Here is a 1,153,433-nt window from a genome sequence, read left to right as displayed (position 1 = left end):
TGTTTTTGTGGATTCGAGTAGGGCGGATGGTGTTCCCCGCCGGAATTAACTCTCAAGACATCGCCAGCGCCAAGCAAGTGCCAGCGTGGTCAGAGGAGATCGTCAGCGCCGAGCAAGTGCCAGCGTGGTCAGAGGAGATCGTCTGCGCCGAGCAAGTGCCAGCGCGGTCAGATCATCATCAAGCCAAGTTCCTAGTAGGAATCAGTGTGGTCAGAGAAGTGGAGCAACTTCCAGAGAACCGCAAGTATAAAAACGGAAGAACGGGATCGTTCTTCCCTTTCAGACCCTAGAGAGTGATATTGTTTCACGGAAGTTTCCCGTTATTCTTTCTTTATTTCTAACGAGGCTCGTACTAACTCAAACCCAGTGTTATATGACATTTGCTGTATTCTCAAGCGTTATTGAGGATACCAACGAACGGAGGAAAATACTATTGCCTGCTAAGGATTACTGCGCTGTGCGTGAAAGTGACTTTCAACTTTTCACTTCAGCCCTTTGGAATAAGAGGAACCGATCGGTTCCGATTAAAGTGCGAGTGACATTAACTTTGGTAAGTGTGATTGCGCGAGGACAGGGAAGAGCAGGGAATATAGGGGAACAAGGCACTTATACCTGTCAATTGTCTTTCCCCGCTGCAGCACTTCCTTCCACGGAGGTTTCCCTGGACCCAGACTCAGAGGGCCTCATCCTTCACTCCGTTCCTTCCTGCGCATTACCCTTCCGGCTTCTCGCAATATCCATTCAGAAGGTGCTCTCTAAGACACCCCTGGGTGTGGTGTTTAGGCAAGTCGAAAGGACTTTCGTCTCATCGTCCCTGCTGACCGGATTGCTCAGGTTAGTGGTGCGCGAAGGTATTGGCGCCGCTTGCAATCGCGACACTAATACAGCCACTCACACCCCCGCTAAGGTAACCAAACACCCACTCAAACAGCCACTTACTCATCCATACAGCCACTCACACACCCACTCACACACTCTCTAACACACCCGCTCACACATTATGCAGCCACTCACTCAGCCACTAACTCACCCATGCAGCCACTCACATGCCACTCGCTCTCCAATAGAGCCACTCACTCACCCATACAGCTATTCACATACCAACTGACACATCCATTTAGCCACTCACACACCCATACAACCTCTCAGGCATCCACTCACACACTAATACAGACAGTCAGACATCCACTCAGAGGAGATATATTAGAAATAGCATGAGTAGTTACTAGTACAGAAAGAATAGTAATTTAACTTGTGCTGTAGCCTAGTATATATCTTTGAGTCCCAGAAATGTTTACAAAAAATGTACAATCACAGTATGATGTCATCAGTGATGTTATTTGAAAAGTCATAAGTGATGTCATCAGTGATGTCAATGTTCATGTCATGAATGATGTCTTGTGTGAGTTAGTAAGCACTGCATTGCGGGGTGTAAGCTGTAGTTAGCTCAGTTAGAAGACATGTTTGCAGAGTGGTGAAAAAAGGGGACATGCCCTCCGACCACCTGTCAGCAATCCCGCTGTGTGGGACTTACTGGTGGTAACAGGAGGGCTTTCTGCACCCCAAGGACCCTCAGGAGACTAGGAAATTTCATCCACCAACAAGAAGTGTGCCAGGAGGCACGTTTGCAGAGTGGTGGAGAAAGGGGGCGTTGCGTCCGAAGACCTCTCAGCAATCCCGCTGTGTGGGACGTACTGGAGGAAACAGGAGGTCTTGTTTGCCCCCAAGGACTTTCCAGAGCCAAGGGGACTTGCCTAAACAGAGGTGTGCCTGGCTGTGTTTTTGCAAAGTGGTGAAAAAAGGGGGCATGGCCTCCAAAGTCCTCTCAGCAATCCCGCTCTCTGGCACTAACTGGAGGTAACAGAAGGGGTTACTGGCCCCAAAGGAACCTCAGCATCCAAGGGGACCTCATCCCCCAATCAGTTGTGCACCAGGAGGTGCATTTGCAGAGATTTGGTGAGAGGAAGCGCAGCTTCCGGCGAATTGCAAATCTTTTTTAATTTATTCAGAGAGGGGCCCCATGTGGCCTTCCTTCACTGGGCCAATTTTGGCCCCGGGACACCATACACTGGGGCAGAACTATTTAGAATGAGGGAGGGAGGCCACGCCGCCGCCTCTCTGGGCTGATTTTGGTCCTGGGGACTCCAACACCGGAACCCGGCCTCTTTTCTACATTTGAAATAAATAAATAAATAATGGGAGGGAATGCGCAGCCATCCCCGGGGCTGATTTTGGCAATGGGAACCCCTGGCCTCTAGTGTGGGTGCCCTGGTGCCACCCAGGGCACCCATATAGAATGGTTGGAGACTGAGTGTGGAGCCTCAAGGCCCCCGCAGTCCCTGCCGGCTCTCCACCTCCTGAGGAAGCCAGTATTGCTTTTACAGAGAGTGAGCTGCATGCAGAGAGGGAGCTGCCAAAATGCTCTCACTCGCCTAAGCAGAGCACAGTTTGCTATGGCTAGGCGGGAGCAGTAAAGCTCCCACTAAGACATATCAAACAGCTATGCTCCAGGGTTGGGCTACCCGGTACATAGCAGGAGCCGGTCCTAGGAGCTGACAGTCCCCTGAGCCATGCATGGATCCAGGTCCCCCTCCTTTCTTGATTAAGGGCCTGCCCCAGGGAGGTAGCAGTCCTCTGGGATGAGAATGGCCCATGAGGTATGCCACATGGCCCCTCTCAATTCTAAAACAAAAAAGGAGTCTGGCCCAGGGGAGGTGTTGGTCACTGGGACCCAGGGGGGTCCATGGGGAACCCATTTCTGTAGCCGTAAGGAGGTGGCAGTCCCCAGGGTTGCAGGGGAGGCCATACAGGTCTCCTTCACACTAATTTCAATAAATAGCCCTAGGAAGGTGGCGGTTCCTGGGACTGCAGGGGGCCATGGAGGCCCCCACATCAGTTTACATTTGTTTGCCCTGGAGAGGTGGTGTTCCCATGGAAGTGGGGGTGCTGTATATGCACCCCTCGCATTATTATAAAAAAAACTGCTCCCAGGATTTAGCCCACCAGGGGCTTTATGAAGAAGACATGTGGTAGCCCACGTGTGTTTTTATTTATTTTTTTGCCGTGGGTCCACCAGTGAATTTGTGGAAAAATTAAATGAAAAATTGCTTTTAACCCCATGGGACCTCCCCCCACCATATCTGGATTGGTCAGAATATTCCAACACTGCCCCTTTTCTTATTCTTTTTTACATTTTTTGTGAGACTCAGCTTCAAGCCGAGTTCCAAGATGACTGGCAACACTTGATGGTAGCCAATCAAATTTCAGTAGGATCTTCAAGTCCACTGCAAGGACTTGCATCCCCAAATATCTATATTTTTAAACTTAAATATCTCTAAAACTACTGAACGGATTTACACTAAATCCCAAAAAGTACACTTTCTGTATCAACATCTAGCTTTATGCCAAATTTGGTGTAACTCTGTTTAGCGGTTCGGGCAGTAGTCGTGTTTAAAAAATGAAAAGTCCTCATAGATATAAAATGAGGAAAATGCATTTTGGGACCTCCCTTTCTTCTCAACTCACGATGACGGATCACCCTGAAACTTTCAACACAGCAGCTGAGCCAAAAAGGAGGCATTATTTTAACATTTTGTGAAGATTCATCAAGCGTTGCCAAAGTTATTGGCAAAACAAATAACGCTTCTTCTATGGATACTTTGGTCCTAACTATAATATTTATTAACTACTGGCGCTCACTGTAGCTATAGCTAGTAACTGATTTCTATTAATAAGCTGTTTTTGATGTGCCAATAACTTTGGCGTCGTTTGACAATCTTCACGAAATTATAAAAACTAATCTGACCCTCACTTCAGCTCCTGTCTTGAAAATGTTAGGGTGATCCATCAAGCGGGGCTGAGAAAAAGGGGGGTCCCAAAATAATTTTCCATGTTCATTTCCATAGTAAACTTTAGACATGGCTACAGCCTGCGTGGCCCCCACAGCCCCTGGGACCGCCACCTCATTGGCGCTAATTAATTAAATTTTGGGGGGACCGCCACCTCCCTGGGGCTTAACATCAAAAGAATGCGGGGCACACGCCCCTGCGCAGCCTCGGGACCGCCACCTCCTTGGGGCTATAGTAAATTAAAATGCACAGGTGGTTCCAGCCCCCAAGCATCCCAGTGGACTGCCACCTCCCTGGAGCTTGTAAATTGAGTTGCGGGGGCCCATGCATAATCCGTGGTGGGGCTCCAGTTCCCCCATGCAGCCTCAGGTAATGCCACCTCACTGGCGCCCAAATGAAGTAATGACAGAACCACCACCACCCCAGGGATATACACATGATGGGAGGGGGGGCAGCATGCCCCCCTCCAGCATCCCTCCATAGCCCTGGGGACCACCACCCCCAGGGCTAGCTCCAGCAATGTCCCAGGGCGCCAACCCCCAGAACATTGCAGTTTGCTATATGGCTTGGCGGGAGCACTGCTCCTTCCAAGTCATAGCAAACACTGCTCTGTTTCATGGAAGCGAGAGCAGTAAAAATGCTCTTGCTTCCATGAAGGAGTGCAGAATTGCTTTTGGACAGAGGGAGCTGCATCACCCTCTGTCCAAAAGCAATTCCAGCTTCCGCATGAGACGGGGAGCCGACAGGGACCCCGGGAGCCTTGAAGCTCCCAATCAGTTCCCAACAAGAGGCCATGCCCTGGGGGATGGGGTCCCCAGGGCAATAGTGGCCCAGGAAGTGGGGCCACACTGGCCTCTCTCCCCACTTACAAAAAAGGTGAAGGCCTGGCCCGGGGGATGGGGTCCACAGGACCAGAATAGGGCTAGGGAGGAGGGACCATGTAGCCTCCTTCCTTTATTTATTTATTTAAAGGAAAAGTCCAGGACCCGGGCGATGGGGTCCCCAGGGTTGTAATCTGCTTGTGGAGGGAGGCCGCGCAGACCCCCTTCCCAATTAAAAAATAAACGCCTGGCCCTGGGGAATGGGGTCCTCGGGCTAAAATCGGCAGAGGGAAGGGGAGATATGCAGCCCTCTTCCCAAATTGCCACGCCCCCATTACCACCACTCTACAAATGCACCTCTTGGTGCAGTGGTAGTTGGGGAATTAAATCCCCTTGAAGGCTGAGGCTCTTTGGGGGGTCAACAAGCCTTCATGTTACCACCAGTAAGTCCCAGACAGCAGGATTGCTGAGAGGACTTGAAGGCCACCCCTTCCCCCTTTCTCTACCACTGTGCAAAAGCGCCTCCTGGTGCTCTTCTGGTTGAGGGCATCAGGACTAAAGTAGACTATTTCCACCAACCAGTAGTGCACTAAGAGGCATGTTTGTAGAATGGTGGAGAAAAGGTACCTTGGCCTCCAGCCACCTGTCAGCAATCCAGCTGTGTGGGTTTCACTGGAGGTAACAGGAGAGCTAGTTGGCCCCCAAGGACCCTCAAGAGCCAAGGGGACTTCATCCCCCAACTAGTAGTGCACCAGGAGGTGTGTTTGCAGACTGGTGCACTCACCTACTCATACAGTCACTCATATACCCCTTAACTCACCTATACTGCCTTTAGCATACTCAGTAACTCATGCATACTGACACATGCACTCAATCACTGACACAGTCATACAGACACTTACTCACCCATACAGCTTCTCAGACATGCATACAGTATCCCATTCATTCAATGTCTCACCCACTCACTCATCCATACAGGCAGTCGCACACCTCCTCACCCATACACACAGACACCCAGACAACAATAGAGGTAGTTAGACCACCAATCAATCACCCATATAGCCCTTCATGTACTCACTAACACACTCATACACCCACTTAGACATCAACTGACAGACAGATACACTCATTTACACAACCAGTCACACGCCTATACATTCACTGAAAAACCTAATCATTCACATATACAGTCAGTCATGCACCCACTGAGGCATCCATACAGACACTCATACACCCACTGATTCACCAATACTCCTTAGTATATATATTTAACACTCATAAACTTTTTAAAAACAGTCACTGGATTTTGTCATCACTGACGTCATCAGTGATGTCATTCGAGATATCATCAGTGATGTCCTCAGTGATATCACTGACCATGTCATGAGTGATGTAATATATGAGGTCATATTTATAGTTAACTCAGGTAAATATAATGGCTAAATTTCTCTGGTTTGTATGAGTAAAATATGACCCTAACTATAACGTCCCTTTAACCTCTGCTTTTTTTGCGAATGTTGGACCTGGCCCTTTTTGGCAGGTTCACCCTGAAACTTTTTGCTTTTTCCTAGCCTATTTCTGTAACCTGGTGTTGGTGATTTTAGGCCTCTGCGCACTTTTTTCACTGTGGTCCAGTGTAAAGTGCGTGTGCTCTCTGTGTGTGTGGTGAGAGTGACCTGCCCTCCCATAGGAATGCATGGGGAATATGTATGACCATGGTAGTTCCTGATGTGTGGGGAGTGCAGGGTCGAGTTTGGTATGTGCGAACTCGTGAAATTGAATGCTGCGCAATGATGTGTGCGGCATGAATGTGTCTAGTGCGGAAGTGCCACTTCTAGAAGTTTTGTACAACAAAAATTGCCACCCCACTCATTCCATTAGCCCTTGATTATAGGCAACACATCAGCTTCAGTCGGATATGTTAGGTATTTTATTTACCTTTTGTTTTCAAATCTTTTCCTAGAAAATCATAACTTCTCATGGCGGAAAAGGAACACTACACGTATAACAAATAAATACATCAACAACAATACAACATTTATAAAGTGAACAAAATCACAAAGTGAATCATACAAAACAACTGTACCAATTTCAGGCTGTTCAAAAAAAGGGGCAAGATAAATATACAAGCCTCAATGATCATCAATGAACGAAGTTTTTTGAACAATATTCGACAGATTCACATTAACAAGGAGATGTCACATTACACAAATGGTGTGATTCTAAAGCTCTCAGTGATCAAGAATTACGTCTAGAAGTTGGCATGTTTCCGTAATTTGTGTCTGGCGTGTGATTGGCTGGAGCTGGCTGGTGAGCCTGGCTCCAAGAGTCTGGGTGGGTCTGCCCCGGTGGTGAATGGAGTGATTAGCATGCTGATGTGAGGGAGGGGTACACCTGGGACCTGAATAGGGCTGGGTTTTCCCTCCACAATGCTGGCTCCACCCCCTGTGGTGCATCTGATGTCCCTAGCCTGGCCAGTGACAGGAGTTCTCACATTGCCTGCACCCTGCTAGACAAAGGAATTTGGGTATAAAAAGGGTACTGTGACACTCTGAAAATGTTCTTGTTTCTGACTGAAATCAACCAGGGGGGTGCTGCTGTTGGGGCCCAGGGGAAGGCTTGCCTTCCTGGGTCCTGCCCAGACCCTGGACTTCTGATGGACCTGGATGCCTGGAGGATCTTTTCTTTCTTGGGGTCCCCTTTGCTTTACTTTGCCCCCAGGACCTTTGTTTTTGAGATCCAGGACATAGTGGGACCCTTCTAGTGGTAGGGGTCATTCCTGGGGCCTGTGGGCTTGCCTATGCCCTAGCGCCTTGAGAGCGCTTTATTCTACATTCCTGGGCAGAGCGATGTCGTTTTCCCACTGTGGGAAGTGCTCCTGCCCTTCGTATGCCCCAGGGTGCGCAGGTGCCCACCCTGCATCTTTTGCGATGTTATTATAATCTATGGGTACCACCCCCGTTTATCTGCCCCCCTCAGCGAGTGCCCACTACGATGCTACGTTTATTTGGCCTTACGAGGGAGCCTACCCCTCATTTGCCGCCAGAGAAATCGCCGTCCTAGGCCCGGAGCTGCGGCCGAAGAACTGGAGGGGCCGCGCTGAGATTGGCTAGTAGAGAGAAGCTTTCCCGAGGCGCCGCGATGTCATTGACGGGCTGCGGGAGGCTCGACCTGTAAGTCCCGGTGTGATTGGGCCGCGTTAGAGGAATTGCCACGTCGACGAGGGGCTCGTACCGGAAGCCACACTGTGATTGGCCGACTTGGGAGAAGGAGACGTCACGAGGGGTTCGTCTGTGGAGCAGCATCCGTGTTTGGAGAACACCCGACTTCGCTGAAGGAGCAGCTGTTCCGCAGGGCTCCCATGTGTCAGGGAGAGCCCTGCCTTGGCCTTGGCCCACGAGAGAAGCGCTGCTGCCGGGCGATGAGGAGAAAGAGACGCCCTGCCCCCACGTCCAGGAAGCCGGTGAGTGAAAGCCGGCTGGGGGGGAGGTGCATGTATGTGTATGTATAGGCATTTATATAGCGCACTACTTACCCGGAGGGTCCCAAGGCGCTTCGACCGCTGCGAAACCCTTCCTGGCTTCCCTGAGAGATGGTCCCTTAATGGGTATCTCCAGGGTGAGACCAGGCATCCCCGGCGCACTGGTGGGGCCGTTAGTGACGATGAGGCAAGCTAATGCCCAGAGTTGCTGAGTGTGAACGCTGATCAAAGTGGGCACCGAGGCGAGAGAATTATCGAGTCCGCTGACCCTGGTCCAGAAACCTGCCGCGCCGGGAATCGAACCCTGGTCCCGGGCCGTCCTCTGCTCTCGGGTCTGCCGCCTCTAACCAGTGAGCCACACTACTTCACTTAGGTGGTGCGAGGTCACGTACCCTGCTGGTGCCGTGATCTGAGCTGCCCCGCTCTGCAGAGGGCTGCTCTTATGTTACTGTTGGTGTCTCGGGCGGCCCCATTTGGCAGTGAGCTGCTCCCCCGTGATTTGGAGGCACTTTGTTTCAGAGCCTGAGAGGCTCAAGGAGGTACATTTGTTGTTGAGCCCTGAGAAGCCCCACCATTTGGGGGCCTGATTATTTCAGAGCGCTAGTGCGCTCCACCAGGGCATATGTAGATCCCTAGAGCCAGAGGGCTCCAACCATTTGGGCGCAGAGAATTTACAGAGCCAGATGGCTCCAACACCCCTCAGCTGTTTGAGAGCCTGTGTGGCTCCAACCCCTTTGGCGCGGTTTGGGGCCAATGAGAGCCCATGCCGCAGTTTTCCTCCCAGCTGCCCAGTAAGTAGTAGGCAGCTGCACCGTTTAGGCGCAATGAGAAAGAGAGAGTCCCTGGGAGGGACAGAGATGGCACAGAGGTGCCAGGCCTTCCACAGCTGTGCAGCACTTAGTGCCAGCTGCAGCGTTTAGGCCCTTGGGATTGTCATCAGCTGCCCAGCAATTAGTGGGCAGCTGCAACGTTTAGGTTTGCGTCGGTGGCGCACCCCTGAATGGAGCTGCATTTGCAGCGCGCCCTGACATTCTGGACACAGGGCTTTTTGAGTCCCTTTCTTGAGATGGCCAGTTGGCCAGGGGGCTGGTATGTGGGCAGGGCGCAAGGCCCTAATGTGATTTCTGATCAATGTGATTTTACTATGTTTTGAATGGTAATTGCCTAATGTGATTTTTGCGCAATGTGATGTTACTATGAATATGAGGTTATTTTACCTATGTAGGTTTATTTTAGTGAGAGTTTACTTCACTGTGAGTTACGCCCCTAAATGTGATTTATTCTTAGGAGGCAGAGTCTAATGTGTTTAGACTAGTGAGGAGATTGCATACTGTATTTTTACTGGTTAGGCCTAAATGTGATTGCTGCGTAATGTGCTTTGCCATTATGCCTGTGATACTTCTAAAGGTGCTCATGCTTAGAAGTTTGCTTTGCCTAGTATGTTATACTAGAGAGGTTATGTGTCTATGCGTGATCTAGGCCTATGGTTATTAGTTTTGCGTAGTGTGTACCTACCTGTTACCAGTGGTTACTGGTTGTGATCTATAATTGTTATTTGGTGTGACAGTTATTCTAAGTGCTAGTTCTACTAAGTGCTGATTCTGACAGTGGCCCATGTAGCCCTGTCCTGGTGTAAATAAACCCTTGTGAATATTGCCCGTGCCAGTTGGCAAAATGTATATTGTGTGATTACTATCTGATGTGTTTGACAATACAAAAGTTATTTTTATATAACCTTGTGTGGAGTTCCTTTTGTGGTGTGCCTAGGATGTTGTTGCTGTTGTGTGCGTGCGCAAATGCTTTACGCACTGCCTCCGGGATAAGCCTGTTTGCTCGTGCCAAGCTACCAAGGGGGTGAGCAGGGGTTATCTTGGCGTGTGACTCCCTTGCCCTGACTAGAATGGTGGTTTCTGCCTGGCTTTGGCGTAAGCCTTAGCCAACCAGAAATCCCAGTTCTAACAGTGAATATATATTTATATACAAGCTCCAAAGGGTCACCCAACTGCCGAACTCTAGACTGGTGCTTTACTCCGCTGAGGGTGAAATCACAGAAAGATTATCCAAAACACAAAACTGGAACGGTGCACTCTCAGGACACTGTTGGGATTTATTGTGAGCAGATGCATTTTGGCATATTGCATTCCTCAGTACTCATCAAAACAGCACCATGAATTGCACATGTTTAACCCCTTCGGTGCTCATGACGGCTCCCAGCCGTCATGAGTCACGGTGGGCGTGTGCTGATGATGGCTGGGAGCCATCATGACCACGACCACGATCGGAATGTCCAGCACCGGCGCGGAATTTCAGCCGTAGCCAAGGTGTTAAATTACATTACGCGTAATTTGGCTCTCATTTCCAAATTTGCATTATTTAAAAAAAAACAGTTCTCAGATGAACATATGCAGCATTTTGTCTTAGCATGGACAGGAAAAACAAAATTGTCTGATGTAACAATCATTGCTGAAATCATGGTACCGTTTTGATGAATACTGAGGACCCGTCCAGAGTTTGTGTCCAGAGTTCGGCAGTTGGGTGACACTTTGGAGCTTCTATGAATTACTGCCAGAAACGCCGCCCTTGGAATGTAAAGCAGCGATCCCTTGCACATGGCAGCAGTATATGTTATTGTTAGATCTGGGGTTCTCTAGTTGGCAGAGGTAGGTACCACTATCCAAATAGGGACCCTTGCTTCTAGTCAGGGCAAGGGGGATACAGTCTTTAGATAAGCCTTGCTCACCCCTTTGGTAGTGTGGCACGAGCAGACAGGCTTATCAAAGGCAATGTGTAAAGTATTTGTACCAGCACTCACAGCAACACAGTGAAAACACCACAAATGGACTCCACACCAGTAAAGTAAAATAACATACACAGTTCAAGAATAAGTCTTCAAAAGAGTTCTAGGGTTTGCATCAAAATAATCCACAGTTGCGTCACGTTTAGCCCTAAGTACCTGTAGATGCGACAAAAGTTTGAAGTGGAAGCTGTAGCGTTGAAAAACAATCGATGCGTCACTCCTGAGACCCTGGGGAGGCGATGCGGCAGCCCCGCTGCACGCAGCGGGCGTGTTGCGATGAATCCAGACAGTATGGAGAGGGAAGCGATACCTTGAATGGATTCCGGTGCGCAGGTTCGGTAGGAAGCATCTCGCACAGGAACGATGCGACGATCTTCGGGACGGCGACGATCTCCAGTGCGGTGACGATGCACGGCGCAGCGTTGCTCTTCTCCTCTTGCAGCCCCTCGATGAGTTGGCTCTGCGACGATGTTCGCAGTGAAGTGATGCGGTCCGCAAGCAAGTGGTGTGACCATTACACCCAGCGACGATAGGCTCTGCCACGATACTCGCAGCAACAGGAATCTTCCTGCACCGGGGCGATGCGCTCCGCAAGTGAACAATGCGTCGGTTCTTGCAGCGGCAACAGGCGCTGTGACGATCTTCACAGCGACGGGAATTCTCTTGCACTGTTGACGATGCGCTCCGTAAGTGAGCGATGCTTGAAAATTGCAGATCTTCTTTTCTTCTTGTCCAGCTCCCAAAACAGCAGACAACACTTCCAGAGGCCCCACAATTGGATCAAGCACTCTAGGAAGGGCAGAACTCACTTAGCAGAGTTCAGGGGGAAGCTGGGGGTGAAGTCCTTTTATTCCTGGGACTTCTTAACAGGAGGCCAGCTCTCCTCAGGCCCTTGGAGATCTCTTCAAGCAAGGGGACACAGCAACAGCAAAATCCTTCCCCTTTCCTTGGCAGCAAAGCAACTGCAGGTCAGCCTACAAACACACAGCAGGACAGTCCTTCCTCTTCAGTCTTCCAGCTTTCTCGTTGGCAGACGTTCCTTCTTGATTCCAGGATGATCTCATTTTCTGTAGTCTGGGTAGCCCTTTTTATACCAATATTCTCTTTGTAGCAGAGAGGTCTTGGCTTAGTCAGAACCAGTTCTGGTCAGTCCTGGAGCACTTTGTTTACTTGACTTCTTCTTTCTTTTGAGAGAGAGGCGCAGGGTCGTCAGCTGCCCAGCAGGAGGTGGAACCAGCATTTTGGAAGGCAGGCACAGCCCTATTCAGGCCCAGGTGCTATCTCCTCCCACCACTCAAGATGCAGATGGAGCTATTCAGCCCAGGGATGCTTCACTCAGCTCCTGTGAGCCACCCCAGCCCCCTGTCACTCACAACCCAGACAGTCAATTCACAAACAGGCCAAGGCACACAGAAAGGTCAGACAAGAAAAGAGCCACTTTCCAAAAGTGCTGTTTTCAAACACTGGATTTAAAAACCATCCTTCCTAAAAGATGTGTTATTAAATTCTGAGTTCAGGGATACCAGACTTTTATTTTCTATCTTGCTCCTATGGGAAACTATGCAGGTAAACATTATACACACCATTCCCCATTATAGCACAGGGTGCAGGGTTTTACTCACACACCCATTTCTATAAAGGAGCCGCATTATGGCCGGTTTACGGCCGTAACACAAGCTCCCGTAGAGAACAGTGGGAATCCAACGGAACAGTGTTTGGTTGAAATCGTAATTAGGCGGTCGGAACTGCCGATCTCCGGTCGGTCGTCCTGAGTCGGATACGGTGTTGGGCAGAGGCACCTCCAACCGACATCGTAATGAACCCCTAAATAATTAATATTTATATTTTTAATTAATAGTTATTTAATTGATAATTTTGCTAATTGTGTAATTACATTTTTTAAATTAAAATTGTAGGAGTGGGTTGTGGGTTTTATAGGGGTATATGGTGGGAGGAATATTAATTTTAATTAGGTAGTATTTATTTTTTAATTGATACTAAATATTAAATTGATCATTAATGTTATTAATTGTGTACAGTATTTATATTTAACTAGCAGCCCGCCCCAGCGTTGCCTGGGGCATAAGGGGGCTGGGGGCTGCATTTTTAGCCCGGGGCCAGAAGGTGGCTGGGGCAGCATGTTGTCGAGCGGTGCACCCGCCGACTCCCTCCCGCCCCCTCCGCCTCCAGCCTCCCGCCTCCCGCCTGCCTCCAGCCTCCCGCCCCCCCGCCTCCAGCCTCCCGCCCCCCGCCTCCAGCCTCTCGAGTACCGCCCCGACTCCCTCCCGCCCCTGACTATTTACTTTTCATACCTGACCCGCCGCTCCTCCTCTTCATGTCGCCACCACTGCACCGCCGCCTCTTCATGTCGTCGCCGCCGCTACTCACTGCACCACTGCACCACCGCCCCGCCGCTCCTCCATGACGCCGCCTCTCCTCCATGACGCCACCGCCCCTCCTTCGTCATGACGCACGTCGCGTCGCGGCCAGCGCTAGGTCCCGGCCGGCGCTACTTTCAGGGGACTACTTTGTTTTGTAAATTAATTTTTTTATTTTGCTTTTTTTTTTTAATTTATATAGCCTATGTCCATCTACACACCCTGACATTTTCAAAGATGTATCGGATGTGTAGATTGGCGCTGTGGTTCCCGAGATAACCTTGCCAAAAGGTGCAAGTTCTCTCTTTATAATAGTAGTATAGATTAATAATAATTAGAGATAATTAGTTTGTTGATAAATATTTATGTAGATAATGTAAATAATTTGCTTTTTAAAGTTACGTTTTATGTGCAGGTTGTGAGATTTGTGAGAAGTAACTAAATAAACATTATTTAATATAATTTTTTGTTAATTAATAATTTATAAATACAAATATTTATTATGTGTATTTAACATTATAATATGTATTTATTTAATGTAATTTTTATAGGGAAATATATTTGTATTTTTTGTAACATATTTATATTTTTATTTGTGTACTATGTTTTGGAAATTATTTTATTGTGTTGAAGAGAATTTTTTTGCTTCTATATTGCATTGACTGAAGTGGGAATAGTCAATTTTCCATCCGCACTCCAACATTTTCCCTACTGTTGAACTGAGTGGAGTGGGAGCAGTTAATTTTACCTCTCCGCAACCCAACACTTTCTCTACTGTTGCATTGATTGTAGTGGGAATTGTAAATTTTACACCTCCTGAGTACAACACTTTTTCTACTCAAGGATAAACTGTGGTGGGTACAGAATATGTATTAATTTTAATATTTGTAGTTTACTTTACATTGCTTAAATTTATATTCATATGTTTTAGTTATTTTAAATTATAATATTCATGAATTATTAATGATTTTAATATTTTATTTATTTTTAGTAAATTCCATTTTTTTCTTCTGTTTCATTTGTTATTTGTAATTAAAATGATTTCTGATATATGTATATATATTTATTTTTAGATTATTACATTTTAAAAAGTTTAAGACGTGCAACACAGGACAGCTCAGGCCTCAGCAGTGCACACAAGCAAGTGCAGAAAGGCTGCTGGCCTCTAAACTGCCATGCCCAATTATATAGTGGGGACTTAAAAGTAGTTTTAGTTCCCCACCCTATAATACACTAGGGCCTTAAAGGGGAGATCATGCCAATCATAGGGAAACACTAACCTTAGTGCACCCTAGTGCATGTAGGTGTTTTCACTGTATTCCAAGTGTCTTTTCAGCATAGCACTGGCCCTAGGCCTGGTTAGGTAAAGCCTAGGGCCAGTCAGAGTCAGTTACCACCAGTTCCAGTCAGCAAAAAACAATGGGGCGGACGCCCTGGGCACAGGATGTCTTTGCAACAGAGAGTGACAAATCCATGATTTTTTTAAATGAATGTGCATCTGCATCTCTATGTCAAACGTATCACTAAAAAGGTTCAACCTCATTTTTGATCAATAAAAGGCATCAACAACCTCGTTCATTAAGTTCATTTTAAGTCAACAGTCAAGCTCTTGTCCTGTCTGAACTGGGTTATGGAATCATCCTTCTCACTAGGTTAGTTAATCTTTGACTCGCACCCCTTCACGGCAGCCCACTAAGCTGCATCCTCCTTCATCACTGGAACTTGAAAGTTGACACTTTTATAACATCATGCCAGTAACAATCACCCTTAAAAGGCTTTTTACTGACTCTGTGAAGGAGGTGGGAACCCGTTCTCAAATGGGAAGGGGTCCACAAGGGAACCCTTCCCCTTTGTAAATTTGGGTAACAAAATTTTTTAAGAGCAGTCAGTGGTCCGATGCCTGCTCTGAAAAAATGAAAAGGTAGCTTTTCATTTTTATTTTTGGAATGCATCACATTTTCCTTTAAAGAAAACCGGCTGCATTATAACAAAAACAATTGCTTAACTTAAGAAGCAATCACAGACATGGTGGTCTGGTGACCCCAATAACACACTATATAGCCCGTAGTCTCAGAGAAAGGCAACACATGAAAAAACCAAACCAAGACTTCTCTCAAAAAAATACAACAAATTTGTATGGATTCCCATCACTCACCATTCCAGGTTACATGCTTCATCATCTGGGTCTCCTTTAACAGGGCTAACACTCCACCCTAATGATGGAGGAGCCCAAGGATGTTTTCAAAGTTCGTTAATACAGATGTGCGCCAATATTATTTATGAAGTGTATGGGAACAAACATGCAGTGCAAAAATTATATATAAAGTGAATAATAAAATTGAAGCGTTATCAGACACCTAATTTATTCTTGTCTGCAACGTACAATCATTAAAAACAGTGCAGGGGGATAGTTTTAATAAATAGCCATCCCTAGATGTATACTGGTCAACATGTTTCGGCACTAAGTGGTGAAAAGGACACCAGTGCTTTCATCAGGACCCAAGCAAGCAAATAGTGAAAAATTAAATGAATACTGTAAAAGGATACTCCGTGGAATAGACTTTCCACAGTAACAATTCCTTCAACCTCTTGGACGATCTAAAAAGAAAGTAAGAGGTATACAGTACAGAGAGCCTTGGAAGGAAAAACATAAGTGCCTTTTTTTAGGTAGTCAAAATTGACCATTTCATATACAACCTCAATACCTATTGACCATCCCATATACAACCCCAATACCTATTGAGGTTGTATATGGGATGGTCAATTTTGACTACCTAAAAAAAAGGCACTTATGTTTTTCCTTCCAAGACTCTTTGTTCTGTATACCTCTTATTTTCTTTTTAGATCGTCCAAGAGGTTGAAGGAATTGTTACTGTGGAAAGTCTATTCCACGGAGTATCCTTTTAAAGTATTCATTTAATTTTTCACTATTTGCAGTAGCAGTTTACTTATTGCTTGGGTCCTGATGAAAGCACTGGTGTCCTTTTCACCACTTAGTGCTGAAACATGTTGACCAGTATACATCTAGGGATGGCTATTTATTAAAACTATCCCCCTGCACTGTTTTTAATGATTGTACGTTGCAGACAAGAATAAATTAGGTGTCTGATAACGCTTCAATTTTATTATTTACTTTATATATAATTTTTGCACTGCATTTTTGTTCCCATACACTTCATAAACAATATCTGCGCACATCTGTATTAACAAACTTTGAAAACATCCTTGGGCTCCTCCATCATTAGGGTGGAGTGTTAGCCCTGTTAAAGAAGACCCAGATGATGAAGCATGTCACCGGGAATGGTGAGTGATGGGAATCCATACAAATTTTTTTGTATTTTTTTGAGAGAAGTCTTGTTTTTTTTTTTTCATGTGTTGCCTTTCTCTGAGATTATGGGCTATATAGTGTGTTATTGCTTTCAGTTTGTGGGGCTGCATATCCTGTTTAGTCTTTAAACTTTAGGCCTCCGACCCTAATCAAATATCTAGTGTACTCAGTCTGGTGACCCCAGCAGGCCACCATCCCTGTGACTGCAGGCCATTCCCAATGGGTCGCAAATTGTGACCTGCCTCGTGAATATTGATGAGGCAGGTCATTTGCGACCCCATTGGGAATCACTAAATGTGTCTGAGACACATTAGTACATTTCATTTTGTGAGTCTCTAATTGCGAATAGTAAAAGATTGAATTTAGCGACTTGCAAAATGAAATGATCGTACATCTGGCCCGAAGTCTATTGTTATTCTTGGCATGGGTCCTTGGTGCTTTGGCGATATCTGCATGTATCCGCTGGGATATTGACAACTGCGAGTCATAAGTGTCTTGGAACAAGCTGTCCATAGTCCTGTTCTACTTTCAATTTTGTCACTTTTTCTCCAATTAATGTTTCTCCCTAATCACGTGACTCCTGAGGGCTCATTTACTAAGGACTCTTGTGTTGTTCTTGTATGACACAAGACTTTGCAAGGTACTGCAAGTCCTTAAATGGGGTTTATAAGGTCATGTAAGGGGTTATTTGCTTTGCCTTGTGCCACTTTGCATAGAAATGTAATGCAATGTAGCAGATTGCCTTGCATTGTGTTGAGGGACATCTGAAAAGTTGTATAAGTGGAAGAGCTGCAGCAGATAGATTTTCAGTGTTACATGGGAGTATGAAATTCAAGGTAGATGTGGGGGTTTAGAGGTGAAGTATTTCAAACAAAACATTAGCTTGAGGGACCTGTAACTGGAAAATAAAGAAGATGTCTTAACTCTGCCCCCATCTAAGTTGGCAATGTAAGTATCCAGTAAAAGCACACAGTGGGGGCACTAGAACCCCGTTCTAGGTGAGAATTAATATCACTGTGCTCCAAACTGATCACTAAAAAGGTAAGTGCATTATGAAGTGTTGGAGTAGATGGAATTCACAACAGCCAATATACTGGAACCATTTTAGAAACAGCAGAGGCAAATGTAGACCTTCATCAACTATCTTGCCGCCATCCTACTTTATCACACTTTGCTAGACCTGTCTTTCTCGGTGTGGTCCTCCCCCCAAACTTTTTGCTCCACCCTACTATGTTGCTGAAATTTGTTTTTGTTGGAATTAGGACTCTGCACTTTACCACTACTAACCATTGCCAAAGTGCTTGTGCTCGCTTCTTGAATCATGGTAACATTTACTTAAAATCTCTTGCCACATGTAATATACTTGTAAGCCCCTTGTAAAGTGGTACTACATGTACCCAGGTTCTGTATATTAATTTCCACTAGTGGACCTGCAGGACTTGTTGTGCCACCCAATTAAGCAGTACTTTTAAATATGTCTCAGGCCTGCATTGCACCCGGTAGTGCAGTTTCAAACTGTCAATTCAACCAGGCAAATTAAACATTTTCCAGGCCTAAACCTTCCTTTTTGATAAATATAAGCCACCCCTAACGTAAGCCCTTCACAGACCATAGGGCAGGGTGCATTGTATTTAAAAAGTAGAATATGTGTTCTTAAAATGTGCTAACTTTCGATTGGGAACAGATTGAAATGTCAAGTTTGGTCTCAAATGAATTGTAATATATATATTTTTTTAAATATTTTTATTGAAAATTTCAAAGACATCACAACCAGGCATATAGTTGGGCAAGATAGTGATTTAACCTGTTGAATGGAGACGCCTCATTACAATCAACATCAGACAAAAAAAAAACAATACAAGGGAGTATATTCTTCATATCAAACAAATAAAAAGAGACATTAGAAAATAGCAAGCAGCAGTCTCATTAAGCACAATCAAGTCAATATTACCGGTGCAGGGGTGGAAAGTACATTAACAACCTCTAGTATGTGGGGCAGACCAGTTAGTTCATGAGAAAAGAGATGCACACCTTGTCATACAACTTAATCAATATTCTTTGACTGTAGTAGTTTATTGGCGTGCAAGAACCTGCTTCACGCTTCGTTTCAGTGCGCTGTGACGTTAACAATTTTAGGTAAAGTAAAGGAGGACCCCTTAACTGTCAACTTTGGGACAGGGGAGATAGCGTAGGAAACTTGGAAACGTCCCACAGGATTACCGTAAAATAGGTAATAAATGGAGTAGTGAACTGCAATGCGTTTTGCAATACCTCGCAATACCAGAAATATACTTCTATTATGCTTCTAGACAAAGAGTACAGCATATAATCATGAACTTCTACCTATAAATCCACCAGAAACTTTAAATATAATTGCATATATGCACACAAAGGATCAAATGTAAAAACCCATATAAAAAACAGATCAAACGATAATGTTTTAGAAAAATATGTATATATATTTATCAAATTATACACAACAAGTACATTGTCAAAATATCAAACTGGCAAATCATTTAAAAATATACATGTTACATGTTATTACATTTATTAAAACATTTTTTATATAAAAAACAACTCATAAACATTCAGGTTAAAAAGGTTCAAAAGAACAGGGGTCGACGCGGCGTTTCGGTTACAGTTAGATAGACAACCTTCTTCAGGACCAAGTTCTAAAAGGAAACATACAATTACTATTCATCTCAAGCCCAACATTTTCCAGATTCATTTTCTAAAACACATACATTTTCACTATAACATTTGATCAGGTGCTACTAGATTTTAGACAAAAAAAATTTCTTATTAAAAAAACCCATCGAAGATCGGTTTGTTAGTCAGGTATTGCTGGAGTGCATTGCGCATTGGTACTAGTACCATTTCATGTGTCACCATGTGATTAATCATAGTGAAAACAGCCCATAATGTGCGTCGAATGAGCTAATAGGGCCCGCTCTGAAGTTATTGATAGGAGTGCCAAATTACTGATGTAAGGCACTTACTAAGCTGGTATAACAGCTATTTAGTATTCAATTCGGGCTGAACTTTATCTTGCCGCTGGTGCTTTGGAAAAAGGTTAAAAATAATTGTCTGTTTTAGTATTTTTTAACCTGAATGTTTATGAGTTGTTTTTTATATAAAAAATGTTTTAATAAATGTAATAACATGTAACATGTATATTTTTAAATGATTTGCCAGTTTGATATTTTGACAATGTACTTGTTGTGTATAATTTGATAAATATATATACATATTTTTCTAAAACATTATCGTTTGATCTGTTTTTTATATGGGTTTTTACATTTGATCCTTTGTGTGCATATATGCAATTATATTTAAAGTTTCTGGTGGATTTATAGGTAGAAGTTCATGATTATATGCTGTACTCTTTGTCTAGAAGCATAATAGAAGTATATTTCTGGTATTGCGAGGTATTGCAAAACGCATTGCAGTTCACTACTCCATTTATTACCTATTTTACGGTAATCCTGTGGGACGTTTCCAAGTTTCCTACGTTAACAATTTTACCACAAGGAACCCCTTTTCTGATTCCACAGTTTAAACACTATTTATGAAACGAAATAGAGTATGTAAATGGTCTTGAAATGTGCAGCATTGTGTTAGTTGGTTTCGCAAAACGCTCTAGTTGCACTGTCAATTAAGTTCACTGTTTTGAATATGGTGTTATAATGACATATTTTTACAATTATAGATGCCCCTGATGAAAGGAAGTGATTTCCCGAAATGCATCTGGTTGTTTTATTAAAATCATGGCAAGTGGAACCCTACATGGATTTCTGTGCTTTATTGAAATAACTTTGCTCACAAAATTGAGTAAAATGAATTGATAATGAATGAAGAGTAAATGGATTAAAAAGCATGGCGAAACATGGATTAAACTAGGAGTAATTTTCAAGAAATTGATACATTGGACTCAAACTATAAGTGTGGCAGTGCAGTCTGGTGGAATCAGAAAAGGGGATCCTTGTGGTAAAATTGCAGACCAGTTACTGACATACAGATGTAAGTCAGACCCTCAGGGGTCAATGGTGTGTGACTGTATATAATTTTTCAGTGGTTGCCGAATGTTGCAAGGGCATGACGAAGCAGGTTAAAGTGTGGCATACGTATCACACATGGTGTCTCAGTATGTAAGATCTCTGATCCATCTGCTCACTAATGGGGAGTGTTGCCTGCCCCACTGCAATGATACCTGGAGTTTAGCTATCAATAAGGCCATCGCAGCAAACCTTCTAATGCTCCTCTTCAATGGTTTTACATATCCCAGAAGGGCCATCAAGGGGGAGGGGTCTATAGAATGTTTCACCATAATGGACAGTTGTTGGGAAACATCTTCCCAATATGTGTACACTGACACGAACTGCTATGCCAAATGCATGAAGTCTGCTACAAGCGCACCTCAAAGCATACACATGCTGGAGACTGTGGGGCTCATCTTCGCAAGCCGTTTGGGGGTCATAAAGGCCCTGTGGAGATATTTAAAATATAATAATTTGTGCCTGTAGTTTTCTGAAATATAGTGCAGCTAGGAACAACAATATTTCCAAATGTCGTCATTAATAATGGCACCCTGATCCTGCCCTAGATGCACGCACTTTAGAGCCCACAGAGGGCCGAAGCGTAATCGATAAATGATACAGGCATGACACCATGGGGCTCATTAGGATGGCGGACGGAAGTGCGACCGCAGTCCTGGAGTAGGCGGAAAATGCCTTTTCCGTGTCCGCCTGCCGCAGTCACTCCGTCCGCCAGATTAGGATAGTAAACACTGTCAAAAGTCTGTGCGCGACGGAAGAGCACGCACCGCCGCCGAACTACACCCGACCGCACGGCGGACGTAACCAATCCAGAGACACCGCCGTACGGACTGACGTCAATGACCGTCCCCCAAATCATGATGGCGGAAAACACACATAAAACCGCTGTGGAAAAACAACCTGCCTGAACACGGCGGATTCCCCACAGCGAAGAAACCACACATTGCAGAGATACCCACCACAAGCTGCTCGCCATCATGGACCCAGCGCTACACGCATTTCCGATACTCTTCGCGCTCCACCTGCAAGTCATGGACCATCATCGACGACGACGCAGGTACGCAACACACCATTTGCTGTCTGAAGGGGAGTACCTGCCAGGGCCGTGACGTTGTGAGGGGGAGTGTCATGTTTGAGAAACCACATTAGATCGCAAAAAGATATCCACAATTGAAGTACACAACCAGGAATGACAACGACAAACCACTACTCATGATTGACTTGCTTTATTAAACATAATAGGGGTATAATCTCTGAGTATGCAAGAGCATGGGCACTAGGTACAACAGAGCAGGTACCTCATTGGCAACACATGAGAGGGCAGAATGCAGTATCAGAACAGCAACAGGGCATTGTGGCCAACAGAGCAGGTACATCAGAGGCAGCACATGAGAGGGCAGACTGCAGTATCAGAACAGCAACAGGGCATTGTGGCCAACAGAGCAGGGACGTCAGAGGCAGCACATGAGAGGGGCACTGAACATCAACAGTCCATTGCACTGAACAGGTACATCAGAGGCAGCACATGTGAGGGCTGACTGCAGTATCAGAACAGCAACAGGGCACTGTGGCCAACAGAGCAGGGACATCAGAGGCAGCACATGAGAGGGGCACTGAGCATCAACAGTCCATTGCACTGAACAGGTACATCAGAGGCAGCACATGAGAGGACAGACTGCAGTATCAAAACAGCAACAGGGCATTGTGGCCAACAGAGCAGGGACATCAGAGGCAGCACATGAGAGGGGCTAAGTGCATCAACAGTCCATTGCACTGAACAGGTACATCAGAGGCAGCACATGAGAGGGCAGACTGCAGTATCAGAACAGCAACAGGGCATTGTGGCCAACAGAGCAGGGACATCAGAGGCAGCACATGAGAGGGCACAGAGCATCAACAGTCCATTGAACTGAACAGGTACATCAGAGGCAGCACATGAGAGGGCAGACTGCAGTATCAGAACAGCAACAGGGCATTGTGGCCAACAGAGCCGGTACATCAGAGGCAGCACATGAGAGGGGCGAAGTGCATCAACAGTCCATTGCACTGAACAGGTACATCAGAGGCAGCACATGAGAGGGGCTAAGTGCATCAACAATCCATTGCACTGAACAGGTACATCAGAGGCAGCACATGAGAGGGCAGACTGCAGTATCAGAACAGCAACAGGGCATTGTGGCCAACAGAGCAGGTACATCAGAGGCAGCACATGAGAGGGGATAAGTGCATCAACAGTCCATTGCACTGAACAGGTACATCAGAGGCAGCACATGAGAGGGGCTAAGTGCATCAACAGTCCATTGCACTGAACAGGTACATCAGAGGCAGCATATGAGAGGGCAGACTGCAGTACCAGAAAAGCAACAGGGCATTGTGGCCAACAGAGCAGGGACATCAGAGGCAGCACATGGGAGGGGCACAGAGCATCAACAGTCCATTGCACTGAACAGGTACATCAGAGGCAGAACATGAGAGAGCAGACTGCAGTATCAGAACAGCAGCAGGGCATTGTGGCCAACAGAGTAGGGACATCAGAGGCAGCACATGAGAGGGGCTAAGTTCATCAACAGTCCATGGCATCGAACAGGTACATCAGAGGCAGCACATGAGAGGGGCACAGAGCATCAACAGTCCATTGCACTGAACAGGTACATCAGAGGCTGCACATGAGAGGGCAGACTGCAGTATCAGAACAGCAACAGGGCATTGTGGCCACCAGAGCAGGGACATCAGAGGCAGCACAAGTACGTGGTTCAAGGTACCCGTCCCAAGGACAACAACAATGCAAGTCTGGTTACAATGGACAATCTACACACCAAGTCAAATGACATGGGAGTGAAAGTAAATACACACAGCTCTAGTGACTGACACATGAGCCATCGACCCAGACACACTGCCAGCACCAGACATAGGAGTGTGAGACACAGCCACAGCTCTAGTGACTGACACATGAGCCATAGACCCAGACACACTGCCAGCACCAGACATAGGAGTATGAGACACAGCCACAGCTCTAGTGACTGACACATGAGCCATAGACCCAGACACACTGTCAGCACCAGAACCAGGAGTGTGACACACAGCCACAGATGTAGTGACTGACACATGAGCCCTCGATCCAGTCACACTGCCAGCACCCGAAACAGGAGTGTGAGACACAGCCACAGCTCTAGTGACTGACACATGAGCCATCGACCCAGACACACTGCCAGCACCAGACATAGGAGTGTGTGACACAGCCACAGCTCTAGTGACTGACACATGAGCCATAGACCCAGACACACTGCCAGCACCAGACATAGGAGTGTGTGACACAGCCACAGCTCTAGTGACTGACACATGAGCCACAGACCCAGACACACTGCCAGCACCAGAACCAGGATAGGGCACAACTGAGACAGTGCCACTACATGATGCATGACAGCAAACAACAGACACAGTGCCACTATCTGACAACTGAGAGTGAACCTCTGATGCGCCACTGGGAACACCGAAATGATGAGCCACAGGGCTGTATGGGCCAGGAGGCAGGGTGTCTCTGGGAGCTGGGGATAGCTGTACTGAAGCGACATCGGGGTGGTCAGGTGTCAATGGTGTGTGTCTACGTTTCTTAGGGATATGTGAGGGCACCCTGGACATGACAGGACTGGCAAGTGGTACGGACTCAAATGAAATGTCACCCACCAAAGGTGGAGCATCTGCTGCTGGGGGTCTGCTCTCTGGGGACGTGCTGGTTCCTGCTTGTCATTTGCTGTGTGCCTGCCTTCTGGCCTCTGCATCATGTGTAATGGGGGATGCAACATCAGGGTACTCCTTCCTCTGCTTCTGATGGGCCTGGATGGGAGTGGAGGTATGGGGGAACTCCGCCGCGGAGACATCTGTTTTCCGTTCCTTCAACAACATCAGCCTCAGTGCAGCCAGGGGTGATGTATGCCTGTCCTTGATGGAGCTAGTGTCTATGTGAGAAGCCTTGTCCCTTGGATGTGCCTTGGCCGTAGGAGGAGTCTTGTCTCTGGACTTTCCCTGTTCCCTGGACGGTGCCCTGTCCCTGGCTGCAGACTTGTCCTTTGTAGTGTACCTGTTTTTAGAAGCGACCTTGTCCCTGGGTGTGTCCCTGCTCTTGGGAGATGCCCCTTCCTCTGTAGTGTGCCTGTCCCTGGGAGTGTCCCTGCTCTTGGGAGTCGCCCTTACCTTAGCATTGTCCTTGTCCTTGGGAGAGTCCCTGCTCTTTTGAGGTGCCTTTGCCTTTGTAGTGTCCTTGTCCCTGCTCTTGGGAGTCACCCCTTCCTTAGTTTTGTCCTTGTCCTTGGGAGTGTCCTTGCTCTTTTGAGGTGGCTTTGTCTTTGTAGTGTCCTTGTCCCTGCTCTTAGGAGTCGCCCCTTCCTTAGTAGTGTCCTTGTCCTTGGGAGTGTCCCTGCTCTTTTGAGGTGCCTTTGTCTTAGTAGTGTCCTTGTCCAAGGAATGTGTCCCTGGACTTGGGAGTTTCCCTTGCCTTGGGAGTACCTTTTGTGTGGGATGCCTGTGTAGCATGTGAAGCCATTTCCCCCAACACCCCTTGGGGATACTGTGTGTGAACTCCAGTGTCTCTCACGTCGTCTTTGGTAACAGATTTTCCTGTCCTAGGGGATGGTGTCTGTGCCCTCGGTGCCCTGCCGTGCTGCCTGTGGCTGCTTCTAGTGCAATAACCTGTAAAAGAGTCCTGGTCAGAATATTCACTCCCCCCTGAGACATCAAGGGGTGTAGATGGGGGAACAGAAGTAGCACCCTGTCTATGCGACTGTACCATGGCAGAAGACACAGTGTTTGCCAATGACTGAACTGTTCTGTGTAGACCAGCAACATCGCCATGCATCCCCTCCATGAATGCCACCACCTGCCCCAACTTCCTATCGTGGGCTTGGAATGCATTGATCATGTTGGTCTGCCCCACACACAGCTGTCGCAGCAGCTCAACAGCCTCAGCACAAAGGGCACTTTGGGTCACCGGGGCAGGGGCAGCGGTGCCTGCACCGAAGGCAACTCTGCTCCCCCTACTTCTGCGTGCACGAGCAGTACTTGGAGCAGTTGGCGGCAGTGTGGGCCCTGTGTGCTGTGTCCCGACCGAAGGTGTTGATTGCCCACTCCCTGTCTGTGACAACAGTGCTGACTCACCAACACTGTTGGAAGATGAGGACGATGGTGTCTCGACATGCGAGTCCTCAGGGACGGTCCTGTCCCCCTCTCCAGGGCTGCCCTCTTCTGTGTCAGTCTGCGTGTGTGTGATGTCTGATCCGGATGCATTGCCACCACTCATCTCCGTCGTCTGTGGGTCAGTGCCCTCTGCCAAAGCTGAAATAGAGAGAGAAGAGGTGTAAGTGCCACACTCACGTACTGAAGGACAACAAATCTCAAATTCCATTTCAGACAAAGAACATGTAGCCCCCATCCTGCACACGTCCCACCCCTACCAGTCATCCTTACATTAAAGAACCGGTGGTGGCCGTGAAACATGTACATCATACGAACAGGGCAAGTGCATGTAGATCTGCACACATGTCTTGCCATGGGACCACAGATCTCTACTGCATGTCCTTGAACCCTCAACTACTAAGCAAGTGGCCTGTCAACATGGCGGACATGGATGCCAAAGTACACTCCGCTAATGGCACCAACATGGTATTCCTGCAAAACATATGCACCTCGGAAGTCAATACTGTGTCAGAGCACCAATACATGCATTGCACTCCCAAGTAACATACACATACAGTCTGCTTACCGCTAGTTTGCTGTTGATCCCCACTCAGCCGGGTGGACAGGTCAAGATGCGTCACAGCAATGATACGGTGCATAAGAGGGGTCATGGTGCGTCGGGCCAGACGTGTAGATCTTGGAATCATCCCCAGTGTCATCTCCACAACATTCTTGCTAAGCCTGGATATGTTGTCCCAGCGCTTGTGGCAGTGTGTCTGTCGTCTATTGCACACCCCCACTGCCCGTACATCACGTGCTATGGTCCTCCACACGGCCTTGCGAAGGTGCAGCTTTACCTACCATGATGGGAGACAAGAGGGTAACGTAAGTGGACAGTATGACATACGCAAACTTCGTAGAAACACGTATCTACATGCAGCCATGCTCTGCACAACACATGTGAAGGTCCCACAGCACACCGCCAGGCTTGCAGTAGACAGGAGCCACTGACCACCTCATGGCCAACAACATGTACACCACTGCACTTACCACCTGTCAGGGTGCACCGTAGAGCTGTTCGTAGTGGCTGAGCACACCAGCCATAAGAACATCTAGTTCTGCTGCGGTGAAGGGACAAGACCGGATCTCTCACACTCTCTGCATGGCAAGGTCCTGGACTGTGGCACTACAGCAGCAGTTGTTGGTCAGCTCAGCAGCAGCAGGTCGAGGTGATGGTCACAGGCAGCAGTCGTTGGTCAGCTCAGCAGCAGCAGGTCGAGGTGATGGTCACAGGCAGCAGTCGTTGGTCAGCTCAGCAACAGCAGGTCGAGGTGATGGTCACAGGCAGCATTCGTTGGTCAGCTCAGCAGCAGCAGGTCGAGGTGATGGTCACAGGCAGCAGTCGTTGGTCAGCTCAGCAGCAGCAGGTTGAGGTGATGGTCACAGGCAGCACTGGATCACAGCAGTGAATGTGTGCTTGTGACAATCACACATATATAGGGCCCTGAGCCCATGTCCGTGGCACACGTCGGCTGCAATTGGTTCCCCCTGGATGCCTCTTTCAAAAAGGGCCAATGAGTGGCCCTGGTGTGGCGGTGCACGGCTTCCGCTATTTTCGATTGCGCATACGCGCCCCGCGTTACCTCTTCCCATTGGCTGCATGTGCACGGACCGTCACGGTCCCACATCGGCAACCGCATGTGCGCGCTTCCGCGACGGATGCATCTTTTGCAGCAATGTTCAATCACTGGCGCCACCATGGTGGTGCACGCATTCCGCGGGGGAGGTGCAGGCCAACACATCCTTGTGATTATGAAATTCACAATGGCAGTTCATGACCCCCCTTACAGTCACATTGCATCATCCACTGTAGACCGGCCGGCCACGGCCGGTCCACAACCGCCGTGCCAGGCCAGTCACCCACCGCCGTGCCAGCCCAGTCACCCACCGCTGGCCCAGCCCGGTCACCCACCGCCGTGCCAGGCCAGTCACCCACCGCCGTGCCAGCCCAATCACCCACCGCCGGCCCAGCCTGGTCACCCACCGCCGTACCAGGCCAGTCACCCACCGCCGGCCCAGCCCGGTCACCCACCGCCATGCCAGGCCAGTCACCCACCGCCGGCCCAGCCCGGTCACCCACCGCCGTGCCAGGCCAGTCAACACCCGGCGGTGGGTGTCTGGCCTGGCACAGTGGTGGGTGACCGGGCTGGGCCGGCGGTGGGTGACTGGCCTGGCACGGCGGTGGGTGACCAGGCTGGGCCGGCGGTGGGTGGCTGGGCTGGCACGGCGGTGGGCACGGCGGCTCCGCACATGACTCCCACATCATGCGGAGCAGCATTGTCCCCCAAGTGATGGCAAATCTGCATCCAGAACGTGCGTGGCTTGTTGGTGAGTATGCTGTGGGGACAGTTGTGTTTTCTGTGTGGCATGGGGTACCCATCAATCCTGGTTGTGATATTTGTGTCTGTCATCCCCCTACATAGGCGACTCTGCGTACCCAAACCGGCCATGGCTGCTCATACGTAATCCAACTACAGCTGGTGAAATGCGATACAATGATGCCCATGGAAGGACACGTAGAGTGGTGGAACGTACTTTTGGACTGCTTAAGTCTAGGTTTCGCTGCCTGGATAAAACCGGAGGGTCCCGGCCTTACTCACCAGGCAAAGTATGCAGGATCGTGATTGCCTGCTGCATGCTCCACAACCTGGCCTTGCGCAATGACATTGAACTGATCTTGGACCCTGAAGACCAACAAGTTCCTTGGCCTCCCATCCCACCCATGTCGACTGATGAGGATAGTGGTGAGGAAGAAGGTGTGGACCAGAGGCGTCAGCTCATTGATCGCTATTTCCCTTGAATGTGAGTAACTACCTCTTGTGCAGATTGACAATGCGTGATGTTTGTTTGCTGGTGGTGTGTGGATGTGGTGTTTCTAAGCTGGCTGTTCTGGTATGTTATGTTTGAATGTGTGTGTGGTATATTTTGTGTACATGCAAATCTCCATGATGTGTGTCCTCTCATCCACTAAATTGGTGATGAATGTGGTTTGTGGGATGTTGCAGTGCAGTGTGTTGTGATGGGTGTGAATCAGTTTCCTGACGTGTGTTTGTTGTCTCTCTTTTTCCCTAGGTCACTCGCACAGAGGCATGATTCTCACCCACATGGATCCCTGCACCTGGCAACGTCTGTTAAAGAGACAATCATGTGATTAAAACATGGATTATTACTTTTACAACAATACGGTAAAGAGGGGGGTCAAAGGGGAGTTTAAAGACCTAGCCTAGGTTATACCCCCTATTCAATAACTTTTATCACAAACAATCCTAGGGGTCTTATGCAGAGGAATATACGAAAACCTCAGTCCATATCAAACTGTCATGATCGCGGCTACGCGAACTACATTTCCCGGCATGCTCCGGGATTAAACTACGACTCCCGTGATCCTTCACGACGCGCCGCATTCTCGCGAGAAACCCATAAAGAGAATGGCGGCCGGAGGACAGGGTCGGGAATTCCGGTCCTGTTGCTCGTTTGTTGCCATTATCCTAGATCGTGTACGGTAAGGGTGCTTGCACCACTGAAGACTTGCAGCATTGTGCTGTGAGTTGCTTGGAATATCACTATAGACTTGCAGCGTTGTGCTGTGAGTTACTTGGAAATCCGATTCTGCTGAGGAAGTCGGTGGTAACGTGGGTTCGTGTTACCAGACCTTTGTTTGCTTTTGGGGACTATTTTGGGATTTGTTTTGGTTGGCATTTCGGCCAACGGTGGTGGTGTTATATGTGCTATCAGACATTGGATAGCCATTCTAGCTAAATGGTTCCATTGCTTTGTTTTGGATGACTACTTGAAATACAAGCTAAGAAGCATTAGCTGTGATTGGGAACTCTCTGAGTCCAGTGGAGTTTTGTGGATATCATTGAACTGTGTGAAAGGCTATTTTTCCTATAATTGTTTTAGGCAGTAACTGTGTACTGAATCTTCTATTAACAGGGGTACTGGAGGTGTGGCTACACTCTTCCCCTGTGACGTTTATTGGATTCATTCAGTGGGTATGTTACAGTATCATGTGTACGATGTGTTGCATGTGAACACTCTCTCTTTTTGCCAGGTATTACATATCTGTTTTGTATTTTGGCCCTTTATTTAGTTATGCCATATCGACCCATATGTAGCCTCTACACATCCACAAGACATTATTCTTCTTTTACAGGTATAGGTTGTTATCGTCACTTGCCATATATATATATATTGTGCTAGTTACAGTACAGGAACAGTACAGGACTCTGGTCTTATGCTTGTGTTTCGTTCCTGTCTTTCAGATCTCCCTCCCTGCTGTTCCCTTCCTTTCCTTCCCTGTTTTTTTTTTATAATCCCCTTGTCAACGTTCTGTGCCATCACGGCTAATCAGACATTGGCTCGATTTAGAGGTGGGCTTACCATTCGACAAACCGATCCTGAGGACTAACAACATAACAGAATTCCCGACCCACGTATTCTTGTCCTCCTGGTCGGGTTGTACCGGTATGGCCACTTTAGAGGATGTGATAGAGGCTCTGGGTGCGTTGCAGTTAGAAGTAGCTGCATCTAGGCTAGAGACAGCGGACTTAAGGGCACGTGTGGATGTTGTCCAACGCAATCCTTTTGATGCAGGGGGCTCATCACAGCCTCAGCCTGTGGTGGTAGAAATGCCAGTGTCCATGCCATTAGCTTCACCTGAGCGTTTTTCTGGGGATTCAGATAAAGTACAGGTGTTCCTCACCCAGATAGCGCTGCATTATTCATGCAAACCTAGGTCTTTCCCCACAAATCAAGCTAAGGTGGCCTTTCTGATCTCTTACCTAGTGGGCACAGCAGCACAGTGGGCGTTCCCATTAGTCAATCGCAACGATCCCTTGTTACATGATTGGGAAGCTTTTAAAACAGAATTCTTAAGGGTGTTTGACAGAAGGGCTGATTCATACACAGCGGACAGGGAATTGCTTGAATTAAGGCAAGGAAAGAAGGTTCTGGTTACCTACTTAACTGCATTCAGGCGTTTAGTCACAGAGACCACCTGGCCCGAAAACAAACAGGCTTCCATATTTCATCAAGGCTTAAGCGATGAACTTAAGGACGTAATCGCGCAAATAGATCCAAAGCCCACCACTTGCGAAGGCTTGATTAATTTGGCCCTACGTTTAGACCATCGTTTGGGTGAGCGGAAAGGGGACAATCGGAGGAAAACAGGGGTTGAGACGCATGTCACCAAGGAGGGGAATCCAGCTCCCTCATCTGAGCCTATGGAGATAGGGGCAGTGAGATCGGCATTGACGCCTGCTGAAAGAGAATCAAGGCGTAAACAGGGTCTATGTTTATATTGTGGGAAAATGGGCCACTTTGAGAGGGAATGCCCTGTGAAACCTAAAACCAACAGATTCCGGGGTAGTAGAGTGGCGGCTGCGGATGCAGAAAAGGTGTCGGAAAACTAATCGACTCTGGGAAACAGGAAGGGGTTTCTTGGAGTCCTAAATATGTCACTTCATTGAGTGGCAGAGCAAAACAGGTGACGAATCATCTATTTGTGTCCATAGTCTTAATGCTGGCAGGAGAAGCAGTAGGCACATCAGCTATGGTGGACTCAGGGGCGACGGGCATGTTCATAGATATGCAAGAGGCTCAACGCATGGGAATCACTCTGGTACGAAAAGAAAGGCCTGAAGAAGTTTATGCCGTGGATGGGAGGAAGCTTAGCATGGGTCCCATTAGTTATGAAACCGGGAAAATAGAGGTGATATTGGAAGACACACACTCTGAGTTCCTTACTTTTGGGGTTATCCAGGCTCTCCAATACGGTGTCATTTTTGGGTTACCTTGGTTAGAAAGACATAACCCTAGCATAAATTGGGACACCAGAACTGTGCAGATGGGTTCCGATTATTGTCTACAACATTGTTTTCAGGGAGCTATGAAACCTGCTCGAGCCTTATCAGGAGGGTCTTATATAGCTACAGCCGCAGAAAAATGCGTTCAACTGCCTGCGGCATATCGGTCTTTTGGCCAGGTGTTCAATGAAGAACAAGCTGAGGAGCTACCTCCGCATAGACAGTATGACTGTCAAATCGATCTGGTCCCGGGGGCAACTATTCCGTGTGGGCGGATCTATGCCTTAACAGAACCCGAAAACCAACACCTGCGAACATATCTGGACAAACTGTTAGATTTAGGCTTTATACGTCCATCCAAATCCCCAGCCGCCTTACCCCTATTTTTCATTCCAAAAGCAAACGGTGAGTTGCGGCGTGTGTTGACTTTCGCGCATTGAACGCCATTACCATTAAAAACAGGTATCCCTTACCCCTGATTAGTGTTCTATTGGAACAAGTGAAAAAGGCCACTATATTCACAAAATTAGATTTGAAGGGGGCGTAGCATCTGGTTCGTATGCGTAAAGGGGATGAATGGAAGACAGCATTCAAAACCAGATACGGACTCTTTGAGTACAGAGTGATGCCATTCGGTCTCTGCAAAGCCCCTGCGGCCTTTCAGTATTTTTTAAATGATGTGTTCCGTGACATTCTGGATCGATATGTGATTGTCTATATCGACGATATATTGGTCTACTCAGAATCGGAAGATTTACACTTTCAACATGTAGCCAACGTACTTACTATCTTGCAGGAAAACCGTCTGTACTGTAAGATCAGCAAGTGCGATTTCCATGTTCATGTTGTGGAGTTTTTGGGGGTAATGTTGAGTCCGGAGGGTCAAGAGATGGCTAGGAGGAAGGTAGCTGCAGTCAGGAATTGGCCTGTTCCGACCAACTTTCGTGATGTGCAATGCTTCATAGGCTTTGCCAATTTCTATAGGCGCTTCATTAATCAATTCTCTCGGTTGGTAGCGCCTATCACTCAACTGCTCAAGAAAGGGAAAAGTTTTGTGTGGTCTGAAGAAGCGCAATCCGCTTTCACGGCCCTCAAGGAAGCGTTTGTAACGGCTCCTGTGTTGTCCCATCCAGACCCGGAAAAGCCCTATGTCATGGAGGCGGATGCCTCGGAGGTGGCGATTGGGGCGATTCTATCTCAACGACATACGGACACGGGGAAGTTACACCCGGTGGCGTATATGTCCCATAAGCTGAATCAAGCGGAACTGAACTATCACATTGCTGAAAAGGAGCTTCTGGCTATACGCGACTCTTTTCAGGAATGGCGACACTTCCTCATGGGTGCTCGACATGTGGTCACTGTTTATTCTGATCACAGGAATCTACAGTTCATGTCTGCTGCGCGTCATCTGTCACCTAGGCAGCTCGGGTGGATGATGTTTTTCTCTGGATTCAACTTCATCATTACGTTTCGCCCTGGAGCAGACAACAGAAAGGCGGACGCTCTCACTCGCCAGTCAACATGCACTCCTTGTGTGGAGAAACCTGAGGCTAGCATCGTGGCTCTGGACAGAGTGGTGTGTGTGTTGCAGCCCGATACCTTCTTGAGAGACTTTAGGAAAGGGGTGGACTCCTTTGTCTGGAAATCCTGGCTGGGTGGTCATCCGGAATGGAGGTTGCATGGAGGCCTGCCATTGTTTCGTAACAAGTTACTTGTGCCTACCAGGGCTTTGAGAAAACAGGTTTACATATGGTGCCGTGAGTCGCCTTGTGCTGGACATCTTGGTGTGGCGAAGACTCTGGAGCGGGTATTGAGACAGTTCTGGTGGCCCTCGGTGAGGCCTGATGTTGGGAACTGGGTTACCACCTGTGATCAATGTGAGAGAATGAAATCGGACCACGGTCGTCCACAGGGGTTGTTGCAGCCTCTCCCTACTCCATCAATACCCTGGGATCGGATATCGGTGGACTTCATCGTAGGTCTTCCTGTTAACAGGGGTTGTACAGCCATTATGGTGGTGGTCGATTATCTGTCCAAAATGGGGCATTTCGTGGCCTGTAAACAAGTACCATCGGCGGGTCAATTGGCAGTATTGCTGATTGTCAATGTAGTGAGGCTACATGGTCTGCCAAGCGTCATTGTGTCCAACAGAGGATCACAGTTTACAGCCCAGTTTTTGAGGAAATGGTGTTCTTCATTGCACATAGATTCTGCCCTTTCCACCAGCTTCCACCCGCAAACAGATGGCCAGACCGAACCCTTAAATCAGACACTTAAGCAGTATTTGCGATGCTATGTGGATAATGTATGACAAGGAGAACTGGGTGGACTACTTATGGCTGGCAGAGGTGGCCTATAACAACGTCACGCATGGGTCCACCAAGAACACTCCGTTCTATTGTGTGTATGGCAGACACCCTTGTTTTCTACCTTTTGTACATCCGACAACTGACTCACTACTTCCAGGGGTGGCTCATAGGGTGGCTCATATTAAGGAGACATTGGTTAAGGCGCAGGAACAGTTACAGGCTGTGAAACTCAGGTATAAGGCTGCTGCTGACCAACACCAGAGGCAAGGTCCCTTGTATTGTGCAGGGGATGAGGTGTGGCTGTCCACTAGGAATATGCATTTCAGAAAGCACAGTGTGTTCAACCCTAGATTCATTGGGCCGTATAAGGTACTGAAACGCGTTAACCCGGTGGCTGTGAAGTTAAAACTACCTTCCCATCTCCGCATCCATCCGGTGTTTCATGTCTCTTTATTGAAGCCTTCATTTTCCAAGGGCAGCCATCGTCCTTCACCCGTGCTGGTGCAGGGTGAGATGGAGTATGTTGTTCGTTGGATTCAGGACTCCAGATATCGGAGAAGTAAGTTGTGGTATTTGGTGTCATGGAAGGGGTATGGGCCGGAAGAGAACTCTTGGGAGCCTGCTCTGGGCATTCATGCCCCCAGGTTGGTATCTGCTTTTCATCGGAGATGTCCGGCGAAGCCTGGCCCGTGGCCCCGCTGTGGGGAGAGGGATGTACTGTCATGATCGTGGCTACGCGAACTACATTTCCCGGCATGCTCCGGGATTAAACTATGACTCCCGTGATCCTTCACAACGCGCCGCATTCTCGTGAGAACCCCATAAAGAGAATGGCGGCCGGAGGATCAGCGTCGGGAATTCCGGTCCTGTTGCTCGTTTGTTGCCATTTTCCTAGATCGTGTACGATAAGGGTGCTTGCACCACTGAAGACTTTCAGCGTTGTGCTGTGAGTTGCTTGGAATATTACTATAGACTTGCAGCGTTGTGCTGTGAGTTACCTGGAAATCCGATTCTGCTGAGGAAGTCGGTGGTAACTAAGGGTGGGCGTAAAATCCGTTTCGCGGGCGAATTTGCGGATTTTCCGCGATTTCGCGATCCGCCAATCTCGCGATCCGCGAATCTCGGGAAATCGCGGTAAAATCCGCGAATCAGCGGGGACGAATTTTCAGCCAAGCAAGGGTTACAGCAGCAGGTGCAAAAGTTGAACCTAATTTCTTTGTAACCTTTCACAAAGGGTTACAAACAAATTAACTTCAACTTGGACACCTGCTGCTAATTGCTTCCTGGCGCCTCGTTGCCTACTTGCAACTATTCTCTGACCCTGCTCTGACCCTTGAAGCAGGGTCAGAGAAAAGTTACAAGTAGGCAACGAGGCACCTGTCCAAGGAATTAAACCTCATCAGGAAGCACTTACAGATATAAAAAACAGGAAGAAGGGAGAGGATGGCAAATACACCCATTTTGAGTTGTCAGGAGGGGTTAAACTAAAAGAGACCTTTACAGCACAATTTTCATATGCATTTTGCTAAAAATAAAAAGCTGTATGTTCTGTAGGGGCAACTCAGGAATCTGGCCCTTCAGAGATCCGGCCTCTCTTTCTTTCTCTCGTTCTCTCTCTCCCTCTCTCTTTCCCTCTCTATCTATCTATCTATCTATCTATCTATCTATCTATCTATCTATCTATCTATCTATCTATCTATCTATCTATCTATCTCTCTCTCCCTCTCCCATAAACGACTGCATGGATAACTTCGCTATGCAAGCGGCTCGCGAAGATGCAAAAAGCCCCGCGAACACGCAAAAAACCCAGCGAACACGCAAAAAACCCTGCAAACACGCAAAAAAACAAAAATCTGCAAATTCGCACAAATTCGTGAATTTTGCGGATTGCGAATTCGCAAATCCGCAAATTCGCGGATCGCGAATTCGCAAAATTCGCCCATGCTTAGTGGTAACGTGGGTTCGTGTTACCAGACCGTTGTTTGCTTTTGGGGTCTATTTTGGGATTTGTTTCGGTTGGCATTTCAGCCAACAGTGGTGGTGTTATATGTGCTATCAGACATTGGATAGCCATTCTAGCTAAATGGTTCCATTGCTTTGTTTTGGATGACTACTTGAAATACCAGCTAAGAAGCATTAGCTGTGATTGGGAACTCTCTGAGTCCAGTGGAGTTTTGTGGATATCATTGAACTGTGTGAAAGGCTATTTCTCCTATAATTGTTTTAGGCAGTAACTGTGTACTGAATCTTCTATTAACAGGGGTACTGGAGGTGTGGCTACATTCTTCCCCTGTGACGTTTATTGGATTCATTCAGTGGGTATGTTACAGTATCATGCGTATGATGTGTTGCATGTGAACACTCTCTCTTTTTGCCAGGAATTACATATCTGTTTTGTATTTTGTCCCTTTATTTAGTTACGCCATATCGACCCATACGTAGCCTCTACACATCCACAAGACATTATTCTTCTTTTACAGGTATAGGTTGTTATCGTCACTTGCCATATATATATATATATATTGTGCTAGTTACAGTACAGGACTCTGGTCTTATGCTTGTGTTTCGTTCCTGTCTTTCAGATCTCCCTCCCTGCTGTTCCCTACCTTTCCTTCCCTGTTTTTTTTTTATTATCCCCTCACTTAATCTTGTCAACGTTCTGTGCCATCACGGCTAATCAGACATTGGCTTGATTTAGAGGTGGGCTTACCATTCGACAAGCCGATCCTGAGGACTAACAACATAACACAAACTGAATGGATGTGACAAACATTCGGAGTGAGATAAACAAAAACTGAACAGGAGGAAGTGTTAATGGTTGTGAATAGAACCCGCTCAGTTCTTAGGATACCCATCAAACTATTGCATGATCAATTTTATCATCTGGTCATCGTACAGCGGTAATATGTCTCTAGATCATTGAGACCAAGTCTTACCCTGTTTGAGAGCGGGATCCCTGCCCACAAGCACTTAGTGACCAGTGAATATCAATATATGGGTAAAAGTCAAGTGCAACAAAAAAGTGTGGTGAGTTTAAAATAGGATAGAGGACAAAGCAGTAAGTAATTTTATTAAGAATATGCCCTCTTCCTAATTAAAAACAGATCGAACAGTGCAAGAATGCAGTATGGAACAAATCACTGCATTTATGGTCAACATGTTTCAGCCTCTATGGGGAAGACCCAAGGCTTTCTTCAGGACCTCTGTTCATAACATTGCTACTGCCAAGTGCATAAAAATCAAATAATTGAAAATTGTGATATAAATGAAAGGATACGATATATTAGTTACAGCTCCTCAGTGTAGATCCCTGGTGGCTAAAGGGAAAATGACAGCACTAAATGGAAGGTCACGAAATCTAGAAGACTCAGGAATACGTTCCTAGTTCTCCATGTGCTGCACTAGTACTACAGTCCTAAAAGAGAGGGCTATTCTGAGCCCCAAGGTGGTAGAATGTAAAAATAATAGTACCAGTTCGAACTAAAATTTATAGCACCACCTAAGGCAAAAAGGCAAAGATTACAATGTTAACACTGCCCTCTGTGTGATCGTTCTAATGAATACACGTGGTTATTTAAACATTTTCAGAAAGATGAAAGTATTGTATTCATAAGAGCACATGAGTACCCGGACACTAACAACATCTCAAAGGGTAGTCCAGGGTATTTCATCGTTGAGCCCTTGACTATCCAAACGTAAACGGTAAATCCATTTTTGTTCTTTAAGGAAAAGGAACTTTGTCAGATCCCCAACAAAATCCGGAATATATGGCTTTTCCAACACGGACCAACTGAACTCAGTCTCCTTGTGATTATGTTCAAGGAAGTGTTTTGTCAATTTGGACACACTTTTTTTGCACTTAAAAGAGCTCTTATGTTCTAACATGCGTGTCCGGACCTTCCGGGTTGTCATCCCGACGTACCTCTCATTGCATGGGCAGGTCATTATGTATATGACATTCGAACTGTTACAGTTCGAGAAGTGTTTAAGTAACCATGGGCGACCTGTCCCTATGTCAATTTGTGTAGTTTTACAAGTTAATGCACACATGGAGCATCCACCACATGGGTGATGTCCGTGTACTTGTGGTAAGTCCCATAAGGTCTCATTGGACTCTTTGGATTTCTCTTTCGGACGAGTGTGCACCAGACAACCCTTCAAGTTCCTAGAGCGCTTGAAAGCGAACAATGGTTGCTCTATTTTGTCATTAGTGCAATTGAGAATGCGCCAATGGCGTCTTACAATCTTCTGAACTAAACATGGAGGCAACACATCATTGAGTATTTAAGTGAAATTTATTTACAGGTTGTGAATTGATGCTGGTGGATATTTACAAGTAAGTGTTGGGTGGGGGAGTGTGAGTTGAAGGTCATGGTAGATGAAAAGACCGTGGTGACACCACATTGGGTGATGTCCAGCTAGTCCAGCAGACCTGTGCCAATACTTGACGTTGTGGGACAGGATAGTTTGTGGGTGGATGGCAGGCTCAGGCAACGTTAGAGTCATTAGCGGCCCCTCTTTGAGCGGGTAGATGGAGCATCCCCACTGCTCTCACCTACTTCCATCCACGGACGGCCCCCCGTCTCGGAGCCGGAACGGAGACAGCTGGGGGGGCAGGTTGGTCAGGGGCCACATCCGTGTCCATGGGCTCAGGTGGCGGTGGCGATGGTGTTGGTGACTGTGGCGGCTGGGCACTTGGGTGAGGGGGGGGTGGTGTGGTGCGGGATAACCTGTCCCTCCACAGTGCTGTTTGCTGGCCCATGAGGTCCACTATTTGCCATATGCGGCTGTCAATGGACCGCAACAGATTACTGTTCTCTACTGAGTCCTGGTGGGCACGATCAGCCTGTTCCTGCCCACGCTCATAGTAGGCCTGGACTCTGGCTAGGACTTCCAGTGTTTCTGCGCCAGGATGGGGTGGGTGTCCTTCCCCAACTCGCCGGTCAGAAGCACTCCTGCTTGTGGGATGTGCCCTCAGCTCTCTCCTTTCCCGTCCACTCTCCCTGCTTGGCTGGTATGTAGATGGCCCTGCGTCGTGCGATGGATCTGGCAGGGTGGCACAGGCAGGAGTGGTGGTACTGGTGGTGATGGAGGTGGTGGTGGTGGCTGTACAGCTCACTATGGCAGGTGTTGCTGGAGTGACACAGGCCAAGGTTGTGGAGGCAGGGATGTCCTGTGAGCCTGATGGCCCTGGGAGTCTGCTTGGGCCCGCTCCGTCCTCCGCACCGGAGCTGGCAATGGGATCGTCCCCAGAGAGTCTTGGCTGTGAGTGGGGCGACTGTTGCAGGCGGTTGCTGGTTTTGCCAGTCAAGTTGCGATCACCTGAGGAACAAGATTTTGATGATCAATGCTGTGGACATGACATGTTTTGTTTTTCCTACATTACATATCACTGACCTCTCACTCACCCCACCCACCACCACCCTCCCTGTGGACATGGGGGCCTGTTGGGAGTCGTAGTAGTGACCTCTCACTCACCCCCCACCTCTCAACACACCCCACCACCCTCCCTGTGTACATGGGGGCCTGTTGGGAGTTGTAGTGCTGGTCTCTCACACACCCCACCCATCTCTCAACATACCCCACCACCCTCCCTGTGGACATGGGGGCCTGTTGGGAGTTGTAGTGCTGGTCTCTCCCCCCCCCCACCTCTCAACACACCCTACCACCCTCCCTGTGGATATGGGGCCTGTTGGGAGTTGTAGTGCTGGTCTCTCACACACCCCACCCACCTCTCAACACACCCCACCACCCTCCCTGTGGACATGGGGGCCTGTTGGGAGTCGTAGTAGTGACCTCTCACTCATCCCCCACCTCTCAACACACCCCACCACCCTCCCAGTGGACATGGGGGCCTGTTGGGAGTTGTAGTGCTGGTCTCTCACACACCCCACCCACCTCTCAATACACCCACACCCTCCCTGTGGACATGGGGGCCTGTTGGGAGTTGTAGTGCTGGTCTCTCACACACCCCCCACCTCTCAACACACCCCACCACCCTCCCTGTGGACATGGGGGCCTGTTGGGAGTTGTAGTGCTAGTCTCTCACACACCCCACCCACCACCACCCTCCCTGTGGACATGGGGGCCTGTTGGGAGTTGTAGTGCTGGTCTCTCACACACACACCCACCTCTCAACACACCCCACCACCCTCCCTGTGGACATGGGGGCCTGTTGGGAGTTGTAATGCTAGTCTCTCACACACCCCACCCACCACCACCATCCCTGTGGACATGGGGGCCTGTTGGGAGTTGTAGTGCTAGTCTCTCACACACCCCACCCACCACCACCCTCCCTGTGGACATGGGGGCCTGTTGGGAGTTGTAGTGCTGGTCTATCACACACCCCACCCACCTCTCAACACACCCCGCCACCCTCCCTGTGGACATGGGGGCCTGTTGGGAGTTGTAGTGCTGGTCTCTCACACACCCCACCCACCTCTCAACACACCCCGCCACCCTCCCAATGGACATGGGGGCCTGTTGGGAGTTGTAGTTCTGGTCTCTCACACACCCCACCCACCTCTCAACACACCCCACCACCCTCCCTGTGGACATGGGGGCCTGTTGGGAGTCGTAGTAGTGACCTCTCACTCACCCCACCCACCTCTCAACACACCCAACCACCCTCCCTGTGGACATGGGGGCCTGTTGGGAGTTGTAGTGCTAGTCTCTCACACACCCCACCCACCTCTCAACACACCCCACCACCCTCCCCGTGGACATGGGGGCCTGTTGGGAGTCGTTCACATTTTGGTGAGTATGTGGCCCACATGCATGGTTTGGGGCCTGGGAGATATGTCATCTCAGTTGTGTAAGGCAGACCATGTCGGTATGATAGTGGTGCTTGGTTTGTACTTAACAGCCTCTTCTCCCTCGTCGATTCCTTCCAGGCTCTCTGGGTGCAGTATGCCCAGCACCTTTTCCTCCCATTCTGAATACGATAGGGGCTCCGGGGGTGTGCCGCCGCCAGTGTGGTGTGCCCGCAGGTGGTTTTTTGCACGGATGCCTTTGCCCCTGGTTTTGAGGTCGTGCCACCGCCTCTGGATCTCGTGCTTTGTACATGGCACGGTCCCAGACGCATTCACCCGACTGATTATCCTGTCCCACATGTGGTTTTTGGTTGCCATGGTGGTCTGCTGGACTAGTGTGCCAAAAATGTGGGGTTCAACAAGGATGATTTCATCCACCATGACCTTCAACTCTTTGTGAGTGAATTTAGGGGTTTTCTTTGGTGCCATGGTGTGTGCTGTTCAAGGTGTGGGTGGAGTGATTTGGGATGTGCAGGTGTGTGGTGTGTAGGAATGGTGTGGTGGGTGTTTGTGTGGTGGGTGTGTTTGTGTGATGGTTGTATGTGTGTAATTTGTGTCTGCTGTTCGTCGTATTGAGCCTCTTGCTAGCAGCTATGCTATGATGCAAAGGATTGTGGTAGTGGGTGGGAAACATTTTATACTCTGTGTCGTGGTTGTGTCCCAATGGTTGTTGCCAGTCAGGTGCTAGGTGGGTGTGTTGACTTGTGTGGATTTTTAGGTGCTTGGGGGGTGTCATTGTGGCTTGTGATTGGTGTGGGTGTTTCAGGTGGGTGGTTGTCCTGTTTAGTGTGTTTTGTATTTACTTCCGTCAGCCATTTTGAAATTGGTTTGACGGTAGGGATGGTGTTCGTGTTGGCCTTCCACTGGGAGGCTCCGTTTATCGTTGCATTGTTTCCGCTGCGGTGGTGGATGGAGGTGAGTTCCGTAGGACTGGCGGCGTTATCCTACTCGCGGGCACGGAGCCTCCGCAGGTATTGCGGTGGCTGTGCTGTTCCCGCGGTCATGTTCGTCCGCGGCGGGCGGTGTTTCTTAGGTTCCGTCCGCTTGCGGCGGTCTCAGGTGTACTCCGTCCGCCGCGGACGGAGTGTAATGTGGTCCGTCCGCCGCGGTCGGAGTTTCGTTACATTATTATCCTAATCGCAACGGCGGTTTATCTGCGGAGCGGCCGGGAGTATCTTGGCCGCTTCCTTGGCGGACGGAACCCGTTTCCGTCCGCGATCCTAATAGGCTCCCAAATGTGTACTATCAGGGGAGGTTATGAGGAGCATGAGTGGCGGAAAATCAGCTGGTTCAGCTGTGGGGTCCGGGAGGGCCTGCAAGAGTGAACTGCGTGTTCTATGGAGCAGGAAGCTATCCATGTGTGTCGCAGGGCCCCTCCTGCTCAATGTAATAGTCGAACACTGTTTAGAGTTCTGGAACAAGTCTCCCAATGTGGACAGTCTATGTGATGTTAGCGTTCTTTTGGTGAGCGCTTCAGTCGCAGGTGGTATCCACTGGTTATCTGCCAGTGGAACGTGTGGGGAGTACAATGTCATGTTCTTTAGATATTTGATTAATTTTGTCCATACCCAACATGTCGTGGGGACAGTTTGAATTTCCGTCGGGCAACATGGCATGCCCGGGGCCATAATGTAGAGAGTGATTGGGGGTGGACCTGGGAGCTATCACGTTTAAGATATTGAAGGAGGGCGTCAGGGTGAAACCAATGGTATGCGGAGAGGGCGACGAGGTCATATAAATAGAAGTCAAGGACTACAAATCCCCCCGCTCAAATGACATGGTGAAAGTGGCCCAATTCATTCGTGGCTGCTTATCCGCCCATACTAACCTTATTAAGTGGGACCGGAGCGTGGTAAAAAAGTGCAAAGTTAATGGAATTGGAATATTTAAAAAAAGATACAAAAAGCGGGGTAATACTACCATTTTAATGATAGCGATCCTTTCCGCCATGGAACGCAGGAGTTTCGTTCATTTGTTGATTTGTGTCTCGAGTCGATTGATCGCTGTTGCCTGGCAGTGTAGATAAACACCTAAATATTTAGGCGGGTAAAAGCACAACTTCAGGAGAAATTTCATGTCATGTGGGGCAGTGTTAGAGGGTCAAAGGAAATACTTCGGATTTGGTCCAGTTGTATCTAGCCCCAAATAGACGCAGAAGCGGACCACTTCTCGTAACAGAGGGGATACATTTTTGGCGGGTTTGCAGACAAATAGCATCACATCATCCGCGTAAAACGATGTAATGAGTGGGCCTGTATGCACTTGTAAACCTCAGTGTAGATGCCGTTCCTGGATGTGCCTGGCAAGATGGTCCATAGCTATTATAAAGAGCAATGGTGAGAGTCTGCACCCCTGTCTAATACCGCTAGTCAAAGGAAAGGAGAGCCTGAGCATACCATTCTCCTTCAGGTGTGCCGTAGAATGAGAATATAACAACTGGACAAGGTTTAAAAAAAACACTGGTATACCCAGCTTCAGCATGACCACAAATAGGCAGACCCATTCTAAGGAATCAAAAGTCTTCTCGGCATCCAGCATGACTGCAGTCGCCGGTAGGGTGGGTTCCAATTGGTTTATAACTGAGAAGACTGTCCGAAGGTTGAGAGTGGTTGATCGCCCAGGAATGAATTCCTCCTGAAAGGAGCATAGGATGGTATTGATCAGCAATGCCAATCTAGTAGCAAGGACCTTAGCTAGTATCTTGTAGTCATACTTAAGTAGTTGCAAAGGCCTGTAAGATTGACATTTATTGGGGGGTTTGCCTGGTTTAAGCAGAAGTGTAATAATCACTTCCCGCATTGTGGATGAAAGTGAGTCACTTTGCAGGGCTATGTCCTAAACTTCAAGGAGGTGGGGAGTAAGATTGTGTTGGTAGGCTTTATAGAAGTCCCCAGAAAGTCCGTCAGATCCTGGGGCATTACTACTGGCCAGATCCCTGATGGCCTGCTTAATTTTGTCCACATTTATAGGGGATGCAAGAAATTCCTGCTGTCCCTTTTCGATGCAAACCATGCGATTTCATGTAAATAGTCAGACAGGGCTTGGCCCGTAGGTGGGTGGCGCGATTGATATAGCGTGGTATAGTAATCGAGAAAAGCTGTAGTAACATCCGACATGCCAGTTAACGTATCGCCAGAGTCTGCGGCCAAATGGGTTATGTATGTTGATTGGTACTGTGGTCGAAGGAGACGGACAAGGGTTCTTCCAGGTCATTTCCCTTCCCTGTATACACTGGCTCGAGCATATTGGCCCAGATATTTGACCGCCCAGCAGCCACGTCGGTATATTCAGTCAGGAGCTGGGAGCGATCCCTAAGCAAAAACATGGTCAGAGAATCCTGCATGGCAGTGTCAATCCCCTTTAGTCTCTTCTCTACAGTTTCCAATTCCCCCCTAATAGATTTCAGCACCCCGCATGTTTTGAGATGCAAACACCTCGAATAAAGGCCTTAAATGCATCCCATAGTATTAGCTGGGACTGGACTGAGCCGATATTTAGGTGAAAATAGTCTGTAATAGCATCCCCAACTTCCTTGTGGAATACAGAATCTAACAAAGCATTATCCGGGAACCTCCACAGATGCCGTTGGGCCAGAATCGAGGGGAACTCTAACTCAAGCAAGACTGGGGAATGATCGGATATGGTGCGGAGTAAGTATTACAGTTTCTGTACATTCAGAAGGAGCTGAGGTGTAAGGTATCAGTGGTCAATTCTTGACCAGGTGCCATGCGGCGCCAAATAAAAAGAATAATTGCGAGAGCCAGGGTAATTAATGCACCAGGGATCACCGAGTAGCGCAGTTTGCAGAAGAGAGAGAAGGTCATTAGCAGCCTGTGGTTTTCTTATCCGGCCAGGACCGGTAGTGTCAGTAGTGGGATCCAGTGTGATATTGAAGACCCCCCACGTATTATGGTGTCGGCCTGCAATCGATCTATGTGGGAAGCTATTGTGAAAAAAAGTCAGACGTGTCAACATTCAGTCCATAGACATTGACCAATTGCACCTGTGTCCCTCCCAGAGGTCCCTGTACTAATAGAAATCTACCTTCATGGTTAGATATATCCGATATCACATTGAAGGGGAGAGAACAGTGTATTAATATGCACACCCCTTGGGAGTAGGTGCCGTAGCTAGAGAAAAAGCAATTCTGGCCCCATGATGCCGCAAAGCCTTGGAACAGTAGAGGTGCATAGTGGGTTTCTTGTAAGAAGGCAAGTTGAACAGAATGGCATGGTAAATAAGCCAGCACTTGTCTACCCTTTTTAGGGCAAGATAAACCCCGTACATTCCAAGATAAACATCGAAGGTGCATGTTCGTCTTGTGCATCAAGCTAATTCTCCTTCATACCCGTAGATATCTGTGAAGGACCTATATGTAAAGTGGGTCGCACCTTGACTTGCTGCAGGCAATGATATACTCCTAAAAAAGATGTAACTGGTATCTAACCATAAACAAAAACAAACAACCCCTGTCAAACCCCCCACCTCTCCAATCGCATACACAAATAAGTGGCACCCGGTGAATCCCCTCAAAGGTACAACAAACAACTGGGGAGGAAAAAGGGGAAGAAAGTGGAAAAAGAGGGGGGGGGACAAGAACACTTGCTGGGGGGGAAGGCAACACTCCATCGTTAGGACAGGTAGTCACTTGCAAAAAGTGTGGTAGCCCGACCTGGCAGTTACGATTGGTTGCAATTCAACATCTCCAATAAAGGAATTAGTCCCAAGTTTCCGGGACCCCATGTTAATCAAATGTTTCGAAAAGGAAAATTCACACCACAGTTCCACTGTGTCTCAGAATATCTGCAGTCAGTGCTCCAAAAGCGACCGAGTTAGGTCATCACACACAGTCTAGGTGGATATTTGCAATAAAGAAAACCCCTGTGGTGCCATCATTCCTCTTCCTGCCGCAGTGGCGGTTGTTGATGACTTTTCCAAAATTTGGCAACTGTGTCCAGAGAATAAAAAATGTTTGACTTATTTCTAATCTGTACTTTAAGTCGTGCCAGATACAGCATGGCGTACTTAACGTTCGCTTTTTTAAGCATACGTTTCACATCGTTGTATTTGTGTTTGGCTTCCTGCACTAGGAGGGTGAGGTCAGGGAAATGTATAATCCCTGATGAGAAAGTGATCCCTTCGCTCTCGAGAGCCGGAGTGCCATGTCCCTATCAGCGTAATCAAGGAGCCTGGTGACAATAATTTTAGGGGTCACCCCCGGTGGGGGAGAAGGATCCCAATGAACGGTGCGCCCACTTGACGGCAAATGAAGTTAAAAATGATTCCCTGCCAAATAGATCAGTAAGGAGGGACTCAATAAATTGGGGCATCGGGCCGGTATTGGTGGATTCCGCTATGCCTGTGATACGCAGGTTATTTCTGCGCGAACGCGCTTCCAAATCCTCAACTTTTGTCACCAGGGTGCCCTCAGCCCTGTCCAATCGCTTTTGAACCATTGGTTGACTGTCCTCAAGTTCCGAAATCCGATGCTCTTCCCCATCAAGCCTGGTGCCCTGAGCATCCAAGCGGCTAGTGATGTCATCAAGGTGGCTATTAAGGGTGTCCAAGCAGGTGTGAATGGACTGTAAGCCTGCTTTCAGTTCTGACATAATGGCTGCAGCACCCTCCATCTGGGCTTGGTCCTGGTCTGCGGCCCCTTCACTATCCTCCCTTTGCGGGGTCTTACCCGCCTCGAAATTCAGCTGGCGCTGTTTGGGGTCAGAGCGGCCCATTTTTTTGCTACTACTGATTATCAAGTAGCAGGTTGGGGGAGTATTACACTGTATGTTTGCAGGCAGTGCGCACTTAGTGCAAACAGCGAGGTAGCGTGTCAGTCCAAGGGGCTGGGTCAATCAAGTGTTGTGCCGATATCTTTGCTGGAGGGAGATGGCAACAGCTGGAACCCATCTTGTAGCTTCTACAGGTTGAGGGTTCCCTTTAGTGGGTTATAATAAACACCTAATATTCACCATTTTTAGATCACCAATAACAATGGGCGCTTTGGGATATTATGTTTTTATGCACATTGATATTCTCCTAATATTCTCGGCGACGATATAGTCTGTCTTCCACCCTACCTACTGATCCGGCCAGTCGGTGCTGGTTGCTGTGACAACCGTTGTCAGACTCAATAGGTGCGTACTCAAGCGTCCTCGCGCCTTGGAGCCGCCATAAGCATTTGTGCTGCCATGGGCCAGTCTGAAGGAGACGCGTTCATGTAAGGATCCCACACGCTAGTTTTAGGTAAGAATGGACCTTGAGGGGTGAAAAATACTCATTTAGACAATAGCTGACCCTTGAGACAATCCCCCTTAATTTCCCTTGTTTGTCTTTGGGGTTCAATTAGATAAGCTTGCTAGTGGTTTGGTATAGGTTGCCTGACGCCACTTACAAAATAACACAATATGATTTGTGCAATTCTATTGGACAGTGCTAAAAGGTAAAGGGAACCACTATTCCTCTTTAAATTGGCTACTGCCTCAAACAATTACAACACTCCCTAGCACACGTAATGTTTCAATACAGGTCATATAAACCAGTGTTTCCACCAATTGTCACAACATAGTAGATATGAATTCTCGAGCGGATTTGCTTCGAATGAACGGGGGACCTCAGACTTTAAGATACGACAGGCGAAAGCTTCATTGACTGAGTTGGAGCCATAGAAAGGCCAGAAACACTTTTAAAGATCAGACACGGACGCTTCCCGTAGAACCCATATGCGGGTTGGAATTATCACCACATTGCACAAACAAAAGAACAGACCTGGAAATAGCCTTGAAAAAGTCGTGGGTTACATTCCCATATTGAGGAAACACGTGTCGGCTGTGTGAAAGTTTCCAGAGCACAAGAATAAACCTGAAATTGAACCACAAAGAAAAGAATTCATCTCTACTATGTTGTGACAATTGGTGGAAACACTGTATTGAAACATTACATGTGCTAGGAAGTGTTATATTTGTCTTTGGGGTTCTTCTTTCTTATTTTAGCTGCGGATCGATTCCAATACTGCACAATGATACCCATTCATTCGGTCCGCATTATATCGCGAATGCAAGTTGCTGATGATAAAAATCAACTCTTGACATACCGATTCAACCGGGTTGCACCGCCTTTTCAATCGCGGGTAAGTGCCATCCTTGGATTGTGGCCTTATACTAATTACTAATGGCCTTGAATATACAGCATTTTTTTGTGCATGTTTATTTTAGATGAAGATTCTTTCACCTTCAGCCATTAATGGACTTGTTAGGAGTCATATGGGTATCTCACTGCATCTAACCAGCAGGTGAGCCCCTGCATCTTATCATTTATGATTCACTAATTCTCGACTATTAGAACATTCCCTTGATGTGCACTCACCCCAATTCTTTTCTTTCTCCTACCCAGATGATCACACTGGGAGCTATATCTACCCACATTAACATTAGGTTGGTAAGATAGCAGTCTTCCTCATTTTATTGGCAAATTTATCTTGGGACGATTTTTATTTTTGGCCCCTTTTATCCCTCAAGGTTGCTTCTCAACTCTTGTCCTGAAAAAGACCCGCAGGCTGAGGTCTAAATTTCCTCCTTGCCCACAAGTTGGGTCGAAACATCGAAGCCTACTTCCAGCAGACCTTGACCACAAGTCCCTCCTCTATTCTACTTGAGAGGATATATTTCTCTATTGTTTATGAATGATACTAAACTTATCAACTGTATAAAATACCTCTATTGGCCAGGCCTTTTGTGACTGATTGTTTTCAGTCAGAATTTTAACTGTATTTACATTGCCTTCTGATTTCATTTGGGAGCCCTTTCCCGTCCTTCAATATTGTCCACACTAGAGCACCCTTTTCCTGCATGTTCCCTAGGAGCAACCTCCCTCTCTCCTCCTTCAACTATATTAATACATAATTTGTTGGTTTATCCATTTTTGTGACTAAATAAATAAATTCTATGTTGACATTTTACTGTTTTTGCACCTCTTAATACTTGAATCTTTCTGGATCTATGTAACCGCAAGCTAACTCTATGCATGCCCAGAATCTTTATTGAATATAAATTGTCCTACAAAGTAAATTGTGTGAAAAGTAAGGGCTAGGACCATTGTTTTCTGTACTAATCTACACCCAAGTCCAAGGACCCCATTTATCATAATGGCTAACTTGTACAAAGTTGGCATTTTCTTGCCCTAACCATTTGGTGCCTGCAGCCTGCTTCCTATGTTCACAGCTTGGTATTTGAGTTTTGTGTATTCCCCCCAAACAGTGAGACACAGGGGGAATAGGTTTTAGCAGAATTGGATATTCTGCCAAGATGGTTCTGGCAGAGCTGTTACCTCTACAACTTACATTTCAAAGGGCTGCATCCAACACACAAACACACAGAGACCAAACACCATGGGCCCGATTCACAGAACTAACTTAAGACAAAATCCTAAACTTACTACCATTTTGGTATTCACAGAAGGCACTTACTCATTTTGGTATTCACAGAAGGCACTTACTCATTTCGGTATTCACAGAAGTTAGGAGTCCTAACTTTAGGACTCCTAAATAAATGCCTTCTGTGAATACCGAAAGTCTTAAAGTTAGGATTTTTCTCAGTTTAGTAGTAGTAAAGTTAGGACTCCTAACTTTAGGATGCCTAAACGCCTTCTGTAAATAGCGAAAGTCTTAAAATTGGGATTTTTCTAAATTTAGTAGTAGTAAAGTTAGGACTCCTAACTTTAAGACTCCTAAATGCCTTCTGTAAATTACAAAAGTCTTAAAATTAGGATTTTTCTCAGTTTAGTAGTAGTAAAGTTAGGACTCCTAACTTTAGGACGCCTAAATGCCTTCTGTGAATAGCGAAAGTCTTAAAATTAGGATTTTTCTCAATTTAGTAGTAGTAAAGTTAGGACTCCTAACTTTAGGACTCCTAAATGCCTTCTGTGAATACCGAAAGTCTTAAAATTAGGATTTTTCTCAGTTTAGTAGTAGTAAAATTGAGAAAAATCCTAATTTTAAGACTTTCGGTATTCACAGAAGGCATTTAGGAGTCCTAAACTTAGGAGTCTTAACTTTACTACTACTAAATTGAGAAAAATCCTAACTTTAAGACTTTCAGTATTCACAGAAGGCATTTAGGAGTCCTAAAGTTAGGACTCCTAACTTCTGTGAATACCGAAATGAGTAAGTGCATTCTGTGTATACCAAAATGAGTAAGTGCCTTCTGTGAATACCAAAATGGTAGTAAATATTTAGGAGTTTGTCTTAAGTTAGTTCTGTGAATCGGGCCCCAACTTTTTTTTAACATTCTAGACTACTTGGAGCCTTGGCAGAGGAAGAAATGAACTTTTCAGAACTAGATGTGGGGTTAGCCTAGAGGTTTCCCCACTTCAAATGCTGGCACCAGATAGAAATATTAGACCCTCAGACCAACTCAGTACACTTCTGGACCTGCGGAAAAGTTCAGAAGGACTGCCTTGTTCCTCAGAGGACTGCTCTGCTTCTACCAGAGGACTGTCCTGCTGTTTGAGGCTTGCCTTGTTCCAGAGAGAACTGCCATGTTGCTTGAGGCTTTCCTTGCATCTCAGTGGACTACCCTGTTGTTTGTGGCCTGCCTTGCTGCTTGAAGGAGAGAGGCCCATCTACTTGACCCCAGAATTCCAATGGTCAGTTGGCTGATCTCCTGTTTTGAGCTAAAGGGCTACAATAATCTCTAGAGGCCTCCCTGCAACTGCACAGTTGACTGGCTGCACTGGACCTGTCTGGGCCTAGAACTGGACCTGCCTGATCCTGGCTGTCCTCTGCTGGAGTGAGTCTGTCGTCCCAGTTGGGCCACCCCCATGGTCCTGGGCCCTTGGCTGGCATCAGCACGTTCTCCTCTTGTCACTGTTGAAGTTTATCGGAACGGACGCATCGCGGCACATCCCAAGGAAGTACTCCACATCACAGCTCCTGATCGGAAACTTTATCAGCCCTGATGCTGCACAACGCATCTCAGTGCTGGCCCTCGTCTCACAGCTCCTCGTCAGTGTATCCATCAGCACCGATGCAGTGCATCATACCTCCACTCCAGACCTCACAGCACAGCTCCTGTTCTATTGCTCCAGTGACATCAACACAGCACAGGCTGATGCAGACCTCACATTTCTACCACCAAGGACAAGAGCCACAATCTTTAGTGGACTGAGCTCGGTCCTGTATCTGGCCCGCACCCCCTCGCAGTCAGCCTGCACTTGTAACTTTGTCCCAGTCTAGCACAATCAGATAACCCGAAAACAGTTGCCAGTTGTTGTTTGTGTTTTGAATTTTGTCATCTTAGTCAAATTTTATTTTTTAAATTTACTCTATTTTTCTAAATTGGTTTGCGATTTTTCTTGTGTTGTGCTTTTACTTTGTCAATGTTTGTGTGCTGCATAAAAACTTTCCATATTGTCTCTAAGTTAATACAACAAAACTATGCGGTGAAAGTCACCTACTTAATGCACTTTGAGAGATCCAATACTTAGTACAATCAATTTGTAATTGTTATTTAGACACTCAACTTGGAATGGTCCACCGCAAAGGCCACTACAACTAGAAATTATATACAAAACCAAGGAGTATCTCGTATTAGAAACGAAATCTTTCAAAAGCCATGTGTAGACACAGTTCATCCAAAAGAGACTCTTTACAGCAGGCTTGCTTCTTCTTTTCGTTTTTTATTTTTCTTTTTCACTTCAAATATTATTTTTCAAAGATGCTTCAAAATAATTGATGATCAAATACAGCCATGAAGCAGTACTTATGGAAGCGATCGAATGGCATTTCTAGGATTATTTATGTGCAGGAAGGGACACCTTCATACACATAAACAATCCTCCCCTGCAGGCAGATACCCTTGCACTCTTGTGCAAGGGTGCCTGCGTTGGCGCTAAGTTGCTAAACTTATCGTATCGCAGGAGGAAACGCGAGGCTGCACCACATTCTGGTAAAAATGCTGCAGCCTTGCGTTTCAGAAGTGGAGGAGAGAGGCGTTAAGCCAGGAGGGCTAATTCCGTACTCCTCTTCTTCCCAGTACATATCCCCCCAAGTTTGAGCCTCAAATTCTACATAGAATATGTGACATGAATGAGCCTACAGTATATCCACAATCTGAAGAAAGTAAAAACGTTCTTGGAAGTTATCAGCATCGTTTTTACTAGCCTCTTAGAATAAGTAAATTATGTTCATACTTCTAAGTTAGCTAATAGGTCCTTAATCCGAGGGAGTTGCAGATCTTTGTGGTAAATGCATTCTGAATCAGTTCCATACGAGGCCAATTCATTTCCAGAATCCTCCATCCCCATAAAGACCGTAACACTCTCATTGCGCCTTTTGGCGGCTAAGGTAACGACTGTGCTCAGAATGTACAATTTCACACGAATTAGGCCCTGAAAATTTAACATAGTTGTCGCAAAGTAGTTATTTAAGCTCCGTGACACATTTATTGAATCAGGCTACCGAACAACATCTACAAGCAAAATTACCAAGATCCAGCTTTTTAGATACAAGGCTTCAGGGCGTCCTTTGGGACGCTACCCTGATCCTTGGCCTGCAGGAAACCTCATCCGCCCTAGGGAATCTCCAGCTGCCCTCCCCTCCCTCCGCACCACCCCACATCCCTCCGCCTCTCCCTAGGAATGACTATCCGCCCCCTAACCGGTCCCTTTCCCCCCAGGTTCCCTGCCTCCACTCACTAAAGTCCAGACTGAGTAGCGAGCAGTCAGTCCCAGAAGAACTATAACCTCCCTCTCCCCGCAGGAAGTGAGCGCACTCGTCGCATCTTACGAACTCCCCTCGAACCAGCCAGCCCAGGCCCCACTCCTGAACTCTACTCTCATCTCCTCGATCCATGTCATCACTGGAGTGGGTAGGGACCCGCCCCCCGCAGAGCCACTAGACCCCCATTGTATCTATCCTCCATACCCAGAGCAAAGCCTGACAATGTGAAATCAAAAGAAGACCCCCCCATTAACTGTATGCTTATCAACAGCCGGTCCGCAGTCAAACATGCAACCGAAATAGCTGAATCCATCCTCTCTCATGACCTGGATGTAGCCTTCATCACGGAAACGTGGCTAATCACCCTATCCCTCCCCATTCTGGACATGCTGGTGCAGCCCGGTTTCTCAATTATCCGCAAAGACAGGCCGATACACAAAGGTGGCGGCATAGCAATTATCCACAAAAGTGACCTCTCCATCTCTGAAACTCCCTCCTGCCTGTACAATTCCTTTGAATGCCTGTCGGTCACCTTCAAATCTCCCACTCATAGTTCACGTCAATGCCATCTCCTTTACCATCCACCAGGCAACTCCAACGAATTTGGAGCTCAGCTGTTGGATCTGATCACCCAATCCGCACTCAACAGCGACCACAGCTTAATTTTGGGCAACCTCAACCTAAGATGGAACGAAACTAATACCCTGCTCATTCGATCTCTCTACACCCTTCTGCAAGACAACAATATGATCCAACACTGATCAGAGGAAACGCATTACAGAGGAGAGATCCTGGATCCAATCATTGTGAACAAAAATGCAGTCTCGATTGATCACATCCTCCCGGTGGACTTGGCAGTCCACCACATTATTCTCTTTCATATCAACCATTCGGCCCTATCCCTCCCACCCACTCAAGCCTCCACTAAGTGGGTCAGGAACACATCCAGAGTCCACCGAGACAAGCTAGAAGAAGGACTCAGCTCACTCGTCCCGAACACGACGGAGTCCCTCTCAACCTCGGAACTCACCTCGCTCTATCATTCCAACTTGGAGCTCACCCTGAATCAGCTGGCACCTCTGTAACAAAAAAACCCAGAACTATCCCCTCTAGGTAGTGGTTCTCTACTGACATTAATGATGAAAGAAGACACCTCAGATCCCTGGAAAGAACTTGGAGGAACAACCCCACCTCCCTCCATCGGGATCAACTCAAGGCAGCAAGCAAAAACTACTATAATCATATCAAGAGCAAAAAGTCATCCTTCTTCTGTTCTGCGTTAGACAATGCCAAAAACCGCCCCAAGGAACTCTTCGACATCATCAGGAACTAAACCTCCATTCCAGTGGCAGCCAACTTGGCCTGTCCAAAACCCATTGCGACAACTTTGCAAGCTTTTCCAATGAAAAAATCACCAACATTGATTGTTCATTCAGCTCGAAGCCCTCATCCTGCACAGAAACCCGGAGTCCTGCAACTAACCACAACCCCCCAGTAACCTCGTCTATCCGCTGGTCATCCTTCTGGCCTGTCCAGGATGAAATGATAAGCAATCTTATCGCCTCCCCTAAACCCTTGTCTCACTCCCTCGATCAACTTCCCTCGAGACTGACCAAGGAGCGAAAGCTCACCCTAGCCCCAAAGTGGGGCAAGATCATCAACAGCTCCTTGAGCGAGGGTTCCATTCGTGACTGCCTCAAATTAGGACAAGTCACACCACTTCTAAAAATACCTGGCCTTGACCCCATGGACATGAACAACTTCAGACCGTTCTCGAACCTTCTGCTCTTATCCAAAATTCTTGAAAGATGTGTGCTCTCACAATTAACCCAACATCTAGAGAACACTAATCTACTTGACCCACACATATCAGCGTTCAGAAAGGGCTGCAGCACTGAAACCGCAATCCTAAATGTCCTAGACGATCTGCACATGTCACTCGACTCCAACCAATGTAGCCTTCTCATCCTCCTTGACCTCTGGGCTGCGTTCGACACAGTTGATCATACCCTGCTACTCAATGTCCTCCAGGAGAGAGCGGGCATTGAAAAGACGGTCTTAAAATGATTCTCCTCTTTTCTCAACAACCGCACTCAAAGAATAAAGATCAACAGCTTCGAATCAGACCCCCTCCCCATCAGCAGAGGAGTTCCTCAAGGGTCAGTACTCTCCCCGCAACTCTTCAACATCTACATGGAACCCCTCACTTCTCTTCTAAGGAACTCCAACATCCCCTTCCACCTCTACGCGGATGACATACAACTCTATTTGGAAACCACATCGATCGCAGACATTCACAGACTAAACGGTACACTCATGGAGGTCCAACACTGGCTCTCAGCCAACCACCTCAAATTTAATGAAGAAAAAACGGAAGTACTCCTCATTTCGAATAAAGATGAAAACCCCCAAATAGTGGAATGGCTCAAAGCCTTAAATGCCCTCAATGTCTCTCTAGCGCCAACGGACTCCGCAAAATCACTAGGGACCACTGTCGACCCCAAACTGGACATGAAAAAACACATCTCAAAAACCGCCAAAAGTGCGTTCCTGAACTTGAAACTTCTCTACAAAATTAAACCCTTCCTCCCCCCTAAAGATCTGAAACAGGACACTCAGGCACTGGTGCTCTCCAGAATTGACTATGGCATCGCAGTGCTGACTGGAACAGCCAAATCGCACCTGGGACCTCTCACCTCCACCCTCAACGCAGCAGCAAGAATGGTCACAGGAATAAAGAAATATGAGCACATCTCTCTGGCACTCAAGGAACTGAAGTGGCTCCCAATAGACCAACGAGCCAGCTTCCGCACAGCTTGCCTCACACATAAAGCCCTGCATACAGGCAAACCAGAATACCTGGCCACCAAACTCAAAAGGGCCGGTCAATACAGGAACCTCAGAAGCTCCAACACACTCCTACTCATCCCTCCGAAATCACAGAAACACAAAACCTCAAATAAATCCTTTGCGACTAATGCTCCCAAGATCTGGAACTCCATCCCCCCCATATCAGAATGACTGCGTCCTTCCCGCAATTCAAGACGCTACTCAAAGCCCTCTTCCTTGAGCGCTCCGGTTCATAACAAGAACCCCACGCCTGACTGTGAAAGACCGCTATCTCTTTGAACCCAGAGCCGGATAATTCGCTCCTGATCTCCATCCCGTATTGCGCTCAAGTTGTTGTTGTGCAGACTTTACTTCCTGCTTGTGTTCCTTGTTCTTGTTTCTCTGTCCTCATTTTCCTTTGTTGCATATCTGTATTTGTTGTGAAGTGTTCTGATACCCTTGGGTCCAGCCAGCGCTATACAAAACCTCAATAAATAAATACAAATGAATAAATAGACTCCTGCACTGTATTTGATATTGACAATCTCCAGTCCTGGACGTGCAAAGGGATAAAAGGACCAAGGGCTTTACTGCCCCTTCCCTCTTATTTTCTGTGCATTTGACTCTGGCCTTCCCATAGAGTCCATCAGAAATTGAGAGACGTTTAAGGATCCATGGTTGAGACAAAAGGTCACCCCATGATGTCATCAGAGGAAATAGAATGTGTTCAGTCACTTCTGCTACTCGTGTCACTTGGGTGAATTAATGTGCATGAGTAAAGGATGTGGTGTTGACAATGTGCTACTTGTAGCATAAAAGAAGGAGGCAGTTATAAATGCAGTAATGTATGTTATCTCAGAAGTAGTTCTGGATCACTTGATCTCTCCTTATGTGTCCTTTCTATTGGTTGAGCTACTGAATATCGAAGAAAGAAATATCGTCATATAAGAACCTCGTAGACAAAGTATCAAAGATCGAAATATTGAAAGGTAAATACATATAGATTATGCATAGATTTACTATGCCTAACCCTACATCTACGTTTTTGAACGTATATATTCAACACTCTACCTTCTTCTTTGCCATAGGATGACCATGGGTTGTCATACTCACACAACTACATCAGAGATCTCTTCAAATGGCAATAGCATGCAACAATGAATATGTAGTGCGTGATACTAAACTACCCATTGCTCCTTGCACCAGAACACTTCTCCGTGAGTATGTGGGGGTCACTGCACCCCCTGGCTGTGGTGGAGTTCTGGAATCTCTAGAAGCCATGGGCACAGTCACCTCCTTTGGGGAAATATGGTTGGTTATATATTTGTTGCAGAGCTGACCATATGATTGCCCTTTGCAATTTGTACTTACAAAGTAAACAGCCTTCTTCCAGTACACTATCGGCGACATAAATATGGGCAATATGTGTTACTGCTGGGTTGCATTGCAGTACTTTATTTTTGCAGCATTTGTGAATTACCCTGGTCAAATCCTTACACTGTGCTGGTTGTGTAAGGCTGGCAGAACGGACAGTGGCCATTCACAAACACTTCCAACATTCTGCCTCATCAATATTAATGAAACAGGCTCCATACTTTGAATGCTTCAAAATGCAGCTATGGAGGCCTGTAAGGGACAGCTAAAATCCATCTCTGTAATCACATTCACCAAGAACTAGTACTGTAACCTCTTATCTCCTGGAGGGACAGGGGTGCAATACTTTAAAAAAGTGTCCCATTAAGAATTGAACTGCGGGGGAGCATGAGGGGACCAGAGGACACTGTTCTGCTGCCACCATACACACAGCTACTAGTGCAATGGAAGCTGTCCCCCAGGTTAGCTCTATTTTCCGTGTACGGCCTCAATGAAGAGACCAGTTGGTAATCATGTTAGATGTGCAGTGTAGCTGTGTATTGGACGAATCACAAAAGCAAGGCGTGACACTAAATGCTAATTTAAACATTAGAAAATGTTGTTAGGATTTTAGGGTTTTCTTGTAGGGTTTTTTGTGGGATTTTGTTGAGCTTTCTCATTGAATTCCTTCTTGATAGATTGCTATATTGTTGACATAGTGGTAAAAGAACTCTTGGTCTTTGACCAGGTGAGCTGCGACGTCAGGAATTGACCTAGGAATTGCGAGCTGTCAATGGAAAACACAACCTGCTATGGTTACTCTAATCTAGTCATGACAGAGTCCAGTACAGTCAGTGAGCACACCTGCACCTGAATTTGTAGTATGTATGAAGCATTCTTGCAGTCCCAAATTACCAGATTTGCAAAATCGCGCTGTTTACAACCACACATATGTTTTCCCTGATGTACAAACACCCAGACTGCAATTCTCTTGAATCGCAGTTTGGGTGTAAAAATTGTAATTTGGGAGGGGTGTCTTTAGGGCATCTCTTCCCAAAAACTATTTTGGGCCCCATGTACAACTGTTTTTAGTGGTCGCAAACGGAGATTCGGTCCATCTTTACGACTGCTAAAAAAGGTTGTAGCATGTATCAACCCTTTTTTGCGAGCCGCTAACCTGTTACCGACTGCAAAATAGGGTTTGTGAGTCGCTATTAGGAAGGGGCGTGCCAAGGGCATCTCTCCCTAATAGCACAGGGGTATGTACAATTGTTTTGTGATCGGAATGCGGTTGCAAAACAATCACCATTTATCGCCTACTTCAAGTAGGTGGTAAGTCACTCACAAATGGGAAGGGGTCCCCAGGAGACACCTTCCCCTTTGTGACTGGCAGAAAAAACATTTTTTAGGAGCTGGTAGTGGTTGCACTGACCACGGCCTACCCTTAGCAAAAAAAACTGAAACGTTTCATTTTTGTTTTTGAACTCCAGCTTGTTTTCCTTTAAGGAAAACAGGCTGCATTTAAAAAAAAAATTAGCTTCATTTAAAAAGCAAACTCAGACATGTGGGTATGCTTTCCCCAGCGGATGTATGTCGTTACTATGCATGCTTTTACAATGCATGCCTTTACCACGCAGGTTTTACAATGCAAGTCGTTACAACGACTTGCGTTGGGGGAAGCTGGATAGTGAATACTTTAATTTACTATTCCAACTCCAGTCCCCGTGGATAGTAGGGAAGGTTTCGGATAGTAAATTAAACTATTCCCTATTCTACAGCGCCCCCCAGCGCAAGACGTTGTAACGGCTTGCGTTGTAAAAGTTGTGTGGTAAAGGTACTGCGTGGTAAAAGTTGCGTTGTAAACGTTGTTTCCCGTCCCCAGCAGGCCACCATCCCTGTGTTATTGCCCATTCCCAATGTCTCGCAAATTGCGACTTGCCTCATGAATATTGATGAGGTAGGTCATTTGCGACCCCATTGGAAACCGCAAATGTGTCTGAGAAACATTAGAACATTTACTTTTGCAACTTGCAAATTGCTAGTCGCAAAAGAAAATGGTCTTACATGCGCCCTTCCAGTGTTATGTATCAAGGGATTACAACCGAAATGTGGTCACAAAACCTTGATATTTCAACAATAATTAAAGTTGGTGTTAATGCATTTGCAGATTGGAAGGGACACTTTCCCCTTTGTGAATGCTGGAGACATTTGTTTAAGAGCAGGCAGTAGGGGTCAATGGTCCCACAGACCACTGCTTGCTCTTATAAAATTAAATAAAAATGTTTAACTTTTTATTGTTGAAATGCATATAATTTTACTTTAAGGAAAGCTAGTTACATTTCAACAACAACAAAAAAGTTATTCAAAGGCAATCACAAACATGTTGGTCTGCTGACTTCAACAGGCCAACATCCCTATGATGGCAGGCATTCCTAATGGGCCACAAACTACGATCTACCTCATTAATATTCATGAGGTAGGTCATTTGCCATCCACTAGGAATCGCAAGTATGAAATAAAATGTTTCATACATAAGGAATAGCGATTTCACGTTTCAAGTTTAAATACTTTATTCGACAACATTGTCATAAAAGCATGTATCCCTACACTATACAAATATAAATACTAATCTAAGAATAAAAGCATATTAAATTCCAAGTAATTTGTACTTTGTTGGCGAATAACACAATAAAAATAATCATTTTTAAAATAGCGACACAGCTCAAAGTTTAAAAAATAGAATTTGGTGAACAAATAGTTCATAGGAGTTTTAAAGTGCGCGTACATATTATCCATGCCCACCTCATGTATTTAGCTACAGCAATTGCAAGATTAGGGGCACAATTTGATTTCAGAATCCTTAAGGCCTCTAAATATTTCCTTGTGCCCAAATTTCTGCATGCAGGCTTCAACCATCTATTCCTTGGGGCAGCATATAAGGGGCATACAAATAGAAAATGTGGGATATCCTCTACATGTATTTTACAATAAAAACAAGTATTTACATTGGCAGGAGACCATTTAACCGTGAAAGCATTTAAAGGTAAAGAGCCAATTCTAAACTGAAAATACAGTTTCCTATCCAGAGGCTTGGAGATCAAGTCCGAGTACTGTTCAAATTTTGGGATCGTTTTAACTTCCAAAAACTGGGATGTCAGGGCAGGTTGTTGGTTAGTAGTCAATGCAGCGTTATTTATCATGTCCCAGTACAGTTTTTTCAATGTAGTCTTTGAGGGGAAATCGTCTGGGTCTACTGCAGACCATAAGTGCTCAAGGTGCAATTTTTGGAGTCATTTCCTCACTTCTTTGAGCCAAAGTACTTTATGGAAAATGTCAGATCTATCAACATCCAAAAGGGCAGCTGCGTAATGACTCAACTCAGGAGTGGTTTTTATGTGCCTCCAGTATAGGAGGGGACGCAGTCTGACCATGTCCTCGATCCTTTTCCTCCCAAGATCGTAGTGGAGGGGGGTCGTGGGGGTGCTCTGTGGGACGCCAGTTATGCGCCGCAGGAATTTATTTTCTGCAACTACTAAAGTGTTCAGGTTGGTGAAACCCCATAATTCTGATCCATAAAGACATGCACCCAGGACTTTCATACCATAAATCTCCATTATGGGCTGAATTGGTTTTGTGAATGAAGATTTGTGCTTTTGGGCTATTGCCCCTGCCAGCTGGTTAAATTTTAGCACTGTAGAGTCCATATGTGATTTCCAGTTCATTTTAGTATTTAAAGAGATGCCAAGGTAGGTAAAAGCATCCACTTCTTCCAAAAAAGCCCCATTGTAAACCATTTTCCCCTTGAATTTCTTTGTGGGATTCAAATTCATAAATTTAGTCTTTGATGAATTTATTTCCAAGCCCCGAATCCGGCAGAAGTCACCAAAAGCGTTTATTGTCTTTTGTAAACCGCTAGGGGTCCGCGAGACCAGCAAGGTGTCATCTGCAAACATTAGTACTGGAACTCGCTTCCCATCTAGTAGTGGAGCATCCGACGGAAATTGCTTCAAAAAGTCAACTATGCCATTGATGTAGAGAGAGAATAGGGTGGGGGCCAGGACACAGCCCTGTCTCACGCCTCTCTCAACAGGGAAGGATTCCGTGACGTCTCCCTGGGCTCCCCACCTAATCCGGGCATAATTGTTCTCATGCAACCTTACAAGCAAAGTTAGTAGTTCGGGGCTTATTCCTAGCTCCCTTAAGACAACCCAAAGTTTTTGCCGGGGAACTAAGTCAAAGGCTGACTTTAGGTCAACAAAAACTGCGAACAGAGGACCATTTAGCAGAGTTACATTTTTCCAGTATATAGTTAAAAAGTGGAATACCTGGTCGACAGAGCTAGTTAAGGGGCGAAAACCAGCTTGGTATGGGGAAAGGATGTCCTTGTCAACTATCCAGGCTTGCATCTTGTTTTGTACTATCCTGCCCATCAGTTTTTGAGCGCAATCAATGAGACTGATGGGTCTATAGTTACTTGGTAATGACTTATCCCCTTTTTTGTAAACTGGAATTATTTCCGCTCCTTTCCATGTTGCTGGTATCTTTGCCCCTTGTGCAATGGCATTTCCAAGCCATACAAAGTATTTGCACCAGCTGTCCCTGTCCGATAGGAAAACATCCGCCGGTATTCCATCGATTCCTGGAGCCCTACCTCTGGTCACTCCATCCATTGCCTCTTGGACATCTTTCAATGAAAATGGTTTGTTGGTATAAAATACCCATTCTAGGGGAGAATCAGTTTGTGGGCCTGACTTGTCTGCATATTGAGGTTTGAAGAAGTCCACCCAGGCCTCCTTTGCTACATGATTTTTCGGGCAGTCAGCTATACCCCCGGAACCCCACTTTAATATGGCCCAGAACTCTTTCTGGTGTTTACCAACACATGCTTTCTTCAAATCAAGCCAAAGGTTCTCATCCCACAGTTTTTTTGCCTTAATCTGGGTTTTTCTATATACATCCCTAGCATTTAAAACTCCTATTTTAGATCTTAATGCTATACTAAGATTTTGCCTCGCTATTCTACAGGATTGATCATACCATCCCCTTTTTACGGGTGGTCCAGTACCCTTCCTTTTCTTGCTTGTTTTAAAGAATAGCTTCTGTATATTAGCAAAAAACTTTGGCTGTGACTCTTCAATCCGTGACTTAAAATTTATATCATTCATAAAAACCTGTAGTCTGGATACTTCATCAACGACTAGCCCCTCAAGGGCCTGCCTATCCTCTGTATTGTCTACTAAAGTTATCCATCTAATATGACGGAGGTTATTGGATGGAACAACATCTAAGGACGTAAGGTTCCTAGCTGAAATTTCTGAAATTGCTTTTGGTTTTATATTGAATAGCATAGACAAAGGGTTGTGATCGCTCTCCAACCTGGGAATGACCTGCATATCGATCACTTTGCTCCAATCTCTAACATCTATCAAAATGTAATCTATCCTACTACTTGATCTTAGGTTATCAAAGGTATTCATGCCTGTAGGTCTGAGGGAGTGCGGCCGTTGGCTGCCCTCAGTCCTCTGGATAGGCATAAGCTTTTAACCTGTATTGCTACTTCTGTCCACTTCTTTACCAATGGTAGGTCTAGTTGGGGAATTCCCCACTTGGTATCTTCCTCTTGTGTCAGATCACTATCCTCACAACCTAAGGGTTCAAATGTCGTGTTTAAATCTCCACCCACTAAGATAGTATACTGCGTATCTAGCATCTCTAGGTCATTATCTAAAGCACCTACTATATCAGAGGATGTGCCCCCTTGAGTTCCCCTTGCATAGATATTATATATTGCCAGCTTGTAGCCGTCAGCCCACGTGAGCGCAATCGAGAGTAGGTCGCTGTTAATAGTATGTCTCTGCTTAATAGTGCATTGCAGAGATTGGCGTATCCATATAAGTAGACCCCCTGAAGGGCGTCCTTTTGTACTCTTTTTCGCGGGCACGTAAAAATTTAGAAAGCCCTGGCGAAAGACTGGTGTCACTGACCATGTTTCCTGTAGCATCACAATATCGTAACTGTCAATGAACTCACACCATTCTGGAGTCTCTATTTTATGTTGGATAACCGCTATATTCCATGAAATGAACTTAATGCTCCCTTCCCTTTCCATATTCCTCTTATTTAAGGGAATAGTCAGGTTAGGGGAGAGCACATAAGGTGGAGAACTAGCTTCAACTATGTTAGTAGTAGTATGAACAACTAGTAAGTTGTTCTGTACTGCATCTGGAATAGCGATTTCCAAATAGCCATTCTGATAAAATTGCTGTTTGGAAATGGCTATTCTCATTCTTTGTACATCTGACCACTATGGTCTCTCTTGAAGGTCTGTGCTTCCTGAAGGACCCATGGCCGCCATGTCTTCTCACTCTTCCTTTCCCTTCTTGTTTCATTTCTCTGCCAGGCTCACAAGGAGCTGCCATCATTTGGATCCAGCTGAATCTGTTGATGGTTTTAATTAGCAGTGTAATTTTGCCTGTTTTGTGGTGGTTCTGTGTTTGTAGGGTTTTCGCTGTTTCGGGTAAATGCACGGACTCTGTAAATTTTTTGTAAAATACACTTAGCATTCATTATAATCCAGTCACATACGTGTAATACTATTGTGATGTTTCCAATCATACATTCATTTGGCTAGCAACGTCGATGTTTGCACAGCCAATATGCTATTCTACTGCGTTTGCATTCAGTGACCACGCCTCGATCGCACGCTGCACTGTATTATTGACATTTTTTTTGTCACCTTTGAAATCACATTCATTTTTTTGCTACTTCTTCGGCATCTGGCCCATTTCCTGTATTCTTGGCTCAATGGCTGCATTTTGTTGTCAAACTTTCGCAGAGCCTGGCAGTCTCCGTCTTCCTGCTGCTCACCCTTGAACTCAGCAAATGAGGCCTTACTATAGAGTCTCTCCCGACTTTCCTCTTTCCTGCCGAAATATATTTGGATCCTCATTGTCTAAACTTCCGCCATAAATTACCATGTCAAGGCATTCATTTTCAAAAACGTAGGCAATTAATGTGAAGCTACCTTTGTTTTGGACTTCTGCATGTTGTCATTCCCTAATATCATCATGGGCTTTGAGCCACCAAAATGCCAGCGGTAGAGGAAGTGACACAATTTGATCTTTCACCCGTGATGACATCATATAACAGGAAAAGACATCACACTACCTATTTCCCCTTGATATCACAAACAGCGATGTCACATTAGCTTTGCCCTTGTGGGTATCACAGAAAGTGCAAGATCAATAAATTGACAAGAAAATTACGAATGCTGCTAAAAGTGTATGTTAGTTACAAAACATATCAACTAATGGGATGCCTTCATATGCCCTGATTTCAGCCATCACATAAATCAGTGCACGCTGAGCTTTGGGCAGCAGATTTGTCCCTCTGGTTTTGAATCCTTAATGTCACAAGAGTCAATTCAGTACTCGTGTCCCTGAGGTAAACAGATCTTAGAAATGTAGGTCTCAGGCAGCAGAGCTGTCTGTCAGGTAAGGCAGATGTTAAAGGCTCAAATACAGAATTTTCACAACTAGTGTATTGAGATTTTAATTTGGGAAAGTACATAGGCAATACAGTGGACAGCACAAAACTATGGCTGCAACAAGGATCAATACATCCATATTCTATAGTTGCACTCAAGTACTGCAGTGTGTACAAATAAAAAGTAAAAACAGCCATACATAACTTTAGACATAGCATAGGCAAACGCTACGCATGCATCACTACCATACACCTCTATTCTGATGTGCAGCACCCACCCACTGAACTTTCAGTAGCTGGGATACTAGCATGCAGCTGTCTTGCACTCCTCTTTTAGTGCTGGGCTGACACACACAAAGTTCTATGATACACCTCAGTCATGACACACAACAACTAACACCATTCTTCCCATGCTGAGATATAGAAGCATCTCTGCCATACATTTCAATCTAGACCTGTATCACTCTGTCTTATTTCATACACCGACATTAAAGTCATTAAAAAGTCAATTTTCACCAAATCTTGCATGAAAATGCTAAAATGTTTTTAGTTTGTGACTCATATATACTGAGACCGAGCTGAACCTGCAATGAAAGTGAAGTGAATAAAAATACCTGATACAAGGCGTTTCGGGAATGTAGTGCTACAGCAACAACAAACTGCATGTGAACGGATGCAATTAATAAAAGACCAATGTAAGCTTCCATTATGACTCACTGCAAGAATGCGTGGCATTGTGGGATGCTGTACACAAGAACAGCAAGTGTTCTTCAGCAATAGAATGCTTCAATAGCCAACCCCTTCTCATGTGCAGACCAGATTAGAAATCCACACCAAAAATGAAGGCTTTCGGGCTCAGCATGCTCATGCCTGCGGCTGGCCAGCGCCTGGGAGGCCCTGAGAATGTGCTGCTCTGAGACTCCTCGTCTAATTAGGCTGTTTTTGAAACAGTTGCAAGTTGTAACTGCACAACCTGAAAGAGTACGAGTAGCCGCCGTTTTCTGAACCTCGAGCATTTTGTACATCGAACTGTCACTGCTCCTCTGTTCCTGGAGCTGTCCTTGAGGCCCTGGTTCGCAAGGACAGTGCCAGCTTTTGCAAGAACAGTGCCAGGGGTAGCATTTGCAACCACTGGCGCCCCTAAATGACATCCTAGTCTAATATACTTCTAAACGGTTTCCAAAAGGGTGGTAAACAAATTCAGACATATGTGAGAAAGAGTGCAGTGTCTGTATTCTTTGGGTCTTTAACCTCTCTGGGTGAAATATAGGCAAATGTGATGGGCTTAAAGTTTAAGAACATTTAAAAAACTATGGGGCATATTATCAAGGGAGTTTATCTCCGCTTTTGTGGCTTTAAAAGCCAAGAAAGCAGAGATAAAATGATCTCCCTATTACCTAGCTGTCGCTAACACCAGTTAGCGACAGCTAGTAGGAGATAGCGACTATGTTGGGCCCCACTTTTGCATGTCAGTGATATTTATCACTAATGACATGCAAAGTGGGCGTGCCAAGATGTTAGCGACTGGAAACAGTCGCTAACATCGCTATCTCCTATTACCAACTTTTGGAGATATTTGCGCTAAGCACGAATATCTCCAAAAGCTAACACCTGCCCAGAGCAGTTCTTAGCCATGTTATCCAATGGGAGGTGGATAACATGGTTAAGAGCATTAGCTCGCTAATGCATGAATATCGCTGACTTTTCAGCGATATTCATGCATTGCGGCCGATTTTTATCGCATTTGCGATAAACCTTGGTAATACCAAGGTTTATCTGCGATAAAAATCGCCGCAGCTCGGCGATAATTTTTTCACACTAACCAAGCAATAGCGATAATTATCGCTATTGCTTGGTAATATGCCCCCCAGGTCTATACATTTTCTACAAAGAGTTCCAGTTAGCGCGGAAGGGATGATTTATTTCCACTATAAAACCACAGTAGGCTATCGGAAATACCAATCTGAAGTCAAGGAGCCTTTTGCTCTGCAGGTGCCTACCAATTTTCTCTTGTTAAATTGCACCTACTCGAAAGGAAGAGGAGTTTGGCAGGAAAAGTCAGCCAACTTCTCTAGTGTTTACATCCAGAGGCCAGTGACAGCAGCCATTCACATTTTAAACCTTAATTAATCCTGAGCGAGATTTAAATTACACTGGCATAATTCATGTTATTTCAGGAGTTTCACGTGACTATTTTTATGTGAACTTCCTGAAACTATGCTACTTCGAGTAATTATGCTCCATTCGCTGAAAAAATATAGTGCGAATGGCAGCATTTGCAGAAAGAAATTACAGGGACCGCACACCAACAATAGAATGCAATCAGCTGTTCGTGATTCTTTGTTTAAATTGATCCTCATGCCAAAAATTAACGTGAAAGACGCGCTTTTTGCTAAAAGAAGCAGGTAAGCATTTCACCTAATTACACATAATTTTATGTACATCTGGCAGACATAATTCAATTTTGCACTCACCTCGAATGGCAGCACACCTATCAAATAGACATTAATTGCAATGTTCACATAGAGGGCTTTGTTCTGCCCCTTTCTGCCACAGGTTTTTTTTTAGAGCTGGCTCTTTTAGCCTTTGGCTTGAGACTTATTCAATAGCATATTAGCTCATTCCATTGGAGTACTTGTAGGGAGGGGGCATTATTTCCCTGGTGTACCCTCAGATGTTTGCCCTATCTGTTTTGTGTTGGCTGTAAAGCTCTGTGCTCTTTAGCCCCTGTTTAACAGTAGTAAAGTGCCTGCACTCCATCTTTTAACATGGTTGAATTGGTATTCTCCTAATTGGCATGTTTACCTTGCCTATAAATCCCTAGAAAATGGTACAATGTGTACCTAAAGCCTGAAAGTTCAATGCCACTAGTGGACTGCAGCACCTATTGTGCCATCCACTAGCGTGGCAGTGCAAACATGGCTTCAGGCCTACCATTGTAGCCTGACTGGATCAGTTTAACAACTGAAATGTGGCTTGTCAAAATAAGCCTTTTTCACAGTTCTAACCCTTTCTTTATACATATTAATGTCAGCCCTAAATAGGCCTTGGAGCCCACATGGGAGGCTGAATGGTATTTAAAAGTAGGGGATGTTGAAAATGATTATTAGCATTTCCTTACAGTGGCGAGCAACCACAACCTGTTTTCATTGTAGGAAGACTGGTTTCCCATAGACTAACTTTAGGAAGTAGAACTAAATATTAATTCTGCTATCTCTGGGTACGAACCAGCTAGAAACATGATTAAAAAAAACTCTTTTTAATATGTGTCAATAGTCCAACTTAATAGTTGGTAGATCTGGCATCTTTGGCATGTTTTTCCCTATCTTTTTGCTTCTGATTGTCTGTTTTTATCTGTGTGCTGCATTTCTGTTCGGTTGGTTTAAAACTCTGTGCACTTTACCACTGCTATATTTACAACAAGGGGTGGTGAGGAACAGAGTCTCTGAATTAAGCAGAAAGCTCTCACCCAGTCAAGAGATCAGGGCTAGATCCAACACCGTTTTTTAGCTCACTGCACCATCCCAGTTTCAGAACCTGGCTGTATGCAAATTAGTCTGTTCCTGTCCCAGTGCATGATGGGAACAGGGCAAACCAAACTACAAAAGCCAATTCTTACACTGGGAAGGAAACAAGCTCTGTGCACTTTACCACTGCTATTCATTGCTAAAGTGCAAGTACATCCTGCGTAAAATGTGATGGTGATTGGTTATCCATGATTGGCATATTTGATTTACTGGCAAATCCCTAGTAAAGTGCACTGTATGTGCTCAGGGCCTGTAAATCAAATGCTATTAGTGGGCCTGCAACACCGATTGTGTCACATACATGAGTAGTCCTGCAAACATGTCTCAGACCTGCCACTGCTGTGTCTGAGTGCAGTTTTAAACTCATTCAACACAAATAAGGAGAGAGGGTCAATCATGTCTAAAGCTCTCACACCCCAAACCCCCTGAGTAATATTTATATACACATAGAGGGGTGGAGAGGGAAAGTAAGAAAAGAAGAAAAACCCCTCAACACTCCACAAAACACTCCACAAAACAAAAAATCCTTTGTTTTGAGAATACTGCCCTCATGTCTTTGTTGAGGGAGAGGATCAACTGGGTGTCGTCGGCGTAGGAGATGATGTTGCGGTTGTGTTGGCGTGCGATGGCCGCAAGGGGGCTCATGTAGATGTTGAACAGCGTGGGGCTGAGTGACGATCCTTGTGGTACACCTCAGATGACTTCGGTGGCTTCTGATCTGAACGGGGGGAGGTGGACTCTCTGTGTCCTTCCGGCGAGGAAGGAGACGATCTATTCCAGTGCTTTCTCTTGGATTCCGACGTTGCTGAGGCGTTGCAATAGGGTGCGGTGGCAGACAGTGTCGAACGGCGCGGAGAGGTCCAGGAGGATGAGGGCTGCTGTTTCGCCGTTGTCGAGCAGGGCTCGGATGTCGTCAGTGGCTGCGATGAGGGCGGTGTCGGTGCTGTGGTTCACCCGGAAGCCGGACTGCGAGGGGTCGAGGAATCCATTTGTCTCGAGGAAGGTGGCCAGCTGTCTGTTGACGGTCTTCTCGATGACTTTGGCAGGGAACCATCCAGTGCCTCTGCTTGCCTGTGGAATCCATGTCTGGTTTTGACTGACGGGGACTTGCTTCTGCATTCACTCTAAACAGTCATACAAAGGGAGATGAGTTGTGCCCTGCATATCCTGATGGCCCATCACCAGGCTAATGGGCCTTCCTGAGCTAGAGTGGTGAGACCAGTTGTCGCTGACACCTGAATAGGGCTGTGCCTGTCCTCCCACAATGCTGTCTCCTCCCTCCTGTAGTGTGTCTAAAGAAAGGTCACGCCAAGGCAGGATCTGTGCACTACAAAGGCTACCCTTGAACTATACCTACTTCAAAGTCCAAAAGAAGTATAAGTATTGGACCTAAAACCCCAGTCTTTTTAGAACAATTTGGGATCAAGAAGAAAGTCTCCCAAGAGGAAGAGCTGTAGAGCTGTTAGGAGGAGTATTGTTCCTTTGCTGTGTTGCTTTGCTGGGTTGGCCTGCAGTTGCTGCTTTTGTCTGAGAGAGACTAAGGACTGGACTATTGATTTGGTGGTCTGCTGGAGAAGATTATCCAAGGGCTTGTGTGTGCTTGCCTCATGTTAAGAAGTCTTCAGTCCATCAAATACTTCACCTGCAGCCTCTGAACTTCTCTGTTAGGAGTTGTGACCTGCCAAGTGGTGCCAATTCCAGTTCTGGACTCTTGGAGGTGGTTTTGCTGCTTCTAGTAATGAAAATCCATGCATCACCCATTCAGCATCGATATTTCCAGCCGCAAGCTTTCCGTGCAGTTGAAAAACCAATGAATTGCCGCAGTCCAGCCCAAAAGATCAACGCAATGCCTGTCCATGGCTGAAAGAACCGCCGCAACCAGAGTCATGTGTCTCCAACACCTAAGACACCGCTTCGACTCCGACACTGGCCCTGCTGTGTGGCTGAAGGTACCAACACATCACCTGCTTGCGGCTGGAAGAAGCAAAGTAGCACCTGTTTCGCCATTGCCGCATCAACTCCAGGGTATCTGGATTTTTCACACATCGCACATGTGCGCCAAGTCTACATCAATGCTGGGCTTCGTAAGGAACCGAGGCTGCAAGTCCGGAGAAACAATGCATCACCTTCCCACGCAGTAAGAAACTGATGCATCATGTCCTTTCACAGTAAGGAGCTGATGCTCCACTTCAGCTAAATATCAGTAAGGAACCGACGCATCACCTTCCCTGGGAGCAAGGAACTAACGCATCAAATTCGCTGAGTGTAAGGAACCGACCCACCACTTTGATTTTTGGCGCCTCACGTACCCTGTGCCTGTTTTCGTCTTGTGATTTTGATGCATCCCAGGTAGTTTGTGCTAAAAGTGACTCATCCATAGTTCTATATAGACTGAACTGATTTAAATATTTTTAAAGTGATATTTTGATTTATGTATGTTGGATTTTTGTTGTTTTGGTCTTGCTTGGTTTAGATAAAGGTTGGTTATTTTTCTAAACTCATGTGGTGCTCATTTGTAGTGTTTTCACTGTGCTGCTGTGTGTTTATGTGCAAATACTTTACACATCACCTCTGAGATAGGCCTGACTGCTTGTGCCAAGCTACCAAGGGGGTGAGCAGGGATTATTTTACCTGTGTAATCCCCTTGTCGTGACTAGAACGAAAGGTCCTACTTGGACAGGGTGCAAGCGACTGCCAACTAGAGACCCCCATTTCTAACACTAGTGCACTCTGATTTTTGATAAATATTAAAGAAAATTAACTTTTAGACGTGTTTTACTCTCTATTCCTTTATGGAAGGACAACAACAGTGTGTGGTCATAGGTTCTATCATGGGAAAGAGAGGAACACGCTGTCAGTGATGTAAGCAGTTCTCTACTCCTCTGAGGGCACCCTCGTGGTTTAAGCTGTCACAGTTTTCCTAGCTGTGGAACAAAATTGCAAGTACGGTCTTTTAAAATACAGCAGCGTAAGACCTTGTATTGCAGCAAATCAACTGTTGGCTATTTTAAACCAGTTTAATTGCTGTTTAGCATACTTGATTTAGCTGTTTTATTGAAAAATGCATCAAAATGTTGGTCTATGTAAAGTGCACAGTCATAAAATCGCCATGCCTTTTCTCAGTTACTGTCTTTGCTTCTATTACGCTATGTGACCTGCACATCTTCACGGTTGTTCCATTTAACCTATATTTAAGGTTTAAATACTGTTCCTGTGCATAACAATAAACTTGATTTCTTTCATTATAGAAATATAGGGTCAGAGGACCTTCGTGAATACTGAATTATTTTTGTCGGTGATCAACATTCATTATACTGCATTTAGAATTGATTGTTCACCGTATTTACGACTCCATATAACTAAACCATTCAGTTTATAATTTACATTTTATTTATGATCTCACGGTTTTGAAACAACACAAAATTAAAACAATTTTATATTGGCTCATTAGTCTTTACTTATCAACCGTTTTAAGCTTTTGACATTAGCAATAAAGTTCCAGGAATTTTCGCATCAGAAAATGGCCGTGTGCTCCGCTCTGGCGGTTTCGAAGTGCGAAGGTCTCCTTGATTTCTCGGACTGAAGTTGCACGGTTCATTCACTTTGAAAATGAATTTATATGCCTTCATCAATTTTTACATCCTTTCTTTCAAGAAGTGGCAATTCTCAATCCATCATGACAAAATTGCTGGTACTTTGATCTAACTTCATTACAGTTTTCAACATATTTTATGCTCCGTTATGTGATATTTCATAGTAAATGTCACATCATATCTGCTTTGGTTCTAAACAAAGGGCACATTTAAGAATTATGCCTGACTCCATCTGAGAACTCGAACTCTTCTTTATGAAAATAGCACAACTGAAGAGTGATGGATGATGTAAGGCCTAATAGCTTTCATTTATTATAAAGTAGTGTTCGTTTAAGCAGTGAGGGTATATTGTATTATTTAGTTAAATAAGTCCTAGTTAGAAATGTTAAGTACCAGGAGCTGATCACTATAGGTCAATAAATCAACAATAAAATAAAAAAAGATGCAGAGTGTTTTAGAGAAAGAAATGCAGAACGCATCTTACTGCCTTCAGAAAGGGTTGGACGCCTCTGTAGGGCAATCTGGGCTGACAGATCAGTGTGAGAGCTGTGTTTTTTAGCTGTTTGTCGGTCTGTTTTATGGTCTGCTGGCCCGGTTTTTACTATTAATTTCCCTAGTATTACCACAAACATTGCCTGCAGCAATCCCACATGCATGCAGTCTCCCATACCTTGAAAAACAGTTATACAAAGTTTATTCAGCAGTTCAAAATTTCCGATTGGCAAATGTGGTCCCTTGTTTAGCTTTCAGATTCTCTAGGGGAGGCTACTTTAATATTGGTTCCAGGGCCTATTTTCTGCCCCGGGCCAACCCTGATCTTCCTCTACAGGTTCTTTAAGGGGCTGGGTTCTGCAATTCAAAATGAATTTGTCAGTATGATCAGGTGCCTGAAATGATGGATTGGAACTTCTTCCACCATTGTGGGCTAACATTGCCCCTTGAATCATGCTGGAGTGAGTGGAAGAAAAATATGTATGACAGACTAATGAAGTATGGCTGAAACTCCCTATAATTAACTATGTTATACACACTTTTAGTAACATCAAAAGAGTTTAGTTAGCACAGACTTAAAAAAGCCTGGCATTGGCTGCTAGCCGCACCTTTGAGAAACAAGGCTAGAAACAAGAGGAGGCAGACAAAAACAGAAGAAAGGCAGACAAAAAGGAAGAAAGGGAGGGAGGGAGGCAAAAAGAGAAGGAAGTCAAAAAGGAAGAAAGGAGGAAATAAAAAAAGAAGGCAATCAAAAGGACGAAGGAGAGAAAAAGAAATAAGGTGAAAGTAGGAAAGAAAGAAAGTAGGAAAGTAAAAATGAGACAAGGAAAGAAAACAGGAAAGAGGGCAAGAAAGAAAGAAGGAAACAAAATTGAATGAAGGGAAAAGAAAGAAAGAAGGAAAGATAAAGAGGGGAAGAATGAAGGAAAGAAGGAAAAACAAAAACAAAGTAGGAAAGAAAGAAAATAGGAAAGAGGGCAAGAAGGAAGAACAAAGGAAAGAAGACAAAAGGAAAACAGAAAGAAAAAGGAAAGAAGGTGTTGGACCTCTCCCTGCCTGTAGGGTTAAGCCCCTCTGCGCACTTTACCGCTGCTAATCAGCGCTAAATGGCTTGTGCTCTCTCCTTTAAACATGGTAGAATTAACCTACACCCAATTTGGATATTCAGTTTAATTGTAAGTCCCTACTAAAATAGTGCAACATGTGCCTAGGGCCTTTACATTAAATGCTATTGTCGACCTGCTGCACTGATTGTGTCAACATCTTAAGGAGCCCTTAAAACATGTCTCAGGCCTGCCATTGGAGCCTTTGGGGTGCAGTTTTAAACTGCCATTTCAACCTGGAAAAGTAAACGTTTGCCGAGCTCAACCTTCCTTTTATACATAAAGGTAACCCTTTGGGAAGGCCCTGTATAGCCCAGGCGGCAGAGTACAATGTATTTGAAAAGTAGGGCATATACTTATACGTTTTAAATGTCCTAGTAGCGAAAAACACCTATATTTGTTTTCACTTCTGCAAGGTCTACCTCTCCCTTAAGATAACATTGTAGTTACCTTATTGCATTTAATACGATGAAACATCCAAATGGAAGCAGGTAGACAGGTTGAGTTTGATGTCTAAAGAATTGTAATTAAAAGCCCTCTTTAATGGTAAAGTCTGATTTTTTTGTCATAATTCTGAAATTGCCACTTTTATGCCATTTTCTTTTCCTAACTATTTGATGTCTGAAGCTTGCTCCTGGGCCACATGACTAGGTGTAGCTGGAGTTGGTCTTTTTGTATTGCTCCTAGACTGGGAGACAAAGGGAAAATAGGCGTTGGCAGGATGGGCCACCAGGAGTTAACGAGGGCAAGAAGCTGTCAACTACCACACTTGCACATTACAAAGTCTCTGCTTGAGCACTATCACAAAGGGTTTGACACTGGTCCCTTGTGATCACAGACAACCTGCCACCAAGAAGGAAGGAGATGCTTGACACCTCAGATGGGGGAAACATCCAGAAGCTTCTCCTACTGAAAGTGGGCATCAGGTGCAAATATTAAACCTCATATCCCATCTCTTCAGTAAACTCTGGATCTGTGGACTCTGCCAGGATGAAGGAAGGTTGTGCTGCTGAAAGGACTGCCATTCTGATAGACTTCTGCCCTGAAGGAGTGCTGCACTGCTGTGCTGACCTGCTGCCCGATGAGTGTTTGGGTGAGTAGTACCCGACCTGCATCTATTGAACCCAGGACCCCAGAGTGACTCCAAAGGTTAGTTGGCTGGCCTCATGACTAAAGCCTCAGTGACAGAAGCTGCAGATAACCTTGAACCCAGCACCTGGTCTCTGCCATCTGTGAGTACTACACTACCAGGTGATGCACCACCCCAGTCCTGGACCCTTGGAAAGAGGCAATGAAGGTGATCCGCCAGCCCATATGTGCCGTCTGTGGTTTCAGCAGAACCAAAATATCTCTTCTGCTGTACGGCACAACCCCTGATCAGAACCAGTGCATCGCCTCTGCTGTATGGAATTTCCCCTACACATGGACTTTGAATCACCGCCCGCAGCCTCCCAGAAACTGCAGCTGTGTGAAGCATTCTCCATGCAGACCTTCCCATCACAAGCACCTTGTCAACAGCATACTTGGGGCTGGTGTAGGAAGGCCATTACCGGTCGGTAACTGCCGAAATCGGCCGTTACCGACCAGTAATAGGCTTTTCCTATGTAGGGGCAAATATACCGATTCTGTAAATACCGAATCGGTATTTACCGATTCGGTATTTACCGAATCATCATTTACCGCTTCGGTATTTACCGAATCGGTAAATGAAATGTAGGAAGCACTTTGAAGAGTGCTTCTGTGCTTACAGGATTCGTTATTTACCACCAACTATTAGTTGGTGGTAAATAAAGAATACCTCTGTAAATGCAAATATGTGCATTTACACCTGTGCCATGTGACAGACATACATGCCCCTAGGGCATAAATGTGTGCCACATGTGCACACAAACACTATTCTGGAGTGCAACAGGGTGTCAAAGTGACACCCTGCCGCCCTTGAAGCTTTTCCTATTTTACTGAATCGGTAATTACCGATTCGGTAATTGACATTCATTCCTATGGGCCTCCATAGGCCCATAGGAATGAATGGGCCTATGGAGGCCCATTCGGTAATTACCGAATCTTAACGATTCGGTAATTTTTACCGACTTTTTACCTACATAGGATTTACCGATTTAAAATACAGAATCGGGAAAATTCGGTATTTTAGAATCGGTAAATCCAATTTACCTACATCTACCCCTTGATGACAACTTAGGCGTCTGCTTTGAATGCCCAGCAACTTCATCGGAACCAGCCGATGTGCAAAACATCTCAAAGAAGAAGTTTGCATTGCATGCCCCTCATCGACGGCATCCTCAATGACGATGCAGGGGCTTGCAACGCAGCTTCTCAGCTCCTAGGAATTACTACTGTGCAACGCATCCTCAACGTGGGACTCTGCAACATTCCACAACCAGGATTTAAGGTACTCTTTTTCCCTGGAGTGCTGTGCGGCCCTGTAGCCGTCCCGTACTACAGAGCACCAACCTCCACTTGTGATGTTTTCGCAGTCTAGTGTGATCAGATATTCACAGTTAGTGCTTTCTGCTTTTGGGTGCTATTTTCACTTAAATCTTTAAAATTGCATATCTCTGATTCTACTGTCTGGATTGTCGTATTTTAGTCTTGTTTTATTTATTAAAATGTACTCTATGTTTCTAAAATGGTGTGAGATTTTTCTTATGATGTGTTTTCACTTTATTACTGTTTAAAGTGCCGCATAAATACTTTACACATTGCCTGTAATTGAAGCCTGACTGCTCTGTGCTCAGCTACCATCAGGTTGAGCACAGGTTAATTTGGGGTTTGCTTGTGACTTTACCTTGACAAGGATTGTGGTTACTGCTTGAGTAGGGTTTCACCACTCTCAACCAGTAACCCAATTTCTTACATTGGTGGCAGCAGTGGGATTTGCACTTGTGTTTGTGCAGTGCCATTTAGTAATTTTGTGGTACACTGAAAATTCCAGAAAATAATCTAGAACCAATTCTAGCTTTCAATTTCTCCTTTAAATTTCTTACTACATGGATGGAGTTCGAGCTGGCCAACATAGAGGGCTACACAGTGGCCCAGCTCAAGGAGTTCCGCAAGGAGAGAGTACTTCCAGCCAAGAGCAACACAGGGAAAGAGGAGCTCCAAAAGGAGGTGAGGGCTTGGGCAGACGTCCACCAGTCACTGGTTACAGCAACAGAAGGAGATGATGATGTAGAAAGGAAAGGAGAGAACCTGGCTATCAGCCCCAAGATGCAGCAGTCAGCTAAGGGAGATTGCTTGTCTCCGGACTTGAAGCTTCCTGCAAGAGCAGATAGCAGTGTGTCTTTCAAACACCTGTCCCCTGAGGAGCAGGCGGACAGGAAGGCAGAAGCAGAGTTTAGGAAGGAGAGGGCCAAACTCAAGATGGAGGAAAAAGAAGGCTGAGAGAGCATTTGAGAAGGAAAAACTGCCCATGGTGGTGGGAAAATTGCTGTTGGTCTTAAGGAGCTGGACATCAAGGCCAGACAGGCAGAGTCCAGCAATGTTGGTGGCAGGGTACCTACAGTGCCCTCTGGAGACAGGAGGGTCCACATTCTTAAAGGTCTGGTACCTGATTTTGTTGCGGGGGACGACATTTACAAATGATTAGGAGCTGGTATATTGCAAATGCATAGGATACTTGAGGAGGATTGAAGGGCTAGCCTTTGGAAGCATATGCCTAGTGAGGGGAGGAATGACCTACTGGCCATAGAGGAGAAGGACAGGATGAGGTATCCCACATGTGAAGAAAACCCTTATCAGGAAATATGGCCTCACCCTGAAATGTATAGGCAAATGTTTAGGGACAGCCAAAAGCTGGCCCACTAGTCCTGGGTGAAATCTGTAGATTGCTTAAGAAAAGCACTGGGTGGTTGGGTGAAGGGCAGTGAAATAAATGATTACCAGGGGCTGTACAATTTGATTGCTAGAGAGCACATATGGTTACTGTGCAGGGTTTGGCGTGACAGGCTGTTGGCGCTCAAACAGGTAGCTATGAAGGGTTATTAAATACAGGAAGTGGTTAAAGGGTATGGTGCTGCCAGGAAAGGGGGAAACCCAAAACCCCTAAAAGGACAGGCGCAGGGTCCTGCACTAAACAATGAAACACAAAACCTGGGCACACATATAATTATTGACTGTCCATAAAGTAATGAATGAATGTGGTCAATACCGGATGTATATCTTGTAGCTTTAATGCGTGTAGATAAAATTAGACAAACGCCAGCCGACACGTGTTTCGTCAAAGGACAATGCCAGTGACTCTTCAGGGCTGGGAAAGGTGACATAGGGAGAACATAAGTGTTAAATTAACAATATATATATGAGTTTTCAAAAGCAAACAATCAAAACAAATAAGATGTGTCTAAAATGATAGCACCTGCACAGTGTAAAAACCCACTTTGTAGCTCAACAAGAAACCAAAATATAAAGGAACAGAGTTTACATTTTAAAAAAGGGTGCATATTATGTTAAGCAGTGAGATTCACTTGGAAGTTCTACAAGGTAGTCATTCTCAAGGAATGGGGAATGGCAAACGAACCATAAGGAACCGGGATTCACTTGAAGACCGATTGCAACAGGCGTCTTTCAAGGAATAAAGATAGCAAAGTACTATGGTATGACATCAGGAACACATTGAGTTAACATAAGTGTAGAAATAAAACAGTATTATGTGAAAAAATACGAGAAAATGTAAACTCTGTTCCTTTATATTTTGCTTTCTTGTTGAGTTACAAAGTGGGTTTAGACACATCTTATTTGTTTTGATTGTTTGCTTTTGAAAACTCATATATACATTGTTAATTTAACACTTATGTTCTGCTAGAGAGCACATGTTCAGTCTTTGTTTTACAGACCTACACCAACCTTATTTAGAGTAAGTGCCAGGGAGCTTGCTAAAAAGGTGGATCTCTGGGTCAGCACCAGAGTCTAAAGAAGGTACCTAGGAGTGACCTCAAGAAGGGAGATTCAGGTTCTCCACAGCAGAGTTAGGGGGTTCAAAGGTGACACAGACAAGTCCCAGAGTAAGGTGGGGAAAGGGTTCTCAATCCCCTTCTCAGAAATAAGGAGGAGTTTCGGGTAGGCGGGGCCCAGGGTGCCCCATTTTCACCCCCACTACTTTGAGTGTTTCCAATTAGGATATATGCAGGAGTGTCTCTGTCCTAAGAAACCACCCACTGGAGGGAATTCTAAATGAGTGGCCAAATTGTCCTTAAGGGGAAGTAGCTCCCAGGGGCTGGTCATATACCATGCCATGATCTCCCTCTGTTGGGAGGTAGACCTGTAGAGTGAGCTGGTGATCCTTGAGGGTGGGAGTCCTCACTTCCGCCAGGTTGAGTGAATGGAATCCCTCTCCCTATTCTGAGGGACACGGGGGCTCACCAGACCATGGTGGTGGAAAGAGTGGTTTCCACAGGGCAGTATACCAGCCAGGTGTGTAGGGCAGAGGTCTTCAAACTATTTCGCTCTGAGCCCCCCTAAGCAAAATGTTTTGAAGTTGGGCCCCCCTCCAAAACTATATGTCAAGGATTTGGGGAGGGATGATCACAGGGGGCAGGATCATGTCTTCATTTCAGGATTGCTTTTCTGTAGCTCGTAATCCACACTAAATGTGGGACATATAACAATGCGACAGCATCAAACAAGAATAAAATTGACCCAAAACACTACTCCCCATAATTGGGGTGCTGTGGGCCTCAATCTACTCCATCTGCTACACTAATGAGGGCTGTAGCCCTGAGAAGCAGGCATTCTCCTCTTCTTTCGCTCCTTCCCTGCCATGTCTGACTGTCACTTCAATCTCAAAACAAGCCTGGTCTCTTTCTGAAAGAAAATGAGATACTGCATGCTACCCACCTTTTTTGCTCCAAGGGCACCATCTCTCCTTATGCTAGCAAGGAAAATGAGCCACCATACACCCTTTTTATTGTAAAACATTCAAACGTGTGATGCAGTGGACCCCTGGGCAAAAGTGTCACTGCATCTGTTTTCTGCATCCCTCTCCCTCCCATCTCTCTGCATCCCTCTCATCTCTCTGATGTCCAAATCAAGGTGTCTCCTCTGCACTAGTGTTTCCTCTCCCTTAGGTTCATTGCTCCAAGGCTTCAAAGAAGCACTGGCACAGCAAGTATGCCCTGGCTCTCTAATGCAACGGCTGAACTATTAATACCTACAGCCATTACTTTTAGTCCAGAGACCTAAACAGGTTTTCTACCAATTTGTGTAAAGAACAGCAACAAAAAAGAACATTTACTCCTCCCACCTCCTCTGTTGCTTGGGCCCCGTTCTGTGGGCAAAAAAAGTGACTTGAGCCCTAATGCTAGTAAGCAAAATGCACCTGTGTTTTTTTAATTGTAAGACTGCCATAACTGGGTTCCAATACCCACTCATAGCAGGAGGAGGGGGGGGGGGGTCCGTTGCTGTGAAACAGATAGTAGAGAACTGAAGAAAAAGCATGCCCAGGTGCCAGCTACCTGAAAGAAATGGAAATGTGTGCAGTGGTTAATCATCAAATATAAAGGCTGCTTTGGAGTCAGTGTAACTTTTTATTAGAGGAGTCAATCAGCTACATGGTGACAAACATCTATTCTTTTTGAGAGGTAATATATATGTGTCCATTAAAAAGAGCACACATTTTGTAATGGACACATAAAAATAGATTTACATTTGAAATGTAGTTTGAGTGCTTATCACTGAAATTTGTTTCTTTAAAGTACTTGTTTTTCCTTAAACAGTATTTTGAAGCAGCCTGTTTCATACAGTGTAATACAATTTTAAAATAATGGCATTCATAGTGCTTTCTGTCACAGACTGGGACCTCGTAGCGCTACAAACAAATCACTATTCTCATTGCACCAATAAGGATGTTATTCTGTGTCTCTTTCTGGTCACACACTAAGCCATCAGCAGTGATCACAATAGCCAACTGAGGTTTCAGAAGGTAAAATAGCATTTTTACATTTGATTAGTTCAACTTGTATTTATTTTTTATTTGAGGTGTGTGCATAGTTTTATATACAGTTACTCAAAGGTTAACGGAAAACAATAAAATGGCTCTGAAAGTCCCGCACTAATCAATCAAAAGGAGGTCTGAGAGGCCTAAGGTGCGTCAGATGATCAACCATATATTGCCATTCATGGTTAAAGGGTTTGAAATATCAGGTTCATTTTGGTACTTTAATTGTTTGAAGTCCATGACAGCACAGGACCAACACCCAGGCATGCATCGCATATATGTACATTAGTAGAAGGGGAATATTACATTGTAGTGATTTCTAATAATAGTAACAGTGCAAGAACAGGAAATTCTACAGCCTGAATTCTGTTGAATTTCAACCCAATGTTTTCTTTCTCTCTCTCTCTTCCCCTCTCTGTAACTTCCTTGTGGTCTTGCATTTCCTCTGGATTTTTGATGCTATACTGGATCGCTCTTTCTAGGAACCTTTCCAGTCTCTCTCTCTCATTCTCATTCTCTTGTTCTCTTTCTCACCCTCTTCCTTCTGAGTTCCTCCTCTGCTCATAATCCTGCAATCACATAGCACTTCCTCTCCCTTTTCAATCCGGACTTATCCATAGGCCTATTCTCCCTTCTTTCTTTAGATCCACCACAGTCATTCCTCCTCTGACTCTTCTCATCCCATCACTCTCAAAATCCATAGCAACTTCTTCACTTTTCCTCCCTCTACCACAGTCCCTTGTACTCATTTCCCCTCTTAGTTTTCACCACCTTGCTTCCCCAGTGCAAAATTAATTTGCTCTCATCATCATATTGTGCCTCAGACCTCCACCACTTTGGCCTAGTGGGCCTTCGACAAAAAATCCTAGGAGAAGGTTCCCCCCAGGTGAGCTACAAGTGATATTTGCATAGAACAGACGTTTCACAAAGGTAACATTTTGGACAGGCCAACTTGAGTAGAAACATGTTGCCAGATGGCCACCATGCTCCCTGCCAACAGTTGGGTCTACAATCAAAGGTAGTAGTACAGCCATAATATTATGTGGTACATTACCCCTCTCCACCTTCCAAACTTGAAATGTTACTTCAAAGGCAGTCGCAGCGTTGCACCTTCCAAAAGACAAACTACACAGCCAGAGTATAAGTACCATTTATGAATGTTTTTCTCCGACACAACACATATACATCATTGGCAATATCAATAGAAGCTTTTCTCAAAGACAGTATAGGTACAGCATAAGCAGCAGAAAAAGGAACCCCGGGCCCCTGCTGACAACAACATTGTATGAAGGCTGGTGAGAGGAGCAGAGTTATGCCATGAGAATCACCCCAAACAGAAACAAGCACATTAGCCTTGGCCCTGCTTCAATAGGAAGAGTCGTGCTGAGACCCAGAGCCCTCAGCGCAAGAGCACAAACAGCCCTAAACCTATTTTGGCCGATTTGACCTGGTGATTGAGTCTTATGATGGAGTGAGCACAGGACCCAAGTCTAGGCTCTTAGAGCGTGGCACTGAAGAAAGCGCAAAAGGAATGGGTGAAAGGCTTGAAATACTCTCTACTACTGGTAACAGCTTGAGGCTACATTCAAGTACATCTATTTTTTGCTCGCCATGCCATCTCTGACAGGAACCAGCCATGCTCCAATATTTGCATCACTGTGAATAACATGTTCTAACCTTAACTCAGTGATATCCACTTTATCACCTGCGAAAAGTTGGACAGCCCTGCTAGAATTCCAAATCTCTTCAGGTTGCTCATAGATATCTGTAGATGGCAAAAAAATTGCATATATACCTACCTACATACAACCAGCTGTATATAATGAGCAGTAAGCAGGCTTATATATGGAAGGTTTATTTTTTTTTATGTCAAAACAATCTTTCTTTTGCACATTTTACTTCTAATAGTTCTGCGCAATATCACTGGCTTACCAGCACCAATAAATAAATAAAACTATAAAGATGTACCTTACATTCAATACATTGGTCTAAATGTATGGAATTTTCTGTGGAAAGCAAATTTCTTTTGGCATAGCACAACCTTTTAACTGCCATGTGAGGGGTATTTATTGTGGCTCGCATGTGAAAGTGTAAGTGTTGCTGGATACTCCTGCTATCTTACTTGTTGATGGGTGTGGGGTGTGATAATGGCATTTTTGACCCCTGCCGATTTTCACCAATCGACATTAAATATGGTAGGTCATTGTTTTGTTATGGCATTGAAACACTCATGTATATATTATGAGATGGGAAGGCAGCAGCGATTTTCGAAGGTAATAAAAAGACCTAGGGCCCGATGTAGGTGGCCGTTTTAGGCCATTTACCGACCGGTTACGGACGATTTCGGCCGTTTCCGACCGGTAAATGGCCAATAGGTATGTAGGGGCCTAAATCCAAGGCCACATGTAGGTAAATCTACATTTACAGAATCGGTAAAATTACCGATTCGGTAAAATACCGACTCAGTAATTTTACCGATTCTGTAAATTCCATATGTAGGTGGGACTCTTCTGAGTCCCAAAGGCCTTAACGAATCGGTATTTTACCATGAAATCCAACTTCATGGTAAAATACCGATTCCAGTGTGCATGCACATGTGTGCATGCACACCTATGTCATGTGACAGGCAGACCTGCCCTTAGGGCAGGTATGCCTGCCACATGGCACCTGTGCCTGTTTTGGGGGTGCCAGAGGGTGTCAAAGTGACACCCCCTGCACCCTTGTGAATTCTTTAATTACCGATTCGGTAAATACCGAATCGGTAATGCCTAATCATTCCTATGGGCTTCAAAGCCCATAGGAATGAATGGGCATTACCGATTCGGTATTTACCGAATCGGTAATTAAAGAATTGTTAAGGATTCGGTAACGAATCCAGATGTTGGGACCCACATACCATTTACCGATTTTGAAATACCGAATCGGTACAATTCGGTATTTTAAAATCGGTAAATGTTTTTTACCTACATCTGGCCTCTGGTCGCTTGTCTGGGTTCTAAACCGTAACTGTAGGGAACACTTTAGATGTAACTCAAGGTCAAGCCAGTTGCCTCAGCCCTGACAGCCCAGGTGACAGAATTTGAGGTGGGTGGGGGGGGGTGTTGCATGCCTGTCTTGGACCATGAATTCACACTACCTGACTCTGCTCCACCTGGAATTACTTTCCTGGTCCGTTTCTATGGACTTTAACTGCTGCATGTAAATGAAGACAATCTAGAAAGGCCACTTTTGCGCTTACAAGCTGTCTTCATTTACATGTAATTGCAGACCCATTTGCGCCCCCCTGGGAACACTTCTACGGACCCCCAGGGGGGCGCACCCCACAATTCGAAGAGCTTTGGTGTAGGGTAACTCAGGTCTAGGGGCAGGACTTTTTCTGCTCCACAGCCCGGCGTCGTTATGTCAGGAAAGCTGGGAGGGGTGACAGCCAAGGGTACCCTGGCAGTTCAGTTTTATGGGGGTACAGAGGCCCTGTGTCCTGTGTCAGGAAAGCTGGGAGGGGTGACAGCCCAGGGTTCCCTGACAGTTCAATTTTCTGGGAGTACAGAGGTCCAGATGGAACGGTATGAGATAGACACGGTCTGCAGTGGGAGGACTGGTGGGTCTGGTGTTGGCAGCTTTGAGAACTGAGCACGTCAAGACAGACCCTGATGAGGTCCCTTCTGATTAGGCGGTGCTTCATGCATAGTCACAAAGAGAGAGAGCAAGATACATGCACCAGGCAGACCCCTAGATGATAGAGACAGAGTGTGTCACCTTTGAGGGGGAGTGGTGGTTCACCCCGGGATGTACTGGCTCACCAGGCACCTGTTTAGCCTCAGGGTACAGACCTTGGGCTGAGTGGTCAGTCTCAGGCTACCACCTTTCGGCTGGTGGGAAGGAGAGTGGAAGCAGGGTGCCTACCAACCGGGGTCTATTGCCGCCACTTAGAAAAACCTCAGTGATCAGAGAAACCTGGACACTGACAGCTGTCAGTTGCCTCTGTTGGTTGCTGTCCTTATGGGCAGAGCTTTCCTTGGATTGAGGAAACAGTCCTGATCTAAATGTTGGAATGGGCCACATCACTTTGATGGCCATGGTAGAAATGTGTGCTACTGGGATGCATCTGTGAGCAAGTTAAGGTTAGGTGCTGCATAGATGGGGTCCACCAATGAGGAAAAGGGTTTCCCATGTGCAGCTCAGTGGCTCAAGAAAGTGTGGACAGAGGTATCCAACTGAGTACAGAGAGGCATAGAACTGACAAGTGCTCCTGCATGACAAGGCCCTCATCCATGTTCTATTGCCTAAGCAGGGATGCCCATCAAGGTATTGATTAGTCTACCCTGTCTTTTGGCTGCAGGGGGATCATGTTGTATCTATCTGCAGAGTATTCCCCAAACCTTTTGCCTTGACCCTCCTTTTATCTGAACCTTTTTCTTTTGCCTTTTAGTACTCTGCACACTTTACCGCTGATAATCAGTGCTATGGTGCTAGTGCCCTCTCCTCTAAACATGGTAGAATTGGCTCATACCCAATTGGCATATTTAATTTACCACACAAGTAGTACCACTTTACTAGGGACTTTACAAAAAGCAAACAAGAAAGAAAGAAGAAAACAAATTTGACACACGCGGCCGCCATTTTGGGAGTACACAGGATCCCCCTGTAGGTACTTAAATCCAGGCTGGCACGAGGTCACTTCCTGATGTCCTCCTGAGGCTTGAGCCATGAGTAGGCCACCGATTCGTTTTTTAATTTGTTTTAAATCTGTTTTTTTAAACTTTAAAACTTGCCTACTTTGCACAAACTCTTCTCCGTCGGATTGGGGGGAATACATTGCGCTATTGCACTGTTCAAGATTACTAGGATCCCGGGTTCCGCATTTGACATGCCCAGCCGCCATTTTGGGAGTACGCAGGGTTGCGGGCTAGTCTTCCCCCCCCCCGAAGGTACTTAAATCCAGGTTGGCGCGAGCGTACAGCGGACGTCTGCGCCCCTCCGCACCTGTCCGCGCACATCGCCAGCCACCCTGCTCATTTTGTTAAAGATAATCCTAATTTGTCGTGCTACTCTAGTAAGACTCTGCATAGCTTGAATATGACCTCAGCAAATTCTAATTGTGTATGCATTCTTCCGGATTCCGGGCACCCTCACAAACATCTGATATTCCCCGGATGCAGTATAAAACTGAAGGACATTATATCTCAACTGGTCAAAGCCCTACAAGACCAATGCAGGGATAGGAAAAGTCAGAAGGGCAACAAATATTGGAAATGTGCCCTTCTTAACACCTTAGCTGCTGTGGGTTTTCCCGCTGGGTGCTAAAATATCAAGATCCCCATTATTCATGACAAAGCCAGCTCGTCATAAGCGCAGGGCAGGTAACACCCATGACGAGCTGGCTTTGTCATTAGCGTCGAAGGGGTTAATGCAAGATCGCTGGAAAAACACAGCTTAGACTGTGCCTCTCTCATTGAGGAAGAGGAAGTTAAAATTGCTTTTATCGCCTAATCATGGACAGACGAGGCTTTCGGTCCTGATTTGGTTAAAGCCACACCACCGGAGTATCTCTGTTTTACTTTAATCAGGCTGCATGGGAGAGGGGGGGCTTAGCGGTCATATATCTTAAATCTATAAATGCTTCTTTTAACTCATCTGTCAACCCTGAATGCAAAGCACTGGGCTTCTGCTTTTTTCTTTCTCATCAACATACTTTTAGGGAGACTCTCATTTATAGACCTCCTGGCCCGAGAAGTAGGTTTGTAGCACAAGCCGGCAACATGCTGTAAACCGAGCTAAGTGCTAACTCCTACACAATGTTAGGTGATTTAAACTTTCATTTGGAGGCCTTTATGGATCCAGATACATCAGAACTGCTTGACCTAATGAATAATGTCGACTTAAAGCAACTTGTCAGTGGTGCTACCCATAGGGCAGGACACGCCTTGGATGGCATATTTTCCAGTAACCCTCAACTGGTCTTCATCGACCTTCTTCCACTAGTATGGTCATATCACAAGGCAGTGCTATTAGCTCTGACCGACACATCAAGAAACCAGTCGATAAATGAGTGGTTAGCAGAGCATGGAATAGAGTAGAAGCCAATGGATTGAGAGAACTTTTAATCTCTACTTCTATTGATCTACCAACAGATTTAGATGAAGCCACTGCTTCATACACTAACTGGTTGGAAGCGGTAGGGAACAAGCTGGCCCCCAAGAGATTCCTACGCCCTAAGAGGGCTCAACCATCTGCCCCTTGGGATACCCAAGAATTAAGGGAGCAAAAATTGGCCTGTAAACTTCAGGAAAGAATTTGGAGGAAGGAGTACAACGAGGATGAAAAAAAAATAATCTAAAATTAGCCTAGCTCAATATAAACAGCTGCTTCAGAAAAATAAACAAGATTACTATACTAAAAAATAAATACTGCTGAATTCTCGACAAAAGAATTGTTTAAAACAGTAACTGCACTACAACACCCAGCTGCGCCACCTATTCTGGCGAGCCAGGAACTGTGTGAGTATATAGCAAAATTCTTTTTAGACAAAGTTGAGGCTCTCTTTTCAACCTTTGCTGGATCAACAGTTCATAGAGTACCAGCAGACACAGCAGCTCCAAAAGTCAGGAACCAGTGCTTCACCACAATTTGATAATTTTGCCCCAGTTACAGTTACAAACACCTTGGATTTACTTATGACTACGAAATTAGGTTCTCCATATGGTCCATGTCCAACTTCAATACTACAACCTGCGCCCGAGAATGTCACTACAACTCTAACTTCAATTATAAATGCTATGTTCAGAGAAGGTTACTTCCCAAAAGTATGGAAAAAAGCATCCATTCTGCCTCTTCTCAAAAAATCTAGTCTTAACCCTAAAGACCCTAATAACTTTAGGCTCCCCTGATTGAATCCTTTGGTTTTAAGTTGACGACATACGCCGATGATACCCAAATTGTGGTCTCTGCTTTACCAGACAGGCAACAGGAAACGGCACACCAATTCCGTGATTGCATGTCAGCAGCAGGTGTCGGATGACTCAAAACTGCCTAAAACTTAATTCCAATAAAACAGAGGTGGTCCTATTCGGAAATGATCTGAACATTTGGACCCTAGCATGGTATCCGGATACTGGGCCCTTTACCTGTTCCCATTAATAAGGTAAAAAACCTGGGAGTTTACCTAGATAACAAACTTAGCTTCAGGGAGCAAGTGAATGCGGTAGTTTCATCTGTTTCATTTACTCTTAAATACTGTAAGAAAATCTTGCGGTTTCTGCCTGAAGACTGCCAACAGACAGTCATCACAGCTCTAGCCATGTCAAACCTAGAATACTGCAACAGTCTTTACCTTAGTATACGAGAAGGGCTCATGAATAAATTGCAGCTTCTGCAGAATGCAGCTGCCACACTGCTCACCGGCACTCCAAAAAATGCCTCAATCTCGCCAGAGATTAGAAGGCTTCATTGGCTGCCAGTTAAGAAACGTGTACAGTTCAAGGCGCTATGTATGGTACATAAAGCCCTTCAAGGAACTGAGCCTAATCATTTAAAAATGCTATTTCAATGGTACGCTCCCTCAAGAGCACTACGCTCGGCAAAAGCGAAATTGGTGTCGGTAACCCTGGTAAAGAAAGCCAACTGGGGCGGTAGAAGATTTGGGGTAGGTGCTGCCAAGGCATGGAATGGCCTTCTGCTGCACCTCAGATGCATTACTAACCTACTTGCATTTAGGAAAGCCTTTAAAACGTGGCTTTTTACCAGTTAATATCTATCTGTTTCTATTCACCAAGTAGGGTCTCAGTAGTACTTCAGTCAGTGTCAGGACACCTTCGGGTAAAAGTTGCACTTTAGAAGTAACAATAACGGAACATAACATAACAAAACAAAAAAGAAAAGAAAGAAGGAAAGAAACAAGGTGAAAAGGAAGTACGTTCTAAGAAAAGTAGGCAAAAAAAGAAAGAAGGAAAGAAAAGGAAAAAGGAAAGAAGGTAAATAATGAAGTTGCAAAGATGGAAAGAAAAAGGAATGGAGGGAAAAAAGAAAAGAAAATTCTATTCTTCAAGATTGATAAAGCGCATGGCTACTTGAAAACAGGCTTCCCAGAGCTGTTGAACTGGTGCACGATTCAAAAGCTGAAAAGAGTTTAGAATTTGGGGGAAAAATACATTTTACGTTTTTTTCTAAAACTAACAAAGTTGTCCTCCCTTGTAATACCATTAGGCAAGGAGTTCCAAAGCTTTGGTGCAAGATAAGTAAAAGACCTACCCCCACTTGTGGCTCTCTTAATTCTGGGGACAGAAAGCAATTCAAGATTGTTTAATCTCAGGTCCCTAGATACCTGATAGGGAAAGGCCAGTTGCTGTAGGACAAAAGGGCCAGTATTGTACTTTGTAAAATGCACCATGCCTTAAATTGTACTCTGGACGTTATGAGCAGCCAATGAAGATGCTTTTTAGAAAAAAAAACATTTAAATCCTCATATCACCAGAAAAAGCATCTGCAATACTTTAAAAGAGCAGCCCTCTCACTTTGCCACCTGCGGCCACTGCATTCGCTTCTGTCTGCAAACCTTACCAGAACAACACCTTTGTTGGTGTCATGGTGTAATGATTGGACCAACAGAAAATAATAATGATAATAATCGAGACCCAGGGCTCTACTCCATATCAAAAAATCAAGCCAGATGTTGGAGTTGTTCTCCTTTGCCACTACCTAATCTAATCGGGCAATTTTGATGGCTGACTTGAACCAATCTTCCACCATCGGGGCAGGGGGTCCTCCATTTAATGCAGATATCCCTCCGGGCTATCAAGATCAGAGAGAGCAGCAGCCCTTCATGCGTGCACATTAGCCACTTACAAATTATTCCATCTTCTCCGTATAAAACTAGAGCCCTGTTCAGGGTGATCTCTCCACCAAAGATTCCCCTGAAAGCGATCTCAATACCAACCCAATATTCTCTCAACTTTGGACATTCAAAAAAGACGTGCAAATCGTTACCTCTTATACAATCACATCTTGGGCATTTGGGGGGAGGAGTAGGGAAAAACTTTGCCATCATAGCCGAAGTTCAATATAGACGATTCATGATGAAGAAATTAATCTACTTCAGGTTAGCTGGCTTTACATATTTGTATAGAAGCCTCAGGGAGTGGTCCCAAACTGCACACAAGGGAAGCCCCGTTCCAAACCAGATGTTGTGGTAAACACTCCTTCTCATCGGCCTCCAAGAGTTTCTGATACCACTTAGAGACTTCCTTGCTCTTAAAATTAATATCTTGAAGAAATAGCTCCAATTCCCAGTCACCACAAGCTTCTTTTCCTTCAGACGTAAACCATGAGGTTAATTGCATAAACTAAAACCTGGAAAAATCATCCTCTATCTTTTCTCTCAAAAGCTCCCAAGGGTGAATGCCCCCCGGTGATATCAGATCTGACCATTTTGTGATACCTGCCCTTCTAATTGGTATACTCAGGCTGTCTTTCAGATGTAACAGGGTCCCAGGAGAATCCCAGATTGGAGCAAAATCTGAGTTATAGCCTAGACTCCACCTACTCCTAACCATATACCATAGATGTAGGGCAGACTTCAGTATTTTTAAAAATACTTTTTTAAAGTACCTGGGGGCACCACATTTGTATAAGAAACCACCCCCACCTTCCTTCCTTACCATTTCGCCCAGAAGCCTCCCCCAAGTTGAGTCATCAACCTTTCCCAGCAACATCTGGATGTTTTTGAATTGGAAGGCTGCACAATACCAATTCATATTTTGGGAGAGCCAAGCCACCTTTGGTGAGCCTACGCCTGGGTTTCTTCCATGCTAACCTTGCACCCTTATAAGCCCATATACAGCTTACGATCTTCCCCTGAGTTTTATTAATATGTTGCTTGGGAAAGCCAAGGGGGATGGCATTAAACAGGTAGGTTAATTTGGGAAGTATGACCATTTTAATCAGATTGACCCTTCTACAGATGGTTAAAGGGAGATTTTTCCACCTTGCCAACAGTCGGTCAAATTCTCTTACGAGCCTATCTAAATTGATCTGTGAGATCTTATCTATCTCCTTGATGATTATAATACCCAAATACTTAAACTCGAGGCTAACTTTCCTGTCCCAATCTGGAATATTCCAGCACATCACCTCGGTTTTTGATGAATTTACTGAGTATCCAGACAGAGAATCACATTCCTCTAAAAGATGTTCAACCCTGGAAATTGCTGTGGCTGGATCAGCTGTGTATAACAGCAGGTCATCCACATATAATGCGACCTTGCTGTTATAAAGTTGAGAGCTGAAGGGAGTTATGGAAGTGTTCGATCTTATCACCTGGGCCAATGGCTCTATATATAAATCGAATAAAAGGGATGAGAGGGGACAGCCCTGTCGTGTCCCTCTCAATATATTAAAGCTTGATGTTAGAGTCCCATTTAACCCTTTCGATGCTGATGACGAGCTCAGCTCGTCATCACCCACGGGTGTCGTGTGCTGATGACGAGCTGAGCTCGTCATGGTGCCACTAAAATGGCATTTTCCAGCACAGGGGGGGGGAAACGCCCAGCAGCCATGTGGTTAACAAGATCCTAGCTGAGGCCCCCTCGTAGCACTTTCTCAAAGTATTTACAAAAGTTGGTCCAAAGCCCATTGTTCTCAATACCTCCCACAGGTACTCCCAGCACACTCTTGTTACATTCTGTATTGATATTATTTGTTCTATATCTTTAACTAATATGAACTCATGCTTTGGATCACTTGGCATGAGCTTTGTATAATTTCTTTATGTGTTCCAGGTTCTATATAGATTGTCAGATTGTAGATTCCAGCTGGGCTGCAGTTGCACCTGGAGCCACAACTGGAGAGATGTCTTTTGCATTGCTGTAATTAATAAACCATGTATCAAGCTAAAGAAGTTTAGTGGATGTTACAACTCTATGGAAACACATTGGCTGCATCAAGGGCAACCCCGGCCAAGGGCTCAACATGTTCAGAGGCAAGATCTATAATGGCAAAGAGTTGGTGTGTCTGTTCCTGAATGTACCTCTTGGGGATAAAACCCTTCTGCTCTAAGTGTATTAGTTGCGGGTGAGCTTGGCCAATCTACCTGCCAAAAGGCTTATAAAGATCTTATAATTTGCGTTGAACAGGGAGATTGCTCTATAGGAATCTGCTCTTGAGGGGTCCTTAGAAGGTTTCAAAATTAGTACAATGGTTGCCTCTTTCCAGGACCTAGGAACTTGCCCCCCTAGTTGAAAGACCAAATTAAACAGAATTTCCAATATTGGGACTAGCTCCTCTATCAAGAGTTTGTATACTTTGTTAGGGAGTGTGTCTGTGTCTGCAGCTTTACCACTTTTACTTTTACCGAGACTCAAACGAACCTCCTCTCTAGTAATTGGAGCATCGAGGAGTTCACAGCTGTATGATGTTGAACTTGGTAAGGATATCAGGCTTTGGGAGCTTCAGGGTTCGGGAAGTTTTCTTCCTTATATAACTCCGAAAATAGTGTAACCAAACAAGTTTGCAAGTCCTCCGGTTTATTAGAGGTGTCTCCATCTTCATTTACTGTTAGTTGGGTTATATAGTTCCTTGACCAATCTACTCTAGCCTTCCAAGCCAAGAGCGGGCCCGATTTTTTACCCGTACTCAAAATTCTGCATTGATTTTGCAAACCATTGTGCTTTACACTTCTGGTCTAACTTGATCCTAAAATACTGGCGATCCTCATCTACCAGTCTCTGGGCCTGTGACTTTGCTTCCACCGCCCCAAGGATTCATCCGCGAGAGGCCGACCTCTAATAAGACTACTTTAGCCATTTTTGTTAAGATTTGGTATTCTGCTCTGTTTTTAGCACATATAAGACTGTGTAGAGTGTCCCTCATATTAGCCTTAAAAGCATCCCAATATCTAGGGATGTGGACCCCATTTTGACTACAATGTAGCCGAGACATGCACGATTCAGTGCTTCTACAATTTCTGAGTCGGTCAACATCGCTCTTTTAAGTGTTCATCTAGGTCTCGAGGATCGACTTCTTCCTACCAGAGTGATGGTAATCGCAGAGTGATCTGAAATATTCTTGAAAAGTGTCCATGTTTTTTACAGTAAATCCATTGAGATTGCCCTTCTTAGCCCTCCATACAACTAGTAGAGTTCTAGATCATGCATCATGTTGTTTAAGACGGACGGAGGAGCCCCCACATGTCGACTCTGATTCGATCTGTCAAGCAAAGTGTCAAGCAGAACATTAAAATCCCCCCTATTATCATAGGGGCAGTGACTTCCATCAAGTTTCATTGTAGGTTACGTAATTGAGTAGGGCTGTCGATATTTGGGACGTAAAATGATATGCAGGCTAATTCCGTCTCACCAAAATCTAAAAGGGTAATCAGCCACCTCCTAGTTTTATCTGTTTTAAACAATTTTATAACACAGACTGACCCTCTTTTAATCAGGATAGCAACCTCCTTGCAGTGAACTGTCTGCTCTGAGGCGCAAAAGGATTCTATCCAGGAGTACCGCGGGAAGGTAGCACGGCTCTCTGAGATATCCAGGTGGGTTTCCTGAATCATACATATTTGACATGGGCTCTGCTCTAAGTATTTCATGATAAATCTCTGCCTGCACTTACATCTAAGGAGTTTTCCATCCAGATGCCATCCTAGCCAGGGCTGTGGCTATTATAGTGATGGCATAGCTAACTTTCTGACATGATGTAGGATTGTTTTTTTTTTTTTTTTTCCCACTGCCCCCACCTCGTGCTCCCCCCTCTCCCCTCTCCCCTCCTCCCTCGATCCCCTCCCAATCCCTGTGCCCCTGTCTATCAACCCCTCCCCCCCCCGGGATACCCTCCCTACTATATTAGGCATAAAGCCTAATGGGCCTCAGTCCCCCGGGCATATTGGGATTCACTTATTTCATTCAGGGCTCCTCTGCCTCCCCAGCCCCTCTTCATCTCCCCTCTACTTTCCTGCTCCCTTCTTAATTTCTGCAATCAGATCATCCACCTCCTCCACTGAGCGATGCACATACATATGATTGTTTCACATTGTATGGAGTGAGGCTGGGAATTTTTTTACTGTGTCCTAGTGTCCAGTTTATTCAGCTCCTCCATTCACTTGCCCATTTCTCATTGCTTCTGGGCAGTAGTGTAGCACACATCTGATCTAACTGAAAAAAAAACGATCCAGACAAGAGTATGCCTTCCTCAAGTGCAATCGATAAAATGGCCTCTTTTGTGGCGTTTGTAAGAAAAATTATTAGGATTTTCCCCTGCTTCGGTCTCGCTGGGTGTCTTTTGTAACAATGAACCCTCTGTATCTCCATGGAAAGGTCTATATCTGGCCATCATTTGTTCTTTTTGCTTTTGTCAGCCTAAGTGGAAAGGGTATGCCCAGACAGGGTCCCGTGCTCACTGCACCACTGGATTCAAGCTAGCTTGGCTGAGGAGGGGTGATACCCAGAAATCGGTCCCAGGATGCTTGTTTCGGGTCACAGGAGGACCTGGTTAGTGCTTTTTCTCTCTTTGTCATCCTCCCTAGTTCCTAGCTCCTATCCACTCTCCCCTGAATCTCCCACCTTGCCTGCTAGTCTGCCTTGCCCCCTGTCCCTTGTGCTCTTTGATTAAGCACTCCTTCTCCCCTTATTGGGGAAAGATTCAATATTTATACTCTGGATTCTCGGCGTACCCGCTGAGAGAGTCCACAGCGCCAAGGGAGCCACTCACAGCTGAGGTATGGTATGGCACCCCTTGTCAAAGCACTCCCTCTCCCCTTTTTGGGGAAGGATCCAGTATGTAGGCTTTGGAGTCTCAGAGACCCCTCTGAGAGAGTCCACTGCGTAAAGGGAGCCTCCCGCAACAGAGATAGAGAAGTTATACTACTTCCCCTGGGATCACAGCTTACTGGACTTTGGACGTTGCTTTGACTCGTCTACCGGTTTGTGTCCCTGCCACCCTTCCTCTCCTCTTTCCTTGCGGTGTCCTTCACCCTCCCCTCCTCTTTCCCGCCTTTATTACATGTCTACTTCCCCAGCTCCTTCCCCCCTCGCCTAAATCTTTCCCCTTGCCTGCTTTTCCCCTTACGTATGTGTGCTTATTGTTTATCCTGACCTTACAAGTAGCTATGTTGCCATGCTCTAATAACTGTGTAACCTTTGTAACAATGTAACCTGTAACTATGATCTGATGCTCATGTAAAGTGCTCTGATACCTCAGGGTCTAGCCAGCGTTATATAAAACCTTTTAAATAAATAAATAAATAAATATCTGGGCAGTTTTTAAGAACTGTGTCTCTTAGCAGTGAAATCACAGAAGCCTTAATATCGGACTCTTCTAGAGCCTCTGGAACATAAATCAGTCTCAGATTATTCTTTCTTGAATGATTCTCAAGACACTTTAAATCATCCCACATTTCTTTATTCTGTTTCGTTAGTCTATTCACCTCTGCGGAAGTGGTATTGAGTACCTCTTTTATCCTAGGGATTTCCTGCTCCAGAGTATCAGTTCTAAGGGATACTTCTTCCAGCTTCTGTGCTAGAACTATGCAGGAGGCCTGTATCGCCACTTGGTTGTTTTCAGATGGTATACAACAGTTACCACGCATTTTTTACAACGCGGTACCGTTAGCACGCTACTTTTACCACGCAGGTCGTTACAACGAAATGCGCTGGGGGGCGCTCCAGGATAGTAAATACTTTAATTTACTATCCAACTCCTTTCCCTAGACTCCACGGGGACTGGAGTTGGAATAGTAAATTAAATAATTTACTATCCAGCACCCCTCCACGCAAGTCGTTGTAACGACTTGCGTGGTAAAAGTAGCGTGGTAACGGTACGCGTTGTAAAAGTACGCGTGGTACCGTCATACATCCTTTTCAGATACCGTAAACCTGTTCCCCATCTCCTCCTTAAGGGCTAAAAGGATATCAGCCAATGTCTCAGGGGTCGTCTGGGGAGCTTGACAAATGCTTGAAGCATGCTGCATTAATGTTGGCTGTTCATCCTGATTATCCCCTTCTCACAGCTCTAGCACAGTAAATCTATTTGAAGTGAAAATTGGGGCGTGCGTGGATATTCCAGAGCTACTGGATTTCACTGCATTCACTATAGGCAGATGTGGAGAGGCTAGGTGGGGAGTAGAGGAGGGGAAGGTTACCCCAGGTACTTCTCACGGCTGACTTGCCTCCATCCTAGATTACCCGACAATCCCAAGAGCACGTTCCTGAGCAGAAATTGAGGCTGGCGCTGCGAGAACTTTGTAATAGGATTTTAGTGAGGGTGTTATCTTCACTTGCGATACAGAAGACTTTTTCCCTTTACCCCTCCCCCTGCTCCAGGGACCCTTAACTACTGTAGGGATCACAATTCTTTCCCCCTTCTCCCCGCCTTCTTTCCTCTCTTTTCGACCCTTGGGAGACCTAGATACGTTGGTCCTACCCGTATTTTTCGCTGAGGGGGATCCTGGGTTGTTGACTCTGGAAAGGAGATGGATTGTTTGCCCCTTATACCTGCAAACTTTCCCTGCAGAAGGGTTAAATCTCGTTAGCTGGTTACTGCCCCTCTCCATAGGATATTGGACCTCCTCCTCACCTAGCTCCACCACTCGCTGAATGCCACTCAGGTTTTTTCAGAGAGACCATGGAGGTGAATGGGACAGAGCGCCATTAAATGGGGCCGAGGTCAAATACAGCAGACACCCCTCCGCAGTTCCAGCCACCTCCAGGACCGTCTTACCGCCACCTTCTTCTGAGATCCTGGGATCTGTCCTTACTGCACCTACTTCAGCCAAAACGGTCCCCGGTTTAATGCTGAAATCCCTGGCCTGCCTCTGCACGCCCTCTCTACTATCTCTGGTGCTGTCCCTGCCTCTCACAGCACGGTAGAGGCGCCACTCCTGAGCCGCGCCCTTCCACCCCGGGGCTCTGAGTTCGCAGGATTCCTCCTGCAAATCTGGAGCCATCAGGGTAGATCGGGTCAGCAGGCCGAAAACACACAACCGGGTCAACAAAAGAAGGTATTACAGGGTGAAGAGAAGGTTGCAAGGAGCGGAGAGGGAACAGGGAATGTGATGACGTGAAGGCAGGGGCACCAGGACCTACGCGGGGAGCAAGACAGAGGTGGGCAGAAAGGGAGGAGTCGAGGGACAGCTTAGGCAGTTGGAGTATGAAGTGGGAAGAGGGCAGATGCAGAAATAAAGAAGGTGCAATAGTTCCCGCCGAGCCAGTGTCGTGTGTGCCCACCCAGAAACTACAGGTGGCGACGAGGGGGCCGACGCAGAAGCTCAAGCCACACCAAGAAGAGATTGGAGCGCCAACTCAAATGCTACAGGTGCGGATATGACCTCCCTCATATGGACACGTGCCCGGCACTAGGTCAGAGGTGCCGAAAGTGTGGAAGGGACAATCATTTTGAAAGTGTGTGTGGAACTCCCCGGAAAGATGCTCAACGAGAGCACACCAGACAGTTTCGTCCCTTAAGCAGTCGCCATCATGCTACAGCGGTGCAAGATCGCCGCGATTGGTCCACTGGGTCATCACACTCCAGCTGTCACTCCCGCCGGACCTTCCAATGTCGGTGTTCCTCGTCAAGAGAGTCCAGATCGCTGTCACCCATCTCGCAGGACAGCGACAAATAAATATGCCTGGTGGCGGATCCTGACAGCTTTAAGGAATTCCTGCGGCTTGACACCAAAATTGTTTCTCACTGTGCCAAGTTCGTGTTGGATAGTGGAGCCTCTCTCAATTACATACCAGTGACTGAATATCAAAGGATGAAGACACCACCCCAGCTGAGCAATGCCCATGTGCAAGTAAACACGTGGATGTCCAAGAAGCCACTTCCCTATCTTGGGAATTTCCAACGGGCCTGAAGCTGACTGCCTCCTAAGTCTGCCTACAGCAGAATGACTAAAACTCGTGGACATACTATATTAAGTCGATGACACCCACACCATCGTGCATAAACCGGGGAAGGTGGCAAATCCTGCCTACTACATGTCGAGGCACCCAAACCTGACAAGTAAGTCCAAGCACTCGATAGCGGAGGAACAAATACATTTCGTGGTGGCTCAGGCCAGGCCACCTGCTGTCCCGCTTGAAGCAATCTGTGATGCCACTCAAGAAGATGCTACTCTGCAAGAAGTCAAACGTCGAATACAAACCAACAGCTGGAAACATAAAAGACAAGGGACAAGGTGCCCAGATTGACACCCAAGAGATGTCTGCGTTCAAGCATGACCATGACAAATTGTCGATCGCTGCCAATGGTTTAGTTCTACAAGACAGTCGAATAGTAATTCTTAAACAACTGCGGCAAGGAGTCATCCATGTGGCCCATGTAGGTCACCAAGGCATTGTAGCTACAAAAAAGGCACTGAGAGCGGGTCTGGTTTCCGACGTTGGATCCAATGGTTGAGCTAGCACTGAAGGACTGCCCGCAATGCCAACTGGTGAGCTGTCCAGCCCCTCCTGCACCACTGCAAATGTCTCCATTGCCGGATGGCATTTGGCAACAAGTTGCGGTTGACTTCTGTGGGCCGTTCAAATCTGGACAATACGTCCTAGTTATTATGGATGAGTATTCTCGATTCCCGATTGTACAACTCATCACGTCCACCAAGGCATCCAGCACCATACCGGTTCTTGATGAGGTCTTCGCCACATGGGGCATTCCCCAGGTGGTAAGATCTGACAATGGACCCCCCATTTAACAGTCAGGACTTTGCTGATTTTGCGCGACACCTAAATTTCAAGCATCGCAAAATCACGCCACTCTGGCCACCGGCCAACGGAATGGTGGAACGATTTATGGCCACAGTCAAAAATACATTCAACAAGCAGACCCCCCCAAAAAAAACACAAACAGCGCTCAACTAAATGTTACGAGCCTATCGAAATGCTCCTCACTCCACAACAGGCAAGTGTCCGGGCACCCTCATGCTGGGCAGGCCAGTGCGTACTAGATTGCCCATGATGAACTCACCCGAGGATGCTATGTATCCTGACTCCGATCATGAAGAGATTGCCGCCATGGACAGAATAAAGAAAGAAAAGATGAAGAGCTACGCAGACGACCACAGAAAAGCCACCCCTGTCTCGATCCAGGTGGGGGACTGGGTGCTGGTGCGGCAAGACCAACAGAGAAAGACTGACTGCAGCTATCACAAGACTCCGCTGAGGGTCACCAAGCAGAAAGGAACTATGATCACTGCCGAAACAAATGAGAGGAGAGTCACCAGGAACGTGATGCACTTCAGGAAGTGCAGTCCCAGTGTCAGAGGACTATTGGCTGAACCAGTCTCTGAGGATATAAGAGCTGAGGCGCCATCCGGTAGTGGTCAATCGTCACTGCTGGCCCCTGATGGATGAGAGCCCGATAACCCTGACATTCAGTTGCGTCCCAGACGGATCATTAGAAAACCATCACACCTCATTGAAGAACTGTAAGTGAGATGTCCAGTGACGTGAAAGAAGAGGAGCTGATGTATTGTTGTGTGTTTGTTTTTTTCTTTTCTTTACAGAGGGGGGAGATGTGATGATGAGAAGGCAGGGGCACCAGAACCTGCGCGGGGAGCAAGACAGAGGTGGGCGGAAAGGGAGGAGTCAAGGGACAGGCTAGGCAGTTGGAGTATGAAGTGGGAAGAGGGCAGACGCAGAAATAAAGAAGGTGCAATAGTTCCCGCCGAATCTGTGTCGTGTGTGCCCGCCCAGACACTACAGGGGAGGCTTTGGAAAAGCCTCATTGCTCGAATTATAGGGCCAGGGGAATTGACGACCCGCGGCTGCTTAGCTGTAGGCCGCCATGTTCCCCGGGCTTCAGATTCGTGAAAAAGTCACCAATGAAGATGGTTAAGCGCCTTGCCAGCTGACTGAGTTTTCTGAATGCCTAACAAAATCCAGGTGGTGGAAAAGAAAGAAAGAGAAAGAATAAAAGAAGGTAAAAAGAGGAAAAAAAAAGAAAGAAGAAAAGAAAAAGGGAAGAAAGCAAAAAAGAATAGGAAGGAAAGAAGGACGGAACAAAAGAGGGAAAGAAGGAACAAAAGAAGGAAAGAAGTAACAAAAGAAGGAAAGAAGTAAAAAAGTAGGGAAAAAGATGGCCAAAAGTAAGAAAAGGAATAAAAGGAAAAAAAAACAGAAAGAAGGAAAGAAAGAGAGTACACAGTATACAATTTTGGATAATAAAACCTAATTACATCCCATCTATGCTTCAATAAATCTGTTAGTAGTATGCTGCAAATTATAGACCAAAAAGTTAAGTTGTCTTCCTGGGCAAAGTTTATCAAAGAATCATTGTTGAAACTGAGTCTAGGAACATAATATGGTATGCTGAGAAATAGAAGCAGCCCAATTCTAAAAGAATTTACAACAGCATTGGAAGGAGATAAGAACTGATGAAGCTGCTATGTGTTCACTTTAAATGCATCCTGCTGTCATATCAGGCAATAGTGGGACTAAAAGGAACTCCTTGTGTGCGCATGTGCACCTTGTGAAAGAGCAACATATAGTCACTTAAAGTGACGGTAACCAGAGGCTTAAGTAGGCTGACCTACTGACCCAGGCTGTGTGCTGTAGTGGGCGGAAGCAAATGGGAGTGACACAACAGCAGAACAATGGGTGAAGATTGGTGGCTGAAAGCCCCTTTAAGTTAGTACATTGTACATATTTTTTTTTGTAAAATCAAAAAGTCATGGCTAAAGCCAGGACTAGAAAACAGTGCTTGCCAGGCCTAAAAAACATTGTTTGAAAAGCAAGTAGTGGAGCCAGAGATGCATTCCAGACATGGTAAGATTCAATGCTCCATGGGAGGGCCAAAATGATATTGACATGCTGGGTCACAAATAATAAGCAAACAAATTAGAGTGACAGGGAAGTCAACCAATTATAAGCAATGGGTGGGTTCCAATGACTTCTATGTTCTCGGAAAGCGACAATATGTCTCTCAACAGACTGCAGAGACAGATGTCTAATTGGCTCAAGGTAAAAGTCATAAATTGTGTTTTCCCAAATTCTAATAATGTTAGCTTTAAAAGAAAATCAATTGTGCAACATAGACCAAATTTCTTCTCTCTTTATGAAGTGCAGTACCTCTAATAAAATGAAGGGAAAGGTGCATTCTCCGGAAACAGCTCTAGAAATGATCCTACACAAACAAAATCATTAGATGTATGCATTTAAATTATCTTTGATTTGCATAACATTCAGTTACAGCCCTGAGACAGCTTTACAGTGGTGCTGTGTGACTAATAAAAATGTATCACTATCTGTAAATAACAGAAATATATTTTTAAAAATGTGGTCTTCTGAGCGCACAGGAGCTAAACAAATTTAAAAGGTCGCCAGCCATCAAGTGGGTTAAGTTTGTGTGGAGCTTGGTGGCCTTCAATAGCCTCTTTGAACAATGAGGTATTTATCTGTACTTGGAAGGAGGTTTGCAATTAAAAACATGACATCTAGCAGGCGATGAAGGGCAGTGTAAAAGGACACATTATATGGGCCAAAAGGGAGAATGACGTTTGGTAAAGTACCCAATTTTTGGGTCTGCGTATTATGAAAATGTCCATTTTTTGGTTCCACCATACTACTGACCAGCACTGAATAATGAGCAACTCAAAATGAGGTACTGATCCAGTAGAAGGCCAGGGACAAAATACTTCACAAACAAATATTTAATGGGGGCCATGCACATTTACCCAATTCTCATCCACTCTCCCTGGCAAAACCACTGGGGGTCAGGTTTTATAATCCACTTAAATTCTGATTAGTTAGTTTACTGTAATCTCAAAAATTTTAGAACAATATTTAAGACCTAACGAATTTTTCACAGATCAACACTCTTTCCTCTGGTCGATGGACCATTAGTTGAGCTAGTTGATGGTGAAATTAACAGTTATCTAACTAATTCATAGATCTCAGTGAAATAGCCACAGACTCTGGGTAAGATTCATAAGTTTTATCCAAGATTTCAGTCGTAAATTGAACGCTCATTAATACAAATTCACAGTGCAAACTCCATCATTCTTCACATGGGAGAGAAAATGTCATCACGCTGGATGGTAGGCTGGTGGTTATTGCATCCCTATACGTGCCAAATTCCGACCAGGCCATTTTTTTAATCAATGTCACACAAATTGGCCGTATGGCACTAGACCCCCATGGTGCTAGGAGGCAATTACAACAGTGTCCTAGATGTTTCACTAGAACGTAACCATCAGGAGAGGATGCTCAACTACCACGGGACACAGGGGACGCACCCTCCGCCGCTATTATGCTTATTACAGCTCCCGGATGGGATCCCTGCAGATCATTGCTCAAGCGCCGTGAGAGGAACGGCTGTCATACCTGCTCTCCTTTTCCTGCCGTGAGGGAAATGGCCTGAAGGCGAGCACGCTGGTCACACAAACGGGCCGAACTTCAACTCCCAGCAGCCCCGGGTCTGGCACAGCGGGAGCAACGTCACCAACGCGCCCGGCGGCGCATTAAGAGAAGGGCGCGCCAAGCGTTCTGTGGGGGCTCGCAGCAGATCATTGCTCAAGCGCCGTGAGGGGAACGGCTGTCATACCTGCTCTCCTTTTCCTGCCGTGAGGGAAACGGCCTGAAGGCGAGCACGCTGGTTACACAAACGGGCCAAACTACAACTCCCAGCAGCCCCGGGTCTGGCGCAGCGGGAGCAACGTCACCAACGCGGCCGGCGGCGCATTAAGAGAAGGGCGCGCCGAGCGTTCTGTGGGGGCTCGGAGCAGATCATTGTTCAAGCGCCGTGAGGGGAACGGCTGTCATACCTGCTCTCCTTTTCCTACCGTGGGGGAAACGGCCTGAAGGTGAGCACGCTGGTCACACAAACGGGCCGAACTACAACTCCCAGCAGCCCCGGGTCTGGCACAGCGGGAGCAACGTCACCTACGCGCTCGGCGGCGCATTAGGAGAAGGGCACGCACCGCGGGACGCGCGCGGGCGGCGCCCGGGAGAAGCCCGGGGCAAGGGCGGGGCAATCTGTGCAGTCCGGGCAGACCGAGGCAGGGCAGGGCCACCCCCCTGACAATTGCAACACTCGAAAAGTGAGCGTTGGACATAGTACTAATATGACTGTTTGGTACAATTTTAACCATACCCTATGTTTCACAGTTTTAGACAGGAAGTACTCGTAATGTTATAATATCTTTGTGTGCCAATCCCCAACTAGCAGTGCTTTGAAAGGTACTAGCGCCTTAGGGATTAATATCTAGTTAATATCGATGGCTAAGAGCAAAGCAACCATGGACAATTATTTAGTCAAAATGGTGAGCAAAATCAATAGTGATAGAAGAAAATCACTGGGTCGGGAAAATTTGCCAGTGGTAACTACTACTCCCCCTGGTGACATTAGTGGTTCAAATCTGGCCTCACCTCCTATTTCTGATGTTACTATTGATGTTCCTACAGTGGAAATCCCGGCTGTATTAGTGGTAAATCAGGACGTATTAGACGAGGATTTACCAGATGAATCCATGGATGCTTCAATACGGCGCTCTCCAGTTAAGAGAGCAGTAAGGAAATGTAGGAAAACATTGACTAAGCGGGGAGGAACACACCACAAGAAAATACCTGATACAGTGCACAAGAGCACTGTAGGCCACAAGGAGACCATGACTATTAATAGTGGCATCAACATGAACTCTGACCTTTTGGACCATTTTGCTAAGATGTTTGAGGCTAAATTAGAAATTACTGTTAAGCCTCTAGTGGGAAAAATAGATGCCTTGACAGCTGAAGTGTCTAGATTGGGAGGTCTTCTAACCCGGTTAACTAGTGATGAGAGTCTAAAATTGAGGGAAAGGGACGATCTCCCCGAAAATGTTGTACAGAAGCCATTGGCGGGGAGGGTAAGTACGGTTAAAGCCAGGGAGACGAGCCGACCGGACGGCCAGACTACGCAAATCAAAGTGGTCCCAGCAAGTATAGTGGGGCCATCAGTCCCACCAAGGAAAATACGCCCAACTAATCTCCCACCAGATTGTGAACCATATGTTGTCGTACTTTCCAATGTCCCACCCCTAGACTCTACAGAGCCCAATTTCCGCCAGGAATCACACGATTCACTTTAACACAAAACTGTTTCCTGGCTGAATAAGAACTGTGGGTTCCCAATAAACTATTCGGATCAGATATTAACAACTAGACGGGTACCTTGGATTGGTAATGCAAGGAAAACTAGCAGGGGCGAATGTATCATTATCAATTTTAGGCACCCTCAACATGCTGCGACTGTGCTACTTAGAGCAGCATCCCTGAAACTGGGTGAGAATAGTGTGAGTGTGCATCCCTTGGGATACTTCTGTAGCAATTTAGCCAAGGTTACCCAGAATAATACCACAACCAGACCTCCTAATTCTAGCAGATGTCCAATCTTCGAGATCCCAACGCATAATAGATATCAGGCACTAAGTACGTTGGATCACAATGATTGACTCTTGTCGGTTGGTAGCCTTGGTTTGGGGTTAACCTCAAATACTCAGGCAGAGAAGTTAAATAGGAAATATCTAGAGTCTGAACAACTACAAATAGTGGTGCCCATATTAAATTACCATGATAGCCCTATACCAGGTTTTGATTTAATGGCAGCGGTGAGTGATGAGATTACTAATTGTGCTGGGGATAGCATTGGTAGCCCAGGAGAGGTCAGTTTATGCTGTATTGATAGTACCGTGCCTGAGGGAACTATTACTGGAAATATCCCAATGGAAGAAATACGTATTAAAACTATCCCTCTTGATGGCAAACCAGAACAAGACATATTGTTGGATGCACCCTTACCCAGCCTCAAGGAAAAATTACCCGTAAGATTAATATCATGGAACATAGCAGGATTGGCTAGGAATCTTCGGGACCTAGTTTGGTGTACCTACATTGAAGATTATGATATCATCCTCCTCCAGGAGACTTGGGCTTTAGAAACCCCGCATAGGCTTGGGTATAAAACTTTTCATTGTGACGCAATTCCCTCAGTAAGAGGGAGAGCGTCGGGGCCTGGTGATCTGGGTTAGAGTCAATTTAGAAATAGAAGTCACTCTACTGTCAATTCCTTCTCCTGTTCTATTGGGATTAAAGATGGTGACAAGGGAAAAAGAATCTGTATATGTAATAAACATATATATCAGACCATAACCATCAAACAAGGAATCTAAGGTAGTAGAGTTGCTTGACTCCTTTTTAGATACACTAGGACCAAATGCCAAAGTGGTAGTAGGAGGGGACTTCAACTGTAAATACGAACCAGTGTTGGGCCTCGATAACTTACTCGAAGAACAGGACATGGCAAACGATATTCCAAATTTGGATTCCACTGGGTCAGTTAAATGTACTGTAGCAGCAACTCAAATTCTACAGCTGACCGTGGGCCATGAATTAAGGGCATGTAATGGCCGCTTACAGTCTGATAGGCCAGCAGCCCCGTCTTTTTGTAAATGCAACTGTAAGTCACAAATAGACTTTATATTGGTCTCTTTGAGCCTATGGTATTTACTCATTGATTTTAAAATAGATATTAGGACAGAGAGTGACCATCTTCCACTCCAATTATGGCTAAACCCTCAACCTTTTATATCTAAATCAGTTGAAGAGGTTGCACTAAATAGTTCTTTTGGGGAACCTCAGGTATCCAATAATAGGCGTGCTCTGAGATGGCCCTATATCCTGGCTAAAGAAGAGACAATGCAAAATATTTATAATACCTTTTCTAATACTATTGCATCTTGCCAGGAGCCCCTATTGGGCAGCCAGGGTATCCTAGACCTACACTATAAATTGGTAGATGCGCTAACTCCTTTTTTGAGTAAAAATTGCAAGAGGGATAAGAACTCAAACGAAAGTCACTTAGAGCTAGCTAACCCTTGGTACAACAAAGAATGTCGTCTAGCTAAGTCCCATTTGATTGAGCCTGTTAAAACTAAAAACTCCCAGTCTATAAAAGATAGCAGGCATGCATATATTAAAACCTTGACTCAGGCAAAAAAAACATGGGATGATGCATTATGGGATGATCTACTAACAGCAGCTAAACTGAGAGATCAGGGTACCTTTTGGAGCATAATAACAAAGGGGAACAGAAAGGGTAGATCATCTAAGGACCTTTACCTAGACAAAAAAACATGGTGTGACCATTTCGCTAAACTTTATTTGCACAATGAAGAGGGGTTGCCCATACAAAATAAAGAGAGTAATCTAGAATTGAATATTGTGGCTTTACGATTTAGCATAGAGGAGACCATGCAGGCACTACAGGCCATCGAAGCAGGTAAAGGCCTAGGACCCGATAAGATCCCCAGAGATCTATTAAAGCGTGATGTGGAAGTATGGGGGCCTTATATTAACTTTTTATGTAACTCTATAGTGGCTGGAACACCAATTCCTGATAGTTGGAAAGGGGCAGAAATTGTAACAATTTTTAAAAAAGGGGATCGCTATGATCCGGGCAATTATCGCCCAATCAGTTTAATTGATCTTTTACAGAAGGTTTGTGCCAGACTTATTTTAAATGGACTTATTGAATGGATAGAGGGGACTCAGATATTGGCTAAATACCAAGCAGGGTTTCGATCAAAAATCATTTCCTTGGATCAAGTGTTTAGGTTCACGTGCATCTGGTGGAAGTACATTAATATAAGAAAGGGCAGTTTGTACCTGGCGTTCATAGACTTGAGGGCCGCCTCCGACCTCGTTCCACACAATCTTCTGTGGATCACACTAAGAAATATGGGGGTCCCTGGCGAGCTACTCAAAGAACTTATCAGACTACACACAGGGAATTATGCTAAAGTCAGATGGGGAAGGGAGGTGAAGTTTCAAAGCCCATACCTGTGAGTCGAGGCGTGCGCCAAGGCTGTGTACTGGCGCCTACGCTCTTCTCATTATATGTTAATGATATACCTTCATACCTAAGGGACTGCGACCATGACTCCTCGAAGCTAGGAAATGAGGCAATCACGGCACTACTTTTTGCCGATGATACAATTCTCATCTCACAGAGTCCGAAGGGTCTCCAAAATCTGGTGAATTCATTTTATGGCTACTGTGTAAAGAAGGGATTAGAAATACATTCATCTAAAACAAAATATATGTCCATAAACCCACAAAAGTCCTTTAGGAAGAATTTGGCCCTAAATAATCAAAAATTGGAGTATGTGGGGAGTTTTAACTATCTAGGCATTATGTTGGATAGTAGCCTTTCATGGAAGGGGCATCTGGTAAAAAGTAGATTGTCTTTCAAACAAAATTCGATGCCCATCCTAAAAGTGCATGGAGCTAGTCCATTCTAAAGCTATCACGCCGGCACTTGAAGTATTTAAGGCAAAGGCCCAATCAGCTGCACTTTATGGTGCTGAGGTCTGGGGGCATTGTTGTAAAAGCAACTTTGAACAGGAGGAAAATCACTTTATACGTAGGTTGCTTAAATTACCAACTAGAACTCCCCTAGTCCCAGTGTTTCTGGATTTGGATCTCAAACTGACAGATTACCAGCCAATCCTAAGGCCTTTGTTGTATTGGGTAAGGCTATGGACAACCCTGGAGTTGTGTAACTATAAAAGCGGATTGATAGAAATTATTAAGATTGATGAGTATAAGAAAATCGCTTGGTTAAAACATATTTCCCTTAGGTGTATCAGGTTAGGGTTGTCCCATTTTTGGGATGAACCCCAGAATATGACACCCTTGTGTAAAAAGCGCCTAAAGTCAATTTACTGGTCTTATGTCAAGGGTGAGCTACTTCATAGTTCAACCACTGGCACACTGCCTCAGAAATTTCTGATTGTAAAGGATAATACTGCATTTGAACCATTTATGGATGAGATGGGACCTCCATTAGCAAAAACGTTGTACCTGCAATTTAGATATGGGGGGCTCCAGACGAATGCTAATACATGCAGATGGGGGGGTAAAAATGATAATGGTCTTTGTACCCTCTGCTCTCCAAAGGCAAAGGAAGACAATGTCTATTTCTTGTTTTTCTGCTCAGTCTATAAGTTACCTAGGAATCGTTGGATTAGACCTCTTTGCAAAAATATGGGCGTTAGATCATACAAAGAGGCAGAGCGTATTATCAAGTCTAATACCTCACAACTGGTAGTGTTTTGCATAAGTAGGTTTTTATTTAATGTGTCCCTCATTAGGAAACGGCTTGGCCACAAGCTGTAATGTAATGTTGGAGTCCGTAGTCTTCTCCACCCTGCATAAGTTTGTATAGATTGCACTGAGTTCACTTTATAAATGTGGTTTTTAAAGGTTTTAAACTCTGGTTTTTAATCTGGCTTTTAAATTATGGAAAATAACCTTTTTAAATTATAAATTGAGATCTAGATTTTAACGCAGTATTGCAAAATTATTGATATGGATCAATTGTCTATTTGCCCCTTTCTATTAATTGTAACCTGTTCATGTGATTATTTGTTGGTATAGGGCACTGTATATATTTGTATACATTTGTCTGTAAATGTTTTTGTTTTTTGTACTTCCTGCTTTTATGGCTATATTAGCCGAAATAAAGTTGAAACTGAACTGAACACTAGAACGTTCCTTTCCCCCCTAACCGGCACAACCACATATGTTGCAATTGAAGCGTTAAATAGCAGGGCGACGCAATCGCACCTGACAGATGCATGGAGGCATAGAAATCCACATGACAGAACTTAATCTTATTATTCAGGTGTCCAATCATCTCCATGTGCGATTAGATCGATTTATGACATCCAACGACTTGTTGCTGTACGTAACTGAGTCACACTACTTGGGTCGGACGTACTCAGATCACAATCCACATGTGCTGGATCTGGAGTGGGAAGACGACACGCCGCCAATTCCTATCTGGCGCCTACAGCCCAACACCCTACTTGACGCACCATTCCGTGACCTACTGGCCACCACCATAGCACAATACTTTGATGACAATGCAGACACGGCCTCGTCGCCACTGATAGAGTGGGACGCTTTCAAGGTAGTCATAAGAGGACACTGTCTGGGAACGAACGCATGCGTGTACAGTTAGAGAAAGATTTCACCACTGTAGAGAGAAAACTGGTACTCTGCGAGCAAGAAGCAGCCGAGGGCTCCCTGAACAGCTCACATGGAATAGAGAGGAACACACCCAATTACTAGAGCGGCTCCGATGCCTCAATTATGCAGCACACTCAGCACGGACACATTGCGTGGGGGACAAAGCAGGCAAGCTAGTAACATGGCTGATATGCCAAAATGAGACGACGTCTCTGGTGGCAGCTTTGCACACCGTGTGATGACACAGTATATACACAGCGTGACATACACTGCAAGTTCACAACACATTATACCACACTGTACAGATCCCAAATGCAGTCCACCTCAACGGATCTTCAGGCCTATCTCACAGAGATTACTCTGCCACACCCTACGTGTGATCAGAGAGCGGAACTGAACTTGTTGCCATAAGTAACTGACTCACACTACTTGGGTAGGATGGACTCAAATCACAACCCACATGTGCTGGATCTGGAGTGGGAAGGCGACATCCCTATCTGGCGCCTACAGTCCGACACCCTACTCGATGCACCATTCCATGACCTACTGGCCACCACTATAGCACAATACTTTGGCGACAATGCAGACACTGCCTTGTCGCCACTGATAGAGTGGGACGCTTTCAAGGTAGTCGTGAGGGGACACTGTCTGGGAACGCATGCATGTACCACAGTAGAGAGGATACTGGCACTCAGCGAGCGAGAAGCAGAAGAGAGCTCCCCTGAACAGCTCACATGGAATAGAGAGGAACACACCGAATTACTAGAGCAGCTCCGATGCCTCAATTACGCAGCACACTCAGCACAGACACATTACGTGGGGGACAAGGCAGGTAACCTATTAACTTGGCTGATTCGCCAAGATGAGACGACGTCTCCGGTAGTATTTTTGCGCACTGCACAATATGACAGAGTATATACACAGCACAATATACACCACAATTTCACGACACATTATACCACACTGTACAGATCACAAATGCAGGCCACCTTAACCGATCTTCAGGCCTATCTCATGGCGATTACTCTGCCACGCCCTATGCGTGATCAGAGAGCGGAACTGAATGACCCCGTCGTCCTAGAGGAAGTCAGGGAGAGCATATTCTCGCTGTCTAACAGTAAAGCGCCAGGACCAGATGGTCTACTGACACAGTTTTACAAAGCCTACGCACACATATTACCGCTGCAGTTGCTTAAAGTGTATGAAACTGCTGTAGATGACTCCACACTCACTGACACACAAAACGAGGCGTTGCTGATCTCACTCCTCAAATCCGGTAGAAACCCTGAGTCCTTAGGATCTTATCGCCCACTAGCCCTCTTAGACGCTGATTATAAAATGTTTGCGTCACAGCTAGCTAAGCGCTTAGCCCGTCTGGTAAAAACACTGGTACACCCTGAGCAGAACGGTTTTGTCCCCACCAGAAGTACCTCCCTCAACATACGTAGGTTCTTCAGGGTACAGAAGTATGCGCAGCACAATTGGCCATGATCCGGCTGCCTAGTGCTAGACTTGGAAATGGCCTTCGACTCCCTGGAATGGCCTTATTTGAAATGAAATGAAATGAAATGAAATAAAATGAAATCTGATTTGTAGAGCGCTACTAAGCTCAATGGGGGTCAAGGCGCCTAACCAAAAAATGCTAGCTGGAACAAATATAATCCAGTGGTACTGCGCAAATATGAGTTAGGGGACCACCACATGAGTATGATCTAGCTACTGTACCAAAGCCCCACCGTCAGAGTCCGGAATGAGTGGCTCATTTCAGATTCCATCCATGTGAAAAGAGGTACAGGCCAATGCTGCCCCTTATCCCCATTACTTTTCTCCCTAGCCATGGAGCCATTGGCTGGGTGATGGAATACATGATGTTTCTTTATATGCCGACGACCTGTTGTTGTAGGTACGAGACCTACACGCCATCCCCACAATGATAGCGGATATACTTAGAGACTTTGGGAAAATGTTGAGGCTCCGGGTAAACTGGGCAAAATCGGGAGTCTGCCCCTTTAGCGACAACACAGCGGTAACTAGCATGGTCATAAACGACTCAACTCTTACCTGGTAAACCGACCACGTTCAGCTATCTTGGTGTCTTCATGTATTGATCCCCTGCCAATATATTGGAAGGCAACCTAACCAGAGCCATCTCCGCTGTCAGGGCCCAAGTGCACTTTTGGAAGTCCTCCCTTAAATGTCATGAGCAGCATCACACTGATAAAGGTGATAATCCAACCAAAATTGCTATACTATTTTTCAAACCTCCCAATCTATGTCCCAGCCAAAACCTTCCGCGAACGTCTGCCCCATGACCTAATCTGAAACAAAGGCAGGCCCTGGGTCGCACTGTGGAAACTATACACCCCCACCAGTCACGGAGGGTTGGCGGTTCTAAATATGGAATTGTATTATCTGGCGGCCCAGCTACAGTGAGTGACAAAATGGCTGAGTGGCAAAGGTTTAGATGACACAGCAACCATGCAGCAGCTGTGGACTCACTCTCAAATCTATCACCTGTTCCACCCCATCGCCCGCCTTCCACGCCCATCCCAGATGCATCTGGAGCTGGCGCACAAATGCTACAAGAGAAGCCTGCATCTCACCTGAGACGTGGCCCCATATGCCCCAGTGTTGCCACTCACAGGGACACCCAGAGGAAGCACGGGTACTACAGATAGGACACTCACACACTGGCACGCGGCTGGCCTAGATATGCTAGGCGACATATATGCCGACGGATCTCTGCTCTCTTTTGAGGGACTGACAGCGGACTATGACTTACCAGCAGGACAATTTCTTTTGTACAACTCCATTACAAGATAACTATCAGTTAAGCATGGGCGGAAAATCCGTTTCGCTCGCGGATTTTGCGGATTTTCGGTAAATTCGCAATCCGCGAGATTCGCGAATCTCCCGCAAAATCCGCAAATCCGCGAGCAGCGGATTTTATGGCTTGCTCGCACTGTTCGCGTGAGTTCGCGGCTTCCCAGTACAACTTCGCGCCCCGCGAATAAGTGCTAAATTGCAGAAATACGATCTTAGCAAAACTGAAACTACTTACCAGGTTCAAAAGTTCAGGCTCATCATTAGTAGCCATTTCCTGTAGTGCTTCCTGAGGGGCCCCTCCAGAGTTCAGTTGCCTACTTGCAACTATTATGTGACCCTGCTCTGAACCTCAGAATAGTTACACATATGCCACAAAGGTCCTGAATTACAGCTAAGGGAGACAAGCAGGAGCCAGGCTGGAAGTTCAAATCCATTAATCAGCCCCTAATTCATTATTGTCAGTTGGGGCAGGGCAGGTGTTGTAACTAATTTTGCAACAATGAAAGCACTTAGCAAGTGCAAAAGATCACTAATCAGGAAGCACTAAGGAAGCAGGTGCCAGCTAAAAAAATATTCTGTGACACATTAATCAGCCCCAAATTAATTCAGGTCACTTGAGGCAGGGAAGGTGTGCTTTGCTTTGCCACAATAATGTACACTGACTGGACAACCAGAGGGTGCTGTGATGAAACAGAGGGTGGCATGGGTGGGCCAGAGGGTGGCATGAGTAGTCAGAGAGTGGCAGTGGTGACAGAGAGTGGCAGTGATGAAGAAGAGTGTCCCAAACAGGCTGGACACGTAGAAACAACAAGTTCGCAAAACTTGCGACCCAACAGGTAAGTTCGCGTTTGCGAAATTGTACAAAACCCTCGCGAACTGGCAGAAACCCGCGCGAACACAAATAAAAATCTGCAAATTCGCGAGAATTCGCGGATTTTGCGAATTGCGAGTTCGCAAATCCGCAAAATTCGCGAACGCGAGATTCGCAAAATTCGCCCATGCTTACTATCAGTAGCATGGGCGGACATAACGATTGAACCGACAACACACCTGTTGCTGCAATACTTACACATTATGGGTGCAGGCTCACACAGAGTACACTGGTTAGTGGTGGCCCTGCTCACGCATATGCTGAAACACATGTAGAGTCTCCACGCACTTTGGGAAACAGATAGAGGACAACCATGGACCGGGAAGGAATGGGATATGATCCTCCCCAGCTCCACCTAAATACCGCAAAGCTCAACATTTTTAACTCATACAAACGTACATAACACAGAGGGCATACATCTCGCCCGATAACATAAATAAATATTTCAACATCACCACTTCTGCATGCCCACGATGTCAAAAAACTAGTGCGGACCTTCTGCATAGGCACTGGTCCTGGACCTCCCTCCACGTCTACTGGCATGCAGTCACAGCAGCACTCGCCAGCTGTACTGATGTACCATTGCCGCACATGTGGGAAATCTGTATTTTTTGGCGTATTTGCCAGATCCAAGAAAAGCAGAGTCACCTCTAGATTCAGAGACCTGGGATTGATAGTGGCGAAGTGACTCATTACAAAGAGATGGAAACACATTGCCCCCCAGCAATAGCGAGTTGGGAAAAATCTCTCACGGTATGGGCGCAAGCAGAAAGTACTGCACTGCATAGGGAGGAAACTGCAGGACTACGCAAGTACCCGATAGTGCAGCACTGGGATATCATGCTTGCAGCATTTACACAGGGGTGCAGCAAAGATAGTACTAATCTCCCACAAGAGACCGATACGAGCACCAGAACCCTAGCTACATAGATACACAACATCTCATATATCAATTGAGACCAATAACGATGCGCACACACAACCCGAATCCACCGATGTAGACACACTCAGGTAGTTGGCCAGGCGCCCAGTGAGCAAAGTCCTCAATTGCACGCACGAGCCGACGAGCTACCCCGACGAGCAATCAGGGTGCATACACACAGCACGAACAGACCCCGACCCAGCAGGGATACATTCTTGATGGCAGTTTTAGATAGTTATTAGTTCAATAGATTCCAAAAATACATATTTTATTGGCATAACCCGCAGACTCCTCGGCTGCACACAAAGGCGACCATTCATGAATCACCCCCCTGTGACATACAACTGCGTGTTACACGCGGCAACTAGGCACAACCAGGCTTGGTGCGATTGTATGCCACAAGGCAGCATTACATGTGGCACAGGAAGTGGCATGGAACAAGACAGACACAGTGTACAACTGTTCACTTTAATACAACGAATGTAGTAAAAGCATTAACTTGTCTCACAGATGTAATTGTATTGTGAACCCTAACCATATGTATCGGTTATCAAAGTATGTTCATATAAGAATATGCATAATTCTGAACAACCTCTGTAAGATTGAAAAATTAAAAAATGCAATAAAGATATATGTAAAAAAATGGGAGAAAAAAATTCATTTGGCAAATACAACCAAAACAACAATCATTCATCAAATCAGTGCATAAGAGTGGAAAGATGTGGAGACAGAATGCACATACAAAAATACATTTGCAAGAGAATATGCAAATTTTGAGACAGAATAATATTTACCTATCAGAAATATTGAAAACCACCCCTCTGGCAAAAGGACTGGGGGGTCCCCTGATTTAGAACCAGGAGGTAAAGACTATAGGACAGGATCAGGACAGGACAAATACTTACTAGGCTTCTCTACAAAACCCGATGCACCAGGGCACTTCCCTCTCTTACACTCTCCCTCCTCGATGTTCTTCCGGAATCTTCTAATCTAATCAGGCTGTCATTCGGAGCTGAATCTTACCAGTCTTGTCTCTTCTTCCTTCTCTCTCTCTCTCTCTCCCTCACTCCTCGGATCGATCTGGCTTGACCCTCGATTCTCTATTGTAATATTCTAAGTCACTCTAGTTATAGTCTTCATTTCAACATGTCCCACCCTCAATAGTTGCAAATCTCAATAAAATACGGAATATGATTAGACTGGGCTAGGGGAGTTCTCATCACACTATACTGACATATTAATTTTTATTAAGGTACTATTGTCTCACAAACCCTTCCCCTTTAGCTCACTCACAATATCCTTTCCCATACATATATTGTTGCCATTTTAATACCTCTTTTAATACAAGCTCCATAGACGAGAGATGCTCGTCTTCTCTTTCCCACATCTTCTGTCCTTGGTGCCTGGCAGCCGTTCAGTTTTCCCGGGTCACATTATGAATCCACTGAGCATGCGCGACTCATTGTCATCCAGCGCCATTTTCTCCTTTTGTCATAGGCGTAACAGGCACAAATACACACTATTAATAAAAGAATCATAACCAGATGTTATTTTCTTAAACGTATAATTCATCCTGTTCACCACCCACTTTTACTGTTATTATTATTTTTCTTGCCAAGAGCATTAGCAACAGCGGCTTTTAAGTTCAAGCAAGCAGATGCCGGTAATGCAGTGCCTCAAGACCACATGTTAGTCCTTCTTGTGCATATTATCAAATGTGCGTTGCCTCTGACACCATAGATCTCGCAAATTATTTGTTTTCAGTGTCCTATTTATTGACAGTGATTGCATTTATAATTTTTGCACTTTTCTTTACGAGTATTCAATGGTACACAATTGGGTGTAAACAAATCATTTGTAATCATCTCCTTTGATAAAGCACATTCAACATATATTAAGACAAATTACTTCCTAACATCAAAGTAAATCAACATAACGCTTCACATTACTACACAAATAAACAAAAAACAATAGTGAAACTGATTAGTTAAGCTCATATGTGAACATATTCCTTCGAACTTGCTATTTTTTCAGGTTTGCAAGGGAAGGGGGTCGTACTTGGAATCAGGGAAAGATTTTGTGAATAGCTTAGGGGTATAGCTATTTTTCCCTCAAAGAGTCATTAATTGTCCTGTACAAGGCCGGAGAAAACCCCTTATTTTTGGAAAAGTTTTTGCCGTAGTGTGAGGTTCGTCTCTCACTATATGTCCTGTTGCTTTACTGGATCATAAGGCATACAGTTCTCCTGGCCTGGGTAGTGAGCCTACACGTTTCGACCTTCTTAATATTGACAGGAAAGAGTTTTGGGAAAGGTCTTCATCAGGGCTCGCTGTTGGTGCTGTAGGACATCATGCTACACCCAATATTAACGAAGGCGGTTCTGCTTATCTTGTCTGCAGATTAATCACATAACTCGGCGTAGTGGCGTTTATCTGGTTTGTCTGGCACAGTTGAGGTCTCGTCGTCCAACAGTCCGAGGTGCACTGTGGGTTGGCCGGTGGCCGTTGGCTGCTTTTCCCTATCTCGTTCAACGCGACGTCTCCTCGCGGAACTGTCTTTCCACGAAGCCGGGCACCTCTGTGATGGCTGCTTTTCCTTTTCTCGTTCAACGCGGCGTCTCCTCGCGGAACTGTCTCTTCACGAAGCCGGGCACCGCTGTGGTGAGTCCTTCTTGTACATGCATGAGGTTTTTCCCTCTCAAAGCAGCTTAATCACGTTATCTCTACGTAATTCTGGTTCGCACATGCGCAAAGCGTTTTTTCAAAATAAAGCGGTTTTAGTCCTGTTGCATTTTATTCCACATTAATTAAGCATGTGTAAAGCTTTCTCCCCATGTGTCGGTGTTTGGTGTATATTAGTTTCATCTCATTTACATTTTTAACGGTTAGTAAAAGTTAATGAAGGATTGCTCCAAGGAAGTTTTGTTTTCTTGAATCCTTGCTCCATCAGTACTATGTGAGGAGGACAAGCGGAGGAGCGGGAAAGATGGACAGATAAGGACTGGATAGAGTTGAAAAAGGTATTTGAATTTGGTATGGCATGGAGGGACATGAGTGAGGTTGTCAATAGGGAATTGCACATAGAGAGCTAGATTGAGAAGAGCTATAAAAACCTTTAGAAGGAAGGAGTACATAAAGGGAAAGAGCAGATAGATGATGCTTGGGGGTAGTGTGGACAGTTGCAGCTGGCAGGGAATTAGAGTGGGGGGAGGAGGGGTGTGGGGGGAGGGGTTCAAAACCAAAACAAAAAAACGCTTACCTCCTTGCCACGTTTCTCTCCTCAGTCGTCCCTCCTCGTCTCTCCAGCCGGAACCAGGAAGCAGACAGACTCCCTCCCCTAATCCAATCACAATGCTGAAATGCAGCATTGTGATTGCTCTGAGCACCGTGACTCTGTGCTCAGATGGGGAACAGGAGGCTGGGCATGTTCCCCACCAGGCTGTGTAATGCAGCCTGGTGGGGAACATGCAACGTGAGCAAGACTGTTTGGCTGACCTAAGAGGGCCAGCCTAGAAGTTATGCACACTTTGGAGTGCAGCAACCACTTCTCCTACCGAATGTCATGGGAGACCAGCCCCACCCCACCCAACCTTGCTGACGCTAGAAATAAAATGATAATAACAGAAGTAACTGCTGTTGTTATCATTTTATTTTTTATTTTACACTGCTCCAAGAGGAGTGGGGCCGCCACTGAGTGTGGAGATAGCCAGACCTTAGCTGCACTTTCCCTCTCCCCTCACCACTCTCCTTACGCCCCTATTCCACATAGAGTCTGTTGCGTACATTTGTCACCTGGTCACAGCAGGTGGCAAATGTATGCATTAAGCTCCACTGAACTGGATTTCCATGTGGGTTTACACCTGGTAAATCCAGGTTTCATGAGAATATTCTTCATTATGTAGGGTTTAACTTGTAGTTACAATGTACTGCTGCAGTGTTATCACACACTAATGTAAATTTGGCATGTAGAGTTTACACTCAGCCAGTAAAGTGCCACTTGTAATTAGTGACAGATGGTGGAGAGGAGAGAGTGACAAGTATTGCTACATAGGAAACTGAAGTGTTAAGGCTAAGAAGAGGCAATAGCAGTTTAGAAAAGAGAAAAGGATGGTGGAGGATGTGAGTGTACAGTAAGAGGTAGAAGTGCGGTAGTCAAAAATGGGTAAAATGGGAAGACTAAGAGAAGAACATGAATGTGTATTATGAAGGCAGTAATGGCTATATTTTGCTGATACAGGAAGTGTAGAAGAAAAATGGGTAAGTCTCCTGGATTTTTACTACAGAGTATAGTTTGACCAAAGTATAAAAGACACATTATTTAAAGTAATAAATATTGAGATTTTAAATATTGAGCTTACTTAGATTTGTTTTTGCAAAAATAATAGTGGATACAACAATGTTTACTAAAATAATGTGGTATTTAAAATTGTTTTAATTTAAAGAATGTAATCATGTATTTATTTTTGTCCTAATTTATTATCGAAAAACATTTGAGTTATTGTTTTTAGTATTATAAATATATGTGTATGGGGTATGTTTCAGGTAGTGGGGTTGATTGGGAAATTGGATGAGTGGTGTTTTAAAAAAAATACATATTAAGGGCCTTATTACTAGTTTGGTGGCCTGACCGCCCGAGAGTCGTGTCCTCCAGTAGCTCACAATGTTGGTGGTCTAAAGACACGTATTTGTGAGTTGGCGATGGTGCCGGTTGTGTGGATGCGGAGCTCTTGTGGCGGTGGTGAGTATTTCTCCAAATATATCGATGCATGTGTGTTCATTTCGCCTGCATATGTGTTAGATGCACACATATGCATTATACATGTGGTAAAATGCCATCTACCCATTGTCAGAGTTCAGCACATTTGTGGGCAGTCCTGGCAATGGGTATATGGTACAAAAAAGACTCACCTGTAGGTCATTTCAAACAGGGTTGTAATCCTCTGGGAAAAGTTCCTGCTGAGAAGGGAGGACCGAAGAAAGGGATCCACGTCAGACTGCTGGAAGAACAGTAAGGGGTGAGTGTGCACCCCAAATCCTTCCTGTCTGCCACCTTGAAGCTGGCGGTTGGACTGCCACAGTCAGCTCGTGGAAATGGAAACTCGTAATACAGACGGCGTTGCAGCTCCCCTGAGCTGCCCTCTGCAGGCTGCCTTTCCCCAACTGCAAACCCGGCGATCTGCTGGCGGTCTCGGTGGTTCAGCTGCGGTCCCTGCAAAGGCAATCCACGCAACTTAAAATATTGCAGTCAGACCGCCAAGCTCTCCACTGTGGGGCCACTGGCAAGGCAATCTATGGACCGTCAAACTCGTTATAAGGCCCTAATTGATAAATTTATTATCTAATGATAATTGTTTTAATTTCTATTATTTTTTGTATCTAATTTGTATCTCACTATCTTTTATGAAGTTCTGTGATTTTTTTGTAGGTCATTGGGTTTATTTTAGAATTGGGTGGTACTATTTTTTTCTCAAAAGATAGCTTGATATTTTATGGGGTATTATTTTTAAATATACTATTGAATAAAATATCTTTTTTTCGTCAAGGTATTTGACCATCACCACTGTATACTTGTACATGAGTGATAGTTTCCATACGAAGAGCGTTTTTGGTTTTGCTGATAACTTTGGCAGCGTTTGACATACCTTCATGAAACTTTCAAAAACTTTCAAAAAAAGTTCATCCATCTCAGCTCCTTCCTATAATGTTTTAGGTTGATCCATCAGGTAGGGATTTAGAGAAGGGGGGTCACAAAACACTTTCTTTCCCATTTTTTCAATAGAAAAATTAGACAATGAGAAAGAAAAAACAGCTGAACAGAATCACGCCAAATGTTGCAGTATAGTAGATAATAATCCGAGAGTCTGTTTTTTTAATTTGGTGTAATTCTGTTCAGCTGTTTTAGAACAATTATTGTTTGAAATGTATAGATATCTGGTGCCGCTGGAGTCCCAAGGAAAAATATGTCAAAACATGTAATCTGATTGGTCATCCCATTACATACTCTCGGGACTGTGCAATGAGACTGTAGCCTGCAACTTTGAGAAAAATGTTGCAGATGACATTTTAGGACTCTGATACCCCAGCCCCTGACTTCTCCCAAAAAAACATGACCCTAGTTGTTGTGGCCAAGGATTCCCCTAAAAAAAACCTAGGGGTTTGCTGCAGTCCCACCAGACTTCCACACGAGAAAGTGTGGACCCTGTGTGGTTCAGTAGTAATCCTGCTGGACTGTCGCAGAAATCCAGTGTGACCAATAACATTTGTACAAAAAAATAAGGGTTTGTGTGTGACTATGGATAGGTGGCACCAACCTCCTTCTGCGCATGGCCACAGTACCTGCACAGCAATAGGTTGGCTGCAAACTTATCATGATAAGATATTACTTTATGTTAATGAAATAGAAATTCACTGACTGAAAGCGAGACAGGTAGCAGAATTTTTGCTTACTTTAAAAATTCCTTAGAAATTCTCAGAAAAAGCTCTCCTCTACAAGAAGCCATAAAACCAGGAAATTCATCAGTTATTCTTAAAGGCATAAGTTTAACTAAAAGTAGTGTTTGAATATTACTTTTACATTTTATTTCTCAATTTATTTAAGGTTTTTTTATGTAGTGTATGATATTAAAAAAATAAACGCATTGGATATTTATCACATTTTTGATGCTTTCAAATAAGTATTACTTTAATTTGGAAAAGTGTGTTTGGCGCGAGCAAAATCATTTTTGACTTTCTTAATTGTAAATACTTTCTTCAATGTTTATTGTACTGGAGTTAGAATAGCAATATTGTCTTTCCATGATAAATGTGCTTTTGCAAGGCTTGTTGGACTGGAGTTAGAATAGTTAATCAACCTCCCTCCTCGCAATTAAATGAATTTTTATCAAATGTTTGTACGGCTGGAATCGCAAACCGATCCAATTATATGAACTTGCTGGGACCTGGGACTGGAGCTAGAACAGTAAATCTGATTTCCAAAATATATGCGCTACACACATTGGGGCAGATTTATGAGGCCCTTGCGCCACGTTTACGCCGCTGTTGCGTCACGCAAGGCGGCGTAAACGTGGCCATCCCTATGAACGATTTACAATGTGACGCATCTAGGCAGATGCGTCACGTTGTAAAGCCCTGCGCCGCTTATGGGCGTTCCGGCGCAGGGTGGGCGTTCCGGGGAAGGTGCGCCTCGCAAAAGTGGCTGAGTGAAATCTATGAGATTTCACTCTGTCACTTTTAAGCCAATGTTGCGTCAAAAGCCTGCGCCTGCTTGAAGCAGGCGTAGGTCTTGACGCAGCATTGTTAAAATGGGGCACCCTCGAGCCTTGCTGGAGCTGCGTCGCGCTTGCGACGCAACTCCAGCAATGCGACACATTTCCGGCACAGATGCGTCACGCATCTGTGCCGTTTTTGCACCATGGTGCGCCGCATTATAAATGCGGCGCACCATGGCTGGCGGAGCTGTGGCGCACTGTGGCGCATGTTAACTGGCGCATCCCTGGGGATACGCCAGTTAACATAAATCTGCCCCAGTGTTTTTTGGACTGGGTGAAAAAAAATAATCTCATTCCACATTAAACTATATATAATTGTTATAATGTTTGTAGATTATAACCAAAAAGTGTATTTTGACATTTTATTTTTTAAATGTGTTTATGTAATTTATTAAACATCATCATCATCAAAATCTTTATTCGGTTTTACAGTGAGAAAACCATAAAAGTCACAGTAAATATACACATTCCTTAAAATACACAATCAGATGAATGAAGTTCATATCTTTAAAACATAAAACATTAATAAAAATTATTACAGATACAATAAATACATTTCATAAATTCATATTAAAAGTCCCCCCGAAAAACATACCTAGAAATATGTGTACCTCTTCACCCTTAAAAGACTATTATTCTAAGCATGCCCTGGTTCCCATCAGTGATTTCAAATATCCAACAATAAAAATTATACAGTCAGGTTTCAACAACTGCAAATACAAAAGTGCTGAGCAAACCTGAATAAAATTCATCCTCATTAAAAGGGGGAGTAAAACATTTCTCCGAGGTACATCATAAAACTTACAGAGGAACATAAAGTAAAGCAAATCCTGTGGAGACAAATTGTCGCAGTCACTGCGTGCTAACATCTGACCTCTGCTACACCCTTTTGGCACCGCAATTAAAAGATGAAAGAAATCAAAACTGAACCTTGTCAGCGGAAACCGTTCATAGGTAGTCAACGTTCCCAGGAGATATGGCTCTGTTAGTGGGTGGATTTTTAGGGTCAGAAATTTACGAATGTATTAAACAATTTTAAAAAGGTTTTACATTTTACTTAAACGTTTTTACAATGTATGACTTTAGAGGAAGTGTTTTAAAATATATGTGTTTAATTTAACAAATTAGATTTATTAACTAATAAATGTTTCTTTTTAATTAAATAATTTTTCATGTATCTTTTTTTAATATGTTTTAATTCTGTATATTAGTTTTGAAAGTATTTTATATTATTTCTAAAGTAAAATTCAAAATGTTAAGATAAATATAAATATACATGTTTTAGAATATTTAGATTATTTATATTTATAACAGAGTTGAAACATATTTTAAATTGAATTGTTTTTAAAAAAAGTAACAAAGTAAAGGTTTTATGGTTTTCTCTTCCATTATTTAAATATATATCTATATATATAAAAACGAAAGTATGTCTGTCTGTCTGTTTGTCCTTTATGCATTACTACACCATTCATCCGATCGCAATGAAACTTTGGGAAGTTGTTGAGTACACTCCCGCAAAGGTTTCTGTCAAAATTTATTTTAAAAAATCGGCCCCCCAGAGCCCTCATAATCTTTCTAATACTGAAATAGACAGCAAATTTGCGAGCATTGTCCACAGTTATGACCCCCAAACGGAAATCGATTGGTCAATCTACATCAGAAGCATGAAAGAAAAAGGCATTACCAGCTTCAGAAACAGAGGAGCAACGGGAAAGAAAGATTAGAAGCTGTTCGAATACAAACTGCTCAAGCTCGTAATTCTCAAACGAACGAGCAACGAGAATCCAGATTGGAAGCCGATCGAGTACGCACTGCTCAAGCCCGTTCTTCTCAAACGAACAAGCAACCAGAATCAAGAGTGGTAGCCAATCGGGGACGCACTGCTCAAGCCACACTTAGAAATGTTTTCAAAAATAAAATGAATAAGTTTCAATAACAATGACACAATGTAAATTTAATGTTATCATAACGAATTTCCTTGAATTTCCTTTCTTCTGAGATTGCAGAAACGCGCGACGGGTAATCTAGTATCTTATAAATTATTTTAACAATACTTTGCAGCACTACATTTTTTTTAGATATTATTGTTAATTGTAATGCTATTTTAGACCCACTGCATTATTATAATAGATATTTCAGAAGGATATATTGTACTTTCTTTGTTATTTAGAGTTAATATTTTAATTGCAGATATTTTGGTCATTTTATTTTAAGCATAAATGTGATAATTTTGGAAATCAATAATATGACCAATATTTTGGGACATATATATTTTGGCAATAGATATTTAGGACTACATCCTGGTATGGTATGAGGAAAATAACTATCACAAAAATTGCAGCAAAGGTAATATGGAGGTGTGATTGTTTATATCATTTAAGATTATTCTTCCTGGTTAGAGATGCAATTGGCTCCACAATGATAGTGAGAAGGCTCAAATACCAATTTGCAAATTCACATAGATGGGCTTGAGTACCTGACAGACCTGCGTCTTCTCCTACCCTGCCCAGGGCATAATGACATGGAAGTGTGGAAGTGTCAGGCAGAAGAGATCAAGTTGATTGCTGAGACCACTAGTAAGAAATTAGTTAAAACTTTGGGGTGGAATGGTATCAACACGAGTAATAAAGTCACTATCTTGTTCGGCCCAGTCAAAGATTTCAGGAATTTAAACCTGAGCTCAGCCACTGGCAACTATGGCATAGTGCACACAGGCTTAATTAACTTATTGGAAATTTGTAAAGCATTGAGAAGTATCAAATAGTTAAAAAATCAAAAACACAACACAATACAAATTTCACTCCATTGTATAAAAATAGAAAAAACGTTAATAAGCATCTGGCACCAAGATGACAAAATTCCAATAAGAGGATGTGAGGGTATGGTTTTTTAAAGGTTTAATTGAAACCAGCATCAATAAAAATGCAAAGCGCCAATGGTTGTCAATGGACGCCGTATACAGGACATAGGCAAGATTTGAGGCTGACTGCAATGCGGCACGGTCGGATACATGAAGTAGATTGGCCCAGCAAGGGGCTGGAAGTAGGGAAGTTTAGAAAAAACTTTTTAAGTCACAATCTGAAAAGGGACTTTGGAGTTTTGCTGAAGGAAAACTCTTTTATTTGCGGGACAAACCTGAAATTCAGTTCTATGCTGTGGAACTACTAGTCAGATCATTTTTTGCGGTCAATCCCATGAAGCTGTGGAGCAAAGGTTTTGCAAAAGTTCCCAAACTTCTTTTGGTACCCAAATAGCCATAGGGCAATGGCAAACTCTAGTCCAGGAACAGTTGCCACTGGTAAGCTGGGATTCTTCATAGAAATGTCCTTTTCAGCTTATCCTGGGCTCACGATCTTTCAGTCCTTGGATTTCAATTGGAAGGGGTCCATCCTCCTCTAGCCCCTTTCACAGGACACAGAATCTAAATACAGCAGGGTCAGTCTACATGGTATCATTTCACAAGTCCAGCAGTGTTCTGATTAGGAATGCTGGGTGAGGGTCCAGCTTTATAGGGTTTACCAGCCTGTAGGTGGATGACACCCTAAGTCAGTACTAGTTTCTCTTTGACCAATGTATTAGGCCCTTCCCTGGCTAATATACTTTTGCTGCAATGTCTGTGTGCTTTACTGGAAACAGGGGCAAGTAGGCAATTTCAAGATGGAGAACATCTTCAGCCATGCTACACCTGGGCTCTGAGTGCTGGGGGACTATGTGTTGGAAGTGCACTACTATAATCCCAGTGTTCTCCCACTTCTAACACTAAAACTCATTTGAAGCAAGCACTGACCCAACAACAAAGCCAGAGACAGACATGTGGTAGCAGAATCCTTCGGTAGCCAAACGGGTGAAACACAAGAATTGTCCTTGCATAATGTTTGCTCCTTTTGAAGGTTGAAAAACGTTTACATCTGCTTCATTTAGACCTGTCACGCAGGATTTGACACTGAGGTATCAACAGGAGGGACACTGCCCCCACTTAGCATTTTCTGTTGAGCTCAGAGGAGTCGTCCCTACCCAGTCAGGTTAGTCTTTTTTGTGCTCCTGGGATGAATTTCACACCTCATTCACAGTTCCATCCCGGCTGAGCACTGCCTGGGAGAAGCAGGAGAGCTAATGCAAATTACCCTCTTGAGAGCAGAGGCAGATAAAGGTTAACTTTCTAAAAGTTACTTTTCTTTAATATGTATTACAAATCTGAGTTTCCCAATGAATTGCATTGTTATTAACTTTCAAAAATAGTGGTTACATATTTTTTCTAGCTCGCCCCTTTACTGTGATAGCAGTGTTAGCATTTTTGTTTAGAATTTGTACAGCCTGGTGGGCAGAAAATACGGATTTTTTTAAAGACATGTAGGCTAAGATTATGCGAATTTCCTTTTTTGCCCACTGACACAGTAACAACAATTGAAGAATACAGTACTTCAAGAATATTATAGTAAGGTATAAAGCCCATCAACGCGCAGTCCTCTTCCTTCTTCCAGCACTTCAAACAAGATAACTCCAAGAGAGAACTTAAACTTCAACAGCAAATCCTCCACAAAATAAATCCCCAGCCAGAGCATCTTGTTAATCTGAAGGACAACAAAAGATTGAGACAATATTCCTTTACTCCACTGTGGAGAGTATAAATGCAGAGGGATAATGTTAGCCTCTTTGTCATTAATAAAATCCAGATTTTCTGCCCACCAGGCTGTGAAAAATCTACATTTTATGTTAGGACACGGAAGATATCATTATACGTGTTTAAAGTGTTGTTTAAAGGGTTGTTAACACATTATCAATCACATTTGCAACAGGTTTAAGGTAGCAACTTTGGAACATATTCTCACTGGACCAGTCTGCAGCTCTAAGGATATCCTTCAAACCACCCCCCAAGATAAAAGCTTTTGAAGCTGATGCACCCCTAAGGGAGTAAGTCACAAAATGAGAGGTATTCACTACAACCTCACTCCTAGCCTAGTTCACCCATCTCGCTAAGGTGGCAGTAAGCAGACCTATGAGGCCACCTATGCGAAATAAAAAACTGCGCCACATTCTGTCTCAAACTTTCAATTCTCCTCTCTATCCTTCACCAAGTAAGGATAGAAAACAGAGGTTAACAAAGTCTTTGTTCTTCTCCAAACATAAAAACGGACTCCCTCAGGTTGATAGGGCTTGCAAGTGATATATAAAGCACTCACGTCCAAAGTCCATCTAAATGACACCAGGCAGAGTAAAACTGTAAGGGGCAGATTTACAATAACTGGCGCATCCCCAGGGATGCGCCAGTTATTGTGCGCCACAGCTCCACCACCCATGGTGCGCTGCATTTACAATGCGGCGCACCATGGGGCAAAAACGGCACAGATGCGTGACGCATCTGTGCCGTAAAGGCGGCGCATTGCTGGAGTTGCGTCGCAAGCGCAACGCAGCTCCAGCAATGCTCTGGGGGGCCCTATCTGTCCAATGCTGCATCAAGCCTTACGCTTGCTTCAAGCAGGCACAGGGTTTTGATGCAGCATTGGCCTAAAAGTGCCTGCATGAAATCTTGTAGATTTCACGCAGGCACTTTTGCGAGGCGCACCTGCCCCGGAACGCCCACCCTGTGCCGGAACGCCCACATGTGGCGCAGGGCTTTACAATGTGACGCATCTGCCTAGATGTATCACGTTGTAAATGGGTTGCAGGGATGCGCCACGTTTACGTCGCCGTTGCGTGACGCAACGGCGGCTTAAACGTGGCGCAAGTCGGACATAAATCTGCCCCTAAATTTGTAAGAGATCCCTTTAACGACAGGCTAGAGTTTTACCCCCAACCAGGAATGTACTTGTAGGACATCCCTAATGTCCCATAAGGAGGTGTGTTTTGCAGTAGGCAGGTTTAGTACCCACATAATCCCATGGTTTCCTTCATCAGTAAATTCTGGCTAACAAAATCCCCATCCACTAAAAAGTGACCCACTTCTATACCTGATCTGTAAACATTAGCTGTCCTGAAAGACAAACCTGAGGCGAACAATTCTGACAGGTAGTTAATCACATGCACTAGATGTCAAGCTATCCACGTCGTCCCTTACCTTGCCTGGATAGATGCCCTCTAGGATGACGCAGATGATTCCGCAGAGACGCAAGGGACCAACTTCCCTGATCACTAACTAAAACTTACTGGTTCTAAAAGTTACAGCAAGAATTTAACTAGAAATTAGGGAGGAGGGCCGGTACTGGACGTTGAAATTTTGAATTTTGGGTCTTGCTGTCGACCTGCGAAGCAACAAGCACAAAAGACTTTACTATTCAGATCCTAAAGATTTCTCCTAGCTACTCTGAGTCTTTGTAACTATTCTAATCTAGGCACCTAAATTCAGTCTGGGTGTTTTGATGTTCCCCTACCTGCGATCAGTAAGATGTTGACCTTCGTCCAGTATTTCTTTATAGGTAGTGATGATGAAGTCGTCAGACGTCCTCTAGGATAAGTGGTCAGCTTGTATGATCAAGTTATATTATGCTGAAAATTAAAAGGTTGGATTACTTTACATTCATTAAAAGACCTTTCGCAAAACCTTCCTAACAATTCTACCACTTACTTGCAATTAACTTCTTGCTTCATAGACTTGGGGTCCTTGTATGTTTCCTCTAGATTCAGGAAAGATAAGCTGAGACCAAAAGGCACACTAAATCCTATTACCTAACATCAAGTGCAAAACTAAATTCACAATCTAAATATAGCACAGAATATTACACTCATGAAATCAGAAACAAAAGTTCTTCACTCGAAAACTGAGATACTAAAATCAGAAATGTCCAAAATCTCTTCCTTGCATTTTCTTCTGCGAGTTAGAGTTCCAAAAATTATTGTTGACCTTTCTTGCGAAGGGCGCCTTTTAACAAAAATGAAAGTACTTAGCTTTCTATCACTTTGTCTTTCAGGGTCTTCATTACGGTTGCTGAAGAAGAAGCGCCATGAAGTGGAGCAGAGAGGAAGTCCTGCCGGTATAGAAAAGCCTTCAGGTAGGTCCCAACTCCTGACGCGACCTTCTCCGATGGAAGTCTGAAGGCAAAGCGCTTTCCAGAAGACTGGGTGCGGTTTAAGTACTGGACCGCACCCAGCCCCACCCGGTTACGCACTCATAACGTGCGCGAAGACGAGGTCTCCAGATCCCTTCCTGACGCGCACCAAAAAGGCGGGTGCGAGGGATGCGGGGAGAGAGCAACAAAACCTTCTCAGAGCTAAGGCTAAGTTCCAAGTCCTGAAATAAAACAAATTAGACCACAGAAACTTGCGCAAGGCACAGTGAAAGCATGATTGTTGTGATTACAAAAAGTTATAAGGCATGGAATAACATACACCCAAACACACTGATTCTGAAGCGTGCGGGGCGCACAGGACAGGGGCGGGTTTCAAAAAGGGAAATGCTACATGTGCCTAAAAGGCATGTGTACTGTGTACTCCTAAGGGGCATGTGTACCTTTAGGGAAGGGCATAGTGGAATCATGACAGTACTCCCTCCTCAAGATCCCCCCAAGAACAGTGGAGATGGGTTTCGGCTTATCTGGGTATCTTAAATGAAAGATTCGAACCAATCTAGGAGCATTCTTAAGATGTTCTAGGGGTTCCCATGATCTTTCCTCTGGACCATAACCCTTCCAGTCTATGAGGTAATACAGCCTTCCCCTAACTCTTTTGGAATCCAAAATTGACCTCACTTCAAACTCTGAATTGCCTTCAACAATGATAGGAGGCGGAGATTTAGAAATACGAGTTTGGGGATGGAAAGGCTTAATTAGAGAGACATGGAAAACTGGATGTATCAAATACTTGCGAGGGAGAGTCAATTTCACACAAACCGGGTTTAGTACTTTTTCAATGGAAAAGGGGCCAATAAACTTTGGATTAAATTTTCTGTTCCCTTTTCATTTCAAATTTTTTGTACTCAACCATACTTTATCCCCTACTCCATATTGAGGTTGTTCAATTCGATGTTTATCCTTGGCTTCTTTTTGGGATTCTTTTGCTTTGGCCAAGTTGAATTTAGCATCCTCCTGAATGGTGAATACCTTGGATACATAGTCATAAACTGCAGGTACGAAATCATTGATGTTGTTGTTAAAATTTTCGGAATGCTTTTTGGATGAAAACCAAAATTACAAAAGAATGGGGACATTTTTATGGAAGAATGCTCGGAGTTGTTGTAGGCGAACTCCAAAGACTTAAAAGATCGGACCATTCTTCGGAAACATTAGGTAACATACAACGAAGATATTGTTCTATAGTTTGATTAGTTCTTTCAGTTAAACCATCAGTTTGGGGATGGTAACTAGAGGATAAACGAACCTCCATATGTAACAAAGAACTCAGCTTTTGCCAAACCTTAGAAACAAACTGGGACCCCCTATCCGAAATTACAACCGAAGGAATTCCGTGTAGTCTTATCACATGGATCATGAGTAAGTGGGCAAGCTCCAACGCAGTAGGAAGCTTTTTTAAAGGAATAAAATGGGCCATTCGGGTGAACTGATCTACAACTGTCAAAATTGAATTGAATCCCTTCTTGGTTTCAGGTAGTTCGACTATAAAATCCAATGATATAGTATGCCAGGGTTAAGGAGGAATTGGTAAAGGCATTAACAACCCACTAGGAGCCTGATGAGAAGATTTGTGTTGAATACAAATGCTACAAGTTTCTACAAATTGCTGAATGTCTTTAGACATAGAAGGCCACCAAAACTTCCTCTTAATGAGTTCCATAGTTTTCAAAATACTTGGGTGGGCTAACAAAACAGTATCATGATGAAGATGAATAACGGATTTTCGAATCTTTTCATTTGGAACAAAAATCAATTCATGGACCATCATCAAATTGTCTTTCTCATATAGAAAAGGATGATCTCTTTTCCAAAGCTCAAATTCCTTTTCTTTCAGAGCTTCTTTGATGTCATTAATGATGTCACTAACAGTTAAACTTCCCTGAAAACAAGAAGTTGGGATTACAGGATGAACAACTTCAGGTTGACCTGGACCCTTCTCTCCAAGTCTAGATAAAGCATCCGCTTTTAAGTTCTCTTTTCCCGGACGATATGTGATTACAAAATTGTAGTCATTGAAAAACATAGACCAACGTAGTTGTCTAGCAGATAGAGCCTTTACTGATCTCAAAGCTTGGAGATTTCTGTGGTCTGTATAAATCGTTACAGGATGACGAGCTCCTAATAGGTAGTGACGCCATTCTTCAAACACTGCTTTTATTGCTAACAACTCCTTATCAGCAATTGCATAATTTTGTTCAGCTTCTGATAATTTTCTTGAGAAGTAAGCTATAGGGTGCATTTGGCCGGTATCAGAATTTCGTTGTGAAAGAATGCCGCCCAATGCAAATTGAGAGGCATCTGCTTCCACAATAAAGGGTTGATTGGGGTCTGGATGACATAAAATTGGAGCCATAGTAAACCTCTTCTTTAGATTCTGGAAGGCTTCATCAGCGGCTGGGGACCATAAAAATTTGACTCCTTTTCTCAATAACTTGGTAATGGGTGTTATAATCTGAGAAAAGTTCTGAATAAATCAGCGGTAAAAATTTGCAAACCCTAGAAAACTTTGGATTTGTTTCACAGAAGTGGGACTCGGCCAAGTTGTTACTGCTTCTACTTTTTTAGGGTCCATTTCTATTCCCTCTGGGCTAATAATATAGCCCAGAAAGTCCACTTTGGTAACGTGAAACAGACTCTTTTCCAATTTTACAAAGAGTGAGTTTAAAAGTAGTTTTTGAAGAATGGCGCGAACCTGTTGTACATGTTCTTCCTCAGAATCAGAATATATGAGAATATCGTCTATGTAGACTACACAACAGATGTCAATGAACTCATGTAAAACCTCATTTATAAAAAACTGGAAGGCGGCAGGAGCGTTACATAAACCAAATGGCATAACTTGGTATTCGAAGAGACAGAATTTTGTACGGAATGCTGTCTTCCATTCGTCTCCTTTCCTTACCCTAACTAAATGGTAAGCTCCTCGTAAGTCCAGTTTCGTATAAATCTTAGCCTTCTTTATTTGGTCTAAAAGTGTAGGGATCAAAGGTAAGGGGTACCTGTTCTTAATGGTCACGTTGTTTAAGGCTCTATAGTCAATACACATGCGCAGCTCCCCTCCCTTTTTTGGAATAAAAAAAAGAGCTGATGAAACTGGAGACTTAGAGTGTCTAATGAAGCCGTTAGCAAGATACTCATCTAGATATTCTCTCAGATGAGCATTTTCTGCCTCCGTAAGAGCATATATTCGACTGCAAGGCAAGGTAGCTCCAGGCATTAAATCAATCCTACAGTCAAAATCTCTATGTGGTGGAAGGGTGTTGGCCTTCTTTTTGTCAAATACGTCAGATAGGTCATTATATACCGATGGAACCCCTTCCAAGATTAGTATATTGGGTGATTCCATTCCAAAGTCAAAACCTTGAATCACATCCTTAGATCTCTTAGTAAGGAAGCAATGATCTGTGCAAGTAGGAGATTGAAAAGTAATTGACTTGGTTACCCAATCTATGGACGGGTTATGTTTTACCAACCAAGGTATTCCTAAAATCATTTTGAATTGAGGGGCATCAATAATGTCAAATTGTATTCTTTCTCTATGTATAGGAGAACAATCCATTTCCAGTATTTCGGTCTGTCTATTTACTGGACCCGAAGTCAATTCTTTGCCATCCACAGCTCTGACGGTTTCTGGATGGTCCTTTAACAAAGATTTAAAACCTAACTGAAGAAAGAAATGAGAGTCTATAAAATTGCCGGTAGCTCCAGAATCTATGATGGATTCAACCTGTCTAGAGTAAGATTCTGGAAGCAGACCTCGAAGTTCTATGAGAATTGAAAAGTGTCTACAACCGATGGGAGGAAGAGTTGAGGCCAAACTAGAGAACAAACTCGATAAACTGACCTCTCCCTTTACCGAATTTTCTAGTTTTCCGACTTTTCTTGTGTGATAGCTAAGTCAGATGATTTGATTTTAAACTTATTTGGTCGTGTGGGACATTCCTTCACAAAGTGTCCTGTCTTCCCACAATACAGACATTGATTTAAACGCTGTCTCTTTTCTTTCTCCTCCTTAGATAAGGGATCACGGATAGAACCTATCTGCATAGGTTCTACAGTATCAGACTTGGAACTAGTTTCTCGGTTAGGTGTAGGTGTAGATCTTTCCTTAAAGAAAACTAATTTATGTTCTGACTTCCCTCTTTCTCCCTTTCTTTCTGAAATACGGTGATTCAATTTAACCACTAAGTCAATGAAGGCACTTATATCTTCGGGATGGTCTAAAATCTGGGTGATCATGTCCTTTAATTCGTCCCTCAATCCTCTGTAGAAGATTGAGACTCTTTTGTCGTGAGGCCAATCTGCTTCTAATACCAAACGGTTAAAGGTAGATATATAATGTAATAAATCTGATGAGCCTTGCTTTAATCCTAAAAGCTCATTATCTGCTGACTGAACAAATAGATGTTTAGCAAACATCTTCTTTAAAGCCCTCTCAAAGTCCTTAAAGTTATACAAGATCCGATCATTATTTTCCACTAAGGGGACTGACCAAAGGGCTGCGTCTCCACCCATGTAAGATAACATGAATGCTACTCTGGAAGAATCATCAGGAAAAGCTGTAGTCTTTGCTATAAAGTGCAAATGACATTGTTGCAAGAACACAGAGAATTTATTACAATCCCCATAAAATCTCTCTGGAGGTGCTAAAGGGGTGGGTACCGGAGTCACAACTTGGATTTGCGTTTGAGAACCTGAATTGGAGGAACCCTGGAAAGTGGCTGGTTTCAAGACTGACTTCTGTTGCACAGAGTACTGGAGAGAGGATAAATCCCTTCGTTAAGCAGCGTTATCCTGTCTAAACGCGTCTAACACTGTGGCCAAACCCTGCAGGGTGATTTGATCCATTGCGTCTGGGCGAAATTATCAACGTGGGCTTTGCCTTCTGTCAAGCTATCCACGTCGTCCCTTACCTTGCCTGGATAGATGCCTTCTAGGATGACGCAGATGATTCCGCAGAGACGCAAGGGACCAACTTCCCTGATCACTAACTAAAACTTACTGGTTCTAAAAGTTACAGCAAGAATTTAACTAGAAATTAGGGAGGAGGGCCGGTACTGGACGTTGAAGTGTTGAATTTTGGGTCTTGCTGTCGACCTGCGAAGCAACAAGCACAAAAGACTTTACTATTCAGATCCTAAAGATTTCTCCTAGCTACTCTGAGTCTTTGTAACTATTCTAATCTAGGCACCTAAATTCAGTCTGGGTGTTTTGATGTTCCCCTACCTGCGATCAGTAAGATGTTGACCTTCGTCCAGTATTTCTTTATAGGTAGTGATGATGAAGTCGTCAGACGTCCTCTAGGATAAGTGGTCAGCTTGTATGATCAAGTTGTATTATGCTGAAAATTAAAAGGTTGGATTACTTTACATTCATTAAAAGACCTTTCGCAAAACCTTCCTAACAATTCTACCACTTACTTGCAATTAACTTCTTGCTTCATAGACTTGGGGTCCTTGTATGTTTCCTCTAGATTCAGGAAAGATAAGCTGAGACCAAAAGGCACACTAAATCCTATTACCTAACATCAAGTGCAAAACTAAATTCACAATCTAAATATAGCACAGAATATTACACTCATGAAATCAGAAACAAAAGTTCTTCACTCGAAAACTGAGATACTAAAATCAGAAATGTCCAAAATCTCTTCCTTGCATTTTCTTCTGCGAGTTAGAGTTCCAAAAATTATTGTTGACCTTTCTTGCGAAGGGCGCCTTTTAACAAAAATGAAAGTACTTAGCTTACTATCACTTTGTCTTTCAGGGTCTTCATTACGGTTGCTGAAGAAGAAGCGCCATGAAGTGGAGCAGAGAGGAAGTCCTGCCGGTATAGAAAAGCCTTCAGGTAGGTCCCAACTCCTGACGCGACCTTCCCCGATGGAAGTCTGAAGGCAAAGCGCCTTCCAGAAGACTGGGTGCGGTTTAAGTACTGGACCGCACCCAGCCCCACCCGGTTACGCACTCAGAACGTGCGCGAAGACGTGGTCTCCAGATCCCTTCCTGACGCGCACCAAAAAGGCGCGTGCGAGGGATGCGGGGAGAGAGCAACAAAACCTTCTCAGAGCTAAGGCTCGGTTTTCGACAGCGCTAAGTTCCAAGTCCTGAAATAAAACAAATTAGACCACAGAAACTTGCGCAAGGCAGAGTGAAAGCATGATTGTTGTGATTACAAAAAGTTATAAGGCATGGAATAACATACACCCAAACACACTGATTCTGAAGCATGCAGGGCGCACGGGACAGGGGCGGGTTTCAAAAAGGGAAATGCTACATGTGCCTAAAAGGCATGTGTACTGTGTACTCCTAAGGGGCATGTGTACCTTTAGGGAAGGGCATAGTGGAATCATGACACTAGATCAGTTGAAACTGGATTGTAACATCGTCAAACACACCAACAAACACATTTCTCCCAAGCCAGTGGATATGCTTTGCTTGTCCCGGATGCCTATGCCACAGATATGAGTCAGAAGGTGTCTGACTAAAGCCCTTGGATTTGCCACTGTCTCCTACAATCTTCCAGGCCATCAGAACTAACAGACCCTGTTCTACCAGAGGGTGTAACTCTCCTCCTGGGTCTAGGATTACTTCCCTGAAGGCTGGTACTAGGATATGGAAGTCTACAGTCCTTTCCAGCCTAATTGGAAACAAGGTTTGTGACCTCTAAAGGGGTGTTACCACAACTGTGGTTACCCTGCATATGCATACATGCAAGAAAAGTCTTGGCAGCACGGCATATGGAGGGAAAGCATAGGGCATCAAACCTTTCCAGTCCTGAATCTACCCCCAAGCCTGAGGGTTCAGCCTTCAGCTGAAGAATCTCGTCAGCTGCGTGTTCACACATTCTTGTCCAATTACTGTAATCCTTGAAATTCCAAGAAAACCAGTCCGCCATACCATTGCTTAATCCAATTGCTTGTCTCACCAGTCTTGAGAACAACATTTAACGAGGTATCTTCACATGAACTGGGGGGTCTACAAACTCGAGTTTGCGTCTTTTTAGAAATGGGGGCCTCTAGTTGGCAATGATTTACAAGCGCCCGAGTGGGGACCCTTATTCCAGTCAGGGTAAGGGGACTACACACCCAAGATAACCCCTGTTCACCCCTTTGTAGCTTCGCAAGAGCAGTCAGGCTTATCTGTGATGCAATGTTTAAAGCATTGCTACATAAACAAACAGTGACAATACAACAAAAGAACAGCACACCACTTTAGAAAAATAACCAATATTTTTCTGAGTAAAACAAAACCAAAATGACAAAAATCCAACATACACAAGCAAATATATCACTTTCAAAAGGGTTCAAAACAGTTCAGTCCATAGAAGACCATGGATGCATCACTTTTATCACAAAGTACCTGGGATGCGTCAAAATCAAAGATGAAAACAGGTGCAGGGGAGGTGAGGCACCTGAAAAGCAAATTAATGCCTTGGCTCCTTAATCTCAGGGGAGGTGATGCGTCTTTTCCTTACTGCCTGGGGAGGTGATGTGTAAGTTTCCTACTGTGAGGGGGTGATACATCGATTTCCAGACATGCAGCCTTGGTTCCTTACTGCTGGGCAACATCGATGAACAACTTGGCGCACAGGTGTAATGCGTCGAAAAATCCAGACGTGCTTGTTTGATGCAGTGGCGGCAAAACAGGTACTGCATTGATTTTCCAGCCACAAAGAAGGTGATGTGTGGATTTCTTCACCCGCACAGCAAGGCCTGCGTGGAAGCCAGAGCGGGTACCTCGGACGTCGGAGACACAGTGCTCAGGACTGGGGCTGCGGTGATCTTTTAGCCGGAACAACAGGTGCTGCATTGATTGTTCAGCTACACGGCGGGGATGTGTTCGTTTTTCAAGCGCACGTTGTTGCTGCGGTGGGCAAAACAGGCACTGATGGTCAGTGCAAGGATTTTCTTTAGCCCTTTGCAGCCAAACCACCTCCACGGGCCCAGAACTGGATTTGGCACCACTTGGCAGGTCAGAACTTCCGACAGAAGAGTTCAGGGGATGCAGGTAAAGTTCTTGATGGTCCTGAGACTTCTTAACGAGAGGCAAGCACACACAAGCCTTGGAGAACCTTGGCAATCAGGATACACATAGCAAATTCCAGCCCTTTCGCTTCCCAAGAAAGAAGCAGCAAGCAGTAAGCCAGCACAACTCCTCCCACTACTCTAGCTCAGGAAGATGCGTCAGCCTGGTGATGGGCCATCAGGATATGCAGAAAGAAAAATTGATGGACAGAATGTAGAACAATGTCAAACATTCACCCCAGTACAGAGACCTGGTCCTAATTCCATCACTTTTTTTCCCACCCGGCTATCATTTTTGTGTCTTTTGCTTACTCGCCCTAAGTGCCCAGGGAATGCCCAGATGTGGGTCCTGTGGTACAAAAGGGGGTGGTGATGGACGGAGCATCTGAATCAATAAAACACTCACACCCAGTCAAAAGATCTGAGTTTAATCCATCACCGTTCTTTAGCCCACCCTGCCACCCCAGTTCAGACATGGCTATATGCAAATCAGTCTGACCCTGTGCCTCATGGGAACAGTCCAGCCCGAACTGCCAAGCCATGTCTTCCCTGGACCGGAAACAATCTTCCGAGGACCGGTTTCTGGCATTCCAGCCGTCTTCAGCCCGGCTTGCTTGAATCCAGTGGCAAAGTGAGCAAGGGACTCACGTCTGAGCATACCCTGCCACACTCATGGCGGCCAAAACCGGTACAAAAGGGGGTGGTGATGGACGGAGCATCTGAATCAATCAAACACTCACACCCAGTCAAAAGATCTGGGTTTAATCCATCACCGTTCTTTAGCCCACTCTGCCACCCCAGTTCAGACATGGCTATATGCAAATCAGTCTGACCCTGTGCCTCATGGAAACAGTCCAGCCCGAACTGCCAAGCCATGTCTTCCCTGGACCGGAAACAAGCTTCCGAGGACCGGTTTCTGGCATTCCAGCCGTCTTCAGCCCGGCTTGCTTGAATCCAGTGGCAAAGTGAGCAAAGGACTCACGTCTGAGCATACCCTGCCACACTCATGGTGGCCAAAAGCGGTACAAAAGGGGGTGGTGATGGACGGAGCATCTGAATCAATCAAACACTCACACCCAGTCAAAAGATCTGGGTTTAATCCATCACCATTCTTTAGCCCACTCTGCCACCCCAGTTCAGACATGGCTATATGCAAATCAGTCTGATCCTGTGCCTCATGGGAACAGTCCAGCCCGAACTGCCAAGCCATGCCTTCCGTGGACCGGAAACAAGCTTCCGAGGACCGGTTTCTGGCATTCCAGCAGTCGTCAGCCCGGCTTGCTTGAATCCAGTGGCAAAGTGAGCAAGGGACTCATGTCTGAGCATACCCTGCCACACTCATGGCGGCCAAAAGCGGTACAAAAGGGGGTGGTGATGGACGGAGCATCTGAATCAATCAAACACTCACACCCAGTCAAAAGATCTGGGTTTAATCCATCACCGTTCTTTAGCCCACTCTGCCACCCCAGTTCAGACATGGGTATATGCAAATCAGTCTGTCCATGTGCCTCATGGGAACAGTCCAGCCCGAACTGCCAAGCCATGTCTTCCCTGGACCGGAAACAAGCTTCCGAGGACCGGTTTCTGGTATTCCAGCCGTCTTCAGCCCGGCTTGCTTGAATCCAGTGGCAAAGTGAGAAAGGGACGCACGTCTGAGCATACCCTGCCACACTCATGGTGGCCAAAAGCGGTACAAAAGGGGGTGGTGATGGACGGAGCATCTGAATCAAACAAACACTCCCACCCAGTCAAAAGAGCTGGGTTTAATCCATCACCGTTCTTTAGCCCACTCTGCCACCCCAGTTCAGATATGGCAATATGCAAATCAGTCTGACCCTGTGCCTCATGGGAACAGTCCAGCCTGAACTGCTAAGCCATGTTTTCCCTGGAACGGAAACAAGCTTCTGAGGACCGGTTTCTGGCATGCCAGCCGTCTTCAGCCCGGCTTGCTTGAATCCAGTGGACAGATGTGGGTCCTGGGCTCACTGTGTCACTGGATTCAAGCTAGGTTGGCTGATGAGGGGTGATGCCCCGAAACTTGTCCCAGGATGCTTGTTTCCAGTCGAGGGAGTACCTGGCTTGGCAGTTCGGGCTTGACTGTTCCCATGAGGAACAGGATCAAGACAGATTTGCAGATTGATGGGTCTAAACTGTGGTGGCATGGTGAGCAAAAGAACAATGGATTTATCCAGATCTCTTCACTGCGGGTGAATGTTTGATTTGGTCTGCATTTCATATATCATCTGTATGTCTTTTGCTTTCTCGCCCTAAGTGCGCTGGGTATGCCCAGACGTGGGTCCCGGTCTCACTGTGTCACTTGATTCAACCTAGCCTGGCTGAACAGGAGACATGCATCAAAACCGGTCCCAGGATGCTTGTTTCCAGTCAAGGTAGGACCTAGCTTCTCAGTTCGGTCTGGGCCGTTTTCATGAGGAACATGGGTCAAGACTCATTTGCATATCGCTGAGTCTAAACTAGGTTGGCATAGTGAGCAAAAGAATGATAAATGGAACCCAGTCCTCTTTTTTGGAGGTGAATGATTTGCTCTGCATTCTGTCCATTATCTGTGCATCTTTTGCCATCAGGATATGCAGGGCACACCTCAGCTCCGTTTGTGTGACTGTTGAGAGGTAATGCACAAGCAGCCCAACTATCATTCTAAACCAAACATGGATTCCACAGGCAGGCAGAATCACAGAATGACAAAGCAAGAAAATGCCCACTTTCTAAAAGTGCCATTTCAAACAAGCAAATTTAACAACCAACTTCATTCAAACATGTTTTTTTTAATTGTGAGTTCAGGGACCCCAAACTCAAAATCTCGATTTCTTCCCAATTGAAAGTTACACTTGTAAGAGGTTACAAGTCAGCTCCAATGCTAGCCCATGGGAGACATAGTCTTTGCAATAGTGGAAAATGAAATTTGCAGTATTTCACTATCAGGACATGGCTGAACACCCTGTCCTACCCCAATATGGACCTGCTGGTGCCCCCAGGTTTCTCAATTATCCACAAAGACAGACCAGAGCACAAATGTGGCGGCATAGCAATTATTCACAAAAGTGACATCTCTATCTTAGAAAGTCCCTCCTGCCTTTATAACTCTTTCAAATGCCTATCGGTCACCATCAAATCGCCCACAAATAGTTCACTACAATGCCACCTCCTATACTACCCTCCAGGCAACTCCAACAAATTTGGAGCACAGCTGTCGGACCTGATCACCCAATCCACACTCAACAACGACAACAGCATACTTCTGGGCGAACTCAACCTAAGATGGAACTAAACAAAAAACCCACTCATCCAATCTCTGAACAGCCTCCTGCTAGACAACGATATGATCCAACACTGCTCAGAGGAAACACACCATAGAGGAGCGATCCTGGATGCAATCATTGCGGACAAAAATTCAATCACTATTGACTACATCATCCCCGTGGACTGGTCCGACCACCACATCATACTTTTTCATATCAACCAACCGGCCCTACCCCAAACCCCCTATTCAGGCCTCTCCTAAATGGGTCAGGAACACAACCCGAGTCCCCCGAGACAAACTAGAAGAAGGACTTAGCATGTTCCTCCCAAACACGGCGGAGCACCTATCAACCACTGAACACACCTCACTCTACCATTCCAACTTGGCGCTCACCTTGGACCAGCTGGCGCCCTTGAAACTAAAAAAACCCAGAAGCACCCCCTCCAGGTCCTGGTTCACCACAGACATAAATGAGGAAAGAAGACACCTCAGAACCCTAGAAAGAACGTGGAGGAATAACCCCTCCTCCCTCCATCGTGATCAACTCAAGACAGCACGCAGAAACTACAATAAACATATCAAGAGCAAAAAGACAACTTTCTTCTGCTCCGCCTTCACAATGCTAAAAGCCGCCCCAAAAAACTCTTTAACATCATTAGGACCCAAACATCCAAACCAGTGACAGCCAACATGGTGGCTTCCAAAACCCACTGTGAGAACTTTACCAGCTTTTTCAATGAAAAAATCACCAAAATTGATCTATCGCTCAGCACTAAGCCCTCCACCCCCACGGAGATCCTGACACCAGCAATTCAATTCCCAGCAGTTCAATTCCCCGCTTCGGCGGGTCTTGGGCTCAAAATTCCACGGACCTGATAATTCTCGCCTCGGTGCCTATTCCAATCATGGAGTCCCACTCTGCAACTCTGGGCAATAGCTTGCTTTATCTCCACAACGGCCCCCACAACGCTTAGGATGCCTGGCCTCCACCTTGGGGGTGCCCAGGAGTGGATGCCTCACAGGGAAAGCCAGGATGGGTTCCACAGCGGTATTCGCACAAGCGCCTTGAGAACCTTTGCGGGTGAGTAGTGCGCTATACAAGTATCAATTTACTTTTTTTTTTTACTCGCTGGTCATCCTTCCGTCCCATCCAGGAAGAAGTGATAAGCAATCTGATCGCCACAGCGAAACCCTCTTCCCACTCCCTTGATCAGCTACCCACGAGACTGACAAAAGACCTGAAGCTTACACTAGCCCCAATTTGGTGCAAGATTATCAACAGCTCTCTGAGCTCGGGAACCATTCCTGACTGCCTCCAAGTAGGACAAGTCAAGCCGCTACTAAAAAAACCTGGCCTTGACCCTGAGGACATGAACAACTTCAGACCGGTATCGAACCTTCCTCTCTTATCCAAAATTCTAGAAAGATGAGTTCATCCACAGTTAACCCAACACCTAGAGAACATCAAACTACTAGATCCACACCAATCAGGATTCAGAAAGGGTTGCAGCACCAAAACCGCAATCTTAAATGTCTTAGATGATCTGCACATGTCACTTGACTCTAACCAATGTAGCCTTCTCATCCTTCTAGACCTTTCGGCCGCGTTCAACACAGCTGACCACACCCTGCTCCTCAAAGTCCTCCGGGAGAGAGCGGGTATTGAAAAGACGGTTCTAAAATGGTTCGCCTCTTTTTTCCACAACCGCACACAAAGAATACAAATCAACAGCTTTGAGTCGGACCCCCTTCCCGTTAGAAGAGGAGTTCCTCAAGGGTCAGTACTCTCCCCACAACTTTTTAACATCTACATGGAATCCTTCACCACACTTCTCAGAAACTCCAACATCCCCTTCCACATTTATGCGGACGATACACAACTTTATCTGGAAACCACCTCGATCGCAGACATACACAGACTAAATGTCACGCTCTTTGAGGTCCAACATTGGCTCTTAACCAACACCTCAAACTCAACCAAGAGAAAACAGAAGTGCTCCTCATCTCTAATAGAGACAAAAACCCTCAAATCGAAGAATGGCTCAAAGCCATAGATGCCCTCAATGGTGCCCTTGCGCCAACGGACTCGGTGAAATCCCTAGGGATTACCCTCGACCCCAAACTGGACATGAAAAAACACATCTCAAAAACTGCCAAAAGTGCGTTCCTAAATCTGAAACTGCTTTACAAAATAAAACCCTTCCTTCCCCCGAAAGATCTTAAACGGGCCACTCAGGCATTGGTGCTCTCCAGAATTTACTATGGTATTGCAGCACTGACCTGGACAGCAAAATCTCACCTAGGTCCTCTTACCACTACCCTCAATGCCGCAGATAGAATGGTCATAGGAACGAAGAAATATGAGCACATCTCACCGGCACTCAAGGAACTGAAGTGGCTCCCTATCGACCAACGAGCCAGCTTCCATACAGCTTGCCTCACGCACAAAGCCCTGCACACAGGCAAACCAGAATATCTGACCGCCAAACTCAAAAGGGCCGGTCAGTCCAGGAACCTCAAAAGTTCCAACACGCTTCTACTCATCCCACTGAAATCACGGAAACACAAAACCTCAAACAAATCCTTTGCGGGAAATGCTCCCAAGATTTAGAACTCCATCCCCCCTCACATCAGAATGACCACCTCCTTCCTGAAATTCAAGATACTACTCAAAGCCCTCTTCCTAGAGCGCTCTCGTCCGTAACGAGAAATCCACAATTGACTGGGGGAAGGACAGTTATCTCCCCTTCTCGAAACCACATAGCCTGCAGATGCGCTCTCGAACTCTGTTCCATATTGTTCTTAAGTTTGAGGATCTGCAGATTACTATTTCTCCTTTTGTTCCCTGTTCTTGTTTTCCGCCCATAATTTCTTGTTCATAACTGTACATGCTGTGAAGCGCTCTGATACCCACGAGTCCAGCTAGCGCTATACAAAACTTCAATAAAAAAATTAAATAAATGAATAAATAAAAAACTAGGGACTTAAGAGTAAATCAAATATGCCAATCATGGACAAACAAACATAATTACAATTTACACAGGGGGAACTTGCACTTATGCACTGATCAGCTTTGGTAAAGTGTCCAGAATTCTGAAACCAGCCAAAATGAAATGCAGCACGCAGTCAAAAACAGGTCAGAAGCAAAAAAGACAGGGGAAAAACGTGCCAAAGATGCCAGGTCTAACTCGTGCCCCTCCCCCAGGTAAAAGCGGGGAGTACTACCCAACCTCATGGGAGTTATCTTGACTAAGGCTAAAGAACCTGGACAGACCTTCAGCATTGGCGTGTTCTATGCCAGGACGGTGTTCCATTATAAAGTCCATTCCCTGTAGGGAGATGGACCACCTTAACAGTTTTGGGTTCAACTTCTCACCCCTCATCTGCATTACCCATCTGAGGGGCCTGCGGTCTGTCTGAACACGGAAGTGAGTCCCAAACAAGTAGTGTCTTAGGTTCTTCCATGTCCAGACTACAGCAAATGCTTCCCTTTCAATTGCACTCCACCTCTATTCCCAGGGAAGTAGCCTCCTATTAATGAAAGCTACAGGTTGATCTAGGCCCTCTTCATTCAGCTGTGAAAGCCCAGCTCCCACATCATCCACATCATGCTCTAAGGTATCAGTGGGCAACACAAACTCTTTGGAGAAGTCAGGACCCTTGAGCACAGCCGGCATGCACATGGCCTCCTTCAGGATGTCAAAAACGGTCTACTTGTCTCAGACTACATCACCCGATGTTGGTACTTCCTTAAAGTCAGCTCAGTCAAGGGGGAAACAATGGTGCCATACCCCTTGACAAACCTGCGGTAGTACCCAGTGAGACCTAAGAAAGCTCTCACTTCTGTCTGAGTCTTGGGGGGGGCAAGCCAGAATAGAGTCAATCTTGGGTAATGAGGCAACACCAGGCCACTTCCTACCTGGTGTCCCAACTACACCACAGACACCTGCCCTGTCTGGAATCTACTGGGCTTGATAGTGAGGCTTTCCTTCTGCAGCACCTTCAACACTTCCCAGAGGTGCTGCACGTGGACCTCCCAACTGAAGCTGAACACTGCAATGTCATCCAGGTAGGCAGCACTAAAATCCTCCAGCCCATCGTGGACCTGGTTGAGCAACCTCTGGAAGGTGACAGGGGCATTCTCCAACCCAAAATGCAGGACCCGGAACTGGTAGTGCCATTCTGGTGTTGAGAACATGGACGGCTCCTGTGTCCCCTTGGTCAAGGCAATCTGCCAGTACCCAGACGTTAGATCAAACATAATGAAAAACTTGGCAGTTCCCAGCCGGTAACTGAGCTCCTTAGGTCAGGGGACGGGGTGTGCATCAGTCCTAGTGACAGCATCAAGCCCACAGAAGTCCTCACAGAACCACAGTTCTGGAATAGCTCCGGGTGCAGCAGCTTTGGAAACCAAGAACACTAGGCTGGACCAAGTACTGCTGGAGGGCTCAATCACCCCTAACTCTATCATCTTGTGTACCACCTCCTTGATTCTAGCCTTCACTCTGTGTGTCAACCTGTAAATCTTGTGCTTCACAGGTGAACTGTCTCCAGTATCAATATTCTGAGTGCACCAATGGATGTCTCGTGGAGTGCGTGAGAACAGAGTGGCAAACTGCCCCAGCAACTAGTGGCAGTCATTCTGCTGCTCGAGGGTCAGTGTAGGTGAGAAGACCACACCTTCCACTGACCTATCCTTGCTTGGCAGACAAGATTTTGGGGCGAGGTGCATTATCCTATTCCACCCCATCATCAGTAAGCAAGAGCATGGTTAATTCAGAACCTCTCAAAGGGAGGTTTGAGGCGGTTCACATGCTGGATTCCAGCAATTCCTCTTTTTCATAGTGAAGAGCATAATTTTGTTAGAGAATATAATAAGAGAGAAGTAAAGGTTGTAAAATACTGGGAAGAATACAATGTTGCATTAGAACAAATGAAAGAGGAAGAGGAATTTAGATTACCAGATTTGCATCCTATATTGAGAGAGAAAAACTGAGTTGTGTATGGTAAGGCACAGTTCTTCAAAGGCAGCGTGTGTGTGATAGAACCTATGAAGTTCGTGGAAACTATTTACATGTCAGATAACCTATTTTGCGGGGAAGTTATTATGTTTGTAGGAAAACTACTTATTTCAATTTGTCAAGAAATTGGGATGCTTAACATTATTTAGCTTTAGTGTTTCCTAGAGTCTATCATATGGATGAATTAGATAATGAACATAGTTTAAAAAGAGTGATATGTAGCTTTGGAAATGTGGGTTTCGATTCAGTGCTATTAATCCTTCTATATGTGTGGGAATGAATGATGTAAGAATTAGGCGTTTGTCTACAGTGGTATATATGCTTGTTGTAGTTATAGCAAAGTCATGTAAGCCAATACATGTAGAAATGTTAGCTATTAGAGCTATGGTGATGAATAATCATCTTGCATAAGATATTCTGCTGGTGAAAGCGGGCGATTAAGGTGATTAAGGCTAAGAGGTGTCATAAATTCATACCAGACAATAGCGGAGTTATTGATTCTTTCATTACTAATATAACAAAGCTTTCGCATAAGATTAGAGACCCAATTCACAAAGGTAAAGTGGGACAAAAGTCTAACTTTATGACTTTCAGTATCAACAAAGGCCATTTACTACTCATAAATGCCCTTTGTGAAGACTGAAAGTCATTTGAAGAACGTGGCTTATGGGAAACTATACATTAATAGATTAGAGTGTTGGGTATGAGTTTGGGTAAGCTCAGTGTGTGGCTAGATAATTTAGGTGGAAATGCTTTTCAGTAGTCCTGCGTGTAAAACTCAACTCCACTCACGGAGCTTGCAGAATTGGGCATCTCCGCATTCCGCAATGAAATTGAGTTTTTTTTGGTTAGCATGCTGTAAATGTCCTTTGGTATGCGCGGGAGCGACTTGCCCGGAGCACGTAATCGCCCAAGAGATTTTAAAAGAAGTTCAGTGGTGCTGCAAGACTTTGTGGTCACCAACATGTCATTCGGGCACATCATTGAATTCCAGGAGATGTTGTTGTGACATACGAATTCCGGAACACGCAGGATCTACCGCTGCTGCAATGTGAGGAAGATTCTGTCCTTGAGAAGCATCAAAATCTTCCCAAAATGACGATTTGGAGTCAAACTCCTCAAATGCACCTTTGGTGTTGGGTTTTTTGTGCGAGAAATTCTTTTTTTTACTTTCTTTCCAACAGGAAGGAAGTTGCCCAGTTGCCTATTACTGTCCAGCAGGCTCCTTCCTGTGCTTTGTCCATCTCTTGGTCATTTTTCATTTGGATTTGGAGCTGGAAGGATCACTCTTTGTGTCTGCTGCAGATACCACTGGATTTAAGTATTTTGTATTTGAGATTTCACAACTAAGGGCCTGATTCCGATGTCTTTCAGAAGACCTCCCTATCGGATATGGCTTTCCCAGATCCGATTTGTAGCCCTTGTTTCCGACCGAATCGTACACATGTTCAGAAAGACCAAGTACAATGCGAAGATCTCATCCGTGTCAACCGAATTGTTTCTAAACCCGATCCTGTCCGTATGACTCGTTCGTAGCCGAATCATGCCTAGCAATGGAGCCAGCTTCTGAACGAGCAAGTTCGATGCACGATTCGGAGAGCCGTATCGACTCGGTCTCAGCGAGACAAAACGGCTGTGGGATTTGGACTTCGGGAGGCCGTAACAGGTCCCCCTTCACCCGGGGCCCTCAGAATTGGGCACGGGGGGTGCCGATGGATCCACCCAATCAAAGCATGCACAGTGTGGCAGGCACCATGGGATGCCTGCCACAGGGTGTACCCTTTTACCCACCCACCCCTTTTTGCTACGGGAGCCTGTGTATGCTTTCAGTATACAGGCTCCCATAGAGTTCAATGGGATTTCGAGCGAACAGAGTCTGCCAGCAGAAGGATGCATTGTACTCTCTCGATCGGACTCCAGTGCTCCGAGTCGTACAGAAAGCTTCCCGGATCCGATTCGGTCAGGATGCTTTGCTTATGAGATAGGAATCGACCCCTAAGTTGAAAACTGGTGCTGTTTGTTTGATTGGGGTCATGGACCTGGATTTATTTGTACTTGTAATAGATTTTTAAAATGTATTGCGGTGGGTGGCCTGTAATTTCAGTAGGGGCTTAGGTATTTCTTTGCAAGTAGTATCCATTAAAATCTGTAAAGGGGAATAATAACATAAAATGTAAGCTGTTTAGACGGTGGCCAGGGAAATGGTGAAGTTGCTGCGCTATTTGCACGGGCACTGGCCATGTTTTGCATACTGCCTGCTGGTTATCCAGTCATCATGTGGATACGTTTGTTTTCTAATTGGAAGGTCACTGACCAGACGCGCTTCGTTTCAGCTATTTAGCCAGAGGCTGGTTGACAATTGAAATGTCTTTTCTACTTGCCAGGATACCAGTTAAATCTTATATAATTTCTGCTATTTAGCCAGCAGCCACATAAGCAATTTAGTTTATTTGCTATCTTCAAGGCTGATGGCAAAATTGTACATATTGCCTGCTGTTTTTCGAACAGCGAGGTAATGTGTAAAGTTTATATATTTGTTTGAATGATGGCAAAAACTACATAATCTCTGCTATTTAGCCAGTGGCTGAGTAAATAGTGAAGTTTCCTTCTTATTTGCACAGCTGCTAGCCACACAGTGCAGAATCTCTACTATTTAGCCAGCAGAGGGTAAATAATAAAGTGTTTATGTCATTTGCATGGCTGCTAGCCAAATAATGCAGAATCTCTTCTATTTAGCTAGCGGCTGAGTAAATAGTGAAGGGTTTCAGCTATTTACATGATCTCTGGCGAAATAGTGTAGGATCTCTTCAGTGTAGCCAGTGGGCAGGTAACTAGTGTAGTTCTTCTGCTACTTGCACGGCAGTCAGTAAAACAGTGCAGAATCTCTAATATTTAGCCAACGACCGGTTAAATAGTGAAGTTTCTCTGCAATTTTCAGGCCTCCAGCCAAATAATAAATAATTTCTACTATTTAATCAGCAGCCAAGTAAATAGCAGAGAAAATAATTATGTATGTTGCAGTCGGCTAAACAGCCTCTACTATCTTAATTAGCTGAAGAGCTGAAGCAGGCCTATTTTACCATTGTAGACAGTTCTAAATTGTTGCTTCTAACAGGAACTTTCAAAGCATGTGCTGGTTCTTGCAGGAAATGTAGGTGTATGTGTGGGAACATCTGAGTAGACAGCAGGAAATAGGACAATAAAATACACAAAGCAGTATAACAACATAATTAAAACATAACAGGGAAAACACAAAAAACTGTCAAAATGGAACACAACAAGACAACTAAAGTCCAGAACAACTACATCAGAGTCTATAATGCCACACGAAAAACACACCAGCATAAAAAACAGCAGAGCACATCACAACCCATAGGCTCTGGAAGTAAGGTGCACCCCACAAAACATACTGGAGTTTAGCAAGTGAATGAGCAATAAAGATCCCTTTGGTGTTAGTTTTTATCTTGTCACAGAAGTCAAATGTCATCCTCTGTATTCTGACAAGTTGTTGCTTATTTTTTAACATTGAGATCAGGGTTTTATTTTATTTCTTTATTTGGAGAGTTTTCCATAGCTATGGCTAGACAGGAGTATCAGAGCGCTTTACACATTTTCAGGTAATATCAGTCAATAGCAATACTTTACAGCATTGTCAGAGGCATTCTCAGTTCATAGTGATACAGAATAATTCAAGTGATGAATGACTAGGCATTGAAGTATCCTTGGGAGATACCTGCATGGGATGAGGTAGTAATTCCGAAAGGAGTTCGTTTTTTTTCATGGATGTTTGAGGTGTTGATTGAGGAGGAGGGTGTGCAGACATAATATTGAGGTTTTTTTTATTGACTGGCAGAAATATTGAGTCATAAAAATCGCCAGTGACAAATATCGACAGCAAGAATATTGTGGACAAGAATATCGACTTAATGTAAGTAATATCGATTTCAAAAATATTGAAGTGTTTAATATTGTTTGCAAAAATATAGTTGTTAAAAATATTGATTTTTTTTATTAATGTTATGTATGTTAGGATGTTTTAAATGTATGTGATGTATTTTTTGTATAAGACTTGTTTATATTTTATTAATATATTTGTTCAAATTTTTAGTAGTCATTACATTTCTTTACTTGAATTTTGCGTTTTTCCATTCTATTGCAGTTTGTGGGTTTATAGGGGAAAAGAATGGGAAGTAATTTAATTATATTACATTAATTATTTTTTTTATTAGAAGAAATGTATTATAGTGTTAAATGTGTAACATACGTTATTATTAAGTCATTATTATTTAGGTGTTTATTAGTATTAATTATTTAATTGGTAATTAATTATGGTATTGTGTAATTAATTTTAGGTGTTTTTAGGTGTAACGGGTGGGAAGTATCTTTTTTATAGATGAATTAATAATTGGTTGTTAATTAATATTAATTAATTAATTGGTAATTAATTATAGTAATTGTGTAATTCTTTTTTGGTGTGTGTTTTGGGATTCATAAAGGTAAAAGTAGAACGTAAAAAATGTTCCTATTATTAATTATTTGTTAATTGATATTAATGTAATTAAAAATTAATTATGGTAATTTTGTAATTAATTTAGGTGTGTTCTGTGGGGTTTATAGGGTTAAAGGTTTGGGAGTAATTTGTGTTTAATTAATTAATATATAGTTGTTAACTAATGTTAATTATTTGATATTTATTTTGTGTAATTATTTATTCTTTGTTGTGTTGTTTTTACTTTTAAAGGGGTAAAGGGTGGGAATTAAATACATTTTACTTACTTTATAATTAGTTGTTTAATACAATAGTTTGTAATTTTAAAATACGTTTTAAATGTGAGGATTATAGTGTTAAAGTGTGAGTAGTTAATTAATTTTTATTCGTTTTTTATTATTAATATTTTTTTAATTGATAATTAATTATGTTACTTGTGGAGGTACATTTTAAAAAAATATTTAGACGTGACTTGTGATTTTTGTAGTGTTATAGGGTAGGTAATAACATTAATACATTTATGTATTAATTAATGTTTTTGTTAGTAAATATTTTTTAGTTTAAAAGAATAATTTTTTTAAATGTATTTATTTGCAATAAGTGTGACCTAGTAAACGCCCCAGACATACATATGTTTAAAGATGGTCCAGTCATAGCTGAATTCTGGGAGAGAGTGGGAGCAACTTTAGCTGACATCTTGGGAACCCCAGTCCAAATTTCTGTTGCCTTTATCATCTTCGGCATAGCTAGTGGAGTTACAGGCCCTGCTTGGGGGTTCTTGTTCTAAGCAATCCTGCTGGCTAGAAGAGAAATATGTAGGAGATGGGTAGAGGCTACACCCCCCCACTCATTCAGAATGGTTGTCCTCTCTATACAAGACCTCCAAGACTGACTTGGGTAGATTGCAGAATAGTAAAAAGAAAGCACTATGGGATTGTTTACTTGATTGGTCCCACTGTTAGCCTCTGGTCGAGTTTAATTTAGGGGTCTAAGTTGTTGTGTTACCATTTTAGAAAATTACTTTTGGATCCAATTATTATGCCTCCCTGGATGCTCTCTGACTGTGTTGGGCCCTTTTCTTCCCCAATTCCTACATCTCGCGGGCTAACATTTACAGTCATCGGTATCAATAAATCAGAAGAGAGTGTGAACACTCCTTTTTTTTAAAAGGGGGGTCAGCGACATTTTATAGAACTGTTGTCTACCGGTAGGCGGGCAGTATCTTTGGGTCTCATTTTGATTGCCTACATCTCCTTGAAACAGACTACGGTAATGACATCCTACTTTTTAGTCGACTAGGGTCTGAGGCGAATGAGGATAAAAAAAAGTAAAAAAGAAATTTAAAACATAAATATATTTATTATTTTATTTTGTATAATATTTGTAGGTATTTGTTATTTGTAATTAATATTAATAATATGCTTTCTTTTTATATATTTTATATATTTGTTTTTGAATTTTTAAAATATTTATATATGTATTTATTTTTATATTTGTACTTTTTATTTTTAATATTTATTTTGATTTTTTTTTAACTGACTTGAGTGTGAATAGTAAATGTTATCCCTCCTCTATTCTAACACTTTTCCTACTGTTGCATTCACTGGAGTGGGACTAATAGTTTTTACCCCTTCGCTATCCAACACTTTCCTTACTGTTGCACTCACTGGAGTGGAAATAGTACATTTTACCCCTCCCCTATCCAACACTTACGCTACTGTTGCATTCACTGGAGTGGGAATAGTAATTGTTACCCTTTTGCTGTCCAACACTTTCCCTACTGTTGTACACATTGGAGTGAGGATAGTAATTTTTACCTCTCCGCTATCCAACACTTTCCCTACTGTTGCAATCAGTGGAGTGGGAATAGTCATTTTCACCCCTCCAATATCCAACACTTTCTCTACTGTTGAATTCACTGGAGTGGGAATAGTAATTTTACCCTTCCGCTATCCAAGACTTTCCCTGCTGTTGCACTGACTGGAGTTGGAATACTAAATGTAATCCCTCTGCTATCCAACACTTACTCTACTGTTGCACTCCTTGGAGTTGAAATAGTAGCTTTTACCCTTTTGCTATCCAACACTTTCCCTACTGTTGCACTTATTGGAGTGGGAATAATAATTTTTACCTCTCCATTTTCCAACACTTTCCCTACTATTGCACTGCCTGTACAGGGAAATTTAAGTTTAAATATTTTTTGATAGTTTAATGTTTTCATTTATTATATAATTATTGTTTTCTTAGATTTTAAATTATTAATATATATATTTGTATGTTTTATTTAATCTTAAACTTTCAAAATAAATAAAATTAATAGTGTCAAAGTAAATATATATATGTATGAATAATTATGACTGCGTGTTTATCTTTTTTTAATTAAGTTTGTTATATTTTGTTAAAGTGTATATTAAATATTTTAATATTTAACATATATTATGTTATTATATATATATATATATATATATATATATATATATATATATATATATATATATATATATATATATATATATATATATATATATATATATATATTACCTACTGGCGGTCGCCAGTAGGTATATATAATTAGGATTTTTTTCCTATGGGATTTCTGAAAATTCTATGTTGAATAACTTTGGCGTTTGTGGACGGAATTGGCTGAAATTTTCAGGAAAATGGCACATTTTGTTTCTGAGAAAAGCCCCTGAAAATTTGGGGGGGTTTCGTCAAGGGGGGGCCGAGAAAAAAGGGGGTCCCAAAACGCATTTTTCCCATTCATTTTTCCATAGGGCGGTTGGAATCACTTTTAGCTTGAACGGCTGAATGGATTTATACGAAACTTGGCAAAATTGTAGATTTGGTTTGCTCGACGTGCCTTTGCTATGCCTCAATATATGTGCTCCAGTGGATTTTGAGAAATTAACATTTGAAAAAACAGATATATCTGTGACAGCGTCCCGGTTAGCGCCCCGGTTCGCGTACCTGACGCGTAACGGAACTTCGCGAGGAGAAGCGGATTGGCTCCCCGGTGACTGTCAACATTCTAAACAGTCCGGAGCGGCCGCCATCTTGTGTCTCGGTAGGATCGAGGTGGAAAAAACAAAGTGGGAAAAGAGCATAAGGGGGCAGAGTACATCCTCCCTGACCCCCTAGGTTTGATGAGGGGGCTTTAAAAGGGCCCCGCGGGGCAAAAAAAAAATGTTATTATCGTTTTTTTTTGCGGGGGGAGCGCCCGGTACGCGCACCGGGAAGCGGTCCGGGGAGCGTAATATACGGAAAAAAGAATGAAAGAATGTTCAAATATTGTATGTTTATTGATTGTTCTTTTTGTTGTATTTTTTTTTCTTTTTTTTATTTAAGTACCAACATGTAGGTACCAATGCAGAGTCTAAAAATAAATATACACTGTTTTCTTTGGAGATATCCTGCATGTTCTTTCAGAAGTTATTGTGGTATATGGAATTCATAGCATAGTCTGTGAGGAAAGCAGAAAGAACATGGAGGCAGGAGATGATAAAGAGATGTTAAATACACATTGGAGATAATATAGTGGGAGAAAGGAAGTAACTATGAGCAAACTTACTATGTAACACAAAAAAAGTTGCACAGTATATTTTAAGTCTCAGTTTATATTTTATCTTTTTGGGTACTATTTCATAATTTTCATATTAAAAAGAATAATGTCTCAAACAATTTTAACTTTTAAAATTTAAATTTATTGTTCTGATTTTTCATAATCTAAGAGAATTTGTAGCATTAAATCATCAGGAATGTCCTCCTTTTCATTCCAAGAATCACATTCACATTTTTCAGCACATTTAATTAATTCTTCGTCTAATGTGTCATCCAAAAAGTCAATTTCTTCATTTTCTTCCTTCGGATTGTTTTCAATCTTAATTTGAAAGGAAATATTATTTTCTTTCTGTTGTGCTTCCATTTTCTTGCTGTAAATTGCATAAAAAATATATCAGTGGAGATAGGGCACTGTTGGGTTTAAGTTCACACAGGTGCTTGTGAGTTTTTAATAGTGAAGTAATCTTTGGGCAGTGCATGGTTTCAGGCAGGAAGTAAAACTATTAAAAAGTGCCTGTGATGAAGCCTAAGTAAATTCATAATTATACCACAGAAACCTAACTCAAACAATAATTTAAATAATTAAGTCTTTCTCAATGACTAACTCTTATAGAGGGACAGTATGTAACTATCTGAAAACGTTTTCATTATTTAATTTAAAGTGCATAACATAGTTCTCCTTTCAAATATTTAAAATTATATCTTACCTTTGAAAAAGAAGTTAAAGTTCACAGTCAAAATGCTCTTGAAATGTACTTCAGGAAATAGTAGTCAAAATGGCTGTGTTTCTCTCTCTTTCTTTATATATATTCAGGTACATAACTAATCAAATGTCATGAAATAATAGTAGAAAATGAAAATAACATTTTAATTGGTTGTCAATTCTAACACTTCATATGTGTTTCTGTCATGTAATTTACCTCAGGATATTTAGTCAGTCCTACAGCATAATTTTCTCAATGGAATTCCATCAAATTTGGGTAAATGGTAGGGACTGCTATGTAGTAGGGCCTATTCTATATTTGATGAAAGTGTCTCCAGTGGTTTTTCTGTAAATTACTTTCCCACCTTTTTTTAGCGAGCGCTCACCGGTGCGCGCACCGGTACGCGAACCGGCAGCGTTACTGGAGTCCTCCATTTTGTGTATCGGAAGAATTGAGACACAAGATGGAGGGGAAACAATGTTCGGAATGGGTAGAAGGGGGCACGGTAGACACTTTGTGACCCTCTAGGTTTTCTGAGGGGGGCTTAGGACGCTCATATAGGCAAAAAAAAAAATAGAAAAATTTTGCGGGGGAGCGCCCGGTACGCGCACCGGTAAGCGAACCGGGGAGCGTACTTTGATGAAAGATAGTGAAAAAAGTTAGAAAAAGATTAACGTATAGAATGATCAGAGGTAGGGTAGCTCTGAAAAGAGCTATTGGGTTCTGTGGCTGATGTAGGTACCTACAAGTAGGTTCCAATGCACAGTTTTAAATTCAGGAGGAATATTCTATTCCCCTCATCTGAGAAGTGCACACCATCTCCTCTGTATATGTCTTGCATGTTGTAATGCAAGATATTGTTGTATATTGAACTCATTCTAAAGTCTCTCATGTAAGCAGAAAAAGATTTATTCACATGTTTCCGTGCTTTCTCAAATTGTGGACAAAATTGGTTGGACCAGTTCCATTTCTGTCTTTGGCATATATTGGAATATACAAAGGCAGTTTGGGGAAAAAGTGTCATCAATTGATGAAAGGTGTCCTTTAAAAGCATTTCCAGAGCAACCCAGTCATAGTGCCCAAATCATTTCCACCACAGTGCACTATTAAGAGGTTAGGGTTTGGCAGATGCATAAAACAATTATAATTAAAACATATAAAATATATTTTTCATTTAAAAGAAGAATACATTTTACAGCTTTTGATATTTGCTATTAAAAAACCATTGAAATTCACTGAAAAAACCATAGGTTATAGACCATATATAGGGGCCGATTAGGATGGAGGATTTTCCGCCTCCTCCGGGCTGGCGGAAGCCACCTCCGGCCCGGAGGAGGCGGAAAATCCTCTGCGGAGTCACCAAAGACCCACCGCCAAATTAGGATGGCTGGTGGGTCTGGAATTCCGTCCGCCGCTTTTCCGCCGCGGTCGGCTTACGACCGCGGCGGAAAAGCTATAACATGGCAGGCGGTGTCTATGAGACACCGTCCGCCATATTATGATGTTTGTGTAAAACTGCTTTTCCACGGCGGCTTTTCCGCCATGGAAAAGCATACGGACATTCACTTTGGGGGCCCGTTGCGGGCCCCCTGGGTGAATGGGGGGTGGGGGGTGCACATGGGGGGTACCTATGGTACCCCCCTGCATTTGCGTGCACAAAGCGGCAGGCACCGTGCGGTCCCTGCCGCTTTGTGCATGTAAATGTAACACATGCTATTTTAACATTGCGGCGGGTGCAGCTTGAAGCTGCACCCGCCGCAATGTTAAATATTGAGGATGTGACCGCCACCCTGGCGGTCACATCCTAATCAGGACGGAGGGAACGCCGCAGCCCCTGCGGACGTTCCCTCCTCCTCAAGGGTGGCGGACGGACGCAAGTCCGTCCGCCATCCTGATCGGCCCCATAGTTAGGAATTAGCATTTACAAAACCTTGAAAATTCACTGAAAAAACCATAGGTTATAGACCATATATAGTTAGGGATTAGCATTTACAAAACCTTATTTTACTCACACAAAACCATTGAAATTCGCATATATAGTTAGTTACACTAACTATATATCGTGCACCCGCAATCCACTGCTGATGATGTCACATATTACATCATTCATGACATGGTCAGTGACATCCCTGATGACATCACTGATGACATCTCAAATGACATCACTGATGACATCACTGATGACATCTCAAATGACATCACTGATGACATCACTGATGACATTTCATTTGAAATTACTGATCACATCACTGATGAAATCTTTTATGTGAAAATACAATGAATCTCTTCAGACTCTAATATAACCTTAGATACAATCAGTGTAAACAGACACTTACAGACTGTCTCTCATCCATGGAGTTACTCACACACCTAGTCAGTCATGCCAAGAATCAATCACACCTCCATTTCCTCAACTATACAGTTATACACACCTTACTTATTCAAACATATACTAACACATATTTACTCTCTTATACAATCCCTGATACAAGTTTACAATGAACCATACATCCACTCACACATTCACTGGCTCCTATGCACAGTTATTAATATATGTCAACTCTCACATGTACTGTGTTTTACATATGTACTTACTTTGACATGTAGCACTGAGATATCCATGCAATCACCAATACACTCATGCACACAGTCAACCACCCATACAGCTGTTTCCACATGCACTTTTGAACCAATACATCTAGTGAATCAACTGCTTACACATCTATGCACAGAGTCATACACCTCCCAGCCACCCACACACATACTCAGTCTCCCATACAAATACTCGGGCAACCAATCAATAACCCATATAGTTACTCATATAGCTACTGATTAACACATGCAGCAGTTTACAGAACAACAGACATAATGATGCACAAATTAAGACAGTTTAGTCACTAACCCATGCACTCAGTGAGACACATTTAATCACTCTCTCATACAGTCAGTCATGCACCTACTAAATCCTTCATCCAGACACTTATACATCCACTCATTCTTCAATATGTAAGACATATTTTAACTTTACAGAAACATACAGTCACTGGATGATGTCATCAGTGATGTCATCAGTGATGTCACTGACCATGTCATGAATGATGTAATATGTAACATCATCAGCAGTGGATTGCGGGTGCGCGATATATAGTTAGTGCAACTAACTATATATGCGAATTTCAATGGTTTTGTGTTAGTAAAATAAGGTTTTGTAAATGCTAATCCCTAACTATATATGGTCTATAACCTATGGTTTTTTCAGTGAATTTTCAAGGTTTTGTAAATGCTAATTCCTAACTCTATATGGTCTATAACCTATGGTTTTTTCAGTGAATATATATATATATATATATATATATATATATATATATATATATATATATATATATATATATATATATATATATATATATATATATATATATATATATATATATATATATATATATAATTGGTGCTGCACGCATTTAAAACAATGTTTCATTCTAAGCATATATGTCAATATTTGGATCCTAAATGATTGAATCCTGAAAATATACATTTATGAAATGGCTCATAAATACAGAAGAAAAAGCTGAAACCATTTCATGTCAGATTACATAACCCTGTTTGTATGTGGACAAGGTCAAATATTGTCTCTGGAAGTATTCAAAGAATTCTTGTTCTCTATGAATAGTTCTACTTTAAGCAGATTACTTTGTGTCAAAAAATGAAAAATACAAATTTGGAGGAAAAAAATAATAATCATAGGAAAAAGTTCTTTGTTTTGTAAAAACGAAGGTCAAATTCAAAGTCTCTCAGAACACTGTGTGCTGATTCAAAAGTCAGTGTTAGCGCTTGGAGAAAACATGAAATCTTCTAAGTCTGTAAAAAAGTTGTCTACCATTGTAGGTGAAAGTTAGAATACCTTGTTTATAAGATTAACCTGCACATAGATGAAAAGCATCGACTTCAGCATTGGTCGCATTAGCAATGTTCAAATTGGATGGTACCTGTGTGCCTGAAGTTTCCTCTAGTACCTCAGCATTAGCATTTTGCGTCTGTGAGATCTCAATGAATGCCATCATCAGAATTGGTAGCCGCTGGGGACAACACTGCGCATGGGCCGTTACCGGGTCCAGCAAAGTATCAACATCCGTTAGCATGACTGATGGGAGTGTTAGACAGATGTCTAGCACACATTCTTCTCCGCATAGCAGGCAGAGTAAAACAGGTAAGATGCAATCATTCCAGATTGGTCTGAATGACAGAAACCATGTGGTATTTACTTCTCTTAAATGAGTTAATCCCAAAATTTGGACGATGCGCTCACGACACTTCATCTCCAATAGAGCTGTCTCTATGGTGCCTGGAGTGGTGCTGGTGAATTGGCTTGCCATATCGTAGCAAGAGAAGCAGAAATAGTATCCCCGCACCGAGTCCCAAAAGAAGGGGCAATCCGCCAAACACAGAGTGCACGAAATTTGGAAATATTCCTAGGACTGCTTGAAAAGGTGCTAACAGTCTGGAACATACGTTCTTAAATAAATGTGCAATACCGCTCGAATCAGACATGTTTAAGATATGACTGAACATTTCCGAGAAATGTATAGGGCAGTTTGTAGTTAAGAGGGCATGTATCTCGGCAGAAGTCCTTGGGAGTTGCAGATCATAGGTCTCTTTGGCCGAGGTCAGTGGCACAGTTTTTTGCAAAAGAATGGCTTTCATTCTGCTTAAAGTATCAATTCGTATAGAAGAGATGTTCAGTGAAGGCCATGAATGCGACTCCCTGTCTATCTTGGTTTTAGGCAACAATACTTGCATACAGCAATTGACCCTGACTGACATAGTTACTAGATATGGTATGCCTGGCAACATGCCACAGGAGCTGTGATCGTTCAACATGAGGTAACTTCCATTTGAAAGTTGTCAAAAAATTGGATCAATCACCACAGCTGGTGAATCTTGCAGGTGGCAGGATAAATTGTTAGAAGAACCATCGCAGGCCCAGTGTACGTTTATACCCTGATAAAGGAGAGAACCGCTTAGTGTGTTTTCACAGTTTTTAACACTAAGAAACACTTCCCTTTCCCCTCCAACATCTGTGTGTGTGTATGGTAACTCCCAGGATGTCTTGATGTATTCTTTACCCAACCTTTCATATGTGCCTGCTGGTATGTGTTTTAGGCAATACTAAAAATGGGAAATTGTAACAGGCAGAGTGATTGTACCATGTATAATCCATTCAGCAGCTGGTTTCTCTGCTACCGTAAATGGCAATCTTTCCAGTTTTTCAATGCTCAGCACCATTTAGTCTGCTCCCCTTTGTGCTAATTTGATTTGTTTATCAGTGAGATTGAATTCTGAAAACAGTGACGTAGTATTGATTAAACGCCAAGGCATATAGCCTGAACAAAGGTTTTGTAACATCCACCTAATAGCATGATAGAACGTAATTGTGACTGACCATGTTGCAACATGACCAAGTCCTGTTCCATGATGTCTATGGAAGAAGACACTAAGCTGTCTAATGAAAATATCCTGGACTACAGAGTCGTTAACCCACTGTCGACCACAGAGAGAGTTTTCTCTAAATGAATACGATCAATTTCACGTATTCGTTCTGCAGTCTCTGCTTGCGTAATCTTCCATGCTTCATTATAACCAGCATAGATACCGGCATATATAAAACGTTTATGACGTGGTTTTCTTGGTCCTAGCTAGAATTCCCTAAGATCAGCGCCTTCTTTAAGTAAAGATAAGTGTTGCTTTACATCCTTAAGTGTAGATCTCTGTAGCCAGTCAATGCAAAGCTTCCCTACACTGTATGTTGTTACTATTCCAGGATGCTGTCTTTGAACATGTCTTGGGTCTGGCCTAGTGAATGTGAAACCCTGTGTTTTGTTCAGGAATCTATCTTGACAGTTGTTTGTGTCTGTGGGCCAGATCACCATTTATTCCAATCTGGATCTGTTCTGTTGTGAAGCAAAATAGTATGTATGTCGACCTCCCCCTCTGAAGTGTTATTGCTATCAGGTGTAGGGGTAGGTAGGGACGGATTGTTCAGGTCTTTTATCTTGGCTAACCCGAGACAAGACGTCTGTTGGACAGTGTCATTCAAAAACATAATTTGCTCAAGGATGATGATGGCTCGAAATAAAGCTTCTATCCCCTGCACTTGCCAATCTTTTGTGCCCCAGACAATTTTTGTCTCAATGTTGTTCTTTCCAAAATACTAAACCTAGTTTAGACAGTTGGGCAGAAAAGGCTGCAGAATAAATCTGTTTTGTATTGATCAACATACATTTCATTCCTGTTTTGCTTATATTTTTAAAGTAAAATGATTCAGCATTTGATACATTGAACCCTGAAAAGTATGGGAATTTCATAGTAAATGTTTTTGAGTTACCCTTTGGTGGCGTAGGACAATGTTCCCATTGGTTATACATTCATACAGTTCTAGGCATTGTTGATTTGTGCAAGAAATGGTGACCATAATGGTTATAACAATACATTTGTTCATAGTCTGATGAACCTTATAAATATTCATGATTTGTGAATACTGCAGACATTTCTAAGTCTGACATCATATTATTAACAGTCTCGAAGTCCCAATCATCAGAAAAGGTACTAAATGAAACAAAGTCGCTTAATGAAATCTTGAATAAGTGTGTAATCTTCAACAACTCCGACGGGCCAAAAATGTCATAATCAGTTTTGTCCCAAGCTATACCCCCAGGTATAGGAACGGCTGTGATGTTCACTGATGACAAGTCTCTTTTTTCACGATGAGATGATTTGTGTGGTTTGAGTAGTAATTTGATGTTCTTACTTGCTGTGTCCATTTTGACATATCTTCCATTTATCAGCATTCCGAGTGTTATTACCAGAGTTAACCAAAGTAGAAGAAAAAGCACACCCAACAAAAAACAAAATTCAATCCATGGTGAAACCAGATAAGTCTTTTCCAGGTGATGAAAAAGGTCTGTTGTTTGTTGTTTGAATGTTCTTTTTGCTGGCGTAGTTTCAGGTTCGCTGGGATCCTCAGAAAATGTATCAAAGTTAATGAAATAGCCAGAGGCAGTTCTGTTAATTGTTGGTTTGTATCACGATTCATTAAAATCGCTGGAACCACTTGATCACTTGTCACTTCGTTGTAGACATGTGTTTCTTGACGAACTGTTATTTCGGTTTCAAGAGGTACAAGTTCCATAGCTTTGTTCCTTAGTCCTTCATTTCGCACTGCAGATTCTTCAAAGGTGATGAGTGTCTCAATTTGACTCTCTTGGATAGTAGCCAGATTAGGGCGTCTGCTACTTGGTCAGAGTCCACTTGGCCTACTGCTTAGTATTGGCCACATAATGTGGTGTGACCAGGTCGATAAACACAAACCTGTTCTCCTTTTTACCAGCAAGGGGCGGCAGTAAAAGTGTTCTTGATCCATGGATTGCTAGGACAGGTACTGGTTGTCGGTAAGAAGGCCCAAATTAATTATTGTCCGCGATCTTTTCTCTGACTAGATCACCAAGCTTTGGGATACAGACAGGCCTTGCTGGGACGGTAGGTTTTTCTTCAGTGGTTGTTGGCGTTAGGAACACGTTGCTTTGTTTCGTTCTTATTTCATTTAAGTCCTGTAAAACAGCCAAACAGTCTTTGATATCAAATGGTTTTTGGTCCACCACTGAAGTCTGACAATCGAGGTCCGCTACTAACATTCTGGTCCCATAAAGGACTTCATAAGGAGTGATACCCCGTAGAGAACTTCCTGGCAGATTGTTAAGACTATGTTGGACACTTATTAGATGTTTGGCCCACCCGAGCCTAATACCCTAGCTGTTATAGATTGCTTTATGTCCGGTTCTTTCTCTCCACAACCGAATTTCCCTCAGGAAGGAATGGACTAGACTACCGCAAAGCAACGCCCAATTTGGCCATGGCCTCCTTGTAAGCTCGAGAGCTAAACACAGGACCCTGGTAAGAATGTAGCATGCCAACTGCGTATGTGCCGATAAAGACTCGCAAATCTTTCATAACAGTTCAAGCGTCAGTCAAGCACTGAGGCCACATCCAAATGAACCTTGTCTTAAAATTTGTGGGACCGCATTTGTCCACAAGGACGTTTGCGTGTAGATAGTCTAATGCTGTCTAACAATGGTGTCTGTACTGGGCTGGCTAAGCTATAGTCAGGTATCTGGTGGCTTTCTCTGCTGCGATTTCTATTGCAATCATGGCAGTTAATTGCAAATGTGTAAATGTGTGCATTCATTCCTGGCCACCAGTACATCTCTTTTAATTCTAATATAGTCTTAGAGATCCCCTGATGTATCAGACCCTCTCCCAGATGCGCTTCGTGTATCAAAGCAACCCTGCGTTTCCTGTTTGGAATTACTCTGTCCCCCACTCCAGGGATTTGAGCCAAAGGAACGCTGTTTGCATCAATTATATGTGAGTATTTGAGTGGAAAATTTTGAGGTGACGCTGCACCGCTGCCTTTGCATGTTGCATTGACAGCTAGCATTATTTCGCTGTCTATTTTCGCTTTTATATGAGTGATTGCAGCTACGGAAGCCGTTTGCACAGCTGCCTGCGCGGCTTCATTAGCCAATGAATTCCGTTCAATGTGAACGCCATCACGTTGATGACTCAGCGTATGTATCATGTGAGTGTTTTGTAGTCCTTGTTGTAACTGAACTACTTGTTCCCAAAGCAGTTTATGTTAGAGGAACAAGAGCTCATGCCATTAATAATGCACTATTTACAGGTACCAGTTAAATTGCCAATGCTTGTTTCTTAAGATTATGCTGGCTGAAAATGGCACATTGAGCACTGTAAAAGTTAGTTTGCCAATGCTTGTTTTCTACGCTACCGCCATAATGTTTGTGCCCTTATATTTGTTGGTACCAATGCTTGTGTGCTTGTGTGGTTTCCTCTGAGCGATCATTCCCCCAAGTTCTGGAACCACAACACGTGTTCAGGACTCCGCGTGAGCAATATGCTAATGCCCAAACCGTCAGCCTGCCAAGCGCATAAAAGGAGGACTCTCGTGCAAGACGGCGCTTCGTCTCTTTGCACTTCACGACAAGCGCTCCTGCCGGCAATCGAGAACCCTGTAATCTGATTTCCCTTCTGGATTCCACTGCTCTTCCTCTTCGGGAAACCTCCCGGTCCCGTCTCCTCTTCCCCTTCTGGAAACCTCCCGGTCCTGTCTCCTCATCTGAGCTCCGGCCCGAGTCCCTCCATTCCGCAGTCGACTCTTCAGAGTTTTCTGGCATCGGCGGACGTCGTCTTGGACTTCCGGGGGTTCAGTCAGCGACCACACCCACAGAAACTCAGACTTCAACTCTAAAAAGAAAGAAAGGACAGTAAGATTAACGGTTGCTATGCAACTCGGAACAATTATCAAAGCAACGTTTCTTGTTTATTTTAAAAGACTTTTAACCCGAGTGTACAAAGAACATTGTGCTAATTCAGAACTAAACGCCTAGAAAAGTAAACAACTGTATTGCAAAACAAAAAGGGCGATTCTCAAGCCAAGAAGCATTTGTGAACAAACAAGCCTAAGACAATCCAAATTAGAGTTTGTTTTTAGGTTAAGGTTTAATGACAAAATCGAGTACATAATCAGCTTATGAATCTAATAAGTTGAGCCTTAAGAAGTTCTACAATTGTAAAGATTTTAGACCAGGATGCTTGGTTGTTTCTTTTTTCTATTTATTTACAGAACCCATCTTCCAGCGTAGCATCTGGGTTTCAAGGTATGTGCATGGTGTGCAAGTTCTATTCACAACTAACCTCATTAACCAAGTTTTGAACTCATGTAAAGAATAAGACAGTAATCAAGAATCTCTTGTTCATGTCCATAAATTTTATTTTGAAAAGGTAATCAAGAGTAAAATAACCTTCGAATCTCAGAATCCAGTGAAGTGTATACAAGAGCCAGTTCTTAACACGGTTGGTTCAGTTCTTGGATATGTTCATATTTGTAGTCTAGATTTAAGGACAATTCTTGAAGGTGATTGTATGTTTGTGTAACCCCAGAGTCACGTAAAAGCTATCAAGATACCACCGGCCCTGAACACTTGAATGAGAAACTGCGACGGGACGAAGACAGACCAGTGTTGTTTTTTTTGTTTGTTTGTTTTGTTTCTCAATCCACTTCACCTTTCCCTTGGTGACTAGAGATTTAGCAAGTGTTCTATAATCCTTGCTGAGTAGCTAGTTCACGAGGGAGCTGGGAGTTAGCGGCGTCAAGAAGGAAACAACAACAGGAGCGTCTGCCGTGATTACGCAACAGTTTATGCTTGATTGTGCTACCTTTTGCATCTTTGTAAGCGTTTTGAATCCAGTTTGGCAAGTATTCATTGTAAGATTGAACACAATAATATGAATCGCACACTATGAGTGTGGGGAATTCACGATCTGTATTTTCAAGTGCCGTCTTGAAGGCTTGAAGTTCAGCTCGCTGAGCTGTACAATCTCCAAAAGATTACGTTTTTGTGACAATTGGTCGGAATTTGCCATCGCGACCTTTAACGATCACGCACGCCGCACTATAGGTTTGTTTACGATCCATAGCAGGTTGAGCCAATCGGTCAGTATAAATTATACATTCATACTGGTCAAGAGGCAGAAATTCAGTAGGCAGAGGACATTTATTTTCGTATTGTAGAAATGCTTATGTTTTCAAATAAGGATCAAAAACGTATTCAACGTCTGTTGCAGCAAGAGAATTAACCCATTGTATCCATCTCGGATGTAAAGCTTTAGCATTCAGTATGCTTGCTTTCATCACTGCTTCTAAGGCATGTACAGGAGTTACAACCATAATGCATTTTCCCTGTGCCAGGGCTCTTTCTTTTGCTACTGCAGTTTGAACAGCTGTCAGAATTTGTTCTGTTAAAGTGAATTTCAATTCTGCTTGTGTGTACAAGAGTGATTTGTAAGCTATTGGTACTTCTTCACCTTTGTTAATAGTTAGGTAGGTGAATCCACGTTGACCCGGAATGATTCGGATCACTATGTTGCGTACGTTTACGCGTGTTTGTAAATGTTTAGTTGTTTACATGTCTGTTCGCAAGGAACGAAAAATTCTGTGTGTTTTTATGTCCAATTTGCTGTTTTAAAATCAGGTTTTAATAATTTGTAGAGAGGTTTAACCCTTTTTGAGTAGTTCAGAATGTAAGTTCTTCCGAAATTTAAGAATCCTAGAATTAACTGTAGGTTTTTCAGTGTTTGTGGAGGTTGCAACCGCGCACATTTCTCTAGAAAGTTTGCTGCTAGGCTTTTGCCTTCACTTGAAAGTTCATATCCTAAAAATAGGTTGTTTAAATGAGCAATTCTAAACTTTTTTTAATTGAATTTGTAACCTTCGGAGGCGAATCCAAGTATAATGGTATTCTCCCTATTCAAGTACCTATTATCCAAGTCATCATCTGTTAGATAGATGTATTCTAGAATATGATAATGCTTCATCATCATAAATTTGTAGTAATTCTGTTACCCTTGCTGAGAATACCCCAGGACTGTTCTTCAATCCCTGTGGGAGACGAAAGAAGTGACCTTCTGGTGCACTGTTTTGACAAAAGAAACCGTTAGAAATATCTAATGTGGTTTTATATTTTTTACGCACAATGTTATTTATTAATGCTGTACTGTGGGCATTTTGCACTGCAAATGTTTTGCAACAAGAGTTTAGATGTGTGTAATCCAATACTAGACGATATGCATTGTCTGGTTTGGATACAGGAAACAAAGAATTGTTCATTGACGAGGTGCATATTTCAATCACCCCTTAATATTCAAGTTGATCTAATATCTCCCTGACCTGTTTTTTAGCTTCTTGCTTAACTGGGTACTGCCTTTGTGCAGTTGGGTGATTTTTAACTGGATTTTATGGTGAGGTGAGTCCTCATCCTATCCTACATGATTTTTGTATAATGCAGGAGCTTGGGCGACTGCCCATTTTCTGGCATATGTATACTTTAAATGAATTCGAAACCAGGGTTCGATTCCCGGCGCGGCAGGTTTCTGGACCAGGGTCAGCGGACTCGATAATTCTCTCGCCTCGGTGCCCACTCTGATCAGCGATCACACTCGGCAACTCTGGGCATTAGCTTGCCTCATCTTCACTAACGGCCCCACCAGACCGCCGGGGATGCCTGGTCTCACCCTGGAGATACCCATTAAGGGACCATCTCTCAGGGAAGCCAGGAAGGGTTTCGCAGCGGTCGAAGCGCCTTGGGACCCTCCGGGTAAGTAGTGCGCTATATAAATGCCTATACATACATACAGAAGAATGTCATAACCTCAGAGTGTTATCTCATATAACCTATGTGAATAACTAACCCTGGTATCTGCAGTTTCAACTTGAATGAACTCATTCAAGTCCCCTGTCTCCAGATGATCCTTCAATTTCTGGCGAGCTATGGTGACTTCTGCTGCGCTTTCCACCATTGTCTGAGCCCATTCTCCATTCTTGAGTTGTGTCCTCAAGATCCTCGGCATGTCTGATTTTAGACCTGCTACCTTCTTTTTGGTGAATTGAGGTTTCTTGTTTTTCTGAACGTGTTGATGGTCTTTGGACTTCGAGCGTTCTTCCTTGTTTTCTGATCGTCTTCTTTCGGATTTTTGTGATGAAGTCTGAAAGGTACGAGAGGAACGTGTATCAGTATCTTGATATCTATCAGGTTTAATCAAATTATCCCTATTCCAGAGGTTATACCGCCTTTCAGAGGGCTCCTTTTGAGGAAACCTACCTCTGGATTGAGAATGCTTCTCTTTAGAAGTTTTCCCACTTCTTTTTAGAAGGAGTAGGAGTGTTTTTATTAAAGACCTTATCAGGACTTTCAGACAGTTGGGGTTTCACTGGTTTCCCACCCGAACTGTCTCTGCCTATTTCTTCATAGGATTTTTCAATTATTCTGTTCAGTTCTTGTGGTTGCTCACTTACATCAAATTCCCTTAATTTTTGGCGGATCGCCACTGATGCTGCTTATCCTTTAATATTAGCTAATATTATTGCTGAGACCTGTTTGAAATCTTTCAGTAGTTTCATATCTAAATTTAAAGCAGGCTCTGCCCCATATTCGTTTTGAATCTGTTTCAGAATGTCGGGTATTACCGCCATGGACGGAACACCATGTGTTTTTGTGTAGGTTGCAGCGAAGAGTGTACCCCAAGTGTTGCAGTCCTCCAGATGTGGTGCGATCCCCATAGGGAAACAGATTGTTAAAATTCTGTGTTTCTCATGAGGGGTAGTATTAGGAAATACTGCTTCGATTTGAGTCATTTTTTGAGCAATCTAGAATTGAATTTGTCCGCTCTTTGCAGGTAACTTACCAATGACTGAGTGTAAAGTCTGTGGTGTCATTTTTAGTATATTCCCCTGGTGATATGTATTTTGTGGAATCACTATTGCTGGTTGGACTCTGAGAGTCCGCATGACATATTAAACCAATTGCCTATAGGTTTTGTTTAAATATTTGGGTTGAGCTAGTAATGCCACATCTGTCATATCATTAATGTCAGGATGTGATGTATAGCCAGCTAAAACCGGCCATGTGGCTCCTGGTCTACTAGTGGACCGAGCCTGGTAATGTGATTCAAATTTTTTAGGGTGCCTTTAAACCAGAGCTCATGCTCCTGGTATGTGAGTGGAATTTCTATAGCCTCGAAAGGAATGTATTCCTCTGGTGGTTCATCTTCTTTGTATTAGTGAAATAGAGAATAGAATACCTCTGTCTGGTGATATTCATGTGCCTCTATCACAAAAACTGTCCTACCACCTCTTGATGTTAGACCATGTTTTATAGGTTTTATAGTGATGGCTTTCTTTAAATTTGGAGGAATGATTATAGCATCCTCGCCGGTTTCTTGGAAACCTGTGATGTTAAAAGCTGCTACGGTTGGATCAGCCGCAGCTCCACCGGTTTCGGTTTTGTTGCCGTTAATCGACATTGTTTAATGAAAAATTGCAGAGCAAGTTTCAAAGAAACAAAGATAAGGTGCACAATATTTTAGAACACTATCCTTCAACGTTGAACAAACCAAAAACTAATACATAGGATTTTTGTCCTACTCAGCTATGGCGGATATTATCCTTTTACCCACTCCAGACGTCTATTGGAGTATTTTACGGGAAAAAGGGTCTCTGAGAAAAGCACAACTGAGTTACTTTAGTATCTAGTGTTAAATTAGTGCCTTACCAAACCGTTGGGTGCCATGTAGTGTAGTTCCTATATTCCCAATAGGCTCCGCGCATTGGAATAATATACACTATAGATTTGACATAGGACTGAGGTCAGTCACTAGAAATTTTCTTGAATGCACAAGAAGAGATTCGTTCCTGACAACCGCATAAACATGACAAATTTGTTTCCCTAGGTCTGGAACAAATATCTTCTGAGACGTGGAAACAATAGATAACTATTTTACTTAGTCAATTGTGCATGCTTCATTTCTACAGAGTTGCAGAGAAATAGTGAGACGGGCGTTTTCAATAAAAGGATTTATTGAACAGTCTTCTTTCTCATGCAATAGAGGTGAACTGCTACAATCGTTAGACAAAAGTCAAAGTATAATGCGTACAGCGAGAATAGTATTATAAAATAATACTGTAATAGCATTGTCTGTTGCTATGATATGTAAAAATACACACATAAATAACATAGGCTAAAATACTCAACTGGTGCTTCTAAAATACGCCTACCCCAATGTACCTAACATAGGTCTAGCACCAGGGAAGAAGTAGGTGTTGCTTAGCATAAGTTTTGGTTCTGCCAAGAATTGCCTAAGATTTCTCTAGGTTATAATCAGCTCCATACCTTAGAATGAAAGAGGTTGGTATCTCTGTCTCGGGACTCGATTTCCCAACACCCCGCAAGGGGAGTCAGAAACACTGGAGCTGGATTCTCGGCAGGAGAATGTCAACTTCTTTGTCAGTGCGTCAGCTGGAGAGTCAGCTTTCTTCGGCACTTGCTGTAGCGAGCTGTGTCGGGCAAGTAGGTAGTCGAACTGAACCAAACCACACCGTGCTTTGCCACAGCAAGTGAAGGTATATTTATACCTTGAAGGTATTTAGGAATGCCAGCTTTGACGTAAAGTCGGGCATATGAACGTCATGGATGAATCCCTAAGGAATAGTTGTTCATGCATAATAATGAGTTTCTTGGAGTAATCAATATCCAGGCTAGGGGAAGTCCCTTACAGCTTAAGAGTCTGGTTTTCCAAGAAAACGTTGTGACGTAGATGAACGGATGGAAGTAGCCATGCTTGTATTTGGGTAGCATGGGCTATGCCTAAATAAGGGCTTGATTTCTATGCCTATATAAGGGCAACGCAAATTATACCTATACAAGGGCATTATCGAGAAAATTCATTCGGAATCTAAAACGCCATACAACAAGTTGTGGTTGAGTCCTGAGAAAAAGTGGTAGCATGAGCAGAAGCGTAAGTCATGGGGCTATTGTGAATGTTGGAATTAGATATGCAGAGAGGGTTTCTGGCATGGTTTGTGTGCTTTTCTCCTTGCATTGAGACCTGAGAGCAGGGTTCGGTTGATGCTGGATTGCTGTGAGAATGGTTTCGGTTTTGTTGCCGTTAATCGACATTGTTTAATGAAAAATTGCAGAGCAAGTTTCAAAGAAACAAAGATAAGGTGCACAATATTTTAGAACACTATCCTTCAACGTTGAACAAACCAAAAACTAATACATAGGATTTTTGTCCTACTCAGCTATGGCGGATATTATCCTTTTACCCACTCCAGACGTCTATTGGAGTATTTTACGGGAAAAAGGGTCTCTGAGAAAAGCACAACTGAGTTACTTTAGTATCTAGTGTTAAATTAGTGCCTTACCAAACCGTTGGGTGCCATGTAGTGTAGTTCCTATATTCCCAATAGGCTCCGCGCATTGGAATAATATACACTATAGATTTGACATAGGACTGAGGTCAGTCACTAGAAATTTTCTTGAATGCACAAGAAGAGATTCGTTCCTGACAACCGCATAAACATGACAAATTTGTTTCCCTAGGTCTGGAACAAATATCTTCTGAGACGTGGAAACAATAGATAACTATTTTACTTAGTCAATTGTGCATGCTTCATTTCTACAGAGTTGCAGAGAAATAGTGAGACGGGCGTTTTCAATAAAAGGATTTATTGAACAGTCTTCTTTCTCATGCAATAGAGGTGAACTGCTACAATCGTTAGACAAAAGTCAAAGTATAATGCGTACAGCGAGAATAGTATTATAAAATAATACTGTAATAGCATTGTCTGTTGCTATGATATGTAAAAATACACACATAAATAACATAGGCTAAAATACTCAACTGGTGCTTCTAAAATACGCCTACCCCAATGTACCTAACATAGGTCTAGCACCAGGGAAGAAGTAGGTGTTGCTTAGCATAAGTTTTGGTTCTGCCAAGAATTGCCTAAGATTTCTCTAGGTTATAATCAGCTCCATACCTTAGAATGAAAGAGGTTGGTATCTCTGTCTCGGGACTCGATTTCCCAACACCCCGCAAGGGGAGTCAGAAACACTGGAGCTGGATTCTCGGCAGGAGAATGTCAACTTCTTTGTCAGTGCGTCAGCTGGAGAGTCAGCTTTCTTCGGCACTTGCTGTAGCGAGCTGTGTCGGGCAAGTAGGTAGTCGAACTGAACCAAACCACACCGTGCTTTGCCACAGCAAGTGAAGGTATATTTATACCTTGAAGGTATTTAGGAATGCCAGCTTTGACGTAAAGTCGGGCATATGAACGTCATGGATGAATCTCTAAGGAATAGTTGTTCATGCATAATAATGAGTTTCTTGGAGTAATCAATATCCAGGCTAGGGGAAGTCCCTTACAGCTTAAGAGTCTGGTTTTCCAAGAAAACGTTGTGACGTAGATGAACGGATGGAAGTAGCCATGCTTGTATTTGGGTAGCATGGGCTATGCCTAAATAAGGGCTTGATTTCTATGCCTATATAAGGGCAACGCAAATTATACCTATACAAGGGCATTATCGAGAAAATTCATTCGGAATCTAAAACGCCATACAACAAGTTGTGGTTGAGTCCTGAGAAAAAGTGGTAGCATGAGCAGAAGCGTAAGTCATGGGGCTATTGTGAATGTTGGAATTAGATATGCAGAGAGGGTTTCTGGCATGGTTTGTGTGCTTTTCTCCTTGCATTGAGACCTGAGAGCAGGGTTCGGTTGATGCTGGATTGCTGTGAGAATGGGACATAGCCTTATGTAGTATTGAGAATAGGGATTTAAATGAGCATGGGTTGGTGTCATAAACTTGGATCATGATATTTCTGTTTCTGTAAATAGTTATAGTAGCGTTGCCTTTGAAATTGAGTGAGTTGGAGATCGACAGTTTGCGGTTGTATGGGATGTTGGAGGTCTTAGTTATATGTATGCAGTTTTCTAGGTTAGATCTCCATCTCGACAGATGGGTAGTGTAAAAGATGAGAAATCGTTTTTCTCTTGTCCTTTGGATGTGTTGTAGTGAGGATCAGATATGAGTATTTCGGGGTGTTGCTTGAGCAGTCTATGTTTTACGTTTTTAGTAGCATTAGCTAAAAAGAGGTTGGGGGTAGGTGCTGGAGAAAGAATTCAGGTCATGGGATTTCAAGTAGTTTAGTTATAAATGTAATAGGGTTCTGTGGCAGTTTGCATTTTTTTGTATATAAGTTACTTGTGGGTGTGGGTGAGAGATCTACGTTATGTACAAGGAGTCACTCTAGGAGCCTCAATATCTAGAGGTAAGGGTAGTTGAGAGAGGACTGAGTGGCCATTATGATGGTGGGCGGAGGCATCACCGCGGTGCTGGCATTGGTGGAAAATGCCTTTTTCCGCACGCCAGCAGGAGTCCTCACGGCCGCCATAATAGTATGGCCAAACATAGCCCATTTCCCATCCGCATCGGTGCGACATGAACCATCGTAAAAAAGCGCTCGCCACCGCGGGGGTGGGAGCCAATAGAGACCCACTGCTGTGCGGAATGACGTCCCGACCGCTGTACAAATCAGGATGCCCCAAACAACCAGTCGCACCGCAGCGGAGAAACCGCCCAACCAGAGACGGCGGAAGCTCGACAACAGAGCATGAAACCAGAGTCCCGGGCCTCACCGCCCAGTCCTCACCGCAATGGACCCAGCTCTACACATCTTCCCGGTGCTGTACCTGATACACTACCAGCAACTCATGCTCCGTCGCGGACGCCGTGGCAGGTACGCAATAACATCACTCCACACACAACAACAACCCATATGCAGATACAGTGTTCCTGTCCACACCAGATAGGAACACATCCACAAGTGTACCCACATATAAAGTCACCAAATCACCGCTCCGCATCCAGGTCACCCATTTTCCGCGATTTTGAGGTAATGTCCCGGTCACATCACCGCAGTGGCGAAGCCACGTGAAAACATGCGCACAATGTAGTAGCCAGGGCCAGGCATGGGCAATGCACAAAGTTCACAGGGCCATACCTCCACACTCCACACACCCACCCCCCCAACATGAAGGGACATGCCATGTGCCCCTCCTGTGCTCCCCCATGCACAATGACCATCCAGGTGAACCCACACCCTGCATCGCACACCAAACAACTAGGGAGACAGCCTCAGCAGTTGTGGCTGCTGAGGAACACACAGCACAGAAGCTCAGGACCAGGGCAACCCACGTACTACAACAACACTACACTCATGGCAAGAAAACTGAGTACAACCACAAAATAAACACACAGAGATAAAAAACAAACACTCAAATGGACACCCAGCCTACCAGGTCACACAGACATACCCCACACTGACACACAGCCACATCCACAGCCACATGCCAGCAGCAATGGAGGACAACAAATAGGAAACCTAAAGTGAGGTGCACACAAATGGAAGGCCAAGGAGCTCACCACAAAGCATGTGTACATCACATGCAAGAGAGGGAACATATAACAACAGCCTCAGCCCATCAAAACACACATGGCAGGCACAGTGAGTGAAGTTAAGCTACAGTCACCTCAGTGCAACTACTTAGGGAGACAGCAAGGCAACCCATGTATAGGCACAGGGATGAAAGGAAGGATATGAAGTCAACCAGTGATCAGCCACACATCTATATCCAACTACATGAGAGGCGTATGTCAGCAGCACAACACACAGGGCCCATTGCAACACTCCATGACTGTCAAACACAAGTATGAACCTTCACACATACCCCCCTCCCACCGGCTGCTCACAATTCCAGTGTCAAACACACAGAAAGGTGCCAATAATGTCCAGTCAATACACTGGCAAACAATCACACACCCTGGGGGAATCCACAAACATCACACACACACAAAGAAGCCTCAACCAATGTGTGCACAAAAACAACAGCCAAACACATAACTCAATAAAAACACACATAGAACCACAACAAGACCAGACATGACCAGTGCAGCAAAACTGTGGAAAGGCAATGGGAGCACAGACACAACAGGAGTACACAGCCTCATCAGTCAGGAACAATGCATAGACAACGTACCACAACACAGACAAAAACAAGCGTTATCACAAAACAATCATGGACACAAACTGGGGGAAATGGGCCAACAATGACACAAATACAGACATACCACACCACCCATCAAGTCAACATGGTGTCATAGTGTACCACATGCACAATAATGACAAGAGACAGCTCAAATATGAGCGGAGGAAACACCAAGGATGCACCAAACACAACCACAGGAACTAGAATAGACCTAAGTTCATGTGACAGACACACAAGTAAAACGAGCAAGTACCAACCACACACTTTTTTCAATCCTTCTATTAAAGGAAGAAAAACAAACCAGTATTACTCTTGGGTCTGTTGGGTGTTTCTTACCCTTTTAATTTATATTTTTCAATTTTCAAGAAAAAAGATTTTTATGTGTGAAAAGGAACACAAAACATTTTAGACGTTTATACATAAATACAAAACATTATTCACATATATATACACAATATACAATATTTACTTGTTTTGATTAATGTACACAGATCCTTGTCTAAATTTGACAAAGTGATGCTCAGTATCAGTCTTGATTCAATACATATAAATATGGACAATCAAAATTTATTCAAAAAATATATAAACCATATCTAAATTCATTGGTCTATAGATCAATTGATGTCATATTTTATATGCCTACGCGTTTCGAACCAGTTGACTTGAATTCTTAGGTTATCTTCAGGGCTCTGTCTTTTAGTAAGTATCTGAAAATATGTAGAAGAATAACAGATTTTTTTAACTTCTGGTTTAATGATTTGTTGTCTCCATATGTTCAAACATGTCGCTATTTATACCTGTTTTTCCAGCAGCCGCCGGTCTACAGGTTAGACGTTTTTATCCTTTTGTCGGTCTTGGTCCTACACCCAAAGTGAAAAATAAATGTTATCACTATTTGTATGAAATATCTATGTCCAACCCTGTCAGTGCGTTTCTCCCCAGACATACCTTTTATATATTCAAATTCTCCTGGACTTTATTTAATTCTCTTCAAAGGAAGGCGCTCTTTCTGTCTTTATAAGGACGACCTGGAATTTATAGAGGTGTCTTATTATCGAGCCTTTAATGAAATGCACCATTTTATTACTTTTTATGGGGGGGAGAGAGGACTCATTGAGCATACCTGTTACAATATCACAGTATCATCAGCACGCTCCGCTTTTATATAATGGAGACGATACTCCAATGTTCTCTGGTCTTCTTTAAATCTGTAAATTACGAACAAGTCTCTGTCAAAATCAATCGGTTTGACTGTGTTTACGTCTTACTAACTTTCACACTAGAGAAGGCATACCTTTGTTGTTCAAGTGGTGCTCCACGTGTATTTTCGTTTTACCTTGCACACCAAAAGGGGAATCGCGGGGGCACTCGTGTCTTTCACCTATTTGGAAAACTGGAGTCAGTCTGTGTTTTTAAATTTAAACTAGGACTTTCGTTCACCTGGGTTGTTCTGTGTGCCCCTTACCTCTGCTTGCGGCGATCCGGCAACTGCAGAAACAATCTGTGGACGCCGTCGCCATCTTGGACTGGGTTCATATAGCAAGGGCCATGTGTTACGTGTCGGCCATTTTGGAAGGGGTAAACTTATCATGCCGATTTTTTTATAAAGCATTGTCAATGGATTTAAAGCGATTATGTGCATAAAGGCTTTATTTTTATTAGGCGATTCATTGTAAATGGAAGCCCGGATGAATGTCGCTTTTACATCATGTGTGCCCGTGAATCGGGTGTTATCGTCGGCGGCGGCCATCTTGGAATGGACTTGGTTACCACGGAAGATGTGTATTAACTACCAAATACCAACTTCATCCGCCCTTGCTGGGGTGTCCCTGAAGTAATTACAATCTTGAAACTTCAGACAATGAGTTCAGGCCTGAGAGCGCACTATTAAATTTTCGTATGAGGTACGCTTCCTTTTGCAGTAGTACCCTCTCAGGATCTACTGAAGATTTCTTGTTTTGGACACTGAACAAGACAGACCATTTAAAGTCGCTATCTCCATGGCAGTTTTCTACAAAGTGCTCCACCATTGGGGCAGTTAGGACTTTGTTTTTTATTCTTGATCTGTGTTGCGTCATGCGTGTATTTACTTGTTGAGTAGTTTTTCCAATATAGATTTTCGGACAGGGACATACAATTACATATATGACGTTTCGAGTTTTACAATTTGTAAAACTCGGATGCTTCCATTTTACATTACCATGGGCAAATTCTTCACCATCCATTGTGTTGGCACATGCCACACAGTTACCACATCTATGGTGTCCTGTTATGGGTTTTAAACCCCATTTCGTGAGTAGATCGCTTTTTGGTTTTGATATCATTATATCTGCTCGTACAACCATTTGGCCTATGCTTTTGTTTTTCTTATATGCAAAGAGTGGCCAGGGGAAGGAACACTCCAGGTTCTCTAATAGGTGCCAGTTTTTTAGCACTGCTTGTCTGAATTTAGTGGTGTCTGGACCAAAAGTGGTCACACAAACCAGTCTGTCCAATTCAGGTTTCTCAGTGGTCTGTAGAAGACATTCTCTCGGTGTGAAACGTGCCCTCTTACTTGAATGTTTTAATAATTTGCCCGGATACCCTCTGTGTTTCAATTCTTCACAGAAAGTTTCGGCATGTTGTTCGAAATCTGAAATATCCGTACAATTCCTTCGTATACGAATTAGTTGTCCGTAAGGCAAATTCGCTTTTAGATTTCTTGGGTGAGCACTTTGGTGGTGTAACATCGTGTTTTTATCCGTCTTTTTCCTATACAGGGAAGATTTGAGTCGTCCTTCTGCACATGTAATTTCGATGTCAAGAAAGGTCATTTTAGTGGCGCTGGAATCTATTGAGAACTTAATATCCTGATGTTTTGTATTCAGCCACATATGAAACTGCATCAACTCCGCGTGGCTCCCCTGCCACAGGAGCCACACGTCATCGATGTAGCGGTACCATTGTTTTATATGTGCAATGTAAGGGTTGTTGTGATCAATGTACTTCCTTTCATATTCTGCCATAAACAATACGGCCATTTGTGGCGTGTAGGGACAACCCATAGCAGTTCCTTTGGTTTGCATAAAGAACTGCTCATTGAATCTAAAATAATTCTTTCTCAGGGCTACCTCCGCTAATTGTAGAATGAATGAAGTTGGTACTTGGTGTGGTCTAGTCTGGGCCTCCAGATACAATTCCATCACTTCCAGGGCCTCGTCCTGGGGAATCTAAGTATATAAGGACGTCACGTCCATTGTCACTAGTAGTTCTGAGGTTGAATCAAACTCAGTCCCCTCAACCTTGATTAAAAAATCTGTGGTATCTTTCAGATAGGACTTTACTTCGGAAATAAAGGGTTTCAAAAAGAAATCAACATATTTGGCCAGGGGCTCTAAACATGAGTCGCACCCTGACACAATTGGGCGTCCTGGGGGTTCGTTTAGATTTTTGTGGATTTTAGGGAGAAAGTATAAAATCGGGGTTCTAGGAAATTATTTTATCAAAAAGTCACCTTCTTTGGGACCCACAAAGCCATTTTCCATCCCTAGTTTGATTATGTCTGAAATCAATCCCTGTTTATTCTTAACAGGGTCTTCCTCTAATAACCTATACCAAATTTTATCCTCCACCTGGGACCTAGCTTCTGTTATGTATTTGTCCCTTGGCCACACCACCACAGCACCACCTTTGTCGGCCTGTTTAATTACAATTGAGTTGTCGTCTTTCAGATTTTTAAGAGCTACTCTTTGGCCTTTACTTATATTTTGCTTAATATACCCTTTGTTCCTTTCTAATTTGTCTATCGAAGACAACAGGAGGATCTGCTCAAAAGCATAAATCTGCTTTGGAATTTTTTGGGTTGGTACAAAGGTAGATTTATTCCGCAATCCTGTGGTTTCCTTTTCTGCAAAAGGAGGTTGGTTAGCAAAAAAGGCTCTAAGCCTAATCTTCCGACAAAAATCTATTGCCTCAAGTTTGGTTTTTGTAAAGTCCGTATACTGGCGGGGGACGAATTTCAGTCCTAAATTTAGAACCGATTCCTCATCCCTTGTCAATATTTTCTGGGAGAGATTTACTACACTAGTACTGGTCGCTAAGATTTGTAGGTGTTTTTCCTTTTCCGCATTTCCCACGGTACCTTGTACCTTGCTTTGGATTGTTGGCCCTTGTCTAAAAAACTCACTTGTTTTTTATTATTAGGGTTGCCACGTGTATCTGAACCTGATGATTCTGAGGAGGAAGTCTCAGAGAAAGTCTTGAATCTATTGCGAGATCTTCCTTGATAGTTGTAGAAAGCCCCTCATGAATCAACCTGTGTATAGAAATCGTCTTTTAAAAAGGGTATGTCTTCTCCAGTGTGAAAGATTTAGAGTCTTTCTCATATTGTACTGTTTTGTTATTGATGGTATTATCTTTGAATGTCAAAATCTCCTTCTCTGTCTTGTCTAGGAGAGCTTTGGCATCAGACACAGTTGGACTGTTTTTATAGCTTGGGTTAAGTCGTCTATCTCTTGTAATTCCTTTGCACAGAGTCTTTGCGCCGTCTCTATCGTATGGACCATCAGGTCCCTACTACATTTTGTGTTAATGCAGCTGAATCCTTTCCTATATTCTGCGTCCTCAGTGAAAATCACTGGGATGTTCTTTACCTGTAGCCCCCAGGGGATAGTACCTCCTACTAGATGTTTCAGAAGAAAGTCGCCATGGAGCTCGGTTCGGATTTGTCTTTTGCGCAATATTATCAATTTATCAGACTCATTCTGCTGTTGGGCGGAAGTACTAAGGGCGATGTTTGAGAATGGAGCGGATGCTATTAGATTTTAAATATGACTCTCAGAAAATGATAAGGTATCCTTCTCACACGTACCTTTTGGAAGGATCTAGTCCTTCCACTAGTTATTTCTTTTGAATTGGGTGCTCGATTTAATCATGCGCCCTTCAAACTCTCACGAGGTGCAACCCCGTTCTAAGATTTATACAATAAGTGGAGTTAGGCCCTGGGACATGTGGTTGGTTGGACCATATATATCTAGGAAAACGAGCAAGTACCAACCACACACTTTTTTCAATCCTTCTATTAAAGGAAGAAAAAAATACCAATATTACTCTTGGGTCTGTTGGGTGTTTCTTACCCTTTTAATTTATATTTTTCAATTTTCAAGAAAAAAGATTTTTATGTGTGAAAAGGAACACAAAACATTTTAGACGTTTATACATAAATACAAAACATTATTCACATATATATACACACTATACAATATTTACTTGTTTTGATTAATGTACACAGATCCTTGTCTAAATTTGGCAAAGTGACGCTCAGTATCAGTCTTGATTCAATACATATAAATATGGACAATCAAAATGTATTAAAAAAATATATAAACCATATCTAAATTCATTGGTCTATAGATCAATTGATGTCATATTTTATATGCCTACGCGTTTTGAACCAGTTGACTTGAATTCTTAGGTTCTCTTCAGGGCTCTGTCTTTTAGTAAGTATCTGAAAATATGTACAAGAATAACAGATTTATTTTAACTTCTGTTTTAATGACTTGTTGTCTCCATATGTTCTAACATGTCGCTATTTATACCTGTTTTTCCAGCAGCCGCCGGTCTACAGGTTAGGCGTTTTTATCCTTTTGTCGGTCTTGGTCCTACACCCAAAGTGAAAAATAAATGTTATCACTATTTGTATGGACATAGATATTTCATACAAATAGTGATAAAATGTATTTTTCACTTTGGGTGTAGGACCAAGACCGACAAAAGGATAAAAACGCCTAACCTGTAGACCGGCGGCTGCTGGAAAAACAGGTATAAATAGCGATATGTTTGAACATATGGAGACAAGTTAAAATAAATCTGTTATTCTTGTACATATTTTCAGATACTTACTAAAAGACAGAGCTAAACTAAAAGACAAGGATCTGTGTACATTAATCAAAACAAGTAAATATTGTATAGTGTGTATATATATATGTGAATAATGTTTTGTATTTATGTATTAACGTCTAAAATGTTTTGTGTTCCTTTTCACACATAAAAATCTTTTTTCTTGAAAATTGAAAAATATAAATTAAAAGGGTAAGAAACACCCAACAGACCCAAGAGTAATATTGGTTTGTTTTTCTTCCTTTAATAGAAGGATTGAATATAGTGTATGGTTGGTACTTGCTCGTTTTTCTAGATATATATGGTCCAACCAACCACATGTCCCAGGGCCTAACTCCACTTATTGTATAAAAAAAAAGACACACAAGTAAGGCACAACACACTGGTAAGACACATCTGAATGAAACACACCAACAAAACACACACACTGACATGCAAATAGAGCACCACACACAGAGCATCTGTCAACTGCAAGAGACAACACAGACCAAACACTGCACACAGCCACATCAGACACACAACAGACGCACATGCCAATACATCACATTGCAAACACAGCAGTACATCAGGGGATACACGCCAAGCAAGGACAAGGTAACATGCACACCACACCAAGCAGTGTGTGCACAACAAACATACCAGTTCCACACAGATATGAGTGACACACCATGAACACCCACAACAACAATCAAAACAGCACACAGACAACACCACACCCAGGAAGTTAGGCAGTCCTTCAGCAAACACACATACAGCTAACCCAACACCCACATATGCACAAGTCTGGGACCCCAAAGTGGATAAAACATGAACAGAGGAAACAAGCCGTTGGCAAAGTTGAAGTGGCATATAGTGCATGTGTCACACTGAACCATACCCACACAGAAAACGTTTTATTTAGCAAGGACACTGACAAGGCAGACAACAGGGGTAACTGTTTATATTCACATATGACACAGATAGGCACCAAAAGTAGACAAGAGCAAGGCCAGTGGATAGGACTAAGTGCAGATGAGGTACATGAGATCCTGCACAGGCAAGGGACAAACAGCAGTGAACATCAAGGCCGGAGTGGCCAGCACAAAGTGCAGATGAGGCACATGAGATCCTGCACAGGCAAAGAGCAAACATCTGTTAACATCAAGGCCAGTGGCCAGCACATAGTGCAGATGAGGTACATGAGATCCTGCACAGGCAAGGGGCAAACAGCAGGGAACAACAAGGCCAGTGGCCAGTTCAAAGTGCAGAGTAGTAACATGAGATCCTGCACAGGCAAGGGGCAAACAGCAGGGAACAACAAGGGCAGTGGCCAGCACAAAGTGCAGATGAGGTACATGAGCTTCTGTACAGGCAAGGGGCAAACAGCAGTGAACATCAAGGCCAGTGGCCAGTCCAAGGTGCAGAGTAGTAACATGAGATCCTGCACCGGCAAGGGGCAAAAAGCATGGAACAACAAAGCCAGTGGCAAGCACAAAGTAAAGAGTAAGTACATGAGAAGCTGCACAGGTAAAGGGCACACATCAAGGCCAGTGGCCAGTCCAATATTCAGAGTAGCTACATGAGATCCTGCACAGGCAAGTGGCAAACAGCAGTGAACATGGTCAGCAACACAGTCAGGGCAGTAACAATGGGCAGTACAGGCACCTCTGTGGGCGAGACATTTGTGTGTGAGGGAGACTTCCACTCAGACTTGGCTGTCGGTGTGACTGGGAGGTGGCTGTGTGTCGGGGACAGTTGGAGGCTGGACCGGGGAGAGGGAGTCCCTGCTGAGGCAGAGGCATCAGTGGCCTGGGAAGCTGGAAGTTTGGTTGGACCAGGTGGTGCAGTGGCATGTGGAGGTGGGGTCATGCTGCCATGAGACACAGTGTGGGTGGGAGATTGTTGAGGGGTGCCTTTCCACTTCTTGGGGATTCAAAATGGCTTCCCTTTCTGGGGATTAATGGAAGTGATGTGGACACAACAGGCACACTCACCACCAAAGCTGCATCAGGTGCAGACGGTGGCCCTCCCTCTGGGGACATGCTGATGGATCCAGCAGGAGGCTTGGCCTGGCCTTGCCTATGCCCCTCACTCCCCTGTTTACCAGGTATACCCCCTACAGTACCCTCCTTTCCCTGCTTCACAGGGCTTTGGATGGGAGTTGAGGTCATGGGTGAATCTGCCTTGGAGCTCTTCTTATGTGTACTCTTAACAGTCACCACCTTCTCAGCGGGCACGGAAACTGTCTGCTTGTCTTTGCAAGATGCTTTTGGGACAGGAGAGTCCTGGGCTGGGGATGCCTCTGAGGCATGTGACCCTGAGGCCTACTTTTTGCCTTTGTGGCCCTTGGTGTCGCCTGACAGGCTTTTGTCTTTGCGCTCTGGGGTGGCTTTAGTTTTCTGTGGGGATGGTGTCTGTGCCCTGGACCTCTTGGGCTGCTGCTGCTGTGTGCTGCGTGTGCTGTATCTTGCCCTTGAGGTCTGTGGTGTGTGGTCAATATCGTCAGATGTAGCCACCAGCAGAGGGGTGGACAAAGGGACTGGAGCTGGACTCTGAGATTGTACCAGTAGAATAGCTGCTGTCACAGCCGAGGACAAAGACTGGACAGTCCGGTGTAGCTCACCCACGTCTAAATGAATGCCCTCCACAAAAGCAACCACCTGTGCCAACTTTTTGTCGTGGTCTACAAAGGCATTGAGGAGAGCTGCCTGGCCCACGCACAGCTGGCACAAAAGGTCCACAGACTCAGCACTGATGGCAGCAGGGTGGGCAGGAGCAGGGGCAGGGGTGCCTGGGTGAAAGACACTCTTCCCTTCCTACTGGTGCAAACACGAGAGCACTAGTGTATGTAGGTGGGAGGGTGGGCACTGTACGCTGTGTGGTGGAAGAGGAGGCAGAGTCCCCGTTCTCTGTGCCCGCCAACATAAATGAGTCACCGCTGGCGTCCGATGATGTTGAGGTCTACGTCTCTGGCTGTGATTCCTCAAGCAGACTCCTGTCCCCCTCCGAGGCGCTGGTCACATCTGTGTCACTGTGCTTGTGTGCAGCAGTTGTGCTTGAGGCCTCACCACTGGTGTCCATCCCCTGTCCTGCCGTGCCCATGGGAGATGCTGCATGAGGGAGAGAGATGTAGGGTCAGTTCATTGCCATCAACAGAACATTCATATGCAAGCAAAGCATCACTAAAGATGATGAAATATCCATGTTGCACACCACCCTGTGCAAAAAAATTGTGCAACCTCAATTTTTAACTCGATTTTTACCTGTCAACAAGCTAACGGGGCACAAGTCAGCAATGTGATGGCCACACAGCACAATATCCTTCCTGTAGCTGCATTCAACCTGACACACAAATAGTTTTGAGCACACCTTGGGCCCTGAAGGGGGCAAAGATTTACCCCGCCACATGTTTCCGCTGTCATATCCGGATGGAGCAGATTGGGACAACACAGATACAGACTACAACATAACAGTCCACAATGGGCATGTGCTTATGCCATCCACCAAGTCGTACTGTGGGGCACAACTACTGTTGCACAATTGTGTCAGATGTCTAAGCCTCACCATTCTGAGGTCAGGCAATGCACACATTGATGAAAGCACACTCAGATTATGCACACTGCCGTGCCCTTACATGGATTTCCCATACTAACCCAATTGTTATGTTATGTTATGTTAATTAAACTTCTATAGCGGGCAGCTGCCCCAGCGAAGGGGCGTCCAGGCACTTTGACCAACAGAGAAGCCAGCTACCAGCGGAAGTAAAGGGCAGCAGGGGCAGTAGCAGAAATTAGATCCTGGATGGAAAAAGGTGCGTCTTGAGCACCCTCCTAAACAAAAGAAGGTCATTTAGAGCACGGATATGGACTGGTAATGAGTTCCAGAGTTTTGCCGCTAAATAGCGGAAGGAGCGCCCTCCAGCTCTACAACGTTTAAAACGCGGTACCGTGACCAGGCCTTGTCCTTTAGACCTCAGAGAGCGTGAAGGGACATAGGGGGTCAACAGGTTCTCAAGGATTTTGGGAGTGTCCTGTTTGAAAATTTTAAAGGATAGGCACAGTGTCTTGAATTGTATCCTTTGGGCCATTGGGAGCCAGTGCAGCTTCTGGATGGTTTCTTTCGCCAAACAAAACCTAGGTAGGCCAACCAAGGCCCTGGCCGCAGCGTTCTGTATGCGCTGCATCCGGGTGATTTCCGCCTGGTTTGCCCCCAGCAGGAGAGAGCTGGCGTAGTCCAGCCGGGACAGTATGGTGGCCTGAATTATAAGTTGCCTGGTGGGAGCATCAAAAAAGGTCTGATACCACGTAGAATGCCAAAACACGTGGCTGCAACTTTTTTGGTGTGGCCAGAGAAGCTGAGGAGAGGGGTCTAGCCAGACCCCCAGATTTTTTACCTCAGTCACCGGTATGGGTGTCTTACCCAGTGTTGTAGGCCACCACTGAACGCCCCACAGATTGCTGTTCTTACCGACGATCAGGACCTCCGTTTTATTGGCATTCAGCTGGAGATAGTTAGCTGACATCCAGCCTGCCACTGCCCCCAAACCATCCCTGAACCTGGAGGCCTCGTGGTCTGAGTCCTCAGAGAGTGCCACCGCCAGCTGCGTGTCGTCAGCATATGATACCATAACCATGCCCCACTACTTGGCGACAGCAGCTAGCGGCTGCAAATAAAGGTTAAATAGCGTAGGGCTCAATGCCGACCCCTGAGGCACTCCCTGCTCAATAGGATGGACTTGGGATTGGAAAGGAGGAGTGGCTACCCAAAACGATCTTCCAGAGAGGAACGAACTGAACCATTCAAGGGCCAGGCCAGTGATCCCTGCCTCTTCCAAGCGATGGAGCAATGCCACGTGCGAGACCATGTCGAACGCGGCACTGAGATCAAGGAGAACCAGTGCCGTCGTTTGACCGGAGTAAAGCACGGATCGCAGATGTTCTTTCATCGCAAGGAGGGCGGTCTCGGTGCTATGGCCAGCCCGGAACCCATTCTGGGAGGTATCCAGAATGTTGTTAGTCTGGAGGTGTTTGGTGAGTATGCTGTTGGCATGTGCTTCGGCCACCTTAGCACCCGAGGGGAGGAGAGAGATCGGCTGGTAATTCTCAGGCTTACTCAGGTCAAATGTAGGTTTCTAAAAGATCGGGGTTACAGAAGCTTGCTTCCATTTAGTTGGTACTGTACCTGAGGCAAATGAAACATTGATAAGTTGGCGCAAAGGAGGCAGGCACAGCGCAGCAGAGTCTCTAAACTGTGCAGGCCTAAGCGGATCGGCGGGGGAACTAGATTTAACTTTAACCGCTAGTTTGTCGAATTCAACCTCCGACACCCCAGGGAGGATGGTAAGGCCGGAGTCAGTGCTGGGGCTAGGCATCGACCATACATTCGAGGAACTTGTGCTCGGAAATGAGCGATAGATGGTGCGTACCTTTTCCAATTAAAAGGCAGCAAGGTCTTCACAGTGCGATTTTGAAGAAACCTCTGAAACTGGGACTCACTTAGCGGTGAGATCTTTAATGATCTTAAAGACCAGCTTGGTCGGATTAGAATTACGAGACGAGACGTGAAGCCCACAACTCTGAATGCAATGTCAATGCCCATTACTGAAAGAACATTAGGAAGTACAGATAGGGCAAATGCATGACAGCTGCACCCAACACAGAAGCCACTTACAAGACCCTGCATCACACTACCAACATCACATAGCCCCTCGCTGGCACAGGCTGTGAACACTCACAGCAAAAGTCAACCTTCCAAGAATACTCACCCCTAGCTTGCTGCTGATGCTCCTTCAAACGTGCATCCAGCTCATTCTGTGTCATGGCCAAATGCAGGCCATTAGGGGTACCATGCTCCGCCGCGCGAACCTACCAGTCCGAGGGAGCAGCCCCAGCGTCATCTCCGCCATGTTCTTGCTCAGCCGGCAGATGTCATCCCGCCTCTTGTGACAATTGGTGCGCCGTCCATTGGAGACCCCCAGAGCCCGCACCTTGTATGCAATGGCCCTCCACAAGGCCTTACACTGGTAGACTTTGAGCTGCAGGCATGGGAGACAAGCTGGAGAAAACTCAGTGACACAGTGTTATGTACCAATATCTCTCAGTACACTAGCATGATACTAAACCATCCCAAATTCACAGATATGTCCAACAGAGACAATACAGCGTCTCACATAGTACATTAGCATGGGCGAATCACATGTAAATGCATGCAGGTATGAGGGTGGGCACAGCACCTGCCCATCTCATACACATGCAGGATGCCAGCACAGATAGCTATGTGTAGGCTGCCCACTTCTACTGTCCATTTTTAAGTTGAGCAAGACATATAGTACATATCAATATATGTTTAGAGGTTGGCTTACGGTGTTCAACACTACGCAACCCTCTATTGTCCTATCCCTGTGAATGGCTCACTGTGTCATGGATGTCACATTGAGGGGCATGATCTTACAAACCCACACCCTCCTCACAAGGGTTGTTGTGTGCAATCTACATTGCTGAGATGGCTCATTGATGAAGAGTCCCGCTAAATGCCTACATGTAACACTCTGTATATTCAGTGATGTGTGCTTGCCAGATTAGGTGGTGACTGTGCAGGCCAGGTGGGCTCACACTGAGGTCCAAAGGGGAGCAGCAGAAATGTCACATGAAGGGACGAATTGAGAGCGGAAACAGTGCCTTCACATGCTTGTAGGAATGGAGGGTGCTGCACACAATAGTACAGCAATCTGCTGTGTCATAAGTGTATGCCAACCAATAGTGTCACCCTTGGGTAATTAAGTCCTGAGCACACTGTTGAACTGGAGATGATGTACAATTAGGAGCCAGACACAATTCCATCACTGCCCTCTGTACGAAAACCCCAGCGTAGGCCACAGACTGGCCTGTGAAGGACATCAGGGACCCACACAGTCATTCACACAAGCAATCACTGTCCTTACTCCTGCATTACCCAGTTGCTGCGTCACTGTATGGATGACAAGGCAATACATGTCCCTCCAATCTTGATGTGCAGGCAGGGAGACGTGTGAAATAGGCTACACACCCCTATCCCTAGGACACAGCATGCTAGGCACTGCATGACAGAATCCCACACTCTCAGGCACATACTGCAGCAGATCAACTTCATGTGAGGGGTCTCAGGCACCAGGCTCTGGAGACAGGAGCAGCAGCAGGTGGTGGTGAGGGGTCTCAGGCACCAGGCTCTGGAGACAAGAGCAGCAGCAGGTGGTGGTGAGGGGTCACAGGCAGCAGGCTCTAAAGAGAGGAGCAGCAGCAGGTGGTGGTGAGGGGTCACAGGCAGCAGGCTCTGGAGACAAGAGCAGCAGCAGGTGATGGTGAGGCGTCCCAGGCAGCAGGCTCTGGAGACAGGAGCAGCAGCAGGAGGTGATGAGGGGTCTCAGGCAGCAGGCTCTGGAGACAGGAGCAGCAGCAGCAGCAGGTGGTGGTGAGGGGTCACAGGCAGCAGGCTCTGAAGAGAGGAGCAGCAGCAGGTGATGGTGAGGGGTCTCAGGCAGCAGGCTCTGGAGACAGAAGCAGCAGCAGGTGGTGATGAGGGGTCTTAGGCAGCAGGATCTGAAGACAGGAGCAGCAGCAGGTGGTGATGAGGGGTCTCAGGCAGCAAGCTCTGGAGACAGGAGCAGCAGCAGCAGGTAGTGGTGAGGGGTCTCAGGCAGCAGGCTCTGTGAGCTGTGGAAATGTGTGGCTCTTTCTCGCACATAAATAGCCCCCTGGAGTTGTTTCAGTGGTTCTGAGCAGCTGCAATTGGTGTTCCAGGGCAGCCTTTTTCAAATGCATCCAATGACCGGCTCCGCGGTGGCGGAGCACGCCTACCGTGATTTTCAAATCATGCATTGTGCTACCGCGATTGCAGCTCCCATTGGCTGTAAGGGCATGGTCCATGGCGGTGACACATCACAGGGGCCAGGCGGGCGCTACTGCAGTGGTGCATCTTTTAATTGCTGCCAATGACCGGCTCGGCGGTGGCAGAGCACGCCTACTGCGATTTTGAAATCTTGCATTGTGCTACAGCGTTTGTGGTTCCCATTTGCTGTAAGGGCATGGTCCATGGCGGTGACACACTGTGGGTGCCAGGCGGTAGCTACTGTGATTTGAGTGGCGGAGCATGCCAACCGCCATTTGACCATGTGTATATGCCTATCACTACTGTAAGTGTGTCTTGGGCATTGGCGGTGACACACCGCTGGTGCCAGGCGGTAGCTACTGCAACATGGGTGCCATTCATTGCTATGAATGACCGTGATTTTAGTGGCCGAGCATGCCAATCGCCATTTGACCATGTGTATATGCCTATCACTACCACAAGTGTGTTTTGGGCATTGGCGGTGCCACACCGCTGGTGCCAGGCATAGCTACCGCAATATGGCTGCCATACATTGCCATGAATGAGCGTGATTTTAGTGGCGGAGCATGCAACCACCATTTGACCATGTGCATATGCCTATCACTACCGCAAGTGTGTCTTGGGCATTTGCGGTGACACACCGCTAGTGCCAGGCAGAAGCTGCCACGATTTGGGTGCCATACATTGCCATGAATGACCGTGATTTGGGTGACGGAGAATGCCAACCGCAATTTGACCATGTGCATATGCCTATCACTACCGCAAGTGTGTCATGTGCATTGGCAGTGTCACACCGCTGATGACAGGCGGTGGCTATCGCAATATGGGTGCCATACATTGCCATGAATGACAGTGATTTTAGTGGCGGAGCATGCCAACCGCCATTTGACCATGTGCATATGCCTATCACCACCGCAAGTGTGTTTTGGGCATTTGCGGTGACACACTGCTGGTGCCAGGCAGTAGCTAACGCCATATGGGTGCCATACATTGCCATGAATGACTGTGATTTTAGTGGCGGAGCATGCCGACTGCCATTTGACCATGTGCATATGCCTATCACTACCACAAGTGTGTCTTGGGTATTGGTGGTGCCACACCGCTGGTGCCAGGCGGTAGCTACCACTATATGAGTGCCATACATTGCCATGAATGACCATGATTTTTGTGGCGAATAATGCCAACCGCCATTTGACCATGTGCATATGCCTATCACTACCTTGATTGTGACTTGGGTATTGGTGGTGCCACACCGCTTGTGCCAGGTGGTAGCTACTGCAATATGGGTGCCATACATTGCCACGAATGCCTGTGATTCGGGTGATGGAGCATGCCAACTGCCATTTGACCATGTGCATATGCCTATGACTACCAGGAGCGTGTCTTGGGCATTTGCGATGCCACACCGCTGGTGCCAGGCAGTAGCTACCGCAATATGGGTGCCATACACTGCCATGAATGACCGTGATTTTAGTGGCGGAGCATGCCAACCACCATTTGACCATGTTCATATGCCTATCACCACTGCGAGTGTGTATGGGGCATTTGCGGTGACACACCGCTGGTGCCAGGCAGTAGCTACCGCATTATGTGTGCCATACATTGCCATGAAAGACTGTGATTTTATGGGCAGACCATGCCAACCGCCATTTGACCATGTGCATATGCCTATCACTACCGCAAGTGTTTCTTGGGCATTTGTGGTGACACACAGCTGGTGCCAGGTGGTAGCTACTGCAATATGGGTGCCATGCATTGCCATGAATGACCGTGGTTTTAGTGGCGGAGCATGCCTACCGCCATTTGACCATGTGCATATGCCTCTCACTACCGCAAGTGTGTCTTGGGCATTTGCGGTGACACAGAGCTAGTGCCAGCTGGTAGCTACTGCGATTTGGGTGGCGGAGCATGCCAACCGCCATTTGACCATGTGTATATGCCTATCACTACCACAAGTGTGTCTCGGGCATTGGTGGTGCTACACCGCTGGTGCCAGGCGGTAGATGCCGCAACATGGATGCCATACATTGCCATAAATGACCGTGATTTGGGTGGCGGTGCACTTTGACAGCACCTATGGACACATATGATAAGTCAATGTGCAGTTCTCAACAGTGCACAGTGGCCACATGATCATATAGCACATGATTGTGCACACAATGTCAATGTCACATTTACCTCTCTGCTGACTACACATGCCATGTTTGTGTTTATGCATTGGAAAATTGTCATGTACTCCCTCACATGTCCCTTGTGATATTGCTGGGCATGCCCTCAGAACAGTGTTGTGATGGACCCTCCAATGGGTACACATGGCAATGTATGTAAGTGCTGAGCAACTAACAGGGATGATTGTCTTACTGAACAATGTGCTGATTTGAGTGTCTAATTTTCCTGGCTCATGTGCATACCTGTTTTTCTCGCACAGACTGCGCTCATTGTGTTGTTGATGTGTGCCCTGTTTGACTTGCGCCTGAGGGTGTGGCAGGTACTGCAGCTAGGTATGAGACAGTTGTGTTGCTGTTCCACACATATGCTGTCTGAACTACTCTCAGGGCTGTTCATGCAAGCTGTGGCTATTACCCCCGACGATTGGTTACCAGAGCCAAGAAGCGTGCCTGGTATAACCACCGAGAAAATCTACTGGTTCCCAACACCAAGAAGACGACGACTAGGATCCCGTTCATCTCAACCTTTGGTCCAGACAGTAACAAAATAAGTGCAATCATCAAAAAGAACTGGGGAGTGTTACGGTCTGATAAGCAATTCCAGGATCCTCCCCTTTTCTCATACCAGCGAGGGAATCTTCACATCGCCATTCACTTGGTACATGCCATCACATGTCCAGATACCTCCAAAGATAAACACACCATTACATCAGCTTGGGGCCTTGCACCGATTCGAGGACATTACAAATGCCAGAGTTGTAGTGTATGTGAACTTACCTTTAACACCAAAGAGTTTCTATACAATGGAAAAAGTCACGAACTAAATTGTCATACTAACTGTAAATCTACAAATGTGATCTACGCCATTCGCTGCCCCTGCGATCTGCTATACATTGGTCAAACCACCCAAATGGTGAAACAGCACATTATTCAACATAAAAGTAGAATAAATTGCCAGGTTCTTACAGCACCCCTTGTACCTCATTTCATTGAACACAGACATTGAGACATTGACCTGCGGTGGCAGGTGATTGAACATCTCAAACTCCCAATTAGAGGCGGCAGTATAACAATGCTTCTTAACCGAGCTGAGTGTAAATGGATTTCATTGGCAGACTCTGTAAACCGGGGTTTAAACACTCTGGATGAGTGGAATAGTATTGTTACCTCGTGAATGTCTGTTCCGGTACTTTCACCCTCCTCTGACCACTTTGAGCCTGATTAATGCTTATATCAATACATCATGCTTTACTAAATCTTTAATCGCAACTTATGTACCAACATCTGTGTTTTCTAAACCTTTTAATGTTGCAATTGTTATGCCATGCATTGTCTGTCTCATGCATTGTCTGTCTCATGAACTAAGCTTCATTCACTGACGCACAGTCACCCCTTCACTTTCCCTGTCCCTTCCCACTTTCCACGCCCCCTCCCACATGTCATCCGCCCCCTTCACTAGTGACTTCCTGGTTAGCTCCAGCAGTCCCGGGCCGCCACGAACCTCCGTGCAAGTCGTAGCCCGCACTCTGGATTTATTCTCCCACAGCGCCAGATTAATTCAGGTAATTCATCTCCTGAAATGGCGAGCAGCCTTAAAAATGTCCCGATGCCCGTATTGCTTGAAGTACACGCGGATTTTCCGCTACTTTTGAAACATGGTTTCTTCTTACAGACGCTGTTCCGGCATCATTTAGAGAAACCTGAACTATCCCCATGACGGGTCACGACTCATCCGTATGCTGATCCTTCTGTAAGTTGTTCTTTCGTTCCCCCCCCCCGCCCCCCCCCACGCCCCCTGCTTCCACCTCCCCCGGTTTCCTGAATCTTGCTCTCCATTTCGCAGGATCGCCTGTTTCCTAGGCTTCCTCACGACTGGCAACTACTCAGTACCAGCGTTTTCCTTCCACTCAGGTATGCCGCCATTACATGTCTGCACCTTAACCATGTAATTTCCCTCCCCCCCCAACCTTAGGCCCATGTCCTTAGCTCACGCGCTGTGCAATTGCATGAGACCAATCACCACCTTCACTACATAGGTTTGCTCCTTAATAACATGGCTCTTACGCTTGTGATTGATAGTTTCTTCACCCGGCTCACATATCCGCCCTTACAGTAAGTCCTTTCAGTCCCATTGCCCGATCTCTTAAAATGAACTTTGTCCCCTTGCAGCACTCCAACAATTGTCAACCCTGTCCTGAAGAGGATCCCAAACAACTGAGGATCGAAAAGCCGTCGACACTGCTGCGCAATTCTCTGGCGCACTACTTTTGGCTCATAACTGTGTCTTACTTGCAATTTGAAATACTTTGAACTTATTCTTGAGCCTACACTGTATGTATTTTTGTCACTCTGCGCCGCCCACGCTGTTCACCCCGTTCACTTGCGTTGTCACTTTCACTTAATTATCACCTTGTCACCAAGTGCCATTTGGGTTGTCACATGAATGTTTCCATGTACAGTGCTGCTTTACAACTGTATTCCCATATGAAAAAACGGTGAATAACAAGCCTTACACTAATGAATTGAGACTCCTTGTGGTCCTTCGTCTGTAATGCTTGGTGCATGCATATTTTAAATTGCCTTATTTACTGGTACCCATTGGGACATTGTGTTCTACATATACCTTATACCCAGTCCCAGTTTGGTTTATGGGTTTCACTCCTGTTCTTTTTCGCTATTTCCCTTAGGGCATTCTCATAGTCAGATATTGTTTTGTAGGTACTTGCTGTGTGAAAGGTGGACAAGTGTACGACTATTGTAGCTGAAGGTGTCCCTATATGTGAGGTGTGCTGTAGGCTCAACTATGATGCTAGTCATTGTTGCTGTTGTGTCAGTCAAAACATAAGATGTCAGACACATCTCGTGGTGGATTTCATTGAGAAGTGTCCTCTCTCATCCCTCCTAGGAGGAGACCGAATGGGCATCGTCCCTTCACAGTGCTGGCAGATGTGGAGTATGAGGATGTCATACGGAAATTCAGTCTGGATAGAAACACCCTCAAAGACCTATGTGCTATGTTGGAGCCCCACCTGCAGCCTCGCAGGACATACCATTGCTTTCACACCAACATCTAAGGCAATGGCAGCCCTGCATTTTTTTGCTTCTGGAGCTTTCCAGTACATGGTGTCCAGCGCAGGTGGGATGTCGAACCTATGTTCAGCATGGTGCTGCGTGATGTATTGTCCGCTATGATGATCTACAAGGACAGATATATCCATTTCCCCAGGGGGCGTGATTTGGCGGGTGTTGAGGGTGATTTTTATGCCCTTGGACACATCCCCCATGTTGTCGGTGTCATTGATTGCACACATGTGGGGCTGGTTCCACCACAGGCACGTGAGCACATCTACAGGAATTGTAAACATTTCCACTCCATAAATGTGCAAGTGGTGTGCCAGGCAGATATGATCATATTGCACGTGTGTGCCAAATTTCCAGGCTCGGCCCATGACTCATACATCATGCGTAACAGCATTGTACCACAGCTGATGGCTAATCTGCTACCTGAGCGTGCATGGATTGTGGGTGAGTATGCAGAGTCAATTAGTATGCTCTGTGTGTGACATGCTGTCCTCTGCCACAGTATCATTACAAGGTTTCTCTGTGTTTCTCACACCTAGGTGACTCTGCATATCCCAATCGACCTTGGTTGCTGAGCACACTGTAGAATCCCAGGACACCAGCTGAAATCTGCTAAAATGACACCCGTGGGAGGACACGTTGTGTGGTGGAGCGTACTTTTGGTCTCCTGAAGTCACGATTTCACTGCCTGGACAAGACCGGAGGTGCACTGATGTACTCCCCCAGGAAGTTGTGTCAGATTGTAGTTGCATTCTGCGTGCTCCACAACCTGGCCATTCGCAAGCAGATCCCCCTGCTCCTGGATGCTGATGAGCAGCCAAGGCCCCCGCCTGCAAACCAACTGATGTCCAGTGAGGGTGATAGTGGAGAGGAGGAAGGTGTCGACCTGCATCATCAGCTGATCAACCGCTAATTCACTTGAAGGGGAGTGACGTTATACAACGGACCCATTGTCTGATGATGTTGCTGTTGTTGGCAAGGTGTATAGGAGCTTTGTGACTGCAGCCGGTTGTTGACTCAGTGGTGGCTGACAATGTTTCCAGATCAGAGTGTTTTGACACATCTATGTATGTTGGCACTGTTGCTCTTTGTGATGTGTGCATGATGGAGTAGCTTTATGTTAAGTGTTGTGTGATGTCTGTGATGCCAACCCCTGACTAGTGAATCTTGTTCTGCTGTGTTTTCCTAGGTCCCTTCAGCCTCTCCTTGCCTACATACATTCCATGCTCCTGGTACATTGTAATCATGGTGAAGACTGCACATTCTGGAATAAACACGGAGCAGAAACAACGACATGTGTGTAAGGAGAATTTATTTACAATGGTGGCATGTGAGGGGGTGAACATTTACATTGAGGTGATTAGTGAAGCAGTGAGTTGACAGTTATGATAAATAAGAGATTCACGTAGTCACCACACTGATGTGGTGACCCAGTCCAACAGACAGATGCCATTCACAAGGCAGTGTGGGTAAGAACAGTCCAAAAAGTCAATGCAGTAGTGAAGAGGGTTGCCTTCATTGCTGGCTCCATGTCTGACATTTGGCAGGTGCTGTGCCATGGGATACTCTCAGGGATTTCTTAGGACGGCCCCTTTGTCGATTGGCGGGGGGCCTCTGCTGTAGGGCCAGTGGGGTCCGAGGACTCACTCCTCTCTGTGGCTGCAGGGGAGGATGGTGATCTGTCATCCTGCAGCACACCAGAGGGAGGCGGAGTTGTTGGTTGTGGCCCAGGCCTGTCCCTCAGTACCGCCACTAGCTGGCCCAAGAGGTCCACAATTTGGCCCATGCGGTGTCCATGGACCTCATCAGCAGGAGGAGCACACATGAATCTTCTTCTGACCCATTCATAGAGCCCAAGGACTCGGTTGATGTTGTCCAGGGCTTCGATCCCAGGGTCTGGTAGTCTGTGACTCACCCTTGCCCTCCCACCTGCCCTGCTGCCATGGACCTGTTGCCTCATCTCTGTGAGTCCTGCATCCTCTCCTTGCCCTCCTCAGTTGGTGGTGTGAGCTGGTCATCCTCTGGGACAGGGAGGGTGTTGCATGCCGCACTGGTGGTGGTAGAGGATGCACAGGCCATAACAGCAGGGGTCTGCAGATAGGTTGGTGTTGCTGCAGATATGGTGAGAGAGACAATGGGGTCCTGGGACCTGTTGCGCCCTGGCACACCAGATGGGCCGGCTTCGAGCTCCTCGTCCTCTGAATCCTGGAAGTCAACATCAGAGAGTCCATGTTCGGGGGGGGGGAGACTGGCTCTGCAGGTTTGCGGTGTTGTCCTCCGCAGTCATTTCTTGGTCACCTGTGGGACAGAGGGGAAATGGTCATTGTAGTGCACTCCGCAAGCTTTGTGTTAGATGTGTATTATTCACTGTTTGCAGACCACACAGTTGACTAATCATCACATTATTTGTATGCACACTACTGTGCCTCCTGACAAGATGTTGAGGTACATGCATTACTTGTCCATGGTGTGATGTGTTGAAACATACCATGCGCCACGTGCATTTTTTGTGATTACAGGGAAATGTTGCCATCTAGCAACTAGCGCAACAAAGAATTTATGTGAAGCCTCTTTGTTGATTACTCTGCCTGACAGACGATACATCTGAGCCTGAACTGACCATTGTCATCTCATGCATACCTTTGTCATGTCATGTGCAAATCTAAATTTGTACCACCAACCATGCTTTCTTTGCTTTCATATGGTCATTGATGCTCCGGTCACATGGCACTTACACATGGCATTCAGTGCTGCGCATGATTGTGCACAGACTTTCTTCTACATGTGAATTGGTGTGTCACACTTTGGTTGCTTTGACAGTTACATTTGCTTAGCTGTCTGCACACTGTGAGTGGCAATAGGATCAGTGTGTATTTTTGTGTGATGAGAGGGCTGGTGTTGTCATACGGCACCATGCTTTTTGAGAGGAATGGCTAGGTGCATGTACTGGGTACTTACCTGTTCTGTTTTCACATTTGTATTGGATTTGTGACACATCTCTGTGTGTGTGAGCTAGAGGCTTCCGTCCGGCTCAGGGGTGGGACAGGGGTGCCTTGTAGGAGTTGTAGTGCAGGCCTCCCAGCCCCAAACATCCCTCTTTGTGCTAATGGCTACCTACCTGTTAGTTTGGTTTTGTAATGCAATGGCTGGCACATGCTTCTGGGTGGGTGGGGAGTTCTCCATCTTGCGCAGTCGGGGAACAAGGAAGCATGCTGAGAGTAGTGTTGTAGGCCTCCCACCCCCAAACAGAACAACCTGGGAAGGTGGCTACCTGTCTGTTAGATGAGTAGGAACCATACAATGGCTGCCACATGCTTCTGGGTGGGTGGGGAGTGCTCCATCTTGCTCAGCTGGGGAACAAGGGCGCATGCTGGGAGTAGTATTGCAGGCCTCCCACCCCCAAACAGCACAACCATGGTGGGTGGCTACCTACCTGTGAGCTTGGTTGTTGTACTACAATGGCTGCCACATGCTTCTAGGTGGCTGGGGAGTGTTCCATTTTGCTCAGCCAGGGTATAAGGGAGCATGCTGGGAGTAGTGTTGCAGACCTCCCACCCCCAAATAGAACAACCTGGGAAGATGGCTACCTATCTGCTATGTGTGTGGGAACCATACAATGGCCGCCTCATGCTTCTGGGTGGGTGGGGAGTGATCCATCCTGCTCAGGTGTAGGACAGGGTGGACTGGTGGGAGTAGTATTGCAGGCCTCCCACCCCCAAACAGCACAGCCTGGGAAGATGGCTACCTACCTGTTAGTTTGATGAGGGAAATGCAATGGCTGCCACGTGCTTCTGGGTGGGTGGGGAGTGCTCCATCCTGCTCAGAGTTGGGACAGGGGGTCCTGGTGGGAGTTGTAGTGCAGGCCTCCCACCCCCAAACAGAACAACCTGGGAAGATGGCTACCCACCTGTTAGGTTGATGAGGGTGAACAATGCAATGGCTGCCACATGCTTCTGGGTGGGTGGGGAATGCTTCATCTTGCTCAGCAGGGAATCAAGGAAGTATGCTGGGAGTGATTCAGATGGAGTGGATGTTACATCTGTGGGACATGTGTTGGATATTGTGGTGCATTTAAATATACTTGGACCTCTGAGATGTAACTTTGTAGATGTGCTGGACAGCACATAGCAATGTGATAGTCTATATTTGTTTGTACTTACCAGCCTGCTTCCCCCCGGGTAGTCCTGTGAGACTCTCTAATGCAGTATGGCAAGCACCTTCTCCTCCCATGCAGTGAATGTTCTTGGTGGAATGGGAGGGCCACCGCCAGTCCTCTGAGCCAGCTCACAGTTCTTGTTCCTCTTTTCTTTGACAACCCTCTTCAAGTCATGCCACCGCTTCATGATTTCCTGCTTGGAACACGGGGTGGTCCCTACTGCATTGCCCTTGTCGATTATCCTTGCCCACATTTTTGCTCTTGTGGCTAATGGAGTCTGTTGGACCAGGCTACCAAACACTTGTGGTTCTACTCTGATTATCTCATCTACATGACTGTCAACTCACTCTCTGTGAATAAGGGTAATTTCTTTGGTGCCATGGTGTGTGATGTGCAGAGGGGTTAGAGGTGCTGGGGTGTAAGTGGTGGGGGTGGGGGTAATGTGTATGGTGTGTGATATGCAGAGGAGCTGGAGGTGCAGGTGTGGAAGTGGTGGTGGTGCTGTGTGTGGTGTGGGTAGTGATGGAGTGTTGATTTGCCTCTCCTTTCAGCTGTGGTGTTTGTCCCTTCACTTCTGGAATATGCAAAAGATTATGGTCAGGAAAGGGGCTGGTTTTGTACTCAGCTATGTGGGTGTGTCAATATGAGGTATTGCTATCAGTTGTATTGTGTGGGTTTTCATGGGATTTGTATTTTTGTAGTTGCAGAAAAGGTGTGCCATTGGGGTGTGTTAGGTGTTTTAGGGGGCAGTGCTAGTTTGCAATGTGCACTTTGTGGCCATGTTGTGAGTTTTTTCTGTCGACCGGCATCTTTGTCACGGAAAGTCTGCAGCGGTGGCTATGCTACAACTCTTCCGCCGGCTCTCCTATTCTTCACTGTTTGCGACCGCGCCGGTCAGAGACAGCGGAAGGTACTGCGGTCACATCGGGGTTATCCTAATTTCCTGTGCGGTCTCTTTCCTGTCCTGGCAGCGGTTTGGTGATGATTTTCCACCACGAATCCGACCACACGGAAGGATTTTGGCCTTCTCTGCCCGCTACGGGGGGTTTTTGTTGCCTCGTTCCGCCACGGTCTGATTTTTTGGACGGTTGATCCTAATTGTACCGCCGGTTTTTCCGCAGTAACGGCAGGTGGTTGATTTCCACTACCATGACAGTCGGGGTGGTTTTCCGACTGCCATCCTAATAGACCCCTAGGCGTCTGCTTGAAAGCTGCCTGGGACAGTGGGGGGGAAGCTAAGTAGCCTAAATTAGACCGTTACAGTTTTGGTTCAGAGGGGCAATTCCAGAACTGTGTGGAACTTGGAGTGCCTCAAAAAAAGTCTTAGTCAGTGAGTTCCTAAAAATCCAAGAAAATGGTGTCTTCCTAAGGAGGAGAAACATCACCTCATGTCACTCCAATAAGAATTCTTAAATGTAGATTTTTTAGTAATAAACATAAATTCATCAAATAGTAAATCCAATCTTCAATTATTTCCGTAGAATTTCATCAATAAGTATAGTGTTATCCAATCACTCTATTTGAGTCACAGCATTAGCATAGAAAATAATTATGTTTCTTGATGTTGAAATTTCAGTACAAAATCAACTACTGGCCACAAATGTGTTTGTAAAATCCATTGATAGGAATAACCTATTGCACTTTAACAGTTTTTATCAAATGGCTCTTAAAATACATTTACCATACTCCCAACTGTTAAGCCTAAAACAAATTTCTTCAAGAGAGTGTCATTACAAAAGCAGTCAAGCAAAGCTTGTTGCAAGGTTCAGACAAAGAGGATACCCAAATAAAGTCATACACGCTGCCATAGACAGGACTGAATCTAAGGATGGAACTCAACTTTTGAAAGTGGATAACCGCAAGGATAAATATAAAAGTAATGTGCTTGTATCAAAATACTCTACCAGAAGTTAGAAAATGAAAAACATCATTCTATAACATTGGCCAATGTTACAAACAGAAGCAAAATGTAAAGGTTTTTTAACCATCACCACTTTTTGCATACCAAAGATCCCAATATTTTAAGGAACTATTATCTAAACCAGACGATCACATTAGTAAAACACACAAAGGAACCATACCTTGTCTCAATTGTGCCAATTGCAACAGCATTATAAAAGGTACAATAATGATGCATCCTACAAAAGGAACCCCTATAAAACTGAAAAACAGAGCAATGTGTGACTTGACGAACATCGTCTATCTGTTTAAATGTCCATGCGGACTGGCCTACATGGGGAAGAGTGAACGAAAAATTTAAGTGAGGTTGACCGAACACCAAAGTAATATTCGCACTAGGAATTCCAAATCAACCATCACTGTACATTTTAATACTCATAACATAAGTCAGTTAAGGTTCCTAATCTTAGAAACTGTACCCATAAATGACGGTAGAAACAAGCAAAAATACATTCTCCAACGAGAGGTTTATTGGATTAAATTACTTGACTCTGTCAATCCAAAAGGATTCAATGAACGATTGGACTTTAGTTTTTACTTATAAACCTGTATATGTACATAGTATTATTCCACTGGAATCCCTTAAATGTGAATCATAGATATGAAATCATTTTACACTGTTCCTCTGCAGTCATGACTTTTTGCACTCTTATTTTATTGTTTTTTTTTTTATGACCAAAGCGCATCTTTACCATCTGGCTACACTATTGTTCAATATGGCGCCTATCCACACTCTAGGTGTAGTCTTTTCCAGAAAGACTCTTTCTACTTCTAATACCCCTTTCTATTTCTAATACTTCAATTCTCGGCTAAACTATCTACAGCCACGTGGAGCTGGCGTCTCCTATGGCGCATACCATTCTGGTGAGAACTTTCCCAATCTACTAGGGTGGTACATGATTTCTAAATCTTGACAATTATGTTTCACTAACTTTGTGTTATTCTGAGGCACTTTTTTCATAAGCACAGCTATTTAATTACAAGCTCAGTCTTTCAGTATAAACATGACCGGTAACTGTTGTCTGTACACCGGGATATTTTTTAAGCCGACACTGTCTCAAAAAATCTTGATGATCATGTTTCACTTACTTTGAATTATTCTAGGGTCATTCTTTTATAAGCACAGCTATTGGATTACGGGCTCTGTCTTTCCTTATAAGCACGAATGGCAACTGTCGCTTTTACACCGGGAAATTTTCAAGGTCGACACTTAGGTGTCTATTAAGATGGCGGTCGGATGACCACCGCCTGGCCGGCGGCGGTCATCCGCCCGCAATCGCAACCCAGCAAACCGCCGTCTCAGTAGCATGGCGGTGCAGACCGCAGCAGTGAGATTTTCCACCCGCCACTTTTCCGCCAGTAGCAGTCCTCAAGCTTGCCTGGCGGGGCGAGCTGGACCGCTAAAATGGGTCTGGTGCAGGGCCAGGCTCCGTCGGCATGCTTATGATGCATGCCGGTGTTAGCCAGCCTTTCCGCGGCGGTGGAACCGCCATGGAAAGTCATGCAGAGAATGTCTCCGGGGGCCCATTGCAGGCCCCCAATGTGTTTGGGGGGTGTGGATGTACTGGGCCATGTCCCTGTAACAAGAGGCAGGCACGGTGCAGTGCCTGCCATGCAGCGCAGGGATATGCAGGACATGCTTTTTTGGACATCGCGGAGGCGTTGCGGCAGCAGCAACTGCCGCAATGTTAAATGCCACGATTCGACCGCCCCATTTGGATTGCGACTGCAGAGCATACTAATTGGACCGGCAGTTATGCCGTGGTCCTAGCGGGTGGTGTTTTTGCTCTACCATGGCGGTTGGAGTGATTTTCCGACCGCCATCCTAATAGACCCCTTACTGTTTCGGTTGAGGTTGAAACGTTCCTACGTATCCTGTCACTTTTCCTGTTTTACCTTTTATGGCCGTATGATTCACTGTTGTGTGATATAAACTACCTTTATTTTTAACTTTCAATGACACTGTTGGATTTGGTTACCTCTTCCCGAGGTGCTTGTTGTTTCAGCCTACCTAGAATGACGGGCACTTATTTCATTCACAGAGTGATCACATTTTTTCTTTACCTTCCATTGGACATGCCCTCTCACCTCTTTTCGCCACCTCTTTTGACTACAATATCGATTGCTTAAGTGGTAGTACCCTGCTTAATTTGATTTGTTGCATTCTAGGAATTTTTCCCTGATAAAAGGCTGGTTCCGAAATGCATTGGGTTGTGTTAACATGGATATCTGATGAATAACTACTCAAATAGTGTGATTGGCTTACAGTATACTTATTGATGAAATTCTACAAAAATAAATGAAGATTGGATTTAATATTTGATGAAATTGTGTTCATTACTAAAGAATCAAAATTTAAGAATTCTTACTGGAGTGACATGTGGGGAAGTGTCTTCTCCTTAGGTAGATGCAATTTTCTTTGATATATACGCCTACTGATCAGAAGGCGTTGGCCACTTGCACCCTTCAAATTGCATACTTCTTTCTCTGACAGCCAAATGATATTATTTTGTAATCTGAACTATGTGACAATCTTCCTAAGTGTGAAAGGAAAGACTATAGGATGTTAATTCGTTTCCTAACGCACAAAACCTGCACTGTACAAGCAAATATTTCAAAATATATCAGAAGATAGGAATGCACAAATGAAGCATGTTCTATTGTAATTCTGTGTGGTGTGGTGGAAACAAATATTTTAATAGCATCAAAACTAACTCAAGTCATTTTACTTAGTGGTGCACAGTTGATAAACACTGAAAGCTGATTTTCACACACTGTAATATGTGTACAGTATCGGTTTATCAGTAAAATTACATGTCTGTGCAAATTTAGTGGGCAATGTGCTGTCTGTAAATGACAGTGCGCTACCTAACCAAGCTTTAGTAAAGTTTTTGTCACAGTGTCCTCCAAAATGCACCACTGGCTAAATACCACCGCTTACCACTACCCTGCTGAATGGGCATGGCTCATTAGATGCACTTGTTCTTTGTGTGCCTATGACTTCAGTGATATAATGCCTATGGCAGCACCCCACACTTAAAGTTGTTCCAGCACCACTGTCACCACCACATCAAAACGCCACACACAGAGGCACAAGTTCTAAAAAAAGATGTGGGGGGGACTAACCTAGGGGCCGATTATGATTGCGGTTAATCTGCATCCTCCGGGGCCGGCGGAAGCCACTGCCGGCCCGGAGGATGCGGATTAACCGCTGCGGACTGGAAAAAGACCCCCGTCAGATTAGGATGGATGGGGGATATTTTTTCCGTCCGCAGCCTTTCCGCCGCGGTCGCCTTCTGACCGCGGCGGAAAAGCTCTAACATGGCTGGCGGTGTCTATCAGACACCGCCAGGCATATTAGGATGGCGGCGGTCCAATGCCTTTCCACGGCCGCATTTCCGCCGTGGAAAGGCATACGTCTTTTCTTTGGGGGCCTGTTGCGGGCCCCCAGGGGTGAAGGGGGGGTGGGGGTGCACTTGGGGGGTTTGCGTGCATGAAGCGGCAGGCACCACGTAGTGCCTGCCGCTTCGTACATGCAATGGTAAACATGCACTTTTTAACCTTGCGGCGGGTGCTGCTCGAAGCAGCATCTGCCGCAATGTTAAATGTAGGGGATGTGACCGCCAGGGTGGCGGTCACATCCTAATTTACGTGGAGGGACCGTCGCTGCCCATGCAGACGGTCCCTCTTCCTCGGGGGTGGCGGACGGACGCAGGACCGTCCTCCATCCTAATGACGCCCCTAGTTAGGCAGTATGCAAGTGACATCACAATGCCTGACATCATGGCATGTGACATCGCATGTGGCATCATAGGAAATTACATCACAGGAAGCAGCATCACAAGCCATGACTTTACAGGAAGGGGCATCAGAAGAGAGTGACATCAGATCTTAATACCTCACATATATCTTTAGCAGTTCTATCATGAGTGCATTTGTGCTCACTTCCAGTATGCATGCAATCCCTCCTGATTTAGACAGAAAACACACACGTTGGTAAGCTACACATAAAACAATGTTGCCTTTGGTCAGCATAAGACTTCCTTTACCCAAGAATTGAACAAAATAACTCCATCGCTAGCCTACTTCACCATCAAACACAATGGGGTTAACATGTGTCCCTCATAATCGCCTACTTCACCAGGCATAATATTTCATATGCAGCATATTTCCATGTTGATGTGATTGCTTTAGCTGGCTGTGATCTCCAGAGGTGAGACCGCTCTCCCATAAGAACTATGCTTACTCAGCCCTCACATCACTTAATGTGTTTGTGGTAGGCACCTGCTCTTATATTAGGAGTTAGGGGCTAATTTTTCACCAACAGAACATGACCCAAAGCAAGATAGAACAACAGAAAGGGAAGAAGGGAGAAAAAGATATAGGAAAACAATGATGAAGACAGAAACATGGATTTAAAAAGGGCTGCCAAGAATAAGCAAGTGTAGAGTAGTGAATGACAAAAGTTATGGTAACCTTGGCTTCCAGCAACATGACCCTTTGAAAATGTTTGGGGCTCTGCATTTATGTTTTTAGAAATTACAATCTGCCACCCCCCCCCCATAATATCACCTCTACATTTAGCAGCAGACATCTCTCATGATCTTATTGTTGCCATAATTACATTTAATCCACCCTCTCATTCAACGATGCAACCTGACAGCTCACCATGGAATTAGTACCACCAGAATGTACACACCAAGAATGGACCATAACATTCAAAGTAAGAGGTATCAGCCCCACATCAAAGTAAGCGTAAGCCACACAGTATCCAAGGATGAGAAGGAAATGGTGACAAAAGTAACTCACAAGAAAAAGGCACGTGCAATTCCAGTCCCAACTAGCAGGAAATATTGCTAGTTTACATAGAAAAACTACCCAAGTGGGGAGATGTGGGAACAGCGAGAGACACCACAATCTATGACCAGTAATCAGAATCTACACTAGACTACGCTCGCTAATAATTTCTTTGCATCTCCTAGACATGTTACACTGCCAACAAGGAGCATTGGAGGCAACCTACTTGACCTATTCACTGTAACCTCATCGTGAGGAGCCAGCACTAAATAAACACACATGATCTTTCATCTCATACATAGTACAACTCTGAATTACATCAGTCTCCCAGACCTAAGAGCATCATAACAACAAATTTACAGTGTTATAGTATAGTATATTGTAAACTTTGCATTATCGCTGCAGTAGGTAGGTGTGAAAAGGTCAAACAACAAGACCACCCATACCTCAGAAGGGTTATACCATGGCAAAATTTAACACAGCCATATCCAGCACTCTTGAATTTTCAGAGCTACAATAAAAGCAACTATTATTCCTTTCAAGGAAAACATCTCTTCAACTTTTAGTGATGAGAACTAGTAAATAAAGCACATAATTTCAAATGTTGGAAATAATTTTTTGTTGTTGTGTGACAGATTTAGATACTTCTGCACAAAACTGAAATATTTGGGTCATGGAGGAGCAATGCAAGGCAGTCCTTATTTGAAGTGCAAAGTGCACAGCTGCGGTATCTGCCTGCCACCAGGGTACGCTTCAATCTCTGTTGTGAAATAGAAGAAATGGGAGAATACAGAGATGTCGATCTAATGGCTGAAATTAATATTGTGAAAGCATAAAACCTAGGATAAATCCCAGCTTCCCAGTTTGACCAAATTCTGTTTATCCTAGGCAAATCTCTCTCTTGTGTTGGATTTAATAGTCTGTAAAGTTCCACCATATATAGGAAGGATCTAGAATGCGGTGGAATGAGAAACCAAATAGATTCACGTCCGGGATGAGAAGTTTGACTACAAGGTCCACCTGCCACGTTACCCTTATCAAGTTCTAAATAGGACGCTAATAAAGAACTGAAAACATAGGGACCAAATGGGTCGGTATGTATGGCATGTACGAGTGTGTTGACCACAAGTTTCACAATTGAGTGCAGAAAAATATGATACGAACAGGATCCTTGTGAGGTCCTTATGAAGGCCAACCATCCTGGAGAGGCATTGGATGCGTTTGGCACTTGACTTTCATGTGGCTTCTGCCAGCCATCCACACACTAATCTCATTCACCAAGAATTAAAGACAAAACATTGACCTTTGATGTGAAATAGGAGAAATAAAGAAATGCTCATTTATTGGCTGAATTGCACAAAGTGTTTGCTGAAAATCTGTGTGCAGGGCCATATCCTCTGTAAGACAGGTCAGGGCTGCGTGATGAAAGAGGGCTTTCGCCCTGGTGCATTTCTCTACCAAAAAGAGGGCTGACACACTTTGCAATGCTGTGACCTGAAGGGGCGGGTTTCCTGTGTGCACTGAGATAAACCCCATTTGCCAGAAGGGGGGCCATGGTGAAGTGAGAGCAGAATCTGTGGAGGTGAAGCAAGCCAACAATCAAGGCGGACCCGAGGTCTGCCGCCGGATTGAAGGAGGCTTATCGCGTAGGCCAAAGAGCATGTGGATGCCTGCTGCCTCTACTGTAACATCAGTCTTCAACTCACCACCCGGCAGCAGACACATGCCAGGGCATTCCGAAGCTTCACTCCAGCAAGAGAGGAGAGACTGAATACTGGGCCATCAATACTTGGCTTGCTGTGATTGACACACTACAGTGCTGAGGACTTGACTTTCTAAAAGCTATCATGGAACTTCTACAAGTCAAACTCACTAGTGGGTCCTAGCTGGAATGTCATCTTCCATAAATGGGGAATAACGTATATCCTTTAACAGGGAATTGGAACTTGAGGTCAAGGAAAGCAAGTGTGCCTGCCGTAAGAAGTGTGTATATTATATGTACACAAAGTACATTGGTGGATGTACAGAAATGTCAAACCACGGGAATGCCCAAGTAACACCCATGTATTCTACTGTCTCGGGTGTTTGAGTATCAGGCACCAGACATGGAATACACAACTATTTCAAGGAATGGATGAATTAATGCGGTGCTCTTAAAGGGCGGGAAGAACACCCTGTTTTCCCTAAAGTATATCAATCACAGGATTGAAACAACAGTTTTACCATTTCCAAGGCACACAACAACACAATCAAAACTAGAGTCATAAATTATTATTTATGAGAGAAAGATGCTGGAATTCTTGTTCTTTTTCGTCATATTCTTTAATTCTTTTTAGCCATACACCAACGCGTTTCGTCACAGTGGGAAAATTCCCCTTGCGACTTCCTCGGGGCTAAAATATACCAAAAATATATCTGTTGTAATCTCCACAAGATACATGTTTTTTTCTTTTTTGTTATCTAATAGTCATCTATTTTGTTACCTATTATTATCTATTATGCACTTGCTAGAAATATCGGTGTTCTATCTAGCTCCAGCTTTGACTAAAAGTAGCATAGAGGGTTAATGGGTTTCCCTGCAAAGCACATCATGTAATATGCAGATGACAGATTTTATTTTATGTAGATAGGTAAATGGTTTACTGCTTTTTTTTAATTTTTTTTATTTTATGTTTGAAAGCTTTATTGAAGATCAATAATGATATACAACAATATGTCATTAGCAAAAGGAGATAAGGTGAATATAGCAGTACTAAAAACATAACATTGCTAATGTCAAACAAAGAAATAAAAGCATTTATGGGTTTTGTAAGGGAAGAGAGAAGGGAGGAGAGGGAAAGGGAAGTAAGAAAATGCTATAACAAGATAATGCTATAGAGAATAATGGCCAAGAAAAAAAAAAGGTACAAGCAATAATAAGAAAGTAAATAGTATACAAAAATAATGCAGTATGAAAATACTGTAAAGAATAATACATAAACAAGCGGGAGAGAGCGTAGTCCTTCAAGGATGTTTAAAATTCTCTGAACTGACATCGATAGGGTTCTTGTGAGCTAATTGATCTAGGTAATTGGTAAGAGGTAACCAGTAAAGATCTACATTATGAGCTGGCTTACAGGAAGAGGCAAAGGCTACGTCAAGTCTTTGAAAATGACATAGAGAGTTCCACCAACCTTGTATGGAGATATTCGTAAGGGATTTCCAATTGGAAGAAATGTGATGAAATGCAAGTGCAATCATTAAATCAAAAAGACCTTGTGAGTGTGGAGGTAAAAACTAAAGAGTCAGATAGAGAACCCAAAAAGAGAAGGTGGATTGAATATGGAATAGAAAGAGTGAAAATGTGAGAAATGTAAGACCAAACTTTATTCCAGAAAACAGATACAGTAGGACAGAGAAAGAACATATGCAAAAGATCAGCATTAGAGGCACCACAAGTCCAGCAATTAGAGTCAGAGGAGGATGTGAATCGAGAAAGAGAAGAAGGAGTAAAGTAGAGTCTATGATACAGAAAAAATAAAGATTGAGTAAGAGATGCAGAGCGAGAAATTTTAAAAGTTTTGGACCAGAGCTGATCCCAAAGAGCAATGGAGTAGGTGCAGTCTAGATCTTTTTCCCAAGAAAGTTCCAATTTGCTTTTGACATGATCTGGGTTAGGAGAGGTATAGAATCTGTAAATCAGAAAAGCATTAGGAAGAGTAGAGAGAATCAAAAGAAGGTGAGATGGGGGGTTAATGGAGTGGAAGAAGGAAGAGAGTAGGAGCGATCAACAATTAGTCCCATAAGTACAGAATATTTCTGTAGAAAAGAGCCCGGGCATCGGAATCGGAGTTGAAACTGGGGAAAAGAGCAAGGCGACACACCATTAAAAAGATGATTAACCCATATGATACCTTTCGATCTCCAAGACGTCCAACAAATAGGTCTGTTATTTAAAAGAAGAAGAGAATGATACCAGATGGGGGTGCGTAGAAACGAGTCTCGTGAAATGTCTAACGGAAAGACCAAAGGCTTTCAAAGAGAAGAGGTATGTTTAAACAAAGGAAGGGAGGTATAGGGAGATTTGGTGGAAAAGCGTAAAACTTCTTCAAAAGAGAAGGGTTGTAATAAGGTTTGTTCAATGCGAAGCCAAAGAGGTGAAAAGGGGGAAGAGTCTGACGAGAGCCAGCGAGCAGCTTGACGTAAAGAGAAGGATTTGTGATAAAGGCGAAAGTCCGGAAAGTTAACCCCACCATTCGATTTAGATTTACGAAGGGCTGCAAGAGAAATTCTAGATTTTTTATTTTTCCAAAGGAACTTTGAAAGGGAGGAATCAATACATTTGAAATAAAGGGCTGGAATATGTACAGGTAACATGGAGAGGAGATAGATAGGAATAGGGGCAATCATCATCTTGATAGAATCAAGACGACCCCACCAGGAGAGAAAAAGGGGATTCCAGGAAGAAAACAGCTGGTCGAAAGGAGATAGAACAGCGGACATATTTAATTTAACGGAGGAGGCAATAGAATTGGAAAACCAGATACCAAGATATTTGATCTTCGTACTATTCCAGGCAAATCCAGTTGAGGAAAAAAGATGAGGAAGACAGGATTTGGTCAAGGGGAGGATTTCAGTTTTATCGGAATTGATCTTATAGCCTGAAACAAGGGAAAATGCTGTGAATTCAGAGAGTAAAGGGGGGATAGATAATTCCGGATTTGAGATAAACAGAAGGATATTGTCCGCTTCTGCAGAAAGTTTTAATTGATGATCACTGTAGGGAAAACCAGTAATAAAAGTATTGTTGCGAGTAGAAGAAAGAAAAGGTTCAAGAGCTAAAACAAAAAGAAGCGGGGAAAGAGGGCAGCCTTGACGGACACCTCTTTGGAGAGAAAAAGAAGAGGAAAGTGGGGCATTTACAAGAACTGAGGATTTGGGTGAAGAGTATAGCAAGGATATGAGAGAAATAAAATTGGGGCCAAAGCCATCCCATTTTAGGGAAGCAAACAACAAAGACCAATCTACTCTATCAAAGGCCTTCTCCGCATCTACACAAATAGTGGCCAAAGGAGTTGAGAGAGAGGAGGCCTTATTCAAGACATTTAGAAAAAGTCGAGAATTGTCAGAGGTAAGCCTACCTTTAATAAAACCACATTGCTCTTTACCAACAAGATGAGGCATAAATGGATCCAGACGTAGAGCAAGTAATTTAGCAAAGAGTTTATAATCCACATTAACCAATGAAATTGGAAGGTAATTTTTACAGAATTTGGGATCACGACCATCTTTTGGAATAAGGCAAATTGTGGCATCTTGAAAGGTACCCTCCGACTTACCAGAAGAGTAAAATGATTGAAAAAGTGATAAAAGTTTGGGCAATAAGAGGTCAGAAAAATGTAAATAAAATTCAACTGGAAATCCATCAGGGCCAGGTGTTTTGCCTTTAGTAAGAGACGATAGGGCTGGAGAGAGTTCATGCAATGAAAGATCAAGTTCAAGATCTGGAAAGTTAAGATGAGGGATAGAGGGAGTGGGTATTTTCTCAAGATAAGATTGGATGAGAGCGGGAGTCGGAGGGGATTCTGGAGTGTATAACTGTTGATAAAACAATTGAAACTGGTCAAGTATACCTTTATCAGTATGAAGAAGGGTGTTGTCAGGGAATAGACAGATTCAATAAGGGTACGTTCTTTACGAGATTTAGTTGGCTAAAGGTTTTCCGGATTTGTTACAACCACCATAATGACGTGCACTACTACGAAGGAGTATTGAAGATGCATATTCAGTTGTAAGTTTATTGAAAGTAATTTTCGCTCGCAGGAGATCAGGTGACATACATTTATCAGAAGAGGAATATAATTGATGTTCCATATTCTTTGTACACGAGCCACAAAAGATTCAGATACATTCAATAAAGTTATATTGAAAAAACGGCTCAATACCACCAGTCCTGTAAGGCAAGCACCGCCGTACTATTGAATACACCAAGTCTAAATACCTGGAGCATCCACATACATATATATAAGGGATGTGTATTTGGATGCCATAAAGTCTTAATAGCCCCTATTCGTAGTGCAGAAAATGTATCCTTATCCAGATGCCAAATCTAGTTTGAAAAGCTCGCAACAATGTCAGTGAGTTCATTTATGTTAGACACTATTTGGTCAAGCACTTGCTATCAGAAAGTCAAAAATGGTGTACACGTTCAACACATATGTGTCTAAATGTTTTGTAAATGTTTTGTCTATGTTTAAAGTGGTTTTATCTATTTACTGCTTATATGCACACACAGTTATAATACGTATGCAGTTGTTTTATGGTTTTCCATGGTTTGTCTATGGATTCAGATTGCATATTTTAAAGATTGAAATTTGGAAAAATGTTTTAAATGTCATGTGGACTGCAATGTTTGTATTTGTATCCATATTTATGTGGTTGAGAGGGAAACTGAGGCTTCAAGCCTGAAGGAGATACTTAAGAAAAACTATGAAACATATGACAGTGTGATAGAGGCCCACCAGGTATATTTGAGGGACAAGAAACTTAGAAAAATCCACAGAGATGACAATGATTACAAAAATGGGTGTATTTACACTTTTGCCCATAAATTTAATACCGTAAAATGAACAGGGGAAGGCAAAAGATTAAGAGAGGAATCAACTGACTCTCTTTCTATCAGTATTAGCTCCATTTCATCTATTGACAGTGGCACCTCCAAGGATGGAGGCATGACACCAACCACCTCTCCTTTACAGCGTAATTGTTTATTTGAAATGGCGAGGATCAGACTAGGCAACAAACTGGTCAAAAAAGATCAAAAACAAGGAGGGGCGGAAAAAAGTGGTGGCCAAAAGGAACAAGGAAGGAAACAACTCATGCAATGGACACCAGGTCCAAGAAGGTATAGACCAAGATTCAATGGATTATGTAGAACAAAATGCTTTGACTATTGTTCATTTATCTAATTGTTTACTTACAAATGTGGAAATTGATGTTTTGCAAAGAGGATTGAGTTTTTGTCCCTCCCAATGGGGAAATCCAGTTGACATGATGGTTGATTTGTTCAAATGTGTGCGATTGTTAAAATTAAAAGATCATTTTCAAGACACTCCTGATAGCATTTATTCTAATGTACAACCTTCGTCACTGGTGACACATACTGTTTCTGATCTATTGAATATTCAGATGTTAGTGTCTATTCCAAGGGAGGAATATTTTCCTATTCAAACAATAAGGGATGATTTGCAGATCAGTGAGAATTTGGGGGTGACAAGTGGACTAAAACCAAGATCCAAATTTATTCCTAGCAATGCACATAGGAATATAGATCTGTTTAAGGAAAGAGTAACAAATTATCTATACACATTGATGGAGTAGTCCAGTAAATATACACAACACCATCAGAATCTGACTAGAAAGGAAAGACACGCTGTAGAGGATCTAAGAAAAGACAATTCAATTACTATAAAGGAAGCTGACAAGGGAGAGAACGTGGTCGTCATGATGAACACTGTTGACTACACAGCTGAAATAAAGAGACAACTTGAGGATCCTGTTTGTTATCAAAAAGTTGCAGGCAACCCAGTTCCCTCTCTTGTCAACTACATAAATGCTAAAATCTTTGATTGGGGCGAGAGCGGTTTACTTTCAGAATCTAAATGTAGATACCTTAAGGTTAACAATCCCCTCGCCCCATGTATTTAAATTCTTCAAAAAATCCATAAGGAGGGTGATTTTCCTCCAGGGCGGCTGATTATATCGGGTATTAATTCGCCCACTGAGCCACTCTCAGAATATGTGGATGGATTTCTTCATCCTTTTGTCGCCAATTTACCAGCATGTATACAGGATTCTAGGGACATTCTCGAGATATTTGATGGTCTATCATGGTCAAATGACCTGATATTTGTAACAATGGATGTTTCCGAGTTGTACACCTGTATTCACAAACATTTTAGTCTAACAGCAATACATTCTTTCCTGGCAACATGCACAGCAGATCATGCGGATCATAATGAAATACTAATCGAAATTATCAATATCATTTTGTCACAAAACTTTTTTTTACATGACGGTACCTGGTTCCACCAGATTCAGGGGACCGCAATGGGGAGCAAATTTGCTCCCTCATACGCTGGCCTCTTTATGGGCTGGTGGGAGAGGGAGCATGCCTGGGGAAGATATGCCTCCCCTGAATGGACAGTATTGTCTTCTGGGGGAGGAATATTGACAACATTATCATGCTGTGGAAAGGTACTCCTAGTCAGCTTTTGGAGTTTCATGCTTTTTTAAATGATAATCCCCACAATGTACGTCTCACCATACAATACAGTCAGAGCAGTATTGAATTCTTGGATATTTTATTCTATGTCGATAATGGCAAAATACAGAGCACTATCTTTCGTAAAAGTACATCATGCAACAGCACACTGCATGCATCAAGCTCCCATCCCAAATCAGTTATAAGAAACATTCCATTTGGAGAAATGGTACGTGTTCGACGTAACTGTAGTTCAGATGAGACTTTTGGGGTTAACATTAAGGATTTAAAAACAAGGTTCAGACAGAGAGGATATGACGAAGACACCTTGAGAAAGGCAAATTTGAGAATCAATAAAGTTTCTAGGGCAAGCACATTGCGGAATAAAATCAGGCAAAAAGAGCAAAAAGGGCCAAGGGTCGCGTTTGGCTTTTGTTACACAATACACAAACAACAGTGCTAACCTTTTTAATATACTCAAACGTCATTGGGGACTTTTATATGAGACTCCAAGCTTGAGGGAGTCAGTCACAGCAACACAAAAAGTAACATTCCGACGAGGTAAAACACTTTGCAATTTACTATGTCCAAGCTACCCCCGAAGTACGACATCGAAAACATGGCTACCCTCAACCCCTATGGGTTTTTATACCTGCTCAAGTTGTAACATATGCCCTTTTGGAGATAAAAAGATACTGAATTTCCAAATCAACACACTGAGGAGGTATGACATAAGACATTTTATAAATTGCAAAACAAACTATGTTGTATATATTATTGGATGTGAATGCAACAAGATATATGTGAGTAGCACAGTAAGAACACTAAAATCACGCATACAGGAACATGTACGTGCCTTTAAAAACTACGACTTGAAATATCCCATGACATATCACATGAGGGAACATCATAGTGATAACAACAGGATTTTTTTCCATGGTATTAACCATGTTCCCTCTCACCGTCGTGGAGGTAATAGGGAACTAACTCTGCGCAGAAAGGAAGCCATGTGGATTTATCGCCATACTTGTATAGAGACGGGGCATAATACTGATGACGAAATGCATTATGATCTATAAATTGTATACAATATAAAGGCATAGGCAGGGGTTTAGACGTGGAAAAGCCGTCTGATACCTGAAATGATCTTCCCTCGAGGAAGGATTTAATCCATGCGAGGGCTGAGTCGGTGATTCCCAGTTGGCTCAACCGGTGGACCAAGATGGAGTGGTCCACCGTGTCGAAGGCGGCACTTAGATCGAGGAGGATCACTGCCACTGATCCTCCTGCGTCTATGATGGCTCTCGCCTCTTCGACAACTGCGAGCAAGGCGGTGTCGGTGCCTTGGCCCGGTCTGAAGCCAGTCTGGGAGTCGCGCAGTAAGTGATTGGACTCCAAGAAGGAGGATAGCTGTTTGTTAGCTATTCGTTCAGCCACTTTACTAATCCCTGGAAGAAGTGAAATCGGCCTGAAGTTGGAGGGGTCTAGAGGGTCCAGGTGGGGTTTCTTTAGGAGGGCTTTGACCGTAGCCTTTTTCCAGTTGGCTGGCACGGCGCCACTCCTGAAGGAGGCGTTTATTAGATTGGTGAAGGGTTGGGCAATTGTAGGGGCGACCAGTTTCATTTTACTGATGGGAGCAGGGTCCGCTGGTGAACCACTTTTTACAGCTTTCAGGGTTTCTAAAAAAGTTTCCGTGGAGATCTGATCAAAGGTTCGCAGGCAAGGAGCCTCCGGCTGAGGGGGGGGTGCAATAGGATGGAGGGAAGCGGAGGGAGCGGGGAGTGAAGTGAGTATTTTCTCAATTTTTGCGGAGAAGAAGTTGGCCATTTGATTGCATCTCACGCCTTCAGGGTCAGGGGGGGGGGGAGGGTCCTGGATTTTGGTGAGGAGCCGAACTATGCGGTATGTTTCCTTCGCTGAGTTGGCTGCTACCGCAATCTTTCCTTCAAAGAAGGTGGCCTGGGTAGATTTAATTGCGGTTTTATAGAGCTTGATAGCGCTTCTATATTCGTTTTTGGAGTCTGTGGACCAGGTTTTCCTCCAGGCACGTTCTAGTTTTTTGCAGTTCTTTTTTAAGGAACGGAGTTCCTGGGTGTACCAGGGAGAGTTGGTCGATTTGTTCCTGCTAGGCATTGGTTTGAGTGGCAGGATGGTATCTAAGGATTGATGGATCCAATCCTGTAGCTGAGTTTCTGCTATGGAAGGGTCTTCGTCCAGGGGGGGGGGGTGGAGGATAGAGCCTGAGCCCAGGCGATTTTGTCCAGTTTTTTCCACGGGCGACCCGGGGGTTGGGGAGGGGGTTTACCCAAAGGTTCGGTGGATAGCCGTAGCTCGAATGGGACCAAGAAGTGGTCTGACCAAGGAATAGGGATAGGGGGCCTAGCTGTGAGACGGGGGAGATTGGAGAACACGGGGTCCAACAAATGACCTTTGATGTGAGTAGGGAGGTTGTTAAGTAATTTGAGGCTGAGTGAACCTAGGTCGGCTTTGAGGTCCATCGCCGGTTTGTTGGAGGGATCATCGAGATGGAGATTTAAGTCTCCCATTATCGTAAAATTCGGCGTAGTACAGGCCAGGGAAGAGACAGAGTCAATGAGTGACTCGCAAAAGTGACGAATTGGTCCGGGGGGACGATAAACTAATAGTCCCGAAAGTGTGAGCGATGGTGGACGGCTCACTGAGAAGAAAATGTTTTCGCAGTCCCGTATGGGACTATCTCTGAATTGACATGAGAGGTAGTCTCTGTAAACAACGGCGATTCCTCCGCCGATGCCTATGGGTCTGTTGTGGAATTTGATCAGGTATTCCGGTGGGAGTGACTGAACGATATCTGGCTCTGATCCTGTTGTGAGCCATGTTTCCGTCAGGAATAGGATTTCGATGTCGGAGTCTTTCAGGAGCAGATTAATTTCCGTTTGATGCTTTGGGAGGGATCTGCAGTTAAGCAGGGCCATATTGAGGGTGATGGGTTTCAACGTTGGCTCTGGGTGGAAACTATACGAGCATGAGCGACAGCAAGAGTTCCCATCAGCGATCGAGATCGAGTTGCTGCAGGGGGGGGCTGGGGGGATTCGGAGTTCCAGCAGGATGTCCCGGGAGTAAGTGGTGGCCTGGGAAGGGGGAACCAGGGGTCCGGGCTCTGGGCGCGGTCTGGCGCGGACGGGCGCAGACGGGCTTGCCTTAGGCACGCCTTCGGCGCGCAAACGGCGCTCCCGCTGCGCTCGTCCGCTGCGCTTCCTGAATAGGCACATTTTAGTAGAGTGAGGGGGTGTGGTCAGCGAAGTGGACGTGCCTGAGTGCTCGACCAGGTGGCAGCAATTAGGCAACTGACCTGACCAGTGACCACACAATAAAATGCACAATCGTTTTTGTCACTAAAGAAACCAGCCTGCATTCATAACATGGTGGTAAACACATTTGCACAAAGTACTGTCCTAACTGGTTAATAAAGACTTCAAATAACGCCAGTCAAAAATATTGTGTGATTCAGCCCTATATTTTGATAGTGTGAAAACATTTTTTTTCTTGTAGGGTTGCATTATAATCGCGAGTAGACCACATCCGCATATAATCCTTTCTTGTATTAACGTAAAGTGCTAGAATTGTGAAATGTGCTAACATGAAAATGTGATGTATTTTAGGTCATTGAAATGAAGCATGGACAACCAACAAAGAAAGTGAATGTAACTAGCGGAAAACATTAACGTGAAGCAGTTGTGATGTACAATTTACAATCATTCATGGATTTAAACTGCTTATTAATCGTGTAATTTCACGTGTAGGTAAATGCATTAATTAAAAGTGCCTTATAGTTATGCAAATTTGTCAGGCTCATATGATTCTTCTTTATGCTAGCTAAATTTCGTCGGTCTTAACCCCTTCTGTGCTCGTGTCGGAACCACTACGTCATGAGCCACGGATAAATGTGCTAATGACGGAGTGGTTCCGTCACGGTGCGGCCGCCCCGCCTCTGCGGCATCAATTTCACGCCTGCGCAGTGGTTTAATTGAGCGGGCGGGACCGTGACGGAACCACTCCATCATTAGCACAGCGCGCCCGTGGCCGTGGCTCGTGACGGAGCATGGCGGCGCTGCACGGGCCCCCCTCCACCCTAGCGCCGCGGCAGAATTACTGCTGCGTCCAAGGGGTTAAATGCAGTTCCCTGGAAAGCTCTCTCTTTAGAATTAACAGTTTGAATTTCATGTGTGCTGTGGAATTATGTTCATCTCACGTTTTAAGTTGCAGGTAAAAGAAGCACTCTCATTAGCTAGAATAAAGTGTTTGTTTTACTAGCCAGACAAGGGGAGAAAAAGTTACAATCACGCAGCTTGTGTTGATAAAGGAAGGCTGTTGTGCTTCACACAGGAGAAGGCCTAGGAACCAAGTACAGATTGTATCTAGGAAAGAACCCTGTTGTCCCATGCAAAACACCTTCAGGATTGTACCCAGAGCAGATGGCGTGACTTGCACTGAAATCTGGGAATGTTGCCTACGAACAATGTGTTGTTGGCAGAAGGGAAAGTGCCCACTTCTTCTCTCGCCTTCGGAGAAAGAACACCTTAGAGCAAGCTCTGTCTTGGTGGCATTATGCTACCTGACCCATTAATCGTGGAGAGGCTTCTTAGGAAGACTCCACATGCTGAAACCTTTTACTTCCTCATCTGAAAATGCCTATGTAGGGATGTTATCTTATTGTTAGAGTATGGATAGAGTTTATGCTTTTCACTCACCAACCCTTGATGCAGGGAATTTTGGACTCATGCTTTCTGAACCTTTGCATTTTACTTCTTGAACTAATTGGATTGCTTCTTCTGCATTGTCTAAACTGGATATGTAGGTTTGGCTGATGCTAATACCGGTGTATTTTTACACTCTTGTATTGAGGTGTCTTTATGTTCAGTCATTTGGGGCTTTGTAATAAATCTAATTAACCTTAAGCAGTTGTCAGTGGTTACTATGTGTCAAGAGAATTGTTGACTAATTGATTGGTCCCTAATGACTTTCCCCCCTTTACACTTTCATACTGCGAAAAAAAGAAGCATCAAATTGTGTCTAGAACAGGTCTAGGACTTATGGGCCCGGCCCTTTCAATTTCAAACACAGGAGTCATTTCTCTGTAGTAACTTTCAGTGTATTTCAAAAAGTGAAATCCGTCAATTGTGAGTATGTCGGATCAAGACGCTTGTGCTTGTATGGGATATACTGTTCCTGTAGTCTTTTTGCCTTTCTGGTTTTCATAACCCATTGCCTCGAAAAAATAGCCTTCTGTTTTACTGTCACAATAGTGGATTTTCATTTATAGCACTGATTATGCAAGGGTGGCACACGTGCGCCCAAGAGCCCTAAATGGCTGTCATTGTCTAGTCCCTCCTCCCCTTCCCGGATAAACAAGCAGCGGTCTGAGTCTTACAAGTGATTGCTTCTTGTGTTTTGCGTCCAGCAGTTTAGGAAGCAGTGACCTTTCGCGAGCAGACTCTCCAGTCCTCGGCAATTCCCTGGGAGAGCAGCAGGGGTCCCCCGCCCACTCCGACGGAAGGGAGGTGGTGGCTGTACCAGCAGCATCGCGGAGTTCACAAAGCACAGAGCAGGCTGCCAGCAGCAAACCTCGGCGTTATCATCACACTTCCTTCCGATTCCGAATCCCGGGCCCCTCGTGAGCGCGCGCCGTTTCCTCTCTTGCTTTATTTGGTGGCGTGTTGGGATTTTTTGATTTCCTCGTCATTCCGTTTTTTATTCGTCGCCTATCAGGAAATGAAGGGGAGCGCCTGCTGGAAGAGGACCAGGCGCGTGCTTTCTTGAGGTAAGAGGCGAGATAAGGAGGCATGTGGCTGGTTCATGTGGGATGCTCCGGGCTAAGGGAGCGGTGACACCGCAGAGCCCGGACATGCCTTCAGGGAGGGAGAGGCAGGGGCGGTGCGCAGAATGGTGCAGGTGACAGGCGTTTCCAGCTGCTAACGAGATCTGAAAGATGGGTCCAGCGGCGGCTCCGTGAGGAAACCCTGTCTGCTGTTAAGCGTGTTGTTGTCACTGGGCTGCTGCGGGAATTTCCGAGCATGAGCTAACTGTGCACTGCAGATGTTCATACTATAAGATCCACTGTCATCATCATTTTGGGCACTTGCGCCTGGATGCCCTGTGTTATTTTTTCTCAGTCATGTTCCTTCTCTGCTGCTTGTATTCTTTTCCTGTTTTCGAAACCGCTTCCCTTTTCGTTGCTTGTCATTAAAGAGTGTGCCAAAATAGAAGCAGTCGAAATTCCCTCCTCGCGGGTTTACACAGGATTTAAGAAACATGATCATAAAAAATGCATAGGTTTTGTAAAGTAATGCAGGCGCGAGAGTCCCTCGGACAAAACGTGTCCCTGTTCATATGGGGCGCGGAGTAAGGAAGACGGCTGGTCTAGGGAACACGTTTTGCCAACGCTTTATCTCTCATGGCAGGTGAAAACCCAGCATCTGTTTTCCGCTATGGTTTCTGTTTTCCTGTTTATGTGAAAGCCCTGCTGACCTGTGCTGGCCGGAATTTATTTTAGGAGAGCAGAGGGGTCTTGCCAAGACAAGCAAGTGGGCAACTGGATTTGTGATCCGTGTATTTCAATGGGATTTTCGTACATGATGGGAAAGGGGAAATGTTCTTCTCTCCACACCCCAGGAAAATGGGTATTCCCCCATATTTGTAAATGCACCCAGAAGAAGGACTTAGAAATTGCTTTTTTAGTATGTTAAGGTTTGAGTGTTCTGCAATGTAAAGTGTACTATACCGCGTGTTGCCATGGGAGTGTGCTAGGAGATGAGACTAGAAGCCCCTCACTCAATGTCTTCTGTGTTTATATTGTTGTTGTTCACACAGTTTACAAGTAAGCATAATTATGCATGTATGTATCGGATTTCTAACGAGTGAATCTAGCTAGAAAGTATCAGACTTTTGAGTATGTAAAATATTTCGTTATTTACTGCATCTCAAATGTAATCATTTGCAATTGAGAAACCAAGATTGTTTGCCGCTTGCTACACCTCCTTATCTGCACTAGTTGCCCTTTGGTGCACTTGTATGTATTCCAACAAAATCTCTAATATTCAGGAGACCATCTTGTTAAAGAGTCCAAACAGAATAGGACTTTGAAGCCTGAAATATTTATTTCTCGTAGTCTCCATAAATACATTTCTTCTTTATTTTTGTATTTTATCTATAATGTGTCATTCCTACTATTAGTTTTTGCAGCCAGCACATGTTTATATCAAATATACAGCTTTCTAGATTACAAATATCTTTTGTGCATTAAATGGTAATATTGAAGTGCAGGAACTTACTATTTAGATTACATGTTTGCTTCTGGGAAGTGGTGTACTCTTGCATTAAATGTATTACATAAGTGCTGTAAAGTGCAAGTCCCTTTCAATTTAAAGAATTGCAGGTATTCAGTACGGTGGAGGACCTGCCCATTTGAAGCACTGAACATCTCCAAACATCATCATGTATTAACAAAGTGGTTCCTTCAAATATACTGCTCTTTTCTTTTACAATACAGATCTTAACAGGATTATGCACTCACATAGTTTTGCTGTATTTGTCAATAATAACATATTATGAATATTGATTGTGATAGAACCACTCTTGTCAATCTTCCAAACAGTGACCCTCAGCTAGGTTATATCAAAAAGTCTTATCGACAGCTTGGGTGTTTAGAGTAGACACCGGCTATTAACACTAGGATATCCCATGTGACCTAATTTGCCACAGCATTACTCGATTAGAACTACCTACTTAATGACCTGCAAACAGGTAATTGTCCCGTCTTAACTTTCATAGTAGTATAGCTAAGATTAAACTGTCCTAAAGGATTTCACAGAAGTTTGGAACCAACATGATGTGTATCCTTTTCACTCTCTCACTTAGAGCCTCTCCAGCTCGTCTAATATGCTCACTATATGATATCCCCCCAATAAACAATAACATGGGAATCATAAAAAATTAAACGATATATTTTTTATTACTTTCACTAGATTCTGTTACCTAAGTTGGAAAAAAAAGTTCTCTACAATTGTCAAAAGCTAAACAACAACTAAACTCACCAGATATATGGAAGCTAAAGCACAATCACGGAGGCATTTATGCATCTCCCCATCATAAAGAGTATCTGCTAGAAAATTATAAAAGCGCCTAATTTCAGACTCATACATAATGGTTTTAGAAGTTTGTGCCAGTTTCTGAATTTAGTTAGCGACAAGTTACTATCACTCCCTTAACTCACTAGATGGAATCTTTTTCAACAGCGTGCCCATAATCTAATAACTTGTAAAGAACAGCCTCCATTTTGCCTGCCCTTTTTAAACCCTACTGATTTCCCACCAAACAGGTTATACGATAGAGCACGCATAGCTAAACCACGCGTGTCTCTACCATGCAGCCTGACCCATGAATGCGTCTTAACCACCATGCATTCCTTTACCATGCATACCTTTACCACGGATACCTTTACCACACAATTTCATGGTAAAGGCATGAATGGTAAAGGGTTATGCATGGCTAAGGTCGCGACCCCCCTTCCCTGCGCCCTAAGCTACAAACCTCCTACCTGCCCCCCAACCTGAGGTCCAAATTGCCTGACCCCTCCCACCCCCCACGCTGTCCCAACCCCTTCCACTGCCCTTGGGCCTAAAACCCTAACCCCTATTTCAAAAAACGACACTGACCTCCACCCGAGCCCTAAAAAAACGTCCCCACCCTTCCCTGAGCTCTAAAAATGACCTTGACTACCCATTCTTCTCTCCCTGCCCTGAGGTCTAAAACCCTGTCCATTAACAAACACTACCCCGACCCACTCCCACCCCACGCTGTCCCTAAAACGACCCCAACCCTTTCCACTGCCCACAGGCCTAATACCCTAACCCCTAATTTAAAACTTACCTGACCCTCCCCAGCCCTGAATACTACTCAACCCGTCCAGACCTGGAAACGACCTGAGCCCCCAGCCCTGAAAACAACCCTGACCCCTCAGCCCTGAAAACGACCCCTCAGCCCTGAAAAGACCTGGACCCCACCATCCCTGAAAACGACCGACTCCCCAGCCCTGAAACGACCCAACCCGACCCGCCAGCCCTGAAAACGACCCACCAACCCAAACAAACTAACCCGGCCCCAGCCCCACTTACCTCACCACGTCCTCTCTTCCTGATGTCTTCCTGGTTCCCAAGAGATGCAGCCAGCAGCTAGATCACTCAATACCTTAATCACGCATATGCGTGGTTAAGGCGTATACGTGGTTAAAACAAGCGTGGTAGTGCTTGCATAGTTGGAACACGTTTGGCTCTGCCCGTTTTGTTCCGATGTTTCCCCACCAAACATAATGGCTGAAAACTAGCGAGCCAGAGAGTAAGTTACTTTCTTCTGAATGTGACTAGACTGCACCATCTTGGGAGTAGCAAAATAATTCTTCTATAAAAAAGTTACTTCTTAATGAGACAAGGACCAAAAAGCAAATATTATTAAATCCCATTCAGAAATAGGATTACACTTCACAAACACATATCGGCTCAAATTGGCAAGGAGACTAATCAAATGAATTAAATAGTGGTGTGAGACCAAACATTTTTATAATCGGTATCAAACTCAGAGAAAGCAAATGGAAATAAAATTAAAAATTAAAAATAAATAGAGATGCAAAATCAAACTCCCGCCATGCCCAACCCGTCGGACCAAAGCAACGCAATAGACATAGTAGATGCTGTGAATAACAACTTACATACCTCGAAAATAAATTAAACAGTATCATGATACTCACAACAAAACATAATTTCTTGAATGATTGCCACTTAAAAAAGAACGACATAGAGACCAGATCAAATATCAAACCTGCTCAACATTTTACCTGCCACATCAATGGGGCACTACTTTATCAGAGGGCACTATGAGCAACATTTAACATACATAGACACATATGCAGGTCTTTGTAAAATTTGGTGTTATTCCATTCAGCTGTTTTTCTGTCAATGCAACAGAAATATCTTACTGATATTAACAAGAGGATTCAAAGTTCTGCCCCCCTTTTAGATCTTGGCTAGACAGCACATATGCTGTCTCGAAGAGATGTGTTGTGTTCAGTCTATGAACTTAAGCCCACCCATAGGCTTATCATTTGCTCAATCCATTGTTGCTCTGAAATCCTTTGTTCTCATTTGTCCATGGCATGCATGTGTCATGCCTCTTCTTGTGTTTGCCCCTTCCCCAGAACATGGACAAAGTACTTGTATCCATGCCCTGCTCCCGTTTTAGGAGCTACTTTTTTCTTTGTCTTTTGAGCACTCCATTCTACTGCTTGTGTTTTCATTAATTCCGTGTACTGGCAGAACCCGTCCGTCCCAAGGTCTTGTTCCCAAGCATGTTGATTAATGCGTTTTCCATACTGCTCTCTAGGTATCACCATGTGACCCCGGGCACCCTAAGGTGGTTGGCCTTGCAGCAGAAACTATCGCAACCACACTAACCACCATTTTTCAACAGATGTGTGCCACAGGTATCTTTCCCACCTGCTGTAAGAAAGATTTGGTTCTGTCGCTCATAAAAAAGTCATCTGTTGTTCCCCTGGCCACAAACAATTATTGCCCAATCTCTCGCCTCCCACTTCCATCAAAACATATTGAGAAAGTGATGAACATGCAATTAGTCACGCACAAACAGAGGAATAGCTGCCTGGACACCACACAATTTTTTTTCGGTGTTAAACACAGCACAGAAACAGCTCTTATCAAAGCCACTGTAGAAATTCAGATGACCCAGGACCAAGGAGGAAAAGCTGCTCTTGTCCTGCTTGATCTATCAGCAGCTTTTGATACAGTTAATCATGGGCTGCTGATGAATCGCTTGAGCAGGATAGGGGTGTCCGGAGTAGCCTGGGAACTCCTATGTTCCTTTCTCAGTAAACGAGATGGTCAACCTAGGTGTCATACCCTCTCCCTTGTGGAGTTCCACAAAGATCATCACTTAGTCCAACACATTTCAATGTTTATGTTACCCCTCTAACAGAGCTCATCAGATCTTTAGATTTTTCGCTCATGTCATATGCTGACGATACCCAAATCATCGTCTCTCTCTCAACCCAGGTGACTCGGGTTGTGACCAAAAATTCAATGAATGCATGCAGTGTATGGATGGGCAGAAATTGCCTTAAATGTATCTCAACTAAAACTGAGGTATTGAACTTTTGGACAAAACCATCCCTCTGATCCCCTTCCTGGTGGCCATCCGAGCGGGGTCTCCTCCCGTCCCAGTTGGGACAGCAAGGAATCTTAGGGTCATTTTTAATGATACACTAGCTTTTACGGATCAAGCTAATGCAGTCACGTCGGAGTGGGCGGGGCCGTGACGGCCAACGGTTGTTCGCAGCACCAGGGAGGGAGTGCTCCCGTCGGCCAACATGGAAGGGGTTAAAGGAAATGTTACTATTTATTCTGGCCCAGTTGCAGAAACTAGCCGTCACTGCTTTAGCAATGGCAAAGATTGACTATTGTAATGAACTATACCTTAATGCCATCAATCAGTCATTGCAGGTACTGGATAATGCAGCTGCCCGGCTTTTGTTTAAAATTCCCAAATATCAGTATATCTCTAGGTTTTTGAAAGACCTGAACTGGCTCCCAGTTAGACAGAAGATTATTTTTAAAGCACTTTGCATCACATTCAAAACGCTGCATAACCATGGACCAGTATTTCTGAGAAAAAGTTTCAACTGGTACAGGCCGGTTAGATCCCGCCGGTTAGATCCCTCCGGTCAACCACTGCCAATTTGACGACAGTATCTAGATTCCAGCGCATGTTCTGGGGAGGCAGGGGCTTTGTGCTGGGAGATTCCAAGGATTGGAATGCGCTGCCTCTATACATTAAAACCATGTCAAACCTATTGGCCTTCAGAAAGGCCTTGAAACTTGGCTGTTCTCAATACAATACCAGGTCACACGGATAGGATAACACTCTGCCAATTCCCAGCAAGCGCCAAGACGCTCTATGGGTAATCGAGCGCTATATAAAAATAATAACATAACTTAAACTGTAGCAGAAGCAGTTTGTCCCCGTTTGCTTCCTGTAGCTGGGGAAAGATGGCAGCGCGGAACAGTGATGCCAAAGAAGAAGACTTTGTTACTTATGAGAAACCTCTCTAGCCTCTACAAAACCCTGAGATGTTCATTTACTTCCTTCTGTGGGCTGTGGACATTTGTTCTAGCGAGTGCTGTGAGGCAGGCTGCGTAGCCATGACCATCTTTACATCTCACTATTCAGATTCCCTAAGGCGCTGGTATCTTAACTTGTCCAATATACCAAACTTTCTTATAGACTTTAATGGGTGCCATTCTCTGTAATAAACATCTAAAGTGGTGTTCACCACAGTGTCTGTATTCACCCTAAAGACACAAGCTTTCGCCCCTTTTGAAAACTGTGCAAGCTGGAGCAATGCTATCTGCACACATTACCGGGTGGTGAGCGGGCTAGTCGCTAGTCGCTCATGCTGCACACCCTTCATAAGGTGGGGCAGAGCGGACGCAGAGTCTAAGGCTCAAAGACTGCCGCAACTTTGCCGCTGGCATGTATGCCTATTTTTAAAAATTGTTGATTGAATTGATTGAATTGCACATATTTGGATATTTTTAAACCTGCACCTTTTAAAAGTCACTTCTCCACGCTGCACTCGCGTACCTTAGACTGCTTCACCCGAGTGCATCCCGGTCCGTCACGGCAAGTGCCGCTTGTACGGAGGGAGATTCAGTTAGTGCACACTTCTGGTAGGAGAGGCATATCTGGGTGGTGAGTGGGCTAGTTGCTCACGCTGCACACCCTTCATAAGGCGGGGACAGAGCGTACGCGGAGTCTAATGCTCAAAGACTGCTGCAGCTTTGCCCCTGACATGTATGTCTATTTTTAACAATTGTTGATTGAATTGATTGAATTGCATGTATTTGGATATTTTTAAAACTGCACATTGTAAAAGTCATAGGTAAAGTGGACAGGGTTTTCGTGGACAGTAAGTAGTGGCGCTCTGCAAGTATTGACGTAAAGTGTAAAGGTAGAAAAGATTTGGTATGGTGGTGACAGGGAAGGGGAGACCCTACAACCCCTTAATCTGTGAAAGAGAATCCAAGCACAAATACATATAGCAACAGTCCTGCGCACTCATACAGTATAGTAATACATTGTAATGTGAAAGCAAATGGAACCAAGCCAAAGTTGAAGTCCTTGATTTCTTTAATTGGTCATCACACAAAAAGACACACAGCCAGCCGACACGTGTTTCATCGGAGAAACAGTGTTCTCCGACTCCACGCTGCTCTCACGTACCTGAGACTGCTTCACCCGAGTGCATCCCGGCCCGTCACGGCAAGTGCCGCTTGTACAGAGGGTGCTGAGGGCGCTTCAGCTAGTGCACACTTCCGGTAGGAGAGGCATTTCCGGGTGGTGAGCGGGCTAGTCTCTCACACTGCACACCTTTCATAAACCAATGATAGAGCGGACGTGCAGCGGGAGCGCTGCCGGCGGGCCGGCTGCGCACCAAAGGCAAGCCCGTCTGCGCACATCTGCCCCTGGACCAGGTCTAGGGCCAGGACCCCTGCTAATTCAAAGATACATTTACTAAGGCTAGTGTACAATAGCAATGAAATGCTCAAACTCCGGACTAAATCGCACTGCCCCATATTAAATCCGCAGTCTGAAAACAAACACTGTGCCCACTGCCAGCTACCCTTCAACTACACACAGATTAAGGCGCTAACCCAGCACATCCCACAACCTATCAAGAAGAAAACTAAAGTCATTAAAGCTGCCCTAATCAATGCACGGTCCTTTGTAAAACATAACACAGAAGTGACCAACCTAATTGAAACAGATGAGCTTGACTTACTTTACGTCACAGAGACATGGGCAGACGATGCCTCTGACGCAGACATGGCACTAGCACTTCTAGGGGGCTACATGATAATTTGAGCTGACAGAAAAGGAAAGAGAGGGGAGGGTTAGCCATCATCTTCAGAGAAGAACTGCAGACAAGGGGTTCGGCAACAGGTAGCAGTCCAGATTGTGAATCGCTATTCTTCCAGATTGCCATCACTAATAACAATACATTAAAAGGCCTTCTGATCAACGGACCACCAAGGGCAAAAAAACCCTTGACACAGTTACTTAGTCCTTTCCTAGAATCCAGTGTAAAGGGTGCAGACTTTACTATACTGTGGGATTTTAGCCTACATTTAGAAAAGGACTAAAAAAAAAAGCACGGTATCAATAACCAAGACAATGGCCAGCTGCTCCCTGTCACAGATTGTCCAGCAGGACACACACACTGGACGGGATCTTTACCTCAAACACTAACATAGAAATCGGAGAAATAATACCTGTCCCCTGGTCGGACCATAAAGCAATACAATTCTCCTTGAAGTTGGAGCAGGCAAAAATAGCCACGGCTACCCAGCCCAGGCATATTTCCTATCAGGACTGGGCTAAGATTGACACACCTAGTTTACAGGAACAGCTTCTCTTTACCATTCCGGAACTCGGCCAGAATAGCAACATAGCCGGCGATCAAGTAGCCAGCTGGATCAAATCCGCGGCTACAATCACTGCCCCCATAAAAAAGACAACCTCCAGAAAGAAAAACACCTCAGAACCTTGATTTTCGGAGAGGCTGAGGTTACAAAAGCAGGCATGTAGAAGGGCAGAGAGAAAATGGAGGGCCAAATATGAGGCACAGACTAAAAAAGAATATTGAGGAACTCTGGCAATATATAAAAACTAATATTAGAAGAAAAAAGTACCTATTTTACAAGGAAAATAAACAAAGCTAAGAACTCTAGTAAAGAGCTATTTGCCACGGTCAAAAGACTAACAAATCTCACCGCAAATAAACAAATAGAAGGCAACACTGGACTATGCAATACACTGGGCCAATTCTTCGTGGATAAAGTTAAATCAGTGTATGAATCCGTGAAGATGATTAATAAACCTGACACCTGCCAATCACATGTACACCCCAACCTTAGTAGACACACTGGAAATATTAACACAGGGTTCTGCTTTTTGACCCCTTCAGTGGAACAGATACGACAGACAATAATGACAACTAAGTCCGGAGGCCTAACTGACCCTTGTCCACCCAAGGTGCTACATCTGTTCCCAGACCTACTCAGCGATATTACAGTCAAGCTGTTTTCCAGATGCTTGGAAAACTGCATCAGTCCTCCCTTTACTGAAAAAGCCCAATCTGGATCTGCAGGATCCTGCGAGCTACAGACCGATCTCAAGAATACCTTTTCCAGGTAAAGTTCTGGAAAAGCTACTGAATAAACAACTGTCAGAATTTTTATCGTCTGCTCTGGCATTAGATCCATCACAGTATGGGCTCAGCGAGGAATACGGAACAGAGGCAGCTTTGATCACGGCAGCTGAGGAACTCAGTAGTGTACTGGATACGGGTGGGAAGGCAGCCCTGATCCTTCTGGATCTCTCGGCAGCCTTCAACACTGTTAACCATGATATACTCCTGACCCATTTAGCAGAACTGGGAGCTCACGACTCAGCACTCTTGTTGTTGACCTCATACCTGACCGAGAGAACTTTCACAGTCAAACTTGGAGACTACACATCTAAACCTTTTAAGTCACCATGGGGGGCGCCTCAGGGATCTTCCCTGAGCCTACCCTTTTTAATATATATGTTGCCCCATTAGCAACCATCTTAAGGAACTGTGGGTTTCTACCCATTTCCGATGCAGATGACACCCAAATAGTGGTGTCTATCTCAAATAACGTAGCCGAAACAGCAGACAGATTTAGTAATTGCACCGAACAAGTTAATTACTGGATGCAGCTAAACTGTCTAAAACTAAACAGGGATAAACCCGAAGTCATGATACATGGGACAGATATCAATACCTGGTCGCCTAAAGGGTGGCCTGATAGCTTAGGCAATTGCCCTTCCCCAGTGGATAAAGTCAGGAACCTGGGTTTTGTATTTGATAATAAATTAACGTTCAATGCTCAGATCAACAGATAGTCCTCGTCTGTGTGGTACATTCTGAAAATGATAAAAATACTTTTGCCTTTCATTCCACAAGAAGCATGTAAAACACTGGTAACAGCACTGGCCTTATCTAGGCTGGATTACGGAAACGCCCTGTATGCGTGGCTACAAACCCAACACCTGACAAAACTTCAGTGTCTACAAAATGCAGCAGCTAGGCTGGTTCTGGACATCCCCAGATCAGAGCCGGTTGCCCACAGATTAAGAGCCCTCCACTGGTTGTCTATGGAGAAAAGGATATGGTTCAAGTCAGTGTGCCTAGCATACAAGGCCCTTCATGGGGTATGCTCCCATTTCCTAAAAACGCAATCGAAACAGTACGAACCTCCTAGGAACCTAAGATCGAATGAGGTTAAGTTGATTAAGGTTCCAAAATTCAAGCAATTAAGATGGGGAAGGAGCTTTCTACTTCAAACAGCTAAAGCTTGGAACCAACTACCACTCTCAAAAATAAATTGCTCCTCACTGCTATTATTCAGGAAGGCCGTAAAAACTTGTCTCTTTACATCCTAGTTAGACCTCATGTCACCAGTAGCTCCAGACTTTCTGCATTTACCACAGCGCCAAGATGCCCTTGGGCATTCGTGCACTTTATAAGTTACAAATCAAATCATTACCGTTTACACATGTGCCTGTAACAGGGCACAGTATAGTCACATTGCACGAGTGACCTGCACTGTGTGGTGTTGATGCACTGGGTACACATGGCTAAAACACGTTCATATTGACAACACAAGTAGTGCTCTGATTGCTGAGATCTATTGGCCCCCGCTTGATTCCTAAGAACGAGCTGAGTGGATGAATTCTTTTTTTAAAAATATGTGAAGATTTGTAAAGGGTGCCAAAGTTAATAGCGAAACAAAACATACTCTCCCTACGGAAATGCTGACCCAGCTATAACTACAGAATGCCACTATATATATATATATATATATATATATATATATATATATATATATATATATATATATATATATATATATATATATATATATATTGTCACTCCAAGGTTGTCCACCTTTGAGTAGCACACGAGCAGCAGCTTGATTTATGTGTAGGTGAGGACGGGGATCCGCTTGTAGATGCTGCTCTGTGATGGATCTGCCCGACGCGTTTCGAAGCTCCATATGCTTCTCTTCAGGGGATTTAACGGCAGCGGTGTGCGCAACCACTAACCCACTTCTCACTTCTCCATTTTCCATATGACACACCCACCAAAGGGAGGCTCAAATGAGACTGTGTATTCTGGGAAGTGTGGTGCGGAAAGCACACAATCAAGTCCTGTATAGACCCCGCAAGTGGGCCCGTCCTCGATCCCGTGTACGGCTGATGTTTCACTTCCGTGACCCCCAAGGATAACGGGGTGGTGCATACTCCGCGGCTCGACGGCCGCGTATAAATTGTCGCTCCAAGTTTGTCCACCTTTGAGTAGCACACGAGCAGCAGCTTGATTTATGTGTAGGTGAGGACGGGGATCTGCTTGTAGATGCCGCTCCGTAATGGATCTGCCCGACGCGTTTCGAAGCTCCATATGCTTCTCTTCAGGGGCTTTAACGGCAGTGGTGTGTGCAACCACTAACCCACTTCTCCATTTTCCATATGACACACCCACCAATGGGAGGCTCAAATGAGACTGTGTATTCTGGGAAGTGTGGTGCGGAAAGCACACAATCAAGTCCTGTATGGACCCCGCAAGTGGGCCCGTCCTTGATCCCGTGTACGGCTGCTGTTTCACTTCCGTGACCCCCAAGGATAACGGGGTGGTGCATACTCCACGGCTGGACGACCGCGTATAAATTGTCGCTCCAAGGTTGTCCACCTTTGAGTAGCACACGAGCAGCAGCTTGATTTATGTGTAGGTGAGGACGGGGATCCGCTTGTAGATGTCGCTCCGTAATGGATCTGTCCAACGCATTTCGGAGCTCCATATGCTTCTCTTCAGGGGCTTTAACGGCAGCGGTGTGCGCAACCACTAACCCGCTTCTCCATTTACCATATGACACACCCACCAATGGGAGGCTCTAATGATTACTCAGGAATCATTTAAGAAAATTGTTAATAAAACAACAGATCATTTATAATTGCTAAACGACAAGGCCACTTTTGCAAAAAGGAAGCACGCATGGCCCATAATAAATGGTTTTACAAAAAAGATGGCTCAGCAATACCTGGTCACTCCATGGTTGTTGAAAAATAAACAAATCTTTATTAAAGCGCGTTTTGGTGTATTGCCGGGTCTATGCCATCTACCTCCCTGGAAAAAGCACGCAACGGATACTGTATGTAGGCTGTGCAAATCTAGTGAGGAGAATATTATTCATCTCCCGTATCTCTGTTCTGAACTGAGAAATGAAAGATTAACCGTATTAAGGAGTCTATTTAATGAAAGAGGAGTGAGAACTTGCAGACAGGCACTGATCCTATGTCTTTCCTCAGACGATTTACCTTTGAACTCCGCTCTGACAAAATTTTTAACGAAAGTGTGGAAAAAAAACTAGAAATCTACGAAACATAAAATGTATAATTACTTTATACTCTGCCCTCTTAAAAAATTTTATTGATTGCTTTGTAAAGGATTTTATCAAAAATACTTATTCATATAAGATGTATTGCTTTTAAAAACGATTTGTTGCTATTTGAACTATATATAATGGATTATTGCATGATTTTGTTTTAGTGTAAGATTTTAATTAATCAAACAATAAAGGATACTTACTAACTATGTAGCACAGTGCAAAAACGCGTAGTGTAGCGGGCATATTTTGCTCGCTCGTGGTCCTCAACGTCAAGTTGGTGACCCCGAGCGAGCAAAATCAACATCTCGGAGAGACTTTTTCCTCGTTCCCGATCAGCAACATCAAGTTTCCGATCGCAAGCGTGGAAAATAAACCTCCGGGCGAGATTCTCAAAGCGGGGAGGTCAGCTTTCTCATTGCGAGTGGTCGCGTATGCTCGCGACTGCTCGTAATGAGAAACTACCGGTCCACGTCGAGAAAGTTGCTGCTCGAGTACAAATCTACTCGAGCAGCAAAAAACGACTGCTTGCACTGCGCATGATGCCCTTCGCAATGACTGCACAGTGCGGACAAGCATCCGGCACTGTGCAATCATTGCGAACAGCATTTCACTAACGCACTACGCAATTCACGTAGCTACGCATACCGTGTGTAGTGCGAAGTGCACTTCACGTAGCTACGCGTAGCGCTGCTATGCAAACTACGCCCAGGGTTGGCATTGTTACACATTTTAGGAAAAGAGCTGAACAAATGTAAGCAAAAGGTCAACGAAACATCCAGGCACAGTATTTTAGAATGATATTGCTCTGACGTTTTTGGTAGTGGAAGGTAGAGGCGTGTAATGGTATAGAGGGTGTTGTCCAAAATGTGAACCAGGACACATTTGGGTGTAATCAGGGGAGGCCGGGGCATATAGGAAAGCTAGATGGATTTTGAGGGTATTAAGCTAGGAGGTAAGGGGGCGTGGCTTGGATGCCGAGGAGGTAGGCAGCGTGAGCTCGGAGCTCCGTGCCCGATCCCGGAAAATATCCTGAAAATTCATTCGAACCCCGAGATAAAGGACACTATCCGGTACTGGACGGTACTGCGGAGGGTCCGGGACCCACGGAGGACGACAACGAGCCTTCCCACAGCAGTATCTTAACTTTGAAAGCTGAACTCGGCCGAGAAGTCGCGGACCCCAAAATGGCGGCGAGGGCATGAGATCGCTTGTGACGGAGGCATCTGCCCGGAGACCCACTGAAGACCGCTCCCGGACACGCTAGAGGTGTTGGCGGCCGCGTCGCGCCTCTCCCCAGGTGCCGGATGGACTTTGGGCGCGCCCTTGGGCGGTGGTTGAGGACCGTCTCCTGATTGGGGCGACAACGGTGCGACAGTGACCCGGAGACGAGAACCCCGGACCTCTGGCGCAACTGGCGCTGGCCGGGCCACGACCGCTCGGTGCTTCCTGCTTCCTGGTGACATTTCTGGGCCTGAGAACCCGGCCGGAGGACGGTGCCCGGCGACGCTCGGAGGGCGACCAAGAACACACTTGAGGACCACCGCCCATCCCGGCCCAGATGGGGAAGCCGAAGGGGAAGGGAGATGGCGCGACCGACACTGAGGCGGCGGAAGGTGCGGAGAGAGACCAAGCGGCGTTACAGCGGATGCAGGATCGTATCCTGGAAGCCATCGCCACCACAAAGGATGCCCTGCAGCAAGATATAGCTCAGGTGGCAACGGGCTTGGGCCTCCTGAAGGCCGACCACGACAAACTTAAGGACAGGGTGAAATCCGTGGAGACCACGGTTAAGGACTTGGCCCCGGCCCAGGCAACGGTGAAGGCCCAGATGGCCGACGTGATGGACCGTCTGAAGGTGCTGGAAAGGAGGGCCGAGGATGCAGAAAACAGGAACAGGCGCAACAACGTACGCCTAGTGGGCCTGCCGGAGAAAATTGAAGGCGACGACATGGTGGGCTACTTGGATAACTGGCTGCGGACGGAGGTGGCACCAGAAGGTCTGTCCCCCTTCTTCTCCCTGGAGCGGGCACATAGGGTTCCGGCGCGTCCGCCAGCCTTGGGCCTTCCTCCTCGCCCGGTGGTGTTCAAGTTGCTCCATTACCGGGACAGAGACTGGCTTTTGCAGAGGGCGAGAGAGGCAGGGCCCTTTCAAGTGGAAAACAACAGAGTCACCATGTTCCCGGACTACACGTTTGAGACTCAGCGACTCCGGGCAAACTTCCTGTCCCTCAAGCGGGAGCTCCGCCAGGAAGGCATCAAGTACTCCCTGTTGTTTCCTGCCAAGCTAAGAGTGGTGGTGGATGAGAAGTCTTTATTCTTCACGACTTCCGCGGATGCATGGGACTGGTGGGACACTTATAAGGCGGGAACGGACGGTGCTAAGGCCAAGGAGGAAGAGGCTAAGGTGGAAAAGCCGATCAGGCAGTCCCAACGGATCAGAAGGAACCGCAAGAGGACCGGGAAACCCTCGATGTCGCAGACGGAGGCGGAGAGGCAGGCGGCCCTACAGGCGGTGGTGGACTTATCTAGAGCCGCCAGGACTCAGTCTGGGAAGGGTACGGATTCGGAGGCCCCGGGCACGGGCTCAGAGACAGGACAATCGGAATTTGGTGGAGCCCGGGGCCCTATTGTGACGCCGCAGACCTCGGGAGAGATACTGGAGGCGTGTTGAACTGGTTTGGCGGAATGGACTCGCTGGTTGGACACCGGGGCGATGGACCCGCAGCAGTGGAAAGATATTGATTGAGGTTTTGGGGAGCTGTAATGTGGGGATTGTGGGGTGGAGCGCGCGGGGCTGATTTGTTGGAGGTCTTATAGCATTGAGCCGCGCCTTACTGGCCCCTAAGGTCATCGCAGTGGGGACTGCGAATATTACCACCTTTCCTTGAGGGGTGGTCGGGAGTGTTGGTTTGGATGGGGGTACTTCCAGTTGCGGGGGGCCTGTCCTGGGGGGGTGGGAGTTGCGAGCAGTTGGGGTTGCTCAGGGGGTTGTAGTTGTTGGAGGGGTTTGGCTTCCTGTTTGGAGAGGGTGGGGGGGGGGGCCCGTGGTCGCGGGACTTATGCGAACACTGTTCTTTGCTGTATGGTCCGGTTGTGTAGGGGGGAATGGCTAGTACCGGGGCGTTGAAATGTGTGACCTGGAATGTGCGGGGTATGCAGTCCATGACGCGCAGACATAAGGTTCAGGCGTACCTCAAGCGTAGGGGGGTTCACATAGCGTTTCTGCAGGAGACGCACCTAAATAAGCAGGAAGGGGCGGCTCTACAAAGGCGCTGGAGGGGGCAGTTATTCTACACGACATTTTCAGCATTTGCGAGGGGGACATTGATTTGGATACGGGCGGGGGTCCCCTTCCAAGTCTCGAAGTCGTCGATAGACCCAGAGGGCAGATATGTGGCGGTGGAAGGAAGGCTGAGAGGCAGGATGATATCTCTCTGTAATGTGTATGCTCCTAATGTAGACCTGCCCGCTTTCTTGTCTAACATCTCGGGCAAATTGGCGGGTTATTTGGCAGGGCCGGTCCTCTTGGGGGGGGACTTCAACTCAGTTGAGGATGTGCTACTAGATAGGTCCCATCCCCCGCTGCTCGCGTCCCCAGCACATAGGGTCGCCAAGCGTAGATTAGAATGGCAGGAGAGCTGGGCCCTCACGGATGCATGGAGGGCGTTGCACCCCACCACTAGGGACTACTCCTTTCACTCGCACCTGCATGATTTACATGTGAGGCTGGATGCATTTCTTTGTTCGGAATGTGTGCTCCCCGCGGTGGGAGGGGCGGAATACTTGGCCAGGACGATATCGGACCACAACCCCTTGTTGATGTCTCTGGAATGGATGGTGACTGTTAACTGCGTGCCAACATGGCGCCTGCAACCTGACACCCTGGACGACTTGTTGTTCAGGGAGGCCCTGAGTGAACGTATTGAGAGGTATTTTGAGGAGAACAGTGGATCGGCTTCCACGAGGGCGGTTGAATGGGATGCTTTCAAGGTGGTGGTGCGGGGACACTGTATTGGGCACACGGCAGGGGCGCGGAAGACTCTGTTGGATGACTTAGATAAGGCTGAGACACGGCTGAGGGATCTTGAGAAGAGGCGCCCGAATCACCCTGAACTGCAGGAGGGGCTTAGCGGGGCGCGGGAGGAGCTGGCGGTAGAGCTAGAGCGGCTGCGTAGCTTCGACCACAAGACGTACGTGACGAGGGCGCATGCGGAAGGTGATAAGGCGGGGGCGATGTTGGCTTGGCTTGCTAACCCTATCCGAGGGGGAGGGCCGATCATGAGGATCCAGGAGCCAGGGGAGGAGCCTTGCCACTCCCAACCCGGGATCCTGAACAAGTTCCGAGCTTATTTTGAAGGGCTCTATCTGAGTGGAGATACGGGAGGGACGGAGGAGCTCGAGGGGTTCTTGGACGGGCTAGAGTTGCCGCGAGTGGAGGACTCGGAGGCAGAAGAGTTAGGGCGGCCCATCTCCCTCGGAGAAATAGGTTGTGCTGTAAAACAGATGGCTAGAAACAAGACCCCGGGCCTTGACGGTCTACCGATCGAATTTTATGGCAAATACCTAGAGCATCTTGCTCCGCGGCTGCGCGAGGTATACAATGAGGCGCAGGAGAAGGGCCGACTCCCGGGCTCTATGTGCGAGGCCCTTATGATCCCACTCTTGAAGCCGGGCAGAGAGGGTGCGGCGCTGTCCTCGTATCGTCCGTTGTCTATGTTGACGACGGACTACAAGATCCTCAGTAAAATTCTGGCCAACAGATTGCTAGTGCACATGACGGGCCTGGTTCATGGTGACCAGTGCGGTTTCATACCGACACGCAATACCACTCATAACATCCATAGACTCACGAGACTGATGGGTGCGGACTGGCCAGACACCGTCTCCCCATTTGTCCTGTCCATCGACATTGAGAAGGCATTTGACAGCCTCGAATGGGGATACCTGTATGAGGTGATGCGTCGCCTCGGGTTGGGAGACGGATATATACAGTGGACCAAGGTCCTCTATACTGAGGCGGTAGCGAGGGTCCGGGTGGGTGCACTGATCTCAAGACAATACCCGATTAGGCGTGGCACTAGACAGGGTTGTTCCCTATCCCCGCTACTGTTTGCGTTGGCAATGGAACCCTTCGCCGCGGTAGCCAGACTGGGCCGCCACTACGCAGGTTTACCTTTTAGGGGGAGGCCACACCTCATCTCCTTATATGCGGATGACTTGTTGATGTTTTTGGCCGATGCCGGCGCCGAACTTCAGGGGGCGCGGAGGCTACTGGAGCAGTTCGGTAGGTTATCGGGCCTGAGGGTCAACTGGCCTAAATCCTGTCTGTTTCCCCTGAGGCCGGGAGAGCCGTGCCCACTCACTGCTCAGGAACTCCGGTGGGAGCCGCGCTGCCTACATTATCTAGGGGTTTATGTTTACCACGCCCCGTCCGACCTGCTGGATGGCAACATAACTCGCTGTATTAACTCCCTGCGTGGATCTATGGACTTCTGGGCGACTCTACCGCTCTCCCTGGCTGGTAGAATTTCCCTGCTTAAAATGATAGCCCTGCCCAGGCTTTTGTATTATTTTAGGACACTGCCGGTATGGATCCCGAGTTCGGTTTTCAAACGCCTGAGGTCACAGATCATAGCGTTCCTGTGGGGCACGGGTAGGAGACGCATAGCGCTCGACACGCTGTTACGCCCCAAAGATGAGGGAGGTATGGCAGTGCCGGACTTCGAAGGATATTACCTCGCCGCGCAGCTGCAGACTTTTACTCAGGAGGTGGCGAGAGTATATAGAGGTCCCGAGGACGCGAGAGTGGAAGGCACCCCGCGACACGTTCTGGCTTATATTACGCTGCACCAGAAACTCCGAGTGGGAGACCTGACGGTCGAGGAGCAGACTTTCCGGCTATGTTGGGACCGGGCCCGTAAGCGGGCGGGTGTCCGCCTTATGTATGCCCCCGAAATACCGCTGGGAATGGTCACTGCCCTCCCACATGGAGGTGACTGGTCACGCTTGCTAGGGTGGGAGGAGGCGGGAGTACACGTGCTGGGTGACCTCTACGAAGATGGGGTGTTGCTGCCGTTTCGGGACCTGCAGGAGAGATTTGACCTACCAAGGGGTGACTACCTGCTGCACGCGGCAGTCACGGGCGCCATGCGAGCCCACTGGGGGGAAGGGCTGCAGGAACCAGGCACCTCGATGGCCTGCCAGTACGCCATGATGGCGGCGGGTACCTTTAAGGCCGTCACGTGCCTGTACTCGAGGATGCAGCGGGAGGCCTTGCAACCTTTGGCAGCCCTGAAGGCCAAGTGGGAGCTGGACCTCCAGGTGGAGATACCAGACACGACCTGGGGCCAACTGCTGAGGAGGGCGCGGAAGAGCTCGAGGAATGCCAGGTTCCAATTGATCCACTTTTATATTATCCACAGGGCATACCTCACACCCGGGAAAATCCAACAGTACTTTGGGGCGACCGACGCTGCTTGCCCCAGATGTAATACAGCAGGGGCGGATCTATGTCATATGCTGTGGGATTGCCCCTCTTTAGGCGACTATTGGCGGGAAGTTGGGCGGGCCCTTAACGGCGCGACGGACAGGGATATCCAATATACTAAAGCAGTTGGCATCCTTCACTGGTTCCCACACACACCTAGAAATACGATGTCAAGTAAATTTATAGATTTAGGGCTTATCTTGGCCAAGCGGGAGATCACACGAAATTGGAAGTCCAGAGTGGGGCCCACGTATAAAAGATGGTATGGGGAGTGTCTGAGATGATAGTACCCTACGATACCAGATGGCCTGGAGGTCGAATGACGAGAAAGCACTGGAAAGGGCGACTGCATGGGAGGTGATGGTGCAGGCGCTCAGGGATGTGGACGATGAGGGGCAGGAAGGCGAGAGCGAACTAGCTGGAGCAGACCCTAACACTATACAGGAGAACACACCTTAGCGATTGTTTGCTTCCTCCTACAACACACCGGGCACTAATACGTGGTTACTCAAGCGCAGCGCGACCACGGGGGAGGGCGGGTAGGAAGCTGGTTTGGAGGGATGTTGGGGCACCGAAATTTGGGGAGGGGGAGGGGCGTAAATCACAAAAGCATTCCAGGGTTATGTGCAAAATGAAGCGGTCAGACAATGTAAGAAGTACGAGACCAAGACGGAGATGAAGCCTCCCGCGTCAAGAGCGGGGTGATCCCCCCGGATGAAGATCGAATGTCTTCAATTGAATTGGTTCATATCGTGCTATTTTTGCTGAATATCTTGTCTGTACATTTATATTGGTGATGCAATAAAAATGATGTTAAAAAAAAAAAAAAAAAATTAAGCTAGGAGGTAACTATTTCTGAGAGAATAATCTAATTAAATGTAAAAAAGAATTCGGATCGCCAACCATGATTCATCTAGTACCCCATTTTGCTGGAAAATAATCTAGGGCAAAATTGCCTAACGTAATTTCTCTCTGTGCATGGGTATGTATCAAGGCAGTGTTTGTTGAGTGACGTTCAGTTTTATAATATGGAGAATGGATAGTACCCATTGCAATAGTGTATATGTCTCAATTAAGGCAAGCGGCATGCATGACATTTTTCTATGCCAAAGTAATGCATTGTGTTCTGACTAGTGTTAGATAGGATCAGGGGATCTGTAAATTATTTTAGAGGAGTGCTACAAGTTGGATATTTCATAATGTTGCCACATTATTAATAATCTTTGTTATAGTGTAATAACATTTCTATACATGCACTCTATGAGCAACCTGTGTGTGAGACACACATGAAACAGAAAAGAGGGATTGTTAAGCGGATGGCAGTAGCTAATCTTGTTATTAATGTTATTAACTGCTAGGTTTCAGGTGAATTGTTTGCACTATTAATCAGCAGTAGAGAAGAAACAGTTGGATACTCTAATTTGAATTAACTTTATCTTTTTCTCGTTGTATATGTATCATATATTTACAGTAGTGTGGCTAAGACATACTATCTCTTTATGTAAAATTATTCCTTATCATGGTCTTATTTTGAAAAACAATGTTGACATTTTGAAGGTTCTCCCCAATTGCAATTGATGTGTTACTGTGCCAGCACACAGCATAGATAAAATGGCGGAACAGGCACAGCTTATCTGCTAATTATTGTTCTACAAAATATAGCAATGTTGCAGCTCTCATTCATGGTAAATCACATCACCAAAGACTCCCATGCCGTAGATTGGCTTCATGAAAATTGAGTTGTTGCTCTTGCGTTGCAAATGTTTAGCAATTACAGATTATAATAACCCCCCAGAGGTCTCAAGCCGGGGTGGGCAAATATTCAAAGAAAAATTCAAGATGAACTAGAGTGTGTTGTAACTTGAATACCTATAATGCATACTTTCCCTGGTTACCCATTCCCTGCTGCTGAGCCAGTATGAATGTGATGTGTGTGCAATGTAAGAATGCTTGATGAGGTAGTGGTATGCTGGAGTGCCTGGTGTGGTTAACAGAGACACAGTTGGGAGTGTGTGGGCTGAGCAGCAAAGATGCTGCTCCTGGTGGGGCTGAACTTATTTTCCTACTTACCATCCTGTATCTAAGCATAATAAACCTCTTACCTACAACCTTTTGGACTTCTTTTGGATTGCAACAGAGTGCATCTCAGAATAAAATCTGAGCAGCAGTCATCCACAGGATATACATTCTTTCCTTGTGTAGGTGTTTTTCTTGTGTTCACAGAAAGGGAGGAGCAATGGATTGGGTCACTGTGTTCCAGTTTTTTAGAGATTCACTATGATAGAGTGAACTGCAACTAAAAGAGAGAAGTAGTGCAGCCAAATTAGCTTTCAACACTACAGTTGTGTCAAATTTTGACCTTGTTTTGTAGCAGTAGCATTGGTGTTCTTGCTGCTTGTGGCTTACAAAACAAATCTGTGAGACGCTAATAGTGGTTTTGCAGTGGATTTGCTTGTGGGATTTCTCTAAACCTTGTTCTGCCAAACCAGCTAGAAATTGTCTCTACAAAGCATCTTGCGTTATTCATATCTAGCACGCGTGTTGGACTCAAACCAAAATGTGTGCCAGCACCTTCCTTGCAAGTGGTCTGTAAACCCAAACTTCTCTTCCACTTAGTTCCTCTTGGTTGGCTGCTGCAAACGGCTGGAGCCTGCATATTTTTGTGTGGTTGTGGTGTTTTCTGTTTTAGTTGTGATGTCTCCAGAAACAGTTTAATCATTAATAACATTGAAAGACGAAAAGACACTCATATTTGGAAAATGTACAAATGAACACAGATAATAATTTCAGAGAGCCTGTACAGCCTTTTGCTGTCGTTTGACCTAGTGTGCGTGACACATATGCTGCATATATACATGCGTACACCCTAGCGCAGATATACAAAGCTTTTGCGTCGAGATTGAATTACTTTTGTAATGCAGAAAACGCTTTTTGGGATTTACACACCAACGCAAATAGGTCTTTGCGCTGGTTTGTAAGAAAAAGCTGCTTTGTGTTACTGGGAGGCAAGGGGACATCACATGGGAGGTACATGGGTGTTACCATGCAACCTCCAATGGTGTTTGATGCAAATCCCTATCTAGTAACAATAGGAGATCGTTTTTTGCACCAAAAATTAACGCCACTTGAAAGCAGGTGCTAACTGTAAAGCACACATCCATTGAGGGAAAGGTTTGTCTAAGCATACGTTTTGTGCTGGAATGGTGCCCTTCAAATACAAAATTTAAGCTAGACTCACACTGACGGCTTGATGCAAAGGTATGTGCGTGTCGCTCAACAGCCTCATTGTGCACCGGCGCTAGGGATAGAGCACGATAGTGCCATATCTCTGTAGATATGGCGCTTCCTTGCTCTCTCCCTGTCACACAACACAACACAGAAACTTTTGGTGCTGCATTGTGTGACAGGTTTGTAAATCTGGTCCCAATGCTTATATGTAAAGCTGGCAAGTCAGCACTTGTTACCTTGAAAACAACAGAGAAGTGTCACACTTGAATCTACTTCCTTATTTATGTAATTCACTGTTTGGATGACATTCCTAATAAATAATGACAAAACCAATAGGTTTCACGTTTTGAATAGTCAATGCACATAGAGGCACACAGTATTTATGTACTGATCCTCACGTTCTATGCACACATCTGTAGGCAAATACTCTCACTGGTGTCAACAGAGGTACAGGCACCGACCAGTACACATACTGACAAATATACATACACTAAGCTGCACATTGCCCTCTGCTGCAGGTCAGGAGGCATAGAGTGATATGCTCTGAAAGCTCAAGGGAATGTGATGTCTATGGCAGAGCAGCACAGAGTGAAATCTACAAGGCGACAGGGGTGGCCTTAGGCATGTGCAAGCTGTGCACCTGCACAGGTCCACGAAACCCCAGGGGCCACCACGCCAATATATATCCTTAATATAATAATCCTCTGAGGATGGATACATATTTGCGTGGTGGCCCCTGGCAGGGATTTGGCGGCCTCCGGCTCTGTTCCACTTCCAAACACCCTGACCCCCCCCCCCTCCTTCACTGGCCTCCGTGCTCTTCCCCTCCCGGACACCCTCTTTCAGGGCCCCCTACCAATGCTCCCTGCCCAGGGCCGCCATGAGCCTAGAGCCGCCCCTGAAGGCGACTACAGGAGGATGCACAATACAGGAACACTCAGGATGCACCTTAGTAGAGCACGCACATACTTCTCAGGAGCAGTGAGTGATGTGTCTCTTGATAGCACTTCATGGTGTGCCTCAGGAGAGCACTGGGTGATGAAAAGACAATGCCCTGTGTACCATCAGCTACCACTTCTAGCTTACATTTACCAGACTTGTTTTTGGTGTTGAATATTTCTCGGGGTAATCGTCATATTCTAGTAAACGAGCAGACTCGAAGAGGACGATTCCCCACGTTTTACAACACAATTTTAATAAAATTAATCAGAGTCAAACAGGTTTCAGGCTTTTCTGATGAGGAGGGGGTTGTGAAGTATTCAAATTTGTCATACAATACAGAGTAAGTTCAAGTCTTTCTCAGTTAGGTTTTAATTTGTTTCTTGAAATGAGCAGTTTGGAAGGGATTCCTTGGGAAAAGTTTGAAAACTTGGAGGCCCCTGTGTAGGGCATCGAACAAAGTCTAATACAAAAACTTTTAACAAAAAATGCAATTTGTATCATAAGGAGAGCACAGAGAAGAAAGGGCAGACCAAGAAATACAATGGCACTTGGTTGAAAGACACAGTCTCACTGTGAGGTCAGTGGATTGTAACAATGGTGGCAGTGGATGAGCAGGTCAGTAGGGAATCTAGAGTCAATTGAAACAGCTGTCCCAAAAGTTTCACAATTAAATGAAATCCAGGTATAGACAATCCAGGGGTGGGAAGCAGTCGGTCATCGGAATGTCGCTTCACAAGGCTAAGAAGATAGAGAAAGAGCTTCTAGTAAATTCTCTCTGAATCTAGTAGGTTGCTGTTAGACATTGTTATGGACTGTTCTTCTTTGCTCAATGCCTTCACTTCTGCATTTTAGTTGTCACATGAATTAAAATGTTTCACAACTCTGACATTTAGAATATCCCCAAGAGCTCACAAGAACCACAAAACAGAACTTTTAAATGCAATAAAGAAATGATTACAGATATCAACTGTGATAAATTACTACAGATGACGTTTGTTCTCATGTTGCGGGGATTCAGCAATCTGCACTGAAAAGAAGCAATACACTACAAAGAGGCGTCTTAGGTTAGATATGACACATTTTTTAAGTACAGCGACTTCTATAAATACTAAGAATACAAAGAATTAGACTATTTTTTTATTCTTATCATGACATTGGCTCATACCTGCTCATACAGGGGTTGATTCACAAAGGCCTGTAAAAGTAAAAGTACTCTTACGTATGTACGTGAATTGGCCTCAAAACATCTAAATGGTAATATTCATATACGATTAGTACTAAAAGAAAGTATCATGCCCTGTTTTCAGTTTTCCTAATAGGGAGTTAGACATTTCAAGGCTGTTTCACATACGCAAGGCAAGTAAAAGTGCATAGAAGAGTATGGCTATAGTACTGCTGTCTGTACTCATGACTGCTCTTGTGAATCCAACCCATCGAATTTGTGCTATATATGCGTATATGTAGTCATTAAGGCTTGACTTGTAGAGGTCCTCTGGGACATTCATTTTTAGAAAGCTTTATATATCATCTGCAGAGTTGTAAAAGGTGAGGTTGAACAATCTGATCAAGTGTGATAGGGCGGTTAGGTAGATGTTGATTAGAAGTAGAGAGATGATTCCTACTGAGGGTTTCACCCTCTTAGGAGTGAGTATGAAACGTGTTAGGAATACCATGCTCTGTCTGTCTTCTAGGTTTTCTCATATTCCAGGATGTTGGTGAGGGTAGTGTCTGGTGGTGGACAGTGTCAAATGCCACTGCTAGGTCCAAAAGCAGTGTAGGATTGTCACTCCGTTCTTGTCCTTTATGAGTTTTAGGTCATCCCATATAGATACGAGCATGGACTCTATGATTCTACCTGGTCTCAATCCAGACTTGTGAAGCTGAGTTCAAGTTGCTCTGTCAGTTCGTTTACCTAGGAATTGAACCATTAGAGATTGTCCTGTAGTGTGCAGGAATGGATGCCTTTAGATTCTTCTTCTTGAGAAGTCGTCTATTATAAACTATTCTCAACTTGGTTGGTTAATGTTAGAAATGGGATTTCTGGTTAGCTAATGCTTGCAACAAAGCCAGGCAGAAACCACCATTCTAGTCAGGGCAAGGGAGTTACACACCAAAGATAACCCCTGCTCACCCCCTTGGTAGCTTGGCACGAGGAGTCAGGCTTATCCCGGAAGCCATGTGTAAAGCATTTGCATCCGCACACAGCAACAACATCCCAGGCACACCACACAAGGTTATATCAAAAATAGCCTTTGTATTCTCATAACACATTAGAATAGTACTCACATAATATACATGGTGCCACCTGGCACTAGGTCATATTTACAAGGGATTATTTACACCTGGCAGGGCCCACTGGACCACTTTCAGAACCATCACAAAGTGAACTTAGTAAAAGTAAGACATCTCACAAACGTACAACCAGTAATCACTGGTAACCACTGCACTTAGCATCAGCCTGTCACATAAACCACATTATGCACAGTACATTGTACGCCAACCTCATAAGTCTAACATCTTAGACCCTAACCTCCTAAGTGTCACTCACATTAGTGGTATACTCAAAGTAGGAAATAACCTCACCAGCATAATCACATTCGGCACATGATCTCATCCCCAAATGCATTTAGAGGCATGAATCACTGTAAAGCATTACATTTCCTAACATCATGTAAATCATTAGCCCCTGGCCAACTGGCCTTCTCTAAGGGGCTCAAAGGCCCTGCGTCCAGAATGTCGGGCTGCTGCCTATGCAGCCAAGGCCAGACTGAAAACCAAAACCGGCCCTGGCAAAGTGCTCGGCTGCCCCCTGGGGGAGGGGGGTGGGGGTGCGACCGAGCTCTTTGCCGGGGCCGGTTTTCGGACGATTTTGTTACAGGGCTATGCTGCAAAAACGGCCCTGTAACAAAAACGGCCCCTAGAGCCCAAAACAGGCCCCCACCCTTGCGGCGCACCAGTGGACTGCCCGGTACCCGCAACGGCCAGTCCGGGCCTGTATACAGCTGAATCCAATGTGCGCCATTATGCTAGGGCCCAGGAGTGCATCTCACTCCTATCTCATAATGCCCCTAAAGAACTGTGGCCTAAACGTTGCAGCTGCCCCCTACTTGCTGGGCAGCTGTGAAGCAAGTGAAGGCCTTCGCACCAATGTGCCTCCTTTGCCCCTCTCAGGGTCTTCTCTAACTCATGCCCGTCTTATCGCAGCTGCCGGCGCTGGTGCGGCGCAGCTGTGGCGTTTTCATAAAAGGGGGGGCTCGGCACCTCTGTGCCCTCTGGACCCCCATGTGGCTCTCAGTACATGTCATCGTCTTTGGGGTGGCTCGCTCTCTTGTGGGACCACCCAGGCGCCGACAATGCACCTCAATCTGCCCCCGAGACTCAGGGGCCCATGGGGGCTCTCTCTCGTACCCAACAAAGAAACTGCTTCCCCAACGTTGGAGAGGCCCCCTGCCCTTCGGGGTCGCTCAGCATCTGTGCCTCTACCAGGCACTGCACGGCTCGAGCCCCCACTCACCGGGCTCACTGGCGCTGCTCGGTATCCTCTCCTCGGCAGGCGGGACCGGCAGCACTTCTCGCCCGGCGCAGGGCTTCCCTTCACTCCTGGGAGCCCCGCGCTGCCGTTGGTGTCTTTGGCCGCCTTTTTCTCTTCTCCCTGGGCCCCCTCCTGGGACCCGGGACTTTACTGCACATCAGGCGGGGCTCTCACCAGCATATGGGAGCCCTGCTCAACGTTGCCATGTTCGTGGCTCTTCCGTTTCCGTCCGTCAGGCCCCGCCCACAACCAGGCGGGCCGTGGACAGTGGCGGAGATCTTGTTCCTCTGCAGCAATGAGGGGTAGGCGCACTCTTCTTAAAATCATATAAAGTGGGGTGGGCACCCGCTAGGGCGGATAACACGGGGCGGGCACCCGCATCCATAAAAATAGAATAAATCAAATGCAGCAGAAATGCGGCATGTGCACCGAGCTCCTCTCCCCTCCAACAGGGGGAATCCCCGCGTCGGAATCTCCTCAGGGATGATTGCAGTTCAGCGCTGCGGAGCCCTCATGCTCCTTTCCTCCCAAAATCCAGCGCTCCCAAGGCGCTAGAACGGGCAAAAGGTCCTGTAGTTTCAAAGAATCAGTCCTGAGTGAAGAAGTGGCAATGCAGGGCCCAGGGAGGCAAGCCCTCCTGGCACCCCCCTGGGCTCCCGCAGCAGCACACCCTGCAGGTTCAGAATTAAAAACAGAACATTTTCAAGGGGTTACAGCCCCTATATTTCTATATTTATATCAGCATTTCCTTTTGTGTCACAGCACAGGGCTTGGGGATACCAGTCAGAACTAATTTAGGGGGGATTTGAGCAGTTTGTTTTCAAAGCTCCTCTTCCCCTTTGTCAGGTGGGGGCTCAGTGATCAGACACACCACAGCCGGCGGAGCCAGCATTGTACAGCCTGGGCACAGTCCCATTCAGAGTCAGGGGATTACCCCTCCCACTACTCTTAGCCAAGGTGTCCCATTCAGCCTAGCTGACTCACCTTTCCCCTCCTAGAGCCACCCACAATCCTCAGCTCCTGTCAATCACAAGCCAGACATGCAATTCCCATCAGGCAGGCAGACACATAGCACACAGAAATGCCAACTTCTAAAAGTGGCATTTCTCCACCAGCCAACATAAATCATCGCACACGATTGCGCAGCATTTATCCTCTTGAGTTCATACATACTAAACTCGACCCTGCACTCCTCTTATACCAGGAATTACCATGGACACACTTATCCCCCATGCATTCCTATGGGAGGACAGACCAATCTCACCACACGCACACACTTTACACTGGACCACAGTGCTAAAGTGCCCAGAGGCCTAAAACCACCAACACCAGGTTACAGAAACAAGCTAGGAGAATGCAAAAAAGTTTAGGGGTGAACCTGCTAAAAGGGCCTAGTCCAACAGTAAAGATTTAAATTCTTAAGGGTTGTTTCTTTTCATTCTAGCTTCCTCTCCTGCACAGATTGAACGAAGGATTTTTCTGAAGATTTTTGGGGGGACTGTGTCTGATGATGAGTCTGACGGCCCACTTGCCTTGATAATGTTGTAGAATTATTTTTCAGATATAACATTGAAGATATAGATGGAAGATTGGTGGTATCCATCTTAGCAGGGTTTGTGTCATGTGTAGGAGGAGCATTATTTCTTTTGACCTTATGGTAGTGTTTTATTTTTTAGTTTTGAGATCAGTTTCATTGAGTTTTTGTTGTAAAAGAATTGCAATTGAAAGGTTGTTGCATTTTGATGCTCTATGTAAATCTGCTGGGGTCATGTATTATTCCTTTGATTTGCAAACACCTTCAGTTTGGCATGTGGAGTAGTTGCCTTTTGTGCTTCTTATAGCTGCTTTTGGATGCTCTAGCAGAGGAGAAGATTCAATAAACTTAATTTGACCCAAAAATATCAAAGGAAGTGACTTCATGTAACTTTTGACTTCAAGTCTGGCCCTTATATGTTTTTTTATTAGTATGTATATTAAACACAAGATTCTACCACAATTATAAATAGTCAGTGCCAATCAATCATTGAAATCAACAACATAAATGTGTGCATAATTTAAAATGATTTGCATTTATATTAGTGAAAATAAAGGTTCGGTAGAGCGGGCAAGAAGGAATGGCAAATAATACTGCTTTCAACCCCAAAATCAGAGGTCTAGCTGCCAATGAGGCAGCAGGTGAAATGCACACTGATTAGTGTTGTATTTAACAGCCCACACAGCGTTCAGGGGGCCTATTTCCTTTGCTTGCACTAGGCCCATGACACGTTTGCTATGCCACCACCCCAACAGCACGAATGTTCAACTGAAATCCTAAATAGCTACTATGGGTATAATGAAAACATTTCAGCATTAATTTCCTTTGAATGAAATAGACCATGTGCAGAGTGAAAGTAAGTTTTAATTAACAAGTTTTCTTAAAATAACCAACCCAGTCTAGACATTGAATGGAGCTAAAAATTCCAGGATTCTGTATTGCACCTTTTTGATAAATTAAGTTTCCTAATGCCATGAAACTTTAAACTTTGTAAAAGGTGTTTCATTAGATGCTCTTTGATAATAATGATGTGTTATGTGCAATATGGTGCAAAAGGATGCAGGCATCACAGGTACAGCGATAAAGTGGCTAACCTCTTTCATGGAAGACCAACTGATGGAAGGGGAACATCTCTCAGCCACCCTCTAATTATCATACGGAGTCCCACATGCAGCCATTGGCAGAGATGGTACAAGAATTTGGCATGTCCAGAGTGTCATACGCCGATGATTTGCAACATATTCCGATGATACGCAATTAGTTCTATCAGTGACGAATGACCCCCAGTCCGTACACAATAATCTAGGTCCTTGCATGTCAAGAATAGCGGACTGGATGTGTAAATGCTCCCTGAAACTAAATGGAGATAAAACGGAGCTTATGTTCCTGGGAAACCAAACAGTACCCAGGAACATCATTAGCTGGCCAAACCAGTTAGGGGAACCCCCAAGACGGCATAAACAACTTGGCTAGATGAAACTCTTAAGTATGGAGACCCAAGCAAAGAAACTATCAGGCACATGCTTTGAAATTCTCCATATGCTCCGAAAAATTCTACCCATCCTACCTATACAATCCCACAGAACAGTGGTACAAGCTCCAGTTATGTTGCAGCTGGACTACGGGAATTCCCTATATTTTGGCGCACCAAAATATGTCTTTCATCGGCTGCAGGTAGTACAAAATGCTGCAGCAAGGACCCTGTTCCAAATTCCGAGAAAGCAATCAGCCAAGACAGCCTTGAAGACTCTACACTGGCTCCCTCAGGCAAGGATCAACTTTAAAGCAATCTGTATCGCCCACAGGACCATGAATAATAGAGGACCTGCCTTAATAAAAAAGCTGGTTGCACACTATATCCCAAGCAGGAACATAAGATCCTCTTCAGAATTTCTCATGCAGCAAGGCAGAATAAAAAGAGCTAGATGGGGAGGAAGATCCTTCCGACACCTGGTTCCCAAAATTTGGAACTCACTGCCCAAAGATGTACGCATGCTAACTGACAACCTAGCCTTCAAGAAGAGACTTAAAACACTGCTCTTTCCCTAAAAACCCTTCCTGACGATCTGACTAAACCCGCCACTGTTATTTTCTCCTAGCGCTGGGAAGCCTACGGGCAGCTACGCGCTCTATAAATCCATAAACATAAACATGGTAGTTTGTATCAAGTCTGCAGAATTAGCTAATAATTATTATTGTATATTTTGATGGTAATGATGCATTTGTTAGATTTTGTGCAATCTTACAGTTTGTTTACTTTGTGACTGCTGGTAAATTTTATTTTTTAAGAAGAAAAGCCTAAAGTGAATGCCTAAACTAATATGAAGGGTTCACTACTGGTTTGGGATATACTTTGCCCTAATAAAAGATAAATTGGATGGTTACAATTTTTGTAATTATTACATTTAAATATGTAAGTGTGTATCGTTTTCTAAATTAGGACTCTTGTATTTATATAAGAATGTGTTCTTTGAAACAAGGTATCTTACTGCTATATCCCTGTCTGTGTCTCCTATGAATGAGGTGGTACGTCATCTCAAACCTAATGCATCTTGAGTGACACCAAAGAGGTGCTGGGCTATCCAGAAGCAACATGTGCCCACGTGGTATCTTGAAGTAGAACTGAGGGAGGGAGGGAGGGAAACCATTTCCTATCATGGTTGAATCTGATTCTCCTTATTTTTAGAAAACCTGCAAGATGTATAATAAAGTGTGGTAAAAAGGATGGTGCCACTTTAGTTTAAAAGATAGGGCGCTTGAAAATGACACGAAATTGCTCATGTGGCTATTTAATTTTAATGAAATTCTTGAATGAATAATATGTTGCTTTATTGCGATATATAATAAATTCTTTTATCCCTACAAGTAGTCTTACTAACGCCAAAGAGTAAACGTAACAATGTAACTCATAGAATAAGGCACATGCATAAAAGGCTGGACAGGGACCCATATATGAATGCATTTGAATGAACTGAATTCCTATCTCCAGAAACCAGCAAAAAAGTACAATCTGGAACAACAACTACTTTATTAATCAATACCAAAAAAGAAGCGTCAGCTGCTTGGCCCATCATTCATGTAAAAGCAGTTCAGTATTTTAGTTGCTCTTATTTGCATAAAAGTAATCCATGGTATGCCCAGAATTTTGAGAAGGGTGTTTTTTAAGAACTCTGTGCCAGCTTATTGTGCTGAAACATTATTTTTTAAGGACGTGCATTTAATGGGCGGTACGAGGGTAAACAATGGAATGTTGTTCGTGGGAGTAGCAGGCCCTGAGCCCTACTTGAGTTGTGTAGGAGGTCACTGTACAATAGTGCAAACATGTTTGCAGTGACCTTTTTGTCATCATGTTTCAGGACTGCAATGTTTCCCACTTCAATGAACCAGGATTAGAGCTACTGACCTGGAAATCTTGAACCATGTTCCTGCCGAAGGGCTGTGCGTGCGTCCTTACATACAAGCCCGGTTATACTAACAGGCATCAGCTCTAATAACCCTATTTCAGAGGGGCAGCCACTGGAATAAATGTCACTGATCCATGAAGTTTGGTCACATCCCCATATGCATTAGGGGCCCGAGAAAGCAGGGTAATATTGACAACACGACTTTAATATAGCACTTCCATGCGAGGTACAAGGGAAGAAAATCGATTCTCTGTTTTCCTTGTGTCTGGAAATCTAATGCTTTTGGTGAAGAAAGTGTTTGTTTTGTAGAATAAACAATGTAAACTATAATAAAATAAAAAAATAACAGCAGCATTAATATTCCGCAAATATTTTTGAGCCCTGATTAATAGCGCAGTGAACACAACACCAGTGGTCAACAATTTAATTGGCATATGAAATGTAAAGATTTTTCATTATTTAAATAATCCTTTTTAAATTGAGCTGTAGTTTTCTTTTGAGGGAAAAATTATCTCTAGAAAGGAATGCAAGACAAATGTAAGGAAAAAGGTCCATTTAATTTTTTGATAACACCCTAAAATTCAATTTCCGGCCTTAGGTTGAGTAAGTGTGGCCTCATAATCTGTGCCTGGAGGTTCTTTTGCAATCCAATGCTGTTATAAATTGGTTGTTTAGTTGGTTGGACAGATTGTGAAATGACCATAAAAAGCAAAAGCGAAATAATAGCTATAAAACGTGCACATGGCATATTTCCTGCAGAACAATTATGCAGCGTAAAATGCGTGCTATGTTCACCTGCTGCCCAGAATCTATTTTTATATTGCATCATTTTTATTCAATTTCCCCTGCCTTTTTTTTTTAGCATACATAATATAGTTTCCTGCATGGTACACTGGAGTGCTGCTTTTTTTAGAGAGAGAAATCGAAATCTAATCCTAATCTTTCACCCAACGGCATAATGTTTAATATATGTAAGAATGCAGGCTTTATTTAATTCATCATGCCCTTGCTCAATGCATTCTGGTACAATACAGCTGCTGCCGGAGATTTTTCTCTAACAGACTCTACTGTGTCTTTAGAAGAATAGCACTTGTGTCTGAGTCGTGACCGTCAGTGCAAACTTAGTACATTCTGATTAGCACTTGTATGTGAAGAAGTTCATGTTCGAGGCAAGAAACCTTCTGCATTGTAGATTTTCAATTAAAAGCCTAGCCATTTATTTCGCGAGCTAGTCATTTTGCAGAGCCAGTGCTTAAATGAGCTAGTACTGTTTGGTACTGAGTACCAGCACTTTTTTTATTTTTAGAGTGAGAGTATCCGCACTTTTCAAGAGTGAAGTAATACTTCTGTTTGGAGAGTATGGGCACTTCTCAGAAACAAGCAGGTACACTGCACTTCTATTTTTCAGTTTCAAGTCCAGTGTACAGTTACATACAATTTGTGATTAAAATGTATCACGTGCTGTTGTTCACGCACTTTTGTGCTGCTTTTACCATTGTTAATATAGCATCCTCGTCAGTGGCTCGTGGTATGGCTGGCTCATTAATGATAGGGCTGCCAGAAGGCACCAAACTATGTCACCAGCATGTATCCCATAAAAAAACAGGCTCTTACCATAGAAATAGCTCGATATGGGTTCATAGTGTTTCTGACCAGGGATCTAGGATTTAAACACAGATGGGACAGTGGATACTCAGGGTACCGCCAAAAAATGAGAGTTAGAAAGTCGTTCATACAAAAACACAAGACAACAGTAGTTGGTTTCAAAATGACACACTGCTTATATGAATATAGAAAATAGATTAACCTGTACATACATATATACTTTTTTGTATTCACAACAACAATCCGAACTAATTAATCTAAGTGATTACATGAACCAGTTAATTCAGGGCCACATGTGCGACCTCTGGAATTTGCCACTTCCTAATTGCGACTTTTTGCAACTCGCAATTAGGAAGTCGCAAACTGTGATGTACAACTGTGTCTCAGACACTTTGCGATTCCCAATGGGTTGCACATGAATCTGCCTCATCAATATTCATGAGGCCGGTCGCAAATTGCGACCCATTGGGAATGGCCTGTAATCAGTGAGATGGTGGTTTGCTGGGGTCAGCAGATGACCATGTCTGTGATTGCTTTTTAAATAAGGCAATAAAAAATGGGATGCATTTAAAAGAGAAAAATGAAAAGATTTATTTTCATTTTTTAAGAGAACTGCCTGCTGTTGGCGGCCAGATTCGCAAAGGGGATGGGGTCCCCTGGAGACCCATTTGCAAATGTGTTACCAGCTCCTTCACAGAGTTGGTAATATCGGAATATTTGCGATCGCATTCCAGTTGCTAAATATTCATACTTCCCCCTGCGACTCGCTATTAGGCAAGGATGCCCTCAACACGTCCCTTCCTAATACCGAGTCACAAACCCTAATGTGTGAGTCAGTAATAGGTTTTCTACTCTCAAAATAGGGTTAGTACATGTGAAAAGATTATTTAGCCGTCACAAACGGCCTGATTCTCCATTTGCGACAACAAAAACCTTTTGTACATGTGGACCATAGATTGTACAAGCCCTTACCACCCTTTCCATATAGCAAGATAGGGCCAAGCATTGCACACCCCATACTCCACTTGCACTTTGAATGATTTTGATTGACTCGGTTGATTGCATGTTTGTCATTTCTAAAGAGCGAACAGCTACTTCCTGATAAGTGTCGTGGTGGAATGTTGTGTAGCATACAGAAGGAAACTATTCTTCCCACATAATGTGTGTTTTACTGAGTTTTCTTATCTTATATTCTACAGCCCACAGCCGTGTGTGTGCCTACAGACCACTGCTTGGGATTACTTACATACAATGTCTCTATTGAAACCCCTTAGGAGTCCTTGAATTTATTTGCTTCAGCTATACACAAGATTTATCTGCTTTGAAAGAACAATGTTCATATGAAACCTCCATATAAATAGGTATACAATCCAGTAGGTATTATCCTGTTAAAGAAAGATAAACTGAATTTTTAACACATTTTCTACAGCTGAAACAGGTCCACAGCAGGTCAGGCTGTTCCCTAAAAATGTCTACCCTTCTAAAATATAGTATAAACATGCACCACCTGAAGACCCCTATTTCACTCACAATTTATGATCTGCTCACTGAAATTTTTCAAGGCTCTGGTTACCCTCAGCGAAATTCATCCTGTTTGCGGCCAAGCACTCAGTCAATTTCAGGCTGTTTATTAGCTTTAGGGCAATGTCACTAAGTTCAACATGGTGGTTGAAAATTTCCGATCACCAGTCTGAAGCATTTTTTTTGCATTGAACCTTTTGGGAAACTCGTGGAATAACATTTAAGTGAACACCTCAGAACCTACAAAATGTTATTAGTGTCAACTTCTAATTATCGACTATGACATCTCCAAGCTTCATGCACAACCAATACCCACTGTGCCCGAATAGTTAGGCATGAGGGAAAAGGATATAAAGCAGAGTAGCAAAATCTGAAGCTAAAAGAGAAAGAAGATACCAACATCAAAATTCGCTGAAAACAGAAGCCGTATTTAACTGCTTAAAAAGTCATGCACAAAACCACCCACCTGAGATGCTCCAACCATGTTTCCACACAAATGTCAAAGTGCCAGGAGGTCATGCCTGAGTGGTCCTTATATATTCTAGGAAAGGGCTTACAGGTTCCTCTTGTGTAAAACTCTTTTAGTATATACCGTCTCTGGGCTTAGATCAGGGAGCACAAAGATAGATCTCTTCATATATGAGCACTTTCCTTTTAATTACCCTTTACACCTACTTCAGCCATGCCATATTTTGTTCTGCTCACACAGCTGCTCCTCACTCAGCTTGATAATTCCTTTACAAGACTCAAATTTTGAATTTGTAGTCTTCACCGGGCATTCTTAAAACCCTAGATCTGTTCTTCTAGTTTGACAGTGGTGCACACTGTATACAGTAGCAAATCCTTTGTTCTCTAAAGAAGGCCTATGCTATTCTACAAATTTATTAAATAGAGCTTACTCATTCCTCTGTTTTACTTAATTTCTCCTGAATATAAATCCCTCTACAATGCAGATTTTTCAATATTGCCTCAATAGACTTAGTAGTAGCCTGTTCTATGTTGCTTATGTTGATGTTCAAATAAGATCATAAAGAGTATAAGGTATTGCCTTAGTTAGCTCCTTCATATCCAGTGATTTGTCTGATTGAGTGCCCTTAAGGGTCCTCCATTGTGCTGTATATCAGGGATTAAAGAATACTACGGTACTCGTACCTCATCTTCTAGTTTTGTGAGTCGTCTTTCAGATCGCTACCCCTTTTTCAGGCCCAGGTGAGCTGCTTAAATGTGAGAAATCTGGCCTCATTTTGAAATTTCTTTCTGGTTGGAGGATGGGGATTTATTTGTTTTACTGCCCATGTACATTCATCCTTTGAGATCTACAGGCTCCTGAGCTGAGCACTCTCTGCTTCCAATGTCTATTGTTCTGGCAGTGTACTGCCTCTTTAATCAGTCCTGTCATGCCACCCTCACAACTGTGTAAGCTTAGTAACCCTCCTCGTGAACCTACTCCATGTCACCAAGGTTAATCCTGGGGAACATCTCGTTCGTAGACGATGGATGCCCTGCTTGGAACCCTCCATCATTAGAACTTCCATTACAGAACTGTTGTTGGAGGCGGATAGGGACACTATGATCAGCCGGCAGCAAGCATATGCCTTGCACATTTAGGAAATCTTGTGGTAACCCATGTGGTTTACTGCCTGAAGAGCAGCCCCAATTGTCTCAAAGACTGGAGCGGGAATCAATGAACTAAAACGGTTTAGCATCTCTATTTCACACGAACAGGGTTGATCCCCACTCTGGGTTTTCCCTTGCTTCTCTGCGACAGACATTTGCTGTTTATGAGAAGATCAGGAGCTATACATCACATTAATCAAAATCACAATACAATTTCTAAACTCAGTCAATAACGCGAGTTAGGTGCAAAAATTAAGGTTTTATTTTAATTCAAATGTAGTAAGTAATCGATCTTTTATTCAGTTAGTTAAAGTATCAGTAAAATGAGAAAATTGATCATAAAAATACACGGTTAGAAGGAATCATAACAAATGATGCATTCAGCGTGTTCCATGAAGGAAGAAATCCGTGTTCTAAAGAATGTGACGAAAATTGTGTTAGCATAAATCCATAAAGGGTTCAAGTGGCAAGAGTTTGTTAGTGCATACAACTCAAATTCAATCTTTCAATAATGGCTAAACTTCCCATAAAGAGAGATTCCCCACCTCAATAAGTCTTAGCAATTAAGCTAAATAAACATGCAGTAGCAACTGCATTCAGCAACCAGGTCGGAAAAGGATAGCAAATCAGCATGAAGCCATTAGCATTCAGCTTCAGTGCGGACTAGTGGTATGGGTAAGAGCACAGAGAGGAAAGTGTGTGGAAAAAACGTTAACCTACTGTAGGTACACACATTAATATAAACAATCCAAAAGGAATGTTGCAGTTGCCCTAGTATCTTCTTCTCCTGTCATCCAATGGGCTTTCGATTTTTCTCAAGAACAGATTCATCTCAACTTTTCCCAGGTCCACACACATAGAGCTTACTAAGACCTATCACGAAGTATGATGCATTTATTAAAACTATGTTTACATATGAGGCCTTCTCAATTCTTAGACCTCCTTTTCCATGAGAATGACCACAGTCTTAACCTTCTGATAAAATTAATTATATGTTAGTTAAACAATACGCTATGTGAATTAAAAACATCAGCTGCAAAAAATATTATTCAGTACTTTATTTTAAAATAAGGAAAACTAAGTTAAAGGATCATCATTTTCTATTCATGCATTGCATTTAGTGTATGAAACAATATGAAGACATTCTATTCAATGGGAAAATGTTTCTAGCAAAACATTTCAAAACGTTATTTTTAATCAAGAACATTCAGCAATATGATGTGTAGCTTTTTTATTAAAGACATGTCAGGGTAGGCTCAACTTTTAATCAATTTGTTCACATCTCAGCACATTCAGAAAAATTGCTTTGTAAAACAAGTCAAGTCAAGTCAAGTCATACCATTTATATAGCGCACTACATACCCAGAGGGTTTCAAGGCGCTTAGGAAGGGGAGGAGGATTATTTGTCAAAAATCCACGTTTTAAGCTGTTTTCTGAACGCTAGGTGATTCTGGGTGAGGCGAAGGTAAGCAGGGAGTGAGTTCCATGTTTTGGCAGCTAGGTATGAGAAGGATCTGCCACCCATGGTGGTTTTGTTGATGCGAGGTACAGTGGCTTGGCTTGGCTGGAAGAGCGAAGTTGGCGGGAGGGGGTATGAAAGGACAGTCGAGAGTTGAGGCACTCTGGTCCGATGTCGTAGAGTGATTTGTGTGCGTGGGTAAGCAGTCGGAAAGTAATCCTCTTATTGACGGGTAGCCAGTGGAGGTCTTTAAGGTGACCAGAGATGTGTTCGTTGCGTGGGATGTCTAATATGAGCCTGGCTGAGGCGTTTTGGATTCGTTGTAGTTTCTTCTGTAGTTTTGCGGTAGTACCTGCGTAGAGGGTGTTTCCGTAGTCCAGTCGGCTCGTGACCAGAGCGTGGGTGACTGTTTTCCTTGTTTCGGAGGGGATCCAGCGAAATGTTTTTCTGAGCATGCGAAGAATGTTAAAGCAGGAAGAGGATACGGCGCTGACTTGTCTGTTCATTGAGAGTGAAGAATCCAGGATGACGCCTAGGTTCCGTGCGTGGTCTGTCGGGATGGGTGCTTTTCCGAGGGCTTCCGGCCACCAAGAGTCGTCCCATGCAGAGGGGGATTTACCTAAGATGAGGACTTCTGTTTTGTCTGAGTTCAGTTTCAGTCGGCTTTGTTTCATCCATTCGGCGACTTCTTTCATTCCCTCGTGTAGGTTAGTTTTGGCGGTGCTGGGGTCCTTGGTGAGAGATAGGATCAGTTGAGTGTCATCCGCGTAGGAGATGATGTTGAGGTTGTGTTGGCGGGCGATGGCCGCGAGGGGGCTCATGTATACGTTGAAGAGGGTGGGACTGAGTGAGGATCCTTGTGGTACGCCGCAGATGATTTCAGAGGCCTCGGACTTGAATGGTGGGAGGCGGACTCTCTGGGTTCTTCCGGTGAGGAATGAGGTGATCCATTCCAGTGCTTTTCCTTGGATTCCGATGTTTCTGAGGCGTTGTAAAAGGGTGCTGTGGCAGACTGTGTCGAAGGCTGCAGAGAGGTCAAGGAGGATGAGGGCGACTGTGTCTCAATTGTCCAGTAGAGTTCGAATGTCGTCTGTAGCTGCGATGAGGGCGGTCTCAGTGCTGTGTTTGGCTCGGAAGCCAGATTGTGAGGGGTCGAGTGATTTGTTGGCTTCGAGGAAGGCGGCGAGCTGGTTGTTGACAGCTTTCTCGATGACTTTGGCCGGGAATGGAAGAAGCGAGATGGGGCGGTAGTTTTTGAGTTCGGTGGGGTCTGCTGTTGGTTTTTTCAGAAGAGCGGTGAGTTCAGCGTGTTTCCAGACTTCTGGGAAGGTAGCGGAGTTGAATGAGCAGTTGATGACGTCTCGGAGGTGCGGAGCTATGACGGAGTCTGCTTTGTTGAAGATGTGGTGAGGGCATGGGTCTGTGGGGGATCCAGAGTGGATGGAATTCATCAGGCGGATGGTGTCCTCAGTGGAGATTGGGTTCCAGGCGTTAAGGGTGTTAACGGGGGGAAGATGGTCAGCTGATGGAAGGGTGGGTAGGTTTCCGGGTTGGTTGTCGAAGCTGTTGTGGATGTCAGCAATCTTGTTGTGGAAAAAAGAGGCTAGGGAATCGCAGAGGGTTTGAGAGGGGGTGATGTCGTTGGAGTTGGCCGAGGGGTTGGAAAATTCCTTGACGATGTTGAACAGTTCCTTGCTGTTGTGGGCGTTGTTGTCAAGTCGATCTTTGAATGCTGTTTTCTTGGCTTTTCGGATCAGTTGGTGGTGAGTACGGATGGCGCTTTTGAAGGCGTCCTTCTTGCTGGTGGATGGGTCTTTTTTCCAGGCATTTTCAAGGGAGCGGCACAGTTTCTTGGACTTCTTGAGGTCGTCGTTGAACCATGAGGCCTTCTTGATGCCAAGTTTGTGTTGACGTTTTTTCAGTGGTGCTAAGTTGTCGGCGGTGTTGGATAACCAAAGGCTGAGGTTGGAGGCGGCTTCGTTGGCGTTAGAAGAGAGGGCTGGGGAGGTTTGAAGGAGCGATGTGGAGATCTGCTCTGTGGTGATTTTGTTCCAGTTTCTTTGTAGAGTTGGTTGGAGGTGGATGATGGGTTTCGGCTTGTTGTAGGTGAAGTGAACGCAGCTGTGGTCAGTCCAGAGGAGATCCGTAGTGTGGCTGAAGGAGACATGGTTGCTGGAGGTGAAGATGGGGTCGAGAGTGTGGCCTGCGATGTGGGTGGGGGAAGTGACCAGTTGTTTAAGTCCGAGGTTGGCGAGGTTGTCCAAGAGGGTGGCGGTGTTGCGGTCGTTGATCTTTTCAAGGTGGAAGTTGAGGTCTCCCAGAAGGATGTAGTCTTTGGAGGGGAGCGCGTGTGGGGTGATGAAGTCCGTGATGTCTTCACTGAATTTTGCGCGTGGTCCTGGTGGTCTGTAGAGGAGGGTGCCTCTGAGTGTGGTCTTGGGGTCGATGTGGATCTGGAAGTGAAGGTGTTCGGAGTTGGCGAGGTTGGCATCAGAGCTGGTTGAGATGCGGATTGATTTCTTATGGACGATAGCGATTCCACCTCCTGTATGGTCTGTGCGGTCCTTGCGTGTGATCTTATAGTCATCAGGGATAGCGATGGCGATGTCAGGGGCGGAGGAAGCGTTCATCCATGTTTCCGTTAGGAAGGCGATGTCCGGAGAGATGGTGTCTAGTAGGTTCCAAAGGTCAATGGCGTGTCTGTGGACCGAGCGGGTGTTGAGAAGGATGCATTCTAGGTGGTTGGGGTCGGGGATCTGTGTTGTGGTCGTAGCGGAGATGTTGTCGGTGCCGCTAAATTTGCAGGAGACGCAGGAGAACGGTCCATGGGTGCGTCCAGGAGCGGCTTGGACGCAGTTGGGGGCGCGACCGGGGTTAAGGGCTAGGAGGGCGGCGGCATCATAGGTAATGCGGGGGGGCTGGGCAGCGCGAGGGGCAGGGGGTCTGGCGCTGGGCGCGGTCCAGGCGCGGACGGGCGTAGACGGGCTTACCTTTGGCGCACCTTCGGCGCGGGTTGGGCGCGGTCGCTGCGCGTGAACGCTGCGCGCGGGAACTACTGTCATATATGGAGGGGGGAGGGGCGAGGGCGTCTTAGCTGGGAGGCGGGGCGGGCTCGGGATGACCTAAACAACAACAACAATTCTACAAAATGGAGGCGGAGGGGGGAAATGCGTGCAGACAGGAAAAGCGGCGCTTGAAATAAATGAAAAATAAGCAGTTTAGATACAGCGTCTATCAGGTACACAGCAGGCAGCAGGGAATGACCAAAAGCAAGGCAGCAACAGGAAGAGCGGCGCTTTAAATAAATGACTAAATATGTAGTCTAAATATAGCGTCTATCATGCACACAGCAGCACAGGAAAAGCGGCGCTTTAAATAAATGACAAAATATGCAGTTTAGATACAGCGTCTATCATGCACACAGCAGGCAGCAGTGAGTGGCCAAAAGCAGGGCAGCAACGATACCAGTGACGCAGCAGGACACTGGGGAGCGACCACTCAGTCCAGGAGAAACGAGCGAGTCAACAAAGCATGTTTAAACATCTTGAGTTCTAGAATTAACAGGTATGGTTAAATTCTGCATTTTGCCCATTTTACAGTTGTGTCAGGTCTAAAGCCAAGTGCATGTTAACATTGCACTTTTCTTTGACTGTGTTATTTTTCATTTTAATAAAAGCTTACTCTCACATTGCACAATTAGGACATTTTGTGGTAACCCATATGTTTTGCTACTGAAGAGCAGCCCCATGTGGTCTCAAAGATTGCAAGTGCAAGACAGTCAGGAGCGATAGTGGAGCTATTACAAGGTGCACATCAGAGTGCTGCTATCCTCACACCCCACCAATATTCCTCACTTTTCTAGCTGACAACCTTTCCTAAAAGCCTGAATTAATTCTGTAGCGGGGGAGGAATACTATTGTTCACACTTTCATTATGCAGCTTCTGAAGTGATCGATGCCGTGTCTACGGGTTATACATTTTACTTGTATTGAATGAGGCAGGGCACCAGGGCCGGACTGGGAACCGAAACTGGCCCTGGCAAAGTGCTTTGCCGGCCCCCCTGGGGGCCAGAGGGGATACGGCCGAGCTGTTTGCTACGGCCAAATTCAGCCAATTTTGTTACAGGGGCCAAAATTGCCAGCCCCCAGTAACAAAACCAGCCCTCACCCTGGCGGCCCACCGGGGAAATGCCTGGGGCCAGCTATGGCCAGTCCGGCCCTGCAGGGCACACATGTTTCTGGGAATGCAGCAATACGAATTTCCACTTGCTGGTATGGGAAGGCTAGGGGTATGTGTCGCTGCGTATGTAGCTATTGGTATTACTTTGTGCTAGGTGTCTAGAGGCTGGCATTATCTTTTACTGGGTGTGTCGATGCTTGCCATAATGTTTGCTGTGTGTGAGGTGTCTGGCTGTGCCTGTAATTGGGCAGGTAGAGGCTACACATTCCTGCTGCCTGGCTTTTGGAGGCTAGCCATACCTTTTGCCTACTCAAGGGTTTCTGTCTGTTCCTCCTGCTGGGCAGCATGAAGCTGGCCTTTCATGTTGTTTGGTATGTGGAGGCTAGAATTATTTGTTAATATTAGTGTCAAAATCTGGGGGTTTTCATAAATTGCTGAATGTGATTTAAATGTCGATTCTTACTGTTGTTCTCTGAAATGTCCATGGGACTGAAATCCCTTGAAAATCCAATCTATGTGTGTTTCAAGCATCTGTTTCAAAGAGTTTTTAAATGTGCTGTTTGGCAATATTTTCCCCAAAAATCCCTAGTAGGTAGAATTTTAAACATGTGTAAACTAATAGGATGCTTGCATTCTCCAATATATTGAACACACACAGTACATACACCAGGTGATTTTTTTCTAGATGATATTTTGACATACAGCCGTGCTATACAATGCACCATTTGATACTATGGCATAAATTTTACTTGTGACAAACGTTCTAACCTCACCCCTCTATAAAGTAACCTTTAAGTCAATTGATTTTGTTTTTTACCAGTGTTGCTGACACTCACCCTCAGTCACTATTAGATTTGGGTTGAATCCATCATTGTTCTTTAGCCCACTTCCCACCCCAGTTCAGCCCCAGTCATATGCAAATCAGTCTTGACCCTGTTCCTCATGGGGACTGTCCAGCCCAGACTGCCAATAATGACTAGGGCTGAGTGCCTAAAAAGTTTCAGTGCTCTGTCCATCATTTCCTTGTCTTTAAAATATATAAATTGTGTCCACATAGAACTCCAGTGGTTTTTCCCTCTGCTACTTGGCTTCTAAAGTCGTCTGTAGCCCCAAACCATTGAGCTCTGCTAAAAAATAAATAAATAAATTATACCTTTGCACAATTTGAATTCAAATGTATTTTTTCCATGTTTTGAGAAGGACCTCCAGCAGGCTCTTTATCGCACACCTACAGTGTGATTAACTGTGCAGGGTCAATGGACCCTGCACTGTGCATCACAGTGCGATTGGGGCAAAGGCCCGCACCTGCAGGGGGCATGAAGCAGCCAGGGCAGAAACCCCACCAAGGACCGGACAAAGGATCGCTGCCTGGAAAGGGTGCAGAAATGGTATACAGGATGTGATAGCCCCACCCCCCAGGTGAGGTGGGAGGGTGGGGGTGTGCAGGCACCAGGAACAAATGGCATGATCCCCAAACAGCCAATAGGAGGCCAAGGAATTTTTTTTAAATTGCCCCTGAGGGGGTTTGGGGTCTTTAAATGCATCTGCCATGGCCAGGCCCCCATCCATCGATTGGGGCATCCAGTTAACACATCAAACGAAGAAGAGAGGCTTAACAGAGCATCAGGCAGCAGAAGTAGACGGCCAGAGAATCCCAATGGGAGAAGGGTGATAGTGGTCGTTTTCATGGGAGACCCCCAGTAATGGAACATTCGGGGATAGAAGACTGGAGCAGCCCCCGAGGAGAACACCTGACACCCGAAGGAGTCCAGCGGCCCAAAGATCTACCTGGAATGAGGCTCGGCAGTCAGTGTACTTGCGAGGACATCTTGGATAGTGAAGCACCACCACGGCAACAGGACATTGAACAAATATTGAGGAGCCCAAGCCCAAGGCACCACAGTGGGAGGGACAGTGCCGCACAAAGTGATAGGGAACCCAGCCGAGTGGGCAAGGACAGCCGGGCTGCAGGCACATTGAAGCTAAGCCCTGCCAATGATCCCACCCAGTGAATCAATCTGAGCGCCGTTTGGCTGTTTTCTTTTCCCCTTAGTAAAGCTACAGGTCCTGATTTGGAGGGATGGGAGGAGCAGCCGCGAGTGCAGGACCAAAAGGATTAAACTCCCAGCAATTTTAAAGTTCATAAAGTAATCAGAGGGCCGGTTGGGCGGCCTATTGAAACCTACAGCCCCCAATCCTGGTCTAACAGCAAGGACAAAAGATAAACTGGAGAAACTAAATGCTTGGAAATTTAAATCGAGGACTCATAACTGCGTAAAGCCTGTCATCTCAAAGACTTGCAACATGAGGCAAGGCACACCCGGGCACACAAGTAAACAAGCAAATGACCTCAACAACGAGCAATTAAGCAGAGCACAAAACAATGCAAAGGGACAGCTGGGGACAGCCCCCAAGGGCGATGCATCAGACTGCGAAGAAGACATAGAAGAGCAGGGTGGCAGCGGGCAGCAATATGACTTGGACGAAATATTGAGAGCAGTAAGGGAAGCAGTCACCACACAAGGAATGGAATGCCTCCTGAGACAGCTGAAAGGGGATGGAGTACGGGGTGCCCTACTCCTCACACACCAGGCGAGGAAGAGGATAACGAGCAGCCCAGGGACGAGATTAATGAGTGGGGATGGCAAGCCTAATCCCATTGGCAGGGAAAGAGTGCATTTGGTGGAAGTAATTTATTCACATTTTCACTCTGTTAGAGATACAAGTGGAGGACTTGGACCTAGCCACTTGTGACAAGAAGGACGAGGAAAGGAAAAAGGGCCAAGATCAGGAAGGAAAAGAACTTCGACAACTGGCTAAACGCTTTCAGGATTATGGTTTGCATTATAGTAGAGAAGCTCCCTCCCTGCACAAAATACCTATTGTCGTATGAGTCAAAATTACATGAGGTGCTAAGGCAGTTTGCAGTCGATGCATGGCTAGATTATGACAAGAGGGTTTAGGATAAAAATGCAGGTGCACCCGAACATAGAATGGGACATGTATCTCTCTGGTTATATGCATAAAATGATGATTGCCAGCGAAGCCAGGAGCCGGTCTGGGAAGGGCAAGCAACCCTTTTGCAGGAATAATTCCAATGAAAAACAGGAGAAACGTAGGACTTTCTACAAACAGGCCCACTACACACACACTACACAAACTGGACAGAAACAGCGGCAGGGAAAGGCGCATCGTCCTTATGCTATATTTATGACAAAGACAAATGCACATGGGGACCAGCATGCAAGTTCAGGCATGTGTGTTCTATCAGCGTGGAAAAGAGAGGGGACAATCCAGCAACAGACTTCAAGAAAGGCAGGGGATCCAGCCACAAGAGAGATTAGGAGAAAAAAGAAGTAGCCCAGACAGACATGGAGCGAAAAGGTGGTGGGGGACGTTCAGGTTGGCTAAGTCCTCCTAAATAGCAGCAGACTTTGGTAGCTAGTCAAAGATTATGATAACAAAGATTCCATTTGAGGGATCCATCACCCCCAAAGAATCAAAAAACCTTTGCTCATGACTTGAGCACCTTGAGGTGGGCAGGAAAAAATTAAAAAGGAGGGATAATTGGGAAGAGTTGAAGGCCCCTTATAGAACAAGTGCCCACTTGGCCTGGTCATTTCATGACTTGGCGTAGTGCTCAAGAAAGAAATAGGCTAGTTGTCATTTCACCACTTTGCGTAGTTTCCAAGAATAAACCAGGGAAGTTCCGACTAATCCACCACCTCTCATTCCCTGAGGGGTGATCAACCCTGAAGACTGTGAGGTAGGGTAAGCTATGCATCCATCGAGAATGCCATTGAGTTAGTGCGCACGACAGGGCAGGGGGCACTGATGGCGAAGGTGGACATTGATTCAGCAATGAGATTGCTGCAGGTGCACCCAGACAGCTATCTCAAACTAAACTTTGGATAAAATTTGAAGGGCACACTTATTTTGACAAAGCTTTTGCAATGAGGTGCTCCATATCAAGTTCATACTGAGCAGTTCAGCCACTTCCTAGAGTGGATTCTACACAGGCGGCACCCAAAAGGGGGAAAATCACACTACGTGGATGATTTCCTGTTTGTGGGGCAGCCTGGGAGGACAGAGTGCAAGGACTTACTGGGAACTTTTCAGCACCTGGCAGCAGAGCTAGGCATACCCCTGGCAGCAGACAAAACAGTGGACCCTATGAGAAAGCTGGTGTTATTCAGGATCGAGTTAGATTTGATAGCAGGCACATCCTCCACGCCCGAAGACAAGGTGCAGGGTATGAGGAAGGACATCAGGTTTCTAGTTGGGAATGATAAGGCCACACTTGGGGAGCTCCAGAAGCTCATTGGGAAGATACATTCCACTGCCCTGGTTATCCCATCAGGGAGAGTGTTTGTGAAGAGGCTCACTTTTTTGACAAGGTGGTTGTTGGAAAAACCCCATTACGCAAGACTTGGGGCAGGAGTGAAACAGGACCTCAAGATGTGGCTGACCTTCCTAGAGGATTTTAACTGGATCCTCATCTGGAGAGAAGGTTGGGTGTCAGACAAGCAGATAGCACTGTACACGGATGAATTTGGATGCCTGGGCTTGGGGCTTTCCAAGGGAACAGATGATGTGCAAAGAGATGGCCCCGGGAATGGGCCAGGGCAGCCCTCATCAGGAACATTACACTCCTGGAGCTGTTTTCCATAGTGGTAGCACTAACTATGTGACAGGAGCTGCTTAAGTATATGAAGCTGATCCTTTGACAGTCAGGTGCCCCCAGGTGCTGAAGCTGCTCAAGTGCTTGGTGAGAATGCAGCTGGTTAGCAAGGTAGACAAAGGCAAGGCATGCCCCGGGGTGAATAACACTCAAGCAGAGGCACCCTCTCGTTTCCAGGTGGACAAATTAAAAAAGCTTGTGCGGGAGGCAGAGCAGAGGATTACCCCATTCCCAGACAGCTCGAGGGGCCCGGCAGATGAGACCTGTCACACCTACTGGAGCACGCAGCACCCTCAAAGACAGTGAAGCGTTATGCGGCATTCGCGGAGACAGTGACAAGGGCGACAAGGCTGGCGGCCTTTAACAATCATAAAGCAGCAGCAGAGGCAACCAGTTAAACCAGGCAACCAGTTAAAAAAAATTGGCATCTGAGCAAGGAAGTCCAAATCCTGGGCACAGGCACACCTAACAATAATTGCACATGTCACCAAACTTGCCAACGGAGACGACCCCACCAGCTCACACTACATAAGGGCAGCGATGAAACGGTGGCATAGTCTGGAAGGGCCTGCGCAGGATACAAGGCTTCCATTTGAATTCCTCATACTGACGCAGCTGGTGGGAGTACTGGATTCAGTATGCACAGACAGTTTCGAAACCACACTGTTCAAATCAGCATTCACCTCGGCGTTCTTTGGGACCTTCAGGGTCAGCGAACTAGTGGTCCCAAGAAGAGAGCGAGGCCTGCCTGTAGAACAGAGACATACAATTAAGTACAGGGCAGTTGGAGGTGCTGCTGAGGAGGTCCAAAATGGGTCAGCTGGCGAAAGGGGTGAAGGTGAGACTGCTGTGACTCTCAACCCCAACCTATGCCCAGTGTGCTGTCTCGGGAGGTAGTGGGCGCTGAGGCTCATGGGAGAGGGAGCTCTGTTCCAGCACAGCAATGGGGAGTGGCTGAGCACATTTCAGTTCAAGGTACTGAAGAAGGCTCTGACCACGGCAGGCCTGCCAGCAGCTCATTTCAGCACACATTTGTTCCAGAAGCCGACTTCTGCTGCACTGAGTGTATCAAGGCGGTGAGCAGAAGGCGCTTGAACGATACAGAAGCTAAATGAGGGTACGCCACCAAGACCCTCAAGTCTCGCCCACCACATCAGAGCAGTACACACTACGGGGGTAGGGGTGCTATGCGCGAATATGACATTGTCTGTGCTGACCTCAACAGGTACTGAGCGCAAGAAGGTATGGGTCGTAGGCCACTCTTTCATCTGTAGGATCCAGGCCTGGTGGAGGCAAGGTGGAGCAACAAAAGGCACACACCCACATCAGATGGACATCAAATGGGTTGGCCTGCCGGGAGTGTACTGGAAGAAGCTAGGGTCCACCCTCAAGGAACTGTAGGCCAGATCTGTTGATCATACACTTGGGGGGAAACAACCTGGCACAGTTAGGCAGGAAGGAACTGCTGTTTGACAAAAACGACAAAGTTGTTCAGCAGCACCCCACATGTGTGGTCTGAGATAATCCACCACAGAAGAAGTTGAATGTGACTGTTAAAAGCTTCTGCACTGTAACTAGGTGGGACAGCATCAGGTATGGCCTGATCAATCTACGACAGCCAACATACTTAAGCAGTGTCGGGGTGCACCTATCCGAAGAGGGGGCAGAGGTGTTTTGGGACAACCTATGGGCAACCATTAGTCTAGCAGGCTGCAGGTGAAATGACCGAACTATTTGGGCGGAGCTGCACTCTGATGTGAGCCTGCAGACGGCGTAGTGGTCAAAGGAGATGAGCAGTAGGTTGATGTATAGGCCACACCTGACACTTTAGGTGGCAGATCTGGCTGCTTACTTAGGAATACCTTACAGCAGGGTAAGGCAGTGTCAGATGGGGGGACACGAAGCACAGCATCTGCAACCCAGGTCCACTGAAGGGCAGGACACAACTAAGGGTCAAAGGCAGTGAGTTAAGCCCGCAAAGGGTAAAAGGAGAACTCCCCACATGCAAAAAGGGATAACCCCAGCTCAAAGACTCCATTTCCTCCCAAACCTTCAGAATGATTTATGGCATGAATATTTATGACTGCCAGGCTATATGATATGATGGAATAAAATGATTTATAGCTTGATTATGCCTTGTACAAATTACCATACGTCATCAACCGTCAGAAGTGATTTATATGCCTGCCATAATGCTATAGATATGGCCCCAATAAAACACTTGGAGGGGCTCATGCTGTAAATCAAGTGCTTAATAAATTGCGGCCAACACTTCCAACCTACACAAAAGGTCTGTGTCTCATTCATTGGGAGTGGTCCGCGTGCGCGGTTTCAAGCTGTCCAAACCCCGGGTAGTCCTGATAAAGGAAATGAGCTGCTGATGAATTATTCATCAGTGCCTCAGCTTAGAGCAACACTGATGCACAGCTGAAGAGTGGCGCGCTCACAAACTCATGCCCTCGATCCTGGCACCATGTTCCTGAGGGAAACATCGTCTACAACGCACAACGCGTGTCATTACAACAAAAGTTTTACAACGCGAAATCTATTACAACGCATGTCATTGCATCGCATAATCCATTACAACGTATTCCCCAAAGTAACGCCCTGGCGGAGTTAGAATAGTAATTGCGTTGTAATGGATTATGCGTTGTAACGACATGCGTTGTAACTACATGCGTTGTAATGGATTTTGCGATGTAAAAAGTTTGTTGTAATGACACGTGTTGTAACGCGTGCGTTTTAAAGTGTTATATTCTGTTCCTGAGTACCGGTACCCTCAATGAAGAAGTAAAAAAAGCTCCGGTATTCAAGCAGACTAAATTGAAAAGTGCCTGTACTTAGTACTGGTGAGTACCAGCCCATTTAAAGAACTGCATTAAAACATGTGTAATTTAAATCCTGTTTGGCGATGAGAGATGCATTCTACAACTTCTTTCTTTCCACTTTGGTCTGCTTCATCGCGGGAAGTAAATGCCTATCAGACCTTTCTGATACCCTAAAAGCTGCAGAATTGCTAGTTTTTAGGTGATCAGCAATTTTACATTGCATGTTCCTGGTAAGACTTTTGACACACCCATAGGCCTAGAATCACTACTATTAAGCATGTGTAAACAATGTATTTAAGGCATAAACAAACACACTTTGCACAAATACACATGTATGTGAACCTCAGTACGTCTAGTGTAGTTTTGTGAACTATATCATAAATATTCTCCATAAGACTTTTTATGATCGTAACTCAAAATTACAGATAATCAAAATGTTTGGTGAATCAGGCTGAGTTTTTAATTTGTGTCCATTTTCAAGACCTTATGGACTCACAAACATTTTCCAGGCCCATGTGGGGGCAAAAGCAAATGTTACGTATGCAGAAAAGGCGCTGCACGTGTGCAGAAAGAATAACATATTCAAAAAGAGTCATCCACAAAATGTGGGTTTGAAGTCAAGTCCAGGTATTAGGCAGGCGAACAACAGGGCAATCCCTATTTCACAAAGGGCTGATTTGGACTGTCATACCCTATTAAATACACCGTGCGAGAGTCCTTATCTTTTTGTCGGGAAGTCATTATGCAGAAAGGGCTTACATTTGTTTGCCCCCCGTTTTTAGGTTTCGCCTGTCAATGCGCATGCACATTGAGCGGAGCGAGACTATAGGGGCTTAAACAGACTTTAACTAGACTGGCGATTTGATGCTGTGCCTGTGCGCTTTTAGCTCAATGCGCAAGCGCATTGAGCTAAAATGCGCGTGCACAGCATCAAATCGCCAGCCATCTGTTCCCCAGCTTGCCGCCTCCGCTTCTGCTCACTCCTGGCTGCTCCTCCCCTAATTATTCACGTGCGGACGGCCGTACTTTCACTTTCACGGCCGGCAGGCCGTGTCTCGTTTTATTTTATTTACTCTCCGACCCACTTAAAGCACTGTCTCTCCCCTATTCATGTTTAGCACGCAGCACAACTTCCAACAATTTCTTTTATCATCGTTCAGCAATTTCTTCTCACTTGTTGTTCTTTAAACATTTTATTCACATTTAATTAGACAGTATTTTTCTTTTCAGAGAGTTTAAGTTGGTATCCCTTCTTCATGTCTCTCTAAGTAAGCATTGTGGCTGTTTCCCACGCACTGACAATGTGCTTAGTTGCTCGATATGCAGCTGGTATAGGGTGCGGCTGAATAACTTTAAATACAGCGATAACAGAAACCTTCTTTTTTCGCTTCTCTGCTGTAAATCCACCTATGTGACTGTGTCACAGTGAGAGACCATGTTTCCCACGCACTGACAATGTGCTTAGTTGCTCGATATGCAGCTGGTATAGGGTGCGGCTGAATGACATTAAATACAGCGATAACAGAAACCTTCTTTTTTTTTGCTTTTCTGCTGTAAATCCACTTATGTGACTGTCTCACAGTGAGAGACCGATCTAGGGTTGTGGGTCGAGACGTGGTGGGTGGGGCCCAGACCAGTTGGACCCGCCCATTTAAAGTCTTACTAACGAGGAAGTTGCACTTTTTGTCCTTCTGAAACTTTCATTAATATAGGTCTCTGTATTCAACTATAATGTGAAGCTTCAGGGCTCCGCGGCCTAGCATCTCCCCAGATTCCCGGGCAGCCCGTGAAAGGAGCGACCCTTCTCGTACTGCGGCACTAATTCCCTTCAGCGCAGGCCGAGGCTGGCAGAAGTGTCCGGTGCAGAGTGATATGGGGAAGTACAATCATATTAAAGGAATGCGCTGTTTTTCCAGACTTCTCCTCAAATGTTGCCACCGACAATCCACCCCGCCCCCCCTCCGTGCGTCAGTGAGGGAGGTTTGCACAGCTGCCCCATCGTTTGTAGCACCTACAGGATGTAGTTTAACGTCTTGTGAGAGAGCTTTTTCAAGCCCTGGGGAAGTAAACGCTGAAACTGCGCCTCCCAGCCCCCACCCTCTGTTATGGTTGCCTTTTGGCTTTTGCAGAAATACGGTCATTGTTATGTGGTTCAGTGCAGGGCTTGCCCTCTGTCGCTGGTTGTTTGCCTTTGCTTCTGTCACAGCTGTTAAGTGCCTGCATGGGTCGTGTTTGTGTGATATCTTTCAACGTTATCAGCGGGGGGAATGACGGAGGAGCATAAACAGCTTGGAGATGTTGATGGCTGGGATAAGCATGAGAGATAGCTCTGCAGGTCAGAAGGCCAGCTGGCATATCAAATTCCCAGGCGCTTTGCTTGCAGTGAGGAAGGTGGTGTAAGCAGTATCGATTGGGGCAGGGGTCTCGACGCAGGGCCCCCTGTGAACCATAAATCTACTCCCTGGGGCATTTAATTTCCTGAAAAGTTCGCCCACAAGTGTGAATGCTGTGGCAACCCGAGCCCAATGCCTGAGCCGAAAAGTAACCCCTCCCCCCCTGTTTGTGTACGCCCATCCATAAAGCTGCTAACTGGAGCCCCCTCTTGCTAAAGAGCTGCACAATTAGTAATATGTTTAATTGCACTGCTCGCCGAAACTCATTTTTGGGGTCACAGCATCAATCTGTGCAACCATTCAACAACTGGTTCAAATATGTTCTCTCAATGTTTCAAGCTTTATTACAAATGTAACAAAAAGATGTTAATATTTCACTTCTTTTCTTGGATTTTCGTCACAAAAAAATACACTGAACATAATCTTAACAAAAGTTATTTACTAAAGTTTAAGCTATTGTCATTAGAAATTACAATAACTTTTATTTAAGTATTAATTAATTAAAAACATTAAAAGACATTGTTATTTGTAATATCAATACATGTAAGTCACGTAAATACAACACATTGCATTACAAATGCTATTGGTGTCACATTTGCGAAAGTTATAACTATTGGCATTGTAAATGACAAAGCTATTAATTTAGCTATTTTCAAAACCAACACAAATAAAAATAATTGTCATTTACAAGACAAATAGCTCAAACTTTCCTAATGCAAGACTTATTGCATTTCCAATGCTTGTTATTACCTTTCTTTCCATGCACCAGATTTCACTTCGGTCCTGAGTGGTTATTTTTAGGATTTTATGTTTACTGCGTACTTAACAAGGAGGCATCTATTCACTTTCCTGGATGGACCAATGAAGGTGAACAGCCAACCATCCTTCCTCCCATGTGACACATAAAAGACAACAAATACAACATTCCGAAGTATACCCATGGTGATTTAGTATTCAAGGAGGGTTGAGCCAAAACAGATATGCAGATCTTGCTCCAGGACACAGGTATCCTTTGGAAATCGGGATCTGAATGCATAAAACCTATACTCACTGGATGTGGACTAGTAGCCCTGTGTCTCCAAAGTCCTAAAACAACAGCACAATCGATGCCCTTGTCAGTATTCTCGGCAGCGGGTATAAACATTAAATGGGCTAGGAATCTGGTCCATGTTTACTCACACACCAAGGTCGATTAAGCAAGAGCCTGTTTCTTACATATTGGCAAACGTGAGGGGAGAAGAGTCCATAATATACCTGGCATGTGGGTAAATATGCTCAGAACTTTGGCATCAAAGTCCAAATGTATGGAGCCATTTGTGTGTCTGAGACTTATGTGAGATAAAATATAAGACAATGTACATTTGTTAAACACCTGCCATTATTTGTATCCTCATGTGATTTAAAGCTAGTCCTTTAAGCAGTGCTTAATTTTTGTTTTTATAATTCTTTTTATTGATGACAAAAGACAGGCTACATCCGTAACATAGCGTTACACTTAGCAATGTAAGAAAGACATTCGTAGAACCAATAAACATCACATTTACAGCCGCCTGTATTCTTGTGCAAACCTTTACTTCCCCTGCACTGTGATAATAATAATAATAATAATCCACATTTGTAAAGCGCACAATCACCCGTAAGGGTCTCTAGGCGCTGGGAAGATTAAGCAAGCTATTGCCCAGAGTCACATGGTGCTGGGCTAATCTGCCACCGGTGCCGGGGATCGAACTGTGATCCCCAGATTCCGGAGTCAGTCGCCCTAGCCGCGGCACCACACCTCTTCCTACTAGTTCCTGACTATGGGATGGGTGTCGAGGACAGGTGTCATACATATGTCTCACCTGTATGAATTCCACTTGCCCCACATCTGCTCCTACTTCCTCGCACTACCCTGGCCTTCGTATACTGTTTTTTCTGATAACATGCACCAGTCCATGTCCTCTATCCAGGCTCTAAGTGTTGTCGCGTCAGGTGCACCCCACATTTTCGCTATGTTGCACTTGGCTATTATCATTTCCAGCATTACCCGGGTCCTTTCTTTACTGTTTAAGTCTGTAGCACCCCATACATTTAGGAGGCACTATTTAGACTCTGGCTCCAGTCTTATCCCTAACACATTACCCAAGCAGCGTACAATTGCCCACCAATATCTTTTAATATACATGCTTCCCAAATTATATTATAAAATATGCCCTCCTAGTTACATTGTCTCCTACAATTAGGATATGTTCTGAAACTGATATTGACAAGACTGTGGCATCAGAATACCACTCTATGCAATATCTTAAGCTGTACTAATTTGAATCTCGAGGAAATAGCCACCTCCCTGAGGGAGGCCAAAGCTTCTTGCCATTCCTCTTCGTCTACCTCCTCTATATCTTGTGTCCAATGCTCTCGGAGTTGAAGGAGAGGGTTGGGAAAGATGTTAATCAATTTTTGATAGGACAGAGAGATCGCTTTTTGGTCCATATAATCAGTAAATTCAGGGAGCTCCCCTCCCCTGGGGATGGCCGCTTGAAGAGCATGCCTAATATGTATGTATCAAACATCTCTGTGGCGGCTAGGTCATATTCTCTCTGCAATATTGCAAAGAGAACTACCCCTCCTCGTATCTCCCACACGGGAAATACTTATGAGATCAAATCTTTCAAATCCCATGACTTTCCTCAGGGTTTGCAGCTGTTGAGTATCCCATAGAGGGGTGGCCTGTGTGATCTTATTCGCGCACCCCAGGCTTTTATTTACTGCTTGCCAGAACTGAACTCCGTGTTTAGTGGGGCCCGTAAACTGTAGTTGTGTTGGTGTGGTGTCTCCGGCCAGGTAAGACCTGCTTGTCTATCCTGTAAGCTGGTTCTTCATAGGGTCGTTGTAAACATTGATGGACCATGATTAGCTGTGCTGCCCAGCAATATTTCCGTATGTCGGGGAGCCCAATACCCCCGCCATACCACCCCCTTAACAACTTCTGTTTGGCTATTCAAGGGGGCTATCCATCCCATAGGAGTTCTCTTTGCTCGCTCTCTATGGCTTTAAAATAGGATGCAGGGACTGGATGTGGTGTATTTTGCCATATATAGAAACATCTCGGGAGTGGCATCATCTTAAACAGGGCAGTGTGTCCTAATAAAAAAAGTGGAAGGGTTGTCCAGTGTTACACATCACCTTTCAAGCGTTGATTTGGAGGCAGGAGATTTCGATCATAAAACAGGGCAGGATTAGTGGTAATGTATATGCTAAGGTATCAGAACCCTTCTGTGGCCACCGTTGACTAACATCCCCTGGATAGAGAAGGAAGCTCTCCACTCAGTAAGAAGAAAGAAGACTTTGCCTAATTGATATTGTAGCCCGAGTATTTCCCAAAGTTAGCCAATATATTTAATATTCTATTTAGTGAGGATTTAGGTGATGCCAGTTATAGAGGTACATCGTCTACATAAAGGAAAATTTGATCATCCCAATCTCCTGTCCAGGGCAGGCCCCTTGTCAGCGGTTTTCTACGGATCCATGTTGCCTGGGGCTCGAGTACAAGGGCAAAGAGCAATGGTGACAGGGGGCAGCCTGCCTCGTCCCTTTCCCAAGAGGGACGGTTGGGGAAGTTTCATCATTTACTACCACCTGTTCTAGTAGGTCTCCATAAAGAATTTCTGCCAGACCTCAAATTTGGGTCCGAATCCCATCCTATCCAGTACTGCGAATAAGTAAGGTCATTCAATGGTATCGAACACCATTTTGGCATCTAGTGACATTACCACTGCGTCTTCTTTTGGCATGTCAACACGTCCCAGAACTCCATGAAGCCTGCGAAAGTTGAGTGCAGTGTTCCTTCCCGGCATGAAGCCAGACTGGTCAGGATGCACTCATTTGGAGACAATCTGTATTAAGCATGAAGCAAGTAGTTTGGCTGGTATTTTGACCCCTGCGTTAAGCAGAGAAATGGGGCGATAGGAGGAGCAGCAATTTCTTGGTTTACCTTCTTTATAAATGACAACAATTGTGGCCAGTCGCTGGTCTGTGGGGAGTTTACCTTCTTTCCAGCTCTCTACAGATATGCTTTTCAAGTAGGGAGCAATCTTATTTGTCGTCAACTTGTAGAGCTCAATTGAGAAGCCATTGGGTCCAATCGCTTTCCCTGATCTCAGTCCTCGGATAGCCTGAGCTACTTCTTTGTCTGTTATTCTCTCTCTCTCTAGCAGTGATAAATCTTCAGTGGTAAGATTACTGAGGTGCATGTCTGCTTGCTGTTCTCCGGATGCCACCCCAGTCAAAGCCTTGTTCTTGGAGTAAATCTGTTCGTAGTAAGTGGCGAACGCTTCAGCTGTCATGTGTGGATCACAAAGTATTTCACCTCCATCTGTTATAAGCTCACCCACTAATCTGCTTGCTCATTCATGTTTGCCGAGCCAGGCGAGCAGTTTCTCTGCCTTATCACCAACTTCATACAATTTTTTTGTGTGGATCTGCCTCTTGCCTTAGCTACGTCAGTGACTAGGTCTTTATATTCTTTCTTTTTTAGGCTCTAAGTATGATTGACGCTTCCTGACTTGTCCATGGCCAATTTGCCCTCTAACTGCAAAATGTCATTCTTTAGTCTGTCAAACACAGCTCGCTTCTCCTTCCTGACCCCGGTGGTCATGGAAATGGCTTCTTGGAAGTAGTGCTCTATTTCCTTCTTCATACCCTCACTATTGTTATTTTAAGGCATCACATTATAATTGGTGCTGTCGTCCCAGACTGCAGCATACCTGCTGCGTAGAGGGCCCAGACAGGGGAATGATCTGAGATGCCCCTCGCCAAATGGCGTAACTCCATAAATTGTACTACCTGATCAGCGAGAGTGAAGCAGTGCTTATTTTCAGTTGGGTGGGTGCTAGTGGTGCCCACCAGTACTCATTTTTGGAGACCGGCACTTATCTTTCTGCAGGAGGATTTAACCTAGGGAAAAACAATGAAAGACGAATGAAGAGAAAGACAGAGAAAACGTCACAAAGGGAGAAAGCAGGATTCTTCAAGAGAGAGATAAAGGACAGCAAAGTCTGGCATTGGTTTAAAGAGCCATCAACTGATTTTAAGGCTACACAAAATGCACATGAAAAAGTCAAGGAGGAGGCTGGCAGATATCTTAGATTCTGGTCTACTAAAGGAATGGAAAGGTTGCTTTTTAAGGCTTCACTTGAACTTTAGGACGTTTTTTCCGCTCATGATGGCTGCAGAAGGTAATTCTTGAGGAAGGGTCTTATATTAAGAGAACCCTGCTTCCAAATGTTTAAGCTTCAGATTAGCCATGAGATTTGCTGAGGAAAATCTCAGGTGTCTACAGCAAGTCAGGTCAGATGACCGGAAGAACAGAGTTGTGTACAATAGACAGTGTTTTGAAATTGCCACTTTCTTTCTAAGGTGCCAATGTAGCAATCTGGTGACAGGCTGTTGTAACCTTCTGCCTCGTATAATGCACCCTCCCCATTGATGTTCTCTGTCTTGCTGCTCAGCCAGCGTGTGAGGTCATTGGAGTGCGGAGTGTGTTTGTGCTTGGAGCATATGGGCTGAGCAGCGAGGAGGCTGCTCCTGGTGGAGCATTATATGGAACCTACCATCTTCCTGTAACCAAAGATATAACTTGAAGAATAAACTTACATCCTTTTTGACCATGACCTGACTACGAGCAATACTTTTAACACAGGCACGATGTGGTCTTTACACCTAAGCTGCATATGAGCCTTTACTTTTAATTCTGAACTACCAAAGTAATCGCCCAGTCTGTTTTTACTCTGCATATGTTGACCTCTAATAGAACTTAGGTCACACTGCATGTGTGGAGCCAAAATTAAACTCAGGCCTCTCCTTGTTCCACAGTCAGCAACATACCTACCAGATCCTGCTTACACACCTTCACAAAATGGGGCAACATCTGGGGGTTAAAGTTCTATCTATATCTTCTATACTAATATTATAAAGAGAGAGCCCAAACCTTTGAGGCGGGTAATCTTCTTAACCACAGCACCAATCAGCAGCAGATGGACATAGGCTATACATCTCGCCGCCATATACATTCGAAGGGTAAAAGAACCTTAGGGGCAAAGTAGGCCCTTGTGAGCATGGGCGCTCTGCTTAGGCCATTCTGCTGGGGGCGTGTGCGTGTGCGTTGTGCTGGGGGCCTGGCCATACAGCGATGGGCGCGGCATTCGCTACGTGTTAGTACTTCCTTGTGGCCGTGTGCGTTGTGCTGGGGGCGTCGCCATACACCAATGGTCGCGGCATTGAAGCGGCATTCGGAAAAATGCTGCGCGGAAATATGGTAAAACAAGCGTTCGCATTCAAGCGGCATTCAGAAAAAATGGTGTGCGGGAATCAGGTAAAGCAACCGTTTACAGGGCTCCGTTGTGGGCATGTGGGGTCTTGACCATACAGCAATCGACGCGGCATTCAACGGGCATTCGGCAAAAATGGGGCACGGAAATCCTGCAAAACAAGTGTTCACAGGACTCCGTTGTGGGCGTGTGTATACCCGGACAGCGTCGGGACGGGCTGCTAGTAAGAAATAAAGCGCATCGGAATTTGTTGCTTTTATGGAGTGGATACCAGCTGCTCCTCGAGGGGTGAATACTTTTCTTAGACTTAACATGGGAGGAGAGCATTCTCAACATTCATGTCAAATGAGACAGTACCTGTTGGTGCAATATCTTAGTTGCTCGTACATAATATCTGCATATGCCACATTACTTTTTCAAATACCGGCCTCCGGAAAGCTGTTTGTGTTTTGCCATGAGATGGTCATGCAAACCCAAGGAAAAATTTCATGTTGACCTGTATATTTTTGAAAGCACTGAGAAAGAAAGTGACTCTTTTTCTTCAAATAGAAGACATGAAAGTATTGCATTCCTACAATCAGTATCATCTAGCCTTTCAGAGACCGTGTGATATGTGGGATCTAGAGCAAATGCAAGGCCACAGAGGTCCTTGTCATCTCTACAATACCCAGCATTTCTTAACCAGCTCAGAGGAGGTGTTTGGATCCACCTCAAACGCCTGAGGTCTTCGTCTTCTATCTTTGATCAGAGACAGCACCCAGAGTGGTGCAAAAATTGCCCCAACAACCGCATTTTTCTCCTGATTTACAAAGACACAAAGTTGCTGCTCTATGGGTTTCTGAACAGCACTACTGCCCTTTCAGAAGCTCAGCTCTACCAGGGCATGATGAAAACGCATGGATTCGTGGATATTCAGCAAAACAGACGAGACTCCGGCATGGGTAAGGAGAGCCAATACACACGTAAAGGAATGAGACTGCATTATGAGCCACAGAAAGAATTTGATGAGCAACGCTGTTAGCACAAGCACCACTTTAAATATCGGGTGTTCCCACCGAGCCCAAAAGAAATGATGTTATTCTAGTCCTACATTACACATACCTGCGTGGAATCAGGGCTCCCATGGCCAGACCTCCGTTATGAACACAGGTGAGCACAAGGCAGTTCATACCAACGTCTCCTTACCTTGGCTCTCAGTGACACCCTGTTCAAATAAATTCACTGCCCGAACTCCTCGGGGTTCGCGCCTAGGAGTCTGGGAGCAGGCCTCCTCTATCTAACATCTCAGCTCTGGATCAAATACGGAAGCCGGCTACAGTGGGGGCCTGCTTTGATTTTTCATTGATGATTTGAGGATATTTGCTCCTTGAAAACGAAAGCGCCGATACACAAGAGCGAGTATCACTTCATCCTGCCTCCCTGCTGCTGTGAGAGCGACAAGGTCAGGAGGAGCAGGAGCTGCGCAGAACTTCATGAAGCGCGGGCGGCAGGAAGTCAATTAACTTCACCAGTGGGCACTGCAGTGACATCAGTTTAATTTTGGCGCCACATGTGTTAGCGTCTCACTTGATGCGTGATATGACAGGACAGACTGTATGGTCCATGGTAAACTGTCCAATGACCTCACCCATGATTATGTGACCACGTCAAGGTCAAACTCAAGCAAATCCTTATGGAAATCGGGTTTAATACCATGACCATTGTCCTTCAATTACCCAAGATGTTCCCTATCACACATTTTTAAAAGCTCCTTATAAGTATCAGGACAGCGACAAAATCAACCATGCTTCTAGAACAACCTTGAAACTTTATGGCCAAGAGGGGAAACAACCAAACAATGAACTGGCTGCAGGGACATGGATGGATAGAAGGCCTCACACACTGAAGTTAGACAAACAGCATTTTGTTTCTCTCCTGACTTCAGTTCAACTGTACTATGAGATCTTTCAATGAGGCAAAGAGACCTCTGCAGGAAAGAGAAGCCCTCTCTACCAGGGTAACTAATACCTCTCCCTTGCCTGCTAATTGCTAATGCTGATCTCTTTTTATGAGCCTAGTCTCTGGAACTTGGCAAACTCGGATTTATGGAGAAATAGGTAAGCCATGATTCGAATATCAGAGGGTATCAGAGAGTGCTTTAGCATGTAGACTTGTGGTTGCAACTCATTGACTCTACTCCTGCAGCCGAGGACTGGTGCAGGCAGCACACTCTTCCTTATGTGACCTTATAAGAAAATAGATGAATATTATTTTTGTTTAATTTGTGAAAAAGCAGTTTAGCAAGATTATCTTTGTGTAGCTTATTGTTAAAAGGAGAGAGACAGCTGCAACAGTTGTGTCATTTCAGTGTGGGTAGATCAGTGGGGATTTCCTTTGGACAGTTAGTTTAATTAAATAATCATCAGAACATGGTGGAAGCTGTTTCAATCGAATGGGTTCCCCTTCCCACCATTATCTGCAACCATGTATGATATCAATCTTCTGGATATGGCTGGAAATCTTAGTTCAACTAGTTACCTTCTCTGTGTTATGTCATGGTATGGCTGCTGCTTCCACTGATCATCTGAGACTAGGAAAGCACTCTCCAATGAACCTAAGCTGTGTGAAGAATTCAAAGCCACAACAACACATCTTCTTCTGTTCCCCAGGATCTACTCCCATCGTGGGGCTGTCAGGTGCTACTGGTCCACTAAGGCTTACCTCGCTCTACTACTTCTCATCTCAAGAGGAGATATCCAACTGTGGCTGTGATAGTGGCAGTTCTCCTGCCAAAAACCTGTGGCACTAGTAGTAGTAATTTATTCGATCAATAGAAAATCTGATCATTTACAAGCGTAAAAACCATCATAATACAGTATCAAAAACAACTAAATAAAATTTAGTAAAAACATCATGTTCCAAATAGGAACAATTACAATTTAGAAGTAATGACAATTCATTTCAGTAAATACTGTTATACATGTGCTAAAATGGCACTAATTCTGACTTCCTGGAATTCTAAGAAAGTGTTGGAACGAGGCTTTGGAGCCACTCTGACTCCAGACTTTTGTATTCCAAGGATTGTGTATATTGTCCTGAGAAAGTTGCTTAGAACATTCTCCCTGCATTGTCAAGTCCTGTTTACAGGCGAGTAGTGCTGGTCAGGGTTTTATAAAGAGTTTGTCCTCACCCATGAATTATAATGATAAAATGTCATTGAAAGTTTTTTTGCAAACTTCACTGTTCCATATCCTTTGATCCAGCGACATTCAATAATTTTAGAGAATACTATGTAATTTTATTCAAACTGATATATTTGTGTTAGATATTTTATGTTTGCACTATTAACAGTTGTTTTGTTCTAACTGACGATAAATACAGTAGTCTTCTTTCCTTCCCCCTTTTGCAACACAAACTGTTTGTCAGGTTTTCACTGTCTGCTTAATGTCTAGGTTCTTAATTGTTACTTCCTCTTTGAGAGCATACTATTAACTTCCAGGCTAGACTTCTGCAATACCGTCTCTATATTTGCAGCAAAGGACAGCTTGGATTCAGCAGATGGTTTGCAGAAGCAGAAGGAGTGATCAAATTCAGTCAACCACAGCTATGGCATCAGCCGCAGCCAGTACAGGTAAGAGTGATGGGCAGGGTGGGTGGGGATTTCGACAGACGGTAATGAGCCAAAATTAATTAATTATTTAATTTTTGCCTTGTGGTTGTCTGTCAAATCCCCACACCAACCCGGCCCCTCTGCCTCACTGCTCTTACCTGCACGGGCCGCTCCTGTATGGCATGCATTATGGGTCTGGGGTGGCGTGGACTAGATTTTCCCACAGAGACCCGACATTCTCTTCTCTTGTTGAGCTACCTCAAACAGTTGTGTAAACCCCAAAAAGATCACTGGACCATACATTGGAGCTTGCAATAACCGCATTGTCAAATATAACTTATTGAAGCCCACTATCACTGGATTAATGGATTTGCAGGTTGTTAAAAAAGAAAGAGGTTCAGACTTAGTCAAGATCGTTGCATGATTTGTAAGGAAATCATCCATTTACTTCAGATACACCGTATACACAAACAGCTTTGTGTCAGAACCTGGCAATGCTTGGTCTATTGACAAATCATAGGTATGAGCAGTAGAATGCTGTTCAGATTCGAAAGGTTGGTCAAATTATGAATGTTATGGTCTGAAATCCTTTTGTAGAGAAATTCAAAATCAGTTACATATTTAATTTCAGGGTTGATTTCTATGGTTAAAATACTTAATGCACACATTTCTAAATTTTGAAATTCATCTGAACACTGCTAAATATTTATGCACCTCTGCCGGGATGTCGAGGACCTATGAAAAAAACATGCAGGAGTAGCCAAGTGGCAGGAGAGGGCCAGACAAAACTGATATGGCAGGGAGTGAAGCGTTTGTTACAGTTAATGCAGTCCCTCTGGCTCAGGGCAAATTTAAGGAGGGTGCAGTATTTTTAAGTCTTTTGGGTACTATTGCACACTAAAAAAATTGCATGCATGTATCATTCAGCTATTTCTAGTAGTATGGTAGGCATGAGAAAGGCGCAATCGAACATGCTATATATGATCGTTCCTGACCTCAGATTATCTTTGGAATGAGATGCGAACTGATTAGTAGAAATAAAAATATGAATTAATAATAATGTTTCATTGTTGGGGAACTTTGGACATTTGGGCATGCCATTTGTTAATGTGAAATTTGTGAATACTATTCGCTCATGTAAATATCAAGGATCAAAAGTACCTCTTCCATCTAGCTTCATAGACAGTCTGATGTATAACTTTTTGGGGGGAGGTATAACTGTAAAGGTCATATTTCCACAAAAACCAGTCACCCTTCGTTAAAGAGTTGGACATTGGTCAGTTGTCCATCTGATAAATAACTTACACAAGTCTGCAAGATAATTAAATGACAGGATAGAAAATAGGTGTCCTGTGGATGTGGGAGGAATACCCACAAATTCAGGACATTTTCTACATGTTTTCAAACCATAGAAACAGAAAAAATATATTGCTACTATGGGGCAGAGTATTTATGTTTTAGATGGGTGCAGGGCATAGAGCACTCCAAAATTTAATGAAGGTGCACCAGAAGAGTCTCTCTGCATTAAAGAACATTCCCTATAATAGAAAATGTTTTTTTTTAAGTGATAAAAAACAATGCACCACTAATAAGGCAGATTGCCTACCTGCAAAAAATCCATCATTGGAACTGTTGCATTCCATGATCTTGGAAATCTACAAAGTCTATGGTTGCCAGAACATGGGGGCATATTATCAAGGGGGTTTATCTCCACTTTTTAGGCTTTAAAAGCCAAGAAAGCGGACATAAAATTATCTCCCTATTACCTAGCTGTCGCTAACACCAGTTAGTGACAGCTGGTAGGAGATAGCGACCATCTTGGGCCCCGCTTAGCATGTCAGTGAAATTTATCACTAATGACATGCAAAGCTGGCGTTCCAAGATGTTAGCGACTGGAAACAGTCGTTAACATCGCTATCTCCTATTACCAACTTTTGGAGATATTCGCGCTAAGCACGATTATCTCCAAAAGCTAACGCCTGCCCCTGAGCAGTTCTTAGCCATGTTATCCAATGGTAGGTGGATAACATGGCTAAGAGCATTAGCTCGGTAATGCATGAATATCACTGACTTTTCAGCGATATTCATGCATTTCGGCCAATTTTTATCGCTTAGGAGATAAACTTTGATAATAGCAAGGGTCCTAAGCCATAAAAATCGCCGCAGCTGGGCGATAAAAATATTGCCGCTAAGCCAACATAGCGATAATTATCGCTAGTTGCTGGTAATATGCCCCATGGTTCTTATCTGAATAAGACCCAACATTCGAAAACCCCAGGGCTGCTCTTACGATTTCCAACTGCAACTTCAATTGCCTCAATTTGAAGTCTGAAATATCTTTTGTTGAAGATAATAAATAGCTTTCTTGGTAGATAGGCAAGCGATGAAGAGTGTAAGTATGTTTACACTGGTAATCTCTGTAATATGGATCCTGAGTGAGCCGCAGTGTACCCTCATTTTTTCGTACCTTCTTATTACATGCCTTAATGGAGAGGCACATTACCTTCTGTGACTGCACAGCGCACCTCAACAGCGCACAGTGGATTCAATTTAACCGAATTAAGCACGCTCGCTTTCATTTTTCCTTTCAGCGCCATTATACCAGGTTATGTTCATCAGTATTCGGCTCCTGAGGCTGAAATAAATCACAGGTCGAGAGCAGAGACAGCATGCCACCTGCATTATGGGCAGATATAGATCACTGAACAGACGGCAAAGAAAGATAAGAGAGGCGAGCACAGCATGTGAAAATATAATCTACATTGTTATGACGAGAATGGAATTGAAAAATACTTGCAGATCTAAAGACTAGGCACTGGCAGTATGTTGCTATTGCTGTTTCAGTACAATTCAGTTTATTGCACAAAAGGTGTCTTGATGGAATTAAATTCTAGCCATTTAAAGTGATAACATAGAATTGACGTACATTTTAAACAAGCTGTGACAAAGATCGCTGAAGAGGAAGGGCATGTCCCATGAAAGCCTGGCTGGAAGGGTGGACTTTTGAACACAATCAAACGTGAATTGAACAATCCGCCTCCTACTAACAGGGCAAAACGGGTCAACACAATCTCTCTGCATTTTACTGCACAACATTCAATCAGATGCTATAAGCCGAGCCATGAACCCAGTAGAATATAGCTATAGTGGTTGCAACTCCCTGTAGATTTGGACACGTTTTTACATTTTCTCTAATGTACAAAGATTAATGTAAGTTAAAATGGAAACGTGATATTTGATATAATACATTTGTCCAGCCTGTGTTCCTGCTCCAAGTTATATAATCATCGTTAAATCTGGTATAAGTAACACCTATGATATATCGTCTTAGAAATAGCAAAAGTGCTGTAGTAGGCTTTGTATAATACAAGTTATTATTATTAGTAGTAATAGTGGTTTTATTAGTTGATTTAATATCATTGGTTACAAGATTCACGAGAAAGAATATGGTGTACCAAGGAATGTTCGTTAAACCGCTAAACGAATTATGTCAACATCACCATGTTATGTTATGTTTATTTGCTGAAATTCTGTCATTTGTATGACTTTGCAGCACCACTCAGGTTTGCAAACTTCTCACCCGGGTCTCGGGCATTCCATTGGAGACCAAAGTCTGGTGTTGTTTGTGAGATGTAATAGATAGTAGGCAATGTGAGAATATTTCAGAATTATGTTTTGATGATCTCTTTGTTTGTAATTAGGTATATAGTGGGTTTGTTTGGTGTGGCTAGACTAGTTTGATTATCTGGCATAGCACATTACCTGGCATGTTAGTGTGTAAAGAGTGCCTGTGATAACCTGCTGTTTAATCAATATTGATCCATCAGGTATGAACAAGTGGGACATAATATATATATATAACAGTGAAATAAAATTTTTTTAAAAAATAGTAATATGTTTAGCAAAATGACCCCTCTAAGCCCTGTGGTCTGTACGTCAACAATGCTTCTGCTAATTATAAGGTCACACATAAAACACCTGTGGATTTTTAAGATAGCAAGTCAAAGTTTTGCATGTGGACAATATGTTTCTTTGCTCAGTTCCCTATAGGTTCAATTACGTTTTTTTAGGTCGAGCCTGGGCAGCGCATGCGCTGTTCTGCGAGCCATGCTGTATTAGAGTATGTATTTGAAGCCCTGCCCACTCTCCGCCCATATTTGTCAGTGGCTTGTGTCATTGTCCTTTTTAAATTCTGGCTTGTGCTTCATTATTAGACTTGTTAGTCCATCCTAAGTGCCGCTTTGTCTTCATTTGTAACCCCCCACGAGGACAGGCCCTTTTACTTCGGTGGTTACACGCTACGTCTTCTTTAGTGTATTTTCTTTAATGAGTTTCTAATACTGTAGGAGTGCCTCTTATGCGCCGTTGTGACCACTTGTTTATTTAACTCTTAGCAAGCGGGGAGCTCTTCAGGGGCCACGGGAGACAGAAGGGCGCAACTCAGCGATGCCTTCAAGCATTTGGAGTGCAATAGGTCTCACATTTGCGAGAGTTTAACTATTGGCATTGTAAATGACAATGCCTTTTATTTATGTTTTAAAAACCAAAACTTAAAAATAAAAGGCATTATCAATCATTTACAAAGCCAATAGCTTAAACTCGTGTAAATGCGAGACCAATTGCATTGCAGATGCTTGTTTTCAGGTTTTACAAGGGAAAGACTGGTATTGCTGTGCAAGGGAATGTCTTTTCCGAACAATTTACTTGTGCAATTTAGAACTTCTGTGAAAAGTAACATGCTTCAAGTAGCACAGTATGTGACTGCATTAAAATATTAAAACATTATGATGTACATTGTCACAAGCTTTGGGAAAAGATGTTTAATTTATGACTGACAAGGATGGACCTCATAATAATATGTGCTAATGAGATGGTTTCGGAGTCTCTGCATTGCACACCCAGCTCTGGACAAATACATTTTTTTTTAATATTTCGAAAAAACGTATGTAAACGTTTAGGCTTATATGTTGAGTGTTGTTTCATTCTTCTGCTGGATGGTCGTGGTTTGTCAAGAGGTACCTTGTATATTCTACAGAAATCGAGAAGGTGGTCTGAAAGAACCTGATATAAAAATAAACTGCCTAGATTCTGCGATAGCATTCTGAAAAAGAGCATCAATTCTATATTTTTCTAATTATTTTCTAATTGAATTATTTTTCGTATTGCTATCACTTGCCCCATGTAAGTTCATGTTGAATCCTAGATCAGTATCTGTGCAGTAAACATTGGAACATTTACAAGACATTCCAGATGTTCTTACACCTGCACAAACATGTTTCTTCTATAAATTCACTGGTGACCACTAGTAGAAGCTGTTCCAACTAAGAACACCTAGCAATGAGCGCAGATCAATAGTCCCAAATTAACAGAAAGATAAGTAAACACAGATGCCTTCCCACCTATGTGTGCCTTATCAGTGAAGTGCACCTTGGGACTCTATGGGGCATTGAATACAGTTACAATCTCTGCATGTAAGTATTTTGCTTAGGGTGGAACATTTTAAATTAAAATGTTGGACACGGTCCTTTCTGCTGGGTCATCCCCAAACATTTTGCCTTTCTCCTCTCCTTTTTGCTGAATTGATTTTTGTTGTCTTTACCACTGCCAACCAGTGCTAAAGTGCTTGTGCTGTTTAACCTGCCACAGCGACCTTGCAAAAATAAACCTTTCGCCAGGCTCACACCTTCCTTTTTAATACATATAATTCACTCCTGGGTAGGCCTTGGACAGTCCCAAAGACAAGATACATTGTATTTAAGGAGTTAGGCATGTACTTTTAACCCCTTCCCTGCCCATCACGAGCACCACCTGGCTGGTGCTGCGAACGTCCAACGGCTGCCGCGGCCCCGCCCACTCTTTCAAACCGCCGCACTGCCTCGAAATAATGGCCGCGGCTAACAGGTTAAATTTCACATCTCCAGGAAGTGAAAAACTCTTAAATTTGTTGATAACTACTGCAACACCTGCCTCTCCTACAGGATAACATTTGGTTAACTTATTGCATTTAATAAGTGATCATTTTCAATTAGGAGCAGGTTGGTAGGTCAAGTCTGGTATCTGGTATCTAAAGAATTGTAATTTAAAGCACTTTTTAATGGTAAAGTCATATTTAAAGTCAGAATTCTGAAAAATGCCACTTTTGTCTCTGTGGCAGCAGGACAATGTGATCCAGATGGGAGTCCTAACAAGCTTTTGTAAAGGAATCACACTGGGCTCCAGAATCCACTTCTAAACAAATAAAAATTACAGACACTCACAGAACAACATGAGCAATCCAGAAAAGCCTGTCCTGCTCCTTTGATAAGGGGCACAGGTACAAATCCCTAATATCCTTGACAATTAATATGTCAGAAACAAAACCTTTTTTCGTGCCCCCTGAGAAGTCACCAAGCCCTTGTCCTGATGAGAACCCCCAGAGAAAGTGTGGGTTTGAAACGCGTAGACCGGGATCAATAGAGGATCCTAGTTCAACCAGTATCAATATAGATGTTTACATTCATTTGTCTAAAGAAACTATTGGAAGCCTATATTAGACACCTTTGGACACTTTATACGTTCCAGTACTAAGAGCACTTTCTGTGAATATAATACTCTGGTCTTGTAAAATCTTGGCTTGGTGAAGATGTCATTTTAGCCTAGTTCATGTATACATTTTGCGTTATAACAATGTATATTTCATTTATCTTTCCATAGTTCACACTTTTTTCAAATATTTTTCACTGTATATCCTTCGAGTTGAATGTGGATTGTCCTTTCTTTTAGTGAACTAAATGTGAAAGTTTAAAAAACGTTTGTGTTCTATTATTACTAAAACAAATTTGAAGCCATGATTATTGAGTAAAATGTACCTCATCCATAAGTAAAGATGTGTTTAAATCTCATAACCACCTGATGTTGTTTTCTGTATACAACTTTTAGAAAGTTGGCATTTTCTTGTACTATCCATTTGGTGCCTGCAGTCTCTACCTGGATCACATGACTGGATGAAGTTGGTCTTTGTTTATTACTACCGGGTTCAGAAAACTAGAGGATGAAGGCAAAAAGGGTGGAGATGACCCTGCAGGAAAGGCCAAGCCAGCACACCTTGTTATACATGTTATGAGAAATGAAATGGAGAGTCAGAAGTTGATGACACAATTAAAAGCCATTTACCACAGATTTCAGTGAGTTTTCTAATCGAAGCGGCAATGCTCCATTATCTTACCAAGGGTTGGATCACTGGATCGCAAAGGAGAGATCATCACAGAGACTCAAGAAGGGAATGGAGAATACTAAGATGTTAAAAGCTATACTTGTGAAGTAAAGATCTGACGTAGTTTTGGGACATGTATAGACTGCATGAGAACTGCATTCATGGCTATACTTAGAACTTTTGTAAAATGTATTGGGAGCATAACCATCAAGGACAAGCAAATACTATTCTGCTCAGGTGATTTTGTACAATGCTGATTTTGTAATCGCAGATTAATCTTGGGTAATGGCTGATATCTCAACATACATTTTAAGAACCAAAATAGCAAAGTAAATGTAACATCATTAAGCTGACTCTCCACTGCTCATTACCTAACCCTATGTTCCTAGACGACTTCACAGATGTTCCAAATGAATAATAAATGGCATGCACACATTCTAGTCAGCACGCATCCCTCTCTTTCCCTTGCAAATAATTGTCCAACAACACAAAGAGGAGTTAAAAAATATAAAACATAAAAGAGCAAAGAAGTAAGTACAAGCACTTGAAAATTGGGAAGGATGAACTGTAAGCTAGCGTTACAACGAAAAGACATAATCAGTATTTCATAATATGTAGAACTAGAAAGGACCAACATTAGCAACAACTAGTCCAAACAATTGCACAGTGGATGACACATGTGTGCAACTCAGGGTGCTGTGATTGTGGAACTCCCAAATGATTCTTAAACATCACAAGATGGAAACATATCCCAGTATTACAAATTTGAAAGTGAAGGGCCTGTTTCCGTTTTACTGAACTATGGATGAATCCTTTGAATGTTAGCCAATCTGCCACAGTGCCACCATTACCCTCCTCCAAATCTTACATTGTTGCTGTGTATTTCCTAAACAAGTACAGGATCACAAAACCTGGAGAAACTCCTTTTTAACCACTATATGTACTTTGATCCTTACCAGTTCTCCTATAGTAAAATGAGGGAAACTTGTCTTCTCATTACCTTTGCTACAATTGCCATTAACCTCCGTAGCTTTTTCCCACTCTTTGGGAAAGGTGAGTTCTTTAGCGATATAAGCATGTAATCAAATGGTATGTAAACCGGACACTGCAATTCTAACACATTTAAACTCAAAGGGTAACTTCCAAGTGAAAACCTGCGGCGTGGTTCTATATGCCCACAATAATTCAAGCACAGCCACCCTCACATATTTGTTACACCGAATAATACTTCGGACACAGTCCATCAAAGCTCAATTAAATCTCTCATCCATTTCATAGCTTTGAGTCCAGCACAGAGTCATCCTGAGATTTCTCACACAACTCTTCGCAACAAAATCACACATGCACGAGAGGTAAATTCAACACTATTGTTGCTAAGTATACAGTCTGTAACACCCTCTTCAACAATAATCTTACATAAAAAAGTAGTTACCGAATCAGTGGTGTCAATGATCAACAAGTCCAATGCATATCTCAACTGTGCTGGTAGAATCTGGAACAAGCCCAGAAAATCTAATCATACCTTTGCTAGTCCCTTACATGAGCACACACCACAGTTTCTATATGGGTCACAGTTATTAGCCACTTATAACTGGTGAAGTGCTTAGTCCATTCACCAAACTTACAAACCTCTATGCATCACTATCCACTCTATGCAGCAGTACTCTTCTTTAATGCGCCTCTTGGTCAGGATTGAACTGTGATGACCACCGTGCAGAACTTAAAAATCATTTTCCAAAATATCATTGCCGGAACTAGTTTTCCACTACGGAATAATTCCTTTTATCTCGATAATTTGTTTCATGCTTTCCAAAGGGGCTGCATGTCCTGTGAAACAGAACCTTCCCTAGGCCGGACTGTCATAATATAGTTCCGAGCAGAATCACACTATACAGCCAATTTCCTCTGTACTTCACTTTCACAGATCGCTTCATCTAACTCACAGGTAGCAATTAAACAATTTTTGATAGCAAGAGTAAATTCATAATTTTCCCCTTCAAAAGGTAGTCCGGACAAGCGATCTGCTCATACATTTTGAGAACCTGGAATATATTTGATTATAAAAGCATACTCGAGTAACTTTGTTGTGAATCGGTCTACTCTAGCTATACTGTTTTTAATTTCGATACCTGTAAGAATATCTACCAATGGTCTGTGATCCGATTTTATCCCAAAAGGTCTTCCCAATACACACAGCCTAGATTTTTCAGCAATTGACCCACATGCAGGTTTGACACCTTTGCATGATAAGACAAGACATGACCCTAATATCATCTGGGCCTGATTCAAAAAAGTAAATGTACATGTTTATGTAAGTGTACACTTTTTCAGTATTCACAAACTGCATTTTAATAATAAGTTTACAAGTGTGGAGACTCTGCAGGCAGGGCAGAGAGCTCCACACATAAAAAGATAGGCCTGCCCTATCATTTTTTATGCAGAATTCTCTGCCCTAACTGCAAAGTCTTTACACTCGTAAAGTTACTGTTAAAATCCAGTTTTGTAACCCCTGAAAAAGTTAATTTCCCTAGCCACATCTCTAGGAGTGGGTACATGAACTCTGCACAAAGAAAGAAAGATTTTCCCATCCTGGTTTTAGGTAGAGATGGGGACTGTGGGATAGTTTACAGTAATACACACAGGACATGCTGCAAAAGTGGGTAGTGTCACCCTTGGGATCTTTTTATCCCATTGGTTAGGGAGTGGCAATGATTTTTCCCCACCCACAGGCTGGCCCTGGGCATAAATGTGGTTCCTCCAGTACCCTCTGCAGAACACTGTGGGATCTGTGTAAGACAGAGAAAGGACTGCACCTGCCCTTGTGACTTGTGAGGAGATTCCTAAGTGCTAGATCTTCTCACACTTGTTACAAGAACAAAGAAGTGGACTCCAAGGGTCAGTTGGCTGAGATGTTTATCTATATGGAGGCAAAAACTGTAAGAAGCCCACTTTCTTGAAGACCCAACCTGACCAGTTTCAACTGCACCTGCCCTGGATCTTGCCGTTGGCTTTTGTTGAAGTGAGTCCTGACCACCAAGTGCTGATCCTGAGGTTCTGGACCCCTTAGTTGGTGAGTGTTCTTCTCTTTGCCAAACTACAAAAGCTGAGACTTAGAACCTTTTTGGAAACCTTTCTTCTGAAGAACCAGTGGGAGACTGGGTCCGTTGTTGACCCAAAGCCTTCGACTTTGAATCGCCAGAAGGATCAAACTTGCTGGTTTGTGCCACTTGAAGGATCTCTCATTTCCAGAAAAGTTTTTGAGTCCAAATGCAGAGGGTTTCACCAAGAGCAAAGCCGGGCAGAAGGTGATTTGAGTGGAGACCTTCCTGGGCATGGATGGCAGACTTGTTCAGAGATTTCCCACTCTTGTCAATGACCACACCAGGACCTCGCTCTTAGCAACCCATTGTTGTTGAACCCAGACTCAGATCCAGCTTGCAACGTGCCTCTCTAACGACTCGTCGGCGACCACCTTTTCTTCAGAAAAGTTTTACGTTGAAAGGTAACTCTTTGACCAGGCCTACGTGGGCCTAATATCTGACCTCGCTTCATTGCGGTTGGCTTTAAACCTCACCCATGTCTTGGTTTAGTGCGACCAGCTGCCTGCGGCTGCTGCTTTGTAGTATTTAGTGCTTTTTTATGTAAAAGTTTAAAAAATTCATATCTCCGGGTCCCCTTATTGGATTTTTAGGTTGAGCATTCAAGACCTTGTTTATATACTTTAGTATATACTTATATGTGTATGTACTTTGTGGGCTCTGGAAATCAGCCCTAGGACTTGTCTGCCTCTGCTTAGGGACTTTTTTTCTGTTCAACTGCCTCTATTTAACTGTTTTGATAGAAAATGACCAGCAGAGGTCAGTAAAATACCAGAATTGCTTTCTGCTGAGGAACTTCCTTTTTTTTTATTTTTCAGGCAAATGCCTCGATTTAACATTCTTGATAGAAAATGACCAGCAGAGGTCTGTTAAATACCAGAATCACTTTGACATGCACTAGATTCCAGTCCATAGAAATTGTCTTCCACGCGCATCTGTTTTTTCAAACCTTGTATTTTCAGTGATATGACCACCGAAGGCCCTAATTTGATATTAAAAACAGAGCTTTGAACTATACCATTTCCCGCTGAAAGGCAATATTTCTCTCCATGCGTACCTATACCTGGTGTGTCACGCAGTTTGGTGCTTATCCTCCCTCCTTGTTAAAGAAAATTAGCTGTTTCAGCACCCTGGCTAATGTGCTGCACAGCTAAATACAAATAGGGTCCCAAAGGCAAGACCAATTGCATTGCAAATGCTTGTTGTTGTCTTGGTTTCATTTTGTTCATTAAATTTTATCTTTGGTTATAAATTGGAGTGTGGCTTTTATTGTGTTCTGTTTTCAACATTTTAACTGTTTTGGTACTTCTAAATGCTTTACACATTTTCTCCAATGAAGCCTGTCTGTTCTGTGCCGTAACTACTAGGTGTTAAGCTGAGGTTTAATTTACTGAAACATTCACTGGACTTAACAAGAATAGTGACAATAATACTTGTGGTGGGCTACAATCTACCCAAACTAGTAAACCACTTTCTCACAGTGACACTTAAGGAACAGCAGGTGGCTCTAACACGGTTAACATGAAAACATCGTACAACTATGTAATTTGGTACCACTAAGTGGCGCTGCCCCTGTTTGTGACCTGAAAGGACTAATGTTGATGCTTGTATTGCTTAGTAGTCCAAGAGAAACTTTGCAGAGACTGTGGGGCATATAATCAAGGCATGCGATATTTATCGCAAATCGCTGAGCGCGATTCACTTTATCGCTGTATTACATCGCTGTGTTAGCAACGTATTATCAATGTTTTGCTAACAGGTGATGGAATACCAGCCAATAACTGAAATAGCGCAGGAAATCCAGCGCAGATTTCACAGCGCTAAGGAGAGGCTTGCTGATAGGGGAGTGTGGACCTAACATGGCGATCCACCTCCCATTATCAGTATGCCTACGTCATTTTAAAGCGTTTAAGGCGTTACATACCTGCGATAACCGCGGTTATTTTCGTCACTTCGCAGGTCTGCTGCACGGCTTGCTAATATCGCAAAGCCGTGTTAGCATGGATTTTCCATGTTGTTTAGCTAGGGAACGCCTACTTTGGATGTCATTAGCGATATTGATCGCTGACATGCAAAGTCACAAGGAAACACGCGCTAACGTTTGTTAGCGTGTCCTTGCAAATAGGGTGATAAAAAGATCGCTGCTTTTTCGAGGCTATGTGCTAAAAAAGTGGCAATGTTTCCCTTAATAATATGCCCCTGAGTGTTTTGCTGGAGATGAGTGACCAGGAAGAATCAAACGCTGCTCGAAAGGAGGATGCCCTCCCCAACTGGCAGACTCGCCAGACAAGCTGTTTCACAAGTGAGTTACAGGAGACGTTGGTGGGCCAGTGTGAGTGCTCGTGTGATGCTGCCTTGTAGATGGCAAAAGTCACATGCGAATGGCTGTAGGTTGGGTCGCATGCCCTCGCATGATTTTTAAGTAATGCATTGCGGAGTAGGCACGAGGCAAATCGAGTATCCTATCAGAGATGATACACAGGCCTCAACATTTCACAAAATGATTGCCCTCAGTGCAAACTCCAGCAGTATGATAGAGTCCTTAAATAGCACTGCAACCCATTTATCTTAAACTGCGGAAATTCTGTAGGATTCGATAAATTCTTGTTGAAATCAGGCTGGAAGTTCACCTGCTGAGAATCGAGGCCCATCGCCAAGTTTGAAATGACTGATATATGCACACATGCTTTTAGAAGTAAATTACTGCGCTAATGAGCTCAGCAAGAAAGTAGATGTAACAGCTTCAGACAGATTCCCAACTGCCCTTGCTGATCGCATAATCCCAAATGACATGATTGTAATATTGTGGGATGTAGTCTAGTGGTTGGGGGGTGGAGTTAGAGGGAGGGGCAGGAACAGGAGGAGCCGGGGAACAGGAACCAGGGTCAGTTAGAGTAGGGACATTGAGAAAGTAAGATGCATTGAATAAAGCTCCTGAAGATAAGCCCTGGTGTCTGTGGTTATTGGTAGCTGGACGCTACAACTGGCGACGAGGGTGGGATGAGCAAAACCCCACAAGCCACAGCACCTCGTGGAATCATCCTGTTCCTGCAGCGTCGAGGAACGAGCTCCGCTGCTGAAGGAAGGCGGCACCAAGGAGAAGAAACCGCCGCTGCGCGGAATTACCCCTGAGAGAAGCTTGCAGCCGGTGACCCTGTCCCTTCGGAGGCCTGGAGGGAGAAGAGAGGGAGCCGCAGTGACGAGCGTTGGAGCGCTCGAAGTCGGAGCAGTTCGCGCCAAAACGCGACATTGCTGGATGCACGTACCCCCAGCATAGGCAGATAGAACAGAGGTCGGGAGCCCACCCCGACTCTGTCCAGCGCCCAAGAAGCGGAAAAGAGTGCCCCCGGGCGAAGAGCATCGCCCCCAGAAGATTTGGCGTTAAGCGCTGTCGAGCGCGGTGGAACCGGAGCTCGAGTGGCCCTGGCGCTAGGAACCTCACGCCTGATGCGTGCGTCTTTGACGCGCTGTCGCCGCGTGGAAGCGGCCCCCCCAGCGCAGCGAAGCAGGAACTCGCTCCAACCTCACCTGTGGCTCAGCGTGGGGACCGGGAGAAGTGCTGATGTCCCTGGGACCGGCGGCCGGTGAGTCCCGAGTGTGTCTGCCGAGTCTGCATGAGCCAAGTAAATGAGCAAAGTGAAAGTCTCGTGCAAGCCGGGATTTCAGGGGCGGCGGCCATCTTAGAGTCAGGCAGCTGGAAGGACATCCCTGTGAAATCTAGCGGCGGCCATCTTTAAGTCAGGCGAACAGTGGGAATAAGCATTGGCAAAGGACAAACATTGGCAAAGACCAAACAGTCATTGGCAAAGGCAACAGACATCCAAACAAGCATTGGTACATGCAAATCAACAAGCATTGGTACATGCAAGGACAAGTGAATCAACAAGCATTGGTACATACAACTAAACAAACATTGATACATGCAAATCAGTGAGCATTGGTGCCTGCGAAGACCAGTACAAGCAGTGGTACATGCAAATAAACAAGCATTGGTACATGCAAAGACAAGTGAATCAACAAGCATTGGTACACGCAAGTAAACAAACATTGATACATGCAAATCAGCGAGCATTGGTGCCTGCGAAGACCAGTACAAGCAGTGGTACATGCAAATAAACAAGCACTGGTACATGCAAAGACAAGTGAATCAACAAGCATTGGTACACGCAAGTAAACAAACATTGATACATGTAAATCAACAAGCATTGGTACATGCAAGGACAAGTGAACCAACAAGCATTGGTACATGCAAATAAACAAACACTGATACCTGCAAATCAGCGAGCATTGGTACATGCGAAGACCAGTACAAGCAGTGGTACATGCAAATAAACAAGCATTGGTACATGCAAAGACAAGTAAATCGACGAGCATTGGTACACGCAAGTAAACAAACATTGATACATGCAAATCAACGAGCATTGGTGCATGCAAAGACAAGTAAAACAACAAGCATTGGTACATGCAAATAAGCAAACATTGTTACATGCAAATAAGTAAATAAGTGAGCAGTGACGCATGCCACTAGACAAACGCTGATACGTGCAAATCAACAAGCACTGATCCACGCAAGGAGACACAAGCATTGAGCCACGCAGATCCACAAGCATTGGACAACTCGCAGCAAAGAAAGAAAACAAGTGTTGCTGGAAAACCAAACGAGCACTGGCGAACATAACAGAATCAAGCATTAGCAAAGACCAAGCGAGCATTGGCGAAGGCCAAACAAGCATTGCTAACGTCCCAGCACATGACCAGACCGCAGGTTTCGACTAAGCACAGATCAACTACGAAGACGAGAAGACAAATGAACAGCCCGTGCTCTGTGAACATGATCCATCAAAAGCCTCCTCTTATGGCGGGAGAAGAAATCTCACGACAGTTCAATCCCTGCTTTGACGCACCACCCCCAGGGATGCAGACGGATACCTGGAGTTTGTGTCTCAAGCGGAACCAATGGCTGGCCACATTGAGTGATTTCCTGGATGCCAATGGGGAGCAAAAAGAGAGGAAATGCCTAATGCTGCTCCTCCATTTGGTAGGTCCAGAGGGTCGATGCCCAATCGAAACATTTTCCGACGAAGACACAGACATCTATAAAAGACTCCAAGAGAAGCTATGTGCCCGTCTCTCCGCACAAACGGAAGTAGATCGAGAGCGCATCGCTTTCAACACAGCTCGGCAGGAACCCGGTGAACCACTCCCAACCTTCATCACTCGGTTAACAAACCTGGTACAAGGCTGCCACTTCAACACCTTTACGAACGAGGACGCAGTTCGACTCCGGATAATTGAAGGCTGCGCAAACCCCGACACGAAGCTCAAGATCTTGCGAGGAAAGTGGTCACTGGAAGAAATCATCAGGAAGGCCGAAATTGGAATGCACGTCAAAGTAAGAGACAAATCAAAGGACCCGAATCTGACGGCAAATCACCAAGACGCCTGGACGGATAAAACTCGAAAATCAGACAAAACAAAAAATAGAGTGAGGGATGGCAGATCAATGACAAGACAATGGGAGGGACACAGTGACAAGGAATACTCCGAGTCAATCAGTCAAAGGACAACCTCAAGAAGTTCGTCACCCTCAAGATGTCATTCAAAGTCCGACAAGGAGGGAGCGTCCAGTGAGACAGAGCACACCCCTGGACAAGATAGCACCTTACACAACAAGAGAGCAAAAAGGACGAACTATAGAAGAAGAGCCCAAAATAGTCAAAGCTGGAAGTCGGCGCAGGGACACTTTTCATCAAGTTGGGAAGATGAGTCTGAAGGAACATCATCCAGCAGGAGAACACATCACACCCACATCATGGGTGTCCGAGCACCAAGTAAGTGGGAAGAAGAAATAGGCCGCATGAGACGAACTGACCCTCCCCAACAACAAACAGGAAAAGACCAACATATCAATGACACCGGAGACGACGAAGAAACTGAGAAGACGTCGTTGACATGTGAGCAAGGCAGAGATGGAAAGTTGTCGATCAACCTCTCAAATGAAACAGTGCCAAAGACAAGTCGACGAAGGCGCCCGGAGAATCACTTCAAAGACAACCCTGAGTCACCGAACAACGTGTCACGGCCCACTCATTTCAGGCATCCACTACCCGATACACCCTCCAAGGGACGCTTCAAAAGGAGTATGGCCAGCAACTCCTCCGATTCAGAGAGCGCGTCTGTCCGATCCTGGAAATCGACGAGGGACTTCTCTGACCCAGAGTGCTCATCTGTCCAATCCCGTGAGTCGACCGAGTCATGGCCCCGACAACAGTCATGGCGTCAACCACCCAAACGCACCATGGAAACAAAGGACACCCTCCACGTCAAGAGCAACACGTCACACACTCGGGACTCTGAATACTCAGTCATGTCACAAGACAGCCTGTCGCGTCAGTCACAAGTATATCTGGACACAAGTCAGACACCATCACCCCTGAAGGGCTCCGCTAGGCTGACTCAAAGGATCTACAAAAAGAAAACAGAGACACTGGACCTCAATCACCAGACGGGAAGGGACAAGCTATTCACTCCGCAAGGAAAACTGGACGTGTCAGTAGAGAGAGATCATCCGATAAGAGAGGAAAATGCCTATGCACAGATAGCTCACGAGTCCGCCAGACAACCCGAGGCTGTGAATGAGTTATCGAATCAAACCAAGATAGTCTTGTCAGATAGCACCGCACTGTCTGGTGTACATGACCCAGAATTGGAGGGCGGTGTTGCCCTCAATCGGACCTGTCGAAAGGAAGTAAAAGTAAATGCAGTGAATGAGTTACTGAACCAAGCCAAGACAGTCTCATCCGATAGCACCATACTGTCTGATATACATGACTCTGAATTGGAGGACAGTGTTGCCCTCTACCAGACAAAGCAAACAGAAGCAAAAGTAGATGCGGGTGCTTGGAAGAGGACCAGAACATTATTCACTCACGAAAGAGATCAAACATATGAACCAACAGTAGTTACACCACTGGAAGGAGACATGCTGGCTGGGGAATGTGAGAGCAGACAGTTCACACGCAACGTGATCGAGAATGCCCCGAGTAAAACAGCAGAAAGATTAACCAAAGTCAAGCCCCCCGTTGATTCGACACTACTAAGGCTTGAAAAACAGGCCGTCCGCCAACCCGTGTGGTGGATTGAAGAACTGCGAACACTGAGGACATTAAGCTCATTTTGTTAAGAAAGGGGGAGATGTAATATTGTGGGATGTAGTCTAGTGGTTGGGGGGTGGAGTTAGAGGGAGGGGCAGGAACAGGAGGAGCCGGGGAACAGGAACCAGGGTCAGTTAGAGTAGGGACATTGAGAAAGTAAGATGCATTGAATAAAGCTCCTGAAGATAAGCCCTGGTGTCTGTGGTTATTGGTAGCTGGACGCTACAATGATAACTTCACAACATTCCAACTGAAGAATGTTTGTCATTGCACACGTTCCAGCTAACACATCTTGCTTCTCTGCATCTCTCCTGGAGATGTCTGTGCCTGCTAGCCATGTTCACGGTAGGCTGATTTTTTAAAATATACTTTTCTACGGACATCCAGCAGATCCCAGGTGTAGTAAAGTACCCACTTGCATAGCAGTACCCCATCATCTTTGAAAGTGTTTTATTCCAGAAATGAGCATTCCCTGGCTATACATTTCTCATTTGAGAGCAGACACCTCAATAGTGTATTCTTTACACCTCTGTGAGGATTTTCTACAGAATTGTTTTTCTCACCATTTGGAATTATTGTAAATAATATGATTGCTATTAAAAAAGCTACACCAAATCACCCCCCTCCCCTGTGGAAGTGTGTTTGCTTTACCAAGGCTTGTGTCCTTTTGGTACCAACTCCTTTTGCTATCTTCTTTCATCCTGCTTCAGAGCTTCCCTAACTTCTGAATGGAGATGGTTGGGTGTAATTTCTGGTTTCGCTGATGATGTTGCCCTTCGAGCTAAAAGTAGTCTATCTTATTTCTGTTTTTGAGATGTATTACCTGCTCAATAAGTATTGTATCTTTTATGAGCAGCTACTATTTGCCTACTGATGGCAGAATAGTTCGTGCTCAGACGGATTGGAAGTCTAGCACTGAATCTTGGATTCAATGTTGGCAAGTAAGATAATAGCGGAGTATTGAAAATTAGTATTTCTTAATCTTAACCTTTTAGATGTCTAAAAGAGGAGATTACAAACAACATAGGAACAAAATGCATTTTTGTAGTTTGCCATCCACACACTACTCGGAAAATGGCGTCCATTGTAAAATCTGATTTAATACTGCATTTAACATTTTAAGGTGCATGCTAAATGTGTAAGTGTTGCAGAACGTGGTGCATAGCAACTTTTTGTTTTCAAAATTAGGGAAATAATTTATGACTTGAAGTTGACTAGTTGGTAAAAACCATTGTTCTGAAATGTGGCCCAGAGTTATTGAAAGTGGCTGTGACTTTCGTCAGGCATTCGTCCATCACCTCTTTGTTTTTCTTGTGTGATGCTCTTCGTGTTACTGATATGCCCAGACGTGGGCCTTGTGCTCACGGCACCACAGGACTCAGACTTTATCTCACTCAAGAGACCTAAGCAGTCTGACATGCATCTAGGATTGTTCAGGTTCTACTTCACAGAGGATCTGGCCTGGCAGTTTGGGCAGGACTGTTTCTATTGGCTCAGGACCAGGGCTGATTTGCATATGGCTGATCTGTTTGTAGTTGGTGAAAAATGAGGGACTGGTAACAACCTGAACGATTGCTAGTTGCAGAGCCATTTTATAAACATTCCATTCCATTCCTTTATATTTTCCTCAATACAAACAACTACTTTTGAGGATATGCCTGGGTGTGGGAGCCATTCTAACTGTGCAACAGGAGTCCAAGTATAACTTGTGATGTCTAAGTAGGACAAAACAGCTCTGAGGTTGCAAGGATTCTCTTTTAGCGGTATCCTTGCCTAGCAATTTATTCTGGGCTGTTCCTATTGGAGCAGGACAAATGCGATAAGACCCAAGCAATTATCAGTTGCTGATAATGCTTGCAAGCTTCCCATTCATGAACTGAGGGCCATATTTATGGCAAAGTAATGCAACGCAGCTCTGCAAGACCATGCTGCATTAAAGGGAAAGGGCAGGAATGCGCTGTATTTAAAAGAATATAAGGCATTCCTTCCCTTATCCCTGCGCTAGCACTGTTTTGGATGCCTAGCTCCAATGCAGGCACCTTTGCACCATGGTGCAAGGGGTCCTTCTTTGTGGACAGGGTTGTTTTTGCACAGGAAGGGACAACTTTCTGTACAAAAACAGTCATGAGAGGCAAATTTCTCTTTCTATGTGTCCTGCAGATTGCAGCACACATAGAAAGAGGAAGTAGCAAGGAGAAATAAAGATATTTCTTCTCTTTACACCTGACATAGGGCGGGATATCATTTAGGCACATTCTCAGGTCTATTTCCAGGAATGCCCATGCAACACCCATGGAATGCCTCCTTGGCACAGAGTAAAGCAGCACATCATTTTGCACTGCGTTGCTTTACTCAAGATTTATGAAGCCACTCAGGGCTTCGCAAAGTGGCCTTGCGTGGTTGCATAAATCTCATTTTTGATTTGCATCGCTCTTGCACCACATTGCGAGATGCAAAAGCGACACAACAGGGCTCCTAAATATGCCCCTTAGTGTTATTAGATCTCGACTAGACAGTACATGCGCTGTTTCAAAGAGACATGTTGTTTTTAAAGTGTGAGCTTCAACCCGCCTACAGGCTTCCCATGTGCTCGCACCATAATCTGTCTCATATTCGTTATCACCACTTGTCCCTGCCATGCATGGTCAAGCCTCAGCTTGTGTTTAGCCCTCCCCATATCATGGACCAAATACTTGTAAATATCCACTGCTCCTGTTTTTATGACCATTTTATTTCCTAAGTTTCTCTTTCTTTTTTGCCACCCTATACAGTGGTTATGCTTTTACTAGCTCTTTCTCCTCCGACCTGCCCTCATGCCCCATCCACAGATCACCCCCTCCCCGCCACTGCTTTTCCCTTCATTGCTGCTTTCCGTTTCCCCACATCCCCCTCCTGTCTCTGCTTGCTCCCTCACACCTCCCGGTGATTGCTCTGCCTGCAAATCACCCTCTCCTCTGACTCCGTCACTGCTTTAAACCCCCATTGTAGTCTGTTATGTTCTAGCGAGTGGTGGCGTTCTGCCTTTTTAGCAGGTGTGCTGATTGGAGCATTTGTGCACAGCTTCTGTTACTTGGCACATGTGTAGTCGCTGTTTATTTTCCACGCTTGTGGGTACTAGGTGTGTGTGCGTGTTTACACCATAAGTGGTTGTCTGGCAATGGTGTTTATAGCTGGAAAATCAGACCTCAAGTGAATCATGTATGCTTTATCACAGGGTATAGCCATGTGGGGAGCGCTTCAACAACGCTCCACTCCCAGACGCACAGCATGTTTGTGGAAATCTAATCCAACCAATTTAGCATCCTTTTACACCTTAATTATGTTCATCCTCACTTTTTTCACCATTATGTTGCCATTCTTTCTCTTTTTTTGAAACTTATCCACATATAAGACAAATTGTATTTAGGAAACTGCACGTATTCACATGTGCCCATCCAGGCCTCCTTGGAAATACGATCCAATACAAAAAATAGTTCAAAGCAGCAAATCTTTATTCCAACTCAATGCATTTCGGGCTTTTTGTAGCCCTTCGTCGGGGGTAACTGAAAGTCAATAATAGCAGAAAATTGCATTAATATATGTATGATTTCTTCATTACAATTACAATCCTTTTGATTTAAACAAACACGTGATATTTAGAATGTAATTAAACAATTCCCATTTCATTAATTCAATTATCCGATGTATTTCTAGTATTCGTCCCCTTGCATCCAAATGTATAATTTTTATAAAGACAATAAAACTGTCAAATACATCTATATCATTACATTGTTCAGCTCAAATTCCAACAGGACTCCGGCGTAAATTTGTAACACTGAGATGTTTGGTAATCGTGCGCGAGGGAAATGGCCATTGATAGATGTCCGGTAGAAGAGATGTATAAGTGAGTGGGACACGCCCGCAGGCAGAGAGACATAAATATAGCATTTAGGTGCAGACAGCAATCTAGGAACACGCAAGCTGGGCTGAGTACGAGTTGGGATACTAAATGAGAAAATAATGTGGTATCAACTGCCGGATGGAACGACTGTTAGAGGCAAAAACTGAGCTGAACAATGTATTGATATAGATGCATTTGACAGTTTTATTGCCATGTTAATCCTGTATGAAATGATTGAACTGTTCTTATCTCACCTTGTTGTTTCTCATTTCATTTGGTGAGACACTGCTTCTTCAAATTTTGCCCGTCACGTCTCTTCTTAATGTTTCCGCGCACCATTGTTGCTTAACTTGAATTCTCTTCAAAGTAGCCAGGCCAAGTCTTGATGCAATCAAGGTCTGCCTGCCCTCACTGTACATGACAAAAATTATCCTTTTAAAGTGGCTGCCAATGCAATGTATTTCCTCATGTTTACTACTGTAAACCACCCTAACGTGATTCTGTTTGGTTTTTGTGTGCAGTTTTGTGTTATGTTATGTTATGTTATGTTATGTTATGTTATGTTATGTTATGTTATGTTATGTTATGTTATGTTATGGCGTTTTTATAAAGCGCACAGCTACTCAAATAGAGTGTCCCGGCGCTAGCAGAAGCAAGACGTTTTAATGGAAAAGAAGAAACCGGCTCACTAGGGGAGAGAAATGTTACTGCTGAAACAGCCAGGTTTTGAGTTGTTTCCTAAAAAGCCAGATGTCAGACAGTTCCCTCATTGCAGTGGGGAGTTTGTTCCACAGGTGCGCTACTTGAACTTGAAAGGAACGACCACATCTACGGGAGCGTGCAAATTTAGGCACACTCATCAAATATTGATGGAATGATCTTAAAACTCTACCAGGCGAATAGAAGCTAACTCTTCTCCTAATGTAATGTGCACCGGAGCCATGCAAAGCTTTGAAGGCCAATGTCAAGTCCTTGAATTGAATTCTGCGGCGGATGGGAAGCCAGTGTAAGTTCTTAAGGTGGGGGTAAATGTGGGCTCTAGGGCCCAACATAAAAATGGCTCTAGCTGCAGCATTCTGCACCACCTGGAGTTTGCTTAGTAGACCTTCCGGGAGACCTAAATAGAGGACATTGGCGTTATCCAGCCTTGAGGTAATAAGAGCTTGGATTACCGTCCTTCTATGGGAGAGTGACAAAAGAGGTAAAAATGTACGGAGCATTTTCAAAGTTCCGTAGCAGGTTCCTGCCACTGATTGAACTTGCTTCTTCATGTCCAGAGAGTCGTCCATTTTTACCCCTAGATTTCTGGCTACTCCCATGGAGGTCTGCGGGGGGACATATCAGTCGGCCACCACTGCCTCCAAATATCCGAATCAAAAGCTCCGAAGAGAATCACTTCCGACTATGCGGAATGACACTGTAGCTGGTTGTAGCTGAACCAGAAAAAGACCTTTCTCAGAAAGTTATGGATTTTCTCAACATCAAAAACACCTCCTTTTTCACAGGTGAACAAAAGCTGTGTGTCATTAGTGTAAGATATAATTGTGCCTCCTGCCTCTTCAACCAAAGGGGCGAGGGGAACCATATATAGATTAAACAGTAGAGGACTTAAAATAGATCCTTGTAGTACACCAACCTTCATCGGTGGCATAAGGGAGGAAAAAGGCGGATTCCAAACTTCCTGCCTTCTATCCCCCAAAAAGGAGGAGAACCATTTCAACACCTTGCCCCCCACTCCGCAGTCTCTCAGTCTCTGTAGGAGTCTGTCATGGGGCACGGTATCAAAAGCGGCTGATAGATCTAACAATATTAAAGCCGCTGTCCCACCTGAATCAAGAGTCTCTTTGATGGATTCCGGGACCTCAAGAAGGGCTGTTTCCGCGCTAAAATTTGCAGGGAATCCTGATTGACTTGTGTGGAGGAGGTTGTTCGATTCAATGAATTCAGTAGTGACAAAGTTCACATATTTTTCTATTGTTTTGTCAAAAAAGGCAGGAGCGCAATGGGTCTGTAATTAGATGCTGACAGAGGATCGGCCATAGGCTTCTTCAGCAGTGGTAATATTTTAGCCCGTTTCCAGATAGATGGGACCTGGCTCAGAGACAGATTCAGCACTATATTGACCTCTATATTGATGAAATCGTCCACCTTCGCCAGTGTTTTGGCAGGGCAGGGGTCTGACACAAGCCAGATTTTAAATTCTTCTTAATCGTGAGAAATTGCTCTGAAGTGATCGGGGGAACTGCATAAAGGAGGCATTACATAATGGATTGACACCAGAGAGTTGAGGATTGATCAGTGCGCTGGGGGAGGGGTCTAAAGATGTTTGAATGTCAGCTATTTTCTTGTGAAAATAAGAAGCTAACTGGTGTGTCCAGTCCTCTGATGCATCACATTTGGAGGTGATTGCTGTGGGTGACGTAAAATGCTTTACAATTTTCCAGATTTCCTTACTCTTATTGGCCGATTCCTCAATCTTTGCTGCAAAGAACACTTTCTTTACCTCCAGAATTTTGTGGTGATACAGTTCTTTTTTATATGGTATTTTGCTATCGCTACTAAAATTTCTCCTCCACGCCCTTTCCAACTGTTTACAAGCACTTTTACATTTGCACAGGGTTTCATTGAACCAAGGAGCAGAGCGATTTGTCGTCCGTTGAGGACGTGAGGACTCAGGCGCCAAGGACTCTGCGCCTTGCTTTATCCAGTTTTCCAGATTGGCAGCATCCACCTCTAACTTGTTGCTTCTGGCGAGGGGATGCGCAGACAACACAGTGTTCAAGGCCTCAGGGGTTATTTTGTGGAAAGGTCTTGATTTGAGAGGGAGGTGTTTTTTTAAATGTGCGCTACCTTCCTAATTTTGGCCATCCTAAATGTTATCAGAAAGTGATCGGTCCAAACTAGAGGAATATGCTCCTCCGTTTGAGCAAGTGTGTTCGAAAAGACTTGGTCTAATGTGTGACCCTTCTCGTGTGTGGGCCTAGTTATGAGGGGTAGCAGTTTCAAGAACTCTAAAGCCTCGCATAGTGCAATGTCCTTCGGGCTCTCGAGATTGTCCATATGGACGTTAAAATCTCCTACGGCCAAACAGTGATTAAATCTTAGGGCAAGCGGTGCCATCGCATTAGTCATCCCCCTTCAGAAATGGTCCTGCATGTCCCGGGGGTCTATAGATAAGAGCACCGACCATTGATTAATGGGCGGATATGGTGCAATCAAATCCAAAACTATAGGGATAAATTTGGCCGAGATGTCATAATTAGTGATCATTGCAATACCATGCCTTTCCCAGTGGTGCGGTCCTTCCTCAAAATTGAGTAGGCTAGAGGTATTGCGATTGCCAGAGTAGGGTTGTAGGTTTTCGAGAGCCAAGTTTCTGTTAGGAATAAAATGTCTGGGCTTGACTCTGATATCAGATCAGAAATATGCTGGGCATTTTTAACCAATGAACGAACATTGAGCAAGAAGATTCTGATATTCTCCTGCCTCCCTGCATCCCCTTGCTTCCCATTTGTAGTGGACCTGGCCTCCCTGACTGTGTATGTGGAGCTAGTCCATTTGCAGATGCTGCACCGTAGAGTTCTGCAATCCCCATCAAGCATTATGCAGTTATGACATTTATAAAGAGGCATGTGCCTCTTAAGTTCCGCTCCATCATACCTGATCACATTATAATGATTTGGGGTAACACCAGCAGTGATTCCTGCCCTGTCCGCCTCCGGGACGCTATCGGGCACAGACGGGCTTGCCTATAGTGCGCCTGCTCGCACGTCCGCTGCGCGGTCTATTACACATCCTGTTTTATGGGGGTCAGGCCGCTAAAACGCTAACCTCCCAAACCGGATGTGAGGCCTATCCTCCCTCCACACAAACGACAAACGACGGTGTCGCGGTGGACTGGGGAGGATAGGTAAGCAGGTAAGTTAAAACAGTGTGCAAGACTGAGCAGAATTTAAAGAAATCGCAGCTGCTGTGGTAAACAGGTGCCAGCAGGTTACAAAAATAAAAGGAGTAGAAGCAGGTTCGCGCTCATGTCCTGAGCTTTAAGATTCTAGTATTTCCAAAACGTGCGTCCGCGTTATATATAGCACAACCCCCACTCGAAGGTAATAGAGCACTATGCATTAGCACCAGTTACTTTTTTGTGCACTTTCATATAGCGCCAACACCAACTGAAGATATTGAAGCATTTTACATTAGCTCCAATTCCTTTACTCAAGGACACATTAATTTTTGTAGGCACAGGGAGATTAAATGTTTTGCCCAGAATCAACTATGTTAAGCCAATGCCGAAACTCAAACCTGGTTTACCAGCTGCACAGATCCCCTCCTCCCCCTCCTCCCCCAACTCTGTGTTTCACTTTATTTGTGTATTTTTATATGGCGCCAACACAACTTGAAGGTATTGGAGCGCTTTACATTAACACCAGTTACTTTTCATGAGGCCACTGTAAACAAAAGAAAATCACTTAATCTCCCCATGACAGCCTGCATTTGATATTGGTTGCCCGTCAGTCTCTCACCCATCGCTGCTTGCCCATACTGAACTCTGTTGCACAGATCCCCTCCTCCTCCAGATCTGCTCCTCCCCCTACTCTGCATTTCTCATACTTTTTTTGTATAGATTTATATAGCGCCAACCATCACCTAAAGGTACTGGAGCACTTTGTTTTAACACAAGTTACTTTACACAGGGAATTTTTGTAGGCACTTCGAGATTGAGTGATTTGCTCAAAATCAAGGATGTTAAACCAATGCCAAAACTTGAACCCGGTTTACTAGCTCCATAGTCAGCCACATCCTCTCATGAAGGGACACCATATCATCTTCCTAGTCTCAGCGCCAGTTCCATATTTTGTGATTACGGATAAATCACTTAAACTGCCAGTTTCTAAACACAACAAGCAAAGCCAGTAGGTATTGCCTGTGCGAAATCTATTCTTTTTAGGTCTCATCTAGACAGCACATACACTGCTCGGTTAGACAGTGCATGTGCTATCTCGAAGATATGTGTTCTGTCCTATATGTGGGTTTACAGGCCTCCCATCTCCTACCATGGTAAACTACAGCGTCGCTCTCATTTTCTTGATGCTATTCATCATGGCAGGCGGGTGTCATACCTTCTTCTAGTGGTTGGCCCTCCCATAGTGCATGGCCCAAGTAGGTCTTCCTCCACTGCTCTCAGTTTGCGCAGCACTCAATAGGATTACTTTTTCTTTGTAGGCTGTCTCTCTTGTACTTATACACACATATCACAAAAATACATGCATGTGTAAATAAACTCATTTCTTTTTTTTTTTTTTCTTTGTCCTAATACGCCAATAAAGATATTTTCAGTATTGATTATACCAAGATCTTTATGGGAGCTCTTTCTGCAGACACCCAGTATAAATCTCACGGTGCCACCATGTGAACAGTCAGCTCAGTCTCTCAATTTACCAGACCCTTAGACTGATCTTTGGGTGAATCATTCTGCAAAAAGGGCTAATCATTGGACAGAGTTGTTATAGACCATCGAGCCAAATAATGCAGGGAGTCCAAAAATGCTTCCTTCTCTTCCATGCCCTACTATCCAAGCTGAGAGTATGCCTAATTGCCCTAATCCAATTTACATATGTCGGAACAATGGTGCTCACCCACAATTTACATATTTCCCTACGGGCTAAGACAATTAAATAAAAAAATAACTTATTATTATCTCGTGGTACATTCTCATAGTTAGAAGGGATTCCAAAAAAAACTTGTTGCGTACTAACCTGTATTTCATACCCAAAAAGGGCTTTCATACCTTCTTGTATTTCAAACCAAAATTCTCTAAGTGCGGGACAGGTCATGAACATATGCAGGTCGTCTGCTTTTTCCAGATTGCACTTTGGACAACAGGGAGTAGGCCCCTTTGAAAATTTGGCGAGCCTAGCTGGAGACCAGTATACTCTATGGAGAGAAAACAAGTGATTTCGCTTTAAATTGGCAGGTGAGACCGTAAGATGTAATAAGTCAAAGGATACTTGCCATAAGTTCTGCAAGTCGGCGTCCAGTACTTGATCCCTCCATAGCTGATCTGGGAGGGCGAACTCTCCATCTTCTTCCTCGAGTATTGTCCAATAAAGGACTGATGTTTTAAGTGTTCTAGGTTTCTTCATTAAAAGCTCATCCAAAACAGTCTTGACACCTTTATCCCCTGTAACAGCCTGGGTCCAGCTTTTAATTTGTAAATACTTGAATTTGGATAGGTTCTTATCTGTAAGGACAGAGATGTCTTCCCAACTCAAAAGGTTCCCTCCAGGCAATAACTGGCCCCATGTTCTGATATTTGCATTCTGCAAAGCGATAGATAGTATATCTTTAGTCCATTCAGGAGAGCCAGGAGAGTCCCATATTGGGGCGAGGCTGGAGTAATATGGAATGGTCAGCGCTCTTCTAGCTCTGGCCCACACATATGCCATATCTCTAAGAACCTTTAATCGCACTTTTTTAAAGTAACGCATGTCTCCAAACTTGAACAAAAATGCATTAGATCCTCCCTGGATCTTGCATAACATATTTTGAAACATAAAGTCTGTTTCTGTCTCCCCTAGGGTGTCAAATAACCTTACTCCTGCTTTCAAGTCAAGTCAATTAGTCTTTATTTCGAATAAAAAAAATTCATAAAAGACACAGATAAAAACAACAATTCCAAATAACAACATTATACAAAGAAGCCCCCATTACATTAAAATTAATGAATGAAGCCCCCATTACATTAAAATTAATGTAAAACATTCAAATTGATAAAACAGTTTACAGATTCTTTGCACGAATAAGCCACATCCAACCCAAAAATTTAGCTACACAAATCACAGAGCTAGCAGAGCGTAAATCTCTTAGTTTGAGAAGGGCTGTGTGGCTGTCCCCACAGTTTAAAGTTTTACAAATTGGTCTCAACCATTTTAGTCTGGGCTGTCGATATACAGGACATGCAAAAAATACATGGCCCAGACTTTCAGCATGGTCAGGGCAAAAGGGGCAATTATCGCTGGAATTCAATGCCCACTTAGCAGTAAAGGACTTGATCGGTAAGGTTCCCACTCGGAACTGATGGTACAGCTTGCGATCAAGCGTCTTACCAATCAAGTCCCAGTATGGTTCCAAAAACGGGGTTAATTTGTGCATCAGAAACTGACCTGTTAGGTTGTTGGCAGCTGAGAGGGAGACCAGAGCAGATTTTTTAACAGCCCAGTAGAGCTCTTTGAATTCAACTTTTGATGGGAAGTTTGAGCATTCTGGGTGTAGCCATAGCTCTGGGAGGCCCATCAGATACAGTATACGCTTTACCTCCCTGAGCCAAGGGATTTTTTGGGCACCCCACAATGCTCTAACTTCACCAAGCTCTTGGGCAAATAAACTAAGTTCTTCGGTCGTCCAGAGGCGACGCCAAAGAGCAACAAGACGGTACTGGGCCATCTCACCCAGCGGTTTACATCCTAAATCTAAAAGCAACGGAGTAATGGGGGAAGATTGGGGGACACCCACTAACATCCTGAGGAACTTGTTCTGAGCATTGGTAAGGGGAGACAAACCTATATACCCCCAAATATCCGCACCATACAGTGTAGCTGCATTCACTTTGGCATCGTGTATTTTTAGAGCAGGTGTAATACGCTTTGTTAGTGATTTTTTCTGTTCCTTTAACAGGCATCCAGAAAGGCGATTAAACTTAAGGGCTGTCACTTCCAGCTGGGGTTTCCAAGTGAGTTGATGGTCCAAGGTTACACCCAGATAGGACATCACTATAACTTGTTCTATCGGAACGCCCTCTAAAGAGAATGAGCTGGTGATGGGCTTGTTTTTGTTAAAAATCATAAATTTGGTTTTGTCTGTGTTAATTTGGAGGTCATTTTGTGTACAAAACTCAGAAAATCTGTTTAAGGCCGCCTGCAGGCCACTACGGGTCCTTGAGAGGAGCAGGGTGTCATCCGCAAATATTAGCAGAGGATATTTTGTGTTTCCCAGGGTGGGTGCGTCAGTGTGGATTTCGTTGAAGAAAGCAACCACCCGGTTGATGAACAAGAGGAACAATGTAGGGGCTAGCACGCAGCCCTGCCGGACTCCTCGTTCTACAGGGAAGCTCGGGGTCACCTGTCCCTGGTTGCCCCATCTTACACGCGCGAAGTTTTCCTCATGGAGGCGTTTCACCAGGTCTAAAAGGTCTGGGGGGAAATCCATGCTTATAAGGGCGTCCCAAAGTTTAGCCCTGGGAACCATATCAAATGCCGACCGAAGGTCGACAAAGGCCGCATATATGACCCCCCCGCCCAAAAAAAACACCTTCCAGTATAACATGGTTAGCCGAAAGACCTGATCTAGAGTGCTGGTGCCTGACCTAAACCCTGCCTGCAGGGGGGAGAGTATGTTGTTTTGCTCAATCCACCCCTGTATTCTAGCTAGGGCCATTCGTGCTACCACTTTTTGGATGGTGTCGATCAGGCTGATTGGACGGTAATTTTTTGGTAAGGATCGATCTCCCTTTTTAAAAACCGGTATTATTTCAGCCCCTTTCCAAGACTGCGGTATTTTTTCCCCGGCTGCTATTGAATTAGCTAAGATGGTGATGTAGGGGACCCACAGATCTAAGTTTAACTTGAAAAGGTCAGCTGGTACAGCGTCAATGCCTGGGTCTTTCCCGGACTGGATGGATCCTAAAGCGTGTTTGGTGTCAGAGCAGCTAAAGACAAGTCTATTCTCATGTAGTTCTGATTGGGGTCCTGGTGAGTGCACCTCGGCCAGCTGGGGAGCATTCTGGTTGGCAAATTGAGCAGAAAAGAATTTCACCCATTCTACGGCTGGAACATAATTTTCAGGGGATAATGTGTCCAAGCCCCTTCCTCGCCTGACTATTTCCCAGAATCTGATTTGGTTGGAGGACTCACATGCATGAAGAAGATCATGCCAATATGAGTCATCCCAGTCCCTTTTGGCTTCCCAAATGGTACGCTTATAGATCTGTCTCGCTGTTCTAATGGCCGGGGAGTTCCTAGACTTGACTGCAGCAATAAGTGTAGCATGGGCTTCCCTACAGTTTTTATTGTACCAGCCCTTGCTTTGCTTAGCTTTTAATTTCCGGCATGGTCTGGTGAGAAGATCTTTAATTGCCATAAAACATGCCTCATGAAGGTCAACATTATTTGTCGTGGGCAGGTCGCTGGGGGGGGGTGCCAACATCTTTTCTTTGGTATTAAGAACCAATTCTTCTATCTGGTTGACAAGCTCAGGGTCAGATATCACCTTGGACCATTTGACCCGTCTTCTGTTGTCACATAAGACGAGGTCAGATGTGATACAATCTGTTTCCTCCTGAGGTGGTGCTATCCCAGGGATCTTAAGTACTAGAGAGAGGGGATTATGATCACTCTCCGGCCTGCTGTCTACAATCATGTCAGCCAAGGATACCCAAGATTCGATATTAATGAGTATATAATCAATGCGACTTGCGCAAGACCCATTATCGAAAGTTGGCTTCCCCTCCTTATCAGATGAGCTGCGACCATTTACGGCTCGGAATCCCCATTCCAGACACAGCCCAAGCCAATGGAAAGCAGCCTCCGTTCCCCTGACTGCCTTAGTAATTGTTAATGGGGGAATGTTCCATGCGGAATCCTCATCTAAACCAACGTCTTCGGCAAGGTTCATGATAGGCTCGAATGAGCAGTTTAAGTCCCCTGCCACTATGGTGAGTTGGTCCCATTTGTGCTCATGCAAGAGGCCTTCCAGATCGTTAAGGATCGGTTGCTTCTTGCCTCCTTGGCAACCTCTAGCATAAATATTAATGAGGAGTATTTCTTTGCAGTTTGCCTTCCTTAATGAGATGCAAAGTATGTCGGGATTTGTCCCTGCTATTTCTCTAACATTAAAGCCCAGGCTAATTTTTATCCAAATACAGAGGCCACCCGACGCCCTACCCTTCATGCCCTGAATAGCCGGTTTATAGAAGTTTAGATAGCCTTGTCTATGGAGTGGGGCTACTGCCCAGGTTTCTTGGAACAGAACGACATCATGGGAGGAAATGTAATCGACCCAGTCATCATTGTCCAAGCGACCCCTAAGACCCGCAATATTCCAGGATATTATTTTAAGTTCGCTATCTGGGCTATCGATACAAGGGGTAACAGGGTGGGCCGGGGATTCTATATCTGCTCGATAAGAAAAATGGTCAGTGGGAACATAAATTGGATCAGGTGGAGTCGACGTTTGGCAGCCTGTACTATCCTCGCTTGTGGTGTTCGTGCTAGCAGCTGTCAGTTCCCCTTTAATGATGTCCCCCCCGAGTCAGTCGACCTCCTCCAGACAGCCAAACATATTAGACGTGGGAACATCCTGCCACCAACTACTCTGGCTGGGTCCCGCATACCTATAACCCCTATTTCCAGACTTTTGGATTGTAGACCAAGTCCCCCCTGTCCTATCCACGTTCCTAGGGGGATAGAAAAAAGTGAGGGGTCTGACGACAACTGACTGGTCAATTATGCTAGGGGACCATGAGCAGAGATGGTGTGCAGTATTGGGATCAGCAAATGTCACCACTATACAATCTCCCAAGATGGATTTGTGGCTCGGTCCAATCCATGGTACTCTTCGGACCATAAGAACCCGGCTTCTTTGGTAGCTAGGGAGCTGTCTGTTTGTATTTAGCCAGTGTATGACCTTGTTTTTGAGGGACCAATGGTCCTCTTTTGTTAGAGGGTCAAGGGTCGGTACTCCGGCTAAGACAGCAACATATGGACTAGCTTCCGGGGGTAAATCTATGTAGCCCCCACGGAAGTTTGGTCTGCTAGATTAGGCGTGGGCGGAAAATCCGTTCCGCTCGCGGATTTTGCGGATTTTCGGGAAATCCGCAATCCGCGAGATTTGCGAATTTCCCGCAAAATCCGCAAATCCGCGAGCAGCGGATTTTGCTCGCACTGCTCGCACTGTTCGCGTGAGTTCGCGCCCCGCGAATAAGTGCAAAATTGCAGAAATACGATCTTAGCAAAACTGAAAGTAACTACTTACCAGGTTCAAAAGTTCAGGCTCATCATTAGTAGCCATTTCCTGGAGTGCTTCCTGAGGGGCCCCTCCAGAGTTCAGTTGCCAGTTGAAACTAGTATGTGACCCTGCTCTGAACCTCAGAATAGTTACACATATGCCACAAAGGTCCTGAATTACAGCTAAGGGAGACAAGCAGGAGCCAGGCTGGAAGTTAAAATCCATTAATCAGCCCCTAATTCATTATTGTCAGTTGGGGCAGGGCAGGTGTTGTAACTAATTTTGCAACAATGAAAGCACTTAGCAAGTGCAAAAGATCACTAATCAGGGCGCACTAAGGAAGCAGGTGCCAGCTAAAAAAATATTCTGTGACACATGAATCAGCCCCAAATTAATTCAGGTCACTTGAGGCAGGGAAGGTGTGCTTTGCTTTGCCGAAAATAATGTACACTGGACAACCAGAGGGTGTGGTGATGAAACAGAGGGTGGCATGGGTGGGCCAGAGGGTGGCATGAGTAGTCAGAGAGTGGCAGTGGTGACAGAGAGTGGCAGTGATGAAGAAGAGTGTCCCAAACAGGCTGGAAACAACAAGTTCGCGAAACTTGCGACCCGACAGGTAAGTTCGCAATTTGCGAAAGTGTACAAAACCCTTGCGAACTGGCAGAAACACGGGCGAACACACAAAAAAAAAAAATCCGCAAATTCGCGGGAATTCGCGGATTTTGCGGATTGCGAATCCGCAAATCCGCAAAATTCGCGAACGCGAGATCCGCAAAATTCGCTCATGCTTATGCTAGATTCAAGGGGTGGCTGAGCATTTGGGGCTGGCTGAATAGTTTGCCGATCTGCTGAAGGTTTAGGTTTTGGTCCTGCAGTGTGTAATTCGGCCCCTGCTCGAGGCGCACTAGGCTTGGGTTTGGCACTAGGCTTGGGTTTGGGCGGTGCAGGGGGCACATTAGTGGAGCCTGCTTTAGCAATTGGGATATTGGGGGTACTATTCCCTATTATTGTGCGTGGTTTGGGTACAGGTTTGGGTCGTTCGTTAAGCGAAGCAGATGCATTCACTTCTGAACATTCTAATGGTGAGCCCCCCCCCCTGTGAGAATCTAGACTCCATTTGCTTGAGGCTAAGGCTAGCAAGTGTTACTATCGTCTTATCCATCTCAAGCAGGTGGTTTTCTATTCTAGTAAGTTTGAGCTCCAAGGGGGAGAGTAATTTCTTAAGAGTGACCCAGACAGTGTGTATAAATACCTCATCGTCCCCATTGTCCCTCTCCGCCCCACCCGAACTTCCCTCCCTTGACCCCTCTACGCATAATCCAGGGGAAGCCGCCACCTTGGTGACGGTCGAAGCACCATCTGGAGCATGGGTGGTGGCACAAGCAATGCTGTCAGTGTGGGTGCTATCGTTTGGTTCACCATGAGCTAAGGCAGACAAAGGGCGTCGGCAATTAAAGAACTGGGCTCTCGCAATTTTTGCCTTCTTGCGAGCAAAGGCAGATCTGGCCAAGCTCTTTTTTTGCTGCAGCGCCTTTTTGTTCGCAATGGTGTTAGCCCTTGTTGCAGCCCTAGGTGATTTGCTCTTTGCCTTTGAGCTTGTACTGGCTGCAGGTTTAACTGGCACTACATCCTCCACCGGGTTAGATGGAGGTTCCCTAACCAGATCACTTAAGGACTGAGAGGGGCTGTGATGTATATCAGCTGTGGTTAGCAAGGGGCGAGGGCCTGTTGTCCTCTCAGGGGTAAGTGCTAGGGCAAGGTTCCCAAGTGACGATTTTTTTGAGGAAGCAATTTTAAGAGACAATTTACGGGCAGCATCAAGTTCAAGAGAGACCCTGTGTTGCATTTTGTTAATTTCGTGGTCAATCGCCAAATTAGTTTTAAATAAAAAGTCATCCAAGGTCCCACTAGAGCCACCAAGACCCTTTGCGGTTTTGCTTCGTGTGGATCGTGTGCACATGATGGTTAGTGGGTGGCTTGTCGTACAATAATGGTAACAGACTCACGTGCAATGGCTGTTCGTAGGGCCAAATAACGTGGCCCAGCCCAGGCCTCTCAGGCCTAGAACGGCCTAAAACGGTCCCGCCCTTGTCCCGGGCTTCTCCCGGTCGCTCCCGCGAAGCGGAGATCCTACCCTCCTTAAAATGCTGCTGCTTTGTGTTGATTTGGTGATAGGCGGGGGGGCGTGGCCAGCGGGGAGAGCAGCCCAGGTGTTGCTGGTTGGGCGCGCAGGGGCTCCTGGTCGCTGGAGTCCCCTGCCTTGCTCGCAGCCCCGCTAGCTCACTTGCCTGACCCCGCACTCCTCCTCAGTTCCTCGAAGCAGCCCCCAGGCAGATGACGCGCTGCGGGACCCGCGAAGCGGGTCCGGCGAGTTGTGGCGCCGATTACAGGAAGAAGGGTCCGCTGGTCAGCAGGTCCGCCGTGCTCCTCTAGCAGGTAACTGTCTCAGTGCAGAGTGTCCCACAGGCGCTGGGGTTGAGGCAGCTTTAGGCTCCGTTGGCGGGGGGCGTGGCCAGCGGGGAGAGCAGCCCAGGTGTTGCTGGTTGGGCGCGCAGGGGCTCCTGGTCGCTGGAGTCCCCTGCCTTGCTCGCAGCCCCGCTAGCTCACTTGCCTGACCCCGCGCTCCTCCTCAGTTCCTCGAAGCAGCCCCCAGGCAGATGACGCGCTGCGGGACCCGCGAAGCGGGTCCGGCGAGTTGTGGCGCCGATTACAGGAAGAAGGGTCCGCTGGTCAGCAGGTCCGCCGTGATCCTATAGCAGGTAACTGTCTCAGTGCAGAGTGTCCCACAGGCGCTGGGGTTGAGGCAGCTTTAGGCTCCGTTGGCGGGGGGCGTGGCCAGCGGGGAGAGCAGCCCAGGTGTTGCTGGTTGGGCGCGCAGGGGCTCCTGGTCGCTGGAGTCCCCTGCCTTGCTCGCAGCCCCGCTAGCTCACTTGCCTGACCCCGCGCTCCTCCTCAGTTCCTCGAAGCAGCCCCCAGGCAGATGACGCGCTGCGGGACCCGCGAAGCGGGTCCGGCGAGTTGTGGCGCCGATTACAGGAAGAAGGGTCCGCTGGTCAGCAGGTCCGCCGTGCTCCTCTAGCAGGTAACTGTCTCAGTGCAGAGTGTCCCACAGGCGCTGGGGTTGAGGCAGCTTTAGGCTCCGTTGGCGGGGGGCGTGGCCAGCGGGGAGAGCAGCCCAGGTGTTGCTGGTTGGGCGCGCAGGGGCTCCTGGTCGCTGGAGTCCCCTGCCTTGCTCGCAGCCCCGCTAGCTCACTTGCCTGACCCCGCGCTCCTCCTCAGTTCCTCGAAGCAGCCCCCAGGCAGATGACGCGCTGCGGGACCCGCGAAGCGGGTCCGGCGAGTTGTGGCGCCGATTACAGGAAGAAGGGTCCGCTGGTCAGCAGGTCCGCCGTGCTCCTCTAGCAGGTAACTGTCTCAGTGCAGAGTGTACTCCTGCTTTCAATAATAGGGTCCAGGCATATACTCTCAAATCCGGTGTGCATAATCCACCCTTGCTTTTCTTCCTGCGAAGCTTTTTCCATGAGATCCTTATGCCTTTAGAGGCCCAAATAAAGGAGTTCCATTTAGCTTGAATCTTAGTTAGTCTGGCTTCTTTAAAGGTAAGTGGAATGTTCTGGAATATGTATATTAATTTAGGTAGCAGCATCATTTTTACTACATTGATTCTTCCAATTAGGGTCAGAGGAAGAAATGACCAGCTTTTTAAGGATTCCGCGATTTCTTTCTCAATTTTTAAAAGATTTTTTTCTGCAAGTTGATTTATGTCCTGCGTAATTTGAATTCCCAGATATCTAATTTGATGTTTCAAAATTGGAATGGAGTTAGCATAGGTTATATTCCATCAGAAAAGGGGAGACCTGTGGTTTTTGTGGTAGACTCTATAAAGTCAGGGATACTGACTGAAACAGACCAGTATAGGGCAAAACGTCTGGTTATAGGGTCCTTGAGTAGTTATAACACAAAAACATTGATAATCTAAATATCAAGCACTATCCCAGGCTAGACAATATTAGTTAATAAAAACATTTTTTATATATGAACAGGTAAACACACTAGTGGAATGAAAAGTGTAAACACAATTTATTAAAATACCTCCCTATAAGGGTTACAATCTAAATAAAAATCTTTAAAATAAAACAATGGTTAAACCTGTTTTTAACCATTGTTTTATTTTAAAGATTTTTATTTAGATTGTAACCCTTATAGGGAGGTATTTTAATAAATTGTGTTTACACTTTTCATTCCACTGGTGTGTTTACCTGTTCATATATAAAAAAATGTTTTTATTAACTAATATTGTCTAGCCTGGGATAGTGCTTGATATTTAGATTATCAATGTTTTTGTGTTATAACTACTCAAGGACCCTATAACCAGAAGTTTTTCCCTATACTGGTCTGTTTCAGTCAGTATCCCTGACTTTATAGAGTCTACCACAAAAACCACAGGTCTCCCCTTTTGTTGAAGCACTCTCCCTCAACCTGTGTTTAAGTAACCAGGGGAACCTTCCATAAATTTCTTTGTATATTCCATCACATACATTCTGATTTAGATTGATTAATCAGATATCCAGAAACTTGGCCAAACTTCTCTGCTGCTTTATATATGAGAGGAATTGATTTAATAGGGTCGGTAGTGTACAACATGAGATCGTCCGCATATAGAGCGACTTTTTTCACCAGTTGTTATATTCAAAGGGTAAAATATCTTGATCTTGTCTAATCTTTTCTGCAAACGATTCCATATATAGATCAAAAAGCAGGGGGGAAAGCGGACACCCCTGTCTTGTTCCTCTCTGAATTTTTATGGGAGAGGATAAGCTTCCATTTATTAGTAATCTAGCTATCGGAGCCTGGTAAAATGCTGCTATTGCCCCACAAAAGTTTCTGCCTAAATTGACTTTTTCTAATACTTTAGCCAAGAATTCCCAGTTGACGCGGTCAAAAGCCTTAGCGGCATCTAATGTAATAACCGCTAGTGGGACTTTATATTGAGAGGCAACATCTATTGCACCCACCAAAGCTTGTGTAAGATCTTGTATCGAATGGCCTCTGACAAAGCCCTTTTGGTCTAGATGCAATAGTTGGCCTGCTACCCCGTTTAGTCTCTCTGCTAATATTTTTGCCATGAGCTTATAGTCCGTATAAAGGAGGGAAATAGGCCTATATGAGTCACACTGGGATGGTCTCTTCATTGGTTTTAAAATAAGGACCACTATGGCATCATTCCAGGAAACAGGAATTTTGCCTCCTTCCTCATATATAGAGGTAAAAAGCTATTTCAGAACTGGTATTATTACAGGTGCTAGCACTTTATAGATCTCGGAGGGTAGCCCATCAGGGCCTGGAGCCTTACTTTTTTTGGCAGAATCTATTGCCAAAGCTATTTCAGTGGAGCTAATTTCTCTGTTAAGATTGTTGGAGGCCTGATCATCTAAAGCTTTAACCTGATATTGATCTAGCCATGACTGTATTAATTGCTGTTGTGGCAGGAGATCTTCTCTATATACTTCATCAAAATGATGGTAGAAAGCCTGATCAATATCTGTACTTTTATCTGAGATCACATCCATATTTGGAATCTGTACTTCCTTAATAGAGTTCTTCTTGATATCCTTTTTTGTTTTCCAGGCTAAAAGTTTTCCGCTGGCCTCACCATATTCAAAATGTGCTAATGAGCTAGCCTGCCAACGTTTCCTCAGCCTTCCGTCTAATAACTGCTCCAACTGTAATTTACATGTTAACAGATCTTTCTTATTATTCTCTTGATCTGTCAGGCTGGGATCTAGTGCATCCTGTTCAAGGACTTTAATCCTTGCTTCAATCTGTGAAATTTGTGCCTTGTATGCTGAATATTTTGCAATCTGAAATGCTAATAGGCGCCCTCTCAAAAAGGCTTTATATGTGTCCCAGACAACCGAGAGTGTAGCTGTACCTAAATTAAAAGTAAAGAACTCGTTTGATTCCTTAAGCAGCTTATCTATTACTTCTTCCTCCAACAGAATATTTCTGTCTATTGTGCATCTCTTAACCAGCTGTGGACCTGTCAATTTTAGAGTTAGAGTGACCGCTGAGTGATCAGAAATATGGCCACCAAGATGTTTTATCTCCACCACTTGCTGACTTAGGTGTTCTGCGATCAAGAAAAAGTCTAACCTAGATTTATGCCGTAATTTCTTATTGTGGAAAGTGAATTCTCTTTTTGTGCCATTTTTTTGTCGCCAGATATCTTTCCATCCAAACTGGATAATCGCATTAGATAACACAGCTCTAGTTTTAGAATTATGTGAGAACCTTACAGTGGTGGATTTATCTAGCTGTGGATCAAGTACTAAGTTAAAATCTCCTGCAAGAATCACCGGATCCTCATAATCCAAAAGTTCAACAAAGAGGTCTTTAAGAGGAAGGGTATCATCCGAATTAGGACCGTAGTATCCCACAATCGTAAATTTGTGCGCATGTTGCTTTATTTTTGCTATAACCCACCTTCCCTTTTTATCAGACTTGGATTGTAACAAAGTTATCTCTGAATTAGATTTGATCAATATAGCCACCCCTTTAGTAGCAGTTAATTGCGAGGTGGTTATCACCTGCTGAATCCATTTTTTTCCCTTAAAAATATCTCTTAATTCTTGTTCGGTAGAGTGGGTCTCTTGTAAAATAAAAATGTTTTCAGGTGCATCCTTTAAATACTGAAGAATTCTCTCTCTTCTATGCTTGACCCGTAACCCATTAACGTTCCACGAAAGAATCTTAAGGTATGATGAATGAGCTACCCTATCTTGCATTATTTCTCCTAACAAATGTGTATACAATGGAGCTTTGAATATGGCGATTTGGACATTTTTTTTTCCCCCAGATGCTCCCCACCCAGTGCCCTCCCCTCCCTTCCCCCGCATCCTAGCCCTCCCGTGCTCCCCTGGAGAACCCCCCTCCTTTTTCCTGGCCTGCTTGGGCCATTGAGACTCTTCCTCCCGGGTGTCTACTCAATATACATTGAGAGCATTGAAAATATATAGCTGAATTCTAATGATAATTGATGCATAAGCTAATTTTTTTCAGTATGTTTGTTGTCTTGCTCTCTTAGATTGTCGTCTGTAAGTAATTGCAGGTATTCTTCTGCCTCATCCAACCTTTTTAGGACTTTCATTTTATTTTTATACATCACTTTCAGTGATGCCGGAAATTTGAGCTGGGCGGTAGCGCCAAGTTGTTTAAAGGGTTCTAGCAGCTTACCAAGCTCCCACTGTCTAGACGCTGTAATGGAAGACACATCTGATCTGATCTGATAAGAAAAGCCGTCTATCAAAAGTTCGCTGGTTCTTAATGCCCTGTTAAGGATCTCTTCTTTTAGGGTATAGGTCAAAAAATGTACTAGAATCTTCCTAGGCCTGCTCTTGTTTGGATTCTGCCTGAATGGGTCTCTATGAACTCGTTGAATATCTTTTATTATTTCTTCTTCAGATATCTCAAGTTCAATTGTTTGTTTGATCAATCTGGCCACAAAAGCGTTGATATTTCCCCCTTCTGCCCCTTCTGGAACTTTTAACAGGCGCAAATTATTTCGCCTTTGTGCGTTTTCTAAGGACTCCATTTTTTCTTGGAGTCCTTGCTCCTTCAATCTTAGATCCTCAAGCTTTTTAGTATGCTGAGTGGCAAACTTTTTTAGTTCTGCTACTGAGGATTCTAGATCAGTAGTTCTAGCAGCTAAAGCATCGAATTTCTCCTTAATCTCCTGCTGGTTAATTAGTGTTGCTTCAAAACCACTTTTAACCTCATGACTCAGGGCTTTTAGCATTACTATCACCGACTGGTCCATATCTGATATATTTGTAGGAGCTGCAGATAGACTGTCCTCGCTGTTAGCATTCATTGTGTGCGTTAGAACTTCTTCTCCTGATTCAAAATCCTTATCCTCAGAACTATGTATAGTATTTTGTTTCGGAGTTTCTGCAGGGTCAGAGGCTTCCTCGAGCTCCAGGTCCATCTCTAGCCCCTCCAAAAGTTGGTATTTATTAGTAGTTTCCAAACCGCTTATAGCTACCCCACCTAAGGCCTCTTCCGACAATTTAAGTTCCAGTACTGAAGGCACGGTTTTAAAATATGCCTTCAAGGAAGGAGGTGGTTTAGTCTTTTCAGCTATTTTCTGAGCTTTAGCAGCTTTTTTTTCCAGCTTTCTTTAAAGATTTTATCTTGGATTTAGATATAGCTGGAGAGGGAGTGTCTAGAGGGACATTTAGAATAGGTTGCTTTCCCCCCTTGCTTCTAAGGGTATATCCTGAAGCCTGGGAGCCTTGAGTCTCTCTTTCTGACATATGCAAGTCTGGGGCTGATAGAACTATATCCTTGAAAGTCTCACTTGGCCCGTTGCATTGTGGATTTGGTAGTTTTAATTTCCATTTTATAGTTTCAGTGCTCCCCCCCTGGGTAACAAAAGCTATATCTATATCCAGCTCTTCTCCCCTTCTTGAGCTCGTATGCTGCTTTAAACCATCGTATTAACCCCTGTTTTGAGGCATCATATGATCCTACCTTTAAGGTGCAGGTAGCAGTGCGTGAAAGAAAAGGAGTCACGGCCCCTGCCGTGTCAGTATGAATAATCCTCTCCAGACTGCTTGTTTGTAAAGCTCCAGCATGGAGAAAACACCAAATATCGCCAAATCTGCTCTCCTTCTGTGAACAAAAAACGGCTCTATCATGCAATCCGTCCCCGCTGCCACCGCCGCTCGCTCAGCGCTCCAAAAGCCGGTGCAAGCACCCTGTGCCTCGGGCTGCGGCTCCGCCCGCTCACCTCCGCTTTCCGCGAGCCTGGATTGTTTGTTTGGTTTAGTTTGGCGGCGGCTGCTGTATTGCCGTAACAATTGCTGCTTGCACCGAGGAGACAGCAAAGGAAAGGAAAGCGCGTCGTGTCCCACAAGAAAAGGTTTAGAGCACCGTTTTGCCGTTCGCTGCTCCGCTCATACTCTGCACAGCACAGACACCCGAGGCTCCAGAGTCTCCCGACTAGCCACGCCCGCTAGCCGCCATGTTCTCCGTCATGCCCTCAATAAACTCATTTCTTAAAAAGTTGTTAAAACACAAACAGCACTTGTTTGTTTCATTTTTTGCACAATCCGATGGTATTGGAACGCTCATTCCACCCTCAGTCATGCCGTAACGTAAACGCAATCAAATTGTATTAGAACGCTTTAAGTGCTCACCAGTTACTTTCCACAATGACACACCCATTTTTGTTGCTGATCTTGCTTCAGTTAAGGTATCCTCTCCCCCTTCATTGTTGCTTCCTTCCGTTCTCGCTCATTGTTGCTTACTCATCGAACAATCCCCTCCTGCTTCTCTACTTAAACGGTCCCCAGCTCCCTCCCTCATTGCTACTGCTTTTATTTATTTAATTTGTTTGCCCCATAAAGAAGAAATTGGAGTGCTTGTTCTGTCCTCCATCTTGCCATAGTGCTAATACCAGCTGATGGTGTTGGAGCACTTTAAAGTGCTCACCAGTTAAAATACACAATGACATATTCATTGTTATATGCAGGGGACGCGTAAGCGATTTGTCCACAATCACAAACTGCTCATCCAACCCTGAGATTCGAACCTGGTTCCCCAGTTCACATATAGGTTGCTCTGGACATTACACCGCAGCATCGCTTCACTTCAAAGCTCCTCAACTGTTTCTCACTATTACTTCCACATTTGTTCAGCAAGACCCCCATCAAGACCGAACAAGAATTGACAAAGCCAATAGATCTCAGCAATGCCCGAACTATTGGCCTTGTCAATGTGAATGTATTTCAGACAGTATTTTCGTTTAGCATGACTGAAAGTCACTGAAAAAAGTGCTATGATGCGGCCAGTGCATGTGACGCCTGTAGTAAGGGGTCACAGTGAATAAACACCCAATGCTGAGAAGTACATGCTGTTACCAAATTGAAGTTTATTACCAAATCATACCCACAACCTCTGGAGCATCTGGTGAACTTGCAATCCACTGGCTACTGCAGTTACCCCTGAATCCTAGAACTCACCTTCAACTACCAAAGGTCAATACATAGAACAATTCATGAAGGTAATTACCATATGGAATGTAAAAGAGTGTAACAATTACCAAACATAGGGTAAATGCAGGTAAATGAAATACAGATACATTGAAATGGATGAAAATGAATGAGTAAACAAAGCTGCATACTAGCGCTTTTTTATGTTAGGAGGAGCAGGACAATAAATTCAACATGGGAGGTGAAGAGGTTGGCTCAATATCTTGTGATTCTGGGCTTTCAATGACTTTCAGCCATGCTGAACAGTTGATGTGGTGCTAGACAACATAGCTAAAAGACATTCACATCGACAAGACCAATAGCTCAGGCATTGTCGAGACCTATTGGCTTTGCCAATGCTTGTTCTCACATAGTAACCACGGAGATTTAATAATCAAGTTTCTGACTTTACATATACAGATCTAAAGCATCAGCACTTGAATTAATAATTCAACGGTGAATAGTTGATGGTACTCCACATAACAACACCCTCCCTGTCACAGTCCAGTAGAAAGTGCATGCTAGAGCCCTTCATACAACATGCTTTGGGCGGTTCTGTTTCCTGCAATATTTGTGCAATTATATCAAACTTTTGGTGGGCTATATCTCTTACTTTACCCTCTACTACCTGGCAAAATCGGCAAAATCTAACTCAATTAACCCGAACCAACTACCCATAAAAGCACAGAAAGGGATAACTTGTCTAGTAGCGCGTGGGTTCTAGGTGTAACAAATGTACTTTTACTTTTTAACCCCTTGGGTGCGGCCGCGATTCTGCGCCTGTGCGGCAGAATCGTGAGTGGGCGGGTTCATGATGGCCCCCCAGCCGTCATCAGCACACGAGCACCGTAATGCATGACAGCTGGGGGCCGTCATCTGCACCGAAGGGGTTAAAGTAAAAATTGTGAATTTCTACAAGGGCACACATTGTGTGTTATATGGGTAATGTAGCTTTCTGTTTGGAAGCCTGTTCTAGAAGCAGGTGTTTGTCCTTCAAAACGTTAAAATAGAGCTCTTTTGTGCCCCCACCAGGCTGAACCCATGAAGGAATGAAGCAGCTGGCGCACTGTGGATTGTTTGTTGCTAGCTAGGCAGAGGCGCTCTGCACTGACTAGTAACGATGGCCTTTCAGAGGACGCATGCATTTAGGATTTCTGTCACTGCGACACCACATTATGCTTCGGCGACTTAAGATTTTGTGGCCAAAAATACTTAATTTTTCCTTTTCATTGTACAGCTCGTTGCGTTTCAAGCAACCACGGTTAACCATGATTGTGCTATTTTTCAAATTTTGTACAAAATTGTTGCAATTGTTTACTAAAGATAGAAATTGGTCCGTAAAATGTTATGAAAGCTAAGTTTAACATTTTATGTACCAATACCAACATTTTTATAGAGAGAACAGTTATTTTATGTTTTAAATGTAATATTTATTGAATAGGTGTCCCTTTTTATCCCGCAGTTTTTTCTTTGCCTTTACACAACAGTTTTGCATATGCCTGGTTGTTGCCACTAAGTGCTGATTTATTCTATGTGCCTCTTTCGACGCTATAAGTGATTCAGTGTGATATAGTTCCATTTCAGTACTGGGGGACACAGAACTCACACATTCTTCTCTTAAACCCCAGCTTCAATATTCTGGGGGCTCCAGTAGGAAGACAGAGCCCGATTATAACGTTATCACAAGTTTATCGATGAATTCACTGAACGGAAGATGTGTAGGCCCATTGAACCACAAAGCTCTATGCATATTCATTACGTATTCACTGTATATTAATGTGGCTTGCGATGGGGATTCTTACCGGAGAGCGCAGTACGGCTCGCGTGTTATGTCCTTTCAATGCAGCAGTTTATGTGGCATGCACCATTTGAATTTCCCTCAGTATTTTGGCAAACCCTGCACAAAGTGACTTGTAATGGTATAGTCCAAAAATACAACTGCTTGAAACTGAACCAAGTCTCTGGTTAAGTGTAATTGGTACTGCGTAGTGCTTACAACTGAGTATACATATCACATACACAGACTATGGTCTAAGGATGTCCACAGATTCTTATTTTGTGAGGTTGCTCTCAAGACTTTTTAAATGATGTGTGCCAGTAACAGGCATATGCATTTTTAATAGGTGTTAGTGACATCCAATAAACTGAATACTGGGGAGGATTACTATCTTTCTTCTTTCCATGCAAGTCTGCAACATGTCCTCTTGTCTTGGGTTCTCAAACAGGGCTAGACTGGGGAACCAAAAGCAGCACTGGCACAAACACCCATACCAGCCGGGCTCCCTTCATCTCCTCACGCAATCTCTCTCTTTTCATCCATCCATTTTCTCTCTTCTCTCTCTTCTCCTTCCTTGGTCTCTTTCTCTCTATCTGCACCCTACCTTTCTCTCTTTCTCTCTCTTTTGAAACGTTCCATGACTGCTGCAAATTACCTCAGTTAGGTAGTTTGTGGTGGGAAAATCTGGCAGGAGCTTAGCACAGAGTAATATTACATGGTTCAGCAATAAGCATGGATATAGAGTCTAGTTCCAAGAGGTCAACATCATGCTGGACATTCATGAAGAGTGTTGTGTGGCATATGGTATGAAATGTTGAAATATAACCCTGCACGTTTATTTTTCAACAGGGATCAGCTAAATGATCTCCTATTTCAACTGTGTTGCAGTAGATCAATCCCACCTCAGCCCCTATAGTTTCTAGTTAAGTAGGTCAGCCTGTTTTATATATTGATACAACTGAAGGTCCACAAAGTAGTCTGTATCTCAAGTAACCAAAGCCGCTCTAAAATTGTTTGGTATTTGCATCATTGTTGCAAATCTGTTTTTGTTTGTTGGCTTTTGCCTAACAACTCCCATCTCACCCGAGGTCATTACTAACAATGTCTCTAGTCCTGACCGTTTCAACTACAAATCATGAATTTCTGTCTCTCAGTTAAGTTTATTATCAGCACAGCAAGACTGCAACACCCAGTATGCATTAGGCTATCATGCAAAAGTCCAGCACAGGAAACAGTATCTGTAATGACCTGGAGGGTGGTGGTGACCATGAACTAGGCTATGAATCATCTTATGTCTTGAATAATCAGTAGTCATGACCACATAGGAGAGTGTTTTTCGTGTGGTATAAAGCCATCGCACCATTTTGATTCTAACAGATATTTATCAAACTTTATAAGAAGCTTTTTGTGCATAGTGCTTATGATTTTGGGTAAGTGCCATTCCTTAACTCCTCACGTAGATTCTATTGTTCATTGTCCACATACTTCTTTCAAAATAGTTCCCAAAAGTGATTCTTGATGAGTCTTTTTGGCAACATTGTGAGTGTTGTTTGGCCTAGAGGCAGTGCATGTTCGCACGGCACATTTGTTACATAAAACAGACACTTACACAAATATTTTGGTGAGTCATAACAACTGAAATTATGTTAAAATTAGTTCGTTCCTGGATTAGATCACCTTGGTTGCAGTTTGGTATGTTTTGTAAAACCTTTTTTCTATTCCTGCCCATGTCTTGTATAGTTTTTATTCTCATTATACCTTACCAGTCTCTAAAAGTCTTTAGATTGTCAGATCACTCCTTCTATTTCCGCACTCTATGTGTGCCTAATACATAGACCTACAAAAGATCTCTTCCCACTTCAACATAGTTCATGTTACGGTAGATAGATAATGTTCGGGAGTGATACATTAAGCAGCAGTATGGAACCAGAGAAAACAATGGGCCAAGATCAATGTTGGAAGTCATCTTGAGAAGATATATCTGAGCTCAAGGGCCTACTGTGCACCTGTCAAAGCGGGTATTAACTGTTAGGCGTACACACAAGGGAGATCCAATATGGCCAAAGAGATTTTGAACTCTCGCATGATTGCACCGTCCAGACATGAAGACTATGCAGCATCCCCAATGGAATTTTGTAAGCATACTTTATAAACATTACCATATGATTCCTAGGCTATTGTAAGCAAGCACATATTGGATTTAATCCGTTTGTTTATCCTAAAAGAACCACATAATCAGTAGTGTAATTTAGTGACCTTCCCAATGATATGTTTCTTGTGAATACAGGTGAAGATCAAGTAGCTAAAAGGTTCACATTAATTGTATGGTCATTGCTCTTACCATATGACACTGACCCATGTGGATTAATCTTTGTATACAGGTCTAAGACATTGTTCCATATATTCGGTGAACCGTCACACCGGTCAAACAGTTTGTAGATGTTAAACACATGACAAAAGTATATCAATACCTATTAATATACTAAAGGTGAACCAGACAAGACAGATTAATTGAGCAGCACAGATTTCACAAAGAATAAGAAAAGAAAGCACATGTAGATTTAATTTATGCTAATCTGCACCTTTTGCCCTTTGGCATGGTTCACTTTGTCTTTGCAGAGTTAAGCACTGGAATAAACATTAACAGATATTTTTGTACACCTTTTGATCCAGTATGATTAACTTGCCTCTATGAGACACGGCTCAGACTGCTGTGTTGGACAATGTACGTATACCCATTGTACTGTTGATTTTCCGTTATAGTATACATTGAAGAACATATTGGTTAGTTGTGATGCAGTATGTAGGCATTTTTAAATTAATTGAGTGTCCCTAGAGACCCATTTTATATGATGAACGACATCTACTGAAGCACTGTTATAGAATTGACATACAGAAAGATACACTATAAAATCTGAACATACTATAACGGAGGGCATTTTCAGGTTTCATAAAGAGATTACAGACCATGAGTATTGTCATTTTTAAAGGTACACACATCAGAGTTTTTGACATATTTCAATACATCGCCAGCTATTGAAAGCCACCAAAATAATCTCCCAATGAAGTACTTTGATTTTCATAGGCCAGCTGTTAGAGCAAGATGGCACAAACCAAAATCATGTTGCTGATCTTCTTCAGTGGGAACAAATATATATTGTCCCTCAAATATATAATTCCTGCAAGGTCTCTCAATCTCTTGTGCGATGTTGATCTCAATATAGCTAGTTTTTTTCATACTTGTCTTCTTCCATACTCTGGAATTTCATATGGTACCTGCTGGACTTGGCCCTCTGTGCATGGTCACCCCCAAACTTTTTGCCTTCCTCCTTCTATTTTTTACTTAATTTGTTTTTGTTGACCGTAGTACTCCATGTACTTTACATTTGCTAACCAGTGCTAAAGTGCTTGTGGTCTATCCTGAAAATGTAGGAGAATTGGCTATACCCAATTGGCATATTTAATTTACTTATAAATCCCAAGTACGTTGGCACTACATGTGCCCAGGGCCCGTAAACTAAATGCTACTAGTGGGTCTGCTGCACTGATTGTGCCACCCCCTAAGTTGCCCTTTAAACTTGTCTTAGGCCTGCAATTGCAGCGTGGGTGCGCAGTTTTAAATTGCCATTTCAACCTGGCAAAATAAACCTTTTTGCCAGGCCCAAACCTTCCTTTTTAATACATATAAGTCACCAGCAGGGTAGGCCCTGAACAGCCCAGAGGGTGGGTTCATTGTATTTAAAAAGTAGGACATGTACTTTTAAGTTTTACTTATCCTAATAGTGAAAAACTCTTAAATTCGTTTTTTACTGCTGCAGTGTCTACCTCTCCCACAGGATTACACTGGAGCAATCTTGTTCCATCTTATTAGTGTAATATACAAATGAGAACAGGTAACCAGTTTATGTTTGGTATCAGTGGAATTGGGATTTAAAATCTTACCTATGGTGAAGTCGTATTTTTAAATGACAATTTTGAAAATGCCACAGACAAGGCTGAAGTACTGATCTTCAGTAACAACACCTCCCTGTGGAACGACTCCTGGTGGCATGCTGACTGGGACCTTCTCTCACCCCCCATAGACCACCCCTGGAACCTCAGCATCATTTCCAACAGCAAATTCACCATGAAGGACCAACTCAACAGTCTTCTTTGCCTGCTTCCTCACACTGAGCATGCTCCGAAAGATCTTTTTATGGCTCACAGTCTCCACCAGACACACTGTCACTCAAGTCCTCGTCACCAACAGCTTGGACTACGGCAATGCACTATACGCAGGAATTACCACACTCCTCCTGAAGAGACTACAGACCATTCAGAACTCAGTGGCCAGACTCATCTTCAACCTCCCCAGATGAACCCACATCACCCCTTCCCTGAGGAAACTCCACTGCTCCAAATCCACAAGATATGCCACTTCAAGGTTCTGACTCACGCCTACAAAGCCCTGCACAACCAAGGACCAGCATACATCAAGCACCACTTGAGTTTCCACAAACCCTCCAGACTCCTGTGATCCACATCCCGCTCCCTCTCTGACAATCCCTGCATCTGCCAAAGGAACAGTGGAGGACGCTCCTTCTCATACCATGCCATTAAGTCCTATAACAGACTGCCCGTCTTTCTCCTGACTTCACCCTCTCTTCAGGAATCCAGAAGGGGACTCAAGACCTGGCTATTCAGATGAAGCAACTAAGATCGCAATACCTAGATAGCCTTGTTGGTGATTAGCTGTGCTTGATAATTCCCTTTTAATTGATTAATTGAAATATTGGACCCCAGACACTAACTCTTAAGTACACTTATGGACTTGTGGATACTCTGCCTTGAAGAATGACTGCTGAGCTGTTGAAAGGACTGCCACTCTGCTAAACAGCTGCTCTGAAGGACAGCTGCCCTGCAGTTCTGACCTGCTGTCTGCTGCCCTCCTGCCTGGAGGAGAAGGAGTGAACCTGCACCTGTTGAATCCGGGACCACCAAAGTATATCAAAGAGCTAGTTGGCTGGCCTCCTGACTTGAGCCTCAGGGCTAGAAGGCTTCAACAACCTCAAATCCAGCATTTGGACTCTGCCATCTGTGAGTCTACCATGCTAAGTTGTGCCACCCCAGTCCTGGGTCCTTCAAAGTAGGCCTCAAGTGCTCTGTAAATCTCTGTGTTCCCATCAGAACCAACACATCTCCTTTGCTGCTTGGCGCAACCCTGAGCAGAACTGACATAATTCTGCTACTTTGTGGATTTTCCCTGCCCCAAAGATCTGCATCGCCTTTGCAGCCTCTTCGGAACTGCCACAGCATGAAGGATCCTCGGCGCAAGCCCTCATACCAACCTCATTGATGATAGCCTTGATGACGACACTGGACTCCGCATTGCAGCTTCGCAGCAGCTCGGAACTGAGACATGGCCCTGACTGCGTGACGGATCTGCAATGTTGGACTGCGCAACGCAAGCCCTTGTCAACAAGATCCTCGATGAAGCAGCAGCCTTCCCACCACAGCCTCGCTGCATCCCAGAACAGACGCATCGCTTCAGCTGCGCGACGCATATTCGATGTGGACTCTCACAACGCTCCCCAAGCCAGGATTTAGGTTACTTTTGTTCAGCAAACCTAACTGGGTCCCTGTAGTCAGCCTTTGTTCCATCACGGTCAGTCTGAACTTGTGACTTTGTCCCGGTCTTCAGTGACCAGATACCCACAGTTGGTGCTTTGTGCTTTTTGGTGCTATTTTCACTACAACCCTTAAAATTGCATATCTCTGGTGCTACTGATTGAATTTTTGTTGTTTTGATCTTGTTTAATTTAACAAAAATGATTCTATATTTCTAGCTTGGTGTGGGATCCTCTTTGTGTGTTTTTTCACTTTATTACTGCTTGAAGTGTTGCACAAATACTTTACAAATTGCCTCTAAGTTAAGCCTGACTGCTCTGTGCCAAGCTACCAGAGGGTGGAGCACAGGTTAATTTGAGTTTGCCTCACCCTGACAAGGATTGTGGTTGCTGCTTGACCAGGGCTCACACCCCAAGCATCATGCCTTCCCTGACCTGGCTCCAGATTAACTACAGGGGGTTATGCGGCCCTTTGTGTGGAGTTAATACATGGTCTATTCAAGTGTATGTGGGGCTGTGCCCAGCCACTCCCTCCCATCCTGCCAGTGATGGCAGGATGGGAGGGCACACCTAAGCTCTCTATTCTGTGTGGCTGTCTAGGAGGAATACACAAAGCCCAACTGTCAGCTACACACAGTCATGTGACCAGAGGCAGGCCACAGGCACTAAATGACTAAGGCAGGAAAATGCCAAATTTCTAAATGTTTAAATCAAAGGGAGGATAGGCCAATGGACAGTAGCCAGGTCGGGCCTGTTTATACAATAATACCAATAAGGAAATACCTGACTAGTCTTTCGTGCACCTGTATTTTATTTAAACAGGCACACCAAACAGACTCCAGCAATGTGTCTTGCATGGATCTAGTTTTTAATTACCTTTTGTTTATTTTATCAAATTTTAGCTTTGTTTAGATCTTTCAAAAGATTGCAAAATCAGGATGAACATTAAAAACAAATAACAAAACATTTCATGACCAAATCAACTGTCAAGAAAATACAAGTCATATACATAAACAAATAGAATACAAATATGATGTAAAGCACCAATTGCCACAATATGATTTCACAAAAGTTGTGAAACTTTAATTTCATTCTAATTAAACAGTTCAGTGTCTAATCAATAACACTTCTATGAATGCCAAGCACTATTCTCAAAGTGCCAACGTGTTTCGAGTTCCAATCTCACTGCAAGAACTCTCCTCAGGGCTTCTGTTATTTATAGAAGGACTGTTTTGTGTCTAAATAAAAATACAAAGAAAAATATGTGTCAAAGTGTGCAAAAAATGTAACTCCTCTCTCTATGTGCCAACGAACTCTACGTGCAAAATGTTACCTTTGGTTAGAAGCGTCAATCTAATTATGACTGGCTCTATGGGGGTACATTTCTTTCCTCCCAATTCAGAACAATGCGGGAATATTTTAGACAAATCCTACAAGTCAATGTTAGGAAAGTTAAGGATTCGATAATTGTCTAAATGTGACATTTTCAAAACTGTATTTTAAATATGACTTGACCATAAGAGAGGATTTTATATTACAATTCCAAAGACACAAAACACTAACTGTTTGCTTGCTACCATTTGAAAATTATGTTTGCTTGCTACCATTTGAAAATGATCACTAAATGTATTAAGGTAACTCCATAGATAGGTATTGCAATAGTGGAAACCAAATGTAGGAGTCTTTTTAGGTGTGGGCAGAATGTTTCATTCCGCCCGCAGAATTTGCGGACTTTGACAACTCCATGTTACTTTTGTAATGCGGAGTTCCAATCAAATTCCACCAATAGCAGAATTTTTTCCTGCGAGGCTCCAGAAAAGCGAGCAAGATTTTCCGATGCTGATGATCGTGGCTGGTTGCGAGCATTTGCAATCAGAGGGCTGCTTCTCGAGTAGCTTCCCATCCCTTACAATTGGCATCAAATTGAACCCAAAAACGTTCAGCATTCTCTTTGCTGAACAATTTCAAATCTCTTTTAAAATGCATCCCAAAATACATGAAGGCCTTGGTTTGTTATTCCACATTAATGCAGATTTCTGCTATAATGTTTTCTTCTTTCAGCAATATCAACTCAGCTTCATTCTGGTTTTGTACTCATTCAGTTGACCATTGAAGGTTGAAAAGCTGATTAGACCCACCAAATATCGAGCATGTGCCACTCACCTTATTCAAGATCTGTACAGTTCAATGAGACCCTCTATTACAGTGCCTGATAGTGTTATAAATGTGCATTAATCAGATTGGCACACATTTAATAAATTTAGTGGATTTATATAAGAACCCTGCGTGGTTGAGTACACTTGAAACATGGGTGGTTAATATGATATCGATAACGGTTACTCATGTATGTGTCAAAAATCTGAAGTCCAAGATAAAACTACACATCCTTTCTGTGGTGAATTAATTGTTTCATTGAGGAATTACTATGAATTCATCACAAGTCTACAACTGAAGGCTGGAGTCACCTACCAGTTTATCCACTGCCAGAAGAAATCTATAAGATCGCTCCTCTTGCCGGTATCGCTTTGTGCCCCTTTTTCACTATTGTCTCCCTCCCCTTACCCCCCAGTGTGTTTGTCAATGCCATTGCCTTTTAAAATCCTCCGTCATTTGCAAAGCCAATGGAGTTGCCCCCTCACCATGGCAAAGATAGTCTGATTGGTTTTGCCAATACTTGTTTGTTTAGTCAGTAGATGAGTCAGTAAACTCGAATTGTAAATTTCAAATACACTGACACATACAGAGACACAGGAAGCCAAAGAGACACACAGGACGAATGAAGGCCTTTAGAAAGGCACACAGGTAATACATACATTTACATTTACATTTATTTCACTTGTAAAGCGCGTAATTCACCCAAAGGTCTCAGAGCGCTAGGAGCAGACAAGATCCTTAGATTCAGCAGATTCAGAGGAGTGTGAGGGATGGAATACTAAAGGTTAAAGAGGCAGGTTTTGAGCAGTTTCCGAAATCTGACGTGATCTGGCTCTTCTCTCAAAGGTGTGGGGAGGGAGTTCCATGCTTCTGGGGCGGTTTTGCTGAAGGCTCGGTCCCCGTTCCTAACCGTTCGGACTCTGGGAACGGATAAGAAGGCTTTAGTAGAGGAGCGCTGTGTCCTAAGTGGGACATGGGCCTTAAGTTTCCTTTCTAGGTAAACTGGTCCATGTCCATTTACTGCCTTATGAACCAGACAGCAGAGTTTGAATTTTATGCGTTTTTTAACGGGGAGCCAGTGCAACGTTCTGAGACAAGCTGCTGACGGGGTTCGCGGAGGAAGGTCTAGTACTAGCCTTGCAGCCGTGTTTTGAAGAACCTGAAGTCGGTTTATTAGTGACTGATTGATGGCTGAGAACAGAGCGTTTCCATAGTCCATCCTGTTTATAACCAGCCCTTGAACTAGGGGCATGCGTGCTGAGAGCGGGATCCATTTAAAGATCTTCCTCAAACTGCGTATCTGGCCATAGCTACTTCCAACTATTTTTTTTATATGTTCGGACATGGTGAGCTTGTTATCTAGGATTACACCCAGGTTCCTGACGTAAGGTTTGGGGGCAGGGCACATGCCCAGGGCGTCAGGCCACCAGTCCGATGACCAGATTTGGTCAGCTTTGCCAAAGAGCATGACTTCGGTCTTCCCTGCGTTCATCATGAGGTAGTTTCTAGTCATCCACTCTTGTATATTAATCATACAATTTTTGAACCTAAATTTAGCATCGTCATTGTTTTGGCTAATGGTGACGAGAATTTGGGTATCGTCAGCATAGGATATTGTCCCAAAACCGCATTCTCTGATGATCTTGGCCAGGGGGGAAACATAAATATTGAAAAGGGTCGGGCTTAAAATAGATCCCTGTGGGACTCCTTTATCATTTTTATAGGAGATGGAGGTGTGGTCACCGATTTGGACCCTTGATCGTCTATTTTCAAGATAGCTTGATATCCATTTAAGAGCGTTTCCTTCGACACCAATCTCGACAAGGCGCTCCAACAGTATGCGATGCGAGATGGTGTCGAAGGCCGCAGATAGATTCAGTAATATCAGGATGGCTGATTTTTTTGAGTCTAGGGACAGCCTGATATTATCTACAACCTCCAGCAGGGCTGTTTCGGTGCTGTGGAATGCCCTGAAACCGGATTGGGATGGATCGAGGAGTTTATTTGATTCCAGGTGGGCAACAAGTTGTTTATTTATTAAGGTCTCCATGACTTTCCCAAAGAGTGGCAGAAGGGAGATGGGCCTATAGTTAGTAAATTGATCAGGATCAGCGTTTGGTTTCTTCAGAATGGGCCTGATTATAGCTTTTTTCCAATGGTCAGGGACAGCGCACTGTTGTATTGACTGATTAAAAATGTTTGTCAAGGTAGGGATCAAAACTGGGGAGATTTTATGTAAGACTTGTGGCGAAGCAGGGTCGCCCGGTGCTCCAGATTTCATTTTCAGCAGTGCGTGATTTACGTCCTGCTCAGTCAAGGGCAAGAACAGTTTCAACGTGTTATCATGGCTGTTATGAGAGGTTTGCCTTTCAGTGGGAGGAGTGCTGGCCTCAACCTCAGTTGTTTGCTTAGGAAATCGTTCATGAATTTCGGTTATTTTATCATGAAAGTAGGAGGCCACAGAATCGACCCATGTTTTGGAGTCAGGAAGCGCCTGTTGAGCACCTGGGGGTGTGGTAAACTCCTTCACAATATTGAATAGTTCTCGTTGCGAATTTGCTGCTAGGGCAATCCTGTTTCCCAGATAGACTTTTTTAGCCTCAGCGATGTCCTGCATATACTGTCTATGAGCTGCTTTGTATAAGTGTCTATCTTGAGCGCTTTTTGTCTGTCTCCATTTTCGCTCTGCCAGCCTAGTAGCGCATTTTCTTTGTTTGAGTTCCGGTGTAAACCATAGAGAATTATTTCTTGGAGGTTTAGAAGTGCGCATAGGCGCTATCTCATCAAGTGTAGTGGTAATGGCTGATTCAAATTCCACGGCGATTTGGCTAAGATTGGTACATTGGGCAGTAGAGGGCGGGGAAAAGGATTCGCTAAAGGCAGGTATGGTGATTTTATTCCATGGCCTGGTTTTTTTCATTTTTGTTGGGCGGGTCATCGGAATCTGAGATCCGCTTATAGCGAAATTTATGATGTAATGATCTGTCCAGAAGACTAAGTCGCTTTGAGTAATCTGCTCCAGACTCACACGCATGTACTCACGTGTGCACAACCACGCAAAAAAGCACTTAAAATCAATTTTTTGTGTCTAATTTGGTCATACCAAGATCCAAAATATTTATCTACCTGTTAAACTAGATGTAATCATTGAGCACATAACTAACTTTCTGGCAACAAAGAGCCCCTTCTCAGAATTATACAGGATTTGAAAATATAACTCATATACCCTATATACACTTTTTGGATTACTGTGGATGCTTCAGAACAAGTGGCTTCCCAATGAAAGGTATTTCGGGTGCTAAGGAATCATATAAGTGCCATGCAGATGTTGCAAGACCATTAATATGTGTAACCTAACTGAGGGTTTGGCTTGCACCCAAGATAGAAGGCCTGCTGAAGCTGCTACTCCGTGCGCTCAAGCGCTTCTTCATTCTTGTACAAGCTCAGATGCCTGTTTTTAATACATCTTGAGGTGTGAACCTGATTAGTCATCCCCACAAAACCAGTGGCGATCCACTCTTTCCTCTGAAATATCTTAGCTCTGACCGAACTGAATGCTACAGGGAACAAGGTTAGGAAATAAAGCCAGGCATATAAAATGGCTCCTGCCAATCATATTCGGCTTTATGGCTTCTTCTTAGTGCTAATGATTGCATCTTTATCACAGTGTCCAACACAAAGCTACTTTAATCTCTCTGCCGGCATCTGGAAGTTTTGGAGGACTTTTCTCATGCTGGAATTAGGTGTGAGGTGTCAGAGGAGTAAGCCGTGGGATGTAAAGAAAAAATGGCTGCAGCCACAAGACCCTTGGAATACGCTGCTGATTCCAGCTATCACTGCATATAACGCGTCGCTAGAGTCAGTCATCCTGCTTTATCCCTATTAAATTGATCCCTCGCTGACTTGGGCTCCTTTTTACTGCTGTTTGGAAGTTAACATTACCCAAACACTGAAAGTGCTCTTATGGAATACAAAGGGCTTGAACCACACAGTCAAAAGAAAATAAAAAATGTATTATTGTCTTAGATTACAAGGTGACATTATTCTCCTATAGGCGATTACAATTGGCACCAGAGCCACAATGGGTTTCAAACATAAATTTTTCAACTATTGTTTTAGCTTCGCACTCATCAAAGGAAAAATTAGGTTATTGTTTTGGTTTCTAAAAAGTCTAATATCACTGACACACTGCACCAGTGAGATAATCTAGGTAAATGGCTGGTTATATCGGCAAAGAAAGATGACACTAAATACTATTTTGTTAAATATCTATGCACAAAGAAATTATGGCCCTACATTGTTCTTTAAATGTTTGTCGGACTTATCTCAGAACATTGGTATATTGGTTATATTACTCTCACACTGGATTAGAACCTAGATAAATTGTCAAACGTGAAATTTAGACCCACCTAATAGCATGACCTACTTTTGAACCTTTGCAATAAACACAATCCGATAGATGTATGGAGAACCTATAACCTAACCAGAAGTGAGTACACCTTTTATTCACAACCTTGTGACTCTTAGTCAACAATCAATTATCTTTTAGTAGAGGATCGACTCCTTCAACAAACTGTTTCCTCCAAAATGTAACCAAAAATAATATCTGACCCTGCATGTATCTCACTACAGCTCAAACTAGCTACACCCTCACACCCTTTGATAATGGCACTAATGAGGAATTGAGACAGATGATACAGGTGAATAGCAATCATTATTTAATTGGTAATAACATATGGGATTCACTTAAAGCCACCATTAAAGGATGTATTATTAGTCTTACGGCTGCCAAAAATAAGAAAGACCAACAGCGCCTCAATGAAATAGACCTCAAGATCAAAAAGCTAGACAATTATTCACACCAAAGGCTCTGCAGCTGTCCCTTAAGTGAAACGTTTCAAATATGAATTTAACAAAATCTTATGTAAAAATGGGTTTCGGTGAGAAAAGAAGAAAAAATGGTTGAAGAAGATATCTTGCTAACTATTTAAATTTAGGAGAAGTAAACAGACCATCCACTCTATTGGAGGCCACACTGATTTAAAACGTATCTCTTCTAGTGAAAGTCAAGAGGCTTTAAAAATATTCTATGAAAACGTGTACTAACCTCATAAAGCCATTGACTTTAAAAGCTGTGAAGAATTTCTTGACAAACTGACACTCCCAAAATTGAACACGGAATCTAAAGAGTCTCAACAAACCCACCTCTCAAACTGAAATAGTAAAGGCTTCCAGATATTCAAAAATAGCAATTTGCATCCTAGACATAAAAGGCACATAGTTATTCTCCTTGCCTAATTTCGATATTCCTACTTGGGTCGCCATTGAAAGAGCCCTGCCTCCACCCCTCCCCTTATGTACACTACTCACAGTACATAACATTTTTCACCTTAATATAGGAAAATCACATGAGATTTTTGAACAAACAATCGACACTCTATGCACTCTAGACAAAAAACTACTGTGAAAAGTATCTAAACCGGAGTGTGCCTCTTTGAGGTTAAACAGACATATCAAGATTGATGGTACTTCAATTTTTGGGGAAAGTCGGGAAAAAAGAGATTAAAGGTTTGGGTACCCGACCTAATACTATCTCTTTCATTGAATTACAATTTTTTTTAAAAACTTTTCCAATTTAGACTTTTACAAATATCTCAAGATTAATGCAGAAATACGAAAACTGTGCTTTATCCATAATCAAGACCTCCCATCCTTATTAGAGAAATTCACAAAGTTAGAACATGTAGCCTAAAGAATATATAATCTCCTTTTGAAACTCAAACAACACCTAATTTGGAAGACTATTAACACAGGGAACACTTAACAGGTCCTATTCTGGGAATGATATATCACCTTCAGCCTGGCCAGATATTTGGAGCGCTCCTTTTAAAAGAACAATTACAGCTGCCATTGAGCAATTGAGACGGTGGATCCTGCACAATGTATATTAGATCCCTGTGAAGTGCCATACATTGAGTCTAGCTGATTTAAACCTCTGTTGGAATTTTAAATCGGAGTCCGGGGACATAGCACACACATTATTTAATTGTAAACATATCCTCCCGTTGTGGCATGAAAACCAACCAGTGTTACAGCATGTTTTTAAGACTTCAGTCTCCGTTGACACCACCACAGCTCTCTTAGGCATTCTCATCTACACTGACTCTGAATCTGGTAGACCTCCGATTAATGGGTCTGAAGCTGGCCATAGGAAGGAAATTCATCTTTTCGGAATGGAAAAGCTCTCAGAATATTTCATTCCATACATGGTGGGCCTGACCCTGTTTCGGTAGGAGTGCTGACAACATTTACTTCCAGAAATCACATTCACTATCTTCCTCAAGGAAACGGTGGAGTGCTCTTGATGTACCCGTACAACAGAACCAGGGCCGGACTGGGAACCAAAACCGGCCCCGGCAAAGTGCTCTGCCGGCCACCAGTGGGGAGGTTGGGGGTGCGACCAAGCTCTTTGCCAGGGCCGGTTTACGGCCGATTTTGTTACAGGGCCGATTTTGCAGCTATGCTTCATAAACGGCCCTGTAACAAAAATGGCCCCCAGGGGCCCTAAACCGGCCCCCGCCCTTGCGGCGCACCGGGGGATTGCCCCGTGCCCGCAACGGCGAGTCCAGCCCTGAACAGAACAAACCTCCATAATCAACCCAAAGACAATTGTGCTTACTTTCTTAGACTAAGAGTACCGCTCAAGATCCTCGAGTTCAATTATAATATGATATGTCTGCAATCAAGACCATCTCTTCGTCCAGGCTTTCTCCACCCCTCTTATCTCTCATTTTTACTCTTTGTTTATTGGTTTATTAATAAAACATTTTTGCAATTGCTAGACTTACATTAAAGAGCTTAATTTGATGTTAGACATTTTATTACAATCAATTAAACAATATCCTTATTACAGTTACCCTTACCACAATGTGCAATATGTATATATATTTAGCACTAATCTCTGTTGCATTATATCTCATAATCTATATATGCACTGAAATATGTACCTTTGTACGTATTACACATGTGCTTTATTTCAATAAAATCTTTCAAACAGAAAAAAGTATAACTTAACTTACGTTTATAATAAAGTCCATGATGTCACTGCAAGCACCTTGGAAGTGCCCAGTGTGGCCACTGTTTAAAAATATGGAGGTCATATTGCCATTTACTATTATAATCTACAGGAGAGAGCACATATTAATTATCAGGTTGCACTCACTTGGATGAAAATGATTGCTCGTTCTCTGCTGTGAATTTTGTCAGTGCTCTACTTTTAAATTTAACTTGATTTTAATAGGTCACCACCTGTTCACGCACATACACAGATCACTATTAATTTATTCATGATTACTTTTTCCCTCAGTGGAAATACATATTAATTGCCAGCACAGTTAATGTATTCGTTATGTCAGGAATTAATGTGTATTAATAATTGAAAAAATAATCTCGAAAAAACTGGCAGAGCTAATGGCAAATGCAAACGGCTCGCGTATCACCATGTAAGAATGTACTCATACCATAAAGTATACATCCCTAGCCTCCATAATGGGATTATTCAGTCGAAAACAGAAATTCTTAATTTTTATCTTGAGGCTTGTCCTTGTTATCTTACCCTCAGGGGTTCACCAGACTCAAAGTAGAGGTTTTTCATCTGTATCAAACTCAAGTTAACATGAATCCCCTCACCAGTGTTGTAAATATTTTATTTAATGCATTTTAAATGCACTTCGAGTCTCTAGTTCTTTCCTCATACCTTGGGCCCCTGGGTCCTAATACAAGCAAGGAAAATGGAAGCCCAAGCCGCTAACATTAGCTAGTAACAGAAAACCATAAATGGAATGAACTATGATTCTCATGAACTTGGGCCCGGTGCCTCTGCACTGATACACTATTTTTAGGATTCGCCTGCACAGCACTTGTGCTGTGCTTGAGAAATCTTTTATTTTTCACATAAACTTAAAAGAGACTTACTCCTCCTCCTCTCTTTCCTGGCTTCTCAGTGAGTCGTGTGCTTGACACTTACCTTTCCTCCATTTCTATTGGCAGTAGCATATTTTCCTGCATTTACTAATGCTCGTTCTTCGTTAGCTTTTCTTATCAGTTTCCTGCTGCCGAAATACTGGTAACATCTGCTTTGGTGAAACTACATTTTCATAAAGTTTTGCCTTTTACTGTATATTTATATAACAATTGATTTTGGCAACCTATCTCCGGAGTGGTCCCCCCTTTGGTGACCTTCATCCATGGGCCAGCCCCCAGACCCGGTCAACAAGGTGAGGAACCTGGGAGTCATGTTCGACAACCGTCTGAACTTCTTACCACACGCAAACCAGATTTCCTCCTCAGCCTTTCACAAACTAAGGCTAATTAAGAAAATTCTGCCCTTCCTACCTGAAAATGCCGGCAAAACACTGGTCTTGTCTACCCTAGACTATTGTAACGCTTTGTTTCTAGGTGCCCAGGAGAGAGTGCTATCAAAAATGCAGGCTATTCAGAACGCAGCCGCCAGGCTCCTAGGGCGAATTCCCAAATACCAACCGGTGTCACCTACCATAAGACAGCTTCACTGGCTACCGGTGAAGTCGAGGATCAAGTTCAAGTCTCTGTGCTTGGTATACAAGGCTCTACATAAGGCTGGACCCGTGTTCTTCACCCAGAACCTAATCCCTTACTGCCCTTCCAGAACACTGCGCTCCTCCAGCTCTTTTGAACTGATGGTCCCCCGAACTAAATCTGTCAACTGGGGTAACAGAAGATTTCTCGTAGCCGCACCGAAACTGTGGAACACACTGCCTCACTCAATCAAAACCAGCACCTCCCTCTGGTCCTTCCGCAAGCAACTTAAAACTTGGCTTTTTAATCAATGAACCTCAGCCTGCCTTGTGGGTTAAACACTGCAGTAACTCAGCGCCGAGATGCCCAAGGGCCTTCGATCGCGCTTTACAAATGTTGTTATAAATAAATAAATAAATCACCGGTATACATTAAGTGGTTTGCATAGAATCACTAGATGGATGTTGCTCAGCGCCATCTAGACTTGAACTGGGATCCCCAGCTCCTGAGTCAGCAGCTCTAGCCCTGCTCTATGTCTTCTCCACTCCTGTGTTAACTATTAGGGAGCTCTTTCCTTCTCCCAAACGATGATCAATGAAAACAGCTCTTTATTCATTACATAGGCGAAACCAATGCATTACCAATGACAGTAGCTCTCCTCCGCCAAGGAGAAGGAGTGTTGCTCCACTGGCAGGAGCAGCAAAGAAAGGAAAAAATTAAATGATAATGACAGAACGTTATTATTATTTCTTTTTTTTCCTCCTGCTGCAGCAGTGCATGAGGGGGTGGCACAGGGTGGGGCAGGGCTGCAAGGGAGGAGTGGTAGAGCACTCCTGTGTGCAATGACTGTTTGGTCGGCCCTCTTGGGCTGCCCAAAACAGTCATGCACACTCCCCTGTTCTCCCTGCAGGCTGCATTACATCCTAAATGGAGAACATGCCAACCCCTACAGCCCATTGGAGCGCTGAGATTGGCTTAGGGGTGGGAGGCTGCCTGCCTGCTTCCTGTTCCGACCTGGAGTAGGATACAGGCGAGCAGCAGAGAAGACGCGTGACCCGGCGGCAAGGTACGTTTTATTTTATTTTTATTAAAGCAACTCGCGAGCCCCGCCCCGCCCCACGCGCCGGCCACCCCTGACCAATAATTGTTAACTACATCCCTGCTCCCTATTTTTCTGACTTTCTTTCGCACTTTCTAATGTTGAGAAGTATAGGCAGTCCATGGGGAACAGGGTCGGACTGGCCATAGAGGCATCGGGTGCTTCCCCGAGAGGCTGGAAGGGCGGGAGCCGGTTTTGGAGCGTTAGGGCCAGTTTTGCAGAAGTGCTGCAATATCGGACCCAGAAAAAAAAATGCAGCAGTGCTGTGAACCAGAGCTGTTTTATTAACATGTGTACATGCAAATGGCATGAACTCAGAATTTCTTCGAGTTGATGCGGGAGCTTCAGAACCGACACTTCGGAAAACAGTGAGCAGTGGGTGTCTCCTTCTAAACCAGAGCTTTGCTGCCTGTAGCTAATGAACTACATTGAAGAAATTAGAAATTAATTGTATGTGCTTTACATAGCATAATGCCTAAAAAGTCCCCTGCAGGAGCGTGCGCGTTCAGAATAATTCTTTTGATCAGTAGTTGCTGCATCCAATATGTACAATGCAATTTATGTAAAAAGAACTGCATCTCAGTCATCATGATACAGCCCATGAAGATTTTGGAAGTCTGAGAATGAAATATAGGAGAACATAGAAAGTAGCAGCAGACATTATTTTGCACTCAGAGATTTATTTTCAGAGGCTGATCTGGAACACTGCTGCCCTCCAGTATGTCTGGGCTCAGACTCAATACCGTGTTCTGCACATATTTCACAGCAGTGTCTTTTAGGAGGTGAGCCCAAAGGGCACTGTCGTGTTGAAATTATGCGCTCGGCGCTGGCGGCGACATAAACAAATGGTACAATAAGGTTGACAATCGGCGCATAAACCGTTGCACATGCCGTGCCTCATTTTTTTCGTCCAAGTGCCAAATCAGGCCTTAAAACGTAACAACTACGGACCTCATTTACAAACTTTTGACACCTGGTAGCTTAGCGAGCCTTCCTGCTGCACTGCCATGCATCAAAAGAAAAGGGCTGACAAGATACGGCGCATTCCTGTCCTTCTCCCCTGCGCTGGAGCAAAAACAGCAGCCAGGCGCACCACAGACAACCTGCGTCATGTTGCAAGGGTGTCTGCATTGCAGGGATGATTGTTATTGTGCAGGAAGGGACACCTTACTGCACCCAAAAATAATTGATGGCAATTTCCTCTAACTATGCGCATAGAAATAGGAAAAAGCTAGGAGAAATAAAAGTATTTCTCCTCGTTGTGCCACTCCTATGCCTCCCTTGGGAGGGGTAGGATTCTGACGCTGGTTTACAATTCCTTGTAAATCTGAGAATGCTGCAGATTCCAGAGGCAGATTCCAGAGGCCCTTGCGCCTCTTTGCGCTGCAATTGCGTCACTTTATTTGATGCAACGGCGGCGTAAACAATGCGCCCTATTTACAACGTGACGCATCTAGGAGATGCGTCACGTTGTAAAGCCCTGCGCCATAAGGAGGCGTTCCTGCGCAGGGGGAGGGGGCGTTCCTGCGCAGGAACGCCTCCTGAAAGTAGCTGAGTGAAATCTATGAGATTTCACTCAGTCACTTTCAGGCCAATGCTGCGTCAAAACCCTGCGCCTGCTTGAAGCAGGCATAGGTCTTGACGCAGCATTGTGAAGATGGGGCACCCCTGAGGCTTGCTGGAGCTGCGTCGCGCTTGCGACGCAACTCCAGCAATGCGCCATCTTTCCGGCACAGATGCGTCACGCATCTGTGCCGTTTTTGCCCCATGGTGCGCCGCATTGTAAATGCGGCGCCCCATGGGTGGCGGAGCTGTGGCGCACTGTGGCGCACATTAACTGGCGCATTCCTGGTGATGCGCCAGTTAACATAAATATGCCCCCATGGGTGTTGCATGGGAACAGCCACAGCAACACCCTCGTAACGCCCCTTTCACACAATGTTCTGCGTGAACGGGCCACATATTTAGAAGGCCAGTAAAGTGACTTTCTGGCCTTGTAAATATGAAATTATACTGCGACACATTGTGCTATCAGTGCGTCAAAAAACTGCTGCTCCGGTGGCACGAAAGTGCCGCTAGGGCATCGTAAATGAGACCTTACATGGCGCTACCAGAAATTCAACCATGGATTTATTACTATAAATGATCCGCTCCACCCATTTGTTTATAGGGAAACTGAACCCTATGATAATTCTGAGGATGAGGAGAAATAATTCACACCATAAAGTTATAGTTGAATGAAGCTTATTTTCCTGAAAGAGTCTCTACAGGCGTTGTTCAGCTGTAGATGTTCACAGCGGATGAACTATAAAGCCTTTCTAAATCGTGTTATGCTGCTTCTTGCATGACGACGCGATGGCACGTGCACCAGCATGAAAAGCATGAAACTGATTTGTCACATTAGCGCCCCTCGGGACCATCTCAGCATGGAATCGGGGAAAAAAGGTTGAATGTAACACAACATTTATGATTTCAGAGTCAGATGCTAATAGGATCGTTTGTGTAACATCTACTGTCATAACCGTGAAAGTGCAGGCATTCCACTAAATATTAGCAATAAATATCCTAAAAAACAGAAAGTCACACCATTGAGGCCCTGGTACACTATTGTGTGTATTGCACTGGCCTTCAGGGGGCATATGCGCAATGCCTCCCAATGCAAAGCGGTGTGTAAGGCCCAGGCACATGGGAAAGTGCAAACAACTTCATTACCAAATGCGGATTCCTGTTTTATTTGTCTTTTTTTCAATTCAGAATTCACAAAATGAAAATGTACATTCATAAAACCATTTGCTCACATATACTATTACACCAGTATGGTGTAAATATTACGTGGGAGGAAATCGACCCTCATGGGAGGGACTGGAAGCTGCAGGGCAGACATTCCCTTGAAAGTGTGTGCAGACCCACACAGTTTGTGGGATTCCTGCTACTTTTCTCTCAGCCCCTTGCCAACCAAAAAATGGTTGGGATGCTCTCATGTAAAGCACAGGAAAAGTCCCCTTACTTGTGAGAATGGGTAAAGAGCACCACCAGTAGTGGTGAGGGAGTAGGAGAAGGATTACTCCTTGAGTGGAAAGTATTTCCAGAAGGAGAAGAAAGAAAAAAACGAAGGGACCTATTAATGTATGAGTATGTGAAGTAGTATTCCTGTAGTAGTACTTCACCAAGGGGCCAAGAAACCTATAAACATTGGAATATTTAGCCCTCTTTGCAATTTTACTAATAAGGCATTTGTCATTATGGGGCAATTCACAAAAGCAATCATGAATATGAGAAGTAGCACTTCTTTAATGCTACTTCATCTACTCATAAGTGCCTTACTGAAGTAGCCCCAAATGTATCAATTTCACTTTCCCTTGTCCTCAAATGTTCACATGAGTCAATATACACTTCTTCATTTGCTCATGTGAAAACCTAATTCACAAAGGTTTCCATGAATACTCCCTGGAAAACTGACATTGGTAAAACTTCATTACTCACATAAGAGGGGAGTGGGTCAAAACATTAGACTTCACCACCCCGAACCCCCTAAGACAGTATGTAAACACAAGAAGGGGTGGGGAGAACAAAAAATATATATATATGTAGTATAACAACACGAGACAGACAAAACAAATCTGTTTTGAAGACTGCCCTCACTTACACACAAAAGTGTGTGACATGCTTCATCATCGGGTCTAATTACAAAACGCCCTGGCGTAGCCATGCTCAGGGCGGAGAATAGGGGAGGGGAAAAAAACAAAAAAGACAAAACAAGACACAATTACAAGACACAACACAAATGTGACAAAAACAGTGATAGAACAGTGAATATCACCCTGTGAATGGGTATAGTGATAGAACAAAGTGCAGCATGAGAATGTGCTTTAAAACTGGCTTGTGGATACCATATGAACCTTTATTTGTAGGTTCCAGATCCAGGATTAAAAATGTGAAGGATGGGCCGTGTTAAAGGAGAATATTAAGTTCTCACAACACACCTCCTTGTACTGCTTGTGTCAACATGTTTCGACCGACTTACTGTGCCAAAGTGGTCACCCCGATCTTCTTCAGGACGTCTAGCTCTCCCAGTCCTGGTACCCACCTAACCCCAGTCCGGCCAATAGGTGGTCAAAAAGATTTCTCTAGATCATAAATCGATCAAGACGTGTGGAGGAAATACGAGTTTATCAATGTTTTAAACTCGAAATGGCGCCCGACAGGGAGGATTCCAAAGAACAAAACTGTTCCGTAGGATGTCCCCTCTAAATGTGCCTGCTCCTGGATCGCCGCGCAGGGTTGGTAAAACTTCCCCATGATGCTCCTGAAAACCTTTACAAATTACAGAATAGTCAAAAATGTATTCCATACATAGGAGAATGCCTATGGAGGTAGGTAGGTAGGTATGCTGTTATGCGGGAATAAACCTCTACATGCTCAAGTGGAAAATGCATGTGCAGTACAAAACAAAACAAAATATTCTGGGTTACAAAATGTAGGACGTGGTTGACTGTGCATGTATACACTTTACAGTGCTTGTACTTGCCACAAATTCCCATGAGCAGCAATGGTATTTGCCTCCCCATCAGATGGCCATCTCTTGAGAGGGGGTTGGTTGGGTCTCACCAAATTACAAGAGCAGGGCGCCTGTGCGCAAACTCAATCTGCACAGTCTCACTAAGCAGAGATTGTAGCCACGGGGCTATGTGATGTGGAACAACTACCTGACCCTGCTCCCTCCTAGCCCTGAGCAGAGGGTCACAGGCACCATCTTGGTCCCATCATACTGATCCACACGCGGTGTTCGACATTCGTAGACCATTCTGGTTTGCATACATTCTCTGCCTTCCTAAGAAGGTGGTTTAAACCGATACATGCTCTGAACTGGTATCAATCGCCGACAAGAATACTATCAAAAATATACATTGGATATGCCCGTATGTAAATCACAGAAAGCAAAAATGTGAATGCAGTGTCAAGCATTACAGAAAGGCCGTGCTTCCTCCTTTGTAGTACCAGACAAGAAAAGCCTAAACTACAAATAGCAGAGTGCCATTTTTGTAGGCCCACAGAATTTTGTTGAATGGGCCCTGGTCTATGAGTTTCTTAACACCACTTATGTCTTTCTTTTACTTTATTACATCAAGAGAAATGATGAATATACAAAAAAGAATGTCCAGATGTATCCCCACAGTTTTACAGCGTTGAGCAGAATAGGCAGTACCTTACTTAACAGAGAGCTTTCTGTCAAAGATTTGTACCTCTCTAAATAGCATGTTTTTTGGTTACCCAGAACGATACTTCCCTGTGATGCCACACCAGTTCTGAACCGCCTGGTACTAAGAATCCCGTCCTACCCATTGGCTCATTAAATTTAAGCATGTAAGCCAAAGGTTTCAATATACTTCGTCTGGTTTTAAAAGATAGTGGTACTGAACAAGTTATTCAGGTGAATGAATGTACTAAAAAGCAAAAACCCCAAAACATAAAATAAACTTCAGGGACATTAGTGTTGAAACAGGATGAAATTAGCACCACAAATTATAATTTCTTGCTAGAAATTCTAGGTTTGTGGAGTCCACATGGGATTCTTTCTGCAGTGACAAGAACAGCTTTGTCTTACCGTTCCTATTACCTGACAGATACAAACGTCTTTATAAGGTATAGACAAGATGATGTTCTGCAGTGGACTCAGATAACATGGAATTGCTGGAATTGTGCAAAGAAAGGTCCAAGAGGTATTTTGGGCCTCCCAAACACAGGTTAGAATATGCATTTGAGCTAGGTTGCTTAGTACCTTTCAAAAACGTTTCTGACAAAAGCTGTGTTGATGATTTATTTGGGTGCACTGTAATATGAAATGCTCCTTAACGCACCTTTTTGAAGGGGGTGGGTAAGAGGTGAATGTATTTTACTCCCCAGGTATTCTTTAAATGGAAGGAATGACTAATATTAGTAATCGTGAGGACTTGCCAAAATTTGAGACTGGATTTCAAGAATGACTGTGCATTGACACATTGTTTTGAATTAATTCCTGCTTGAGATGAGTGTCCGGAGCTGCTTTTGCTAAAAAGGAGACCCCATATGTTGTTTAAGAGCCGTGGAATATGATATGATCTGCTTGTTTGGACATCATTTGTATACTTTTGGGAATAATCTTACTTTAGAGCAGGGGTAAATCTGAAAGGATTTGATGTTATGGTGTAATGTGTAGGGTGGGGCGATCAGTCCCTTAGATTAATAAATGTCTGTTACATGTTATGACTGTATTGGCTTGAGAAAGTTGTGAATGAATTGCCGCAGAATCCAGAGAGAGGCGTCAAACGAAAGGAAAAACTTGCTTCAGTTTTAAGCCTTCTGGTATAATATCTCTTTGTAAGACCGTTAATATTAACCTACTTGCTATGGTCCTTGGTTGAATATCGCGCAGGTGAGTGATGATGATAAGGGTGAATTTGCAAACTCTTGTAATAGGCTATTTACAGTGTGGATGTGATGCCTTTAAATGAAGTATAGTGTCGTCAGCATATCTATGGCAATGCGTATCCTAAGCAAGAATGATAATAGTGGTTGTTAGAAATGGGGTCTCTAGTTGGCAGTGAATTGCACTCTGTCCAAGTAGGGTCCCTTCCTTCTAGTCAGGATAAGGGAATTATACACCTAGATAACCCCTGCTCACCCGATTGGCATGAGCAGACAGGCTTATCTCAAAGGCAATGTGTAAAGAATTTGTAAAAAAACACACACAGTAACACAGTAAAAACACTACTAATGTAAGTATCTTTATCGAAACTACAGTAGACCAAAACAACAAAAATCCAACATATACAACTAAAAATCGCACTTTTAAAAGGTTTAAAGCAATTCTGAGTTTAGAAATCTATGGATGCATGATTTTTACACAAAGTAGTCAAATGTGTAAAAATCCATAGGGAAAAACAGCTGCAAAGGAGGGAAGGATCAAAAAACACAGTGATGCGTCAGTTCCTGCGCCCTAGGGCAGGCAATGAAACAGTTCTGCAGCACCCAGGAGAAATAATGTGTCGAATCCGGTCTGGAGGGGGAAGTGATGCATCGATTTCCCAGGCGATTTTGGTCTGTGGATATTGCCTCGGAAAAACTTGCAGCACAGGTGCGAGGCATGAGAAAATTCAGTTGCTATTGCCGCGGCGTGGATTTCCATAGCAGATGACCAGTGATGTGTCAATTCTTATAGCCGCACAATGGGGCATGTGTTGGTGTCAGTGAGCAGGGGTGTTTTGGGCCACGGGCAGGCGCTGGGTCAATTTCTTCAGCCACACGAGGCTGTGCATCGGGAATTTCGGAAAAAGTTTCGTGATAAACCTGTCATAAGGGCCAGGTCCAACAGTGCTGCAAAAAATGTGTTGGAGATAATCACCATGTTAAACTTGTCTTGTACTTTTAGATATAACTTTGAAGTGGCTGAACCATTTATACTTGTTTGCACAGTCAGAAGGGAACAGATAATCAAGGAGAAGCAGAACTGAATGATGACGAAACACTTAATGTATTCTTTGAACTATGATAGAATGGCCCAAGGCCATTGTAGTCTTTGTTTTACTCAAGTCCAGTACGAGGAAGGTTTCTGCATCTCATTTAAATTTAATGCAAGAGGTTATATGTCTTAATGGCTACAGAGTGCAACCATGACTGCCTGATGACCAGTTGTTGAGTTTCTGCCAGGTATTATTTTCAATCCTGATATATTGCTAGGCACTCAAACACTTAGGGTTACTATTTATTTTAAAATGAAGAACAACTAGGGAGGGCAGATACATTTTCTTTAGATTATTTTAGAAATTTAGTGATCTTGGGCCAGATGTATAAAGCATTGTTCTGGTTACAAACGCCCTGATTCGCAGAATGCTTTTCCAAATGTACAAAATGCTACAGAATTGCATTTTGCATTTGTGATTCGGTATTTGGAAGGAGCCTTTTTAGGTCGTCCCTTCCAAATACCGAATCGGTATGGTATGTATTACTGTTTTGTGCCCGAATTCCTGCCGCAAAGCAGTATTACTTGAGAATGTAAATAATAATTTTGTATTTATTATTATAGAACATACAGTTGAGAAAGATCCATGTAATAGAACTTGCAATACAGAACACAGGGTGCAGACCATGATATATGATATGCATACAACACATCGGGTACAAGGGTTGGAGCATTGTGCTACAATCCCATATAATAATATTTTAAATGCAAACAGTGGTCCCACGGAACACTGCCTATTTAAAAAAAATGAAACTTCAAAGTTTTATTTGTTTTCTTTTTTAACACGCCCCGTTTTCCTTTACAGACATGATGATCTGATGACCTCAGCAGGCCACCAACCCTGTGATGACTGTGATCCCTAATGGGTTGCAAACTGCATTCATGAGGTAGGATGATTTGCGACCCATAAGGAATCCCTAAATGAAACTCAATGAGTTTCGTACATTTCTGACTACTGATTTCCAAATTGCAATTCAGAGATAATCGCATTTTGGAAATATGTAATCCTAATGTTTGTACATCTGGCCCTTAGTTTCTTATGAAATAACCAATGCACATACATTTACATTTACATTTACACAGTCTTAAGAAGACATAGGCATGATGGTGTTGACAACATCATGCCAGACCACAAGCAAAAGCAGCTTTTTGTGCAAAAGTAAGTTTGAGAATTACAATGCCCTTTTTGAAGTCCCTGACATTTCAACTTCAGAGAATACGAGTGAAACTTAATCATTCTATCATTTTGCTTTTGAAGTCATCATTGTATGACAGTATTTGGATGATCTTAGGTGGAAAGAACCAACCTAGATTTTGATAGAAGGTTTACAACAATTCTATTTATCACCATGTCATATGTCATTCAGACCCACTTATTAAAAGAGGGTGTTGCGCCACCGAGGCATACATTGCATTTGCACCAGGAGCCTGCAAGAATGTTTTTGACCTGGTTACTAATTGGAACAACAATTGGTAGTAACACTCACAAACTGATTTTGTACATGTTGTTGTACATAATTACATAATTGACACCATTCAACACTCACAATTATGTTCAGCAAAGAGATGGCAGTGCAGCACACTAGGGCACTTTACACTGAGGTCAAAATGGGTTAACAAATTGACACAATTACCGTTTGCAACATGTCCTCACATCTATACCAGTTTAAAGGACATGTATGTGTTAGTTATTGTATGGTTTCTGTCATGAGGCCTCTAGTTCATCAAAGAAGCTTACTCCTCTTGCCAAATGCTACAAAATATCTTATGCCAATAGCTTCTTAAATCAAGAGACCCAGAAACGTCATTGGCAAGCCAGATCCCTTCACAGGAGTGGGCAGCACCAGTCAGACACTATGAACACCGCGGTACAGATCATTGTGTTATGGTAGAGGAAAGATTGCTCTTCCAGAGACATTGGTTCCTTAGAAATTGTCTAATTAGACCTGTCAGCCATAGGGTGGTCTTCCCCTCAGCTTTTTTCCATTGACCTCTAATTTTTGCTTTTCTCATTTCTGCTGGCCTTAGGACTCTGTAGTCTTTACTACTGCTAACCAGTTGCTACATTTCATGTGCTCTCTCTCTAAACATGGTAAAATAGGCTAGACCCAATTGGCACATTTAATTAACATTAAAGCCCCTAGTAAAGTAGTACTACATGTGTCCCGGGCCTGTAAAGTAAATGCTACCAGTGGGCCTGCAGCACTGATAGCTCCACTAATTTAAGTAGCCTTTTAAACATGTCTCAGACCAGCCATTGCATCCTGTGTGGTCACTTTAAACTACCATTTTTAACCGAAATAATAAACCTTTTGCCAGGTCCAACCATTTGTTTTTAATACCTGTAAGTCAGCCCTAGGGAAGGCACTGATCAACCAAGAGGGCAGGGAGCAGTGTATTTAAAAGGCTGGACATGTACTTTTAAGTTTTACATGTCCTCCTAAATGTATTTTTCACTACTGCAAGGCCTACCTCTCACATAAAACAACATTGGGTTACCTTATTACATTTATTTAAGTGATAACTTTCAATTGGCAGCAGGTTGACAGCTCAAGTTTAGTGTCTAATGATTTGTAATTAAATACCCTCTTTAATGATTAAGTCAGATTTTTTATCATAATTGTGAAAAACCCACTTTTAGAAATTGGCATTTTTGTGTCCCAACTATTTGATGTCTGCTGCCTACATCCTGAGTCACATGGCTAGTTGTAGTTGGCAGTTGGTCTTTGTGTATTGCTCCCAGACAGTGAGACTAAGGGAAGATAGGTGTTGTCAGGAAGGCCATTCTGAGTTAACAAGGGGTTGGTATTGTCACCTACCACACTTGCACATCACAAAGGATCTACCTGACTGCTCAAAAAGGATTAGTCACTAGTCTTTTGTGAACCCAGACAAGCTGGGGCCAGGGCAGAGAAAGGGGATGACTGACACTTCAGGGGGGTGGAAACCTCATGAAGCTTCTCCTTTTGGACCTCAGACCCAACTCTTTAGATCATTTCTGGACCATTTGACTCTGCAAGGAAGAAGGCCTGCCCAGCTGTGAAGTTTGCCATGCTAGCCTGATTTACTATTCTATTGCCCTAGGACTGCTGTTGCTTCAACAGGACTCTTCTGGTGTGAGCTGCCCTGCTGAGCCCAGCTTGTCTGTGTGTCACGTCTCCAAGATCTCCAAGGGTCTGTCAGCTGACTTTATGTTCTCAAGCTACAGGGACACAACAGGCTTCTCTGTGCCACACAGGGCCGTGCATCGCCTTGATAGTTCCGCAAGCCGGATCCATTGCCTCTGAGGCTCCACCAGCCTGGCCTGGCTCAATGCATCTCAATGCGACTCACGGCCCAGCTGAACATAGCAAGGTAAATATTGATGCAAGAATTTGCAAGCCCCAGCAGCTTCACCAGCCCTGGCCCATTGCTACACACTTCGACCTCAGTACCGACACACCAATGCGCAAATCTTTGCAAGCCCCAGTAGCTTCCTCAATGACGACGGCGGACCTCGCATTGTAGCTCCCGTTGACGATCACTGACTTCGCTGCATGATATACCTTGATGCAGGATCTCGCATCACAAGCTCCAAGTCAATGGTTTCTTGACACCGGCAGTACAACTCAGCGCGAACACTTAGCATTGCTCCACAACCAGGATTAAAGGTATTCTTGTTCAGGGGGCTAAAGGTACCCCTGTAGCTCTATCACAGTTAGTCTGAACCTGTTACTTTGTCCTGGTCTGGCATGAACAGATAATCACAGTTGGCTCTATATTTACTGTATTCTTTAAAACTGCGTATCTTTTGTTTTACTGATTGTATTTTTATAGTTTTGGTCTTGATTTCTTAAAAACAATTACTCTATTGTTTCTACATTTACATGGGATTTTTCTTGTGTTGTGTTTTCACTTTATTACTGTTTAAAGTGCTGCATAAATACTTTCCACATTGCCTCTAAGTTAAGCCTGACTGCTTTTGTGCAAGCTACCAGGGGGATAAGCACAGTTAATGTGGGGTTGCTTGTTGCTTCACCCTAACAGAGGATTGTGGTTGATGCTTGAGAGGGGTCTCACACCCTCAATCAGTAACCTAATCTCTTACATGACCCATTTGAGTTGTCAGCAACTGAAAAGAATGATGGACAGAATGCTGAACATTGTCAAACATTCAACCCCAGTCACAGATCTGGGTTAGATCCATTATTTTTTTTACTCACCATGCCTCCCCAGTTTAGACCCAGCCATGGGAACAGGACAGTCTGTTTTGAGTCGATTAATCTGGGAAATCAAAACATATACCACAATAAAACTTTTCCCATTATAAAATGTGTTACAGGCTAACCGAGTAAAAAGTGCTCCAACCCTGTTTTACAGGTCACAGCATACCATTTACCCCAGGTATGAAACAATCAGTGGCCTTGTTTTGCCTGCTCTGCACCTATTCTGTTCTTTTGACTGATGACACTAGTGCACAGTCTTGAGATTTACATTTTGAATAGAAAGGTTTCTTAACGAGGCTAGGCTTTTTTTTCAAATGAAAAATTGCAATTAGGGGGTCTCAGACTCAAAATAAATTCAAATGTCTGGGCTCACTTTGGCAGTTATTTCTTAGTTACACTCATATAATATGTTTTATTGGACACAGACATATTTTGACACTTAATTTAATCTAAAAGTGACTGGAATTATTTAGTGAACTGTTGAAAATCGTCTTCTAAATACATAAACATGAATTTCTAATTTTACAGAATACTGTAAATCAGGGGTCTCCAACCGGTCGATCGCGAGCTACCGGTAGCTCGCCATCAGCCTACCAGTAGCTCGCGGTCCGATGCCCACTTTAGTACCCTATCACTGTCATTATGTCTTTTTTAGGCCTTTTTGGCCTCTTGTCTGTTCTTGTCGGTGTTTCTTCCGGAATCACGCTGCTGCTATTGGCTATTAAGTTAGCAGGGGCGGGGAGAAGTGGGTGATGTCGAGCTGGCAGAAGCAGGGTTAGTTTGCAGCTCTACAGGGACCTACAATGCACAATTTGTACATCGCTGCGGCCTTGGGGCTGGCTGCGTGATTCCAGCAATCAAATGGAGACTCACTCAGCCCTGCTGCGGCCTCCTTAATACCACGTGGCCTGTCACAGCATGAGCATCACCGAGCAGTGCCCTCATGAATCAGAGGGTCGGTTCTTTGCTTTTATTTCTGGCAAGGCGCGCCTGACCAACCCCCATGACCACGCAGAGTGTCTGTACAATGTCAATAATAGCTTAAATTTGTCATTCCTGGTGCCAGCGGCTGCTAGGCTCAAGTAGCACCTTTTAACCATGTAGGAGGCAGAGGAGGTCATGCTCTTTGGTGCCGGATGTACTAGGCATCGGAAAACCTGTGTTTTATTTCTGGGGCCACCCAAGCACTAGCAGAGAATGATTGCCGCCCAGTGAAAACAGGAGGAGCACTGACCTGAGACTTCCTGCGGGGGATGGAGGGTGCATAGGGCACACTATCGCCCAGATTGCATAGAGAGGGCCCTCTCCTGACAGGCCTGCATGTTGGAGAGGCTGGGGCACACACCTGTTGTCTAATCACGCTGTTCCCACCATCGCTGATCTGTCTTTAAAAAGACTGCTGCCGTTTAAAAAAGTCCTTTGCAGCCTCTGTAGACCAGCATTGCAGGCAGCATGCAGTCCGTGCACTCTGCTGAGCCCCAGGCCCAGTCAAGAGAGAAGTCTGCATTTTTGCCCAGCATGACGCCAGCAGCAGAGCACCAGCATTGACTGAGGCCACAGAGCGACGAGTGATGCCTGCAGCCTGCAGTGTCCTTGACATGATACCACTCCACCTGCAGGTGCATGCCCCCTTCAGAGAGAGCGCCTCTGCCCATGTTGTACGTGTGATGCCAGCAGATTAGCACCGCAAACCCCCAGCAGTAAAACCACGTTATGGTAAGTCTACTCTACATTAAATAATCATCTGGGTGCACTTTGTGGAGAGCCAAATAGATAAGTTTAAAATTCCTTGGTGCAGCCTACATGTGTTATCGTTTTTGATTTATGCTTGGCCTGGGGTCGCTGTGTAGTATTGCTTAGAGAGGCATCTGTATCTGTATAAATTAAACCACAGAGAGTAAAGTATGCATCTCGCCCTTAATTTATCCTATATTTAAAAAAATAAAATAAAATAGACAGTGACGCCTTCTACTAATGTTCACATTTTGAGTGGTTACTTTTTAAGTCTATGACCAAACTGCTTTATTTTGACAATAAATAAAACATTTGCTTTTCTCTTTAAAGGGTGAGCATATAAGTGAAGTTATTTGAAGTAATTTTTCGAGGCCTGCTTTGTTTTAAGGTCAGACACTATGGCTCATGACCTTCCATTTGAGAAGTTTTATATCTGTTTCAAAACTGTTCATGTCTCAGAAGTGGGTAATTTGTGATATTTGTTTCCATGGATATTATACTTAAATGTCATACATAAGCAACCTGAAAACTCGACAGCTGTGAAGTTGTTTCTGGCCACAAACCAGCCCCAGGAACATCATTTTACATTTCTTTTCATTAAAATGTAATGAAAGATGAGAGACAGTTTATAATAGGGACAACTTGCAAGAGGTACCTTATTTAAAAAAAATCCCTGAAAAAAACTGCTTAAATTCAATGAAATAATGGGAGAAATTTTAAATCAAGTTTAAATTTTATGGCACAATGCGCATAAGGCTCAACACCTCACTTTTTTTTAAATGTATCCCATTTGAAAAAAGTACCTAACCCCTGCAGTGGCTATATTTTTCTGAGGTCATTGAACAAGGAAAACCGAAAACCGAAACATGAATCAAGCTTAGGTGTATGACACCTTCCTTGCACTAGCACAGGTTTTAAAATATTGCAAATTAAGACACAAAAGTCATACAAAATGGTATCCATTAAAAAATGACCTTCTTTTATTTCTCTAACATGGAGAAGCATTTCAACGAGTTTTTAAACATGAAACAGTCATGGACTGCCACCGTCCCTTGTGTTATGACAATGCTATATCAATGTACTAAGCGGCAAGTCAAGTGTAACACCTTTATATCCTCTTGGGTGAGATTTTTGCACAGTGCACACCATGACCTCAAGCCTTTCAATTTACAGTTATGTGTGATAATAAAGAAAAAGAAGGCACGATGTAATAAAATAGTTGTATCGCAGCATTTATATTTAGAGCGTATTACCCCTTTGTGGGGCACTGAGGCACTTGCATACATGGCCAGCAAGCTATGCCATGAAGGGTGTGGTTGGTATGGTCTTGTGATCCTGTGTGGCAGCGTTTCCGTGTCATATGTGATGATCACCAAGGTGCCTTTACTGTGTTATTGGACGGAGCAGTATAGTGGATGACCAGGTATGAGAGACACAGACATTCAGTTTATGGCTTTCAACATGCTGGCAGCTTTACACAGCTCTGCAAGTCCCTATCATTTTATAATTGTAGTGTGCTTAGCTGGTGACTGCAGAGGCCAGGATGACATAATCTGTTGTAGAGGGAAGCTAGAATAGGTTTTCTGGTTTCATGTTGTGCATTGCATATACTAAATGGGTAGCTGTTTCTCTGTAGTGACCCTTTACTCAATGAACCTGTGCGAAGGGGGACTCTAGGAACAATTCGCGAGTTGCTCGGCCTTTAGTAGCTCACGTCAATTTTCACTGATCAGAAGTAGCTCTCACTACAGAAAAGGTTGGAGACCCCTGCTGTAAATGCATCAGAAAAGCGTGCAATATTATTCATTGTATTAGGTCGTCGCCTACCAGACAGCGCAGCTGTCTGGCTATGCGAAATACATATTGGGTACTTACAGAAAGTTGGCCTGTGAATGCATTCCGCCCGCTGTTTGCTATTAGCTTTGTGGTTTGTAACTCATGTTTTCTGCCTTTCCATTTGCTGGCTTTATTTGCTTTAGGCTGAGCAGCTTGAGTTCGTACCTCCCCATACTAAAGTTTTGTTGACAGTATTCTTCCATAAACTCATTTTCTGTAATAAACAGACCTTTAAATCTTATCTCATCACATTTGCTGGGCATTCAAAGACCGAGGTCAAATGTCAAGCTGTTTTCGTGGGAGCCTTGTGGTTTTTTTTTGCTTTTGACTGACTTCAAAGTAAGAGCATTTATATGAAAGAGTAATCAGTGTACTTTCTCCATGGAGCCTGATTGTGCCCTTTTTAGGTCTCGCACCTGGCGATTACAGCGCGAAGCGCTGTCTCGCCTGCGAGACCTATAGCCACCGGCTATGCTTTCAAGGAAACAGGAGATGGGCATGCGCAGGCCGGATCGGATCGGTGAACGCGCACGTTCACCACGTACAGTCACGCGCTGTGCCCATCGCCTGTCTCCCTTGCAAGCCTCATGCCGTTAGTTTCACTTTCCCTCCCCCTCGGCTCCTTTCCGCTATTACAGCACCAAATGCATTTTACTCGCGCGTGCACACAACCCCCTCATGCTTGTTATTTGTCTGCTCTCATTTACTGGGCGCTGCTCATAGAATCTGGACCCCCGGCTCTTGTTACGCATTACAAGCACTAAACAATCGTGACTCTTTAAAGACTGCCGGGACGCCACAGATCTCGCACAGGAAACAGAGCCTGTGCGCTCGGCCAACAGAGAAGCGTCACTGCTAGAAATTGTAGTGCACGTTACGGTTTCTGTCTACCTAGTGGAGTGGTGTGGCTCACTGGTTAGAGGCAGCAGACCCGGAAGCAGAGAACGGCCCGGGACCAGGGTTCAATTCCCGATGCGGCAGGGTCGTGGACCAGGGTCAGCGGACTCGATAATTCTCGCCTCGGTGCCTACTCTAACCAGGGATCACACTCGGCAACTCTGGGCATTAGCTTGCCTCATCTCTACAACGGCCCCCCACATTCGCCGGGGATGCCTGGTTTCACCTTGGAGATACCTAGTAGGGACCATCTCACAGGGATAGCCAGGACGGGTTCCCCAGCGGTCTACAGCGCCACGGCGCCTCAGGGCAGCAGTGCGCTTTACAAGACACATAGATTACAGCCTCCTCCGCCCAGGTCAGCAAGGCTGCGAGTCCCCTGTTTCCACACAGCCACTCAATGCCTGCTCTTTGCCGTGGGTGCGCTTTCAGGACCCGTGGGGGGCACGGACATGCAGAAAGGTCCGCACTGAAGCGGCACGCCGCCGGGGAGGGGAGTGGGAACGGCACAGCCGTCCTCGCAGTTTTACTCCGAGAAAGTCCGCCCGACTGCTCGCTTTTTAGAGCGTCTCCTTTTGCTTTCTGCAGCTCGGGCACTGCCAGACGGAAGCACTGCGCCCCTCGAGTGCCTGCAGAGGTAAAAGTGCAGCACTGAGGCGCACCGGCGAGCAGAGCAGCCCTGCGTTTGAACCTGACGCCGCTCCCGCCCTGCCCGTGTACTCACCGACGTGCGTCTCCGGTGGGAGGGAAATGGCATCCTGGGGGTCCCGGGCCTGCCACCTCGCCCCGCACGGCCTATGCGGGGGTTAGGGGGGCCCTTTGGCTCAGCAGCAGCGGGGGCATGGCGAGCTGCATCAGTGCGGTGTGACTTCCATCACGCTCCAGACTGCACGTCACCGGGAGGAGGCGCATGTTTTTGCCCTGAGCATGCATTCAACAGATGGGAGTTTGTTTGCAGGCAGTTTCCAGCAGCAATGTATTTTTAATTTGTATACTATGAAAGTCCGCCTTCACGTCGTGCTTTTGTAATGTATGCATATTTATTTTCGATTTGAAACTGTTTCTTTATTTTTATACGGAACCATGTTGGTTAATTGTTTTGCGAATTACTTTTCTGTCAGCTAGATTGTAATAGGTTAATTTTCTTTTCATTGAGCGTATGCTTTTAAAATATGGATACTTACTGTGTATTTATGTTTAAATGGATTGTGCACAAGCCCCACCTCTCCCACGCCCACAGCTGCGGACGTCAAGATCCTTTGCTTCTCACAGAGAATTGTGTGATAGGTGATAGATTTTAGAAAGTTCTATGACCCTAGTAAGGCTGCCCCATTAACGACTTGGATAGTGGATCCCTGGACACCATAATCGGTTCCTACTTTTAAAAAAAAATTATTTGTTTCACAGAGTTTTATAGAGCGCGAACTTGACCTGAATCGGGTATCAGAGCGCTTTACATAGCACCAGTTGCCTTACATGAGGACACAAGTGATATATGTGGCTTCTGCGCATGCTCGTGCTCATCTGCTGCACTCGGTAAACATGTACATGGTAAATACCCTCCGTGCTGCCTCCCACCCGCGAAAAAACCTAAGTGGTCTGGCATACCCAGCACGACTGCTTTTTATCAGCCCTTAGTGTCAGTAAATGTGAAGCATGCCCATGCTTGTTGAAGAAATTAGTACGCTTGCATGGAAATATTTTATTTAAAAATAGTCCATTATGTGGAAGCGTTTCTCATAATCGTTGGGATGTTTACAATCAAACCAAAATACTGACGCACACCACTGCTATGCAAGCAGGCTGGCATTCATTTCTGTAATCTATTTTTTAAAATAACTTTCTTAATGTGCTTACTCCCTTGGTTAAATGATATACATATGCACAAAAATGCCCTGGCGAACGTGGTCATGTGCCCACATTCACACATATAAAATATAGACTAGGTCACACAATTTAAAACAGCACCCAGCACTGTGATAAAGCCAACAGTGCGAAGCTCAATATTTTAGTCTCCGCATTTGACAAGACGGAAGTAGATAAAATGTATAGCATTCAGCAAAATAATAGCATTGCTTGCTGTACAGTGCTCTGAGGCGGCAACAATGTGGTGACAGCAAGCATTAAGAAAACAAGAAGGTGCAAATACAGTTTTAGACCTTTTTTAAACGTTACATTGATGTTAATTTCTGCAGCGTTCTCGTTCACTAACACTTCTGCCCATGTTTCTTTTGCTTGCTCACATATACACTTTTAACTGCCCGTGCATTTTTCTTCTTCTTTTTCTGCTATACTTCATTTATACGGCTATTTTCCCATTTTCTGTTTTTTTAATTCCTATACTTTTCCCCTCTTAACCTTCGGGCCTCTATCATTTTAGTTTTTTATATCTTGCAAAACAGAGAGCTCTTAGCTGTCTGTAGGGGTAAAGGCTCTATTTTTTTACATACCAATAAGTTATAGTGAACTAGGGGCCAGATGTAGGAGGCCATTTACCGACCTGTAACAGCCGATTTCGGCAGTTACCGACCGGTAAATGGCTATTTGTGATGTAGGGGGCCAATTTTACCGATTCGGTAAATTTACCAAATCGGTAAAATACAGAATCGGTATTTTTACCGATTCTTTAACTGCCAGATGTAGGTGGGACTCTTCTGAGTCCCAAAGGCCTTACAGGTTCGGTATTTTACCACCCAATCCAATTGGGTGGTAAAATACCGAATCCAGGTGTGCATGCACATGTGTGCATGCACACCTATGCCATGTGACAGACAGACATGCCCTTAGGGCATGTCTGTGTGCCACATGGCACACATGCCTGTATTTGGGGTGCTAGAGGATGTCAAAGTGACACCCCCTGCACCCTTGCAGGATTCGGTATTTACCGAATCGGTAAATACCGATTCGGTAATGCCCATTGTCAATGGGCATTACAGAATCGGTATTTACCGATTCGGTAAATACCGATTTTTACAGATTCGGTAATTCAATTACCGAATTTACCTAAATCTCCCTCCTTCTATTTTACCGATTCATAAATACCGAATCGGTAAAATTTGGTATTTATGAGTCGGTAAAATATCATTACCTACATCTGGCCCTTAGAGCCTGCCCATTGCTCACTGTTAATTGGCTTTTTTGCCACTCTCATTTGCTTGGTTCTTCTATGACTAAGCTATTGGCAATGTAAATGAAAATGAAGTTTATTTATCTTTTTTTAAAACAACACATAAATAAAAAGCATTGTCAAACTTCGGGCTGGTCTCCTGGAATCATGGATCAAGGTGGCACAGTCCCTATATCAGACGGTGTACAGCCTGTCTTAGCAAACACTGAAACTTTCTCCTGGACAACTAGAAAATGCCTCTTTGAGCTATAATGGCATACAGATCAAAATGTTGAGACCCATTTAATACCGTAAAAATTCGCACTTCAGAACCTGGAACTATTTTGCTGCCCCAAATCTCCAAGTAATATTTTGCCATCAACTTTGGAGAAAACGTATTCAACACCTTGCTTGAAACAAAATCCATGCCCCAAAAAACCAAAACAAATTCTCTGCTCCTACCAACGTTTCAAAACTTGTTTTTATCCTTTACGTTTCTGTTGTGTCAATATAGTAAGGGGTTGTGTGTTCCCAAAGGCTCTTTCTAGTATTTGAGTCAACTCGTGATCCTCTCTCTCACTCGAAATAGATAGCATTTTAAATACAATATAATTAAATTATATTTTAAATAAGATAGGATTTGCCGATGGTTTTACTGAATTTAAGGATTGTAGTGCATGTTCATACCTTTAAAGGATCGCTGAGTAAAACCGTTTGTTGTTGCTTTCTACCTAGTCTGGGAATGCTTCTGAATAGACACCTTTTTAGCTCTTGCTCCTAACGCAGCTGTCGAGTGACCTTTTGTAGTCAACGTAAAAAACTGATTTCATAACAACTATTGAGAGGGGCTTAGGCGTCACCCACATACATGTTGGTTGCCTTGAGTAGCAAGACATTGTTGCTTATGGTCTCAAGCCAGTGATCTTGGCTGTGTGCCGGATCTGTTTATGTAAAGGTACGCTAAAGGCAGTAGGCCTGAGATATTTGTTGTGAAAATGATTTTGTTTTTTTAAGATTTTCATACACATAAATTTTGCAGCCTAGTGGACGTCGGTAAACCACTGTCATTCTGGTCCTGTACAGTAAGCAAAGCAAGCTTAAGGTGCAAACTTTTCGATTTTCTAGGGGAGAAGATGTAGCCTTATGGTTAGAGCAATGCAATAGGTCTAGCATTATTAAAGTTTGAGCTATTGGCATTGTAAATGACAATGCCTTTTATTCATTTGCATCGGTGCGTAAACAAGCACTTTGTACTTATAGTCCATGGTTATGAGAAGCAAGGCTGGCAGTCTCTTTTACTGCCAGCCTTGCTCATCGTAATCAAGGACTATACGTTCAAAGTGCGTGTTTATGCACAGATTGCAGGTTTTAAAAACAAATGAATAAAAGGCATTGTCATTTACAATGCCAATAGCTCAAACTTTAATAATGCGAGACCTATTGCATTGTAAATGCTTATTTAAATTTTATTTTAGACATAGCCATCTGAAAAGGTGCATCTTTCTTTAGCTTCACAAAACATTTGTATGTCATTTGCAAACTTCCTCTTCTATGGTGAGTCCATTTAATTTGTGAAACTGCCTTTTCTAGGAACAAAGTACAGAACCGCATTTCAGTCTCAGTGTTAGCCTAACATATGTTGATCTTGGACAATTTGCACTTTTTATGGCCCATTCCCTGTCAAGCATATCATAAGATCTTTTCACAGGAAAGAACCAGCCTCATTGTTACAAAATTTAACAATGGTTGGTTTTCACTTTGGTGTGTAAAGCATATGCTTTATTTATAAGATCTGTGGCAACTTGTTTTGGAGAGTTGGATACGTTTAAAGGCACTTTTTATGAAAGCTATTGTTTTTATGTTTAGCTACACAATAATTATGTATTCCGTCTGCAACTGTGCCTTTTTCTGAACACATATATTACTGGATATAAACAATTTCCTCATTTGTTCTTGCAGGCGCTAGGGTCATGTTTTCAATGATGCAGGAGATGCAGGGGCACAGGAGACAAAAGCTTTAGGAAACCCACTGAGCACTGATTATTGGGATCTTTTTCTACTAAAGAGGCATTTTTAAGTGCAGTTACCTTGCAGACACCAGAGTAATGATTTGAATGGTGCAGCAGGTGCAGCGGCACAGGCACCAAAAGGTATAGGAAACTCACTGAACACAGATTATTACTATATTTTCCTACTAACCAAGTAGTCACAAGTGCAATTACCATGCAGACACTAGGGTCATGGTTTGAATGGTGCAGCAGGTGCAGTGGCACAGGGGCCAAAATCTCTAGGAAACCCACTAAACACCAATTATTGCTATAGGTTACTACTAAGCAAGCAGTCACAAGTGCAATTACCTTGCAGACTCCAGGGTCATGATTTGTATGGTGCAGCATGTGTAGTGGCACAGGGGCCAAAAATTCTAGGAAACCCACTGAGCATCGATTATTGCTATATTGCATTGCTATATTTTAGAACTAAACAAGCAGTCACAAGTGCAGTTACCTTGCTGGCTCTAGGGGTTAACATTTGAATGATGCAGCAGATGCAGTGGCACAGGGGACAAAAGCTCTAGGAAACCCACTGAACAACCATTATTGCTATATTTTACTTTCATTCAGAAACTCTGTCCATCACCTTTTCCAAAATTGATTTTATCCACACTAAGTGTGGGAGGGTATACTCAGACATGAGTCCCTAGCTCATTGCACCATCAGGATTCCAGCAAGCCGGGCCGATGACGGCTGAAATGCCAGAAACCGGTCCCCGGTAGCTTGTCTCCGTTCTGGTGAAGAATTGGCTAGGTAGTTTGGTCTGCCCTGTTCCCATCATGCACTGGGACAGGAACAGACTAATTTGCATGTAGCCAGGTTCTGAGCTGGGATGGTGTAGTGAGCTAAAAAACGGTGATGGATCAAGCCCTGATCTCTTGACTGGGTAGGAGTATTCTGCATCATTCAGAAACTCTGTCCATCACCTTTTCCAAAATTGATTTTATCCACACTTAGGGGTCGATTAGGATGGCGGACGGAAGAGCCACCGCGGCCCGTGAGTAGGTGGAAAAAGCCTTTTCCGTGTCCGCCTGCCGCGGATACTCCGTCCGCCATATCAGGATAGGAAAACTTGTCAAATTTCCGTCCGCGACGGAAAAGCACGCTCCGCCGGCCAACTACACACGACCACGCGGCGGACGTAACACATCCGGACGCACCGCCGTACGTACTGACGACTAAGGCCGTCCCCCCAATCAAGATGGCGGAAAACACACATAAAACCGCAGCGGAAAAACAACCTGTCTGAACACGTCGGAATCCCCACAGCGAACACAGGTGACATAGCCGAGATACCCACCGCAAGCTGACCACCACCATGGACCCTGCGCTACACGCTTTCCCGATGCTCTTCGCGATCCACCACGTCCTAGTCATGGCCTACTATGGACGGCGACGCTGGTAAGGCACAAACCATTGGCTGTCTGGAGGTGAATACCAGCAAGGGACGTGACGTAGGGAGGGGGAGTGTCATGGCACCGTAACCACTGATGAGAAGCAAATACGAATACACATTTGTAGTACGCAAGCAGGAATGACAACGAAAAACCACGAGATTTGATAGACCACCTTTATTTCACAAAATAGGGGTATAATCACAGTGTATGCGTGAGCATGGGCAAAGTGGGCACCAGAGCAGGCACATCATAGCAGGTAACGAGAGGGCAGTATGCAGTATCAGAGCATCAACAGGGCATTGTGCATAACAGAGCAGGTACAATAGAGCAAGGTAACGAGAGGGCAGTATGCACTATCAGAGCATCAACAGGGCATTGTGCATAACAGAGCAGGTACAATAGAGGCAGGTAACGAGAGGGCAGTATGCAGTATCAGAGCATCAACAGGGCATTGTGCATAACAGAGCAGGTACAATAGAGGCAGGTAACGAGAGGGCAGTATGCAGTATCAGAGCATCAACAGGGCATTGTGCATAACAGAGCAGGTACAATAGAGGCAGGTAACGAGAGGGCAGTATGCAGTATCAGAGCATCAACAGGGCATTGTGCATAACAGAGCAGGTACAATAGAGGCAGGTAACGAGAGGGCAGTATGCAGTATCAGAGCATCAACAGGGCATTGTGCATAACAGAGCAGGTACAATAGAGGCAGGTAACGAGAGGGCAGTATGCAGTATCAGAGCATCAACAGGGCATTGTGCATAACAGAGCAGGTCCATCAGAGGCAGCACATGAGAGGGGCACAGAGAATCAACAGTCCATTGCACAGAACAGGTCCATCAGAGGGAGCACATGAGAGGGGCACAGAGAATCAACAGTCCATTGCACAGAGCAGGTCCATCAGAGGCAGCACGTGAGAGGGGCCAAGTGCATGAACAGTCCATTGCACAGAACAGGTCCATCAGAGGCAGCACATGAGAGGGGCACAGAGAATCAACAGTCCATTGCACAGAACAGGTCCATCAGAGGCAGCACATGAGAGGGGCACAGAGAATCAACAGTCCATTGCACAGAGCAGGTCCATCAGAGGCAGCACGTGAGAGGGGCCAAGTGCATGAACAGTCCATTGCACAGAACAGGTCCATCAGAGGCAGCACATGAGAGGGGCACAGAGAATCAACAGTCCATTGCACAGAGCAGGTCCATCAGAGGCAGCACGTGAGAGGGGCAGTATGCAGTATCAGAGCATCAACAGGGCATAGTGCAGTACACAGCAGGTACATCAGAGGCTGCACAACTACGTGTCCCTACCAACCCGTCACAGGAACCACAAGAGTGCCACGCAGTTCCCAATGGACACACCATGTGAAGTAACATTTCAGTGAAGTGTACAGCACCTCACATCACAGAATCAGGGGGACTGCGTGAACTACCTGCCTCGGACACACTGGCAGCACCAGCAACAGGAGTGTGAGACACAGTCACAGCCTGAGTCACACACACATGGGCCACGGACCCAGACACACTGGCAGCACCAGCAACAGGAGTGTGAGACACAGTCACAGCCCGAGTCACACACACATGGGCCACGGACCCAGACACACTGGCAGCACCAGCAACAGGAGTGTGAGACACAGCCACAGATGTAGTCACTGACACGTGAGCCACTGACCCAGACAGACTGCCAGCACCAGAAACAGGAGTGTGCAACACAGCCACAGATCTCCTAACTGACACGTGAGCCATAGACCCAGATACACTGCCAGGACGTGCAACAGGAGAGGGTACTACTGACACTGTGCCACCATCTGATACATGAGAGTCAACTGCACCAGCGCCACTGGGACAACTGAAATGATGAGCCACAGGGCTGTATGGGCCAGGAGGCAGGGTGGGCCTGGGAGCTGGTGATAGGTCATCTAGAGCCAAATCGGGGTTGGCAGGTGTCAATGGTGTGTGTCTGCGTTTCTTATGGAGGTGTGAGTGCACCCTGGACAGGACTGGACTGCCAAGTGGCGGGGACTCCAAAGAATCACCACCCAGCATAGGTGGAGCAACTGCTGCCGGGGATCTGGTTTCTGGGGACGTGCTGGAGCCTGCTTGTCGTTTGCTCTGTGCCTGCCGCCTGGACTCGGAATGATGTGTAATGGGGGATGCAACAACAGGGGACACCCACCTCTGCTTCTGACTGGCCTGGATGGGAGTGGAGGTATGGGGGGACTCCGCTGCGGAGACATTAGTTTGGCGTTCAGTAGTAAACATCAGCCTCAGTGCAGCCAGGGGTGAAGTATGCCTGTCCTTGATTGCGCCATTGTCCATGCTAGATGCCTTGTCCGTAGGATGTGCCTTATCCTTAGGTGGAGTGTTGTCTCTGGATGTAGCCTGTGCCCTGCTCGCCGCCCTGTTCCTGCCAGCAGACTTGTCGTCTGTGGTGCACCTGTCTCCAGTAGACACCTGCTCTCTGTGTGTGTCCATGCCCTTGGGAGTGTCCCTTACCTCTGCTGTGGGCCTGCTCTTGGGAGTCTCCCTGCTCTTAGTAGGTGCCTTAGTCTTCTCACTGTCCTTGGGAGTGTTCCTATCGACCGCTGTGGGCCTGCTCTTGGGAGTCTCCCTGCTCTTAGTAGGTGCCTTAGTCTTCTCACTGTCCTTGGGAGTGTTCCTATCGACCGCTGTGGGCCTGCTCTTGGGAGTCTCCCTGCTCTTAGTAGGTGCCTTAGTCTTCTCACTGTCCTTGGGAGTGTTCCTATCGACCGCTGTGGGCCTGCTCTTGGGAGTCTCCCTGCTCTTAGTAGGTGCCTTAGTCTTCTCACTGTCCTTGGGAGTGTTCCTATCGACCGCTGTGGGCCTGCTCTTGGGAGTCTCCCTGCTCTTAGTAGGTGCCTTAGTCTTCTGACTGGCCTTGTCCAAGGAACAGTCCATGGACATGTGAGTATCCCATGCCTTGGGAGTACCTTTTGTGTTGAATGCCTGTGTAGCTCCTGAAGGCATGTCCTCCAACAACACTTGTGGATCCTGTGTGTGTACTCCAGTGCATCTGACGTCGTCTACGTGAACAGATGTAGGTGATCTAGGGGATGTGGTCTGTGCCCTGCGTGCCCTGACGTGCTGTCTGATGCTGCTTCTAGTGGAATAACCTTTATTTGAGTCTTGCTCACAATAATCACTACCCCCTGAGACATCCAGCGGTGTAGATGGGGAAACAGAAGTAGCACCCTGTTCATTCGACTGAACTATTGCAGACGACACACTGCTTGCCAATGACTGCACTGTCCTGTGTAGACCTGAAAGATCGCCATGCATCCCTTCCATGAATGCCACCACCTGCCCCAACTTCCTATCATGGTCCTGGAAAGCATTTGTCATATTGGTCTGCCCCACACACAGCTGTCGCAGCAGATCAACTGCCTCAGCACACAGTGCATTTTGGCTCACCGTGGCAGGGGCAGCGGTGCCTGCACCGAACGCCACTCTGCTCCCCCTACTCCTCCGGCCACGAACAGTACATGGTGCAGTTGGTGGAAGTGTGGGCCCTGTGTGCTGTCTTCCGACAGAAGGTGATGAGTGCCCACTCCCAGTCTGTGACAACAGTGCAGGCTCACCAAGAGTGTCCGACGAGGAGGACGATGGTGTCTCCACATGCGAGTCCTCAGGGACGGTCCTGTCCCCCTCTCCGGCGCTGGCCTCCTCCTCCGTGTCAGTCTGCGTGTGTGCGAAGTCTGAGCCGGACTCATTTCCTCGGCTACTCTCCACCGTCTGTGGCAGAGTGTCCTCTGTCAAAGCTGAAATGCACAGAAAAGATGTGTGAGTCATGGGCAGACTGACGTACAGAAGGAACAGGATAGCCAAATTACATAGCAGACAAAGGTTTAGGAGCCCACATCCTGCACATGGCCCACCCCTACCAGTCATCCTCACATTTCCTGCCATGGGGCCATGGACCACTAGGGGATGTGCATTAACACTCAAGTACTAAGCAAGTGGCGTGTCAACATGGCGGACCTGGCTGTCAAATGAGTACCACCCAATGGGACCAAAATGGCAGCACAGGCATACGTACGCAACACGGAACTCAATAGTGTGTCTGAGCACCAATACATGCATAGCACTCACAAGTTTCCTACACAGACAGTATGCTCACCGCTAGTTTGCTGTTGATCGGCACTCAGACGTTCGGCCAGTTCAGGATGCGTCACTGCAATGATACGGTGCATGAGAGGGGTCATGGAGCGTCGGGCCAGACGGGGCGTCCTTGGAATCAGGCCCAGTGTTACTTCAGCTACATTCTTGCTCAGCCTGGAAATGTCGTCCCAGCGTTTGTGGCAGTGTGTATGTCGTCTGTTGCACACCCCCAATGCCCGTACTTCCCGTGCTATGCTCCTCCACAGGTCCTTGCGAAGGTGCAGCTTGACCTACCATGATGAAAGACAAAAGGGTTAAAGTCAGTGGACAGGTGGCCTGTTACACACATAGGGGCAAGACGTAAATGTCAGCAGCCATGCACAATCGGGAACATATGTGTAGCCCACACTACACAGCTAAGATAGAAAATGGCAAGATCATTTTGCCCCCTCATGCACACCAACATGTCCCACACTGCACTTACCACCCGTCCTGGTGCGCCGTAGAGGCGTCCATAGTTGCGGAGTACACCGTCCACGAGGACATCAAGCTCCGCGGCGGTGAAGGGTCGAGACCGGATCTCTTTGCCTCTCGACATGGCAAGATCACGGAGTATGGCACTAGAGCAGCAGTCGGTGGTCATCTCAGCAGCAGCAGCAGGTCGAGGTGATGGTCACAGGCAGCAGTCGGTGGTCAGCTCAGCAGCAGCAGCAGGTCGAGGTGAAGGTCACAGGCAGCAGTCGGTGGTCAGCTCAGCAGCAGCAGCAGGTCGAGGTGAAAGTCACAGGCAGCAGTCGGTGGTCAGCTCAGCAGCAGCAGCAGGTCGAGGTGATGGTCACAGGCAGCACTGGTCCCCAGGGTAGGAAGCGTCGTTTTGGCCAACACACATATATAGGGCCCTCAGCACGTGTCAGTGGCATACGTCGCCAGCAATTGGTCAGCCCTGGAAGCGTGATCGTGAAATGGGCCAATGACTGGCCCTATAGTTGCGGTGCACAGCTTCCGCTACTTGCGATTGGCCATATGCGGCCAGCGTCCCTCTCCCCATTGGCTGCATGTGCATGGACCGTCACGGGCAGACATCGGCGACCGCACGTGCAAGCCTCAGGCACGGATGCTTCAGTTGCAACAATGTACTATCACTGGCGCCTCCATGGCGGTGCACGTACTCAGCGGGGGAGGTGCAGGCCTATACACCCTGTAGATGTAGTCAATGGACATGCCATTTCATGACCCCCCTTACAGTCACCTTGCATCATCCACCGTACACCGGCCGGAGCGGCCAGGCCTAGGACGACCGCCGTGCCCGGCCATGAACACAACCGCCATGGCCGGGCACGGCGGTTATTCATGGCAGGCCACGGCGGTTGTTCATGGCCGGCCACGGCGGTTGTTCATGGCCGGGCACGGCGGTTGTTCATGGCCGGGCACGGCGGTTGTTCATGGCCGGCCACGGCGGTTGTTCATGGCCGGCCACGGCGGTTGTTCATGGCCGGCCACGGCGGTTGTTCATGGCCGGGCACGGCGGTTGTTCATGGCCGGGCACGGCGGTTGTTCATGGCCGGGCACGGCGGTCGTCCTAGGCCCGGCCGCTCCGGCCGGTGTACGGTGGATGATGCAAGGTGACTGTAAGGGGGGTCATGAAATGGCATGTCCATTGACTACATCTACAGGGTGTATAGGCCTGCACCTCCCCCGCTGAGTACGTGCACCGCCATGGAGGCGCCAGTGATGGTACATTGTTGCAACTGAAGCATCCGTGCCTGAGGCTTGCACGTGCGGTCGCCGATGTCTGCCCGTGACGGTCCATGCACATGCAGCCAATGGGGAGAGGGACGCTGGCCGCATATGGCCTTTGGGAAGTAGCGGAAGTTGAGCACCGCCATGGCGGCGCCAATTATGTGATCTTGTCAGACGCTGCACCGTGATGTGTTGTGTGCAGTTGTGTCATGAGGGATGTGAGCGTGATTGGGAAAGGTCATATGTCATACAATGTAGCATGTGTGTCCATACAATGGCAATCGGTCGGCACATAATGGGCAACAGATGTGCATTTGTACTTGTTGACGTCGGGTGTGACCCTACAGACGTTGTTACATCTTCACAACTACACAGTACATCACGGCTGTGTGGCCAATTAATGCATCTGTTGTCAGTTTCTTGTTGTGTCGAGGTGACTACAGTGGTGGTGGTACACATGCATTCCGTGTAAGTGTTTTGTACGTTGTGTCACCATGCATGTCATTTCCGTATGCACATCATTATTGGTGGTGGCATTTGTGCTTGATGACATGGCGTGTGTACACTTATCGTTTGTGTGCATGCAGTAGCATGAGCGTCTGTGATGTGTCTACGAAACATTAGGGTGAAGACAGAAGACTTGTCAGTAAGGTACACATGTGATGGAGTTCTACACGTATGCGTCGTTTGTAAGTTGACCAAAGTTACATCTCTCTCCCACACAGGAGGGCTCCAAATGTGCATCGGCCATACACTGTGCTGGAGGATATGGTAGACGAGGAGGTGATTAGGAAATTTCGGCTGGATCGACGTCGGTTGCTGGAGCTTGTGGCACAATTGTCTCCTCATCTGCAGCCACGTAGAACGTATCCTGGGTCGATTACACCCACTGCAAAGGTCATGGCGGTACTACATTTCTTCGCTACTGGCACTTTTCAGTTCACAGTTGGAGTTGCCGGGGGGATGTCACAGGCCATGTTCAGCACGGTTCTTCGGGATGTGTTAACAGCTATGATGCTGTACAAGGATGAGTACATACATTTTCCACGGCCGGAAGAGTTGGCAGCTGTCAAAGCTGGTTTCTATGCACTGGGCCACATACCTCACGTTGTGGGCTCAATTGATGGCACACACATCGCTCTCATTCCACCACGGGCACGCGAACAAGTGTTCAGGAATCGCAAACACTTTCATTCGCTGAACGTGCAGGTGGTGTGCCTGGCGAACAACATCATCTCCCATGTGTGTGCCAGATTTCCTGGATCCGCACATGACGCCCACATCATGCAGAGCAGCAATGTCCCACGACTCATGGCAAATCTGCGACCCGGTCAAGCGTGGCTTGTTGGTGAGTGTGCAGTGGGTACTCTTGTGATCTCTGTGTTGCATGGGGTACCCACCATATCTTTTTCTGATGTTTGTCTCTGTCATCCCCCTACATAGGCGACTCGGCTTACCCAAACCGGCCCTGGCTCCTCAGTCCCCTACGTAATCCGAGGACGGCGGGTGACATGCGGTACAATGAGGCACATGGAAGGACACGGAGAGTCATCGAACGTACCTTTGGACTGCTAAAGTCTAGGTTTCGGTGCCTCGATAAGACCGGAGGGGCCCTGCCTTACTCACCAGGAAAAGTATGCAAGATCGTGATTGCCTGCTGCATGCTCCACAACCTGGCAGTACGCAATGACATTGAACTGCTGTTGGACCCTGAAGACGAAGGAGTGCCTCGGCCTCCCATCCCACCCATGTCGACTGATGAGGATAGTGGTGAGGAGGAAGGTGTGGACCAGAGGCGCCAGCTCATAGATCGCTACTTCCCTTGAATGTGAGTATCTACCTCTAGTGGCGGTTGACAATGCCTCATGTATGTTTGCTGGTGTTGTGTGGATATGGGGTCAATCAGCTGGGTGTTGTTTGTGATGGTTGCACATGTGTGTCTTCATGTCTTTGGACATGGAAGTGTCCATGATGTGTGTGCTCTCATCCCATGCTTGTGTGATGGTTGTCGTTTGTGTAATGTAGCTGTGCATTGTGTTGTGATGTGTGTGAATCTCTTTACTGACGTGTGTTTGCTGTCTCTGGTTTTCTCTAGGTCACTCCCGCAGCGCCATTATCATGTACGACTATGATCCCTGTACCTGTTTACGTCTGTATCTGATGGCAATCATGTGAATAAACATGGAGGCAAAACATCATTGTGTGAGTTAATGCTATTTATTTACAGGTTGTGCTTCTGTGCTGGTGAATATTTACAAGTCAGTGGGGTGGAGGGAGTTGGAGTTGAAGGTATTGGCTGATGAAATGTCCGTGCTGACACCACATTGGGGGGTGTCAGGGTAGTCCAGCAGACCAGTGGGAATGATTGTCTGTGGGACAGGCTACTTAGCTGGGTGAATGTCTGGCACAGGCAGTGACATTGTCATGGTCGTCCCCTCTTGGAGCGTGTGCCTGGCGCTCCAACACTGCTCTCAGACTCTTTCTGCCTCGGCCGGCCCCTCCGTCTCTGACCTGGAACAGAGTCAGCTGGGAGGGCAGGTTGTTGATGGGCCACATCCGTCGCCAGGGGCTCAGGTGGTGGTGGTGGCGGTGGAGGCGGAGGCGGAGGTGGCGGCGGAGGCGGAGGTAGCGGGGGAGGCGGAGGTGACGGGGGAGGCGGAGGTGACGGTGGCGCTACCACACTTGGTGGAGGGGGGGGGGTTGTTCCGGTCAACCCATTCACTCCACATCGTTGCCTGCTGCCCCATGATCAGCAACATCTGGCCAAGGATGCCAGCGATTTGGCGCTGGGTGTTGGTGTTGTCCACTGAGTCCTGGTGTGCACGATCAGCGTTTGCCTGGGACCGGTCGTATGACGCCTGGCACCTGGCAAGAGCTTGTAGGGACTGTGCCACTGGCTGGGGTAGCTGTTCCTCCTCTGCACGGCGGTGTGTGGCTCGCCTGATTGGATGTTGTCCCGTTGCCTGTGTTTGTGGCCCACTCACCCTGCTTGTGTGTGGGGCCGTTGGACCAGCGTTGCGCGGTGGGTTATGCTGGGTGGCAGCGGCAGGAGTCGTGGTGCTGGTGGTAGTGGTGGTACTGGTGGTACTGGTGGTACTGGTGGTACTGGTGGTGGTGGGGACTGTGCAGATCACAGAGACAGGTGCCGCTGGAGTCACACATGCGACGTTGTTCGGTCCCGGGAGTCCCTGTGAGCCAGATGGCCCTGGCTGCGTGCTTGGTCCCGCTCCATCCTACGCCCCGGAGCTGACTGTGTCCTCGTCACCAGAGAGTCCTGTAGATGTGGGAGGCGAGGCTGGCGGCCGGGTACTGGTTTCCGCAGTCAGTTGACGATCACCTGAGGGACAAGATCGAGCTGGTCAGTAATTTGGACATTACATGGTTATATAGATTTGTAGCCATTTCTGTTTCCTGTCGCACACACCACACCCTCCACCACCACCACCACCACCCTCCCCGTGAACATGGGGGCCAGTTGGGAGTTGTAGTTTGGGCCTCTCACACACCCCACCCTCCACCACCACCACCACCCTCCCCGTGAACATGGGGGCCAGTTGGGAGTTGTAGTTTGGGCCTCTCACACACCCCACCCTCCACCACCACCACCCTCCCCGTGAACATGGGGGCCTGTTGGGAGTTGTAGTTTGGGCCTCTCACACACCCCACCCTCCACCACCACCACCACCCTCCCCGTGAACATGGGGGCCAGTTGGGAGTTCTAGTTTAGGCCTCTCACACACCCCACCCTCCACCACCACCACCACCCTCCCCGTGAACATGGGGGCCTGTTGGGAGTTGTAGTTTGGGCCTCTCACACACCCCACCCTCCACCACCACCACCACCACCCTCCCCGTGAACATGGGGGCCTGTTGGGAGCCATGGACATGTTAGTGAGTTGGTGTCGAACGTGCATGGTTTGGGGCGTAGGGGATGTTTCTTCTCAGTTGTGTGAGCCTGACCATGTCGTGCTGATCGTGGTGCTTGGTTTGTACTCACCAGTCTCTTCTCCTTCGTCAAGTCCGTCTAGGCTCTCTCGGTGTAGTATCCCCAGCACCTTCTCCTCCCAATCGGTGTAGGGTAATGGCTCCGGGGGTGTGCCACCGCCAGTATGATTGGCTCTAGCGACGTTTTTCGCTCGGATGCCCTTGATCCTGGTCTTCAGGTCATGCCACCGCCTCTGAATGTCATGCTTCGTCCTCGGCACAGTCCCCGACGCATTCACCCGAGTGACGATCCTGTCCCACATGTGGTTCTTTTGCGCCACGGTCGTCTGCTGGACTTGGGCCCCGAAGATGTGGGGCTCAACACAGATTATTTCATCTACCATTACCCTCAACTCTGTCTCTGAGAATTTCGGTTTTTTTTTGGGTGCCATGGTGTGTGGTGCTCAGTGTGTGAGTTGAGTGAGTTGGGAGGTGCAGGTGTGTGGTGTGTGATGTGTCGGATTTGTGTGGTGGGTGTTTGTGTGGTGGGTGTGGTAGGGTGGTGGGTGGGTGTCTTCTATGTGATTTTATGTGAGTTAGCAGTTTCTCGATTTGCCCTCTTGCTGGCAGCAATGCTGTGGTGCAAAGGATTGTGGTTGTGTGTGGGTGTCATTTTGTAGTCGTGTCTCAATGGTTGTTGCGAGTCAGGTGGTAGGTGGGCGTGTTGACGTGTGTGCATTATTGGATGATTGGGACGTATCATGGTGGCTTGTGATTGGTGTTGGGGGGGGGGGCCTTGTCAATGTTCGTATGTTTGCTTAGGACTTGCGGTGCAGTTTCTGACATTTGTTCGGCGCTAGGGATGTTGTGCGTGTTGGCCTTCCGCGGTGATGCTGTGGTTCTCGTAGCATTGTTTCCGCCGCGGACGTGGATGGCTGTGCGTTCCGTGGTACGGGCGGATTTATCCTAATTGCAGCCACGGAGTATTCTCAGGTATGGCGGTACATGTTTTATTTTCCGCGGTCATTTCCGTCCGCGGCAGTGGTTGTTCATTGAACTCCGTCCGCCGCGGACGGACTTGGTTGTGTTCCGTCCACCGCGGACGGTGTTGGTTGTGAACCGTCCGCCGCGGTCGGAGTTTCGTCACATGAATATCCTAATCCCAAACGCGGTATCTCCGCGGCGCAGCCGGGAGTAAAATTTCCCCCACCATGGCGGACAGTACCCATTTCCGTCCGCCATCCTAATCGGCCCTTTAGTGTGGGAGGGTATACTCAGACGTGAGTCCCTAGCTCATTGCACCATCAGGATTCAAGTAAGCCGGGCCGATGACGGCTGAAATGCCAGAAACCGGTCCCCGGTAGCTTGTCTCCGTTCTGGTGAAGAATTGGCTTGGTAGTTTGGTCTGCCCTGTTCCCATCATGCACTGGGACAGGAACAGACTAATTTGCATGTAGCCAGGTTCTGAGCTGGGATGGTGTAGTGAGCTAAAAACGGTGATGGATCAAGCCCTGATCTCTTGACTGGGTAGGAGTATTCTGCATCATTCAGAAACTATGTCCATCACCTTTTCCAAAATTAAAATATATTTTACTACTAAACAAGCAGTCATAAGTGCAGTTATATTGCAGGCACTGGGGTCAGGATTTGGAATGATGCGGCAGGTGCAGTGGCATAGGTGCAAAAAGCTTTAGGAAACTCACTGAACACAAATTATTGCTATAGTTTACTACTAAGCAAGCAGTCACATGTGAGGAAACCTTGCAGGCACTAGTGTCATGGTTTGAATGGTGCAGCAGGTGCGGTGTCACAAGGGCCAAAAGCTCTAGGAAACCCACTGAACACTGATTATTGCTATATTTTACTACTAAACAAGCAGTCACAAGTGCAGTTACCTTGCAGGCACTAGGGTCATGATTTGAGTGGTGCAGCAGGTGCAGTGACACAGAAGCCAAAAGGTATAGGAAGCCCAGTGAACGACGATTATTGCTTTATATTACTGCTAATCAAGCAATTGCGAGTGCTTTTTTGATTCTTTTGTAGCCATTGCACCCAAAGTAACAATAGCATAAAACATCACTGTAATAAAAGTTGTAACCTATTGGACTTTTCTGTCGAACTACAACTTATGTTACATTCAGCGCATTTATATGGCACATTTTCAAGGTTGTTGTAAGTTCTTAAAATGCTTCTGTATCTGGACACACTAACACCTTGGAAAGAGCATTCTCCATTCTATAACATTAGCACTTCTGCCATTGTAAGCACTATATAAATACTTAAAACTTACTGTTGGGAAGTGGGTTATTGGTAGGGGCAAAGGTAGGTCTGCCACTGGCAATAAGTCCACTAACACATGATAGGACTCAGCATAGGTCTTAGAAAAGTATTCCTTTGCTCAACCCTTGGTAACGTGGCTGCGAGCAGACAGGCTTAACTTCAAAGACAGGTATGTAAAGCATTTAAAAACACCATTTCAGTAAATAATCAAGACACAACACAAAATAAAAATCCAACACCAATTTATAAAAATAGGTAATATATTTATCTTTTAAATGACACCAAAACGAAAATAATCCACTGTAGGGAACCAGAGATATGAATTTTTAAAGATTAGTCACTTTCTAGTGCTTAGAAACCAACAGTGCCCCTTTAAGTCATTTCGTTTTCTCTGTCAGGGACACACCTTTATAAATTGTTCTGAAGAATTCTCACCACTGTAGTGGGCCGCCTTCTTCAGCAAGCGGGGTCCAGTTAGAACACCTTCCTGGTGTTCTGCTTCCAGGTACCAAAGTATCCAACACACAATCCAAGGTTCTGGAATCTCCAAGAGGGTCCTTGAAAGTGTGAAACTTCAATTCCGCAATCCAGTCGAACAAAACCCTTACAAATCCACTGGTACTCCAGGCTTTGAATTCTTTGTGGGGCTGTTCAGGTGAGCTCTGTTAACCTGTAGCTTGCAGGGAGTTTCCACTCTTGAGTCTTTTGGCGGCAAGGTAATCCACAGGGCTGTAGTTTCAGAGGGTGCAGTCTTCATAGGTCATGCCTTAGAGTTCTTTGCACACAGCAAAATCTTCAGCAGGGCACTTCTTGCTTCATTCAGTTTCAAGCAGCAGATCTGGAGGGCTCTGCCCCTCTCAGATACTTATTCAAAATTCTCTGGGTCTAGCACCAGGTCACTGCTGACCAATGAGAGCAGGGCAACTCCTCCTAGTTATGACCATATCCGGTGGAGTGTGGCATTTAGTTTGTCCCAGAGTGCATCATCCTTCCAACTCCATAATGGCTGATTTTCCAGCAAGGAGGTAAGAGCTGGCTAAACACACCCCCTGGGATATCTCATTTCCATGGACCATCCCAGTAACATCTACAAATTCCTTTCTTAAGCCTAGTCCTGACTCTGGGTCACTACTGTCAAAGTGGACTAAAACCCAGGCCTCCCCTCTTGCCTTTGAAGAGCGTAGTTTACGACGCCACCTCCTGGCCTCGAATTCCTATAGAACAGATCACTGCCCTCCCAGCAGCCTGGCTAATCCACTTAACTCTGACCAATCAGGGCAGACCACTGAAAGGCTGAATTTGGACTTACAAACAAGAAAGTCTCATAACTTATTGTATGTACACTTTAGGGGAAATTCAACAATATAATATCGTTGGATTTAATGCGACCATTCTAGGAAGTCTTTGAATGGTCCGGTTAGTCCTCTCCTATCAATATTTATTAATCAATCACTTACTACCATGTTAACCTATGGGCCATGGGGTTTGCAATGGGGAAAATGACTTGCGGCACTTTTGTAGCACCAGGGCTTATAAAACCATATTTTATAAGTATTTCCCTAACTTCTACCGGACCCCCACCCCCTGTGCAACTAGGGGAGACTTCAGGGGTTCTGAATCTGCAGAAATATTGCAGATCACCCTTACCCAATTCTTCCAGCATCAAAGTCGAATTTGAGCACCTCTTTAAGACAATGTGGGGAGTGAAATGTAAAATGTCTCTTTACCCAGGCTTCTAAAAACTCATTTTATAAGGGAGCTGCTTATAGATAACTGACCCCCCACCCCTGGAATACTTAGGGGTGACCCTGGGGGTCCCTAATATGCAAAAACATGGTAGGTTTTTAAGTTCTAAGGGCCCCTACCCACAAAGTCGAGTTTGGGCACAATTAAAGGTTTAAAAACTGTCCTGGCCACCAGTGCAGCTTTTAAACTGACCTCAGGCTTCAGCACTGCACACATGCTGGTGCAGAGAATCTGCTGGCCTCTAAAACTGCCATGCCCCAGGATACTGGAGACTTCTAGGTAGTTTCAATCCCCTGCCCGATTACATACTAGGGGCGTAGATGGTAGGTCATGCCAACTACAGGGGTACCCCACCATACTAAAGTGTACCCTAGTGTAGGTTGGGTGTCTTAACTGTGTTCTAATGTGTTCCTTTTGGCTTGGCACTGGCCCTGGGCCTGGTTAAACAGAGCCTAGGGTCAGTCAGAGTCAGTTACCACCAGTTCCAGTCAGCAAAAAGTTGAGGGGTGCCCAGGGCACAGGATGACTTTGCAACACTTACCTTATGGCATTCCATACCAAGCTTTGGCAAAGCCAATAAGTCTCGCTGTGCGAGATCTATTCGCTTTGTCAATGTTTCTTAGCCATATTATACAGCAGTGCTAGCTTAACTGCAGCATAAATGAATTTGTTTTTAAAGCGTAATAACTCTGACGACACTGGCTATGTCATGCAGTTTTTAGGTCGAGGACCGTAGGCTGCGCTTGCGCAGTTCGGTCCGAAGATTTAATGATTTTTAGTTAGGGGGTTTGAACCTGCCCCTCTTCTCCATTGGCTGGCCTCGTACATGCTGGCCAGCCATTGGAGGAGAGGGGCGTCACTCCTTTTAAGCCCTGTCTTTTTGGGATTGGGGGGCGTTTTTTTTCGTTTCTTTCTCGCTGTGACGTCATCATGAAAAAACACGCCCCCAGTCTGAAAAAGACAGGGCTCTTTCACGATTCCTCCCCTGGTTTCCTCCTCCTTCCCCGTCTCTTCCCACCTCTTCTTTAATTAGTAATGCAATGCTAAAAAATAATGTGCTACAGTGAAAGGCTACCGCTTGGTATAGAAATACACTGTGAAGAGACGTTATCATATTTTTACCCGACGTTTTTTGCATGATTTACATGTCAAATAGTTTTAGAACTGGGCTCGTGTACGAGCTCTTATAGTCCGGCAGGCCCTGGTCCAGCTTCCCCTGTATATGTTTCGGTTCACCCACATGTACCCACAGGACTGTGCCCCTCCCCAGACTCTGAGCTCAGCAATATTCCTCTATTCAGCCAACTTCCTAACTCTGTGCCTGCCACTTGAACAGTGTACACCCTGAAGAACTCAGCCTCCTGTGAATCTCTCCCCCATCTCGGCATCACTTCCCAGCTCCGAGGCCCTCCCTAGCCCAGCACCTCACCCCTGACCACAGTGGGAAAGCTCTGCTGTCTCCCCGCACCTGAAATCTTTAGTTACCAGGTCAACAAAACCGTGCCAATGTACATAACCCTGGACTGCCAAGACAGCCGGTCTCAAATCTTGGCACATGCGCTCATTGATCCCTCATGGAGCCGTGCCAATGCCAGCTCGGTTCCTGGTGGCACTGCTGCATTGGCTGGCACCGTACCCCGACTCGCCCATCCAGGTCACATGTCCCTCAGCTGCACTCCGTGTCTCTGGAGTCATCCGACCAGGACGCACTCATCCCCGCGCCCTCCCTCGCACACAGCTCTCCGTCTCAGGCTCCCTGAAGGCTCCCTCTGGTCGCCTCCGCTTTCGCTATTCTTAGAATTCCAAAGCCCCTTCTTTCAACCCAGTGCCAAGCGCTCCCTGCTGGGTAACAATCCGCAGATAATTCACTTGGTGAATCCGGAGCCAAGACAATGTAAACAATGACGTCAGCCGGATTTACCGCACCCAATGCTTCTGTTCACCTGCCTGGCCTTGGTGAGAGAATCGGCGTAGAGCCCTGTAGCGCTGGTGCCAAGGTCTCTCCTCTAGCCCTCCCTAAAGGCACAGAAGCGAAAGCCTAACAGCCACCTCGGAGAGAGTGACAGACAGACTGCCTGCCCGCCTGCCCAGTGAGCGGGAACAGTTTATATCTGAAGGCCAGCATCACCATCGTGAGTACTGGGGGCCAGGGGGTGCGGGGTCGGCGTCACCGTTACGAGTCAGTGCTTGCGGGGGCAGTGTGTGCTTGTGTCTTCCCTCTTGGTGTCTCTGGCACTTCAGTGGGTTGGTCAGCTCTATGTCTTGTATCTCATACGCTGCTGTCTTTGCCTCAACGTCTCTGTGGCATAGACCCCTCCTGAGTCTCCCCCAGTCATGGTGTCTGTCTGTGTGTGCTCGTCTCGTACCTCTCAGTTTACTTGATGTTCTCTCATTGCTTGTGTCTTTTCTGCTTCTTTCTCTGTGGTTTGAGCCACTCACTGCGTCTCTCTCTCTCTATCCTGGAGCCTTTATGTGGTTTGATCTTGTGCATGTCTCTCCCTGTCCCATAGTCTCTCACTGTGCCTTGGGTCTCGTTTGCTTCTCTCTTACTCAGAATCTCTCTGTGGTTTGGACCCTTTGTATGTTTCTTCGCGTCTTGAAATGTCCATGGTTTAGACCACTTATGTCCTTTAACTGCTCTTTGCTCTCCCTCACACCTACCTGTTGCTATCCTGAGAAGTGTTTTCTGACAAACACCTTATTCCTCATCAAATAATAACCTTTCCTCCAGAATTTCAGATTGTCCTTTCAAATGTGTGCTTTTGTTTTCTTCTGCCTCGACATGGATAGATCCTGCCTGCCAGTGTGCATACTCCTGCTGTGACACCCCTGTTCCATTCAGATACTACTGCCATGAGCCCATATTTGCCTCGTCATCCCAGGTTTTAATCCAAGTCTTACTCCCTCCACAAAGCTCTCTAGTCTGCATCTTACTCCTGGTGTGCCCACTGCCTTTGTCTTACTCCTTCCATGAAGCTCTCTAGTCTGCTTCTTACTCCTGTTCCCTGCTTGTCATCCCGGTTTTTCTCTGCCTCTGTTCCCCCGGGTTTTTCTGTGCCTCTGTTCCCCCGGTTTTTGTGTGCCTCTGTTCCCTGCTTGTCATCCCGGTTTTTCTGTGCCTGTGTGTACGTGGCTCTGTCTGTGTGTGTGCGTGGCTCTGTGTGTGTGCGTGGCTCTGTCTGTGTGTGTGCATGGATCTGTGTGTGTGCGTGGCTCTGTCTGTGTGTGTGTGTGTGTGCGTGGCTCTGTCTATGTGTGTGTGTGGCTCTGTCTGTGTGTGTGCGTGGCTCTGTCTGTGTGTGCGTGGCTCTGTCTGTGTGTGCGTGGCTCTGTCTGTGTGTGTGTGTGGCTCTGTCTGTGTGTGTGCGTGGCTCTGTCTGTGTGTGTGTGTGGCTGTGTGTGTGTGTGTGTGTGTGTGTGTGTGTGTGCGTGCCTCTGTCTGTGTGTGTGTGCGTGGCTCTGTCTGTGTGTGTGCGTGGCTCTGTCTGTGTGTGTGTGCGTGGCTCTGTCTGTGTGTGTGTGGCTCTGTCTGTGTGTGTGTGCGTGGCTCTGTCTGTGTGTGTGTGCGCGGCTCTGTCTGTGTGTGTGTGCGCGGCTCTGTCTGTGTGTGTGTGCGCGGCTCTGACTGTGTGTGTGTGTGTGTGTGGCTCTGTATCCGCGAATACTCTCTACTACTCTCTAATGCTCACCTATTGCCATTGTAAATGACAATACCATTTATTTATGTTTTATTAAAAAAAAAGAAAAAAAATGTCATGAGCAATGCCAATAGCTCTACCTTTAATAATGCCGAGACCATTGCATTGTAAATGCTTGTTTTACATTACTTTCAGCCATTCTTAATATAGCTGAATAACATTAGCAAAGCCAATAAATCTCACATAGGCAAGGCCTATTGACTTTGCCAATACTTGTTCATGTTGAGCTCTGTTACAAGTGGTCGATTAGAAACCGCAAAAGCAAATCTTTTTCCCCATTTACTTTTGCCTGCATAAATTCACATGCTTGTTACAAGATATGAGATAAAAATGTAGGTGGAATTAACTTTAAATATAAGTGGTTGATTTCTGGTATTACAGCAGAAACTGCTATACTTATAACACAAACTTTTCTGTTAACATTTCATTGTTCTTTACCCTTCTTTTGATGCAAAATGTAGGGAAAGAGATATGTATGGCCAAAGCAAGAGGACCTAGGGCCAGATGTGTGAAGCTGAAATGGGTTCGCAAACGCCGAAATTCGTGTTTGCAAACTCATTTGAGCAAAATGGTATGTATGGAGCAAATTTTAGTGCAAAATAAGGAATCGCAAATTTGCGATTCCTTATTTTGCGATTGCATTTAAAGAATCTCAAAATTTGCGATCCCTTAATCGCAATTTACCACCAACTTCAAGTTGGTGGTAATTTGCGAATTTCTTGAAAAATGCCAATTTTTGCATTTTTCAAAGTGCCATGTGATGCACATACATGCCCTTAGGGCATGTATGTGCACCACATGTGCACCCATGCTTATATCAGAGATGCAACAGGGTGTCCTTTGGACACCCCTGTACCCTTAAAATTATTCTAAATTTGCGATTAGCAAATTGTGAATCGCAAATTGAGAATAATTTCACATTCATTCCTATGGGCCTCCTGGTCCATAGAAATGAATGGGAAATTATTCCTTAATTGCGATTAGCAATTTGCTAATCGCAATTAAGGAATTTTAAGAAATCGCAAAAAAATAGCGAATTTCTACATACATACCATTTTGCAATTCTCAAATAGCGATTCCTTAAAAATCGCTATTTGAGAATCGCAAAAGTGTATCTTGATACATCTGGCCCTAAATGTTTGCTTAAAGTTTCCCTAGGCCTACTTTTCTCCATGATAAAGCAAAACAAATAAATGAAACATTACTTTTCCTTCCTGCTGAGCGTTTTCGAACTAGAATGTCAGACGCAGCGGCCATATCTTTTTAGTCATGCAGATCCAAGGCTGCACCATCACACTGAAAGCCTAAGGCCTTGGTAAATGATAACAAAAAGCAAATTTCAGGCTCCGTCTCCCTTCACCTCATGAAGTAGATTGTACTCCTCAAATGGACACTGTGAGAAAAATAGCAATTGTGAATTTCTCGAGGCCGCTAACACTGTCAACAAAGCCTATTTAGCCTTGAGTAAACAATTCATGAAGGCTTATGTGCCAAAGCAAGGCAAGTCGGTTTTTCAAAATTAAAACGTCATCAATTCTTTGAAGAACAGTTCTATTGTCTGCTGTGACAGTTTGTCTGAAAGAGGTCATAAATAACTGATTCCAGGGAATATATATTGATCCACCATTATAAAAGACACCTCTCCTGTGTGCATGGTAGCTTGAACAAAGCAGGCAATTAAAAAAAAAAAAATAATAATCTACGCACAAATAGGTTTCTGCCGCTCTAAACAAATGGCTTAGATGCATTAAAAAAGAAAGGATGTCAATGCACTTGTCTTCTACAATGTCAGGCACGAGTAGCTAAGCTGCTACCAGTTGTATTTTTTTATTACTTTCTGCTAATCAAAACCTGAATTTACAATGGACACGTGCTAAATAATCCCAGAACACTTACAATGATATCTGACCTGGTTGAGGAGTTCACACCTGAAGTGGGCAACTTGAGGACTCTCCGACATCACCCAGCGCCCACATACTTCAAGTCAACTTGAATCCCATTTTCTTCATTACCAGTTGCCCTGTTGCACAACAGCTTGCTGGGTGCTGCACTTCACAGCATACCCCATAGTACACACGATACTATACCCCTGAACCCCTATAGCACCTTAGATGCGGCGCAAATATCCCTCCCCAGTGCTGCGCTGTCCATTGGAACTAGTGCTGAATGGACGTCCAATGGTCATGCGCAGCACTGGGGAGGTAGTGCTGCCGTCGGCCAACGCCCCGACGCAGCACTTAAGAGGTTAATGAGTTTTTGTAGATTGCTATTATTTGTGTATTATTAGTAACATGCATATTATGTATGTAAACGCCTGGTAAAGTGCCTTTACTTGGATTACGCTAACTATTCCTCAGCTAGGCATCGACACCATCTTGTTCAAAATGGATGTCTCAGCCTGCCCATTCACTTTTTAATATTTATGATGCACACAGTCAAGCACATTCATATTTGTTTACTTCTGCATGACGATGTTCCTAAAGAAGATTTTTAAACATGAGCTCAGTATTGTATCCATCTTAAGATTTCTTCTACCTGATTGCTGTATTGTATTCCTTCACAATAGTTCACTGTTGTTTTGTAACTAGATTGTTCTGCTTTCATAGCATAGTGGGGGCTAAATCAATATTCATGTGGAGCTATAGTGCTTAAGTGGAAAGCACACTAATGTTTATTGCTCTGGTTTGCTGAAATTCTATTATTTTGCTCACACCGTGATGAATATGCAGTGTTTATTCTATTCTATGAGATTTCCTATATAAACCCTCAAATTTGGAGTTGAGCCAATGACTTTTTGATGTTTCTAAAGATGCTGTCCGATTTCTTACTGATTTTGCTGCTCATTGGGACTTAAAAGGTTTAAGACAGTCTTTGATTTGTCAAATTATCTATTGCTCTATTGCTGAGAGCTCTTTGTGGCAAGGACATTATGCATGTGAACTTTACATTATGTATGTGAAGCCAGTGTTCCCAAGAGTGCATAGGGTGTGCTCCCATGGGGCACATAGCTCTCTGCTTCTTCATGAATATCATGTGTGCCCTGTGAAGCACATCACCTTGTGCCCACTATTGCCTTCCACTATACGGTGTTATGGTTTAGTGTTATTGTGGGTCTATGTACATGGGTATATGAATAGCCTATGGACTGTGTAAAAATTGGTTTCTTTTGGTTTTGCTGTTCTGTCTGCATGTGAACTTGCTTTGTGTGTGTCTGTGTTCCCATATGATGTGTCCCTCTGGTGCATGCATTATACAAAAGCTGTACTTTTGTGCTTTGTCTCTGCCTGTTTAATTTATCACCCTATTGTTTTTAGTAGGGATAAATATTTCCCTTCCTAAGTTCTAACTCTAGCAGCAAAATATCCATATTAGAAATACTGCTATGCCCATGCCACATAAGATCAATTAGACATTCCAACGGCTGCTGTCAGTTCTGACTTTTAAGAAATTAGGAGGAAAAGGGATAAAAATATTAAATTTTGGGGAACTTCTCCATTGCAATTCGGATAAAAGCACAATTTACACAGGCACTTATTCACAAGGGAAATTTGAAAGTGGAGAAAATGTGGTGCATAAATTGGGGAAAACTGCTCATGCCTCCAACTCATTTTCCTACAAATGTATTGGTCAAACATTGCAGAGTCCATATTCCACTACTCATAAAATCCATCAGCAATTGAGTAAAGAATTACAAGCCCCGCCTAAATTAAGGACAAAAGTGTAACTGTTTGTACTGACCTGTGAAGGTCCATTATGGCCCATAATGAAAATTTGCTCCAATGGACAACATAGGTTCCTGGATGAGATCTTGGCAACATGATTAGGTCTCCTGTTGCTGTAGTCACGTGACAGTTAAAAGCCAATGCACAGCAGAGGGATGTACATTGTTACAACGCATGTTTTTACCATGCATGCCTTTACAACGCAGGTTTTTCAACGCAAGTCGTTACAACGACTTGCGTTGGGGGGTGCTGGATAGTGAATAGTTTAATTTACTATTCCAACTCCAGTACCCGTGGATAGTAGGGAAGGTGTTGGATAGTAAATTAAACTATAACCCATCCTACAGCGCCCCCCAGCGCAATTCGTTGTAATGACTTGTGTTGAAAAACCTGCATTGTAAAGGCACTGCGTGGTAAAAGTTGTGTCGTAAAGGATGTTTCCCACAGCAGAGTAGTGGATCTGCGCCCACTTTCAGGGTAAACATGTTTCCCCCGAATGATAATCTATATGGAGTCGGCTCCTTGGGGGCAATTATGGGGCACCAGTTTCATGCTTTGGGCCTTCATCTACAGCAAAACATGCATGTATAGTGTAGGGAGAAGCTAAGAGCTCTGCAGTCTCCTTTTACCACCTTCGATATATATAACTGAGAGACCACTGTATTTACAGTGTGACTTCTCCATTATAAAACCTCTTTCTGCCAACTGTGTGAACGAGGTAGCGCTGCTTGCATTGCACTCATAGCGAGTGCAGTTGCGGAAACAGGCTCAAAAACACTGGGCCTCATTTATCGGATTTTGGTGCAGGACAGCGCAGTAAGGCACCTTCCTGCGCTTCCCTGAGCCAAAGTGAAAGAAATAATTGCACAATATTTAAGCAATGCGGTGCATTCCTGTCCTTTCTCCCTGCATCGGTGCCATTTAGGAAGCCTAGCACCAACATAGGCACCCTCGCACTATGGTACAAGAGGGTCTACCTTAGATGTAGGGTTGTTTTTACTGCACAAAAACAATCCTAAGAGGCGTTTTGCTCTTTCTATTTGTGCTGCAGAATGCAGCACACACAGAAAGAGAAAATAAAGAGAAATAAGCATAACTCTCCTCATAACACCTCACCTCGGGAGGCGTACATATGTGGGCTTCCCCAGGTTTACATCACTTTGTAAATCTGGGGCAGGTAGAACCATCAAAGCTTCCATGGAACACCTCCCGGGCGCAGAATACGGCTACGCATCGGTTTGTGCTGCATTGCCTTATTCATGATTTATGAGGCCACTCAAAGCCATGTCGGGTGGCTATGCGTGGCTTCATGAATCGAAATGAGAGCCCTGCGCCACGCATGTACCACTTTATCTTGTGTAAAAGCGACACAGGGCTTGCATATGAAAACCCCATTGGGTCTTAATTTTGCATTCTGACCCCCACCCACACCCTCCAAGTGAAATACACTCTTGTGTTACACTACTCTGGAAATTTACAGATGGTTTAAAACACTAACCTGCAGATGTGGCACACGAGTAGGTGAACCAATGTACAGTGAGGTATAGTTTTGTAAGGCAAAGACCAAAGTAACATTGTGAAGTGCACCTGTCTTCAATGACACAGCCTTTTTTACACATAAAGAGCGAGTTTGTTGTCTGTGCTGCGCCTCCTTTGGCCTAATCAGGGGCAGGGATCCAATTTCCTTGCTTGGGTTAGGGCCAGTGGCGCGCTTGCTTTGCCACTTGATACAGTCAGATGATAATCTCGCCTGGGATTTGCAGTCTTCAGGATGTCATGTCCTCCAGGAAAGGACATTGTTATATAAGTAGGTCAGCGGTCTAGCTGGTCCAGACAGAAGTGAGATGCCAGGAACTTCCTGGGTTGGGACAGGAAGTACTAGTTTTCCCTTTCACTACATTGATTTGCTTACCTGGCCCCCAAGCTTTGGAACTCTTTCCCTCTCCCCCTCAAAACCTCTAACTCCCTAACCCTCTTTCGCAAGTCTTTAAAAACCTGGCTCTTCCCCCAATCTGCCTAGTCTCTCTGTCTTCTGTACTCTCTACCAGCGCCAGGAAACCCATGGTGTCAGTGCGCTTTATAAGCTCCCCCTACGATTGAGGAAAGCAGAGAGAAGAGGATGTGTGGAGAGTAGCGTGACATCAGTAGGCCATGTGTAAAAGCTGAGAAATTATTAAAGATGAGTTAATGGCTTTATGCCAGGTGCTGTCTTTTGTGCAGGGTGTTATTCTTGCCAGTGCTGTGAAGAGAAACTAATCCAGAACAGGACACAGGAATGCCAGGCATGAAGGCACAATCTGTACAGATGCTGTCCTGGTGTAGGTTTGCAGTATTTTCAAGCTCTAGTGTGAACCTCATCTTATGTTTGAAAAACAAAATGTAAAGGTGTACGGAGGTTCTAAGTTTGGACCTTTATCTTACAATACGCTGTATTAACAAGATGCCAAACTGTTTTATTTGAAGTTTCTTAAGCAGAGAAATGTGCTTTATTAATCCTGCCAACATGAACATTCGAATAGGCCCAGCAAATAAGGGGAGAGTGTGACAATGTCTTGTGACTGCATCAATGAATGCCCTTGTGCCCTGGAGGATCTTGATAACCTCTTGCACCGCTTTCTTGGTTGTTAGCTTTCAACATTTATTTTTGCCCTGCGCTCAATCATTAATTTTGTGTGGTGTGAAATTAGCCTTTGACACCGTGAAATTAACTTTTATGTACTGTGAAATTGTCTTTTTCATACCATGAAAACAAACAGCCTTATCTCCGTTTGCTAGTGATTGGCTGAGTGAATTAATTCATGATGATGGAAGCGTAGCAGCACTGAGGATTTAGAACAGAGACAAACAGAATGCTGCTGAATACAACAAATGGATTTTGTTTCAAATTATTACCTTGTTCTGCATATTGCTGCTGTAGTTTCTACCATGATGTATATAATTCACAAATTTTTCAGTAAAAAAACATTAACTTCCTATCTGTACCGATTCTTCCTGTTCTACATATCATGTGGTTAAGATGATTCTTGTCTAGTTAGTATCTCAGTTTAGTCCAAGGATTTAAAAAACAAAAACAAAAATTTATATTCTTTTTGCAGCTCGTGTATAACAGTTAGATACGTTCTCTAAGTACAATTTCTTGTACACATAGGCTCAGAGTTACTGTTCTTTGATGCAAGGCAATGCTGCACCACAATTGCTGTGCTGTCTTGCGTCAAAGGGAGAGAGATAAAATGACCCATCCATACTAACATGTGGTGCATTTTTTCTCTCCGACAAAGTTGGTGTACTGTTATTAGCCATGCACCGATGCACACACCCATGCGCCATAGTTCAAGGGTGTGTGCATTCGCCGAAGCATAGACTTTGTATTGGAAAGTGTCACTTTGAGTACAAAGAATATGCTTTAAGGATTTCCTCACTTTATATCTGCGATGAACAATGCAGCACATGTGCAAAGCTGGAAAAATGAGAAGGCGTAATATTTTGGAGCGAAACTCTAGCAATGTTTGTAGATTTATATCAAAACCCATGGGTGATTACGTGCAAACGCCCCTGCACCGCTCAGGGACCGTCATCTTGACACCAAGTAATCTAAGGCAGTGTATTGCACCACTTTGCATTACTTTTTAGGTCTCGTTTAGTGTTGTAGCGCGCATGCACTGCTCGCTCTGCGAGACATATTGTGGTAGAGGAGATTTCAGAAGGGGACTTGAAGCCCCGCCCATTATTTTCATTGGCTGCCGTCATCTTTTATGGTAAACGGTGGCCACCGATTAAAAATGAGGCTTCTTTGTTACAGCCCTGTCTCCTTTTGGGACAACCCATCCGGACTGGATCGTTTGCTTGACGGCTGTCGTGAGGGTATTTCTTATCTAAAGGAGGCGTGTAGAGACGGATCATGTTTCCGGAGTTAGTCTGTGAGCTCAACTTGCTTTAATTAGTTTTTCCCACTGCAGGCATGCACAACGTGCATGGCACACTTTCACTTAACTAGCAGACCCCAATTTGTTTACGATATGCTATAGTAACTAGTCCTAGGACCTGAGCATGCTCTCCACTCTTCTGACGAGCTGCAGCCCAGCACTGCAGGACCGGCTCGCCGTCAAGCAGGAGCCTGAGTGGAGCAACAGCAAACTCTCCTCATTCCTACCCTCGTAGATCGCCGTCTGTGCCCAGATGGCGGTACATCTGCCTGGGGGCAGCCCCCTCACCCCACGCCGCCTTCCTCCCCAGAGCCCAGCTCCCCCTGCTCCAGCAGCCGCTTGCCCAGTTTGGGCGGCGTGGAGTGGCAAGGAGCAGTACAACAAGAAGAGCCTGAACCGTGGTAGACCCAAGTACCATCAGCAGTGGGAGTGCAACAACATCACCATGCTCAAGAGCTGCGACAAGGCCAAGCAGCGCAACCAGAACATGCAGCAGCGACTGCTGGAGATCTCCAGCGAGGACGAGCGGCTGGACAAGTGCATCGAGCTGCTGTCCCGGGACCTGGTCGGCCTGCAGCACTTCTTCAAGCTGCTGCTGGCAGCCGCCACACAGGCCTTTAGCCCTCTGCAGCAGCACTCCGTCAGCGCGCCCAGCGGTATCGACTGCCGTGACTGCACGCACAGTGGCACCCCAGACTCTTAGGACTATCAGCGGGCGGGCGAGAGGAGCCACCTGGTGAATGTGAGTTTTTGCTTTGCCAAGGACATATTTGAAGCTGTCTTTCATAATATATATATATATGTTTTATTAACATTGAGGTTCCTGCGTACGTTTTGCACCTTGTCGCAACCAGCCTGTTTCCTATGAACACATCTCCGTGCCTCCAGGATTTATTTAGCTAACGGGGTTTGTAGCAGAAAGTTGCCCAAAATGTCTGGGCCTCGTTGGATGCTGCCTGTGTCCTCGTGTCTCATCGCCTTGTTGACTTGGAGAGGTTTTAAATTAGAATGCACCTCCTGGACTGCCTGTACACGAATGGAGTCCGCAATTTGGGCCCAATCATCACCGACACTGGCACTTAGAGAGCGGGAGGTGGGAAACATTTGCTAAAAAGATTAGCCCATGTTGCTTAACAAAGGGAGAAATGTTTCCACCAGAGAAAAGGTTCTCACACATAGCTGGCATTTGTGTTTGCACGCATAGTGTGCAGCGTTACCAGGTCTCCAGCTCTAAAACTGAAAATAAAGCGATTTAAAGTGAGAACAAGCACCCTAAGCTGGCGCGCTTTGCTCCACTTTCTCCCCGTTGGGTTTTAACGATGCCAGATGTATTTACTCTGCTGAAAGGCATTTCTACTTTTGCCTGCATTGTAAATGACAATGCCTTCTGAATGGACTTTAGTGTGTGCATACTAAAAAGACGATAACTCTAAAAGAGCAGTTTGAAAAGAACACAATCTAGCATGCTGTGAAATAGCAGTAGTCAGATAAACAAAGGCTACTACAAAAGGAATTTACAACAAATGTATCAGAATACAGGAAACGATAAATCTGGAATGTGGTGTGTGCTCACACGAAGAGCTGATAGAAAGTGCCCTGCTATCACAAAGGCAACACTAAAATAATAATAAAGTAAAAACAAAAACATTGGCACTGAAAGGAACTACCTTCTGCGTGGATGTGGTCCTTGTGAAAGAGAAAAATGCATCACTCAACATGAAGTTAGCCAGTGGCTGAAGTAGGCTGACTCAGTGGGAGGAAGAAAACTGTGAATTAAACAACAAGAGACAAATGGATGCAGAGATCCGGCTTGAAAGTCCCTTTTATTAAGTTTATTATACATATTTAATATTAGTAAAATCAAAAGATCTTGGTGAACATCAGACCTAACAAGTGATATTTGTTACACTTCCTGCATCAGGATCTTTGATTTGCTTGTGTAAAGTGTTGAAACTGTTAGCACACATCTTTCATTGGACGTTTGCTGAAAAGGCACTATTTTTTAGTGATCAGACTCAGAGCGAATTGCGCAAAATTGAAAAATCTGGATTCGAAGAAAGAAATTGTGACTCGACTGAATTTCCTACAAACAAATCCCACAAAATAGTTAAACAACATTGACTGGTGAAAAATACATTTATAAAAAAACTTTTACAGAAAAAGCTGATTGATTCAAGACAAAACAAATGAATATATTTGTTACGAAAATGTATTGATTCATTAAAACATTTGTTTATGAAAAAGAAAAAGTGGTTGATTAATTCATTAATCTACGTTTAGCAAAACAGAAAATAATTTAATGTGTGGTGAATCAGGAGAGATCTATGCCTGTTGATTTATAACTAGTGTGACATATTCTCCTGAGGCGGAAGCCGGGAGGCGCACTCGCGCATTGCTTACTTTTTAAAATGTGTTGATTGTCACTAATTACTTGCTTTTTAAATCACTCACCAGCTAGTGAGAGCACTTCTCTGTGTCAGGACACGCACAGCGGATCTTAGCGCTGCCGCGCCACCCAACACACACGCCATTCCCGGCCACGAGAGAGGCCATGCCCCTTTTTAGGCCACGCCCATCGTCGCCTTAAATACTCGCTGATTACAAGCGACTCACTCAGACAGACTGCCATATTCTCCTGAGGCGGAAGCCAGGAGGCGCACTCGCGCATTGCTTACTTTTTAAAATGTGTTGATTGTCACTAATTACTTGCTTTTTAAATCACTCACCAGCTAGTAAGAGCACTTCTCTGAGTCAGGCACGCACAGCGGATCTTAGCGCTGCTGCGCCGCTCAACACACACGCCATTCCCGGCCACGAGAGAGGCCACGCCCCTTTTTAGGCCACGCCCTTCCACCCTCCCCCCTTTCCAGCATATATTATGTGTATCCACCGGAAGCGCAGCGGGAGCACTGTTTACACGCGCCGAAGGTGCGCCTAGGGCAAGCCCGTCTGTGCCCGTCCGCGCCAGGACGGGCCCTAGGGCACACCAGGCTGGCCAAGTCATCACGTATACAGCTCAATCCCTCAGAGACCTACAAAACACCGTCACCACCCCTTCCCCAACGACCCTTCATCGCATATCCGCTGTTGGCCTCATGCGCCCCGACCAAATCCATTCCGGCGGACGCCCTCCTTCAGCTACGCCAACTAGGAACTTCACGTCCATTAGGATCTTATATCTGAACACTCGTTCACTAGTGAAACATGCCGAGGACATCTTTGTATTGCTATCTAACTCTAACCCAGACTTGTTCCTGCTTACAGAAACCTGGCTAACTTCAGAGTTCCTTCCTGACATACTGGCTGCTCTCCCCCCAGACTAATATATCCTTCCCACCGACCGCCCTGATGGCCGGCCCGGCGGTGGGGTGGCAGCCATTATATCTAAACGCCTGATATCCATCTCCTCTCACTCTCTCCCCCTCCCTGAGGTGGAGAACCTACTCTTCAGTGTCCAAACTGACACCGGCCCTCTCACTCTCCTCCTTCTATACCGACCCCCCCACTCAAGGCCCTCTTTTTCTTCCACTATAAACGAACAACTGTCCTCTCTGGCAACAATGCACTCCTGTTTCGTTATGTTTGGCGATTTAAACTACTGGTTCAATGATACCAACGCTGGCACCCATGCCACTGAGCTCTTCGACACCCTCACTAATCTGAATCTCATTCAGCATGTCTCCCAACCCACCCATATCAAGGGACATATCTTGGACCAGATCTGGTCCTGCAACCTGGCCCTGTCCCCACCAGACATATTCCCCTTTGTCTGGTCAGACCACCATTTGGTGGACACCACCATAACAGTGGCCGGTCAGATCCCTGCCCCTCTGATGGCCGGTGGCTAGTCACGGAAATGGAGCACCTACGATGCTCAGGGCTTTCTCACTGCTCTTGCCGACTCTCACATAGGTCCTCATCCCTCCGATGATATCAACGAATTAGAACAAAACCTAGGCTCCTGGCTAGAATCGGCCAGCGATCTAGTTGCTCCCTTAGTCAAATTCCCCCGCACCAGGCACCGCAATTCTCATAGGTGGTTTTCGGATGATCTCAAAGCCCACAAATTGAAAACGCGTCAGTTGGAACGCACTTGGAGACGCAATTACTCAGACTTAGCCAGACAATCCTATCTGACTGCACGTAAAGACTACAAGGCAGCCATCAGATCGGCTAAGATAGATCACTTTTCTGAAAGGATCTCATCGGCAGTAGATAAATCCAAGGAGGTGTTCAGAGTTCTGAATGAGCTAACCACTGATGATAGAACCCTCCCGACTCAAACCCCTATTCAGGAGGCCTGCGATACTCTAAACTCGTTCTTTCTGGAAAAGATCATAAAAATTAAAATGTCCATTCCCCCCCTCCCCAGTCATCCCCACCGGATATTTCCTCTACAAACTCCCTGACCCTTTCCGCCCTTCCCGCTCTGGATTCCACCTCCCTAGCGGAACTTGCCACCTGTGTTAAATCCGGCTCCCCCAACGACTGTTGTCCACTATTCGTTCTGCGGAATGTATGTCTCAACCTACCTGACGATATTCTAAATTTACTTAACAGATCCCTGTGCAGTGGCATCTTTCCTACCTCTTTCAAGGAGGCCATCTTACTACCCCTCCTTAAAAAACCTGGCGCCGACCCTGCAGAGCCGTCGAACTATCATCCCATTTCCCTCCTTCCCTACTTTTCCAAACTTTTGGAGGCCCATGTTACTCGGTGCTTGTCAAACTTCATTGAATCCTCCTGCCATCTGGAGCCTAATCAGGCGGGCTTCCGACCTGCCCACTCTACAGAGGCTGTCATCCTGGCAGTCCTTGACACACTCAGAAGCAATGCGGACGTTGGACGCCACCAGGCCCTCATCCTGCTGGATTTGTCGGCTGCGTTCGACACGGTGGATCACAACATCCTCCTCCACTGTGTCGAGCAGGCGGGCATCCAAGGCACAGCTCATGAGTGGATCAAGTCCTTCCTTACTGGAAGAACACAGGCGGTCCGCTTGGGTCCTTACACTGCCAACAAGTCCCCCACCTCCTGTGGTGTCCCCCAGGGCTCCTCCCTCTCCCCGCTCCTTTTCAATTTATATCTTTGGCCTCTGATCCAATCTCTTCTGAAATGGGATATCACAGTCTTTAACTACGCCAACGACTTGCAACTCATCCTCCCCCTCAACTCACCTCATGCCATCAAAACGTTTCACGAAGTTATGATTCACATCCAACTCTGGATGAACCAGGATCAATTAAAACTAAACCTCGGCAAGACTGAGCTCCTCCTCCCTGGACTCAGCCATGCCCTTTGGGGCCCACAGTACTGGCCTCCAGAGCTCGGCTCTCCCCCTATTCCAGCTAAAACTGTAAAAAGTCTGGGCATAATCATTGACGCTGAACTTTCCCTCAAAGCCCAAGTTGGAGGCGTAGTATCCTCCTGCATGTACCAACTTCGGAGGATTCGCAAAGTCCGTCATCTTCTCCCCCCCGAAGCACTCACTCAAGCTGTCACTTCACTTGTGCTTTCCCGACTGGACTTTTCCAATGCAATTTATCACGGTCTCCCTCTATTTTTGATGCACCGCCTCCTAGTCGTCCAGAATCAAGCGGCCCGCCTGATTCATGGATCCCCCAGATGGCAATCAGCCAAGCCTCTGCTCCGTAGCCTTCATTGGCTCCCGATGGACCGGAGGTCCACCTTCAAGGTGGCCTGTCTCACCTTCAAAGCCCTTCACTGCCCCAGCCCTGGGTTCCTCAAATCCCTCATCCATCCTCACTGTCCGACACGCAACCTCAGATCAGCCCACCGTGATTTGCTAGTCATGCCCAAAAGCAAAACTAAAAAATTCGGCGGCCGACGTTTTTCCTACCTGGCTCCTGTGCTTTGGAACCTCCTCCCCCTCTCAATCAAATCTTCTACATCCCTTCTTAAATTCAGGAAACTGCTAAAAACTTATCTTTCCCCCCCCTCAGCTAGGCTTCCCGCTTTTTGCGCTTCCTCCTCACCCACTCTGTCTCCAGCGCCAGGAAGCTTCGGCGACAGTGCGCTTTACAAATGGCACTTAAGATAAGATAAGATAAGTACATATATAATATTAACCCATACTAAGAATAGGAAATAATTTTGTGATTAATTTTAATTGAAATGTCAGAAAAATACAAGTCTCAGTATGACTGAATTAAGTGAGTGTGTGGGTGAGTGGATAAGTGAGTTTGTGTGTGTGTGTAAATGAGTTACAAACTGTATCCTTAATTGAAGCATACACTAAGACAGTGGCAAAGGGATTGAATTAAGCTTTACCCGGGAAATGTGTTAGAAACTGATTGAAGATGAGCATAATATTCAGGAGAATTGAGTCAGTCCTCATGGCAGAAATATGAGTATAGTTCATTCTCTTAAGTGGTATACATATGAACACTAAACTAAGACTTGGATGAATGTAGCAATCTGAGAAGAATGGATATTAAATGGCATAGTTGTCAAGACTTCAAACAGGGCACGCAAATCTCATGGGCTAATGTTTAAGCAGAAAAAGGTAGGGAAAACCCCCTTCCCTCATATCTTATTAAGTTTGAAGACACAGTTCCACTTCCAAAACCACTAGTGTAAGATTAATAACAAAATCAGTAGCTCCAGGGTATTTTAATATGTTGACCAGAGCAATTACTACAGCAGGGGTTGTGCTCAGGGCTTGAAGATTCCTGTCAAGCTGATAGAGATCTTTAAATATGGTGGGCGGTCCTCTGCCAGGGTAGCAGAGGCCATAGATGACCCTGATCAGGTAGGCTGACAGGTTGGTCTAAATGGTTGGTTGGTCTAAATGCCCCATTGATTTTTTTATTGACCTCAGGAAGATAAATGGTGTAATAATCAGCTCTAGTGGGATTTGAACTTGTAATTTTGGGAGTTACAAACAGACATCAATCAAGTGCCGAGCTAAGCAATGAGCATTAGTGGCACAACGAATCACCCAAATTAGGGTAAAGGTATCTGTTGCTCACTTGAATGAAAATGGCTCAGAGTAAAACTATACATCTCCAGCTCACAAATACTATGTATACCTAACATTTCATCTTACAATTGTGGGAGTTTTCTACATTGAAAAAATGTGTATTATTAACAACATGTAGAATATGAATTTTGTGTGTACACTAATCTGATGCTATTGCATTTGAAGCAATTTTGCTATGATTTATTAAAGTGCCTTGCTTGGCTTATGCTAACTGGGTCTCAGTTAGGGCTCAATGCCATCTTGTTTAAAATTTATCTCTCCCCCGGTACACTCACTGTTTATTATTTCTGCTGCGCACAGTCAAGTAAAGTTATGTTTATTTCCAAATGACGTTGTTCTTTCTGTTCTCGCAGAAAGGTTTCCTAACATAGGCTCACTAATGTTACAACATTCAAGGTTTCTTCCAGTAGCTTGCTGATTTGCTTTACACACTATTGCTCACTGTTGCTTTGGACCTATTTTGTTCTGCCATCTCCAGATGACATTAGAATAGAGGGACTGAATCAATATTAGATGGGAAGGCAATAAGGTGTTTAATAATTCTATGCTCTTCTTTGCATGATGGGTTTGCAGTTTTAATGTATTCCTAGGAGGAAATTTCCTATTTAAACCCTCAAATTGGGGGATGAACCTGGTGACTAGTAGGGATGCTCTTCGATTTCCTATTGATTTTACTGCTCACTGGGACATGGAATATTCTTGATTTTTCCCAAATTCTTGTATTGCCCAATTACTTGGACCCTTCATGACAATGACTTTATGCATCTGCACTTTACAATTTCTGATTGCACTTTTTACATTTCTGTAATAAGTAGCTACAATGTTTCACTTTGCCTTAGAACTCACCTATTGAGCTTGTCCTTAATGAATTAACCGTATTTTTGAAATGCTGATTGGTGACTTACTGTTGGACATATTACCTCATGAGATTGAAGTTTAACACCTTCATCCATCCATGACTGTGTTATTGAGGTGACTTTTGGGTTGTAAGAATTTAGGGGTTCCCCGCGTCCACCCTATCACTCCATTAACCCTTGTTTCAAGTAACCATTGAGCTGTTGAATACAGTTGGCTAATATGGCTGATAAAACGGGTCTTATTTTAAATCTTCATTCAGGTTTGTATGCATGAAAGTTGTTGACAAGAGTTTACGTACGATCAGTTTGGTTGCATTCAGCAGAAGGGGTTGATCTTTTCACTTCGGATGCCATTAATTGACTGCCTTGCTGAGTACTAGTAACATATGGCTTGTATGAATAAGGCTGTACACTTCTTAAGCCCAAAACAACCCAGCACTTCGTCTTATCATAACAAACCAGCTGCCTCTGTTTACAGCAAACATATACTGGCACATGTCAAACACAAACTGCAATACACTGTTTTGAATTACACTAAGCCTACAGTATGTTGCTTATGCACAGAATATACCTTTTCAACTGAGAGCAAACCCACTCCATCCAATCAGTTCAGAACACACTAGCGAATAATACTCCTTCTAAATTTAACAGAATATTCACAACCATCTTAAATAGAAAGTGTATACCTTCTTATCTCAGAACAAAACTTCATTGCATTGTTTTACCAAAACCAAGCCTTTATTCCCTCATCTGCAAATTAAAATGATAGTTCACCGCCCTAAATGTTTTTTTTAAAAACTGCACCGCCACACCATAAAACGAATCATTACTGTCCGAGGTCAGGGTAGCACTATACTGCCTCTCCTCAGATTACACATATTCCCCCAGCTCACAAAACCTCTGCTAAACCATGTTCTACCTCAGGACATTGCAGCGCTTCAGCTGAGAATGCATTGATATTGCCCCTCGTTAGTACTTTCAATTAAGGAAAAAAAAAAGCTTTCTATCAGTTCAGAGGAAAGGTAGACTACTTCGGATGTATGACGCAACAACGCTAGTTATTACAACGCGTGCCGTTACATCGCAATCGTTACAACGACTGCGATGTAACCACGCCATGCCATTACAACGCAAGTCTTTACATCGACTTGCGCTAGATGGCATGCTAACATTAGAAAAGTGTAATTTACTATTCCATTTTTAGCATTTGATAACTTTATTTCAGTCAAAGACCATAAAAGTGCAAATAAAATTCATACAAGCAACAAGTATTAAAACAATAAATAGTAAGCAAATCATTTGTTGTTAAAAAATAATTAAACAATTGAGTTATCAAAGAGTAACAATAAAAGATGCCATGAATTTTACAAAGAAGTTACAAAACGTTGTCTTCTGCGCCACATACCGAATAGGTATCGAGATACGGCAAACACAATGGGGGGATTGGTATCGTAAAACAAAATCCGGCACGCCTGGGTGACACGTCGAAGCTTAAGGTTCCTGCATATTGGCATCAACCAACATCTTCTGATTACTGAATATGCAGGACAGAAAAACATTACATGAATCACATTTTCGTTTTTATAATCACATTCCGGGCGGGCTTCTTTGCTTGACTTTGACCATCTGGATGTGAAAGACCTAATCGGTAGGGTACCATGCCTTAGCTGGAGATAGAGCTTTTTCGCAAGCTGAGGTTGTATTACGTCCATAAATTCCTCAAATTTAGGTTCTACTTTAACAAGGAGGAACTCTGACGATAGCCTACCCAAAGTTGCAGACCTCTGTAATGCAAGGAAGTTCTCCATATGGATCTGAGTTTGGAGTTCTTTTTTCAATATCCCAGGACATGACATCTCGGGTGTTTCCCAGAGTTGCGGATAACCTATCCGGGTGCTAACATTCCTAATATGTAGAAGCCATGAGATCTTTTTGTTTTTAAAAAAGGTCCACACCTCAGCAAATTCTGCTCTATAGGACGCCAATTCCAATGCTGACCACAACCTCTTCCAGTATACAATGGGGCGTGCGCTTATGATCTCCTCTATTGGCTCCAACCCAAGGTCACTTCTAAGGGGAATCAGTGGTGTGCTTGGTGGTAATCCAACTAAATTCCTAACAAACCTTTATTCCACCCTACTAAGATTTGGTGCCTGTTTGTGCCCCCAGAGTTCGGCACCATAAACTGCCCCTGTTCTAGCCTGGAGACGGTATATTTCCAGAGCCGGAGATACCGGTTTGAAGGCTGACCCCTTGATCACTTTACTAATGCCCCCTGCGACCTGAGATAGCTTAAGCGCCGACTTGGTAGTTTGAATATTCCAGTCGAGGATCTCCGTAAGGGTAATTCTTAAATATACAAAGGTCTTGACCCTCTCCAGGGGGATCCCATTTAGGACCGGATTTGAGCGTGCCCGCTTTGGGGGATTGAAAATCATGAACTTGTTTTTCCCCAGGTTTATTTCCAATCCCCGCAAAGCACAAAACGCCACAAATCCATCAAGCGTTCTCTGAATGCCAGATGACGTTTTCGACAACAGCAGAGTGTTGTCTGCAAACATCAGAGCTGGCATTCTCCCGGTCACCAGTTTTGGGGCGTCATTGTCCACCACGCCATTCAAATGGTCGACAAGACCATTAATGTAAAGGCTGAATAGCGTGGGGGCCAGTACGCACCCTTGGCGCACTCCTTTCTGAACAGGAAAGCGCTCTGTGAGATCACCATACCTCCCACACCTAACTTGGGCATAGTTGTCTGTATGGAGCATAGATAATATAGCCAATAGATAGGGCGGGAGTCCCAGATCTGACAGCACCTTCCACAGTTTGATTCGAGGAACCAAATCAAATGCAGCCCGCAGGTCCACAAAACCACGGTAGAGGCTGCCACCCTCCCACTTGCTGTTTTCCAATAAAGGACCTGCAGGCGAAATATTTGGTCCAAGGTGGAAGTGCCAGCCCTGAAGCCGGCCTGGAATGGGGTTATGATTTCGTTTTCCTCTATCCACCCGAGGATCCTATCAAGAATGATCCTTCCCATTAACGTCTGACTTATTGGTCTATAGTTTGAAGGGGTAAGTGGGCAGCCTTTTTTTAAGATGGGCACAATCTCAGCCCCCAGCCAGGTTGCTGGCAGTTCTGCCCCCAACAGTATCTCATTAAATAGAACAACTAGGTAGGGAGCCCAGATTTTAAGCTGGGTACGGAACAAGTCTCCGGGTAGTTTATCGAGACCGGGGGCCTTGTTGGGAAGTAATTTTCCGATTGCCGCCTCAACCTTATTCAGCGTGATGATATCACAGTGTGAGAGGCGTAGGTCCCTCCCTACTACCAATGGGTCCCACCATGAGTGGGGGGCGGAGGCTGACACTATTTCCCTATTTTTACCATTCACTACCCCTAGTTTCCCTAGATTTTGCTGGGATTCGGTAGTTTGACAGACTGTAGCGGAACCATAGAGTGCTCCAAAGTGTAACTCCCACTCTATGGGGGCAATATTTGGGGCAGGTGCGGGGTTTGACCCATTTAAGCCTGTTGCAACAATGGTCCAGAATTTTTTAGGGTCCCGACCCCTTAGCGCGCTTCCAAGTTCCTCCCACAACTTAATCTCCCATTCCTTTTTAGCCTCATTAATTGCCTTTTTGTAGCATATGTGTTTTCCCCTAATAACTCCTGTGTCCTTTGTTTTGAGTGCAAGCAGCAGGGCGGTTTTTGCCTTTCGACAAAGGACATTATACCATGGGTGTACATTGGTCCAAAGTAAGTTTACACCGCCCACAGGACAAAAAACATCCCTTAGCTTGATGGCCATCTGGTTATGAATATCGGCAGCCCTTCCCCTCGAACCCGGGCTCCTCATATCAGAAATAAATGGGATTACAATCCTTATTATAAGTATGTAGTAATTATTAGGGGTTGGGGAACATTTGTTTGAAGAGGCGGTGAATTTATCAGACGAAAACTCCCAGCCTTAAGTGATAAGACAAGGGCATTGTGATCACTATCATGCCTAGCGTGCACCCTGAATTCAGCCACCCTATCCCAGTGCCTAGCTTCAATAAATATGTAGTCAATGACAGATTCCACCCTCTCGTTGCATGCTCTCAGAGATGTCATTAGCGCAAATGATTGTATTTGCAAAACAAGAGGGGTCCATACCTTGACCTGAGAAATCTGCGGGTCAGGAATGTGCCATAGCTGATCTACTTCGTCTAGATCACCCAAATCTGGGCTCATCAAAGGCTCGAACTGGCAATTGAAGTCTCCACCCAGCAGTAGAACGATGGAGGGGTCAATTTGCTGGATGAAGTTTTTTAGTACATCAATTGCCTCAGACTCGCGCCCCTGTTTAACTGGCCTTGAGTATACATTTATTAGGGCTACCTGTGGCATACTTTGGGGGGGTAAGTAGTACACACTGGACATCGGGTGAGTTAGTGGGAATTTGCACAGCCCTAATGCCCATATGGGTACCCACCCAGATTGAGAGCCCACCCGATGGCCTACCTCTGCCTCCGGTTGTCGCCAAAATATCAAAAGTGGCGAAACCCGACATTGTACTAACTTCAAGTGCCCAGGTTTCCTGCATTAAACACATATCGTGCAATGCCATAAAGGCACCCCACTCAGGAATGGGTAGCTTATTTTTAATCCCCACAACATTCAGGGCCGGACTGGGAACCAGAACCGGCCCTGGCAAAGTGCTCGGCCGGCCCCCCTCCCCCTCTCCGGGAGGAGAGGGGAGGGGGGAGAGGTGCGACCGCGCTCTGTGACAGGGCCGGTTTTCGGCCGTTTTTGTTACAGGGACGTTTTTTCAGCATAACGGCCCTGTAACAAAAACGGCCCCAGGGGCCCAAAACCGGCCCCCAACCATGCGGCCCTCCGGGGAATTGCCCGGTGCCCTCAACGGCCAGTCCGGGCCTGACGACATTCCAGGCCAGTGTGGAAAATTAATACGGTTTGGTAAACATTATCTGCGCCATCTTGCCTTTCCCTCGATGCCACACTTTTTCATGCACACCCGCCATCTTATGTGCCTTGGCCAGAACCACGCTCTGCGCGCCGCTGACCCCTAGCACGGCTCTTCACCCTCACAAGCACATCCCCCGCACGCTGACAGCCCCCGCTCTCACATGCCTTGGGTCATAAACCTCTCTTCCACACAGCTCTGCCTCGGAACCCCATCCTGTTCCCAGCGCAACACTTCCCTCCGTCCCTTTCATGGTCCCGGATCCCTTGATAACACCCCTCTTTCCTTTGTGCCCCAAGCCACCACCTGGCCCACGGATATTGTCATTGCCCCCTTCCTCCTGTACAGCAGGAACCCCCCCCCCCCATCAAAGGATCCTTGAGCTGAATCAAAGCGCCCACCCCATGAGATCCGATCAACCTCACACATTCCGTGAATCGGCGGAATGTCCAGCTGCGCGATAAACATCATCTGTTGTGACCGGGGTGGGGACTTCAACTGTAAATATGTGTGGGAACGGGCCTGAAGCGGGGATTCCGAGGATGTCTTTCCGTACATCAAAGAGTTAACAGAGATGTGTTTTATGCAATAAAGTAATAAACTCATGTATAAGAGGCCAGGCCTCAGAGATGCAGTTAGAGCACCTCGTGACGATACTTGCTGTCTGAACTGATGTGTTCTCCTCCGGAGAGAATAAACCCTTGTTTCCAGTCTTCCAGTCTCCAGCGCCTGCCTCTTCATTGATTAATATTTTGTGGGTTAAAGAGGCGTCACCACCGGGCAACACTTAAGGATCTTTGTTTACTGGTTGCTTCCTACCTTTTAACAACAGGATCTTTATTTGTGCATCTACTGACTCTTTCTTTACTGTTGTGTCTTCTAAGAGCACGTTAGACTCAGGAATAAGATTGGTCTCGTGCACATTTCCCTCTGTATCACTGCTTAAGACTTCTCTAGATTGAATGATATGTAAAAGATAGGAAGCAACCAATAAACAAAGATCCTTAAGTGTTGCCCGGCGGTGTCGCCTCTTTAACCCACAAAATATTAATCAATGAAGAGGCAGGCGCTGGAGACTGGAAGGCTGGAAACAAGGGTTTATTCTCTCCGGAGGAGAACACATCAGTTCAGACAGCAAGTATCGTCACGAGGTGCTCTAACCGCATCTCCGAGGCCTGGCCTCTTATACACAGATTTATTACTTTATTGCATAAAACACATCTCTGTCAACCCTTTGATGTACGGAAAGACATCCTCGGAATCCCCGCTTCAGGCCCGTTCCCACACACATTTACAGTTGAAGTCCCCACCCCGGTCACAACAGATGATGATTATCGCGCAGCTGGACATTCCGCCGATTCACGGAATGTGTGAGGTTGATCGGATCTCATGGGGTGGGGGCTTTGATCAGCTCAAGGATCCTTTGATGGGGGGGGGGGTGTTTCCTACTGTACAGGAGGAAGGGGGCAATGACAGTATCCGCGGGGCCAGGTGGCGGCTTGGGAACGAGTGAGACAAACGGGCACAAAGGAAAGAGGGGTGTTATCAAGGGATCCGGGACCATGAAAGGGATGGAGGGAGGTGTCGCGCTGGGAACAGGATGGGGTTCCGAGGCAGAGCTGCGTGGAAGAGAGGTTTATGACCCAAGGCATGTGAGAGCGGGGGCTGTCAGCATGCGGGGGATGTGCTTGTGAGGGCGAAGAGCCGTGCTAGGGGTCAGTGGCGTGCAGAGTGTGGTTCTGACCAAGGCGCCTAAAATGGCGGGTGTGCACGACAAAAAGTGTGGCATCGGGGGAAAAGGCAAGATGGCGCAGATAATGTTTACCAAACCGTATTAATTTTCCACAGTTATCCCCAGTTATAGTCCCATCTATTGCTTTCAATATGGGTACTCCAATTGCAACTTCAATAAGCGGATCTGGTTGTGGTAAAGAATTATCCCCCGATGTTAGTTGAGGGGGCTCAGAAGCCCTTATAATAGGAATAGGTGTAGCAGTAGTGACCTCATAGGTTGTGAAACGATTAGTTGGTTGGTCGTGCGTAGATTCTATTTGGGAGTCAGATAGCACCAGTCATTCATTTTCATCTAGACCAGAGAGGGGGTCAAATGGATTATATAAAGGAAGATTCCATCGCCTGCTTGAATTTGTCTGATGGTACCTGCTAACAAGAGGGAAGAAAGGCCTGTTGGAACGTTTGGGTGGGAAGAAAGGGGGAAGATTAGTAGCGCCAGGTCTTGATGCTATGATTTGGGAATTGCGACAAGGGGTTTGCGGGGGATTGAATCTATTCAGGGTTGATGGGAATTGTAAAGGGGTCATCAGAGCTTTAGGATAGAAATAGCTCAAATTGCGAGATGAAATACTGCCTTCACCTCTCCCTGGGAACCAGTCGCTAATATGAGTAATAACTCTGTGGTCACTGAAGTTAATTATCACAACATCCCCCTCAATATCTTTTGGTCGGGGACCCACCCAGTTACATTGTCTAACGGACACTATATCTCCGTTTATATGTGGTGGGAGAGGTCTATTAGTGCGTAGCCAATAAATGGCTTTGTTTTTAAGGTTATCATGGGGTTCTATACTTCCTTCTGCCAAAACTGGGACTCCGGTCAGGATGATGACGTAATTTGATGCCTCAGGGGGTAAATCTACGTAATGTCTGCTATTGTCTTGTACTGTGTGTGTTGTGGATATCTTAGTTAGTACTGTATTTTTGGCAATAGAGAACTTTGAAGAACCTATTTGGGTTTTCTCTCTGTGGTGCTGTTGAGACTGCTCCGGTCTAGAAGGAGCAGTCTGGGCGGTCCCTGGTTTGGGTGTGGGGCACTCCCCTTGGGGCCTGGTTGGTCTCTTTATAGGACACTTAGTTGGTGGACGGTTTACGTGGGAAGTAGATTGCTTTGAAGTCACATCGTTTAGTTTAGAGACTTCCAATAAGCGGTTCATTTGATCACCCAGCCTCTTAACTCTCTCTGTGAGCGGCAGCAAGAGAGATTTTAGGAGGTGTTCCATATTCCAACTCCAGTCCACTTAACAGTAGGGAAGGTGTTGGGATAGTAAACTACACTATTTGTAATGTTAGCACGCCCTCTAGCGCAAGTCAATGTAAAGACTTGCGTTGTAATGGCATAGCGTGGTTACATCGCGGTGGTTGTAACAACCGCAATGTAACAGCATTGCGGTGTAGTGACCGCGTTGTTAACGATGTTTCCCACTACCTCAAGGAGTAATATCACCTCGAGGCAATGGTGCTGCTTGACAGCGTAGGGGTAGCCTGCCCCCCTGCAGCCATTTCATACTACGACTTCATGGCCAATTGAGAACTGAATCACTAAGGTTGTATATAAGCCAGTTATTCATTCATTCATTCGTACAAAATACTTTATTTCGATCACTGTGGATCATAAAAGTACAACGTAAGACAATCACTTACAAACACAGTAAAAACACAAACATATGTAGAGCACAGACACGGTCCGTTCGAATAGCAGCACAAAGGTGCAGTAAAGGATATCAGTGACTAATTGTGGGTTCTGGAGGCAGAATGTTGCTCTCTGAAGGCCAGATGTTTGTGTCTGGAGAATGGCCAGCTGAAGGTCTTTGAGGGTGTAACGAAATTTGTAGGCCTTGGTTAAGGTGCCTAAGGGCAGACTGAGCGTCTGTAAAGGCCAGGCTGGGGGAGTGTAAGACCAACTGGAGGTGATCGAAGACAGGCTCATGTTCTCATGAGGGCATGCTACGGGTTTCTGAGGTCACAGCGAGAGTTTCCGTGTTTAAATGGTCTGCCTTAGGGTCTCTGAAAGTATTCTCATAGATTCTGAGTGTATGCTGGAGTTGTCTGAAGGCACATCAAGGGTCACTGGGTTATTTAAATACCAGCAGGTGGTGTCTGAAGGAAGGCTAACTGTTGGCTAGTGGTGTTTAAAGGCCAAATGGATGTGTCAAATGGGCATGTCAAGAGCATATGTGGAGTGTCTGAAACTAGTCACATATTTTCGAGAGTGGGCTGGGGGTGTCTGGAGGGAGAGTGGGGCGGTCTAAAAGTGCTTGGAGTTCTATGACGGCAGGCAGGGGTTGTCTAAAGGCAAGCTAAATGTTTCTGAGGGAATCTAGTGACAAGATGGGGCTCCCTCAAGGTTAGTCGGGGGCTGGCTGAGGTAGCAAATGGCTAACTAGGAGTGTCTGAAGGTTGAGGGGGCCTGGAGGTGTTTAAATGCGGACTGGGCGTGTTTAAAAAGAGACCAAATATTTCTATGGTCTGACCAAGGATCTTTGAGAGGCATACTGAAGGTTTCTAAGGGGTGTCTTTAAAGAAACTGGTAGATTTTTTTAGGCCACCAAATGTGAGATAAGAGATTCAGAGGTTGGGTTCTCACCATTCTCACTGCAAAAGATTTGTCCTTTGTTCATGTTTTTAGAATCTGGAGGGACCAGCATCTAGCATTGGAATAGGATTGCGTGGAAATCATTTGTATTAATTTTCCAAATAGTGATTACTTCTATTTGGTAATATGTTTGATGCAATGTCTTCTTTTATTTGGTGTTTTAAGTTTGCAACATTTGTATACAGCCATGTAGTTGCAATACAGGCCAGCTGGCGGACCTACTTAGAGGGCTATCTCCAGGTAGCTGACAGACATTTAAAGTATCTGAACGTCTTTGAAGGCAGACTGAGGATATTCAATGATCAGTTGTAAGTTTCTGAAGCCTTGCTCTGGGCCTTTGAGGGTCACCTCTATGTGACTGAATATCAGGTCAAGCTGTCCAATAGTAAGATTGGGCTAAGGGTCTTGTGAGATATTCTGAGAGATTTTGATGGCCTTCTGCACGAGTCTATGAGCCTAATGAGGGTTTCGAAAGATGAGTTAGAGTGTTGCAAGAACCAGTGGGGAGATGTCTAAAGGAAGGCCATTATAGTGGTAGCAGGGTCCTTTTCCCCCAAATCATCTAAGGTACTTAGGGCCTGATGTAGGTAATTCTAATTTACCACTTCTAAAATACCGAATCATACCGATTCGGTATTTAAGAAGTGGTAAATTAGAGGGGGGGAAATGTAGGTAATTCAGAATCGGTAAATACCGAATTGGTAAGATTCGGTATTTACCATTCTGTAAATACCGAATCGGTATCCCCCATTGATGCCTATGGGCCTTGAAGCCCATAGGAATCAATGTGGAATACCGAATCGGTATTTACCGATTCAGTAAATTCCGAATTTTGCAAGGGTGCCGGGGGTGTCACTTTGACACCCTCTAGCACCCAAATTCAGGACTTGTGTGACATGTGGCACACAGACATGCCCTAAGGGCATGTCTGTGTGTCACATTGCAAAGGTGTGCATGCACAGATGTGCATGCACACCTGTATTCGGTATTTTACCACCCAATAGGATTGGGTGGTAAAATACCGAATCTGACTGGCCTTTGGGACTCAGAAGAGTCCCACCTACATATGGAAGTTACCGAATCGGTAAAAATACCGATTCAGTATTTTACAGATTCGGTAAATTTACAGAATCGGTAAAATAGGCCCCCTACATCAGGAATGTCCATTTACCAGTCGGTAACGGCCGGAATCGGCCGTTACCGGTCGGTAAATGGCCACCTACATCTGGCCCTAAGTCTCGTATTAATTTCCAGATTCAGAAGGGCATCCGGAAGTTAAAAAAACATGAAAACGTCCCTTACTCCAAGCCTTGGCTTTTGCTGACATGGAATGTGCCATGAAATGAAATGTTCCTTAAAATGTACTTATGAACTGGGCTTTGCTAACACCTTGGCTCATTTAGGTTTACTTTCTATCCACAGTGCTATGTGTGAGTTATAAAAGTGAAATATTTCTGTAATGTCACGGTGAGCACATCTATAAATTAGTTGCTTTAATTTTGACTTGTGAGCAATTTCAAATGTCTCCAAGACTCCCTTGTTCTTCTGATTTTCATTAATTGGTAACAGGTCTCCTCTGTTCTATTGCCTTTTCAGGAGTTCAGTTTGATATGGCTCATACATGGCAACATTGCCAATTTAGATGGGTTCTGAGGATAAACAATTATGTTATATTTCCTTTCTTCCTCTAAAACGAGCCCCAATTCAAGCTATGGGGGAATGAAATTCTAGCACGTTTTATTCACAAAATCTTCCTCTTAAATACTTTCAAGTAACAGCATGTGTAGTAGTGTATCACTTGTGTGTTAAAGATCTGGCCTGCTTTGATTTGAGTCAACTGAGGAAAACAAAAAATAGATTGGTGGAGTAGTCCACTTAATCTCAGTCACTGGTATACTCTCAGCATCAACCCAGTACATCACGTTTTTTACCACTAAGCCACCCAGGTCAGGAACCAGCCAAATGCAAATAAGCCGTGATCCTGTTCTAATGGGAAGTCCCGTCTGCCAAAATCTGCGTGTTTTGGTATTTAATTAGCTTTTTTCAATGGAATTTATAGAGGTTTGAGCTGTCTATACTTACTTACGGAAAATTGTGGGTGATGTATTTATCACAGCTAGTAATTACCTGGTATGATAAATGGTGCATCACTAGTGATCTGGGCCTCAGTCTTTTCACTAGCAGTGTAGCGTCTTTATATTACAAATATGCAGCAGTCTTCTTGACTTTCCTCATAGTGAAAACTCTGACCTATTAAATCTTTGGCATATCTGCAAAGACCAGCCATAACAGTTGTCTTGTAGTGTTTGTGAGAGCGTAGCACTCGCAAATGCTTACACGAGACATCCGGCTAGTCATGTATTGTCAGGGGCTAAGCACGATAGAAAGGTCAATTTCTACACTGGTCACAAGAGGGGTACACACTGTAGCAGGATGCCAATACCATGCACTGTGCACACAAGCTGTCAAGGAATATTGCAGAGCACAGCACAATTGTTTTCCTTTGTTGGGAATAGACAATTGTGGCAATCAGGCAGGATTCCTTGAAGTAAGAATAGAGTTCATGGAGGTAGCTCGGTTCCCTCCACAATACTTTGTTCTCAACTGTACAACAGTCTCATAAAATGCTTAAGCAGGACTCTAGCCCCATGTCATTTAAAACAAGCTTTTGCAATGCAATAGGTTTTGCATTACTGAAAGTTTGAGGTATTGGCGTTGCAAATAATAATGCAACGCCAATAGCTCATATTTTCAGTAATGCGAGGCCTAGTGCATTGCAAATGCTTGTGTAGTGAGCCAGGATCCAGCATTGAATGTCTCAGTGCATTACCGCAAGCTGCTCCTAGAGGTTCCTCGTGAGCAAGGCACCAGCATTGCATGTTTCAGTGCAGTACCACAAGCTACTCCTAGAGGTCCCTAGTGAGCAAGTCACCAGCACTGCTTGTCTAGGTGCAATACCGCAAGCTGTTCCTAGAGGTCCCTAGTGTGCAAGGCACCAGCACTGCATGTCTAGGTGCAGTACCGCAAACTGCTCCCAGACAAGGCACCAGCACTGCTGACCTCTTTTGGTCGCATATGGTACTGCACCCTGAGGAAGATATGGTAAATCCAGCCTACCCATAATGCATTGCATGTAAGACAGTTCTATGAGTACATTCAAATAGCTATGTCCATATATACAATTAGTAGCTTTGAAATGTGACAAAAGAATTATTACATTAATTTCGGATTAGGGTGTACTCTGTGGGGAGCTGATGAAGAGATATTTATTGTTGGTCTCATAGAAATGTGAGATGTTCTAGCGAGCGAAGTTACCACTGCCAGCCTAGCTTAGGCTCAAGTGTGTGTATTACCTGAATCCTTTTAAGAAAATAGTGCCTTGAGTCTGTAATTAAAACCTAGGGAGTAACAACACATTTAACAGGGGGTGTCCTCATAGGAGGGTACAAGAAGAGACAAGGCGGTACGAAGGAGGGACTACTAATCCTATTTACCAATGAAAAGCCACCATTTACAAAGAACAGGAGCCAATGAAAAAGAAGGATGGGAAGTGGGCGGAGCTTTAGGCACATTTGCTGATTACAGCATGTCTCGAAGAGTCAGTGCAAGGGCTGCCCAGGCGAGACCTAAAAGTTCTTCTTGTCTTCTGTCAATATACATAACATGTAGGACAAGTAGTGTAGGACAGGCAAGGATCTGTGAAGCAGTGCTAATCGCAAATTTACAATCTGCATTTTAATATATACATTTCAATTCTAGGCAGCAGCCCCACACTCAAAACCTATGTTAATGGGACATTTTTCCTATAAGCCTAATATTTTGAAAATAAACAACCCTCTGTAAATGATCCTGTAAATTCTACAGTTTTTCTTCCAATGTACTGTACTTACAGAAATGTCATATGTCATTATATATGGCCCAGCTTCTCCTGATTATGCCTTCCGAGCACCGGACCACCCACACGCCCAAAAGAAATACCATATTTTCTAAAATACCCACCACATATTGTATCAAGGCCGTACAGTCCCTTTGTACAGCGGTTAAAGGCAAACCTCTCCATCAGCTTAGAACCAAGTCGAACCCTGATCATTCTTAATAACCAGACGCAATAAACATGAACAGTGAACTTTGTCATTTAATATTACATGTAGCAAAGATTAATTCATGTAAGAAGAAATCATTCTACATGTTTCACATTGTTCAGCACAATTGCTTCATCTGGGCAAACTATTAGCATTTGTCTTTCTGATCGCAACCACCTTCATCCTCATAGATATTTTCGGTAGTGGTGTCAATACCTGGAAGGAGTGATCTAAACATGTAGCAAATACAATCAGAAAAAGGCCTGCCCATCAATTTCAATCAAAGCCTCAAGAAGAGGTCATTAAATAATTACAGAAAAAGCTCCTTACAAAAGAAAAAAGAAGAATTGATAAGATTATAAAGATTTTATTACATGATATAATTATTCAGTAAATATAAATATCAATCAATATAGGAAATTTTTCTTAAAATTCAAAACATGATTAATCATAACAGTCCCACATATCAGTCTCAAACATACCTTTCATTTCAACATACATTCCATACCACATACACATAACACATCAAAGTACATTACAGCAACTGGCTGATCTATATATTACAGAATGGACATAAATTCTCGGGTAGATGGAACAAGGATCAGTCAAGGTATCCCCAAGAGAACAAACGCTGACGCGCGTTTCGGTGTGTGGCCCCAGCCAGGGCTACACCTTCATCAGGGCTCGGATGTACAGATCAATGTGGGACACAATATTCTGAAATAAAAACATATGGATATTTCTGCAAAAACACATCCTAATACATAAATAATCAAAAAAGCATACAATTGTCCAAGGAGCAGATCAATATAGAAATATAAATATTCCAAAAATATATATATATGCCAATGATATGCTGCAATACAAAACTGCATCAGGTCAATCAGAAATCCACTAGTAACATGTATTAGGGTTTAATAAGATAAGAAGAAAAGATCCAAGTATACCCAAGCGAAAAAGAAAGAAGAATGGAATTAAAAATGAAAAAGAATCAGCAGAAATATAGATGTGTGAACACACAGACCCAAAGCCCACATACTGAAAGAATCATCATTCAAAGACTGACAAGAGACATGCCTTCCCGCATGCCATATAGATGGAGTCAGCTATGGATAAGACAGCCTCAGGGGCATCATACCAGTCAGAAACGTTGGGACCCCTAGGTATTCCAAGGGTGTAAAATAATCCTCAGAGGGCCAAATAGATGTCAGGCCCCACCGCAGGTACTTCAATAGGCGGTGTCTAAAAGGAAATGACGGAAATTAAACGACAAGGCTCTATCTCGATGACCAATCGCTTATGTAATATCCCCAGTCTGATTATCAGTAGACCCAAGCATTGATACCTACCAAGAATCTTCAAAGTATGCAGCCATATAACGGGTTCATCTAAAGTCCTATCCAGGAAGTGGATGCCGTAAAGTGTTTAAGAAACTGGGGGAGGCATAACACGAGCCGACCTTCAATAGGATCCAAGAATGGAGATTCAAAATTCTAAACGGAAAGGAACAGTGCCTTAAATACATCCAACCCGGCCTAAGGCGGACGGCGCTGCAAGGCCAAGAAATAATAAAATACACTCAGCGAGACAAACATATTCGTCTTAAAAGCGGCCATTAAATAAGGAGGAATGAGGGTCCACGTGGACCCTCATTCCTCCTTTTTTAATGGCATCATTCCTCTTAAAAGTGGCCATTAAATAAGGAGGAATGAGGGTCCACGTGGACCCTCATTCCTCCTTATTTAATGGCCGCTTTTAAGACAAAGTGGTCGCCTTTCTCTTCCAAAGGATAACGTTTAGTGAGGTCATCCTGTAGAAGAGGTACTGCGAATGGATTCAAGATATCTAAAGAAAATAAATAAGTATTTCTACAGGGCAGTGTATATTTCGTCAGACCACTACCACTCCTTTTAGTGGAAGCAGGAGATCAGTGCAATAGATTCTGTAATTTCCTCTCAGGGATAAAGTGGTGTGATCGCATACCTTAGAATGACTTGTACATTTAATCAAGAGAGGTTGTTGGTTCACTGCTTCTATGTTAGGTAGTTGCTTCCCATGTGCTCCTTTTATTATCAAGGATACTAATGAGTTTAAATCTAAAAGCTATTTTGCAAGTAACAATGAGTGTAAAACAATTGCTACCATCAAACGGTATTATGTTTTCCATCCGCAGCTCATGCAAATTGATAGGAGTGAGCTATTTATACCCATTACATCAGCTCTTTTGTGCTATTTGAGAGCCGCTAGGGACCAACAGCTGCATCTTAGACAAACAAACGGAAATAGATATTTTAATATGGATGAACTCTGGCCATTTTATGAGTAGATGAAGTTATAACTGAATATTAATAGCTTTACTCTACGCTTCAGTTAACCTTCACTGTCCTGCCACGGTTCTAGTTTCTTATTCTGAGAAATCCCTCGTCCCACTCCCCCACAAAAAAGAAAGATGGTCATAAGGGACATACCTGGTAGAGTCTAATTTAAGAAAACATTATCCATACATGTTATGCTACATTCTCTGCTGTGGATAGGTTCACAGTTAGCCAAACCTGAGCAAAATGAATTAAAACCCAGTGTTGGCCCCTCCGCTAAGTTGGAGGAGCATCACCCACTGCTTTTAAGCAGTATAAATAAAGGAAAAATAAAACAATATTAACTTACAGTTATTATCATTGTATTTTTTCCTTGTTGCGGCAGGTTTATGGGCGGGGCTGCTCTGCTGACAGAGCAGGGGTGGGGAGGAGTGTGCATAAATGTTTGGCCAGCCGTCTAGGGCTGGCCAAACAGCCATGCGCACTTTACATGTCTCCACCTAGGCTGCATTACAGCCTGGGTGCAGAAAATGCCCAGGCACCCAGTCCCCGTCCGAGCACCGAACCATGGCGCTCAGACCAATTACAACGCTGCATTACAGCGCTGAGATTGGCACAGGGGAGCCTGGGTACTTCGAGGTGCTCTGTTCCTGTTCTGGAGATGATGGTGGAAAGAGCAGCAGGGGAAGTTTTTTTTCTTTACCCTCTTTCCACGCCTCGCCCTCTCACTCCTTATTTGTGCCAGCCGCCACTGTTATATCCATGTAGTGAGATACAATTTCCTCACAGAGTTGTACCTTCTCACACCGGTATCATGGGCGCTGCTGGCAGGGACTTCCTCAATTGTTAGAAGTAGGAGCCCTCTTTTATCTTACTCAGGGGAATGGCTTCTTTCCAGTAATGTATGAATGGTGATGCTATAATGTGAGCGCTCAGCATCAGTGTGAGTCTGCATGGATCCTGTTACAAAGTACTATCCTGCATCCCTCTAGTACTTAGTCGCTGTACTCAATCTGCTGGGAACAAAACTGGATAGCGCCATCTACAGTTGGGTATATTTGTCCATTTAAAGATGATGCATTCACATTCTGCTCCGTCTCTATTCAAATTAAAGAGGTATGGATCGCAAGTTATTCTTTAACAATTAGTAACAGTACCTGGATTTAGAATTTGTGTATGAACACTAGTCAAGTATCAACACCCTAGGAAAATATTAGATATTATTTAGAAACATTAAATTGACTACAGTAAAAAAAAAGATTACTACAAAAATGGCTTACTGCTATAGCCTATTCTCAGGTAAATACGAAAGACCCACTTCTCCTTTCAGATTCTACCTTATACATTAGCTTCTTTAGCTCAGAAACCTTTAGCCATTGGCTTGAGATATTGTCAATCGAAGCTTAGATCAGCCCACAGGAGTACTTTAATCTCACTGTTTTTAGGTCGAGCCAGGGCAGCGCCTGGGCAGCACATGCGATGCTCTGCGAGGCATGCTGTATTGGAGTATTGAAGCCCCACCCACTGCCCATATTTGTGATAGTCTTGTTTCATTGGCCTTCGTAAATGCTAACTTCTGATTCGTTAATAGGCTTGTTAATCCCTCCTTAGTACCGCCTTGTCTTCATTTGTAACCTCCCATGAGGAATGCCCATTTACTTTGGTTGTTATATGGTACTTCTTATTTAGTCTGTAAGCACTATTTTCTTTAATGAGTTTCTCCTACTGCAGGCAAGACATACTTTCCTGCAATATTCAGTGCGCCATGCGTGCTTCCGCTTCTTTGAAGTGAAATAGGTCCTGCATTTACAAGAGTACGAGCTATTGGCATTGTAAATGACAAGACCTTTTATTTATGTGTCAATTATCAAAAAATAAATAAAAGACATTCTCCTTTACAATGCCAATAGCTTAAACTCTCGCAAATGCGAAACCTATTGCATTGCAAATTCTTGTTCTGTTAGGTGCTTGTGCGTGTCCTTTTGGCTCGACTGGATGAATGAGGGGCCCTTTTACATCTTAAATCAGTAAGCTAGCGGCTCTGTAACACTGGGAAGCACGTGCTGACACAAACATGAAAAATGTATGTTTTCTTCATTAATAAAGCAACACTATTTCTAACTGCGGCTTCCATGTTTTTTAGATGGTTTTATGTGTGCTCTAGTACATTGGGTTTGATGTTTGTACCAAGCTAATCTGCACAGCATACAAAGGTCACACCTATTGGCTTTGCAAGTTCTTGTTCATAACTAATGTAAAGTGCTCAGCTTCATATACAAATTCAAAGGCCTGTATACTTGTCAGAATCTAAAACTAGAAAAGATTAGAAAGTGAATGAAGAAGAGTAAACAATGGGTCAGCAACTGACTAAAAAATCTTGTAGTGGTGTCGCTGGCAGACTAGCCTGGAATGATTCATCCAACATGGGTGCATGTAAGACACTATGTAAGATTATATGGCATATAATACAGGTGGACACGGTGGCCCAGAACAGTTTTTCAATAGTAATTTATATTTTTCATAGTACTGAGCCCTGTATAATGCAGTGTCGGCTCCTCCGCATGGCGGAGGACCGTCTCCCTACTGCTTTTGAGCAGTGCAAAGTAAAGGAAATATAAAATGAAAATAACTTTGAGTTATTATCATTTTATGTTTCCTTTGCGGGTGGATATGTGGGGCTGCTATGCTCTCGGAGCAGGGGAGGAGTGGTTTGCCCACTCCTAATTGCGCAATGACTGTTTGGTCAGCCATCTCGGGGCCCACAAAACAGGCGTGTGCACTTTTGCTGTTCTCCATGCAGGTTGCATTACAGCTTGCGTGAAGAACATGCCCAGGGCCCCAATCCCTGGTTGCGTGTCATACCAGGACGCTCAAAACCAATTACAATGCTGCATTGCAGCATTGTGATTGGTCAGGGGAGCCTGGGTGCTTACCAATCACAACGCTGCATTGCAGCGTTGTTATTGGTCAGGGGAGAAGGGCTGTTTTTCCTGGCTTCCTGTTCCTTCGAGTTCCACGAGGAGAGCAGGAGCAGAGACGCAAGGTATGTGTATATTTTTATGAGTTTTTTTGCATTGTGCAAGACCCCCAAACTCACCACCGCCACGCATACCCGCCCCTGCAAGTTATGCCAGCTGCCACTGGTATAATGATGCCTTCAGCTATTCCTTCCGATTTGCAAGATGGCGCCCAATTTGTCAGCTACTCCAGTAGCTCATGTTCACTACAGAGACAATATGAGACGTGTATGGGCAGAACGATTGATATTTATCATTTATTTTTAAATGTTATTTCTTGTTGAACACTCCACATACCATAACTGGCTTCTTGGTGCTGAAATTATAGGTAATAATACATGTGTTTGGACTTTGTGGGTATATCGCCAACTGATATAAATCCCTAACTTGTGATATGTTTGTTTAGAGTACAAGATTATACTTAATAGAATGGTTTGATTTTATATGATTTTTTATGTAGTGTTGTTTTTATTGATATTGTTGTTTTGTTTATCTGATGTTATATTTACTGTATCTTTCATGGTTATACTTCTTGTATACCGAATAAAGAGTTTTCAACGTAAAAAATGCGTGACGAAAAGGCGCCCCATGAACTGAAGAAACTAAGAAAGAAACTAACAAGTACAGAATCACTTCTTGATGTTGGGGGACCATGTGCTTTTGGAATATATTCAAACGAATCTTAATTTCATTTTGACCAGAGGTGAGAAAAACATCTCAAGAGACGAGTCACTCAATTTAACTCATCCTGGTTGATTGTCGGTTCGGTGCAGGCCAATAATTATGCTTATTTGTTAATCGGAAGTTGTCCCTTGGAGCTTGAGGTTAAATGAAACAATAACTGTACGAGTGCATTCTATAAAAGTATCCTGGCCTGAGCCAACACATGTATTCCTAATATGTGCGCTGTTTGGCTTTGATCCTCAGGCCAGTTGCTGTAATGGCTTTGAGTTCAGAACTTGTCCAATAACGCAATACAAGTTTTACAGAACAGAAAAGACAAACACGGGCTCTGAGGCGCATTCACTAGACAGTCCCCTAGGGAAAGTGTGACACTAAGGGCATGTGTGGAATCTACAAACAGTTGGAATGAAATAGAAATGAAATAACTCGCGGTGCTGAGCAAGAAAGCAAAGCTGCTCAGAGCAGCAGGAAACAGGTGCCATTGAGGACATAAGGCTGGAAGCCGGACTGCACAGCCAGGACTGGTCTTTTATGGCCCAGCTGCACAAAGCAGGCATGCAAGGCGGAAGCAGCAGACGGGATATTTCCTCCTCATATGTCACAGGAGGGAGGCAGTAGGCCATGGAGACGTGTGTCCGTGCAGCTGTTGTGACAGACACATTTATTCTTTCAGTGCTCTTCCACTGTGTAATCAAAGTAGGCAACAATCCATGCAAGCTCTTTACACAGTGTAATATGTTCTACATCAGGGTGTGCGTAAAATGAGCAATAGAAGCCCTGACAGTTGAGCAGTGCTAAACTTAGGCGCAATTGCAGTTTTTTCTGACATTAGCGCACAAATTTACTGTTGAATTGCCAACTGGTGTTTCATGGTGCAATATGACACAAACTCACTCAATTATCTTTCGAGCATCAGCATTTTGCGCCCAAAGTTCAGGCAGGCGAAGTGCCAAAATTCTTTATGTCACAGAGTGCAAAATTCCTCATGCATGCAAAGTGGACGTTTCGTGAAAAGAACAGTGCAAATCAGGGATTATACCAATACGAACAAACACCTGCTAAAATGAAGCAAAGTAGCACGAATTAGTGGCCGCACACCTTGCTGTGAATTATGGCTCCAAATGAAAGCAAATGGAAGTACTTCTCACTTTTGTTTAAACACGTTAAAATACATAAGAAATCGAACCTCCACAGATCCACAATGATTGTTGCAATGCTCAGGCAAATGGCTATTAGAGGGGTTACTGTTAGAAATTCCTGAAGGATGACAGGACTCAGATGATAGGTAAAGATGCTATTTATTGACCATCCACTCTCCTCACTGGAGAGCACACCAACATTCCACAGGGAGCTTCAGGGTGGGAGAAACCAACTATGGCAGAAAGGTAGGGGTGCACAGAATATACCAACAGGACTGATTGCAACACATCTCACTTCCTTATAATGTGGACAAAGGAAATCAAAGGAACGGGACACCAGGGGTGGCAATTGGCCGGCTGGAAAAACCTGCCTGCAGAACAACAGCAGTAGTTATAACAGCAAGATACATTATGTATGTACATTTACAATGTTGTCAAAACTCCACCATTGACCATTTTCAAGCTGGACAACATTCTTAAGCACTTTAACAATCTTGCTAGGAGAATGAAATTTGCTGAGAGTGGTCCCCATCTTGGTGTTCCTTCTAGCTTGCACCATGTCACCCACCTCCCACTTAGGAGCTTTAACACTATGCTTTTGGTCGTACCACTGTTTGTATTTGGTTTGGTGTTGTCTGACCTTTTCTCCTGCCTCCTCCAGATCTACTCCCCTGACACTTCTGCCACTTCACCAACTAGGATTAAACTTGGTACACGGTTCCCTTCCACGAAAGGTGAAACTCCAGTTACTCTATTAGGTGACGTATGATATGCCCACAGACATTCTCTCGGGGAGTTCTCTACGTCATGTCCATTGATGGCAGCTAACTGGATATTTTCTTTAATGATCCTGTTTGCCCTCTCCACCAGACCATTAGCCTTTGGGCAATACAAGGCTGTGGTTTCATGCTTTATGTCCAAACTTCTCAGAAATTCCTGCATTTCTTCTGAGGTGAACTGTACCCATTGTCGGTGATCGTAGTGGAGGGTATTCCTTCCTCATAGAACACCTCTTTTAAGAACTGAATCACCGATTTAGTGGTGATACTATGCACAAACTTTTGCTTGATCCAGTGTGAAGTATAATCAATCAGAACCAGCAGAAATCTCTTTTGCACACCCAGTTCCTGCATCGGCCCAATGATGTCCATTGCCAACTTGTTCCAAGGCTTGGTCGGGACACTAACTGGGGACAACGGAGACTTGTGTATCACCTTAGACTTGTCACTTCTTGCACATGCACCACAATCCTTTACGTTTTGTTCAGCCATGGCATCCATTTTTGGGAACCAGAAGTTTGTTCTTACTCTTGCCTTGGTGGCACTCCGCCCAAGGTGGCCTTCATGTGCCAAGTCAATAACTCTCTTCCTGAGTTCCCTAGGGGGTATCACTCTATTATTGTGATATACATTTCCTCCAATGACACTCAGTTCATTCCTGATTTCCCAAAATTCTTTGATCCCTGCTTCTACTTCGTTCTTCCTGTTAGGCCATCCTTGTCTAATGTGCTCTTTTAGGGTACTCAGTTCCTTATCCTCCTTCATACCATCTTCCCACTCTTTTTCCGTGATGGCGGGAAAGTCCATCATCATTATGGGACTTTTTAGAGCGTCCTCAGTGACTCCTACTTCTGGCAAAGGCGATCTTGATAGGAAATCTGCAATTCTATTTTCCTTGCCCGGCACATGCTCTATCTTGAAATGTAATGTTCGAGTCCTTGAATCCATCTGCTGATGCGCGGGGTGCAATTCTCGAGGCCTTTCACAGAGAATATAAACGTGAGAGGCTTGTGATCAGTCCGTATCGTGAACCTCAAACCCCATAGAAAAAACTTGAAATGCCTGACCGCCCAAAAGCACGCCAAGGCTTCCAGTTCAATTACGGAGTAGTTCTTCTCCAGTTTAGAGAGACTCCTGGCCACGTAGGCAATGATCTTCTCATCATTTCCATCTTTTTGGAAGAGGGTGGCACCCAACCCATTGTTTCAGGCGTCAGTTGCAAGTATGGTTTTCTTGGACGGGTTAAATGTTCCCAGGGCTGGGGAGTTGATTAGATCCTCCTTTAAGGCTTTCAGTAACAATCTCAAATCTTTGATATTGAACCCAGTTCCTTCAATTATTTCATCACATTAGAATAAAATCCTTTAGCTGGCGCCATTTTAAATCTAAAGCATTAAGCATTTAGGCTTGTCAATCAATGAATCAATCAACTCGGATTTGTATAGGATGACTAATCACCTAAGAGGGTATCCAGGTGCTGGGTTTATGCTGGGATCAGTCAAAAAAGACAGGTCTTGAGTCCCTTTCTGAATGCTGGGTCATTCTAGGATTTGGCGTTGAGGTAGGAGAAGGAGCATCCTCTGCTAGTGCTTCGGCAGATGTGAGGCATCTGAGCGAGGACGCTGGAAGCGGGGCATAGGTGTCAGGAGGGTTGGTGGAAGTTCAGGTGGTGGTCGATGTATGCTGGTCCTTGGGGGTGGAGGGCCTTGTAGGCGTGCATCAGCATCTTGAATTGGCATCTTTTCTGGATGTGGAGCCAGTAGAGGGTCCCCAGGTGGGTGGTGACACGAGTCTGTTTGAGGTGGTTGAGGATGAGTTTGAAAGACGAATTCTGTGTCATCTGTAGTCTCTTTAGGAGTTGAGTGGTGAGTCCTGTGTAGAGTGTGTTGCCATGGTCCAGCTGGCAGGTGCCTAGGGCTTTAGTGACAGCTTTCTTTGTGTGACGGGGAGCCATCTGAAGGTCTTTTGCAGCTTGTGGAGAGTGTGGAAGCAGGCAGAGGTGACTGTGTTGATCTGGCGTTTCATTGTGAGTTTACGGTCCAAGATGATGCCAAGGTTACAGGTGTGGTCTATCGGTGTGGGTCCGAGTTCGGCAGGCCACCAGGTGTCATTCGCAGGGAGGTATTGGTACCAAAAATCAGCTCCTCCATCTTGTCCGTGTTGAGCTTTAGGCATTTGGTCATCATCCAGTCGGCGGCACTCATCATGCAGTTCTGGAAGTTGTGGTAGAGGGGTGTTTTGAGGGTGAGAGAATGAGTTGGGTGTCATCTGCGTAGGATACAATACTGATGCCGTGGGTTCTGAGGATGTTGGCTTGGGACATCATGTACTTGTTGACCAGAAGGGGGCTGAGGGATGAGCCTTGAGGGACGCCACAGATGATGCTCTTGTGTTCCGAAGAGAAGGGGAGTAGTCGACCTCAGAGGAAGGATGCGATCTATTTAAAGGCGTCTCCCTGGATCCCACTGTGGGCGAGTCTCTCGATAAGGGTGTGGTGAATATGGCATCGAACGCTGCTGAGAGGTTGAGGAGGATCAGGCTGCTGTTTCTCCCCGCTCAAGAAGGGTCCTGATGTCACCATTGGCAGCGATCAGGGTGGCTCTGTGCTGTGGTTGGCGCAGAAACCGAATTGGGAGGAGTCCAGCTTGTGTTCATTTTATAACACAGACCTATAACCAAGTGACAGTCCTGGGCTACAGAGAGATTAGGTGCCTCGTTATTAGGAACTGGTGTACTCAACTGGTAAATACTGATATTACCTGGTGAGCATACATACTTTTCAGTTTCTGACCTTGGAATTAGTACGATATGGTAACTCTGCATGTTTACTTTCATTTCATGATGCACACACCTGGACTGTGTGGTGCTTGCCTGATTGAATTGTGCCAATTTTTCAAGATGAAAACTGCACGGGCAAACATCGGCAGAGTGTGCAATTACTGTTGTAATCCTGATTTGGCTGTAAACTCTCATATGGACCCAAATTAGGACCTGCCTCAAAGTTGCAGTGAAATCACAAGTAATTCTTTTTATTTACACCATATGAAAGAGGACATGAACTGAGAAAGAGGGTTTAAAGTGTAGTAATTTTGGGAAGTAGTAGAATTGTATGGCTGGCTTAAATACTTTTTTTCCTATATGCAAAGTCACCAAAAACGAGCAAGAGATGCCCACTTGGGTTGTTACTTAACATACTATCTTCGGATGCATTTGGTTTCCCTACATACAGGATAAGAGCAGCACTGGACTGTTTACATAAGGTAGAATGGGATATGAAGTGTAAGCCTTGCATACAATCTAATAATTTGCATGACTTTGAATTTTTAAACACCATACTATGTGGTGATTAAGTGTTATTCCTCTCGAATATGTTGCCACCTGTAGAATGTTGTGAAAGTCCTTTGTTGATGTTAATGACACAATGTTGTATGGGATTGGTTCAGAGTGATTTAAATGTAACCTAATGAAATTACGCCACTATTGTGAACAAGACTTTTTGCTGAAACGTGTCGATAGCCTCAGTAATTTAACACATTTCCCCATATACTGCTGCTGGAGTGTCTTTTTCTTAAATAAATTTAAACAGGTGAACGTTGCATGTTTACAACCAGGCAGGTGCATTTAACGAGTACCACTGATGGTCAGGTGCACGCTGTCTACCGCAACTCAGATTAAAGTGGAATATACATATTTACATTTACCATGATTTTCATAGTAAAAGGCATCCGTGGTAAAGGTATATCCATTGTGAAACATGTTGCTGTAAAAGGCGTTCATGGTGAAGGCTTTTTCATTGTAAAGCTTTTGTGGCAAGGGCATGTTGTTGTTTAGCCTTAGTTGCAAAGGCTGTTTCCCAACTAAAACCCGCTCATAACAAACATATGGCAATAACCACTCAGTGCTCACAGCAGTGCCCTGCCTTCTATATGCTCTACATAACAGACCATACCACTCGACACTCAGATGCTAGCCTGTCTGATATCAGTGTTTACATGGAAGGAAAATCACTTCTATACTTGTATTGGTATTGTAAAATATCCATTATTGATATATTTATAGTGAGTACTTCTGCAGCTATTCTAACTCATAATGGGAAAACGTTCACAATTGAAGAATGAAAATCAGAGCATGCAGCATTTAATCAAAAACCCAAACATTTGACCAGGAAGCCTGAGACAGAGACCTGAAACATCAAACATAGACATCCACACACTCTTCTGTAAGTCTCTTCATAGGGATATTTCAGGCGGTCTGATTTGGGGCTGAAAGTGACACAATCCTGCATAGAACAACCCATGAGGAGCATCCCAGCTTTCTCTTTGCCAGAACCTTCCCAGAATAGATCCTGTCATGCATCTCTATAGTCCTGGTTCCAGTTCAGCAAAGTGTTGAATCAACCTTGATGTGTGAATAGAAGTCTCTGAAGAGTTGCCCTTCCTCAACCAGCGACTCTCGCTGTCAGGTGGTCAAAGAGCGATACTACCACTGCAACTGGCTGGAAATTGCGCAATGACAAGGTGTGCCATTCTTTTTGTGATTCATAGTCAGTAAGACACCCAAGAAGTCAACTGTCTCCGCAAGGAATTATGCACCTCAAATCCAAATGAAGCGGCTCCCCTACTCCGCCATTCAGACACTATAAGCAAAGCGCGGTGCAACACGTCACCTTCCACTTAATACCCATCCCATGGAAATGATGGCAATGCGTGTTGTCAGGGGAGTAGAAGGGTAGACTTACTACCAATCCGTGCTCAGAAAAGGACGTGCTGATGAGGTGGACCTTGGGACACTCCAGATCTCATAATATCTTTCTCTAATAGTACGGCTTCATACACACATATTGACAATTTTGCCTTAAAACTACGCGTTTCCCTTTGGTGTTATTTTTTATATTGTACTGATTGCTGCTCTGTGTTATAGCCGTTGATCTGACACTTACCTAAATCAGTGATTTACCACCTGCTAAAAATTCCACCCAACACAAAAAATCTCCAACTACCTTTCTATTGCTTTATAGTAAAAGTAGCAAAGCCATGTTCAGGGCAATCAAGGACAACTTACTCACTGGTAACAAGTTTAATGTTTACTCATACCCACAAGAGAGGAGTGAACACTGACCCCATGCAGTACAGAGTACTGATGAAGCAGCAGAATGAAAAGCACAATAAAGTGAGGGGACACAAATGTACATGACTGCCAAACCGAAGAACATGCACACGTGAGACAGTGTGAAGGATGATAGCAGGATGTGTCAGAGGGTGTAAGTGGGAAGAGATAGGCAGAGGAGGTGACTAGAGGTCAGGAAAAAGACAGCTGATAGGAGCACATAAAGGTGTGGTGGCAATGTAGTGAGAGAGGGCGCAAACCACTGGATGAGTGAACCTAGTGGGCTGGACAGTGAAAAAAGACAGCTGGAAGGAGCCCTAGAGAAGTAACTAGGTTATTTAGGGATCTCAGTAGGAGAACTAATGATGGTGATGGGGAATAAAGAGAGGGTACAGAGGTGATTTAGAGCAGATCTGACATTAACGTAGCATGTGTATCTACTAAGCGCAGGTTCAGCCGGAGGTGTCTTGGCTCTGAATAACAGATGTTTAACCCCCTTGGTAGCTTGGCACGAGCAGTCTAGGCTAAACTCGGAGGCAATGTGTAAAGCATTTGCGTCAGCGCACAATAGCAACAACATACTAGGTACACCACAAAAGAGACTCCACACAAGGTTATTATAAAAATACCCTTTGTATTGTAAAAGCACATCAGATAAAATCACACATATACATGGTGCCAATTGGCACGGGCAATATTCACATGGGACTATTCACAAGACAGGGCCACATGGGCCACTGTCATATTCAACACTTTCCGAAATAGAAATACTTGTCAGAAATTAGAATAAGCATATAAAATCACTGTAGCACAAAGTAACAGTTATGAATCACATCCAGTAACTACTGGGAACAGGTAAGTACACACTACGTAACCCTAAACACCTTAGGAGCATGTCACGCAGGTACCCAGGACCTCACTAGGACCACCTGTACTAGAAAGAACAACCACCTAAGGATGAAATCCACTTAGGGGTATAAATCAGAACACATTACCCATGATGCATGAATATACATTCAGAGGAGTAGTAAAGAAAGAAAACACATGATGTATAGACCTACACATTCAGCGGTGTTAAGGACAGAGCACATGATGCAATCAAAATACATTCAGGGGTGCAGCGCAAGAAGACACATGATGACTAAACATTCAGAGGTGCAGCGCATGAAAAGAAAGACACATAATGCATCAAACATTCAGAGGTGTCAAGAGTAAAGCCATAGCGCAAAAATCACATGAGGCCTAAAAACCTTCAGAGGTGCAGGAATAACACATGATGCAAAAGATCACATTCAGAGGTGCAATAACCATACCATTTCGCAAACTCACATAAGCCACCACCTGTGGCAGTCCCTAGGCCAATGGCCTTGTTGGGGCTCAGACGCCCTGAGTCTCAGTGTCAGGGTGCGCTGCCATGCAGCGCCAGTCTCAAAGTTCAAAAAGCCTAAACGTGGCAGATGCCCACTAAGTGCTGGGCACCTGTGTACAAAAAGCTGTGGCAGGGCTCTCAGTAGCCCCTAGACCAAATCTGCGCCACCTGAGCCACACAGGCTCTCCAAAACAAACACTGCGCACGTTGGAGCCACACAGGCTCTGGCCAACACTGGTCAAACGTGGGAGCCACTCTGGCTCTAAAGCAACATGCCCCCTGGAGCCTCCCTGGACTCTCCAAGCGTTGGGGCGACCCACTGTCAACTGGGGCCGCCCTTGAAACCCTCCTAACGGTGGAAAACTTCTCAAAATGCCCCCCCAGAGCCTCTCAGGTCTCCAAACACAAAAATGCGGCGGGGAGCCTCTCCGGGCTTCGTGCACGTTGGGGCGACCCACTGCCCACCGGGGCCGCCCTTGAAGCCTTCATGGCTTCGCGATGGCACTAGACGCGACGTTGGGGTGGCCCACTGCCAGCTGGGGCCGCCCTATTGCTCTCGCTCCCGGTGCCGCTCTCCGGCACCAACCACAGCCGCGTCGAGCCCCCCCCTAGCCCTTCCGACTCACCGGGCTGTCTTCGGGGCGGGGCTCCTCCGGGCGGCAGCTGCACGCGAGGGCTCTCTTCTTCTGGCCAGCGCGTGGCTCCTCTTCCACCACGGAGCCCCGCCGGGCCGCTCAAACGCTCTCCTCGCGCTGCAGGGCTCCCTCGGCACACGGGAGCCCTGTTAACCGGCCGCCATCTCTCCGCGCCTTCCTCCTCTTCCTCCCGCCTCACAGGCTGCGGGGCGGGACTTCCGGCCGGCCGTGCTGGGATTGGCCGGCCGGCCAGGTACTTCCGGGTCACCGCGGGCAGCGCGGCGGCCCGTGTTCAGACAGGCAGGCGGGCAGGCAAGAAGAATATCGGCGTGGGCAGCCGAAGGTTGAATAAAATTCAAAATAAGCGAGGTGGGCACTCGCAGTTTACATAAACATGCGGGCCACCTACAGAAGCGCCTCCAGGCAGGAATCCTCAGCGCATCCAGCGCTATAAACGAGCAGGAAAAGCGCTAGACAGCAGGCAGAGCGCTAGAAAGTCCAGAGAAAGCGCTCTCAAGCGCGTGGGGGGAAATTAAGCGCCCCAGAGCTCCAGACAGCAGGCAGAGCGCTCCCAGGCGCTCAAGGGGAAGCACAGCGCCTCCAGGCACTAGAAATCCACTCCAGCGCTTTCCCCAGGAAAAGGCAGCTTCTCCATGCTGCCAAGGTCCCAGAGCTTCCCCAGGGGCACAGCCAAGTCCCCCCTTCAGCCCAGGCAGGGCAGAAGGGTCCCCCAGGAGTCCAGGAATCCAGGCACCCAGGGGCTGGGCAGCGCCCACCCCTGGTAGATCCAAGTCAGCCACAAGAGCTAGAACAAGAACAAGTTGGAGGGAGACACACTCCTTCTTATACCCAGGAATGCCTTTGAAGTACTTTGTGCAAGGGACCCCGAGTACTGGAATGTTTCTGGTTTACGTCTTTCCTGACAGCTTCAGGGCCAGAGGTGACAGTGGGCCGTCAGGATGGAGAGCTAGCAGGGTGGGCGGCAGGCACAGCCCAGCACCACCAGACGCTCTTTCCTCCCATCCCTGACAGCAGAGGGGCCTCTCATCTATGGCTGTCTCAGACCCCCCTCCTCTGGGGCCTTGCAGACCCTGCAGACCCTGTCCTACTCAAACCGGACAGTCCATCCACCGGCAGGTCCAGGCACTCCTGGGCAGACTCACCAGCCAATCACACGCTAGCACCAACTTACACAAATATACCAACTTCCAAAAGTAGTACTTCCAGACTAGGCACAAACAAGCTGCATACATCATTTTGCAGCATTCATTCTCCCGAGTTGATACATACCAAATTAGACCCTGCACTCCCCACGCATCAGGAATCTACCATGGGCATACATATTCCCCATTCATTCCTATGGGAGGGCAGGCCACTCACCACACCTATACAGAGAGCTCAAGCACTTTACACTGTACCACAGTGAAAAAAGTGCGCAGAGGCCTAAAATCACCAACACCAGGTTCCAGAAAGAGGCTAGGAAAAAGCAAAAAGTCTAGGGGTGAACCTGCCTAATGGGCCGGGTCCAACATTTATTATTACCCAAAAGTACTCATTTTATTGACCTCAGATGGATGAAAGGCTGAGTGCACCCGCTGGGATTTGAACCTGTGATCATGCGGTTAAACACAGGTCCTTGCAGAGGACCTGTGTGGCAACTGCAACGCCAAATGGCAGTGCAGCGCGCGCAATGTAATTCGTTTTGTTTATTTATTTATTTATTTGCATTACTCCGTTCGGCCGTGAGCTGGAGTTTACTACCCCCCACCCTGCCCCTCCCCCGCCCCGCCTCACCGCCCCGCAGCACTCCTTCGAGGAGCCGCCACTATCAGAGAGGGGGCCACTGAAGTGGAGTCTTGGAAGCCGCAGGTGCAGTGTGTCCTGATCTACTTAAAACACAGGATGACTGATTAAGAAAAGTCATAGCACTTTTGCTTACACCAAATGCGTTAAATGTCTTATACAGACTTGGCATTTAATGTCGAAGTCTGACACTTGAATCAATGCAGTTGTTTAACTTACTGCCGTGGGATGTCAAGTTATTTAAAGCACAAGGGGGCCTTAAATGGTTTCTGGAAGGGTGGGTTAAAGGAGAAGGCATCTGTTCAGATGAAGGGTATTCTTCGATGCATACGTCTTTGTACAATTAAATAAACATAAGCCATTGAGAGATACAAATATTAAAAATAGTATCTGGATGATTTTCAAAACTTTTTGGCAGCTAGGCACACTGCGGTTAATGGACCCGGAGTTCACCTGAGTGAAATATCAAGACAGACAACATTGAGATGAAGTGCTTTCGTGAGTAGATATAAAACGCACTTTGGATCCAATAGCTAAATGTTTTCTTGGCTGAATTCCTTAACCTTTGAAGTGGTCCATAATACGCACATCTATAGGCAGAAAGATAATAACGAGCCTAATGGATGACGTGCCAGAGCATATGCAAATGAGAAATGCAAGTTGCCTCACTAAAGATCAGGGAGTGACTTTTAACTCTGTGGTATCAAAGTAGAGGAGTTGTGGCAGTGCAGTAATCTGTGCAAATGCTCCTCTGGTGCTTTGTAAAGGTCGGTGACCTGCGTGTTGTGGGTGTCGCCCTGTGTGACGTGCATGTGACAACAACGGAAGGGTTTGGCTTGCCTTCCGCCACGCTGGTACTTTCCAGGTAGACTGCAAGCTAAGGGCCTGCTGTTTGAGCTGGATGGGCTTCCATGAGCCAATCATAAAGCCACCGATGCCTTAATTGATTCGCATCCACCTCCAGTGTGGGGCGCACTTGAACATTTTCAAATTGCTTTTTTTAGAGTTCCAGCCCAACCTTAACCAGCCACATCTTGACGGGCACAGAACAATCTGCCTGAAACTGACCTTTTTTTGACAGATTCCACGTGGGAGTTTGTGTGTGGTGTTTTCAAACATTAACAGTCCCTATCCTGTCTCCACCGTAGACCAGCCTCGTCTTTCTAGGCAAGAAAACAGTGACCCAACTTGCTCATTCCTGAACGAAACGCCCTAGATTATTAACTGAAGGGCAATGGAAAATCTACCAGAATTTACAAGTTCTAAATCAAACTGGGAAGTGTACTAATTCTAAAGCAAGTTATATTATCGAACCATTAATGGCTGGGAGAGAAAGGGCCCCTTTATTTCTGGCTATCGCTATGGGCTGAACCTGCTGAAATATTGTAGCATCAACAAGCAAACAGCTCAGACATACTAGTGTGGCAACCCAAAGATGACTTTCCAAATTTAATTCCCGACCCCTAACCCTGCACATGCTTTATGCATCCTGTTGTAATGTAGCACTTGGTCTTAGCAGTGCTTGTTGTATTACGCTACATGACATACCCAGTGTTCTATTTCTCTGTTTTGCTGCAGTTGCGGATTCCACCAACGGCAGGTAGTATTGTTGCTGGCAAAGGTGGGATCAGGCTCTGTGTGCTCTGCTTAAAGGTGAATAAAGCGACATTAAAAACTATTGAGCAGTTGAAAGTCATTTTTCACGAAGAGGGTTTTCCCCACATCCTAGTCACGGACAATGGTACTCAACTCATTTCGCATGAGATGCGGGACTTCCTAAATTATTGCGGGATTATTCACCACCGCACAGCGCTTTACAATCCTCAAGCCAATGGCATGGTGGAGCGCACTAACCGCCTGGTGAAGGGTACCATTTCCATGGCCTTGCTGAGTCAAAAGGATGTCTGTGTAATGGTTGGCGAGATGGTTTGGGCACATCGCATGACTGTCAATTGTGTAACTGGGTTTAATGCATTTCAAAAAATTGCGGATTCCACCAACTGCAGTTATTGTGGCTGGTAAAGGTGTGATCACTCTCTGTGTGCTCTGCTTAAAGGTGGATAAAGCGACGTTCAACCCTTTCCTGTCTCTGTGTCATCACCACCCATCCCTATGAGGGAAGAGTCAATCATGGGCATTCTTCATATGAAAGTGTCTTCTTCTAGCTGTGTTGTAGAGCTCGGTTTCCTATCAAGCTGTAAGTCAGATTTCCCTTATAGCGTCACTAGTCAGTTAAGCAGGTGGATCTGCATTCTCCTGACTCCATTCACTGGCAAAAACAAAAGTCATGGTAGATACTGATCTCTTAAGGTTTGGATGGTGTCTAATGTTTACCAACTATTGTCATGAATAAGTATCTGAAGGAAAATGTATATGCCGTGTAAGGTATACAGTGGAGTTGTTTCTCTTGAACCCACAAAGAACACAGTACAGGCAAAACGATTTTTTACCTTGCCATTTAATTGTGGACGATTTTTTGTCAATTGAAGATAGATAATATATCCTTAATATATAGTAAAAGGGTATAAAATGGAAAGACTGCATTCTTCACTTTGCAGGAGATATTGACTGAATTGTCTGAATTTAACTTGAGTCAAGTACTTGACACTAACATTCCATCATCAAACTTTTCCACAAGGATGTTTGAAAATATAGTGTGGCATTAATATTGTGGCTTAAATTTATTATTCACTTCAATAGTGAGATATTTTTGAAAAACGATATTTAGGGCACGGTAATTTTGTCAGAGGATTTTTAGGCCAAATTATTCTGGAAGCATACAATAAGGGGCCTGGAAAGACTCTGGGGCATGTTAGCAAGAACCTCGTTAAAATTATCGCCGTTTTAGCAGCAGGAAACTGCCGCTAAAACAGCCACAATGCGCTTAGATGTGCAGGACATCTAACTTGGGCTTCTATTCGAATTCTTTAATGCATATTAGCAAGCCCATTATGGCCGTTTTAGTTTCAGTTTCCTGCCGCTAAAACGGAGATGATTTTAACAAGGTTCTTGCTAATATGCCCCTCTGTACGGCCTCCCACTAGAATGTCAGATTAGATGAGCATGAGTTCTGCTTTGCACTCCCTTTTTAATAACTCTGTGAAGTAATTCCTACTAACAGTTTCAAAGGTCCATGAAGCCAGAGCAGGGCCTTCATCACTTTGGTGTCATTTTTCTTGAAGTATCTTTCATCTCCATCGGAAGTTTGCCCGGCCTTGAAAAGATCCTCAAAGCCAGGTTTATGGTTTTATGGTCAACTCTCTCTGGGCCATATTATCAAGAAAGGGCGATACATTATCGCCGCTTTTATCGGCAGGAAACTGAGACTAAAGCGGCGATAATGGGCTTGACAATATGCCCTTGTGAATTCCCATAGAAGCCCAGGTTAACACCAGAACCTGGGCTTCTATGGGAATTCACAAGGGCATATTGTCAAGCCCATTATCGCCGCTTTAGCAGCAGTTTCCTGACGATAAAAGCGGCGATAATGTATCGCTCTTTCTTGATAATATGTCCCTCTGTACTCTGCTTGCCTCTTGTGTTACATGACCAAAAAATCACTATTGGTAAGAATGTACTCTACATAAATAAAGAATAAAAAATAATTTGGTGCACATAGTTTGAATTGTTTAGCATTACCTATGGATTCCATTGATATATCTTAAACTGCTTAAGGTCTTAAAACACATGCAGCTTATATCTTCATTATAAACTGAGCGATAAGCACCCCTGTGACACCACTCATAGTGCACTACATTTTTATTTCGTGCGTTTTTCCACTATACCGAGCTTTATGCAATTCTTGTTTTCAATTATTAAATACTAATGATTGTTCTTTCAGTCTCCATAGAAAGACAAATGGTGATTTTTTATCACTTTAGTTGGCTTGTACTTACTTGTTTCTTCATAGTTTGTTAAGTGTTTGATTACTTTGCAGGTTGCGTGTGATAGTTTGTAATTTAGCTAGCCAAACACAAGAACATTTCATAATATGGGCTATTAGCTGTACCACAATAGATGCTATGAAGTGTTTCTAGTTGGAATCTAGCTATTATCTATATTTTAGTGTATAGGTTGCTACTTTAACTGTAAATAGAAGTCGGTTAGATTTTACTTTAAAAAGTGTTCTTTTGGCTGGTTATATCTGGCTACACAAGCCGATAATCTTAAGAATGCATCTTTTACACATACACAGTGGTTGTCTGAGTATAATGTAAATGTAAATGTGTTTCGATTTATATAGCGCGCTTTAACCCAGGGGTCCCAAGGCGCTTGCTTAGGGAACCCGTCCTGGTATTCCCCTGTGAGATATCCCGGCCAGGTATCCACAAGCCGAAAGCCAGGCATCCCGCCGCGAGGGGCCGTAGTGGAGATTAAACAAGCTATTGCCCAGAGTCGCAGAGTGTGACCCCGTGAGTAGAGTAGGCACCGGAGCGAGAATTGTCAACTCCATGGAATTTTTGAGCCCGAGACCCGCCGAGGCGGGGAATCGAACCCTGGTCCACGGCCGATCTCAGCTTCCGGGTCTGCCGCCTCTAACCACTGAGCCACGCTTAACGTCTCTACACTATATATACTCAATACTTTTTTCTCATTTTTCTAGCGTGGTTGTTAAATGTACATACTGACCTGTGAAGTGATATGGGGGCGGAGGCCTTCCCCTGCACGTAGACTCTATTGCAATGGACTAAATAAAATTACAACACTGGGTACATTTTAATTAGGGATAATGAATTTTGCTTGCTTACTTTCTTTGTAATGCTGCCATTTACTAGTTGTTTATGTCTGAAAGCCGGCAAGCGGAGAAAAAAGGCATACAGGTTTTACTCTCAGAGACTCTTCTGGCAGACTGAGAGGAGAGTGGACAATAACCTTAACCCCTTCACTGCGGCGGCTATTCCGCCGCAGTGCTAAGGGGGCGGGGCGGAAATGCGGCGGGCGCATGCTGGTGACGGAACCGCTCCGTCACCAGCGTCGGTTGCTCTGTGCTTATGACGGAGCGGTTCCGTCATGGCCCCGCCCGCTCAATAGAACGCTCCGCGCAGGAGCGTCGGGCGGGCCATGACGGAACCGCTCCGTCATCAGCACAGCGCCACCGCGGCTGATGACGGAACGGTTCCGTCATCAGCAGGGGAGGGGTTAATATCTGCTATGGTAAAGCTCCAATAACACCCTTACCGGGAAAACAACAGAGGGAAACCAAAGATTTCCATAAATTATCCTTGTCTTATCCTTACATAGCATGGGCCGAGCACAACACTTACACTTAAAGACAAGCAGCTTGTTAAAAGATCAATCATTTAAAAGCAATACAGTTGAAAGTGTAAAGAACCTAAGGGCCAGAACAAGTTGAATAAAATATGATTACATTATTACCTCAAATAGTTTGAAAAATATTGAAGAAAGAAAAGTCTGCATTGGACCGCATATATTTCAATGGCAGGCCTTCGTGCTTACGTTGTTTCTCGTCTTTTATAGAACAGAGTCAAGCAGTTGTTTTTGTCCAAGACAAAAATTCGTATGCACCCTGGTCATTGACCCTTAGGTTCCTTCTGCCATTCAACTTGCAGGAAGGTCTTTAAAATGCATGCATGACAGACATTTGAGGATGCTCAATTATTGGACCCTATAAAGTAATTCTCATATGCAATAGTTACAATGTCAAGTGCCAACATTTCATACAAGTTATTAGGATTGATGTGATCTCCCAAATATGGAATATTGTTTTAGACAGCCTTAAGTAAAGCTGGTCTAAATCCAATTCTACCACATACGTACACAACATAGGCGATTTATTTGCCATTGTTTTAACGAGAATCAAACACTCGCCGATGGATTTTCCTTAGATTTTCAGCTGGTGTACTGACTTGACAGGCAAACTCGAAAGGAGGCAGCGCTCAGCTAGATGCCATGTGCAGATTAGCTGCAAAAGCAAATCGGCAAACAGGTCAATTGTCTTATCAGCTATCAGTGGCGGCTCGTGACATTTGAAACTGGTGAGCCGCTATTTTCAAACGTCAAAACTTTTGAGTCAAATCTCAGCACTACTTCAGTATTAAATATTTTTGCTTTGTGTTTGGTGTCTCTGTGTTGTGGTTGTTGTTGTAGTTTAAAGAAAAAAATACACATATTGGCTGGAATGCTCTAAACACATTTGTAAGGCGCATGTGTTAGGAAAAGCCTCATGGCACATAGAATGGCCACAAAGCAGATTGGGGAGAATGAACCAAAGCTTTCTATCCCTGAGATAGAAACGCCTCCAACTGTTGAAGGGATGGAATTCGTATTTTCCCCTCCAATATCTGAAAGAGCCTCATTTAGAGGTAGGTGGATGTGGGAAGCCTGCCAGAAAAATGGCAGATACCGGTACACCAACCTTGCATTACCACATCGAATTTAAAGGTGGTGGAAACACAGGGTGGCTGGTGGTGAAGTCTCAGCGTGGACCCGCCATCGGAACTCTTGACCTAACAGCATGTCCAAGACAGGGCCATCAAGTCAAAGTGCCAGTCAAAGGTTTCCCCTGTTCCGGCTCTGCCACATAGGCAGTGAAAACAACTAATGCCCCACCCACTGGGAGAAAACACTCTGCATAGCAGGACCTTTGATAGTTCTCTTCCCATAAATAAATCCCCATCATTTGGGTTTGTTTTTGGAAGTAAAAATAAATGCAGAGCATGCCAAAAAAAAGTTAACGGCATCAGCTCGGTATTTAACAGTGATGAAAGGTTATTTGCAGCACCAGCGAATGTATCTCACAGAGGTTCCTACCAGGTTGGCAGACATTTCTAAACATGATTGGAAGTTTTCTGCCATGGGGGTGGCGGGCTGAACTCCTGCTGACCTGGCGGTCGCCGACCAGGGTCTGACATAGTTTCCATGAATTACAATTTTAAATTGCCACAGCTAAATTCAATCGGTGTAGGCTATCGTCATATCAATCAGCATTTTACGTCACCAAAAATGCCTTCGTTAAACATCATCACACTGCAGTATTTTAAGGGTTTTCAACAGTTTAGCTGGGCCTATTTTTTTTTACAAAACGTCCCATCTTTGCAGCAAGTAGCATCACGAGCTTGAATGCAACCTCAAGCAATACTTCTGAAGAGTAGGATATTGTTACGTGAAGCAGTTAATTTACCATCGTCTACGTTCGAAGTGCCGGCCATTACTGAGATTTGGAATGACCTGCATTGAAAGAAAAGTTAACGGTCTTCACCGCTGACAGTCTTCTGCAAGTTGGGGTTAAATAAATATAAAAAAGTAAAAACTTACCTTGGCTTCCCAAGTCCGCGCTGACTCCCGACTCGAGCCCCGAGACTGCATGCAGACTCCCGCTGTCCTGGATTTGAATGCCGCCGGCGCCGCTGCATCTGACGTGGTGTGGGCTGGGCTCTCGAAGGCTGCAGGCAGCCTCCCTCTCCTCCATGGCAGCCGGCGCTGATTGGTTCGGCCGGCTGCCCTAAATACGTAATTTCTCCGAGTCTGCATCCTGCAGAACGGAGAATGGGAGGAGGCTTGGGGGAGTGGCTTGCCCACTGTTGCTAATACTGTCTGTTTGGACTGCCTCTCAGGCTGTCCAAACAGTCCGTATTATCAACAGTGGGCAAGCCACTCCCCCAAGCCACTCCCCCCTGAGGCTCGAGTTAGTAACCAGGAAGAAGTTCTGCTGACTGCTTTCTCGGCGTGCGAGAAGGGCAGGCAGAAACAAATGGTAGTTATAAATAAATAACTACCATTTGTTTCTGCCTTCTTCTCGGACTGCGAGAAAGTAGGGGGGGCGGCGCCCAAACGCCCCCATGGTAGAGACTCGGCACGTATGCCCACATGAAATAAAACACAGGAATGCTCTCCCTTTTCACGTACACAATCCTACTTACGTCACTCACTATTTATAAAGTGCTCATCAGATTCAGCAGGAAGAGAGACATTTTATGTCGAGGAAAGATATGTGGCACCTTCAAACCCACGGGTGACAGATGTGAACCAACCCTGCCCCAACCTGTTTGTTTCCTGCGTCTGATAGTTTCCCAAATCTTGGCAACTTCTGCCACCTTGCGTTAGGGCCTGAGCCTGCATCTCAGCGCCTTATAAATCTGTAATGTCATTGTGGGTACCACTCAAGCATCCTTACTCCGATCGTGATCTGTGTGATCCTCTGCACTCCAGTCCGTCCTTTTTACAACTGCTCTAGAGTGGGTCCCATGCATGAATCCAAATGTGTGCCTTATTGTGTCTTGCTTTGCAAGGATTCATCTTTTACCGAGCTCACAGCTTGACTTTAACCCTTGCCACCTCAATTCAAGATCCACGGACTGTATGTGAGCCTCACTTTACCTCCAGTTTGATGTCTGATGTTTGGAGGTTTGTTACGCAGGCATTAGTTTTTGCACGTTTTCGACGGGAACAGACGATTGATCCCGAAGAAATGACCTGTCTTGAATGAAAGACGTTCACAGAAGGTGACAAAAGTGCTAGTATTCTTCAAGAGCAAATGTTGATTACCACATGAAAGCCAGCCGTGTTTGCTTAGCCACTGCTAGGGAAAATGTGCAGGAAGCACTCAAACGTCAAAATGCTGTTTTGTCTGGAGTGCTAGAAATCTTTGCACTTGTCCTGCGTGCATCCCTTGTAAATCAATGTACTGCTTAGAAAGTTTCTATTGAAAAAGAGTTGTGTTTAGATTATAAAAAGTGGCCCTCCTGCCCCCTTAAGGGTCTTAGTATTATCCTTATCAATCAATTAAAATGTTTATAAAGCGCACTACATACCTGCGAGGGTCTCATTGGTGGGGGGGGGTGGGGGGGGGGGGTTGTGCTGCTACTGCTTAAATAACCAGGTCTTGAGAAGTGTCCTGAAGGCCAGTAGATCCTGAGTCTGTTGCAGGTAGATGGGGAGGGTGTTCCAGGTCTTGGCGGCGTGGTGGGAGAATGATCTGCCGCCGATGGTTGTTCTTCAGATGCGGGGGATGGTGTAGAGGGCGAGGTTGGCAGAGTGGAGCTGGCGGTTCGGGGTGTAGAAGGTGAGGCGTCTGTTGAGGGATGTTGGTCCGGTGTTGCGGAGTGCGTTGTGAGCATGGGTGAGGAGTTTGAAGGTGAACCTCTTGTTGATGGGGAGCCAGTGCAGGTTATCTGAGGGCAGTGAGGCCAGGGACAGCTGCGGTCCCCGTCCAATAACAGCCTGCGCTGTCCACCTCTTTATAAGTACAGAGGAAGAAAAACACAGGAAAGCATGCATACTTTCTAAAAGAACATATACAAGTTTAGGGATCTTAGAAAAACTGGAGAGTGAAAAAGTATTTATCACATTCTTGTTCTTGGAAATGCCTTTGAAGGGGGGGATATTTTCGTGGCAGAGGAAGGGTGCTAATAATAACCATGATCACAACCATTTTTTATCTCCCACTCAAGTTATGGTTCTGCAAATTAAGGCACCTGAAATCTGAAATCAGGGCGCTCTCCATTTTAACAGGCATGCTGCATATTTTATCTGAGAGGACAGATGGCACAAACCTGGCCAGAACTGGCAGTGCCAGACCCTCCACATGCTTCTTAGCCATTGTCTTCTTCCTCAGGACCAAGGTCGCCTCATTGCTTACGGTGTCCCTCATGGTGGCCCATGTGCTGCTGGGGTGAGGAGGTGGAGGGCAGCGGTGAAGACCCTTGCCCTATGGACTCCTCCTGAAGATCACACAACTTGGTCAAGTATGGAAGCAAGGATTCTTCGCAGTTTTCCTGGATGAACATCGCAGCCATTAGAAGGGTATCACTTTGTCCTGATTTACTTCAAAGGTTCATGTTTTGTCATTAATTCTCAAAAGAGCTACATTCGTACACTGCAATTTATTGTGATTGTATTTTTATAGTGCTTACTACCCCTGAAGATGCGCTGAAGCACTTTGTCAATTGCTGATTGCACTACAGAGAAGCCCTTCCCAGTTAGCACAATGCCCCCCCCCCCCCCCCCCCCCGACGCTTCAGTATCAGCTGTCAGCCCCACAGAAGACATCAAGCCTTTAACATAATCAATCCTCGTTTACAAATACAAGTGTCTGTTGTGTTCCCACCATTCAGCAATTCAAGCAGAACATGGTGTAAGGAGCTCTTCCTTTACAGACCATGTCGATTTCATCTGCAGTTGTAAATAGCGTTAAGCGCTGGAAGTGAGCGTCTTTCCGCCTCACCCCCACTCACAGAAGCTCCCACGGAAGGAACTGCTTCAAGAGTTCTGTTATCCGTTAGAATCTATCTAAGTCCCCTTTTCTTTAAAGAAGACATAACTCTTGCAGGAAAAAATGTGCGCAGCTGATATTTCAATAGGGTTCTTGCTTGGGGGAATTTAAAACCGGGAGGGGTGGAGGGGCGCAGACCACTTTTGAAGTGAGCATTTAATGTAAATGAAGCAAAAAGAACTTTGTGGCTGCCTGCAGGGATATCTGTTTTGCATCAATTCTCATAAATAAATAATGTAATTAAGTCTAGTTGGTAATGTGCTTTATCTAGACACTCGTGGGCGTATAAAGACACACGTTCATGTAATCCTACCTGCACATGCTGAGCAACATTTCTGACTTCATGAACCTAACACGCCCAACTCGTTCCCAGTATAGTGCTTCTTCTTTTTATCTGAAACTATATGAAACCCTAATATGACTTGTGGTTTTTTGTCTTAAAACTAAACAAATGAATTAAAAGGTTGTCTGTTGAATGTGGGACATGTGTACAACATAGCGGGACATTTTGTACTTGAGCAGTGAAGCAGTCGCGGCTGGTACCTCCAGCGAGCAGTTTGGGGGATCGGGTAAAAAAATTGTTTTTAAATCACTTACTTCCCGGCCTCTCCGCCTCTTTGCATCCTCTTCCTTCTTTGGAGAAACAAGAAGCAGGAAGCACCGGGGCTCCCACGCTCTCTGCAGCCAATCACAATGCTGCAATGCAGTGTTGTGATTGGTTTGAGTCCCGCGGCACTCAGCCAGGGGCTGGAGGGGTGGGCATAAGGCTGACCAAACAGTCATTGCGCACTTAGGAGGGGTGTACCTTCCTCCCCTGCTCTTCAGCCCTGTCCCGCTCCCTCATGCCAGCTGCCGCAGCAGGATGACAAAATTAATTGGTACTAACATTACGTTATTATCATTTTATTTTTTCCTTTCCTTTGCTGCATCAAGGCAGTGGGGCGATACTCCTCCGTCTTAACGGAGGAGCTGCCACTGCAATGAAGCAATCTAAGCCCTTTTCACTCCAGCCCCAACAGGTTTGATGATGCGTTTTTTTTTTGTTTGTTTTTTTTCTTTTTCCTTTTTCTTCACCTTTTCTCTTTTTCCTCTTCCTCCACCCATGTATATGTTATGCTCCATGTAAATATATATTTTTCTACAATAAAAAATTACAGAAAAAAAGAAAGGTTAGCTGTAGGTTTAAGTAAAACAAACAGTGTCCATTAGCACCAGTCTGAGATGTATGCATACACACACACCTCTGATTGCAGCACAAAGACCCAGGAGCAACTCCACCAGTGCACCTCCCTCCTAAGCCCCCTGCATACAGAGACAGCTCCGCTGAGGTAACTCAAGTAATAATAATTCATATCACATGAACATATTACCCCATAAGGGTGTCAAGGCGCTAGGACCATCAGGAAGATTCAGCGAGCTATTGCCCAGAGTCACATGATGCTGAGCTGAGCTGCCGCCAACACCAGGGTTCGAACTGTGAGCCCCGCACTCCGGAGGCAGCCACTCTGGCCGTTGCACCACACCTCCCTCTGCACAAGTCTGCAGCACCACTTGATTTCACAGTGCTTCAATCCATTTGTGGCTCTGTAAATGAGCATGAGTCCTGTTCAGAAGCATTCCTTCACGTTCCCGTGTTTGGACGTGCACACACTCTGCCTAATGTATCTCTGTCCTATCCTGCAATTGTGCCTGCTACCACAATTCTTAAACTCACTCAAAACTCTGGCGCTATCCCTCAATCCTGCAGCAGCATCTAATATTTCAGTGCTAACACCCACACACTGCTATGCTGGCTGGCTGCTCATCACACAAGCTGCCACTGCACATACAACAGGTGATTAAATACCCTTCGTTGATACCTGGCTGCCTGAAAAATAACATCTTCTCACTTATCCAGCACTGTGACACTCCACAGAACATATTTTTTCTGCTACTGCCGTCTTGCTATCCATGGCAAACAATAATATGTTTTTCTTGCTGACTTGATAACAGCTGTTTTTTTAATTCTATGTATCTGGTGTCCACAAAGAGAAGGTTTCACGTGTTTTCTAGAGTTTATCCATATACTAGGTCCATGGGAGATGCTTACCATGGTGCTGAAGTATCCTTTGTAGACAGTCCATATGCGTTTTCTGGCAAGATTCCTCCTTTAAACTCACAGTAAAACTGTTCTCCGAATGTAGCGGAGACACCACAGACGTGCTCATGGTAGTAATGTACGTCTTTGGAAAAATGCATTCAGAGAGACTCTTTTCATACCATCTGGTCTCAAAAGCAGGTACAATGTCATTAACAGAAAAAAAAACACTATTCATATTTTTAAACAGATAACTGGTATTATGCATGCTTTTCATAATCTTTAGTACATCTCACACCATGTGCATCTCTATGCTCTGGAGCCAGGCAAACTGCTGTGCTCTAGTTTTCCCCAAAAAATAAAGGCATTGTAGGAATTGAAAAGTAACAACTCCATTCTTTCAAGGAGTGTATGTTAAAGTATGTAAACATATATGTAGATTAGTGTACCATTGGCCATCCCATACTGTTTTCTGTAGCACAACTTCCCTCTGAAGTCTAAAGTTAATGATGGGGAGGGAAGGAAAGAATGCTGGGGATACTAAGGAGCAATACATCCCTCATGACTGCCCTCACCCTATCTGTGCTGCTACCAAAGAAAACAACCACCATAAATCATTTACTTATCTAAGAGACTTGGGAAAGCTTTACAGTGTAATGTGTTTGCCCCCAAAAAGTCAAGCTCAATTTCATTGTAAGTTTCATACATTATGTGTTTTAGTGAGCTTTCTCTAAGGAGCTGGATAAACAAACCAAAAAATCACATCTGCGTGAAGGAGAAGCACTTTTAATGCGGAAGGACACAACTTCTGCCCAATCAAAACATGTTCTGCTCCTCACCAACATGTGGGCGGAGCCAAAGCCCTTCTCTTTAGTAGTCCTGAAATCTCTTTTTAGGATGATCACATAGCATAGGGTGACAGCTGCACTGTAAAGTCAGCCGGAAAAAAAAGATTGATTTTGCATGCGATGCATGCATGAGACAAATAATTCAATGTGACAAAACCTGTGATGATTGAATGTACTTTTCAAATGTAAAATAGTATATCATTCATCCCAATGAGAGCCTGTACCAAGAAGGGGAAGGATACACTCAAACAGTCAATAGCATGATTGTGAGACTAGATTTTCCAGTGGGTTCATTCAAAATGTCATTAACAGCTTCTCCATCTAACAACTGATGGGGGCTTATCCAAGCAAGCCAATGCTTTGAAGGGGACTGTCTCGAATCCTGCTTTCTTTCTATTGAATGACAGAGGTTAGCTTCATCGCACATTATTAGCACAGTATTTTTAGGATAAGTGACTCTTCCAGGCCCACCAACAGTGAAAAGATAATATAATTGTTTTTTTTTACCTAATATGAAGGTTCACTCTAAGGCTTCTGGCCAAATGATGAACACAGGACCCATAGCTAGACCCTCATTTATGTAGCACAATCGGTGAATTATGGAAGGATGGTGGTAAGTCATATCCTATTGTGGGCTCCCACAGGGATCCTCACTTAGCCCCACGCACTTCAATATTTACATCACTCCATTAGCGGATCTCATTAAGTCTTTTGGCTTTGCCACAACATCCTATGCTGGTGAGTTTTTTTTTTACCCTTTACCACACATGCCTTTACTACATACCTCGTAGTAAAGGTATGCGTGGTAAAGGCTTTCGTGGTAACCACGCATGCACTGTAATGCATGGTTGGTAAAGGTATTCGTGGAAACAGCCGCGTTGTAGTGGCCGTTTCCCGTTTGATGTGTCTGCATGGGTAGGAAGCCCAAAGCATGGCATTATTTCAGGGTAGCATGCAAAGACTTCAGATCATTGTATGCCACCGCTTGCCATAAGAACACCAACTCTGCAAAAGCAAATCCATTTGCCAATTTTCCAATACCTGCTTTAGGTATCTTGTAAAAATAGAATTATTGGACGTGCACTGCAGCTTTCATGCTTACGAGTCTGACGTGTACAACCCCCCACGTTCCCCCTAAAAATGCATGTAGAGATATTGCCTTTGAAGGTAACAGTGTGGTTGATCTCTTAAGCGTTGCTGTATGCAGTTTATCTGTCACGAGAATCTCACACATGCAAATGAAATGTGTCAGAAATGTGAGAAATGATCCCCAGCTGTATGACAGATTCTGCTTCGTTCCTCATTGCACACCCACTCATGTGCGAATTCAGCACGTTGCAACGCTTATCTATTATTTTTGTAAATTCCCGCTATCCGTTTCCCCCTTCTGTCCTTGCTGAATATTTTTGTCGATCTGGGTTCTTTAAATGTGGCTTTTGTTGTTTTCGCATCATTTTTTCCTTCATTTATATATTTCTGGGAATATTCTACCGTAAGTAGCCGAGGTTCCTGTGCTTTGTTTTTTGTGACTGACAAAAATGTCCATCAGCCCATGAATGTCATCAACTGGTAGATATACTTAATTTTTATGATGTCTACGATTTCTTATTTTCTCTGGCGATAAAGTAGTGACATTTACAATGTTTACATTAATTGTTAGGCATAGATAATTTATTCACTGACTAAACCAAAGTGGTGTTATAAATTGTGGCCAGCGCAACTCTAAATCCGCAACCTATGGAAACATGGATTGTTTTGAATGGTTTAAACGAGCCTTAAGTTATCCTTTTAGTCTCCCGTAGGATGTGTTCGTCACATTTAAGGCTATTGATGTTTTACTAGTTGCTTGCAACCAGGAATGGCTGCTTCACTTTTCCCAGTGGAAAGTTTATTTCTTGGTTTGACCTGTCAGAACTGATTTAATTTGATGATTTGACTATCTAGATATGGCATTGATGGTTTCATCTTTTTTGGAGTTTTTGCTGTTAGGTATTTTTTTCATAAATTCATCCCCAGCAAGCCTTTCACCCGTTCCTCTTTCCAGGGCTTTTAGTGTAAAGGGTTTGTTTGCTATCTCCATAGCAGGAGTTATGTTGCTTGCTTTTGCTGATGTTCCAGGTATAAGGAGGCGCTGCCAAGAAAAATGAGGTAGATTATTTTGCATCGGTGTTTATATTTAATAGATTACGTCACAAAATGCGTTTTTGTCAATCTTTCTAGAAGCTCGGATCTTTTTTGCAAGTTATTCCGAACAGAAGAGGAGCTCCACATCTATTCCTTGCTCTAAAGGATGATAATTTTCCCTGCTCTGGGGGCTTTATGCCAATTATTCTGGCATGAGCAGTGCTTTAAATGGGCCGGTACTGTCCGGTACGGAGTACCGGCACTTTTTTATTTTGGGAGGGACAGTACCGGCACTTCTCAAGAGAAATGTAATACATTTAATTGGAGAGTACCGGCACTTCTCAGAAACAAGCAGGTACTCTGGCACGGAGTACCTGCACTTCTATTTTTCCATTTCAATCACTGGGCATGAGTGATATGACGTTGTACTTGAGGGGCTTACAGCAAATGTTCCCAAAGTAGCAATAGTTTTTACTTTCCCATAGCGGCTTCCATCACCCCATGAGTCGCTAGTAGTCCACTGTGAAGAAGCAGGTTGTATTGTCTGCTGCGGAGGGATGCAGAGAAGAGATTACACACGCATTGGCTAACACGGGCAATACCCTTTGGTGGAATAGTACCAGGTTCACTCCCAGTGACACATAGGTAGCCACTGACTGTCCACTTAGGGAGCCCAGGAAAAGGGTGCCTAGGCTCTAGGAGCTGCTTTATGCTGTCTACATTGTTGTACAAAGGCAGGCCTCTAACACATCGTCACTTCTGCTTCTTCTACTTGGAGTAAAACAAGGTCTTGTGTGGCTTGGAGTCTGGCGGCCTGGGCAGGGCCGGACTGGGAACCAAACCGGCCCTGGCAAAGTATTCGGCCTCCCCACCACCCCGGGAGTTGTGGGTGCCACCGAGCTCTTTGCCAGGGCCGGTTTTCGGCTGCAAAAACAGCCCTGTAACAAAAACGGCCCCCAGGGGCCCCAAAGAGGAGCCCTGTGCCCGCTACGGCCAGTCCGGCCCTGGGCCTGGGTGATAGTCTGCGTTTTTGGGTTTTTTTCTGAGTTTTATATAGCGCAAACTTGACCCGAAGGTTTCAGGTATCAGAGCGCTTTACATGAGCACCAGTTGCGATACACAAGGACACATTCTTTTTTTGGGTTAAGCACAGGGAAATTTAGGCCTAGATGTAGGTAATTTTATTTTACCACTTCTTAAATATCACAGGATATTGAGCGACGCTGCCGAGACTGTTGTGTTAAAGAATGCCGGAACTGAGACGGAGGTACACTCCTATGATTACACCAATACACTTAGAGGCAGCCATTTCAGGCCCATCAGTAGGTCGGAGCCAAAGCTAGCACTCTGCTGGAGGCTGCCGAGACCCAGTCTGCAGTGTGCAGAGATCTTTCCTTTCCACAGCATATGAAGCGCATAGAGGGGCACACGTGTCAGACAACCTGATAGGTGTAGATTGCAAGGGCAGGGCTCAATAAGGACCTCTTGGTGGCCCACTAATCAGAGAGTACAGTAGCCAATAAGCAAAATGAACAATCGTGCTTCTTGGGCATCAACCGAAGTCAGTGCCACTGAACTTTATTCCTTTGTCAAATGTAGGCAACTTAATGAGAAAGGTCATCAGGTCACAAGGCAGCCAGAACATGTTTTATCACATTTTACTTTATCATGGCTTTGAAGAACCATTTGGAAAATGCAATGCATCCAATAAATTAAACACAGTAGATCTCCGTGTGGTGCACCTGTCATCGTACACAGCAATGGTCACATCAGCCGCTAAACACCACAAATGAACACGTTTGTAACCAATTCAAGAGGCGTGACACTTACGTTCAGAGAGAGCGTGAACTCGTGGAAAGAAGTGAAACACCTGATGAAAGTGAACCTAGAGTAAGAAACTATGGGCCAGATTCACAAAGGTGTAGTTAGATGAAAAGTCTAACTTTAAACCTGAAGTCTAAGTTTAGACCGAAAGTCTAGCAGCTGACTTCACCATGATCGCTGAGGCCGCAGCTGCTCCCGCCCACCACCAGAGGGAGCACAGCAGTCCTGCATTTGCCTAGTTCTCAACGCACAGGGTGCAGCCGGCTAGTGTTCTGGCCCGAATTACATTAGAGGCCACATCGAGGCGGTGCTGCACAAATCCGTCAAAGTAGAACCTGTCAACATCGTAGGCTGAGACGCCTGCCGAGCAAAGGAAAAACCCTGGCACACCCCAAGAACCCTTGTAGGTACTGCAGAAGAGTCGTCCTCCGCCCCACAGAATGCCTGACATGAGGGAAGACCTACATCACATGCCACATACTGCAAGCCTAACCGCTTCGCAAACGTGTGCCTTGCTACCAAGAGCCTGAAGAAAACCAATCTGAAGGCAGTCAACCAGGTCACTGAACCACAACAATTAAGCCTAGCAGAAGGAGGGTTTAACGACTCGGAAGAGGAGATGCCTGAAGGAGTAGTACAGTTCGTGGTGGCTGAGGACCAGCCTTGCCAGGTAACCAGAAGGCCTACCAAGTGCAATATCTAGGTGGGCTCCACCACAATGTCAGCCATCATCGACACCGGGGTCTCCATGAACGTCGTGGTCAGGGACAAATTTTGGAAGCTGCAACCTCAACCACCTCTAAAAACTGCGAAAGCAAGAATATAAGCATATGTCCTACATGAGTCGCTGGTGCTAAAAGGGTGATTCAAAAACCACATATCTCATAACCTGCACATGGGAATATCCACCGTCTATGAGACTCAGGAAGGGACCAGCATGCTGCTCAGCTGCCATACGGCAGAGGAGCTGCAACATTTGCAATTTGTAATGATGATGCATGCAACCAAGCTTGAAGACATCCTCAATGTCTTTGGTGACCTGTTCAAAGGCCTCTGTTGCCTGAAAAGGAAGGAAGTCAGGCTACATATCGGTAAGTTGGTGCAATCTGTATCCATAAGACACCGAAGAGTCGCATTTCACCAGCACCCGAAGGTGGAAGCCGAGTTCTGCACATTAGATGATGCCTGCAACATTGAAAGAGTCAATGACCCCACATCCTGGGTGTCACAAGTGATGGTGACCCAGAAACTGAAACAACCTGGGGAGGTTTGGCTTTGCCATGATGTGAGAATATCAGCTGCAGGCATAGCCCTAGATCGGGTGAAAGTTTGCGATGTAATGAACTGCCCTGCTCCCTCCTGCCCATCAGAGATGCACTATTTCCTTTCCATGGTAAACTACTGTGACAGATTGATAAAAAACCTCACAGCTCTCACTCCCCCATTGCATGAGCTGACCAAACCAAACACTCTGTAGGGAGGGGGAAAGCTACAGGAGGGAGTGTTTCAAGAATACGAAAGCGGCACATTCTGCTGAGACCACTTTGCTCTACTTTGATCCATGCAATGAGACAAAGCAAGCAATCAATGTCAGCCTGACGGGACTGGGGCCATTCTCTCAATGCACCAGTGAGTGGACTATTGTGGCCTATGCCAGTCGGTCGCTCACCATCATGGAGCAAAGGTACTTACAAATTGAATGGGAGGCCATAGCATTATATTGGGGATGCCACCATTTCCACCTCTATGTTTACGGACATCCCTTTGCAGCCAAAACTGATCACAAGCCATTGATCCTACTATTCCAAGGCTTGGCTTCAAAGTCGTACCCCAAGGATTGAAAAATAGGTCATCCTGCTTCAGGGATGTTCCTTTATGATGGAGTATCAAACTGGCTCCCAGAATCCCACTGGCTTTCACCCCAGGAAAACATCTTCTCTGAGGAGAAAGAAGCTCTGGAAATGGAAGAATATGTCAGATACCTGGTGGAGGGCACAGTGGCCTCGGACCCTGTCTCTGGAGGACATTGGATCAGCAACCCGCCAGGATGACTGAATTCAAATGGCCCTGCCAGCCCTGGAAACCGGAAAGTTAGAGATGCTCAAGTTACACTGTGGGCTAAGGACCAAAGAATCTTGGAATATGCTTGATGTCCATTTTAACGTGTGCTATGAAATAATAAGGTTAAGTACAATCCTACAATAGTATTATATAGACCACAATAGGCAGCTACATATTTCTCTCCCTTGTCCAGCCGGACAGGGAATTTATTAATCAAGTGAATTATTAGAGGTTAAGATACATTAATCAACAAAACATTTCATTGCAGTAAGGCACAGTCCTGTACCGTACTGAAAAAGGATACACACATTAATATACATTGATTAAATGTATGTCAATCACGGAGGAGCCAGCTAGTCACTTAATTACCGCCAGTGCACTGTACACAAACTGTTTTTTAATTATTTAATGACCACGCTGACTGGCAAACTTATCACTGCGGTTCCGAAGAATGTGTATACAATGTTAAAAAACAGATAAGCTGACCTCTCTCTATTTCCTGTGGAATTGACAAAATTCTGTTATTTCTTTTTCTTTTTCCCTGTTTTCTTCCCAACAGGCGTATGTAATTTTCAAACCAGGCAAAATAATTATTTAAGTCCTAAAGATGATCCCTTTATAACTTGCGGTACAAAAGGGGTTGGTGATGGACGGAGCATCTGAACCAATCAAACACTCACACCCAGTCAAAAGATCTGGGTTTGATCCATGACCCTGTGCCTCATGGAAACAGTCCAGCCCGAACTGCCAAGCCATGCCTTCCCTGGACCGGAAACAAGCTTCCGAGGACCGGTTTCTGGCATTCCAGCCGTCTTCAGCCCGGCTTGCTTGAATCCAGTGGAAAAGTGAGCAAGGGACTCACGTCTGAGCATACCCTGCCACACTTATGGCGGCCAAAAGCGGTACAAAAGGGGGTGGTGATGGACGAAGCATCTGAACCAATCAAACACTCACACTCAGTTAAAAGATCTGGGTTTGATCCATCACCGTTCCTTAGCCCACTCTGCCACCCCAGTTCAGACATGGCTATATGCAAATCAGTCTGACCCTGTGCCTCATGGGAACAGTCCAGCCCAAACTGCCAAGCCATGCCTTCCCTGGACCGGAAACAAGCTTCCGAGGACCGGTTTCTGGCATTCCAGCCGTCTTCAGCCCGGCTTGCTTGAATCCAGTGGCAAAGTGAGCAAGGGACTCACATCTGAGCATACCCTGCCACACTTATGGCGGCCAAAAGCGGTACAAAAAGGGGTGGTGACCCTACCATGGGAGCGCCCCAGCTTGGATTTTGGCAACCTGCTGGAAGGGCGGCTTATGCTAGTTGTTATAGACGCCTATTCAAAGTGTCCCAAAGTTGAATTGGTAGAGAGCACCTCTGTACAAGAGACAATACCCAAGCTAGAAAAAGTGATGGTGACACATGTTCTGATAAGTGAATTATGAACAGACAATGGGCCTCCGTTTCAGGAGGAGGTGGAGAGGCTTATTGGTACCCTTAAAAAAGTAATTCACATAACATAGCATGAAAACCAGCCAGTGGAGGAAGCTATATACAATGTTTCTGAAATACTGCAGGCAAACACCCCACTCCATCACTGGGATGGTGCTGAGTCTTGCTTTCTGGGGCCGAGTCACTCGCAACACAATCCCACATAACCCTGGTTGGAGTCTGGCGAGCAGCGTGGATCAGCAAGTGCTGGAAGAAGTGTGGCACAGCAGCCAGGGTGACTGACAATGGAATCTGGGGCTCACGGTTCAATCCCCGGCACCGGTTGCATGTCAGCCCAGCACCTTGTGACTCTGGGCAATCTTCCCGAGGGCCCCCAGTGCTGGGACATCACTTTGGAGGTAGCTGTGTGCTTTACAAATACTGATATTTCATTTTTCATTTCCACCCCGATGCCAGAGGAATCAGACTTTTAGCATCCATCAACGGGCCTTGATATCAACCCTTAACACTACTGACACTGTGTTAGTAAAGGAAAGGCATCACGCTAGCAAATTGAATGAATGTTGGATTTATAGAGCCCATGGTTACCCTGGAGCGTCCCAGCGCTGTACCACTGGGGAACCCGTCCTGGCTTTCCATGTGAGATGGTCCCTTTACTGGGCATCCCCAAGGTGCAGCCAGGCATCCCCGGCGGTGATGGGGCCGGAGTGGAGATTAAGCAAGCTATTGCCCAGAGTTGCAACGTGGGACCCCATGGTTAGAGTGGCACTGAGGCGAGATTTATCGGGCCCACTGACATTGGTCCTGCACCCGGCCGCGTCGGGAATTGAACCCTGGTCCCGGGCCAACCTCTGCCTCTGGGTCTGCCGCCTCTAACCATTGAGCCACACTTCTCCACTTTTCCAAATTAAGACTGCAGTTTGAGACAGAACCCTGGCTAGTAACCGGCTGCCATGGGCCCATAGCACTGTGACCAGGGGGCTAAAGCAATCAACTGGGATGTATCATTCTTCAATCGGTGTCTAGCTGGGCTGCAGCAGGGGAAGAACAACAATGCGGAGGAAGCAGATGATGATGGAAGCCGACCCCAAGAGTGGGATGGCTCAACTTGTACGAACATTCAACAGACCTCTCAGGGGGGACCACACCAGTATCCAGCAGTCAAGAGAGTTGCAGAGGAGAGGATAGCGTGCCGTTCAGCCTCTGGAGCAGTGTGTCACAGTATTGTCTGAGAGACAACCTGTTACATTGAGCAGGCAGAATTACTTTCTGATAGGACCATGAATGTCCAAGTGTACCATGAGTTTTTTTTAGTTTTGACCTGTGCTCCCTGTTCGTTTTGTTGAAGGTAGGAAGAGATGTAATACCTTGGACTCTACTCCCGAGTGAAGGGAGTGATCCACGAGGCAGGGTGATATTGGTAAACCCCTAAGACATGTTGCTAGGCTGGTTGGTCCAGGATATGAAATAGAGACCATAATGAATTACTCAGGGATGCCCTTGGACTGTCACCCAGTGTCTGAGGTTGTGGTTATTGTTACACCTGCACCAGCACTAGGGGGGACATTACTCTCCGGGGGCCCTGTGCTTTTTCATGGCCCCATACTCGTGCTGCTAATCTATTTATAGCTTTTGAAGCAAACCTGACCTGTTTATTAAAAGCAGCTAATGTTTCTTAAACTACTAGTTGGCGTTACGACGTTATTGTGACATGCCTGCCTATAAGTGACAACCTTTACACCAGTGGGTCAGTGACAATCACTCAGGCTAGATAGCTATAGCAACTCATACGATTCCCATAATTAGAAACAAAATGTATGACTTATTTACAGGAGTGGAGTGGAATAGCTGGGGGCGGCACAAATTTTGGGGGGGCGGCTTCCCCCACTATTACCTCTCGTCTCGAGGTGGCAACAGCAAGCCCCCCCCCCCCGCGACCCCTCATTGTGTTTGCCGCAGGGAGGCAGGCGGAGAATACCCACCAGCACTCCCCCACCTCACCCCCGCTCTTCACTGCGGCCGCCACTGGGCAGCCAGAGGGTTAGCTACGCCACTGGATGTCCATTTGTCTGGTTATGAATTCAATTGTGTGCTTGATGCGCTGGCAGTGTACCCTATCAGCCTTCTATTCCATCCTGCTGTTGCCACCGAATCTTAATTTACTCCAGAGTAAAACTTTGCCGCATTCTGGTTGTTTCTGTGCAGATCATATGCTGTTCACAACTTCCCCCCCTCCTGCCCGCCCCCTGTTTAGCATTGAGGTATCCAGCAATACATGACTCCCTCTTCAGAGGTCCTTAGACAAGGTCTCTGTCAATTTTTCTCTTTTTGTCTACAATCAATGAGGGAATAAGGAAAGAATATTGTTATATCCTGTTGTCTCATAGTTCATTGCTGCTCAGCCTGTGAGAATGTTATGTAATAGAATGTTCATGAGTGCCTAAGCAGCAGGATGTTGCTGCCGGTGCGGCACAATACTTACTGTCTTACTTATAACTGAATACACCTACCTATATAATCTACACTACTGGCTACTGGACTGATTACCTACAAGGACCCTACTTTGTTTACAAAAAATACACTAAAGAAATGTACACTTTATCACTGCCTAAACCTACAGTATCTGGGAAGGGACAAATCTCATCGAGTAACGCCTTAGTGGAAAGGTTGAATAACAGGGCCTTATGCCTCAGCAGACACAACACATTAAACCAGGGTTTTCCCTTATAGTCCCAGGAGGGCTGGCTCCAGGACACAGTTTCACGCTACCGACATAAGTGTACATACAATGAATGGACATGGTATTGATTCATAAAGCCAGTGCTTTTCCTGAGAAATAGGCCTGGGCACTACTTTCCTATACCTGAGTTTGACCCTCTGGCATTCAGCTGACAGTACTACTGGCTCCTACTAATGTGCTGCTCAATGTTTATTATAACTCACTGCCCCTGTGAAGTTCCTCCAAGTAAGGCTTTGGCATTCTCTGAATGTATTTGCGAGAAACTTTAAAGTTTTTATTTTTATTTTCATGAAACTACTGTGGCAAAACTTCAGCTCATACAGTAATTGGAATCCACTCAGTTGACAGTCTGTGTTGTTCAAAATAACACCTTAAATGCTGCAGATCTCTGTCATTGGCTGTGGTTAGCTCCCTCAGAATCTGAGGGATGATAGAGTACTCAATTACTTCCCAATGTGCTAGGATTTTCCTGAAAATAGCTTTACTAAGTGAATTCGCATTATTTGTTACTGTGCATTTTAAGTCCAAGTAGGATTTACTAAATGTCTGAAACAGTACTAATTTTAACAGAGTAAAGTTACATATGCATTTCAAGACCTTTAAGTAGAATGTCTTCAATAACTGCTAAAGCGCGCTGATTTTTGAAGACTTTTTAAGTGAATACAATGTGATGGCAATAAGTGGACACCTGCAATATAACTAACATGTTGTTTTGTCCTTTTCAGAGCCAATGTCCTGGATTTCTTCTGCTGGTAAGTGCCATCTTAATCTTACGTAAACTTCAGAAGGTAATAAATAGTACGTGGTGTTTAATTTTAGACCAGGGTTATTATGAAATTAGACAATAAATAGTTTGTTTTGTTGTTTTTTCCTGTACTGCTCCCCTGCCGCCCTCCAGCTGCTTTCCAAGGCCCATCCCAGTGTCTCACACACTTGCTTGTAGATGTTTCAAGGAAGGGTTCTGCTCATCAGTGACACACATTTGAAAGCCTCCAGGGAGCGCGCGGCCGATAATTGTTCCACTTGTAACTGCCCTGTAAACGGATTGCTTTTGTAAAACAGCTGAAAATGGAACTATTCTCGATCTTGATATCAGCAAAAGGCGGAGGCCTTCGTTCTGCGACCTCATTTATTTGGCGCCTGGTAGATTTCAGAGCGCTGCTCACCAGGGACTCTGCACACAGAAAAGGCCATTTGCAGCATAACTGGCCTTTTAGGTGACACAGCCATCGCCTACGCTGGAAACACCCATAATGCAACCTTGTGAAATATATAGCCCTCTCCGTGCTGACTTGCTGCAGTCAACGGAAAACGCGCATAAATATGTATTACAAGGCCAGGAACACGCCCAGGCTCATGTTATTGTACATATTTAAGTGTGGCACTTTCCCTACTTGATGAGTATATGTTTATATGATCATTTAACTTAATGCCTGTGAATCATGCCCTCTGTCACATATAACTAATTCATCAAAGACAAATGTGAACGCATAATTGAAGCAAATTAGTTTTGTTGGTATCTTGAAAGAAGACAGAAAGGAGGGTTTGCGATTTGAGCATAGAATACAGGGCATAGGGCCAGATGTATCAACATTGCATTTTGCGATTCTATAATAGCGAATTTTACCGATTCGGTATTATAGAATTGCAATATGTAATGTATGTAGGTTTCGCAAAATAAATAGCGATTTCTACATATTCCTTAATAGCGAATCGTAATTTGAGATTCACTGTTAAGGAATGCCTTCCCATTCATTCCTATGGGCCTAGAGGCCCGTAGGAATGATAGGAATGAATGGGAAAGCATTCGCAATTTAAGATTCCCAAATTGGTCATCGCAAATTGCGAATGCAATTCAAGGGTGCAAGGGGGCCAAAAGGCCACCCTGATGCACCCCCAAAAATGTCAAGTGTGCACATGTGGCGCACACACATGCCCTAAGGGCATGTGTATGCGCCACATGGCACTTGGAAAAATGCAATTTGGTGCATTCTTCTAAGGATTTGCAAATTTCCCCCAACTTGAAGTTGGTGGTAATTTGCGATTCCTTACAGCAAGGTCGCAAATTTTAAATGCTTCCTGCATTGCATTTAGGGAATCGCAAATCCCTAAATGCATTCGCAAAATAGGTAATCGCAAAAATTGCGATTCCCTATTTTGCGAATGCCTTTTGGGACGATACAACCCAAAAAGCTTTTTACTGTCTGCGAATCGGCCTGTTTGCGAATGGTAAAACTCTTGCTACATCTGGCCTATAGAGTTCGAATTTAGAGTCTCCAGCAAGTCTTCCACAGCTGAGGTGTCTATTCCATGCATTAAGGAGGATGCCATGCCTTCCTGTAGTATGTGCTTACCCCACACCTTTTGTATTCTTCACTTAGGACACGCTGCAACCCAACGTGTCCTCGTTTCAAGAGAGTTAACCTTCTACTATCACATTAGACGCAAGTCAGCTGGGTCTTGGAACCATTTCAAGTCAAAGGCTAGCAGGTAAAGAGAAAACACTAGCATTTGCCTCAAGAGTTCTCAAACAATGTGAAAAGCAAAATAGCACCATTGAGTGTGAGGCATTAGCTTGCGTATGGGCAGTTCACAAATTTAAAATGTACGTCTGAGTCCGAGAATTTGTCCTACAGACAGACCACAAGCCCCTAGTGCACATTTTTTTGACTGGAGCAAAGTTAATGAGATTGGTTGTCGGCAAGGTTAATAAGATTGGTTTTCAATTTACAAGAATTCGTATTTGACATTTGGCATGTGCCGGGGGAAAAAACGTTTGTGCCGACTGCCTTTCACGAACGGCTGTTGAGGATGTGGAAAATGATGACTTTGTGGATGATGTGGTCTGCGTGGCTTATGTGGATGCTATCAGCGTTAACCATTGTGCAGGTTTGAGTGAACCAGACTGGTTGAGTGCCTGTCAGGAGGATGAAACGTGGAGTAAAGTCTGTCAGTATGTCGTCCAAGGTTGGCCAGAGAAAATAACACTAAGTGGACCTTTAAAATCATTCGGTCAAGTATCAGATGAACTGTCTTTGGGCAATGGATTGCACATGAGGGGGGTTTAATACATATCTCCAGCGAAATTGAGGGATTCTATTATCAAACAGGCAAATCAGGGATATTTAGGGTCTACCAAAACCAACATGAAAATTAAACAGTATTACTGGGGGGCAGGTATTGATGCCCAAGTAAAGTTCTTAATTGAGAAGTACCCGGAATGTCTTATATCTGACAAAAAATGAAAAACTCAAAACCCCCCTTTGCATCCTGTTCGGTACCCTGATGCTGTATGGGAGAAGTTAGCGTTAGACTTTTCAGTGCCATTCATGTTATGGCCTAATCATATGAGGTACTTGGTGCTTTTGATAGATTAATATTCTAAATTGATGTACTTTTCACTTCTGAAATCTGCAGACTCGGAGTCAGCCATTGAATTTTTAAAGCAAGTTTTCTGTTTTGAAGGTTCACCCAAACATATAGTCACCAATACAATATAAATACACTCCTCCCTGAGCACTCTAACAGTACATGTCAATGTAGACCCTGAACCGTTTTAAACATTCAGATTGTCTTGATAGATAAAGCCAAATGATTGTCACAGTTATCCAACACAATGATCAGCAGTCAATGTCTTATAAAGTCCATAACAAATCATCCACTTCGTTCTTCAAGTAATGGTTCAACTCAAAAGTCTTGAAATATATTTATTCCAGTTCAATTGTCTCCAAGAGGAGCCAACACGTGTTTCGTCATGCACTAATCCGTGCCAAATGACTTCATCAGGGCTAATTGGCTATGTCTCCAGAATTGCCAGTATTAAGTATATTGAAAATCAAAAATTGATAGTCACTGTATTAGTAAGCCAATGCATAATTATAAATGGTGGAAGATGCGGGCACAGGTGTCTTATTCACCCCCATCCATATTTCATTCGTCACTTATTTAAATGAATACATTTTTAATCAATTCGTTAGCTCCAATAAATATGTGCCAGTCCTCTACTTCCACTTGGGAGGAGTTATAGAGGCTATATGACCTAAATTAGCTCGGCATTTGGTAATCCTAAGTGGGTGACCTATTCCGATATGCCCGTCTCTCCGAGTAAAGATTCCCGCGTACAACACCGTAAGGATTACCAAAGGGGATGATGGACGGAGCGCTTGAGCAAATCACTCACCCCCAGTCAACTGATCTGGGTTTAATCCATCATCATTCTTTAGCTCACTCCACCACCCCAGTTCAGACATGGCCATATGCAAATCAGTCTGACCCTGTGCATCATGGAAACAGACCAGCCCGTACTGCCAAGCCATGTCTTCCCTGGACCGGACACAAGCATCCTGGGACCGGTTTCAGGTTCATAATACTCATCAGCCAGGCTATCTTGAATCTAGTGGCAGAGTGAGCAAGGGACCCACGTCTGGGCATACCCTGCCAACTTAGGGTGAACAAAGCGATACCAAAGGGGATGATGGACGGAGCGCTTGAGCATTTATGAATTAAGCAACAGGGGGTGGTGATGGACATAGTTTCTGAATTAAGCAGAATACTCTCACCCAGTCAAGAGATCAGGGCTTAATCCAACACCGTTTTTTAGCTCACTGCACCATCCCAGCTCAGAACCTGGCTATATGCAAATTAGTCTGTCCCTGGCCCAGTGCATCATGGGAACAGGGCAAACCAAACTACCAACCCAATTCTTTCACTGGGAAGGAAATACGCTTCCGGGGACCAGTTTCTGGCATTTCAGCCGTCTTCGGCCCGGCTTGCCTGAATCCTGATGGTGCAATGAGCAAGTGACTCACGTCTGAGTATACCCTTCCACGCTTATGGTGGACAAAATATTTAAACAACAGGGGGTGGTGATGGACAGAGTTTCTGAATTAAGCAGAATACTCTCACCCAGTCAAGAGATCAGGGCTTAATCCAACACCGTTTTTGGGTCATGGCTTGGCAGTTCGGGCTGGACTGTTCCCATGAGGCACAGGGGTGGCAGAGTGGGCTAAAAAACGGTGATGGATTAAACCCAGATCTTTTGACTGAGTGTGAGTGTTCGATTGATTCAGATGCTCCGTCCATCACCACCCCCTTTTGTACCGCTTTTGGCCGCCATAAGTGTGGCAGGGTATGCTCAGACGTGAGTCCCTTGCTCACTTTGCCACTGGATTCAAGCAAGCCGGGCTGAAGACGGCTGGAATGCCAGAAACCGGTCCTCGGAAGCTTGTTTCCGGTCCAGGGAAGACATGGCTTGGCAGTTCGGGCTGGACTGTTCCCATGAGGCACAGGGTCAGACTGATTTGCATATAGCCATGTCTGAACTGGGGTGGCAGAGTGGGCTAAAAAACGGTGATGGATTAAACCCAGATCTTTTGACTGGGTGTGAGTGTTCATTTGATTCAGATGCTCCGTCCATCACCACCCCCTTTTGTACCGCTTTTGGCCGCCATAAGTGTGGCAGGGTATGCTCAGACGTGAGTCCCTTGCTCACTTTGCCACTGGATTCAAGCAAGCCGGGCTGAAGACGGCTGGAATGCCAGAAACCGGTCCTCTGAAGCTTGTTTCCGGTCCAGGGAAGACATGACTTGGCAGTTCGGGCTGGACTGTTCCCATGAGGCACAGGGTCAGACTGATTTGCATATAGCCATGTCTGAACTGGGGTGGCAGAGTGGGCTAAAAAACGGTGATGGATTAAACCCAGATCTTTTGACTGGGTGTGAGTGTTCGTTTGATTCAGATGCTCCGTCCATCACCACCCCCTTTTGTACCACTTTTGGCCGCCATAAGTGTGGCAGGGTATGCTCAGACGTGAGTCCCTTGCTCACTTTGCCACTGGATTCAAGCAAGCCGGGCTGAAGACGGCTGGAATGCCAGAAACCGGTCCTCTGAAGCTTGTTTCCGGTCCAGGGATGACATTGCTTGGCAGTTCGGGCTGGACTGTTCCCATGAGGCACAGGGTCAGACTGATTTGCATATAGCCATGTCTGAACTGGGGTGGCAGAGTGGGCTAAAAACGGTGATGGATTAAACCCAGATCTTTTGACTGGGTGTGAGTGTTCGATTGATTCTGATGCTCCGTCCATCACCACCCCCTTTTGTACCGCTGAGCATTTATGAAGGCCTCTTAAGAGCGGACCAATGCAACTGTCAGGTAGTGGATCCACAGTGGAATCTACTATGTATTGGCAATGCCCATTGTAAAAGAATATCACAAGAAAGCAACAGACCTTCAGGACTGAGTCACGTACATAGAATATAGAGAAAATAGTCGGTGGCGCTTCCCCGGTTATTATATTACTTCCGGACTTTGCCGATCTGGGTCCCACCGGCCACGTTCCGTCGATTACGCTCCATGGTGGTCGGATTCCTCTGGGGAACGGGCCGGCGGCGGGTGGCCCTCAATACCTTGATGAGGCCGAAAGACGAGGGGGGGCTCGCTGTGCCGGACTTCGAAAAGTATTATCTGGCGGCACAGCTCCAGACCTTCACCCAGGAGATCGCCAGGGAATTCCGGGGCCCGGAAGACGGAAGAGGGACAGGTATGGCCAGGCATGTTCTCTCCTTTATAGCGCTGCGACAACGTTTAGTCCTGAGGGACTTGTCGATGGAGGAGCGGACTGTCCGCCTGTGTTGGAATCGGGCCCACGCCCGAGGCCAACTGAGAACACCATATGCGCCTGAAATACCGTTGGGGATGCTGACGGCCCTCCCCCACGGAGGGGATTGGTCACGTTTGGCGGCCTGGGAGGATTCCGGTTTACAGCTCGTTGGTGATCTGTACGAGGACGGCGCGCTCTTGTCCTTCCAGGATCTCATTGACCGCTTCGGGATCTCCCGAGGTGACTTTCTGCTGCACTCGGCCATTGTACGAGCGATCCAGGCACACTGGAAGAACGGGCAGGAGGAACCCCAATTATCTCAGGTGTGCCAGTACGTAATGATGTCGGCGGGCACGGTGAAGGCGGTTACTTGCCTATACGGCAGGTTGATTACCGAGGGATTGGCTCCTCTCACCACTTTGAGGACCCGCTGGGAGGAGGACATTGGTAGGGAGATCCCGGAAACGACCTGGTCCCAGTTGGTGAGACGGGCCTGGAAGGGCACACGCAATGCCCGTTTCCAACTGGTCCACTATTATGTTCTCCATAGAGCGTACCTGACCCCGGTGAAAGTCAGGCGTTATTTTGCCACGGCCTCGGCGGAATGCCCTAGATGCCCGGCTCAGGAGGCGGACCTCCTACACATGTTATGGGCCTGTCCAGGACTGACATCCTTCTGGCAGGAGGTAGTGACGACCCTGGAGGAGGTGACAGGGAGACTCTTATCATTGGATGCGGCGGTGGGGCTCCTACACTGGTTTCCCCATACCCCCAGGAATAAAATTTCTAGTAAGTTTATCGACCTGGGGCTCCTCCTTGCTAAACGAGAGGTGACTAGGAACTGGAAGGCACGGGCTGGTCCGGCGGGCGGCAGATGGCACAGTGAGCTTTTGAAGTGGGCGGCGGGAGAGAGCGCACTGAGATATCAACTGGCTTGGAGGCAGGGTAATGAGAAGGCGCAGGAGGCCGCGTTGGAGTGGGAAATGTTGGTGCAGGCCCTCAGGGATTATAGTGCCCCTAGCGACTCTGAAAGCGAAGAAGCGACTCACCCCGAGTCCCGGTGAACGTTAATACTGACAGCCCTATTGCATTCCCCGTGGGTCCGATAGCAGATCCTATGTTGATAGCTCCCCGGCGCTGGTGGTGGGGGGGGGGGGGGTTTCTTAGTTAGTAGACGTTTACGGGGAGGGTGTTTATTTTGGGGGTTTTAGGCTTGTTTAGAAAAGCAGATGACGGACAGTGCATTATCCGGACCAGCTCCAGCATCCTACTGACCCCCATTGCAATTCGCCGCCCGACCCCAGGGTTGTGGGCTGGTTGGCTGTGTACAGACTTTATGGAGGGGGGCCAGAGGGCTTTATTCTGTTACTATTGCTTATGATACCATGCTGGTCGTTACTGTATTGATTTACTGATTCCTGCAATAAAAATATATTTTAAAAAATAAAAAAAAAATAAAAAAAAAATAGAGAAAATAGTCCACAAGATTATCAAGGAGAAACAATATATGCATTGCTATTTTGGCAGAAAAAAGCTATGTCCAAGCAACCCCTTCGACTCTGAGAACACCTCCTAAGCCTGTAGTAGAGCAATTATTGAACTACAGAGAATGTGACCACTTACTACAGGCAGGGGTGTGTTTGTTAGAGACTAATATGCCACAGCAACAGAGACTGTTTCAGATGAGGATAGTTCAGGTTCCCTACCATAAGCATTACCCACCAACACCAAAATGAAATTTGATGACATTAGATTAAATAATAATGGCATAATGCTCTGGTTGAATTGGTCCTGCAGGCGTCCCAACCGATCAGTAAACTATTATCAGTAAAACTGCCTCCCCCTCTTGGAAGTGATCCTAAGTCATTGTTTATAAACATGGTGTCTCACTTGAATGAAACATCAAATATTTTCCTATATCCAGAAGAGGAAATCATCATCTATTATACTGGTATACACATCCTGTGTTTGGGGCATATAGACCTGTAGTGTGGGACATCGTATACAACTCAACATCAAGGTGGGCTGAGGAAGCACTGATTTTTGGTACTGATAATCGTTAGAATTTTTATCGGCTCCGCAAAGTTTTATCCTAGCCCTTTGTGAAATATAAGGGGGCTGTTTAAAGGCAGGTGGAAGGTTAGCACACTCTAGAATGCATACATGGAACAATGGAAACCATACTAGGAAAAGCCAAAGTTATGAATAGGAGAAATAGCTCTATGCAGGGCATCTCAGATTGCTCATCAAGCCCCCTACAGGGAAGTGGCGTTAGAAATCATCTTACTAGAATACTGATGACTCAATTGACACAATATACTCTTCTCACCTGGAATATCAGCTGAACAAGCAATCTATTGATGCATCATAGAATATATTAAAACCTACACCTTATAGGAATAGATATATCCCTATATAGGAAACACGTTAACTAAGTCAGAGGAAGCCAAACCGTGAAACTCAGTAGATAAATTGATATACACTAGATTCCACTCTTTTGGTAGGGGGTCATGGACATGAGTTACCATGGGATTCCTGTAGGAAGGTGAAGTATTGTGTAGTGATGCTCGTTAGGCTTCACCATGCAATACCCTAAAGATGGTCCTTGTATTCACAATAATAAATCCTTAGCTCAGTCCTGGTAGAGTGGCAGAGCAGTCAGGTTTTACTAGAGGAATATATATTAAGCAATTAAGAGTACCAACATGGAGGATAAGTATTTGACACTATTCAATATAAATCCCATACCAATTTATTAAACAAAAACAGAGTTTTATATAAATTTAGGCATCAAAATGAAGTCAATTGGGTAAGTATAACCGGAGTTATGGGGTTTAGAAGCAAAATTAAATCAGTGTAAAACAGTACTGCAATACTTTATCACTGGGTTCAATGGGGAAAAAGCAGCACTAATGATAATCAGTTAGTTGCAGTCCGAGTTGTGTGGAACCCATGGAGGGTAAAGGTGATGCAAGGACCAGGACCAAGCCACAACAGTCAGTTTGATTTTACCTGGCTCGAGAAGCTGGGGTGCAGAGTTGCCCTGGCTGTCCTTGGTGCTGCAGGGGTGCATACAACAGTCAGTGACCTCAATGATCACTATTCTGCGACCATCTCAAACATCCTGGATGCTCTAGCCCCACTAAAACTGAAAATAACCCAAATCAAAGACCAAAACCCCTGGTTCAAAGGATCCCTTAATAATGAGAGGAGAGCCCTCCGGCAAGCTGAAAGATCCTGGAGGCAGCACCCCTCTACCGCACATCTTGCCTGGCCAGAAATGCCTACAACAGGAACATACTAAATTCAAAAAAAGACTCCTTCAGAACTGAACTAGAGAAAGCCAAGAACAGACCCCACAAGCTCATCAAACTGGTCAAATACCAATCGAATAAACTGGCCAAAACATCGAATGAAACCCCAGATCTCTTATATCCTCAGAGGAATTCTCCTCCATCTTCGCTGACAAAATCTTGACCCTTGGAAACTAACTCAGCGCCATCAAACACCCTCAACCCCTTCCTGACCCGCCTCGTCCCACTGCGACACACCCACAGGCTCCACTCAAAAATCATGCTTACTGGACTGTCTTCAAAGACTATGACAAAGACTCCATCTCTAAAATCCTTTCTACCTTAAACCCGAACAACCATTTCAATGACCCACTCCCTGCCAATTGCTTAGCTGCCGTCCCCCAATCCATTATTCCCAGCTGGACTACAATAATCATCGCCTCCCTCCAGCAGGAAATAATGCCTGACTCTCTAAAAGCCGGCCAAGTCCTCCCCATCTTGATAAAGCCGTCGCTGGATTCAGCCTCCCCCGACAACTTCAGATCCATCTCCAACATCCCCCTCTTAGCCAAAGTGCCGGAGAAATGTGTGCAATAGCAGCTAAGTCACCCCATCAATAACTTCCACCTGCTTGATGACTTCCAATCCTGATTTAGAACAAGGCACAGCACCGAAACCACCATGCTCCACATCATGGATGATGCCCTCCAAGCCCTCAACCAAGGCAAAACTTGTCTCCTAATCCTCCTGGACCTTTCCTCGGCCTTCGACACGGTCAACCATGAAAAACTATTTGAACGCCTCAAACTCAGAATGGGATTGGATGGCACTGTTCTAGATTGGTTTAGGTCCTTCCTCCACAACCGGTCACAGAGATTCCTAATCAATGGCAACCTATCATCACCATCCCTGGTCACAGTTGGAGTCCCTCAAGGATCAACCGCTTACCAAAATGTTGCACGCAGCGAGTATCTCCTACCATATGTACGCTGATGACACTCAGATCTACATAAAAAAATCTCTCAAAGACTTTCTTTTGCTGAACGAAACCCTGAAACTCACCGTCTAATGGCTCATATCCAATCAACTCAAACTCAATGCAAAGAAGACAGAATTTCTCCTGAGCTTCCCTCCCAATACCAACCTAGAGATTCAATCGTGGATTAAGGCTATCACAGCCTTAAATTGCCCAACGACCATTGTAAATGCATGCTTTTCTTTACCTCATATATCCGGCACCCCTCCCCCTTACTTCTCGAGCTGTAATTGGTCGATTCTAAGTCTGTCTGTATATTGCTTTGCTCTCCTGTAAAGCGCTCTGATACCCTAATGGGTCAAGTTTGCGCTCTATAAAACACATACAATTAAAATTAAAATAAATAAAATATAAGCAACAGTATGCATCTAAACTCTAAGCATTTAGTAGACTGAATTCCTATACCATTATACATAACTGACTTCCACAACCTCTTTCTACTTCGATGATCTGAGGAATACTCTAATTTCACTCTAGAAGTGACTGAAAGATACTTTTCACAGTATCAGATAGGTCATGTGGTCCGAATAAGACGACTCACAGAAGTGTGAAGGTCTATTAACCACATTATAGATAGTATTGTATAAACTCACCAGTAAATTAATTACATTCTAGATTAGACCATGTACTCTGCATAACGCAAACCTGGACCAAGTCATTGAAGTAGAATATTTGTGAAGAACATTACCAGACCTAATTCATTATTATTTTGCTTCGATTGTGGTAGCTGTAAGACTTGCATCCTATCATAGAAGATACAATCAGGATCACTGGAAAATGACACAATTAAGGGTAGGTTGAGGAAAGTGATTAAAACCTACTTTTTTCCTATATCTGAGCGCCAGGATACCTGTAGGGTGGCAGTAGCGCTATATAAGCACATATACAATACAATACAATACAAGGTAACACAGATATAGCAGAGAATATAATAACAGAATGAGTGGCTTTGTTTCAAAGTGATGATGCAAGCAGAATGCATTGCATTGATCTGCAGCCTCGGGAAATCCATTAACAATCATGTTATTTTCCTGGAAGAGTCCATGGTGCGACTGAAGAGAAGTAGTGGCTAAACACAAGAAAATAGGATGGAGCAGATGAGATTGTGCACAGAGGATGGAAAGGCACTAGAAAAATAAAAATGCTCAGTTTCAGAAAAGATGTATCTCACCAGCATAACATAGTCAATAGAGCTGGCTGAAGAGCAGCCTTGTTCCTTAACCGTCGGGCAGACTCCTCCAGAATCAATAATGTATTGCCAATCAGAAGTTAAAAACACACTGGAAATATATCACAAACATCTACAAGACCTCAAGCAAGTGATGGGTTGCCATATGAACTTCTGCCAGAAAGGATTTCTCAAGGTTGGATATTTTAAAATAAACAGTCCCATTATAGATTCAAATTCTTCTTAAAAAGGCTCAAAGAAGGAAAGATAACTAAGACACCTGAACATTATGCATCCATTTCGGGTAGACCTGTCAAGTATTCCTGGTCCTCAAGAAGTGGCTTTTTCCTAAGTCCAGATTTTTTCTGCAAGTTCTGGTACCATACAGAGAAGTGTGGCTCACCGGTTAGAGGCGGCAGACCCAGAAGCAGAGGTCGGGCCGGGACCAGGGTTCAATTCCCGACGCGGCAGGGTACGGAACCAATGTCAGCGGGCTCGATAAATCTCGCCTCGGTGCCTCTCTAACCATGGGTCTCATGCTGCAACTCTGGGCAATAGCTTGCTTAATCTCCACAACGGCCCCCTCGCTGCCGGGGATGCCTGGCTTCACCTTGGGGATGCCCAATAGGGACCATCTCACAGGGAAAGCCAGGACGGGTTCCCCAGCGGTACACAGCGCCAAGAAACCCCAGGGTGAATGTGCGCTCTACAAATTCATACTAACATAACATGACATACATCGTGAAGAAAGGTCTTTTCATCTTTAGGACTGGTTCCACAGACTTCAGTCTACTTTTCTCTGATGTAGGATGATTCCCACAACTCTAATTTCATGTCTCCTAAAACTGTCCAGTACTAACTGATCCACTGCCAATTTCCAAATCAACAACACCATCACAGGGCTCAGGGACCTTCTGTACCAGGCAGCCACATCGAGAAATCCATTTTCACAGTGGCAATCTTATGTGACTGGTCTTCGATCCCTTTAACCCTTGCATGCTGATGACGAACCCCAGCCGTCATGCACTACGGTGCTCGTGTGCTGATGACGGCTGGGGTTCGTCATGGCCCGCCCCTGTTCATTTGTTTACAGCACAGGGGCGGAAACGGGCCAGCAGTGAAGGGGTTAAGCTGCTGGAAACAACAGGAGACAGGGGCTACTGTCCAGGAGCAAAATGATGCAAAAGACATTTAGGACAAAGCTAGAGAGAATGCACATGAATACTGCAGCATGCAAACAGGAATTCATCAGTACAACCAGAAAGGTACCTTTCTTCACTCTTCATTCCAAGACGTTTCTCTCGTCTAAGGTTGGTTGGGTAGGATATTTTACAGCACAAACTAATCAGCTGCTGGGAATGAGCTCTATTGAATCTTAACAAAATAGCAATACTTCACACTGACTGTTTTCTGGAAAAGTGAGGTCCTGAGCAAATATCTTGTGGTAGCAAAACTAACACAGTTTCATGCTTCCCAAAAGCAAAATGGGGAATTCTTTTGTTAGTTATATAGAACTCTCTCCTGCCTCGCAAATGCACTCATGGTCTCTTCAAACACAAATGTCCATTTTGGTAGTCACACAGGCCTCGTATCTTTGATTCTGGGCCCTTTGAAGCTGATAGGCAGACTCAATAGGTTGTGAATAAGTAGGCGCTCAAAGTCAGGGAGTATGCCTATTGCAATTAACTTCTGCTGACTTAGACAGAATAAGTTTCATATTGCACAACATAATAGCTTATATTACATTATCTTCACCATTAGTCTTTTAGATCACATAACCTTTATGTTGTAAATGGGTTTCTCACACCACTATTCAAATGCAAGATTAATATTTAGGAGTATATTACATTTTATTTAATACACAAATGTCTTGCACTAACTTGGTGCAAAAATAACATTCTGTGTTTCAGTAGTATGTGGAATAAATATATCCTTCACTTCTTCCCCTTAATGTATGCTGTGCAATTGTCTAGGGGCAGGGAGGGACTGGGAACGCAAACCAGCCCTGGCAATTAAGTCAGACCAGTCTTGGTAAGAAGGGGGGGCTGTGGCAGGAGCGCTGGTGGGAAACACTACTCCTGCTTTTGTTACAAGGGGCAATATTGTAGCAGTGCTGCAAAAATAGCCCCCAGTAAAAAAAACGCCCCCACTGGTCCAAAAATAGCCCCCACCCTCCTGGCCCACAGGAAAAAATGCCCGGTGACCACTACGGCCTGTCCGGCCCTGTTTAGGGGTCCTCCACACTGACAAATACCTCAGTAGAGGAACAGGTTCAGGTCATTTCTGACATTGTTTCTTCATCATCACGGCCCTTAGCATGCAGATTCATCTGTGAATTTTGAGGCGAAGAGTTTAGATGAATAATCTTGGAACTACTTTTCCAGTAGTTACTTGTTAGTGACCCTAGCTGTAAAGGTTTGTGGTCTGTTGTTCATTGATTTGGTAGCTGCAGATATCTGCAAGTATTATTCTTGTACCTTTGTGCTGTGCCTTGGCTGCTCTGTGTATTTGTACCATGTTTTATCTAACAGTGTTTACTTTGATGTGATTTAAAGCAAGTTTTTGTATCTTTCCTGTGCCCTGATTTACTAAACCTTTGGTGGACGACCGCCCTCAGTTTTGATTGCTATCCACAACATTTTAGATATTTCTTTATTTTTCAGAAACAAATTCCCACTAAATAACTAATCACCCCAACACCGTGGGACTTTTCTTCCAGTGCATGTGGGTCATTCTTGTTTTTTTCCTGTCTCACACTGCCTAGTTTTTTCTGGCAGTGATGGACAGGAAAAAAGCCATTACACAATCAACGCTAAATGGGGCAGATGGTGTAATGTCCTTCCTTTGACAGTTCCTACTCCACTGGGCTGTCAGAGAAAGTATTCTGTCAAAAGAGCAAATAAGTACTCCTTCAACTGCATACTTAGGGGCCTATTAGGATGGCGGGCGGACGCATCCTTGCGGTGCTTGGACCGGCCGCCAGTCGGCCAGTGGTCCTGCACCGGCAATTAGGATGCCACTGTGGCATCCCCATCCACATCATTGTGACGGGCGGTGCACACAGCACCGCCTGCCACAATGCTGTGACTGCACACTGTGCATTTGCATGCACAACGTGGCAGGCACCGTGCGGTACATGCAGGGGGGTGCAAATGCAGGGGGTACCATTGGTACCCCCATGTGCCCCCCCCCTCCCAACATCCTGGGGGCCCGCAACGGGCCCCCAATTGCGAAATCCGCATCCCTTTTCCCCACGGAAAGGCTGATCCCCGTATGCATAGTAATATGGATGGCAGTGTCTAACAGACACTGCCACCATATTCAAACCTTTTCCGCCTGGTCGATCTTCCCGTCCGCCGCGGTACCCCCGCCAATATAATCAGGCGGGCGGTAAATTGCATGCGGGCGGTGGATAATGGCGGGCGGATCGCCACCGCCATACGGGCGATGGTGATCCGCCCACCATTATAATAGAACCCTTTATATCTGTCTGTCTCTAAATTAGGTGGAATTTGAATTTGAACTAAATTTATGGAGCACAACATTCACCCATAGGCATCAAAGTGCAATAGTCGTAGCAGATTGCTACAAAGCATCAGCAGCTCAATCAATTAACTGACAGTAGAGACTGGCTAAGTACTAAACAGCCAAGTCTTAAGTGCCTTTCCAAATGGTAGGTGTCCATTGATCGCAGTTAGAGACTGGGGGAGGGAATTCCATAGTCTGGCTGCAGCCACAGAGAAGGCTCTGCTTTCCCGTCTCTTCTTTCTGAATCTAGGTATGGCGACCAGATTACAAGAAGCTGACCGGAGATTTTTGCCTGGGTGTACTGGTGGAACACATACCTGACACTAGCTGGATGTCCTTGATTAATCGCTTTGTGTTCGATACAGATGACCTTAACCCTAATCCGCGTACAGATGGGAAGCCAGTGCAGCTCTCGTAACCTAGCTGCAGCTGCTTGGTGCTTTGGAATGTTCAGAATCGCTTTGCAGGAGCATGCTATGCTACCTGCAGCTTGGCCTGGGTACTAATATTTGAGGCCTGAAGTGGGACATTACAATAATCCGTGCTGGACATGACCAATGCCACGTCCATCTGTTTCGGCGATGACAAAGGGATAAATGGGAAGATTTTCCTTAACTTCTTTATGAGCCAGAAAACGGTTGCAACTGTACGATTAGCCAGTCCGTCAAGCAAGCGAGAGTTCACATCTACGATCACCCCAAGGTTTTGACCTTCTCTGCTGGAGTAGGGAGAGTACCTAGAGTGTCTGGCCACCAGTTGTCCTTCCAAATCGATGTTTGCATCCTGCAGAGTAACACCTTTATCTTTCCCAGTTCAGTTTGAGGACATTCATTTCCATCCAACTGCGACATACAGTGAGAAAATTGTCAGCAATGGCTGGCAAGTTCTTAGGGATTGGCACAATGATCATGACCATCACCGAAGACACACTCTCTGCCGCCGAACACCTACACTTCCAGATTCACACAGACCCCAAGACCACACTTAGAGGAACACTCACCTACAGACCCCCGGGCCAGCGCACGCAATTCAGTGAAACCATCGCCGACTTCATCAGCCTGCACGCCCTAGCCTCATCAGAATATATACTCCTAGGAGACCTTAACTTCCACCTGGAGAAAAACAGCGACAACAACACCACCACCCTACTCGACAACATGGCCAATCTCGGACTCCAACAACTGGTGAACACCCCAACCCACATCTCTGGCCACATGCTTGACCCCATCTTCTCCGCCAGCAACCACGTCTCCTTCAGCCACTCCTCTGGACTACACTGGACCGACCACAGTTGCATCCACTTCACCTTCAAAAAGAATACATCCCACCACCGCACGCAACAAATCCCCCGCAGACACTGGAGCAAAATCACCACAGACCAGCTCTCTCATCGCTGAGCCAGAACCCACCAACAAACACCGCTGAAACCAACGACGCAGCCCACAACCTCGCACAGTGGATCACCAACTGCGCCGACGACCTCACACCTCTGAAAACCCCCCCCCCAGACAAGACCGGCTACAGGAAAACTCTGTGGTTCACACACGGCCTCAAAAAATCAAAAAAGTACTGCCGAACCCTTGAAAAAACCTGGCGCCACGAACAAACTACAGAAAACATGACAGCCCTCAAGACCGCCACCCGCAAACACCACCAGCTGATCCGCACCACCAAAAGGACATCATTCAAAGAGCGGCTAGACAACAACACCCACAACAGCAAGGAACTCTTCAACATCGTCAAAGAACTCTCCAACCCCAGCGCCAGCAACAACGATACCACACCATCGCAAGAACTCTGCAACTCCCTCGCCACTTTCCTCCACCGAAAGATCGCAAATATACACCCAGACTCCGCCTCCAGTCACCGAACCAATGACCCCCACCACCCTCAGCACCTGGACCCCCATCAGCACTGAACAAACCACCAACGTCATGAACTCCATCCACTCCGGCTCCCCCTCGGACCCATGCCCCCATCATATCTTCAACAAAGCTGACACTATCATCGCACCCCAACTCTGGAACTACATAAACATCTCGTTCGCGTCAGCCACCTTCCCCGAGAGCTGGAAGCACGCAGAAATCAACGCCCTTCTGAAGAAACCCACAGCAGACCCCAAAGACCTCAAGAACTTCTGCCCCATCTCTCTTCTTCCCTTTCTGGCCAAGGTCATTGAGAAGACCGTCAATAAACAGCTAACTGCTTTTCTCGAGACAAACAACTTGCTCGACCCTTCCCAGTCCGGTTTTCGAGCCAACCACAGCACCGAGACTGCCCTCATCGCAGCCACTGACTACATCAGGACCCTGATGGACAACAGAGAAACAACCGCCCTCATCCTCCTGGACCTCTCGGCAGCCATCGACACTGTATGCCAACACACCCTAATAACACGCCTCTTCAACACTAGGATCCAAGGAAAGGCCCTGGACTGGATCACCTCGTTCCTCTCCGACAGAACCCAGAGAGTCCGCCTCTCTCCCTTCCGCTCGGAAGCCACCAAAATCATCTGCGGCGTACCCCAAGGATCCTTGCTCAGCCCAACGCTCTTCAATATCTACATGAGCCCCCTCGCCGCCATCGCATGCAAACACAACATCAACCTCATCTCCTACGCCGACGACACCCAGCTGATACTCTCCCTCATCAAAGGCACAGCCACCGCCAAAACCAACCTACAGGAAGGAATGAAAGACGTCGCAGAATGGATGAAGCTCAGCCGCCTGAAGCTGATCTCAGACAAGACGGAGGTCCTCATCCTCTGACAATCCCCCTCCGCCTGGGACGACTCCTGGTGGCCCTCAGCACTGGGCTCCGCACCAACACCCTCGAACCGCGCACGCAACCTGGGATTCATCCTGGACTCCATCCTCACGATGACCAAGCAAGTCAATGCCGTCTCGTCATCATGCTTCAACACCCTGCGCATGCTCCGAAAGATATTCCGGTGGATCCCCACCGAAACCAGGCCCTCATCACTAGCCGACTGGACTACGGAAACGCCCTATACGCAGGAACCACCGCCAAACTCCAGAAACGACTACAATGCATACAGAACGCCTCCGCACGACTCATCCTCGACATCCCTCGCCATAGCCACATATCCGCCCACCTGAGAAACCTGCACTGGCTCCCCGTCAACAAGAGGATCACATTCAGGCTCCTCACCCACGCACACAAAGCTCTCCACGACATGGGCCCCGAATACCTCTTCCACCCGCCGGCTCGCTCTGCCAGCCTCGCCCTCGCCATCGTCCCATGGATCTGCAGAACCACACTCGTAGGAAGATCGTTCTTCTACCTGGCCGCCAAGACATGGAACTCCCTCCCCGCACACCTACGACTGATCCATGACCATCTCACCTTCAGGAGGCACCTCAAGACCTGGCTATTCGAGCAGTAGCAGCACCCCCCCCCCCCCCTCCCTTCAGCGCCTTGAGACCCTCACGGGTGAGTGGCGAGCTCTATAAATGTTTTGATTGATTGATTGTCAGTGTATGATATTGCATGTAGCCCATGAGAGCGATTGATGGAAGTCAGTAGAGATAGGTAAAGATTAAATATCGTAGGGCTCAAAGACAAGCCCTGTGGCACTCCACATGGCAGGGAAAAAACATCAGAGTAGTACTGATTTAGCATCACCCTCTGAGAACTGTCCTTAAGGAAGGCGGATAACAGTGCCAGAGCCCCCGTCAATGCCGAGTTCTTGTAGGCATTTACTCAACCGAGAAGGAGAGATAGTATCAAAGGCCACGGACAAGTGTAACAGAATCAATGCTGGGCCTTGTCCTTTGTCCACTAACTGCCTGATACAGTCTGTGGCAGAAACCAGGGCAGTTTCAGTTCCATGATGTTTTAATAAACTGAACTCAGAGGTGTCCAGCCATCCTTGATCTTCCACAAACTCCATCAAGTATCGATTTAGATGTCTTTCAAGAATCTGAAACAGACAAAGGGCATTCACAGCTATGGTACCCCATTGCTTTTTCAATGGAGAACCCTCTCTGCCAAACTCTAAATGAGGTCCTTTGTTTCTGGTGAAATTTTCCATTTTAATTTGCATGTGATTGTTGTTTTTTTTGTACGCTGGTTAGTGGGTAGTTAAGGATTTGCCTTTCGAGTGTTGGTGTTGCTACTGCTTTTTTTCCCTTCAAGAACTTTTCAATGGCAGTCTTCACATTTATCGTTGAGTATAACTCCACAACTGTGATTGTAAACTTGGCGCCACATTTAGTGTAGTGTGATACATGTAAATATGTCAAAATGGTGCATTAATGGTACATTCTGGCATTATGAGAGTCATCACCAGTTCACAGTTTGCCAGATGACAGTGATTTATTTAATTTTACCATCTACTGCACAATGGTGTTGAGAAAACTACAAAGGGATTGGTGGGAGATCATCAACACAATTAGAATTAATTGATTTGCTACTTTACCTGGCAGACTCACTTTCAAGGAAGTTTTTCATGGAACATTGCGTACAGTCCCCTTTACATCTGGGAAACAATGTCTGGGTAGGATTCACAAAGCTATTTACAGCTGTTTTACAGTTATAAATGACTCTTTTTAAACCTGACACTATCCACAAAGGGATACTGTCAGGTGTAAATGGCTTTACTACAGTGTAATTCTCCACCACAAGTGCAAAGCATTATGCACCTTCGAACCCTAAGCAAGGGCTTAAGAGTGGAGGGAGCAACACATGGTTTTCCTTGACTATTAGTGAGTCCCCACAAATTCTTATTTGGCCCTTTTGAAATATGGACAGAGTATGAGTTTTATTCTAACAAATCCTAGAGTTCCCAATCAAGTGTAGGAAGGGGAAAGTGTCAACACTAAACTTAGTAGAAGTACAAGAGAAGGGGGTTCTCTAAAGGGAAAATGTTTTCTCTATTAATAAATAAATATACAATTGACAATGAGGCTATCTTTCACTCACTTGTGTGTAATTGTAAGCTACCAACAATTATGCTTTGGAAAGATGGCAAGTAATAAGAATGTCACATGGCATTTCCAGACTTTTAGAAATTCATCTGTTTGCCCTGTTCAGCCCCATTTTTTGCTAAATGATACTGATGTTAACTGACTCTGACTGTACCTGGGCTCTGCTGACCAGGCCCAGGGCCAGTGCTATGTGTAAAAAGGTACATGTAATAGGGTACACTTATAATTGGCAATGACAGACCCTATATGTCCCTAGTAGATAATAGGGCTAGGGGTTGCAATCTACCTATAAGTCCCTAGTATATGATAGAGCATGGAGCTTTAGAAGCTCAGCAGATTTCCTTCACTTGTATGTGTTCCTCCTGTCCTTTAAAGTCAGTCCTGCCTGCAGCCTGTCTTTAAAAGTAAATTCTCACAATTGGTATTGACAGACCCTATATAGCCCAAGTATTTAATAGGGCTCTGGTATTCAAACTACTTATAAGCCCCTAATATATAATAGGGCATGGAAGTTGCAGACTGTCTTTTAGTAAGATTGTGTGCAAACTCGACTTTGGTGGTATGGGCACTTTAAAAAGTGGTAATCTATCATATTTTGACATATTAGTCTCCCCTGGATGTCCCAGGGGTGGGAGGTCATGTAACTACAAACAGGTGCCTTATAAACACTGTTTTATATGCCTAGTGAAGGGAAAACTGCCCATTTAATTTTCCCCCCACTGTAGATACTTAGCTCCATGGACTAACTTTGCAATATTTCATTTAGTTATAAATATTCCTAGGAAATTAGTAAATATCAATCAAGGACTTAAAAGATTGGTATGATAAAGTCAACAACTTGCCACTTTTAAACTTATCATAGCTAGTACTTTGCCGGGCTGCTTTGATTGGGTAATAAGTGGCCTGGCCAGAGCAGAGGTTGTCTGATGGAATGAACTCTAAAGACATCCGAGGATGGGGCCTGCAGAGGGGGCTGGGTAAATTAAACTGAGCTCATAGAGAGACCAAATCAGGAATGCCAGGTGTACTTATCCCCAAATCCTGTGCCCAAACCAGATGGCAGGTTTAGGACAGGAATTTGCAGAGATCAGGGGGAGGGGAGCCGATGGAAATGAGCCACACTGTGGGTTGGTTTGGCTAGTTCTTAATCCCCTGTAGATAAATGATCCATGGTGGACTTTGGAAGTAGAGTGCTTTGTTGGACAATAAGATGCCATACTTTGGAGGAGGTTGTCATGCTTTGGGGTGGCACCCAGCATCTCATTGGACAGAGGTGCCCCCTGCTTCTCGCCCCAGAACACTGACTAAATATGTGGGTGCTGCATAGTCTCTCAGAGCTGCTGCTTGAAACTACAAGTGAAAAGAAGGATTGCCCTGCTGGAATCTGGATCTGCATGCAAAGACCTGCACTTTGAATGACTGCGCCTGCTGCACAGTATTACAGCCTTGGGGACTATGCCATACTTCAAGAAGGATTAAGGAGTGGACTCTCTGAAATCTACAGGTTAACATAACCCACCTGCTGCATCTCCACCATCCTGGAGTGCGTCCAGTGTACTTTTAAGGACTTGGTGAGGTGCATTGTGGGGTTTATAGTCCAGACATCCCAAGGACCATCTAAGATATTCCAGATATTTGGACTGGTGTTTTGGACACTTTGAACCTGCAAGTAGATCTTCAGGAAGCACTTCCTAAAGTTTATAGAACTTTGGACAACTTTTGTGAAAAAGCTCCAAGAGGTGACCCACCCGACCTTGAGTCAAGTCGACTACCTTCAATCACGACCTGGCCAGAATTTCATGTTCATCCTGCTGAAAGCTCCGGAGCTCCAGACTTCCAGGATTTGACCGGGGCCTTGTGGGAAGTCAAGGTGGCGAACCCTCTCCGAATCTGGCCTGCTGTGGAGGGTTGAGTAATGTCAAAAGAAAAAGCTCAAGAAACGTTTCTATGTGTGAAGATAAAATGTTGACCGAAGCCTCCGGCTTAGGTTATCCGACCAGGGCTCCATCGCGGTGGCCTATAAAACTTTGAATTTATCCCAGTCAAGCGTGACCAGATGTCTCAGAGTGGCACAATCATGAAAAAATATGGCTGGTCAACGAACTGTTAACACAGACTTAGCTGCGCACAACACTATTTGAAATGTATTGATCAAACTTCACTTTATACATTGTGTTCATATTTTTAATTCATATGTATCTTCACATTCAGTCAAATCTTTTCAAAGACATTTTATACCCATTAACTAACACAACATTTACTAAACAATATACAACATTATGTACAATAAAGAACATTAGATTCTCTTCTGTGTATCATAGTTCGCCCAATGCATTTCGGGACAAAAGTAGGGTCCCTTCGTCAGGGGCAATGCTGCAAAATAATATATACAGGCGCATAAGTTCAGTTGTATTTATATAGCAACATCACATGGTTCAATACATTTCATAAAAACACCTCCACCTAAAGAAATAACACCCATAGTGCATAAACAAACAGACCACCTATGTCCTTAAATAACCTGAAGGTACTACTCACATAAACACGAGTCAATAAGTCTTCTCTTCTCTTTTGAGCTTCCTAGGTCCAACACAACTCTAACAAAAGTGGCACAATACATTTTTAAGCACTATAATGTGGTTAATCTTTAAGAATTCATATCTCTGGTTTCCTACATTGGATTTTTGTTGTTTTGGTGTCTATTTGTTCATGAAAATATTCCCTGTTATTATAAATTGGTATGGGATTTTTTTTTGCGTGTTGCGTCTTACTTATTTGATGTATTGGAGTTTTTTAAATGCGTTAGATTCCTGTCTCCTAAGTTATGCGTGACTGTTTATTGTCAGCTACCAAGGATTGAGCAAGAGGCTAATTTACTGAGACCTTTACTGCACCATATACTGTGTTGGTGGCCTTACTACTAGTGGTAGGTAAATATTTACCCTTACTAATAACCCACTTTTCAACACAGACATACACCTGACTGGCATACCACTATGAATATAATTTTAAAATGCTCTTTTAAACAGAATGCGTTATTCACATTAATTCATACCTCATAACGCAGTGATTAAAGAAAGATGCTTTCCAAAAAAGATCATTAACACCAACTGGGCATGTCATGTAATATGGCTACTCATTTTGTGCATCATTGGGTCTCCCAATACACAATCTTTGATGCATTTTGATCCAGATTTTGCCATATCGAGTGTGTGCAGTTGAGTGATAACATAAGTGTTCTCTGAAACTGAATCAACCTAATTTGGGTACCACATAACAGCACAATGCACTGCCTGTAGGAAAATGATGCTGGCAATGTTAGCACAGCATTATGGCCGAGTGCTTGGACTAGAGACTCCCAGCAGATGCCATTCGTCTGAATTTGATTGAATTACCACTGTTGGAATGACCAACTCCATTCGAAAAAATGCCAACGGTATCTAAGCCAATGGAGAATATACTGTTTGTGCTCAAATTTCTTTTTTTTACACTTTTGCCTGCCTTTAAATCAGTCTTTGAACCTGTGGGCATTTTCTTGCAAAGTTGTATAAACCTAAAAGATATACTTGTGCCGTGTAGCAAAGCCCCGGGGAGCGCGTGTTCAGTCAGAACTTCAATATTTACAATGAAAGAAATCTCAGATTTTTTCCCAACCGTTTTTCCCTAGTCTGTAATAGGAAGTGACACATGAACACAATGTGGCGCAGCTAAATTGCTGGATGTTCTGCCTGTCCTGTGTTCACTGAAGTGTGCATTTTTGAATTGCAAATTTGAAGCTTAGCGTCTTTAAGCAGCTTGTTTGTATACCGTTTCTCCTAGACACGAATCCAAACAGATGGCTTGTGAAGGAGTTTAATATGCTAGTAATTCATGCCAGTGACTTTGAGTCCATGTTAACTCATTAGTGCAAAGCAGAATTATACTTTATTGTGAAATTTTATAAATCTATATTCCTGCCGCTTTAATTTTTCGGCACATCTAAGGAGAGAAAAAAGTTACGGCTTGTTATATATCATAGTGTGTTGTAGCCTTACAGTATGTAACCTTTACAACTTGGGACCATTTGAAAAACACATTTCATTGTGTGTGTGTTGAAATGTAATTTAAATTAAAAGAATTTATACTCATCTAATACTACCCTATGTATTTCTCTATGACTTTCTTAACTTAGACATGTCTAAGCAGTCAAGTAACTGTAAAAGCAAAAAATAAACCTTGTAGAATTGTTGAAAGGTTTAACAATTATTATTGATTATATCCATATTTATCTAAATATCCAGATTGTGTTAGAAAATAAGGACAGGAATGAGATAGGGAAATAAAGGATAATCACAGTCTGAGGTATATAGTATCAAGTAAAAAGACACATTTTATCATTGGTGGGGCGCGGCAAAGTTAGTAAAATGATTTTTTTGCCGAGGTTTTTATATTTATTCAGAGCAATTCCTTTAGAATTTCAACATTTTCGGTTTAAAACGTTAGAAGGGTTATTTGATAGGTTTCTTTGGGCACATGGAAAAACTAGGGGGGCGTTACGTTTTATGTCTCCACCACAGGAGAGGGGGTTCGATTCCTGACCTGAAAAGTTACTATTGGGCCTCTGCACTACAGTATATGGTGGTGCTTATAGGGGGAGGTCCCCCGGACGGTGAAGGGGGAAATTAACAGCCCGATGTGTATAAATTGTTACTGGGAGATAATGCGGAGAGGGTTTTTTGTAAGTTTACGGAGCATAGTTAATATAAAAGAACTAAGTTCAAGACTTTGATTGCTGCATTTAAGATCTGGGGGACCTTAAAGAAAAAGATTGGCTTGGGAAGGGTTAACTATTACACAGTGCTATATAAAAATCCAACATTTCCAGAAATTTAACAGATGAAATTATGGCAGACTGGGATGCCAAGGGTGTTACTAAGGTCGGGGATCTATTTGGAATACATGGTTTTCGCCAATTTTGCGACATACAGCTGGAGTTTTCATTGTCGAAGTATAATTTTTAAAAATGTTTACAAATCCAGAGGGTTTTTTTTTTAAATAGGCGGGGCTGTGGGTTTGATAGTAATGCTGTGGTTGATATAATGCTTGGAGGTAGCAAAGGGGGTATTAAATTGATCTATGCAAAATTAACAAAGCTAAAGCAAGATGATTTAACAAAGCAGGAGGCTAAGTGGGCTGAGCAGGTGGGAGCCGCCCCAGGTGTTTTTTTTTTTTAGATCTTTGGAGCTCGGTCAGACTAGTCTATGCTCCGCTGGGCTACAAGCGCAGCACTATAGAACTGTGTTCTCACTGTATTATACTCCAGCCAGAATTGCACAGTGGGGATAACCTGTCCAAGATGTGGGGGTTCTGATGCAGATTTAGTCCACATGTTTGCGTCTTGCCCTCGCTTACAAGGGCTATTAAATATGATTGAGGAATATCTAGATCGGTCTCTTGCGGTTAAAACTAAGCTAACTCACAAATTGATTTTGCTGGGAGTCAGCTGTGTGACCCACGAGGAGAATGTATTTCGCTTCTTATTTGTGGCCATGTCTGTTTTAAGGATTAAGATCGCTGCTGCTTGGTTAGATCCTCTACCCGCTACATTTCAACAATGGCTGGCTCGCCTACTCTCTATATACACAAATGAGAGGGCAATATATGATAGAAAGGGTAGGAAATCAAACATTCTGGGACAAAGTATCTGGGCTCCTTTAATAAAATGGAATGAAAAATGATTGATATATATAGTTTGGGGATGCAGCTATGATAAGATTTCTGTTATGAATGTTATTTTTGAATGTGTTTTTTGGGATTTTCTCTTAGTATTCTCCGACGTCCTCTTTGTCTGTCTCCCTCTTCTCCTTTTTTTAGTATATGAAATGTAATTTTGGGCTTTATGGATTAGTGTGTAATTATGTATAAGATCTAAAGCTCCCGGAGCTTAATTCTTTTTGTTTTGCTATGCTCGCTTTTGTGGAAGAATTTTTTGTGTTGATGTCTGTCACCCTAAGTTGTTTGATATATATGATTGCTGATTGCTTGAAGGGGGGGAGAAAATACAAAACTCAATAAAGATTTATTTTAAAAAAAAGACACATTTTAATTTCATAACATTGGAAAGACAGGAAAAAGTACATCATTTTGTAAGAGACAAAACATTCTCAGTGAGAAACTGCAGCCATATCAACATTCTTGCAATGTACCCATTGTGAAATTCCCGTTCACAAAGAGAATAATACAAAGACAAGCAGAGCATTTTCTCTTTGTCTTACAATACAATTCCTCCCCAGAACTGTCAAAAGGTAGTTGCAACAGCTGCCATCTTGTTTGAACAATGTGCATATTGGTGTGCTGAAACTCACGATGTTAATTAGTATGTGGATAATCATGATGTAGGCACAATTTCACTGAAATATGTTCTTCTCTGTTGCAGAATGTGGATACTATTTCAGAGGCACTCTATAAATGTATCTCTTGCACGTAATAATAATCGTCAACAAAACAGAAACATACTATAGTTATATCTCCCAAAAAATCTTAATTAAAATATAGCTCTAGTAATTTCATACTGCAATTCAAAACAACTCTAGACACAGCATCGAAAACAGTTGTAACATTTACCAAGCAAAGATGTGTATCTTGCGTTCTGATCAAAGTATGTGTCATAATTTCGAAAGGTTGACAAAAGAATCAAGAGAAATCTAGGAAGTGGATTTGTAGGGATGCTAATATGCTTAGCTAAAACACATCACCTGTCAGTCAAGGTTCTTAATGTCAGTTACAATTGATGCCAGACCATATGTTATCAACATAAAAAAGAGAGTTCAGGAGTTCTACAGGGGGGGCTATGACTCCGCCCACATGTTGGTGGACAGAAGGATATGTTTTTATTGGGCAGAAGTTGTGTGCTTTCTCAGAAGAAAAGGTGTTTCCTGTCCACACAGCTGTGATTATTTTGTTTAGCCAACTGTCTGAGCCAGCAGCAATATGGCTGTGTAGAGATAAATCACTAGCACACATAAAGTAGCAGGCTTACAATAGGATGGAGCTTGACCTACTTTCAGAGGCTCACATATGGCACTGTAATACTGTTGAAGTGTCTTAGATAAGTAGATACTTTAGTGGGCTTTTTCTCTGCCAGCAGTGCATATGGGAGGAGGACAATCGTGAAAAATGTATTGCTGTTTTCCTGTTCCAGCATGCTCCTCTTCTCTTTCCATCATTAACTTTAGACTTCAGAGTGCAGTTGGGTATTTGAGAACAGTATGGAAACATGCAGCGCTACACTAATCTACATGCATTTTTAGGTCTGACTTAACAGCACAACTGTCACAAGATCTTTTACAAACAGCAAAAAAGATCTTTCAGAGTAATACTAGGAGGAGAGGCTTAGATCCACCCACAAGATGACTCTGTATAATATCTGATAGCACCAAAGTTATGTGGTTCCACTGAAAAAGGTGCTTGTATTGGATGTTTTGGCTTTTTGAAAAAGCTTTCACTTAATATAGCAGGACTGAGTAGGATATGGTGACAAAACAATGATCATGGCTAAAGGCCTGATCTGTTTATTATTATATGTTACAATAAAGGCAGTATTCCTAACATATTTAATGTGAAAAGCATATGTTAATATAAATCCATTGAAGGGTGGATTATTATTAATCTGTTTGAAATCTTGCAGAGACGGATTTTCTTATATTTATCTCACACATTAATGAAATAGGCAAGTGTTTGTTGATTATTCCTTGCAAACAATCATGACCATAGAAGATTTGCTCTGTGAGAAGACTTCTAGGCCCTCTTAAGGAAGCCTGTATTTTGCTTTGAAAACTATACATTTGTATTGTTTTGAAATGTTATTATTGCATGCCTTATGGTTGTCATGGGGAAAGCTTACGCTCAAAGCAGTAGACCTGTGTTGGTTATTGTGACAAGCTATATAGGCCTTCCTTATTGGTGTACTGGGAAAAGGTATATCTGAAGTAAGAGGTCTGATCTGGGTATTATAACTGATGAGAAGGGCAGTAGGCATAGCTTAGTAATTGTAAAAAGCATGTATATCACCCACAAAGCAATACATTGCGCACAACCACCTTTCATCAGGAATAAAATCATCAAATACATAAAACAAAGGAACCACTGCTCCAGACTGGCAGCTCGCCTCGAAACCCCAGCATACAAGAAAAAAAACATGGTTGGTACATGTTTCTTGGTTTAAGCAGCCAAACTATGGAATTCATTACCCCCAAACATAAGATCCATAGATGACTATCATGTATTCAGAAGACTAGTCAAGAGCTTGTTTTTTCCTACTTAACCACCATACTCAAACACAAATGTTCTGCATATGTCTGCACATGTAAACATGTATATTTTAATTATATGGATGTATTTAGATATGTGCATTTCTTTGTACAAATATATATACTTATATACTACTATGGCTTAAAGAAGGAATAGATATTCTCCAGGTCTGCTTAATAAATGTATATATTACTTAAGGTCAAAAAAAGATATGTAGGTACATAATTGTATGCTTAACATATATATAGGTCACTGCATAGTTTTCCTATAAGTTGTTTGATTGGATGCTTATGGTTTTCTGTTTTATATTAATTGTCTATCACAATAGGAAAATATGATTATAACATTTTCATCTATAAGTGCTTCACTAGTGAAATATTGAGAAAAACATAAAAATAAAAAATACACATAAATACAATGTTTTTTATAAAATTGCACATATAAATTAGCTTTACGTACAGCAACACTTGAACATCTGTGTTCCTAACTATATGTCCATACATACATGCACATGCCCATATGGAGCTTTATACAAAACAACTCTATATCTTTATCTATTCATATTATTTTACTCATACATGTATACTCTTTCTATGTAGTTATGTATCTACACATGTATTACTTTACTCATACTGTCGAAACAAAAATTCTTCAACTCCTTCCAATAAACGACTCTATGTCTCATTCTATACCTCGTTCAAGATGTCATCTACTGCCATTCTCTGACTCATTCATAAAAGACTCAACTCCTGGTGAGGGAGAGAGAGGGGGTCACTGGGAGAATGTTTAAAGACCCATCCAGTTTTAATCCCCAATTCTAATCATAAACAACACGTGAAAACTGGTGGTCTGGTGAGGGAATATAAAAGATAGTCACAGAACAAGGGTAGAAGCAGGACCCAAACAAAACAAATCACTTGCTTATATGGCAACTAGTGGTAGTAGAAATTTCTGACACAAGTGCAACTCCATGACAGAAGAAACCCTGAGGAGGGGAAGAAAAAGTTAAGGATTTCCATCAACTGCCCTTCGTGGCCAGTGTCATCATCTGGAACTCCAAAGATACCCCTGTCACCTCAGCTCTTCTGGCAGCAGGCCAAAAGCTGGTGGACTAGGCGTGTTGTGAGACCAATGATACAAGAAGGAAGAATGACAGGCTGAGTATCTCAAAGGTATACTGACCAGAGGAGTCAGAGATGCAGTGCAAAGACAGAAGTGTGAGTGTAAGTGAGTTAAAAAAAGATACAGCAGTGGTCCAAAAACACATTTATTGGTGACCACTGATGAACTTATTAAAAAACACAGTGTCGGCTTTGAAATTAATCTATGGAAAAAAATGGTCTACTAGTTTCAGCCGTAGTGGGCACAAGGACCCCAGCTTTCTTCAGGAATTAGTTGTAATGGCTACTGCATTAAGTGCAATTATGAAAACAGTGAGAACAAAAAAGCAAAATAAAATAAAAATAAACTAAAGAGTCATCACCATGTTATTACATGTGAACAATCACAGTACCTCTATACAGGAGGGATGGTTATTCATACCTGTAGTTTTCATGTGTTGTTTATTCTCTGACTCATCCCAAACCTCATTCTACTAGTATGATCTCCCTAATAACTTTGTCTTGACTCTTCCCTCCTCTATCCCTACTTGATTCACCCTAAACCTCATTCTGCTACTATGATCTACCCTCCTCTATCCCTTCTTGACTCACCTCAAACCTCATTTTACTACTATGATCTTCAAAATATGACTTCCTAGATTCTTCCCTCCTGTATTTCTTTTTTGACTCATCCCAAACCTCATTTTACTACTGTGATCTCCCTGATAACCCTTTCTAAACTATTCCCTCCTTCCAGACTCTTCCATCCTCTATCCCTTATTTGGCTCATCCCAAACCCCATCTTACTACTATGATCTCTTAGATAACACTTTCTAGACACTTCCCTCCTTTATTCCTTCTTGACTCCCCCAAACCTCATTCTACTACTATGATCTTCCCTCCTCTATCCCTCCTTGACTCACCCTAAACCTCATTTTTCAACCGTGATCTCCAAAATACCACTTCCAAGACTCTTCCCTCCTCTATTCCTCCTTTATCATGTTAAGTAAAACTAACAGACTCACAGGTCCACTGGTTAAATTAACAATTTATAGTTCCCTATACTAATTAAAAACGAATCCTTTGGATTCTCGAGTAGCGTGCTACTCGCCAAAAAGCTCTTCAATGTCTTGTCAGGAGTAGTAAGAGCTATATAAATATAATTACAATCAAAATTTGATAAAAGCAGTAGGCTTTTGACAGTGGATTGTTATCACATTTTAGTACAGGCTATGGACAGATATTTTGTTATATGCAATATCACAGATTACCATAGTAGGTAAGGGGTTTGGTGTTGGGCACCCATTCTGGTAAACCAGGGGAATAGACAATTTTTATTGTGCTTATTCTGGTTAGGCCCAATTCAGAGAGTTGTATATTGGTTTGCCTACTATAATTTGTTAAATATATGTAATTTTATAACTGAATATACCATGCATGATGTTTGCCAGATTATGCGCACTTCTGTAGGCCTGTGTGGATTATAGTGTTGTATGAATGGTAAAGGCTATAAGTCTTATAGTTCGCCAGGAAAAATTATGTCTTATTCTTTAGGTGGGGGTCTATCTGTAAGGAAACTGTATTACAAGGGAAGTAGACCTGGCTTACTTATTGTGAAAATCTTGAGTCTGATTCACAAAGGTAAAATGAAATAGAAATCTAACTTTACAACTTTTGGTATTCACGAAGGGCATTTACTACTTGTAAATGCATTTACTACTTGTAAATGCCCTTTGAGAATACCAAAAGTCGTGAAGTTCAACTTTTGGTACTCACAAAAGGCATTTACGAGCCCTGTGTGAATACCAAAAATAGTAAAGTTAAACTTTTGTCTCAGTTTACTTTTGTGAATCGGGACCCTTGCTTACTATTATAGGTAAACCCTTTTAAGAGGAGATTGTTATTACGCTGCGCTAAAGCCTATAGACAGGTATTTTGTTACACCTAATCTTGCAGATTACTGTAGTAGGGAAAGGGTTTGGTTTTGATGATCCAATCGAAAAACCATCAGGTTAGAAGATTTGCACCATGGTAATCCTTATTAGACTCTACTAGGAAGGAATTGTTTTAATAACTGTCATTTTGAACATATTTGTAATTTTATTACGATTCACCTGATGTTTGTCTTGTGGGAAATTTTATCCTCAACTCAGAAGGTCTGAGCTGATCACAGTTACAACCCAATGATAAAGGTTATGAGCCTGATTCTTTGGTAAGAAAAGTTACAATAAATGCAGTAGGCCAGACATATTGATTCTGAAAAGCATATGTTATAAGCAATAGCCAATTACATGGGGATTTTTATTACTTTACATTAAAGCCTACAGATTGGTATTTTGTTACATTGAATCTCCGCAATAGACAAGGGTCTTGGTGCTAGCTACCCCCTCTGACAAATTGTAGGGTTAAAATATTTGCACTGTGAGATCCCAATTAGACCCTCTTAGAAGAGATAACATTTAGCATTTCCAATTATAATGTTATATGCTTTTGTCATTTTAAAACTGTATACCTGATGATTGCCCTCTGGTAAAGCTTAAGCAGAATTGGTTAGTCCTGAGTGGGTTATGATAACAGCTATAGGCCTCATTGGTTGATTAGGAAAGGCACTTCAAGTGCCGGAGGTCTGATCTGTTTATTTTTTAAATATTATGGCGAAGCCAGTAGGCCTGATTTGTTTACTATGTTAAAGTCAACCGGTATTTAAGGATGTGCTGTTTTTTCACTGTGTTAAAGCATGACAGGACATTATCATATGACAGAATCTGCGACCATAGCACAGATATATTTTCATGCTTGGAGAATACTCCTCTCCCAGAGTAATAGTGGCGTGCATCATCAAAGGTGCCTTCCCCTCATCCAAGTAGGTACCACTCTAATCAGCTCAACCACTAGTCAGGAGCCCCTGATGAACTTATTTTGCTGGATAAGGACAAGGATCAAGTTTCTTTTAAACAAGCATTTACAATGCAATGGTTTTGCCTTTGTTAAAGTTAGAGCGATTGGCATTGCTCTTGACATTATTTTTATTTATGTTTTTTTTAACATAAATAAATGGCATTGTCATTTACAATGCCACTAGCTTTATCTCTTGCAAATGACACACACCAACACCCACAGAGAGCCCCCCCAACACACACAAACCCCCCCCCCACACACACACCCACACAGAGCCCCCCCACACACAGCCACACAAAGCCCCCCACACACACCCACGCAGAGCCCCCCCACACACACACCCACACAGAGCCCCCCCACACACTGCGAGCCCCACCCCACACACTGTGGGCTCGCTGCGAGCCCCCCCGCAGGCAACAGAGGCACGAAAACAGGGTCACAAGCAAGCAACAGGGTCACAAGCAAGCAACAGGGTCCCAAGCAAGCAACAGGGTCACAAGCAGGCAACAGAGGCACGAAAACAGGGTCCCAAGCAGGCAACAGAGGCACGAAAACAGGGTCCCAAGCAGGCAACAGTGGCACGAAAAGAGGGTCCCAAGCAGGCAACAGAGGCACGAAAACAGGGTCACAAGCAAGCAACAGGGTCACAAGCAAGCAACAGGGTCCCAAGCAAGCAACAGGGTCCCAAGCAAGCAACAGGGGCACGTAAAGAGGGCCACAAGCAGGCAACAGAGGCACGAAAACAGGGTCCCAAGCAGGCAACAGCGGCACGAAAACAGGGTCCCAAGCAGGCAACAGAGGCACGTAAAGAGGGCCACAAGCAGGCAACAGAGGCACGTAAACAGGGCCACAAGCAGGCAACAGAGGCACGTAAACAGGGTCACAAGCAGGCAACAGAGGCACGAAAACAGGGTCACAAGCAGGCAACAGAGGCACAAAAACAGGGTCACAAGCAGGCAACAGAGGCACGAAAACAGGGTCACAAGCAGGCAACAGAGGCACGAAAACAGGGTCACAAGCAAGCAACAGGGTCACAAGCAAGCAACAGGGTCACAAGCAAGCAACAGGGTCACAAGCAGGCAACAGAGGTACGTAAAGAGGGCCACAAGCAGGCAACAAAGGCACGAAAACAGGGTCCCAAGCAGGCAACAGTGGCACGAAAACAGGGTCCCAAGCAGGCAACAGAGGCACAAGCAGGCAACAGAGGCACAAGCAGGCAACAGAGGCACGAACACAGGGTCACAAGCAGGCAACAGAGGCACGAAAACAGGGTCCCAAGCATAGGCGCTTTCTGACTCAACAGTGAGGCCCTGTTTTTTCCTCGGTGTTTAATCCAGCCTGTTGGCTTGCTTTCTCAGTTTTGCCAAACATGATACCGATTATAGTGAAAGACAGGATGATGTGCGAAAAAATACAAAATGTTGTCCTGAGCAAAGCCATAATTAAAACCCAATTTAGTGGTTTCAGCAACTTAAGCATTAAACCGCATCTCTTCCATTCGAAGTCACATACAGATCTCAGCAGCAGGTGGTTAACCCACTGTGATGTCTCGCAACGTAGTTTGAAAACTAGAATTCTAACCTTAGCTACCCCCATATGAATTAATGAACGGTGTGATCTTAGGCAAATGACAATGCGTACAGTGCGTGTGCCTCACTTATTTCTATTTACAAAACTGTTAGCTCTTAAAACATACTAAAAGCTGGCAATGTTGACTACAATAAAACCCGACATGTGCCCGACTCCCCCAGCCCCCCGTCCTCTGAAGACGACACTTCACCGCGGGTTCTCAAAGACGAGCGAGCGCTGTTGACCCAAGCCCGGCGTCGCCTGATAAATCCTCGGCGGAGGAGGGCCTGCACACAGCATTCATCTGCTGATAAGGCTTGTGTGGAGAAGAAACAAATATGCATTTCCCCTGGAACAGAAAGCTCGCGCACACTCCATTTACAAACTGAAGGACAGGCTGGCCTAAGTAAAAACCCTGCGGCGGGAGGTCAGCGCCGCACAATGAATTTCATCTAATGGGAGCGGTAGCAGAGTGCCTGGCGCAGGGCTTAAAAATAGAGCGCTGTGAAAGGTACTGGCAGCAGCCGGGCCTGCGTGACCCCGGTTCACACCTGCGCTGGATGCTGACCACGGGTGGGGGTTCAGGAGGGAGCAGCTGGGGGTGTTTTGGTGGAGGGGGGCAGGTGTGGCCACCTTTGAATCTTTTCTAATTCTTTTTTTTTTTTTTAAATAACTCAGGAAATGTAATATGAATTATCTCCATGTCTCTGTTTAGTTTACTGATTATGGAAACGAAAGATGCAGTTTCAGACTTGCAGCTCACTTTACCCGTCCCGCCGAAAACCCCTTTGACTTCTGCTGGGTCTGTCTTGCCAGTTCTGGGTGGCCCAAGCCTCGCTCCCCCCCCATGCTTTTAAGCCACCCACAAGGACATGTGCACGAGGGGATAAGGCCCCACCCCCTTCTAATGCCACCAATGACTCCACCCTAAATCTTCAAACAGTGCCCACCTCTTCCCCTCCCCCAACAAAAGCTTCAAGAGCGGCTGAAATCTGGCTGACCAGTCCACAGGGACAAACGTGTAACGTCATTGTACCTAGAAAAAACCTTTTCGTTAAACATACTTAAAGAAACACAAAAAGGTTCTACATTATCGATCTCACGGCTCCAAGGGCAACTTATCCTCCAGACGGACTGCTTGGCAGCAGGACAACGGACCACCTCTGCTTGGAGTTTGACAAGTATGTACACTACACAGGCGAGGCCTTTCCTTCTGAGCCAACCATGGCGACTAGTCACAAGCTCAGGGGGTCACACGCATGCCAGGGGCGCTTCCCCAATTACAGCGCTGACTTCCTAAAACACAGACACAACGGGCCCCATCCACACAGTGAGCGGAGCACTATGCCAAGTCACGCGGGCAGCGCCTTGAGGAGTTCCGGTTCACAGGGAGGCGCTATAAAGCAGTCTTCAGTGCCCAGGACAGCCGCACAGAACACGCCACGGGAAAGGAGGGTTTTTCACAGAGTGCAGCGGCCAGGGAGGCTGTGGGGGTATCCGATGGGCAAGGTAATATGTCCCGTAGCATACTCGGGAAGTCGAGTGGCTTAAAGAGCCAGATATTCAATAGATGGAGGACAGCGGGAGGGGGGGCGGGGTAACGGGCTCACACACAGCGGGAGGGGGGCGGGCGGGCTCACGCACAGCGGGAGGGGGGCGGGCTCACGGACAGCGGGAGGGGGCGGGCAGGCTCACGGACAGCGGGAGGGAGGCGGGCGGGCACACGGACAGTGGGAGGGGGGAGGGAACGGCAAGAAAGCCACTCACCTGGACTTCCTCCGGCGGCGGTCGGCCGCGGAATGGGCAAAACAAACCTAGACGCCAACTTCTTCCCCCGGGCTGCGGGGGGCGGGCACTTCCGGCCGGCCGCGCTAGGATTGGCCGGCCGGCCAGTCACGGGGCGGGAAACGGGGGAGAAGAGACGCAGTAGTGCCGGCAATGCCGGACCAGACACGGGGGCGTTCCCGGCGTCCCGTGACGTCGGCAAAAGCCAAAGAATGTCGGGAACGCCCCCGTGTCTGGTCCGGCATTGACGGACAGGCCCCTCGTCCAATGGCAAGGCTCCGTTTACGGAGCCAGCCAATCAATGACGAGGGCCGAACCAAGCCACACTACAGTTCTCATCAGGTTTTCGCCTGCGCCGAAAAGATGCGCAGAGCGCATCTTTGGCGAGGCAAAACCTAAAAATGAGCACGGGCATTCCCTTAAGATATCTCATTTTATTCTATGGGCACCCACGCGATGATTAAAACAAAATGAAACCTGGGTATTATGAAAAGGCAATGTTTCATACATCCAAGAGATTTACACCTTTTAGAAAAAAAACTGGATCCATGCATTTATCCAACAATAAAGGGATTTGGGCAAGAAGAAAATTCTTCCACTGACAAGGAGATTGACATGTTGAATGTTCAAAGAAATGATCAAATGTTTACAATTGTACATAGAAATCTCTAAATTAAGCAACGGGAATTCTACAACACAAGGGCCCCTTTCAACTTTTAAAAAATAGAAATTATGGATACATTTCATAGGAATATGCATTCTTTTCAGTCAAATAACTCACTGACTATTATTATAGCTTTCTGCATAACTTGCTGGGTAAAATAATTCACCTTTTCACTTTGACACACTAGATAGCCCCTTCCTCAGTCCGCAGCGTTGCTTCTGAAAGTTATTTTAGCTAAGACAAGCAGGTCAAATGTTTACACGTTTCCTCTTTGCGGCGTCATCATCATCATCAATAAACTTTATTCTGCTTTAAGGATAAAACCATAAAAGTCAAGCAACTACAACAAAATATCATCATACAGTACAAATTCACAGATGTACCAAAGATCCAGATAATCAAGACATAAGCAGAATACATGATATACAAAACAGATATTAGTCGAGTCTTTTCCTAAGTCTAATGGCATCCCATAAAAAACTGAGGTTGTGTAAAACAGTGTGCGGAGTCACGTTAATTCAATGATAAAGCCTGACCCCTTATGGAAATTCCAAAGAGAAGGCCACTGTTGAATCTGACCTGTCTGTTCTACAGTTGCTTCATTAATAACTCTTTTTCGAAATCACCAGTATCACCTCAAATTCAGTCAAGTTATTGTAAAGACTGTCCTTGCTCAGTAAAATAGGACAAACAGCAAACGTTCTCTTTGCAAGGGCCCCTTCACTCCAGTGTCAACTCTGCTGTGAGATATTTTTGATTATCATACTAAAATCCCATCATTAGGCCATACTCCCCAGATAAAACTAGCTTACCAATCGCCCATCTCTGTCAGTTACAAAGCCACTGCAGGCATCTTCTCAAGCTCTATTAATGAAGACTTCATGCAGTTACTTCTGGGCAAAGGTTGGGGTATTATCTGAGCATGGAAGTCAATTCAGAAAAATGCTAGGGGTAGCAGAAGTGACACCACATGCCCCTGGTCTACCCAGATGACATCACAGGAAGTGATGTCATATAACCTTTGACCTTGGTGATATCATAGGAAGTCACATCAAGTGATCTTTTAACCGTTGGCATTACAAGAAGTAATATTAATGAAGTTATAAAACCTGCAGGAACTTAGAAGTGATAATGGACAAAATATACTAAAGGATCTAATTGTGCATTTTAGATCCCATCGATATACTGTCTAGGCGGCTGTTATAACATGCTAGTGATATACTCACAAAAAGTCAGCACAGCCATCATAGACAAAGAGAAAATACATAATAGGCCATCTTCAATCATTTAACCTTAAACATAGCTTCAGATACGTAGGCGCACCGTAGAGTACTCAGGCACAGCCATCATTTAGTAACCATAAACATCAGATTCCTAGATACAACAATGATATTCTTAGAAAATAGACTCAAATGCACAAATATATTTCAAATGCCCGGGTAGAATGTCTAACTGCAAAGGCAAATCCAATATATGCTCAGGCTTAATATGAAACGAATCATTAAACAGAGGGTAGACCAGGGCAGAACACAAGTAAACCCACCTATCACAACAAGTTTATAAGGGAGACCCCACAGTCCCAAGCAAAAATGACTCAACAAATATTCACATACTCATCTCATACACGATTTCCGGTTCTTTCGCCAAAACTACCTGCGTGCACTGCAAATCTGGATGCCTTTTCTGAGAGGAGAATGTTTAGCTTATTAACGAATTTGTGAGGCAAAACAAACAGGTCTAGGAGTTTGGGATCTTTGCCAGATTTTCAGAATAACCAGTCGTTTTATTTGGATTAATTCCATGTAAACATATTTTATGTGGCTATAATAAAAATCTGGTATGGATCTGCTATGGGTTCAGCATGCCTTGATCTTGGTTGATCACTTTATTCCAATTATTTTAGCCATATATGTAGCACCGAGCAACGTCTTGCATGTGTGAACCACCTCCACACCTAAAACTATCTGTCCCCCCTGTGTGCACATATACACCCCTCCCTATGTATACACATAGCTTTTATTTAACCTATGTTTACTAAGCCACATCTCACATGTGTACATGTGCTGCCCTTATGTGTGTGCCTGTAGGCCAGTCTCTCAACTTTGGGCACATAGTTACATCGCACCTGTGTGCACCTAGCTCCCGCTCACTTGTGTACACCTTGCAGTTCCTCATATCACCTACATCCAGCAAACATTGCTCACCTCTGTGAACATAGAAATCCCTCACCTATATGCATCTTGCCCTCACCAGTGCATAGTGCTTTTCAAAAGTTTCAATCATTATGGGAAAGAATGCTAAACATTACAAACCATGTACATGTTTTTTTTCTCAAATGAATTATATTACTAGGCATAACGAGTTAAATTCGTAGACTGAATTAACCCATGTATGTAGTCAAAATGAGTAATATGCTGACCACAATGAATTATTCTTTGTCATGTAATCTCAACAGTGACAGAAGCGGTAGAAATTAAAGGAGAGATAGGGAGACACTTAAGGAAGAGGGGGGAGAGTAAAAAGGAGACAATGACTGGGAGGAAGGGACAATGATGGAAACGAGATAGAACGGAAAGAGAGAGAGGCAAACAGATGAGAGAGGGGTGAAGAATAAGAGAGACTGGATGAAGCAAAAGGAGATGCCTGGAATTTGAGGAAGGAGGAGAAACAAGGGACACAGAACCAAAGGAAAGACATTAGGCTGCCTTAGCAGTTTGAAGAGAATAATAAAGGAAGTAGAATAACACGCAAAGGGTCTGATTTACAATTTGACATATAGTACTCAGTCATCAGGTTATCAGATGGCATTACGCTGCCATCCTGATAGACTACTGTCCATTACATGTAGAAATGACAGCTGGTCCAGCGGTTATCTCTCTGCATTGAAAGTGACCACCATAAATGCTGTTCATTACTTTGTACAAAGGTTTGTTGGACAGATGCTGTCAGGTTTTTTACAGCCATCCACCAAACCTTCAAAAATGTTTTGTTTTTCAGCAGGAGTTAATTTCTGAAAAATAAAACATAAACTGCCCTGGCAGCGACGGTCAAGACAAAATAAGACAATAAACCCTAAATGGGGTAATAACTTTCCCCAACAGCCCCTACTTTGTTTGGTTCATTGGCGAAAATGTAAGGTCCGCCATTCTCCAAATAAGACAGGCCGGCCTAGGGTGTGGGGGATAGGATACTTTGTCATTGCAATGGATTACCCTGTCCGCCAGACTCTAAATTTGACCCCAAATGTAGAGGATTGTGGGTGAGGGGAGGAGAAGGAAATTTAAAAGCAGGGCATAGGGGGAGAATTGGAACAAGTGAGAGAAAAGAAGAAAGGAGAGCTGGAAGAGGATAGAAGAAAGACAAAAGGGCATGGGGAAGGCCAGTAGGAGGGAAAGAAGAGAGAGAAGCCAGAGTGGGGGGGACTACTTAAACAGGTGCAGAGAGGAGGGAAAGAAAAGGGGTTGATTTAGGAAATAATGGAAAGAGAAGTCGGTGGCAAAAAAAGGAAAGATGGAGTGAGTGAAGAGAGGGGATAATGAAAGATAGGAAGAGAGAGGGTTAAGTGAGGAAGGTGGGAAGTGAAATTTGAAGAAAGAGAGACGACAAGATCAGCAAGGGAACAGTGTGTAGCAAAGTTAAGGATGTGAAGGCAAAAGGTAGGATAGTGGGTGTTAGATAATTTCTTCGTTAATAACAAGGGATGTATGGCTAGGGCCTCACAAGCAGTATTCTGTTAATGTACTTTTACAGAGTCTCATACCATGCTGAGATATCGCCATGGTCACTTTTGAGGACTTTCTAAGTTCTCTTGGGGTCCAGCAGCCTAGATTGTAGTAGGAAGGCAGTGGAAAATGCTCAGGCTCCTGGTGAAGGTGTGAGATATGAGGATCAACTGGTCACATGTTTAATTAACTTAGGGACACCAAGGTGGGCAAGGGTGCGCTTGGGAGGATGTGATGCTCTTCTTTTCTTCCCACTTCCTCTAGGGGTGAGAGTTTTCTGGGGTGGTTCAGGTCCAAATCAGGCCCTAGGTCAGCCCGGTGTGAGAAGTAAAACAAGGTCTACTCGCTGTCCAAGCTTGACTGTGTGTATCTCTTAAGGTGATCACAACACAAGGGCACAGGGGCACTGCAAATCTATGGGGAATGGTGACATCTACAAATGTGGAGGTGCATGTTTATTTTGGACAGCGTATGACTGATACACTTCTGGTCCAAAGCATTCTACCAACAGAGGGCACAGAGGTACATAGTGGGAAGAACATTGAGGTAGTAAACTGCCAGGTGCCCAGTGTTATGTTTCGAAAGTGATAGAGTTAGTAACCTTGTAAAAAAACGTCAAAGGCATTGCAGATGGTTTAAGGTAATTTCTAGACAATAACAGTCCATAAAAGAGGTAATTTCTGCTATTTATCTATTTACCATGTACTGTAAAGCACTGAAAATGTGCACATAAATACAGTGAAAATATGTCAATGTTACATGTGAGTGAACTAAAAACTTTCAGCTGAGTCATCTGATGTCCATTCTTTACCTGTGGCAGTCACTTACCCTTTTATAGCAGCTCACCCACCCTGAGAAGGCGGGAAAGAAGTGAATTTGGAGGCCCCTAGCAGGGCCCTCTTCCCCACTGGCCCTCTGCTATGGGGCCTGGGGCATCCCTGCACCATGTAGGAGGCACCGCATGGTGCCTGCCACATAGTGCAGTGATGTTTTAAATGTGTATAATTTGTATTGTGGCGTGTGCTGCAGCCCGCAGCACACCACAATGCAAAATATACACGTTGCAACCGCTGTGACGGTGATCATATCGTAATGCAGGTAGTGGGACCGCCGACTTCTAGTCGGACGGTCCTGCTTTCGCCACGGTGCCAGTCGGATGACAGTCCGAACAGTATCGTGAATGTTTTTAATATGTTTTTCAATAATATAGTGGTTAAAAATATCATTTTGTAATTATTTAAATGTGTTTTAGTTGTTTTGGGCCACATGCATCATTGTTTGATTTTGCAATTCCTAATTTGCGATTTTTAGGGAATCGCAAATTAGGAATTGCAAAATGGGATGCATGATTTTTTTCCCATAATATTTGAGAATCGGTAAAAATCGCAATTTTTACCGAATCGCAAATATTATGGGAATACTAAATTGCGAATTTGCAATTCCCATTGATTCCTATGGGCCAAAAGGCCCATAGGAATCAATGGGAAGGCATTTTCACATTGCGATTTTCTTTTTTAGAATCGCAATTTGTTCATGCATTACATGGGTGCAGGGGGGGGTCCAAAGGACCCCCCCCTGCACCCCTGTAATGTATTTTTAAGTGCATGTTTCACACACACATGTTCTAAGGACATGTGTGTCTGTAACATTACACTTTAAAAAATGCATTTTTGTGCATATTTAAACATTTTCGCAAATTACCACAAGGTTCAACCTCGTGGTAATTTGCACCCCCTATTTTGAAATCCGCAAATTTCAAAACAATGATGCATTGCTTTTAAGGAATCGCAAAATTGCGATTCCTTAAAAGCAATCGCATTTTTGGAAATCGCTAAAAATAGCGATTTTCACAAAAATGCATGATGCATCTCAAAAACGTATTTAGGAAGTGCAAACGGCCGAATTTACCGATTCGCACCGTTTGCACTTCCTAAATAGGTTGATGCATGTGCCCCTATATTCGTTTTATGTGGTATTATTGTTTATAAAAAGGGTATTTGTTTTAAATTATAGATTGAAATTTTAATTGATTTCGAATTTTTTATAAAAAATTTTATAATACCTTATAGGCCCTCATTATGATGTTGGTTGGAACGCAACCTACGGCCTGTCGGTTGTGGTCCGACCGTCATCTGCTGCGGCAGTCTGACTGCCGCATTAAGAGGTGCAGGGGTTGGAGGCATGGCGGAGGGAGCGACCGACCGTTCCGATGGGTTTAAGGAGCCCGTCCAACTATTCCCTTCAATAACGGAAGAGCCTGCTGACGCACCGCCATAGGGATTACGATGTCTTTTTCAGACAGCCTTTCAACGGCAGTCCAACGGCCATTAAAAGTCTGTTGGAAACGGATTTTGAGGGCCCCTTGCAGGGCCCTCATCCCTCCGCAGCCTCAGCTATGAGGCCTGTGTAGCACCTGTGGTGCCCCCTCCAAACATCCATGCACCGTGTGGCAGGCACCACTATGGTGCCTGCCACCCAGTGCATGGATGTTTGTAAACATACCCTTTACTATCGTGGGATGCACCGCTGCCCTTTTCCGACCACCAGCACATGCCACAATAGTACTGGGTATGTTTCTGATTCCGTGCTGATGGTCATATCTTAATACGGTAGGTGGGACCTCCAAATCCTTGGCAGTTGATTTCATTGCCCGCTTCAATGTAAGTCGGACCAGCATCCTTAGTGTTGCAGTGGGCTGTTGGGTTTATAGGGGGATAGGGTGGCAAGTTAATTAGGTATTAATCATTATGAATTATTTAATTATTTTTATTTAATTATATGATTGATATTTATTATGCAAATCATGCCATATGGAATTATTTTCATTATATGTTATTGGTGGGCTGTTTGTAGGGGTATAGGTTGGGAAGTTAATTAACTGATAATTATTTAACAATTAGGATTGTTCATTCATCATTAAGTTGATTTTATTTATTTAAATTATGGAATACTTATTAATTTTAGTTATATTTTAGTTGTGTGCTGCTAAGATTCAATTTTTTTGGGTGTTTTATGTAGCGCAAACTAGACTCGAAGATATCAGGTATCAGAGTGCTTCACATGAGCACCAGTTTCTTTACATAAGGACACATTCATTTCTTTAGGCACAGAGATTAAGTTATTTGCCCAGAATCACAGAATGTTGAGCGTTGTCACCGAAAATCGAACCTGGTTCCCCAGGTTTGAGGTTGACCGCTCTAAACGTAAGGCTACATCCTCTCCCCCAATTAATTTTTTATTTCATTTTGTATTATGTAAAATATGGAATGTTGATTTATTGTACTATCATTTTAGCTGCCGGATGCTAGGTTTGCTGGGGTATAGGGTGGGAAATTAATACATTAATATTTAATTTATTATTAATAAATTAATTATTTAATTGAATCTGAAATATTTAAATTATGGAATATTTTAATTACATTTTGTAGGCTGCTAGGTTTGTAGGGTATTGGCTGGGAAGTTAATTTAATAATAATTCATTAACAATTTAGGGCCTGATTCCGATCTTGCGCGGAAGGGCATCGAACCCGATCCGGCCGGAAAAAGTACGAGCTGTACGTGTGTTTTTCGCCTGACTCGTACAGCTGTACGAGCGAGCAAGTACGATGCGAGCAATGCGAAATTCATTGACCGAATCGTTTCCGGGTCCGAACCGCTCCATACGTCTCGTCCGTAAGCAAACCGTGCCGTGCAATGGATGCGATTTACGACCGAGCCGGTATGATGCACACGTCGGACAGCCGGTGCGAGACAAAGTTTCCGGCTCCCAAAACGTACAGGAAGTTGCCTTTGGGGGTCGGCGTCGGACACCCTGTCACCCACAGGCTTATGACTTGGACACAGGGGGAGACCCAAGGGTCTCCCCAACACAGGCATGCACGGTGTGGATGGCACCGATGCGTGCCCACTGTAGGGGTGCCTTTTGTGTGAGACGTACCCATTCAGTTAATGGGAGCCCATGTACGCGTCCTACGACCGGCTCCCACTGACTTCTATGGGAGTCCGATGGAACTGAGTCTGGCAGCATGCAGCCGCATCGTACTCGCTCGGTCGGACTGCAGGAGTCCGGCTCGGTTGAAAAACACACCGGATCTGGCTTGGTCGTAGAGCTTTCCAACCCAGATCGCAATAGGGCCCTAAGTGTTAATTAATTCATTGGATTTTAAATATGTAAACTATGGAATAGGTATTTTTGAAGTTATATTTTAGGTGCCGGCTAGTTAGGTTTGTAAGGGTATAGGGGGGATGTTAATCAATTCTTAACTGAATAATATGTATTTATTAATTGATAATTCACTATTGTATTGAACAGAAATTATGTGATTTTATATTTTTTTATTAAATATATACATAGGTTTATTCATAATTTTTATATTACGAGTTTAATATTTATTCAACATTCTCGGTGTTACATATATATGTACTGTGTTTGAAGTGAAATATTTTCTCTACTCTTGTTTAGACTGCAATCGGAATAGTAAAAGTAACCTTTTTGTAATTTAACTCTTTCCCTACTGTTGACCTGAGTGGAGTAGGAATAGTAAATTTCACCCCTCTGAAATCCAACACTTTTCCTACTGTTGCACAGCTCTTAAGTCCAATATTTTCCATACGGTGCCCTGATGTAGTGAAAATAATAAATGGAATCCCTCTGAAGTCCAGCACTTTCCCTACTATTGCGCTGTTTGGAGTGGGAATAGTAAATTTTACCCCTCTGAAATCCATCGCTTTCACTACTGTTACAAAGACTGGAGTGGGAATATTACATTTTAGCCCTCCAAGATCCAAAGCTTTCCTTACAGTTGTGCTGTCTGAAGTGGAAATAGTCAATTTCACATCTCCGAAGTCCAACACTTTTTCTAATGTTGCACAGGCTGGGGTGGGAATTGTGAAATTTGCCCCTCCAAAATCCAACACTTTCCCTGCTGTTGCACTGACTGGAATGGAAATAGTAAATTTCACCCCCTCCGCAGTCCAGCGCTTTCCCTACTGTTGAACAGACTGGAGTGGGAATAGTAAATTTTACCCCTCCAAAGTCCAACACTTTCCCTTTTGTTGCAGAGACTGGAGTGGGCATAGTAAATGTTATCCCTCTGAAATCCAACACTTTTCATACTGTACCAGCAACTAGAGAGGGACTAGTATATTTAATAATATCAAATAGTTTTCATAATGTGGGTAAATCGAGTTCATTGCATTAAATGTTGTATATTTTAATATTTTACATTATTTGGTGTAATTTTTATAATTATTTTAGTGTTTATAGTGTTTTTTGTAAATTTGTTTTTGTATTTTTCAATCTCTTAGATTTTATGAATTGTCTATATTAATTTTTATAATTTTTTCATTACATATATAGTATATATATATATATATAAATAATTGTGAAATAGACAGAAAATATAGTGTAAAATAAATATATTATGGAATATGTATTCGTAGTAATGCAAATCAACATATATATTACTTTGGTTACAATATATGTATATGTATGTCGGTAGATTATTTTACATAAATATAAACACACACATATATATATATGTGTTTGTGTATTTATTTAAGTATATAGTTATGTATGGTATTACATATGAGTGGAATATATTTTATTTACATTATATTAAAATTATATATTAATATATGTAAAATGTGATACTTTAATCTGTATTTATATTAACAAAGTAGATATTTGTATCTATCATTGGACAATGTTAGCGTCAACCATAATTGTTTTTTGATATTTTAGTACTTACCATTATAAGTATAGGATCACGATATTGAGGTAAACAATATTTTTGGCACAATATTTTTGTCAACAGTATTCTTTACCACAATCTTGTGTCAGTGATCCGTCAATGAGTAGCCCTGTATTAACCATCAAAGATGAGTTGTTAAGATGCAGCACAAGATAATGACAACTATAACATTATATTTTTGCAAATGCATTGTCGTTGGAAAATGATATATTTGATTTAAACTGTGTTTATTTTTCAATGAGCCCTTTGGACATTTTTGTCTCTGACTTCAGTGGTAATTGTGCAGACATTATGTGGTGTATAGTTTCACCCAAAGAGATGAATGCAAAATGTTTGTAAACTTCACACTGATGTATACATTTAGATACATATACTTATAGAACCTTAGATTATTGCACGCACGAGGCTCCTGTTTGTGTAGTGCCAGAAAAGCCTTTTGCTTTAAAACAAACCTGTAAACGGATACACATTTACTAAGGTTGGAAATTGGTGGATAGAACATGAGAATTTATACGGAGACTTACTTCCGCTGCAGCATAGTAGCTAAAATTAGAAAAGAATTTGATTCTAAAAACTGTTTTACAGATGTAGAGCATACATTTGGAACATCAGATCATGTGAAACAGTTCGGATGAAAAGGGTCTTCAGTCAAAGAAGTTTTTATTTTAGTGTAAAGTCAATAACTTTATTTCATTTACCAGGGTAACCATAAAAGTACATAAAAAAACGCATTGTTAAAACAGCTCAGTCAGCTCATAGTACATAGATAAGAATGACAACAAATACAAAACACTGGTTCCGACCTGAGAGAGCAAAAAAAGAGGCCTCAAAGAACCTCGATCATGACATGTGGGGGCTATATATTAAGGATATGTCATGTAGAAGTCATACATTGTTCCACATACTAATTTTTCTAAGGTCAAACGACCCATTTATAGGCCTTCGCAACTCTGGATCCTTACTAGTATATTTATTCCATAATGTGCTGTACATTATAGAAGAAATGCCATTTTTAGTATACATGTCCCTATTTGGTGTCCCCTCTGGGGGAGCCGGCGGATTCTATTCAAGTTCCATACTGGTACCTCCAAGAAAGCAACACATTCTACGAAGTGTGCTAAGAACAGGCATGCCAAGAATATTACAGTATATGTAATATTATACGCAAAGTGGCACTTAACAAAATGTATGCCGTTCAAGTTTTAAAAAAGTTAGAGAAAAATCTCCTCATTACCTGTCTATATAAATAGCAATTCATATATATCCAAGCAAGTTCCAAGATATTGGCCAATTATATACAAGAAGTGTTGCATCAAACGACCTTACCAAGCAAGAGTCTCCAGATTCCAAGTGCCAAGTTCTGAATCAACCAAATGGTCTCTGCCGGCGAACACCAGAAGGGATCTCTGTCGAGGACCTGCACCACCCGGAGCGCCAGGTTGCGAGAAGTAGAAAAACACCTTGGCTGCCAAGACACGGGCCTCCTCAGGCAGTGATCATCCGCAGTTAGATTCCAATCTTCTGTTGAAACCCCTCCGTCGGGCATCCAAGTCGCCGATGAGTCCCACTTGGTTGGGTGCCAATTTGTAGAAGTAGATCTCAGCAAGGCCTACCGGTGCTAGGGGTTCGCCCTTCTCTGCACACAAGTCCTCAGACCAGCCAATAGAAGTTGGCACAGAAGCTGAAATAGCAAAAAGATATTTTATTAAACCTCATGAGGTGGAACTACATTCACACAACACCCTTCGGTAGTGTATGAAGTAGCACAAGGAGTAGAAGAACCATGGGTCTTTTATACCAGCAGCTCAAAAGAAGGCGGTACAAGCACACATAGGAAGAGTTACATACATAGATAGTCATACAGAGAATGGCCAGTCAACAGTAAGGGAAGAGCTAACAGTTGCTGACTTTAGTAAAGACATCCTGACAGTGACAAACCCAAGCAGGTGCATTGGCAGCTACAGTCTCTTCTGAGCATGTGCAGAGTAGCAGGGGCTAAGTATAGTCAGTTCTTGAGCACAGCACAAGGGCAAGCGACAGCGAAGAAGGAAAAAGCACATGGTGAGCACATGGTTAGACAAGATGTCTGCTGAAAACAAGATGGCTTCAGCTAAATGCTAACAGTGTTCTCTGCCAAATTTCCACAGTCAGACCTTTTGTAGTGCAGTTTTCTCTTCAATATGATAATAGCAGATGAAGTACAAGTGTCAAATAGTAAAAGATTGCATATTTTTAAAATAACTGTTGCCACAAGGTGTAAGAAATACATGGGTAAAAAGCAAGGCACCATTGCAAATGTTTTTTTTAAAGCTACACAGTCCGCCCAGAAGAAAAATATACTTCATTTAAAACAGAATTGATTTCCTTCTGTTAACAGCACTTTTTAAAAAAGAACAAAAATTTAAACATTTAGATGGGGAATCAAGCTACTGCAGGTAGGCCATGGCTACCCCAGTTCTTCTCATGCCCCTCGTCCCGATCACTGGAATTAAAAACCTTTTGGTAAAATCAAGATAAAATTGCCAAAAAAAGGTAAAAAGTAGCAAACTCTGAGGGGAGGACCCGTCATATGGACATAACAGTATTTTAGATGGGTCATACTGACCAAGAGTAAACCCAGGTGCCATCTCACAAAGCCCAGTCTATCACAGGTGAGTAGCATTCTGTCCCATGTACAATCAATCTATTCCAAGTACGGTCCCAGGACTATTGCGCTGCGCAGTGCAACGTACTCCCTTACAGAGGGGTTAATGAGTTCTGGATCCTCTCTGAGACAGCACTTATTTGATTTGAAGGTTGCTTTTGCCCAGGCCTTCTCGGAATTGGTCATAGTAAAAGGCTCAGAGAAGAGGTGCGGCCTACCCAAGTCGTAAGCTCAGTCTAAATATAATTAAACCAAGGGATATTCAGGGCTCTCTCATATAAAAGGCAGTCCTTGACGATCTCCCTGTTAAAAGAGTCATGTGGATGTATCCAAATCGAGCACCACAAGAGCAGTTTATTAAAATCTTCTGCATAATACACCCTGAGCTCTTAGTGCAGAGAGAATGTAGAACCCACAGGTGGGACACCCAGTAGTCTCCTCAGCACCATGTTTTTTTCTCCCTGGGAAGGGTTTGTGTTGGAGTATCCCCACATGCCTGTTCCATACGTTAGAATATGAAGACTCTTTCTTCTGTAAATGTCTAGCAAAGGGTCCACTGGTTTTGTACCAATGCAGTTGGCAAAGTTAAAAACGTACCTAACCAACCTAACACATTTCTGGCTGTACATGGACCCCAGTTACCCCTTGCATCAAAGACAACACCCAGGTATGAGAAATCCTGGGTGAGAGCAACAGGGTGACCTTGTTACAAAATACCCTGCTTCATAGTTTTCCTAAGATTGTAGGCCATATTAAAGGTTTTGGTTTGGTTAATGACAAGACCCAATGACCCCATAAAAGTGACACATTCTTGAAATAAGATGTTAAGGCCATTGTGGGTCGAAAGTAAGGCTACATCATCTCCGTAAAGTAAAACAGGGACCTTTTTCCTGCCAATGGATGGAGAGTCAGAAACGTTATTAGACAGGGCGGCACCTAAGCTGTTAATGTATCATAAAAACAACAATGGAGCTAGGACATCCCCCTAGCGCACCCTTCACCCCAGCTTAAAGCAATCTGTCCACTCGCCTGAGGGATCAAACCTGATAAACCAGATAGATCATAGTGCAAGGCTGGCAAGAACTGGACCAAGTCACCATCCACCTCTAAATGAATCAGGATATCCTAAAGTTTGGACCTCACCGCACTGTGGAAGGTGCAGGGGAGGTCCCTGGAGGCCAGGCAAATGGAGCCCTGCTTAATAACAGTATATTTGGTCATAAGCAGGTGCAAATTGAGGCATTGCTCCCTACTGAGCCCTCATGGAACTCATACTGCACCTCTGAAAGTATGTCAGACTCTCTGGCCCAGGCTAGGAGGCATTCCAGAACCACTCTCCCCACCAGCTTAACAGCGGAATCCAGCAAGGATACCAGTCGCTATTACTCTAGAGAATGAGGGTTGCCCTTTTTGAAAATTGGCACAATGACAGCTTTTCACCATGATTGAAAGGGGCCCGTATTGCTGATGGCATTGAAACAATTACACAATAGGGGAGCTCACAGATCCTCGGATGATCTATACAAATCCATAAGCACCCATAACTGGCCCTGGGACCTTTGTTAAGTGGCTTTTAGTGATCGCTTCCCTTATCTCATCTAAGGTAAATCCCAAAGCTGAGCGGACGGCCACCACCTCCTCAGCGTGCTGGGCTAAGATCTTGGACCCGTAGACTACTTTAACATAATTTACCCAGTCTTCTTGGCAGATGGAGGCACTTTCAGTATTAGGACTTGTCCCACAGATGTAATATTTGTCACCACCACCCATAAAGATCTTGTATCTTCCATCCTATAGGCCATACCCAGCGCTCCCCAGGATTTGTTTTGAAGTTCTTTAGGTCTGGACCATTGAAAAGCCTTATAGTCTGCTATATTGTTGGGCTTTCTTAATATCCCTCATGTAAATTCACCAAGGCCTTTCTAAAGGATTGGTCAAACCATTTATCCTTAAGGGTCTCTGAACTGTTCAAAAGCAGGGTACTTACCACTGAGCTTAGCTTGCCAAATTGGTCAGTCACAGTCCAGTAATCATCAGTAGAGTCAGACATTTGAGTACCACAGGGAGTAATTCGAGCAAAGTTTTAGCAAGAGAGTGCTCAAGTCAACATTTCTCCAAGCCAGGGCAAACCTTGGGTCTTAACTACTAATGCTTGAGAGGCTACACTCTTATCGCCTCCCCCTTCTAGAAATGTATAAAACAAGGCTTAAGTGGTTATAGTCACTGCATCGGCTTTCATTGATAGCATCCCTAGAAACCCTGGCGAGTAAGTCATGGGTAAAAAAAATTTTGTCAATAATGGAGGACCACTCCCCCGTCTCAAAAGTAGCTTTGGCAAGATAAGATGGGTCAAAAAGTTAATTGATGTTAAGAAGGTCAAACGTTTTAATAATTTAAGAAAGGACATGGCCCCTTTATCCCAAGGATGCTTATCACTCCCTATACTGAGACAATCAAAAATAGTACATTCGTTTTCCAGCTGGTTTGACACTAGTTTAAAATTAAAATCCCCACCTAGGATAATTTGAAATACCTTGTGCTAAGAGACAAGTTGCACTTCGAGTCCAAAGATAAAATCAGTCAAAACATTAGGATTAACAAAAGGGTCAGATTTAAAGTACCAATTAGAAAAGGTAATTAGAGAAATGTTCAATCCATTGGGCCACGTAGATTAAAACACTTGGAATAAATTACTTCTGGAAGGGAATGGAGTGATACTCCATTCCAAGGTAACTTTAAACCAGGTCATAAATCCAGACCTGGACCTACCCGGCAGAGGGGGTAATTCTGATGGCAGTCCAACTGCCATCTGCTGCTGCGGTCTGACTGACGCATTAAAATACGTGCAGTTGGCGGCAGCAGGCGGAGGGACAGTCCAAGGCTCTGTGAGGACTCAAGGAGCCCGTCCGACCATTGGAGGGTCAGTAATCCCTACGATAGGGATGAGTCTTGCTAAGGCACAGCCACTGGAATTACAATGTCCCTTTTCGCCAGCCCATTCATAGCGGTTCGCCCGCTATGAATAGGCAGGTGTAAAGTGACTTTGGGTGTCCCCAGTGGAGCCCACTTCCCACCTGGCCCTCCACTATAGGGCATGCCTCTATACATCCCTGCACCGTGTATCAGGCACCACATGGTGCCTGCCACACGGTGCAGGGATGTTTTTAAAGTGTACATTTTATATTGCAGCTTGTGCTGCAGCACAAGCCGCAATTGAAAATGTACACTTTACAACCGCCATGAAGGTGGTGACATTGTAATAAGGGTAGCGGGTCTGCCGACTCCTTGTCGGGCGGTGCCGCTTCCACTACGGTGCCAGTCGGGCGAGAGCCTGACCGGCATTGTATTGATACCCAGAGATGGGGCTGCAGAGACCATGTGGGAATAATAGTCATTCTTGCTGACTAACTCTGTTGCCCAGGTTTCTTGAAAGAAAATAATATCATACTTGCATATAGAGTGAACCCATTCTTCACAATCCATTTTGCTGGTGAGGCCACAGAACTCCAGAAAAGGATATTAACTTCATGGGCAGGGTTTGTGGGGTGGTTACATTTGCCACACTAGATGACAGAGATAACTGTTTACATTCGATATCAATCAAGGTAACCAAGTCATGAGGTGCGCAGAACCAGAAGGTTGAGGGACCCAGTCCACAGCTCACCTCCTGAACAGAGGTTGCCCTAATCACATTATGGATGCTGCGTCAATGATTTTATGACAAGTCGCTCAGATGGGAGAAGTGAATGTAAACAGGAATATTGAAGGGAGATAGTGGTGTGGCATTGGATGGTGAAAGCATTCATGGTTATAGGGTATTTTGCCAGATCTCTATAAAAGAAGCTAAGGGGCAGTATGTTGATGTTACTGCTTTAGAGATGGTTTCGCTGAGAGGGCCAAATTAGGTCACCAGCGACCATAGGGCTCCTGAAAGTGACTACAACACATAAAATACTTTGTGCATCTCCCCGATTCATCCCACCCTTCTAGAAATTAGAACCTCAGTAAATAAGCTACTGTGGAGCCTTCAGTTCCCCTTGATTCAGAGTATTACTTTATTAATAGGTTCTACAGTAGACTCACTCGCTTTAGATGGAAGTATCGGGACATTTGTCATGACTACAAAATAGGTGCATGCATCTGGTGGGAAATCACATCTTGTGGCACATCCAAGGGTCGGTTCTATATGTTTAGAGGTTAAAATACAGTTTCCCATTGAGCAATGGCCCCCAGATTGAGTACTGGCATTTCAGTGTCCTTTGGGCAGGGGGGGTGGATATGGCTAAACCAGGCACAGGAGATGCACCATATATACGAGTAGAAATCTGCTCCCTCCTGCCAATGCTGATGCTCCTGAGCTGGGCTTGAGGGCCTCTACCTGGTGATACTGTCACCCCTCCCGCTACACCATGAGCCAACCTGGAGTCCAATTCACTTATTTTAGCCTCAGTGCACCCCAGGCATTAATATAACCCTGATAGCTTAGAGTCAAGAAGGCCAACAACCTCCTTGCCAAATTGCTCAAATAGACCCTCAATAAACTGTTTACAATCAAGGAAGTCATATAGGCATTGGGGTCCCAGGGGAGGCATGCATGGCTAAAGTAGTTGTATATTTGTAAGTGTGCCCTGTTTTTCATTTGTTGTGTGTTGGCAGGGTTTGATTAAAAGCCTGAATATGGGGGTGAAGCACATATATCAGGATGGTCTCTACCCACCCTTTCCTGGCCAGTTATGCTGGTAGAAGCACCACAATCAATGGGTATAGAGGCTAATGAAAGATGTTTACAGAAAAAAGATTTTATTTACCTACTAGCAGCCCGTCCCGACGTTGTCCGGGAGCAAAAGGCTGCTTCTGGGCCCCCGCCCGCCCCGACGTTGAGGCTGCTTCAGGGCCCTACCAGCCCCGACGTCAAGGCTTCTTCAGGGCCCCTAAGCAGTGGGAGTCTTTCTTACCTGCTCCTGAGTTCGCCGGTCGTCACCGCTCCTCGCCGGTTGTCCGCCACTCCTCTCCGCTCCTCCCCGTGCTCACGTCCCCGCTCTTCCTCTTGCTCCTGTACGCCGCTCCTCCCCGTGCTCGTGATGTCATCTCGCACGTCGCGGACGGCGCTTCTTCCTAGGGACTACTTTTTTTATATTAAATTTATTAAAGAACGTTTTTTTTTTAATATAGCCTATGTCCATCTGCTTGCCCTGACGTTTTCAAAGATGTTTTGGGTGGTTGTATTGGTGGTGTAGGTTTCGAGTTTACCTGGCTCAAAGGACACACTTCTCTCTTTATAATAGTAGTATAGATGGCCCCACTGACTTTCCAATGTACCCATCCGTGACTGATTTCTTGGCAGCTAGCCCCTTCAGTACTGGTGTCTAGCTTACGATTGGCATCCTAGGGAATTGCAGGACACGCAATAGTCAACAGCGAGAACATATAAGCGTACAGACTGAACCTGTGCAAGACAAAAATTAGAGTCCAGGGAGGTACTTGAAGAACAGTCACAATAAAGATGCACAGTACCTTTGAAATCTAAATTCAATGGGGGTGGCCAAGCCCTGCCTCCTCCGGGTTCTGACGGGAGTGGACGCAACTGCCCTTGGTCCATGTTTTGGTTGTGCGTGTCCCGCACGACAGGAGAAACAATGGCGTTATATATCGCAAGGGGGCTTCTTCCCCTGAACTCCAATGCAGCGCCTTCTGGTGCAGTGGTTCATGGGGCTTGGAGTCCCCAAACCAGCAGCATGGCAGATTCCACGCAGCGGGATAAACAATGGTGCTACATAGCGCAAGGGGGCTCCTCCCCCATAGCCTCAAGCAAAGGCGCCTCCTGGCACAGTGGTTCCTGGGGCCTGGTGTCCCTACACAAGCAGCATGGCTAGTCCCAATTTAGAGGCAATTACAATGTCGGTTGGAAAGCATTCCGACCGACACGGTCTCGGAATCGTTTCCGACCGAATCGGATTCGGTGAGTCTGACAGACCGATTTCGATGCTTACGAACACCTTTCAGTCAGACTCCCATTGAATTCAACGGGAGCCCGCATTCCGAACGAATACACAGGCTCCCATTGAAGAAAAGAGTGGTGGGGAAAATCGTGCAAAATGTTGCAGGCACCCCATGGTACCTGCCACACTGTGCATGCTCTGAAAGAGAGGACCCATGGGTACCCCCACGGGCCCCATTCAAAGGCCCTCGGGTGAAAGGGGCCTGCTATGGACCCCCAAAGTCAGATTCCAACAGCCGATCCATGCTGAACAACCAATTTGAAAAGGCTGTCCAAATCCGACATTGTAATCGCTTGGTGAGAAATGCGGTCTGTACACGTACGAGTCGACTGTGACCAACTCGGTTCCTCAGAATGCTGTTCGTACAGAGTCAGAAATTCTGAATGGTTTCCGACCATCGTAATCGGTCTGTTGGAAATGTGTCTGAGTCAGTCGGAATGGCGGGTTCTGAATCGGTTTTGGACTAAGCGAATGCCATTCGAAGCCTTTCCGACCGACATCATAATCAGCTCCTAAGTGTCAAATGTATTTGTCTGGCAAATTGATTGCGAACTTTAAAATCACAGTACATTTATTTTAACATCGCCGCATATTGTTCTTTTAGTGTGCAGCGAATGTCAACACGTTCTAGTTAATGTGTGCTGCTGATAACAGTTGAGTTAAATTAAAAGTATAAAATTCATGATATCTTATCTAAATGAACTAGCTAGTTATGGTTTGCTTCTACCACTTCTGGATCTTACAACGTTTTACCAACATGTAAAGCAAGCCTACTTCATGACATAGAAAGTCCAGATTAGCCATTAAGAAGCAAATTCAATTTTTGTTTTTTTATTAGGGTCTAATATGATAGAAATAGAAATTTCTGTTGTGCATAAACTGCCATTAAACATGTTTTTGATATTTGCCAATTTTCTATTTCAACTCGCTTTGTAATTGTTGTATGACGCTCAGTTTCCCAGCTGTCTTTCATTTTATTTAGAAAACATATTTTTTTCAACAATAAAATAAGTGCCCCTAGAGGAAGCAGTAAAGGTTTTCTCAGATGTTTTGGCGTAGATTTCACAGGCCATACTAAATAAAAGATGGTAGCCTACCACAAGGCGCTAACCACTTATGGCATGTCATTTGATACCGTCCACTGTACAACTGAGTGGGTGGTAATATCTGGCACACTGAGAAAAAAACTGCTGTCAAAAATGCCCCATACAAACAAATGATATCCCTTTCTACCTCCAGTGGTGTGAGCTTTCACAATAAGGAATTCCTAAAATAAGATTTTCCTTCTGCTGGTATTATTGCTACTGAAATGCAATGGAAGGATCTACTCTGCTAACAGATTGATGGGTTTCTTGAGACCTCGCCATGCCCTGAAGAAGGGGCCTGAAAGGTCACCATTCTGAATGGGCAGCACCATTCCATCCAGTGTGGTGACCACAATTCCTCCCAACACCCCTTTCCCCCTTTAACTACCAGCACAGTGAAAGAGTCTCCATATTTGATCGCTCTCGCTCGCTCTCTTTCCTTTCTGTTGGAAAGCAGAGGGGTAAAACTTACTATTTCCACTCCACTGAGTGCAACAGTAGGGAAAATGTTGGATAGCGGAGGGGTAAAAAGTACTATTCCCACTCCAGTGAGTACTACAGTAGGGAAAGTGTTGGATAGCGAAGGGGTAAAAATAACTATTCCCACTCCAGTGAGTGCAACAGTAGGGAAAGTATTGGATAGCAAAGGGGTAACATTTAATATTCCCATTTGAGTCAGTTCAAAATGTAAAAAAAACAAAATATCAACTACAACCAAAAAGCTATAAAAAAAAGCATATATAAAACTATAAAAAATGTACAGAACATAAAAGCATGCTATAATGTTAAAAAGATCTAACAAATACCTAGATTTTTCTTTTTCATTTAAAAATTATTTACAAACAAATAACTACTTTTAATAGAAATTATTTATATATTTAATTATCTCATAAATGTATTATATTTTTTTTCCTACCCTATAACACCACACAATTCATAACACACATCTAAATTTTAAAAAATGTACCTCCATAATTCACATAATTAATTATCAATTAAAGAAATATAATTAATTAAAAACCAACTTAAAACAGATACAAAATAATTTAGTCCACAAACATTACCCCTAGAAAACCGAAACCCACACACAAAATAAAAATAAACAATTGCCATATTGTTTTATTAATTGATGAATTAATATTAATGATCAACTAATTATTAATGAATTAAACATAAATAACTTTCCACCCTCAACCCTAATAAACACCACAACCCACCTCAAAAAAATCATTGCACAATTTCCATAACTAATTTTAAATTAATAAATTAATAGCAATTAACAACTTATTAATTTACCCCCTGGCTGTGGCCGGAATTCCACGCCTGTGCTCCGATCGTGGGCGTGGTCATGACGGCTCTCAGCCGTCATCAGCACACGAGCACCGTGACTCATGAGGGCTGGGGCCGTCATCAGCACCAAAAGGGTTAATTTAAAAGATATTACTTCCCACCCTTTACCACTATAAACCCCCCTAAAATGAATTACCCAATTGCCATATTTACATTTTAATTAGTTAGCATTAATTAACAGATAATTACTAATTCATTCAAAATAAATACCTTCCCAACCTATTCCCCTATAAACCCCACCACCCGCTCCTAACAAACTAACACTATTAACATAATTAATTACCAATTAATTAATGAATAATAATTATCAAGCAATTAATACATATTTAATAAAGAATTAATTCCCACAATTAACACTATAAAATATAAATTAAATCAATATTAATAAAAAAATATTAATAAAGTACTTCCCACCCTATTTCCCATAAAAACCACAACCTGCTCCTAAAAATATGACACAATTAACATTATTAACAATTAATTAATTAATGATAATTAACAACCCATTAATAAAAATTAAGAATACATTAATTTCCACAATGAACACTATAAAATGTAAATTAAATAAATATTAATATAATTATAATTAAATTATTACCCACCCTATTCCCCTATAAACCGACAACCCGCTCCTAAACAAATGACACAATTAACATAATTGTCAAATAATTAATTATTAATAATTAAGAACCAAATAATAATACACTAATTCCCACAATAAACACTATAAAATGTAAATTAAATAAATACTAATAGATAAAAATAATAATTAATTTCTTATTATTAAATTACTTCCCACCCTATTGCCCTATAAACCCACAACCCACTACAGAACTAAAAAACGCAATATTGAAGTAAAATAAAATGTATAACTACTAAAAATTGTAACCCATATATTAGCAAACAAAAGCAATACTTATACAAAAAATAGTTCACATACTTTTAAAATACATACTAAAATACATAACACTAAATAAAACATCAATATTTTAAACAACTATATTTTTGCAAACCATATTAATGACTTTGATATTTTCAAAAACGATATTTCTTACCTCCAAAACAATATTCTTGACCACGATATTCTTGCTGTCGATATTTCTGCATTACGATATTTCCAACTCAGTGTTAATGTATGTTGATATTTAAAACTTGATATTCTGTCTTTGCACCGAATCCTACCTTGTTGCACTCATCATCTTATGTGACATTTCCTATACGTTGGTGTTCACACTTGCATTATTCATTGTCTTTGAATAAAATAAAAACGTGTGTGTGATATAAAGTGCTCTGACACCCAACAGTGGGATGAGTAGCACTATTAATGAAAATAAATAAATGTTAAAGAGGAGCTATGGAGAGATGAGGGGTATTACTGGAGGGTGGCAGTGAAAGAATCTGTGGAGAAGAAGGTATTTGGGGGTGCACCAACAAATATTGTCACACCAGGCTCCACCGCCGCTAAAGCCGGTTCTGACTGGGTGAACGAGAGGGGGCTCTAATGAACAACATAGTAGATAGTGGGATTTAGTCTGTTCCTGTTTCTCTCCATCGTACTGAGAATAGACAGGAATGGAGGTGGTATTTGCAAGAATACCCAGCACATAGTTGGTCAGCGGCAATGTAGACGATCTCCACGTGTGCAGGACAAGTACTCGGGGAAAATGAAGGGATCGAAGCATCACTTTCACGTTAGAGGAGGCTTTTCCCCTCACGTTTAGATAAACTGCCTTCTGGTAGGACGGTTACATAACACTGCATAATTATTTCCCTCTGTTCGAGGTATGCTGTGCTAGCATCATGAGTCTCACGCCTTCTGCTCCCTCATGAATGTGTCTTTCATAATTCAACATTTTGCAGTTATTTAAAAAAAAAAAAAAAAAACAGAAGCGGCAATGCAATTACTGTGCACATCTTGCTGGGACCACGCGGGTGTATATGCTTGTACAAGTTTGGCCGGATCACACGCGGCAACATTTATGCGGGGATGGGGGGGGGGGGGGGGGGACAGCATGATTCTAATTTATGAAGCCTGGGATGGGGAAAACGTGCGGCAATGCAGTGTTATCGTCCATTTGAGCACGTGGAAGCATAATATGGAGCTAATACCGCACCTGAGAAAAAAGCTCCATGCGGGATTGCTATTTCCAAATACTAGCCAGAGTTGGGATGAGGACTTTAGATGTAATATAAATGTATATTGGTGCTACAGTCTTCATAGGTAGGTTGCTTATCATTTTTAATGCCTCCTTTAAACAAAAGATTTTTTTTTTTTTGCACGGGTGGAAGAAAATGCTGTAAAGTACCTTGCCTTAATATTCTGCCCACGTCAGCATTCCTTGATTTATTTCATACCCGTATGTATACTCCATTCTCCTTGATCTAAATTGATTTGACCCCTGTTTTTAAATTGCACATTAAAGGGTAACCGGACTCTTCGCCACGGCTTTCAGCTCTGCTGTTTTCACTTGTTCACATTTGTATTCAGTCTTTAAAACTAAGTGCTGGAGCTGGTTATTACCATCAGATTGGAGAAATTAAATTGTATCCGCAGCAATTTGAACAAGATGCTCATAATGACACATTCAAATACTCAAGTTTTAATGTTATGGCAATCTCCCCAGAAGCATTGTTACAGAATTTAACAGCTTTTAATTAACAGGAAATGTGGACATTCGAGTCGTGTTATTTGCAGAAGTGCTGAGAGTGTTTGAAAAGTGTACAGAAAAAAACACAATAAAGTCCTAATTGCTCATCTCTGGTCAGTTTGCCGATGCCCGACACAGTGACACAAGTGCTTTTAATTGCAAATTTGAGCATCACATTCAATGGAAATCCCCATTTAAGTGGGATAAATTATATAGTTGCTTTCCCCAACTCTTAGGACGTTATTTCTTCTACACAAGGCTGTATCATGGGTAGAGAAATGCACAATACGTATACTATTTACAACTCCCTTTACTATGAGTACGTACGTGGATGTATGAATGGATGGATGGATGGGGCAGATGAGTGGTCGGGCAGACAGCTCGATGGACAGAAAGACAAGGGAGCAAGGTGGATGAACAACAGCCAGACTAGGAGACCTGGAAGATATAAGGGGAAATGTATTGAAAAATTGTGCAACGCACCATAGGGCAAAGGTGTGTGCATGATGTGTGTGATCAGTCCAAAATCCTATGCTTGGATAAACTTTATAACAAATCACCCATTTGATGTGTGCTGTAAAGTGCAGCACACAGACACACATGGAATGTGTGAAAAATATTGGAGAAATATATAAATTTCTCCTAATGCTTGTCTAAAGGAGACATTATTTTTTGATGCAAAATCAGGTTAGGCAATCTTTGTAGATCTGGCTTTGATTAAAAAACCCTGAATTGTAGTGTCGGTATACCCAAGAGGCATCCATGGAATGCCCCCTTGATGCAGAGTAGCATAAAGCAGCTACAATTGCTATATGTGCAACACTGAAAAAGTAATGAACTGTAAAGTAAATACTATTAAGACTTTGGAGTGCTTTGCGTCAGTTTACATAGCTGTGCAGTATAGCAAAGTTTTGATAAAACTACACTATTTTATCAATGTAAATCCTGAAATATTTCCACCTAAGTCATGAAACAATTATTGTAGCAGCACGTTCATACCCTTTGGCACCAAGAAAACGGTGACATTATACTTTGTACATAACAATAAGAAAAATCAGACAGGCATATATCAACTCAAGTTTTCATAGACCAATGACTAATTTTAATCAGTGTTTCAATTAGCCTGCTCTGATTCTCTAAGTGATCTGCAGTTCTTACAATATCACTACCGTCCGAATGGCTCTTTAAGATGCTGTATTGCCACCTCGTGGGTACGATAGGCTGATTCCATCATGTATCAATGCTCGGTGGTATGGAGCTAATCCACACCTGGGCAACCCGCAATCTGGCTGTAACTTAAGTATTATAGACAATGGAGCGTTCTTCCACAGCATTAGCTCGTCTATGCAAATAATAATACTTTGTCCAGTCAAACTTACATTGGCTTTTAAAATTCATACATTACTTTGTGACACGAACTGGAATTTCTTCAGCTGTGTACATTCAGCAAACGTATGACGTTGGTGTCTACATGTCCACACCAAGGACCTTTAGAATTCATATAAATGATCTCAGTTGTGCATAATATACATATTTATAATTTTAAACTTTTGCAGTCGCAAGTTAGCAACTCTAAAAATGTTATATCCCATTTTGATTGCATTCATTATCAGCTTTTTGCCGATATCCTTGTCTGATTTCGCAGGCAGGTTAGGTTATCCATTGTCTAAGGTGTTATTGAAATGTTTGTACAACTTTCAAATTCAATTTTTGTGTCTGATCAATAAAATATTTTAGTTCTAATTTTCTATCTTCAAATTTATCATATGCATTAAAAACTAGCATCTGTAAGTATTTTTAAAAAAACAGCTAGTGGTAGGCTATATCCTGTTTATATTTCGGTAATGATTTTTAGTATTCAATTCTTCAACAGCTACTCAAGAATACTTTGACCCGACGCTCAGCTTTTAGTAATAACTTTCTGAAATATGATTGGAAGAGATAAATTACCCCAGAGAAGAGTATAACAGTTAATTGGGGAAATATTGAACACTCTGACACATTTGTTCCTGATATTTTTAAGGTACTGATGACCTTGAAGCAATTATCTTGAAGTAGTTGGGATACGAATATTTCTATGAAAAGCAGCTGGCTTCAGGACCAAGATTCAATAGATACATCTTAGAGAAACGATCTCGGAGATCTTCAGCAGTTAAACATCTAAATCTTTGAACATATTTTTTGTCAGAAAATGGTGATTTTGCTCCTATGTTGGTGGCAATGCAATTGCTATTTCAATAGCCGTCCAGGCTTTTTATGAACCACTGCTCAATATTTGTACCTTTGCTGATTTTTGGCCATGTTGCCAGTCATCTAGCCTGCGCTGGCCCTTCTCTAGGCTTGCTTAATGTGCTTGGTTTGTGTTAACTTTTTATGGTACAAATGATTCTAGAACAGACTTAACAGTCATTCATAGGCTCTGCCTCTTCCAACACCCCATTGATGTTAGGTTCATTGACTGATTTATTTACTTCATCTTTGATGTTAATCATGTTTTGAGCCCTGACTTTTTGGTGGTGATCAGGTACACCGATTGCCCTAGCGATCCCGGGGGCTTGTAGTGCCCGGACAGACTCCCTCCCAGACTGTAGGCCTGCACACCTGGGTGGTAGCTCCCTGAGCCATTGCACTACCTTGGTCCTGCCTGCTAAGGGGAAGGACAAATCTCAGCGCCAGGCCCAGGGCAACACCATCACACAGTATACCACCACCCGCCAGCCGCCACATAGGATTAAACTGCAGGGTTGGGCATTCTCGCCAGATCAGTCCCTTCAGAGGGAGGCGGAACCATCCAGAGCAGCTTTACAAGTGGCCATTAAGGGGCCCAGGGAAACACTAGAGGGACAAATTGAAGGCGTCTCCATCGAAGTTTATCTTCTATGTGCGGACTTAAGCAAAGTAACCAACAAGATAGACAATGCTCAATCCAACATTAGTACCTTGCATTTGGAGGTTCACCAACTAAAGCAACAGGTTTTCCAAATGTGGGTGGTCATGAATACGCTGTAGAACTGAGTTGAGGATGCCAAAGAGCACTTACGCTGAAACAATGTGCATCTTCTGGGATTTCCAGAATGGGTGGAAGGCCAGTCAGTGTAGACCTGTCTCTAGGACTGGGTGCGGAAAACCTTGTGCCCTCTGGGCCTCTCAGAGTTCTTTGTTATGGAAAGAACACATTAGTCCCTTTTCTGCTGGTGGGTGCCCACCCAGTTCTATCATTGCCAGGATTATGAAGTACCATGACAGGGACGTTATCCTAAGGGCTGTCAGGAAACATTTGGTCCTGCAATTCGAAAAACCCAACATGGCCATCTACCCGGACTGCACTCATAAGGTACAGGAGCAGTGCAAGTTCTTCATTGCTTTGAAAAAGCAGCTTCACAAGATGAACCTCAAATACATGTTGTTCTATTCTGCAAAGCTCCGAATTCTGCCAAATGCGAAATCACATTTCTTTGAGCTCCGGTGAGGAGGTATGGTACTGGCTAGACTTATCTCCCTAAGTCTCAGCACATCCATTGATTACTGGGGACCCCGTTCATGATCGCACAATGAGAGGCTCAAATGGCCACCCTCTGGGTTGAGATGGCTGCTACAGGGAGCAGCGGGCGCTCACACGCATTGAGGTCAGAGAGGATGCCACCATAGACTCCGCCACAGAATAACCCTCCCTGGTGCCTGAGACTTTGATCACCGTGACCACCCCTGAAGGGGGAATCCTGGAATGTCCCCCACAGACCGCTGACATCGTGCTTGACACCGTGACATCCCGATTGAGGAGCTCTTCCTGTTTTCATTAATCAACAAAGTTGCCGGTCCTACACCTCAGCCTTGATCAGCTTCCTCCCACCTCTGGTGTTATGATTACATCAGGGACAAAACTGGTTGCAAGATTGCTCCCTGACTCTTCCATGTCCTTGCTCCAAAACACAGAATTGCTTCACTTTTCTGTGATGTAAAGTTCTTTTTGAAAAACAGCAAACGTCCTTTCACCCTGTTTTCCTACACTTTTACCAATGAAATCAGTTCCTTACACATGCGGTGAGCCCAACATAATGGAAAGGAACAGGTCAAAACTGTTAAACTGTGAAGCCGATGTACTCTCAATGTGGTCTTCAGGTGATAAAAGTTTTGGCCTATTCCATTTACATGCAGAATACCCACCAACACATACAGGTTACCTTTTTATCAGGTGAGGTGTGGGAATATTGGAGTGGGTTTTTAGTAATTTTACAGAACTTACGTAGTTTTCTGTTACCAAAAAATGAACAAATTAAATGTTTTTTTTACTCTTTTTATTTGCAACAAGAAATAAAGTGGTGGTCAGCACAAGCAGGGAATACATTAGCCACATACCTACCATAGGAAAACACAGTATACACATACCTTTTCAATACAGGACGTTTCATAGCAGTACAATCCTAATAGCAGTTCACAATGCAATCAGCTCGTCAATGGGTGTGATTCGGGGGGGCTCACATATGGTACCTCGATAGTCATTCCAATTGGACCACACCGCCACCCATTTCTGGGGGCAACCCAGTGCCACGTATACTGTCTTTTCCTGGATCATGCACCAGTCGATGTCCGTCTTCCAGGAACTGCGTGTCTGAGGCGCTACTGCCCCCCACAGCCTAGTAATATTTCGCTTCACGATCAAATTCTAATTTGTAACCATACTTTGACATTTACAGGATATTCTGTGTTTCCTGGGTTATTTACCTTTTAGAAATGTGTAGGTTTTGTTGGTGGCTCTTGATGTTGCCCCAACACAGGTCCAAATACTAGACCTCTTGTAAGGAATCTTTCCCTTTAAAAACATTTCCTGGTGTCTACTGTGTGGATCTCTGCTCAGACCCACTGAAATCTGAAACATCTCTGGTACCACCACATTCAAGAAACCAGGAGGGACGCAGATCTGGCACAAGCCTTGGTAGACCTATTTTCTAACTTTTATTTTATTTTATTTGTTTTTTATTTGAAAAGTTTTATGTAGCGCTGGCTAGACCTGGAGGTATCAGAGCGCTTTACATGAGGATCAGCGAGTTACAGGTAACAAAATTAGATCGGTTACAGGAGCCAAGTATAGACATAGGAGGAAAACATTAGATTACCCAGAAATGTGAGTTAATAGCGCGTAGCATAGCCAAGACAAACATCTTGTGGGGAGTGACATGTAGAGGGGGAAGTTTAAACAGGGGTAGGGGATGCAGGTAGGAAACAAAATGGGGAGGGGAGGAAAACAATGTCCCATGTCCGGCTGGGTAGGTGTCAGCCAAGGGGTGAACCAGAGCCAAACTCCTCTATAGCTGCATAGGACTGCTCCACTGGGCATCAGCCAAGGTTGCTCAGGTAAAACAGGGGTAAGGAGTGCAGATAGGAAATTCAACAGGGAGACAAGGAAAAACAATGTCCGATGTCCGGCTGGGTAGGTGACGGTCGAGGGGTGAACCAGAGCCAAACTCCTTTATAGCTGCATAGGGCAGCTCCACAGGGCATCGGCCAACGTTGCTCGGGCACCGAGGTGAGTATATTTGAAAAGTATTAAATAGCGCTGGCTAGACCCAGAGGTATCAGATCGCTTAACAGGAGGAAGGCGTTCGGAGGGTTACAGGGTTACATAAGTTACTGGAGCATAAACATAGCATAGAGAAGAATCGTGATTTAAAAATTACATCAGTTACTAGTACATTAAATAACAACAGAGAACATGTTCAATGGAGAATGGAGGGAGGTGGGGGAAAAGTAAAGGGGATTCGAAAGCAGATCAGTTCTGGCAGACCTGCCATGGAGGAAAGTAATTCACGAGACTAAAGGAAATTACCATATTTTGGGAAAGAGATTTGCTAAATATCTGATAAATGTAATGTTCAACTTGTTGTCCTGATCAACTAATCGGGGTGAGGGCAATCTGTAACCCAGCAATAGAAAATTTAGGTTGTGTAGATGGTAAAATATTTGGCTGTTGTGTGCTACAATATAGTCCAGGGGTGAGAGGTGATACATGTACCTAAACTGGCATTTCACTTTCAGTTGATTTCCAAGTTTCCCAAATTCACTGTACCCTAAACCTATAATTCATATGGGCACCCATAACATATAAAAACACACATACATGCCTGGTTCTCCCGTGCTCAGGAGGCCTGGAGGAATAAGGTTGGTGTGCAAGCCTTGACAGGGATATGTTCCTGCATTAGGGAAACTAGAAGAAATACCGTCCAGAACTGAATGTCGGGACACGGAGGGGCTTGCTGAGTGGCATCAGACAGGAGTGGTGGGCAGAGGGCTGGGCGTGCACTGTTTAAAGCACGCATGTCTCTGGACGACCACCTTGCATTGGCCAGCCAGACATGCACACCCAGCTGTGCCCCGCCCGACATCATAATAAGCCCCTAAATATGGTGTTTCCACACACATGCATAATGGCTTTGCAACACATTATCCATTAAAAACTTTGGTGATAACCTACATGATCTATAGCAGCTATATATAGTCATAAACATACAACCTTGTAAGTAGAAACATCCTTCAGTTTGAATTACAGTGTCTGGAGTACAACTGCACACTATACAATACGTACAATGATCTAGATTCTTTATTTCCTAGTTGAGGAAAAGTGGCAACATTTGTCTGTGGAACTGGCGCCAGAATCCCGCTGTGCATGTTCTGCTAATGCTTGCATGACATAATTAAGACAGATGATATATTGTGTGCAGAGTTCAAGCAAGCTGGTCATACAATCTGAGCTGCATGCCCCAAGCTGTTTGCAAAGTTACAGATTGTTCATTTGAATCTCAGCAGCCTGGGAGTAATGCTACCTGACACTGCGGCTCCAAAACAATCCCGTGCTTCTGCATGCGTTTGCTGTCGTAATAGATTGTGATTAAGTAGCTGTGATTGCAGACTGAATGCAATAGTGTTGCATTACCTGTGGTATTTAAGTGGATTTGCATGCTGTAGGGTTTGCTTTTGGTATCCTGTTTCTTCAAGACTGGCGTCTTTTATTTTTCAGTTATTGGAAAGTAGATTTGCAGGAATGGTTCATTGTCATGTCTCATATTTATCTCCTTACCAAAGGAAGTGAGAGGTTTTGCAGTTCACAATTAGACCTATTTCATACACTGCTGGGTGCAGAATACTCTAATTACTTAAAGGTAATCGTTATTACGCTTACTTGTACTCTTTTTTTTTCTCACAATCTTTATATCATGATAAAGAGTAATTATATATGTCGCTCGGAAATAGGACTATGGTACATCAATAATTTTGTGAGACTCCAGCCCCTCCTGCTATGGTTGAGAACTTGGACGAAGGAGGAGACCACATTAAACCCCACAATCATGGCCGACAGACACTGGCAAAGAACTCCAAAATACATTGGCTGTCATATATTTCCAAGACCTGTAACTGGTTGGATTTAGGCGAGCAGTTTTCAGCCCCAGTAACTCTCATGGGTCAACAATTCACATCATAGGTTTAAGTTAGGAAGACAACGCCTTAATACTGTTCAATATTTCATTGCAAACCCTAGACAAGGCACTTTCTCAGCGAATCTCCGTATCTGTCCTTGTGACGGATTGTCCGTACAGAGCACCCTGCACTTTATCCTCTTCTACAAACACTGTTCTACATTGAGATTGGTGTGAGGCAATGTTACTCAAATTAGTTTTTATACAGTGGGCGGTACGTCTACGCTCGAAACTTACCGCAATTGCGCAATTTCTGCACACATCCCATGCCCCTGTTCCAAACCCCTTCTGATTTTATATGATAATGGGTTTTAATGTTTGATTTATACTTGTTTGCTATTACTGTTTTTTGTTTTTATACTTATTGGCTCTTTGGACATTGAATAATGAGAGAATGTCAAGCAAGGTTTTAGAGACAACAGCACTTTTTCATTCTTGCTCTTTATGGCGTGTTTTTATGTTTGATCGCTCATACAGGGTTCATTATCACATTCTGCATTTTTGTAAACAGCGAGCATAGTTGTATTATTACACTGTACTGCTACTCTCTCCTTTGCACAAAATATTTTAAGACTCATTTACAAAGTCATTCTATGGATTATGCTTTTACAGGTAGATTTTACATATGATGTATTTCTTTTTATCTGTACTTTTATGATTCTTATTTAAAATCGAATGAAGGATTGATTGAATGATTGAAAAAAAGTGTTCAGATATGGAGGAAAAGCCACACACCATAGCCCTTAAATATAACATGTCAGCTCCTTTCCCCAGACAAGTGTATGCCTGTCCTTTCACCCTTAAGTCTTGTTTGCCAGTTTTCCAAAGTTTCAGGTATCTCACTGGAGGCTGCCACTGCGTTTCTGCATCTAGCTTTTTTCATCTGTGTCTAGAATTTTCAATAATTGATGCATCTTGTGCTCACTCTACTGTGAAAAGGTAGAGTTCCTGCATGCTGCTCATCATCACACGCCAATATTTGGTCATTATCTGTCTATCTATCTATCTATCTATCTATCTATCTATCTATCTATCTATCTATCTATCTATCTATCTATCTATTACACCGTGCCAGTCCCCACTGCTTACTTATTGTTATGTCAGAGTTTTCATTGCATAGCAACAGCATTGTTTGTTTTGCTAATAAATTTGGTGCCATTTAATAAATCTACATGTAACTTTCTGAAAAAAGTGATTATAGTGGTAAATTAAAAACACAAAAAGATAATATAATGTAATATATATATATTTTCAATAATAGTGGTATTCTATATATATGTATATATAAACATACGCACATGATTTTAATGTGTTAATAAGTATATATCTATTCTTAATATTAAATGTTACATTTATTTACTATACATTATATTAATACATTATGTTAATGTTATGTATTAAAATGTTTAAGATTACTGTAAATTTATTGAAAAACTATATTTTTGTCTTATTGTTTACGATATAGGTGTGAAACAATATTTATGCTTTGATATTTTTGTACTTACGTTTAGAAGGGAAATGATATTTGTGTCAACCATATTTTTGACATTAAATATGTGTGTCTCGATATTTTTGGTATCGATGTTATGGCAGTGATCGACACCCCTCACTACAGATTTGGGTTTGCGATTAGGAATTGGACACCTATAAGTAGGTTTACCCATCAGCATATCAAGTCTGTTGCACAATGAAAGAAGCAAATGTCCTAGCAGTTCATATATTTAAATTTTTTTAGAGGTTATATGTCAGTAAAATCATCTACAGAAATATCATTTGACATAAATACTGTGCACTAAATATCAATTACAAAAATATTTTCCAGTGGTTGTAGATGATCTTCTATCAACTGCATTGGGGCAATATTTTTGTAAATGAATTTTAAGACACAATATTTAGGTCAGATGAAATTCTAAGAACAATATTCTGGTACCATACCTTGCTGAGAACCCCTCTTGGGTAAAAGAAAGAAGGTGATCGGGATTACGGACTGGAAAAATGATGTCAAAAGTCATTATGTCACTATATGTTCAACTGGAAACCACCTATGATTAGATGTGTGAATTAATGTGAAGTTCTCCCTGGAGAGTCATCACTGAAATACAGTCATCAAAAAGCTTGACCTCAAAATCCTTTGCTTTAGTGTACTCGCTACCCTGTTCTTTTCTGAAAATATTCATTTGATTTGCCATCTCCTCCAAATAAGCTCTTCATTTAGAGAAGGATTTGACCCATTTAAGAATAATGTTATCCTCTTATGTGTTTTCAATATAACTGTGCTTTGTTTATTATTTTAAGCCTGATGTACTTTTTCTTTTTTACCATGTTTCTTTTAAGTCATAACGTCTGTCTTTACCCTTTTTCTTAGATACTTTATCAAATTTGCATATATTGTACAGTTGCATAAATTTAGCGTACAACATATTGTTGTAATGTTTGTCATAGTTTCATTCAGTAAACAGTGTAAACGAGTTCTGTGTGGGGCCGCTTATGAGGACTGGTAAATGTGTTCTAGCATTTCACGATACATGCTATTCTGTTTACTGGCCCATACCAAAGTAACACTGGCGTAATAGAGCCACAAGGATAGAGGGCCATAGTTTCCCGCTCTTGAGTGCTACAAGTAATCAAGTACATACCCCAGTGTTCAGCACATGAAAGAATAAAAACAGTGAAAGAATGACCTGCACTGCTCAATTGAGTCCAAGATGGAGTGTAGATCACAAGTAGTTATCTGCTGTCCCAGTTCTGGTGCAGGCATTGAACAGAAGAAGTCACTACTCCACATGTCCTTCACAGGTCCCAGCTTTCCACAGATGCCCTCACTGTGTAATGAAGCTGTGTCAACTGGGAGCTAAGGCCTTCTATAGGCAATGCTCCTATGAAGTCTCAAGGTATTAGTGACTAAAGGAAATTCCTGTGGGAGTTCCCACAAACATAGAAAGTCCCATGAGAGAACTTGTGTGTGGGTGGAACTTGAAGTCCTGCAATCAGTGATCAACTAACAGCTCTACACTCTCCCTCACCTAAGAAGATAGGTCAATGCCCACATGGACGCTACAATCAAAATGTTACTAGCTGCACCGACGCTCCAAGTAGAAACCCCTGCAGCAAACCCATCATCTTCTCAAAGGAGTACCTACTTCCCCGGTGAACTCCTCAGTGACCTCAGACTGAATGCCTTCGATCCTTGAGCTCACAGTGATATTATTTGTACATTTATGTTATTTGAATTAAACTCATTTTCAGCATCTGGCTACAGGCAGCTTTAGCTGTCTGTTGTGACTGCTAATGTGATCAGCACAGTTCTAGGATGTTTCCTAGATGGTTACTGTGTGTCGCTGATTTTGAACTATGTCTTTGGTCATGTGGTAAAGTAGTTCTTAAATGCATACAGAGCCAGCTCTGATCCGTTGTCTTTTGCAGTCCTGTCAGGGCATTTATTTGGAGTATTGTAGCCCACTGTTTGCACTCTCTCAGCTCCCTCTTGCTGAAGACAGCTCTCACCTGGTAACTCTTAGCAGAGCTTTACATATATGGCAATGCAAACGTGCTGTTAAGTCAATGCTTGTTTTCTTTGCTTTTTTATATGAACTACAATGCACTAAATTTAGGGTTTAAATAGATCAGAAATCCCATGTTGCGTAATTCTATATGAGCAGATTTTGTTAGTCACAGAAGTAGTACAGCTACTAATTAAATAGTTTTTTTTGCTAAACACAATTGTAATAACTTGAAAGTACAGTAAAAGTTTATTATTTAGCATATTTGCGTGGAAATTAAAGGGGACTAAGCAAACTGTAGACATCAAGTAAACGCAGTCATGCAATGACAAGTGCCAACTTTAAATCCTGGCATACCCACTGACAATTACGTAAAATTCTAAAATAAATATTACAGAGTAAATGACATTCTTTGTTCACTCTGCTGTCACCTACATTCCAAATCATCTGAGTAAAGGTACACAACACACAACTCCTGCCAAAAAAACAGCACAATACAAACACAAATGTATCCTCAAAAAATGAAAGTATCCATCTGGCACAAATCTAAAGCATCCCTGGCATACAGATGCAAATATAACCACCTTCACTGAGACCGTTTGTATGCAGAGTGAGAAAATTATGCATGTGCTCTTTTTGTTAACACCTTACACGTATGCCTGCTAACTTACACATGGGTAAATTACTTCTGCATACAATAGAACCTTTTGTAAAGTAGACGAACAATGCATACATTACAAGCAAGCTGTTGAACAGACAATAAGGGAACCTTTCAAGCAAGTAAATGCATTTATTGTGGAACATGAAGTCTCTTGCTTAATGTTTATTTTTAGATATTAAGTGAATCATCTTCTATAAACAAGTCCCACGGTACATCCTTATTTATATGCAGCGATTGGTGATAATTGTCCAATGGGCTTCTTTTTCCTTTCCCAGTGTTCTAACAAATGCATATTAGGGATGTGCTACTGTTTATCTCATCTAAAGCCTCGTTCCCTGGGGATCCATGTTAATTCCTCTGCATACATAACTTTCTCTAATCGCAAAATAAAGATGGAAACGAGATGCGTTTGTTCTTCATTATGTCTTAAGTGTATTTATTAGTTCTCTGTCGGAAATATTTCAGAACATGCGGTAATTTACACATTTTGCAAATATCTGAAAAGGCAGTTAAGCTGTCTTTTTTGTTTGTATCTTGGAAATTTACAATTTTCATTCTCAGCAACATAACATTCTAGTTTATAAAACAGTGAATCCTTTACAGACTGAATTCCTGAAGAATGTTTTTGAATTCATTTGAAACCGGCAGTTTTTCATGAGAGACTGGAGTTGTGAAGGTATTTTTAAATAAAGTGATAGGTTTCATTACAGGGTAGGTTGAACATGTTTGTTAGATGCAACCACAAAAAAAATAGTAGCTGAAAAATAGTAGCTGCAGGTTCCTTGCTTGTTGGGGGGGGGAGCAGAAAGACTGTGGCAATTTCTTTTCTTTGGGGGTGTGAGGGCATTGGCATCCCCATTATGGGCAGCTTCCTCCTCTGTTATTACAAACAGAAAATCATGGTGTCTAGAGGGCTTTTTGCCCCCCCCCCGACAGATCTGGGGTAATAACCCCCTTCTGCCCTCTAGGGTGGAAAGACTGTCCTTTTTTGTTTGGGGTGATTTTGGGCAGCCCCCACCCTTACATATTCAACACCAAAAATTCCTGGTGCCTACTGGTCTTTCTGCCCCTGCCCCCGCCCAGGGCAGATTGGGGATAATAACACCCATCTGCCCCCAGGGGGGACAGAAAGACTGCCCTTTTTGTTTTGGGAGGTGGGGGCACTAGCACACTCATTCTTGGTATCCCCCACCCCTCTTTTAGGAAGAAACAAAATCCCTGGTGTCTAGTGGGCTTTCTGCCCCCTAGGGGGCAGATTGTGGGTAATAACCCTGGGAGGCCAGAAAAGACTGTTCCTTGTATGTTGGGGGGCATTGTGGTCGGCCCCCACCCCTCTTTTATAAGAAACATATCAATTATTCCTAGTGCCTAGAGGGCTTTCTACCCCTCGCCAGTGGGCGGACTTGAGGCTATTGCCCACATCTGCACCCTAGTGAGTGCAGAAATACTGTGCCAATTTTGAGGAGGGGCGGAGGCTTTAAAATGCCCATTTAGGCAGCCTCTGCCCCTAAGTCCTCACACAAAAAATATCCCTGGTGTCTAGTGTGCTTTCTGCCCCCCCCCCCCCCCCACACACACCACCGGCAGATATGAGGCTACGGCCCCCATCTGCCCCCCAGGGGGCAGAAAGACTGAAAATAGTCTATTTTATATGGGGGGGGGGGGAATGCCCTTGCTCAAGGGGCCGCCCCTATGCCTAGTGGGTGGATCCCTGCTTGGGGATCACCCTCCTGTGGCGATCCCAAAGCAGGGATCCCTTAGGGAAGGGTACCAGTAGAAAGGGGGAGATTATCCCCTTTACAATGGTACCTCTCCCATCTGCCTACCTGTTCAAGGGCTGAGATAGCCCCAGGAGCACGTAGGCAGTGAAAGTGAAATGAGCTGATCAGCTCATTTCACTTCCAGTTTCAGTGTAATGACATCAGCATGACATGCGCACCGATTGTCACTAAACTGAAAAAAAATGCCTCAGGCAGCTGGGGATGATCTTCCCCAGCTTCTGAGGCTGAAAAAAAAAATAGCTCTGCAGAGGACGTAACTATTATGGGGTAAACTGCTGCTTTATTTATGTTCTGTGGGCTGATCTGCCCTTCTCAACTGGCTTCCCTCAGAACCCAACTGTAAAAAGTTATTTCAATTGAGTTCTAACCTAATCTGCAACTGGGGACATCACAAGTCACTGATTATAAAGACATTAGAGACAGGGTCTTATATAAGGATGAAAGAATCTGATGGATTATAAGGAAATTAGAGATGGACTTGTTGTATGGGAATTGTGGGCTCTCGTGTTATACAGAATAACAATGAATAAAGTGTGGAAGTTCAAAGATCTGAAAGGTAATGAAAACACCATATTTTAGTGTCTAATTAATCAGTATGCATCACAAAAACGCTTTAGATCTGCCAATTATATCATAAATTGGACTCATTTGTGAGTCTGAAATTGTGTGAGTTGCATCTGAAAAAATTAAGATATTCACACCAAAAAGCAATGATAATTCAGATTAATTTTACCTTAAGTATATTACAGAACAGAAAACCATAAGTGGTTACTCTCATTACAATTTAGTGTTAAAAGTCGATGTACCTCAATTCTATTTCCAAAGTGACACACATATTTACTTGTGAAAAGTAGCTACAAAGCATTATTTAAGTGACCATGCTCTGCTCCAGGAGGTTGGCTAGGCAGGAAAGGGAGAATGTAGAACGTTATCGCTCAGACAAAAACGATTAAAAAACCTGCTCAATAATATAATGTTGCAATACAAATACAACCCTTCTTGAGGCAGCTGATGATATGGCCTTTTCACAATGCTGGTCGGACCGCTTTCCACAGCCTCATTGGCATCGGTCAGACTTCCACGGTCTCTGGGAAGCAAATGGACCAACAGCAGAACTACGATGCATGCTAGATGCAGTCCGACCGACCACTGGTAGCCTGCCAACAGCTTTTCTCCAACCGCTAAGATGGCGGTCAGACAAAAGCAGCAACCTTACAGCTGTACAGGGGGTTCAGACCACCGTCCGGATGACTAAGTGCATTTCTAACAAGCTGACTGTGGCGGTCTGACCAGCTGCCTCAAATCATCAGAAATTAAGGGTTTGGGTGCAAAGTCAACTAAATCCGCTTCTCCCATAAGTCTCTGGTGTCGATCCCTTTCACCAGGTGCCCCCTACACCGCGCCAGTTGAACCCGAAGATTACCAGCCTGTGGACACCAGGATGCATGTAAGTCCATAGGTGGTATGTATCCCCATTGACTGGACTGTGCACAGATTGCCACACTCCAGCAATGGGGTACATGCAGCACAAGGCATATCCCCACATATGTCATGCATGTGTGTACAAATCACATATTTCCTGTGAACTTGTACGCACTTGCAGCGACATGTTCAGGGATATGAGCACCGCCATGGATGAGACTGCCGCTGTAGTAGCAGTTGCATCGGTTGCATCGTGAAACTGTGGGGGGACCTTTCCCAGCCTTGGCGGTCAGAATCGGATCGCAGCTGTCGGGCAGGCCTATAGTTTCTTTTGCATAAAAGGACAGGGACCATGATTTGAAATGGAATTTCCATCATTTTCTGAAAGCAAAATAAACACGAGGGAGTCTAGCTCATGCAGAACAGATAAACATGCACTTTTCTGCAATGTGGCAAGCACTCTTGTTAATGCAGCCTATGTATGCTTACTAAACCAAACCTATATTAGGTACTGTTGTTAAAATAAATACGCCACGTCTTTATAATCATTGAAATAGCAGCAGCCTTTTACAGTCTCATGGACCAAGAAAGTTATAAAAGTCCTTTTCAGATAAGTGGAAACATAGATCTGCTTGATAAACAAAAAAAAAAGTCATTTGTAAGATTATGTTTTTGACGTTTGATAGGCCTTGAGCACACGCTAAATGTTCTTAAACAAAAACACGTTTCCATATGCCTCATTATTGCCCATTGCCTTGCTGAACTCTCTCAATGATATCAGGGTTACTACAGTTCATGACACACCTACTAAGTCCAGCACCATGAAAAGGTTTTGCTACTGAATAAACTGCGATGAAGAATGTAGACCCATGCAATGCAGGGTCAATTGGTCTGCCAGTCATACCTTCCACAATTCCCGTGAAAACCTTTGAGTTTATGTTATAGACTGCCAAATCCTATGCATCGGTTGTCTTTTGCAGCAGAATTCTTCATAATGGCAAATTATGTTAGCCAATCACATTTAACAGAAATATGCAATGAGACACACTGAAATCATCTTAACGGAACTAAAGAGCAAAAGCTCAGTTTGTCGTCCCCCTTTTCACTTTTTTTGCTCGTTTTTTTTCTCTCTCAACCTCTATTGGTCAAAATCTTCATTATCGTTTTTTCCCCCCAAACTTATTTGTTTGTGTTCTTCTGAAAAATGGGAATATGCGGCTGGTGACCACGGGCGTCCGCAGAAATGTTTCCAGGGGGGACATATTTTTTACTTCATCACTATCCTCCGACATTATTGAGCACAAGTATTAAATACATTTAAAAAAAATCTAATAAGACAAAGAGCTTAATTAAACAAAGAAACCCATAGGGGGGAGAGAAAAATCTTGTGAGGCACCACAGCAGACGACCTGGCAACTACAATGAAACAGAGTGAAAAACAAAAAATGGCTGGCAAAAACACAAAAATATTCTAAATCAGGTTGATGTGGTTCTAGAGAGATCCACATCAGCAAACCTTTCAATGATGGTACAGTGGACGATTGTCTGAAATCTACCCCTCCCCTGCCTCTCTCTCCCAGCCTAGTACCCGATCTTGGTTGTGTTGCCTGTTACATTTAACACTCAGCATTCCCTCTCCATGACACTCAAGTTATCCTAATGGTTACGCTTCTCTTATATCTATCTACCTCTCCTATTCAAGCACTGTCTTTCACCTTTCATCTTTCTCTCCAGCATTAACTTTATTCACTGATTCTGCCCCCTTCATGTCCACCTCTCCCCTCCATTCTCAACTCTTCATATTTCATCTCTCTCGCCTCTTATCTCCATTTGCTGTTTCTGCCATTTTGGAGCTTCCTCTTCCTCCTACATGCGCTGCTATTCACCACTTTTCTCCCCGGCCTCTTACCTTGCTTCACCTCTTGTGCCAGGACGCAATACAGGCCCCTGCACCACAGATGGGCCCACAACACTTCAGAGGGCCCCAACCCATCAGGGGGATTCCATTCAGCCCAGGGCCAATGAATATCTGTGAGATGTGGGAGACTCAGAGGCCCATTATCACATTCTGCCGAGAGAGACCCCATCATTTTGAGTTACACCACTGCTCTTATGTAAGTTACAACATTTTCTCCTCTTCCACCCTCTCACTCTCCCCAAGCCGGTTACATTTCTTTTTTTTTGCATGCTATTCCTTTTGCCTAACCAACATCCTTCCCTTCTTTCATTGATTCTGCCATTATATACACATCACTCCTTCCCCATCTCCCTTTCCTTAAGCGTATTGTTCTATATAGCTGTTTTGCCCCTTATGTTCAGCTCCCTGCTGTACTCTGTCATCTCCCCCAGCTTTTACTTTCTTTTGTATGTCTAACCCCTTTTAGATGTGCCTCTCCCTCAATACTCCCATTAAAACTTAAAAGGAACACCACACCTCCTTAGATGTACCCAGGAACACAGAAATTAAGATTTCAGGTGTAATCAAACATGATGCCGGGGAGTAGTGCTACCTTTTCAGATGTGCAAAACAAGGAATGGTGTGTGGTTTGATGGGTTAAATAGCTAGGGTGTATCTTAGACTGTTCTTTTTACTCACCTCAGCGTGGTAAGGATTGATGTGGGGTCACCCCTCCTACCAAATTAATGTTGTCATCCCTACTATTCTTTTACAGACCCAATTGTTCAATATTCCTTTGTTTCATGTAAATTGCATGAAAATAAAAAACAGTAAGCGATTATACTCGACTTCAGTTACTATTTATGTTTGACTCTGCTCAACATAACAGAACTGTAAGAAAAAAAATAATAATAACCTCCTCTCTCTTTCCGTTTTCTGCTCTTCAACCCCTTTCCCTTCTTTGTAAGTGAGCAGAGCCCATTGGTATGTGAGGTCACTCTGTTTAGGTTGAGCCTAGAGCAGCGCATGCGCAGCAGCTCGACTTTTAGTAAGGGGCTTTTCAAAGTGCTACCCACAAGCTTTTCCTGGCCTAAAGCTTGCGTGCATGTGCGCGTGAACGCGCGCTGCCATTATCTGCCTTTCTTATCTCATTAAGCCTTGTTCTAATGGCTCCTCTGCTCACACTCCCCCCTCCCTTTTCCCCCTCTCTCCTTGTCAGCTTTATTCAGGCTCCTCTGCTTGCTCTACCCCCGCTCTTCTCGTCACCTCTGCTTGCACTACCCCCCTCACTACCCCCTCCTTTCTCCCCCGCCCTTCTTGTCAGCTTTTTAGGTCTTGCCTACTGTTCTCTCTTACTCGGTCCCCATGGAACTGCTGACTTTTTTTGTGCTCAAACCTTCCCAGCTATATGGAAGGAAGTGTTCCTCGCTTATAGCTCTTTACAGCACTGATGTACTTCCCCCGTTGTCCCTCTATCAAGCCACTTGTCTGAATATTCTCACACGTAAAGTGGAACAACGATCCGTTCCCTACCCAAAAGTTAACTATATTTAAGTTTATGGAGCTTGGACTCTGCCTTGGATTCCCTCTTGTCATTTTTCTTCCATAACTGCCCTTCCCTTCTCCACTTTCTATTTCCGGTTTTCTCCTCTCCCTCCCCATTGGCCGAGCAAGCATACCTTTACTTCCAAACCTCCCACATACCTTTCATTCCACCCCTTTCGCCGGCCTGCCTAGCTTTAATTTCCAATAGAGAATGCTCTAGCAACTGAGGAGCCTGCCAGGGGTCACTCACTCCACCTCCAGCCAGTGGTTCACGTCCTCCCTGGACTCGCTTTCTCTCTGTGTCAGCCTGGGCCGCTCCCTCCCTATAGCCTCCTCCCCCTTCATCTCGCCGTGCTTTTTTTCCCCCTTTTCTGAATAAAGGGAAATTCAAGGGATGCGCTAGTTGCGTGCACAAGTCTGTGAAACTTTGGTGGAGATTAATTTAAAAACTGAATGGAGATTGGGTGGGGGGGAGGAGTGGGTTTATTTACTGAACTGACGTGAAACCGAGGTCGGTTATGGGCGACTTGCTGTGTGTCACTACCAGCGCCACAGGCGCCTTGATTGTTGAACGAAACAGGTGGGAGCCGTATGAATTCTGTCTCCTCAAACTGTCCGCCTCTCAAACAATTATTCGGAGGCGACTGTTCGACCTGAAGGTGAAAAGATGACGTATGCCACACACAGGAGTCGTTCCCGATTTGTATTGTCAGACTGAAAAGGAACACGAACACGCAACAATTTCTCCTTCTCCTAAGCAGCCGGTGCTTCCTGAAGCTTCTGCATGCTGGTCTTGGCAAGGTGAAGAGGAAACATGGACAGATTACGTTTGGTAGGAATGCGCTATACTTATTTGTTAAAAAGTGATTTTCTTTTAATACACATCAGGCCTAAGCAGTAGTTGTTTGTATAGAGGTCCGTAAAAACTGATGACAGGCCTGGTGCTGCTAGATAATCCTCATGCTCTGCCTTGCACCCTTCTCGCCTTCCACCATGCAACCTTCTCCCCCTCTGCCTTGCACCCTTCTCCCCTTCTGCCTTGCACCCTTCTCCCCTTCCACCTTGTACCCTTTTCCACCTTGAAGCCATATCCTCCTTTGCCTTGCACCCTTCTCTGCCTTGCACCCTTCTCCCCCTCCCCCTTGCACCCTTCTCCCCTCTGCCTGGCACCCTTCTCACCCTCCCCCTTGCACCCTTCTCCCCCTCCCCCTTTTACCCTTCTTCACCTCCTCCTTGCACCCTTTTCTACCTTGCACCATTCTCCCCTCTGCCTTGTATCATTCTCCCCTCTTCCTTGCATCCTTCTCCCCTATGCCATGCACCCTTCTCCCCTCTGCCTTGCACCCTTCACCCCTATGCATTGCACCCTTCTCCCCTTTGCCTTGCACCCTTCTCCTCTCTACCTTGCACCTTTCTCCCCCTCTGCCTTGCACCCTTCTCCCCCTCCACCTTGTACCCTTCTCCCCTTCTGCCTTGTACCCTTCTCCCCTTCCACCTTGCACCCTTCTCCGCCTTGCACCTTTCACCCCCTCTGCCTTGCACCCTTCTCCCCTCTGCCTTGCACCCTTCTCCCCTCCGCCTTGCACACTTCTGACCCTCCGCATTGCTCCTTCTTCACCTTGAACCCATAGCCCCCTTTGCCTTGCACCCTTCTCTGCCTTGCACCCTTCTCCCCTCTACCATGCATCCTTCTTGCCCTCCCCCTTGCACCCTTCTCCCCTCCCCCTTGTACCCTTCTCCACCTCCATCTTACACCCTTTTTTACCTTGCACCATTCTCCCCACTGCCCTGCACCCTTCTCCCCTATGCCTTGCACCCATTCTCTCCTCTGCCTTGCACCCTTCTCCCCCTCCGTCTTGCACCCTTCTCCCCCTCCGCCTTAAACCCTTCTCCACCTTGAACCCATATCCCCTTTGCCTTGCACCCTTCTCCGATCTCCACCTTGAACAGATATCCCCCTTTGCCTTGCACTCTTCTCTGCCTTGCACCCTTCTCCCCCTCCCCCTTGCACCCTTCTCCCCTCTGCCTTCCACCCTTCTCGCCCTCCCCCTTGCACCCTTCTCTCCCTCCCCATTGTACCCTTCTCCACATCAGCCTTGTACCCTTTTTTACCTTGCACCATTCTCCCCTCTTCCCTTTACCCTTCTCCCCTACGCCTTGCACCCATTCTCCCCTCTGCCTTGCACTCTTCTCCCCCTCCGTCTTGCACCCTTCTCCCCCTCTGCCTTGCACCCTTCTCCACCTTGAACTCATATTCCCCTTCGCCTTGCACCCTTCTCTGCCTTGCACCCTTCTCCCCCCCGCCTTGCACCCATCTCAACCTTGAAACCATACCCCCCTTTGCCTTGCACCCTTCTCTGCCTTGCACCCTTCTCCCCCTCCCCCTTGCACCCTTCTCCCCTCTGCCTTGCACCCTTCTCACCCTCCCCCTTGCACCCTTCTCACCCTCCCCCTTGCACCCATTTCCCCCTCCCCCTTGTACCCTTCTCCACATCCACCTTGCACCCTTTTCTACCTTGCACCCTTCTCCCCTCTGCCTTGCACCCTTCTCCCCTCTGCCTTGCACCCTTCTCCCTTCCGTCTTGCATTCAAGCATTGGCATAGCCAATAGGTCACGCCTTTGGGATCTTATAAGTGTTTAGCCATGCAACAGTTGATGTTGTTGCACCAAAGATATTGTGCTGTATAACTAAATACTTTTAAGGTCCCAAAAGTAAGACCTATTGGCTATGCCAATGCTTGTTTTTTGTTGTAAGCCCTGCAGGATGCTCTGCGTTTCATTCATGCCGGGGCAGGGCTTACTTAACACATCACACCAATTCAAGTATCTGCCTAAAGCTGTTATCATGCAGATGCAGCGATTACGCTAAGAGAAAGAGATGCAGGGAAAGCTAATCACTGCCACAAATCCTTCCCTGTCCAGTTTGCAGCGCCTCAAAGGGATGCGGTGCCATGTTGCCATTTCAGCCCATGAAAGCTAATCACTGCCACAAACCCTGACCTGCCCAGTTTGCAGCACCTCAAAGGGATGGGGTGCCATGTTGCCATTTCAGCCCATGGCAGCGGGGCCCAGGAGAGACCTCCCCTTGTGTCTTTCACAGTTCACCAAGTCTGCGAACCCAAATGGAGGGGGCTGCCACCTGGAACAATGGCACCATTTCAAAAGCAAGATGGGCTAGGGCCGGCCCTGCAGACTGTGCCCACACGGACGCACTGGAGGGAGTTGGGGGGTTGGGGGGGGAGGAGTGCGCCCCCCTGCGGTCACCCATGGGCTGGTCACATAGCCGTGAAGACTCACTTTGCTCCATTCCTGTGTTCCTTGAAAACTTCACTCTTTCAAGCGAATGATGAACGCACGTACAATGTTTATCCGAAGCTGAGCATCTCACGCTCCATCTTCCTGAACTGCCAGCCTGGCGTGAGCGCTTTCCACACAGTACCACTTTCCTCTTTAATAATGCCAAATGGCTGCCGTCTTTCTTTGTCATGCACTGCTGGAATTTGCAAGTAGTAGGTTGAACCCTCTGACTCTGAGAACACCAGGCCGAGTCAATTGCTTCCTGTTCTGCTGCGCGCTGTTTGCCTTTTGCCTATTGTAAGGTATTATCTTGTTGGAAGCTAAATACATTTCAGGGGGATTACTGCCAAAAATGCAGACAAGCCTTGGGTGACGTTTCAGCCAAGAGCTTGGGGCGGACGGGGCTGAAAATAAATATGCATATCCCGGTTTAAATGGCTCACAAGCTGTTTGGTGTAATGCGCTGAACATTAATGAGCAAGCGTTTCATTCCGCTAAATGACTTGCCTTTTATTGTTCTTTGTTTAGCTTCTTCTTTTTTTTTTTTTTTTACAAATTCCTTTGAGTTGGGCGCATTCTTGTACATTTGCCTTTGAGGAAAATGCAGCTATCACAAGATTGCTGCAAATCAGCAAGTACACTTCCCATCCACTCTATTCCATCAGAGACTCTGCAGTGAGGGCGCAGAGCTTTAACGCCCTCCCCTTGGAGGCCACTGAAGGCAGGCCGTGTCGGGATTCCATAGGCTCAGCTCCGATATTGATTTGTGTTCATTTATTAAATATCCTGCATGGCGGCTGAGAGTTATAGATCTGAAGAGCAAATCGGAATTAAAGTGCTTTTGGCCGGCGCAATCTAGGCTCGTGTTAATATATGGCTATTTGTCGTCGGATTATAGTCATTAATTCACATTAGATCGCAGCGCACTAATTTAAGGTTACAATTACTTACTGTGAGAATAATGGGCTTGGTGATATAAAAAATGAATATAATAAAAAAATCGATTCTGGCATAAGGAGCTTTCAGCCATATTCATCAACAAGAATTGCGCTCGCAAATGGCCAGATTCTGAGAATCTGGCCGTTTGCGAGTGCGATTTTTGCATTTGGGATTCATCATCCCAAATGCAAAAATCCCTATTACCGAAATCGCATATTTGCGAGGAATTGGATTTAAGGAATCTCTAATAGAGATTCCTTAAATCCAATTCATCACCCTATTTGAAATTGCGAATTCGCAATATTTGGTCGCAATTTACCACGAAATCTGACTTCGTGGTAAATTGCGAAAAACGAGTAAAAAGCACTTAAGTGCATTTTTTACTTTTGCATGTTACACACACACATGTCCTCTGGACATGTGTGTGCGCAACACCTGTTCAAATGTGCATTTGAGGGGTGCTGCAGGGTGTCCTTTGGACACCCCTGGCACCCTTTAAATCGCAATCTTATTTGCGAATAGCAAATTGCTGATCGCAAATAAGGAATACTCCCCATTAATTCCTATGGGCCTTTTGGCCCACAGGAATGAATGGGGAGTTTTTCCTTATTTGCGATTAGCAATTTGCTAATCGCAAATAAGGAATCAGTAGGAATCGCAATAAATTTTGCTAATCCTACATGAATCCCGTTTTGCGAGTCCTTAATAGCGAATCGCTATAATTCGCTATTAGGGCCTCGCAAAACGGGAGATTGATGAATCTGGCTGTTTGTGGGCACGTACGCTACTGTTTTGCAGAAATGTTGTGAGGACTGTACCCATTATTCGCCTATGCAATGTAACATCACATTTTTCAGTAAATTATTGAGCAGTCATGCACGACCTCTTCATCTTTACCACCTCCAGGCACGACCGGTACAGTTAAGAGCGGTGGGGTGGGGTCAGGGGTCTACATACGACGGAATAAATAAAATAAAACAAATAAATAAATGAAGCCACTTACCTTGTGCTCGCCGCATTGCTGACTCAGTGATGCAGCGTTCGCAAGGTAAGTGGTTTCATTTATTTCTTTTACTTTCCCAATCTTGTTGTGTGTCGACTTCCCCCAATCCTCCTCACCCCACCGCTCTTACCTGTACCGACTGCACCTGACCACCTCTATGTTACAGACACTCCCGGAAGCTGCTGTTATGTTTGCTTTGTACTATAATGGTAAAATGCATTATGTTTCTTTTATTGCTGAAGGGGATAGTAGCAGCTCCTGGAGGGAGTGTTGTGGGGCGGTGGGGCTGGGTGTGGGAGGGGCATGGTGGGGGGTAGTAAACTCTGGCATACGGCCAAACAGAGGTAAGTACATAAATAAATAAATAAAATGAATTACATTGCCCACGCCGCATCCCCATTTGGCGTTGCAGCGTGTGCAATGTAATTTGTTTTATTTATTCATGTACTTACCTCCATTCGGCCGTACGCCGGAGTTCAAACCGCAGCGATACGCCGTATTTGCAAGAATGCGCTCACCCCTACTTTTCCCCTAACAGTGGTGTTAAAGAAGCTTCCTAGCGCCGGTGCAGGCCCTTTGCACCATGTTGTACGGGTGCCTGCGCTGCAGGGGTGATTGTTTATGTGCAGGAAGGATTTGCTTTTACTATATGTGCTGCAGAATGCAGCACACATGGAAAGAGAAAAATACGAGATGAATTAAATATTTCTCGCCATATCGCCTGTTTAAGACCAGGTAAACCCTGGCGATTTTATGGCGCTGCCACTTACCTTGTAAATATGGGACAGCGTAAAAAATCAATGGGTGTTGCGGTGGAAAGCCCACTGCAACACCCATTGCACGCCCATTTGACGCTAAGTGCTGCGTGAATAGGGGCATTATTTACAAGGAGGCATTAAGCCATGTTAAGTGGCTTAACGCTGCCTTGTAAATAAGGAGAAGGGCCTAACGCCACCAGACGTTGGAAAAAGTGACGTTCTGGTGGCATTAACTTTTTGTAAATATGCCCCTTAGTTTATCCATAAAACCTTACTTTGGGTCAGCATCTCCCTGTCTTAACGATAAACTTCTCAAAGGGGAAAGAAGTTCATTCTTAAGGATCATTTGTAGCACTATCCGTGACCACCATTTTTGTACATTATCTTAGAAGCTGAAAGGCAGCTGGAGAGCTCGAGTGAAATGGTGTTTTGCGCTCTTCATTGGTCTCCCTTTTCCATGGGAAACAGCCTTTACAACAAGGTTTTTACCATGTTGTGAGTTTACTTTGCATTTTTTACAAAGCATGATTTTACAACGTTTATGCCTTTACAACGCATGCCTGTATCACGCATTTAAGGTAAGTTCAGGTTGTGGGGTTTCTCCACCCACACATACATTGTTTATATATATAAATATATATATAAACAATACGTGGTAAAGGCACACATTGTAAAAGCATATGCGTTCTAAAATAATGCTGGGTAGAAAATGCATTGTTAAGGTTATGCAAAGTATTTCCCTGCCTTGTTCCGTCATAAAACCGTCTCCCTCTCTGCTTGTCTCTATCTTTTTACTGTATTGATTTTGACAATGGGAATGGATTATAACAACACAAGACAAAATACACTGTTTTAAAAATCTGCCTCTTTCAGTTGTCTTCTCCTTCTATCTTGAAAATTCAGAGAATTACATTAAGTCATGAATAATGACTTCTGCAAATGTGATAAATGGGAATTTGCATCATGACTAGGTCTGGGTAAAATTATTTTTTTACATTCCACCATAAGCGCGAGCAAATTGCTTCTTGAATCTACTAAATTTTTAGAAACGTTTCCTCAAGGCAAAGAGGAACACGCATGGGCAAAGCCAATAGGTCTCAGCAAACCGAGAGCTATTAGCATAGTCAATGCCTTTTAGCCATGTGTTATGGAGTGGATGTATGTGTTATATAGTTGAAATATGTGTAATGTAAATATGTGGCATGGCGCAGAATGTTATTTTGTGGAGTGGAATTATGTTGTATGGTGTGGATTAACGTGGATTTCCATTGTGTGGAGTGGCATGGAGTGAGTGCAATTATGTGTCATGATGTTGAATTATATTGTGAGGATTGCAATTATGTGGTGTGGAGTAGAATTATGTGGGTTGGAGTGGAACTGTGTGGTGAGGAACTGTGTGGTGTGGAATTGTGTGACGTTGAGTGAAGTTATATAAAAAATTATGGGGGAAGCAATTATGTGGTATAGAGTGTAGTAGAATTATGTTGAGTGGGATGTTGTGCCATGGAGTGCTATTGTGTAGCATGGGGTGGAATTGTGTGTTGTGGTGTTGAATTATGTGGCATGATGTGGTATTCTGTGATGTAGATTGGATGTATGTGGTGTGTAGTGGAATTATTTATTGTGGAGTGGAATTATGTGGTGTGGAGTGGAATTGTGTGGAGTAGAATTTTGTGGTGTGGAATTCTGTGGTGCTGATACGACTTATGTTGAGGAGAATTATGTGGCATGGTGTGGAGTGTATGTATATGGAGTGTTGCTATGTGGGGTGGAGTGGATTTATGTGAGTTGAATTATGTGGTATGGAGTAGTATTATGTAGATTTGAATTATGTTGAGTGGTGTGAAATTGTGTGATGTTGAATTGTGTGGTATTGTGTGGAATTATGTGGCATAGTGTAGAGCTGAATTATGTGAATAGTAATTGTGTGTTATGGTGCGCAGTTGAATTTTGTGGAATGTAATTTTGTGTTTTGCAGCTGAGTGCATATATGTGAAGTGTAATTATGCAGCATCAAGTGGCATTATGTGTAATGAAATTTTCTGGAGTTGTATTGTGTTGTGTGGAGTAGAATTATGTGGCTTGGAGTGGAGTGGAATTATGTCTAATGGAGTGGTATTATCTGAAGTAGAATTATGTGTTTTTTATGGAGTGGAAATATGTGGAGTTGAATCGGTTGGATTGTAATCATGGCATGGAGTAGAATGATGTGGAATGGAATTGTGTGTAGCAGATTTGTGTGGCCTGGAATTGTGAGATGTTGAAATGTGTTGTGTGTAGTGGAATTAGGAGTCCCTACACAATGCTCTAAAATGCCCACTGCGTATGTTTAGCAGTACTTGCTAAATGGCAGCTGTCATTAATCCACTCGTGAACCCCCTGTTGAACTGTTCTCTTGCACAGGGTGTGGTTCCCCAGTCCTGGAAGCAGGCAATGATTATTCCCCTGCTCAAAAAGCCTGGTCTGGATGTGGAGGTGTTAGCGAATTACAGACCTATCTCGCTCCTGACGGCTTTTGCGAAGGTCATTGAAAAGCACGTGCATAAGGTGCTTGCCGATTACCTGGAGTCCCACGACCTACTGCACCCTACCCAGTCGGGTTTCCGCGCCAATCTTAGCACCGAAACAGCTCTCCTGGAAGTCTCGGAGGCGATAAAGGAGGTGCTGGATTCGGGTGGGAGAGCGATGCTGGTGATGTTAGATCTGTCGGCGGCCTTTGACACCGTCCCTCATGAGGGTCTGCTTGCTAGACTCTCAGAGATTGGTCTTCGAGGGACGGTGCTCCAGTGGTTTCGATCTTTCCTGGCAGGCCGTCGACAAACGGTCTGGGCTTCTGGTTGCTCCGCCGAGATGTCGCCATTGGGTGTCGGAGTTCCTCAGGGCTCTGTTCTGAGCCCAACTCTTTTTAACATCTTCATGACCCCTCTGGCGGCACTGGCGGAGTCCTTCGGGGCCCAGATCGTTTCCTACGCCGATGACACCCAGCTCCTCTTCACCTGTGAGAGGGGTGCGGACTTCGATGGAGGTAGGATCCAGGGTTGCCTTGAGGCTGTGTTTCAGTGGTTCCATCATAACAGCCTCAAGTGCAACTCGGATAAATCCGAGGTCCTCTTTTTTGGGTGCAGTTCGGACCCGGACTGGAAAGTGTGGTGGCCTGAGAACATGTTTCCACCAGCAAGTTCGTCCCAGGTGGCTAAAAACCTCGGGATTAAGATCGACAATGGCCTCACACTACGCTCGCAGGTAATCGGTCTCACTGGCACCTGCTTTGGCCTACTCCGGATGCTTCGCAAGTTCCTTCCCCTGCTATCGGAGGAACACAGGAAGATCACGGTGCAGGCGATTATAGGCTCGAGAATAGACTATTCCAACGTCCTCTATCTCGGCCTGCCAGAATACCTGCTCCAACGGTTACAGGTTGTCCAGAATTCGGCGGCACGTGCCATCTTTGGACTATCTCGCCGTGCCAGAGCCTCAGGCCTCCTGGAGGCTTTGCACTGGCTACCTGTCCGGAAGCGGATAATTTTTAAGACTCTTACCCTGGCACACAAAGCCTTGCACGCCTCCGGAGCTAGATATCTTCAGAAAAGGCTGTCCTTCTACCTTCCTGCTAGGTCGCTCAGGTCTGAAGCCTTGTCTCTTGCTGCAGTGCCCCGCATGAAGAGAGCTCGCATCGGTGGCCGCTCTTTTAAATTACTAGCGCCTCAGTTGTGGAACAAACTGCCTGTGTCCCTGCGCAGCACTCCTAACTTGTTGGCCTTCAGGAAGGGGCTTAAAACCTGGCTTTTCACCTCTTAGTTTTGGGCCCTATTAGGTTTCCTTTTCTTCTGTTTTTGTTTACTTTCCCTGTTGTGTTATGAGATTAGTGTGCAATTCAAAGCGTCGGGACACTCTTCTGAGTAGCCGCACGCTATATAAAACCTTTGTATAACATAACATAACATACTTGGTCATTGCGCTCAGAGAGCGCTTAAGTCGGTAAGAGGCATGACACATGCATGCCATGGACCAATGAGGAGAAGGAATAACGGAGCACCATGGGAGCCAGCAAATGCTAAGCCTATAGGCGGGCTGAAGCCCACAACTGGCCTCAGCTTGTCTAGGGGCAAAACAGACTAGTGTAAAACCCTTTGTGAGTGTACTGAGGCAGAGTCTTTGTGATGTGCACACGTGGTAGGTGCAGCTTCGCACCCTATCAAGTTAGAGATGTCCCATCCTGTCAACACCCATTCCCCTTTGCTTCACTGTCTACGAGCAATACACAAATACCAACGGCCAGCTTCACCTAGTCATGTGGCTCAGGATACAGGCTGCAGACACAAAATGGTTGGGAAAAGGAATTGCCAACCATTTCAAAGTAGCACAAACACAAAATGCCAAAACTGACTGCTCCTTTTCAACCTAAATTCCTTTGTGACGACTATATTGTATAAAAGTGATCACCATTTATTTTTTGAACATCATAAAAAATACTTTTGATTTTTTATCACACACAGAAAAGGACCAATGCACAACCAACCATAAAAGTTTTTCCTCCCACCAACATGAATGAATAAACAACAGGGGATACAAACTGGTGAATACTCAAACAAATGCGACCTACAATACACAAAAACTGAAATATTATACATTATACATTAGTTGGAAGGATATTTTGAATGTGGCACATGTGTGTGTTGTCATCAGACTTTAGAAGGTACGGTGTTTCAGCACAATAATGTTCAATGGACCCATAAAACATGTTCAAATTGCACGACTAAACATGTCATAAATGCAGTAAGTGTCCTTGTGAACAATTGTATATTGGAAAAACCAATTAAGAGATTTGTCAAAGGATTACTCAACACAAATCGCATATAGGGTGCAACGTGTTAACTGCCCCCCTTGGATTGATAACCACCACACTGAAGCAGATTTGCGATGGACGGTATTAGCAATATTAAATCCGGACCCTAGAAGAGGTGATATTGACGCAAAACTGAATCGACAAGTGGCTTACCTGATGCTATATTTTAATACTGTGTCTAATTGACTCAACGGAATGTCTGAGATCAAAAACTTACCAGGTTAATGTGGAGTTTATAGGTTAATTTGAAGTTGCAGCACTGTTTATTGAGTTGTGATTACAGTGAATTTTACATCATATATCTCAGGATTCCTCATATTATATTTGAATACTGTGCCCAACAACTTGCTAGTTTTAATTACCCCGGAGCTTCGTCAGTGCCCGTTCTGTGGTAATTACGAGTGATTGTAAACTATATATCCCAGGATTCCATTTTTTCAGAGACCATAATCATAGGAGATGACCCAATTGGAAGTTGTCTTAAATAGACCGAATCGCTGCACTTCTGTGGTTCCTTGGGACCCCTTTCCGTTTGCGAATGGGTTACCACTAACTTGAAGTTGATGGTAACTGCCAATGTTTTGCGACCATATTTCTGATCACAAAACATTCATACATACCAGTGCCATTTGGTATAAGGAAGGGACGCCCTAAACACACCCCTTCCTAATACCGAATCGCAAAATCAAAATGCTATTCGGTAACAAGTTACTGAGTCGCATTTTGCCCTCTGTACATGGCAAAATATACTTTACCGGTCGCAAACGTTCCAATGGGTTTGTTTGCCACATGTACAATGCTACCTACATCGAACCCAATATTCTTCCACAAGTATCTCTGTCGGCAGGTACTTCGGACATTTCTTTATCTGTAGTTTTCACCGAGTATCTTTCATCACGCAGCCTGCCCCCATCATAGCCTTTGCCCTGGCTACTTCAATCCAATCTTTGTCACCACCTTTTTTTGTTAAACAATATAACTGTTTATTCTTATCCGATCTATGCTGTCATGTAGCTCTATAAATGCATGCAGCTGTTTTGCTAAATTCTGTAACTGGGAAATCCAAAACTCTGCGCAGGGCTTGATTACACTTACAATTAAATTCCTAAATACACAGCTATCACTATCACTAAAAGGCTGCATTGTTTCTCAAAAGGTTTTCTGTCAGAGATTTTTTTTAAAATAATGTATCACCATCTTTTTCAAAATTGTGGTACATTTATTGTGTGGCAAAACGTATAGGAAACTAGTATGAAAGTACATTCTAATACTGCGTACATATTTGTTGCCTTTCAGTACAATACATTTCAAAGACAATGCTAAATAAATGGACAAGATTTATTCCAGAAGTATACAATTTTTACATTGCTCATTAAAATAAATAGGCTAATAAAAAGAGTAGCCATGGTAAATGTAGAGTTTCATCTGAGAAGCCAATAACTAACAATGAAGGAAGTGATGCAAGGAAAGAGCTGTCGGGTATTCAGTGGTGCCATTTCTGATGGCCTTGTCCATGACGTAACTTGCCTTAATGATGATGCGGGTTCGGGCAGGGATCCATTGTAGTTCCTTCAGTGTTGGGGTGATGTGGTTGAACTTCATCATGAGAGTTATTACATGTGCCACAGCAAGTGTGATGCCTTTCATTGGAGTGAGGGAGGTGAAAAAGAGGCAGTTGAGGAGAGCTTTGTCTCCAGGCCTGTGAACGAGGACCAAGGCAAGCAACTGTAAAAACTGCGACCTTTGCCTCTGATGTCCTGGTCCCCTGCATGGCAGAACCTCAAACTGGGAATGAAGCACCCCTTTTTAGCATTTAATTCTCGGTGTAGTGAAACAGAGCAGTCCAAAGTTTACTCTGGTGAGGTATGGTGGACTAAAGACTTAGGGGCAGATTTATGAAGGCCTTGCGCCGCCGGTGCATCACTTTTTCCCACGTTAAAAATGACGCACCGGCGGCGCAAGGCCTTCATAAATCTGCCCCTTAGAACTCAGAAATGCAACAAATACAACAAAATACATTTCAGGAATTTCTGTCCAGCCAGTGTTGTTTTATCAGGGGCGGCCTTAGGCATGTGCAAGCTGTGCACCTGCACAAGGCCACCAAACCCCAGGGGCCACCACACCAATATATATCCTTAATATAATATTCCTCTGAGGATGAACACATATTCGCGTGGGGGCCCCTGGCAGGAATTTGGCGGCCTCCGGCTCCGTTCCACTTCCAAACACCCTGACCCCCCTCTTCACTGACCTCCGCGCTCTGCCCTGCCTGGAACCCCTCTTCCGGGGCCCCCTACCTACGCACTCTGCCCAGGGCCACCATGAGCCTAGAGGGCCCGCGGGTTTTACATAAAAAGACCTTTAATGAGCACAAAAATAAATACTATGCACTCAGCAGTCATCATGCTGCAACCACAGATTTATCACGGAAATAAGGATTATTGTTATACGATGAATGAAAAAGCTGAAATGTCCACAGTTAACCACTGTACTGATAGTTTGCGTCGTTTTTGGGGGAATTTTTACATAGGTGAACTACACCCGAAGGTATCGGAGCATTTTACTTGAGCAGCCTCAGTTGCATTACAGGCGGACAAATGTATTTTTGCTAGGCAGAGGTAGATTAAGTCATTTGCCCAGAACCACAGGATGTTGAACGTCACTGCCGAGATTCAAACCCCGTTTCCCCTGTACCGAAGTCGCCCGCCCTAGCCGTTAGGCTACACCCTCTCCTTCGACAGCTCTGCCATATTCTTTCATTGTGCCCGTGTGAGAGAGTAGAGCAGACGCTCAGTAGTAAAGTATTTGCATACCAGTTACCTCCGAATCACACTTGGCAATAGGCTTTTGACTTCTTCCATTTTTGACATTTAATTGAGACTGTGTTTTAAAATACATAGAAAATGAGTTATAACGGTGACTCCCTAATAAATGTCTCTAATGATAGACTCCGTAATCTACACAGAGACACTCAAACACCTGGACTGATAAATGACAATGAGTTGGGAGGTCGCCCACAGCCACAATACATTTAGTGCAATACTTTATTTGATCAAAGTCATGTAAAGGCAGACTGACTAGTTTTTGTCGCTCAGCATGATACGCTGGGCAGTGAGGACTATTCACTGGCTGCCTGTCAGGGATTCTAGGTTAAATCTCTCACTGAGAATCCTCAGAGGCAGATCAAATACACACATTCAGCACATTCACTGGTTACAGCTCTAATTGCCCATGGGACCTGCCATCCATCACATTAATGAATGGTCAGCAATAAAGCTTGCAAAGACTGGGGTCTGCCTTCCTTGGAGCCCAACTACGAAAACACACTGAGAACCTGCGCACGCCATAAAGACATATCCACTTCCCTGAAGGCCTCAAAACCATATTATTTTTCTAATTCGTGGGTTCCTTAACAAACTCCCTTACTCTGATCTAAGGCTATCGACACCAGAACACCATTCATTTTGCGGTGTGCAACCTAACAAGACCCAATTTAGTTCACACAACACAAAATAAATGAGTGAACCCAAAACATAACAGAGACTCTTTAAATTGCTGCCATCTGACTGACAACGGGACCATCAATAAACTGAAACAAATGTTACACAGAACAACATTAGGAGAAACAAGAAGTAAGAAGAAGAAGGCCTTTAAAAAACCTGATGAAACACAAATCGACTGATTGAGGTCAATCATATGTGAATGCAATGTGAGATGACTCAATGTCTATAAAAACATCTCCACACATATAGTACCAGCTGTCAAGTCCCGAATGCAAAGACGTGTGGAGTACTGCTGTGCATTATATGACATGTATGTATGTATGTATAGGCATTTATATAGCGCACTACTTACCCTGAGGGTCCCAAGGTGCTTCGACCGCTGCGAAACCCTTCCTGGCTTCCCTGAGAGATGGTCCCTTAATGGGTATCTCCAGGGTGAGACCAGGCATCCCCAGCAGTCTGGTGGGGCCATTAGTGAAGATGAGGCAAGCTAATGCCCAGAGTTGCTGAGTGTGAACGCTGATCAGAGTGGGCACCGAGGCGAGAGAATTATCGAGTCCGCTGACCCTGGTCCAGAAACCTGCCGCGCCGGGAATCGAACCCTGGTCCCGGGCCGTCCTCTGCTCTCGGGTCTGCCGCCTCTAACCAGTGAGCCACACTACTTCACTTAGTGATTGGCCTTCAGTAGTTCCCAAATGTCAACCAAGTTCTCAGATGAAAATTCTTTAAAGGATGTCAGCCTAATTTTGGGCACAGCATCCGTATGTTGCCTCTGTAGTCTGAGTCAATGGCATTTTTTAATTGCTGAAGAGGAATGCATGCAGGTTGGAAAATGAGTTGTCTTTTTCCCATATGCCTGGCCACTTCAGACTGGTGCTCCATAAGGCAAGACGCAAATCCCTCCTATAGGCAGAGGGTGCTGACACTCGCTCACCTGTGCAGGCGGCCTCTTTTGTAAGATCCAGGGAGCGGATCAGTTACTCTTACCCTCCACAATCCAGTGGTTGCTAGGGAGACCAGCCAGTACCTCGGCATACACAACTCACATTTGACCACCCAGAAGCTCATCTAAATGTGGGAGATGTATGCCCTCACAATACTGACTCCACTGACTTGACTATAAAAACTTGGCATATGTTGATATATGCAGCCAAGATATTGAGGTGAGGAAGAGCCTGGTTTCCCTGGCAGCATCCCATGCATATGAGACCCGACCGTCTAACTCATTTGCCTTCCCATGATGGTCTAGCCTGGCAGTCTGTGCTCTTTCGCGTGCAGACAGCATTGGGGACACACATCACTGGGCTAAAGCGCTCTATCCTTAATATGGTTCAGCAAAGACAAAACATTTCTTTTCTTTTAGAAACTAATTTGCCATAGAAGTCCTCCAACACGTTGCAAATATCTGTTGGTAAATGAGTATGAATGAGGTTGAAGTGGTCCTCTACTTTAGTGGCATGTTGCACATTAGAATCAATGAAATGGGTGCACGTATTTTTCAGCATAGCAGGTAGGAAGTTTAATATATACTGCTCTAAATAACATTGGCAGGGTAGATAACCAAATCACAATAGTTTCCTCTTGATGATTTCATTGCGTATCTAAAAATGTTAAATCCTGCCCATCCTTTATCACATTTGTTTCCTGTAAGATAATATCTTAATACATTTTAATAAGCACACAAACTATGCTGACCCTATGCCCTTCATAATTCTCCAGATAAGGTCCCCGTGCCCCTTTTAATACTCCAGATCGGAGGCTTGTCACCAAGAATTATATTTCATTCATTTCTCTCTAGAAAGAAAATGTAGTCTAAATGGATAAAATAACTATTTTTTTTAAAGTTTGAGTTTATTAAAATATAAAGAAGCAAAAACAGAAATACAGAAAATGAAGAAACAATCATAAGTTACAACAGTATGAAAAATCGCATTGAAAAGGGATCAAAATAAAATTATCGTTAAGCAGCAAGAAAAATCACAAGGCAAAGTCAATCAATTAATACAAAGAGAGTAAACATTGTAAGCATAACAACAGAAATCAAATACTAAATAAAACAATTAATGGAATTAATAAAAGGCATTGGGAAGGGATCACTGTGGTTTTTGAACTCATCAGTTTCAATTTGGGAAGAAGATGTGGAGGAAGCGACCAAGGAAAAATAATTGGTTAGAGGGAGCCATAGAAGATCTCATTTGATTGCTAGGGAAATGGGAAAGACAAAGTTAGTGTCAAGTCGATGGTGAAAACAGACCACATTCCACAAAGCACGAAAAGGGACATCATTGGCCTGTTTCCAATTGAATGTAATGAGATGAAAAGCAATAGCTATTAAGAGGTCTAATAGCGTGTAGTGATGTGTGGATTGAGGGTAATTACGAGAAAGGGAATTTAGAAAAATGTTGGTAAAGGAGAAGTGGGAATTGAAATTAAAAAATTTGGGGGGATTTGAGTCCAAACCAGCTTCCAAAACTGAGAAATGGGTCGGCATTCAAACAACATATGTTTTAAATCAGCAGAGGGGCATGAGCAAGACCAACAAGTGGAAGGAGTATCTGATGAAAAGGTCGATAAGATAAGTGGGGTAAATAAAATACGATTATAAATGAAAAATAGGGTTTGAGTGGTGTTAGCAGCTCTAGAGGTTTTATGAATTTTCGTCCAACTTTTATCCCATAAGGGGATTGACCAATCCTGTGAAAAATCTTTTTCCTAGGCCAACTCAACTTTGGATTTAACTCTATCCACTACATAGTGAAATGACTTATAGAGAAAAGAGGCAGTTGGGGAGTGGTCCAGTGCAGAAGATATAGGATTAAATGAAGTAGGAATATCATTGGCGTTAGGTAGCGATTGAAGATACTGTGTAAGAATAGGGGAAAGGGAATATATATTGTGAACAAGAAGAGGAAGGTAACGAAAATTGTGTTTGAAGTTCAAGGAAAGAGGAGGTTGATTAAGAGAGATGAGTTGGGAGATCCATTTCAAACCATGAGAGTACCAAGACTTCCAGAAAATGGAACGATTCCGAATTTTAAGGTGTTTATTATTCCAAATAGGTTGCAAATGAGTAGAATGAATAGGTGGGTAAGAGGGGGACAGATAAGGAATAAGAAGTTTTCGAGAGTGAGAGATAATGGGGTTACGAAGGGAAGCCATGTTAGACTTAAAGGATAATATTTCACAAATTCAAAAGGAGTAATAAGGGAAGATTCTAGTTTAAGCCAGAGGGGGGGATAAAAAGGAAGGTCAGAAGAAAGCCATTGTGTTGCCTGTTTCAATGAGAAGGCTCTATGATAAGTCTTTTAAAATCTGGAAATTTAAGTCCTCCATTGGATTTATCTTTCTTCAAAGTAGCGATAGCAATACGAGAGCCCTTACCTTTCAATAGAAATTTGAGTAAAATAGAATCAATTTTCTGAAAATAATGAGTACAAATATGAATAGGGATCATGGAAATAGTATATAATATAAGAGGAGCCAGCATCATTTTAATAGAGTCGAGACAACCCCACCAAGAAAGGAAAAGAGGATTCCAACGTGTAATGGCGGCATTCAATTTTTTAGAAATATGTTCAAGGGTATCAGATAAAAGAGGGGCAAACAAATTCCTAAGTACTTGATCGTTGAAAGTTGCCAAGAAAAAGCAGAATGCTCAAAAAGGTGTTTTTGACAAAGAGAGTTTAAGGGTAAAATGTCACATTTATCGACATAAAGACGATATCCAGAAACCTTGGAAAAGGAGGAGACCTGTTGTAGAAAGAAAGGAAGAGTAGATGGGGGATCAGAGCAATACAAAAGAATGTCATCAGCATAGACCGAGAGTTTAACTTGATGAGAACCAAACTGAAAACCAGAAATGTTATCATCTTGCCTAATTTTAGCGAGAAAGGGTTCCAAAGCTAAAACAAACAATAAAGGGGATAACGGGCACACTTGCCTAACACCTCTTTGTAAAGGAAAATAATCCGAAACCATACCATTTGCAAAAATTGATGCCTGAGGACTCGAATAAAGTAAAGAAATAAAAGAGAAAAACTTAGGTGGAAAGCCTGCCCATTTGAGAGCATGAAACATAAAGTCCCAACCTATCCTATCAAAAGCCTTCTCAGCATCTAAGGAGATGGCAGCCAAAGGGTGGGACAACGAAGGAGCCTTACTTAAGATATTGAAAAAGACACGTGAATTATCTGATGGAAGACGGCCTTTAACGATACCTGACTGTTCTGGGCCAATTAAATCTGGCAATAGAGGATCCATTCTAAGGGCGAGAAGTTTGGCAAAAATGTTATTGTCGGTGTTTACTAATGAGATAGGTTGATAATTTTTGATTAAAGTATGATCCTTATCTTCCCTAGGAATCAAACAAATCAAAGCTTCTTGAAAGGTCCCGCGAGATGAGCCTGAATCAGAAAAGGATTGAAATAACATTAGTAGTTTTGGTAAAAGAAGAGAAGCAAAGTGACTATAAAATTTAATAGTAAAGCCATCGGGGCCAGGAGCCTTGCCATGTCTTAACAGTGAGACGGCATGTGAGATTTCTGCAATAGAGATATTAGAATCCAGGGAACGAAAATCTACATGAGCAGAAGGAGGTGAAGGAATGTTTTGAAAATAGGAAAGAAGATCAGCCGAGTCAGTGCAGGTTTCAGGAGTATAAAGAGTTTTATAGAAGGAAACAAATTTGTTTAGAATATCTTTATCCTTAAACAAAGATATACCAGCAGGGCTTTTAATAGATTACATTTTCGTTCTTTCTTTCCGTATTTTAAGGTAATTGGCTAATAATTTCTCCATTTTATTTTGACAGCCATAATAACGAGAATTACATTTCAATAAAGAATTTGAAGCAGCGGCCGTGGTAGATTTATTAAAAGCAAATTTAGCGTCAATGAGATCTTGAAGAGAGGATTCAGCATTAGATTGATAATATATATATTCAAGCTTTTTGATTTTATTCAAAAGTTGAGTGGATTGGATTTCTAACTGCTTTTTCTTTTGAGAAACAAAATTAATAATAAAACCTCTAGCAGTCGCTTTAAAAGAATCCCACACCATCACAAAAGAAGATTCAGGCGTGTGATTGAATTAAAAAAATTCAGTTGTAAAAGTATTAAATTTAGAACAGAAAGAAGGGTCAAGAAGAAGAGAGTTATTAAACCTCCATCATCCAGGATGAGGGAAAAAGGGGATGAGGTCAATATCAACAAAAACAGGTGCGTGGTCAGAAATCAAAATAGATCCAATGACCGAATGAAGAGTAAGTTGAGCTAGGGATTTGCTGAGAAAAAGATAATCAATACGGGATTGTGAATGATGGGAGAGGGAATAAAAACTATATTCTCTAAGGTCAGGGTTACAAAGTCTCCAAATGTCAACTAGTGCATTGTTACAAATAGCAGTAGTAAGTTGAGAATACATTTAGGAGGTTGAGAATTTAACTTTGGAATTTCTATCTAAAATAGGATCTAAAATTTGGTTGCAATCCCCGCCAAAAATAATATAATCATCAGTAATTGTAACCGACTTTTCTGAAATAGCAGGCCAAAACAATTTATCAATACCAGTAGGTGTGTAAACATTAAAAACAACTACAGGAATCTTATCTATATTTAACTTAATAAGCACCCACCGACCATCAACATCGCATTCTTGGGAAACAATAGAAACATTTAACTTTTTATGACATAGTATTACACCACCATTTTTCTTACCTATAGCAGGTGAATGGAAGACATGGCCTACCCAGTATTGCTTGAGTTTTAAGGCTTCAGATTCTGAGAGGTTTGACTCTTGGAGAAGGGCCACATCAGCTTTAAGCCGAGCTAAATGGGATAAAACCAGCTGCCTTTTAATAGTGTTATTTAAACCTTTAACGTTCCATGTAACAACCCGGAATTTGAAACAAAGAAATAATATAAGGAAAAATTACGGGGTGAAGAAAGAGAAAAGTGTTAAGAACAAATAGGAGCAGAAAAGGTAAGAGCAAAGGCGTAGAAAAAAGAAAAGTGGTAAAAGTGAGCAAAGCCGAAAGAAGAAGAAGAGAAAATGAAAAAGAGAAAGTGAAGAGGAAAGTAAGAAATTGAGAAACAGTAGACAGTACAGAACAAAAAGAAACAATTAAAAACATACCTACAGACACAGAACGAAGGACGGGGACGACGACGCCAGAAGATGACGACATATACAACGAGAACAAACGTCATCGAACATCAGAAGTAACACAGCATAATACATGACTTATGAGCCACATCGGGGAGAAGAGGAAAAGAGTACACCTGTGAAGAAAAATTAAAAGAAACACAGAATTATCAAGAGAACAAAGCTTGTCTATGAAGTATCATTACAAGGGCGTAGACATGAGTACAAAAGCACAAAAGAGTGAACACGTAAGGAAGGAAATGCGACAAAAAACAGTTGAGGAAGCAATAATTAAGGATAACAGTTAAACAACTCTTGAAGTGTCCATGACATCAGCTGCTTGTCATTGAAGAAATTCTTGCAAAGCAGAAGGGTCCTCAAAGGTCGTGGTCTTGTCTTTATAGGTAACCTTGAAAAGGCAGGGATGAAGTAGGCCAAATCTTGCATTAAGAACACGCAACTGTGGGCGCATATCCAAAAACTTCTTGCGTCGACCCGCTGTTACCTTAGCCACAGCTTGAGATAAATACAGGTGATGACCTTCCCAAACAATCTGTTTTTTAGATTTACCTGCAGATAGAACCTGGAGGAGGTCAGTATACTGTAGGAACAACATGATGACGCTTCGAGGTTTAGAAGAAATGTTTGGGCCCAGTCTATGTGCTCGTTGAATGTCGAAAACAGAAGAAGTAGGAAGGTCCAGGATTTTTAGCAAAAAAAGATTGAAAAACTCGGTTGGGTTTGAACCTTCTGTGTGTTCCGGAATTCCATAAATTCAGAGATTATTTCTGTGGTTTCGATTTTCCAAATCTTCCGCCTGCCTCTTGAGGAGTGAAATGTCCTTTTCCAGAGTTGTAATTCGAGAACACGAAGATTGAAGAGATTCCGTTTATCATGTAAAAAATTGTAAAGTTTTTGTGGTTTCAGTCATAAATGGTTTCAGCGCACGAATCTCCTCCAGAATAAGGTCCATGGAAGCAGAATTTGCGGAAACAGAATTTGCGGAAACACTTGGGGACAGAGGGTCTTTCTTCAGCCGCTTTGTTGACACAGGTTGTAGTCGTTTAATTGAAGACTGCGTTTTTGGAATTGCCCCAGGCGTCAAATCAGGCTTCTGTGACGCCCTTTCTTCCATGTCTGGGGGAATTGAGTCGGAGTCTGAACAGGTGCGAGACTGGACAGAGGCAGAAAGTTTAAGGTTGCGCAGTTTCCCCATATAGGACGTGGAAAGCTAATAAGAAAGCAACAAGCCTCTTAAAAACATCCAGAACCTGAGATATAGTAGACAATAAGAATGACCAAAATAGGTTGAAGACATAAAAACATCAAATGTGCATTATAAATCCATATAAAGGACAACATGAAGAGTGAGAGTTCTTTTCCTTCTCCATTGACAAAATGGCGGCACTGAAAATCATGAATAGAGGCACAGTTCACTGAAAATATCAGGCAACATCAAAAGTAAAAGTTCCATGAAGAGTATGAAGACACTAGCAATATTGTAGCCATAAAAACGTATTCTGGTGCATTACGCTGGCAAAAATCGGCAATAGCGCGATGAGGGTGAAAACAAAATGGCGGCTGCGATCAAAACCGGCCGATTTGCGGTAAAATTCTGTGCAGAATGGCGATGTAGGGGGTGATAGAGCAGCTACCTGAGCTCACCTCATGTTCCCACAGTTATAGCAGCGCCGTAGGGAGCCTGCAGCCGATGTAGCCGAATAAAACGATCCGGTTTTGGAGATCGGCTGACGGAGCTCCGCAGTCAAGCCACCATCTTGTGCTGCGTTCAAGCCACGCCCCTCTGGATAAAATAACACTAATTGGGTAAAATACGCTCTTTCTCTGAGTTCACATGCATTATCGGGTATAACACTGCAGCCCACATTTTTTGCCCAAAGCAGTAGCATACTGCGAAGTGGTGAGGCAGAGGTAGGGGGAACTAAGAAAAAAAAAAAAAAAAGGCAATAAAACTTACCTGCTCTAACGGCCGTCACCTCGCTCCCGATCCTCGCGTCCTAGTCAGGACCCTGCTGCACACTTTGCATGCTCCCAGCTCCCAATCCCAGCGCTGCTCATATACTGAGAATGCTATTCTCAGCATGTGAGCAGTGCTGGGATTGGACTTCCCCATCTCGGTTCGGTGCTCAGACATAGACTGGGAGCCTCTGTTGGTTCTCTCACCCAGCTGTACAAGACAGCTCGGTGGAGAAAGGTTTATTGCGCATGCCGGTTTTGCCTGCCCCAAAGGGCCGGCCAAACTTTCATGAGCGCTTGGCAGTCTCCACCACTCCCCTCTCCTCCCTGGTTCTGCACCGTCAGGATGGGAGGTCACGCCTCTCACTCAGCTCGCAGTCTGCAGGGCTAAAAATAAAATGATAATTAAAATGTCTTATTATCATTTGATTTTTGTCCTTTGCCTCTACTGGCTTTCAACAGGTGGGGTGGGGGGGGGGGGGGGGGGGTGTTTGATGGTGCTCCTCTGCCATAACATAGGAGCCGCCCTTGGCCCAAAGTGACACAAACCTGGTGCAAAGTGTTGTGAGATTTACATTAGAATTTTTGCCCAAAGTAACACAAAGTAAGGCTGTGCGCTGTTTGCTACTTTGCAACTTTGCAGCAAGGGGGCATATCATCAGTGGTGTACAGGCATTCCTATGCAACCACTGCTTGGTTTCGATACACATTTCTAGTTATACCAATATTGTTAGACAGGGATTTGAACCAATGTTCTTCCTTTGCATTTTTGCTGTACTCTACAACACACATACAAAGTGGAGAAAATATTAAAGATTGGTTTCACTACAGTGCCTATACTTGACAGAACACACACACACTTCCACTATGGCGCATGAGTGCATGAGTGGGCGCATGGCATCCTAAACTGCACTGAGGGAAGTATAAACTGCGCCATAATTTAGTATAAATAGAGCTGGTTTTCTCTTATTGTTTGATGCAATGAAGCGCAGCATGTTTGGTTGCTGCGCTGTATTGCGTCAAAACGTAGTAAATCTGGCCCCTAAACTTAACCTCACAGTTTCTTTTTATGATCTGGGATAGAATGTGCTAAGCCATCCCTCTGACGCCTTGGCCTCTTCTATCCCTTTTTGGTGAGACTAGAGAGGATTTATAGATCCTGCTCTAATTAATTTCCATGGATACCAAACATTTTTTTGGGAAATATTTATAAATGTACATTCAACAGATTCAAAGGCTGTACACTGTTATATCCTCTATATTGTATTTACATGTAAATAAGCCTAGGTCTTTCCAGCTGCTCAGCCAGAGTGTGAGTTGGTTATTTGAAATGGTGGTGTGCCTGTGATGCGTGGAATACCTGGGTGCCTGAGTTTATGAGAGTTGGCAGTTAGAGATGGGCTGAGCAGCTAGGCAGGCTGCTCCTGGAGGGGCTGGTACTTGACCAGAGCTGGCTGAACTAAGAAAAATTGGGAAGAACATGTGAAGTCCCATTCCAGTCATGTAAAATAAAGTATACATTCAGCCAGAGACTTTTGGAAGCAGGTATACTTTTCATATTAGGTTCTGGAGGCAGTGGCTTCTCCTTTTATTGACTATACTTACTGTTGTGATGAAGGTTGCCATTTATTCACATTTGGTTTCATTTTTGCAGGTGCCGTGGCTGACAGCTAAGATGAAGTTATTTAAAGCCTCCTAATGTCTCTACAGTTCTCACAGGAGGGTTTGTGGCTCAATATCCGATGAGTGGGTTGCCACATTGGAGCAGTTCAGACTAGAGAGCTACACATAACATGCAGGTAAGCCTAATCATCCTGTTTGAATCTGAAAAAAAAAACAAAAAGAGATCTTGAAACTATTGTGTCAACACTGGGTATTTTTATGCTTTTTCAAGATATATATTCCATCTGCTAATTTGATTACATCACTATTCACCCCTTTTAGAACTTTAATTTCCCTAAAGGACCTACCTGCTGCCATCCGACAGGGTCCTTTTTCAAAGCATGGGGTCCTTGTATTCATGCTGGTATCCTGTTAGTAGAACGTTATGCAGAACAGGAATCTGTTGATCAAATATCAAATTAGTCTCTGATTGTTGCGGAAATAGCTTTTTGCAAATGTTACAACTGTACATATTCTGATAATTAGTATCTCACCTGTGCATTGCAATACCCACCTGCATGGTGCGTGTGGTCATGTGAATCCTTGCTGTAATATCCCCTTCCTCCTGTCTCCTTTTTTCTTATAGAGCATTGATTCATAATGATCTAGTGCTGATTTGAAGACCTTTATCTCGCATTTAGGGGCATATTATCAAGAACGGCATTAAAATTATCGCCCCTTTCGCGGCAGGAAACTCCAGCTAAAGCGGCTATAGTAGGCTTGAAAATATGCCCTTGAGAATTCCAATAGAAGCCCATGTTCACACCAGAACATGGGCTTCTATGGGAATTCACAAGGGCATATTATCAAGCCCATTATAGCCGCTTTAGCAGCAGTTTCCTGCCGCTAATTCGGCGATAATTTTAACGCCGTTTCTTGATAATATGCCCCTTAATTCTTTCTCCATATTTCTTTTTGACACGTTTGGTGACAAAGCTCATCCTCTGACACAAATGCTAGTTAAAAAAATTGTGAAGATTTAAATTCAGTCTGGTGGCCCATGGGCTATATGAGCAGCAACACTGGTGTAACATTAGATCCTGCAGCCCCTGCGGTGCAGGGGCCCCAGGCTCCAGCGGGCCCCCTCCGGCACTGTGCACAGGCAGCGGGCATCTAACCTGAGAGATTCTGACTGGGCCCTGGGGGCCTTCCATGTGCTTTGCAGGGGGTCGCTCCAGTTTCATTACGCCACTGAGCAGCAGAACCTGCTTATTAGTTCTATGACGCTTAACCTACACTCAGACATCCACAATAAATGCACTGAAGGAAGACATTTCTGCTCTCGAGCCGGTGTGGTGCAGATACAAGTTTCCACCTCCACCTGACAGTTTTTAAAGAGTGAATCTCTCCAGGACATGGGTTAAATAAGAAGTACACCCTCCAGCTCAACAAAGGCCACCTCCCAGGAGAACCATTCAAATTGACAAAGTACAAGGCTCTGTGCATGGTAGATGGGAGCGCAAACACTCCAGTTTTGACAGAACCTGATGGAGTATCAAGATTGATTAATAGGATACCTGTCCAGGTGGAGCTAAAAGTGCAAATATTCCTAATTTCCTTGAGCTTGGAAAGCCCCTCAGAATGGTGATCGATGTTACTACACACTTTGCACAGTACAGTCATACCACTTCACCATTACCCCCAAAAGAATCCCCATAGATTGGTAATGTGGGAAAATAAAACCTAGTAAATTCCTCCTGACGATTAGGCCATGTGCTATATGCATTCCGGAGATGCATAGCCTTTAGGGGATGCTCACCAAGGCCGTCAATCAGTACAGTTAGTCTTAAGTTGACTCATACAGGTCTGAAGGGCACCTTTGTCACTGTATGATTTACCTGTCATCAATTCTTCCTGTCTTGAAATGTACACTTCGATCTGGGTAGATTATTATCTTGATATGTGTTATACAACCGTTCAATCACTCAACTGCAGACCCGAAGGGAATGCTCATCTGCAGTTATGCAAAATTATTTAATCCTGGGAGTGATATTTCTGTACATACTCAGTGTTAATTGTGACTTAAAATCAATGTTCAAAGGGCAATCGGCCAGAATACATGTCATTCAGTACCCAGAGTCCTTCGTTGCGAAAGGGCCACCGCGCTCCGGTGTTATATTATTTTTCAAAATTGCAGTGGAATGCCTCTGCTTTCTGTACAATAGAGCTGCCATCAAAATGTCTCAATCCTTTGAATATATTTCCAGAACAGCCACAGTTACAATGGAAAATCTCTTTGGGTACAATTCGATGGGATATTCTTTTGAACAGAGCATCACATGGATACCCTGGGCACTGTGGCTCCAAGAGTAGTGTCTGTGATCTGGCAGGGAGCAAGTTAACAAAAAAACATTGATGTTTGTCCTGCTGCCTTTCTAACTAGGTCATCTGTTGTACACTTCATTTATATAGGCACCTGTTGATAACATTATAAGCTCTTTATAGAATTATTGCTTTTCTTGAAAAGCCACTTCATTGTCTGGCTTTTTGTAAATGTTGGGCTAAAAATCCCTGGCCCAGTGTTGATGTGACCTCCTGCTGCTCATTTCACACTCTCACCGACCTTTAAGTGTATCGAGATTTCTTTTTTGAATTCATTCTCTGAAAAGTAAGACCAACTAAGGATAGTTTGAATCACATTAAATGTCACAGGAGCCAATTTATCAATACAACTGGTGATGACACATATTCTATTTTCTAAAATATACATTTTCAAACGTAAACTGCACTGATAGGTATCACACAAAGTAGTTGTAGTGGTAGCAGAGATCTAGCAGTGGCGTAGTAAGTTTAAAAGTAGTATACCTTTGTGTTTAGAAGGCTTTAAGGGAGTTGGTGGCTGTGACAAAGAAATCTGTAGTAGCAGCCGTGAGCATTCCAGAGAGGAGAGATGCTGGGTGAGAGTGGGCACATTTTACAGTTCACAGTCTGTTGGAAGGTGGTTTATTAGTAGGGGTCAGTAGGTACCTACCACTAGTAATTAGGCCACAATCACAATGTAAGGCCCAGTTCAGGTTTCAATAAATTATTCCAGTGCTCAACCCTTAGTAGTTGGCTGTGAGCAGGCAGGCTTTTCTTAGGAGACAGGTGTGTAAAGCATTTAAAAACACAATACATTAAACAAGTAAGACACAACACATAGTAAAAATCCAATACCAATTTTAAAAAATGTGAAATATTTGCAAGATTAAAAGGACACCAAAATGACAAAAATCCAATTTAGGGAACCGGGGATATGAATTTGTATAGAATAAACACGTTCTAGTGCCTAAAAGCCATCATCATTTTTTAGTGACCCCCCGAAGAAGGGCGCTGGGTCGCCCAAAATGCATTGGGTTTTTATGGAATAAACACTGCTTGAGATGAGCCTGGCATTAATTATATTTATTGAAGAGGTCCGGATGGGCACAGAATAAATATAAGAAACTTGAAAAAGGCTGAAATATTTCAGACGTGGATTTCTAAGATGGAACATGAATAACTTGGTAAAAGTGGAGAAATAAATAATGATTAAAAATGAAGATTTGGAGTAAAATGGTTGAAGTTTTGAATGCCGCAAGGGCGGCGGAATGCTGTGCATTTGGCCGGGGCATGAACATGTCCCATTTGTATTTATAAAAGCCAAAAGCGCCACTTTGGGACACCTGGTCGAGCTTGACGGGGAAAGTCAATGTTTCAGGCCAACTGTGATGGAGCGTGGGTGGATATACTTAGCGGTAGGGCCCGATCAAGTTTTTACCTTCTGACTTAGTCACGTTTTGGAGCTTTTTCTCTTGACGTCGAGCAAGTCCCCTATTCAGGCCGGGTTTTGAGTTGATGATGGCGGCTTGGTTCAGTTCGAGGCCTCAGTGAAATCCTGGAAATCTTGTGATCCGGAACTTCCAGTGGCACGAACCTGAAATCCAGGCCGGGATGCGGTTCGAAGACGGGACGGTCAACTTATGGAGCCAGTGACAAAAATTCTCCAAACTTATAGCTCTTCTTCCAGAAGGTCCTTCTGGGGTTCCAAAGTGTCCACAACACTAATTTAGGGTCCCAGAACCTGTGAGCTGCTCTTTGGGATGTTGGGAATACGTCTCCCACAATGCACCTGCCCATATCCTTAATAGTCCCTGGATGCTGTCCAGCGGGGTACTTCTTGATGGAGGTGATGCAGGTGGAGCTCTTTTAAACAGTTTCTTTCAGATAGTCCACTCCTTCAACCTTCAAATCCAGGTAAAGTCCTTTTTGAGCTGAAGACCAAAGTGTGCCACAGGTGCAGTCCTTATGAATGCAGTCCTCTCTTGGGCAGTCCAAGGAGCCAACAGGGAAGTCCTTCTTCTTCTTGTAGTTTCAGCAGGGACCTGAGTTGCTGTACAGCTCTCTTATATGTATCTAGTGTTTCTAGGTGACAAGCAGGGGGGCACCCCTGACCAATGGGGTACAGGGTGCCACCTAGAAATATGACAGCTTCTACCAAATTGTGGCATATTCCTGCTCCAGAAAGCACTATTCCTTTAAAATCCAAAATGATAAACTCTCTCCTGGAGGTTAGGCCAAGCCACTGGCATAAGTTTTCCTAACACTCCCCTTCCAGCCTCTATGCTGAACCTATTACTGGGGCTCCTATCTGGCTGTGGTGCAGGAAGTGGGGCTGAGCCTGTATCTTGTCTGTCATTCCCTACTTAAAGACCAGTTTGGCTACCCAACCCTACCTTTTGCTCTGCAGCTTGTAGTCCTCATGACACCAGATGTACTTTGTCTCTATGCAGGCCACTTCACACCTAATCATAGCAGTTTGGCTCAGCCTGCCAAAGGCTGGCCAATCAGGAGAGGCTGCTGGAAGACTGAATCTCAATTCATCATAAAATAAAGTTCTATACCTTCTTTTCTGTGATAGTTATCGTAAATCTAACTTTGGCGAGTTGTTGGATACTTTGACGTGTATTTTTAGCCAGCTCCGGTCAATGTTTATACTTTACCACAGTATTCCCATGTTAGCCTCAGGAGACAATGTGCTAATATGAGGAAAAACAAAAGTGGCAGTTTTTCCCTCATCAGGGCATATAAAACATATTTTATGATGTCCCTGCTTAAAGTTGCAAGGCACCTTACCCCTGGGGCACCTAGGAGAGACATTATGTAAAAATAAGGTAGTTTAAGATTTTGAAAATATCTTTTAATTCCAAATTCGACTTTGCATATCATTTAATTTTAAATCTTTAAAATGAAAGCAGACTACACAGCAGTGCACACTTAAGTGCATTGAAATCTACTAGGCCTCTAAACCTACATGCCCTACCATATACTTGGGGCTTACAGGTAGGTTGTCATATTAATTGTAATTATACCCCATTACCATATACCTTTTACACAGAGCACAGGCCCTGAGTCTGGGTAGCAGAACGCAGGGCACATTCAGAGTCAAGTACCACCTTTATGAGGTACTGGCACTCTTCTTGATAAAGGACCTACTGGCCCAGAAGTGGAAATCAGACGCTCAACCAGCCTTAAAACAATATAAATGGGACTAAATAAATGGGTGAATCCTGATAACCAAGCACAGTAGTACTGGATCAATTTTCAGAGTGGGGGTGCTGCCATCTACTTTACAACACTATAGTCATAGGGATTGTGAAAAATCAAAGTGTTTCACAAAGAACAAGTGTAGCAATTAAGCCACGTTCTTAGTAGTAAAGGTATAGTCTGTAGCTCATAGTACACTGTTGCAAATATAATAATAAAGCATGATGTAGTAGTGCATGGTTATTTAAAGACTGCACATTATCCATTGGAATGGCTGTTACATTTGCAAAGACAAAAATTAGATTAGCATGAATGGAGGTGGAAGGTAAAGCGTTTGGCAGAAGACCACCATAAAGCTGACAGGTCTAACAGTGCACAAACAATATGTCAGGTTTTAGCAAATATTTATCATTTGGCCAGCACCAAGAAGAGTGTCTTGGATTGTTTTGATCCTATTAAAATCTTTGTTGCCTTAACAATTCAGAAATGCAAGGAATATATGCCTTGAGTGTTTTTCTAATGGTTGATACATTTTGACATATGTGTACAGTTAATTTACAGGCATTTATATGTGTTAGAATTTTTTTTAAATGCTATAGGCTTTCCTATTGCACATCAAATTCTTTTGACAAGACTAGCCAACATTAGGGTGGGGGACAGACTTGCAATGGATTCAATTCTTTCTGTCAGACAGGACGCAAGCTGGCAGGTTAGAGTCTTTTCTCACCCCTGCCCAATCCCTTAAGACTGGATTTCCACAGGGCTCATCCCTGAGTCACACTCTATTTAAAATATATATATGTCACCTCTGAACTCCATCATTGAATCCTTTGATATTCAGGCTATCTCCTATGTGGATGACACCCAACTTATATCTTCTCCAGCGGACAGACCAGCCATAGGACAGGAGACTTTTAAGGTCTGTATACTGAAGGTGATGGCACGAATGAACCATACAGTCTGTGCTGCAATTTTTCTACAACGGAGATCTTACTCTCAGTCATAAGGCCACTGGTTGGTCCAATGGGAGATACCACTGAAGTCCAAACACAAGCATCAGTGGTAAAAAATCTTGGGGTAAAATTTGATGAAGGGATTACCTTTCTTGCCCACATCACTGTGTGTGCTGAGAAGGACATTAGACTTTGTTCTGGTGAAGAAACCGAAAGCCATTGTTCACTCCACTATTACCTCTAGATTGAATTATGCAAATTCTTTATTTTTCGGTGTTCTGTCCTATTTGATGAAACATTTGCACCTTGTTCAAAATGCCTGAGAGTCACAAAACACCACTTAATATCAGGTAGTTTTAAAGAATTTCATTGGCTCCCTATTTAGAAGCGGATCATCTTTATTGCATTAGTGGTTGCTTTTCACTCCATTATTGGGGTGGCGCCAAAGTATCTTTGTAGAAGGCTCTGTCCGAATATCCCTGTTTGCCCCCTCAGATCGAAAGAGGCATTGTTACTGACAACCCCAGGAGTTCACCTGCAATCTAAGGGTGGTCACGTGCTAGAGATGGGGTTTCTGGTTGGCTAAGGTATGCAACCAAGCCAGGTGGAACCCACCACTTCGTAAGTTATGCAGATTTTTAGGGGAAATCACATAAATTGCAGTATGTAACAATAGGGCACAGAAGCCCCTGCACTCCTACTGGACTTGTCATGGTAATTTCTGAGAAATCCCAACAAAAGCACTCACATAAGGCAGCTTAGTCTTTGGAGATGGTCCGACGCCTCTCTCATGGTCATCCACTGAGGTTTCACCCTAAAATGTAGAATTAACAATGCCCCCAATTACTAGCAGGTCCAGGGCCCTTTGGGTCAACCGGGTCGCAACTTCTCTGTCACCAAATTGATCCACTTGTGAAGGTGCACAGGACTGCTTCATCCAGTGTAGAAATGACCCCGGGGCTCCCACATCACAGAACAAGGGTTCAGTGCAGCTCCCCTGGGACCAGACAAGCTAAGACGGCTTTGCCACACACAAGAACGCAGGATGGCGAACGGGACCTCATAGGTTCAATACCAGTATTGTAGTACCTTTTGGCCAGAGCAGCAGGGAAGCAGGTGCGCCACACTGGGCTGTCCTCCCATAGCTGAGGCAGCCTGGTGCCCAACACAAGGTTCTTAAGGATGATAGTCGCTCCCGGATGGCTCCTCAGCTCAGCGGAAACATGGTGCTGGTTTCCCCCTGTCAACGGTGATTCTGGCATGATGGGTGTAGTTTGCATTGCTCAAGCAATGCGTTCATTATGAATATGCCTTGCTCAAACACAGCTCGATGCGGCGCTTTTAGGGACAATCTTTGCACCACAGTGCTGGCATGTAGGCGAGTAAAGTGCTAGTTTTAGACAAAGTGAAGCACTAATTCCTGTTGGTCTCCACTGCTGGACTCACGGGGTCTTGAGTCCCACAGCAGTGATAAAAGGGAGGGATCTTTGATGGCCTTGAAAATCCAAAAGAGCAGGGGACAATCCAACAACCTCTTGAAGAACACTTGTGGGGGCACAAAAGAAGATAGCAGACAGAAGTCCAGCTCATCAAGGCAAGTTGCAGAGTGGCAGTATCTCCTTCAGCCCAGCACGTAGCAGGCAGCAGACCAACGTAGCAAAGCTGTTCAAAAAGTGGTAGTTCCTCCTGGCAGCACCGCTGTCCTGCTGACAATGTACAGATGTGGAGCCAGTAGGGTCTGGTTACAAGTCCCATGCAGTGTCTGATTAGATGGCCCCAGTACTTATACCCAACAATGCTGTTGATGTAGGGATGACTTCAAAGGAGCCCCTTGAATTGCACAAAGACCCCTTTCAGCCCAGCCCTGGCTCCATACTATCAGTAGGGGTTAATCAGGACTTTGTGTGAGGGCAGGACACAACCTATTCTGATGTAAGGGTGGGCCACCTCTTCCTCTTCCTGCCCAGGAAGACTATCTAGTAATGTGAAATCCAACTTCACCAATAACTACCATTTTGAATATACCCAAAATGGCAAAGCTACTCCTTTCTTATCATGAATGACCCCTTAAAAGTTTTTAAGGAAATTCCAAATGCTAGCCTATGAGCGAAGTAGGCCTCATTGCAGTGAAAATGAAATAGGCTGTTTGCACTACCAGGACATGCAAAACATAAAGGTGCATGTCCTACCTTTTACTTACACAGCACCCTGACCATGGGGCTCCCTAGGGCCTACCTTAGGGATGACCTATGTGTAATAAAAGTGGGGTTAAGGCTTGGTAAGTAGTTATAAATACTAACTTGGCATGGCAGTAAACTGCACAAACAGGCCTTGCAATGACAGGCTTGAGACAAGTTTGAGAGGCTACTTCTGTGGATGGCACAATCAGTACTGCAGGTCCACTACTAGCATTTCATTTACAGGCCCTGGGTATATGGTATACCACTTTACAAGGGAGTTACAAGTAAATCAAATATGCCAAACGGTAAACAGACATAATATCGATTCCAAAATATCGATAGGACAAAATATCGAGTAAAAAATATAGACTGGACAAAATATAGACTAGACAAAATATAGACAACAAAAATATCGAGTAATATCGACTAGAATAGCAAAAATATCGAATCAAAAATATAGACTAGACATAATATAGACTAGATAAAATATAGACAACAAAAATATCGAAAATAAGGTAAGTTATTAATATTTAATAATATTTGTGTAATATAAATCTGTAGCGGGTTGTGGGTTTATAGGGGAATAGGGTGGGTAGTAATTTAATTATAAATAATAATTATGTAAATTTAATATAATTGTTACTTAAATAATAATTGGTAATTAATTAAAATATAATTGGTAATTAATTAAAAATGATTAATTGATAAATAATTAATTTTTAGTAATTTATTTTCTGTAGCGGGGTGTGTGTTTATAGGTGAATAGGGTGGGAAGTAATTTAATTATGATTAATTAATTATGTAAATTTAATCTAATTGTTAACTAAATAATAATTGGTAAATAATAAAAATATATAATTGATAAATAAATAATTTTTAGTAAGTTATTGTCTGTAGCGGGTTGTGTGTTTATAGGGAAATAGGGTTGGAAGTAATTTAATTTTAATTAAATAATTATGTAAATTAATTATATTAATAAATTAATTATTAATTGGTAAATAAATAAAATATAATTGGTAATTAATTTAAAATAATTAATTGGGAATAGTAATTTCCACCCCTACGCTATCCAACGCTTTTCCTACTGTTGCACCCACTGGAGTGGGAATAGTAATTTTTACCCCTACGCTATCCAACGCTTTCCCTACTGTTGCACCCACAGGAGTTGGAATAGTAATTTTTACCCCTACGCTATCCAACGCTTTCCTTACTGTTGCACCCACTGGAGTTGGAATAGTAATTTTTATCCCTACGCTATCCAACGCTTTCCCTACTGTTGCACACACTGGAGTGGGAATAGTAATTTTTACCCCTACGCTATCCAACGCTTTCCCTACTGTAGCACCCACTGGAGTGGGAATAGTAAATTTTACCCCTACGCTATCCAACGCTTTCCCTACTCTTGTACCCACTGAAGTGGGAGTAGTAATTTTTACCCCTACGCTATCCAACGATCTCTTTAATGTAGCACCCACTGGAGTGGTTACATTAAATTTAAACCTTTTGCTATGCTATGGTAAATATATTCTATATGTTTTATTAATAACATGTATTTATATATATATGTATTATTATTATTAATTTTTAAAGTAACATTAATTATGTAATAATGTTACATTTATTTAATAATTTTAACAATGTTTATATTAAATATATTTAATATTATAATAGTTTTAACTTATTTTAAAGACATAAAAAAATCGATATTTTGACAGTCTATATTTTTAACACTCGATATTTTAAACTCAATATTTTTGTACTTACCTTAATGAAGATAGAAAGTTGATATTATGTCCCTCGATATTTTATCATCGATATTATGGGAACTCGATATTTTGGTAGTAGATAATATTTCAGTGATCCATGCCAAACAGGTGTAAACCAATTATAACATGTTCAGGGGCATGAGTATGTGCACTCAGTGAAGTAGTGTGGCTCACTGGTTAGAGGCGGCAGACCCGAGAGCAGAGGACGGCCCGGGACCAGGGTTCGATTCCCGGCGCGGCAGGTTTCTGGACCAGGGTCAGCGGACTCGATAATTCTCTCGCCTCGGTGCCCACTCTGATCAGTGTTCACACTCGGCAACTCTGGGCATTAGCTTGCCTCATCTTCACTAACGGCCCCACCAGACCCATGGGGATGCCTGGTCTCACCCTGGAGATACCCATTAAGGGACCATCTCTCAGGGAAGCCAGGAAGGGTTTCGCAGCGGTCGAAGCGCCTTGGGACCCTACGGGTAAGTAGTGCGCTATATAAATGCCTATACATTTACATTTACACCTTAGCACTAATTAGCAGTGGTAAAGGCCCCAAGTCCTACTGCCAACAAAAAGAAAGTCAGAAAAGAGGGAGGAGGAAGTCAAAAAAGTTGGGGAATAACCCTGCAGAAAGGCCAGGTCCAACATCACTCCTTTACATATTTGGCCTCCAAGGACTGGAATGATTTGCCTTTGTTTCTGTGTAGAGCCCCTACTGGAGTTCAGTTTAGGAAACAACTTAAGACTGGGTTTTTTGTCACTATGGTTCCGGATACAGTTTACTGATAGCTGGGACACCTGATCCCAGCAAACCCAGCTGTTTGCTTTTCAAACATTTTTGTATTTTTGGGGCTATTATTGAATAATGGAAATTTTTCCGATTCCTAGTGAAAATGATACATCCATAGCAGTATTCACCAGAGGAATTCCCCTGATCATAGGCATAACATACTGAAGGATAGTTTACTGGTGGATTCTCCTCCACATTTAGTATTTGCTCTAGATATTAGAGCATTTTCCATTACCACTCAAATCTGAATCGGCTGTGCTGCCTTACGAATGGTATATGTTTGTTGTTCATGAGGAAAAATCCTCAAAAGTCTTTGTAATATGGTCAACCCTGAAAGGGGGAGGGAGAAAATGGCAGCAAAAAGCATTAAATCGATCTCTTGATTCTGCCACTTTCTATTCTAGCCAAGAATCAGTATTCATAGTTGGGAATTTACCATGATTCCCAGAAAGTAATAATGTGAGGAAATCTACAGCCTTCTGTTGCCTCGATGGCAAAAAACTGCCCAGAGGTGTATTATTACATATCTCTTGCTCCTGATGTCATCTGCCATGCTCACTCTAAAAAATGACTTGCTTGTAAAATAGTATGCACAGTGTAGTAGTGCACCACAGTGTAACACTGATTTTTTTTTATCTAAGCACACATTCAGAATGGAATCTCTGTACAAGCAACTGCCAAGGGCAAATTCCATACCACACAACGTACCTTCTGCCCATTGTTTACACATGTATTTAGTTGGCGCTAGGATTTCATGCAAAGCCGGGTGGTGCTACCTTGGCAACTTAACTTGTTCTGCATTACATAGAATATGGGGGGTTTCACACTATGTGACGCAATACTGCGTCAGCACTGTGCCTGCATCCACTTCCAGTGCCAAAGTCTTTGTGCACTAGAAAGTTGATCCACACTGTTGTTTGCACCACTCTGCATCAGGTATCACCCGTTCCAAAGCACGAGAGTCAGAGCTAAAGTGTATTAAATCTGCATTTAAAAGTAAATATATAGTACTAATTGGCACAAGACTGTGGCACAGACTTCCATACATACAAAAAGTTTGCATGCTGTAGATTCACAAGTGAATCCTACACATTTTGCGGGGACATCTACTATGCCGCAGGGATGCAATAAAAAAACACACCAGATAGACCCCAAAATGTGGTGATTGCTCCCTGACATTCTGACATCTCCCAGCCCGTGAACCCTATTTAATCTTCGGCTAGGTGGGAGTCCCAGCACATAAACTCTTGTGTACTGCAGGGTCTGCCGTGCACCATGCTATTTTCTTGCAGGTGTACCCCAAAATGAAGGCTCCTGAATATACAAGCGTTCGCACAGGCTGCCGGTTATAGGAGTGCGTTTGTCCTATGGCTTTAATTAGAATTAGCATCTGGCACAGGCCAAATAGTGAGAGGCTTGAAGGGGTCTCTAACATTATATGTTGCAAACTGAAGAATGACTAAACACCAATGTTCAGCCCTGCTTATAAAAGTACGGTATCGTTGAGAAATGGCTTGTATAGTGTACTGAATAAAAAGGAAATGAATACCAACAGTATCTTTCCATCTGTTAATGTTGAGTTTGTGGATCAAGGCACCGAGGCCTTCATAGTCATTCCCGAGCCTGGGTATTGCCTTTAGACTTCTGTTTGAATCTGCCTGTTTGAAGCCCTCAGGAGTGGCCCATGCAGGTAAGAGAGCCCAACCCCTCTTACCTGCATGGGCCGCTCCTGAATGTCCTGTGCCTTTTTGTCTTTGAGGACCGAAATCCTGAGAGGATTATCGAGAAGTAATTTCCAAAACTCTACTCCTGCCAGTCGGACTCCATGAATTCACTGTGATCTCCCCGAGGAGAGAGCAGGCGTGGATGCTAGTATCCCATAAGCAGCATGTATAGTCGAGGTGAATTCTTCTTTTGAATCCGTTACCAGCCCATCATACAGTGGGGTGCGCCTCAGGGTTTGGAATAATGCCCGGTTGTACCTCACACCATCTCCTACTTTACTCCATAGTATGGATTTGAATACTGTACTCATAGCAACAATATTCAGCCTCATCTAAGTATCGGACATAACGGTGGACCTTGCTAGGTTGATGTCAGCAATGTACTATCCAACATTTGTTGCAGACTCTGGCAAATATTCTGAAACTTGACACCATAAATTCATAGATTTTCTTTAATCAGTCTATGATATTGTTTTACCATCCTAAATTGTGCCTCATCCATGGCGTAGCCACCTAGCCAATTCACGTTGAACTAGGCAAATATGGTATGGAAAATGTAACTCTATTAGTGACCAACCTTTCTCTGAGACCTCAAATCACATCCACTTGAAGGAGCTGCTTCTTCCACTCTTCCTTCTGAAGCAGGTCAAGCCTAGACTTTCATTTCTGGGTTTCCCTCACGAAGTCACCATAGCAAATCATTTTTTTACACTTGGCTTGACTATTTAATGGGCATTTATTTGAGACTTAATATCAGTACAACTAGGTAACTCAAAATAGTCAAAATAGGGCAAGAAAATAGCAGGGGCTAAAGAAAGTTTGACCACTTGTCTCCAATGCTTTGCTCTCTTCATCGGTTACTCATCTGTAAAAAGGATCTTCTTGGAGACCTTTGATGGTGTACTGGATATTTCAAAATATTGATCCAGTGTTTGTGAGACAGAAGTGCATTAATAATCTTCCTATGCAAAACCTATTTTACTCACCGACTTTAGTGCATACATCATCATCCAGTCTCTTATACATAGAACATCATTCAGAGACAAGGCCGATAAACATGGTACCTCTCTTCCAAGCAAGGCCTACCTCTTCACATGAACATAAGGCCTTAAAGCCTGACTTTTTTAATTTAACATTTATCGATGTTTTCTGCTAGACAACTGCTTGGTCTCAACAGTTTCCCTTGTGTGTGTTAGTGTAAGACCATTATACCTCTTTTTGATGGTGCCCTCTGTAAGACATATTACTATAACAACATAAAATCCCTGTGCACCATAGGCACAAGGATACTAGAGACGTCAGTGCCTGCAGCTTTTACCATCACCGTACCAAGATAATTCAGGACAGGTAGGTGTCAATCAATAATGAGTTAAAGTCCTCAGATTCTGCATTGGAACCTGCCTTCACTCTAGAGGAAGCGTCTCTCAAAGGCATATATACAGTTCAAGATAGTCCCACAGACTGAAAAGGTCATACACTCTACACTTGCTACCAAGCTGTTCCAAGAAAAACTGGAGAATTACTTTCTATCCCTCACCTCACCTGGGATAATCAGTTTCTTATTCTGCTAAAGTTGTAAATAGAGACAATAACACATCTGAATCTGAGCTTGGGGAGGCTGGCACTGGTGGAAATCCAATTGTACCATTAGAAAATATGAAACTATGTACGCTTGAAAAACTGCCCTATCAGGGACCAGTCTCCCTTGGTGGTCCAATCCTAATCCACAATACCTTGCATGCCATCCATGACATGCAAGGTACCTGAACTGACAAGGTATCTTCTGAAGACCACCAACAAACTCCAGTCCTAGAGAATAACTTTGACATCAGCTTGAGCACTGAGACAATTCAAACCTTCAACCAGATTGGGTATTGTCGCTATTCTTGAAGCATGGGTTCGTTTTGGTGGTTAGAGGGAAGTCAGGGGGTGTGATAACCTCATGTGCCCATGCAATCCACATGCCAGACTTTACATTGGAAATTTCAGAAGGAGGAACCTAAGCCAAAGAACCCCTAAATATGCCAATTTCTGCTTTGAATTCTACCTGGTGTTTATTTAACCTGTTCACTGCGCGTGTCGGCCAACGGCCGTCGCAAGCAATACCGAGGTAGTGCTGCGCACGTCGTTGGCCGACGCGGCCCGCACACTCTTTCAAACCTCCTAACAGCGGCAGAATTCGTGCCACGGTTAAGTTGTGATGTTTGGAAGGGGTCATCTTTCAACCTATTATTATTTTATTCGCCATTACATCTGATTACCCGATCCAGCCAATTCACCCAAACAGACAACTGTAGACTAAAGGCAGACAATAATGTGCATATCAGCATGGCCGAGTATAAGGGTGTGATTCCTACTAATGCTGCTAGTGAGGGTGAGCATGGGTAGAAATGGTGCCAGCCACAGCCACGCCTTCTGACAGCTGGCCATGGAGACCTGAATATTAACACTGTGGTAACAGCTTCTGTGAATCCATCCGTCTGGTGAAAAGTTGAATGGGAAGACATATGAACTTACAGTATTGCTAGCGATTGACAGTGGTTGCCTTATGCCAATAACAGACCCCTGGATTGTCTATGAATGTTAATATTTTGGGCTAGAGGGTGGCTTTGAGAGACAGGTCGGGCAATGTGTTGAGCATGGAAAAGACTACAAAGCCATTTACTTAGGGCAGGACTCCTGCCACCAGTTTGTTGTTCCACGCCTGGGCTGCGAGCAAGCAGTGTCCAGTGAGACCAAGCCCTAAGGAAGTTCATTTACTGCTTATCTGCTATACTGTTCTGAAACAGAAAGAGGGATTAAATGTTGGGCCTTGACTATTTATTTATTTATTTATTTAAACTTTTACCGCGCACAGCTACCCACAGTGGGTTTTCCGGTGCTAGGGATAGACGAGAAGAAGATATCAGAGAGCCAGCATGCAGGTAACCAACTGCTTATGTGAACAACAGCGTTTTCAGTGCTCTGCGAAAACGAAGAAGACTGGTCTCTAATTTAAGGGCTGTGGGACTAGAACGAGGTTGAAGAACTGTAGAAGATGGAATGCAGATAGTGGCTCAGGATACCTGTTTTTTGTTAATAAAGTGGAAAACTAAGAAAGTGAACTCTAGAATACCAGGATGTTAAAAAAGGAGTATAATATTTGGTGAATCTGAGTAAAACTGTACCCAAAAGCGCCTGGTTGCTGTAGTATAGAGGTCTTTTTATGCTGTCATTTTGTACGTAAGCAATATCGCATAAATTGTCTCCTTTATTGTTGTGTAGTTATGACAAATAGCATTTCATCTTTCGCTGCGAAAGAAATGAAAAGTTGTGAATGATGTAAGTTGAGAGTTTTGTTGAAAATCATTTTGCAAAGTTACACATGGAATTAATATTGTGTGAATGTTGGGCTCCTAATTATAGAATATCATGACAAAGCAGAAAGAGACTGATTCACAAAGGCAAACTTACACTTATATGTAAATCTACTCTTTTTCGTCATTCACAAACTATGATTTAATTGTAACATTACGACTGCAGAGACTCCGAAATCAGGGTCGAGAACTCTGCTCATAAAAAGATCGGACAGGCCTATCTTTTCATGCGTGCATTCTCAGCCTTCATGCAGAGTCCCTGCAGTTGTAAAGTTACTATTAACCCCTTCACTGCGGCGGCAATTCCGCCGCAGTGCTAGGGGGAGGAGGGCCGCGCGGCGCTTCCATGCTGATGACGGAACCGCTGCGTCACCAGCCTCGGGCGCGCTGTGCTTGTGAAGGAGCGGTTCCGTCACGGCCCCGTCCGCTCAATGGAACGCTCAGCGCAGGCGCGGATTCGCGTAGGCGTGCCGTGACGGAACCGCTCCGTCACCAGCACAGCGCGACCGAGGCTGGTGACGGAGCGGTTCCGTCACCAGCATGGGAGGAGTTAAATCATAGTTTGTGAATAACGAAAAAGAGTAAACTTACAAAAAAGTTTAAGTTCACCTTTGTGAATCTGGCCCTGAGCGTATTCCTAAGGAGAGCTAGACAGGAGTAAGGAATAATTACCCAGACAAAGGACCTCTGGAAAGCTTCTGAAACAGCACAATCTGCTCTTGGTTCTTCTGTTCATTACTTAGCTCCCTCTAGAGACCTCAAGCTAGTGATGTTCCCTAGAAAATAATCTTCTAAACAAATTATCAAAGTAACAAAAAATACAAACAGACTGGCTAATCACAAAGTTACCAGGAAACAAATCTTCAAAGTACAGCATTATTTGTTATTGTGAATCGTGTCCCAAGACAAAAATGAACTAAATTACTCATTTAGGCAATCACCAGAAAATTGAGTTTGATCGTTTTCTAATTCTTTTGGAGAGACTTCTAAGTGTTAATGGAGTCACACTGGGAAATGTGCTGCTAAAAACAGTAGCTGGCTTTTTGATTGGGTTTCATCCATAGCGCAGCTATATAATTGAACTACGGAATCTGGCATTACAGTTATATTCGAGTGTTCGATCTAATCTCTTTTGAGAGAATTGAACTCAAGATTTAGTACCATATACCATGTAAATGTGTTTCCAATAATATATTTGGCTTGTCTGTGCACATTACTTTACTGAACCAATGCAAAAAAATGGTGGGAAAGGACACATCTGCCTCCTACACTGCTTTTATTCCGCCTCTCTTCACTGCCATGGACATGACAGCTCTACAGGGAGCAACTGTTTCTGAGCTCATTAAGGGGCATATTTACAACAGAATGGCGAAGCATGGCATTAAGCAAAAATTGCTAACGCCACACTTCGCTATTCTGAAAACGCAGGGATGTGCAGTATTCACAAGAAGTATAGGAACCCCTGTGTTTCCCCTCGTGCTGGCACTAAATCTAGCTGCCTTCGCCAACTCAGGCAGCCTTGAACCATAGTGCAGGGGTTTCTGCATTGAGGGAAATTATTGTTTATGTGCAGGAAGGTGTCACAGAATGCTGATTTGAAACTCCTATGTGTGTTGCATTGTGCAGCACACATAGAAGATGCAAATCGCCATTTGTTTAATGATTGTTTATGTGCAGGAAAGGACACCTTCCTGCACAGACACAATCATTCATGGCAATTTGCACAGTGCAGCACCCACAGAAATAGCAAAAACGAGGAGAAATTAACCATTTCCCCCCATTTCGCCATTTTAAGACCAGGTTTTCCCTGGTCCTAATTTTGGCACTGCCTGTTATTTACGCCACACTTATAAATAGGGGGCATCGTAAATCGCCCATTGCCTACCCTGTTCACGCTAAGTGTAGCATATAAGGAGGCCTTATTTACAATTCAGCAGGGTTAAGCCATGACAAGTGGCTTAATGCTGCCTTATAAATAGGGCAAAGGGATAATCACCATAGGAACTTCTCAAAAACTGACGTTCCTGTTGCGGTAGGGGCTTGTAAATATGCCCCGAAGTTGCTTCGTCAGTAGGATGTGGCATAAGGGAAAGAGCTGCAGACTTTGGAGCTGGGCAGGATCGAGTCTCGGCGTCGGCTCAACATTCTGTGATTCTGAGAAAATCACTTAATTTCCCCTTGCCTACCAAAAATTAATGTGTTCTTCTGTAATGTAACTAATGCTCATGTAAAGTGCTTCAATACCTTCGGATCGCACTATGTAAAACTGCAAAAAAAGAGAAAAAAGCAACTCTTCATCCCTGGTAAGAGGGGGCCGCAAATCATGGGTAACATTGCACAATCATTAATTACTGTTTGCGAGGGATGCAATAATTTGCAGGTGTGCCATTTCAACTCAATTCCAAATTGAGCACCTCGGACTCTGGAATGATGGCCATATTGAGCATTCATTCATCCACGCTGAGGTGTGCAAATCCGGATTGCACGCAATTAGCATCTACAAGTTGCAGAGGTAAATTCCTGCATCCGTTGCAATATGCTCCAAATAACAATATAAAAAATACCTTATCATTTTCAAAATATGATAGAATCCAGTATCACTTTGAAGTGTAATTATTATTCACTCATATATATGACCCACCGGTGTGAGACTGTGCCTCTCTTTAACTACGGGGGGCTCCAGGAATCTGTCAAACTCTATTTACTGACAGAGTGAAACAAAACATGCGTTATGAACATTAATACAATAGGCAATTTTTCAGGCTGGAAACGGCCTTCGTTGAGCACACTGTCTATCAAGCAGGTTTTGCTGATGTTGTTGATACACTGCAGGATGCCTGGGCTGTGTCATCCAAAAGGCGTCTCCAAGTGTTCTTTTAGAACAATGTCTCTTTGTCTAGCTTGAAACACTCCCACTGTGATTATTTGGCAGTGGGACTGGCATGCTGAGCAGAGAGTGAGACGAACTGCTTTGAAATTCGGTACAAAGTTTATGCAACATAATATCTAAAGCACTTGGGCAGTGGGAAGCTATGCGCTCAAATTCCACTTGAAATGCAAGCAGGCCATGGAATCATAAGCACAGGGCAAGAAACCCAGACTCTGTTATATGTACTGAGAGAACTGTCACTTGAGATGCTTTTTTGCACCCCTTACATCTATTTCAAGAAGCTGCCACTAAGAAGCACCATGATTTTTTTTCATGGATAACCTCTATAAAGTTGTTTTGTTGCTGAAGTCTGACTGTTTCCGTTTGCAAAATTCGTACTTCTGCATTTAAGCATCAAGAGGCACATGCATCATTGCACCCATTTGCGATTCCTAAATTGCGAAAATTAAGGAATCGCAATTTAGAAATCGCAAACGGCAATGCATGATTATTTCGCAAATATTTTTGCGAGTTCTTAATTTTCCTTAATTGCGATTCACATTTTGCGAATCGCAATTAAGGAAAACCTACCCATTGATTGCTATGGGCCAAAAGGCCCATAGGAATCAATGGGAATTGCGAATTCGCAAATTGGAATTCGCAAAATGTTAATGCATTCCATGGGTGCAGGGGGGGTCCAAAGGATCCCCCCCCTGCACCCCTGAAATGTATTTTTAAATGGATGTTTCACACACACATGTCCTAAGGACATGTGTGTCTGTAACATGAGAGTGTTTTAAATGCTAATTTGAGCATTTTAAACCTTTTTCGCAAATTACCACGAGGTTCACCCTCGTGGTAATTTGCCCCCCCTAATTGCGAATTCGCAATTTTAAAATTAATCATGCATTGCTTTTAAGGAATCGCAAATTTGCGATTCCTTAAGAGCAATCGCATTTTTGGAATTCGCTAAAAATAGCGATTTTTCCAAAAATGCATGATGCATACTAAAAAGGTATTTAGGAATCGCAAACGGCCGATTTTACCGAATCGCACCGTTTGCGATTCCTAAATACCTTGATGCATGTGGCCCCAAATGTATGAGGAATCGATTTGCAAAAGGTGGTCGCAAATCGTGCTTCCGTATTTAGCTAATCGATTTAGCAAACCAGCCTAAAATAGGTCGGTTTGCAAAATCATCATCGGAGTGTGCTGCAATTTCACCTACCTTATCAATCTCTGTGAGGCAGGTCGCAAACTGTGACTCACTCCGATTGGATGCCATCACAGGAATGTTAGCTTGCTGAAGTGAGCAGGTCAACATGTCTGTGATCGTATTTTAATAAACAATATGTTTTTTAAGCGCAGCCCATTTATCTTAATGCATACCCACCGCTCTTACCTGCACGGGCCGCGACTGAATATTTTTAAGAGTGAAAAATCACCCCCTGGGCCACTGCTCACTCAAATAAAAAAAATGTTGATTCACAAAAATGATTGGGTTTCAAGGAGACCCCTTTGCCTTCGTGAAAGGGTTACAATATTCCCTGAGGAGTCAGTAACCTATCAATGGTTTACCACTGAAATTGCGGTTACAAACAATTGGTTCATAGCATCTTAAATCGCCGTTTAGAAGGGATGCCCTAAACTTGCCGCTTCCAAATTGCATTTATGAAATGATTTTTAAATCCATTTTTGGAATTCAGAAGCCTGTTACTGAATCGCAAATTGGGATTAGTACATTTTAAAAAGTCATTTAGAGGTCACAAACACTGTGATTTAGCAACCCCCAAGCTTTGCAACCGCCAAAGGGCTTTGTACATCTGGCCCACAGCTTTGCCCACAGCTTTGCATTGCTACAAAACTTAAGGGTCCAAAGTGCTATTCTCGGGTCCAAAAGGTGGTATTTTTCAACAGCGACTGGGTTGGAACTTGGGAATATTTTTGCAGTGACAGTTGTACTAATTTATGTGCAAAAAGTAACATTCAGTATAAATTCTGATCCTACCAAGTGGTTCTAAATGCAAAAATAGAGGTCTGAGAGATACAGAACACCTCCATTCCTGCTAGTCTTTTGTGGATGCAAAAATTGCAGCCTCTACCCCTGAAATAGATAGGGGTTGAAACTGAAAAATAAATGGCAGTATTGGAATTTCTTTGGGGGAGCAGGCAGAAGTGCCTGGGCTGCTCTTTGTTCCCTACAATTCCCACATTAACAAAATGAAAGCTATCCTTAACATTTAATGAATGGATGCCTCCTCTTTTGAGAGTTGTGTTCCAATCTCTGGTGGCAACTGCGCAGTGACACAGCCTGGATACATTTCCATGCATATTACTAGCGGGGGACACTTGTTTTTCTCCCCATTTTCCTATCTTAGTTATTTTTAAGCAGAAGCAATTTGTACGCTAAATCTTGCAAAGCCACTCAATACCCATAATGCACCTTTCATATTTCGCAATTCATGTGTTAGCAGTTGCAAAGCCTTTAATTTTGTGAATCACATGCTTTCTATGACAAAAGCTTGTGATGCAGGTGTTTAATATCTAAAGAGGCATACTTTGAAAGTGTGTAATTTGTTTACAGCATCTGATTTGAAACAGTCAGTCCTTGGCTACAAAGCGAACTTTAGAAAGCTGCTGATGGACCTGATATGGCTGGACCACTAAGCACTGACAAACATGCACACATGCTGCAATGATTGCTCCACCAAATATTTGAAATCAGAATGCAATCCAGCCCCAGAAGACGCAATCACGAGTAGCAGGCAGTATTTTATGAAAATCCAAAAACATTATTGGTATATGTACACCAGAGGCAAGCTAGTGATTGGTAGGATCAGAGATAAAAGGCAACTGGCCTCCAAGCCCCTGAAAACCATGTTGTTGAATTTGCCAAAAGGGGTATGATCATTTTAATTTGCAATAATGTAGGGTGAAATGCCATTTTACTCTTCGTACAAGTAGATTTACCTCTTGTTGGGACAGAATAGTCACTTGCATGGAGATGGTCATGCCCTGCCCGAGAACCCAACTGTAATGATGTCTCGATCCCTAATGCTGAATTTGTTGTCATGGGCGAATATGGATCATGTGTGTACACCATGACAAGGCCTGTCTCACAGATTACAGTCTTTTTGGACCAGGAGGGGCACCCAAAGCGCCGCCCTCATAGTGGTGAAAGGCTTCTGGCTTTACCCAGAGTTAAGCAGCACCAGCACGGTGGTACCAGCATACTGTGTACCGATCAGTAGCAATGAACAGTCCTTTTTACCTGTGTCATTAAAGTACAGCTACTGTGTGCTTAACTCAACCTTGGCCTACATCGGTTTGGTGAGTTGTGCTGTGCAATGTATGTGTGCTATACATGTGCTCAGCGTATATGTGCCTGTGAATGGTACAAGATAGGGATAATGCAGTGGTGTGCAGTGCAGGTATATTATATGCATATACTGGGCATATATGTGCCTGTGAATGGTAGAAGACATAAAGGATGTAGTGCTGTGCAGAGCTATGTTGGGTTTATGTGTGCCTGCGAATGGTACAATACATGGGTTTAATTTTGGAAGACGAGGGGGTGACTGGAGGAACATGAGAAGAGGAGGTAAAGGAATCCCCCGCCAGACAGAATTGTGTATTGCTGCATTCCTGTAAGCTGAGAGCTAGGCTCTTCTATACACTTCAAAGGTTGATCTTTGATTCAGAATGAGGTCACTGGGAAGGGGCCTGGGCATACCTCACGGAGTTTGTGTGGCTGATAAGAGAATCATGAAGAGTAGGGATAAGGCCCTGGCGTAACCTTTTGATACACATATCACTATGGCTGACATCCAGGTGTGAACTGCCGTGGCCTGTGTTGTTCAGCTATCAGAAATAGAGTCTCTCCTGCTCTGATAGACTGCTTTGTGGAAGAAGAGGGAACAGAGGAGAGGGTATTTCAAAAGGAAGCAAATCCCCAACATAAACCTCAAAGACTCAGACTCTAAATCACATCTGGTGACCCCAAATATTGTTATCTATCCAGCAGCCATTCAGGCGGTGCGAGAATGAAATGCTCTTCAGGACTTCTGCCTGTGACCAAGACTGGGGGTCAAGGCCTGCTAATTTCCCAGTTGGTTGAGGGGACATCCCTTAGGAAATCCAAGACCACATTCCATGGAACCTGGAGCACCAGTACTTGCTTGCTTGCTAAGGCCAGTGTACCCTATGAAGAAGAGGAGAGCGCTAGTGGGAGCAAGTTCCAGTGGGGGATTCCAGGTGAGTGGATCCTCATTGCAAGGTGTGAGGAGATCAGATCATTGGCCGTGTGCAGAGAAAAGTCAACTCCCCCCATATTCAGAGGAGGCCTGTTGTGAAGTGATCCATGGCCATAGCTGAACCGAACAGGTCATCGCCCGAGTGCAGTGTCAAATCGGTGTTCCAGTATGCCAGATGGGCCCGCCTTGGAGATTGCTGCTGTGCCAATCGGGCCGTAGCCCATGTTCGGTATCAAGTCAGAGAGCCTGTATACCAATTTCGGCTGGCATGAAGATTTCTGGTATGCCAATCAGGCCGTAGACCATGTGCAGTTTCACATCAGAGATACTATATGCCAGGTGAGACCACTGTGAAGATTGCTGCTTTACCAATCGGGCCGGAGTCCATGCGCAGAGGAGCAACAGCGATGCTATATGGCCGTGACTTAGGGCCAGTAGCAGGACTGTCGAACCCTTCCCCGACTGTGAGAGTAACTAGGGAGCTAACCTAGCACTGGAGGAGCCCTGAGATCCCCCTAGTCTCTGCAGGACTAGTTGTGAGGAACTGAAGGACAGCCAACTGCAGCCTGCCTTTTCCGAGTGTGACAGATTTACTGGAGGCAGCCGCTAAAAGAGGATGGGCTTGGATACTCCAGTCGCTTGGATCCTGCTGATGTTGGTAGGTCTAAATTCCGGACAGACAGCTCGAGGGAACTTACTTTCCACATAGCGCTTTGGTGCAGGATCACTTTGACTTTAAAACAGAGTTGAAGTGGGGCTTCTGAGACTCAGACTATTAGTGGGGCTTAACTTGAATGTCACCTAAAGTGAATGAGGAATAGTCACAACTGCTAGTTTGAGGGGAGTGGAACGCAGGGATCCGTCTACGAAACACTAGAGCCCTGACCTCCAGGAACTGTGTGTATTTTTTATGAATGTTGTATTTTACTTGATGGTCCTAAATAAATACACTTTTTTCATAAAAACAAGTACTTCACTGGACAATTGTTTATTGCTGCATACATTTTGGGTTGAGAGTCTGTGTTCACTTCCACAAATTTAACTCCCCCACCCCGAGATGCCTTGAACTGCTCGATCCCTGCAACCACTGAGAGTCAAGTGCTAGGTTGGTACTTGATTCAGAAAAGGGGGTGGTGATGAACAGAGTGTCTGAATTAAGCAGACCACTCTTACCCAGTCCAAAGATCAGGGCTTGATCCATCACCGTTATTTAGCTCACTGCACCATCCCAACTCAGAACCTGGCTATATGCAAATTAGTCTGTCCCTGGCCCAGTGCATCATGGGAACAGGGCAGACCAAACTACCAAGCCAATTCTTCACCAGAAACGAGATAAGCTTCCGGGGACCGGTTTCTGGCATTTCAGCCGTCGTCGGCCTGGCTTGCTTGAATCCTGATGGTGCAGTGAGCAAGGGACTCATGTCTGACTATACCCTGCCACACCTATAGTGGCCAAAAACGATTCAGAAAAGGGGGTGGTGATGAACAGAGTGCCTGAATTAAGCAGACCACTCTTACCCAGTCCAAAGATCAGGGCTTGATCCATCACCGTTATTTAGCTCACTGCACCATCCCAGCTCAGAACCTGGCTATATGCAAATTAGTCTGACCCTGGCCCAGTGCATCATGGGAACAGGGCAGACCAAACTACCAAGCCAATTCTTCACCATCCCAGCTCAGAACCTGGCTATATGCAAATTAGTCTGTCCCTGGCCCAGTGCATCATGGGAACAGGGCAGACCAAACTACCAAGCCAATTCTTCACCCATCCCAGCTCAGAACCTGGCTATATGCAAATTAGTCTGTCCCTGGCCAGTGCATCATGGGAACAGGGCAGACCAAACTACCAAGCCAATTCTTCACCAATCCCAGCTCAGAACCTGGCTATATGCAAATTAGTCTGTCCCTGGCCCAGTGCATCATGGGAACAGGGCAGACCAAACTACCAAGCCAATTCTTCACCAATCCCAGCTCAGAACCTGGCTATATGCAAATTAGTCTGTCCCTGGCCCAGTGCATCATGGGAACAGGGCTGACCAAACTACCAAGCCAATTCTTCACCTCCAGCTCAGAACCTGGCTATATGCAAATTAGTCTGTCCCTGGCCCAGTGCATCATGGGAACAGGGCAGACCAAACTACCAAGCCAATTCTTCACCACCAGCTCAGAACCTGGCTATATGCAAATTAGTCTGTCCCGGGCCCAGTGCATCATGGGAACAGGGCAGACCAAACTACCAAGCCAATTCTTCACCTCCAGCTCAGAACCTGGCTATATGCAAATTAGTCTGTCCCTGGCCCAGTGCTTCATGGAACAGGGCAGACCAAACTACCAAGCCAATTCTTCACCCCCAGCTCAGAACCTGGCTATATGCAAATTAGTCTGTCCCTGGCCCAGTGCATCATGGGAACAGGGCAGACCAAACTACTAAGCCAATTCTTCACCTCCAGCTCAGAACCTGGCTATATGCAAATTAGTCTGTCCCTGGCCCAGTGCATCATGGGAACAGGGCAGACCAAACTACCAAGCCAATTCTTCACCTCCAGCTCAGAACCTGGCTATATGGCCAGTTGCTCGGGATCCATTGAAGGTCGCCCAAGGAGAAATGGTCTCAACCCCCATAGTTGGACCCAGTAACCCCTGCTTGCCCCATGGCCCACTGAATGGGGTTCTGACACCTCTTGTACATCACCCAGCGTAATTCATTATTTATATTTATGAGTGCCTGCATTTGAACAGTTCTTTGCTGTGCATGTCTGCTACAAGACAATCTTTGGCAAGGCAGATTAGAGTAAAAGTCCATGAGCTCAATTCCAAAGTGTGTGTTCCTTGAAAGTAGTTTGAGCACAGTTACAGGGATATTTCAAGCCTACTTTTCCTTTGCAGTGGCATGAATATAGGTTTGTGTAATCGCTCCTTAATGAGAGCCTCAAAATAAATGAAAATATCCCCTCTCAGGCTTGGCCAAATCCTGTAGAGTTGTGCAGTCAAGGGATGGTTAGGGTGACGACTTCACTCTGTCATTAAGGACACATGGCCCTATTTAGGCCATGGCTGCTAACTGTTCCACCAAGGGAGAAGTCATGACCCCCACCACCCTGGCAAAGCGCTGCTCACTATATCTAAAGATCCCTGCCAGCCTGGAAGGGATCGCTCTGCAGTGAAGGGAGCAGCAGTGAAGTCTGCTGAGTAGGCACTATGTTTAAAGCACCCACTTGGCAAACTTATTTTTGTTCAGGGGAAACCAACTCCTTACTCTTCTGTCTGACTATTTGGGGAAGAGTAGCATGTAGTTTGGCACAAATCTTTAGCTTGTGGGCAGTCCATGAACGGAACGCTTTCTTTCTGGCTCCGGCTGCCAACCTCCCTTTTGTGATGCATCTATGTTGTTTTTATGGGGGTAGGGAGTTAACCCCTGGAGACCTTTCATTTTTTCCATGGCGGTTCACCCAATACCCAGTACCTCCATTTTGTTTCACTTTTTCCTTACTTGCATCTGTCACAACATCTAATCCACCAGTGAGGTGCATGCAGAACACTGACCAGCATATACGTATGCACAGCAACAAGCCCGCATACCATCCACATGAAATCGTGGCTGCCGTGTTTTCTTTTTTTTGATTGGATTGAGACCCAAACACCATATTTAGTGGGGGAAATTCTTCAAACATATAGGGCAACCCAGTATACCTCAGGGCAAATATAAATTACAAAGCAAGATAAAAATGTCCCAATGGAATCGTCTATTGCCGGATTTACAATAGTTAATTTTTCCATTCATTCCTCATCAGTAAAATGTTTTTTTCAACGATTTAAATTATGCAACAGCATCGCCATTCACAGGCTGATCTGTGCATAATTTAGTGGAGTTTACTGCATTTCATTGTGTATAAATCATCATTTGCAAGGAAAGATGACATAATATATGCAGTGAGCGGCAGAGGTGCAATGAACATGCGATGTAGATGGTGATATGGAAAGGAATATAATAATAACGATTACAAAACCCTTAATGACCCCTTCCTCCAGGTCATTAGAGATACTGTTTCTATTCCTGAACTTTATGTCATAGCCTAATGAATTCTGGGTGTTGAGGTCTGATTTTCCACTATTAATCTAATTAAACGAATGCCCCTAAAATCAATGGTTGTGGCTCAAAAGTTCAGGACTGGCGACTGTCTATGGAGCTGGAGTGAGGTGGTCTACCCATGTTAGTACTCAATAGTGCAAGGGGACAACAATAGAACAAGCACTGAAATCCGCATAGAAAATATAAGTTTCGTGTAATCTGTTTGCGTAGGAGTGTTGACACTTACACCCCAAAGTCGACAATTGGAGAGGGTCATCATCAAAACAGGTAGGATGAATTATGGGTCGGCATTCATAGAAGCGTTGTGAAAGAAACATCTCTGACAGAAACATGGGGGAAGTTGAGTGTTCATACGAATCACCTCACATTTTGTTCAATGGCTGTGCATACTAGTTTCAACCAGTCAGATCAAAGCACAAAATGTCTGCTGCTGGTGGTTTTAGTCCATTTCAGGCCAGTCTGTGTCCCTTATGTCACAGTAGTTCAAGTTCAGGACTTTTCCAATTATCGTCCCATTTCCCTGCTCCCCGGCATTAGTAAACTCGCAGAGAAATGGGTAAACAAACAACTAGCATCCTTTCTGGAGACCCATAACCTGCTCCATCCAACCCAAACTGGGTTTCGGAAAGGACAGGGTACGGAGATGGCACTGCTGAGGGTGGTAGAGGATTCCAGGAGGATTCTGGACGCAGGTGGCAGCGCGGCCATTATCCTCCTGGACCTCAGTGCCGCCTTCGACACGGTGAACCACCGTGTCCTCCTGTCTCGTCTCAAAAAACTGGGCGTCAAAGACAGGGCACTCATGTGGCTGGAGTCCTTCCTTGGTGACAGATCCTTCAAGGTCTTTACAGTAAATAGCTGCTCTCCATCAATGCCATTACAGTGTGGGGTGCCACAGGGCTCCTCCCTTAGCCCCACACTGTTTAATGTTTATATGGCGCCCCTGGCAGAAGTAGTTGCCCCCTTTGGGATCCAACTGGTAAGCTATGCTGACGACACCCAGCTAGTTGTTTCTCTTAATCAGTTGGAATCCTCCCCCTCCAGGCTCTGTCATTGCCTGGAGGCAGTAGCAAACTGGATGGACCTGTCCCACCTGAAATTGAATGGAGGTAAAACGGAGCTGATGCTTCTAGGAAAACGAGCCACATTTGACAACTCGATACACTGGCCCTCCTGTATGGGTCCAGGACCCACTCCAAAGACCGAGATAAAGAGTCTCGGCTTCTGGTTGGACGCAGAGTTGTCATTTAAGACCCAGGCAAGGAAAACAGTAGCCACCTGCTTCGGACTGCTGAAAACAATCCGGAAAATCCTTCCTCAGTTACCCGAGGCAGCAAAGAAAACCATCGTCCAGTCCCTTGTCCTATCCCGGTTGGATTATGGAAATGCGCTCTATCTTGGAGCCCCCTTGTCGGTTATCCGGCAACTTCAGGTTGTCCAGAATTCCGCAGCACGGCTACTCACGGGCACGAGCCATCGTACATCAGCCAGGCCCGCACTCTGCACCTTGCATTGGCTCCCCATAAAGGAGCGAATCTATTTTAAGACCCTCTGCACGGTCCATAAAACACTCTATGGGAGTGGCCATCCCATTCTAGAGGATATGATCAGACCTTACAACCCTACCAGGAATCTTCGCTCGAACCAACAAAATTTGCTGACAGTGCCTAGGATCAGGAGATCCCGCACATGAGGTCGCCTGTTCTCGCACAACGCGGCTGGGCTGTGGAATGCTCTTCCTCCACCTCTTCGCCAAGAGCCTAACCTCCTTGTTTTTCGGAAAAAGTTAAAAACTCTTCTGTTTCCAAAAAACTAGTTAAAATAGTTCTCTATTTTTAATCCATCTCTGCTTGGTTAGTCTTAAGCGCTGGGATGCTCCCGAGTGGCCATGCGCTATAGAAGAGCCTTTTAATAATAATAATAATAATAACACGATCCACCATCTTAGAGTAATTTGGGCAGATGTACAAGAAGGTGCCCTAGCGTGGCACCGCAAGCCCTTTGGCTCCGCTTCGCTGCAGCACTTTCAGAGCACATGAATGGGACATATTTACAATAATATGTCGCATTCCAGTGCTCTCCCCTGCTCTGGCGCACAAACAGCTGTCATGCACCAGCGCAAGCACCCTTGCACCATGGTGCAAGGATGCCTGCGTCATGGGGAGATTGTTTTTGTGCAGGAAGGGGTTCCTTCCTGCACAAAAACAATCAGTACAGGCTTTTTCCTCTTTCAATGCGTGCTGTAGAATGCTATTTTTAGTGGGTAAATGAGCCTGCAAGGGATTTATTGAATTAGAAATGTGTATATTTACTGCAACCAATGACAACAAACTCTGTCAAAATAGTGTGCAATACACAATTTCAAAACCAAATTACAATTATTTACATATAATCAAATAATCAAAGAAAAATGTATCACACAGGTGAATATATTCAAAGAGTTGAATGTTATATTCTTAACATTTCATGAATTAAAAAAGGGTACAAAATCATACAAAACACAAAGCAACCAGAAGTTACAATGATATATATCCTTCTTTGTTACAATTATGTGCACTGTTTTCAGATAATTCCAAGGCATTGTAACTAAATGTAAATGTAAATGTACATGTATTTATATAGCGCAAATCGCCCACATCGCAGGCATCTATGCGCTTGCTTAGGGAACCCGTCCTGGTATTCCCCTGTGAGATACCCCGGCAGGGTATCCACAAGGTGAAAGCCAGGCATCCCGCCGCAAGGGGCCGTTGTGGAGATTAAGCAAGCTATTGCCCAGAGTCGCAGAGTGTGAACCCGTGAGTCGAGTAGGCACCGGAGTGAGAATTATCGAGTCCGTGGAATTATTGAGCCCAACCCCCGTCGGGCGGGGAATTGAACCCTGGTCCAGGGCCGATCTCAGCTTCCGGGTCTGCCGCCTCTAACCCCTGAGCCACACACTAAATTCTGCAAACAACTTTGCCTTTGATACAATGATCTATGAAATCAGGGTGATTGTCGAACTTTCGGTCTACAACTATTTGCATCCACTAGACCATCTTCAGGACTTTTAAAAAAATACAAATTAATGACCCCTGTATAAAAACGGAAAAAACAATAGTTACTGTGTAATCTTAAAACATATTTTTATTACGAAACTCACCTGTGTGAAAAGAAATAGAAATGAAATGTGTTTAGAAAGACAGATAAAAATATCCATAGGTAAGAGTCTACCCTTCTTGTGAGGAAATCATTTCACAAAACTATGTGAAAGGAGCAGGTCATAAGTGGTTTAAACTTGTCCTCGCCATCTAAAAACTTGGTTTGATAGAGGGCGGGTATACACCTGGAGACAGGGATGCACTTCTAAATCTAAGTGATGGCCATGGGGGAGTGATAAGTGATTTAAAAACCATTATATTAGTCCATGTGCTATGTTTATTCAAATGGGAAATGTATGGTGGTTAAAAACTAAGTGGACGGTGGTATGGGATATTATTCTCCCTTCACCGTATTAAATGCGGTCGACATGTTTCTGCTAAGGTGTCCCCAAAGGGTACGTACAATTCTTCAGGACCTAAAAAAAAGATGGGAGGTGGAAGGGGGTGTATACCCTCTGTGTCCACTTCCTTTTAACTAGTGAAAATGGAAGGAAAATCCTGTCGCTAGATCAGGAGTGGCGGTTTGTGGTTAAAAACACTATGTAAATGAATATTTCCCTCTTGGTGTAGTACCACTAAGAGTAACTCCTGTATTTCTACTCTAAACGCTCCATGGGAGGGCTGAGATGGAAGGACGTACTTAGACTTTTGTCTAGTTTCAGTGCTTCCAGCCATTCTTCCCGGAGGTGTCCACGGCCATCACTTAGATTTAGAAGTGCATCCCTGTCTCCAGGTGTATGCCCGCCCTCTAACAAACCAAGTTTTTAGAGGGCGAGGACAGCCGATGATGAAGCATGACACCGGGCGGTGTGTGAGGCAAGTCTGTAACTTTTTATGAGATGGCCCCACTGGTAGTGCATCTCTATAGAACTCTGTAGATACACATAGGAATTGATTCAAGGGGCAGCCCACTTTTGTGTATTCATGAGATGTGGAGGCTGTCTCGCCCTTTGGCCCCACGCCTCTGGTTCCCACCCTCAGCAACATTAATGGGGTTAGTGTGTGTGATCACTCATGACATCTCAAATGGCATACTTGATGCCATCACTAATTAGATTATCCATTGTGACAGTTTTCTATACACTTATAACATGGAAAGGTATTTAGTAAGGTACATCTGGAGTACATTTTCTATACCTTTTGTACTGGTAATGAGTTTACCCGTAGCAACATGCTTGGCCTCCTTATCAGACATTGGGTTTCTGGAGAGAGTGGGCTCCCCGTAAAGACTTTTGTACAAGGTGATGGCTGTGCATAGAGGGACTCGGTGGGTAGTGAAGCTTCCGTTTTTAGAGGGAGTGGGCTCTTGGTGAAGAGTTCTGTATAGAGTGAATGCTGTGTATAGTTGACGTCTGGCCATATAATGGGGTTTTATTATCCGAAGAGAGTCAGCTGTTGGTGAAGAGATGTGTGGAGGGTGAAGGCTGTGCATTGTAGGAACTTGAGCACATAAGATGACTTGGACATCTGGAGGGAGTGGGCTCTCCATGAAAAATTGGGCATAGGTTGAAGGCAGTGTATAGTAGAGGTTTGGCCTCCTTTAGGGACTTGTGTATCTAGAGAGAGTAGGCTCTTCATTAAGAGATTTACACAGGGTGACTGGTGTGTAAAGTACGGGCACGGCAAGCTAATAAGATTTGAGTGTCTGGAGGGAGTGGGCTCGCCATGAACAGTTGAGCACAGAGCGAAGACTGTGCATAGTAGGGGCTCGACCTCTTGATGAGGCTTGACTTTCTTGAGGAGTGGGCTCTCCATGAAGAATTGTGCTCAGAGTGAAGGCAGTGCATATTAGGGGCTTAGCCACCTATAGGTACTTGTGTGTCCCGATTCAGTGGTCTACAGTCTAATTATTTTATATTAGAACGCATAATTATGCAATTCATGCTTTCCATTATTCTGTGCCATTTAGTACACACAGATTTTTGTGACAGAAGAACCCAACCTTGTAAGGGGTGCACATTCAAATGTTGGGGTTGCTTCATTTTCTCGGTGGTAGCCCCCGACATATGAGGGAAGCCATTTGTCCATGTGCTTATTCTTATTAACTAAACATGCTCACACACAAAAAGGCCTCACAGGGATGTTCTGAATGTGCCCTTCCTCAAAGGTGGCAAACATTCAATTCAGCCCCTAAAATGCTCTATTGGAGAAGGCACTACATTTTACAGGGACCATCTTAGGTTCCACACTCACAACAGGGAGCAGCACTGCGACCGACCCCTCTCCACTCTCCTTAGCCTGGTGGAGACCATAACTTCCTTCGAAATGGTGGCCTGTGTTGCACAAGCATAAACACTGGCAGTTACTATACACACCCACCCTGATTCAGGACCTGAGACCCCATCAAATGATTGGGAAGGCATCTGCTTTTCTTAAGCATGTGTTTACAAGAGTAATGAGGTACAAGGTTCCTAAGGGCACATTATGCACCAATGCAGATGTGTAAATTGGTCTATGTCAGAATATCGTGCACAAAATAACGTGGTACCTAAATATCGTAGCCAGAATACCTATACACCTTGAAGATATATTTGCATCTGCACGATGGTGTATTAAATAAACACTTTTTGGTTTTATAAGCAACTTACTTGTGGATTCTGCTCCTTTGGTGCAGTGGAAACGCTGTCTCCGTGTTGAGGTGTGGAGCCTGCTGAAACACACATATATATATATATATATATATATATATATATATATATATATATATATATATATATATATATATAGTAATTTTTGTGTATACTGACTACGATGTTTGGTTCAGTGCATGATAATGGAGTCCAGTGCTGGTTACAAACAATCATTATGAATTTTCTTCTGCCTATTTCTTCCTACTTAATTTAAGGCTATTCAAACATTGATTTAATACATAGCGAAAATGCCCAGCCTGCTCACTGACACCCCACTTACTGTGAATAACTACAGAGCTGGTCTTTCTAATGCAAGTCACTTGAAATGGGCTAATTTAAAGATCAATCAACAGCTGCTCTGGCATTTCTGTAGTCAAGTGAGTAGAGTTGTAAAGCGCGACTCCTGGAAAGTGAAATTAAAGTCACTCACTATTGTTTATTGCAATACATTTCGGTTTTTCTTCCATGGTGTAATCGTATTTTTTGCTCGTGTTGCGAGCAATGGGATGATATGTTATTTCAGTGCCTTTTATGGGACTAGAGTGAGATTTGCATGCAGTGGTTCACCGTCTTCAAAAGCCCGCATCCCTTGAGACAACAACAAAGAAAACCGCTTATAAATTGAATACACTGTTTCGGTTGCTAATCCTGGGCAGATTCATTTTTGTAATTATATATTTTTCTTTCCGTAAGCACAGAGAACGCTAGGATAATAACCCGCTCGACTTGCCAAGCTGCTTACTATCTAAAACTGAACATAATAGGATTGCTTATGTTTAGAAATAAGTCATGCTGCTCAATTATTTTGTGATTGCTCTTTTTTCTTTAATTGACTTTCAAATCGAGTAAGATGTATAATCACAAACTTGATGTTACTTTATAAAATTTTGTTATAAACGAATTAAATAAATATACAGAAGAAACAGCATGTTTGATTTTTCTTCTGAAGTATCCATTTTGCCCCTTACCGCCCAAAACAAGGCATTTTTTTAAACTTCATAATCTCTTTAAGTCGTTTGTGGTTTGTGTCACATGCTTTGCTTGAGACCATTCTGTGCTGACTTCCTTCAGTCAACAATTTGCATCATCCAAGAAACTGTTGCTGTTGTTGCCAGTTGGTTATTTTGAGGCTATGGGACATATTTTGGGGCGCTGTACTTGGAACAAGTTTGAATTTATTACCCATTTTCTGCTCATTCAAGCCTGCATTATTCCAAACAATACAGAATTATACTTTAAACTGTCAAAGACGAGGGCACACAGAAACAGCCAAAGGCTTTAGCTGCCATGCATCTACTGATCAAATAATAATAACAGACATTTTGAAAAAGCATTGATGAAGCTGATTTTTTCATTGTTGTGTAGAATTTTTTTGTCTAAGAAATAGCGCTAAATCAGCAGAACATGAATGGCGAGAACTAGCAGCTGCTCGCTCTTAATAAATGTGCACTTGGAGTAGGATTTCCCCCAAAATCAGTCCAGCCTTTTGTGCTTGTTTCTTAGAGCAAAATACACTCTCCTGTCCAAAATGAACATGAGGATGCATTTTGTGTTAACAAAATAGCACTAAATGCAATTGAATATAAGCAGCAACGAAAAATGGCGCTCACACTCACTAAATATGTTCTTGCAGCAGGCTTTTTTCCATCAATTACTCTTAATTATGTGAGCAGGCATAATTGCATTATTTTTAGTAATTGTGCTTCAAAGTGTAACACGAAATTACCAAAATTACTCTGAGTACTCTGACATGATTGACATTCCGCCCCGGTTTGTTGTAAGAGGCTGCAAGCTCTGATTGGTGGGGGTGAAGTCATGTAAGACTACACCTAAGTATAATTCTACTCTTGATAATGGCGAACAGTGTACATAGCAAAATATTGTTATGTTACGCCTAGTAGTAAATATAGAGCCGGGTAAATCTATACATGTATATTTTCGTCTGTGAATTGGGCTCGTTATTTCTAGAGAACTTAATTTGCTTGTAATTTCCAGAGAAAATTTAATTGCCAAAAAGAAAATAGAGAACAGAAGAGAAATAGCAGAATCTGTCCCTTTGTTGTTCCTTATACATTTCTATTTCCACAATTTTAAAAATTCAGTCTACTAATGCCCTTTTAATATATTGACACCTAGCAATTCTACTTTTTGTAATAATATATTTATTGTCTGCTTGATTTACCACTCTAAAAAAGGTAAAACATTACATTTACTTATAGAGAAAAATGAATAATGTTCAAAAGCATTGCATCTATGCTGGTGAACAGAATGAAGAAGCCACAAAGTTATTTGGACTAATTTGCTTTTACATGCCAAACAAGCATTAAGCACCTGCTCCAGAATTATGGGCCTAAGCCACAAATGATTAAATTCTGCGCCGGTGTGCAAGAGTCTAACGCATGATAATGAGCGATGTTCCGATGTCAAATGGACCACTGAGTGGCATGTTTATCAAACATTATGGGTGCCACAGCACATGGAGAGAAACACCCTTGAAAATAATGTGGTTTGAGAGTAGCTGCATATACCACAGATAGGAACACAATTACATGGTGGAGAAACGTGTGATAAGATAGGTTTCTGGAGATTGTCTGAACCTCGGGGGGAGGGATAAAGGGGATTCATTCTAATTGGCTTACAGACATAACCTCATGCAGCATCTAATGTATCTCTACATACCTCTGGTTTCAAAGAATCTCACTGGCATTGGCAGGCTCAATATAACTTAGATAACTCTACCTCCCTCCCATATGAACTACATTAGTTTCATATCATCTCGCAGTGGGTTATGCAAGAAGAGTGGGTTTAACCTATAGTTACACATACAATAAGGCCTTAGCAGACACCAGTTTTTATCAATCAATGCCCATATTTTCCATTCACTACCCTTTAATTCATTTTTTGCCAAAAATAAGTGAGTAACTAGTTATTGAGCACCATATATTTCGAAATATGTTCTTTTCCGTTTATTTATTTTTCTTTTCCTTTGCTCTTATATAATACTGAAAAAGTCCACAGTGAAAGCTGACGGGGCCCTAACATTCTGAAGTAATAGGCACCTTTAATCATTTGCATGTCTATATCACTTGAATTTGCGGATCAGGCCCTACATCACTCAAGCCAAGTCCTGTGCTCTGCCTAACAAACTCCTTCACGAGCCACCAAAGATAAATCCTCTCACATTCAATACCACTTTTAACATGGTGAACAAACCCTCCCATGTGGATGCACAACTTCAATAGCATTTTTGTGGTAACGAGATCTCATGATCAAAATCATGATCATAATCATGATCAATAGTAAACAGTCCAGAAAATGTATCTCATGGAACCTACTTGTATGATAATCAAGTCTGACAATTATTTAAAAAATAGTTTAACTGGATATCGATGACAAGTAATAAGGATTATTCCTAATCAATACTAAATGAGTAAGCTTTGAGACAAGCACAGAACACCGACAAATAAAATAAATAATTTTACGTGAAGATAAAACTTGTGGCACTCTTTTTCTACCCAAGGAAAATGCCCTTTCTATGGTGTGAGGAGTAAGGACCACATTTAGAGTTTGTCAGCTACAGTAAAGGTAATCAGGGCGGCGGAGGATTTATGTCCGCCACCCTGCCATTATTTCAACCCCCAGATACAAATTTCACCACTGTCCTGCATTGAACTATATGGGTTTGTCTGCACCGCTGTCACAGTAGTTCATACAATGCCATTTAGTACATCATTCCATCCAACTTTTAAACGTTTTTACTTTGCCAAAAACAAACTCCCAAAGTGAGTGAAATTGGCAAAACTCTGAGACACAGTTCTTTAAGTGAACTCCCCACCCTGTAAAAGCTATTTTTGGATCAAATCTTTTGATTATCTTCCAAGTCAATCTTTTGTGCACACCATTATGGGCCAGCCATGTAATATGCAGGATGATACAAAGACAGTGGTAACATAGCAAGTCACCTACAACAACCCTATTGTTCCAGCCACTCAGACATGCCAGTGGCAAATGACGATGATACATCATAGGGACTGATTTTCAGCTAAGAAATAAAAACCAAGGAGAAACAAATATATGAGATTACGAAAGAACAAATCTCCTGCCCACCACCCACCTCCATATCTGATGCAGTGTGTGCGCACTACACTCAATCCCTTATGGAGCTCCCCAGTTAGTTTGCCAATTAACCTTCAAGTATCTCTGGGCCATGAGGGTCTGGGATCAGCTTTAAAATATGTAAGTATGTTGGGCATGTTAACTCCCTGAATTCTGTAGAGAGAATTGAGATAATGGGGCCCTGAGCTTGGCATAGGAAGTGTTGTTGGATGTAGTGGCCATGGATGGGAAACATCCTTTACGACGCAACTTTTACCCCGCAGTGCCTTTACAACGCAGGTTTTTCAACGCAATTCATTACAACAAATTGCGCTGGGGGCGCTGTAGGATAGGTAATAGTTTAATTTACTATCCAACACCTTCCCTACTATCCACGGGGACTCGAGTTGGAATAGTAAATTAAACTATTCACTATCCAGCGCCACCCAACACAAGTCGTTGTAACGACTTGCGTTGAAAAACCTGCGTTGTAAAGGCATGCGTGGTAAAAGCATGCGTTGTAAAAACATACATCACCATGGATAGATGTTCCATGCCGAGTAGGAGCCACAGTTGATGCAATCACTGCCTGTGGTCAGGGAGCCTTTCTGTGCCCCAAGATGACAACATAACCAGTAAGCTGCATTCAGTGGAAGGGTTATCTGTCTCCCCCGCTTGGAGTGAAGTGGAAATGCGAGGGCATTTGTAAGCCCTAGAATTGTGTAATTGGGAATTGGGGAAAGTAGTGTTAAAAGGCAGTCTCAATGTCATCCAGGACTTGGTCCAATATCTAGGTAGTTTTGGGCAGTGCCAAAGGAGGTGGAGCAAGGTCCCAGGGTTACCGCACCCCCTCCCCACCCCCCCCCCAGCAATCCCCAGTGCATCCATTTCCGCATGCGATCTGGTGTATTACAAGTACAAGATGATCTTATAGGCTGTTTCCGTGTGCCCCATGGTGTGTGCCGTGTGGTGAATTCTATGGAAGATATCCTCCCAGTCTTTGTCCGTCAAAGATATGCCTAATTCCGCCTCCCATAGATTCTGCCCAGGTGTTCTACGATGTATTTCTTTCTTAGTCAAGTGGACATATACCTCGGAGATTAGCCTCTTGTCATCTGCTTTTAGGAACAGCTATTTCCTAAATGGGTCATCGGTCAGCTGGCTCCTATGTGTACTTCAGGATCAAGCACCCAATTCCGCAGTTGTGCATATGAGAACCGATCTATTTCTAGCAGGGAACAGTCAATTTTGAGTTGGTCAAATGCAAATGACCTTCTTGATAAAAGAGACAGCCCATACGCTTAAAACGCTGTCTGACCAGCGGCAAAAGGTTAGTCAGAGTTAGCGAATAGAGGGGTCATGGGTGATGGAAACGTAGATAAGCCTGAAGTAGTCGCCACACTTTAAGAGTTGTACACGTAAGGGGTTAGGAGTAAAGGCCCGAGGCCTTGTGACGGCATAGAAGCCAAGCAAACCTCCATATATGGGAGCCCGCTACAGTCTGATCCATAATTACCCAGTGTTCCTCGGCAAGCGGACAGTTCCACTCCATGAGATACCGTATGTTAGGATATCCAGCAGGGACTTACTCAGTAAACAAACTTCGTGTTTGTCCCTGTGACAATATATCTATTCAATCTAACTTATATTTGCTATTTTTCTGTACATTATATTCATGTATTCGGAAAAAGTATATTCCCCCTTTACTGTTAAAAGTTAACTATGTCCAGTGCCGCCTTGCCCTGTTTTTCCTCCAAACGCTCCCTAATCCATATATCAACTATTGTGTAGCATCATAGTTAAGTTTGGCTCTATCAAAAAGGAGGTTAGTGAGGCATTAGAATGTTTAAAGAAAAAAAGCATTTGCTAATATTTTATAATAACTGATTGGGAGGAGAGTAATTTGATAACTATTTTAAAATGTCTTTTATAACTCATATATTCACCATTACAATGTATTTTACTAATTTAATTGGTATTGTTTACAAAGGGCACAGTTAGCACTTTAATTACTATGCACTTTATGAGCTACTAATAAGCTAGTCTGAATAACTTAATGAACGGTATTACTATCCTAATTGGTTCTTGGCTTTATATTTAAGTGATGTTTTAATTATATACTGTTTATGATGTATCTTTTTTTTAAATAATGTATGATCTGTATACTTTCATGACCTTATCAATTAAGATCAAATAAAGTTACTAACCAACCAACCACTCCACGAGATACCGAAGTTGGGCCACTTGGTAGGACTTCAAAAGCATGGGAACCGCCAGGCTCCCATACTGTTTAGTACGATGCAGAAGTTGAATCTGTAAGTTTTAAATGTCTCTTTGTAGTGTGCGGACCGACCCGGGAGGTGAGGACAGGGAGAGTGTCTGAAATAGGTAGAGTGCACAAGGCAAATGTTCATTTTTACAGCCGCAATGCGGCAAAGCCACAAAAGTGAGAACCTTTGTCATTGTGCCAAATCCTTGCGGGACCCTTACTGGGTAATCAGCGATGTATAGTTCACAGCTGCAGTTTTGGGGAGGCTACATGCCAGGGCGACTTCAAGATATTGAAGGCCCTCAGTTACCCAATGGAAGTCAAACTACAACTTCAGTGTACGTTTGGTATCTGGGTCCACGTGAGATTTAAAATGTGGGATTTTTACGCACATTGATGCGAAAGCCCGGGATCACTTTGAAGTCCTTCAGCTCTGTAATTGTAGGTGGGAGGCAGGTCATGGGTTGTATCAACGAAGAGATTACATTGTCCGCGTATAAACAGATCAAATACTGGTCAGCTCCAAATGGGATGCCCATCCCTTAGGGTTGTCCCTGTCCCTTAGTCTCGATGCCAGAGGCTCCATGTAGAGCACAAAAAGAAGCGGGGAAAGTTGGCAGCCCTGTTGTGTGCCCCGGTGGATTGAAAACACGCTAGAGCAATTTACTCTAACCGCCGCATGGGGAGCACTGTAAATGCTCTGTATCCATTGCCTATAATGCTCTCCAATGCAAACCGTCGCAGGATTTACTTGGTAGAACACCTTTTCTGCATCAATAGCTAACAACAAGGCCTCTGTGCATGACCAGTGTACTTTGTCTGTGAGATGGCAGATGCATTTCATATTGTCACTGCACTGGCATGCGGGAATAAACCCGGCTACCTCTAGGTCAATAAGCCCTGGCATAAGGGGATTAAGATGCTCACAAGCAGTTGCATTGCTTGGGGTATTTCCCTTGTTTGGGTATGACTGAAATGGAGGGTTCCAGCATAGTTTCCGATAGGGAGCCTGAGTCAGCAAAATAATTAAAAAGTAATGTGAATAGGGAGGCTAGTTCCGGGCAGAAGGTCTTATAAAATGCAGCACTAAAGCCATCAGGCCTGGGGGATTTTAGGGGTTTCAGCCGGACTATGGCAGAAATCACTTCCTCGATGCAGATGGGTGATCTAAAGCCTCATCTTCTGTAGGTGGGAGAGGAGTAACTGCTGCACTATTAAGATAGGCTCAGTAGTCAGCTGGAATATTTTTCTGCAGAATAAAGTTTCATGTAGAACATCTGAAAGATGCCAGCTTTACTGTTGGTGTCTTTCACCTCAATCCTGGGGGAGACCAGGAATTGATCGAGCCGGGCATAGTTAGAGGAATAAAAGGTGTAGTCTCTGTCTATAGGGTGGTGAGCATGCCACACATCACGTAGGCTGGACTCATTGAGCCACGCAAAGCCTTCAGGTAATAGTGCCCCAGTTTGTCCGTATCTGTGTCCCGAGTGATCAAGTTCTGCATTCATCACAATATTAAAGTCACCCCCTATGATTACAGCCGAATCTGAGGACTGAAGTTCCCTGGCCAGGGAAGGGTTCTTGGCATTCGTTCAGGGTTTAAATTGATACAAGTGTAAAGTGAAATGAGCCTATTTGCAGGTGGAGAGCTAGGAGACACCCTTTGAGTTCCACTACCGCACCCTGCACGGTACCTGAGAAGCGTTTAGAGATAATAATGGCTACCCTACCCTTTTTCCCAACCACTGATGACCAATATTGCTGTGGGAATCACTTGGTTTGCATCCTATATATTTCTCTGGTGAGCAGATGTGTTTCTTGCAATAGACATATGACCTCATGCGAATTTTAAAGCAAGGAAAGTACAGCTGATCTCTTAGTTGGATTATTAAGGCCTTGAATATTGTGGCTCCCTAACTTAATCACCAAATGATACAAGACAGATCGCGTTCCCCCCACTGTGGCTTATGTGAGTGAGAAGGTGTGCTGGAAGGAAATCCCCTTAAACCGAGCCCCAAGCCAACAATAAGGAATAAACAAAGTACAGTCGAAAAGTAGGCAATAGTAGAGGGTCCAATGAGATATGGAACATGGAAGTAGGGGAGCAAGCCTTGACCAAATTCACTATCATTTGTGTGCAAAACTTCCATGCCTGCCCCTGCCCTCTACATACCAGCTACCTAGGTAGGAAGTCCCAGAGCTACTTCAGGAGGAAGGGCCCCATGTGACCATCCCGTCGCTAGAAAGGGAACGAAGAACAGCTGACCTTTCCTTTGCGATGGTGTGGGGCAATGACTTTCAGGAACAGACTTATGATGTGCCCTGGGCCGATATTTTCCTCTGGGTCTGTCCCTTGTGGGGGCAGGGTGAGAATCCTGCTCCGACAGGTCCTGGTTTAATACATTGCAGGCTTCTGTCAGGGATCAGACTGGTGGGTCCTGCCATCCAAGCAGAAGATGAGGTGGAAAGGGTGACCCCATGAGTGCCATGCACTTATCTTGATAAGATGACTCGGGACTGGGCGGAATTCCTTTCGTTCATGTAGCGTGATGGCTGCTGGGTCTTGAAAGAGCTACAGAGAATGGCACTGGAACTCTCGTGACTTCTTAAGGATTGCCTCCTTAGTTTTAAAGTCATGCAGGCAGGCCAAAATGTCTGCTGGGGGCCACGTCACATTTCGAGGTGGGCCCATACGGTAGCATCTGTAAAGTTTGATGTTGTTCTCCATTGTGGAGCCCAGGACCGAGCGAAACAAGACCTGCACATATTCCTCTAGATATGAGCCTTCTCCCGCAGTTGGGGCCCCTCTGATACGGATGTTATTTCTTCTTGACCTGTTTTCAAGGTCTTCAGCTTGAAGGTCAATTTGTTGTTCTTGGAGCTGGATTATTTCCTGTTGTAAGTTCTCAAGATATCCGTCTCGCACAATGTTACCTTCCTCCATGGCAGCCACTTTTTCCCCGACTTTGTTAATGTCTCGGCGAGCCTCCCTTAGCTTGAGGGCAAGATCATTCTTCACCATCTGCAAGTCCTCACGGAGGGAGGCAAAGAGAGATTCTAGGAACTCTCGTGTCACAGGACCCTCAGAGTTCTCTCCACTGCCCCCGCCTTTGACTCCCCCACACTAATCTTCTCTCCGTGTGCCACTCCAGAGGTCTTAAGGAGGTTGTCCCAGACGGTTTGCTACTTTGATTTAACAGAGGCCATGAGGGCGTGGCTGATCCCAGGCAGGCCAAGTCCTCCAAGCAGACGGTCTAAAGCAGAGGGAATGAACCTGGCGCGCAAATGGGGTCTGATTGTTATTCCGATTGGAGGGTTATGATGAGGAAGACGGGGAGGGATCCCCCTCCAAGAGGCACTCCACGATTACCGGCTCTAGCCTAGTCCATGGGCTGGCCCACTGTCTGCCACATGCCACTGTGTTTCGGCAGGAGGGTCAGTTTGTCCCAGCTCCTATTACCTTGGGCCCTTGTTACTACACTTCAGGCTCAGCGTAGGCAGGTCGTGCCCCGTGGATCTCGGGGCAAGACACAAGTGAGTCAGGCCGATGTAGGGGAGCTTCAAAGCCTCCCTCTAAGTGTCCATTGCGAAGCCACCAAGGGGGAAGGAGATGCCCAGGTGGAGTCCTGCCCTGGCATAGAGCGGGCTGTATCTTGTCTGCCCCCTTCCTTGCAGGTCTCCACATGGTGGGCGCACTCTGCCCCCCAGGGGTCCGATGAGCTTTAGGGAGGAACCTCTTTTAGTCACCTGGTCGTTCTTCTATCGAGCTCCCCTCTCTGTCACCTTCCAGTGTGCAGTTTGTCGACCTGGGACTGGTAGCCACTAGGCCCAAGGTGCGTTGCAACAGCCTTCCAGCACGCAGTCAGGCCTCTACGATCTTATGTTTTCCGCCTCATACCAAGGAGGCTCCCTGCCACAGTCTCTTAAACCCTGGTTGGTGCTTCCAATCCTATGAAGCTAGGCTCCCCCAGCCAGAACACAGTGAGGGGGGGATGCGCCCTCTCTGTGATGTGTAGGTTGCAGTCTGTCCCAATGCAGCCACAGTCATTCAAATCACGGGAGGATGCCCATCCAGACTTAGACACCGGTCCTGAGATCCTCCACCATGCCTCACAAGGGCCTGGCCTCCGCTTCAAGTGCCACCGCCCTGACCTCGCCCAGGCTGGGTGCAGTGTCGACGTCCGCAGCTCCGGGGGGGGGGGGGGAAGGGGGGGGGGGGCATGAGTGCTGCCTTACACGCATCCGCTGCCTCACCCGCTCCCGCTGTGGAATCGAAGTCACAGCACCTGCTCCAGCAGGCAGCGCAAGCTCACGCCTTCTGCTTTGCAGGTGCTGCAGTCAAGGCCGGTACAGCTGCTGTGAACTCGGGGTACAGCTAGTTTGGTGGATGGGGCATAAGATAAAATCAGTACTACTGGTAGGGCGAGGACGGAGCGCCTGGGATGTGCATCCATTCAAGTCGCCATTTTGGCCACACCCCATAAAGACTATTTTAGAATGAGGTCTCGCTGACTTGAGTATTCAGTCTCTAAAGCCGAGAAATAGGGAGAAATCCAGTGAATTAATTTCCAATAATCTATTTAAGGTCTGTTATAAAATATAATTCATGAATTGAATTAAATTGACCCTTTACTATCTTAGTATGGAGGAATAATAGGAGAATCCAACAACGTGACCCTTTCTTCTGCAATTTTTGAGATACAATGGAAGTTAACTTATTGTTTGTTTCAAGATTCACTTTATTATCCTGACATAAAGTGATTATTACTTCACCTTTGATAGGTTTAGGTTCCAGCCCTTTTCTGCTCCTCTAATTAAGCAGTTGTATCTTCTTTTTTTTTTACATGACTGACAATGTTGCCTTCTATCAGCTTTTCAGCTGGCTAGCGAACTTATTGTGGGTCGATTCACAGACTTAAAAGTTTACGAAATTCACAACACTTTAAATATTTTTGTTTGCACATTTGCACCAGTTGCTGCATTCCAGGTATAATCTTCTAAAATTCATTAAAATTCCATTTCCTCAAGAAAACAGAAGCCTGCACATATTTTCACTTGAGGAGAAAGAAGAAAGAGAAGGGTCACTTACTAGCCTTTTTCTTTTCTAACAGGTAAAATATTTTATGCCCATGGAGACTCTTTTTCCCCTGCATCCCTATCAATTATGAGGTGTTTGCATTTTCTCTCTAGTCTCCCTCTGCCATTAAAAATGTTATCCTCCTGCCATGAGACCGTTTTCATAGTAGGAAAGGCTTTGAGAAGAATTCGTAAATACTGAAATGTGCAAGAGTGCAAGTGTTCAAATGGTGACCCTTACATTCCCAACCTGCACCTTCCACTCCCCGCCTATATAGGGGTGATTTACTCACATGAAACCTTTCATATGAGTGCAAAAAAACTTTTGTGAGTTGCAAAAGTTATTTTGCAATTGCAAATGAAGGCATTTGTGCCTAAATCTCAAACTTACACAAACTGATATCTTTGTGAACCTGTTCAATTTAGTATGATCCAGCAATATTGGAACAAGCGCACGACAATATTTTTCATGTTACGAGAAATTATATATCTCCTACAGTACAACAACAGTTACATAGAAGCACAAATAACAGAATATATGTGCAAGCGTAGATAGAAATTCAAAAGGAACATATTACATTTTAAGACAAGTCTAACGGCCTGTTTACGAGTTTGGTGGTCTTGGAGCGGGCAGCCACGCCAGCGACAGCTATAAGACTGCCAAATCTGAAGTCAGTCCACCCGCTTGATTACGGGTTGTTATCCTGGTGGGCGGTTCTGCAGCAGAGGTGCTACAGCAGTGCTTTTCTAAGCCTCATAGGAATGTCTTAGAAAGGCACCACCCTAGGAGCACCGCAGCCCGTTCCTCCACAGACAGAAATGCACAGTGTTGTGTATTGCTGTCCATGCAAGAACCAGAGGTGCAAAAATTCAGGGGGGCATAGCAAGCACCCCATGCAAAGGGGCAACAGGAGGTCCTGTATTGCCTCCTTAGTTTCCTCACCGCCACCCATTTCATGGCTGGCTTACTGCCATGAAGAGGGTCACAGTGAGGAAACTTGTAATATGTTTGGCGGTGCCGCAGATGCATTGTTAGCATAATACAGCCTCACACCGCTAAGCCACTGCTGCGGGATCAGGGAACCAGGCGGTTGTGGAGGTCCTTTTGTGGTCCTGCAGCCGTAGTTGCAATACAGCGGGTGGACCGCAGTCTTGCAGTCAAGAGACCGCCACCACAAGTTTGTAAGTCCCATGGACCACAGAGCTCGTAATTAGGCCCTAAGTAATGTTTCACAAGAGTTTTATATATTTTCTCTACTTCTAATAACACCCATTTAAAATCTCTTCAATATCTAAAGAAATATAATGTACAGCCAAGACAGACAACAAATACACATACAACCTTACAGAGTCCAAATGAACTTAAATAATTAGTGAAATTATACAGCTTCTCACAATCCCACAGCATGTGGAAGAGGGAATCTGTTTCATTCTTGCATCTCAATAAGGTATCATCTTCAGAGAGGCAGTTCATACTTAGCAGCTCTTTCTAAAGATTGATTTCTGTTGGGTCAAAACTTAAAACTAACAAAACTAAAAAGTTCAAAAAGTTCACAAAAGTTGTAATGTAAAATGTAATCAGAACCGACGCCCTCTAGATCTCCAGATGAATAATCAAATTCTCTGTCCAGGCATCTTGTAAAGAAAGGTGTGATATTCATACGCAGTTATACGGTTCCCAACAATAGTTTAAACTATGAAGCCTACATTTCCTCCTTTTGAGGAAGAAAGGAGATGGTGACATCGCATATCTTCCATCGTCGGGCTTCAAAATCCCTAGAGCAGTTTCGGTAGTTCTAAGTAACTTAAACCTACAAGATTCCATTTAATTAAGATAGAATTTGTTAGTGGCAGAGTGAAATGGGAAAAGACACCATCCGGATACACTTGTTGCACCAGAGACAAACCCCATATTACCTAAAGGTTTCAATATTTAAACATCTCAGTCCGTACATAAGTTATGATTCATCCAAAAATATGACAATGAATTAAAAGTTACATCCTATAACATGATAATCACACCTTGGCGCAGGATCTACTCAACATTGTGCCTGACCCTAAGCGGGCCGCCCTGGCAACATGTGGCTGCTACTAGAAATCTTCCAGCTTTAATACACTCGCTGCCAGTAAGATAGTAGCACAGGAACTCCATGCACTCCCTGCTTAATAAGCAGCGACTTACCAGCTACCTACAGCTACCAACTACCTACCAGCTCACTATCTGCCAGCTACTAGCTACCTACCTAACAGCTCTGTGCACATTGCTGAATCATTGGGAACCTTGGGACATTCTGCCCCTTTATGACATCATGCAACTGTAGGCGCCAATGTGAGCCACCCTGGGACCACATACCATTATTGGGTCACCCATCACCAGTGCCCACACTCCGCCCCGGTCTACCTAGATGTCCACGCAGCTAAACAAACCTCAAGCTAATCAAGCGTCAATAAGTGGGTAGTTGCCCTCAAAATACTCCACCTAGGAGGATTACCCGACCAACATGGCTTATAATTATTCATATGATGCAAATGGGAGTGATAAGGACATTAAACCAGCGCAAAAAAAGATCCAAGCAGGAGCCTTCCACCCCAGGTACCCCCATAAAATCTAAAATGGACAAAAGTGCAACACCGGAACTAATTATTCAAAAACATGGCACTCTCCACACCCTCGCACAGTCCACAAAGAACACCACAGAATCAATGCAACCTGATCTAACCTCCCAGAAGCAAGACATGCTATTGCTAGGAGGCAGAGTTAATGAAGCAGAAACACTCATAAGTCACCTGGAGGACCACAAACTCAACACTGCTAAGGCAATTACAACTACTACTGTGAGAAGAATTTCATGGAACTAGAAGACAGAATCAGAAGAGGTAACCTGCACGTTTTTGGGCTCCTGGAAGGAGCAGAGAATCGGGCCTCATCCTGCACTGCATTAATAGAAAAGTGGATCGCTCAAGTCCTAGGAATAAACTTTGCTAAAGACTTTGACCTCATATGTGCTCATAGAGTACCCACCTACTTCCCCAAAAATTCTCATGCACATAGGGCCCTCATCTTCAGACCCCCTCCATTACTTGCACACCAAGGCTATCCTCACCCAGATAAAGAAAACTCAGAGGATCGAATGGAACAGCTCCTCCAATGGGATCTCACAACACTATTCAAAAGACACTGTCAAAAAAAGGAAAGCATTCCTGTCCCAACATAAGGCTATAAAGGACGTAACAATACAGGTCTCCTTTATTGGACCAGGGTGACTTAAGACAACTACAATGGAAAGATGACCATCTTCGAGGATCCCAGGGATTTGGACATCCTCTATTTATGCTGTTAATCATAAACCCCTTCAGCTCACATTTTTTGGATACTGAGTTATCTAACCCCTTTGTAGGTATTTCCTCCACTAAAGTCCACCCTTACCATAAACCCTTAATCTTTGCTATCCCCGATGTAGAGCTATCCAACGTGGTATACTGTGCTATAACAAATCTCAATGTTTGTATAACGGTTAGAACAGTATGCTAGGACATCTTAATAGTCTGCTTAATCATTTTTGGGTTCCGGTTTCCTATTATGCACTACTGACAGTTTGTCCAGGCATTAAGGTACTTTTTACAATGACATAACTGTGACCTTCTTAGGTATATACAGATACATGTCTAGGTGGATTGAGTTACAGTTCTATGTTTGCATCTCAATTACAAAATGCATGTTTGCATATTTACAAACTTAAAAATGTACAATTTTTAGCATTATCAATTGATGTATTGAAACCCGGATACTCACTCACCTCTACCTGATTCCCACCAAATAACACTAATGCATTTAAGGGCAATATGATTTTGATGCTAGAGATTCACCAAACCCATCTTGGCCTGTCCAACACTTCACTATGATCCTTCATTATCCAACGCAGCCCCTCACTTTTGCTTAAATATCATACACAGTATCATACGCAAATATCATACACATATTGCCTTGTGGGTACACCATATGAGCTGACACACACCTTACACTTTGACAAATGGCATGGCATTCAAACCCTTCACTCTGGCCGTTCCACTCATAACCACCAGGACCCACTTCCACTTTAAGCCCACTTGGTACCTCCTTAGGTTACCCAGCAAAATGTTAAAAAATGTTGGCACGACTTCTATGCTATCTACTGCCTCTTTTCAAGTTATTCTCTCTCTTTCATCCTTCATCTATACCTCTTTCTCTTCTCATCCCCACCTTCTCTCACTCTCCTACCTCCTACCCTATGCCTTCCTCTTACATCCTTTAGACTCTTAGACCGCCCAATACCTCCTCCCCTCTTCACCCACACCCTCCCCCTCATCCCCTCCTTCTACTCCATTCCCCCCACTCGCCAGCATCATACTTGGGTCAGCTCTAAAATAATCCACACTGCCCCCTCATGCATAACCTAAAGATTCTGGGCCATATGTAGGTAATCTCTATTTACCGATTCTTAAATACTGAATTTTACCGATTCGGTATTTAAGAATCCGTAAATAGTATGTAGGTAAAAATTCGGTAAATGTTACCGATTCTGTAAAATTCGGTATTACGGATTCGGTATTTACCGATTCGGTAATTCCCATTCATTCCTGAATGAATGAGAAGCCATTCACTATTACCGATTCGGTAAATACCAAATTGGTAAATGGGGAACATATTCAAGGGTGGCAGGGTGTCACATTGATGCCCTGTTGCACCCCTGAATCGTGCATGTGTGCACATGTGGCACACATACATGCCCCATGGGCATGTATGTCTGCCACATGGCACTTCTAAAAAAGCATAAATTGCTTTTTTAAAGGTTTTCGATATTTACCACTGTGACGCGGGGGACCCCGACGAGGGCCCCCCTGGTATGCCTAGTAATGTGTCTACTTTTTCTTCACAGAATACCGAGGCGTGGAATACCCCCGACATCGTCCGGAGACATCCTGCAGCGGTGCACCTACAGGACTACACCTTTAAGGGGGCGGAGACGGATTGGCGCCACGCCCGTCCCGACGACGTAAAGCCCATTCCGGAGTCCAGCCAGGTGTGCGAGACACCCGGAGGTGGAGTTGGAGGTTGGTGGAGCGAGTGGAGGGACAGCGGAGCAGAGTGGACGGAGGAGGAGGAGGAAGATCAAGAGCGGAGGTCGGAGGAAGATCAAGAGCGGAGGTCGGAGGAAGATCAAGAGAGGAGGTCGGAGGAAGATCAAGAGCGGAGGACGGAGGAAGATCGGAGGTCGGAGGACAAGGAAAGCGGAGAGAGAGCAGGAAGGTGGAGCCGGACGGAATCGGAGACGAGTCAGAGTTACAGGTCGATTCCACGGAGGAAGCCAGCGGCGGGACCAGACAGCAGACCTGAGGTGGATTACCGCGAGAAGCCAGGGGGCTCTGCGGGACGCGCATCGCCCAGCCACACTAACACGGAAGTGTGGCTCACCCAGGTACGGTCCGACAACATAGCGTGGGGAGGGGGTAGACGAGGGAAGCCCGCCTAAAAGCAAGCACCCCTGCACACCCTTGGTGGTTTCTCAAGGGTTCACGTCCCACAGTCAGACTTGGAACTTGCACGTGTGATTCCCCTCACTCCCTTACCCGTGAGACGTTTATCCCAGCACTAGTACTGAGACGTACATTTTTCTTTCTTTCCTTTCTGGGATACCGGAGCCAAAAGACCAGCAGGACGGCCGGGAAAAGGCCTACGACGCCCAGAAGACCTTGGGACTGGCGAGGAACAGGAGGACGGGCCAGAACGGAGGAGGCGGACTCACCCCTACCCTTTTACAGAGTGCCTGTTAGCAAACGACGCTTGTACAAAGCAATAAAACCTGCACTACCCAGTACCCCAGTGTGTGCGAATCTTTTTGAGAACCCCGCAATAGCGTCACAACCCCGGTCCGAAATCCCACAAGTGGTGGAGAATGCGGGCAGTGTAACCGGGAGTAGCATCGAGGACACAACGATGGATGCGATCCTGCAAGCCCTCGTGAAGGGCCAAGAACAACTGGCATGGGCAGTGGAGCAACAGCTAGCCGCAGCCCAATTGGACCGGGATACATTCCGAAGTTCAGTGGTACAACAATTGGAAGGAATGAGAGTTTCGGGAGACCCCGCCACGGTCACCGTACGTGAAACCAGGGCTAACCCCACGCCGGCAGGCATTTCCCTGCAAAAATATGTCCCGGGGGAGGACCCAGACGCTTTTCTAACAAATTTTGAAAGGGTGGCCCTTGCTTGTGGATGGACTGTGGACAAGTGGCCGTTTTTCCTGGCACCGTTGTTGAGCGGAGAGGCACAAGCAGCCTATCAGGTAGCGAACAACAACGGTACTACCCCGTACGCCCAAATCAAAACTGTGATTTTGGATCACCTAGGCTTAGATGCTGAAGCCTATAGGGTCCGATTCCGCAAGGAGAGGGGACAAGCTGGAGACAACCCCAAAACCTTGTTCTTTAGATTAAAAACAGCGGCGGACAAGTGGCTCACCCCATCCACAAGCACCAAAGAGCAAATCATGGACAGAATCTACCTTGAACAGTATTTGGAAGCCCTTCCATATGGGACACAGCGGTGGCTACGCCAGCACTCTAATCTGAACACGGCTCAAGCCATGGAGATGGCAACCACCTACGCCCGGGCCCAACCTCGTCTACATAGTGCGGAACCAGAGAAGCCAAGCAAAGGACCGACAAGACCCGAGCGACGACTGAGGGCACCCTCGGGACCCCTCACTCCTCCACCCCGACCCCCGGCTGGCGATCATCCCCCATTTCGGGGCCCACAGTGTTTCGATTGTGGCCAGTGGGGCCACATAGCCCGTTTGTGCCCCCTGAAAAGAGCGCACGAAGAACCGATGGACGTTAACTATCTTCCAAAGTCCGTGTTGTACTCAGCTGAACTAGGAGGCTCCTTCCATGTGAGTGTTACTGTTAATGGGGTGATGGTTAGGGCCCTCCTTGATTCTGGCTGTAAGCAATCGGTCATACAAGGGATATATGTGTCTCCAAAACAGTTAGTACCAGAAAACAGTGTGTACATTAAATGCGTACATGGGGACGTAAAGGAGTATCCAGTGGCTAACATTCCCCTAGGTCTAGAGGGCATGGAAAAGATGGTAGTGAAAGTGGGAGTCATGGATACCCTACCCGAACCGTTGATCCTGGGCACCGATAACCCGAACTTCCTGAACCTCTTCAAAGGCCAGCTGGGCCGAGACAATGAACAGGGAGAGTCACTAACCAACTTGCTGTCCACGGGTCCTTGGGAAGGAGATAGGTCCTTCCGATTTGCCCAGGCCAATGACGAGACACTCATCAATGCTTGGGAACAGGCACATGTTAATTTAACTAATCCTAGTCTCTCCTACCCCCGCTTTTTGATAAAGGAAGAACTTTTGTATAGAGTACCCTCTAAGGAGGACCCGATGCAACTGCTGGTACCGGTCTGTTTCCGCGACCAAATAATGTACTATGCCCATACCCACCTACTGGCGGGACACATCGGGAGTGAGAAAACGACCCAGAATGTCCTCAGGAACTTCTACTGGCCTGGTATCTACAGCGACATAAAAAAACATTGTCAAACCTGTGACCTCTGTCAACGGAAGAATGCCCAACGTCCGGCGGCGGTGCCCTTACAACCTCTGCCAGTCATCGGGACCCCATTCGAGAGAGTGGGGATGGACCTGATAGGCCCCTTGACAACCACCAAAAAAGGGTTTAGATATGCCCTCGTTATCGTGGACTACGCCACTAGATTTCCTGAGGCGTTTCCTCTAAAATCCCCCACCTCCAGGAACATTGCTGACAAATTTCTCGAGTTGTTTTCTCGAGTGGGGTTCCCTAAAGAAATCCTCACGGACCAGGGGACCCCATTCATGTCCAAGGTTATGCAGGAGGTTTGCCAATTGTTGGGCTTACACCAGATCAAGACGTCCGTGTACCACCCGCAAACGGATGGGTTGGTTGAACGTTACAACAGGACCTTGAAAACGGTCCTGAAGAAAATGGTCGAGGTAAACCACTCCGACTGGGACTCCTTGTTGCCCTTAGCCCTATATGTGATAAGGGGCCAGCGACAAAGCAGCCTGGGGTGTTCCTCTTTCGAGATGCTTTATGGGAGACAGCCGCGGAGCTTGCTGGATATGACAAAGGATATGTGGGAAAAGGAACAAGGCGGTGAAACCAGAAGTCTTCTCGAATACAGCTCGAATTTGAGGAACAAATTAGGAAAGATCAGGGAACTCGCGTTTACACACTTGGAGGACAGCCAGAAACACCAACAGACCCATTATAACAGGGGAAAAAAATGGAGGTCGCTAAAAGTAGGTGACTGGGCCCTGGTGTTGCTGCCATCAATGGCCAAAAAGTTCAGTAATGAGTGGCAAGGCCCCTATGAGGTCATTGAGACGATAGGTAAAACGACCTATCGTCTCCGACTTACCACCCGAAAGACCCAGATTTTTCACATAAATCTGTTAAAAAAATGGCTTGGAACCCCACCCGTGGCGGCTCATCTGGTCCTGAATCCCGCCAAGTCCCTCAGCTCCACGATAGATGACTTGGTTGTCAGCGAGGAATTGTTTGAGGCTGAGCAGAAGGGCCTCCGTCAGGTACTGAGGAAACACGCATCCATCTTCTCGGACCTTCCGGGAAAAACCACCTTGGCTGAGCACCGAATTGAGACGCCACCTGGTACCGTGGTCAAGCAACGACCGTATAGAATCCCAGAGGCTAAACGGGAGGCCATAGCAAAAGAGGTGGCAGAAATGCTCAGGTTAGGGGTGATACGGCCTTCCCGGAGTGAGTGGTCGTCGCCTATAGTCATGGTGCCCAAACCCGACGGCAGCAGCCGTTTTTGTATGGACTTCCGGGCATTAAACGAAGTATCGGCTTGTGATTCCTACCCCATACCCCGGATCGATGAGCTCATCGAGAAACTCGGGGAGGCAAAATATATCAGTACTTTGGACCTGACGAAGGGGTACTGGCAGGTGCCCCTGCGCGAAGAAGACAGGAGAAAGACAGCCTTTTCCACCTCGGAGGGGCTGTTCGAATTTACGGTTTTGCCCTTCGGTCTACATGGGGCTCCCGCCACATTCCAGAGACTCATGAACACGGTTCTGCGGGGGCATCATCAATATTGCTCCGCTTATCTTGATGACATCATCATATTTAGTCCCTCCTGGGAGACTCACTTGCAACATCTGGATGCCGTGTTCAGTTTGCTCGAATCGGCGGGTCTACATGTCAATTCCAAGAAGTCCAGGATCGGGTACCATAAAGTCAAATATTTGGGGTACCTTCCAGGTCATGGCCTCATTGAACCTCAGGTGGAAAAAGTACGGGCTATCGCGGAAACCCCGTTTCCGAAGTCTCTAAAGGACATGCGTGCCTTTTTGGGTTTGGTAGGGTATTACCGGCGTTTTATACCCTCCTTTTCTGAGGTCGCGGCGCCCCTGACCGATACCCTCAGAAAAACTAAGGCCCGCCCAGACTTCCACAACCCGACGCCGGCCATGTGGACTGCCTTCCAGACCCTTAAAAAAGCCATCACCACCAGGCCGGTTCTTACTTCACCCAACTTTAACAAACCTTTTGTATTGCATACGGATGCCTCTGACTTTGGTATCGGGGCGGTGTTGTCCCAGGACTCTGGGGAGGGGGGTCTCCGCCCCATTCTCTACATCAGTCGGAAGCTGTTTCCGAGGGAGGTTAGGTACCCGACTATTGAAAAGGAGTGCCTGGCCATCAGGTGGGCGGTGGACAAGCTACGCTACTACCTTGAAGGGCGGTCTTTCCTGCTGTACACGGACCATGCCCCTCTCATATGGATGGCGCGGAACGTTTCGAACAACCCTCGCGTCATGCGGTGGTTCCTGGCCTTGCAGCCGTTTCGGTTTCAGGTCCGGCACCAGAAGGGGGCCGAGAACGTCCATGCGGACTTTCTGTCACGATACCCTCTCCCCGATCGGGAGATTCCTAGGGGGGGGATGTGTGACGCGGGGGACCCCGACGAGGGCCCCCCTGGTATGCCTAGTAATGTGTCTACTTTTTCTTCACAGAATACCGAGACGTGGAATACCCCCGACATCGTCCGGAGACATCCTGCAGCGGTGCACCTACAGGACTACACCTTTAAGGGGGCGGAGACGGATTGGCGCCACGCCCGTCCCGACGACGTAAAGCCCATTCCGGAGTCCAGCCAGGTGTGCGAGACACCCGGAGGTGGAGTTGGAGGTTGGTGGAGCGAGTGGAGGGACAGCGGAGCAGAGTGGACGGAGGAGGAGGAGGAAGATCAAGAGCGGAGGTCGGAGGAAGATCAAGAGCGGAGGTCGGAGGAAGATCAAGAGAGGAGGTCGGAGGAAGATCAAGAGCGGAGGACGGAGGAAGATCGGAGGTCGGAGGACAAGGAAAGCGGAGAGAGAGCAGGAAGGTGGAGCCGGACGGAATCGGAGACGAGTCAGAGTTACAGGTCGATTCCACGGAGGAAGCCAGCGGCGGGACCAGACAGCAGACCTGAGGTGGATTACCGCGAGAAGCCAGGGGGCTCTGCGGGACGCGCATCGCCCAGCCACACTAACACGGAAGTGTGGCTCACCCAGGTACGGTCCGACAACATAGCGTGGGGAGGGGGTAGACGAGGGAAGCCCGCCTAAAAGCAAGCACCCCTGCACACCCTTGGTGGTTTCTCAAGGGTTCACGTCCCACAGTCAGACTTGGAACTTGCACGTGTGATTCCCCTCACTCCCTTACCCGTGAGACGTTTATCCCAGCACTAGTACTGAGACGTACATTTTTCTTTCTTTCCTTTCTGGGATACCGGAGCCAAAAGACCAGCAGGACGGCCGGGAAAAGGCCTACGACGCCCAGAAGACCTTGGGACTGGCGAGGAACAGGAGGACGGGCCAGAACGGAGGAGGCGGACTCACCCCTACCCTTTTACAGAGTGCCTGTTCGCAAACGACGCTTGTACAAAGCAATAAAACCTGCACTACCCAGTACCCCAGTGTGTGCGAATCTTTTTGAGAACCCCGCAATAGCGTCACAACCCCGGTCCGAAATCCCACAACCACCAACTTGTAGTTGGTGGTAAATAACGAATCCTTAAATCAAAAATGCACTCACTTGAGTGCTCCCTACATAGGAATTAAGGATTCAGTAATTTACCGATTCGGTATTTTAAGGATTCGGTAATTTACTGATTCCTTAAAATACCGAATCGGTAAATTACAGAATCCTTGAATCCAGGCACCTACATTGGAAAAAGCTAAATACCGCTCGGTAACGTCAAATTTACCGATTTTCGGCCATTACCGACTGGTAATAAGCTACCTACATATGGCCCTCTCTCTCTTAATGTTAAGGGCTTAAAACACCTACAAACAGAAAGAAAATTCTAGATTACACACACAAACTCAAGGGTGACATAATACTCTTACAAGAGATGAAAGTTGCCCTTAGAGAAGCTCTCCTACTGAAGAAAGACTGGGTGGGTGACATTTCCTGTGCACCAACAGTCAATGAGAAAAATTGCCTAATTACTCTCATCTCTATCTCCTCTGGTTTCAATATCACCTCATCTCAAGCTGACCCGGAAGGCAGATGACACTATCACTTCTGCCTACCCATTGCATACTTAATATAAGTGGTTATTTGAACCTCCCATGGGACAGCATACTAGACAGAAACTCTACTAGCTCTTACAGACCTAACTAGTCTCACAAACAAATGCTAAACCTCTGTATACACATAAACTAAATGACGTTTGGAGACCCTGTAACCCTACAGGCAAGGACTACTCATTCTTCTATCACCTCCATAACTCCTTCTTGCGTATCCATTACATTTTAGTAGATGATCTACATGTTGCAGCTACCTCAAACCCCACCAGTGAACCAATCTTGGTAACCGATCATGCCTGTATTACCCTACTGTATGACATCTCTAGTGCCACATCCACAACCAAAACGTGGAGAATGAATTACCTCCTTTCAGAAGACCCCATATTTAAGGAGTCAATCAAAAAAGAAATTGAACGATTCACAGAAATCAAGAAAGACTCTGCATCTCCTCCTCAAATAATGTGGGATGCGTTGAAAGCTACAATTCGGGCCATATGTTTAAACTAAAGTCTAAGAAAAACAAGCAAGATAATAGAGCCTTAGACCAATTGGAACTCCAAATAAAGTCACAAGAAAAATCCCTTAAACTTTACAGAGATAAGTCACAACTGAACCAACTGACGAAACTAACGTATGAATTTAACAAAATCCTAAGTGGGATAACCCACCTTCTAATTCAAAGAAATAAAGGCATCAAAGTCCGCGGTCGAAACAAAGTGGTAGAATACTAGCCTCTTATTTAAAACAAAATGGCGGTAAACCTAGGATGGCTTCTATAACAAATGAACGTGGCATATCCTCCAACAAAGAGAAGGACATTCTAATCACTTTTGAGGACTTCTATTGCAAACCCTATGCAAAGAGTAATGACTCTTCATATAAGTCCTGCTTAGACTACCTGAAAGGTATTAATATCAAAAATGTAGAGGAGGAAGTCAGACTTTCCTTAGAAACCACTATTTCTCAACACAAAATCCTATATGCAAATAAAAAACTCTAAGCTAGGAAAGCCCCAGGCCTGGGCGACTTACAAGCCTCCTACTACCAACATAGACATCCTCTTTAGTCGTCTCTCTAGAGAACCTTTTCACCCATTTTTCCTCCTCTGGCACCATTAAAGACACATCTGCAGAAGTAACGACAATAGTTATTCCCTAAGAAGGGAAAGATCCTTCCCCCGTAAAAACTACAGGCCTACATACATAATAAACTCTGATTGCAAAATATACGTGAAAATTCTAGGACCAAGACTAGAACCCATACTTAATGAAATTATTCATCCCTCCCAAACCGGCTTCACCAAAGGCAGATTTAGCACAGACAATATCAGAATATTCAGCGATACAATAGAGAAAGCCGACTGCCTCAACCAGCCTGTTTGTGCACTGGCTTTGGATGCAGAGAAAGGTGTTGACAAGGTCTCTTGACCTTTCCTCCATGCCACTCTCACTGCCTTCAACAGATGCCCTTCCTTTATCAAAATGGTCTTCGCTTTGTACCGAGAACCTAGATCCAGAATAAGCATCAACGGCGGCCTATCTGATACGTTCAACATTAAATAAGGTACCAGACAAGGCTGCCCTCTCTCCCGACTTGGAACCCATTCTGACACAAATCAGAGAGGACCCCTCTATTCAGACATCCCCTTCAAAGCAGGAACTCAGAAAGTGGCAGCTTATGCCGACAACATCCTCCTATTTACCCCCCAAGTGGATATAGCCCTACTGAATATATTGTCCACTATAAACAAAACAAAGGTCTCAGAATATTGCCTCAATAAAGACAAAACTGAAGTGCTTCTTCTTAATATACACTGTAACAGCTTTATTATATGTGATTTTCACCTCAAATGGGGCCCAGATTTTTTTTTTTTATTCCTAGGCCTATGGTTTTCCCAGAACCTAAAAGAATACATAGATCGCAATGAGAAAATGATCTAATCCAAAATCAGAGACATTGTAGACGAGGGGAGGAGCTATGCGGGCATCCATGATGGTCGCGTGAGCAGAGGGCTCCCGAGACCCGCGCCGCCCTCTTGCAAATATCCTTCTACTATCCTGAATATTTCTATGGGCTTTTGAAGTTCTACTCTCGCTGATCTTGATACACTTTCAAGAACTGAGATCGGACTTCGGGAACCATTTTTACATCGTCTTCAACTTTCTGGCCTGCCCCCGGACGGGACCGGGGTCTCTGCTGCTCTGGCTGGCCGAGACGCAATTCAACAACAGCGGTCAAAGGACATCCCTTCCACCGGTGTCATTGTCACTTTCAGTTTCGGTTTCTCCTTGACCTCCTAATTGACTGTTCTGAAAGTACTCCTGACTTCGGACTGCGGTGGCTTGACCCGCTGTGCTTTCCGGCCATATCCCTAGTCTCACAGGCTACGATTTTGGATGGAAACTCTGCTTTGGTGACCTAAAGATATCTGCCATTTACACCAGGTCCAGAGGGGCCCTTCGGGGCGCGGCTTCCAATATGGCGACCAAACCTGAAACTGAGAAGCGCAAGACGAAGGTGCCGACCCGTGGGGGTCCCGTCCAAACTAATGTTATGGACCGATATACACAACCAAAGGGTTCCCCCAGTGGTGATGGTCGTAGTCTTGAGGACCCGAGGATGGACCTTGTGGCAACATCGGAGGTCTCACTCCAGGATCTAATGCGTGCCATCGCTGGGATCAAGACTGATATGGGGCTACAATATGAGGCCATTGTCTCCAAGATCGACACGGTGGCCGTTGATGTTACCCTCATTAGAGCGGACTTGGCTAAGACCAACGAGAGGGTCAAGGCCTTGGACCTTAAGGCCTCCAGTCTTGTTACTGATATGGCGGACGCGCAGTCGGAGATTGGCAACCTGCGATCATCGCATGATATGATGGCCAGACGTCTGGACGAGTACGAAAACAGGGCCCGACGTAACAACATTCGCTTAGTCGGGGTACCTGAGAACAGCGGCGACACTACCGTTGACCAACTAGTGGAGGATTTAATCGTTACTCATCTCGCTCCCACCGGACTTAGTAAGTTCTTTGCAGTCGAGCGTGCGTACCGCTTCCCAGGTGGACAGACTAAACCGGGGGCTCCACCGAGGCCTATTATCGGTAGGCTCTTCCACTTTCGGGATCGGGACGCTATCCTCCAGGCTTCTCGTAGGCACGGCCCATTGAAGTATGAGAACAGTTCAATTTCTATATATCCTGATTTCACTCCTCAAGTCCGGTGGCAGCGGATGGGATTCCAGGGAGTGAAACGGCGCTTGCGGGACTTGGGACTCAGGTATGCGATGCTGTTTCCGGCTCGACTTCGCATCGAGTATCAAGAGCGTACTTTCTTTTTTGATCGACCGGACAGTGTTGGCGACTGGCTGGACTCGCTGCCGAAGATGGACGATGGGAGTGGAGGCCCTGGCGGCGCGGACGGAGGTGCATCGGCACAGGAATGACATTTTGGTTCTTGATGTCTGGTTTTGGTTCACATTCACCAGCTGAGTTTTGCTTTTATTTATTTATTATTGCTTTAGGCCCGAGGGTGGCGCGGGGTGGGGCGGTCTCTCTTTCCTCCTCCGGGGTTCTTTGTGTAGTGTATTATGAAGGGGCGACAGGCACACTGCAGTTTGGGGTGGCTTTTTAGTCGTACGCAGGGGTGCAGGGTGGGAGGTGTTGTAACGGGTTGTTGGTTGGGGATGGGGTGGGGGTTATTTATTGGTGTTGTATTTGTTCTTCTCACATGGCACAATGTATATTGCTGTTATCCTGTTGCTCTTGGGTTCCGAGGGGGGGTGGGGGGGGTTATGGTGCTTTGCTGGGATGGGGGGGTGATTTGAAATTATTGTCTTGGAACGTTAATGGTCTGGGTGACAAGATAAAACGTGGTGTTGTACTCCAATTTATCAGACGTCACTCCCCTGATATAGTCCTGTTGCAGGAGACCCATCTGATAGGAAATGCGTGTAGGGCCCTTGATAGACGAGGCTATAGGTTGGTAGCACATGCTGGATTCACATCTGGCTCCAGAGGGGTCGGCATAATGGTCAAATCCTCTCTGCCCCTTGAAATAGATGAAGTTGCCCTTGATGATAGGGGTCGATATGCTGCTGTCTCTGGGCGGTGGGAGGGGAAGGTGCTCACAGTTGTTAGTGTGTATATTCCCCCGGGTCTTCAGGCCACCACCTACGCTGATCTCGGACGAACTCTCCTAGGGCTTCCAGATGGTATCCTTGTACTGGGTGGGGATTTCAACTCTGTGGTCTCGGGTGAGTGTGACCGATTACCCCCCAGGGTCCTGCCGGCGTCTCAGTTGTGGCTGTCTGAGTTGCTTGAGACTTTCGAATTGGTAGATGTCTGGCGGATGCTGCACCCTACGCAAATGCAATATACGTTCCACTCTGGAGCGCATGGCAGTCTCTCGAGGATCGATTATTTTCTGATGTTGTCCGCTCATATTCCCTTTGTGCGTGGGGTTCGCCATCTTCCCAGGGGCATTTCTGATCATTCACCCTTGTTGCTTGAGGTTTCGGTAGGTTTTTGTGGTGGGAGTAGGGTTCCCCCTATCCATCCTTGGCACTTAAGGAATCCTAAGCTGCGTTCCGAGCTTCTCAAGGCCATTGATTGTTACTTCAACGAGAATTTGGGGTCCGTCTCTTCTCCTATTTCCTTGTGGGAGGCTTTTAAAACTGTAATAAGGGGATCTGCACTGTCATTGATTGCTGCCGATAAGAAGGCCAAATGGAAGAACTTAGTGCACCTTGAGGCAGAAATTACCTCGCTCGAGAGCGACTTGGGTGGTAACGATACTCCTGCAGTCCTACACTCCTTGGCGCTAAAGCAGGCTGATTATAGGGCCCTGGTGACCGACGCTGCTAAAATTATGAACTGGAATCAGCTGGGCAGACTCTATGATGTGGGCGATAAGGCGAGTAAGCTACTGGCATGGTTGGATGAATCTGAGAAAATGAGTCGTGTGGTGCCAGTGATTAAACGGTTGAATGGGGAGTGTGTGTCTGAACCAGGTGAGATTGTGGAGTGCTTCGTGGACCATTTTCGGACGGTCTATCGATCGGTGAGTGATAGAGATGAGTCTGATTCCCGCCTGCTTTTGCGTGATATCGCGCTGCCCTGTATTTTGGACGAGGATAGATCCACTTTGGATGCGCCTATAACGGTGGATGAGGTCGCTATTGCTATACGATCCCTTTGTTCGGGTAAAGCTATGGGGCCGAATGGTTTGCCCATCGAGCTTTACAAGCTGCGACCGGATAAGATGGCGACCTATCTGCGAAATATGTTCATGGATGCCTTTGAGGCTGGTCTCCTCCCCCTCGATCAGTGTTTGGCCATTATTATTGTCATCTACAAGGATGGTAAACCTCGTGACCAATGCACCTCCTATCGCCCTATTTCTCTGCTTAATGCTGAGCCCAAGATCCTGGCTAAATTACTTGCGAATCGTTTGCTAACGGTAATCTGCGACCTGATCCATCCGGATCAGTCCGGTTTTATTCCCCATCGGAATACGGCACTCAATCTTCGTTGACTTCACGGGGTTCTCGCGAGAGCTGAGACGCTGACCGAACCCGCCATCTTAGCTTCTCTCGACGCCACTATGGCTTTCGACACCATCGAGTGGTCTTACCTTTGGGCGGCTCTTTCAAAGTTTGGTTTTGGCCCTAATTTTATTGCCTGGGTAAAGCTCCTCTATGAACAACCACTGGCCCTGGTGGTGGTTAATGGCAGAGTGTCTGGTTCGTTCCCGCTCGGGCGTGGCACCCGACAGGGTTGTCTGCTCTCCCCCCTCCTCTTTGCCTTAGCACTGGAACCGTTGGCGGAGTGGCTCCGGTGGGAGCCCTCGATCAGGGGCATCCGGTGGGCCCCTGATCTTGAAGATCGTGTCTCGTTATACGCAGACGACATTCTCCTTTATTTCACTTCACCTCAGAAGTCACTCAACGTGCTTTTTGATGTCCTCACCTCCTTCGGGAAGAACACGGGTCTCGTCATTAACTGGACTAAATCATGTATTTATGTTATAGCGGGGGAGCTTCCTCCACTACCCCATAGATTCCCGATCCAGGTGGTTGAGACTGGTTTCAAGTACCCCGGGAATTCATATCTCCTTGGACCCCTCTGTCCGCTATGACGTAACTTACAGGCCCCTCTTCGGCGACTTAAATTGGACGTCCAGCGGTGGCGCAGCTTGCCCCTATCTCCACTGGGGCGTGCGGCTCTTTTCAAAATGATGTCCCTCCCTAGATTCTTGTACGCTCTGCAGAATTTTTTCGATCCTGTACCTTCTGGATATTTTCGTGAGGTCAATGGCCTCCAGAGGCAATTGATCTGGGACGGACGGGCACGTATCTCCTTGCCTAAACTCACTTTGCCATGGTACGATGGTGGCATAGCCCTTCCGGACATCAGGCGCTACTACTGGGCCTCCCAGTTGAGCGCGGTTAACCATGTAACGTACTCCCCAGGTCCTGTCCCTGCCTTTGCGATGGACAAGTTCCTCTTGCCGGGCGGGAACTTCAACAGGGCATTGTACTCGAAGGAGCCATTCCGATTTCTGACTGGACCTACGAAGTGTGCTGTGCGTGCGTGAAGAGATGCGAATGTTGCTACAGGCTGGGGCGATAGGATGACACGACTGACTCCATTGTATGACTCTGATAGGTTGGGTAGCCTGTGGCGAACGAAAGCGTTTGATAAGTGGGATACGATTGGTATCAGCAAGGTGGAGGATCTTTGGTCCAAGGGCGCAGTTAAGTCCTTCGACGCCCGTAAGGTGGAGTATCATCTTGGCGATAATGAGTATTTCCGCTACCTTCAGGTGCGCCACGCTTTGATTTCGGTTTTCCCTCCGGGGACGGAGATCCCCCAGTCGTCACCACTTGAGGACCGGATTCTGGACGGCCACGTGCCTGACAGCACGATTTCTTTGATTTATAAAAAGCTTATAAACACCAGGGCTGACCTCCTCGTACGGCTTAGGGCCTCGTGGACCGCGGACGGCCTGGAATTAGACGACGAGGATTGGCAGATGGCTATCGCCTCCCCTAAGGAGGTGGCCATTCCAGCTCGCCTTCGTTTTGTGCAACTGAAGATCCTCCACCGAGTTTACATGACTGGTACGCGACTGGTGCGAATGGGTTACTCGATCGATGGGCTGTGTAAGCGTGGTTGTGGCATGAGTGGTACCTTTATGCACATCATCTGGGAATGTCCTGTAGTATCGCTTTCTGGTCCAGAGTGCATGCTATTATGGGACGGGTCTCCGGGGTCTCTCTTTTGCCTGAGGCTCGTCATTGCCTGCTCAACGTCTGGGAGCCTACGGACAGTACGGTTGCTCAGACTTTCTGGGTCACTCTTGGTAACATGGTTGCCAAGAGGGATATAGCTCAACTCTGGGGTTCCCATAGGCCGCCTGGGATAACAGCTTGGAAGGAGAACATGGACTGGTGCATGTTTCGGGAGAAGACGGTCTATGAAGCTCGGGCCGTCCTAGGAAATGGGGCAGGATTTGGTCCCAGTGGAACGTGTATCATGGAGATATCTGCACTCCTCCACTTGAGTATACTATTAATGTCCCATCGTCCCCGTAGTTGACGTTCCAGATGATTGTCTATAGTGCTATCCTGCGTAATTCTCTTCACCATTCCCCTGTCCCTAGAAATATGTCACAATATTCTTAGAGACTGATTCCCTCGCCCTCTCCCCTTGAGCCCTTGGAATCGCTCCTACCATGTGATTGTGTGATGTGTTTGTTATATGTTTTTCATTAAAATCATAAAACGAAACCTATTTTATCCTTATGCTTTTTCTGTGTTTTGGTGCCGGTACACCATTAAGCTGCTATTCTTTGTTCTAAATGTACTGCCTCTATATCTGGCATCCAGATGTTTATTGTCATAGCGGCCGGCCCGATTGGGTTGTAGGCAGACGCTGTGTACTGTGCAAACCGAAAATAAAGGTTTTTAAAAAAAAAAGAAAAAAAAAAGACATTGTAGACAGTTGGTCCTCTAGATACATCACTTGGTGGAGATAGATTGAATTGGTTAAAATGATGATTACTCCACTCATTAACTTCCTAATCAGCATGTCACCGGGTCACCTTTCTGATGCCTTCGTTACCAAAATACACGTAATTGTCAACAAATTCTTATGGCAATCCAAAAAAACTGAATCGCCTTTAAGAAACTAAGAACGCCCAAATCACCGAGTGGCCTAAACTTGCCGGACTACAGAGGATACCAGCACGCATTCCTAGCTAAACAAGGTAGCCTCTGGTTCTCTCCCTCGGACACCATCTTCCCCTCACAGCTCAAGATTGAAAAGGCCCTAGCGGAACCTCTGTATCTTATGTCTTTTATTACTACTAAGAAAATAATAGCGGAAAACTCAACATGCATCCTCACTTGTACAACGCAAGCTCTCTGTAAAATTGATAACAAATTTCCAAATAAAATGCAATACTGCACTGTAGCCTCATTATGTCACTGGGATCACCTGCAAATAGATGGCAAAATGTTACTGTTGGAGCACTGGGCACGAAAGGGCATACAATACATAGGAGACCTAGGTTCCCCCCAGTAATTTCTGACCTGCTTACTACTCTACAATGATATTCCAATAGGGGCCATTTAGCCTTAAACTTTACTCCCTCCTATCTCCCACCAGCTTGGCACTAACAAAACCAATACAAAACAAATGGGAATCATTCTTCTGTGACACTAACAACCCTACAGACATTCCATTGAACTGGCCACATATCTGGGCGAACCTTATCTCTGACAAAATCACACCTGACTTAGCTCAGAGTAGATACTGGGTGGTGCATATGACCCACTGGACCCCGGCTAAACTAGTTAAACGGAACCTCAGTAATTCCGACACATGCTGAAGCTGCAACTAAGGATCAGGAGACCTCCGTCACATGCTATTAGAATGCACCTTGGGTAAAAACTTATGGCCAGAAATAAGTAAAGCCATATTACAAATTCTGAAATTGGCATGGACATCAACTGTAGCCTCTATTTCACTGGGTATCCTTCCCCCTGACACGCATTACAAGTTAAAAAAAGAAGACCGCTTTCTATGGGATATTTTTTGCATCAACTGGTCTCAAAGTAATTCTTTCCGAATGCAAAGACCTTACTAAACTATGCTCGCACACTTGGTATTATTTAAAATATTGTCACCAATAGTGAATGCTTTTAAGTCTCCTGGCGTTTCAACAGGTAATGCCTCCAAGACCATCAATCAAAATATTCTATGGAGGAAGAAACCCAAATATTGTTTCTTCCAATGTCTGTTGTTTGACCTAGAAATATTTGGTGCTTTCAGCTATGTACACTTGACTATATCATGCTAAAATAGAGATATTTATGTGACTCTTCTGTATGAAATGAATCAACAGTTCTTTTTTCCTTAAATTGTAGCTTTTTTTCAAAGATACATTGTACATTTATTACTTACAATTATGAACAAGATGACAAAGGACAAAACCTATACCAATCATAAACATTACATGACATTACTAGTTGAAATGTACAATATAGTGTCCTACATTGTCCTATTGGAGGGCCATTTACCGCTTTAGTCTTCTAATCTGTAGTGCTAACCAGTATACTTGGCCCTATGATGGTGGGGGACAGAGCATTCGTTTGTGGCAGGATATGGTGCTGAATTCCATCTCCTGTGGTGCATCACTTTATGTGCAGATAGAACAATTAATGATCGCTCTTAGCCCCTTTATAATAACGCTGACGCGTTTCAACCCTCGTGATGGGCCTGCAATGTGTTTCAGGGAAGGTCTTATTCAGGGCTGTAAGCTTTGTGGACGCTTTGGGTCAGCTTGTTCCAGTGTACTTTTGAGGCATATATATGGTTTCCTTAACAAGTGCTTCTGTTTTATTGAGCGGCCCTTGGAGTGTGTTTTTGTGGAGGCCATCCAACTTATCATTTCTGGGGTCCTCCTTGTTTGGTGGCTCTGACCTTCTCAGCAGGGAGTGTTCCGTAGAGAGCAGATCGTGTGTATGCGTATTCATTCGACCCGCTCTCGACCAACACTCCCTGCTTTTTTGAAGCAGTTTTGTCCATTGTCATCTTGTTCATAATTGTTAGTAATGCATGTACAATGTTTCTTTGAAAAAAATTCGTAAAAAAGCTATGAAAAAAACTATCATTTAAGTTAAAAAGGACTGTTGATTCATTTCATATAGGATCACATGGATATCTTCATTTTAGCGTGATATATTCAAGTGTACATATTAGCTGAAAGCATCAAATAATTACAGGTCAAACAACAAACATTGGAAGAAACAATATTTGGGTTTCTTCCTCTAAAGAATAGTTTGACTGATTGTCTTGGAGGCATTCCCTGTTGAAGCATTAAGTATTGATGCCAGCCTCCATAGCCAATAACTGAATCATTCCTCTAGACGATACACGCTTTAAGTCTGTAGGCAGCACAGGTGCACCATTACAAAACTTACAACCAGTTATAAAAATGTATAAAGCCAGTTTCCAATCCGAACTTGCTTCCCTTCTGTGAGCTGCAAATTTATTTGCCTAAACTGGACTGTTAGGTGTGCCATCCACACTTCTCCGAGTGACCTGACCTCAATTAAATCACTATTATCCCATCACAGAAAGTAGATAATGACGCCCTCGTGTAGCTTTGCAGCAAATCAGCAATCGCATGCTCCTCCGTACTGATCTGCCTGCTGAAATGGAGGAAGGTGCCAGCCAATTATAAACAACCACGTGGTCTGCTAAATGTTCTTTACTATTCTCATAAATGTGTACATGTGGGGCAATGTTATATCCCTTGGTTTCTGTATTCCTAGTGCGTATAAATGTAGCGAAAGTTCCCCTGTAACAAGTAGAAACATAATAAAGATACTCTCCTCTCTCAAAATCCTCCTTTCTAAATGGATGCTTTTAGATTGTATTTCTCCTAGCAGAAGTCACATCTTTTATATATAATCTCACAAGTTTAAGCTTTACCGGAGGCAATGGTAAAATGTGCATCTTGATGCAGTACACGATATTTTCACCCACTTTGTTCAGAATGCCAATCTTGAGTACAGCCTGTGCCTTCGGGACACGGAGTAACCTGCATCACGTTATCTGATGCTTCCATTTAATTAGGCATCTAATTAAATCTGCTTAACACAACTGCCAAAGGCTATAGAGACAGCCTCTGTGGATTTATGATCTTCAGAGCCAACAAAATCAGTATCTCTTTGAAACAAATTGAGTTTAAAGAAAAGTGGGGGATTTCTACCAATTTATCAACCGTGAACATACCACTGATTTAAACATTTTGTTTATCGCTCCTTATTCTTTATGTGTCAATGTCTGAATATAATAATGGCAAACAATATCAATAATGCAAATATGACAGCATGAAATTATATTCAATAGATGTAGTCTGATTGAAAAATAAGCCAAATATGTTGTTGCCAATAAAATGATTATCAATATTTAAATGCTCGATCTTCAAGTGGGAAAAACATCCACATTCCTATTCACCCTCCTCTTGAGTGACACCAAGCAGCCACCTGCTGCATGGTTTCATGATGCGCTGATTACTTTCAAGCAATCTCATTACACCGAGGCGGTCTTCCACGTACCAAGTGGTCTATCCACCTCTTGCCATTGCAGCCCTTTGACCCTGCACCCAACTGTCCTTACCCCTCCATATAAACCTCTCCCCCTTTTCGTGGGGGTTGCCTATGAAAGGTGGGGAGGGTTATCTCCAGTCACCCACCTGATCACCTTACTTAGCCCTGAGTGATCAAGCCCAATCATAAGGGGATGTGGCAGGATAGAAAGTATTGGAATGAGGAAGGCAGACTCACATGTCGAATGATTACTGGTATTTAATTGGGTGATTACTTCCTCATCCCTCTCCTTCCTCTTCCCAGTACTTGGATATATCCGGATGTTCCCCAGTGGCATAGCATCACCCTGTCCATATGGCCGGGATGCCTGTCACCCCCTCCCAACACAATCCCCAAGGATGGGAAGACGGACGCAGTTCTGAACTTTTGGAAGGCGGGAGAGAGTTACCCTCCCGGCCGTATTTATTAAAATATGAAACAAAATTAAAACATTAAAATAACAGTTTCATATCATGTACAATTTTCATTTATTACATTTTGATGAAGACATGTTCTTTGGCTAACCTTAACAAATCTCTAGTACAAAGGTTTTCCTAGCCGAGTCTAACATCCTGCAAATGCATACTTTCGAAATTAAAATTGTACATCCTAGCATTACGGGCCAACGGCAAGGTCGCAACCGGTGTCAGATCCCTACTACCAGAACTCTCCCCCTCACGGTGTGAGGGCGGCCGCGTAGAGGACTGTACCCTCTGTGCCAACTCCAATTTCCCTTGTCTTGCGGGGGCCCCCCATTTTAACTCGACGCCATCTTAAAGGTCGTCCGAGGACCCGTGTGAGGTGTCTGTAAGAAGGCAGCGTGGACCCCCCTCCCACCCCACACTGTCTATCACATCCGCCGTCGCGGATATCCGGGCCCCGGGAAATTCGTAGGAGGGGCATCTAGCCGCCTCCTCCCCTGGAAGGGGCCTATGGCCGTCTTCCCTTAGGCGACCCATACTTAGTGGGTGCCGCCTCCCCGTGGGAGGGGCCAATGGCCGCCTCCCCCCGTCGAGGGCTCACGTGCAACGAGTGGGTGCAGCTTCCAAGCACAGGAACAAGAGGATGCTTCTTCGGATTCCCGCTCTCTTTATTCCTCTTCGGGAGGGCGTGTACCCTCCTCCGGTACGCCTACTGGGCGTGGCCAACGGTGTAGGTGTCTAGGACAACCCCTCTTGGGCGGGAAAAGGCGCGCCCCGGCTACGCCACTTCGGGCATACCAGCCGTGACACGCCCCCCGCCCAAAATGGTTTCCCGGGGGGATCCGGGCCCCCTACCATACGTTCGGGGGGACCGAGTGGTCGCCCCTTTCCAAAAGAGTGATGCCTAGAACACATGCCCACTCCTGCATTTCTCCAACATATCTGTGTGTATTGAACAGAAATGAAAGCCTAAGCCTCCCTGAAGAACTCACTCTAGGACTATTGCAATCTAAACCCCTTCCTCCAAACCCGAGGGATCCCCTCTCTCCAAGCTCAAACATATAAAGATAAATAAAACTACAAGAGGTCACCTACATTTCCACCCTTCAAATGTCCATCATTGGAGTGCCACTAGTGTCAGCCTACGAGGTGCGAGTTTCCTTGGCGGACTTTCATTGAACCTGAATAGGGCGTTTTGTTGTTTATGAGACAGTGGATTTCAACCAATGCCTCAAGGTCAATAGTGAAGATGTCTTACCTCCATGAATTTTAATAAAGAAGTAGTCATATTGCTGGATTTAGCTGAGATAAATACCCACAGCCCTGGTGTACATATTCATATATATATTACATTCTGGCGATCGCCAGTAGGTAGTTATATTTAGGACCTAGTTTACATAGGAAAAGTGTTTTTTGACTTGCCTATATCTTTGGCACCGGTTTACGAATCTTCACTTAATCTTCCCAAAAAAAGGGTGTTGTGGGTTTTATTGTGGAAAGTTTCAGGGTGATTTGTCAAGCAGGGGCAGTAAAAAAGGAGGGGTAAAAAAAAGTGCTTTACCCATGTTAAATCCCTTAGGAATTTTAAACACAACTACAGACTGAACCGCTGAACAGAATTAAACCAAATTCGTCAGAAAGGTAGCTCTTGGTCCAGGAAGAGCCCTTTTTTGTTATTTGGTGTACATCTGTTCAGTAGTTTTCAAGATATTTAAAGAAAACCAAATTTGTATATCCATGGTCGTGAATACGTTGCAAATACGTCGCAAATACCCCCAATCTCATGAAGAGATCTAATGGCTGTCAACACTTCAACCAAACAAATGGGGGCAGTGTAGGAACACCCTGACCCCCTAGCTGCGGTAACACCCTGGGACCCTGCCAGGGCAAAAAAAGCATATTTTTTTAATTTTGCCAAAAACGCAGCATATTCAGCTCCCCCCTCCACCAAAAAAAGCAACATTTTCTGTGCTTGTTTATATTATAGTCCTCGAATGAGCCAGGTCCTGGGGCATGTGGCATTTTGAAAAAAAAGGAGGGAGCAGATGATCCCCACTCCTAAGGCTCTATTGAGCCCCAGGAGCATACCTCCCAAGGCTTTAAAATTATAATCAAGGGGGACTGCGTGGACCCCCTCAATGAGCTCATGGGAGCCCCAGGGACCACCACCCTGGGCTAAAATTAAATATTTAAACAGGCCATCTCCCTGGTTGGCTATGAAATATATAACAGTGGGAGAGAGCCGCGCGTCCCCATTCCTTGGCCATTTACGGCCCAGGGACAACCACCTCCCCAGAGCCAGCCTGTACCACTTCCTAAAACCATTAATGGTCTTGAGGACAGCCATACCGCAGGGTTGGCTCCTGCTATCTCCCAAGATGCCCACCCTTGGAAGATTGAAGTTTGCTTTCTCTTGGCAGGAGCTGTGACAGCTCCAGTCAAGCAAGAGCAAATAATATCAGCTCTCCCAGAGGGCAGGAGCATCAAAACTACTCCGGCTCGCTGGGAGCGGAGTTTTCATGGAAAACAGATGAAAAAATTGCTCCCACACACTGGGAGTTGCATTTTTTGCTGCTTCCTGCGTGAGGGAGAAATGGAGCTCTTGCTGGAGGCGAGTCCGCGAGGACATTGGGGCTCCCCCTGCAGTCCCCAACAGTGCTAGGAGTATTTAAATGTTCAATAACACCTGGAAGCACAGCCCGTTTGGCCCCACCCCGTCTACCTTAGTAGTATGCAATGGTATTCCTACCTTTTGCCAAGATGACGAACAGCTTAGCAAAAGGCCCCCCAGCGCATTTCCCACCAATTTTGGTGACACTCTAGTTGCTGCTTTCTAGATGCCAAAGAAAATGAGGACAGGAGCGCGTTGCGTGTTGACCGCTTTTTAATTGCTTTTTGTGTGCTGAATTTGTGCTGCGCGTAGACAGTTGGGCTTTTTTAAAACTCCCTCTTACCCGCACAGTAAATTGTGTCCCCCACCGCCGCTTGGCGGGCTTGGTTCCTGGGGCGGGCGCCATCGTTGAGAGGGGCAGAGCAGCTTCCTTCCGCCAGCGCTTGACTGCGCATGTGTCAGCGAGGGGACGCCTACTAAATGCTCCTCCCTTCCGTAGCGGGATCGCGGAGCGGGCGCGTCCTCGCGTGGCCGGAGTCGTGCCAGAGTCCTGCCCGTCTGCGCCCGTCCGCGACAGGACGTGGCTTGACTCTGACCCCCCTCCTGGCCGTACTTCTGTTCATCATGCGGTGCTACACCAGAGACAGTCTGGCTGCCATCAACCGGTCCTGGGTGACCTGTACTGCACCTCGGGTGGATCCCTTATGTGGCCCGTTTTCGTGTGGTTGCGGATGTTTTACCTTGTCTGCCCCCGTAAGTAGGAACTGCAGGGAGGCCACCCGTGCGGCCATTAGCCCACAGCCTTTTATCAGCTTATGGAATCTCAATGCCAGGTCGCTTGTTAGGCATCATCTAGACATTCGCGATCTGCTAGATGAGGAGTTGCCTGACCTATTCTGCGTGACGGAGACCTGGCTGCAGGATGCCGACACGGCCGTTGTCAATCTGGCCTTCCCGCCGGAATACTCGGTATTCACTTTAAACCGAGCTTCTAGAGGCGGAGGAATAGCTCTCGCTGTTAAATCCTGCTATTCTTGTACGTGGCATGGTCAAAAAATCCCGGGTTGCGAAAGTGCAATGTTCAAGGTAGCTATTACACCTAACTTCACCCTGTCGGGGCTATTGATTTATCGGCCCCCGGGGAGCGAAGTGGCCTTTAGAGCGGCGCTACCTGACGCCATTAGTGAACTGGCTACGGGGTGCTCCAATTTTTCCATCATTGGAGACTTAAATCTGCACTTTGACAACTTAACCAGCCCCTCGGTGTCCAGTTTTGTGGCAGATCTTGAGGCGCTCCAGCGGATTCAGCTGGTGGCACAGCCCACCCATTCAGGGGGTCACACCCTTGATCCGTTTTTTACTAATCTTAAGGAAGCCTGCATTACCAGCTACACACCTCTAGCATGGACTGATCATTACTTGATACAGATCCATTGCCCTACTCCGGCTATTCAACCCAAGCCAGTGGTGTGTTCGATTCCAAGACGACGCTGGAACAAACTTAAGCTGGATGAGTTTTTCCACCTCCTATCGGCTGACCCATTTGTCAACACGGGGTCGCCTGATCAGGTCTATGACAGGTTTTGCAATTGAGTATCCAGGGCTTTGGACACTCTTATTCCCTTGGTAGGCTGTAAAACTGGGACCGGTAAAGCCAGCCCCTGGTACGACGACTCACTGCGTGCATTGAAGGTCTCTTGTAGGCGTGCAGAGCGGGCTTGGCGTAAAGCCTACAACAGCACGAAGAAAGTTCTCTACCTGTCTACTGTGAAAGTGTATCACCGGGCGGTATGCAGAACTTGTGCCGCATTTTATGCTGCACAATTCAGGACTAGTTCGAACCCGTCTAAGGCTATTTTTAAGGTATTGAAAGACCTTACTGCTAAAAAGGTAACAACGACGTACCAGAGCTCTGTTGAGCACTGTGAAAAATTGGCAGAGTTCTTCCTGGAAAAGGTGAATGCCATTTATCGGGCCTTTCCTTTGGCCACTCCCTCGGCTAATCCATCTCTTAAGCCGCTACCATCTGAGGGATTGCATTCCTTTCCTATTTTAACATCTGATAGTCTAGACTCATTGGCCCGTCAAGTGAAGTCTGGGTCCCCAGAGGATCCACTTTGCCCAGATGTGTTCAAAGACCTAGCGGTACATGATATCTCACCGCTATGCTCTCTGATCAACTCGTCATTAACATCCGGCGATGTTCCACTGAAGTGGAAGCGAGCCATGGTTCGGCCTATCCTCAAGAAACCCAGCCTGGACGGTAGCAAGCCTGAGAGCTATCGGCCGATTTCACTCTTGCCGTGGCCGGCTAAGGTTACGGAGGCGCATGTTAATGCTGTCCTCTCGGAACATCTCCGCCGCGCAGATATCCTCGACGCGACGCAGAATGGGTTTAGGGCTGGTCATAGCACGGAGACGGCTCTGCTTTATATGGTGGAGCACCTTCGCTCCGTGCTTGACGCGGGACAAACGGCAGCGCTTGTGCTATTAGATCTGAGCGCTGCCTTTGACACCGTCTCGCACCCGATCCTTCTGCGGCGCCTAGAGGAGGCTGGTGTCACCGGTATCGCTCTCCAGTGGTTCCGGTCGATTTTAGCCAACCGGGCCTTTAGCGTGACCGCCCCACCTTACCAGTCCAAATTCCATCCGTTGAACCTGGGGGTCCCCCAAGGCTCCTCGCTGAGCCCTACGTTGTTTAATCTGTACGTAAGGCCGCTAGCTGAGGTTGTCAGGCAATGGGGTATGACGATGGTGTCATACGCCGATGACACCCAGCTAGCGGTTACGATCAGTGGGGATGCCGAAGTCGATGCCCCCAGGTTTCAACAAGGACTGCGGGTGGTCGCCAGCTGGATGACGTCCAACTGTCTCCAGCTGAATGCTAGTAAGACCGAGGTCATGGTCTTCGGCAGACAGCCGGATCTTTGGGGAGAGAGATGGTGGCCTGGGGATTTGGGTCCTGCTCCCATCCCAGTCGCCGAGCTTAAGAACCTCGGGGTCTGGCTGGACCCTTCCCTTACGTTTGTGTGTCATACCAAACGCACGGCGGCCTGCTGCTTTGGCATCCTGCGCGGGCTCCGTCCAGTGCTCAAGTTCTTCGATGCCCCCACCAGGCAACTCATGATCCAAGCCACTGTCATCTCTAGGCTGGATTATGCGAGTTCCTTACTGGTTGGTCTGAATCAGGCGGAGATTGGGCGTCTACAACGGATTCAGAACGCCGCAGCAAGAGCGGTGGTAGGCCTCCCAAGATTCTGTCCTACCTCCAGTACCCTGCGGTCACTGCATTGGCTCCCGGTGGCTCAGCGGATCCAGTTTAAGGTCCTCTGTGTCGCCTATAAAATTCTGAAGGGGTCCCCAGCTACGATTCTTATGGCCCTCCTCGCTCATTACACCCCAGCTCGACTCTTAAGATCTGCGGACCTAGAACTGGCTGTTGTGCCGCGCTTCAAGCGGAGTAGAGCTGGAGGACGCTCATTTCGAGTGCGCGTGGCGGTCCTGTGGAACTCCCTGCCCCCAGCGATTCGTGCTATGAGGGATCTGCTTTCCTTTCGCCGTGCGGTGAAAACCTTTTTATTCCCTTAGTTCGTTTACACTGTTTGTTTATTGTTTAGTTGTGTTGTGCAGCTGCCTTGTCGGGCGCCAGGACGCTCCTTAGCTGGAGCATCTGTGCGCCAAATAAAAACGCATAACATAACATAACATAACATCTTCACCAAACAAAAAAGCACTCGCTCCATATAGCTAACAGGCAATACCCTTGTGTGGTGGAGATTCACTCCTTTGTAATCTTGTTGTGTTCTCTATAGGAGTATTCATGTTATCACAGATTTCTAGATGAAGACGTACGAGGATCATTCAGATTGCCGAAACGCTCACAAGGTCACTGTAGACAATTCCTCATGGTCCATTATGGAGCTGTAGTGTGAAAAGCTCCCAGTTTAAGCTCAATCTCTGTAAAGGACAAATGATCCTAACTTCCTGGGCTTGGCAAAGGCACAGCAAGTGTGTTTTCTCAACAATCTGCATTGATGAACCATCTGAAATCCTTGGTGAAGGTGAATGCCTCGTTGATCTATTGAAGCGCAATCTGTAGTGACTGTTATGAGTGGATTCTTTCTTGGCTGCTCCTGGTGAGAGCAGAGTTCATGGTTCTCCCTTTAAAGTACTATGAGTTTGCAAAAGTGCAGAATCACCTGGCGGCTTCACCTGGTTGGCCCTTCCCCACCTACCTTAATAGTATGTAACTCACAGACCCATACACCCGCTCACACACCCACAAAACTATTCACACATCCACACAGCAGTTACACACCTAGTAACAGGTCCATACAGACTATCACACCCACTCACCAACTCATAAATCCATTCACAGACTCACTAGCACACCCTCAAAACTACTCGCATTCCCACTCATTCACACATACAAACACACACACCCACTCACAGACTCACAGAGCACTCACACACCCAGTCACCAACCCATATAGCCACTCACACACCCATGCACACACCCATACAGCCACTCGCACACCCACTCACTGACCTATACAGCCACTCACATATCCAATCAAAGGTTACAAGTAATAGTTAGGAAATAGAATTTTTAAAACTTTTGAAATTCACAAAAAAACAAAGGTTACAGGGATGTTAAAGCATACAGGGACGTTATAGTTAGTCTCAGATTTCACTCATACAAAGCCTGTGAAATTTAGCAGTTATAGTTGTCTGCGCTAACTATAACTTACGGCCCTGCAGTGCATTGCTTATGAACTCACATATTACATCACTCATGACATGGTCAGCGACATCACTCATGACATCTTAAATGACATCACCTATGATCCCTTTAACACCTTGGCTGCTAGGTGTTTTCCCCCCCAGTGCTGGAATTGCAGAGTTGCCTCTTTTCATGAGGAGCTCAGCTCGTCATAATCACAGCTCAACCGTGCCTCATGACGAGCTGAGCTCGTCATGAGCAGCGAAGGGGTTAAACATAATGCAGCCTTAGGAGATGGGTCCCCAGGGCCTAATGAGGCTCGTGGAGGGGGCCTCCCTGCCTTCACTCTCCTTTAAAATAAAAAACAGCCCAGAGGGATGGGGTCCGTAGGGCCTAATGAGGCTTGGGGAGGTGGGCTACTTTGTTCCCTCCCCTCTATTATTATAGTCTACTCATCCTGCAGCTATTGCATCCAGAAGCTTGGGAAGACTGCCTGCTCTTGATAAAGACCCAAGACCTCCCATGAATAGCGGAACTGTTCCCCTGAATCCTGCAGGATCTCCAAAGCAAAGTCTCAGAGGTCTTGAGAACTCCCAAACCCCGACATCTGAAGCCTCCACCTCACCTGTTGCCTTCGGCTCGAGTTGAAGTGGGCCTCAGGTGTCAACCCGGTCCCCAGCCCTCCAATGCTCGAGTTCCATCGTGGTTTCACCCCTCGGCGACTCCCCGACGTCACCTGCAGCCGCTGCATATAGGCCCCCATGACCACTCGATGCCTAAAGATACCTCTGCATCTGTTGCCCCCAGGTCAGGGAGAAGAGGACCCCAGGAGTCCCTATGTTCCCAAGCATCGCAAGCCTTGAACCTTCCAGATGGTTCACCCCGACTGGCCTTCCAGCCAGAGTCTACAGCATCTTTTCGCATTGACCGATCTCAATTGAAACCTATTGGGCTCCCAACTCTCTTTTTGCACCCTGCACCTAGTCATCCTCGTACCGCTGGTGGTGTACTGCTGATGCTGCCATGGACCTTGCCGTCCACTCACCCTAACTCCCGGAGAGTGAGCTTGTAAGTCGCTATACTATACCTGTTTGCAGAACTTGTCTTTCCTTCCAACGGATAACATTGCAGAACTCAGAAATTGCACTGTGTCAACTTTCTAAAGTGAAAAGAATTTATATTTTACGTATTTACCTGAGTGATTTTTTCTCTGATGCCTAAACATATATGAAGAAACTTGCTATTTTTATAAATTAGGGTGGATCTCCTTCAAGTCGTGTTTGTTATTTATTGATCATTATTTGCATTTGCAAGTGTCTTGCACTCCTCTTTGTTAAACCTAAGGCTGCTCGACCACACTACCCCCTAAAAGAGCACTTTGGGATTGCATAGCACACCCCTGTCCACTCATAAGGAAACCCCAGGACTCTTTACACAGTATACCAGATTCGTGATATATCACATAAAGAGCCAGCTTCCTACAACTGTACAAGGCAAACACTTTTTTTGTGTGGAAGTGCACATTGTGCAAAGAGGCACACCAATGGCAGAAGTGGGCTAGCCCCAAACCCCATGCTGTATGCTGCAGTTCATGGACCGAAAGTATGAATGACTCATTAAGAGATAAATGGATGAAGACAGCTGACTGAAATCCCTATAAGCATATTATGTATATGCTTTAATTCAAATGGTTTTGGCTACTGACAAGTATTGGTAAAGTCAATAAGTCTTGCCTTTATAATGGATTTGCCGAGATGTTGGCCTCATCAATGATTGTAAAGTACTGCTTAAAAAAAGTACAGAAAAAAATATTTCATAATACTGGAGGAAAAGCACATATCTTAGGGCCTCTCAAAACTGTATATAGAATTCAAAATGTTCAGTTTAATAAATGGTGTGGATTTTTCTTCAACTAATTTTTACTCAGGATACACTGAACAGAATATAAAAAGAAAAAAGGGATAAAGCCATTTGGTCATCTGGTGTAGCCCAGGGAGGTAGATTTATGGGTGTATAAGAAAAGGGTAATGCTAAGTACACCTTTCTGTTCTGGTGCAGCTGAGTGTGTGCAGCAGATGGCCCCTCCCTAAATGCCAACAAAATCATTTGTGTGTGAAAGCTTTTGCATTCATGCAACGTGTGGAACGCAGGAGATACAACAAAAACAACTCTAAAATTCTGCACTTCAGCCATACCCCAGCAGAGCCCTGTTGCTGTGCTTTAATAGACATGCTGGTTGGTGTGAGGAGCAATATAACAAGGGGTGGGAGGACACTTACTTGAGCAGTGGAAGATGAACACAAGGGACGGAGTTAGAAAACACATGCTGAATACAAAATAAAAATTTAGTTCCCTAAATGTGAGCAGTGGAAGGATACAAGTCAGCCATTCAAAAGGATTGTAAAGAGAATATGCAGCAGGGAAGGAACAAACACAAGAAAAGGAAGGCCATTTAATAAAAAGTAAGCAAATGATAGTCTCAATAAGGCCAATCAATGGTAAGTAATGAGCTGGCAGCAAGCCTACTGTAAGTTTACAATAGGTCTTTCTCAACTAGACAGCTTATGCTGTCTAATAGGCGAGACATAAAAAGGGAACATGGATGGTGCACAGTAAAGAACAACTACTAGCTAAGGACACCACTAAGTCCACACTTCTGTTAGGAAAATACAATCCTAAAACAGAATAAAAGCACAATATTGTACTGATATTCTGCTATTGTGTTGGTATTTTTTTTTTAGGATTGTATTTTCGTTGTCACTGCTACTGCCATAAATGGTATTTCACATGAATACTGAACACGGGCTTTAATGGTGCTTTTGCGTGGGGAACATACTCATGTTGCTTGGAATGCCTAACCGTGAGCACTTCAACCTAAACAATGGGTTCTTACTATTGTGTATTTCTTTATTGCTGTCTTCTATGAAGGTTCCCCACATTTTCTATTGTTCACATCTAGATTTGCACCACAAATGCTCTATTCTTTAATGTGTCTACTTTATTACTCAAGTATAGGCCACAGAAGTTTGATATTTTTGAGTGATTCATTTCCTTGTCCGAAGAAGGTGCATTGGCTCATATTAGTGCTTTTTTGCATGTGTTTAATTTTCTGAAAACATTCTTAGCTGTTAAGTTCTAGTGACAGTGAGACTTAAAGCAGTTCTTCTCAGTGTAATTGTATTATATTATTTATATAGTGCTTACTATCCCTAAGTAGGGCGCTGACGTGTTGGCCTACATGAGCAGCATGCTACACCATAGAGGGCGTGTGGGTGGAAGGATGTTGTTTATGCTATGATCCTATGTGTGAAGTATTTCCATGTCATGGATGATGACCACCGAGGTGCGGTTATCGTGTTTATGAGAAACAGCTCGTAGAAGTGTGTTGGATTGTGAAGTGAAATATACAGATGCACAGTTTTATGCTTTTCAGTAGGCTGTACACTTTGAACAACTCTGCAGGTCATTTATGGTGTTTCATACTATATAGGGCCTGATTTTGATCTTGACGGATTTGGTCCCTCTGTCTCTTTTCTGTTGGGAAACCCCGCTCAATGTAGATGCTGTGGGTCTATGGACGTTAGTCCAAATGTTTCCGCCGTCTCTGCCAGAATTTTCCTCCTGTGTCGATGGCGTCATTGGCAAAAGCAGCTGTCCGAGGGAGTTCAGCCAATTTTTCCGCTGAGCCAATTACAATGGGCCTTCCCATCAACGTAACTGTAGCGGGTAAATATCTACACCTTAGGTGGCAGTTTAGAAGGGATTTAAGATGGAAACTTACCTTTTTTCCCACGAAGTTGGAATCAAAGGTAACCTTCTTATTTCACTTGTTTTCTTTTGAATTGTCTGTTTACATTTGCTCTGGACTCATGCATTTTTTAATTTATCGTACAAGCAATTTTTACTAATGTGTAATGCACATGTGTGTGTAATGTTGTTTAAGAAATTCGAAGAAACATACACCTGTATTAACTTTGTTTTATTTAAATTTGGTGCAAGCTTCCATTATGATAATGGACACTTACACAAAGATTTACATTAATCAAAACTCATAATGTGTTCATACAAGTGTGTTTAATTCTTTTATGTAAATTATCAAATTATAAACATATGCATTACACATTTTTGGAATAATTTAAATTCAATATAACTCAGTAATTGTGCTAGACAAGGTAAAACATCTTTTTGAAAATAAATGTAAAATCAATGTTAGTTCTAACCACAGAATAGAGTACTGCCATTATTTTTACTGATGGTGTTATTGATGTTGGATTCCTAATGTGAGGCAAAAGATATGACTCCAGCTGATGACGTAAATCAAGACTAGTTTGCCTATTTTTTCTGAATTTTTTGATAATATCCCATTCTTCCATGGTGGCAAGGTCTGGAACTATAAATAAAAATATAGCATCAAGGTTTGGACTATACATAGGTTCTAATGTATTTTGAAAGTATGAAAAACGATTCTTTTATAAAATAATACTTTTTGGTTTGTCGTTTTTGTTATTTTTTTTAACTTTAATTTTTTTTTTTAAGTATTACCTACATATAATTAATTTATGAATAAACAATCTTATCAATTTTTACTTTTTAAAATGTACAATGAAACTGAAAACATTGAACAAATTGGGAAAAGAAATACAACACCATTCATTGAATTTGTATTTTTTTATGAAATTCAACACAAAAAAATACAAACAAACAAGATTAAAAAAAAGAAACAAAAAATAAGTTAAACACAGTGAATGAAACTAAGATTGAAGAGCCACAATTGTTTGAAAAACAATGTACAAAATACAACTGGCATCAAAAAGATAAATGTGTTCAGAAAATAGTCCAGAGTGAATGCTGGTTATACACTAGAAGAAATCAGGTTCTTTGTCTCTTGTTGGTGGTGGAGGTCAGTCTATCCTCTCCTGCTGGTCCAGATGAATGTCCCCTCTTGAGGGGGACTAGTGGATCCTCAGTGGCAGGGTCCGAGGTGAATTTGAATTTAAACTTTATTGTTTAGTTAATTAAAACCATAACAATTTAATTTACAGTACACAACCAATATTAAAATTTAGGGACTCATTAAGAAGAAAAAGAAGTCACATAATTGTTGAGTATAAACAGAATAAAATCTTAATAGTTTTTCTCCTAATACTAAAATCAGAATAAAAGAAAAAGAGACAAGAAGTTAGACCATTAACATAGTTAGACTCAAATAGTTTTAAGGGGTTTCTCAAAGGCCTGCAAGAACTTTACCAACTTGCAGTTTATTTGAGGCGCTGTTGAATCCAAGCCTCCAATGATGGCAGTTCTGCAAGTACGTAATCTCTTAATCCGAAAGATATTCTTTAAAAAGAATGTTCGTTGCCTGGTCAACATCTTACAGTGGCATATTATATGAATTAAATCTTCTTTTGTGCTACCACAGAGACGACAGGTGACAACTTCAGACTGTTTCCAAGCGGACTCCTCAACTAAGGTTGGGAATTTACCAAATCTCAGGGCCATCAGCTTTTTTTTGATAAAGATAGAATAAATAGTATCCAAGTAGGCTGCCGGGGTAAGTGACTTGTAACTATTGATCACGGCCCAGGAATGGGAACGATGGGAAAACATTTCTTTGTCCGTAATCAATGACTGAAATTTGCCCACTTTATTTATTGCCTGTTTGAATGAAGCGAATGGCAAATTTTTATCCCAAAGATTTGCAGAGCATTTTACCTCCAATGCCCGCGATAGGAATTTGTTTGCCTCAGATTTTTTATGAGTTTCCAGCTCCTGCCATAGAAATTTATTAAGATTATTAGCGGTTGCTTTCTTCTTAATCTGGTACCACACCTTGATGTATGAATAGAGTCTTCCCAATGATTCGTCCTTTAAGCCAAATTCTAGGCGCATTTGCGCTGGAGAAGCAGAGTTGGGAAGTCGAAGGACCTTTTTATAAATTTTGGTTATTAAGTTATTTAAGAGGACCGAATCCTTTCCATGCATTGCTACACTTGCATATGTCAAAGTGGGAAGGGCCTTATTTGCAATCACAGTTAGTAGTGGTTTTAAGGATGGACCTTCCAGTTTCTTCGACAGAATGCTTAGCCCAAATATTAAAGCTCCTGCTCTTTGAGTCAGATATTTTTTTCTGGTTTTTTAGGGCGAGCTTATCATCGATAAAGTATCCCAGGTATTTGTAATTTGATACCTTCTCCAACTGTTTTCCTTGTAACCAAATATTATGATGTGTTAGACGACGGTTAGTAATTAACATTGTTTTGGTTTTAGTTGCGTTTAGAGCCAGCTTGTTTGCAGACAGGAAAACTGAGAGTTCTGTTAGTAACCTGGATAGATCAACCTTCGTTAGACTCATAAGGACAATATCATTGGTATATGCCAGATGTTTGAGCTGTAAATTGCCCAATTTCGGCAGATGTGCATTACAGGTATTTAATTTCCCGGAAAGATCTGAGATAAAAAGATTGAAAAGATGAGGAGCAAGGACGCACCCTTGTTTTAAGCCAATTGATGTAAATACTTTTCTCGATACACGGGAACCATCCCCCAGTTTCACTTGAGTCCAGGTGTCAGAATAGAATAGCAACAGGCCCCTTAAGATACTCTCTGGTATAGACCATGGGCCAGATGTAGGTGTCCATTTACCAACCGGTAACGGCCGATTTCGGCTGTTACAGACCGGTAAATGGTCATTCCTGATGTAGGGGCCCTATTTTACCGATTCGGTAAATTTACCGAATCGGTAAATACCGATTCGGTATTCCACATTGATTCCTATGGGCATCAAAGGCCCATAGGAATCAATGGGGAATACCGATTCAGTATTTACAGAATCGGTAAATACCGAATCTTACCGATTCGGTATTTACCGATTCTGATTTACCTACATTTCCCCCCCTCTAATTTACCACTTCTTAAATACCGAATCGGTATGATTCGGTATTTAAGAAGTGGTAAATTAGAATAACCTACATCTGGCCCATGCTCTTAATTTCATCCATAATAAATTTCGGTCCACACTGTCGAAGGCGGCTTGCAAGTCTATAAAGCACAAGTTCAAATCCTGTTTGCTGCGTAAGCATTTTTCCACTATCATGTTGATGGATAAGATATTTGATATTGTTCCGATCCCTTTTCTGAACCCCGTTTGATTAATAGGGATCAATTCTCTTTCACCTGTCCAATTTACCAAGTCGTTTAAAAGAAGCGATGCAAAATATTTTGCCTCTACATCCTGCAATGCTATTAATCGGTAATTAATCGGGTTAGTTCTTTTTCCACCTTTATATATTGGCATAACTATAGAGCCTTGCCAGCTTTCCGGAACTCGATTATAAATTTGCACATCTGCAAAAAGTTTCTCCAGAAGTGAACTCCAATATTCAGGTGCGTATTTGTAAACAGCTTGCGGGATGCCATTCGGCCCTGGTGCCCCGTTGGTTTTGCCCTTTTTAATTATTTTTATTATCTCGTCTGCAGTGTAAGGATCGTACGAGCTATCAGAACTTGAAGCTTTGCATGAGTTACAGGTTGATGGCTGACTCCCTTGTTCTTTATCTGTTATCATTTTGTTTTGATTTTTTAGGACAAGTTCATTACCTGAGGTTTTTGATGAGGTTTCTTTAAGTTTTGACGAAAGGAAAGACGCCCATTCAGTTTCCTGCACATTTGATGTAAGAACATTACAAGGTCTTATTAATTGATTTATTGTTTTCCAAAATGTATTTGAATTCGGGAGCTTTGAACTAAAGAGCAGTTTGGACCAAAAATTCTAATTTATCCTCTTTTTAAACTCCCAGACCTTCTTTTTATATAAATTTCTTTGTGCAAGAAAGGTGACCAATTGACATGCACCTTTATTGTTCAACTGCAACTTCTTACGAGCTCTTCGCAGATACCTTCGTAGGTCTTGTAGATCCTTCGATAGTTTTCTCTGTGAACCGTCTCTGTTAGTTTTCATTTCGGGTGACTTCATTTTTAATTTTAGTTTCTCCAGAAAGAGAGACCATGCTTGGATCTTATTCATTGGGGCGTTACCTAATTCATTCAACACGTCCTCTATTTTCGAGAACCACTCGATTTTATTTGAATTAGACCAATGTATGCGTTTTAAATTAATTGTATATAGATGACCTTCTAACATGTATGATGGTTGCATTCTTTCCATGTTGAAGTTGCATTGCATGATCACTCATCGGTTTGTATTCAATATAGGAGCTGATTACTAAAGGGATTATTGAAAGACTTACAATTGTAAAGTCCAAGGTTGATTGGGCATGTGGACCATAATATGTTTTTCTTGGAGGTTGATCTGCCTCTGTCCTCCCATTCAGGACACGCATACCTAAATGCTCTAGTTCTGTTACTAATTGAATCCCTAAATGATCCTTTTGAATTCTTGCCCCGCCTTGCATCTGTTGGGGAACACTCCAATGCATGTTATCAGCAGTTAATATATCATCTTCCTCTGGGGAGTATATCAATTTAGAATTGAAATCGCCGGTTATTATAATGTTCGTCGATGGCTCTGTAGTACGAAGGCCCATTCTTACTTTACACAATAGCGCATTCTTTGTCTTTTTCACTTGAGATTTAGGTTGAGTATAATAATTAATCAGGATTGTCGACTTGGTATTGCTTGCATTTTGTCCTGTTAATTTAATTAATTGGATACTTGGATCAGGAGATTTTAGTTGTTCAGAGTTCATTTTTAATGATGTTGACACATATACTGAAAGGCCTCCAATGGCACGACTATAGATCTTACATTTTTCAGCGGCAACAGTGTAGTGCATAAAGCCAACCAGAGCGATTTCTTCTTGTAGCCAAGTTTCTTGTAAAGCGATTATATCACAGTCGGCCCATTCATCCAGTGCGAATCCTTCCTCCAGTAATCTTTTTGCGCCTGCAATGTTCCATGATAATACATGTATGTCATTACATGCTGTTTCATTCGCCTTATCTTTAATCGGTCAGATCTTCCGTTTTTCATTTAGCGTACTCGGAAGCCATTTCCAGTTATCTTTAGATAGTTGTGAATCCCCAACTTTATCGGCTTCCAATCTTTCCCGAGTATGAGCTGCATCACTTCTACCCTTGGCATTATGTAAAATTGAGTAGACTGACTTATGTGGATGACATTCTGTGATTTTCCTGGTGAGTTGCACACTACAAGGTTTCTTCAGTGGAAACGGGTAGCGTGGGGAAGTGGGCTGTGATAATTGAATGCCCCATGTTTGAAAAAGGTCTGATCTCCCCAGGATTGCTTGCACTATGCCTAAAGTTTTCCATGTGGTCAGTGTTTGTTCATTTGTTGTATCATTGGACCCTTTAAGAAATTGACCCTGTTCAAGATCTGTTGATTTAATATCTCTTGGATCCTCAATTTCGGCCATGAGTTTCAGGATATTGCTCCTATTCAGTATATCATTACAACCCTGTGTCTTGTACTCAGGAGTCCAAATAATTTGATGGCACTCATTGCCAGATTTAGAAGAGGTGGGTGTAGATGTTTCCTCTTGTGGCAGGACCTCCCTTTCTGTGGCTGAGGCAGATGTAGTAGGCCTAGATGGTGTTGGACCACAGATGATGTTACTGGAAAAGCCCTGTACATATGGATCAAACAATCCTGCAGCACCCCAGTCGGAAAGCCCAAATTCAAGTTGAGATTTTCCATCTAAACATTGTGCTCTCTCTGCAACTGCTTCATCTCCCGGAGCTCTGTAAGGACCTGGCCCACCATGCCTTGGGAATGACTGAGGGATCCCAAGAATTGGTCAATGGTGGCCTGGGTGACAATTAACCCAGTGATCTCACTTTTCTGACCCACAGATTCCCTCCCGTAAACCTTAATCCCACTACCCTGTGCCCTTGACCTAGTGTGCCCCATCACACTGGGTCCTGGCTGAACTGGAGGTGGTGGAGAAGTTGGATTGACAGCAGCCAGGACCTGGGGGCAAAATATTGGTGTGATGTTCCTTTGGACACAGAAAGTGGAGATATCCAGAGGCTGTGATGTGGTATCAGCTAAGGTGGAAGGTGTAGGTGTAAGACAAGTGAGACTCACTGGAAAGGTCTGCCCAGGCAGACCAGATGGACCAGCCTGCTCCTCATCATCTGGACTTGGTAGAGTGAATTCCTCACTGAATGCTTGTTCTTGGTATGGAGTGGAGGTAGCATCAGTAGCAGTGGCAGATGGATGTCCACGTGTTGGAACTATAATAAATTACAAAACAAAAAATAATTATGTATGGATTATACATCAAATGAGGCAACCTAAAAAGGAAAAGAAATATATAAATATTATACATTTCAGTAGTATTATAATAAATTACAATAGTTGTTTAAATTACACACAAAACTGCTTCCAAAAAGCAGGTAAAATTATGTCCTGAAATGAATATAAAAAGTGAAAGTATACATAAAATATGCCAAACATTCAACACAACACAGTAGAGAGGAGAAATGTGACATAAACCATTCCATGGCCTAGCAGGGTAAATTTCTGAAAATTAAACAACTTAGAATGGATAAATAGCATTAGTCATCATATAAACCCTGTAAAGTACATTTATTCAAAACACAACTTATATTCAGCATTCAAAATAACCTGCATTTACATTTTTAAGTAAACAAACTTTGATTTGTGAAACAAATAACATCAATTCAATAAAATAACAAGAAAACAACAAAAGTAAACCCTAATAAAATTAAACAGTCATTTACAATAAAAAACACATATATGAAACATGTTATTAGGTGAAAAAGCACTTACAGTCACCATACAATCATGTTTAATGGAGATGGAAATCTGTAATGTTAAATACAACAAAATACATTCAAATAAGCCAAAACAAAAATGAGGAAAGACACACATATTGACAAAACATATTAACAATTAGTAAACAAGAGAAACAACAACAATGCTACAATTTATTTTAATTATATATATATATGTTTATATGTTTAAAAAGGTGCAAAATACAATAGCAAAGCTAAACTAAAAGCAAAAACTGCATTTAGATTTAATGACACATTTAAAAGCATAACTTACAGTCTCCACTCCACAAGGGGTTCCTGTCAAGCCTTCAGGATGTAGGATCAGCAAGACCTCCTCCTCCCAGGGATATGGGTGTTAGGGGGGAAAACCCCCACCAGTCCTCTGGGCCTCCAGGTGATGCTTGGAGACCAAGGAATGCACACTCCCCCACAGATCGTTGCACCTTTTCTTAATTTTCTCCTGGGTGTGCAGATTGTTTACTACAGCATTCACTCTGTCATCTATTCTGGTCCACATTTGCCTTTTTTGAGCTATAGTTCTACTTTGTACTTGGGGTCCAAACAATTGTGGCTCTACTCGAATAATCGCAATCTACCATGACTGACAATTCTCCCTCAGTAAAACAAGGATTTCTCCTCCCTGTCAGCATTAAAAAATAAACTTTAATAAATGTAACAACCCACAACAACAAAAGAAAAGATGAACAAGAAACATAGAAAGTACAAACAAACCTGACTTCACTGAAAAAGTACTCATGAACAATCTTCTGCTACAGTGAAATGGCAAAAGATCATGATCTGAAAATGAGTGTGTTTTATAGGGTGGTATGCAGGTGAAAACAATTAGCCAAAACACATTAGGTGCTAACATTCATCCACAAGCCACAGTAATAGTACAATGTTGAACGCGTCTCATAATGGATTCCCTCCATCAGGAATCTACTGCTAGCACTACACCAGCACAGCTGAGAAATCTAAATAGGCTCGGTGAAAACCTGCCACCCTGAGAGCAAAGGAATGATATTAGCCAGCAGAGGAGGCCGCAGCGTCGGCGGAGGTAAACCGAATATGCGACAGAAAACACTCTTGTCAACGCGGGCAGAGGATCAGCCAACCCACATCTAAATCTGGCGGGCGGGAATCCATTAGTTTGACGGAGAACTTGTAAACACAACCATGGAGGGACAACGAAAGTTCGGCCAAGTTCTGAATCAGGCCCATAGTCTGCTAAGCTGGTTACTGCACTGGGTTGTCCAATCTGGAGATAGAGACAAGTGAAGAGATCTGTTGCACAGGGAATTTTTAGTGTCATCGCATATCTGAGTGTATATGTGAGATGTAAAGAAGTGGTCAGATTGTATAGATGTTTGGGGCCTGCAGTGAATGGACTATATTAAAGACCTCCAAAATCGTCCAGTAATATGTGACAGATCTCTTCAGTTATTCCATCCCTGTTCATTTGGTGATGTTTGTGTTTTTGGCTGTACAGTGCAGGGGAGGGACAACTCTCAAAGCAGATATGTATTATGTGGATTTAATAGGTATAAGTTTCATTTTGTTTCTGATACTGGATATTATGGTTTTAGTATTATTGTGGGGCACAATTTTTATATATGGAAGTACAAGTCGATATACTAGTACAGCAAACTATAGGTCAGCCCTCTTTTACTTACCTGCATAATAAAAGCAGTTTGCTGGTTGAGATGCTTGCAATTCATAAGTTGTGAGCTGAGGATTTTACATGAGGGTGTGACTGTTTTCTGGACTCCAGTGGCTGAAGGCAACTGGTGCAGTTATCTAGGAAATAGCAAAGATGTAACCTGTCTTTTGAAGTGCATATACTCTTGGGTGCTTCTAATGCTGGCTGGTAGTGCGTTCCAGAGCTTGATGTCTTGTACCGAGAAAGCAGTGATTCCTACGGATTTCTTATGATAAGGCCAGGGCCGGCTTTAGCGCTGGTGGCGCCCTGTGCACCAATGTCTGTTGGCGCCCCCCCCCAATGACCACCTCTGCCACTGATTCCCTCACCACCGCCCTTTAATAGTGTCTCTAAAGTCTCCAGAACCACTGTCTCTCTGATTCATTTAAGTTTTAGAGCACCATCCATACCAGTAAAAGGTGTCAGAGCACTTTCCATCACACACACATTGTACAGAGACAATCATAGGTGTGCAAAGTCAGTGTATAGGAAATGTTACATCAGACAAGACTACAAGGTGTACTGTAGGATTAACATGTCATTGATACTGGTAGGCAATATAGTTTAAGAGTCCTTATTCTGGAAAAGCACAAATTTGAATTTAAAATGTAACACCATTGTTAGGGGTTCTCTTTAATAACAAAAATTGTTTTCCACCCAAATAAACACTTTTGGCAAGATTAGGATAATGAAAGACTGGGCAAAAAAGCATATAGCTCTAACCTATACATTGCAGTCTACACACAGCTCTTTGATGACAGTTAATAGCTCAATGTTCTATATTACGATTTTGACTTACAAACGACAAGTAACAAAAGGAGCTCTTTTACAGCAGCAGTAACCCACTAACCTATTTACATCACATGCACTTTGTTATCTGCATGTTACACATTCTTAGCAGCAGGCACTTTAACCTTCTGCGCTACCTTTGGATGAGTCAAAACTTCCACTAGACAAACCTCCAGTCTCTTTCCAGGAACACGTTAATCACCAGAGTTATCTTGACGTTTTAATTGATGCCTATAAAAATGAATAGAGGCCAGGAACACGTCAGCAGGTTGGTGCTTTTAAAATGATAATATTACTAGTGAAAATGACGTCCCCACCCCAAATCAGCGCCCAGTGCGGTGGCACTGATCGCACCGCCCTAGTGTCGGCCCTGGATAAGGTGGTATGATGATAAGTGGTGTTGGCCTGGAGCACAGGGGTATATATTTTGAGTGGGGAAATGTGCTTTCACAAAAATGTGCATGCCCTTCAGGCAGCACGGATCATTCTGTTTATCCTCCTACATAAGCTTAGACTTACTGGGTCAAACACCTCACATCGAAATGCTATTAAACAGGATATTGAGACAAACAAAAATTGACCCCGGCGAGTCCTGCTGCATGCCCACGGGCAGGGGCTCAAATAGTGCCCCTGATGAAATCCTGGAGGGTCTGGCTACAGGGATGGTGCAGGCATGTCTGTGGCCACATTAGTTGTGATCTGACACAATTAGGGAACATGACTCTGCCCACTTCGCTTGCATCTGCCACAATCAGGAAAAGTGATTTTGTCCAGGCACACGGGTACTACTCTGCAGGACTGTGGTATTTTGGGTAATAAAGACAGTACTTGCACATCTTAGTATTCCTTACTGAACTAGGGCATCAGTTGAAATTCTCAGCAGAAACATGGTATATGTCCTGAGATAGCTCCTGCCCACTTGGGCAGCCCCTTTATACAGCTAATGGAATACTGGCACCTCTCAGCAGGACATTTTTCTATTTCTGGGACAGCACTGGCCAGGCTCACCCGAAATTTCCCCTTACCTTAATGAGTCTGAAGGGTAAAAAGGCCAAGTGACACCCCTGGGAGGGCATACCTGAGCCTATGCTAATTTGGTATTACAAACTATATTCCGCACACGCAGAAACAGAGAGAACCAAACACATGACAGTAAGCGGGGCTCGGAGTGTTAAAGCGCATATCCAGCCTGCCTGCTCCTATGCACATACAGCCTTATTCATCAAGGCCAAATCGGCTCGCAAAGGGCCAGATTCTGAGAATCTGGCCCTTTGCGAGTGCGATTTTTGCATTTGGGATTCAACATCCCAAATGCAAAAATCGCTATTTGCTAATTCGCATATTTGCGAGGATTTACATTTAAGGAATCTCTATTTGAGATTCCTTAAATGTAATTCATCATCCATTTTACAATTGTGAAATCGCAATTTCAGGCCGCAATTTACCGTGAGGTCAAACCTCGTGGTAAATTGCGAAAACTCAGAAAAATGCATTTAAATGCATTTTTCTGAGTTGCACGTTACACACACACATGTCCTTTGGACATGTGTGTGTGCAACACCTGTGTTAATTTCCATTGCAGGGGTGCTACAGGGTGTCCTTTGGACACCCCTGGCACCCTTGTACTCGCAATCTCATTTGCGATTAGCTAATTGCTAATCGCAAATGAGGAATGACTCCCCATGCATTCCTATGGGCCTTTTGGCCCATAGGAATGCATGGGGAGTTATTCCTTATTTGCGATTAGCAATTAGCTAATCGCAAATAAGGAATCAGTGGGAATCGCAATTAATATTGCGATTCCTACATGATTACCGTTTTGCGAGTCTCAAATAGCGATTCCTTATGATTCGCTATTTGAGCCTCGCAAGACGGCCCGTTCATGAATCAGGCTGATAGTTATTAAAATTGACAAAAGGCTAAGAAGCACCGAAGAGTGACACCCAGCATCTTAGCTCCATGACTACAAAATGTGATGGGGGAGGGGACTGGTAGGGATGGATTTAAGTAACCGAGACACGCTTAGGGCAAGACTTTTGTCTCACTTCATTAGAACATGTCATTATAAACCATTGATAGCGAATAAACTTGAAGATAATCACTCACAGATTTCTTTCTTTACTAACTTAATTGACATGCTACTTCCAGTAAATAATGACTTTGTGAATAACGTGATCCATCCTCCCCAAATAAAGGCAATCATCAAAGGAAGGATACACAATGGATCCAGCATCAAACACTGTGAATAGGAGTATAGAGGGTGAGAGCACTGCAGAATCCCCAAAATAAACATACTGGTGTTCAGAAAGAGAATGAACAATAAAGATGTCTTAAATTTTCGCTTTTATCTTGTCACATTTGCTGTGTGTTCAAAGACCAAGGTCAAATGTTAGATTCAGACTTGTGGCAAATCCCTGCTTATTCTTTTCAATCGGTGATTGAGGAATACTTTCTTTCTCTGACAGCAATTTTGTAGGATTTTGTAACCTGAACTATGAACTAGGGTGTCGATTAGGATGGCAGATGGACCTGCGTCCGTCCGCCACCCCCGAGGTGGAGGGACCATCTGCAGGGGCAGCGGCGTTCCCTCCATAGGAATTAGGATGTGACCGCCACCCTGGCGGTCACATCCTGTATATTTAACATTGCGGCGGGTGCTGCTTAATGCAGCACCCACCGCAAAGTTAAAAATGCATGCTTTGCGTGTGCATGCACAAACGGCAGGCACCGCTCGGTGCCTGCCTCTTTGTGCATGCACATGCAGGGGGGTAAAATAGGTACCCCCCATGTGCACCCCCCACCCCCCAACATCCTGGGGGCATGCAAGGGGCCCCCAGAAGCAAAGGTCCACATGCTTTTCCACGGCGGAATATTCGCCGCGTAAAAGCATGTCTCCGGACCCATCATAATATGGCTCGTGGTGTCTTGCAGACACCGCCACCATATTGTGGTCCAGACCCCGTGGATCAGCGGCGGACGGACCTGCCATCCGCCGCTGATCCCTCCGCCATCATTATCTGGCGGTGGGTGTTTTCAAGGACCGCAGCGGTGAATCCGCATCCTCCGGGCCGGCGGTGGCTTCCACCGGCCTGGAGGATGCGGATTCACCACCATCATAATCGACCCTTAGGTGACAGAGTTGCCTGGCATACATGGAGTGTGAAAGGATACACTATAGGATGTCTATTGTTCCACAACAAAGTTGAAATAACTGTAAATGAATTACAGATTACAAGTCCTGATTTTAAGAATTAGTTTAGTAGGTTTTGCGCTGGCTTGGTACATGTGGATGAGACTTACCTGGCATAAACTTAAATCCTTGCAGGGCTCGTCAACCTTCCATTTTTAAGAGGATTTTTATAAAATTCATGAGTTGAGTGGTGATCTAAAAAAGCACCAAAAACTATTTATTTTGTACTGTTTGCTATAGAAATGGTCACCAGTATAACTGCACAGGCACACCTGCAAATATGCAATTATAATGATGAACCGAGGCCTGTTCACACAGGCAGGTTCTCATAACATTACCAAGCCAAGGGGATCTAGCCAGAAACAGCAAAATACAGTTCTACCACCTACTGACTGTGCCCCAGCTCGACATACTCACCCTGAACTCTCTGGCACTCAATTACTGGCGTTTTGCACAGGTGCCTGTGTGCCTATCATCACACACAAATTATCCACTTTTTACTTCTAAATACTTTTGTCTTATTTTATGGACCTGAAATAGATCTTTAATGCCTCGGTCGGTCAACTTACTAAGCAACATTACAGAGTGCAACAATGAGTCTGCTGGTTCCCTGCTGAGTCTGCTGGTGTGTACTGGTGTCCAGGGGGCTGCCTTTAGTTTATTGCCCGTTACTACTACAGTACACAACTGTGTTAAAAGGCACTACTTCCTATCACTAACCTTATGGGTTTTGTAACCTAAACCAGAGTGCAAGTCAAAGTCGATCTGCGAGTATCGGTGCTCTTGCATTGTCTTTACTCTGATCGAACACTGGGCCAATAAAAGGAATTTCGCAGGCACTTTTGTCAAAAGCGCTGCCTTTTTACAAAACTGCCAATTTTGCGATTTTTTTGCAAACTGCGTAATACTGGAGGGTTTGATTAAAGTATCTTAAGTAGATAATTTATGTTGTTTTTCTCGGGGGGTACAAAAGGGGGTGGTGAGGACGGAGCATCTGAATCAATCAAACACTCACACCCAGTCAAAAGATCTGGGTTTAATCCATCACCGTTCTTTAGCCCACTCTGCCACCCCAGTTCAGACATGGCCATATGCAAATCAGTCTGACCCTGTGCCTCATGGGAACAGTCCAGCCCGAACTGCCAAGCCATGTCTTCCCTGGACCAGAAACAAGCTTCCGAGGACCGGTTTCTGGCATTCCAGCCGTCTTCAGCCCGGCTTGCTTGAATCCAGTGGCAAAGTGAGCAAGGGACAGCAGCACATATGAGAGGAGGGCAATCATTAACCTACATCGATTTTTAGGTGTAGCTTGACAGTGCGACTGTCACCTGAGCCTTTTAACCTACACCAATATTATTCTACAGTTATTTGCGTCCCGTGCTATTTACTTGTAATGCTTCACATTACCATGCAGCATTCCTTTAAAGCCAGACCTATTGGCATTGCCAATCCTTGTTAAAGTTAGAACATATTTCTAGACCTCAACGTGTAATGAGAGTCTCATTTTGCCTAGAATTGCTTGCAAGCAGATTATAACAAATCATTCGCCTGCCTCTGCTGCCATCTCCTGGACCATATTAATACATCATGCGGCCAGTGATGATTAGTTATATATAATAACATCGGGTACTTAAATGCGAGAACACGAAATTGCATATTTTCTGCAAAAAAAATAAATCCGTATTGTTTGGATGTAAGTACCCCCAATGCAGATTGAGGGTATTGAGCTGAGCTGTTTCTGCTTTTCTAAGATGTACTATTATCATAATATCAGGTGATTGAGGCTCAGTGGATCGTTCTATGAAAACAGACACCTCTTCCATGTTCAATTTCTCTTGTAATTCGTGCCATTGTTACAGTCCTAGGCGAGCACCAGTCAATTTTACCGCAGATAAATTAAATAAGCGTGTTTTTCCACTACAATTTATTCATAACATATGCACTGTTCAATGTGCAAGTAAGCTTTACGGAATAAACATATGTTACGAATCTGATATCGCTTGTGATATTTTAGATTGCGAACTCTTTCATCCCGTTAGCATTTCTGTGCGGAGGCTTCATTTTCGGATGAGGTCACCGACGAGCCTCCTTTCCGTGCCGCCGCGCGCTGCACGTTGATGTATCTTGTCTGCACGTGTGAGGTTATCCTTCCTGGTTCGCAGTGAACATTAGGCCCTTGTATTTACAGCTGCAGGAGCATCAAAGGGCGAATCTCTGACTCAGTCATGGCCGCGAGTTGTGCTCAGCTTCGAAAACAACGATATCGTTTTACCAGGCCCTTGGACGACCTGTGCTGGAAAACTGAAGAGTGATTGAACTTTGGCAGTTTCTTTACTCTCCTGAACAATATTTCTTTGCTACACGTCCAAGTGCCTGGTGTCATTTGTTTCTCAGACTCAGAAAAATACCAAAATGTACTGTATTGTAATTGTATTGTAATTGCATTTATATAGCGCTTACTACCCCTGACGAGGCGTCGAAGCGCTTTTTCGGCGGGTAGCACGCTACTCCGGGACCCATAGAGGATAAGTGTTGAATTAGTATAGTGAAACATGCAAGTTCATTTTAAGTGGTGGATAGGTTAGTCAGTTATTTGGATTTGGAATGATAGCAGAAGGATAGAGGAGGACAAAGGTTTGTATTTATATAGCGCTTGTTGACGCACGCTATTCAGGAAGCCTACAAAGGATTAGTGGTGAATTAATATGGTGAAATATGAGTTAATTTCAGTGGTGGATATTAGTCTGTTACTTGGAGTGAGAAGGATAGCGGAGGGATAAAAGGGGAAGAAAGAATTCCATTCTTAGCGCTTGGACGCCTCAGGGCAGCTACTGTGGAACAGGAGCCCGCATTACTATCGATGCCCAGGCTGCTGGCGCAAGTCGCCTCTTGGTTCCCATTCTGAATAATTACCAAATAAAGAGACGGGCGCTGGAAGCAGGAATCAAGAACAGAGTTTAATTCTCATGAGGAGAGCCTGTCATGTCAGACACGAAACAAGGTGCCATCGGGAGGTGCTCTAACAAGTGAGCTGAGACTCTTGGTTTTATACCTTACAGAACACTCGATAACACAATCAGGACTGTATGACGTAAGAGAAGGACATCCCTATAATCCTCGTGGTGATCCTACCCCACATGTGTTCACAATGGGGACCCTTGACCTGCTGATAAGAGGGGAGGGCAATCACGCAGCTGAGTGTTCCGTCAACTGTTTAGGATGTGTACGCCTGATCATAGCCCAGGGGGTGGGGTGGCTAGGATCAATAGTGGCATACAATAAGGGCAGTAAATGGTATCTCCTGACTCAGGCGATGGCCTCGGACATGTGTGGTCAGCCGGACTCGGGGGAAGGGGTTATCAAAGGAGTGGTATTCATGCCGCGTGGACAGTCGAGCGCGGAGGGAAGGCTTGTCAACAGAGGGGCATTCATGGAAGGGAAGGAGGCGTTGGTCAGGCGCGGCCGTGACTCTCAAGGACAGGGTTTTGCAAGAGAAAAAGGTTTATGACTTGCCCACGTGAGGAGAAGGGAGGGGTAGCCAGGGTGGACACAGGGACAGGGTCACACAGAGAGAGAGAGAGAGATCTTATGACCCGTACATGAGAGAGCGGGGGCAGTCAGGTGCAGCTGGGGAGGGCAACGTCAGCTAAGGCGAAGGATGCCTCTCCAAGAAGGGATGGGGGGGGTTTTGTGCGAGTCAAGTGGGAGAGTTGCCTTTCACAGCGGGGTCGCGCAGAGGGAGAGGGTTTCATGGTCTATGCATGGGAGAGGGGGGTGTTAAGATACGCGCAGGAGGGAAACCGGGGATCCTAATGGGTAAAGAGGTCATAGTGCCTAAACTGGCTGTACATATGTATAGGGGTAGGGGCTCTCACTGGCAGAGTGATACGGTCAATAGTTTACGGCATTCATGGTGCTCACAGGGAGAGGAGTGGGAGAAGAAGGGGAATGAATGCTGTCTATGTACATCAATTTCTTCAACTTTCACAGTCGCCCCTTTTTACATAGCAGCAGTCATATTTGCAATTGATGGGTTTACAGGCAGACAGGCATCGTTGATGAATTAGCGTTTTGTCGATACTAACATTTGGCGTACAATCATAGACAGTTAAGGTGATGGGCAGAATGCAGTACATAGAAAATTACATTTCATTGAGTTCCTGATAATATAAACGCACTACATAGCAAAAATCTTTCTGACTTAAAAAAAATGTGACCAATGAACAGCTTTGACCAGGTAGTTGAGAGCGGAATTCAGTTCAATACACAATATTTCTTCGCCACAGTGTCTTTGTATCATTGAGCCATCACTGGTAGGCTCTAGTCCGTGTACTGTCGTTGGCGCTGTTGAGCACCGGCGGTGGAGCTATAGGTCCAGCTCAGTCCTATCCTTACGCGTTGCAGGGTGTGGTCAGTCCTCTGCTGTTAGACCACAGTCCTGTTCCCTAAACAATCCGGTTGGTGGCGCCTTATGCTCGGCACCCATAGTTCTATGGCAACACCCTATTCCCAGCGGAATGCAGTTCTTTCCCTTGGCAAAAAGTCACGTGGAAAAGAGGGTGAGTGTTGTTCAAATAGTCGATAGGTAAGAGGGCGGAGTTGGGTCAGAGTTCCTGGGTCACACAAAAGGGACCAAGGGAGCAAAGGATAACAAGCAGGCAGGCCCATCAATCGGGCCCAAAGAAGGGGGACGGAGACTCCAGGCACACGTGGGTTAGCAGACGGAGGGCTTTAAGGCGGCCCATCATTTTTCATTTTCCACGTTGAAATTGCGGTCTCGTCCCGTATCCTGTTGCTCTGCGGCTCCACCTTTGGTCGAGGTCACACGTGTCCCAAGATCCGCAGTCAGGCTGTACGTCACATCTGACCCATCTCCTTCGGTGATCGTGAATCTTTGAATAGGTACAAGACAAGGTTTCAGTGAAATGACAAAAGGAGATATCTACGCACGTGAACTCCTCCCTCAAGTCTACGCATTTGGGAGATACGCTCATTGGTCACAGTCAGAGGTCCTATTACCAAGCAGTGCATGTGTCAGCATTCCTACTGAGTTTATAGCAGGTTTAATCATCGTCCTATTTATAACTCAAGTGAGGATAAATAATATTCCCATCAATTGTGCATTACATCATATTCAACATTATGGAGCATTTCCCTCCAGGACTGGCTAACCTTTTCAAACAGGGCGGGGGTGTCATTATCGAGAGTCAGGCAAAACAAGATTTTCTCGAGGGTCACCAGTTACTCATGGTCATCGTGCTTATCTCCGAGACAGCAACCGGGTTCTATCAAAAATTGGGGCGGGGATGCTTCGGGCGCTCGCGCTTGGGTGCAAAAAGGGGATGGGGCAATCTGGGCATTGGAGGTCAATCTAGACGTTGGCGTTCGTCTCTGAAGAACAGACATAAGGTGCCATTGACATACAGTTCCCCTATAAATGGCCAGATTTGGGGGACTTTAGTCGTCTTACCTGTCCTTTCCTTCTCGGCCAATTCAAGTTCGTTCATTTTACAGAAAGGAGAGGTAGTAATATGGCGAGATTCAATCATTTTAGTTTCGGTCAATTTCGCTGAACGCCTTTTCGTTCAATATGTATCAAATCAGACTGGTGCCGGTGGGGCACAATTTTACCAAAAAGAAGGAGAGAAAATAGGGAGACTCTCGTAGAGAGCGAGAGTCGTCCGCGATCTAAACGAGCCATTCGGTACACGTATGACATGTGGAGAGAGATAGAGAGAGAGATAGAGAGAGAGAGAGAGAGACGTGTACGCAAATAGGTCATTTAGTGCGCTCACAACACAGAACAGCATAGGTCAGGTAACACGCAGATACGGACAGAGGGAAGACATAAATTCATACATTACACACACACAAACTCAGACAGGGAAGACAGCACATGTATTACACATATATAAGACATTTCACGACAAGACAGGAAACAACAGGTGGCCAACAAAATTCGTATTATATCCTACGTATCTTTACTATCCTATTTATCTACGTGCTTAGCTCTTTCTACCCTTCCCTCCTTTTCATTCTCGCCAGTTATCTCTGCGAGCGTTCTCAATTGCCAATACTTACACCTCGGTTAGTCGATCAGAATTTAACCTGGTCGTGCTATTTACCCATGGTTGGATCTTAATCCATTTTCAGTCCCTTCCTTTGATGGGAAGTTCTCCAGGCTGAGGCAACGGCAAGTATTGATCGGGAGAACAGTCGGGCAGCTTGGCTATATCTATAAGAGTGTGAAAAAAAGGGGGGTAGTGCATTTTGAACATCAGCAGCATTTCTAACTTCCTAGACGGGTGGTGCCGTGGCAACCCTTACCCGTATAATTTTCTTTGTCCTTTCCCTACCTAGTCAAACGTCCAGTTACATTATTTAGCACGTCATTTCTAGTCAATTTTCCGTCATTCAGTACCTGTCCAGTTCCTATGTCAGTCCATCCTCTCAGTCGCTATGTTCTAAGGAGGAACAGTCATGTTAAGCCTACGTCTTTTAAAAACCTTTCGTTATAACGACTAAACACATATTCCCTTTTTCCCTTTTTCGTCGGTGGTCCAACCGTCGCTCTTCCATACTTCAGTCGACGTTCTGACGTGACCTGCAGAAGGGAGGGAAAGAAGGGGTGGGGGGGGCAGCATTCAAAGCACATCATTATGCAGTAATCCGAAAATGTTGTTACCTACCACATACTCGCCCTATCTCCTCGTACTGCATTCCCTTGCCATCTCGGCGTTTAAGCCCAGAGGGACCAGTGGTGTCAGATAGATAATCATTGACGATCTGCGTATCTACATGAGCTACTTGGTCGTAACCCTCTTTTTATCGGGTGCAAGGGTGGCGGTCAGATGGCATTTCTGTGGTGTCATTTTAAGGGTGTCTGAAACACCTTTCCGGCTGCTTGTGACACATAATGTAGCTGCTAAATATCTGATCCCTTCTGATCTACATCCTTCATTATACTTATTCTTCGCTTACAGTAGTAAGGCATCCAAAACTCATTAATGCAACTGCTACAACCATGCTTTCTTTTCCAAAATACTTTTAATAAAAAGTGCTGATGTACAAATACAGGCCTGCAACTCGGTGGACCGGCTACAAAGCAGATTGAAACTGTACATAAGAAGAACGAAATTGGTGGCAGTTCATTGCATAAAGTGCAGCAGTGCAATAAAATCGCATTAAACTTCCCTACAGAGCAAGCATGATGCATGTCAGTAATTCATCTTTAATAAATTCATAAATTCATTATCCAAGTTCATTCGTTACCTAAATTACACCAATTCATTTTCCAACTTATAATCAGTACCCACTCTAAGTCAGTTCATTGTCCAAGCACATACTTAATAACCTTCATATCTACTTTCATTATCCAAAAACTGCGCATATATCTCGGGACAAAAGGCTGCGCAATCAGGGTGCAACAAAGTTTATTCAAGACGTTTCATTTTGTGTCGGCGCCATTTTTGGGTGGGGTCAGGCGAGTTCCAGCACAGTCAGAATGTCTCCAATGATTCGTGGTTGGACCGGGGCCTTCCGTTGGAAGTTCAAAAAGTTTTGAATCATGTGGTAACAGTCTAACGATAGTCAAAGAGTGGGGAGGGCGGCAACAATTTTCCTACCGGGTCATTCTGGTGTTCCTCCGGAACTGAACAAGTCTGTGCCGTGGCTGCACCTTAGCCATTTCCAAACTGAAGCTGGCGCTGGCAGGAGTGCGTCGATGTCGCGGTTCCCAGTGAGGGGGACGGGGGCGCCCATGCGGAGGGATCGGGGTGCCCCCCGGCTCTTATAGAATCTTCAAGGTTGAGGAGAAGAACAGACATGGGGCGCGCGCCCGTCCAGGGCAGAAGACCGCTTTTTGATGTTGACCCTCTTTAAGTAAGAGCATTGGGGTGTCGCTGGAAGCCTCCACCTGGAGGGAGGTGGGGGAGGCTCGTTCGCGTCACCTCCCCCTTCCAGCGACCCCGCGCCGTTCCTCGGCTCCGTCGCTTCGATATTGGCCGTGCCAGCCATTGAAGATGGGGGGGGGGGTCGGTGGCTGCGGCAAGACATCCCCCCCTTTTCTCGTCGACATGTGGCGGGACTACCTGTAACTATGCAGGAATTTGACATGTGGCGGGACTACTTGCAAGCGCCGCCATTCTCGCTTTTGGCTTCGGCCTTCTTCGTGGGTCGGACCAGGCGGGAGACAGAAGGGGAGGGGTGGTCGGTGGCTGAGGCAAGACAGCCCCCCCCCCCCGTGGCCTGCAGGGCAGCAGGAGAGAAGGAGAGCACTCTGCCATTCTTTGGACCGCCTGCCCAACATCATCTCCTCCTGACCGTGGCCAGGCGGGCCCCTCGTGCCTCGAGGCCTCGCCTTCCGGATGGGCGTAACCGCGGACCTGTTGCACTTCGGGAGCTTCCGGAATGGGGGTAGGTACCTATTGTATTGTTTCTATCTCATATGACCGTTATTTGGGCGTGGCGGGCAATGAGGCAGACATGTTTGGAGCAGGAGTAGGCAATGGAGCCTAGTTACCTCGTGGCTGCCTTGGTGTCAAGCTTGTCTTCCCTCGCCATTTTTATGTTTCTTATTGCGAGTTATTTCTAACATTTCTTATTTTATTTTTAGCGAAGTTGATAACTCATCAGTGGCCTACTGATTTCGCTCAACTCTTTTTCCTGTATTTTTATGCCATAACCTATTATAAGCTATAGCGACTAGTCCACACTTAATGAACATGTCCTTATTAGGTGTACCCTCCAGTGGAGCTGGATGGTTCATCTCTAATAAGCGGTCCGGGCTAAACAGGCTACCAACCAGTGGGGAGAAGATAGGCATGACGGATTACAACGGGGACAAAGGTCTGCATTACCTATCTTATCACAGCGGGCAAAGACTAGGCAGAATATTTCTATTCTCCGTTGTTTGGCGGCGGTGAATACCTCAAACGAACCAATATCGAACAATCAATGTTCGGTCAATCAAACAATCAGTGGGGAGAATAAGTGGGCACGAAAAGTTATCGTTACCTACTCTTTCTCTACCTGCAAAGAGAGACCTTGTTCTTCCCTGTTTGCAGACAAAGAATCTCCAGACAATAATCCACGAACGACAGTTCGGGAAACAGTGGGGGAGGAAGATAGGCACGACGGATTACAATGGGGACAAAAGTCTGCGTTACCTATCCTTCACTGCTTGCAAAGAGAGAGCCTGTTGTTTTCTCCGTTTGCAGACGGTGAATCTCCAGAGGTTTCAACAAAGCGTAATACTAGTATTATCCAAAACAATCATTTCACAATTTGTCTCATTTACGCGACCTTACCCGGACCGGACCGTGTGGGCAGTTCTTCGCCTTCCTCCTTCCAGCGCCCGATCGTTCTCTTACTCCATGATTTTACCGCAGCAGTCCTGTGGGATTCCAGTCAGGACAGTAGGTCACTCAAGAGAGGTCCGTTCAGAATAGGTGAAGTTCATTCAATCGGCAGCCGGACGAGGGCCCTCTCAAGGCAGGTATACTCCGATCATTTAGATATTCACCTCATCGTCTGGATCTCTCTTACTGGACCTTATGTCACTGATGGGCCCCGCGTTGGGACGCCAACTGTGGAACAGGAGCCCGCATTACTATCGATGCCCAGGCTGCTGGCGCAAGTCGCCTCTTGGTTCCCATTCTGAATAATTACCAAATAAAGAGACGGGCGCTGGAAGCAGGAATCAAGAACAGAGTTTAATTCTCATGAGGAGAGCCTGTCATGTCAGACACGAAACAAGGTGCCATCGGGAGGTGCTCTAACAAGTGAGCTGAGACTCTTGGTTTTATACCTTACAGAACACTCGATAACACAATCAGGACTGTATGACGTAAGAGAAGGACATCCCTATAATCCTCGTGGTGATCCTACCCCACATGTGTTCACAATGGGGACCCTTGACCTGCTGATAAGAGGGGAGGGCAATCACGCAGCTGAGTGTTCCGTCAACTGTTTAGGATGTGTACGCCTGATCATAGCCCAGGGGGTGGGGTGGCTAGGATCAATAGTGGCATACAATAAGGGCAGTAAATGGTATCTCCTGACTCAGGCGATGGCCTCGGACATGTGTGGTCAGCCGGACTCGGGGGAAGGGGTTATCAAAGGAGTGGTATTCATGCCGCGTGGACAGTCGAGCGCGGAGGGAAGGCTTGTCAACAGAGGGGCATTCATGGAAGGGAAGGAGGCGTTGGTCAGGCGCGGCCGTGACTCTCAAGGACAGGGTTTTGCAAGAGAAAAAGGTTTATGACTTGCTCACGTGAGGAGAAGGGAGGGGTAGCCAGGGTGGACACAGGGACAGGGTCACAGAGAGAGAGAGAGAGAGATCTTATGACCCGTACATGAGAGAGCGGGGGCAGTCAGGTGCAGCTGGGGAGGGCAACGTCAGCTAAGGCGAAGGATGCCTCTCCAAGAAGGGATGGGGGGGGGTTTGTGCGAGTCAAGTGGGAGAGTTGCCTTTCACAGCGGGGTCGCGCAGAGGGAGAGGGTTTCATGGTCTATGCATGGGAGAGGGGGGTGTTAAGATACGCGCAGGAGGGAAACCGGGGATCCTAATGGGTAAAGAGGTCATAGTGCCTAAACTGGCTGTACATATGTATAGGGGTAGGGGCTCTCACTGGCAGAGTGATACGGTCAATAGTTTACGGCATTCATGGTGCTCACAGGGAGAGGAGTGGGAGAAGAAGGGGAATGAATGCTGTCTATGTACATCAATTTCTTCAACTTTCACACTACCCGCGCTTTAGAAATCCGAATTCATTCATTCATTCATTCATATAGCACTTGTTACCCCTGATGGGTGCTGAAGTGCTTTTCTGGCGAGTAGCACGCCACTCCGGAACCCATAAAGGATTAGTGTTGAAAATTAGTATAGTATAAATATGAAGTAATTTGAGTAGTTGATATGTTATTCAGTTATTTGGGCAGTATATTAGTATAGTTGAATATGGAATTTGAGAAGTGAACATGTTAGTCTGTTAATTTTGATTGAAAAGGATAGTGGAGGGATAAAGAGTGAAGGATTTTTTTTGTTTAGTTCTTAGCAGTAGGAAGAGGCTTTTGGATGAGTAAAAAGGAGTTTTGGAGGGGAGTAGTCAGAGGGGAGAGATTAGAAAGGTTTGTTTTAGGGGATGACATTGCTCTGACATGTTTATCTTCACGTGTTACTTGACTATAATGAAATAAGTAGGTCGAGTCAAGTTCTGGTCGGTTCCCAAACATTCTTAACACTGCACAGGGTAGAGTGAGAGCGACAAAATGAGAGGAAGAGGCAAAAAAGAAAAAAAGGTGTTCTACCAGTAAAATAAATAAAAGAGAGCCAGAATGAGAGAACTGAGAAAAAGATCACTTTACCACGGGGGCCATAGAAGGTGGGGGCTCTGGGCAATTACCCATTTTGTGCATGCCTTAAAACGTCTCTGTCTGTTGTCCCTCCCTTGAGCGCATGTGTGAATGCTGCCACTGTCGCGTTAGCCATGTATGTCTATTTGTTGTGTTACTTTACGTAACCTTAGGTTAGGTTACATTAGGCTGCGTTATGTTATGTTATGTTATGTCATTGAAATTTTATACAGGTCAGAATATGCATCTTCAGGGGCCTTTTTCAGGATATGTGGGTCAAAAACCAGTGAGCTTGACAAAGCAAGTATGCACATCAGACGCATGTCCTCTGGATTCAAAAGTCCTAAACCTTCAGAGCAAAGTAGACTGGGAGTAAAAAAATACATTTGGACCACCTAAGTTTATTCCCCATGGAGGACGCTCCAAAAGAAATTCCATAATTTGGCCCCACATGGTCATAGCAATTGCACACCTGGGCGGCATTAGTGTGAGTGTTTTCCCAGTTAGCACAGCATACATATGTTTCACCAACGTGTCCTCGGTTCTTGCAGAGATGATCTGTGCTCAAGTGTGTCTGTCCGTGCCAGCCTGAAACAGTCACACATTTAACAAATGCCCAGATAAGTGTACTTCAGGGATATACGGCACCACGAATACTAAATACATTTAAAAATAGGGGTGCCCAATATCCTTTAGAGTATATGCAAGTTGTCAAATAATGAATTTAGAGGGTACTCCACTTTTTTAAGCAGATCACTACCTGCAGCATGGCCAGGAGGTCCTATTCTCTCTTGTCAAACCTTCAGACAGTACTGCTTATAAAAATCTGCTTTGAATAAACTGAAGCCAACAAAGAAATATAACTGAGAACCGAATTGTAAGCATATATTTATACAACATGCAGCTCTGGCTGTACTAATGAGCAGTCCTATGTATTTTCTCATTACACCGTCACCAACTTTACAAGTAGGTGGATTGAAGCATATAATGTCTTGATTTTCTAAAACATGTGCATGAAATTACAGCCTTACCTATGCGCTTGGGGTCCCACATTCCATATTTATTAACCAACAACCAGTCACCTGGCCGGATCATTACATGATCAGGCTTTCCATCTTGCTTAAAACTGTTCATGGAAAACCAATGAAAGCAGTCTCTAGACCTCGATGTAATTGGAAAACAGTTACCTCTGCTAGCTCTCAGGAGGTCGGTTCTGCCCCCCTGCCTCAATCTCATTTTGATGTGGACACTGCTTTGTCTGTTTATCGTGATTCCCTGACCATCGCTTTAGATCGATTTGCACCTTTAAAAAATGTTTATCTACGTCTTATAGACATCCAGCTCCGTGGTACTTGGATACCTTGAGTCAAGAGAAATGGGCCTGTAAATGCCTTGAGCGTAGATGGTGTCTCATTAAATCCTTCAAGGACATAGCAGAATATCGCTCCAGGCTTAGAGTCTATCACAATATAATTATGGCAGCACAGAAAGCATATTTAGCCTCCACAATTGTTAATGTAGGAAATTCCACCAAAGAGCAATTTAAAGCGCTAACTAACTTTGTGAAACCACGGGCATGAGCCTCTACTACTGTGGCCTCACAAGAGTTGTGTAACAACTTAGCTGCCTTCTTTGAAGATAAAACTGAGACAATATATAATAATTTCTCCGTCATTCCTGACTCGCCGGAGATTGAGTTGGAAAGTAATCATCTACACCCCTCAGCTGTGGTTAGCCTGTGTGGCTTTGAACTCTGCTTGGAAGACCATGTGGTGGATTTGCTTCTCAAGGCAAGTCCGGTTCTCCACAGGACCCTTGCCCTTCTAGGACAATTGCTAGTTGGTAGTAAAAAATTCTTGGTGTGAGGTTGAATCAATCTCTTTCCGTGAAAGTTCAAGTCAGTGCCACCTGTGGCATCTGCTTTGGTACCATGAGGCTTTTTAAAAGAAAACTTCTATGGCTTCCAGATACTGCTAGGAAGGCTCTTGTCCAGGCTCTCATCACCAGTTATATATACGCACAAAACCCTTTTATTTCAAAAGGGGAGGGAACAGGAGGCTACTGAGCAGTCAGGCTAAGCTGGCCTCCAATGAACATGTATCACACAACAAGAAGCTACCCTGACCAAGTGTCTGATTCCTAGTGAAGGATGAGGCACACTAGGCTGATTACTTATGTGGTGTTAGGCATCTAAAAAAATGCAAGGACTGTCCTCACACACCACCAGGTGTCATGCTTCATCATCAGCAGTCCTCGCTCTTTAAAAACCGCGTTTGATAAAGACCGGGCCTACACCTGACAGGGAGGCACTTCTATAACTAAGTGGGGGCCTGTGCTGAGTGAGTGATATTTAAAAATCGATGCAAAATACTGCTTGAAAACTTTAATAGCGCAGAATGTGCTCGGTATTAAAACCAATAGTGGGGACTTGGGGGGTTAGTATCCCATCCCCATCAGTATTGCTAATATGTTTTGCCATAGTGGCCAGGAGGGTCCATGGCATTCATCAGGGTGTGAGAGAAAAGGGCTTCTATCTCGTCTCTAAGAGCCTAAGATGTGAGGTTCCGTGACGATCGTAAGTGGTGTTTTTGACTCGCACGAATATGGTCGAGTCTGGTATCTATGAACCGCAAATGACGAGTTTAGTGGGTGTACGCAGTTTCGCTGTGCTAACCTAAACCGTTACTCTGTTTCGTGGGTTTCTATATCTGTACCCACGGGTTCCATCTTAGATACGGCATCCATTTTGTTTCTTGCCCTCAAGTAGCCAGCGAACGGACGCTGTCCGCTTCGCGACCCTGGGATTCCCAAGACTCTTGCGGAAGACACGTTTCCTTTGAAAGTGTCTTTATGATGAGGGGGATGATACTGTAAGGCAGATGGCCCCGCTCGAGGCTCATCTTGCCGTGCCGGTCTATTGTCTCAGCCGTGCATCTCATTAGGCGCGTCTCTTTGATGCTTGCAACTCGTGTTTCCCGACACCACCCCTTTTACACCCTTTCGGATCTCCCCACTGTTTCTGCCTTCCTCTGCACCTGTTTCTGTTTCTTCTTCGATCTGTTTACTGCCAATTGGAATGTACTAATGGTGGGAAGATGGGTTTTTACAGTTGGGAACCACCAAATGTTTCCGTACTTATGTTCCGGGCCCTGAATACATGAAAGCAACCCCTTCTGACGTTTATAATGGGAACCAAGTTGTAAACCTTTGTGTATCATGTTAATCTATGGGAGAAATGTGTATAAAAGGAGCGACCCACAGTAGCAATTTGAAGCAGGCTCCGCGAACCTACATGTGATGTACTTCTCGTGACTTCTGTGTTCCCTGCAGTAATAAACCTCGAATCTTTGAAGGAAGTGTCCCGTGTCTCTGTCATTTGTACGCCGGAACAGGTTACCCACAAAGGTTTCAGGTGTTGTCCCCTGGCACCGCTGGGTCTTAGAAAAACCCAGTCCTTCAGTTGGCGCCCAACGTGGGGCTGCATCAGTGGTACCGGTCCAAGCCCGACGATCGTGAGGAACTTCGTGTGAAATCTCCGAGGGAAGGTGCACCCCGCTTCATCGATCCTGTTGTCGAAACAAGTGGCCCGACGACTTTTCCCGCGAAGATTCCCGCCTCCTGACGGCTGCGACGGACTGCTGCCCTGACTGTAGACCTGTTTTGGCGCCTGGCGTAGACCTTGGTACAGCGAGACGATTGACGGGCCTTCCTGGTGACGCCATCGATCTTTGAGTTAAGTATTTGTGGGTCGCTCCCAGAGTCCTTAGTTGTGGGTGCTTAGTTGTTGCATGGTTCCATTGCATTTGTGGTTCTTAGTACTTGGTTCTTTGTTGTGGTATTTGACGTCTGCAGTCGCCAAAAACCGAGGGTTTTTGCTCTTTGCGGGAAACTCAGCTAGTGTGCAAGATGCCTGGCCGTAGTACTTTGTTCAGTTGTTTTGGTCGTTGTGGTGCAGATTCCCGACTGGAGGACTCGTGTCCGATACCTCCGGTTGGAACTCCAACTTATGAATTATATAGCAAGCATGGGTTAGGTCCGATTACCTTTAATGAATATTGGATTCGCTACACTAGAAAGGACGGTGTCCTTAGTTGGCCACCTCATGGTAGTTTCGAGACCCCGATTTTAGATAACCTCGAGGCTAAATTGTTTAAGAAAAAATCAAGGCCGGCCATGTTTGATGCCTTTCGGTTATGGCGCAAAGAAGCCAAACAGAAAGAAATCAGACAGACAAAACATAATCAGAGAGATGGAGTTGCTGCCATAGTAAAGAAGGCAGAACAGTTTCAGCGAGATAAGGAGGAAAAGGAAAAGGAAGTTTTTGATAGGCTTCAGCGTATGTCTATAGATAAATGTTACCCCGCTTTGCCAATGGAGTCGGATAAGAAAGAGGAATCAGTTGAGGACCCTTTACTGTCCTACCTTCTGAAATCACCACCTCCGTACGCCCAGGGTACCGCAGTTCCTGTGGTCCCCCCTGTACCTGTTCCTCAACCTGTTCTTCAACCTGTTCCTCAACCTGTACCCGTTCTTCCGACTGTTCCTGCTCCTTTGCCTACTTCTATTCCTACTGCTCCACCGCTTGTACTTCCTCATACTCCTGCTCCCGCTGCTGCTCCTGTTCTACTTACTCCTGCTGTTTCGTCTGTTTCCGACTCTTCTCTTGTTAATCCCCTATGTTATACTTCTCCATCTACCCGACGTCGTACCCCCTCTGTTGCTGCTAACTTCTTTAATTCTCTTGGACCTATTCTTGAGTCCGCTGGTTCGGACGGTCCCCAAAGACGTAGTCAGCTTCCCGGTAATAGGGAACGTGCTGCACTATATAATATGGCGATGGCTTGGATGAGATACCCTCTTAGAAATCCTCCACGTGCAGTGTTTGAGACGTTCTGTCAATTCAATATACCGACACAAAGATACGTTTTCGAAGAAATGTGTAAAGTTTTACGTGACCAAATATCGGCAGATGCATCGGACGATGTGTTGACTGCTTTGACTAATCTGCAGCTCCAGTTTTCGAGCGGAATGATAGTCGATTCAAATGTTCGACGCGCTGTTGAGCAGTTGTTATCTTTTCGTCCTTCTATAATGCCTCGGGCATTGTTTGTAGAAGACATCGAAGGACCGCCAGCAGCGCCTGGTCAGTATCCCATGCGCGAAGTTCCACCAGTGTGGATGCCAGGTGATGCTAATGCTGTTCCTATCATCTTGCCGCATTTCCAGAGAGTATGGATTCATCTCCCGTGGAAACGATCGGAAGTTCTACAGGTGAAGCAATCTTTGCCTGACCCCTCGCAAAAATCCTGCAGGGTATTATAAAGAATTATCGCAGCTCGTAGATGCTACGATAATGAATCTTGCCGATATCGATATGCTGTTTGGCAATGTCGTACCGCAACCGGTATGGGCAAAGATTCGTCAAGAAAACCATGCGGCTGAATTAGGTGGTGATTGGGCTGCTCTTGTAGCGGCAGACACACGACAAATTGGTGGGGCTAAACCCGAACAGCTCATTACGGCTTTGCCTCAGAGAATTATCGCTCTGATGAAAACGCTTATGCCAGCCATGAAGGTAAATTGGGACAAACTGTCCGCTTGCAAACAAAAGAAGGATGAGAGCGTCTCTGATTTCTTTACGAGATTTGAGGAGGCTTTCATTGACCACAGTGGTCAAGACATGGGTACCGAAGGTGGTCAGAGGTTGTTTGTGGACAAATTTGTTTCAAATTTACTGCCTGACTTAAGCAACAAATTGCGAAATTCTGAAAGTGCGTGGGCTGTTTCTACTTCTGCTCAAATATTGGCTACGGCTCAATATTATGAGAATAGGGAGAAAGAGGAGAACGATCGTGCTGACAAGAAAACAAAAGAGCTAAAAACTAAAGTGTTGTTGCAGCAGGCATACCCTCCGCGTTCGAATCAGAATGACTCGCAACAACGTAATCGATCGCAGTCTCAGTCAAATAGGTCTCAATCACGAAATGATTCCTCTTCACAGAGATCTTCGTTGGGGTACAATCAGTGTGCCTATTGTAGACAGGAGGGTCATTTGAAATTCGATTGTCCAGTCCTCAATGAGCGTAATAGTGGTAATTCGTCTAGAGGAGGTCGTGGTGGTTCTCAACAGACATCACGTGGTAGAGGTCGCGGTGCTCAGAACGATCGTTCCACTAACACTTCTGACTCCAATAATTGTTTTGATCAGCGTGGATCGTCACAAGGGCGATCTGCTCAGTACAATGTGGATGATTATTACGTCGATCAGGATACTGACGACGGTAATTACTAGGACAGCCATAGACAAGGAGAGGGAGTAGTATCAGTTCCGGTTGATCAGAGAGGGCCTTACGTCGCAGTTGCCACCTCGGGCGTCATTGAGCCTTTTCTGTTGGACACTGGTGCAGCGAAAAGTTCCATAATGCATTCGAAACTCCCTGGCGCACCTTTGTCTGGCTTAACAAATGTTTCCGTTGGATTCTCTGGCGCCCCTGTTAGCAATCCGGTTTCGTGCCCTTTGCCTCTTACAATTGGGCCGCGTGAGCTGAAAGCTCCGCTGATTTTGACCACCGGGTGTGGTGAAAATCTCTTGGGCCTGGATTTGCTAAAACGTCTGTATGCATCTTTGTATTGTTCTCCTGCGGGAGTGAAGCTTACTTTGGGTGAGAGAGTTATCTCTCCAATGTACTTGTCTCTCGATAAGCTTCCACCGGAATTGAGTTCTCTTCCTGCATCTTTGTGGGCAACAGGTCCCAATGACGTGGGCCTGCTTGACATCTCCCCTTATGTTGTTCACTTGAAATCTAATGTGCGATTGCCACGTATTCCCCAGTATCGTATCTCCCTTGATGGTGAACGAGCATTGTTAGCTATTATCTATGACCTGATTGAGAAAGATGTTATCGAGGAGACTCGGGGAAACGTGTGCAACAGTCCTGTGTTGCCCATTCTGAAACGTACTGATCCTTCGAAACCACCTGTTTATCGTTTTGTTATCGATTTACGGGAGGTAAATAAAATTGTGATTCCTCAGTTCCCTGTTGTGCCCGACATCACGGCGCTACTGACTCTGATTCCAGCCTCGGCATCTTGGTTTTCAGTGATCGATCTGAAGAATGCGTTCTTCAGCATCCCGATTGCTGAGGAAAGCAGAGACCTTTTCGGTTTCTCTCTTGGTGGTCGCAGCTTCCGGTTTAAACGTGCTCCTCAGGGCTACTGTGAAAGTCCATCTATATACAGTCAAGCCTTGAAGGGCCAACTAGATGCGTTTGTGTTGCCGGCTGGTGCAGCCTTGATCCAATATGTTGACGACTTGTTGGTGGCTGCAGATACTCAGGACATTTGCAAAATTGCCACGGTATCGTTGTTGCAACATCTCTGTGACTTACATCACAAGGTGTCTCCTTCTAAACTTCAATATTGTTGTCAAGAAGTAACCTATCTAGGTCACTTATTGTTAAAGGAGGGAAGAAGGTTGACCCCAGAGAGAATTGCAGCGATTGCCCGAATGACTGTGCCAACAACTCAGAGAGATGTGCATGCCTTTTTAGGTATCACGTCATACTGCAGGCAATGGATTCCGAATTTTTCATTGCTAGCGAAACCATTGGTGGCTCTTACGTGCAAGGATGTTCCAACTCCTTTACCATGGACGGAAGAATGTCAGAAAAGTTTTTCTGAATTGCGTGACGCGTTGTGTTCGGCTCCTGTGTTAGGTACCCCTGACTACAGCAAGCCGTTTACACTATACGTTCACGAGAGAGAAGGTTGTGCGTTGAGTGTTTTGACGCAACCTTTTGGTGGTAAGCAGCGTCCATGTGCATATTTTTCCTCGACCTTGGACCCAGTAGCTAGAGCATTGCCGAGTTGTTTGAGAGCAACAGCGGCAGCTGCGGTGTCCATCCGACAATCTGCAGGATTGGTCATGGATAATATGCTTACGGTGATCGTTCCGCATGCAGTTGACACTCTCTTAAATCGTACGAAAACTCAGCACTTGACGAGTGCAAGGTTGTCTGGGTACGAGTTGACGCTGTTGGCAAGCCACATCCAGATAAAACGTTGTAATGTCCTGAACCCGGCAACTTTGTTGCCCATTAGCATGGAGTCAGATGAAGTAACCCCTCACGACTGTTACTTACGGACTGAGGAGGAAACAAAAGGTCGTGTGGACCTTAAAAACACTCCTTTGGAAGATCCCGATGGGACCTTGTATGTGGATGGTTCATGTTTTAAATTGCCAAATGGTGATGTGACGACTGCGTATGCTGTGGTTACTTTGAATACTGTTGTGGAAACTGCGAGATTGAATCAGAACTCTGCTCAAGCTGCAGAACTGATCGCTTTAACTAGAGCGTGTGTGTTGTCGAAAGGGAAACGGGTGAATGTGTTTACCGACAGCCAATACGCTTTTGGCGTCGCACATAGCTTTGGACGTTTGTGGAGGGAGAGAGGTTTTATGACATCGCATGGCACTAAGATTCAACATGGACAGCTTGTGAATGATCTTTTGGATGCACTTACGTTACCTAAGCAGGTGGCGATTGTTAAATGTAGTGCGCATCGTAAGGTGACGGATGATGTTGGTCGTGGTAATGCGTTTGCGGATGAGACTGCTAAGGAGACTGCCCGGAACCTTAGCACTAGAATGTATGTGACGAGTTCGGTTAGGTGGCCTACAGAGACTAGTATGTGCGAGGATACCATTGAGAGTGTGAAAACAATACAGAATGAGGCCACCGAGACTGAAAAGACGAAGTGGAAAGAGAGTACGGGAAAGTTGGATGCGAATGGTTGTTGGATTGATTTGTCAGAGCACAAGAGGTGGATGTTGCCAGATGCGTATGTATTAGCTGTTGTGACGATGGCACATGGGTTAGCACATATTAGCGCGAAAGGTATTTGTAAGTTGTTGTCCCCTGTGTGGAAGAATGATGGTATCACGAAGTGTGCTGAGAGATTGGTGAAGAATTGCATGATATGCATGATGTACAATCCTGGTAAGGGAACCCCTACACCTCCTGGCCATTTTGCTCCCCCTTCATGAAAATCCTACTGAAGGAATACTTTCCTCGGTATGGAATGCCACGGATTGTATGGTCTGATAACGGAAGTGAGTTTGTGGGGAGTCTGATGAAGAGTGTGTGTAAGGGCCTTGGAATTACTCAAAAATTCCATAGCGCCAATCATCCCCAGTCAGCAGGTTTGGTTGAAGGGTATAATGGCACCCTTAAACTCAAACTAGCGAAGATTCAGGCTACGACTGGTCTGTCGTGGCCTGACACTTTGCCTCTAGCTCTGTTGTCAACAAGGGCGACTGTACACTCCCGAGTAGGGCTCAGTCCCTATGAAACAGTGTTCGGCCGTCCTGCGAATGTTTGGGGGGTCCCTAGACCGAGTGTGTTTTCTGATCTTGAGTATCCGATGTTGATTGATTATCTTCATGATCTGACTGCTAAACTGAGGTTAATTCACCAACAGGTCTTTGAAGCACTGCCGACGCAGACGGAGGGTCCAGGCCACCAGCTCCAGCCCGGAGACTGGGTGGTGACGAGGAACTTTGGAAGAAAAAGAAATCTCGAGCCTCGTTTTACTGGACCCTTCCAGGTCCTCCTTGCCACGAGAACTGCTGTCCGTTTGGAAGGCCGGAAGAACTGGGTGCATGCCACCCACACCAAAAAGGTACCTATACCTTTACCGGCGGACTCGTGGGTGAGGAAAGGCATTGCTTCATCTGAAACAGAAAGATTGCAGACCTTCGTACCTTTTAGCGACGCCGAACCTGTCGGAGAATCCTCAGTGCAGCAGAACGACATTGTTGAACATTTGTCACCGCAAAGCTCAAGATCTGAACAATTGACTGATCAACAGAACTCTGTTCCCTCATCGGATCCATTGTTTGACGAACAGACACGTCCTGGAAAGAGCCGATACTTTTTGCGATCTAACACTAAGGACAAATAAAATTTGCTTTTATTCCTCGACATCTACATTATCCCATTGCCACGATCAGTCTAAAACACTCGTATAACTGTGATTTTGTAAATATTGAGTTTTTTCCACATCTGTGTTTTTGCTTCCACAGCTGAAAGACTTTGTACATATTTGTGAAATTAAGATACCTTGCATCCAGGTGTACCGTAGGGCCGCGCGTGTACTTCCTTCTGGTTAGTAGGTCTTGGCACTAGGTCAAAGACCGTCGGTTCCTGGGAACTCCTAGGGATTGACTACTGCTACACAGAACGAAGTGCGTCAAGAAACGTTGCGGACGGTTTTAGAGGATGGCGTTTTCAAAGCTTGTGGACTTGGAAAAAGCTCAGGCGCAAAGATTCAAACTGCAACAAATTACTCGTACCAAATGCTTTATGTTTCAGGTGTTTTTTCTGTTTCTAATTGTTTCCTCGTTATTGGGGGGTGGGGTGTATTATATGATACAGTACTTCCTACCTTTTGCCATACCTACTCCTACTTCTGAACCTAAATCTACCACCACTGTGTCCCCTCATTCCTTCCATATTCTACCCCAACACGAGCAGGCTAGACGTGCAGAATTCAGAAATAATTCCTTTATTCAGCTCCTACATCAGCATCAGTTAGTGGTTAATACCACTAATTGTTGGGTGTGTGGGTTAATGCCACATACCACGGATAAGGGAATTCCATACTTGGTCCTTCCTTATAGTTCCCAGGGTTCAGCTCGAGCATTTCAAACAATGTTTCGAAGTGCACTAGATTCCTACCCCAATCGAGAGCCACGTCCTTCCCACTTTGGTCCTGGTCCGTATCACAACCCTTTGGCTATAGCGATCGCTGATTTAGATAGGGATATCTATGAGCCGTCGCTCATCCCAGAAGAAGAGGTGCGAGCCTATAGGGACCTGAGTGAGGCTGAGTATAGTGCGCTCGTGGGTGAAAGACAGCTTAGAAGCTCGTCTCCGATATGGATCGTACCCCACCTTGGTAATTTCTGTCTAAAAGGTCGTGGCCGAAGACCGAGAGCTCATCTTGGAGAGAGTGCTTGCTCCGAGACGTATGTCTTGCCGATGCTCTCGTCCCCTGTGTTTCTGACTGCCAAGGGTACGTACTTTGTCTGCCATGATCGTGCGTATACGTGGTTGCCCTCCGACTTTGCGGGCACATGTTATATCGCAAATTTGTTGCCTCCGACGTTCACCGTAGATGCAGACTACCACAAGACTAGAGTTAGCGAAGAGGACACTGCCGGTCAAGAGGCAGGAGACTTTTTCAAGGGTTTCTTTCCGTTTTGGGGGCCTATGGTCAATAGTAGGAACCTGAGACAGTTGACTCGAGTAGTGGAATCGACAGCTAATATCACTGCCAGTGCCCTTGGTAATATCACCGCAGAACTTCAGGCGGATAGGCTCATGACGTTACAAAACCGTATGGTTTTAGACGTTGTTTTAGCAGATCGAGGTGGAGTATGTAAGGTGATCCATTCGAGCTGCTGTATTTTCATTCCAGATAACGCTCCGACTGTCTATCAAGCCATCTCAAAGTTGCATAAAATCTCTGAGTCCATACACGTGGACGTAGGGGATTGGACGCTACTTGGGTGGTTTTGGGGCCTAATGTCAACTTGGGGTTGGAAGATTCTGATGATCATCGGGGTTGTCGTAGTGTTTCTGTTCACGTGTTGCCTTTGTGTGCAGTGTGGTCCTGCCTTATGTGGCCTCTGTGCTACGACGTGTATAAGACGGCCGCCTGTTACCAAAGGAGCTCAGATGGATAGAATTATGTTGCAACAACATCTAGATGGTCTGATGAATATCGAATATGATTCTGACTAGTGCTTGCCTACATGAGTGCAAAAGGAGCGTCTGAGGTTCCGTGACGATCGTAAGTGGTGTTTTTGACTCGCACGAATATGGTCGAGTCTGGTATCTATGAACCGCAAATGACGAGTTTAGTGGGTGTACGCAGTTTCGCTGTGCTAACCTAAACCGTTCGTCTGTTTCGTGGGTTTCTATATCTGTACCCACGGGTTCCATCTTAGATACGGCATCCATTTTGTTTCTTGCCCTCAAGTAGCCAGCGAACGGACGCTGTCCGCTTCGCGACCCTGGGATTCCCAAGACTCTTGCGGAAGACACGTTTCCTTTGAAAGTGTCTTTATGATGAGGGGGATGATACTGTAAGGCAGATGGCCCCGCTCGAGGCTCATCTTGCCGTGCCGGTCTATTGTCTTAGCCGTGCATCTCATTAGGCGCGTCTCTTTGATGCTTGCAACTCGTGTTTCCCGACACCACCCCTTTTACACCCTTTCCGATCTCCCCACTGTTTCTGCCTTCCTCTGCACCTGTTTCTGTTTCTTCTTCGATCTGTTTACTGCCAATTGGAATGTACTAATGGTGGGAAGATGGGTTTTTACAGTTGGGAACCACCAAATGTTTCCGTACTTATGTTCCGGGCCCTGAATACATGAAAGCAACCCCTTCTGACGTTTATAATGGGAACCAAGTTGTAAACCTTTGTGTATCATGTTAATCTATGGGAGAAATGTGTATAAAAGGAGCGACCCACAGTAGCAATTTGAAGCAGGCTCCGCGAACCTACATGTGATGTACTTCTCGTGACTTCTGTGTTCCCTGCAGTAATACACCTCGAATCTTTGACGCCGAAGGAAGTGTCCCGTGTCTCTGTCATTTGTACGCCGGAACAGGTTACCCACGAAGGTTTCAGGTGTTGTCCCCTGGCACCGCTGGGTATTAGAAAAACACAGTCCTTCAGTTGAATCCACTTGAGTAGGTTGACCTTGGTCCAACTCTACTATGAAACTTCAGAAAACCCGAGATTATGGGTAGGGATGTCCCATGGAAAGGGAGGATTTGAGGGGCCCATGTAGTCACACTTGCCTCAAGGTGCGCCCCATGTGGTGCTCCTGTGATCTGTCTTTGTTGCTGCAGCGGGGAAGCAATGAGGACGGATCATAGGAGCACCATCAAAAATAGTTTTGTTTCCCACCCCAAGGTGCGCTAAAAGCCTTAACAGGTAGGGCCATTCAAGCAAATCAAATGCCTTAGCCCCGAGGCAAGGGTCAATGGTATGCAAGAGGGTAAATAAGGTGTGCAGGTTATGGGCAGTAGAACTGCCAGGTACGAACCTGAACTGGTCAGAGGCATACGATGCTCAGCAGGAGCGGAAGAAGCCACAAGACTTATCAGTTTCGCTAAGATCTTATTATCTGTGTCTATCATGGATCGGGGTTTATATGATTTGCAGCACTGAGGTTCCTTATCTGGTTTTAATATAGTAAAAATCAAACCTTCCCTGAGGAATAGGGGGTGCTCATCAGACGTCAGTGATACTTCATGCATTTTTAGTAGATGCGGACCAAGAATCGGGGCATACTCTTCATATAAGAAGGTGGCCTTTAGGCCACCCAGGCCGGGGGTCTTGTCATCAGGCAGCCTGTTGATAATCTGGATAACCTCCTCCTCAGTGAAAGGCTCATCAAAAAACTGCCTGTGTCCTTCCTGAAGCCAAAGCAGCTGCACTGATTCCAAGTACGAATCAAGGTCAGGGGGTGAGGACGGTGTAGATGTGTATAAGTCTGAGTAGAAGGGGGCTCCTTCGCCGGGACGCTCCTTCGCTGGAGCAGCTGTGCGCACAATAAATGCCAGTAACATAACATAACATAACAGCATCACGTGCTCTATAGCCTCCATCCCAGCATATACAGTTTGCTATTCGTCTCCCAATTAAAATATGAAATCGCTAGCCCAGGGTTTGCAAAGAAGATTAGTGAGGGTCTTGCCTGCCCTGTCATCCTCTCGATATCACCTCATGCAGGCCTCCCTTCCCAAATAGTGTGTTTCTCTAGGTGCTGCTTCGTCATACTCCAAGGGTTTATTGCGAATGGACACTAACATGGCTTCAGTACAAGTACTGGAGGATGAAATGCGCTCCGTGAGGCCCCGGCTGGTAAGGAGGAATGGGGGAGGCAGCAAGACGCTTAGAACAGTAGATAAGCGGGTGGTGGCAGAAAGATTGAGGAGAAAGGTCTCTTTGAACAGCAAAGCCGCACAAGCCATGAGACCAACTCGAAAAACGATCGGCACAGCTGTGTCTACTGCTAAACCGTGCTTGAAATGGAAAGTGATGAGGGCAGCTGAATATGAAGGGTTGACGCAATGGTGAAATGCTTAAAAAGCTTAAGAAACACAGATGAATAGCACATCGTTTTTTAATGAGGACCATTAGTTTTCTATCATGGTCAAAATATTGGCCTTAAGTACAAAGAGATTTTGGAGAGGCTGAGATGAAATGGTAAAAAAATTTGCTTCGAATACGAGAATTATGTTGTTCAGAGCTATATATACATTATTTCACAGATTGACATTATAGCTGAATGATCAATCCACTTTGGGGATTCACAGATAGAGTTCCCTCTGTGACCTCAATAGAACAAGCTGGTACGTGGAACAGTGGCTTTTTGAGGGTAAATATAAATGTATACTATACGCTTAATGAATAAGAAGGTCCTTTGACAAAAAGGGAGTTGTAAGAGTGATGGAGTGTGTTGTCTTTGTTCTATGCTTACATTTCGCAATCTCCAATAACGGTGTATGGTGTGTCCAATACTGGTACCTTGACCAAGTGGCTTGCCCTGAAGAATTTGCCTAAAATTGATGTGGCAAAGAAACTGGCAAATACCGCTGGAAACGGTATGCATGATAAGCAACCGTTTTTTAATTTGAAAAAATACACATTTGAATAATAAAGGGGTTGCGAATATAGTGTGTTTTTTAAACTTTAATGACACACGCTCACATTGTGAGATGTGATCTGTTCACTTCACTGCACTCAAGTTATTTTCTTTTGGACACCAATTTTCATTATTCCAGACAAAATGACCACTGATGATGAGAAAAGTGGGCACAACTTGTGAGTACCAACCAGTGAACCCTTTTGTGGTGCGCATGTGAGGGGTCATTTTGTCTTTTCACATTTTGTCCTCTTTGAAATCTCTGGGTTCTTCTCACAGTGTTACATGTTGATGGAAATATTAGAAGAAGTGGTGACTGCCAGTTGTAAAAACAGTTTTACTCTTAAGTAAAGGCGGAAAATGTTTGGCGATTACCCCATAAAAGGAAAGAGAGGAATATATTGAATTTACAGTTTATGAAGCCTCGCCTTCGTTTTGAAATGGTGTAGCCTGACAAAAGGTGCCTTATAAACCAGGTCCTGTTGTTCTTGATTGACAAGAATTTGGCATCCCTTCAGTGCAGTTCCACATTGATTTACTTTTAGGGGAGGGGCTACATTGCTATATCATGTGGGTTAACATTCCCCAGCATACATTTTATTTAACACGTTTTAGATTAAATACTGTTCTTTTTCTGGTATCTTTTCCAAATCGTGGTACGTGGTTTAATAGTCTCGCTGTCTGCCCCATCGACGTTTGTAATATCCAGAGCACTTTGCATTTTTTTGTGTGTAACTTTTATGGTCTGCAGAGGAAACAATACCATTTTCGAATATGGCACGCCTTAAGGCTATCTAGGGCCATACACGCACTGTTGGTATTTCAACAGCTAGCATCTGAAAAAACCTGCTTGGCCGTAACTAACTTTGTTTTACAAGCCATAAAGATAAGGAAACTGCATGCGTCCATAGCAGCTTGATTATGGATCTTAAGTCCATATTTAATCATTTTGTGCAGGGGGCTTTAAAGATTTTGTTTTTAATCTTTCTCTGTTAAATGCACTGAATACTTCAAGTAAGTGGGCAGGATATTTGAGCGTCCTGAGCACTTTTTAATTTATAAGTGTTATTTATCCTACGGCAGGGTAATGAGATTCCTTCTATTATTGTATGTTTTCAGGGTAATATGTATCAGTTAAGCATTTCTTCAGCATTAATAGCTTTGTAAGATAATTTTATCCCAGACATGGTGATATAAGTTTTTTTAGTTGAAGACATAAGGCACTATCTTTTTAATCTGCTATAGTCTTTATGATCTGAATGGTATAATCAATTGTTTGTTTAAGTATACTTCTCTTTCTCTTTTGTTTCTTTAATGCAATTTGTGTAAATTATTTGTGCTTTTATGGTTATTATTTAAGCTGAATAATAGATATTCTGACTGACTTTAACAAGTCAAAGGCTTTCTTTTTTAGCTGAGCTATTCATCCTAACCAAGATTTCCACCCCTTAACTATCACAATAACCCAGTTGGATTACACCTAACCCAAAACGCTTCTCCAAATCTGAAGTCAATGCATTTAAGATCACCTACCTTCAGAATCTCTCAAAACACTCGATGACAAACTTTAAACACAAGATCCTGCCAGAATTTCCAGAAACCCTATTTGCATACCAATACCATTGCTTTTAAAAAGGAACCTTAAAAACCGACCTCTTCCTCTTCATGCACAATACTGACCTAGAGTTCCGCTGTTTACAAAATAATCTGAATGTCTCCTCATTGACAAACATTCCCTTTGGACGCAAATGTGCAGCACTCTGCCGCCTAAACTGTAATATTTTTATTTCTATCTTTAACAATCGGAAAAAAATGTTCTAAGCTAATGATCCAATCTTGGCCCTGGTCTACCCTCTTTTTCCTTCTCTTAGACCTCTGCCCTCTTGACTGTCCCCCACTAGACAATAAGCCACAAACTCTGGTCAGACCCCGTTCAACTCCTACTCAGGCATTCTACGTGCCAAATCACTTCACCCCAACTCATTCACTCCCCGGCCTCCCCATCACTGACAATAATCGCCTTCCTTTGGAGATCACCTACTCCAAACCTCTCACCCTGCTCTAGCATTAAAAAAGACCTTCAACATCTTATCTTCAAATCAACAGCTTTCCCCCCATCACCCACAAGTTATCCAATATATGCCCTGTCCGATATCCTTTTGTCTACCCACCCTCTCCTCCTTCCTTTCACCCTATATTCCATTTGTTGGTTATCACTATGCCCTTTCCCCCCATATTTGGAAATTTCTCCCCCCTATTAGTGAGGCAAGAGCTTAACTTTAAACTGCCTGCACCACACACAAAGCCTTGCGTTCCTGTTTGCCCATCTACCTTACTAAAAAATTGAAGATTTCAAGTTCAAAACAGGGTTCAAGAAATACGTAATCCTTTCACCACTAAACAAGAATGATACATGAACCAAACATTTTCGGAAAGCATAACAACAATCATCCCTTCCTCCAACCCTCTGTATGACCAGATGCCATGCTACCTTTAAAATGAATTTAAAGCTCTTTTCTTTGATTGACATTCAGGCTGGATCTATGCTCTCTTGCTCACGCTTGAATGTCTGTTTTCACTTTTCCTGTGTTGTATCTGTAATGTTTTCTCACTATGATTAATGGCAATTATACTCTTGCAAAGAATTCTAATGACCCTAGGCCATGTCCGTGGTATATGCAACCACAATTATACATACATAGTTATAAAATAAATGTACAACGTGGGTGCCAGTCTTGATATTTTCCTACACTTGTCAACCCTGTCTTACATAACGGACAGGGAAAAAGAGGTGACCGATATCCTGCTCCAGGACAGTTGGCACTGTGGCCTGGTGTCCCTTTGGTGATGGTGCACCAGGTCTAAGATTTACAGCAGAATGTTCACCGGTGTAGACCTTGTGCTTCCCCTAAATGTAAATAGACTGGAGGAACTGGGTTTGGCGGGCTGAGAGCACTGCAGATTTATGGTGGTTCCCGCTCTCTATCCAACTTTAAATGAGATCTATGCATTGAAGTTCCACTCAAAAGGTGTGTGTGAGGAAACAACAGGTTAGCAGTTGTAGCTGTGGAATGTTCAAGTACACGGCCTATGTGTGACACTGACGTTTTTAGCGCACTGCCTTCTGTTTGAATTATATTTAAAAGTTAAAACACAAGCTTATGCTCTAGAATTTGGGGTTGAATACATGTGGAAGAACAATATTAAAGAATGTGTTTTTTGCAATTTTTAAAACTGTTTGAATCTGACACTGTTAAATAAGTTTTAATGTAATGAATAAAATGTATCTCTATAATGTATTTTGATTGCCTCTACAGAAACATGACGGAACACTACTTTACACCTCTGGTTTTGTGCATTGGTTTCCTTAAACTTCCAAAGGCAGTAACAGCAGATGAAAATGTGACAGCATCCTCATATGCAAGCAACAGAAGTAAGAACTGATTTATTTCTACCTACATAGAATTGCATTAACCCATCCATTAATGTTTTCTCTAAACAATAACATATGCTAAAAGCATCATTAAAGTACTGTACCTTTTTGCAGACATTGCTGATCATCGATCATGGTTAATGCTAACTTTTATAACTGATTAACCCACTTTGATTACAATACTAGGTAAACCTCTCCTAAATATAAGTATGCTAGTCTGTGGTGAAGAGATCTTTATATGATCTGTAACTTGGTTCTCACAAATCCAAAAAAACAGACCTGCAAAGTTAAACCTGATACTGTAAGAAATGCCTGGCTCACCCTTGGTAACTTGGGACAAGTAGCAAATCCTTTCTTAGAGAAAAAAACATTTGGTATAGGTGAAACATGTAGGCAAGAAGCAATACAGTTAATAGTCTCAAGCCAATTTAGTGAAAAAGTACAAAAATGAAATAAAAAATGTATAATTGAAAAGAAGAACAATTATTAGGGTTCTTAAGTTACAGGGATAACAAAAACAACCTATAGCAAAGCCATTAGAAAATGCTCTTACTGTTTTGTACAGGAAATGCAGAAATATATGAAATGCTAAAATATCATCCATACAATTTACCACGATCTAGGCACCTCGGTGTATGAATTTGGGTTGTAGTTGGTGGTGGAACCCAGTGAAAGTGTTTGATTTAATCTTAGAAAATGTCTGCATCATTGATGTATTGAGTTCTTCAATATGTAGCTAGTGATAGATCCACTAGGTTAGGTTCTTTCTTTGAGCGCTCCAGCCCTACCTTCAAATCTCCCCTCAGAAAGGTTCAAGAGGGAAAAAAGTTAAATGGAGCTAAGGTAGATGTGTCTTTTTTTCAAGTAGGATTGGCCAGTGGTCCTGTTCATTCCTAAAACATTTGAAACCACTTCTACCTTGAAGGAAAATCCTCAAACTTTAAGGATTGGTTCCTGCTTCTTCTGTCCATTTTTTCAAGATGCATGAGGGTTCCTACAACAAATGTCATGCTCAAACTGGCCTACTGTAAGGTTTGCTGGTATGCAATTTATTTCCCTCTCTCTCTCTCTCTCTCTCTCTTTCTGCATCTTCTGTACACTTCAGCCACAGGAAGGAAGTTACAAATGGACAAGTAGGCATCAGGGTTGTAATACCCATGTGTATCAGCAGCAGGCTGCTCCACCGGTCCGGGAGCACATTGTTGGAGTAAAGGTTCAAGACAGATACATCTCTGCAATACTCTGGTTGGCAGTATTGACCTATTCAGAACACAAGGCAGGACAGACTTTTTCCTATTCAGGTCCAAGCAGATTCTTTTATCTGAGGAGGGGGGGAGGGGCGGTGTAAAGGAAAGTTTTTGAATAAATAGATCAGTCAGTATTGGTAATTAGGACTAACCAGATCTTACAATATTCATAGCAGCAGTAAATCACATTTCTTTTTCTATGTATGTGCCTTGTGGCAGCCGCACTACCCTACAGTTTCATGCAGCAAACATGCAGACTGCTCTCTCCTGACTTTCTATTTAAACAAGGAACAAGAGCAAACCATATGTCCATGTGAACTGGGTATAGCTAGTCAGCCAATAGACAATGTTCACAAGGAACTCATTTGGACAATAGATGTAAAAGATAAGGTAAGGTGTGTTACTTTCTTTTTACAAAATCTGAGTTTGTAGTTAGAATGGGGAGTTATGTCCTTTTAACTCTGTTATTATATTAGATAAATATAGAATCAATCAAAGTTTTAAACTTGAGGCCCACAAACAATGATTTTCTCTCAAGCCCACTGCAAATGAACATGGACATAGCATTTATTTTGCAAACAACAATCATAAGAAAAAAAGAGTTAAGCTATTACTGTGTATTCATACTATATACAAGATAAAAAGTGATCCAAGTGACTTTCGTGCCCCAGGATAGTGACCAAAACCAACAGTGACATATTATACAGTGACTACTAAAACATAAGCAGTTGGTTACTGGAATAAACTGGGAGGTCTCTTGTGGAATCAACTTATCAATTCACTCAATAGGGATTTTTTCCTTTGGTGTCCTAGGACTCTCCCTTTTAACTCCATTGGTGCGGTGCAGATTCACCCCGTGCGTTGACAATGATTGATTCCCATTGTTCATGACGAGCTCAGCTGGTCATGAGTGTACGAGAGGTGTACCTCATGACGAGCTGAGCTTGTCATGAGCATCGAAGGGGTTAAAAGTCGATGACGTTTCGACCCTCTTGCATTACGGGGTCTCTTCAGGACAAGGGATTCTGAGGACTGCAATGGGACAATGAATTAAAATGACAAATGCCTAAAGTAAGCAGCAGAAAGGAAGATAACCTTGAGTGAGCTTACCCCAGGCAATGATATTGGCCAAAGGTTTTAAATTAGATTGTCTTGATGTTGATGGTCAAGGGTTGGTGACCTTGTCGTGGGTCAGGCAGACTCCGGCAAGGAATCCGTTAAGTATAGCGTTCAATGGTTGTCCGGTCTCAAAGGTACCAAGCGTAGGGAATCAGCAAAGTTAATGTAGGGTACTGGTCGCCCTACCAATTGATACGGGCACTGGTCACCCTATCTTATTAGTATAGCAAACTAGGGGCCTATTAGGATGGCGGACGGACCAGCATCCGTCCGCCACCCCCGAGGTGGAGGGACCATCCGCAGGGGCAGCGGCGGTCCCTCCGTGCGAATTAGGATGTGACCGCCACCCTGGCGGTCACATCCTGTATATTTAACATTGCAGCGAGTGCTGCTTTAAGCAGCACCCACTGCAAGGTTAAATATGCATGCTTTCCATTTGCATGCACAAAACGGCAGGTACCGCGCGGTGCCTGCCGCCTTGTACATGCAAATGCTGGGGGGGTACCATAGGTACCCCCCATGTGCACCCCCCACCCCCGACACCCTGGGAGCCCGCAAGGGCCCCCCAGAAGCTATTGTCCACATGCTTTTCCACGGCAGTAAATCCGCAGCGCAAAAGCATGTTTTCAAACCCATTGTAATTTGGCTGGCGATGTCTTGCAGACACGCCACCAAATTGCGGCCAACACCCCGCGGATCAGCGGCGGACGGACCTGCCATCCGCCGCTGATCCCACCGCCATCATAATCTGGTGGTGGGTGTTTTGAAGGTCCGCAGCACTGATTCCGCATCCTCCGGGCCGGCGGTGGCTTTCACCGGCCCGGAGGATGCGGAATCGCCGCTATCATAATCGACCCACTAGTGCTGTACACAGGCAAGAGGAAGGGCACTGACCACCAGGGAAATCACATAAGTTGCCCTTGTGCCTCAATCAGCAGTAATGGAATTGAGCGCCAAGAAAACAGTAAGTTAGTACAGGGCACTGGTCTCCCTGGTGTGGAGATAAGGGGCACTTGTCACCCTATCAAATTAGTGTAGCAGCCTCTTGCTCAGATCAGGCAAGGGGGGCCACTGGTCACCCGGGAAACATTTAAGGTCCCCTAGTGCTGCAATCAGCTTACAATGAAGCCTTAGTGATGAGTATCATCTCTCACAGACACCAGAGAAAAAATCCCTATTGAGTAAATTGACTAATTGATTCCACAAGGGACTTCCCAGTTTATTCCAATAACCAACTGCTTCTTTTTAGTAGTCACTGTATAATACGTCACTGTTGGTTTTGTTCACTATCCTGGGACACGAAAGTCACTTGGATCGCTTTTTATCATGTATATAGTAAGAATACACAGTAATAGCTTAACCCTTTTTTTCTTATGATTGTTGTTTGCAAAATAAAAGCTATGCCCATGTTCGGCTGAAGTGAGCTTGTCAGAAATTAATTGCTTTTGGGCTTCAATTTTGAAACTTTGATTGATTTTATATTTATCCAATATTATAACAGAGTTAGAAGGACATAACTCCCCATTCTAACTACACTTTACCTTATCTTTCACATCTATTGTTCAAATGAGTTCCTTGTGAACATTGTCTATTGGCTGACTCTCCTGACTATCAGCACCACAAAAAATCTTATGTGAGCCACTACTTGGTGTAGTTCTCCTTGCCCCATTGGGTCTCCTGGTTCCACTCTCTGAACTAGAAAGTATAACTGGAATTTATTCACACTCATAAGTCCCTCTTGTTAGTCCCTAGGGGCTTCCTACCCCATCATGGAGGCTGTCTGGTGAGTCACTCAAAGTAGCTAAAACCTGCTATTCACCACAAATGTGTGCCCGGTTTCCGGCACTGCAGAGATAGGTGGGACACTAAATACTTTATTTTTGTTCTCCAGGTATGCTCTTCTTACAACTGTACAAGTGTCCTGTACATAGATGGGTACCTCTCCCGAGTGACACATAAGGCTATTTGAAAATAAATATCCTGCTAATTTTAAAACTATCAAATACAGTTAAAACTGTTTTTAAGGCCATATTGACTGCAGAGGTTCCAAACACTGGAAATTCAAAGATATTAAGCAGGCGAAACACAGCAAAAAGTTTGATTTTCCTATTGAAGGATGTTGCATAATGTTGTTCCAGGTTGAGCTAGCCATGTCATGGACGTCCTTAGCTGCACACAATGTCTTCAGTTACATGATGAATGAATTTTGTCTTCCATTTTGTGGATCTTTTCATGTCTTAATTTTACTGAGAAGTACAATTTTTGACAACCTGCCCTACATCCACAGAAGGAACAAGCTGACCAATAACAATCACGGCAGCAGCCTTTCTCCTGCCCCTATAACTGACATGCAACGCCACGAGTGGCTGTGATCATAGTATAGAAGAACCAACCCTATAGTTGTGCTGGATGCAACTATACACATATGTTGCATCCTGAGGCCCATTTACAGCCACATTGCACCATCTACATGTTTTCTCCTTTTCTCCCATGCTCCAATAAACTATAAGATAAAATTGTCAAACTGTATCCACATATATTTTGATATATCTGCTGGACAATTTTAAGATACCGTTGTCCCTAATATGGAAGTTCCCTGTAAAACTAGTTCTCAAAATGGTAGCCTATTCTAATAGTCAGCACAGATAGATCTGCTTTGTGATAAAACATTTTCCTTGGATTCTCCTGTGCAGCTGAAAGATTATTTGGACATAGCTATTGGGTCTGCATATATTTAGGTTAGGTTTGGCTCACCCATCAATAGTATTAAAAAGATATCTTAGCATATTTTCATTTTACTTCCCAACCATATTTCTAATGCAATCCACTTCAAAGGGGAATTTATCAATAGTCTGATTGTCATACAGTACCACAATGAAACTTGCTTGAAAGCTGTGCCATTTTGTCCATGGAGCATCTATAAAGGAATCTATAGAATTTAAGTAAACTAGGGACCGAATCGGACAACCATATGGCAGACAGCCACAGCCCGTGGAGGAAGTTGCGGTGGGGCAGGCAGGCGGGGTGGGGGAGGGGCAGGGTGGGGGGTGATAAACACCGGAATATGGATGATTGCAGGTCAGTAAAAAATTCAATAAATAAAATGAATTTCGTTCCCTGCAGGGAACGAAATTCGTTTTATTAATTCAGAGAACGAAATTCGTTTTATTAATTGATTTGTTTACTTACCTGCAATCATCCATATTCCGGTGTTTATCACCTCCCCCACCCTGCCCCTCCCCCGCCCCGCCTGCCTGCCCCACCGCAACTCCCTCCACGGGCCGCGGCTGATGGCAGAATGGCTGTAACTTTAGCATGGTAGCCTTTAAAAAGTTGTTGCAAAGTATTATCCCTGAATTAATTAATTAATGTACTACTAAACTTCTTAAAAGATAGTCAAAACAACAAGGAAAGTTAAATAAAGGCCATTCTCGCCCCAAATCCCATTGAACTAAACTCCTCTCAAAAGGAAGAATCTGAGTCTTATCATAATTCTTTTTTTGTTTGTTTTGTATGAAAAAAGCTCCCTGTACATCAAGTTTCTCTTGAGTCCAACAAGTGCTAAATGTTGACTGTTATCTGCATTCCCAATAATCAACATGCACAATGGTTTCTAAAAACAGAGTTAGGGTCCTATCACGATGGCGGGTGGACATAGTCTGCCCGCCACCGTAACAGAGCGCGGGACCACCCGCCGATGCTGTGGTGGTCCCGCCATGCACATTAGGATGCGCCAGCCACACTGGCGGGCGCATCCTGAGTCTTTTCCATTGTGGGTGGATCTGCTGGCTGCAGACCCGCCCACAATGGAAAAGGACTGTGCACAGCACTGCCATGCACTACATGGCAGGCACCACTTGGTGCCTACCATGTAGTGCATGGCAATGAGGTGGGGTACCATAGGTACCCCCATGTGCACGCCTAACCCCCCTCCACCCTGGGGACCCACAACGGGCCCCCAAAGTAAAGATTGTATGCCTCCGTTGAAAGCCTCCGTTGACGCCGTGGAAAGGCCATTGACCGCCAACATTGTAATATGGATGGCGGTGTCTCACAGACACTGCCACACGGTGTCTCACAGACGAGTCGACCGGTGGAAAAGAGGCAGAAGGTCTTTCCGTCTGCCGCGGACCCCCCAGCCATCATAATATGGCGTGGGGTCTTTGCTGTGCGGGTGGCGGGCAGATCGCCCCTGCCGGGCCGGCGGTGACTACTGCCGGCCCGGCGCGGCTATCCGCCCCCCATCCTAATGGGCCTCTAAATGTTTTGATTATCGTGTTATTTTTTCAACACTATCCCCATGTTGGGAACTATTTATAGGGCCACCATTTTGTTGGTTCTTCTGTACTAAAAATAATAAGAACTGTTTTTTAAAATATTTTGCGTCTGCCATTTCTGAACAATATTAATAAAGAGTGTTACTATCACCTAATGTAATGGTGCTCACTTTATCAATCTGGGTAGAGTGGCAGGCTCAGTTGTCATAGCAGGAGATTGCAATTCCAATCCGCATTTCACATCACTTGTCAGCAGTGAATCTTTAAATCACTGAGCCCCCCTTCTGGGTTGGGTTCTTCCATACATTTTTCTGTATTTTGTGTTGTAATATGCTTTATGATATTCAATGTAGTCCCTTGGACCTTAATTTCCTGCATCATTTTTGAGGTTTTCAGGTCCTCTCGAACGTCATAGGTTTCCAAGAATTTTCCAAGTGCATTTTCCATTGCATATGAAATACCTCACCAATAGTATTGGACTCTGGTCCTGCTATATCTGTATGTTTAAACATTCCACGGTCCCTCATTTCTCAAACCCCAATGTTGCTGCCTTTAATAATAAATGTATTAAATCGATATGAAACCAACTGTTTTCACCTGCATTCTTAGAGACTGAAGCAAAACATTAAATAAGTGATTTTTCTGCCCCCCTGCTGCAAATGGTTTACTTCCTTCATAGATAACGTAGTCCTGATTTTGTTAGAATTTTCTTCTCCATACATGTATTTGTAGAAGTATTTATTTCGACCCTCTATCATATTTTGACAAAGCTAATTGTCAATGTGTGCTGAACACATTTTATCTCACTTCTTTGTTTTGTCTGTCTCTATTGTTTCTTTCATTTAAAAGGCATAGATTAGGAAGAATAAACCATTCATAATCACTTAATTTTAAATTGTTAAACTTTATTTCGGCCAGTTTGGCCATAAAAGACACATATATATAAAAAAACAGACAGTTATAATAGCATACATACAACAACATTTAAAAAACAGTAAGTTTAAAAATGTAGTACAAGTTACTTTTCATCTCCTCGATTTAAACACATTTCATTTTGGCAACAGATTTTTATCGGCATATATAAAAGTTCTACTCAGAGTATCTGGCCAAGTTTCCTGCGAGTAATATACACTGAATAAAGGAACCTGCTTATGCTAAATACAATAAACTGAGTTGTATTGCTTTTTATAATCCTATATGCTGTAGAGCAGGATCTGGTTCCTAGGAGAGTGCACATGGGTTTTAGCCATTTCTTTCGAGCCTTCAAGTAGGCACTACATATACACAACATGTGGACCTCATTCTCCTTGCAGGGGTTTAAACACATAGAACAACACCCGCTTTTGTCATTCGAGCCTCCCAGTCTTTTCTGTGACCAACGTTCTGTATTATAACTCAACATAAGGATCCCATATCTAAACTTCAGATAAAGGGACTTTGCAATAGGTGGCTCTATTTCATCTAAAAAAGATTCGAAGCGGGGTTCGTCTTTAAAGGATAAAAAATCTTGGATTAGAGATCCAACTCTGCTTTCGTGTACGAGCCTGTCACTCATGTAAGACCAAAAGGCTCGTTTTACAATAGATTTGGAAAAAGCCGGTAAATTGTCAGGATTCTCCCACATTGAGTACAGGCCCAGAAGCGTGAACCAGTTTTTTAATGTGCACAAGCCACTGAATAGAGTTAAAAGAATCAAGGATCAACAATTCTTGAAGGCCATTTCTGTATTCGAGCAGGTCTGGGGTAGACCACAACCTAACCCAAAACATTAATGGTCTTATAATGGCAAAGTAGTCTGTTCTTTTAAAATTCAAGTCAAGCTGGAGGGGTATTAAGGGTGTACTATTCGGGACCCTTACAATAGCTCTCATGAATTTATTGTCCAAACCCTGAAAGCTATCTCTGGCCCAAGGTCCCCATATCTCTGCTCCGTACAACACAGCAGATTGAATTTTAAATTTAAAAAGCTCTAAGACAGGGGTTACACTCTTGTTTATGCTAACGTTTAATCTACATATAATTGGTTTGACGTTGTGGGCATATGATACCTTACTTTTCTCAATTTGGGCCTTCCAACTTAGTTTGGAATCAAGTGTAACGCCCAGATAGGAAAAGTTTTCCACTGTTCCTAATTTCTGGCCATTCAAAGTCAAAAACCCTCTGTCCGGTTTGCTGGGGTTTAGTGCCATACATTTCGTTTTATCAGCATTTATTTCCAGGCCCTTGGTCATGCAATAGCAGCTAAAGGAGTTTAAGAGTGCCTGGAGTCCTTTCTTGGTCTGGGATATAAGAATGGTATCGTCCGCAAGGAGCAACGCAGGCACCCTCTCTCCGTTAAGCTGCGGGGAATCATTGGTACAACCATTCAAATAATTGGGGGCATCATTAACAAACAAGGAAAATAAGGTAGGGGCCAAGACACACCCTTGGCGAACCCCACGTTCAATGGGGATGTTACGCGTCAGTTCGCCATTTGGACCCCACCTGATGTTTGCATAATTTCCAGCATGCAACTCAACTATTTGGGCCAAAAGACACCCTGGCAAGCCTACCTCACTTAAGGTCCTCCAGAGCAAGTTGCGAGGGACAAGGTCAAATGCGGCTTTCAGATCTACGAAAGCTACATACAAATGACCTTTCCTGATATGCACGTACTTCCAGATCAAACAACAGAATCTGAATATTTGATCTATGGTACTAGTCTTGCTCCTAAAGCCAGCTTGAAATTTGGAGATTATTTTTGAGTCCTCCAGCCAGTCATTAATCCGAAATAGTAAGTGTTTGGAATAGAGTTTTTGCAGGATATCCATTAGACTAATTGGTCTATAGTTTGAAGGTACCAATCTATTCCCCTTTTTAAAAATTAACACAACTTTCGCTGCACGCCAACTATCTGGAAAACAACAACTTGCAGACAAAACATTAAACAAACGATTTACATAAGGAGCCCATACTTCAATGTTATGTTTGTATAGATCCCCCGGTATTTTATCAGGGCCTGGTGCTTTGCAGTTTTTTAGTTCATTAATCGCCCTTATTGTTTCCTCCAGTGTGAAGTCAAGGGGTTCGATAGGCGGAGGGGACCATGGTATCTTGTTATCATCACCATCATATTGTTTATAAAGGGATGTGAAGTGGGTCACCCATGTCATTTCATCCAAAAACGTGTCTTTTACAGCTCTGCCTGCATGCCCCTCGTTTGCCACCAGCCTCCAAAAGCCAACATTATCATTAGTCTTTGCAGCAACTAGCATTTCTGACCAGATTGACTCTTCCCATAGTTTTTTCGATGTTTTTTGGGCACACTTATATACCTCCCTTGCAAGTTTGACTCCTTCCTTTGATTTGCTTTTGATAGCAAGCAGGAGATTTCTCTTGGCCAGCCTGCATGAATGATCATACCATAGTTTTCCGTGGCTCCCCACTCTTTTATTTTGTTGCTTTTTCCTTGGCATTTTTGACAAGCAGGTTTTTAGTTCACTGAAGAAAACATTGTGCAGTTCAATAAAGTGATCAAAGTGGACAGGTAGAAAAGATTGACCAGCTATAGGACCGAGCATTTCCCCAAAGAGAGAGTACACCGATGCTAGGGCCTTGCCATCAGACAAAATATAGGGCCATTTTACTGCACGCCTATTATTATTTATGTGTACATCCTCACATATTTTGCCATTGGTGGTCTCAGATGATGGAGTAGCTAGGTTGGCAGTAATATCACTAAACATTTGCACATCAATGTAAAGTTCTAAAGGGTAGTGATCACTTTCCTCCCTACTTGCCACTTTCAAGTCAATCAAATAATGCCAAAGACTAAGGGAAACAAGTATGAAATCTAGATTGCTGTTGGATTTCGCAAAAGTAGGATGTTTTGACAAATCCGAAGGGAGGCGGCCGTTACATGCTCTAAGACCATGATCTGCAGTTAGCCTTAGCAATTGAACGGCCAAAGTGGAGCACTTAACAGAGTTTGAGGTTTCAAGCTGGGGGATTTTGTACACCTGGTCCTCGTCCTCAAAAACGTCATTAATACCAGAAACCGGTTCAAAGTTGCAGTTTAGGTCGCCTCCCAGAATTACCGGAGTATCTCCAACCACCTTATTCAAAAAGAGATCCAGTGTTTCCAGAGTTGGTGAGACCTTGGAATGGGCAAGTGGTCTATTGTAGACGTTGACAATGTAACATTCATTTCCATTTGAGGGTACAATTTTTAAGGCCAGAATATCGGGTGTACCTGTATCTATAATTTCAACCCTCATAACCAAGGTGATTTTAAGCCATATAATCAACCCCCCTGACGGTCTCCCCTTATCAGACTGGACTGCCTCACTCAGACTGGACTGCCTCAATCACTTAATAAATTTGAACCTATATACTTTGGACAAATTATAAATCTCCCTTGACTGCTTCCAGTCTCTTTAGGCATATTACAGGCGGCTGTTCGTTGTGGTGTGCCCTTGTAAGTAGACATGCTGCCAGGTGTGTGTTGCAACTCTTTGTATGTAGCTGGAGAATTTGACCTATTTCACAGAGCAAGGATCCAGATAATTCTTAATGTCATTGATCTTGAAAAAGGACTACAGACGTCGCTCGTTTTTGTTTTTCGTTTAGCAAAAAAGCATACAGCGCACTATATTTTAGTTCCAGGGGCGGCTCTAGGGTCATGGTGGCCCTGGGCAGGGAGCGTAGGTAGGGGACCCCGGAAGAGGGGGTCCGGGTGGGGCAGAGCGCGGAGGCCAGTAAAGAGGGGGGGGGTCAGGGTGTTTAGAAGTGGAACTGAGCCGGAGGCCGCCAAATCCCTGCCAGGAGCCGCCACACAAATATGTATCCATCCTCAGAGGATAAATATATTAAGGATATATACTGGTGTTCGAGCAGTAGCGGCACCCCCCCCCCCCCCCCCCCCCCCAGCGCCTTGAGACCCTACGGGTATGTAGCGCGCTTTATAAGTGTCACTGATTGATTGATTGAGTGTGGTGGCCCCTGGGGTTTGGTGGCCCTGTGCAGGTGCACAGCTTGCACATGCCTAAGGCCGGCCCTGTCAGTTCCATCCATCTTCACAAACACAGCTACTTCATTGTTCCTCCTGTTCTCCCTTTCTAATGCATTTCGTTAAACTTCGGTGCAACTACGTTATCAAATTATTTTATCATCACTTTACTCATCTATACCGTATGGGATACATATGTAAGGTCTCAGAAGAGCATTTACGAAGTGTGGCACCTTCTCCAAGGTAATAGATAAAACGCTATAGAGTATACTATGAGTAAGCTGAGGGCTTTGAAGCAGCTAGTGAAGGAAATGGAAAAGAAAGGAGAAACCAGTAGATTTTTCATTGTTTGGGTGAAAAAGGAAAAATTTACGAGAAATCATGTTTTCTGAAAAGAGAGACAAGCATATTATGTAAAGATAGTTGCAGCATTGGCAAACTGTAAGAAAAGGGAAAGGAGAAAATGTCAACGAGTGATGGAATACAGTCAGGCTCTTATGTTTTTTAAAAGTTAACAGAGGGGAAGCTGATCGTGTGATAGCAGGAATAGCGTCATTGTTCACAAAAGTAAACACAAGAAACGTGGGATTAATGTAACCAATCTAAAGGAGTGACGGACACAACCAGAATGAATGCAGTGCGGTAAAGCAATAAAAGCTGATGTAATACTTATTAAGCAAATTCACAGCTTAAATGAAGAAGGGCTCCTATGTTCGTTCTAAATAAATGTGATTAAAGTTCTAAAACTCATTCTGCCGTAATCATGTTTTTTTCTCTGGTGTTATCGTAGCTATACCATTGGGCCTTTGTTGGAACATATAGATCTACTACTACTCTAGAACCCAGATTTTCAAATGCAGAATGAGATATTGCATTTGAAGGCAATAGAAAGTGTTGGAAAGTTGGTTATTGGTAGGAGTAAGTATGCACCTACCACTAGTAATAAGGCCACTAACACTTTTTAGTCAGGTAAAGGTCTCAGCAAATTAGCCCCTTGCTCAACCCTTGGTAGCTGACAACAAGCTGTCAGGCCTAACGTAGGGGATAGGAGTGTAAAGCATTAAAAAAAAACAATAGATGAAATAAGTACGACACAGCACACAATCATAATCCCACACTTTATAAAAATAGGAAATATTTTTATGAACGAATAGACATCAAAGTGTTAAAAATCCAATGTAGGGAACCGGAGATATGAGTTTTTAGAGATTAACCACGTCATTGTGCTTAAAAACCTAAAGCGCCACTCTGGGACATCTGGTCACATTTGACCGGGACAAAGTTAAAGTTTGAGGCCTGGTCGGATACACTAAGCAGAAGATCCCAGTCAAAGTTTTACCTACACACTTAGAAACCTTTCTGGAGCTTTTTCTTCCGACACCGCTCAACCCTCCACAGCCGGCCAGATTTGGAGAGGGTTTGCCGGCTTGACTTTCCACGAGGGCTTTCATTAGGACAGACCTGAAATCCTGGCCTGGTCGCAGTTGAAGGTAGTTGCTTGCTTCTGGACATCGGGTTGGTCACCTCATGGAGCTTTTTCACCAAAACGCTCCAAAGTTTAGGAGGTGCTTCCTGAAGGTCTCCCTGTAGGTTCAAAGAGTCCAAATCACCAATCCAAAGGTCTGGAATCTCCTAGATGGTCTCTAGGATGTCTGGTCTACAATTCCCGCAATGCAACTAACCAAATCCTTAAACGTCTACTGGACGCACTCCAGGATGGGAGCGCTTGGTGGAGATGATGCAGGTAGGCTCTGGTGGCCTGTAGCCTGTTATGTTATGTTATTGGTATTTGTAGCGCACACAGATACTCAGAGGAGTGTCCCGGCACGAATCTTGAGGAGTGAGGGAAAGCTGATTAGATAAAGAGGCGCGTGTTCAGATTTTTTATTTTTAAAGAATGGGATCCTGAATGCTACAGAGAGCAAAAGGCATCAAATTCCAAGACAGAGCAACCTTCAAGGCAAGGGAACTACTGCCCATCATTTGCAGTCAAAAGCAGGGGACATAAGCCAGGAGTTGAGAAGCAGAGAGCAGTTGTCTAATAGAAGTGTAAAAGTGAATTAGACCTGAAGCATGCAGGGCACGATGTGCTATGACCAGAGCTTTGAACTTAACTCGTTCAGCCAAGGGCAGCCAGTGAAGTGCGCGCAGATGTTGTCTCACACTGCTTCTGATAGGGATGTTAAAGAGAAGCCTGACCGCTGCATTCTGGACTACTTGTAGTTTGTTATGCAGGTAGCCCGGGAGGCTAATGTACAGGGCATTGGTGTAATCAATACATGATAAAATTAGGGCTAGGGTGACCATTTCTGTAGCAGCCCTGGGGAGAAGTGGTAGAAATTTCCTGAGGGATTTAAGTAATCCAAAACTGTTCCCGGCTAGCTTCTTGATCTGGGTAGAGAACAAGAGATTCTCCTCAAACCAGATCCCCAGATTCTTGGCGGGTTGCCCCATTGAGGCTGGCATAGAGAAATCAGCCTGATGTGTTTCTCTAAACGAAGAGGGAAACTTCCATAAAGGAGGATTTCAGATATCTCCTCACTGCATTTAAGTTGGGAAGAGGCCACCCAATGAAAAACCGTGGTCAAGCATTTTTTTGCAGAGGAGGTAGAACACTCAGTTTTTCCCCAAGTAAACAAGAGCTGGGTATCGTCAGCATAAGCAATTATTTTGGCCTCCAAATCCTCCGCCAATTGGACCATGTGAGTAACATTAATGTTATAATGGTGGGCGCTCAAAGAGGACCCCTGTGGAACCCCTGTAGACACCATCTCGGGTGAAGAAGCAAACAGGGGGAGCCATACATACATGATGCATCTTGCCCTCCAGAAACGATTTAAGCCAACCCCAGGCAGTGCCCGATATGCCAATGTCCGCTAGTCGGGCGAGCAGCATAGAGTGGGGAACAGTGTCAAATGCCGCAGAGAGTTCCAGAAAAATCAGAGCTGCCATCCCGCCAGCATCCAAACAATGCTGGATGTTCTCAGACACTTCCACTAGAGCTGTCGGCCTATAGATCAGGAAGCCTCCAAAGGTAAAAATGTGCAGAAATGCAGATGCTAAAATACAATGCTTCACATTCCCCCAATGGGAGAGCCTCATCCCGATGGAACACCCACTTATTTCTGTATATAATTGCCCCCCTCCCCCTCTCCTGCCTGTGCGGTTAACTCTAGAGATCCTGTAACCATCTGGAATGGCCATCGTAACAGTAGGATATGAAAATTCATCCAACCATGTCTCAGTAATGAACAGGAGGTCAACTGGTTTGTCCGAGAGGATGTCAAATACATCATGATAGTGCTTCGTTAGTGAACAAGTGTTAATCATTGCAGCACAAATTAACGGGCTCTGCTTACCAATGCTGGTAGAAATACTGGGCAGGGCAGAGCCAACTGAGCCAGAACCCAAAGAGTAGCGCATATCGGGCACGCGGTACCGGGGAGCACTGACATATCCCAACTGCTAGAATCGGAGCAGGGATGAGGGCGGAACATCTGCAATCGCTTGCTGCTGTAGGGCCGCAGACCCTCAGGTAGGGTGTGAATCGGGCAGCGAGGCTGGCGCTGGCAGCTACCGGGACGCTGACGGGCACAGACGGGCTTGCCTTAGGTGCGCCTTCGGTGCACCAGTGGCGCGTCTGCGCAGCGTGCATATTTATGGAGCAACTAGAGAGCGCACTGCCCAAAATGGCATCTCTAGGTGTTGAGCGGGGAAAGCAGGAAGTAGCAACCCCTCGGAGAAAGTCAGTACATCAAATTCATACAGTAAGCTCCCAATAGTGTAAAATCAATTTAAAATGACTAAAATAGTTTTGAAGGAATAGCAGAGAAATTCAGTGTGCAAATAACGCAAAGTAAAGTGCAAATTGGCAAAAGGTAGGCAAAGCAAATCCCCAAAGGCACATGCATCTGTGCAGCGCATATTTATGGGGATGTTCCGCCGACAGCTGGAGAGCGCACTGCCCAAAATGGCGTCTCTTGATGTCCAGCGGGGAAAGCAGGAAGTAGAAACCCCTTGAGGAAAGTCAGTACATCATATTCATACAGTCAGCTCCCAACAGTGTAAATTCGAATTAAAATGACTAAAATCGTTTTTAAGAAATAGCAGCGAAATTCAGTGTGCAAATAACGCAAAGTAAAAGGGCAAATCAGCAAAAGGTAGGTGGAACAAATCCCTAAAGGCACCGGCATCCATGCAGAGTGCATATTTATTGGGATGTTCCGCTGACAACTTGAGAGCGCACTGCCCAAAATGGTATCTCTAGGTGTCAAGCGGGGAAAGCAAGAAGTAGCAGCCCCTCGGGGAAAGTCAGTACATCAGATTCATATAGTCAGCTCCCAACAGTGTAAAATTGATTTAAAATGACTAAAATAGTTTTTAAGGAATAGCAGCAAAATTCAGTGTGCAAATAACTCAAAGTAAAGTGCAAATCGGCAAAAGGTAGGCGGAACAAACCCCTGCCTGCAGGGAGTCCACTCCTTAATCCTTCTTGAAGCAAGGCAAGGTCCCCAGGGCTTAAGCACCAGATTGTGCAGCAGGCACAGTCATTCAGAGTGTAGGCCTTTGGGTGCAAATCAAGATTCCAGCGGGGCAGTCCTTCTTTTCCTTGTAGTTTCAGGCAGCAGATCTGTGAAACTATGTAGCTCTCACATATTTATGCAGTGTATTGGGGCAACAAGCTGGGGGCAACTCTGTCCAATGAGATGCTGGGTGCCACCCAAAAGCAAGACAACTTCTTCCAAAGTGTGGCATCTTCTTGTCCCATAAAGAACTGCAATTCCAAATTCCAACATGGGTAAATTCTCTCCAGAGGAGTAAGAGCTAGCTAAACCAATCCATAGTGTGGCTCATTTCCATGAGCTCTTCCACCCCCTAATCATTGCAAATTCCTGTCCCAAACCTGCTATCTGGCTGGGACACAGGATGTGAGGGTAGGTACACATCCTTTACTGATCTTCTCTCTCTTTGAGCTGAGTTTGATTTACCCAGCCCCCTCTACTGGATCCATCCTCCCCAGTTACAGAGCTCTCTCCATAAGATAACCTCTAGTCCGGCCAGGCTACTTATCACCTAATCAAAGCAGCTTTGCCAAGCCTATTAAGGCTAAGCAGACATCACAGACTGCTAGAAAGCTGGATTTTGGCTTATAAAAGACAAAGTTCCATAACCGCTCTTCTGTACTAGTTATGATAAATTCAACAGTGGCAAGTTGTTGACTTTATCAATACCAATCTTTTGAGTCCTAAAATGATATTTCCCTCCTTTCCTAGCAATAGTTATATCTAAATAAAATATTGCAAAGTTAACCTATGGAGCTAAGGACCTACAATAAGGAAAAATGAAATGAGCTGTTTTTCCTCACCAGGGCAAATAAAACATATTTTATAATGTCCCTGCTTATAGTTACATGCCCCCCCGCCCCTGGAACACCTATGGGAGACCTGGAGGGTGCTAAATATGTAACAATAAGGTAGATTGTTACTTTTGAGGTGCCCTTACCACCAAGGTCGAAAATACACACTATTTACTTTTGAAGACAGTCTACAACGCCAGGCTACCTTTAAAATTGCAGCAGACAGGAAATCTGCTGGGCCTCTAAACTTTCATGCCCTGTTACATACTAAAGGGGGTGGTGATGGACGGAGCATCTGAATCAATCAAACACTCACAACCAGTCAATAGATCTGGGTTTAATCCATCACCGTTCTTTAGCCCACTCTGCCACCCCAGTTCAGACCTGGCTATATGCAAATCAGTCTGACCCTGTGCCTCATGGGAACAGTCCAGCCTGAACTGCCAAGCCATGTCCTCCCTGGACCGGAAACAAGCTTCCGAGGACCGGTTTCTGGCATTCCAGCCGTCTTCAGCCCGGCCTGCTTGAATCCAGTGGCAAAGTGAGCAAGGGACTCACGTCTGAGCATACCCTGCCACACTTATGGCGGCCAAAAGCGGTACAAAAGGGGGTGGTGATAAACGGAGCATTGGAATCAATCAAACACTCACACCCAGTCAAAAGATCTGGGTTTAATCCATCACCGTTCTTTAGCCCACTCTGCCACCCCAGTTCAGACCTGGCTATATGCAAATCAGTCTGACCCTGTGCCTCATGGGAACAGTCCAGCCCGAACTGCCAAGCCATGTCCTCCCTGGACCGGAAACAAGCTTCCGAGGACCGGTTTCTGGCATTCCAGCCGTCTTCAGCCCGGCTTACTTGAATGCAGTGGCAAAGTGAGCAAGGGACACACGTCTGAGCATACCCTGCCACACTTATGGCGGCCAAAAGCGGTACAAAAGGGGGTGGTGATGAACATGGCTTGGCAGTTCGGGCTGGACTGTTCCCATGAGGCACAGGGTCAGATTGATTTGCATATAGCCAGGTCTGAACTGGGGTGGCAGAGTGGGCTAAAGAATGGTGATGGATTAAACCCAGATCTTTTGACTGAGTGTGAGTGTTTGATTGATTCAGATGCTCCGTCCATCACCACCCCCTTTTGTACCGCTTTTGGCCGCCATAAGTGTGGCAGGGTATGCTCAGACGTGAGTCCCTTGCTCACTTTGCCATTGGATTCAAGCAAGCCGGGCTGAAGACGGCTGGAATGCCAGAAAACGGTCCTCGGAAGCTTGTTTCCGGTCCAGGGAGGACATGGCTTGGCAGTTCGGGCTGGACTGTTCCCATGAGGCACAGGGTCAGACTGATTTGCATATAGCCAGGTCTGAACTGGGGTGGCAGAGTGGGCTAAAGAACGGTGATGGATTAAACCCAGTTCTTTTGACAGGGTGTGAGTGTTTGATTGATTCAGATGCTCCGTCCATCACCACCCGCTTTTGTACCGCTTTTGGCCACCATAAGTGTGGCAGGGTATGCTCAGACGTGAGTCCCTTGCTCACTTTGCCACTGGATTCAAGCAAGCCGGGCTGAAGATGGCTGGAATGCCAGAAACCGGTCCTCGGAAGCTTGTTTCCGGTCCAGGGAGGACATGGCTTGGCAGTTCGGGCTGGACTGTTCCCATGAGGCACAGGGTCAGACTGATTTGCATATAGCCAGGTCTGAACTGGGGTGGCAGAGTGGGCTAAAGAACGGTGATGGATTAAACCCAGATCTTTTGACTGGGTGTGAGTGTTTGATTGATTCAGATGCATGCAGGGGGTTATCCAACCCCCTGCTGCATATGGCTGAAGGCTGTGAGTGGCATGGGATTGGCTGCATACAGGGTTTGGTTACAGGGCCTGGCGTGCGCGACAGCGTTTGGAATAATATATGGTCATTAAATATTACTTTATGTTAAAAAAAACAAGAAATTCACTGAAAGAAAAAATAAAGCTTACAGGGACATTATATTTATTAAATAGAATTTTAAAAAAACTTAGAAATTCACTAAAAAACCAAAGGTTATAGGGACATCATAGTTTTACACACACAAAACCATAGAAATTCGGCAGTTATATTTATAGTTTGCTCAAGTAACTATAGCTCATGCCCTAAGGTACCCCTCATATTACATCACTCATTAGCTCTTCTATGACATCATTGATATCACTGCAACATTTGCAGTGAAATTATGGATTAGTAAACTGTGTGTGTGGCGGGGTCGCGAGTTATAATTACCTTAGTGCACAAGTTATATTTACTTGAGATAACTAAAACTGACGAATTTGTATAGTGTTGTGTGTGTAAAATCTGAATCTTAACATCACATACGTCCCTGTAACCTTTCCTTTTTTTGTGAATTTCTAAGGTTTTTTTAATTCTATTTCCCAACAATGTCGTCTCTGTAACCTTTGATGTTATATATATATATATATATACACACTGTGTTGTGCAGTATTTATAGTTTTCATTGAGCAAATGTTTTCAGAGAAATGGCTGACATTGAATGTAAATCATCTTGGAGGTTGTAAATTTGCACAGAGACTTCAGTACTTGATTGAGACGTTTGATTGTGAGACACACTTGTGATATACCTTGCATACAAACATTCCTTCCTTTTTTAGTTCGGTAAAGCTTAGGTCATGGTTCACGGTGGAGCAACATTGGGGACCAGATCCAGAAGATCTGACGAGAGAAGGGTCACTACTGAGCGACCTGGTTTGTGAACATTTATATGTAATTGTTTATGTATAAAATGTTTTAAATTGTAACACATGGTTCTTTATTTCGTTGCCCGATGTTTACTCTTCTCCATATCTGGCAAATACCTGGCCACACCCCCAGTAAATAACACCCTGTGAGTGCCCTCGTCTGAGGGCTATTATTAGTCTAGTGGCAGGGCCTTGCCAGTTTCGAGGGGTGTGTAAGCAGGAAGCAGTAATTGCATACATGAGCAATGCTTAGAGCAGTTGGCAGCAATTGGGAAATTACATGTTATGTTACTTTGTGCGGTGACTAGCAGCATCGAGAAAATGTTATGCATGAAGTATTGTTTAAGGGGCACTTGATCAGAGCGAGGGAAAAAATTGGAGTAGAAATGTTTACTTTACGTGCATAATGACATTTATTTTTGTATTTGGGTAAAGACTCTAGGCAGCAGTGGGGATGCAGCACAGAGTAGAAAGGTAAACTTGCAGCAAAACTGGGTCATTCCAATTACAGGGCTGGACGTTAGTGGAGATTGAGCTGTGCGTGTCCTACTTTGAATTCCTATACAACAGGTGTGTCTCAGGCTCCAAGCCTCTTTTTGGGCAATGGCGTGCAAATGACGTGCAGCAATTACCATTTACCGTTATCCTCTTCTCATTACGTCTAGGGCTTGATAGGCTAAAGGAAATTTTGAAAGGCCTTAGTCACAGCTTCAGGAGGGCTGCTGCTCTCACATGAAAGAATATACTCATTATTAAACATATTTGCATGACTATTACGTGTGCCCTTTTTAACTTACCACTTGCTCAGACTTATATGTAGATGTATGATGTTACTAGCTGTGACACAAAAAAGATGTAAAAGCAATTTCGTTTTAGAAATGTGTCCCTATGAAATGTACTGGTAATAGGGTACGGATAGATGCATCTCGCACCAACATGCACCTCACAACATTGATATTCTGCCTCTTACCATGGACATGCACTTTCAGACACATCATGTTGTAAACAGAGCTTTATTGTTCCTTACGAAAATAATAAGCGAAACGCAAAAGGAAGAAAGACTTTTGTTATCTTGCTCCAGTGCCCTTTCTTTTTGTTAAGGTCTTGTCCTTGAAGTGTGGTATGTCTCTGCATAATATTCTGCAAGTTAAGCCCAATGACGTTAAAAGCAACCTGCCAAAATACCACCAAAGCCAAATTGTGTATGGGCCTCTTATATTACATGAGACCACACAAGGGTGCAGTGGTGTAACAAAACTTGAGGGGGGCCCCACTGCGAAGTACATGGAGGCCCCCTCCCCGGCCTACCACCTATCACTTTTCCCCAACGCCAAAACATCTGGTATATTTTGAATTGAAACCTCCAACATTTAATGAAATTCTTCTATATTGTCTTGCTTAAAGTTCTAATAAGAAAGTGAGAAACACTCTTAATATATAAACTATGCCATTTGTAACATTATTGTCAAGAGCAGATTATTTAACTGAAACTGCAATCAGAATAATGCCAAGGAGCCGTCCTAATTTCTCAGGAACTGCCTATCTCTGAAGAACAACTACATAGGTTCTGAATTAGAATTGATATTAATGGAAAATAACTTGAAACTTTGAAAGACAAACCCAAACCTTCAATTTTACAGACTCAAAGGACAATATACACTAGGAGTACATAAGATAAAACTCTGTATCCTGCCTGCTCCAAGAGAAATAAACTGGTGTGAGTTGTCTACATGCCACACACTTGCATCTGTCAGGGGTTGTGCATGATAATAACCACTCTATAGTTTTTTTTTTAATGAACTGAGGAAGCAATTTCAACCATCTTGTCTTTCTTAGTAAGCTGGTCAAAAACAGACAGGCAAACGAGGTTGAGGAGGAAAATTGCGTGGATGCTTCAGAATATTGATGTAGATGTTTGTCTGTTTGTATTTATCATGTCTGTGGTGTAAATAATGCTAATTAAAAGATTTAAGGTACACATATTACAGACAAGTGCGAGCAACACGGTACATACCACATTATGTAGAATAAAAACAAACCATATTAGCAAGTACCTAAAGACAGAATCTATACTAATTGTAGTTGGCGAATCAACTGAAAAAGTGCAAATACTTTCGAAGTAAATAATAACACAATCACCAGTCCAGCAATATATAAAAATCAAGTGTGTTTTGTAATACAATCCTCTTTTCGTCTTGCATCAAGGTGAAATACTTTCAAAGTGCATGATAAAAACAAGTCCAGCAGTATGCAAAAATGAAGCAAGGTTAGTCAAACAATTCCCCCTTTGGTTTGTGCATGAAGGTGCAAATATTTCAAAGTCACTCTTAAAACATTAAACTGTACAGAAGGCAGCAGCATAAAAAAATAAATCTGGTTTAGTCAACCCATGCCCTTTTGGTTTGTGCATGAAGTTGCAGATATTTGAAAGTGACTCGCAACACAATAACAATGTAAGCAGCATAAAAATCAAACCCTTATGCAAAGAATTCCCTTTTTGAAGGCACACATATTTCAAAGTAACTGGAGAAATAATACCAAGTTCAGCAGCATAAAAATAAAACTAGCAAAAGTGAGCTCCTGTTTTGATCTAAAAATACCTTTTGTGGATGTTGCATGAAAGATAAAGGCAACATTTCTCTGCAAAATGCATGCAAGAGGCACTCACACATCACCCACATTAAGAAAAAATTCCAGGAAAATGGTATTTAACCCCTTCGATGCTCATGACGGAACGGTTCCGTCATGAGCATCGGTCGCGCTGTGCTCATGACGGAACCGTTCCATCATGACCACACCCATTTACATTAGGGCCCAGCACCGGGGGTGAATCGGCACCACACGGATGAGGTTAAAACTATCTGTTTATGATTCAAGGTCAACAGGGCAAGACTCTGTGACTTTGCAGAACAGATCTGGCTTTATCAGAGGGCCCCCTGGAAGGCTGGGGCCTTGGGCTGGAGCCCACATTGCACAATCCCTAAACATCTCTGAATGTGCCTTAAAGGAAGAATTGCCCTCTCCCTGTAGCAAATTTCTGCCCTGTGGCCAGTAACTGGGCCCTGCACAAGAAAAGCAGCCTGCTCTGTGCCGCTATGTTTTCATGATATTAATAAGGGAGGCTGGAGGGGCGGGGCATGAGGCATCAATAATACCGCCACCGGCACGGTACAGTCCCCAGATAACCTTCATCACCACAAACACCAGAACCATTAAATGGGTCTTAGGCGTGATAGCAGGGTGAGGTAACTGAAAATATACTGCACATCTGCCCCTTGGTGGGTCAGGTGCCGGTGTAGTAGTACCAATTGCATTGCAGGCTGTGCTGCTTTGCTTCGCTTACTTCACACTTACTACCGTTGTATTGGCAGCAGTTTGAGCAGCGGCAGGCGCAGACTAGACGCATCACTGGTTCGGTCCGGTCCAGTTTTGAATTCCACTGTGAGGTGCGCAGAACCACAGACTGAGCATGACTGACCCACTCTTCTGTGCCCCACCCTGAAAACCACTGTGCGCGTGGTCACAATCACTGCGCAGCAGCGTTTCAGCACTGCATGATTACCTTGCCCAAATGTGAGTGTGTTTCTCTGTGCGGCTGTGTTAGCCAAGCCTTCGTCTCCAGGCAGGCCCAGGGGCACACATATTACATTAATAATGGCCTGCTGCCAGGCCCATGGCTATAATACAGCAAGTGTGGTGCACGGGCGTGGTGGCAGGCAATTCAAATGCTGCTAATTACACTAAATGGCCCACTTCCGCCAGACGCTGTCAACATCTACCCCCAACTCAGTCCTGCTCTCAGGTCAGTCTCAGAGCCAGTTTGTATTTGTGGTGAGGGGCCCCCTGACCTCGGGGTCCCCGCACCATGGGAGCTGCGGGGGCTATTGTTATGCCAGTGCAAGAGTGGGGGCAAGGAACATCTCCCATGTTCAAAATACTACAGACAGCCCAGTGTAGCCACTGTAAAGTCTCCTGTCAGATCCCTTGATCTTCAATGGATTATTCAGAGTCCTACTCATAATATGGTAGTTAAATCTGTTGTGGAATATGCTGTACTGCAATTAGTTATTTACACGATCATTTTGTGCCTTAGAGTGTCCCTCCTTTTATGTTTCTAGGAAGATAATCCATATTGCCCCGAAAGTTTGTTACTGATCATTAAGTGTGTATATGGAGAGCTCGTAAAGTGCCATAAGTAGTAGATCATTGTACTATTCTTCATGTGATTGTGACATCCTTGATTCCCAGTTATCAAGTATGCACATTTTTGCAGCTGCTAAAGCTGTGTCAATTGCTTTAATGATTGTTGATTCTGTGCGTGATGCGGGATCACCAGTGATCGTAAAAGTATTATTATCAGACTACTTGCATCCTTGCCTTGTGGATCATACCTCGTCCCAGAACTCTGTTAGCAGTGGGCAAGCCCAGATTACGTGCATAATGTCTACATCTGGGATATCGCGTCACCAGCATCGGAAGTCAGGACTCAGGATCACTTTACACATACTGTTTGACATCCTTTGTAAAAGCTATAATACTTTGAAAAAACGTTTTTGGAAACTTTCATCCCTCAGACCCCTGATGTGTGTGATCAGCAGTTCCTATCAGTTAATATTCTGAAAATACTACTTTTAGAAAGTTGGCCCTTTTATGCCTAAACTAAATGTGACTTTCTGCCAGTGTACAGGGTCACCTGACTGTAATATCTCTCATGTGATATGTTTTGCATTCCTTCCAGACATGGAGACAGAAGTAGCTTGGGTGTAGAGGGAGTGGGTCTTCCTGACCAGATGGCTGGGGAGGAGTTGTGCCCTGCCTTGATTACACTTCAAAGGGCACTGCCTGCAGCACACACAATGGAACGTGATACCAACTCTGCCTTTGTCACACTAGTCAGTTTGAACCCAAAACAAGGGGAATGGGAAGAATGAACCAGAACTAGTTTGTTAGTAAGTCTTGGACTGCCACCCACACAAATGCTGGGACTGGGTAGAAATATGTCACCTTCAGAACTACACTTCAGAACACTCCTGGGCCCATGGGAAGATTCAGAAGAAGGACTGCCCTGCTGTCTGAAGAATTAAACCTGGGCCTGTTTGCCTTAAACCCATTATCCCCAGAGGTGATTACAAGAGTCTGTTGGCTGACCTTCTGTTGGAGCCACAGCAACATAGAATGCTTCTAGAGGCCTTTCTACTGCCCAGCACTACCTGGACCTGCCTGAACCATGCTACTTGCCTCTGTTGGAGTGAGTTCAGATCCCCAAGAGGTACCCACAAAGTCCTGGACCCCTGGCTGGCATCAGAGTGAACACCTCCAGCATCAAAACCAAGTTACAGGTGAGAGCCCAGAAGTCTGGAATTCTTCATCATTGCGAGTGGGCTCTTTGTGTTCATCAATAGTCACATGTCTCTCACCACCTTGAAGTTCTGCCAGCTACTTTCTGTTCATGTAAAACAATGACATACTGCGCCTCCCACAGACGCAAAGCTCTAGTGATGACTGCTCCTTACACTAACAACAATCACCTCATGGCCATGGCCAACGCAGAGGTCCAGATGAGACTTCTTGCATGGACTCGGACATTGAGAAGGTAAACTCCTCACCAGGACAAACCTGGTCCCTGTATCTGACCTGCACTCCTTCGTAGTAGGCTTGAACTTATGACTTTGACCTGGTCCAGCATTACCAGATACCTATGAGTGGGGCTTTGTGCTTTTTTGAGCTATTTTCACCTAAAGCTTTCAAAATTCATGTAAGCAGGAGCCTCTTTTTGCATGCTCACCCCCAAAGTTTGTTTTTTTCCACTGATTGTGCACTTCGGCCTGCTAACCAGGCCTTAGTTCCAGTGATCCAACTCTTTAAAGTGTACCATTTGATTAACTAGTACCCAATTTTCAGCACTTAACTTACTTATAAGTCCATAGTACTATTACCAGGGGTACACAGGGCCTGTAAGTTAAGTTGTCCCTCATGGCTGCAGCACTAATTGTGCCACCCTCAGCTTGACAATGTAAAATATGTCTCCCAGCTTGCCACTGCAGACCAGTAGGGCAGTTTTAAACTGCTAAATCGACTTTGTCATTTAAACCTTTTTAATATATATAAGTCATCCCTATAGAGCCCCAAGGCAGGGAGCTGTATATTAAAAAGTAGTACATATATTTCTCTCAGTCCTAATAGTAAAACCTCAAATTGTCCTTTTTGCTGTGGAAAGGCTAGTGGCTCCACTGGCGCAGACAGGGTTACTCACTGATAACTTAGCTGTGCTAACTTTTGAATGGGACTACTAAAATTGGTACTTCAAGGCATCAAAGCTAAATTTAAGGTGACATTTAAATATAAGGCAACTTTTGCCACTCTTTTCCCCAGGTTTTCCAGTGGCCAATCGCAGATGCTGACCACAAGACAACCTTCAGTCCTCCTGGGGAGAGGTGCGAATGACTCCCAGGAAAGGAAACAATAAAGGAAATGTTATTGGATGTGGTGTCACTTCTCCCTGGAAGGAAACCACACAGGGTATGGGCCCAAAAGGTGAGTTTTAAAGGGGAAACCCCCTTTAAAGGGCAAATGGTGGACACCCACGAGAGGGCTACTCTTTTATTCTGGAGTTCAGGTTGGCTATGGGAACAGAGAGGGGAAAACAGATGCCAAACCTGTTCCCCGTGGGTGCATAGCACTCAGGTACCAACACCTCTTGGATGGGCTACCAAGCTCCACAAACTGGGAGAGGGGTCCTGGCATCTTGGGAATTGGGAAGCATTTTGCATTCTAGACTAGGTAGATGGCACATGTTGCGGGGAAAATGACAAGACTCCTCGTGGCAAGGCAAAAGAAGATTTACTGATGCGACAGGGAGAGTAGCTATCTCCACACAAGAAAATAGCTGGTCTCAATGTAGTGCTTCACAGGCAGCTATTTAAATAGCAACATGAACAATGCTTATTACAAAAGGTCAAATAATAGGTTACTTAGCAGTTATATATTTGTTACAGAAAACATCACATCACCCGTTTCCCTAAACTGTTAATCTATTTCTTACACATTCTTTATTGCACTTCTTACAATGCTTAACAAACCATCTATTTACTTCTTTTTAATGCATGTGTATTTGGCATGTGTGTTTTATCGTTCTTCTCCCAAGACTCCTTATCAGATTCTGTGTGCTCTTGGCTAATTCAGTCTCCTGCTCTTATTCTTCAAGTCACATTTTTAATTTACTAGGACAACACAATACATGCTTGTGTGCTGAGACCATGAATTCCTTCAGGCTTAAAAACACAGGTTTTTTATTTAACTAAGACCTTGCTGGTGATGCACTCTATTTTCTAGTGAACTCTTCACCTCTCTTGCATCAGTATGGGATTTGGGCCTGCACTGCTCTTTCACCATGTACAATTTTATATAGTTTTCTACTGATGTCACTGTATCGTAATTTCTTCATGTTTCATTTCCTCTCCAACATTCCCCCGTCTAGTTGACATTAGAACTCCTGGTTCTAATCCTGCATCTGTACTTGGCACTAGATGGTATGTATTGCCCTGAGCATACACTACTCGTGTTGGTGTCCTAACTGGAAACATCCCTCCCACCTTTGTGCTGATCCTCCTTCAACTTGCTAAAATTAATTGAATACCACAAAATATCAACAAAAGTCTGCAAGAGCTAGCAATAAGGCCTTTAGCAGTCCAGACATCCAGGGTGGTAGCAAAGAAAAACACACACTAACCCAATTATCTGGAGCACCTCCTTCATCTACCATTCTCTTCTGTAGAATATGCACAGTTTGTATAGCCTCTGAAAAGGTTTCACTGCCTGCATTATTCACTGGGACAAAAGTATAACAAGCAGTTCCTGTCTTCGCACATACCCCTCCTACCATGGCCGTCACGAGGTCAAGGACATAACAGTACTGTTTTATCAGCCTTCACATGGCACACAGCTCTTCCTTTATGGCGTTAAATCCATCTTTTGTGGTATTGATAGTCTTAAGGAGTTTCCATCTAATTATTTGCAGCCATCAAGCAGTTGCCATTGGATGAAGAAACGGCAAAATACTTATAAAGAACAACTGTGCATCATTAAACAATTGGTACTCTTGGAGAACATCATTCAAAGTGGTAGTGCCATAATTTTCTGCAGCTCTTTTCCTTCAATGACGATGTAGCAAAGTTGTTGGATGGCTTCGGGCTGTTCATGTAACATTGATAAAGTGACTCCCATAATTACCAAAATAAGGGCTTGCAAAGTGACCATTGTGCATAGGCTACTCAAGTTCAATGGTAGCTGAGGATACAGTAGTTCTCCACACTGCCAATAACAGTCCATGAGGCTGGAGGTTACCCCCTGCATGTTGGCGTTATCTATTGTGGCACTGTAGTTGATATTGAAACCTAGACTGCTATTTCCCCTAAAACATAAAGAAATGGGCGTTAATCTCATACCTGTCTGAGGACTCACTGTACTATCTATCCATGTGTATCGCGCAACATTATAATCCCATATACACAATTTTCTACTGCATTCTGACTAATATCAGTACCATTCCATAAAGACATAGCCCTACAGAAAAATCCAATATCAGAATGCCATTGACCATGGGCATCAACTGATCCAGTAACTCTATAACCTGACCTACGAACGTAATTTGAGGGTAAAGGATTTACTAAATAACTATTACACTCAGTGGATGGATGTGTTACACCTAAAACTTAAGACCATTTGTATCCATTCTACAGTGGTAGGATGACTCGTTTTCTTCATTTGTCCGATCTCATCTTTAGTGTCCTGCCTGTCTGTAAGGATATATAAAACGTCTGTTAAAGAGTTATATTTTGTAACATTTACTAGAAAAGTTACTACCCTAACATGTGTTGGATGCATTTGGGCCTTAATCCTCACAGGTAGAGATGTAAAAGACATAAAGCTGTGTTTGGGGGTACTTCTTTAGTTGAATGTTACCTATCTGATCCTGTGGCATGAGGAATTAAAGAGCAAACAAAACATGATTCATTGGTACTTTCTGATCCTATGTCTGTCATATGTTTCTACCACATATCGCATATTATCTAATAACCTCTATCTAATAATCTAATAATACTATGGGACACATTAGCATGAGTAGAGAGTTCTCTTCACAGGTGTGTGATATCAGAGCCAGAAGACACATTACTGTAGAGAAGCAATACATTACACCAGAGAAGCAATAGTAGAAATGATAGTATTAGGAAACAAAAAAGGAAAAAGAAAACAAAAATCCATAACTTTTGTTCTGTTTATCCAAATAATTGTCCAAAAACAGATGGCTGTTCAAAGGCAGATATGGAGGTGGGTATTTTTATGGTCACTATCTTCTTTCCCCCTCTTGTTCCATTTATATCGCTGGTGGTTTTTGACGTAATGCTGGGTGCATTCGGATATCCGATAGATGGATCTAAGGCTTTCTGCCATCCTTCTCCCTTCTGGAATTCCCAACGGGGATTCTCCTCATGAATCAGAAACATAGCAGCTGACTTAGCATCACAATGGATGCATGGTCCTGTTCAATTCATCAAGATAAAGGACAAACTACAAATATAAGCTTTGGGGGTAAAGGTTCTTTGCCTCTGAGGTGTGCTAATCAAAGCCTGACCTTAAAATGGAGGCTGTCACAGACAGGCACCGGGTGCCAGGGCGGGCTGCCTGTCCCCTTAATGGCTGCGTTCACCGAATCCCACCATTATCGCAAGGCAGTGCTGAGTGGAGGATCGCCACTGAGCAAACATCCACTGGTGGCCCTAAAACAGCAGGTTTTGCCGAGTCCTTGCCCCGGGATCATCGACCTAAGGCGTGCACGCCCGAGTTAAAGTTGGTCCATTGAAGTCCAAGGACCTGCAGCACTAAGTCAGCCAGAACCAAGATGGCCGCCAATCAGAAACTGGACAAGAAGCTCCCAAGGCCGGGGTCACTAGCATTTAAATATCCTGCTGATACCCTGCCACCCACCTTCCTTTCAACCAACAGCGCCTCAAGACCTGTCCTCATTTTTGTTGTTATCGCTAAGTGAAGAGTAAGAGGGATATAGGAGGGTGCCCGCCTGATCCCAAAATGTTGGCTGTTATATTTAGGGATCTCTAGTTGGCATAGGTAGGTACCTGTGACAAATAGGGACCCTTGCGTCTAGTCAGGGTAAGGGGGTACACTCCTTAAAAAAACCTGCTCACCCCCTTGGTAGTGTGGTACGAGCACACTGGCTTATCTCAGAGGCAGTGTTTAAAGCATTTGTGAACACATACAGTAATCAAGTGACAACACTACAGGTGGACAACACACAAGTTTTATATCAAAAATAAGTATTCTTTATATAGACTTATCACAAGACCACAAACGACAAAAATCCACAATACTGTACTTAAAATGGTAGAATTAGCTTAGTTCTCTTTGGATCCTAAAATGCGACACTTTGAGTTCAATGTACCTTTGGGTGTATAATGCTATACAACGGTCCCTTACACCCAGGGACGGTGATGCATTGGTTTCTTACTGCTCTTCCATGGCGACGCAGCTCGCAACACCGTGATGCGATGAAGATCCGGTGCGAAGAAAACAAAGATGGCGTCTTCTCCGTGATGCGATACGATGTGTGCACTCCCAATGGGTGTGCGGCGACTCAACAATTCCTCTGAGCCACAACAGGTCCTGCAACACGCTTCTCCGGTGATGCGGGACGCTCCAGCGAGGAGATGCGACAACTGCAGCGGCGACACCCTTGTTCAGTGATGCCACGACAGCGGTGGCGGCACTCTTCTCCGCTGATGCAAGATGCTTCTGTTATGCGATGTGACAGCTACAGCGGCAACATCCTTGTTCAGTGATGCGACGGCAGCGGCTGTGGCGGCGACACTCTTCTCCGGTGATGCGAGGCGCTTCTGTGATGCGATGCGACAGCTACAGCGGCAACACCCTTCTTCAGTGATGCGACGGCAGCAGCTGTGGCAGCGACAGGCTTCTTCCTCATGAGTCGCTTCCAGCTCCTTCCGCTACGCAGTCCTTCAGAAAGCCCAACACAACTGCAGGCACTTCCAGAGAACTCTTGGGGAGCTGGTGGGTGAAGTCTGTTGTCCCTGAGACTTGAGCAGGAGGCAAGCTCTTCCTCAAGCCCTTGCAGATCCTTCACAAGTTGATGAAAGTACACACAAAGTTCCTCTCTCCTCTCTTTGGCAGTTAGGCAACCACTGCAGGCCAATCCCCCTGGCAGCACTTCAGCTTAGGCATAGTCTCTCCTCAGTCTCTCTGGTTCCTCTCCTCAGTAAAAGTTTCTTCTTGTTTCCCAAAAGTGATCTAATTCTCTGGGGCCTGGGTCCCCTCTTTTATACACAGTTTGTCTTTGTTCTCTGAAGGCAGAGAGGCCTTTGCCTAGTACAAACCAGTTCTGGTCAGTCCTGGAGCACTTTGTTTACATGTCTCCTTCTTTCCTTTCACAGTGCAGGGCAGAGACATCAGGTGCACCACAGGAGGTGGCGCTAGCATTGTGGAGGGAAGGCACAGCCCTATTCAGGTCCCAGATGCAACTCCTCCCACCCATCTGCATGTAGATCTCTCTATTCAGCCCTGTGCTGACTTACCCTGTCTCCTGGAATCCCCCAGCCCCTGTCACTCAAACTCCAGACAAGAAATACGCAACCTATTAGAGGCAGGCTTGGATGGTTAGATAAGAAAATAACTACTTTCTAAAAGTGGTATTTTCAAACACAGAATGTTAAAATCAACATCACTAAAAGATGTATTTCATCATTCTGAGTTCAGGCATACTAAACTCGAATTTCTACCTGGTTCCCTCAGTCAGTTAGGATGATAAGATGTAATAATCAACTGCCCATTCAGGCCTATGGGGAACAGGTAGCCTTGCAATAGTGAAAAACGAAAATGGCTGTAATTCACTATTAGGACATGCCACACATCAGGGTGTGTCCTACCTTATACTTGCAATGCACCCTGCCCTTGGGCCTACCATAGGGGTGTCTGATATGAAGAAAAGGGAATGTTTAGGGACTGGCAAGTGGGTGCACTTGCCCAGTCAGTATGGCAGTACCAGACTGCACACAGGCTCTGCAATGGCAGACCCGAGACACACTTTTACAGGCTGCTTCTGTGAGTGGCACAACCAGTGCTGCAAGCCCACCAGCAGCATTTGGGTTTACCAGTCTAGGGCACCCCTGGTGCACTGTACTAGGGTCTGACAGGTAAACCAAAACCAGCCAATCATGGAATCACTAATCCATACATCAATTTACACTAGGGAGAGCATATGCACTTTAGCACTGATCAGCAGTGGTAAAGTGCCCAGAGTTATAAAACCAACAAAAACAGGTCAGACAAAATACAGGAGGAAGGCAAAAAGTTCAGGGATGACCCTGCAAAAAGGGCCAAGTCCAACATTGGCTGTTTCCTCCCCTTGTTGCTACAATACTGCTCTACTCTCCTCCTCTGGAGGCGAGCGGTCACTAACCCTGACCTCTAGCTGCCCCACAGCTCTACAAACACCCCCCTTCGAGCAAAAGAGAACATTGGGATCAGCTGAATGTAACACTAATGACACAATACCCTCAACTGACCTCAAGATGGCTCCCACAGTAGTCCCTACCACGGCCTGCTACTATTGTGGGACATAAACCAAACTACAACCCGATCTTATACCTATTCCCATCATGATTACCCCTCAGGACTTAAACCTCGCAGATCCTTCCTCTGACAGACGAGTCCTAGCCTTCTGGCTGATGCCCGGTGGAGCTACTGGGTAGCTAAAGAGGAGATGGGTTGTGGTCTTCCCCCTTGGCCGTCCCCTACCCAGCCGGTCCTTGGACAGTCCTTCCTTTGTCTCTCTGTCGTACCTCCCTCCTTCTCCATCACCCTAACCCCTACCCCTCTCGCTCCATTCATCCTGCCTTCTATGTTCCTTAATGTTGTTCAGTGGAGACCTAGCTCTTTGACTGATGCCTGGTGGAGCTACTTGATAGATAAAGAGGTAATGTGTTGTGGACTTTCCCTTTGGCCGTCACCTACCCAGTCAGTACTTGGACAGACCTTGCTTCGTCTGTCATACCTCCCTCCTTCCCCCTCACCCTACCCCTCTAAACTCCATTCATTCTGTCTTCTATGATTTTTTAAATGCTGTTTTGTGGAGACCTAGCTATTTGGCTGATGCCCAGTGGAGTTACTTGTTAGCTATTGAGGAGATGGGCTGTGGACTACCCTTTGGCCGTCACCTACCCAGCCGGACTATGGGCAGATTTTTCCCTTTGTCTCTCCGTTGTATCTCCCCCCTACTCTGTTACCCCACCCCTTACCTCTCTACGTTCCTCTGATACCGTCCTCAAGATCTCTATATGTTCCCTGCAACCAATGTAACCTGTAACTGATGTAATTTTGGATCAATATGGAAGTCATGTAAAGCGCTTTGTTACCTTCGAGTCTATTCCATTTTTAATCCTGAATGCTGAGACCTGAGCAACATGGCTGATGCCCGGTTGAGCTGCAAGACAGCTAATGAGGTTGCAGTTCCTTCTCGTCTCCCTGTTTTTGGCTCCTTCCTCCTTTCCCTCCCTCCCACAAACTTGTGCAACTCAGATTTTTTTTTTTTACTCTATCTTGCTATGCTCATATAAGAGATGTAATTTGTAACGCAATATACAACGCTCTGATACCCCCTGGGGTCTGGTTCGGGCTATATTTAACATTAAAATAAATAAATAATAAGATACCGATAATTGCTGCACCTGTCTAACATGTCCACTATTTCAAGATAAAGAGCCTTAATAGGACCTTGTGGTCATCGAATGGTAGAATGTATCACCTTCATAGTGAGACTTGGTGACAATTATTGACAAACTGTACAATTCTGAAGGTTCATGGTAAGCATATCATGTAAGTTGTGAATGAACCAATCTTGTATTTGCATATACAAATGATCTCTTGAGGCACAAAATCCTGACCATTTGCATGTGCTGAGATTCCTATGCATAACAGGACTCACGTCTGACTTAAGGAAGCCTCTGACGCTCCAACTCTTAATCCGACCCTCCAGGATTTCGCGATGTGCAAAAGAAATCACTAAATTGGCAGTTTTGTAAAAGGGCCACGTTTTTAACAAAACTGCCTTTGAAATTTGGAGAATACGATCTGATATTTATTTTTGTTGACGAGACTGGCCTTGCCACACCAACCGGCTGCGCTGAGTCTGTATTCCAGCAGTAGCCTAGCACAGGAAGGTGACTAGGTGCACTGAATCTCATCCATGGTCTAGGAACGGCACATGACTGCCAGGGATGCCAGAGGGTTGGGATACTGAGGGCATGGCACCAACATAGAGCATAGGAGCATGAAACTCATTACATTCCAGGAACATTTCTCTGCGTGCCCATGGAGTGGGGAGATTTTGATCACAGCTTGTTTGTATTCTTTCTCTGTTTCTTTTATAGTCTTAACCAAATTGTTCAATTATGTAGAATTATGGCATTTGTAGTTGAAGAAAAATCTATATATTTTTTATTTTAGTGAACCCCATATAAATTAAATTTCTCATGACTGTCTTTCATTGTATTCACTGCACCAAATTGTTTTACTTTATAGAAATACATTATTAAACCCTCAGTGGATCTGTATTTGTTGATTCAGTTATTTCTTTGCAACTGTCCTGTCATCTAATGTCCAGGTCATTTTTTTGTTGAAGTTGTTACCTAGGTATATGTTGTATTTTATCTATATTTAATCCATATGGGATGCTTGTCCTCAGTCGTATGATTTATTTGGAATCTAGTTGCCTCAACTGTCACACTCCTGTATCCTTCTCTTTCCTTTTTTGTAACAGTATCAATTTCATAACACAAAGATACAAATGTACAAATTCTTTATTTGCAGAGTTACTTAAAACCATTGCAATACATACAAAATAAAACCATATTTAAAATATTCGGGCACCATCATAAGTGTCATGGTATTGAAAATCTAAAACGCTTCTGTAGCTTTACAGTTTTAAAATGCAGATTTAGCCATGCAGGAGCCACCTACGAGAATAATGCGGTCAACTGTGACAATTAGTCATCCCCCTAGTAAAATTTGTAGCCCAATGTTCCCTGCAGCTTTAGAGTCAGTTTGGCATTTTTGCCCGAACCACTTCAAGGAATCTGACTAGTCTAGTGTTCAAAAGTGGTAATGCGGGGTCGAAACATGCCAAAACTGCTTGTCTCCTTGTCCAAATCCCTCTTTGGTTAAAGGGAGTTTTTAGCAGCTGCCTCCTTTCTTGAAGCATCTCCGTGCAAGTGCAGATGGTATGTATAATGTCCCCCTGGCCTTTTTGCACAGGCTGCATACTGTGATGGTCTGCACCCTTTTCCTGGGAGGGAGGTGCTGCGTAGTTGGTAACGCTCCGAGACGGAACTTTAGGAATTTTAATTTGAGTGCTTTTGAATAGCCCAAGTTGAAATATTGTTGTGGGGCTAGGATCTTGTATGAATTCAGTCATCCAAGCGTGCGCTTTGACAGAAAAAGCTGCTTTGTCCTCCAGCAGTGAGTTTATTTTAAGCGACTTCAACACCATTTTTTTAAAAGCTGCATGGTGGCAGTGTGTGTCCCATAAGGGCAAAAGGCCTGTGTTTGTCAGTGACTCCTGAAGGTACAGTCTTGCTGTTGAATATCTGGCCGCAGGAGGTGGTTTAGTGTATTGGGATTTGATGTCCTGATCTTGTGCCAGTAATTGATGAATTCTCCGTAGCTGGCCCCGGTTTGCTTTATCAGACCAAACTCCAGTCGAATTTGCACCGGTGAGGTATAGGACGGGAGGCTAAACATCGTTCTATATGCTTTTACAAACATTTTGTCCAGAAGATTGCTAACTCTCCCTCGAAGTGCTTCGCTACCATAGGTAATAGAAGGTAGGATTTTAGTCTGTGCTACCACTAAGAGAGGGCTCAGGGTTGGGCCAAGTAGTTTAGCTGATAAACCTTTCATGGTCAATGCAAGGATCATCCCTTTCCTTTTGATCTCTTCTTGTTGACGGCTGAATGATCCTTCTTTGTCTATATAGACTCCCAAATACTTATAAGCCTCCGCTGATTCAATGTGTTTGTCACCCAGATACTATAGGTGGCTCTTTTTTCGTTTGCAATTGATTGTCATGGTCCTGTTTTTTTTAAAGTTTATTGAGAGACTATTTTCTTCTACGTAGACCTGCAGACAGTTGAGGAGATGTTGCAAGCCAACTGCCATGTGGCTGAGTAGGACTACATCGTCTGCGTAGAGTAGATTGGATAGTGAAGTGCTCCCTAGTCTGGGTGAATGTGAATTGTAGTTATTAAGTGTGGGGGTTAAGTCCGCCATAAATAAGTTGAATAGCATGGGGGCCATCACGCAGCCCTGTTTAAGACCTTTGGATGTTATAACTTTTCTTGAGAGATGGGTCCCTGAACCCAATTTGACTTGAACCCAGGTGTCGGTATGTAGGAGCATTATCATTGATAGAAGGTTGTTTGGGATGCGCCACCTGGCTAACTTAGACCACAGTTTGGACCTCTCCACGTTATCAAACGCGGCGCTGAAGTCAATGAAACAGACATGCAGCTGTATTTTCCTCATTTTTGCCGTGTCCATTATCAATGAAATCGCCATGATATTGGATATTGTACCGGAGTTTTTTTGGAATCATGTCTGGTTTGGCGGGATTATTTCGTTATTTTCCGCCCAGGTTGTCAATTCCTCCAGCAGTGTTCACGCAAAATATTTGGCTTCATTATCGATCAGGGCTACTAACCAATAATTGGCTGGTAAGATCTTGCTGCCGCTTTTGTGGATTGGAATGATTATTGAGGCTTTCCATGATTCTGGAATTATACCCAGATGTCTTACTTCCAGAAATAGTGGATGGAGCATTTCTGCAGAATCATCCGGCTTTTCTTTAAAAACTGCTGGCAGGATTCCGTTCGGACCCGGCGCTCCCTCCTTGGCATAACACAGCATGCTTGTTCAATCACCTGTGTGATATTTTCCATAGTTTTTATGTTCATATGCCAGCATAAAGATTTTACATAGTGCAGGAGTGGATTGTGGATTTTGTGTCGAAACATGAGGGAGTTCATGCTGAGGTTATGGCATATATCCGATTACAATTAGGCTGACACCTAGTTATTAGTGATCATTTCCAACAAATCACTTCATGACTCAAAAAGAAGTATTGTGACTGTTTAAAGATCTCTAGTGAACTTTGAAACCTCTGATGGATTGATGGCATGGAGATTTGCATCACTATTCCTAGTATTTTCTGGTTGTCAGATAAAAATAGGAAGTTTTTTTTTCTGTATCAACGCATAGCTTAAATAGGCATCTAATTAGAAGAAAACATTTATGAAAATGCTGGTCTTATCTGAGACACAAGAGAGAAGAGGTTGACAGTCACTTAGATGCTCTTTGGTCTATACCATACCATACTTCTCGCGAGCTGCCACAGGTTTTGTAACTTTGCCTTGATTGTTCTACTTTAAAAAAAATTTACTTCTCGTGCTATTTCCTACCTGCACCTTGTCTGAGCTTCCCCGCACCTCCACTCTTTCAGCCCCTACCCCGGTCCACCACTGGCTTGCCCGATTGATGTGGAGGGTAGTCAGGGCGGCCAATCACCACTTCCGGCTTGGGAAGGTGGAGTCAGGGGTCAGCGCTCCAGGCACATAAGGGAATGCCATTTCCTGCTCGCAGTGGACGCACGCAGCACTGATTACTTTGTGCTAGCTGCCACAGGTTTTTTAACTTTGCCTTGATTGTTCTACTTTTTAAAAAAATCACTTCTCATGCTATTTCCTACCTGCACCTTGTCTGAGCTCCCCCGCGCCTCCACTCCTTCAGCCCCTACCCCGGTCCACCACAGGCTTGCCCGATTGATGTGGAGGGTAGTCAGGGCGGGCAATCACCACTTCCGGCTTTGGAGGGTGGAGTCAGGTGTCAGCGCTCCAGGTACATAAGGGGATGCCATTTCCTACGAGCGCAGCAGGCTCGCCAAAAGCAGGCCCGTCTGCGCCCGTCCGCGCCTGTTCCGGGACCAGCGCCAGCCATGCTGCCGGTGGTCCTCCGTTATGTAGACTCTGCTGGTCTAGGTCCCAACTACTGGCTCTTAGGATAGGGATATGCAGCTGTAGCACTTATTGCAACCCCTCCCGGTTGCTAACTAACTATTCCAGTTGCAATGATTGCTCATTCTCCCTTAGCCCACCCTCAGAACGGCTTTCTGTATGAGACAGAGAAGTCTCACCTAAAAACCCTCCGGTTGTGGTTAAAGCTTGTCTCCTCAACTGCCGATCTCTCCCTCGGCATGCGGGTGATATCTGGCTCTCCCTGGCCTCCCACTCCTGGGACCTAATGTTTCTGACAGAGACATGGGTTAAAGACTCATCTAACCCTGATATTAGTTTGGCGATTCCCCCGGATTATTGTTTTGTTGGGATTAATCGTCCAGGTACTAAAATGGGAGGAGGGTTCGCTGTAATCCTTCGCTCTCACTGGAAGATTACTTCTAGGAAACTGGGGAACACGGGCTCTATTGAAGCTATGTATTTTTGCATCTCTGATGCAATACATCTTATTTTAGCAGGGGTTTTGATATATAATCCCCCCGGCGCCTCTCCATCCTCTCTTACTGAGCTCCTCGCTACCATTGTGGACCTCTCTTTGAGACATCCGCATTTTACTATCCTTGGGAACTTCAATGTGCATGTAGATGATACCGCATGCTCCAAGGCCAGTTCTCTGTTGGATACTCTGGCGGGCCTGAACTTCTCTCAGCGGGTACAAGGCCCTACTCATCGAGCGGGCCATACCCTTAACCTCCTATTTACGAATTTCTCTGGCCTGTCCACCACGCCCCCACTACCCCTTACTTGGTCTGACCATTACTTGATCCCTTTTAACCTAGCCATCTACCTGCCACCGGCTATCTCAACTAAAGCTAGAGATCTGAGTAGGAAATTGTATAAAGTCACCTGCGATGCCCTTGAACTGATACTGGCTAACTCGAATTGGCAGACCTCAGGTGATCTGAACACTGATGTCTCTAATTTTAATACCTATCTATCCTCTGCCATTGATGTTATTGCCCCAGTGCAACCTCTATCCTCTGTCAGATCTAAACCCTCAGCTCCATGGTCCTCCCAGGCCCTACGCAAAGAAAGAAGCAGTTGTAAAAAGCTCGAGCGCTGCTGGCGACTTACCTATGATCCTCGCGCTAAAGCCACCTATAGAGCTGTAATAAAAAAATGTCATAAACTCAAGCGTGCTACAATGAGAGAATACTTTATTAGTAAAATTTGGGAGATAATTGAACTCTTTTCTCATGATTTTACCATCATCCTTTGAATCACTGCTTTGATGCCGTTGACATGAAATCCTTCTTTGTCAATCTAATTGATTTTTGCTTTATTTTCCTTTTTGCCCATGCTCATGCCTTCACCTAAAGAGGACTCAAAAATTGATTCCTTTATTTCTTTGCTTAAAATCTTTAGATGCTGCTAAAGAGAATCAAACTATCATTCTGCCTTTAATAGTGGTAGGAATCCATAAGCTCGTATCTGATGCTTGTTGTAAACCATCCTCTTCAGATTTGAACCTCTATCTTAGGGGCCGATTATGATGGCAGACGGACCTGAGTCCGTCCGCCACCATAGAGTAGGAGGGAACCTCCGCATGGCCTGCGGAGTTCCCTCCTGTGCAATTAGGATGTGACCGCCACCCTGGCGGTCACATCCTCTATTTTTACCATTGCTGCATCCGCCGCAATGGTAAAAATGCATACATTGCATTTGTATGCAGAAAGCGGCAGGCACCGTGCGGTGCCTGCCGATTTCTGCATACAAATGCAGGGGGGTACCATAGGTACCCCCCATGTGCACCCCCCACCCCTCCTTCAACCAGGGGGCCCGCAACGGGCCCCCGCAGCGAAGTTACACATGCTTTTCCACGGCGGAAAACCCGCCGCGGAAAAGCATTTGAAACAGCCCATCCTAATATGGCTGACGGTGTCTGAGAGACACCGTCACCATATTAGAGCTTTTTCGCCGCGGTTGTAAGCCAACCGCGGCGGAAAATCTGCGGACGGAAACCAGGACCCACCAGCCATCCTAATGTGGCAGTGGGTCTTTGGTGGGTCCGCTGCGGTTTTTCTGAATTTGTAACTGAGCTAAATTACTGTTTGATCTACATGCATTGTAGGGAGATTCAGTAAATCTTTTCAGAATATCAAGTTCAGCTTCTTTTATTCTGTGTTACATTAGCACAGCTTCTAGTGTGTAGCATTCCGGTTTGACTTAATTTCTCTAGAAGGCTGGGTCTCCCCATTGTGATACTTTGGGGCTTATTTACAAGTCCCATGATACTCCGGTCGTTACTTTTTGTGACGCACCTGCGGCACATCTTGTGGCCCCATATTTACATGGACACGTAAAGCCACCCTGCATGACTTTTCGTGTCCTTGTAAATACAGCCCCTTTACAAGTAGCACTATGCGTGAAAGAGGCATGCCATGGATGTTGCTGTGGGTGTTTCCACGCAACACCCATGGCTTCTGCCACATTTCCAGATTTACGAGAAATCGCAAACCTGGAAATGCATCAGAATGCTGCACCTCCCCAGAGGAGGCATAGGGAGGCGCAACAAGGGTAAACGTTTTTATTTCTCCTCATTTTCTCCTCTCTTTAGGTATGCTGCATTCTGCAGCACACATAGAAAGAGGAATCCACCTCTTGTGATTGTTTTTTTGCAGGAAGGTGTCCCTTCCTGCACAATTACCTCTTGAACAGCTCATTGTAAATGTTTTTGCTTCAATGGATTATCTGCACAAACCTTAAGAGGTTAAGCCATCCAAAATGTATACAAGAATAAGACAGGGTTGGGAACTGACACTTACCAAATTATTCTCCGATTTTCCAAGAAATGCATTTAGACACATTCTTACCTAATTCAATCTTTCAAGTTTGAAGATATACTTCACAAACTGAATTAGAGAGGAGATGTGAAGTACTGTGTTTGTAGCATGAGATTTGCCTATTCTCTTTTACCTATGTTCTAAAATTGATCTGCAGCAATATTGATTGCAGAATATCAATTACTACTATATTTTCTCAATAAGTATATGTCGCTAAGTAAAGGTTTACTATTCCTAACTTCACATGCACTTATATTGATGATATGTATCTTGTGGAGTTAAGAAAAGTAAATCGGCACTTATCTATATATGCTTCTCTTGAGGATAGATATCAGCAGTTGACATTCTCTAGTCCACATTGTGGTGGATCAATATTTGGTACCTCGATATTTTGACAACTCTTGGAGAGACTTGCAAAAACAGACTGGCAAGCATGGACTTTGGGTATGGTCCTCTGCATCTCTAAATATCAATCCATACAAAGAATATCTGATCAGAACTATAATACATCCACGATATTAGAGGTAAGGTAACGTCCCAGAATTCTAAATCCAGAGCAGGTTTTCATTATGCACACAGTGATCTCACACGCGATGAGCCTGAATCCATTCTGGTTGCTTTTACTGATGCAGCTCCACTATACTTCTTAGATTATAATATTTGTGCAGGAAAATTATTTTGGCATAAGAATAAGAAATGCATCTTCTGTAACTTCTGTACTTAGGTGGCCTAGTTTTGAGTTGTCGAACAAAGCGATACAAAAGGGGATGATGGACGGAGCGTTTGAGCAAGTCAAACACTCACCCCCAGTCAACTGATCTGGGTTTAATCCATCACCATTCTTTAGCTCACTCAGCCACCCCAGTTCAGACATGGCCATATGCAAATCAGTCTGACCCTGTGCCTCATGGGAACAGTCCAGCCTGAACTGCCAAGCCATGTCTTCCCTGGACCGGAAACAAGCATCCTGGGACCGGTTTCGGATTCATGATGCTCATCAGCCAGGCTATCTTGAATCAAGTGAGCAAAGGACTCACGTCTGAGCATACCCTGCCAATTTAGGGCGAACAAAGCGATACAAAAGGGGATGATGGACGGAGCGTTTGAGCAAATCAAACACTCACCCCCAGTCAACTGATCTGGGTTTAATCCATCACCATTCTTTAGCTCACTCTGCCACCCCAGTTCAGACATGGCCATATGCAAATCAGTCTGACCCTGTGCCTCATGGGAACAGTCCAGCCCGAACTGCCAAGCCATGTCTTCCCTGGACCGGAAACAAGCATCCGGGGACCGGTTTCGGATTTATAATCCTCATCAGCCAGGCTATCTTGAATCCAGTGGCCAAGTGAGCAAGGGACTCACGTCTGAGCATACCCTGCCAACTTAGGGCGAACAAAGCGATGGCTGATGAGGACTCTTCCCATGAGGCACAGGGTCAGACTGATTTGCATATGGCCATGTCTGAACTGGGGTGGCTGAGTGAGCTAAAGAATGGTGATGGATTAAACCCATATCAGTTGACTGGGGGTGAGTGTTTGATTTGCTCAAACGCTCCGTCCATCTTCCCCTTTTGTATCACCTTGATTTTGAGTTGTGTCAAATCCGCTGATGTGTGGCGGAAGCGGAGAATTCTCTGATAAAGAGTTAACCATCATGGAGAAACCTCCACTGCAACTCTCTTTGCCTCAGATGAAAGGCCCACTTCTCATGGGTGTTCATTTCTCGCTCAGCAGTTTATGAACATAAACTAAATAAAAAATATTCTAAACAAATACAATCATGCCGTTCAACAAGGTATCATAGGCACAGAGCCTTCATTAGGAAGAAATACCTTATAAACATGTGCCTTACTTGATCATTAAATCAATATAATCACTTAATAATAAGGGGAAATACAGCCCCTCCTGGGCATCCCTTTGGCATGTCCCATACTAGTTACACATAATCTTTGTCGATGTGGAAGTGTGGATGTGTTGATGGCCTCATGCGTTCCAACAGGAAGTGGGTTGGAAGCCACAATGAATTGTATAAGTGACCATTATTTAAAGCTCCACTCCAAATAATGAGAAGTTGCATGAAAAAAATCAATTCAAAGCAACTAGGGCTTCAGAATAACAGCGGCGCAGAAAAATTACAGAGTACAGAGCAGGCACAACTGAGAAAATTCCTATGCTTCATGCCTGTGGTCTCTGAGTCTACCTCGCCATTGTCGTCCAACAATCTTCACCTCTGTGAGGCTTGTGAAACCACCAAAGTCATGATTCACAGAGTTCTGAACATCCCCTCGGATCTCTTATACTTGGAATTACAGGATCATTTCTACAGCAACACGAACGAGTCACCTTTTTTAGCTCTAGCCAAGGCTGAAGAGGAAAAATAAATAAAAAGCGGAAATGCTGCTGCAGAAACACTGACTCATTTCTCACGTCTGTCGCCTTTCCACGATTCTGTGAAAACCAATGAACGCAGCTGCTAATAAAAAAAATAACCAGCAGCCATTTCCCCTAGCACGAAAAACGCTTCATAAGTTTGTAATGGTGTGCACTTCTTTTAGCTGGTATGTTGAGGTATAAGGCTGGAATCTTCAACTCAATGAGTAGAAAAATCAGAGTTTCAAAATGGCCAAACAATCTGAAAATGATATGCACTGGAATTACAATTTTGCTACGGTGAGAAAAATCCTTGCCTCGGCCTTGATTAAAACCACATAAATGAGGCACTGCCTCTACAATCCCAGTAGCTGCATATAATACAGATGGAGAATGTAACGAGTTGGCACTTCATCAAGGACAACAACAATTCTAAAATATGTTCACTAAATAAATTATGTTGATGATTGGAAACTGAGACCTGTGCTTATATTATTTTCTATGCTGCCAATGAAGAAATGCGAAATCGGTAGCAGGAAAACTTTGTAACTTTCCCAGTGTCAAAATTAACTCAGCTGGGTTTCTCAACACACAATTCCTTCATCAACCAGAGTGATTTACCACTTGCTCACAACATTGCAGCTAGTTATAGATACTCAATTCAGGTACCATTGACTGGCTTGAATGTTCTGTAAGCCGTTGGTGAGTGTGTCTTATCTAGAGTTTTAACTATGGTGACGAAAGTCAGTAAAATAATGTAACTGAAATGTACTTTTCGAGCACCAATTGTGAAGGAAATGCACTTGAGATGTTTCATGGACCACAAAATATTCTTTTTCATTCATACTACCATCAGATTTAAAGTGAGACAAAAGTCTAACTTTACTACTCATAAATGCCCTTTGTGAATACCAAAAGTTGTAAAGTTAGACTTTTGTCTCAGTTTACCTTTGTGAATCAGGCCCTGTATGTAAGTTTCATCAAAGCAAAATGTATTCTGTTCAAGTTTGGCAGAAGAGCTGAGCATAAGTTTCTTTACTAAATTGTCGAAGATCTATTTGTATCATTATTGTGCCTTTAATCTGAATAATGTGTCTCTCTCTAAAGCTCCCAGGTCCAACAGCTTCCAGGAACCCGCCACCATAAGCCTTTAATTTGAAATTTTTATAGAAATATGTTCCTTCCTTTCATATATCTCCTAGTTACTTGAAGTCCGTGGGCGATGATGCCTTGTGTCTGTGAAAATATTACTAAAATATATCCGCTGATATATTTTGAGTCAATACAGCTGCTCAAGGCCAGCTGTTATGCGGTATCTGTTTTTTAGTCCTAGCACCAATCTACCGCCATCTTACTGTTTTCTTAGGTAGATCGATAGACATACTGTAGAAGTTAATTACTGTGACACATGGGGTCAACTAGACTTCCAGCATTGGTACCGTTTTCTTTAAAAAATGTATTTATATAGGTGAGCACTTTTTAGGCTTATGTAGAGACAACTATATCTTACTAGAACAAAATACACAGGCACTTGGTCCAGCCTCTTCAGCCATTTTTTTCTAGGATTGATTCACTCTTTGGATCATACCAAAGAATAGCCATTGGGAGTTGTGCCAGTCAGTCATTGTGTATGAATTTTTATTCTTTATCCACATCTAGCCGTTTTATTTGTAGAGCGGGTGTACAAGTCCATTCAGATGGCAAAGAAATCTGTTGCTAGATACTGTCATGGACCCTATGCTTAATTTCAGCTGGTGATTGCAGGAGAGGCCCGCTGGCACTCATTTTTGGGTACAGGCACTTATTTTTCCTCGTAGGCTTTGACCTTGAGCAAGAGATTGAATAAAGGGGAAGGAACAAGGAAGAGAAAGATGGAAAACATTGACAAAGGGAGAAATCAGGTACCTGCAGTGAGATAAATAGCCAGAGAGTGTTTGGTGGTGGAATAAAGAGGCATGGGAAGGAATCAAACACTGCATGGACCTCCAGTCCAATGCTTGAATAGCCATTCAAGAAAATGCTGTATGAGGTGCAAGTACTCAGGTTGGATTCACTGCCTTAGCCCCATAAAAGGCTTTCCATGGAAGGTGGCTGGAGCTGCCCTGGCTGCATCTACAGCATGACTCTGTCTCAAAGATGCCAGAAAGTTCCAATGAAACTCCTTGGCAAAGGACCTGCCCACTACCATACCACAATAGAACTGTGTGTCAGTGTATCTGGTGTCATGAGGCTGTGACATCTAAAATAATCCTCTGCACACCAAGAGTGCGAGTCAAGCATTATGTCACAGGAATTAAAAGTTAGACATTGGATAGCAATACTTGATAACATGATTGTAGGCCTATTTTTTTATTTCCAAATATTATTAATGTGTACTGGCCCAGGATGACTGGAAGCCCGGGGGTCTACTCAATGTTTAATATTTGCCTTGTCAGTGCTTAATTTATATAAGAATAATTTCTGGGCCTAAAGTTTTTCTCCGAAGCCTGCGGATGGCACAACCGGATGTAGGTGTGTCAAATACCAAGGTTGCATAGTCTTGAATCCTCCAAGTGTTTTTCAAGTCTTTGGGTGATAGCAACTAATACATTTTAGTGGCGCAGTGTCCCCCAATCAGCTATTTCTGTACCAAAAACGGTAGGTAACGCTCATGTGGAAGCATAGGTGTCCTACCGTGGACCAGCACCTCGATGGTCATGAGAGAGTGTCTAACATAGTGCACACATAGGCGATCAAGGCGTTTAAAGTTGGGTAGGGATGGGAAACATCAGTAAACCACAATAAGTAATAGAAGTATTGTATAGAAGCTAACACATAGCAGGCTCAGAGAACCACGTAGTCAGAAAGGATACCGGGATACCGGTTAGCTTGCACTTCAGGGAAAGATTTCCAACTCAGTCAATGTCGATAGCAATTAGTCCATCACTTTGAAAGTTAGTGCTTTTCCGTTCTGCAAAATTGAGCCAGGCCAGCAAAAGTGATTTGGATTGGTAATTCTCTGGATAGGAAGGCTTTTTGACTTTGGTTCCATTCCAGATTTTATGTGGGTGTTCACTCGTGCGAAAAAACATAATTTCCACATTAGTATACACATTTGTAAATTGTGTATTTCCCCACATAGGTATCCTGGCGCTGACATATTATGTCTCAGAGATTTAAAGATAATGACTCTTGATAGGGTTGTGAATCTTGCTTTTATCATTGGCAGCCGGGGCCCTCTGAGCCTCAAACTCTCTGACAGATCTGATGCCCAAATTGCTTGGAATCTCGGGCTCAGGAAAGGCCACACAAGAGATCACAGTGTCTTCTGTACCTTCCGGCAGGTTGAATATGCTCAGATAATCTTTACTGTGATTTGTCTCTCAAGGGTTCTGACCTTTCTTGAATGAGTGTCTAGTACTTTTTGGGTGTTCCAGACCGTCGTCTTTCAAGCACCTGATTCTCATTTTAACCTCTGTGACTCCACCTCGAAGTTCCTTTCTCATGCCAGTCGTTTTGTTTTGCATCATGTCGATATTTGTTTTTGAGGGTGCTCTAGGTCATTCAATACTGCCAGTCTCTAGAGGATCAGGTCCTCAAAGGCTCCTGTGTTATTCTTTCCTTTTATGGGAGATTACAGAAACGGGTTAGAGCATTTATGACTTGTTTGAATTTCCTTTATGCCCTTTGTTTTTTTTCATTGGAGTCTGCCATCTTTAGGATGTACCCTTCGATGGGTTCTAACCTGTGGGATCACTCATTTAACTGTGTCTGATAGCAAAGATATACAACCTTGTCACTTGAATTGTACAAGTTGGTATAGGTTATTCTATGCCTTCGTGAATATGGGTCGCTCGGCCCACACAATGATTAGGCAACCGTGTAGGTTCCTCAGAATGTTTGTGGGTGCCTTTGAGAGCACCATAATTTGACATTTGTGTTGTTGCCACTCAGAGATTCGGTGGGCATCAATATGTGAAAAGCCTGAAAACTGTATAGTTAGTGTGTCAGATTACTGGGTGGTGTCAGAGAAAGGTATGAATGAGATATCCTCATATGCCTCATTTGGAAATGTCTTGGGAACAAGTCAGGGCATTTTCTTCCAGTTATAGCTGGGCATTATAGCTGGTACGTTTTCATCCTGTTATAGATGGGTTGAGTGGCTGGCAGCTATAGCTAACCCCTAGGAACTATTCATCGTGACTGCTGTGGATGTGCTACTGTGGATAGTGTTGGCTTTAAAAAGCAAAATGTGGAGGTGGAAAGTTCCATAAGTATTTTGCACTTAACCCAATGGGTTAATTTGATGATTTCAACTCCTTTGACTTGGCAAGATCATTGCACAGGGAGTGCACCATTTTCAGAGCTGCCTTGACCTGCATGTATACCTCTAGAGTAAGCAGCATTACAGCAAATGCTATCAGTTTGTATTGGGCAAGTTTCTGAAGCACTGTCCCATTGGACATGCCTCACTACTCATTGACTTCACTCCGCTGTCCTCAGAATGCACCCTTCTATAATGTGACATTTCTGTGCGGTCATTGGTTACTATGTAGTCCAGTGCTGCATGCACTCTGGAGTAGAGAATCCTGTTTGATCATTTCTCACCACACACTGCTGCCATGATGGTCCCTGTGACAGTTAGACACAGTGACTCATTCTGTTGGTTCAGATTTGTAAGTAGATTGTAGTGGGAGAAAGCACTGTGCTTGGCAAGATGTGGTGCAATGCAGAGCTCCTCTACAGAGCAAACTTTTCATCAGATGCTAGCCATACACCTGAAATCATTAATAGTCTTTTAAATAATCTTTTCAATGCATAAAGATTTTGGACTTTATTTAACGTTTTGAGGTGTAGCAAATAGGTTCCTCCCATTTAGTCCAGCTGGGCTTTTTGCATTTGACTACCCATCTTTTGGACTTTCATTCTGAGTGAGTCTCATTACCTGATTCTTACTCATTGAAAATTGAGGGTGAATTGGGCTGAGAATGCTAGCCACCTCTAATGGCCTTTTAAGAGAAGGCTACTGCTGCACTGCTACGGTAAGACTATCATCTTGTAAAGGTCGGTATCTGCAAACAAATAGGCTGATGCAGAAGGGACTCTTCAAGGATTGGTACTGACCTGCGTATTATTTATGATGTGAGTGGCATGCATAGTGTAGGACTGTAGTACATAATGAAGGTCTGTGGTGCTTACACCGTGTTACACATTATAGGCAAAATCTGCACTAAGGTACAGTTTCAACCCACTTAGGCCTACCGATATCAATCTATTGGTAAACAGCCACTCAAGTGTAGATTTGCAGTTCCTAGTATCATACATAAATGCCTTTGTCCCCACTACTGGGAAAATTAATCGCTCCACCCTCCAGATGGAGTGTCAAAGGATTCCCCACAAAATAGAGCTATTAACAGTGTGTGATTCAGTTCCTGGGAAGGGGTGGGGGGGAAATCTGCTTCTGCTTATTAACTTGTCACAATGCACCTGGGCTGGGAAGTTCAGGCACACAGAAACAAAGGAGGAAGGACAGACTTCTGTAGGCAACACAGGAAGGGATCACCTTTGAAATTTTGATGGGACGGAATCATGCAGATGTGTCAGTTAGGGGCAGACCTGATGTTTTCAGGTGAGCTCTATCCATATTCACCTTGAAATTAACATATTCGAGTGTTCCAGGATGCTCTACAGGAGAGTTCATACAGGAGTGGTGTAATGATATGGCACCCTAGGATTGGGCAGGAGTGTCTGGCTTCTATAACCATTCACCCTGCTTAAACCCCTTGAACAAGGAAATAACAGATGAGAAAACACTGGACCTGGAAGCGACAACAGTGAAACAAAATCAAGCTGGAAGGAGTAGTCATCTGATTCCCCTGCTAGAGTGGATTTTGGGACTTTCACTCCAGCGGAGCCTTAGGACTAGGAACGGTTTCTCCAGGGCCAGTGTAGCTGCCCCCACACCCTCTGAGGAACAGTTGGGGGAATGGACCTACTGGGGGGCCCTAGAGTGTTCCTATGGGGCTTTTGTGAACTGGCCCCTGATTCAACTGCTGACACACAAGTGTATTGCAAGACGGACAAAAGGCCATGAGGCCTGATGAGTGCAGCAAGGAGGGAGGCACTCCCAAGCAGTAGAGAGCATCAGGATATCAGGTTGAGGGCAGGTCTGGTGAAGGGAGCAATGAAATCACCCTCAAACCCCATTTTGTATGCCAGAAGGCATTAACAAAAGCCTCCTAGTCATCAGGAGCACAATAAGCCCATATGTGTGTCCCGCTTGTGCCTACCGGCCCAAAATATCACCTGATTCTCTGGGGAGACAAAGCAGAGAATGTAGCACTAGATGCTTTGCCATCTTTCTTTAAACTTCCCCAGTGGAGGGGTAAGTGTCTGGGGCAGTGTAAATTCATGCATTTATTTTTATGGGAATGGGGTGTGTTTGGGAACCCTTACCCCTGTCAACTTTTGGCCCCAGAGGTCCATTGTAATACTGAATGTCTCAAGGGTCCGATCCCCCAGGACAAAAAAGCCAAGAGGAGAAGGACCCAACTCTGAGCACCTGCACGCTTCTTTAAACCCTTCTCCCAGGCAGGTCAGAGCCCTGGGAGCGATGCGTTGTAGCTCCCCCGTACCCTTGCCTGTGTCTGGGGGTGATGGACCTCCATGCCTTGAGAGCAAAAGCGCGAGCACAGGGCGTCAGAGGAGCTAGCTTGCCAGTGCCGAAGTAACCCCCCCCCCCCGAGCTTCACTCAAAAAAATTAAAAAGACAAGAAGGACTAAGGCATGTGGGTGCCATGGGTCGGACTGGCACACCTGTGATAAAGAAGGAAGACGGCATGAGGCCACTTCACAACCAAATAAACAAAAAGGAATGTTCTGGGGAAGCATCTCTTACAATATTCATACCTAAGGCAATAGGAGCACCCCATAAGTCTTAAGTCGAGGCTTATAATTTACATAATTGCCCAATCAACAGAAGAGATAAGGACTATTCTAGATATCGGCGGTAAAGCGGCCCTGATCCTGTTGGATCTCTCTACAGCATTTGATACGGTCCATCATGTTTTGTTGATGGACCGGCTGCAGGAGATCAGGGTTCAGGGCGCGGCCTGGAGACTCAGCAGGTGGCGATGGGGGAATTTGTATCTAAACCTTTTTCATTACCATGTGGGGTCCCTCAGGGGTCCTCACTGAGTCCGACATTTTTTAAATATTTATGTGTCTTCCCTCGCACCCCTTATTCAGTCCTTTGGGTTTAGCCTGACGAGCTATGCAGACGATACCCAAATAGTGGTGTCTCTTCTTCCAGCAGAATCAAAAAGTACAGCAATCCGTTTTAACGATTGCATGAATGCAGTGGGGACATGGATGGCCTAAAACTGCCTCAAGTTAAACTCCAATAAGACGGAGGTGGTATGTTTTGGGAATTATCCCAATTTCTGGACGCCAGAATGGTGGCCAGATTCTCTGGGTCCTCTTCCCGCACCCAACAAGAAGGTAAAAAATCTTGGGGTGTGGATAGATCAGCAGCTCAATTTCAAAGACCAGGTTAATTCAGTGGTTTCTGCCACGTCCTACGCTCTTAGGTCTTGCAGAAAATTCTGCCTCTGCTACCGATTGAATGTCGTAAAACAGTGATTACAGCTCTCACCATGTCGAGGCTGGATTACTGTAATAGTCTGTACTTCATACAGAAGCTGCAACTCTTAAAGAATGCAGCTGCTAGACTCCTGTTGGGCATTCCTAAATATGCTCCAATAGCGGATGAGATTCGAAAATTACACTCTCTGCCACTCAGGAAGCGTACCATGTTCAAGGCGATGTTTCTGGTACATAAGGGCCTTTACGGAGTAGGGTCGGCCTATCTAAAAGAACGCCTTTATTGGTATAGCCAAGCAGATTATTACGCTCATCAGATTCCAAATTGGTTCATGTGCCATTTGTCAGAAAGGCCACCTGGGGTGGTAAAAGCTTTGTGGCAAATGCAGCCAAAGCATGGAACAAGCTACCCCATCGGCTTAGAGCTATTTCGAAACTCTTCATCTTTCGAAAGGCTTTAAAAACTTGGCTGTTTTCGAACAGTTAATTAAGTATCATTCTTGGCTTGGTCCCTCTGGAGAGATTTCACATAGTGCCAGGACACCCATGGGTAACAGTGCGCTCTATAAATGTCATGAATAAAATAAATAAATAAATAAAATGTGGTGCCCTACCAAGGGCAGTGGCACACCAATGGGTGTTAAAGCATGTTTGGGGGCTGCATAAAGTGCAGCAGGCCCTGTCCACTAAAAATATCCTTAAAAGTGAACCTAAGACTCCCAGAGGGTTGCTTTTATGACTCCAAGAGACGCTTTTTATAGTTTCAATCACTTCTGAGCTTGGGCGTTTTCCTATGGGCTATACAGTGTGAGAATCTCTATTGGTAGGTTTAAAGGCTGCATTTGCTGTTTAATAAAAGTAAAATTAAGACTCTGAGACATTGAATTCAGTTTTTTATTGGTAATGTTCATGTTGACGAATGCAAGATTTCACAGTATAATGAACTTTATTAAATTCTACCCTCCCATTGAATTCAATGTTGGTGATAACATGCATTGAATATTGGACTGTTCCCAGTGATTTCAGCGGAGTTACAATGGTGAAATACCACTTAGTCCCTGCTTTTAATTATATGTGACATGCTGACAAAGCCAGTAGGCTTAACTTATTGATAATTAAACAAACTTACATTCTGATACTGCAATTAATATAGGTGGGCGGTATTGGGGTTATACCTTTGGGAGCCACTAAAAGTATTTAAATCAACCTGTCTGTATGTATTTGGAATTTAGTGCATACTATTTCGGGTGTTTGCGTGTGTTTGTGTGTATATATATATATATATATATATATATATATATATATATATATATATATATATATATATATATGAAAAAAGCAGTCCTTATTCCGTCAATGGATGGTGGAACATGTAAGGTCTGGACCGCCTGAGCCTCACACAGTACAGCGAAGTACAGCCAGGAAACAATAAATCCTCAAATGAGTTTGCAGGAAGACGGTTTATTAGATAAAGATGACGCGTTTCACTCCACAAGGGAGCTTGTTCATATATATATCACCATTTATTTCACTGCCTACTCCTGACGCGTCATGTGACCAAGCTCCGTCCGCGGAGCGAAACGGGTCAGGGAGGGCACTTGCTCTTTCATTTTTTGCTAAATAAAAAATGCACTGCTGACACCTTATTCGGCGTGATGGCTCGATGATTTAACATCGTGAAATTCATCTTGTGGAGTGGAGGTCTGCGCCCATTCGAACCGCTACCAGGAGCGGTTGGGATTTTGCTTGTTTATGTATATATATATATATATGGCGGACAGGCTCAGCAAGACACCTAAATAAACTCCCTGTTATTGCACAGAAATTGGGTTCAACTCTTCGTTCTTTCCTGGCTGATTGCCGGATATAATTGGCGGCACAGGCTTGTGCCGGAACGAGTTCTGTCTCATATATATATATATATATATATATATATATATATATAAGTTGAAAACTCTGCTGTTCCCAAAATAAAGTCCCCCTTTTCCCTCTGGTCTCCACAAATGTTACAGCGCGGGGATGCCTCAGGGTCACCAGGCGCTATACAAATCGCTAAATAAATAAATATATATATATATATATATATATATATATATATATATATATTCACTGAAAAAACCATAGGTTTCAGGCCTTATATAGTCAGTGATGTCATCAGTGATGTCACTGACCATGTCATGAATGATGTAATATGTGACATGATCAGCAGTGGATTGCGGGTGCGCGATATATAGTTAGTGCAACTAACTATATATGCGAATTTCAATGGTTTTGTGTGAGTAAAATAAGGTTTTGTAAATGCTAATTCCTAACTATATATGGTCTATAACCTATGGTCAATGGTTTTTAATAGCAAATATCAAAAGCTGTCAAATGTATTCTTCTTTTAAAGGAAAAATATATTTTATATGTATTTAATATAATTTTTTTATGTATATACATTTTTTGAGGGAACGAATTTATCAACTATCATGCTGAAGAAGAGTGTGGGGAAAAAAAAACAAAGAGGAGGACTAAGAGGAAAGAACAATCAGTTCAAAAATACAATTGCTTTAAAGCATGAAGTGCTTTTCCACACACTTACATTTAAATAACCCATATTAGAACATACAAAATATCTACAGAGGAGACGGTGTACATTGAATTTTAGACTCTTCATTGGTGCCTACATGTTGGTACTTACATCACCCACACAACACAACAGCTCTATTCAGAGATACCCTACCTCAAAGCACTCTAAAATATTATTTTACTATTTCCCTTGGTTTCCCCTTGGTACGCTTTCCGGAACGCTACCCGGTGCGCGGACCGGGCGCTAACCGTGCGAAAATTTGAAAAAAAAAGGTTGTTTTTTTTTTACATTTATGGGCCTCCTCAGCCACCCTCAGAAAACCTAGGGGGTCAGGATATGTCTCCCGTGCCCCTTATACCCATTCCCAACATTGTTTATCCTCCATTTTGTGACTGAATTCGTCCGAAACACAAGATGGCGGACTCCCGTTACGCTACCGGTGAGCTACCCGGTTCGCGTACCGGGTAGCGCTTCCACCGCGAAAAATCAAAAAAAAATTATTTAATTTTTTTGCCCCGCGGGGCCCTTTAATAGCCCCCACATCAATCCTAGGGGGTCAGGAGGGGTCTACCTTGCCCCCTTTCATTCATTTCCCCCTTCGTTTATTTCCACCTCTTGTCTCTCGATCCTACCGAGAGACAAGATAGCGGCCGCTCCGGACTGTTTAGAATGTTGACAGTCACCGGAGAGCCAATCTGCTTCGTCTCGCGAAGTTCCGTTACGCGTCTGGTACGCGAACCGGGGCGCTAACCGGGACGCTATCACAGATATATATATTTTTTTGAACGTTAATTTCTCAAAATCCACTGGAGCACATATCTTGAGACCTAGCAAAGGCACATTGGGCAAACAGTCTCTACAATTTTGCCAAGTTTCATAGAAATCCATTCAGCCGTTCGAGCTAAAAGTGAGTCCAACCGCCCTATGGAAAACTCAATGTTAAAAACACGTTTTGGGGCCCCCCTTTTTTCTCGGCTCCCGCTTGACGAAACCCCCCCAAACTTTCAGGGGACGCTCAGAAACAGAATGTGCCATTTTCCTGAAAATTTTAGCCAATTCCGTCCATCAACGCCAAAGTTATTCAACATAGAATTTTCAGAAATCCCTATTCAAAAAAATCCTAACTATATATACCTACTGGCGACCGCCAGTAGGTTATATATATATATATATATATATATATATATATATGACTTCGCTTCGTCTCACAAGTTTAACACGTTCTCAGAATTCCAAAAAACGCCAGAAATCAGCAGAGTCCAAGGGTGTTTATTGACACCTTACTACATGTTTCGGCTTCCAAGAAGCCTTGATCACGTGTTCTTGGAAGCCGAAACATGTAGTAAGGTGTCAATAAACACCCTTGGACTCTGCTGATTTCTGGCGTTTTTTGGAATTCTGAGAGCGTGTTAAACTTGTGAGACGAAGCGAAGTCATTGAGGTTACCGGCGTGCTCTGCGGCATTCACGCCACTTCCCACGGGGCCTCCCGCAACCCTTTGGAGCAACCTGGCATTTGGATATATATATATATATATATATATAACATTTCTATGGCAAAATGAAACCCCTCATTTTGTTCCTTTTCAAATTAAATGTATTAAGTGTTACCACTTTATTCCAATCAAGATGACTTCAGGTGTGCCATACTTTTGTCATAAGTAAGACTGTTATCGTTCTAGTTGTTCTTTAGAACACTCTGGGACATTCTGTCATTGGGCTATAGTTGGGCTACATCTGGCTGATATTTGGGCTACATTTGGGCTCTTTTGTCTCTGGTGGCCATCTCGGGAGACTGCATATCAGAATTTTTTTAATGAAATATAAGAGGATTTGAGAAGTCACTCAAAATGTGCCCTAATTTTTCTTTCTTCAGCACTAATCATAATTTCTATGGCAAAATGAACCCCCTCATTTTGTTCCTTTGCAAATTAAATGTTTTAAGTGTTAACACTTTATTCCAAATGTGGAATTTGACTAAAAAGCTCCCTTTTCTTTCGCCTGGTGTCCCATCATGCACCCTATCCACCCTGACATCGACCAGGCAAGCCGATTCTCCTACTTCCAGCACAAATCCCGTTATACCCCCCCTTGCCTGTTTTTCTTCTTGTAGTACTGGCACATGCAAAGAATGATGGCCAGCCATCATGTATCTTACGGGTTTTCCGTCCCGTTCGATATTTTCCTTTAGACCAGAACGGAGTCAGTCGGATGGTTGACTCGGAAACCCCCCCCCCTCTCTAAGTCTGTCACCGAACGAGCAGCTCTCGCTCGTCAATGATTTCCTAGTTTGCAAGGACAGCCACGGGTGGGGTTAACAACCAAGGGAAAACCTAATCAAGCACACGAGACAGCCACGGAGAAGAATAGTTTACTACAGCCCATTCTCCCTCTTCCCCGCTGCACACACATACCATTGTGAGACATCACCGCCCTTGTGTATGAAGTAAAGAACGCACAATGCCTCGTCCTCTTTACCTTTCCGACAGAAATGACCCTGTGACAATGCCACGATTCTCTGTCCTCAGATACTAGCAACTCTGAAACTTGTTACCTCAATCACCCCGATGCAATGTGTTTGTCTATGTGTAAATGCTATTCAGGTTATTTTTTAAACGAGAACAAGCATGCTTTGTCTTCTGTATGACTACATCATGAAATGATTGAATCAAGTCTAAGGGAAACTCCTTCTTTCTGATTGTACTCGTATTGTATAAAAGTGCTGATATGTTTCAAGCAAAGTAGACTACTCCTGAACCCGCTTGGTGAAGGAGCTCTCCCTTAACTCGAGTTCTGGAATAAAACCCTTTCAACTCGAAGACCACGGACTCTGCTCCTCATTTTATGCATTACCATTTTCTTGGGTAATTATAGAAATTCTGAACGGCGTAAATAACTAGTTTATTTTATTTACCACATTTATTGCCGCCTGAACAGGGACGCTCCCTCTTCCCTACGCGCCGGCGATGTAAGTCGGGTCCTTGTCCCTTCCATACTTTCGACGGATTTCAAGTGCACAACAGCGGGGTGTTCCCGCTAACTCCCTCGAGACGAGGAGGAGGCAGACTGCGACTGATCATCCACACGAGGCGGTGAAGAAGATAGCGGAGCATCCCAACCCAGAGCCTGACCAGTGAGAGCGCCGAGTCCGAGGTCTTTGGAGCCCCGAATTCCTGCGCAAGCGTCAAGAGTCCGACGACCAGGTCCTCGAGTTTTGCTTCTTGGTGAGTACCACTGAGATAGTATAAAGACGGATTCCATTTTTGGAAAACGGTAAAGACGTGTCTCATTCGTGAGACCGGTACAGTTGCACTATATTCTAGTGTATAAAGTGTTTGTCTTGTTTTTGTATATTCCAAGTCTTTTAAATCATAATTTGTTGAGTTTAAGAATGCCTCTGTTTTCCAAATTACGTACTATAGGCACCAAAAAGAATCTGTTAGAGAAACCAGTTAAAGTTCCGCCTAGAGATACTCCTGGATATTTCATATACAACAAACATGGATTGAGTGCTGTATTATTTTTAGACCTTTGGGTAGACTATACCGAGAAATTAGAGATGGCGTATAGGTGGCCTGCCACAGGTACATGGGATATAGAATGCATTATGAGAGTGGAGGAGGAGTTATGGAAAAGAAAGGCGAGGCCCTCACAGACAGAAGCCATTGGGTTATGGCATAAGGAAGCTCATAGGAGGGCCCAGAAAGAACTAGGGAAAGTCAAGAAAAGTAAGAGAATGTCGGAACAGGCTAAAGAAAAGCAATTACAGGAAGGAGGTGAGAAAGTCTTGGCTGAACAGGTAGAGAGAGAGAGAAACGCTCTTGTTTCCGGTATTTATCCTGTCTTGTCGGAAGAAATTGTAGAAGAATACCCCAAAACCCCAGTGAAAGTAATTCCCACTGCTCCCGAAAATTTCCTCCCTGCCTATCTGTCCGAACCACCCCCGCTTATGTAAACTTGCCTAGAACACGCCCGCCTACACGTGCTCTTGAACTAGTAGCCGGTGGTTCCACCTCTGATTTAGGAGTACCCGGGAACGGTGTTGAGGATAAAGACGATGTCCCGCCTCTTGAATGTCCTTACGACCCCGAACCCGGTAATGGCCCAATGACCACGATATCAGAGAGATTAAGACTAGCCGTGGGTCAACTCCAAAAGGTCCCTGATATAACGAAGCATTTGGATAGAGTTTACGAATTCATACGGACAGGTGAAGGTCCGGATACTCTGGTCCAGGTCATGAAAAACAGAAAAGTTCCCATCAGAGGACTGCTCCTGCGGTTCATCATAAATTGTCTGATCCGGGAACTAGACCCAGGTAATGGAAGCGTAGACTCTGAGTTAATAGACCTTAGTGATCAGATACACAAAGGAGCACACGATCTGGGACATCAGATCGACAAAATAACTAAAAGACTGGTTAAGAAAATTGTCACTATTCACTCTGAGAAAGTCACACAAGAGGACGACTCAGAGGACGATGAGGGTCCGACACTAGATAGAATGAATTTCCTGGGTGTAGCGCGACATTGTCCTGGTCCCAAGTGGCGAACCCCGCGAATGTCGCAGAAAATTAAAAAATTAGATCCTTCCTCTGAAGATCTTTTTCAGTCCACGGAAAGAGCCCTAGATGAATGGATGGACAATGAGCCTCCCCTTACCCAACAAGAAAAGGAATTGGCCCGGTCTGCCACCCATTGGATATCACAACACCGGGTACATGGCCCAGATATAGTAGCGCAAATGTTTCTGGCTCTCCCCTGAGCAGAACAACGACTAGCAGGTATTTTTATGGTCCAACACCTGGCTACCTTATACGAGAATAACTCCCATCGACCAGACAAGCTATACAAATTGTTACAAGAAGTAGGGACAGATAGATGGAGGTCTCGGGGACCGGAATTGATCAACACCATTCTGGACCTGCGCCTCCGTTTCCTGCAACTTATCTTAGCTTCATCAGATCATGAACCTTACAGTATAGGCCAATATCTCTTACGAGAAGTCCACCCCATACCCCAGCCAGATGGTGCACTGCAACGAATACATGTGTATACTCCCCTAACCAAATTAGAGATAATGAAAATGAAAAAGATGGTGCCCTCTCACGAAAAAGATCCCGGAGGATTCCATAGAGAGTTGAAAGATATCCTCCAAATGGGTAGTTTTACATATCCAGACATAATAATACTCCTTAAAGTAATTCTACCTACAGGCATATTTGACAAATTGAAGGAAAAGGATTGGGAGGTGGGTGGTAAAAAGATCACGTGGACTGCCCTAGAACAAGAAGAGACAGACAGAAAACCAGGTGAAGGTCTAGGTGAACGTGTAAGAGAACTGCCCAGTCTCCTCATACAGGTCTTGCCTCTGTTGTTGACAACGAAAAAGGAAGATTGGGATGCCATTTCTGCCTGTAAACAAAAGCCAGACGAGGATACGGGTGATTACTACACCAGATTGGAGAAATGTTGTACTCGCACATAGCAGCGAGGCATATCCTCATCTTTTTGTGTCCAAATTGGTGGACAACGCCTTACCCCCCATCAGAAATAGAGTGTTAAAAATTGAGAGTACCTGGCAAGCAAATAGTCCTTCACAAATGTTACAGTACCACCACAACAGAATAAGGGAAGAACAGGAACAGGAAAAGAAAAGAGTAAAAGACACAAAAATGAAGGTGCTGGTTGCACAGACGGCACCAGTAAATACGGGCCCCAAAGGTAATGTGGGGGCCAATAAAGGTACTTGCAACTACTGCAAGCAGCAAGGCCATTTTGTGAGGGAATGCCCAGTTCTGAAACACAACATCACGACAGGAAAGACGAAAGAACACCCTCACACTCCTAGAACAGGTAACACTCAGCAGCCTCAAACCATTACGCCGCCACAGGTTCAGACACCTGCTGCTGCCACGCAGATGTACCAGAGCGTACAGTCAGATTAGACCAATTTTGAGCCATATGTATGAGACAGCCTTGAGAGAGAAAGTGACTTACCCCTTATCCCAGTTCCAGTAGATCAGAAAGGTCCATATGTACAAGCTCACTTACTGGGACAAGACAGAAAATTCCTCATCGACACGGGGGCAAGTAGGACTACCATAAGTCATAAGGAAGTCCCAGAGGTTCCTCTCTCTGGCTCGCATAATATATCTCTGGGCTTTTCAGGAAAACCGATCATGAACAAAGTATCTGAACAAGTCTCTTTAGAAGTGGGTCCTCTGATACGTACTACTGATTTGGTCCTTACAGAAACGTGCCCAGAGAATTTACTAGGAATCAAGACACTCAAAGAACTAGGAGCAGTAATATGCTGTTCACCGGAAGGAGTAAAATTGTTCCTACGAGATTTCAAAGGACATTTCACAGTCAAAGAATTCGACCCCAGACTAAAAGACATCCCGCAACATTTGTGGGCAAAAAGCTCGACTGATGTCGGATACATGGACATCACCCCACATCAAGTCACACTCAAGGAGGGTGTAGTCTTACCCCGTATACGACAATATAAGATTCCACCCGAGGCTGAACAACCCTTACTAAAAATAATCCAAGAACTCATAGAGCATGGTGTGGTGATCGAGACTGATTCAAATGTTTGCAATTCTCCGGTTCTTCCGGTCCTCAAAAGGACTGACCCTCAGGCACCCCCGGTCTACCGACTGGTGGTTGATCTCCGAGAACGGAACAAATGTGTAATCCCACAATATCCGGTGGTCCCAGATATTTCTTCACTATTGACTGCCATAGATCCCGAAGCTGCATTTTTCACAGTCATCGACTTGAAGAATGCGTTTTTCAGCATTCCTATACACCCAGACAGTCAATATCTTTTCGGATTCAGTTTAAAAGGACGAAGCTTCAGGTTTACTATAGCTCCCCAAGGCTATACAGAAAGTCCAAGCATCTACAGCCAAGCACTAAAAAGACAACTTGACAGTATCAATATGCCTGCCAACACAGCATTGATACAGTATGTAGATGACATCCTCATCACAGTTAGGACAGAACCAGAATGTGAAAAAGCATCTCTCACAGTCCTACATTTCCTGACAGACAAAGGTCACAAGGTGTCTCCCTCAAAATTACAGTTCTGCGCACAGCAAGTAGCTTACTTAGGACATTTGCTGTCGAAAGAGGGTAGGCAACTAACACAAGAACGAATCCAACTGATTTCAACAATTTCACAGCCAAAGTCACAGAAAGAAGTTTGCGCATTCATTGGTCTCACTTCATATTGCAGACAATGGATCCCTCAGTATGCCCACATAGTCAAGCCACTCATACAGCTAACCACAGCGGAAGCAGCCACTCATACAACTCTCCCTTGGACATCGGAACACTCCCAAGCATTTGAAGCTCTGAAACTAGCTCTGTGTCAAGCACCAGTTCTGGCCACCCCGAGCTATAGCAAGCCTTTTACCCTGTTTGTGACAGAACGTGACGGAACAGCACTATCCGTCCTCACACAAGACCAAGCAGGAAGAAACAGACCCTGTGCTTATTTTTCTAGCACATTGGACCCCGTAGCACAAGCTTTGCCTGCATGCCTGAAATCCGTTGCGGCTACAGCCCTGGCCATAAGACAAAGTGATTCAATAGTGTTAGGACATCCCCTGATAGTACAAGTACCACATGCTGTGGAAGTCCTTCTGAACAGAACACAGACCCAACACCTGACTGTAGCAAGACTGACAGGATACAAACTAACGCTCTTTCAGCCACACATAGAGATCAGACGATGCAACGTATTGAATCCTGCTACCCTTTTGCCCTCAAGCTCAGATGACACGACACAACATGACTGTGTGGAAATGATCGACGTAGTGACAAAACCAAGACAGGACCTAACAGATGTTGCACTCCCAGATCCTGATGTAACACTCTATGTAGATGGGTCGTGCATGAGGACAAGTGCTGGAGAGTTAGTGGCAGCCTATGCAGTAACAACGGACTGTAAAGTTATAGAGACTCAAAGAATTGACATTCTGTCAGCCCAAACAGCAGAGCTCATCGCTCTGACACAAGCCTGCATATGGGCAAAACAATTGAAAGTGAACATCTATACCGATTCCCAATACGCATTCGGTGTAGTTCACAACTTTGGAGTGTTATGGCAGGAAAGAGGTTTCCTTACCTCGCATGGGGCCAAGATACAACATGGTCACCTGATTCAAGCCCTACTAGATGCCATACACTTGCCTGCAGCCATAGCTATTCTGAAATGCAAAGCACATACCAAAGCTACAGACATCATATCTAAAGGAAATGACTTAGCGGACCGGACTGCTAAACAGACAGCCCAGAGTCCAGTGAACACATCAGACTCTCAGGTACCAACACAGACTGTCACTATGATAGTGAGGGACCCCTTGAAAGATGTGCTAGACATACAGACACATACCACCACAGATGAAATAAAGAAATGGACTGAACAAGGAGGGGTCCAGACTGATCAGGGTTGGATGACCAAAGACCGAACAGTGTGGTTTCTCCCTGATTCCATGGTACAAGTCATAATTGACACGGCCCATAGCCCCGCCCACCTAGGCGAGAAAGGTATGCTGGATAGTCTACGGAATATCTGGTTTAACAAACATCTGAGAGCTGCAGCCAAACAAAAAGTAAAAACTTGCATGATATGTTGCCAATTTAATCCTGGTAAAGGTGTACCAGTAGAACAAGGTGGATTCCAGCCTCCTGATCATCCTTTCGAAGTCCTCCAAATGGATTATATCCAGATGGACAGATGCAGAGGGTACAAATATGTGCTAGTGGTAGTGTGTACACTGACATGATGGACTGAAGCATACCCCGTCCCAGACTATGGTGCCCAGACAACTGCTAAGCAATTAGTTTAGTTTAGTTTAGTTTAGTTGCAGAGTTTTATATAGCGCTGGCTAGACCCGGAGGCATCAGAGCGCTTTACATGAGGATCAGCAAATTACAAGTTACATCGAATTACAACAGTTACATGAGCAGAGTATAACATAATTGGAAAAAACAGTGATTTAGTGAGAGAATTCTTCCCCAGGTATGGGTTACCAAGGGTCGTCTACTCGGATAATGGACAGCCTTTCTCCTCCAAATTAATGGAGGCTGTTTCTCTTTTATTGGGATATTCCTGGAGATTCCATTGTGTCCGACACCCTCAAGCAGCTGGCCTGGTAGAAAGACACAACCAGACCTTGAAAACAAAACTAGCCAAAGTATGTGCAGAAAAAGGGATAGACTGGGTCACTGCCCTCCCGGTCGCTCTCTTTTATATGCGAATGGTGGCACATTCCCGGACGGGACTGTCCCCTTTCGAAAATAACATTCGGGAGACCTCCTAACATCTGGGGTGTCCCTTCTCCTAGAAAACTGACTGACATTGATTCTAATATGTTGACAGATTACCTGGCTTCCTTGATGTCTGCACTCCAATCTTGTCGTTCACAGGTTACAGCAGCATTTCCAGACCACTCCTCGCCTGGAGAGCACACCATCAGGCCCGGCGACTGGATCCTGGTGCGAAATTTTGATCGTACTAGCCCCCTGGAGAAGAGATGGACAGCTCCTAAGCTGGTCCTCCTGACCATGAGGACAGCCGTCAAAGTAGAAGGACGCAAAGGATGGCTCCACGCTAGCCACTGTCGGAAATTTTTTGGACCTACACCTACAGACACTGTACCCTGTTCAACAGCTACAAATGCCCCGGATATAATTTCACCAATTCCAGAGCTCACTCCTCAACAGGAATACCGATCGCGGCTGCGATCTCACCAAAAACAGACTAAAGACATTGCACCTGATCGTAACGCACCGGTGGCTAATTAAGCCCAGGAACAAGCTCTTGGTGAAACGGCTGCTGGGAGACATTTTTGATCTCGTGTACAGAGACATCTTGATATTAAATCCATAGACATAATGAGGAGAGATGACGCGGTGCGTCAATGGAAAAAGACTAATTATGTAAAATTACTGCATAGCAGGTTCTCGATCTTTCTGTTTACAATGTTACTTGTTTGCTGTGTAGCAGCCTGTCTGGGATGGATCTTATGTACAGTTTTCCCTCCACATTCTTCCACGTTTGTAAAGAACACCACTTTGCATTCCTATGTTGATCTTCCCCCACACCTCGAGGACAGAAGAAAGGAATTTATAAATAATACATTCATTTCCACCCTCCATAAACACCAGCTCATAGTCAACAAGACAAACTGTTGGGTTTGTGGCTTGATGCCACATTCCGTACATAAGGGAATGCCCTTTTTCTCCCTCCCGTTTGGTTATTCAGGATCCGCCTATGCCTTAGCCATGATATTCTCTGCTTCAGTCAGAAACATTCCCCCGACACGAGAGTAATTGGAACGAGGTAAAGACCAAAATAGTAAAGGCTGTTTCTAAAATGGTGGATCTCACTGTTACCTGGGGGAGGGCCGAAGATCACGAAAATATCAGTTACTCTCAGTTCCATGACATTGCTTCCTTCAGGGAAATGTTTTCCGTCGATCAAAGACGGACAGATCAAGGGGGTTGGGTAGTACCGCAAAACGGCCGGTTTTGCATAAGGGGGAAAGGAAAAGGAGAAGTAATGGGGAACAGCGAGTGTGATAGGACATACACACTGCCCGCTCCCGATTTTCCGACCATAGTAACTGCCCCAAACACTTATTTCATTTGTGGACCCCATGCGCGCACCTGGTTGCCCCAAGGCTGGTCTGGAAAGTGCTACATCGCATTCCTATTACCACGACTTACACAGCCCCCGCCAATTACCACCTGATTGACCCTCTGACCCAAGTTAGAAGACAACGAAGGGGGGTCATAGATGCAGAAGATACTACAGGACAAGAAGTAGGGGACTTCTTTAAAGGTTTTCTCCCTTTCTGGGGACCTATGGCAAATAGTCGCCACATCCGGCAACTAACCCGTGTAGTTCAGGCCGCCATAGATGAAACAACTGGCGCCTTAAATAACATTACAGCTGAGGTAGCTGCAGACAGGCTCATGACACTACAGCACCGTATAGTTTTAGATGTCCTGTTAGCCGACCGTGGTGGTGTGTGTAAGGTAATAGGGTCCAGTTGTTATGTATTTATTCCAGACAACGCCCCATCAGTTTATTCTGCTATCTCCCGCCTTCATGTTCTATCCGACAAATTGGATATGGACACCGGCACATGGTCCCTGACCGGCTGGTTGTGGGATCTCCTGTCCACCTGGGGGTGGAAGGCACTAACAGTTCTGGGCCTCGTTTTCGCCACTATCCTCACCTGTTGCCTCTGTGTCCAGTGTGGCCCCGCCCTTTGTGGACTGTGTGCCACTTCCTGTACTCCTCGTCCACGAAACAGAGAAAAAGAAAAATGAAATGATCATGGTACAGGAACAAATATACGACCTGATGAATATAGAAATTGATTAAGAATTTCTGTAATAGGGTTTTTATGGGACAAGGAGGGAATGTGGAATTTGACTAAAAAGCTCCCTTTTCTTTCGCCTGGTGTCCCATCATGCACCCTATCCACCCTGACATCGACCAGGCAAGCCGATTCTTCTACTTCAAGCACAAATCCCGTTATACCCCCCTCTTGCCTGTTTTTCTTCTTGTAGTACTGGCACATGCAAAGAATGATGGCCAGCCATCATGTATCTTACGGGTTTTCCGTCCCGTTCGATATTTTCCTTTAGACCAGAACGGAGTCAGTCAGATGGTTGACTCGGAACCCCCCCCCCCCTCTCTAACTCTGTCACCGAACGAGCAGCTCTCGCTCGTCAATGATTTCCTAGTTTGCGAGGACAGCCACGGGTGGGGTTAACAACCAAGGGAAAACCTAATCAAGCACACGAGACAGCCACGGAGAAGAATAGTTTACTACAGCCCATTCTCCCTCTTCCCCACTGCACACACATACCATTGTGAGACATCACCGCCCTTGTGTATAAAGTAAAGAACGCACAATGCCTCGTCCTCTTTACCTTTCCGACAGAAATGACCCTGTGACAATGCCACGATTCTCTGTCCTCAGATACTAGCAACTCTGAAACTTGTTACCTCAATCACCCCGATGCAAAATGTTTGTCTATGTGTAAATGCTATTCAGGTTATTCTTTAAACGAGAACAAGCATGCTATGTCTTCTGTATGACTACATCATGAAATGATTGAATCAAGTCTAAGGGAAACTCCTTCTTTCTGATTGTACTCGTATTGTATAAAAGTGCTGATATGTTTCAAGCAAAGTAGACTACTCCTGAACCCGCTTGGTGAAGGAGCTCTCCCTTAACTCGAGTTCTGGAATAAAACCCTTTCAACTCGAAGACCACGGACTCTGCTCCTCATTTTATGCATTACCATTTTCTTGGGTAATTATAGAAATTCCGAACGGCGTAAATAACTAGTTTATTTTATTTACCACACAATCAAGATGACTTCAGGTGTGCCATACTTTTGTCATAAGTAAGACTGTTAGCGCTCTAGTTGTTCTTTAGAACACTCTGGGACATTCTGTCACTGGGCTATAGTTGGGCTACATCTGGCTGATATTTGGGCTACATTTGTTTTTTTTGTCTCTGGTGGCCATCTTTGGGCTACATTGGGCTACATTGGGCTACATTTGGGCTCTAACATATATATAGCCCAATGTAGCCCAATATATATTTTTCAAAGTTAATTTTCGTAAAAACCACTGGAGCATATATCTTGATACATAGCAAAGGCACATCGGGCTACCAGTCCCTACAATTTTGCCAAGTTTTGTGGAAATCCGTTCAGCCGTTCGAGCTAAAAGTGAGTCCAACCGCCCTATGGAAAACTCAATGTTAAAAACACGTTTTGGGACCCCCCTTTTTTCTTGGCCCCCGCTTGAGGAAACCGCCCCCAAACTTTTAGGGGACGCTCAGAAACAAAATGTGCCATTTTCCTGAAAATTTCAGCCAATTCCGTCCATCAACGCCAAAGTTATTCAACATAGAATTTTCATTCAAAAAAATCCTAACTATATATACCTACTGGCGACCGCCAGTAGGTAATATATATATATATATATATATATATATATATATATATATATATATATATAACATTTCTATGGCAAAATGAAACCCCTCATTTTGTTCCTTTTCAAATTAAATGTATTAAGTGTTACCACTTTATTCCAATCAAGATGACTTCAGGTGTGCCATACTTTTGTCATAAGTAAGACTGTTATCGTTCTAGTTGTTCTTTAGAACACTCTGGGACATTCTGTCATTGGGCTATAGTTGGGCTACATCTGGCTGATATTTGGGCTACATTTGGGCTCTTTTGTCTCTGGTGGCCATCTAGGGAGACTGCATATCAGAATTTTTTTAATGAAATATAAGAGGATTTGAGAAGTCACTCAAAATGTGCCCTAATTTTTCTTTCTTCAGCACTAATCATAATTTCTATGGCAAAATGAACCCCCTCATTTTGTTCCTTTGCAAATTAAATGTTTTAAGTGTTAACACTTTATTCCAATCAAGATGACTTCAGGTGTGCCATACTTTTGTCATAAGTAAGACTGTTAGCGCTCTAGTTGTTCTTTAGAACACTCTGGGACATTCTGTCACTGGGCTATAGTTGGGCTACATCTGGCTGATATTTGGGCTACATTTGGTTTTTTTGTCTCTGGTGGCCATCTTTGGGCTACATTGGGCTACATTGGGCTACATTTGGGCTCTAACATATATATAGCCCAATGTAGCCCAATATATATTTTTCAAAGTTAATTTTCGTAAAAACCACTGGAGCATATATCTTGATACATAGCAAAGGCACATCGGGCTACCAGTCCCTACAATTTTGCCAAGTTTTGTGGAAATCCGTTCAGCCGTTCGAGCTAAAAGTGAGTCCAACCGCCCTATGGAAAACTCAATGTTAAAAACACGTTTTGGGACCCCCCTTTTTTCTCGCCCCCGCTTGACGAAACCCCCCAAACTTTCAGGGGACGCTCAGAAACAAAATGTGCCATTTTCCTGAGAATTTCAGCCAATTCCGTCCAACAACGCCAAAGTTATTCAACATAGAATTTTCAGAAATCCCTATTCAAAAAAATCCTAACTATATATACCTACTGGCGACCGCCAGTAGGTAATATATATATATATATATATATATATATATATATATATAGCCAGCCAGTTGTTTTTTCTTTTATAAAGAAAAAATGTTCTTTCATTATATATATATATATATAATGAAAGAACATTTTTTCTTTATAAAAGAAAAAACAACTGGCTGGGCAAAGGTTTATTGAGTGTTGTGGTTAGTATCAGCAAGCTCTAACAACTAGCCGACACCACATAGACTGCTGTGCTTCACTACTCTGATCAATCAATCAATCAGAGAATTTGTAAAGCGCGCTACTTACCGATGAGTGTCTCAAGGCGCTGAGGGGGGGGGGGGGGGGGGTGATGCTGCTACTGTTCGAAGAGACAGGTCTTGAGGAGCCTTCTGAAGGTGATCAGGTTTTAGGTCTGTCGTTGGTGGGTGGAGAGGGTGTTCCAGGTCTTGGCGGCGAGAAAGGAGAAGGATCTGCCCCGGAGGTCGTTCGTTGGATGCGCGGGACGGCGGCAAGGGCGAGGATGGTGGAGCGGAGCTGGTGGGTGGGGGTGTAGAAGTTGAGTCTGTTGTTCAGGTAGGCTGCTCCGGTGTTGTGGAGTGCTTTGTGTACGTAGGTGAGGAGTTTGAAGGTGATCCTCTTGTTGACAGGGAGCCAGTGCAGGTCTCTTAGGGGAAGTTGGGGATCAGTCGGGCTGAGGCGTTCTGGATGCGTTCTTAGTGTGCGGTGGCAGACCGTGTCGAACACGGCTGACAGGTCCAGGAGGATGAGGGCTGAGGTTTCGCCGTTGTCTAGCTGGCGTCTGATGTCGTCTGTGGCGGCGATAAGGACAGTCTCTGTGCTGTGGTTGCTCCTGAATCTGGACTGGAATGGGTCTAGGATGTTGTTGTCCTCGAGGTGGTGGGTTAGCTGCATGTTGGTGAATTTCTCGATGAACTTCGCTGGGAAGGGTGGCAGGGATATGGGCCTGCAGTTCTTGAGGTCTTTGGAGTCCGCCTTAGGTTTCTTGAGGAGGGCGTTGATTTCGGCGTGCTTCCAGATTTCCGGGAATGTCGCAGTGTTGAAGGAGATGTTGATGAACTTTCGCAGCTAGGGTGCGATGGTTGAGTCAGCTTTGTTGAAGACGTGGTGTGGGCAGGGGTCTGATGGAGATCCTGAGTGGATGGAGTTCATGACCTTGCTTTTTTCTTCGTCGTTGACGTGGGTCCAGGAGGTCAGCTTGTTGGTGCAGGTGGAGGTCAGGGAGTGGTCTGTTGCGGTCGGGACGGGTGATTTGTTGAGGCTCTCGTGGATGTCGGCGATCTTGCGATGGAAGAAGGTGGCCAGTGAGACGCACAGATCCTGTGAGGGCGGGATGTCGTTGGTGTTGGCGCTGGGGTTTGAGAGTTCCTTCACTATGTTTAAAAGTTCTTTGCTGTTGTATGCGTTGTTCTCCAGTCTGGCTTTGAAGGACGATCTCTTGGCCGTTCTGATGAGGTGGTGATGTCTGTGGATGGCGTCTTTGTGGGCTGCGTAGCTGTCTGGTGTGCGGTCGTGGAGCCATTTCTTCCCCAGCTTCCGGCAAGTCCGTTTGGAGATCTGGAGTTCTTCGTTGAACCAGGCGACTTTCTTGCTGGGGTGGTTGGTGGAGGGTTTCTTGATCGGGACGAGGGTGTTGGCGCAGTCGTCGTTCCACTGTCTGAAGTTTAGGGTGGCGGCGGCTGTGTTGATGGGGTCAGAGGTTGGGTTCTGGGTGAAGGTGGAGGTCAGTTGGTCTTCGGTAACTTTGCTCCAGTGGCATCCAGGCAGTTGTTGGGTGTGGTGGTGCGTGGCAGGTTTCTTGAAGGTGAAGTGGATGCATCAGTGGTCAATCCAGGGGAGTTTGGTGGTGTGGTTGAAGGCGACGTGGGTGCTTGTGGAGAAGACGGGGTCGAGCGTGTGGTCGGCGGCATGTGTGGGTTCGGTGATGAGTTGTCGGAGGCCGAGGTTGGCGAGGTTGTCGAGCAGGTCGGTGGGGTTGGTGTCATTGTTGTTCTCGAGGTGGAAGTTCAGGACTCCGAAGAGGATGTAGTCTGTGGAGGTGAGTGCATGGGTGCTGGCGAGATCGGCGATGGAGTCGCTGAAGATGGCCCGGGGTCCAGGGGGTCTGTAGATGAGTGTACCCCTGAGGGTGGTGTTGGGGTCAGTGTGGATTCGGAAGTGAAGGTGTTCGGCGGAGTTGAAGGAGTCGTCTGTGAGGGTGTGGACCTGGAGGGTAGACTTGTGGACGATGGCTATTCCTCCTTCCAGCCAGTTGGTGCGGTCTTTGCGGGAGATATTGTAGCCGTCCGGGATGGCTATGGCGACGTCGGGTGCCGAGGAGTCATTCCACCATGTCTCGGTCAGGAAGGCCACGCCTGGGGCAGTGGTTTCGAGCAGGTCCCAGAGCTCGACGGCATGTCTGCGTGCTGAGCGGGTGTTGAGGAGTATGTAGCGGAGGTGGTGGATCTGTTGCATGTGAAGTTGCAGGTGTGGCAGGAGAAGAGTCTGTGGGTACGTTTCGGGCGGCCTGGAAGCAGCGGTGGTCTCGGCCGGAGTTGAGAGCGTGGCGGGTGTTGGCGTTGTATCGGAGTCTGGCGTTGTGGCATGTGCAAGGTCCAGGGGTTTTGGCGCTGGGTGCGGTCCAGGCACGGACGGTCGCGGACAGGCTTGCCTTTGGCGCACCCGCTGCGGGCGTCCGCTGCGAGTCCGAGCAGCGGCCGCCATCTAAGGAGTGGAGGGAGGGAGGAGCAGCTGGGAGGCGGGAGTGGGGCGATGAGGGGGCGTTGCCTCAGGGGTAGCGTTGAGAGAAGAGCGGGAATAACAGCGAGTAAAGGGGGTGGGGGTACCAGAGCGAAAAAGGGACCAGAACCAGGCACAGCAAAGAACAGAAACAGAACCAGAAATGATGCAGATCAGAGCGCAGGTCTGACCCAGGTCACGGCGGTGATACGAGGCACACAGCGTCAGCGGGCGCAAACTCGCGCTGAAGGAACAGGAACAGCACTTAGCTGGTGGAGCTGTCCGGCAGCAGGAGGGTGACCTGACCTGCACGCAGGGTCAGAGGTCACTTCTGTTGCCGGGTAGCGGCTGCCATTTAAGGAGTGGAGGGAGGGAGGAGCAGCTGGGAGGCGGGAGCGGGGAGGCGAAGGGGCGTGGCCTCAGGGGTAGCGGCAAGAGAAGAACGGGAATAACAGCGAGTAAAGGGGGGTGGGGGGTTACCAGAGCGAAAAAGGACCCAGAACCAGGCACAGCAAAGAACAGAAACAGAACCAGAAATGATGCAGATCAGAGCGCAGGTCTGACCCAGGTCACGGCGGTGATCCGAGGCAGGCAGTGGCAGCGGGTGCGAACTCGCGCTGATGGAACAGGAACAGCACTCAGCTGGTGGAGCAGTCCAGCAGCAGGGGGGGTGACCTGACCTGCCGCAGAAGATCAAGACCTATAACGGAGTACTTGGTTCCCAGTGAAAAGACAATTCAGGACTTATTACTTGTGAAGGACTTCCTTTGAAACTAATAACCCAATTTCTGACTGCTTGGAGTTCCTAGATTATCTATTGAAAGTTGTTTCAAAGACTCAATGGGTCTAGTTTCTATTGCATAATTCTAGCCCTTTTATTTTGTTATCTTGATTCTGTTTTGCATCTGGCTCCATCTGAGTCCTTAAACATTAACATTTAGTATACCCGGGACTAAAATGAAAAGACCATTAGCCTGAGCAGCACAGTGAGGGAGTTAAAGAGAGTGGCTGTGCAAGACAAGATGTCATGTGAGCCACTCACCAGGTAAGCGAATACCTGAGTTGCCGGCTCTTTTATCCCCATGACAAACTGTTGGCCCGTCCTGGACCTATGGAGGCAGGTGATCTGTTTAGGAGACAGAGTCCTGAGACCCTCCGGGTGAATAGCCACACGTTAAAAACCCCTGATTGATTGATTGACTGGATGGAGGTTGTTTAAGGAAAATTCTTCCAAAACTAGCCAAAAGTCTGTGCCTCTGTCCAACATCTTTGCTGGATTTGGAAGCTCACATATGCCTAGGCTTTCCTGTTTTCAGTTTCTATTTTTGGTGAATTCTGGTGTTTTTTTTTCAGTGTTTTCCAGTGATTTCAATACCTTAAAAAAACAGTGGTTATCAGTGGTTACACATTTTTGCGCCATTAAAAACAACTGAAACAGTGTTTTTCCAGTGTTTATGGAACGTTTGCTTGCTTTATGCACTGATAGAGCATGGCATATAGACAGTGTATGTACAATGTTTATGATGTACAAATATATTTTTACAAATCAAACTTATTGTAGTACACCATGCAATACTTCTTCAGTGAGTCTTTTGTCATGTGCTCTGGCGCTTTCCTTCCCACTATCAATATGCGACCGAAGATCCTCACATATCTTACCTTTGGCATCATCACTCAGCAAAAATTCTGTAAACGGTCGCCACATGGAAAATATAGCATTCACAGCCTCTAGGACTGAAAACCACCCGATAAACGACACAGTTAAGATGACTCTTCCTTTGATGCCATATAAAGCACAAAATGAGAAATATTTGTTTTAGTTCCACCGCATAAGGAAACAGTGCACTAGAATGGACTACTAAGTCAACAGCATTCTTCATTAATTTGATGTTGTCCAAGGTTGGACCAGAATGCCTGGTGTGTGCAAGCTCTTTCGTATAGACTTGTATGATAAATTTATTCAGGAGGAACTTAAAAGTGATTTCCGCAGCATGCTGTTATCCTGAAAGTCTGTCTCGGATCCAAACCTTCCTGAACATGTTAGACACACCTCGTCCATAGGAAGTGGAAAGGCAGCGTTCATTCCTGCCTATCAAGCAAGCTTTACTCTCCTCTGACAATACACTTTGATTCCTGAGAGGACTGGCCTAATAACTGGCACTGCAGCCCTGAGACGCAGGGGGGCCTCCAACCCTTCAGGGGTTTCTGTCCCTTCTGGGGGCCCTCATTAACCCCAAGACCAATGACTATCTGTGCGTTCTGTGAGACTTTGGGCCCCTTACCACACTCCGCAGGGGGCCCATCGTTTTGTGTTACGCCACTGCTAAGAGGATTTTTTTTGTGTCTGTGGCTAGCTTGAGTTCCTAGAAGACGATGACGATGTGCATTTGGCGGGGGAAACGTGGTGTATCTATAGAATCTTAGCAACACCAACTCCTACTAAACTCCATGTAACACTTCTGCTTTCTGCACCAAATTTAGGAAGTTAAAGTACTATTTTTTAGAATTTCACTTCTATGCACCCTAAGTTATGCTTAAGGAAAGCAACACTTTGTGTTTGCCATGACATGTATAATAGGGCATTGTCGTTTTGCCGTTTATGCCTTGCACTATTTCAGATTTATTTATTTAAGTGATCGATCTTTTAAAAACAAAAACCATTACACCAAATGACATTTTTCAAATAGTACTACTGCATACTTGTATGAACACATAAAATCATTAGTAGAATTTTTACACGGTTAATCTACAAAATACTTCTGTGCAACAATTATTTACTTATTATACCTTGCACTATTTTTTTGCATAATGCTTTGCTTTACAAAATATATACTGTAGTGCACTTGCGCATGCAGGTCATGGCGCACTTTACCATCAGCATCACCAGGTTACATTAATTTTAGTTTTGAGGCAAAACATGCAGTCATCTGTTATAAGAAATGAGATGAGAGCAATGTTTCCAAGGCGGCTGAAAGCAGCCGGCTGAACAAGCTAACGTCAAACATTCCATTCGACCACTGAGCGCATGTGACAACCTGACTGGGACGCTGCAAACATGCTAAAAATGCTCGGCGGTTCCCAAACTTCCCATAAAAAAGAAACACTGAAGGCCACGAACAGCGAGCAGCAGGCGAGCCCTTCTGAACTTGGCATTCCTAGAACTTGTTTGTGAGTTTTCCAAGGTAAAATGATTCTAATTTTATTATACCGATCTGATTTTTCCTCGATACAATGCCTTGCACTTCCCGTAGGGCTGTGTACCCTTTTGAAAGGATACAAAAATATAAATTCTAAAAGGACTGACCATAATTTTAGCAATCCATGCTAAGCAAAATGTTATAGAAATGATGCAAATGTAACAGGCCACCAAGACAGTCTTTTGGTAGATGTAATCATGCTCTTTGACTGTTGATAATGCTATCTGCAAATTGCATATTTATTTTGATACATTGTTTCATCTTTGTAGTTGCTAACAGTAAAGGGAAGATGCTTAGCTTAGACACCACGTTCTGCAAAATTATACCTCATTAGGAACATCGATCAATATTTTTTGTCCAGTTTGGTGAATCAACGAACGTTTGAATTTTTAGACGAACGTAACTCATATATAATGATCTCATTTTGGACAGTTTGTGTGGAGGATGGACATTTGTGGTCAGTAAGGGTAGCCCCCGCAGGGAAGAAGTAAATCATGAAAAATCTGGGTAGGATGTGCATACGTGACAGGAGAAAATCTTAACAAATGTAAATAAGTATTTCTAATTGCAAAATGTCCCTTCATTTTAAGAAATATTGCAACTGATATTGGTCAATCAGAATAAGTCCGATTTCTCCTGCTGGGTTTTTACACTGGTACATTAATTTGTATCTCTCTTAGGAGAGTTTAAAAAGTGAACATTTCTTGTAATTGAAGTCAAACATTGTGGTAATCCTCACTGCCTAAGTGCAGGTGTTCTACAATTCTAGAACATTTCTGTAAACTGCATGACAACTAAGTTCCTGGAGTTTGTCCCCCTCTTTTTGGGGTTGTTCTTCCTCTCTCCGGTCTCAAACATTTCTAATATAAATACAAAAGTGAGCTGCCATAGGTAGAATGTGATGGTGAAGTGAACAAGACCCATTTTCGTCAAGAAGAAAACTATTACTTCTTACCTAAATGTCAACAACTTCAGAACTACTTTTTCACTCCGTTTCCTTAAATTTGCCTCCAACAGAGCAGCTCAGGCATGTTATGGAATTTTGCCACGTCCTTTTTTTTCACGTACATTGAATGTTTGCTGAGCAGCTGCCATGTGTCAGAGGGACGCTCAGCAAGCTCCCAAAGGGGGAGACTGTTTCTACAAAACAAAGAAACTAACAACCCTGGCACCCTGTGAGATTTCTCCAAGGGTTTGGGGGGTCATTTGTCTTTTACCGGCAGTCCCAGTAGTTGTACAACATAAATTACAGAAAGTCTGTTAAAGTGCTGTGACTTGTTTATGTACAAAAAAGGCAATATATTGTGCTGTTACTAGTAGTATAGTGCAGGTAAGTAATAGCAAAATTTTGAAAAATGAAATGAAAGAGTAAAGTAAAGTAAAGTATGAAGTCTTATATAGCGCGCGATTACCCTGGGGCATCTCGGCGCTTGCATAGGGAACCCGTCCTGGTATTCCCCTGTGAGATAGCCCTGGAAGGGTATCCACAAGGTGAAAGCCAGGCATCCCGCCGCGAGGGGCCGTTGTGGAGATTAAGCAAGCTATTGCCCAGAGTCGCAGAGTGTGAACCCGTGAGCTGAGAAGGCACCGGAGCGGAATTAACGAGTCCGCGGAATTTTTGAGCCCAAGACCCGCCGAGGCGGGGAATTGAACCCTGGTCCCGGACCGAACTCAAGCTCCAGGTCTGCCGCCTCTAACCCCTGAGCCACACTTCTCCACTAGAGGAAAATAATAGAATTAATTGATGTAATAGCAATATTGTGTGCTTAGAAGAGTTATGGTAACTTTTAGATCCGGTGCCACTGCACCTGCTGCACCATTCAAATCATGCCCCTAGTGTCTGAAAGATAACTGTATTTGTGACTGCCTGTTTAGTAGTAAAATTAAGCAATATTTGGTGTTTAGAGGAGTTATGGCAACTTTTGACTCCGGTGCCACTGCACCTGCGGCACCATTTACATCATCACCCTATTGCCTGTAAGGGAATTGCACTTGTGAGTGCCTGTTTAGTAGTACAATATTGCAATATTTGATGTTTAGATGGGTTCCTAAAGCTTTGGGCCCCTTTTAACTGCAAGATAACTGCAATTGTGTCAGACTATATAGCAGTAAAATATAGCAAAATTAGGTATTTCGTGTAGGTCATGACAAATTTTGGGCCACGTGCCACTGCACCAGCTATACCATTCAAATCATGACCATGTTGTCTGCAAGCTAACTGCACTTGTGACTGGCTGTTTAGTAGTAAAATATAGCAATATTAGGTTTTCAGTAGTAACATTTAGCAATAATCTGGGTTAACTGGAGTCCCTAGAGCTTTTGGCCCCAGTGCCACTGCAGCTGCTGCACCATTAAAATCAAGTCCATTTCAACCGCAAGGTAACTGCAATTGTGACTACCGGTTGAGTAGTCAAATATAGTAATATTATGTGTTTAGAGGAATTCTGGCAAATTTTGAGCCCGGTGATGCTGCACCATTCAAATCATGACCCTGTTGTCTGCAAGGTAACTGTACTTGTGACAGCCTGTTTAGTAGTAAAATATAGCAATAGTAGGTGTTTAGTGGTAACATTTTGCAATAATCTCTGTTAAGTGGGGTCACTGGAGCTTTTTGCCACTGCAGCTGCACCATTCGAATCAAGTCCCTTTCAACTGCAAGGTAACTGCAATTGTTGCTGCCTGTTTAGTAGTCAAATATAGCAATATTATGTGTTTAGAGGAGTTCTGGCAAATGTTTGGCCCGGTTATACGGCACCTGCTGCATCATTCAATCATGACCCTGGTGCCTGATTAGGAATAAAATATAGAAACAGTAGGTGTTTAGAGGAGTTATGACAACTGTTGCCCAAGTGCCCCTGCTGCACTATTGAAATCATGACCCTAGTGCTTGCTAGATAGCAGCACTTATGACTGCCTGTTTAGTTGAACAATATAGCAATATTAGGTGTTTAGAGTAGTTCTGACAACTTTTGGACCTGGTGCCACTGCACCTGCGGCACCATTCAAATCATGACCCTAATGACACTGATTGGCAAGAGGCACTAGCATCACCCAGAGAAGTAGCGATTGCATCCAAATTATGCCTTGTGCAGCTCAATATCTTCCATAGAATGTATTACTCTTTATGGGATAGGGAAAGCTGACACCCAGCTATGCATGCGACAATGCAGGGCAGTTGGTGCATTCTTCCATACACTATGGACCTGCCCTGTAATAATATCATATTGAAAATCATTCATGACCATTATCACAAGGGTGAGTCGGAACCCAGTCCCTCCAGAGCCCAAACTTTGCCTGCCTAATATTTGGGAAGCGGTGGACCGTAACTCCACAACACAGACCTGGGCGACCCTGGGAATGATGTTGGCCAAAAGGAACATTGCTAAACATTGGGGTGTAATAATAATCACACAAGGGGGCTGGAGGAGATTTTGGGACCTGTGTGGGCCACCTCCCCACTCATTAATCATTTCACAAAAAAGGCCACCGGTCCACAGTAACTGTAGTTTCAAACAGGTGACTGGGTGTACTATTACACACAAAGGGGAATTCCCTTCAAAGGGCGGTTCCCCTCACACACCAGAGGTGTCATGCTTCATCCTTGGGGTGCCTCCTCGCGTGAGAAACTTAGTCTTCATCTGGATACAACCCCCTCGCTGCGAGGGAGGAGCTCAGGGTGTTTTTGTTGGGATAAGGTGGGTGTACTAAAACCCTATGTGAGCCTGGTGTGTAGGAAAATATGCAGTGCTGTAATGTGAGTGGCTAAAACTGGCTACAGGGTTAGCTATGCTGCAACTTTATTCAGCTACCCGGTGTCAGGATTAAAACCACTAAATAGCTGTTAACGCAGGTGCTGACATTAGACGCAACTGTGTTAGTGTCCGACCAACATGTTTTGGTCAAGGAGACCTAAACTAGTGCCACGGCCTTCTTCAGGGTCAATCGTTCAGCTATTGCAATAAATAAGTGTACAATGTCAAAAAAACGTGAAAAAACATGTGCATGCCCCCTGGACGTGCATCTCTTGATGGTGGTTTTTGGCGAACGTACCATATGGCTATTATGCCAGGACGGATGTGGTGAACTTCATGACCTAAATTGATTATGCATTGAACATACTAAAGAGTCGATTCACTGGTTCAGTATTAAACCTTTATATATTTCATGCACGTGTTTTTTCATGTTTTTTCACATTCTCCCCCTTTTTATTGCAGTGGCTGAACAATTGACCCTGAAGAAGGCTGTGACACTAGTTTAGGTCCCCTTGGCCTGAAACATGTTGGTCGGACACTAACACAGTTGCCTGTAATGTCGGCACCTGCGTCAACAGCTATTTTCTGTTTTTAATACTGACACCGGGTAGCTGAATAAAGTTGCAACATAGCTAACCCTGTAGCCAGTTTTAACCACTCACATTACAGCACTGCACATTTTCCTACACACCAGGCTCACATAGGGTTTTAGGACACCCGCCTTATCCCAACAAAAACATCCCTGAGCTCCTCCCTCGTAGTTAGGAGGTTGAAGCTCGTGTGGGGACTAGGTTTCTCACTCAAGGAGGCACCCGAATAATGAAGCATGACACCTCTGGTGTGTGAGGGGAACCGTCCTTTAAAGGGAATTCCCCTTTGTGTATAATAGTACACCCAAAAGGTGAGTTGTCCCCGAGCACATATATGCCAATTCTTATATTTTTCAAGAGAAAAGGTAACCACAATCAAATGAATGTCCTTTCAAAGTTCATCAGATTAAATTCCTTTATTTTCCATTTCTTTTTTCTTCAAAAACATCAAATCTCTTCATAGTCTTCATCTAGTTCAAACAGAGGTAGCCAACACGTGTTTCGTCAGAGGGTACAGTCACCCAAATGACTTCTTCAGGGCTACAACAGAATAAACAAATCCATAATGTATACAATTCTCTTTATATACACAAACGATCCTTCACCAGTGAATAAGTATTCCAACAGAACCAAAAATTAAAACTATAAAGAGTTATAAAAAATTGGAGATCTGTACAGATACTGAAGGAAGTCACATGAGGATCTACAGAACACCTATCAGATACAATGCTGAAGGTGAATGGACGTGTTTGAAGTAAAGGTACCACATTCCAGAGAGAAAAGAGAGAGAATCCAAGAGTAATGAGTTACCACAGCGTGAAAAACATATATACAAGCGTATATAGAAAGAACCTTATTACCCAAAGTTGTGAATAAGGTCATAAAAAGTGTGAAGGCAAGTGAACACGTTACAAAAAACCTTATTTTTATAAGGGCAAAGTATCAGTCTTTCAATCTTTAGATGCCCTGTCCAGTTAACACAGGACGCTCTCTTCTCAGAGATATAGTTTTACTGAAGATAACGTTTGACTCACCAAAAAGATCAGTCCAAACAACAAATAGTAAAGACCAATTCCAGAAGGCAATTGTTCCTCAATTATAAAGTGGAACTGTAAGAAAAGAAGATAATCAATTAGGGTCCATACTCTTCTACATGTTCATTAATAACCTCCGTACCGCTGTATATAGAAAGAACCTTATTACCCAAAAAAATAAGGTCATAATAGATGTGAAGGCAAGTAAACACATTGCATAAAAAACCCTAAATTTATAAGGGTAAAGTGTCAGTCTTTAAATCTATAGAAGCCCTGTCCAGTTAACACAGTGCAACCTCTCCTCAGAGATATAATTTTACTGAAGGTAAAAGTTGACTCACCAAAAAGATCAATCCAAACAACAAATAGTAAAGACCAATTCCAGAAGGCAATTGTTCCTCAATTATAAAGTGGAACTGGAAGAAAGAAAATAATCAATTAGGGTCCATACTCTTCTACATATTCATTAATAGCCTCCGCACTGCTATATCAGCGCACATTTCGCCTAAAAACAGAAAAGGCTCATCCTATTCATGTAATATAAATACTACATGTCTTTAAGCTAGGTAGAATTAATAAAACCTTATCTTCATTAAAAGGTTCGGGTCATTTACCTCATTCCATTTTGTATATCTGAGTTCTTCATATATGGTAATATATAGTTCAGATCTGTGGGAAACAAACCCATATATATTTTCAAATTCAAACCATAACATTAAAATCTGTGTTTTCAAATATATTCGAATAGCCATAAGCATGATAAATAGTTAGTCCATATATACGTAGAGAGGGGTCGTATTAAAAAAACAGCTAGTCCATGCTAGGCTATCTTAGAAAAAATACCTCAAAATGTTAAGCCTATAAAAACGTCTAAGACATAGGTGAATCACACTCGATAACGTGCCTGCTGTAGTAACCCAAAAGTATACTGTGACCCGTAATCCAATCTCGGGTAACACAGTATAATCACTCGTAATAATCAAAACCAACAAGAGAAAGGAGAACCAAACCGGTAATCTACCTACCGAACAGTGCCGAAGTTTAAAACACTACCTAATCGAGCGGATTCCCAGCCGGGAAACCACCAGTCACTCGGCATACTTAATCGACCACCGGAGCCCATATACACGCCCCTGAACTTACCCAGGAGAGTACTCCTCACGTCTTCAAAGGGGTTCCGTTGCAATCACAACCGAGCTATCCTTACGCGGCAGTTTAAATACACGAACCCGCCTGGACATTCACTTTGGGCGTAAACATAGACATAGGACACTACTCTTATTCTATCAGAAATATACGGTCGCCATCTTTAAATAGTAAAGTGACGAACGCGATATCATTCGTTATACTTATCGCAACCTTTAAAGTTAAATTATTATAAGACAACAATCATTTAAAAAAAAGGAAATCTATATTTCTACGTATTCCTTGAACGGCGTTTCAGTGCCCAGTTCCGGCAAAAACATCACTCCAGTTCTGAGAGCGACGTCGGGAATAACTGTAAGTAATACCACCCTAAACAGCCGCCATCTTAAAGTGATAGAGATCGATGGTCGTAAGAAGAATCCATATATTGCATGAATGTCAATATAGGTAGATACCATATTCATACTCAGAGAAGAAAGTTTAAACCTTTACAACTCGTTTATAAAAACACCTATTAGGTTTTAAAATTACTCAGATTCAAGAAAAAGAGGAGTGAATAGCCAATATTATTATCTTTGTAAGCTCTACTAAGCCAACAATTATAAACCATAAACAGATATCCAGATACCAACATATAGTGTCCAAAGGAACCACTGTGCCCAAATTAGAAAAGAGAGGGTCATACAGAAATCAAACCCATTCAAAAGTTTTTCTAGAGATACAAAGAAAGATGAAAAATAGGTAGGAGAGAAAAACATACAGGAAGATGGGTTTGCATATAAGGATAAATGCAAAGATAAAATATTTGTTCAGGTAGATTGAAGCCTCAATCCACACCACTCTTTTCAACCCACCAAATAAGCAATTTATAATTCAATCGCCTACAGTAATACATATTTCCATAATCTCATAAGTGAGATTGTTATTTTTATTTATACACAAATCTAAGGATATAAGGGATTATAGGTCACAGTTAATCAGCATTAGTTGCATTCTAACCCACATATTGGTTTGTACATATAGACTGCAGATAATTCTTCTGATGAAATGATAGATCTCAAACAGTTTCAATGCACAATTACAGAAATGAATGCCCATAGATTACAGGAAATAGTGTAGTTCTTGGTCCACATTTATTCCGCATTCTACCGCACGAAGCTTGAGAATCCACCTCGCTTCACATTGTCTCAATTTCTGTTCTCTGTCCCCACCCCTTAAGTCGCCATGTATAGTCTCCAGGCCATGAAATTGAAATCCTAGACTTTTCTTATGCTCTACACAGTTTGCTGCATGGTAACCTATCGGGTATCTCTGGTCCATATTCTTAAGGGCACGGAAATGCTCTATCATTCTTTCTCTCAATGGGCGGATGGTACTACCCACGTAGATCTTTTTGCATTTACAAATAATCACATAAACTACAAACTTCGTCAAACAATCCATATGCTGGTAAATCTTGAAAGTGCGTGACCCATTATAACTGAATTCCTTAATCCCCTTACTCGCCATCCGGCACATGCTACAGCCACCACAGGGAAAAGAGCCAATGTTGAGATCCCTCAACCACATTTTGGGTGTACCTCTTTGTTTTGGGTAACTAGGGCTAATAATGCCCTGAATGGTTCTACCCTTTCTGTATGTAATACTAGGTGAGTTGGAGATGTATTCCAATAAGGTTTTATCTGCTAGAAGAAGAGGCCAATTCTTTTTCAAGATCGTATATAGTTTATGTGACCATGGATGATAATTCGTCACAAGACGTATTTTATTATCCTTACTTGAGGTTGGTTTCTTAACAGTATTCAGGGTATCTGTGTGTTTTAGTTTAGTCACTCTTTTTTTAGCTTTCGTTAGTACATCTTTAGAGTAACCCCTATTCCTGAACCTCTTTTCAATGTCCAATACATTCCTTTTGAAATCTTCCTCCAAACTACAATTCCTCCTTGCCCTTAGCATCTCCCCATAGGGGATAGCATTTTTCTGACTATTTGGGTGAGCACTATCAGCATGCAAAATAGCATTGCACGCTGTAGATTTACGATACATTTTACTCTGTATCTTACCCTCAAAGTGAAAAAGCTCCAAATCAAGAAACACTATGCTATTTAGGTCAGAAGTCATAGTAAAAGTCATATTGCATGTGTTGTTATTCATGTGGGCAAAAAAATCCGATAGGTCCTCATCTGTACCTGTCCAGATTAGTAAACAGTCGTCGATATAACGACCATAGTACAGGATATACTCCTGCCACCTAGCCCCCGATGGGCCCCAGACATGCCCCGCCTCGAACCATCCCATAAAGAGACAGGCAAAGGACGGAGCAAATCTAGAACCCATCGCAGTCCCACATGTTTGCAGGTACCAGTCTCCATTGAAAAGGAATGCATTATTTGTAAGGATAAGATTAGACATTTCTAGTAACATTTCTGAGTGTTCCAAAAGTTCAACAGGACGTCTGAATAGAAACTTTTTAAGTGCCTCCAGTCCTTGTTCATGTAATATGTTAGTATACAATGAACAGACGTCCATAGTAACAAATTTCATCCCATGGTCCCAGGTTAGGTCATGCAAGATATTTAGTACATGTTTACTGTCCCTAATGTACGATGGTAAGTTGATAACGTAACTCTGCAAAAATCCATCAACAAACTCGGACATTCTCTCGGTCGGTCCACCGATACCCGAGATAATGGGTCTACCGGGGGGTGCTGCTAGATCTTTATGAATCTTTGGCAGAGTATACAGGCACGGGTAGCGGGGTTTATCTGTCTTCAAGAATAGATATTCATCATCTGATATCAACCCACGATCCCGTGGTACCGAGAGTACCTAGGGGATTGCGGGCACAAATTTTCCCTACTTATGACGACCTGGAGGCAGACTTACTTCAGGCCTGGGAAAAAGAATTGGGTGACAATAGTTTCAGATTAATGAATATCTTAATTGAGAATGCGGACCGCAAAGTGACAAAGACAGCCTTGGAAATAGACACCCTTGAGAAAGAAATTGGTGATCTAAACCTCCCGGAACCCACAAAGAAAAACTTTGACATCTTGGAAGAAATATTGGGGAGGTATGAGGATGATATTAAACAACGTAAGGCACGCAAACTAAGGCGCGATGAGATAGACTATGCCAATGGCAGAATTTTCACGTTTGCAAAAAAGTTCGACGATATTGTCAAGAGGGATCAATCAAGACCAGGTGCTAAAAACCATACACCTAGCAGCACCAGTATGGGGTCATCTAGTAATCTCTCTAGCGGTAGTGAGGAAAATGTAAATAGTAACTCCCTTGTGGCACTACCCGATAATGCTTTTTTACGGGAAGTGCAGAGAATACGGATGGGGAACAAAGGAAGCGAAAGGAGAACCAACCAGGAAACACAATTAAAACAAGGAGAGGAAAAAGGGGAGGGCGGAGAAGCAAAGGGAAGAGAGGGGATGCATACACGCTCCTACAACAAGTCCAAGAAATAGATCATGATGATGTCTAATGAGATCCAGGTGGTTAATCTGTCAAGCAAGAGTTTGTCTAGTGAACTGAAATCTGCTTTACAAAAGGGAATGAATTACTGTCCAACCACTATATATGATGTAACGGATGTGAAAGTTGACTTATACAAATTTGTACGTCACTTGAAATTAAAAAAGTTCTTTGCAAATAACCCTAAACCTTCTGTTTCTAAATCATCTGGTGGGCCCTTTGGGGATGTTTCGATTGATGTCTTGCAGAATACTGCTCTTTTACTTTCATTGAATGATGATGTTGACACGGTCACGAATCTGTCTGAGGTTGCAGCTGAGTTAGATCTTTGCACTAATTTGAGTGAAGACAGTGGTCTTAAGAACAGGTCCCGCTGGACCCCACAACTAACCAGTGGCAATAATATTGACCTGTTTCATAAGACTGTAATCATGGAAATTGATAAGTGGGACACATACATGACTAAACACAACTTTACTCCCAGAGCATTTAATCTGACATCAAAAGAACGTAAGGCACTCACTAGTCTATCTCAAGATCCTGATATTATAGTGAGAAAAGCAGACAAAGGGGGAAACGTGATAGTTATGGATAGGTCTAAATACGATGCTGAGATTCTATCCCAACTTGATAATCGGACCTGGTACAGGAAATTGGACAATAACCCTATGTTCGTGATTGTTAAGACAATAAACACTGAGCTGACCAGATGGCGGGATCGTGGGTTGATATCAGATGATGAATATCTATTCTTGAAGACAGATAAACCCCGCTACCCGTGCCTGTATACTCTGCCAAAGATTCATAAAGATCTAGCAGCACCCCCCGGTAGACCCATTATCTCGGGTATCGGTGGACCGACCGAGAGAATGTCCGAGTTTGTTGATGGATTTTTGCAGAGTTACGTTATCAACTTACCATCGTACATTAGGGACAGTAAACATGTACTAAATATCTTGCATGACCTAACCTGGGACCATGGGATGAAATTTGTTACTATGGACGTCTGTTCATTGTATACTAACATATTACATGAACAAGGACTGGAGGCACTTAAAAAGTTTCTATTCAGACGTCCTGTTGAACTTTTGGAACACTCAGAAATGTTACTAGAAATGTCTAATCTTATCCTTACAAATAATGCATTCCTTTTCAATGGAGACTGGTACCTGCAAACATGTGGGACTGCGATGGGTTCTAGATTTGCTCCGTCCTTTGCCTGTCTCTTTATGGGATGGTTCGAGGCGGGGCATGTCTGGGGCCCATCGGGGGCTAAGTGGCAGGAGTATATCCTGTACTATGGTCGTTATATCGACGACTGTTTACTAATCTGGACAGGTACAGATGAGGACCTATCGGATTTTTTTGCCCACATGAATAACAACACATGCAATATGACTTTTACTATGACTTCTGACCTAAATAGCATAGTGTTTCTTGATTTGGAGCTTTTTCACTTTGAGGGTAAGATACAGAGTAAAATGTATCGTAAATCTACAGCGTGCAATGCTATTCTGCATGCTGATAGTGCTCACCCAAATAGTCAGAAAAATGCTATCCCCTATGGGGAGATGCTAAGGGCAAGGAGGAATTGTAGTTTGGAGGAAGATTTCAAAAGGAATGTATTGGACATTGAAAAGAGGTTTAGGAATAGGGGTTACTCTAAAGATGTACTAACGAAAGCTAAAAAAAGAGTGACTAAACTAAAACACACAGATACCCTGAATACTGTTAAGAAACCAACCTCAAGTAAGGATAATAAAATACGTCTTGTGACGAATTATCATCCATGGTCACATAAACTATATACGATCTTGAAAAAGAATTGGCCTCTTCTTCTAGCAGATAAAACCTTATTGGAATACATCTCCAACTCACCTAGTATTACATACAGAAAGGGTAGAACCATTCAGGGCATTATTAGCCCTAGTTACCCAAAACAAAGAGGTACACCCTAAATGTGGTTGAGGGATCTCAACATTGGCTCTTTTCCCTGTGGTGGCTGTAGCATGTGCCGGATGGCGAGTAAGGGGATTAAAGAATTCAGTTATAATGGGTCACGCACTTTCAAGATTTACCAGCATATGGATTGTTTGACGAAGTTTGTAGTTTATGTGATTATTTGTAAATGCAAAAAGATCTACGTGGGTAGTACCATCCGCCCATTGAGAGAAAGAATGATAGAGCATTTCCGTGCCCTTAAGAATATGGACCAGAGATACCCGATAGGTTACCATGCAGCAAACTGTGTAGAGCATAAGAAAAGTCTAGGGTTTCAATTTCATGGCCTGGAGACTATACATGGCGACTTAAGGGGTGGGGACAGAGAACAGAAATTGAGACAATGTGAAGCGAGGTGGATTCTCAAGCTTCGTGCGGTAGAATGCGGAATAAATGTGGACCAAGAACTACACTATTTCCTGTAATCTATGGGCATTCATTTCTGTAATTGTGCATTGAAACTGTTTGAGATCTATCATTTCATCAGAAGAATTATCTGCTGTCTATATGTACAAACCAATATGTGGGTTAGAATGCAACTAATGCTGATTAACTGTGACCTATAATCCCTTATATCCTTAGATTTGTGTATAAATGAAAATAACAATCTCACTTATGAGATTATGGAAATATGTATTACTGTAGGTGATTGAATTATAAATTGCTTATTTGGTGGGTTGAAAAGAGTGGTGTGGCTTGAGGCTTCAATCTACCTGAACAAATATTTTATCTTTGCATTTATCCTTATATGCAAACCCATCTTCCTGTATGTTTTTCTCTCCTACCTATTTTTCATCTTTCTTTGTATCTCTAGAAAAACTTTTGAATGGGTTTGATTTCTGTATGACCCTCTCTTTTCTAATTTGGGCACAGTGGTTCCTTTGGACACTATATGTTGGTATCTGGATATCTGTTTATGGTTTATAATTGTTGGCTTAGTAGAGCTTACAAAGATAATAATATTGGCTATTCACTCCTCTTTTTCTTGAATCTGAGTAATTTTAAAACCGAATAGGTGTTTTTATAAACGAGTTGTAAAGGTTTAAACTTTCTTCTCTGAGTATGAATATGGTATCTACCTATATTGACATTCATGCAATATATGGATTCTTCTTACGACCATCGATCTCTATCACTTTAAGATGGCGACTGTTTAGGGTGGTATTACTTACAGTAATTCCCCACGTCGCTCTCAGAACTGGAGTGATGTTTTTGCCGGAACTGGGCACTGAAACGCCGTTCAAGGAATACGTAGAAATATAGATTTCCTTTTTTTTAAATGATTGTTGTCTTATAATAATTTAACTTTAAAGGTTGCGATAAGTATAACGAATGATATCGCGTTCGTCACTTTACTATTTAAAGATGGCGACCGTATATTTCTGATAGAATAAGAGTAGTGTCCTATGTCTATGTTTACGCCCAAAGTGAATGTCCAGGCGGGTTCGTGTATTTAAACTGCCGCGTAAGGATAGCTCGGTTGTGATTGCAACGGAACCCCTTTGAAGACGTGAGGAGTACTCTCCTGGGTAAGTTCAGGGGCGTGTATATGGGCTCCTGTGGTCGATTAAGTATGCCGAGTGACTGGTGGTTTCCCGGCTGGGAATCCGCTCGATTAGGTAGTGTTTTAAACTTCGGCACTGTTCGGTAGGTAGATTACCGGTTTGGTTCTCCTTTCTCTTGTTGGTTTTGATTATTACGAGTGATTATACTGTGTTACCCGAGATTGGATTACGGGTCACAGTATACTTTTGGGTTACGACAGCAGGCACGTTATCGAGTGTGATTCACCTATGTCTTAGACGTTTTTATAGGCTTAACATTTTGAGGTATTTTTTCTAAGATAGCCTAGCATGGACTAGCTGGTTTTTTAGTACGACCCCTCTCTACGTATATATGGACTAACTATTTATCATGCTTATGGCTATTCGAATATATTTGAAAACACAGATTTTAATGTTATGGTTTAAATTTGAAAATATATATGGGTTTGTTTCCCACAGATCTGAACTATATATTACCATATATGAAGAACTCAGATATACAAAATGGAATGAGGTAAATGACCCGAACCTTTTAATGAAGATAAGGTTTTATTAATTCTACCTAGCTTAAAGACATGTAGTATTTATATTACATGAATAGGATGAGCCTTTTCTGTTTTTAGGCGAAATGTGCGCTGATATAGCAGTGCGGAGGCTATTAATGAATATGTAGAAGAGTATGGACCCTAATTGATTATTTTCTTTCTTCCAGTTCCACTTTATAATTGAGGAACAATTGCCTTCTGGAATTGGTCTTTACTATTTGTTGTTTGGATTGATCTTTTTGGTGAGTCAACCTTTACCTTCAGTAAAATTATATCTCTGAGGAGAGGTTGCACTGTGTTAACTGGACAGGGCTTCTATAGATTTAAAGACTGACACTTTACCCTTATAAATTTAGGGTTTTTTATGCAATGTGTTTACTTGCCTTCACATCTATTATGACCTTATTTTTTTGGGTAATAAGGTTCTTTCTATATACAGCGGTACGGAGGTTATTAATGAATATGTAGAAGAGTATGGACCCTAATTGATTATCTTCTTTTCTTACAGTTCCACTTTATAATTGAGGAACAATTGCCTTCTGGAATTGGTCTTTACTATTTGTTGTTTGGACTGATCTTTTTGGTGAGTCAAACGTTATCTTCAGTAAAACTATATCTCTGAGGAGAGATCGTCCTGTGTTAACTGGACAGGGCATCTAAAGATTGAAAGACTGATACTTTGCCCTTATAAAAATAAGGTTTTTTGTAACGTGTTCACTTGCCTTCACACTTTTTACGACCTTATTCACAACTTTGGGTAATAAGGTTCTTTCTATATACGCTTGTATATATGTTTTTCACGCTGTGGTAACTCATTACTCTTGGATTCTCTCTCTTTTCTCTCTGGAATGTGGTACCTTTACTTCAAACATGTCCATTCACCTTCAGCATTGTATCTGATAGGTGTTCTGTAGATCCTCATGTGACTTCCTTCAGTATCTGTACAGATCTCCAATTTTTTATAACTCTTTATAGTTTTAATTTTTGGTTCTGTTGGAATACTTATTCACTGGTGAAGGATCGTTTGTGTATATAAAGAGAATTGTATACATTATGGATTTGTTTATTCTGTTGTAGCCCTGAAGAAGTCATTTGGGTGACTGTACCCTCTGACGAAACACGTGTTGGCTACCTCTGTTTGAACTAGATGAAGACTATGAAGAGATTTGATGTTTTTGAAGAAAAAAGAAATGGAAATTAAAGGAATTTAATCTGATGAACTTTGAAAGGACATTCATTTGATTGTGGTTACCTTTTCTCTTGAAAAATATAAGAATTGGCATATATGTGCTCGGGGACAACTCACCTTTTGTTACTGAATCCTCTGGTTCCAGAGGACTCCTTTGGGGACGCAAGTGGCCGCTTTCCCCCGTTCCCTTGAGCCTTCATATAAGGAGAATATTAATTTAGTTGTAGTTGCGCAAGAGTTACCCATCCACTATCTGTTCTGCTTAATAGTACACCCAGTCACCTGTCTGACCTTCCAATTACTGTGGACCCGGGGCCTTTTTTGTGAAATGAATATTGGGTTGTAGCCATCGCCCCCACACTTACAGAGTGGTGCAAAGATATGGACACAGCCATGATGGCGGAAAAGACCGTATATGTGCACCAGGGATATCCTAAAAAGTGGATACGACTACGGGGAGGGTGGAACACCTACAGAGGGGGCATATGTGAATTACCAACAGTGACCTGAGAAATGGAAATAAATTAACGTAACTGATAATAATGTATGTAACGATATAAGCGCATGCAGCAAGAAACGAACAATAATGTACTGTAACCGAACAGGCAAGTAATGCATACTGCATGGACCATATATACGGTTCGATATGTACACGAATGTTATGACTGTGCCACTTACGATCAATAAAAAAAATTATTAAAAAATCATGACCCTAGTGCCGGAAAATAACTGCACTTGTGACTGCAGGGTTTAGTAGTAAAATGTAAAAATAATTGGTGTTTAGTTGAGTTAGGACAAGTTTTGGCCCCGGTGTCACTGCATCTGCTGCACCCTTTAAATAAACCCCTTTCAATTGCAAGGTAACTGCAATTATGACAGCCTGTATAGTAGTAAAATACAGCATGTGGTGCGCAAGCAAAACGTTAAAAAAGTAGATTAGGCAGTCTGCTCTAAATAGGGCTGAAGGTCAGATGTATTTACATCAGTTGTCTCAAGTCCATCCAAGGGTGTAACACAGGCCCCTGCAGTCCCTGTAATGCAAAGCTTGCCCCTACCTTTCAGCCACCCTGCTCCAACCTTTCAGAGCGCCCCCATTAATCCCAAGGCCAATGAAAATGTGTGAGGTAGAGAGACACAGGGGGCCCTCTTCAGGTTCTGCAAGGGGTCCCCATCATTTTACACTACGGCACTGAGTCCTTTGGTGTGCTGTTTCCACCAGTGAAGTCAGTGGGGGCATCAGTTGTGGAAACATTAAGGTTTCTCGATTCTAAATAGTGTATGCGGACCATCCGATTGACCGCAGGTACTCTGCCATGTTTGTGGTGGGGTACCCTGCCCACAAACATTAAATCAGGTTCAAGTCTTTTCTAGCTCTGTGCTCTACATTGCTCTTGAGGCCATTTTCAACCACTCAAAGCATTTTTAGGTTTTGCCTCGCCAAAAAGATGCGCTCTGCGCATCTTTTTCGCGCAGGCGAAAACCTGATGAGAACTGTAGTGTGGCTTTGGGTCGGCCCTCGTCATTCATTGGCTGGCTCCATAAATGGAGCCTAGCCATTGGACGAGGGGCCTGTCCGTCAATGCCGGACCAGACACGGGGGCGTTCCCGACATTCTTTGGCTTTTGCCGACGTCACGCGACGTCAGGCGAAAGCCGGGAACGCCCCCGAATCTGTTCCGGCATTGCCGGCACTTCTGCGTCTCTCCTCCCCCGTTTCCCGCCCCGTGTTACACGAACAAACTGTGTTTTCTTGGACATGTCACTTTACCACCATTTGACCCAATTCCATAAACAACCGGAATTGGAACGCTTAGAAACGATTAGAAATGCGCTCAGACGTTTTGTAATATTTTACAATGTACGTTGATTACCTTTAATTAATTTGCAGCTCGTCCTACAATGAAAGTTAAGCACTAGGTACACACAAGCGTCCTTTAAAATAGGCAAGATCCAAATATCTCTATTATTGTACTTTTAAAAGGCGCCCTCCCTGCCCCCGGCGAACAGCAGGGTAAGTTCTGTGAAGTGTAGAAATACTCACATCCTGTCTTGACTGCTGGTCCGCGAGGGAGCCCACTCCTCGGGAAACTTCGCCGCCCGCCTGCCTGAGCTAGAGACGGGCCGCCGCGCTGCCCGCGGCGACCCGGAAGTGACCGGCCGGCCGGCCAATCCTAGCGCGGCCGGCCGGAAGTGCCCGCCCCCCCGCAGCCCGGGGGAAGAAGGAAGTATGGCGGCGCCCGCGGGGCTCCCGTGGCCTGGAGGGAGCCCCGGGAGATGCGGAGGACGTTGCCGGTCTCCCATGCCAAAGAGGGAGACCGGAGAAGTGCCAGCGAGATTGCCGCCGTCGATGTTGCCGGTCTCCCATGCCGAAAAGGGAGACCGGAGAAGTGCCGCCGTCGCAAGGTGCAGGTGAGTTGATCTGCTTGCACAGGAGGAGCCCCGGGGAAAGAGAACGTCCCTCCTCGGCCCCGGAGAGTCCCGAGGAGCGGGAGCTCTCGTCCAGCAGCCGCCGGACCCGGTGAGTGCCTGCAAGGGGAGAGGGGCGTCGGGACACATTGTCGGTGTCCGCCCCTCCCCCCCTCCCCCCTAGTAAGTCACCATGTCCCCTGCGCCTCTGTCCCGTGCATCCCCGTGCGCCTCCTCCTTCCCTCGTGGTGTGTGTGTGTATGTATATATCGACGTAGCTGTTTACTTCTTTAAGGAAAAATATTTGTTACATAGTGCACGAGACATGTACATATTCTGATGGAGCGCACTGCCGTGACTCCTGTGATGACTTTAGCATGTCAGCAAATTATTTCACCGTAGCAGTTGAGGCCTAGCCGACGTGTCTTGTTTACTTGTAGTTCACGGGCCATAAATATGCTTCTGCCTTGTTTACATGCAACTGAACTTGACAGCTAGTGCCGGATGTCTTTGTTTGCCACAACGTTCTTGTATTTTTTTTTTGACTGGGTTTGTGGTTACTTTAGGGCACGTAAGGACTGTTTTTTAATTTTCTAGGCCAACGGATTTTAGCCAGTCTAAGCGAACATAAACATTTCGCTTGTTGGCTTTGTGCGTATATATATCTCAATCTCGTTTATCACGATTTGCAAGTCTGTCAGAGGTCCCAACTTTATCCTATGCAGAGGTGGCTAGTCCGGTTATCGAAATCACCCAAGATTGGTTTCCTGTTTGTAAAGCTGCAACGAACTTGGACCCTTCTTCAGTCTGTTTATACTGCCAATACTATTGTAGTCTTCCAAAGGTACAATGATTCTGCCTGGCGCTATGACTTGTGGCTGAAAGAGTAGTATTCCTTAGTCTCGAAGGGTCCTTAATTTAAATGTAAACATTAGGATCAGCTGTTTTCGGTTTCTCTTGCAAACTCAATTTTTTGCTCTGAGAACGATAACTGTTTTCCTTACAGTGAATGCAAGATGTGTACTTGGTGAACAAACGGACTAGGAAAGTAACGTTTTAGTTTAGAAGCTATTTTGGCGAGATACAAATCTGAAAATGGATATTTCCCTCGTAATGCAATTTGAGGGATGCCATGTCTAAAGGCAAAGTAGCAAGGGCCACTGCAAACTAACTAGGAGTGCTAAGGCCCGCAGGGCGAACGAAGGCGTGGGCCACTTCGAGGGTAAGAGGGGGCGCGGGAGATCGGAGAGCTGGAGAGGGGGCCTGGCTGGGGAGGTGTGTGACGGGGGAGAGGGCAGGGGAAGGGGTGTGTTGTGGAGACGCGCAGATGGGGTGGTGTGTGGAGCAGGGTTCAGAGGAGGAAAGAGGGTCTGAAGTGGGGAAGATGTTCTGTGGGATCCCCACGGGAGATCAGGACTGGGAAAGGGGCGGGTGATATTTGCACCAGGGCCCAGGGGGCGAAAACGATCAGTAGTTGGTAGGGTTTGCAGGGGGAATGTGTGGGATACTCTTGGAGACGAGTCCTGACAGGGCACGAGTCGGGGGGTACACATGGGTGGACGGCGAGAGAGAGAGAGGTCTTGCACTATAATGGTTACTTTGAACAAATTGTGTGTTTTCAGTGCTTGTTTATTCCATTCCCTTACTCTGCTTGAGTGACGAACTCTCCTTAATGGTATCTCCCTCTCAAACTCCATATTACCCTTGACGACCCTTCCAAGTGAAGTGAAGTGTCCTCCACTTCTGGGGTGTATGGCTTGCCTTAAATTGGTACCTATACATTCAGGTTCTTCTTCATCACTTCTGGTATTTTGAAACTCCCATGACTGGTCCTTGGCCGTTGTACGTTTATTTGCAAAGATCTCACCGCCCTAATCGAATCGAAAGGCAGTTGCCACGTGGTAGAACACACTGCCAGATCAGCAGTCCACACAATTTATGAAATTACCATTGGACAAAGCTTTGGGAAATTGATTCTAGTCGGATACTTGCTTTAGGAACCTGAACTGATGCCCCTTGAAACTTTGTCTTTTAATCTTGATAGCATGCCACAACCCTTCTGAGATTTTACCAGCAAAGGGCCTTATTTTGATGCCCATAATTTGAGATGCATTTTTTGCACATGTCTCATAATAATTTGCCTCTGTGTGCCCCTGTTGCCTGCTTGTGCCTCCGTGTGCCCCTGTTGCCTGCTTGTGCCTCCGTTTTCGTGCCCCTGTTGCCTGCTTGTGCCTCCGTTTTCGTGCCCCCGTTGCCTGCTTGTGCCTCCGTTTTCGTGCCCCTGTTGCGTGTGCCCCTGTTGCCTGCTTGTGCCTCTGTGTGCCCCTGTTGCCTGCTTGTGCCTCTGTGTGCCCCTGTTGCCTGCTTGTGCCTCTGTGTGCCCCTGTTGCCTGCTTGTGCCTCTGTGTGCCCCTGTTGCCTGCTTGTGCCTCTGTGTGCCCCTGTTGCCTGCTTGTGCCTCTGTGTGCCCCTGTTATCGAAATCACCCAAGATTGGTTTCCTGTTTGTAAAGCTGCAACGAACTTGGACCCTTCTTCAGTCTGTTTATACTGCCAATACTATTGTAGTCTTCCAAAGGTACAATGATTCTGCCTGGCGCTATGACTTGTGGCTGAAAGAGTAGTATTCCTTAGTCTCGATGGGTCCTTAATTTAAATGTAAACATTAGGATCAGCTGTTTTCGGTTTCTCTTGCAAACTCAATTTTTTGCTCTGAGAACGATAACTGTTTTCCTTACAGTGAATGCAAGATGTGTACTTGGTGAACAAACGGACTAGGAAAGTAACGTTTTAGTTTAGAAGCTATTTTGGCGAGATACAAATCTGAAAATGGATATTTCCCTCGTAATGCAATTTGAGGGATGCCATGTCTAAAGGCAAAGTAGCAAGGGCCACTGCAAACTAACTAGGAGTGCTAAGGCCCGCAGGGCGAACGAAGGCGTGGGCCACTTCGAGGGTAAGAGGGGGCGCGGGAGATCGGAGAGCTGGAGAGGGGGCCTGGCTGGGGAGGTGTGTGACGGGGGAGAGGGCAGGGGAATGGGTGTGTTGTGGAGACGCGCAGATGGGGTGGTGTGTGGAGCAGGGTTCAGAGGAGGAAAGAGGGTCTGAAGTGGGGAAGATGTTCTGTGGGATCCCCACGGGAGATCAGGACTGGGAAAGGGGCGGGTGATATTTGCACCAGGGCCCAGGGGGCGAAAACGATCAGTAGTTGGTAGGGTTTGCAGGGGGAATGTGTGGGATACTCTTGGAGACGAGTCCTGACAGGGCACGAGTCGGGGGGTACACATGGGTGGACGGCGAGAGAGAGAGAGGTCTTGCACTATAATGGTTACTTTGAACAAATTGTGTGTTTTCAGTGCTTGTTTATTCCATTCCCTTACTCTGCTTGAGTGACGAACTCTCCTTAATGGTATCTCCCTCTCAAACTCCATATTACCCTTGACGACCCTTCCAAGTGAAGTGAAGTGTCCTCCACTTCTGGGGTGTATGGCTTGCCTTAAATTGGTACCTATACATTCAGGTTCTTCTTCATCACTTCTGGTATTTTGAAACTCCCATGACTGGTCCTTGGCCGTTGTACGTTTATTTGCAAAGATCTCACCGCCCTAATCGAATCGAAAGGCAGTTGCCACGTGGTAGAACACACTGCCAGATCAGCAGTCCACACAATTTATGAAATTACCATTGGACAAAGCTTTGGGAAATTGATTCTAGTCGGATACTTGCTTTAGGAACCTGAACTGATGCCCCTTGAAACTTTGTCTTTTAATCTTGATAGCATGCCACAACCCTTCTGAGATTTTACCAGCAAAGGGCCTTATTTTGATGCCCATAATTTGAGATGCATTTTTTGCACATGTCTCATAATAATTTGCCTCTGTGTGCCCCTGTTGCCTGCTTGTGCCTCCGTGTGCCCCTGTTGCCTGCTTGTGCCTCCGTTTTCGTGCCCCTGTTGCCTGCTTGTGCCTCCGTTTTCGTGCCCCCGTTGCCTGCTTGTGCCTCCGTTTTCGTGCCCCTGTTGCGTGTGCCCCTGTTGCCTGCTTGTGCCTCTGTGTGCCCCTGTTGCCTGCTTGTGCCTCTGTGTGCCCCTGTTGCCTGCTTGTGCCTCTGTGTGCCCCTGTTGCCTGCTTGTGCCTCTGTGTGCCCCTGTTGCCTGCTTGTGCCTCTGTGTGCCCCTGTTGCCTGCTTGTGCCTCTGTGTGCCCCTGTTGCCTGCTTGTGCCTCCGTGTCCCCCTGTTGCCTGCTTGTGCTGTCTGGGTGTGTGTGGAGGGCTCTGTGTGGCTGTGTGTGTAGGAAGCTTTGTGTGGCTGTGTGTGTGGGGGGCTCTGTGTAGCTGTGTGTGTGGGGGGCTCTGTGTGTGTGGGGGGCTCTAAGTGGCTGTGTGTGGGGGGCTCTGTGTGTGGGTGTGTGTGGGGGGGCTCTGTGTGTGTTTGTGTGTCATTTGCGATAGATAAAGCTAGTGGCATTGTAAATGACAATGCCATTTATTTATGTTAAAAAAAACATAAATAAAAATAATGTCAAGAGCAATGCCAATAGCTCTAACTTTAACAAAGGCAAAACCATTGCATTGTAAATGCTTGTTAGTAACTGGTGCTGCAAAAACCTTGAGCATTTGCTAAATGTGCTTAACTAAAGTAAAACATAACATGGGATGTTCTGCTCTAAGTAGTCGGTCGCCATCACACTATTCTTCTCATTGCAGGATATTTCACTTTCTTTACCAACACATGCCTATGGGCTATACTGGCACGTGTGACGAGCAGTTCATCTAAGGTCAACAAAATGACATCTAAGCCACTTAATTATTACCTTCACAAGAAACTGGTAGTCATACTCTCTTTCCTCTTCACAAGCATGAACCATTTAACTCGGGACGTGAACTCTTAAAAAGGAAATTGTTAGATGCAGTAGCGGATCTGCGCTCAGCCAGGGAATGGGGCCCTGGCATGTCCTACATGCATTCTGTAATGAAGTCTGCATGGAGAATATGGGAAGTGCACATGACTGTTTTGGGTGGCCTGAGAGGGCTGACCAAACAGGATTGGGTAAACCACTCCGCCCCGCCGAGAAAGCTGCTGCAGCAGGACACATATCATGATAATAATTTGAGTTATTATCATTTTATGTTTCCTGATGTGGAGCAGTGGGGCAACGCTCCTCCGCCTTAGCGGAGGAGCCGCCAGTGGTTAGATGGAATATTTCTCAAATCTTTTTTTTTCTTTAAGTGTCTTTCTTTTCCTTTCAGGGACGATTTCATTTCATGTTAAATAGCGGTTTTAAGTATGTCGGTGCACTAACTAAAGTAACTTGTCTGGGCTGTCACACAGCCCTTTGTCTGTCTGTGATGGAGAATGTTGCTTTTTACTGTTATTGTGCCACAAGTCTGTAGATCAAAAATCATTACTTTAATGTTTAATGGCGCAACTCGTTTGGCGTTATTCATCTTTTAAAAGCTACATGTTCACAGGCAATTGGCCCAATGGCGTCTTTATGCTTAACAGATAGCCTAACCAATGATGATAAACCCTTGTAATTTGATATCTTATACTTATTATTTCCAAGTTATTTGGTCATTAATAACCTTTGATATTCACCAAAACTCCAAATTTCGATACATTTTGGGAATCACACTTTTCCTTCTTCAGGCACAAGCTGTAGAGGGGTCATCCGGTGCATCACTGACATCACCAAACGAATATCTAGTGTTGTTGCTTGTAAGAGATGCATGCCTCAGCAAAGAGAGTCAGGTAGAGAGTTGAGGTAGTGAGATAACTATAAAGTGATGCTGTATTTAGGAGAATGGTGTAGTAGAGAGGGAGTTAAATTAGAAGTGAGGTATAGAAAGGCAGGCCAGAAAAGAGAGTTGTAAGGCAGATGGAAAGACACAGAGACAGGGGTGAAGGATAGAAAGAGGGATGAGGTGTTGAGAGAAAATAGGTGAAATAGAAAGACAGAGGTGAGATAGGGACAACAAAGTAAGATAGATCATGGTGGAGAGAGTGCAATGGTATAGACAGCGAGGTGAGTTAGAGAGATGTATAAGAGAGAAGTAGACAGAAAGGGGAGGTGGATGGGTGACTTGAAATAAAGTGAATGGTAGAGAAAGAGGAAGTAAAAATAGAAAAATGAGTTAGCAACAAAGAAAACGATGTGGGAAGGAGTTTGGTAGTGAAAGATGTGAGAGAGGTGGGGTGGAAGGTACAGAGGTTGGAGTTAAGAGCGAGGTAACAAACAGTTGGTGAGGTAATTTAGAGTTTAAGGAGTCACAATAACATAAGTGGGGTACAGAGATGTGATTTAGTGGTCCATATGAGATTCAAAAGTGAGGTAGAGAGTGGGAGAGGTGAGGTAGGAAGCATTGCAGTATTAGTAGATGTGAGAAAGAAGTGGAAAGAGATGAGGTATAGCGAGATGAGGTAACAAGAGATGAGGGTGACAGAGAAGTGAAATAAGTGATGGTGAGATACAGGAAGTTAAGATGGAAAGAGGCCAGCGATATGCAGAAAAAAGAGCAAGGAATAGACAATTGGGTGAGAGACAGGTGCATTGCAAGAGAGGTGGGATAGTTAGAGATGATGTAGCAAGACAGGGTGGATACAGAGCAGAGGAGCTACATAGATATGTAGAGGTAGGTACAGAGAAAGAGGTAAAGAGAAATTGTAAGGTAGAAGAGTGAAGTATAGAAATGATGAGAAGCAAACATATTTGAGACCTAGAATGAGAAGTCAAGGGTTGTAGAGAGAGGTAGTATAGAGGCAGTTAATAAGTAGGTAGGTAGAGCAGTGATGCACAGAGAAGGGTGGGTCTTTAATGAATGGTGAGGTAGAGAGACATGGGGTACGATAAGGCAGGTAGAGAGAGGTCACATAGGCAATGCTGAGGTAGAAAGAGGGGAGAGTTAGAAGGAGAGGCATTGTAGACAGATGTAGGTGAGGAAAAGAGTAAGTTGGAGGGTGGTAGACAAAGAAGAAGAGAGAGGTAAAGACATCTGAGTTTATGTAGCGAGAGAGAGAGAATAGAGTGAGAGACAGCTGAAATAAAGAAAGGGAGGTAGCTAGATAAATAGAGGGTGGTGAGGTAGGAATAGGTAGTGAGACAGAGCCAAAGGAAGGGGACGGCTAAGAGTGGGAGAGGGATACAGAAACAGACAGAGGTGAGTGAGAGAGATGAGAGAGAATGAGGTACTAGAGTGATAAGTTTGAGGGCCAGTCAGAGAGATGTGGTAAATATATGTGAATTTAGAAAGGTGAGTTAGAAATAATTCGACTAAATAGATAGAAAAAGAGGTGGGGGCTCTGGGCAGTTACCCACCTGGTCCACGCCTTACAATGTCGCCTCTTTGTTAATATCCTAAATCTTAGGTCTTTGCCTTTTCAATAAAGAATTACCTGACCCACTGATCCCACACACACAGACCATAAGGTTCCAAATTTTGGTACCCAGACAATGCATCCCTATTTTTTCAGCAGGTGACAGGAAGTAAGAATGGGCCTGGCTTATAGAAGCTACTTGCAGACAAGTCCATTATTTCTCCACACTTGCACATTCCAAATAATGACAATATCTATCTGCACATGGAGAGGGATGTTGACACTTAGGCTGTTAGTGACCATCTATTTCTTATTTAAACCCTATTAGCCCTCAATTACCCAAACTCAAATTTCAGAGGAAAAATGGAACTCACTAGAAAAAAACGTTGACTTTGCATTGACCTACAGAATCAAGCAAGAACCTACAACAATCATTCATCTTAAATTAGCACTTATCCAAGCTAAAAGAGAATGTGTCCCCTCATCATGCCCAAGGTATTCCTTAACCCCTTCGATGCTTGTGACGGAACCATTCCGTCATCAGTCACGGTTGAGCTGTGCTGATGACGGAATGGTTCCGTCATGACCACACCCAGTTATGGAATGTCCAGCACCGGGGCAAATCGGGGCAGCACGGAAGGTGTTATAGTAGGACTGGGGATTGTTAAAAATGGGGATCTCCAGTTGGCAGTGGTATGCACCCTGTCTAAGTAGGGACCCTTCCATCTAGTCAGGGTACGGGAGTTACACTCCCAAGATAACCCCTGCTCACCCCCTTGGTAGCTTAGCACAAGCAGTCAGGCCTATCTCAGAAGCAATGTGTGAAGCATTTGCGCTTAGACACACAGTAATACAGTGAAAACACTACAAACGGACATCACGCCAGTTTAGAAAAATAACCAATCTTTCTCTAAACCAAACAAGACCAAAATGACAAAAGTCCAACATGCAGAATCCAAGATGCCACTTTTTAAAGGTTTAAGTGATTCTGTCCATAGAACTCAGTTGATGCATTGATTTTAGCACAAAGTACCTTTGATGCATCAAAATCCAAGGGTGAAATACAGCCGCAAAGTAGGGAAGCATCAGGCAACACAGTGATACATTGATTCTGGAGTTCCATGGGAACGGAGGTGTCAGGTCTGCTGAACGCAGGAGAACTGTTGCGTCAATTCCTTACTGCGCGGAGAAGCGAAACTTCGAAATCCAAAACCAGTTCCTTTCTGTGGGGTGATGCGTTGGAATCTTTGGTGCACACGTATGATGTGTGGAAAATCCCACACGCTGGAGTCGATGCGGCGGCAGCGAAACAGGAGCTGCGTCAATTCTTCCAGCCACGGACCGGGGATGGGTTGAATCCTTCAGCCACACAGCACTGGGTCGGAGATGGAGCAGGGGTCTCGGACATCGGAGACACAGTGCTCTGGACTCGGACTGCTGTGTTCATTCAGGCCACATACATGTGCTGCATTCATTTTTCAGCCTCCCCACGGTAATGCATTCGTTTTTTAACTGCACTGCAAGCTTGCGGCAGGTAAAACGGCACTGGAAGTGCAATGCGTGGATTTTAAGTCTTTAAAGCAGCCAAACCATCTCCAAGGACCCACAACGGCAATTGGCACCACTTGGCAAGTCAGAACTCCCAGCACAGGAGTTCAGGGGGCTGCAGATGATGTCTTTGATGGCCCTGAGACTTTTTAACAGGAGGCAAGCACACACAAGCCCTTGAAGAATCTTCTCAAGTAGGATATAAAAGCAAAGTCCAGTCCTTTTCCTCTCCAAGACAAAAGCAATAACTGCAGGCCAACCCAGCAAAGGGGCAGTACTCCTCCTAACAGCTCTCCTGCTCTTCCTTTTGGCCGAGTCTCCTCTTGATCCAGAAGTATTCTCAAAGTGTGGGGTTACAGGTCAAATACTTGTACCCCTTTCTGCCTATGAAATAGGAATACTTCAAAAGAAAGTCTTTGCAGAGCTCAGATCCTGACTTGCCATGACCTGGCTCCAGACGCACTACAGGTGGTTGGAGACAGCATTGTAACAGGACAAGCAAAGCCCTATTCAGGTGTCCGTGACAACTTCTCCCATCACTCTAGCTCAGGAAGGTCCAAGAGCCTGGTGATGGGCAATGAGGATAAGGAAGGCACACTCCTTACAATCGTGAAAAAATGAAATTGGCGGTATTTCACTATCAGGAGATGTCACACAAACTAGTACATGCCCTACCTTTCATATACAATGCACCCTGCCCATGGGGCTACCTTGGGCCTACCTTAGGTGTACCTTACACATAATAGAATGGAAGGTTTGGGTCTCGCAAGTGGGTGCACTTGCCAGGTCAATATGGTAGTTTATAACTGCACTTGCAAACATTGCAGTGGCAGGCCTGAAACATGGTTACATGTCTGTAGGAGGAGCCGAGACGGGAAGGACGTGGACCGTCTCGGCTCCCGGCCAGCGCGCTGCTCCGGCCTGGAGCCCGGCGTCCCTGGGAGATCCCCTGCGACCTACTCGCCTCATAACTGTGGCGGAGGGTGTGGGCACCTGCAGGGCTACCCAGATCGCTGCTGGTGCCGGTGGAGTGCAGAACGCTGAGTGCTCCTGATCCCCGCCGAGGACCCAACATGGCGGCCGCCCGTTGCCAGCTCGGGCGGTAGAGCAGCGGGGAGGAGGAGCGGAGACCGGGAACGAGTCGGTCGGGCGCTGTGCACCTGAACCGTGTGTGGGACGCCTGCCGCGTCCCCCGCTGCCACCTCGCTGCTGGTGTCTGTGGAGCGGCGCTGGCTGGCGGCTATCGGTCCCTGCCGGAGACCCAACATGGCGGACGCCCGCTGTCGGCCCGGGCTGAAGAGCGGCTGAAGGAACGGCAGAGAGGTGAGCGGAGACCGGGGGCGAGTCGCACAGGCGCTGATCAACTGAGCGGTATGTAGGGCCCCCACTGTGGCCCCCGCTACCACCCGCTGTCGCCCGCCGAGACTCTTGCCCCCCATTCCCCCTTGCTGACCACGCTGCTTAGCCGGTGCCTGACTCTAAGATGGCGCCCTGGGGGACACGCTTTCTCTGACCGGCAGACACAGGCTCCGGGCACACGAACGCGGAGGATAGTGCCCTGGTGGACTCTGGAGGACTTCTCTCGCGGACTAGACCCTCCCTCCGTACCCTGCATCCTATCCACCCTTCATCTATGCTGGGAATGCTGTGGTTTGCTCGGACAGTTTGCGCTGGACTCTAGTCCTTCCCTCCGGACCCTTGCATCCCACCCACCCCTCCTCTATGCTGGTACTAGTGTAGTGTTTGCAATGGTCCTTTGTACTCTCTACCACCCCTATATATTACCCTTAGAGTGCTTCCAGTCACATCCCTCCTGTTAGGATAGAAGACAACTCTAACGACTAGTATCCTATGTGATTATTAGATTGTATCCATGTGTATCCCCTCCCTGTCTTTATAACTATAGCCTTAACGACTAATCGACTGTGAAACTGCTGGAATATAGCCATGTGTTCCCCTCCCCCGTGTGAAGTGATAACCCTACTCACTAGAGCAAAAAGAAATGTGTTCCTGAAATGTGTAACGTAACTGACTCTATGTAAAGTGCCTTGTAAAGGGGCAGCTGACATTCCAGGAGCCTAGTCCCGACAGCTCGACGACTTCGGAGGGTTGGAAGTGGTCCCCCGCTACACGGCGGAGGAGGGCTCTGGACATCGAATGCTGTCTTTGTAAAGCGCGCTGATAACCTAATCGGTTCAAGATCCTGAAATGTGCAACGTAACTGATTCTATGTAAACTGCTGTGATAACATGTAACTGTTGCTATGTAAAGCGCTCTGATAACCTAATCGGTTCAAGTTCGCGCTATAGAAAACTCTAAAAATAAATAAATAAATAAATAAATAAATGTATACTCATGTGGGTGGCACACCCAGTGCTGCTGGCCTACTAGTAGCATTTGATTTACAGGTCCTGGGCACACACAGTACACTTTACTAGGGACTTACCAGTAAATCAAAAATGTCAATCATGGATAACCAATTATAATCACAATTTACACAGGGAGTAATTGCACTTTAGCTCTGGTAAAGAGCCCGGAGTACACAAACAAACAAAAACAAAGTCCAGCATACAGTCAAACATACAGGAGGTAGAGACAAAATGTCAGGGGGAACCATGCCAAAAATGCCAGGACACCAATTTCGTTGTCCTCAACATCATCTCCAAACTCAAACCCTCCTCCCATACCAAAGATCCTCTTCCTGCTCATTTGGTTCAGGAACTTAAGCACATCATTGCCCCTGAATGGACCAACATTATCAACTCCTCCCTAGTTACTGGCAGTGTTCCTGCTTCCCTCCAACTTGGTCAAATCACCCCTATCCTCAAAAACACAACAGTGGACCCTAATGACTTAATCAATTTACGCCCAATCTCAAACCTTCCCTTCCTTTCTAAAGCCCTTGAAAAATGTGTCCTGTCACAATTGGATAATCACATCGACACTTTCAATCTCCTTGACGCTTTCCAATCTGGTTTTAGAAAGGGATGCTGCACCGAAACTGCAATGCTCAACATTACTGATGACATTCACCGCTCCCTTGATAGAGGTGAATCCTCCCTCCTCATCCTCCTTGACCTCTCCGCATCCTTTGATACTGTTAATCATCTCACCCTTATGAAAGCTCTCAAAGACCGCTTCGGTTTAAATGGCATTGTCCTCAAATAGTTCACTTCCTATCTCCACAATAGAACCCAACAAATTAAATTGAATAGTTGCCTCTCCAAACCACAACCTGTCTCTCTGGGCATCCCACAAGGCTCTATCCTCTCTCCTACTCTTTTTAACCTCTTCATGGAACCCCTCACTACTATTCTCAAACAAGCCAAAATCAGCTACCACCTCTATGTCGATGACACACAATTATATTACAAGATTGAATCACACAACAGCATCTTACATCTTAATTATGCCTTGACCAAAATTCAAACCTGGTTCCATCTTAACGACCTCAAACTTAATCCCCCAAAAACTGAAATCATCCTTTTTGCTCCCAAAAACAACCCTCTGCCTATCCAACACTAGATTGCCGATATCAAGGCACTTAATTGCCCTCTCACTACTTCCAACTCTGTCAAATCCCTTGGCATCAGCGTCGACCAGAATCTCAATCTTATCCCACATATTAAAAATGCTGCCAAAGGTGCCCTTTTCATTCTACATCACCTTAAAAATCAAACCCTTTATTCCAATGGACGATTTTAAAACCATTGTTCAATCACTTGTCCTTTCCAGAATCGACTATGGCAACGCCACTCTTGCTGGCACCCCCAAAGTCCATCTTGCCCCGATTAAATCTGTCCTCAACCTGGCAGCCAGGCTTATCTCTAACAGTAAGCATTATGATCACATCTCCCCGGTCCTCAAAAATCTAAATTGGCTACCAATCGAAGGCAGATCCACCTACAAGATTGCGTGTATCACTCACAAAGCCCTTCACCAAAACACCCCCCATACCTTTCTGACAAACTCCAAAAAGCAGGATGTACTAGATCTTTGAGGAGCATCAACGCCCTTGTCCTAATCCCCCCTCAGACCAAAAAGAAAAAGACTCAATCATGTTCTTTCTCAGGTAATGCCCCATCTATTTGGAATTCTCTTCCCAAAGACCTTCGCTGCAACCCTTCCTACCCCCTTTTCAAGAAAAAGCTCAAGCTGCTTCTCAACAAATATTGGGGTCCTTAATTCTTATTGAACCATCGGTCCATTTACTCTTAGCTGTCCTATACACTCTCCCTTACACTACCTTTCCTACTCTCGCTTTTCAAGAACTACCTCAAGCTGCTGCTTCATAACAAATATTAGGGTCCCTAATTCCTAATGAACTATCTGCCCACTTACTCGTGGCATCCCTCTACATTCTCTCTTCCTTCTACTCTTCCTACTCTCGCTCTCCTTCTTTCTCCCTCTAACTAAATACTTTACCCCCCTATTTTCTTTCTCAACAGCTCTCTTCTCCTTTACTTGCTCTCTAAAAGCTACTCCTTCTTTTCCTTTTACACTTGGAGGGCTCCATCACCTAGTATATGTTAAAACTGTGTCGTTTATTGATTTTCTTTTTCATGATGTGTTAAGTATCCTGTAAAGCGATCTGATACTCTTCGGGGCAAGTAGCGCTATATAAAACCTTTTATAAATAAACAAATAAATCACAAGTAATTTATCTTTATTGGCATTTCAGCATGTATTAACAAGTTTTCAGTCTAATTATTAACAGCTTTTAATATCCATGTTGCATTGATAAATGTAAAGTAGCACCTTTCATGTGTGACACTTTCACCCAGCCTTTTGTTCTCACCTAAAAACACTTTCCATTCTGAGACTAGTATGTTTGTATTTCCCTCTGCAACATCAGACTCACATTTTGCAGCATGCAAAGCCTTCTTTGTTAAGGGCCAGAATGGATGAAGATATAGCAGTGGGTTTCTGGATGACATGTTGGTCATTTTGTAAACTACAAGTGTTGTTCATTAGGCCTTTCAACATCCCACTGAATGATCAGTCATCCACACTGTCCTCTTAGCTCTTGATAGTTAAGCACCAAGGCAATTGCTAAATTGTTTACACATTCTAATGGATAGCTTCTTGATTTAATCATTGTTAAAACAGTAGAGGTGAACTATGGAGAACAATTGCTACTTGTGTGCTCATATCTTTAATCAGTCTTTATTAAGCTCTAAGTTCCTAACACAACCATCAAGGGAAGTGCTTAATGTGAGCCAGGTCTTTCCGGTGCTAAGCAACGGCACTTAATTGGTTTCCGATGCTCAGCACCGGCACCTAATTGTCAAGACCATACCTAGAAAGTCTACGACATGGTGGCGCTGCTCATCTAATTTAGAGCTGAGCAGAACAATGGTTGTTTAGGAATTCAATATACATTAAAATTGCCAATACCTGCTTCCCCAGCCTTTCCTTTAGCTTTGGGAACCTGGAATAAACGGAAGTGTCGCATTTACATGCGAGAGAGATGATTAGTAGTTGTTTTGGCAGCAATGACAAGGGTGATGGGTGGTCCAAGCTTCTGTGGCCTCCTGTCAGAGCCCTGGCACTTAATATTTTACAAATTAAGCACTGACCAAGGGCCCTACCAGCACTATTGCCCTGCGGGAACATCCCTTTTTTGACATTCCGTGGCGCAATATGCCACTGCCATATTTATACGGCCACGTAAAGCCAAGTTACGTGGCTTTTCATGGCATTATAAATATGTACTCCTTTCATGCAGAAAACTGAGTGAAAGGGGCATTCCATGGGTGTTGCTGGGTGCCTTCCCAGCAACATCCATGGCATTTTGATACTGCCCCAGATTTACGAGAAATCGTAAGTCTGAGGCAGCGGCAAAAACGTACGCCTCCCCAAGGAAGACGTAAGGGAGGCACAACGAGTAGAAATATCTTTATTCCGCTTTGTTTTTCCTCTTTCTATGTGTGCTGCATTCTGCAACACATATAGAAAGAGGAAAAGCCTCTTGTGATTGTTTTCGTGCAAGAAGATTTCTCTTCCTGCTCAAAAATAATCATCCCCGCAACGCAGGCACCCTTGCACCATGGTTCAAAGGGGCCTGAGTTGGTGCAGAGCAGCCCATTGTGCACCTTCACAGGGGAAAAGGACAGGAATTCGGTGCATTCCTGCCCTTTTTATTTGCTGGAGGGCAGGGCAGCAGCAAGGCCTGCTGGCCTGCCCGGTGGCAAAAAAAACATAAATGAGGCCCCAGGTCATTCAAACCTCCTTAGTATTGTTTGAAATGTAATAGCTCGTCCCCTTGGTATCTCAGTGAAGTTCTGAAGGGTATGTTTAGTCCTGTCCTTGACCTCCTTAATTGTATATTTCATCTCACCAGTTTTCATCAGTTTTCTTCACCATCAATAACTCTTTGACACCCAATAGGAGGTCATTTGTACAAACTCTGTTTGGACAATGCTGACGCTGAGATGAAGCAACTCAAACAAAGCAGTTGTAAACTTTAATGGCAATGGTGTAAAAATATCAGCTGGCTAACCTTGTGACATACAAGCCAGTTAGGTTGCATTAATCAATCAAATTAATCTTTTATGGCCTGACAAGATTAGCCAATCCAGAAATCTGACCAAAAGGGAGCAGTGATGGAGCAGAGATTCACTAGGGAATATAGGTGGTGATGCTGGATTGGGACATACGGTGGAATACTTACTTTATCAAAACTTAGCTTTTTCCAGGGGTTGGGATGGAGAAATCCCCTACATAGTGACAGACATGTGCCTCTGTCATGAATGCCCCACCTGCATGGTTATCTGGATCCCTGGTACTGATTTTTGGTCATGGGTGAATATGAACCATACATGTGCACCATGACCTAGTCCTGTCCCATGGTAATGCAGTCTTATTTTATGAGGATGGGCGCACCAAGTGCAACCCTGTAAGTGGTAGAGGAGTACTGGCCTTGCCAGGAATTAAGTGACATGAGCGTGGTGGTGGCAGCATTACCCATTTTGGGCCTGATTCACAAATTTCCTTTGTAATTGTGGCAGAGGCCCTGCAGATATGACGGGGCCACGCTTGTGGCGGGACCCTGCACTTGCGGCTTGACCACCACACTGCAGTTAATCACGTGTCAGGGCTTCCAAACCATGACTGCGGGTCCTCCATCACAAGTGCAGAGGCCTTTTGTGAATCAGGCCCTCAGTGTTTAGTATCAGTAGTGTGCACAGGCCGTTCTACCTGTTGTGTACCTAACTCAGCTTTGACCTACATGGTGCCTGTGTCTAGTGCCAGGCAACGTGTGACGTGTTTGTATGTAAGGGAATGTATGGGTGCCTGTGACGGAGGACCCGCAGTCTTGGTGGGGAAGCCCTCACTCGTAACTGCAGTGTGGAGGTCACACCGCAAGTGCAGGGCCCCCATCATGTCTGTGGAGCCTCTGCCATGAATGCGAAGGCCCTTTGTGAATGAGGCCCAAAATGGATGGGTATGCTGCCACCACTGCGCTCCTGTCACAAACACCCACATGCATCAAACTCCCGTTTTGCGTTTCCAAATTTGCGATTTTTACCGAATCGCAAATATGGATTCGCAAAACGGGATGCATCACAGAAAGTGCATAATTTTTGCGATGCGGTAAAAATCGCAATTTTTACCGAATCGCAAAAATTATGCGAATTCAAAATTGCGAATTCGCTATTCCCATTGATTCCTATGGGCCAAAAGGCCCATAGGAATCAATGGAAATTGCGAATTTGCAATTTTGAATTCGCATAATGTTGATGCATTCCATGGGTGCAGGGGGGGTTCCAAAGGACCCCCCCTGCACCCCTGAAATGTTTTTTTAAATGGATGTTTCACACACACATGTCCTAAGGACATGTGTGTCTGTAACATGACATTGTTTAAAATGTGAATTTGACCATTTTAAACATTTTTCGCAATTTACCGCGAGGTTCAACCTCGTGGTAAATTGCACTTGCAATCTTCAAGATCGCAATTTTTTAAAGAATGATGCATTGCATTTAAGGAATCGCAAAATTGCGATTCCTTAAATGCAATCGCATTTTAGAAAATCGCAAAATTAGCGATTTTAAAGAAAAAGCAATGATGCATCCCAAAAAGCATTTTTGGAATCGCAAACGGACGATTTTAAGGAATCGCACCGTTTGCGATTCCAAAAATGCTTGATGCATGTGGGCCCTAATTCCTGGCAAGACCAGTACTCCTCTACCACTTACCGGGTGGCACTTGGTGCGCCCATCCTCTTATAATAGGACTGCATTACCATGAGACAGGACTAGATCATGGTGCACATGCATGATTCATGTTCACCCGTCATCACCGAGGAAGTCAAGATCACGAGCTCCTAGCCTGGAACATTAGACTTCTGACTATATATGCCAAGACCAGCAAAGCTTGTGAGGAGGAGGGGGGTGCCTGGCGGAAGCCGGGCCCAGTGGGGATCCTGCCGCGGAGGTCAAAGTAAGTGAAGTGTGAGACACCTAGTCTGGTCGAAAACACTGCAAGATTGCGCACTGTCCATCCAATCTTCTAGTGTCAGCGGCCCATGTGTGCCAGGAGGGGGCCACGATTAAACTAGGGCTGTCACCCTTGTGCCATCAAAGTCAGTGACCCAGTGTGGAGGGGGCCACTGCAAATCCAGGGCCTTTGCCCTTGTGCCAGAGCAATCAGCGACCTCTGTGTGTCAGGAGGGGGCCCACGGTAAAAATGGGCTACACCATTGTGCCAGTGAAATCGCAGCCCAGTGTGCTAGGAGGGAGCCACCCTGAAGTTAGGGCCTTCACCCCTTGTACAAGTGAAGTAGGTGAAATCCATGTCTCAGGAGGGTGCCAATAGGAAACCAGGGCAGACACCCTTGTGCAAAGAAAATCGGCAACCCCATGGCAGTCGCCCTGGATTACCATTCCAAGCCTGCTTCATGAAAGCAAGAGTCGTCCAGGAAAGATAGCCAAGGTAATTTATTCAAATCACTGCAAGTAATATAATGCAAAATGAGATAGTGAAAAGTCCAGCCTCTTTCCCTGAAAACTGCAACCAACTTGACATCAGGAGACCAGAGCTTGCAAAGACCTATCACAGTCCACCTGCAGTTGCTGATTGCAATTGGGTCGGGTAAGACTATTCAAGGTTGTCATGCCTGCCCGGGACTTGCACAAATTTAGCACGTAGAGCTGGTGAGATTGACTCTTAAGGACAATTTTAGACTTTGTCGTGTGAGGACATGCATGACCACATTTGAAAGTCCGCTCCATTATCAAATGGAGAATAACAAGCCTCACTACAAGGGACAAAGGGACTCAGGGATGCTGCCCAGGATGATGCTAACAGACTAACCTTAATAGACTGTGGGTATTATTTAGTGTGTTGCCTCTATGCTTCTTATATTAAAAACCTACTTTTTTCATAAAAGTAAGTAATTGACTGGACAGGCAGTTTATTGTGGATACTATTTATACTTTGAGACTTGGGCCCTGTATACCTCACACCTACCACCTGCTCAAAGAGTCCTGGACTCCTCAACTTGCGCTATCAATGAGGGCCAGGAGTTGAAATGGGTAATACTTGGCCAAATGACATAGGACCCATAGTAGATCGGGCCCTCTGACAGTTGTAAAAGACTGCAACCCCTGAAGGGTGAGCCCAGGAAAACTCTGCTTGCCCTGTGGCCCTCTGAAAGGGGTTGTGACACCAGATCTTTCCCAAACTGAAACAAGCATTTGCAATGCAATAGGTCTCGCATTTAGGTGACTGTGAGCTAGTGACATTGTAATTGAAAATGCCTTTTATTTTTGTTTTTGTTTTTAAAACGTAAATAAAAGGCATTTTCATTTACAATGCCAATAGCTTAACCCGTTCCATGCTCGTGACGGAAACACTCCGTCACGAGCCACGGGCGCGCTGTGCTAATGACAGAGTGGTTCCGTCACGCCGCGGCCGCTCCGCCCACGCTGCATCAATTCCACGCCTACGCAGCTGAATTAATGAGCGGACGGGGCCGTGACGGAACCACTCCGTCATGAGCACAGCACGCCCCTGGCTCATGATGGAGTGGTTCTGTAACAAGCATGCCGGCGCCGTGCGACCCCCTCTCCCCCCCCCCAGCGCCGCGGCGGAATTACCGCCGCGGCCAACGGGTTAAACTCGCATAAATGCGAGACCTATTGCATTGCAAATGCTTGTTCACACTTAGTGCGGCTTGCAGCAGCCGCCGCCGCCAGCCGGCCCCTGTGCCACGAGAAAGGGGGGCGTGTCCTAACTGTCCTCTGTGGCCAATTGCCATCATGTAGGACAGGTCAGACACTGCAAAGGACGCATGTCAGTTTGGCCGGCTGTATTATGATGGCTTTCCTGACATGGGCACTTTGCAGCTCTCCACTCAGATGTCTTAAGCAGCTGGGTGGAGACCAAGCATAGGCCTCCAAGGCCTGGAGGAGCGCCGGTGCAACCCACTCCATCCAATCTTGGCTCTCCTCTCATGATCGTTAAAAGCATGAGAGCAGAGTCTGGATTGGTTAGGGGACCTGTTTCTGCCACAGACTGCAGAAGAAGACGAAAGAGGATGCCTCGTAGCCCATGGGTAAGTAAAACTTACTGTTATTTCAACTAAATGTGCAATGCATGAGATTGTGTTTAATTTTAGGCTTTTGGAGGGAGGGGTTGTTTGTATTTTGGCTTTTGGAGGAAGGGTTTTTTCAGTTTGGGCTTTTGGAGGGAGGGATTGTTTAATTTAGTTTTTATGGAAGTGGTGAGGCACTTTGCTTGCCCCACCACTTTTAAAGGGTACTAGCCACCCCAGATTGCGGGTAGGCCTGAACTTGGGGAGGTAATGACTGCAACTGGCAATACGACAGGTGTGATAATCATTGGGTATTTGAAATACCTCATATTCCGTGTTGAAACTCAGAAAATGGCAAATTGTGTACTAAAAATATGTAGTTATTACTGCATTTATACGAGTTTTTCCTCACTTTTTCCTTAGTACATTCCAGCAAGTTAGACTTGCTGACATTCACTGAGGAAAAATTGAGGGAAACTTTAGGTAATTACTGCATTTGATGACTCCTAATTCCAACGCCTGCACAGACTCCTATCTAATTTAACACAGGATTTGGAATTTAGCCCTCTACTCATAAACAGGGCCTGGTTGTCCAATTCTTAATCGTTCCAGCATGGCGGCACATGCTCCCTTTGCTGACAGGAATGTGTTGTGCGGGTGGCCAGTGCAGGACTGCATTCCTTGTCATTTGCCATGTAATATCTCTTGGGTAGGCAAAAGTGGAAGTAAGAAAATCAAACTGGCGGACAGTCGATGTATCATAGCAGGGCCGACTTTAAAAAGACACTTTCAAAGTTGTTTATTTTCTCACACCAACATGAGTGTTTGACTCTGCCGTGAACGGTGTCATGGAGTCAGCATCTTCAAAGCGAGAGCGAGTATACTGCACTCATCATCCCCTTCCCTCGCACCCCAAGCAGAAAGAACTGTGGAAAGACAGCTCACCGGCCCAGCTAAGCCACCGCTGGCAGATAAAGGCTCACAGAGGATTGGATGCAAAGCAGTGATTTCACTCCACTGGAAAAAGAATCCTAGAGAAAGACAACAAGCTGTCTCCGTGGAGCCGATGGGGGAGGGAAAGTGAAAGCGCACGATGCACGCGCAGTGTAACACCAGCCCTACACGGGGACAGGAGATGTGCACTCGTACGGAGTGCACATCTCCTGTCCGGGCGCCTACATGGTTTGTCTCCCTTCGCGCACCAAACCCACAACAATAGCTCGCAAAGGCGAAACAGCACATGCTCTGTGTTCGCTAGGCGAGACCCAAAAAGGTCTAAGTGCAGCCCTGGTAGATACAGGGATGTTGTTTCAGATCTTGGGTGCAGAGAAATAAAAGGAATGGGGTCTAGTTTCTTTCTTTATTGCACATCTTAAGTTCCAGTTTCATCATGTTTGCATCAGTTTACAGCAAAAGATTTTTGGAAAGACATTCCAGCTTCACATTTTTTGTGAAATAATGCTGCACCATTAACTTTTTCTTAAAACTTCACTGAAAAAGAAATTCATTGGTTAGGAGCTCCGAGCTTGGTTCTTCTGACATTATATCGGGGTGAACTTGAGGCCTCGGGCTAAACTGAAGACATGGAGTTGAAGCAGTTAAATCAGTGAGTCTGGAGTGAAAAGGATCTACCTGAAAGACCATTGGTGTTTGTGCCTTTGCAAGGTAAGCAGGTGCTTTCTCAGGCTGTCATTACGCTGCTGCTCCTTCTACAGTTGCCCCAAACATTGCTGGTGAGGGCCATCTTTGATTGGTTTACCTCTTCATTGACACTACCAAAGGCCACACTCCTTAAAGCCAAAGGCCACAATTTTGGGGCGGTTTAAAAAAAAGAACACATTCTTAAGTGGCTTGAAGCGATTCGTATGATTGCAATAACAGGACTGCTGCTTTGATTATTACCATGAAGTCTTGGTGTCCTAGTGCCGGTGTCCATGATTGCCAATGATGGCACTATGCCATCAGGGTAATAGGAAGGCAGCAGGGTCAGATTGGTAAGGCGGGCACTCGGGCAATGGCCAAGGGGGCAGTATCCAAGTTCCAGCTGCTTTTTTGGGCAGCCTTGGGGCCGATTTGGGTGGTGTCTGTGTTGTTCAGATGCTGCCAGCGGCCCAGTGGGTGCCTGAGTGGCCTTTCTGGAGACAGATGGGCGTCCATTACCTCCCTTTTATCAACGGGTAGAGATGTCACTCCCTTTCTCTCGCTGGGTCGGCCTATTATTGTATGCAGATTGAGCGGGGCAGGGGGCCTGACCAAAAGTGGCCACACGTGTTTTCAAGTGTGTTTCACCAGTGTGAACTAATCTGTGCATTTTTTTTAAATCTAAGTACAGTTAAGAAAACATGCCTCTGTCAGAGACCAACCCCCTCCCCAGCCCGCCTTCGTTTTTTATAAAACTTTGCTGAAGCAGTGTTTTGCGGAAAGGCAATATGCAAATGTGGGCCACTTTTTTTAGCATTACCAGGCCGATTTTTAAGCCCAATCCAACCCTGAAAGGAAGAAAATGAATACACTCTGCCAATGTAATTGACGCAGTAAGTCTCCGATACTAAGGAGCATGGATGGGAATACAGAAAATTATTGATTATTTTGAAAAAAGCGGAAAGGAGAAGGATGCGCCCTGGGCAGTAATGCAGGCTCAGGGGATTTAATATATGAGAGAGAAAGATAAACGCGGGTAAGTGGAAGTGGTAGCAACAGTGAGGAAAGTCGCTTGAAACTTATTTAAATCAGATGAATAACACAAAGATAACTGTAAGAAAGTATTTGCATAAAAAGCGAACAATATAAAAACCTTGAACTCTGACTTGAGGATTGATATGCAGCAATATCTAGGCGAAGCCATGGAATTGTGGGTAAAGAGAAAGATGGCTTCGGCAGAGGAAGTCATTCCAAGGGGGACAGTTACAGACAGCACAAAGAAGACCCACATTAGCAGTTTACAGCCAGTGTGTGGTGTTAATGAAATTGAGTTGAACACGTGATTCAGTCAGGTTTGCTTTTATGACACATTTCGTAGTTACCAGTCACTAACCTGTGTTCTAGGTCCTTGTAATGAGGTGTTTGTGTCATGTAATTATATGTGCTTACTGACAGAAAACATGACTCAGTGCCTCTGTCCCAGCAGACTCAGCCACAAATTCCACAGTATCTACAGAGATTTAGCGGAGCATTTCAAATATTTCAGAGGAAGTGGAAGGGAGTAAAATGTGGATTAGGCCCGGGTGCTTCTGGGCCCTGTAAACTCTGCAGTTCACAACGGACAAGCTCCAAAAGAAAGAACTACACGATAGAGGACACGTGCACACTTACCGACCCTCCGTTTCATGAAAAGGTTAAACATATGGTGTGCATTAAAAGCAGGTCACATCATCTCACCCCTTGTGAGTCAGCTAGGCGCTAGTTGTTGGTGACCTCATGTCTGCTCCTGGTGTGTGTCAGTAAGAGAGCAATGTGTGTGCAATAGTACAGCAGAGATATCAGGCTTTAAAGCTGAGGTGTCCACCCATCACTGGGCAGAGCTATACATTGGTGGTTTGGCACTAATGGAGGGAACGTGAGTTGCAACTGAAGAGAAAAGTGGCAGAGGGAGGACTCATTAACGGTTGTGCAAGCTTCACCAGAGATCCTACTTTCGTTATTTCATGATGCACTAAAGAGAGCCGTGCAAGGGATGCGCTTGGCTGCAGCATACATATTTAGCAAACACTCGGGTGATTATATGCTGATTACATTTGTTTAAATTAGGAAGTACTAAAAGACATCCAGGACTGTACAGATAGGACGGCAGAAGCTGTGGCCCTGCACATGTGCATGGTGCCATGTGGACTGGATATGTACAGCTCGGTACTTGAGCAGGAGCTACAGAAGAGGGTCCCTTTGCTGTGTGCAGTCTCCCATTACAAAAGCATCTACTTGGGAATCAGTGCCATGGGGCGAATGTATGACGTTACTACGCATACATTTACAATGTATGCCTTCACAACGCAGTTTTTACATTGCAACATCCTTTACAACGCATTCCTTTACATCGCATGCCATTACAGCGCATTTTTAGAAACTACCTTTACAACGCATTTCATTACATCGCATTACACGCTTGGAGAAGGTAGTAGCACGCACGCGCGCTATGCTGCTGAATTGCAATCCTCAGCGCTGCTGATATTTTAAAAATACCGCTTTTGTATCTTGGTTGCTATAATTTGCATTTCCCCCGTTTTTAATTCAATCTTTGTGTGCCCTCTTACTTGCACCTTAAATTGGGCCCCCCACCGCGCTTTTCGCGGATCTGTGTCACTTTTTCTTCTGCCTTCGTGTTTGGCGCCGGGCGCCATCTTGGGGGTGGTGTGTAGCGAGTGTGCCACTTGTTTGAGCGCTCTAGCGCTCACTTGGACCACAGGTGAGCCCTACTTAAGGTGAGCTTGGCAGTTGCTCGGCCTTGGAGAAGGTAGTAGCACGCACGCGCGCTATGCTGCTGAATTGCAATCCTCAGCGCTGCTGATATTTTAAAAATACTGCTTTTGTATCTTGGTTGCTATAATTTGCATTTCCCCCGTTTTTAATTCAATCTTTGTGTGCCCTCTTACTTGCACCTTAAATTGGGCCCCCCACCGCGCTTTTCGCGGATCTGTGTCACTTTTTCTTCTGCCTTCGTGTTTGGCGCCGGGCGCCATCCTGGGGGTAGTGTGTAGCGAGTGTGCCACTTGTTTGAGCGCTCTAGCGCTCACTTGGACCACAGGTGAGCCCTACTTAAGGTGAGCTTGGCAGTTGCTCGGCCTTGGAGAAGGTAGTAGCACGCACGCACGCTATGCTGCTGAATTGCAATCCTCAGCGCTGCTGATATTTTAAAAATACCGCTTTTGTATCTTGGTTGCTATAATTTGCATTTCCCCCGTTTTTAATTCAATCTTTGTGTGCCCTCTTACTTGCACCTTAAGTGGGCCCCCCACCGCGCTTTTCGCGGATCTGTGTCACTTTTTCTTCTGCCTTCGTGTTTGGCGCCGGGCGCCATCTTGGGGGTGGTGTGTAGCGAGTGTGCCACTTGTTTGAGCGCTCTAGCGCTCACTTGGACCACAGGTGAGCCCTACTTAATGCTCGCCTCCTGCGTGCAGCGGTGACGCGCAGCGGTAGCGCCGGACTCGCGCCGCGTCAGCGTCCCGGAGGCGTGCGGAGCGGCGGGTGGGGCTCTACCACCAGGGATGTGTCCCCCTGGGACTCCTGTCCAGCATTATTCCCCCGTGGAACTTCGTTCTCTCAACCCTCGGGTCTCAGGCTGTCGCACTGTTTTTCCCGGACGTCATCGTGGGAAATCCTGTTGCCCGGGTTGTGGCTGGCGCCCTAACCGCTCGCTCTTTCCACGGCCGAGCAATAACACCCTTAGTGTGGGCTTCTGTTGCATGCTATTAAACACCAGGTCAGCATGTAAACATGCGCAAGACATTTTTGAGCTCCTAGATACAGTGAAGCCACTATGTCTTATGCTCACTGAGACGTGGTGGGGTGATTTCTCCAACCCTGATGTTGTTACGGCAATCCCGCCTGACTACAACATCTTCAGGAAGGATAGAGCTAAGGGAAGGGGCGGTGGAGTGGCATTGGTGGTCAAGAAAGGTACCCCGTGTGCGATCCTGCCAGCAATGGACATCCGAGGCTCGGAGACCCTAGCCTTTTCTATTACTCTGTCGCCACATCAATCCTTTAAGGGATTACTCGTGTATAGGCCACCTGGTGCACCCGGCACTTTCTTTGAATATCTGGATTCTGTGCTGTTGGGGCTGGCCCTGAAAGCTGAACATTGTATCGTGGCAGGGGACTTCAACTTTCGGATGGATGATCCGTCCGACCCTGCTGCCATCAAACTTTCCGAGGCTTTGACCCCGCTGGGACTGATCCCTTATTTACAGGAGCCTACGCACGAGAAGGGGCACACTCTTGACCAGGTATTCTCGTCCTCCCCTCTTGAGGAGATAGAGATTACTCCTGTCCTATGGTCAGACCACTTCCTTGCCAAATTTGTCATCAAAGGCATAGCTAAACCGGTGCCTATCCTGGCACAGCAACAGGGTCGTGGCCATAGGGCATATCATCGAGTAACCCCAGAGATGCTGGCCCAGGCTGCAGTGGCCCACCCTTGCCCCCTCTCTGGCGATCTGGACAGGGATCTGCAGACCCTGCAGGATTGGCTTTTTGACAGGCTAAAGGATCTTGCCCCGGAATTGACATCCCGCCTGACACCGAAACGGGTCTCTGCGCCTTGGTTCACCGCTGCACTGTCGGCTACGCGGCAGCAGTGCAAGGTAGCCGAGAGAGCCTGGCGGGCACAATATGACACTGTTGCCAAGCTGACCTACAAGACGGTGGTTAAGGCCTATCACCGGGACATTCGCCTGGAAAAAAAAGCATATCTAGCCAGGAGAATAGAAGCTGCTTCTAACTCCTGCAAGGAGATTTTCTCCATTGTGAGAGAATTCACTTCCCCATGGTCTAACACCTCGGACGAAACGCCATCAGGTACCTGGGCTACGGACCTTGCTGATTTCTTTACGAGCAAGATCCAACGCATTCAGGATTCATTCCCTTCACCAGGGCCCATGGTCCAGACTGAACCTGAGACCACCATATCGCCGCAGACCTGGCCAGGTGTGACGCTGAGCGTGTTTCCACCGATCTCTGCTCCTGACTCCTTAGCTCTAATGGGCAATTTAAAATCGGGTTCACCCCTCGACCCATGCCCTGCTAAATTTCTAGCGAAAGTTGCGGAGGTGATCAATCCACTGGCTAACCCGCTGTTAAATCTCTCGCTGGATAATAGGCTAACTTTGAAATCCCAGATCCTGGGGGTGTCGGGCACCTGCTTCGGCATCCTTAGGATGCTGCGGAGGTTTCTTCCCCTGCTGTCCGAGGAGCACAGGAAACTGACAGTGCAGGCTCTGATTGGGTCCAGGTTGGATTATTCCAACATTCTCTACCTGGGCCTTCCAGAGTACTTGCTGCAGTGGCTTCAAGTGGTGCAGAACGCCGCTGCAAGAGCAATCTATGGTCTAAATAGACGGTCCAGTGCATCGGGCCTGTTGAAAACCTTGCACTGGCTTCCCATCCGGGAACGGATCGCCTTTAAGGCTCTGACTCTGGCCTATAAAGCTCTCCACGAGGGGGGAGCAAAGTACCTTCAAAAGAGGCTGGTCTTTTATCAACCGACCAGGTCTCTGAGGTCGGAATCCCTGTACTTGGCAGTTGTTCCGCGTGTAAAGAGAGCGCGCCTCGGAGGCCGCTCTTTTGGATTGCTGGCACCACAGTTGTGGAACTCTTTGCCGCTTGCTCTGCGGGGAGCCACTAGCCTGCTGGCTTTTAGAAAAGGCCTAAAACTTGGTTGTTTACTCAGTAGCCTGTTTTGTTTGTGAGTTTTTGTTTGGCACTCTGTTCTTTCTTTTATCGGTGTTATGTTATTCTGTCGCAGTTTCCCTTTTCCAATAAAGCGCCGGGACACTCTTTTTGAGTAGCCGAGCGCTATACAAAAGAATAAATAACATAACATAACATAACATAACATTACACCATTACAACGCATACCATTACAACACATACCATTACATCGCATTTAAGGTATGTTGGCTAGTGTAGGGGTAATAATTACTATTCTGACTCCAGTGAGTGCAACAGTAGGGTAAGTGTCGGCTAGTGTAAGGGTACTAAGCCTTGTAATGGTATGCTTTGTAATGACTTGCGATGTAATGCCAGTGTTGTAGTGACATGCGTTGTAGTGACATGTGATATAATGGCTGTGTTGTAATGACATGCGATGCAAAGGATGTTTGATGTAATGACTGCGTTGTAAAGGTAGTGCGATGTAATGACTGCGTTGTAAAGGTTGTTTCCCCATGGGGCACATGCTAGAGGCTTGATACATAAGCAGTTGCAGACCTTTGTTCCCTGAGGCAAAAGTGGGATTCAGCGCCCCTGCTAGACCACCACATAAGAAGGGGCTCGAGCGCAGGAGTGCGCATGCTCAGATTCAGTCAGTAAGGCAGACACCCCCTCTTTTTATTCTTATCTCCTTCTAAGGAGGTTGACCGTGTAAGTCTAAGAATGCTTTCTGCAGACATTATGAAATGGTACATACTAAACAACCACACCCAAAAGAGAAATAGCCTAAATTAGAAACAGGAAACTGGAAGCTTTTGCGGCTACTCCCAAAACTACCAGCACCTCGTGGTCGGCTTTGGTAGCAGGCAAACAAAAATACAAAGTAGGGCTAGGGTCAGAATGTAACTTATATCCATATTTACCTGTGTTGAGAAACACGGTGGACAAATGACTGCGAAATTGTTATCAGTGCAAGTTGTTATCACTGTTACATCATCTACAGAGGACACAGCAGCTGCATTGGCACCATGTCCCATTTCCAAATTACTTGTTTAACGCCTTGGTGTGATGATCCTGTACAGGTGGGAATTTATTAAAGTGGGTTCTGTTCTCAAATAATAAAAAAAACATAAGAAAACAATAAAAATAAAAAACTAAGGTGATGTTTGGCATTTTTCACAGGTGCATTCTTCATGCTTGCAGCCATGTAGTGATGGTGGCAAAGCATTTATTCCCTTTACATCAAAAGGGACCTAGGCTGCCTGGATCTTCACCCCATGATCGAGAGAAAGTTTGGAGCCTGCAGCTTAGGCTAAAGTCAGGCTGGGAGCCTTCTAGATATACTTTGCACGCCAACCCTGATGCCCACAGCGTGTTAGTAATAGTTTGTTTATCCTGTCATTTCCTGTATTTGTTTTTATGTTGTATCTTTTTATTGGTATTTCCGTAGCGCACATCTGACATTGGAATGTGGGACAGATATATTTAGGGCTGCAAACAAACTGACAGACATCACTGACTGACCTTACGTCATGAGAAATTCTAATACACACTACTGTGGAACGCCATTTTGGCTTTCAGATAGCCATTCAAGCCTCACTGTATTTAGATTAGCTTTTATGCATGCCTTGAAACAGATGTGGGGTAGAGCTGAGCCCAAACAGTCTGCTACTGTAAAGTGTAGAAATGTAGACAACTAATTTCTGCGATTCACCACGTGTAAGGTTTTTCATTTCTAACTTGAAACTTGTTTTGGTTCAACTCATTGAGTTGTCACCACATGTGCTTGCATGTGGCTCCAAGTCACTGTGGCCTAGGCTCACAGGTAGTGTAGCTCAGCCTCGTAGGTGTCAAACCTCCAACTCAAAGAATGCAAAGGCCTCATTTGCGAATGCTGTGTTAAACCGTAGCTCCAGTACAAACCTGCTTGCATGGGTGTCACAATTACAAGTGGGTTGGAGAATTCCGACCCCTAGTACTTTTGTGCAGTTAATATCAGCAAGTCTAACATGGTGATATTTACCTGGATAAAAGGTCTGAAAAATACCGGGTCATATAGTTTTTGGTGGGGTAAGCGCTAAAATCTGACTGTTATTCCCCATTATCTTGATAAAACTCATATTTTTCTTTATTAAAGGAATCCAACAAATAACGATCTTTGTGGTATCAATATATAGCAGGTTCTCTAAAGAACTCACATGGATTTCTGTTTTGAATGAAAAAAATGACGCTTATTAGACCGACATGATCAACCTCTTGTGTTACATAGAGACCTCGGGAGCCAAGCGGAGATAAGTACAGTGTTTATTTCGTGAAGTACAAGGTAATAAAAGAGGAGCTAATACGCAGCCTGTCCTCATGCATAAGACGCCCAAGGAAGACTGAGCATCCGAAGTGGGACAGGAGCGCGGGCCATGAAGCAGTGACTTAAAAAGAAACATAGCAACCAGAATGCATTTACATTTGACAAGTGAGCTCGCTCCTCAAAGCAGGAACTCGCTTGCTCATAACAAGTTCTTAAAGGTACCGCACACTCCATATATTACTGCAATGTCTTATGGTACAACACCTTCCCCTTTTTGAATAAACAAAGCTAAATAATTTGTATGAAAAAAAAGATTACATAAAAATATCTAAAGTAAGCATAACAATACAATATTTACATCCCTACATCTATAATTTCTTATTGTAAGACGTATAGTAATACTTAAATTTAGAAGGCATAGTAGTATTGTGTACAACTCTGGTGTTATGGGACATAATGCAATAATTAGATTGTTCAGGATCAATGTCTGTACCAGGTTGCCTTTGTGTAAGTAACAAATCATTTGCATTATCAATCTAAGATGACCCTTGACTGTGAGTTGAATGCTCTTGAGTTGTTTGCCACCAAGTGCTTTCAAGAGGGTAATTGTTGCCATCATAGTCTGGCACAGCTTGCATTCTGACTGCATGTGCCTGGGTGATCTTGACCATGTCTCTCTTACTCCACCAGCCTTTGTCCTTTATATGTACTGAGCCTATAGACACTCTTTCAACACAAACTGATTTAGAACATTTCAATAAACCCTTCTTGACCTTATTGTAATTTTCAGGGGCGGGTGGTGACATTTGAAAGTGGTGGGGCGCAAACTGATTTGCATACTGCACCGTAGCGAGGGAGTGTAGCGAGCGAGCCCGAACCCCATAAGGGGGGCTTGGGGGGATAACCATCCCCAAGAAAGTTTTGAAAAAAGAGAAGAAAAATCGTGCATTTTCCAAGCAAATTTGAGAAAGCAGGAAGGTTAATAAAGCAATTGTGAAAGTGCAGTTATTACATTAATAGATGGCATAACATAGGTAGCTGCTTATACAGTATATCCACAGAGCTTCATACATTCCGTCCTATTACGCTGCTGAATTCAGACTATAAGACTTGCATGAAAATCTCAGCTCTAAGGGTAGAAGAAGTTGCACAGCAGTTGGGAGACAACCTTTACAAAGCCCTCTCTCCCACTCGTTTTTTGTACCTTTCTGCCCTCTGTCCCACTCGTTTTTGTGCCTTTCTGCCCTCTGTCCCACTCTTTTTTTGTGCCTTTCTGCCTCCTGTTCCACTCGTTTTTGTGCCCTTCTGCCCGGGGGTATCAAAGTACGCAAATGACTGGCTACTTTTAATTGGCATCAATGACAGTACCTCGTGCACACAGGCAGTAATATCTGCACGGAAGAGCTTGTGAAAGCCTTATGCATGCATGGCTCGAGAGTACAATCTAATTTATATAGGGGACCAAGACAAAATGTAACATAAAGCCATACCCGAAGCTCTCTACAGGCAATAAAGCATATAGGCTATAGAACTTCGTGCAAGATTACAGGCAAAAGAACCAAGGTACGCACTATAGTGGAAAAAGGTCTCAGCTCCCTGGTCACTGCATTAAAAATTGCTACTATATTTCTGAAACAAATCATTGGGTGAGAATCACCAAACCGCTATAAACTCGACTTTAAATCTTAAGCAATATCGATCACTGCTGCCCACATAATGTGCTTAAAAATGAACATTTGATTTGTGTCCAATATTGGATCCCAACACCTCCTTCCCTGGCTCAGTAGGCCTTCCCCCAATTCACAAAAGAACTTTTTACATGGTCCCCCACAATCTAACCCTGCAGGCCACACCCGAACAGTAAGGCATACAATGGGCAACAGCAGTGTGTGGTAAAAGATGGCGAGCTTGGGAGAGCAGCGTAATCCCTTTAAGAGGTCCGGGGTAATGAAAAGGAAAATATCCGTCATTCCTGTGATTTGTAGCAACATTATAGTGACATCAAACACTACAGAACTAAGCAAAATAACCCAACGTTGCCTGACTCAAACTTGACAATTACCATTAAGGAGATGCTGCACGAATGATCTGACAAACAATATGGGAAATGTTAGGCGGCAGGCTCCTGACCTCCATGGGATCTCTTTGCTGTAGCCTGGTACCTCTGGAATCCTGTAGAGCGGTTCCCAACCCTTTCACACCTGATTCTGCTCAAGATCACTCGTTGCTCTCCCTTCCCCCTCTGATAGTGCCCTTCCACTCATCTTCTCTTCTGCCCTCTCCTCCTTCTTACCTTAACTGCCCCTCCGTCATGTATACATGTCTGACAGGGCCCTGTGACATTTCCTCCTTCCCGTTGTGTACTTCAGCTGACTGCCTACCGGAGAGTCCACCTGTAAATGCACGGTGGAAATGTGAATCTGCACGTTCAGATGTTTACATTATTTTATCCACAGAGCATTTCTTTTTTCCATATGGAGAAACCTCTTGCCATTGCCAATCACCCCAAGAAATACAGAGGTGCTCCGTTTTTTTCCCACCTAAAAAGCGTCAATTACTCATGCATATTTACACGATCAGTTTTATGTTTGTTCCAGGGTGCGTATTTATAACGATAAATGAAACATCTTGTAAGTGTTTTTTACATAATCCTTAATTAAGTACAGACAGAAATTGAAAATCTAAGCCACACTTCGCACCGGAGATGCTGAACAAAGCACTACCATACACAGGTCTCGAATATGTTTTCGATTTTTTGTATTTTTCTTAGGAGGGCAATGTCTTTGCAGACTTCACTTTACCAACTATAAAAAAGGTGCAATGCTTTACATTAATCGAAGAAGTTACCAAAATGTGGATCTTGACTGAAGCCAAATAGCGCCATTTTCAAGGCATGTCAGAGACTCCAGGTTATGCCCTGGGCTTCAGATTGATTGTGCAGATTGCTGGGAGGCAGCTAACCTTGGTAAACACTCTGCATATGGCTCACACTTTGGTTGGGGGCCTCGGCCCTGATGTGCCATCTTTACTCCTCATTAAACTTCCTAATCTAACTAGAAACCTCGCAGGTTGTCAAAATGAGGAACGTGTAAAGGGCATACATACTTACTGTGTACAGTATCCTCTGCTCGGGTCTCTAAGTCTCCTTGACAGTTGGCACGCGCGCTCTCCGGATCTCCTCAGCGCTCCTCGCCGCCTCAGTCGCCTGTGTGATGATGACACGAATATACACTGTGCGCTCCTAGCCAATCCTGGCGCTGCATGCAGCGCCAGGATTGGCTAGGGGGGCACAGTCTGTATTCGCCCTGAATCGCCCTGAATCCTTCCAGCCCTGGCGGCCTGAGCAGCACCTGCTGGGACCCGCTGGTACAGTGCGCCACGCATGATCGAGCTGGCCAAAGCCCTGTGTCACTCAACTTGAGTGACACAGGGCTCCACCAGCCCGAGACTTAGATGCCGGCCCGCAGCTCAGCCGCCCCACCCCCTGGCTTCAGCGGCGAAGGAGTCAAGGACCTTTCCGAACTGAAGGAGCACTGGCAAATGCAATTGTATTTTGCCTGCTTAGCGGGCGGCTAAGCAGGCAAAAATACAATTGCTTTTCTTTTGCCAATAGCGTGCATGCGTGCGTCCATGTGGCTTAGTGGGGCTATGCCCCCACGCCCCAATGGACGCACCGCGCCTGGTAATTTCTGATCAAAACCCAATCCCCTGCTTTCAATGTTAGTTCTTTGACATGGTTTATTTTGTCAAAACATTATTTAACCTGACTTTGCATTTCTTCAACTCTAGATGCAATAGTCTACAAGGCAGGTGTGCTCTTTTTGCTTGCTTCTCTCACCCAGTCAGGACAAACTGAAGGCCATGGAAATCTTTTGCATAACATCATAAATGGGGACATACCTGTTGTACTGTGTAGAGTTACTAGATATGACCACATTTTCTTCCTCAGCAATGTTTCGACCTCAAGGCCCATGGTCAATGATGTTTGCACACCCTCTTTTAACCCCTTAGCCGCGGCGGTAATTCCGCTGCGGCGCTAGGGGGGAGGGGGGCCGCGTGGCACCGCCATGCTCATAGACGCAACCACTCCGTCATGAGCCGCGGTGGCACTGTGATTGTGACGGAATGGTTCCGTCACAGCCCCGCCCGCCTAATAGAACGCTCAGTGCAGGCGCGAAATCAGTGCCGCGCAGGCGCGGCGGCCGGGTGTGGCGGAACCATTCCGTCACCAGCACAGCACCACCGTGGCTCGTGATGGAATGGTTCCGTTACGAGCATGCAAGGGGTTAAGAACTTATTCAAGCGTTCAACCCACCATTGGCAGAAGGTGAGTAAATCGCAACCCTGAGATGAGTAATGTGAAAACCCTCAATGAAGTCCTTCATGCTTGCTGCTGTGAAGTGGGTGACGTTGTATGTAACAATTTCTTTGGACGCTCCTTCTACATCAAGTTTTTTTTACACATTTTTGATTATAGCATCAGTGTTGTAAACAAAGGTATAACCAACATATAACCATTTAAAAAAATAATCAATCAGAACCATCACGTATCTTTTGTTAATAGGTAATAACTCAAATGGACCCTCAAAATCAAGGGCCCTTTTTGCAAATCTTCCTCTGGTAGGGGGGCCATATGAATAGGTGACTCATTTCACTACAATGCTTATCAGATACCAAGCAGGTGGTGCAATTTTCAATAAATTTGGAAACTTGACCTTCCAACGCAGGCCACCAGTAAAATTATTTTAAATATCTGCATGTGCTACTGACCCCTAAATGGCTCTTGTGTGCCTCCTTAATAATATAATCTCTGATAGTATCGGGAGGCACACACACCTCATTACTTACTAGCACCCCTTCAACAACAGATAGATTCTCTTAAATATGTACAAAAGGTCTCAAAGAGGCCTCAACATTTGTTTCCTTGGGCCAACCTTCTTTCATTAATTTTAAAACAGTCTGTAACGTGGCATCCTACTTGGAAGCTTAACCACCGTTTAAGTGTGATCACCCCTTCGTTCGGCACTATACCCTCCACCACATTCTCATTATCTTAAAGTGTATTGGATTTTTTACCTCTGATGGGTAACCTGGAGAGAAAGTTTGCTCTTATGTTTTTCCCACCAGGGATGTATTTCACCATAAAATGTTATTCTTGCAGTTTTGATAACAATCTGACCAATCATGCTGATGCTTTCCCTGAACGATTGCCGCTCAACAGGTGGAGCAATGGTTTGGGGTCTGTAAATAGATCAAAATGGGAACCCCAAATGACAGTCTGGAACCTATCCACCACCCAACAGCATGCCAATGCCTTTCACTCAAAGGAGTTGTAATTGGCTTCTGGGAGAGCTGGGAAAGCAAGAGGCAAAGGCAATCCTGTTTTCTTTGTCCTGCCATAACTGTGAAAAAGCAGCTCCCAATCCGACTTGACTGGCATCAACAGGAGGGATACACTTTTTGCCTGCTAAAAATGGAGTTAACGCCCGGGCTGAAATAATGAGATTCTTCCGTTTTTTGAAAAGCTTCTTTCACGTCATCAGACCAGATATACTTTACTCCTTACTTGAGGAAATTCCTCAGGGCTGCACAATAAAAGCATTAAATTGCACAAACTGTGAATAGTATTCACTTAGCCCAAGAAAGGAGTGAAGTTTTCTTTGTCACTAGGTCGATATGCATCTTCAAAAGCTTTAATCAATGAAAATTGTTGTAGCTTTTTACGTGGTGTATCAGTCGAGGCAGTTAACTGAGAGCCCAAAATACCTCAAGGTAATAAAGAAGCAATAGCTTCACTGTGGCAGATAACTTTCAGGTATGTTCTTGATCCAGACAGAGGATACATGTGTATGATGTGTCTTTTTGCCCTGCTTGGCTCTGCTCCTCCACCATTCTGCGCGTTGGCTGAGGCACATTTTTCCCACAAGGTTTCTTTGGCTCGTACTGTTGCAGAATCTTCAGTGCAGTGCTTCTCCAATACCTGAACATTTGGATCTCCAGGCCTCTGCCCAAGTCTGCTCTGACTGTGCCAATTCACATGCACTGCCAACCTCCACAGTTCACTCCAGCGATCAAGTCATCCATACATCCATGCTAGATTTCTCAAATTGGACCAATCACTAAGAATAAGAGGTCCAGACAGTGTATGGGTGTTGTGCATGTGTGTGGTTTATGTGCTTGCTTGCCAGTATGTGTGGTGGGGTCTGTAGTTGACTACATTCAAAAGCTTTATCTGGGCCTCCTTGCGGGTGCTAAAGGTTCAGATAGCAGCAGCATACAGAAATGTTATCTAACTTCTCCAGTGTGCCCAGAAGTGTGTCGAGGAACAGCACACATTTTGCTCCAGACTATTCCCGAGCATACTAGGGTATGGACCCAGGGCGTCATAGTACACCTGCTACACCATTGACAGCTATGCCCCTACAGTCACTTTAATTGTATTTACAGATTGTGGCTCAGTACTACTGCTGTCCATATACTTCAGGTTCTGTCAGTCAAGCCCAAACTGTACCAAATTACATCTGCACTGCTCCTTGCAGGCAAAACCGTATACAGCAAGTGAAAACAAAAGTCACTGCATCTTTCAGGCAGGACAAGTACTCAGCAAAGAGTAATCCCTTTGTCCCTCCCCTCATGCAGGGCAAGGGGTAGTCCTTGTGCTGCTCTCCAAAGACAAGGCTATCTATATAGTAAGACATGGGCCCTCCACTGCTCCCCAGAGGAAGGACTCCATACTTTTGCAGAATGACTCGTGCACTGTTCCACGTAGACAAGCCTCCATCTGCGCTGCTGCCCCCAGGCAAAAAGTTTGCCCCTGTCCTGCTTCTTTCAGGCAGGACCATCTCTGCATTGCAAGGGATCCTGCACTGCTCCCTGCAGTCAAGATCCCCTATAGCGCAAGTTCCTCTCAGGCAGGGCCACCTCTGTACAGCAAGGAGTGACCCTGCAATGCTTTTCTCAACAAGAGCCCTATCTAATTTGGAAGGGATGATGCCGCCATAGACCTTCTCAAGCAGGACCAATTCTTTACTGAAGGTGGTGAAGAGAGATCACAGTACCATATATGTGCTAATCGCAAGCAGCCTCTCACATCCTACACATGAAAGGGGCACTGTGTATTCAGTCCGTCAGTATGGGGGTGATGAAGGGCTCTTACGCTTCTAAGTTAATGCCTCCTCTAGAGCAGACAAGTTAGCCCTTTACAGAATGGTTAATTCCACACCCTTCCTTGTTCTTACCTCAATCCTTAGCTTATGAGGAATATGGGTAGAAAGGGTTCAAATCAAGATCAATGTTAAATAATTGAGGCGGTGCAGAAATGAGAAGGTATGTCTGTTTGGGAGTGCAATATATTGTGTGGTATTCTTGAGGCTAAGTTTGGACTTTTTCAATTTTTAAGAAATGTTACTAGGCTTCTTGCCAGATGTGCCTATAGTTTGTGACTTCTCATGAAGTCTATCGAGCACTTGCACTTCTTTGTAAGAATACTATAGAATCCTTGTAATACTGTGCTTCATCTTGGGGCAATGTAGGTAGTTATCTACAGGCGGAATCAGGAAAACCCATGGGAATTCCAGTGGAAAGGAATTCTGAACGCTGTATTTCTGTAATGTGATGCTTTAATTTGAATTAATTGACAACGTTTCTTTCTACAGCTCCTGCTTGGTGTTGTTTTTTTAAAGCAGACAAAACATTCCTACTATATAATGATTCATGAATATTTATATTGCTGCATGTAACAGGATGCTAGTGTCTTACTGATCTACCCAACATTTATATCAGAATGTGTAAGGATGCATTAATAATTTACATCTTCAATTGTCTTCATGGTTAAGAAGATTCTTCAAAATAGATTCCTAACGTTATGCTTAGGAGCCAGCCTGTTGGGGGAGCATCACACACTCGGACATCGATAGCCAAGTGGCAGGCTCTACTCCACGGAATACAGCGGACGTGTTACCAGAGGGTCAATCCAGTTCTCATTTTCTTTCGGGTGCTCTTTATTTTTATTGTGAGGGATTTACTATGCGAAATGTTAACCGGGGTCTGGTCTTTTCAAAGTACAGCGCTCTGATACATTTGGGTCATGATCACACTCTACAAAACACTTAAAATAAATAATAAAATTAATAAAGTCATTATATTCCCTATATTAATCTCTCCATTATGGTTCTTGGGTCAGATGTGATCAGTCAGAGCACCACTTAGATACTGGGTTTAATCTTCTGCAGCAGAGCTCATTGCATTGATCCAGAAAATAAGTAAAGAAGATTCATGTGAACATCTTTTCGATAGTTTTGTATAAACCTTTTTTGTTGCATGGATATTAGCATAACAGTAACAATACAACTCGAGGTAGAAGCTGCCCACGCAGCAGGCGAGTCATTTACTTCCACATATGCTCATCGCCTGTGGGTGGAGAACCCTTAATCATCTCCCAAGCCTATCATTAAGTTAATTCTTTCTTACAGTCTGAAAGATTGTGCGAAAGATAATTTCCATATATTAATCGAATCTTCTCTGCAAAAAGAATCCTGCTGTTCATCTTGGAGCACCTTAGTGCTGAAAGACAAGATAGGAAAATAGTGGTCATGTGTAATTTGTTCGGGATGTTTAATCGTTTGTGTCCTCAATGTGCATTGCTCTGGAGCCTGTTTTGTGAAAGAATGTTGTTTTTGTTTGGCTTTTTGAGTGTGAAATTAAAAACGAATAATTATGTACGGTAATTAACATTAGAGAGAGACAAATAAAAATGTGTGTTTAATATAATAACATTTTAGAGTTGACATGAGTGAGCCTGGTCATGTTTCCAATTGCACTTTAAAATTCATGTGAATTGCAGTGTCAAGCAGTATCTTTTTTTTATCTTTCTCTGCCTATGCACCAAAGACTCTCAAATTAGTTGTGAGTAATTCAGTTCGCATTGCAGTCCTGCTTGGAATGTATCTTCTGAGGAGTTTCTTTTAAAGTGTGTGTAATGTTCCTAAAGAAATGTTTTATTTTTTAGTGAAGCCCATTTCCTTTGCCCAAACAGAGATGCTGTTTATATTTTGACTGTGCTTTTGTTTTCTGTTGCAGGGCATAATACAGAACTATTAAATAGATGTAGAGCAAAAACCATTAAACCATGTGATGGGTTTTCTGTTTTAACATTGTGTAAAATAATGTATCCCTTTCATCACACCACGGTGACTTTACAGATTGTCCGTCTAAAAATATATACAAACGCTCCATTTGGATATGAGCAGAGATGTTCCCCCTTAGAAGCAGACTCCATCTCAAGCCTCTGATTGGCATGCACTTAGAATGTTTTAATGTTCCTGCTCTCTTGCTAGACTGAGCAGTCCTTATGACAGACTGCTCTTTGACTTTTTTGCCTTCTGCTAGACCATATTCAGTTCTGGCCAGGGTCGGATTGGGATCACAATTCGGCCCGGGCACTGACGAAAACGGTGGCCCACATTCAAGAGACGTGGCCCATATTTAAGGGGCGTGGCCCACATTCAAGGGGCGTGCCCTTTTATGAAACACCATTTGCACAGACAAGGAATGAAAGTGGGAGGATACTGTTCTTGCACACAACACAGGGCCAAGGTGACAATGGCCTACATGCTGAGCAACTTAAAAAAAATAGCAAGGCCCCTTCCCAGTGTGTTCTGGCATTTTGAGTATTTACCATTTACTGTAGTATTACCCTTGTACCTGTGTATGGTACCCTTTTGTAACTTGCACAAGTCACTTTTCTCTTGTAACACACTGTTTGCTACCTCTCACTTTTGTTTGCTTTAGATACTTGCACAAGTGCCACCATTGCCTACGTAACGTTTGTTCTTGTGCTGGAGTGTCTGCCATTAATTGCAGTATTATACCTCTACTTTTATTTTGTACGCTTTTGTAACCTGCACACATATCTCTTTTTCCTCCTGTAATGTATCGTTTGCTCCTCTTGTATTTTGGTTGCTCACTATTGTCACTTTTGATTCATGTAACTTAACGTTTGCTTTTGTAATTTGTCCACTTGTAATTTTCTCCTCATGTATTATTGCTGTTCCTAGTGTGAAGCGCTCTGACACCTTTGGGTAAAGTCCGCGCTATATAAAATCGCATAAATAAATAAAACAAAAAAATTCCAAACATCACCAGGCCCCCGCAGCAAGACCCATTCTTCCTCGCCCACTATGCCCTGAATGTGAAGGGCTGTGGGCGAGGTGTTAAGACTAACACCGTTTCTGGGCTGCATGGGCGCCTGGGGGCCGAGGTGCAAATGGCTCAAAGGCCTGAGAAACACCTGGCCCCCAGGGAAGCCGATTATTGCAAACAATCACCCCTCCCCAGCCCAGCCTCAGCTTGATTGCTTGGCAGGGTAGGGGTGAAGGAGCTGACAATCCCTGTCTGGCCGCACAGCGAGGCTGCTTTCATTTTCTCAATCTCTGTCTCTGTGGACTCTGTGGGCCGTTTTTTTTTCTCCCCTTTCCTAGTCCACTCTCTGTGGACTGGGACAGGGTAGAAAAAAAACGGCCCACAGAGGGCACTGAGGCACCGGCCCTTCGGCCCATTCCCGAATGCCCGCCTTGCCAATCCGCCCCTGGTTCTGGCTATTAACTAGATTCGGGCTAAACTTCTACTGCCATTGTTTGCATGTATTTGCATTTTAGCCTTTTGGGTCCATTAACTAACCATTATCTTTTTGCCTTCTGTATTGATTCTTATTTTTTAAACAAACCTTTATGATTTACACCTTGAACCTTGTCTTCTGTGGATTTTCCAGTGTGGACTTATTAAGTGAAAATACTAGGTTTCTCGTCTTTAAAGGCGCATACATAGCCTAATCCAACAATCAGTCCTTTTAATGATGAAAAGTGCTGACAGCTTTATGATACTTGTATGCTGATCCTTGGTGGTCCATTTACACAGTACACATTTTCAGAGGGAAGAATATGGCCCACATTTTCTTCCAAAAAGCAACAGATGTCCATTCTTCCCTCCACTACGTTTCCCTTCTTCATTGTGAATGTGGCGGTAGGTGGTGAAGGTTGCTGTCATTGATGAGATACTGGCAGAAATTATGCTGGACCACATGCCCTATTTAAGGTGTCTCTCTACTACCAACTACCATTTGTGGTGGTGTTCCTTCTGTGCAAAAGCACTGTGTAAACCATGGTGGTTTTGCTCAAAAGAGCCTCACAATGCCTCTGACACTCAGGTAGAAACCTCCCCACATGACAGGACGTTGTTATTCTGGCTCTGGAAATGCTTTGGAGGTGCAGTTCTGGTTCCATGTTAGTGATTGAAGTTCCATGGAGTGGCAGACCTTCCCCGTGCACGTTATGCCAAAGCATCTCCCACCATGAAAACAGGAGCTGGTTCAGGCAGTAAAACCATTCTCTACCAGAGTGTCGATGGTGTGTTTTCCACATCTAAAAAACAAGCGGAATCCTGATAAGACAAGTCAATCTGTCTATAAATCCACATCTCTACTTCACATATTACCGAACGTCATTGTGTTTTTAATTAATTACATATAAAGAAACCCAGAGCCCCTAGATTGTGTCTTAATCTTTTGTTGATGTGTTTCTGTAGATTTTTTTGCAATTTTGTCCATCCATTAATCATGGATGTCGAGTCACCAAAGCTCGAAGCAGTACGAGTCACATCAAGTACCACTGACCCAAGTGACACCACACTGTTGTCACCATGTCCTGTCCTCAGTCCCTCTGCAAAAGACACACAATTGATGGACGGAATGCAGAACAAATCAAAACATTCACCCCCAGTGAAGAGATCTGGGTTAAATCCATCATTCTTTTGCTCACCATGCCACCTCAGTTTAGACCTGGCCATATGCAAATCAGTCTTGATCCTGTGCCTCATGGGAGCAGTCCAACCAGAACTGCCAAGCCAGGTCCTCCCTGGACCGGAAACAAGCATCTTAGGACCGGTTTCGGGGTTTCACCCTTCTTCAGCCAGGATAGTTGATTCCTGTGGCACAGTGAGCCCAGGTCCCTCTGCAGCCTCTTATTTGCTGATATAAGCAGCAAGAGGTGGGGATGTGTGATAAGCTGAGCTCCTGAGGACCCTGTGGGATCCAATAAGTCAAGGGACAGTACATTCAGAGCTCATGAAACCAAACAGCAAGCCAATGGTACTGACATCTGTAAAAACGTGCTCTTTATCAAAAATACAAATTGCAAGTACAGTACAGTGCCTGGTGGACATTCGTACTCTCTTGTATGCCTAAAGGGTGTCAGAGTTGTAACGTTGTATACTCAAATCCCCCTTAGGGCATTCAAAAAGTACCCCTATGTGTTCAAAGATATAGGGGGGTCAATGCTGGAACGCAGCAATCAATGTGTGCAGCAGGTGCAGGTACACCTGGGCACAGTGGTTTGGGAGGGCCATTGAATCCTAAATTGTGTTTATATTTTATTGTCCTACCAGGGTTTAGGGATGCCCATTCACGCTGTTCTTGGTTTAGTAATGCGAACAGAAAGCTCGTGTACGCTTTGGCCGGATGTCATGAACACTGTGGTAAGCCGCTTTACTCTTTATTTCATCGTGCCTTCTCTCTGTGCTTCCTTTGCAGACTCGACATTTTCACACCTTGAAACCGGCTCGCTGCTCACGTCCGTGCTCGTGCCCGTCGTGGTGGTGATAGTGCTCGTGCTGCTGGCCGCCTATTTCTTCAGGTAAGACTGAGGCGCGCGTGTCACGTGGTGTTGCTAGTCCAGGCCCGCTTCGCCTGATCAACCAGGAAGTGCGAGTGTTTTTATTCTGTATTCCGGCGTGAGGCGAGGCAGCTAGCTGGAGGCTGCTGGAGGAGTCGTGTTACAGCGCTCTCCGGCTTTCAGGATGAGAAGAAAGAGCTTCACGGGGCTCACCTGGTCTGTGAATCTTATTTTTCAAAATAGCGCTGCGATGCTACAGTTGTTTAATTTAGTGTATTAAATCGACGTGCCTGGCTTTCGTTTAGGTTCAGGAAACAACGGAAGGCTGTTGTTACTTCTGGTGACAAAAAGATGCCAAATGGGATTTTAGAGGAACAAGGTAAAACACATTTTTAATAACTTGGATTTTTAAAGTTGATGTGTGCTTCATTAGAAGGCTGAAGTAAAACGAAATTGCAATCGCCAGTATGTATCTCGTATTTGTTATGCATCTCGTATTTTTATGAATGTCTGCTTTCACTGTGCTGCTGTGTTCGTTAGCGCATTAACAACACGTTAAACAGCGATCGTTCAGGATGAAAACGAGAACATTCAATCTCAGAGGATATAATATACAAACAGTCAGATGTTAGCATAGTTTGTTTATTTTAAGCGTGACTCACTTGCCACCTCAAATGGCGGTGTTTGTAGTCGGACGCAGGTGCTACCCTCAGGGAATGAAAGGGTGTCTTAAGCTGTTGTTGACACTGAGAGCTCTTCACAGCTCTCCTCCCAGTGGTACCCAGGAGGCTGGCGCGCTGCACACCTCCCTCCGTAAGAAGTTAGTAGCGCTGCCTCTTTTTCATTTTAATGTCTGCGCTTTCTAGCGAAGAGTCATATTTTCTATCAAAAGACGTTTATCGTATAATGTACCGAGTCTATCAGTGTCATTGCAAAAACACACGGCAAAGCGCATTTGGTCGCCTACCGTATGTTCATAATGTGGTTTATTAATCGCGTTTGCACGATACGTGTACAGCTCGCAGCTGCAGATGGTTATTGGGCTGTTTGCCACTTTTCAGAACTGCGTGGCCTTTGATGCAGGTATTGGAATGTGAATGTGGTTTCCGTTGTGGGCTTTCATTTCTGTGCAGCAGAGCTCACGTGAAATGCAACATTTGACGCCCACGACACCAGTTCCTCGTTTATCATACCGTGTTCGGATGACAGAAATGATTGACATTGTTGGGGTTTCCCACGCGCTCATGTGAGAGCGTTTTTTATTGTTTAGTTCTCCCTCTGCGTATGAATCCAGGAGGATTAATGCACTGACAGTGTGCCTCGCGTATGTGGATTTTACCCTTTCTTCTGAGGTTTCACCCACCTCATTTAGAGTTGGTCTCAACTTAAGTATGTCAACGGCGGAGACTGCTCTGGCATACTCCTCGGACGCCCTGATGGCCTATGGGCCGCCAGTGGTTTGTCCACCTGCCCTATTTAGAGTGGGGGATGAAATGGGAAAATGTTACTTTCACACCCCTCCATGTGGCAGTAAGTGCAAGTAATAACATTTTTATTGACCCTCAGGCCATAGGAGAAGCCTCCCATGGTAAGCGAGTCATTACTTTTTTTGTTTTCAAAAGAAAATCCAGCTGTTTTGTTTTTGGGAAAAAAGGATGTTGAAAGTGTGCCGTAAGGCAATGTCGTGTTGACGGAGCCGCACAGCACAATTATAATGAATTGACAGGAACTGCTGTCCCTGCCTATGTAAGAGCTGGCTGGGGCTGCGGACATTTGTAAATCGGAGTAAGGTTATTCTGTCAGGGTGATGTAGTAGTTTAGTCCTATTGCACCGACGGAGTAAATACCTTAAATCGCAATCTAAACCAGCCCCTAAATTCTTTATAACACACATGTTTCTTATGTAGAAAGCAAGCCTTATTGTTTTTTGTTTTTTTGTTGCAGCCTGCTCTTAGTAATTTAGTGCAAGCATTGGCATATCCAATAGGTCTCGCCTTTGGGACCTTATGTGTTTAGCATGAACTTTTGGCTAAGTTGTAGAGCATTGTGGCTGCTGTGCATCATGTTGAAAAGTTATAATAAAAAGTGTTAAACATTTTTGTTACCTTTATGCAAACCAAGACGACATTATATACAACTGAACAACCTGATTACATTTTTTTTTAACATAAAAATGTCTTCTAGTTTTTTTGTACTTGCCTCCTGGCAACTTCTTCCTGCCTGTTGTCATGCTTGTTTGTTATAATTTTTTTGTTATGTGGGAGCGGGTCATAAATAAAGGGGGAGTGGAGGTTGTAAAACAGTAATTTAATTAGAACACGAGCAGCGGACGGACACTAGGGGAGAATCAACAGATGCCAGATTCTGAGGGCAGATGACGTGATGCTTAGGCGATGTTTAGGTTATGCTTAGGTGATGCTTAGGTGATGCGCTGATGCAAAATGGTGGTGGTGAGTAATGTTTGGTGCTCAGGTGGTTCCACTATATGGTGTGGATTGGAGGTACGTTTTGGATTGTGGAGTTGTGGAGTTGAAATATGTTGTTTGGTGTGTAATTATGTGGTGTGTATTGGAAATGTGTGGAGTTGAATTGTGTGGCCTGGAACTGCGGTTTTAAGTGAAATTATGCTTAGTAAAATTGTGTCATGGTGTGGAGTGCTTGTATGTTGATTGGTGGTATGTGGCACAGAGTGCATTTATGTGGAGTGTATTTATTTTGCACTCAGTAGAGTGCAATTATGTGGCGTGTAATTATGTGGCACTGAGTGGTATTATGTGGTGTGTATTAATGATGCATTGAGTAGAGTGTAATTATGTGACGTGTAATTATGTGGCGTGTAATTATGTGGCACTGAGTGTTATTAAATGGAGTGTATTTATGTTGCATTGAGTAGAGTGTAATTATGTGGCGTGTAAGTATGTGGCACTGAGTGGTATTATGTGGAGTGTATTTATGTTGCATTGAGTAGAGTGCAATTATGTGGCGTGTAATTCTCTGGCACTGAGTGGTATTTTGTGGAGTGCCACTGACTTGCTGCTGCCGGGTCAGGACAAGTTGAATGTTCCTGCTCAGGTTCGGAGCCATGCCTTGTCTTCTACGGAAGCCTCAAAGGGGTCATATCCTGTCCTCCATCACTTCGCTCCAGGCTGACCTTCATGGTGGCTGCCCAGATGTTCGAGCTGCATGGTCAGTAATGTACAGAAATGTGTAAATGTAAATGTATTTGAGCTTATATAGCGCACAGCTACCCACAAAGGGTTTCCCGGCGCTTGCTTAGGGAACCCGTCCTGGTATTCCCCTGTGAGATAACCCCGGCAGGGTATCCACAAGGTGAAAGCCAGGCATCCCGCCGCGAGGGGCCGTTGTGGAGATTAAGCAAGCTATTGCCCAGAGTCGCAGAGTGTGAACCCGTGAGTCGAGAAGGCACCGGAGCGAGAATTATCGAGTCCGTGGAATTTTTGAGCCGAAGACCCGCCGAGGCGGGGAATTGAACCCTGGTCCAGGGCCGTTCTCAGCTTCCGGGTCTGCCGCCTCTAACCCCTGAGCCACACTTCTCCACAGAAAGTGCCATAGGCCACGGAGGTGATAGCAGTAGGCGCTATGCAAGAGGGCTTATTATGGACCAAGGCGGGTTGCCATGTCACAGAACTCCAGATATCTCTAAGAACAGATCTCCCTTAAAAGTCAGTGCTTCCTGGAAACTTCATTTAAATAGAGCCTGAAGAAAACTGCACTTTGTTGATTGAGGCTATTTTTCAGAGTGTCTTACAAACTCTCTGTATGATATCTGTACGGATAAAAAATGTCAAATAGTTTGAAAAAGCGAGTGAATAATCGTGAAACACTTTGGCCAGTAGGGAATTTGATAAATATGAATTATGTCATCAATAACTGATGACATTTGTGAAGCTTAGTAAACTGAATTTATCTCAAATACACTTTGAAGTATTGTGGTGGTCACTATTTGTGGAAACTAGTCCCTTTGGGTACATTTATGTGCCCCTTAAATTAATTGACATCAGAGGGCCCTTTCTACTAAAAGTTATTCCTATGTGCACCCCATCTTGCTATTGATAATATGGGAACACCCCAATCTATGTTGGTAAAATTCAGATTTCCACTGTTTCATCATAACAAGTGTGAAATCTGCTGAGCACTTATGGTTGAGTGCCCCTTCTCAGCCCCTCCAGAGTCAAAGCTGCCAGTAATATCTCCAGATTGGGATGGTTGAAGAACGACCTCCCCTCCCCCAGGGTTCCAGGAGGCGGTCTGCTGCAGGCCAGGCCACCAGGCACCTCACTCTCTACTCTTGGTCATTATAGCTTTGTTTGCAGCACTGCGCTTCATTCACACTGTAGGACACAGCATTGATGTTGTCCATGATTTCCTGCCATGTCCTGGCCCAGCTCTTAGGGCCGGTCCTTCGGCGTGAGGTGCTCCATAATTCCTGACGCATCTTGGGCAACTTCCGCTGCCAGAAGTTCACATTCTGAAAACAAGTTTTGAATCCAATAAGCTATGGAATTGCTTTGGGGGTGATCATATGGCCTGGGCACTGATAGATTGCAAAGCTTCCCTTTGTACCAACCCCACAGGATGGCTGCATTTCAGAAGCTGTCTCCTGGGTTTACCAGGAATGTGTGTTCAGCTCTTAACGGTGTGGTGTGGGGAATTACAGACTCATGGGGTGTGTTATCATCAGAGGACAACATGTTGTGATGTGCTTCCAGTTGCAAGTCACTGCTCTATCAATCCTGGGGAGGCGGGCGCACATTTATCAAGTCATGGAGTGTCAGAGATGCGCTAGCACCCCACGGTGGGGGTGAAACCGGGTCAGGTGTTACTCATCTCTGTAAAATGCAAGTCTGTGATCTGGCCCTGAGTGGAGCCTGTGAGCTACAGATGACAAGAAGATGGACACAAGAGAGAAGTCCTTTACCACCAATATCTGTGTGTCTCTATGTACTATGATGACAGGGCGAGGATGGACAGGGAGGAGCTGAGTATATGTACATAAAGGAAATCTTACTATACTCCTTCCCATAATGAATGAAGACATTCAGGGGCAGCATGAGTTGAAAGCAGTACTATTGGTTCTAACAGTAAAATTCTCTTCACTACTGCCCGTTATAGGTGGCCCCAACACGTTCGCACCATTGCTCGAGATGCCACCGGGAGGGTGGGCCCAGACCGCTTGGTTGGCTAGATGACAGCGTGGTGACTGCACTGAAGGGAGGGCTGGTATACCCAGAGGAGAGGGGGTTCTCAAAGCCTTCTGTCCTGCATTCTTGGGAAGTGACCTGCCTATAACGTAGGTACAAGCCATCTCTGCCAAATGTGTGGATTATTTTTAATTGTAGAAAACTGAATTACCACATGGTGGCACCAGAGCACCAAAGACGCTTATAACTGTGACACATTTCCGAGTATGACACTTGAAAGGATGTTTATCGCACAAACGAAAAGTAATTGACGGGCAACTATAAATAACTAATAACAAGCACAAAACAAGCGTGGCTGCGAAAGTGTAAGTGACTGCGCTAGTAACCTGATCCACGTCCAGCTGCCAGCCTTAGGTGCCCCAGCGCGCTCCTGAGACCCCTAGGCCATGGGAGTGAACGTTTTGAGGGAAGGCGGGACATGCACCTGTCTTTGGCCATTTGCGTGCTTTCAATAATTGAAAACCACACGCAAAGGCCAATGGGATGTGTGGGAGGAGGCACACCCACACGGAAAGGGCTCTTGGAAGTCTGAAGGGATTCTAAGTGACCTCTCCTAGTGCAGTGCATGCGGGCTGCGATAGGCGAGACCTAAAAAACAAAACATTGCCTACTGGAGCTCTCCATGTACAGTGCCATACAACCGTTGGTAAAGACAGTAGTTTTTTTTTTTTTAAAGGCCTTTATTTTACACTTCCAACTTATCACAGCTGATGGCCTACAACCCCACGGGGCCGGCCGCGTTCTTTTCGTCATATGAGCAGTGTCGCTTGAGTTAACACAGCCAATTAGCCGACAACCCGGGAGTCCGGAGACGTGTATAATTAGAGTGTACATAGTTCAAGCAGATCTCGTATCGGAGAATCCCAAGGCCCATGAGTTTTTATTTTTGTTGTGTTTTCCATACATTCTTTAAACCTGTAAACCAACATACACGTTAACATATTGCATGACAATGATTCCACAAAGTATATAATCACATCTTAATCCGAGATCGCAACTCACTATTATTGACCTTAGTGCGGAGTTTCCCCGTAAGTTCAAAGCTAGGCAGTAGGGCAGCACGTTCAGTCTCCGTCCTCTTCTAAATCTTCTTCAGAGCAGGCATCGTCATCCTCCGGTAATGAATCGCACAGGTCTCCCCTATATTTATATTTATTCCAGGGCGACCAAATCTTATTCCATTTACGCGGGCAGGCTCTATTGACATATGCTGCTCGCTCTGTAAACATTATCATGTTCCTGCCCCATTGTGCCAATGTAGGTAGGTCAGGTGCGCCCCATTTTTGTGCTATATCCCGTTTCGCCACCATCATTGCCAATGTACCCCAGAGCTGACCATATCTAGTTAGGTCATTTGAATCCCAAATGTTCAGCAGACATTTACGCGGTTCAGGGGTCAGTGTTACTTGTAGTGTTTGTGACATTGTACGCATCACCTGTCGCCAGAAGGCGGCGATCAGGGGCAGTCCCAGAGGGTGTGGAATAAAGTACCCTCCTCCCCACAGCCTCGAAGACAGTAGGGATGCGGAGCTCTCTGTAATTTATGAAGTGTGGTTCTTGTGTAGTATATGCGGTGCAAGATTTTCAATTGCACCAGTCTAAGGTTTGCTGAAATGCCCACCTCCCGCGGCGACGCCAGCGCCTCGGTCCATGCAGTCTCATCCATGTCTTCTATTTCTTCTACCCATTTTTCGCGTAGTTTCAGTGTAGGGTCTGGCTGATTGTTCAGCAGTTTTTTGTAGGTAAGAGAGGTGGCACTACACTACATGTAGTCCGTGAGTAGCCTATCCTCCAGCAGTGAGGAGTCTGGGACTTCAGTGTCGAGGGGTATCGCTTGCAGCAGTGCATGGCGTATCTGCACATATCTATAGGTTTCGTTGGGTCCTAAGTCGCATTGTTGCCGAAGGCTTGAGAATGGCATTACGGTTCCCTTGTCCCACAGGTCTCCCTCCATAGATATGCCAACGGTGTCCCACTGCGTGAATCCTTTACAATTTCTCAGTTGTCCTAGTGCCTTAGTGTCCCATAGCGGGGAAAGCTTAGTGATCACACCCTTCCACCCCAGTTTCGCCTGTGCTGTGTGCCACAAAAGTGCCGTGTGTTTCGTGGGACCTAACAGTCGCACCGCCTGAATCCTATTGTAGAGGACTGAAAGCATACTGTCCACGCCTAGTTGAGTCCTGTCTGCTCTATACGCTGGGTCATCTCGGGGCGCGTGTATCCAGTAGTTGATAATTTTCATTTGTGCGGCCCAGTAGTATAATTGCAGGTTTGGCAACGCAATTCCTCCCTCGAACCAACTTTTATTCAGTTTGACGTGGGCACTATGCGCTGGCTTGTTGTTCCATAATAGGTTGGACACCAGCGTTGTGACCTGTCGAAAATATCTCGGCGGAACCGGATAGGGTGAATTTTCCAAGGCATAAAGAAATCTCGGGAGAGCCATCATTTTATTAAGTGCTGCTCCCCCGAGGAGTGTCAACGGCAACAGGGCCCAATGTTTGACGTCCGTACGGAGTCGGGACAGGGGGGGACAAGGTTTTTAGCAAAAAAGTCCGATTGGTTGTTTGTTACATGAACTCCCAGATATTTAAATGAGGATGTAGTCATCTGCAGCAGGCAATCCACGCCGAGTTGGGGTGGGGGTCCGTTTAGGACATAGAGGATCGACTTTTACCAATTAAGAGTATACCCCGATGTTGTCTCGTAGTCGTTGCACAGTGTCAGCAGGGCTGGTACACTGCTGTCCGGGTCCGTCAAGTATACCAACATGTCGTCAGCATATAGGGACACTCGGTCCTCCCATCCTTCTTTCCAACTAATGCCCTTTAGCAACGGAGTGGTTCGGAGCAATGACGCCAGAGGTTCCAAGACTATGGCAAACAGTAAGGGTGATAGGGGGCAGCTCTGTCGCGTCCCTCTCGTCAGTTGGAATGTATGGGAAATATGACCATTGGCTGCTACATGCGCGACTGGGTTTGCATATAACAGCCGCACCCAAGCAATGAAATTGGGGCCAAAACCCATACGTGTCAGGACTGCAAAGAGGTGACCCCATTGAAGTTTTGGTTTTAATTGCCATGGAAAAATGCTGTAGGCAGACTTTCGCACATTACAGGCAAACTTATTTACTTTGCTAATAAGTGGTTTTGTTAGGCCATGGGCATCCCTCTTGTAAAACAACAACATAAATATGCGTTTAAATGTCTATAACTACAAAATGACACGCAAGATCACATGTAACACATTAATAAAAATATTCTATGGCTAAATTAAGTATCAGACACTCCACCTTACACTAGTTTGTTCAACTGTTTTGTATGAGTGCTGCCTCTTCGCTTTTGGTAATAGTGTATTACCTATGTCCTGTGTTAGACCTGGCATGTTTTGGCACAGTTCCCCCTGTCTTTTTGCTTCTGACCTCCTATTTTTGACTCTGTGCTGAACTTCGATTTTTCTGGTGTTAGGATTCTGGGTACTTTACCACTGTTGACCAGTGCTAAAGTACATGTGCTCTGTGTCTCAAATGTAATGGCTTTTGGTTTCTCCATGATTGGCATTCTTGATTTACTAATAAGTCCCTAGTACAGTGCACTACATATGCCCCTGGCCTGTAAATCAAATGCTACTAGTGGGCACGCAGCACTGATTGTGCCCCCACATGAGGAGCCCTTCAAACCTTTCTGGGGCCTGCCACTGCAGAGCATGGCTGTGCAGTTTACGACTGCCATCTCCACCTGGCAGGTTCACCTACTTGCTAGGCCCAAACATTCCCTTTTATTACATCTAAGACACCCCTAAGGGAGGCCCTAGGTAGCCCTATGGGCAATTTATTTAAAAAGTAGAGTGTGCACTTTTAAGTATACATGTCCTGGTAGTGAAAAACTGCTGAATCTGTTTTTAACTACAGCAAGGCCTATCTCTCCCATAGGTTCGCATTGTAGCTGCCTTGTAATACTATACAAGTGCATCTTCCAAATGGAAACAGATTGAAAATTGGAAGTTGGTGTCTCTGGACTCACAATTTAAAAACAGATCTTTTAGTGAAGTTAGTTTTTAAAGTGCAGGTCTGAAAATACCACTTTTAGAAAGTAGGCATTTTCTTACCTTAACCATTCCGTGCCTCTGCCTCCCTAGAATAACATCTACGTTGGATGACATTGTGAGTTTACTTAGAAAGTCACACACAGAGGGAGCTGAGGTGTTACATGTATATTCTAATGGCCCATCACCAGGCTGATATGTCTTTCTGAGCTAGAGTGGTGGGAGAAGTTGGCACTTGCACCTGAATAGGGCTGTGCCTGTCCCCTCACAAAGAGCTGCATACCCCCCTGTAGTGTGTCTGAAGCAAGGGCCATGAAGGGCAGGGTCTTGTGCACTATAAATACCTTTCTTTGAAGTCTCCCTACTTCTAAGGATAAAATAGATATTGTACTGGATTGGATCACTGATACCATATACTCAGAACACTTTTGGACTGAGGACATTCTGCCAGGAAGAAGAGCTGATGAACTGCCAGGAGGAACTACCACTTTGCTGTTTGCTTTGCTGCATTGGCCTGCTGGCTGCTGGCTGCTGCTTCTTACCGTTGAGGGAGAGGACTGTACTTTGCTCTATGCATCCTGCTTCCAAAGATCCTCCAAAGGCTGGAGTTGAGCTTGCCTCCTCTTGGAAATCTCTGGGCCATCAAAGACTCCACCTGCAGCACCTGGGCTCCTCTGCTGTGCGCCCTACTCTTTAAAGTGATGCCAAATCCAGTTCTTGGGCCCTTGGAAGTGATTTGCTGTACTCAACAAGAAGAAATCAGTACATTGACTTTGAGTATGACTTTGAAGCAGGCTTTGCTCCTCAATACCGAGCTGCTGCCTACACCAGAGCCATGGCCCCCGCTCAATGCAACAACCGCGGCTTGCAACACAGGCCCAACGCAACGGCAGCACCTCCGAAGTTCCGCCACAGAGCGTCTCAAGCACTGTATCACCGAAATCCTTGATGCCCTTATCCACCGCAGCACCTGTGACCCTGTAGTGTGACATCGACACTGCAAAGTCGAGGCCTCTCAGCTTGACCATCGATGCTTCATCGACCTCGCACCGCCAGCGGAACCGCCGCCTCGCCGTCAATGCCGCATAACCTCCCCTGCTCCCTGCAACATCCCTAAGCATCAGCAGCTCACCGACTCTGCATCGCATCCAGGAACCAATGCCTCACTTGCTTCAGTGACGCCTCACCTCTGTTGTGCAACACACCGTCCCGAGCGCCGACCTGCCAACTATTTGCATAGCAGTAAGGAATGGACCCAACACAGGCCGCAGAAATGCCTAACCTCCCTGGCACCTCGCAACGTCTTTGTTTTGTCATCGTCTCCAAGATACTGTAACTGGGGGTGTGTACAACTCTGTAGCCGGCCAGCACTCCATTTCTGTCCGCCCAAATTTGTGAATTCAACTCCATCAAGCATGTCTGATAGCTCCAGATGGAGCTATTGTGTTTCTAAGAGGTATAACTGCACTTAATATTGCAATATTTGTATCTTGACTTGCGTATGTTGGATTTTTGTCATTTTGGTCTTGTTTTACTCCGATAAATATTGGCTATTTATCTAAACTGGTGTGGAGTACTTTTGTGGTGTTTTCACTGTGTTACTGTGTTTGTGCACTAATACATTGTCTTTTTAGTTTAGCCTGACTTCTCATAGCCAAGCTACCGGAGGGTGGACACAGGTAAACTTAGTGTATACTACACTTACCCTGACTAGAGTCTGGGTCTCTAATTTGACAGGGGACAAACCACTGCCAACTAGAGAACCCATTTATAACACCCAGTTACTATTTATGTCTGCTCAGACCCGTAAAAGTTTGGGGCATTAGTGGATTTTATTTCCATGACTATGCAGTGTATCAGAGAGTTTCCAGTTCTAAGTAATCACGTGGAAGTAGGCATGAAAGTGCACAAGTTTCGATACTGCATTGCATTGTATAACACTGGGATTGAATACTGGTAACATTCAATATTTCATGAGATGTTAATGGATATCTGAACTAGAAGGAAATAGAAGGATCTACGGTCTCCCTCCGTAGATATGCCTATGGTGTCCCACTGCGTGAATCCTTTACAATTTCTCAGTTGTCCTAGTGCCTTAGTGTCCCATAGCGGGGAAAGCTTAGTGATCACACCCTTCCACCCCAGTTTCGCCTGTGCTGTGTGCCACAAAAGTGCTGTGTGTTTCGTGGGACCTAACAGTCGCACCGCCTGAATCCTATTGTAGAGGACTGAAAGCATACTGTCCACGCCTAGTTGAGTCCTGTCTGCTCTATACGCTGGGTCATCTCGGGGCGCGTGTATCCAGTAGTTGATAATTTTCAGTTGTGCGGCCCAGTAGTATAATTGCAGGTTTGGCAACGCAATTCCTCCCTCGAACCAACTTTTATTCAGTTTGACGTGGGCAATATGCGCTGGCTTGTTGTTCCATAATAGGTTGGACACCAGCGTTGTGACCTGTCGAAAATATCTTGGCGGAACCGGATAGGGTGAATTTTCCAAGGCATAAAGAAATCTCGGGAGAGCCATCATTTTATTAAGCGCTGCTCCCCCGAGGAGTGTCAACGGCAACAGGGCCCAATGTTTGACGTCCGTACGGAGTCGGGACAGGGGGGGACAAGGTTTTTAGCAAAAAAGTCCGATTGGTTGTTTGTTACATGAACTCCCAGATATTTAAATGAGGATGTAGTCATCTGCAGCAGGCAATCCACGCCGAGTTGGGGTGGGGTCCGTTTAGGACATAGAGGATCGACTTTTACCAATTAAGAGTATACCCCGATGTTGTCTCATAGTCGTTGCACAGTGTCAGCAGGGCTGGTACACTGCTGTCCGGGTCCGTCAAGTATACCAACATGTCGTCAGCATATAGGGACACTCGGTCCTCCCATCCTTCTTTCCAACTAATGCCCTTTAGCAACGGAGTGGTTCGGAGCAATGCCGCCAGAGGTTCCAAGACTATGTCAAACAGTAAGGGTGATAGGGGGCAGCTCTGTCGCGTCCCTCTCGTCAGTTGGAATGTATGGGAAATGTGACCATTGGCTGCTACATGCGCGACTGGGTTTGCATATAACAGCCGCACCCAAGCAATGAAATTGGGGCCAAAACCCATACGTGTCAGGACTGCAAAGAGGTGACCCCATTGAAGTTTTGGTTTTAATTGCCATGGAAAAATGCTGTAGGCAGACTTTCGCACATTACAGGCAAACTTATTTACTTTGCTAATAAGTGGTTTTGTTAGGCCATGGGCATCCCTCTTGTAAAACAACAACATAAATATGCGTTTAAATGTCTATAACTACAAAATGACACACAAGATCACATGTAACACATTAATAAAAATATTCTATGGCTAAATTAAGTATCAGACACTCCACCTTACACTAGTTTGTTCAACTGTTTTGTATGAGTGCTGCCTCTTCGCTTTTGGTAATAGTGTATAACCTATGTCCTGTGTTAGACCTGGCATGTTTTGGCACAGTTCCCCCTGTCTTTTTCCTTCTGACCTCCTATTTTTGACTCTATGCTGAACTTCGATTTTTCTGGTGTTAGGATTCTGGGTACTTTACCACTGTTGACCAGTGCTAAAGTACATGTGCTCTGTGTCTCAAATGTAATGGCTTTTGGTTTCTCCATGATTGGCATTCTTGATTTACTAATAAGTCCCTAGTACAGTGCACTACATATGCCCCTGGCCTGTAAATCGAATGCTACTAGTGGGCATGCAGCACTGATTGTGCCCCCACATGAGGAGCCCTTCAAACCTTTCTGGGGCCTGCCACTGCAGAGCATGGCTGTGCAGTTTACGACTGCCATCTCAACCTGGCAAGTTCACCTACTTGCTAGGCCCAAACATTCCCTTTTATTACATCTAAGACACCCCTAAGGGAGGCCCTAGGTAGCCCTATGGGCAATTTATTTAAAAAGTAGAGTGTGCACTTTTAAGTATACATGTCCTGGTAGTGAAAAACTGCTGAATCTGTTTTTAACTACAGCAAGGCCTATCTCTCCCATAGGTTCGCATTGTAGCTGCCTTGTAATACTATACAAGTGCATCTTCCAAATGGAAACAGATTGAAAATTGGAAGTTGGTGTCTCTGGACTCACAATTTAAAAACAGATCTTTTAGTGAAGTTAGTTTTTAAAGTGCAGGTCTGAAAATACCACTTTTAGAAAGTAGGCATTTTCTTACCTTAACCATTCCGTGCCTCTGCCTCCCTAGAATAATATCTAGGTTGGATGACATTGTGAGTTTACTTAGAAAGTCACACACAGAGGGAGCTGAGGTGTTACATGTATATTCTAATGGCCCATCACCAGGCTGATATGTCTTTCTGAGCTAGAGTGGTGGGAGAAGTTGGCACGTGCATCTGAATAGGGCTTTGCCTGTCCCCTCACAAAGAGCTGCATACCCCCCTGTAGTGTGTCTGAAGCAAGGGCCATGAAGGGCAGGGTCTTGTGCACTATAAGTACCTTTCTTTGAAGTCTCCCTACTTCTAAGGATAAAATAGATATAGTACTGGATCACTGATACCATATACTCAGAACACTTTTGGACTGAGGACATTCTGCCAGGAAGAAGAGCTGATGAACTGCCAGGAGGAACTACCACTTTGCTGTTTGCTTTGCTGCATTGGCCTGCTGGCTGCTGGCTGCTGCTTCTTACCGTTGAGGGAGAGGACTGTACTTTGCTCTATGCATCCTGCTTCCAAAGATCCTCCAAAGGCTGGAGTTGAGCTTGCCTCCTCTAGGAAATCTCTGGGCCATCAAAGACTCCACCTGCAGCACCTGGGCTCCTCTGCTGTGCGCCCTACTCTTTAAAGTGATGCCAAATCCAGTTCTTGGGCCCTTGGAAGTGAGTTGCTGTACTCAACAAGAAGAAATCAGTACATTGACTTTGAGTATGACTTTGAAGCAGGCTTCGCTCCTCAATACCGAGCTGCTGCCTACACCAGAGCCATGGCCCCCGCTCAATGCAACAACCGCGGCTTGCTACACAGGCCCAACGCAACGGCAGCACCTCCGAAGTTCCGCCACAGAGCGTCTCAAGCACTGTATCACCGAAATCCTTGATGCCCTTATCCACCGCAGCACCTGTGACCCTGTAGTGTGACATCAACACTGCAAAGTCGAGGCCTCTCAGCTTGACCATCGATGCTTCATCGACCTCGCACCGCCAGCGGAACCGCCGCTTCGCCGTCAATGCCGCATAACCTCCCCTGCTCCCTGCAACATCCCTAAGCATCAGCAGCTCACCGACTCTGCATCGCATCCAGGAACCAATGCCTCACTTGCTTCAGTGACGCCTCACCTCTGTTGTGCAACACACCGTCCCGAGCGCCGACCTGCCAACTATTTGCATAGCAGTAAGGAATGGACCCAACACAGGCCGCAGAAATGCCTAACCTCCCTGGCACCTCGCAACGTCTTTGTTTTGTCATCGTCTCCAAGATACTGTAACTGGGGGTGTGTACAACTCTGTAGCCGGCCTGCACTCCATTTCTGTCCGCCCAAATTTGTGAATTCAACTCCATCAAGCATGTCTGATAGCTCCAGATGGAGCTATTGTGTTTCTAAGAGGTATAACTGCACTTAATATTGCAATATTTGTATCTTGACTTGCGTATGTTGGATTTTTGTCATTTTGGGCTTGTTTTACTCCGATAAATATTGGCTATTTATCTAAACTGGTGTGGAGTACTTTTGTGGTGTTTTCACTGTGTTACTGTGTGTGTGTGCGCTAATACATTGTCTTTTTAGTTTAGCCTGACTTCTCATAGCCAAGCTACCGGAGGGTGGACACAGGTAAACTTAGTATATACTACACTTACCCTGACTAGAGTCTGGGTCTCTAATTTGACAGGGGACAAACCACTGCCAACTAGAGACCCCATTTATAACACCCAGTTTCTATTTATGTCTGCTCAGACCCGTAGAAGTTTGGGGCATTAGTGGATTTTATTTCCATGACTATGCAGTGTATCAGAGAGTTTCCAGTTCTAAGTAATCACGTGGAAGTAGGCATGAAAGTGCACATGTTTCGATACTGCATTGCATTGTATAACACTGGGATTGAATACTGGTAACATTCAATATTTCATGAGATGTTAATGGATATCTGAACTAGAAGGAAATAGAAGGATAAAAAGGTGACTGCAGTACCAATGACGTCATCCACTACAGTGGCAGTGAGAGCATGGCTTCAGGATTTTATAGGTAGGAAAACCAGATTTTAACTATTAAATGCCACCCTAAGCAGACTTTGCTGCCTACAAGGTGGGTGTATATTTGAGAGTGGAACATGTGTAGCATTAGGAAAGGTATGTTCACCCAGTGACTAGAAACAAAACTCCATTGTCAGTGGGCAAATTGTAACTGGTATAGATTATTCACTTTATAGCTTTAGACCTGTACCATTTACAGATTTTAATTTAATTTAAGTCAAAGACTTATTTTTATATTTAATAAAAATTCAATTTAATCATGAGAAACTCAGGACGATGAAGCGCCACTGTATAACTGGAGCACAGATGGAGAATGAGCCAAGACAACGCGTTCAGGAAAAGCTTCAAGTACACCCTTAGGCGCTACCAACAGCAGATCCTGACCCTTAATTGTTTTGCGCTGACAGACCACATTGAAACCAGCACCAACTGCAGCAAAGAGGTCATTGCCATTGTGAAAGATTTCCGCTCCCCAATGGCTGTCTACAACATCATCACCCCATTCACAGGACCTCTGCAACAAACTCTCACAATACCTCTACAGGAAAATTAAGTCCATATACAACAACTTCGATCCCCCAACTGAACCCAACAGATGTCACAACATGACTCCCTATCTTTTCAAACGAAACCACTATGGCCACATGGCCCTCCACCTCCATGGACAAAACCGCCTTCACAATGCAGTCCATCCACCCAGGGCCCTCATCAGCTCTGTTCCCACTACGCCTTCACCAAAGGACTACAGCCATCTGAACATCGCTCACCCCAATACTTAACTTCTCCATCTCTTCTGCCACCTTACTGGACAAATGGAAACACAATACAATACTCCTCCTGCTCAAAATGTCTTCTGCAGTCCCACAAACGCTCACCAACCACAGACCTATCTACCCCCTATTGTTCCTGGCCAAACTCCTGGAGAAACTTACCAAGCATCAACTCCTCAATGTTACACAATTACATTCCTCATACCCAACTACAGCACAGAAACCGCCCTCATCGCCGCTACAGATGACATCTGTATGATTCAGGACAGATTAGACTTGGCTGCCCTCATCCTCCTAGATGCCTGTGCATTTGACACGTATTCCACCCCATCAACATCCAACGGATGCAGGAGAATGGAATCCAAGGACTCGCTCTCCATCAGATATGTTCCTTCCTGACTGGAAGAACACAGTTAGTCAGCTTAGTTTCTTACTCTTCGAACTCCTGTAATCTTACCTGTGGAGTACCACAAGATCCTCACTGAGCCCGGCCCTCTTCAACACTTACAAGATCTCACTAGCAAGCATCATCCACACACACAACATCAACATTCTATTCTACACAGACGACACCAAGATGATACTTCTTGGACATGACGGAAATCCCCCACTGGATAAAGACTGAAGGGACCATTAGTATGAGTCCGCCCGCCATCCCGACATAAAACGGGACCACCTGCCATAAGGGCGGCGGTCCCATGGGGGCCATTTGGATGCGCCCGCCACACTGGCGGGCGCATCCCGCATTTTTAACATTGTGGCTCAGCACCGCCCGCCGCAATGCAAAAAATGCACATTGTGCACTTCAATGCACAACGTGACAGACACTGTGCGGTGCCTGTCACGTTGTACAGTGAAGTGAAGGGAGGCACCATAGGTACCCCCCATGTGCACCCCCCATCTCCCCGGAGTCCCTGGGGGCGCGCAACGGGCCCCCACAAGACATTCCTGCATGCCTTTCCGTGGCGGCAATGTCGCCACGGAAAAGCATGTCCCCGCCTCCACCCTAATACGGATGGTGGTGTCTAACATACACCGCCACCATATGAGACCGGAACTCTTTGAATCCCCTTCCTGCATCAGGAATGTGGATGTAGTCTCAGTTAAGAGGCAGTTTATGACCTTGGCAAGATTAGCCCGCGAGGAAAGGGAATTGCAGAAGCTACCTGTGAGGTCTCATTACATATTAAAAAGATCCACCTCATTGGAACCCTACCTCAGGATTGTTACCAGGCCTTTCCACAGATTCCTCTTAATTAAGTTTAGATTTAACCTGATTCATTATTATTTGGGCAATTATCAGTCTTGGGCCAGACCATAGTTAGCCCCTCCCTGCTCTTGTGACAACTTTTCAACCCAGGACACCATGCATTTTGTATTGTTTTGTTCTTTATTTTCTGTTCCTCGCATAAAACATTTGCTACCAATTTTGAGGGAGGCTGGTTTTATACAAGCTAGACCAGCTCTTCTTTACCTCCAGTCCATGAGTAATAATCGCACTATATTTTGTATGGGAAATTATTTGGTAGCAGCATCACGCATTAAATCAAGTAATGCAACAATAGACAGTCTCTAATGACCGCCCACCCCCTGCAGCCCATATTGTCATTTAGTATGTGGTACTTTGCCTTTTTGCACAAATTTCCTTTTTAACAGCTTTTACTGAACATATTGTTTTGAAACAATCTTTGTAAATGTATTTTAATATTTTAATATGTATGGAATGTATGTCTTTTTATGATTTTATTTAAAATCGAATAAAGTATTTTGACTGACTGACTGACCATATGAAACCCTTTTCCGCCCGGTCAACTCCATGACCGGGGGGAAAAGCAGGGGACGGTCTTTCCGTCTGTCGCGGTCCCCCCGCCATAGTAATATGGCATGGGGGAAATGGTTGGCGGGCGGGGAAGGATGTCGGGCAGATCACCACCGCCCGCATGGGGGTGGCGATCCGCCCGACATCCTAATGGGGCCCTAACTGTCTCTCCTAACTGTCTCTAATTTAACACCAGTATGACAGAAGTTGTTATCCTCGGTAAGAACTCATCACCGTGGGACTCCACTTGGTGACCGTCCAAATTAGGACCCACATCCACTTCCACCCCCAGCACCCATGCAAGAATATTGAGCTTGTCATTGTCTGTCAACTCCACATGACTGACCAAGTCAACTCCATCACGGCTTCCTACAGCCAGACCCTAAAGATGCTGAGAAATGTCTTCAGATGCAAAACTGTCACTCACGCCCTCAACACAAGCAAACTGGACTTCAGGAAAAGCCTCCCCACCTGGATCAACAAGTAACTCACCAGATGACTTCAAATGATTCAGAACGCAGCAGCCAGAATCACACTTGGCCTACCATTCTGCACGCACATACTTTCAAAGCTCTCCACACCACAGGCCAATCCGAATCTAACTTTATAAACAAACTAGACAGCTCCACTTGTCCGGACTCCAACTCACAAATGCCATGTATTAGACCTGCAAGCCCTTGGGTGGCCTTCCCCCAAACATTTTTCCTTTACCCTCCACTTTTTGCTGAAACTTTTTGGCCTCAGGAATTTGTGCACATTACCACTGCTAACCAGTGCTACAGTTTTTGTGCTCACTCCCTAAAACATGGTAACTTTTTCTTACACTTGATTGGCATATTTAATTTACTTATAAGTCCCATGTAGGGTGGTGTGCCATATAAACAAACACAAGAAGATGATGGACAAAGAGCTGAAACAGTCACAGATCTGGGTTGAATTCATCATCATTCTTTAGCTCACTCCACCACGTCAGTTCAGACCCAGCTATATGCAAATCAGTCTTGACCCTGTGCCTCATGGGAACAGTCCAGCCCGAACTGCCAAGCCATGTCTTCCCTTAACTGGAAACAAGGATCCTGGGACAGGTTTCTGGGTAACACCCTTCATCAGCCAGGCTAGCTTGAATCCAGTGGCAAAGTGAGCAAGGGACCCACCTCTGGGCATACCCTGCCAACTTAGGGCAAACAAAGCAAACACAAGATGATGGACGGAGAGCTGAAACTTTTCAGACTCACCCCCAGTCACAGATCTGGGTTGAATCCATCATCATCCTTTAACTCACTCCGCCACGTCAGTTCAGACCCAGCTTTATGCAAATCAGTCTTGACCCTGTGCCTCATGGGAACAGTCCAGCCCGAACTGCCAAGCCAGGTCTTCCCTAAAACTTGAAACAAGCATTCTGGGACCGGTTTCTGGGTAACACCCTTTGTCTGCCAGGCTAGCTTGAATCCAGTGGCAAAGTGAGCAAGGGACCCACTTCTGGGCATACCCTGTCAACTTAGGGCAGAGGTCTTCAATCTGTGGGGCGCGACCCCCAGGGGGGTCGTGGAGTCCTTTGAAGGGGGTCGCAGATTCTGTCCCTGGCTTGGGCTGATTGAGGGTGCTCATGGCGAGGCCTAATTCACACCGAGGTGTGAAAAACATCGAAGCCTCATTAACAAGTAAAAGACTTGTCAAGTACTCGGGTGTGGCTGTGTGTGTCCCTGAAGCCGTTTCGAGCTGGGGGAAGTCGGGAAGGGGGGCTGGGGGAGCAGGCTGTAGTGTAGCCTGCCCTTTGAGGTCAATGGATATTGCGCGCCTGGAGCTGTGGGTCCCGTGACACATCCCCCGCCCCAAGCAGGGAGGCACAGAGATGCCCTCCCATGATCGGGAAAGAAGGAAAAACACGCAGAGAGATACTGACCCCCCCTCCCCCATGAGAAAGGCACAGAAAAGGTGGGTGAATGAATGATGGGTGGATGGATGTATGTAAGGATGAAGGATGGATGGATGTGTGAAAAGATGGGTGGATGAATGATGAATGGGTGGATGAAAGGGTGGATGGATGAAAGGGTGGATGGAAGGAAGGATGAAAGGGTAGCTGGATGAAGGATGTATGGATGGATAAAAGGTTGCATGGATGAATGATGGATGGATGGATGGATGTGTGAAAAGATGGGTGGATGAATGAGGGGTGAATGGATGGATGAAAGGGTGGATGGATGAACGATGGATAAAAGATTGCATGGATGAATGATGCATGGATGGATGTGTGAAAAGGTGGGGGGGTGAATGATGGGTGGATGGATGAAAGGGTGGGTGGGTGGATAGATGAAAGGGTGGATGGATGATGGATCGATGTATGGATGGGAGGATGAATGGGTGGATGGATGTATGTATGGATAAAAGGTTGCATGGATGAATGATGGATGGATGTGTGAAAAGGTGGGTGGATGAATGATGGGTGGATGGATGGAAGGGTGGATGGGTAAAGGATGGATGTATGGATGGAAGGATGAAAGGGTGGATGGATGAAGGATGGATGTATGGATGTAAGGATGAAAGGTTGGATGGGTGAAGGATAGATGGATGAAGGATAGATGTATGGATGTAAGGATGAAAGGGTGGACGGATGAAGGATGGATGGATGGATGAAAGGGTGGATGGATGGAAGGAAGGATGAAAGGGTGGACGGATGAAGGATGGATGTATGGATGTAAGGATGAAAGGGTGGATGGGTGAAGAATAGATGGATGAAGGATAGATGTATGGATGTAAGGATGAAAGGGTGGACCGATGGATGGATGTATGGATGGATAAAAGGTTGCATGGATGAATGATGCATGGATGGATGTGTGAAAAGGTGGGAGGATGAATGATGGGTGGGTGGATGGATGAAAGGGTGGGTGGATGGATGTATGGATGAAAGGGTGGATGAATTAAGGATGCATGTATGGATGGGAGGATGAAAGGGTGGATTGATGTATGGATGGATAAAAAGTTGCATGGATGAATGATGGATGGATGTGTGAAAAGGTGGGTGGATGAATGATGGATGGAAGGGTGGATGGGTAAAGGATGGATGTATGGATGGAAAGATGAAAGGGTGGATGGATGAAGGATGGATGGATGGATGGATGGATGGAAGGATGGAAGGATGAAAGGATGGATGGATGTGTGAAAGTGTGGGTGGATGAATGATAGATGGATGTGATGAGGTCTAACAGGCGCATTTATGGTTGTCAAAAGATGATGATGAGGAGTACCAGTTTCTAGAAACTTTTGTCAGAAGGGGGTCCTTACCCCTAAAAAGGTTTTACAAGGGGGTCTCGGCATCAAAAAGTTTGAAGACCTCTGACTTAGGGCAAACAAAGCAAACACAAGGAGATGATGGACGGAGAGCTGAAACTTTTCAGACTCTCACCACCAGTCACAGATCTGGGTTGAATCCATGATCATTCTTTAGCTCACTCCGCCACCTCAGTTCAGACCCAGCTATATGCAAATCAGTCTTGACCCTGTGCCTCACGGGAACAGTCCAGCCCGAACTGCCAAGCCAGGTCTTCCCTGAACCGGAAACAAGCATCCTGGGACCGGTTTCCGGGTAACACTTTTCATCAGCCAGACTAGCTTGAATCCAGTGTCAAAGTGAGCAAGGAACCCTCATCGGGCATGCCCTGCCTACTTAGGGCAAACAAAGCAAACACAAGGAGATGATAGACAAGAGCTGAAACTTTCCAGACACTCAACGCAGTCACCGATTTAGGTTGAATCCATCATCATTCTTTAGCTCACTCTGCCACCTCAGTTCAGACCCAGCTATATGCAATTCAGTCTTGACCCTGTGCCTCTTGGGAACAGTCCAGCCAGAACTACCAAGCCAGGTCTTCCCTGAACTGGAAACAAGAATCCTGGGACCGGTTTCTGGGTATGTGCCATATACTCAAGGCCTGTAAATTAAATGCTACTAGTGGGCCTGCATCACTTATTGTTCCACCCTCTCAAGTAGCCCCATAAAACATATCACAGGCATGCCATTGCATTATGAATGCAGTTTTAAACTTCAAATCGACTTGGCAATATAACCCCCTTGCCAAGCCTTAAGCTCTCCTTTTATTGCATATAAGTCACCACTAATCTAGCCCATACAACAAGGTGTAGTGTAATTAAATGGTTGGACATGTACTTTTGCCTGGTATTAAAACCCCTAAGTTAGTTTTTCAGTACTATGAGGCCTACCTATCCCATAGGATAACATTGGGTTGCCTCCTTATATTTAATACGTGCTAACCTTTGATTGGGCACAGGTAAACATTTCATGATTGGTGTCCGACAAATTGTAATAAAAAAGCCTCCTTAATTGTAAAGTTGGATTTTAAGTTACAATTTTGAAAGTGCCACTTTTAGAAAGTTGAGATTTTCCTGCACTAGTTATTTGGTGCCTGTAGCCTATCTTAGGTCACATGACTAGGAGTTGGGAGATGGACTTTGATTTGTCCTTCCTGACAGCCACACAATAGAGGGATTAGGTGTGCCTGGATGGGCCATCAACTGGCAGGATGGGGGGGGGCGGAGCTGAGCACATCTCCACTTGCTACTGAAAAGGATGTACTCTGCCTTCACACAAATGACTTATCACAAGTGCATTGTTTATGAAGCCAGCTTGGAGCCAGGGCAGATGATTCAGAAAACTTCATGCACATTAATAGGGAATTCTCTAGAAACTTCTACTTCACAAGAGGCACCAGGTAAAAAAAAATAGGACAGTCGGATCTACTCTTCAGTTCACTTTCTGGACCTTCAAAAGGACTCTCAGAGGACTGCCTGCTGCTGTTGTCTGCTGTGTACTCCACAAGACTCCAATCATCTTAAACCCACATCTGGTCCCAGGCGGAGTAAGTCCTAACTCCACGAATAGTGTCTTTCCAATCCTGGACCATTGATGGTTGTGCTAAAGGTAACCAAAATGCCATAATCCAAATCTTGAGTCTTAAAATATTTTTAGCTTAAAACTGCCTCGAGAACCGAGAGAAGACCGGGAACGCCCTGCTAGTCTATCCTCCAAGGTGCATCTGCTCTGAGAACAGAGAGAAGACTGTGACCAACCTGCTCTTCTATCCTCCCAAGGTGCATCACCAGTCTGCCTGACTTTGCAGCAGCTCCCGCTACGTTCTTCTTTGCAGTAGCAAATCCTTTTCAGTGGTCTTTCATCCAAGGGGTATTGTCAGGCCTTCCAAACCTCTAACTGGACAAACCCACACAGTGTGTGCCCTGAAATCCAAATACTGCTGGGTAAATAACAAGTATCCAACTTGGAACTGCTGTTGGAGGCTCCTAGTTCACGAGTGGAATTCTAAGATGGCCGCTCACTGGAGAAACGAGTCAGCTGTCTAGTTGTTGTGTGCTCTCTCAGGTGCCGGTATCCAGGTGAAGCGTGCGCTCAAATTTAAATGCGCACTTCACCAGAGTTTTTGGAGAGACTAACCGAAGATTTTGTGCTCGTGTTTCCAACCAAATATTTCCCTGGCCATTGCGTCGCGTTATTCCTTTCTGTCCGCTGTATAGTGGGACTTTCTTCCTTTCCCCCTCCCACCACCTCCTAAAGAAAATATTACTGTGTTAAAATCTTGAAGAGATGCCCGTTCAAGCTCCGCTCACCTGGAACTCCTGTACACTTCCTGTCAGGATTGAGAACAGCAATTACAGCATACAGAACCGACGGACATACAAGAGAAGACAGGTAAGTGACAAAAGCACCATGTTAATCGACGAGAGGTAAAATGTATTAACGATAAGAGGGATTACAAGGTTGAACTAAAAAGAGTAAGAAGGGCAAAAACTTACCTGCGTAGACAATCTTTGAATAGGAAAACGAACCTGAAAATATAAGAGAAGGATAAATAATTAGAGCGACAAGCAACATAGTACAAGAAAAATACCTAGAGTGTCAACCAACATTAGAATTGATAAATATTCAACAAGGAGAATCCAAGTGAAGAGCTACTTACTTCTAGAAACTGTAAGAGAGAGTATAGGAATAGTTATAGCTCCTCAAAGAGAATATTAGACATTAATGAATGTGTATTTACAGATTAAAAGGCTCAAGAAGTAAGCTTAAAAGAGATAAGGAAAGAAGAGAAGCCTAGTCTCTGGAATGTTAGGTAAGAAGTAAATAGGATTTTCAATAGGCACATCAAAGAGGAATAGGAGGAGTACTTAATCTCTCTTTCTTTTGATGTATCAAGACTTCTAGATTACCATCTACTAACCAGTGAAACAAGAGAAGCTGAAAGAACAGTTCCAGAGCAGTCTCTTCTACTGTTTGTTATTTTATCCACTTCCCCTCTCCTCCTTGAGGGTCCTCGAGGGTCAAGTTTCCATAACGGACCCCGGGTATCCTTGAGGTGGAGTTGGGACAAGGCAGCTATCTGTTCCTGTGCAAGTACACTCCTGGAACTCTTTACGGCTACATTCTCCAGCTTCGTACCTCTGGAGATTGATCGACTTCCAAAAAAGTGACTAATACAAATGTAGAAATCTTCATCACCATTTTGTCCAGCAGCTCACCCACTTCTGAAAAAATGGTTACGTCCCACTCTGTGTTGGAACATAAAAAATCTTTATAGAGAAATCTCCAAAGTTCCACAGTGGCAGAGAGACCAACCTGCTTCAGTTATCTGGCCTTCAGTTCCATGGCAGCTACAATTTTAGCGGCATTCCATGTAGGGAGGATTTTTTCCTTGAAAAAAGAGACAAAGTTCTATGTTGGGACTCAGAAGGATTTTCAATGATTTTGTTAAAAAAAGTGACGCAGTCCCTTTCCAGAGTAGAATTTAGAAACTTTTTTTAACTTTTCAACTTGCAGCCTTTCACCAGGGTCTTTCCACTTCACATATCCAATCTGGACTCCATCACTGTCGGCTTCAAATTGCACCTAGGTCCTGACCTACTGCTTCCATAGACTATCATTAGGGCTTAGTGCTTATTGTCTCTTGGTCTTCTTAATAATTACAAATGTCATATCTCTACTTCTCTTTATTTGATTTTTGTTGTTTTGGTCTCATTTTAGTTATTATTAATTTGGATAAGTACAATGCTCAGCCTACAAGAAATTATTCCTCCTTCTCCTCTCTACAAGGAACACCATTATCTGCCTAGAATTTGACTGTATCCAGCAAAAAATAGCAAAAAATAGAAGGGCTGGTCCACTTGGCAGAGCACTTTTTACTGGGAATGTTTGAAACTGACCATGGAGAATTGGGGGCCAAATGTCATTGATTCTACATGCATCAAAACCACAATAAAAAAACAACTTCACCTCTGGACTCGTGAATTAGATATGGAAGCTCTCCAGTCAAAGGATCTGCACAAAACTGTAATATTGCCTCAAACAACAAAGCCTCATCTTAATCAGGCTATGGGGAAACAGGCTCTAAATTACATTTTATCAGCAAGGCTGTCACTTGGATTCATCACAGAGTGCAGATTGTGCAATTATAAAAGGGAATAATTGGCCCATATACTCCTAAGCTGTCTGGCATTGCAACAGGCCCATCAAACACTTCTTCTGTCAATTTTTTTCCACCAGGGCGCCTGCACAGCCAACGAAGCCGTCCACTTACAACACACCTTGGACACTGGCAGATATGGCTAAGTTTAGGCAATTTGTTCAGCAAACTCGCTCGCTCCTGAAGGAAAAAATGGTTGCAGTGGGAAGTGGTTAATCGTCTGACGAGTCCCATGCTCTATAAGGCCCCAATATCTGTAGAATGCTGGCTGACCGCATTTTTAAGGATGATCAGAAGGCACAAACTTGTATAGAAGGTCGACCGGTCTAAACAAGAATCTAATCGAATTAATTACTTTTTGCAAACAAACAGAGATGTGCTTTCCATTTTGCCTTGCCGAAGAGCAAATGTAAATGTGTGACAAGAACCAAGGCCTGCCATGGCGCTTGATATCCTACAGTTCATGAACGGCTGCACAGACACATTTAATAGCTGACTATATTGCCTTCTATGTGGCACATGGGACTTTCAATAGCACTCACACTTTATTTCAGACTTTTACTGACCATGCACAACTTTCGATAATCGCCTTGTTTTAAGTTTGGTAAAAAGAAAAACCGGGACCTCACCCAACATTAAATTGCTGGGATGAGAGTCAAATTGTTACACATTTTAAATGTGGTGTTTTATATTTTACAAAGTACTCTAGGAATTAAGATTGCATTGAGATTTAGAATTGAATTTGATTGTATGATTTCCTTTTCCTTCTATAATGATTTTAAGTAATCACACAATAAATATATTAATTCATTCATTTTATTTAATAATTTTTATTCTATTTTCTATTCCAGTTTGGTAGTTTTATTGCTTGGTGTTTTGACTTTATTACTGTTTTGGGTAGTGCATAAATACTTTACACATTGCTCTAAGTTAAGCCTGTCTGATCTTTGCCATAGCTACCCAGAACCTGAGCTCAGGTTAATTTTGTGACTTTAAGGTTTCACCCTGAAAAGGAGTGTTATTTTTTCTTTAGGCAGGCAAACACCCAGCTCAAACTGTAATCCACCTTCTTATGCTACCTGAATAAAAGTGTAATGTACTGTAAGGAAAAGAAGAACTTCAAGGTTTGCTGCCCCATCAATAAATCATGGGGTAATAATGGATTTCCTCAGACTTGCAGAGGCCTGTATATGATTGGTTTCTTATAATAAGAGGTGGGCATAACTCATGTAATTCTGTGTAGTGTAATCTCACAGAATTACCCCATAATTCTGTGAGATTACGAGGAATTACATGAGAAGAGTAATTATGCATTGATCTCTATATTATTAACGCAATTGGATGCATTTTGAGACAAGAAAATAACACTAAATGCAACATAACATAAACAGCGCATGAGATGCCGCTCACTAAATGTGCTCTCGCTGTAGGATTTTTTCACCCAAATTTTTCCTAATTATGCGAGTGGGCATAAGCACATTTTTTAATCGGTAATTCTGCGCCAAAAAGTAACATAGAATTACTGATTACTACGATTACCCCGCTGTAATTGAAGTTCCACCCAGGCCTACTTACATTGCTTCCTTAGATCAATGTTGAAGGCCGCGGAAGTGTATCCGTTCACACAGACCACGGCTGTTGGCTCTTTATAGCAGTTGAGGACCATGGAGCGGAACTTCTCTCCAATGCCCGCCTTCACCAACACCTGTTCTAAGAAGGGCCAATGTACTCGGGCGAACGCCTTCTCCGCGTCTACCGCCAGCATCATTCTCTCCCCAGGAATCCGAGAAGCCTTCTCCAACAGGTGGACCACCCGCTTTGTGTTGTCAACCGTCTGCCTCCCTGGGACAAAGCCTGCCTGATCCGGGTCAATTAGACCGGGCAGGTGGGGCGCCAGGCGACTGGCCAGGATCCCTGTATAGAGTTTTAAATCTACGTTCAAGAGTGATATCGGTCTGTAGGACCCACAGTATTTCGGATCCTTCCCTGGTTTAGGGATGACCGTAATGGAGGCCCTCAGGAGATCAGACGGGATGGCTCCAGGTTCCGCGAAAGAGTTAAAAAGGCTAGTGAGGACTGGAGCTAACGATGTGCAAAACATCTTATAAAAGAGGGCGGAGTAGCCGTCCGGGCCCGGTGCTTTGCCATGTTTGAGTTTGGCAATGGCCGACACCACCTCCTCTATTCCAATGTCCCTATTCAGGTGGTCCGCCTGTAGAGGTTCCAAGGACGGCAAGGTGACCGAATCCAAATAAGAGGTTGTGGCCGGTATGTCTGGCGGGTCACCGGCGTAGAGGTTCTCGTAGAACCCTCGAAACAAGGCTGAGATACAAGCATCCTCCGTCTCCATACTTCCCGTGGGGTCGGAGATTTCCTTTACCATCTGGCTCTGCCTTGCAACCCGGAGTCTATTGGCTAGCAGCTTACCACAGCGATCTCCCCCCGTATAGAAGGCGTGGCGCAGCCGGAGGGCCGCGTATTCTGCCCCATCCATATCCAAGGCTGCCAGAAGCTTCCTTGCCTCTTTGAGCTGCCGCCAAATCCTTGGCGCCCCCGTCCTACGATGGATCAACTCAAGCTCTCGAACTCAATCAGTAAGCTCATCCCTCTTGGCCCTTCGCTCTTTATTTTCAGCCGCAGAGATTGACAAAAATTCCCCCCTGAGGACAGCCTTCAAAGCCGCCCACTGTGTGGCCCGGGTGGTATCGGCGTTATCATTGTGAGCCAGATAGTCACGGAGCACCTTTTCAATACGGTCTACCACCACCTTACTATGTAGCAGAGTATCCCGGAGGCGCCAAGTCCTCGATGGGTGAGTGGCAGGGGGCAGGCAGAACGAAGCCTCAACCGGAGCGTGGTCCGATAAGGATAATACTCCCATGTCCACCGAGGAGACCAGCGCCTGCACCGGTGAAGTGACCAAAAGATGATCAAGCCTCGCATAGGTCTTGTGCGCATGGGAATAATACGAGTAGTCCCTGTCTGTGGGGTGCATATGACGCCAGAGGTCCAGGAGATCTACCTCCGCAAGTCGTGCCTTACAGCAGGCCGAGAATTCCCCGACCTGCGGGGAGCGCTGCGCCGATCTATCTACAGCAGAATCAAAAACCATATTAAAATCCCCCCGAGGATAATATGTCTGTCTGGCGAGGCAGTGATATCTTCCACTGCTGACTGCAGAAAACGTTCCTGCTTGTCGTTGGGACTATAGAGGGAGCCGATCCTGAACGTAAATCCCCCCACTCTGAACCTGTGTGCCAGCAACCTGCCCTTCAGCTCAGTGAACTTGTGGAGATGCTCCCCCTAAAGTGCCTGGCCACCAGAATCGCCACCCCTGCTGTCTTGGTGGCGCAAGAGGAGAAGAACTGTATCGGAAATTTGTGGGAGCGCAGCCTATGCGTGTCTTGTGGCAACAGGTGCGTTTCTTGAAGGAGGCATATGTCCGCGTGGGCATTCTCCAACAGGGAGAGTACTGCCCGTTGCTTGACGGGGTTGTTCAGACCCCGGACATTCAAGGTCACGACTTTAAAGGTGTAAGGAGGCATAGTGGATAGTGTATGTGAAAGCGAGGGCATTCCGTGCTGAGGTCATGGAAGGTGTGTGTACCCCCCCCCAGCTCAAGTAACAGAACGGCGGGCAAAAAATAGCATATGAACCCACATCCCTCTGCGCTAGGTAACCTGTTGCAAGCTACGAGCCCCAATGCGTCCGTGGGCTGCCTCATGCACCGTCCAGCCCCTCCCTTCATCTCTGCATGCACTCCCCGTCCTTCTCTAGTCAAAACAAGGTGAAGAAAGACAGCTAAAGCAATAGATTCCTGTACTGTGCACTGGACAACCCCTTCTCCCACACCCAACTCCCGCTTCCCACCCCAACACCCCCACACCCCAACGAGACCCTCCCCACCCCCCAAACCCCATTCCCACCTCCCCTCAAACTGAGTCAAAGGAACCATTGTCCAAGTCCGGCCCGTAACGGGCAAGTCTATGGAAAGTCACAAAAGTGGACGTCCAGCCACCACGCAGCCTCCGCTCCCCCCCCCCCACTCCCCCAGGCCCCCAAACCTGCAGTTCCAAGAAAGCGATGTCGATCTCCCCCCGGAGTACTTCTTAGGCGGTCAATGCAACTTCACCAGTCGCCGTTTCTCTAGCAACTCCTCTCACTGCACTATCCATTTCAGCCCGGATAGTAGGCGAGTCAGGTCTCGCCGAAGAAGCTGAATGCCGGCGGCCAGGGACTGATTGCCAGCCATCTCTGGTGACACGACGACGGCGTGGAGTGGGTGCGTCCTCGTCGGTTGCTGTGATGCCCAGTACCGCACAGGTGTCTTGAAGGGAGCGCAGCTGATGCAATGTACCGTTCCAGCGGAAGATGATACGGAAAGGGTGACCCCAAGAGTACTGAGTGCCATGCTCTCGCAGGAAGTCAGTCGCGATTTTAAAGGACTTGCGTTTCTGTAGAGTGACCACCGAATGATCTTGGAAAAGGGTCACTCTATGGCCCCTGAACTCCAGAGAAGACTTGGTGCGGGCCTCCCGGACGATTCTTTCTTTCAAGGGGTAATCCGGCAGGTAGGCCAAGAGGTCGGGAGGGGGCACCGGGGATCTACGCCGCGGGCCTACTCTATGCGCCCTGTCGATTCTGACAAGAAAGTCGGTTGGCTCATCCAAGATGTCCCTGAACAGGTCCTGCAGATAGCCCGCCGTGTCCTCCCCCTCCTCTCCGAGAGGAACACCCCGGACCCGGATGTTGTTCCTCCGGGAACGGTTCTTAAGGTCCTCCACGTGCGATTGAAGATCGATTTGTTGGTCTCGAAGCCTAATCACCTCCTGCTGAAGCTGCGTGAGTTCCTCATCTCGAGCATGTCCGGCCTCCTCTACGGAGGTCACCCTCTCCCCCAGGCCATCAACCTCTCTCCGTACCTCTCGCACCTCTCCCGCCACCTCCTGTTTTAGTGCCTGGAAGTCCTCTCGGAGGGAGCTGAAGAGCGATTCGAGAAAGGACCTGGTGACAGGCGGCTCCCCTCCACTCGCCGCCTGGGAGCTGCCTGACTGTCCCGGGGAGTGTTGTCCGCGGTCTTGCCGTGCGGTGCCCCTGTTCAGCATATCCGGCAGAGTGCGGTCACCTTTCTTATTCCATTTGTTACCGGCCATTTTGGGCAATGGACGGTGTGCCCCAGTCACCAATGGTGATATCTGCGTCCACTGCACCACCGAGCCACCAGCCGGCCGACCTGCCCTGGTATCCTGAGTCCTCTGCGTGCTTACGCCGTCAACCGCTGTCTGCACACTCCTGATCCAAATGTTCCCCGGGAGTCCAGCCGTGCGCGCCAGTCCCGGCCCAACCTCGGGCAGCGAGGGCGAGACAGGTCACTCGGAGCAAGGCACCACTCTCCCAATACGTCGAGCCGCCCTCGTGCACACCGACCACTTCCAGGGCCACACCAATGTCGTTCACCCCTACTCAGACCAGCCGGGAGCAAGACCTCGCGTTTTGCGATCAGATGTGTCCCGAGGTCAAGCTAGGCCTACTGCAGGCTCACCATGTCACAGCGTCACCCGTAGGTCTGGTTTAGTCCTCCGGTACTCCGGGCTCACAGGCCTTCAGTCTCTCCCAGGTAATGCTGAGGGGGGATCGGACGGAGTTGTCTCCACCCCTGCCGCCAGGCCCTATTTTATACTGATAGCACTGGGCCCACAGGCCGCGGCGTCGTGTAGAGTCCCCCGCCGGCAGGCCACTCAACCCTCTGCCGCCCAGCTAAGCGCCACTCCCCGCTTCCCTGATGGTATCGGGTCAGGGGGATGGGGTCCCGTTCCCCTTCTATGGCCGCTCACCGCTGCTGACGGGTCCACGAGCCTCCGGCCTCACCGGCCACCTAGGCGCTCACCGGGCGGCCGCCCCCTTCGTTGTTGTCCTCCGTGGGGCAAGGGCTCTTGCTGAGACGGCCCCCGCTCCGGGCCTCCAGAGCCCCCAGGCCAGATCCAGTCGCTGGCCCCTGGAGCAGTACCCCCGACCACAGGTGGGCTAGCGCCGATTCACTGCGCAGGCGGCTCCCGTCCAACTCTTCCCCGGCCCTCCGTGGGGGAAGCTGGGGCCCTGCAGGGATCGGCCGCGTCGACGGCAGCCAGGGACGTAGCTAGCCTCAAGCGGACCGACCCCGCTAGGCACAAGTGCTCGTCTCTGCTAGGCCGTCGGGGGGACCGTCTCTGCACCCTGCGCGGGTCCAATCAGGCCTGGGGCCTCTCTCGCCACTATTCGAGTCCTCCCTGCGGCCGCGACTCGGCCTCGTTCCGCCTCAGGACCCAGCCGTACACGCTGCTCCGTACACCCCCGACTCCGTGTAGCAACCAGCCGGGTCCTGCAGTAACAACAGCCAGACCCGACCAAGGCTTTGCACCACTCCGGGCAGTTTCGGCGGCCGCAGCGCAGCACCCCAGGCTCAGTCAGCTCCACAAGGCGGGCCCAGCACCACTTCCGGCCGGAGCCCTAGCCTTCGCTGATCCCGGCCCGGCGTCCAAGGTTTGCCGATGACGCCCTCAGGCTCTCCGATGATTCTCGGGATGAGACCCTCAAGTCCCCCACCCCTTCCGCCGCCGCCAGATAGCAACGGGGGGGGGAGATCAGCGATAATAAGGCTGTTTAGGGGCCCGGGTCGGAGGAGATCGCAGTAGGTGCGTCCACTCACTCCGCCATCTTGGCCACAACCCCCTGCTTCCTTAGATCAAACTATACTTTAAAAATGTATCATTTATTATTTGCTTTCTTTGAAATATTTAGGATTAGCATACTTAAGACTTGTAAGTTTCTTGACTGTTAATGTAAAACATAAAAAATAAAAATAGCTCTTGTATATACCATCCATGAGAAGGTTTATGCATCTTCATAAGCTGCACAATAATAAAAGTAATAATATGTCAGGATCTAGCCATCTCTCAGTAGTGGTAACTGTAGAAAACACAAAGGCTGTCAAGTGTTTTATAACCCCATTTTATTGACGCTGGGTGTAGAGTTATGGAACAGATGATACAAGGGATAGAACAGTGACATCACTGTAGTATGTGGGAAGGTGGAGTTGGAAGAAAAAAATAAAGGTAAAGTTAGGGAGGAGCTGTAGCTGGATATGTATTGAAGATTAAAGTGATTATTTCTTCAGATGATATGCATGGAGAAGTATCTTTACATTGGTGATGAGATGAGGACCCAGTCTGTGTGGAGAATAGACAATTTTAGCGTCTCCAACCCTGAATTGCAAGAAATGCAGATAAGAATCTCGGGAACTGACAAATATTCACTCCTGAATGAAATGGGAGTACATACTCCACATGAAGTAAGTCTTGCTAACAGGCTTGGATTTCAATGCAGAGTATTTAGAATAGACTGACACAATTGTTCTAATAACATTTGATATGCTGCAAGCTGCAACATATAAGACATGCACAGTGGCAGTTTCCTGCCCATGTGGCTGCACTCGATCATTACAAGCTGTCGAGCCTAGAAACTTCTCATCTGCTTGCGTTCAAAGAGTTCTGAGCGAAGTAACAATCAATAATTCACAAGGTAAAGGAGCATGCATAGTTCAACAAAATACATTTACAAAATAAAATCTACTTACTAAATCAAGTGTACATGTTATACCTCACAAATCCCTCACTGTTTGCCTTCTGGCGCCTTTGATGAATGCACTTGGCAACTGTAAAAGCGTGGAAATAGAAAAGGGAATATATGAACATCACAGAAGACAAACAGCTCAGAATTGACTAAGCCTGTTATTATTTTAGATTGTTGTTATAATTTGTTATATTACCTTATTATGTTAAATTTAGATTTTTAGACTATTATTTTAAATTGTTTTACATGCAATATGACAGATCAAAGCATGGCACCTCCTCCTCCATTCTTGCCAACTCCTGGGGATCCACCAGTACCATAGAAACAATGCAAAAAAGTGTTTTTTTAACATATATGTTAGACATATGAGGCAACACGTATGGTCCAATCAGAAAAAAAGCCATTCGTCTTTATCATTTGAGAATTGAAGGAGGAGATTATATTAGGATGTACCAGAAATATCCTTAGGGATGTATAATGTTCAACCAAACAACATGTTGAAATATCCTTACAAATGTTAGATTTGCAGTTTCCAACTAAGAATAATGTTGTCCTTGATCGTCACAAATTGTTTTCCAGAACACAAAGGATAGATGAAACCATTGCTTCTTACAAAGCCGCATTAAGGTGGTTAGCTTTGTCTTGTCAATTTGAACTGTCAACTGTCAAATGATTCAGTTCGTAAGGTGCGAAAATAATAAAAGAATAAAAGAGAAACATTTTATAAAGACCCCACCTTGGATGAAGCTATTTGAATAGATAAGCGGATAGAGTTAGACCATGCACCAATGTGTTTAAAGGAAATGGATAATTCTACTAACAATAAACTGGATAATGTGCATGTGGTGGAACGTGCAAATGTTGAAAAGAGAAAAAAAGACGAGAAAATCAAATGTTGTTAAAACGAATTATGAAGGAATTGTGAATGAAAATGATAACAGTGGTAGGGAGATAAAATGTTTTTATTGTGCAGCCCCTAGCTATATTCATTCTAGCACAACATGTGCAGCCAAGAGTGCAATATGTAGAAATTGTGGAAGGAAAGGACATTATGCAAAGATTAAAACAAAGATTACTAGTAAGAGGATACAGGAAGACAACCAAGGGGTTTATGAAATTTGTGAGAGCATACAGGAAATAATCTTGACTATAGATGAAAAGCCGGGATGTGCAGCTGAAAGTATTAGTGAGGAAGGTAGGACTGTGTCAGTTCTACATGAAGCGAAACTAGAAAGCATGGATAAATTGGAAAAACCTAATAGTCAGGTGTATATAGATGACAAGACAATGAAAATATTAGTGGATTCTGAGAGTTTATATAAACTATTGTCAGACAAAACATAAGGGAAAAAATTGGTTACGGATGTGTTTTCCACTGTTAAATCATTCATATATGAGGGTTATAAGCTATAGTTGAAAGGGATATAAACTTTAGGTATAGGAATCAGATGGATGACAATCAGATTCACAGGTGAAGCGGCAAGTATATGTGATCAATTATGGATCAGATCTACGGGGTGGCATTTCCAAAAATACTTCAATATTGTAACAAATCTGAATGCCAGAGAGCCAATCATGGTAGCGGAAAAGGTGGAAGTAGAAGAAATAATATATAAGCATGATATGAGGTAATTGCTTAAGGCATCACACCAAAGAAGAGTATAGTGGCAGCAGTAAAGAAACAAACCAACACCATCCTGTAAAAAAGAGTTAAAATCATTTATTGGTCCTGATGAGTACTATTCAAAATATGTAAAGAATCTCGCTGAGATAGTAGAACCATTAAGACTGGTAAAGAAAAATACTATGTTTGTTTGGAATGATGAATGTGAACATGCTTTTGAGACGGTGTAGGAGAGCATAGTGCAGGCACTTTGATGTGTCATTTTAGGTTTTATGTATGGGGAGTGGCTTTTAAAGTAAGAACCAATCATAAACCCATAACATATTTGTTCAAATGTGGAAGAGGGTTGGAAGGAAATGTCACACTACATATATCAAGATGGATGTTATCCATGTTAGATTATATTTTTGATGTACAATATGTAAAGGGGAGTAAAAATGTAGCAGCGGATTGTTGATCAAGAATGCCAGTGAGTGAAGTTGGAACTGTAGAGGAGGTGGAGGGTGAAATTGTATTTGGGAGAGATTTGGGAGAGATGGCGAAATTGCACTAAGTATTGACAAATGGATTGATGCAAGGGGAGAGGATTCCTTCATGAAAGAAGTGGAAGTCAAATAGTGCAAGGATGCACTGACAGTAGATTCCCGAATAAAGATATGAGTGAATTTACAAAGTGAAGAACAACTTGAGTATAATAAGAAAATTAATAAGAGGGAGCCCAATTGTTCCACCAAGTGGAATCCATTAACGCATTATTGACATTGCACACGAGGGTCATCCTAGCTGCAATATGACAAAGAGAATGGTAATTCAATCGTTATGGGGGCCTGGTATGGATGTTGGCATTGAGGAAACTTTGAAGAACTGTTATGTATGTGCTAGTAGCGATACAACTATGGTTGTGAGAAAACCTTTATTGGAATGTACAGAATTTCCAGAGAGACCATGGAAAAGACTGTCAATTGATTTCCTTGGTCCTGTGGAAAGGTTAGGATCAAAGTATAAATATATTGTAGTACTTCTTGATTATCATACAAATTGGTTTGAGGTGAAAACAATGGAACAAGTGAACACTTTTTTGAAGAGGTTTTTATGAATGAAGGGATACAAAAACTATTGTGTCAGACAATGGAGTCCCATTTATTTCCAAAGAAATTAGAATTTATTTGACTAGGATGTGAATTCTTCATGAGAGAGCCCTTTTCAGAACTCCAGCCAATGGTTTGGTAGAAATAATTATTCATTTGATACTTGAGCACATGCAGCTTTCTTTTGCCAATGGGCCTTCTTGGAAGAGACAGTTAAGGAAGCTGATTTGAGTTATAGGCTGACTCTTCATTGGGTGACACATATACCACCACTTGTGTCTTTGAAAGGAAGATAACCAGAAAGATACAAATGCCCTGCATGGTTGTGTGGAAAGGAGAGTGTATCGGTGGATCGAGAAGAAGGAACAAGAATAATCAGAGAAATGTTAACTAAGGAATAGAATACTATCACAAAAAAGGAGTGTGAAGAAACTTGACGTAGAGATTGGAGAATGGGTGGCCATAAAAAAGAGAGGAATAGTCATAAAGGGTGATAGCAAATATTCTATTCCACATAAGGTCACAGATGTTAAATAATGTTGAAGTTCTGGATGATGGCTCAACGTGGACTTTAGGAAATGTGTTTAAAGTCAACATCCAACAACAGGCATATGTGGAAACTAATAGTAATACTGTGCATAGGAAAAAATAGATATAATATGCATGAATGTTAGTCAAAGTAACAACTATTTAAACTATCTATATTGCACAGACAGGATACTCTTTTTAGGTAATGTAATTTCTGTTCAAATAAATGTGTATGGTCTTCTAGGTATTAAGGGGGATATATGTGCAGAGTTATGGAACAGATAATGCAAGGGTTAGAACAGTGACTTTACTGTAGAATGGGGCGGTGGATTTAGGCGAAAAGGTTGAACGAAGTGTGAGGTATGAGCTGTAGCTGAAGATGTATTGAAGATTAAAGTGATTATTTCTTGAGAGGAAATGTGTGAAGACTAATCTTCACACTGTGGTAGAATGAAAGCAGCAAAAAATGTAAGTATTGCATATACTGGAAGAGCTCTAAATAGGGAATGTTGAGTTGTGACAAGATGATCCATGTCCTTTAGCAAGAGCGGGAATTTGTCCCATTTCCAAAGTATACCAATAGGAGCCAGATAAAGTTAAAACCTAACCAACAGACGGGCAATTGTTGCCTTTCACCTTAGTGAGCAAATTTACCATGCCTGATTTCACCTCCGCTTGCCGAAAAATTATGCTCAATTCGCTGCAGACTGAAGAATTAGGTTCCGCCTTCAGCAGTGGGAAATAAAACAACACATGGAGTTAAGATTCTTAAGCTAAAGCTAAACTGCTTCCAGACCTGTCAGTAAGACAAGTGGTTTCTAATTCACGTAGAAAGTGCTCTAGGACACACATGAGGGAATGAGTGCAGAAACAGTGACTCCTGCATTTTATTCCCGAACATGTTGTAATCTTGTAATACTTGTTAATCCCTGTGTTAGACCTGGCATCTTTGGCGTGGTTTCCCATGCCTTTTTGGCCTCTACCTCCTGTATTTGTGATGCTGTGTTGGATTTCGTTTTTGCTGGTTTAGATGCTTTGGGCACTCTGCCACTGCTGATCAATGTCAGAATGTAGGTGCTCCCTGTGTAAATTGGTATTATGATTGGATATACACGATTGGCATATTTGTATCACCAAGAAGTCCCTAGTAAAGTGCACTGGGTGTGCCAGGGCTGGTGATGACAAATGCTAGTAGGCCTGCAGCAGTGATTGTACCACCCACATGTGTAGCCCTAAAATGGTGTCTCAGGCCTGTCACCGCAGTGCCTGTGTGCAGTCTGTGAACTGCCATGTCCTCCTGGACAGTGTCCCCACTGACCAGGCCTAACCCTTCCCTTTCTGTGCACATTGGTCACCCCTATGGAAAGCCCAAGGTACCCCCTTGGGCAGGGTGCAGTGTATGTGAAAGGTAGAGCATGTACTTGTGCAGGTGACATGCTCTGGTAGTGAATTAGAGCCATTTTCGTTTTTCCCTACTGCAAGGCTATCTTGCTCCATAGGCTATTATGGGGGATGCTGGCTACAGTGGCTACCAGCATATCTTCCCAAAGGAACAAGATAGGACATAAAAGTCTGGTATACCTGAACTCAGAATTTAATAACACATCTTTTAGGAAAGGTTGATTCTAAAATAGCAGCTAAAAGTAGTTGTTTTCATTTTTTAACCTCCTGGAGTTCCCCGATGTCTAAAGACTTTTCACAATATATTGCTCTATAAGTCCTAGCATATTATTGGTGCAGGTGAATTACTTTGGATATGGGCCCATCAAGCATATCCAACTTTGAGGACGAAAGTTCTTACACCTTTATTCAGGAGCATTGGTGCAATGGAATTTGTACTACGTAATGGAAACACAGGGTAATAGTGTCACTTCCAAAATGAATATGTTACATACCTACTTCTTAGACCCGTCTTACTATTGGCTAACAATTGAGAGAAAAGTCTTTAGAATTTAGCTTTTCATTTTAATTCTGAACCGGCTTGAAATTGCCAATCTAATTCATCTTTGTCAGATACAGGGTTTGCCACAACTTCAGCAGCATCGAAAACTCCAATATTTTTTGTTGGTGGAAATCGATTTATTCCTGAACGTGTATATGGATGATTAGCAACCTGTTAACATTAGATACTGTAATGGATACATTTGATAAAGCAAAGGTTTGTGCTTTCCTGTCTCGATCTTGCACTTTACCGGGTTTACATGTGTCTCATTCAGCCCCCAATGCAAAAAATTCATTAGTATTGTTTACTGTTCTTGGTTTGACAGAACAACAGAGGGTTATGCTTCTCAGCAGATCACCAATGGGCCAAAAGAGGTACTTTCCTATCCCAGTGGAGAATTTGGAGGTGGAGGTTAGAATACGATCAGCAGATGATGGCAAACTGTTTCGTGAAGAGTACAACGTAAGTTATTTTATTTGTTTTGGTGAAACAGTGATAAACATTTTTGTTTAATTAACGGTTGGTTATTTAGTTTAAATATAAATGTCATGTCTTCAATTAATCATTTATGTCTGAAAAAATGCAATTAAAAAACCAGGGAAAGTGAAAAGGCTATTTGGGTGATCGCTACAGAGCTAAAATGAAGATGTATTCTCCTTTGCTTGTGGGAGTGGGTCGCTGTTTCATCTTACCCAACTCAGGCTTGATTTATACTTTGGTGTATGGGATACTCAATCACATGACGGCTATCTCGTCCACTATATTACACATACCATTGGATATAACGTACTTTAATATGGCGGACGGGAAATCTGTTATGTTTGTGATGGAGTATCCCATCCCCCAAAGTCTAAATCAGGTCCACAGTCTTAATTTCTGAACTGCTAGTCTGTAAAGTGTTTTCCCTCTGTTTCCATGTTCTGTTTTATACCTTTTGGTGAACTCTATTGTATTGTAGTTTCATTTATATAGCGCTTAAAGCCTCTCATGAGGAGCAGATGCGCAGAATGATAATTTATTTGTTTTGCTTAATTAGAAGGATGTTTGAGTGGAGCTATCCGTGTTGTGTATGATGACTACAGCTGTGCTCTTATCATGTTGTATGCCCCTGTGCCATTATGTGTAGTGAGCAAAATGTGGGTGAGAGATGGGTTTTTATGCTTTGAGGTCACTGCTGAGTTTGGGTTGGAAGGGTGTGCATATGCTCAGCTGTCCTCGTGACAGTTTTTTAAAATGTTATATGTAAATGGTGGCGGCTACTCATACCATGTCATGTGCATGTGTAGCAGCGCCTTTGCGTAATGTGGAGTGAAAAAGCTAGACATAGCTGCACACATGGTCATGTCTACCATCATTGAGTGAGATTAGGGTTCAGTTCTGTTGAGATTATGATCCTTATGTCAGTGTCATCCAAGCAGCTCTTGTGATGCCGAAAGTGTATTTCTTTTATTTGGGTGACATTTCTCATCTGTTGAAAAGAAGCTAGGCTATTACTGCCTTCCTGAATTCTTGCATATTCTTTGGTTGTGTCGAGCTTAAGTTGCATTGTTTCCTGCTTGTATAAGGAAGCATTTATTCATGTAGAGTGGGATGAACAGACGTGATACCAATCTTGAGCAAAGGGTTTGATTCCATGAGCATCTCTGGAGATTTACTTGGATGATGCAATAGCGGCATGAACAGCTTTATGGGCACTGCAGAGTATGTTGAATATGAAGCATCTGGCTATGGGTAGCCAATAAAACACTTGAAGTGCTGGCGAAATGTGGTCCCGTATGCAAATATGTCTGAGTTGTCTTTTACCACATTTAGTATTCTTCACAATCTTCAGAGTAGTTGTAGCAGTTAAGTTTATTTACTTAGTCACAACAAGATACAGCGAGGCTGATGGTGGTCTGGAGCTTGTGTGGCACCTTAATGAGAGAGAATGCATTGAAGAGTCCACTTGGTGTGCTAAGCATTTCCTGTGACTTGACACACATTTTTGAGGGGTTATGGGGTGAAAAGGGAGGGTCCTGGCATAGACTGAAGTTTTGATCTTTCATCTTTCCCAGATTTATTAATTAAGCTGATGTTGCTGGAGGTGGGACTATGTATTGAGGACAGATGGGTGCAGGTTATCAGTTCTTCCATTCTCTGCATATTACTGTCCCTGTTTTAAAAGAGTTCTGTTTAAGGTAATTACTTAGCCTCCATGTGTTAACGGGTCAGAGACAGTAGTCTCTTCCTAACGTGTCATAGTCCCTTTCATTTTACAGGTTTGTTTTGATCCACGTGTTATCAACATATTTGCTGTAGGTATGTTGAAAGATTTGATGATATCTGTATGGACACTGAGGCAGGCCTTGAAAGCGAGTGGTGGATGATCAAGTATGGAGGTATGTCTGGGGAGGCATCAAAAGCTGGTAGCAAGATGATGATGGATCTGTTGGCTTTTAGATTTCATCCACTAGATGTCACAATTAGTCATTTCTATCTTCATCATGCTCAACTGCTCATTCAGCCAAGGGATCATAGACTGATGGCTAAGATGTATGCACTTTTGGATTTAGTCAACACTTTCAGAGAGCCACCTGTGGAGTTGAACCATTTCTGTTGTTCTATCAAGAGGTGAGATGGTCGAGCAATGAGAATGAGTTTGATCTGTTATTTTTAGGAGGTCCTATTCATCGCTGTTGCTGCTGTTCTTGCCTCCCCAGAACCTCAAAGGAGATGAGGTACAGGGCAAAAAATTGCCAAAACCCTGATTACCCCATGTCTCATCCTAACAACCAGAAATGGTTGCAAATTTCGATGAGGGTGGCTGTAGTACTTGGGCACAGTGTCATTCAAGCACAAACATTGGCCAGGCAATGTCTGACCGGAAAGCTTTGGATAGAAGGGAACTGAAGGATAAGGAAAGTATTTGCAATATTCTTCCAAGCTTAAATATAGATTAACACAGGAAGTAATTCCTCCGTGGTTGGGGCATAGTTATGTAAAGAAGCTCATTTTCTCACTTAAAGAGAATGGCTGGTGAGTCCCTTTCCTGAATGAACTTTGACTCATTTCTCAGCTCCATCATGAGCAGCTTACCAGACTATACCTTCCAGACCAAGAACTTAAGCAGGATTGAAAAGAACATTATTTTTTAAACTCATCTTCACTGACAGCTATTTTTGAAGCATCTTCAATATTAAATGAGTTATAGCCTGTGTGTGATTTTATTAAAGGCAATTTGTAGAGTTACTTTTAGAATTGTGACAATACCTGTACTCCCTACTTTGGTAAATTGACAAATAGGTACATCTCGTTAATATTGTTTTACCCATCATCCCATATCTACCTACATGTACTAAACCGAAAAGACATATTATTAAGTATGTACATAGAAAGGGTTTTTGGGTCTGCCCTGTTCGACCATTGCCTTTTTTCAACAAATTTCTGTCGGCCTCTGTTTTGAGACTTTGTCAATCAAATCTTGATTCATACCAGAGGAGTATTCATCTCTCACCTAATGCTATTGGCTGTTTGAGTAAAAAGAACAATTGACGGACAGAATGCAGAACAATGTCATACATTCACACCAGTACAGATATCTGGGCCTGACTCCATCGTTTTTTGCTCCCCATGCCATTCCAGTTTGGACCCAGCCATATGCAAATCAGTCTTGACCCTGCACCCAATGGGAACAGTCCAGCCAGAACTGCCAGACCAGGTTCTCCCTGGACTGGAAACAATCATCCTAGGACCGGTTTCGAGGGTCCTAGGGTTGGCTGTTTGAGTGCATGCATTAAATTCATGAGGTATTACTTTACTGTTATAGCTCTCTTTGCCACTCCAGCGGGTTCCCTCTTGCGTGTCTCACTCTAATACTCAATATGTTAGCACATTAAACCAAGACTCATTGGCTTTGCAAGTGTTTGTTTTTGTCTGCTCCCCAAACTAATGTGGATGTCGTTGTATGGTGCACCTTTTTTTCAATATAATAATGTGGCAACTGAGATTATTTTTTGTTTATCTGCCTTTCTCTTGTATATAAATAAAGGCTACCAATGTATCCAAAAAGTACAAATGTTTTTGTGAAAGTGTTTGTTTTATCGTCATTAGGCAAATCTCTTTAAACTAAACAGAGTCTCACTGTGCTTAACATTCTAGTAAACTTTCTTTCACAGCTTGAGTGACATAAAAGTTATGAATGCCTCATGAATGAAGTCAGGGAGTCTATTAATATTTGATTTTGTTGGTGCCTGCAACCAGAGCTGTTTAAATACAAATTAATTCAAACCAATATTTAAATATCTATTAGACAGTCGCTGGCAGTTGTTTGTGGCTTACGGCACCCCTTCAGTAAGTAATTTTCATGTTTGCAGTTAGTACACATTTTGACTGTATGTTTGGTTGCTGCTTATCTGTAGGAATGTGAATGTTTATGCCAATTAAGTAGTAAGCAAAAGGTTGAAAGTAAATCAATTATTGGTGCTTTAGCTACCTTGACAGAACTATAGTAGGGATAGCAGCTTTCGGTATATAAGTGTTGAAGCATAAAGCGTGGTAAAAATATTTATTATACGCTTACTCTCCTGAATACTCTAACCGTACTTGGCCCTTAATGATAAGTCAATCTGAAGCATTTCCATTAACCACAGAGGCAATGATCCTCTGATGAGTCTATCTCCACCGGTAGAGGGGTGAAAATTAGGATGGCCAAACTCCACTTTAGCTGTCCAATGAAGATCATTAATTGACTGCCCCCTTCCAAATTAAAGATCAAATTTAGGTACATTACTCTCAGGACCATGCTGTAGAAATAATGAATAGCAACAGGAAGACCCAACCTCCTAACGAAGTTAGTCAAGTTAGGATAATGCAAAGCAAAAGTTCTGCAACTGCAACACAAAACAAAATAAGTAACATCTGATGTTTTGTGAGAGCTCAACAATTCTCCATACTACACATTAAGCATTAGGAAAACGTTTGAATGGAAAAATCAACAGTATTCTATAATAGATTCAGACAGAAGTTTGATTAATTTGGTTATTATATTAAAGATTGAAAATTCATTGCCATGAGTAATTTCTTTAGAAGTTCAGTTAAGAATATCAATGTTTGTATTAAAACGGCAAACATGTAAGTAGGCTTTCTTGGATGATTATACTCAGAATCAATTACAAAGTTTCAGAGCCCTACCACCATTAAGGCGGAAGTATAGTTTATTGTCTCACAGGTCAGGCCCTACGAAGATGAAAAAAGAGTTCACAATTAAAGTCCATTAAGGGCAAGTCCATTAGCATAAACCAAGAAATAAAGGAATGAAAAAGGGAAATGGTTTGGCAATGAAGGTTTCAGCCCACCAGCTACCGATTTTAGCATCAGCAAAGCAGTTCAAAAGCAAAAAACTTGTTCAAAAATCATTCAGCATAGCATGCAGGGCTCGAGTAGGAAAAATCAGAATGGTGTCCGCCATAAAGAAAAAATCAATGGCATTGCCCCTTCTTCGGGGTTTCTTTTTTATAAAGTTTTTAAGATTGTCCCAAGGAGGTGGCTTCACACCACCATCGAAAGATTATCATATGTCCATTTTTGCATGATGCCACCTAGGTCATTTGCAACAGCAAGAGGTTTTCCCATGTTAGTCATGAGAAACAAAAGATTTGAAAGTCCACATAGACCTAACATTGGTGGAGAAAAAATACAAAGTTGCATTCTAAAGTAATAGCTGCAATCCTGTTCCCACAGGAATATTTCACTGTGAACATTGAAGAAACATTCAAGAATGTCGGGGTGTACACATGTACAGGACAAACAAAGCAGCATTTCACTAGTAGAAAATGAACCCTTGCCTTAGGTTAGGTCAGTATTAGAAAAAAGCATTTTGAAAAGGTCTTTAAGTTAGCATCACACTCTTAGGTTTAAAGTATTTTTATTAAGGCACAAAAACACGGGGAGGGGAGCAGGAGGTCAAGCAAACATACAGTACAAGAAGCGGAACGTTGCAGCGAGTCAGAAGAAAAATAGGGAGGCAGGGGGCCCCAGAGGGTAACAAGGCAAAGACATAGGCAATAAGGCATTGTGAACGACCCCCCTGTAGACCCCCACTCCCTAGGCAAGGCCGAGCCAGAATAGTACTCCGCTACACAGTAAGAGAGAAGCATACCGTTCCACCAACCCCCCGACCCCAGAAAAGAAGAAGAAAGAAAGCAAAGAAGGAAAAGCAAGAAAACAATACCCCAACATCCCCGTCCGAAAGTCAGCATTAGAAGCATATAGCCCCTCTTCCCACCCCCAATCCCCGGCCCCCAATCCACCCCCTCACTCCGCCGCAGCCGCCGGCGGCGTCAGCCTAAGGAGGCGCAAGTACCGTGGACACGTGAGCTCGTGAAATTCCGTGGACAGCAGTGCCAAAAAGGGGTGCCAGAGCTCCTCAAACTGGTCAACATTCCCAGCCACCGTTAGCGACATCTTCTCCATGCCCAGTACCTGCCAGAGCCTATGCAGCCAACCAGTGATAGAGGGGGCAGTGGGGGTGCGCCAGAGTACAAGTATGTTCTGAACGGCGGAGCCTAGCGCAATCGCAATCTGCCTGCCCCTGCGAGATTTCAGCGGATACATCAAGTCATTGGGGAGGCCTAGCAAAACATACGCGGGGAAGCGCGGAAGCTCGATCTCGAAATGCCTATCCACCTCATCTAAGACTTCCTTCCAATAGGCCGACAGCACCGGGCACTCCCAGAGAATGTGCGTGAGGGTGCCCTCCTGTCCGCAGCCGCGCCAGCAACCTCTATCGCCGATTTTGCGCATCTCATAGAGCCGCTCCGGGGTGTAGTACCAATAGGTGGACACTTTAGTGAAGGTTTCCGTCAGCCCAGTGTGGTATGCAGAGTGCCTCGCCCGATATGCAATCCTGTCCCACTCCTTGTGGCTCAGGGTCCTGCCCAATTCCCTGTGCCAGCGCTCCCTCCCTGGGTTATGGTAATGAAACGGCGGGGGTTGGAGAAACTTATACAGATCAGTGATCAGCTTGGCGTCCGAGGTCCGGGTTACCAACCATCGCTCATAGGGCGTAATCGAACGGGCAGCGACGTCACGCACGGGGGGTTGAAGAGCACAGTGGCGGACTTGCATGTAACGCAGTCTGTCCCCTTCCGTCAGGCCAAACTCCTGTCGGAGCTGCTGGAAGGGGAGCACGCCCTCCGGCCCGTAGATCTGGAAAAGCGCCCTGCAACCCGCGCTCACCCAGTGGGAAAAGGCTCCCGGCTCCATACCCGGAGTGAAGTCTGGATTGCCAGCAATGGGAGTGAACGGCGATGGAAAGGTGGTGAGCTCACGAAGCTCACACACCGCGTCCCACACTCTTAGCGGGACCCGGGTGATAAAGGAGGCGTAGAGATTAGGCGGGCGGTGAGTGCGCCGCAGGAACGGGACCTCCTGGAGGGTATGGCCTGCAACTGCCTGGTCTTGAAAGAGCCAGTGTTTGTCCGATTCCCACCGGCTCCACTCCACCAAATACCGGAGCTGCGCCGCCTGAAAGTACTTCCGGAGGTCTGGGACTCCGAGGCCCCCCGCCTCCGGGGCAAGCATGGAGAGGACCCGCTTCATCCGAGGCTTACGGCCCTGCCACACAAAGCGGGAGATGTCTGCCTGCGTCTGCCGTATCCAACCCACAGGGGGCTGGAGAGGTAGAGCGCGAAAAAGATACAGGATCTGAGGCAGTATCGTCATCTTCACCGCCGCGATACGGCCCAGCCACGAGAGCAGGCCCTTGTTCCACCGGCCGAGTTCCTCTTTGATCTTTTTGCCCAGAGAGGAATAGTTAGCTGCGACCATGGCAGGCAGGGAGGGAGCAAGCAAGATTCCCAGGTAAGGCACCGTGGAGGAGGACCACTGCAGAGGAAAGAGACTCTGAAGGTCCCGCCTGGTGTCGGCAGAGAGTGACACATCCAGTGCAGACGACTTAGTCATATTCATTTTAAAGCCCGCCACGCGGGCAAAAGCGTTCAGTTCCTGGACGCAGGCAGGGAGCGACCGCCTGGGGTCATCCAGGGTCAGCAAGACATCGTCCGCGTATAGGCTGACCACATGCGTGTATTGCCCCATCTTCACCCCAATAGCGTCCGGGTTATCGCGAATCCTCTGTGCAAACGGCTCCATATAAAGGGCAAAGAGGAGTGGCGAGAGAGGGCAACCTTGTCTCGTGCCGCGCTCAATGGCAAAGCTGCTAGAGCTGTGTCCATTGACACGCACTGACGCTGACGGTCTCCTATAGCAGTTAAAGACCATAGTGCGGAACTTCTCGCCGATCCCCAGTTTCCCAAGAACCAGCTCGAGATATGGCCAATGAACCCTATCAAAGGCCTTCTCCGCGTCGACCGATAGCAGCATCCGCTCCCCCGGGACGCGGGAGGCCTTTTCCAGCACGTGCGTCACCCTCTTCGTGTTGTCGACCGTCTGTCTACCGGGTACAAAACCGGCCTGGTCCGCTTCCACCAAACCTGGTAGGTGTAGACCCAGTCTGGCCGCCAAGATTCCCGTGTAAAGCTTGAGGTCCACATTTAGGAGCGAGATGGGCCGATACGAGCCGCACAGTGTCCGGTCCTTCCCCGGCTTGGGGATAACCGACACAGTCGCTGAGAGAAGGTCCGGTGGAATGGCTCCCGGTTCGGAGAAGGAGTTGAACAAGCGAGCCAGGAGAGGCGCGACAGTGGGACAGAAGGTCTTGTAAAACAAGGCCGTATAGCCATCCGGGCCCGGGGCTTTACCATGCTTTAGCCGTGCGATCGCGGTGATGACCTCCTCCACGTGAATGTCCCTCTCCAGGTGGTCCGCCTGGGTGGGGTCCAGGGCCGGGAGGGTCACGGATTCCAAGTAGGCCTCAGCCTCTCCCGGTGGGGAAGGCTCTGCAGCGTACAGCGCCTCATAAAAGGAGCGAAAGGAATCTGCCACCTCCGCGTCACCGGAAACCGGGATCCCATCCGCTCCCACCAGCTCCTTCACCACATTGCGTTGCTGCGCAGCCCTGAGCCTATGGGCCAGAAGCTTACCGCACCTGTCTCCGCCGGTGTAAAAGGCATGCTTCAGACGCAGCGCTGCATACTCCGCCCGATCTAGGTCCAACGCAGAGAGGAGTTTCCGTGCCGCCTTCAGCTGCTTCCAAACACGAGGGGCCCCTGTCCGGCGGTGAACCTGCTCAAGCTCCCTAACCTGCGCCGTCAGTTCCTCCCTCTTGCGTTGGCGTTCCCTGTTTTCCGCCGAGGAAATGGAGATAAACTCCCCCCTGACGACCGCTTTCAAAGCCGCCCACTGCGTTGCCAGGGACGTGTCAGAGTTGTTATTGTGGGTCAGGTAATCCTGGATGACCTCCTCCACTCGCTTCACCACCGATTTCTTATGGAGAAGCGTGTCCCGAAGCCGCCACATCCCTCTAGAGGGGGGGGCCGCCGGCCAAGCAAAGATTCCGGAAACCGGTGCGTGGTCGGACAGGGACAAGACCCCGATGTCTGCCGCCGTGGCGGCCGAACAAAGCGGTCCGCTCACCAAGAGGTAATCCAACCTCGAATAAGTGCGGTGCGCGTGGGAGAAATATGAGTAGTCCCTATCGGTGGGGTGCATGGTGCGCCAGAGGTCATGCAGGTCCATCTCCGCAATCTGGTCCCGTACCGCTCTAGAAAGCTCCCCTGTCTGCGGAAAGCGCTGGGCAGACCTATCCAGGGCGGAGTCGAAGACCATATTCAGGTCTCCCCCCAAGATGATATGGCGATCGGGCGAGGCAGTAACGTCCACCAACACAGATTCCAGGAAACGATCCTGGTGGTCATTTGGGCTGTATACCGAACCAACCGTAAAGGCAACACCTCCCAGACGCATGCGATACACTAGAAGCCTTCCCTTCTGCTCAGCATGTTTATGCGACACCTCCCCCCTGAAGGAGTTGGCTAGAAGAATGGCCACCCCAGCAGTCTTAGTCGCAGCAGAGGAAAAGAGTTGCGTAGGGAACTTGGCAGAGCGCAACCTATGGCAATCCTTGGAAAGTAAATGGGTTTCCTGCAGGAGGCAGATATCCGCCTGCGACCCCTCCAACAGGGAAAGGATCGCCCTACGCTTCACGGGGTTATTCAGACCCTTAACATTAAGGGTCACTACTTTCAGGGGCGGCATCGCCTCCAGGGAACCAACGCGCTATGCAGCGAGCAAGGGATCAGTGGAGGGGGCGCGCGGGGCAGGGGCGCAGGGAAGGCCAGAGGTAGCATCGCACATGTTCGGACAGCTTCGGACGGGACCCCCCCCCACACCAAACCAACAGTTAAACCCCCCCAGAACCAACCCATGGCAACCAACCAAAACAAAAAAAAACAGGAAACAACACCCCATAGTCTCAGTCTAGCCCAAGTGGGCGAGTCTGCAGAAAACAGTCAAGTGGACGTCCAGCCACACACCTCTCCCCCGCCCCCCCAGCCCCCCGCCCCAGCCCAGCATCGGTAAAGCTAAGAGTCTCTCCCCCCGGAGAAAAGTTAGGCCGTCAAGGCTACACCAGTAGCTTCATGCAAGTTCCTGGCCGCAGTCCTCAGGGCCTCCTCCATGTCCGCTCTGATGGTGGGCGAGTCTGGACGACTCGCCGTCGCTGACGATTGGCGCCTCCTCGATCTCCGTCGGCCCCGCCGCTCGGGGCGCCGCCATGCGGGTGTAGCCCCTTCCTCCTCCGTAGCAGTAAGGCCCAGTACTCCACAGACATCTTGTAAAGAGCGCAGCTGATGCAGCACCCCATTCCATCGAAAGATAAGACGGAAGGGGTGACCCCAGGAATAGGCTGTCTCATGCTCTCGCAGAAAGTCCGTAGCGATGCGGAAAGACCTGCGCTTCTGCAGTGTGATGGCGGACAGGTCCTGATAGAGCGCCACAGGTCTTTCTCGGAAGGTCAGCGGCTGCTTCCTGCGGGCCTCCGTCATGATGCGCTCTTTTAGGGGGAAGTCCGGCAGGAATGCCAGGATATCAGGCGGGGGTGCCGTTGACTGGCGCTGGCGGCCCACCCTGTGTGCTCTGTCAATGTGGATCGGGAAGTCCGCTTCTTCCTCCAAGATGTCGCGGAACAGGTCCTGCAGATAGGCCACTAGGTCCGTACCTTCATCCGCGGATGGAACACCTCGCACCCGGATGTTATTCCGCCTGGACCTGTTCTCGAGGTCTTCCGAGTGGGCCTGGAGCTCGACACATTGCTCCCGGAGGCGGAGGACGTCCTGCTGGAGATGAGTTATCTCTTCATCGCGACGTTGGGCCGCCGTCTCCACAGCATCGACCCGCTCGCCCAGGCCTTCGACTTCCCTGCGCACTTCCCGGACCTCTCCAGCCACTTCGGTCTTAAGAGTTTGAAATTCCTCCTTGAGGGAGCTGAACAAGTCCTCCATGAAGGACCTCGTGACTGGTGGCTCGCCCACGGCTGCGTCCGTCGATGCCCGGGAGGCCCCCGGGGACGGCTGTGCCCTGTCGCGTAGTTGCTGGGACCTGCCGAGCATTTCCGGTAAAGTGCGATCTCCCCGTGCCGCACCACGTCTCCCGGTCATCTTGGCCCCCGATGAAGCCCAGGGTCAGTTGCTGTAGGCGAGCGCCACCGCTCGCGGGCATTAGGTGTGAGGCCCTCGTCGGGGACAAGGGTAGTGCGTCACAGGCGACAAAATGGCGGCCCGGGCCTGGGCAAGCCGACCCCCGGGCCAGCAGGCAGGCAGCAACGTCCAAAGTGGAGGCCTCCAGCCCCGTACTCCCAGGGAGGGCAGCGGATGAGTCGGCACCAGGACGAACCGGGGCTCCCGTGTGAGAAGGGCGCAGGCAAGGGTCACTGGGCTCAGCTACACCAAGACAAGATGGCGGGAGGGTGGAGCCCAAGAAGGCAGCCCGGGCCAGCAAGTCCATGGGCGACCCTCAAACAGCAACGGGTCCGGAAAGTGCGGGACCGATGTCTCCCTTCACCACCAGTTGATTTGCCCGGCTCGGGCACTGCTCGAACTCCGCCATCCAGTGCCTCCGGGCGCGAAGTTCGCAAGGCGTCACCCCTCGAAGCCCAAGGTGGGGTGAGGTCGCCGGCTCAGGGCTGGGGTTCGTCGCCCAGCAATAGTGTTTGCCACTAGGGCACCGGCCAGGAAGCCTCCTCACTCCGCGGAGTCCGTCTATTCCGCTTCCTCGGGATCTCCGGCTTTCAGCTTTTCAGCACTCGGCCCAGCCGAGGCGCGCGGACAGCGCCGCCGTATGCTCCGCCTCCAGGCTCTTCTCCTCGGGGTGACCCGGGCTCCACTCCTCGGAGCGATCTCCGAATAAACTTTTCGGGGACTTCCCTCGAGGCCACAGAAATCAAAGTGGTATCAAAATGTGCCCCACGAACTCCGGCACAGTTCTCTCACCCGCAGTGCAGCCGCGGGGGGAGAGAAGCGCAGGAATCGGGGCTCGGGCTGAGCTGGGCCGGAGGAGCTACGGGAGGAAGCGTCCGCTCACCCCGCCATCTTGGCCACGCCCCCCTAGCATCACACTCTTAAATGAAATGACCTCTAAACCAAGATCACATATATAATGAAATTAAATCAATTCACAAAGATTATGTAGAATGTTCACCATTAATTATTACATGATCGGAATCAGAGGGACGGTGTTCAATTGGCTCAAGTCCTTCCTCTCCGAGCGCCAACAAATGATCTGGTCACCACCTTTTTCAGCAACTGTTCCATCACTGGATGTGGGAGTGCCACAGGGATCAGTTTTAAGTCCTACCTTATTTAATGCTTATCTTTCCCCTTTGGCTGAACTAGTGGAGCCCTATGGCGCTCGTATTGTGTCCTATCCTGACGATACGCTGCTGCTTTTCACCTGCGATAAGTACTTCGATTTTGCAGGTGATTCCATCAAAAGCTGCCTGGAGGCGGTCTTTTCCTGGTTTCAGCAGAACCAGCTGAAATGTAATTCAGACAAGTCTGAAATTATATTTTTGTGCTGTTCTCCTGATACTCAATGGAAATCTTGGTGGCCGGCAGATATTCATCCTCCTTCTTCACCTACTGCGGTCGCCAAGAATCTGGGTCTCAAAATTGACAATGGTCTTACCTTTAAACCCCAGATCCTTACTTTAGTCGGACAATGTTTTGGTCTACTACGCACTCTTAGGAAATTCCTTCCTCTATTGTCGCACTGTCATAGGAGAATTACAGTGCAAGCAATGATTGGATCCAGGCTCGATTACGCCAATGTACTCTATTTAGGACTCCCAGAGTAACTCTTGGCTCGCCTACAGACTGTACAGAACTCTGCTGCGAGGGCCATTTTTGGCCTAAGCCGCAGAACCCATACCTCGACCCTTCTTGATTCACTCCACTGGCTCCCGGTGAGGAAGCGTATCATCTTCAAGACTCTGACCATGACTTTCAAATCCTTGCATGGTACTGGTGCAGTCTATCTTAGAAAACATGTCCAGTTCTATCATCCTTCTAGATCTCTACGCTCAGCCACACAAGCCCTGGCTGTTGTTCCAGCAGTAAAGCGTGCACGTATTGGAGGCCGCTCTTACAGGGCTCGTGCTCCGCAGCTCTGGAATAAGCTCCCCCTTTCTCTGAGAAGAACAGACAATCTCCTGTCTTTCAGGAAAGGCCTTAAGACCTGGCTTTTTGGCCTTTAGTGTGCTATGATGTGTTCTGACTCCCTCTACAGATCTGTACAGCGCCGGGACACTCTGCCCGAGTAGCCGTGCGCTATATAAATCATCATCATAACAACACATAACATGAAAAGAGCTAACGTTAGAAATGCCCCACTACCACATTTTTCTAACATCCATATAAGTGCATATTTTTTAAACTCATTAAAAAGTCATTTTTCTATTTTTATGACCTATAGAAACTCTAGTATCACCAAGTAAAATTACAAGCTTATACTTCATTTCTACATGTTTTTGCACCGACCTTTCTAACTGGTGCATGGTCAACAAGAAGCATTTGAAACACTGGCCACTTCATTTATCATCAAAATTCCACCAGGATACGTTATTAAGCAACAAATACATTAGAAATGCATTAGTGCACCTCATTCTCATCTGTCTAATGTGTGCAAACTATACTTTCAGCTTTTCATCCTTTAGTTTGCAAATGTGTCCTGTATTTTGATTTTTATAAATCGTGCTGCATCTAAAGCAACATGATTAAAAAATCCTGCATCTTTTGCATTATTAGGCCTCTGTATTGCAGTGCTGGGTAAATTTGTTTGGCCCTCCTGATAGTAACCCTGTTACAGAAAAAAACTTCAATGAACGCTCAGCGACTCTGGAAAACATATACATGGACAACCAAAGGTGAAGAAGCCAAAATAATGAGACTTATTTTTTTTCTCAGCTATTGACATATTTAATGACTGGATTCTGAAAGCTCTATTCCGATGTAAGACACAACATTTCTGAATTCCGATATTGGTCTCTTTATATTTGTGCAAAAGAAACTTCCCTGTGACATAAAGTGGGGATCCGCTGCCATTGCTCGTCCTCGTGATGAACCAAGAAGAACTGTTTAAAGAACCACAAAGTCTGCGGTTATTGCTGAAAAGAAGCTTTTGAAGTTTTCATTCTTCTGTAAGAATGGACATTCATTGGCCAGACATATTACCTTCAATCGACTCCACCTCAACCCCAAGAATCACAGCGTGGGACCCTCTCACCACGCAGACCACCGCACCAACATGAGAATCATCTTAGGAGATCCATCCACTCAAGACTCCTGACCCCAACACATGTTCAACCTGGGTAACAATACCATCAGCAAAGGGCTCACCTCAATTCTCAACACCTCCATCACCGCAGCTTCATTCCCAATGGAAACATGCAGAAATCAAACCCCTCCTCAAAAATAACTCCGCAGAGGTACTCAAGAAATACCGTCCCATCTCACTGCTGCCCTTCCCTGCAAAAGTCGTGGAAAAAGCCAACTCATCAACCACCGTGGACCCTTCCCAATCTGGTTTCTGATCAAACCACAGCACAGAAACTGCCCTAATCACGGCCACCGATGATATCAGGTCTCTCCTAGACCAGGGGGACACCACAGCCCTGATTCTCTTCAACCTTTGATACTGTGACCCACCAAACCCTTCTAAACATATGAGAATACAAGTGGATGCCCTCAACTGGATCGCATCTTTCCTCAATGGAAGAGCGTTTGCCTCCCACCTTACAACTCGAGCCCTAAGAACATCATTTGCGGCGTCCCCCAAGATTCCTCACTGAGACCCAACCTGTTCAACGCATACATGGCCCCTCATGCCACCCTGGTCAGAGCCTACAGTATGAACAGTGTATCATATGCTGACGACATCCAGCTCATACCCTCCCTATGTTATGTTTTGTTAAGTATTCTTATATAGCGCACAGATGCCTCAGCGAAGAGGCGTCCCTGCTTACCCCACCAGCACCAAAGCTAACTTCTATGGGTGTATTACCAGCTTCGTCAGCTGGAAGCACAACAACTGCCTCATGCTCAACACTGACAAAACTGAGGTACTCATCTTTAGGAACAACGTCAATCCCTGAAACTACACCTGGTGGCAACAGGCTCACCATGAAAAACCAGATTAACACAGTATCGTAACCCTATTTCCTAACGTTCCTCAAGCTCTGAAAAGTCTTCAAGTGGATCCCCATCAGCACCAGACGCACCATCACCCAAGGCCATCATCACCAGCCGCCTGGATTTCGGCATCACTCTCTACATAGGAGTCACCACTCAGCTACTAAACAGACTACCGACCATCCAGAATGCAGCAGCCAGGCTCATACTCCACCTCCCAAAGCGATCCCGCATTAACCCTCACCTCAGAACACTCCACTGGCTCCCCGTCACAAGAAATGTCAGTTCAAAATGCTGATTCATGCCTACAAGGGCTTACACAATGAAGTACTAGCCTACCTAAACCACAGACTGAATCTACAGCAACCCAACAGGCATCTGTGCTCCGCCGCCTTCTCCCTCGCCCACACTCCTCGCTACATCTGAAGCAGAAGTGGCCACAGCTCCTTCTACTACCTAGCCGCCAAGACCGGGGTCAGCCTCCACCTCCACCTCCGGACCTCGCCACCCTGCAGGATTTCAGGCCTAAAAACCTGGCTATGCGACTGACAAAGCCCACCAGCAGCTACCCCCCCCCCCCCCCCCCCCTGCCCCAAAGCACTGCGCTTTGCAAATCCTGATTGATTGAGTGTTTGAGCCAGGATTTCTCTCTTTGTACCCCCGTTATTAAAGTGGTGTTTTCGGTTCTGTTGTAGAGTGTATTAAACACCTTCGTAATCTTGTGTTGATAGCTATCTTGTTAGCATACCATGTTCACCTTGAATTCCTTTGTTGCAGGTGTTGTAGCGTCATGTTGATATATTTTTTGAGAGCCATATAAATAATGTCTTTAGTAGCCTATAAAGAAATTACGTAGCTGCTCTACTGTAATTAGTTATTACAGTTGACTTCTGACTCCACAGTACCTGCTGCCAGTGTCAGCAACCAGATGAAAGACAGGTCAAGAGCATGATTACAGCTGCATTTTTAACAAAGCAAACGAGAACTGTTCCTTCTTCTTATAACATTTTCTAAAAAGAGATCAGCAGAGAGGAGATATTTATATCATTATTTGAATAAATGTAATTGTGTATCTTGGTGCTTTCCTATGGTACAGTCAAAGTAACTTTTAAGACCTTGTCACTGTAAGCTTATGTTTAATATTAAACATTTACATGTCAATTTACAATTCACACCTTTAAATATCCTGCACTCATCCTTTTTGCCTTTGAGACCTACATAGGGGCTACAGTGGTAGGCTTGCAGTCATATTTTGCACTTTCTCTCTAGTGGTGGCCCAATGTTTGCTGCATTCTACTTGTGACATTTAACTTAGAGGCCCTGGGTACACTTTATACCATATAGCCGGTGCTTACAGGTAAATTAAATATGCCAGTTAGGAGTATAACCAATTTCAACATGTTTGAGGGGTCAGAACACATGCACTGAGGTCTAGTTAGCAGAGTCCCAATGCACAGAGTAAAAAAATAGCAATAAACTCTAGCAGAAAGTGGAGGTCACCATTCAAAAAGGGGCATTTTCACACAATAGACATGAGTTGAACTGATTTAAATCAGTGGGATTTCTTACAATGGAAAAAGGGAGGGGAGTAACGAAAGTGGACTTTACATCATTATACTGAGCAAATACAATCTGTAAAACTGAAAAGAGACTGAACACCTTGGATTTAACAATAAGTTTGGCATCTTAAGTTCAAACGGGACACTTCTGTCCTGTCCCAAACATAGCGGTTTGGTGGAAGAGCAAGTATGTTCTATTATGTTTATACCAACAACAGGAATTAAATACTATTCATCCCAGAGTCGAGCCTCTGGGATACTCTGGATTTCAATCATGCCCAAACCGAGAGAGCTTACAAACTGTTTTGACTAATGACGGATTCACAAATGAGAGATTTACATTTTTTTTTAAAATAATAATCAATATTCCTTATTGTATGAGCAAGCTGATGTTGAATGTTGGTCAAATTGTGATCTATCCGAACAGGATTTAGAGGTTTCTCTCAACCTTAATTGTTTTGAAATATGTATGGCTTTCACTAATGTGTATAGGCAAGTAAACTTTATTGCCTTCTAAATTAGTATCATATAATTTTTTTGCAACAGACTTGGTTGCAAGAGAATTAGAACGTTGTCAGCTTTGTGTCTCTCTGTAAACCCGGGCACAAATGTGATGAAGCGAGGCTATGTGGGTGTCTGCTTACCCGTTTTTTCTATAAGGATATTTAGCAATGTAAGAAAGATTGAACTGGAAAGTGAATGGTCCCAAATAACCATTATAGAGATGCAAAGCTATATGGATCAAAGTGTGAATTTAATTTTAGTGAATACATATGTGTGTGTATATATATTATACTTTCATGAAGATCATTTAATGCTTCATCCACTTATGTCGGATTAGCTGAAGATTCCACCCTGAAATGTAATCCAACATAAGTGGATGAAGCATTAAATGATCTTCATGAAAGTATAATATCCCTAATGCAATGTACCTGATAGTTCCAGATTCAATGAATCAAGTAATATGTGTGACCAGTGGCGGCCTGTAATTTTGACAGGGAGGGTGGCAGGCGGGCCGGGCCACACATGCACACATATATACCCACTCACTCACACTCATGCATTCATAAACGTGCACACCAGCGGCAGCTAGCTTGGATCGGGGGGTGGTGGGACAAGGGGCGGGGACAAGAAATAAAAATACAAATTTGCACTTACCTTTAAATGCATATCTACTCCGTTGTCTCCCCCGGCCGGAACAGGAAGCACCCAGGCTCCCCATAGCCAATCACAGCGCCGCAATGCAGTGATGTGATTGGTCCAAGTGCCGTGGTTTGGTGCTCAGACAGGCAGTGTGGAGACTGGGCATGTTCTCCACCCAGGCTGTAATGCAGCCTGGGTGGAAAACATGCAAAGGGCGCATGACCAAAAAATCATATGCACTAACAGTGTGTCCCCCACTCCTCCCCTGCTCCTGTATGAACAGTCCAGCCCAGCCCCATCCACAAAGCTGCAGCAGACGGAAAAAATAAAATGATAAAAACATGTTATTATCATTTTATTTTTCCTTTTTTACACTGCTGAAAAGCAGTGGGGTGGCGCTCCTCTGCATTAGCGGAAGAGCCGTCACTGGTCCACACACACTCTCCCAGTCACAACACTTGCAACAAATTCATACAGGTATACATACAGGCATGCACTCACCAAACATTCAAAAACATAAACTTACCTGCCCTGCCGCTCCCGGAGAGGAAAGCCTTTGAGGTCCAGGGCGGTTCGGACTGCTTCCATCTCTCATTAGCTAACTTTAGGTCAGTCAGTGAAATAAGGTAGCAATCCCTCACTCGTCACAGAGTGGGACGGGGCCAGTGAGACTGGTGGGGTCACCTCAGTCAGACCTGGGCACTTCAGGGCCTAAAACTGAAGCACCCAGATCCGAGGCAATCCGTGATGCTCCCCTCATCACAAGGGGGAGGTCTACGAGGCACTTTTGCCAGGCTGAGAAGGTCACACCCACAGGTCTGTGAAATCCTCAGCCTGGCAAAGTCGAGCTCAGGCATCCAGGAGCCGGCACATTTAACACATGTCTAGCTCCTGGCTGTCTGACTTGAACAAAAAGAGTGTCTGTCAGGCTGACCTTTTCTCAGTCTGAAAGACACTCTTCTGCTTAAAAATTTGAGGCGGCATTGCACCTGCACCCATTTGGATTGATCGCAGCTGTTTGTGACTGGCTTGGTACGTATGGTTCAAAAAGCCTAAATGGGCGATTTGATCAGGACGGTCAGGCAGAAAAGACCTTCCATTTTGAATCCCACCATTGCCTTTTTATTATGTGTTTGTCCCTAATAATGTTGTTAATTTGTTTGGGGGTGATTTGAACATAATGAAGTTTGAAGGTAGTGATCATTGGGTATTACAGGGAAGACTTGTTGTAAATCTGCAGCCTTAGTTGAAAAACTACTAATATTAGAAACAGACTTTCCAAAAAGATTAAAAAAAGCAATTTCCCCCAAGGCGACTTCAGGTTCTTGCTGAATTTCAACTGACTTTTTGAACCATGCAATCATCACAGATAGTATGCTGAGGAATAACCACTCCTTAAATTTATTACAGGGGTGTTTGGCCAAGAGTGTAGAGAATACAAGGAACCGCTTTGGAAAATACAGCATTCACTTAGGAGAGGCTCATGGGTCATGCATTCAGAGCAAATACAAGGTTGTAAATTCAGTGTAAGAAACTTGTTAGAAACAAGAAAGAGGCACTTTATAACAAAAATGTTTGTGGTATTACTGATGAGGACCCAAAAAACATTTTGGGGGTCGGTTCGCAATGTATTTGGTGTAACTGCTGTGACACCAGCCCATATGATAGCTGAGGAAGAACTGGTATGATATGTATGGGGAGAGGATGTAGCCTTACGGCTAGGACAGTCGACCTCCAAGCGGGGGAACCAGGTTCGGCAGGGACGCTCAACATCCTGTGATTCAGGGCAAATCACTTAATTTCCCTGTACCTAACTAAAATGAATGTGTCCATCAGTAACAAAACTGGTGCTCATGTAGAGCGCTCTGATACCTGATATCTTCGGGTCGAGTTTGCGCTATATAAAACTCTAAAAAATAAAACTTTAAAATGTGTGCTTTATCTTTTTTCGTTTTATGCAAACTTTCTGGAAAGTTGAGAAAGGGCGAACCATGTAAGCAATGTAGTTTATATGGTTTGCCCTCTCTCAAAGTTCTAGAAAATTTGCATTAAATGGATTAAGATATATTAGACCTGTTTTCACCAAAACGTAGAAAATAAATAATAATAGCCCTCAAATTAAGTTGAACTGCTGTACCCAACAACATACCAGCAATCACAATAAAAAATAATATTGATTGATGGGTAGAAAACTTAAGCTTTTATTTCAGTGGTTTGTAAAACTATTATTAAAGGAAAGTGACTAGAGAACTCCAGCAAAATATAGGCTTATCAGATCTTAAAATGTTTGTGAGACGATCTCCTCTAAAATTCTAATCCTCAACCTTAAACATTGGGTCTTGGATGATAGCCTCTTGTCTTTAGAGGCCTCTCCACAATTGACCACTGCTTTGCCTTGTGAGCTACTTAATGTCCATTGAGTTAAATCAAAGGCTGTGTTGTTTCTTCATGGACTTCCGCATTGCATTCAACTTAGTAGAGGAAAATGATGTGGTAAATTGTTACCCTGGAATGCACCAAGAGGACTATTGACTTTAATTCAAGCATTGAATACGTCAAACTGGACTTATGTGGAAATAGACCCTTCTGGTCACCTCACTGAAAATATGTAAATTTACTATGGACTGTACCAAAGGGTGTGTTTTAGTGCTGATCCTTTTTTTCTTTATACACTATAGATTTACAGAGTTGTTGAACTAATTAAAACTCCTTTTCCCAAAAAATGGGGTCAATTCACATGCCTTATTTAATGTGTATTGATGATTTTCTTATATAAAACAAAGGGGTCTTCAAAATAAACATGATCTTTTAACAAGGTATTGTAAGACTAATGTTTTGATGATAAATAAAGATAAAATAAAAGCATTAGGGACAGATGTGCAGATGTTTTTAGCAGTTGCAAGCGAAGAACCGGGCCATTTGAGACCATTAAAACAGCTTTTAGCATTTACCAACCCTATTTTGCGAGTCAGTAACCCATCAGCGACTCGCAAAATAGGGTTTGCAAGTCGATATTAGGAAGGGCATGCCAAGGATATCCCTTCCTATAGTCCATAGAGAGTCTCAGGTGCATGTATGATTGTTTTGCAATTGGAATGCAGTCGCAAAACATTCATATTTTACCAACTCCATTTGTAAATGGGAAGGGGTCCCTAGGGGACCCCTTCCCCTTTGTGAATGTGGGCACCAACATTTTTTTACAACAGGCAGCAGTCACACGGACCACTGCCTACTCTTAAAAAATTAAAAGGTAGCTTTTCATTTTTATTTTTGAAATTCATTTGATGGCGGAAAATGTATTTCTCCACATTGCTTTTTGCAACCTGTCCTGTCACGTACCATAAGTCCACCCACACAAGACGCGAACCGTTTCTATCAGGAGAAGTGTCGAAATACAGAATAGTAGAACATTTGTTAATATCTATTGGATTTCTCTCCATCCTGGGCTTCCAAATGTAAGCCAGTGTTCATGAAAGAATACATTTTGCTAAATGCTCTCTGAATCACATCGTAGCATAAGTAACCCCAAATTCAGAACTATACAAATCACCACTATTCCTAAACTCAATATCTTGGGTACATTTAAAAAAATACATAGATTTTCTTCATGCCCATTTTTCATTCATTAGATTTTACCATATAAATTAAGCATGGTTGTTACACAATGAAGCATCATTATAAGCTGCAGCTCAGTTGTTGGCTCTGAGTATTATTGCTTGATTTTGGACAACCAAAACACTCAGCATCCCTGCAACCATTAGCATCTGACGGATCTAAAACAATATTACTTTTGTAAATCAGCCATTGGGGCAAACTAGTAGAGATGAACACATTATCACTTGATTGTATTTTTTCCAACATATTTTCATTCTTTTTTTACTTCAACAATAATTTCTTTGGGAAAACCATGAATGATCCACAAAAATTACACCATGCTGAATTCAGATGTGTGTCTACTTTTCACAAATGTAAATCTTTCTGGGTAAAAATAAATTACACCATGCTGAATTCAGAATTGTGTCTACTTTTCACAAATGTTAATTTTTCTGGGTTCACACATGAGTTTTAATCCTGTTTCCACGACGAAGTTCAAGTAGGTAGAAACCGCATAAAAATATGAAGAATGACCTTCAAATTAAAAAAGCAAAAACTGCTGTAAAGAATTTGGTTTTATTTTACAACTTTGCTTGTTGCTGAAAACTGGTAAGAGAAGATGGTGATGGTAGCATGATAGCCTTATTTTGATGCCTTGGTGTATGCCTGCCCAAACTGGGTGAAAAGATATTGATGCTATCATATAAAGTGGTTGCCCTGTGAAGGTCTGCCTAAAGCACCTATAAGTTTCCAGGAAAGAGAAGCACAGCAGGGCTAACTTATGTTGAGCCGGTTCCCACACGTGAAGTGCCTAGGATATATCGGGAGTCCCACCATCCTTCACTGGTGCCAAAGGGAACACATGGTCGCAACATATGTGAAATTATTTTTATTTTCATCATGACACATAACCAGAGTACAAGAGATTTTTCCTTAGCAGTTTTATACCTGTACTGGCAGACATGGCCTCTAATGGACTGGACTTGCATAGTTCTCCAAAGGAGAGAACGTCAAACCACAGAACATGGAAAAATCCCTGAGTAGGTGTTTTTAATCAATCAGGCCTCTTATCTGACATCTCCCTACCCCACTACCTCTGCCTTTCTGGGACCCGCTGGAGAACAGGTACACCCTCCTTCTGAGTTAAAGATAAATTTAGCTAGAAATACCTTGCTTGACAAAAACTGTTAATCTATCATGAATAGGGAAACCTGCAATGACTTTTGAGTTTTCAAAGTAGAAGTGCACTACATGGTTGTATAACCCCTATGCTGATACTGCATTCATGCACACATTGGAGGAAGTCTCATAAGCTGATGTGCCTTAGAATATGTAGACTGAGGGCTGTGCTGACCACTGTACCGCAGATCTAAGTGCCAGGACATGCAGCATGTTCTTATCCCTCACATAGTCACATCTGCATGTCTCATGGGGGCACATGCATCATTGTTTTTTGTGGTCGCAAAGGGGCAGATTTGCAGAATCTGCACCTTTGCAACCGCAATTTTTGCATTTGGGATGCATCATCCTGAATGCAAAAATCGCTATTTAAGTAATCGCTAAATTTGCGATTACTTAAATTGCAATTGCATTTAGGGAATCACAAATTGTTATTCCCTAAATGCAGTGCAACAAAAAAAAATGAATTTGCGATTTCGCTTTTAAGAAACGCAAATTACCATCAACTTAAAGTTGATGGTAATTTGCGAAAACTTTGAAGGATGCGCAGTTGTGCATTTTTAAAAGCTCTGTGTTGCACACAAACATGCCCTTGGGGCATGTGTGTGTGCAACATGTTTTTAATTTCACTTTCAGGGGTGTATCAGGGGTGTATCAGGGTGTCCTTTTGGCACCCTGGCAACCTTGAAATTGCATGCGCCATTTGCGAGTACCTATTTGGTTCTCGCAAATTGCACATACAATTCCCATTGGGAAGGGCCTCTAGGCACATAGGAATGAATGTGAAGCCATTCCATATTTGCGATTCTCAATTTGCAAGTAGCAGATAAGGAATGTGTAGGAATCACAATTTTTTTGTGATTCCTACAAAAATCACAATTTAGGAATTGCAATTCCTGAGTTTGATGCATGTGGCCCTTGGTGCTTCCTTGCATCACATTACTGCTTCTTGAACCTCTGCACATTCTGACAGCTGTCTGTGTTGCAGACTGCTCCACACTCTGCAGGTCTTCCACCTGCAGCCTTTTCTAGCTAATTGTGAATATATATATATAATGTAGGAAATCCAGCTGAACACCATGTTGCAGTTGATGATTTACCAATCCCAGTGGCAGAGGAGCTGCCCCAGAACCTGTTTTCAATGACCACAAGGGAAGTTTTACTCATTCCCTTGGCCATACCTCTGGGGTGGGCACAGGGAGTTCTTCACAAGGGAAGAAAGGTTCTGTCATCTTGGTTTTGGGTAGAGAGGGTTACTGTTTGATAGTTTACAGTACGTACACACAGGAAGTGCTGCAGATGTGGTTAGGGTCACCCCTGGGTAAATTTACCCCATTGGTTAGGGAGGGGCCAGGACTTTCCCCCGCCCAGAGACTGGCATTTCTACCCGTACCCACCTCATAGCACTCCTGGAACTGTGGAAAGCACTTGTACCCAGGACCAAAAAGTGAACTTCAAGAGTCAGTTGGCTGACCTCCTGTTAAGCTCTAGGGACTCAGAATCTTCCAGAAGCTCACTTTTTCTGAAGAACCCAGCTGACAAGGTTCAACTGGACCCTGCTGATGGCTTCTGCTGGAGAGAGTTGTGACCCTAGGTGCTGTTCCCGAGCCCCCGGAGCCCTTGACTGGTGTCAAAGTGTACTTCTCCTGCTCAAACAGCAAAAGCTGGGACTTTTTACCGGCATTTCCTATCAAGAACTGGCGAGAGACTGGGACCGCCGTCAAGCCAAAGCTGTTGGCATCTAATCGCTAGTCAGATCTGATTCGCTGGTCTGCCACACTGAACAGTTTCTAAGTCGTAACGTAGAAGACATCACTAAGAGTGACGCTGAGTCGAAGCCGATCAATGTCGAGAACTTCCCAGGCATGGACGCCAGCCTTCGCCTGCTAAGAGCTTTTCTGTCTTTGTCGAGAACTGTCTGGGACTCCGCTCTTCAGCAACCTGCTGTTGTTGAACCCTGCCTCAGACACAGCTTGCATCTTGCATCTTGCCCTGCCAACGACTCTTCAATACCACCTTTTCCACCTTTTCTCCAGAAAACTTTCTAAGTCAGAAGGAAACTGTTTGACCGGGACCAACCTGGTCCTGGTATCCAACGCGCACTCTTTCGTAGTCAGCCTTAAACCTTACTTAACCTTACCCTGTCCGGCGTGACTAATTGATCGAATTTGGCAATTTGCACGTTTAGGCTCTATTTTTATTTAAAACTTTAGAAATTGATATCTCTGGTTCTCCTTATTGGATTTTTCTCATTTTGGTATCCATGTGTTCATTAAAATATTCTCTATATTGTATATAAATTGTAGTGGGATTTTTATTGTGTTATGTTATTGACCTTTTATCTTTTTTGGTACTTTTAAGTGCTTCACACGTTTTCTTAAGTTAAGCCTGTCTGCTCCAAGCCATAGATATCATGGATTGAGTCCAGGTTTAAATTACTGAAAACTTTACTGGAACTTACAGGAATAGCAACATTATTAATTATGGTAGACTATTATCCATCCCAACTAACAAACCACTTTCTCACAAGGACCCTTTACAAGTAAGTTTATTCTGTCACCTGACCATGCCTTGAAACCAATCTTAAGACCTCCAGCAAGCAAGCATGTGAAGCACAACATCTCCAGACTGGAAATAAAGAAATGCATAAAGGACAAGCTGAGACACAAGTAATTTGCTTGAAATGATTCTACAATCAGGAATGCCATACCTGTACAGATTCACCTGACTCATCACTGGAGGTAGTAGTAAATAAAAATTATTACAAAAAAGTACATATCAAGCACAAAGTCTGGTTGAACATATACGGATACAATGCCTTATCATGAGTTGAACAACATTTGTTTAACCATTTTCCAGTTAGAGACTAACGTGCATTATGCTAGCAGCAAATATTGACCGTTTGTCAATAGCAGTCAACAATGACTGAGTAAAGTGCAATGTGCTCACGGCACCAAAACTAATGTGCACTGTGCTAACAGCAAATATTACGTTTTTCAGTGACAATTAGCAGCAAAAGGAAAGTGCAATAAATAAAATGTTTTACAGATTGTCTGTAACTATTAGCAGCAAGACATAAAGTGCATTAGATCTACAGCGACAAAGCTAAAGTGCCCTATGCTAGCAGCAAAAAGTTATGAATGACTGTCTTAATCGAAAAATGATGTATAATATACAAGGCTCCTACCGGGGATAAAGTGCACCTGTGCTGACCTCTAAGATAATTGTACAAAAAGTACCATCCACATTCATAAAATTACTTTTAAATTACAACATTACAAATGTTAAACTACAACATAAGTTAAAATGGTTGTGAGAACTACAACTATTACACAGTATCCGAATGAATAAAAAATACAATAAAATAGCCCACCTACTCCCGAAAAACAATAAAAATAGTTATATCATTACCGTAACAGATATATCATTTACATAAGATGTCTACACTACGTAATTTCTTTTCGACTATAAAGATGAACTATACAAATTGATGTATAGTATGAATGTTGACACCTCGTAAGCAACATATAGTTGCCGTTCTACGAGCTCTACGAGCTCTAACTCCCATTTTTTTAAAGATAGGCTTTAAAACTGTCTTCCGCTCCTGTAGCATTTTTAGACATAGCGTGCAGTAGGTTTCATCACACAGCCCACAAAGCCTACAAATATTCGACGTCCATTTATTCTCCCATTTTTGGGTTCCGTCTTTAGTTGGATATATGCCAAATATAGCATGAATTCCTTTTTGATCAGAGGTTTTAAATGAAAAAGTAAATAAGGTTGGACTAACAATGTATCAAAGGAGTTCGCTATGGACCAGAAATGTTTTTTTTTCCTCAGTTCATCTTTATCCATTATTTCTGACAGCAAAGCAACAGTTAGGTTAATTGATTTTTTATAAACAGTTTTACTCCTCACTTCATCTACTGAATTTGGGCATTCAAAGTTGTATAGACACTCAGATAAATAATCCTGCCACCGACTCGAATATTCGCCCTTCAAAATCTCACGCCAGCACACATTTGCTAACGTGCCCTCATCAGCGCGAGATAGTGCCAATAAAGTTTTTTAATATGTTGCTTGTCGGACCAATAACTGATTCCTTAAACCGTATTCCAGTCTTAAGTTGGCACGTGAAATCTGTCTGGGAATCCTAAAAACTGATTTATACGTCCTTACTTCTATGTCATCAAGCAGTTTTGCATCCTTGCCTCGAAAGATTATTGAACCGTAGTCCAAGGATGGAATAAGCTTTGCTCTCATGACCTTCAGCAAGTGATCGTAATTGGGGCATAATAGCCTATCTCTCAGCTTTCTAAAGGCAAGTGAAGTGCCTTTGGCCTCTAAATTATTAAAATGCTGCCTAAATGACAAACCATCATCAAATGTGATTCCCAAATATGTATATGATTTTACACATTCTATAGCCAAACCTTTAATATTCCATTCCATTACTCCCGGTTTACCTTTTCCAATTGTCATTATTTTTGTTTTTTTTGTATTAATTGTTACACCATTTTGTATAACATGTATATTAAAGGAATTTATTAGTCTTTTTAACCCTTTAACAGTTTGGCTTAGTAAAATGGTGTTGTCTGTGTACTGTAAATATTTAATCTCTTTACCCATCACAGAAGGGGAATGTGAAATGACATCATTAAAATGGGCTGGGAGATCGGACATAAATAAATAAAAAAGGCAAGGAGCTAACACACATCCTTGTTTCAAGCCGACATTGGTTTCAAGGTGACGGGTGGTGTGTCTACCGTCGCCAATTTTGATCTGTACCCAAGTATCGGAGTATAATAATTTGATCATTTTTAAAAGTGTTTCTGATTTACCCCAATTGATTAACTTCAACCAAAGAAGGTTTCTGGGGACTGAATCAAAAGCAGCTTTTAAGTCAATGAAACAGATGTACAATTTTTGTTTCCTACATTTTGCTCTTTCACCTAATAATGTCAATAAAATCAAATTAGTGAGAGTTGATTCTCCCTTTCTAAAACCAGTTTGAAAATATGAGATCAGTTCTTCTCTTAGTGCCCACGACTCTAGTTCGTCTAACGAACAACTTGCAAATATTTTCGCATCTACATCTGTAAGTGTTATTAAGCGATAATTTGCTGGATTGTCATATTAAGCAATAATTTACAGGATTGTCCTGGGGCCCGCTTTTATAAATTGGCTGAATAATGCTTCCCTGCCATGATTCCGGGATGCAGCCAGATTTGAGCACATCATTAAAAAGGAGCGTTCATAACTATGGCCAATTCGTTATTTTAGCTTTAAAGATGGCATTGGGGATTCCATTGGGGCAGGCGCTCCATTAGATCTGACCTTGATAAGGACTTTTTTAACTTTATCAACCGACCATGCCTCAATGTCAAGGGAAGCTACGCATGAGCCAGTGACCAGTGCTGACCTAAGACGCTGCCGAGTTTAAAGAATAGACCTAGGACTCCATTTCAACCATTCTAAATTAATTTTGGTGGAGAACGGGCTGTAGACATGTCGGCGCCCTAAAGGGATACATTGTAGCGACCCGCCCGGCGCGGATTCACGGGTGTTGTCAATCAATGCGATTGCTGAAACGCTAATCGTTCTCAAGTAACAAGGCGCCCCTGCATTCACCGCAAAGAGTTTTACTGGAAGCTCGACGTACCCTGTGAGTCTTTTCCTCTCGGCAAAGGTGCATCTTTTGCATGAACACCTTTAGGTCCACCACCGTTAACTTTTGCAATCTGGCTCCGCCCCTTGAGAAAATCTTTTTCAAGTAAGAAAATTCTGCCATATTCCAACGTGTTAGAAAGTTGAGGCTCCCCTGCCCCTTGCATTTTTGCTTTTCGAGAAAACCAAAGGCCCTGAAGAGAATCCCCACAAGTCAACGGGATTCGAAACGCGTAGGCCACAGCCACACTGTTGTCTGCAAGAGTGATAAGCACTAATGTTAAGAATTATTTTGTTGCTTATCCCCGGTTTTTGTACATTACCTTCTTTTTAAATGAAATTTGATTTTGATATAGGAATGTACCTTGTGTTAGACTAATTACTAAGTGATAATAGTGTTAAGTGCCCCCGCAGACTTTGGCTTCTTTCCCATTTCTTTCCCCATTTCTTGTTTGGTACTACATTGTAAATATTGAAAAAACCTTTTTGTAAATTTTGTATCGCTTTAAGCTACTAAACCCCCCCCCCCCCCCCCACTCATGAATGGCTGTATCGTGTATGCCTGTGATATGTGTGATACGTGTGACATGTTGAATGATTCCCAATGTTAACTTCCTGTTGAATATGTTCTCTATGTTTGTTTTTTGGAATATGCATTTGTTAAAAAATATGATCTTCGTGTTGATAAAATCTTAAAGAATAATAAAAGCTATCAACTAGCTCTTGGTCTTGAATGTGGTTTCAAGTACTGTATTTAAAAGTATATGAATTTTTTGGTTATCAGTATTGGCAATCCTCTTTTGTTATTTACTATTACGGCTCAGCCTTGCTGATTAGGGCCAACCCCTAGTTGTTTTCTGGTCAATGTCAAGGGAGCATAGTGAATCTCTGGCACTAGGGCGAAGACCCCCTTCTACTGACTCTGGTTGGCACTGATGTCGATTGCATTTACCATCCTCGTACTGTGGGCCTTGAGAAGCTGTTTTCAAATTATTAAAAAAGTTTACCCAACTTAATTCATCAATGTTGGTACTATTACTTCTAAAATTACCATTTTCCAGATTATTAATAACAACGCAGAATAGTCGCGAGTCCTTAGACTTGCATGCGTAATGTAGTTTAGACCAAGTCTCTTCATAGTACGCTTGTTTAGCCCTCCAAATTTCGTTCTTATAGCCCTTTTTTAGGTCTCTAATTTTAACTGACATTGAAAAATAAGATGTCCCTTTTGCTTTTCTATACAATGATCTTATTGTTTTATTGAGAGTTCTTTTCAAGTACAGTAAGCGGTGGGAAAACCACCCTGCTTTCTTTGGGTTTAAGATAATACCCCCTGAGGGATCCTGTTTAGAAAATTTATCTAAAAGAGAATCACATAGGTAGGGCCAGAGAGCAACCATCGAGTTCCCTTTGGAATTAGCTACTTGAGCATCTAGAATTAAATGAGAAAGGAATTCCAAGATATCTTTCTCAGTTTTATCGGTCCATATCAGCCTTTTAAGATTAAAAGCGGTGGGGGCAATTCTAAGAATTCTGGATTCAGGCAAGTGTTCAAAAGGGAAATTAAAAGGAATAACTTCTGGATTGTGATCGCTCTCAATCCTTGGAACTACCTCGTAACGTTGGACTAAATCAGAAAGTTTCTCTGACAGTATTGTATAGTCAATTATAGAGGAGCTACCAATTTTGTTAAATGTTGGTATGTGCTCTCTATCATGCATAATCGTTAGATTATATTTTATAAACTCACAATTGGACCATTGAGATAGGAGTTCTGAATGAATTGCCCACTTTTTGTACAAAACAAGATGAGTATTAAAATTCCCGGAAATGATCATCAATGAATCCATGTGATCTTAATATAGCACTTTCACCATTTCCCATAACTGAATAAGTTGCAATGAACTAACTTTTTTTTTCGAACTTAAATAAACATTTTTTTAAATTAGAGATTGTCTAGCAATTAATTTAATGCACTGTATCTATTTGACCTGCAAGTCAATCTCAAAATTTTCAACATCCAGACTTAAAGAAACATATATAGAGAGACCACCACTTGGCCGAACAAAAACGGCCTCCAGAGATGCCACATTCAAATATTCAAAATAACCAATCAGTGGCTCGCTACACATATTCCAAGTTTCTTGCAAAATTAACATATCAAAAGTTTTTTAAAAACCTACAACATTTACATCCTCAATAAGTGATTTAAAACCATTCGTATTCCAATAACAAAGTTTAAAAGAAGTTGGTACTTTGTCTAGAGCGGGCTGGCATCAATCTATCTTATCATCGCTGGAGGTGTTTGCACCGGGATAATCTTGTCGCATTTCCGACGGACTTCAGAGTCCAGGAGCCTCCACTTCACGCCATCTGAGTTGCATCAGTCCCTCCTGCCAGCCCCTACTTTACGCCTCGCGGCACCCGCTGCGTGGGCGCCAGATGGCTGGAGGTGTTTGCACAAGGATAATCTTGCTGCATTTCCGACGGACTTCAGAGTCCAGGAGCCTCCACTTCACTCCACCAGAGGTGCATTAGTCCCTCCTGCCAGCCCCTACTTTACGCCTCGCGGTACCCGCTGTGCGGAAAGCGCGCCGGGCCAAGCCCGGGCCTGTCTGCGCCTGTCAGGGGCCGGAAGAGGCTGGCCAAGCCTCCCCCCTAACACCCCCAGAACTGTGAATCCTCGACCTCATTGCCCGGACATTTGCCATCAACAAGAGGAAGTGAGGTGAGGACAATTTAAGGTGTGCACTGGCAGTTTCTTGACGGACTTTGTGGGGTGGAGACCATAGCATAAGCCAGACACTTTTGCCCGGAAATATATAGAGGACTCGGGCAGAAAACTCCTCGCCACTTTTAAGGCCCCTGATTGTACGGACTGTCCGGCTGGTATAGGGCTTTGCTTACTTTGTAAATTGTTTATCGGGCGGGATGAGTAAGAGGAAGGCAAAGGTCTCTATGGTAGGGGCAGTGTAAAGGGGACTTTAGATGCATTTCTGTTGAGGGCAGAGTCTCTACTAGTGCATGAGATCCAGTTGGCGGAGAAGAGACTTTCATTGGACTCAATTGTGTCATAGAAAAGGTCGTCAATGGGAGGTTTGGCTACGGCCAGGTCTCCCAATTGCGGCAACCTATTAGCCCATGATATTGTACCGGGTGTTCAAACTGTAACTAGCCCTAACACATCCACTTTATCATCACACGTGGCGGGGTCATCATCACAAATATTAGAGCTGTCACAGGATGTGCCATGCGTCTCAGAGAGAGATGGAGTAGAGAGCATGGAAGGCTGCGTCTTAAACTCTGGACCAGTATGTGGGTCAGGCCAGGCAGAGGGAGGCCCTGCTTCAGTCACACCACTGGAAAAATGCGAAACTGCACAGAGGGAAGGCGGGGAGGTGGTCACCCAATCCAAAAGGGCATTACCAGTAAGAAGCGAGACAGGCAGGGCGGTCACCACTGTAGCTGACCCCACGACATTAGCAAAGCGAACCCGAGGGGTGGGGTGGAACATTGCCAGCAGTAAAATCAAGTAGAAAGGAGTCCAAACACAAGCTAGGGCTAAAGACACAGAAAACCCAGCAGGAATTTTAAATCCTATAAACTGTGGAGAGGCAGGAAAAGTGGGGGGATGGACTCAGAAATATGGTTGAGGCTGGAAACTATGTTTTTGACTCACCTAGGGCCCATGCACGAGAACATAAGTTAAAATGGTTTGTGCGAACTACAACTATTACACAGTATCCGAATGAATAAAAAATACAATAAAATAGCCCACCTACTCCCGAAAAACAATAAAAATAGTTATATCATTACCGTAACGGATATATCATTTACATAAGATGTCTACACTACGTAATTGCTTTTCGACTATGAAGATGAACTATACAAATTGATGTATAGTATGAATGTTGACACCTCGTAAGCAACATATAGTTGCCGTTCTACAAGCTCTAACTCCCATTTCTTTAAAGATAGGCTTTAAAACTGTCTTCCGCTCCTGTAGCATTTTTAGACATAGCGTTACAATGTGCAGTAAGGTTTCATCACACAGCCCACAAAGCCTACAAATATTCGACGTCCATTTATTCTCCCATTTTGGGGTTCCGTCTTTAGTTGGATATATGCCTAACATCGCATGAATTCTTTTTTGATCAGAGGTTTTAAATGAAAAAGTAAATAAGGTTGGACTAACAATGTATCAAAGGAGTTCGCTATGGACCAGAAATGTTTTTTTTTTCCTCAGTTCATCTTTATCCATTATTTCTGATAGCAAAGCAACAGTTAGGTTAATTGATTTTTTATAAACAGTTTTACTCCTCACTTCATCTACTGAATTTGGGCATTCAAAGTTGTATAGACACTCAGATAAATAATCCTGCCACCGACTCGAATATTCGCCCCTCAAAATCTCACACCAGCACACATTTGCTAACGTGCCCTCATCAGCGCGAGATAGTGCCAATAACGTTTTTTAATATGTTGCTTGTCGGACCAATAACTGATTCCTTAAACCGTATTCCAGTCTTAAGTTGGCACGTGAAATCTGTCTGGGAATCCTAAAAACTGATTTATACGTCCTTACTTCTATGTCATCAAGCAGTTTCGCATCCTTGCCTCGAAAGATTATTGAACCGTAGTCCAAGGATGGAATAAGCTTTGCTCTCATGACCTTCAGCAAGTGATCGTAATTGGGGCATAATAGCCTATCTCTCAGCTTGCTAAAGGCAAAGGCAAGTGAAGTACCTTTGGCCTCTAAATTATTAAAATGCTGCCTAAATGACAAACCATCATCAAATGTGATTCCCAAATATGTATATGATTTTACACATTCTATAGCCAAATCTTTAATATTCCATTCCATTACTCCTGGTTTACCTTTTCCAATTGAAAAGATAGCGCAGCAGCGTGTGCACTCTCTAATCGAGTTTTAAACACTTTGCTAAGTGGATTCACTTCAACAATATAGTATTCGCTAGCGTGCAAAATGGTAAAAGGTTCTGCTACACCTTTAAGCTTAAAGCAAAAGTAAAGTCCGGGAGGTGTCCCGGAAACCAAATGCACTGCGTGTATCACTCACACGAGTGGAAACATTTCTTCAATATCAAATGAAAACAATATTTTTCAAATCACTTTTACAATTTCAAGATAATGAACATAAATGTAAACATTTAAATGTCTTGTATAGCACACATCAACTTCATAGCTTGGTTGCTCAATAAAGTTTTATTGAGTGTTCTTCACTGAGTTTGTTGAACATTCACAAAGTCGTGACACGAAGAGAACATATTAAATTGCACATCCCAATGCATTTCGGGCATCTGTCTGCCCTTCGTCAGGGGAATCTACAAACTAATGATAATGTACATTACTACCCAGTCGGCAGTGTATTCGCGGCTGTACAATCAAGGGGGGGCAGGATAAGTAAATTGCATTCTGCAATAAGGTGTTTACAGAACCCAATCAGAGAATCCCAAAAGTGTGAAGAACCAGACACAAGGTGGTGTGATCAGCGATCCTATGTACAACACCTAGATGCAAACTGTGTTAGTGAAGGCGCTAAACAAAGACCCATTAACCAAAACGAACCAGGAAGAGGGCTAACCGTGATGGGGAAATGCTCAATGAGGTGAAGAAAGAGAGGGGGCTGAGAAAAAAGTACGAGGACCCTAGGTCAAGTATGCTTACTACGTGTCGGCTCAGAAACGCTTAGTCGCCCATGCTGGGAAAGTCTTTCTAGTGACGTTGTCTACATATGAAAAAACAACATTAAAAAACGGTAAAGGAACAAAGTCGACAAAAGCTATGCTAAATGGCATAATCCTTTGTTGCCAGAACCAGATTTCGGTGGCGATTTCAGCTCTCCTCCTTTGTTTGCATATAAGAGATCCCGCAACTTGAAAGAAATCCTCAATGCCAAACCTCCCAAGACTAATCCACAACACAAAGGTCTACTTAGATGTTTAAATTGTTCCAATTGTAACAATGCCGTCACAGGTAGACAACGTCACTAGGAAGACTTTCCCAGCATGGGCGACTAAGCGTTTCTGAGCCGACACGTAGTAAGCATACTTGACCTAGGGTCCTCGTACTTTTTTCTCAGCCCCCTCTCTTTCTTCACCTCATTGAGCATTTCCCCATCACGGTTAGCCCTCTTCCTGGTTCGTTTTGATTAATGGGTCTATGTTTAGCGCCTTCACTAACACAGTTTGCATCTAGGTGTTGTACATAGGATCGCTGATAACACCACCTTGTGTCTGGTTCTTCACACTTTTGGGATTCTCTGATTGGGTTCTGTAAACACCTTATTGCAGCATGCAATTTACTTATCCTGCCCCCCTTGATTGGACAGCCGCAAATACACTGCCGACTGGGTAGTAATGTACATTATCATTATTTTGTAGATTCCCCTGACGAAGGGCAGACAGATGCCCGAAATGCATTGGGATGTGTAATTTAATATGTTCTCTTCGTGTCACGACTTTGCGAATGTTCAACAAACTCAGTGAAGAACACTCAATAAAACTTTATTGAGCAACCAAGCTATGAAGTTGATGTGTGCTATACAAGACATTTAAATGTTTAAATTTATGTTCATTATCTTGAAATTGTAAAAGTGATTTGAAAAATATTGTTTTCATTTGATATTGAAGAAATGTTTCCACTCGTGTGAGTGATACACGCAGTGCATTTGGTTTCCGGGACACCTCCCTTACCTTTTCCAATTGTCATTATTTTTGTTTTTTTTGTATTAATTGTTAAACCATTTTGTATAACATGTATATTAAAGGAATTTATTAGTCTTTTTAACCCTTTAACAGTTTGGCTTAGTAAAATGGTGTTGTCTGTGTACTGTAAATATTTAATCTCTTTACCCATCACAGAAGGGGAATGTGAAATGACATCATTAAAATGGGCTGGGAGATCGGACATAAATAAATTAAAAAGGCAAGGAGCTAACACACATCCTTGTTTCAATCCGACATTGGTTTCAAGGTGACGGGTGGTGTGTCTACCGTCGCCAATTTTGATCTGTAACCAAGTATCGGAGTATAATAATTTGATCATTTTTAAAAGTGTTTCTGATTTACCCCAATTGATTAACTTCAAACAAAGAAGATTTCTGGGGACTGAATCAAAAGCGGCTTTTAAGTCAATGAAACAGATGTACAATTTTTGTTTCCTACATTTTGCTCTTTCACCTAATAATGTCAATAAAATCAAATTAGTGAGAGTTGATTCTCCCTTTCTAAAACCAGTTTGAAAATATGGGACCAGTTCTTCTCTTACTGCCCACGACTCTAGTTCGTCTAACAAACAACTTGCAAATATTTTCGCATCTACATCTGTAAGTGTTAATTAAGCAATAATTTGCTGGATTGTCCTATTAAGCAATAATTTACAGGATTGTCCTGGGGGCCGCATTTATAAATTGGCTGAATAATGCTTCCCTGCCATGATTCCGGGATGCAGCCAGATTTGAGCACATCATTAAAAAGGAGCGTTCATAACTATGGCCAATTCGTTATTTTAGCTTTAAAGATGGCATTGGGGATTCCATTGGGGCAGGCGCTCCATTAGATCTGACCTTGATAAGGACTTTTTTAACTTTATCAACCGACCATGGCTCAATGTCAAGGGAGCATAGTGAATCACTGGCACTAGGGCGAAGACCCCCTTCTACTGACTCTGGTTGGTACCGATGTCGATTGCATTTACCATCCTCGTACTGTGGGCCTTGAGAAGCTGTTTTCAAATTATTAAAAAAGTTTACCCAACTTAATTCATCAATGTTGATACTATTACTTGTAAAATTACCATTTTCCAGATTATTAATAACATCTCAGAATAGTCGCGAGTCCTTAGACTTGCATGCGTAATGTAGTTTAGACCAAGTCTCTTCATAGTACGCTTGTTTAGCCCTCCAAATTTCGTTCTTATAGCCCTTTTTTAGGTCTCTAATTTTAAATGACATTGAAACATAAGATGTCCCTTTTGCTTTTCTATACAATGATCTTATTGTTTTATTGAGAGTTCTTTTCAAGTACAGTAAGCGGTGGGAAAACCACCCTGCTTTCTTTGGGTTTAAGAAAATACCCCCTGAGGGATCCTGTTTAGAAAATGTATCCAAAAGAGAATCACATAGGTAGGGCCAGAGAGCAACCATCGAGTTCCCTTTGGAATTAGCTACTTGAGAATCTAGAATTAAATGAGAAAGGAATTCCAAGATATCTTTCTCAGTTTTATCGGTCCATATCAGCCTTTTAAGATTAAAATCGGTGGGGGCAATTCTAAGAATTCTGGATTCAGGCAAGTGTTCAAAAGGGAAATTAAAAGAAATAACTTTGGGATTGTGATCGCTCTCAATCTTTGGAACTACCTCGTAACTTTGGACTAAATCAGAAAGTTTCTCTGACAGTATTGTATAGTCAATTATAGAGGAGCTACCAATTTTGTTAAATGTTGGTATGTGGTCTCTATCATGCATAATCGTTAGATTATATTTTATAAACTCACAATTGGACCATTGAGATAGGAGTTCTGAATGAATTGCCCACTTTTTGTACAAAACAAGATGAGTATTAAAATTCCCGGAAATGATCATCAATGAATCCATGTGATCATAATATAGCACTTTCACCATTTCCCATAACTGAATAAGTTGCAATGAACGAACTTTTTTTTTCGAACTTAAATAAACATTTTTTTAAATTAGAGATTGTCTAGCAATTAATTTAATGCACTGTATCTATTTGACCTGAAAGTCAATCTCAAAATTTTCAACATCCAGACTTAAAGAAACATATATAGAGAGACCACCACTTGGCCGAACAAAAACGGCCTCCAGAGATGCCACATTCAAATATTCAAAATAACCAATCAGTGGCTCGCTACACATATTCCAAGTTTCTTGCAAAATTAACATAACAAAGGTTTTTTAAAAACCTACAACATTTACATCCTCAAATAGTGATTTAAAACCATTCGTATTCCAATAACAAAGTTTAAAAGAAGTTGGTGCTTTGTCTAGAGCGGGCTGGCATCAATCTATCTTATCATCGCTGGAGGTGTTTGCACAGGGATAATCTTGCCGCATTTCTGACGGACTTCAGAGTCCAGGAGCCTCCACTTCACGCCACCTGAGGCGCATCAGTCCCTCCTGCCAGCCCCTACTTTACGCCTCGCGGCACCCGCTGCGTGGGCGCCACATGGCTGGAGGTGTTTGCACGAGGATAATCTTGCTGCATTTCCGACGGACTTCAGAGTCCAGGAGCCTCCACTTCACTCCACCAGAGGTGCATTAGTCCCTCCTGCCAACCCCTACTTTACGGCTCGCGGCACCCGCTGTGCGGAGCGCGTGCCGGGCCAAGCCCGGGCCTGTCTGCGCCCGTCAGGTAGGCATGGGCGGAAAATCCGTTCCGCTCGCGGATTTTGCGGATTTTCGGGAAATCCGCAATCCGCGAGATTTGCGAATTTCCTGCAAAATCCGCGAGCAGCGGATTTTGCTCGCACTGCTCGCACTGTTCGCGTGAGTTCGCGCCCCGCGAATAAGTGCGAAATTGCAGAAATACGATCTAAGCAAAACTGAAAGTAACTACTTACCAGGTTCAAAAGTTCAGGCACATCATTAGTAGCCATTTCCTGTAGTGCTTCCTGAGGGGCCCCTCCAGAGTTCAGTTGCCAGTTGAAACTATTATGTGACCCTGCTCTGAACCTCAGAATAGTTACACATATGCCACAAAGGTCATGAATTACAGCTAAGGGAGACAAGCAGGAGCCAGGCTGGAAGTTAAAATCCATTAATCAGCCCCTAATTCATTATTGTCAGTTGGGGCAGGGCAGGTGTTGTAACTAATTTTGCAACAATGAAAGCACTTAGCAAGTGCAAAAGATCACTAATCAGGGCGCACTAAGGAAGCAGGTGCCAGCTAAAAAAATATTCTGTGACACATTAATCAGCCCCAAATTAATTCAGGTCACTTGAGGCAGGGAAGGTGTGCTTTGCTTTGCCGAAAATAATGTACACTGGACAACCAGAGGGTGTGGTGATGAAACAGAGGGTGGCATGGGTGGGCCAGAGGGTGGCATGAGTAGTCAGAGAGTGGCAGTGGTGACAGAGAGTGGCAGTGATGAAGAAGAGTGTCCCAAACAGGTTGGACACGTAGAAACAACAAGTTCGCAAAACTTGCGACCCGACAGGTAAGTTCGCAAATTGCGAAATTGTAAAAACCCTCGCGAACTGGCAGAAACACGGGCGAACACAAAAAAAAAAAAAATCCGCAAATTCGCGGGAATTCGCGGATTTTGCGGATTGCGAGTTCGCAAATCCGCAAATTCGCGGATTGCCAATCCGCAAAATCCGCTCATGCCTACCGTCAGGGGCCGGAAGAGGCCGGCCGGGCCTCCCCCCTAACACCCCCAGAACTGTGAATCCTCGACCTCATTGCCCGGACATTTGCCATCAACAAGAGGAAGTGAGGTGAGGACAATTTAAGGTGTGCACTGGCAGTTTCTTGACGGACTTTGTGGGGTGGAGACATAGCACAAGTCAGACACTTTTGCCCGGAAATATATAGAGGACTCGGGCAGAATACTCCTCGCCACTTTTAAGGCCCCTGATTGTACGGACTGTCCGGCTGGCATAGGGCTTTGCTTACTTTGTAAATTGTTTATCGGGCGGGATGAGTAAGAGGAAGGCAAAGGTCTCTATGGTAGGGGCAGTGTAAAGGGGACATTAGATGCATTTCTGTTGAGGGCAGAGTCTCTACTAGTGCATGAGATCCAGTTGGCGGAGAAGAGACTTTCATTGGACTCAATTGTGTCATAGAAGAGGTCGTCAATGGGAGGTTTGGCTACGGCCAGGTCTCCCAATTGCGGCAACCTATTAGCCCATGATATTGTACCGGGTGTTCAAACTGTAACTAGCCTGAACACATCCACTTTATCATCACACGTGGCTGGGTAATCATCACAAATATTAGAGCTGTCACAGGAAGTGCCATACGTCTCAGAGAGAGATGGAGTAGACAGCATGGAAGGCTGCGTCTTAAACTTTGGACCAGTATGTGGGTCAGGCCAGGCAGAGGGAGGCCCTGCTTCAGTCACACCACTGGAAAAATGCGAAACTGCACAGAGGGAAGGCGGGGAGGTGGTCACCCGATCCAAAAGGGCATTACCAGTAAGAAGCGAGACAGGCAGGGCGGTCACCACGGTGGCTGGCCCCACGACATTAGCAAAGCGAACCCGAGGGGTGGGGTGGAACATTGCCAGTAGTAAAATCAAGCAGAAAGGAGTCCAAACACAAGCTAGGGCTAAAGACACAGAAAACCCAGCAGGAATTTTAAATCCTATGAACTGTGGAGAGGCAGGAAAAGTGTGGGGATGGACTCAGAAATATGGTTGAGGCTGGAAACTATGTTTTTGACTCACCTAGGGCCCATACACGAGAAGATCAATTAAGTCGAAGAGAGAGTGTCCCAGTGGATTTCCCAGAATAGTAATCAGACAAATGTGGCCACGGCGCATTTAGTAAATACCCGAGGAGCATCAGACGCTCCCATTCCGTCAAGGGTCTCTTTGCCCTCGCTGAGAAATGAGGGCATGATAGAGGCTGGCAAACACCAGAAGGGCCTCTAATAAAAGAGAGAGGGACCCCAAAACCAAAGGGATAGGGTTCCACAATTGACGTTAGTCTGAAAGAAATTCCCTTTGGGTAAAATGGCAACAGTACATAAGTACTCACAAGCATACAGATAACAACTTAAGACACCCACATATCACAGGGAAGCAATGTAGATAAATAAAATTTACCAATATATGTGAAAACACTCTCAGAACATTTCAAATTATAAAAACAATTTATTAAAGATAAACCCCTTACAATATCGGTCAGACCTATCATGTGTCTGAGAATCTATTTGGGAAACTGTATTGTCCTACTGTCCTGATGAAGGCGGATTAATATGTTTACACCGCCGAAACGCGTCGACGCCTAAGGAGTAAATCTGGGAATATACACTAAGGAGGAAACCAAATTTGTTGTCTTATGATTGGGTTCTATCCTTCTTTCCTGTACACTCCTTTTTAATTGAATGTTGTTTTTATTGATTATTGCACCGTCCTTATATGTTTCCCAAATTTCTGTTTTTATCTAATGTAATGTATCTTTAATAAATTGTTTTTATAATTTGAAATGTTCTGAGAGTGTTTTCACATATATTGGTAAATTTTATTTATCTACATTGCTTCCCTGTGATATGTGGGTGTCTTAAGTTGTTATCTGTATGCTTGTGAGTACTTATGTACTGTTGCCATTTTACCCAAAGGGAATTTCTTTCAGACAAACACCAGAAGGGAACAAAGGAGGGTGTGGATAAGGAGACCATGGATGGCGGGGCTCAGGGATGGAATCACCCTGAGTCTAAGAGGTGTTGAGCGAGATACTAGGCTCACGAGGGTTGGTCCCGCAGTTCAGAATTTAAGTCTGAAGGTGGGTATGAAACGCGCAAGGGGCATAGATGGGAGAGCACTTGCATCACAGGTTATATAGTCCGCTCATGAGGACCACGTTAGGGGTACTCCGGATCTGCAAGTTATAGACCTTTTGCCGGCATCCTGCCCACACACTGTAGTCCTGATAGGGGCCCGGCCCTGAATGGAAATATAGAAGAAACATCACAAATGCTGATTAACAAGGCGGCCTATTGGCTGAATTCTAACGCCCAGTTCGACATTGCAAACCAAAGACACATGTTAATGGCGAGAAGGGTGTCCTGGATAGGCTGTAGTAGGAAGTGCTTCCCAGGAGACACTATTATTTTAAATTTCAGGTTCCCAGGGCTGGTACACGACCTCCTCACCCAGCGTAAGGGGCCCTTTGAGGAAGAGGGTGGCTCGACCATCAAAATGCTACCACTGGGTTTTTTTTATAGGGAAACAATGGGAACAAATCTTGGCATTAGCAGAGGAGTTATATCATGGAACATAGCTGGGCTCTCATTGAAAATATCCAACACTGAGTGGCTATCCTATATAAAGACTTTCCAGGTCATCTGCTTACAAGAAACCTGGGAGACGGATAGTAGCTTGTTATCTATCGAGGGTTACAAAATGTATTTTGTACCGGCACGTAAGGGTGCGGTGGGCAGAGCTCGGGGAGGCATGATTACATACGTAGATTTAAGGCTCCAGGGGAGGTGGGACGACTTGGGCTGGGACTCAGATGATTTGCAAGGGATTAGATTAAGTGTGAAGGGAACCAAGTTAATTTTTATTAATTTTTATAATGCTGTTTTATTGGGCCAACATTTAATAAGACTGAAGGAACTGGGGAGCAGGTTAGCAGGGATACACGACCAGGGGGAACGGGAGTACCAGTTGGTGGTACTAGGGGACTTCAACTGTCACTTGTGCCCATATGTGAAACTAAGAAGGGGGGACTGGTCCTCATGCCCTTTGGAAGATGGTCCTCATGTAGAGCATACAATCGAGGGAAAGGAACTAAATAAGGTGCTGGGAACCTTCGCCCTCACACATACTATGGATTTGATGAAAATAGGGGAGAATGACCCAGTCCATCCAACCTTTAAAGGTAGAGGCTGTGATTCTTTTATTGATTTTATTTTTGTTTCAGATATGCTTAAGAGGGGGATATTAGGGTTTGAGATGCAGCTAAGCATCTTTAGTGACCATAACTCACTGGTCCTGTCATTTAGAGACCCAAATCTAAGTAAGTACCCTGCTCGTACGGGGGAGAGTGGAGTTTTAACACCCACTGATCAAGGGAGGAGTCTCAGATTGTCTCAGGCAGATGGCGATGCCTTCTATAGAGCCTTATTGGCGGATAAGCAACAGTTTGTGTGGAAGTGTTTAAACCCAATGGTAGACGGGGTAGTTTTGGTTAAAGCCTTTGAAGGGGTCATGAAGCACATTGATAGTCTACTCAGGACTAATGCCTGTAAAAAAATGAAAGGAGGACCACAGGTGGTTTGACCATAACTGCTCCCTCGCTGCGAAAGAGCTGAAGCTAGCTCTTAAAGCAGTTCCAAAGGATAATATAAGGGTGGCCGCATGTCGGGCACTATATAAACAGGCAGTTAAGTGACGCAAAACCTCCTTGCAGCAGCAGGCCTGGGAGAACCTGAGGGAAGCGGTTGAGAACAATTACATGACTGGCTTTTGGAAGGTTATTAATGACCCATGCTTCCAAGACGCTAACAAACCCAAGATAGCAAATCACATCCTTCCAGAATCATGGTTCGAGCATTTTTATGGACTATACAATCATGGTATGAAAGAGGACCCCAGAGTAGCGGAGGCAGGGGACGAGACTGCAGCACATGTAACATTTTCCTTGGGGTAGATTAAGGCGGGCATTGAGGGCCTAACAAGGAACAAGGCACCAGGGCCTGACGGGGTTCCCCCTACCTCATCTTGGGCCAGGTACAACTGTGGGCTCAGATTTTGACCAGAGTAATTAATGCTGCAGTAATTATGGGTATGCCTGCATCATGGTCAACAGCCACAATAGTCCTATCTTTAAAAAGGGAAATAGGGACAGCCCTAGACGGTGTACCTGGCTTTCATGGATTTGACTCCGGCTTTCGACCGTGTGAACCATAAAAAACTGTGGGAACTCATGGGGGTTATGGTAGTGGATCCGGGTATAGTAAACATCTTAAGAGAACTGCACAGGAACACTTTTGCTCAGGTCAGATACAATGAAGAGGGGAGCTTGACTGAGCAATTCCCATGCTCAAGGGGAGTAATACAGGGCTGCATATTGGCACCCTTCTTATTCACCCTGTATATAAATGGCCTGGAGCGGGCACTAGATGCTCTTGGGGTGGATTCGCTAAGGATAGAAACAAGGGGGGTCCCCGTCCTGCTCTACACAGATGACGCGGTACTTTTTGCACGGACCCCTCGAGGCCTACAATGCCTGATATATGGCTTTTTCCGTTTTATGGAGAGTCTCGACCTATCTGCTAATCTCTCCAAATCTTACATTATGGAGATGGGGGAAACGCCAAAAAGGAAATATAAATATATGATTGGCGCACACTGCCTGGAAAAGGTCCAGACTTTCTCCTACCTGGGGATTTTATTCGATACCCGTCTTAGTTTTAAAGCCTTGCTAGATGAGAAATGTTGCACCTTAACTAGTTGTTCCGGTGCAATTATGAACTTCGCTCGTAGGCTGGGTCGATGGTCACCGGAACAAATTTTGAGACTCTACAACTCGATGTGTTGTGCCAAAATTCTTTATGGCAGTGAGGTTCCGGGGTTTTACCAACTCAGAAATTGTCCACACGGAAGAGAACAAATACATGAGGCGTTTGTTGAAAGTCCCGCAAAGTACCCCGTTCTATATTATTCACGAGGAATTGGGTGTCAGTCATATCAGAGACAGGATAGAAATAAAACCTATTATATGTTGGGTCAAAATATGAACAGACCCCGAGGCCGCACTAACCAAGGAGCTTATATTGGATTGCATGGCACGTGACCAGGGGAGGAACATTCCATGGTAGAAGTATGTGAGGGAAACACGGTCAGTCCTGGGTTGTGTAGACTTCTTTATTAACCCTACTAAATTGTCAGCTCAGGACAAGGTCCACGTCAAGGTGGAATTCATCAAATATGTGGCAGACCACAGGGGATACAGAGAGGTGAGCATACCCTCTGTGAGAGCACACCTTCTGACCAAGTCTTGCTTGGGCATTGAGCCTTACTTGTCTGTCGTCCACAGTGCCCAAGACAGATGTTTAATGACACGCTTCAGGCTAAATTTGTTACATCATAGACTAGCGGTGCCGACAGGTTACACTAAAACCACAGAGTTGAAGGGCCTGTGCGGTTGCGACCAACGGTCTCCGCAGGATACCCTTCACTTTGTCTTACTGTGTCCCTACTATGTGCACCCTAGGAAGCGATTTTTAAAAGGTATTTTAAAAAAAAGCTGGTTTTAAACAGGCTAACGTGGCCCTATTGTATTTGAAGTTGTCCACAGAGATTTTAACTCTTTGCTGTACTGTAAATTTTTTAAGGTCTGCATGGCGACTCAGAAACACCAGAGGAGAAAACTGATTACATTGTTTGTAGTATGGTTAGGTCAAAGGTCCCAGTAATAAATTGCATGGGCAAAGGTATCCCCAAAGTAATATCCTTTCATTGTGTTCCCTGCTGGGAGGCTGTACCTTGAACGTATTATGAATTTCATCTGATTATACCATCTCTCTTTTAACTCATCATATTTTGTAATTATCTGTATGAATGATTGCAGAGAAGGGGTATTAACAGTGAACGTCTTTTATAGTGAATTCTGGGTTGGACCCGTCTTAACATGATAACTTTGACATTTGTATGTTTTTAATGATTGCACTTTTATGGTATTGTTTTGATGCCGAAAAAAGTATATTGATTGATTGATTGATTGATTGATTGATTCACCTGACGTCATCATTTTAATTTCAAAAATCGAAACACCTAACCCCAGAAGAAACACCTCATCAGATGGCACCCACGCAGTTGCTGAGCTACCATGATGAATTCCAACTTCTACCCCTTCTTCAAACACCCTCTGTTTCACAATTGGCTCTGCCTTTCCCTTGCTGCCCTCACCATTTCTGTTATTAACGCTATGTCCAGCAGCGGCCTGTGCCGGTAAGAGCAGTGGGGCCGGGTGGGGGGATTCAGACAGACAACGGAAAAATACTTATTTATTTAATTTTCCCTGTTATGTTATGTTATTGCCTCGTGCTCATCTGTTGGATCTCCCACAACCCGGCCACACCGCTCTTACCTGCACAGGCCGCTCCTGGTTATGTCAGCACTCCACATGCACCATGAGCTCACTACTGTAGAAATACAATTGCGTACAAACCTCCTCAGCTTTCTTGCTAGTTATGGTTAAACTGTGTCTAAAACATTTTTATGTATATACTTCTTCATAGACCATCTGTTTAATAATTTTCTGTGTGAAACACCACTAAAGTGACATTTTTGTTATCAATAATTCTGTAAAATAGTTTTACATTCAGGCTATGCTGTTTTTCCTTTTACCAGTTATGGCATGCAATCAATACTGGGTCTCAATCTAACTTTACTTGTCCATCATAAAATATGGAAACTGAAAACTACTAAGCATATGGGCATTTGGAAGCTAACCATCTGAGTTTGACATCTCTTGCCATTTGCATTAAGTTTGCTAATGCAATGGGACAGTTGATTTTAACATACCACCTAATGTTTCTCCTGATTAGGCACTGCCACCTATACATCTCCAAGGACTATTTGAAGCAGCGAATAAGGAAGAGAACAGAGAGAAAAATCGGTACCCAAATATCCTACCTTGTAAGTTTTAATAAAAGCTGTTACTTGGCTTCGATTTGAATGTGCAGATTGTCTAATGATTAAATGTTTTCATATAAAACTATTGAAATGCCTAATTAGAATACTGCCATTTTGAGTTCTCCTGGGAGAGTAAGGCACTCAAAGTCAAGAAACCTGTAGCTGATCTTCAACAATACCCTTTAAAGGAAAGCTCCACAACTGTAAGACAAGGTATTTTTAAAGTAATGCTGATCTCCAGCAAAACCCTAGCCAGGAAAGCTTCACAAACATAAAAGAAGTTCTTTTTAAAGTATATGTTTTGACCTACATGTCAAATGAAAGACCTACTTTTTAGAAAGTATGGTAGTGAGGGAGTTCAAGGACTCCCCATGATGGATTCTATCTAATATACACCATATTATAAATCTCACTGTAGAGAATCCTTGTGGCTCCGGAGAGGTCGACAGACCTTTTCAACTGTATACGAATTAAAGCTTTTCAAATTGATTCAGTCATCAATGACATTTAGAATTTGCAATCAGTCAATGATGAGAGGGCAATGGAAGTTTCAAAACCTTTATTTATCTTAAGGTTTAGTACCTCTGTCTCTTTATTCAGATTAGTAAGTTTACTGAAATATAAAATAGAATTTAAGAGTCAGCTTTAGAAAGATATACATAGCGTTCCATAAAGAAACTCTGTAAATTAACTAAAGGACTAAATAGAACCCATGAGAGTTCCTCTGAAGAAGTGCAAATCAAAAATAAACACCTCATGAAGAGTAGTACTGGCAACTCAGCCGAGTTCCCTACAGCGGCAGTAACATCTATAAATAAGAATATGGGTCCAGATGTAGGTAGCCCTTTACCGATCGGAATCGGCCGAAAATACCGATTTTCGGCCGTTTCCGATCGGTAAAGGGCTATGGAGATGTAGGGGCACATATTCGGTAATTTTACCGAATCGTTATTATTACCGAATCGGTAAATTTACCGATTCGGTAATATTTACCGATTCGGTAAAATTACCGAAAATGCAATGTGGGTAGCCAATTTTCCATTGGCACATGCCTTTCAGAATCGGTATTTTACCATGGAATACAAATCCATGGTAAAATACCGATTCCTGTGTACATGCACATCTGTGCATGTACACATGTGCCATGTGACAGACAGACGTGCCCTTAGGGCATGTCTGTGTGCCACATTGCACACATGGCCGTTTTGGGGGTGCTAGAGGGTGTCAAAGTGACACCCCCTGCACCCTTGACAAATTCGGTATTTACCGATTCGGTAAATACCGAATCGGTATTTGAATTGAATCCTATGAGCTTCAAGGCCCATAGGACTCAATAGCAAATACCGATTCGGTATTTACCGAATCGGTAAATACCAAATTTTTAAGGAATCGGTAACAAATCCAGATGTTGGTACCTACATCCCATTTACCGATTTTGAAATACCGAATCGGTAAAATTCGGTATTTCAAAATCGGTAAATGGGATTTACCTACATCTGGGCCATGATCTTTGCCATTGCGTTGATCCCCAAAAATCCAAGTGTAGGCACCTTAGAGTAATAGCTGAAGAAATCAACTCTCCATAAAGAAGAGTTTCAGAATAAGGAGAGTTCCAGCAGCAAGACCACTGGAATAGAGGTCTGAGTCTAAGTCGGAGAAAGCTGAGAATCTCTGTCTATATACCTAGTAATGCTCATTATTATAGATTCATACTTTTATTACATTTCAGTCAGCAGCAGCAGCTCCTCCACTATGGCGGAGGAGCGTCGCACCCCTCCCCCGCCAGCACATTTAAAGTTTGAAAAATAAAACAATAATAAAATAGGTTTAAAATCTGTTTTATTATTATTTTATTTTTCCTTGTGCCGAGGATTGGCCGCGGGGCCAGGGTGGTGACTGGCTGGGTGAGAAGTGCTGGGCGCTGCCTTCACTGGGCATGTGGGTTTGACCGGCCGTCTCAAGCTGGCCAAACCCAAATGTGCAGTGACCTGCTCTCCAACATGGGGTTGGAGAGAGCAGGCACAGGCTTACAGTCTGTCCTGGAGTGCAAATCAAGATAGAAGCAGCTTCAGAATTGGTCGCAGGTCAGGCTGGGAACCTGTGTCTGCCTGGCAGTGGAAAGGAGAGGTCTGCAGAAGAACACGATGCAACACGATCATGCAAAGCGCAGGTAAGTTTTTTTTTGTTTTCTTTTTAAATCAATTTGTCTCCGTGGTCTCCCATTTACAACTGTTCTAAACATTATGCATATATTTTTCTACTAATCATTTCCTACATAAACATTTCTACAACATTTAAGGCATTTTAAGTGCAATTCTAAAAAGGTGAGTTAACACCTGTCAGGTGCCAGTAAAATTTTATTGTTTTGTGACAAGATTTAGATCGCAACGCATTGATAAATACCTTAATGATTTGCTATTCGGAAGGGACGTCCTAAACATGCCCCTTCCAAATTTAAATTCATTAATGTGTTACCGTATCAGAAAATGGGTTTAGTACATAGCAAAAAGCTATTTACTGGTTGCAAATCCTGTGGTTTTGAAAATTGTAGACTTTGCAAGTGGAAAAAGATTTTAAACATCAGGGTCTGGATTCACGAAAATGTAAAACAAATTAAACAAAAAAGAGAACATTTTGGGAAACTATAAAATAAAGATAAATGAAGAAAACAAGCCTATGATAATGTCAACAATGCTAAGCTGTATCGTAGAAGTCAGTGGGAAAGAAGTCAAATCTTTGGAAAGTGATGGAAATATCAGGAAAGTGACTAAATATGGCTGTGGGCCACTTTAGTTGGACCAGGACAAATAGTGGCTTGACTCGCAAGTGCACGGTATTGTACAGTTCATGGTTAGTTCAGCGAACAAAGTTTCCTTTTGGACTTGGACGTTTGTTTAAGATAATCCTCACAATATTGATTGGAATGATTTTGAGGTCTGGTGAAGAAAGTAGGAGAGCAAACTAACGGTTCTGTTACAGGCATGATTTTATTGGATTTTTATTGTTGATTCTGGTTTATCAGAAGAATTCAATAAAAAAATTTGGGTCCCAATGCAAACTACCATTATTCAAGGTATGGAAATTCTATATTTTGAAAACTTGCATTTTAAGAAATAAATACATGTTCGAAATAATTTTATTTTGTGTAGTTGTGGACTGAATTGTTTACATCTGTATTGTTTTTGTTCACTGAAAAAAGGGCAGAGGCACATCTTATATTTCGCTCATATGTTTAAGGTCTAGAATTTTGTTAGTTTCATCTCTTGTTTACTTGGTGTTGGGAATCTTCCTGGAGTGGCATGATGCTGATTAGGAATCTACCTACAGGGGTCTGATGCTATTTCAAGTTAATATCTTATAAAAAGTACAAATTAAACTAAAATCCCACAAGTGCGGGGCGCTAGAGGGCGCGCTTACGGAATGGCTGCCTAGACGCGCAGCTCCCGTTCCTTGGCACATAATCCTGCATTAATCCTGCACCACGGGGCACTAAACTATCCTGAAACCACCCGCATTCTGAGACCTGCATTGTTCCCTACGCTCGCTCCAACTTTGGCGGCTCTGGGAGCTCCGGGACCGGAGATACGGGCGGAGGCAGTTTGACCGACACTGCCGCTGGAGCGCGAGAGGACGCCGGGCCGGCTGCTGCAACTACGTGACCCCGGGGATCACCACGAGGCTGCAGGCCGCATCTCGCTGCCGCGATCTGAAGCCCTGCTACGAAGGTAGGAGACGGCTGGTCACACTGCCTGGAGCTGTGCCCCCCCCCCCCCCCCCCCCGTCGCTGGCAGATCCTTGTTCTTGGTACAGGGGGGGGGCTGCTCATCTTGCCCCTGCATGAGATTGCGACCTGCCTGCGCCGCTTCCCGCCTTGCCGCCATGGTTGGCTGGCACAACGAGCGCTGATGGACCAGTGAGGACTGGGGCCTGACCCACCCATGAGCCGTGCCACTCGCCGATGGTCACTGCACCGTGGCCACACCTGGAGACAATCTCGGATAGAGGGTTAGCTGCAGCTCCCTACGGTGTGGGGACCCTGGGATATCCCGCTGTGTGGCGATCCCCGTGGGGCTGCCCTCTTCGCTGCTGACCGTTGCTGCCTATCCTGTTGACCTGGCCCCTGTCATACTGGTGCTGGTAAGGTCTATAGGGCATGGATCTCCGACACGATTAGCCCTACACCACTGGGGTCCTCTGGATGCACTACACGTCCTTGCTTCTACATCCACCACTGCCTGGCTGGAGCCTGGGGGGGCACGTGCGGCTGGGATTGCTGACGACTCCCCTGTCTCACGCTACAAACCTACACTGCGGCGGGACCTTCCTGCTCCCTCCCGGCTGCTTTCTCCTCTTTGACCTGCCCTGCGCCTTATTGACTGGGATTGTGGATTATCGCTACAAGCAGCCATGGGGCGCCCTGAACAGCGCCAGCCCAAATTGAGCTTCGACAATGCTCGCAAGGGCACTAAAACGACGACGGTGAACTCGGAGCCTGGCACGTCTTCTCTGCAGCACACAGCCCCCCCACCCCCGGCCCAGGCGGCGGATCTCACGGATCTAATCCAAGAGATGCGGCAGGGCTTCGCCACTGTTGTGGAAAAAGTGGATGGGGTGACGGCTCGATTGGATGCCCTTGTGCATAAGGTGGACCGGCATGAGGAACGCATCACGACTGCGGAGCAGCGGATATCCGACAACACGGATGCCACAGCAACCCATGCGACGCAATTAACCAGAATGGAAAATTTACTGCGCGTCATAGCAGCGAAGAACGAAGATTTGGAGGCGCGCAGCCGTCGTAACAACATACGCATAACGAATGTGCCGGAGTCCACAGCCACAGGCAGAATGGAGCTATATGTGGAGAAGTTGCTTAGGGGATCCATTGGAGACGACGCTTTCTCTCCTCAGTTCATAGTGGAAAGGGCACACCGTTCACTGGCACCAATGCCCCAGCCTGGCTTACCTCCTAGGCCTATAATAGCACGGCTCTTGAACTACCGAGACCGCGACACGGCCCTTCGGGCGGCCCGCACTCAGAAATCGCTGCAATATAATGGGGTCACTTTTTCAATATATCCTGATTTCACGCAGATGGTCCAGGACGAAAGGCGCAAGTTTTTGCCTGTAAAGAAAAAGCTGCGGGAGGCCCAAATCGACTATGCCCTCCTATATCCGGCTAAACTGCGTATCACTCATCAGGGTAAGCAACGTTTCTTTACTAACCCGCAGAAGGCAGAGGATTATCTTAAAACTGTGCGGACGGCACGCAGGGGCGGGAATGCGCCTGCAGACGAACTAGAGAATGCTGATTTGCCCCCGGAACGACAAGAAGACTAGCTGCATGTGCAAGGTATGCGCACGGTGCTGGTCGCACCTGCCGCCTCTCCAGAGGCTTATGGAACTTTAGACATTGGAGTGCTGAGAGAGTGTTGGACACGCAGGATCATTGCACCCCAGTGGTAATGTACGCCAAGGACCACCCCCTTGGCCTTAGTCTCCACCGAGGGCGGTATACTACTGGAGCTAAGAGCCTGGTGGTGGCAGTACGCACTCTATGCTTTACCCCTTCTGGGTGTTCCCCAATACATGGTTGTGTTTTTTGTTACTGCTGTTGAGGTTGGACGGGAGATTGGGGTGGGATTATGAGGGGGGGATCCATGGCTACTGGCATGTTTGGGATGCTGGGGTGGGTGGGGGGAGGCTGGGGTTCACGAGGCTTTTGTTGCTCAGAATGTACATTTATCTGCTGACAAGGTGTTTCTTTGAGATTGGGCGGTATGGCTGTGGCTATGTCACCAGCGCCCCTTGGGCATCCCCATACTTAGAGTTGCTGTCTATATGGCAGTGTTGAATACCTGCGCAAGATTGACATGCTTATCGTGGAATGTACGGGGTCTCAACAATGCGAAGAAATGCAGAAATATAATTGCTTATTTGAACAGACATCATGTGCAAGTTGTCATGCTACAGGAGACACATCTGCCTGCTCAGGGCGATGCTACATTTGCGAAAAAATGGGCGAGTACACGTGTTTTCTCCTCATACTCGACATATGCGAGAGGGGTTGCGGTGCTCATTGCCCGCGGGGTACCTTTTCATCGTCTCGGAGAGGCGGTGGACAAAGAGGGGCGTTATGCTTTGCTGTGGGGACGAATAGGCCGCGATGTCTATATGTTTGTGTCCATGTATGCACCGAATGTTGACACTCCAGCCTTTTATTCTGTGTTGTGGGGGGAAATTGTGGCCGTTGGGGCAAGACATGTTGTATGGGGTGGAGATTTCAACCTTGCACTAGTGCCTCACATGGATAGGGCGGACGGTGTCAGCTCCTACAAGCCCAGATCTAGGGAGACATTGGAGGGAATCATGGAGGAGGGGGGTCTTTTGGATGCCTGGAGACACCTGCATACCCAGGGGCGGGAGGGGACGCACTTCACCTCGCACACCGGGACGTGGGCACGTCTCAACTATTTCCTAGTTGATAGAGAGGTTATTGCAGAGTTGGTAAACGTAGAACACCTGCCTAGGACCTTTTCTGACCACAGCCCTGTGTCGATGCAATTCAACGTTCCTGGGTGGGAAAGCCCTCGTCCTCAGTGGCGACTGCGACCTGATGTGCTCTTGGACAATGTTTTCCGTACTGAGTTGGGTGAGGAGATAGCTGAGTTTTTCCCAAGGAATAAAGGTTCTGTGGAATCAGTGGAACACATATGGGAGGCTTTTAAGGTCACTGTTAGGGGCTTCTGCATCTCCAAGTGTCACGGGGTACTGCGTAATATCCTACAGGCCATAACTGCACTGGAGCGCGACTTGCGAGCTCTGGAACGCTGCATGGTCGCAAATTCTGACCCACACCTACACGCCACCTTTAGGGAGACACTATCGAAATTTGAAGAGGAGGCAGCTAGGGAGGCGAAATATCGGGGCAAACACTGGGTGGCTCGGAAATATTGCGAGGGTGATAGGCCTGGCAAAGTGCTCGCTGCAATCACTAAACCATCGCGCGTACACAACACTATACTCGAGCTCACTGACGACACCGGCACTGTAATCAGGGACCCGGCAGAAATATTGACCACCTTCACGACATATTACTCTTCGCTATATACCTCAACGGCAGCGGAACATGCATCACACACTGACTACCTTACTGAGGTGGCACTATGTTGGCTCAGCAATGGCGACAGAGAGTTTCTTGCAGCTCCTCTTGAATTAGACGAAGTTCGAGAGGCCATCATGTCACTTCAGAATGGCAAGGCGCCGGGACTTGATGGCCTGCCGGCCGAATTTTATAAAACCTACGTTGACATAATGGCGCCGGTGCTACGCGAAGTCTTCACGGAATCCTTAGCTGATGGCATACTTCCCCGCTCTATGCGTGAAGTGGTCATCACCTCCCTACTAAAGCCGGATAAAAGCCCCACCACCTGTGATTCATACCGACCACTATCCCTCCTAAATTGCGATGTCAAGATCCTAGCCAAAGTCTTAGCCACCCGACTGTCGCTTCTTATGACCAGGCTGGTCCTACCTGACCAGTCGGGCTTTGTGGCAGGACGCTCTACATCCCATAATCTCCGCACCCTCTTTGCCTTGCTTCGCACGGTCCACCCCGACATCCCTGTTGCAGCGGTGTTCCTGGATGCTACCAAGGCGTTCGACTCGGTCGAATGGCCTTACCTGTTTTCGGTTTTGGCCAGCATGGGCTTCCCCAGGTTATTTCTTTCTTGGGTCCGACTCTTGTACACAGACCCCACTGCGAGAGTGCTGATCAATGGCCGCCTATCGCCACCTATTGCACTCACTAGGGGCACCCGGCAGGGATGCCCGCTCTCTCCCCTGCTATTCGCCATTGCGGTCGAACCGCTTGCATGTCGTTTACGGCAGCTGCATCGGGAGAGTGCAGTGCAATGCCTGCAACGGCAAATAGATGTGTCCCTATATGCTGATGATATCACATTATACGTTAAGCATCCCGAGACACATCTCAATCCCCTGCTCCGAGAATTCATTGTGTTCGGAGGGGTGTCGGGTGTCCACATTAACTGGGCAAAGTCGCAATTTTTCCCACTTACTGACGCAGTGCAAGTCTTCCCTCTCGATTACCCACTAGAGTGGTGTAGCGATGATCTTAGATATCTGGGGATTCGAATATCTCGTGATAGAGAGGAGACGATACGAGCCAACTACGGGGTAGCCATGACCAAACTCACTACTGCGGTGGACAGATGGCTTACGCTGCCGCTCTCCATGGCGGGTAGAGCCTCACTCATTAAGATGGTGATTCTACCTCGCTTCCTGTATCTTTTCCTTAACATCCCCTATTACCCTGGCGCTTTTTTCTTCAGAACGATCCGCACGGAGCTGCGCAGACTATTCTGGGGCGGCAAATCCCCCCGCTTAAAGTGGTCGACATTGACTCTCCCCTACGACAGAGGCGGCTTCGACGTCCCTGATCTTGAAACTTACTACCAATGTGCGCAAGCGCACTTTGCCTACCATTGGATTGCTCCGACTCCTTTCATGCCACACATAGCGGTGGAAGACTGGATTGTACACCCTATACCACTCAGTGGGCTGCTACACTGTCCTGAAGCGTCCATCACCACTGCGAACACCTCAGTTTCCTGCACATTAGATGCATGGCGCCGCATTGCCAAACATCTGTCATGCCTGTTTCCCTACTCCCCTAAGCTACCACTTACTTATCATCCACAACTGTCTCTCTTGTCGGAACGTGGTTTCCGTCAATTATGTGACAAACTGCTCATCACCTGCTGGGGCGACCTGTTCCATGAGAGTAGTTTCAAAACCAAGGAGCAGTTCTTTCAAGCACAAGCGCATACCTCCCTCGAACTCTTTTATTACATTCGGCTACGCGCGGGGATGCGGGACATACTACCTGACTATCCCAACGAACCTGATACCCTCACGCCATTGCACTTCCTGCTGGAATCACAGGACGGGTCCCATTTGGTATCCGGTCTTTACCGTCAGATCCGCACTGCTGCCCCTGAACCGGAGTCTAGTGCCAGACTGCGCTGGTCCGCTGAACTTGCCATCGACATCACTGATGAGCAGTGGAAATACTGCTGCACGCTTACTTCTCGTATATCTGCCAGCAGCAGATTGAAAATTATTCATTACAAATTCCTTCAGAGAGTATACTATACTCCGGCTCGGAAACACAGATTCGGCTTGGCTGACCACGACCGCTGCGAGCGCTGCCGTGCTGACAATGCTGATTTTTTACACCTGGCATGGGACTGCCCCCAGGTTGCTCATTACTGGCAGCTGGTTATGGAGGCTATTGCGGAGATGGTGGACGAGGCAATGCCCGCTGACCCATTGGTCGCCGTCCTCGGACACACGAAACAACTGCCTAAAGGAAGCCGCAAATTTGTTGACACTGCCTTACTCTTAGCCAAACGTCGAGTAGCCTGCCGCTGGGGCAGAGGAAGAGCTCCTAAGTTTAAGGACTGGCTTACGGACTTAACATATTGCCAGGACCAACACACTACCTTTGCCGAATTGGTACCCCTCTCTTGCAGACCCAGAGATATTTGGGAACCGTTAACGCACTATCTGCTCACACACTCGGAAGACGATGCACGTTCGAGCGACCCCCCCCCCCCCCCCAGCACGCGGACGCCCCTCCCGGATTGTAGCCCCCTTGATTTTCCTTTGCGACGTCCGACTCTCCTAGTCCCCACACGCTCTCATGCCCCTGCAGCGCCCTGTATGGACTAGATCACCTGCCTTGAATCTGGCCCACGCCCCCCCTTCCCTTTGGATATGACTCCCCTCTTGTCTCTGCATCCCCAGCACGACTCGTGCTCCGATTAGATGGCACCCCGGATTTTCTCATTTTTTCTGCACCTATAGGACACATCTTGTCAGGCCTCTACCACGCTAGGATACAAGTCTCGGACATCAGTTCCGCCATGGACTACGGCCTACTGGCCCATCTCGCTGCACCACACTACGATCATATTTCGACAAAGCAACACATTGCCTCGTAGTTATAATTTGGGTTGGGGAGTTCTGGGTTACTGTTTTGGAGGGGAATACGTATTTGAAACAAAAAAAATAAACAGGAGAGGGTTCTCAACTCTCGACTGCAAAAAACCCTGTTCAACTGCTGCTCATCCTTGCCGGACCTGCTCCCTGGACTGCAGAACCAACATCATGTATGTTTTTCTCCCACACGCCGCCGGGCCCCTGGGATGCCGGCTATTGGCTGTGTACTGTTCATGCATTTTGCTGCCGGCCTCCGGGTTGTGGCGAACCAAGCTGTGTACTACACTCTTTTCAATCCAATAAAGCAGGTTGAACCCCAAAAAAAAAAAAAAAAAAAAAAATCCCACAAGTGCTCTGAATTGCTGATGAATTTTCTTGATAATGACTTGGAGAAGAATTGTGTGTAAACATTAAAAGGAAATTTATACATTCTTATGTTCCATAAGGTTGATGTTTTCACATTTTTCACTTGTATCCACATTGCCCTTGTTTAATATGTTTCCTGTTACTGTTTCACCTGTGAGAATTATAAACCACGTCTATTACAGAAATTAATTCACTGGACAATGGCTAGTTTCTCGTTTCTCTGCCTTAACAGTATTCATATTATTTCTTGCCATTTGACAGATCAATAAAGATGTATGAAAGTAAAACTATCACATCTTGCATTAAACCAGAACTCTCCTGAAAAATATAGGTAGCAGTGGGACTAATGGCTATCGTTATCCTCATAGCTTGATGTTTTTCTTTACAGATGACCATTCCAGGGTGTTGCTGAGTCAGATAGATGGAGTTGCATGTTCAGACTACATCAATGCATCATACATAGATGTAAGCATAACCTTTTTCAGTTACTTTCTTCTTTCACCTCGGAATGGTTTGTGCTGTAGGTATAACAAATATGTATGTATTCTAGCTTAGATCCAAAGCATAATATAGTTATTGGTGGTGTGTACTGGAGTGTATAAACGTATCTTGAATGTCTGATTTTGGTGGTAGTCGAGGTAGACCACTACACTTAACTTGATTCAACATTCTCCAAACCTCTATGAATGGAATAATAAGTGTCAATACAGGTACTTCAGTAGCTCCAATGTCTATGATCAGTGCCATGACCACAGTTAACTTCTCCTCTTCATCCTGCATAAGGCCAGTAAGCGGAATGATGTCAATCATTATGACAGTAGATTACAATAAAGCAAGACAATAATTACTGTCTGGTGAGGGCACACACATTTGATTTGACAGATCAACCAGCATAGAATATTTTAACAAAGTCAATTGTTAATTACTGAATGTTGGCCAACATCGTATTAATGTTTTCATCGCCACATCAATGTTAATCCGAAGCAAAAGAACATGTTAAAATAAATAAAATATTGAATTTCATAATTTACCATACATTCTTAAGTTTAAAGCTAAATAGAAATCGTCATTATGAACTACAATTTGTGAATGGAAGAAGCTGACATTTACTGCAGAGCTTCATTCAAACCTAATAGGATCAGAAGCAGAAGTTGTTGAATATTTGCTGTTTGGTAATATCCTTTGAAGCATCTTGTGGGGAATGTCACATTGTTGCATCTACTACTCTTGAACTATATTTGGCTTGGAATAATTTACTATACCAGAATTCTTCAGCCAAAGTGTAATAAAAGACTGTAAGAACACTGTACTCCACCAACCTCTTCTAAAACTAAGTGTAAGAACCCTCATCCTGCATCTTTAGATGCTCAAGCAAAAAGAAGAACCACTTCAGATAATAAAGATAATATCAAATTCAAAACAGTGTCTATAAGAGATTAGATGTTAAATTTAGTTGTTTGAGGAAATTAAAGTAATAAAAGACTAAAGGCATTGTTAATAGAACAAAATTTATTGTTAAAACGGTTTTTATGGTAAGAAATGAAATCATTTTTTATGTGTATTTTTTGGGGCATGAGTGGTAGCAAGAAAGTATTTCCTTGCTTATCTAGGCACCTAATACCAGAAATTCAAAAACTGAACTTTACTAGAAGCATCGAAATTAATAAGGCAAATGGAAATCCACCAAAGCCTCTTCAAAAACAAAGAAAACATAGGCAATCATACAATTTTATGGTATCAATATGAAAGGCTCATTTATAAACCTGTATTCCTTCTTTGATTGTTAATTGAGCTAAACACTGAACTCAGTGAGATCTCACTAGAGACTGTTAAAAGAAACAAATTCAAACATGTGAGCAAATGTCAAAGGTACTAATTTACAATTATGGACTATTTTACCCTGCAATGATGTGGGTAACAATGGACCAATTTACCTAATATTTTACAACGTGGCTAACTGAAAGGTATATCTACAAAGCAATCAGAGAGAGCAGATGGAACTTTCATTTGACCATTTGTGAGAGTCATATGGTTCTTCAACACAGTTATTAATTTGGTGATGAAATAAATTGTGGTCTGGCCAGTCTAAACTGTTATTGTTGGTAGTTAACACTAAATGGAAATTGGATTATCAGTTCTCAAATCATTGGGTTGCTTGTTTGGGATGAGATTTATTTGTTAATCCAATTAACATAAAAAGAAAGTTCTCTGACTTCCTCTATTTTGGAAACATATAAAATATTATTTAAATGTCACAACTCCTACTGATCCCTGTTAACATCATTTTCCTTTTGAAATCCTGTTAAAAACGGATGCACTGTACTTGTATATCTGTTTTAATTTTCATGCTTGATAATCTTTGCTTATATATGCATACTATATCTATGTGATATGATACCATTAAAAAGAATTGTAAATAATTTGAAACAATCTTATCAACAAATAATTTTTAGCGTATTCACTAAAATCAACTTTGTCCTATTACAATATTGTAGTAAAAATATTTTCAACAAAGAAAAGAAATCTCAAATTACACCAAAGCATGTCTTTCTCAGATTTATCATGCAGGCAGTTATGCAATTTCATGTCAGTATTACAGAAATTCAACAGCACTATAATGTTAGCATTTCATCTGCTGTGCATGTGCAAAGGCTGCCACACAAAGTAATTCCCTCAGCATGGCAAGAGTGAGGAGACAACCTATGTAAAATGTCCTGTTTTTGGGTAAAGAGCAAGTCTGACACCTGGCATACACGGATAGGAGATGATAGGTGCAAATGTAATGACTAATGTGGATTGGTAAATGTATCATGAGGGTTCTTTGCTAACATTTTTAAAAATAATTAGTGGCAAATGGATCACTTTTAGGACATTAGGCCAAGCATTGGTAGGATTTGAAAATGTTCCCAACTGCACCCACCAGAACCGTAATCCAGGGGTGCAGGACCTCACCAGTGTGAGACAATGGCAGAAATATCTTACAAATTTATCCATACAATTTGCGAAGTGTAATCTCAAAATGTCCTGGTTTCTTGCTATGGGGGAGGGGGTAACGTTGCATCCCCTCCCTATTTCAAACTTTGTCACTGCCCCACATCATGTCTACAGTGGGGAATGGAAAGGTCCCTAACAGCTTTAGAACAGTGTGCTGCTCTTCTGAGAAATAAAGCAAAGTTGTGCGTTTAATCATGAAGGAATATACATTTTTTTCATTTGAGCCAGGAACTGTTTAATTCATACACCAGCAGTGACAGTGTCTAACACAGGAAACGTTAGCCTCTCAGCCAAGAGCTGCCCTGATCAGCATCTCCATTTAGGCAAAGGTCCATCAATAGTGAGTCACAACAAGGTCCCTGTCCCTGCTGAGGTCCTAGTCAATCATTAAGCTGTAAACAATGGCATACTTGACCTTGAAGATAAGTTTTGTGCTACCAGAAGGTGGACTGAAGCCCCCCTAACCTCCAATAAAACACACGCGGGCACACACACACACATACAGAAACACACAGGTGCACACCCATAGGCACACAGAGACGCACACAGTGATACATACTTAAATGCACACACAGGTCCAGATGCACTGTGATAGTGACTTTGACACCTTGACTTCTTTGTGGTCCATCTACCAGATTGTGAGAGAGAGAGGTTTGTGGCTAAAGGTTTACTCTGAGCAAAGCTAACATTTCATATCCGCTGTTTACTGTGCTTGAATCCTGCCAAATGACTCTGGCAAGAACTGATCATGGTCTCGTGCTGCGGAGAGTAAACTCTGGGTGCCTCCCCTGTGCGTGTGTATTTTGGCATCTCAGAAGAACACAACTGCTTCTTGCACATTAGGGTTTAGAGCTAGCTGTTGCCTCCCATGATGCACTGGTGCCCAGTACTGTTTGCCCCGCATGTTTAAGTGAGTGAGCAAGGATTCCGTGCTGCAGCTGGCTTTCTAATTCTTTAGGGTGGACCTGGTTACAGAGAAGATAGACGACAAATCCTCTGAGACCGGCTCGATTCCCATCTCATTAACATGCAGCCAGGGTATGCTGACGGGCCACTTTCACCTCTTTCGTCCTCTTACACATTATTAGATATTCATTGAATTCTGGATATTTCTAAAGCTTGGGCCTAGGATGGAAGTCAACAGTGCTACACACAGAACTTCAGTACCTTGCCAGTAGGTGCTTGTAACAGATGAATGCCCCCTGACTGCAGTTTAAGTAGATGTTTTCAAATAATTCTGTACATACAGAGCCACTGTCACAATAAAATAGGCAGAAAAATATAGTTACATTTAGTTGTCACATTTAAAAATATGCCGCAGCGGATCCCCCCACCCCCTTCCTCACTACCCATATACTGGAACTGCGCACTTCGATATGCAATCTTCTGTGTGGGTAAGGCATTATAACAAGTATTCACTGCTAAACTGTATCTTTGCCCAACTGTCTGAAGCTGTTGACAGATATTTAAATTTACCTCAGATATTCTTCTTTTCAGGGATACAGAGAAAAGAATAAGTTTATTGCAGCTCAAGGTAATGTATTGTTCAGAAAATGTTTATGACGGACTTCTTTTAAGTTCAAAATACACCCATTCATAATTTCAAGGTTACTCTAAAGGCTCTACTATATTCATTCTTACTTTTTATATTGCAAAAGGATAGTGACATCTTTACTATTGAATAATAAACTGACACAAAGGCCACTCATGGATTTAAATAAATGAATGTTCTAATGTTAGGCAAATTATGAGCTTGCAGTGTGAAATTAATCATCTCTAGACACAAATCATTTTACTTGCATCTATTTTTCATTGTAATTTGTGTACACCTGTGTGTTTGTTGTGCACTCCCTATTTGTTGTACTAACTACACTTGTGATGTACCTATGTTGGAAAATATACAAGTTGCCCAGAGATGTGAATGGTACTTCCTACCTACTCCTTATCCTTGCCTCCTTAGTAAGACTTAGAATGGAAGTCTGTGTGTAGTACAGCTTGTACCTGTGTTTGTGCATGTAGTTGTGTGTGCCAGTGCTTGCATTGTTGTACATTTGATTCAGAAGGGGCTATACTCTCCAGGAAATAGACACTGTATGTGTTTGGGAACTGTCTGTGTAGAGGACAGTGTACCACCGCTCTGAGCCCAATGGTACAGGGCAGGCTGTGGATGAAGGAGGAAGTGGGTGCAGCATTAACCACACATGGATCAACTTCTGCAAAGTCAAAACTCGGTACAGAATGAGCACAGAATTACTCACCCCTTTTCCAGTCACGTACTAATATTTTCGCTCAAAAGCATCCATACTGCGGAGGGAGAGAATCGTGGAGCCAGCGGGTGGGAAGGGGTTAAGGCTGCATGAGGAAGACTCAGCTGTGTGGGAGCCTGAAGTGGGCACAGATGCATTGGAATCTGAGGGATGAGAACCATATTGAATCCTGACCATCAGACGCATGGCAGAAAGAAGGCAGCAGAGAACTTTGAAGCCTCAGGTCCTAGTGCATTTGGAGTCAAAGCATGCATCGACATTTTGTAGCATGAGGGGCAGAGGAGCTAAATATTAGTTTAACACCTGCACAAACAGTGATTAGAACTCAGTATTATTAAGGACTTCTCTAAAACAGGTTTTTATTGGAGCCTCGTGTGGAGATAAGCATTGTAGTCTGGGACAGAGAGGCCTGGTCAAGTATGCACAATCTATCTACCCACGCCACCCTTTTCAAAAGTCTTGCACCATCACTCCCGCAGATTAGGGAGGGGCTAAAGGCCCACACCTTCAGGAAACACCTATCAATGCTTAAAAAAGGACTCTTCCCCTCGAGCCCAAAAACAGAACTCACTACTCTGTTCTAACCCATATGTATTACATTATCCTGTATCGACCCCCTCTTGCAGACTTTTGTATATTGCTATGTAGTGTGTTCGCTTGCTTCCCAGCTCAGGTTGCACTCTGCCGATAGCAATACACACATGCCTGCGTACATTGTCCTTAATCTTAAAGACTACTTACTTGATCGAATCTAACTTGAAGCAGAAAAGAGTTCTCAAAATGAGAGGCATATTTTTCATCCACGTTTTTGTTAACACATTTGAACACGCCGTGAACTGAAGGCCTGTCTGAAATTAAATGTTTACCCAATGCCTAATGTGTACATATGTAAAGTGTTACGCTGCAGTGTATGAGATACATTTCTTGCAGTGCTTATCAGTTCCCCATAAACCATAGGCTTCATCTAAACGGCATGCCATTTTAAAAAGACAGATTGAGCTCTTACTCTACCCAGCATGCTTGTGCTTCTCAAATCAAAAACTCAGTGACATGCATGTGAGGGAAAAGCAATATGAAAATGTGTGACAAAACAGAACCAGGCAGTTCTAGAAGACACTCGTGCACCGTGATCAATTTCAGGGAACAACGCAAAGATTTGGAACATATATGCTGGAGATATACTATAATTGTATGAGTTGCAAACAAGCACACATCTTTTTAAATGTTTGGAATCGGATATTTGTAATAATATGTAGCATTTCCTAGCAAAGCTGCTACCTAGGTATATTTGCACTACAATGCAGATTAAAGCATGTGCATCTCATTCATCAGTGTACTACACTACATGTAATATCTTTCAACGGCTTATGTGGGGCGGAGACCAATCAAACTTCTGAGTCAAAGCAGTAATTTCCTAACATGTTCATGTCCATTCTACCATTTGATTGTCCCAAATTCACACACATTCTGGAAGACTGTCTCTGGTCTCATTATTTTCTTATGTAGTATGATGGAATAACATTATATAACTTCTAGCCTAGTCAGGAGTACATTAAGTGGTTTATTACCCCCACTACCGAGGACCAAACTGGTTGTTATAGGCCCTGAACCCGAGCAGCTCAGGCCTATGACAAGCGTTAGGGCCTTTAACAACTGGTAAAGCCCAAGGCACATGGGCTATAAGGCTATTAGAGCATTCCACCCATGGAAGGTAGAATGTTCTAAATTAAAAAGTGAGAGACAGGACGACAAACATTGGAATGTAGGAGCAAAAGGCTTCTACCAACCATTATAAGCCAGAGCTACTCTATTGTCTTCAATGGAGCTCTCAACATTCCAATGTTCTAATCCCTATTTCGTCATTTTTCTGGGTGAGTTTGCTGTGGCCCATACAGTCTGGCTATGCCCTATACCAGAGTCTTCCTCGGTAAATAATTTCAGTATTAGATGACTTTAACATGCTGATCCTTATGTTGTTGGCTATTAGATGAAAAAGCATTTCCAGGTATTGACTGCCATGGACTTGTACTTTTGTACTTTCTGGTAAGGGCATCATTGAGTTCATAGTAATAATGTATGCTGCGGAGATGTCTGCATCCTTCTCTTTAGTATTGCTCTTTGTATAACTAACTGCAATACTGTATAACAAATAATGTCCTGTCAATCATCTTTAGTACAATTTCCTTGTTTGGCTGGAGTGCTTGTATTTACCTTCTCTCTAGAGAGGCAAGATGCAGTTTGGGCATTTGATGAGCATCTTCTATATTAAGTCATACAAACTTTGGTAGATTTTATTGGAGCAAGCAAGTGTACATTTAACGTTTGGGGTTCAAGTCACAGCGAGGGGTCCAGTATGAAATAATCTTGAACCATCGTTTTCATTTGCAGACCACAGGTGACTATTCTGCCACTGAAACATACTTTGAGGGAAAACATATTCAGGAACATCTCCGGTACTCTTAGCCTTAAACTGATATGATTCTCAAAACACTGATCCTAAGTGCCCAAAAGCTGTATTTACACAGGGGTGCGTGTGTAGATTATTGGCTTTACAACAAGCATTTTGTTTGTTTCCCTATGCTCTCCTGTTTTTGTGAGTACCCTATAAAGCACTAAATATTGAGCCTTGCAGCCATTCCAATGCTGTTAACTGGGATTGGCCATAGAGGTGAGGATGTGGCTGAAATGGTTACTCAAGCATTATATTTCATGTTCATTTCGGATAAATATTGAGATATATGTAGGGTTTCACTTGTTGGCAATCCAAAGGATGTTCGATTGTCAAAGATTATTGTGGTTCACCTGTGGTTACACTGGAAATTTATATGTTTTCACCATGGGTGATAAACTCAGAGTGCCACAACAGTCCCTCCATGCATCCCAGGATATGGATTTATGGATCCGGCATGTAAAGCAGGAATGGGGGCAAACTTTTAGCCGCCCCCTGCCGCAAGGTCTGTAAATACTATGATTGTACACTGTGGTATTGCATTTTGATCTATCTGTACTTGTAGTGATTTGGTGAAATCTTCTTTTCTCTTGGCAGGTCCTAAGCCAGAAACAGTCAATGATTTTTGGAGGATGATCTGGGAACAGAAGTCTGCAGTTGTTGTAATGTTAACAAATTTAAAAGAAAGAAAAGAGGTAAGGAAATGATGCTTGTAATTTGTTACTTCACTCATCTTGCCAAATGAAAAACTATTTAGTAACACAAAAATGCTGTACCTCATTGTTTTATTGTGGAGAAATTGCAACACGTCTCGTTTTGTTTCAAGGAATTCTGGTCCTATTAAATGGTGTAAATAGCCTATTCTCCAAACGTCAAAGCCTTTTGTTTTTAATTACGAGGTTTGTTGAAACCTTGCTATAGTAATGTAGGGCTGCCACAAGCTCAGCAATAAGTTATGACCTCGAGGGGTTTCGTAATTGAATGCATGCTCTGTTTTTATGTCTATAAAGTAGTAAGTCACAATGGTTGTACAATTCCAAAGATCAACCTAGCTAACATCCATGTAATCCCAACTCATTTTGCAGCACCCAGAGAGCACGGTCTGAAAAAATACAGTGCAACATTCAGGGCTCTAGAACCGGCGTCTTATTCCTTCAAATGAAGTCGGAATTGAGAACAAGCACTGGCAAAGCAAAAAGGTCTGGCTTTTTGATTTTGCCAATTCTTTTTGTCGATGCTATTCAGAATCCGCTATCAGAAAATAAAACGTTCATTTCGGAACAGCAAAAAAATCATAATTAAATGAAAGGGGTGCAGTGATGTATGTGTGGACATGCATAACCAAACATGGACTCATATGCACCATGACGCTATTGCGTTCCCAGTATGATGATGTATGTGGGCATGCACCACTCATGCAATTTAGCCCCAGCAGATGGTGTAAGTGTGCCATGCATCACCACGCATGGGCATGCATATATCATGGTGTAGCGGACATTTTTGATTTTGTAGTTTACTGTTTAAGATAGCGAATGCCACTCTTGTAATGGTAATTTTTTTTTTTAAGGTGCACAAATGGCATTTAGAGAAAACAGTCTCCCAGTAGGAAGCTGCAGCTCAATAAAGAGTAAAAAAAGTCCGTTCTGCCGATGAGTGATGGTGAGCACTGGTTGAGGGGTGGAGGAGTCTTGGGCATGTAATAATAAAAAGCGGAACAGAATAGGAAGGGGTGGTGAAAGCCAGGGTGGAAGAGCAAAACAGAGAGCATGAGTGTGTGGTAAGGAAGGGTGAAGCAGCCCACGGTGGAGAACGCAAGGAAGCATGTGTACTCCTATTGAATGCAGTCAGCAAAAGAAAAAAGTAATTCCCTGAATGTAAGTAGTGGATAGAAACAAGTCATAAAATCAAGGGGATGATAAAGATGCTAAGCTAAGAGAGGGACAAACAGACAAAGAGGAAGGAAAGTCATTGAATAAGAAATAAGCAAACAAGATTGACAAGAAAGCCAACAAATGATAAGCAATGGGCTAACGCAAAGTCCTCTGTAACTATTGGTAATATGCCCAATACTTTTCTCAACAACAAACATCTAAACTTGTCTATAGGAGAGACCTAAAAAGGGCTAATCTCTCAAGTCGATGCACTACAGGTTACGGGTACTAAATTTAGAAGTTTGGCGTTTCAGATTTTAATGGTTAATGTTAGTAGAAAATATTGCTATGTGGTTTAGTTTATAAGTATATTTGATTAACACATGCGCCCTATGTATATAGAGGATTACATTTGGAATTTTGTTTATCTGTGACATGTTTATAGTTTTAGAGGTAATCTATTGAACACTAAGGGCCATATGTATGACCGATGTTTGTGGTCGCAAACAGGGAATCGGCCCGTTAGCGTCCACAAAGTAGGTCTGTGCAATGTACAAACCCTATTTTCCGAGTTGGTAACCAATTACAGACAAGCAAAATAGGGTTTACGACTTGCTATTAGGAAGGGGCGTGCCAAGGGCAACCCTTCCTAATAGCGAGTGGTACTTCTATGTACGATTGTTTTGCAACCACAATTGCGGTCGCAAAACACTCACGGTTTACCACCTATTTCAAAAAAGTTGTAAGCCACTCCCCAGGGAACCCTTCCCCTTAGTGGCTGGCAGCAAAAATATTTTTAAGAGGAGGCAGTGGACCCACGGACCACTGCCTACTCTTTAAAAATTAAACAGTAACATTTCATTTTTTTTTTTTAATTCATCCCGTTTTCCTTTAAAAAGCAGTCACAGACATGGTGGTCCCTGTGAGTGCTGGCCATTCCCAATGGAGTCGCAAATTGCGATCTACCTCATGAATATTAATAATGCAGGTAGTTTGCGACCCCATTGAGAATCACAAACAGTGTCTGAGACACTGTTGTACATTCCAGTTTGCATGTCGCAAAACAATGCATTTTGTGACTCGCAAAATGGAAGGGTTGTACATCTGGCCCCTAATCCGGTGTAATCAGGAAAGGTGTCAGGTTCCTGATGCAAATCAGCTTAAGGACCTTGCTGTCTCTGAAAAACGACTAAGCAAATAAATAAATGAACTACTTGCTCACTGTAGCGATCTGAGGACAAATGAGGGAGTGAAAGAGAAACACTGGACTGGAGTTCTCTCTTGGGAAGGATCCGGCACATGTTCAGAGTGGTTCAGGAGGATTCACTGGCAGGAGCAGAGTACGGCACTGCACAGGATTTCCAATGGTGGATCTTGCCATGGACACTAATGCAAGCAAAAATTGGTATAAAATGAATGAATGCAACAAACTATACGTGAGTCGAGTACATTTAATTACTCTCTCAATGCTGACTATTTTTCATCATGAATATATCTTATCAATACACAAAGGCACTAGTGCCCATCAGCAGTGGAAAAGGACCACTCAGTACAATTATTAACACATACATAAGACCAATAAAAAATCCAACACATTACATAACCCACAGAAAAACACATGTGAGTGTTCCCTTATAAAATCCAGTAGAACCACTCAGAGGAAATCTGACCAATGTGCCTTAATATGGCTGTACAATAAGTAGATCTAACTCTAATATGGCATATAATTCAATGTATTTATAACTAGCAGCCCGTCCCAACGTTGTCCGGGTATGAATTGCTGCCTGCCAGTAGTATATTGTTTTGTAGGATTTCGTTTTGATAGCATTTCTTATCTGTGACAGGCCTGTGAAACGCTCCGATTCACAGTGCACTGCTGATGCACTTAAGAGTGCACGTTCAGTAGTGTGTGAACTCGAGTTTCCCTACTTTATTTTTCCTTGCAATATTATAGCGCCCACTCGACAACATGGCATGAGCACAATTTACATTACAGAAGAACACATTAATTTGTGGTAGGCGCGGGCAGACAAAGCGATTTGCCTGGAATCACAGGATGTTGAGCTGATGCCGAGATTCTAACGTAGCTCCCCAGCTCTAAAGTTTGCAATTCTAGAACTTGTGGAGGGAGGTGTGTCTAAAAGTGTATGTCGGTGCTGGCCATCAATGAGAGAGACCTGTGCATTTTTCAAATGGGTGGTGAAAAAATATGAGTATGTTGCTGGAGATGTGGGCCGCCGTGCCACCAATGTACTTACCGGGGGAGGGTAAACACCCATTATTCCGCAACTTTCTTTCCGCATACCATCACTCCGCATACTTTCATTACGAAAGTACCATGACTCCGCAATGCCATTATAACTCATGGCATTACATTTTATATGCTTTTACCAAACGTACATTTACAACAAAATTTGTTGCAAATGCATGAATGGTAAAAGCATGTTTTTTTTAAATGTTTGAATAAGGTAAGTATGGGTATAGGGGTATATGTTTTGGGGTACTGAGGTATATGTTTTGGGGTGTTTGGGTATTTTAAGGGTTCAGATATAGTTTTGGGTTATGGGGTACAGGGGTAGTTTTAGGGTTTAGGGATAGGTATGAGTTTTGGGGTACAGTGGTATTTTTAGGCTTCAGGGCTAGGTTTGGGTTTTGGGGTATAGGGGTATTTTTAGGGTTCAGGGGTAGGTTTGGGTTTTGGGATACAGGGGTATTTTAATGGTTCAGGGCTAGGTTTGGGTTTTGGGGTACAGGGGTATTTTTAGGGTTCAGGGCTAGGTTTGGGTTTTAGGGTACAGGGGTATTTTTAGGGTTCAGGGGTAGGTTTGGGTTTTGAGGTACATGGGTATTTATAGGGTTCAGGGCTAGGTTTGGGTTTTGGGGTACAGGGGTATTTTTAGGGTTTATGGATAGGTTTGGGTTTTGGGGTACAGGGTATATTTATAGGGTTAAGATGGGTTAGTGTTTAAGGGTGTTGGGGTATTTTAAGGAGTAAGGGTGGGTTATGATTATGGGGTACAGGGGTATTTAAAGGGAGCAGGATGGGATTAGCACACGATATGAGACATGGCATGAAGGGCGGAACGTACCACACGCCCCTAGCGTTTGTCACGCCCCCAGCACATGTCCACAGCACAATGCAGACAGGCCCACAAGGGACTACTTTGCTGGCACGGTTCTTTTACCTTTTAAATGTATATGGTGGGCGTCTGCATAGCCTATGTCCTTCTGCTGCAACTGCCCTTTCCAACGATGTATTGGGTGTTGTGATTGGTGCTGTGGTTCCTGAGATTACCCGCCTCAAAGGTTTGGGCTCTCTCTTTATTTTATTAGTATGGATTTATGCAGATCCCTCCAATTGATTGTTGACGTGACCACGTTTCAGTCTTATCCTCTTTGGCCTCTTCAGGACAGGGTTATACACATAACTGTAGATAAAAACATCATAACATAATTACTTCTACCCCTATTAACATGTCAAGTGAGCCAGCACCGACAGTAGCGAGCAACCACCCAGTGCTCGTGTGAAGTGAATCAAAATGCAAAATAACTCTGTGGCACACCAAGGCCCAAAAGTAGTCAGCTAAAGAATCAAGTGTCAAGAATGTAAATGGACACATGTCCTAAGTGCAGCACACGTGCACAACTAAAATGTGCTAGAAAAAAAAAAAAGAAAAAAGAGAGGCTCCCTTCACCGTGATTATAAGCAGAAGATCATTAAAAAACAGGTGAAAGCGTCTTTTCGCTCTTACACAGAAAAACTAAGGAAGCAGATGTCATGCAATGAATGGAAACCCAGTACACGTACATGAAGGGATCAAGGAATAAACCAGATCCCGTCCACGCGCTAGTAAATCACTCTGAATCGTGACTAAAGCACTAGAAAAAAGAGAGGACGGTCACAACATTAAAAACCAGTTCTTCTCCAGCATCTAACCAAAGTAATAATGCTGGAGCTCACAACAACTCCTGATACAGGGGCCAATCTAGCACTTACCTCCCTCTTTCTATACGTGACCTTCCCTTTTTAATTTTATGTGCAGGAGCCTGTCCCCATTTTCAATATATCCGGAGAAGCTCACCAGGCCAAGACGAAAACCTAGTAAGAGGGAACACATACCAAAAAAAGCTGAGTCAGGAACCACTCAATGACTAAAATAAAGGTCGTATAAAACTAAATATAGTCAACTGCTCATGAGCGCTGCGCAAACACTTACTAGAAGTCAGTAGTGAATATTCTTCCGCTCCTATGTCTCCACCGTCTCACAGTAGACGTGAAACTACACTGCTGCCAGGTGGGCTCGTACGCCACAAAGGGCCCGCACACACATAGGAACCTGATCCTAGGCTGCCCTGCCTTTAGTCACCCCCAGACAGTTCAGACCCTTGACAGTGTACGGGGAGTCACTTTCCATAACAAGACGTGGGGGTAGGCAGGGATTCCCCACACACAAAGGCTGACACCAGTTGTACACATTAGACATCCATAGCCACTCATCAGAACACTCCTGGGCCTGAGAAAGTTACAAAAGAAGGACTGCTGTGCTGGCAGAGGATGGCCTTGCTTCTTGAAGGACTGCCTGGCTGTCTGAGAAGGAAGACTGGACCTGCTTGCCTTAATCCCAGGCTAACTAGAGTGACTCCAAGGGTCAGTTGGCTGACCTCCAGTGTGAGCAACAGGGACACAACAGGCTTCAGAGGCTACAGCGAGGAGTGTCTGTGACTCCTGACCTGCCCTTCTTAATACATCGATGACCATCCTCAGCGCTCAGCCTTCTTCCTCGGGGCCTCCTCCAAAGCTAACAGAATTCTTCATGCCAAACTTAGAAGGTAACTTTTCATTGAGACTTACCTGGTCCCTTTATCCGACGCATGCTCCACTATATTCGACCTGAACTTGTGACTTTACCAACCAGATGACTAAGAGTTATGCTTTGTGCATTTAGGCTCTATTTTCACCAAACACCTGCATATCTCCAGTTTTACTGATTGGATGTGTGTTGCTGTGGTATCACTTTATTAAAATGTACTCTATTTTTTTCATTTGGTTTGGGATTTTTGTGTTGTCTTCCCTTTTTTACTTTTGGTGTGCTGCATAAATAACTTACACATTGCCTCTAAGTTAAGCCTGCTGCTTTATGCCAAGCTACCAAAGGGTTAAGCACAGCTTAATTTAGTGACTTTGGTTTATCCTGACAAGGATTGTGGCTGTTACCTGAGTGGTGCTTCCACTCCTCTCAAACATTAACCCACACATTTCTCACACAATAATTTACACCTCAGTCGGGATTACAACTTATTTGACAATAACACACCTTTATCACTGCACAAATTTCATCAAGTGCAACCTGCAAGAATTTCTGCAGGGAAATGAAAGCTCATTCTGAATTTTACTGTTTGGAATGGGAAAACATGTTATCCATTATTAGGAGGTGTTGAACTCAGAATACCCTGTGATATCCATATTTAATGGATGCTCTATTCCCAAATGAAAGGCAGTTTGAACGCTGCCCTATATCAGTGATATTTACGGATCTATGAGTGCTTGATTCTTCAAACATACAACCACAAGGCTAGAAATATGAAAAGGTACTTCTCAACTGCGTTTGAGGGGAAAAAGGAAATTTCGCACACAGCTATATTCACAATCTTGTATTTTCACAAAACGTGCTGCTGATACACTATTTGTGTTTTTACTTGCAAATGCCTGCACTCAGTGCAGGGGTGTGTCACGCTTGTCTTTACCCATCCCTTAACCACAAAGCGGCTCAGCAAGATGTAGGTCTGGCCCTTAAATCATTTACCTGAAAACATTTGTGCTCCGCATAAGGGAATGCACAACACCATCAGGGGACACACATTTCCAATTTCAGACCCCCTCTGTCCTCAATGATCATACATTGACAAGAGGCATTTTGCCCCTCGCAAATGCAAGACAGTACTTCGTCAATTACGGCCAAAAATACCTAAAAATGGTGTGTGGCAAGCTGTTTTTCCCATATTTCTACGCAGCATTTAATATGCCTTTAAGAAGTTCTGAGTGACACTGATGTAAGCACCAGATAAAATGGAATCCTGTACTTCTAGTTCTGTCTCTGATGTTGCTCTGATTGGAATGAGTGCATCCAACATGCCAACATGAAGCTTGATTCACACTGGCAAAGTTATGCTTTTGCAAGTTTATGATTGTTTTTTTATTCGCAACGGAATTTACGAGTAGTATCTTTACGAGTGAGGAGTCTCCACACATAAAGACATAGGACTGTCCTATACCCTGGCATTTTTGTACTGAAGAAAATAAAATAGATGACTTTTCAAGATATACATAAAAGAGAGATGAATAGTCAGTCTTATAGATTAAGAGTGAATTTATTCCACAATTGTTCAGTTTGGACTTGAAGGCATGAGCTTTTATTACATATAACACAACGGGGAGTGTGCTTGCTTTCTGTGCTCTTCGGGACACTTTGATATTATAAAATGAGCCACAGGTGCTTGTGCTGCCCCTTCTGTAATACCAATAGTGCAAGTGCACATGAAGGGCTGGTGCTCTCTTAAAGAGATGTTTCTTCATTTGCATGAGGTCAAGGCCCAATGAAAATGAGGGAAACAATTTTCCTCTGCCCCAATGCTGTGCTAAGGACAAAGGCGCTGAGGCACAGAGACCATAAGAAGGTGCACTGATTTTGTGCCACAAAGAGGTGGCACAGAGTCAACGCACCCCATGAGGCTGCCCTCTGAAAGGGGCAAAAGGGGTCCATGCTTTGGATGTCAGTGCAGTCACCTACCGCATGGTCACAATCATTCACTGCACCCGCTTGCAGGGAAATCTTTGTCTCCCCTTACGAAATGTACTGCAAACTGAGCCACTGCTTCAATAAGCTGCACAGCCTTTCACTAATGCACTGCCCCCAGGGCAGATGCAGGTTTATATCTGTCTTGGGGGCAGCACATAATCTGTAATGGGGTGCACTTTCTCTGTTTGCGTAGAATCCACCCTATTAAAGGTGCACCTGGGGCAAACAGGTGCAGTGTATCCTATCTATAATACAGTCGCTAGTCCAGTGCTGGCCCTATCTGTACTACTGTGTGTATGGGAGTGTCTAGCTTTTCTGAATAGGCTAAACAAAGTAGTCACTTTTGACATAATGCACCAATTGTTATTATAATAAAAGGCCGCATATAATGATGAATGTCTATTGGACCATCCAGAAAAAGCAAACTTGCAATGGGTGGAATGCTTAAATTATTCTCAACCACTGGTAATTACTCTGAGCCTCACTCCAGTTCACTGTGCCACTCAAGCCTCCAACCATGTGCACTTCAGCCTTACGCTTGGGCCAATAGAAACCGTCCAACCTAAACTTCCAGGTTATGTCCCTTCTGAACGTGAACTCAAGCAGCATTGGAGCAGTTTTAGTGTTATTGGGCCCAACAATGAGGTGAAGCTTAAGTTCTGTGGGCACAGTGGGGTACAGATGTCACTTCTGGACATACCCAGTGCAACTAAGAAAAATAAAAAAGCAATAGCTAAAATGCTTGAATTAATCACGGCCACTAGTATTTTCTCTGTGTCTGTCTCCAGACCATCATTGCTTTGCTCACTCTGGATGGACCATGTGGAGCTTTCAGCGCATCCTAAAACTGGACCTCTCGTATACTCTAGCTGCCAAAACAAGGACCTAATAGCTAGATCAGTGATACTCAAAGTGCGGCCCTCCTGACCTTTACGTGCAGCTCCTTGGTCAAAAGCAGTACTGGACAGTTGTTTACTCAACTAAGCACTAACACTAAAAAGATGTTGAATAAACAGGCAGAATTTCTTTAAAGGTTATGTGAAATTAAAGAGAGAAAGTAACTAGGTTGTCATGCACCACTTAACTTTAGGAACACCTTCATTTTTAAAGGCATCTTGAAGTAAAAGTGTAAAAATATGATAGTCTCTTCAAAATTCAAAAAGTATGTTTCATTAACATGCAGAACCATTTCACCATCATAACATCAGATTAAATCAATTCATTGAGAACTTTTTTTTTAAGTGATAGTTTTCAAACATGAATTTAGAAGCATTCATTCTTCGCCCCACCGTGACAACAATGCCAATAGTCAACAAAGAGGCAAGTCCATTGTTATGTGCACTCTTTGGGTGGCCTGGATTCCTATTATACATGAACATTATGGTTTAATAAATAAAACATGGGAGAAAGTTTTGTACAGTCCACATCTTTAAGTCATGTATTTCGAGGTCATCTTATATGTGATAATAAAGAAAAAGCAGGGAAAGTGAAATAAAACAATTGTCTAGGATCACACTATTTGGTGAAGTGGGGAAACCAAGATTAATCCCAGGTTTGCTGATTTCATGCAGTTCAGTCACTAGATGTATATACTTCACTTTCCCTACACCTACCACACCTCCAGCCCTCCGACTCACTAAAACTCCCCTCTCTGACTGGCACCCTGCTGGCATCAATGTGGCCCTCTGTCACATCACAGACCAAACTATTGGCCCCTGGGAAAGTTTGCGAGGGCCCATGCTGCAGATAGATAATCACAACATTGAATGTGCTTCAAGATCCAAACTGGTGCTTTCTATAATTATTGGGACATTGTTCTAGCATGGATTGCAGGACCCTAATTAAACATCTTCACAATATTGTATAAGGGCATGAAATGTAAAACGACCCTCCATGCCCTTTGCAACTTGAGGAGCTAGTTTCAGTTAGTTCTCTTATGATGCCCAGTTTTTTTGCTTTCTGGTTGCTTGAACATCCTTAAAATTGATGCCCTCATATCACTAGTCCAGGAAGCTGTGGAGACCACTACGATGGCAGGCTTCAAAGGTATATGGCAGCATATATCCATACACCAATAGCAATCTGGTAGCTTGAGAAATGCAGGTGTTCTGCTTCCGGTGCACGGGGCAGCTTATGAAGGAGCTAAGTGTTGCCAGATTAATTTTATAACTGGCTGCAATTGGAATATGTCAGTTTCACTGTGGTCCTTGCCAGGATTTAAAGCAGAACCTTGGGGAGCATGGCAGGAAATTACTTCTGTGAAAGTTCGAAAGGGGGAACAGTGTAGGGAGGGACTGCCTGACTGTAGGGTTTGTATCCAGGCTGGTGCTTGCTCTTGCACCCTTAGAACATAAGGTCTTGTGGGCAGTGGTGTTAAGGGCCAGTCAAAGAGTTAATTGCATCAGATTCTTGGCACTACTGTGGTAGTCTGCTTCAACACTAAAATTATCTAGAATGGTAACAGTAAACATGATTACGATCTGGGTAAGAGGCCAGCTTGTACTTGATTAAGCAGATCACTTTAATGTTATCATAATAGCGGGATTTGTCATCAAATACATTAAATATGTTAAAATAAAATTATGGAATTGAAATTCATCATCAAAATCTTTATTTCGGTTAAGTAACCATAAAAGAATACAATACAATGTTAAACATCATCATATACTGGTATACCGAGTAAAAATGTATTTAGAACATACATGCATACTGGAAACATTTGTGCAATAGGAGTTAACTGGAAAAAGGGGCCAAATTTGTGTGGAGATTAAAATTCTTATAGCACAATATAAATCCATCAGTCGAGGTAATACATAGTTAAAAAAAAAAATACAATAAATATTTTTAAGAAATTTTTGGCAAATATCAGGAGCTAGTATTATAAAAGTAGAACTAACAAGTGTTTAGATCACAAAAATCTGGAACCATTGTGCAAGGAACAATTGGGACTTTAATATGTAAAGCTAACTATAGTACTGGTTCGTTTTATTTAACATACTGTTAGTCGGTACAAGTCCTAGGAGTACTGTTACATTTTTAGGCCATATCTTTTCCTAACCATTGCCACGGCAAGCAGGAAACGACTCAGACTAAATACTATAGTCTGTGAGGTGTCCCCCTTAAATACTCTTTCCCCTTCTTTGATTTTCCGAAAACCTAAAAGAAGGCAAATGGGCTTAATCCACTTTATCCTTGCTTGCAAGTATACAGGGCATATGAATAAAACATGGGCCTTGTCCTCCTTAATGCCCATGTGACATAATTCACACAAATCAGTTTTGGATTCTCTCATAGGACCTGTGTTACACGCCCATTTTGAAGTACTAGTTTTTAATTGTAGGATGCCATAGCGATACTTTAAATACAATGACTTTGCCATTGAAGGCAAGATTAGGTCCATGAAGCATTCAAATTTATATTTGGTTTTGACATCAAAGAATTTAAGTGTCAATTTCCCAATTTTTGAGTTTTGAAGGGGGTAACTGTGGATAAATTCCCAATACCGTACCTTCAATAACTTTTTTGAACGATGGGAAAGGGAATCAGGATCTGTCCAAAAACTATATAGGCCCAATTTTAAAAACCCTTTTTCAATGTGCACTAACCAGGTCAGTCTAGTAATATTCTTTATATGTATAATTTCCTTTAGAGCTGCTCTATAGTCCACTAGCTCATCAGTGGACCACAGACGAACCCAATAGAGTAGCGGAGGTAGGAAAGCATAGTCGTCAGAACGACGTATGTTTAAGTCCCAAAGTAAAGGAATTGGAGGAGTACAACCTGGAACAGCTAAAAGTTGTCTAAAAAAGCTGTTTTCCTGTACTGAAAAAGAATCTCTAACTACATGGCCCTACAGTTCTGCTCCATACAAGGTGGCCGATTGAGCTTTGTACTTAAATAGCTCAATTGCTGGTGATACTGCCTTACAAAAACTGTTTTTATGCTTCCTTATTATAGGGGCTTGGTTTCGTATTAACGTTAACCTCGATTTTTCTATTTGCGATTTCCAATTCATTTTAGAATCGAGGCTAATACCCAAGTATTTAAAATTTTGGACCTGTTCGATGTTCTCGTTATTTAGACTAAAAACCTTGTTAAACCCCTTATGTGGACTGATCGACATAACCTTGGTTTTAGAAGAATTAATTTCAAGGCTTTTGTCCAAACAGTACAAACGAAATTTGTTCAACAAATTCTGTAGTCCTTTAGGGGTCTGGGAGATTAAAATCGTGTCATCCGTAGTAGTGCTAGAGCGCGCAGTTCTCCCCAGGTCACCCGAGTTACCAATTCCTTCACACGCACTGGGCCCTTGGCGCGAAAAGAAACTTTTTATTACTCCACTAATTTGATTGGGTGATCCGGGTGAGGATTTCTCCTCCTGCACGCTGCTAAGAGTAATCAAGTTTGGATTTACCTCTGCTTACCATGTACCCGACTTACCACAGGCACAATTCTTACGACGGACCTGGAGCTATTAGGGAAAATAGTAGACAGGCCTAACATCCAATACACTTTAAATCAGTAATATACTTCCCACAATTCTGTAAAATGACCACAGACACCTGATGAAGTCAAAGAAACTTTATATAAGAATTCAAAGAGAAGATGCCAAGATAATAAGCGATACACAGAGTAATATATCAAACATTAGAATCAACACCAATAGATAACTTTGCATCAAAAATAAGACCATTAGGATATATGGGAAACTAAAGGTAGAAGTTTTAGAACAAAAACTAGTCACTGCAATTTTATACTAGAACGTAGGATTGGGGATGAGACCTAGAACATGTACTTAACCTAAGTATTTAAGCTATTCTTGCTAAGTTCACTGCAAACCACTAAAGGAAAGGGGAAAAAACGGGAACATGCTATGGTTTTATAAAATCAATGAGTTTCTAAAGGATGGGGGGAGAGAAGGAACCAACTAAAATTCAGACACATATAATTGCAATGGCAATAGAGCAATAACACAGGTAAGAATGCTTTTACCAGATCAGATAAAAGAGAGAGAGAGAGCGAGAGAGAGAGAGACGTAAACCCACAATCTATATTTACCTAGTTCAGATTGAAGACCAACCCTGGCCACGGGTCAGTTGGGAAGACGGGGACAGGGACCCTCAGAAAGGGAATGCCAGAATGCGAGCAGGTACAGCTCACGGACAGTAAGGACAGGATACCCCTCAGGTTCAGGTCAAAGACTGGGCCTCCCAGGGTACGACCAACACCCACAGCTTCGGACAGCAACGCCTGCGTTACCCCCTCCTGCAAGTAATCCGCCAGAAACCCCGATTGGATTTTCGAATTCCCCAGCAAAGTGCTTCGCCAGCACTTAAGATTTTCCACCCCTTATGAGATTGTGGAAAGTATGGACAAAGTGCTCCGCAGCACTTTCAGAATGAGCACCTATTGAGATCGTAGGGTCAGTGACAGGTCTGCTACTCGGACAAGTCGGACAATTTTCCTAAGCTAAACTAGGGCAATTATACGGTTTTGGGGACCCTTAGACCACCCACTAATGTTGCAAGTGACAGCTTCCCACATTGTGATTGGTCAGGAGAGGTGGTGCGGTCATTACCACCTCCTAGAATTCAGTTTTCTCATGTTTAATATTCAATTTTGCACACCCGCCCCCCGGGTTCACGTTCCCATGCATAGAATACAGCAGTACAGGACAGTTCACAATAGGTAGCAACAGTATTGCTTCTTCCAAGGTAAGACTCCGTATTCCCAGCGATGTTCCCAGGCGCATTGTGCTTCAGGAGCCAGCTGGCTAGATTTAGCTTCTGCGCGGTTGGAACTTTCTCCGGTCATGTGACGGTGCCCAGCAGAGCTTCAAGTATGGCTCCGCTCATGATTGCCCCAGCCCACAAAGACGCGGTACATGAAAAGTAAGCGAAAACAAATTAAAATCATACATAAAAATGATCACACTGTATACCAAGATAAAACTTAACCAACCCTTACTTTATAATGACTATAGCATTAAGGATTAGTGCGAAAAGACAGATAGGCTAAAGCAGCTGCAGCGAGCAGAGAGCGTGGTGAGAGACAAGCGGCCATATTTAGCATCAATGCGCATGAGCACAGAATCCCTCCAGAATGCGAGTGCGTCACATCACATGGGTATGACCGACGCATGCGCAGACTGAATTTCGGCAAAGCAGCCTTTTTCAGTGCAAGCTTCGTTTTAGTACGAAAAGACAAACAAGCAAGCATCCTGGGGACACCCGCGTGTTGGGAAAACGCTTTATAAATGACGAATGACGAGGTTAATATTATTATGCAGTTTAGACAAGGGTTTTGCATACGAGCAAGGCGTTTTACGGGCAAATCCTTGCTCCATCAATCCCCTCTTTGATGATATTTACTATCATCACTACATGAAGGAAACAGATGCCAACTTTTCTCATTCATCCACATCACTCATCCGAATTTCAACAAATTTGTCGTTTAGTTTTCTTGCAGCTTCTCTATGAGAGTGGTCATTTTTCGCCTTTTTGTAAATTGCACTCTTCAACTCTTCTAATTCTAAATCATCAATATTTCTTTTCACCCCCCTCGGATTTACTGTATATTTCTTTTTGCACTTTTGACATTTGCAGCAGATAAAAATGATCAATACAACCACACCTATTATAACTATTGGCATCAGTATTTTCCACAAAATATTCCTACCTAAGTTAGTAAACCAACTACCTATAGAGGAGAGACCTCCAGTCAGTCTCGTCCAGGCACTGTCAACCTCCAATGGTTTGAGTTCCCTTTCCAAATTAGTTATGTTCTTCACATATTGTTTTAATTCGATACTTTTATCAGGAATGTAGGTGCAACAATGTTGCGCTTTCAGCATTCTACAGACTCCGCCCTCTTTTGCTAATAGGGTGTCAAGGGCAAGACGATTTTGTAAAACCATTGATCTGATCGCAACCATTTCAGTATTGACCAGCAGGAAACCAGCAGCAGTGTCCGTTGATAACCGGTCCACTACTGTAGACAGTTTGCAGATTCTATGGGTGTTCAGAACTACCCCCATTCCAGGTATCAGTGCACTAAAAATATCACCTATAATTTCACCTACACTTTCGCGCCTACTACGCACTAAGCCATTAGTTTCATCATCGCTTCCAGCTGCATTATTCACATGGTATATTTTCGGGAAAACAATGCCAAAATAGCAGCTTCCATACCAGTGATCCGGCAATTTGAAATAAGCCTTGTTCCCACATATATAATATATTCCGGGAAACACAGGTTCTGACCCATTTTTGAATCCCCAGCCTCCAATTACCTTATAATTATGTTCACACTCGCTGGAACCGATGAATACATTGTTATAGTACTCTGTCTTTTCCCTATGGATACAAAGTTTCCCCTTTCTTTCAAAATCCAGCAACAAGGCAGGACTGGCTTCGCCTTCTGAGGTGTTATCCATGTGCTCAGCCCACCTAGGGATTCTATCCTTCTCGTCATTTGCCTTCTTCTGAAATTTTTCTCTCCTTCTGTCTGCCATCTTTATAAACATCTTTTCCTGCTCTTGCAGTGAACAAGTCAGATTGTCTTCTCTTGCTTGATCTAAGTCTATGTTACCTATAGTCAGGAAATATTCTCCCATATAGCGGGTCACGTCACTTGTAGTATGTACACGGTTCAAATGTCCTCTAACAGGAAGTTCAGAAAATACTACGTCATCATTTGAATAATAGTACTGCAAGGTGCTTCTATAGAACAAGCTAGCTAATATACTACAGGAGATTCCATAGGTCAAAGGTAGATGGTGGTATGTCACGCCTTCAGCCACTGATGTTGGTAGCTTCATGCAGACATAACAGTCCTCTATTTCCATAGCTTCTACATAATGCACTAACAAGTTAGCAAAAACATTTAGATGCGTCCTGTTTCTCATTTTGTGAAAATGTAGTCCATCCTCATCTGGTGCTTCTAAATTAGGTCGTGTGTGTGTCAGTCCTACTCTTTTGTCGCGTCTTTCTAGTCTTCGTGGTGTTTCTGCAGTCTGTACAACCCCTACATCTACTGCTTCGGGTTCAGTAGGGGACAAGTTTGGATTTCTACTTATCATAAAGGGTAGAAAAACGGTTAGTCCTATCCACATTACTATTAGCATAGCTACACTACACAAGCATATCTTACAACAGGTTTTGAGACACCCACACCGGGATCTCCCAGAGACATTCGGATCAGACATATTTAGCTTACAGGTGGCTTTTGCTACCCCTCTTCGTTTCTTTGGCCCAAAGGCTCACTTCAGGGCTCTCTCAAGGAGGGTCTTCGTCCGAACTCCGATCAGCAATGGACTCGTTGTCACTGTTGCCACTGTGGTTTGGCTCGTCAATTTCCTCCAACACAAAGTACGTCCACTCAGGGCTCCGATACAGTCGGTTCTGTTTCTTTATTCTGTCGCTCTTTCTCAGCGATTTGCCTTGGGCTGCATTTCTTTCACTTTGAGCCCTTTTCCGGTCTTTATCGTTTTCTTCGACTGTCTTTAGTCTGAGCCTTAGTCTCTTGACGTATCGGGGTGCACTTCTTCCTCCGTGCCTCCCAGTGGTTGAGGAGACTTCGCCTTCCTCGTGCACTCTTTTCACTTTTTGATGTGGCACTTCTGTTTCCCTGCCTGTCTGACTAGTTCCAGGTCTTTCGTCTATTTCTTCTGCCTGGTCCCTATTCTGACCCTGCTCAGATTCAAAACGCACTTTCTTCTTATTTCTGATTACTGTTGTTTCCGTTGTCTGAGCACTTTGATCTAGTTCTATCTGTTCCTGTTCATGCTCTTCGATCTCTTCGCTTTCTTCTGCATGAACGTCAGCTCTAACTTCTAACTGTCCCTTTCTCGGCTCCGGAGTTTCAGGAGGAGTCTCGAGGTCTTGATCTGACCCTACTTGGCCTATGTCCTGATCAGGTGTGTTGTGGCTTTCGTTGACCTGACCTTCTTCTTCTATTTCTGACTCACCTGGACTATCCCACTCACTGTCTAAGTAAGAATATTTCCGGGTTCGTATTGGATCATGAACCGGTTCGTCGGCGGGATACCATTCAACGTCTCGACTTGTGCTCGGCAGTTCGATGTCAGCTAGCTCCGGACTTTCTTCCTCGGAAGCCTCTTCAGCTGCGCTGCCTTCAGCTCCAGTCGCGTTTTCTCCAGATACCCGCTTTGTGTGGCTGGCGTGGATCCACTTCGGTACACCAGCACACTTCACAGCAGTGGTAGTGACGAGGATCACTTGTCGTGGCTTTCCCCACCTTGGCTTCAGGCAACTGCTCCGGGTGTGTTTCTTTAACACCACCCAGTCTCCTGGTTGCAGATTGTGTGCTGGATCCTTGGGCCACTCGTCTTCTGTCTCTCCAATCTGCTGAGAGAGAGAACGCACTTGGTCACCCAGCTGCTTGCAGTATTCTATCACCATATCATCAGAAATGCTTAGCAGTTTGTTTCCGGGTACCCATGCCTGGCGCATCACTCTTCCCATCAACACTTCATGGGGACTTAGGCCAGTCTTTCGATTCGGGATACTTCTCAAACTCATCAGCACCAGGGGTAAAGCCTCTATCCAGTTCATTTTTGTGGAATCACACATTTTTCCCAATCTGGACTTCAGGGTGCCATTTATTTGTTCCACTACCCCAGAAGCCTCTGGATGGTAGGCGCAGTGCAATCTTTGCTTCATTTTGAATGCTTTACAGAGTTCCTCTAGGACATCGTTGGCAAAATGCCCACCTTGGTCCGTTTCGATCGTCTCTGGGATCCCATACCTAGGTATCAACTCCCTGAGCAACAATTTTGCTGTGGTGATAGCGTCATTTTTCTTAGCTGGATATGCTTCCACCCACCTGGAGAATAGACATACTATGACTAAGACATATCTATATCCTTTGCATCTGGGCATGGTTATGAAGTCTGCCTGCATTCTAACGAAGGGCCCTACTGCCTTCCCAATAGTGCTCTGCTTTACTACGGTCTTCTTTCCTGCATTGAATTGCTGACACACTAGGCACCTCTGGCAAAGCCTTTCCGCCTGGTTCTTGAACTTTGAATTACAGAACACCTGTTCAAACACCCGACACATCGCATCTCTTCCCATATGTGTTGGCTCATGTATCATTCTGACCATGGGGTCGATCAAACTATCAGGCAGCACAGGCCTCCCAGCCGGATTCACCACCACACCATCTTCTCTCAACTCGCATCCATTTGCGGCCCACCTGCCCTTTTCTTGCCTGTCTGTGGCTTGTTGCAACTCTTTTAATTCGTCCCACGTTGACACATTCTCAAACAACATAAGTTGGCAGCTGGTTCCATCCCACAGGGCAATTTGTAGGGACATATGGTGTCGGGCACAAAACTGTGCAATTTGGTCAGCGTACCTATTACCGGCAGTCACATCATCATTTCCAGATCTGTGAGCCGCACACTTGACCACAGCCAATTCTTTGGGTAATTGGATAGCTTCCAGTAAGTCATGCACCACCTTCCCATTTCGGATAGGTGTGCCTGAGGAAGTCATGAATTCTCTTTGTAACCACAATTGGCCGAAGTCATGAACAACCCCGAAACAGTACTGACTGTCTGTGTAAACAGTAATTCTTTTGTTCTTTCCCCTCTTGCATGCTCGAGTTAACGCGATGAGCTCCGCCACTTGTGCAGATTTCACCTCGCGCATGTAGGATGCCTCGATGGTTCCTGTCAGTGTAACCACAGCATAGGCAGCACTTAGACTTCCACTCTCATGTCTCAAACACGAGCCATCCACGAACATTGTTTTATCCCCGTCAAGTAGCGCTATTTCACGGATGTCTGGACGGGGTTTTGTGCTATATTCAGTTAGATCGATGCAATTATGTTCCCCTTCCTCATCAGAGTCCACATCCAGAGGGACGGGTAACAGTGTCGCAGGGTTTAGGACATTGCACCGGGAAATAGTTACATTTTCAGCACCAATCAAAATTCTCTCATACTTAGTCAGCCGACTAGGTGTGAGGTACTGGGTCTTAGTTCTAGTCAGTAGGATGACAACAGAATGAGGAACATAGACAGTGACGGGATGTCCCATGACAATGTTCTCACTCTGTTCCAGACTGACGCAAGTAGCAGCAACGGCTTTTAAGCAGCCAGGCAGTCCAGCAGCCACTGGATCTAGGGTGGCCGAAAAGTAGGCTACCGGTCTTCTGACTAATCCGTGCTCCTGGGTCAGGACCGAAAGAGCACAATTCTCTCTCGTGTCACAGAACAGCTCAAAGGGCTTAGTGTACTCAGGCATACCCAATGCAGGTGCGGTACATAGACAGTTTCTCAGAGTTACCCAAGCATTCATGCTTTCACTGTCCCAGTGGACGGGGTCTTCCACTCCTTTCTTTGTCATATTTATCAGTGGTCGGGCTAGAGCTGCAAATCCTACAATCCATTGTCTGCAGTAACCCACAACTCCCAAGAACATTCTCACCTCTTTCTGGGTGGTGGGCAGTTCCATTGCTTTAATTATTTTGATCCTTTCGGTAGTGACCTTCCTTATTCCTTTTTCTATCTGGTGCCCCAGATATTTTACTGAGTTTTTACAGAATTGTAATTTGTCAGGCGACACTTTATGTCCTCCTTTTCCTAGGTGATTCAGCAAGGCAATTGTGTCAGTGACACAGTCAGACTGGGTTTTAGATGCCACTAACAGGTCATCTATGTACTGCACCAAAACAGACTCTCTCGGCAGCACTAGGGATTCAAGGCACTTTTTCAGTATCTGGTTGAAAATCGATGGACTTTCGGTGTACCCCTGGGGGACACGATTCCAGACATAGATATGGCTGTCAAATTCAAAACTGAAAAGGAATTTGCTTTCGGGATGCAATGGGATGGAAAAGAATGCGTGGCACAGATCGATGACAGTGAACCATTCTGCATTCCAGGGAATCTGGTATAGTATTACTGCAGGGTTGGGTACAATAGGACAGCAAGGCACAACAATTTGGTTTACCTTGCGCAAATCTTGCACCACCCGGTACTTCCCACTAGGCTTTTTGATCCCAATGATAGGCGAATTACAGGGGCTGCTCAACACTTCTTCTATTATTTCTGCTTCGAGCAGCCTCGTAATTTCAGTCGCTACTCCTGCCTTTACTTCTGCACTCATTTTGTACTGTCTGGTTTTCGGATATACAGCATTAGTTTTTATTGCTATTTTAACTGGGTCCACATTTGCCATCAGGCCTACATCTTTTCCTGTGAAATCCCACACTTCTGGTACCACTCTTAGCTGGAGTTCCTCAGGTAAATCCTCAATTGTCAAAGGCTTGATATCAGCATCTTGTCTGACTAACATCAGTTTGTACAGGCCATCTTCATCGGGGGTCTGAATTTCAACGCCATTTGGTGTGCAGAAAATGGTACAACGCATCTTGCACAACAAATCACGTCCTAGTAGGTTTACAGGACTGGAATCACAGACCACAAATCTGTGCATTTCCTTGAAATTTCCTATAGAAATCTCCATTGGTTCAGTTACAGGGGTACTTATTATCTGATTCGAGACTCCCACTACTTGGATTGCTTCTCCCGAGAGGGGTAGGTTAGGAACATCCACTGTTCTTACAGTAGATCTGGTAGCACCAGTGTCCAACAGAAAGGTGACGTCTTTTCCCTCTACCTTTCCTTCAATGTATGGTCCAGTCTGGTCTACCGGTAAGGAGGCGCCAAGTACGCACTCCTCATCCTCCCCTCTCAGGCCCCGTCAATCTTGATCTTCACAAAGGAAGGTATCATTTAGCAAGTACTGTGGAATGACTGCATTTCTTTCACTCTCAACCTCCCATACTTCCGCCCTCTCATTCTGCTGACCCTGACTCTTAAAATTCTGTCTAGGAGCGCGGGGTACTGGAGGTAATTTTACCTGTTGCTGGGTTTTTCTTGTCCCCTCTTTCGGCACCTGTGGATTTAAACCATTTACAGGGGCATTACCGGCCTGTAGGTGTGGACACTCGTCTCTCCAATGCCTCATCTGGCCGCACCCATGGCACGGAAACTTTTTCATGGCCTCTTCACGACTCATTTTAGGTCTGGGCTTTCCCCCCCCCCCAGAATTGGTATTCGGAACATTATTATCAGAAGTCATTTTACTTAACTGTTTTTCTTGCTGTTCAGCTAATTTTACCTGTGCCCACATCACTTTCTCCTTGAGGGCCTTCTTTTTATTTTCGATTTCATCTTCGCAGTATTTTGCATATTTCAGGACATCATCTATGGGTTTTCCCTGCCAACTGATTTTGTTATCTCGAATCCATTGTGAGATTTCAGGCCTTAATCCTAGCACAAACCTATAACTGAAATGCGTCATGTCTTTCATGTCTACATTATCGATACCACTGTAAGTTTTGAATACCTGCAGTAACCTTTCATAAAATGAATGCACCGTTTCATCACGTTCTTGGGTGGTTCTATCTATACGGGTCCAATCTGTCTCCTTTGCTGGCACCTTTTTCTTAAGGTACTGGATGACCTGGTCATATTTCCTCATTACATCGGGTGAAGGGGCCCCCGTTTTCTCATCCCTGGGATATTCATCATTAGGCCAATCAATTTCTATCTTACATTCGGTCCACAGATCTACAGGGACCACAATGTCGAAAAACCCATCCAGGTCTTTCAGCAGACATTTCTGAACTTTTATGAAACGTTCTACCTGTCTGTACCAGTCAACTGGTTTCTCACGTAATTTCGGGAAGTCGTTTGTAAATGACACAATGTCTTGTCTGGACCAAGGGACATGGACATATTTCCCTCCCGGGACCTCTCTCATGGGGCACAATTTTTCTGTTGGGGTTACTTCCTTCAATACGAATTCTGAAGTTACGGACCCAGCCCTGCTGCCTTCCTTTTTCTTTGCCCACCTGGTTCTCCATTTCCCCACTTCGCCCCATTTCTGCAAGATTTTCAACAATTCTCTTACTTGGATCTGTTTTCCCATCACATTCAGGCTTTCTAAATCCTTGTCTGAGAAGTCTACTCTGTAAGGCTTCTGAAGAATTTTGGAGCGACTAACATCAACTCCCATTTCTGTGGCGGCATCCATTATTTTTTCATGGAGCACCCTAGCACTCCGGGTAAGATTTTTACTGATGAATAGTAACTCTTCTTCATTATACGAGCTCAGGCGCTCAACTCCCACGTTCCCAGCCATCATTTCTTCTATTTCTATTCTTAATTTATATATTTCCAATGCTTTAGGTTGGGGAGTGGTCTCCTTCTCTATCTCCTTTGTCCATCTGTCTAATTCTTCAGGGGAAACTAAAGAGGCGTTCCTAATTCCAGTTGCACTTTCAATCACCACTTCCTTTTGTCTGGGCTGACTTCTTGTCCCTACTACACTGGCCCTTGACTCCCTTATGGGCAGATCCATCAAACTTCCAGATTCACACTCACTTTCCTGATCCTCATCTATGAATACTTCCTTCCTCGGGGTCTGGAAGCTAGGAGTAGGCAGTATTGGGGTGATAACAGGAGGAAGGGGACTAGTCAGGTCATTTTTATACATCGGGATAGCAGGACCAATAGTTACCGGAATGGTCAAGGAATCAGGATGGGGATGCATCTGGGCAATGGTTCTGACTAATTCCTCTCGCTGTTTAGTCAGGGCTTCTCTCTCTTTTTCCTGCAGCCCCCTTTCAGCAGAATTGCCATGCAATACCTGAGGTACTAGGGACGGATAAATACTTGGGGCAGTCGGGGCAACCAATCGAGGGGGACTTTCCCCGAATGGCTGATAATTCGGGACGGTGGATTTCGGTCTGCAAAACCCATCCCTTCCACTATGTTTACTGCTTGTAGCTGTCCCGTCTGTATCACTATCCCTCCTACTTTGGGGGTAATTTGTAAAGGGATTTTGAGAATGCACCGGTTCTGATTCTGCTACATAGGGAGGTGGATTCTTCATTAACAAGTCTTCCAGGTGTTCATCTTCTATGTCCCCCATAGGTGCTAGGTGATGGGTCTTTTCTTTACTTTTTCCTCTTTTCTCCTCTAATACCCCCATCATGGGGAACAGCCCTTCAGTTAACATAGACTGCCTCCACTGTTTCATTTTCTGCTCTTTGGTTGGCGTTGGAAGTCTGGGATACCACTTACTCACTCCCTTATCCATTCGGGGTTTATCTCGCTCTGCAGCCTCTATCTCCCATTCCTCCAAAGCTTCGTACTGGGTCAACCTAGGTCTAGGGTGTAATTCATTCATGCGGGTCCTTAAGTTAAACAGGATCCGACCATTAAATGTACCTTCAACAGGGAATGCTAGGACTCCGTCATCTACAGTATACTTTGCCCAATTTTCTAGCCAGACACAAGTGTGATACCCTTTATCAAACAACATGAAAGAGGCAGGGGTATTTGGTGGGGGAATGAGTACACCTTCCCTCGTTCTAATGGGCTTGTCAGTTTTGAAAAAATTCTTTACTTTATCCGAGAATGACAATTTTCTCTTTATTCCATACATCATGTGCGGTCTACCTCGTATAAGCTGATCCTTATGAAATCCTAGGTACTTTGGATTCGGTATGAAATCTGGATACCACATGCAACTCTCCAGACTCGCTTCTAACTCGGCTTGATTAATTTTGTTTACTTTCGTGCTTCCAATGCTAGCGCGACTTTTATTTCGCGCCACCCAATCAGGTCAGAGAATACAACTACGGTTAACCAATGGGTGCGCGGCCTTTTCGCAAGACAGAGTCTCACGCTTCGGCACTCACCCCTCCTTTACAAATTCAGCTCCGCTACCCACCCGCTGTTTTGACCAATACCAGCGCGGCACGGAGTGACGTCAGAGCAGCTCTCCGACTGACTCCCTCCTTCACAAGGTAACGGAAACTTTTTACTCTCTCTAAAGTGCGAGTGCAAGTTTTAGTCAATAACACACAACGTTTGCCACTATGTCTGAATGTTCTAAAGAGAGAAAAGACTTTTCTTTCGCTACTAGTAAACCACTTCTGTCTACTTTTCATTCACTCTGGATAGACTTCTTTGCCTGTCCTTTCACACCAGTAACATAGAACCCGTTATTCTTCTGACTCATCCACCTTCGTCGGGGATATGTACTGAGCCAGGATTTCACCAGCGAACTATTTTACTTACCAGACAAGCCTCGGAGACCCTACTACTCCTTCCGTATGCGACCCTTACTAGGTGATATCGCAATGAAAGTTTTATAATGGACTCGTAGCTATCATTCACTCCAGAAACAAAGGTCCTAATTAGTGCTTCCAGTTACTCCTTTTAACCCTGCACTAATGATTCAAACTTAGTGACTTCAACAGCTAACCGGATTCTACTCACCGTTAGCTAAAATACTTCCCCGGGGATTCGGACTACACTGAACATTTACAAACAATTCTGGGTTAATTCAACATGCAATATTTATAGCAGCAATGCAAAATCATGTACATTTATAAAAAACATTTCATAAATTTTGAAAAATACAGTAGAAATCAGCAGCACTTTTTATATTCACGGTTTGTTTATGACCTATCCTGTCTACCTAATCTAACTAGTCCAAACCATCCTCTGGCTGCCAGAAATTACTGCTAGAGCGCGCAGTTCTCCCCAGGTCACCCGAGTTACCAATTCCTTCACACGCACTGGGCCCTTGGCGCGAAAAGAAACTTTTTATTACTCCACTAATTTGATTGGGTGATCCGGGTGAGGATTTCTCCTCCTGCACGCTGCTAAGAGTAATCAAGTTTGGATTTACCTCTGCTTACCATGTACCCGACTTACCACAGGCACAATTCTTACGACGGACCTGGAGCTATTAGGGAAAATAGTAGACAGGCCTAACATCCAATACACTTTAAATCAGTAATATACTTCCCACAATTCTGTAAAATGACCACAGACACCTGATGAAGTCAAAGAAACTTTATATAAGAATTCAAAGAGAAGATGCCAAGATAATAAGCGATACACAGAGTAATATATCAAACATTAGAATCAACACCAATAGATAACTTTGCATCAAAAATAAGACCATTAGGATATATGGGAAACTAAAGGTAGAAGTTTTAGAACAAAAACTAGTCACTGCAATTTTATACTAGAACGTAGGATTGGGGATGAGACCTAGAACATGTACTTAACCTAAGTATTTAAGCTATTCTTGCTAAGTTCACTGCAAACCACTAAAGGAAAGGGGAAAAAACTGGAACATGCTATGGTTTTATAAAATCAATGAGTTTCTAAAGGATGGGGGGAGAGAAGGAACCAACTAAAATTCAGACACATATAATTGCAATGGCAATAGAGCAATAACACAGGTAAGAATGCTTTTACCAGATCAGATAAAAGAGAGAGAGAGAGCGAGAGAGAGAGAGACGTAAACCCACAATCTATATTTACCTAGTTCAGATTGAAGACCAACCCTGGCCACGGGTCAGTTGGGAAGACGGGGACAGGGACCCTCAGAAAGGGAATGCCAGAATGCGAGCAGGTACAGCTCACGGACAGTAAGGACAGGATACCCCTCAGGTTCAGGTCAAAGACTGGGCCTCCCAGGGTACGACCAACACCCACAGCTTCGGACAGCAACGCCTGCGTTACCCCCTCCTGCAAGTAATCCGCCAGAAACCCCGATTGGATTTTCGAATTCCCCAGCAAAGTGCTTCGCCAGCACTTAAGATTTTCCACCCCTTATGAGATTGTGGAAAGTATGGACAAAGTGCTCCGCAGCACTTTCAGAATGAGCACCTATTGAGATCGTAGGGTCAGTGACAGGTCTGCTACTCGGACAAGTCGGACAATTTTCCTAAGCTAAACTAGGGCAATTATACGGTTTTGGGGACCCTTAGACCACCCACTAATGTTGCAAGTGACAGCTTCCCACATTGTGATTGGTCAGGAGAGGTGGTGCGTCATTACCACCTCCTAGAATTCAGTTTTCTCATGTTTAATATTCAATTTTGCACACCCGCCCCCCGGGTTCACGTTCCCATGCATAGAATACAGCAGTACAGGACAGTTCACAATAGGTAGCAACAGTATTGCTTCTTCCAAGGTAAGACTCCGTATTCCCAGCGATGTTCCCAGGCGCATTGTGCTTCAGGAGCCAGCTGGCTAGATTTAGCTTCTGCGCGGTTGGAACTTTCTCCGGTCATGTGACGGTGCCCAGCAGAGCTTCAAGTATGGCTCCGCTCATGATTGCCCCAGCCCACAAAGACGCGGTACATGAAAAGTAAGCGAAAACAAATTAAAATCATACATAAAAATGATCACACTGTATACCAAGATAAAACTTAACCAACCCTTACTTTATAATGACTATAGCATTAAGGATTAGTGCGAAAAGACAGATAGGCTAAAGCAGCTGCAGCGAGCAGAGAGCGTGGTGAGAGACAAGCGGCCATATTTAGCATCAATGCGCATGAGCACAGAATCCCTCCAGAATGCGAGTGCGTCACATCACATGGGTATGACCGACGCATGCGCAGACTGAATTTCGGCAAAGCAGCCTTTTTCAGTGCAAGCTTCGTTTTAGTACGAAAAGACAAACAAGCAAGCATCCTGGGGACACCCGCGTGTTGGGAAAACGCTTTATAAATGACGAATGACGAGGTTAATATTATTATGCAGTTTAGACAAGGGTTTTGCATACGAGCAAGGCGTTTTACGGGCAAATCCTTGCTCCATCAGTAGTGCCTGAACGGCTTGACCACACAACTTGGGAGAGTCATGCTCGCAGCCCAAGAGGGTGTCTGGGATGTCATTTACATAAAGAGAGAAAAGGGTTGGCGCCATAACGCAGCCTTGCCTTACACCTCTCTTTATGTCTATTCTTTCCGTTAAATCTCCGTTAGGTCCCCACCTCACTCTTGCATAGTTCCCCTCATGCAGCCTGATTAGTTGTTGTAGTATAACCCCGGGGACTCCCATGTCTCTTACTGATTTCCATAGTTTCCCCCTTGGGACCAGATCAAAGGCGGCCCTAACTCACAAAAGCTACATATAGGTGAGAGTTCCTTATATTAATATATTTCCAAATTAAACATAAAAATCTAAAAACTTGGTCTACAGTACTAATTCTAACTCTAAACCCTGCCTGATATTTTGTTAAAATAGAATTTTCCTCGATCCAGATATTTACCTTGCTTAAAAGTTGGCGTGCAAAAATCTTTTGGAGCACATCTATCAGACTGATTGGTCTGTAATGGGATGGGTTAAGTCTATCTCCCTTCTTAAAGATGGTTTCAATTTCGGCGCCCCGCCAAGTCTCCGGAATTGGGGCCCCCCTTAAAATGTCATTACTGAGCAAATTGATATACGGAGCCCACAAGAGGTTCTCATGTTTCCAGAGATCGCCAGGTATTCTATCTGGGCCCGGAGCTTTACCCTGTTTGACTGCATTAATGGCTAGTATAGTGTCAGACAAACTAAATGTTAAGGGTGTGTCACACGAGTCGAGTTCTATGTTCCCATGTGTCCCCTCTTCGTCGTCCCCACCGCACGAGTACAGGGATGAGAAGTGCTTGACCCAGACACTTTCTGCAAGGAACCTATCCCTCGATGGGGTTCCATCTTTAGTACCACTCGGAATCAGGTTCCATAAAGAGGATTGGTCTTTCAGTTTACATGCTGAAAGCAGGTCCGACCAGACTTTTCCATCCCATTCCTTTTTTGCAAGTTAGATTGTTTTTTTGTACTGCATTCTTTTGTCTGATAATATTAATGTGGTTCCCTTTTACAGCTTTTATTAGTTCAGATTTCGCCTGACAGCAGGCTCTACTATACCAGAGACCTTCCTTCAGATCATTTTTTTTTTGGGCCAAATTGTACTTGCTTGGTCCCTTTTGAGAAGGTCTCTCTGAGCTGTGACATCAGTTTCCCATGCACCTCTGTTAGGGAGATGCCCTCAATGTTATTATCGACTAACGGTGACATTGAGATTACATAAAAATCATAAATTTTCTTTATGATACTCACATTACTCATAACAGCAGGCCATTTTAGGGACCTGCGGTTATTGGACTCTACGGGGTCATCAGATCGAATGTGACCACAAGGACTCAGCTCGGTGGGGGACGCAAATAGCGAGCTACAAATGGTCAAAGTTAAAGGGAGATGGTCACTTTCTATGCGGTTTTCCACCTTCATGTCCAGAAGCAATGGCCATAGGCGCGTAGAGACCAATATGTAATCTAAATGACTGGCACACCGGCCTCTTTTAAAAGTAGGATTACTTGGGCAATCTGATGGGAAACGCCCATTACAGGCGCGCAAACCATGTTCCATTGTCATTTTTAGTAGTTGCAGGGCACCTTTTGAGCAAGCGATGGTATTGCTTGCATCAATACAGGGGATGTTGTTAGCACTATCTTCCTCCCCGTAAATATCTTCTAACCCCACAACTGGCTCAAACTTCCTATTGAAGTCTCCTCCTATTGAAATTCAGTTTACTGTTTTACTGTCTATAATACCATTTGCTAGTACATGACATCTACTTAAAAGTATTACCGAGAGTGAGGTCGGACAAGATTAGAATTAAAGGTAAACTCTACATTGCAATTACAATGACAGCCGAAAGGTGAGGGTAAAACCATATTCCTTCTAATCAAATATTAGGTAATTGCCTTCATGTTCTGCAACACAGGTGGTGGTTTTTCAGAGCTTCTGTATCCATGATAGTTTTTAAAGGTATGGTCCATGACCTGCGAAACTGGTGTTCTCACACATGTTGCTGTAGAATTTATCAGCAAATGAAAACACGTGACACAAGATTACTGCCCTTCTATGTGATTGTAGCTTACACATTGCACATTTAGATTAAAGTGTTTGAGGTAAGAAACTATTTACACCAATATTTGTCTACTTCACTGAGTAACACCCACAATCCCTTGTGCCTACAAACATAAAATCAAAGCCAACACGTGTATTTTGGATGCTATCCATGTGTTGTGCAAATGAATTGCTTTCCAAGGCAAACAACATAATCTGTTCCATGTTGATAATAAATTGGCTAGAATACGGGGCCAGAGGTGTGGTGTAAAGCACCAGGTATGTATTCTAGGGGGTGTTGGTGGAGTGCAGTGCAGTAGGGATGTGTGGGATACTCCGCTGATAATTCTGATAACCTATGCTACACCAGTTGCCCGGTAGGAGATAACCCGAGAGGCCTGAAAGTAGTGATGTACTGGTTTGTGTGCCGGCTAGCACTCTTAAGGCCCGATTCACAGAACTAACTTACGACAAAATCCTAAAATTTCTACTTTTGGTATTCACAGAAGGCATTTAGTAGTCTTAAATTAGGATTTTGTCTTAAGTTAGGATTTTGTCCTCAGTTAGAATTTTGTCCTAAGTTAGGATTTTGTCGTAAATCAGGATTTTGTTTTAAATTAGGATTTTATCTAATTTAAGACAAAATCCTAATTTAGGACAAAATCCTAATTTAAGACTACTAAGTGCCTTCTGTGAATATCAAAAGTAGTAAGTTTAGGATTTTGTTGTAAGTTAGGTCTGTGAATCGGGCCCTTAGAACTAGACATCGACTGTTCCCACAGCAAGGAAGTGTTCCAGCTCTCTAGTTATCTTTGTACAGTGGAGTGTGACATGCTGACGGCCCAACCTCTGAAGACATGTACAACTAATGTTTGTGTAAAATGGCGCTCTCGTTTCTGTTTTCCCAATGCAGCAGTAAAGAGTGCATCATTGTGCTCCCCGTTGCTGTCACTGGTGAGCAGCTGCCTTGTGCACATTCTGCCTCATGTCCCCTGCCAGTCAGAACATCAGTTCTCTAGCCCTTTGAGTAGGTAGTCTTTATGAGCAAAAGGCCAATCTCCTCTGCTATTGTTATTTAAGATTGCTATATTTGGTTTTTTTGTTGATCGTACATTTCACCATCCAAAAGGTCTCTTGGTGTTACAAAATTAGTAGCACTGTAGTTTTGTCAACAAGTACTTGTTCACTCTTGAGATATGCGTTATCGATGATGTCTGTGCGTCAGATATCGACTGCTGAAACAGCTGTACCTGACCACTGAGGGCAAAGATGTAAAAAGAGGACATGTACAGATGAGGTTCACTCAATGCTATTGTCATAACATTGGAGACAGGGTCTTGTCAGTCTTCTTTTGATTTGATATCTGATGCCATGTGAAGGAAGGTAGGATCCTTCTGCATGGTTACCCCCACTTTTTGCCTGGTGCTAAGCTGTTGTTGACTAGCCTGACTGGGATCCTGCTAATCGGGACATGTCTATCTGCTTTCTCCCTAAATTGTTATACTCAGTATGTAGGTACATCCCAGATTGGTACTGGGGTTCCCTTATACGTCCTTTGTATATAGTACTAACGTACCCAGGACATAGGTACCTCAGAGGTCCCCCATGGGCTGAAGCGTGCATTATGCCACCCATGAGAGACCATTCAAAATGGAACTACAGGCCTGTCATTGCAGCCTGTGTAAGCTGGTGCTAGCACTACTTACTAAAGATATAGGTTTACTATATCTAGGGTCACTGCAATTAAAACCTATGTCACCCCTATAGCAGGCCTTTGCTATCCTGAAGGTAGGGTGCTTGTTCTAAGTGAGAGTGTGCCCATGCATGAGCAGGACACCCCTACAGCCTAAGTAGTCCATTCTGCCGGGTTGTCAGTTAAGCAACCATATACCATATAGAGGGACATCGCGTTATGACCTGATGACCATCTCGAAACTGGCTGCAACGAATACTATAATGTTTGGTATCAAATATGTTGGAATCATACCCCCACACTGTGCACCGTTAGGCTCTCCATGTCCGTGGTACCAATCTTCCAGACCAGGACAGCACACAATGCTTGCTGCCGACCAGAGACACAATTCTACCCTCCTGCTGAGCCAGGCTTTAGCAGGGGAAGGCAGAATATTAGGCATCCTGTCACAGGGAGGTGTGACAACCTCCCAGACAGGATTTAGTGTATTGGGAAGGGACGAGTGCGCTTGCCAGCGCCACTTAGTCTGCATGTGGGGCACATTTGGTGTCCCCATGCATTGTCCAGTTCAAACCAGTCCTGGGAGCCGTTGGCTCCCACTCTGGCGCAAAACTGTACAAACATGGGAGTACCCTTCCCACTGTCCAGACCCTCCCCTGGGAGGGTCCCCTGAATCGTCCCAACCCTTTTTTAAGGGTACTTAAGATGCTTACCTGTGGTTGGGTCAGACACAATTCTTCTACCGTGTGAGCACTGTGGAAGTCGCTGGATTTTGTTTGGGCTCGACTTCATCTCCCTTTTTGTCTGCTGCATCGTCTGTGCCTGTGCAACATACAGAAACCTTCCAAGGCCTGTGGGCATCAAAGACACCTGAAGGAATCGCCCTTGGCGTGAAGGAGTCACTCCCCTGCATTCGCAGGCACTGCAACTAAGCTCCTCCGGACTCCGAAAGATTCTGCAACACAGGTGGTGGTTTTTCATAGCTCCCGAGGCCTGCCCTGCCCTGCCCTCTAACCAAGATTGAGGCCAGTATCCCTCGTGGGGGTTGCAATAACCCACCCCCTGTCCAATGCCTCAACTTGCAGTTGCAAAGGCTTGTTGACTTCCATCCAAGAAGATCTTCTGGCTTCAAGGAGCCCCAACCTCGAGCATTTCCTGTGACCAGAATCTTCAACCACACTGTGGCATCGTGGCCTGTATATTTTGGTGAGCTGCTTGAGGTCCTCTCGCGACTCCAGTGCCTCTAGCCTGTGGGTCCATTTGAGGGTCACCTTTGCTTCTCTTGGGCTCCCCTGATTGCTTAGAGCCTGCCCTGACTCCCCTGCTCGTGGTGAGTCCCCTGGACCTTGCTGGTCCCGCTGTTGCTCCTTCTTCAGCTCTCCTGCACTGGTTGCATTTGCCAAGACTTGTTGGTGCTCCTGCCAGACACCCACCCCTCAGCACTCGACATCCTTTGTGGTACAGCTCGTGCACAGCTCCTGGTCTTCCTCAGCGCAGCCTGGTGCTCACAGCAGCAGAGTCAAGTTCCTCGTCAACTCTCCTGCAACTCCCGACATCAGTTGGGCATTCGTCTTCAAAGTCTCCTGGTCACTTCTGAGTGACATAGACTCTGTCCCCTCTACTTACAAGTACCTCTCAACAGGAATCCAACTTCGGATTCTAACAGACACTTTCGCCTCCTTCAGCAGCATCACTTTACTGAACCCTCCATTATGTTCAGCGGGGGTTTCCGACACCACTTCACCCCTATGCACCCGGCTTCCCTGGTGTAGGTAATGTGAGTACTAGGGTATCTGTGGTTGGGGTGACTCTCCAACCTTCTTTCTTTCACTGGGTTTCTTCAGGGTCCACTGGGAAGGATCCTTAATCTTTAAAAATCCAACCACAACTTACACGTAGACTTGTACGGAGCACGCAATCGTGTTTCCACACTGCACACGCTCTCCGTGGGGTTCCCAGTCACTCACCTTGGGTGGTTCCTTGGGTCCCCAGCACTTCTACGTCCTCTTGACACTGTCTTCATCCAAGTTGTGGTTCTTATACCACTTTCTTAGTATATGATTTGGTCCCCCCTGGGGTCCACTGTGTATAACGTGCTATTTACTGTGTTTCTTTGCAAAGTATTGTGTGCATTGTGCATATCTTCGGGTAGGAGATGTTTGTATGTGTTATAGAGAATTATATAATACAGACATCGTTTTATAAATACCTTGTGTGGTTATTTTTCACTTGATCTATACTTTAAGTTTGCATTTCTGGTCAAAATAAGCTGCTTTACTCTCCTTCTGGACTAAGCCTGAAGGCTGCTCTCCACAGCTACCACTTAGAGAGCTTTCCAAGGTTGTCTAAAACCTCCTACATCACCATAAGGGCTGTCTGGACTGGTGCAAGGTGTCCACTTACATAAGTGTACATCATATGCCAGGCCAGCTTCTCACACCATGTGATGTTGTTGCTTGGTTACGAGCATTTCAACTGCTGCTTCTTAAAAGACAACTCAATGACCAAGCAATGTAGTGTCATTTATGTTTCATAACCTAACCACTAGTGAGATGAATTCAAAAATGAAAACAGGAGTATCATAGTCATTGCTCAGAGGTCGGTGCTCAGAAGTGAACCTACAGTTTAAATAACTAAATGCACAGCATTATGGTTGATATGTGTATTTAGTGGTGATGATAGTAAATGTTATTTCTTTCAACAGGATAAGTGTTACCAGTACTGGCCCGATCAAGGATGCTGGATTTATGGCAATATTCGCGTTTCAGTGGACGATGTCATAGTTCTTGTAGACTACACTATTCGGAAGTTCTGTATCCAGCCAGTGAGTATTACGCTCACCCTAAAATGTTCTGACTTTTTAAAACCAGTTTTGATTCTTTTTATTAACCTGCATAAGGCAACCGCTCACAGCACACCCATAGAGCAGAGGCAACTGGCGAACTTAGGTTGTACATACTATACCCATGTTGCATAGTCAACAGGCAATGGTAAACAAAGTGCAAGGTTCATATACACAATTACTGATCAGCAGCAGTGAGCGGGGCAGAACAGACAGGAGTTTTATAAGCATCCTCCAAAACAAAAAAGGCAGGATGGACAAAACTCTGTGCTGGGTGATTCGAGAAGATCCTCCCTCAAGAAATGTTTGAGACTGTGTAGGCGTCAAAAAGAGTACATACCTCACACTTTTTTCCCAAGAATATGGCTAAAAACATAGGTTTGCAGGCAGTTTGAAGACGAACTCCCCAGAACCTGAAATAGTACTCTGAAATAATATTGCCCTGTACCACCAAATGTGCTTGTAAAAGGAATAATGTTTTTGGGTGCCAGCTGATCAAACATGCCCACTGTAATTTATACACAAGGAAGAAACCATGGTGAGAATTCCTGCTATTATAGCCTAATTCCAGAAATAATGTGGTTTATTTTCATTTTCCAACAAATAATAGTATATGCTGACATGATACAAATGTATAGCAGGGTACTTCGGATCTTATTTTTGTTTGCTGAACAAAATATAATCGCATAAATATAGACCTGCTATTTTCGTTGAGTGTGAGCACAAGTGTGGGGGACTACCTTTTTTTTAAACCACAGGCCTTCATTTTAATCCTATTCCCCGCCTTCTGAAGCACCACACTTTCCCTCAAATATTGATCTGGGTAAACCAAACTGGAGACTGAAAACCTTCCGAAGAGCAAATCTGGAAACTGAAGCTGGAAAGGGCTCAAAAGGTTGTGAATATTGATTAAGCAGTTCCGTTATAGCCTCAGACCTCCCACCACAAACATAGGAAAACTAAGATGGAATTGGTAAGGGAAAGGTTGAATCTTCTTTAGGTAGGCTTGGTAGGTTGTCCTTATCCTTATCAACCAGTAACAGTCCAAGCTTTTTATATGCATTCTGGTAGCACTGTTACCTTTAGGGAGAGTCATCAATTTTTTAGGACAGGTTTCTCATACTCCAGCACAACACTCACAGATGCAGAAGGGTTCCCTCTACTATCATTTCAAGTTCACAGGTAATGTCCAGGTCCCACTGGTTTACTGGAATTCATTCAGATAGACAACATATTCCTCTATCACAGTACCTCCCAGACCCTCCATTTACACAAGAGAAGTTCTAGGGGAACAGAAGGCATTCGCTGGCAGTATCTTGACCCCTTGGTTACCTTTGAATGAGCAGGATACTAGTGGAACGTGTCCTAGAACAAAATACTGGACACAAATATTCAACTCAGTTTGTATAGCCCACCCACCCACCTTGTTCTCTCTGGCCTTTAGAGAAGGTCTGGTTAGTTCAAGAGCATCCTAGGAATGCCAGCCTTCCCAATGGCACCCAGGTAGGGGGAATATGGGTTGGAGTATCATCAACTGAAAGTGGAGTTTCCTGTTTCGATTCAAGTGGGATACGTACTGGGATACATACTGGGATCAGTAAGAGTAGAACTAAGAGGAGCGAAGATTGCCAGCGAGTCATCAGTGTTAGCCGACACTCCAAAATTCTAATGGGATCCACGTTACAGTCCCTACATTGAGTTGGCGCCTCTTGGGAATGTGTTTAGGGATAAACACACACATTGCGATTTACTACGTTGTACCTGATTTATGCTTCAGTTATAGAGTTTATGTTCCAATGAGTTATCAGTTGGACAACTTTTTTGAGGCTTAAAAAATTGCAAAGTATGTTAAAAATGATATACAAGTGAAGACTGGGAAACACCCTTTACAACACAGTCATTACATCGCACTACACTTACAACGCATGTCACTAAAATGCAGGCATTACAACGCATACCATTACAACGCATGACACTACTTTGCATGTCACTACAAGCAGGCATTACAACGCATACCATTACAATGCATAGTACCCCTACACTATCCAACACTTACCCTACTGTTGCACCCCCTGGAGTTAGAATAGTAATTTTTACCCCTATACTATCCAATACTTACCTTAAATGCAATGTAATGGTATGCGGTGTAAAGGTAGTATGCGATGTAATGGAATGTGTTGTAAAGGTAGTTTTTTAATATGCGATGTAGTGTCATGTGATGTAATTGAATGCATTGTAGTGGATGTTGTGATGTAAAAACTGCGTTGTAAGTGCATGCGTTGTAAATGTATGCATTGTAACGTCATACTTACGTGAAGACTGTAGTTGGCCCTTTGCCACAGTGGATGCTGTAGAAACCATAAGCTAAAGCATGCTGTATTTATGGATTCAATGAAGGCTGAATATAAGTAAATGTGCAGGGCAGTGCTATAGCACCGCGGCATGTATGCAAAATATACTTTGTTTGGCTTCGAAGGCCAAACTTTCATGATCTATTTCTCAAAACACAATTCTAATGCCCCAGATATAAGAATCGGCTTTATTGAGAAAAGCTCCAAAGTATTTGCATTGTGGCCTAATTAGTATTCCTTGCAACACTGTGCACCGCATAAGCTGAAAAGTCTGCTCGTCCGAAGCGGGATATGAGCCAATTGTAGATTATTCGCAGGATGTGGTTACTGCTGGCATCTTATAGGGGGTGATTACTGTAATGGGTACCCTTTCACAAAGGTTACGAATCCAATCACAATTCTGCTACGAGAAAATGAAAGCTAATGGCTGAGTCATAATGATACCACTGGGCAGCATAAACAAGGAGTGAACGTGAAAATAAAAGGCTCCTGGCAAACCTAGAAGTGTGTCGTGCTTACTATTGCATTTCTCTTTCCGCATTCATTACGATGGGTTTTTACAGTTATTAGCTACAAGAAGCCACAGACCTGACCTTGCTCTCTTTGGGTTTCATTGAGAGTTTCCTGTTATCTTTGGTTGGTAATACCCTGCCTAGTAAATACTGATACAGTCGGGTGTGGTGTTTATCAGGTGTGGTATTACCGCCTAATTTCAAGTTCCATATTCTAGGATATGCGATCATGCAGTAAGGTTTGATTTTGTTCTGGTTCTGAGCTGCAAAATTCTGCCAAGTTTTACCTGCCACAATTTGAGTGGGGAAGTAGGGCAAAAAACGGTGGTATTACTGCGCAAGTTAAAATCCTGATTTGGGTGCAAATTTCTGATTATGCTTGCTGACCCAGTGAGAAAGGAAAACCTTTGCATTTGACCAGTATTGGTGGGCGCAGGAGTGAGATGTGAGCAGCAGCTAATAGAGAGAGTGTGTGTTGTGGAGAAACGTAAAGAAATAGAGGGAGGAAAGCAGACTTCTTGTGACAGCAAGTTATGGCTTGAATCAGGCATTTGTTAAATGTAATTACAGCTTTCCCCGTTCCCGGAACAAACTGCTAACATTTAACACATGGATAGACAATACAAGTCTTTGCAAACTGCATACTTAATATTAATAAAGGATGGAAAATATGATTGATTGAGTCTGTAAAATTCAGGCTCAGAACACTCCCAAACACAAGGGACCAGGCCCCAGCTTTGAAGCAAATACTTTTTTTCAGACAACAAATGGAAGCATTTTTTTTAAATATGTTTTTAATAAAGATTATAAGATTTCATACATCGCAAACTTCTAATGCTTAGGTTTTTTTCTTACATGAGACATTGGTTGCTTAACAATAGTTAGCCGACCTTTCCAAAAAGAGAGTTCAGTTTTCTCCAAATGCTTACACAATGAACTTGTCCATGAACGGTAAGTCCTGACAAAAAATCACACACCCGAAAGGCCCTATTTTTAAATACTGTCTTAAGAAAGGAGACAAAACGTGCCTGGGCTGCACTGGACACTTCCATATCACCTACAGTCCTTCCATCCGTAATGTTGCCAAAGTGAATGCTGAAGCCACACAGTGTATTCCATTGCTTTGCCTACCATCTTTGTTGCACCATAGTTAGGTGCAGATCTTAGAGCCCTCATCTGGAATATTACAGCCTTTAGAAGTATCATTATTTGATACTGGTAAATCAGAGACTAAGCAAAAAAGACTCTCTTTTGTCTATTATCTGGGTATCTGGGTCATGTTCGCTACTGTTGAACATCATTGTTATTTTCCAAGAACAGTGCAAATAAATATATATAGACTTAGCAAAAAGGAAGATGTTTGTTGCATCAGATTTTGCTGAATAATTTGCACATCCTTTAAACTACATTATAGCCGTTATAGTTTCTGAATCAGGAGCTTATGTGGATCATCAACAACAAAATAATCATGACCTTTCCAGCTGAGATTTTTCAAAAATAGATAAAGCAACAAAGACAGAAAGAAACTTAAGTCAGAGTTGTGATTACAATTCGTCTGGTACAGTATCACAACAACTTTACAAACATAGTGAGCTACAGTTGTAGCTGTCCCATGACACAAACAAACCAGATCTTTAAAACCAAGCAGCTGAGAGGGGGAAGGATATTTCGTGGATATTTTGTTAACACGTCATACTTTTATCATTATTAAATTCATGGCAGAACATTGTCTAGCACAAAGGCTACACTAAAAAAAGACAAAATCTTTCATTTATCGCCTTGCGACTTATCCTGATGCAACCTGTTAACTAATGACACAACAACAGGCTCCTAGTGCCAAAACAAACTAAAATACCTTTCAACAAAGCTCCCTTTCAGAACATGTTATTCTGAAGACAACATAGAGAGAAGGCAGTGCTTCAGTCAGATAAAAATTGAACAGCATATGCAGAGTTTGTACTCTGTTGATGTTAGTATACCTTTACTCAGCAAAGCACGTCATTGAATACAACCCACATGCCACACTTTTCAATAATAAGCTTCGATCTGGCAGGTCATTTATTCCAAAAAAGAGAATCAAATTGTCAGACTCCTTCATGGGGCCATGGGGCAGACGGCATACTGGGCTCCAAGAGTGGTGTTTGGGGTTCTTTGCCACTAGTTTCCTGCGGTCTGTCCTGCTGTGGAGCTGCATACTCATCCCGAACAACCCTTTCCACACTTGAGCATTAGGACAGTAAGGGGGGAGCACTCACAGGCATCTTCAATAGGAAGTTTGTGGGGGGAACTCTCCAGCCACAGTCTTTGAGCAAAGTGATGGATCCCGCAGCACATAGCATTGTCGCTGGATTCTGGATCAAAGCATGATTACCCAAGCATGGGTACAATGAAGTGTGAGTTCTCTGCACCTGTATGTCATCAGCTTACCTTTTGAAATAAACTGAGATAGACAGAAGGGCAGACCCTGCCTAGACCCTACGAAATGGCAGTGCTCAGAAAGAACTAATGAGCAGTCCATTTTTAACAAGAACTCCAAGACATTTCAAAATGTCTAACATTGGCCATCCAAAATAGAGCCCACCCGCTCCAGTACTCAGACTCACAGCCCACAGAGACTTATTACCATGCATACATACATGCAATTCATGTGCACATTCACTTGACATGCACAAGGTTTTGGGTTCCACATAATAGCAACAGTTTACATGGGAGAGGTCAGTTATTGCTCTCTCATTAACCGAGAAAAAAAATGGTGGCCACACTACATATGCACAAAACACGGTTGTTGGACTTGCCCCTTTCTGCAGGGTCATCCCCATACTTGTTGTCTTCACTCCTCCTATTTTTGCTGAATTCGTTTTTGTGGCCTTAGGATTCTGCACACTTTACCAATGTTATCCAGTGCTAAAGTGCGTGTGGTCACTCCTTAAAACATCACAGATGGGCTTATACCCAGTGGTCATATTTAATTTACTACCTTTGCCCATGGCCTGTAAATGAAATGCTAATAGTTGGCCTGTAGCACTGATTGTGCCCCCCACCTAAGTAGACAAGGCCAGACTAGCTGTACCGGGCGTTGGTGGTTCCCTGGGAGGCTGGAACAGTGGGGGCCCCTTTTGTTACTGGGGTCAGTTTTGTAGCAGTGAAACAGTTTTAAAAGCACTGCAGAGTTCCTTCCATATACAACAGTTTTCAGGCAACAATAAAGGTGCCAAGATAACTCTAGTGATTAATGAATCTACTGATTGGTGTTTTGTCTCGTGGCAGCTTTGACTCGTAGCATAGAGTGTTAATAGGCCTACCACAAAGAATGTGTACTATACAGATCCCAGAACAGTATTTTATGTGCATAGCACCCCCCTTGTAGTGGTCAGGCTCGCTCGCTGCGTTCGCTCGTTGTAAGAAACTGGCACTATATATACTGCACCAAAATGAGGTATAGCGTGTATAGAGTCCAAGTGTCCCCAGAGGTAGGCAGAGGTTAAAGTTAGATAGAACCTTACTCTCTATAAAGAAAGTATCAGAGGACAGTGTTAAGCATTTGATGTACACACTCAGTCAGCAAATGAATTCACACACTCAAGAACTGAACTCTAGGCCAATTGTTTCTGTATAAAGAATTTAGGGCCAGATGTAGGTAGCCCTTTACCGATCGGAATCTGCCGAAAATACCGATTTTCGGCCGTTTCCGATCGGTAAAGGGCTAGGGAGATGTAGGTGCACATATTCGGTAATTTTACCGATTCGGTAATAATTACCGAATCGGTAATAAGTACCGATTCGGTAATAATTACCGAATCGGTAATAAGTACCGATTCGGTAATAATTACCGAATCAGTAATATTTACCGATTCGGTAATATTTACTGATTCGGTAAAATTACCGAAAATGCTATGTGGGTAGCCAATTTTCTATTGGCACATGGCTTACAGAATCGGTATTTTACCATGGAATACAAATCCATGGTAAAATACCGATTCCTGTGTACATGCACATCTGTGCATGTACACATGTGCCATGTGACAGACAGACGTGCCCTTAAGGGCATGTCTGTGTGCCACATTGCACACATGCCCATTTTGGGGGTGCTAGAGGGTGTCAAAGTGACACCCCCTGCACCCTTGTGAATTCTTTATTTACCGATTCGGTAAATACCGATTCGGTAATGCCTAATCATTCCTATGGGCTTCAAAGCCCATAGGAATGAATGGGCATTACCGATTCGGTATTTACCGAATCGGTAATTAAAGAATTGTTAAGGATTCGGTAACGAATCCAGATGTTGGGACCTACATCCCATTTACCGATTTTGAAATACCGAATCGGTAAAATTCGGTATTTCAAAATCGGTAAATGGGATTTACCTACATCGGGCCCATACTGTGTTTATTTTTAGAACCAAGCAAGCCTGGTACAGGTAAGCATTAAATACTTTTCAGTAATAAGTTACTGGATATAGAACAGTTTGAAAATGCAATAGGAATTGTACTTTGTTTGATTTACAGGGGAGCAGTAGCAACACTTAGCAAAATACGGCACATTGGAATGAATAGGCTTTTTCAATAAATTGTAGGTAAGTTACTTTTACGTTACTTTTTCTAACTCAGTGCTGGATGCTTAGATTCAGCACAGTGACATTTCCTGTAAATAGGTGAGTAAATGTCTTTTTGTTATTCATGCGAATTTTAAAGAATATTTTCAAATTTCAAAACTCCACACTTAGAAACTTTTTGGAGCTGTATATTGGAATGAATAGGCTTTGTCAACAAATTGCAGGTAAGTTACTTTTACGTAACTTTTTCTTACTCAGTGCTGGATGCCTAGATTCAACACTGGGACATGTCCTGCAAACAGGTGAGAATACACATTTTGGGGCCGGGTGCAGAGTGTTGAGGCCCAATGTTATCCTACGGAGGATAGGGGGTCTCCGGTTGGTGGCTACCTGCTGCCGAGGCTGTGGGAGCAAAGCTCCTAGGGTTTAGCTCCGTGCAAATTGGGGACCAAAGTAGCACCAAAGGTGCACCCTCAGCGGCACTAGGGTGGCCGGGTGCAGGGTGCTGTTTTGAGGTCTGGTGCCCTGTTTCCAATGGAGAACCTCCGGGACAAAGAAACGCTGCAGGCTCAGGGAAGAGGATCTTCCAGGTGCGACCACCACTTCGAGGGGTAAGTTGGGATGTTGAGGGTTGGATAGGCACCGTTGATTTGGGCACACAAGGCCGTGGGGCATCGGGTGCAGGGGTGCCTTGGGACATCGGATTTTCTTACCCGCTCTGGTCACCGTAGAAGGGGTCCTCTGGATTGAGGCTGCAGGCATCATCTGGAGGCTTGAGGCAGGTCAGGGGTCGCCAGATCTCAGGTCACGATCGCCAGGGTGACCTCCTCGTGGCCGGGTTCGGCGGGTGCAGAGTGGGCTGGATTCACGGTTCCTGGTTGGCACCATAAGCTGCAGTTTGAACAAGTCCGGTGTTCACGGGAGATTCAGTCTTTGAAGTGAAGGCAGGCAGGTCCTCCGGGGTTTTTGAGGTTGTTGGCTGCAGGACACACCGGGATTTCGCAGAAGCAGGTTTGAGGGAAGACAGGCCTGTAGGGCTGGGGCCAAGTCAGTGGGCGTCATCCTCTTGTCAGCTCTGCACAGCTTTTCGCTCTTCTTCTTTTCTTCCTTTCTTGTGGTTTCTGGATCTGAGGAAGAAAGGTTCAGGGTGCCCCTAAATACAGGGGTGTTACAGGTAGGTAAAGGGCAGGGACCAATAAGTCCCTTCCTTGGGGTGGGTACACCCCCTATTCTGCCACTCTCCAGTGGGAGGGGGGCAGGAGCCTTACCCTGGTTGGCTGAGTCCCCCTATCCTCAAGATGGCGGGGACGCGAGGTTGTGCTTCACCTCGCCTCACCCACCTGAGGAGTGGAGTTGGCAGGGGTGGACGCATCTCTTTTCCTCACTTGTTTTTACAGCCGGTTGGGGGGTAGAACCAGTGAAAGCAGCAAATGGTCTGGAGAGGTTCACAAAGGTGGCATGCTTTTGAAGCTTCTCCTTCGTGAACCATGCCCATCCTGAGGGAGGAGGCTTGGCACCTCGTCCCAGAATGTGTATTGTTTCAGGCCCCCAAGAGCAGCAAGCTCTCGACCCAGGGGTCCAGAAACATGTCTGGTGGTGGCAGCCTAAGCAGCCACTCAGTCAGGTCACTAGGAGTTGGTCGAGTTTCAGGGGGCATCTCTAAGATGCCCTCTGTTGTGCATTTTACATTAAATCCTACACTGGCATCAGTGTGGGTTTAATGTGCTAAGAAGTTTGATACCAAACTTTCCATTCTTCAGTGTAGCCATTACGATGCTGTGGAGTTCGTAATGACAAACTCCCAGCACCCTATACTCTTAATGGCAGCACTGCACTTACAGTGCCCAGGAATGGACTTGGGCACTGTAGGGGTACAGTGCTCATGTACCTGTACCCTCACCACCGGCATAGGGCACCCAGCTAGAGGGGTAACTGATGTATGACAGGGCAGTGGTTTGTGTGCATGGCACTCATGGATGGGTGCCATGTCGACTCCACTTTGTTCTGCACCAAGACACACAGCCTGCAAAGGCAGTGTGTGAGTGACAGGGTACAGGGCCTTTAAGGGTGGTGCTGCAGCCCTTAGAGACCTTCTCTGGTCACAGTGTCCTGGGCACCTGTGGTACCATTTACCAGGGGCTGACACGTGGCCAGAGATGCCAATTAGGTTCGTTTAGGGGAAAGAACACAGGCCCTGGGAACCTGATTGGCAGGGACACAGGACACACCAAGTAAAAGTGCATCAGTAGTCTGCCAAAAAGTGTGTGTGTGGGGGGGGGGGGGTTACGGCAACAGAAACCCACTTTCCTACACTCGTTATGCACTGTATGGAGGCTGGGCTGGCAAACTTTTTTCAGACTGCTTTGGGTTCCTAGTCTGACCCTGTAAGTAGCACTTTAAATATGTCTCAGGTCTGCCATTGCAGCCTGTGTGTGCAGTTTTTAACTGCAATTTCGACCTGACAATGTAAACCTGTTTGCTAGGCCTAAACCTTCCTTTTGAACACATATAAGTCACCTCTAGTGTAGGCCCTAGACAGCCCTGAGTGAAGGGTGCAATGTGTTTAAAAAGAAGGACTTGTACTTTTAATTGTTATGTGTCCTGGTATCGAAAAACGCAAACATATGTTTTTTTACTACTGCAAGGTCTAACTCTTCTATTGGATAACATTGGAGTTACCTTATTACATTTTATAAGTGTCCTTTCCAGATGGGATGGAAACAGGTAACCAGATCGTGTTTGGTGTCTCTGGACTTGAAATATAAATCCCTGACTTATGGTGAATTCTGATTTTAAATTACAATTTTGAAAATGCCATCTTTTGAAAGTTGGTGTTTTCTTGCCTAAGCCATTTGGTACTTGCAACCTGTTACTGCATGACATGACTGGGTGTAGTACACAGTTGGGCTTTGTGTATGCCTCCAAGACGTCACCCACAATGGGGAGCTTAGATGGGACTGGATGGACCATCACTAGGAGGAGAGAAGGGAGGATTTAGGCCCAGTTTACACTTCACTAGGCTGTATCCTGTCTGTCCTCACACAAAAAGCAGTATACCCCCTGTAATTAGTCTTGAACCAGGGCCCGAAAGGCTGGGCAAATGTGCACTTCAAAGGCATGCCTCTAGAAGCTTCTCCCCACTTCAAAGGCAGAACTGGGTATATATGCTGGTCCTCAGATACCAACTCTTCAATATGCTTCTGGACCTGTGGACAGTCTGCCAGGAGGAAATACTGCTGACCTCTTGCCTGGGTGAGAAGAGAACTAGACCTGCAATTTCACCCTTGAACCCAGGACACCAAAGTGACTCCAAGAGCCAGTCTGCTGGCCTCCTGATCTGGGCCTCAGGGACATTAAAGGCTCCCCAACATCTTGCACCAGCCCCAGGACCCATATGCAGTGAGTTCCTGACCTCCAAGAGATGCCCCATAGGCGATGGACACTTAATGTGGCTAACGGTAGCTGTATTCAAGCTTTTGGGCTCCTTGTGACCGCAAATGGGTCCGTTTGCACTGAAACTCTCTCGCTCACACCGCAATTCAATGCAAACCTCCAGCTGCCACTTCTTGGTGCTACAGCATCGACCAATAACGGGGGCCACCAATGCGAAGCTTCAGCAACGCTCGCACACAATGCCTGGCCTGCTCATCCACTCATCGCTTACTGCCTCCCTTTACGCTCTTTCTGCTCTTTGCTGCCTTTTCCAATGCAAACAGGACTCTGGGCATGGATTTGAGAAGGTAAACTTCAGCAGGCCCAACCGGATGAGTGTAGCCGACCTGCGTTCCATCTTGGTTGACTTGCAAGTGTGACTTTGACCCAGTCCAGTGCAACCAGATAGCTTATAGCTGCAGTGCCATTTTATGTTTTTTGGCGCTAATATACACTTTTGGTCTTGTTTTAGTTAAAAAATCTGCTCTGCTTTATTAACCCAGTAAAGGGTCCTTTTTGTGTGGTGTTTTTCAGTTTATTACTGCTTGAAGTGTTTACAAACTGTGTCTAAGTTATGGCTGATTTAACTGTGCCAAGCTACAAGAGGGGTGAGCACAGGTTAATTTAGTGTTGGCTCATGCCTCACCCTGACAAGGATTGTGGTTGGTGCTTGACCAGGGCTCACACCCTAGTCAGCTACAGCCTAAGTCCTTACAACAGTTCACTGCCGCCATAAACACTTCCTGTGATGTACCTGATGCTGTCACAGTGGTCCACTGCCTAGTATGAGGGCATTTTAGATGTGCCCCTACTGATCAAAGAGTGGGTTCTGGACCTCGCATTGTAAGGGACAGGGCTAGATCTCTTCATGCACACTAGGTTAGCATGACACCATGGACCGAATAAAAGTCTGCATACCAATTTTACATGCTACCAGGCACTCAGCAGTTTTACTGTGGAGGAAAATTGCTGTTCAACGCACATCATCAGTGTTGTAAATGATTGAAGAATATATAAAAGTCATTCATTTTATACCAAGTACAATTGACAACCATGCTCTGTTTACATGTTGGCTGGTGACACTTGTGGCACACAATGACATGGCCCTACTGGCGTGAATGCCTTGCAAAGACAAGTAACCGCACACATGAACAAATGTTTATTGTGCACAATAGTGAATCTAATCATGGCTAAAGAAAACAGAGCATGCCCTTTAACTATGCTGGACTTTATCCACCTGGTCTGCATTTACCATTCCCTAAGACGATTTGGAGAGACCTTTTATGAAAAGCTTTTAACTTGAGTGATATACATACCTGGAGGGGTGTATTAATTGATTGTTTCATCCCTCAGACACAGTGTTAAACTGTTGCTTTACAAAATTCCTGGTGAGTGCAGTGAAACTGCTAGATCTGTTACACGACCAATGAGTACGCAAAGTGGTAGAAATATTTCCCTTTGCGTATTTAGCATGTACTTTTAGCCAAGGTGTACATTTTTACAGATACTCAAAGTTAAACCACTGAGATTAATTCTTTAACTATATATCCTCAATTGTGAAGCTGTTACTAACGTACTAAAGCTAATCGGTATATGCAAAGATTTTCAACAACTATGCATATTAAAATAGAATATTAATCTAATCATGAAAATAAATATCATTAGGGAATTGGGTGCTACTTGTTCAGGCACATCTTGTTATCATTTGACTCATGGCTAAGAGGTCATTGCCAGTCTTTTTTTGCTCAATACACACGTGGAGAAGGACAAAATAATATACTGGTCTGAAAAACTCATCTGCCATGGCATGTAAGATACTCTCTTGAATAGACTTGCAATTGGATCAGTATTTAGAATACTATAAGGATGTTCACCTCAAACATGTCGCTCAGTGTAATAAAGGTAGCTCTGTTACATTTACTGTGCAATACCAGCACCTTTTTCCCTACAACCTGTAATTCATACTAGGATGCACGTATAAATAGTAGCATAGACACTGGCACTCAAAGTCCCATTTCTGAATATGGCTCTTTACAACGAATGCGTTGTTCACGCATTCCATTATAACGCGGTTATTACAACGAGCTTGTTGTTTCAACGCGAACCATTACATCGCAAGTCGTTTAAACGACTTGCTGTAGGGTGCGCGCTGGACTTAGGAATAGTATTATTTACTATTCCTATTCCAGTTTGTGCAACAGCAGAGAAGTTGTTGGATTGTAAATCCAACACCAGCGCGCCCCCTACAGCAAGTCATTGGAACGACTTGCGATGTGATGAAACGTGTGGTAACAACGCGGTCATTGGAACGACCATGTTGTAAAGGAACTGCATTGTAGAGAAAGCGTTGTAAACACTCTTTCCCCCCCAATTCCTGATGAAGATCCAACACAAACTTACATAGAGGTCAAAACTCATTTACCCTGTAGAACTTTCCCTCGCTATTTCACTCAGATAAGACCTGAAGGCTGCATCTTATCCTATCTGTCTCCTTGAGGAAATGCTGAGACACTAGTTTTGCTCAGGGCTGGACTGGCCATAGCAGGCATCGGGCATTTTCCTGGGAGGGTGGAAGGGTGGGGGACGGTTTTGGAGCTGTGGGTCGATTTTGTTACTGGAGGCCTGTTTGCAGCAGTGCTGCAATATCGATCCCCAGTAAAAATAAAGGAGCAGTGCTTCACACTTGCACACCCCCAGCCCCCATGGAGGCTGGTCCAACCATATTGCCAGGGCTGCTTTGGGTTCCCAGTCCGGCCCTGATTTTGCTCATGGTGCACTGCCAGCACACATTCAATGAATTACTTCTTCTTAAAAATAGTATTTGCTAAAGTAGTTCAGTACTTTTAAATGTGGAGGACACAACTTTGTCAGTGAAATGGAAACATGCATATGTCTCTTTGCTCAAATCAAATAATGGTGTTTATAACCTCTCTACTTTCTTGGCTTTAAAGCCATGCATGTGTTGGATTGTTGGTAATATTATATATACAGAGATTAACTATAACATCACTATTGTACCGCCAGCAAAGAAGATTTCAAGCAGCATTCACTTAGTAATAAACCTTGTGTAGGGTCACCATTCCTACTTGCTCCTAAGTCTTACTAATCAACTGGTGTTAGAAGTTGTGTGGGGACAAGACACAGCCTGTTCAGGCATAAGTGTGGCTTGGTCAAACTCCTCCCTCCCATCCTGCCAGGAAGGCCAATCAAGCCACACCTATGCTCCCATTGTGTGGGCCTGTTTAGGGGAATACACAAAGCCCAGCTGTTACCCACCCCAGACATGTGGCCAGAGACAGGCAGCATGCACCAAGTAGCTTAAGTAAGTTAATTCCAACTTTCGAAAAGTGGTATTTACAGAATTGTAATTTGAAATCCGACTTCACCATAAGTTAGGATTTTAAATTATGATTCCAGAGATACCGGGCTTGGGGGACTTACATCTTACCAATTGGAAATTACACTTATTAAATGTTATGTTATGTTATGTTAATATAGACTTAAAGAGCGCATTATCACCCAGGGGTATCTAAGTGCTATCTACGGACATATACCACCAGCGAGAGACGCAGAACCACCAGCTCAGAAGGGGCCCCCAGGCCTCCATGAAAAGCACAGTCTTCAGATTCTTCCTAAAGGGGAGGAGATTAGTTTCCTTCCGAAGTTTAACTGGAAGACGGTTCCAAGCCTGAGGGATAGTGCTAGAGAAAGCTCTACCGCCCACAGACGCAAGGTTAAACCGGGGGCAGACCAAATTACAGGCATAAGCTGACCGAAGGGCCCTTATCGGCATATAGTTGATCAGTCGGTCCTTGATATAGCATGGGGCTGAGCCATGAATGGCCTTGTGTGCAATACAGAGGCTTTTGAATTTGGTTCTCTGAGTAATTGGAAGCCAATGTAAATCCTGTAGTAAGGGTGTGGCACAGGTTCGCCTAGGTTTTTTTAAGATTATTCTGGCAGCGTTGTTCATTACAACCTGGAGCCTAGCCAGGAGGTTTTTAGGTAGGCCACAGTATAAGGAGTTGCCGTAATCGAGACGTGCCAGAATCAGGGCAGAGACCGCCAGTCTAAGAGTGGAGAATGACTGCAGTGACGACACATGTACCCACCACAGCCGACACCTGCTGTGTCCTGGATAGCAGGGCATCAATTTTGATGCCCAGACTTTTTACTTCCACTGCGGGTTCCGGGAAAGGCCTCAATTCTGCCGGCCAGAACAGATCACTCCACGGATTTGAAGCTGTAGTGACCGCTAGGACTTCAGTTTTGTCAGGGTTTATTTTTAATGAATTAGCCGACATCCAGTTGATGGTGAACTTGAGAATGTCTTGCATTCTCAAGTGAGCCGTAGGTGAATGGTCAATCTGGATCAGAATTTGAGTGTCGTCGGCATAATTATAAACCCTGCAGTCCATCTGGTTCAGTGCTGCTATCAGGGGCTACAAATAGATGTTAAAAAGCAGAGGTGATAAAGCTGAACCCTGGGGCACTCCCCATGTCAGCCTGGCTGGTTTGAACACTAGATCCACTAGTTGGACTCGCTGGGAGCGTTCCCTAAGAAAGGAAGTCAGCCAGGCCAAAACCGTGCCCTGGATCCCTAGATCCTTGATCCGCGATAGTAGTCGGCCATGATCAACAGTGTCAAATGCTGCGGATAAGTCCAATAAGACCAGAGCACACAGAGTTTTCTTATCAGCCCTGAGTCTCAGGTCATCCAGCACGGAAAGCAGGACCAATTCCGTGCTGTGATGAGCTCTGAACCCAGCCTCATTGGGCTCAAGGAGATAATTACACTCTAGGAAGTAGGTGAGAGAATGTAAAACATGCTGTTATCGAATTTTTGCTAAAAAAGGCAGCTGAGAGATTGGCCTAAAGTTCTTCAAATTTTTAGGATCTGCTCCTGGTTTCTTTAGAAGCGGAACCACCTGGGCTTCCTTAAAATTAGAAGGGACAAGTCCCGTCTCCAAAGAACGGTTCAAAAGGGCAAGCACTTTATCCTCCATACCTGGCCATCCCAGCTTAAACATTTTAGGAGGGCAGGGGTCCGCTGGAGAGCCTGATTTCCCCCGGCCTACTAAGGTGGACAGAGACTCCTTAGTAAGGGAGGGCAGACTAGTCAAAAAGTTTGTTGTCAGCCTAGGGAGAATGAAAGGAGGCTCGAGGGAACAGAAAAGGTTTGGGGTATGACTGATTTCTGTCATCAGATCCTTTATCTTGTCCAAGAAAAAGGTTTGAAAATCATGGCAGTCCATTTGACTAAAGGTCGGATTTGGCACCCTAGCCGTCCTTAAATCGTTTAGGACCTTAAACACTTCTTTCTGCGGGTTGGCGGGCTCAGTATTTGTCGCCTCATAAAATTCGGCCTTCCTCAAGCGGATGGCTTTTTTATATGCAGCGAACTTCAATGCATAAGCAGCAAAAGCACTGGGTTTGTGAGACTTACGCCATGCTCTCTCACATTGGCGGAGGACTTGTTTTTGTTCCCTAAAAGCATTATTAAACCATGGTGTCCCCTTACCCTTCTCTACCAGTCTGATTTTATGGGCCGGTGCTACTACCTCGATGGCATCCCTAAGTGTAGACAACAGGGTAGCACTTTCGGTCTCCAAATCGTCCTTCATGGGTGAAAGATTATCAGAATGCAATATGATAGCTGTCAGGTCAGTCGCTTTGACCTGCCTCCAACTACGCAATGTTTTCCATTTCGGTTTAGCTTTGCTCTTCTTGTAAAGAGTGGATATTGGCCTTCAATCAGATAGTGGTCTGACCAGGAGCATGGAGAGACCACTAAGGGACCTATAAGTGAGCAGGTTGGCCAAACCAGATCCAATATGTGTCCTTTCTCATGTGTAGGCCCACCCACCATCTGACTAAGTCCCAACAATGTTAAAACCTCTTCTAAATATTTTTTCTGACGGTCCTTTGGGGTTATTTCCCAGTGAAAATTAAAATCCCCGAGCACCACCAGTCCTTCATAGCGGGTGCGGAAATCATGAACCAATTTCAAAAAAGGCTCCATAAACCTAATTGTTGTGTTAGGTGGACGGTAAACTAGGAGGAATACCACGCAGTCTGTAGGGGAGCAGAACTTAACTCCCAGTACATCTGCGCCTTCGATACATTCAGAACATAGTGTTTCAGTTTTCAATGCATCATTGAAAAGGAAGGCAACGCCCCCCCCCCCTCATACTAATGGCTAATGACCACTAATAGCAGCAAAGAAGAATGCCGAGTGAGTTGACACAAACACTGCACACTGAACAGTAGGCAAATTAAAATAGAGTGTAGCTCTGATAAGGGTTAAAAACTATGTCAGCGATTGTGCAAATAGGCAAAACAGGGAGCTCTGAAACAAAGCAGCTAGCGCGTCACCAGGAAAGCGCGTCCGCCATGTAGTAAATGTAGTAAAGTTGTTCTAATGTCACCCTATGGGAGAGAAGACCTTGCAGTAGTGAAAAACGACTTTTGGAGTTTTCCACTACCATGACATGTAATACTTAAAAGTAGATGTCCTGCCTTTTGAATACATTTCCCCCTGCCCTCTGGGTTGACCAGAATCTACCATAGGGGTGACTTGAATGTATAAAATTAGACGGTTTGGGCCTGGCAAAAGGTTTATTTTGTCAGGTCGACATGGCAGTGTAAGCTGCACACACACACAGGCTCTGCAGTCGCAGGCCTTAGACATGGTTAAAGGGCTACATAAGTGGGTATCAAAATCAGTCCTGCAGGCCCACTTATAGCATTTAATTTACAGGCCCTGGATACAGGAGGTACCACTTTACTAGGGACTTTTAAGTAAATAAAATAATCCAATTGAGGATGAACCAATGCTACCTTGTTTAAGCAAGAAAGTACAAGCCCTTTAGCACTGGTTAGCAGTGCTACTGTGCACAGAGTATCAGTGCAAAAACAAGGTCAGAAAAGTGGAGGAGGCAGGCAGACTAAGGCTGTCAGCTCTTACAACTGGTCATGCTAACCACCTTAGAACTAGGCCTTCTTATTAGATTGTAAATGTAGCTTCACTTTTGTTCCAATTCCATTGTAACAGCTGAACCACATTTCTTACTCTTAGAATTAAGGTAGTAAGTAGCCTTGGTATAATAATACAGAATGTATATGAGAAGCATTGTTACACAAAAACTCCACTAAGGTCTTTAGTTCTCCCCAGGTACCTTAATGCATACAACCCATACAAATTAATAGGAGTCTTTCTGATTCTCTCAGTTTTAAAATGTGGTTCTAGATGGAACACTAAAGAAAGTGAGCATTTACAAAGCCAATAGGTTGTGCCTTGGCATGCTTGTGAAATGCTTTATTTGTTTTAATTTTTATAGCATGCGCATGCCACAAAAATACAACACAGTATAAAAACAAGCATGCTGCTATTATTGGGATAGTCATTAGCTTGCAAATTATTTTAAATTAAATAAATTTAACAATTGTATATAATTTTAATAGAATAAAACAGAATAGTTGCTATCAGGCAGGCATGTATATTTTAGACTAGTATAGGAATCCTTATTAGTTTTAGTGCAACTAGAAGAAAATTATGATTCTTATTAGTGCAGCGAAAAGATGATACTGACTTTGTGTGAAGGTAACCTGACAACGTAGTTCAAACACAAAAGATGACTACAAGTAAAAACATGAAAAAGAATCAAGATTGGAAAGAAAAGAAAAAAAAACATTGAGAAAGTAAATTATTATCCCACCAGCCCTCACAATGAAGTGCACTTCCTTTAGATGGATGTTCTCTTGTGATCAGGCAAAACGCAGTCACTCATAGGGCAAGTAAGTCAGTGGCTGATGGTAGCTGACCCCTTAACCCATGCCATATGCCATGTTGGGTGGAGGCAAAATGTGAATGACAACTGAACAGGCCAATAGGTGAAGAGGGCTGGCCAAAAGAATATATAAATGTATGTATTTTTTTAGTTAATATTTTTGCTGATTACATTGGACTGGTGAAACGGCGAAAGCTGCCTCTTGAAAGACCTAAACCTGTAGTTCTGATTTTAACAGTTCGCCATGATCTTTTCCAAAACAGGAAGTCAAATATGGTCCTGTAGTGACCGGATATTTTGTCTTATTTCTGAGTGATGGTGACTTTAGTCTACTACCATCTTAGTATAGTGGATAGATCTCTATTTTCGGCCTATTCTTAGGGTTAGCCTACTGACTTTGGCATAATAATATGCCCTTTCATCACTTTCGGGCCTGAAGGCTTATATTAGAGGGTAGATCCTTTATTTCTGATATCATATTACCTATTGGTAGGGCTTGCTTATGTATTTTGATAGAGCTATGCGTCTCTTTCACCTTTTTCGGGCCTACAGGGCCCAAACGAGAGAGATTCCATTTTCTTTCCTGCCTCGGCTGCTCGAGGCGCTTGTAGGTCAAGAGAGATGTTTTAGTTATGAGCTGTTGTTCACTGGAGAGGAACCGGTCAGAGCTGACCCTTATCGGAGGAATGTAAGCAGAGCTCGGGTTTTAGACGAAACAACAGTTGGCCACTGTGGGAGCGTCGGAGGTCCGGAGCCTAGTACAGGAATCTGGTGGGCATCAGGTTACTGTCTGGATATTTCCATGAACAAAGAGCTCTTTATATTATCGAGGTGTAGAGAGGAGAGGCAGGCAGATGACAGTTAGCAGTTGCAATCGACAGTTGGAGTTTGGAACGATCGAAGGCTGATGATCTTTTGGAGAGACTGAAGTTACATTGTGAGTCAATCTGTTAGAGAAGTTGGAGATAGTTAAACGTCGGAGTTAGAACAATCAGAGTGAAGAAATTAGTTGAACAGATGGTTTCCAGAGCGGTTGAAACTATGGGCTAGATGTAGGTAATCCCCTATCTCTTTCTTCACCGCTTTTCTAATTACACCCCATTATGTAACAGGATTGTTTAATGTGACTCTGCATGTATCCTTTAGGTTCCTTCTTTTCCTAAACACTGGTTCAACACAACACTGCCACACTTTCTTTTAGCGATACCTGTCACTCTTCTTTCATCCTGCAAGCACAAGAGTTTTTGTATTTCTCTCAAATCGTTTTTGATGTGCTGTTTATGCTATTCCATTGAACTAGTTAAATGTAGAATATTTTGCTTATTACTTTTATTTGAACTTTGTGAATTGTTTCGCTTTGAATGCTAAGGTCCTGTATGTTTTCATTCAACAGGCCCCTGATGAAGGGTTTTCTGTTCAACCCGAAATGCATTGGGCATGATGTAACGTTATGAAGTATTCATGAGTACAATGAATGACTCAATTTATTTGAAATATACAAAAGTATGAAATATCCAATCAATAAGGAAATCGTGGATTCAGCAATCTTATAAGTCTCATCAATTTAAGGGAATCAATAGATTGAAATCTTCTAATGTAAGAAGAAACCACATTGGTTTCATGTAAAAGAGCGCGCCCTTCGTGATCAAGTGACCACACACTCTACGCATAGGTGTGCATGCACACATGTGCATGCACACCTGGATTCGGTATTTTACCACCCAATTGGATTGGGTGGTAAAATACCGAACCTGAAAGGCCTTTGGGACTCAGAAGAGTCCCACCTACATCTGGAAGTTACCGAATCTGTAAAAATACTGATTCGGTATTTTACTGATTCTGTAAATTTACCGAATCGGTAAAATTGGCCCCCTACATCCCAAAAACCCATTAAATTGTCCCAATTGCCACCTACATCGGGCCCTTAATCATTAGTTTGAAGTCTGGAGGTGAAGACAGTTCGTGGGAGAGAGGAAGCCAGTGCAAAGTGATCGGTGCAGAGCTGAGAAACAGAGAAGAAGACGAGAGAAGGGTTCCAGTGCTTTGAAGGGGCATAGCGGTGCAGACGTGTTTCCGTGGGTGCAGAGTAGAATCTGAGATGAGCCAAGGCACAGACGAGAGAGGGACCCAGATGCAGCTAGAACCGGACTCCGTAATTATAAGGTGAAGTCTGTCCTGCTATTATAGTGCGCAAATATACTAACTCTTTCCTTTATTTTTCAGGCTATGCTTAGACTGTTAGATAGTATTGTAACTCTATAATATAATGTTTTCTTTGTCTGTTATTGTGTAATAAAGGGACCCCAGTTTGTAACGAACATATATATTTGAGTATTGTTTCTATGATAAAGCTAACCTTTCTTTACAGCCAGGTGCCAGCGTATGGAAGGATGGGCGATTCCCTTCCTACAGGGAACTGATGCGGGAGATTGATGTGAGTTTTATGTCAGGGAATAATTCTTAAGTGTAACAATTTGGCAGTTCTTGTGTGAGAGGATCGGATCTCCTATCTATCACATGAGGGATAATAATTCATATAAGGTAGAAGATACTCCCAGTAAATATTAGGTACTTAGAAACTTCCCCAATAGAGAGAGAGAGAGCAAAAGGTATTAATAGGACAGTGAGATCGCTCAAGATAGGGCGTTAATGAGAACACCAATTGGGATTGGTGTGTAATGAGATTGCTCAAGATAGGGCATTAGTGAGAACACCAATTGGGGATGGTGTGTAGTGGGATCGCTCAAGATAGGGCGTTAATGAGAACACCAATTGTGCTTGGTGTGGTAGAGTGAGCTGCTTTCCACTATGAGAAGGAGGGTAGAATAGTCCGGGCCAGATTGTCGCGGGGCTAGGCTATAAGGTGAGATCATAGGATGAGACATGGAATTCCGTAGTTATTAGTGACTATTCTTAGTAATCCCTTAGATCTAGCAGTGTTTTGATGGTATAAGCTTGTATATTGCGAATTCCCCATTCCCGGGTAAGTACTCAGGAACTGTTGTAAATAGGGTCCGGGAAGGGATGGTGTTACGTTTTGGCCGGGTTGGTTGTATCTAGGTGAGTGGGTGATTCTTGGTCTGAGAATCCGGTCATTACAGGTCCTTAATCACTTATGACGACAGATGACTTTTCATGGAGTATGTAAATGTCATTTTAAAATAAATCTAACAAGAAGAAAGTAGCTACATAAGTGCAACAAAATGTGACAATTAAAAATAACTGCCACAAGGATTGCCATACTAGTTAAACAACTTAGTTAATCAGGAATGACTAACTAATGATAACCTGTATATGTTCCAGGTTGAAATGGGTTAAATAAACTCTATAATAAACCACTAGACCTCTCTGCAGACAGTTTTGACTGGGCACACATTGTTCACACGCTAACATGTTCTTCCATGTTTTTTTTACATTCACAGTCTCCCATATTGTGGGATGCTCAGCAATCAAAGAATCTGTTTACCAGGACAATATTTAATGCCAAGGTTCTTCAGCAGGCAAATTGTATTTGCATTTTCTTCCGCAATTTTATATTTTCAAGCATGCAATCCATTCTTTCTAAAACTAAATAGTTCTGGTTTAACTTTGGCCTCCAGTTCTTGATGTAATCATGTATTCCATATTCATTTTGTGTTTGCATATTTATAGTAAATTGAATCTTAAAAGGTATGTCTAGCAAGGGTTATACTGGCTAGTGGTTTTCAAAAATGTATATTTTTTTAAATAAAGTAAGTTGCTGGGATCTTTGAATGTTATCAAGTCTCACAAGCATGATTTATAGGTAGTAGTTATTTTCATCAGCATTTAGCATCCTATGATAAGACACCCTCCACTGCAATATTCAGTGCATCTTTTTCCAGAGAAATGTTCTTCATTCAGGCTGGGTGTAGTGGTGGTGATTCGTAGCCTGATTAAAAACTAGGATGTACAATTAGAGATGTTCCATGAGAAGCAAGAATTCCAACGAATTCTAGTGATTTGGGATGAAATTCACAGCTCTCTAATGTAGTAAAAACATTTCAATTCACAGTTGTTGACTCTTATTTAACATGTCTTTGACATTCTTCTAACTTCCCCAATAAGTATATTCTCTTCCTGAGAGCTCTGAAACCCCCTCTTGCGACGGCATAGTCTGAAAGGCATTGCTTCATATTAAAAAACTGTCTTAAAAACAGACTCCATCTTGCCACCTTTCAAGATACCAACTCAACTATATAGAATTGTACATCTTGTTCGTGAATACTGTAGCCTCCTGCAGATGAACTGGTGATTCACTTAATAAATGTTAAATGCATCTAAGCTTTACTGTGTTGCAATCTAACAATAATAATCAATGCACAGCTGAAGATTGCCTAATGTTTTCATTACAAAATAAGGGTGTATCTAAAGGTAACCTGGAATGTTAGTGAATCCCTTTTCCAATTAAACAGTTATGTATGTTATGTTATGTTATATAATTTTATACAGCACTTGAATACAAATTGGGTGTCTTGGCGCTAGCTGAGTGAACAACCTAAAAAAACTGCAGTAGTTGAGAATTCATTTAGAGTAAAAAGCCATGCTTTGAGACCCTTCCTGAAGTCTAACAAATTGGGTTGAGATTTAATAGAAAGGGGGAGAGTGTTTCAGGCCTTGAATGCATTCAATACAAATTCACTTGTCTGAAACGAGAAACCAACATAAGTTAGGATGAAGCTGATTGTGAAGATCTTGATGGAAGATACATGGAGAAAGCCGATCTCATGAAGGCAGGACCCTGCCCATGATTGGCTTTATAAACTATTTATAGTGATTTAAATGTGATTCTAGCCTTAACTGTGGGCCAGTGAAGCTGTTTAATAACTGCGGATTCCACGTGGTATTTAGGGAGCTTGAAAAGATCCCAAGCCGCAGCATTTCAAACTCTCTGAAGTTTGTTGAGCACATGTTTGTGTGCACTCAAATAAAAACTGTTACAGTAATCGAGTTTGACAAAATCAAAGATGTTGCCACAGATTTTTGTAGACCAACAGGAATGAAAGACAAAATTGTCTTAATTAGTTTTAAAGTGGAAAAAGCAGCAGATGAGACAGAGTTTGCCTGAGTTGTACAAGATAGATCTGTGTTAATTTTGACTCAGAGATTTCTTACTGATTTACAGGCACTGGCAGAGGACCTAATTCAGATCGCCACCAATTAAGAGACAAGAAAGATGATTGAGTTCTGAAGAGTAGCACCTCAGTTTTGGTGGAATTTAAATTAAGACAATTGGATGACATCAGAGGCTGACTGCTCTCATGCAGTCACAAAAGTTGGAAGCTACATCTTGTTTTTCCTTTGAAAGTGAGACGAAGATATGTGTGTCGTCTCCATAACATGTTAGGGTAAAACCAAAAGAATGGATCAGATCTGCAAGTGGTGTAACATAATGGTTAAATAGTGTAGGACTCCGCGAGGATCCCTATGGGACCCAGCATGTATAGTGAAAGGAGGGTGATGTGAAGTCTCTGAGATGCATTGACTGCTTGAGATCAGTCAGGAATGATTTGAGCAGCTTCCAGGCTGTTCCGTACACCCTGTATATATTCAGGCGGTCAAGTAGGAGTCCATGGTGGACCATATCAGTACACAAGAGATGGTTTTAAGATGCCTTAATCCATCTCCTAGCTGCCTCATACCATTCACCCGACACCCAGCTGATACTCTCCCTCACCAAAGACCCAGCCACCGCCAAACTCAACCTCCAGGAAGGAATGAAAACGTCGCGGAATGGATGAAACTCAGCCGTCTGAAACTGAACTCTGACAAAACGGAGGTCCTCATCCTTGGACCATCCCCATCCGCCTGGGACGACTCCTGGTCACCCACAGAACTGGGCACCGCACCGACACCCACTGACCACGCATGCAACCTGGGATTCATCCTGGACTCCTCTCTCACGATGACCAAGCAAGTCAAAGCTATCTCATCTTCATGCTTCAACACCCTGCGCATGCTCTGTAAGATCTTCCGGTGGATCCCTACTGGAACCAGAAGACGGTCACCCCGGCCCTCGTAACCAGCCGACTAGACTACAGAAACGTCCTATACGCAGGAACCACAGTCAAACTTCAGAAAAGACTCCCAACGCATACAGAACGCATCCGCACGACTCATCCTTGACATCCCCCACCACAGCCACATATCAGCCCACCTGAGAGACCTGCACTGGCTCCCCGTAAACAAAAGGATCACGTTCAGGCTCCTCACCCACGCACACAAAGCGCTCCATGACATAGGTCCCGAATACCTCAACAACGGCCTCACGTTCTACACTCCAACACGCAAACTCTGCTCCGCCAGCCTCGCCCTTGCCACCGTCCCACGGATCCACAGAACACCACCGGGGGAAGATCATTCTCCTACCTGGCGGCAAAGACGTGGAACTCCCTCCCCGCCCACCTACGAATGACCCAGGACCACCTCACTTTCAGGAAACACCTCAAGACCAGGCTCTTTGAGCAGTAGAGGCACCACCCCCCCCCAGACCTCCCCCCCCCCAGCGCCTTGAGACCGTCAGGGGTGAGTAGCGTGCTCTACAGATGTATTGATTGATTGATTCTATTACATGGTTTCTGATGGGGTTTGTTTTTTGGATTGTGTTTGTATACGAAGTAAGAAGTCATTTAAAAACATTCACCTTAAAAATGACAAATGAGGAGGAATCCTTATCACTAGTGACTTGGTCATAGGCGAATTTGTTTGCACTGGTGTGACAAACCTCTGAGCCTTCTCTTCCTGATTATGCAATGTGTGAACAAGATGTGTACATAGCAATGTGAAATTACCCAAGGTATAAAACGGTGTATTTCCAAAGATATAAGATGGCAAGAACAAGTAAGAGAGCAGCTTGAACTGTAAGGAACACAACAGTACTGTAGTGAGGTAGCAAGGATATAGTGACAGTGATAAATGTTGGCAGAAATGCAACATATGAGGATGAAGGCTGAGCTGAAATTGCAGTGCTACAACCAACGAACACCATTGACAGCACTATCTGTCAATTGAGGCAGATGAAATATTAGGCAGGGTAAACTATGCATGAAGAGAACCTAGAATAATAAGTAAATGGAGAGAAAAGGAAACAAACTCTTAAACTATATTTTACCAAATGCCTCAATAAATTATTGAACTAGAGAGTAAAGAACTTGTGAAAAAAAAATACAAATGTACATTCAGATCTGAAAAAGGCACAAAGTCATAAGAATTGGTGCAGTAGAACACACTGGACCTCATTCACCAAGAAAAGTGAAATAAGGAAACAGTGCTGCACTTACAAAATGATATAAATTCACTTTTCCAGAACAACAAACACATTTCACAAATGAGCACTGATACTTAGTATTATTTTATACAAAATGAGCACATTTGTGTATGTAGAGAGTGCCTACGGCATATTACTCAAAAGTACATAGGCATCCTCTTAACTATTTCTCTTCTTCCCCAGAAAATCACTTACACTAACTCTTAATAACCTGCTAGTGTGAATGAATCATGTGACGATTGACTGATGCAATGCATGGGACGGAATTCTGTACTTATTACACTTGCTGTATTATCATTGCAAAATAATGTTGAGGATTATTAGTATTATTAATCAGCCTGATTGTTTTTGTTATCATCAGTAAAGAGTATTGTTTTTGGCACTTAGGCTGTATTCAAAAAGAATATTATCATTACCTTCAACTAGGCCGAAAGCCTATAGCTGACCCCTGTCAGATTTGAGCTAGGGTTGTAGAAATGCTGCACTTTTCCAGTGGCCCAGCATTTTGAAATTGGGGAAGAGGTAAGGCAACTATGAAGATGTGGAGAGGATAGGTAATTCAATTTCCTACTGGGCCATCAAACCCTATAGCACCATCATGCTGCCCTGGAAGACTGACCCATGGTGACACAGAAAGATGGGTAAGGGATAAAAGCATTACATGGTCCAGCCCACAATCCACAATCTAAGAAGCCCTCCTACTCTTACAAACTGATCACCAGATACAGCATATGACAAATCAAAGCAAGGTATAACTTAACTACTGCAGCATTTGAGCATCCCAATAAGCATATCTTTAGACTACAATAACTACAATGCTAATCAGTCAAGGACTCTAGAACAATGGCCCAGGATCCTGTCAAATAAAAAGTTGATCTTGCACGAGACATTGTCTATGTTTTTCTTACAATACAACATTAGGTGCAGTATCAAAATGGACAAAAAAAAGACAATAACATTAGAGTAACCGCATCAAGACCTTAGGCAAATAGGCAAATCCTGCACCCCCCATACATTTTGTTCTTTTTTTTCATTTTCTCCATCATCCATTCCATATACTTCATTATGCGTGTCCGTTTATATGATGTCAACAGTGCAATATTCTTAGCAGATTAATTATTTGACAAGTGTTCGTAAGGCTAATCTGTAGACTGCTAGATCCAGTCAATCAAACATGCATTATGCCTTTTTATACAGAGACCTTGCTCTTTACTTAATCAAATAGAAAAAGGCTCCTTGAGGAATTATTTCACAGTCATCAATTAGTTTCTGTAATGTCTTATATAAGTACATTAATTCGAGAAAGGAACATAAGAAACGTGTTATCTCAAGACAATTTTATGTATTATTTGTTGAATCAGTGAACAATTGTTTCCAAAATTAGAGAAAAATACAAATGCTAGGCAACAAAACAACACCATAATATTCAGTATATTTACAAAGTGCCGTACTATACCGTTGATACAATATGTATTAAATAAATATATACATAGAGTGCTCCTATGGCATCAATTAACTAATCCATCAACTTTTCATACAAATCCTCTCTTTGATGAATATAAACCAAACGGTATACAGGCGTCGACGTTTCGGTCTTTAACGTATAATTTTCACCAAGACCATCCTCAGGACTATGTGTTGCACAAGATATCTATAAAAATATATACAATATATACAAATTCAGTACATAGGATCCATTTCCTTATGTCCAATATACTTGATTGTCTGCTTACATTAAACTACTGTCACCCCACCCAGTGTGACCAAATGAAAAACTATACATGATTAACTATACAACTATCTACACCATATCAAGCCCATCTGGGTATAAAGTACTCACTGTACTGGTCTAATCCACTTCAGTTCTTTGTCACTCTCAGTTCTTTATCAATCACGACTTCAAACCAAAATCCATAAAATCCTCCTATTCGAAGACAGAGTTAAGTCCAGTCACTACAAGCGCTTCCATAAATGGAAGACATATTCAATAGTTATCAGGGGCATGGCTTACCTCTACACCTATTCCCTGTAGGTAATGGTGTAAACGGGCTTGGCTCCGAAATTCGGCAATGGCACATACCACATAACTGCAAAGAAGGAAAGAATGGAGATGAACTCCGGGTATGTTTTACGCGGGACAAAAAGTCTCAAAAGTGACCCCCAGCGACATTTAAACTTGGACGCCTGATGAAAATTAAACTTGGACGCCTGATGGAAATCATCGGACTTACTCGTATGTTCAGCTGACAGCGGGAAGGAACTCCTCGTCTATCTTGCACGGCGATTGCTAAAGCCGCGGGTTACACCACGAAGGATAAACTTCCTCTAAAATGTGCGCATGCGCACAGGGAAGCCGGCAGGGGAAATACGTGGCAGCCATAACGGAGTGGAGTGGTGTACCTATTGACGTGATGTGCCAGCCTAGTAAGACCTTTAAAAATACTTCTAAAAGGCGGATAGAATCCAGGATAAAAGGAATACTTTATAATATATGGACAGGTGATAATGCTCAAAAACACTCCCATAATATACTGAGTAGCGGGGTGTATCTCCTAAAGGGACCAGTCAAAGAATACTCACACTAATACATCTCAACTAAGTACTATACCTCCGTCACCAAACAAGGTAATTACACTGAGCTCAGTCAAAGAATACCAAATGGAGTACAAACTCTCTGGCAAGGTATAGTAGAGTCTCTATTAGCAGGGGATACAAGAACCCTGCCTGTCACAATGTCACGAAATACATTACAAGGTTGCTAAATTGTGCCATTCCACACACTGGTTTAACCAATGTTCTACTGTCCTACCTGTCCATATCCATTTGTTTTCTTTTAATGTAAGCAGGCGATCTACATTGGTTCTTCTTTTTGAGCCTTTCCGACCTCAATTACAAACCATTTCATGTCCTTTGGACCATGTGACTGCTGTATAAAGTGTTCTACTAGTGGCGCTGTTAAAACCTTGCACCTAATGCGTGACTGATGTTGGGCTATTCTTTTTTTCACCTCTAGAGTAGTTTTCCCAATATACATCAAACCGCATGGGCATTGAATACAGTAGATGACATTCCTTGTCAGACAATTTGAATGGTGTTTAAAAACAATCTGTTTATTATTCAATGTACATGATTTGATTACTGTGGTGGTGTCACATGCAGTACATTGATCACATGGGTAATGACCTACAATGGGTGCTAACCCCCATAAATTCGGTAGGGTATTGGTATTGGGTTCCTTGTATGTTTTTACCAGATGGTCGCGAAGGTTTCTCGCTCTTTTAAAAGCAAACTTAGGAATGTTTAAATGTGGTTCAACTTTCTTTGCTTTTAAAAGAGCGAGAAACCTTCGCGACCATCTGGTAAAAACATACAAGGAACCGAATTTATGGGGGTTAGCACCCATTGTAGGTCATTACCCATGTGGTCCAAAGGACATGAAATGGTTTGTAATTGAGGTCGTGAAAGGCTCAAAAAGAAGAACCAATGTAGATAGCCTGCTTACATTAAAAGAAAACAAATGGATATGGACAGGTAGGACAGTAGAACATGGGTTAAACCAGTGTGTGGAATGGCACAATTTGGCAACCTTGTAATGTATTTCGTGACATTGTGACAGGCAGGGTTCTTGTATCCCCTGCTAATAGAGACTCTACTATACCTTGCCAGAGAGTTTGTACTCCATTTGGTATTCTTTGACTGAGCTCAGTGTAATTACCTTGTTTGGTGACTGAGGTATAATACTTAGTTGAGATGTATTAGTGTGAGTATTCTTTGACTGGTCCCTTTAGGAGATACACCCCGCTACTCAGTATATTATGGGAGTGTTTTTGAGCATTATCACCTGTCCATATATTATAAAGTATTCCTTTTATCCTGGATTCTATCCGCCTTTTAGAAGTATTTTTAAAGGTCTTACTAGGCTGGCACATCACGTCAATAGGTACACCACTCCACTCCGTTATGGCTGCCACGTATTTCCCCTGCCGGCTTCCCTGTGCGCATGCGCACATTTTAGAGGAAGTTTATCCTTCGTGGTGTAACCCGCGGCTTTAGCAATCGCCGCGCAAGATAGACGAGGAGTTCCTTCCCGCTGTCAGCTGAACATACGAGTAAGTCCGATGATTTCCATCAGGCGCCCAAGTTTAATTTTCATCAGGCGTCCAAGTTTAAATGTCGCTGGGGGTCACTTTTGAGACTTTTTGACCCGCGTAAAACATACCCGGAGTTCATCTCCATTCTTTCCTTCTTTGCAGTTATGTGGTATGTGTCATTGCCGAATTTCGGAGCCAAGCCCGTTTACACCATTACCTTCAGGGAATAGGTGTAGAGGTAAGCCATGCCCCTGATAACTATTGAATATGTCTTCCATTTATGGAAGCGCTTGTAGTGACTGGACTTAACTCTGTCTTCGAATAGGAGGATTTTATGGATTTTGGTTTGAAGTCGTGATTGATAAAGAACTGAGAGTGACAAAGAACTGAAGTGGATTAGACCACTACAGTGAGTACTTTATACCCAGATGGGCTTGATATGGTGTAGATAGTTGTATAGTTAATCATGTATAGTTTTTCATTTGGTCACACTGGGTGTGGTGACGGTAGTTTAATGTAAGCAGACAATCAAGTATATTGGACATAAGGAAATGGATCCTATGTACTGAATTTGTATATATATTGTATATATTTTTATGGATATCTTGTGCAACACATAGTCCTGAGGATGGTCTTGGTGAAAATTATCCGTTAAAGACCGAAACGTCGACGCCTGTATATCGTTTGGTTTATATTCATCAAAGAGAGGATTTGTATGAAAAGTTGATGGATTAGTTAATTGATGTCATAGGAGCACTCTATGTATATATTTATTTAATACATATTGTATCAACGGTATAGTACGCCACTTTGTAAATATACTGAATATTGTGGTATTGTTTTGTTGCCTAGCATTTGTATTTTTCTCTAATTTTGGAAACAATTGTTCACTGATTCAACAAATAATACATAAAATTGTCTTGAGATAACACGTTTCTTATGTTCCTTTCTCGAATTAATGTACTTATATAAGACATTACAGAAACTAATTGATGACTGTGAAATAATTCCTCAAGGAGCCTTTTTCTATTTGACTAACGTTACCCAGTTCCTTGGGGACTATTGGGTTGCCCTATTTCTTGTGACTTTACTTAATCATGCATCCACTTTTTTAGAGAGCCCTTCTAATATCTGGCTCAGCGGGTTTGATTTATAACATGGTTCACTAGTATTCCTTTCACCTGTCCATGATCAAGATGCCATTTCCCATCCTTGCTCACGGAGGCCTAGTTCTTGATGGATCAGATGGTGGGCGGATTATCGCAGACCATTCCATTAGGTCTTCAACAAATTTATCATCCCTTCATACTTTCTTTATTTGGGTTTCCTCTGCACAGACCATTCCATTATATCCAGTATCTGTATCTGTATCAATAAGAGGTGTTCTTGGGCTGAACCAAAATATGGGAATCCTTTTCTTGTACAATATTGTTCCCAATGTGTAAAATTTCCTATCCATTTTTTGGGATTATTCCTAGCAATCACTGCTTGATTTTAGGTAGTCGCGTGCTTCCCATGCAGTCTCCAACCCTGTGAGTAACCTCCTCCCACAGATTGCATTACTGGGCATTCTCAGGTGATGTGTGAAAAACCTGCTGGTGTATCTAGAAGACCTTTCTGAGTAAATGGTGCTCAGCTTGACTGCGGTTTAGTACATCATATGGAAATAATTATATTTAATTTAAGTTTTGATTATTTTCTACGGTCTTCATGCTCTGACATGGTGTGATCCATTTTTTATTCTGTTGTTCTTCTTTAATCCGCACTGTTTCCCAGCCAACATGTGTTTCGTCTGGGGAAGTACCCCACGACTCCTTCAGGGCTTCTGCCAACGAAAAGATATAATGCGCTCCTCCCCGCCGGTTGTAATTCCGTCCCGGCTGTTGGATAGATTGTGAAGAAATAAAGCGCTCTTGAAGACGAGTGCATCCGCCATGGTCCCGCTAACCCCTAGGTTCCAATTTGACCCGGAAGTTACTTGTTTTCTTGGCTATTTTCAATTAATATGCTGTGAAATGTTCCAGTTTCCCAAAAAAGTTGATGATGTGATCAAGTACTGTCTTCCGACACCAAATCTTCCAGTTAAAATAATAACAGCTGGAGTGTAGTCTTCATTTAATAATGAGTTGGTCATTGTAATTGTGTGTGAGTGTGGCAAGGCCACTTAATTGTCTGGGGGGTAATGAAATGTGTGTTTTTCTACTACAAGGATAAACAACGTAATGATTTCGGGATTATGTGTATCTGAAAATGCATATTTATTTGTCTTTTGAAGCAATAGAAGATCTTAGTTCTAAATTAATTGGGAGGCATGATTTGCAACTAGTGGCTAGTGAGGTATCAGACGTTCCATAATGAATGGAAAGTTCGTTGCAAATAACAAATCAAATGAGACAATAACAGGAATACTGTAAACAGAAACCGTCTAATTTTGTAAATCCCTAAAGCCAGAAGATGCAAAACATCAAAACAAACCTCCTCCTGCCTAGCTCCCAGATATGGAACGTGATTTCAGATCACTTTCAAAAGGGATCTAAATATCATTTCTTCACACTATACCTTGTTGATTAACTGTCTTGCTTGTTTACTACGTTACCCTACCTTTGTGCCTTTCGTTCGTTCTTACTTTCTTAATTTTAATGTGCTCCACTTTCTATGTAACTGGGTTCACGCTCTAAAAATAAAGAAAAAAATCCAATTGTGAGGCAATTTCAGTCTATAGGTCATCAACAGCCACTGTACAATGTGTCAAGGTAAAATAGATGGCAGTGAAACTGATTATTGTTTTTTTTAATGTTCGAAACAGGTCCATGATGGCTGCAAAGCACCGAGACTGGTAACACAACTCCACTTCACCAGCTGGCCTGATTTCGGTGTGCCTTTCACACCAATTGGTATGCTGAAGTTCCTTAAAAAAGTCAAAACAACAAATCCTGCCCACGCTGGACCCATCATTATTCACTGTAGGTATGTTCTCTCTTGTTCCACTTCCTCCTAGTAATCACTTATTACAAATCGAGACAATGGCATTGTCAATCATTCTGAGGTCAGGGCCACGCACTAACCCGTGTTGACCCTAGAGAGGCGGTGCAGTGGGTTATCTTTCACACTTCAGGATAAATTTGTCTCTGCCTAAACACATGTCGACCAAGTGGAAACTTGCCTATGCCTGGGAAATAAGTGCCATTGTGCCACGTTACGGACTATATCGTAAAATATTTTTACATACACAATTACATGTCTTTGTGGTATGTCTGTTCTTGGTGTAAAAACCTTCGACCAGTCTTGTACTACAGACGAGTTGTAGGGGTGGTAAACTGTAAGAAACATAAGTTTGCATATTTCCTTTGTAGAGGAAGTCGTGATGTGTTGTGTGCTGTTTTTTGTTTTGCTGTAGTATTACATTGTGTTTTTGTGTTATACTGTGGTTGTTGTGCAGCATTCTTTTTTGGCTGTCCTGTTGTGCCCGGGTATATTTTTGTTTTAGTGCTCTGTGTTGCGTTATTAAGTTGTTTTCTCTTGTGCTCAGCAATTTGTTTAGCGATGTAAACAAATTCAGCAAAAATGAGTTATTTCCTTTACAATTGTAGTGACAAGCAGTCACTTGCCACTGTCTAAAGTGGTAATATATGATTGTTTCAGCTCATCAACTATCTAAGACAACAGCTCAAAACTGTGACAGAGGTTTGTCTGAAATATATATGATACAGCCCTAGGAGTTCCCCAGTGAGGGAGGGAAGGTATGGTGAGAGACTTTCCAGGGCATAATTACTGTTTTCACTTTCAAAGAAAGAATACTTTTGTGTTTGCTTCATCCTAAATTAGGCGGAAATACGCTGTGACTGGATTAAATTTACTGTTGTGTATTTCCCCCAGATGTAGCGTTCCAAGCAAATAAATGAAAGAGTATTACTTTTTGCTTATAACTACTACATTAGTTTTAACACAAAAATATAGCATTACTGCATTATAGTTATTTGTTTCAAAACAAAATTAAGCAATGCGACAACAGGCAATGTGTGTGGTGACTGCCTATTTTCAGAATTTGCATGCAGTTCTAAATTTTCACCATGGTGTCCTTCAAAAAGCTGTGATTCGTGGTGAAAGTTTGTATTTACCACTGATATACTATTTATTTCATTGCTGTTGAGGACCAGCAATTATTTCCTCCTTGTCATTCTTTCTCATACTACTCCTTACCTCATGAGTTGTGCCTTGCCTTTCAGAGAGGAATTTCCTATCCTACACAGCTTTCTTATTTCGTCGAGCTTGGGCAGCGCATAAGCTGCTCTGCGAGGCATGCTGTATTAGAGTATGGAGTTGAAGCTCCACCCATATTTTTCATTGGCTTGTGTCATTCTCCTTTGTAAATGCTAGCTTCTAATTCGTTAATAGGCTTTTTAGTCCCTTCATAGTACCACCTTGTCTTCCTTTGTAACCTCCCATGAGGACTGGCCCTTTTACCTCTGTTGTACATTGGCATGTCTTATTTAGTCTGTAAGCATTGTTTTCTTTAATGAGTTTCTCCTACTGCAGGCATGACATGCTTGCCTGCCACATTCAGTGTGCCATGTTCGCTTTCACTTTCCAAGCAGCCCGGAACAATGTTGGCTGCTTCTTTGAAATAAAAGAAGTCTTGCATTTACATGAGTTTCAGCTATTGGCATTGTAAATTACAATGCCTTTTATTTATGTGTTAATTATCAAAACAGATAAATAAAAGGCATTTTCATTTACAATGCCAATAGCTTAAACTCTCGCAAATGCATGACCTATTGAATTGCAAATGCTTGTTTACTTACTGTAGGAGGCAATGAAAGTTATGGTAGTATTTGCTATGCAAAAAGAAAGCTGATGGGTTGTCTTGAATTCCTTATGGGATAATATTTGGAATTTTTTATTGACTGCTGTTAATTCCCCAAATAAAGGGGTCCTTAAATATAGTGACATGGGCAGTTTGATGCAAAATGAAAAAAGACAATACAGAAAAAAATTACACACACATATGAAGATGAACTCAGCAGCAGAAGATATAAGAGCATCAAAACATGAATCCAAAAAAGTATTAATCTAAAAAAATTAAAAGATGGTCAGATAATTGGTTAGCCCTTCAGACAGCTATAAAAATGGGCAATAACAAAAAATTCTGGTCCTTAATAGTGACAGGACTACAGCAACATACACACAGGGCAGAGTACCATATGTCATGCAGTAAATTAAAATATGTTATAGAATTGTTACACAAATAAAGACCAGCTCCTACAAAGGATTTTTCTAGTGATAGGAAGCTTGAGCCCTATACTAGTACTGTATCAACAAAAAAGGAAGAGGGGGATGGGGAGCTAGTTATGGTCTAGTGCCTGTGCTCCTAAATCAAGTAGTCAAACCAAAAAGGGAGTCACTGTTCCGTAGGTACAGGTGCAAAGGAGTCACCCACTCACCGAAAGGAAAAGAGGAGAGAATGATCAAGTGGGTGATCCTAGGTCTAGAACCCACTTTTCAGAGGCAAGTGCAGGTCTTGTGTCTTGTTGCCCTCACACACCCCGAAGGCTGTCATGCTTCATCATAGGGTGTTTGCTCCTCGTGGGGCCAGTGACGCAATGCGCTAGGGGTCCCCGAAGGGTCACTTTGGTGGAGATCTTTTGAGAACAGCCATCAGATGAGTGTGGGTATGAGGAGTGAGTCCTATGTGAAGGGTGAACGTGTATGTGAAGGATTAAACTGGCGGCTAAGGGAATATTTATTGTGACAGTACCCTTGTCATACTAAAAAACCTGACGGTCGTGCGTTACTCCAATAGGCATTATTGTGCCCCGGTAACTAAAAGGCCGACATGTTTCACCTCTGGATGGTCACAAGGATCCGTGGTGCTTCATCAGGACCAAAAACAAGTTGTTATGTGAAAGTGCAAGTGAGTGGAGGGGATGGACCCCTCTGTGAGATCAGGGTGGGTTAGAACTGTGAAATACTACAGTTAGGCTACAACTAAATAGTTTAACCACTCCTGATGTGACCTAGGAATGAAAAGGAGACAGAAAAACATCAGACACACATGAAACCTAAATCAGAGACGGCATTGTGTGCCTCCTCAGAGTACAAAAAACCGTGCACAAGGCGCATGAGATATGAGACTTGCTTTGCTTATTTCATGGGAGTGGCCTCACAGTGGTGGCCATCCAGGTGTACACAGCAAGCCGGCTACTGGCTACATCAGGTAGCTGGTGAACTTGAGTGCGGCACTACCGGTACCTCAGAAGCAACCCCCCGTGTCAGAACACGCGGTTACCGGAATGCCCATTCCGTTTGGCCAAGGTGCGCACGAAATGCACTGATCCAGTAATGCTGGGTATTCAGAATAACATGCTAGAAACACTTTTGCAATGCTAATGTTTGAAATGTGGTGTGAGACAGAATGCCCGTCCCGAGGGATCAACACGCGCAATAGATGATTTCGTCTCTACCCTACAGAAGATCAAGTTTGGCTCTCCCCAAGATCCAATTTCGCCAGACATCTTGTTACAGGCTGGCAGCCTGAAGAAAATAGCCACAGCAGCCTTTGTATCACTTTACCTGCCTCAAGGCATGATACCAAAATCATGGAAACATGCGATAATTCGGCCATTACTAAAAAAAACACATTTGGATCCTGCAGAACCGGGAAATTACCGACCCATTTCACTGTTACCACTGCTAGGCAAAATTGCCGAAAAAAAGTGTTAATCAGATGCTCTACAAATATCTAGAAGACAATCAAAGGCTTCATAATACACAAATGATATTCCGACCCCAGCATAGTATGGAGTCAGCTCTGCTGGTAGTAACTGAGGAATTGAAAACAATCCTAGATCAGGGGTGCATAGCGGCCATCCTGCTATTGGATCTGAGTGCCGCATTTGACACTGTAGAACATAGCACACTGATCAAAAGACTCAAGGATGCAGGTATCACAGGGACAGCGATTAAATGGCTGACCTCATTCCTGGAGGACAGGTCCTTCCAGCTGATGGAAGGGGAACTTCTTTTGGATACCCTCCAATTATCTTGCGGAGTACCACAGGGATCAGCACTGAGTCCCACGCTTTTTAATGTGTAGATGCAGCCATTGGCAGACATAGTTCAAGAATTTGGCATGTCAATTGTGTCATATGCCGATGACACACAACTGGTGGTATCAGTGACGAATGACCCCTAATCTGTATATAATAATCTAGGCCCCCTGCATGTCAAAAATAGCTGATTGGATGTGCAAATGTTCCCTGAAATTGAATGGGGATAAAACAGAGATTATGTTCCTGGGAAACCAGAAAGTAGCCAGGAACATTATCTGCTGGCCAACCCAGTTGGGTAAACCCCAATCCCCAAGACAGTCTGCAAAAATCTGGGAGTTTGGCTAGACGATAATCTAAGCATGGAGACCCAAGCAAAAAAGCTCCCAGTTAAATGCTTTGGATTACTACATATGCTTCGAAAATTTTTACCCATCCTACCTGTGCATTCCCGCAGAACGGTGGTTCAGGCTCTGATTATCTCACAACTGGACTACGGGAATTCCTTATACCTTGGTGCACCAAAATATGTCATCCATCGGCTGCAGGTGGTCCAGAATGCTGCAGCACGGATCCTACTTCAGATTCCAAAAAAGTATTCAGCCAAAGCTACTTTAAAGACATTGCATTGGCTCCCAGTTCAAGCAAGGATCGCCTTTAAGGCACTCTGTATTGCCCACAGAGCTATGAATAACAGAGGACCTGCCTTGCTGGGAAAACTGGTTGCCCACTACATCCAAGTCAGGAACCTAAGATCTTCAAAAGATCTCCTCATGCAACAAGGCAGAATAAAAAGGGCAAGATGGGGAGGAAGATCCTTCCTTCATCTTATCCCCAAGATCTGGAACTCGCTGCCCAGGGAGACGTGCATGTTAACTGACTAATTAGCCTTCAGGAAGAGACTTAAAACACTGCTCTTTCCCTAAAAACCTACCTGGTGAACTGAACAAGACTACTGTTGTCATACCCTCCTAGCGATGGGAAGCCTACGGGCAACCATGCGGTTTACAAATCCATAAACATAAGTGTTGCACTAAGCCAGCAGTGCTGCATATGTAGAGAGATCACTGCTCATTGCTGAATAGTAGAGGAGAAATGCCCTTACCTAGAGTCACATGTAGGATTACTCCATGGGCTAGGGCGTTTGACTTCTGCCTTCTAGCACCTACCCGTCCTGACGTCTGCCCGCATATTATCTGGTCAAGGTGGTGGACGTCCAGATATAGTAGCAGAGTTGCCGGTTTGGGTGGTTCCCCCTTTCAGAATGCCATTGAGCAGAGAGGTGCACATTTGTAGGGGTGCAGTGAAGGTGTCCCTGCATGCTGCGCCTGCGCTGGGTGCCGAAACTGCTAAAGTAGACCTGCACACTGTGATTGAGTCTGAAGGGAGGCTACCTATTGCGGTTGCCACAGAGATGAATTATGCCTACTCTCCAGTAGAGCTTGGGAAAAGAGAAATGATAGAAGTGAAAACTAAGGATACAGTTCACTGCAAGTTATTCGCTAAAGCAAATTATATGATGCACAGCAGGTTGGGAAATAAAGCTGTGTCAGTAACAAAAGTCGGTAAATGGAAAATGGCAAGATGCTGGTACATAAGACGGGGAGCAAGTGTGTTCCAAAGAAAAATGTGGAACAAAGTGCATAGCAGTCAAGTTAGCCCATAGTCAGGGTGTTGAGGAGGGGTATGCAGTGTATACCCACCGGGTGATAGGGAGAGCCAGGGTGGTGTAGCAGTGGTAAGGCCACCAGGAGTTAGACAGTAAGCTAATGTAAGCTACTCTATGTCAATAGGCGTAACAGTTATAAAGCCCCCTAGAATAAGAGAGATTGGCAGATAGAGCTACCCTATATCAGGTGGCGTTGTTGGGGTCAGAAGGCTATTAAAGTCAATGTAGTGATTGTTACAGTTCAACTCACAGTATCTCATCCTGGAGCCCCCATGTGTGGGTAAGTAGGCGATGAACCCATTGTTACGTCCCAGGAGTGAAGAATTACTCCATGTCTGGTTAGCCTCCAGGATGGTCCACTGTATCTCCTCACACAAGTGTCCTTTTTCGATGAAGTGGTTTGTCATCTTGGTTACCGTTCGGCCACGACGGATGGTGCTCTTGTGCTCACTGATCCTGGTTTTGAGGGGTCTAGTTATCATCCCAATGTATCTGAGTTGACAAGGGCTTGTGATCATATACACGCAGTTCTTGGTTTTACAATTTGTGTGAGTGCGTTGTTCTCAGGAGAAGTCCTCCATCTGGAGAATTTTGGTGTGTCTTGTCGAGGAACAGGCACTACATGAACCACATGGATGTTGTCCTGCTATAGGGGACAACTTCCACAGGGTGGTATCCTGGGGTTTCTTCTTGGGCTGTGGCCATATGTGAACCAGTTGGTCTCGTAGGTCCTATACTAGTATGCCAAATATGGTAGAGAACTTAATATGAAACCGCCGAGAATCCTGGACTGCACGGCCCAAAGGGCATATTAATCGCAGTCATCAAATCAGACTCAGAGACCTGGAGTAATTATTTATCACTATTATTTAATCAGACCATATTATCAGGTCAACTGTGAACCTCATGGAAAGGTTCCTGTAAGAAATTGTGTTGTTGGTTGACTGGGGTGTGAGCCTAGGTCAAGCACCAACCACAATTGTTTTCGGAGTGAGGCACACACCAACCCTCAATTATCGTGCGCTCAATGCGCTGGCATCTTCGCACAGAGCAGTCAGTCTTAACTTAGAGGCACTGTCTGAAGTATTATTGCAACACTTCAAACAGTAATAATGTGAAAAACACCAATCCAAAAGGATCTCATGCCAAGTTAGAAACATAGTTATCTCTAATAAATAAAATAAAATAAGACAAAAATACAATCATTAGAACTAAAGATATGCAATTTTAAAGATATTGGTGAAAATAGCGCCAAAAAAAACAAATGAGCAACTGTGACTATCTGGTCGTGCCGGACTGAAAAAAAGTCACAAGTTCTGGCCGACTGCTATCTAGCGTGGGCCAGCTACAGGGGCCCATTTAGGCCTGTTGAACACAGTATCTTCAATACTGGTTTGCGTATCTTTGCAAGGATCTGCGTCGAAGATGCATCACGCATTGGAAGCAAGCATAGATTCCAAGGTGTGGCGATGCTGCGATTCAAGGTCCTGCTGATGAGGGCTTGCGATGCAAAGTTTGGCGTTGAGGGTGTGATGCACAGTCGGGGCGATGTGTCTGTTACAAAGAACTGCATGGCTGCGATGTGGAGTCCAGTGATGTCCTCGAGACTGCCATCGATGGGAGATGCGAAGGCTGGCGCTGAGGATGCATTAAGCAGCAGTGCTTCTGAAGAAGCTGCAGAGGCAATGCGGATCTTTGTGAGGGTTCAGACCAATGCAGCAGCGGCAATGTGTCACTACTGCTCAAGGTTGCGTCACACAGCAGAGGAGATGCATTGGTTCCACTGGATCTACAGAGACCGGCAGAGAACTTTAGACCTATCACTAAGGGTCTAGGACTGGGGTGGTACCACTTGGCAGGGTAGACTTACAGATGGCAGAGTCCAGGTGCATATCTAAGGTTGTTGGAAGCCTGTTATGTCCCTAAGGCTTCAGATAAGAAGGCCAGCCAACTAGCTATTAGAGTCATTCTGGGGTTTTGGGTTAAGAAAAATACAGGTCCAGTTATACTCACTCAACAAGTGGGCAGCAAGTCAGCACAGCAGCAGTCCTTTAGGGCAGCAGTCCACCCGAGTGGCAGTCCTTTCAGCAGCACAGCAGTCCTTCTTGCTGGCAGACTATTCACAGGCCAAGAAGTGTACTGAAGAGCTGATGTCTGAGTTCCAGTATTTAAAGCCAGTTGTACATTTTGAAGTGGGGAAAAGTTTCTAGAAGCTGGCTTTTGAAGTGCACTGGGGTCCTGCCTTCTCAATACTGGCTCCAGAATAACTACAGCCCTTTGTGTGGGAGCAGGACACAGTTCATTCAAGTGTAAGTGGGGCTGGGACCAGCTCCTCCCTCCAGGCCTACCTAAGTTCCCTATTGTGTGTGGCTGTCTAGGATGAATACACAAAGCCAACTGTCAACTACACTCAGTCACGTAACCCATGGACACGCTGCAAGCACCAAATGGCTAAGGCAGGAAATGCCAACATTTTAAAAGTGTGTGTAAAAAGGGCTTAGGCCGCTGTTTTGACAGTAAAGCTAGGCCACTGTATATTTCTAGAAAAATAAATTAGCTTTTCCTGACATTATTAAACAAAACATTTGATTCTGTGCAGTGGGCACGAAACATAATTAGCGTGGACACAGATTAACTTTCTTACATTTTTCACAAATTTATGCCAATTACATTCGAATTCAACTTTAGAACCCCAAAACCAATTGTAAAACTATTCTTGATTATTGTACTGTAACACTAAAGCAAGCTAATCTTTTTGTTTGTTTTGTGTTTTTTCCCACTGCATTTGACAAGCAGTCAAGACACAGGTTCTGGACAAAATCATTAGGATGAGGAATAAATGGTGCCCTTCTACATCTATCATTAGATCTTTATACTGGCCCTTGGCCACAAGTCAAATTAACACAGGTGCATGGACTAACACCTACAATTAAGACTTACAATGTCCCTAAACTATTCTGGCACCCACATTATTCACACTTTTATATTGCTGATGTGATCCCAATCCTTAACAAAGATGATAGTATTCCACCTAAATATGTGATTCTGAAAATCTCATATTTCATATATGCTGAGGATCTGATCTTAATGCCAAAGATTCAGAATAGCCTAGAGAGACAGTTAAAATGATTAGGAGAGTTTGGCATGGAAAATTGCCTTCTTATTAATTATAGCCCAAAAAAATAATGTCTTTTGGAAACCCAAAGTCTATATCTAAGTGGGAGCGGAGGAAGTCACAGAATGCACTTATCTAGGAGTTTCCTTTGATTTAAATTTGACTTGGTCATCACATGTAGATCGATTAAGAATAGACTGTTCATTTATATTTAACCATAGTTTTTAAGAAACAATGAATACAGATATTAAATTCCATATTTATTATAACTATACAGCTAATTTTTAAATTATGGACTGGTACACATAAGATTATAATTGGGATTAATGCGGCTAGACTACCTAAATTGCATTAATCTGGTTAATTATCTGTGTGAATGTGGGAGTTCACCACTATCAAGTTTAAAAAGACTTATTAGAGAAGATCAGAAAATAAATACCAGAACAAGTGGGTAGCCGCGGGAACCAAACTGGAGCTGAAATTAAGAAACTTTCAATTGCCTACAGTAAAAAGTTCAGTGGCAACTTCATAGTTGACTAGAATGACGCTCTTAAAAATTAACTTACGGTCAAGGCGCTAATAAAACTGAACTTGAGATCAATAGGTCTGAAACAGTTCTAGCTGTGGCAGCAAAGGATAAGAACTTTCACTACAGTCATGGAACTGTCTAAAAATAAAAAAAAGGCAACTGTATCTTGACTCTTATCTATGTCAGAGGGTACAAAAGGCCTTCATATGCTTTAGGCTATTGTATATCCCACTGTTGCAGTTAAAAGGACGCTGGAATAAGACTTGGGTTCAAAAGAATCAATGCCGGTTTTGTAATACCCTGAAACAATCTCCCACATCCTATGCCTGTGTCCTTTTCTACAGGATAAATGAAAGAAGTACTTGAACCCGGTATTTAGGGAAGCTGGTTTTTAAAAAATAAATATTGTTAGAATGTCAAAAAGTTTTAATAATTTTGTGACAGTTTTTTTAGGATTTGTTTCTTAAAGAAATGTAGTTCAGTTTTTTAATATTTTTATTAAATATATATTTTTTCATTTTTATATAAATAGTAGTTTAATAAGCATGTTATAATATAACATTTTAGGAAAATATATAATTTCCTTAAGTGTGGTAATGAATAGTATTAATCATGTATTTTGTATTTGTTACATATAATATTGTAGGTAAAAAAAATTATTTTGACTTGGATTTAATTATATTGCATTTTTAAGTTTTAGATAGGAGATAGATAGTAGTTGGCTGGCTATGTGTTCAGGGACTTTGGGTAGTATGCGTAAGGATGTTGGTTATGGGTTCTTGAGTACTAGTGCTTATTTCTCAAGTGCCTTGTAAAATTTCTCTCACTTCTTGTTCAGTAACATTTGGGGAGAAGCTGTGCTCTTTTACATTAATTGCATTTTCAATTGTAGCTGCCTTTCCATAGCATGCTTTAGAATAATATGTAGTACATTTCTAGTTTATAGTTTCTGTTGATGCTCTTTCTTGTGGTGCCTTCTGTCATTACATCTGCAAGTAGTTTAATCATATAAACATATGTTATAGTTACATTTTTCATGTTAGTTATTAATATGTCTGAAAATGTCACTTTTATTTGCTTACATTTTTTTATTGTGGTGTTTTGCACGGTTTTGCAGCTTTTCCTATCAGCTCGTATAAATGTGGAGCAGATGTGTGCTTTCTGTTGAAAGAGGAAAACAAGTAATATTGGTATTTTTTGCTAGTTTGTCGAGGTTTAGGGAGCTAGGTTTATTTGTGTGGGCTATTTGGGTGAGATTCTAAGTTATTTTTTATGTATACGCACTTTATTTTATAATATTGGTGTGTTGTTGCAATTGAGCTTGCTGGTTTGGAAATTGTTTTCTTTTCTTTATTGTAGTCTGTGTAAAATGATAGAAACAGAGTGTGTTACTATTTACTTGTAAATTAACAATTTTTTGTTTAGTAATATTTAATTAGTTTAAATAGAAGTATTACTTACTTGGATATGTAGTTGTAGAGCTGTATTTTTGTAGCGAGAATTAAGGCAGAGTTTCCTCCTCTTACAGTGTTTGTCATTTTTAGAATAAATATGTGCTTTAGTTAGTGTGCCTTTTATAGTGTTCGTTTAATTGGTTGAGTTGTTTGATTTAATTTTTGTTAACGATATTTGTATGCTTAATATTAGTGATTTTTATAGTTATGTATATGGCATCAATATTTGTATTCTCTCTATTTATTTTCTGATATTTGTGGTTCTCTGTATTTGTTGGATTGATATTGTCTCACTGATACATAATGCTTATTGGGTGTTAAACTGGTACTAATGAGGTCCAACAAATGCCCAGACAGGTGTTAACAAGTGCAAAAATGACACAATTATGAAGTGATACTATCACAAAAAGTGCTGCATTACGTCACATAACTGGCCTTTTCTCACTGCATACTCTACTCAGCCGTGCCTTCATATTTTGGCCCTCCTCTATCGAATAGTTCCAGTGGCACTGAATATATTCAATAGTATAATTGGCACACAGTATAAATAGGTTGTCACAGAATGTACAGTATTAGAAATGGGGGTCTGTAGTTGGCAGTGGCTTCCCCCTAACCAAGTAGGGACCCTTCCTTCTAGTCAGACTCACACCCTTGGTAGCTTGGCACGAGCAGCCAGGCTTATTTCAGGGGCAATGCGTAAAGTAATTGTGCATAACATACAGTAATAGAGTGAAAACTCTACAGATAAAACGTATCTTTATGTAACCAAACAAGACCAAAACAACAGAAAATCCAACATAGAGAACTCGAAATATGACTTTTAAAAGGTTTCAAGCAATTCTATCTGTAGAATCTATGGATGTCGTGATTTCACACAAAGTACCTCAAAGGCGTCAAAATTAACAAGGCATAACAGCCCCAGAGGAGGGAAGCACTGGAAAACACAATGATGTGTCTGTTCCTGAGTCCTTGGGGAGGCGATGTGTCAGTTCTGCTGCATGCAGGAGAAGTGTTGCATCAAATCCGAACTGTAAGAGGAAACGATGTGTCAAAATCCAAGATGGTTCTGGTCTGCAGGTGATGTGTCGGGAAACCTGTTGCACTGGTGCAATGCACGAAAATCTGGATGCGCTGGAGATTGATGCGGCGGTGGCAGACAGGCGCTGCATCGATTTTCTCATCTGCACATCGGCGTTACATGGAAATTTCTTCCGCTCAGCAGTGGTGTTTCCGAAAAACAGGCGCTGGAAGGGTGATGCTTTGATTTTGATGGTTTCAAGAAGATATTTGCAGTATGAACAACCTCCAAGGGCCTAGAACTGAAATTGGCGCCCCTTGACACGTCAGAACTCCCAGCAGTGGAGTTCAGGGACGCTGCAAGTAAAGTCTTTGCTGGCCCTGAGACTTCTTAACAGGAGGCTGGCACACACAAGCACTTGGAGAAACTTCACAAGCAGGATACAAAGCAATGTCCAGTCCTTTTCCTCTCCAAAGCAGAAGCAGCAACTGCCAGCCAAAACAACAAAGCAACATGCAGCAATGGGGCAGTACTCCTCCTCACAGCTCTTCAGCCTTTCTCCTTGGCAGAGGTTCCTCTTGATCCGGAAGTGTTCTAAAATTCTGGGCTTTTAGGTCCAATACCCCTTTTTGCCTTTGAAATAGGCATTCTACATATACTGTCTTTGTAGTGCACAAGTGCTTGTCCTGTCTGGTCCTGGCTCCAGGCACACTCTAGTCGGGGTGGAACAGCATTGTGAGAGGCCAGGCACAGCCCTTTTGAGGTGTCAGTGACACCTCCTCCCACCACTCTAGCTCAGGAAAACCCATCAACCTGGTGATGGGCCATCACGATATGCAGGGCATACCTCAACCCCCTTGGTGTGACTGTCTAGAGTGAATGCACAGACAGGCCCCTGTCAATCTAAACTAGACATTGATTCCAAAGGCATGGAGAGGAGGAGGATGAGAAAGCAAGAACATGTCCACTTTCTGAAAGTGGCATTTTCAAACACACAATTTAAAAACCACCTTTCCTAAAAAATGTGTTTTTCAAATTCTGAGCTCAGAGAGCCCAACCTCCAAATCTCTAGCTGTACGCAATTAAAAATTACACTTTAAAATATTACAAGGCAGCTCCAATGATAGCCTATGGGAGAGCTGGTCCTTGCATTAGTGAAAGACGAAATTGGCAGTATTTTACTATCTGGACATGTAAAACATACCAGTATTTGTCCTGCCTTTCACATAAACTCCACCCTGCCCAAGGGGATATACCTTGAGCCAAGATCGAAAACACGGAAGAGTGACTGACTCTAGTTGAGTATGAGTTCTGCCTGCATCATGTGTTCTAAGATGCAGTTTTACTGAGTTAGTACATGCAGTGTAAACAGCAAGAATCTGCAAGACTGATGCACAGAACTGTCCTGCATGTGAACACAGAACATGTTCGTGATGCAGCCCAGTGTGCAAAACACAGGGATGCGCACTCCCCTCAAATTATTACATATATACAGACATACATGTCTGTGCCACAGTGTTGTAAAATGCATTTCAAATGAACGTTCATTATCTTACAAAATGTGTGACACCACCCTAACTGATACATTAATTTACAGCAGGCAGATATGCATCAATTGTCTCTTTGACCTCAACTGCTTCAAATGTGCTACAATTGTCAGGAACAGCAACATTTTAATTTAGCAGCTGCCAAGACGGAAGCATTGTCTTTTAAAATAGTGTCGCTGAGTGACACTATGCAGCATTTAGCAACATTACCAGAAATCCAACTGAGATTAATCTCTCTCTTTTTTCTTACACAAAATGTGCACCGTAGGGGCGTGGCCGAGACAGCGATGTGAGCGGACGTGTCTCGCCTGAGCTCCGTCGCCCCGCTGCTTTACTTGGCCTGTTTCTGCGTAGTTTCGGGGGAACATCCACTTCTGGGGTCCCCCCGTACGCCAACGACCCTGCTGGTGTCTTTTCTTGGCGGCGAGCAGCGGCTGTGGGGCATTCAGTGGTTGCAGCACCGGCCTCCGGGACCCCCGCAGTCGGCCGCTGGCCGCCATCTTGCCGTGGACCCTCTGCTGACACGCCTGGACTGGTTCCCGGGGAGAGGCCCGACACTGCGTCCCGGGTGAGGCTCCGGAACACCCCTGCTCCCACCCGTGGACTCCCTGCACCAGCGGAACCAGCCTGTCGCCGGCGGAGTCGCGCCGGAGCGGCTGGAGCCGGGCTGCCACGAGCGGGGCACACAGCGGCGGCCTGGACGCCGAGCCTACGCGAGCCCCCGGCTTCGGCGGGAAAAGCAGGCCCAGACCCGAGGAATCGCCGGCGGCCCCTGCCCACGAGCCCTTGCTCCATCGCCCGTCGCTGGACCCACCCGGTGAGCTGCAGCGCGCTGACTCCCCCCCCCCCCCCCCCCCCCCCTGCCGCCTTCCCGGGGGGTCCGGCGATTACGGGGCTTGGCGGTTGGTCTTCCCGCCATCTTCCCCCCTCGGCGGAGGGCTGAACCCGCCCGCAGACGATCCTTGCCGGAGTGCCCCCGGCTGCCCTGGACTCACTGGCAGCGGCCTGGGGAGCAGCCCGGTCGCTGCGTGCAAGCGAGCCCTGAGCCTTGGTGAGCCCCACATCCTCTGGACAAGTCCTCTGGCCGCCTCCCTGCTAAGGCCCGGCCCTGCCAAGCCTGGTGGGCCGCAGACCGGGCGAACCTGCCGCGACCACACAGGGACCCCGGGAGCCCTTGCCTTCTGCTTTTCCCGGCGCTGGGCTTCCCGCTGCTAGGGAGCTGGGACGCCTGGGGGGCCCTCCTGGACACTCTTCGGCTGCTGTGATGGGGCTGGCTGGACGCTGCACTGGGAATAGGCCCTGACCCTGGTGGGACAGGGGGACTGCGCCTTGCCAAGAGTCTTCGGAGGCCCCCCGCCTGTGGGCCCCAGGCCCGAGCTGCCGTGGGACATCTGTAGCCATCACCCACCTAACGTCTCTCCTGCCTCATCGCTACCTTGCCTCCCCGGTTCTGCTATCTGCTCCCGCCCCAGCGGCCCCACCACATTCTGGACTCCTCCAACTTGAGTGCGTCCCACGCCTTGTCAGCGGACGGACCCGGCAGCGGCACGCACTGCCATCTCCTGCATCGTGGCCTTGAGCCCTAGATCGTGGAACCCGGGCAGCTAAATCACAGGGCACCAGTGCGACCTCCCTTGAAGCACCCCCCACCTCGGCCCGGCGACTGTGCGTGGAAGCCGACCCTGCCCCCCACTGCCCTGTGACGCCTCGAGTGGACCATGACTCGCGGCAAGGGGACCAAGCCGGACCCCCCGCCCACGACGACCAGAGGGGCATCAGTAGCTTCTATGTGGGGCAAGGCGGGCTCCCCACCATCCTCCGGGGGCCCCTCATCGGCATCAGGGGGGAAGCCCCCACCGCCAGCCGACTCTCCACCGGTGACACAGGCCTTCATGACCTCCTTCATGGCTGATCTGAAGACAGAGATTGGATCCCTCAGAACGGAGGTCCACACCTGCGTCAAAGAAATGCGCAGGGAAGTCACTGACCTCGGCGATCGAGTCGACGGTCTGGAAAAAACGGTCGACTCCCGCACCGAAGACCTGGAGCAGATCTGGCAGAGAGTGGCGACCCTTGAGGAACAACACATCCAGCTCCAGATCAAGCAGGAGGACTTGGAAAACAGGGGACGACGCAACAACCTCCGCATACGGGGTGTGCCACTTGGAGAAGAGGGGACTAATACCATGGCCTACGTGGCCCTGCTCTTGCAGGCGGTGTGGGGCGAGGAGGACGCCCCCCCGCCGCGCCTCGACCGTGCACACCGAGTCTTTGGAGCGGGAGGAAAAGCGGGCCTCCTACCCGACATCGTCACTAGACTCCACTACTTTACTGAGAAGGAGGCCATCTTGAAGGCAGCTAGGGACAATCCAGACCTGCGGTACGAAGGCCACAGGATCCAGATCTTCCAGGACTTGGTCCCCACAACACTCCATAGAAGAAAGGTCTTCCGCCCGATCACCGAGAGGCTCCGGACCCTCAACGTCTCCTACCAGTGGGGCCATCCTTTTGCTCTCATCTTCAGGTGGGAGGGCAAGCGTAGGGCTCTCCGGTCCTACCGAGAAGCGGCGCACCTGCTAGGCATGCCGGAGTCCCCGGACCACAGCCCGACTCGCCCCCCCCCGCTCGAAGAAGGCCCCCCCACGCCCAGATTGGTCCACTGTGCGCCCCCGCCGAAGGTCCCCTCCGGTGGACGCGCTCTCTGCTTCTCAGACCAAACAGGACATCATCGCAACGACCACCTAAAAGAGTTAAAACTATCAGCCCGACAGGCGGAGAGACAGTGGAGAAGAAACTATTCCTCCGCAGCAAAAACCCTCTATCTCAAATCACTTGCTACTTACAAAATTGCTATTCTCTCTGCTAAAACCACCTATTTTTCCTTAAAAATAGAGGCAGCGGAAAATAAATCCAGAGAAATATTCAGCATAGTTAACAACTTGGCTTACTCTGACAGAGCTTCTTCGCAAATCCTTCCATCTCAATCATTTTGCGATCAGCTCAATACCTACTTTGCAGACAAAATCATTACCATCAAGGCTAACATCCCCCCCCTTCACCTACTTTTGTGGACCCCCTTCCCCCACCGTCCTCAATCGCCTCACCTCTATTCTTCCCCTCACTGAGGCCTCATTCCGCGAGATACTCCCCAAAGTCAAGTCGGGCTCTCCGGCAGACACTTGTCCAGCTCGTATCTTGCAACATATTTACTCCTCTTGCCCTGAAGCCCCCATCACCTTTCTCAACAACTCACTCGCTCAGGGAGTAGTGACCCCGGCACTCAAAACAGCCTTTATAGTGCCCATTTTGAAAAAACACGGCACTGACCCTACCATCTCAGCCAACTACCGCCCTATCTCCCTGCTGCCCTACCTGGGCAAGGTGCTGGAACGCCATGCCACCGCGGTCCTCAGCGCCCACGTAGAGGCCAACGGTGGGTTGGCTTCCCGCCAGGCCGGCTTCCGCCCCAGACACTCGACCGAATCAGTCGTGGTGTCGGTACTGGACACCCTCAGGACGGGCATGGACAACAATAAACACCAGGCGCTGGTGCTTCTCGATCTCTCCGCCGCCTTTGACACGGTTGACCATACCATCTTATTGTCCCGTGTCGGGGCGGCGGGAATCGAGGGCTCAGCCCTGCTCTGGCTGTCCTCATTCCTGAGGGACCGCACCCAGGCAGTTCGGTCGGGTGACTTCTCGTCCACTCCTATCCCTGTCACTTGTGGTGTCCCCCAGGGATCTTCTCTTTCCCCCTTGTTGTTTAACCTTTACATTTCCCCTCTTATCTTTGCTCTTCAGCAGCTGGAGGTCACCGTGTACAACTACGCGGATGACCTCCAGCTCATCTTCGATCTGTCTACTTCCCCTTCTTCTGTCTCTAATTTTCAGTCAACTATGACCTTCATCAGGGACTGGATGAACCACAACCAGCTGAAATTGAACCCGGACAAAACCGAGCTGGTTCTCACCGGTGGTTCGTCCAGTCCCTGGAATTCTCATTTCTGGCCACTCTCTCTAGGTCCCCCCCCTCTCCGTCACCCACAGTTAAAACATTGGGGGTTAAAATCAACAACCAGCTCACCCTCCACTCACAAATCAGCACCGTTGTATCTTCCTGCTTTCTCACCCTTCGCACTATCCGCTCTGTTTCCCGTTTTTTTTCCCCCACAGGCACTTAAGGTGATCATGGCTGCACTGGTCATCTCGAGGCTAGATTACGCTAATGCCATCTACAACGGCATCCCATTATATAGCCTGCGGAGACTCCAGTTGGTTCAGAACCAGGCGGCCCGTCTGGTCTATGGTCTCCCACGGTACCACCATTCCACACCCCTCCTCAAAGAGCTTCACTGGCTCCCGGTTAAAGAACGTTCCCTGTTTAAGACCGGGTGTATGGTCTTTCAGGCCCGACAAGGCACTGCCCCTGCCTTTATTGCCTCATTACTAAAGGAATACGTCCCCTCTAGAGAGCTTCGTTCTTCCTCCAAGTCCCTCCTCCTAACCCCACGTTTTAAACGTAAAAAATGGGGCGGAACCAACTTTGCCACTCTTGCCCCCACTTTTTGGAATTCCCTCCCTGATCACCTCCGCTATTCTACCCATTATCTTACGTTCCGCAAGGATTTAAAAACCTTTCTCTTCAAACAAGCCTTCCCTGTATAATGCCCCTCCCTACCCAAGACTGGTCTTATTTTCTTCAGGTGTCAAACGAACTACTAGCGCCAAGAAACCGTACGGTATACGCTGCGCTCTACAAATGTTTTAAATTAGAAATTAAATTAAATTAGAAATCGCACACATCCGCTCCCTTGAGGGCGACCGCGAGGAGCAGGCCTCCCAACTCCTCGCTTCTGGCTCGGAGGGTGGGGATCGCCCCTCAACGCCGGACGGCCGCTGATCATTGCTGTTGTATCTCAAGCTACCCTGGGCGCGCGCTTGCCAACTGGGCGCTTGGCCTTGCCCTCATCTATCACGGTGGCCTGATCCCACTGTTCTAGAAATGGACAACACCCTTCGCCTCTTCCAGGCCGAGTACCGCATGCCCGAGCCCCAGCACCCTGTGGGCGCCTGACCGGGCTGAATGGACCCCACGGCCCGGCGCACCCCCCGAACTACCTCGAGGCAGCGGGGTAGACGGGCTCTGAGACGACTTGTTTGCACACTACTTTTCCAGATCTCCGCTCCCTCCCTTTGTCCAGTAGGAAGTGACATTCCTGAGTTCGTCCAAACCCTCGGGTAGAGGATGTCCGGTACCTGGGACACTGTACACTGGCCCCGTTGGCCTGTTTTGGTTCTGTTTCCCTTCTGCGCCTTTTCTTCTTTCTTTCTCTCCTCTCTTCCTACTTCCCCCTTACACATCCCTCTCTTCCTGTTCTCACATCGCGCTTGCGGAGGGGTGGCATGGTGGGTCCTGCGGGGGTTGCCGCGCTGGCGACGAGTTGACGCTTCTGCTGCCCTGCTTGCGGGGAGGTCTGCTAGGCCGGGACTTGCGCGACTCCAACCCCCCTTAGCGCTATGACAGCAAACATCCCTACACCCTTGAAGGTCCTTTCCCTCAACGTCAAGGGGCTCAACTCTCCCAACAAGCGAAGGCAGATATGGCGCTACCTCTTGCTCCACTCCCCTGACATTGTTCTCCTCCCGGAGACACACCTTCTCAGTGGGGACATCAAGCGCATGGCGCACCCTAGATACCCCACACAGTTCTGGGCATCCTCTGACACCAAGACAGCGGGGGTGGCAATCCTCTGCAGGGCTGGCATTAGGCGGGGACCCGTGAAACCCTTTAAAAGCACTGACGGGCGTTTCCTCCGAGCCACGGTACAGATAGGCTGTGCACAGTTCACTCTAGGATGTGTGTATGCACCCAACCAGTCGCAGGACAAATACCTCCAGACACTATTGCGGGATCACTTCCCAACGGGCGACGCTAATACAATCCTGGGCGGAGACTTCAATCTTGTCTGGGACCCCGAGCTGGATCGCGCGGGCGCCCCCTTTAACGGCGCGGGAGCAATGTCTTCTACCCTCAGGACGCAGCTTACAGACCTGGGTCTCGTGGACGTGTGGCGCTACCATAACCCGGGGTCCCGAGATTACTCCTTCTACTCACATTCCCATCGGACGTACTCCCGTATCGACTATCTGTTTACCTCCCTTGAACTGGCCCGAGACTCCTTAGCTGCCGCTATTTCCGACATCTCCCTGTCGGACCACGCCCACGTGGAGCTGTTACTGCAGGACCCCCAGGCTCGTGCCACTCGCGAACGCAGATGGGTGCTCCCGCCGAGAGTCCTTCGAGACCCAGATGACGTCGCCAGCATCCGTGACGCCATAGACTCGTATTTCACCGTTAATGACACCCCTGACCTGCCCTTTCACACGGTGTGGGATGCCTTCAAGGCCACCATTCGGGGCCACATCACCTCCTTGGCGGTGGCGCGGAGGAAGGAGGTGTTCAAGTTGGAAACTGACCTGGCCAGTGAGATCAAGCTGGCGGAGGCCCGAGATCGGGACGCCCCCACTCGGACGACAAAGAGAGCCCTTGCCAATCTCAGGGGGCAACTCCGCGCCCTGCGCACTAACAAGGCGGAATTCTCCCTGCTAGCGCTCAAGCAACGGTATTATGAGGGAGGGGACAAGGTAGGTCGCCTACTAGCAGGCAGACTGCGGGCGCGTGCCGCTAGGGCCCACATCGCTAATGTCAAACGGCAGGATGGCACCCGTGCCACCTCTGAGAGGGCCAAACAGGCTGCATTTGTTGATTATTACTCCTCTCTGTACGCCGAGGAGCCCACCTCTGCGGAGGCACGGGAGGCCGTACTCGCGAACTTTGAGGGATCCCCGCTGTCCCCGGCGTGTGCAGCCACGTTGGAGGACCCCCTGCGGGAGGAGGAAGTGACAGAGGCTGTCGGGGACCTCCCCGTGGGGAAAACCCCGGGGCCGGATGGCCTACCGTTGGCCTTCTATCGCCTGTTCCTGACCCAGCTCCGCCCGCATCTGCTGCGCCTCTACAGCTCCTTTTCTGATGCCACCGGCCCGTCCCCCGATATGGGCATGGCGGAAATAGCCTTGATCCCCAAACCTGGGAAGGACCCCGACCTGTGTGCTTCCTACCGCCCCATCGCCCTCCTTAACACCGATCTTAAGATTTACACTAAGATCCTGGCCAAACGGCTGGATCCGCATATGCCGGGTCTGGTGAACCCGGACCAGGTGGGTTTTATACGGGACCGCCAGGGGGCCGACAATGTTCGCAGGTTGGCGCACTTAGTGGGAAAGGTACACCATTGGAAAATCCCGGCCTGCCTCCTCTCGCTGGACGCAGAAAAGGCCTTCGACCGAGTCGACTGGACCTTCCTGCGGGCGGTCCTCGAGAAACTAGGTCTTGGCCCTACCATGATCTCCAGGTGCATGGCCCCTTACATTGGACCACAGGCTAGAATCCGGGTCAACGGCCAACTGACACCGCCGCTCTCGATCCACAGGGGCACGAGGCAGGGATGCCCGCTCTCGCCGCTCCTGTTCGCCCTGGCGGTTGAGCCGCTGGCGGAGCTGATTAGGCGTCCCCTGACATCCATGGCATCCCCCACGGGGGGCGTGCTAACAAAGTAGCGCTGTTCGCGGACGACCTGATCCTTACTCTCACGAACCCTCGAGTCTCCCTCCCAGCGGTGCACGACGCTCTCACACTGTTCGAGCGGGCGTCCGGCCTTAAAATTAACCACACCAAATCTTGGGCGCTTAACCTCACCATCCCCGAGGAGGAGGTCTCCTTCCTGAAGGGGGTCACGCCCTACCGTTGGGCGGATGACCACATAAAATACCTGGGTCTGGACCTCACTCCCCACCTCGACTCGTGGTCCTCGAGGAACTGGGCTACTTGCCGAAAGGAAGTCCTGGCGGACCTGCGGAAATGGAAACCCCTGATGATTTCCTGGCTGGGGCGGCTCAACGCGGTCAAGATGTCGGTCCTCCCCCGCATTCTATATGTCTTCCAGTGCCTCCCCACCCCGATACCGATTCACTGCATCAAGAACCTCCAACGCGACCTCACGTCTTTCATATGGGGGGGCAAACGGCCCCGGTTCTCACAGAAAGTCCTCATGGAGCCGAGAGACAGGGGCGGCCTCGCCTGCCCGAATCTTCTCCACTACTATTGGGCGGCACATCTCCGGTTCGTGATAGAATGGGGTGCACGCGAAAGCGACAAGCACTGGTTCCACATGGACCGAGTGGTCACGGGGCGCACCATATGGGACCTGCCTTGGTTACCGCGGGTGGCGCGCTCCAGAAGTGCATACATGGCGGTCCCCACGAGGACGGTTCTTGAAGTATGGGACAGAGTGGCAGTGTCCAAAGGTCTGACCACGTTCCCCTCTCCACACACCCCCATTGCAGGCAACCCGCACTTTCCCCCTGCTGCTCAGACCCGGGCGTTCGAGAGCTGGACCCAAGGAGACTGCAGGGTTGCAGGAGATCTTTTTCTTGGTGGGTCGCCTAAATCGTGGCTGGACTGCAGAGAAGAATTCAACCTCCCTTTAACTGCCAGCTTACAGTACGCGCAGCTGCGCCACTGGACCTCGGGAGACGACATGTATCAGGCTGCTTCCAGGGCGCACACTCCATTTGAGAAGATGGCACGCTCCCTCGGGGGACTGAAACGACTCATCTCCCAAATTTACAACATCTTGCAGCATCCCTCCACTCCGCCTGCGCATCCCTACCAGAGGCAGTGGCAGACGGCAACTGGCACTGAAATCACGCCATCTCAATGGTCTAGGCTCTGCAATGACATCCCCAAAACCTACCGCAGCATCCCGCAGAGGGAAAACGCGTACAAGATGCTAACACAATAGTACTACACCCCCCTGCGACTCAGCAAAATGTTCCCTGCCTCCTCACCACTGTGCTGGAGGTGTGGCACTGCGACTGGCGACTTCATACACATCTGGTGGTCGTGCCCTGCCCTGGCTGTCTTTTGGAAGGAGGTCCTCAGTCACATTAAGGAGGTGTTGGGTTTTCCCCTCCCTGAGGAGGTTTGCACACTACTGCTGGGCGTACGACCCCCCACACTTAAAGCACTCACGCGCAGCGACTGGATCCTCACCCTCCACATGCTAGGCGCTGCCAAACAACTCATTGCTCTATACTGGAAGCGGGCTGAGGCACCGCCGATAGCTTCCTGGTTCGTGCGCCTCTGGCAGGTCCTGACCATGGAGCTGCTCACGGCGCGGATACAATCAAGGGGGGTGCGATTCAAGGCAGTGTGGGAACCTCTCGTGCGTCACCTGTGCTCCATCAGCTATGCCCGCCACATGCCTCCCAGACTCCGCGCTTTGCAATTGTTTGAGGACGCCCTCATCCCTGCCGACCCAAGCAGACTAGGCTCATAGTCACTTCCCCCAGTGCTGGTTTGCGTCTTATGCCTCTTGTAGGCGACCGCAGATACACCTCCCTGGCCCCTCTCCACCTCACCCCTGCTCTCCCTCTTCCGACTTTTTCTTTTTTCTTGCCTTGCCACTCTGGCTTCCGCCCCCCTTTGGGGCAGTTTGGTCCCTGTTGGGCCTTTGAAAATGTGACACCACTGCTCTCCTTCTCATACGCGCCTCCCCCGTACAATGACACATTGCCAGCACATGGCCACCTCTTGCTTTATGCTCCCTTAAGCCACGCGGCCGCCCCCCCCGGGGGTTGTAGGCAGGGCGCTGTGTTAAGGAATCCACCTCCCCTGGTTCCTACTCCTACTACTGATTTTTCTCTGCGCGGCCGGCCCCGATGAGGGGTTGTAGGCTTATCGCTGTGTTCACAATAAAAACAGATTTGAACAAAAATGTGCACCGTAGTTTGTGCCGACTGTCACGATTAAAACAACAATTGACAAAGGCACAGAAACAAAAAAAGAGCTATCAAGAAAGCAACATTGCGCGTGATGCGAGTTATGGCATGTGTTGTTTGCATTGGGAACCATAACAGGCACATTCTCTCGTTGCGATTGAACGAGAACCATAACTCACTTATAAACATTGTTTTTTCAGCAATATAGCCATTTATACAGGTTTGTCACATACAAAGTAAAGGGAGGGGTAAAAAAATAAGTGTTTCTCATTTTAACTACCACAGGAATTTTTAAACTTGGCTACAGAACAAAACATTGAAAGGGAATACCCCAAACTTGGCATGACACAAAGCCTTTGCTTAGTTTGGTGTAAAATTATTCAGAAGTTTTCAAGAAATTAGAATAACAAAAATGTGTCGGGTAGCTTGAAAAGGTTCAAATTTACAGACATCTGGATCAAATTTGTGGAATGTTTTTGGACCCAAATTTAAAAAATGGTTTTAAAAAAGGTCCCTTTGGATGAGAAAGCTTCTTGCGCCCATCATCGATTTGGGTCCAGGATCGTAAAGATGGGTCTGTGAACCTGAAGGCTCTGTTGGGCTTGGCGCAGCAGAAAAGTTTCAGTTCCTGCCACTATTACAGGATGTAAGGCTCAGGCCCAGAGTCTTGTAAAAAAAATATTGACAAGAGCAACAAGGGAGCCGGTGAAGCATCCTCTGATCCGCTGGCTCATGCGTTGAAATTGACCCCTGCATTTTTTTTTATTACTTAAAAACAGACATTTTGATGCAGCTCTGCAGTCAAAATTTGCAGCTGGCAAAGTAAAAAGGGACTGAAAGTGACATTAACACTGTTTGATGAACCTGCATGAAATCTAGCAGGCAGTTAGCAAATTAAACCCAGTGTAGGTATGTCATGTTTAGTGCAGGTCCAGTGGATGCAGCAATGTTAAATTTGGGGTCAAAAAGTTTTTGATAAACTAATAACATCACCATCCTTTTATTGGCATGTACATTTGGCAGATGCTTAGCATGTTTAACCTACTCTGGTGTTTTTAATTTCATGAAGTCCATCAACAGGGTAGATTTAAAAGGGGCAAAAGTGGTGTTTACTTGCTAATACATTTTGCAACCCATACAAAAAGTGACAGACATTTAGCAAGCTGAGCTTTCGATTGGTTAAATCACATCTTAAGCAGGTTCATTAGGGGACGAAGGGAAATAAGGGAGCAGTAAAAGTTTCATGCACTAATACCCTTGCAGCAGTTTGATGAATCTGCAAGAAAGTTGGTAAACAGCAGACTAAGCCCGGTGCAAGACAGGCATATCCTCTTGATTAAACCCCGCTAGGCAGGGCTAAATGTAGTTGGCCTCAGGCCAAAGGCTGCGCGCATAGCAAAATAGATATATAGCAGGTGAACATGGTCAACCATTAAAAAACCATTAAAAACTCTGAAAAAAGATAGTTAAAGCTTAGTTATGGTTCCGTTAACGCAAAACTGAAATAGCCCTGAAATGTACCAGTTATGGTAGACAATGTACAATGCATACCATAACTCAGACCCACTCTCATGCTCAGTAGACTCCTTAGCTGATACATGCAAGAAAAAAGCTTCTCTACAAAGTGTAATAGGAACTCTGTAGTATACTTAGATACGAGTTTCCATTGAAAGCCATTTTATTGTTGTGCACTTTCAACATAGCTGCACAAGCCTTTCCAGACAAAAGGTTTATTTGATCTAGACACAGCATGACAAGTTTTGTCCAAATCTGTTCAGGTAGGTAGAAGTGTTTGAGGTGAGGATTTATAAAGGGAGAGGTTCTAAAAAGATGTGTTATTTCTCATCCTTGCTCTATGCTACACATAAAACAGCTGAACTAAACTACACTACACTTAGCATCAAGCTAGAATTTTTTTTTAGTGGTATGCCTTTGCTTGCTTTGGTGTTAGTCAATTCAGTATGGTTTGAGAAATGAACATTGCAAATTTGTCAGTGGGATTCGAAGGGTAAAAAGTTATATGGGCTTTTATTTTCAAACCCGAGTACAAGTACAAAGTGTGGACCCCAATTAAAAAAAATAAAGCAACCTCATTGGGGAGCCATCTTCCCTTTTGGATCTTCAGGCTTATACTTAAGTTTCCAAACTGAAGACGCTGGTTGACTGGCCACAATAAAAAACTTTCTTTTGCAGCTGCAGACACAGGGCACATGGCCTGTGTTCCTGAAAAGAAATCAAATTGTGACGTAAGAGGCAGTGTGGGAAACCCTGACCCTCAGACCTATGGAGAGGGATTCCCCATTACCCACTAGCCTCAAAAGATTTTAAAAAAAGAAATGTGGTTTGTATCGCGGAGTTCTAGCAACAAATGGAAACCTTATGACCTCACACAATTTATACCATTACATAACAACACCTAAAAGAACTATATCATCAACTTACGACACCAACTCAAACTAATACTATATTCATTGTAGCCTCATTGACAGTGTTAATGCTAATGCGATTTGTATTATCACGTGTAAATTGTTTGTCATTTGTAATTTCATCTGTCATATCAAGGGGGCAGTCATGAGTAGGTCATTTGGTGTGCGACTATCAGTATGTGTATATATATATATATATATATATATATATATATATATATATATATATATATATATATATAACCTACTGGCGGCTGCCAGTAGGTAGTTATAGTTAGGATTTTTTTCAATGCTAAAATCTCAAAATTCTATTTGGAATAACTTTGACGCCGGTTGACGAATCTGCCTGAAAATTTCCTCAAAATGGCCTCGTCGAGCTCCGGTCCTTCCCTGAAAGTTTGGGGGGATTCGTCAAGCGGGGTCCGAGATAAAAGGGGGGTCCCAAAACGCGTTTTCCCCATGTTAATTTCCATAGGGCGGTCGAACTCACTTTTAGCCCGAACGGCTGAATGGATTTACACCAAACTTGGCAAAATTGTAGGGACTGGTAGCCCGATGTGCCTTTGCTATGCCTCAAGATATGTGCTCCAGTGGATTTTGAGTAATTTAGGTTAAAAAATATATATATATATCTAGAGGCGCGCACCGGGGAGCGCACCGGGCGTGCAACGAGACTTGCGCACGGAAAGCTGATTGGTTCACGGGTGTCTGTAAACATTCGAAACAGTCAGGAGCGGCCGCCATCTTGTGTCTCGGTAGTATCGAGACCCAAGAGGTGGCATAAAAAAAGGGGGAAATGACTATAAGGGGGCAGGGTAGACCCCCCCTGACCCCCTAGGTTTGATGTGGGGGCTATAATAGGGTCCCGCGGGGCAAAAACAAAAAAAAATTCGATTTGCGCGGGGGGAGCGCCCGGTACGCGCACCGGGGAGCGAAGCATGGGGAAAATCCAGGGCCTTATTTATGAAGGCCTTGTGACAGTTTTGCGCTGCCGGTGCGTCACTTTTTGTGGCGCACCAGCGGTGTAAAAAATGCACCTTGTTGCACCATATTTAAAAAGTGACGCATCTAAGTAGATGCGTCACTTTTTAAACCCCTGCGCCACATTATACCTGCGTCAGGTATAATGTATGCAGAGGGGGCGTTCCCCCGCAAAAAGCCTCGTAATAGTGACGCAGTGAAATCTATGAGATTTCACTGCGTCACTTTTAGGACGCTGTTGCGTCAAAATCTTGCGCCTGCCTCACAGCAGGCGTAAGACTGACGCAAGCCCTTTCACATGGGGCTTTCCCCATGTGAAAAGACGCATTACTGGAGTTGCGTCACTTTTGTGACACACTCCAGCAATGCGTTACTTTTGCGCATACAGATACGTCAGAAATACTGACGTATCTGTAACTCCTTGCGACATGATGCGTCATACATTAAATATGACGCATCAGGAATGTCGTAAGGAGTGCGCACTGAAAAGTGACGCATCTGTTTTCACGCAGCGATGCGTCACTTTTCATAAATGAGGCCCCCAGTTTATTCACTGTGTCACCTCTACGACCCTTTCTTGCGTCAATACGTCCCTTTTGCATACATTACACCTGACGTAGGAATAATGTGGCACAGGGGCTTACAAAGTGACGCAACTACCTAGATGCGTCACTTTGTAAATATGACTGAATAAGGTGCATTTTTTACAGCACTGGTGCGTCACAAAAAGTGACGCTCTGGTGGCGTTAAAGTGACGCATGGGCTCATAAATGAGGCCTTCAGTCTTCAACTCCAGCAATGCATCTTTTCTTACCCTTCCACACCCCCGTTCCTTTTCAACATTTTCTTTGAATATCCACATTCCCCATATTCACTCTCCTTCTTCTTACTTTCCTTCCCAACACTCACCTTCTTTCAGTCCCCCTACTTCACTTCCTTTCTCCTCTCATACCTTTCTGTTCTTTCTTACTCATTTTCCTTTCTATTATCAATGCACTCCACTTCACTTACTCTTTTTCATTTTTTTAAGAATATAGCTCTTTGATGAGAATTGGAGGTAGTTCTGAAAAGAACTTTTTTTTCTTCTTTTTTTTAAGAACAAAAACAAAAACAGGGAATGGAAACTGCTCAACAGGAGCAAAAAAAATTAGGGCTGGGAACGGCAGTGATGGTTCTCCAATGCTCGAACCATGAGCAGGACACTTTGCTCCCCATAGGTAAGGAGTTTATCGCAGTATCTGCATTTCAGGACACCTTTGTTGAATGCAGGTTGTATATTAGGAACCAGCTCCTGCGATCGCCCCCTTCCAGAAGTAGTTGCTCCTCCGGTGGATGTAGAGGCCCCATCACTGGGAACCTCTTGTGCCAGAGCCCTGACACTTTCCCAGGCAAAATTCTGGGGGTGCCTCCTCTCCACATGGCGTATCATTGTGAAGTTCCCAAAAGAATATTTTTTTGGGGGGGTCACCCCGTGACAGGACTTGTTTGCAAATCCTGCACTCCACTTTTGGAGCATTCACCTTCTTCTGGTCAGCTGGTATTGAAAAAAAATTCCAAATGAAATGCTCCTTCACCTTTGGCTGAGGAGGCTCTTCATCGATGAATTCAGGCTCATCTTCACTGCTGGATTGTCTGGCAGCCATGATTAATCAAGCAAGAGTCACAAAAGTGAAAGAAGAAGTGAAGGAAATGGGTGGGGATTTCATTCTTTGTAAAAAAAACTGTTAGCAACCAATGAAAAGTGTTATTTTAAGGTCACATGACTTGACGTGCTGACGCTGCGTGCACCGGAGCGCTTCCGGGTGCGCATAGGCGGCGCAAACGTAGGCGCTTCCGGGGCGCACACGTGGCGCGAACGTAGCCACATACGCGGCGCGAACGTAGGCGCTTCCGGGGCACATACGCGGCGCGAACATAGGCGCTTCCGGGGGCGCTTACACGGCGCGCCAAAGTGACGTTTTGATAGTGTCACGGAAATGCAAAATCATTTTCATTTCCTTATTAAAAAAACCTGCTTTTATATGTATGGTACTAAATGTCTTGCGTTATTATTTACTTTTCATTCATTTTTTTTTCACGAACGAAAGTAGCGCTCTGGGTGCGCTTTCCGGAGAGCTTACCGGAGCGCGCACCCAGAGCGCCCTAGGAAAAAGTGATAAAAATAAAATAATAATAATAATTAATACTTACACAAAACAGCAAATTTATAAAAAAAAATCGTAGGTTAGAAACTCGATATAGAAAGGAATTAGCATTTAAAAAACCTATGAAATTCACTGAAAAAAACATAGGTTTCACACCAGTTATAGTTAGGAATTAGCATTTAAAAAACCTATTAAATTCACTGAAAAAAACATAGGTTTCACACCAGTTATAGTTAGCTGGAAATTTTACTGACATAAAACCATTGAAATTCCACGTTATAGTTAGTTGGACTCACTATAACTTGCGCGCCTGCAATGCACTGCTGATGATGTCACATATTACATCACTCATGACATGGTCAGTGACATCACTCATGACATCACTGATGACACCATCCAGTGAATGTGTGTCTTTCTGAATAATAAATATGTTTTATATATGTATATATACCCCATCTCCCAGGGACCTGCCTTGTTATGCTGGGTGCCCTAGAGTCTACACAGGTCACCCAGTCTGCACCATTGGGAACCGCAGGTGGAGCCTGAATACCCCTGCTGTCCCTGCCGGCTCCCCACCTCCAGCAGGAGCCAGCATTGCCTCCACATACTGGGGGCTGTTAAATATGCAGCTCCTTCAGTGTGGGAGCAATCCTTTTGTCTGTTTACCTGCCCGCATGACAGCAGGCAGGAAAACAGACGGAAACTCTGCTCCCAGAAAACGGGAGCAGTTAGACAGCTTCCGCTTGCTGCGACTGGAGTTAGTGTTTGCAACCTCCCTCTTTTTATATAAATATAGCCCCAGGAAGGTGGTGGACCCTGGCCTTTCTACGTATCCCAGAAGTGGGCTTCGCAAACCCCCCCTTATTTTATAAAAATAAATCCCCGGGAGGTGATAGTCCCCAGGGCTAACAGAGACTTAGGAGGGGGGCCCCATTCACACCAACCTTTTTAAAAAATGCCCCCGGGACGTGGTCCACACGTGTGCTCCTTTCAAAACCGGCGTAGGAGGTCTACTTTTTGGGGGGGAGGATTTACGGATTAATATAAATTTTCAGCAAAAAAATATTTAACAAATATTTTTGCCCTGGTGGGGCATGTTTACATATACATATAATATGAATTGCAATTGTACCTCATCTGAGAGGTATGAAATTGTTTTGACAGCTGTCTCATATGACGTGCAGGGGTGAAACGCAGGCCCCTGCAGCCTCTGTGGGGCAGAGGACCCCAAGCCTTCAGGAGCCCCTCAACCCTGGAGGAAGGCCCCATTCTTCCCACGGTCAATGAATATGTGTGAGATATGTGTGACACAGGAGCCCCTTTTCACATTCTTCACATTCTACAGGGGGTCCCATTATCTTTCGTTACACCACCGATGATGTGGCACCATTGCCTCTGCTTGTTATTCCCCGCCTCTTCTTTTATGGCATGTTCCTTCAGGTGCACAACGCAAATAGGGCTAAAAAAGGGTTCACACCCCTCCATATCCCCCCCAGTCGTGTGTCCCGGGCGTCTGCAGCTCAAGCTGCTCTGGGCTTGGCTGGGCTGTGCATGGAATCTTATCGCTGGCACGCCCAAGTTTTTCACGGGTCTTTAAAGACCATTTGCACATATATTTACATATCTTTGTAAACTGGTTACCAAGGCTTAGTTTTTATTCCTGTTCCAGTACCCCCTGGGCCCCCACTCTGCCTATTCCTTACATTTGTAATTTATATTTAGTAACATAGTGTGAGAATGCATTTCATGAAAAGGAATATATAGTAGGGCTGCCAAAAGAAAAATGCCAGCCATGTGTTGTTTAAAGAGCTTGCAAAGACCTCGTCTTGCCACTAAATAAGTTATAAATAAAAAAGTATGTATTCATTTGTAATGTAACTTTTCTGTCTTTGTTCCCATTAATTGTCAGTCATGGATCATTCCGGCAGCCCTAGAACACAATTAATAGTGCTTTTTATTTATCTTTGCTGTTCTAAGTAGGCACTGATAACTGCTGAAAATAAGGCTTTAGGTGTCTGTTTATTTTTGTTCCGTCTGGGACATCAAAATAATGAGCTGTTAGCCCTAATCATAAGCCTGGAAGTTTGTTGCAGGGTTAACACATTATTTATTTCCTCCACCCTAGATCCATGATGAATGCCATAATAGCAATAGTTATTATAATGATTGATTCCACATGTCACCTGGTCCAGGGCTCTTTATCTTGGAGCACTGGAATCGATCGGAGTGTGGTGCCTGGCGAGGGGCGTCTCAGGGTTTGCACTATAAACTTTACGTTATTTTGTGTCAGTCTTTGCTGATTTTGACTACAACGTCTGCTTTCAGGGCCCGTAGGAGGGCAGCTTGTTTGTACTGCGCCGGACAATTGGTTCAATGAAAAAATGAATAGCCGAGCAGCTTCCTGCATGATATTAGGAGTCTGGGCGAGCATTCGTTTGCGAGTCGTCTCCACAGACCATCGGGCTATTCAGTGTGCGGTTTTCAGAATTGATCTTAAATTACATTCTGTAATGCATTTCATAGCAGAAAATAGAAACGATTGCCGTAAATGTATTGTAAACCTCGTGTGTATTGATCTATGCATAGCGAATGCCTTCTTTGAAGGGCGCCTTGAGTTCGCAGCCTGGATTAATTCACTAGGAAAAGAAGACCCAGGAAGTCTCATTATCTTCTCGGCATAAAAGATGCAGCAGGTTTAACACCGGTCTTTCCGTTTGCGAAGCAGTACGCCAAAGCATGTTCATGTGAAAGAAGAAATGTAAATAAAAAGCAGCGTTTCATTTATAACAACGGAGCTCCCTCTTGTGGCTGCAGGTCAGATGCCACGTAAATGCAACTCTAATGTACCAATTAACTAAAGAACGTGAAGTAAACCGAATACAATTCTGAATGTATTTATTTTGGCACGGTGAGCAAATGTGTGTGACGTAATTCTGTGTCCCATTTTCCCCTCTTGCAGTGCTGGTGTGGGCCGGACGGGCACGTTTATCGTCATCGATGCTATGATCGATATGATGCATGCGGAACAGAAGGTCGACGTCCATGAGTTTGTGTCTAGAATTCGCCACCAGCGTCCACAGATGGTCCAGACCGATGTAGGTGAAGTGTCCAAGCCTCTCTGGGCAGTGTTTTGAAATTAAGTTGTTGAATTGTGTTACTTGTTTTACATAATGACGTCAGTAGGGCTTAAAACACTTCCTGTGGGAATGATACATACAGTTGTATATTTTGCATTTTAGATGCAGTATTCTTTCATTTATCAAGCCTTACTTGAATACTTCCTCTACGGTGACACCGAGCTGGACGTTGCCTCCCTAGAAAAGCACTTGCAAACCCTGCACAACACCAGCTCACCCTTTGACAGGATAGGCCTGGAAGAGGAATTCAAAGTAAGTGAACAAGAATTCCTACTGTTATTCTAACATCAAAAAGTTGTGACTTACATCTCTGCCTAGATAACTATTCCAGAATAATGATGCTTATAATAATTGTGTAAATCTATATGACATTTGCCTGAAGATTTTGTTCTAAAGTAGCAGTGGAACACAATAACATCTGTACAGATAGCTCTAACATACTCTCCCCAAAAACATTTTGTGTGTTATGCCAGTGTGGAAATAGTAAAATGTTTGAGAGTGAATCCATAGCCGAAGCAGATCTTCCATCTTGGATTTCTGTGCAGATTTGTGCTGGATTATCCTGCCAAATCAGAATTACCTCTCATAATGAGGGCCTAGGTGAGTGATGCACAGTACCCCTTACCTACGCTTGTTAACATCTCGAAGAACCAGCTCTGTGGGAGAAACCTCGTGTGCTGTTGATTCATGGTCTCTACTCCCACAATAGCATATGCACAGTGCTGGTGTTTGGAATCTAGGGCCCCATTAAGATGGCAGTGGAACCGTCAGGCCGTCGGTGATGGTCACACTGACATCAGACCCTGCAGGACCGCCGGTCACATTAGGATGGTGGGTGGATTGAGAACGGGCGGAGAGACCAGCTGCCACACACGCGACAGGCTCCTTGAACCCGTCGGGCCGTTGGAGGGACAGCAATCCCTACAACAGTGGCGGTGCCTGAGCAGGCACCGCCATAGGGATTACAATGTCCCTTTCCGCTTTCTGTTTCATGGCGGTTAACCCACCATGAAAAGGCAGGCGGAAAGTGATTTGGGGGCCCATAGTGGGCCCCCCTAACCTCCTGGCCCTCCGATATGGGCCCGGTGGGGCACCATAGCCCTCTACATATCCCTGGACCATTTTGCAGGGACTGCATGGTGCCTGCCACATAGTGCAGGGATATGTCAGATGTGTATGTTTTGTACTGCGGCGTGTACTGCAGTCCGCAGCACACGCCACAATACAGTGTATACACATTGTAGGCAGTTGCATTGTAATGCGGACAGCAGGACCTCCAACTACTAGTCTGGTGGTCCTGCTTCTTTGACCCGCATCATAATGAGGCCTTTAGTTATTACAGACTGCTTACAACATCCCACTTTATTCTCAGAACAGTGCCAGATCACAGCTGTGGGGAGGTCTCCGAAGAAAATTTCTTTTGAAATGGAGCACAATGCTGACACCCATGCTGGTTTTTTCTCAAAGCATTATGTAAATATAGAAAATAAATTACGAATTTCAAAAAACTATGAGCATAGTTATTATGAAAGAGGAAGTGGACCAGTACACCTGAGATAAGCAAAACAATGATAGCCTGATTGCTTAATTTATTATCAGGCATTCTTAATTATTTTGGCTTCATTCCAGACCATCATTTTTAGTCGACAGTGTGACTCTAGACAGGGAGCGACCCTATGCAAATAAACCTTAGTCCTGCTCCATACGGAGAAATTCCGCACAACCTTGTAGTCCATGGCGACATTCTGAAGTCGCTTGTACTCCTGTCTTTAGCTTTTTATTAATACTGTTATCAATGTCTTCCTGTGAAAATGGCTTCGAACTTGAACAGTGTAAATGTCGTCTTTCGTGGCAAGTTACCCTGCTCCATCGTGAACAAAATTACACCAGCCTATATAGGCAATACCACATATTTGTAACATTACACAAGATTGCCATTTCCTCCATTGTAAGAATGCACTTATTAGAGTACTTTATTCAGCACAGCTCTGAAATGCTTTCAACGCACTCATTCCTCTTCCCTTGAGGTGTGACTTGTTCAGGTGTAATATGGGATGTTTATTCATTTTTTCGAGGGAAAGAACCACCAATGTATTCAAGAGAGCGTATTTTCAATGGCTTATCCCACCTTCTCTCTATAGTTCAAGGTCAAAATGCAGCTCTCAAGGACACAGGGCATGCTTTACAGATTAACTTTTGGGAGGGGTGGTGGGCGGCAGGGATACGACCTGAACAAGATGGCAGACAGCCTTTACAACGCGGCTGGAACCAAGCATGTTATGGCAAGAGTGTTTTTAGGGTTTAGGGTGGGTATGTTTTTTTGGTGGCAGCGGTATTTTTAGAGTGGGTATGAGTTATGGGGTTGTGATTTAATAAGGCGTGTGTGTGTGTGTTTGTGTGTGTGTGTGTGTGTGTGTGTGTGTGTGTGTGTGTGTGTGTGTATGTGTGTGTGTGTGTGTGTGTGTATGTGTGTGTATGTGTGTGGGTGTGTGTGTCTGTGTGTGTGTGTGTGTGTGTGTGTGTGTGTGTGTGTGTGTGTGTGTGTGTGTGTGTGTGTGTGTGTGTGTGTGTGTGTGTGTGTGTGTGTGTGTGTGTGTGTGTGTGAAACGTTTAACGTTTATACTTACCTGTAAAATACTTACATTTTTTTATGTGGTAAAGGCATACGTGGTAAAAATATTTGTAGTAAAAACGCATTCCTTGTAATGGACACGTAAATGCATGTGTGGTTCTCTCATACAAACATACAAGACTCACTCTGGGCATCCAAGCATTAGGACAGCAGGACACAGTGCAGACATTAATGTTGCACGCTCTTCCTGTTTCACGTTACACATCTTGCACTGACAGCCCAGGGAGTAATAGAGTTGTGTGAGGAGGAGAGATCACTTACCTCCACCAATCTTCTAACCCTGAAGTTAGAAGAAAGCCTCATCAGGATAAGAAGCAGCCACAAAAATATTATTAATTTCACGTTTAAAGTTGCTCCATCTCACATGCAAGTAGCATCCCCATTCTGTTTCATGCCGTGCAATCTGGTATTTGTAGTCTTGCATTTATAATTGGAAAATAAACTATCAGAAAGCAAAATGTGTTAATGGACTGCAATGGAAGCACACTTTAAGAGACTGCTTGGGCAAGCTCACTTTATTGCAGACCAACAAAAGCTATGATGTCATAAACATGCAAAATTGCATCGTTCATATTGACTGACAAACCAAACACCTGATGGCTGTTGTGTGGGCCAGACCAATTGTGAGTGACACAGGCAACAACTCTATTGGCTGAAGGGGGCTGACCCATTGCCTTGTTCTATGTATGGTGGTCTGTGGGCTGAACCAGTATTTGAAAGACAACTTAACTGGATAATGGCTGAAGGAGACTGACTCCAATTCCCTCTATGTATATGTATTAATATTTTACAAATTATTAGTTTACGTCATTACATGAGGCTGGCATACAGCCAAAGCTGTCAAGTGAAGTAAAGATCACCTTCATTCGGCGAATTTGCCACAGAAGCTTAAAACATATACAAAGAACACATGATAAAATGTTTAAAAAGCTGTCTGTTATCCCATAACTAAAAAGAGGTTATGTCCAGGTGCACGTTGAACCCTAGTACTGTCACTAGAAAACATGCTGTGGGATGATCTATCACATGATCTACATAAAAAGACTCAAATCCACGTGTAGCAGATGTGACAAAGAGCACATGTATGGCAAAATATGGAGGTCGTACCTTTGCTTGCAATTTAGCTAAACTCTGAAAAAGCCTTCCCACTCATTGCGATCAGAAAATAAGGAACTCCCCTTTTGCAAATCATTAAAGACCTGGCTCATCCAGAACAGCTCACTCTAGATTTCCCTATCCATCCTGTGCCGCACTATCAGCCCTGAAATGCCTAAGGGTAGCTATCCGCTTTATAAGTGCTACATAGAATAGAATAGGACATGGGCGTGCTGGCGCCTTCCAAAGCTCCTGGGAAAATGAATTCCTGTTAACATCAGCATACAGCAGGACAGGCCTATGTATTTATTGTGAGGGCATTATAAATATAGATCACTGTATGCACAATTGTCTCTGCTGTACTGACCCTTCAATAGACAAATACGCAGCAGCAGACTTACATGTATGCACAACTTGTATGAACGCCTCGAGAACACTTCAAAGGGCAGTCTGATCCATGGCATGTGTCCTGGCCCCAATACAACAATGACTATTTATTACCATTTGAAAGATGTAGCTGGGTACACATGCTGTGGTGCTTGGTCCGGACAACAGTTGCAGATGTTTTACTGACTTACAAACATTTTCTTTTTCCATGTTATTCCTCACTAGCAGACTGAGCTGCTTTCATCCATGCATGCCCAAGTGATTCCAACCTATATAGGACATTGATTTTTGTTTCCCCAATTAGTCAGATTGCTTTTCCTCCGGTTTGGAGGTTTGTGAGTGGATTTACTTTGCTTCTTTATTTTCCCCTTGTGTCTCTCATCTTGGAGAGGATATTCCCCATTTTAGTCCCCTTCTACCTGCCCCCTGCCATGTTTACACCTTACTAATGCATTTTTATGTGTGAAATATCCACACACAAAGGTGAACCTTATACTACACAAGCATTTACTTTGAGAATAAAATTACACTAAACTGTGTTCCGCGTATTATTCCCCATATATACTAAGTGCTTTGCGAATTGGTCCCTCTTGTTTAATGCTGCCACTGAGCCCAAAGTGCAACTGCTCCTAAGGAACAGATTTTGCACTCCCTGCCCAAATAACCAGCCAGCACTGGACCTCATCCTATTTGGGATTACTGCAGACTTTCTGTAGCTGAACTGAGTAATCTAGTAACAGTGGCCTGCCTCAAAAATTAGAAAGATCTATGACAACTTTGGTACCTGAACAATGAAAAATGGTTTCTAAAGGCCAAGTTTCCTCTAGACGTGTCTCCAGCACTTACATTAGATCTCTTCTGCTGAAGGCGACTACTGTGATGATGAGCATAGAGGAGCAAAGCTTAATGGAACCCTTCTACAAACCCCCGTACAGGAGAAAAAGGTGGATGCTTAATAGAAATAGAACTATTCCAGTTCACAGCCCACACAGAAGTCTAGCTCGTCTGACCCCCATCACTGGTGCTTAGTTGCCCTACAGCTAATAATTAACATAAATATTTCTTTCAACAAATCCTGCCTTCAAAGGTATAATGTTAAGAATGTCCCATTCACATTTCTCACTTTTAAAACCTATCATAACTCTTCACTGCTGTTTGTGGCCCTGAAAAGAAAAACTAAAAGCTGTCAAAGAGGTTATTACACATCAAATGCTTGCTTTATATACTTAACACTGTGTTGCAGCGGTGCTGACTCTTATGTGGTTGTCGTCTGTGTTGGCCAGGAAATCCTTTGTTGTCTGGTTGATTTCTTTATCAATTTAAAACAGGCCCCCTGATAGCAAGGAGCTTTGTTACAGCTCTACTTGTTTCCTGTGTTAATGTCATTGCGAGAGCATGAGACAGAAAATAAAATGGGCATGAGAAATATATTTGATGCTGTTTCCAATAAAGAGTAAAACAATATCCCCAACCCTTACACACACATAATATTAAAGAAAAAAGCTTTTCATTTTAAATAGTACAGTAGATTTCTCAAGTATGTGAGCACTGTATTTATAGAAAATACGGTCACCCTGACGGATGCTGTATGGCAGTTTGGCATATTTAAAGTCTGCTGGCCATTTCCCAGATTATTGAATGATAATACCAAGACATTTATAACTGGGGATTGAAGAAATATGGTAGTTCACTTTGCATTGTCGAAGCTTACAGCTGTAGACATTGCAGCATTTAATCAATCAATCAATCAACCAATTAAACTGTATTTCTAAAGCGCGGCTTATCGTCCATGAGGGTATCCAAAGAGGCAGGACTTTAATCCATTCCTGAAGTCTGCCAATGAGGGTGCTGATCGAAGGTGGAGAGAAAGGGCATTCCAGGATTTGGCGGCGAGGTGGAACAAGAATCAACATCTGGTACGGCAGTGTTGAATGCGCTGCATCTCTGTGTGGGTGAAGTGAGCGGAGCGGAGGTTTCTGGATAGTTGGTGGAAGCTCAGTTTGTGGTTCATGTATGCTGGTCCTTGGTCGTGGAGGGCTTTGAGGGCATGGGTCAGGAAATTGAAATTACATCTCCTCTGGATGGGGAGCCAGTGGAGGTCTCTCAGGTGCTGGGAGATGTGGGTTGTTTTTGGCAGATTGAGAATCAGTCTGGCTTGTGCGTTCTGGATGGTCTGGAGTTCAACGATGGTGCCTGAATAAAGTACGTCGGCATAGTCCAGACGGCTGGTGATGAGCGACTGAGTCACTGTTTTCCTTGTGCTGGTGGGTAGCCACTTGAAGATTCTGCGGAGCATGCAAAGCGTTTGGATGCAGGCTGAGGCGACGGTGCTGACCTCGTTTCTTGGAGAGTTCGCTATCAAGGACGATGCTGAGTTTGCGGGCGTGATCTTTCGAAGTGGGGGTGGATCCGATTTCTGATGGCCGCCTTCCCGTGTCCTGTTTGTGATGCAGGAGGAAGAGTGGTTGTGGAGTGATGTTGTGGTGTGAAGTGTGATTCTTAGTCCAGTACTACCGTTCTGGGTTTTGTTATGAAGGATAATGGGCTGGTCCTGTCTGGGTATGTGTTGTGAGGAGAACGAGAGGTTTATTCTGCTTGTGGGTCCATCTGAACTCTTACATGGTGGCATCTAGTCTCCTTCTGATTCAGGGGACTGTCCTTTTGATTTGTATGGCGTATGCCTTACCTACATCTTGCACATGTTTCCATTTTCTATACATCAGATGTATGTGTTGTTTTAACATCTTGCATTTGTATCTATTTTGCTAAGTATCATACGTATGTGCGGTTCCACCTTGCATTCAATATTAACGTATTATTACTTGTCCGTTTTTGCATTTGTTATCTATGCATTATCTTTATGTAGTATTCCCATATTGGATCCGCTGTTGTTTTCTTTTGTTTGCTAAAGGGAAAAGATGTGTTGTATCTTGTCTTGCTGCAATACATTCTACCCCAGTGCTCTGTTTGTTGCTGCTCAAACAGAGTGTATGTGATGTCACGGGATGTTGATGTGTGCCTGGTTGAGTGAGTGTCAGTTGGTGAGAGTGGGCTGAGCAGCAGGGAAGCTACTCCTGGTGGGGTGTATTTTCCATCTTACCAGTTACTCAAACCATCTGTAACTGCATCTTAATAAACCTTACTCTTGACCTACTCTCAGCGTACACGATTATATACATACAAGAATCATACTTCCATTACCAAATCCACCAGGGAGGTGTGTCTGCCAAAAATCAGCCTTTCAGTTTTGTCCGTGTTGAGCTTCAGGCCGTTGTCTCTCAGCCAGGCTGAGACATTTTTCATGCAATTGTAAAAGTCGTTTTTTGTCGTAGTGGGTCCGCGGAGAATGAGAGGACGAGCTGGGTGTGGTTGGCGTAGGAGATGATGTTGAGGTCATTGATTCTGACGATGTCTGCTAGCGGTGTCATGTATATGTTGAAGAGGGTGGGATTGATGTATGATTCTTCATGATGCCATAAATGGTGTGCAACTAACAGCCATTGACAAAGCAAATAGTCCCGGCAATTTTTTGGTATAATTTTCCTTGTTGTATTATAAATCTGGACGTAATGACAGAACCAACAAAATACCAGTCAGGCGGTACACTATAATAAGCACAGATTTTTAGCTTACATGTTTTAAGCCACACCCTTAGTTACATTGGCTATGCCCACCCGCACATACTTTTTTCATCCCATTTAAAGCCCTGTCTGGCTGTAAAGCAGGTCACACATTTGAGGCTTAATGTGATGGAAACTTACACAACATTGGTCCTCCACTGCCGATTTCACTGGGCTGACTGGAACTAGTGCACACACCAATACGAATTACTGGACCTTCCAATTCTTTGGCGTCAAGTAGACTTTCTGATGATTGACAATATGTTCCTCATTTCACTATCTTAACCTCCTCATCTTGTGAGAGCTTCATGCCAGACACAGATTTCCCACAGTCTGGACACTAGGTTGGATTCACTGAATCCTTTTTTTAAAGAAAGGGTTGAATCCTTTGAAATTAATTTAAACAGGATATCCCAGGTGTTCCTTTGGTGTTAGAAACAGAGAAGTGACTTGAACTGTGTTGTACATCGAGGTTTTAATCCACTGTGACGTAGCAAAATTAAACGAGGTCTCTTGTCTCCAAAGGGCATACTGAGTCCCTCTTAATGCTAAGGATAGAGATCATTGATCATGCACTACAGCAATCGGTTCTCAATGGGCCTCTGGCCTTTTCTCTATCTGTTCACTAATGAATGGGAGGTTTTATTGGCTTCATTTTCAGTCTTCTTTGCTGCCTCTTAACTGGTCAGTGCAGCCCAAACTTCACTTCTGTGAATCAGAGACCAAGCATAGATTAATCAAACTTAATTAGTGCCTGTACGCTACTCCTGACGTGATTGAGTTACTATTTCTTCTGACACCACACTCCCCTCTTCCCTCCTTCTGTTTTCCCAATTGTTGTTCTAAGTAGATGCAGTGTTTCCTTTCTAAGGGGAGTGTTTGGATGGCAAAATCAGGCTGTGCAATGCACATTACATTACTCTGAATGTGCGTGAATCTGGATGAAAATAACATTGTCTCCTTCCATAGTCCTTTTTTAGGTCGAGCATCAGCGCGCAAGCGATGTCTGCAAGACCTGCTGGAATCACTCGTACTGAGTGTAATTCCGCCTGCTGCTGACAATTGGTTCGCTCTTAAGTCACTTGTATATCCTGGCTCCTTATTCGTTAGTACTCCGATATGTGATTTCCACTTTTACGGTGAGGAGCACCGCTAAATTACAGTTTCTTTACACACATAAGTGTTGTGTGTTCTTTGGGGACTACTTGCTTTTTATAACATGGACGGATTAGCAATGTGTTAGGTCTGGCATTTGCTTTCATAAATGCGAGACCTATTGCATTGCAAATTCTTATAATCCTTAGCTTTTGTTCTGTAAGAGGACAGCCGGACAACACATCAATTCGTTTTAAGAGAGGCAGGCTTTGTATGCTGCAGTTAAATGAACAATTGCCCTGCGTATGACAAGTATGCGTTGTGAGTCTCTTCTTTTACTCAGTAGTTCGCCCTCCACGTGGAAGAAAAGTGCATGTAGGATGGGCTTGGGATGGGGAACACTGCATGAGGTTCAGTAGCATTGTATTACATTTTATATTAAAGGAATATACTGAGGGAAAGGATTCTGACAGACGCCTGAAAACGGTGAATCTCATGAGGTAATCTTGTGCCATCTGTTCCACTGCGTACACCCCTCATGTTTAACATGAATGTAGTTAGTTAGCTGATAGGCATGACGCCAGTACCAAAGAATCAGGTGATCTTTTCATAATTATTTATGGTGCTTGGATGCATTGTAAAGTGCGCTTGTCGTGTACTTCAAATGCCGTTCCTTTCTTTTCTCCCCAAAACACTCCTCTGTGATTTAACTGAAGGTGTAGATAGGTTCTCCCTGGTAAAGGCTGAAACAACATAAATGACAGTAATTTTAAAATTTGTTGTCAGATCCAAAAGACTCATTTACCCACTGATTTGTTTAGACTCGGACGCTGAAGTAAACACATGGGGAAATTAACAGGAATGTGTGGCAGTGAGCAAACAGTAGTGCCTCACATCTTTATTTATTTCTAAACTGCGATGTTTTGACTTTAAGCACGCCTTTCATTGTTTCAGAATGGAGTCGCTGTCACTACGTATTCCCTTTTCTTTATTTCACATTGGCAAACCAATTGATTTGCTTTTCCGAAACTGCTGGGCCAACAGCTGGTTGTTCCCCATACCCTGATCCACACCCTCCCGCTGTACACTTGCTCTCCTGTCCTAGCCTCCCCACCCCAAACCACTTCCATTTCCACTGTTTCCTGAGTGCTGATCCCACTGTTTCCTGAGGCCTTACAGCCTCAATATATCAATTCAATTCAATATTAAGCGTTATTCGACCATGGTTATAACAGTCATAAAATCACAAAAACATATACAGAAAATATAAAGTACATTTTTTTTAATTTTTAGGTTAAAAAACGATAAAATACCAAATTCACATAACATTGAGAGTTTACACCTTATAAAATAGGAACGCATATCAAATACCACTTCAGCGCCTAAGGGAAGGCCTCCAAGACCTCAAATTACATACTTTTCCTTTGCCAAAGAACCTTTTTCAAGATCTTAGATACCCTCCAAGCCACATGCTCATTCTCTATTAGTTGTAGACGAACAAGCGCTGGACAGCATTGCCTAAGGCCATGCTGTCTTAAAAGAGGCAGTAGCCAAATGTTCCTTAAATCTGAAAACAGCTCACAAAAGAGAATTAGGTGGATAATCGACTGCTCTGAATGGGAGTCACACGGACACAGGGGTAGAAGTCTTGACCTTTCGTTCATTTTGGGTATTGTCGCTAGTCTATGAACAGTGACCAGTCTGAATCTTATCAGAAGCATTCTGTCATAGCCACTTGGAACAAAATAGACATACGGTTCCATGCCCAAAGAAGTAAGCCTTAGCTGATGTTGCATGACTGTGGGTTTGGTGACTTCATCTGCTACTCTGAAAGAGCCCAACAGTTCAAGGCCCTCTTCCTTCAGAGCTTTTCTGGAAATCCGAGCCATGGAGCTAGGTTTGTGAAATAGTCTGGGTGTCCTAGGTCATTCATGAACCTATAGACAAACCTAAGCCAGGGGATCTTTAGCGCCCCTTCCAACCCAATGCAATCACGCAGGATGTCTCTATTTAGGTTGGTCTGTTCACTGACCCATATCCTGTGCCAAAGAAGTATTGGCTCCAATTTGATATGGTCCATTATATAAGGAAGACCCAGCTCCTCATGGCACACAAAAGAGGACGTGCCATGGGGCACTGAAAGGATATACAGCAGGAAGGCATTTTCCACAATTTGTAGGGAGAGGGTATTGGCGAAACCCCACACCCCAGCCCCGTACATCGCCGCTGATATACAATGCGCCCTATATATTTGCAAGAGTTCCCCCGGCGGCTTCCTGCCCAACTTCTTCACAAAAATGGCAAGGACACTAGTTGATCTACTAAAACCAAGTGTTTTCGTCTCAGTAGAGCGAGTCCAGGTGTCATTCTGATTAAAAAGGACACAGAGGTACGAGAAAGTTCTTGTTGACGCTAGCTTCCTGTCATCCAGACATATGTCCCTACCCGTTTCCCTTTGTGCCCCTATACCACAGCTCATTACAAAGGTCTTTGAGAAGTTAATACTTAAGCCCAGATCAAGCCTGAAGGCGTTAAAACTATCCAAAACCCTTTGCAAACCATTTTGCGTGCGCTCCATTAAGACGGCATCGTCGGCATATAAGAGAGCTGATATAGGTCGCCCACCTGCTTGAGGAAAATCTTGTCCGCTCTTTAAGACTAAATTGTAAATTGTAAATTGATACTTGTATAGCGCACTACTCACCCGCAAGGGTCTCAAGGCGCTTGTACGAATACCGCTGTGGAACCCATCCTGGCTTTTCCCTGTGAGGCGTCCACTCCTGGGCACCCCCAAGGTGGAGGCCAGGCATCCTTAGCGCTGTGGGGGCCGTTGTGGAGATTAAGCAAGCTATTGCCCAGAGTTGCAGAGCGGGACTCCATGATTGGAATAGCCACCGAGGCGAGAATTATCAGGTCCGTGGAATTTTGAGCCCAAGACCCGCCGAGGCGGGGAATTGAACCCTGGTCCCAGGCTAGATCTCTGCATCAGGGTCTGCCGCTCTAATCATTGAGCCACACAGACTGCGTCGGCCAACCTGTTAATGTATAGGTTAAAAAGAAAGGGGGCCAGGACACAACCCTGCATGACCTCTCTCCTTACAGGGAATGCTTTTGTACACTGACCCTCCACCTCGTATCTGACGCTGGCTGAAGCTCCCTCATTAAAAACGCTGCAGGAAGGCAATCATTTTATGGTCCACCCCTAGGCCTACAGGAATCACCCATAACCTGACATTTATTGCAGAATCGAACGCTGCTGTTAGATCAACAAAGATTAAATAAAGTCTCCCCTATTTAGCTCTTGTATATTTCCCTACGATGATGGCCAGGTTCAAACTCTGTTGTATGGTGTCCAGCCCTTCCCGAAAGCCATACTGAAGGTCTGACAGAACCTCATTCTCTGTTGCCCAATCCTGTAAACGCTGCAGGACAACACGTCCTGCCACTTTCACCCTGAAATCAAGAAGGGAAGCCTCAACATAGCTTTAACTCTGATTTGCTAAAAAACAAACCTCCATTGCAAACAAAATAACATGCGTAGAAACATTACCACTACTTTGTTGCTGTCTCGCAGCTCTCATTGTCTCACTGTCCCTCCTTTCATATTGTCATCCTGTCCCTCCTTTCACCAGAGGCTTTTGGCTTCTTATTGGGCTCCTCCTTTCACCTCGGCCTTTCACTGTCTTCTAATAGCACTCTCCTCCGGTAGTTCATGGGCAATCTCTCCCCTCGTCATTCTGTCCCTCCTTTCACCAGAGGTTCTCCATTTTTCAGCCAGTCACTTATTTCATCACAATCTTTCAGTCTCTCATTGTGGCACTCCCCACCGGCAGTTCATGGGCTCTACCTTTTCACCCTGCCACTTCCTTCACCAGGGTCTCTGCTTCACACCGGACAGCTCCTGTCACCTCAGCCTTTCATCTCTCCTAATGCATCCCCCCTTGTCCTCCTGTTCCTCCGCTCTCCTCGTTACCCTGTACCTCCCTTCATCAGAGGCTCGCTCTTTTTATTTCCCATTAACTGGTTCTCCAGCGCCGCAATGCCATACCATTACCAATAGCCCTATGCAAATATATTTAATTTACTGGAAATGAAAAAGCACTAGTAAAAAACATTGTCATTTTCAATGCTATTAGCTCCAACTTTAACAAATGCAAGACCTATTGCATTGTAAATGCTTGTTTATTTTGCTTGCCTTTGTCGTTGCTTCTTGCCCTGTTGCTCATACCCTCTTCTACATCGTGTTCCCCCTCTAGCCCCCACCTTCTTCCGTTTTGCATATTTTCAGTTCAGCTTTCTACTTTCCATTGCCTGGCTTCCGTATCTGATGTAAAGTAAGCGGTGTCCATGGTTACTTTGTCAATGAGCTATCACAGACTTCCTCTGCCAATAGCTGTTGTAACTGTAAGGCGTAGAAATCAAGAGACCCCACGATGCAGTGACTTCCTCTTTATTCAGTTTGTAACATGAGAAACATTTAGTGACGTAGGAAGAGTGCCCTGGTGGGCACTAGTGCAAGGTAGGAAGATGACCTCTCCTACCACCTGGATGTGTAGTACAAGACGGTAATTTTTGGGGTGGTGCAGCGGCCCCCAAAAAACCTGGGCCCAATTGTCTCTGCACCTGCTGCACGACTGATAAACACGCCCTCAAGGACCTCCTATGCGGCATTGTAGCAGAACTCCCCACTCTTATGTTGGACACGACTGTGGGTGGCAGGGGAGGCTCGTAGGGCAGGGCCTCCTGGTGCACTACGCCTCGTGGATTATTGGAATACAGGTTTAATATTCAGGGTCTAAACAAGCCTGCTGCTTAGATGGTCCTGTTACCTTTCAGCCTCAGACTGCAGTGACAGTAAGGTAGTTTAGTGGGTTGAGCTCCCACTGCAGTAATGTGTGTGTTACCTGTTGGATCAGAAGTTCGTATTCAGGTGGCAACCACGCAGCCTTTTATCCTCCAGGATGAGTGCCACGGATTTGTGTAATGTCTGTGATTTAGATGCCAGTATGCCACACTGTTGCAGCGTTGTGAGCGTTCTATGTACTCGGTCAATAGTGTGACAATACATGCCTCTGGCCCTAAACTTTGCATGGCATTTTCAGTCTTTGTCTTGTCTTAGACCTCAGGCCTGAGATGCAGTTGTACTGAGCACAGCAGCATGTTTGTTACCCAGGCTGTCATACTGCCATCCTGACAGTGTATGTGTAGGCAGTTGCATCCCGGTGCCATCCAGACAATGCACGCGCTCTCAATCGTACCCTGGTCACATTCAAAGAAGGTGCGTGCAATCGCTTGCACATCATTATTGATCAGTAGGGCTCTAGGCAGGTCCAGTGAACCGCCTGGAGTGGGGGACGGACGTCTGCCTCTCGTATAATGGTATCACTGCACTCAGATAGCACGTGCACTGGTGTAGTGCGATCTACAGTCTCCTGTACCATCGTCCGTTGTTTGAACTCTATAAGAAAAGTCAGTAAAACGTGCATCGTCAGATTCCTTTTAGTGCAGATTTGTAAACCGCAGTGCGCTCTGCACGTAAATGTCTGCGGAATACCTTTTATGTTTGGATTTACGTCTGCTTCCTGTATAGTCTTGCACATTTGGAGAGTATGTTTGGAAATGTGTTAGTCTTGCAATGCAGCTACGAGATAGCTCACTGTGGTGGTGCTGTGCAATTCTCAGAGCACATGTTGGACAAGTACAGTACCAGTGCAGTGGGTAATAAAACACCTGGGATGTAATGCAGCACTCTAGGACGAGTGAGGCTGCGTAACACCAGACTGGCAGCAAGCACTACAAAAAAAACTTTTTCATTGGTGATTTCCTAATCACTTTCTCCACAGTGGCTGGTCTTGAGTTCTGGACATATAAAAATAAAATAATATTATTATTATTCTTGTTCTTGTTAATGCGCCTCATCGTGGTTTTTCACTAGCAGCCAATAGATGCAGCAGGGACCGATATTTCCTGGGTAGACATGCTATCTTCTTCTAAAAGCAAGTAATGGATATGTCTGACAAATTCAGCTCCTTCACCTCGTGTGAACTAGTCTGTTGTCAAATTTGGAGACTTCCTGGCAGGCAGATGCATTCAAAAAGCTGGCAGACAGTACTTAATTTGTAAAGAAATAAGTGCCAGGACCATTGTCAGCAGATAAGTGCAGCTAGCACCATCCATTGCCTCTGTCAGTGTTTCTAATGAAAATTCAGACTTTTTATAATTTAAAATGACTAATACCTGCCACCCAAGCTATTTGTATAGCCTTGGGTGGCCGTTATTAGCCATTTTTAATGTGTGTAGACTTATTAAACAACTGTTGTGTTCATCACAAAATTAGACATACAGCAGAACCATTTGACTGGCTGTCATAAGTCCCTGTGTTGACAATTAAGTGCTGGTGCTAAGCACCAGAAATCACCAGCTCAAATTAAGCACTGCTGGTAGAGTTGGAAAAGAGTCAACCAGACTTATTTTACAACTTCTACTTGTCCCTGTACTCTACAAAGACCAGATAATCAGTTCGTGGACAAGATTGGAATGATGGGCTGGGCGAAACGGCTCAGTGTGTTGAACAAATATCGAAGACAAATGTGGTAACAAAATGAAGTGATCTGACTTTGAAAACTGGCAAGACTTGCCCTTCTCTTTCCAAGGCTGATTATTTTAATACCATAAATTAACTAATATTAACATCTCCAGCTGCTGTCCCCTTCCCTGCCAGCAGACCACCTCTGCCCCAGGTACCCACCTGCTGATGGCGCACAGGCTGCTTTTATACCAGGACCATATACATATACAAGAAAACCTCAAGTGCAGAATGCGTGCCTGGAAGCCATACTATACATGTAACTACTTCAAAGCGCTTCAAACGGGGGCAAAGAACAGGACCAAGACACAGATGACAATTTATGTACCAGGATCACAGACTGAGTGGGGAAGTCAGAATTTGGACTCCAGTCTCCCCGGCTATCGACGGCATTGTTGGCACTAGCCCACATCTTCCTTAAAGACGACCGTTTTAACTTCAAAATAGTTTTTGCGTCCGTATTAATTTTACATGATAAGAGTATCTGCCAAGTAGATAGATATGCTGTGTTAACTCAGAAATCATGTTCCTTTGGTTGATTTATGGTCTAGTTCTTGTTGTGCATATTAGGTGTTTCTGGTAATTGACTTTATTTTTTCACTTTACGTACCCAGAAATCCTCAAATTTGCAATCATAGGCTTTAGCCTTTACATCCTTTAGCACAAGAGGGGTACAAAGTTCCCCGGGGAGAGTGTGCAAGACAAGTGTGCGTGTAGTGTAAAAGAAGGTAAAAAGGGAGGGGGAATTCCCTTTTTGGAACTAAAACCCTCACACACCTAGCAAGCTGGATGTCATGCTTCGTCATATGGGTTCTGCTCCTCGTCAGACTGGCACTGCAATGTCTGACGGGCACCCGTAAAGGGGCTCTTTATCGGAGATCTTTTGTTCCAGCCATATGGTGCATGCGGGTGAGAGGGCGAGTGAAAAGGTGTAGTCGTGAAGTAGTGGTGAATTAAAAACGGTGGGTCAGTCCACAAGGAACTTTATTAGCGTGGCTGACTCCCTTGATTAAAATAGGTGGGAGGGGAGATATGCGCTGAGAAGGTACACAGTAGAATATCTGCTACCCATCCTTTGCCACACGCCTATTACATTTCACACATCCGGCGGTATTCTAGTTCACATCCTTTTTCACGTGTCTGGAGCCCTCACACTATTTTCAATGACAAATTTACAGTGACAGGCCATACAATTCCACATAACTAAAAAACAATGGCAAGGCCAATAGACCTCGCACAGGTGAGACCTATTGGCTTTGCCAATGCTTGTTTCTTTCTGTGGTTGTAATGCGAAGTGTGCCATACTCCCAGATAGTTGGTGCACTAATTATGTCGTTCCAGTTATAATACCAAGATAAGCAGAATTTTTAAGTGATCCGCGTGCAGCACAAACATTTTGCATTTACCACGCAATAAACATTAAATTTTTTAGAAGCCATTGCAAGCAGCAAACCGAAAACCAACGTCACCACATATTCAATGTTTCCCATCTAAAATTCCCAGGCTTATAGTGGTGCATTGGATTAAAGGGTTTGGAAAACGTTAACATTCATCTGTTCCACTGTTCTGTGAAGATCTCAAAACATTATTTGTCTTGTAAAGCAGTGAAGAAAGCTTTGAACGCCTTGCTGGAGCAGTCAATTACACCACCCTCAACAGGCTGACGTGGTTTATTACATTCTGATGACATAATCTATGCTATCAAAAAATCATGTTATTCTTTGCAAAGATGCTTGGAGGAGCTGGAAAGCAGTTTTATTTGTATATATGCAAAGTAAATGTGCTTCTGTCGGTAGGCAAAATAGATTGGTTGTTTTGCCTCGTATGGGGTGGCTGCCTTTGCATGTACACTGACTGATGGATGAATGTTTATTTCAGAAATTAACCAACGTGCGGATAATGAAAGAAAACATGAGAACAGGCAACCTGCCGGCCAACATGAAGAAAGCACGAGTAATCCAGATAATTCCTTGTAAGTAAATCTCCTGCTTTACAAACAGGCTCCTCCTTTCACCTTGCAGTCACCCTCCTGTGGGTTCGAAAGCATCTTCATCAGGCCTCGCAGAGTGTGATAGACTATGTTACACATTTAAAATATCAGTGACACCACCTCTTAAAGTTAATGTGATTTTGAATGTTCAAAATACAAACCCACCAAAAGCAAAGCTGTGTTCTGTTCAATGACAACAGACAGCAGTCCAGAGTGTATGCAAAGGACTCTGTTACCACGTTACAGGTTTATTATGTTCTGCATGCAAAGGAAAGCCACGGCAACCATGATAGTCTCTATGGAGCCTGCAATTCAAAGGCACCCTACGTCAGGGTTCGTATGTGCAGGCTGGCCAGAGTTGGAGATACGTCTGCCTTGGGGCGGCAGGAGACACGCAGGAGCAACAGCCGAAGAGCACACATGGCTGACAGTTACCACAAAGTTCTTGGATCCGGGTCGCAATAAACAAATAAATGACAATTCCTAAAGTTGGCAGAGAGAGGAGTTAGCTCATGGAGACACTGCTGTCTCGACTGCACTTGCAGCAGTCAGGGGCGTAGCTAGAGCTTGTGGCGCCCGGGGCTAGCCCTCAGATTGCCGCCCCTTGGGGGGGGGGGGGGGGGGGTGCTGGGAAAAATGGACGGTGAGCACTTGAAAGATGTCCGAGAGACACGTAGTACTGCTGCTAATAGTAGTTACCTCGATCATGCAATTTACATGCACATACATGACACGATCAAAGGCTACACAGTTGAATACACTAGTGACTGGCAGTACAAAAGAAAACACACAGACTGCATGATCTATCTGGGGACTCAGAAAAACCGTATGTGACATCCATCAGAGAGCTGTGTGAACAATTACCCTAGCATGCAATGTGCTTTGCCTTTTCCTTACACCAGCCCCATCCGAGAGGCCCTACGTAGAATAGAGAGGGTGGGGTAACTCTTCTATCCCCCATCCCCCCGCCCTCCACTACTACCACCATAACAGCACCGGCTCCTTACTAACAGCTTCCATTCCTTCACCTTACCATTTTGTGGTTTCCTCGATCAGGCTCTATCTTTCGACAGTGTCAGTTTCCGTCGCAATTCTTCCTCTGTTGTCTCGCCTCCATCACTCCAGGTCCCGACTTACCTCCCACATCCTCCTCTCTCACATCCTGACCTGTACCAAATCGGACTCTCCTCTACCTTTCCTGGTATTCCTCTTACCTCGTGACCACTCTCGTCCCTCTCAATCCCAATGCAATCCCTCAGTTTACCTTTCAAGTCAACGTCACCCTCCCATTCTGTTTCATCAATCGTTCTTGTTTTTTCCCCTCATACTCTGGTCACTCTACCTCTCAACTCATCATGACAAATGGTGGCAGGAATTATACCTTACAAAACACGTGCCGGAAGCAGGCTAATCCAGATGTCAGCATTTACCGGCTTCAGTGTTACAAGTGTGCATACAGCCCAAAGCCCTCTGCCCTGGAGTCCACACGCAGGGAAGCACTTATTGTCAGGGCTACTGGAATTACGCGGGCGGTCGAGGGCCAAATTATGCGGCTGAGTGGGGTAAATTATGAGGCAAGAAAAAAAAAATTGTGTGCCGTAATGGAGGCTGCAGCACATTTTGTTTAGAACTTCATTATTTTTACACTCGTTCATACTGTCTAGACCTTAGTTGCACCTCGTTAGTTCCAGTGTAACACTCAAATATAGCAATAAGCCACAGAAAGGTGACTAGTCAAACTTTGCAAAAGGGCCCTCTCCGCTTCAAGCGGCAACACATGGTGCTGCGTTTTTAGTAACGTGAACCATTTGAGCTACAAACTATTTCTTTGTTAAAATCTGCAGATTATGCAGCAGATGGTGAATTATGGGGTCAAGATGTGGATGCTGAAGTCTAAAAAACAGAGCTTTCCACTGCACAATTAAGCAAGTTCCATGCATACTCACAGAGGTATTGAGCCATCCAAAACATAATGGAAACAGATACAGCAATAAGTAAGTGAGGTCCAAAGGGTTTGTCAAGGGCCCTCTACCAACACTCTTCGATTACAGGGGCTGGGGAAAACCAAGGTTGCCAAGTTTAGATACTATCTCAAGGCTCTTTCTTTCACATCTCTTCACTTCATGCCTTATATCCCTGCTTTCTCTTGTTGTCACTGGTTCACTCTCACTTCCTTCTCTAGTATCTTTTCTGTCTATCTGTCGCTTCCTCAACGTCAAAGTCTGATGATGATAAGTAAGTTTTGCCTGATGCCCGCCACCTGCGCACATTAAGAACAGGCTGTCGTCTTAACACAGCTCATGCCCTTGAGCCGGCTGACAAATTAGAGTGAATGCACGCCATGAGAGCGGGACCCCGCGCGCATGACAACAAACTGGTCAAAAGCTGGTCTTCAGATGCGCAGATTCCCTCATGTGAAGTACGACTCTTCCCCGACGCCTCACTAATGACTTCTCACAGGATTGGTGCAAGGCAATGCACGGCGCAGCGCAGCGCTACTGTAAATGATTTCTACCCTCATTTGTGCTGTGGGCAGAACTTGAAGTTGACATCTGGGATTAAAATTTGGACTACACCCACGCTTGCCCCAGTAGTTGTTACTCTGCTAACATGTTTGAGTCTGCACTGCTTGCCTTCGGATGCGACCTCTCCTCCCAAAACGCACCGAGATAGCCGCTTTCACTCACCAGTGGTAATATCACAGCTCTACCTTTACCACACATTATGGGTCGTGGGTAGTCTGGGGACCCTAAGCAGCCGCAATTGCAATTGAGCGGGCCCACAGAGTGCTCACCCCTAACGTCAGTCTCACAATGGCATGGTGTAGGTAATTAAATTATATACAGTCTCTTCTCTCACCTATTCTTCAAGTGTATAATTAAAAGCGCTCAGCACTGCCCGCCGGCGCCACCAGGCCTGAATTGACCCTTTCCTCGCGACAGCACGACGAGAGCCGAGCCCGGGAGCGTAGTGGTGAGCGCGTAATGCGTCACACCTATCGCGATGCGAGGGGAGGGCTGGCCAAATGTCCATGCAGGGCCGTCATTGGCGCTACAACTGATTGATGGCCCTAGCTGGACTGTTTGAGCGAGGATGGGACTGTGGGGGGGGGGGGAGCCTTACGGACCGTTCACAGGTGGTAAATGCAACAAGTGCGAGTCTTAAACAGTGGGAGGCAGGGGACATACTTTCTCTTCTGAAAACTGAAGTGCTTCACTTTCATGCGCACGGTCACCGCGGCACTGGAGGCCTGTTGCGGCCGCCTTAATAATTTATTTTGGATTGGGAGTAGTTGGGACAACTGTAGACAACAACTTTTCCCATTCCCAAAATAAATTACAAAGCGGAACGGTCAACGGGCCTCAGTATCGCGCAGCCGCCTCAAAAATGGTGCCGCCTGGGGCGGACCGCCCCACCCTAGCTACGCGGCTGGCAGCAGTCGATCTCCCGGCCACTCTGCCCCAGTCTCGTGGTGAGGGACTTCGTGGATGTTCGCCGTCATCCCCAGTCATAGAGTATCAAACCTTGGCAACTTGCCTCTGTCATATGCTGGGTGGAATTGTGGGATCAAGCTCTCTTCGGGCTCTCTGCTGCTTTTGTTGACTAGTGACATCTTTACAGATCAAAGTTGGCTGTAGGTCAGACCAGTAGATCTTCATTGGTTCCAAAGGCATTGGGTCTCATTTAGATCTAGGCGGACGGATTACACTGTCACAAAAGTGACGGATATCCCGTTTGTCGGAATATAATCCCATTATATCCTATGATTTATATTTCGGCGGACGGGACACCCATCACCGCTGTGACGGAGTAACCCATCCGCCAAAATCTAAATCAGGCCACTAGTCTAAGCCAGGAAGGGAAAGAGGCAAAACACCTACTTCACACTCTGTGTAGGAGTAAGTCCAGAAAATTATCAGTGAGGTATGGGCAGCCGGGGGGTTTTATGTCGAAAGCCAGACAGCTGACAAGATGGCACTGCCAATCAGCATACAGGGCATTCTCCCAATATTAAAGGTCTGGATCTAGGGAGACCAATGTGAGTCTATCTTCCCAGAGCACTATCCTGAGGGCGCTAACCTGAAATCAAATGTGTTTCAAATTAGCAGGCCAGCAAGCTGTTCTCAGACATCACAGGGTGAACTTCGGCTTAGGAAATAAATGGCAGGAATCCTAGCTGCTCAAGTTGTCAGAACTTTTGACAGTACACTTGTTTAAAATTGGTCCTAAGTTACTTGATGCACATGTCTTCCAACTTCATTTCATCACGTTTGTATTAAACTAATTAGTATTTCCTGTTTATTACTGTAAGCCGTTAAAAATGAGTATCATGTCCTAACTGAACCTTCATGTAAAAGGACTGTGAGCATTAAATGTATTTTGATGTATTTTAGATGATTTCAACAGGGTGATTCTTTCAATGAAACGTGGTCAAGAGTACACAGATTACATCAACGCATCCTTCATTGATGTAAGTAAGACACAGGTCCTAATATTGTACTTTCCTGTTGCATGGCACGAGCTTTGCATTAATTAATAATACTAGTGATATTCCATTTGTATGGTTAGAAACTCATCTAGTTCATTTAGTGAATATTTTTGCGGCTGGGCTGATGAGCTGTGAAAAAACATGTTTTTCTTTAAATCAAAGAAACAAAGTAGCCTCTGCAACATGTGTAATTATTTTACATTTGTTTAAGTTTTCACTAATATAAGGACAGTGTTATTGCTAAACTCCTAGGTAAAAAGGCCATCATGTGTGTATTTTTTGATGGCTTAGTAAACATATTCTTGCAGAAAAAGTAAAGTACAATTGTATCTATTTCCTTTTTACGGTGATCATTGGAGATATGCAGCAGCAACACTCAATACTCGTACTTTATGTTGCAGTGTCTTCCACTTCATACCATATAGCCCGCATGTGATTGGCTACAGATTCCTCATAGGCACCAACGCTTCTTCAGTTTCTTTTCTGATTTCAGTTTTCACTTTTAAAAAAGAACACTTTTGATTAGGCAATTTAATTGTATAAACAAATGTTCTATGTACACTGTTGGTGCCCACCCCATCTGACGCCTCTGTGCCTGAATTTGCAGACCACAGTGCGAATAGCCACTGAAATCGTAAGCTATTTCTCAAACAACCAAGGTTCATTAGACTCCCGCATCATTCTGTGGGAGGCCGGCAAGGCTATCTTCAGAGGCACGGTGAAGTCATATGTCAGGAGACAAGAGAGAGCTAAAAACTAACTCATTACATCCCTTGAAACTCAGATCACGGAACTGGAAAGGAAGTCTGTCGGAGGGGACCCAGAGACCTCCAGACGCCGACTAACCCATGACCACAACGCTCTGAAGCGCGCTGCTCTGTAAGAGGCCCTCCAATGCTGCCACATCAGTCAAACAGGTATATGAGTGTGGCATGAAAACAGAAAGGTGCTTTACTGGCTGGCCACCAGATACCTTGGCTTCCAGGAGGGATTTGGTGGTGCAGGATGCATGGCATCAACTGAAGTACATGTTGGCAGCAACTGCAGAAACGTTCACAGACTACAACTGGAAACTACACACAAAACCCACGCCCATGGTCTGAGCAAAATAGACTCCTTGTGTCAGATATCCCTCATCAGACCCTGTCCACTGGGGTGGCAAAAGCGTTAGATGAGGTCCGGACCACTGATGAAATAGAAGAAGCCATCCTGGCCATAAAACCCATGGACTACACTAGGCCCAGACGGCTTTCCCTCAGAATATTACTTCAAATGTTGTGCACTCCTTTCCCCACATCTGCTGGTACTCTGCGGAGCTGCTCAGGAGGACATGCAACAAAAATGGTGATCCCAAAATCAAACCACATTGAACCCAGATGGAATGCCTTTTGTCCCAAATCCCTGATTAACATAAAGCTTAAAATATTCGCGATCCTGCCGGCCCTTCACCTCACCCATGTCATTGAGGACCTGGTCCACCCGGAGCAATGCAGCTTCATGCCGGGAAGGAGCACCCGGCATTGTACTCACCAGGCTCACATAGTGCTGGCCCGAGCTAGACAACTGCAAAGCAATTACACCCTGCTACTTCTGGATTTAAGAAGGCTTTTAATTGGATAGACTGGTCCTTCCTACAGGGAGCCATGGAAAACATGGAGTTCGGCCTTAAATCCCGAACCTTTATAAAGCTGCTTTACACACAACCGGTAGCTCAGGTCCAAGTAAACAGGGTTTTATCCAAACCATTTCCCGTTCATAGAGGAACACATCAGGGCTGCCCTCTTTCCCCACTTCCTTTCACTCTTGCCATAGAACCGCTAGCACAGCTGATGAGATGCGATACACAAATAACTGGCTGGAGACGGGGGAACAAGCTGGAAGATAGAACTGTACTATACGCGGATGTTGTCCTGCTGTTCTAATGAGGAGCCCCACCTCCAGTGACCCAGATGTCTGCAGCTGCTTCACCTGTACGAAGACGCCTCCGGCCTACGTCTAAACCACAAGAAATCTCTGTTGGTGCTGATCTGAGGAGACTCATATTCCAGCGCATGGCAGGGGTCCATTGCAATCCAGGGCCTGGGTTTCACATGCCTAGGTGTCACAATAGCTCCGGAGTCCGACTCACTCGTCACTTATACCTCAACTCTCTCATATCTAATATGAAACGAGACTGATGTTTGGCAAAACTTGCTGCTTAATATGCTGGGCTGGTGTTTATTTTTTTTCAAATGATGGCCTTTACCCGCTTCCTATACGTGCTGCAGAATTTCCCACTGATGAGCCCGAACTCATGGTTTGCCAGGGTAGCCTCAGAAACACGTGCTTTCCTCTCAGCCAAGAAACCTCCATGGATTGCCATGAATAAATGCTGTCTTTCAGCCTATGACGGGGGGATGGCTAAAGTAGACGTCCAACTCTATTTCCGTTCATCCCAAATTTTGGTTGTAAATGATTGGTTCAACGGAGGATGGAACGATCCAGCCTACTGTGTAGAACTCTCCCTCATTGCCCTTGGCCACCTAATGGGCCTGTTATACAGCAACCCAATCCCCATGACCCTACACGAGGTGAATACTCTAGTGTTTATAACATGGAGAACTACACTAAGTGCCATAGGGTGGGAGGGTAGGCTGAGTAAGCAGACTTTCCTGTGAGAGGGACAATACCTACACCACCCTGCCTAATCAGAGGGGTTCAACAATGCAGTCCCACTGTTATGCCTCATGCAACTTGCCTTGTGCAAAGTCAGCCTTTCATTTAGTAAGGGAAGTGCAAGGCGTTATCATAGGTTTCTTGTTGGGATTTTTTAGTTCCCCCTTCCCCCGTTACATATTTCAAGATGTTTTCAGGGGAAGAGGTGTGAGTGCAGTAATGGCAGAGTTAACCCTCCCTTTTACTTCTCATACCCATATTTTTCTGTCTTGGGTTCCCTCTTACGCTGTGCTCTTGTCAGGGTTGGGGGATGGTTACTGGTGGGAGGAGCAAGACGCTGTCTAAACAAACTTCCTACAGACACATTGTGGTGCTTGGTTTTAAGTCTTCAGTCTCCTGCTTCAATGGCTCCTGGTTACTTCCTGATTCCTCGGTCAGAGAGTGATGATCTAGTTGTTGGTATTGGCTTTATGTTCTTCCGGATATCTTGTGGTTCTCGCTGCAGACTTGTATGTAGCTGAGTGCTGGAACCTTTCGGGGCTTTGATTTCGACATTCGCCTTCTGCTGCCTGTCCCATATATTTTACCCAATGCACCTTCTCCTTTCCCTGACTTTGGCAGGGTGTTGAGCCATTGTTTCCAGGTTACCCTGCCTACCTGACAACCCTTTTATGTGTGTGAGGCGGAACCACATAGTAGCGTTTTATATCTCCCATTGTGCACTGTGTAGTTTCCTTTGCATTGACCCCTAGACTAATACAACAGTACAAAAAGGTCAGTGCAGTGATTAATACGTTCCTGGAAATGTGACTGTGGTGTCTTTATATTACTGGTTGTGTGGCCATGTTATACTTATTGGAGGAGCCTTATTTTTGATTCCTATGTTCTCTGGGTATTGGCAGCTCGTTTCCTGAGAGGATGAGTGGGATTAGCTTGCCTCTCAAGGATACCTGCAGGAGCCTTTTTATTTTGGTGAGGTTTTTTTTTAGGGGGGGGGGGGGTCCAACAAAGCGAGATGCTCAATGTGGGTGGTTCTTAGGGAGGTAGACTTAGAAATACTAGGTGGTCTTTTCTTTTTTCTTTATATATAGACCCCGCATGATACCAAAGAAGGATTCCCTGAACAAATCTTGTGCTGGGTGTGACAAATCCTTTGTCCAGTTTGGTCCTTCAGTTCCCTCCTCCTATCTCCCTAAGGGCAGTTACCAGCAACACTTATGGTCTTCCTATAATAGTGCGCTGGATCTGGTTCTTGGGGAGATAAGTTGGGCCATCTTCACTCCCGCAATTGTGGATACTAAGATTATTAGTGGGTCCTTGAAGCCCACTTCAAGCTGTTCCACCAATATCTTCAATTAAGGCACGCATTAGCCACGCACAAACCTGATCTGGCTACCTTCCCTCACCACAATCCACTGGAAGCCAAGTTGCTCATGGGTAACCTGGGAAGGGAAGGTTATCCCAGTTCTGTTGCACACTGATCCTCCATGTGTCCGAGCCACTGGGCCCACTGAGGCAGAAATGGGAGAGGTGGGTGGGAAGGATGTGGAATGGAGGGAGGCTTTTATGGCTCCATGAGAGCTCACGCCATCCTGACGCCTATGATTGATCCAACTCTTCTACGTACGTGCGGTTTACTACACATGCTGTCATTTGTGGCGAGCAGGCAGAGTGAACACCTTGTTCTGTGCGCATTGTGGAGGAACCAATGCTGACTTCTTCCATGTGGTCTGGCAGTGCCCCGTGATAGAGACTATTTGGAACCATGAAATGAAGTGAATGAAATTAAATGAAATTTATGCAGCACAACAAATGCCCGAAAGTGTCAAGTCGCTAATGGGGTTAAACCAATGGAAGGAAAAGGAAGTGGAACTAATGATACAAAGATCACAAGGACCCTCAATTAAAGAATGAAAAGCAAGGTCTTTAAGGCCTTTCTGAAAGTATTGTGAGCCCGGAGGCTGGAGATGGAGCAGGGGAGAGTATTCCAGAGCTTTGATGCCGCCATCGAGAAAGCCCTGCCTCCCCGCCTAGCCTTTCGGAATTTAGGAATGATTACACTATTGTGGTTGGAGGATCGGAGCAGTCTAGAAGGAATACTCCATTGGAACATTCTGTTGATCTTGCTAGGTCTGGTGTTCTGTAGTGCAGAACAACACACAAGGTTTTAAAGGTAATGCTTTTGTTCCCAGGTAGCCAGTGGAGCTTGGCTATCGCAGCTGAAACATATTGATATTTAGGGATATCAAGGACCAGTCTTGTTGCAGCAGTTCGTGCCAGCTGTAGCCTGGCTATTGCAGTCTTTTTGACATCCAGATATAGCGCGTTTCAGTAGTCCATCCCAGAGGAAATCAACGTCAGAGCCACTTGTTTACGCGCTGGAAGGGGGATATAAGGAAAGCCCTTCCTAAGAGTCCTGATTATCTAGAAACTGGTAGAAACCATTTGATTGATCTGATGGTCAAATGACAGGTTTTTATCTCCCACAAGTTTGAGATTTTTAGCAGAGCCTGTGGGAGTGGGTAAAGTGCCCAACATATCTGGCCACCAGGACTTGGTCCAAAAGTATGGGAGACTAAGGAAGATCAGGACCTTTGTCTTGTCTCCGTTGAGTCTAAGATAGTTTTTTCCCATCCAGATACCACTACTTGCATGCAGTTCTTAGAATTTGTGGCATTCACCTCCAAATTGTTGCTGATTGACACAATAATTTGCGTGTCATCCACATAAGTTATAGCTTGAAGCCCGAAAGACCTAATGAGATTAACCAGTGTGGCGACGTAAAGATCGAATAATGTTAGATTCAAAGAGGAGCCCTGGGGAACCCCAAATGACAAAGTGATGGACTTAGAGGTATTGATCCACAATTACCATTTGTGACCTATCACTGAGAAAAGATGTTAAGGACTTTATTGCTAACTCTTTGGTCCATAATTCCTGCAGCTGATCCACAAACAGAGTTGGAGAAATGGTGTCAAAAGGCTGCGGATAAATCTAAAAGGATAAGTGCCGCAGCCTGATCCGCATCAACCATGGTTCTGATGTCATTCATTGCAGACACCAATGCAGTTTCTGTCCCATTGTTTCTCCTGAACCTAAACTGTAAGGCATCAAGCAGCTCATGTTGTTCCACGTAAGCAATCAGCTGAGAATTCAGGTCCTTTTCCAGAATGTTGGCAGGGTTGGACAGCATGGAAATAGGCCGATCTTTTTTTTAACTCAGTTAGGTCCAGATTAGGTTTGTTGAGGAATAGCTTAACAGGCTCAATTTTGGGTATTGTCCTGACATGATAGGTTTGTTCAAGGTAGCAGTGAGGCATAAGGCAATTATGTTGGCTCCAAACTCAAGAATTTTGGGGGAACAGAATTGGAAGGGAGAGCCAGATTTAATGGCAAGAGGATAAAACGCCTTCTGTTCGAGGGGAAACAGGGGAAGGATGCTGTCAGGCTCCCTCTGGATGTCTTAGTCTCTTATAAGCTTGGATCAGGAAGGGTATCCTTTTGGAAATGAGTAGGGGGCTCTGAACTAAAGCAATCAAGCTTGGTACAAATCTTCATGATTTTACTCTGAAAAACACTCGCCATTTGATTACAGAATTCCTGAGAGCCCTCAAGGCTGGGGTGAGCTGAGGGTACAGAAAGGAGATTGACTAGCTTAAAGTAGTCTCTAGAAGATTTAGCAGTCGCCAGTGTGTTGGTACAAAAGAGAGTCTTCTCTTCCTTAATGGTGGCTTTATAGTCCACCAGAGTAGACTTATATAAGCCTATTTCCTGTGGATCTTAACCTTTCCGGCAGGCCCATTCCTAACGACGACAGGTCTGGCTTAAGAGTCTTAGTCTCTCCAAAAACCATGGGGTGGTAGGAGGTTTTATCCGCATGTAGGTATCCTTAATAGGTGCCATAATATTAATGGCTGAGGAAAGCCAAGAGGAAAGCTCAGCTGCCGCTAACTCAGAGTCCTCATGATCAGGGCCGGACTGGGAACTGATACCGGCCCTGGAAAACAGTTCGGCCAGCGGGTTGGAGGGGGGGTGCTCAGCTGATAGCACCACTCCTGTCTCACCCCTGACGCTTTTGTTACCAGGGGCCAATTTTGCAGCTAATCTGCAAAACTGGGCCTGGTAACAAAAATAGCCCCCCATGGGTCCAAAACCGCCCCTCACACTGGCGGCCCACTGGGGAAACCACTGGTGCCCCCTATGACCAGTCTGGCCCTGCTCATGATCAGTTCAGTTACAGTTGTTAAGAGCATTAGAAAAGGCTTTTTGACTAAGCCTGTTCCAATGTCTTTTAGACAATATGTTGTTCCCGCAGTTAGAGGTCCCTTGAGTATGGAGCCACGACAAAGAAAAGGGAACAGCATAATGGTCGGACCAGGTAAGGGGGTAGTACATCAGAGACCTTAAGACAAGAGTCATTGGAGAAGATGCCATCCAAAGTTTGCCCGCTCCGTGAGTTTTAGTGCTGACTAGTTGTGCAAATCTGCAACCTGTCAGCGTGTCCTTAAGGTCCCGGAAGTCATTGCACATGTTGTTTTCCACATGGAAATTGAAGTCACCCAGGAGAGTAATGTTATGCTTTCCCAGGTATGATTTGATTAAGTGTGCAAACTCTGTTATAAAGGCAGACCTGGGCCCAGACAATTTGTAGACTCGGACACCAGCAAACAAGCTGGTAGGCAGTATTTTTATAGAGAGAAATGCAGTGCTTCATAGGGGCCAGAGTTCTGAAAGGGTTACATAAAGCGGGAGTACTTTATTTTACATGTAATTGTCAACCCTCCCCCTGCCAGTCCTGTCATGTTTGATGGAGGAATGGCATCTACCAGGTCAGGGCAGGATGACTTCCAAGCCTAGATCTTTGTTACAAAGACCCAGTCAGTCTTGTGAGTAACGTTGAACTCCGCAAACTCCACTTTATTTTTAACCCGGGATCTAGCATTGATCAGGAATCTCAGATAGTTGGACGTACAGGCCGCAGACACTTCCCCAGGTAGAGGGGACATCGGAATGTTGAGAGGAATAGCAGGGTTGGATTTGGATTTAAAATTGGCCCCGGCAAGCTAAAAAAAAAGTGGCCCACATTTGCATATTGCCTTTCCTCAAAACACTGCTTTGGTGAAATTTTATTTTTAATTTAAAAGGGAGGGGGGTAAAAAAATGCACGTATTTGTTTACACTGGTGACTGAAAACAAGTGAGGCCACTTCTGCTCAGGCCGCCTGCCCTGTTAGGTATGCATACATTAATGAGTGGGCTGGCCCTGCGAGAGAAAGAGTGACACCTTTGCACGTTGCTAAACGATTGGTAATGGGTTCCCATCTGCCTCCAGAAAGCCCACTCAGACACCCACTGGGCCGCTGGCTGTAACCGAACAACAGCGACACTGCCCAAATCCGTCCCCCTGACTTCTCCAACAAGCATTTACAATGCAATGGTCTCGGCAATATTATAGGTAGAGCTATTGGAATTGCTCATTATTTTTTTTAATCTTTTTTGTATCCCTAAATAAATCGCCTTGTCATTTGTATTGGCATTAGCTTTGTATTTTGCATATGTGATACCTATTGCATTAGCAGAGAGAGAGTGAGGTAGTGAAATAGAGAGAGTGAGGTAGTGAGAGAGAGTGAGGTAGATAGAGAGTGAGGTAGTAAAGAGTGAGGTAGAGGGATGTTGTGAGGTAGTGAGATAAGCATAGAGTGATGTTGTGATGTAGTGAGATAGAGAAAGAGGTAGTGAAAGAGAGTGAAAGTGAGTTAGTGAGATAGAAAGAGTGAGGTAGTGAGAGAGTGATTGAGGTAGTGAGTTAGAGAAAGAAAGTGACGTTGTGAGGTTGTGAGCTAGAGAGTGAGGTAGTGAGAGAGTGAGGTAGTGATGTTTTGAGAGAGAGAAGTTGTGAGATAGTGAGAGAGTGGAATAGTGAGGTAGAGAGTTATGTAGTGAGAGATGGGTAGATAGAGAGTGAGGTAGTGAGAGACAGAGAAAGTGAGGTAGTGAAAGAGTGAGGTAGAGGGATGTTCTGAGGTAGTGAGATAGAAACAGTGAGTTTGTGAGGTAGTGAGATAGAGTGAGGTAGTGAAAGAGAGTGAAAGTGACTTAGTGAGATAGAGAGAGAGTGAGGTAGTGAGAGTGAGGTAGATAGAGTGAGGTAGTGAAAGAGTGAGTTAGTGATGGAGAGTGATTTTTGGTGGTAGGGAGATAGAAACAATGAGTGATGTTGTGACGTAGTGAGATAGAGAAGGATTGAGGTAGTGTAAGAGAGAGTGAAAGTGACTTAGTGAGATTGAAAGAGAGTTAGTGAGATAGAGAGTGACGTAGTGAGTTGGAGAGAGAGAGTGAACTTGTGAGCTAGTGAGCTAGAGAGTGAGTCAGCGAGAGAGTGTTGTAGTTATTTTTTGAGTGAGTGACTTGTGTTATAGTTAGGTAGTGAGAGTGATATCGAAATAGAGCGGGAAACAGACAGGGGGAAGAAGGCACAAACACACACAAACAGCGAAAATACACGGAGAGCGGGAGGGGGGCAGGAAACGGGAGGGGGCGGGAAACAGACAGGGGCGGGAAACAGACAGGGGGAAGAAGGCACAAACACACACAAACAGCGAAAATACACGGAGAGCGGGAGGGGGGCGGGAAACAGACAGGGGGCGGGAAACAGGGGGAAGAAGGCACGGAGGGAAACAAACACGGGCTTACCTTCACTGCGAAGGATATAAAATGGCGGGCACAAGCTTCCGGATTTTGAGGATTTGGGGTCGTGGTTTTGCTGTCCTGAGTGACGGGCAACGTCACAGGGCTAAAGAATGCAAAAAATCACGCCCCCAAATCCGAAAAAGACGGGGCTTGTTTGAAGTGATGCATCTCTCCTCCAATGGCTGGCCTCCGTTTAGGAAGCCAGCCAATGAAGGAGAGAGGGCAGGGAGGCGGGACCTACAGCGCTCTAAGAGTCATTAAATCTCCAGCCTAAGTCTGCGCAAGCGCAGCCTTTTAGGCCTCCGACCTAAAAAGAGAAAAACACCACAAGGAACCACTTTGTTTCTAACTCAGAAGGAGATGCAGGTGTTGCAGATTTTACTAATTAAAGCAAATATCATTTGGAGGGTTCCTGTCGCCATTCAGCGAGTACCCGTCTATTGACGTTGTCATGGCAATACAAAAAGGATAATCTATTTACTCTGTTCAGCCACTAAAAGTGCAGAATACCTTGAACAATGGGTACGGATTTAAAGAAGATGTCGCTCGAAGGTGTGCGCGAAATGCAGGATGTCAACGCATCTGAAAAGCACCTGGGCTACTGGAGGTGGAACAGAAAATCAAAACATCCCATCGCCGGGCGCACCAGCAGCACAGTCACCTCCCAGGAATGGATGGGGGGGGATCGGATTCTGCAGTAACGACAGGGTAACTGGAAGGCCACTCTGGGAACAGGCCCAGAGATCGCCTGCACTACATTGAGTGGGCCTGTTCCCTTCAATATACTTTCTGATTCACGCTACCTTATCTGCACTCAACTTCTAAATTCACTTGCACTCACAGAGGAGAGCTCTGTTGGAAGGAGGATGGGACACCTTAGCTCCCATGTCAATCCAAAAGGTATTTCCCATCCCTTATCCAGGTGTTAGGCAAGAGTGCAGAGTAAGAGCAAACCCAGTTGGGTAGAACCCATAACTGTGGTGCCCCTCACACACCAAGGCCCCGGAGGAACAGTACCTAGTGTATAAATCATAGCTAATTCCCTGCCACCCTCTCCCTCACAATAATCTCTGTACCACTTTTGGTACATTTATCAGTCTCATGCAGGAAAAGTGGCCTTCTCCCAGATGTGGGGCTGGAGCAGTGGGTCTCTTGAGTCCGTATTGTGGCTAATATACAATTATTGTTGCTTTCTGCTTCCTTGACTAATGTAGGACTCACGTGTTCTGAATAGACAGACAGACATGCTTCTGTTTACAAATAAACAATGGGAATTATGGTGTTTAGCAACTTTTCAATTTGGTTAAAGTTGCATCAAAGCTCCAGCAGCAACATGAATGCGCTGGAGCAAATAGCGCAAGAGGTTGGTTGTGCTGTGTTTGGGCACCTCTTAAAATGGAAACTGATAAGCCAAGGACTAAGGAAAGCTTGAAAGAAATACTACACCAGTACCTAATAAAACACAAGTTCGGCTCATACAAAAGGCACACAATCCAGAGCTAGAAAAAGCAATGGACATTATTCTTCCAAGAGACACCATTTTCGGATAGTACGCTTACGAAACAGTATCTGAAACATATTTATTGTGAGACTACAAAAGCACAGTACAAAAAGTTATGTTTTTCCAAAGTATTCAAATAACATTTGAAGGAGACGTTGGTATCCTGCAGGCACGCACTTTGGCACAGACGTTCTCTACAAGTATGTCCCTTGGTTTTGTCACGTTTATTTGAAATACAGCAGAGACATTATTTTTCGCTGAGGGATTTGTTTTTTATCATGCTTCCAGCCGACTCCTTTTATAGTGAGGCACACATGCAACAAAATATCATCCTTGCCTGAACTGCCCTCGAGTGAACATCTGTGCAGGTCACAGTCGTCCATCACATACACACGTGTTGCCCTGTACACCGGCACCAAACTGTGGGAATCCAAGAGAAAAAGTCACTAATTAACTTTAATTATGTGGCTAAGAGAACTGCGGCCTTCTCAGGCATTCCTCTGCTTGGCAAACACAAGAGCCGCACCTGGGTGGTCACTCTGCGGCTGCTCTTAAGAGCCATCGGGGCCATTGTGAAGAGTGGTCACCAAGTCAATGCTGCATTGTTTTCTCGGCGGACACGGAGAGAAAGAGCCTGTTTCCGTGCAGAGATGGCAGGGAGGTCTGCACAGGCAGGCACGGGGTCGGCCACCTGTAGATCCCAGCACACTCTCAAATTTCTTCCAAAGGATTAGAAACAACGGATGTGAAACGCCGACAATAACAGTGTGACGGGGACGGCAGCGTGGGATCGAATACTGCATTTATTTAACTAAGCAGTCCTCATCAGTGCCGCACTTTTCGATGGGGGGAAGCTCTGCACCATGGCGTATGAAGGCCAAAATAGGTCTATTCCCACCTGCAGGGAGACCAGGGTAGCATTGCACCCATGTGTAGGAAGGTCAGGGCAGCTATGCAGACACGTGTGGAGAGGGTCAGTTCCCACCCGCAGGTAATCTTCGGGCCGCGTCTTCTCTGGGATCAGGGGGCCTCGGGCCCGTTTCGTTCTGGCCATTCTGGAGCAGAGCACCTCCGACCCCCCTGTGAGTGGACAGACTGCAGCACTCACCCTCATCACTGCTCCGCTCAGCCCCCGCTCTCCCGCTCCCTCTGGAGTCTCCTGGTGGCACATATTTACCGTCATTATCCCCGTCTCTCCTGAGAGCTTTATTAATGGGCTGCTTGACAGACAGTAATTGAGTGTTGTAAAATACTTGTTTAAGTGAGTCTGGGAGCGAAAGAGTCTGCGAATTCGGTGGATATGTAATTCTGCTGATTCGGAGGCACAGCTCAAAACGATGCCCCTCCCCAACCCCCCTGCAAATTGTGACGCCCGAGTCTCCCATACCTAGGGTGACCAGATATTGAGAAGCAAAAACCGGGACAGGTTAGACAAAGGTAGGACTAAAGTATTTCATGTTACTTTTATGTCGGGCCTGTCACGGAGTTTGCTCTGCATACCCATGTAAATGTAAATGCGAGCGCGCGTGTGTAAATATTAGAAACTCCAACCTGAAACCCCCACCCTCTCCCCTACTCCGTCTTTCCTCTGCTGGGAGCAGGCAGATGAGATGACCGCCTCCTGTGTCACCTGAAAGAGGCAGATAATAAATTAAATATCTTTCGAGGCGTCTTGAAAGGAAAACTTCCATTTCTGCTTTATAGGAAGGCTTTATCTTATTCCTAAAACCCGGGACGTTTCTTGAAAAATTGGAAAAGAGTCTGGACACCGGATCACTCCTCCCAAAACTGGGACTGCCTGCCGATATCCAGGAGGTCTGCGTATTATTAAGATGCAATCTTACAAATAAGGAGGAGCAGCCGAGGCGCTCAAATACACGGAGAGCGGGAAACAGACAGGGGGAAGAAGGCACAAACACACACAAACAGCGAAAATACACTGAGAGCGGGAGGGGGGCGGTAAACGGGAGGGGGGCGGTAAACGGGAGGGGGGCGGGAAACAGACAGGGGGCGGGAAACAGACAGGGGGAAGAAGGCACAAACACACACAAACAGCGAAAATACACGGAGAGCGGGAGGGGGGCGGGAAACAGACAGGGGGGGGGAAGAAGGCACGGAGGGAAACAAACACGGGCTTACCTTCACTGCGAAGGATAGAAAATGGCGGACACAAGCTTCCGGATTTTGAGGATTTGGGGGCGTGGTTTTGCTGTCCTGAGTGACGGGCAACGTCACAGGGCTAAAGAATGCAAAAAATCACGCCCCCAAATCCGAAAAAGACGGGGCTTGTTTGAAGTGATGCATCTCTCCTCCAATGGCTGGCCTCCGTTTAGGAAGCCAGCCAATGAAGGAGAGAGAGGGCAGGGAGGCGGGACCTACAGTGCTCTAAGAGTCATTAAATCTCCAGCCTAAGTCTGCGCAAGCGCAAGCGCAGCCTTTTAGGCCTCCGACCTAAAAAGCAGCCCACAGTTGGAACTAGGCACAGGCCCCTCGGGCATATAGTGCCTGCGTTACCAATCCGACGCTGTGGAATAGAGACTGTACTGGGTGTTAACACTCATAGATTTAAAAGTACAAAGGTAGGGCTCAAAACAGGAGTAGCCTACCATTAAGGCTAACTGCTACGCTTCTGCCCCCCCCCCTCCCCTCCCCTCCCCCCCCATCTTAATCTAGCGTACTAACCTATGCTGAGAGGGGGAGTCCAGGAAGTGGGTAAACTGCTCTGATTCCCTCTGCTCAATCAGCAACGGTAAATGCTGATATGGACCAGGTAAGGAGAAAGAAGTGAAGGGAAGCTTTAGGTGAACAGCCCGCAAGTATAATGCAGCACTTAAAACAATATTACGGCATAACACTTTTAAAAGCCCAAAGGCAATGCTCAAAACAGGAGCAGCCTACCGTTAAGGCTAGCCAGGTTATCAGAACGCCCTCCACAGATCCTGGGTGGCCAGGTGGACATATTAGGCATCCTGGATGACCTGGGAAACACGAGAGGAGAATGAAATTGTTGGTGTAGGTGGGCTGCTTGGTGGACAAGAGAGGCATATCACATGTCTGGAATTATCCGCAGCCCCCAACATTGGCTGCCTGGTGGAGAGGGGTGGACCGGTACGTGCAGCAAAAACAACCAGTCTGAGCAGCCAGGAGAGGCCTGCAAAAACATGCAAAAATAAGGAGCAAATGTTGGGAATACTATAGGTTGAGACTCACATCAACAACTGACTAATGTGCTGCTGTGTACTTACATATTGGTATAAAGGTAACGATTTTTCTGGGTATCAGAAGCTGGCAATACACATTGTCTTTTGTATGTTCTATGTATGCAAAGCTCAATGAAATTGGTTATCAAATAAAATGTTCTATGTAAGGTGGGTTGGCAAAATGCTATCTAAATAACAGATTATTTTTGTAATGAAACTAGCTGTATAGCACCATTTGAAACATGCTCCAAAGTTCATGGGATAACCAAGAAGTACATGTTTATCTCTTTTACTTTAAAATACATCATATATATAGCAACACAAACCAATTTAATTGAGACACATGAACACAAAACCTCCTACAAGGCATCAAAAATGCAATATGCTCCATTAATCCCAGGAAGACTGTTCACCTGCTTGCTGGGACACACTGCACCAGAACATTTACCCCTTTCCTACATTGTCTCATGTTAGATATGTATTCTGGTCTGTGGTGAAATTGCTAAAACACTTTTTAAAATATATAGGTTTGAGAAGTTGGGGTTTGAGAAATTACTTAGTTTGTGTGCGTATTCCTGCATTTGCGAAATGTGTTGCAACATCTTATTTATTTTTTGTGTAGTGTATTGTGCACACCCTAATGCTTACTGTCGAAACAGAGCAACATTTTGATACATTATTTATTCTCTACTGACATTTACAAGTGTGTAATTATGGTTTAGATATATTGCTACTAAAGTGTTTTATTTTAATTGGGAAAATACATGGCTAATCAATCACAACATTCAATCAGTGGCAAGAATCTGCAGGCAAATAAAAGACAAATTGCTTCCACTGCCAAATGTGCTTCATAAAAGAACATAGCATGAAATATTGTCCTCGTGTCATGAGGGAAACAATTCCAAGTGACTCATCACACTGTTCCTAGCACAGGTCAGGGACTGAGCATAAAGTTCTTGTAACTTTAAAAGCATGTATTTACCTGTCTGTGCATTAAGCATACCTCTGTCGACCCGATACAGTAGAAAACAGGAATTGACAGTGTTATACCATGTTTCCTACACCAAGGGATATGCTGACACTGTGCAAAGGACAAACAGCATGTTTTGGCCTAAGAAATTCCTAGACTGTCCTTTAAAAAGCTCTGGTAAAAAGCAGCATTATGGCAAGTCAGCCAAGGGGATGAGGGACTAATAGATATCGTCAACATCCCCACTCTCACTGTTTTTAACAACCCCATAGATTCCATTTAATTAAAATCTTTTGGCCATCTATAAGGAATGTTACCTCTGTTTGGATTCCATCACTACCACAAGAAGAACTCCTAAACATCGGGAGCCCATCTTTTCCTCCACAAATGTGGTTAGGATAGGGAACAACCAGATGATGATATGTGGTCACCTAGGTCAGTAAAAGAGGGGTTGCCTCTGTTTTTTGAGAAACTCACACCTTCTCAGAGAGAATTTCTAAAAACTGTAAAGAATATGTTATGGTACTCAAATGTCTACAGTATTTTTTTTTGTGTGTGGTTATTCCCACCTACCAATAGTGCTAAGACTCATTCACAGTGTGCCACATCATAAGAGTAATTGTTGAAAATGGTTCCACATTTGAAGGGCTGCATGATAATGGTTCATTTGGGATATATGTAGTGCTGAACTGTAGGAACTGAAAGTACCAGTAATCGCAAGTGCAAAAAGATTGCAGCTACTAATTACGAGATGTGTTTCTCCCACTTTTGCATTACATTACTTCTCCATACTGTCTATAGAAAAGATTAGGAATCCTGAAACCGTTTTAAAGAAGGAGGCAATAGTAATTGGTCTTAATGTAATTGACAAGTGACAGGGCAAAGTATGCAAGGCAGAACAAATATAACAAACAGGCGAACTGCAATTGCCGCGCCACAACTCAAGTCCCAAAGTAGGTAGTGGCATTATTGTGGCATATTAAAAAGAAACTGCACACTGTGTACAGATTGCATGAAAAATGAGTATGACACCACAGGAACTGGTAAGTGCTCCATGAAAAAAAGAGATCTATTAAATTTCCAGGGAGTTCAAAATAGAGTAGACAACGACAAAATGGATGAATATGTTCTTTACTAAATACTCAAGCAGATACCATCAACACACATCACTAATCTTACTTGTGCACTGTGTCCTGTAGACTTCCTATATCCAAACATAGGGGCCGATTAGGATGGCGGACGGATTGCCCCCCGGTGGTAGTGTCTGCGAGACACCACCAACCATATTACGGTGCCTGCGGTCCTATGCCTTTCCACTGCGGCATTGCTGCCATGGAAATGCATGCGGTCTTTGCTTTGGGGGCCCGTTGCGGGCCCCCAGGGTGAAGGGGGTGGGGGGTGTACATGGAGAATTCCTATGGTACTCCCCTGCGATTCAAAGTACAACATGGCAGGTGCCTGTCAGGTTGTGCTTTGAAACGCACAACATGCATTTTTAGCACTGCGGCGGGTGGTGCTTTCAGCACCGCCCGCCGCAATGTTAAAAATGCAGGATGCACCCGCCACTGTGGCGGGTGCATCCTAATTCGACACACGGGACCTCCGCCCTTATGGCGGACGGTCCCTTCCCAAGACAGGATGGCGGACGGGCAAAGTCCGTCCGCCATCCTAATCGGCCCCTATGTCTTAACACCTCACAAGTGAGGGTATGTGATTATAGTGTGTTCATGTGGCCCTCACAAGCTGTTGCCTAAACCTGAAACCTATTGCGAGTAAAAAGAGAAGGGGTATCAGAAGTCTAAGAACCACAGACCCCAACATCAACCGGAAAAAACCTGGGGCATTTCTTTCATTGATCTCAGCCGTGACACAGAGCACCATTTTCCAGCTTATGGCCCCTAAAAAGCTTTCTCTGCTCTTTCAAAATGTACACTGAAATTAACTCCATAGATCCTTAGTTCTGTCACAACGGCACTACTGTAATATATGCTGTAATGTATGCTAATATATGCTAGTATATGCTGGGGCATGTTAGAAATGGGGTTTCTGGTTAGAGCAATACTATAAAGACTAATTTGCTGCGCACGTCATAGAAACACCATCACTGTGCATATAATGGACATCATACTTCTTATTCTGAAAATGCAAGAGTCACCATCAACACATATCATAACATCAGGGCATGGAAATGCAGCACATACCAAATTAAATACATAAATCACCACATATTGCCATGAACCCATGAGGTGCAGCACACCTGCACTCCTATCAATGGTGATGGGGTATTAAGCCACCAAACGTAGGCATAGTAGCACCGATATTACCTTCAATACGTTAATTTAGTAAATCCACAATATCAGGACCTCCGTCAACTGTTATCACCCCGTCCTGCTATTAGCGCAGCAGACTGATGTCCCCCAAGGTATGTGGTAGAACACAGCTTAGGGGGCACACACTGCCGAATCCAGGGCAGACCTTGCTGGGTCCCCCATGTGTAAGATAATGGAAAGGAAGATGCTGCAAATGCGTGGAGCAACTTCAACGGACCAGCAAAGAAATGAGCTGCCCAAGCCGGGACTTAGGACGGCTGGACAACTCTCCCCAAGACTGTCCACTGAGTCTTGGAGTAATCCTCACAGCAATAGGGGGCGTGACTCAGAGAATGTGAAGGGCCGGACCAAAGACCCTCTCCTGAGGTTCCTGGGAGATGACGGCCAGTTCGCCTTCACAGAGCACTCCAGCTCCGTCAACTCCACGACATCAGCAGAGTTCCTCGGCTTCGCTTATAGGCTGTGCCCCATGCAGGCGGCTTCTTCTGCCACTGCAGGGGCTTCCTAGCTTCGGGGAGCGTGGGTTAAATAAAGCACTCTAACTGCACTTCATGCTAGGACAGATTACAGGCCATAATGAAGCACTCACCACACGCTATTTTTCAGGCCAAATCTAATCCCAAATAAAGGGCTCTCCGCGTGTTAATTTCCGGTGACTAGAGAGGCCAGATTCACATGTCCGAGGGCCATCGTCAGGTTTTTAGCTGGTTTCCAAAGCAAGAAGCAGACACAGCCATCACCATGCGCAGGGCTCCTTGGAGTCACTTGGGGGCACCCGAGCAAGGAAACAGGTAGCAGGCCAGCACATAGGGCAGGACAAAGTAGTAGTCATTCCTGCAGCACAGCAAACAGCAGGCCACACAGCAAGGCAGGCAGTTCCTTCTGGCAGCTCAATAGACCCCTGGAAAGGTGCAGTATGTCAGGTTACAAGTCCCAACCAGTGTCTAAAATCATGGGGTCAGAGCCACTGTACTTATACTCATAATGTCTTTGATGTGGAGGTATCTTCAATACAAACTTTAGAAGTGCACAACACCCCCATTCAATCCCTATCCCTATCCCTGGCTCCAGACACACTACAGGGGTGCGTAGACAGCATTCTGTAAGGCAGGCCTATTCAGGTGCAGGTGACAACTCCTCCCACCCCTCTAGTTCAGGACAACCCATCAGTATATGCAAGGCACACATCAGCTCCCTTTGAGACTGCCTGGAGTGAATTAACAAAACAGGCTCCTGTCAGTCTAAACCAGACGTTGATTGGAGTCAGACTGCAAAGCACAAAGAGTCATAAGCAAACAGAAATGCCCGCTTCTAAAAGTGGCATTTCTAAAATAGTAATACAAAATCTACTTTCACCAATAAGCAGGATTTATCACCGCTATTCCAAACATACCAAACATGGCAATGCCACTCCTTCCAGATTAGAAATTATTACTGAAACACATATCACGGAATTCCCAATGCAAATTATGAGAGTAGCAGCCTCAAAGCAGTGGTGGGAAATCAAATAGGCTGTTAGTCACTACCAGGACATGCCACACAACAAAAACACATGTCCTACCTTTTACCTACACAGCACCCTGCCCATAGGGCTACCTAGGGCCTTCCTTAGGGGTGACCTATATATAGTAAAAGAAGTTTCAGATTTGGCAAGCACTTGAAATGCCAAGTCACTTTGGCAGTAAACTGGGCCTGAAACCAGTTTGAAAGGCTACTTCTGTGGGTGCATTTAATTTACAGGCCCTGGGTATATGGGGTAACACTGTACAAGGGACTTTTAGGTAAATTAAATATTCCAAACAGGTGTATACCAATCATACCAAGTTTACAGGAACGAGTACATGCCCTTTAGCACTCGTCAAAGTGTTGAAGTGCCCACAGTTTGGGAACAGCCCTGCAAAAAGGGCTAGGTCCAATAGTGCATGAAAGAAAAAAAATCCCAAAACTCAAGTAGACAAGCGGTGTCTGGATCAGAGAAAATCCGAATAGTTCTACCCCATCCCTGAAAGAACCACATTGGCTCCCAGTGAAACATATAATCAAATTGAATATCTTCATCTGTGGTGGATCCCTCTACATCCCTCCAGTCGAGGTCTTTTGTACAAGCAAGCATAAACCACAAGAAACATGGGGACAAAAAGCATTAGGGTTTTATAATGGTGGAATAATAACACGCCACTCCGTAAACACTACATAGCCATGGACCCTTCAAGAAACAGTTGACATCATCTCTATTGAAGGAGGTGTTTGGCTCTGGAAAATGCTCCATGGCTAAACGCTTCACACTGACCCCCTGTTTCCGAAGGAACTATGGCAAACATCAATAGCCAAGGACATTAACTGAAAATCCTGTTATTTCGTAGGTGCAGGCTGTATGAAATACACTAGAAAGAGGTAGATTTGCTACTTCTCATTTTATTATCGCAATACCATCTCTGCTACATTGTTCTGTAGCTCTGGGGGAGCTTGTCTCCATCCATACAGTCACTTCTCATCTGATGACACCTGTTCTTCTCCTCCCCATATTTCCTCTGCTGCCTTTGGGGTAGGAAGTGCTATCAGGGGTCCTCCTAGTGGACTTAAAATTACTCTGTGCTGCAGGGTCCTAATGTCCTCACAGCACAACATCTCCATCTTCCAGATTTGACCAGAAAGGAGAGACTTTGGAGAAGTCAGTTTGAAGGAACTGCGGGGCATATTACCAAGCAATAGCGATAATTATCGCTATTGCTTGGTTAGTGACATAAATGTACAGCTGAGCTGCGGCGATTGTTGTCGCAAATAAACCTTGGTATTACCAAGGTTTATCGCAAATGCGATAAAAATCGGCCGCAATGCATGAATATCGCTGAAAAGTCAGCGATATTCATGCATTATCGAGCTAATGCTCTTAGCCATGTTATCCACCTCCCATTGGATAACATGGCTAAGAACTGCTCAGGGCAGGTGTTAGCTTTTGGAGATATTCGCGCTTAGCGCGAATATCTCTAAAAGTTTGTAATAGGAGATAGCGATGTTAGCGACTGTTTCCAGTCGCTAACATCTTGGCACGCCCACTTTGCATGTCATTGGTGATAAATATCACTGACATGCAAAGTGGGGCCCAAGATGGTCGCTATCTCCTACTAGCTGTCGCTAACTGGTGTTAGCGACGGCTAGGTAATAGGGAGATAATTTTATCTCCGCTTTCTTGGCTTTGCATTCTCTTCCCCAGTCTTTTCCACTCCTTGAACCACCATACATTTTAAAGGCTCTAGTATTTCTCTTGTCATGCCTATAAACTGTGGAAATAACTTTTAGAAAATAGGAGACTGTTTCCCACACACCTCAGACTTTATAAGGCTGTGAAAATACGTATATTCATAGCATATTCACCTAATCAATTTATTCTTTTAAATGATAACAGCAGCCTGTGTTTTGTCTCCCTAGCACTTCTATCCCCCTTTATTTGTTTTCTGACAATTGTTGTGTAATATCTCTTGTTTCTCTCTCAGCGAGCTAGGCTTGTGAACCATTGCATAGAACCTTTGTCAGTGCAGAACGTTAATGTACGAGGGTTCTGCAATGGGTGGTTGAGGTTTGACCGTTAAGCTAAGAGCTGCACTGTCGCTGCTCTGCATTTGATGGCCCAGTTAACGTTTTTTCATCCTACCTGCCTGCCTTCGTTGTTAAAACATCTTTTTTGGCAACGAGGATGGGATGATGTTCTAATGTTTGCTCCTGACAGGTCTAGCCATGATGTAATCTTAGAAGAGGTATTATCTAGGTTTCAATCTAAAGGTGTGGTACTCCGCAGTGACAAGTGCGTGTTTCTGACTGATGAAGTGGAATATTTAGTATACCTTGTTACAAAGCAGGGTGTGCCTCCAAAGACCAGTCTGGTGGAATACATTGTGAAAGCTAAACCGCATACTGACAAAGCTTCTCTCAAGTCATTTTTGGGCGTATGTGAATTTTATTCATGGTTTGTACAAAATTTTGCTTCTAAATTGAGGCCACTCTCTCAGATGCTGATGAATGGTTTTAGTTTTGAATTGTCAGATGAATGTCAAAGAGTGTTTGATTGGGTAAAAGAACAACTAGTATCACCCAGGGTGTTGAAACACTATGACCCTGATATTCCATGTACCTTGACTGTCGATGCAAGTAATGTTGGTATGGGGGCTGTGCTAACCCAGACCAAGGGTGATGATGTAAGGACAATTGGGTTTGCTTCAAGGGTGTTATCTCAGTCAGAAACAAAATATTCTGTAACCGAGAAGGAGTTGTTGGCTTGCTGGTGGGCTGTCATGAAATTTAGAAATTTCATGTGGGGAAGAAGATTCTGTCTTCAGACTGACCACAGGCCATTGATTTTCATTTTAAGTGGCAAACATGTTAGGGGTTTCACTCCTCGTATTGCTCGCTTGTCATCGAAATTGCTTCAGTTTAATTTTTATCCTCAGTATATCCCTGGTTGTAAAAATTAGTGTGCAGATTACCTGTCCTGTTCTTCTAATATTACGGAAGATCATCTTGGTGTGTCTGAAGATGACAAGGAACAATACATTGTAGCTGCTATTGATATTCCTAAAATATGTGCGATGACCGAGCATGATTGGCGTGGTGCATTGGCCAAGGATTCATCTTTGCTATCTGTAATGAGATATGTGGAGACAGGTTGGCCCAAAGAGAGAAATTTGAAAGATGAATTTAAGACCTATGTGCAAGTAGCCGACGAGTTGTCGATTGAGGATGGTTAACTCATATGAGGAGTGATGAACTCATTCCTCCGGTGTGTCAGACTTTCTTTCTGGTGGCCCAACATGGATAAGGAGGTTGAAGATACTGTTAAGTCTTGTGTTGTTTGCTCAATTTGTGACTATTCTGCTAAGTTGACTACTCCTCCCTTGTCTCCCATTGTTTTGCCTTCTGCACTGTGGGTCAAATTAGGAATTTATATTATTGGTCGTTTCCATGCTTTAGACTCTTCATGTAAATTTGCTTTAGTTTTGATGGATTATTACACCAAATGGCCAGAAGTCAAGTTTGCTAGACAAGTGACTTCTTTGACAGTTATGAATTTCTTAAAGATAATTTTTGAAGGAAGGTTTCCCTGAATTTCTGGTGACTGATAATGGTCCCCAATTTGTTGCCAAAGAAGTTGAGGATTTTCTTGTCACTAGTAGAGTCAAGCATCTTAAAATTTCACTTTTCCACCCCTAAATGAATGGTTTAGTGGAGCGAATGAACAGAGTGTTGGGGAATGTATTCAGTGGGCTCTAGCCGACAAGTGTTCTGTTGTCAACTCAGTTAGGAGCTTGCTCTGGTTCTATCGCACAACTCTGCACTCTTCTTCTGGTGTTTCACCTTTTGAGTTGTTGCGTGGACGAAGAGCAACCACAATATTTTCTCCATGTTGGATGAGTAAGTGGGTTAAGGGTAGTTATAGGACAGATTCTTCTGTTAGGAAGTGTGTATACTCTTCTCAAGAAAAACAGAAATCTTATTTCGACAGCAGGAAAAAGACAAAGGAGTTTGAGTTGTGAAGTAACTCCAAGTACACACCAGTAGGTAGGTCAGATGTAGTTTAATGACCATTAGTCCCAACAGCTCCCAGGGTACTGCGAAACCAGAATACACAAGGAATGTTCCAACATAAGCATTCTGTAACCATAGAAGAGGAATGACAATATGGGAGCATGCACAGTAATAGACATAAAAGATAGATTACTACAATATCTCCCTTCTTTACTAAACTAAATAAAAACAGATATGCAATATAAACTTAATAACTATAACCTAAAATGTAATAAACAGTAAACTGATGAGTTAAAAAGAGAAGAAAAGAGAGCAAAATGAGAATATAATTAAAAACAAGAAAATCACAAGAAATTCACACAGATCCTACTATTCCTTCCATGAGTATTTATAAAGGAGAACGAAAAGACATAAAAACATTATAAATCCATCCGTCTAGGTTGAATCCGGATCCTATTACTCCTTCTCGGTGGAATATACTCAAGCTTGCAATTGCTATTAGGATTCTCTTTCTAATCACTTTCATCAATTCCCATTTGTGAAATCACCTTCTCAGGCAATTTATAAATGCGTGAAAGATTCCACCAATTTTTCCCATTGATTCTAACAGCGCACTTGGCAACAGCATCAACTTTTACAGGAGAGCTGAATTTAGATAGACCTTTTGGCACATTATGAGGTGATTTAATTTTGACCCAATCACCCACTTTTATTTTAGAAACAAAAATCGTATCCTTTTTAAACTGACTATTGCTCACTGCCTCTCCACTTGTTACCTCTCTCACGCAATCCAATTCAGACTTAGCCATAGATTCACCCTCCCTCACATTAAGAGTAGATCCCCATTTTTTCATCCAAGCTGGACATAAATGGAAAGACGCTTCCCTCCCTCTCAATGATTTGAAAAGACTTGAACCAGTAATGTTGCTTGGTGTAGTGCGATGGGCCCACAACATGCTTTGAACCGCTTCTTTGATGTCAATCTTCGATGAAACTGCCCACTGAATACATTCTACCAAAATTCGGTTCGTCCTCTCAATAAAACCATTTGCCTGTGGGTGATATAGCGCCATCCTTCTATGATTAATTCCCAATTGTGTTAAAAAACTCACCATTTCTTTAGAAGTAAATTGAACTCCATTATCTGACACAATCTCCTTTAGAAAACCTTCCCTTGCAAACAAGCTTTGAAACAATTTGATAACTTCCATTGAATTTGGGTCAGGCATGAAGTGCACCTCCCACCATTTACTGAAGTAATCCGCCACCACCAAACCAAATTTAAATTTATTAGGTATTTATTCATTGAAGGTAAAAACCTCAGACAAAGGTAATACCGCAGACTGTGAAACATTGTCATTCCAAATAAAGATCACAGATAATTACACTTTTAATGGAATACTAATATATAGACCACCCAGTGCGAAAACCCCCTTAATCGACTTACTAAGCCCCTTTCTTGAATCAAGTGTGACATGTCCCGACTATACCATCCTAGGTGACTTTAATCTACACTTAGAGAAAAAATCAGACCCTAAGATAGCAGCATTTATTGATGCTATGGCTAACTTTGACCTGGAAAACAAAGTCAACGTCGAAACTCATAATGCTGGACATACACTAGACGGGATTTTCTCGTCGTGTCAGAACCTACACAATGTAGAGACTCTCCCTATTCCATGGACAGATCATAAATTAGTAACCTTTACGCTAGAAATTAAAAAGGAGACGGGAAGACCAGTGGACATTATTAGGCAGGTAACATATCAGGACTGGTCTAAAATTGACAACCAGGCGTTCAAGGAGAAACTCCAAATATCCTACCCCACATTGGACGATAACTGTAATACAGCCTGTAAACAATTTAATGAGTGGATAGATAAGGCAGTCAATTCGGCTGTCCCTCAAAAAAAGGTAACGGTGAAAAGAAAAACCCCATCACAACCCTGGTTCTCAGATGCGTTAAGAACACAAAAACAAATTTGCAGAAAAGCAGAGAAAAAATGGAGAACCAAATACGACGCCCACCTCAGACAAGAATATAATGTCACCTTAAATAATTATAAAAAATTAATAATTGAAGAAAAAGGTAGATACTTCACTAATAAAATTAATGAGTCAAAAAACTGCAGTAAAACTCTTTTTGACACTGTCAAAAAACTTTCAAAGTTTGAAAACAATAATCAGGAAGCACTGTCATCGGAATTCTGCAATACACTTGGTGACTTCTTTGTTAACAAAGTCTCATCAGTATACAACTCCTTTAAAAATCAGAACAGTGAAACTCTGGAAAAAGATATATCCCACTCAATTAATTCAGAAACTCAACAAGACCTAATACCAGCCTTTAGTTTCACACCCCCTACAGCTGAGCAGATACAGAAAGAAATCCTTACCTGCAACTCAGGTAGCCCAACAGACCCCTGCCCACCCCGAATAATGCAGGCTTGCTCCATTGAACTAAGCCTGGTGTTGGAAAAACTATTCTCCAAAATTATCATTACCAACACCTTCCCTGACGAATGGAAAATGATATCCATTAGGCCACTGCTAAAAAAAAACAATCTGGACGGCGAAAATCCCATCAACTACAGACCAATAGCCAGGATCCCTTTTGCCGCTAAAATTCTGGAGAAACTGCTAAATAAACAACTATCCCAACATCTGATGGACGGAGAATGGCTGGACCATTCACAATTTGGTTTTAGGGCGGAGCATGGAACGGAGACAGCCTTGATCACAGCAGTGGAGGAACTCAGGACAATAATGGATAACGGATCGAAGGCCGCATTGATATTACTTGACCTATCGGCGGCCTTCGATACGGTTAGCCACGAAATCCTCATAACACGGCTAAAAACAGCAAATATTCATGAGTCAACCTGTGCTCTTATAGCCTCATATCTGGAAAATAGAACATTCTCAGTTGAATCAGGAGAAGCAAAGTCTAATCTGTTCAGCTTGCCATGCGGAGTTCCGCAGGGATCATCGATGAGCCCCACGCTTTTTAATTTATATGTAGCCCCACTCGCGCAAATAATAAGAAGTGAGGGATTCACCCCTATATCCTACGCCGACGACACCCAAATTGTGGTGTCAATAAATAAAGAGGTACAAGACACAGCAGCAAAATTCCAATGCTGCATGACAAAAATCAGCCAATGGATGCAAATAAATTGCTTGAAATTAAACAGCGATAAGAGTGAAGTACTGATACTAGGTGGTGACACAAACATATGGTCACCTTTATGGTGGCCCACAGATATGGGAAGATGCCCAGATTCGTCGGAAAAGGTAAAAAACCTAGGAATAATGCTAGATACTAACCTCTCATTTGACGCTCAAGCAAGCAAACTAGCATCATCACTCTGGTACATCCTGAAAATGATAAGAAAAATACTACCTTATATACCGCATGACTCTCGGAAAACAGTGGTGACGGCATTGGCCTTGTCCAGATTGGATTATGGAAATGGTCTATATGTCGGAGCAAGGAAGAAAATTCTTCTTAAATTACAACGCCTGCAGAATGCAGCAGCGAGGCTGATATTGGAAATTCCAAAGTTCGAAAGAGTAAGCCACAAACTTAAGAGTTTGCATTGGCTCCCAATTGCAAGTAGGATAGAATTTAAGTCATTATGCTTGGCATACAAAGCAATAAATGGAACGGGATCAAAATTTCTAAAAACACACCTACAACTGTATGAGCCAAATAGACTTCTGAGATCCGGACAAAGGAAACTCCTAAAAGTACCCAGATACAGAAGAACAAACTGGGGAGGCAGAAGCGTCCTAGTGCAGACGGCAAAAATGTGGAACCAATTACCGCTGGAATTGAAAAACAGTCCATCCCTGAAAACCTTCAGAAAGGGAGTCAAAACATGGCTTTTTGCTAAACAGCCCTAACTACATACTTAGGAGTCAGTGGGAATCTCAGCGCCAAGACGCCTTTTGGCATTCGCGCGCTATACAAATTGAAAAATCAAAATCAATATTGAATGGTCCCACAAAATCCACTGCCAATTTTAACCAAGGACCATCTGGCCTAGGCACCTCTTGTGTAGGAGGAGACACAATTTTCACAACTTTATCACTGGCATTACAGGTTAAACAAACTTCATAGATAGAGTTTATTTGCCGATCCATGGATGGCCACCAATAGAAATTCCTAATCCTCTTCTTAGTGTTAGTTTGGCCCAGATGCCCCTCATGTCCAAATTTGATTATGCAATTTCTCAAACTGTCAGGTGGAACAAACTTATCACCTCTCATAATCATACCACTTTCCTCCACAGTGAGTTCATCAGCAATCTTTGAAAAAGGCTGCAAATCTTTTTCTAAATGTTCCTCTTTGGGCCAACCCTCTAATATAAAGGTTTTAACTTGTTTCAGAGTAACATCTATTTCCATGGCAAAAAACCATTCATGTTCCGTAAAACATCCCACTGAACAAACATCAATAGCTGCAAAGAGACAATCCTCATCATGGTCTTTGTTTAACTCATGATCAGAAATAGGAATGGGAAATCTAGATAAAAAATCCGCCCGTGTATTCTTTCCACCTGAAATATGTGCCACCGTAAAACTATATTGAAGTAATTTAGCTCTAAGCCTCGCAATGCGTGGAGTGTGTTCTTTTATCACTTTCCCTTGAAGAATGGGGATCAGAGGCTTATGATCAGTCAATAGGTCAAAACTTTTCCCCCACAAGAAACACTTAAATCTTTCAATTGCCCAACAACATGCAAGCAATTCACGCTCTATAACAGAGTCGTTTTTTTCACTTGGCCGTAAGGCCCTTGATGCAAAACCCACTGTTTGTTCCTCACCCATTTTAAACTGAGTAATCATTCCTCCCAATCCATACATACTCGCATCGACTGAAACTGTACATTTTAAATCAGGATCAAAAGGTGTGAGCATCTTACAAGATCCCAGATCTGTCTTTAGATTAATAAACTCTTTTTCACAAATGTCATCCCATCTGAAAATTGCTCTTTTCTTGAGTAATTGTCTCATATTTACAGTCTTCATTGAAAAATTCTGAATACATTTTGAACAAAATTCACACATTCCTAAAAATGATGAAACCATATCTTTAGAAGTAGGACTAGGAGCATCAACAATCGCTTGGATCAACCCTTCTCTAGGTATGATACCTTCACCTGAAATCTGATGCTCCAGATATTCAATAGACTGTACCCCAAAAGTACATTTTTGTTTATTTGCCACAATACCATTCTGCTCTAATCTCGTCAAGACAGCTGACAAATTACAATGATGTATTTCTTCATTGACATCTGCTACTAAGAAGTCATCTTGGTAAACCACTGTATTCTCAACACCCTCCAAAACCTTTTCCATTACCCGTTGAAAAACAGATGCCGCCGAAGCTAAACCAAACGGCATCCTTCTGAATTGAAATGTGCCAATCGGTGAAACAAAGGCAGTAACATGCTTGTATGACGGATCTAATTGAATTTGGTGGTATGCTGAGGCTAAGTCGATTTTAGAAAAAACCTTTGCCCCAGCAAACTTTGATAATATGTCATCAATCCTTGGAAGAGGATGTGAATCCACCCAAATTTCCTCATTAACACTGCGAAGGTCAATGCAAACCCTAGGACTGCCATTTTGTTTGCGGCTTACTACTAAGGGAGACAACCAAAGAGACGCTTCAATCGGATCAATAACTCCTGATACACACATTTTCTTAAATTCCAATGCTAAATTTTCCCTCACACTAAATGGAACATTGCGCAATTTATGCTTCACAGGGACAGCATTCTCCTTTACTTTAATCAGATGTTTAAAACCTGAAACACATCCTAGTTGATTTCCAAATACTTTAGGAAATTTATTAAACCATACTACTAATGAATCCTCAATCATTAAATCTTCCACTATAGAAACCTGCTCTTTAGCACCTGGTCTTAATGTCATACCAAACAATCCTTGGTGATACCACCCAAATATATTGAGGCCTTTTCTCGCTACATACACTTTACCCTGAATGTTTTTATTTTTAAAAACCAAAGAAGTTTCAAACACACCAGATAACTCAATTCTTCTACCCTCATATGATACTGGACTTCTATCTGGTGGACTGAGCGGTTTATTTTCCCAAGTCTTCTCAAACAACTCATCTGTTATCATTGTAATGTGTGCCCCTGAATCAGCTAACAAATCAAGTGGTTTATTGCCTACTAACATTTCCACAATTGGATCAACACAGTCTTCCGTTTCATCCTTCACTACCACTACTAAATCTGTTAATGAACTCACAATTTCCGGCTCACTCTCATTTTGTGCATCACAAACCACACCAACATTACTCTTGTAATTGCACACAGGTGCAAAATGCCCTTGTTTGCCACACTTGTGACAAGTGGTATTTTTTTGCTGGACAAACATTTGCAAAATGAGATGCAAACCCACACTTTTTGCACGAATTTTTAGACACCAAATTTTTCCTATCATACTTATAGGGTACTACTTTAGGACCCTTAACTTCAGCTTGTTGCTTAATTTGAATTTGAGGTTTCACATTTTTCTCCTCATTTTCTATCACAACATTCACCAAATTTGTCTCCGGTTTTAATTCTCTCTTCGATTTTTGCGAAAGCTCAATGCTTTTAACTATAGATATTGTTTCATCCAGTTATGGATTTTTAAGAGTTAACAATTTCTCTTGTACTTTTCTACTATTAGTATGAACCACAATCTGATCACGAATTAATTGTGAAGTAAACTGTTCAAATTCACACTCAGATGCAAGTATGCGTAATGCTGCAAAATAAGCAATTATGCTTTCGTCTTTTTCCTGTTCTCTTGTAAAAAACTTATGCCTTGCTACCATCAAACTTTTTTCAACAGCAAATTGTTTTTGGAGACTCGAAACAACTTTTTGGAACTTATCTAAGTCATCTTCTCCCTCCCCCACCACTATGGGAGGAAGGTGTTCAAGAACAGCTTGTCCTTCAATTCCTAAATTGTGTTCCAAAATAAACGTTTTCCTTTGTGTACTAAATCTACTACCTCCAATTGCACCCAAATACTTTTCAAATGCACAAAACCATACTTTCCAAACCACAGGTGGATCCCCTGGGAGCTGTAAAAAAGGAGGAGGCCCTTGAACATTCTGCATGTTATCAACAATAGAGATGAATTAGCTAGTCTTCAGAAAATAAATAATGCTTGAATTAAAATTGTAGTGATTTAAATGTTCACCGCAATTCTAGTATAAATTTTTATATCGATAACCTGTGTTAACTGATGACAGTCGCAATTCTAATATAAATAACAGGAAAATAAAAATACTACTTGGCTCACATTTAAACCTTATACACATATATTTTCTGCAGACCAGATATTATAGTCAACTTGAGCTTAAGTAAGCTTTTATATTTATAATCCTCTTGCTTGTAGAAATGATTGTTTATTTCTCTAGTACTGTATGTGACTCCACCGATGGAAAAAAATGACTTCACCTCAGTATGGTTGATTAGATCCTGTAAAACGACACTGTGAGTCTTGGATATACCTCACTACTGGCTCAAAACATTGTACCAACACTGTCTTCCGTGTGAGAATAAAAGTAGAATAATAAGTAGAAATTGTATCTTGTCTCTGACGCTGTAAATCACAAATAGATTTGTACGCGGGCTTAAAACACCACACAAACACTGACTTGAGTGAAAATAGTAGTCAGACAAAATATAGAAGCTGCTTCTTACCCCCGACGCTGTAAATCACCACAGACTTGATTGCGGGCCGTACAGACACGGGCTTCACAGACGCTGACTTTCTAATAAAAATAAAAGCAGGAAAACAATGTTAATCTGCCCCTTACACTGAAAGCGTTGCAGACTTCTTGCGCATGAGCACGTGACAAACGCTGGCTTCCTTATAAAAATAAAAGTCGGACAACAATGTGTAATCTGTCCCTTATGCTCAATGCATTCTAGACTTCTTTCACATGAGGACGTAAACACAGATCAGCTGTGACGACTCCGCCAATCACCAAGTGCTGAAGAAGATTCTTTTAAGTCATCAGTTGAGCCTTGTCTGTCAAGTGGAGCACATCGCTGGAAACCGTTAGACTTCTCTTGACCCTTTCACTGTGCACAACGAGTCAAACGTAAGTTATTCATTAAAAATAGCAATAACTCACCAAGGAAATTGTAATGTCACTGCAAACCTTCACACAGCAGTCTTTTAAAAGCTGAAAACTTCTTTTCTTTTAAATCGTCGTGTTTCCAAACAGACTTCGATACGATTATTTCATGAGTCGATTTACACACAAATGACAGATTCCAATTCCTTATCTTGTTCCTGGATGAACACTGCTTCAATTAACCACTTCTTTACTGATTCGAAGATGATTTATCACTGAGATCCACAATCCCATCAGCGATAAATATTAAAAAAATTCACAGGATAGTATCCATTGGTAGATGAAGCTGCAACACACGTGGGTATATGGTACTAATGGTCAGTCCTCGTCGCCAATTTGAAGTAACTCCAAGTACACACCAGTAGGTAGGTCAGATGTAGTTTAATGACCATTAGTCCCAACAGCTTCCAGGAAACTGCCAAACCAGAATACACAAGGAATGTTCCAACATAAGCATTCTGTATCCATAGTAGAGGAATGGCAATATGGGAGCATGCACAGTAATAGACATAAAAGATAGATTACTACAAGTTGGTTGTTGGTGATTGTGTGTGGGTTAAAAAACCTGTTCAAGTATGGAAAGGTGGGCCTAAATTTTCTGTGCCCATCAATGTGATTGAAGTTAAAGGAGATTCTGTAAAACTAGAAAATGGTCAGTGGTGACAGTGCAGAACGTTAATGTACAAGGGTTATGCACTGGGTGGTTGAGGATTGACTGTTAAGCTGAGAGCTGCACTGTCGCTGCTCTGCATTTGATGGCCCAGTTAAATAAACATTTTTTCATCCTATGTGCCTGCCTTCGTTGATTACGACATGTTGCTTGTATGAAAATTGGGCAACCTTCTGCCCTGTCACAGTTGATAAGGACCACATATATGAACCCCTAATTGTACAATTATAAAGTACTGCAAGTCACATTATAGTTCTTTGATTGTATACAGGAATGAAACTGAAGGCTAGATGCCATTTTATGGTTAAGAAGCTCCGAGATTACTTGCACTATCCTTCTGAAATATGATGAGGGGCACTGTTTTCCTTATTGGGATCTCTCAAGCTCTTTCTCCATATTTATGCTCATTTTATCACTCCTCTTGCATACATAGGGGTTTCTTCCAAGTGTGCTCTCTTTCTGCCTCGTTTTGTCATATAAAGTATTTTTTTGTTTCTGTTTTTAACGTTTTTGCTGCATTTCGCCCTCCTTTGGTGTGTGGATGTTTGTAATACTGCCCTTTCAACTGAGGCACACTAAATGCACGTGGGTGATTAACGAATGATAATAGTTGAGATCATATTCTTATTACAAACATGTTCAGACATTAGAATATGCATTTAAGAAGAAATTGATTGACTAATCATTATAAACATATTCTCACCCACATACAACCAAAACCAAAACCAAAATTGTGTTGGTTATGTGAGAGATGATGAACAACAATAAGATTTTGTAACGTGAAGGACGCTATGTGAAGCAAAGTTTTCAATTCCATTTAATTCAATATTTATTCATCATTTAGAACTCAGGCGAGGTCCCCCTAAAACCATATAAATGTCAATATGATACATTTAAAGAAACATTTAAAAAATGGTAAATTCTAGTCAACGCAGGTACAGGGGCAGATGAATGAAAATTACACAACTTACGCTGAATTTGGCCTTCCATCTTCTCTTAGAAGTCCCACTGGACAGATAGATTAATTCAACAGCATACAGAAGCATTGCGGAACGTGTACCTTATATACAGATAAAAAATGCAAAAAAGAGCCTCCAACCCATTGCATCATAAAAAGCTCCCAGTCAGTTGGCATGCGATAAGACCTTGGATGAACAGGGCTTAATGTGATCCTTTTCATTCATACCCCCAACATTATTTTTAGCAAATAGGATGTTTGATTTTACTATCTCCAGCTTCTCTGAGCCCAGAGCCTTGGCATCGTAATAAAACTTCCTAACTTTACTGCCTTTAAGAATCAGTACCTTACGTTTTGAGACACTGAGTTTTAAAAAATGAGGCGAAACAAACTGCCATAAAGAGGCTAATCGAATGTTAAAGCCCTTGGGAGTTACATTCAGGATAACAATGTCATCAGCATGCACCAGGCATGGGAAAGGGCGGCCACCAATACTGGGAGTATCCCCTTTGCTATTTGATAAATTATCTTTTCTTATTTTTCTATTGCAGGGCTATCGTCAGAAGGATTATTTTATTGCGACACAAGGACCACTTCCACACACAGTAGAGGACTTCTGGAGAATGGTGTGGGAATGGAAATCTCATACAATTGTCATGTTAACAGAACTACAAGAAAGGGAACAGGTATACTATCCTATGCTAATGTTGATAGTCTGCATACAGTTTAAAGTGTTTAGTTGAAGCAGAATTTGAAACAAAACAAATTAACCAGTTTAGTCACTGTGTCTGCCAAACCTTGTTTTTTGGGAGAATACGGCTTGTTAATCTACACATAATAATAATAAACATGCTACTACTAAGACAATTGCTACAACTACTACTACTTCTACTTCTTCTGCTACTACTATTACCACAAATACTAATATTTTTATTGTATTATTATTATTGTTGTTTTGATGGTGTTATTACTATTATTATTATTAATAATATTAATAGTAACAAAAATAATAGCAACGAACTACACGTAAATTTATATGGAGTGGATACTTGTTTGTGTATGTATGTGTATGTATGCATGTGTGTGTGGGTGTGTGTGTACATACTGTTATGTAAGGACATGATTTTGAGTTTGGCAGACAGGGTACTCTGTCGCAATGGAGTCCCCTGTCTGCAAAGCTCTCAATTTGCTAGCCAATTTTCAATCAGGTTTACATCAGCGCTGTAAAATTTACTCCATCTTTGTAAATCTTCGGACCCCGTCAAGGCTCAGAAGGTGAACTCAACCACTCTCTCTTCCCCATCAACAACTTGGGACAGTAGCACTTCCAGACCCTTCAAACTGGCATCCGTAGTCGAGAATGTTTTCTTAGCAACATTAAAGTTCCCTAGCTTGGGCAACCTACCAATACTCTTTTTAACAATGTCAACAGCCGCCCTACACTTCCCAGACCGCGAAAATATATCTCTTTTTTTTCAATAGTAGCATTATAGGGTGTTACACTCGCAAAGTTCTTGATAAACGTGTGGTAATACTCTGCCAACCCAAGGAATGAGTTTCCCTCGTCCTTGTTGGAAGTTTCTGGGGACTTAGCCAAATAGGGTTTGGGGTTCATGCCATCCATAGAAATGGTACGCCCAAGGTAAGACAAATTGTCACTCTTTAACTGGCATTTTTCTATTTTCCCCAGTTAATCCATAATCACTTAACCTACCTAGCATCTTAAACAATTTCCTCTCATGATCCTCCTTATCTTTTCCATACACTAGTATGTCATCTGGAAAGATCTTAACTTGGTTAATATCTTCCACAAGTTTAATCATCACTCTCTCGAAACACGCTGCCGCAGATGTGAGCACAAATGGCATGCAAAGAAGCCTGTCAGCCCCCAGAGGGGTGACTAAGGAGGTAAGGGGTCTGGATTCTTCACTCAATGGCACTTGATGGTCGCCGCTGATAAATTCATCACACTGAACAAACGTGCCCCCTTCAACAGATAATTCTTGCCCAATATTCGGGAAAGGCTGGCTGTCCACCCAGATGTTTCTGTTGAGGTCCCTTAAATCAACACACATCCTCAAACATTTTCTGTTATCCTTAAGTGCCCAATCTACGGGAGCCAGCCATTCTGATGACTTATTATCCTCAATTACCCCTAACTCCAACAACTTGCGTAATTCTTTCTTTAAGCGGTCCATCATCAAATGTGGCACTTTCCTCACTTTCTGCTCCACCGGCTTTGCTCCCTCCTTCAACCTAATATGATGTTTAAATCCTACATCAAACACCTCAGGGAATTTCTTCAGAATGTAATCATTATCCTGTGCACCATCTACTAACATTACTTTCATCCAATATTGTGAATATGTGGCAGCTAAAATCTAACCAAATACAATGAGAACATGTAGCTTAGGAAGGAAAGGAATACATTTTTACAGTCAGCAAATTCTACAAAGATGATGTCTGATGAAGTCAAAGTGCATTATTTATTTAATACAGCACAGTTCAGCATCTGCTAAAACACTTGGGTATTTAAGAAAGTTAAAGGAAAAGAAAGAAAGAAGTGGAGAAATAAATGAGGCCTAGGCTGACTCGACAATGTAATTACGATATAAATGAGTGCTTATTAATTTGTACCTTTAAAGGGCACTTTTTCTTCAATTTCATTTTCTTTAAGTATTTTCATGTTAATATTTTGCACAATTTAAGACACTTATTTTCAGCTAAATGTTCCTGCTCTATCAGAGACATCTTATGGTTTATTTATTGAAAATGGACTATTACACATAGTAATGTAATCAAAGCAAATGCCTTTGAATCCACATGGGCATGTGCTCTTAGTTCAAGGTTTGCTTGCAATGATACTAGAGACATGTTTTATTTTTTATAATTTTGTTCTATTCTAATTTCATTTCTTGTACGTTGTGACGGATTGGAGCTTGTAAAAAACATTCAAAATAATTCATATTTCAGCTTAATTTTGGAAATTGAAATGTAGTGAGAAAACATAATTGTCCTTTTAATGGGAATGAGAAAGTAGTAACAATAACATCGTATATTACCAACGATTTCCTATTACCACCATCAGGATTCCACCCTATGTTCATTCATTTCCTTGACCAGTAAAACTTGTTAGTCTTTTTTGACATTCTATTTCTATTTTGAGTCTCGCATTCTGTCTTTGGCATGGGCGATTACACTTTATTTGACAATTGACAGCCCTGTTTTGGAATGGTGAAGCACAAATAAAATCAGCTGTTTTGTTTTAACCAGGCCTCACTCCTACAGAGCAGCTGTGATTGTATTGAAACAGTGCAGAAGAATGAGCATTAATTTCCTGATTTGTTTTTGCAGGAGAAATGCTTTCAGTACTGGCCAACAGAGGTGTCTGTATCTCATGGAGAGATTACCATAGAGCTGAAAAAGGACAGTCTTATGGATTCAATAAGTGTTCGAGATCTTGTGGTCACTTATAATCAGGTATTTTACCTATTTTGTTCTATGGACAGCAAACAGAAAGCTGTGTATAGTTCCAAAGAAAGGTAGATCACAAAAAGAAATGTGGGCACAATGGTGGTGTTTGTGAGTAGGAAAAGGTGACCGCAAACAATAAAAAAAAGCATTTAACAATTAATAAACTCTCTTAAAGTATATAGCATATTATGAGACCTTTCTCAGAGCCCTGTGGCAGACAGCAATTGCTGGACAGTATGGTTGGCTGGTAAGGATGTTTACCACTACTGTCCCACTGTCATCCATACCATTGCACTCTAACTCCATAACCAGGATACTGTTATTGTACACCTGACTCAGTGCAGGTATCAGACTGACATTTTTATGACACAGTAGTCACACATAAGCAATGCAATGCTATAGCAGAGCTACATCTTTTTAAAATGTAGAGGTCTTTGTTTTGTTATAGGAAGCGTATGGATCTGAAAATGGTGATCAGCAAAAGTAAAAAGAAAATTCTATCACCTTCTGCAGCCAAACGACAACCTTAATTAATTGTATATTACTTAAGTGGTAGCGTTGGCAATTTTTAATTCTGCTTTGTGATATTATGCATTGTGATTTTATATTGCATCTGTATATTTGAAATGTAGCTGTATGAATAGTTTTTTTTCAGATCCGTACAATCGACATAAAATAGTTGACCGGTTGTAAAGTACTTTAAGGCATGACAATTCAAATTGTGCACCAATAACCAATCTTATCCTCTGGGGGAAGATTGTGAGTTCTTGGGTGTCTTCAGAGGCCTTTGGATCTCAATTTTATTTACTAATATAGTTTTTCTCAGTACACATGGTGTTAGATAGAATGCTATAAAGTTGTCAGTTCTACTTTGATGCAACAACCTGAGATCCTACTTTCTCTGTGGCCTTGACAGAAATTAATGAACATTTGTTTCAAAAGCCCAGAAAAAGCTCTAAACAACAAAAAGCTCACCATCCAAAAGACCATTGGAATTACCAACCTACCAATGATGCTTGTTTTTGGGTGCCAAAGAACTTTTTTCAAAGTCAGTGTTTAAGTACCCAAGTAATGCAGCCACTGGTGATCCTGTGGTTGGTGAACAGTGCTTACTGAACACAGTTTTAGAAAGAGACATTACAACTCTAATGGTCCGATAGTCAGTGTTAATACAGAGGTGTTACTAGTGCTCAAATGGATGTAATGTCTAAGTGGTGCCCTAGTAGCACCAAATTCTAGAGAGCTGTATCTTTTAAATGGATGGACATTCGGTAAGATGGGGCATCCATGCAACCCGGTGCACCCAGTAGAAAAGCCATTGTGGGGCATTTTCTCTTTATCATTGCTCACTTTAGACCTTTAGGCCTAGTAAATAGGGCAATTAGCCTTGAGAATATCTGCAATCTGGAAACACTGGGAATTTCATAATTCAAAGACTGCTTCTGGCTATTCTGCAAGGACCGCCTCTGCCCAGATTGGATGAGTTAACATCCATCTTGCTCCATCTGACCCACCCAGCCTACTATCCATCTGTCTGCTATAACTGCCAGTGCCTTAGAGCTAGCAATCAGTAAACCAGACAAGGGCTGCTGCAGTTCACCTCCTTGACACTTCAGCTTCAAGAAAGAAGTCTCACATTTTGCGCTTGATGGGTCCATCCCCAGTTCCATGTTCGATTCAGACCCAGTTCCAGTTCTGGTTATAATGTGCCAAGAGATCGCTGGGCCATTACCAACTGCAGTCGATTGCAGCCTTCAAGAAGGTTATGCTACCACTTTAGAAATGGTTCCAGATTTCCCTGGTACACCCTACAGCCCCACGGATACAGTGGGCCCTTCAGTGAAACTTCTGCAGGCAGGTCTTTCCCCTTCTTTGACTTACTGTGTTCAGGCTCATCTTATTCTAGTCAGTTCAAGTCAAAGGCATTTGTTAAGCGCACATATCACCATGGGGTCTCATGGCTCTAGCGAGGAATCCATGAAAACTGACAGTCGGAAATGCAGAGTTAAAGATGATCGAAAAGCCAAGTTTTAATACCGTATGAAAGGACTTATGATCCGTGATGACAGGGAGATGGGGGGGAGCTTATTCCAGAAGACAGGAACGAGAAAGGAGAAAGATCATCCACCATTTCTGGCGGTAAGGACCTTTCGAGGAGTGAGAAGAAGTTTAGAACTAGATCTGAGTGTCCTCCTAGGTGTATACCAGACAAGTTTGTTGGCCAGGTAACTTGGCCTGGCTCCATAAATACTCTTATGCACTAGACAGAGTATTTTGAAACAACAACGCTTTTTGATATGGAGCCAGTGGAGGGATCTCAGACTGGGCGCAGAAGGAGCTCTTGCATGGAGGTTTAATATCAGTCTGGCTGAGGTATTTTGCAAGACTTGAAGTTTAGAGTGGAGTTCTTCGTTTATGGAGGCCAACAGGGCATTGCCATAGTCAATGCGACTCATGATGAGTCCCTGGAACAATGGTTTCCTGGATTCAGTAGGAATCCATTGAAAGATTTTGCGTAATTTATGCAATAAGCCATAGCAAAAGCCGATTACCTGGTTGGCATGGCTTTTCATCAAACAACTGAGTGTCCATGATCATTCCAAGATTACGCACTACAGATTTAGGGGATGAACATGGGCTCAGTTTCTGTGGCCACCAATCACTAGACCAGTGTTCATCCGCCTTGCCAAAGAGGATGACCTCAGTCTTGCTTCCGTTTAGTTGGAGGTGATTGGTACACATCCAATTATCAACATGGATCATACAGTTTTTAAACCGGGCCTTTGTGCCGAGGGGGTCAGGGCCTAAGGTAATTAATAGCTGGGTGTCGTCAGCGTACAACACCACATCAAAGCCCTAGAACCTGATCATCCTGGCCAAAGCTGTCACAAACAGGTTGAAAAGCATGGGACTAAGGATAGAACCCCGAGGAACCCCCATGCTTACCGCTCGACTGCGAGAGGCCAGGATGCTTATTGGACTGAAGTTGTTCGGTGCATTAGATAACTAGCAGCCCGTCCCGACGTTGTCCGGGTATGAATTGCTACCGGCCAGTAGTATATTGTTTTGTAGGATTTCGTTTTGATAGCATTTCTTATCTGTGACAGGCCTGTAAAACACTCCGATTCACAGTGCACTGCTGATGCACTTAAGAGTGCGCGTTCAGTAGTGTGTGAACTCGAGTTTCCCTATTTTATTTTTCCTTGCAATATTATGTAGCGCAAACTCGACAACATGGCATGAGCACAATTTACATTACAGAAGAACACATTCATTTGTGGTGGGCACGGGGAGACAAAGCGATTTGCCTGGAATCACAGGATGTTGAGCTGATGCCGAGATTCGAACGTAGCACCCCAGCTCTAAAGTTCACAATTCTAGAACTTGTGGCGGGAGGTGTGTCTAAAAGTGTATGTCGGTGCTGGCCATCAATAAGAGAGACCTGTGCATTTTTCAAATGGGTGGTGAAAAAATATGAGTATGTTGCTGGAGATGTGGGCCGCCGTGCCACCAATGTACTTACCGGGGGAGGGTAAACACCCATTATTCCACAACTTTCTTTCCCCCATGCCATCACTTCGCATACTTTCATTACGAAAGTACCATGACTCCACAATGCCGTTATAACGCATGGCATTACATTTTATATGCTTTTACCACGCATACATTTACAACGAAATTCGTTGTAAATGCATGAATGGTAAAAGCATGTTTTTTTTTATGTTTGGATAAGGTAAGTATGGGTATAGGGGTATATGTTTTGGGGTACTGAGGTATATGTTTTGGGGTGTTTGGGTATTTTAAGGGTTCAGATATAGTTTTGGGTAATGGGGTACAGGGGTAGTTTTAGGGTTTAGGGATAGGTATGGGTTTTGGGGTACAGGGGTATTTTAAGGGTTCAGGGCTAGGTTTGGGGTACAGGGGTATTTTTAGGGTTCCGGGCTAGGTTTGGGTTTTGAGGTACAGGGGTATTTCAGGGTTCAGGGGTAGGTTTGGGTTTTGGGGTACAGGGTTATTTTTAGGGTTCAGGGCTAGGTTTGGGTTTTGGGGTACAGGGGTATTTTTAGGGTTCAGGGGTAGGTTTGGGTTTTGGGGTACAGGGGTATTTAAAGGGTTCAGGGCTGGGTTTTGGGGTACAGGGGTATTTTAGGGATCAGGGGTAGTTTTGGGTTTTGGGGTACAGTGGTATTTTTAGGGTTCAAGGCTACGTTTGTGGGTACAGGGGTATTTTTAGGGTTCAGGGGTAGGTTTGGGTTTTGGGGTACAGGGTTATTTTTAGAGTTCAGGGCTAGGTTTGGGTTTTGGGGTACAGGGGTATTTTAAGGGTTCACGGCTGGGTTTTGGGGTACAGGGGTATTTTAGGGTTCAGGGGTAGGTTTGGGTTTTGGGGTACAGTGGTATTTTTAGGCTTCAGGGCTAGGTTTAGGGGTACATGGGTATTTTTAGGGTTCAGGGCTAGGTTTAGGGGTACATGGGTATTTTTAGGGTTCAGGGGTAGGTTTGGGTTTTAAGGTACAGGATTATTTATATGGTTCAGGGCCAGGCTTGGGTTTTGGGGTACAGGGTATATTTATAGGGTTAAGATGGGTTAGTGTTTAAGGGTGTTGGGGTATTTTAAGGAGTACGGGTGGGTTATGATTATGGGGTGCAGGGGTATTTAAAGGGAGCAGGGTGGGATTAGCGCCCGATATGAGACATGGCATGAAGGGCGGAACGTACCGCACGCCCCCAGCGTTTGTCACGCCCCCAGCACACGCCCACAGCACAACGCAGACAAGGCCACAAGGGACTACTGTGCTGGCACGGTTCTTTTACCTTTTAAATGTATATGGTGGGCGTCTGCATAGCCTATGTCCTTCTGCTGCAACTGCCCTTTCCAACGCTGTATTGGGTGTTGTGATTGGGGCTGTGGTTCGTGAGATTACCCGCCTCAAAGGTTTGGGCTCTCTCTTTATTATATTACTAGCAGCCCGTCCCGACGTTTTCCGGGAGAAATTAGGCTTCAGGGCCCCCGCCCGCCCCGACGTTGTCCGTGGGTCCCCCGTAGCTTTCCTCCATATATTGCAGTATTAGACCTCTATATTTACTTTGTATGCTTTTGTAACCTGCACACGTAACATTTTCCTCCTGTAATGCACCGTTTGGCTCACTTTTTTAATGCTCCGTTTGCTTCCTCTTGCTACCTACACACGTCACTTTTTCCTCCTATACCTCTATGTTTACTTTCTACGCTTTTGTAACCTGCACAAGTAACTTTTTCCTCCTGTAATGCACCGTTTGGCTCACTTTTGTAATGCTCCGCTTGCTTCCTCTTGCTCACGATGTACGCTTTTGTAACCTGCACACGTCACTTTTTCCTCCTGTAATTCACCGTTTGGCTCACTTTTGTAATGCTCTGTTTGCTTCCTCTTGCTCACGATTTTCATTTTTGCTTCATTTTTCCGCTGCTCACTGCTGCTAAATAAATAAATAAATAACCTGCCGCTCACCGCTCCTCCCCGCCTGTCCGCTGCTCCTCACCGCCTGTCTGCCGCTCCTCACCGCCTGTCCGCCGCTCCTCACCGCTCCTCCCCGTGCCATGTCCGCCGGTCCTCCTCGCGTTCCTGTATGCCGCTCCTCCAACGCTCCTCACGTCGGGCACGCACGTCGCGGCCGGCGCTTCTTCCAAGAGACTACTTTTTTTCAGTACATTTTTTTAATAACGTATATTTATTACGTTTATATAGCCTATGTCCATCTGCACACCCTGACGATTACAACGATGTATCGGGTGTGTGGATTGGCGCTGTGGTTCCCGAGTTTACCCGCCTCAAAGGTTCAAAGTTCTTCCTTTATAATAGTAGTATAGACTAGCAGCCTGTCCCGACGTTGTCCGGGTATGAATTGCTACCGGCCAGTAGTATATTGTTTTGTAGGATTTCGTTTTGATAGCATTTCTTTTCTGTGACAGGCCTGTGAAACGCTCTGATTCACAGTGCACTGCTGATGCACTTAAGAGTGCGCGTTCAGTAGTGTGTGAACTCGAGTTTCCCTACTTTATATTTCCTTGCAATATTATATAGCGCAAACTCGACAACATGGCATGAGCACAATTTACATTACAGAAGAACACATTCATTTGTGGTAGGCATGGGGAGACAAAGCGATTTGCCTGGAATCACAGGATGTTGAACTGATGCCGAGATTCGAACGTAGCACCCCAGCTCTAAAGTTCACAATTCTAGAACTTGTGGCGGGAGGTGTGTCTAAAAGTGTATGTCGGTGCTGGCCATCAATAAGAGAGACCTGTGCATTTTTCAAATGGGTGGTGAAAAAATATGAGTATGTTGCTGGAGATGTGGGCCGCCGTGCCACCAATGTACTTACCGGGGGAGGGTAAACACCCATAATTCCACAACTTTCTTTCCCCATGCCATCACTTCGCATACTTTCATTACGAAAGTACCATGACTCCACAATGCCGTTATAACGCATGGCATTACATTTTATATGCTTTTACCACGCATACATTTACAACGAAATTCGTTGTAAATGCATGAATGGTAAAAGCATGTTTTTTTTTATGTTTGGATAAGGTAAGTATGGGTATAGGGGTATATGTTTTGGGGTACTGAGGTATATGTTTTGGGGTGTTTGGGTATTTTAAGGGTTCAGATATAGTTTTGGGTAATGGGGTACAGGGGTAGTTTTAGGGTTTAGGGATAGGTATGGGTTTTGGGGTACAGGGGTATTTTAAGGGTTCAGGGCTAGGTTTGGGGTACAGGGGTATTTTTAGGGTTCCGGGCTAGGTTTGGGTTTTGAGGTACAGGGGTATTTCAGGGTTCAGGGGTAGGTTTGGGTTTTGGGGTACAGGGTTATTTTAGGGTTCAGGGCTAGGTTTGGGTTTTGGGGTACAGGGGTATTTTTAGGGTTCAGGGGTAGGTTTGGGTTTTGGGGTACAGGGGTATTTAAAGGGTTCAGGGCTGGGTTTTGGGGTACAGGGGTATTTTAGGGATCAGGGGTAGTTTTGGGTTTTGGGGTACAGTGGTATTTTTAGGGTTCAAGGCTACGTTTGTGGGTACAGGGGTATTTTTAGGGTTCAGGGGTAGGTTTGGGTTTTGGGGTACAGGGTTATTTTTAGGGTTCAGGGCTAGGTTTGGGTTTTGGGGTACAGGGGTATTTTAAGGGTTCACGGCTGGGTTTTGGGGTACAGGGATATTTTAGGGTTCAGGGGCAGGTTTGGGTTTTGGGGTACAGTGGTATTTTTAGGCTTCAGGGCTAGGTTTAGGGGTACATGGGTATTTTTAGGGTTCAGGGGTAGGTTTGGGTTTTAAGGTACAGGATTATTTATATGGTTCAGGGCCAGGCTTGGGTTTTGGGGTACAGGGTATATTTATAGGGTTAAGATGGGTTAGTGTTTAAGGGTGTTGGGGTATTTTAAGGAGTACGGGTGGGTTATGATTATGGGGTGCAGGGGTATTTAAAGGGAGCAGGGTGGGATTAGCACCCGATATGAGACATGGCATGAAGGGCGGAACGTACCGCACGCCCCCAGCGTTTGTCACGCCCCCAGCACACGCCCACAGCACAACGCAGACAAGGCCACAAGGGACTACTGTGCTGGCACGGTTCTTTTACCTTTTAAATGTATATGGTGGGCGTCTGCATAGCCTATGTCCTTCTGCTGCAACTGCCCTTTCCAACGCTGTATTGGGTGTTGTGATTGGGGCTGTGGTTCGTGAGATTACCCGCCTCAAAGGTTTGGGCTCTCTCTTTATTATATTACTAGCAGCCCGTCCCGACGTTTTCCGGGAGAAATTAGGCTTCAGGGCCCCCGCCCGCCCCGACGTTGTCCGTGGGTCCCCCGTAGCTTTCCTCCATATATTGCAGTATTAGACCTCTATATTTACTTTGTATGCTTTTGTAACCTGCACACGTAACATTTTCCTCCTGTAATGCACCGTTTGGCTCACTTTTTTAATGCTCCGTTTGCTTCCTCTTGCTACCTGCACACGTCACTTTTTCCTCCTATACCTCTATGTTTACTTTCTACGCTTTTGTAACCTGCACAAGTAACTTTTTCCTCCTGTAATGCACCGTTTGGCTCACTTTTGTAATGCTCCGCTTGCTTCCTCTTGCTCATGATGTACGCTTTTGTAACCTGCACACGTCACTTTTTCCTCCTGTAATGCACCGTTTGGCTCACTTTTGTAATGCTCTGTTTGCTTCCTCTTGCTCACGATTTTCATTTTTGCTTCATTTTTCCGCTGCTCACTGCTGCTAAATAAATAAATAAATAACCTACCTCATCCGCCGCTCACCGCTCCTCCCCGCCTGTCCGCCGCTCCTCACTGCCTGTCTGCCGCTCCTCACAGCCTGTCCGCCGCTCCTCACCGCTCCTCCCCGTGCCATGTCCGCCGGTCCTCCTCGCGTTCCTGTATGCCGCTCCTCCAACGCTCCTCACGTCGGGCACGCACGTCGCGGCCGGCGCTTCTTCCAAGAGACTACTTTTTTTCGGTAAATTTTTTTAATAACGTATATTTATTACGTTTATATAGCCTATGTCCATCTGCACACCCTGACGATTACAACGATGTATCGGGTGTGTGGATTGGCGCTGTGGTTCCCGAGTTTACCCGCCTCAAAGGTTCAAAGTTCTTCCTTTATAATAGTAGTATAGACTAGCAGCCTGTCCGACGTTGTCCGGGTATGAATTGCTAACGGCCAGTAGTATATTGTTTTGTAGGATTTCGTTTTGATAGCATTTCTTTTCTGTGACAGGCCTGTGAAACGCTCTGATTCACAGTGCACTGCTGATGCACTTAAGAGTGCGCGTTCAGTAGTGTGTGAACTCGAGTTTCCCTACTTTATATTTCCTTGCAATATTATATAGCGCAAACTCGACAACATGGCATGAGCACAATTTACATTACAGAAGAACACATTCATTTGTGGTAGGCATGGAGAGACAAAGCGATTTGCCTGGAATCACAGGATGTTGAACTGATGCCGAGATTCGAACGTAGCACCCCAGCTCTAAAGTTCACAATTCTAGAACTTGTGGCGGGGTGTGTGTCTAAAAGTGTATGTCGGTGCTGGCCATCAATGGGAGAGACCTGTGCATTTTTCAAATGGGTGGTGAAAAAATATGAGTATGTTGCTGGAGATGTGGGCCGCCGTGCCACCAATGTACTTACCGGGGGAGGGTAAACACCCATTATTCCGCAACTTTCTTTCCGCATACCATCACTTCGCATACTTTCATTACGAAAGTACCATGACTCCGCAATGCCGTTATAACGCATGGCATTACATTTTATATGCTTTTACCACGCATACATTTACAGTGAAATTCGTTGTAAATGCATGAATGGTAAAAGCATGTTTTTTTTTAATGTTTGGATAAGGTAAGTATGGGTACTGAGGTATATGTTTTGGGGTGTTTGGGTATTTTATGGGTTCAGATATAGTTTTGGGTTATGGGGTACAGGGGTAGTTTTAGGGTTTAGGGATAGGTATGCGTTTTGGGGTACAGGGGTATTTTAAGGGTTCAGGGCTAGGTTTGGGGTACAGGGGTATTTTTAGGGTTCAGGGCTAGGTTTGGGTTTTGAGGTACAGGGGTATTTCAGGGTTAGGTTTGGGTTTTGGGGTACAGGGTTATTTTTAGGGTTCAGGGCTAGGTTTGGGTTTTGGGGTACAGGGGTATTTTTAGGGTTCAGGGGTAGGTTTGGGTTTTGGGGGTACAGGGGTATTTTAAGGGTTCAGGGCTGGGTTTTGGGGTACAGGGGTATTTTAGGGTTATGGGGTAGGTTTGGGTTTTGGGGTACAGTTGTATTTTTAGGGTTCAGGGCTAGGTTTGGGGTACACGGGTATTTTTAGGGTTCAGGGGTAGGTTTTGGTTTTAAGGTACAGGATTATTTATATGGTTCAGGGTCAGGTTTGGGTTTTGGGGTACAGGGTATATTTATAGGGTTAAGATGGGTTAGTGTTTAGGGGGTTGGGGTATTTTAAGGAGTAAGGGTGGGTTATGATTATGGGGTGCAGGGGTATTTAAAGGGAGCAGGTGGGATTAGCACACGATATGAGACATGGCATGAAGGGCGGAACGTACCACATGCCCCCAGAGTTTGTCACGCCCCCAGCACACGCCCACATCACAACGCAGACACGCCCACAAGGGACTACTTTGCTGGCACGGTTCTTTTACCTTTTAAATGTATATGGTGGGCGTCTGCATAGCCTATGTCCTTCTGCTGCAAATGCCCTTTCCAACGCTGCATTGGGTGTTGTGATTGGTGCTGTGGTTCGTGAGATTACCCGCCTCAAAGGTTTGGGCTCTCTCTTTATTATATTAGAATGGATATATTAGTATGGATGGATTCTTGAACCCTTCCAGAACCTTGCCCCTGACACCCACGTCCCAGAGCCACTGTTCTAAAATGCTGTGGGAGATGGTGTCAAAGGCGGCTGACAGAGCAAACAGAATGAGCATGGCTGACTGCCTGTCACCCAAGACCAGTCTTATGTTATCCACAACCTCCACCAATGAGGTTTCGGTGCTGTGGCTGCCCTGAACCCCGACTGTAAGGGGTCGAGAAGTCCATAGTTCTCCAAATGGGTGGTGTTGACCAGGTGTTCCAGTACCTTTCCAAAATAAGTCAGCAATGAGATAGGATGATAGTTGCTGGGTATTTTACGATCAACTGAGGTTTTTTTATGATGGGATTGACTAAAGCTGCCTTCCATCTGACCGGGAACTTTGCTTGGGCTGCTGACATGTTGAATAGATCTGTAAGTTTATCCATAAACAAAGGAGCAAAGATTTGAAGGAAGCGGGCGGAAGCAGACCAGCTGGCGAATCTGTTAATCCTGGCCAGGGTGATTGAGACTTCATCTGACATGAATATAGTAAATTCCAGTAGGAGAGGGATGGTAGAATCATGGTTTTTGACTGGAGTATTGTCAAGGATACTAGTATCAGCAGTTGGAAAAGAACTTCAATAGAATCGATCTTTTCATCAAAGAAAGTTGACAATGTGTCAACCCATTCTTGCGACGGTATATTGTTGTGCTGGTCAGACAAAGAAGTAGTAAACCCCTTTAGTATTTTATGGAGCTCCTTATTGGAGTTGGCCGCTCAATTTGTTATTTTTTATATAAAATGTGAGAGGCCAGAGGGAGACAAACCAAATTAGTAATACCAGAAAACTAGTCATAATGATTTAGGCTCAGAGGGTTGGGGTAGCAGTATATTTGACTCCTTCCACCATGCAGAATTGCCACCATTAGGGAGAGACAGACTTGGCGGACACAGGGGACCCATAAGAGTTAATGCACACCAAAAACAATTCAATATACAAGATCATTAGAGAAGCACATTCCAGGTTCCTTCCACTCAAGTTCCCTTTCTAATCCTCCCAGGTACAGATGTTGACTGGGTAACTTGTCTGTCACTGGTAGGTCTCCAATGGCATCCTCGTTGACTCCTTTTTCAGTGGACATGGGGCACAGTGGTCTGTTTCTAGTCTCTTAGCAATCAGCACCTATATTTAATTCAACCATCACTGTGCCCACCCAGCTGCGAGCATGTCTGTTATTTATGAGCCCAACGCCGTGTATCAGTCCCCTTCCTACTCATCATCTGAAACATTGCCTTGTTTTAAGGTACTGTTCTAGAAGCAGATTGTTCAGACATTCATCTTTCTTCCCACAGTTAATGCTCTAATACCAACTTTGGCAAAGAGGTTAATGTCACTTCCTTGCTCTTCTCTCTTTGTTGTTTTTTTTAAAGATTCATTTGCACTTTTTTACATTTGTAAGTGTTAGCTTGTACATTCTGTAGTATAATTCAATAAGTGTGTTTGTTTACTTTTGTGCAATGGGATATACAAACATTTTGCTCGCCAGAAAACATGATAATGATTTTTACTTTAAGAAGCATGTATTTCTAGGGCACCTTCTAGAAGAACAGAACCCCAATCCCATGGGCCATGAGAATTTTTTTTCAATTACTTATATTTTATCAGACTTTTCTCCACTAAGGCTTGTGCATGACTTAAGGGCTGTTTAGCATCGGTGTAACATCACAGCAGTGTGCTGCCAAAGGCATCAGATACTTTTTTCAGGAAATCGGAGTAGTGTTAGTGGTCGGTGAGTAACAAGACTTAGGGCTCCCCTGCAAATAAAGGTGACAATGTCAAAAGACACTGAGCAACAATGCAAGGAAAGCTCCTAAGTACTTTTCACTTCATTAAACTCAGGTTCAGGAAAGGAGGCCCAAAGCAATAGTAGGACTCTGTAAAACGTATTCACAATTGACTTTCTAGGTGTGGGAGAACAGCACTGTTGTCTACAAGGCCAACTCTTTTCAATGCCTATAGCAGGGGTTTTGATCCGCACCCTTTGGCCATTGGCTTGTTTTTTCACTTGCTCTCTCCTAAGTATTGATCCAGCGCTCTTATAGAAAAACAGTCTCACAAACACTACCTATCACCTCAATACTCACCATTAATCATGAAACACTTAAACAGGCCCATAACACCAATGAGACAATTTTTGAGCAACTGAATCTAGTGGTATGATTTATGAACTATTCACATAATATTTACAATACTATTTGCATCTACAGTTTATGATCTTTTACCATAGTTTTAAGCATTTATCATTTATTGAATCAGACCACTTAAGGCAATTGGATCAACTGTTAGTAACTAGACCATGAATAAACAAGACCAGCTTGTCTTTTAGAATCTAATTTTTATTAACTTTATTCTTCATAAAGAAAGAGCATTTACGTTTTAGAATCTTATTTTATAAGCAAATAAGAAGCAGCATATTATTAGGAAATGAATGAATAAACTGACATTATTTAAGCAAGTTCAGAATCATGAAATATTAGCAAATAACGTTTCCATACCCTAATTCGTTTTCCCTGTCTATTTCTCACTTCACCTAAAAAGGAAAATATAATTTAAAGTCTGCTGTCCTTACGTGCGCCAAAAGTCCAAAAGCACGTCATGCAGGAATCGGGAAGCAAGCGTTTTTTCCCTGACCCAAGTGTCAGGTTTTATACCTTTTTCTCTAGCAAAACTTTCTACATTTCACATTCTTTCAATGGAATCCAGGCTTCTCATTGGCTGACCCATGTCAGTCCACTGTTAGGTCATCTCTGATTTTTGACCAAGTCCGGGCTTCACATAAGCCCTATTGTCTTTTTCTTCCACGACATTTGGCTTCCTCAAAAGAGTAACTTTTCTTTGAGTTCCGTACTTTTACTTTCTAATCTTGGCAGACACTTTCTTCCTGTCCTTGAGCCTTCTCTCCGTGAGCATATTCTATTCAAGCAAAGAACTGTTCTTTCAATTAATAATGTTTGTGCAGCAAAAATCTCCACTACTGCGTAAATGTAAGGCTCCACTCTGGACAAGGTTTCACGTCTGCATCTCTGTCAGCCATATTTTTCTGAGCCACTTTTCAGGCCTCACTTTGGAAACTATTATTTAAACAAACACAAGACATCAATTAATTAAAGAATTGAGACCCATTCTGTTAACCACCCCCCTTCTAATAATTAACCCTGTTAATTATGTTATCTAGCAGAAGCACAGTCAGGCAGCTTTATTCTTACTCTTCCTTCAGGAACTGCTCGAACTCCATTCTTTTGTCACAGTAAGACATAACATAAACACATATAATAAGCACATGCCATTAGTTAAACAGCCCCATTTAATACTGACAAAGACAATAGACCGGATTAGTTTATTATTTTCTTCTTTGCGTTTGCAACATAAAGCACATTAGTTTATCCCGCGTGTACTGATTATTGCATTTTTAAACAAAGTTGATTAGTAATTTCACCACATGCTTAATAGTTTAGTTATTCATTATGGGAGATTAACTTCACAGGTTAGAACAAAATTTTGCTCTTCACCTTGCTCCATCAGTATCTCGTGTTTCTTACAGAGTAAATATTAAGGGGCATATTTACAATAACTGGCGCATACCTGCAAATCAGCAGGGATGCGCCAGTTATTGTGCGCCGCAGCTCCGCCATCATGGATGCGCCGCATTTACAATGTGGCGCACCATGGGGCAAAAACGGCACAGATGCGTGATGCATCTGTGCTGTAAAAGTGGCACATTACTGGAGTTGCGTCGCAAGCGCGACGCAGCTCCAGCAATGCTCTGGGGGCCCTATCTAGTTAATGCTGCGTCAATCCTTACGCCTGCTTCAGGCAGGCGCAGGGTTTTGACGCAGCATGGGCCTAAAAGTGACTGAGTGAAATCTTGTAGATTTCACTCAGCCACTTTTAGGAGGCGTTCCTGTGCCGGAACGCCCCCCCTGCGCAGAAACGCCTACATGTGGTGCAGGGCTTTACAACGTGACGCATCCCTTGTAAATCTGCCCCTCACTCTTTTGAAGCAGAATGATTGCAAGAAAAAAATAAATGTAGCAACACACGTGTATTCGTGCCGCACTTCAAGTTCATGAACCACTGCATGCAGCAAACCCAGATAGGGCATAATATATGTAATATATTAACGGGGCGGTGCAGCATTTTCATTTTGCACATTTCAATTCAACCTCTTTGCAGGAGAAGGTGGCCAGACTCGTCCGGCAGTTCCACTTCCATGGCTGGCCCGAAGTGGGGATCCCTGCCGAGGGGAAAGGCATGATTGACCTCATTGCAGCGGTTCAGAAGCAGCAGCAGAAGACGGGAAACCACCCCATCATCGTGCACTGCAGGTAGGAATCATGTCTCTTTACATATTGTACATCTCCTGCTGTGTGCTTCCTTCAGTCCCCCACTGCAAGCATCCTGGATCCAAAGCTTCAATTTTATCAAAATCATACCTTCCTTCTGTGTTGACAAACATAATGTGCTTGTGAGCTGAACCTGCAATAAGAGGGAGAGTGAGTGGCCCAGCAGCTCCAGAGTCATTCATATCTATGCTGGCGATTTATATTTAGTAAAGGTCGGTGGTAATCAAAAGTCATTGCCATCTGGCGACTGTTCGTGGCTCGTGCAGACTGCGCCGCGAGGCCCTGAACCCGACAGCAGGCGTCCAATCAGTAACACTGGCGCAATCACAGCTGCCTGTCCCCGTTCTTAGCTGTCACATCATAGATAAGAAGGATGTTGACTCTGAACCAACCAGTGATGGGTGACGCGAAACCCGCTCTACTGCTTCCCAGGCTGCTCCTTTTCTGTCTTCAGTGAAGCAATTCATATAACAGCTGTCCGACTGCTAACTGACAGTACATGTCGGCCAAACTGAAACAAAGCTGCCAATAGTCGCAATTTAGTATTCATATCATCAAAAAGCTTGTACATGTAATCAATACGGTTTTTGTAAATATAAATCTCCGTTGCACAAATAAAGGCTCACAGTGTCTTTTTTATTTCAGAATTCTTTTAATTCATTAACATAAAGCATTAAAATAATGCTAGAGATCTAATTGCCACATCAATGTAAATAATATTTCTCGAAACAAATGAGAGCAAATTCATAGTAGCAGACTAGTGGCAGCATACCGCATTTACATATCAACATGATTAATATTTAGGGGAGCAGAGCCTCCATCGCCACCGGCCTCAGATTCAGAAAATCCTGCCCAAATCAGCAGCATCCTTGCTCAGGAAAATGTGTGGTTGTGGATCACGCTGGTGAGGAGTCATGTAGATGGCTCTGTGGTTCCTTTGTTGCGGTGAGTGGTGGCCATAGGAGGCCAGGCGTGCGCTGGATACCAACAGCGCAGAGACTAGATGGTCGATGTGAGCCAGGAGGCACTTCTACCTGGGCATGCTTGGGTGCATGGCAGCAGAGCCGGCAGTCAACTCCGAACCCCAGTAGGCAGGGAGTGAGGCCGGCTGAGACCCGCCCTGCTGTATTTGCTGTGGTGAGGGTGTGGGAGTCTGGCGTGCAACAGAAGTGCAGGCTGCTTCGGATTCTGGAAGGCAATTGCTATGGAGGAAGACACTGTGCCAGCCATGGGTATGGTAGGTCAACTTGTGCCCCGGAAATCCCTGAGCATTAAGCAGGTGGCCTCTCCTGTTGAGATGTAAATGTCCAAGACCACCGATCAAACAGGCCATTAAAGGAATGAGAGGGCTGTAGGTGAATGTGCAGTAAAGAGTAGCAGAGTTACGCAGCCCTCTCCCTTTGTTTATTGTACTCTGCCTGTAGGGTTTTTAAAGAATGGCGCTCTGCCGTGTAAGCGTATAGTGCTTCGGTGTCTTTATTCTTTGTTAAAGCGAACAGAGCAACCAGCCAACACGTGTTTCGTCACAAAGGAAGATAGTCCCGCGACTTCTTTAGGGCTGAACTCGGAGATGTAGAATCTTTATAATCGCTCTGCCGGTGATAATTCTGACCCAGCTGGTCAAGTGGAAAAGTAAAAAGTTAAGTTGAGCTCGTAAAATGTAAAGACTTAGAGTGAGCGGAGGACGCACCACAATACGAGTGATTCTATGTATTGCCCGTGCCGTGATTAGGAGGGAGAGTAGACCGCTCTGAATATGGATCTTTAGCGGGTGCACTGAATTCCCTCACAGCGATGGTATCGTATTCTGTTCTGGGTGCTGTCTACTCTCCCTCCTTATCACGGCACGGGCAATACATAGGATCACCAGTATTGTGGTGCATCCTCCGATCACTCTAGATCTTTACATTTTAATAAATTAATAGTCAAACGGAAAACAAACAAACAGAACAGTGAGAGATTAGTGTACCATCCAAAACGTATGTGTGCATTATTTAATTGTTTCAATACACAATGACTGTACGTATATAACTGTTATATTGTTTATAATAAAAAGAATTATATAAAAAAAATAGAAAGCTGGGTTGTAGCTGGCCGTCTCAAGACGGCCGTCCAAAAAGACATGTGCACTTTCAACAGTGCACACTCAGCCCACCATCCTCCCTGCTGAGTGACATGCTGCTGTCACTCAGCAGCGGTCCCACCCGGGGGATGAGAAATAAAATGGTAATTAATTACCATTTTATTTTTCGTCTTTGGGAGGATTTTTAAGTGATGCAACACTCCTTCGCTCTAACAGAGGAGCTGCCCATGGTTGGAGCTGTGGCCATTCACCTCAAATTGGAGGCTTTCATACCATCCATCAAGATTATGCTGGTTCAGGTTACTATCAACACCACAACCGCCATGTAGTATTCTACAAAAAACAGGGTGGCTTGGGGTCCTGTGCCAGGAGGTGGTTGGAATGTCAAGGCATTTCCCTGATTGGGTACCCCCTGACGGGATTACTGAATGCCGTGGCAGACAAGCTAAGCCAATGGTACCCGGCAGATATGAATGGTGACTATACCTCAGGTGGCAGAGAGCCTCCTCTGACAATGGGGAGTACTCTGGCTAGATCTTTTTGCCACTGTCGAGAAGGTGTAGTGTCCTAACCTTTGCACATTGTCCTCCCTAGGAGATACATTTCGACTTGGGTGGAACATGGGACTCCTGTAGGCTTTCCCACCTCTTCCTCTCCTGCCCAGAGTTCAGAAATGATCAGGCCCAAGTCATCCTATCATCCGGGTTTGGGCTAGAAGAGTGTTGGATCTGTAAATTCTATGCATGTGTATCTGCCCTCTAATCAGGCTTCCACTTTGGGAAGATCTTCTATCGCAGCAGCAGGGCAGGGTTCTCTACCCAAACTTGCAAATTTTACACCTCCACTTGAAGAGATGGAATGGCCACAGTGGACGGCATTTGATTTGCCAACTGAAACTGTGGATGTAAACCTGGCTGCTAGGCATCACTTCACAAAGTCTGTTTATGTCAGGCGCTGGGACAAATGTGTGGCCTGGTGTTGCATGACAGGCCTTCAGCAAACAAGCTGTTGGATATTTTGTTATTTGTTTTGTCTTTGGCCCAGCAAGGACTGGGATGAAACACAATTATAGGTTACCTATCAGCCCTTTTGGTTTACTGCATTTATCATGCTAGCCATCCATGCTCAAATCACCTGTTATTTTGTGTAATGCGGTATAATAAAGATTTAACACAAATATTCCCTCCCAAACCACTTATGATGCCATAGTGGGGCCTTTAATTTGGTACTGCCATTTATTATGTGTAGTCCCTTTGAGCTGAAGCACAGCTACTTTTGGTGTCTTCTGACAGTAAAGGCTGCCTTCCTTTTCACAATCACTTCACCTGTATCTTCATCAGCTTTTTGTGGAGTTCTCTGGCCAGCCAGGTCCGGCAAGAAGGTCTTTCAGTGCTGCAGGACCTGCAGTTAGAAATATCCATCAGACGAACAAATTACTTACCTGAGGTAGCACTCTTTCAAGTGGAACTCTACCTAACCTTAGATTCTTCACTGCCATCCAATCTCCCTGTTGTGTGGAATGGTCTCTTTTTACCATAGAAAAACATCCCAATTTAGCAATCTGAAACCGGTACCTTCATATGTTTGTGCTCCGTGTCCGAGGAGTATTCTAAAAGTGAGCAATCTGTAATTAGGGAGAGTATCTACCAGAAAGAGGCATTGCCAAAGGTATTTCGCTTTACAAAACTTAACAGATTTGTATAGTGTGGACCCAGGGGTAACAACATGGAGTTGTCAACATGATAGTCCAGTGTTCAATACAGTGGTTACAGCAATACATTCTGAAGGGGTAATCAAAGACTGTTCTTCAGCACTAGCTTTAACATAGAATGGAAGAGGTAGGAAAAATGTACATTTTATTACATGTTTCACAGGTTGAAAGAGTACTAGATGTTCAAGTGTTGTGGTTACAACAGTAAATTCTAGGTGATAATAGAAGATAATTCTTTGAAAATAACTTCAACATCATGTAGATAAAGTGGATGGTATGTTTTATATGTACATATTGTGCCATGATTATACATTCAGTGCTAGTGATCGGGAGTTTTGGGTAGGGTTATTATGAGAACAGATAGGGGAGAAGAAAGAGATAATTTCTCTTACCTATAGCAGACCTCAATACCAGTGGGGACTGAATAATGGGATTTTCCGATCTTTTTCTAACAAATCATAGGGTGCAATTGTACTGACTTTCTGTTGAATTGAGTTCTTGTTTCTCAATCCTGAGAATGATGTTTCATACTTCTTTATGACTGGGATTTCCAGCAGGAGGTTTCTGAGATTCTCATTTGATGTGCACCTCATGAAATCTATATTTTCAATTTGGTGTACCCTGGTCTAGTGCTGTAAGATTAATGCATGTCAGTTTGTACAGTCTTCTTGCTTCGGTGCAGAGCCTACTCAACGAGATCAGTATAGGAGACATTTACTCATATTTCCTTGATCCCAGGGTCAGTTAGCGCCTTCATACTGGGCTGATTTGAGAGTACCCACGTGCATTTTAAATATCTTTGCTAGTAGTGAGTTCCTGTAATCTTGTCTTGACACTATTATTGCCTCCCCAACTTTTGAAAAAGATTGAAATAATTGTCAGGGATAAATCGTTCGATGTCTCTGACTGCCTTAAGTTGAAACTGTGCTCCTTTGGCGAAGGTATTGATATGGAGTTACAAGTATGGGTTTTTGTCTGTAATCAAGCCATACATTTTGCTGAGTTGAAAATGACTGGGCTACATTTAAGAATTGAGCTTTTTTGCGACACTTTTTACAGAGTGGTTACATTTTTAGAGTCATGAAGCCCAGTTTATTATCAGGTTTAGTTTTGGATGATGATAAGACATCTAGTATTGGATTTAGCTGAGAACTAAATATACCAACAAAATATCTTGACTATATATTACCTTTAAATAAAGTTGTGTGTTGCTTACATAGAAAGCATAAGAGAGGTTTGCAGTGCTAAATTTGAGCCAGTGATTGCAAGAGGAGCCACCAGCACTCGGTTTTGGGGAATAGCACTTATTTTTCAACATCAGACATTTCCCAAGAAGATGAGAGGCAAAAACACACAAAAGTAAAAGAAGGAAGAAGAAAAAGACCAAAAAAACATCTCCAAGGGAGAAAGCAGGAACATGCAAGAGTGAGCAGGCGAGATAATTTAGATGTTTAGGATCCATCTCTTGCTTCATCAGATGTGATGCGACTTGTCCAGTTTCAGACAGTTTGGGATGACTCAACTAATTCCTTTGTGAATTGTGCCAATAATGTTCAAGTGCCCAGTGCTCAACATCTTTCCTGCTTAGCAAGCCTTGTAAATTATTGTTCAGCTGATCCTGATTCACAGAAACTGAATATCCGAACCCAAGAGCTGTTGTTCAAATGAGACTCTTTTTGGCAGCCACTTTTGTTATCGTCTCTCTAAGCCATGAATTTCTTTGGGCCACCAAAACTGTGCCTTTGTAGTAACCTAAACCAACTGGGTGGGTCTGCAAGCCGTTTTGCCAACTGTCACATTGCCTACTTCCTAATCTCCTAAATCCACTGCATGCAGTAATTGTTTTAGATCTGTCTCCACGTCATTAGCTGGCCTTTAGGTTGGAGACCTCAAAGTTCTAATCTAATTTTTTAAGCACTTTACTTTTAATTACAGGAGGGAAACAGAAGCCACCACAAAGTTCTCAAACTCTTGAGTCCTTTAGGAATAAGGCTCCCTTTCACATAGCATATTTTCCACTGTGCTCATACATAGTTCCAGCTTCCTGAACTCATATTTAACACGCTGAGTTGCACCTTGCATCTCCAGTAATATTCTCATGATCAATGACTCCCCCTATGTCATAGATACTTCTTCCCTACAGGTTGGTCCTTACCATTTTTGTGTTCTGTCACTAGAGTTGGTAACCTCGTCGTCAAAGACTTTTATGGGTCTACTATATTGTATTATACTTTTATGAATGTATATACCTTTAATCTCTCAATAAAGAAATTTGACACAAAAAGAAATCCCCTATGTTTTTCCCCATTTTCAGTTTCCACTTTTTCAACTGTATATTGACATTGGGTAAAGGATCCATTCCAAAATGTTTTCACTGTCTGTAGAGGCGGCTGATCTTTACTTGTGCAAAGTTTTCTGCTAAAGCATACCAACAGCACTCACCCACACCTCCCCTGCAGCTCCATCTTACCTGCGATTTTCGCCACAGTCACGATAGATGCCAAGGATAAACCTTGGGCTGTGGGTCTGCCTGGGCATTCATCCACTGGTCAAAGTCTCCTTGAAGTCCTCAAACACAGTGGGTATCTCCGGTGTTAGTCATCCTCCCAAATCCAGAACTTCCACTTGCGACAGCACCATATAGCCTCCTTGGCACTCGATGAGCTCTCCAGTCAGTGTGTGGGGTCTCAGGCACTGCATAAGCTGCAGCATCACCTCAGTGGTTCACTTCTCGCTGAGTGCTCAGGGGTACTGTTAATGTACTTTCTCCTCAATACTGATGCCCAAACAAGGGTCCGAAGCTGCACTGGAACTCCACAACAAAGCAGACATTGCGGTAAATGGTTAGCTCCCACCTGGCAACCCTGTTTTAAACCCTCTGTTGTTTCAATCATTGGTTAGAGGCATTGCTTGATTTAAAGTTTAAATCTGAATCGCAAAGGAATTTGCATTATAAGATGAAAATAAAGACAGGTCCATGCCTCATTCTTTAGGTCTTGACCACAGATTAAGTCTGTCAGATACAATTCTGTAATATATGTGGCAAGCAAAATGGAGCTTAAAATAATTTAGTTCTGGATTTTGTTGCTAACAACAATTATGCCGCGATGTTGTCTTCACTGGAACACTCTTTCATGAAACATGCTTGAATGACTGTATTAAAAGCTTACTAGTTGTCCAGACCTCCAGTATGGTGAGCAGCATCCTAGCACACGTTTTCTCCTGTGTCTCCAAAAGCTCAATAAGGTGGGATGCCTGGCATCGGTTAACAGGGTATGTATACTGGCTGCAGAATTGATCCCCATCATGAAGGTGGGCTGTTGCCATGCATTGAGATGTTTGTAAAAATAGAGCTAAAACCTCATTTACCCCAGCCAGGCAGATATTTCTTAAACTTATCTAAAGAAATGCGGTTGAGCAAGGACCAGATTGCCCATGACATTTCCCCGTTGTTAATGGCATGAAGATCATATGACTGCCTAGTTTCAAAGATAATAAGGATATTGCACCTTGTGCTAAACAAAATACCTCAATCCTTCCTTAATGCAGTTTTTTCACCCAGCAGCTTCTTTCTAATACATAGTTGTATGTATTTAAATCACAGTCTTTGCCGGAATCTCTTGAAAATTTAAGGCGCAAATATAAATAAAAATGTGATTCAATTGAGAGCCAAGACCTTTTATGTCGGTTCTGCACCATGTGTGTTTTTCTCCAGGATAATCAATTCCTTATTCTACTGTATTTGAGTGTTGTCAAACTAAGGATCATCAGATTTACTTTGATCAATATATCTGTCTTGGAACCAAATAACAGCGTTGTCAATATATCTGCAAAGTAAGAACAACGTCATACTAATGGTTGACGTACAGATGTTACTGTTTGTACTTTTTTATCCACTTTCATCCCGTGCCACTGCACTCCATGTGACCTGACTCTACTCTGCGCCACTGCCCTCTGCATCACTCAACTCTACACCTTGCCACTATACACCAGTCTATGCAACTTCACTCTACACCACTACACTGTACACCACTCTACTTTACTCTGCACCACTCCATTCTGCGCCACTCCACTTTGCTTCTCAGTACTCTGCTATGCTTCATTCTAATCTACGGCATTGGGTTCTATGATGCTGCATTGTATGCTACAGAATTCAATGCTACTGCACTCTATGTCATCATACTCTGCAACACTCTACACCAATGCACTCTACACCAGTCCACTCTACGCCACACCAGTGGATGCCACTGTATGCAACTCCACACTATGCCACTCCAATACACGACAATCTCTGCCACTCCACTCTGTACCACTCTACTCCCTTCTTCGCCATTCCACTCAACGACACACCACAACACTCTTTTCTATGCCACTAACTTTTAGCCATGCTGAACAGCAGCCACATTGGTGTACAACATGGCTAAAACACATTGGCAAAAGCCAGTAGCTCTTGCATAGCCGAGACCTATTGGCTTTGCCAATGCTTGTGAATTGCTTGTTACTCATGTGAATATTAAGGCAGTGTCCGTGAAGCAAAAAGTCTGGGAAGTACAGAATTCTGACAGCTGTATTTTCTCAGTAGATCAAAACATGGAATACACCTGATGCTGCTAATACCGGCTGCACTACTCGCACCTGTCATTTTTCTGGGGTGGGACTGCATCCCTCAGGCAGCACCTGTTTCAGTGGAGGAGGGGACAATGGACTCTGCGCTATAAAAGTGCTTGGCGCATACCACAGCAGGGGATGCTGCTAAAACCGCCTGTACCTCTCATACCTGCCACTTCCCAGGGGTGGAACTGCATCCCCCAAGCAGCACCTGTTTCAGCGGAGCCTAGGAAAACAGACTTTGCGCTATAAAAGTGCTTGGTACATACCGCGCGCAGGACGCGCACAGCGCGTGCCCTTGACCGAGAGTTGACCTGTTTGTGCCTGTCCACAGCCAGATGAGGCTGGTTGGGCCCCCCCCCCCTTCACCCCCCTTGGACCCGTCATAGCATTTTTTTTGTTCCAAGTTGATTGTTTTTTCTCACTATCTGGCTGAATACTTTGATACATTATTCGCATGGGGGAAAAGAAAATGGCTGTCCCAAGGACAAAAGGTACATCCACCTCCCCGCTAATTACTTCATGCCTATCTTCCGCAATAGGCGCTATTTCAACAGAGCTTAAATCAGTGGAAACCCGCATGGGTGCGGTCCTGAAACTAATGACTGTCTCCATGAGTCCCTCATCTGTACCATCAGGGTACATTACCACTGCTCCGCTCAACCCTACAAAAGAGTTCTTGCACTTTACCTCGGGTTTACCTGCTCTTGTTACCATGGTAAATCCTTGTGTAATAGTGGACACAGGGGTGATATTAGAAGCGCTTGCCCCGCCCAGTCTCCATTCCCGGCTTGCTACAAAATCCCCTCCCCATAAAAGAAAAAGGAACAATGGTGAAGGAAAAAGAAGTGTGGCTAGAGGAACTCCAAACTCGGTGTTTCAACCAACTTCACTATACACAAATGGGCGCGAGGACATTGATTTCAGCTCGATTATTCAAAGTGGGTCTAAACTTTTATTTGAGAATGTGGAACATATTTTGAAAAATCTTCAAATTGAGATAATATCACAGCTTAAACAGCTAAATGATAATGTTCAAACTCTGAGTGAGTCTCAGCTAAAATATCAACAACCATATCCTCATCAGACTGTTTAAGCTGCACCCCCCTCCCCCCAGGCCCTTCCTTTGGCGCACACAATAGTGTACCGACCCATAAGGTGGCCCCTAGTGATTTAGGCCCACCCATATTGTCTCAAGCACATGTGCTTCTGATTCAAGCAAAATACGTGTCTGCGAAGCAAGGTTCAACCACTGGTCCTCAAATGGAGAGTTCTAGAAGCCAGAAGTTGACATCTGTAAAGGTTCCTGATCATCTTCTACTGCCTCCTGATTGCACGCAATATGTTATTATCCACACCGGTGTACCTCCAATAGAGGGTAACTACAAGGAGGACTGGCTATCGTTAAAATGGAGAGTGGCCCATTGATTAGTTTCTGAATTGGGTGTGGGGGTGATTTATTCAATGACATACTTATGATACGGAGGGTTGGTTGGGTTGGTTCAACACCAAAATATTTGCAAGGTGATTGTTTAGTCATGAATTTTTGGCAGGTTATATCTCTACTTCATAGTTAGGAATTCTTGATCCCAGGTCATTCATCAATCTCTGCTGTGCCCCTTGGCTATTTATATCAACCACCATTGTTTTACAGCAGACATGCTAGATTCATATAGCAGCATGATTCGATGTCTTGCCGAAACACCTTAGCCCCACATTTGGTTAACAACCGATTTGCCTCTCTATTTGATCTTACTGAAAATGATTGACTTGTGACACGGCTTCCTACATCAGCCATAAATAGAAATTCTACTTCTGTGGGGGTGCTTTCACCTCACAATCAATCAATCAATCAATCAAAGCATTTATATAGCGCACTACTCACCCGGAGGGTCTCAAGGCGCTGGCGGAGGGGGGGTCCGCTAATGCTCGAATAGCCAGGTTTCGAGCTGCTTCCTGAAGGCCAGGTGGTCCTGGGTCAGGCGGAGGTTGGGTCGGGAGGGAGTTTCAAGTCTTGGCGGCCAGGTAGGAGAAGGACCTTCCTCCTGTGGTGGCTCTTCGGATGCGGGGGACGGCGGCGAGGGCGTGGCCGGTCGATCGAAGCTGGCGTGTGGGAGCGTAGAAGTTGAGGCGGCTGTTAAGGTATCCTGGGCCTTGGTTGTGTAGGGCTTTGTGTCCGTGGGTGAGGAGACGGAAGGTGATTCTCTTGTTGACCGGGAGCCAGTGCAGATCTCTCAGGTGTCCGGAGATGTGGCTGCGACGGGGGATGTCCAGGATGAGTCGTGCTGAGGAATTCTGAATCCGCTGGAGTCTCTTCTGGAGTTTGGCGGTGGTTCCGGCAAACCCCTTGATGGCTACCAACTATTATGTAAAATATTTCAGTGCAGAAGAGATTAATTTTCTATCATCGAACATTGCTGGTATTTCCAGGAAACTGGACAGTGAGAATTGGGTGATACTATAAGCAGGTATGATGTGGCATGTTGTCAAGAAATCTGGGCAAAAGATGATTTTCATGTAAATGGTTACCAGTCTTATTCTATTTCTGCTATGCCTTCCCTGTCCTTTTTACAAATTATCCCACTGATTTACTTGTGAATTTAGAGAGTAGTATATCCTGTTTTTTGGCGAACAGAACAGAAAGGGTGTCCATCATTTGGTTGGGGGACTTTAATATACGTTATATGTATATTCACGGGGAACAGGAGCGAGGGTAGGCTCACAGCAAGTAGCCGCCACCCTTCCGAGTGGAGCAACTCCGTGCTCCATCGCACCCCCGTCAGGCTGTAGCCTCTGTTACTCGGGTCACCACAGCGCCCAGTACAGGACTACAAGGGCCCCTAGACAGGCTACCTTCCACCAATCCGGAACCTGTCTTTAGTAGTGCACCACACATACCTTAGGTCCTGAAGAAGTGCCAACCGATTCCTCTAGGAACACCATGGCACAAAACATGTCGACCTCACACTAGCGATTGTCCACTGGGAACATTCCCTCCCAATAGGACACCCATATTTTTTATTTAGGAAGGTACTACCATGAACATTAAAATTATTGTACAGGACTGTCCCTTACCTATTTTAAAACCACCACCTTTGTGCACACCCTACCTCACTGCCCCCACACCCACATGTACTCTACGGCATCCTAAAAAGATCTCCGATAAAGAGCCCCGGAAACGGTGAGCCCATCGAGCATTGCAGCGTCGGCCCAACGAGGAGCAAGAACCAATGATGAACCATGACACCTCTCGGGGTGTGTGAGGGCAACATGACAAAAGATTTGTCTTTCCCATCCCCTTCCCTCCCTTAGGAACTGCACCCTCCTTGCGTCACGGACTTTAATATAACCATTGTCCCTTACCGGAGATAGTATGTGTGTAATGGGTTGGCAGGATGAGGCTCTGACACATTCCGTGCATAATCCCTATGGTGAAGCCCTAAATCAAATTGTTGTCAAATATAAATTATTATTCAGTTTTTATATATAAGGCAGCCCAACTTTCACAGGTAGGGGAGGTGGTTCACCTTTTCGTTTTATCCTGATCTCTTCCCATCTAGCACCGTCAGTGCTGGACTCCGCTATTGTGCCTTCTGTTTTAAGGGACCACATTCTCGTAACCATTTTTGTAACTTGCTCCAACCCCCTTATTGCCATGTCAAAACCTGTCCCCTCCAAGAATTTACAATACAACCAAAATAAGGGGTTGCATCTGAAATGGAGAAATATAAACTGGGACAAACTTTTTACCGAAATGGTTAGTTCTGAGAAAGAGAAGATGATGTGTTGTCTTGCTGAGTCTGGTGAGCCAGATGCGAAACTAGGTCGTTTTAACAACCTTTGTCACGCCCTACACAATCTGATGTCTGTTAAAATTAATACCCGAGAACCTCCATCGCATAGACGGTTTAACCAAGCTTGTTCTGTCACTTTAAGGAACTTGAAGCAGGTAAACAGCACCACTCTGAGGAATGTGGAGGAAACTAGATTTGCAAGGAGGGCTTATAAGGCGACCCTTGAATCTAAGAGGAAGGAAATTAGAGAGTCGGTTTGGGAAGACATGCAGTTAGCTGCTAAATCCAAAGATGGTAGGGCTTTATGGGAGATGGTTAACCACCCATATTTTTCAGCTAATGCAAACATGCTTTCAGGTCAATCTGCCAAGCTCTTGGAAGAGATCCACCATCGGCCCTGTGTTTAGGAAGCGTGACAGGGGAAATCCTCCATGTGATCGGCCGATTTCTTTCTGAATTCCAGTGTCAAAATTCTAGGTAGGGTGATCCTCTAGAAATTGGAGGATTGGGCAGCAGATCCTGTCAGAAGTACAGTATGGTTTTCGACTTGGGGTGAGGACGGTGGAACAGTCCCTCAACCTGCTCTTGATTTCCAGGTAGTCCGTAAGGGCCAGGAGCAGCACTTTGCAGCTGGCTTTTATGGATTTGTCCAGGGCTTTTGATTTGGTGGACCGGGCCAGGTTGTGGACCTTGATGCATGATGCTGGTATTTATTTAGGTATTATTGAACTTCTTAAGCGAATGCACTGGGACTCTTTGGCTCAGGACCGTTATGGTCCAACTGGTGAATGTACATCCAATTTTAAAGTTACTAAGGGATTTGGACAGGGGTGCATCCTAGCCCTCTTTATATTCCTTTTTTATATAAATTCCTTGGAGCGCGCTTTACAGATGAATGGAAATGATTCACACTTAATAGGAGAGAAGCTAGTGCCTGTGCTCCTATAAACAGATGACGCAGTGTTGTCATATTGGGTGGCAACTTTTATTGAATGCTTTTAAAGATTTTATGATCAACTTGAGTCTGAAGGTCAACCAAATCTTTTATTATGACATGTGGGCCTAGAAATACCCGTTCACGTAGGTTTGTACTTGACGATACACCCATTACAAACGTTCCACATTTTAAATATTTAGGGATTATAATAGGTGCAAATTTTTATTGGGATAAGTTATTGTCTCAGCGTTGGCTCTAAATGGGTAATTCAGTTGATGCAATCTTTTTGTTTGCCAGGAAACTAAAACAGAAACCTATAAGGGTTCTAATTGCCCTATATAGAGCAAAATGCTTTTCCTTGGGCACATGCGGGACGGGCATATGGGGGTATGTCAATCCAAGTAATTTACAACCAGTGGAAAATAGATTTCATTCTAGGCTATTGACTGTGCAAAGAGCACTGCCAAATATATTACCTACACAGAGGTCAACTTGGCTTACATTGAGCATGCTGTCAAACTAGCCCCCTTTTCACTATGGGTAAAGGTTTAGAGCTCACCATTTACAAAATGTTCCCGCCTTGCTCTTTCTGATTGCATCACTTTAGACCATGGTCTTAACATTGCCTGGTTGGTCTATATTAAAAAAAAGTTTACTGACTTAGGTCTGCCACAGTTTTTTCACTCACCTACTGTGATGGACAGGAATTTTGAAGGCTCTGATTTGGTCCCTTATTTTAAGTAAATGTAATTTAATCTGGTCAAACAAATGCTCTGCGATGGACAAAGTGAGTTATCACATGGAGATTGTCACCTCAGCCTGTCTCGAATTTATGCTAGACTGGATCTCAGATACAGAGTTTTGTTTTTACTTAACACATTTCAGGCTGCATCTTGTTCACTTTTTTTTGCTTACCCTATATAGGGTAGCTGGTTCCATCTTGTCCCTGCTGCCGTGTAGCGGCACTAGCCAGCAATCCTGTTTACATTTCATGTTTCTGTGTAGTTTTTATTCTGCTGCGATGAGGAAATTTATATGCCCCATTTTACGTGCCCATAACTGCAGTTTTGAAGCGTGAATCCTTTTCTAGAATCAGAAGCTGTGCATTATTCCTCCATCTAGTGGTTGGGTCGGGAGTTGTCTTTTTTGGTCGCTGTCGACCACCATTTGGTGCCAGGTACGTCTCCTGTGTGACATCACACGGTATCCTGGAGGTCGACGTGCGCGGTAGCCATCTGCAGATTCTTTTTTCCGCCGTTAGGTCCATAAGCAAGACGGGAAGCTCCGAAGAACTTTCCTAAATTTTCACAAAAACTTCAGAAAAGAAGAAGATTGCCAAGAAATATCATCGATCATTGACGTTGTAGCCGGAGACAAGAGCAGAGCTTCGGTGTTAACACCACAGAGGACCACTTCAGTCCACAAATGGCGAGGTAGGGGTCATGGAGAATACCCCCTTCAAGTTCTGCCCCAAGTGCCACCGCAAGTAAGCTCAACGCACACCACACGACGTCTGCAGCCTCTGCCTGCCTGAAGATCATCAGGACAAGGAAAGTGAGACCTGCGCTGCGTTCCTGTCGAAGAGGACATGCTGAAAGCAAAGACAGGCCCACTACGCCACAATGTTGCAGACAACAAAGAAAACTTCTCTCAGAGACCTGGGTTTCTCTAGCGATGAGGAAGAACATGGAGCACCAGTGGAGTCGCACGAGGGATCAAACATTGAGATCCAAGAACGGGATGCAGAAAAAATCCATGCAGATAAGAAGGCGAGTGATCCGAAAAAGAAGACTGAGAAGGTAAGACCCCATAAAAATCCATTGGAACCGAAGGGCCACAAACACAAGGTGCCCAAGGCAACCCCGACGCCGATCAAAAAGGTGATCGAGGGTCAGCTGTGATTAAAAGAACCCCACTAAACCCAAGCAAAGGTTACCGAGGAGGGAAAATCGCAGAAAATGCCAAAAACAAGGGTCAAACATGAACCCACGAAAAAGAGCACAACACCATCGGAGACTAACATCAACACCAGGAAAAAGATAAAATCTACGGCGCCGAGAGGGCCCTTGAAGTCAAAAGGAAAAGGAGAAGACTCAAGGAAGAAATGGCGACACTCCTACAGAAGAAAAAGGAGTTCAACGCCTCGCTGAAAGATTTTCGCATCCTAAAGGCACCGGTTGCCAAATAGGAAAACATTGACACCGAAGAGGAAGAAGATGCTGAGGGAGAAGAAGAAGGTATCTTTGACTCCCATCCAACTCCTGAACCTCGAAACGAAGAACCCCGAGGAATACGGAGACGTACCTGAAGAAGAGGAAAACTCCGAAAATTTCGAAGACCGTGGAACGATCCCGACACCGAAAGTCCAGAAGTAGAGATCTGCAGTCACCCTTTGAAAGCTCCACTTCCAGATGACATAGCTGTCTACAATTACCTCATTAAAAGGGCAGCAAATCAATCTGGAGTAGCCCTAGAGGAAGAAAAAGGAGACACATGTTTCTTACTAGAAACCCTGGCACCAGCAACAAAAAGGAACTCAATACCTTCCTATGCTGCCAAGTATTCTGGACCAAGGCAAAGAAGCCTTCAGGGAACCAGCTTCAAACAAGGGGATAACATACAGAGTGGAAAAGAAGTATAACGCCTCCTCAAAAGACCCTAAATATATTCAGGGAAATACAATACCTGACTCAATTATTGTCACCACAGCCAGAAGGAGAGCTAATGCAGTTTCCAACACCAGACCTCCACCAGAGAAGGAGAGTAAGAGAATGGACATTGTGGGGAAAAGAATGGAAACGGAGGCAGCAACACAGTGGCATATTGCAAATTCAAATGCCCTACTAACTCGATATGGCTATCAACAGTGGGATGAGATAGAGGAAATTCTTAACAAACTACCTGAGGAGGACAAGAAAAGGGCAAGATCTAATGTCCAGGAGGGACAAAATGTGGCAAACACCTGCCTTAAGTTGGCTTTGAATGCAGCAGATACTGTTAGTAGGCAGATCTGCACAGGAACCATCCTGAGAAGGCATGCCTGGCTCAGAATATCAGGCTACAAACAGAAAGTTCAAACCTCCATCATTATTAGACCATTCAATGGTGAAGCACTGTTTGGAAAGGAGGTAGATGAATCCCTTCAACAGATAAAGGACAACGAGACAGCAAGGGCAATGGGGGCCCCTATAGCAGAGAGGTTCCTTTAAAAGGGGGGATTCAATAACAGAAAGCCCACAGGTAGAGGTACCTTTGGACAAGGACAACAAATATCACAGCAACCTTAAGGGCAGAACCCAGGTCTACAAATGGGCCAGCAGTCAAGCTACCAAGGGTGGGAAGAACAACAGAAGCAGCCCATTTGGTCTAGAGGCAATGGCAGAAGAAGAGGACAAACCTCTACAGGAAGAGGAAATGGGTCCAACTGACTCACTCACAAGCAAGAATCCACACAAAACACCAGTGGGAGGAAGAATATCTTTATTCCTCAAACAATGGCAAAATATCACAACGGACAACTGGATTTAAAATATATGGGTATTGCATAGAGCTGACAAGAAAACCACCTGCAAACCCACCCAAAACAAAAAGATTCCTGACCTCAGCGCACATACTGATAGAGGCAGAAATCAAAGAACTATATCAAAAACAAGCAATAGAATTGGTACTGAAACAAGAATGGTTCAAAGGAAACTACTCCCCGTATTTCCTAATACGCAAACAAGTCTTAACTCTAAGGCCAATCATGATCTTAAGGTTCATAAACACATTTATACTAACACAACGTTTCAAAATGTGTACTCTTCAGGAAATAACACCACAAATCCAAAGAGGAGACTATATGGCAACAATAGATCTCAAAGATGCCTACTTACATATCCCTATGAACAAAGGACACAAAAGGTACTTGAGATTCAAGCACAACATAACACATTACCAATTCAAGGTCCTGCCTTTCGGAATAAAATCAGCTCCACCAGTATTCACAAAATGCCTAGACGGAGTAGCAGGGCACCTCAGAAGAGAGGGAAACCACGTTTACTCTTATCTGGATGACTGGCTCATAAGAGCACATTTGAATCAAACATGCTACAAACGTGTTCAAGCAGCGATCCAAATGCTTCAGAAATTGGGATTTTCAATAAACCACAAAAAATCAACAACAAAACCAGAAAAGGAAAAGAAATTCCTGGGAGTCATATTGAACTCCACAAAGGCAAAAGCGTATCCCACACAAAACAGGAAACAAGCTATCCATCAGGAGACAACACTCTACCAGAAGGGTCAATCTCTGACAGTGAGGAAGGTCATGAAACTAATGGCCATGATGGCATCCTGCATCCCACTTATCCCCCATGCACGCTTACACTTGCGCCCATTCAAAGAATGACTAACCAACAGCTGATCTCAAGCCACAAGAGCTTGGGAAGATCTAGTGGTTGTAACACAAAAGGTGCAAGCAGAGGTACAATGGTGGGCATCCAACAACATAGCAAAGGGGAGATCTTTCAGGAACCCAACTCCATCTGTGACTAGCACCACAGACGCATTCCTAAATGGTTGGGGAGCACACTGCAACCAGCTGAAAGTATGGGGACAATGGAACTAACAGGATTCCATAAAACACATCAACTTCTTAGAGATGAAAACGGTCTTCCTGGCATTGAAATCATTCCGAAGGTACATTCATGGGGAGACTATCCTGATACAAACAGACAATACAACAACAATGTTCTATTTGGACAAACAAGGAGGTACAAAGTTCTTTCCCCTTAGCAAACTGGCGCAGGAGATCTGGCAGGGGGCAGTAGCCCACAACATCAATCTACAAACTGTACATCTACCAGGAGTAGATAACATTACAGCAGATCAGCTGAGCAGACAGAACAACTACTTCCACAAATGGGAGTTGAAACAACAGACAGTACAATACCTTTTCAAACTCTGGGGGACATCAGTAATTGATGGGTTTGCAAAAATGCACAACAAGAAATGCCAGTACTTTGCCTCGAGGTTTCCACACCACAAGTCATAGGGAAATGCACTTTCACTCAACTGGTCACGAACATTTGCTTACGCTTTTCTACCAATACCCCTGATGCAAAAAGTGTTAAAAAAAGCATAAAATCCAGGAACAGGCATGATCCTCATTACCCCTCAATGGCCAAGACACACATGGTACTCAACCCTCCTAGAACTATCCAAAGGGGATAGGTTCAAGATAAAGGTAGACAAAGACTTGCTAACAATGCAACAAGGCCAAATCTTTAGCCCAGAACCAGCAACGATGTGCCTTGCAGCCTGGCGCCTGAATACGTAGAATTTGGCCACCTCAACCTGCCTTTACAAACAATGGAAATTCTAAAAGAGGCAAGAAAGCAGCCCACAAGAAAATGCTATACATCAAAATGGAAGTGATATACCACCTGGTGCACCGCTAACAATGAGATCGGTTTAATAGACTCTCATGAAACATTAATAACATACTTGACTTACCCCCTAGGTAGTAACATCAACTACTCAAGCATAAAGGTACACCTGCCGGCCATAGTAGCATACACAAGAGAAAAAACGTGTAAAAGTTGTGAACCTCAAACACATTACTCTAAAGACAGTCTTTCTCATTGCTATCACGTCGCTACAAAGAGTAAGTGTGCTGCAAGGATAAATTAATCCTAAAGGCAGCCCCTCACTTCTTACCAAAGGGGATATCTAAATATGATTTAGATCAAAATATCATCCTACCAGTTTTCTTTAAAAAAAAATGAGAAAGAAGCCTCCATACCCTGATGTAAGGAGAGTGTTACTGGGTGAACAACCTTTACAACGAAACTTTTACAACGCACTACCATTACAACGCGGTCATTACAACGCAAACCATTACAACGCATTGCGCTGGGGGGGCGCTCTAGGATAGGGAATAAGTTTAATTTACTATCCAACACCTTCCCTAGTGTCCACGGGGACTGGTGTTGGAATAGTATATTAAACTTTTCACTATCCAGCACCCCAAAGCGCTATGCGTTGTAATGGATTGCGATGTAAAAACCGCGTTGTAAAGGCAGGCGTTGTAATAGCCTGCGTTGTAACGTCATACATCCGTGTTACTGTATTGTTTGCAAAAAACAGAACAAATCAGGAAAACAAAACAATTGTTTGTCACCTAATCACATACCAACACCGGATCACCAGTCACAAAGGCAACCATTGCAAGATGGATAGTACAAACCATCCAATCATGTTTTGCCAATGCCAAAAAAGAATTAGCAATTCAGCTAACTGCTCACTTCACTAGAAAAAAAGGAGCAACCTTGGCTTTCATGGCAAATGTACCCATTGACTCTATTTGTGCAGCAGCAACATGGGCATCACCACACACGTTTACAAAGCATTACTGTGTGGACAGTCAGATGAGTAAGGAAGCGCAAATTGGACAAAGTGTGCTTCAACACCTGTTTGCAAAGTCTTTCTTTCACCACAGCCTCCCAAGCGGGAGAAACCGCTACATAATCTAATGCACAGCATATGAATCCAGAAAAAGATTCACGCTGCAAAACAAAATGGTTACTTACCAGTAGTTGTAGTTTTGCAGTTTGAAGAATTTTCTGGATTCACATGCGACCCACCCGGCCCCCCCTACAAGGAAAACGAGCAGGTGGGGAAGCAAATTATCAAACAGCTGGAGGAGTACCACCCGATGAGAGAAGAGAAGGCTCTTTTCCTGACAAGGAAACACTATTCCTTTGTTAGTAAACCCCTCACTCACCACCTAGTGGTGACTTGCTTCATCATCGGGGCCCACCCAAGTGGCCTAGCGTCACTTGGGTGTGCTTCAACACCTGGTTTACAGTGGAGCAGGTAGTGAAGTGTGGGGTGCAAAAAAACAGTGTGAATGTTAAAATTGTCCTGGTTATCACTTCAGTATTAGCTTTAATATAAAGGTAACTGGACAAGATGCGGAAACTGTAGTGTCTGTCACTTGACAGAAAACACAAAGACCATAGTTTTGGAACCAGGAAAGGTTTGGGAGCAAAGGGGACAAACTAATTGCAATAGCAGCAATGTTATTTATCTTATCACCTGCACTTGCGGAAAACCTTACGTGGGGATGACGACACGAAAAATTAAACAACGCATCTGTGAACACAGAAGCACGGTCAGATGCAAAAAGAACATAACCAAACTAACGGATCATTTCCTGACGGCTCATCACACCACAAATGACATGAGGTGGACGATAATAGAACAGTTGACACCGGGGCCTAACATCCAAGCCCGTCTGTTCGAGAAGGAACAAAGGTGGATATATCGACTTTCCACCCACCAACGGGGTCTCAACGATAATATACCGTGGAACTCTGTAATCAGATGATGGCTTCAACCCGTTTGACAATTGATCCACTCTGAGGATGTTCAAATCTGCTTTGATAACCACAACTCCGAGTGGGACACCTTGTGTGTTCATGGGGCTCTGAGCACTACACCAGCCCGTGATACCGCTTTGTCCAGTACCATTACGTCCAACACTTGTACCGGCCCCCTAGCCTCCCGTTAATTCTTACTCACCAATGGAGCCTTCAGCTTCTTTTCCATCACTAGTACCGCTAGGTTTAAATCATGTACCTGCCCCTAGTCTCACGTTATGATTCACACACCTCTATAGCTAAGGGCATTTTCCCTCTGCAAGCCAAGACTAACACCCCCTGCCCCGTTAGTCCCCAAGCGCGTCTGTTTTCCGACCACCCGACGCTTGCATAGGCATTAAGCCATCACGCATGCGCAGCGTCGGTAGATCACCCTGACAACCTGACGCACGCGCAGACCTTTAGCCAAATGCGCATGCGCAGCGTCCTATGATCACTTTGACAACCTCCCGCCCACCGGCTCCCGGAACGTCACGTGACCTACCCCGGAAGCGGGTTTCCTAGTGATATCTACTCCGCGCTCGCTCACTCATTTCTAACCGAGCGGCGGACGGTAGATGTAGGCTACTTGCCTTTGCTCTTCACGACGAACTGTAAGTAGATTTCCCCTCCCCTGGGGCCGACCAAATTTTCTTGAGCTCGCGCCCATAAGATCTACCCACGTTGTGATTGATCATATCCACACTTCTCCACTTAGAATATGTTGGCAAACGTGGAGTGCCTACCCCCAGCTCGATGAAGACCTTCACGAGCACTACTGAAGTAAGCCCTGACTCTGTCGAGTCCAGCTCCGTGCCTCTCTTTATGTTTTATGTTTGTAAGAGTCCTGTATGTCTTTTGTTCACTAAGCATCCACAGTAGGATATATTGGCAATCCTCTTATCAAATGTATGGCATTGTTATAAGCGCAGTACCAATTCACACTGTTAAACGCTATAAGCATCGCGCTATTTTCCTTCATCATCATAGCATGCAGACCTAGGCACGCACTAAGGCCACGCATGCCTCAACTATAGACTCGTCCATAGGTATACTCTCACAAATATGAGCACGCTCCCACCCTATAAGTAGACACGCCCTCTACTTAAGAAGGCACCTTTTCAATTCACCACTGTGGAACGAAAGGACAACCTGCACAACGTTTTTCACCTAAAACACTGCACCTCGTAACAGGATAGTAACCACTTCCTTTTACTTCTCTTTTTCCTTCCCTAGGTTTTTTGTTCATCTCCTAAACCCTAGGAGTGAATTCCCAGAGATACAGTTTTATCATCTGGAAGACCAAGGATTTAGGACAGGGTGCGTCTTTTAGGGGACCCACACCTCCCACTTCCTTGTTTTTGGTCCTGAGGAATACCGGGGATTACCCCATAAGGTAGAAACATGTCGACCAACACATAGTAGAGATACACAGGCCGTAACTCCCCTGTCAGTATCTCACCATACGTTTTAAATCTTGTCCAGTTACCTTTATATTAAAGCTAATACTGAAGTGATAACCAGGACAATTTTAACATTCACACTGTTTTTTTGCACCCCACACTTCACTACCTGCTCCACTGTAAACCAGGTGTTGAAGCACACCCAAGTGACGCTAGGCCACTTGGGTGGGCCCCGATGATGAAGCAAGTCACCACTAGGTGGTGAGTGAGGGGTTTACTAACAAAGGAATAGTGTTTCCTTGTCAGGAAAAGAGCCTTCTCTTATCTCATCGGGTGGTACTCCTCCAGCTGTTTGTAAAAATTCCTTGACCAGGGGATCAGGAGTATTCCCCGTCCAGCCCCTTTGGACGAAATTCCTTACTCTCTACTTTTGTTATTGATAAGCAAATTATCAAACCAGTTATTTAACAACCATCTCAAGGACTACAAAAGACTAATAAAAACAGAAAAAAGAATCCGAAGATGGCTACCGCGCACGTCGACCTCTAGGATACCGACATCACACAGGGGACGTAGCTGGCACCAAATATTGGTTGACAGCGTACAAAACAAAAAGAAAGACAATTCCGGACCTAACCACTAGATGGCAGAATAATGCACACCATGTGAATCCAGAAAATTCTTCAAGCTGCAAAACTACTCCTACTAGTAAGTAACCATTTCGTTCAGCTAAAGAAAGTCTCAAATATTTGCAGCTTCTACCATCTGTTTTTGCATGTCATGCAGTCATTTGTTTTACACACTGTTCTAATAGGATAAGGAAAGATATGTATCTTTGACATGTTTCTCTAAATGTTGTATTTATTGTAATCTTGCACTGTTTTTTAATTGTTATGTAAAATTTTACTGCATCTTTTATGGCGTTATGGCCAAATAAAGGCAAATTTGAACACATCAATTTTACAAAAACCTTAACATTCAGTGGGCATTTCTACACCATAAGTCGTGTTTCGTGTAGATCCACTGAGCAATGGAAAGTTAACAAGAAGGAGGGTCAAAAAAGAAGCGTTTTTAAGTCTGGTTTCCATAGCTACAGCAACAAAAGCTGAATCGAACTAAATCAAACTTTCATGAAACCGTACCTCATAATTGGCTATTTTTTGGTTTAATCTAATACATAATGTGGTGTCTGAGCTAGGTATGTGGCGAAAATGTGTGTGGTGAACTTACTTATGTAGAAACTTGAGCATTCATAAACCATCGCATACTCACGTCTGCAGTGTCCACGGACCAAACTTTGAAAAACATAATCTCATTGCACAAGAGAGCATTTTCTCCCGTTGTCCTGTGCACGGGTTGTAGACCTGGAAAGGTTTCCTGTACCTATGCAATCTGATTGGCTATTCGCACCAGGAACATTTTTGTTGCGATTAGAAATGTTGCCTGCATCACAGAAATACGTTCCTGGGATCATGAGGTTGGGTGTCAGGTGCACAACACCCATACGGCATAGCCCCACCCTCCCACCGCTGCCGTGGGCAGGTTGGGCCGTGTCTGGCGTCTTATCTCAGTCTCACCCGACTGTTTCACAGGTCTTTGTTAACAAGGCTTTGTTTTTTTTCACTTTCTACTGAATCCCCGGTGTTGCCACTCTGCCTTTTCCTTAAATTTGCAAATTACTTTTGCTGCCGCAGTGTGAGAATACATTTCCGGAACGTTATGTTTTGTGTTTTTTGCAGTTGCAGTGTTTTGTGTTTTTTGCAGTGTATGTAGGGCGAACTCGCCCCGAAGGTATTGAGCCACTTTACATGCGCACCAGTTTATTATACAAGGATACATTCATTTTTTTAGGCACGGGGAGATTAAATGGTTTGCCCAGAATCACAGGATGTTGAGCAGATGGCGATAGTCAAACCCGGTTCCCCATCTCAAAGCCAGCAGCGCTGGCAGTTATGCCACGACCTTTACAATTTCAAGGCATATCAATATATCATGGATCAAGGCATATCAATAGTTTGAACGTTTTTTGCAGGACCCACACATATTTATTTTTTCCTCCAACCTCCTTCAATGCTATAATAGAAATTATATATGAGACCCCACTCACTACCCTGAATAACAAACATGCTAGGAAAACTGAGAACTCGAGAAAGTCTGGCCTGCATCCAGACAAATTGCTAATCATTCTCAACACACACCTTGCACTCACAGTGATCACACTGTACTTACACCAATCACCATGCACTCATGCCGTTCACCCTACTCTTACCTAACATGCACAGGAGCACACCTCTCAGCATGCACTCACATGACACTCCACTCACCTGTCACTCTCACCCGGCAGTCTCACCACTCTCAGCGATCACACTGTACTCTTCGGTGCCTTCTCGACTCACGGGTTCACACTCTGCGACTCTGGGCAATAGCTTGCTTAATCTCCACAACGGCCCCTCGCGGCGGGATGCCTGACTTTCACCTTGTGGATACCCGCTGGGGCTATCACACAGGGGAATATCAGGACGGGTTCCCTAAGCAAGCGCCGGGACACCCACTGCGGGTAGCTGTGCGCTATATAAGCTCAACTACATTTACTTACACTGCTCACCATACACTTACACTTTGCACCCTATACACTTCGTTTACCCTGTACTAATATGGCACTCCACTCACCTGTCACTCCTAATGCTGCTACTGCTCTCTAGCAGTCGCACCACTCCCCCTTACCTAGTCTTCACCCACACCCCCTTACCTAGTCTTCACCCACACCCAAACTAAAATGGGCACATCACTCCCCTTCCAATCACATCACTCACTCTGCTCTTACTCCTCTCACCCTACTTTTACATGAGCATATCACTGATCCAGCACTTGCATAGGCACTCCGGTCACTCACACAGCTCGCCCTTCGCTCACATGAGCACATCACTCACCCTGGACTAATGCCAATCACCCTGCACTCCCTTCTTTCACCACGAACTCACACAGGCACACTGCACAGCCTGCACTCACACAGGCACTCCCTTCATCCATCACTCAAGCAGCTCACGCTTCTTGCACACAGGCACAACAGTCTGCCAGAACTCACAGGGACACATCACTCACCCTCCACTAACTTCTCGCACCATGCGCTCACCAGTCATTCTGAGAGTGCGCTCTTCACCCTTGCTGCTCCCCCTGTACTCACTCAGGCACTCTGGTCACCCGGCACGCACACAGGCATACCACTTACCCTGTATGCAGTCCTCTCACCCGACACGCACATGGGCTCTTCTCTTACATTGCACTCATGTTGCTCACTGCGCACTCACATCGACACACCATTCACCCTACACCTGCAACATTCATGCTGCATTCACTCACACTATGCTTCGCACACAACAAGCATTGGCAAAGCCCCTTGTTGTGTACAATATGTCTTGCAAGTGAGAGTGCAAGCTGTGCATGCACTGCCACAGGCGTTATTTAAGTATTACCCACCTGTCATGAATATACACATTTCTACAAAGGCACCTGCAGAAAACCTGTTCTTTCCGCAGAACTAGATACCTAATCAGTTCCATCTGTAACTATGTGGCCAGTGCAATAGGGGAGAGTGGACTGAGAATGTGTGATGACGAAAGGAGGGAGGTCAGAGCTGAGGCTTTGGGGATGGTGAGTGATTGAGGACAAGTCTGAGGCTGCGGGGAAAAGCTAGGAGTGAGTGTTTATTTAGGACAGGAGGAGAAAGCAGGCAAAGGCTGCAAAGGGAAAAGCAGGCACAACAGGCTAAGGATGAAGCAATTCAACAGAGGCTGTGAGCTAGTGAGGGAATAGAGTGGGGACTTAGGGTAACGGTGCATTGTAGGTGGGAGAAGCAGCACTGGCTCCAGAATTAATTTTAATCCTTCACTTGAGCTCCTTTGTCCTGCATAGCGGCCTGTTGTTTTCATTACTGCTGAAGCCACAATGTCGATCAGCATTTGGCCTAGTTGGCCTGCATGACGGCAGTGCTCTGTGGAGCAGGTACCACAGTAGAGAACTGTCTGAAGAAGTCCATTTTTAGCAACCTTCAGTGTTTTAGAGGAGTTTGAATGTTTGATATTTATCACTTGAATTCTAACATTTGCACGTGACATGGAGTTTTTGCGCTTTCACCACCTAATTGCTTAATCTTTGATTGGATCAAAACATTAGGCAGAAATTCACAAAGTGAAACTTTTTTGAAAAACTTTTTACATAGTTGCCCATTGTACGGTGTGACACCTTCAGCCTTTCCTAGGCTTTCCATTCACCACAACGGTTCATTCTGGAATGTGTGTTTTTTTTGTTTTGTTTTTTACATTCTATGTTGGGTCTGAAAATCCCAACATGCAGAGTGTTACTGGATAAAAAAAGACATGTATTCCAAAATAGTCAAGCATTTCATAAGATCAATTGGATGCTATGATATTAAAAAAATGTAAGCGATTAATTTGTTTCCAATAGTGTAACTACTTGTATAATGCTGTGATGGTGCTTTAAAAAAAGTGTGTCATAGCACTATATAAGTATCTTAACTTTTCTAGACTACCATATGGAGTCATATCCTAGGTTGCCATGACATAACTCATTATCCAGAAGCAGTGCAGTGGATTTTTAACCCTCTCAGTTGTATTCAAAATCACAGTTTGCATTTCTTTCCTTTCATGCATTTATTGCCAGTAATCTTACACAGTTCCTATCCACACCCATTGTGCCTTGGACTCTCTTTAATCTTTGTGTGTGAATGACAATCAGTGAATATATACTTTAACTTCGCATGCCTTTACAACGCGGTCTTTACAATGACCGCATTGTTACAATGCAAATTATTACATCGCAAGTCATTTCAACGACTTGCTGCAGGGGGCACGCTGGACTTAAGAATAGTATAATTTACTATTCCTACTCCAGTTCATGCAACAGTACGGAAGGTGTTGGATTCTAAATCCAACATCAGTGCGCCCCCTACAGCAAGTCGTTGAAACGACTTGCGATGTAATGGTTTGCGTTGTAACAACGCATGTAAAGGCATGCCATGTAAGGCATGCGTTGTTATGGCTGTTTCCCCAGTCGGTACATGGAGCTAGGTAGTGCACAGTGCACAGTTGTCCTGTCGGAATAAGTATTAGAATTAAAAGTATGTAGCAGAGACAGCTGACTGGAGCCAATCAATCAGGGGAATTTTAAGTGCACCACTCACCCGTGAGGGTCTCAAGGCGCTGGGGGGAGGGGGGAGGCAGCTCCACTCAGTCGAAGAGAGTCTTCCTAAAGATGTTCAGGGAGGGGATGTGTCTGATGTCGATCAGGAGCTTGTGCCAGGTCTTGGCTGCGATGTTTTAGAGGGACCTGCCCTATGTCCTGTAGAGATGATCTGTGGCCTGAAGAGTATTCTGTGGTCAAGAGACATAAACATGAGAAAGGAGATCTGAACAGGAATGGCTGATGATGGGCCTCTAGATCACAATGACAGACCGACTGGAACAGGTCACAGGTAACAGAGTCATCTAACCACAGTACCTGAAGTGGCAGTAACTTAGGACATCATGATGACTTGTCCGCACATTCAAAGGCCTCTGGACTTGCTGTATGCATGACACACCTGCATTACTTCCACCCTCAAAAACATTTTAGACCCCTGCTTCCCTCTCTAATGCTCAATCTCAATTCCATTCTCAATTTGCAGCGTTCACTAGGAAACAAGTTATGAAAACGACCACTGGTTACTCACCTTTAACCTCATGACCACACAGGCCTTTACTAAGGCTGCAAACGCTTGTAGACCAGCACGATCATTGGTAGACCCATGTTCTTCTCATATATGCAAGGATATCCTTATTAATAGCTCTGCAACTAATCTAGCCAGAACTATCGACAACTCCATGAATAAAGGTTTCTTCTCAAAAGAACTCCCTAAAACAAAGAGGACTCTAAACAAGGTCTTCTAACCTCCACACAAAAACTGTTTATAGACAAAAAGATTGAAAGATCAGCATCAAGAGAAATAACTACATTCATCGACAAAATTAACCTTCTCTGGTGTGGCTGTGGCACAAATCAGCACTGACTTCACACAGGATGATTTAAACACTGCAATAGAGTCAAATGGCGTACCGGCATGCCTATTACTTGACCTCTCCCTTGCCTTTGATTCTATCCATCTTTACAGGGACTTGGAATTGGACCAATCTTCTTGAAAAATAACTTTGTATCTGTAGTTAGCAAGACCTCTTCCATTGAGATTGGCACTTCTGTCCATTATACTCCCTGCAGGCCAACTTTTTCTGCCAGCTTGTCAATAACAACCTGATGCATTCCTGCCTGGATGTGGCTCAGTATGCTTACATATAAGGAAACTGCTAAATGTGGCGTGCCAACAATAAACATTGGATTTTTTGTGTAGCACAGGTGTGTAGCAGCGAATTTACACGCAGTAATATTACCAACTCATTGGCACACAATAACTGCGTAAGAGGAAATTATATTTGGGGAATTAAACCTGTGACTTGCCAGTTACCTACCCCAAATTGGTAACCCACAAAGCAGTCCTTAATTCATAAAATAATAAAAGCCGTGTTCCAATGTTTTGCTCAGGAGCCTTCGCCTGGCAATTTTGAATGTCTGGAGAGCCAAATCCCAAGACTGTCTAGACGTGATTCTACTGTGTGTCATTTTCACCCACCACAAGGCATTCCCTACCCCTTTATCTCACTCTTGCAGGTTCTTTTTCGTTTTTGCTTTCATGCTTCGTCATCATTTTTGCATCTTTCTCCTTTCCCCCTTTTGTGTTTTTCTCTCCCTTGTTCTGGAACAAAGTCTGATGAGGACAAATTAGTGCAGGACTCCAAAATTATGTGTAGGTGCCCTGCCACTAAGCCTAATATTTTGAGACATGTATGTACGGGCAGACTCACCCATGAATATTTTGCAACATCCAATTATGTAAACTACATTGTACCTTTAGTCATTAATGGAGCAGCAGTATATTTCTGGATTTGCAATTATAAATATTTCACAAGCAAATTGTCAAGCACAGAAGGAATCAGGGAATTGGCAAAAGGGGTGTTGTCTTGAAATAACTTTGTGAAAACATATCTTATCCGCTTTGGATTTGTATTTATAGAAGCTGTTTTCTTTAGTTGTCAGTGCACTCAATCTGTTTTTCAAAGTTCACTGTGAGTAGCCTAGGAACAGTGGCGAATCTACAAAAAACATGCTTGTTATAATATCAAGTTTGTCCAATATGTTTACATTGGACAGTTTGTCACTTGTTTTTCTCATATTGGCTATGAGGATAGCTTCGATCCCACTTCTGGAAATGCCTATATTACCTCTTTGCCCGAACCTATTAGCCCCTCCCCCGAAGTTTGTCTCTAATTGCCACTGTTTGGTGTACAGTATCATCAAACACAAATTCACCAAAAAAAATCTTTAAGGATAGGCTGTGGTTTCTTTCTGTCCTTTCACAGTAGCATTTGTTGAGAGAACCTCAGAATATTTCTTAAAACAAATAAAGGGAAGGTATCGATACACCTTTCAGTTAAAAAATCGCTGAATTTGCTATTTAAGATAAGGTACTCAACCCTACCCAATTCCCTGCTGATGGCTTCACGTATCACAGATGACATAACAAAACATCCTTTGGAAGGAGCTTCATGAGAGGGGCAAGATGGCGGCAGAGGATTCGGCTGTGCGAGCTGGCGGTCCTCTCGTCCGGATGAATTATCTCTTCTTGAAGCATTAATCTTAGGCTATCTCTTCTTGCAAAGTCTGTGAATTGGATTGAACAGTGGCATGCTCAGAGTAATTACCTGTCCATCGACTTTGGAATCCTTCAGCTAGGACTGGTTTTGGCGATCTCCAGTGCTGTACCTACTATCGATGTGTCAGTGCTCCACTTTCGGTGTGCGCGGCTTCCAGAGGAATCTGATTGGAAGTATGGCTCCAACAGCTGTTTCCAAGGCGGCATTGTCCGCAAGAGCTCGGTCCGCGGCGGCTGTTGCCACGGTGTCAGCTAACAGCCCAGAGGTCGTGGCTGACTCAGGAATCACCTTGCAGACAGGGCGGAGTGGCGAGAGAGCGGCTGGAGATGGGGGCACGGTCCGCAGCCGGGCTAGTTCCAAGGGGAGCGGTAAGACAATGCCGCCTCTTTTCAAACACATTAACTCAAAGTTGAAAACTTCTGCTGGTGCTGTTGGTGTGGATGAAGCTGGCCAAGCGTCGGGCTCTGTGAAAGTTGTTGAGGTGGAAATAGGGGGGTGTCACTAACATCGGGCCCTTTATCTGTGGTCAATGCTATTTCCTCACAAGGCAGGACTGGTGAAATATCTTTGATTGAGCAACAGGGGACTATTTCTAATTACCCGGTGCTGAGCCCTCAGAGAAAGGATTCCGGTTCTAGTTTAAGTCTCCTGGTGAACGGAATTCTGGGAACTGTAGTCCAGCCAGCTGAGAACATTTCAAGCTCTTTGTGCTCTCCCCATGCAGCCGGCCTACCTGTTGTCAAGTCAATTGAAGGTACTGCCCTTCTCGCAGTTGGTGGAAATGAGTTTTCTAAAGAACTTGAAGGTGATACGTTTTTTTCTCTCTCAGATCATACAGGCTCATCTCTGGATGAAGAGGATGACCATGATACTGAATGGACGGATGATGGCAGCGACACTGGGGATTGGTGCCTGCATGAAGTTTTAAGTGAGGAGGTATCTCCCCGTCATCCTCCCACAGTACGTAAGGTGGATGCTCAAAATATTCGGGATCCTGTGAGAGAAGGCCCTGAAGTGCACGGACTTTCGTTCACTGATGACTCCTTTTCTGTTTCGCAGGGTCTAAGGGGGGGAAGCTAGCTGCAGGCCCTATAACACAATTTAATCAATCTGACTCACCGCCTGCCGAGATTACACTTGCGCTTATTTACCAGACGATCATGGTACATCGAGAGGAGGCGCGCCAGGAGAATGTCCGTACGCATGGTGCCTTCCGTAGGGTTCAGAATTCCATTCATAGAGTCGCAAAAATGTGCACGGATATTGCAGCTAGAATCGGAGAGGTCGAGGAGAGGATCTCCAACCTCGAGGATGCTCTAGCGCTGCAGAAGAGCGCAACCGCCCTTATTGGTGCACAGAAAGAAGACATCCTATGGAAGCTTACCGACTTGGAAAATAGGGCCAGAAGGAACAATCTTAGGATCCTAGGGGTCCCTGAAGGTCGTGAAGGAGAAGATGCAAGGCAATTTGTGGTGGAGCTGTTCAGCGAGGCATTACCTGAAGTTACACAGTGGGATTGGCAGCAGGAGGTGTTGCGTGCCCATAGATTTCCTTTTAAGCAGAGGCAAAAGTCTGGAACATCAGAGGACAAACCACGTGCTATATTGATATGCCTCAACAACTTTCTGGCAAGGGAAAAGATATATGACATAGCCAGACCGGACAGAAAAGGGCAGGGGAAAGACTGTGATTTCTTTGTCCGGTCGGACTTCTGTCCAGCCACGGTAGAGCGGAGGTGGCAGCTCCGCCAATTGATCTCCGCTTTCCAGGCGAGGGGCACACAGGCCTTTCTACTCTTTCCCTCCAAGTTGAAAATTATTTATCAGGGACAGACAAGATTTTTCTTGTCTGAAATTCAGGCCAATTAATTTCTCGGCATGATATATTGTTAAGGTTTGGGTAGCTTTTCAGTGGTGTTTGGTGAGTTAGTTAAGGTCGGAGACGGGGCAAACGCAAATTTGATTGTTGGGGGTATGTACCCCTTCTCTTCTTGTTAATTTGCTTCTTTTTTGCGAATGCTCTCGTCTCTAGCCTATAGTTCTCATCTTCGAGGGGGGGTGAGGGAATCCGGGCGGGAGTGGGTAACCAGCTCTTCCCATCACAAGGACCTAGGTCCTTTTGCCACATAAGGGTGTTGTAAGGGATGGGTGGGTGAAGGGGGGGCGGGGTCTGGAGGGTTGGGCAGGGGTGGGGAGGAGGGGTCACGAGAAGGCACGACCAAGTAGGTTCTTGAAATGTATTGCAGTCATGACTTTAAATGCTGACCAACGTCGTTATATAGTTTTTATGTCTATTAATTTGAAAAGGTTGCAACGGAGGTGGTACGGTTTACTCGGTTCTTATGGGGCAGGATAAACTTATTTTAGGAACATGGAATACCTGTGGTCTTAATGACGCCAAAAAGCGGGCATTATTTTCTAAAATCATACATACTATGCGCCTAGAAGTATTATGCATACAGGAGACGCATATACCATGGGGGCGGCGTGACTGTTTGAAATTGCCTGGGTATGATCTGATAGTCGAGCGCTCAGTGGGACACCTGACTCACCCTATCCCGCTGTGAGGGCAACGGCTTGTGCATCCTTCTACCAGCGGGTCCCAGCAGGCGCCGTGAGGGGATCGGCAGCCCATACCGACCACAACCACCGAGGGGGCCCAGAAACTTCAACTCCCAGGTGCCCCGGCGGCCAGGTCGCGTCTCTGACGCCAGCACTGTGCCCGGAGATGCCTGATAAGCGCGGAGCGCCTCTCGCCCCGCGAGTCGCGCACGGGAGCGCCCGAGAGAAGCCCGGGACAAGGGCGGGGCCATCTGCAGCCATCAAAGGCCAGAGGAGGCCGGGACGGGGCACCCCCCTTGGTACTGAATTAAAAAAGGAAGAAAAAAGACAAAAGGTACAGACACCCATTGACAATCCCTAGTTTCTCACAGATCCTTCCCAAAGCATCACCATAGTGGAACTGTTGAACTATTTTGTGGTAGTTGATGTGGATTTAGTGTTAACCCATATAAGCTATTACGCTATGACCTGCAAGGGGGGTACCAGAAATATTTCCCCCCAGAGTGGCTTGCTTAGAGGAACGATGGACTATTATATAAAGAGGGCAACACTTCCCATTGCCAGTGAACTAGAGAGAATAGAATGATCCCCCGCCATGGATAGTTCTCCCCGTATGTGTTCTCCTTCACAGACTGCCGATGCAGCTCCAGTTATATCATTACTGGAGGAACTAAACAAAATGTGTAAATCCACGTACGCTCCTGTGGAATCAAGAAATGTGCAAACAAGTGCTCCTATTTGCGCTATAGCAACGACTAGTCCTCGGTCCAGCAGTCCACTTCAACTAACTCAAAGTCTACAGGGTACTCCCCTTATAACACAACCAAAAGTAAACTCACAATCTGCAGTGTCCCCCCAGGTCCTTTCTGTTAAAAGGAAGCGAGATGGGGTCAAACAAATGGGGAGTTTGGCCAAGCAACAAAAACTAAACCCAAACCCCTCACTGCCCAACACTCCCAGCACTGCCACCTCGAAAGCACCTATCCAGGCTTCATTATTGGCCTCGATCGAAAACATGATGAAGTCAATAATATCCCCGCTGATTGAAAAAATGACTAGCTTAGGGGATAGGTTCACGGTTGTCGAGGAAGCAATTAAGGCCAACTCGTTACTTATAAAAACTATGGCAGGACCCTCTCAACCACAGCGTCCAGCCTCCACAGAAATGACTAAAACCACCACACAAAGTAAGACCACCCGTAACCAACTAGTAACCCCACATATGAAAACCTTAAACCTTTCAAAAGCTGCCACAACATTACGGAGTTCTTACCCCAGCGTAGGGCCGAACAAAGAAACAACATTACATAAGGGAACAGCGGTTAATCATGACAATATGTCATATAAAACCAACCATCTACATTTGCCACCAGAGGCCGCTCCTATTGTGTGCGTCCTCTCAGGAGTACCAGAACTTATAAAGGGGAAACATGAAAGACATCAGGACCTAAGAAACCAGGTTGTGTTCTGGCTAACCAAAAATAGACCTCTGCCACCCAACATCGATGGCACCATACTAAGTGTTAGAAGGGTGGGCTGGCTAGGACCTCTTCCAAAAGATATTGTGGGCGATTTGGTACTTGTAAAATTCAGGAATAAATACGTTGTCCCATACCTCCAATCTTGCCAGCCACAAATAGGAGATGGTCCTATATCTATCTGGAGCCTAAGTGAATTCTACCCTAGAACATTATATGTCCCGTCGCAATGTCAATAAGCACAGAGCAACCACCTGATGGGCAGAAGTGGTCGTGTATCGAGTGGTCACATCAGCCCAATGTTTAATCAATTTGATCTATTTACTCGCTCTGCAATGATTAGCTGTTTTATTCTATTGATTTAATCCCATTTTAACAGATGTTATTTTTTATGAAATGAAATGTATTGGTGTATATTTATGTACTGTTGTTGCTTTTATGATTTTTTTATATTGAAATCGAATAAAGCTAATCAAGATCTGATAGTGTGTTCTAAGCAGACCTCCATGATTAGAGGAGTGGCCATTCTGTTGAAGCGAGGAGTAAGGGTCTGTAAAAGGGCTAGTGAAGCTCGATTGGGGAGGTGGACCATAGCTGAGTTATTAATTGGTGGGAGGTCGTTAACCATCTGTACAGTCTATGGTCCAAATACAGACGATCCCGACGTATTTAAGTACTTAAATGAAGAACTGGCCACTTGGCCCTATCCACTTTTTGTATGTGGGGATATGAATATTAATTTGGCTAGTGACTTTAATCTGGTAGGGGATGGCAACTATTGTGGTAGGAAACCTAAAGTGTTTAAGGCACTTCAAACATTTCTACAAGAGCATGGGGCTATGGATCTATGGTTTCGGCACAATAAAGCGGATTAAGGATATACATACTATTCCGCCCCCCATAACAAATTGGTTCGGCTTGATTATTTTTTTGTTTCAGATCAGCTTGCTGAAGTCTCCTCTATCTCTGCTCCTCCTAGGATTTTATCAGACCACAATTCATTGACTGTTGAGTGTCTTTGGCCCCTCGTTAGAAAGCCCCCCCGCAAGTGAACTTTTGAAAGAAAGCTTTTATTGGATGAGACTTATCAAGCACATAATAAAAAATGGATAGTGGAATTTCTAGATATCAATAGGGTTATGGCGCCCGGCCAAGTGGTCTGGGATGCTTTAAAGGCCGCAATACGCGGCGAGACTAAAAGCTTCTCCTCATTCAGGTGGGAGCTGGGACAAGAGCAGGTTAAGGGTGGCATGGAGGAACTTAGGTCTGCAGAATCAGATCTAGCCTTTAAAATTAAGCATGGTCACCACATAGAGGATTGTCAGCAGGCTGTTGCTATAATAAAAGCCAAACTTTTGGAGTCTTTCGGACAGGACCTTGCCACTAAGTACCTGCAATATCGCACAATGATGTTTGAGTATGGTGAAAACTCTGGCAGGGTACTGACGAAGAGGCTCCATCAGAAAAGTGTACAGTGTCGTGTTACCAAAATTCAGGATGAAAATGGGATTGTGCAGGATACTCAGGAGGGTGTGAATGGTGTGTTTCAAAAATACTATGCTAAGTTGTATACTGAAGACATTTTGAGTGCTCAGGTAGAGTCTGAGATCAAGGATTTCTTAATCTGTGTAGATACCTCTAAGTTTCTGTACGAGCAGAATGAAATGTTGTCGGCCCCTATTCAATGGGAGGAGGTGGAGACTGCGGTCAAGGCCTTAACTAATGGTAAGGCCAGTGACCCAGATGCTGTGACTTTGGAGTTTTATAGGACATTTTTAGGGAAGATTTGACGAGATCTCCATATTGTGCTTAGGGCCGCACAGAAAGGTATGGTCCCTGACTCGTGGCGACAGACTATCATCGTTCTGTTTAAAAAGAAGGGTAAGCTGGAGCTGAGCCCATCATCCTTTGTCCAATTTCACTTATTAATAGTGACTCCAAAATCTTTTAAAAAATCTTAGCATCTAGGCTAGTTCAGGTTATTGTCCCACTGGTATCTCTGCGTCAACACAGATTTATTCCGGGGAGGGACACCGCAGACCATGTCCGGCGTGTTATCGCTTTATTGGACTGGGCTCAGGCCACGGCCTCTCCCCTCGGGGTCATCCTGTTGGACGCCGAGAAGGCGTTCGACAGGGTCTCCTGGGGGTTCTTGTGGGCCGTGCTTCGGTGGAAGGGCTTTAGCACTGAATTATTCAGGCAATTCAGGCATTGTATTCCTCCCCAAAAGCAGCGCTTCGTATCTCGGGCCAACAGTCTGGTTATTTCAATATTAGTAGGGGCACTCGGCAAGGGTATCCGTGTTTGCCCTTGCTGTTTGCCCTATTCATTGACCCATTTCTTAGCAAAATTGAAGGACATCAGAGTATAGCACCGATAAGGGGTGGAGATACAGAGTACCGGGCCTTGGCTTACGCGGACAACATTTTTGTTTCTTCTGCATTTAGAGTACTCAAGGCGTCCGGGGAGCAGTTTGGGTCAGTATCAGGGTATAAGTTAAATGTTTCCAAAACTCAGGTTGTTCAAACACCAGATATGTTATACTCTGATGCTTCAGTTGTCACTGAAGCAACATACTTAGGGGTTAGAATTACCGCTGCAGTCGAAACTATTCCGGATTTGAATATCCTTCCGGTAGTAGATGCGGTTAACACTAAATTAGAGCTGCTAGACCACCTACACCTCTCCCTCTATGGTCGTTGCAGTGTCCTTAAAATGCTACTACTTCCGAAGTTCTTATACATTTTTAGGACGATACCCCTAGAACTTTCACAAAGTAGCCTGATAAAGGCCCATAGGATTTGTCACAGGTTTCTTTTGAGGTTTAGGCGTTCTCGTAGGGCAGCCAAGTTGATGTGCCTCCCCCGGGACCAAGACGGCTGGTCTGTACCAAATTTGGTACTATATTACTGGTCGCTGATGGTGCAATCTCTGGGTGTGCCATTGTTAGGGGACAATGTTGAGGTGCCATTATCTAATCGACCTACTATCTTTGAGATTGGCCTAGGCACTGCTGCTAAGGGTATTCTGGTGGAGGTTCTGTAGCCGAGCTACTTTAAAAGAACCAGATTCAAGGTAATTATAGCTATGTTTTAATCTGGCAGAAAATTAGGCGGAAGCTGTCTATTCCTAATCTTAACATATACACTCCTTTTAAAGCTGCCCGACTCTTACCGCGTATATTCCAGGATCAGACAATGTTTAGATGGCAAGCACAGGGCTTGCGGGTCATAGGGGATTTAGCAGGGGACGGGCAATTATTATCTTATGTTTCTTTGAAGGATAAATTTCAGTTGTTTTCGCATGACTTTTTAAAATATCTTCGTGCATAAACATTTGGATGAAGTGTCTACAATGTTTGATAAATTACCTATATTTGAATTAATTCAAAAGAGAGTCAGAATAGGAGTGGTTTATCAGTACTTATTGTCTAGTTTTCCGGAAGATTTGGGGGCGCAAAGTGCTAAGTGGGAAGGCAAACTTGTAAGGTCGGGTATTGACTTAAAGCCGGCATTGGAGTTTGCCAGTGATGTTTTGGTGTCAGGAAGCCTTAGGACCCAAAGTTATATGGCATTATTTGATTTATATTATACGCCTGCAAGAATTGCGAAATGGGGCAGTAGAAAGGGTGACCACTGTGTTTGCAGCAGATGCTATCCATATGTTCTACTCTTGTCCGCACCTTGCTGACTTCCTATCAGATGTTGAGCACTTTATTAACTCTAGGCTTAAGATTTGGTGCATCTTGACCCCAGAAATGGTGATAATGGGCTATGACTCGAGGAATATTTGAAGTTCGTGGCATGTGTCTGCTTTCTTGTTCATAGCTGTGTCTATGATTCGGCTGTGTATAACCTCACAATGGTTGTCTCCGAAGCACCGACATTTATGAACTGGAGAGCTAGACTGCTTGCTATTTATAAGCTTGAATTTTCAGTATTTTCTTTAAAGAGCAAGCGGAGGAGGAAGTTGCCGTCTAAGATTTGGGCACCGGTTGAGGAGTGGATAAAATTATAGGATCTTTATTCGGTTACACTGGTCTATTGTCAATTATTGGGGTATAATGGAATGTCTTTTGGAAACCCTTTGGCCCATATCAGTTTAGAGTATCTTGCAGGCTTTGGTATATTAGTTAATCCTGCTGCTGTGTTTTTTCTTTTTCTTCCTCCTTTCAAGAAATCTTTTCATATGGTCTTTGAAAATTAAATCTGATTTTTGATTTTTGATTTATAATTTGATGTATTATTGTATTAAATGCCATGAGTGCATTGGTTTGTATCACATTCATATTAATAAAATAAAATAAAAAATGTAAAAAAAATGGAAGGAGCTTAATGGCTTGCGCCTAAAATGTAAAACAAAAAAAAAATGAAATTCACAATTACGCAGCCATTGCCTCTCTCTTCCTACCCAACACGGAGGCACGCAATGCAAACCTGGAGAAATTCATGACCGACTGTATTGCTAAATTGAGGCAAGTACTGTCTTCTACTTTATTTTTACTCAAGCTATTGTATACCAATGAAGGGATTTGTTTTATGCTCTATATTTTGGTTTGACGGTATTAGAATGGAGTGAGGCCCATTTTTAATAACTGTAACCTTTTTATTTTAGTGCTGGAGCTGGAAGAACAGGAACATTCATTGCACTGAGTAATATTCTTGAGCGAGTGAAAGCCGAGGGGCTTTTGGACGTCTTCCAAACGGTGAAGAGTTTACGCATGCAGAGGCCTCACATGGTGCAAACGCTGGTATGATTGAAAACGTAGTACTTTCCTGCTTAAAGGTCATTGTTCCAATTAGAATTGTGGTTTTAGTGCTGCCCTTAAAAAGTGAAAATTATGCATTTACTTTTGAATTAATGGAATAAAGAGGGGTCATTATCTTGTACTTAATGAACTGCGGGGAGAGTTTAATGGCCAAGCTAAGTCAAGCTATTATCACTGATACTGATTAAGTAATATGTAGTGCCTGACCTGCAGGGCATTGTTACATTATCACATAACCATTTGTAGTTTGGTAATTTGATGCAAATTGCTACTTGCCAGTTGGAACCCAGCGACCTTACAATAATAACATGAAAGGAGAAATGCAGTCACATCAAAGGCAATTTCTTCGAGGCTTAGTTTTTAGAACACTTGTTAAATTACTGCAGTAGCTGTAAGTGACCCTACTGATTGCATTAAAGAATTTGATTGTCTCATGCCACAGTATGGCTGTCATCTGGGTAAGCGAATTCGAATTGGTGGATGTTTGGATGAGGCGATCAAGGTATTGCTGTCTGCTGTGAGTTTTTTTTAAATCTGTGGAAGACTCCTTATCGGCAAGAATGAAGCAGGTGAAATTAGTAGGTCCATTCTCTGCTTCCAATAAATCCTCTCTTTTTGAAATTCTGTATGACCTATAGGACAAATGTTTGCAGCTCTGCTGGAATTAACCACAATCATTATTACTGTCAACGTTTCTACAGTATTACTCTATATTTGGTCAATAATGAAGCTTTGTTCAAAGGCTTCAGCGGGTTTTTACGAAAGTGGTTATCTAGCCATTCTTGCTGAATGCTGGGTCAACCGTCTTTAACGGGAAAGTAAGATGTAAGAAGCATTACTAAAATTTGGGTCACCCATTAAAAAAATAGTGGAACAGCTACTGTGTCTCCTCTTGCTTGACTCAACACTCTATGATCAGTGAGCTTGTGCACGTAAATAGTGGAGAGGGGCTGCACACACGGTTTGCCCATGTTTACACCTGTAAAGGGACTGTGGGTGGTCCAGCCTCACCCCAGTGGGAATTTATAATCTCCAACGGACTTGCTTTGCTTAAGTTTGGAAGACTTAAGAGGAAAGTGTGCAGCTCTTTGAAAGGGTAGAAGTAGACATATCCAGGTAAGTTATAATCTGCACGCCTGCCCAGTGCATGCTACTGTCAAACCTTCCTGCCTTGTGCTAGATCCTCTTCAGTTTGTACAAGGCCTCAGATTCTGAAACTTATTTCACACTCGTCCACTAAGAGTTTTAGAAAGACCCTTACACACATCATTCTGTCCACCTACCAGGTTCGTGAAAATGTCCTCCGATCCACCTTCCCAAACACAGGCACGTTTTGACAGACCCTAAATGCCTTTTTAGGTCGAGGACTCCATCGCATTGCGTAAGCAGTGGACAGAGCTCCGAGATTTTATGTTTCTTAGTGTAGGGGGCTTGAACCCGCCCCTCTTCTCCATTGGCTGGCCTCGTAAATGCAGTCCAGGCATTGGAGGAGAGGGGCGTCACTCCTTTTAAGCCCCGTCTTTTTCAGATTTGGGGGCGTGTTTTTTAGGTTTTTTCTATCTGTGACATCATCCGTCACTCACCAAAAAACACGCCACCGATTCCGAAAATTTCGGAGCTTTGCGGCAGCCATTTCTGCCCGACTGCGTCCGGCCCTTGCATCCATGGAGAAAAATTCAAGTTAGCAAGTTGTTGCAAGCGTGAATGTCCCTCTGCAATGTATTCAATGAAGCTCAAAGGTACCTCCGCTACATCTGTGCATGTACAAACTCTTATGCATGACTGGGAACATGCAACAGTCGTGACACCCAGAAACTCCCGTATGTGATGAGGATACGAAAAACTTACTCCAAAGGTAGGCCTAAGATGTGAGATTCCAATAAGTAGAGACTATACTATTGTTGTTGGAATAGTAGGGTCCAAACCCGGTTTGAGGCAGCGGCCCCTGCCTCCCTACCCGCTGTACGGTACCTGTGTGCCTGTGCACTCCATTTCACGGTGTGCCTCCGCCTGGGGTCTCTTTCGTTTTCTCATCACCTGAGACTTTCCGTTCTCGCCACCGGCGCGAGCGAGGATGGAGAGACACCTGGATCTCACTCAGCATCAGTCAGGCAGGAACCAGCCCTGCTGCTAGAGCTGTGAAGCCCGACCCTTGGCTGCTAGAGGGCAGGGAGATGCGGGTGTCTCGCCACACACCACAGCTGCCAAGCACTTGGATTCCCGCCTGGGGCGCTGGCTACTGTCTAAGAAGGATGAGTGCGTTTATTTACTTACAGGAAATACACGGAGATCATAAGTGCCCAGAAGCCCTGCCTCGAGCTGCCAAACGTCCCCTTGGCTTTCATTCACAGCGTGAGTCAGAGGGAGCAGCCATGTCTGCGCCGTGTTTACCAGCGTGCCGCTGTAGGTGTGTGTGCATGGGTGTCTGTGTAAATGCATGCTTATCATGGTGTGTGTGTATGCAGAAACGGATGGATGTGTGTGTGTGTAAGTGCGTGCATGCCTGCGTGCCGCTGTATGTGTGTGTGCATGGGTGCATGTGTGAATGCATGCTTACCATGGTGTGTGTGTATGCAGAAACAGATGGATGTGTGTGTGTAACGTGTGTGCGTGCCTGCGTGCCGCTGTATGTGTGTGTGCATGGGTGCATGTGTGACTACATGCTTACCATGGTGTGTGTGTATGCAGAAACGGATGGATGTGTGTGTGTAAGTGCGTGCGTGCCTGCGTGCCGCTGTATGTGTGTGTGCATGGGTGCAAGTGTGAAAGCATGCTTACCATGGTGTGTGTGTATGCAGAAACAGATGGATGTGTGTGTGTAACGTGTGTGCGTGCCTGCGTGCCGCTGTATGTGTGTGTGCATGTGTGAATGCATGCTTACCATGGTGTGTGTGTATGCAGAAATGGATGGATGTGTGTGTGTAAGTGCGTGCGTGCCTGCGTGCCATTTACTTACAGGAAATACACGGAGATCAGAAGTGCCCAGAAGCCCCGCCTCGAGCTGCCAAACCTCCCCATGGCTTTCATTCACACCGTGAGTCAGAGGGAGCAGCCATGTCTGCGCCATGTTTACCAGCGTGCCGCTGTATGTGTGTGCGCATGGGTGTCTGTGTGAATGCATGCTTACCATGGTGTGTGTGTATGCAGAAACGGATGGATGTGTGTGTGTAAGTGCGTGCATGCCTGCGTGCCATTTACTTACAGGAAATACACGGAGATCAGAAGTTCCCAGAAGCCCCGCCTCGAGCTGCCAAACCTCCCCATGGCTTTCATTCACACCGTGAGTCAGAGGGAGCAGCCATGTCTGTGCCGTGTTTACCAGCGTGCCGCTGTATGTGTGTGCGCATGGGTGTCTGTGTGAATGCATGCTTACCATGGTGTGTGTGTATGCAGAAACGGATGGATGTGTGTGTGTAAGTGTGTGCGTGCATGCCTGTGTGCCGCTGTATGTGTGTGTGCATGGGTGCATGTGTGAATGCATGCTTACCATGGTGTGTGTGTGTATGCAGAAACAGATGAATGTGTGTGTGTAAGTGCGTACGTGCGTGCCGCTGTATGTGTGTGTGCATGGGTGTCTGTGTGAATGCATGCTTACCAAGGTGTGTGTGTATGCTGAAACGGATGGATGTGTGTGTGTAAGTGCGTGCGTGCCTGCGTGCCGCTGTATGTGTGGGTGCATGTGTGAATGCATGCTTACCATGGTGTGTGTGTGTATGCAGAAACGGATGGGTGTGGATGTGTGTAAGCGCGTGCGTGCCGCTGTATGTGTGTGTTCATGGGTGTCTGTGTGAATGCATGCTTACCATGGTGTGTGTGTAACGTGCCTGCGTGCCGGTGTATATGGGTGCATGTGTGAATGCATGCTTACCATGGTGTGTGTGTATGCAGAAACGGATGGATGTGTGTGTGTGTGTGTGTAAGTGCGTCCGTGCGTGCCACTGGATGTGTGTGTGCATGGGTACATGTGTGAATGCATGCTTATGGTATGTGTATATGTAGAAACGGATGGATGTGTGTGTGTTAGTGCGTGTGTGCCGCTGTATGTGTGTGTGCATGGGTGCATGTGTGAATGCATGCTCTCTTACCATGGTGTGTGTGTATGCAGAAACAGATGGATGTGTGTGTGTGCGTGTGTGCAAGGGCATGCGTGTGTGCCGCTGTATGTGTGTGCGCATAGGTGCATGTGTGAATGCATGCTTTCTTACCATGACCTGAGTCTGCATAAACGCATGGACGGCTGTGTGTGTGTGTCCATGGGTGTCTGTGTGAATGCGTGTTTTCTAACCATGGTGTGTATGTGCGAGTCTGCATAACTGCATGGACGGCTGTGTGTGTGTGCGTGGGTGTATGTGTGAATGCATGCTTTCTTATCATGGTGGCAGTCAGGCCTCTGTGGCATTTGAGTATAGTTTTTCTTAGACCAGAGTGTCTTAGGTGATGTTACATGCATACTATTGACTAATCTGAAGCTCTTGTTGTTTTAGGTTTGGTAGTCACTATAGGATCATACAAAAATATGCTGGCTTTCAAACTTGAAAAGCAGATGAAGTACAGAAAAGATGGGGGGGGCGGAGCTAGCCAGCGGAGAAGATGGCCGCTTAACCCGTCGGCTCCTCCGCTAGAAAAACTATCCTGTAAAATATCCTGCATTGCCGGTGCCTTACTGGAGCCTAAACGCTATCTAACAACATCGGAGCGTTGGGAGCACAAGATCTGAGCCCCTCGCCCGAGTTCGGCGAGCGGAACTGCAGTTAAGAACTGGATCGCGCTAACGACTAGGCCGGCGCCTACGCGACTCCCCGGTCTTTGCGTGGTGACACAGGCCTGTCCTACGACGCACCGCATCGGCCCCCGACAGAGACCATCAGTGACCCGAGTGCGCTGCTCCGGTCCTGCGTGGAGGGAGACCGGGACCTCTGGTGAGGAGCGGCGGGCGAGGGAAACGAGTCTGCTTTGCAGCAACAGCCTGGTGGCCTGAATCGGCGAGACGGCCTAACTGAGTCCCCGGCTCTGGTTGGGCCTACGGAACTCCTGAAGTCGGCGGGAAGGGCTCGCTGCGCTGCTGGGACCTCCTTCACCTGCCAGCTAGCATTGTACTTTGCAGGTCGCTTGGTGCCCGAGCCTGGGGCGTCTAACAGTGCCAGGATACAGCGCAGGAGCGCGGGGATCGTTTTTGGGGCAGAGCAGCCATTGAGAGCACCGAGCAGGAAGCATAATGAAGTCACGAGCGCTACTGGGATAAAAATGCTCCACTGAGGCCTTGTGTCCCGCCCTGGGCCTAGGGCCCTGCATCACGTGGACTAGTGCTGCCCGGCTGTGCGATCTGGGCCGACTCATGGCGTAGGTTCACTATTTGTTGTGATCCTGGTATTCCCCCTGTGTGCTGGAGTGGGAGCTGCGCCTCATTCAGGGCCTTACGCTGCGGTCCACTGTGTCGAGTTGGCATTAGTACCTATGGCGAACTGTGAACGTTGCCACGGCGACACTTGGGCTTGCCTCTTGCTCTACTCCACATGCCACGCTACACCGGTAGGCCGGATTCACTCCTGCGGAGGGTGTTTAATAAGTGGGCTGTACAGTAGCTGAAGGACAGGAGGTCACGCGGGACACAACAGCGGAAGGGGAATCAGGCCGTGGGGTGAACAGGCTGTTTGGCCGTTGCGCCACTCCTTTACCCAGGGAAAAATCTACAAGTGAGGTCGTACCGCACTGGTGCACTAAAAAAGAGGCTTACACCAGCTTCAGCTCTGAATCACGACTGCAGTGGACCGCGTGTACGCTACCTACACTAGTTTAGGACTGGTGTTGCCAGAAGAGCGGCAGGAGTGCTGGGCGGACTGACGACCGGGGACCTGGAGCCGATATGGGACGCCCGGATCGCACGCAACCCAGACTGTCATTTGATACCAACAACAACAAAAAATCCAAAGCCACGGACCCACCGTCCAGCGACACGACTGAGGGAGATGGGAAGCCAGGCGCAGATGACGTAGCCGAGCCTGACATTCGCTGTATTCTCATGGCCATGGAAAAGAACTTGCAAGGTGGGATCACCTCTCTGGGTACAAAAATGGACGCCCTCACGTATCGAATGGATTGGATGGCAGAGCGGCTGGACAAGCACGTTGAGCGCCTTGACATGCCAGAACACCACATAGGGGAGGTGAAGGAGGCGCAGACGACTCTGGACACGGATCACAAGCAACTGGGTAAAGTGATCCAGCTTCTGCAAGATAAAGCCGAAGATTTGGAGGCGAGGTCATGCAGATGCAACATCCGCATCACAGGCCTTCCGGAGAACACCCAAACGGGAAACATGGAACTGTTTGTGGAATCTCTGCTTAAAAAACTGCTTGGAGATATAGCTTTTTCAGGAATGTTATTTGTAGAGCGCGCACACCACACGCTTGGCCCAAGACCGAAGCCTGGAGCCCCGCCTAGGCCCATAGTGGCTAAATTACTCAACTACAGGGATCGTGATACTGCACTGCGACTGGCACATGAAAAACAACTGCTCACCTATGAGGGAAGCACACTATCACTGTTCCCGGACTTTACCACCAAAGTACAGGAAGCGAGACGCCAGTTCGTTCCCATGAAGCGACAACTAAGGGACCTTGGGGTTGATTACGAGATGCTGTACCCTGCCAAACTATTGGTCAACAGACAGGGTAGATCCGCTCCAGAAGGCTATGAAGAGCTGGCGAAGGGACACCCGCGGAGCGGACAACGACGGAGGACTCGAAGAAGCTGCTGGGGGGTCCATGGAAGAGCAGGACTAAGACAGAGCTACACGAAAATGTAAGGTATTTGAACATTGCAGTCTGCGCAGAGAGGAGGGACTGTACTAGCTAGGAAGGAGGTTCATACAGGGATTGTGCTGCGCTGGGACTACTAGCTCGGAAGGGGAGCCATTGATCACGCAGTGGAGATAAGGAAGGGAGCGCACTCCCACGAGAGACAATTCCACACTGTTACTCACGCCGAACCTTGCTCTTACACTATAGCTGCACGTGTCACCCTGGTTCCACTGATCATATAGTTACATAGCATATGCCTTGACTATTCTACCATACTATTTCTGCATTAGCCAATATAAGGTATGCCAAAGAAGATAGGTGATGAGGCAGGGAAGAAGTAGAGAAGAAGCCACTTAGAGCCGGTTATTAATGTTGCATATTGTCATAGGCAACTGTTTTCTACCTTAACCAGAAGGCACTGGCAAATACTTATTTGCTCCTATATGGAGGCGGAGGAGCGGGCGCGGTGGCTGACACATTGGATAGACACTGATATAGTCTCACTATGAGCGAGCTACCTGTGTCCCTGTGTGTGTACCACATTTCCTTAAGTAGAAGTGATTTATGCTATTTGTTGATGGTTTTGTATTGGATGATTGGGCTGTTGGGGGGGGGGGGGGGGTGAGTGAGCTGGGAATCTGACTGACAGAGGAAGGGGGAGGTGGGGAGGGGAACGGGTCGGGGAAAGTTGGTGGTTATTTGGAAGAAGGGGGAGGGTTGTGAGGGGCCGGGATGCGGGTTGCGGCCAGGTTGAGGTTAGGCATGCGTGGGTGGGGGGTTGGGCAAAGCTGCAGGGTTTATTTTTACAGTTGCTTATGCAAATGCTTGACTGCATTCTTATTTTGGATGTGATGAAGACTTCTATTGGCGGTGATGCTGACAAACGTGCGCGCTGTTTTTTGACAGATAGCGAGGCACTTGCCGACATACTCCCGCATTGCCCCAATAGTGACTCAGCACAGGTGCGGCGATGAGGCCGCCCATCCATGCCCCCCCGTCCCCTACCTTGACACAACAACTACAAGACACTGACTCCATTACTCTATTGACCTGGAACTTTAGGGGTCTAAATGACCACAGGAAGGTCCAGCAAGTACTTCAATACCTTTCGAGACACACGATTGACATCACATTATTACAAGAGACCCACTTACGCACTGATAGTCCGACACTACTCTATAGAGGGCTACACAATCGCATTCACGCTGCTGGTTTCACGTCAAGTGCCAGGGAAGTGCTTACTTGGGTAAACCCAAGGTCCTCTCTGACATTTACACCAATTGACACTGATTCCGAAGGACGTTATATGATCACGAAATGCACCGGTAAGGGTAAGGGTATGACATTCCACGTGATCAACACGTATGGCCCCAACTTTGATTGTCCCTCATTTTATATGGCGCTTGCCAGTAAAATTAGAAATTTGGGAGAAGGACAGATCCTGTTGGGTGGTGACCTAACTTGAGGCGACACCCGGCCCTGGACCGCTCAGACGGCCTAGCAGGCGACCTTCTGCCTCCTCCCACGTCCTAGAAGCAGAAAGGACCCGACTGGGATTACAGGATGTCTGGAGGGCTAAATACCCATCACAAGGGGGATACACACACTACTCATCACATTATGACATCCACACTCATATTGATTATTGGCTCCTTTCTGCGCATCTCCTCTCCAGAGTTCAGGCATGTGTGACGCTGCCTCATACCTACTCAGATCACTCCCCGGTGCTGATTACCCTCCGCGTTACGGCACGTCGTCCTCCCCCCCTTTTCATGACGATTATCTCCATATTCGCTGTTGGACGACGCTTTCCGTGAAGAGCTGGCTACTGCCATCGACGACTTTTTTAGTAGGAATGAGGGTACGGTGGACTCCTTCCTTACGGTGTGGGAGACCTTTAAAGCGTACATGCGTGGAGTCATTATTTCCAAACACGCTGGAGTCCTCAAATACATTTGTGGCCGTCTGTCGCTCTTAGAGAACAGGCTGAAGGATATAAAGGCACGCCGTTTGCGTGATCCGAGCGAAGATCTAACGCAGGAGCTAGCACAGACGATTCGAGAGTACCACGACGAGGCAGACGCTGAGGTGAAGCATCTCGGGAAGTATGCCATTGCTAAGTCGTACAGAGAAGGTGAGCGCCCAGGTGCGGTTCTGGCCAAGATGGCCAAACAACGCAGGCAAAATACGACAGTGCCTGCTCTTAGGTCTCCACTTACTGGGGACAAGCTGGATGAATTTCAGGTTGCGGCCCGTTTCCAAGAGTTTTATGCTAACCTATACGCCTCTATCGGAAGAACGTATTATGGAGTATTTAACACATATTCAATTACCTTGGCTCACTAACACTCACCATGAGTTTCTAGCGCGTCCGTTTGAGCGGGAGGAAATTGTCTGGGCGTTGTCATCTATGAGGGCAGGCAGCGCACCGGGTAGCGATGGATTCCCGGCCTCCTTCTACAAGACGTTTTCCGAACTACTTATCCCTAAATTATTGAGACTTGTAGAGCAGATTGCAGAAGACAGACAGATGCCTCTGACAATGCAAGAGGCGGTCATCGTAGCTCTTCTAAAACCTGGTAAGCCTCTAGAGGACTGTGCCTCCTACCGGCCGCTATCTCTTATCAATGTTGATGTGAAGATCTGCGCAAAAATCATTGCTAATCGTATCAGCCCACTGATACCGACGCTTGTAGCCCCTGAGCAGGTGGGATTCGTCCCCAACCGACCGTGACCTATAATTTACTATAATTTACTTACAGTGTTTGCAGCATTCCAGCACACACGACAGGAAGCATCGGCGGTAGCGGTCTTCCTGGATATGGAAAAGGCGTTTGATTCCGTCGAATGGCCTTTTCTACATGTGGTGTTACAACGCATGGGTGTTGGGGAACTTTTTATACAATCACTGTACACGCTCTATACAGCCCCAATGGCGAGCGTCCTTATAGGTGCGTTCACGACTGAACCCTTCAATATTGGACGTGGCACTAGACAGGGCTGCCCCCTCTCTCCCCTCCTTTACGCCTTGGTCGCGGAGCCCCTTGCGTGTGCTCTACGTGAGTACCACGGGCACCACGGTATCCGTTTCCCCGGGTACAATTTGATAGTGACCACGTATGCTGACGACACATTGCTCTACGTGCGAGACCCAGAGACTAACCTCTCTCGAGTGCTGAGAGAAGTGGTCTTGTTTGGATCGCTCTCTGGGATTAGCGTGAACTGGAACAAAACTGTTATGTTCCCATTCACCCCAGCCACGAGAAGGGTGGAATCGGACTACCCTATACAATGGCCCATGACTCGGTCAGATATCTGGGCATACAGCTCCACACGGACGCGGAGGTGGTCCTAAGAGAAAACTATGGCGTAGCTATCTCCAAACTTGAAGATGATGTAGAAAAATGGATTAAACTTCCTCTCTCAGTGATGGGTCGCATATCACTGCTGAAAATGATCATACTCCCCCGTTTCCTGTTTTTATTTAGCAATATCCCCATGGTATTGTCTAGTACATTTTTTAGACAGTTGCACACTTTGGTGTTACAACTGGTTTGGGCTGGTAAGCAACCCAGAGTGGCGTAGGATATCCTTATACGTCCTTATGAAGACGGGGGCCTACAGGCCCCTGACCTGGAATTATTTATCGCGCCGCTCAGGGCGCTCACGCGTATGGATGGATGCACGGTCCCGCCAACGCTCCTCATATACTCATCGAGGGAATAGTGGCTGACCCTACTCCATTGCCGGCACTTATAGCTCAGCCCCGAGATCGACGTACGGGATTATTAGACTCGTTGAATGCTGTAACACACGCCTGGCACTATCTTAAGGATCACAGGCTTGCCCGCTGCTGTATGCACCGGGGGCCAGACTGGAGTGGTGCTCATGGCTGGGACCATGCAGAGATAGGGGTGTCCTGTCATCACTTGCAAAATTAAACTTAACTACCATGGGAGATCTGTTTATCAATGGCACGGCTCGCACGTGGGAAGAAGTGGATACGGGAGACGGACCAAGCGCTCCGCCAATGGCCCGATTCCAGTTCCACCGGGTGAGACTAGCGCTCAGGGCCTTATTAGGGGAGGATATGGAAGAACCTCCAACGATACTGGCATACGAATATGTAGTCACGGCTAAGTCTCCAGCTCATTTAATATCGCAACTCTATCGTGACACACTGGGGGAGAAAACAACGCATTATGCAAAACCCAGATTAGCGTGGCAGACAGATATAGAGACTGATCTTCCAGAGGACACATGGAGATATTGTTGCGCTAAAGTTAAAAGAGTATCCCTTAACGGCAGACATCGGCGGTTGCATTTTAAATTTCTTAACAGGGTGTACTACACCCCGGGGATATGTTCCGATATGGACTGCGCGATGCTCCCAACTGTGAATGGTGCTCAGAGCAAACTGCAGATTTTTTACACCTCGCCTGGCTGTAACCAAAGATTGCAGATTTTTGGCATGCGGTCTACGCTGAGGTGAATAGGGTCACTGATTTATCGCTGTCCCCCTCACCGTTGCATGCATTGCTGGGTTACTCTAAAGATGTTGCGCCCGAATTTCGCAGACTGGTGGATATAGCTTTCCTTGTGGCCAAGCGCTGCGTAGCGATCACCTGGATGAAAGGGCCTAGCCCGACACTGGCCCGATGGTCTAGGGACATGCTGTATTGTTGTACACAAACGGAATTGTACAGTGAGTTATTACCCCCTAGTAGAACTACTGGGTACTGTACCTGGAGAGGAGGTCTGTGGCGGACGCGGGTGACTCTGGGGACACCCGTTCAGAACTGGGGATGGACAGTGCGTGGGAACACACACCACAACACGATGGGGCTGTGACAGAATAGACATAATAAACGGACTGATATCGGCGATAAGTGTGAGTGTTCGAGTATTGACAATATTCGAGGTCTAACACAATGTCTTGAGATGCCATGATTCATGTCCTTGATTACAGTTCTTTTTTTAGGTGTCAACGGACTGAAGGGTGGGATGCGGGTGGAAATGATGGAGGGATACACACTGATACCGTTTATGTTGCCTTCACTGTGGGGATTCGACGTGTGAGGTATTGAAATATGTGCCAGACGGACAATATTGATGTTGCTGAGAGCGGTGCGCATATGCTAAACTGTAACAGTACTATTCTTCTGATATAAATGTCAGCGTTTTTGCCAATTGTATGTAACTTTTTGAAATGCCAATAAATACAGTTAAAAAAAAAAGTACAGAAAAGATGCAATAATCAGCCTTGTGCTGTCAGTTAGTAGCTCTATAGTCTGCATCTTACTCCTGGTGTGCCCACTACCTTTGTCTTACTTCTTCCATGAAGCTCTCTAGTCTGCTTCTTACTCCTGTTCCCTGCTTGTCATCCCTGTTTTTCTCTGCCTCTGTTCCCCCGTTTTTTCTGTTCCTCTGTTCCCCGAGTTTTTCTGTGCCTCTGTATCCTGCTTGTCATCCCGGTTTTTCTGTGCCTCTGTGTGAGTGGCTCTGTCTGTGTGTGTGCGTGGCTCTGTCTGTGTGTGTGTGCATGGCTCTGTCTGTGTGTGTGGCTCTGTCTGTGTGTGTGTGCGTGGCTCTGTCTGTGTGTGCGTGGTTCTGTCTGTGTGTGCGTGGCTCTGTCTGTCTGTGTGTGTGCATGGCTCTGTCTGTGTGTGTGCGTGGCTCTGCCTGTGTGTGTGGCTCTGTGTGTGTGTGTGCATGGCTCTGTCTGTGTGTGCGTGGCTCTGTCTGTGTGTGTGTGTGTGTGCGTGGCTCTGTCTGTGTGTGTTTGTGCGCGTGGCTCTGTCTGTGTGTGTGTGTGGCTCTGTTTGTGTGTGTGTGTGGCTCTGTCTGTGTGTGTGTGTGGCTCTGTCTGTGTGTGTGTGTGGCTCTGTCTGTGTGTGTGTGTGCGTGGCTCTGTCTATGTGTGTGCGTGGCTCTGTCTGTGTGTGTCTCTGTCTGTGTGCGCGTGGCTCTGTCTGTGTGCGCGTGGCTCTGACTGTATGTGCGTGGCTCTGTCTGTGTGTGTGCGTGGCTCTGTCTGTGTGTGTGTGTGCGTGGCTCTGTCTATGTGTGTGTGCGCGGCTCTGTCTGTGTGTGTGTGCGCGGCTCTGTCTGTGTGTGTGTGCGCAGCTCTGTCTGTGTGTGTGTGTGCGCGGCTCTGTCTGTGTGTGCGTAGCTCTGTTTCCGCATATACTCTCTACTACTCTCTAATGCTCACCTATTGCCATTGTAAATGACAATACCATTTATTTATGTTTTTTAAAAAAATGAAAAAAATGTCATGAGCAATGCCAATAGCTTTACCTTTAATAATGCCAAGACCATTGCATTGTAAATGCTTGTTCACTTTTCTGACCAACACTAAAAGCAGCCTTCAGTCCAATCTTCCTAGCCATTTGTTCAATGTCTTAACATGTCTTCAGTCACCACCCTCGGTGATTTAAAGAATTGGCAGCCACCATTTTCTATTGTGACCTCCCTGTTATTGAAAGGGCTTCTAGCCCTGTCCATCTATTTATGCCCTGTGCTTTAATAAATGTTGCCCTCCATATTTCCAATTTCAGCCATTTTGAGATCCCTTTAATTCCTTTTTTTCTTACTTCTCGCAAAGTCTTTAAAAGGGATTATAGCTATCTCCATAATTCCCTTATTTTGCTCTGCTGCACATATAGCACTTGTGGATTGTATGTATGAGCAATATGCATTTAAGCATGTCCTTATATATTTGAATCTGACTTTTCACTCAGTTTCGGCGCATTGACCCAGAAGTAGAAAATTAAATTTGCACATTGCAGATTTTGACACTTTGTATATGCTTTTATGCAATCTTTGTGAATACACCCCTTTGCCAAAACATCTGAACTATAGGTACCACCATAGGTTAAACGTAGACTAATATTTCCAAATAATAAAACATATAAGAAATATCTAACATAACAAAGAATTTCACATAAATCAAAAAAAACTATTATTCGTCAATTGCAGTGAGTAGTGCAACCATGTCTGCATCTACTGCTTTCGTCTGCACTCATGATGTCACAGATGACATCACAAACTACATCTTCATTGAAATCTCCGATGTCATCAGATATGATCATTAAAATCAGCAGAGGCATCACTGAAGCTGTGCAAATGCATTACAGTTCACAGCATATGGTGCTAAACCTTCAGGCATTTTCATTAGCCATGGTTGTTGGGTGCAGGGCCCCTTTAAAAAGTAAGAATGAATAGTACAAGAAGAAAAGATGGAATAAGCTCTATTTGTAACCAGCATATGCAGCTCGTTCTATAAGTTTATTTCTGTATTTAAAGCACAGGGAACACACTTACATTTGGAGCTTTACATTCAAAAAGGGAGTATTGAACAGGTACAGGGGTAAATAAACAGAATTTTAAAAGCCGAAATAGAAACTATTTGGGGTCACTTCTTCCTGTTTCTTCTATTGCCAGGTTCCAATTTGCCATTTTAATCTTTGATGCAGATGGTCTTGTACACTCAATGCAAAGTATGCCTTATTTTCCGGATGTAATTATGCCTCATATGTTTAAGAGGAGTGTTGGTATTTATATATTTATTTGCAAAGTTTTATATAGCGCTGGGTAGATTCGTAGGTATCAGAGCGCTTTACAAGAGGATCAGCAAGTTAAAGATTACATAATTACTTCAGTTAAGAAAAAGATAGAGGGAAGGAAACATAACGGGGAGGCGAGGAAAACAATGTCAGATGTCCGGCTGGGAAGGTGACGGCCGAGGGGGTGAACCAGGGCCAAACTCCTCTATATCTGCATAGGACAGCTCCACCGGGCATCGGCCAAGGTTGTTCAGCCTCCGCGGTGAGAACAGAAAGACGAAAAACATGCTATTACACGATAACATAAGTTCTTTTCGCGTTACGTAGCAAAGACAAAACGTCTTATGTGGAATGGAAGGTAGAGAGGAGAAAGGTATACAGGGGGAAAAGGAATGCAGATAGCCTCAGGCAGACCAGAAGGGGGAAGGGACTTCAGGGGAAATAAGCAGTCAAAGTGAAAGATAGACAAGACCGTGAAGCACCGTTAAGAACAATGTCCGATGTCCGGCTGAGTAAGTGACAGCCAAGGGGGTGAACCCTAGCCAGAATCCTCTACAGCTGCATAGGACAGCTCCACGGGCATTGACCAAGGATGTTCGGACTCCGCGGTGAGAACAGACAGTAGAAGAACATGAGATTACACGAGTTTTATAGCAAAGACAAAACGTCTTATGTGGAATGGAAGGTAGAGAGGGAAAGGTAAACAGGGTAAAAGGAATGGAGATAGCGTCAGGCAGACCAAAAGGGGGGAAGGGACTTAAGGGGAAACAAGCAGTCAAATTGAAAGATATACAAGCCTGTGAAGCACTGTTAAAAACAATGTCCGATGTCCGACTGGGTAGGTGACGGCCGAGGAGGTGAACCATGGCCAGACTCCTCTATAGCTGCATAGGACAGCTTCGCCGGGTAACAGCCAATGGTACTCGGGATCAGCGGTAATTACAAACAGATTTGGTTTTTCGCTCATGAGGCATCATCATAGTTCAATCAAAGGCATAAGTCCCGGTGTAATTGGGAAACACCCTTCGCTTCGTCCTCCCGCTAGCCTAAGTCTAACATTTCTCCTACTTCATCTGATCTTGGGGTAAAGGATTGGGCCACCTCTTCTGCACCTTTTGTTCACTGGCTGGCACCTAACAGTAGAGATTCACTTCAACATACCTTAGTCGCTGAATCTTTAAGTAGCGCGACATAGTAGTTTATGATGGATTTTGTGGACCAGTCTCCTCTCTGAATATCTGCTGCGGGCATACATTGCAAATTGATCTGTGCTAATTCAATTACACATCTTCTTCGTGCAAGTAGCAAAAATTCCACACTAAGGAGATTTTCAGACATCATGGAGGTTTTCCACAATTGTCATCTGAAGATAGAGGAGCCTATGCATGTTGGAGATTAACAACCAGAGGTTAACAACTACATATGCATGTTCAAGAATCAGTTCAAGAATGTGCATGCGAATTGTGGACAATCGGACCCAGAATACATATAAATGTTTAAGAACTGCAGGGTTATTATCATACATGTACATTTAGTATTTGTTAATTACCCATTAGTAAGAAGTGGTTCTCAAATGAACTTGTTTGTTTGAAAATCTCTAAGCTACTTCAAGTTTCTCCTTAGTGTGCTCTTTTCGCAGTTTGTGTGTCAGGAGTGCAGATATGTGACTCTCAGAATTTTGTGCAATGGTCCTTCAACACAGGTTAAAAATTGAAATTATCAATCATGGGCAAGAGCATCCTCAGGATCTGCATTTTAAATGCACCAATGGTAACTACAGCAAGATGACGTGAAGGTGTTTGAGGCCAAACCACCACACCCACGCTTTGCATGGGTTTGACAATTGTTTCCTCTTGCTAGAAGGTGTCATGAAATTCAATATCCAGAAAGCAGTCAGCACACAGTAACTGTTACATAGCAAATATGGGTGCCAAGACTGCTTTGGTACATCCACATACCAGATCGACTTTTCTCTGCCATCAATAGTCCTATGATAAGTTCCAGAGGAAGACTCCAACCCAAGGAGTTTCCGCTGTGCTTTATCTCATTAGGGTCAGTTGGCACAACGGCTTTCCTGTTTTTTTTTAAGTTAAATACCACTCATAAACTCACTTTATAATCATTGAGAACTTTTTTATCTTTTTAGCTTCCAGAACTTGTCTCTTGGTTTTGTGATTTAGCTTTTGAGTGTTGATGCCTGCTCTGCCAAAATATAAATGTATTTTTATTTTCTATGCTGTATAGCCAGAATCAAGTAAAACCATTTATGGCTTCTTACTGTTCACTCTCCTGATCTTAAATTAAATTCTTTCTTAGACATTTAGCCCATTTTGCTCACTCTGCGTACTTCAAATTCCATCTGGTGGCACCACCTTCTGGTTGGCTTCAGGATGTCTCTACCCGGACTGGGGCTGACAAGACAACTGATCTGTGTATTTACCTACTGTTTGGACGTGATCTGTGCTTAATTCTTAAATAAATGAGTTCCTGTGTCCAAAGCTCTAATCAGAAGCCTGCTACCTTTGCCCGTATATGTCAGCGCCAAATACCAAGGCTGTGTTGCCTTGAATCAACCTCATGTCTCTTTAATCCAATACCAGACACGTGCTTTCGCAGATTTCTGCTTCCTTCCTTTGTGGCAGCTTCTTAATCATTTTCTTCCTCTGTCTTTTCACTTGCATGATTTTCCCGGATGTATGACGTTAGCACGCATACTATTACCACGCATACTTTTACAACGCGGTATTTACAACGAATACCGTTACAACGCATAGCGCTTTGAGGTGCTGGATAGTGGTAAGTATAATTTTATATTCTAACTCCAGTCCCCGTGGACACTAGGGAAGGTGTTGGATATAAAATTAAACGTATTCCCTATCCTAGAGCGCCCCCAGCGCAATGCGTTGTAATGGTATGCGTGGTAATGCCTGCGTTGTAATGGTAGTGCGTTGTAAAAAATGCGTGCTAAACGTTGTATACCGATTTTCCCTCTCTTGTTCAGAGTAAATGCCTGGAGTAGAAAAATAAGTGCCGGTCCACAAAAATGAGTGCCGATTTGCCTTACAGACAACCGTAGGCTCAAATTAAGCACTGATATGGTGCGATGTAATATCAGGTGCCTCCTTTCTAGTATGGAAGACTAGAAATCCCTTACACATATCACACTCAGGAGATGGCTGTGGGCTATGTTCATAAATGTTTATGTACCTTTAGTCCTGTTCCAGCAGAGCATGAGAGTAAAGCACATAACCAGGGCTCTCTAGAAAATCCAGTAAGCACACACAGCAGGGCCACAAATACCATCATCCTTCACTCATCCACATGTGCCCTAGTGGCTCACATGAACCAGTGAGGTAGTTACTCTTCTTCCATTTCTGCTTGTTTAGAAAAATTAAAAAGTGATGGGTTGAATGCTTGAATTAATTTCAGACACTGCTAATTAATCAGACCACACAGTCCAGGAGGAATGTGTTGAAAACTGCAAGGAAGATGCTCCTTTCCTTTGGTGCAGGAGATACCCCAGATGTGTTGTATGTGCTTACTGTGCCATAGGACTCACTGAGGAGGCCTAGGAAGGCTGAAACTAGTCGGGTTTGCTCATGCTACCATGTGTAGAGGTCCTAGCCTGGCTGTTTGAGCTCAGCTATTCCTATAATGCAAACCCAAGCCTTGTTTGAGTGTGGCTATTCCTTGTCTACAATGCCAAAGTAGATTTGTCATCCATCATAGTTTGCACTCTGTCGCCTGGGACACAGTGGGATGGTCTTCCATTACCAATAAAATTGTTAAACTGTGTTTTGAAGCAGTGATGAGGAGTCAGGACTAGATTAAAGTGAAAGGTTTCAAAGGTCGGTAGGCTTGTTTTGCCTCTAAATGGTTTGGTAGACAATTTTGTTCCCATTTTGGATGAGTTTGCAAGGTTACCTGGGGCCATGCATCGCACGGGTAGACTGCCTTTAAACGTCTTGCAGGTGGATGTGTTGGTGAGCACCAAGTCAGTTATGAAGCTGAGGGTGATGTTTGTTGTTAGAAATGGGGGTATCTAGTTGGCAGAAGTTTTCACCGTGTCCAAGTATTGACCTTTATTGTAATCGGGGTAAGGGAGTCACACAGCTAAGATAACCCTTGGTCATCCCCTTAGTAGCTTGGCATGAGCACTCAGGCTTATCTCAGAGGCAATGAGTAAAGCGTTTACACAAGCATACACAGTAACAGAGTGAAAACACAACAACTGGATGCCACTCCAGTTTAGAAAAATAACTGATATTTATCTTAATAAATCAAGACCAAACAACAAAAATCCAACATTCACAAGTAAAGATATCACTTTTAAAGGTTCAAAATAGTTCTGCCCATTGGAAACTATGGATGCGTCGATTTTAACACAAAGTACCTGGGGTGCGTCAAAAGCAAAGATGAAAACAGGCGCAGGGAAGATGAAGTGCCAGAAAAGAAAAGCAATGCATCGGTTTCTTCCTCCCAAGGGAGGTGATGCATCTGTTCCTTACTACCAAGAAAGGTGATGCGTTGGTTCCTTACTGCAGCGCAGCGGAGGTGATGCGTTGGTTCCTTACTGTCAGAGGAGGTGATGGATCGGTTCCTTACAGTTAGGGAAGGTGATGCGTCGATTTCCAGACACACAGCCTCGCTTCCTTACTGCTGTGCAACGTCGATGAAGAACTTGACGCCCAGGGACGATTTATCAAAAATCCAGACGCGATGTGTCAATGTGACCATGGCGGAAACTGGCGCTGCGTCGATGTCCCAGCCACGGAGCAGGTGAAGCGTTGATTTCTTCAGCCTCATAGCAGCGCCTGCGCCAGAGTCAGAACGTTCGTCACAGACGTCGGTAATACGAGGGTCAGGACTCGGGTTGCTGTGATCTTTCAGCTGCACGACAGGCGCTGTGTCGATTTTTTTCGGCTGCAGATCGGCGATTTGTTGGTTTTTCAACCACACAACGCTGCTGCGTTGGAAAAAACAGGGGCTGTGAGTTGATTTCTTGGTTCTTAGCAGCAAATACACCTCAAGTGGCCCAGAACTGGAATTGGCACCACTTGGCAGGTCAGAACTCCCTGCAGAGGAGTTCAGAGGCTGCAAATGAAGTCTTTGATTGCCCTAAGACTTCTTAGAAGTAGGCAGGCACGCACAAGCCCTTAGTGAACCTTGGAAAGCAGGATGTAGAAAGCAAAATCCAGTACTTTCACTCCCAGGACAGAAGCAGGGGCCAGCACAACAAATCAACAAGCAGAGTGGGAGTCCCTCATACAGTATCCAGCTCTTCTTCCTGGCAGAATATCCTCTTAGTCCAGAACCATTCTGATTTGAGTGTCAGAGGTCCAATACTTATGCCCCTTTCTGCCTTTGAAGTAGGCAAACTTCAAAGGAAAGTCTTTGTACTGCACAAGACCCTGCCTTTCCCTGACCTAGCTCCAGAAACACTCAGGGGGGGTGGAGACAGCTTTGTGTGAGGACGGGCACAGCCCTAGTCAGGTGTCAGTGACAACTCCTCCCACCACTCTAGCTCAGGAAGGCCCATCAGTCTGGCGATAGCCCATCAGGATATGCAAGGCCCAACTCAGCTCCCTTTGTGTGACTGTCTAGAGCATAGGTCTTCAATCTATGGGGCGCGACCCCCAGGGGGGTCGTGGAGTCATTTTAAGGGGGTCGCGCATTCACCGGCCTCGCTGCTGCCTCGAATCCAAAACGTTTACCTTTCGTTTTGGACTCGAAATAATTACATCTCAGAAACCTCTCTGATTGGAGGATAGGGCAAAATAAGCCAATCATGATGTGGCTACGTCGTAATGCCTGTCCTCCAATCATGGACTGCAGCATGCACACCAGGAAATGCCCGCGAACTTTGTCCATAAAGATGGACTAGCACGTTCGACAATGCAGGCTGTATTTCCACGGAGGTTTGCGCAGTCACTGCTGGCTTTCACTGGACCCAGCTGTCTTTCTTGACCCTGACCCTGGCTGCTTTCACCTCGTGTCCCCTTTTCCAACACTTCTTCGTGACTGCCTCTGCATTAGTATCTCCTTCCCGGCTGGTTCCCAATGCAACCCGAAGCTTTCAGGAATAATAAGGCAAGCCCCCTCCTCGTCCGCCCACGCAAAGACACACAGAGATTATTATCTGTTTCTTCGATCGAGCAATGTGGGTGGGGGGTGGGAGGGGGACAGGAAAAAGGCTCCAGTTACATTTTATGACTGTGGAATTGTGTTTGTTTTCGGTGTACATTCTGTTTTTGTTGCAGCAGTTTTATATTCATTTTTGTGACATTGAAATGTTTATTTTCCATGTTCTTTCAGTTTTTATTTTTGACACAGGAGATTAATATGATGCCTTTGTCCAACTACAGTTGACACACTCGAAACAAAAATTATGGTTATTTATTCATGTGTAAAGCATCCACGATTGCACCTTACTTGATGTGGTGGTTTCTGTAGTACAAAAAACTTTATAACGTGGAGGAATCTTTTAAAACCGGTCTGGGAAGAGTTCATCCGAGGACATCATTTTTTGTCAAAAAGTTCTAAATAGATTGGTGAATATGAGCTCATAGAAACCTAAATACCCTTCTGAATTTCAGCTGTGGTTAGAAACAGATAATTATGTCCTGCAAAGAAAGATATTGGTGCTATACATATTAGAAAAATTATGATATTTGTAATTACAAAATAGTTTATTCGTGTGTTTTGCAAAGAAACTAGATTCCAAGACACAGAGTATTTAAAATTGTGTAGTTCAAATGTATTAAGACCGCTTCTATAAATGACGAGCAATAGAAGTACTATTTGCGGTAATACAGCAAAACATAAGAATATGCCAGAACATTTAGTCAGGCATGTAGATACAACTTCAGTTTTAATGCATAAGTATCTTCTCATGAGTAAAACCATAGCATTAGTCAGCAAACGTGGCCAAGCACTAACTCTAGAAATGTCCATTTAGTTAGTTCTTAACTTTTTCATACCTCTCTTACTATTCTGATCCCCCCCCCAAAAACAAGTCTTTCTAAACTTTTCCCCCTCCGTCTCCCTTTTACTCATCCCAAGCCTCCTACTACTGCTGTGAGCTCCAAAACATCCCTCCACTATCCTTCTCAATCCAAATAACATAATACCATATCCACCACTCAAATTACTTGCCTTTTTCACTATACTAATTTACCACTAATGCTTTTATGGGTTCTGGAGAAGCCTGCTACTTGCTGAAAAAGCGCTCTGACACTTAGTCAGGGGTAATAAGCGCTATATAAATGCAATTACAATAAAATACAATATCTTTGACACACTGCAGCAGTGAATGCTCTGTGGGTCTTCAGTTCATATAGAACACATCCCGCCATTTTGTTTGCAATGAGATTTTGTGTCCTAAACTAAGCACATGTGACTCAACGCTGAATGGTGCCTCCGCATATATGGTGTTGTCATTGTGGTATTGAATACCAATGTGTGCCAAAACTGTTCTCTCGTGGCATCATTTCCCATGACTGGTCTATAAGTTTGTCAGCAATAAATTGTCATAAATCACCCAGATACCGGGGAGGGGAGAAGGAGGCCACAAGGGTGTGCGGTAAACAGCTGTCTGTCTCATGTCAAGGACAGGCTCTCATGGAATTGCTGTGTGTGCTAATTTGGAGGCTACTCCGCTCCTCACCGACTGCCTGTGTGATCTTGAATGATCTAGTTTACCTGTCTGTTAGATTACCGGCCTCTGGGTACAACGAACTTCACCCACAAAAAAGAAACAACTGGTGTCTTTTGGCTTCCATCTCTAGATGAGTGTGTTTTGCTACCTTTCACAACCTCTCTACTGACCCTCACCCTGCAAAGGCCTTTCCAAGACAAAGGCTCAGTTGAGCCATTTTGACCGTGCAACATGTTGTCCTCCACCTGCACCAAATGCATGGGAACACGTGTTTACAATTAGTGCCATTCTCCTTCCAGACACTAAGCCTCCCACTGTATTGAATATCTGGCCTGCATAGCAGGGCGCTTCTAGGGGCACTGGCATGAACAAGGTCATAGGTCACCTGCTAGGGACAGGAGAGCATAGATAGTCTACTTCAAGATGACCTTTGTGTACAGCCCAAGCACACACATCACAAGGGCATACCCCATGATCGTTCTTTCACCTCATGCACATAAATATAGCCCAGTTTACTGGACACCAGGGCAGCCAGCCTCTTAGCATTTTCTCGTGGCCTTCAGAAGTTACAGTTCACTTGGTCAAAATAATTCCAAAAACAAATAACAAACCCCCAAAAAATATCAGGTGAATTAGCATGACCCTGTGCCCCCAGCTAAATAAATCTGAAGCATCCTTCTCTGCACATAACAAACACATAAGGGCAGTAATAATTGGGGGCGCTTTTGGTTGTCTATGATGATGAGTACCAAGTTCTAAAAAATTTTGTCGGAGGGGGTCCTCACGCCTAACATTTTTTGACAGGGGGGTCTCGGCATCAAAAAGTTTGAAGACCTCTGGTCTAGAGTGAATGCACAAGAGCCCAACTGTCATCCTAACCCAGATGTGGATTCTACAGATAGGCAGAAGCACAGAATGTTTTTAAGCTAGAAAAAGACAACTTTCTAAAAGTGGCATTTTCATACACGCAATTTAAAAAACAACTTCCCCAAAAGATGTACTTTTAGATTGTGAGTTCAGAGGTCCCAAACTCCAAATCTCCCAATGGAAATTACACCTTAAAGATATTTTAAAGGCAATACCCATGTTACCCTATGGGAGAGATCAGCATTGCAATAGTGAAAAACGAAATTAGCAGTATTTCACTATTAGGACATGTAAAACACACCAGCACATGTCCTATCTTTTGAATACACTGCATCCTGCCCATAGGCTGGCCTGGGCCTACCTTAGAGGTGACTTACATGTAGTAAAAGGGAATGTTTGGGCCCGGGAAGTGTGTGCACATGCCAGGCCGAAGTGGCAGTTTAAAACTGCACTCAGAGACACTGCGGTAGCAGGTCTGAGACATGTTTGGTGGGTAATTCATGTGAGTGGCACAATCAGTGCTGCTGACCCACTAGTAGCATTTGATTTACAGGCCCTGGGTATTCCGGTGCACTTTACTAGGGACTTACTAGTAAGTCAGATATGCCAATCATAGGTAATCCAATCACCAAAACAATTTAGACATAGAACAGATGCACTTTAGTACTGGTTAGCAGTGTTAAAGTGCCCAGAATCCTAAAACCAACAAAAATAGATCACAAAAATATAAGCAAGGTGGCAAAACGTTTGGGGTTAAACCACAAAAACGGCCAGGGTCAACATTTGTATGTTGGTAAAAGCAGATATAGTCAAAAGACCAAAACACTGGACTTTTTCCTTCAGAACGGTTTCATTACTATTCACTAATATGTGGTAGCAAAAGGAAGGAGTATACTTTTTGTAGACAACATTGTGGATATTGGCTAACTGGCCCAGAGTGCTACCACATTAAGAACGATGTTCTGTTGGCTTTTCAAATTTCTTAAAGGGAACAACTCCATGCTTTCAGTGATGTCTGCTGCCCTTCCGCACATGGCATCGTGTGTAACCAACACTATACCCACCATTCCACTAATGTTGGTAAATGTTCCATTTCTCCACATTACCTTCACGCTCGTTGTCCTACTGGTACATCAGTGAAGGAATAATTGCAACATATGAGTGAAAATATCATTAAGATCATTGATTTTATATTATTTACGTGCATAAGCGATTTATTGCATAAGATCGGATGAAAAATTGACATCCTCCATGTGACCTTCAAAGGTATCTGGAATATCACATCTGTGAATATACACTATACACTACCACAAATACATGAATAAATAATTAAAAGAACAGTATGTACGGGCCAATTTGCTCCATGTTTCCACTCATGCAATAATATTGCATAAAGACAAAATGTAACAAGAAGATTTAACATTTAATGAACGGTGGGCATCTTTGTAACTTGATTTTTGCCGGACTGTGTGCTTTATGCAGTTTTAGGAGTGGCTTGGTGATCCATTCGCAGGCCATCTGAACATCTGCACTTTCAAGGGCAAGCATGGTTACAAAAAGGAAATGCCACAATGCAATGCTGTATCTTTTTTACCAAAGCTTCAAGAAATCAGATTCATCATTGTTTACCTGTATGCCCTCATTGTTCTTCACTTCAATTCTTTGACTGTTGTTTTTCTTTCCTTTTGCAGGAGCAGTATGAATTCTGTTACAGAGTTGTACAAGACTTTGTAGATATATTTTCGGACTATGCCAACTTCAAATGAGGATTCTTGCCTTAATCACCGGTTTCTTTTCATTTATGGGCCAGTATAAATATTTTGTACATAAGATGTTAATAAATGACCCTGACCTAATTGTTTTTAATATTACTAAAGTATATGAGATGTAGCGCACTTACTTTGTAAAAAGGTATTACAACCGAAATACATTAGAGAGCTATTTCTATTTGTAGCTGGGAGCTGGGGCATCTATAGAAGGCTCTGATGCCCCAGTATCCCAACATGCACAAGCACGCCTAAGGCGGGACCGGAATACAGAGTGCTGCACAAGGAGACAATGTACATATATATATAGATATATAAAGCTGGGAGATATATTTCATATGAATAAACTATTTTTATTATCTGTGCTTTATGAGTCCAGACAATGGCACTGCTCTGAAATCTAGCTATTAGATATGTTTTAGCTAATAATTGGAATGTAGATGATGAAACTATTTCTTCTAACATCATTACATTATGTGCACTCTATAAGTTGTCCATCTGCTAGGACGGGTGGCTTGAAAACAGATTTAGACTTGGCTCCTTCTTAAGAGCCGGCCGGATGCAGGGCTTCTGCCCACAACTGCCAGATGTCCCATCTGCTGTATCCAGAGTGTATTCGACCACTATGCCACTTTTTGTTAGATGTCCCACATTTACCAAACTCTTATTAAGGCTGCTAGTGCCATTGACTTGTATGGACCATTATTTATGTATAGTATTGGGTGAGAATTAGTGACAGCTAAATGGAGTAGCAACCTCATGTTAATCTTCAGTGCATAAAAGGAATGTAGACTTATTTTAATGTCCTTTCAATCATTGACATGTCACTACATGACACGGCATCATGGTAAACTAGTAATGATGCGTATTACATCATAACGGTAGGGCTCCATTAGTGACCTAAACAGGATCACAAAAGCAGTAATTATTGTTTTGTTAAAGATGTGTCCCCTGAACCATATCGTTTTGAAATGCCCTTCTGCGTAAATGAAAGAAAATCAGTGTCAAAAATAATAAATCCGTTATACTTCTTAAAAGTATGTAAGGTCCCAGCCACCTTAGCATTTTCTTGTGTTAGAGCGGTTGGGAACATTTGCACTTTCAGTTGACTTTAAAATGACACAGTGTGCCTTTTTCCAACTAAATCTAAACAGTTTGTTATATTTTGGGAAATTCAAATCTCCGACAAGGTGTTGTTATTTCTCAGCTCACATATTTATTTAATGAGGCTTTCCTCTGGAAATTAATATACATTTAGAGTTGTTCCCACACATCAAGTATTTGTACATGGTGCCGTAAGAAGGCTTCCTTCAGTGGCATCGGAGCAGAGCTAGCTGTTGCACAGAAGTACCATAGCCACAATAAAATGTTAGTTTAGTGGTGGCCCCCAGTAAGACATGCTATGCAAACTCACACTTTCTCGCCCTGTAACTCCTCTACAACTTATTAATGTTACTTTGCACTTGAGAGTGCAGTCCTTCATTTTGAATTTAAGATTTAAAAAGAACTGTAACTCCTGATGGTATAAATGCTCTGAGCGCAATGTTCACAATGAATCAGTGGCACAAAGATCAAGATATTTGTTTCTAGGTGATGTGGAAATGCCGAGTTATTTTACTTTGCACTATGCCTAGGTACCAGTGTTAGTTAGAGTTCCAAATATCAGGTGATTCGGGAGTGGAGGTCATTTGCACAGGATTTCTCAAATTTAGTCAAGCAATGAGAACAGGATTAATAGTCCATTCTCCTACTTTCACAGCTGATAATTTACTAACATCAACAAAATATTGCTTTAGGGAAAAGCCCATGTAGTAAAATATACATCATGCACTTGCTGCTGTAGGCAAGCAGAAGAGTACTTAAATTAAATGCCAAGACACGGAAACAAGTCACCTAAAACACCGTATTTCCACATCAACATACTGTGCCATAGTGATATGATTTAGAACTTGTTTAGCCATGAAACATGGTCTGTGAAGTTAAAAGCACTGACGTCCTTTGTCTGACTTTGGCTGGAATCAATCATATGTGTTGGGATGTTCGTGGTAGTTTGCGTCGTCCTTATACAAGGGATAGTATTTGAAATGTTGGCTATTCTTTGGCAGTTTCACCTTGGGAGTGGGGCAAGTTATTACAAAGCTTCTATCACCTTTGAAAAATCATCAGCCCCATCTAACATCTGCAGTGGAAAGATCTTCAATTTAGGCCTTTCTACCCTTGACCCCCGCATTGCAGGGCTTACTCTATATGGGGGATTTGTTACACAAACTCAGATGTCAAGTCATAAGATAAACTCCTTAATAAAGTAGACTCAAAAAAACCTATCCAATTACAGTCCATTTAAGACTTTCTCTGCATGTTGAAGACATATGAAACACCTGTTGAGCAACTTCCTTTCTGGCTCCCATTAATTTATGCTACTACAAATGCATGAATAAGTATCAGGAGAGAAATGTTTGCCTCTTGTGAACAAACCCACGCATACATTCTTATTCTACTGGCCCATTTAGTTTCAGTTGAAAACATGGTCACAGCATGCCATTTCATAACATGCCTTCTTTCACTCGGGTGATAGGAAACGACAGTACCCTGCTACACTTGCTTTCCAATCCACATCCAGCAGATGCGATCAGGACCACATCTCTCTGGAAAGCTCATTATCTACTACAGAGGTCCTCGGACTTAAGCCTTTTACCTATTCCTTTCGGTGTCTATATTGCCAAGATTATGGAGAGTACCACAACATCACTCACAATATGTATGCGGTTGAAACACAGGGCTACCACAGGCTGTTGGAGGAATATGGGGAATGGCACAATTTGGAACATTTCCTGAAATGAACCAGATAAAGGAAGGAACTCAACTTGCTCTGCCTTATTGGTAAAAAAACAAACATAGCCCAGTTATCTACGGATTTGGTCAATCATGCCTCAATGTGGCTGCTAACCAGTAATTTCAGAAAGCTTGTAACCTGTCAGTGGTGTTTGGTAACAACATGTCTGTCAGTCCCAATGCCAGTTTCCATTTTAATACTGTTACCAATAATGCTTTGTAGCAACTCATACATCTACAAATGATCATACCCTTCAGCATCTAGCATAAATGGGTCTAGTATTTGTAAGGGGCATCTCCTGCCTAAGCTATGTCAATGCTATCTACAAAAGAACTCCCAAAAGAATACTTCCAAGCTTAAGTGATTCCAAAATCATGTAGCTCAACTTCCATTAGCTTGGGATGCTACACCCATAGAATACATGCCTTGAAAATCTGCAAAGGCTAATAATGAAAGAAAGACTGCAGTTTAAGACTCAATGTCTAGTTTACAAGGCATTTCATGGTACACCAAATACCCACTTTTTAACATTTTCCAGCCATACCAACTTTCATAAGCTTTCATTCTGGAATGCTATTCTGTGGTCATTCTGGAATGTCATTCGTACACATCTGAGGCTAACAACTGATTTCCTAAAGCTCCACAAAGACACCATCGCTCACTTTTTTCCCTTAGGTTTTAATTGGATCCAAGAAGGAGGCAATGCTGTCTGGCTCTCCAGACAACATTGGCAGCTGATGACTTGTTAAAATGATGGGGACTAAGATGTTTACTTTTATTCTTAGTGAGTGAGCATGTTTTTTCAGATTGGGAAAAGGCTTAAGAAATATGTGGAGGATGTAGCCTTTGAAAACAGTATTTCTCAACGAAAACATACTTCACCTTTCCTCACACTGAAAAAATTGTGCTCACTAGGAATAAAATAAATAATGTTGCGCCCTACCATTTACTTCACCAGCCATCACTGCCAGACAAAATAGCATTTTGTTCCTAGGGTTCTCCATACACTAATAAAAAGGTAACTTGTAAGGTTTTTTTTAATGAAATTTGGTTCCACCTTGTGGTGGTACTCTAAAGCTGCTGGCTTACATCACCATATGAATGTACCAACGCTGAACAGGTGGCCACTTAGCAGCATGAACCATAAAACCAACCAAGAAACAGAAGATTCAGGAGCAGGTCAGTCCACACAATGACATGTGATACTGTAGTAATTAATTCCTAAAATTGCAATGTCATTAAAACTCACATCAACTACTCAACCTTTAACCAGGTGGCTCTTTAGCTACGTTAGGGCTATCTTCTTCAGCCCACAACTCAACAAGGCGGTCGACCTTGAATCTGGGGAACTGGGTTTGAGTCTCGGCAATGACGCTGAATATCCTGTGATTTTGGGCAAATCACTTAATCTCCCCATTGCCTAACAAAAGTGAATGTGTCCTCATGTAATGTTACTGGGGCTATATAAAGCGCTCCGATACCTGATTTGGGTCAAGTTCGCGCTAAATAAGACTCTGTAAAAAAGAAAAACGCAACCCCATGCATAACCAGTGAGCAGAACACCAAGGCCATTCTTATGGTCGATGTTGGGCATTAGGACAAGCGCCATGCTTGTTCCCACAGTTCCATATCAAACTTACTTTTCTTTAATTGGGATCATGGAGAAAATGAAAACTTGTCACCTTGGCCCCACAGAGCACAGTAGACTGCCACATTTCCATCCAGAATGGCAAACTGCTCAGAGGCGACTCCCAGTTGCATGTGAGCCAAATCTGAAAAATAAAGAGATAGTAGTACAATGGACAGAGACTCACCTCCCATGATAAGCACAAAATGGCATTGTATTGTGGACATGAGAAAGCAATAACTTTTGCTGCAGAGGTAGTAAATTATTATAGAAGTTATAACAAGTATAACAAATTCTATTTTCTCCAAATGGTTTGCAGAACATCTTTTTACACAAAGTATTTGCTTCTAAAGAGGTCAAGCCAATTTGTAGGTAGCCTCTGAAGATTAGTATCAGAGGTGGTGGGCTAAGCACATTTCTTGGTAACACTGGAATAATTACTGCTTCTTGTCTTCCCAAAAAACATGTTCAAAACATAGATACTTTAAATATTTCTAAAGTCGAGATAAAGTATATGTAATAGGGATATAGTAACATTCAAGATATGAGTAAAAAAATGAGTAAATCAGTGAATGTATTTATATACCACACACTCACAGAACTAAACTTCCCCCAGGAGCTGTACAGCCATAAAGGATTAGTGAAGGAAGACGGGGTATATTTAAATAGTATCATTTTACATTGGCGGAATACTGGATGATTTTCAGTGCCCCTCAGCTGTATCTGTTGGTCATTATTGACCAGTGGGGCCAAATCAGAATTGCAAGTTTTCCAGACACATTTTGCCAGAAAAACCTGGTGAAATGTGTGCAGGGGGAAAGGTTCTGGAACAAGCAGAAGACATGCAGGAACCAATTCATACAGTTATTTCCTAGTCTCGCTTGAAAAAAATCATAATGGATGGGTAATACAGGGGCTCAGAATTACAATACCTCACTGTATCCGTAAGTTTGGGTGCAGTGTTACCTATGCACTTTCTCTGAGTTATTCTTAATGATGGCCTGAATGCTCTTTTTATCAAGAGAGACTATTTTAAAAAAGGGCGCCATATAACAGACCGAGGTTACTTAATACCAAGAGCTTGGTGAAGTGAGATTGCTTTGGGTTGTTTATTATTAGGATAGTGTGGGGCCTCACAAAACAAGGTTTGATGGAGCAGGCAACATAGTATAACTTTGATACACTCTTTAATGTAGAGTCAGACATATTCGCCTAGAGTTCTAGATGTGTTTGAAATTGTTAGAGCAATATCAAGCGTGAAAGGGGTGTTTTTTATTTTACTAAAGGTATCACAAAATATGACCTACTAAGTTAGGTGAAATATCCAGACTGCATTAGATTGCTGCACAAAAGTCTAGGACTGGAAACACTGTCCATAATGGCTTAGTGGCAGGTGGCCACCCTCCGTACCATATTGTCACAAATCAGCATCTATCACAAACTAAACAGAAATTCATATGTTATGTCAGACATGCATTGGGCCTTTTATCAATGGTACTGTTGTACTGCTTGACAACTTTTGGATTTTTCTTTTAATGCCTGCAGTCCATTAGATATTTTCACAGAACTCTGTGGTGATTCCCAACATCCATATAATCTAGAGTAATGGATACTTTAGTCCTTATATAATGCAAGATTTCATCTGTAGTCTTGCAGTATATGCATAATTCACAATGAAACTGTTATGGTAACACCGTGTGGCTTGACGAGCAAGAGCTTTTAATAAAAACAAACATTAAGCATACTAGAAAAATAATGATTGCAGACAACCCCATACCATAAATGTTTCATGACATTATAGTACAAATGTTTTGCCTCTGTGTTCTTTCATTTAGGCAAATAAATCTGCACTTAATAAAAGGTTCTCTTACATTTCTGTAATGGGGGGTTGCTTCTTTTAAAAATGTCTATGTTGCATGCAGTTGCATCGAAATGCCAAATTAAGATTGGAAGGGATATATTCTGATCTGCAATTGATATTTGTCACTATGTGACTAACTTTACAGTTCATTGTGCGTTGTTACATTAAATGAAGAATGCACATTGTATTTGCCAGTGTTTTAAAGATGTTTTTATGTATCCATTATTACAGAGCAAGACACTTATTTTAAATATTTTCGTTGCTTTGGATATTTGTTAGTTCTTAAAATAATAATCTTGTTAACCGAGTTGCTAACAATTTAAATGTATTTGCTCTAAGTTAAAGACGTATGTTGAATATCAAATTAACTTCTCTCATATTTTCTTTTAATTGAATTTGTAATTTGTTCTTGCCCTGTTTATAATGCTGATGAAAGTTGAATTATTTCTATATGCAAACAGCAAGGTCTATAATATGTGTGTTTTATTTAGATTTTTTTGCTGTAAAAAGTTTTTGTTATTTAATTATGTAAAATAAAAGCATTTTTACTGGTCTTTCATGAATTGCGTTTTCGTGTTAACCAGAACAACACAACCCTTAAACGGTAATTGTGTATCAGTTCCCAGCTGCTCCAGTGAAAGCTGTTTTTGGGCATTCCTTATCCCCTAGCAATCCTTGTCCCCTAGCAACAAGGACGTTTTTGCTGTCTTGCACCCTCTTGTGGTTATTTGTGGAGGCATTATAAGGCAACGTCTGACAGGGGCATTGATGAACCACTGACCGTCAATCTAGGTTTGCTGAAATGAGCAATAACCCTAGATTCACTTGTATTTATCTTGGCAGACATCAGTTTGACAGTAGACCAGAAGGAGCCTCCAAAACCCATACAAATGAAAACAGACAAAGGCCAAGCCTCTCTTCATAAATACACCCATCATTACCTGAAATAACGCACATGCTTATAAAAGCTATAGCCTTTGGTTTTGTAAGTGCTTGTTGTCAGATACACCCCTGGCATTGCCTAGTAAAAGAATTGAAATGAAAAAGGTATACTTTTTTCCATGTCAGACAAAGCACCAATGGCTGTTCGAAATGTGCGATCTTTTGCACTGTAAGAAAAACCAATCACTTAAATACTACCTTTTATTAAAAGAATGTAATCTACCTGGTTAAGAAAACCCACCCTCTTCCATACAACGATAACTGCACAGACAGCTTTTGAACTATTATTAATAATTGTGTGAAAGCAGTCTGTAAAACAACATTTTCGACTTGGTTTTCTAATGAAATGACAATAGACTGTTTACTACATTCAATTGCTGCCACAATTTTGTCTTTTTTGCATTATGCCAAGTTACCTTTAGAGAACTAACTGAGCTTCATTGGTTAACAATCTCAAAAGGAAGAAAGGTATGTTCGCTTTGTTGGGACTGAAACTAGTAAATCTCATGTTACTCAAAGATTCCTGCAGTGGGTTCAAGAAGCCGAGTCATCTTACTGGCTAGTGGTGTCAGCTGTCACTAATTATGATTTAAATGTCAAGCACCCAGATTGTGCCATACCATAGACATGATAACAGAGTCTAACTGAATGGTGCTAATTTTGTATGAAATGATGTGTAATTCCATATTACCTGTTGTACAGTGGTGCTATTTTGCTCATTTCATTTTGGGGTTGTTGGTGTAGTTTTGTTATACATACAAAGTGTGGAAACAACACTTCTTTTCACACTTTGTAACCTTCACAAAGCATAGTATGCCATATCAATTCTTGGTGCAAATTAGCATCTTCCTAGCAGTGCATGTAATCCAACCCCAGTGGATGACTTAGTAGTCAAAACAGCAGATAGAAACATTGTTTACTTGCCTGAACTTTGGTTTTGTACCTTTCACAATAATTAGAAAGGGGCTTGCAGTTATTTTGATCACCTAGGGCTTACACCTCCACAGAGTCTCTTGCAAAGTAAAGAACAACAATAGAAATACACCAGTTGCATTTTCTTGTTGCTCTAGCAAGCTACGAGGCATGAGATAATCACAAAGTGAATAACAACAGACAACAGGATGGTCCCCCATCCAGATATGCATGATCCCTGAAAAAAAGAGTAATTAGGGTTAGAGAAATTATTTTAGAATGCCACGAGACACAACAGGTATTGAATAGTCACTTGCATGCATCTCGTTTTTGATCTATTAATACATTACACATGCTTTCACTTAAGCAAAATCTACACGAATAGTGCTTTGAGTGAGGTGGGTTTTTTTTGCAACAATAAGGAAAATAAGTTTGTAAAACAGGGTGATTCTGTTTCCTGCTGGGTAATGAAGAACACGATTAATGGCAGGTTTAAAGATAAGCCCCTGTGGTTTACACACCTAGGACCCCACGAGAGATTCACTTTAGACACTATCCTACTGTATGTTCTTCTTTCAAAATATTGTCTTTTCTATGTATATAGGTACTCCTGAAATACAGAAGGACCAAAGTTCAGGTGAGAGCCTTATGCCTCATTAAGATGCATGGAACACATGTAAAAAGGCAGGAATGCAAATATATAGCCCTGAAGAAGGCCCCAGACGCATATGGGTTCTTTGCAAGGGATGAAACATGTTGGCAGGAATCAGGCCTGATTGAGACAAAAATACTCAATTAGAACCTTGCACTTATATTTTAATAGGCCCACTGTGCCCTACTAATAAATAGCACTTCTGACTGGTCATACCATGTGGTTTTTTTAAACTTTTCTTTCTTTCAACTGGCTCCCTGCTTAATCCATATAGACATTTTGCATAAGAACTCCCATTCATGGTTTAGACCGCCCAGGAGGTATCACCCTACCAGGAATTGGATATTTTTGGTTTACTGTGTAGGATCTCTAATTGGTTTTCTTGTTTGTTTCTTCTTAAGAACCTGGTTGCCCTTTTGCGTGTAGATATGACTTTGGGAGAATGCAACTAGGTTAGTCTTCTCTCACTCTCCCTATGTGAAGCAAGCTTGATCTGTTCTGATAATTTCTCATTCTCTTCCAATAGCTTGGGCTATCAGTATGATTTCCCAGGCCTGTCTTTCTCTACTTCTCATAGTATTGCTTCCTGGGTGTTAATCTCGCCCACCAGTGTGCGGCGAACTCCCACTACAGATGCAATTCACTGCACCCTGATTACCGTTTTAAAGGCATCCCATTCTGACAGTGTTTACGTGGTAGTACCTCATTCTCTGCAAAGTAGTTCTGGATTCCCTCCTCTGTAGTGTGGTGAAACATTTAGTCTTCCAGGTTTTCTACATTCAACCTCCAGCTTGGAATGGTAATGTGTGTTTTAACGCCAGCCAATGTGAGAACAATAGTATTGTGATCCAATAACATTCTGACCAAGTATTCAGAAGTAACAATCGCCACATGCACATCCGCTGTGCAGAGTACTGCATCCAGTCTAACATGGTGTTCATGCAGTGCTGAGAAGAAAGAATAATTGCAGGTGGTGGGTGAGTAATCTTCCACAAGTCCACGACTCCCCAATGCCCCTGCCAATCTCAAAATTTCCTTGCCAGGTACTCTATCGGAGAACTGGGAAGCGAGGGATGTGTGCGATCCATTGGGTATATGCAACTCTGTTGAAGTCCCTCCCCCAAAATGAGAACCATGTGAGGCATATGTGATGAAATCACCTGTGTAAATCCACCCAGGACCTGGGCCTGGTTGGGTTAAGCACATATATGTTAACTAATGTAATATCTCTACTCCCCTGGGAACCTTTAAGAAGAACATAACGCCCAGAAGTATTGATTATCTGTTGTGTAAGTTGGAAGGAGACTCTGGGGCAAACCCAGATAAGTACACTGCTTGCAAATGCTGAGTATACAGCCGACCTGGCCGTTGTTGTTGGGGGTGCCGAGGATCACCGCAGCTCCTGCGCTGCCCCTGTTGTTGTCGGCGACCTTCCTGTCTTCCTGCTGCCTGCTGCCCCTGAACATCGCGGCGCGGCGGTGGACCGGGGATTACATTCCCCAGCGGCCCTTGCGCGAGGAAGGCGTGCACGCCCTGTCCCGCCCCCGGAGGTGCCCTTATGAACAGCGAGAGCCCCGGGGGAGCGGGGGACTTTGTGACACCGACCTGGCCGTTGTTGTTGGGGGTGCCGAGGATCACCGCAGCTTCTGCGCTGCCCCTGTTGTTGTCGCCGACCTTCCTGTCTTCCTGCTGCCTGCTGCCCCTGAACATCGCGGCGCGGCGGCGGACCGGGGATTACATTCCCCAGCGGCCCTTGCGCGAGGAAGGCGTGCACGCCCTGTCCCGCCCCCGGAGGTGCCCTTATGAACAGCGAGAGCCCCGGGGGAGCGGGGGACTTTGTGACACCGACCTGGCCGTTGTTATTGGGGGTGCCGAGGATCACCGCAGCTTCTGCGCTGCCCCTGTTGTTGTCGCCGACCTTCCTGTCTTCCTGCTGCCTGCTGCCCCTGAACATCGCAGAGCGGCGGCGGACCGGGGACTACATTCCCCAGCGGCCCTTGCGCCAGGAAGGCGTGCACGCCCTGTCCCGCCCCCAGAGGTGCCCTTAAGAACAGCGAGAGCCCTGGGGGAGCGGGGGACTTTGTGACACCGACCTGGCCGTTGTTGTTGGGGGTGCCGAGGATCACCGCAGCACCTGCTCTG

At 44.5% G+C, this 1,153,433-nt stretch overlaps 1 protein-coding gene and 1 pseudogene across 2 annotated transcripts; both read left to right on the top strand.

The window, feature by feature from the left end:
• The first annotated feature begins 214,872 nt into the window (after window positions 1–214,872).
• Window positions 214,873–1,149,338, top strand: PTPRE (protein tyrosine phosphatase receptor type E). 2 transcript variants are annotated; one of them, XM_086922566.1, is made up of 22 exons: window positions 214,873–215,352; window positions 449,081–449,107; window positions 550,829–550,973; window positions 672,427–672,542; window positions 805,059–805,161; window positions 805,446–805,519; window positions 843,816–843,952; window positions 889,457–889,547; window positions 900,322–900,398; window positions 904,425–904,461; window positions 908,241–908,338; window positions 941,464–941,583; window positions 974,421–974,581; window positions 1,006,343–1,006,478; window positions 1,006,623–1,006,772; window positions 1,023,814–1,023,907; window positions 1,028,320–1,028,396; window positions 1,061,635–1,061,769; window positions 1,064,438–1,064,563; window positions 1,079,131–1,079,282; window positions 1,117,653–1,117,788; window positions 1,142,390–1,149,338. In XM_086922566.1, the coding sequence occupies exons 4-22, from the start codon at window positions 672,431–672,433 to the stop codon at window positions 1,142,462–1,142,464; spliced, it is 2,091 nt and encodes a 696-aa protein (XP_086778692.1). In that variant the 5' UTR covers window positions 214,873–215,352; window positions 449,081–449,107; window positions 550,829–550,973; window positions 672,427–672,430; the 3' UTR covers window positions 1,142,465–1,149,338. The 2 variants fall into 2 exon arrangements, with proteins under 2 accessions (XP_086778692.1, XP_086778693.1); XM_086922567.1 differs by lacking the exons at window positions 214,873–215,352; window positions 449,081–449,107; window positions 550,829–550,973; window positions 672,427–672,542; window positions 805,059–805,161 and adding an exon at window positions 805,249–805,356.
• Window positions 386,980–387,558, top strand: LOC147711839 (CCAAT/enhancer-binding protein delta-like; annotated as a pseudogene).
• Window positions 1,149,339–1,153,433: the final 4,095 nt, after the last annotated feature.

The sequence above is a fragment of the Lissotriton vulgaris genome, chromosome 5, assembly GCF_964263255.1.
Source record: "Lissotriton vulgaris chromosome 5, aLisVul1.2, whole genome shotgun sequence".
Lineage (NCBI taxonomy): Eukaryota > Metazoa > Chordata > Amphibia > Caudata > Salamandridae > Lissotriton > Lissotriton vulgaris.
Note: the sequence above shows the minus strand (reverse complement) of the source record. Positions and strands in the feature narration are given on the sequence as shown.

Bases quoted from the DNA above. Each gene is read 5' to 3' on its own strand.
- PTPRE (XM_086922566.1), top strand. From the start codon at position 672,431: ATGACGGAACACTACTTTACACCTCTGGTTTTGTGCATTGGTTTCCTT. The intron at 889,548-900,321 runs GTAAGTTTTAAT...TTTTCTTTACAG, and splicing joins GTACCCAAATATCCTACCTT to ATGACCATTCCAGGGTGTTG. The intron at 1,117,789-1,142,389 runs GTATGATTGAAA...TTCCTTTTGCAG, and splicing joins CTCACATGGTGCAAACGCTG to GAGCAGTATGAATTCTGTTA.